At 42.8% G+C, this 1,153,433-nt stretch overlaps 1 protein-coding gene and 2 non-coding genes across 4 annotated transcripts; 2 read left to right on the forward strand and 1 right to left on the reverse strand.

Moving 5' to 3' along the window:
* Positions 1-56,747: 56,747 nt before the first annotated feature.
* Positions 56,748-817,608, reverse strand: LOC124619300 (eyes absent homolog 2). Of its 2 annotated transcripts, none has more exons than XM_047145588.1 (15): positions 817,275-817,608; positions 220,942-220,991; positions 119,595-119,671; positions 105,627-105,800; positions 99,919-100,066; positions 93,888-93,994; positions 90,302-90,609; positions 79,520-79,691; positions 77,496-77,758; positions 77,268-77,357; positions 73,554-73,773; positions 69,917-70,031; positions 61,970-62,091; positions 61,765-61,865; positions 56,748-59,235 (listed from the first exon to the last, which is right to left on the reverse strand). In XM_047145588.1, the coding sequence occupies exons 1-15, from the start codon at positions 817,326-817,328 to the stop codon at positions 59,155-59,157; spliced, it is 2,082 nt and encodes a 693-aa protein (XP_047001544.1). In that variant the 5' UTR covers positions 817,329-817,608; the 3' UTR covers positions 56,748-59,154. The 2 variants fall into 2 exon arrangements, with proteins under 2 accessions (XP_047001544.1, XP_047001543.1); XM_047145587.1 differs by lacking the exon at positions 817,275-817,608 and adding an exon at positions 278,055-279,923.
* On the forward strand, positions 317,470-317,544 carry Trnas-cga. The gene has a single exon. It is a non-coding gene; the product is annotated as a tRNA-Ser (tRNA).
* On the forward strand, positions 525,632-525,706 carry Trnat-cgu. Its single transcript has one exon. It is a non-coding gene; the product is annotated as a tRNA-Thr (tRNA).
* Positions 817,609-1,153,433: the final 335,825 nt, after the last annotated feature.

Below are 1,153,433 nucleotides of genomic sequence, written 5' to 3' on the forward strand. Positions count from 1 at the left end.
TAATTGGACGGTAGCTATCCAACTGAAGAGGTGGCTTCCCAGGCTTCAACACTAGGATAACAATGCTTTCCTGCCAGTGGGTAGGAAATACCCCCTCACTCCACAGACAGTTGAAAAGGGTCAGTATACGACGGTGACCAGCCACCAATAAGAGTTGGAGCGTTTGGTTATGTATCTGATCTGGTCCAGGAGCCATGTCAGAAGAAAGGGCGAGGACGCTGGCGAATTCCCACTCGCTACATGGGGCATTATAAGGCTCCAAGCAGCGAGAAACGAAAGACAAAGGCAGTCGTTCCAAGTGCTCTTTCAGGAGGAGGAACGTGGGCGGATACTGAGTCGATGGAGAGGCTTGGGCAAAGAGTTGAGCGAAATGCTCTACGAAAAAGTCCGGATGGGTAAGGACAACACCATGCACAGAAATTCCTTCAACGCCGGTGGGAGGACTATGGCCAAAAATTCGCCTGAGTTTCGCCCAGACTTGTGAAAACGGAGTGTGCAGTCCTATGGCAGCCACATGTCGATCCCAGCATATCCGTTTCTGAAATTTGATTAGGTAACAGTCCTCAGCATGGAATCATTTAAAGACCAGGAGAGCAGTAGAAGGGTGCCACTTGAAGTGTTGAAGAGAAGAGCGGCGGTCTTTTATGGCCGCAGTAACTTCCGGAGCCTGCCAAGAGACCATCTTTCAATGGGCGGAACCCGAGGAAGAAGGGATGGCTGAAGCAGCTGTGGAAAGAATGGCGGCAGTCAAAGTTTGTGTAGATTCATCAATACTGCTGTGTGGTAGTGCAGCGGAGGAGAAGGCACCCCAATCAGCTTTAGAGAAGGCACACCTGGGAGGGTGACGGAGTGAGATACACTGAAGGGAGGTCAAAACAATCGGGTAATGATCGCTGTCACAAAAGTCATCGTGGACACCCCATTGAATGGAGGGAAGAAGGCCGGGACTGCAGATGGAGAGGTCAATGGCAGAGAAAGTGCCATGTGCCACACTAAAGTGTGTGGGAGCGCTGGTGTTTAGTAGTCTGAGGTCAACCCCTGCCAGAACAGCTTCAACTGTCCTACTCAGGGCAGTAATCGTGTGACTACCCCAAGGAGGGTTGTGGGCATTTAAGTCCCCTAGAAGCATGCAGTGAGAAGGGAGTTGTTGAAGAAGGGTGGTTTGGGCAAGGGATGTGGGTGGCCTGCCAGGCGGGAGGTAGAGATCACAGATTGTGATTGGAGTGGCCATATGGGCCCTGACAGCAATTGCTTCCAGAGTGGTGTGGAGGGGAATCCATTTACTAACAATGTCCTTGCGGACCAAGGAGCAAACACCACCAGATGCCCCCAAGGGGACAATTCGGTTTTGACAGAAAGGGTGGAAACCACAAAGGGTGGGTGAGTAAGAATTGACAAAATGGGTCTCCTGGAGAGCAATGCAAGCAGCAGAGTAGGAGGAAAGAAGGGGATGCAACTCTGGGAGGTGGCCCAAATATCCATTACAGTTCCACTGGAGAATTCTCAAGCTGGAGTCCAAATGGGAAGCAAATGGACTGGAGCCGGTCACGCCGCCAAGTTGAAATTGTCACCGATAAGGATGGGGTAATGTCCATATAGGTGGGGTCATACTCTGTTGGTGCATTGGCTGGAGGAGGGGAAGGAGGCACCTAAGGGGTACCGGAGAGGCCCTGCCCTTGTTCTTGTATTTCTGCTTCTTCTGTTGTGAAGGAAGAGAAGGGCAGACAGCAGTGAGGTCGGGCACAGAATTACACTCGGCAATCTTGGCGCCCACTGGCCGCAGATCGCGTGGCTTATGTAGAGCTGCAGATCACCTTTCAGGGGGGTGCCGGGAAGAGGAGTCCAGGGAGGGAGCTCCAGCACTGGACTTGTCAAAGAAGGGGAGCTCTTCTTTGGCGGGGGAGGGGGAGCGCCCACCCAAAGGGGTTGGTACGGGCACTGATGGGGAGGGGGAAGGGAAGTGGGAGAGCGAGGGTGAGGAGGAAGGAGTGGGGCTAGGGCTGGGAACAAGAGGGGGTGGGAGGGGGAATGGACTTAATTCAAGGAAAAGTAGAAGTTATAGGCACGGGATGGAGCTGGTCATACTTTCGACAAGCATCGGTGTAGGTAAGTCGATCTAAGGTCTTGTACTCTCGAATCTGTCGTTCTTTCATATACACTGGGCATGCTGGCGAGCATGGAGGATGCTGCACATTACAATTTATGCACACTGGTGGGGGAGCACAGGCCGTCCCCTCATGGAGGGGGCGCCCACAGTCACAGCAGAGGGGATCATGGGTGCAGTGGGAAGACATGTGTCCAAACAGTAAGCATTTAAAGCATCTCATCGGTGGTGGAATGTAAGGTTTTACATCACACCGATACACCATCACCTTGACCTTCTCTGGGGGGGTATCCCCCTCGAAGGTCAGTATAAAGGCACCTGTATCAGTGCAACTGTTTTTAGGGCCTCGCTGTACATGGCGGATAAATCGAACTCCCTACTGCTTGAGGTCTGCACAGAGCTCCTCATCAGTTTGGAGAAGAAGATCCCAGTGGAAAATGATGCCCTGTACCAAGTTCAAAGATTGGTGGGGTGCGATGGAGACTGGGATGTCACTGAGATGGTCACAAGACCGCAGGGCTTCAGATTGGGCAGCAGAAGATGTCTTTATGAGCAAAGAACCGGACCGCATTTTACTCAAGGATTCCACTTCGCCATACTTATCTTCAATCGTCCCCACGAAAAACCAAAGGCTTGGTCGTGGCAAAACTTTTGCCATCTGTCCTGGTACAAACCAGGTACCGAGGGAAAGGTTTCAACTCAAGCTGGCGAGCTTGACCCTCTTCCCAGGGGGTGGCCAGGGAGTGGAAGGCCAAAGAATCAGAAGAAGGAGAGTCATGTCTTCTGTCACTCTTAGAGATGGCCACAAAATGGCCAGGATGTTGATGCTTTTGTCGCTTCATGTGAAAGGTGTCCGTCCTAGTACCACCCACTGCGAACAGGGGCTCGCCCCGTGAGCGCCACCCAGCCACAGCAAGGGCCGTCTGGCACAGCGGCCATTGCTGGGAGTTCTGACGTCCCAAAGTGATGAGCATCGACTCATTGGCATACATGAGGCGTTAACAGCTCAGGTACTAGCAGTGTGATCCCTGTGTTGTCAGGGGGCTCAGCCAAGTGGGTACTTAACAGCCCAACCACATGGACTGGCCACTGTGCTGGTGACCTGGGGAGGAGGAGAGGAGCCTGCGCCATGGAACCTAGCTTGGGAGTTCATCCCCAAATGGCTCACATTGAACGGAAAACGTTGGAAATGGAGGTCAAACCCCAAGATGACCAAAAACGCCGAAAAGGGGATGGAAACAGCAAACTAAACAATAGCACATACCAAAAACAAAGCTGGGAGAATAGCCAGGTCGATATAAAGAAGTCCACCAAGAGGGAAGGGAGGGGGCATGGAGAAAGGAGCAAGGACAGGGAAGGTGAGGAACAGGGACAGTAATGCAGTCTGAAAAAAGGAAGAAGACTGCAATACCTCGAGGCCCTGTGCGTGCTACACACATACCCACAAAAGGGACTGTGGGCCCCCTGGGGGATTAAGCTTATTTCTAAGGGACTGTATATTTAAGTACATTAAGCACATTAAGCTTATTTCTATGGGACTATATATTTAAGTACATGAGTTTTAGTGGTCGTTTTAACTGATCACTGATTATCTTCCTTTAAAAAGCACCAACTTTGTACACTTATGTAAGTATTGGGTCCAGGCATCAGATTGAGTTTGTTCATGTTTTTTAAGATACATTTCAGGAGCTACTACCCATCTTGTCTTATGTCCATCTAGTTGTCATGGAAGGTACTGAGATGCTGTTCTTCTCCATCTGGGGAAAGAAGCTGCAGAAGTGCTTGGTGTTGCAGCCACTCGAGCTGTGTGTTCTACAACATTTGACTGGATATGCGAGGCTGAAGAGTCAGCACTTGTTGATGCTACTGCTTCTGTTGATCCCCTGACTGACTTGGCAAGCTCTCTACTGGGAATCTGTAACTAGCTTGACTTTGCCACAAAAAAATGACGCTTTGAGCTTTGGGTTTTATTGGTTTTCATGTTTTTCTAGGGGCACACTTTGTGTCTGGCCTTTTGGGTACAGACTTACTGTTGCTGCAGACTCATCTTCCTACTCCATTGCTCATTACTGCCCTCGTGACGTCATTGTGGTTAGTTACAGGTACTGTTGTTGGTTGTTGCTGTGATACCATTTTCATAGTTCCATCTGGATCCTTCCATCTGAGTGATATTGCAGCCTTTAGTTGGTTCTTTGCAGAGATGACTGCAAGTAAAGTTCTGGCCAGTACTTCTTTTCCTTTAGCATTTAGGAGCAGTCCATGAGAAGTATACCAGTCTCTGTTCTCAGGGACTGTCACAAACTGAGTATTTTGTAAATTTTGCACTATTTTGACTATTTTCCTATTTGTTCATCTGTTTCAGCATTCACACAAGGTCAGTTTTCAATAACATATTTAAGTGGTATTCTATTTTGGCTTTAGTGTCCTATCAGTTAGGTTTTGGCTACAACATTTGTGCCACCCCAGATGAATCTGTATCATTCATTGAGAGATTCTGTAAGTTGTTACAGCTCTCTAGTACTGTAGTTAATGGTGCACCTTGTACAACATTCCCTTGAATTACATAATTATTGTGAATTTGATACATTACATTCGCAACGACTGACCAGCAATGGCTATCTGCAAACACTATTCTTTTCTTGTGTTGAGGTGTGCTGCTTATGCATTTGGTCTTTCTGTTGTGTGAATAATTCCTATTATTTATTTTGTTTGCTTCAATTGTTAAATCACTTTCCTCAGCACTTTTTTTTAATGATTTTCTCCTTTTCATGGCACCTTAAAACTGTTGCTTGACATAATAAGTAACCTTGAATTGTTCTCAATTTGTAGCACAGCTTTAAATGTTTTTAGACATAAAATACTGCTTAGTTCTCAGAAAGATTTCGTTTGCAAAGTATTAGCTGTCGCACGATTTAGCACTAAATTTTTTGTCTCTGAGTGTTTCACCATCATTTTGTAGCTTCTGTCGTGAGGGCTCTTTAAATTTACTTTTTACATCTTTAACTTCATCAATGAGCACATTGATTATATCATAAGTACAGTCTTTGTTATTCAGATTTAGTCCTAGCTCGTCTTCCATGCACAATCATATCTTCCGTATCGAATTCACATATGTGCAAGAGAAATGAGGCATTGGTTTTTATTTGATGCTCATAATTTCTTTAAAGACACGATTTCCACAGGGCAAAGGTCTGAAACTTTCTGGCTTAACATTGCACTTTGCTTGTATGATGAAGTTTCTACATTCGCGAATTTCTCCAGTTCTGTGTATCTTTTTCGTAACTTTTGATATTATATACAAACTAAACACATCCTGTCACTAAATGTTTTGATTTTTTTCCACATGGAACACATTATACCTTTATTTATTGAGTAATTCTACTGATTATTCACATTTGACGATAAGTTGAGGGGGATTTGCAACAGCTCAGAGTTTTCATTTCTTAAATGTGTAATATAATGTCTTAGAATGTCCACCTTTTTTTGTAAACACCTAATACGTTCTTTCAGTTTCACTATTTCACTATTACAATTCCCATAAATACCTTTTTTACGACAGATCGGAAACTTTTACTTGCTTGATCATTATACACACCTGCACAACACGCCATCTTAATGGAAAATCTAATAAAAGTTGATAGATATCTCGGCTCAAAAACTTTTTAAGTATGTAACCGTAAATAAAGGAAACAATATTCTTTCTAGAATCAAACATCCATTTTTGTTACATTTAAATTTGAATTTTTCTGATAAGAATCTGTGGAAGGCCATATTTTAAACACTGCTACAGCAATGAAAAGGAGAAGGAGTACATTCTCTGTTAGAATTGCTTGGTGGATTAATTAGAGATTATGATGAAATGAAGGAGGAAGGTGATTGAATTGTTTGTTTTAGATGAAGTTCAAGTTCTGGAGGTTTCCTTGAGAGAGGAGCAAATATTAATAATAGTAATGAATACATAGCAACTCTTCCAGCAGAAGGACAAATTGTTGCTGAAATTATGGAAATTCGAGTTCCAATTGTAAAATATGAAACTGAGTTAGAGGAAAATTGGCTTCAGAATCCTAAAATATCAATCTCGTTTTGTTATTTACAAACTCAAGACGATACTGGATTCAGTGGGGAAAACAATTTCCAATTTAGTGGAATTTTATATGTCTTACTTTCCTCTTACTTCCAATTTGTAGTATTTCAGACAGATAGAAAAAATAAACAACGGGATTCCTTACTACTTGAACATTATTTATTCAAACAGTGAAATAAATTGAGAAATGTAGAATTTGGAGCCTACAGAACAATTCCTAAGAGCTTACAGTTTGTTTCAAGATTTGAACTATTAAGCAGTTGAAAAGAAATATTGATATCAGTCCAAAAATTTTTATTACATATTAACATATTTGTGTTATAAATATGTTCATACAAAGAATATTTTACAATACAAAAAACAGCTATGAAATTTTATGCTATCTTTAATGATATGAGACTTGATAATTCACAGAGTGGCATATAAAACCAGCTCATAAAGTCAACATATGAAAGTAACATAACTGACCCTCCTCTTCTATCAAGTTTGAATAAAACTACTCCAGGATTCCCAAATACAGGTCGCTGTTCACAATCATCTCAAAGAATGTGGGCCCCATAATGCGTATGGGGGAAATGGCACACCAAACACCAATCTTCTCATCATGCAAGGGTACCTGCTGGATTGTGTGCGGATTTTCTGTCGACCAGTACCGCTTGTTCTAGGATTTTATGTATGCAGATAGGTGAACCACGCCTAGTCTCTCATAATGGGCCTTAGTGGGTCCATGACACCACTGGCAACATTTCTCAGCAGCCATGAACAGAAATGCATTCTCGTCTGCAGGTCAGACTCCTTCAGTTCTTGTCCAACACTTATCTGGTATAGTTTTAACTTCAGTCCCACAAAAATGCATTGCAACTTCTCTCATTCACATGAACCTATTGCCCAATCTCCTGGTTGACTTACAAGGACTTTGTGTCATTATCTCCTGTATCTGTCTCCTTAATTCAGATTGGCATACAGGTCATGGTCTGTTCCAGGGAACATTTTGAACTGATCCTGTACGCCATCATTTTGCAATCAATTCTGTATGGTGCTTTTTACTGGCACAGAACGCCCTGGAAATTTCTCCTGAAACAAATTCCAAACAGTCACACATGAACTAACCAATTCCTCTGATGTACTGATACTCTGCAGAACTCTGTTGTAGTGTAAGGCAGCTGCAGCCACAACCAGTGCAACTCGTCGAAACCAGTTGAGAAAAAGGCCTTGTCGTGTGAAGCTGGGTAGTGTGTGTTTCTCTTTTTCCATTATTATTGACACATGCACTGGAACATTATCACTGCATGTGAAAGGCCGGTTTTACATGCTGCACCCTGTACGTTAAGGTGGTTCTGATATTGCTGTCTTCTGGGGATGGGGGGGGGTCATTTTTTTAAAATTTAGAAATCTTAAATCGTTGCTTTAACGCTCTTTCTGTCAGAATTATGGGTGCAGCATACTAGCACATACTGTCACAATTCAAGTACTGCTTTAGGGTATACATTAATGTTTGTGAAAATGAATATGACATATGACTCATAACATAAAGTACTTACTGAAAATTTTTGATTTAAAAATTTGTTATCTATTATTAGATATTATTTTTTCACACATAAATAAAAGTTAATAAGACTGAGTCAAGTGAGATTAATAAAAAGTAACTTTAAAGAGAAAACAGTATAGGAAAAACTTCAAGAATAAATGAATCATAAAAGAGAAATATTAAAAAATATGGAGAAATTAGTATGGGTTTTTACTTACTGACTGTCAACTATGTGAAGTTATTGAATCTGAAGTTTAATCTCATAACAATTGGTTTTATAAATGTGAATCGATCTTCAGAGAAATATTGATTAAAATCTTCATTAAACTGCCGACTTTGAGCGGAAAAATAGTGATTTTTGTGTTAAGAATGTAGAATTTTAAGAACATTTGGAATATGAGAAATATGATACTTACAGCAAGAATCTCTCAAATTTAAGGTAAAGTCGTTGAATTTCGACAGAAATTTCGCTTATTTGCCTTAATTATTCGATTTTGAGTTGTTGAGCTAATAATGGACTAGCTCCCCGACCTTCCATCTACTTATAGAGAGTCTGTGTATTGATTGTGTCTCTATTACATCTGTCATGTGTTGGAACAGGGAGTTGTAACTAGTATCACCTCAGCTGGTAATGTCTATCAATATGAGAAAATACTCTTGGCAGGACTATTCCTGTTTCTGCTTTCATGAAGACAGCAGTTTGTGAATCTTCACAATATTGGTCTTTGCATCAAATTTGTCTTGCAAAGCTGTTTACAGTATGCCATAATGTAAAAGTCTTCATGCCCTGAATATATGCTTTGCAAAGCTTCAAGCTGTTGTCTTGCAAAAATAAGTACTTGCAATTAGTTCTTGCCAATTAAAAAAGCTGTCTTCTAGACGTTCAAGCTCCACTTTTTAACAGAATATTTGTCACTGTCACTGTCACTAAATAATGCAATAGCTCTTTCACTATCACGAAACAACAATGAAAATTTGCACTGATTACATGACATTGGTGAGAACTAAAAATCTATTTATCGTTTGTTTTTTAATCAGACGTTTTAAATTTTTTTCTTCAGTGCCTTCAAAATATTCCTGCTGTTATTTTTTCTCATTGTTTCGATTAATTTCAAGATCGATGAAAGAATTTACACAGCAGTGAAATGTAATTTTTGGCGCAAATTAGAACATATTTCTCGCAACCAGCACATTTATTTAGCAAGGAGGAGCTTCTTTTTAAGAATTTTTGTGATAGGCATACAACTATGCAAATAACTAGTATGTAGTTGACAGGTTCTCACTTTCAAAGAAAGAAAATACAGCAATAGTTGTAATTTTTAGCACAAATTAGAACACACATCACACAACCAGAATATTTATTTAGCATTTTGGGAGCTTCTTGCTTTCCTACTATATATCAAAAATGGTTCAAATGGCTCTAAGCACTATGGGACTTAACATCTGAGGTCATCAGTCCCCTAGACTTAGAACTACCTAAACCTAACCTAAGGACATCACACATGTCCATGCCCGAGGCAGGATTCGAACCTGTGGTCGTAGCAGTCACGTGGTTCCGGACTGAAACGCCTAGAACCGCTCGGCCACAATTGACGGCCTACTATATATCACTATGTAAATAACAAGTATGAAGTGGATAGCTTCTCACTTTCAAAGAAAGAAAAGACCAAATCTATAGTGAAAGAACCAGCTGAAAATATAAACAGCTTCTGCTTTAATTCGTCTGTTGGAATGGCTGCTGCAGTCACGACGATATCTTAACAACAGAGACATCAATCGATGCTTTTGAGAAAGTCGAAGTATAACTTTGAAAGGAGCGCAGCCCATGGATGTAAAAATATTCTTACCTCCAGGGGCAGCCATAGTACCTCTCGTGAAGTATGTATAAATAAAGGCACGTATCACATCGTAGGTTAGAATACCCTATGCTCATACACTCAATATGCATAGCATTCCCTGTGAATTCCCTCTGGAATTTTTATAACAGACCTACAAATTATGTTAGACGCAGTAAGGGGCATAGCCAATTTTTTCTTCTGGTGGGGTTGGGATAAGGTAGTTCAATTGTGTTTAAGTACGACAGGGGTGACCAAGAATTTGGCTCGCATAGCATAGTCCTCACTCCTCAGCCTGGATGCACACTCCCCACACTGCATTACGTTGTCTGAGTGGGATGAGGGGGGAAAGCGATAAACTGCAAACGTATCGTATGTGTAGTCTGTCGGTGAACTGAAGAGCCAGCGAGCGAGTCCCCACTCTGCCTAACCAGCTACGTCAGAAGGCGCTTCTACAGGCTGTTTCACAACGTAGTACTGGCCCTGCCGGGGCACGTGCTTTACATCTGTGGCGACGTGGTAAACAGATACGTCTGCGCAGCGTTTATTTTTAGAAAAATGCGTTAAGACCATAAGGAATACAAAAGATGATAGCTTCTTATAAACACAACGTTATAGAGTAAATAATTTTCACATGGGAATGGAAGTCAGGATTCTACTACAAACATAGGACTGAATGACTGTTCATGTGAAAGTATGTTCCGGTACTGTTACCTCACAAAGTGCAACCAATCTGTAGACTCTAAGAATTGTTCTTACTTTGTGTTTCTACTAAAAGGTAGAAGTTTTATTCGAACGTTACAGTTCTTGCAGCATGAAGACTGTTTACAAAGTAAAGAGAAATTTATAATTTAGAGTTTTCTATTAGTCTGATTCACACTACTTTTTTGTCACTGTCTTCGAAAACATGTCTGAAAAGTATCTGTACAATGTTATGCATATTGGGTGTTTAGTCTATTGCCAGCTCTCAAAAAGGTTACTGTACATGTGTTTCGCTAGAATCAGCGATTATGTGTTTTGTGTATAAACTGATTGAGAATCTTTGTTAAACTTTGTTATAAGAATGAAATAAAGTGCATCAGATTTTTAGAAATGTTAAATATTGCTTTTGGCGAGCTTGCTATGAGTAAAACAAGGGTATACAAGTGGTATAAAAATTTCAAAGCTGACCTTAAATTATAGCGTTTTACAGGCATGGCTGAGATTAAAAATATATAGTTAAGAGAGCTGTAAACTATCCCTGAAAAAGCAGTTCCAAAAGTGATTTGGGAATTGGAAAAAGCACTGGCATAAATGTGTGGCATGTCATGGGAAATATTTTGAAGAGGTTAACAAATAAGTTCTCACCAAAAAATAAAAATTAATTTGTGAACGGACCTCGTACGTAAAGCTTTATACATAGAAGTCCAGAATCAGTGTAAATGTTTCAAAGGAAATTTCAGCAATGCTTAGCATAGCTATTGCGTGCATGTTTTAAGCGATATGTCTTAGAATCAGGTGAACAGTAACTGAGATAGAGGTGTTGTGGCAAAATACATTCAAAGGCAGCTGTTCCAAAAGCATCAAAGATTTTATGTGATTGAATTACATTATATTAGCGAAAAATTAATTAATTGTACTATGAAGCTTTTAAATTATTGCTGATTTTGTACAACTCGTGACAAAGGATCTATTTCTTCGCACCGCATTGGACTGCACTTATCTTGGAAAGCTGTTTAACACTCGTACTACCATGTAGTACATTTCTACCAAAAGAAACTTTACATTGTATGAGTATAGTCAGGTTTGAAAGCATACACAAGTTATTTTTTAGAAAATTATTCATTGCCCAATTTGTGTAAATCGTATTTTAGAGAATACCATCAACAGTGTCACTGTCATTATCATCATCACTTTCAAAATGAATAACTATGGCATCTTGTACATTTTCGATAATCCCGTCTTTAACCCAGTACTCCTGTTCAAGTTTCTCTACGCACAGGCAATATTTTCATCTGGAGTTATCATTTCAAAATCTGTAACAATTGGGACAAGTGTTTGTATACCCTTCTTTTCGGTTACTGCTAAATTTAGTTTGGAAAACAAAAACAAAAACTCAAGAAACTGCTACATACCTTCTTTCACCAACTGCAGTAACTTCGTCATGCAAATTTCCACAAATCTCCTAACCATCTCTTCAAATACTGTTCACTATCCTCCCACAAATCTCCTGACTAACTCTCCAAACACTGCACACTCTTGTCTCAAAAATAATACTCCTCTGAACTCCTTTTTCCTATCTCCTACAACACCATATGAAATTGAAGATATTATTAAAAAAAGAGTCAAAAAGATTTATTCTGCAGGGCATGATCTGATACCCTGCTTCTTACTTCATAAGTGTTCAAGTTACATCAGTGAACCCCTGTCAAATATCATAAATACCTAATTTCTAGATGGAACATTTCCAAACCAGCTAAAACTTGCTAAAATTATACCTCTCCACAAGAAGGGAGAGAAAACAGACATGACAAACTATAGGCCAATTGCTATACTATCTGCCTTCTCAAAAATATTTGAATACTGTATGTTAACTAGATTAGAAATATGTTTAAATTCTAACAATCACATCTTCCCAATACGGATTTTGGAAAAATAGGTCCACCACACATGCTCTGTATGCATTTGTAGAAAAGTGCTCAAGTTTCGTTGACCATAAACAACCTGCTGTCGGTATATTTCTTGATCAGCCCAAGGCCTTTGACATGGTTGACCACAAGCTGCTGATTATGAAACTCCATAAGTATGGGATTAGAGGTGTAGCCCACAATTGGTTCCATAGCTACCTCAGTCAAAGAAAGCAATATGTAGAAATAAGAAAATCAGAGACATTCAGGCACTGCAGGTCAGATATACTACATACAACAAATGGCGTCCCTCAGGGATCTGTCCTTGGGCCTGTTCTTTTCATATTGTTCATAAATGATCTCCCAGAACACATACCAAATGCCAGCTCCTTTCTGTATGCGGACGACACAAATATCCTGATAACCAGTAGAAGTGACACATTGCAAGATGCAGTTAATGAAACTATTTGTCATTTACAATCGTGGTTTGAAGCAAATAGACTAATCATAAATACTCAAAAAACTGGAAGTATGAACTTCCATACTAGACAAAATCTAACCCTCTTCAATGCAGTTATAGTTATCGGCAAAGATGACATTACGAACAGGCAGGACACCAAATTTCTTGGACTTACCATCAGTAACACACTGAATTGGAAACGACATATTGAGGCATTGTCACCAAAGCTTATTAAAATCTGCTATCTATTACGATCATTAAAAGACACAGCTAGTGTAGATACCTTGAAGCTGGTGTACCATGCCCTGTTTGAGTCTGTCTTGAACTATGGCCTAATTGTCTGGGGAAAGAGCTCTGATTCTCTCACAATTTTGAAGTTACAAAAACAAGTAGTAAGAATGATGAAATGTAAAAAAAGAACTGAATACTGTAAACCACTATTTCAACAGCTAAAAACCCTGCCACTGCCATGCCTCTATATATTGGAACTAGCTTGTTTTATAGTACAGCACTTGGACGCCCTCGACAGAAATGCAGACCGCCACACACGACACCAGAAACAAAACACAGTTACAAATTATAGCCCACAACACAAAATTATATGCGAATGGGGTTAAACGTACGGGCATTAAAAAACCACCTCCCAACAGACATAAAAAGTAGCAAAAACCCAAAAATAATAAGAATTAAATTAAATGAATTGCTACTAAATCACTTTTCTATTCTGTACATGAATTTCTTGAAACAAAATTTTAATTACTTGCAATAAGCTGTTCATTGAGTTGTACATGTTTCTACTTAGTAAGATAATTTAATTATTGTATCTTATCTATATTCTGTCTGTATCTCATATATGTATTCTGCTATGTGAACTATGTACCACAATATTTTAATTACCTGTAATAAGCTGTAATATTCACTTGTAGATATTCCTACTTAGTAAGATAACTTTAATTATTGTTTGTTACTCATATTCTGTCTGTATCTCTTATATGTATTCTGCTGCGAGCAGTATGCACCACCGTCATCTATCATCACACACCACCTTTTTTATATTTTGTCTATATATCCTATATGTATTCTGCTGTGTGAGTTATGTGCCACTACTGTCATCTCTCATCATATACCAACTTCATATAATTTTTCAAACTGACTTGTCCTGTATCATGATGTGCTTTGCTGTACAAATTGTATGAGCTACAGGACCAATAATAAATTAAATCAAATCAAATCTCCAAGAATATTTCTTTTTTGAGTTTTGCCCTTGCCAGTTCAGTTGGATGTAAGTCAAAGTTGTTTGTTTAATTAAATGAAATAATTTTGTTTTTCTCATTGAAAAATCAGCTTCAACCTTATTTTTTAATACCCAGTCAATCATTTCCCCTTTACTCAGGACCTAGTTGAAGCTTTGTTATGCCCCTTCTTGTGATATAAAGCATTGCCCATAACAATAACACAGTTGGGTGGCAGATTCAGAATTACTTTAGTCGACATCCAAGTTCAAAAATTTTCTTAGTTCATTAGCCCATGGTAGATCCCTGTCACACATTCAACTTTATAAATTAACTGTGCATTGGGTAAAAACCAATCATTTGATGTAATGTTGACCACAATAATCCTATTACTTCCACTAACTTAGTCCATAATATCATCAACGCCAGGACCCTGCCAACATTTTCTGTAAATAATGTTGTTACCCACCCAAGCTTCAACAATATAAAAGACGTTTCTGCCTAGTCCCCTTAATTTCCTCACTTGGATCAGGTACTTACATCGCCAGTCAATTATATCCATTCTCTTTACCAGAACCTTTCGTTTACTTGCAGATCTTTTCCAGGTAAATTCCATTTCTTGCAGTGTCTTGTATAAAACATCTTTCTTCCAAGGAAAATGGATTTTTTTGTTTTGTGGGAGTAAAAATTTCCATAATGTCGTCACTATTTTTTGATTTATGTAAAAGTCCTCCATCATTTGTCGAATGAGCCATTTTGAGAAACTGTTTATAGCGATAGCATTCTTGCCAAAATATTTAGTTTTCCTTCGTGACCATTCCAGTGAACCATGTGGTCTATTTTCGCGTTCCTTCCTTGTGGCGAGGCTGACATTTGCAAAGATTGCAGCCCTTTGATTGGGTCTGGTAATATAAGCCAACAGTCCTTTTTGTGTTGCCTCTTTAATAGACACTGAAATAACATTAGAGATGATCGAATGCTCTTTTCTCCCCAAATACCTTCTCTTCTTAGTATTCTGCACATTTTCTTGCAATGCAATGCGATTATTCATCGCTTCTGCATGCCGAAGTATGTCAGTAAGTATACAAAGTTAACTAAGTGACGCTGGCAATTGAGAACAGAAACGAGGTATATCACTGCACGCCGATCTACACCGTTAGACAGGTATCGCCCAAATAATTTTGTGAGCCCCTGTAGGCAAGTGGCAGGGTTCTTCTGGGAAAGTCCATTTCCCCCACCGAAAGCGCTGTTCGCTCTTGAGTTTACAGACAGAGTAAAGATGGCAATGTAGTCGCAGTGCATATGTGTTGTCTCCCTCTTTTATAATTCTTAATAACATTTATCACAAACAAAGCAAATTTTTAGTACTATTTTTGGCGCCCTTAAGACATAATATAATTTTTATCTGATAGAAACAGTCGACATACGGACAGATGCAGATTATTTCACATATTTCGTAATAATGTTGCCACATAATTGTGACTTACATACTGTACTTTCATATTTGAAAAAAATACTTCGCACACATATGTTGATCGAAATATTGTAGTACTTTTGCAACCTCGTTAAGGACTCATGGAAAATCTGCCTGATGAAAACTGTAGGCGTCCTGGACAGTTTTAACGTAAAAGGATTTCTCTTTAAAACTGGAATTACACTGCAGAATAATCAGTTACATCTGCACACGTCATGGGCACTCTCAATTGAAATGGCAAACGTCCTCGAAAACAAGGTGGCATTGTGCACATAACGTTCAGAAAACTATTCTTATAATTCCTTCAAGGCACCAATAAATTCTTCACACCTCACGTTTTCTTTGTCGCCAGTGAGATTAGGGAACTCAGCTGTGTTTGTTAGAACCCGCCACTTGTACAATGCGATTTTATTTTTAAATGCATCCCCATCATGTCAGAAAAAAGTTGTTTCTCACTTTTCCATGTCTTACTGTGGGCAGTGTGCAGTGAAGTCCATTTAAAATGAGTCCCTTTCGTATGCTCTAATTTTCGTTCTTGCTCCTGTTTTTCCTTCGTAAATTCAACAATAGCGGTTTTAACCAACATGCCTTACAGTAATATAGAAAGTCTCCATTCTCCTACGTTCAGTTCCATCGAAAAATGCACCAACTGACAGTGGAATAGTGCGTGAGACTTCAGAAATTTCACTATTCGTACCACAACTTTCTTCATGTGCTCGAAGCCTGCAAATTAAGCACAAAATGCTACTTGACGTACCGTACCGAACAGTGCATCTCATATGTTGTTCATTGTAAGTTTTTGCTCTTAAAATGTCATATAAATCTTTACATTCTTTGTACATGACGTTGAAACGACATTTCATACCAAATTTGCGGTATCCATCGATTCTGTGACTGTATAATAGATACTGAAAATTCTTGTCCATCCCTTCCATCATTTACATTTAATTTTTAAAGAATTGTTATGGTAGATCACTAGACTACTTCTTTTTGTGCCAACAGCCATCGGACATGTGAACGTCCTCCATGTTGTTGTTGTTGTTGTGGTCTTCAGTCCTGAGACGGGTTTGATGCAGTTCTCCAAGCACTCTATCCTGTGCAAGCTTCTTCATCTCCCAGTACCTACTGCAGCCTATATCCTTCTGAATCTGCTTAGTGTATTCATCTCTTGGTCTCCCTCTACGATGTTTACCCTCCACGCTGCCCTCCAGTACCAAATTGGTGATCCCTTGATGCCTCAGAACATGTCCTACCAACTGGTCCCTTCTTCTTGTCAAGTTGTGCCACAAACTCCGCTTCTCCCCAATTCTATTCAATACCTCCTCATTAGTTATGTGATCTACCCATCTAATCTTCAGCATTCTTCTGTAGCACCACATTTCGAAAGCTTCTATTCTCTTCTTGTCCAAACTATTTATCGTCCATGTTTCACTTCCATGCATGGCTACACTCCATACAAATACTTTCAGAAACGGCTTCCTGACACTTAAATCAATACTCAATGTTAACAATTTTCTCTTCTTCAGAAACGCTTTCCTTGCCATTGCCAGTCTACATTTTACATCCTCTCTCCTTCGACCATCATCAGTTATTTTGCTCCCCAAATAGCAAAACTCCTTTACCACTTTAAGTGTCTCATTTCCCAATCTAATTCCCTCAGCATCACCCAATTTAATTCGACAACATTCCATTATCCTCGTTTTGCTTTTGTTGATGTTCATCTTGTACCCTCCTTTCAAGACACTGTCCATTCCGTTCAACTGCTCTTCCAAGTCCTTTGCTGTCTCTGACAGAATTACAATGTCGTCGGCGAACCTCAAAGTTTTTATTTCTTCTCCATGGGTTTTAATACCTACTCCGAACTTTTCTTTTGTTTCCTTTACTGCTTGCTCAATATACAGATTGAATAGCATCATGGAGAGGCTACAACCCTCTCTCACTCCCTTCCCAATCACTGCTTCCCTTTCATGTCCCTCGACTCTTAGAACTGCCATCTGGTTTCTGTACAAATTGTAGATAGCCTTTCGCTCCCTGTATTTTATCCCTGCCACCTTCAGAATTTGAAAGATAGTATTCCAGTCAACATTGTCAAAAGCTTTCTCTAAGTCTACGAATGCTAGAAACGTAGGTTTGCCTTTCCTTAATCTTTCTTCTAAGATAAGTCGTAGGGTCAGTATTGCCTCACGTGTTCCAACATTTCTATGGAATCCAAACTGATCTTCCCCGAGGTCGACTTCTACCAGTTTTTCCATTCGTCTGTAAAGAATTCGCATTAGTATTTTGCAGCTGTGACTTATTAAACTGATAGTTCGGTAATTTTCACATCTGTCAACACCTGCTTTCTTTGGGATTGGAATTACTATATTCTTCTTGAAGTCTGAGGGAATTTGACCTGTCTCATACATCTTGCTCACCAGATGGTAGAGTTTTGTTAGGCCTGCCTCTCCCAAGGCTGTCAGTAGTTCTAATGGAATGTTGTCTACTCCCAGGGCCTTGTTTCGACTTAGGTCTTTCAGTGCTCTGTCAAACTCTTCACGCAGTATCAAATCTCCCATTTCATCTTCATCTACCTCCTCTTCCCTTTCCATAATATTGTCCTCAAGAACATCGCCCCTGTATAGACCCTCTATATACTCCTTCCACCTTTCTGCTTTCCCTTCTTTGCTTAGAACTGGGTTTCCATCTGAGCTCTTGATATTAATGCAAGTGGTTCTCTTTTCTCCAAAGGTCTCTTTAATTTTCCTGTAGGCAGTATCTATGTTACCCCTCATGAGATAAGCCTCTACATCCTTACATTTGTCCTCTAGCCATCCCTGCTTAGCAATTTCGCACTTCCAGTCGATCTCATGTTTGAGACGTTTGTATTCCTTTTTGCCTGCTTCACTTACTGCATTTTTGTATTTTCTCCTTTCATCAATTAAGTTCAATATCTCTTCTGTTACCCAAGGATTTCTACTAGCCCTCGTCTTTTTACCTACTTGATCCTCTGCTGCCTTCACTATTTCATTGCTCAAAGCTACCGATTCTTCTTCTACTGTATGTCTTTCCCCCATTCCTGTCAATTATGCCCTTATGCTCTCCCTGAAATTCTGTGCAACCTCTATTTCTTTCAGTTTATCCAGGTTCCATCTCCTTAAATTCCCACCTCATGAATTAATAGGGTAAGCAGCACTGATACCATGATTCTGCTGAACTAAAGAGAATTGTGTCGACAGAAAGCTGCTACAACTCAATGCTAAACGAAGTGTCACTCTGTACAGAGTACTTCCGAAAAGGAATGCGCAAAGCCAAGAGAAGAGAGGCTGAACCTTGGCCCACATATCCGGCTCACTTGCAGTTTGCCATGCCGTGGCTACTCCAGAAGTACAAGATGTTCAACAAGATCAGTATCGCAAAACATCAGCAGTTGAACTATTATCAACTGCTTCAATGTTTATAATTGGAGTACAGTTTGTATGTATTGTGCCAGGTTGAGATGTGCACAACAGCTTTCAGGAAACACTTATATTAATCTCATGAAATTGTAAGTGAAATTAAAATCATGAGCCCACCTCCCCTCCCGTGCGCCATGCACCAGTTGACCACACAATACAACACATAGCTTATAGTGACCTCAAACACAGCCATTAAAAGAATATACAGAACTGAAAGGCATTTACAATAAACTATGATATTTAATTCTCACATTAGCCATTTTGGAATAACAAAATTAAAATACACCAGAAAAGTCAGATCTATGGCACCATTTACATTAGTGTTTATAAAAGTTACATAACATGCGTTATAATAATAAGCATTATAACACCCACTATGATTTCGAACCTAGATAAATCCTTCCAAAGAAAATCTGCCTCAAACAGTAATCACCAGGGGTTTTAAGAGGTCATTCTGCAAATTGTTACTGCCTTGAAGAGCTTCTGATGCATTGTACTCTTATCGCACTTCATTGGAATACCCCCTAAATTACCTAAATCTGTCGATTTTGTTCTATTAAGAGTGACACGTTGAGTTCTATCTGCAAGAAAGTCTTGAATATGTCACAAATCTGGTCTGATACTCCATAAGCTCTTTTTTTTTTCACTGAATGGCAGGGCAGTACACTGTGAAAAGCCCTCCTGAAGTAAGGAACATGGCATCAACCTAAGTGCATATGTCTACAGTGCTGTGGATCTCATGGAGAGACAGAGAAAACTGAGTTCACAGAACTCAAGCTGATTATTATAGAGGAGTTTTTTGTCCTCTAAAAATGTCATAAAACATGAGTCTAAGACATATCCCATAATTCCACAACAGATTGATATCAGCGACAGTGAAATAGACCTGTAATTATGTGTATCTGTCCTATGAACCTTCTTGAAATTGGGAATGCCCTGCACTTTTTTCCAGTTGCTAGGTACTCTTTGTTGCTTCAGTGACCAATGATAAACTACTACTAGATGGGAAGCATGTTCTTTCACATAATCACTGTGGAATCTTACAGGCATTTCATCTGGTCCTGATGCCTTTCCACTACAAAGCAACTGTAGTTGTTTTATTATTCCATGATCAGCTATCTCAGTATCTGCCAGTTTTGTGATGATTGAAAGGAGGCATGTATTATGATCCTCTTTGGTGAAACAATTCTGGAGAACAGAATTCAGTATTTCATCCTTTTTTCTGCCATTCCTGCTTTGGTGCCATTATGGCCACTGAGTGACTGAATAGACGAATTTGAACCCCTTACTGACTTTATGTAACACCAAATCCTCTTAGGGTGTTTAGTTGGATTGGTTGACAAATTTTTACTTTCAGGCATTGAATACTTCTCTCATGGCTCTTCTTATGCTCATTTTTCACTTCAACCAGCTTTTGTGTGCCAGGTAGGTCTTGACTTCTGTTTAATCTGTGACAAAGCTCTCTTTGTTTATGTAGACATTTTCCAACATGGTTAGTAACCCATGAGGGGTCTTTCCTATCCTGTAAGATCTTACCAGGATCATACTGGTCTAAGGCAGTTGAATGATGCTTTTAAATTTTTTCCATTTGTTCTTGACATCATTGCCCTCAGCACTCAATATTTGATGTGATTACTCAGATACTGTGTAATGCGTGGCCTGTCATTCTTGCAAAGCAAAATTATTAAAATTATTTTCCTACCTTTCTTAACATTCCTTGTAATATCTGTATAGTCACAGATGCTACCACAGCCTTGCGACTACTGATACCCTCCTCTACATTGACTGATTCAAGAAGTTCCAGTTTGTTTGTTGTTAGGGGGTCAAAGATGTTTCTTTTGTGAGTTGTTTTCCATCTGCTTGAAGTAATTTTCAGACAACACATTCAGAATAATGTCACATGAATCCTTGTCTCTGGCAGCAGTTTTGTTAGTATCACTCTTCCAACCTATATCTGACATGTTCAAGCCAACTTTCATAGAACAGCATGATCAAGAAACATATTCATGAAATTCTGCAAATTCTCTGTGAAGTGCCCTGCCACTACAGCTCCTGGCACAGGTGGTCAATAAAAGCATATGGTTTCCATTTTTGACCCATCTTTGATGCTTAACTTCACCTATGTTAATTCACACGCAGAACCTGTGATAACTTCACTCAATATTATTGAATATTTTACTGCAAGAATCCTTACAATAAATATCCGAATCTGAATTTACGATTTTGTTGCTATTCATTTCTGGTTTCAACCAGCTTTCTGTTCCTAATGCTATCTGGGAATTATAACCTTCGATAAGTGATACTAATTCTGAGGCATTACCAAGGATGCTCTTGCAGTTAAGTAATATAATATTAACCTCATAGATTTCCTTCTACATAAATGTAATTCAGCAAGAACATCTTCAGTTCCATATCTTCAACGTAGAATTCAATTAAGGCATTGCACTCTTCTCATTCTTCACTGTTTAAGAATAATTCACTAGCTGAAATCGGAAACAGTGAAGAAAATCCAGACACCGGTTTCTTGTGATATGTAAACTTTGTTATAAAACTACTCTTCAAGACCTTCAGTACTACTCTTCAAGACCTTCAGTACTACTCTTCAAGACCCCCTCATGGTTGCCATCTTCTTGTCACCACCCTTCAGCTTCATTGTCTTATTCTCTGAATTTCGAATATACTTTATGTATACCATCAGTACCCTGATTCTTGTTCCATTTTTATCTTTTAGTGTCATGCGTTTTGGCATATTGACTTTTAGGCATTTCCCCAAAAACTTGTGTTTATGTATTATTACATTTAGTATCTTAAAGGCAACATTCCCATGCATCTTAGTTAGTTCACATTATTTCATTTCAACAACTGTCGTTTGCTTTATTCCTATTGTATCCCAAGGGGGATCCCATCCACTACACATAGGCTTACTCTCTTAACTCACTTTCCCTAGTCCTAGTTTATATCCTGTTTCATTCCTTGCTTATTTTTATTACATCTGGCACTGTGTGGATGCAAAATGCTGACATACATGTGCACATTGTTGTCCTCTTGCATTTATCATTTTAATAATACGTTTTTTACAATAATATGTTTTGCTCTGTAAAACTAGTCTGTATATGGGTGCTGATCCTAAGAGTTAGCACCATTCTCCTACCCCATCTCACCACTCATTGTCTTATTGCTCAATTTTTAGATATATTTTTATATATCATCCGTACCCACAGTTTTAGTTGTATTTTTATCTTATATCTCTTTAGTCTGATGTACTCTTATCACACTGGCCTTTAGACATTTTTGCCAATTCCCCATATTTGTATGCTATTATATATGTGTTACTAGAAGTAAATCTTGTGTTTGTGTAATGATATGTCCCATGTAGTTGCATGATTTATGTTTGACTGTTTTTGCTATGGTGTGTTATTATGTTTTCAGACACACTTGAGAATGGGCAGTGCCTAAAACTGGTGGAAAAATATGATTCTTCAACTATTATTATATTGATTGAACAGTCTATGAGTGTACTGCCGGTTCACAGTGTCCAGTGGACACAATATTTCAGTGATTAGACATGTTGCCTTCCTCAGTTGTGCACCTGACAATGGCAATTATCTGATCACCAAAATTTTGCACCCTTTTGATACTATGAACTGGCAGCATACTTGTGGATTGTTCAATCAACAAATATGCCTGGATAAACTGAAGAACAATGTTACTTTATTGTTCTTATTATTTCTAGTTGTATATTTTAGCAATCTTTGTAAACCACACTTTTGTAAGTGGACGGTCCAGTCAACCCCTCATTCCCACTCTTTTGTGGCTATTTGCTTTGGTTCCTCACTTCATTGGATCCTACATTAGTCACTTCTGATGCTGTGGTCAGCTGGCTTCTGGGCAGTCTTCAATAGTCACTTTTATGCTGTGCTGTTCAGAAGGGCACTGTGGTTGCTGGTCCTACATGCGAGTTGAGTTACTCATTTATTTACATTATTGATGAGTTCATTTCTGTCTAGAATGCTCCACAAGGTTAGCGTTTTTGTTGCAGCCCAATGCGTATGTCTGACTTGGGTGTGAGCCCCCATGAATGATTGGTTGGTTGATTGATTTAGAGCAGGGGACCAAACAGCGAGGTCAGCGGTCCCATCAGATAAGAGAAGTATGGGAAAGGAAATCGGCCGTGCCCTTTCAAAGGAACCATCCCAGCATTTGCCTGAAGCAATTTAGGGAAATCACGAAAAATATAAATCAGGATGGCCGGACATGGATTTGTACAGTCGTCCTCCCGAATGTGTGCTAACCACTTCACCACATCGCTTGGTCCCCCATGACTGACTGTCCCAAATGCCACACGTTTAAGTTCCCATAACTATGTGAGTGCAGCACTTCCACAACTGCAGCTTTTACTTTAGTATGTCAGCCCCATAGAACTCGAACATTAGTAGTCATTCCTCTTGTTCACAGTTGGTGGCACCTGAAGCTTTAAGCTTCGAAACCATTCGTGGACTAAATTAAGGAAATTACTGGCAACTGAAGTGGATTTTTATGCTATAAATATGCTACTCAATTGCATATGTTCACCTGATCAAATATTTTGTGTATTACCGTGTTGATTGGGCTCTTAACAAAGAGTATACAGAATGAAATTTTCACTCTGCAGTGGAGTGTGCACTGATATGAAACTTCCTGGCAGATTAGAACTGTGTGCCGGACTGAAACTTGTACTCAGGACCTTTGTCTTTTGTGGGCAAGTGCTCCACCATCTGAGCTACCCAAGCAAGACAGTCATGCTTGGGTAGCTCAGATGGTAAAATAATTGCCCGCGAAAGGCAAAGCTCCCGAGTTCGAGTCTCAATCCAGCACACAGTTTTAACCCACCAGGAAGTTTCAAATTAGCCCACACTCTACTGCAGAGTGAAAATTTCATTCCGGAAACACCCCCAGGCTGTGGCTAAGCCACATCTCTGCAATATCCTTTCTTCTAGGAGTGCTAGTTCTGCAAGATCTGTAGAAGACCTTCTGTGAAGTTTGGAAGGTAGGAGATGAGTTACTGGCAGTACTGAAGCTGTGAGGACTGGTCGTGAGTTGTGTTTGGGTGTCCATGAAAGCAAATGTCCCAAGTTCGAGTCTCAGTCTGGCACACAGTTTTAATCTGTCAGGAAGTTTCAATGGTATATACGTTGTGCAACAGTCAGGCAGTTCTGTTCCATGTGTGAGTTTGTAAAAGATGATGTGACTTACCAAACGAAAGTGCTGGCAGGTCGATAGACACACAAACAAACACAAACATGCACACAAAATTCAAGCTTTCGCAACCAACGGTTGCTTCATCAGGAAAGAGGGAAGGAGAGGGAAAGACGAAAGGATGTGGGTTTTAAGGGAGAGGGTAAGGAGTCATTCCAATCCCGGGAGCGGAAAGACTTACCTTAGGGGGAAAAAAGGACAGGTATACACTCGCACACACACACATATCCATCCGCACATACACAGACACAAGCAGACATTTGTAAAGGCAAAGAGTTTGGGCAGAGATGTCAGTCGAGGCGGAAGTACAGAGGCAAAGATGTTGTTGAAAGACAGGTGAGGTATGAGCGGCGGCAAATTGAAATTAGCGGAGATTGAGGCCTGCCGGATAACGAGAAGAGAGGATATACTGAAGGGCAAGTTCCCATCTCCGGAGTTCTGACAGGTTGGTGGTAGTGGGACGTATCCAGATAACGGTGTACACTGTGCCAAGATGTGCTGGCCGTGCACCAAGGCATGTTTAGCCACATGGTGATCCTCATTACCAACAAACACTGTCTGCCTGTGTCCATTCATGCGAATGGACAGTTTGTTGCTGGTCATTCCCACATAGAAAGCTTCACAGTGTAGGCAGGTCAGTTGGTAAATCACGTGGGTGCTTTCACACGTGGCTCTGCCTTTGATTGTGTACACCTTCCGGGTTACAGGACTGGAGTAGGTGGTGGTGGGAGGATGCATGGGACAGGTTTTACACCGGGGGCGGTTACAAGGGTAGGAGTCAAAGGGTAGGGAAGGTGGTTTGGGGATTTCATAGGGATGAACTAAGAGGCTACGAAGGTTAGGTGGACGGCAGAAAGACACTCTTGGTGTAGTGGGGAGGATTTCATGAAGGATGGATCTCATTTCAGGGCAGGATTTGAGGAACTCGTATCCCTGCTGGAGAGCCACATTCAGAGTCTGATCCAGTCCCGGAAAGTATCCTGTCACAAGTGGGGCACTTTTGGGGTTCTTCTGTGGGAGGTTCTGGGTTTGAGGAGATGAGGAAGTGGCTCTGGTTATTTGCTTCTGTACCAGGTCGGGAGGGTAGTTGCGGGATGCGAAAGCTGTTTTCAGGTTGTTGGTGTAATGGTTCAGGGATTCCGGACTGGAGCAGATTCATCTGCCACGAAGACCTAGGCTGTAGAGAAGGGACAGTTTGATGTGGAATGGGTGGCAGCTGTCATAATGGAGGTAATGTTGCTTGTTGGTGGGTTTGATGTGGACGGACGTGTGAAGCTGGCCATTGGACAGGTGGAGGTCAACGTCAAGGAAAGTGGCATGGGATTTGGAGTAGGACCAGGTGAATCTGATGGAACCAAAGGAGTTGAGGTTGGAGAGGAAATTCTGGAGTTCTTCTTCACTGTGAGTCCAGATCATGAAGATGTCATCAATAAATCTGTACCAAACTTTGGGTTGGCAGGCCTGGGTAACCAAGAAGGCTTCCTCCAAGCGACCTATGAATAGGTTGGCGTACGAGGGGGCCATCCTGGTACCCATGGCTGTTCCCTTTAATTGTTGGTATGTCTGGCCTTCGAAAGTGAAGAAGTTGTGGGTCAGGATGAAGCTGGCTAAGGTAAGAGGTTTTAGGTAGGGTGGCAGGTGATCGGCGTGAAAGGAAGTGCTCCATCGCAGCGAGGCCCTGCACGTGCGGAATGTTTGTGTATAAGGAAGTGGCATCAATGGTTACAAGGATGGTTTCCGGGGGTAACAGACTGGGTAAGGATTCCAGGCGTTCGAGAAAGTGGTTGGTGTCTTTGATGAAGGATGGAAGACTGCATATAATGGGTTGAAGGTGTTGATCTACGTAGGCAGTCAGGTGAAAGGTTTTGTAGGGGGCCTAAGGTTCTGAGGATTCCTTGAAGCTCCGCCTGGACATCAGGAATGGGATTACCTTGGCAAACTTTGTATGTAGTGTTGTCCGAAAGCTGACGCAGTCCCTCAGCCACATACTCCCGACGATCAAGTACCACGGTCGTGGAACCCTTGTCCGCCGGAAGAATGACGATGGATCGGTCAGCCTTCAGATCACGGATAGCCTGGGCTTCAGCAGTGGTGATGCTGGGAGTAGGATTAAGGTTTTTTAAGAAGGATTGAGAGGCAAGGCTGGAAGTCAGAAATTCCTGGAAGGTTTGGAGAGGGTGATTTTGAGGAAGAGGAGGTGGGTCCCGCTGTGACGGAGGACGGAACTGTTCCAGGCAGGGTTCAATTTGGATAGTGTCTTGGGGAGTTGGATCATTAGGAGTAGGATTAGGATCATTTTTCTTCGTGGCAAAGTGATATTTCCAGCAGAGAGTACGGGTGTAGGACAGGAAATCTTTGACAAGGGCTGTTTGGTTGGATCTGGGAGTGGGGCTGAAGGTGAGGCCTTTGGATAGGACAGACATTTCGGATTGGGAGAGAGGTTTGGAGGAAAGGTTAACTACTGAACTAGGGTGTTGTGGTTCCAGATTGTTTTGATTGGAATTTTGAGGTTTTGGGGGGAGTGAAGCTGAAAGTGGGAGATTGAGTAGATGCGAGAGACTGGGTCTGTGTGCAATGAGAGGAGGTTGAGGTTTGCTGGAAAGGTTGTGAAGGGTGAGTGAGTTGCCTTTCCGGAGGTGGGAAACCAGGAGATTGGATAGTTTTTTGAGGTGGAGGGTGGCATGCTGTTCTAATTTGCGGTTGGCCTGTAGGAGGATGCTCTGAACAGCCAGTGTGGATGTGGGAGAGGAAAGATTGAGGACTTTTATTAAGGATAGGAGATGACGGGTGTGTTCATTGGCTGGCCACGTGATTTACCAACTGACCTGCCTACACTGTGAAGCTTTGTATGTGGGAATGACCAGCAACAAACTGTCCATTCGCATGAATGGACACAGGCAGACAGTGTTTGTTGGTAATGAGGATCACCCTATGGCTAAACATGCCTTGGTGCACGGCCAGCACATCTTGGCACAGTGGTACACCGTCCGGGTTATCTGGATACTTCCCACTAACACCAGCCTGTCAGAACTCCGGAGATGGGAACTTGCCCTTCAGTATATCCTCTCTTCTCGTTATCCGGCAGGCCTCAATCTCCGCTAATTTCAATTTGCCGCCGCTCATACCTCACCTGTCTTTCAACAACATCTTTGCCTCTGTACTTCCGCCTCGACTGACATCTCTGCCCAAACTCTTTGCCTTTACAAATGTCTGCTTGTGTCTGTGTATGTGCGGATGGATATGTGTGTGTGTGCGATTGTATACCTGTCCTTTTTTCCCCCTAAGGTAAGTCTTTCCGCTCCCGGGATTGGAATGACTCCTTACCCTCTCCCTTAAAACCCACATCCTTTCGTCTTTCCCTCTCCTTCCCTCTTTCCTGATGAAGCAACCGTTGGTTGCGAAAGCTTAAATTTTGTGTGTATGTTTGTGTTTGTTTGTGTGTCTATCGACCTGCCAGCACTTTCGTTTGGTAAGTCACATCATCTTTGTTTTTAGATATATTTTTCCCACGTGGAATGTTTCCCTCATTTATGTCGATGTATAATTGGTTTGTTTTGTAAATATTATTTGTATTTTTACGCTGGGTCTGGCGTAGGGAAAACTATGCTATCGAATGACTACATCGATAGGTCGTGTGGAGAACCATAGTGTTTAGGATCTTTGGTAGTGTTAACTCTGCTGCATGTAGCACGGGCAGAGGGAGTCTGGCTGGAGTAGGGCGGTGGAGCAGGTGTGTTGTGTGATGCTCCCGCGAGTTGCCGCGCTTTCGGGGTTTGGCAGCATGTAATTGTGCTCGACTTGCTATGATAGCTTCTGACACGGTGTCGTGGACGGGATCATTAGCTGGCACACATCAAGAGCCCGTTTCGCCTGGTGACCGTGTCGAGAAGAAAGCGCGCCAACATCCAGCTTCTGCAACAGCGACAGCCGACAATGAGTGACTGTCACCACCTCCTCGACCGACGACTTCAAACCTTCAATCAGCCAACAAGGAAGACTGCAAGCACGTAAAATTTTAGAACTGTATGGCAGACCTCAGCTTTTCAAACTGTTCAAATCACAAAATTAAAGCAACGTAGCATGAACCTTTGTTGCCCATTGTCCCAACGCATTAACAAGCAGGGTCCCTTCCTTTTCCGGAATGAACCCGAGTGTTGTTGAAATTCAAACGCCAGCATTAAAGTAATATCATTCCATTTCACTGCTTTAATTTTAAAGTTCAGTTGAAGTATTCATAGCTGGCTACAATATTTAGATTACACAAGCACAAATTAAGAGTGCGAGTTTTGTTACCATATTTTAGCTTACCTGTGACTGCAGCTCAGCTTGGTATGTACTAAATTTTACTATTCTTAATTGTTCAGAATCATTTAATTCAAGTTCAGAGTTAAAATCTCTTATTTCTAAATTGCATAGATTCAAGTACTTTTGAAATTATTGTTGAGGTAGCCCAAGACTAACCTTATTTTATTGAATTTTGTAGTGCTTTAGAAACAAAGTTCACTATTAATTTCAGTCACTAAATTAACTTTCAATTTTCCGGTTTTATTAAGTCTTTTGCTAAATTAAGTCAGAGTGTAGTGAAATTTATTACTTCTGACAAACATTCAGTTTTCACGCAACACATGTCACCTTCAGTTGCCACGCTTTTAGTGCTAATAATATGTGCAATAACCCTTCTTTTTCAGTTCTTATAGTAATTGTCCATAGGACTGGCGACCGTAATTTTCCCCAAATCTCAAATATCTAATTAACACCAGTTAACTGTTAACGTAACGACCGCACATTTACTTTCTTTATTAACTGTACCCCTTTTCCAAGTTAATTTCCACCAATTTCATTTGCATTTTTCCTTTCATTTAGATGTAACCCTTTCCACCCTCTTTACTGACAGATTAACTTCGGTGATGATTGCTTTTCCCAAATTTCCATTAGGTACAAGCGGTTTAATTTTTACTGTCATTAAGGTCGATAACTGAGGGGGAGGTTACAAATTCACTGTGTAAGGATAGACTTGTAGTTTTGAAAGAAGAAGATCAGTCAAATATGTTAATAGTACAATTCAAATGATGGATAAAGACATGGATGGAAATAAATATGCAATATCCTGTGTATTTCACGCTGAATAGAGAACCTGTATGAGCTGCCAGTAGCATTAATGTTAAGGATGTGGCAAACTAAGACGTTTTGGGAAGGACTGTCACCAGCGAGGAATAAGCAGACATACACAGACACATCATCAAAGAAATAGTCATGGTAGTTGACATCATGGGCAAAGTCAACAGCACTGGGGGGTTAACAATAGGTGGTCATCAAAGACAATGAGGCTCTCAACAGAACGGAAATGGCATGAGCAGCTTTATAATTGCAGGCTACAAAAATAGGAAATATATATTACTTATTTTTCCAGTTTATGATGACATGATTACAACTGCAACAAAAAATGTAAGATAGGGATAAAAATTTGATTAGCTGTGCTAAAGTAACAGAAAAACATAAAAGTGCATTTCTAGGCAATATCTGAAAAGTTTTTGATAAAGACAACAACTTACTTGTGATTGATTTGAAAGAGGATAGGCTGTACAAACTGACAAGTAGAATTTATAAGAAAGAGATTAACATAAATAGTGTGAACTGTAAGGGCAGTATATCAGTACAGGCAAAATGGCATCACACACTTGGACAATTAAATTTTGACAATTTGAATAAGAAGTGTAAACATTATTTAGCAGATACATTACCAACAGATTTCGAATAAGAGTTTATGAAGTGTAAAGTTCGTATTGAAAATAAAATGCAGAATTTACATTTTGGAAACAATAAAAGCAAAGCAGATGAAACAAAAGAGATTATTCATACTGATTTAAATGGGCCTCACAACTCACAGTCTGCATAGATAAAGATATTTTCTCACATCTATTGATAACTAGCCTTTTCCCTGTGTTTCCTTTGTGAAAGTGTTTGGCATATATATTGCACTTATCTCCTCCACCTCCTCTCTATATCCACCTCCTCCTCTTCCCCCTATCTCTCTGTCTACCTCATCCTCCCTCCTCTATCTGTCCAGCTCCTCCTCATACTCTCTGTATCTCCATCTCTTCCTTCCTCCCTCTCTTTGTCCACCACCTCTGTTATCACTATCTGACCATACTTTCCTCCCTCTGTCCCCATCATCATTCTACTCTCTCTGTCTATCTCCCTCTTTTCCACTCTTTCTTTCCCACCTGCCCACTATTCCTCTATACTTTCTACCTGCCCTCCTCCCCCTTCTCTCTGTCCATCTCCTCCTCCCACTCTCTGTCTGTCCTTTCCTCACCTCTCTCTCTGCCCATCTCCTCTGCTCCTTCCTCTCTGTCCACCTCAACGTTCCTTTCACTCCCTCTGTCCACCCCTCCTTCCCTTTCCCTCTGCCCATCTGGTAATCACACTCTCTCCTTATCCACCTCCTCCTCCCCCTCTCCCTGTCCTACACCACCTCCTCCATATTTTCTCTGTCCACCTCATACTCCCCCTCTCTCCTTATCCAACTGCTCCCCTTTCCCTCTTCACCTCCTGATTCCCACTTCTCTTTTTTCATCTTCTGCTGCCCCCTTCTCTCTGTCCATCCCCTTCTACTCCCTCTTCCTGTCCATCTCCTCCTTCCTCCATCTTGCTGCCTATCTCTTCCTCCCCCCCCCCCCCCCCTCCCTACTCTCCATCTCCACCTCTTACTTCTCTCTTTGTCTGTCTTATGAGCAATACAGCTATAATGATTTGTACAACACAATACACCTTTTGCTGTTACAATATTTTGTAACAATGGTTATGCAAATTTTTTGAATATGAGATTTTTGGTTTATTGCAATGTTTAAGGACCCAGTTATTATTTTATGTAAGCTATTCCAAATATTACCGTATATACTACACTGGGGTGTGCGGATTATTCGAAACATTGTTGGTACTGTTCTGCCTCCAACAATACATCCCATTATACTATTGCATTGTTGTGGCCTCAGTCTGTGATGCATCAGTAGCACGTTACGAGTGAAGTATTAACGTCTCAAAACTTATTAATTATGGCTACAAGTTCTCGTTATCGCTCGTACACTGCTAAAGAAAAAGTGAAAATTATTGAAGAAGCCGAGAATATTGGAAACCTTGGAGCAGGAAGAAAGTACAACGTGAGTGAGAGTTGTATTCGCGACTGGCGAAAAAATAAAACGCAGCTTCAAGAAACTAATAGTAATCGCCAGGCATTTCGCGGCCAAAAAGCGAAGCATCTGGACCTTGAGAAAAGGCTCTGTGATTATGTAGATGAGAAGCGACAATATGGATGCACGGTGACGAGTGAAATGTGCCAACTTAAAGCATTGTCTTTAGCCAAAGAACTAGGCATTACCAGTTTCAAAGCTAGCCGGGGCTGGCTATCAAGATTTTTCAATCAAAATGGTTTTGGATTCCGGAGGAAAACTACTATCGGTTAGCGGCTTCCAGGCGATTACGAGGAAAAAATAGTGAATTTTCATCATTATCTGATAAATCTGCGCCGTAAACAGATTGGTAATGCAGATCAAACACCAGTGTATTTTGAGATGCCGTTCAACAACGCAGTGAAAGGAGTATCCAGCATCATGATACGAACTGGCGGCAGTGAGAAACAAAGATGTACAGTGATGTGTGTAACTGGCGATGGACGAAAGCTACCACCTTATGTGATATTTAAAAGGAAATATCAGTAAAAGGCATACCGGTATTAGTGAGAGCAAATCCGAAAGGGTGGATGGACAATGAGCTTATAATTGACTGGGTAACACATATTTGGCAATGTCATCCTGGTGCGTTACTGAATTTATACAACATGTTGGTCCTGGACAGCTTCCGCGGACATACAACTAAGGAAGTGTGAGACAAATTACAAAAAGAGAAAACTGACTTGGTCATTATCCCTGGAGGCCTAACATCCATCCTACAACCACTAGATGTGTGTATAAATTGGCCATTCAAAGCTGCACTTAAACAGCGATATACGCAATGGATGGAAGATGAAAACCATAAGTTCACACCTAGTGGAAAAATCAAACTGCCGGATTTGTCCCAGATTTGTGAATGGGTGAAAAGTGCATGGGACTCCATTAAGCAACCACTGGTGGAAAAATCCTTCAAAAAATGTGGAATCACAAATTCACAGGATGGAATAGAAGACGACGCTCTATGGGAAGATGGTGAAGATGACAATGATTCTCCCGCTAGTGATGATGATGAAAGTGATGAATAGAGTGGTAAGAGAGAAAAAATACCGGTATTGACTAAAATATTTTATTGCACATACTATATTAACAAATTCTTAAACAAGATAATTCACATTTCTTTTCTTTGCTATTGTAGGTACGCGTAGAGTCCCGGCTATCGGTGATAATGTTCCCCGTCTAATGGGCCAGCCAGGCAGCTGCATGCCACTGGCCACCCGCCCACCAGCTGGCCAGCTGCATGCCGCTGAATTGGTTGCGTTTTAACGATGTATCAACCTGTACAGCAGCGTTGCTTCAAACCAGTAGTTATTATACATACTTTTGAACACATCATAACGTTGGAGCAATTTTTTTTTTTTTTTTTTTGTTAAATAAAACAAATTAAAGCAAAACATAATTTTTTTTCCTCTTCCTCAAAATTGGCGTGCGCGGATTATTCGAGGGCGCGATTACAGATGTAAAGCTTTCGCACTTTTTATTTATGTTTTTCTCTGGCTAACAGTAGCTGAGAGTTGGATGTGTGCTGTGATGCAGAGAAGTCAAAACGTAACTTGTCACTGTTTCATGAAACATGAAAAAACTGTTTTGTGGTTATCTGAAAGTGAAGAATACTGGTACATATGAAAGTGACTTAAACTGGTATTTAATTTATGGGTACAGGATATGAATAGCGGTATATGGAATAAACTGTCCCCACTAATACCTGCACATAACCGAGCGAGGTGGCGCGGTGTCTAGCACACTGGACTCGCATTTGGGAGGACGACGGTTCAATCCCGCGCCCGGTCATCCTGATTTAGGTTTTCCATGATTTCCCTAAATCACTCCAGGCAAATACCGGGATGGTTCCTTTGAAAGGGCATGGCCGACTTCCTTCCCCATCCTTCCCTAATCCGTTGAGACCGATGACCTCGCTGTCTGGTCTCCTCCCGCAAAACAACAACAACCTGCACATACATATATTTCGACAATTATCATACACGTGCACACAGTACGAGGTATAAGAACAGACTGACTTAACATGGCAGCTCGGATGAGCGACCTGAGTCCCAAAGATTAATGTTGTCTATGACCTATCAATGCCCCACAGCCCCCTCCCCCCCCCTCCCCCACCCCCTCCCCCCCGCTTCCCAAAGTATGGAGTATGGAGTACCTCATGTGAGTCTTGAGGGAAGGCCATGTGGGCATTGATGCTGTTGGTGGTCGTACAAACTGGTAGACGCACGTCCAGGACCTCCACCCCAACCGAGGCGGCGTGCGGAGGCAGAGTGATGGGAGGCAGGTCCACCTTGAAGTCGTTAAGCCAGCGAGGACGGATGATGCAGCAGCCAGCCTGAGAGCAGGCGGGATGAACGGCGGATGGTGGGATGTAGGTGTGGCAAGCCCGGAAACTAATCAAACCGTCTGGCGAGATGAAGGCACGAATTGTCATCAGGTCACACTCACGAGGGAGGGTGAGGCTATGCGCAGCGCTGACGTTTAACTGGTCATTGGGTGGTAAGGCCATGGTGTCTGTGAGTAGAATGAGAACTTGGTCGTCGAGAGTGACAATTGAAATGTCATCCATGTGGTGTGGGGGTACATTACAGAGCAGGGTGACTATGGGAGAGGGCGTTTCTGTAGTCAATGAGGAACCAGTGAAACCCGCACACAGGATGGAGGGTGATGTGTCTGAGAAACCCGCAAAAGGTGACAGTGAGGTGTCGGGTGAACAAAACGGCATGGTGGCCTGAGGAGAAACATTGTTGGACTCTATGGTGAGAGGGAGACTGGCGGGACAGTCGTTAGAAGAATCAGACTGAGCCAGCAGAGGGACGTTGGGGTCCATGAATGCTGGTTTGAGTCGGTGTAACGAAACAGTTCACATACTGTCTTTGATGATGATGTCAGAAGTTGTATTGCCCCACTGGAGGACTTTGAAATGGCCGAGATAAGGTGTTTACAGAGGTTGTTGGACTGAATCGCCTCTCAGCATTACAAGGGACCAAGTGTTTAGAGTGGTTGGCACGTAAGGGTCTGGTGGGGAGTGGCTGGTAGGTGGGTGCAGGCATGCAAGTTTGAAGTGGGTGCACATGCTACTTATGAAATCCGGGAGGGGGGGAAGTCTTCTGGTACTTGAGGCTGAATGAGTTCCCTGTAAGTTAGGCTTCAAAGTTGAACGGAGGCCGAGCAGTACCCATGGAAGTGCTTCGGACCAGAGGCAGTTGTGGCACCTGAGTGCCGTTTTTAGAGTGCGATGCCACCGTTCCACTGACCCGTTGCTTTGTGGGTGGTAGGCTGTGGTGTTAATTTTCTTTATGCCATAGACGTTACATAAAATGGTGAAAAGGGAAGACTCAAACTGCCAACCCTAGTTGGTGGTGATGGTGGTCAGACAACCGAACCTAGCGATCCATGAGGAGATAAACCCCTTCGCCACGGTGTCAGCAGTGATGTTAGGTAAGGGGACTGCCTCTACACAGCAGGACGTGTGGTTAGTTGTGGATAGAATGTATCTGTGGCCCTCCGACTGGAAAAGGACTGATAAGATCGATATGTACATGACAAAATCGTCGTGGAGGGATGTTGAACTTGCCCAGTGGTGGGGTGAGGTGGCAGCCAATTTTGCTGCGTTGGCAGGGGACGCAGCTGGATACCCAGGTCTGACAATCCCGTTTTATATTTTTTCAAATGAAATGCTTGGAGATGAACCGTTTAGTGGCACAGGTGCCAGGGTGAGCGAGGTTATGCAGGGCGTTGAAGGCCTGCCGGTGCAGGGGGGGGGGGGGGGGGAATAAGGGGCGTAAGGTACCGGTAGGAGAGTCGCACCATACCTCATCCATAATGCCGGGGAATTTAGCATTAGTAAACACAAGGGATGTTTGAGGGTCCATGAGGAGAGTTTGATATTCCTCGTCGGAGGGATGTAGGGTGGCCAGGTTGGATAAGTCAATGATGTGTGAAATAGCATTGATCCGCAAAAAAAAAAAAGAAAAAAATCTGTGGTGATGTTGTCCATGCCTTTGATGTAGCTAATGTCAATTGTGAATTGGGAGACTAGATCAAAGTGACGGAAATGCTGAGGGGGTGGGTCCTCGGGGGGTTGCAGAAAGTGTCTGCGAGTGGTTTGTGATCCATGAGGATGAAGAACGAGCAACCCTCCACTTGGGGCGGAAGTGTTTGACGGCCTTGTAGACCACAAGGAGTTCTCTATCAAAAGCAGAGTATTTCTTCTGAGCTGTTGATAGTTTTTAGAGAAGAAATGAAGACTGTGTCTGCCTTGCATTGCTGTAGTACCACTCGCACTGCGATGTCACTGGCATCTGTAGTGATGAACAACTCGGCCAAGAGGTCGGGGTGGGCGAGTGTCACGGCATGAGCTAAAGAATACTGAAAGCCTCCAGCATAGGTGCAGTTCAGCGAACGGATTTGAGTCCTGAAGTCTGTTTACCTGACAGTGAGTCTGTCAGCGGGGCCTGCATGGCAGCGGCAGAAGGCAGGTGACGATGGTAGTAATTTATTGTGCCCAAGAAATGTCAGAGTTTTTTGTAAGTAGCTGGAGGCTGCAGTGAAGTGATTGTGTGCACACAAGATTTGGGAGGCTGTATACCATCAGTGGAGACTGTGTAACCCAAGAAAGTGACAGAAGGCTGATGCAACTGGAATTTTTTTTTGTTGACCGTTGGAGTTCAAGGTCTGGAGGCCATGGATAAATGATTTTCATGTTCCTCAGCTGACTTGCTGAAAATGAGTATGTTGTCCAGATATGCGAAGCAAAACTCGAACTGTCATAAGATGGAGTCAATGAAACACTGCCACATTTGTGTCCCGTTTTTTAGGCCAAATGGCATGAAGTTGTATTGGAACAAACCAAGCAGCACGATAATAGCTGTTTTAGGGATATCATCTGGCGCTACAGGAATCTCGTGGTAGGCACGTTTACAGTCAATAACGCTGAAGATTATAGTGTCCGATAACATATGAGTGAAATCATTTATGTTAGGCACGGGGTAATTGTCCATGAAATTACAAGCGTTTAAACATCAGTAGTTGCCGCACATTCAGGAAGAACCATCATATTTGAGGACGAGGTGGATCGGTGAAAGCCAGCCGGAGTGGCTGTGCAGTTCTAGGTGCTACAGTCTGGAACCGAGCGACTGCTACGGTCGCAGGTTTGAATCCTTCCTCGGGCATGGATGTGTGTGATGTCCTTAGGTTAGTTAGGTTTCATTAGTTCTAAGTTCTAGGCGACTGATGACCTCAGAAGTTAAGTCGCATAGTGCTCAGAGCCATTTGAACCATTTGCATTGGTGAAGACCAGTTGCTGTCTGATGGTTGCAGGATACCTGCCTCGAAAAGTTCGTTAATTTGCTGCCGGAAGGCCAGCGTGGCAGACAAAAATGGAGCTGTGGGAGAGGCGAGCAGCTGAGCGGTCGGAACCGGGGCCACCTGAGAGTGGGCGGGCGGGGGGTGGGGGGGGGGTTTGTAACTCGTGTGACAAAAGTGTGAGTTCTCTGCACACATTGAAAACATGCCCCATGGGGTCAGACTATAAATTACCGGTGGAATTGTGGAAGATCACTACAGTGTGGTAAGACGCCCCTGGAAGGCGAAACACTGAAAGATGTACTCGAACCCAAGTGGTCGAGACGTTGAGCAACTGTTCTGGGGGGGTGATTGGTTGGTTGGTTTGGGGAAGGAGACCAGACAGCGTGGTCATCGGTCTCATCGGATTAGGGAAGGATTGGGAAGGAAGTCGGCCGTGCCCTTTCAGAGGAACCATCCCGGCATTTGCCTGGAGTGATTTAGGGAAATCACGGAAAACCTAAATCAGGATGGCCGGACGCGGGACTGGGGGGGTGAGCAAGGAGAATTTTGCACATGAAAATGTCCATCATTAGTTTGAAAATGAGTGGCCGGGTGCGTTTTGCGGCATTGCACATGGCACAACATAACTGTTGTTGCAGCCTGTTGAAAGTCAAAGTACGTGTGTGAATGTAGATCACTTTGAACATTATACGATCAATTGATAGATACACAGTTCTGAATATTATCCACTTCATACTTCACATGTTGGCGAGTACAGTCCGGCGACACGTCGGCGTTTGGGTGCTGGCAAGGTAATTGGCACTTCTTGGCATTATCGCCGAAAATCTTGTGGTACCAGCAGTATGGATCAGCCAGATGCGGTTGTGGTGGTGACTGCGGCAGCAGAGGAGGCTTGTCGTCATTGATTTGTTATGGCATCTATACTGGCACGTATGGCGCGTGGGTGATCCCGGAGTGCTCGGACAGTGGAGAGAGTGAGCAGATACTATCAGGCGATGTAGAAGGGATGGAGGCGGAGCAAGCCCTCCCACTGCCAGCAGACAGCCGGTAAGCAGGAGCAGTTGTGCCAACTAGTGTTTGAGTTAACAGTGTAGCACTCGACCGTTGTGGAACAAGAAAGTTTGAGGTTAACGTGATTGGAGACTGCGAATCACTATGGAGTAATGGAGAGCCAGCCGTTGGCAAAGGGTTGAAGGGGCCCGACGGTCATACTTGGGCTTCCAAATCTTTGAACAAAGCATTGTTTGAGGTGGTCATGGTGGCGTGCACGTAACCTGTTGATTTACAACATCCGGCGCGGAAGTCACGGAAGACGTAGAAACTTCAGGGTCACTAGTATGGGAACAGCATAAGAATAGCAGTATATGGAATAAACTTCCCCACTAATATCTGTACATACATATGTTTGACAATTATCATACACTTGCACACAGTACAAGGTATAAGAACAGACTGACTTAACGTGGCGGCTCGGATGAGAGACCTGAGTCCCAAAGATTAATGTAGTCTATGGTCGATATGACCTATTGATGCCACAAATCTTAAAGGAGCTGTATTTATACCTGAAATATGTCATTTTGAGAGCACAACTCATCTACATTATTGACAACTCTACTGAATGAAGGAATTGCACCGTAACATTGAGACCAGGAGGAAGATAACTCATCATTCTTAAACTCTTCCAAGGTCCAGGAACCTTATCGATGAAATCATATTCCATTTATTTTCAATATAATGAGCAACAATATAATAACCAACAACAACAATATCCATAGAGACAAACAGAAAGATGAGTATTGTTTTCAACTACTGACTTTTCACAATAAGCAGATTTAATGAATTTGATCTTGGACCCATGTCTTGTAATTGATCTTAATCAATTCTATATCTGGCAAGCAGTAACGAATTGTGACTGTATTTTTGTTATGTCAGTTATTTAACAATTTTTCATTTATAGGCAGGACAGGGTTCCATTACAATCTCTGCCTCCCCCTCCTCTCTCCCTGTGTATTCACTTCTGCCCCCTCTCTTTGCCCATCCCCTCTTCTATCCATCTCACTCTTCCCCCAGCCTAGCTCATTCACATATGTATCCCCTACAAGGCAATCTTCCACTACTCTATAAATCATTTTATTGCCCCTGATGTGTAGGCTGTCCTGCAAAGCAGATCAATAAGGCAGGCTGATATTACTCTAACACAACAGTGCTCTCATGTAGGGCAGCCTACACGTCAGAGGCTGGAGAACCATTTATTGCCCCTGATATTTAGGCTTCCCTTCCAAGCAAGTTGATAAGGCAGGCCAAAACTATTCCCAGACAACACTCCTGTTCTTAAGGGCAGCCTGTACAACAGGGGCTGAAAAAAACACTTTTACACTGTATCTCCACTCCAATTAGAGCTACGAGGTTGATAATACTCATTAAGTTCGCCAAATTTGGCTGAAATAGGTCCAAAAGTTTAGGAGGACATTTATACATACTGCTGCTTTATATATATACTTGCCTTTTCCCCTGGCTTTTCCTGCATATGTGTTGGTCACAATATGTCGCATAGCTCCTCCCTCCTCCCTGTTTCCACCTCTTCCTCCATCACTCTGTCTACCTCATCCTCCCACCTCTGTCCATCACCTCCTCCCTGCTGCCTCTGTCTCTTCATCAACTGTTTCTCCCTCTCTGACCATCTCCTCTTCCCCTTCTTTCTGTACATCTCCTTCTCCCCCCTCTCTGTCCATCTCCTCCTCACCCCACTCGTTGTCCGTTTCCTCTGCCCCTTCTCCATAGTGTCCAAATTCTCCTCCTCCACTCTCTCTGTCGGTCTCTTCCTCCCTCACCTGCTATCCCACTCCTCACCCTGCCTCTGTCCTTATCCTCCTTCCCCCTTCTCTCCATCCATTCCCTCCTGCCTGCCTCCCTCTCTCCCTATCCATCCTTCCAACCAGGCTGATACTACTCCAACACAACACACCTGTCACACTGGCAGACTACATGTTGGAGGCTGGAAAACTGTTTCTTGCCCCCGACGAATCAGCTGCCTTGCAAAACAGGTCAGACAGGCAGCTGATACTTTTTATGTTTGTCATGCAGGGCACGCTATACGCCCGGCAACGGTGGGGGGGAATTGCCATTATCCCCCAAGTGCTGATACTTGTAAGGCTTACTGTTTCTGGCCACACACACACACACACACATACATACACACACACACACACACACACACACACACACACACACACACACACACACCACCCCATGGCTTTGTTCATGGAAATGTTCGACACATATGAGAAATGTCCATGAAAATAAAGTCTGCCGGAGCCATGAGGGACGTTTTTACATGAGATCTGGCAACACTAGTGTGTGGCTTGGCTACCTCCTCAATCCCCACCAAGCCCACTGCAATGCTCAGTCTTCACTGGGCAGCCAGTCATGATGGAACACCCCTTCACTTCTGCTGCCAGGTGCAGCTTGTGTGCAGTGATCCGTTTTTTAAGTCCAAAGAGCACAACTGCCACTGACATTCATCTTCAGTTATGTGAAGTCTATGGGCCATAGTATATGGACACCAAAAACATGTGAAAGTGCGTCAGGGGATTCAAGGACAAATGTCCATGATGAACGGCGATTTGGTCGGCCTTCGGTTTCGGCCAAAGCAATTGCAAAAGTGGAGAGAAACATGCTTCAAGATCAGCTTGTGACAGTTCATGAGTAGTGCGAACAAATCCATGAAGTCAGTAAGAGTATGGTTGACAAGATTTTGACCAAACACTTAAATTATTGCAAGGCTTGTGCAAGGTGGGTTCCCAAAATGCTTACCAAAAACTACAAATGGTAATGTGTTGAAGCAGCTCGCAGAGTCCTGAGGCACTGTGCAGAATAGGGCGAGGAATTCTTGGATCAAATTTTCACTGGTGATGAAACCTGGGTACACCACATGAAACCTGAAACTAAGGAAGAGTCTTGTCAGTGGTGGCATTCGTATTCGCCAAAGCCGTGGAAGTCCAAACAAACATCGTTTACTAGCAAAGTACTGCCAATGTTTTCTGGGAAAGAAAAGATGTTTTGTTGTGCAAGTTTATTCCTACCAGCACAACAATAAATGTTGCTTGCTACCGAGAGACTTTAAAACAACTTTCTCGTGCTGTTCAAAATTGAAGGAGGGGAATGCTCACAAAGGGATGCATTTTCATCATGACAATGTTGGTCCCCTACTGCACATGCAACGTCCATTCTCTTGGCCCAGTTTGGATGAGGTATCCTCACTCATCCCCCCCCCCCCCCTCCTACTGCCCAGACTTAGCACCTAGTGATTTTCATCTGTTTCCTGAGTTGAAGTCACACCACGATGGAACGCATGCCCAGGTAATGAGTAGAGAAATGAGGTCATGTGATACCTGTGCACTGTGATGGGAGAGTTCAGTCATAAGGGATATAAAAATTGCCATAGCAAGTGCAAATGAGCCTTGATCACAATGGTGGTTACATTGAAAAATAGTTGAAAGTCCAGCCTTCCCATCAATGTAACATACATTGTCAATAAACGTGTTTTCTATGTGGGAAAAAATTGGAGACTTTATTTTATGGACTCACCTCATATATTGCACACATCTCCTTCCCTCTCTGTGTTCACCACAACCCGCCCCATCTCTGTCCACCTCATGCTCCTACATCTACTTGTCCATCATCTCCTCCTTCATAACCTCTCCCTTTCTCCATATCCTTTACACCTCCTCCCCTCTTTCCACCCACCATCTCCTCCCCCCCCCCTCTCCCTCCCTCCCTCCCTCTCTCTCTCTCTCTCTCTCTCTCTCTCTCTTCCTCCCCACCTCCCTGCCCTTCTCCTCCTGCCTCCTCTCTCTGTCCATCTCCTCTTCCCTCCCCTATTTCTCTGTCCATCTCCTCTTCCCTCCCTTGTTTCTCTGTTCATCTCCTTTTCCCTCCTCTCTCTATCCATCAATGTTTCTTCCCCATCACTCTCTGTCCATCTCCTCCTCCTCCTCCTCCTCCTCACCTCTTTGTCTGTCCTGTTCTCCCCTGCTCTCTATCCATCTCCTCCTGCCCCCCTCTCCCTACACCACCTCCTCCCCATCTCACCCTATTCATCTCTTCCATCTCTTCCTCCCACTGATATCCTCTTCCCCCTCTAACAATTTACTCCTCCTCCTATTCTCTCTGTCCCCTTTTTGACACCTTTCTCTCTGTTCCTCCCCTGTTTCTCTCCTCTCTCTGTCCCTCCCCTTCTTCTCCGTGTGTGATATCCCTCCACTTGTGCCCTCTCTCTGTTCATCCTCCCCTGCCCCTATTGTCATGATCCATTCCCTTTTGTCCCCTCTCCATGTACCTCCCCACCTCTATCCATCTCAAACTTTCCCTGTGCATGTCCAGCCACACATATAGCCCCTGCAGAAAAGTCTATAGAACAGGCCAATACTACCGCCACAACATGTCCTTCATGCTGGGCAGCCTACACGTCAGGGATATGAAAACAGTTTCTTGATCCTGATGTGTCAGCTGCACTGCAAACCAGGTCAGTGAGGCAGGTCATACTGTTCCCACAGCAGCCTATATGCCAGGGACTGGAAAAAAAAACCGTTTTTACCTATATCTCTGCACCTATTGGAATTAGGAGGTTTTACAGTCCACAGTGCTGATATTTGTGAGGCCTGCTGTTTCTGTGCTAAAATTGCTTAAATTGACCCTGGGGTTTGGGAGGAGAGCCTGGACACACATACACATGCATGCATGCATGCGCACACACATGCATGCGCTCTCTCTCTATCTCTCTCTCTCTCTCTCTCTCTCTCTCTCTCTCTCTCTCTCTCTCTCTCTCTCTCTCTCTCTCTGCTATGTGTGTATAATACATTTGTGTGTGTTCCTTTGCACATGCCTGAAAGAATAGACACCATATATATAATTGTACAGATATGCCTCAACGGGCAATATGACTGTTTCAGTGTAGATGCATACAACTGTTTATCCCCTTGAGGGAATATGATGAGGCTGCAAGCAACAGATAAAATGAACAAGGTCTCAACATCAGTGGTGAGCAGCACTTGGGACTTTGGTTTGGGTGGGAAGCATGTCCAGATGGTTCCAGTAGTCAATGCAGCTGTTCAAGAAGAGAGGATCCAGGTTCAAGGCCTGGTCCAGTTACAAATTTTCAGCTGCAGTTGTGGAATTATTTCAACAGCCATATCAGCTGAGTCATACATATTTCCCTTTAGTTATGAACATGAAAAAAGCTTCTTAAGTCAATCAAGGGTATCTGTTCTTTCAAACATGTCTGAAAGAGAAGACACCACATGTGTATATGTACAGGTGTGCCTTGAGAGGCAGGATGACTATTTCAGTGTGGATGAATCCTGTTGTTTGTCCTCTTGTTGGAATACAATGAGGCTGTGACTTATTGGCAAAATGAATGGGGCCATGTCATCAGTGGTGAGTGGCACTTGGGGATTTAAATTGGATGGGGAGCGTGTCCAGATGGCTGAGGCAGTCAAGTTCACTGTTCACAAGAAGTGGAGAATCCAGGTTCAAGTCTTGGTCCAGTGTGTGTGTGTGTGTGTGTGTGTGTGTGTGTGGAGGGGGGGTGTGCACCATCAAATCTAAAAATCAAGTTCATGATTGTTTTATGGAATATATTAATGAAACTAAAAAATTTACTTGGTAAAACTGTTAAGGAATTGAGCTATGAGATGGGAAGGAATATTTAAATTCAGGTTTTTATCAATTTATACACTAAAAAGGAATCATTTTAAATGCCTATCATCCCTGTGTACATGAATTAAATGGCACACCTGAAAGATACAACAGGCTGATTATGGATATGTGTTAATGCCTGTTAGCTGAAGCAAGGGTAGATAGAAGATTCTGACCAGAAATAGTTTGTGCAGCTGCATACTATTGAAATGAAAACTCCTTATGAAATGTTGTTTGGTCAAACTTAATGTTAAACATGTAAAGTTGTATGGAAGTAGAATTTCTGTGCTTGTACCAAAACAATTGAGAAAGTCAAGATGGGATTGTAAAGCAGACTTGGGAATTTTAATAAGCTACAGTGGAGTTTGATACAGAGTATTGATTAACAGTAAAGTTATCATTGCCAAACATGTTGATATTTTGGAAGCGGAGATCAGGTGCCTTGATCTGCAGGACTCTGATTCAGAGAGAGAACATTTGAGTGATTGTGAGTGCAAAAGTGTAGACAATGAATCCGTAAATGAGCAGATGGAAAGAAAGGGTATTGAAGGGTGGTGAAGCAATCATAAAAAAGGACAAGAATATACGTTTAGAAGGTCAACTACAGCACATTGAGAGCCTAATAGATTCAATGATTAAGCCATAATAACTTCATTTATGTAAACTTTTGTAGTGCTGACAGTTCACAAAAATTTGAAGAGGTGATGGATAATAATGAGTCAAAAGTTTGCATACAAACAATGGAGAAGGGAAGTGAACACTTAAATAAAAATAAAACTTGAGATCTAGTAATTAAACCAGTGAATGTAAATGTCCCTGTTGTAAAGTGAGTTTTTACAAGAAAATAATGTAACATTTATAGAGCAAGATTAGTTCTATGGGTTTTCAACAAAATGAAATTGTGGATGATATTTGTTCACCAGTTGTTATGATGCAAACATTCAAACTTTTATTGTATACTGTTGTCAAAAAGTTTCATTGTAGACCAAATGGATGTACAGACAGCATTTCCAGATGGTAAAGTTTTCTCAGAAATTTATGTAAAGCAACCTCTAGGATACATGGATGAAATAGAGTTTGTAAGTTATTTAAGGGTTACATGTTCCAAAAGAAAGTCCTAGCGCATGGTATGTTTACTGGATGTTTTTAAAAGTCTAGGTTTTAAAAGAAGTAAATATAATTATTGGCTTTATACTGAACACTGATGATTATTTGGTCTATATAACCGTGTTTGTTGATGATTTGCTAATTTGTGGGAAAAGTGAAGGTAAAGTACAAAAAAATCAAGAATCTGTAATTCAATCAATTTCAAATGAAATGCTTAGGTGAAATAAACATTCATCTTAGGGTAAATACCTTCTCTCTATATGTAAATTGAAGTTGCCTGCTCACTTCTGTCTGTATAGGCTACTCTCGGGAAATACTCTACATACTTTGATACTGTTGTGGCTAATAAAGACAATGATTCTCCAGAGAGTAACAAATCTTGAGCAGAATCCAGTGATCTAGCATGTGCCTCAAAAGTGAAAGGTCACTGGATCAAAACCTAGGCAGACCACTGATTTTTTTACTGTTTTTGAAGATGGTATTCACCTGTCAATGATATGGACATTTGCCACAAGCGAAACATGGTTCGGATTCCATGTTAAACACCCGCTCTAATTTTCCTGCACCTAAATCAAAGTCTAGTTTGATGCTCTAGATGTAAAGTATGGGCCTGGTGACCAAAAGGTTGCAGGGTCCAATCTCTATCATATCATGGATTTTTATCTCTGTTTTTTAATCCAACAGTCATCTCCCAATTAAGTGCAGGTTTGCCAGAAACGAAATGTGTTTTGAATTCCACGTTGTGGATCACCTTTTCTTAGTTAGACAACTGTCTAAGGGGATGCATGTTGCTGAAGTATTGTTCATTTGAAAGACTTGCACCAGGACATTGAGTAACATGAAATTATTATTATCAGAATCTATATATGAACACATACATTCTCTTTTTGAACATGTTATAATTTAAAGTCCTCCACTGCCTTTTTCTGTCTATGTATGAAAGCTAACCTCAGGAACTACTGTAGGGATTTTGATAACATTTTCAATAATAGATACATTGATGCATAAGGAAGATTTATATGCATAATTTATAAATATCTGGTGCAAATTGGCTGAATTATAATTAATTACAGTTCCCCGCCATGTTTTTTTTTCTATCTGCATGTAGAGGCTCTTCTTAGGAACTACTGTATGGATTTTTATACTCACGGCAGACTGGTGCAATCACAGAGGTGACTGATGTACAGTTTTCGCTGTTTACGGGTTGTAATCGGGCAGTTCGTTCACACCTTTAGATGCTGCAGTACACCAGCAAGTGGCATGTGCTGCCTAAATTGTTCAGTTAGTATGAAAGTGATGATGTTCAGTTACCTCAAATTTTTCTCTAATTTTTAATCATAAGTCTATGAAGTGCCCTGTAAACAAAATTACTGCTGTTCCAGACAAGTCATCCACCTGTAGACACTTTTAGTGCTACCAATGTGAAGTTAACTATAATTATGCAAAGAATGTAATGACTTTTAGTCAAGGAAGCTATACTGAATCTCTATCTAAGAAATATCAGATTGAACATTCAAAGTTGTACAGTACATCTATGGACGTTAATTTGAAATTACAACCAGTACAATATGTAAGTCATGACATTAAGTACAGGAACTTGATATGTCCTCACCTGTTTATATAACTCACGAACATGGCCAGATATGAGTTACAGAGTGAACTATATGGTTATATTTCAAAATTGTTACAATGGTACTCACATGAGCACTTACTGGTGCTGGTCTTGTAGGCAGCTTCCATTACATGTGGACTGGCACTTTTTTATATATATATAAGTCATATGTACAAACTTTCAGGTTTATTAAAATTTCTGCTTTAAATAAACATACTTTGGTAATGTTTATGTTGAATCTTGAATATGTAGATGAAACTTCAAATACAGTAATCATCACAGAAAAAAATTGAAAGGGAATTATAGTATTTAAGTTTTTAAGTAAACATGTGATCTTCCTGTTTATAATTCTTTTACAGTCAAATTACATCTAAAGAAACACGTGAAACTCAAGATCAAAGCAAAATCTTGCGTTCATAGTGGTGTACAATGTGATGTAAATTGAAACGTGGAAAAGTACACAGTCCAACAACATGTTCATTGACCTCTTATGCTCATTTACATTTACTGATGTACCTGAAGGAGAATCCATCATAATAACACAATCTGTGAAAACACTATGATAAACATGTGTAGCAACTCTTCAAAATATATAGAATTACTACGATTTTCAGATGATCTGTAATCTCAATCGTCATGAGATACTTCATTTTCATCATCTGTAGACTCATGAAGGACTTTGTAAATCATTTTCTCCAAATGTTTCTCCTCTTCCCTGCATATTTTGAATACAAAATCAACAAAAAAGCACACAAAACAGAAATAACTGGAATGACAATTAATGCATACAAAGCAAGAGACAACAATAAAGTTTTAAAAAATGATGAATCAAAAAATGATACCACTACTGTCATCTAAGAAGGCTGTGTATCTAACAGATAATCTGAGAGCCATAAAAATATGTTAAAAACTGTGGAAACTCATTGTAACTGGTGTGATGTAATATTATGTCCGCTGCACATATTCATTTCCTGCAAGTGCTGTAGTATTATGTCAGCTGCTCACTAACTGTGAAGTATGGTGAGTACTGAAATATTTGTATCAAACAAAAGGTTTGAAGTTAAAATATGGAAGGACTGAAAATGCTGATTCTTTGATAGTTTTGTACATGCAGATTGGGCAGGTGATAATATAGATTGTAAGTTCACGTCAGGTTATATAATTAAATTATTTGGAAATGTAATAGTTTAGAAATCTAAGAAAGACAATATTATGAAAAGGATAGATTGCTACTTGCCATATAGTGGAGACGTTGAGTTGTGGCCTCGGCAGTCCGAGACAGTGGTCATGTGTGTGTGAATCGTGATTGCATGAATGTGTGTCGTGTGTGTGTGTGTGTGTTTTGTGTGTGTGTGTGTGTGTGTGTGTGTGTGTGTGTGTGTGTGTGTGTGTGTTTTGTGCACTGTCTACTTTATAGGGAAGGCCTTTCGCCTGAAAGCTCACTTGTTTAACAGTCTGTTTGTTGTGCCTGTCTGCGACTTAACATTTCCACTATATGGTGACTGGCAGTCTAATCTTTTCATAATGCTGTCATTACTCCATCCTGGATTTTCCATTGTTGTAAAGCTAAGAAACAATGAAGTGTTACAAAATCTTCTATGTAAATGTAAATTAATGTAATAATATAATACAACATCTTCTACTTTTGTTAGTATGTTGTATTTTCAGAAGTTGTCACTGAGATTAAATTCATTCTAGATATTTTGAATATTTTTTGTGCAAAGTGTGATGAACCCATTGTGAAAACAACTCAGGGGCAGTCAGTATTTCTAGATTTACATTACATTAATCCTTGTTCCAAAGATAATGAATACGACATTTTGTAATGATATGGAATGTGTCACTTTAAAATAAGTTTTCTTTACACAAAATAATTAATTACATTATTTTTTTTACAGTTACTACATCATGTTACTAATTCATGTACTGAGTAGAAGGAGTTGTCATTCAAAAATTCTTTTAATTTGCTTTTAAATGTTGGTTGGCTATGTGTCAGACTTTTAATACTATTTAGCAAATTGATCAAAGATTTTTGAGGCAGGATAATTCACCCCATTCTGTGCCAAGTGAGTTTTAATCCAGAATAGTGAATACCATCCTTTCTTCTAGTGTTGTAGATGTGCACTTCGCTGTTATTTTTGAATTGGTATGGGTTATTAATGACAAATTTCGTAAGTGAATATATGTATCGCAAAGGTAATGTGAATATCCCAAGTTCCTTCAATAAATGAAGCAAGGTGATCTTGGTGGGCTCCAGCTATTATTCTGATTACACCCTTTTGTGCAATGAATGCTATCTCTCTTAATTACAAATTGCCCCAAAATGTGATGGCACATGAAAGTAATATACTTGTATCATCAGCAAAATGAACTAACTTTGCATCTTCATGAATATAGAGTGGCAAGCCGTTAATATACACTCCTGGAAATGGAAAAAAAGAACACATTGACACCGGTGTGTCAGACCCACCATACTTGCTCCGGACACTGCGAGAGGGCTGTACAAGCAATGATCACACGCACGGCACAGCGGAAACACCAGGAACCGCGGTGTTGGCCGTCGAATGGCGCTAGCTGCGCAGCATTTGTGCACCACCGCCGTCAGTGTCAGCCAGTTTGCCGTGGCATACGGAGCTCCATCGCAGTCTTTAACACTGGTAGCATGCCGCGACAGTGTGGACGTGAACCGTATGTGCAGTTGACGGACTTTGAGCGAGGGCGTATAGTGGACATGCGGGAGGCCGGGTGGACGTACCGCCGAATTGCTCAACACGTGGGGCGTGAGGTCTCCACAGAACATCGATGTTGTCGCCAGTGGTTGTCGGAAGGTGCACGTGCCCGTCGACCTGGGACCGGACCGCAGCGACGCACGGATGCACGCCAAGACCGTAGGATCCTACGCAGTGCCGTAGGGGACCGCACCGCCACTTCCCAGCAAATTAGGGACACTGTTGTTCCTGGGGTATCGGAGAGGACCATTCGCAACCGTCTCCATGAAGCTGGGCTACGGTCCCGCACACCGTTAGGCCGTCTTCCGCTCACGCCCCAACATCGTGCAGCCCGCCTCCAGTGGTGTCGCGACAGGCGTGAATGGAGGGACGAATGGAGACGTGTCGTTTTCAGCGATGAGAGTCGCTTCTGCCTTGGTGCCAATGATGGTCGTATGCGTGTTTGGCGCCGTGCAGGTGAGCGCCACAATCAGGACTGCATACGACCGAGGCACACAGGGCCAACACCCGGCATCATGGTGTGGGGAGCGATCTCTCCTACACTGGCCGTACACCACTGGTGATCGTCGAGGGGACACTGAATAGTGCACGGTACATCCAAACCGTCATCAAACCCATCGTTCTACCATTCCTAGACCAGCAAGGGAACTTGCTGTTCCAACAGGACAATGCACGTCCACATGTATCTCGTGCCACCCAATGTACTCTAGAAGGTGTAAGTCAACTACCCTGGCCAGCAAGATCTCTGGATCTGTCCCCCATTGAGCATGTTTGGGACTGGATGAAGCGTCATTTCACGCGGTCTGCACGTCCAGCACGAACGCTGGTCCAACTGAGGCGCCAGGTGGAAATGGCATGGCAAGCCGTTCCACAGGACTACATCCAGCATCTCTACGATCGTCTCCATGGGAGAATAGCAGCCTGCATTGCTGCGAAAGGTGGATATACACTGTACTAGTGCCGACATTGTGCATGCTCTGTTGCCTGTCTCTATGTGCCTGTGGTTCTGTCAGTGTGATCATGTGATGTATCTGACCCCAGGAATGTGTCAATAAAGTTTCCCCTTCCTGGGACAATGAATTCATGGTGTTCTTATTTCAATTTCCAGGAGTGTATATTAAGAACTATAAGGGACCCAAGACTGAACCTTGTGGGACACCATTCTTGATACCTCCCCAGTTAGAGAACTCTGTTGATTTTTGCAGACTATCTGTACTGTTAATTTCAACCTTCTGAAGTCTTCCAGTTAAGTATGAATTAAACCATTTGTGCACTGTCCCACTTGTATCACATTACTTAAGCTTATCTAGAAGAATTTCATGATTCACACAATCAAAAGCTGTTGAGAGATCACAAAATATCCCAATGGGTGATGTTTGGTTACTCAATGTATTTAATATTTGATCATTGAAAGCATATATAGCATTTTCTGTTGAAAAGCCTTTCTGAAAACCAAGTTGACACATTGTTAGTACTTCATTTTTACAAATATATGATGCTATTCTTGAATGTATTACTTTTTCAAGAGTTTTGGATAAAGCTGTGAGAAGTGAGACTGGGCAGTAGTTGTTAGCATCAGATCTATCCCCTTTTTATGCAATGGTTAACAGCAGTGTATTTCAGTCTACCTGGAAAAATGCCCTGTTTCAGTGAGCTACTACATATGTGGCTAAGAATCCCACTTTTTTGTTGGTAACACGCTTTTAGTACTCCATTGTAAATGCCATTAACTTTACTCAAAATTCAAAGTACTCTGAAGTACGTTACCTAGTTCCGAGTGAAAATCAAACAATGAAAAATCCAGGATGGAATGCAACTACCAGAGAAGGTAAGTTGCTACTCACCATATAGCGGAGATGCTGAGATGTGCGATAGGCACAACATAAAGATTCACACAATTATAGCTTTTGGCCATTAAGGCCTTTGTCAGCAGTAGACACACATACACACACGCACACACACACTCACGCAAATGCAACTTATACACACATCTGCAGTCTCAGAGAACTGAAACCACACTGCGAGCAGCAGCACCATTTCATGATTTCATGATGGGAATGGCGATTGGATGGGGTTAAGGAGGAGGCTGGGGTGGGGAGGGGGATGGATAGTATGGTGGGAGTGGCAGACAGTGAAGTGTTGCAGTTTAGATGGAGGGCAGGAGAGAAGATGCGGGGCAGGGGAATGAGACTGGGTGTGGTGGTGTAGTGACGACTGTGTAATGCTGGAATGGGAACAGGGAGGGGGCTGGATGGGTGGGAACAGTGACTAACGAAGGTTGAGGCCAGGGGGTTACGGGAAGTTAGGATGTATTGCAGGGAAAGTTCCCACCTGTGCAATTCAGAAAAGCTTGTTTTGTTGGGAAGGATCCATATGGCACAGGCTGTGAAGCAGTCATTGAGATGAGGGATATCATGTTTGGCAGTGTGTTCAGCAACAGGGTGATCCACTTGTTTTTTGGGCACAGTTTGTCGGTGGCCGTTCATGCGGACAGACAGCTTGTTGATTGTTATGCCTACTTAGAACACAGCACAGTGGTTGTAGCTTAGCTTGTAAATCACATGACTGCCTTTGATGGGATAGGTGATGTTAGTGACCGGACTGGAGTAGGTGGTGGTAGGAGGGTGTATGGGAAAGGTCTTGCATCTAGGTCTATTACAGGGGTATGAGCAATGAGGTAAGGTATTGGGAGCAGGGGTTGTGTAAGGATGGATGGGTATATTGTGTAGGTTCGGGGGACAGCAGAATACCATGGTAGGAGGGGTGGGAAGGATAGCGGGCAGGACATTTCTCATTTCAGGGCATGACGAGAGGTAAGCGAAACCCCTGGCGGAGAATGTAATTCAGTTGCTCCAGTCCCGGATGGTACTGAGTTATGAGAGGAATGCTCTTCTGTGGCCAGACTGTGGGACTTTGGGAGGTGGTGGGAGACTGGAAAGATAAGGCATGGGAGATTTGTTTTGTACAAGGATGGGAGGATAATTATGGTCAGTGAAGGCTTTAGTGAGACCCTCAGTATATTTTGAGAGGGACCGCTTGTCACTGCACATGCGATGACCACGGGTGGCTAGGCTGTACGGAAGGGACTTCATGATATGGAATGGGTGGCAGCTGTTGAAGTGGAGGTATTGCTGGTGATTATTAGGTTTGATATGGACAGAGGTACTGATGTAGCCATCTCTGAGGTGGAGGTCAACACTAGGAGGGTGGCTTGTTGGGTTGAGTAGGACCAGGCGAAGCAAGTGGGGGGAAAAGTTGTTGAGGTTCTGGAGGAAGGTGAATAAGGTGTCCTCACCTGCAATCCAGATAGCAAAGATGTCATCAATGAATCTGAAACAGGTGAGGGGTTTAGGATTCTGGGCTTTTAGGAAGGATTCCTCTAGATGACCCATGAATAGGTTAGCATAGGATGATGCCTTGTGAGTGCCCATAGCCATACCATGGATTTGTTTGTAGGTAATGCCTTCAAAGGAGAAGTATTGTGGGTGAGGATATAGTTGGTCATGGAGACTACGAAGGAGGTTGTTGGTTTGGAATCCATAGGGTGTCTGGAAAGGTAGTGTTCAATAGCAGAAAGCCCATGGGCATTAGGAATGTTAATGTACAGGAAGGTGGTATCAATTGTGATGAGCAGGGCACCGTGTGATAAAGGGACAGGAACTGTGGAAAGTTGGTCAAGGAAATGGTTGGTATCTTTTATATAGGAGGATAGGTTCCGGGCAATAGGTTGAAGGTGTTGGTCTACGAGAGCAGAGATTCTCTCAGTGAGGGCACAGTAACCGGCCCCAATGGGGTGTGCTGGGTGGTTGGGTTTATGAACTTTAGGAAGCATGTAGAAGGTGAGAGTGTGGGGAGTGGTAGGGGTAAGTAGAGAGATAGACTCTGGGGAGAGGTTCTGGGATGGGCCTAAGGACTTGAGTAGTGACTGGAGATCCCGCTGGATTACTCTTTTTGAGTGAATGTTATATGAATGGAATGATAGACATTTATATAGTAGTGTCAGAAAACAATGTAGCCAACATTTTTACCAAATCTTTGAGCAAAGATGAATTTTTAAAATTTTGAGAAATGTTGAACGTAACTTGATTGCAATTTAAGTTTAGGGAGGCTTGTTGGAATGTGGTACATTTATAACGAAAGCATGAAGAGGGATGTATGTTGTATTTGGCTTGTCATTAATTATTGTTCTTAACATTATAACATTATGCATATTACTTTGTAAATTATGTGCATAATATGTACATAAAGAAATCAGGATATGTAAAATCAATGAATTTTAAACACCAGTGTATTGCGTGAAAAAAATAAGGATGATTAACATTAACCAATTAGATTAAGTTTTATTATTTATCTTACAATTACAGTCATAACAGTACCTGAGTATGAATTGTCAAACAACTTTATTTTTCACGTATATGTCCAAGTTATTCTATTTGGTGACAAAAAACATTAATATTATTTCAGATATATCCTGAGGATGAAGCATGTCTAGTATTTTACAAGGTGAGAAAAAATGGGACATACCGATATATGACAAATGGTGAAAGTTGGACCTTGGTGGTTAATGTGACAATAAGGAGTTCAGAGAATCCAGACAAACAAAATAAACTATCTTCTGAGAATGAATAAGATCATAATCTTGTTTGCCATAAAGATATGAAAATTTCATTTTAAAAATGGGCAATTAAAATTTTTGTAATCAATTTAGTCTTTTTAGCAAGAAGATGCATAAATCACAAATAATTTCATTAATGTAAATTAGATGATACATAGATTTTTGTCATAGTTTCTCTTATATTAATGAGCTTGCAAATGTTAAAATTTGGACAGTCTCATCACAATATTTGTATGCATTTTGGTTCATCATTTTTTTGCTGATTTGTTAAGATACATTATGTAATTATTAACATTAACACAAGTTCTGCACTGCTCTGCTTATGTCCTGGCAGAGTCTTCTGCATAATTCTTATGTGTAAGACTGACAAGGGGCTGGGGGGCAGTGGCAGAGGGGTTTAACACCTAGGATAGGACATACTGAAATGCCCAATACCAGGACTAGGGACATTTTCCATTCTATAATCGCGTATTTTTCTTGCACATTTTGAGTACCTGTTGTTTTGCCTATTGGTATTTCCACTTCATTGAAGACTTTATTTTCACTTTTATGTCATGTTTACATTATTTTTGATCTCTTATCCATTTTATGCTGTAAAATTACTAGCATTATTGGCTTGTTAAACAGCAGCGTATTGAGACATTAATACTTATTTATGTCTGAAGATATGCTTACTACAGGATCAACAAACATGGGGCTATAAACACTGGTAACATGTTAGTGGTGGGATTTGTAAAGTAATTAAAATGTAATTAGAATATTATGCAAAGCCATTGTTTGAAAATCATCATTTAATTGAATTCATATGAACACGTTACAGAATCACAACTGCAATGATATTGAGAGATTTCTATTGATTCACACTATTATGAAAGATAAGAAACCTCTCATAAAACATAAACTATTGATTGTAATTTGATTAATGTGACATTGACAACAATGAAATGCAGTGTATATAACTGTTGTGAACTTATTCAATGTGATGAGGCAGTGACCATGCGGGTCAGTCTCTGGTGGGGTCAGTCTGGAGTTAGACTTTGCCAGATTTCAGTTAGTATGTAAAATTCTTTGCAAAATGTAATGTATTTTACTGGTCTTAATTAATATAGTGGAAACGAACTTCAAAGTTTTTTCTTCCTCATTTCAATAATTAGAGTGCTATCTTTTTTTTCATTCACACACAATGAATTCAGTTATAAAATTATATTACAGCGGAGCAAGATCAGCAACAATCACCCCCATAATATGAGGACAACTTGAAGTAAGTTACATTTTACTACAGACAGTTATAATATTGAGCAATATCTTTCAGAAAGCGTTTAAATTGAATGACAGAAAGAGTTTGCTATCTTTTAATTGAAATTGTAGTAGAATTGTTATTGTGCGTGGACTGACATCATTCCAAGAACTGAGGAAAGGAAATGGTCAAGTATGTGCCACTCATCATGAAGCTTGCCAAGCATTAAATCTTCACAAAAACAATTCACACTGGGACACTTCACTTGTTGATGCATTGAACACTGCTCAACCACAGTAGCTATGCACATTACTTGCAACCATATTGACAATATGCTTCCCATACAATTCAAAAGATCTTTGGAAAAAGACTACATGACTGAAGATATTCTACAACATCTGCAGGCTACAAATCAAAATCTGGACATTCAGTCTACACTAGGTGGGTATAACATATGTTTGGCAATCGCTAACAAAGCACTGCTAGAATTGAGAATGGCTGTGCTGAATTGCTCTACAAATGACCTTTTCAATTGTGATTTGAAGTAAGAAACACACTTTGATGTTGACGGACTGGGTACACTTGTTCAAATCAATCTTCTGAAACTGGTTCCTGAACAATGACAATGTCAGAATTATGCGTGCTATTATGAGCTAATATTACAGATTTTATTTCTGCCCACAGATACAGTCAAAACTTTTCTCATTTCACATATTTTGGAAATCATACACGCATGAAAAAATATTGCACTGGCAATCACATCATCTGGAATGTTTTTGAATGGTGGCCAAACAGTGCATTCAGCACTGAAACTACCATTGAATATACAATGTAGAGACATCAACATGCAGTACCAACAAAAATTCTGGAATGGGTAAAGTATACCAATCATGTCAACTCACTATATAGAACAAATCTCCTATGGCATGCAGAAAAGCATTAGAAGTACTTCATCATACACTCAAAGCTTTGAGAGGAGTTGAATAGCTCTTCAGTGGCACACTCATTTTATTGTCTGGTGATATTCAACAAATTCTACCAGTCATACTGCATTCAACAGTCACTGACAAACTTGATGTATGTCTCAAATCATCAGTTTTATAGCAACATCTACAGAAATTTATTTTGAAGACAAACGTGTGTACAACTACAACATGATGCATCCACTGCACATTTCACAATACAATTGTTGGATACTAGGAATGGGAAAATGTGTCAAAGAATCACATTCCCAACACATTGCTGTAAAATCGTAGCAACCACAGACAAACTGAGTCACAAAGTTTTCCCAAATATTATACAGGACTGTAAAAATCATCAGTGCCTCATTGTACAAGCTCTATTAGTGGTCAAAAACAATGATGCCAATGCTGTAAACTTCAGAAAGCAAAACAAAGTGACAACATATCAGCCCATCGATATTGTCATGAATCGAGATGATGTGTCAGTTATCCGATTGAAGTCTTGAATTAACTTGATTTGTAAGGCACATTGGTGCATGTTTTAACACTGAAAATTGGCGTGCATATCATTCTTCTCTGAAACATAAATCCACCACAACTTTGTAATGGTACCAGGTATTCAGTGAAAAAGGTGATGAACAATATCACTGAAGTTACAATTTTAAACAGAAAATTTACAGGAAAAGATGTATTGTCACCACACAACCCAATGATTCTGACCTATATGCTACTGGAATTCTAATGTTTGCAGTTTCTGGTTCAATCTGCATTTGTAGTGACCATCAACAGAACACAAGGGCAACTGCTACAAGTATGTGGACAACATATGGCAAATCCAAGCTTCTTGCATGGACAATTGTACGTGGCCCACTCACTCGGAAAACCAGCTTTATTTGTATAGTCACCTGACAGAAAAGTAAAAAAAAAATTATGTATTCAAAATCACTTCAGTAAACAGAATTTAAGCATAGGCAAAACTTTTCTCATTTCACTTATTTTGGAAATCATGGAAAAATATTACACTGACAATTGAATTTAAGGAAAGACACTTTCTTTGAGTGGCACTTCAACACATGTCAGGTACTTGTTAGTATTTCATGAAGTTCAGTCATCTTAGTGTATTGTACTTAAATAAAATGAACATATTCGACTCATTTCTGCATCCTTTCAGTGGGATTTATAGAACTTGTTAAATATCTTGCAAAAAATGTAATGAGAACTCCATTAATTGATTGTGTTGTATTATAGTTTTTTTATTAAAGTGCAAATTCCTGTTATTACTACAGTCAGTAGGAAGAAACAATGAGAAAAACTTTCTACAACCTGACAGCAGAAAAAAATCATACAAGTTAGCACATTCAGAATGATAATAATCAATGAAATGTAAACATTAATTATGTCCAGCTTAAGTGTAATGTCATAGCTGTATTAGGGTGTCATGACTGGCTGCATTCTTCTTTGATAATTACAGGTTTTTGCTCCAAAGTGAGACATCAAGCAGAAAATCTTTTGTGGAAACTGGCACTAAATGACAGATGACAAACAAACCATAAAATATCAGTTTAGAAGATAACTGGCTTTTAGAGACTAGTAAAAGTTTCATATATTTCCGTAAGGGCAGTGTGAAAAGTTTGTTAAGACAACTGAAAACAGTGTGGTCAACTTATCATTAATTTTTTAAGTTTCATACAGTACTTTTTCTCCTTTCCACATACTGTTATTATTGTAATCTTTTGTTCATCTAACAATGTTGATATGGTTTGTATTAAAATCATATTAAAGCCAGAAAGTAGATTTGCATAATAACAAGGCAAAAAATAAAGCAATGTTTTAAATTTTGTTCATGAAAAATGGTTTCTTCATATACAATTAGAACATACATTAAGTAAGTTTGTACATTTGAGAAATATGAGCTGCATCTGTCTGAGAAGTATTGAAATGCATCAAAAAATAGAATTAAAACAGTACATGGAGACAGGACAAAGAACAAAATGAAAAATATAATGTAGTTTGACTCCAAACAATTAGTGGGAAAAGAAAATCATTCCCATTTAGACAACAACAACAAAGGGTGTCATGCCAAAACAGTTAAATGACAGGCTGATCAGCTGGATGATCTTCCACCATATACTCATATGTTCATCTATATTTTCAGCATGCTAAGCACCTCATCATCTACCAATGAAACTCTTTTGTACCACTGTTAGTTTATTTAGACAGCAATTGCTGTCAACTAGATGACTGATGTATATTTGAAAATAAAATGAAGAGTCATATACTACAAGTAGTTCTCTAATACCACAAAAGACAGTGAAGTTATCACTGTTACATAAAATGACTTACTTCATTTGTAAAACTTGCAGATCCCATCGCAGATACATATTTAAAAGTAACATGGTTTCCTTTTTTTAAAAGTTGGCATATTGCTCAAAAATATTACTGGTGAGTATTCTCACAGCTCACACTGTTAGCAAGGAGAATAACCATTATGGCATGCCACACATGTTTAAATCATGGTGAATATTCAAGACTGCATTATCAATAAAGGAAAAATAATTAAGTTATATGGATATAATTACAGAAACACCTTTCAAAGATTTCTTTATGAGCCAAATCAATTATTGTTACACCGAATTTTTTTTCTGAAATATGCAACCTATTGAACTAAAATATTTAGTCTGCATCTTGTAGTCACACAAAACAATTTTGAAGAGTCACACAGATTCTCATGACTTCGGTTGGGGAAGAAAACGCAATTTATAGAAAAGCAAGAGTGTCAACTGACTGTATATGACTTTTACATTTTTGTTCACCTTCTTTTTGTATTTTTCATAATTATTCATTCATACTCATGGTTATTCTTCTACAGTCTTTCCCAACTTCTTCTTGAAGAGTAGATTTCTGCTGCCTTACTTTTCCCTTTTACACTCATGCTACTACATCAGTTTCTAAAACGCAATCCTTAAATATCTACTTAGACTTCCATAATGGTAAGGTCACCCATGTACACATCAACTTCACACTGAAGGTGGATCTTGATCAATTTTGGTGTACTTTTCAGTGCTAGTTGTGGCAGCTTTCTGCATTAGTCAATAATTTTGGAGTATTTGTACTCTGTTTCATTCCAAGAGTTGATTTTTGTTTTATGGGAAAAGTAATTTTACAGAACCAGTACACCAAGTTTATAATTTAATTTACAAGTTTTGCTCTTTGAGATCTATGGTCAGGAAAATTACATCAGAAAAAAGAAAGAACTCAATATATGTTTTAAGTTCTAGCATACCGTGCCCCATTCACTAATGTATGTACATAATTTGTCTTCATATATAGGTCACATTTCAATATATTCAATTTTTCTCTGAAAATTATTTGCACAGTACAACTTAATTATCAATACAATCTTTACAATAACATTACTTTGTTATTAATAATAAAAAAACTATTTTATACAAAAGTAATAATCGTGACTATTGCGGCATCTTCTTACTATTTATGCATAATTATGAGACTGTATCATTAAGCTCATAAATTTTAAATAAAAAACAATTTAAACAAATTCATATACAGTTTCAATGTTTGTTTTAAAATTCAAGTTCCATAGTTACTAGCCTTTAATGGCTGTAATAAGTTCAATCACAGAAATGTATCAATATTAACACTGACACACATCATAAGAAGCCCATGTCCAAAGCATTGTACAGTGCTGCTGTGTCACTGTGACTCGTGATGCGCCAGAATGGGAAGTTCAACTGAAAAGAAGCATGCATTAGTAAGGGGAAAAAACATTTAATTTCACAAGTACACCAAACGAAGATATGTATTTTTTGGATTATAATCAAGTTGGCAGTTTCATTTTTGTACACAGTATTGTGATTTCAATTGATGGCCTAAAGAAGAGAGTAGATTAGTTTGAAATCTGAAAACATTTATTCAATAAATGATACATAGAAAACCTCAAGATATAAGTGACTTTATTAGATTGTACCGTCGAAGTATAAAAAGCTGGGCTCCTTAAAGAAGGAAACATAAACACATAATGAAACATAGAAATAATTGAAATGGAGATAGGTGAGAATTTTGAGAAAAGGCTTGGATGAATTGGACTTGTGAAATGAAGGGGTCAAATGGAGGCAATGGGTAATCAAACTGCAGTGAATGTAGTTTGACCAAAGAAATGTGAAACAACAAAGACTGAAGTAAACTGCAGAAGTAGGGATATTTAATCACAGCAATCAATCTGCAGTTTGATAATAGAAAATTATGATAATGATATGATCTGTAACTGCCTCAGACAACTGAAAAATAAAGGTGAGGTGGGACTAAGTGAACAGTAATTTAAATTTAATAATATACAAAACTGACACCTTCTCTAAACGAGAAAGCTATAATTAGTGACATATTTCTTTTCCATTTCCATCACTATACAGAATGCACCAGCCATCCCTTCATATCTGATTTTATGCAGAACAAATATTGGCTCCTCTTTTCAGACACCATGAGCATCTTTATGTGCATAAGGAAAGCAGAAATTGATAGTATCACTTTTAAATGAATACTGAAAATAGAGCATTCTCATAAAATGGTCACTAACTTAAATAACTGTAAAGAACACATACAGGAAGTGAGCACAAATACTAGGAAAAGGTACTGCATTAGAGGGATCTGGTTGCTGGAGGCCTAACTCTGCAGCAGCTCACATTTCAGGAACCAAGTCAAAGATAGTGTAGTGGAAATAGCTTGAAAATAATGAGGTTTCTATATTGTAGTGTAGTGGAAAGAGCTTGAGAATAATGATGTTTCTATACTTTATAAGTCCTGTCCTTTTTTCCTTTTCTGTTATTCCCACATATTATCATGGCTGTGCCAAGATTGCATATTTTTTTTCCAAATACTGCTTTGTTTATCATGTCAGAGGAAGAATCTATTGCTGGCCGCGGTTCTAGGCGCTCAGTCTGGAACCGCGGGACAGCTACGGTCGCAGGTTCGAATCCTGCCTCGGGCATGGATGTGTGTGATGTCCTTAGGTTAGTTAGGTTTAATTAGTTCTAAGTTCTAGGCGACTGATGACCTCAGAAGTTAAGTCGCATAGTGCTCAGAGCCATTGAAGAATGTATTAAAGTAAGCATGGTGATGATTTTGGAAGACCACTGAGTCAAGATGAAACTACATCCTGCTGTGGTCCAGCAATGGCATATGTTTTAGAAAAAGTGGATGTTTATCTTTGAGAAACTACAAATAATTCAGTTAGATGACTGTCAAAGAGATTGGGTCCAGTGAAATGATCATACATGATTTAACAGCATTTGTTCATACCCCACTCTCTCTTAAATGCTGTCTGATGCATCCAATGGGGATTATTCACACTTCAATAATGCATTTTGTGGCAATTAAATGGCCCTATGTAAATACTGTTAAAAACATTATGCTGAATCCATTGACAAACACTATCCATATGTACGAATTTGCAGTCACATACTGTTATCATTCTAATTTGGTATGCATCACCATTCTGTTCTGATGGGACATGCTTTCCCTTTTCTTCTGATTAAAAACTAAGGCTACAGGCACAAGACTTTAACTTGCCTATGGATATCCTGGAAACTTTCTCAGTACTGATGCATTCAGTGCAACTGAGGCTTGATGTGGACTAATGTGTTTCCAATTCATAATTACTCTTGGTCTGTGTATGCACCATTTGTTGTAACGTATGTATTATTCATACTTGCTATTATTCCATACATTTATACAGGTTTCCAAAAGTCCTGCTCTCTTATAACAGGAAAATACATATCATTATATTATCTCAGGATAGGATGAGGGATCAGTGGTTGGCAGAAATCTATGAAAAACTTCAGGTTAGATAAAATGAGAGTGGAAAAATAACAGCAGTCTGAACAACAGTAGCTTCTTTGTGTAATGTGTCTGTATGCAGACATGTACCATCTTTACTACACCCTTTTAGATGGATAGAAATACTTTTCATTCCATAGATTCACAGTGAGGAGATCCTTAAGGATGTAGTACAACTGGTATTTGTAATGTGGAGTTTTAATTATGCTCTTTTCACCAGTATTAAATTATTTGTGTTACATAGAAAGACATAGCACTCTGATATAGGTCAGTAATATTTTCAGATAAATATAAGAGTGGTAAATAATATTATCGCAGTGGAATTCTCCACTCAAAGTCTTTGTGTCAACATATTAGGTTTCTGCCTACGTCAAGTGGGTGCTAATCATATGTATATTTGAGAAAGATATACAACATTTCACAGTTACCTGTTTTGCTGCAGCTTCCTCATCTGTCCCATCACCAACTACAACATATGTACATTTTCTGCCATATCGGGAGACTATGCGCTCAAAGCAGCTCTCTTTGCCTAAAATAATGTTGAATTACATAAATAGCAATCAGATTCAGACAGGAGAGAAGTAAATACATCAGCCATAACATTTAACAACTATTTTATGAGTTTACTATTACCTATTTTTGTAGCTGAATAAATGTTCTCAATAGGAAAAATTCCACCCAGACCGAAAAGCAGTACTTTTGCCAGTGCTGGCACGAGCTGCGTTGTCGTCACCAACACATTCACACAGTTGGGCCTAGAAATTAAATTAAAAACAATGAACCACTGAATAAATACTCCATGGGTTATCTCACACAAAAACATGAAGGCCTCGGGACATATAAATGTATGAGATGCTAACTATGACACAAAACACTTCTTGATTAACTCTTCTTGTCATTTTGTTCTATTAACTAGCAGCAATTTACATTGTTCTGAATGGCATTTATGCACTAGTTTTTTAATTATAAGAAAATTAGTTGACAAAAGTTGAGCTATAATTTGCAGATAAATGGTGTTCATTACTAAGAGTCAGAAATAAATTGCATGTTTGCTTAATGTTTACCAAAGGAGGAAAGAGATGTGAATAGTTAGTAACATGTAAGTTCTACCTAATAACACTACTATGATCACTGCAGAAGGCACATCTATGCAACATATCTCTTTCCTGAGTCACTACTTTAACATGTATAGGTATTCTTTGCATACAGGGCAACCCAGAACTCACCAATAAAATTTCAAAAGTTATTCAGGGTTATTTTCTGAGTATTGGTATGATAACATGCCACAATAGTGCACAACTTTATATATATTTGTTCTCAGTCATGTAAGGCTAAGGGCACATGTAAGATATATGGAATATTTGTCATCAAAGCTTTTTGATTATCCTGCAGCCAAAGCCAATAATGGCATCCAGGCCAAAACTGTAAAATCAAAAAATTTAACAGTGGCAGATGGTGTGGAATTATGTTGCAATGCATTAGAGTACACATATATATGTGCATATGTGCATCCTGCCCGCCCTCTGCCACTCCCCCCTCTCCCCCTGCCCCCCCCCCCCAAACACACACACACACACACACACACACACACACACACACACTGCTTTGTTATTTAACCACAGCCTTGTTGTTATTATTTTTAATTTTAACAGTGCTAAATCTGGGATGAAATAACATCAGTATTAGACTGATAGATTGCTACTAATTACATTGAGGAGGCACTGAATGGCAGACAGGTGCACTGAAAAACTGTTGTTATTTCATCTCAGATTTTCCATTGTTAAACTTGGAAATCATACATTTCCTTCAGCTGCCTATTTGCAGATCATGGCATCTACGACATTGTTGGGTTTATAGCCATTTAGACTGCACCACGTATCAAATCTCTGATAAGGAACTATGCCTGACAGCCCCAGACCAAAGATTAAATTTAAGTATTCATCACGTTCTTTCCTTTGTCTTTGTGTGTGTGTGTGTGTGTATGTGTGTGTGTGTGAGAGAGAGAGAGAGAGAGAGAGAGAGAGAGAGAGAGAGAAGCTGTTCACTTTCACACTAATGTGCTGCATAGTTGTCTCATTCAGAAACTGGATACCTCATTCATTTAATAAATTCATAACATGGTGTTTTCTTGCATGAAAATATGTCACAGGATACCACCACAGTTATGAGAAACCAGATTTTTTATCTAAATATTAGTACAGCATAGCTGTAAAAATGAAAAAAAAGAGTTCTCACTGGCAAAACAGGTGGTTAATTGTGTAAAAAATGAAAATCCAGTTCAGAAAACTTTGATTTTTATAGACAGGTGGGCTGGCCAGTATTTATAGTCAGGAGGAACAATTTCTTCTTACTGCCATAGAAACATGTAGAAACACATAATAGTACTTTCAGTTTCTGGAAACCCAGGCTCATTCTTCACACATAACCTGGGTGCATTCTATTTAGCAATATAGATGGCACCAGCTTCACATGTACACTGAAGAAAGAATTCCTGTGTTAAAATCCACAAGTGTCAGCTACCTCTTACAAGGGAACCTCCCCATCGCACCCCCCTCAGATTTAGTTATAAGTTGGCACAGTGGATAGGCCTTGGAAAACTGAACACAGATCAATCGAGAAAGCAGGAAGAAGTTGTGTGGAACTGTGAAAAAAATTAGTAAAATATACAAACTGAGTAGTCCATGCGAAGATAGGCAACATCAAGGACACTGGGAGTCAAGGAGCGCCTTGGTCCTGTGGTTAGCGAGAGCAGCTACGGAACGAGAGGTCCTAGGTTCAAGTCTTCCCTCGAGTGAAAAGTTTAATTTTTTATTTTCAGTTTATGTGACAAATTCTTATGTTTTCATCGCTTTTTTGGGAGTGATTATCACATCCACAAGAAAACCTAAATCCAGCAAGGTAGAAGAATCTTTTTACCCTTTCGCTAAGTGTACAAGTTAGGTGGGTCAACGACATATTCCTGTCATGTGACGCACATGCCGTTACCAGTGTCATATAGAATATATCAGACGTGTTTTCCCGTGGAGGAATCGGTTGACCTATGACGTTGCGATCAAATGTTTTCGGTTCCCATTGGAGAGGCACGTCCTTTCATCTACTAATCGCACGGTTTTGAGGTTCGGTCGCAAAACACAGACACTAAACTTATTGCAGTGAACAGAGACGTCAATGAACGAACGGACAGATCATAACTTGGTGAAAATAAAGAAAGTAAAATTTGCAGTTGAGGGATGACTTGAACCAAGGACCTCTCGTTCTGCAGATACTCATGCTAACTGCGGGACCACGGTGCTCCTGAGCTCACATTCTCCTTGATGTTGCCTATCTTGCATATGGACTACTCAATTTGTATATTTTATTAATTTTTTTCACGGTTCCACACAACTTCTTCCCGTTTTCTCGATTGATCTGTGTTCAGTTTTACAAGGCGTATCCACTGTCCCAACTTCTCACTACATCTGAGGGGGGTGCGATGGGGAGGTTCCCTTGTTAGATACATGCGTTATTATCTGAAATTTCAGTTTGTCGAATTCCTTCCTTAATACATCAACTTACTGTGGTGTCACCTCATAAGTTCAAAGCAATGTGAATTCATTCACTGCAGAGAAGGCATTAAGTGCTGTAACAACATTATCTTATAGGAACAGGCCTTACCACTATTGAACACTACTTTTCCCAATGCCCGACAGATTCCAAACCAAAAGCCTCCTTCCTAGTCACTACTCCTTTGAAGGCATTACCTACAAACAAACCTGGGGTACGGCTATAGGCACCCACATGGCACCATTCTATGCCAACTTATTCATGGGCCATCTAGAGGAATCCTGCCCAAACACCCAGAGTCCTAAACCCTTCACCTGGTTCATATTCACTGATGACATCTTTGCAATTGGGATCGAGGCTGAGGACACCTATCCACATTCCTCCAGAACCTCAGAAATTTCTCCCCCATTTGCTTCACCTGGTCCTACTCAACCCAACAAGGCACCTTCCTAGGTGTTGATCTCCACCTCGAAGATGGCTACATCACTATCTCCAGCCATATCAAACCTGCTAACCACAAGCAATACCTCTACTTTGACAGTTGCCACCCATTCCATACCAAGAAGTCCCTTCCGTATAGCCTAGCTACCCATGGTCATCACATCTGTAGTGACGAGCAGTCCCTCTCAGAATGTACTGAGGGTCTTCAAAAACCGTAATTTTCCTCCCAAAATTATACAAAAACAAATCTCCTGTGTTTTATGTGGTGTCACCGCCAGACACCACACTTGCTAGGTGGTAGCTTTAAATCGGCCGCGGTCCATTAGTACATGTCGGACCCGCGTGTCGCCACTGTGTGATCGCAGACCGAGCGCCACCACAAGGCAGGTCTCGAGAGACGGACTAGCACTCGCCCCAGTTGTACGGACGACGTAGCTAGCGACTATACTGACGAAGCCTCGCTCCTTTGCTGAGCCGATAGTTAGAATAGCCTTCAGCTAAGTCAATGGCTACGACCTAGCAAGGCGCCATTAGTAACATTGCATGTATCAGATGTACCAAAAGGATGGATTAAAGTTAAGTATTCCAGAAGCTATGTACTTTTCTTTATAGCATTCATTACGTATCCTGTTTCAGACCTCACGCCATCCTGCTTTAGCTTAGCGCGTGCCATGTGATAGTGAAATTATTTCCCCGACGTGACGTAGCAGCTCTGTCCTACGAAAAAATTTTGTCTGCTTTAGATGCCTATTTCAAGGAAACAGTTAATGTAGTTGCAAAGAGGTATACTTTCTTTCGTACAAAACGTACGGCCGGTCAAACTAATAGGGAGTGGGTTGCAACATTGCAAGGCCTTACAAGGGATTGTGCTTTTGAGTGTGAATGTGGACTCCCTTATTCAGATACTATGGTACGTGATGCAATAGCACAGAACGTTTCTGATGTTCGCATACGGGAATAGATTTTGAAACTAGTCAATCCCTCCCTTCAACAAGTGATAGACATATTGGATAGACAAGACACGCTTGACTTTGCTCAGGAATCGTTTGCAACTTCGCCAGCCGTGTGTAACATTAACCGGCCCGCCGGGTGCGCTGCACGGACAGGTAAACTGCCCTCGCGCACGTCCACGCAGCTGCCGCCACGCTCTAAACCAGGTGTGCCGCGCCAGCATACAAATGCAGTGAAATCATGCCCGCGGTGTGCTACTAGGCATTCGCGTGAAAATTGCCCGTCACGCCAAGCTATTTGCTTTTTCTGTAATAAGAAAGGACATGTTCAAAGTGTTTGCCAGAAAAAGCTCAGATCAGACGATCACAACCATTCCAGGCCCTTTGCTTCGCGCCGGAATCGAACCAAGAATACTCAGGCTCATGAACCTTCGCCCATGGACATTCATGTAGTTAATTCCACTTCGTCCAGTGCCACTGTCTCTAACAGTGACTGTGTTCATCCCACACAAAGTGTGCGTCGACGTCGCCGGAAATCACGTCAATTAGCAAGTGATGCTGTACTTGTATCAGTTCAAATTGCACGAGACAGTCGCTCTTGTCATCAGCAGGCCAATAAACTTTTTGTAGATTTTGACTTTAATGGCAAGATCATACCATTCCAGCTCGATACCGGAGCTGCAGTTTCATTGCTCAATCATGACACGTACAAACAACTGGACAAACCTCCGTTGCGTGCCGCGCATGTTAAGTTACATAGTTATTCAGGACAGCATATCCCTGTGTTAGGACAGTGCACTCTTCTTGCAACATACAAGGGACAAACAAAACTTGTGTCATTTTACGTTCTTCGTTCTTCTACTGCAGTGAACTTGTTTGGTTTAGATTTATTTCAATTGTGTAACTTGTCTATTGTAAATCAGGTCCTATCAGTGAACCTGACTGTGCCTTCCGCCAGTGTTTCTCGGCTATGTGAAGAATTTGCAGACATTTTTGCACCGGGCTTAGGTTGCGCTCAGAACTATGAAGCACATTTGGAACTGAAAGTCAACGCGCAACCGAAATTTTTCAGAGCGCGCAATGTTCCTCACGCATTGCGTGATGAGGTCGCAAGAACATTACACGATTTAGAATCACAAGGTGTGATTGAATGTGCGCAATGCCTCTTCTCTTTCAGCTCCGCTTCATCGCTTACGACATACAGGTGTTCCGTTCGTCTGGACGACGGAATGCGAACGGGCCTTTCGCCAGTTGAAATCGGCGTTGCTTTCAAATACTTGCCTTACGCCATTCGATCCCCAGAAACCCCTTTTGTTGATGGTAGATGCATCGGATTTCGGGATCGGTGCTGTGCTTGCGCACAGAGATGGGTCGCATGATCGCCCTATTGCCTTTGCGTCCAAATTGCTCTCGTCTGCGCAAAGAAATTATTCACAGATAGAGAAAGAAGCTTTGGCTCTCGTGTTTGGTGTTACTAAGTTCCATGATTTCTTGTATGGTCGTCACTTTACCATCATCACAGACCACAAACCTTTGACGTCGCTTTTTCATCCGAACAAGCCTGTACCTCCGCGTACAGTGCAGAAATTCATTCGCTGGTCTATTTTCCTCTCGCAGTACCGCTACGATATCTTGTATCGGTCCACTGCTAAGCACGGAAACGCCGATGCGTTGTCCCGTTTGCCTGTTGCTGAGGATAGAGCATTCGATTCTTCCAAACTTGCTTGCATGTTCATTAATTCGGAAACCGATGCAGTGGTCGAATCGTTTCCGATTGATTTTCGTCGTGTAGCTACAGCCACAGCTGCTGACCCGGTCCTTGCTACCATTTTGCGTTTTGTTGCTACACAATGGCCTTTGTCAAAGTCTCGGATCGAGGATCCGTTGGTTCGCCGATTTGTGGGGGAGGAATGTGGTGTCACTGCCAGACACCACACTTGCTAGGTGGTAGCTTTAAATCGGCCGCGGTCCATTAGTACATGTCGGACCCGCGTGTCGCCACTGTGTGATCGCAGACCGAGCGCCACCACAAGGCAGGTCTCGAGAGACGGACTAGCACTCGCCCCAGTTGTACGGACGACGTAGCTAGCGACTATACTGACGAAGCCTTGCTCCTTTGCCGAGCCGATAGTTAGAATAGCCTTCAGCTAAGTCAATGGCTACGACCTAGCAAGGCGCCATTAGTAACATTGCATGTATCTAAAGAGCCTCACTTGTATCGCCACAATCTCCAGATGTACCAAAAGGATGGATTAAAGTTAAGTATTCCAGAAGCTATGTACTTTTCTTTATAGCATTCATTACGTATCCTGTTTCAGACCTCACGCCATCCTGCTTTAGCTTAGCACGTGCCTTTCGGCTTCCTCTCATTGTGTCTAGGCTGTCTTGTCTAGACACAACATTTTATCTTTCCAGTCTCCCACCATCTCACAAAGTTCAACTGTCCAGCCACAGAGAAGCACTCCCCTCATAACTCAATATCACCCAGGACTGGAACATCTGAATTACATTCTCTGCCAGGGTTTTAACTACCTATCATCATGCCCTGAAATGAGAAATGTCCTGTCCACTATCTTTCTCACCCCTCCCACAATGGTATTCTGCTGTCCACCAAACCTATACAATATACTCATTTGTCCCTACACAGCCCTGCTCCCAACCTCTTACCTCATGGCTCATACCCCTGTAATAGACCTAGATGCAAGACCTGTCCTATACATCCTCCCAACACCACCTACTCTTGCCTGGTCACAAACATCACTTATCCCATCAAATTCAGGGCTATATGTGAGACCAGTTGTGATCTACAAGCTAAGCTGCAACCACTGTGATGCATTCTATGTGGCCGTGACAACCAACAAGCTGTCTGTCCGCATAAATGGCCACCAACAAACTGTGAGCAAGAAACAAGTGGACCACCCTGTTGTTGAGCACACTGCCAAACATGACAGCCTTCATTTCAATGACTGTTTCACAGCCAGTGCCATATGGATCCTTGCCACCAATACCAGCTTTTCTGAATTGCGCAGGTGAGAGCTTCCCCTGCAATATATCCTACGTTCCCGTAACCCTGCTGGCCTCAACCTTCGTTAGTCATTGTCCTCTCCCAGCCAGCCCCTTACCTGTTCCCATTCCAGCACTACACAGCCCTCATTCGTCCCTCACACCCAGTCTTTCTACTTCTCTCCTATCCCCTCCCCACCTACATCTCCGATGCCCTTCGCCTAACCTCCCGACTACACATAGCTGCCATACTATTTTTCCACATCCTCCCTGCGCACTCCCCAACAGCAGGTCACTGTCTGCTGCCCCTACCCTACTATCCCTCCCACTCCCCACCCCAGCCTCTTCCTTAGCCCCACCCAGTTGCCACTCCCATCATGCACTGGTGCTTCTGCTCGCAGTGTGGCCTCAGTTGCTCGAGACTGCAGTCATGTGAGTGTGAGTTGCATTTGCGTGAGTGTGTATGTGTGTGTTTGTCATCTAATTTTGATGAAGGCCTTACTGGCTGAAAGCTATACTTGTGACAGACTTTTTGTTGTGGCTATCTATGACTCTGCATCTCCACTATATGGTGAGTAGCAACTATCCTTTTCACAGTATAGGAATAGAATTAACCATTATAAGCTTAATTCCTGCTACTTACCGTGAATTAATTAATGTCAGACATTTGTTGGCTAATGTTAACCAGTTGTCTGTTATGGTTTCAATTTCAGCTCTAAGTTGCAACCATTGTTCACGCTTTGCTGGCCCGAGAAGACCTAAGGAAAAGAAATTCACATACATGAATATGGGAAAGAATAGTTGCAATTTTCAGTAAAGACATTAGAAAGTGTTGGGTAAATAATATCTCAAGTAATAATATGCCACTGCAAAGTAATAAATAATGGAAGGTATAAAAGTAAGAGTTCATCATATAACTGAGGTGTTGAGTGGCTAACATGTGCATAAACAAGACTGGGAACATTGCTAAGCTTTTTGATGATGTCTTCCTTCAGACCTAAGTAGTAAAATAACTCTCAGCTCTGTGGTGAGTGGTAACTCTTACTCTTTCAATTTATTCAAGTAAGAATATAATATATGCAATGTCAGTGTGCATTCAACTTTGCACTTCATTAGAAAGGGTAACTGAAGTCACACAGATTGCATTAGGGAAATACAGGGACCATCTTGTAATTTTTTATTATTATTATATATTTCACTGTTAGATTACACAAGTGATGTCATTATTGATTTCAACTTATTACCAAGTTAGCATTAAATGATCAATTTAAGTAAATACTAGCAAACTAAATCACACATCCAGTTAGCTTCTATGTACAAAACCATATATACACTAGACTCTCGCCATTCCTGGCACATATAGGTGCTGGATTAGCAGAAGTGCCAGATTATTGAGTGTCTGAAATTTATGTTATTCATTTATCTGTTTTTTTATTTATTTTGAAAGCACAGGGGATATGGTGTACTGTACTTTATTAAACTGAAGCATACAATTTTAAAACACAGAGGATATACTTTATTAAATCCAAAAATACATTAATTTTCAAAGAAAACTTAGTCCTTGACTGTATACTGTACATAACTATACAGCAGTATCACTCACTATGAAACATGTTCCTAATTTATAACAGTCACAATGATGATACGTGATGGTGACATGCTTTACAAGCGTTACATCGGTACTGCACGTATCTGGTTGTTGCATAATGTACTCCAGGAAGACTTTGGCACCTTCAGTGCAAGCAGTGTGAGAAATCTTCATGCTCTCTCCTCCTGCATTTTCTTCTTCATCACTTTTATCATTACTTTCTTGCACGCTTTTGATTATTTCTTCATCTGTTAAAGTTTGGTCTCTATCACAGTTTTCCTCATTCAGCTACTTAGTAACATCTTCATCATCAATTTTGTCTCCTCCTGGAAGGTTGTGGAACATGTCAGTGTACAAAGTAATTGATAATTCGGAATTGACTGGCTCATTGCTGTCACTCACTACTGGATTCAACTCGGCGTCAATGGATGGCCACAATTTTCTCCAGCTCTTCATTATGGTAGCACTCTCCACTTTATCCCATGCTTTGGCTGCTTGGAAAACAACATCACATATGTTAATTGCTTTCCATGCCTTCAGCATAGTCTGAATAGAGTCATTTTCACTTTCATTCAGCAAGGAGATGAGCTCTTTTCTCACTGCTGGTACAAATGTTTCATGGAACCACCAAAAGAATATTTGTCTGTCCATCCACGTTTTCTTCTAAGCACAATACTGCACTGGTAGAGTATTTATGTCAGCATGTTGAAAACAATGTGGATTTTGGAATTTTCCAGTCACCGTAAGTGGTAGTTTATGACTTCCATTTGCATTACAACATGCCGTTAATGTTACATGCTGTTTCTGTTGCTTATAACCATGAGCTTCCTTCTCATTCTTGGCAGCTCATGTTTTTGAAGGAAGCATCTTGTAAAAGAGTCCTGTTTCATCAGCATTATACAAGACATCAGCAATTAAATCTTCTTCCTCTATTATCTTCCGTATCTTGTTTACAAACTCATCAGCATCCCTATCGTTAGCTGAGCAGGTTTCCCTGGTGACTGTCAGCTGCTGAATGCCATGTTGTTTTTTCCAGTTTGATAGCCAACCTTCGCTCGGAAACAAGTTCCTACCACCAAGTTGTTTGTTAAATGCAGCTGCTTTTTCCTTTTTAATCAGGCCACTGACTGGAATTCCTTTACTGTGTTGTTGTATGAACCGTCTATAAACAGCTACGTCCAGTTCTTCATTCTCACTCTTTCACATAATCTTCCATTTTCCCAACTCACTATCCATTTGTGTTGAGTACTACTGAATAACATCATCTTTCTTCTTGATGTCATAAATAGCTGCTCGTCCAACACTGAACTCAGCAGCAATGGCTTTCTGCAAAGAACCTCGATTTAACTTATCTAAAATTTTCAGTTTCTGCTTGAGGTCTAGTGTAACATGTTTCCTTTTAGAAGACATGATTCTGAACTGTAAAGAAAGCTACAATTTCAAATACAGTATATAAAGCATTGTTGAACTAAGCATTGTTGCACACAATAATTCATTGTGCACATGTTTTTAGATGTGCACCAAATTACTGTGAGGCTGGACTACTGAGGGCCAGATTAGTATGAGTCTAGTGTACTTGAATATGTTACAAAGTGACCTGTCAATTGAGGAGACCTGGAATGATGCCTTTATGGATCTCTTCAACCACAGTTGTTTTATCACAATTATTTTGTACTGGTAATTGTTGACATTTGGAAAGATCAGTCTGGACAAACACAATATCAGAAGTAAATGCAACTATCCAGCAACATGGTGATGTGTTCTCTAACATTTGGGCAATGTCAAAACAGAGTGTCTCTACTGAACTGTCACTGTGTATTTGCTGTGGTTTGTCCAGATTATTCATAAACACTAGTTGCTAACAACATAAAATATATAATTGGTTGTTGGGCTGAGTCCATTCATATTCCTACAAAGATATGCTGATCATGAAAAATATGAAAGAAATTGCTGGATATCATTTGTACCAAATTTCTGAAATTTACATACTCCCAATGTAATGGAACAGCTTGAAAATATTTGCTCACAGGCCAATGAAAGCCCATACTTTACTCTCATTAACATTCTGGATAATTTCACTCAATTTCCCCAGCCATAGTGCTCACTAAGTATGAATTACACTGAACTTTTTGCTTAAAAACTGATACAGGTGATATAGCTCTCAGTGAATACTGCAGTAAATAAAGTTCTGGCAGTGTGTAAATACTTAAAGAGCAAAGAGAACCATTCACCCAACAGCAGAAGTGTTGCGTCGTCAACACACACACACACACACACACACACACACACACACACACACACACACACACACACACACAGAGAGAGAGAGAGAGAGAGAGAGAGAGAGAGAGTGAGAGAGAAAGGGGGGAGGGGAAGAGTATGTTGTGTGTGTGTGTGTGTGTGTGTGTGTGTGTGTCACATGCGCATACTCTGGCTCATCAAAGGATTGCTTCAAAAAGCTAGCAACATTTTTTTTGTTTCTGTCAATGAATCAATGGTTCTGCTATTCAGTGAGTGGTCTGTTTTCTTCATAAAGTAATTTACATTCTCACTGAACACTGATGTTTAAGGAATGAAATTTTAGATCACCATATTTATCACAATCCCCCCACACTTCCAGCCATTTTGGTAACAGCTCCTCAACAATGATAAAATAAATCTAACAAAATACAATATACAAACATACACTCACCTCCAACACTATTGCGATAATTGTTGTACATATCTTTAATCTTTCGATAACGGAATGCTAGCTTACGCATCCAGTCAACACCACCTCGAACACCTGTAGCTAAGCACAGATTGCCGTTGCTGGCTGCTGCATGGAAACCATCAGTTCCAAAGTTGTAAGTGCTAAGATCCTGCCCATTATCATCTGAAGAGACATCATCTATGTGCACCTGATCACAATCCTGAAACATGAATGAAAAGTAATCAACTTTGGTTTAAGACATTAAGCTTTTCATTATTTTAGATAATGGTAATATCTTGGGTAAACTATTTGCACTTTAATGCATTTCCAAGAAGAAATAATTTTTTATGTTTAAATTAATCATGACAGTTTATTTTTCATTCTTCACTTTAGCTAGTGAAGGAATTAGGTGAGTCCCTCGTTCTTTTTCATTTGTCAGCTAGAGACTTATTTTATCAGTCCACCTCACTTTCTCTGCTCTGTATGAGGATTTTCTCAATACAAAATTCCGCAAACACAATTTTTAGTTACAATTGCTTGTTTACTTCTTCTTGTAAAGTGTGTGTTATTTTATCACTTCTACTCAGGTGTATAATATGACATCTGGGCACAATCCAAGCACTCATCTGAAGCAGTGTGGAAAACATAAAAAAATTCAGCTTCACATTTGGTATTTTCATCTGGGTCTATGACCTATTAATTGAGTTATACTCAACATTTTCCACAACAGTTAATAACAACTTATTTGTACTCTTAGGAGCAGCTTAGTCATTGCATGATGTTAATGTACAATGTACATAGTTAATGTACAATGTTTTTATTAACTAGTGCAAGGTCAGAATTCATTTGTCTTGCTTTCTTTTTTGTATTTATTTATCTACTTTGTATTGCAGTGATCCATCTTTGGAATATATCAAGGGATATGAAATGTGTCTGACAAGTTTGTTTTGGTTATATTCTATGATATTATGTAATAGTACTAAAAATTTCATATTAAGGTATCTACAACTTAGGTTCTATTACAGAAAAATAAAGTACATAATCATGTTTAGATCAAGTTTTAAATATATATGCGCCAAATGTGTGTGAAAGTACCTGAGTGCTATGCATATTCACTTACATGAAATTATTATTTTTACATTAAAATTTCAATTTATTGCTTGATTCTAACAGTAATGTTGATACTCTGATATGTATTTTGAAATATTTACTTTGTGACATTGATATTTGTTGGACAGAAGTTCTGTTTATTAATGTAACTGCTGTGCCCTTAACACAAGTGGTACACAGCATTAGACTTCAGAGGGCGACACAGTCCACACAATCTCAGTGTGGTGGCACTCATAGTATGCTCAGTTGTTCCCTAGATGGCACACATACTGGGAATGTTATGTTGATAATCGTTATTTCAGATCCATCTAATCACAAATGAATAAATCAAATTTTTTGTGTCATATGCATTTCAGCTTTATTATTTGCAAGGCATCTTCAGTGGCAAATTTCAGAGATCTTGGTCTACCCGGGTTCTTTTTCCTGTTTTACAGCTGTTCTTCTGATTTTTGCCACATGAACTTCTGTTTTCACAGAGCTAAGAAATGATAGTTTGTTTGCTTGATGTTATATCGAAGTTCATTTGCTTACTTGATGTTATATCAATGTTCATTTCCTAGTGCTGTGAAAACAAAATTTTGTAGGGCAGAACCAGAAGAAGAGCAGCTATAAAGCAGGGCTGGCCACAGTGGCCGAGTGGTTCTAGGCACTTCAGTCTAGAACCGTACAATTGCTATGGTCACAGATTTGAATCCTGCCTTGGGCATGGATGCGTGTGACATCCTTAAGTTAGTTAGGTTTAAGTAGTTCTAAGTTCTAGGGGACTGATGACCACAGATGTTAAGTCCCAAAGTGCTCAGAGCCATTTGAACTATTTTTGTAAAGCAGGAAAAACAACACATGTAGTCCAGAATCTATGAAACATACTACTTAAGATGCCTTGCAAATGATGAAGGTGATATGTGTGTGAAAAGAAAAATTTGAGTTATTCAGTTATGATTACACAGATCCAAAGTAACAATTATCAACATAATATTACATTCAGCTGAGGATGACAGGACAACAAATAGTTAGCAATGATACCAGTAACTAGTTTATGCTTCTGTTACAAGACATTAAGTCCATTCATCCACCGAAAGTTATGTATGCCTCTACACTGTGAGCTGAAACCTGAGATTATCTGATGCAGGTGTCAAATAAATTGCTGTTGCACATTCATATGCTGACACCAAGGCAACACCCAGCCAGTCGCCTGCAGTTCCAGTAGTCTTTGGTTGCCTACAGTGGTTTGATAGCTCTCATCTACAGCCATCAGTTGCCGACCAGTTCTAATCATCAGATGATTAACTCCGAGTGTTGAAGATTGATCAAAGTGATATTCGAAGGGATTATCAGATGGAAGACTGAACTTATGAACTCTTTCATAGCAGTCCAAACTGAACTTCAATAGATTAGTTAGGCTTCATCTTCTGTGTTAGGTTAGATTAGATTCACAACTTTTGCATGAGTACCACACTTTCTCAACAAAGCAAAAGTTGAATACACTCTATGTACATTGTTTTAATAAACGATTGTTATTGTTTCTCATGTGTCGCCACAAGAAATCTGTTTTAGAGAATTGCCCTATGGCATGAATGTTGTAAGCATGCAAGTAAGCCACTTTCCTATGGCCATGGAACTCAGTAGCTGGGGGTTTGCTGCCTATTACCTTTACATTGAACATCTAATTTATTGGTGAATACAACAGTAAATGACTGACTTAGTCCAGAAATACAGATTATAAGAAACTGGACTTATTCACTCCAATACCATTAATATGAAATTTATGTTTACACAATTTGATTATCAACACCTTCTGGTTTGGTAGTATTACTCATTTATTAAGCTGTTTTATTATTATTTTATTCAAATAGAGACTTTTAATAAAATATTGAGGACCTATGAGTACTAAGTCTAGGTTCTAAAGGAAAGAGAGAGATCTGATCCCAGTAACTGATGCCTTGTTATCATTCTGCAGTTGTAAGGAATATGAAATGCAATAACTGATAGTCATAAGCACCAAAGCCAGTCTTGTGCTTCAGAAATATGTGTGTATCTTTTATGCAAGTCTTAGTGTCAAAGAGTGACGGAATTGTCTATGGCAGTGATGACTGATAGCAACATCAGGGGCGGACATCTGATTTCCAAGTTTCCCATCATCATCCACACACCTGTAACATTTACACTTTCCATTCCACCTAGTACCACTGAATGGTTAATTTATGGTATTTCACTAATGTCATTGGTGATTTACTGATCATATTACATTTAATTTGTAAGGGCACATGAGATCATTTGAACCAACACTATTACATAATGGAATGATTCTCTGCTTAATTCATAGAAAGTGCAACAAAAATGTAAAATTAAAAACAAAACACTTAGAAAAATACAACAGATTTACCATATTTGATACAACAAATAATAATTGCCTGCATATAATTTTAGAAAGTGATCAGTATTAATTGCTGAGCCATTTTCATATACTGTAAACAATAGTACAACTACATCTGTTCCCTTATAAATTGCCAATCATGATTGTCTTCAAACTTTCTTGGAATATAAACATTAAAAAAGGATTTAAATGGATTAGATTTACTGCTAAGATGAGTTAGTATACTTTACCTCCACATCATTGAAGAAAAAATGTGTGTCTGCAAGATTGAACACCAGTTCCTCCATTCTGAATCCAAGCTGTGCAACTGTCTGAGCATCCTGTAACAGTAAGTTGTTCATTGTATTTTTGCATGTATACTATGCCTAATTTACAATGTTCAGGACTTTAATCAATTTCAGAACATAGTTCATTTGAGACTATCACTGGACATCTACATGCATTTATCAACAGCTTACCTTGCCATAACGGGAGGCATAAGTGCCAGTGAGAAGAGAGTGGAAAATAATTATGGTTTCATCAAGATCCCAGATGAATACTCTCTCTAAGCTGCTCTCTGGGTTGCTGGGGGAAGGGTTATTCTGTCTTCTCCCTCGACCTCTACTAGACCTAGAGGAACCTTCTCCTCCATTTCCTTCCCTGTTTCTCCGAGACCCATTTGAATCTGTTTTGAGGGGTGATGCTGGCCCGTTTTCTGACAGATGGAAGCTTCCAGGACTCTCTGTAAGACATTAAAATATTACGAATCACAACACATGTTCAAATGACATGTTACTACCTGATTTGACAGATCTTTTGGCTCTAAGATAGGCACTAGGTTTACTGGAACATTACATCTTTTTATGTAGCTTAAAATAAAATAAAAATATATTTTATGGGTCTTGTACATGTGCAGCCCACAGAATTGCAGATGAAAAAATGTCAATAAACAGGGAATACCTGAATGGTACCTCTAGCAAGATCATAGCAATTTTGTCACCATTGTTGTCCAGCTAAACACAGTCTCTAATAGCCACGTTGTACCTGAGGTTTTAAACTATACTTATTCCCTTTCAGAATTCACATAGCGATATTATAAGCTAATTTTGTAGAGGAGCTGCAATTTTCAAGAGTCTTTCCAAAAATGTACAGGTTTCCCAACAATAAGATCCATACGTCAATTACATTACATATTTTTTTTGTAAATACAGCAAGGGAAGTTCTAGCAGAATTCAAATAGTTTAGGAGTAAAGGAGACCAGTCACCAAACAACACAAGTGTTGAGTAGGTAACAGGCAAACACAAAAGAGAAAGAAAACTTCCTAGCCTTTGGAACAGATCCTTTGTCATGTTACACACACACACACACACACTCTTGTGCCCCTACATTGTGCAGGCTGGACACAATATCTACATCTGAGTGGTCAGCGTGACTCACGGGTTTGATTCCTGATACTGCCAGGGATTTTTCCGTGGTGAGAGGAGGGAACAGATTGCACACATCCTTGAGATGCCAACTGAGGAGCTACTTAACTAAGTAGTAGCAGCACCAGTTCTGCTACCCCAACAATGGATGGAAAGCCGTGTGCTGATCCACACCCCTCACCCATACCACATCTCGATGATGCCTTAGGCTGAGGATGAGATATGGTCAGCTGAATATGACGCCCTTCTGCGGCCAAAATGGCAGTGTTCATCCTCCTCCTTTTATTCTGTGTGTTGAGCTGGCACAATATAAAGGGTGTGTGTGTGTGTGTGTGTGTGTGTGTGTGTGTGTGTGTGTGTGTGTGTGTGTGTGTGTGTGTGTGTGTGTGTGTACTCTAGCTCAATTTATCAATATTATGAGATATGAGAAGGAAAGTTGCCACTCACCACATAGAGGATAAGCTGAGTTGCTGAATTGCGAAAGTCTTTTTGTTGTGCATATCTGTGACTCCGCTATATGGTGAGTGGCAACTTTTCTTCTCATAATATTGTTACATTCCATCATGGATTTTCCATTTTTTGACCTAGGTCAATTTATGCTGTACCAAAACCATACCACATTTTCTTATGCACTTTTGTGCATAAAATTGCATTTGTATGTCTATATTTTGATGTTATTATTTATTATGTGGACCACAAACACTTGCCAATCATTTTGTATCTATTTTGCAACTCTTCATATACTTAATACATTCTCCACAGAAGACAGCACGCTTGATGTTACAACCATTTATGACAATGAAACTTCCTGCAAACCAAGATAATAGCTACTACTTGAAATCCTGTACCTTTCTTCCAGCATAGTGAACTATATCTGTATTAAATCCCATCTAGAGTTCAATAAAACACAGGATTCAAACTAATTACCATTATGGCCTGTATCAACACACAGAAGTATTACTTTAAGCACAAGCAAATGCAATGATTGTTTCAGTTTCAGCAAGGTTTCTGCATCAACTGAAGAAAAAAATATGTATTACACACTCATCAAAATGTAATTTGTATCACATATATTTACCTGTTAAAGTAGGTGTGGCGAGCTGGTAAGTGGAAGTCCCCATGCTCCCAGCACTGCTTGCTGAACTTGAGCTTGACATGTAAGGTGAGTAATTTGGTGAAAAGTAGCTAGTAGGATACTGTACAGTTTGATGGCTTGCATACGAGTTGCCATAAGTGCTGTAATCGAGACTCTGGAAGTAGAAATGAAAATGTTATTTTATTCATAGCTGTAATTTTCAGTAACTGTAGTATATACTTCAGAACAAAATTCAAATATATTTGCAACTGACAATTGAATTTTATTCTGAAATGAGAAATGTATAAGACTGACTTTATTTATTACCCCTTAAAGCTGTAACTGTGAAACATAGAAGCACTGTACAATTAAAACATTAATGATCATTAAAAATTCTCTAATGTGTTGAAGCCATGTCTAAGAACACTCTTCAAAATAAGAGTGAGCCATTGCACTGTAGTGACTACAGCACTATTGAGATCACTTTGCTGACAAATTTCTGATTAAATATTACCTGTATGATGAAATTGTGAATAGTGTGCACACCTATGGCTGATTAGAGAACTTTTTTACACATACGTGTCTTATTATTTGCCTGCCCATCTCCGTCCCCATTTTCCCCTTGAATATTTTCATCTGGATCAGTTTTTGCTACTAGTTGTGATACACACTATGTACAAATCATTCTCTTGGGCATCCCTCAGCTTGGTGCCACAAGTGGTCACTACTTAATTTGTGTTACTTGGGTCTCAAACCAGTCCTGAACACAACATACTCATACAGAGAGGGCATCAGTAGAATGAATATGTTACATGACAGCTAACTTCAATGCAGGAATAAAGTAATGCCAGGAGAAAGATCCTGCATTCATTTCAATGTGGGGTGCTGAGTGACTCTGACTGTCCCTTTTGTTTTTCTCAATTCATCGCATCACTTTGTTTCTCTTACATTACTTTTCTGCTTCCATTAAATGTATCATTAACTACAAATGCTCTACATTCATTTACTATCTGTCTTTTGCATGCAACAGACAGTCTGATTATTTCAGACATCACTAGTGTATGCATCATATGATCTCATTCAGTATTACAAAGAGAAGTCACAGTGTCACATCCAATACATCTAACCAGACACTGAACACACAGACAGGGAATTTCATCAGTGACCAAAACAGACTATATTACAAGTATGTACTTCAGGACAGTGTTCTAACTTTTATATGCCTGTATCAGAAAAGATAAATCTTAACATTAATTTAAATCCTTGCAGGTTTCAAGTACGTTTAACAACTAAACTTCATCATGTCAAAATACTATATTCACAGCTAATAGGTATTTTTATTTAGCCTTATGTCCCACAAGCATATTCAAAATCATAGATCATGCACATAATGTCAGAAATCAGTACTTCCAACAACAGACTTAAGGCAATATGGGATGTAGTGGAGAGAGAGAGACAGGACAACCAGCCACAGAACAAAACAACAGCACTACTGAACTGAATGGAAGGGCTATAAACTATAAGTCACAGATAGCAAATCCATTTAATAATCATTTCTTAAATGTAGTAGCAAGCACAGGGACAAACAGTTTAAGAGAAAAATCACAGCAGTATGTTGAAAATGTAACTTCCATAAAATTCAATCTTAGGAATGTATCACCAACTTCTCCTTCTGAAATTAAGAAAACTATATGTTCTTTCAAAAATAAAGGCTCATCTGGTTTTGATGATGTTTCCAAAATAGTACTAAAAATTTGTCCCCATGTAATACGTCCAGTCTTATCTGAAATATGTAATGCATAACTACCTCAAGGCATTTTTCCAGGGAGACTGAAACATGCCATTGTTAAACCACTCTTTAAGAAAGGTGATAAGACTTTTTTTACTTCTGACATCATTCTCCAAAATTTTTGAGAAGGTGATACATTCTAGAATAGTCTCATATCTTAGCAGCAATAGTATCCTTGGCAAATTCCAGTTTGGTTTCAGAAGGGTTGCTCTACTGAGAATGCCATTTACACCAGGTTTTACAAGCATGAAATAATAAAATAGCGGTGGTTGGTATTTTTTGCAACCTCTCTAAGGCATTTGACTGCATGAATCACAGGATTCTCCTAGATAAATTAACATTTTATGGGATTGATGGTATAGCCAACAAATGGATACTATCATATCTAACCAAAAGAATGCAGGAAGTTGCACTCAGTAATTCATGCAATATAGTCCAGGGACATAATTCTGACTCAGTAGAAATCAGATATGGGGTCCCCAAGGTTCAATCTTAGGTCCACTACTGTTCCTCATCTATGTAAACAATCTGCTGTCGAGTATACAACAATCATTATTAGTTCTTTTTGTAGATGACACTGGTACTGTAATCAATCCAAGCATACATACAGATACAGGAGAGATGGTAAACAAAGTTCTTAAAAGTATCATTGACTGGTTTTCTATGAATCGTATCACCCTTAATTTTAAAAAGATGTAACACATTCAGTTCTGCACACCCAAAGGTATTACACCAATGGCGACTGATGACCTCAGAAGTTAAGTCCCATAGTGCTCAGAGCCATACATCAATGGCAAGTGCAACAAAATTGTGAGGAAATAATAAACAGGGTGGAAACTTTAATAAGAATTCAAACTGGGAAAAAAAAATTTGGAACTCTGAAACAACTTAGTTCAACCACAGTGCAGATCGAAACATTACTACTCTTGGGGAGAGACAAATTCGTATGCTGACATATTTTCATTCAATAATGTGATATGATTAACTGATCTGGCCTTGTAACATTAACCAAAACAGTCTTGCTGTGCTGGTACTGCGAATGGCTGAATGCAAGGGGACATTACAGCCATAATTTTTCCCAAGGGCATGCAGCTTTACTGTATGGTTAAATGATGATGGCGTCCTCTTGGGTAAAATATTTTGGAGGTAAAATAGTCCCCCATTCAGATCTCTGGGTGGGGACTACTCAGGAGGACATAGTTATCAGGAGAAACAAACGCGTTATATGGATCGGAGTGTGGAATGCCAGATCCCTTAATCGGGCAGGTAGGTTAGAATATTTAAAAAGGGAAATGGATAGGTTAAAGCTGGATATAGTGGGAATTAGTGAAGTTTGGTGGCAGGAGGAACAAGACTTTTGGTCAGGTGAATACAAGGTTATAAATACAAAATCAAATAGGGGTAATGCAGGAGTAGGTTTAATAATGAGTAAAAAAATAGGAGTGCGGGTCAACTACTACAAACAGTATAGTGAACGCATTATTGTGGCCAAGATGGACACAAAGCCCACACCTACTACAGTAGTACAAGTTTATATGCCAACTAGCTCTGCAGATGATGAAGAAATTGATGAAATGAATGATGAGATAAAAGAAATTAGTCAGGTAGTGAAAGGAGACGATAATTTAATAGTCATGGGTGACTGGAATTCGATAGTAGGAAAAGGGAGAGAAGGAAACATAGTAGATGAATATGGATTGGGGCTAAGAAATGAAAGAGGAAGCCGTCTGGTAGAATTTTTCACAGAGCATAACTTAATCATAGCTAACACTTTGTTCAAGAATCATAAAAGAAGGTTGTATACATGGAAGAACCCTGCAGATACTAGAAGGTTTCAGATAGATTATATAATGGTAAGACAGAGATTTAGGAACCAGGTTTTAAATTGTAAGACATTTCCAGGGGCAGATGTGGACACTGACCACAATCTATTGGCTATGAACTGTAGATTAAAACTGAAGATACTGCAAAAAGGTGGGAATTTAAGGAGATGGGGCCTTGATAAACTGACTAAACCAGAGGTTGTACAGAGTTTCAGGGAGAGCATAAGGGAACAATTGACAGGAATGGGGGAAAGAAATACAGTAGAAGAAGAATGGGTAGCTTTGAAGGGTGAAGTAGTGAAGGCAGCAGAGGATCAAGTAGGTAAAAAATCGAGGGCTAGTAGAAATCCTTGGGTAACAGAAAAAATATTGAATTTAACTGATGAAAGGAGAAAATATAAAAATGCAGTAAATGAAGCACGCAAAAAGGAATACAAATGTCTCAAAAATGAGATCGACAGGAAGTGCAAAATGGCTAAGCAGGCATGGCTAGAGGGCAAAGGTAAGGATGTAGACGCTTATCTCAGTAGGGGTAAGATAGATACTGCCTACAGGAAAATTAAAGAGACCTTTGGAGAAACAAGAACCACTTGTATGAATATCTAGAGCTCAGATGAAAACCCAGTTCTAAGCAAAGAAGAGAAAGCAGAAAGGTGGAAGGAGTATATAGAGGGTCTATACAAGGGCAATGTACTGGAGGGTAATATAATGGAAATGGAAGAGGATGTAGATGAAGATGAAATGGGAGATATGATACTGCGTAAGGAGCCGGTCGCGGTGGTCTAATAGTTCTAGGCGCGCAGTCTGGAACCGCGCGACTGCTACGGTCGCAGGTTCGAATCCTGCCTCGGGCATGGATGTGTGTAATGTCCTTAGGTTAGTTAGGTTTAAGTAGTTCTAAGTTCTAGGGGACTGATAACCACAGTAGTTAAGTCCCATAGTGCTCAGAGCCATTTGAACCATTTGATACTGCATAAGGAGTTTGACAGAGCACTGAAAGATCTGAGTCGTAGCAAGGCTCTGGGAGTAGACAACATTCCATTAGAACTACTGACAGCCTTGGGAGAGCCAGTCCTGACAAAACTCTACCACCCGGTGAGCAAGATGTATGAGGCAGGCAAAATACCCTCAGACTTCAAGAAGAATATAGTAATTCCAATCCCAAAGAAAGCAGGTGTTGACAGATGTGAAAATTACCAAACTATCAGTTTAATAGGTCACAGCTGTAAAATACTAACGTGAATTCTTTACAGATGAATGGAAAAACTGGTAGATACCGACTTCGGGGAAGATCAGTTTGGATTCCGTAGAAATATTGGAACACGTGAGGCAATACTGACTCTACGACTTATCTTAGAAGAAAGATTAAGGAAAGGCAAACCTACATTCCTAGCATTTGTAGACTTAGAGAAAGCTTTTGACAATGTTGACTGGAATACTCTCTTTCAAATTCTAAAGGTGGCAGGGGTAAAATACAGGGAGCAAAAGGCTATTTACAATTTGTATAGAAACCAGATGGCAGTTATAAGAGTCGAGGGGTATGAAAGGGAAGCAGTGGTTGGGAAGGGAGTGAGACAAGAAGAAGGGATCGGTTGGTAGAACATGTTCTGAGGCATCAAGGGATCACCAATTTAGTATTGGAGGGCAGCGTGGAGGGTTAAAATCGTAGAGGGAGACCAAGAGAAGAATTATTATTAATGTAATGTGCAGAAGGTGGTGGGTAGGAATTACTAACTCACATATGTATCTTTTTTCTTTTAGTAAAAATGTTCAGAATATAACCGTAAGTATGAATTAATTTGTGATGTGAATGTATAATGACTCATTCCACATGATTACAATCTAGCATGCAAAATGATCCATGGAACATGTTACTAACTAACAAATTTTATGGAACATTGGTACTACATTTTATTTGGCTTCTTCATTCTTTTTGTCACTGAATAAGTTTTTTTCAACTTTACTTTGTCTTATCATCTTGTTTCTTTTATCCTTCTTCTTCTTGTTCTTCTTCCTCTTCTTCTTTTTGCTTTCACCATTTCTTTGAATGCATCTTTTAAGAAGTATTGTCTTCTTAGCCAGAGTATTAGCCAGTTTTTAAATCACCTTATTACATCTTGCAGAATTTCTTTTCTTCCAGCAACATTTTATCACTTACTCTTTTTTAATTCTTTCTGTTCAACTTACCCTCTGTAAATTCCTAAATGCTCATGTCTCAAAGCTTCTAATCAATTTTTGTATTCCTTCTTCTTCAGCTATACTTTTTCCCCTCACAAAACCATGCTATACATAAATCATTTGGCCTTTTTATAAATTGTAGGTTCAATTTTATTTATAGCAGCTCCATCTTTCTGTTAGTTGTTTGCTTGGTCACCATAATTATGATTATTATTACTTAACTAACATGTCAAATCTTCCTTGGCTAAAGAACCTAAATATGCATGAGGTGTGTGAGATATTTTATTTACCAAACTTTTAATTTTTTTGAAACAAAAATATTGTCCCCTTCAATTTAATTCCATTCAGCAGCTATACACTGTTGCAGATGTTGTTCCCAGCCTTGGTAGCAGCACTGAAAGGCTTCAACTGGAAGATCCTTCACCATGTTCGTCACATTATTTTGAGTGGGCTTAAGAGTCCCAAATGATGTCCTTTTAAGATATTTTTCAATTTTGGGAAAATAAAGAAAATCACAAGGACTCAGATCGGGTGAATTAGGGGACTGTGGAAAAAAAGGAATACCTTTTGAGGTCAAAAATTCCATGATGGAAGTGACCACGTGACATAGGACGTTGTCGTGATGCAGCATCCACTTGTCTGCCTAGTCTGGTCTCACTTGGTTAACCCTTCCCCTGAACGTTTCAAGGACATCTTTTTAAAACACTTGGGTGAAACTTTGTCCTAGAGGAAAATCTCACAAGGGCATGCACATGTTTGACATTTTTGTCAGTTTGTGAAGGTCTCCCTGAGCAATGTTCACCCTCAGTGTGTTCTCAGCCTTCCAAAAATGAGTTGTGCCTGTGAAAAACTTGTGTTCTTGATAAGGAATGTTTCTCGTAGGCCTGTTTCAGCTCCTCATAGTTCAAACTCATGGATTCGTGAAGTTTAACACAAAATTTGGTGGCCTAATGTTGCTCTAAATTCTGTTGTTACATTTTTGTAACACACAACAAAAGCATGATCTTTGAATATAGCTGAAACCTGGACTGAGCATATGGAAAGGATGGACACACTGGTCTAAAAAAGCAGAACCACTACAGTGTTGTCAGATAACTCGTACGGTTGTCAGTCTCATTACTTTTTTAAACACCATGTCTATATTGTGTCACTAATTGACTTTTTGTCTTGTTCTGTTATTACACACTACCAGACCTTCTTTCCTTTATTGCAGCTATCATACACATGGTTTTGTTCTTATTACTTTTTAATCCAAAAAACTATGAAATGCTGCATCATGATTCATTGTCATAGAACTTGTCAATAGGACACTTCAGAAGTAACAATTGATATGTGACTGGACATGATCCCCTTTCTCATCTCACATCATCTGTTTTGATGGTGTAAAAATAGTATGATAATACTACCTGATAACATATCCAAATGTATAAATTATATCAGAGCAGTAATCTGTAAACCAGTCTGGTGTGGCAATAGAAGACAGCAAAAGGAAAGCTGAGGTTTTAAATTTCACATTTAAAAAAAAAATCTTTCATGCTGTAGGACGATACAGACATACAATCATTTGACCACTGCAAAAACTTATGTGTTGAGGATACACAGGAAAATGGAACCCTGACACTGAAAACAGCTGAAAGAGTTGAAAACAAATGAGTCACCAAGTCCAGGTAGTATCCCAGTTTGGTTTTACAGAGGGTACTCTTTGGCAATGGCCCTACACTTAGCTTGTATCTGTCATGAATCTCTCGCCCAATTAAAAGTCTCAAGTAACTGGAAAAAGTTGTGGTTACTCCTGCATATAACAAGCATAAAAGAGTGGATCTGGAAATTACAGACCAATATCATTAATGTCAGTTAGCTTCAAAATTCTTGAGCGTATTCTAATATCAAATATAATAAATTACCTTGCGAGAGAAAAACTTCTATCCAGAAATCGACATGGATTTAGAAAGTTTCAGTCATGCAAAAATCATCTTGCCTTTTCTCACGCAATATCCTTCGAACCATGGATGAAGGGCAACAGATAGATTCCATATTCGTAATTTCTGTAAAGCATTTGACACAGTGGCACACAGCAGACTGTTATTGAAGGTCCAAGCATATGGAATATGTTGTTTGGTATGTGAGTGGCCTGAAGACTTTAAGTGATAGAACACAGTATATTGTCCCGAAAAAAGAGAATTCATTGGAGACAATGGTACCATCAGGAATGCCCCAGGGATGTGCTTTAAAAGGAAGCAGGGAGTGTTGTCTTGTCAGCAGAAAAGCAGTAACAGCAAAATGGGCCAGTCAGGAGAGCTCAGTGACTTTGAAAGTGGACTAGTCATCGGATGTCTCCCAACATAGCAGTTAAGAGATATGGTGCTAGATTTGTTATTGGTAGATTCAATCAACACAGTATTACATATATGTTAAATGAGCTCAAATGGGATTCCTTGGAGGGAAGAAGATATTCTTTTTTTGAAAAACTATTGAGAAAATTCAGAGAACCAACAATTGCAACAAACTGCAGAACGATCTTACCACCACCAATATCTCACACATACTACTGTAAAGACAAGAAAACAGAAAACAGGGTTTGTATGGAAGCCTATAGACAGTCATTCTTTCCCTCACTCCATTTTCTGGTGGGACAGACAAGTGAATGACTAGCAGTGGTACAAGGTGCCCTCTGCCATGTACCATATGGTGGCTTGTGGTGTATGTGTGTATACGTAGAAATTATTATGAGTACTTTGGTTACACAGAACAAGCATGCCAAATTTTGTGAAGTATGTGCATGGTGTAAAAAATGGTAAATTTCATGGGCAATTCCAAATGAAAGGTCTCCAAAGTATCTGGGATACAGGGAAATTGTTTGTGTGGCTGTTGGTCACACTGTTGCAATTGATGCTTTCTCACCTCCAAATAAGCATGCATGTGCTTCACAGCCATTCAAATTGGAGCTTCCATGGAACATTACCAAGCATAAAACTCATACAGTAATTTGATTTTTGGGTGCACAAAGTGTTAAACTGGTTTAAATTTGTGACCAACTGACAGAAGCATATGGACAGTCATGCATGGATAACAGAAAAACTCACAAGTGGTGTAGAGAGTTTACAGCTGTTCATACTGAAATTCATTATGAAGAAAGGAGTGATAGGCCATCAATTTGCTATGAGATGGTTTCAAAAGTTGAAGAAATCATATGTACAAGTTGGAGAGTTACTCTGGATGCTCTCTGCATTTTGGTTCCTGAAGTTTCCCAAAGCACTGTCTACAGGGTTTTAATGGAAAAGTTGCAATGTCAGAAGGTGTGTACAAGATTTGTACTGTGAATGCTGACAGAATACCACAAAAGTCAATGAGCTGATACTTCTTATGAATCTCTTCTCCACTATGCAGACAAAAGGATAACTTCTTGGACTTGGCTGTCGCAGCTGATAAATACTGGGCATTCCGCATTACACAAGAGACCAAACAACAGTCATGCGAGAGGCAGTTTCCCTCTTCGCCCAACCCACAAAAATTCAAACACAGTCTGATGGTAATATCCTGGGAACTGTATTTTTGGACTAAAGGGATACACTTGGTTGACTTTCTGCCTGCTGGGACAACAATAAATACTGACAGGTACTATGAAACGCTGGAAAAACTCAGAAGGGCAATTCAGTACTAGAAAAGAGGAGTGCTGAGCAAGGGTGTAAGCAATCTCCATGACAATGACTGCCCACACGTTGTGCGTCAAACTGTTGATGTCCTGCAAAACTTTGGTTAGAATATCATCACCCTTGCACCATACAGTCCAGACTTGGCACTGAGCAGCTACCACCTGTTCCCTAAGTTGAAGGAGCATTTGTCTGAACAGCAGTTCTGCTCTGACGATAAAGTGAAAGATGAGGTTCAACACTTGCTGAAGGACATGGTGATGAGCTGCTATGACATGGACATTGTAAAACTGTCACAGCGTCTAAAGATATGCATTGACCAAAATGGCAGTTATGTAGAAAAATAAAACATTTTTCAACTTTTAAAATGATGTAACTATTACAGAAATTAAACTGTTATTTGTATGTCTAAAAATATAGGAGACTTTACTTTTGGGGCTGCCCTCAAATAGTTGCCATTCTTCTGAGTAATTTTATTCCATTTTATTTCATCTATTTATGTAAAAGTAAGTAATATAACACTACTTATTTAATAGAGGCTAGAATCATAAATTAAAGTTTCTCATTTGAATAATGTGGAACAGTCATAAATATATTACATTATATGAAGTGTATGCGCAAATGTGAAAGTTTTTCACTGGCACAATGACAAAAATTTTGTGACCAAATGAAACTAATCACTAACAATACTTTATTTGTTCACTGATCTTGTCTGAGACATTTTTCTCATAAAACTAAAAATGCATCCTTCATTTATTGCTAGATAATTAATTGAAGCAGATGTAACACCCATATATGTATAATGTTGTCCTGGAAATGAAGCTTTAGCTTCTAAATGCATTATCAAAAAGCTGTAACCTATAAGTTGCAGTCAGAAACAGCTATGAGTGAAATGAATGTCAATAACAGTAATTTCTGAACCAAGGAACTCACGTCCGATTTAACTTACGGGAAGCAGACTTCTGACCACAGCGGCTGGAGATAGTGGTCATTTGTGGATGATGTTGCTTGTGCGAACATGTGTTTGTGTTTTCTTTTCTGAATAAGGCTGTGGCTGAAAGCTCAATATGTAACAGTCTTTTTGTTGTACCTATCTGCAACTCAAAATATCTCCTTTCTTACAAGTGGCAATCTATCCTTTTCATTATACTGAGAATACTATAGAGTGTGATAGAAGTATTTCAGACCTGTCCACAGGTATAGTCATCTAAATATTCTTGTCAATGATCATGAAGCAATGTTATTGAAAATAAAAGTATTGATAACATAATGATCTATGCCTCTGCAATAACACAGCACTATGAAGACATAGCAAATTAAAAAGGTTACATCTACAGTCACATACTTGTTGAGTGGTGCTGAAAGCCTGTGCTGATGTCGAGAATCCTGCAGCAGGTGTAGCTCCTGCTGAGCAGCTGTAACCAGAAGTGTTGTAGGCTGCATAGGCAGCAGCCGAGCTGCTGGCAGTGCTGCCACTGCCAACAGCTGTCTGGCCAGTGTGGTGCGAACTAGCAGCTGCTGCAGAATTCACAGCGGCACCAAAGGAACTTGCTGCTGCACTGCTGGCAGAAGTGTAAGCGCTCAGGTAGCTGGGCGAGCCTGATGACGAGGGACCAGAGCTAACTTTGCCACCAGTCAGGTTTCGAGAATTTCCTGTGATAACATGTGAAGAGGAAACATTCATGAAATATAATTTTTTCTTGAATTTAATAGGTATGGTGAGGAGGGATATTTTCATATTGATTTTGCTGCCATATAGACAACACAATAATCTCTGATCATAAGTTGAATGAGTTGTTTTTCTGTTGGTAGCATCCTGTGTTTACATAAATTTGAAAACTGAGAACTAATTTCATTTCTTTACATAAGTACTTCCTGAGAGTTAACATAAGAAAAGGAAGCTCCTTGCTTAAATTGTGGTTTTCAAGTTTGCTTTTTTAACACTGAAAGTAGAGGCGCAAAGCCTCAACTTATGTAGGACTTTTTTTACATTGCTTGTTAAGAGAATGTTCACTGTGCTTGTCACTAAAAAGTAGTTGGTGTGCTTATTATTTAGGTCAAACTGCAGCATAGCTCAAATAAACTCTCCGTCTATCAACAGTTTTGTAGAGGTTGATAAAATGCAAACATTTAAGGCTTGGGCAGACAGAACATGTCCTGGCAGCATGCCATGTTGCCTAGAGCCACGGCAACTAGGCTGCATCACTGAAGTGCTCATTATTGCACTGTGTCAGTCACACCGAGGCAGCTTTTACACAGCAGCCAATGACCTGCCACTGCAGGCAGTACCATTTGTCTGAGAACAGAGATTAACCACTACGGCTGGCAGCTCCATGCAGCTGCTGGCACATTGAACTGTTGTGTTCTCACAGTGTTAGCTGAGGCAGCTATGGCAGGAGAGAGATTTGCATTGTTGGTGAGTGCGTAGTGCATGCAGTTGAAATCATGGAAATAGAAATAAAAGCTTATCTAGGAGATAAGGAAGTACAACTTCTTGTATGTTACAGGTGATGTAGATTACATTTTGAAGAAGGCCAAAGCATAAAGGGATACAGATGCTAAATTGAATAACAACATTAAACATTTCTGAAAATATTTCAATTTACATGCATGAAATATTTGACATAAAATGTCCTGAAGTACATTGCTGTATTAAGTACTGGAAATTAATTAGTGCATATTACAGCATAGCTTACATCAAGTATGTACATAACAGTGTGATCATAATGGAAAACAATACATAGAAAATTGAAATGGATAGAACGGCCACTTTTGTTGAAATCACACTGTATGCAAGGCAGGAAATTACATGTCTAATTTAAGTGAAAATTAATTATTTAGATTCACATGGTACTTTTAATGTTGAAATAAATTATTTCCATCATTTTCCGTAACATTAACAACCAAAGATGTTATTCCACATAAGAGTTTCATAATACAATACAAGCAATATCTCTGACCTTATGAGAAATATTTTTGGCACAATTTTGCCATTGCTCCAAAAAAATGTTGTTCCCATAAATTTTTACTCAGTGAAGTGTTTGCCTACTGAATTATGTATGATTAATGCAAAAATAAAAATTGGATCTTGGATACAGTTTTGAAAATGTGTCACTTGGTTCTCTTTTCTTTCAAGGTATTCAGCAATTCACAAGTAATACTGTAGTAGTCTTTCAAAGTGCCCATTATAGCAAATGCTACATAGCTCCTGTACTGATAATTTCATTACAGATACAAAGCTGAATAACTCTGTGGTTATGACAGGCTCAGTTTGTTAAAAGTGTTGACATGGACTGGATAATTTCTTAGGCAGTTGCACAAAAGATTTCAAATTCCAATACACAATTGCTTTACTGCCTTATGAATGATAGAAGGTTCTGCCTCAAGAGGAAATGTGACTGTGCTGTTTGTGCATTTAGATGCTAGGTAAGTGGAAAACAACATTTGATACTAAATGAAACAATAACTGGCAAGAACAATTTTTAAATTTCACAGCATGAATGCTCAATAGTGGAGGACAATATAATGGAATATAAGTTTATATTTGAGTCAGAACAGTAGCATATCACAAGAGGCATTTGTTTGATTTTAACTGTTAAAATCTCCCTGGTGATTACATTACCAAAACAGTTTTTATTTGCACCTGAGACCATGAAAACGAAGTGGAAGAACTAAACAGATGCATACATGAAACACATAGTCTGCAGAAGGTTCCACTAGTCAGGTCATGAACAGGTACAAATCACAGCCATGGAGTGAACATACAAGGCTACTGGATTGCACACTAGAAGCATGATCAGCCAAATGAAACAATCCTCCCTCAAGAAAGAAATGCAGTAACAAGTGACAGATAACTGCGAAAGATACTCAATTGAACTTTCAGTGAGTACAGTTTTCTCTCAGTCGGTGTTGCTAAAAACTAAGTGTAAAGAACAATTGCAGGAACATTGCGTGGACATAATAGTACCACCCACAGCACACATGAAACCAGCAACAAAGAAGATTAGAAAGCAGGGACCAAGTGCTGATGCTGAATGTTTAATCAGTTTCTTGCAAAACAACTTCAATACAAAGGTAAACATGATGAAGCAGATCATTTATCTTTAAGCTATGCAAAAACATAGAAATGTTTAACTGTTTGATCACAAGCTAAAGTACAAGTGGCACAATTATTTGCAGAAACTGAGTTCATGGAATTAGATGAGCAACATCCAACACATGTCTCTCCACTTTCAACAGACTTGCTTAGTGCTTAGCTCACTGAACCCCTGAAAATCATGTTATAAATACTGGCACGGCAAATGATGATGTACCTGCAAGCATGAGTCATGTTAACATCACCCTGACCAGGCTTTAAAACATTACACATTATTAATGTAAACAATAGAATTGTAAATGTTTAGAAGTATGAATACACAATAGAGTGAACTTGTCAAAGAATCTTCTAGCCTTTCTCTTCAGATATATTGATCTTTTCTAGTTTGTTGTAACTTTAATTATTTCTGACAAAAGTGTGTTGTGTTGAGTAACTTCTTGAAACACTTGCAAGGCATTCTGGTCTGAGCTGCCAGAGATAGCAGTCATGTGTGTGTGAGGTGTGCTTTGTTTGTGTGAATGAATGTGTGTCTGTTTCTTGTTCTGATAAAGGCTTTGGCCTAAAGCTAAACATGTAATAGTCCTATCATTGTGTCTGTTGCAACTCAGTGTGTCATCTTCAACAGTTTTTCATTAAATTGGTAATTTTGCACATGAACCTTTTCTTATAAAAATATGAGGTACATAAATAAACCAAATATATAATATAGAAATAGTTCAGGGAAAAATATGGAATAATGAGACTGAAGAGCTAATTAATGATGAAAGGTTGTTAAAACAAACAATTTTTGTTGTATAGAACACTGACATCTGGACAGTGCAGTGGAGAGAATTACCTGTAGTCACATAACCCTGCTGCAGCATGTTGTAAGCTGAAGTGTTATAGAAACTGGAACTCTGCATATAGGCTGCTGATGGTTGGCTGCCATAGGCTTGCTGCATACTGCAAAACAATTGCCAGAATCACATTAAATCATCTGTCTTATCTCACTCCCTCCTGAATGAATTATGAAACTGTAGTATTCAAATATCCATTGTTAGAGAAGCACTGAATCATCGATATGCACAAACAAAACAAAAGAAGGAAACTTGCTAGCTTTCAGAGTAGGCCTTTTTCAAGCTACAGTAAAGAACACACACACACACACACACACACAGTATGCTGGGGTGTTCATGCCTCTACATGGTGCCAGCTGGATGCACAGCTTTAATGAAGCATTTTGGCACTTGATCTACATTGCAGTGGGTGTTGTGTCAGTAGGGGGGGGGAGAGAGAGAGAGAGAGAGAGAGAGAGAGAGAGAGAGAGAGAGAGAGAGAGAGAGAGAGAGAGGAGGGGGGCTGGAGACAAGGAGAGGAGTGGGGTGGGGGATGGAAGTGGGGTTGTGAATGGGAGTGTGAGTTGAGGTGGGTGGCAGGCAGCTCAGAGGGAGGCAGCCAGTTTCCCAGCTAGAAATGCAGCAGGGAGGGTTGGCAGGTACACGTGCTAGGCATGTGATGCATGGTTGTCAGAAAGAGCGAGGAGTGTCACACACTGAAGGTAATCTGTGGACATGACCTGGGAGGGAGTGACAGGATGGAGGAAGGAGAAAATGTTGGGTCCAGGGCTTAGGGAAAGTGGAGTACTGGAGACTGAGGCCAGGATGATTATGGATGTGAAGTATGTTTTGTGAGGATAACTTTCAACAGTATAATTCAGAGAAGCTGGTGATGGAGGGAAGTATCTGGATGACTAGTGTTCTGAAGCAGCCATTGAAATTGAGCATGTTGCATTCAGCTGTACATTGTGCTGACTGGCGGTCAACTTTGTTCTTGGCAACAGTTTGATGGTGGCCATTCTACTAGTAGACAGTTGATTGGTAGTCATAGTGATATAACAAGTTGTGGACAGTTAGTATATGTCATGGCTGATTGGACAGGGGGAGGAAGGGGGGGGGGGGGAAGGAGGCAACCTCTGATGGGGTAGTATAAGACTGTGATAAGATTGGATTGGAAGTGCTACATGAGTTGACTGGGCAGGTCTTCTACCTTGATCTACCACAGAGGTATTATCTCTGTGGCAAGGGGTTGGGATTGAGAGTGGTATGTGGACAGCCTAAGATGCTGTGTAGTTTGGATGGACAAAGGTAATTTCAGGCAGGATGAGATATAATCAAAGCCCTAATGAAAGATATGGTTCAGTTATTCCAGGCCAGGCTGATACTGGATGAAAAGGGGAAGTGCTCATTTGTAGCTGATTCTTGGGGGTGGCAGAAGAATTGGGGGTGTGTCAGGATATAGAAAGTGAAATCTGCTTGTGGACTAGGTTTGCGTGGTTGTGTGTATCTGTGAAGGCCTTCATCAGACCTTTGACATGAGGCAAGGAAGTTCTTGTCACTGCAGATACATCATCGGTGGGTGGTTAGTCAGTATAGGGAGGGATTTTTTGTTATGGAAAGGATGGCAGCTGTCAAAATTCAGGTACTGTTGGTCGTTAGTGGGGTTAATGAGGACAGTGGTGCAGATGGAGCCATCAGAGAGGTAGAGATCAACATCTAGGAAGATGGCACCCTGGGTTGAGGAAGACCAGGTGAAGCGGATGGGAGAGATATTGAGATTTTGTGAAGTAATGAGGATAGGGTGTCTTGGCCCTGAGTCCAGATCATGAAGATATCATTAATGAACATGAAGCAGACTAGGGGTTGGGAGGTTTGAGAGGCTAGGAAGGTTTGCTCTAGATGGTTCATAAACAAATCGGCACTGAAGGATGCCATGCAGGTGCCCTTAGCTGCACTGTGGATTCATTTGTATAGTGTCCCTTCAAAGGAAAAGTAGCTGTGGGTCAGGATATAGTTGGCAAGGTGTATGAGGAATGGCTTGATGAGTCTGGAGTCTGTAGGACATTGGGAGAGGTACTGTTTGATAGTTACAAGGCCATGGGCATGAAGGAGGTTAATGAATAGGAAGGTGGTATCAACAGTGATGAGTAGGGATCCAGGAGGTAAAGGCTTGGGGATGTTGGTGAATTGATGATGGAAGAGGTTAGTACCTTTGATTTGGGAGGTTAGGTTTCGGGCAGTTGGTTTGAGGTGTTGGTCAATAAGAGTGAAAATTCTTTCAGTGGAAGCATATCAGCCAGTTACAATGGCACAATTGTTGGGTTTGTGGATTTTGGGGAACATGCAGAAGGTAGGTGTACAGGGTGCTTTTGGTGTCTGTAGGGAGGCTGATTATGTCAGTATTTGTTTTCAGGTTGTGTATGGCTTGTAGTCCACCTGCTGAAACACAGCACTGGTGTTGTTTGTCCATTACTCCAACACAAGCAAGTTTTCTTTTTGCTGCCTACTAACTCAACATTTCTCCTTTTTGGTGAGTGGTCTCCTTTATTCCAAAATTATTCAAATATTCTGTATTTGGAATAAACATTAATGTCTATGCTTTAAATATTTATACTAGCTGAAAAATATTTTTCTACTAACTTTTACAACTAATGTAAGTGGTGCTGTCAAGTAAGAGTAAAGATATTCTAAGAAAGAGAGGTCAACTTTTCGTAAACTAAAAACAACTCGAAGGGAAGATTAGGATTTCATGGTATTTTCATGCTGGAGTCACTAAAGACAAAGCACAATTTCACTTTAGTAAAGACTATCTAGAACATCTGAAGCATTAAAAACACCAAATGGTTCAAATGGCTCTGAGAGCTATGGGACTTAACATCTGAGGTCATCAGTCCCCTAGAACCTAGAACCACTTAAACCTAACTAACCTAAGGACATCACACACATCCATGCCCGAGGCAGGATTCGAACCTGTGACCGTAGCGGTCGAGTGGTTCCAGACTGAAGCATCTAGACCCGCTAGGCCACAGCAGCCGGCTTTAAAAACACCATCTAAGTTCTTGATAAAGACCCATTAACAGGAGCAGAGATAAATTTGAAATGGTCCACACAACCATAACTGGACCTTGATGTTTATGTTGTATACACTGTCCAACTAGGAAGTTCAGAGATTGATTTTACTGGTATACAAGTTATGTCAGAACAGTAACCACAGTGGCAGCTTGAATTAGGAACTGTAAACAACAGATGTGCATTTGACCAAAAGATGTGCATTTGACCAGTCAGTTGTGAGCAGGCAGTGTTAAATAGTGGATGTGTGGATATAGTGTGTCAACACTGCCGTGATACAAATCGAAATGAAGTAACACAATGAAAACAATCAATATTAAGCTTTGTGACAGGCCACAGATTTTCTTCCTTGACAAAATTATTCACTCGTTTACATCAATATGGCAGGTGGCAATTCATTGACAGGATATCAGGAATGCAAAACTTGTTTATGAAGAAGGAGTCCAATTACAAAATGTTAGACTGATGTGAGGCAGTGATTAATGCGTAGTATGCTAATTCAGTTTTAAAACATTCAAATCATCTGCATTAAGTTTTCCTTTGTTATGCCAATCTATTACATCCAAGAAGTCTATGTGGCAGATTTCCTAACTCAAATGAGTTAGTGCAACATATTTTATGACCTCCTGTTGACAAGATGATGTACTTCTACATGTCACATTAGAGCACAACAATAACAGGAAGACCTCTGACAACAACTCTAAACAAAGATGGATTATTAAGAACAGATTTGAACTACAGTATATACAGAAGCAAACAATTTTCTAAATTTCCATGAATTATTTGTGAGAAGAGCAGGAAGTATGCTCAATAATGTGACAAGAGTGTTGTTGCTGTTATGGTATTCAGTCTGAAGACTGGTCTGATGCTAGGCTATTCTGTGCAAGCCTCCTCATCTCTGCATAACATTTGCAATATACATCCATTAGAGCCCATTTATTGTATTCAAGGTTTGGTCTTCCTCTACAATTTTTACTCTCCACACCCACACCTACCCCCATTACCAAACTGACAGTTCCCCAATGCCTCAAGATATCTGCTATCAAGTGATCCATTCTCTTAGTCAAGTTGTGCCACAATTTTTTTCCACCAATTTGATTCAGTACCTTGTAATTTTTTCTTTGATCTATCCACCTGATCTTCAACATTGCAAAAGCTTCTATTCTCTTCTTGTCTGAACTGTTTATTGTCCAAATTTAATTTCCATACAAGGTTACACTCAGACAATTACCTCCTGGATAGACTGCCTAACACTTAAAAATTTATATTAGATGTTAACAAATTCTTCTTTTTGAGAAATGGTTTTCTTGCTATTGCCAGTCTGCCTTTCATATCCTCTCTACTTTGACCATTGCCAGACATTTTGCTGTTCAAATAGCGAAAGTCATCTGCTACTTTTAGTGTCTCATTTCCTAATCTAATTTCCTCATTATCACCTAATATAATTCGATTACAGCCCTTGTTTTATTTTTGGCGATGTTCATCTTACAATCTCTTTTCATGACACTATCCATTCAGTTCAACTACTCCTCCAAGCCCTTTTTGTCATCTCTAACAGAACTACAATGTTGTTGGTAAACCGCTAAGATTTTATTCCTTCGCCCTGAACTTCAAATCCTTTCCAGTGTCTCCTCAGATTCCTTCACAGCTTACTCAGTGTACACATTGAATAACATCAGGAATAGGCTGAAACTCTGTTTCATTCGATTCTCAATGATGGCTTCCCTTTCATTACCATCAACTCTTCTATCTGCTGTCTGGTTTCTGTGTATGTTTGGAACACTTTTGCTCACTGTATTTTGGCCCTGCTACTTTCAAAATTTCAAATAGAGCAGTCCACTCAATACTGTCAAAAGCTTTCTCTAAATCTACAACTGCTATAAGTGTAGGTTTATCTTTCTGCAACCTATCTTTTAACATAAGACTTGGTGTAAGCACTGTCTTGCATGTTCCTACATTTCTCTGAAACCCAAACTGATCTTCTCTGCAGTCATGAAGTTTTTCCATTCTTCTGTAGATAATCTGTGTGAATGTTTTGCAACCATGACTTATTAAACTCATGGTCTGGTAGTATTCACACCAGTTAGCACCTGCCTCTTTTGCAATTGAAAAATTTACATTTGTTCTGAAGTCTCAGGGTATTTCACCTGTTTCATACATCTTGTACACCAGATGAAGTAGTTTGTCAAAACTAGCTCTTCCAAAGATTTCAAAAGTTCTGATGGAGTATCACCTAGTTCAGGGGCCTTGTTAGCACAGTGCTCAGTCGTCTTGTGATTGTACATTCTCATGACCGCTGCTACCAGCAACCATGTACAGTGGCTACATTCTTACCAAGTCTTTCTGCAGTATCACAGAAGGAATATCCAGCTTCTAGTAGCCCTATTACATGACCCCTTTCAAACACACTGAAGTGATGATAATGGTGTCTCCGTCACCTTAAAGACATTCTTGACCGACATCAACTTGTCACATCCAATCTGAAAGGTAACTAACACTCATGAATGTTACAGCATTTATTTAAACCAAATCTGATTTGCATCCTCACAATGGCACTACTAGTGCCAGTTTTTTGTGACAGGCATGAAATTTGATTAGACATCATCTTTCAGATGTAGAAACAAGCTTACCAACTTTTGTTTATGTCATGTAATTCCTTCTTTGTGTGCCAATGTTTTTCTATCAGCATGTTTTTCCATCAGCATATATTGCTCAATGCTCCTAAAGTGAATGCTTATTGGCCACAAAAAGTCATTTCAATAATATAAAATTAGGTACAAATAAAACAATTTAATTATTTATATGTTTAATGTGACTACTAAGTTCTAAAACTTACTATTCTTTCTAATGGAGATGGAATGAACTGATTTTCACATGAATAATTTTGAAAGAAATTGGTGTTGTGTATGTCAATAAAAATTACTATGTATTATCTGGTTGCTCGTAATGAGTTTCTTTTGCACATGGCATCCCTGAAATTACCTTGTGTAGTACTGCTGAGTTGGTGAAGCATAGGTATGTTGTGAATCCGAAGTGTTGTACGCGGCAGTTAGTGAGTCAGAATATAGACTATCTTGACCCAGTGATGAAGTTTCAGTCAGACCCGGGCTGCGACCTTCACTCTTGACAACTGTGAACGGAGAAAATATTTAGAATGAGTTACCACTGTGTGGAAATACTTTCCAAAACTTTTTGTCTGAGGATTCTACTAACATTTTTAGACTGTCAAAGTTCATAATTAATAATCAAATGGCATTAAACCATGAAAATACAAAAACTGATGTTATAGTCTTCTGTTTATACTCATTTGCCTCTACAGGCATATTTCTCTTGTTTTGCACAAAACTATTGTACAGAAATAATAGTGATGATAAAATTTTAATGAGCAAAATTCACAATGCTTGTTCAAATCATAGCCACAAATGCAAAAAACATCACACTGCATAAGACTGTGAGGTATATAGTTTGTGGTTTTTTACAGTTAACTTCAGGAACACAAATATTACTAATTAGCTGAAATGGTCATTCAGTCCTAGTCTAACAGCTTCCAGGGGCAACAAAAATTTGATTTTTCAGTATTTTGTCTAATTATTGACCAAATTTAAAAATTTAACTTCTGTTGGAAGCTATTTATTAAAAAGTACAATTTTATGTTAAAGTTCAACACAGTAACACAAGTACTAAATGAGAAACTTTATATATCTTAGGCAATTTCAGTTACGACATACAAATTCCCCATAATGCAATACGACCAGTATTTTAGAATGACAGCACTTTGCCACTTTCAACAAACTTTGTAAGTGATTGAAAATCATTCCAAAATTTTTATCGCTGACACGGCACAAAATTATGAAAGCAACAAAGTTTATTGCTTACTACATTTTCGCTGTTCATGCGATAAAACTTCAGCATCAGGCACAATGTTTTAATTTATCACTTCTCTAATACTAACTCTTGACAACATATTTTACAGACGGTATCCACATACACCACTGAATGTAAAATTACATCATTGTACGACATATAGTTCAGGAGATATGATGTCACAAACAAAAAAACGACGCACCATCACGCAATTATTCAAATGGGACGGAAATCAGTAGATGTGATGAATACGCACAGACAAACAAATGATTACCATTTACGAAAAATTGGAAGATTTATTCAAGATAGAGAGCTTCACAAATTGAGCAAGTCAATAACGTGTTGGTTCACCTCTGGTGCTTATGCAAGCAGTTATTCGACCTGGCATTGATTTACAGAGTTGTTTGATTTCCTCCTGATGGATATCGTGCCAAATTCTGTCCAATCGGCGCGTCAGATCGTCAAAATCCCAAGCTGGTTGGAGGGTCCTGCCCATAATGCTCTAAACGTTCTCGATCGGGGGAGAGAGATCCGGCGACCTTGCTGGCCAAGCTAGGATTTGGCAAGCACGAACGCAAGCAGTAGAACTCTTGCCGTGTATTGCGAATACATAGAATACATAGAAAGAAGGATCCTTTATTGTATGATTATATGATAGCGGAACAAACACTGGTAGCAGTTACTTCTGTAAAATATCTGGGAGTATGCGTGCGGAACGATTTGAAGTGGAATGATCATATAAAATTAATTGTTGGTAAGGCGGGTACCAGGTTGAGATTCATTGGGAGAGTGCTTAGAAAATGTAGTCCATCAACAAAGGAGGTGGCTTACAAAACACTCGTTCGACCTATACTTGAGTATTGCTCATCAGTGTGGGATCCGTACCAGATCGGTTTGACGGAGGAGATAGAGAAGATCCAAAGAAGAGCGGCGCGTTTCGTCACAGGGTTATTTGGTAACCGTGATAGCGTTACGGAGATGTTTAATAAACTCAAGTGGCAGACTCTGCAAGAGAGGCGCTCTGCATCGCGGTGTAGCTTGCTCGCCAGGTTTCGAGAGGGTGCGTTTCTGGATGAGGTATCGAATATATTGCTTCCCCCTACTTATACCTCCCGAGGAGATCACGAATGTAAAATTAGAGAGATTAGAGCGCGCACGGAGGCTTTCAGACAGTCGTTCTTCCCGCGAACCATACGCGACTGGAACAGGAAAGGGAGGTAATGACAGTGGCACGTAAAGTGCCCTCCGCCACACACCGTTGGGTGGCTTGCGGAGTATAAATGTAGATGTAGATGTAGACGGCATTATCTTGCTGAAACATAAGCCCAGGATGGCTTGTCACGAAGGGCAACGAAATTGGACGTAAAAATCGTTGATGTTTCGCTGTGCTATAAGGGTGCCGCGGTTGACAATCAAAGACGTCCTGCTACGAAATGAAATGGCACCGCAGACCATCAATCCTGGTTGTCGGACGTATGGCGGGCGACAGTCATTGGTATCCCACATTGCTCGGGGTGTCTCCAGAAACGTCTTTGGCCTGGAATATTACCGACTACAGTAGAATTGTCTTCGGTGAAGAGACCCGCTTGGAACTGAGCCCCGATGGCCAGCGAAGAAGCATCTGAAGGCGCCCTAGACAGTGGCGGCATACCAACCTGTCTGTCACCCGCCATAAGGCCCAGCAAACAGGAGTGAGGGTCTGGGATGCCAGTTCTTTTCAGAGCATGATCCCTTTGGTTGTCATCCGTGGCACTTTTACAGCACAGCGGTACGTCGACGATATTCCACACCCCGCTTTGTTGCCCTTCATGGCAAGGTATCCTGGGCTTATATTTCAGCAAGATAATTTCCGCCCGTCCACGGCGATAGTTTGTATTGCTTGTCTTTATGCTTGCAAAACCCTGCCTTGGCCTGCAAAGTCGCCGGATCTCTCCCCAATTGAGGACAAGCATTATGGGATGGGCCCTCCAACCGTCTCGGAAGTCTGACGATCTAACGCGCCAAATGGACATAATTTGGCACGATATCCCTTAGGAGGACATCCAACAACTCTGTCAATCAATGCCAAGCCGAATAATGTTGCATGAGAGCCAGAGATGGACCAATGCGTTATTGACTTTCCCAATTTGTTAAGTTGTTTATCTTGAAAAAAAAAATCATCCAATTTTTCTGAAATTATAATCATTTTTTTATCTGTACATGTACATCACTTCTACTGATAGCGATTTCCATTCCATTCGGATAATTCTTTCGTGATGCGTCGTTCTTTTTGTCTTAGGATGTTTACAAAACAGTAACTCGTTTGTAAAGTAGTCACAAATATGAAGCTGTTTTACGCATGGGAATTCGATTCTTTAAGGAACTGGTTATGGGGGACGTTACTGATAGATGCTAAAAAAAAGACGCAATTCACTTATTCACTTTTACGTTCTGTTTTTTCTTGTCTGTATTTTAAGGATGCAGAGCGACTTTACCTCCTTTCAGCACAGGAACTCATTCACCCCTTCCTGTTTTTCTATCCCGCTGAACAAATTTTTAATTACCCTTTTTAGCTCGAGATTCGTCTTTATGTAACGTGGATGATCTCCCGTGGACAAACTGACTCACGAGTATGGTATGCTCTCATATGAGTGATAACATTTTCCTACAAAACTTCATTATTCTGTCTTGACTCCCTGTTCATCAGATGTGATCGATCTTCAGGATAAGAGGATAAGGAACAACAGAGGTCACCAGGCAAATGGGAACGCTCTGTCTGCACTACTGTTTTAGTGGTATGGTGGCAGTGAAACATCAGCAAAGGTTCAGCTGCAATGTGTGGGTGGCGTAGATATTATCAAGATATCTCTGCACGGACATACGGAAGTGAGCTGGAGCACCATCATATAGTAACCAGGTACCCTTCGTACCACCAAAGCACATGTTCCATCAGTGGAGGCAGGGTCGCCCGCAGAAAGAGCAGATACGCCGCGCCTGTGAAGTAATGTGGAAGGATGATTGGTCCCACGAGGCGATCTCCAATAATTCCCACCGACACACTGAGTCTGAATGTCTAAGTCTGATAATTATTCAGAAATTGAGGGGCGTAAAATCTGTTGGTTACTAAATTTGTGGAATACAATTTTATCAGACGAATTACATGGAAGTATGGTACCATCTGGTGAGCAAGATGTATGAGACAGGCCAAATACCTTCAGACTTCAAGAAGAATATAATAATTCCAATCCCCAAGAAAGCAGGTGTTGACAGATGTGAAAATTACCGAACTGTCAGTTTAAAAAGTCACGGCTGCAAAATACTAACGCGAATTCTTTACAGACGAATGGAAAAACTAGTAGAAGCCGACCTCGGGGAAGATCAGTTTGGATTCCGCAGAAATATCGGAAGACGTGAGGCAATACTGACCCTACGACTTATCTTAGAAGCTAGATTAAGGAAAGGCAAACCTACGTTTCTAGCATTTGTAGACTTAGAGAAAGCTTTTGACAATGTTGACTGGAATACTCTCTTTCACACTCTGAAGGTGGCAGGGGTAAAATACAGGGAGCGAAAGGCTATTTACAATTTGTACAGAAACCAGATGGCAGTTATAAGAGTCGAGGGGTATGAAAGGGAAGCAGTGGTTGGGAAAGGAGTGAGACAGGGTTGTAGTCTCTCCCCGATGTTATTCAATCTGTATATTGAGCAAGCAGTAAAGGAAACAAAAGAAAAATTTGGAGTAGATATTAAAATCCATGGAGAAGAAATAAAAATTTTGAGGTTTGCCGACGACATTGTAATTCTGTCAGAGACAGCAAAGGACTTGGAAGAGCAGTTGAACGGAATGGATAGTGTCTTGAAAGGAGGATATAAGATGAACATCAACAAAATCAAAACGAGGATAATGGAGTGTAGTCGAATTAAATCGGGTGATGCTGAGGGAATTAGATTAGGAAATGAGACACTTAAGTAGTAAAGGAGTTTTGCTATTTGGAGAGCAAAATAACTGATGATGGTCGAAGTAGAGAGGATATAAAATGTAGAATGGCAACGGCAAGGAAAGCGTTTCTGAAGAAGAGAAATTTGTTAACATCGAGTATAGATTTGAGTGTCAGGAAGTCGTTTCTGAAAGTATTTGTATGGAGTGTAGCCATGTATGGAAGTGAAACATGGACGATAAATAGTTTGGACAAGAAGAGAATAGAAGCTTTCGAAATGTGGTGCTATAGAAGAATGCTGAAGATTAGATGGGTAGACCACATAACTAATGAGGAAGTATTGAATAGGATTGGGGAGAAGAGAAGTTTGTGGCACAACTTTACTAGAAGAAGGGATCGGTTGGTTGAACATGTGTTGAGGCATCAAGGGATTACCAATTTAGTATTGGAGGGCAGCGTGGAGGGTAAAAATCGTAGAGGAAGACCAAGAGATGAATACACTAAGCAGATTCAGAAGGATGTAGGTTGCGGTAGGTACTGGGAGATGAAGAAGCTTGCACAGGATAGAGTACCATGGAGAGCTGCATCAAACCAGTCTCAGGACTGAAGACCACAACAACAACAACAACAACAACATGGAAGTAAAACAATTCATTTAAGAAATATGAGAGCATATACACTTCATCAGTGCTACAGGCCCCGCATGGCCTAAAACCGGTCCTGGGTTTGCCCACCTCTGCCCAGTACTTCCATGGGAGTGGCGTCCTTTTTTTACCCTCTTCCGTCGCTAACGCTTTTATTCGAATTACCCTGATACGACCAGCCTATTTCTGATTTCTAACTGATGGACGTTAATGTCAAACTCGACAGTTACACACAGGGGAAGTTGAGGACACAGGTGGTACTGACCGCTGGACGAGTCCGGCATGGCCGCCCACGCGGCCGCGGAGAAGGCGGCTGCTGCCGCCCCCGCGCCGGCGCCGACGCCCACGGGCGACGCGCCGCCCCCGGACCCGTCGCCGCCTCCACCTCCGCCGTCCTGCAGCGCACCCGACGAGCCAGAGCCGCCGCTCGCCGGCACGCCTGCGCACACACACACACACACGGCGTCTTTGCATCAAAGCTCGTACTTGTGAGGCTAAAAAGTTTACTTAATGGTACCGTAAGACAAAATACACAGACAGGAATGTGAAGTGTTACAAAAAGTTGCTCTGAGCACTATGGGACTTAACTTCTAAGGTCATCAGTCCCCTAGAACTTAGAACTACTTAAACCTAACTAACCTAAGGACATCACACACATCCATGCCCGAGGCAGGATTCGAACCTGCGACCGTAGCGGTCACGCGGTTCCAGACTGTAGCGCCTAGAACCGCACGGCCACCCCGGACGGCGAAGTGTTACACCATAAACGCTACCAACTGATACCGTCAATATTCCCATCCATGTGGGATACGCTGATCAAAAGTTCATCCTTATGCGAGCTTATTCTCAGTACAGAAGAAAGCCATTCTTAGAGATGAAGAGTGGTGCGCTTGTATGAAAAAAGTAATGAGACCGCCAGCACTGCGAGTGATCTGGCAACGCTGTGTTGTTCTACTTGTGTAGACCGGTGTGTTCATCCCTTCCAGATGCTCTATACAGCCATCACATCATTTTTGAGAGCGCCATCAGTGAAGTTGTGTTTTTGGAGTGCGTTACGAAAATGGAACAACGGAATTTAGAGCAACGTTATGCAATCGAGTTTTGCATTAAAGTTGGGAAGCCTTGAGTGTGACCTCTGACAAGTAGGAAGAGGCCTACAGGGAACATATCTTGTCAAGAGCACAAATTTTTCGATGGCAAATGTCATTTTTGGAAGGCCGAGAATACGTTGAACATGAACCTCACTCAGGGAGACTTTCAACTTCAAAAATCTATGAAAAATGTGAACTTCTGCGTGCTCTTGTGAGATCAGACCGACGTTTAACACTAAGGATGACGGGTCACCTGCTAAAGTTGAAAATATTCACCATTCATCAAATTTTGACGCAATTCTTGCACATATGAAAGGTTTGTGCTAAAATCGTGCCAAAAAACCTCACACTGAACAGAAGGACGGTCGAAGAAACGTATGCGTTGATCTTCTTGAGAGGGTTGCCAAAGATCATGAATGGTTCAATCGTGTGATCACAGGTGATGAATCTTAGATTTTTGAGTACGATCGTGAGACTAAGCGGCAAGAGTGGCACACTGAGACATCTTTTCGACCGAAAAAAGCTTTAGCGAGAAAATCAAAGATCAAAATTACGCTGATTTGCTTTTTTGACAATAGGAGTATCGAGCACAAAGAATTTGTTCCTCCACAACAAACTGTCAACCAAGTGTTTTACAAAGACGTCCTTGAAAGGCTCAGGAAAAGAGTGAATTGAGTGAAACAGGACATTACAGACAAGTGTATGCTGCATCATAACCATGATCCATGTTACACAGCTACGTCCATCACGGAATTTTCAACCTCAAAAGGCATTCCTGTTGTTCCAGATCCCACCTAATCAGCTGGTCTGAGTCCTTGCGACTTTTTTCTTTTTGCTCTAAATCGAGAAATGTCGTAAGACGACGTCATTTCCGGACTCTGGAGAACATACAGAAGAAAGTGATCCACATGTTACAGTCCCTACCAGTTGAAGCCTTTCAACGCTGCTACCAAGGCTGGGAACAACGACTCTACCGGTGTATGGCTGCCGGAGGGAACTACTTTGAAGTGGACAACATTGTTATTTGAAAAAAAATTAAAACTTTGGTAGTTAATTAATCAGTCTCATCACTTTTCTCCCACACCTCGTATGAGAACACGAGGACTATCCCAAATATTTAACGTTACTGCATCTTTTCAGGTCAAGATCTCCGCACAGCATACCCAGAGCACCTGTACTTGCTGCTTACCGACAAATCACACAGACAACTGATTGTAGTGCAGTGACTGCAGAACGGGTAGTGGTGATGAAATGGACTCAGGGCAACAACGCGGCAAGAAGAGCAGGCGCGGATTATTCCAGAGCTACAACACCATGATTTCGTAGGATTGTTCGACTGGCTCTGAAGAGCAGACGGACGGCAAAAGCTGAACTCCAGTTTAAGGTTACAGGCAGAGTGTCACCTCGAGCTGTTGCGATCAGATTACTGGAAGCGGGGTTCACATCACGGGCCTTTTACCACTGACACCATACCGCAGACAGCAGAGACTTGCATGGCGTAGAGCCATATTCCACTGGGACATTGGGCGGGATTCTGTTGTGTTCAGAGGTGAGCCTTGCTTCTCTTTGTGTCAGTCAGATTAGCACCGAATCCATAGACAACGTGGTGAAAGGTACAGGAAGCAGCGTTTCTCAAGAGTCTCTAACTCCTAGAATCATTGTGTGGAGAGCTACTGGATATGGTAATAAGATATTGTAGCCTGTTGGTTTCTTGAACGTATTACAGCGTAATGATACGAGACTCTAAACACTGCATTTCACAACACCAAAGCCCTGAGGAATGTTTGGATCTTTGATTGACCTGGCCGATCATCTGATTTGTCACTCACTGAGCTTGTCTGGAGTGAATGGGAAGACGCATGCATTTCAAGACAAAAGATACCTTTATGGAACTGTCCGAATGCAAGGAAAATTGGTCGATGTGATGCTTACGCACATTTAAGAGAAATTAGATGATGCTTTCACGTAGAAGAGCTTCAGAAATTTAGCAAGTCAATAAAGCTTTAGTCCACCTCTGGCCTTTATACAAGCAAGTACTCGGCTTGGCACTGACTGACAAAGTCGTTGGACGTCCTCCTGAGGGATATCGTGCCAGATTCTGTCCAACTGGCACATTAGGTCGTCAAAATTTCGAGATGGTTGGAGGGCCCTACCCATAATGCTCTAATCGTTCACAATTAGGTAGGGAAGAAGCGACCTAGCTGGCCACGGTAGAGTTTGGTAAGCACAAAGACAAGCAGTAGAAATTATCGCCGTGTGCGGGAGGGCATTATCTTGTTGAAATGTAAGCCCAGGATGGCTTACAATGAACGGAACGGCAACAAAACGGGGCATAGAATATCGTTGATGTACCGCTGTGCTATAAGGGTGCCGCGGATGACAACCAAAGGGGTCTTGCTATGAAAAGAAATGGCATCCAGACCACCACTCCTAGTTGTCGGCTGTTATCGCGGCAACAGTCAGTTTGGTATCCCACCGCCGTCTGGGGCGCCTTCAGACACGTCTTCGGTCCGGAATCTCACTGACTGATTGGAATTGTCTTTAGTGATGAGTCCAGCTTCGAACGGAACCCTGATGACCAGCGAAGACGTATCTGGAGACATGTCTGGGCCTACGTTTCAGCACATAATGGCCGCCTGCACACGGCGACAATTGCTACTGGTTGTCCTCGTGCTTGCCAAATCCTAGCTTGTCCAGCAAGGTCGCCGGATCTCTCCCCAGTCGAGAACGTTTGTAGCATTATGGGCAGGGCCCTCCAACCAGCTCGGGATTTTGACGAACTAACGCGCCGATTGGACAGAATATGCCACGACGTCCATCAGGAGGACATCGAACAACTCTGTCAATCAATGCCAGGCCGAATAACTGCTTGCGTAAGGGCCAGAGGTGAACCAACGCGTTATTGACTTGCTCAATTTGTGAAGCTCTCTCTCTTGCACAAATCATTCAATTGTTCTTAAATTTTAATCATCACATATACCGACTTTCGTCCCATTTGGATAATTCCTTCGTGGTGCGTCGTTTTCTGTTTATGACGTCATATCTCCTGAACTATAAGTCGTACAATGATATAACTTTACAGGTACATTCAGTGGTGTATGTGAATACTCTCTATAGACTTTGTTGTGAAGAGTTAGTATTAGAGAAGAGATAATTTTTTTTGTCTTAGAGTGTACTTTAATACCAGCCTTTAGCCAGTGATCTTCACGAATTGTGTTTTATGCGTAGCAAGATGATATTCACATGCTGTTCACTTCCATGCCACGACGAATACAAGAGTATGTTATTGCCCATGCGGGTCATATCTCATGCTGATGACGCCGACGGGCATCAGTTCCGAACGGAATGAAAGTTTAATCGTTTAATACCCATTATGAGACGAACACCTCCACAAGGATTGATGAAAATCGGACGGGCGCTTAATGATTTAACACTTTCGATTTCCGTCAGCGTACGTTACTCGCCTCTTAAGTAATCTGCATTGAGTGCAATACTTTATTGACAGCGTTTTACAACTGACGGAAACTGCCAGCAGAGGCCTCTTTTGGCATGATCAGAGCACTGATTTCACATCGGAAAGGTGGGCAGCAAACTGAGAATGTTCCGTGATGACGTCGGCATGTCTTGGACTGAATTTATGTCTGGTACGATTAATGTCAGTTTGCTTTAAACATCGATAAATGTAAGTTAATATGGATGGATAGGGGAAACATTCATCTAATGTTCGAATACGTTGATTGACTGTCAGCTCAATTAAATATCTAGGCCGTAACTTTGTGAAACTACGGGTTGTTCAAAAATTCTCTCCGCAGTGCCGTATGATTGTTAGCCAAAAAATGCGTGCCGTACGCCGCAGTGAATATACCGAAATGAAACTTAGTGAAATACAGGATATTAATTTATTGGATATTCATTTTCACTTACAAATTTTCACTGTAAATGTTGAAAGTGTCCCCCCCCCCCCTCCCCCCCGTTGTTGAATACACAATTCAATTCGTCTAATCATGTTTCCAAGCACAAGCTGTAACATTTCTTCTGTAACAGAAGCAGTGAAAGTGAATATTGCAGTTTTCAATTCATCGATGGATTTTGGACGGTTTTTATAGACAGTTGCTTTCGCTGCACCCCAGAAGAAAAAGTCAGGTGGTGTTAGGTCATACGATCGTGGAGGCCAAAGTCCCTGTGAAATTATGCGATCACCAAAACCATCAGCAAGCAGTGACACTGAAACGCGAGCTGTGTGCGCGGTTGCACCATCTTGTTGAAAATAACCGTTCAGTATTTCACTTCACAAGTTCTCCTGTGAATGGGTACAGAATATCGTTCCAGTGTCGTTGGGCGTTTATTGTTTCGCTGGAAAACCCAGGCAGGCGAACAATCATACGGCACGTCCGGCCACCAACTGCGGAGAGACTTTTAGAACAACCCGTATATGAAATGGAATGAGAGCGGAAGGTCTGATGTAAGGCAGGCGAATGGTCGACTACTGTTTATTGGGAAAGTGTAGCGTACCTACAAAGGAGATCATGTACAGAATACTTGTGCGACGTACTGAGCACTGCTCGAGTGTTTGAGATACCCACAAGGTTGGATTAAAGGTTTAAATGGAAGCAATTCGAGACGCTTTCAGTACGTGGGTTTTGACAGGAGCGCCTTCCTACTAGACTTTTACACGCCAGTCGAAATAGTAGTTTAAATGTATGACACAGTATCGTTACTGAACTTGTTACCAGTCGGTTAGATCGATACGATAGTGTTGCGGAAATGCTCCGTGAGTCACGTGAGGATCCTCGGCGAGACCAATGTGATCTTTCGCGAAATGCTATTGAAATTCAGAGAACCAGTATTTGCGATATACTGCAGAACCATTCTACTGTCTCCAGCTTACATCTCGCTTAGGGACTATAAGGGTAAAATAAGAGAGGTACGGATTCATACAAAGGCATACAGGCAGTAATTTTCCCCTCAACCCATCTGCGGGTGGAACACGAAAGGAGTGACTAGCAGTGGTATGAAGTACCCTCCGTCAAGCACTAAGCAAAAAAGTACTTTCCACTGATGGACAAGTCCGCTATATAGCAGCAACCGCTTCAGGACTGCCTCGTAGGTTTAAGCACTGCCGGGATGGCTTCTCTGTTCGTCAGTTTCGCCTTTTATCCGTGTCCTGTCTGAAATTTGTATTCCGCCTCAAGTGATATCTGTGTCAGCATGACGTCACACCCAAGATTTACTTCCAGGTGGTGACACTGAATCTATGGACTTTCGAGGTCGGGTGAGAGGCTTCCAGAGCAGCAGCAGTAGCTTACAGGTTTTGACGTGTTTGCTGCAGTTTGAGACGCTTTCAGTACGTGGGTTTTGACAGGAGTGCTTTCCTACTAGACTTGTCACACTCCAGTCGAAATAGTAGTTTCAAATGTATGACACAGTATCGTTATTTCTGGAGGTGGGACAATGCATAAGAAACCACTCTTTTTAAAAATCTTTTTCTGCGACGTTCATATTTCCCAGTGACACAACTCGGCTTGTGCTACAGACTACACTGCGCGTTAGACATCCACGGACTGCTCAGCGAGTTACACATCGTGTTCCAAAAATCTCACCGAGAAGGATATCCTTCAGGAATATGGAACGAGTCACGGTATACATTAGCAGGCAGAAACAGCCACTGCATGCAACTTCTATACAGTGAGAACAAATTACGATTAGCGCTAATTTATTGAAACTGATAGATATAGGAATTACGTATATGTAGAGGAATATTATGAGAAAATCACCTACTTTTTTAAAGAAAGCACTGATTCTTTGATTGAACCATTCATCTGCCGTTTCGTCTAATGTTTCAATATTATTTTCTTTGAGCGTTGTTTGCTGACTATGTAGACAACAGCGTACAAGAATCCACTGGGTTTGTACGACCAATTAAGAAAGGGTGCTTTTCAAGTACTGTTTGAAGGTCGAAAACTTTTTCAAATTGCTATCGGATGTCTGTTGCAAGTTCGCAGAGACTGCAATGTCGGAATAAAAAAAACTTAACATCTAAGAGATTCCAGTATGAGGAATTGTACTCAGCAAAATGACACATATAAAAGCACATGACATGAAAAAATAAGCGATTAAAAATCCGCGGCTGCTATTCTACGGGCAAATTTTGAAATTACGAATAACGTAAGAGATAAAACAGAAGAAAATGTTTATCATCTACACAATTTCTTTGTCAGTTTGGCAAAACGTTCCCATTGCGAGACCAATTTAAAATCAAAGGAAAGATACTTGACATGGTATTTGCAAAAGAAATGAGGATTGCTCATATCATTAGAACCCGTTTCAGCGGAAGTGACAATTGCAGGAAGCAGCAGACTCAACGAAAGAAGGCAGTTTCTGTAGCAGCAAGCTGTATAGAAAGCTGCTCCTTACCCAAGCAAGTAAATGTAATTACAGAGAATCATTTGTTTAAAATGAGTTCAATTAAGCTTATAATAAGTTATTCCATGTCAAAATAAAATATAATCGTTAGGTTAAAATAACGGTGTTTATCCTACAGCAGGCAGTAATATTTCAATTACTCCAGCAGTCTTTCTGAATGACATATTGATACTTTTTTCCCATAATAGTGTAGGAACACAGTGACTGTGTACTAGATTACTATGGAAGGAACTGCAATCAGCAGTCACCATTTATAATAAATAATGACTGGTTGCTGCAGTTCCTCCCATAGCATTTTGTCTTGTTACATCGGGCAAAAGTAAGTGAAGGTGAAATGCATTTCTTGCGAGTTAGATAACAGGGTACTGAAAAAAATTTGTTATCTTTCACCCAAACAGAAAGTGTAAAATGATAACGCATTCTTTGGAATACAAGGTAGCTCTCTCCCTCCCCCCCCCCCCCCCCCCCCACCTCCCGCCTCTCCCCAGATTGGTTTTATTCTATGTGAGAAAGAGACGTGTGAAATATGGGCTCAAGAAGGGTGAGCAGCATCTGCAATTATTTGCTGACAACTCTGAAGTATAAGGGTAGGCATCATCATTGAGTGACTGTAGGAGGATACAGGATGACTTAAGCAGAATTTGTATTTTTGTTATGAATGACAGCTTGATCCAAATGCAGGAAGATGTAAGTTAATGCACGTGAGTATGAAAACAATCCTGTAATGTTCGAATGCAGTATTAGTGGTGTGTTGCTTGATACACACTGAGGTGACAAAGGTCATGAGATACTTCCTAATATCGTGTCGGACCTTCTCTTGACCGATGTCGTGCAGCAACTCTAAGTGCCATGGAATCAACGTGTCGTCGGAAGTCCCCTACAGGAATACTGAGCCATGCTGCCCCTATAGCCGTCCATAGTTGTGAAAGTGTCGCCGGTGCAAGATTTTGCGCACTAACTGACCTCTCGATTATGTCCCATAAATATTCGATGGGATTCATATCAGGCGACTTGGCTGGCCAAATAATTCACTCGAACTGTCCACAATGTTCTTCAAACCAATCGCGAACAACTGTGGCCCGGTAACAAGGCGCATCGTCATCCATTATTTGGAAAAATGAAGTCAGTGACAGACTGAAAATAGTCTCCAGACAATCGAACATAATTTCTAATTAGTTATCGCTCCAGCTGGACTAGAGGACCCAGTCCAGGACCCAGTCCATTCCACACCATTATGCTTGCACAGTGCCTTGCTCACAACTTGGGTCCGTCGCTTCATGGTGTCTGCGCCACACTCGAACTCTACTATCAGCTATTATCACCTGATATAGAGGGGACTCATCTGACCAGGTGACGGTTTCCAGTCGTCTGGGGTCCAATGGTATGGCCACGAGCCCAGGAGTGGAGCTCCAGATGATGTATGCTGTTTTCAAAGACACTCGCGTAGGTCGTCTACTGCCATAGCCCATTAACGCCATATTTCGCCACACTGTCCTAACGGATATGTTCGTCGTATGTCCCACATTGATTTCTGCTGTTATTTTAGGCAGTGTCGCTTGTCTGTAAGCACTGATAACTCTTCACAAACGCAACTGCTCTCAGTCGTTAAGTGCAGGCGATCGGCCACTACTTTGTCCATGGTGAGAGGTAATGCATGGAATGTTGTGTTCTCGGCACACTCTTGACACTGTGGATATCGAACTATTGGATAGCCTAACGATTTCCGAAATGGAATGTTCCATGCATCTGGCTACAACTACCATTCCACATTCAAAGTCTGCTAATTCCGGTCGTGTGGCCATAACAACGTCAGAAACCTCATCACATGATTCACCGGAGTACAAATGACAGCTACGCCAGTGCACTGCCCTTTTATCCCTTTGTATACGATATTACCGCCATCGGTATGTGTGCATATCGCTATCCCGTGACTTCTGTCACCTCAGTATGAAGATACCTTTTAAAGCTCAAGATGATGAGTTACAAATTTTTGAAGACCACCATTAATAAAATTTCCAGTATAATCGTGCACTGGACTTTGACTAAAATACCCTGAAACCTGAAGTCATTTTTTAGTTTCTGTGCAGCTATGAAGTCGAACTATGATTTCACAATGGTTTCCTGTGAACATAACTCTTGGAGGAGCTGTCTGGAGCGCAGTGGATGTATTTATCTCGTACCACTGGTGAGCACTTGTCACTCAACTGACGGACTGTCGCCGGCCGCGGTGGTCTAGCGGTTCTAGGCGCTCAGTCCGGAACCGCGCGACTGCTACGGTCGCAGGTTCGAATCCTGCCTCGGGCATGGATGTGTGTGATGTCCTTAGGTTAGTTAGGTTTAAGTAGTTCCAAGTTCTAGGGGACTGATGACCACAGATGTTAAGTCCCACAGTGCTCAGAGCCATTTGAACCATTTTTTTGACGGACTGTCATCACTGAAGTAACGTCACATTCTTCACTTTCTGAGCCGCTAAACTGAATGCCAAACTCAGGATCATTACAGCTATCCATTATCGAAAGCACTGCCTAAACAACATATTGGACAGGGACTGAAACGGCGTCTTTTGTCGTCGAGCATCCAAAGCTGCACAAAGTTAAGACGATATCCAGTTACAATCTTCTCTACCAAAGCGTGACATCCTGGCTACAAATGTCGATCAGGTGCTCTCTAGCGGCCGAACACTTAACTACCAGTGCTAAAACGGACACAAGCGAGGTTTTATTTTTTTCAAAGGTGTGTTCTTCAGTTGATCGATTATACTCGGGGTTCTAAGTTTTTGACATAATAATAAAAACGAGAAACTTGTGATTTTATGTTTAGGGGTTAAAGGAAGACACTGGAACAATTCAGAGGCGTTCTCCTCGATTTGTTACCGGTAGGTTAGATCATTATGCGAGTGTTTCGGAGACGCTTCTGTAACTCAAATGGGAATTCCTGTGGGGAAGACAACATTGTTTTAGCGAAACAATATTGAGAAAATTTAGATAACCAGCGTTTACGACTCTCTGCAGAACAATTCTACTGCCGTCCAAGTAAATTTCTACTAAGGATCACGGAGATAAATTACGGGGCGTATGAAGGCGTATAGAAAGTCGTTACTCCCTCGCTCTGTTTGCAAGTGGAACTATAAATGGAATGACTAGTAGTGGTACAAAGTACTTTCTGCCCTACATCATACAGTGACTTGCGGAATATGTGTGTATACGTAGCTGTAGATAAGAGGAAAGGGTGCCATCGGGCCAACAAAACAGGAAATCCATAAATAAATATCAGATTTGCAAAAATATTACTTCTGCATGATAATTTCATTGATTGCATATCAGAAACAAGTTGTTTGCTTCGATTTTCTAAAGTGAATGTGTTCTCATTTCATAAATCACTGGTCGGCTGACACGCAGGTCTGGCTAACCTGAAAAAAGTTATAATTCTAGGTCTGGAACAGACGTTAATTAATTCCAAACTGGGGTTCAGAATGGAAAGGTCAAGAAACACTTGAATAAAGTAGTCATATCCCGGATAATCGATTTTATTCGATATATTTTGAGAGAGAACAGCAGTCTGAAGAAATTATACTTAAGTTTCTGAGTTAATTGCAATCTCACTTGAAGCATTATCTCACGGAGTATCCATCCGCGCTCCATAGGCTACTTATCAAGCAAGGCGGATGTTTAAAGTTATTTATTGCTTGAAAAAGATTATATTTAGTGGTGAAGTTGAATTATGATCACACGAAGAGAATGCAATTTGCTATATTTGTATTTCCTTTACCAATACTTACGTTGAAGCATGATTTTGTGCCTCTTCTGAAACCAAAGCAACATATTTGGAGTTCACAATTTTTTAAAAACTTTATGTATATCAGGTTGACTGGATCCAAAATAGGATATACGCTTTTTCGTTTTTTCCCTACTGGATCCAAAAAGACAATAACTCATTTTAATGCAATGGAGCCAAACTAGCGAAAAGTACAAAGAAAAATACCAAATCTAAAACATAGGAGCCACCACACAGTAGGCAGATGTTGTACACTCAAAATTTTTTATGTCGGCCTTTTCTTCTTTTCCTCTTCATCAAGCAGCACTCTAGCAACAATGATTTCATCACTATAATAATAATTCCGTGTGCCTCAACAGCCTGGTGTAATTCTTACAACTGTATGACACTTTGGCGACTTCTGTGTCCCCAACCTACTCTAGTACTCCTATCGGTGAAAGGGGACCTACATTTTAACGTGAAATCAGTAGCGTAAACAACATTTACTGGCGACCGAGGCACGACACTTTATTGCCGCCCCCCCCCCCCCCAATCGGTGCCTGGGGTGCAACGCTTTATTGAGCCCTTCCCCTCCTCGGCGCCCGGGATGCGATACTACACTTTACTGGCGTCCTACCCCCTCCGAGAACACATGTATTAATAATATAATATATAGAATTTACTCTAATAATAGTAATACATTTTCGAGAAAATTTGTTTGTCTTCTAGGCCATTTGGCGCCCCTCTGCAAGTGGCGCCCGTGGCATGTTAGACCCACTTGTCCCCTATGCCCCCCGTCGCTACGCCACTACGTGGAATCCCAACCAGTCTTCATCCTGGTGAATTTTCATATCGTTGACAGGTGAGGGCTAGAAGGATTCGATCCCGTGATATATTACGGTGTCCAAGCATTCACTTGACCACTAGACCACCAGGGTGTAATTAGTGTAACCCATCTCTTCACTGTCACACACTACTATTGGAAAACCGTGCCGTTACATTCAAGTCAGCAATTAGCTCTCATACAGCAGCATTCAAGATCATGGAACTAGGCCATAACTAATCATTTGCGAAGTGCAAACAAACAAAAAACACAAAACAGCATTTTCTACAAGCGAATAAAATTGTACAATAAATTGCCCAAGGAAAGACAATTAAAACAAAACGCTTGTAAAGTCAGTTAAAGCACATCTCTTAAACAATAAATAGAACAGAATCAAGGATTATTTAGGTATCACAGAACAGGGAATGGTAAAATTAACATAATTTAATAACACAAACCTATCATTCTTTAGTAAACTGTCATAGTTTAATCAATTTTACTGTATAATCCTATACCCAGAATCTGTTCAGAAAATTCGAACCTCTTTCCATTTTCTTGAACTCAAATCTCATTCATTGTGATGAGGTTCTAGCTCAGGTTTTTCCGGGTGCGTGCAGATTTAGGAAGTCGGAGAACATAATATGCAAATTTCCACTATAATATCAATTTTGCTTGGTTTCTGGACCCTCGATGTATTGCTGAAGTACAGGAGCATCGGATAGTAAGATCGAAATATCTTTAATACTGGCCAGACATATTGTTCAAAAAAGTCACAAGATGACGTGTATCGTTGAAGAAAGGAGCCGTTTAGTTCAAATTGTCTTCACGGACATGATGTCGTGGAGGAAGACCTATAACAGATAGGGATTTCTTCATTTAATATTATTACTCCTTTGGCGTCATTCTCTTGACACTAATGACGTCACTATAACTGCCATCCCATCAGCTACAAACTAAGTGGATATACCAATTTCTGTGTGCGTGTGCGCGCTCGTGTGTGTGTGTGTGTGTGTATGTGTGTGTGCGCGCGCGTGTGTGGTATCTATCCAATGATGTGATATAAATAAGAAGCGTAATTTTTTTATAAGATGATTTCATTGTGGCACCCCTTAGCTAACATCTTAAAAACGGTTTCCTTTTTAAATGAAGATGGCATGTCTGACATAATTGTGTAAACGAACTATGGATGAATAAAGAGCTTACAGTTAGCTTGCTGTAACCATTCAACGGCGCGCAGGCAGTCGCTTGCGATGGTGTTGTTGCTGGCCGGAGGACAACGCGAGTCGTGCAGTGCGGTGCGGTGTGTCTAGTGAACGTTTGTTTCACTTCTCTCAACTGTTGTTTTTATGCAGTACTTCATAGTAGTATGTAATGATTTCAGCTATCTATGTGCTCGAAATCAACATTAGTCTAAACCGGAATTTACTTTCTCGATTCCAGATACTTCGATAAATTATTCTTTAATATCTGGATATTTCAGGCAGGCCGTCGTGGCCGAGCGGTTCTAGGCGCTCCAGTCTGGAACCGCGCTGCTCGGGCATGGATGTGTGTGATGTCCTTCGGTTAGATAGGTTTAAGTAGTTCTAAGTCTAGGGGACTGATGACCTCAGATGTTAAGTCCCATAGTGCTTGGAGCCATTTGATATTTGCGATCTCCTGTCAGGTCTCTATCGGAAACCTGTCATAGACTTTTCCAGCACAACATAAAACTTCATTCTGGACCCTAATAGACAGCGATGTATAATCTATATCGAATGGAAGTGAATTTATTGGTATGTAATCCAGAGGCCCTGAAGAGGCTTCAGTAAGACGCTCGCTCTGTGAGACTACTGGCTACAAAAGTGTTCGAAAAAACACTGTATTTTCATGGGCTGACGTTATATATTCGTCCAGAAACGACATCCAAATGAAAAGAAATCGGAAAGCAGACGACTTCTGTTGCCTAAGAGGCGGAGTGCGTATTTATTTTCGGAAGCAGTGAGGTTCAATTTCCCGTCCAACCATCCTTATTTCATTTTTTCGTAGTTTCTCTAGGTCGATTAAGGCGAATGCACGGAAGGTCAATTTCTTTCCCTTTCGCCTCTACTGACGTCTTTGTGAACGAGACTGCAGACGCTAACCTTCCTTCTTTTCTGAAATTTACCTGTGGCGGCGGCCGTGGTGTCACACGAGGACTCCGATTGTCCGCTGCCAGGACTCGACACACCGGCCTCCTGCGACCTGAAACAATACACGCGTTCATAGTACACACACACAAACAAACAGTAATATGACATACACGCGTAAATGGAGCTCACGCTACAGCTAAAGGAGAAAGGCTGCGCTTACTTTCAGGAGGTGCTGGAAGATACTCAGTAGCATTTTGACGCCTAGATATGCAGGTGGAGATCCACCACCGACAGCACACAACGAGCAATGTAAGGAAGCATAGCGAAATGCAGAATCGTCGCGGATTGCTATGTGTTTGGCTGAGGAAGTGCGCTATAAATATGGAATAGACTCGTCCCACAGCACAGCGAAAGGTTGTATTTATAATCCACAAAACAGGCAACTCACTAACTAACCAACCAACTGGTAACAGTTCCACAGCATGTACCCCCCCCCCCCAAAAAAGCAACCAGTGTGTTCTTTTAAGGGGGTGACTGACATTTGGTTCGGTGAGGCAAGCAGTGATCATACGCAAAATGTCCATTTACACGTGCCTTAAAACGCACAAAGATCGCGCGTTAGAGCGAAAATGAAAGTCCAGTGTTACGCGCTTCAGATAGCGTACATCTGTACTGAACGCACAGAGATGGTGTAGAGTGCTAAAAGGAAATCAGCAACTCTGCTTTCTCTGCGGCCGCTGCATTATATGCCATTCCGGGGAACAGTACGAAAAAATAAACGGTCGTTTTAGATGAAAAATACGGATGTGCAGACGGGAGAAGGGTGGCAAGCTTAACATTTCTTCTAAATTAACTTCTTTTGGTGGACGTGTCATTACACGGATTACACGGAATAAAAAACTCCGAATTTCAATAAATTTTAATACGCTTTGTGACAAAAAGAAACGAAGCACCCAGAAGACAAGGTTGGACGTCAATGTAACTTCGTATACGAACACCCCATCGGCGGTTGTATGGATAATTAAAGATGCAATTCTTCGTAACAGGTAGAATGGCGACCAGAGTGCGTTAGCGCTGTTCGTATTTAGTGTTGTTACCGAGCCTGGTAGGGTACATAACATGCGTGACCAGCACCAGATGTCGAATCATCGCTGTGAACGAAACGGCAATGCCGCATACCCGTGTGAGGTAGCGTTATCGTCACCCGAATAGTCTGAATGGATCCTCGTTGTGGGTCTCCATTTGGCCGTGCAATGGCCAGGTTTGTGGGGCTTTCGGATGTGATACTGGACTGCATAGGAAAGTGAGGGCAGGCAGCCTCTTCAACAAGGTTCCAAGGGAGAATGACAGTATTGCACACAAATGCGGAAGCCCTCCAACAATAACTAATGGACTCTCTGCAAAATTCTGTATCTTCCCGCACTATTAGTGGGATGTTAGTAGCAGCCAGACTGGGGATCACAAAACAAACGGCTGCGTTTGGAGTGGTGTCGTGACCAGAGAGTATGTACTCCTGATGAATGGCATTGCGTTCTGTTCAGCGGTGAATATAGTTTCTGCACTAGCCCAGAAGACCATTGTCGGCGAGTATGGTGGCAACATGGGGAAAAGTCCCGTTCTTCAATTGTTGTGGAGAAGCACAGAGATGTTACCCCTGGCATCGTGGTGCGGGAAGCCGTCGGGTATGACTTCGGGTCACGGCTGGTACCATGACTCTCACGGCACAACGGTACGTCAGGAACACCCTTCGCTTCTACTGCTGTCTCTCACGCTACACCATCGAGGCGCCTTTTTTTAACAGGAAAATGCCCTTCCCCACATAGCACGTCGTTTTATGAACTGCCTGTGTGATGCTGAAGTAGTCTTGTGGGTAACAAATTGTCAGATCTGTCGCCGATAGAACATTTGTGAGAGCAGCTAGGACATCAACTCTGTCCCAGTGCTAGTACAGCTTATCAAGGACCAGGCACAACATTTGTGGGTCATCTTGCCTCAGAAGAGGATACAACAGATTTATGACAACCGAATCAGTGCATATATCCAGGTCAGAGGGGGCTGCAAGATAAGTGCGCTCATGCTGTCAAGTTTTTTGTAAATTTGAATCGATTTTGTAATCAATGAAATAACATCACATACCCTCTCAACCCATGAAGTTTCATTCCATTTCCTCCTCCCTTCTGGACGCTTCAATTTTTTTTTTGTCAGACAGTGTAAATAGCTACTTCCCATCAGAAACAATAGAGATGCTGTTTTTCAGAAATCCTGTCTTCGTTGTATATAGGCACGTTGCTGGTTTCTGTCAAGCGCGTGTCCAGTAAACGAAATCTGTCAAAAACCACACTTTCAGTGCGTCAGTATCCTTACTGCAGCACGACTTCTCTTTCATGATTGTTTCTCGGCAGTAAGGTCAATGAAGAGTTCTTTTTTTCTTTTTAATTTGCTCCACTGTTATTGCGGCCTCTGCTCTTTCAACATACAGCAAATTTCGTTAAATGATGTATTACGTTTGCTCCTGTTGTGATAATCTTTACTTCTGATGTTAAAAAGAGACTGCTTCAGTTCACATTGTTCAATTCAAACACCCACTTGTTCTTTGCACCAAAGTTGCCATATTCTGCCTTCCTCCTCCTCTAAATCGCTTTGTCTGCGTGGCGCGGAGGCTGTGAAATGCACAGGTTATAATCGGAGTTGTCTTGTTTGAAATTTTCAAGTGCTCTCACATGCTGTGAGCTTGGACTGCAAACTCAATTGCTGCCAAATAACTGATTGGGGCTAAACTGAAATACTAGTACTTATCTTTCGGTGCGTTGTTTTCTTCAAAGATAAAAGTTTGTGTTGTATGCTCCCAGGTCCTGGAATTCGTGAAGAAAGGTTTAATGTCCTACGTTGCCTCTCAAAAACACAGACCGTGTAACTTTTTATATATCTTCATTTACTTAGGCATATCTCTGCCCAGCGTAGTATATAGCGCAGTCTTTGACAGTGTTGCGCAGCAAGTAAATTTACAGAACACTTTACACATATGTTCTTACTTTAAGACATCTGTATCAGAAGTAAGTTTCGCATCATGAAACTCTAAAGTATTTGACAAACTCCCAGTACCATAATATCTACTACAATGTGATTTCCTTACATCAGTGTTTATTAGGAAACATTATTAGCAGGCCGGCCGGCGTGGCCGAGCGGTTCTAGGCGCTACAGTCTGGAACCGCGAGACGCTACCGTCGCAGGTTCGAATCCTGCCTCGGGCATGGATGTGTGTGATGTCCTTCGGTTAGTTAGGTTTAAGTAGTTCTAAGTTCTAGGGGACTGATGACCTCAGAGGTTAAGTCTCATAGTGCTCAGAGCCATTATTAGCATTACAAATAGGACACATATTAAAGATTACAAAAATATGGTTTTACAATTTTGATTGTTAACAGTACACGTAATTTGACTAGAGAGTAAATTTGGCATCTCCTCGTCAAAAATGTATTTTGAAGTTAGCTTTCTCAAAGCTGTGACTTTATTAGTGCTATTCAATTAATTGGACAGTGTAAAATTACAATTAGGTTTTTGGTGTTAACAGCGATACAAATCAGTTGTTTCGAAGCCGAAAATACGACACAGTTTACTACTTATTTCGGTAAATCCTCAAAAAAGTACAAAGTTTCCCGGATTCTCCGTCACTTTCTAACAAGATATAAATCCCTGGAAAGTTAGTTTTCTTTACGTTCTATGAATTTCTATGTTGCTTCCACTATGTGACAGTTTTGAAGGTTACTTACGAGTTATGGTCAATAACAGCCTAGATTAAGAACCCATGGGCTTTAAACTTCCTCGCTATTAATTAGTATTTTTTATTGTGTTTTTTCGACTATGACAGTAATACTGGAATGTAAACAAATGTAGATAATCGGAAGAAAATAATTCGACCGATTTACTATTAACCACATGTCAGTTCAATGGATGTCATACAGACGATTCTTACTCCAATTACAAGTGTTATTCGTTAACCTATAGCGTAAAATTATCAACTGGACTATTCAATAGCCAGCCCTCTGGGTTTTGGTGCTCGGCAACCGATCTAGATAGACAGTGAGTAGATCGATACCATGCGGAAAGTTGTTACAAGCTACATTCCAGCCGCGGACTGTCTTTCCGTTTTTAAAACATGCGAGTTAGTGAAAGCTTCGTGTTATATCGAATGCTCTCTCACTCATGGATATAGATTTGGCTTTGATTCGATGCATCATGCAGTATCCAGGTAAAGGGAACGATTTAGGCATTACGTCCGGGGACTCATGTACACTAAAAGTAACGTGTAGATAGACTTTTAGAGCCTTTTTACACATTTCTTTTAGCGCGCACAAGCCTCTCCAGGGTTACGCAGACTGCCAGACGGCCCCCCCTCCACCCCCCCCCCCCCCCCCCCGTCCCTCACCGCTCTTACTGCTACATGTTGCATGGAACAGAAGGCTTTTTAAGCGTGCGTGAAAGCGCATGATTTGACACGAAAGCTGTCGACAGTAGCCGAAGCGGCCACTCACAAGAGCAATTTCAAGTGGTGAAGAAGCCTGCAGCTGTACACAGATCTCGCGGAGGGCTGAGAAAGTGATTTCGAGAAGAAAGAAGATAGCATATGTCGGTAAGGCGGAAAGACTGCGTGATTTAACACGTTGACTGCCATGAGGACGCTGGCGGCCATAGCAGAGCCTTACCCTGCCCTTGCGAATTGTTTGCGGGAAGAACGATTGGCGGTATGACTGAGTGTGGGCTCGAAACTCTCAATTTTTATCTTCACGATGTTCGCGAGATGTACGTAGGAGCACGCAATGTATTGGTTGACTCTTCTAGGAACGTACACTCTTGGAATCTTTACAGTAAACCAAACGGTGATGCGGAAGGCCTCTCTTGCATCGTTTGCCACTGTAGTTGGCTGAACACCTCCGTAACTTTTTCGCACTCGCTAAATTAATACTTAATGAAATATGCTGTTCTTCTTTGGATCTTTTCTATTTCCTCTATCAATCCTATTTAGTATGTATTCCAGAATGATGAGCAATATTCAAGTATTGGTCGAACGAGTTTTGTAGGCTATCTCCTTTGTTGACGGACTAGATTCCCAGAAAGACGGAAGAAAGAAGATCAGAGTTTAACGTCTCTTCGACAATACGGTCATTAGAAATGGAGCACAAGCTCGGCTTACGAAAGGGTGGGGAAGGAAATTAGGCTGTGCCCTTTCCAAATGAGTCATCCCAGAATTTGCCTGGAGCGTTTTAGGTAAATCACGAAAAAGTAAATCTGGGTGGCCGGACAAAAATGTGAACCGCCGTCATCCCGAATGCGAGTCCTGTGTCTTAACCACCTCGCGACCTCGCTCGCTTACGTTTCCTGAGGATCTTCCAATGAATCTCAGTCTGCATCTGCGATTAGTTTTACGCGGTCACTCTGTTTTATCGCTACATATGCATACTTCTAGATATTTTATGCACACATCAAAAAAAGTTTTGCATCACCTCGGTTCCGAGAGTTCCGGAAACTGTCCAGAAAATTGGAATGGAGATCAACATAAACATCATTTCCGTCCTTTTTATTGGTCTTGGAAACCACAGATTGCATGCATTGCAGCGAGACCTTCAGAGGTGGTGGTCCAGTTTGCTGTACACACCGGTACCTCTAATATCCAGTAGCACGTCCTCTTGCATTGATGCATGCCTGTATTCGTCGTGGCATACTATCCACAGGTTCATCAAGGCACTGTTGGTCCAAATTGTCCCAGTTCCTGTCTCTCTGTATCTCCTCCATGTTCGAACAACATAGCTTTGGTTCACTCCGAGACGCCTGGACACTTCCCTTGTTGAGAGCCCTTCCTGGCACAAAGTAACTATGCGGATGCGATCGAACCGCGGTATTGACCGTCTAGACATGGTTGAACTACAGACAACACGAGCCGTGTACTGTTGGAATGACTGGAACTGATCGGCTGTCGGACCCCCTCAGTCTAATAGGCGCTGCTCATGCATGGTTGTTGACATCTTTGGGCGGTTTTAGTGACATCCCTGAACAGCGAAAGGGACTGTGTCTGTGATACAGTAGCCACAGTCAACGTCTATCTTCAGGAGTTTTGGGAACTGGGGCGATGCAAAACTTTTTTGATGTGTGTATTTAGTTTTGATATATATGGCCCCTGACGACAATTTCTGATGCTAAGGACAGTTTACCCAGAAGGTAGTTTAGCATGCTAATTACATCAGTGGCAATCACAGAAATGCACGAATGCGCGATCCTTGGCCTTTATGCACCCAGTACATCGTCAGACCATTAAAGTAATGGGTTGATGTGGCATCGGTGCAATTTTGATATCAAATTGATATGCAAATTAACTAAATTAACCAGTTAATTACCCCCATCCTCCCACCTCTACCCCCAGCCCCAACCCTGGATGACGTCATGTGCTTTCTCCAGCTGCACGTGGGTCCCCCCCCCCCCTCCTTACCCTCCCCATCCCTCGCCCTAACCCTCACGCAACTACCCTATTAGCAGGAATTTCCCATTTGGGCGGGAAATTCACAAAATGGCCGACATTTCAAAAATGAGGGGAATTTCTTTGTCCCGCCATTTTTGAAATGTCGGCCATTTTGTGAATTTCTTTGTCCCACGGCAGTGCTGATGTCTCACCCCCACCCCCTCACACTGAAATTGATGGGACATTCAAATTTGGGTGCGAATTATTTTTCTCCGGTCACGTGACCAGAATTGGTGAGAGAGGTTCAGTCTATGCTGAGCTGTCGTTGTGGAAGCATCACGATGTGTTCGATCAATGAGATGAATGTGAAGAATAGAGCAGCTTTGGTTCAAATGGCTCTGAGCACTATGGGACTTAACATCTGTGGTCATCAGTCCCCTAGAACTTAGAACTACTTAAACCGAACTAACCTAAGGACATCACACACATCCATGCCCGAGGAAGGATGCGAACTTGCGACCGTAGCGGTCACGCGGTTCCCGACTGAAGCGCCTAGAACCGCACGGCCACACCAGCCGGCTAGAGCAGCTTTCAATAGATGTATTACATGTACACATTTGAGGGAGGACTGCAGCCACAATTCATTACATGGGGGTTGAATATTGTGATAATCACAGAATAAAGGAGAAAAAGCAGAATGATTCGGTTCAGCAGATTGTGACAATGCAGAGGGATGGAGCCAAGATGCATGTCGCAACTGATACACGCTCATGTGTAGGCACAAACTGCCGACATTTTCCACTTGACACATTCACTTTTCCAAAACAGAAGAGGTGGGCAGTTGATGCTAATTTGCTTTAGTGGAAGCATATCCGTATATGTGCTATATACCACCGAAGAGCTTCAATAGCTCATCTCCATCTACTTTCCCCTCAACCAACCAACCCTTTCACGCCATCATCAATGTCTTGCCACGCTCGCTACTGTGTGGGATGTCTTCTATCGAAGAACTGTTGGTGTCTGACCGGGAGGAGTTTAACAGTCTTGTTGCCTGTATGCACACAGCCGAGGACTGCACCCATAGCCTCCCACATCCAGAATGGAAAGGTGTTATATTGGACGAGTGCCTGAAGAAGAAGGAAAATATCGTTCAGTAAATAATGGTTATGCAGCAAAATGGTATGAAGATGCTGCTATTATAACTACTTGCCATTTTTGAAATTCACAGTCAGTTTTCCACCTCACAAGAGACCTTTGACTCCGATCCAGAGGACCAAGCAACTGGTCTAGTCCACAATTATGCAACCAAAGGTGCTTGAAACTGACAGTAGCCAATAGGAAGGCAGCATCGAATCAAATCAGGGATATAAGGTGGACCCAGCAGCCGTGCAACCTCAGCTGCAGTCAGCATGAAGCGTCAGCTGAGACCGTCCAGCACAGAGTAGGAAGAAGCCACAGAAGAGGAAACACTCCTTGCTTAATGTTTGTGCTGACTGTCTTGTGAGAAAGATGAAGTATTTGTGCTGCTATTATCGATTGTAACGGTTTTTCTTCTTAGTTCATCAGTGGATGCGACGTCCTCCAACCTGTAGGGATCTGCATCAAAGATGTGTCCCAGCCTGTCGGGACCCGCAGCAGCAGCAGCACCCTGGGATCTTGTCGTGCAGCTGGCCAGCTTGTTGGAGCAGGACAATGAGCTGTTATTGTTGGTTGAAGACACCCATCCAGCTCCTGATTCGCAAAAGTGCACCGAGGGCCCCAATCAGCATGACGAAGGTCGGTACTGGACCCCATCATATGCCCCATAGCAGATTATTCCAGCGATACTGCATGGACAAAGTGAGGATGTAGTGGATGAGAAGATACCAATTAATCTGTGTGCAACGCTACTTTTCACTTCAGTGTATAATTTAACTGCTAGTGCTTCAAAGCATTTACATATCGGTACAGAAGCATCCTCAGACAGAGACTGGTGAGTTGTGATAGAGATCTAGAATTCAGCTAAAAATGTTAAGGTGTGTTTTAGGAGGTGGAATGGGATGAACTGTGTCGTGCAAAATCCTACATCAAGCAGCAGCTGACCGCCGAGTGTCATAAGAGCCCTCCTCCTCTGGACATTTACTGTGCTGCTCTAACTCTATCAATTGAAACAGTGTACCATGATAATGTACTTCGTGTGAAAAGTGACACATCCATTTATCTGTAGCACTCCACCGTTAAAGACTCGTTTGGTCTACAGACGGTGCAATCCATTGTGCTGGAAAGACTGAACAGATGCCTGCCTTGTGTTAAAGCTGTGTATAGAGACACTGTAGAGGATGTACTATGGACAGTGTGCATGTAGACGACTTTGAACGGTGGGTCAATATAGTGGCAGTGGAAACTAATGTACTGCAAATAAGTTTGAGAGACATACATGCTGAATTCTGTGCTTACAAGAAGGCTTTATTTTCAATATTCTGTACTGATGATAAGGTAAACAAAGAACCTGTTGATGTAGTGCATCCCACGTATGATTACTCGATAAAAATGTATCTACTCATGTATGTGTTTTCGTTTATTACCTCTCATTATACTGTAATACTAAAGCTACTGTTACCAGTATTTCCATTGCAAAGATGCAACAGCAGAAAATTATGTCATTTAAGTAAATTAACTGTAAAAGCCCATTGCACGCCAGTACCTGAAATAGTCGGCACCATGGCAGGGGATAGCGTTAAACTCCATTGCATTCCAGTATCTGATGTAGTGGGTATCATGGCAGGTTGGGTGCAGCATCAAGACTTTGCTGTAAGCGACTGGAACTGCGACAGCGTGCAAGAAGACTGGAAGAAGAAAGGCGTGCTCCTTCCCGCCGACATACATACAATAACAGCTGGTCCGTCTACAGCGGCGAGACAAATGTTTTCATGTCGCTGGTAACACATCTGGATAGAGTCTGCTTTGGGCAGGTATGTGTATTTTCAAAAACACTGTTGCAGCCTACTCGATATACAGTACTTAGAGGCCTATATACAAGATCACGTTATCAAAAATCCTTTGCGTAACTTCGTTAATTAGCACTGGAACCTGAGGAAAGCCGTGCTACTGGAATCACTCTGGTCAGATCTGAAAGTGGAAGAATTAGAGGGGGAGGTCTCGCATGTCATCGTGTACGATGGCATATAAAATGACTTGATAAAAGTCATGAGATAGCGATTTGCACATGTACAGATGGCGGTGGTATCGCGTACACAAGGTATAAATTGCAGTGCATTGACAGTCATTCGTACACAGATAATTCATGTGAAAATGTTTCCGACGTAATTGTGGTCGCACGATGGGAATTAATAGACTTTGAACGCGAATGGTAGTTGGCGTTAGACGCGCGGGACGTTAGATTTCGGAAATCGTTAGGGAATTCAATTTTCCGAGATCCACAGCATCAAGAGTGTGCCGAGAATACCAAGTTTTAGGCATTACCTCTCACTACGGAAACGCCATGGCCGAAGAACTTTTACTTACCGACCGAGAGCAGCGGCGTAGGGAGTTATCAGTGCTAACAGACAAGCAACACTGCGTGAAATAACAGCAGAAATCAATGTGGGAAGTACGACGAACGCATCCGTTAGGGCAGTGTGGCAAAATCTGATGTTAATGACCTACGGCAGCAGACGCCCTACGGGAATGCCTCTGTTAACAACACGACATCACCTGCATTGCCTCTCCTGGACTCGTGGCCATATTGGTTGGACCCTAGATGACTGGAAAAATGTGGCCTGGTCAGATGAACCCGATTTCGGTTGGCAAGAGCTGATGGTAGGGTTCGAGTGTAGCGCAGACCCCACGACGCAATGGACCCAAGTTGTTAACAAAGCACTGCGCAAGCTTGTGATTTGGGCTGTGTTTAGCAAGCCGGAGTGGCCGAGCGGTTCTAGGCGCTTCAGTCTGGAACCGCGCGACCGCTACGGTCGCAGGTTCGAATCCTGACTCGGGCATGGATGTGTGTGATGTCCTTAGGTTAGTTAGGTTTAAGTAGTTCTAAGTTCTAGGGGACTGATGACCTCAGATGTTAAGTCCCATAGGGCTCAGAGCCATTTGAACCATTTGGGCTGTGCTTACATGGAATGGACTGGATCCTTTGGTCCAACTGAACCGATCATTGACTGGAAATGTTTATGTACGGCTACCTGGAGACCATTTGCAGCCATTCATGGACTTCATTTTCCCAAATACGATGGAATTTTGATGGACGACAGTGCGCCTTGTCACCGGACCACAATTTTCGCGATTGATTTTAAGAATATTCTGGACAATTCGAGTGAATGACTTGGCCATCCATATCGTCCGACATGAATCACATCGAACATTCACGGGATATAACTGAGATGTCAGTTCGTGCACAAACTATTGAACCTGCAACACTTTCGTAATTATGGACAGCTATGGAGGCAGCAAGGCTCAGCATTCCTACAGGGAACTTTCATCGATTTGTTTGAGTCCATGCCACGTCCAGTTGCTGCACTACGCCAGGCGAAAGGAAGTCCGACACGATATCAGGAGGTATCCATGACTTTTGTCATCTCACTGCAGTCGTGGACTGTGCGGCTAATCCCGGCGGAGGTTCGAGTCCTTCCTCGGGCATGGGTGTGTGAGTTAGTCCTTAGGATAATTTAGGTTAAGTAGTGTGTAACCTTAGGGACTAATGACCTTAGCAATTAAGTCCCATACGATTTGAACCTTTTTTTGTCATCTCAAAGTAATGCAACGGCCGCAAAGAAACCAGAAACCGCTCATTTCCTTTCAGCCCTCGACGACATGATAGCTTGCTCTCTGTGGGTGCAGTACTGATGTGTGTTTTATGGTCCGTGAAATTCGCGCAAATTTTCTCTTTCTCGCTGGCGTATGCTTAGTTGCACGCCTCGAGGAATGTGTAAATGGGCACTAAGCCACCGCTTTCACAGAGCCTGAAGACGAGAACTGAAGTCAGTCTACGGCGTATTGTGGGCAACAATCCTAGTGACGAACCAAGTGATCACCTGAAAACACACGTCATCAAACAGGCCGGGAAGATCTCGGAAATGATGTCGTCGCATTGTGATATCGTGTTGTACAGCGACAGTCCGTAAACGGAGTCGATGACTGGGTAGGGAGCACAACAGGTCCATTAGGTATTTGAAGAGAGTAGGGGCAGGGGAGCGTGGGGACAGGGCGCTGACTTCCGTGACCTCGCGGGCAGCTGCCGGCCAGTTTTTGTGCCGCAGCGCTCGCAGATGCGCGTCGCCGCCGCCGCTGCCACCGTCGTCGTCGTCGCCGCCGTCGCCGCCCGGGGCGCTCGCCACGGCCACGGCCCACGCATTGTCGCGGCGCCTCGTGTAGTCTTTCCGCTTCGGCATTCCGGCGCCGCACGGCTCCAGCTAGAGCCGAGGTTCCTCGGTAATGGGGAGTCGGCGTCAAACAGGCTAAGCACTTTCTGCCCGAGGGTTAGGGCACATATCACATCTTCGTGAAACACTAAAGGCCACAGCATCTTTATATAACCATCCTCATCTTTACCGTCTGGTCGTAGGAGCTACAAGGTCGGTTTAAGGCATCAGCGACACAAGCTGTCGCTTGGGACACCAAATTGAGAGGAGTTCCAGAGGCGCCACAACTATATATGTCTCTACAGGACGAACAAAAATACGGAAAGGCCAAAAACACGAGCACATTACCTTGACTAATACGGTGCAGGCAACTTGCTGGTATTCAGAACAGCTGCCAGTGTCTCAGAATGGGTAAATGAAGGTCCTGTACTGTTTTCGAGGGCGTCTTACACCATTCTTCCTACAAAATTGTGGCAAGTTCAGCTGACAATAATTGAGCTGGAAAGTGATCACGCACTCTTCTCTCCAAAGTAGACCACAAAGGCTCAATAATACTGAGATCAGGTGTGGTGGCCAGGGGAGATGCGAAGATTCACCCCTGTGCTCACAAAACCAGTTCCTGGAAGATGTGAACTGTATGAGTAGTAGTCCTCTCAGTCCGCAGCTCGTAGTCGTGCGGTAGCGTTCTCGCTTCCCACGCCCGGCTTCCCGGGTTCGATTCCCGGCGGGGTCAGGGATTTTTCTCTGCCTCGTGAAGACTGGGTGTTGTGTGCTGTCCTTAGGTTAGTTAGGTTTAAGTAGTTCTAAGTTCTAGGGGACTGATGACCATAGATGTTAAGTCCCATAGTGCTCAGAGCCATTTGAACCATTTTTTTGAGCCCTCTCGCCTTGGAACATAGCGTCGCCATTGAGGAACAAACACTATACCATGCGATGTACCTGGTCAGCTAAAATCGTCACATGCGACATTGCCGAGTAACCACGGGGCCCATGGAATACCACGATGTGACTGCTCAAATTAGGGCGTAAACTCGGCCATAAGTTGGAAAGTGTGTTTACTGTGTTCAACAAGACTCATCCGGCCAAATGACTTCCTTCCATTACTCAATAGTGCACGTTCTATGGCTTCGGCAACATATTTTCATGCATCGCGTTTGGTTTTGGAATTGTAGCTCACCCTACAGTTCCCTCCTTATGGAGCTCCCTTCGTGTTGTTTTGGTGCTGACAGAAGTAGCGAGTGCGACATTTACTTCTGCAGTGACTTTTTCAGATGCCATCCTCCTATTTTTCGTCATAATCCTATTCAACGACTGTCTATCGTAATCGCTCAACACACACTTTCGTCCGCGTTGTCGTTTAGTGAATGATGTTTTTCCGGTTTACTTGTATGTGACATAAACCTTGGATGCGGTGCCTCTTGAAGCACCAGACACTTTGGGTTACTAGCACGAACACTTTACCCACCTTGGAATTCACTTAGCTGCGACATAATGCGTTCACAACTACGCGTAACAGTTTCCTGGTTGTGACTGACACTTGCAATGTATTGAGGACACTGCACAGTCGCAGCTCGTGGTCAGATACAACAGTGCAGCCTGCACGCTTGGCTAGCATATGCTTCTATGTTGAAGCATGGATTTCTCGTGGTGTTTCCATAGTTCTGTCTAATCCCTCTATCACAAATAGCATCGTTCGTATGGGGCGCCAAACTGAGAAGGGCACCAAAGTGCGGGATTTGTATACAGAGCGTACCATAATTAGTAGCGAAAAGTGATACGGGTCGAAGTGTACGAGTGAAAGCGGGGATGGCAAATGAAAAGTCGCTTGTATGGAAAAAATGTTCTCGAACCGGCCTGCACTCACTGATAACTGAATAGAGATGCTCTGGCTCTGCCTCCTGATTTTTCGGGTTATTTATTTCTAGGGTCTTTTCAACAAAGAACTGGATAGATATTCCGTCTTATGCAAGACACCGTTTATTTCCTTTTTCTTTACCCAAACATGTTTTCCATTTTTTGTGCTATTTAGACTGTGACTTTTTTATTGTTCAGTCCGAAAATTATTATCATATGGTACAGAACTGCAGCTTGTATAAAGGAGTGATAATCAGGCGTCAATTCTTTGCGCTGGTTTTCGTACATAGTCAATCAGGCCTAGAATACTAGTTTGGAGAACACTTATTTAAATAGTTTTACACATAATTTACATGAAACTAACATGTTATTTTGTGCTGACAGCTTTATAACTACTACACGTTTTACAAACTGTCACCTCCAAACAACAAAACCGTTTCTGACGATCGATCTGTTGTAGGAAGAAATGTAATTTAGCGAACCAAGCGAGAAACTTCCATTTATTCATGGTCGAATCTCGATGACCTCGTGCTCACTGCAGTGGTCCCCACGTTCTGCGACGAGGCGTAGACGTCCAACGCCTTGCCGCCTCCTAGCGCTTCTGCTGTCCTTCAGCCACTTTACATAGGTGCTCACAACAGTAGCACTCTAACAGCCGACCAGCTTCGCCTTTCCGAGATGGTCGTTTGTGTTCAAATGTTCGAATGTGTGTGAAATCTTATGGGGCTTAACTGCTAAGGTCATCAGTCCCTAAGCTTACACACTACTTAACCTAAATTATCCTAAGGACAAATACACACACCCATGCCCGAGGGAGGACTCGAACCTCCGCCGGGACCAACCGCACAGTCCATAACTGCAGCGCCTAAGACCGCTCGGCTAATCCCGCGCGGCAAGAGATGGTCGTTCCGAAGCGCTAGAATGATTCCCCCATTCGTCTCTTCTGAGACTATATACATCCCTTACTGTTTAACGTACGCTCGAAGCCACCAGCCGGCATTCAGTACTAATAAAGCTTTGGCTCATCAGCGTACCTCGCAGGTGCCCGTATTCAACCCTGATCGCACGGTACTATTTGTGCGTAAAAGGTTGCAAGATGGAACTCTAAGGCTGCCTGTTTCAGTGACATGACAAGAACGGTATCGAATTGTTTAAAATTATTTAACAGCAAGAAGAAAAACTTGTAATAAAACCTGGGTAGCTATCCATAAAACTGGTGAACATTGAAAACTCGTTGTCTGTTGGTCAGTCCTACCCCGTTAAAATCATAATGTGTCCAGCGCGGAATGTATTATTTGTTTAACAGATACGAATCAGTAAAAGCGTTATTTCCAGAGTTAAGTTAAATGATGTCCCACCTTAGAAGACACATACGCGCAAGCTGAGCCACCTCGTTGGTCAGTGCGTGCGATCTCTTGAAGTCACTGCGAAGCAAAAGAAAGGAAGGAAGGAAGGAAGAAAGAAAGATCATAGTTTAATGTCCCGTCGAGATCGGGGTCATTGGAGACGCAGCACAAGCTGGGAATTTTTCAAGGACGCATCTCGGCATTTGCCTGGAGGAAAACGACGGAAAACTTAAATCTCAATGGACGGACGCGGATTCGAACCATCTCGAACGTGACAAATGGTTCTTACAAGGAGACCTACTGACAGCCACACAAGTTATTGCGCTGATATGCTGCAGGAGTAGCTTGGCTTTCTCAAACTAAAAAGACACTTCGAAATGGCCATAATTATAATGGTTCACTGGAGAAAATTGAACTGAAAAATGAAATGAAACATTTGGAGTTTGATTGAATTAATAATCAAATTCAAGTCCAGTTTAATTTTATTTCATAAATAAAGTAATTATACGAATGAAGATAAAAAAAAATACCCGCCCGGTTAACCGCGTGCGTTACCCCGCCGCTTCCGGTATGCAGTTAGCCGCGCCGGCCCCGGATCGAACCCGCCAGGGGGATTATGACGAGGCCTGTGTCAGCCAGCATGGATGTGGTTTTTATCCGGTTTCCCACTTCTCACTAGGTGCATACCTTGCTGTACCCACGTACTGCCTGAGTTACCCGATTCCCAAACATTGCGAAAACTTTCTCATCCTTTCGCTTGCGATAACACTAAAAGCAGACAGATGGTATACACAAATTCCGTCCCGTTCCCAGGGAAGGGGTGAGGACAGGAAGGGCATTTGGCTACCCTCTACCGCTAAAATTGCCCAATCGTGATTAGCATGCCAATCCCCTGAAGGCAAAGGACAAGGCTGGGATAAAGAATAAATAAGATGGTCAAAATAAATATTAGTACTCATGTGCTTCAACTTAGTAAGTTAGAAGCTGCTCGATTCTTCCCTCTCGTATTCTGTAAGACTATCGTAAACTGTCAACAGTCAAGTCCATAGGTTTCCATATATCGTACTTGACCCGTTCACTTGTATTGTCCCTCATTACATAGGCACCAGTTTCTATGTTTGCGATGAAGGAACTCTTACATTAAGTGTATCATCTTCGAACACCACAACCATATCTATGAATACAGATATACTAACAAATCCATCAGAAAAGAATAACTGCCACCCAGACTTACGTACTGAGAATGAAGCAGCAAAAACGCTAATCTTCAGACACAACCAACGGCATATTCAGTCGTGCACAGGAGCCTCTCATTTTTGTAGCTTTCGCGCAGACACCACGAAAGTGTGTAGCGGGCTGCCTATGAGACTGCACTCGCGGACACAGCAGCGCGACTGCCGTACCCAAGGCATTAACGCAAACTTGATACAACGCAAGGCGCTGACGCCCGAGCCTAACAAACGCTGGCCAACACAATATAGTACGGCTTTATACATGAAGTGGCACATCTATAGACCCCTGAAGCTGGCCACTCCCAAATCCGATCAGGTGGTGCCATTGTGTAACGAGTACGAATCCCTGCGAGAGTGCGCAGAATGTCTAAATTTGTCACCCACTCCTCGCTTCAGTAGTTGCGCTGAAATGAAGACAAGTCTATTTCTATGCGCGAAAGCGTATCCAATAATACACGAATGTTTCCGATGGAAGTTGAAGAGTTCATTCTCATGTGTGTTCGGAAGGTGAACGATCTGCAGAGGCACGCTTCACCAGAATAGTAGAATTTTGAAGGAGAGAAGAAGAAGGAGAAGAAGCAGAAGGAGGAGGCGGAGGAGGAGAAGGAGCAGGAGGGGAGGACCAGGCAGATCGGACATATCCAAGAATCTCAAACGAACAAGCAATAATTTGCCCTTAGTAAGCTATGCCACAAATCTAAGCCACAAACTTACAGAAGATGGACTCAATTGCAGTCCTCCACTTTGCACAGACAGCTTGACAGCCTCCATTCAGAGGGGATGGAAAAAAAAGTTGGTGCAATCCTATTCTGAGGCAAGCAGTACAAGAACAATTCATTCATCTCATTTTACTCTACACCTGTTTCCCGGAAGGCGAATGCCGAGGTAATATAAACGGGACTATCACCGGATCATTCTCCTAATATGGATAGGTGATGTGGTCAGACACAAATGCATTTAATATACAGCTGTAGAACGATGGACAGTATCATCATAAATAGCACCCTTGCAAGTTTCTTTGGTGAATGTAATGAGAAACGCGATTCCATGTCTTCGTTGTTGTTGTTGTGGTTTTCAGTCCGAAGACTGGTTTTATGCAGCTATCCATGCTACTCTATCCTGTCCAAGTCTCTTAATCTCCGAATACCTACTGCAACTCACATCCACCTGAACCTGCATATTCGTCTTTTGGTCTCACTCAGTAATTTTTATCCCCCGTACTTCCCTCCAGTACTAAAATGGTGATCCCTTGATGTCCCACAGTGTGTCCTATCAACTGATCCCTTCTTTTAGCAAAGTTATACCACAAATTTCTTGTCTTTCCATTTCTGTTCAGTACCTCCTCATTACCAGAATGAGATTTTCACTCTGCAGCGGAGTGTGCGCTGATATGAAACTTCCTGGCAGATTAAAACTGTGTGCCCGACCGAGACTCGAACTCGGGACCTTTGCCTTTCGCGGGCAAAGTCTCGACGGGCACACAGTTTTAATCTGCCAGGAAGTTTCACCTCCTCATTAGTTTAGAGATCCACCATCTAATCCTCAACATTCTTCTGTGGTATCACTTTGCAAAAGCTTCCATTCTCTCTTTGTGTAAACGGTTTATTGTCCATGTTTCACTTCCATAATATGCTGCAGTTCATACAAATGTCTTCAAAAAAACTTCCTAACACTTAAATTTATATTCCATTTTAACAAATTTCTCTCCTTTAGAAACGGTTTCCTTCCTTTGACAGTCTACATTTTATATCCTGTCTACTTCAGCCGTCATCATTTATTTTACTGCCCGAATAGCAAACCCATCTATTACTTTTAATGTCTCATTTCCTAAAGTAATTTCCTCAGCATCGCCTTATACTTCATTAAACAAAAGCTGAACGATGCGAAAATGAGCGTAAGGAGAGCAATGAGACAAGCGTTCAATGACTTTGAAAGAAAAATTTTGTCAGCCGATCTGACTAAAAACGCTAAGCGGCTTGGGTCTTACGTAAAGTCAGTAGGTTGTTCGAAATAATCTATTCAGTCACTCAGTGACCACACTGGCGCCGAAACGGAAGGTAACAGAGAGAATACTGATTCGTTCTTCCAAAATTATTTCACCGCGGAAGATCGTAATACGCTCCCTCCTTTCAATCCCCGTACGAACTTCGAAATGGCAGATATTGAGACAACCGATCGCGGAACAGAAACGCTACTACAATCGCTTAGTAGTGGAAAGGTATCAGGACCAGACGAGATACCTGTAATATTCTACAAAGATTATGCTAAAGAACCTGCTCCCCTTCCACCAGCAACTTCTCATAATTCACATCAAAGGGCACCTAGCGACTGGAGAAAAGGACTCTCCATTCCCGTTTTCAAAAAGGTTGTAGGACAGGTGCACATAATTATAAGCCTATGTCGTTGACGTCAATCTGTTGTAGAATTATGGAACATGTTTTATTCTCAAGAATTATGACGTTTATGGAGAACGAAAATCTCATCTATAGAAATCAACATGGATTCCGCAAACAGAGATCTTGCGAAACTCGGCTCGCTCTGTTATTCCTTGAGATCGATAGCACTATAGACAATGGCGCTCAGGTTGATGCCGTGTTCCTTGACTTCAGTAAGACATTCACAAGACTTCCTTGCAGACACAACTCAACATGTCGCTCTTAACGGAACAGTATCGATGTATCTAAAGGTAATTTCCAGAGTACCTAAAGGAAATGTCACATTACCGTTACTGTTTAAAATGTATGTAAATGATCTAGTAGAAAGTGTCTCAAGTTCTTTCAAACTGTCTGCAGATTATGCAACGCCAGAATACAATATCTATTTGCAGAATGACCTACAGAGGACTGATGAATAGTGCAGGCTTTGGGCAGTTGACCCTGAACGTAACTAAATGTAACATATTGCGCGTATATAGGAAAAGAAATCCACTAGTGTACAACTACACTATTGATGACAAATTCTTGGAAACTTTATGCACCGTGTCTAGGAATAACTATCCACAGCGGTCTCAAGTGGAATGACTACATGTAACAAATAGTAGGACAAGCAGATGCCAGACAGATGCATAGCAAGAATCTTAAGAAAATGTAACTCATCCAAGTAAGAAATGGCGTACAAGGCACCTGTTAGACCGATTCTGGAGTACTGTTCGTCAATCTGGTACCCTTACCTGGTAGGACTGATAGAAGAGAGAGAAAAGATCCAACGAAGAGCGGCGCCTTTCGTCATGGGATCGTTTAGTCGCCACGAGACCATTACAGAGATGCTCGACAAAACCCAGTGGCAGACGCTACAAGAGAGAGGTTGTGCATTATGGAGAGGTTTACAGTTGAAATTTCGAGAGGGTTTTTTACGAGAGGGGGCAGACAACATATGACTTTCTCCCACATACGACTCGCGAAATGACCACGATGAGATAATTCGAGAAATTAGAGCTAATACAGTGCCTTACCGCACTCATTCTTCCCAAGCGCTATTCGCAAGTGGAGCAAGAAAGGCGTATCAGTTAGTAGTACCATACGTACCCTCCGCCACACACCATCGGGTGGCTTGCGGAGTATTGATGTAGATGCAGGTGCATAGAAGAGACATGTATGTAGTTCCTTAATGTATACGCAACACATTACCACAGTAACATCAATGAAGAGAAATCTTTCACTCGTCCTCATATGTGTTTTTTAAGTGGTCGTTTTACTTTACACAAGTTCCCAGAATTAGATAATATATAGATTATAGATACGATCAGCAACAATATGGTGTATGATTTCGGATCCAACACTTCCAGTGAGTTGCAGGTGGAAGGACCTAAACCACAGCATGTGATATGTAGGATCTTCAGGTCGAACGAGACAGACAGCGTTGTAGAGGTCATTATGGAATCATTTGCGTGCCCAAAGAACACTAAACATGCAATTTAGCATTAGCGTGGAAACGTGATAAATCGTCCAAAATATAGAAGCGATCATAATAAACTGTAGAGACCACCCAACAATGAAAAGGATCGTTGCGAACGGACAGAAATCATCATTCATCCTCAGCTAATTTTCGCAGCAATCGCAAATAAAATTTCTTTCTTAGCCGAAGCTGCCACTTATATTTCCCTCGTGGCTTTGCCTGCTTACATGTGCCACACATATAACGCGCGTGTCTCTTGGTCAAGCTCCTCCTCGTTCCTCTGTGCCCATCATCTCCTTGCACCCTATCTGTCCATCTCCCACTCCCACCTCTCAACCTGTCACCTCTTCCGCCCTCTTTCTGTCCATCTTCTCCTCCCCTTCCTTCTCTCCATCTTGTCCTCCACTTCATCCCCCCTCTCTCTCTCTCTGACCATCTCTTTCTTCCTCTCAATCTCTGTACAACCCCTCTGTCCCCCTATCTCTGTATCAGTCTCCTCCTCTCCCTCCATCTCCACCACTATCCATCTCAACCTTCCCCCAGGTATGCCCATCCGCACATGTAGCCCCTGCAAAAGAGGCCGATAAAGCAGACTGGTACTACTTCTACAACATCCCTCTCGTGCAGCACAGTCAATGTCAAAGGCTTGGAACTCTCTCTCGACGTGTGGGCTGCCTATCCGGCGGGTAACATACCTGATTGCCCCATGGGACCTGGTAAAGACTTCGCTTGTGTCTATTTCCATAAATATTAAGTTTGAGCTAGTGCTGTGTTGGTCCTCTAGCGACAACGAGTTTGTGTGTCAGATTTAGTCCAAGGGGCTCAAAGGAGTTCTTACACGTACATCCATAAACACACACATGTGTACACTGCAAAGCAAATCAAACGGCTGATCGGTACTACTACCACCCAATACATTTGTTGTGTACTGCAGCCTATATGACGTGGGGCTTAAAAAACACGCAAATTTTAGAGCGTTATAAAACCTCCTTCGTTTGTCTTCTTGAGGCAAGAAGTTTTTATGTCAAATGTGGCCTGGGAGTTCTTATAAATGCATACAATCAGCTTATATATATACATATATATAAAACTTGTTTTTATTGTTTTGTGATTCCATGACTTTGATCCATATATACACACTGTGGTCTACAGTATGGGGTCCCAACACAGGAGAGTGCATTTGGCAAACGGATGATAAATGGTATCTACCAAGTTTCACTGGTGTCTAAAGTAAATTGGTTTTAGATTTAAAGGGGACAGGGAGGCGGAAGTGTACAGATACTCGCAGAAGTGCTTGTACTTAGCGTAGCTCCATACGATGAAGTCAGCTTAGTTAGTTTTAACGCACAGACATTGAATCAGGGTGACAGAATACCATTTCAAACTGCGCACACCATGGGACGCTCGTTTGAAATATAAAATCTTGTGATAAGGGACTGACTGGATGAGAATACTGACTTTGGATGAGAATCTTGACTTTAACCTTCCTTAATACATATAAAAATATTTTGGAACATCGACGTAGGGCAAATCCTACGAAGAGTGGTTATAAAATTTTAGTCATTACCTCGAAGAAATTGAAGTCATATAGTTAATTTTTTATTTCTTTGCAGATTAATATCTGTAGGCGTGGCACACATTGAAATCCCAGCTCCACAGTACTCTGGCGCACCGGTGGAGAAACCAACACAAAATGGCGCAGCCCACTGATCAAATGGAGTATGGTGCGATAATTCGTTTCCTACATCCGCAGGAGAACAAAGCTGCACCAATTGAAGATGAGTTGGTAGAAGTGAACGCCAACAGTACGCCCCTATATGGCAGCAGTTAGAGGCCGCAGACGCTTCCAGTGCGGTCAAACAAGTATGAATAACGAACAACGAAGTGGCAGACCATCTCTCGGTGAAGAACCGGGAATCGCAAGATAAGTGCTAAAAAACCGGCGTTTTATAATTGACCTGACAGAAGAAAAAGTGAAAAATCACTCGTGGACCAGTTTTCAACATGTTGCCCGATTTCTGATCACAAAGGTCGCCGCCCGCTGCACTCTACAATTGCCAACACAAATTGAAAACGCCTGCCGATACAGCAGCGGAAATGTGTCAGCTCAATCCAGGTGACTTCTGTAACCGCTTAATCGCAAAGGACGAGTGCTGGGTGTAGCACTATAAAGCAGTGGAGCAAAGCAGGCAATAAATTCACCACCGCCGAGAATGGTGAAGCTGAGTGTTTTTTTGGGACTGGCATGTTGTGGTGCTAACAGATTATACTCGTCATGGGTAAACTGTCACAGGGGTATATTTTCGATACCTCCTGGCGATGTTACGAGAGGCTGTCAAAACAAAGCGTTCCGGCAAGCTGTCCAAGGGGGAGCTTTTGCTCTCTGTCAGTGTCGTAGCTCATTCTGCAATGGACACAGTCTCACATGCTGCTTCTTTGGCCTACCAAACTGTATGTGTCCACCTCTCCCTCCATCCCCCCTGTATTCTCCTGATATGGCATTTTATGATTTCTTCCTCTTTGCACATACGAGGGAGCGCACGGAGGAGATTTGGAAGACATTTATATAATGACGACTAGGTGGTTTTCGAGGTGGAACGTTTCCTGAACCGCCGAAAGTCCACAACCAAGGTCTATGGCAAGTCATCCATCGCTGGTAAAACGTGTTGCATTGAAAGGTGAATACGTAGAGGAGGATTAACACCACCACCATGGTTTGAGGGTCAGGTTGTTTTTTCGACCTGACAGTCAAAAATTAATGACTAAACCTCGTAGCTACAGCTTTCCGCAAAAAATGTCCTGCTGCACAGGAAAATTTCCGTCGCTCGATCGGGAATACACAATGCCGAAAAAATTAGTACTCCCTTTTAGAGCTTTGCAGTTCACTCAAGACTTAATGTTGCAACAGTGCACAGGGAGTACGTGAAATGATTACATTTACAGATAAATAACACAAGCGGTTTTGTGGTAGTAGGTATCGACCCATGCTGAAACACCTATATTAGTAGATAGTGTGCCCTCCATAGGGGGCAAGGCAGGCGCTCACTCTGGCATCCAGTCGATCGTACAGATGGCGAATATTGTCCTGGGATACCTTATGCCACGTCTCCTAGACTTGTTCACGTAGTTCCGTAAGAATTGACTGACGAAACGCACGAGTCCCATCATATCTCGCACGTGTTCGACTGGAGACAAGTCTCAAGATCGTGCTGCCAGGAACTTGGAGCACGTCTTATAAAGCACGTTGAATTTCACAGGCAGTGTGTGGGTGAGTATTAGCCTGCTGGACCAACACATCAGCCACCAGCTGCAAAAGCGGCAAAAGAATGGATGTAACAACATTCTGCATGTGCCGAGCGCAATTCATTCAAGATTTAGTGTTGCAATAGTGAATACGGAGTTCATGAAATGATTACATTTACAGATCAATAGCACAAGCAGTTCTGAGGTATCAAGTGAAAGAGACTTGTAGCTTATCGCACCATCAGACAATAAGGATTCTAAGAGACAGCGTCACCAGATCTACGTCATACGAGCAAAAGACCATCACTTGTGTGCAGGCAGAATCTACTAACATCGCTGAAGACTAAGGCACGGTGTTCCATCTTCCAAGTGATCCTCCGACGCGCCAGTCGAGCCGTGCATGTCGATGCTGTGACACGAGTCGAAGATGGATTAGAGGTATGCGTGCCCGTAGTCTCACTTCTAAAACCAGTTCGCAATTGTTCGTGTCGACACATCTGGGCTCACAAGCCCTCTTATCTCTGCTGTTGTAGCTGTACGATCTGCCACTGCTGCCCTTACAACACGAAGATCCTGACGGGCGTCTGTGCTGCGTGGACATCCAAAACCCCGTCTACAGGTATGAGAACGATACCAGCATCGTTGCACAACTGACACAGCACGTTCAACCTGGTTGGCAGTTCTCTGAAAGCACCATCCCGCCACTCGGAAGACCCAATTTGACCCTTTCAAGCTCGCTCAGTTGCATGTAGGAAGCATGAGTGAATCTCTGTAGCGCGGTTGCCTGCTTGCTTCACACGCTTGCATCATACTGAGCCTTCTGGTTATGAGCATACCCTTTTAAAAGGTAGAGACAGATGACGCTCTGGTAGCTATTCACGGAAGACGTTGAAACCACTATCAGTACATCTAATATCCTCTAGGTGGCATATGCCGCCAACAGATCAAAATCTATGTCATCTGTAACGGTCCCACCATAAGCAAGTTTGACTGTCGCAGCTTGATTTTTTCGAGATGATAATAACTTAATGATCATACCTGCTCCACGAGAAAACTCCCTCCACTCGATCGGAAACATATTTGCAAAAGTAGACACCTCGTGGCGTGACCATAGTAGTGTTCGGAAATCACAGACCCTGACTGCGTCAGTGACTAAGAACTTTTGAGTTAGGCGTGGAGGCGTGCTCAGATAGCGTACTGGTAAGGCGACAGATAGCGAAAAAATTTTTCCGGCAGTATATTTTCAAGAGTGGAGGCTGCCCTGATGCTTAAGGGTGGGCCAATCCGGTATCAGACTCCGCTCCATGACTAGACCCACGGAGAAACTTTGCCAGCAGTATCAGTGGACGAGTGCGCGAAGGCACGATTTGCAGTCTGCAATGAATTTATTTTGGTGATTGCTGTCTCGGTCAGACAGACACAGCCGAGTACCTGCAAGAGCAGCTCCCACGTTATTTTGCAGTAATTGCCTGTAATAATATGATGCGAATCAAACACAGAGAAAGGAAATGAACAATGTTAATGGGTATGAAATCAGGGAAGATACAATGATATGAAAGGACGTCGGTGCAAAACCGCTGAGATACGCCGAACCTGCGGGGCAAAGAATCTACAGCGACAACTGAAAATTTGTGCCAAATGAGTATGTATTGACAGTTGAAAATTAGTACGAATGTGTACTTGATGACAGATTTCACGCTCATCGTGAGCAGTCGCCTTACCAGTAAGCTATCTGAATACACCTCCACGCCTGACTCAAAAGTTCATAGTCACTGATGCAGCCACCTATGATTCAGACAACTACTATGGTCGCGCCACAGGATGTCTACTTTTGCAAATATATTTCCGATCGAGTGGCATGAATTTTCCTGCGGGGCAAGTATGATCATTAAGTTATTATCACCTCGAATAAATCAAGCTGGGTCGGTTAGAGAGAAATGCCACCAACCAACATGTGGCGAATCCTAGAGGCAAACATCCCTGTTTGGTGAGTGGGTAATGGTGGCTGTTCAGGTTGTAGCGTCGGCGCCCGCTGATATGCCTACAAGTTGCTGCGACTTGTGGCTCCTACCGAACCTCAGGAGGAACGGAGTCGGTGGCAGCAGTAGTCATCATCTTCTACTGGATGGTTCTGCTTGGAACATAAGTCTCTCCACCTTTTCCCATCCTCACTCCAAACTTCCCTCTCCAGCCAGCTCCAGTCATCTTCTTTCCTCTTCATACATTTCTTTTTACGCCAACGATCCATCTGTCTCTTGATCTTCCTCTAGGTATCTTCCCTCCTATTGTCATTTCATGAGCCCGTCTCGATATTATGCCAACTCCCATTCTTTTAACATGTCCATACCATCCAAATTTTGTCTTTTCTATGGTCTCTTGCTTGGACTGCTCTTTCACTATTTTTCTCACCGTCTCATTCCTTACTCTATCCATTCTTGTTAGTGCTACCCTGCTTCTATGAAATTTCATCTCACAAGCTTGTATCCTGCCACCTGCCTTTTCTTCATTACCCAAGTATCCGAAGCATACGTGACTACTCTGTATGACATATATTTTCATTTTGGTGGTGCATCCTTGCTCCAGACAATGCTCCTTACACTTTGCAGAAATCTGGGGGCTTGCCTTCTCGTTCCACTAATCTCCTTATCATTCCTTCCGCTGTCTTCTATTACGTTCCACAGATACTTGACACTTTCCACTTTCTTTAGTGCTTGTTCACTGATGCTTATATCCACTGTTACTGACCTCTTATTCCGCGTAGTCACCTTGACTTCAAACTTATTTGCATTATACAGTCCATAAGGCCCCACGAATTTCTGCCATACATGTAGCCTTTCTTATACACTTCGTTTTCCATTCTCCCACATCATTAAATCATCTTCAAACACCATTGTTTTCATATTTTCATCTCCTATTCGCGCTATCGCTCCTGTCATTAACTCATCCACAACAGTGATGAAAGTAAGAGGGGTAGATTTATTGATGGTGATGATTATATGTTTAAAGGGACTTAGCTACGGTCATCAGTCCCTACAGGGGATAGAGCACACCCCTGCTTCAGCCCATATTTCTGTCCTAATCAGTCTGTCTGTGGAGGAAGTAGTGTTCGGAAGTCATAAGTAGAAAGTTTTTTGTTAGCTAGACAAAAAGCTGATCAAAATCCACAGAAGAAACGCAACGACACACAGAGAATCCAATGAGCGAACTAACGCTTCCAATGAAGCAGCCGATCTGACCACGAACAGGAGACGAACTTTGGTGTCACAGTACTTACCAGTTTCCCTTCTACGTCAATGCCACACACTGTGTGGGTGCTACGGGAGACAGTGTACCTAGCGGCTGGCGCCGGCCGGGAGCCGATTCATTCCTTTGGGAGACACTTAACTGGAGCGACACATGGCGGGCGGCACTTTTTCAGAGGCAAACAGAGCAAGCGAGCGACAGCTGTAAGCACACTTGAACCAACTGCGCCCACGGCCCAGTGCTTTACTGCGTCGCTTGTTTGTTTTCAAAAACTCGTTAAGCCGAAAATACAAAAGGGTTGCTCCGAAGAAACACACGGACGCCTACTGAGAGCGACGCGACATACTAGACGCCGTCTACGTGTCTGCTGGGGTGTATTCGGCAAGCGCGTAACACTCTACCCTGCCTGTGTTCCTCCGTTAGGTATATTCGGTACCCTGTATCAAGCGACCAGCATTTCCTCGTAAACGGCTTTACCAAGAACACATTCTCAGTTATCCCACAAGTCCTTTAAGACATCTGTTTCCACTTGAATGTCATACATCGTTGTTGTGGTTTCGTGGTTGTAATAGTAAGCCACTGACTTCAGAGTAAACGCCCAAGTTTCGACACCGGCTTCGTCCTACGACTTTTTTATTGGCTGTTAAAGAGACGATGCTTTGCAAAACTGAAGAACACACAAAAAAGTTGCACAATGAGGTGGATTCCAGGTTTCTAGGTCCACCTAGAAACTAACTAACTGGGTGCGTCGGTACATTGGTCGAAGAACGATAGGGTATACGTAGTAGAGAACTGCGATTTCAAATCGACCTTCTGCTTCATGACTGCTTCGCTTTATCGTTGCAGTATTTGTTTTTCTCGTCAGTGTTTTGACTGGTTTGATGCGGCCCGCCACGATTTCCTCTCCTGCGCCATGTGCCTCACTTAGAGCAATGTTTCCAACCAACGTCTTCAGTTATAAAAAACGACGCACGTCGAAGGAATTACCGGAGTGGGACGGAAATAGATGTGATGCACATATAAAGACGAACCAATGATTACACTTTCAGAAAGACTGGATTATTTTTTCAAGAGAAAGAGCTTCACAAATTGAGCAAGTGAATAACGCGTTGGTCCATCTATGGCCCCTGTGCAAGCACTTATTCGCCTTGGTGTTGATCGATGGAGTTGTAGGATGTCGTTCTGAGGGATCCAAATTATGTCCAACTGGCGCGTTAGATTGATGGAATCCCGAGCTGATCGTGGTACTCTGGCCACAACACTGCAAACGTTCTAAATTGGGAAGAGATCAGACGACCTTGCTGATCAAGGTAGAGTTTGACAAACACGAAGACAAGCAGTAAAAAACTTTCGCATCTGTGGGCGGTTATTATATCTTGCTGAAACATAAGCCCAGCATGGCTTGCCATGAAGGACGACAAGACAGGGCGTAGAATGTCGTCGACGTACCGCTGTGCTGTAGGTGTGCCGCGGATGACAACCATACAAGTTCTGCTATGCACCCCAGACTGTCATTCCCTAATGTTCGGTCTTATGGCGGATGAGAGTCATACTCGTATCCCACTTCTGACTGGGGCGTCTCCAGACACGTCTTCGCTGGTCGTCGGGGCTGAGTTCAGAGCGGCATTTATCATTGAAGACAATTCTACTCCGGTCAGTGAGATTCCAGACCGAAAGCGTACGTGTCTGGCGACGTCCTGGACAGCGATGGGATACCAACCTGACAGTCGCCCGCCATAAGGTCCACCAACCAGGAGTGAGGGTCTGGGATGCCAGTTCTTTTCGTAGCAGGACCTTTTTGGTTGTCATCCGCGGCACACTTACAGCACAGCGGTACATCGACGATATTCTAATCCTTATCTTGTTGTCCTTCATGGCAAACCATCTTGCGCTTTCTTTTCAGCAAGATAATGCCCGCCCAGACAGGGCGAGAGTTTTTACTGGTTATCTTCGTGCTTGCTAAACCATACCTTGGCTAGCAAGGTCGCCAGATCTCTCCCCACCTGAGAACGTTTGGAGCATCTTGGGCAGGGTACTGCAACCAGCTCGGGATTTTGACGATCTAACGCCCCAATTAGACAGAATTTGACGCGATATCCTTCAGGAGGACGTCCAATAACTCGAAGCCAAGCCGAATAACTGCTTGCATAGTTGCCAGAGGTAGGCCATCGCGTTACTGACTTTCTCAACTAGCGAAACTCTCTCTCTTGAAAAAGTCATCCATTTTTTTCTGAAATTGTAATTATTTGTTTGTTTGTAGATGTACATAACATCTACTGATTTCTGTACCATTCAGATAATTCCTTCGTGATACGTTGTTTTTCTTTTTCTTTTCTTTCTTTTTTTGTCTTGAGTATGTATCCCACCCTAATCCTCTGCATCGAGGCTAAAAACGCTTGCGCTATGGTTACTCGAAAAAAGGTAATTTCATGTTTACTACTTGCGGACGAATGCTGAAGATTAGATGGGTAGATCACATAATTAATGAGGAGGTATTGAATAGAATTAGGGAGGAGAGGAGTTTGTGGCACAACTTGACTAGAAGAAGGGATCAGTTGGTAGGACATGTTCTGAGGCATCAAGGGATCACAAATTTAGCATTGGAGGGCAGCGTGGAGGGTAAAAATTGTAGAGGGAGACCAAGAGATGAATATACTAAGCAGATTCAGAAGGATGTAGGTCGCAGTAAGTACTGGGAGATGAGAAGCTTGCACAGGATAGTATCATGGAGAGCTGCATCAAACCAGTCTCAGGACTGAAGACCACAACAACAACACCGGTGTGCCGGCCAGCCTGTGGATGGTTTTTGAGGCGGTTTTCCACCTGCCTCGGCGAATGCGGGCTGGTTCCCCTTATACCGCCTCAGTTACACTATGTCGGCGATTGCTGCGCAAACACTGTCACCACATACATGTACACCATAATTACTGCACCACGCAAACATTGGGGCTGCACTCGTCTGGACTGAGATGTTCCCGGGGAGGTCCACTGGGGGCCAAACCGCACTATAACCCTAGGTTCGGTGTGGGGCGGCGGTGGGGTGAGAGGACTGCTGTAGCCTGTTGTGGGGTTGTGAACCACAGAGGGCTATGGCGGGAACGACGCCTCGCCGTCGTTTCTAAGTCCCCCAGTTCAATACATACAATTGTGTTCTTCGGATGTGAGAACCAGGAAGCTACAAGAGGAACTAGTCTTTAGTGTAGCTTTTAAAATATGGCGTGACTGACAGCTTTTGCGTGCACAGACAAGTACCAGAGTTGAAATTTAGGTAAAGCATCCAAAAAGCAAAAAGAAAATTGTGAACCAACCAGTGATAAATGCTACAGCTTCTGGATTATTAACGTAATACTTAGCTAACTTCACTACGAGGCATAATAAATAAGAAATAGTAATAACAGAAACAATCATCGTGTCGGTCATACAAATCTATTGTAAAGAGTTGGAGATTCTAATTGCACCATCTGAGTACAGCTGCCGACCCATTGTCAAATTTTGATAAACGCTACCAATTATTGCAGTAACAGCTCTATTTATGATCATGAAACAATAACCAAACTTAACTTCCATCTACCGAGACAAATTACACGAAAACGCAAAACAGCACTTTCTACTAAAAAATAAAACTGTCCAACAAAATTGCCGAAGGAAATCAAAGCGAGAGCCCAAACTCAACCTGACGTAAAACGGCCATTATAGCAAAGTTCTTAAAATAATACACACTTACCGAAAAGGGTTACTTAACAAAGATTAGAGGTTGGTAGAAAATATTTTAGCTGATAGAAATTAAAAAATAAAACCTCTGCCGTTCCATAATACACTTTCAGAATGCAATAATTACTAGCTGAACATTGCCATATTCAGTCACAGATTTTGGGCAATCTCATTTCATTTACGTGAGCTTCACATCTCCTTCATTATGGAGGGTTGATAGCCAATTTTTCAGACAATTAGATGACAACGGAGAATGAATGTGATGGAGAGGTTGTGGTAATTTCATGGTCCTGATGTCCGCCGAAAGGATGTATGTAGTTGCTCTTGATGAGACACGAAAAAATAGTGTAACAATTTCGGAATTCAGCACACCTGTAAGTAATTATATGCCCACATGTTAATTAGTGTTTGATTAAGTTTTATTGTTGTATTCCAAATCTTCATCTACGTACGGATTCTGCAAACCAATGACTTAGCATTGTACCACGTGTTGCATATGGAGCACGAGAAGGTAAAACAAGGTAAAGATCCGCGTTCTGGCCCTAGTTGGGCTATAGGGCCCGACCGACCCCCGCCTCATCCTCTGCCAATGGCCTCATCACGTGCGGTATGGAGGGGCACGTGGTCAGCACCCCGCTCTCTTGGTCGTTGTCGAATTTCTTGCCCTTGAAACCGCTATTAATCTGTCCAGTAGCTCCTCACTTGACATTACGAGGCAGAGCGCACCCCGTTCCAGTTTGCTAACCACTGCACCACCTCGCTCGGTGGACAAAGATGGTCTCACTACACTTCCGCCAGGAACGTTTGAATTTACTTCTGATTCTGAGATAACATGCTGCGTCCTCCACGCCAAAACATCTTCAGTCCAGCCACAAATTTCGGTAGATACCCAGTCTGATCATATTTTCCTTACTAAGAGTCGGTGGGTAATAATTCAAACACGTTTCGGAAGTCAAGAATGACTGCATAAATCTGACTATTTTGATCCGTGGCGTTGAGGATGTGTGATAAGAATGCAAGGTAGGTTTCGCTTGATCGATGTTTTCGGAATCCATGCAGGCTGGCAGGAACGAGGTCATTCTGTTCAAGATACCTCATTATGTTTCAGCTCAGAACATGTTCTAGGATTCTGCAGCAGATGGTCGAAAATAAGAGTAGGCAATCGTTTAGAGGATCACTTCTACAACCTTTCTTGTAGATGTGTGTGACTTGGGATTTCTCACAATCATTGGGCAGAATTCCTTGTTCAAGGGATCTGGAGCTGACTCCGCTGCAACTTCTGTATAGATTCTCACAGGGATTCCATCAGGGCTTTGAGCCATCTTTAATTTTAACTATTTTAGCTGTTTCTCAACGCCACCGATACCGCTGTCTATATCACTCACCTTTTTTTAAGCGAAGTGAGAGTAAACTGGGGCAGCACTTGCATATCTTTCTTGGTAAACGTACGTTTGAAAGATTAGTTCAGTATTTCTCCTTTTGTTTTGCTACCCTCAGTTTCAGTTCCTGAGATCTATTAAGCTGACAAGTCTAACATCATTGTAAAATGATTTGTGAATGAATAAACAACCAACAAAGAAATGTAGAGGAGTCTCAGTTTAAAGTAACCCATCCAGAATGTCATTTAGCGGACTCGATCAAATATGGAACAAGTGTAACAAAGCTACTGTGAAGTCGTTGACAAATATTGACAAAATTTCGACGAGTATGGGACTGGACTTTTTAACGTTTCTTTTTATGACGGGATGGTATCTTTAAGTGAAGCCTGTGCGGACAGCCGCGACCGAAAACACGCCCCGCCCCCTGCCAGTCGTCTAGGCGAGGGAGCCGTGGGACTCGGCGGCCGTACAATGCGCCAGCACGCAAACAGAGCAGCGCTGTTTACGAGGCGGCGCCAAAGGCAGCGTCGCCTTGATGCGCTGCTCGCTTTATTTGTACGGCGCGTGTTTCCACTAACAGCGGCCATTAATCGCCCTCTTAACACTTTTTGATGGGTGCACCGCGCGCTCGCTACGTTTACTACAACACGCAACTATTCCAGCCCGCTGTCTCTCCGATCCCTGCCGAGTACTACCGGTGGCCGCCAACAACTATCCTCGCATCCCCACGTTGACAACTCGACGCAGCCCATCCCAGGTACGGACCGCATTGACAGCACGGTATTCTGTCAGAACGGCGTTCATTTGGCAGCGGTCTGCAAGAGGTCGGACGAGAGGCTTCATTGAAGATTCTCAAAGTGGATAATGGGTCTTTAATTGTTTTTCCAACACAGACCGTGCCCGCATCTCGTGGTCGTGCGGTAGCGTTCTCGCTTCCCACGCCCGGGTTCCCGGGTTCGATTCCCGGCGGGGTCAGGGATTTTCTCTGCCTCGTGATGGCTGGGTGTTGTGTGATGTCCTTAGGTTAGTTAGGTTTAAGTAGTTCTAAGTTCTAGGGGACTGATGACCATAGATGTTAAGTCCCATAGTGCTCAGAGCCGTTTTTTTTTCCAACACAGACCGCAATGGTTTTATAATATTCATATCTGCTATTTTGGAGATCGTAGAAGAGGTGTTATTTCAGCCTCAGGCCCATGCTCATCAAACCAACGACTAAACTTTCTAGGCGTGTTAGTAGGAAGCGTATCATCTTGCAAGATGCAAGACGTGTTTATCTAAAATGGTTTCAAAGACCTTACTAGTTACATATATGTTTTCATTGTAGCCATAGCGAGCACTGAAAACGACAAGACAGCCTAAACCATTAACAGAAAATCACCACGCCTTCATAGCTGAAAGTATTCTCCACACGCAAACATATCTTGCAGGAGGCAATAGGGAGAGCAGACTATTTAGAGTACATCACAAGTTTCTACAAGGATCCAGCCAGGTGACGCTATAGTAAAACACTGGACTGGTTTTCCAGAGGACGACGGTTCAAATCCCTAACGGGCTATCCAGATTTAGGTTTCGCTAAACAACATAAGATAAAGGACAATGCCTGTGTACTGTCCTTTTTTCCCACATCCCAGCATGTGGGCTATCTCTAATCTATATCTACATGACTACCCTCAAACTGACAATGAAATGAAATGATCGCATGGTACTGATGGCCAGGAGCCCCACCTGCTGCAAGTCTTTTCAGTTGACGCCACATTGGGCGACTTTCATGTCGATGATGATGAGGACAACACAACACCTAGTCCCCGAGCAGAGAAAATCTCCGTCCCGGGCGGGAATCGAACCCGGGGCCTGCTGCATGACAGTCAGACACTCTGACCACTCAGCTAAGAGTGCGCAGAAATTGACGATAAAGGTCTGGCAGAGGGTTCATTTCATTCTCGAATAGCGCATGGGAGAAAAGAATACTTAAATCTTACCGTGCGACACCCAACTTTTTTTAATTTTTTTTTTTACGATGATCATTTCTCTCTCTGTATGTGGAAGCCAACAAAAACTTTCCGTATTCAGAGGAGAAACTAAGTGACTGAAATTTTGTGAAAACATCTTGCTGCAACGATGATTGCCACTCCAGCTCGGGCATCACATTCGCTACATTCTCTTCCCTATTTCCCAATAATACAAAAGGAAGTGTCCTTTATTGAACTTTTTCGATGACCTACGTCAATCCTATCCGATATGGATCCCATACAGAAGAACGAAGAGCTGGCAGTCTCTTTAGCAGACCTGTTCCATCTTCTAAGCGTACTGTCAATAAAACGCACTTTTGATTCGCTTTCACTGAACATTATCTAGGTGATCGTAATTGTGACCCCTAAGTTGATCCCTTAGTTCAAATGACAGGATTTAAATTTGTATGATTTACAGTGTAAACGAAATTTAACAGATTCCTTTTAGTACTCATGCGGATGACCTCACACTCTGCGTTATTTAGAGTCAATTGCCATTGGTTCAAATGGTTCAAATGGCTCTGAGTACTATGGGACTTAACAGCTGAGGTCATCAGTCCCCTAGAACTTAGAACTACTTAAACCTAACTAACCTAAGGACATCACACACAGCCATGCCCAAGGCAGGATTCGAACCTGCGACCGTAGCGGTCTCACGGCTCCAGACTGACGCGCCTAGAACCGTACGGCCACACCGGCCGGCTCAATTGCCATTGATCTTGTTGACGGCAAAACGTTAAACCTAAACATTCCTTTTTTTTCTACCTTTTTGTTTCCATCCGCCGCTAGTCTTGTATTTGTGCTTCTTTTCCAATTGAAGCATCTGTGCCGACCGCGGTGGCCGTGCGGTTCTAGGCGCTTCATTCCGGAACCGCGCGACTGCTACGGTCGCAGGTTCGAATCCTGACTCGGGCATGGATGTGGGTGATGTCCTTAGGTTTGTTAGGTTTAAGTAGTTCTAAGTTCTAGGGGACTGATGACCTCAGATGTTAAGTCCCATAGTGCTCAGAGCCATTTGAACCATTTGAAGCATCTGTTTTGTATTCATCTGACTTCGCAAGACGCTCAGTAGTGACATGTCTACCATGAATGATACGTGTTTGGGTAGCGCCACAAACCACTGTTTTCGTTGACAAAATGCTGTCTAACATACACATTAAGCTCAGTAGTCACTTCCATGGTAGTGATGTTACTAGTAAAACTATGAAGCATCATAACAATACCTCCTGTTTCTATTAGCAAGATTACTCTTCTTCTACTAGTGCCATTATTAGGAAAGCCCAGCACACTGTTATGAAAGGTCGTACAATAATACCCCTAGCTGACTGGAGACTGTTCTCGAGGATGAACAACAGACTGACCGCCGTCAATTTACTCTCGTTGCAAAGATGTGAGTTCCGATATGGCGGTATGTGAAAGTAACATCATAAAAATGTCAGTCGTAATGGTGACTCGGAAAATATAAAGACATGTTAGATTACAGTATAACCGGAAAGCAAAATACAATGTGAGTACGTATAAGGGAAATCAACATGCAGAATCCGTAAATGAGATATTTATACCAGAGTGATGGTATACGAAGGATACCCATCAAAGTTTTAATTATTATCTTGAAAAATTAAATAATTATTTTGCTTGTTCGAAGATAATGTCTGCAATCCTGATACACCATTGAAATGCCCGAGCCGCAGCGCTTAGCTCGTCGCTAGAGGAGGAAAAAAAAAAAAAAAAAAAAAAAAAAAAAAAAAAAAAAAAACGGCGCTGCCCACTGATCAAGTGGAGTATCGGGCGGTAATTAGTTTCCTGCATTCCTGCATTCGACGGGGAACAACGTTGTAACATTCCAGGCTGAGATTATGGTATTGCACGGCAATAACTCAGTATCATATGACACAGCCGTTAGGTGGCTCAGGGGTAGGTGTTAGAACGAAGTAGCAGAGCATCTTTCCGGAAAGAACCGGGAACAGGGATTTTGCCGCTCCATGCGAAATCTTCAAGCGCCGTCCTCCCCCTCCCTCCCTAAGCCATTGCATTTTCGGACATAGTCAACCTTTCTCCACAATATCATTCGTCCATAACGTCTCATTATCACATTTATTCAAACCTCCTTTTCACGTGAATACGTCTCGAAGACCAAATACGGGGATGGGGCGCCAGTCAGTGAAACATAAGAGAAACGTTTTCAGTGTCATACATGTTGTGTTTTAAGTCCAAAATTAGTTATGCATCCAGAATTAATGTATACCACTTGCAGAACATACGACTAAAATCTGTTCACTTTTTCTCGTTCCCTGAGCAGAGGGGAGCTGGCGGCGCGAGCCCCGTGGCAACCAGCACAACTGACAACAGTACAGCAATGCCCGCGGTAATGCCGTCGCTTCAGCTGTACAAAGCAGTAAGTCAAAATACAGCGAGTCACTTACATATAAATGCGTTATTTGTTTTAAAAAAAATGTGTATAAATCGTACAGTGTCTACTTAATGTTACGTCGTACACAAAAGGGAGAAACGGCTATGGACGAATATCGTGAAGGAGTGCTTTCCAATAAGCCACGACCATTGCTGGTGACTCAAAGCAAGCAATTCTGAAATCACTTTCGTTTACTGTAGCGAAAGGTAGCAGTTATATCCAAAATAAGGCTGTTGGTTTGCAAACAGAGCGAAAACAAAGAAATACGATAAACAGTTCGTGCAGTGCAATTTAGCTGCTTGAGCTCCAAAGTAGGGTCTGACAGGTTTTTTCCCTTTTATCTAAATATTAATATTTACTGATTAGGACTTTAACGCCGAGAAAGAAGAGGGAACTAGGGAAAACTTAAAATAAATTACAGACGAAGCAGAAAAAGTTAATTCAGAGGATCTTGCCTAGAAGAAGACCAAGTAAATGGTATTAATGGCAGATGGAAACAGGCGGGACTGGTGGGGGCAACGCCCTTCCTCGCGACGTCTGGATACAAATGGGTATGGTATGTTAGAGCAGCGCGTACTTTCCTTTCTTCATTTATTTATTACAAAGTGTTTTTCTCGGCGGTAGTGCTGCACGTATTTAAGGAACTGTTAGGCAGTCATAAGCTGACATTTGTCTCTGTTTCATTACTAACGGATCCGGCAATGCTTCACAATTGCTAGATATGTGTCGGCACTGGAAAACTTCCTAATCGCCTCCTTTCCCCTTTCTTGCATAGACGTCCTAATCTCCTCCTCCCTCCTCTCTGTCCATTTGCTCTTCCCCCACCCCCTCTCTGGCCTCATACTTTGTTTATTGTTACTGCCAACGAAACCCCGATGGGGAATTGAAGTCGCTTAAAATGATTGGGTAAATCGGTTGGGGTCATTGGTATATGGGGTATGAGCGACGTTTTCCGCTGCTGATCTGTGAGGACAGGAGCTTCAATGACAATATTTCGCGTCGCATTAATCGGCAAACTGGTAGGATTACATAGTTTCTAAAGATTCGGATTCTGTAGCAGTATTCTAATCACAAGACGATAAGTCATAAATACAACTGTCATGAAGCCTGTTGAAGACGACTGCGAGGAAGAAAACAAAATAGCACGTAGTCGTGTATACAATTTTTGTTTAAAATTATTTATGAAGAGAAACAATTTGTCTAATGGTTTAAATGCCTTGCAATCGTAGACAAAAATGACTCCGAGAAAACGCGAAACCGCACATAGTCGCAGCACAGAATTTTCTGACTCGCAGCCGGTTTTAACAGAAAATCAGTACGTTGTTGTTTAAAGATATATCTAGCCTGCATCCGTCTAAATGTGTATTTGAGTATCGTGTAAAAATCTGAAGAAGCTGGACAGGAAACTGTCGAGATTTTATATATACACATATAATGAGAGAGAGCGTATATAACGCTATGCACAAATACGAAGTAAAACGGCCACGAACTTTTCGGATTTTTGGTAACTGAGTTAAGCAATGACTTGCCTTTATACTATAATATAGATTATAAAGCTTTTCGCTTCCGTGTGGGCTTTCAAGCTGACTTAGTTATATTTCAAACGTTGTGTAGACACATGGTACAAACTGAGTTGGCAACATTGCCACTAGCAATCTTTGCTCTTTTGAAAGAGGCAACCAAAGTAACAAACTCCAGCGCTTCCTTCGTCATCTGTTTGATTATACCGTAGATAATTTCCCATAAGGCACTAGATTGTGAATTATTTCCAGCTTACTCTTAAACTTCTTCGTTTGTGCAAAACTTTCATTGTCTTGTTTAATTTACAGAAACTCAGATACAGACGGGCATAGAATACACGATACACAACCAGTTTATCGAGTAATAACGATTTTATTGAAGCAGGTTTACACATATCAGGCGGACATTACAAAGGCACAGCGCCCACTAAACAAAAACCTGTTGCCCTGAGCTGTGGCACCGTTTACTTCCCCTCCCCCGCCCCCTCCCATGCTCCCCCCCACCCCCCCACCCCCTCCCTCCCACGAGGAACCAGCCCTTACTGGGAATCGCGAGAGTAGGCCCTGGTGATCGAAATCGATGCGATAGTGCAAAAAGTGAAAATCTGTCATGGATCAGTTTTCAACATGAATCTGTCATGGATCAGTTTTCAACATCTTGAACGACATTTTGGACATGACAAAGATCGCTGGGTTCCGCGACTGTACACACTTATTCAAAAAATCCGCCGAAACGAAGTTGTAGCGGAACTGTTACATCTGTGTCAGGCCAATGAAAATCACTTCGTTAGTCGCTCAGTGACTCTGGACGTGTGGCGGGTGTATCACTATGACATCAAGACAAAGGAGGAAAGTTCGCAGTGGAAACATTTGGCTTCATTCACCACCGCCGAAAAGATGAGGACCCAACCATCATTAGGCAAGGTGATGCTGAGTGGCTGCTGTAGTGTGGTGCTAACATATTATGCTCGTTAAATCCCCTGACAAAGTTACGGAATCTGTCAAGACAAAACGTCGCGGGAAGCTTTTGCTCTACAATAGCTCATTCTGCAGAGGCCACGAGTCACACATGCTGTTTCTTTGTGCTATCAGATTTTGCTTTGTACCTCCCCTCCTTCCCTCTCAAATTCTCATGTCATGACACTCAATGAGTTCTTGCTCTTTTCTCAAATGAAGACCATGACGTGACACGCATTTCCAGAAAGACGAAGGAGTGATTTTCGAGTTGCAACGTTTCCTGAACAGTCAGAATTTTTACACGAAAAATCTCCGCCAAGTCATCCGTTGTGTCGCACTACACATGGTTAACATGTACAGTAGGACCAACACAAGTTACCACGTATCATTATTGCAGCTTGATCTTTGAGAGGCGTTCATTAAAGCTTTATGAGAATTTCTTTTACTTAAATATGAAAATCATGTAAAGAGGTACACCTTACGTTACACTAACAATATGTAGGAAGGGGCTATATAAGTGTTTTTTCCTGCGGTTCATCTGTGACCGAAACTGGAATTTTACATTAGTTTATAGAACACAGTTCCAGGTTTAGAAATGTGCAATTATTGGCATTTTCGACATATGTGCACATACGCAATGGAACGTTTGCACTGAACTCCAGACAGACGGAGGTGCACTGTCTAAAAACTTTCCAGGTAATATCAGCTATGAAAATTCGCGTGACTTGTGGGCCGTTTTTCCTGGCTACAAACAAAATGTTAAGAGAAACACGAAGCGCAGAGAGAACAACTGCTTCCCCAGTTTATGAAAGCTTTTCAGTCACGTTATGGCGTGGTGTCAAAATATTTTGAACGACGTAGCGTTCTCGGATACGGTGTGGCCACTGCGGGAATGGAGCAGCTGTTGACTTCGCAGAAATTTGTCAGCGTGTGTCATTCGGGCCACAAACAGGAAAGGAGGAGACAGACAGAAGTGCTGTCGGGTCGATGACGCTGCGTCTTGGTTTTATTCATGGGAGAAGCCAAAACACGTCACTGAACGTATGAACAGCACGAAGAAGTTGGAGAATGGCGTGACTGAAATCAGGCGGATAGTATCTTTCAATGTTATATAATGTGTGCTGTAAGTGAGATATGAGGCAAAGGTACAGTTTACTTTTGGTAAGGTCACCTCAATTCAACAGAATAGTGTCAAGCACCGACTTCTAAAGTGACAAGCGCCTGTACTGACTAAATGCCTTCCGAATTCCCAAATTAAAAAAAGAGGACAACACTTTAAAGTTCGTACGAAAGGAGGGGCAGTACAAAGATGAAGGCTATAGATGCCTTGTACTGTGTATCTGCCACAATTTAAAACATACCTCTCAATGGATTTTTAGCTCCGTTCTCAACAGGAAAAGGGTCTAAGAGTCAGACACAAAAATTTTTTAATGTGCCTCGTACGGTATGCTCAACGTGCAGCACATCTAAAGAGAATAGAGAGGCACACAGATAATACTCTGTGAAGTTTGGAGGAACATCCGAAAATTTGTCCATGTGTGAAGAAGGCAGGAAATTGAAGTTTAGATGCAAAAGCACTGGCCATCAATATCTCCTCTCTCTTTGGTCCCGCTGCTGCAATCTTAATCCATCTCTCTTTCTCTTTCACTGCCACTTTCTCTCTCCCGCCATCACTGTGTCCTTTCTCTTTCTCTCCCACTGGCACTGTCTCCTCTCTCTTCCACCGTCACTGTCTCTCTGCTGCTCCCTTTCAGCACAAAAAAGCTCGAATATGTTCGCATGACAAAATTCTTGGTGAGCAAGGCGGAATGATGATTAAGAAAGCTGCCCCCCCCCCTCCCCAGGAATATATCAGCCTTTTTCGTGCTCCGACAGGCGTCTCTTGCCGCTGGTTCCTTTCTTTTCTCTGCTACAACAGAGTGAGCTGCTTATATAAAACGAAAACGAATTCTATAGATCAGTAAAGCTTTGACAGTTTCCTTATATACTTCGACACACTTACATACTTCGATATATACACGCAACAAACAAGTGCGTATATTACAGGGTGACACAGTATAACGGGAATGTTTGAAATGAGTAGTGGCAGCCATGGGCAGGTGGCAGCATTGCGGGGTTCGTGACAGCGAGTAGCCAGTCCGCCATTTCAGTAGTCATAAATCAGTAGAACGGACAACAGCGTGCGTTAGCCATAAAAATATTTTATAAAAACAGTGATAGTTTGCCGGCCGGTGTGGCTGAGCCGTTCTAGGCGCTTCAGTCTGGAACCGCGCGACCGCTACGGTCGCAGGTTCGCATCCTGCCTAGCGCATGGATGTGTGTCATGTTCTTAGGTTAGTTAGGTTTAAGTAGCTCTAAGTTCTAGGGGACTGATGACCTCAGATGTTAAGTCCCATAGTGCTCAGAGCCATTTGAACCATTTTTTGAACAGTGATAGTTTGCTAGTGGCGCTGAGGGAGTTTCGACGTTTTTATAATTTACGACTTCATGATGCAGTTCCATCGAAACACGCGAGAAGATGTTGGATTAATAACTTTGAAGAGACTGGATCTGTCCTCAAGAAGAAACCAACAGGACGATCAAGAAGTGTGCGTTCTTCAGCGAACAGTGATGCTGTACGTGAGTCTGTCTTACAGAGCCCAAGGCGTTCAATTCGTAAGCAAGCGGCAGTGGTTGGAATGTCCCGGGAGAGTGTTCGCAGAATTCTTTATCTTGACCTAAAATTTCATCTGTACAAACTACTGATGGTGCAACAATTGAAGGACAATGATTACCGGTTGCGATTGGGATTCTGTCAACAAATGACAACAAAAATAAACAATGACGATGAATTTTTAAACAAGTTGTGGACGTCAGACGAGGCACATTTTCATCTCACAGGTTATGTGAATAAACAGAACTACCGTTACTGGGCAAACACAAATCCTAATGACGTTCATGAGCGCCCTTTACACGCTAGTCAAGTGACAGTATGGTGTGGTGTTTCATCACATGGGATTATCGAACCGTACTTTTTCGAAAATGAACATGGAAACACAATAACTGTCAATGCCGATAGTTACGTGGAGATGTTACGAACTTTCATTACACCTGCACTGAACAACTTTCCAAACGTTCAAGAAGCCTAGTTTCAACAGGAGCGGAGCGACATCACACACTGCGCGTCAATCAATGGCATGTGCGAAAATTGTTTGTCAACCGTGTGGCCTCACGATTCGGTAACATTCCCTGGCCCCCTAAATCGCCAGATTTATCCGTATATGATTTTTTCCTGTGGGGCTACCTCAGGAGCACAGTGTACACGAATGGACCAAGAACCCTGGATGAGTTAAAACAGAGACTTCAGGATACAATTCCCAGTATCCCAACTGAGATGCTGCAGCGGTCAGTGAGGAATCTCAACAGCAGATTTCACGAATGTATTCCTACAGGAGAGCGCCATCTAAAGGACGTAATTTTTTTTTAATGATAAATGCCACCAATGTTTCGTAAATGGCAAAGTTGTAAGGTATGACTATGAATGTAAGTTCTTTCCTTCATCACTTCTGGTTTTATTGTATTGTGGAAATGTTCCCGTTTTTCTGCGTCGCCCTGTATAAGATTAACACAAAATCATTTGATTTATATTTTTTTGGTTATTTCACTTATTGATCACAGTTCATCGAAACTGTCCAGCATATAATTTTTGTGCTAAAGAGTAAAAATGTTATTAGAAATATTTTACTGAATTTGCAGTCTTTCCAGTTTTACATGAGTTTTAGTAGTCATTTTAAGTTCTTTTCAGACATATTAACACACTTTTTAGCTAATTTTGTGTCACTGAAGTACCACTTTGAGCATATTTGTATAGACGTGAAGTGCCCACTATACGGAGACAGCGCGTCATGAAGTTTTATTGGTGAAAAATACTAATTAAAAACATAGACTGGAGGCCTCAGAACCCTTGCGATGACTATAGAACTCTTGGCTTATGTTCACTAATGCAGTTAAAATTACACTTATGCTCTGACCGGATATTACGTACATATTTTACGTCCATAAGTACGGAAACTTTGACACTCTGGATGTCGGTAATGGATAATGATATCGAAAAACGATTCAAGGTTCCCCGAGGTCATCATCTTAAGAACGTATGGTAAAAATTTCGACGATCTGCCGTGAATAAAAATTGAAGAACTGGGCATCCCCACAACTGGCACTTCTGGTACCCAAAAATCATAGTTTTCGGGTGTCTCTAGAAAACGGATACAGATTTTCGAAAACTGGAAAACGGCGTTTCTAGATGAATGTCTAAAGAATGTACGTTAAAATTTGAGCCGTTTGGTGTGGTTAGCCAGACAATTGCGGCCCACGGTACAAAAACACCTAAAAACCGGTTTTTGTGTTTTTCTGCTTAAGTACGGTTAATTTGAACCTATGGTTCTCGGTAACGGAAAATAATATGGAAAAAAGTTTCTGCGTTCCCCGAGAACATCACTTTCAGAAATTTCGATGATCTGCTGTGAATAGAAATTATGAAAGTGGGTGGACCTCGCCGCAGCTGATACTTCACGTATTCAAAAGTCTTGGTTTTAGGGTTTTTCAGGAAGCGGCCGTCTAAGATCCATCCTGGAGAACACTCAATGCAAAAGAACCAAACCGATTTGCTCAATTTGCCTGGGATGGAGGAAGTGTATAACGTTTCAAATGATGCTAAGCACTATGGGACTTAACATCTGTCATCAGTCCCCTACACTTAGAGCTACTTAAACGTAACTAACTTAAGGACATCACACACATCCATGCCCGAGGCAGGACTCGAACCTGCGTACTGAAGCGCCTAGAACCCCTCGGCCACAAGGGCCGGCGTGTAATGTTTAAAATTTGACCCTGTACTGTAGTACTGTAGGATATCGGTATTCCCGTTCTTCTGATAGGTATATAAATGTTCGCTAGGTCAATGGCTATCCAAACCAGCTAATCCCTTATCTCTGCGATCAATAGAACCCGAAATATGTCCCCCTAGAAAATCGCATTTTCGCGCGCTGCTTTTTGACAGTGCATGGACCTATACCGTCAAATTCGTTGTCCACGACGAATATTTTTGCCGTCCAGCCTTGCCATCTCCAAACGATGTGCTTATTTATATCCATAGATTTCCACATATGTAAGTAGAGCCCCACATTTTATTTAGTTGTTGCGTCGGTACAGTAGCAGTACAGAAACAGAAGATATAGTACAGCTTTCTCTTTGAAGTTTATTATTTAAGTACCGGTAACAATACCGCAAGAAGATGCTAAAAAAGTATCTTGAATTTGTTTTTTTCTATCCACAGGAACTTACACTTCATTAATCGATTATCCTCTGAATGTGACTCCTTACACTGAAGAGTAAAGGGAGAAGTGTACATGTCAAATTCTCGTACTTCTCAAAATAGGCTACACAACAAATCAGATGAAAATTTTTAAACTTTATAGATAACGTACACTTATTTCTTTATTTTACGCCTATTATTTTTGACCTGCTGACTGCATCCATTTAGCCAGCTTCTAGTACATGAATATCGAAAACAGTGTACTATAAAAAATAAAATTACATCTATTTAATCAGTTACTCTTTGTGCACTGCATGCGCGATTGAAACGGGAACACCGACTTCAGGTGAAACGCTAATTATCCTGTGCCATGCACTTTACAATGGTCTGTTCACACACACACGCACATGCACCCCCCAATGCATACACACGTTATATATTACCTCGAATCTTAAATCTACGGTTAAACGAAAGCTTTGAAAATTATATCATTTTCTTCCCACTGGTCCCAACAATTAAATATGTGTTTGTATATCACCACGTCTTTAGTCACTACCAATAGCTTTCTACAAGTGGATGAGGTGCCTTTGCGACACAAATCCAACAATATTAGCGTGAAACGAGCGACGCAAGACTCCTCCATATTATACCAGTTTTATATTAGCGTTGGCAAAGATCTCACTTCAGCTGGAACCTTATGCTTGTATACCCGCAGAATTAACAAAGGAGGCCGCAGCGGTTTGGATGAACCGGACAAAGTTTGCGGTCTGGCGTTACGAAACTGTAAACAGTGAAAACACCTGTGTGCAACACTTAACACCTGCGCCATCTGAATGTGCTTATATTTATGGCCGGCCGAAGTGGCCGTGCAGTTGTAGGCGCTGCAGTCTGGAACCGCGAGACCGCTACGGCTGCGGGTTCGAATCCTGCCTCGTGCATGGATGTGTGTGATGTCCTTAGGTTAGTTAGGTTTAACTAGTTCTAAGTTCTAGGGGACTAATGACTTCATAAGTTGAGTCCCATAGTGCTCAGAGCCATTTGAACCATTTTATATTTATGCGCCACGTCCCTTACAAACTTAGTTCGAAAGACCTCTGCCCAAACGCAAAGGTATAAAGAGAGCGATCATAAACGTGTAACACTAAATTGTTGTCATTTTTACACAGCCTGCGAAACAGCATTTAAGAACCTTACACATTAAGAGGAAAAAATAAATAAGAAAAAGAAGGGATATGACAAAATATTGCAGTTCTGCTGGTAAAAATAATTCGAAGAATTGATATATTATTCTGAGATCAGATGGCAACATCATTATGAATTTGACATGAGTAGCAGAGATTTGGTGTTTTACTAGGCGTCCTCTTGCCACAAGAGTGATCAAGGACATGATACAGGATTTGGAGATCATTAAAAACAAAGGTGAGATCCCACGAATTTTCAATCACCAGCTTTCTCCTCCGCTTGCAAAAATATTTTGTTAATGCCGACCTACATAAGGAGAAACAATCATAATAATAAAATACGAGAAATCAGAGCTTACACAAAATATATACACGTTCGTCTTCTCCGCGCGCTGTTTGAGAGTGGAATAATAAGGAATTAGTGTGAACATGGTTCGATGAACCCTGTGCCATGCATTGAAGTGCGATTTGCACTGTAGTCATGTGGTTGTAGATGTAGATCCTCTGACTGCAAACTCGTTCATTTAGACAATTACGATAGAACATACAGGTAAGCTTTATAATAAGAAGTTTTACCTGAGGTGAAAGTCATGTTAAGTGCTGCAAAAAATCATGTGGCAAATCAAGATCGTACATCATCTTTTTGTGTATGTATTAGTATTTGTATTGTATGTTTTACTGTCGTAATTCGAGGTATAATGCAATAATATCTTACAGGAACTAGTGCAGGAGTTACTTCTATATGGATCGATTCAACTAAGGTGTTCACCTCAAATACACCCGGTACCATTTACGATATTGCAGTTCTGTTTTCACCTTGATAATTGTAAGAAAGTACTCACTTATAGTTTGTAGTTTCCTATCATAATTAACTAATTACAAAGATATCAGCATCAACCTTTTTTCCAGAAATGAAACTATAGTAATTTCAACTGGTAGTATCGTAATCTCGAAACAACGAATTCAGCCGCGCCTCCCTCTCCGAATTTTGGAGAAATTAAACTTTTTAGAGCTTAAGATTTACTTGCTATGACTATCAATCATTCTGTTGCCAAATGAGAAAGTCCTTGAATACATACCCAAATAAGCACACATGTCGTGTCGGCTAAGTCATAAACACGATGTTACGTCGCCACGACAGCCGTATGAAAGAGACACAGAAAAAATACTAATGGAGGGATCATTGTGAAGACTGAAGGGTTGGATGGTGGGCAAGGAAGTCGTTTTCATCCGCATATGGAAGTAGGCAATTTTGGGATGATGGGATTTCGGCATGTCAGCTGTGCAAAAGAGGGATTGCACTGGCGATAGGAAGGACCAGCGGACTACTCCTGCATGTGATCAGGAGACGTGGAGTTGGACGTGGTTACAGTACTGTATGATGTGCGGTAAGCAATGAAGAAAGCAATCAGTCGGAAATGACTGATTGGAAGTTGTTATCTTCGGAGTTTCAGTCGAGGACTGGAACGCCATACGAAGCCAAAAGCTATTTATGCGAGGGTTGCCCAGAAAATAAAGCACCGCATTTGTTTTATTCGACAATTCTTTGTTGAACATTATGAGAATCATACACACAAAAGAATGGTGTTTTATCTACACACCCTATCTTTCCACATAATCTCCATCCCGTTCTATGGCTTTCCTCCAGCGCGAAACAACGGTGTGTATGTCCTGTCGGCACCAATCCTTGTCCTGGTGGCAGAAATGGTTCAAATGGCTCTGAGCACTATGGGACTCAACTGCTGAGGTCATTAGTCCCCTAGAACTTAGAACTACTTAAACCTAACTAACCTAAGAACAGCACAAACATCCATGCCCGAGGCAGGTTTCGAACCTGCGACCGTAGCGGTCTTGCGGTTCCAGACTGCAGCGCCTTTAACCGCACGGCCACTACGGCCGGCCCCTGGTGGCAGAGCCAGTACTTAACTGTGTGAATCACCTTCTCATCGTCCTTGCAATGTATTGCACGAATAGCATCCTTAGTCGAGCGGTTCTAGGCGCTTCAGTCTGGAACCGCGCGATCGCTACGGTCGAAGGTTCGAATCCTGCCTCGGGCATGGATGTGTGTGATGTCCTTAGGTTAGTTAGGTTTAAGTAGTTCTAAGTTCTAGGGGACTGATGACCTCAGATGTTACGTCCCATAGTGCTCAGAGCCATTTTGAACCATTTGAACAGCATCCTTTAATGGCCCACACAAGTGGAAGTCCGAGGGGGCTAGGTCAGGACTATAGGGTGGATGGGGTAACACTGTCCAACCCTGTTTTGCGACGTGTTCGGTAATCCTCAGACCTGTGTGCGGCCGAGCGTTATCGTGTTGCAGCTAGACATATTCTGGGTTGCTGTGGCGACTTCGGCGCCACAGCAATGGGGCTTGTGTGTTTGCAGTGGTCGGTCAGGAATGTGGGTGGATATGACTTCCAATACGTTTTATTGAGAAAGGGTACGGTGAAAGCTAATTGAGTTCTGGTAGGCACTAATTGGCATATGAGTGGTCTTTCATATGTTTGGAGGGGTGAGGGGTGTTTTGGATAGTGTTATGTCTGTTTGGCGTAGAGTTCGGGATAATGAGAAGTATTGAGATGGGATCACATCCAGTCGGGTCGAAAACATGAGGAATTTCGCAGTCAAGAATATTTGGTGATGTTAGGATTACCAATAGGGTCTAGTTACTGTCTCATCGCATGTGTTGAAGGAAAAGTAATAACGTCGCCTTGTAGAGTATTCATTATTTTTTTAATTAAAATGGTAAGGATGAGGTTCCCTGTAGGATGATTGTGTAAGGGTTATAGCAGAATGAGAATATCCCCGAGGTGCGCAATTGCAACCCCACCACGGAAAATGGAGCCAGCGAGTTATCGAATGCTCCGGTTGACAAGATAGTTGTCTACGAAGGTCTCAGGTCCCAAGTCGAGTTTCGATATAGTACAAAGTTTTATCTTACCAGAAAATTTTAAAAACTAGAGATGACTGACGTAAGTCCTTGTTGAGTCAGCAATAGTATACAGCACGGTTGCTCTTGATCGACACCATAATTTTAGAAATACAACATTCTTAGCATGGACTGTTACTAAATATGGTCTATTTATATGTGAGTATTTATATCATGATATGTCGGCTAATGTGCCATTCTGAGCAACGAAAACTGCACATGAACTTGAAACATGTAAACAGGTTTGACAGTGGGACTAGTCCTCTTCAGACGAATGAATATCTTTAATTGCCAATTGTTTTGGTTAAGCTTTACCGTGACTGTTACTGATATCATTTTAGTTTACTGTTAGTTCTCACAAATTTTAAAATTTTATTTCGATGACACGTTTCAGAGGTTTAAACTTCTGTCATCAGGTGGATTTATGTGAATTAATACGACATGTATGCGCTGCGCCTAACCTGTTGCACTGTCCCCAGTGATCAGAGGCGTTGTCAAGTGACTATTGTAATGTATATGATGTAAATACAACAGGAAAAGGAGCCTGAGGCCTTTGGAGACAGTGCCACAACATACCCTAAAGTCGTACACACGATACATACATGTCGTATTAATACACATAAATCCACCTGTTGATAAAGGTTTAAACCTGTGAAATGCGTTGTGGAAATAAAATAAAAATTTGGTGGCTGGTAACAGTAAACTGGCAGTTTCAGCTGCGACATGAGTATGCGTTGACGCACTTCGTACAGCGATAGTTACAATGTTTAAAAATCAATTTTACCTCTCGCAACCACCGAAAACGTGACAGAACATAAATAAATAAACACATTTAATAACGGTCCAGTGGCAAATGTGATTTCTGTGGACGCGCGTAAACGGAAAATAATTTCATTCATAACTTAGTTCAGGAATAGTATCTGTTCGAATACTGAGTGTAAGTAATCCACAAAACTGCGGTTTCTTGTACAACTACTACTGACTGAAGTTCGGCTAGAGCAGTAACAGTTTCTTCAGATGGGCAAGAAATGCAGTGAAACGTGTTGCTTCTCCGATGCCGCCCTTTGAGGACGGAAGGTCGCAGGGCACTGCCTCCCTTAACCGGACTCTGTCGTGGTCTACAAGGAAAGGTGGTTTCTGCGGTGAACCGGTCGCCAGCGCTTAATTATAGGCACTTGAGAGATGACCAATTGCGGCTAAATTTAGCGCGCAGCATTTCCGGCCGTGCCCTGGCCGGCACCTGTTATTTGGGAACAATGCGAGTGTTTACAGGAGCCGGCGGCGTATACAGGCGCTCTCCTCCCGCGCTCGCGACATCAAAGTGGCGGCCGCGCTGTTTGTTTTCGCTCGCAGAAGAAACTTTTGTGGGCCGTGCGGTGGCCGGCAGGGCGGGACTGAGGTGCGCGCGCCCGCACCAGAACAAGCCCTTTATTATTCCCGCCGCACAAAGTCGCCCGGCGAAAATAGAAGGCCGCAGAAACACGCTGCGTTTAGATCGCGACTCAAGAGGCGGTTTCCCGTTGAGGGAAAGGGTTTGGGGAGAGGTGGAGAGGAGCGGGGAAGGCAGATGTTGGGCTCGGATGCTTAAGGATGGGACAGCTGACTGACTATGCAACTGAGCTTCGTAACAGATGCTGGGAGGACAATTTCAAGGGGATGCGACCAAATCATTACGTGCTTTACGGTCTGCTCGTAAGGTCAGCGGATAGAACACATATTGGAGCGCCAGTTACTGGATGGATTACCCGCAGTCACTGGATCAGTAACGCTATGCCTTACATTTTTAGCTTTCAAATCTAACTTTCTTTAATGTGTTGGCTTGGGAAAGACACAGTAACAGATTAACTTGAAACATAATTTAATTAAAATTATTTATTAGTTGTCAGTTCACACCTTGGAACTTGGTTTCTCCATCACAGTCCTTAACGACGTACACGAACTACCCGCTGTTCCGATGCGTCACAACAGTGCCAATTCACTTGCTATGTTAAGAGTGATGCGGTATGCGCCGCGTTACCTGTTATCGTGCACAAGGGCGCGGTTCGCGCCGTGTACAGCCTGGGTGGAGGTGACAAAACTTGCCAGGTTGTGTGGCACAATTAGTAAAATTACTTTTTTTCGTCGTTTTTTTACTGACACTGACGGGAGCCGGCGAGCAACTAGAGAGCTTATCGATTGGGCCTGAATCTTTTGCATGCAATTGGGCATTTTACCGCTAAAATAGCTTGCAAACAGAAATTACTCTCATACAGTACAGTGATGTGTGCAATAGTGTAATCGGAGTCAATGCAATTACTGTGCGTGTGACCGACGCGATTGTTTGCAGCCTTCTATCGATAGTACATGATCCGATGCGAGTGTTTAGTCTACAGAAAATCTAGTAATATAATTATTCGTTTTGCCCTCATCTCGTGGTCGTGTGGTAGCGTTCTCGCTTCCCACGCCCGGGTTCCCGGGTTCGATTCCCGGCGGGGTCAGGGATTTTCTCTGCCTCGTGATGGCTGGGTGTTGTGTGATGTCCTTAGGTTAGTTAGGTTTAAGTAGTTCTAAGTTCTAGGGGACTGATGACCATAGATGTTAAGTCCCATAGTGCTCAGAGCCATTTTTTTTTATTATTCGTTTGTTGGTTGGTTGGTTGGTTTGGGGAAGGAGACCAGACAGCGAGGTCATCGGTCTCATCGGATTAGGGAAGGACGGGGAAGGAAGTCGGCCGTGCCCTTTGAAAGGAACCATCCCGGCATTTGCCTGGAGCGATTTAGGGAAATCACGGAAAACCTAAATCAGGATGGCCGGACGCGGGATTGAACCGTCGTCCTCCCGAATGCGAGTCCAGTGTCTAACCACAGCGCCACCTCGCTCGGTATTCGTTTGTACTTAAGAATGGAATTATTAACGAATGTTTTTGTATGTCATTTTTCCTTCTCTCAGTCGTAAGGAAGGTGTCAAGGAGTTTAGTTTTTCTTGATTGAAAATGCCTGAACATTCTAGTTGAATTACATTGTGACACTGATGAATCTGTGATATGTTTCTCTGAGTTTCTAAAGAAATTTGGAATAAAAGGTGATTGCTAGAACAGGACACAGAATTTTCGACTTGAACACATTTGAGGCTCTTCACACTTGTTCTTAAACATCTTGTTATCAGGTAAAAGACCCGCGGAGAAACATAGCCATTGACAACTGGCATACCAGCGTCCCTCCAGCGAGAACCTTAATCGTTTTTCACTTGGTTTTAGCGTGACTGTTACGCAAAAGTAAACGTGAAATTTCTGCTGAACTTCAAATTATGCGATGTAAAATTATATGACATTGCCAAATACCTTCAGCGGTATGTATGAATACTGTACACAAAATGTGTTGCAACAGAGTTAGTAGTGAAGAAGCAATAAATTAAAATGTCGTGCCTCATGGTGTAGTTCTACGCACGGTAAGCGATGAACTTTTTTGCTTACATCATTTTGCAGGCGGTGTCAGCGAGCAAAAGTTTCGTAAAGGTTTGAAATTATGTGGAAAGTTTGTTCTCAGATACTGAATGAATATAGTCTTGATGATTTGCGCGCCATATGCACGGTCTATAACAGTAATACTTGACTTAACGTGTTAAACATTTTACATTAGATTATAGCTCTAAATAAACAGATTATGAAAGCATTTTTAATTTCGGCCAATAAGTGTATGAAATACTGAAAATCGAATTTTTTACTCCTGTAGACTGTTAGACAGGCATTTTGCAACTAGGACCGTCCCCAGATTAACTGTTTAGTAATACAAACTAAGAGTGCAAAATTATGTAAGAACGCAGAATCTCGCGGCAGTAACACTGAATAACAAGTTCTCGGGTTTCCAACTGCGTCAAGGGAATAAAATTATATGAGCTTTCGTCCAAGCACTCCTTGGCCATTTTCAAGTGATGAGACTGCCAGTGGGCTGCTGGTATGTCCCTTGTATACACTAGCTGCCGGCTGTGACGTCAATGGTGCTCGCAGCATCGCCATATATGGGCATGCGTCGATATGGCGATGCGGCGAGCACTAGTGACGTCACAACCAGCAGATAGTGTATATAAGGGGCATATCAGCCGCCCACTGGTAGTCACATCACTTGAAAATGGCCAAGGAGTGCTTGAACGAAAGCTCATGTAATTTTATTCTCTCGACGCAGTTGGAAACCCGAGAACTTGTTATTCAGTGCAAAGTGGTGACAACATACAGGAAGACAGAGATAGGCATAAAAAAAAGTGCAACTGCACTAAGAGGAAACGTCCTAACATCTATGTAACAAATATAGTGTTGGGTGCAAATAAACCAATTGGCCTTTTACTGTGTTCTATTTTTTTTAAATATCTGCACATTAGATTCCTATATAATATATAAAATGAACGACCTATCAGTCTGCTGTGCTCGCTCAGCAAGATTGTTGAGAAGGTAATACTAAAACGTATCACTACGCATTGCATCGCCAACGACACCCTAAGACCGGAGCAATTCGGCTTTAGGAATCACCACTCGACAACACAACAACTCCTCCGCGTAGTCGAACATATAACACACGGCTACAACATGAACAAAGCCACAGGGGCCGTGTTCCTAGACATCGAAAAGGCTTTCGATCGTCTCTGGCACAACGGACTCATACGCAAACTAAGCGAAGCTGGTTTCCCGGACGGACTCGTGCGTCTCATACACTCATATCTCACGAACAGATGTTTCAACACTAACGTGCAGGATAAACAATCAACACAACACGGTATCCAAGCTGGAGTACCCCAAGGAAGCATCCTAGGGCCCATCTTGTTTAACCTGTACATTAATGACTTCCCAGCGACACGAAACACGACGTTAGCCGTCTACGCGGATGACACCGCCATCCTCGCGCAAGACTGGAAACCGTCGAACATCAACTCACGAATACAGACAGCACTCAGAACAGCTGAGCCTTGGCTGGAGCGATGGCGTATTAAAGTAAACGTCGACAAGTGCGAAGCAGTTCTGTTCACACGCAGACCGAAACTACTGCGCAAACACCAACACTGTAGACCGATAACACTACATACACGCCCAATACGTTTCCGAGAGAAAGTCAGATACCTTGGTGTCTGGCTGGACCGGAAACTTACATGGGGGGACCACATCGAATACGTTGCCAACCGAGCGCACGCGAGGCTCAAACAGCTCTACCCAATGCTCAACAGGGCAAGCACACTGAATAGGAGGGTGTCGAGGTCCTTATACATGACACTGATTAGACCTCTGATGACGCACGCAGCTCCCGTCTGGGGATATGCAGCTCCCACACGACTGCGCCGCCTGCAGATCATACAGAACAAGGTGCTACGAATCATCAGCAATGCTCCACGCTACACACGCACCGTGGATCTTCACCATGAATACCGCCTTGATACCCTCAAGTAAGTATTCAAGAAACACGCCACACGACTATACAGGAACTCGAGACACTCGAACAATCCTTTCATCCTCACTCTGGGAAACTACGATCGCAACCACAGGTGGAAACACAAGCGGCCAAAGACACTGCTAGCTAGGGCATAACCACCTATGGTAAACTAACATACGCAAACAGTGACAAACGCCGGTAAGCCCCTGCATATCAGCAACACTGACTGGCAACTACCAGCTGCTATTAGAGCCAACCAACAGGCCACAGCAGGGACACCGACGAGCTCGCCCACAGACGCACGAACAATCTGCCAACACTCCCTCACACTGTGCCTCCGGTATATGACCTATCGGACACAAGACCGATAACAAACCTAACTGTTGCAGGTTGCAGGACGCTGAACGAGGACTCTGTACCAGCACCCAGCGCCAGCCGCCGAGCAGCACAAACGCACAACGTCAAGGTATCGACATGCATGATATCCACTACTAACAAAGCCTATCCTTACACAACCTATCGCAGACAGAAAGACAACCGCTACTGCTCTTGCCGCCCGACCTAACTTTCGCAGAGGTTTTTTTCCCTTGGCTCTTGCTTTGGCACTTTTTTTCCTCTGCCCTTCAAACCGCTACCCTTCGTCAGATTTCGACCAATCTATCTCCAGATGAGCGCGTATTAATGGTTAATCCTAACCAGACGTACGCAGACATCGCAGTACCCACATCCTGCGACACCTCACTTAAGTGAATACTAACCCTTATGCAGAGATGGCAGTAGACCTTTTGTGCTGGCCATCATGCCGGTGTGGGCGTGGAGGGGCTCCACCTCTTTTTTAAAAAAAAATATAAAATGAACATCACTAAAAAGATACAAAGAAAAGTATTTCTCAATAAATTACAAAACTAACATATTATGGAAAATCCTATATTATTAGAGAGAATGAAGTTGTTTGTGATGTATACCTGAATAGAACTACCAACTCAGCAGCAGTAGGAGCATCACCAAAAACACTAGGAGATGAGAACTGGGCCACATTGCAAAAAAAATAAAGAGACGTCACATCTACCCTAGCACAAATGTTAACTAGCGCTCAACATATTGCACTCTTTGCAGGTTAAGCATGTACAAATGCTTTCCACGTTTTATGTACAAAATGTTTAGCGAATTCAAATATTTTAGTACTACAAAACATTTTGTGTTATAATTTTAAAATACCATTTGCGTAGTTTGAACACTTCGGCGGGGTTCAGTAAGTAATGCAACACTTTTTTTTTATTTGCAAGCAGGTTGGTTTTATTCAGGTTTCTAATACACCATATTATTTGGCGCTCTTTTGGTTACAAAACCCTAGTTTTCAACACAATCTCTGTTCAATGCGACGGCTTTGTGCCACCTTACTTGGAGGGACTTTATACCTCATGGTACATCCCTACTGGTCGACATCAGAGCCAATATCTCGCTGCATCAATAGCCTTCCCATCATCCAAGTACTGCTTACTGCTTAAAGCATTCTTCATTGGCCCACACAGATGGAGGGCGGAAGGTGCGAAATCCCGGCTGTAGGGTAGGTTGAGGAAGAACAGTCTAAGTTTTGTGAGCTCCTCTCTGGTGCCAACAGACGTCCCGTTGAACAGCGAGGTGATTGATTGTCATGAAGGGCAACTGGCAGATTCCATATTTGTAGATTTCCAGAAAACATTTGACACGGTGCCCCATTGCGGACTGCTAACGAACATACGTATGAAGTAAGTTCACAGAGATGTGAGTGACTCGAAGACTTCTTAAGTAATAGAAACCAGTATTTTGTACTCGACGACGATTGATCATCAGAGACAAGAGTATCGGGAGCGTCCCAGGGAAGTGTGCTAAAACAGCTGTTGTTTTCTGTATACACAAATGATTTGGCGGACAGGGTGGGCAGCAATCTGCGGTTGGTAAGTGCCGAAGTTGAGTGACAGTAGGAAGATACCAGACGACTTAGACAAAATTCTAGTTGGTGTGGTGTATGTAAGTTAATGCGGATGAGTAGGAAAAACAAACCTGTAATGGTTTTTTTTTAGTACTTATGGCTGGTTGCTATTTTCAACTGATAATTCTTATAACTGTACTAAAACTTCTGGTTTTGACAAGGAAGCGCTAGCTTATTTTAGTAGTGCGGTATGCTAGACACCAGTATTTGAAACTCTTTTTTCTTGCTTTATTGCTGTGGATCATTTGAGACAAATCTTCAAGTCGGCTCTTATGCAAGGAAGGGCCAATTTTTCAGGCATACTAGAAGAGCAGTTCGATTGTCATCGAACACCTCGCATCGATAACTTTAGATCCGACATATTTACCATCCCTAATGCAGGCGTCTATACATAATTTATGATTCCTCGTCAGTGATTAAATGAAAGAATTCTAGGAAAGCCTAACCCACGAAAAAGGTCTAAGGAATTCGTAAGTGCTGCCAGTACTGCGACTGGACCAATTCACTCAGAGTGACGGAGCTGCTCTGAGATGTTAGTATGTCTATGGAAGAAATGCGATGTTAACTTCCCTATAACTGTGTGCCATTAATAACCAGATAAAACGTAAAACCATTCTCCTACCGTCATTACATTTCGCGTAACGACCTAAAAGACGATGACGGATGTTTACGGTGTTTACATACGCACATGGCATGTTTCGCTCACCGTGTTTGAGAGTTAACTGACGATGTGGAGGGACGCTTAGTGTATAGTCCCTCACCGCCGTACAATACACAATGCCTTACGAACAATATGTGTGGGTAAGCTGCGTATAACAATGAATCTGCCATAGAAACACTGGTCGACTACGAAGTCCTTCGAAATAAAGGGAATAATCTATACCACAGCCGGGAATTCCCAGGTCATAGCTTACCGGCTTATCACTGAGGCACCAACTCTCCTACGAAGAGTCTAACGGTGCGACACACTTTGTAGGTATCGCCACAATACTGGAAAACCCCTCCGCATGAATAAATGCGAGAGCAGCAGAGACAATAAGGCAGGAGGGCGGTGGTACCGTAAATACATCAAATTTGTTCATCATTTTTACAATAACGTACTGTGACAAAACGACGAGATTGTGAAACGATATAAAATTTTGTTAGTGTGACACTCTTTCAATATAAGGACTATCGCGAACAAAGCGTCGACTATGATGAATGGACGAAAGGGCTATACAAAAGCCGGCCGCTGTGGCCGAGGGGTTCTAGGCGCTTCAGTCCGGAACAGCGCTGCTGCTACGGTCGCAGGTTCGAATCCTGCCTCGGGCATGGATGTGTGTGATGTCCTTAGATAAGTTAGGTTTAAGTAGTTATAAGTCTAGGGGACTGATGACCTCAGGTGTTAAGCCCCATAGTGCTCAGAGCCATTTGAACCATTTGAGCTATACAACAACGCAGACTTCTGCGGCTGATATCAGTTCAAAAAATTAGTCGCCTCCAGGAGACATCACGCTAATACCGCGGAACACCCACTATAGCCTTGATAATGACCTGAATTCGGCGAGGAAAAAGTGTCCACAAATTTCTTTAGATATGCCATATCCAGCTGAAACTACTCACTGATTATATACGATAGAGCAAACGAATTGCAGGGACGTTGATCGCTACCTTTCACCCAAATGGTCTCAGATATTTTCTATTCGATTAAGATCGAACCAGTCGAGGTGCGATACGGTTCTACAGTGTTTGTCAAATCAGGAACATGTGCTTGGAGCCCTGTGTACAATGCTGTTTTCATCTTGGAAGACGGAAGAGTATACAACATACTCATCTTGAACGTATAGAAGAAAGGGCGAGTTTTGGTCACCGAGAATACGGAAATAAACGTCTTGGTTGATGGTCACGATCTAAATAAGTAGGCGCAAGTCGTGGTTCGAAAAACACTCCTGAAACATCGCAGGACCAGCTCCGGCGTGAACTGCACCCTCCAGACACTGCTGGTTAAAAGCCTAACTGGGGCATCGGTGCACCTGACGCATTGCTTCGTTTGAAAAGAGGTAAAACCTGGACTCGTCTGACCACACTACATGGCTCCAGTCAGCTACTGTCCATTTTATGTCCTGTTTGGTCCAGTAAAGACGTGCAGCTAGCTTCTTGTGCCGCTGTGAGAAATCGCCTTTTGTGTGGTTGCAGGCAGTCCCCTTCGCAATGTTCACTCTGGAATTGGTTGACTGACAACCAGAGACGGCTGGGATCCTTTGCCGAGAACTGTCCTTACGCCGTATTACAGGGCTACGAGTGGTACACCAGCCCGTGAAGGCACGTTGGACAGTCTTCATTCATAAACCTACAAATCGCTCAGTTTTATTCACGGTATGGTTTTGGGCATGCTCATATACGATACCTCACTTCTGTCATTATTCAGGAGTCCACGTTGACCCTTCTTACTGCTCTGATTCCAACTAACTGATGTACTTACATACACACCATTTCTCTGCCACGACTTAGAATAGTGGTAAATAAGTCACATGACGGCCCGATACCAGTTCTACACCAAGTACAGCGTTCCAAAGCGACCAGTGTGCTCTTTTAAACGGATGGCAAACATTTTGTCCAGTGAACTAATAAATACTTAAAATGCTATGTCGTATATTGTGACGCAGAAGTAAATTCGAAAGTATTTAGTGAGAACGGAACTCAGTTTGAAACGATTAAGAGATGTCACGATGTCTGTGTGCGTTTTGAAAGCTTCTCTTCGATTAGGATAGTACACTGCTTTAACCTCAGCGCCACTTCGCTCAAAAAAATTTCTGGGATAACTTGAACGAATTCTATCTCAAATCAGAATACCGTAAGCCAGCCTCTAGTGCTCCGTTCGAAACGAAAGATGGCCCATTTTGGAGTATCAGCTTCGACAGTACCCGCGAGACGACGAAGTTGCCACAAGCTGCGTAGTCACAAAAACATAAGCAAGATTGCGACTAGTGAGTACTGTTATTTATAACAGGATGCAGCATCAGCCTCCATTGTTCCGGAGGAGCTTCTTGCTGCTGTGAGTACCCGTGGTGCCTTTTATTTAATGCGTCACTGCCTATCTGTAACTCTCAGTCGCAAGCGTAAACACATACCGGTCAGCGGAATCCGTCTTAGGAGTCCCCCTCCTCTCCTCCTCTTCCGCACTGATGGGATGCTTCTGCTATGGAGCGTCGGCTGTCAGTTGAATACATCAGCTGAAGCTGTAGGAAATGTTTGCGTATTTGTCGCTCCCGTGTAGGAGCAGTGTGATGTACGGCTGCCACGGCTTTAGCATTCACACTGCCTCCCATTCTCTCTGGTAGCTTTGCGAACAGAAAAAAGGAAGAACGGAAGATCTGTCTACCACTGGGCATTAGAGACGTAGAATCCGCTCGGATAGGAAAGGAATGGGAAAGGAAATCGATTGAGCCGTTTTACAGGAACCATCCCGGCGTTCAGCCGGCCGCAGTGGCCGAGCGGTTCTAGGCGCTTCAGTCTGGAATCGCGCGTCCGCTACTGTCGCAGGTTCGAATCCTGCCTCGGTCATGGATGTGTGTGATGTCCTTAGGTTAGTTAGGTTTAAGTAGTTCTAAGTTCTAGGAGACTGATGACCTCAGATGTTGAGTCCTATAGTGCTCAGAGCCATTTGAACCATCCCGGCGTTCACCTTAAGCAATTTGGTGAAGTCACGGAAAACTTACACCTGGATGACAAGGCAGGGGATCTGAACCACTGTCTTCCCGAATATGAGGCCAGTCCCTTACTACAATACTATCTCCGTAGGAACTACATGGCGAATACGTGGCGTGTGGATTCCTAGGAAGCCGGCCGCGGTGGATGAGCGGTTCTAGGCGCTCAGTCCGGAACCGCGCGACTGCTACGGTCGCAGGTTCGAATCCTGCATCGGGCATGGATGTGTGTGATGTCCTTAGGTTAGTTAGGTTTAATTAGTTTCAAGTTCTAGGCGACTGATGACCTCAGAAGTTAAGTTGCATAGTGCTCAGCGCCATTTTGATTCCTAGGAAGCCGCACTTGCGGGAAACTCGCCATTGAATGGGATGGGACGCAGGATATTTCACTTGCGTAAAGTCCTGAACACATGAAGATATAGTAGCAAATTTACACTTCATTCAATGCTATGACAACAATTAGTACCAAACAAGAACACACAATTCGCACAGGTGTTTGGTAATTCAAACGTACTAATATAAAGTAACAGGAGCACTGATGGATTATTTATTTTCAGACTGAGCTTCTCATTGGGCGCCTACTGAAGAATAACACTTGGTCAGCTGTCAAAATGTAGCACACAGAAAATAAATTGGACAAACTGGCTGTGCAGTTTTTCCGTGAAAATGTAAGTGATGTAAATTGGAAGATTAATTATCATTGAAAAATACAGTATAGAGTAATGATTTTTACTGAGCAGTAATATAGTATAAGTTACACTTCTTTTTTCGAGAATATCGAGGTAGTTACAATTACAGCTCTACTGGGAGGCGAGCACAACTGGAACCCTGACTAAGTAGCCGCTGAAATCAAGGTACGAGTATAACAAGTAGTGAACTAGAACGAAAGTTTAGTATGGTGCTCGATGACTTGTATGGATTTATTAATTCAGAAACATTTATTTTTCGCTTTATTTTACTACGCTCTTTTGTCAGTCGCTTAAGTTAAAAATATCTCAAATTTGCTACCTTTAATGTGGTATTATGTCATAAGCACAAAAAATACGCAATTGTTGTACTTCCTTCAGTGTGATGATCATTATATGATCTACCAAACGCATATGTAGTTATTGTTCTTCGTTCTTTACTTATAACACTAGGCGTTCCAGGAAACGATACGGTTTGCCATGAAGGCGACGAGTTAAAAAAAAGAAGCACGCTAATGTTCAGTCGTTAGGGTGAGCTCTATCGCTAACTAGGAGACAGAAATATGTTTTAGCAATCTGCTATACAAAGCAAACAGGCCTGAGACCTCTCTACAGAATGTCTCAACTAAAGCAATTCAAAAATAAAGCCAATTCTCTTGTAGTGCGCCTATCAACAAAACGATTTTATTCTTGCCTGGTGCGACCGATCAGTAATGTCGGACAATTACTAGTTTTCGTTACGCTTATCTCGCTCAGCATATCACGGAGCTGTCGCAAGGCCTGGGTTACGAAGAGATAGCCCAACTACAGAGTCCTGAGACATTTTTAGAAAATTGCTGCTGCTCTAAAATATGTGAATTTATAGTTTTGTCAGGAGATTTTCGGACAATGAGATTACGGCTCTCTGTAGGTAAAAGGATTGCATTCATGCAAGTCGACAATGGCTTTATCAATATGGCAGACTCACTGAAATGCCTCAGCGGCTGACCTAGTCTAAGGCTTACCGCCAGTACGAAAAGAGTGTTGTCGACCACGTATCGCTTCTTCCAACTTTACAGTGGGTGGATCGACGAAGGTATTCCACAGTCTGTAAACTGAAAATCGAACAACGCCCCTGGAGGGGAAAATAACCTTTCTCGGAAGAAGGCTGCAACTGCCGTAGAGGATGACTAAGAATCAGTTTACCGTCCACCGGTGCAGTGCACCGTGCTGTGATTTACGTAGATTCTGTTCGCGTGCGTTTTTCCGTCTGTTATATTCGTTACTAATTATATATCCCTTATAAGTTTAACGCCCCAGGCGTATCTGCGTATTTTGCTGTCACTGATTTAAAATGCGGAACAGCCTGTACCGGTTGTCGCAGAGCCTAAAGAACGTGACTGTAGCTGTAGCAGTTTGTCTGATGCGCAGTAATTTATTTTAGCTTCTATTTTAAAAAGTACTTCAGCGAGGAAGTGAATTGTGCCTATGTATTTTAGTGTGCTGGCTTGTACTTACTACTTAACTTAGAGCTCCAGCCCCAGAGCGGAACGCACTCAGGAGCAACAGTTTATCGGTTGTATGCAGACTGTATAATAAATTGATTTAATTAGTGGAATTGCTAGTTACTTCTGAATAAAGGGGAACAGTAGCTGATTATATACCTGCCTTTTTTAAGAGTTGGCATATTTTTAGACAGCTTGCCTTCAGTGAGTTCAATTTCTTGGGTTACTGCTACATTATCTCTGGTCCAGACAATAACTGATAAACGGTAGATGGGAAAATTGGCAGCGGAAATTGGCTGGATTCTGTGTTGCCCATGGGCTGCTGCGGCGTTACGGCATGTGAGAAGAATGCTGCTGCACCTCTGGAGCTTACTGCATCGCCTGGAATCCTTGAGGCCGCTGCGTCCTCCGACTCGCACCTCCCAGCTGGTCGACACTACCTGACGGTGACTGGCGAACAATGACGGGGTCGCCAATCTCTGGGTGGAAGGCGAAAGTGGTTCAAAATGGTTCAAATGGCTCTGAGCACTATGCGACTTAACTTCTGAGGTCATCAGTCGCCTAGAACTTAGAACTAATTAAACCTAACTAACCTAAGGACATCACACACATCCAAGGCAGGATTCGAACCTGCGACCGTAGCGGTCGCTCGGTTCCAGAGTGTAGCGTCTAGAACCACACGGCCACTCCGGCCGGCAGCGAATGTGAGTACTGGCCACAAGGCTGTCCCCTTACGTTTTGAAAACAGGTTTGATGTATTTCCTGCTGCTGAAACTACATCTGAGACAGCACGGATGCCTCGCCTGTTGGGCCTGTGACCGATCTTACTGAGAGATCCGGACGAGTGCAGAGAGTGGGACTGTTTGTCATCGAGAGCCCCAGCATTAGGCGGGTGGTGGAGGCCCCCACGAGAACAACGGGTAGATCGGGAAGGAAGGCCAGCGTCCTCTTTGTGTGCCTGCAGTTAGTCTCACTAGAGATCTGTAGGAGGCCCTGCCAGCAGCAACTGAGCGCACTGGGTGCAGCCGGCTGCATATCGTGGCTCACGTTGGCACGAATGACGCCTACCACCTGAGTTCCCCCTTAATACGTCAGGCGTGCACTACTCGCAGGAAGCAGCTACCAGCTAGTGAAGTATGTGTGGCGTGCGCATGTGCTTTTATAGAATAGAGAAATCCCTCCACAGGCCCAATAAGACGTGTTCTGATTCGAGATAGTGTAGCCTTTGGCTCAGTAGTCCGGAGAAAGAAAACTATAATATAGTATTAGTTAACCACAAAAGCATCTAAAGTAGGGTCAAAAAGCTCACTGAAACCCACCCCCCACCCCTCGCCTTACCTCAGGAGCAGCAGAGACTGAACATTTGAGGCGGTACTTGGAGACTTCTTTACATAAATTTCCTGGTCGTATTGTAGTATTAGGTGGAGACTTCAACTTACCAGCTACATACTGGGAGACTCAATTGATAAGGGCAGGTAATATGGATAGAGAATCGCGTGAAATTGTTTTAAATGCCTTATCCGAAAATTACCTTGAGCAATTAATCATAGGATTGATTCGTGAAGGTAACATCTTAGATCTGCTTGTGACAAACAGACCCGAACTTATCGACGCAGTTAGCGGAGAACAGGGAATCTGTGATCTCAAGGCCGTTACAGCATCACTGAATACGGCTGTAAATTGGAGTACAAACAAAAGTAGGGCGATATTACCGCTTAGCAAGAGCGACGAGAATCAAATATCCGATAGTTCAGCACGAAAATTTCATCTCCAGCACTAACAACGTTGCGTATCAATGGACAAAAGTTCAAGAGCATTGTAGAATATGTTTTAGACAGGTGTGAGGGACGGAAAACACCCACCATGGCTCGGCAGCCATGTCAAAAAGCAGCTACGAAAGTAAAGAGAGCTTAACTGCAAATGTAAGCGCAGCCAAAGGCTCACAGACAAACAAAAACCAAACGAAGCCAAAATTAGCGTAAGGAGAGGTATGCGTTAAGAGTTCGACATATTCGAAAGTAAAATTTTGTCTACCGATTTAGAAAATCTAAGAAGTTCTGGTCATAGTTAAATCAGTAAACGGATCGAAGCCATGTGGCCGCGTGGGATTAGCCGAGCGGTCTAAGGCGCTGCAGTCATGGACTGTGCGGCTGGTCCCGGCGGAGGTTCGAGTCCTCCCTCGGGCATGGGTGTTTGTGTGTTTGTCCTTCGGATATTTTAGGTTAAGTAGTATGTAAGCTTAGGGACTGATGACCTTTGCAGTTAAGTCCCATAAGATTTCACACACATTTGAACATTTTTGAAGCCATTTGTCCACTCAGTGACCATAATGGCAGTGAGACGGAGGAGGACACAGAAAAGGCAGTAATACTAAATGACTTTTCCCAAAGCTGTTAAACAGAGGAATACTGTAGTAGGCACGAAATCGTCGCACGAACGACAAAATGACTGATGTCGAAATAACTGAGCATGGGGTAGAAAAGTAAGTGAAATCGCTCAACAGGGGGACGGAAACTGGACGACAGGATACCAATACAATTTTACATAGAGAGTCCGCAGCACGTGGTGGTGCGGTAGCGTTCTCGCTTCCCGCGCCCGGGTTCCCGGGTTCGATTCCCGGCGGGGTCAGGGATTTTCTCTGCCTCGTGATGACTGGGTGTTGTGTGATGTCCTTAGGTTAGTTAGGTTTAAGTAGTTCTGAGTTCTAGGGGACTGATGACCATAGATGTTAAGTCCCATAGTGCTCAGAGTCATTTGAACCATTTTTTTTTTTACGTAGAGTATGCGGAAGAACTTTCCCCTCTTGTAGCAGTAGTGTTCCGTAGGTCTTTGGAGGAGCCAATGATTGAAAAAAAAGCACACATCATTCTTGTTTTCAAGAAGGGTCGTCGAACAGGCACAAAACTATAGGCGTACATCTCTGACTTGGGTCAGTTGTAGAATTTCGTAACATGTTTTCTGCTTACGTGTTATGACATTTCTGGAGACCGAAAGTCTGCTATGTAGGAATCAACATCGGTTCCGAAAACAACGATCGTGTGAGACCCAGCTCGGTCTGTTCGTCCACGAGACGCAGAATACTTTAGATACCGGCGCTCAGGTGGATTCCGTGTTCCTTGGCTTCAGTAGGGCATTTGATACAATTCCACACTGCCGCCTACTGAACAAAATACGTGCGTACGAAATATCAGACCATCTGCGTGGCTGTATTGAAGAGTTTCTAACAAACAGTACACTATTCTCAACGGAGAGAAGTCTTCTGACGTAAAAATGACTACGGGCGTACCCCAAGGAAGTTTTACCAGGTCCATTACTTTTCACAATATATACAGGGTGTTACAAAAAGGTACGGCCAAACTTTCAGGAAACATTCCTCACACACAAAGAAAGAAAATATGTTATGTGGACATGTGTCCGGAAACGCTTACTTTCCATGTTAGAGCTCATTTTATTACTTCTCTTCAAATCACAGTAATCATGGAATGGAAACACACAGCAACAGAACGTACCAGCGTGGCTTCAAACACTTTGCTACAGGAAATCTTCAAAATGTCCTCCGTTAGCGAGGATGCATGCATCCACCCTCCGTCGCATGGAATCCCTGATGCGCTGATGCAGCCCTGGAGAATGGCGTATTGTATCACAGCCGTCCACAATACATTTGCTACCGGGGTTGCGTAGACAAGAGCTTTCAAATGCCCCCATAAATGAAAGTCAAGAGGGTTGAGGTCAGGAGAGCGTGGAGGCCATGGAATTGGTCCGCCTCTATCAATCCATCGATCACCGAATCTGTTGTTGAGAAGCGTACGTACGAACCCTTCGACTGAAATGTGCTGCAGCTCCATCGTGCATGAACCACATGTTGTGTCGTACTTGTAAAGGCACATGTTCTAGCAGCACAGGGAGAGTTCAAAAATGGTTCAAATGGCTCTGAGCACTATGGGACTCAACTGCTGTGGTCATCAGTCCCCTATAACTTAGAACTACTTAAATCTAACTAACCTAAGGACATCACACACACCCATGCCCGAGGCAGGATTCGAACCTGCGACCGTAGCAGCAGCGCGGTTCCGGACTGGAGCGCCTAGAACCGCACGGCCACCGCGGCCGGCTACAGGGAGGGTATCCCGTATGAAATCATGATAAAGTGCTCCATTGAGCGTAGGTGGAAGAACATGAGGCCCAATCAAGACATCACCAACAATGCCTGCCCAAAGGTTCACAGAAAATCTGTGTTGATGACGTGATTGCACAACTGCGTGCGGATTCTCGTCAGCCCGCACATGTTGATTGTGAAAATTTACAATTTGATCACGTTGGAATGAAGCCTCATCCGTAAAGATAACATTTGCACTGAAATGAGGATTGACACACTGTTGGATGAACCATTCGCAGAAGTGTACCCGTGGAGGCCAATCAGCTGCTGATAGTGCCTGCACACGCTGTACATGGTACATACTACGAAACTAAAATGAGCTCTAACATGGAAATTAAGCGTTTCCGGACACATGTCCACATAACATCTTTTCTTTATTTGTGTGTGAGGAATGTTTCCTGAAAGTTTGGCCGTACCTTTTTGTAACACCCTGTATAGCGAAATGCAGGAAAATCTGCTGAGGGCCAACTTTTGGTGCTGGGAGTGGCAATTGACCCTCAACATAAGCAAATGTAACATAAGCAGGTAGGCTAGTAGAGTTCTGGCACAAAGTAGGTCACCTAAGACGTCACCCATGAGTGATCGGATTTCCCCATCCCCTCTGACATAAACCAACTCCCCTATGTATAAATTGCCGTGAAATCGAAAAACTGGTGGAAAATTAAAAAAATACCTGTTGTTTTCCTCCCACGTCACTGTGATGTAACTTGCTCGCTGGAAAGTGCCGAGTGCTGTAGAGACCCACAGAGCTATTTATAGCAGTCAGGTCACTTGTTCTAAGTGTAGAATTTCATAATGCGTGTCCAAAGTTAAACATTCGCCTCTGACATCACCATTTAAACAATTGCCATCCTGAGTTTTAGTTTGGTGGGAAGATGAAAATACCCAGCACACACGTCAAACATCATCACGTTACTTAAATAAAAAAGTCGTAAGCCTACTTATTCCTTTAAGCTGAAGTCTGAAGTCCAAACTTTAAAACTGTGTTCTGTGTAGTAGGAACAACTGCGTCTTTATTTAAAACCCCACCGGAGGGAACGGCCCTCCGCGGACTCTGACTGGCGCCACCGTATGTGCTAATGCTCCTCCAACAGTGCCGGGACTGTCACGGCACGCGCCACCGACTGACAGTCTATATCGCCTGGGACATCAGCTGTGCTCCACGTGACGACACGGGGTGCCCGAATGCACCGTTGCATAAAAACTGCTATCACCTATGAGTCTAGAGCAGCTGGTGCCAAGTCATACAGTTACGAATGCCGCTGGACATACCTGGTCTTTCGTCCGATATGGGCTATTCGACCCCAAGCATAGCCGGTGTGCTCTTTAATAAGACACAGCTTTCAGATGTATTCTTAAGACTACACGATTTTATGCTGAAATATATCCCAATTTTAGAACAATACTGCATAATGTGCTAGAGGAAGGCAATATAACAATTCTGACATTCCATAACTGGAACAGCCTACATGGCTCTCTGAAACTACCATTCATTTTCAACCGATACACGTTTGGTGCAAACACAATGTAGTTACCTGATGATTTCAGAACCCCCCATGGCTGCATGATGACATACTCTACCGCAATTTGCGATCTTTGTTGGAGCCTGGTTAACAATCTTTTACAGATGAAACCCGATTCCGATTCAGTGAAAGTACACACCACCCATGATAGATGGTTGTATTATTCTTTAATAATTCTTTAATCTTTAAGGACTTGGGAAATCCGATGACTCATTAATGACGTCATTGATGTCATCATATGTGACCCACTTTGTGCCAGAAATCTTCTAGCCCATTTACTAATGTATTGCATATAATTAGACAGGCCCATTACTGTATAATTACATGGGTCCAGAACAATCACTGGATGCAGGTACTTTCATAAAATATCCAGGAGTACGCGTACAGAGCTATTTAAAGTGGAATGACTCCAGCACATAAAACTCAGAAAAAACAGATGCCAGACTGAATGGTTCAAATGGCTCTGCGCACTATGGGACTTAACTTCTAAGGTCATCAGTCCCCTAGAACTTAGAACTACTTAAACCTAATTAACCTAAGGACATCACACACATCTATGCCCGAGGCAGGATTCGAACCTGCGACCGTAGCGGTCACACGGATCCATACTGAACCGCCTAGAACCGCTCGGCCACCTCGGCCTGCTGCCAGACTGAGATTTATTGGAAGAATCCACAAGAAATTTAGTCCATCAACAAAGAAAATAACTCAGAAAAAAACTCGTTCGATCAATACTTAAATATTGATCTTCAGTATAACATCTGTACCAGATAGGAGTGATAGAGGAAATAAAGAAGACCCAAAGAAGAGCAGCACGTTTCGTTACAGGTTCACTTAGTAAGCACACAGAGATGCTCAACCGACTCCAGTGGCAGAAGTTACAAGAGAGGCATTCTGCATCACCGTGTGGATTACTGTTAACATTGTGAGAGCTTACATTCCTAGAAGAGTCAACAAATATAATGCTTCCTCTTATGTATATCAGAGTATAGCTGCTGATATAGATGTAGGTGTTTGTTGTGACATAGTTGGGTATAAGGAGCTCACCTGTTCGCTCTTCAGTTTGTTGACAGATTATGACACAGTGTTCTAGTGCTCCAGTCTTCATTGATTTTAAGCTGAAAATGACTTTCCCTTAGCGCAGATCAGGGGGGAAGAGAGAGAATCTTGTTTACCGGCGAACACTATAAGCAGACAGTGGACGTGTGCCGCGTGGGTGGACAGAGCTCCGGCAGGCTGCTAAAGACGTCAGCAGAGGGCGTTGGGGGAGGCGGTAGGGGAGACGACGACGAAATGGCGAGGGCCGGGCCGCTACCTGTTCCCCCGGCCTCGAGGCCACAGGAATGCACACATGTGCGGCCCAAATGTCCTTCGCCCCACACACGCTCGCTGCGGACCTCGTGGACAGTGACCGCGGCGGAACCTTTTAGCGGTGCGTTCCTACATACTCACAGCCAGCTCGAGACCAATTTCGCCCACAAGCAACATATCATTTGGCACTACCTTCTCCCCTTCCCCCACCCTTCCCCCTCCGGTCCCGTCAATCCACAGACTTACGTTGCTTCTCCTTGGGCTCTTGATAAAACCTTTAGAAATAAATCTAAATCTAGTGATTGTGGGATTGGGTTGTTTTCTTCTTTTAAAAGAAGTACTGCATAGCCACTTCTCTGTAACAAATGAATTTCAAAACCTTATTCCAGCGCTAAATATTAAGAGAAGAACCAATTCATTCCCTAGGTAATTCCTGAGATCTTTAAAGGAAATATAAAGACAGCCCATTTCCACGATTGCTAGATTTAGATTTATTTTTAGTTTCAATGATTTTTTTTAAATGTACACACACAGTGGATCACAATTAACGCCGAAAATTGACACATGTGAAAGTATACGATAACACAACTAAAAACGTTGTAGTGAACATGGTTTCACGAACAAGCTGTTCGCGACATTATTGCGGATGTGTTATGACGAGCTGCTACTGACTTCAGCAGGAAATATTGTCCTGGGTAATGCAAATGTGTTTGAAGTATACATTTTTTGATGAAGTCCCATTTAACTGAGCTCAAATTTCACCCATGTCCTACATTCCCTTACGCAACGTTGGGGAATGTGGTACTTCCTTATTTCTGCTGCTGATATGAAGTTTAACGCGCCAGTACCGTCGAAGATGGATAGGTCAAGCACATCCTGAACATTGGCCTCCAAGATAACCCGACTTCAATCCTTAGTATTTTTCTTTCTGGAGTCATAGCAAAAGTGAACTGTACAGCACTCACTTTGATAAGGATGAAGAAATGGAGCAATGAAATATACAGCCTTGTCAAGATTTACGGGATGATATGCAGATGTGTGAAAGAATTGGTAAGGCAATTAAAATTGTAGAGCAGTCAAATACCGCATGCACCTTTCTTTTATGGACATGTTTCACTCGGCCGACGCGAAAATATTAAAAAATGAAGTAGCCAGGGACAGCACTTTTTTTCTTTTTTTTTATATGTGACAGTGGCGCTATACATAGCCAGACGTATCTAACGTGTAGCCCTTGGCTACCTAATTTCTGATGGTGCTTGCGTCTATCGAGTGTGACTTGTGGTTGCTCTGCAATTTTGATTTCTAAGGGTCGCTGTTCCCCCTGTAGGCAATGCCTGCACTCGCTAAATTTGTAACCCACTGCGGAGACGAGTCCAGTATTGTCTCCAGATGTGAGGACAACACGTGGAACACCTGCTTTGACAGGTACGAGTGCACAGTAATTTCTAACAGTAGTAGGCATATTATATTTCTTGTTCAGGTTGGCCTTGGGTAAAATTTGGGCACAATCCTAGGGAATGTAATCGAAAAAGTGCACATTTCAAGTACGTCTGCTTCTACAGAGTGTTTAAAATCAATGCTACAGAAAAGGTTTTCCGCTCGAAACTAAAAATACCGCTAACACAATAATAATAATAATAATAATAATAATAATAATATTACGACGATCATTCGGAAAGTAAGGAACGTTTTTTTCTAGAGAAATTATTACTGGTAATTAAACGAAACTGTATTTTACACACAATTTGAGACCCCTAGCTACTTTTCTACGTAGTCACCGTTCAAATTTAGGCACTTGTCGTGCCGTTTTACCAACTTTTCTATGTCTTCTGCATACTCAGTTGCCGCCAAGTTGCTGAACCACTGATTAACGGCTTCTTCAAATTCATCATCACTTCCGTAGAGATGTCCGCTCAAAAAAATCTTTCAATTTGGGGAGTAAGTGATAATGAATAGTGGCCAAGTCCGCACTATATGGTGTATGTTGAAAAATTTCCCACTGAAACCGTTAAAGCAAGTCCCGTATCATTCTCGCTGCAAGTGGACGTGCATTATCGTGAAGCACGATAAGTCCACTGGTTAACATCCCGCGTCGCTTGTTTTTAACGGCGCAGTGAAGTCGTTTGAAACGTCTGACAGTAGCCAGCTGCATTTATAGTCTCATCTCTAGGCACGCAGTCGATGAGCAAGACACCCGTAAGACCCCAAAGCACATTAGCGATAATCTTTCTGGTCATCAGATTTTGTTTTGCTTTTGCCGGTTTCTTTGGGACTGCGAATGATGCAACTCCATTGATTGGCGCTTGGCTTCTAGTCTGAAATGTGATACCCAATTCTCATCTTCAGTGACAATGTGATTCAAAAATTCATCATTACCCTTTTCATAGCGACTGAGAAATGTCAATGCACCTGCCACTCGTCTGGTTTTGTGTTCGTATGACAAAATTCGAGGAACCCACCTGGCACACACTCTTTTATAGCCCAGATCAGCACTAATAATCTAGTACAACATAGTTGTGGAAATGTTTAGAAAGAATGAGTGCAGTCCACTAACTGCGAAACCCCTAACTTCTTGGATTTTTGTTTCAGTCCTTGCTTTGAGCCCGTCAGTAACCACTGAGGGTCAGCCCGAGCGATCTTCGTCCTGATTATTCATCCGTCCGCAATTAAACATGATACACCACTTCCGAACTGACACTTCGTTCGTCACACTAAAGTAAACCTCAGTTATCTGTATACAAATTTCGATGTGTGGGACTTTTTGTGCATTTAAAAAGCGGATACCACTGTGCAACTCACTTTTGGCGGGATCGTCAATATCGTCACACATTATAAAGTCGTACAGCTGAGCTGTAAGCAACACAATTGGATCGTAACTGTTATTAAACTGAAGTGGATGAATACCAAGATCGGTGGTCGGTTGCAGTGGAAATGGGGGGACGCGGTAACGTGTCGAAACAAAACGTTCTTCACTTTCCGAATGACCCTCGTAATAATAAATAGTAATAAACTGCTGGTAATTAAGAAGCAACACAGGAAGGGCAGCAAGTAACGAGACTTTAATTGTTGTGTATATATACTATAAATAATGCAAAAATGAATTTGTGTGTGTTCTTGGGTACAGGGGGCGTTACAGGCAGCAGAATTTAGTACACAGAGCTGCCACCTGTGACGGTAAGAGCAGCTCTAACCTGGCTGGGCACCGAATCACACTGAGCTTGGATAATAGATACTTGTACGTCATTCTTAATTGCGAGCAATTATTATTATTGTTATTATTATTACGAAGGTCATTCGGAAAGTGAAGAACGTTTTCTTTTGAGACGTGTGCCGCAATTCATCAATTATAGTAGCTGGCGGATTGTGGCATGCTAGCCTCTTCGTGACCCATGACCAGATGTTTTCAGTGTGTGACAGAGCTGGAGAATGTACTGTCCAGGACAAAAGCCGAACCCCAAAAAAATGGTTCAAATGGTTCTGAGCACTATGGGACTCAACTGCTGAGGTCATTAGTCCCCTAGAACTTAGAACTAGTTAAACCTAACTAACCTAAGGAAATCACAAACATCCATGCCCGAGGCAGGATTCGAACCTGCGACCGTAGCGGTCTTGCGATTCCAGACTGCAGCGCCTTTAACCGCACGGCCACTTCGGCCGGCAAAAGCCGAACCCCCTCTGTATTGAGGTAGGCTTGGACAGTATGGTCCCAATCACTGGTCTTAATAATTCAGAAATATCCGTTTCCAGTCATAACTACCTTCTATGCGAGACAGAGGTGATCATGCTGCGTTATCCAATACCATTCCTCACCATCACGTCATGTGGTGGGCTCGTATGACGATGACGAATGCAGGCTGGCAATGTTCATTCTTCCCAGAGCCTCCACGCACGGCTACTTCGCAGAACCGGATGGCGTGGTGCCACGACTGTCCATTGTCGTTGGGGCGTCACTTGCCGTCACACCGCTCTCTCCCGCTGCGTTAAGGGAAGCCGTAACAACGATCGCCGCGCTGACGGTCCGTGGTGGTGGTGCAGACATCGTCGCACAGTCAGTAACGTCACTTGTCTTGCTGTAAACAAGCCCGTTTCCCGACTAGTTACGTGACTTGGCTGTATGACCCTGCACGGCCTGTCCTCTCGGTCGGCAGTCGCGCGGAGCCACTGAGATCCTACAACGTGTTGAGTATGAGCCTCCTGAACTCATCGACTCCACATTCGCATGGGAGTCATGGAATGCCGATCAACGAGAACAGCAATATCTAGGAACAAGAAAGTGCAATCTCCACTGGACAGGATAGCGCTGCTGTGTAATTCCAGTACTTGCTGGTATACATTTCTGCTCCTTATTCAAAATACAACAACGATTTTCTCACAAACAGCCAATATTGAGCTGTAATTTCTGAATGACAAACCTGATACATAATGTTTCCTTATCTACAGAATGTAGACGCCATTACTAGTATCTGTCGAAGTGCGCAGTACACTTCATTTCAATTTGATGTTTGTTGCATACTGTCTTCGAGTGTAGCTATTCTAATTGCCAGCATACACACACACACACACACACACACACACACACACACATTACGCGAAAGCGTGATTTGTCCTAGTGTGCCACACTCACTCTTCAACCTACTCCTGAAGCGTCATAGGATTATATAGTACTGTGGCCCTCCACACTCCGTCCATGATCAAGGTTTCAGTTTGGAACTGAAGAGCTTGAGTTCGGGGATATGGGGCAGCGTATCAATCGAATTATTATAGACATCGATTACGCCGGTCATTGAAGAGTGCAAGCGAATTGCTAAACGTAGTGAACAGTGTATCAAGTGAAATTTGAGTGTGTAATGTAATATTAACATTTAACAGGTTGCTGAAACTTAAAAGAGGAGATCTTAGCAATGGTCAACTGAAATGAAGGAAATAGAAGAAAACAGCGAAAAAATGGAACAATGAGCAGTAGGAAGCACGTTTACCTTAATTACATTGAGAAGAAATTTATCAGATGAACAACGAGACAAATTCAGAGAATAGGATCGAATGAGTCACCGCCAAGCAGACAGAGAGAAACTGTTGAATAAACAAGATTACGAAATGAACTAAGAAAAGTTACGATGAGTGGGGTTCATGAACTGCAACGATCGCAAGCGTATGAACAAAACATTAGTGTGTGAGAGGTGCTGAGCAAAAGAAGTAGAAATTATAATTTGGCGACGAACAAACGGAAGTCAACCAATGTCGTGCTCATATAAATGGACTCAGACTGGAAATCATTGGATAACTGCAGAGGATTTTACATACATACAATCAATTGAATTAACTATTCAGAACAGCACTGGATGAAATCGTGTCCGATGAATAAGAAGCTGTGATTCGAGCCGGCAGAAGAGCAGTTGGAGAATAGTAACGCAGATTTAGTGTACCCCAAATCAATGAAATTGCTGTTATAATTTTGGACAGTGGCTACACAAGTCATAACATAATTATTCAACGAAGAAGAGAAGGTTTATAACGTATCGCAGGAACACGTCGTTCTTACGATGCACTTCAATAACCGTAAATTTTAATAAGAGGAGAAGACAGGCACCATTTCATTTTGAAACACCTGATACCAAATACAGGTGCATAAAGAATGAGAAAAGTAACTTTTTGCTCACCCACAAATTTAGTTTGACTACATGAAGTAATGTAAAGGTAATTTCCGGAGCAGAAGTGTGACAGGACCGTTAATGTTTACAATGTATATAAATGATCTAGTAGAAAGGTTCGGAAGTTTTTTAAGACTGATCGGAGATTATATGGTTGTCTACAGGAAAGTAGCATGCCAGAAGGCAGTATCGATTTGCAAAATGACCAACAGAGGATTGGTGCATAAACGTATCATATTGCGCATGCAGAGGAAAATAAATCCACTACTGTATAACTACACTATTAATGACAAACTGCTGGCAACAGTATGTACCGTAAAATATCTGAGAGCAACTATCCGAAGTGCCTCATCTACGGAGGAAGTGACTTACATGGCGTTTATTCGGCGGTCTCTTGCGTCTTGTTCATCAGACTGGAGTGCTTACGAGGCAGGACTGATAGAAGGGATAGAGCAGATCCAACAAAGAGCAGCGCAATCCGTCACGGCACCGTTTATTCGGCGCCAGAGCGTTACAAACATACTCAACAAACTCCAATGGCAGACGTTACAAGAGAGGCGTTGTGTATCACGGAGAGGTTTACTACTGAAATTTTTACGGAGGACTTGCGGGAAGAGTCGGACACACATTACTTCCTCCCACGTGCAGCTCGCGTAATGACCACGACGAGAAAATTCGAGAAATTAGAGCCAATACAGAGGCTTACCAACAATAATTCTTCCCACGCGTCATTCGCCAATGGAGCAGAGTAGGGTGGGATCAGCTAGAAGTATCCTCCGCAACATACGATTAGGTGGCTTTCAGAGTGTGATGTAGGTGTAGAACTTTGCCTTTCGCTCGCAAATGCTCCACCGACTGAGCTGTCCCAGCAGGACTCACGATCCGCCAATACCTCTTCTACTTTCCAAACTTGTGCCGCAAGATACGCAGGAGAACTTCGATGAAGCTTGGAGCGTACGAGAACAGGCACTGGCGTTAAGTGAAGCTGAGAGGGCGAGTCGTGAGCCGCGCTGGGACAGCTCAGTCGGTGAAGCACTTGCTCGCAAAAGGCAAAGTTCCAGGTTAGAGTCCCGCCCGACAAACAGGTTTAATCAGCCAGGAAGTTTCAAATCTTTTGGTCATGTTCGTCTATATTGATGATTTCCTAACTATATAAGGCTGAAATTTGTACATTACATTCCTATGCTACAACTCCACCTCTCGCAGAATGTTGTAGCTGACACAAATTTTGAAAGAACTCACATCACACAGTAAAGGAATGATTTAGTAGTTAACAAGAGTAGCTTACTTACACCGTCTGCTCTTCTCGTGGCCGGACAAAAGTCTTCCATCGGATCCGGTACGAAGTGCGGCGTAATAGCCGCCCGGCCAGAGTCCAGTTTTTCCAGTCAGCCCATTGTGTAGCGTCTCCCCCGTCGTGGAGGCTAACTAGCCGTTGCGCACCGCCGTTTCGACAGGAAGCAGACTGCACTCCACGCCAGATCGGTGGATGTGCAAGTAAGGTTCAGACAACAAATCCGACGATGCACAATTGATCCTAGGATCTTTTTATGTCACGCAGTTAACCCAATTTTCTTCTTTGGCATCGCTTTCCGTATACGTAAAATGGTTAGGAAAAATCGTTGTTGAGAGTGAAAGTCCCCTGGCGCTGGTCACGTAAGCCGGTCCCCAAATTGGAGGAAGGCGTGGGTTACCACTTCCAACAGAATCATCATTAGCAAAGCACGTTCTTATAAAAAGTGTACTTGGCGAGGAGACGCGACAGGCTTTTGGCAGAGGGTGTGTTACTATCAGAATCTTACTAGGGAGTTTAATGTCTAATGTGGTACTTTAATATGCAGTCTCAGATTTTTCGTAGGTATATATGAGGAATTTCTATACGGTGAAAATTGCAATAGCACCCAGTCGGATCTCCACAAAATATCAGCCTGGTGGAAAGATTGGCAACAGTCTTTTAATGTATAGAAATGCAAAGTTGTGCACTTCACGAAATCTGAAAGTGTAGCATCCTCTGAGTACAAGATTAATGAGCCACAAATGGAGTCTGTCATATGATACTAATACGTGCGAAGATGCGAAGTGCAGGTAAAGCTAATGCAGGTAAAGTTAATGACAGGCTACGATTCATTGGTAGGATACTGGGAAACTGTAGTTTAATTGCAAAACCACTTTTACAGCCCATACTTTGATTCTGGACACACAACATATACAATGAAGTCCGGTGTAAATGATCACAGGAGAGAGTAATAGAAACGTTAAAAAATCCTAACTGGCAATACTCGAAGAACCGGATATTTTGCAATAACCTGTTTAGAAAACCTCAAGAACCGTCTTACCTAGCAAAAAAACACGTATCTACTTGTTGACAGTCAGATGCATCCGCCTGTACGGAAGAGTTAACCGCAATTCGAGATATTTCTTTACATCGTTACTATTTTGGAGAGATACAATTGGTTTCACAGAGTAATTGTCTAAACTCAGACAGTCCAGAGTACTTCAAGGTACAGCCATAGCGCTGATCTTCACGATTTACATTACCTGGCCGTTCGCAGATCGTCTGACTGCAGCAGCTAACAGACTGGTCTGCGAAGTAATAGCACTGATGATGTAAAACTAATACTGCAATTAGAAAATTAATATTGTAACGACCCACAGCAGCATTATTTACAGCTAAATATCACAAGACGATAGTAGATCACTGGTTTCTCTTCTTCTTTCAAATGTAAACATACAAAGCTACGTCATAGTTTCTAGAGGGCGGCTCAATATGTAAGTAGCAACCAAAGAAAAAGAAAATGTTCGCAATGGACACAGTTGTGTACAGGAATGTAACACCATTAGAGGCATATCACGAAATGCAGAGGGTGTATCAGGTCGTCAGCATGTGGCTTAAATAATAGCAGCTTACTCAGAACAAAAAATAAATCGAATATAACGCAATGCCCATAAACAGACGAAAAGATCCGATTTATTTTGATTGCGCGATCAGCAATCATTCACTGAAATCAGTTTCAACAGTAGCATATCTCAGAGAATGTGTCCGAAGCGATGGAAAGTACTCCACTTCATCACTTCTTCCACTAATTCATTAGAAATTTTCAGTTTTATCTTCATTGCTTGCCTTGTAAAAACTATTGCCTTAGTATTTTTCATATTTGTCTTCATTCCACATTCCTCAGGAATGGTGTTCAATCCCTTTAACATCTGGTAAATTGCTTTCCATTCTCACTTAATCAGCAAATCCCAAACATCTTATTATACTCCCTTCTGTCGTCACAATACTGTTTCGTTGGAAGCAGTTTTAACTAAATCATCAAAACAGATATTAAACAGAGTAGGTGTAGCAGCAGCCTTTTATAACATCTGTCTTAATTTTATTCCTTCTTTCACTTCACCTTGTATCCCTACATTTACTTGTGTCATATACAGCTTGATTATCAGTCTACTTTCTTTCCAGTTAGCTACAGTCTGCTTCAGGATATCTAAAAGGCTTTTTCCAAGTCAGCAAAAGGTGGACAAAATTTCCCTACCTTTCTCTAGGTATACTTCCCAAAATATCCGTAACAATCCAAACGCATCTCTTGCACCTTAGCCTCTTATGAAGAAGGACTGGTTTTCATCCAGTTATATTAATTTTAGACTGCAATCGTCTATTGCTTATTCTTAGTAGAACTTTTGCCAATGTTTCTGTGAAATCATGTAGCCAGTCAGCAACCAGATAAATTAAGTGCTCAGCCCTGGATGCTCACACAGGAAGGGAGCAACTACCACAACATGGACACGGTACTGCAGGTCAGTGGTAAACCTCTATCAGCATCGATAGCAGATGTTAAATGAAGCAAGGAGACTATGAGAAACAGTCTAGCCATCACAGGTAAAAAAAAGCACTCGTTAACGTCAAGTACAAATTCATGTGTTAGGAGGTACTTTCTGAAAGTATCCGCCTGGAGTGTAGCCTTCCACGGAAGTGAATTGTGGTTATAAACAGTTCAGACACGTCACACAGAAACTTGAAGTATGGCGCTACAGAACAATACTGAATAATAAGTGGGTATATGGAGTAACTAATGAAGAGGAATTAAATCGAATTGCGAACAAAAGAAATTTACGGCAAAACTTGGCTAAAAGAAGTATCCGTGTGATTGGGTCCATCCTGAGGTATCAAGGAATCATTAATTTGATAATGATAGAAAATGTGGTGAGCAAAAACTATAGAGAGAGATCAAAACTTGACTGCAGTAAGAAGGTTCAAATGGATGCAAGCTGCAGTAGTTATGCAGAGATGAACAGACTTGCACAGGATGGACTAGTGTGCAGAGCTGCATCAAGCCAGTTTCTGGACTGTGGGCCACAAAAGCCACACTCATAGCTGCACAATGTGTTCTAGACTCTGGAAATTTCCACATGTTTAATTTACCTCATTATCTTTAGAATCCTTATTCATTTGTGGAAATCGGTGTTTTCTTTTGTCACTATGCATAAATTTTCTTCCGAGTTTTATTGTAGATCTCCTGCCCAGTGAGATGGTGCAGTGGTTACCACATTGGGCTCCCATTCTGAGGGAGAAGAGCTCAAAATTATTTCCGGTAGTCACGATTTTGGTTCTCTGTTTTTTCCTTAAACCACTTAAAGCTAAAGTCGGGGTGGTTCATTTGGAAAGGATACGGGCCTACCACTGTTATTGTTAAATTAGGGTTTGGGTTATGATTCTAATGACCTCAACGCTGACGGAACGACCAAACTTAAGCTTTCGTCCTTACTTCAACTTCTTCCTTCACGAACAAAGAGGTAGATGAAGTTGCATTTTATGAGCTGAAAATAGTGTTCGCCGAACTTTGTGGAAGGCGCACTGAAGCCAGAAGGTCCAGAGGCCTACAATGACTGTCTGTCACAGTGAACTTAAACCAGAGAGTGTAATAGGAAGGCTCAGATTTCCACGCAGGCGAGGGCGCAGAGCGGAGCAGCGTGGCGGCCAATGTCTTAAGTAGCGGCGGACGCGTGGCAGGTGCCCAGGTGGCGACAGCCAGGCGACGCCCCGCAACTGGAACCTTGCCCGCCGCTCCTGCTTCCGTCACCGGCGGCCTGCGGGCTAAATACATATGCCGCTACAAGTGCTTTCTTCGGAAAGATGGAGTATAGAGCAGCTTTGAGAGGTGTCCACATTTGGAGGAGCTGGGCACTGTTAAGAAGTCGCGCCACCGATAACAAGCCGTCAAGAGCAGAGGTAGTCAACATGGTCCCTACCACCTACTAGGAGGTGTTCCAACTTCCATAGTGGGCGGTATGTGGGAAGGGTTTGAAAAAAAAATTCGTAACATGTTTGACATGAAATGTTTGGTAAGTAATTATTATTATTATTATTATTATTGTACGCTTTAAGTTGCTGTAACTCTGCTTTATAAATTTTATTAAGTAAAGTTGTTTCCCACTTCATAAATCACAAGTAGTGTGGAACCTGTGGGCGGTTAGAAAATTTTACTACTAACAAAGATGCAAAAGTGGACGGTAGGTTAAAAATGTTGACTGCCCCTGATCTAGACGAAAGAAGCTGTACTACACCACGGAGCAGTTCACTGTATCTTGTTCGTGCAACGACGAAGACATAACTCATTAAAATGCAACAGAATTGAAAAACGTCATTTATTTAAGTACACATGAGCTGAATACAACATTAAAAGGTGGAACCGAAGTATTTAACACGTAATTTATCGTATGTAATGTTCTTAGTCACCGTATCACTGGATCCACGTGTGTTCAGTGCATTCTTTGAAAGTTAGAAATGACACGGAATTGTTATAGAAGCCGAGAGAAGTTTTTAATGAGGCGGTGGAGCCATTTAATGGCGATTGTTGTAATTCAAGAAGGTTTCGAGAGTGCATATGCGGGAGATAGTGACATGTGCTAATTTTAATTATCACTTTAGTTCAAAATAGTACAAAAATATATTAGTATGTTAAAGAAAATAAGATGCCACTTGCTATAGCTGCGAAAAGATTCGAAGTACCAAGAAACATGCAGGGATCACAGGGATTTCAGACAACAGGCAAACAGCTAAAAACTCTTGACAAAGACATGGAGAACCAGTTAGTGTGTCATCTTCCCCGGTTACACTGGGAGGGTTTTCCTTTAACAGTCACAGACTAAGAGAGCTGACATTCAAGTTTGCTACCAAAAATGGCCTCAAAAAGAAATTTAACACTGAATGGCGGGTGGTACGGCACGACTGGCTGTATTATTTTGTGCAGATAAATCTTGTTAACATTTCTGTATGTGTTGGCAACAAAAAAAGGCTTAATAAGAAGTATGCACTTGATGGGGAAAGTGAAGTTTTCTCATGTGATATCTGCAAAAGAGAACACACTTAATGAACCCTATAGATTACAAATGATCGCCGAGATCGCCCTTGACTCTGAAAGAAGCAGACTTTTGTACATTTCTTACAACTGAACAAAATTTCAGAATGGAGTAAGTATTATTCTTCTATCCAACAACTAAAGTAACTTGAAGAAGGTTTCTTACAATTTAAAAGAAAATTAAAATATTAAAAATTACGATGAATTAATCTATTTTCTTTTAACGTGCTGCTATGTCCAGTATGTGCAGTAATATCGCACTTTGCTACAAAATATGATCGTATGTCTCGTATACATACAAGTTTTGCCATTGCCGTGGCATAATCAGAGGGTTTCCAAGTGTATTCCCGGAATAGTTTCAAATTTCGGTACCAGTTTGTAAATTGACATTAAAAAGTGATCACAGGGACTTCAATTATGTGTTGTGGACAGCGATACATGGGCTTCCTGGAGGAATTCAAGTTTTCGTCTCTTGTGCCGTGTGGTTCGCGTGTTTAAAAACAAATGAGAATTTCCTGCTGGATCTACCGAGCTTGGTAATGACGGAGAGAAAGTTTCGACGTTGCCGAACTACCAGTAGGGGTTTGTGGACCGCTACAGAAATCTAGCATGAACCCTGTGCAGTCTGCTAACAGGAGATAAAGAGACAGACTTTCAAACTTTCACCTAAAAGTGGCGATGCTGTTCATACTTGCCCCTGGGGCTTGCTTCTAACAAACACGTTGGCTGGACATTTCCTCCTTGTTGAGAATCTCTCAGAAGGTAAAGACAAGGTAGCGAGAGTATAGTCAGTCTTCAGAATGTTGTCGAGAAAATCGATGTAATCCACGATGCGACCACGTTAGGTCGTGTCGTTCGTGCATGACGCACAAGTTGCGTTGGAAGACTGGGCATTTCTGCAAATTCTGTATGAAGATCGACGGATTGTACGAGGCACCACAGTTCGCATACATATGTCCCGATTTCAATTAGTCAAGTCGATCTGCGATGGGGCAGCTGAGTGCATCCAGTTGCCTCAGTAAGCTTAGGACTGCTCACCGCAACACGATCGCCACCAAATCCCATACCTTTGGGAAAGGAGGAGGAACGAAGGTTAGGGCTTAAGGTCTCATCGACAGTGAGGTATAGTGACGAAGCGCAATCTAGGAAAGGATAAGGATGGGTAACGAAATCGGCCGTGAGCTGTTAAAATGAATTATTCCGGTATTCATCTAAACAAATTTAGCGATAACATGGAAAACTTCAGTGTCGATGACAGGGCAAGGATTTGAATTCTGCTCTTCGATTAGACACTGCTCTGCAGTTCCATTTACATTACTACTCTTAATACGAATACATAAAAGTATATATGTCTTTGTAGACTCGGATTAAGTACTGAAGGGAAACGGGAATTAGTTTGACATATCTGAAATCTGAATTATGCGCGTCCCGAATACGAGCCACGTAACTTAACCACTCCTCCATATCACTTGAAAATAGGCACGAATGTACCACCCAGTGTGGTAAGACACTGGACTAGTATTTGGCGGAACGGCGATTCAGATCCCAGTTCGGCCATCCATATTTATGGTTTTATTTATGTCCGTAAGTCGCATAAGGCAAGAGGTAGGATGGTTACTTTGAAGAGGAGACAGCCAATTTCTTACCTCATTATTAGCCAATCCCAGAGTGTCCTCCATCTCTAATGACCTCTTCGTCAGTGGAACGTTGAACTCTCGTCTTTCCGTCCCAAAGTGATGCCATGTTCCAACTCCACATCTTGCCGTCCTCTTGCCACAGCAAGGCTGGGGTGCGTGCCCTTCATTTGAAGAAACAATTGGGGGAAATCTGCGCTTTATTAACCAGCGAAATAACGTTTAAGTATGATGACACCGTTTCATCACACACTATCTGATCGAAAATATCTGGTCGCCTATTAGTGGACATTAATATGGGGTGTCTCGACATTTCGCCCTTATGACGATTTGAAGTCCGCTGGGGGTATTTTCAATGATATGTGTGAATGTCTATGGAGAAATGTCAGTCCAGACTTCCCCAAGGACCGAAACCTGAGAGGATAGTGATGTTGGACGCCGGGATGTGGAGCCAAGTCGACGTTCCAACTAGTCCCAAAGGTGTTTCATTCTGTTCTTGTCAGGAGTCTTGGCAGGTCACTCCACTTCATGAATACTATTGTCAACAAACTATTGCTTCATGGATGATGCTTTATGACAAGGTGCAAAGTTATGCTGATACAAAAGATACTTGTCTCCGAACTGTTCCTCTATGTACGCAGTATGCTGTAAAAATGTTCATGTCCTCCTTCATTTAGCGTTTTCTGAAGCGTAGTAAGAGGAGCACAACCTAACCACGAAAAATATCGCCATAGCATAACACCACCACCTCTGTACATCACTGTTAGCATTGTACATAATGACAGGCAACGTTTTCCTGGTATTAGCCAAACCCAAACCCTTCCATCGGATTGCAAGAGAGTGTAGCATGATTCATCACTCAAAATCACTCGTTTCCAGTCATCCACGGTCCAGTGGTGTCGCTCGGCAATGACTTGTCATTTACGAGAAGCTATTCGGGGTATAGCTGGTCTTGGTCTAGCTCTAATGGTTGCTTTGCATTTCCGCTTCACAATCAAATAACTAGCGGTCAATTTGGACAGTTTCTGAAAGGCTGAAATGTACCTGATGGATTTGTTGCTCAGGTGATATCCAACGACTAGTCCACGTTCGAGGTCACTGATCTCTTCTGACCGACCCATATTGCTTCTGCTGCTTCTCTACTGACAACAGAATACCCCCTTCCACCATTTATAGTCTCGGTCCACTTCTTGTGACATCTAGTGGTTAACCCCGCTTTACATTGGGTTGTCGGGATAATTTCGATCAGTATTTATGCGCTGTCCTTCGCTATGTAATTTTGATTTGAAACTTGCTGGCAAATTAAAACTGTGTGGCGGTCCAGGAATCCAACACGAAACCTTTCCTTTCACGGACAATTCTATTACCGACTGAACTGTCCAGAGATGTTTACTTTTTGCCAGAATGTCTGGACCTAACAAAAGCTCTCACGCATACCTTGCGGACGCGGAAATGAAGCTGTGCGAGGGAGTCGTGGCAGGACAGCTCGGTAACCGTTCTTGCAGGAGTCCCGCTAGATAATGACTTCTGTGAAAGCAACGTTTCGATTCCCAGTTTTATTCTACTACAAAGTTTCAAAAATAGCGCATGCTCCGTAGCAGAGTGAAAGACTCACTCTGAAACAACAGGCCATGAGTCTGTTCTTCTCGTGGGGACCTGTGAGAGGCAGAGACGACAGTGCACCGCAGCACGCACGGCCAGCGGCTGCCCACTGGGTCGGCGGCGGAGCCGATCCAGTCGGCCTAATTACGGCAGCGACAGGGGGACGACAAGCGGCCATTTGTACTGGTCCAGCGGCTATATCGAGAGTCCGTATTAACTAGCGGAATGTGGCGCGCCGGTGGTCCGCGGCAGCGGTCTGGCTGTCGCGACAGGTGCCGGGCTGCAGATACCGGCACTCATCTCCCGTACCAGATGTTCAATCACGCGGGCAACACACGTGCTTTCTCGCTCGCTGCGGTACACTCACTTCTGTAATAAACTGACAGCGAAAAAATCGCAACACCAAGAAGAAAATGTGCGACATAAACGGAATTTGGTAGGCGTTTTTCTACATCTGAAAGATCATGTTTATTCAGATTTCACACCAGTCGTACAAGTGTGGCGCTAGTAGCGCCACTCCCAGGTTGCGAATCAGGTTTGCTTTAAAAAAACGCTGAAACGGTCGTGAGCGTTAGTTACCTTTGAGACTGGACATGGTTGTTGTTGTTGTTGTTGTTGTGGTCTTCAGTCCTGAGACTGGTTTGATGCAGCTCTCCAAGCTACTCTATCCTGTGCAAGCTTCTTCATCTCCCAGTACCTACTGCAGCCTACATCCTTCTGAATCTGCAGGGTGTATTCATCTCTTGGTATCCCTCTACGATTTTTACCCTCCACGCAGCCCTCCAGTGCTAAATTGGTGATCCCTTGATGACTCAGAACATGTCCTACCAACCGATCCCTTATTCTAGTCAAGTTGTGCCACAAACTCCTCTTCTCCCCAATTCTATTCAATACCCCCTCATTAGTTATGTGATCTACCCATCTAATCTTCAGCATTCTTCTGTAGCACCACATTTCAAAAGCTTCTATTCTCTTCTTGTCCAAACTATTTATCGTCCATGTTTCACTTCCATACATGACTACACTCCATCCAAATACTTTCAGAAACGACTTCCTTACACTTAAATCAATACTCGATGTTAACAAATTTCTCTTCTTCTTGCCGTTGCTAGTCTACATTTTATATCCTCTCTGTTATGACCATCATCAGTTATTTTGCTCCCCAAATAGCAGAACTCATTTACTACTTTAAGTGACTCATTTCCTAACCTAATCCCCTCAACATCACCCGACATAATTCGACTACATCCCATTATCTTCGTTTTGCTTTCGTGGATGTTCATATTATATCCTCCTTTCAAGACACAGTCCATTCCGTTCGACTGCTCTTCCAGGACCTTTGCTCTGACAGAATTACAATGTCATCGGCGATCCTCAAAGTTTTTATTTCTTGTCCATGGATTTTAATACGTACTCCGAACTTTTCTTTTGTTTCCTTTACTGCTTGCTCAATATACAGATTGAATAGCATCGGGGAGAGGCTACAACCCTGTCTCACTCCCTTCCCAACCACTGCTTCCCTTTCATGTCGCTCGACTCTTAGAACTGCCATCTGGTTTCTGTACAAATTGTAAATAGCCTTTCGCTCCCTGTATTTTATCCCTGCCACCTTCAGAATTTGAAAGATAGTATTCCAGTCAACATTGTCAAAAGCTTTCTCTATGTCTACAAATGCTAGAAACGTAGGTTTGCCTTTCCTTAATCTTTCTTCTAAGATAAGTTGTAGGGTCAGTATTGCCTCACGTGTTCCAACATTTCTACGGAATCCAAACTGATCTTCCCCGAGATCGGCTTCTACCAGTTTTTCCATTCGTCTGTAAAGAATTCGCGTTAGTATTTTGCAGCTGTGACTTATTAAACCGATAGTTCGGTAATTTTCACATCTGTCAACACCTGCTTTCTTTGGGATTGGAGACTGGACATGGTGAGTTGCCCAAGAATACCTTAAAGGCGACAAAGACGCCATTATCGACACCTCACTATGTTTGATCTAGGCCGTGTAATAGGGCTATGAAAAACTGGATGTTCCTTCTGCGATATTATAGAAAGACTTGGCACAAAGGTAGCCACTATACATGACTACTGGCAGCGGTGGTCACGTGAACGTACGGTCGCAAGAACAACGGATTCTGGACGGCCACCGACAAGGAATACCATCGCGTACGGCGTATGGCTCTGGCGCGTCGTCACTGCATCTGCAGCAGCAATTTGAGCAGCAGATGGCACCGCAGTGACACAACGAATTGTTAACAAATCGGTTACTTCAAGGACAGCTCCGAGTCAGATGCCCTGTAGCGTGCATTCCACTGACAACAAACCACTCCAATTTGCGTCTTCAGTGGCGTCAGGCGAGTGCTCATTGGAGGGCAGGGTGGGTGAAAGCTGGTTCTGCCTCGGTGACAGTAAAGACTGGAAAAGTGGACAGTTCACATCAAAACACGAGAGAGGAAATGAAAGTAATCCGTTGAATTATCACTAACGTAGATTTGTAGCAGGATTTTGGGAGGTATATCTCGTTCTAACATCGTGAAATACCACGAAGAAAACGATCTATTGACACTTGATCAGGATGTAAGCAGAAAATATCCTCTTTATGGAACACAACTGACTCATTTTTCGCACGAAGTAATGAGTGCTATCGATAGAAAATCTCGAGTTTATTCCATGTTTCTATACTCCAGGAGGCTTTTGACATTGTTCCTCACAAGCAGTTTCAAAAAAATTGGATGCCTATGGAGTAACTTCATAGCTGTACGACCGGATTCGTGATTTCCTTTGACACGCCACGACTCGTAGTATTCGATGGGAAGTGAAAACGAAGTGATATCTGAGGTTCCCCATGGAAGTGTTCTATGCCTTCTTCTGTTCTTAACCTATACAAACGAGCTAAAAACAATCTAAAGCCAAAATCGTTTCTTTAATTAAAATAACCTGTTTCGACCGACTTTGTTGTCAACTTCTGGTCTTAAAAAATCTTTTTGTTATGAAACGTGTTCATTTTAAATTGAACCTCACGCAATAACAAAAAGATTTTTAAAACCTCAAGATGACTGCGAAGTCTGTCGAAACTGGTAGTTTTAAATACAGAAATATTTATGTGATCTTGGCTTTAAAACGTTTTTAGCAAGTAAAACAGACAGCTTCTTCTGTCTTCCCAAAATGAGAAAATTCAACTATATAAACGATTTAGGGGACAATTTATGAGTAGTCTTGTTACATTGTTCGCAGATGATGCTGTAATTTAACGTCTAACGAAATCATCACAAGTAATCGCAAAATGCTTTAGACAAGATATCCGCATGGTACGAGAAATGGCATTTGGTCCTAAACGTGTGAGTGCCCCACATTAGCACTAAAATATTCCGTTAAACTTTCATTACACGATAAATAATACATCTACATCTACATCTATACTCCGCGAGCCACCTTACGGTGTGTGGCGGAGGGTACTTATTGTACCACTATCTGATCCCCCCTTCCCTGTTCCATTCACGAATTGTGCGTGGAAAGAACGACTGCTTGTAAGTCTCCGTATTTGCTCTAATTTCTCGGATCTTTTCGTTGTGATCATTACGCGAGATATATGTGGGCGGTAGTAATATGTTGCCCATCTCTTCCCGGAATGTGCTCTCTCGTAATTTCGATAATAAACCTCTCCGTATTGCGTAACGCCTTTCTTGAAGTGTCCGCCACTGGAGCTTGTTCAGCATCTCCGTAACGCTCTCGCGCTGACTAAATGTCCCCATGACGAATCGCGCTGCTTTTCGCTGGATCATGTCTATCTCTTCTATTAATCCAACCTGGTAAGGGTCCCATACTGATGAGCAATACTCAAGAATCGGACGAACAAGCGTTTTGTAAGCTACTTCTTTCGTCGATGAGTCACATTTTCTTAGAATTCTTCCTATGAATCTCAACCTGGCGCCTGCTTTTCCCACTATTTGTTTTATGTGATCATTCCACTTCAGATCGCTCCGGATAGTAACTCCTAAGTATTTTACGGTCGTTACCGCTTCCAATGATTTACCACCTATGGCATAATCGTACTGGAATGGATTTCTGCCCCTATGTATGCGCATTATATTACATTTATCTACGTTTAGGGAAAGCTGCCAGCTGTCGCACCATGCATTAATCCTCTGCAGGTCCTCCTGGAGTACGTACGAGTCTTCTGATGTTGCTACTTTCTTGTAGACAACCGTGTCATCTGCAAATAGCCTCACGGAGCTACCGATGTTGTCAACTAAGTCATTTATGTATATTGTAAACAATAAAGGTCCTATCACGCTTCCCTGCGGTACTCCCGAAATTACCTCTACATCTGCAGATTTTGAACCGTTAAGAATGACATGTTGTGTTCTTTCTTCTAGGAAATCCTGAATCCAATCACAAACCTGGTCCGATATTCCGTAAGCTCGTATTTTTTTCACTAAACGTAAGTGCGGGACCGTATCAAATGCCTTCCTGAAGTCCAGGAATACGGCATCAATCTGCTCGCCAGTGTCTACGGCACTGTGAATTTCTTGGGCAAATAGGGCGAGCTGAGTTTCACATGATCTCTGTTTGCGGAATCCATGTTGGTTATGATGAAGGAGATTTGTATTATCTAAGAACGTCATAATACGAGAACACAAAACATGTTCCATTATTCTACAACAGATTGACGTAAGCGAAATAGGCCTATAATTATTCGCATCTGATTTATGACCCTTCTTGAAAATGGGAACGACCTGCGCTTTCTTCCAGTCGCTAGGTACTTTACGTTCTTCCAGCGATCTACGATAAATTGCTGATAGAAAGGGGGCAAGTTCTTTAGCATAATCACTGTAGAATCTTAAGGGTATCTCGTCTGGTCCGGATGCTTTTCCGCTACTAAGTGATAGCAGTTGTTTTTCAATTCCGATATCGTTTATTTCAATATTTTCCATTTTGGCGTCCGTGCGACGGCTGAAGTCAGGGACCGTGTTACGATTTTCCGCAGTGAAACAGTTTCGGAACACTGAATTCAGTATTTCTGCCTTTCTTCGGTCGTCCTCTGTTTCGGTTCCATCGTGGTCAACGAGTGACTGAATAGGGGATTTAGATCCGCTTACCGATTTTACATATGACCAAAACTTTTTAGGGTTCTTGTTTAGATTGTTTGCCAATGTTTTATGTTCGAATTCGTTGAATGCTTCTCTCATTGCTCTCTTTACGCTCTTTTTCGCTTCGTTCAGCTTTTCCTTATCAGCTATGATTCGACTACTCTTAAACCTATGATGAAGCTTTCTTTGTTTCCGTAGTACCTTTCGTACATGATTGTTATACCACGGTGGATCTTTCCCCTCGCTTTGGACCTTAGTCGGTACGAACTTATCTAAGGCGTACTGGACGATGTTTCTGAATTTTTTCCATTTTTGTTCCACATCCTCTTCCTCAGAAATGAACGTTTGATGGTGGTCACTCAGATATTCTGCGACAAATTTAAAGCTTATAGATTCAATAAAATACTTATGGATTACAACTAAAAACAAACTTAAATTGGAACCACCATACAGAAAATGCATTTCGTTGGCACCTACGGGACGCAACAAACAGAGACAGTCTACACTGCGTTTTCCGTCGCTTTCTGGAGTACTGCTGTGCGGTATGGTATCCTCACAAGATAGTACTGACACAGGACACCAAAGAAGTTCAAAGAAGGGCAGCTCGTTCTGTATTATTTCCAAATTGGGGGGAGAGAGTACGGATATGATACGCGAGTTGATGCGTGATCATTAAAACAAGGGTTTCTGTTGTGGCAAGATCTTTTCGCGGAATTGCAATAACCTACTATCCCTCCAGAATGCCAAAATATTTTGTTGTTTCCCACCTGCATAAAGAGAAATGACCATCGTAATAAAGTAAGAGAAATCAAAGCGAGTACGTAAAGACTAGATGTTCATTTTTCACACGTGCTACTCGGCAGTGGAAATGTTAAAATATAGCCTGTAAGCGAAGTAATGAATCCGCTACCACACACTCAAGTGTGAATTACAGACTAATCATGTGAATGTGGAAGAAAGTAATATTTCACCTGACTCTTCTTGGGACGTACGTTCTCCGAATTTTAACAGTACACCTCTCCGCTGCAGAATTTCACACTGGAGTTTGTGGAGTACTTCCATAAGGAGCTCTCGCTTTGCCTCACCCAGGAATGTGATTTTCTTACATCCTTTTATAGGGTCGGTGCACTTAGGGCACTTCTGACGGTTACTTCCTTACTGTTTCAAGTAATTTATTTCCAACAACAATAATGTATCTTACGCCTATTTATGTGCAGTAAGTTACGATATTTTCGTTGAGCATCTACTGGCACGCAATTCGTTTGCCTGGAACTGCTGGGTAACTAACAGTCCTGCGATGCAAAAACGAAGCCGTCATTGTTAATGACGTTGTCTCTGAGCGGGCAGCGGGACTTGAGTATGTTTTCTCAAGAGGCACCGTTCATCATGTCGCAACGTCAGAGCCTGACGGGCCGGCGGTTACGAAACGGTTTTTTTGCTGACCATCTTCGTTCTCCTCATATCTCGCACTGGTCGTTATTAACCGAGCTGGTATATATATGCGCGCTATGAGGCAAGTGTCTTCAAGTGGATGGTGAGCCCTAAGAGAACAGTAATTACGAACTAGTGCACTTTCTTACTACGCCAGACAGTCGATACACTTCAGCCAAAATATGGTGCACGCAGTTAAAGTTCGTAAAATCAGAGTGAACATAGTTACTGTCACATTCTTAAAACAGCAAAAATGCTCAATTTCACTTCGTTATCCGTTTCTCGATTAAAGGTGAAAAATCTGTAGCTACATAAACAATGAAAATTTCCGCAATGTCGACCAAAGAAATGTGAAAGATCGGAGTGAAATGAGAAAATAGGATGTCGTAACTCCCACGTGGACTTAAATACTACACTGATGAACAACGTAAGGGAATACGTTAAATTTCAGAAGCATCCGTATTCCTAAAAATTCAAAACAAGGCACTTTCCATTAGTTTGTGTTCTTTACATTTAAACACCTCCTGCTTCACCGCTGTTTCGTCATTCCTAGTGTCAAAATTGGCGTCAAGGTGAGGGTAATGCTATCGTTGTATACTTCATCATCTTTTGTTACGATGAATTATAAACATCTTTTGTTACGATTAATTGTAAATTTACAAATAATACTAATATGAAGTTTACTCTTAGATTAAAATTCTATGAATCTCGTTTACTTTCTTCGTACTTAAGGATACACTTCGCAGCGTCTTCCAGAGGCACTTACCCTTCAATAAATTCCACCTCAAATTAATACTGAAATTAGCATCTACATCTACCTCTACCTGACTGCTCAGCAGTTTACACTTACATGCTTGTCGAACCACCTTCAGACTATTTCTCTGCCGTTCCATCTTCACCTACATCTACATCTACATCATTACTCTGCTATTAACAATAAAATGCCTGGCAGAGGGTTCAATGGGCCACCTTCAAGCTGTCTCTCTACCGATCCACTCTCGAACGGCGCGCGGGAAAAATGAGCACTTAAATTTTTCTGTGGAACCCCTGATTTCTCTTATTTTATCGTGATGATCATTTCTCCCTATGTAGTTGGGTGCCAACAGAATGTTTCCGCAATCGGAGGAGAAAACAGGTGATTGAATATTTCATGAGAAGATCCCGTCGCAACGGAAAACACCTTTGTTTTAATGATTGCCACTCCAATTCTCGTATCGCGTCTGTCGCACTATCTCCCCTACTTCGCGATAATACAAAACGAGCTGCCCTTCTTTCAACTTTTTGGATATCATCCGTCAGTTCCACCTGATGCGGATCCCAAACAGCACAGCAATACCCCAGTACACGGCGGACAACCGTAGTGCATGCAGTCTCTTTAGTAGACCTGTTGCACCTTCTCTAATGGCTTAGATGTCGACTGGACATTAAACTCTATTCTACCTTTTTTTACCGTTCCACTCCCGAAATGCGTGCGGGGAAAACAAACACTTAAATCTTTCCGTATGAGCTGTGATTTTTCTTATTTTATTACGATGATCATTTCTCCCTCTGGGAGTAGGCGTCAACAAAATATTTCACATTCAGAGGAGAAAGTTACTGACTGAAATTTCTTGAAACGATCTCGCAGCAACGTAAAACGTCTGTTTTAATGATTGCCACCCACAACTAGCGTATCATTTCCGGAACACAGTTTCTTCTATTTCACGATACTACAGCACGAGTTGCAGTTCACTGAACTTTTTCGATCTCCGTCAATCTTATCGTTTAAGGATCCCATACCACGCAGCACCACTCCCAAAGAGCACGAACAAGGGAAGTGTAGGCAGTGTCTGTAGTAAATCTGTTGCATCTTGGAAGTGTTCTGCCGATAAAACTTAATCTTTGGTTCGCCTCTCCCACAACATTTTCTGTGCGATGATTCCATTATAACTTGTTCGTAATTGTAATCTAATTGTAATCTCTATATATTTAGTCGAATTGTCAACCTTTAAATTTGTATGATTTATCGTGTAACCGAAATTTAACGTCCTTTTTAGGTACTCATGTGGATGGCCTCACTGTTTAGTTTTTAGAGTCAATTGCCACTTTTCGCACCATACATATATACTGTTTACATCATTTTGCAATTGGGTTTAATCTTCTAATGATTTTACTACACGGTAAACGACAGCATCAGCTGCAAACAATCTATGAGGACTGCTCTCCTAAATCTTTTACAAAGACTAGGAACGGTAGAGGGCCTGTAACACCCAGATTACACTTCTGTTTTACTCCATGACTTTCCGTCAGTTACTACGAACTGTGACCCTTCTGATAGGCAGTCACGAATTCAGTCACACAGCTGATATGATAATCCATAAGCAATTTGATGCCGGCCGCTGTGGCCGTACGGTTCTAGGCGCTTCAGTCCGGAACCGCGCTGCTGCTACGGTCGCAGGTTCGAATGCTGCCTCGGGCATGGATGTGTGTGATGTCCTTAGGTTAGTTAGGTTTAAGTAGTTCTAAGTCTAGGGGACTGATGACCTCAGATGTTAATTCCCATAGTGCTTAGAGCCATTTTTCAATTTGATTTGAAGCCGCTTGCGTGGAACGTTGTCAAAAACATTCTGGATCCGCGAAATATAGAATCAATTTGAGATGCTCTCTCGGTAGCACTCATTACTTTGTGTGAATAAAGAGCATTGCATTTAGTTTATAACTATACAGGCACACCTCGACTGATCTAATACTTTAGTCGGATGTTGTCTTCCGATGGTTTTAGAGCTAATTAAATAGGCGTACCACGCATTTGCGGCATCCTATCATTACCATTTCCGTGTGTGTGTGTGTGTGTGTGTGTGTGTGTGTGTGTGTGTGTGTGTGTGTGTGGAGATGTTAAAACGCTTAGCACTTTACACAGTTAACTCCGGCGTAGAAAGTGGCATATGTTCTTGATGCTGACGAGGTCCTTTTCCACCTGAGCACTTACACTATGATCGTTGCACTGAAATACCATGTGCTCTGATGTCGCAAATTTACCATTTTATATTAAAACGTTGGATATGGACAATGAGCATTTCCGCACCGTCTGCTAGTAAGTAAAATACGGGTTTATGGAATATAGGAGCAGTTTTGTACCTGGAGTGAGGTTTCCTAGCACATAAACTAAACACGTCGGGCATCCCAGAGTAAACGCTATACATACTTCAGGAGAGCCAGACACTAGACTGTTACATTTGTCGGAGGAATCATACGCCGCAAATGTAATTTATAGGTAGTTTCTGAAACCCTCGTTCTACCGATTAATAGCTGAGGCACAGAAGATCCAAAGAAATGCGGCACGTTTCGTTACGGATTAGTTCAGTATGCCGACGTTGTTGTTAATGTTGTGGTCTTCAGACCGAAGACTGGTTTGATCCAGCTCTCCATGCTAATCTGTCCTGTATAAGTGTATTCCTCTCCGAATAGCTACTGCAACATATATCCTTTTGAATCTGCTTACTGTATTCACCTATTGGTTTCCCTCACCGGTTTTTACTAGCCACATCCCTTGATGTCTCTGATCCCTTGATGTCTCAGAACGTGTCCTATCAACCAAGCCGTTCTTTTAGTCAAGTTATCCGACAAATAGGTTTTCTCCCTAATTCCGTTCAGTACATCCTCATTAGTTACGCGATCTACCCACCTAATCTTCAGCATTCTTCTGTAGTACCACATTTCAAAAGATTCTATTCTCTCCTTGTCTGAATGTTTATCGTCTAATAAGATTAGTGATGATCATGTGGAAGTTTGTCTGTTATGGTGAGTGGCTGGGTGTGTCCACCAGTGGTATTGTCTGAGCAAGCTGCATTTGTGTTGTGCGTTGGTTGTGGCCTTGCATTATTCTTTTTGTAGTGTGCTATATCATGCCAGAATCATCATTAACACGTGCACAAACAACTAAGCAGACGTACGAACTGATTGTGTGACTACGTGATGCAGGTTTTATTAACATTCTATATATTTATTCTTCATATCTAACTCTTTATTTCTGAACATACTTACCCTGAAGACGAACAAATTTCTCTCAACAAGAGACCAGTTTATTTATACCGTCACTGCACAATGTACATTGTTTACGGAGCTACAACCTCACCTCTGCTTGTACCGCTTCATCACTGTCATAGTGTAGTTCTCGACCGTGCTCTTTGGCATTTGGAAACAGATGAAAGTCGGATGCGGCAAGTCGGGAATGTATGGAGGATGATCCATGACTGTGTGACTCCAAGGTGTCGGACTGTACAGCTGTACAGACGTTGCAGCGCTCGTGTGTGGTCTGGCATTGTGATACTGAAGGAGAGGGTGGCTCCACGTGTGGAGGCACTTTCCGAATTCATGCTTTCAGGAATTCGATAATGGAACGCTGTTGCTCACGCACCGACATAGTTACATTACACATCTCCATGTTGTACGCTACGATTCGGAGCCCTCTAGCGGCAGAGGGTTGTAACTTGCGTCAGAGAAGCGTGAAAGTCGACCGAGTAATGTGCACGACGTGTAATATCTCAACTGATATTGCGAACACAATACAAAATTCGGAGGAATTATTTTTCAGTACCCCCTCGTAATACAGTTAAACCTTGCATATCGCTGATACTATATTATTGTGTATTTCAGAAACTAGAGCTAATAAAAATACTATAACAGCTTCTTTTTCTATGACCGCAATTTGTGAAGGTCGAAATCTTTCATTCAGGTCTAAAAAAAGTTTTTTTATTGACCTGCGTAATGAACTCGTTGTCGACGGGTCGTTACACCATAATCTTCCTATGATCTAGGACAGTCTTGAAAGCACAATGTTCCAGACAGAAACTGTACGATACATCCCTGTCCACAGTGAGAGTCGAACTGTTTACCTCCTCGAGAAATGTAAGGCGTCCCAACATCAGAGACATCCGTTCTAGAATCAGACAGTGCAGAAATACTGTGAGTAACAGCTAATTATGTGATACATGTGTTGTTGTTACTCGATCTTCATGGACAGCAAAATACACTGACGGAAATAAATCGCAAAATCAAGAAACTAGTAATGCAGACGAATGAAATTTCGGGAATAGATTTGTCTAGGTAACATATTTATGTGATCACAATGCTGAATAACCAACGACAGGATAATGTTCTACGACTGAGGCCGTAGAATGTCAGAAGTTTGAACGTGGTACGGAAGCTATAAATTCTGAAAAGGGAAATGCTAAGGCTCAGTTTAGATATAGTGGGGGTCAGTGAAGTGAAACGGAAGGAAGACAAGGATTTCTGGCAGACGAGTATAGGATAATTTTAGCAGCTGCATAAAATGGTATAACGGGAGTAGAATTCGTTGTGAATAAGAAGTTCGGGCAAAAAGAGTTACTGTGAACAGTTCAATGATACGGTTATTCTCATCAGAATCGACAGCAAAACAAGCTCAACAACAATAATTAAGGCATACATGCCGGAATCGCGGGCTGAAGATGAAGAGATAGAGAAAATATATGAAGGTACCGAACGGGTAATTTAGTACGTAAAGGGAGATGAAAATCTAATAGTCATGGGGAACTGGAATGCAGTTGTAGGGCAAGGAGCAGAAGAAAGGATTACAGGAGAATATGGGCCTGATAGTAGAAACGAGAGAGGAGAAAGACATAAGGAGTTCTGCAGCAAAAATCAGTTAGTGGTAGCAAATACTCTGTACAAGAATCACAAGAGGAGGAAGTATATCTGGAAACGGTTGGGAGAAAAAGGAAGATTTCAGTTAGATTACATCATGATCAGGCAGAGATTCCGAAATCAGATATTGGAGTGCAAGGCCTACCCAGGAGCAATTTAGTAATGATGAAGAGTAGGTTGAAGTTTGAGAGACTAGTCAAGAAGAATCAGTGCACAAAGAAGTGGGATGTGGAAGCACTACGAAATGAAGACATACGTTTGAAGTTCTTTGAGGCTATAGACACTGCGATGACGAATGATTCAGTAGCCGGTACAGCTGAAGAGGAATGGACATCTCTAAAGCGGACAGTCACAGAAATTGGAAAGAACATCGTAAGTTCAAGGAAAAGAGCTCGTGACGAAAGAAGGTAGTACCAAAGCGTTCTGGGAAATTCAGGAATACAGAAATACAAGTCACTTAGGAAATAAATAAATAGGAAGTCTAGGGAAGCTAAGGCAAAATGGCTGCATGAAAAATGTGAAGAAATCGAAAAACATGATTGTCAGAAGGACGGATTCAGCATGTAAGGAAGTCAAAACGACCTTCGGTGAAATTAAGAGAGTGTAACACTGAGAGTTCAATAGGAATTCCACTGTTAAAATGCAGAAAGAGCGGACAGGTGGAAAGAGTACATTGACGGCCTCTATGCAATGGAAAACTTGTCTGATGACGTGATAGAAGAAGAAGCAGGAGTCGACTGGGAAGAGATTGGAGATCCAGAATTACAATCAGAATTGAAAAGAGCTTTGGAAGACTTAAGATCAAATAAGGCAGAAGAGTAGATGACATTCCATCGGAATTTCTAAAGTCAATTGGGGGAAGGGCAACAAAACGACTATTCATCAAGGCGTGTAGAATGTGTGACACTGGCGATATACCATCAGACTTTCGGAAAAACATCATCCACACGATTCCGAATATTGCAAGAAACGACAAGTGCCAGAATTATCGCACAATCAGCTTAACAGTTCGTGCATCCAAGTTGCTGACAAGAATAATATACAGAAGAGTGGAAAAAAGTTAAGAATGTGTTATATGACGATGAGTTTGGCCTTAGGAAAGGTAAAAAAGGCACCAGACAGGCTGTTCAGACGTTGCGGTTGATAACATAAGCAAGACTAAAGAAAAATCAAGACACGTTTATAGGACTCGTCGACCTGGAAAAAGCGTACGACAATGTAAAATGGTGGGAGATATTCGAAATTCTGAGAAAAATAGGGGTAAGCTACAGAGAAACGCGGGTTATATACAATATGTTCAAGAAATAAGAGGGACCAATCATACTGGAAGACCAAGAACGAAGTGCTCGGATTAAAAAGGGAGTAAGACAAGGGATGCAGTCTTTGGCCCCTACTGTTCAATCTACACATCGAATAAGCAATCAGGGAAATAAAAAAAAGGTTCAACTGTGGGATAATAATTCAGGGTGAAAGGCTATCAACGATAAGATTCGCTGATGACATTGCAGTCCTCGGTAAAAGTGAGGGAGGATTCCAGGATGTGTTGAATGGAATGAATAGTCTAATGAATACAGAATATGGACTGACTAGGGGAGACCGCCAATTGTGAAATTCAGATCCGATTCATACTGCGCGTAATAAAAGCTCATGGCCAGAGGTGTAATGTGGCAAAGCACCAAGATGCACTTCTCAGCCGTTGTCGAGAAAATCGACAGTTAAAAGAAACCGTTGCGGTGAAATACTCTCTACGAGAAATAATTTTCTACAGCGTCGTGCCGCAGCGGTATGCGCTCGGGTTCGTAATCCGAAGGTCGCCGGATCGAATCTCGCGCCATGCAACTTTTTTTTTTGTTATTTGTTTTTGTAATTCAAATGTATATATATACACACACGAAAAATAATACTTGAAATAAAACACAATATCACAAATAATATTCAAGTGGATACAATTTATTGAAAAGTTCGGTATACACTCGCACACATAATTAACAATAAGTGACCAGAAGTAGCTGGAGTATCGCACGAACCGGAGTGATAGTTATCATAGAAACATGGAAAGCAGAAAACAGCACGACATCGAGCACATCTGATAAACGATGCGTTTCTACAAGAACAATTGTTTTTTAAATTATCTGTTGGGAAACACACCGGATTGATATTCTGAAAAATTGTTCTATTGTTCGTCAGGTTTGATGCATACCACGCGTATCGTATCATATCGACAAAAATCGGAGAAGACAATTGGTGGTGGACGATGGATTGAATTTTTATACAAGTGTCTTTGGAGTTGATGTCACGGTTTCGCTCGATTAAAAAAGCACAATTTTGAAGGCGCTTGATCAAATTTTTTACCTGCCGGTAAAAATACACGTCACACGGTTGGACGAGAGGAGTGCACTTTGGAGGAATGACTTTTATAGTGCACGTTGGTAACTTCTTATCGTCCTGGAACATCTCATCGTATAACGCCGGGTTCGTTTGCCCACCCCAAGAGTCGATCAGAAGGAGAAATTCTTTCTTTTGTACGTATGGTTGCGAAACATTACGCAAGAAGTCCATGAACAAACCCGTTGTTAGTTTACCGGATTTGGAGCATGTAATAACAACGTTGGTATACTTCTTGGCGTACTCGTCGACTATCTTCTGTACTCTGGGTCCAAACGTACCTGTCGACTCTTGGAGGCATACGAAAACAAGAGGCAAGACTCGTCCAGACATCGTGATTGAATATTGTGCCGTATACGAATGCGTCACCTTGTTCATGTCGTGTGGGGTTACCAGGACAGCCTTTGACCCTTTTTCGGCGAGAGTTCTGTAGAACGTGGACTGGTACTGGCACCCTGACAAACAAAATATAAAAATATCGTTTATATAAGAAATATACGAAATCTGTGTTGTCTATCATATATCAGATTATCATATTCTATCATCATGTCATATGACATTTGTGAATAGCTCTTTACGTACCTGTTTGATCAGTATTAATTATGAAATCTTTGTCGAAGTTAGTTATCAACATTCGCGTCTGGATCCGAAATGTGTCCGCTGCGGCCAAAATTTCGTCTTGGATAGCCGTCTCTTTCCGGGAAACAAATTTTGTGATTTTCCGTTGCCGAATCCCATGCTTCTTTTTAAATTCGGTGACCCATGTTTTTGAAGCTTTGAAGTTGAAACCTGGGAACTGACTTGCAGCGCCCAAGGCCCACTGCTGCAGGTTTCTGGTAGTAGCTTGCTGGAAGTTTTGTCGAGCTCATACGAAGCGATCATGCACCCATGAATCAATGGTACAATATTTATCAAATTTGCTACCGCCACGTTTGATTTGCTCTTCCGACCTGGATAAATAGCCCATATTTGTCAAACGAGAGCACCCATGTTTTTGTAGAGTTTTGAGACTCCAGCCTGGATATTCTTTGGCCAGATTGACAGCTCTAATTTTGTAATCCAGAGAAATATAGTCGCACCCTTTTTTTTCTTATCGTCCGGCTCGTATTCGTCTGATGATTCGTTGGCAATGGGACTCGTTTCAACGTCTTCGTAGGCATTATTATCGTCGATTCCATTAATGTCTATCATTTCCTCATCATGAACGAGGGTTTTTTCGGCGAGCATTTGCAGCGTATTCTGGAACATTTCTTCCCCAATTACCATGGTTTCTTCGTTGATTGATGATGACGGTTCTGCTGCGATGCGATTACTGTTACGAAGGAGGCTTTCAAAATACACCAACGCATCTTTCAATTGTTGTTTCGCCACTTCACTGTGTATAGAATTTTCTTCCATCACATCACTTTCATGCGAAGGGCCCGGTCGCTCTCCAATTGTACCGCCTCCATTTTTCCGTTTGTTTAACAGGATGTACCAAAGCTCTCACGTACGCACTGATTTTCGACGATGTTATAAGTTGCGCTAGGGACCGCATCCACCTTCTTTCGAAGTTAGCAGGCAACTACGCTGTTATGCGGCGGCTCGTTTCGGCCCATTCAACATCTGTCCTTCAAGTGTAACGAGCGAGTAACGGAGTTAATATTTCATACCTGCCACAGCAAATGTGTGTTCGTGGGGTCTCTATTCTAATTCGAACGTTTGACTTACACTATACGTATTCGTTTCGGAAGCGTTTCTACGTCTTCCGTTAACTATACGTGGTAAACATTATGAAGACAATTAATAACATTTGTGAAATACAACTTTGTTTGCGGAAAACATAATGATGTTCGAAGTCGCCAGTTTTTCCACGACAAACGACTTTCAACAACTTGTTATATGCATAATTGTTGCAACTGATTGCTGGGAATTATATATATATATATATATATATATATATATATATATATATATATATATATATATGTGTGTGTGTGTGTGTGTGTGTGTGTGTGTGTGTGTGTGTGTGCGTGTGTGTGTGTGTGTGTGTATATACATTTGAATTACAAATACTAAAAGAAAGGTTGCATGGCGCGAGATTCGATCCGGCGACCTTCGGATTACGAACCCGAGCGCTTAACGCTGCGCCACGACGCTGTAGAAAATTATTAATCGTAGAGAGTATTTCACCGCAACGATTTCTTTTAAATGTCGATTTTCTCGACAACGGCTGAGAAGTGCATCTTGGTGCTTTGCCACATTACACCTCTGCCCATGAGCTTTTATTATGCGCAGTATGAATCGAATCTGAATTTCACAATTGGCGGCCTCCCCTTGTGAGAGTAAATCGAAGACCAAGGTAATAAGAAGTAGCAGAAATGAAAACAACGAGAAACTTAACATTACAATTGTAGACGAAGTTAAGGAGATCTGCAACCTAGGCAACTAAATAACGTATGACGGACGCAGCAAGGTGACATGAAACGCAGGCTAGCACTGGCGAAAAAGGCATTCCTAGCCAAGAGAAGTCTGCTTGTATCAAACATAAGTCTTAACGTGAGGAAGACATTTTTGAGAATGTACATCAGGAGCACATCATTGTATAGCAATGAGACTTGGACCGTGGGAAAACCGATACAGAAGAGAATCGAAGCATTTGAATGTGGTGCTAGAGAAGAATGTTGAAAATTTTGTGGACTGATACGGTAAGGAATGAGGAGGTTCTCCGCAGAATCGTCGGGGAGGGGAACATATGGAAAACACTGACAAGGAGGAGGAACAAGACGATAGGACATCTGGTAAAGCATCAGGGGATAACTTGCATGGTGCTGGAGGGAGCTGTAGGGGGTAAAAACTGCAGAGGAAGACAAAAGATTGAAACACATCCATCAAATAATTGAGGATGTAGGGTGCAGTTGCTACTTCTCGATGAAAAGCTTGGCCCAAGAGAGGAATTCGTGGTGGGTTGCATCAAACCAGTCAGAAGATTGATGAGCCCTTCCTCTCCTACCCCCCACCCCAAAAAAACCAGAAAAGGCCCCGTTATCTAGTTACAGATTCGAGTTACAGATTTGTGGAATTTAGATGGTTAACGGGTTGCATTCGCAACGTTGTTTTAGTCGTATGAAACATCAGTGCCCGCATCACAAATTATTCTCCGAAGGTGATATGATTATAAAATAGTTCGATAAACTCATGTGCCTCGCTGTGTGGACATCGCTCGTTATATAAAAAACGTGCTCCAGCTTAGCGGTAAATGTGAAAACAGCAACAATGTACAAAGACACAGAAGCACCTATATTAGTGTCGATTGTTGAGATGGAGGTGGAGGGGTAGTCGTTGGTGCAGATGAGAAGAAGTATGCGCTGATAATTAATGGTACAGGTGTACTTACCTACTCCGCTCTGGAGTGTCACTGTCCGCTTCAGTCCGCGGCCTCTTAACCTGAAACACGAAAATACGAGTAAATGTGTATTCGGCCAGCCAGTATTGTATTTTATTAAAATTGTATTGGTTTTGGGCAGTTCAGTTCCGCCTTGCACTGTTCGCGGAACACGGAGTCTCGAGTATGGTGCAAGCTATAAGCATGTCATAGATACTAAAAGTATAGAATGTGCGACCATCAAATTAAATTGTGCCATTTAGTCTGGTTCCAGGAAACAGCCTAAAATGGAGCGTAGTTACATGTGTATAACCAAATACTCGTATGTCATTGATAGATCCTTCGGTGTCCATGGTAAGCTGTACGTCACTGTACAATAGGCTGCACAGGAGAATTCAAAGGTTGGAAAAAGGTAAGGGAATATCACAGCGGGTATGACATGTCTAGTAACAAACTGTGGTGTTCAGATATACCTCAGGTCGACAATAGATTAACCTCAGATTACTTATAGGTATTAGGGTGAATATCAACTTTTTGTTACATCGGTAAGCATGCGAGGACATGCTTACCAATATGTTCCAAAACGCCGTGCATGAGAACACGATTTTCCGGAGCTCATACCTCGGTTTCTATTGGTGATGAAAAGGTGGAGTCAAATGTTTTGGACTGTTCTTGGGCTAGGGATTATTTGTATACCCAACAGAAGGATCGTCTTAGTGTCGCTATCCTACAGTACAGAGTCAAATTGTGTATACTACATACTTCCTCCTGCTTAGGCAAATGGAGTAAATAATTTTGTTCTTTTTTCAATTGATGTGGACTACTTTGGGCTTGATGGGATGATGGGGCTTATGCAGGCACCATTATTTCATGAGCGGTTCCTCGCAATCCCCGCCCACAAAAAGAGATTTTTTACTATATTTTCGCCGTCACCAGTGGAACAAAAACCAGTCGAGGATTTCAAGATGTCTAAGCACAAATAATGGCTGAAATATTTACGATATATTCCTAAAATCCCGATCTCGAATAACACTGAAAATTTTCTTGATATTTTTATCCATCATCTTACGACCGGAAGAGCGGTGTGCTGACCCCACGCCCCTCCTACCCGCATCCTCCACCGAGGATAACACGGCGGTCGGGTGGTCCCGGTAGGCCTGAAGACAGAGTGCTTTCTCAGATACAGAGGTTCAAAGTTACCCTACTCGTACACGTAACATATGCACGTAACAATTAAATAAACTGATTTATGATGAGTATATTCGTGATGAACTGCAATTTAAAGTGACTTAGCGCAGAGAAAAGTGATGTAAAATATCTCCGTTACCATCAGAAAGGTTCTCAAACCCCACGTTGCACTACTGAAGCACATGAAATTTTTTATGTATATAAAATCCGATCTGCGGTGCAATTTGCTTTGCGTTATTTCAATTTCACAGAAGTGAACTATCAAAATTTTACTGGACTAGAAGTCCATTTCATATGAGTGACATGTCCTGCTGTGGCAGGGAAGAGAAAGGAACCAGCGAGAAAATCCTCCAATTGGAGTTCAAAAAAGTCGAATGTGCTCTTCTTTATTAGAAATATTCTGAAAAGAGCGATACCTGCTACCTCATTCTACACTTCAGCACATTTAAAAATTTTCGCAAAAATATTGGCATGTGAACATATTAGCGCTTTTTTATGCTGAGAGAGAAGGAGACAGTGGCAGTGGGAAAGAGAAGGAGAAATAATAAATATTAGAAGGTAATGGACAGTGGTTGTGGCATAGAAAGAGCGAAGGAGACGATGGCAGTGTGAGAGAAAGAGAGATACACAGTGGCAGTGGAACACAGTAGACAGTGAGAGAAGAATGCTTGTGAAAAAGTGATGGAGATAGTGCCAGTGGGAGAGGAATAAAGTCAAGGAGAAAGTGGAAGTGCGTGAGAGCCAATGATAATGAGAGACATAGTCTATGACAATGAAAATGGGGAAGAGAGAGATAGTGACATTGAGAAGAGACAGCAGCCGTGAGAAGGAATGAGTGAGACAGCAGCAGGAAGAGAGAAGGAGGTAGCGAGAGTGAGAGGAGACATTAGTAGTAGGACAGAACGAGAACGACAGTGGCTATGACACAGGAGACAGCGACACAAAGAGAGACACAAAGAGAGAATGATAGTGACTTGGGCCGAATGAGTGAGTGAGAATGGATGATTGGGAGCGGATGAGCATGAGAGACTTACAGCGACGGACAAACGTGTGTGAGCAAGTTAGTTAGGGGAGCTTGCAGGAGTGGGAAGTGAGTTGCATGTTAAAAAGAACGCAAATATGTTCGCATGCCAATATTTCTGCGAAAAATTTGAAAGATGCTGAGGAAGGTGCTGTGAGGCAGCTGGTACCCCACTTTTCATAAAGTTGTGCATATTCGTCTCTTTTGTGCTGAAACGGTAGCATTTTTCCGCTGTTCTATATTGTTGTGACATCTTAACAGATAAAACAATGTTGTTGGAGTAGGAATCCGTCCTCTTCCAATCTCCTGATTACTATCTCAGCATCACCTTAATGTTACTACCAAGTCCTACTGAAACCGGATTAACCCTGCAAATAGTAGTAATGGCAATGGCGCAGTAAGATCGGTTCAGAAGCCCTAATTAAGTCCCCTCTTGTTGTTGTTGTCTAACACAAAAGCGCCGTTAAGTCAGAGCCACTGTCGAGGCGGGACCACCTGCGAAGCGCGCGTGCCGGCCAGGCCAGCGAGCTGTTGGCTCAGCACGTGAGGAATGCCCGGACACGGCTGCTCGCCTTCTGCGCTCGTCCCGTCTCGGGTGGCTCGTCTGCTCCAGCCTGGAACCCTGACCACACACGCTCTGCCTCTGTGTGTGTGTGTGTGTGTGTGTGTGTGTGTGTGTGTGTGTGTGTGTGTGTGTGTTTATAAACACCGCATGCGCCTCAGAAATATTTCGAACATTCGAAAGCAGTAATGTACAGAAGTGTCATTAGATCATGGCGTATGAGTGTAGGGCACAGTCTGTCCTTTGGAATACTATTTCAAAGTCTTTTCGCTGGCGCCACCTCGCTCGGTCATTTACGGTTCAGTCACCACCACAACCCACAGGCGAGGCACTCTTCCAGAATTTTGTGTCCTCTCCTCCCTCCTCCCCCCCCCCCCCCCTCCACCAAAAAAAGCGCCAAAAATATAACTTGCCTTTATTCCAAATTTTAATGTGCCACAAGCGAGGAGCGTTCACTAAGCAATGCAACATATTTTTTCCGGTCTAATTTCGGTTTGGAAAATGCGGGATTTGTTATGGGACATCGTGGAATATTCCCGCTTCAGTCCCTATAGTTTCGTGAAGTTTCGATAGACGGCGCTATACATAGCCTCCAAAGTGGCGTCTGTAACGGAACTGGATTCTAAGCAGAGAGACTCACTGAGTTTCCTTTGGCGGAAGACCAGAACATTGCAGATACGCATAGGCGTTTGCAGAACGTTTACGGAGACCCGGTAGTGAACAAAAGCACGGTGTGTCGTTGGGCGAGATGGCTGTCATCAAGGTCGCACAAACATGACAGATCTCCCGCGTGCCAACCGGCCGCACACGGCTGTGACTCCTGCAAAGTTGGAACGTGCGGACACACTGATTCGAGGTGATCGACGGGTCACAATCAGACAGGCCAATGCACAACTGGACGTTTCTGCTGGTAGTGCTGTCAGTCTCGTCCACCAGATGGGATACTCATCAAAGGTGCATGCCCGCTGAGTTCCATGACGCCTAACAGAAGACCATCCCAATAAAGGATGCAGTTTGCAGGAAGCAATAAATGGATGGTGGAGAGGTTACTAATGCAGCAAGACAGCTCCGACGTCGACCACTGCAGTGGTACCGTGCGGGCATACAGGCCTTCCGGTAAGGTGGCTCAAGGCCGTCGCACTGGACGTAGAGTGTGTTGAAAGACAGGGTTTTGTAGCAAAAAGGGTGAGGAATAATATGGTGTGTTGGAATTCTGGATAAAATCAACCTGCTTTCAGAAAACAATGTGTTGCATTACTTATTGAACGCCCCTCGTATGTTAATAATACTAACAATAAAATGTATAATGTCTTAATATAATAATAATAATAAATTATTTAATTACCATAAAATATATAAGATATTGTAATTTCCTGATAATAATAATTTGTTTACATAAGTGATCAGTACAATGCTTTAGCATAACGTCCGTCAAAATACAATTTAGATAATTATAGCCTTTAAAAGTCACTAAGAAGTAAATGTGCTACACAATTAACTACGAACTACAGTAGGAACAAAGTCTCACAACTTTCCTACCGACATAATTCACACAATATAAAATCGAAGTGTGGACTCACAGTTATTATTTCACTAAGTACTATGACCGTGAACACTGGTCTGCAGACTATGGTTACACGAGCACGTGAAAGAGGAGAATGCTGCTTGTTTCCGTCGTTTCCGCCTGACTTCGAGAAGTCATTTTTTTCCGTTGTTAGTGAAGGGCTTTCCCTTTCTGTCTTTCCTTAATCAACTTTTTGTTGTTTTCCGGTTCTGCCTGTGGATTCACGAACCGTGTCGGATTTGTTGTTGACAGTAGGTACGGACAACCTGTGGATGTGCGCCTTTACCTGGCTGGAACGTTATTCGTCAGACCTCAGGCCCATCCATGTGAGCAGACACACACAAACAACTTAAAAGTATGAGCTGTGCGAGAAAAGTTATGAGACTGATTTTTTTATTCACCAAAGTTTTTATTTATTTCAGACAAAAATACTGTCCCCTTGAAAGTATCCCCCTTCGGCAGTTATACACCGACGGAGTCGTTGTTCCCAGTCTTGGTAACAGGCTTCAGCTGGTAGGGCCTTTTAAAAAAAAATTGTTCAAATGGCTCTGAGCACTATCGGACTCAACTGCTGAGGTCATTAGTCCCCTAGAACTTAGAACTAGTTAAACCTAACTAACCTAAGGATATCACACACATCCATGCCCGAGGCAGGATTCGAACCTGCGACCGTAGCGGTCTCGCGGTTCCAGACTGCAACGCCAGAACCGCGCGGCCACTTTGGCCGGCGGGCCTTTTAAAATGTCGGTCACATTCTTATGAATACTCTACAGAGACCCAAAATGACGTCCTTTTAATAATTTTTCAATTTCGGGAAAAGAGTACAGTCCACAAGGATTCAGATCAGATGGGTTGTGTGTTGGGTTGTTGTGAGGGAGGAGACCAGACAGCGCGGTCATCGGTCTCATCGGATTAGGGAAGGAAATCGGCCGTGCCCTTTCAAGGGAACCATCCGGGTATTTACCTGTAGCGATTTAGGGAAATCACGGAAAACCTAAATCAGGATGGCCGGAGGCGGGATTGAACCATCGTCCTTCCGAACGCGAGTCCAGTGTGCTAACCACTGCGCCACCTCGCTCGGTCAGATCAGATGAATAGGGGGCTATGGAGCAACTGGAAAGCCTTCTGAGGTAAAAAATTTCGTGACGGAAATGATCATGTGACATGGGCCATTTTGGCACGCCTTTCACATGTATGAAACTTCGGTCAAAATTTGATGTACTGTGAAAGTGTTTAACAGGTCACCCATCATCCTTATTGTTAAACGTCGGTGTGATCTCACAAGAGCACGCACACGTTCGACGTTTTCATCGGTTTTTGAAGTTGACGATCTCCATGAGCAAGTTTAATCTCCAGCGTGTTCTTTGCATTCCAAAAATGATTTGTGCCAGCGAAAAACTTGTGCTCTTGATAATGAATGTTCCCAATGTGCCCGTTTCAACTTTTCACAGGTCACACTCGCAGTTTCCCCAGGTTCAACACAAAACTTGACGGCATAACGTTGCTCTAAGTTCCACTGTTCAATTTTAGTAACCGATGGCGCTCCCAAAAATCACAGGATGGCTGCACGGAACTGAAGCTTGGACTGAGCATGTGAAAGGGACGATCACGGTGATCTACACAAGTAGAACAACACAGCTTTGCCAGATCGCTCAGAGAATTGTCAGTCTCATTACGTTTCTCAGATACCTCGTACCCAGTGTTAAATGTAGCTTCTATGGCCTTGAAGTCCTTGCCTTTCCCAAGACAGTTTTCAAGTTACTTTATTCTCAGGTCGAAGCACAGAGAAACAGTGTTTTGACGTCAAAGGAGTCACGCGATAGCTGTACGACCCCAATATTCAGAAAAAGAGTTTGCTCTTGAGCTGATCGGTTTCGTGCTGTTTAATGTGTCCGCAACTAAAGCAGACGTTAAGTATTGGCATATCGAACAAGACGACGGACGCATAATAGCTGCTGCTATTTTGTGCTCATTGCTGGACAGGACCCACATACCGAGCCGAATAAGCAATTACGCAGGAAGGTTTAGTTGTCTCTAAAAATTTACTAGTAGCTATGCAGTGACAATCCTCATTCCCCAGGGTTTTTTTTCCGAGAAAGCTCGACATTTCTTCCGGTTGTTGTGAAGTGTGGGCGTTGTGTCACACCAAACCGCAGCGGTTGTTCTGGTGAGGACCCGTCGAGCCGCAGCTGTCAACAGGTGATGGGGACGGCCCTATCTGCTTCGCGGCGGCGGTTTTTGCAGCGCCAGCCGCGGCCGCAGCAGTGGGCCGGTCTCCCTGGGGACGGCGGCAGGCAGCTGCCGCGCAGCGCTCGCTATCTCTCGCCTTCCTACACGCGCATCGCGCGTACTGCGCAAGCCACAGCATCCAGCTACTTGTTGCGTCACGAGGGAGGGAGGGAGGCGCACTGTTTTCTAAGCGTTGCACGACCGGTGTACGAAGGGATTAAAATACTTTGCAAGATGAGACAACGAGTTAAGTACTGAAGCGATTAAAATGAACAGATATGAAGATGATCGTAAACACTTGCACAAATTTCTACGTGTGTCGTAATATGTTTCGTCGCTTACATGAGCGAATATTTCCTCTTGAACACGATAAGCAATTCTCTCCCTGCGACTTACCTAAAATGAAAAATATGAAAGGCAAAACTACATATACAGCATTTGTAGATTGAGTAAACATGGAATTTGGAAGATTTCAGAGATAAAATACAGGAAGCGTAGCGTTATCCACAACTTGTATTGGAACCAGACAGCAATTGTAAAAGTCGAAAGACGTGAAAGGAAGGTACTAAATGAAAACGGACTCAGGCAGGATTGCAGCCTGTCCCGCATGTTTTTCGGTTTGTACATGGAGAAACCAGAAAGGAAATCGAGGAGAAATTTGGAGAGGGATATAAAGTTCAGCGGAAAGAAACAAAAACTAAAATTTGCCAATGACATCTGTGTTTAGTTAAGAGACGGCATAGGACTTCGAAGTTCAGTTGAACGAAATCGATAGCGTACCAAAAGCAAAACAAAAAACGTCAGTTAAAATATTTGAGGTGTTTAGCTGTCTCAAACATCTCTCGGTTTTAGTACCCGCTCGTGGCCGAGAGGCCCTGGTTCACATGATACAGAATCTTAGAGGATTTATCCTCCCCCGCCCCCCCTCCCCCCTCGATTATCTGCCTTCAAGTTCCTCTGTTCGTTCCTGCACCGTTCTGTTCGCATTACCCACGTTCACATTTGCCATCTACACAATATTCTATAGATCCCTAGTTTTTATAGCGGTTAATAACCATCCGTGGTCGACCTAAGACATTCCTGAATCCTCGACGTAGATTTCATGTATAACAGACATACTCCATTTTTCCATTTCCTATGGAGCCAATAACATTTTAACAGCAAAAAGTTGCTGGATTTCCCTTATGGCTGAATCCACTGAGATCTTTTCGTGTCAGAGGAAGAATGACCATTCCTTATCAAAGTGCTGTCAAGATACGTCATTAGTCCTCAGTCCATAGATTCTCTTCGATCTGTTTACTACAGCTTTTATTATTCCAACCCTCCGCTGTGGATAGTCATTTGAATTCTGATGTAATTAAACATCGTGAACGTCTCCAATATTCTTTTTGGCCCGAGCTACAATTTCTGAAGAGCTTTTTTATTTTTTATTTTTTGAGCTATCAGTTTGATGTGGACCGCCAGGAATTCCTCTACTGTGTCAACATTTTCTTCGCAGGTAACACTTGCTACCTATGTCCTCATTATTTGCTGGATGAATTCCAGTCTCTGTCTTCCTCTACAGTTTCTACCCTCTGCTGCTTGCTCTAGTAGCATACAACTTATTTCCTGATGTCATAACACATGTCCTGTCCCTTCTTCTTGTCTGTGTTTTCCAAATATTTCTTTTCTCGCCCATTCTGTGGAGAACACCCTCATTCCTTACGCCATCCGTCCACCTAATTTTCAACAATGTTCTGTAGCACCACTTCTCAAATGCTTCGATTCTCTTCTGTTCCGGTTTTCCCACAGTCCATGTTTCACTACCATACAATGCTGTGCTCCAAACGTACATTCTCAGAAACTTCTTCCTCAAATTAGGGCCTTTGTTCAATATTAGTAGAATTCTCTTGGCCAGGAATGCACTTTGTCATTAATTATTTTAGTGTCTAGCTATCAGAATTCCTTAACTTCGTTCTCTTCTTGCTACCCAATTCTGATTTTAAGTTTCTCGCTCTTCTCATTTCTGCTACTTCTCATTACTTTCGTCTTTATTGGATTTACTCTCAATCCATGTTCTGTGCTCATTAGACTATTCACTCCGTTCGGAACATCTTGCAATTCTTCCTCACTTCCACTGCGGATAACAAAGTCAAATAGCGAATCTTATCTTCGATATCCTTCCACCCTGAATTTTAATCTCACTCGTGAACCTTTACTTCCGTCATTGTTTCTTCGATGTTATGGATTGAACCTAGCTGCGAAAGACTACATCCCTGACTTACACCCTTTTTAATCCGAGCATTTCTTTCTTCGTCTTCCCGTCTTCTTGTTCCCTCTTGGTTTTTGTACACATTGTATATTACCCATCATTCCATTTAGCTTATCCCTATTTTTCGCCGGATTTCGAACATCTTGCACCATTTGACATTGTGGAATACTTCTTCCAGGTCAACAAAGCCTATGAATGTGTCTTGGCTTTTCTTCATTCTTGCTTCCCGTATCAACTGCAGCGTCAGAACTTCCTCTCTGGTGCCTTTACCTTACCTAAAGCCAAACTGATCATCATCTAACAGAACCTCAGTTTTCTTTTCCATTTTCTGTAAATTGTTCTTGCCAGGAACTTGGATGAATGAGCTATTATGTTGATTGTGCAATAATTCTCACACTTCCCGGCTCCTGCAATCTTCGGAATTGTGTGGATGATGTTTTTCCGAAAGTCTGGTGGCATATTGACAGTCTCGAGCGCTCTACACATCATCGTGAATAATCGTTTTCTTGCCACTACCCCCATCGATTTTAGTAATTCAGACGGGAAGGTATCGTTGCCTTCTGCCTTATTCGATCTTAAGTCATCCAAAGCTTTTCTAAATTGTGATCCTTATACTGGATCCCCTACCTCTTCCCTGTCAACTCCTATTTCTTCTTCTATCTCGTCATGAAACAAGTCCTCCTCCCCCCCCCCCCCCCTCCCACAGAGGTCTTAAATGTACTCTTTCCACTTACCTGCTCTCTCCTCTGCATTTAACAGTGGAATTCCTGTTGCACTCTTTATGTTACCATCCTTGTTTTTTAATTTCACCGTAGGCTGAGTCTGTCCTTCCGACAATTATTTCTCTTTGAATTTATTCACATTTTTCATGTGGCCATGTCGCCTCAGCTTCCCTGCACTTCCTATTCATTTCATTCCTAAGTGACTCGTTTTTCTGTATTCCTGAATTTCCCTGAACATTTTTGTACTTCCTTCTTACGTCGATCAACTGAAGTATTTCTTCTGTTGTACATGGTTTCTTCTCACTTACCTTCTTTGCACCTACGTTTTTCTTTCAAACTTCAGTGACTGCCCTTTCCCTACTGAGCTCTGCAGTATCTGTAGCCCCAGAGAACTTCGCGCATCTCTCGTCATTCCTTTGTTCTTCCGCATGCCACTTCTTTGTGCACTGATTCTTCCTGACTGGCCTCTTAAACTTCAGCCTACTCTTCATCATCACTAAATCGTAACCTGAGTCTATATCTCCTCCTGAGAACGCGTTACTATCTAATATCTCCCGGCTTTTAACAATTATACCTCCTCCTCCTGTGATTCTTGAACAGAGCATTCGCTATTACTAGCTGAAGTTTATAGCAGAACTTCATTAGTCTTTCTCCTCTTACATTTCTACTACCAAGCCCATACCATTCAGTAATTCCTTCTTCTACTCCTTCCCCTATAACCGGATTCCAGCCCCCCATGATTATTCGATTTTCATCTCCCGTTACATACTGATTTACCCGTTCAATATCCCCACATACTTTCTCTACCTCTTCGTGTTCTGCTTGCGACGTCGGCATTTATACCTGAACTATTGTTTTCGGTTCCTGTTTGCTGTCGATTCCGATGAAAACAACTCTATCACTGAACTGTTCACAGTAACTCACTCTCTGCCCCACTTTCTTATTCATAACAAATCCTACTTCCTTCACACCATTTTCTGCTGCTATTGATATTACCCTATACTTGCCTGACCAGAAATCGTCTGCTTTGCATTTCGCTTCACTGACCCCCAGTATGTCTACATTGAGCCTTTTCATTTCCCCTTTCAGATCTTCTAGCTTCCCTACAACGGTGAAACATCTGATATTCCATGCCTCGACTGGTAGAAAGTAATCCTTTCGCTGGTTATTCAATCTTTTCCTGACGGTCACCTCCGGCTTGGAAGTCCCCTCCCGGAGATCCGAATGAGGGACTAGCCCGGAATCTTTTGTCAATGGAGAGATCATCATGATACTTCTTTAATTACGGGTCACGTATCCTGCAGACACTGATTATGTATATTTAATGCAGTGGTTTCCATTGCATTCCACATCCTCATGCCGTTGATCATTGCTGATTCTTCCGCCTTTTAGGGGCAGTTTCCCACCCCAAGGGCAAGAGAGTGCCCTGAACCTCTGTTCGCTCCTCCGACCTCTTTGACAAGGCTGTTGGCAGAGTGAGGGTGACTTCTTATGCCAGAAGTCTTCGACCACTGTTGCTGATGATTTTTATTCATAATTTACCCGAGACTCAGGACGTTTTGATTACTAGTCGAAGACGCTACCCTTAGAGCAAGAGCGAAGTAAACACATCTAACCAAAGTAATCTATCGTCAGCCTCTTGCCATTGTGAAATGATCTTTGTATAAATTTATTCAGATGATCGTAAGAAAAGCTTAATTCCTTTTTGCAACGTTCCACAGTACGTATGTCTCATATACGCACAGAACCGGATTTTCGGCTTTTTGTGAAAGTTACCAATGGCTGTCCTCAATATTTCTCCATGAAGAAATTTACTTTCACCGGCCTTAGGGCGCTGCCCATCATCACCCTACCCGTCCGATTGCAAGACTCGCACCTCCAAGTGCGTGGTCCTGAGACAGTATCTGACGCGATTTAGTTCATTCAGAGCCACACAGAACTTGGCAATTATGTTCTCCTTTTGCACCACTGCGTGAGTTAGTTTATTAATTAAATTGATTGAATATTTGACGTTATAGACCAATTGGCTCACGTGCTGTCGGAACAATGAAGTCAAATATTTGCAGCAGCATAGGTAGAGGAAACGACGGATTTTCTTCGTATAATTTAACAACTCAAATAGCCTCATCGACAGTGCAAATGAACAGATCGTTAAGAGCCTTAGCTGTTTTTGCAGAGCTTTTCTTTTTTGCTGTTACCTGCGCAGATCGCTGTCTTGTGAAAAGTGTAGCCTGCGTTCAAGCATGCACAGCCGTACGGGCACAGATTATGGTGGACAACAGCCTATACAGATTAAGATGGCCAATGGTTACACACTGCTCTGAAAATGGTCATTTCGTGCAGCACTACTGTTAACAACATAAAAGTGAGATGTTCTTATTTTTTTGAGATTTTCCCTCTTCGTTGTTGCACTCTTCAGTCCGAAGACGGCTTGATGTGGCTCTCTTCGCTAGCCTACCTTCTACAAGTTTCTTCCTCTTTGCTTAACTGCTGTAATCTGCATCTGCTTGAAAGGTTTACAGTAGTCGAGTCTTGGTCTCCGACTACAAGTTTTAATTCCCACCCATCTTCCCACACTCACCCACCCACCCGACCACCCGCACTTCTCTCCATTACCAAATTAACTGATGCCTCCGAACCTGTCCTATCAACCTCTCTCTTATTTCAATCAAAATGTGCCATAAATTTCTTTTCTCCCGCATGCGATACAGTATGTCTTCATTACGAATAGCCCAGTCAACGAAGACCAAAATAGGTCGATAATGGGGGGGGGGGGGGGGGGGGGAAATCGCCTATTCGTAAATTTTTGCACAATGCTAGGTGACAATGTGATGAACAACAACTAAAAGTCCTGATCTGTTGGGCGTGAGCGTTAGGATGGGAGGGTAGGGCATTTGAAGGTAACTTTTTATGTTTCTTGAATAACTCGAAATTCGTGGCTTCGGACGAAAACGTTTCCCGGTACAAAAGTAAACTACATTAAGTTTCCTACAGACACGGTGCTAGGACTAATAGTTTCTGAGTTTCAGGGGATAGAAAAATAACAAATTGTTGGAAACATTGTTTTAATAGTTAAAAATTAATGTTTATCTTTAAATGAAGTCGCTTAAAACAGATATTAAACGTGCGCACCACGTTTAAGTGCAGTAAAGCCGCATTTAGGAATAAATTGTGTTCCGACGGTGTACGAGGGTGAAGCGGGGCGTGTTTAGGGTGCAAGTGAGAGAGAGGGTAGGTCGCCGGATTATGTTAGCCACGTCCTCCTTGACAGGTTGGCAAACTGATGATCAAGCAGGTGATTCCCCACTACGTCATAAGAAGCAGCTACAGTGTTTTTCACAAAGCTACACCGACCATCAGCAGTGTGTATTGTAGACCGAGTGCGGACATGGGCGGGGGTTGCTCTTATTTTGCATAGCATGCGTTAACACTCCATGGAATGGAGATATAAGTTCTATATAAGTTCTAACGAATATGGACAGAATATATGTAAATCTCCGCATGCCCTTCTTCACTACTAGATGGGAAATTCGTTCTTAGTCAACGTGTATGGCATCGGTAGTGTTCTTCCAAAGAAGGCAACTCCCCCACAACGGACACTTCTCGATTTTCAGTTCACAGAGATACTGTACCTCCCCAGAATTTCCTGTGTAGTTCTTTTGTGAAAATAAACAAAATAACTTTACTTCATATAGTAGAGTTATTTTCAGTTTACTAAGTGAGTACTTATGTGCCAGTTGTTAACTAAGCCATTATGTACAAAATCTGAACATCTGCATCTATCAACAGCCTACCACAGAGAACAGCCTATGCTGTGTGTAACATGCTGTAAATATGTATTCGACAATGTCGATTTCATTGTCTCCACTATCACTGTCTGGAATACTTCTCACAGCGTGAGGGCAACAAATGAACCAGCCGAGCCTCAGCTCTCCCAACTTCTGAAGAGACCAGAGGCTTACATTGCATCCCTCTGTAACAGAAGTAGGTCTTCTAGGTATTATGGAACGTGAGATATTTCAACATAAATCAAGAAATGCAGTACAGCAGATTGCTGTTCTAGACATGAACACAGTCAGTCCCATTCCACCAGACATATTCACACCCATTTTAAAGATATTCTGTAGATGTGTGGAAAGTCATTCCACTGGATGCAGCCCACTCTAGTGCCAGCAGTTCCGGAAGAGAAGAGATTTATGCAGCCTACCACTATCTCAATTAATGGCGGAAGAAGTGCAGTAACTTTCTGGTCATTCATTAATTCACCACCAAGTGACTACAACACAGTTACACAGCTTTACAACAAGCTAGCACCCATAGACAGCAGCAAGGTGCCACGTTTACCAATCCAATCCCTTTCCTGTTAACACTACAAAGGTTACTGACAACATCACACAAATTAAACACTTCTCAGTCATTGTTCACAGGAACGCGTTTTACATAAAAGCTTGCTTAGCAGCTGTGAAAAGTACTCATTTAATAAACTGAAAATAAGTCCACTATATTAGGACGAACTCAGTGTAGTAATTATGTGTACTCATATAACAGGTCAGGAAATGCTGGGGAGGTACAGTCTGTGTGTAAACAGAAAAGCGAGCAGCACTTGTAGTGGGGGGAAGTTGCCTTTAGCGAAAGCACTTTACAGCCGCTGTACCGGCTAACTAAGAATCAGTTTCCCCCCTAGCAGTGTAGAGCAGTGTGCAGAGATTTACGCAGATTCTGTCCACATCCGTTATTTGTGTAAACATTACTAGCCTGTATCTGCATTCCATGCAGTGTCAACGCACTTCGTGGAAAACAAAACGCCCTCGGGCATGTGTGTGCACTGCGTAGCTAGTGATTCAGAAGGGCACTGCAGAGGGGTCAGTGCGTGAAACACCTGTAGTTGCTTCTTGCGACTAATGGGGTAGATGGAGTTGGGAATCATCTGCTCGATCTCCAATTTGCAGACCTATCAAGCGGGGGAGTGCTTGAACACAAGTCGGCGACCTACCTTCCCCTGCGCTTGTAGCCCTCACATGCCCCCCTTCACCCTCTTGCACCCTCGGGACACAATTTATCCCTTAATACGAGTCTACTGCACTTAGATGTGATAAGCATATTTAATATTTGTTTTAACCGACTTCATTTGAAGATAAACGTTAACTTTGTATCATTAAATCAACACTTTTAACAGTTCGCTTCTTTTCCATCCCATTCAACGCGGAAATTAAAAAAAAACATGAAAAGTGACCGATAAATGCCCCCCACCCCCAACGCTCACACACCACTGATCAGGGTTTTAAGTAAGTTCATGAAATTCGCGCCTAACAATGAGAGAGAATTTGCAACTATGCGAGTTCTTCCTCTAATTTTCCTTCTGTTTATCGCCCACGAGCTACTTTCGTATAAGGCTACACTCCAAACAAATGCTTCCAGAAAAATCTTCCTAAACGTAAATTTATGTTAACATATTTCTCTTTTACAAAAAAACGTTTCCTTCTTCGTTAGTCTGCATTTAATATCTTCTCTACTTGTGTTATCGCCGGTTATTTTGCTGCCCAAACAGCGCCTACATTTCCTGAGAAACATTTGATTTAATTAGAAAAATTTTTTGACGTGCTGCTTATAAGCAACTTTCAAGATAATGTCAAATTTCAAGAATCACAACGTCAATTCCGTTTAACTGATGATTCAATTCCTTTGCTGTTTCTGACAGAATTACAGTGCATCCTGAAAACCTTAAATTTTTCAATGTCTTCTGCCTACACCCCACTCGTAAGTTTGCTTGATTTCTTTTATTACTTGCTCTATACAAAGATTTAATAACATGGCGCACGGCCTACATTCCTGTCTCGCCCCTTCTGAACTACTGCCTCCATTTCACATCTTCTGACTATTATAACTGCAGTTTTCTTTGTAAATGGCCTATCGTGCTCTTTATTTAAGGACTGAAAAGTTCAAATTTTTAAAGAATGTACTGCAATCAATTTCTCGAATATACGCAAACCAGGGTTTACACATATAATTGGAACACGAAATTAAATCTTTACGAATCACAGCATACGTATCTCAGCAAACCATTTTGATACGCACCCACCTGAGAGCTGAGAATTGAAATTTTGTTTAAAGACCAAATATTCGAATCCAAATTAACTGATTTTCGTGAGCAGATGCCTTACCAGAACTATGCAAGCACGCAACCTCGCAAAATTTAACGTCGGTGTCAGTCGATGTTGTCGTTATTGTTGTTGTTGTTGTTGTTGTTGCTGTGGTCTTCAGCCACAAGATTGGATTGATGCAGCTGTCCATACTACTCTATCCTGTCCAAGCCTCTTCAACTCCGAATAACTGCTGCAACTTACACCCATTCTCATTCTGATTACCGTACTCATTTCTTGTTTTCCTCTGCGACTTTTACACCCCACGCTTCACTCCATTACTAAATTGCTGCTCTTTTGATGTCTCAGAATGGTTCTATCAACCGATCCCCTTTTTCTAGTCCGGTTGTGCCACAAAATTCTTTTCTCTCCAGTTCTATTTAGCAACTGTTCATTAGTTACGTGATGTACCTATCTAATCCTCAACATTCTTCTGCAGCACCACATTTCAAAAACCTCTTATCTCTTTTTGTCTAAACTGTTTACCATACATGTTTCACCCCATTCATGGCTATACTCCACATAAATGCCTTCAGAAAAGACTTCCTAATTCTTAGAACTATACTCGTTGTTAACAAATATCTCTTCTTCAGAAACGCTTTACTTGTCATTGTCAGTCTACGTTTTATATCCCTCCTGCATCGGCCATCATCAGTTATTTTACCGCCCAAATAGCAAAGCCCTTCTACTACTTTAAACGTCTCGATTCCTGATCTGATTCCCTCAGCATCACTTGATTTAATTCGACTTAATTTCACGATCCTTGTTTAGCTCTTGTTGATGTCCATTCTATTCAGCTGCTCTTTCAAGTCCCTTGCTGTCTCTGACAGAATTACAATGTCATTGGCAAACATCAAAGTTTTTATTTCTTCTCCCTGCACTTTAATCCATTCTCCAAATTTTTCTTTAGTTTGCTTTACTGCCTGCTCAATGTCAGTCGATACTCCTCCCTACATGCCGAACACTTCTGCATAAAGAGGGTCGCGTAACGGAGATAACGTAACTGTAAAGTAACAGTGGCAGAATGTGTTGGCTGTTTACCCACCCAACTGGGTGATTTTATTATACAAATGTGTTTGAAATAAGAAATCAGATATTTACGTGGAAACAGATACATATCGCTGTAACTAAGCAAGTATCCATCTGAAATAACAATCGAAAGTTTTTGCCAAAACCAAGACTCGAAGCTGAATTTACAGCTAACGAAGCGGCGAAAGTTCGCGAAAAGTAGAAAAGTCCTGTTTGAGTCTTGCTACACCTTTTCCATCATCACACTGGTTGGAAAACAATGCGTCTGAACCGAGAACGCGTTTCTGAAGCGACGGGACAGGCCTCGCTCGGCTGTGAGATTGTCCGGTAGGGCACGGGCAGCGCGCGGCCGTGTTTTTTGAAGGGCGTCTGCGCGGCACGGCAGCTGTCAGCCCGGGTGATTTATCGCGCGCCCGCCCAGGGAAACATCCATCAGGCAAATCCTCTAATTGTTTGCGCCCCGTGGCCGCAGTCTGGCCGCGAACCTTGTTAATTGCGTCATTTATGAATTCTGAAACGCGATCCGTCCGCATTATCGCCGAAAGAGGCGAAAAATGTGCACCCGTTAAGCGACGAAATCCATACGCCGAACTCGGTGCAAGTTTTACGGACTTTTAAGTTATGCGTGTTTATTAATATTACCCACTAGAACATACGTCTACTTCGGGTTCGAAAAGACCAGGCTGCGCTCCTTTGCTACTCCTGTTCAACTGAGCTGGTGTAATAAATAGAATATACAGTACAATGTGTGTTAAGAAATATATTCTGAATTTCCGTATGCTGATTAACAACCGCCAACAGAAATTAATCTGTAACTGAGGATGTACCATATTTAACTTTGGAGTTCTATAGCCATGCTTGTATAATGCTTGGGGTAACTGAGTCAGAATACTGAGAAACCTCACACGTCCAAAGAACTTTTTAGAAGATACAAAGAAACATTCTAGCTTTTAAAATTATGCTGAAACTCCGATTTTTTCTCATTTTCCGTTAAACTGGATGTAGAGGGAAGAATGACAACGAGCGGTGGACAATCGTGGTGCTCGTACGTTTTCTTGATGTTAAATTTATTCAGTGAACATTTGGGCTTTCTCAATATTTTGTAATAAATAACCATAAATCACTTCTTAACTCATACTTTATTGCTAATATATACAAAAGCAAACAAATCATGCCTACTTTCTATTCTCTTTGGAATCATACTCCACTCCACACATGCTTCATTGTTTGACACATGTCGGCCAATTGTATATGTCATCGCAGAAGTTCAGGATGATTTCTTCTTTTGGTAGAAATAGTACAAATCGCCTTAGGGTATGGGCACGTATCGATTATTCTTTCTGTTTAAAACTGTGCTGACATCATTAAATTATGAAAAAGCACGTATCTCTTGTACATGTGAGGGTTTCTCTTCGGTTTAGGTGATACAATGGCTACATAAGAACACAAAAAATGCTAGAACTTTAGTGGTTTCTCTGTATCATTGTCGACCTATATGTTTAAAGTACAAAATCATAGGTAACTCGGCTTTGTAAAAAATGGACATGTGAGGTTCCTCAATATTCCCATTCAGTTGAGAACTTCGTCTTTATGTGCCAAGTTGTGAACAGGCACTTTTGGTTTGTGACTGTTTTCAAGCCTCAGAAGCTGTTTAAGTCTGTAGTCATCGTGCTGCTTGTAGTATTGACAGCGGTAGTGATGCTTCTTCTTCTTCTACTTCTTCTCCCTGCCCCTTACGATTCCCATATTTTCCTCGGTCTTCCAGGGTCTCGTTTTCCTTTGCGCTTGTATTTTTTATTTATTTATTTTTACTGACAATCCTGAAGCATCTGTTATTTGTAAATGTGTATTCCACTTGCTATTATTTTCTTTTAAGTTTTCTTTTACGCTCGAATGTTTATTTCATTTCTGATTCAGTCGTATTGTTTCCGCAGTACTGTTTATAGTGATAAAATACCGTTGACAATCTGAGAGACAAAAACCTGACAGTTTCGCACATCATTTTTTAAACTCCACTCGCAGCTAAATTAGTGACCGATTTTCACACCACTACACGCCACACGTTTTCGTGTATTTTGCTATATAATGCTGCTTAATTCATTAGGCGTCAGAATTTATAAGCGCCATTACACGCATAAGAGAGGACTGCCGCCAGTACGTCATACATGCTGGTCCGTGAGAACCAGATCCGATTTATGATAATTTCGGCACGTTCATGAGATGGCGACCAGGTTAGCAATAGTTATATTAGGAACTACGTAAGAAGAAGGAACCATATAAGAAATTGGAGCACGTAGCTTATAAAACGAATTCCTTTGTGTTTCGGCGCAAAGAACAAGAAATAAGCCGGCCGAAGTGGCCGAGCGATTCTAGACGCTTCAGTCTGGAACCGCGCGACTGCTACGGTCCCAGGTTCGAATCCTGCTTCGGGCATGGGTGTGTGTGATGTCCTTAGGTTAGTTAGGTTTAAGTAGTTCTACGTTCTAGGGGACTGATGACCTCCGATGTTAAGTCCCATAGTCCTCGGAGCCATTTTGAACAAGAAATAAATACTCCGTGATGTAAGGCCATGACCTTTCCGCGCAAAGCAGATTTCCACAAAATAAAATAAGTATCATGTTATGCATCTCTCTATGTAAGAACCGTGACGATTAAACGAAAGACTCCAGTGACAGTGAAACTGCGCCGACTGTTCCAGCCAACGTGCAGTTAAATTCTCGCCCCCAACATTTACGATGTGCTCAGAGAAGAAGACGTTTTAATGAGAAGCAGGAATTCCTTGTACCGCAGCAGCACTCAGTTTCGTCTGAAAGCAGAGGTCGTTGTCTATAATCACTGTCTCTGTTATACGCACTCAGTTAAAACAGCGTTGTCCATAAAAACTGAAAAAACGTCTATAAATCACCTAATTCTATTTACAGCATTCGCAAACGTTTACCGACAAAGAGGGTTCGCGAATAGACGTGCTGAATGTCAGCACTGAATAGCGAGGATATTAATCAATCTGATGCTGCAGTCACAGCACGTCGTGGTACAGCGAATGTAATGTCAGATGTGAGGTTGAGTCATGAGCTTACTAGTATTTAACACAACAAACCGATATTCTTACAACATTAATTTCATTTTACGGGCTAATTGGACAATTTTCACGTGGCTTGCCGCGCCTGGGTGCCCAAAAGCAAGTGTTCGAATAACGATAGGTCTCCTTACGAGAAATTACAACACTAAAGAAAGGGAAAGGGGGAAAAGCAATGAAATAACCGCATTTTTTTTAAAATCTTGCTACGATTTGCGGTATTGTCGACAGCGAACATAGATTCAGACTGAAGAAAATAACCATGCTCTTTCGCAAGAAGTCATATATCACATTTTTGGAGCGGCGCTAGGAAACATTCTCTGTGAAACTTCGATGAGCTGCAGAGGAACCAGTGTCAAGCTGATGCTTTGAGTTTGATGTGTGAGGCGTGTTTTGACAGCTCTGTTTGAACGGCTATTCCTGCAAAAGTGAGGGTATCTGGGTTCGAATGACTTTTTCAAATAATATTGCTGAAGTGTTACCACAGACGTTAGCAGCTTTACATTTACTTCACTTGTAATTTTTAAGTATTTCCGTCTCAGATGCTGTGGTTTGCAGCAAGAGCACTGTGCTGACACTGCTGCGCAGCTAGAGGAATTCTGCAAGTTAGTGATGTTAATCGTCTAAGTGGGCTGTCTTCTTCTGTTCCGGAATTGATCGTAGTGTCCCTTAAGTATTACGTTGTTCTTATATTTTCTAATATTCATTTCTAAACCTCATCTGTTACGAAGACAACCACATAACAATTGTTATATTCCACAGAGGACACCTTCGAGTTGATTCTTCAGTATGAGGTTATGGACTCCTGCAGCCCGCATCTCGTGGTCGTGCGGTAGCGTTCTCGCTTCCCACGCCCGGGTTCCCGGGTTCGATTCCCGGCGGGGTCAGGGATTTTCTCTGCCTCGTGATGGCTGGGTGTTGTGTGCTGTCCTTAGGTTAGTTAGGTTTAAGTAGTTCTAAGTTCTAGGGGACTTATGACCACAGCAGTTGAGTCCCATAGTGCTCAGAGCCATTTGAACCATTTTTGAACTCCTGCAGTTCTGTATACGGCATGTAAACTAGAATACTGTTTCAATGAATTGTTCGTGACTAAACTGATGACGAGGAAAACGAGCTGCTTCATATCGTAGAAGCCTGCCGCCGTAGCCTATTGGACAGCGTGGCCGACAACTGTGTGGAAGACTCGGGTTCGATTCCCGATAGCGCCAGGGAGTTTTCCTAGGTGGGGAACTGGATCGAGATGCACTCAGCCTCGTGAGGCCAACTGAGGAGCAATTTGAATGAGGCAGCGGCTCCAAGGCCACGAAAGCTGACAACAGCCGGGAGAACGATGTGCTGATCCCGTGCACCTCCGTACCGCATCCGATAATGCCCTAGGGGGAGGATGACACGGCGGCCGGTCGATCCCGTTTGGCCTTAAGGCCAGAACACGGAGCTTTACTTTGCTTTACATATTGAAGATACTGGATTGGTGCGTAAGTTCATAGCGGTTTTCCATTAGTTTAATAAACACAACAGATAAACATAACAGAGAATTTAGTCATGCATATTATATTCTTCTTCTTTATTTACAATAGTTTGCCAACGCTGGGGTAACTTTTCGATTGTGTGACTAAAGAAAGCTCGTGGTTTCGAGGCGAAGAACTCGTCGGGCGTTGTTCGGAGCGCATTTTCATCAGGAAAGGAAGTTCGTAGAAGGTATTCGATAGAGAGCGCAAAGCGTGAATATCTGAGGGCTTAAGATCAGGTGAAGAAAGTGGGTGTGGAATGATTTCCCAACCTAACTCTTGTAGAGTGTTTTCTGTCTGTCTAACACAATGCGAGCGGGCGTTATCGTGGAATAGCATCACTTCAAGCAGTCTTCCTGGTCAGTGTTCTTGCACTGCTTCTCCAAGACGTGTCAGTTGTTGACAATAAATGTCAGCAGTGATGCTTAGGCTTCGTGGAAGCAGGTCGTAGTACACTACACCGTCGCTGTTTCACCAGACGCGTAACATTATCTTTTGTGGATGCGCGCAGTTCATTGTATGGGGAGTTACTATTCCTTATGTTGGCATAAAGACGCAGTTTCTCGTCACCACTAATGATATAGAAAAGGAATGGTCGGTGTTTTTCGCGAGACAGTTGATGACGAGCAGGCAAAGTAGCATATATGGCCATCCACAGATTTTTGTTAATTTGTCTTAGAGCCTACGGTATCCTTAAACCTGATTTTTGAACCTTCCCTATTTGCATACACATGTCGCACAATGGTGAAATAATCATAGTTCATCATATTTACCAATTATCCAGTACACTGAGGTGGATCGCTGTAAATTAATGCGTATAAATGATAGTCAGCAAACACCGAAGATCTTCCTCGACTTGGAGAGTCACTAATGTCAAAACGAACCTCCTTAAAATGAGAAAACCATTTCCTTGCCGTGCTCTGTCCACACAGGGAGCAATTGTTTCTGGCTGCCTCTGCTGCCATCGCCCCTCTACTGAACTCAAACAGATGGATGGATAAGTCGGAAAGTTGCGATTTCTCCACTTGGCACTCCGTTTTCTACCGTCCACTTCTCTACTATCTCCAAATGACAAAATGACAATATGTAAAGTCAAATAGTAACAGAGAACTACAAATAAAAAATGACAATCGATAAATAAACCCACAGGAACCGTTTACCGACACGGAAAACAAAACCGTTACGAGCCTTTGCACTAACCTAATAAATGGATCCTTGGTATTAGCTAACATCAACATACCCGTCAATCTTGCATATCCGGCTTGACGTTTTTCAAGTCTTGCTTCTTATTCAAGAATCAGCTTACTGAAGCCATTATTTCTTTTTTAAAGTTTGTTGATGCCACCGTTGTCAATAACCCTCGCTTTTATCATCCAAGGTAAAGTTCCGCCCTGTGTTTGTCATTTCTGATGCGATCTAGTCTCGTACACCTCTTAATTTCCTATAAGAAATTTAATTTAACTTGCCTGGATTACATTTTTCTTCATGTCTTATTTTCTCCAAGTTTGGCTACCTTACAAAATAATGGACTAGACCATCATTTTACAACATTTAACTTGAGTCTTTACTACAGTACGACCTCAGTACAACTGATTCATGCACTGAAGGTAAAATGCTGGTACACTCTCAAGTGACCAGTTCCGGAGGTTCCAGACGTTAAATTCAATATAAATTAATATATATTCTTTCTTAGCAACTACACAGAAAATCAGGTTCAGACGTACTTGTCGTTTAATTGCGAAAGCACGGGCTTTTTCTGGATCTAGAAGGCCACAATAACCATGGCAGAAACATTGGTTTCACAAGGAATAGGGTTTCTTTTGCGATTGGACGGGGTACCACAACCACAAAACTTTTATGTAATTGTTATGGTTTCCAGTAATGCACTCCTTTAGGTGTTGAGCAGAGAGCGTGAAAGACCTGTCTCTGGTGCCTGAAAATGGAAGGTTTTCGGATAAGGAACGGAAAACCGCAACAGAAAACTCAGGTCTTACAGCCTGGGGGATCTGTGAAAGGTCGGTATCCCGCTTAGGTAATCACTGGGTTCGAAATATATTTTCATTTGTCTCGTAGCTGCTCTGCCCAACAGGAAAGTATTAAGGTCAGCACTTCTGTCTTTACATGTCATTCTTGTGTGGCATGTATTGTGCAGCATTCAACTGTTTATTGTTGGTTTTCGTATGGAGGCTAAAGTTTCGGTATCAGCCATCAAGAGGAAGGATGAATATAACATTCACTGTGTCCCACTTCGTATAATACTTTTGCGAACGGTATTTTTACGCCTGCATTCTAACCTGTAAATTAATTCACCCAGAGAGTTAGAGGAGACTTACATTGAGGTGACAAAAGTCATGTGGTACCTCCTAACGTCATGTCGGATCTCCTTTGTCCGGCATGGCGCAGGAATTCGGTGTGATATGGACTGAACAAGTCATTGGAAGTCCCCTGCAGAAACAGTAAGTCATGCTGCGTCTATGAGCCACCCATAATTGCCAAACTGTTGCCGGCTGCACGATTTTGTGCACAAACAATTCCTCAATTATGTCCCATAAATGTTCGATAGGATTTATATCGGATGATCTGGGTGGCCAAATCATTAGCTCTAATTGTCCAGAATGGTCTTCAAACCAATCGCAAACAATTGTGACCTAGCGACATGGCGCCTTCTCATCCATAAAATTTTCGTCATTTTGTTGGGAACATGAAGTCCTTGAATGGCTGCACATGGCCTCCAAGTAGCCGAACATAACCATTTCCAGTCAATGATCGGATCAGTTGGCCCAGGGAACCCAGTTTATTCCACGTAAACACAGCTCTCACCATTGTGGAGCCACCACCAGCTTTCACAGCGCCTTGTTGAGAACTTGGGTTCATGGGATCGAGGCACACACGGACATAATCATCAATTCTTAGCAACTAAAATCGTGATTCCTCTGATCAGACTACGGTTTTTCTGACACCTAGGGTCTAATTGGTATGGTCACGAGCCCAGGAGGTGCTGCAGGGGATGTCATGCTGTTAGCAAAGGCACTCGCGTCAGTCACCTGCTGCCATACATAACCCATTAACGCCAAATTTCATCACACTGTCCTAACGGATACGTTTGTCGTACGTCCCACACTAATTTCTGCGGTTATTTCAGGCAGTGTTGCTTGTCTGTTAGCGGTGACAACTCTATGCAAACGCCGCTGCATTGACCGTGATGATAGGTAATGCCTGAAATTTAGTGTTCTCGGCACACTCTTGGCAATGTGGATCTCTGAATTCCCTAATGATTTTCGAAAAGGAGTGTCCCGTGCTTCTAGCTCCAACTACCATTCCGCGCTCAAAGTCTGTTAATTCCCGCCGTGTGGTCACAATCACCAGTTCGTTGGAAATCTCTTCACATGAATCACCTGAGTACAAATGACAGCTCCGCCAATGCACTGTGGTATCCCCGTGAACTACATATGTGCATTTCGCTATTCAATGGCTTCTATCAGCTCAGTGTACAGGCTAATGTGGAATCCAGAAGACACCATTTTCGCCCATTAGTCACAAATAAAACGTTTCTAAATGTTGAACAGACTGTCACAGAAAGACGTCGTACATGTAGTGGATGAGCCTCGAGTCTTGTAATCAGTTTACGCACGCTAGACGCCGAGCCGGCGGGCCTCATCAGCTCCACTATCGGCGCACCATTCCGGTTCGCGGACCACAGCAACTCCGGCCGCTGTACGCATGCGCAGTAAGGCACCAGTGTTGGCGGCGCCGGCGCCCGCGACCAGCGGGGCAATCAAGCCGCGCCGGCCGGACAGAGGTGCCTTGTTCCGTGTTGCGAAGCCATTACCCGGCTGTCACGGGCCGCCGCTCATTAGTCGGCACAACACCGTACGTCTCTGTGCCGCGACTGGCAAGCGCCCGCCTCACAATGAGCAGGAGGTCGATTCTGAGCCCCCTTGTTGTCGCTGCTACGGTGATTACGGAAATCATTATAGTGACGTCCTGTGTCATCGTTCATAAGTGTCAATGTAAAGGCGCAAACGAATCGAAACCTGGACCATGTGTAGAACAACATCCCAGCAATATGTTATTAAGGTTGCAGGTTGATGGAATACGTTCAGTCGCAGCAGCGCCGTCACTTACGCCAGAGAAGGGATGTTAAACAAAATGAAAACGTAAAATCGAGTACCACTACGCCGAAAAAGTTCACGGGTGAACTGCCGGATGTCAGTGGCGAACGTACACAGTATTACGGCAAACGACCACGTTGCCATCATCATGTGTGCTGATGATGGCAACGTGATCAAAAATTGTGTGTGAAATCTTATGGGACTTAACTGCTAAGGTCATCAGTCCATAAGCTTACACACTACCTAACCTAAATTATCCTAAGGGCAAACACAAACACCCATGCCCGAGGGAGGACTCGAACCTCCGCCGGGACCAGCCGCACAGTTCACGACTGCAGCGCCCAAGACCGCTCGGCTAATCCCGCGCGGCGCAACGTGATCGTTTCCGAAATATTATGCGCACTGGCCACTCACACCCGGAAGTTCATCCGTGAACTATTTCGACATGAAGTTCGCCGGGAGAAGCCGAAGAATCACCAGTAACTCTACGCTCCATTGACGTCAAAGGGCGACATATCAGCTTGTAAGTGGATTCGTACAGAACAGAATGACCATCTCCATGAAACGATTTTCCCGTAGTGCGATATTTCAAAAAAGAACGATGGGAAATTAGCGTTAACGTTCCGTCGACAACGAAGTCATAACTGACAGAACGTGTCTTTTCAAGAGAAACATCCCGGGATTTGCCTTAAGCAATCTAGGGAAATTACGGTAAACCTAAATGTCCGAATTTTCATTTGAACTGCCATCCTCTCCATTATAAGTCCAGCACCTTACCACTGGCCTCACTATCTCGCTCGGTGCGACCTTTCGACTCGTACAGGGCATGAAGCAACAATAGCCATGCGAGAGTGTGACAAGTCGACAGAAGACAACTGACGCGATCACAAGCGGGTACTTGTGCGATCGCCATTATTTACATACGACTACAATGGGCCCTACACTTTCAAAGTGAAAGTGGACTAGACACAGGAGCACTGCAACGTGGACTAGTTCGCGTCGACGGTTCTATGCCGTCTGCTGCGAATTTGGCTTGTGGCACGCGTATCACTGTTTCGGTTTCTAATGTCTAGAAACCATCAGCGTCTGGGATCGCAAAAGACTCGTAAACGTAGTCGCTAGCTTGCTATGTGCTGAGATCAAGTGTTCTCTTCTCGAATTAGCATGCTTCAACTTGTCCTACAACGATGGCGTCATACATGATGCTGGTGTATTGACCGCAGTTAAGCAGGCTGCATAGTAGAATGCCGTAGCCGACCAACGAATTCTGCCAGTTTTTGGCTGACACTGAAAACAGCGCACTATTTCGAGTCATGAAGACAAAGTGTACAGCAATCGTTGTATAGAAATATTTCTATACAATGAAATGTCCCTCGTTTAGGCAACTGTACAAGCTATATTCCAGTGGGACAATTTTCGGCAACATGTGGCAAGAAATATGCAGTCTTCTTCCAAGAATGAAGAGTGTCACTACTTCCATAGCCCGCATGTTCATCGCACCGAACATGTCTCGGGAACTGTTTGTTCGTATCTTGGTCTTCGCGGTTCTCCAGCTAACACTGGTGATGTTTTGTTGACCAACATAAACGTATGGAGGGAGATTTTCTAAAAATATTTCTAAGCCATATTTCAGTCCATTACTCGACTTTTAGAAGCTCTGACTCTATCATACTGCATTATCAAAGTTACAGATTAGGACAGTTCTGCAGTCATAATCACTCATGTACTGCCATGTAAATTATGTTTGTTATATTTTAAATTCAATCGCACGTCTCCTTACAGGTGCTACTTGCACAGACGTTACTACATGATAGCATCAAATCCAGTAGATGTACTTACGAAATGTTTCGAAATTAATGCCAGCTTATTCACGACCTAGAGCGGTTCTGACGGCCAGATCAATTCAGCTTTTTGCAGAGCTTAGTGAAGACAGCATTTTTCTGGAGTCCATTAATGTTCCACTCAGTTCAGCAGGCTGGATTTTTGTTACCGAAAACGAGTCACCAGAAATTACGAGGTGCAAATATTTTCTGCCATGCTGAAACCGGACTCAATGATCAATCTTGGTCTGGTGCTCAACAATAGGGAGTAAGTAGTGGTAACTGTCTCTTAAGATATTATTATGCAAAATAACAAGGAGTCAGGCAACCAGGTACGAGCTTTCCTTCCCATTCCCTGACAATGTGGTCTGGGACGGCTGTTTGATATCTAGTTCACTGTGGAGCTCGGTTCCTTTCAGTCAAATCCCAGGCCACCTGGTGATGAAACAGAGGGGTTCCCAGTTGGGAATACGTACAAGGAGATTACTGGTTCTGGTATTTGCCTTGCAAGTCAGGGAAACCACTCGAAATCTTTTATCGAAATCGATAGAAATTAGCTACTTTTATTCTCCTGCTAGGACGATACATTCAGATACACAGCGAAGCATAGTGTGTGTCGATGTATGTGTAAATGAATGTAAAAAAAGGCAGTGGCATGCTTGATATGCGTAGCAATGTAGCAATGTACTTCACCGTTCACAATGAGAAGTTTAATTCGAGAACAACGTAAGTATCACACTGAGCATTATTACGCTTGCGACACGCAGTGGAGAGAGTTCGTTGAAAGTTCGTGAACTCTATACAACGGCCAATTACTCTCAGTCAAGGTGGTTGTCTCATTGCTACTGCGAACGCTATTTATATGACAGACACGATCTAAGATTTCTACGATCATATCTGAACACTATTACTCCCTAACCGAAAAGGATCGCTATTGGACGATTTTCCACAATGCTGCAGATAGAGCAGAGCTTAGCATTTGCCGATATGCTTATGCTATTGCGCAAAATTTGGGGTGGAACTACAGTATTCGTTATTAGGCATCTGCGAATCTTTTGTTTAGATGTGCGATCAGGGGCCGTGTAGGTGCCATACCACAGATCCAAAGCTTCGGTCTTGTATCTTCTGTTGATCCAAGGATATATTTGCGTCACTTTTCGTTGTTTTGACCTACGGCAATGGTTTATATATCCGAAGAATGCTGTATTCCATGGTGGTTCAGATTCCATTTTAAGCTTTAGGTCCCCACATAATTGGTTGATTGAGCTGGTTAGTAGACCGGAAGAAGGCAAGGGAGTACCATTTTCAGCAGCACCATGCACAGTAGATTACCGTGCTCACACGCGTTTGTCAGACCTGGCTAGATATTTCCGCTGCTAAAACCAGTTACAGAGAGACACTGAGCATTCTGCAGACTGGCAGATATCACGAGAATTTCTATAAAAATAGGTATTTGATGGAGGCGTAAATCATAAGACACTATTACTATAAAATAATAAAAAACTGACAGATAATTATGCAGATAATTATGCAGATACTTTGAGCGTTCCTTCACGCTTCGACACAATAAACAGTGGAAATTTCAACTTTTTATTATTAATTTTCTCCTCGTGCATTTGGAACCACGTTGCATTCGGACTTCTTAGATAGCAGCAACCAATCACGTACGTAGAATCATTGTTCAATTTATTGAACCAAAGAACGGCTTCATGCATTCGTAACTCATCTTCAGATGGTTTGTTCATGCTTGTCCGACTTCCCGTGCCATTGCTCCATGGTACAACGATTAATTCGTAGTGTAAATTTTTCAAAAGCAAGCACACTTCGAATAAAATCGCAACCTGTAGCATTCTTTTTTCCATAAATTTACTTCTTTTTTACCACGATTTTTACAGTTCACCTTCATCATCAGATGCTTACTGGAAGCCCCAAGTGACTAGAAAAAAGCGCACGTTCCTGATATATGTGTGTTTGGTTGATTGAGGGGAGTGGACCAAACAGCGAGGTCATCGGTTCCATCGGGTGAGGGGAGGATGGGGAACGAGGTCAGCTGTGCCCTTTCAAAGGAACCATCCCAGCATTTATCTGAAGCGATTTAGAAAAATCACGGAAAAGCTAAATCACGATGACCGGATGCGGGTTTGAACCATCGTCCTGCAGAATGCGAGTCCAGTGTGCTAACCACTGGGCCACCTCGGTAAAGCGCATGTGACTCCTGTATATAATAAGGGTAAAATAACGCACCCGTAAAATTAGAGACCAATATCCGTAACATCGGTTTGCTGCAGAATCCTCGAACATAGTCTCAGTTCAAATATAACAATTTTTTTGAGACTGAGAAGCTTATGTCCACGAATCAGCATGGTTTTACAAGAGTATATCTTTTATATGCATTCACGTACAAGCTTGGGCTACTTTTTACAACTGCGTTTAGGATCAGTTTTCATTTACCCTTAACGAATGTTCACTATGCCCTCCAGCAATCGTACGCGAAACATCCATATGGTTGACAAACTCATCCCATACTTTACGAGCACGTCTGGAGTTAGTCTACTCATAGCTGTTGCTTCGCGTCACATTTCACCCGAAGATGTTAGGAAGTGAAGCATATAGGCGGAATGTTTCACAAACACACCACCCAAAAAAGTCATACCGTGAGATAAGGCGACCTGGGAGGAAATAGGGCAATGGGAGAGGCTTACGCGTTGTACATACGATCCTTTATTGAGGCAGCTCACTGTTGAAAAATACTATTACCTGCAAGTAAAAGTGGGGTAGGGCTGCGTCTTAACAAAATGAAACTTTCGGCACGTTCTCGCTACTGTGGAAAACCAGTCCTCCAAGATGACTAGGTACATGACTTTGTCTGCTAAAAAGAACGAACCGTAATCTTTTCTTCCGGAACAGCTCAACTCACATGAATCTTTGGAAAGCCTCTATCCTGCTTGACTCAGGTATGCGACTGCTGTGTTCTGCATAGTATTATTTATGGTGGTTCACTTTTCTACTAAAGTGGAACATAGGCGCACCACTGAACACTAAACGTGAGAGGAAATCGTTATCTTTGATCTCCACACCGAGAAGTAATGGAAAAAAAAGAAATACAGGCAGAGGGTCAGACCAGAAATGGCTAACTCTCCGATGAGACTATGAGTATATTTATGAAGAAACGTGCAAAGCTCTGCAGAACAAGGTCTACATCATCAACGAGCTCACGGGAGCGATCTGCGAATTTCCCCTTACACAAGCAAACAGTTTCTTGGTTATGCTGGTTGTTGTTATTGTTGTGGTCTTCAGTCCTGAGACGGTTTGATGCAGCTCTCCATGCTACTCTATCCTGTGCAAGCTTCTTCATCTCCCAGTACCTACTGCAACCTACATCCTTCTGAATCTGCTTGGTGTATTCATCTCTTGGTCTCCCTCTACGATTTTTACCCTCCACGCTGCCCTCCAGTACTAAATTGGTGATCCCTTGATGCCTCAGAACATGTCCTACCAACCGACCCCTTCTTCTAGTCAAGTTGTGCCACAAACTCCTCTTCTCCCCAATCCTATTCAACACCTCCTCATTAGTTATGTGATCTACCCATCTAATCTTCAGCATTCTCCTGTAGCACCACATTTCGAAAGCTTCTATAGTCTTCTTGTCTAAACTATTTATCGTCCAAGTTTCACTTCCATACATGGCTACACTCCATACAAATACTTTCTGAAACGACTTCCTGACACTTAAATCTATACTCGATGTTAACAAATTTCACTTCTTCAGAAACGCTTTCCTTCCCATTGCCAGTCTACATTTTATATCCTCTCTACTTCGACCATCGTCAGTTATTTTGCTCCCCAAATAGCAAAACTCCTTTACTACTTTAAGTGTCTCATTTCCTAATCTAATCCCCTCAGCATCACCCGACTTGATTAGACTACATTCCATTATCCTCGTTTTGCTTTTGTTGATGTTCGTCTTATATCCTCCTTTCAAGACACTATCCATTCCATTCAACTGCACTTCCAAGTCCTTTGCTGTCTCTGACAGAATTACAATGTCATCGGCGACCCTCAAAGTTTTTATTTCTTCTCCATGGATTTTAATACCTACTCCGAGTTTTTCTTTTGTTTCCTTCACTGCTTGCTCAATATACAGATTGAATAGCATTGGGGAGAGGCTACAACCTTGTCTCACTCCTTTCCCAACCACTGCTTCCCTTTCATGTCCTCAACTCTTGTAACTGCCATTTGGTTTCTATACAAATTGCAAATAGCCTTTCGCTCCATATATTTTACCCCTGCCACCTTCAGAATTTGAAAGAGAGTATTCCAGTCAACATTGCTGGTGCCCTCGTGAATTCCACTGAGTTGTAGGAGGTGCAGTGCCGTACTCTGTATGAGAATCACACGGCACGGTTATAACAGAATCGCAGCTACTGAAACGGAGGACGCAGAACACATTTCGTTGCTGTGTATCGCCATCCCGACTCGACGCACATTCAGTTATGATGGAGCGAGCGAGCCAGCTACGCCATGGAGACCCGTACCAGCCTCAATCTGAAGAGGAAACTTTAAACTGGCGCCAAGATAAACCTTTCGTTTCGGTGCGTAAGTTAAAATCTACCCCAAGGTTCCAACTTCAGTCGTGTAAAACATATAGTGCTGTGAAATCGGATGAATCTTTTTGGAATACCCCGTATATCATCAATCAATTGGGACTGGAATACTAAGTCTTTGCCTATTGTGAAGTGAAAGCTGTGAACAAATGTAATCTTCCAGTATGATGCAATCTTCTTCTTTGTCAAATTCATTTTATTTAACACTGAGGCCGGATGCTCTTCCTGTCACTGCAGTCGTATGAGCCACCTGTCTGAGAATTGTGCAAACTTTGTTCCGTGCGTTATCATATTTTATCTCTTTGTGCATCGAATTTTCTGAGACAGGCAGCCCAGCATCTGCCAAAACAAGCGTGAGACACCGCGCGAAAACCACACTCAGAATGGTCGATCAACCAACCACGGTGGTTAATGTGCCGCGCAGATTCGATCTGGGTCTGGCACATCTGTCTCACAAGCTAGCACACTATGCATTAAGCTATATGAGCAGTCTGAAAAAAAGGGGAGGGGGGGCAGGGAGAGGGAGAGGGAGAGGGAGAGGGAGAGGGAGAGAGAGAGAGGGTAAGTTAATCAGGTCACAAAGAAACTAAAGACATTCGCTGCCAGTGGGCACTGATTTATATCAATGTGGCAAGTTGAAAATTTGTGACGGAGCGGGATCCGAACCCATGTCTCCTGCTTACTAGAGAGAGTAGAGAGAGAGAGAGAGAGAGAGAGAGATGAACGTAAGTTAATCAGGTCACGAAGAAACTAAAGACATTCGATGACTGTGGGCACTGATTTATTTCAATGTGGCAAGTTGAAAATTTGTGCCGGATCCGAACTCACGTCTCCATCTTACTAGGCAGATATGCTGACCACTACGCCATCCGGACACAGTGGTCACCACAATCGCACGGACTACCCCAGCACACCTCCTCTCAGACCTAATATACATAATATATATATAATATATATAATATAATATATATATAATATATATATATAATTAAGGCGAAGATCCCTAGAGTGCAGATGCACACCAAGCTCTAACCCTTATGAGAATCTTTGTTGATCCATTATGGACTGTGGGACAGCGGCTGGCATGTATTTCTTGATGCAATAATTTACCAACAGCCGTATGTATTGTAGAAATTTATTTTAGAACTCCTTATATGCTACCAGTTTCGGCATTACATTGATGCCACCTTCAGGCCCCATACGTCATAGTCATAAAATCGCTATACACGGAAGAAGCCATATAACTGGATCCGTGAACCAAATCGCTATGCAACAACTCTTGGTTGCCAGGCGACACAGACTGGGGCGGTTGATCTTTGACCACACATCGATGTTTGCAAACCGCCTCAGTCTGTGTCGCCTGGCCACCAAGAGCTTTTGCTTAGCGATTTGGTTTTTGGATCCAGTTATATGGCTTGTTCCGTGTATAGCGATTTTATGACTATGACGTATGGGGCCTGAAGATGGCATCAATGTAATGCCGAAACTGGTGCATATAAGAAGATCATAAATAAATTTCTACAATACATACGGCTGTTGGTAAATTATTGCATCAAGAAACTTATGAGAATCAGCGAGACGCCGCAACTAATGAGGCTACTAAGCAGGGGCACTGCACTAGTAGTGTGTGATATAAGTTGAGAATTTGGGTCTGATGAGAGGCGTACTAAAGTGGTCCGTGCGGTTGTGGTACCATTGTGTCTCGATGGCGTAATGAACAGTGCATCTGCCTAGTAACATGTCCGAAAGAACGGACACCACATATATATAACTGAAGTAAAGACGGCCAATGACCCCTTCAGTGCAAATGCACACCAAGCTCGAACTCGTACGGGAATCGGCGAGATGCCATGAGTAATGTGGCAAATAAGAAGGGGCACTATACCAATAGTGTATGGTATAAGTTGAGAATTTGTGTATGACCGGAGCCATACTACAGTAATCTGTGCGGATGTGGTGACTACTGTGTCCAGATGGCGTATTGGTCAGCGCCTCTACCAAGTAAGCAGAAGATACAGGTTCGAATCCCGGTCCGGCACAAATTGTCAACTTGCCTCATTGATTCAATTCAATGCCGACTGACAGCTGATGTATTTTATTCCTTTTTGTCTTCATTCAGAGTTGCTGCAGGATCAAAATGGTGTCTGTTCGTTCAGACAAGTCCGAAACTACAGGCATCACATACATATAAGGTAAATGAATTTTAATATTACCTTACGTTAATATTACCTTACGGTAGTATATTAATTCTTTTACCATATTTGTGGGTGGTGCTTCTTCGGTCTCCACCAGGAAAATTCAAGGCAAGTTTTAAGAAACATTTATGTGTATATTTCTTTTTTCTTTTACTATTACCAAGCAACTACACAGCTGTAGAAACTCACGGTTACAAAGGGCTGAGTGATGCCCTATGGCAGCAATTTCTTAAACAGCTGTTGTTGGAAAGTGCACATCGCAGTTTTAGAGCCGTGTGAACTCATTAGGGGGTTGCACGATGCCGTTGTGAAAGTTCGGCCCTGCCTCACGGCCGGGAACTGGGAAACGCTACGGCGGCCGGGGCTCCATCAATCACTGAGAGGTGAGGTGAGGCGAGGCGAGGGACTCCGAGCTGTGGCCTGGGTTCCACGGACCTCCGTCTAACATCCTGCCGAAGAGCCGCTCCTGGCTGCAACGAGTGCTATCCTGAGGGTTTAATCTCACGGAAAACGAAAGGCTTTGTGACTTTGGTGACACAATGAGCGAGTTTTAGCGCTCACTTGAAACTGGAAGAATGCTCTCAAAGTCCTGTGAGTACTTCATTTCGAGAATCCGTGGTCGCGATTCGAAAGGTGCCTTCGCAGCTGCTTGGTTACGAATCATTGAACCGTTGCTAGATCAATATCAAATATTCATTTTTGATTGACAAGATAGGGTTAACACGCAGGTTCATAGTTTGATCAGTCCAGTTCCCGCGCAGAGCATTACAGTGCCTTAAATAGAAATGTACATGAAACCGTTCAAACACTGACGGAATACAATACGCAGGTACTTGACCATAATTTACACTACTGGCCATTAAAATTGCTACACCACGAAGATGACGTGCTACAGACCCGAAATTTAACCGACAGGAAGAAGATGCTGTGATATGCAAATGATTAGCTTTTCAGAGCATTCACACAAGGTTGGCACTGGTGGCGACACCTACAACGTGCTCACATGAGGAAAGTTTCCAACCGATTTCTCATACACAAACAGCAGTTGACCGGCGTTGCCTGGTGAAACGTTGTTGTGATGCCTCGTGTAACGAAGAGAAATGCGTACCATCACGTTTCCGACTTTGATAAAGGTCGGATTCTAGCCTATCGCGATTGCGGTTCATCGTATCGCTACATTGCTGCTCGCGTTGGTCGAGATCCAATGACTGTTCGCAGAATATGGAATCGGTGGGTTCAAGAGGGTAATACTGAACGCCGTGCTGGATCCCAACGGCCTCGTATCACTAGCAGTCGAGATGACAGGCATCTTATCCGCATGGCTGTAACTGATCGTGCAGCCACGTCTCGATCCCTGAGTCAACAGATGGGGGCGTTTGCAAGACAATAACCATTTGCACGAACAGTTCGACGACGTTTGCAGCAGCATGGACTGTGAGCTTGGAGACCACGGCTGCGGTTACCCTTGACGCTGCATCACAGACAGGAGCGCCTTCGATGGTGTACTCAACGACGAACCCAGGTTCTGTATACAGCATCATGATGGTCGCATCCATGTTTGGCGATTTCGCGGTGAACGCCCTTTGGAAGCGTGGTTTCGTCATCGCCATACTGGCGTATCACCCGGCGTGATGGTGTGGAGTGACATTGGTTACACGTCTCGGTCACCTCTTGTTCGCACTGACGGCGATTTGAACAGTGGACGTTACATTTCAGATGTGTTACGACCCGTGGCTCTACCCTTCATTCGATCCCTGCGAAACCCTACATTTCAGCAGGATAATGGTTCAAATGGCTCTGAGCACTATGGGACTTAACATTGATGGTCATCAGTCCCCTAGAACTTAGAACTACTTAAACCTAACTAACCTAAGGACATCACACAACACCCAGCCATCACGAGGAAGAGAAAATCCCTGACCCCGCCTGGAATCGAACCCGGGAACCCGGGCGTGGGAAGCGAGAACGCTACCGCACGACCACGAGATGCGGGCACAGGATAATGCACGACCGCATGTAGCAGATCCTGTACGGGCCTTTATGGGTACAGAAAATGTTCGACTACTGCCCTGGGCAGCACATATCTCTCGCCAACTGAAAACGTCTGGTCAATGGTGGCCGAACAACTGGCTCGTCAAAATACGCCAGTCACTACTCTTGATGAACTGTGGTATCGTGTTGAAGCTGCATGGGCAGCTGTACCTGCACACGCCATCCAAGCTCTGTTTGTCTCAATGCCCAGTCGTATCAAGGCCGTTATTACGGCCAGAGGTGGTTGTTCTGGGTACTGATTTCTCAGGATCTATGCACCCAAATTGCGTGAAAATGTGATCACATGTCAGTCTAGTATAATATATTTGTCCAATGAATACTCGTTTATAATCTGCATTTTTTCCTGGTGTAGGAATTTTAACGGCCAGTAGTGTATTTACTATTTTTAATCGATAAATTTTTCCAAAGCTGCATACGTCTGTTTACATAGCTGGAAAGTTCTAACTACTTGAGAAGACCCATGTTGAAACAAATGCGCCCCTATCGTCTTCTTTCCGGTTCACATCATGAAATGTTCAGTTTACATTCGTTCAAGTGCCGTTTCTTCAGGAGCAGCTTCGTTAGACGTCTGACACACAGTCTCTGCCCGCGTACTTTTCCGATCAAAATTCTATTAAACGCACGGAATTTCTCGAACACTTACACCTTTGGAGGTGCACCAGAATTCCGACATCTAGTCATTGTGAAGCTCAAAGTGGGGCTATTCTTCGGGAATTACTCTCAACGCTGAGCTGACATTGGTTCACTATCTAACTTACCACCAACAGCTGCATCTTACCCAGCATAGAAAGTTCCAGAATACCAATTAAAAAATATCTCATCTCACTCCAAATAGCATTCCGTACTGGGTAACATTGTTTTCTGGAGACTATCTCGAAAACGAAGCCGGTTATCGACTCCCACTTGCATTGTCGAAAATTCAATACCGATGCATCCACTGCCACAGCACGACGAAGGAAGGAAGATTAAGGTTTAATAGCCTGTTGACGACGAAGTTATTACAGACGGAGCACAATCACGCACAGGAAGAGGATGCAGAAGGTACTCGGCAATGTGCTTTCCAAAGGAACTATCGCGGCATTCATCATGATCCACTTAGGGAAACGTAATCCGTTTGGTCGGACGGTTGTTGAATGAACTCTGCACCTTCCGAATGCAAGTGCTGTGCGTCACCTCGGTCCGTAGAGTCCAAAGACAAGAGCTGAGAAGTGAGGAACATTCCCAGACATGGAAATGTTCATCTAAGCCTTCACTGAAACCGGTCTTCAGACTGCCCCCCGGGGAACCCCATCGGTCGTAAGACAGAAGTTAGAACTGCATAACTTGAAGGAGAATGCGCTAGTGAGACTTCCATCGCACAATAAATCGGAGAGTTAATGTTCCACGCCTGGCCACTGATTAAGACCCGTACAATGGCTAATGGTTCAAATGGCTCTGAGCACTATGGGACTTAACTTCTCAGGTCATCAGTCCCCTAGAACTTAGAACTACTTAAACCTAACTAACCTAAGGGCATCACACACATCCATGCCCGAGGCAGGATTCGAACCTGCGACCGTAGCGGTCACGCGGTTCCAGACTGTAGCGCCTAGAACCGCTTTGCCCCGTACAATGGTGTGCGATTTTTTGTGACTACTCGCATTCGTATAGTTGCTGCAACTGTTGAGTAGTTGGATCATCACCAACATCTCAAATTCTGTTGCTCTCGATAGATAAAATATCCTCTAATTCTGATCTGGCGTGTGTCACTGCAACAATTTTGAATGTTTCCACAAGAAAGGTTCAGGAACGCTCATCATCTTCTCTCGTTAACTTTATTAGTCTTTTAGCGTATTCTGCACACACATCTGCGCAGTGCTTTTAGGTATTGCTGTACCAAAGGCTTTCTCAGTAATAATTACTTTCACTTTCTACCGAGTGGAATGACCTCTTCAGCCAGAAAATCAAGTTTCTCAAATGAAAGAACAATTAGGCCTATAACCAGAAAAATTATAAAAGTTGCATCACACACTTGTTAAATAACTGAATGCCAAACGCCGGAAAGAAAAGGAAAAGAGAAACTAAGTCGCTAAAGGCTATAAAACAAATGATATTTCGAAGTGGACACTGGATTCGATAGCACAATGGTGTATAAATACGTCCATAACTTACTTGTACTCTTTTACTATCAGTACCTGGATTTTTTTCCAAATTAAAGACATTAGTGCATGGTTATGTTAATTAATACCGTAATCAGAAGTAACAATATCGAAAAAAAATATTTCTCGACGTTTCGTTTTCCACCGTGGGAAGGGATGGGACATACAGGGATATTATTCATAAGCGCCTCTGGCGTTTCAGAAGACGACTGTGCAAGAACAATAAGACACACAAAAAACTGTCACTTGTCTGTGGTTACAGCATCTCCGCATTACAGGTGCTCAATAGGGGCACCATCTGTGTTGCGGCAAACATCTATACCAGCGTGCAGTTCATTTAGACGAATTGCCCGGAAAGGCGAGACAGCGAAGCGCTTAGCAAACCTTTTCACTGGGTTGCCTACCTGCAGGTGTGAATTAATTCGGTGCTACAATGCGGAGCGGAGGAAATAACAATTAAAACTTCAGAAGAGCAGGTGCAAGCTGTAATCATAAGAATTCTGCAAGTCATTAGCTCCCTTTGCCAGTGGGATTCTGATACACAGCAATGGCATACAGCAAATTCCCGCTGCTCCTATGTTCGTGGCATACGCACGTCCCAATGGCAGTGAAAGGGTTAAAGGCATACACCGTTTATTGAGTCTTACACTGTCAGAAAGAGAAAGATTCCTGTGACAGAGGGAGCGGTTTTGATTGAGTTTTATTTTAAAATTGTAGAATCCTTCCCTCGGTTTTCCATCACAAGTACAGCTACTTCAGTATTGTTTCTTTTGCCTTTGTCTTGCATATGTTTCCCACCGGGGCTGTGACGTCCGTCAGCAGAGCGCCTGTTGTACTACTGTACTGTACTGCGCGCGTGTGTGCGTGTGCAGGAAACGATGCAGGGCCGCTTTTTCCAGTCGCTATTATTGTTTTTTTGCTCCGCCGGACGGGGACCAGGACATGCGCGCGACGACGTCACAGCGGCAGAGGAAAAAGCGCGCCCAGGCCACGGCCCGTCCCCACTGCACCCCACCCCGCCCCATCCCACCACACGGATGCCGTGGATTTGCACGAGCCCGCGTCCCCGTGCCGTGTCTCATGCACTCAACAATCTCCGTAATGGGCATGAACTCCTCATTTCCAGAAACGCAACTGGAGTAAATCGCGAACAAAACGCAGTAAGCGTTTACATTTCACTCCACGGTATTTACGGAAGCACTTCTCTGTCAACTAGGAACGTACAAAACGAGCAAGTATCTACCAACAAGCAGAAAACAATAGCCGTTTGTGGGAAATGTTTTAGGAGGGCCAAAATAGTGCTCAATGTTGATAATACACTAGGTTGCATTACATCTTTAACCCTAGAACACTGAAGAGGAGAAAATGTTACATTGTTACCAAAACATGGTAAATTTTAATACTCCATATTTTATTCAAAGGAAGTCACAATTTATAATTTATGCACTAGTTAATTACAATTATAAGATCTCAAATGTACGTCACATAGAAAATAGGTACGAATGTCCTGTTTAAAACCTTATATTGACAATAACAGACTGGCGGGAACCGCGAACTGGTACCAACAGCAATCGTTAATTTTACGAGAGCTTACTAATCCAGGATCACAAATGCAGACTTCAAGATTAATATAAAAAAATACAACAAATTAAATGGTCGTAGTAACAGACCCATTGGCAAACTGGTGAAATGACCTCTAAATTAGAATATGACAATATCTCAAATCTTGCACTGGTTTTTGATTGTGGGATATGAGCACATGTCTGTCCGCAGCTCGTGGTTGTGCGGTAGCGTTCTCGCTTCCCACGCCCGGGTTCCCGGGTTCGTTTCCCGGCGGGGTCCGGGATTTTCTCTGCCTCGTGATGACTGGGTGTTGTGTGATGTCCTTAGGTTAGTCAGGTTTAAGTAGTTCTAAGTTCTAGGGGACTGATGACCATAGATGTTAAGTCCCATAGTGCTCAGAGCCATTTCAACCATTTGAAGCACATGTCTGCAGATTAAGAAAACAAAAGGGGAGAATATTAAGGTTTTAGATCCCATGGGAAACGAAGTCATTAGAGACAGAACACACACAAACTGGGACTGAACAAAAGTGTGGAAGGAAGTCGGTTGCGTCTTCTTCAAAAGAACCCTGTCGGCTTTTGAGGTAAGCAATTAAAGGAAATTTCAGTCGCAGTCTTCTGATTGCGAGCCCAGTGTCTTACCTCTGTACCTCCTTGCTCGGTGGCAACAGAAATATCGCAGTTGAGATTTGGGAGCAGACGGAGCTTGCGTCTAGTTAATTGTGGGAAACCACCTTCCAGCATCATTGTTTTGTCTCCTTCACCTATCTTGTCAGTTATTCTTCCTCTTTAGTTTTAGCCTTCTACCCCCAGTGCTTTTTCTTTCATTTTCTCTTCTGCTGACTTTTTCCTATTACAGGTAACAGAAGGAGTTCATGGCCAGGTGAACAGGAAGATGGACCAATAAGCAGCAGATATGCTTCAGCGTTTTTCCGGCATAAGTTTTCATCATCATGCACGCCTCAAACTTTAAAACGTTCCAGCGCATTTGCTGTTTCTTCTTGGTACAGTACATTAATCGAAAATGGTGAATTTTTCGGAGTACAAAATTGGATGAACTGTGGGTTTTCGAAATTTATAGATAGCCGATTTGTGCAAATCCAATTAGTAATAGTAAATGTCACTTACTGTTTTCTCTGTCGATGTTGCTTTCCATGGCCCAACAAAAGTATTTGTATTATACGTAAAGCGATAAAATCTGTTTCCTGATTCATAAAAAATGCTAGATCATTGATGCAGAGCACGAATAGGAATGGGACCACGATCGAAACCTGCGAAACACCTATTGTAATTTCTTGTAAAGATAACACAGCTTCTCTTTGCTAATTACTAGAGCAGTACTCTGTAGTTTACTGCCGTCTATATCTTACAGTGGAACGCATGTTTTCCTATAATAAATAAAACAAACGTCGGATGGCTCCCAACCCAGGTTAAGTCTTGTAGTCGGTTTGCGTGTCACTCTCGCTGGTTATATCATTAATCACGTTCTCATTTGGAGTAAACATGTGGACCACGTTGCAGACGATTCTCCTCACAAAAATCTGAGATAGTCACATGGAATCGAACTCGGAACCTTCTCTTCAATAGTCAGTAAATGTAACGACTAGCCCAAGGAGCTGGTCATCTCATCTAATAGAATGTTTCGACTGGTATAGACAAAGTTCGCAGACTATGCGAACTGGCCGGATTTGATCTGGTATTTTTTATTACGAGCTCAGTGACTGTATAACTAGTAGTCCGATTAACTATTATTTGTACAGGTATCTGGCAACCTTTGATTACATTACTAATACCGTCTGGCAATTTTTTAAATTGTTGGAATGGGAGAGTGGTCGGTAGTAAACGACAGCGTAGGAGTCGAATTCCTTATAAAGAAGCCCAACAGTGACGTCCTTTAATGTTTCCGGCTTAATAATGAGCATTTGACGATGAACACTGACTGCCGTTTGTACAGGGCGATTAAAAAGTAACTCTACACACGTCGTGGTGTAATGTATGCATCAAAATAAGAGTGAAATATTAAATGAAGTTTATTTCGAAGTTGCTAAACAAAGTTATGGAGTAGAGTAGGGATCACAAGTGCAAAACAAACACTTTCTTCTCAGAAAGCAACGATTCGAGGAGGCTCTAAATTCTAAACAACTACATTCTGTACATTATGCCACAACATGTTCAAAATGACATTCGTGTAGATGAAGACAATGACGTGCTCGACGACTTATCGCTCACGGAATGTTGCTGGCTCCGTTCATCTCATTTTTCACAGTCGCACAGCCATTTTCAGTTCGCTGCTGTAGGTGTGCTACATTCTCAGTATCAACACCATACACGAGCTCCTTGAGACGGTCCCAAATGTAAGAGTCCAGGGGGTTAAGATCCGGACATCTAGAGGGCCAAGCAACTGGTTCTGCATGAACTATCCACTTATCTGAATAAGCAATACTGAGATACTCTCAGGCCTTGAGGCTGAAATATGCAGCGTCACCGCCATGCATAAAACATAAGTTGGTTCGTGTAGCAAAACGGATATCATGAAGCAGACCACCCAAACCATGTTACCATGTTCCAAAAACTGTCGATACACCTTGCCAGTCAGGCGCTAGGAAACAACATGCGGGTCCGAGTAACTGATTGTACACTACACCACACCAAATGTCCACTACATGACGACGCTGACATCCTCGTAGTTACCCGAGGAGTCTCATTCGGCCACAGATGCATGTAATGTGCGTTCACGATACTCACGTGAGTAGAGAGGCTCTCGACCCTAAACTGTACGAGACTACCGATCAGTGGATACGCTGCATGGCACTCGAGTAACCAGTGACAGAAATTCTGAATTCTGGGATCATCTATAGGTGTCAGCTCCTGTACCTTCTGGAGGTGAAATTAGTTGGACTGCTTTCTCCGAAGCAGAGGCCATACAGTTGACTGAGAAACCGCTGCAGTGACCAGTATACGGCGCGTGCTTATGGTCGGATTTTTCATGTACCGTTTCCAGGATGTTCTCGACACCCATTCCATCCAGCTGGGGCCGATATAAACGTGGCGCAACACGAATGTCATATTTCCTTAAATTTCTACCCACAAATGTGAAAGTCTGATGGTTTGGAAACATTTCCATATACCATCGTCATGCTGCTCGGTATTGCCTTCCAGTGCGCTGTAAGAGATGGTACATATCCACTACTCACCATTTGAATACGTCAGCGTGCCGTACACAACGCCTGCAGTCTATGAACTACCGACTGGTCTATATGATGCCATTACACTACGACGGCGCCATAGAGTACAAAGGATCACACCGAATTCAAGTAAACAAAGGTGTTTCGTGCTATGATCAACCGAGTAGTGCAGAGGGGTGTACAAAGTAACATCAGTCGATATGCAGGCGAACACGATATGCCAAAAGCCAGTACTGGCCCATGATATAATGCCTGCCACAAATGACATTATTCACCATAATTCGGAAATTGCCGCGCGGTCTTGGCCGTCTTGTCACGGTCCAGCGGCTCCTCCCGTCGGAGGTTTGAGTCCTCTCTCGGGCATGGGTGTGTGTGTGTGTGTGTGTGTGTGTGTGTGTGTGTGTGTGTGTGTGCGTGTGCGTGTGCGTGTGTGTGTGTGTGTGTGTGTGTGTGTGTGTGTGTGTGTGTGTGTGTGTGTGTGTGTCGTCCTTAGCATAAGTTAGTTTAAGTTAGATTAAACAGTAGGAACCGATGACCTTAGCAGTTTGGTCCAAAAAGACCTTACCACAAATTTCCAAATTTTCGGAAATTAATCAGTTTCAGACTAAACTTTATTTAACATTTTACTCTTATTTTGATGCATATGTTACACCTACGATGTGTTACAGTTACTTTTGGATAACCCTGTATATAACAATCTTTTAATGTCTCACTAAAAATATCATTAACCCTAGGTCTATTCGAACTTGTATTTTTGAGGATTTTGGTGAGTTTCCTTATTTAGCAGGGAGGCTAGAAGATCGAGTACCACTGACAGAAAAAGAGGTGAGACCGAGGGCCTACCATTGATGTCGAAATAATGTGAGAAAATGAATTTGTGAACGCAGTCAACAGACACATAACCCATTCTCCGTTTATAGTCTTTCACTACTACTACTCTACTCCGAACAGCTGCCTAGCGTCACCCCCACGTAGAGAGCATACTTAGGCAAAGAGTCGATTTATTCTCGATGTCTGAGGAGACGTAATTTCGTAGAAAAACCAAAGCCGTGGAAATCCTCTTAGGCAGCCTGTGTCTGGGCCGGCGATTAGCGAACAGTAATCAGCTTAGGGCAAGGAGTGCGCCGGTGGAGCGCGAACGCTGCCGAGACAGGTCGCTAAGCCGGCCGACACACGGGGCACCTGCCGGCCGCGCCGTGGGAACACTACTGCGCGTGCACCGGCGACACCGCCTTGCCTTGGAAGTCAACAATTGCTCAATGAAAAGAATTGCTGGAGCTCGAGCCTGCTTCAAAGGTAGTCCAGAAAATAAGACCCCCCACACAATGAGAACGTGGCACCCCGAGCGGTGAAAGAGCTTACGCGTGTTTAGGAAGCGGCTATCGTATGTAGCGGTTCTTTCTCCCGAAAATTGCAAAATTATGTAAATTTTCTAATGTGCAGAACCTAACCCCCCAGTTAAATTCATCGGCAGTAATTTTCCAAGTCCTCGAAAAGTCAGTGACAAAGTGGGCAGTCATCGCGCATCCTTTGTTATTGACGACCTTGTGGTGCAGGTGTGGCTGCGCACCTTAGACAAAAGTCGCTTTGCGTTACGATTAACCTCTATATGTCTTCATCCGCAATCAATAACCTATTAAATCAGACGTTTTTATTGGTGATACGAGCACTGTACTACGCATTTCGTACGCACATACGCCATTCGTCCGCTGCCTTTATGCCATAAACTACAAAATAAAAATAAAATATTATCCTGTCTAAGCTATTGTGGCAGTCTGTCGTTGCTGTGCCCTTCCTTTGTTTATTAGTAGTTGGGTAGCTTCACCTCATGCTGCAAATTTGATATAGCGTCACTGTACTCGTATTTTACGGCAGTGTCAGTTATCGTCGTCAATAAAGATGCAACAAGTCACATCACGTGAGAAAGCAGCGCGTGGCGCTGTAAGGTCACACTGTTTTTCGTCGCGTGGCATGGCGTGTTAGGGCAGAGCGTACGAGTGAAAGTTACGCATAATAAGCCACTAGATGATGGGTGACAACCGAAAACGGTGCCAACGTAACCAATAAAAACATGCGAATTAATAATACTATGTGGCTAGTCACGTCATAGATATGTAGCTACATTTACATCTGCAGTTAGGAGCCAATTTGGCACACGGTGTAATTTGGTTCCGTAAACTGGAAGCGACAATTCAGAACAAGAGGCGCGGAATGTTTATTGTAAATGCCGTGCTGACTTCATGCCGCGCCACGTATGGGCAGCGTACAACACATTTTCTGCAAGAGTTGTGTTAGCTGCATGCCCATCTGGCTTGTAGTCGGCATCTTGTAAGCGCCAACAACCATCCCTTCTTAACTCTGATGTTCACAGTGATGGAAAGGCACAGACTGCTGCACATTGGTTCTAGAGGCAGATGATAGACGTTAGTGACACAGGAACACAAAATCTCATACCACGATCTTACTTTCGATGGAGTATATATCGAAAAGCCAATCAATGATTGTTTTACGTGTTAGAATAAGCGATTCCATATGAGCTATGTTTCCCTCGCATTTACTGTTGCAAGGAAACAGTTTCTTGTGGATGTATGTTCCATCTATGCAACTAATTGAAGGCAGCTTGTTTACTGCCATAAGAGTTTCGCTTCTTTTGTTTGTTAAGCACCTTCAGTGGCGATTTCCAGCGCTGTTAGCTCATATGTGTGGTCCTAGAGATGTGTTCATTAGTCTAAATGCTCCAATTCGCCGATTTGTGATGTGTGCAAGTGGTGTATGCGATGTGTTGAATAACATGTTGGTGAAAGAACGCCGGAAATTGGCCAACAGTAGCATGGAGACCAATGAACACATCTCCAGGACCCCACACGCATGAGCTAACAGCGCTGGAAATCGCCACTAAAGATGCTTAACAAATAAAAGAAGCGAAACGCGTATAACTACAAACAAACTGCCTTCAATTAGTTGCATAGACGGAACATACATCCACGAATTTTCAAGCAACTAAGGAACGACGGTAAACAGAAAAAAATGAAAAAAAAAAACAATTTCTGTATGACACAAATAATTCATAACGAGAATGAGAAAAATTACGTGATTAAAATATTGACATGAAGGTTTCTGTCTCCACCAAACTATTTAATAACTCATCTACGTGTTTCGTTTTGTACGCTATGTTTCTTCCCGTAAGAATCGGAATAGAACTGGCTAAGTCTACAAAACCACGAGTTAATTCCTGAATGAAAATGTCCTGTAAAATGTATTTTTTAAACTTATTGCTTAATGTTATTTCACACCAAAAAAATACTGGTTAACAACTAGCAAACAAGTAAACAAAAAGGAAATGTGTCAATTCCGCGTACGTGGAATGCCTGCAAGTTCAAATAATACTTTTGTTTCAGTACTATACGAGGGCTATTCGTTTATTAAGATCCGAACGGTTGCGAAATGGTTAAGTTCAGCGAAAATCCCATAAAGTTTTGCGCAGAACTGTTGGGCAGCGTCTCTAGTACGCCAGTCGATCGCATCATATCGCTCTTTTCAGTTCAGAGCGCACAGTGATCACGAAAATATCTCTCGCCAAGTATGAGTGCCTGCTGACAGATTTCGCCTGACTTCATACAGTCCACATTACGTAACTGTTACGCATTTCCTTCTTCATGACAGTTTTTTGCCGCATACTTCAGGGGCAATGCAGATGCTCCTGCAGCGTTTTCGACGGGAAGTGTTTGATCCCTCTCCGTACAGATCGGATTTGGCCCCCTCAGAGCCTTCACATTAGCTGCTGACTAAGAAGACAACATTTTGGCACAAAAAACGAAATGCAGACCAGCGTAGAGAACTGGCAGAAAGCACATGCGGCTGCCTTCAATGACGAGGGTACCGAAAACTTGGTAGAACGATACGACAGAATCAGAGCGGCGACTATGTAGAGAAGTAGCTGGAAGATTTTCACTGCGGCTTCCATTTTGCGAAACATCAGCAATTAATAAATGAGTAGCCCTCGTACAATACTGAGTAGGTGAAACTGATATTATTAAATACCTGACCTTGGTGTTGCTACTAAAGCTCCTACCAGCGACCAAGTTTCATCGTGACTACGTTCATAAATTTCAGTGCAGCACTGGAGCGCTAGTCAACAGTCTTTGCGATGACTGCCCAGTAAAGTTATCACGGAATAGACAATAGAAAACCCAGAATGCTAATACAGCACACTTAGCTACGACGATCTGTATGTTAGTACCCTTTGCAATTTTTCTATGAAATCACCGAGGGAGATAACGTAGTCTTGACGTTGAACTAGCATTCGGAAGAAGAGATGTTCAGACCTTGGCTTTCAGCAGTTTCCCTAAATTACTTAAGGCTAATGCCCGGATGTTTGCAGTATAAGCATCACACCCGATTTCATTCCGTATTCTAGTCCAGTGTGGGCTTGGGCTCGTCTCTAATGACCTTGTCGTCGACCGAACTTCAAATGCCTGTCTTTCTTCCATTACAGAGGGTAAAGAACCACTATCAGAAATAGTGTAAACAAGAAAACCGCTACGCATCGGTGCGATTTCATCTTGCTCAAAGTCTATTAGCTTGTATCAAAAATAAGGCACCACGTTGTAATGGAACTAGCGGTACACGCAGTGCAGGGAAAACCAGGACGAAAACAAACCTTTGCTGTGCACAGGCAGAAAAGCACAACAAACGAGGGGCGTCTGTAACCTGAATAAAATATGCCTCCACCGACACGAATCTATGGGGCGTACGGCAGAACGTAACTCATACAGAAAGTCAACGACCACATACAGAGGAAACGGAAGGCGTGTCGTAGCGCAGGCGACAATAAATTTCGCAAGCGGCGCGAGATGCCAGCTGCAAGAATAATTCCGCCGACATTGTAAAATAAACAGCCTCCTCAAGAAAACATAGCTTCACATGACGCTTGAAGACGAATAGCCTAGAGTTTTCTCGCAACTCGTGACAAAGCTGTGCTGAGTAATTCCTTTCATGCACACGGAGAGAATTTTTCTGACTACCAAGCAATAATTACTGGTACCAACGAATTAGATCTGAAACTTATGATCCTGATGTGTTCAATTTCCCATTCTCTCTACAATTTTTTCCAACTATACAACTACTGAAGCCAATCATAATAGATAGGAAACAAGAAAATAGGGAATAACATCATCTTTTGAAGCAAGTACTACCAGGCTTTCAGAAAACGTACAAACCGAAACTCTACAAAAAATACAGCATATTCACTTCCGTAATGAAAAATTATCTTTTATAAATTAATAAGCTCGAGGGAGTCTTCCATTCTTTTTTTTTTACATGGTATTTTCACGATTGACCAGTCCCTAAAATACTGTGTAGGAAATTAAAATCATCAGACCGACTGGAAACAAGGCAAGAAATCTTCTAGTGCTCACGCAGGGGAAAACATAGAAATCACAGTCTTCGAGTTGTTTGGGTTTACTTCACTATCAAAGTTAGTACTGTAACGGATTGCTAATTTTCGTACACAATTTCATTCATCATTTCGCGCGTCTATTAGCAGCGCCAGAGTCTAATACAACAAACACAGTAATCTGATGTATTTTTCAAGCATTCACTCATGAAATTTATATGGCATTACACATTGACGTGATTCCATAGCAAGGAGTGGCTAAATGTGAGAATATGGCAAGACTAATACGAAATAATATGTATATCCTCAATCAATTTATGGTAACTATTTAGGTAAATACACCTATTAATGGCATCATAATACTTTCATTCACTCATGAATTTGAAGCTAATAATCCAAAAGAGACTGACAGAAACCATAACATCTACAATAAGGTACCATGAGGAAAAACCTCAATTAAGCTTGTGCTCAGAAAGCTATTAACTGTAGGGTCGAAAAGATTTTGATGACGCAATAGAGCAACTGGTACACACTTAGATTACTACTTCAAGAAACTGAAGTCAGTTCTTACTGGTGAATTATTCTGGTCCACAGTCGAAGCATTAGCTATAGCTTCTAAAAACTAAAACAAAGTTTCATCTTTAAATATTCTACAAATGTCTATGTATTATAAATTTATAAAATGATGAATTCAACATTGAACTAAGCAATTACGAAAGTAGCTGAGTCATCTTCAAAATTTCCAACAGGTCACTTGCTCTACTTTTTCTTTAAAATTTACCATTAAATATCAGACCTGACATCGTTAATTGAGGAAAAAAGCGATCCGTAATAGTGCACTAGAATTTATCTGTGTTGATTGGAATATAAAGAAGCTGTCAGATAATGTTTTGTTGTCGTTGAACAACCGTGTTCAGAGCCACAAAAAATACTAAGGAGCGGGTATAACCTTCAGCAATGCAACTTTTTTGGTTACGTCTCATAGTGTGTTTTGTGAGACCAGTTGCATTATAAGCTATTGCACGTTATCTTGTCTTAATCGTTAAACATTTAAAAAAATAATTATGATATAATTACCTGAAATTGTCAAGATGGAGAGAAGCGACCTCAAATATATTTATGTGTCTGTAATTGTTTTAAAAAGTATTAATTTTTCTTTTAAATTGTCTATATTGCGCCGGCCGCGGTGGTCTCGCGGTTCTAGGCGCGCAGTCCGGAACCGTGCGACTGCTACGGTCGCAGGTTCGAATCCTGCCTCGGGCATGGATGTGTGTGATGTCCTTAGGTTAGTTAGGTTTAAGTCGTTCTAAGTTCTAGGGGACTGATAACCACAGCAGTTGAGTCCCATAGTGCTCAGAGCCATTTGAACCATCTACATTGCACTTAGTAACAATAATGCTATTACTATCTAATTGCGACTTAGACAATTAAACGTTTATAAATATTTAAAAAATTGTATATCAAAAAAGTTATATTTTGAACTTTCACCAACGTGCTTTTTGATCCTGTTAATCGTTTGCCTATAGTTTTCCTAACTCTGTAAATGGTTATTCAACAAGTGAAACCGGTTATTCTGTTTCTTTATATTGCGATCAAGACAAATATATTTATAGTTATTTACATTAAATGGAAGGCAGTTTTATTGAACAGCTGTTTGCCTTATTATGACAGTTAATGATTTCTCGAAACAGGCTGTGATCACAGATATAGAAGAGATGTCTTTGAATTATATCGAACGCAATAAATGTAGCTTCTGCTGTGTTACTGTGTAACTACAAGGGAACCGAATAAGGCACAATGTTAACGATCTCACTAAAATAAAACTAAGAAAAAATTGCCCAATGAGTACATCTGCAAGACTCAAGGTGCATTGAACTATTAATTTTACCTGTCACCAGCTACCACTGCAGATACACTATGCTGCACGAAGATAAATTTGCAAGAAACTTTCAAGAATAAAATTCAGTAGTAAGACGAGACAGCTGCGCATCTTTTATTCCGGCATGTTAACAATGCGAGGCTGCATGCGACTTAGCAGGCTATTCGATCAACTTAGCAAGATATTCATCCATCCATGGCAACTGTTGTAGGACAAAAGCAGATTCGTAGGTTAATTGACAGTTGTGGCGGTCATTTTCGTTCTTGAGTATTACAGAGTTTCGTGAAGGAGAACAGGAAGAACGTATTAACTCGTAGCTTCCCTAATACCACTGGCCCTAGTTAAGCAGTACGTTATGGCGATACTAATACTTGAAATCTAGTAATAAGACGTCGGAAATGAAGAAATGACACAAAGTGCATTTTCAGGTTTTCGTAGCGTATTCTGCTCTTTATTAGATAATGAACTGTATTTGGAATCTTCTCGGTGGGGTGATCACGCTCGCCGGCCGAAGTGGCCGTGCGGTTAAAGACGCTGCAGTCTGGAACCGCAAGACCGCTACGGTCGCAGGTTCGAATCCTGCCTCGGGCATGGATGTTTGTGATGTCCTTAGGTTAGTTAGGTTTAACTAGTTCTAAGTTCTAGGGGACTAATGACCTCAGCAGTTGAGTCCCATAGTGCTCAGAGCCATTTGAACCATTTTTTTTTTATCACGCTCTTTCGTGGTACAACAGCTAGTACCTTCTACGAAAGCGAGGAGAAACCATTGACAGAAGCCAACTAAGTGTCTTCAGTGCAAATTATTCCTGGAATCCAGGATGTTTCCAAGATAGATTCCAAGAAGAATTCATCAAAAGTCAAGTAACAGTGTGACGCAGATGTTAAAGACTAGTTTTTGTCAACTCATCTTTGCAAGCTGGGTACGAAAAATTAGGATACGTGATCAACTTTCTCGGAAGAAATATTAGAACGTAGTTGTTTACATGCGCGGAAATAATCACATTCTGTGAATGACAATGTTTCACATCATTTACTGTCTACGTAGATGTTGAAAGCATCTGCACACTGCGGAAATTTGAGTAGTTACCTGTTATGAGTTCACTGTTCCAAATAGGGCCCGCGCTGATGATACACTTCAACAGCAACTACTTTGGCAACACAGCGCACTAAAGGCAAATAAAGGGTAATTTAGCCCATTTTGATAATTAATCAATAACGGCAGCCAGCATGATTAGGATTCGAATGTCGTACAGGGAGGAACTGCAGAAGAAAATTTAAAATTCAGTGTCCGGTGACATTAGGGTTATTACAGGCTGACAATTAGCTGCGTTAGTCAAGGTTGGCACAAGAAATGTATATTCGTCTACTGAAGGAAGCACCTTGAGGCTTTTCATGGAGAGACAAGACAAACTACGTTGTGTTCATAAAGTGGTAGTCTGCCTTTCTACTCAAAAGTCATAGATGAGGACTACGAACAACTAACCACCATCTCGGCTTCACCACAAAATAGTGCTGTCTTACACTTTTTGCACCAACTTACGTATCCAGAAACCTATTCAACAGGCAGATTGATTAACTAGAAATTTAATTACGAACTTCTAACTGAAAACCATAAATTGTCAATTGCTGTATTTTTCTCATGACGGTCTCATGCAGTTTCTCCATCTTCAGACAGATGCATTTTTCCTCTTCTACAAGACGTTTTACGTTCGCCACGGCTAAAACCTGGTGTTATCCACCGACATGATTATCAGAACTCCAAAACCGTAACTGAGAAAAATGAGCGTTTATTATTCATATCTATGTATCATGTCATGTGAGCCCCAAAGCGATCGAAACCATAAGATTGCTTGAAGTGTGAGTTTGATCTCCACAGAACTGAGAATTTCATACAAACACTCACTGCCAGTGTGTGTTAATAAAAATAGCGATTAAATGACAAGTTATTTATGAAACACTCGCTGGAAATTGGACTAGCTGCCACCGAGGTATGGTGGTTAGAACTTTAGGCAACTATTTGAGAATATTTTTGTTTTATTCTTTGTGAAATCTCTGCTGCTGTCATTTCATTCTCAAGTGTGGTTTTAAAAAGCGTTGCTGAAATTACCACAATAGCGTATTGGCTCAAAGAAAACAAGCATCACATTTAAAATGCCACAATGTAATAAAATGCATTTGAGAATTAGAATTTTTTCTCTAAACTTGCCGTGCGGAAGACACATTAAATAAATAGAAACGATGTGACAGCAGAAAACCTCTTCGTACTGAAAACTCTATCTCGATTCCCGGTGACTAAGCCAGAATAACCTGTAGCAGTGTGTAAGGTTGTCCAATCAGCTGCTTCTGTCAATGAGAATAGTTCTTGAGCATTTGCTCACCAAAGTACTACAAACTAGAATGCGCTGCACTAATGCAAATCACTATGGGATTGTGTTTGACACAGCATTTTACATTTGTTCTAGCTGCTTTGTTTACAGTAACAGATAAACATTAACACAGTGTAACGAATTTACAAGAACGTCTGCCAGTAACAGCAACATTTTTAACATGTCGAACTTCTTGCAGGGAAAAAAAAAAAAAAAAAAAAAAAAAAAAAAAATGAACGGAGCAGTCCGCATAGACGCAAAGTTCACGAATAATGTCACTGACATTTATGAAAAGAAAAGCTCAAGACAGTAATTGAAGGTTATTTACGTACGTAACCGCTCAGACTTCATGGAGTGGACCACACTACAACTACGTAAGGTAAAACTATCTACAAGCCGAAGGATGGTCATATTGGAGATAGTTTCCCCTTTAGCTTCCTTCTATCTCTGAACTGATTTATTCGGTGCGGTTATAATGGCATTTTCAGTCTGACATAGGCTCCGAACCACGATGTGCCAAAATTTTTCACATTAAAGAAGTGATAGGCGACAGAAAAAAATTCTTGGACCGCTTGACGAGAGAGCCCCGGGTTTTGGATTTATAGCCTGGCACATACTCAGTGAGGTAGAGAATCACACTTTAATAAATAAGGATTAAAAACAAGTCAGTGACCTCTCTTCCACCATAAAATAAGCAAGCACTATGTATGGAGTAAAGCAGAACAGCGCCATCGCGACAAGACCGTGCCGTGTTTTACAGGAGATCTTCCTTGATGGGCAACGATCTGCCGCAGATTACAGTAACACTGTTACGCTGTCGCATTCACGAGGACACCAGTAAAATAACCGTTTGGCTATAAGGATTTAGATTTTCTGTGTTTTGCTAAATCGCTTAAGGCAAATGCTATGATGCTTCATTTGAAGGGTACGCCCGATCGACTTTCCCACCTTTCCCGGATCCTACTTTACTTTGACTCTAGAATTCGTAGTCGACGGAATGTTGATCTCTAATATTTCTTTTTACACTAACATATTTTTAGGTGGTCTGTTTTCCAAGTCAGAATCGTACTGTGTTATTTATAGCATTTTCTCTGCTCGCTTAAGGACACATGGGCTGCTGTGCCGTTATGTATTTGCTCAAGGAAGGGAGATCGAATTCAATAAATCACAAAGGTAGTTCGGATCAGGATAGGGTAAGTGAGGGAGGGAGGGAGGGATAGAGAGAAGGAAAGGCGAGGGCGAGGGGAAAGAGAAAGAGAAAGAGAGAGAGAGAGAGAGAGAGAGAGAGAGAGAGAGAGAGACCGCGTCTGTTGAAGAAACCATCTTGTCATTAGTTGGAAGTAATATCTACATCTACATCTACATCTACATCTACATTTATACTCTGCAAGCCACCCAACGGTGTGTGGCGGAGGGCACTTTACGTGCCACTGTCATTACCTCCCTTTCCTGTTCCAGTCGCGTATGGTTCGCGGGAAGAACGACTGTCTGAAAGCCTTCGTGCGCGCTCGAATCTCTCTAATTTTACATTTGTGATCTCCTCGGGAGGTATAAGTAGGGGGAAGCAATATATTTTATACCTCATCCAGAAACGCACCCTCTCGAAACCTGGCGAGCAAGCTACACCGCGATGCAGAGCGCCTCTCTTGCAGAGTCTGCCACTTGAGTTTATTAAACATCTCCGTAACGCTATCACCGTTACCAAATAACCCTGTGACGAAACGCGCCGCTCTTCTTTGGATCTTCTCTATCTCCTCCGTCAAACCGATCTGGTACGGATCCCACACTGATGAGCAATACTCAAGTATAGGTCGAACGAGTGTTTTGTAAGCCACCTCCTTTGCTGATGGACTACATTTTCTAAGCACTCTCCCAATGAACCTCAACCTGGTACCCGCCTTACCAACAATTAATTTTATATGATCATTCCACTTCAAATCGTCCCGCACGCATACTCCCAGATATTTTACAGAAGTAACTGCTACCAGTGTTTGTTCCGCTATCATATAATCATACAATAAAGGATCCTTCTTTCTATGTATTCGCAATACATTACATTTGTCTATGTTAAGGGTCAGTTGCCACTCCCTGCACCAAGTGCCTATCCGCTGCAGATCTTCCTGCATTTCGCTACAATTTTCTAATGCTGCAACTTCTCTGTATACTACAGCATCATCCGCGAAAAGCCGCATGGAACTTCCGACACTAACCTAATGAGACTGGTCGTACAGAGATTTGAACCTCGCTTCTCTGGGATAGGATACCAGAGTCTTGACCTCTGCAGCGCTTCCTTTTGCTCCAATAATAGTGAAACTCATTTGCAAGAAGTCAACATACGAAATGACTGTTCGGGAAACAACAGATCGAATTTACTGAGGACTGATCAAGTTCTATGCATATTGCCGTCAGCTTTCCCCAGTGAACAAATCCATTTATAACTAATGTAGTTGTAAATTTCTCAGTGTCTGTAGACAAATAACAATGGGTCTAAAACCAACTTCTAAGTGAATTGCTCTAAAGATATAATGAATCAAGACTCACTAAATTTACAGGTTGAAATATATTTTGCGCAATGATAAAACGGAACATCAGAAGCACTATGGAAGTTCGGGGAAAGAGATACCTCAATGTTGAAAGAAACTTTCAGCACATTTATGTCATAGCTCGATTTTCTGACATGTGACTCTGTCTTACACCACAAGCAATATATCAAGGCAATCGTGGCTGTTTTAACAAATGGGGTGCTACATACTTGTCTGCATGTGAAGCGATGCTATGGTGATTCTTTTCCCTGACAAATGGCTTGGTTCAAATGGCTCTGAGCACTATGGGACTTATCTATGGTCATCAGTCCCCTAGAACTTAGAACTACTTAAACCTAACTAACCTAAGGACAGCACACAACACCCAGTCATCACGAGGCCCCTGACAAATCACGGAAAGGCTTTCCGGCACGATATTGTGTTACGCCTAACGAACAAGGTTGTTCCGTCTCCCATTGAAGCAGCACTACAGCGTCGCACAGTAAACGACACTGCGACAGATGCTTTATCAAAGAGTTATTGTCTGCCGAAATAGAATATTTCCCTAGATTTTTACTGTCCATTTAGGTGTATATCCTTCTTGTAGGTCCCGATACCTATCACATATGTCAACCGGGCTTTTGCTTTCACGTGGTTTTATAACATCGATATTGATCTATTTTATGCTACTGTGTTCTGCGAGAACGCAGCAAACACAGTCTAGAAGTCTTGCTGCTTATGCTGTATACAGACGGCGATCCAGCGCGTACAGCTCGCGGTATCGTTATTGCACATATTATTACATTTTGTCCTAAAATATTGCTACACAATAATCAGATTGTACATAGAAAGCATGTTGGTACAACACCCAACTTGTGTTCTTCAGTTTTACGTCCCATGCGTTACAGAATTGACACTGCGTCCATCAGTCATGCCATAGAGAATATAAGCCAGTGTGATACTTCGAACTGCAATTATGTTGGGATGGTGAGAACGATGCGTAAATAAGACAGATAGGCACCTCATTATCCTGCCGGCAACTGATGCTGATATAACAACTGCCGACTATCTACTGAGAAGGATGGTATCATATAATTATTGACTTTACTTAATTACCTATTACAGGACGCATACTTCACAATACCAGTACATTATTTACGGGCGATGAAGTTGGCTTCGGGAGAGTATTTTCATAAAGATCGCATAAATATCTGGTGTTACCTTAATAGATTGCAGGGAAATGCGGTTGCTGACTATGGGCCTCGAACGAGTACGCTCTACAGCAGTTCACTCTCCGTTTGGATACGCGTAGTTTTATTTCACTAAGGAAATTAGTCACATCTGAAAACTGTCTTAACGTACAAATGCCTACAGCAAAGAAGCTAGGTGATATGACAACAGGTACTGCATTTTGTAATTCGTTTAACAGATTTACTACCAATTCTGCGCTCCTCGTGAAGTACGGTTTCAAATTGGTACTGACAAAGTAGATCGTACTATGAATCGACAGGCTGCAACTAGTTGCCTGCAACCTGTGTGGTACTGTAAATCTGACACGAACAAAAAGCTTCAGACATAAGAAAATATTATATGAAACAAATTTTTAAGTTTGCAGATTACGCAAGGAAGACGAGAACAGTTGTTCGAAATATAAGCGAAAGTTTCCTGGGTCGGTGTTTCTCAGAGCGATCGAAAAGCAGCCTACTGCCGTTTATGTATGACTGGTGTATGTCGTTATGAAGTAGAGGTTAAACTTTCTGGTATATCAAAACATGTCGCAGAGCGAGGAATCGAACCATACCACACAAGCAACATTTTCGGAAACTCTCTTCTGTATGTTGTTATAGCTTACAGTGACGACAAGATTCAAGAATAGATTTGCCACATGTACGGTGCAATTCCTCCCATGCTTTAACTGCGCCTGCTACAGGAAAAAAACCCAGTAAAACGGGTTTGAGCAAGAGTGCATGCGTATATGAAGAATGGTGAACAGCCGGCACTATACCTGGGGTGAGGTGAGGGTGGCGTCGCCCAGTCGAAGTCCGAGGCTGGGGCAGCACGGGATGAACGTCACCATGGTGCTCAAGTTGTCGCCGTGATGCAAGGTACTCCGCTCTTTCCGGGCACAGTCACTTACTGACCTCGATTGTTCCAAATTAGCACTAATGCCGGCAGAGACATCTCTCGCGCTAGAAGAAGTTGACCCCTCGTGTTTTTTGGCACTATATCGAACTTCAGAGCGTTTCTTTAAAGGAGCACACTCGGAGCACTTAAAAGATTCCTACTGTTTATTCCTCATAAATACGTCGAATGTGAAATACTTCGTACTTACCTAACTTTGTGCTAGAGGAATAACGCGTTGAAGATAACTATAGGAAGAACACAAGTTGTACGCACTTCAGCGCGCTTGCGCTGGTAACACTAACAGCTGTGAGCACATTACTATAAAAGAAATTTCACGGTGCTATAACCGTGAATGACTGTTCAATACCACAAATTCTTGTCATCTTTCGTTCGTGTCTTTTCATAGTCTTCAGGACAGTTGAGATTTATTGTAAACTGTTTTTCATTTTCACCACTTTTCTATATTGTCAATATTTCTTTCGCAGCGATCTACCGTAACACCGCTGTACAACTTCTCTCTTTGGCAAAATTTTTCTTCGCCGTCGCGGTGGAGTCCAAATGATTCGCTCCAAAGTCCGTCACACAGTGTTTCTTGTTTTCGAGCATTCAATTACTACACGGTGATAAAAACTCCAACTCAGATCTAATGACAGTCGTACATACGTCCTCATACTATTTACGTGGCAGCTGATTAGAAAAGCACTTCATTATTTTACTTTGCACTTTGCATAGTGTGTACGGAAGACCGCTGTAGTCGGCGTATGCACCAATAAATGAGTTAACAATCAGATCAGCGGCGCGCCAACAGCCCTTTTGCAGCAGGAGAAGAGGTGAGGTGGAGTGGAGGCCCGAGAGAAACACAACTGTTTGCTGTGACAGTGTAGGGCGGCCGGCACCGCCAGCGCTTTTGATCGCCCGCTGCTGTTGACGCGAGCGCGTCGTCGGCTTCGCTCGTTTCCCTGACGCCGCTTATGGGCACTGTGCGCTGAAAAGCCGGCGTACTCTCCAAACAAACGCAGCGGCTGCGGCAGCCGCCGGCAAGTAGCAGCGACTGACAACGGCTGCTGAAGGAGCAGGCGCACGTGCAGCAGCCGGCAAACTCGGGACTCTGCGCTATCACAAGGCTTCGGATGTAAATTGCCCTGACAGTTGCCTATGGGGCATAAAACAGAATTACTGAAACATGCAGGCAACACGCACCTGCCGTTTAAGAGGCTCAGCAACGGGGAAGGTAATTTGCAACACAGTGTGTCACGACTAGGCCAGTGTCACTTCCAGACCGTGTCGAAAAACCACAACGCCAAGACAGTTAAAAATGTCAAAGATCATACTGACATATAATGCTGAATGGATGGTAATCAATGACTTGCTGTCTCAAACACACAGATATTTCGTGACAAGTCTAAAAAGTATCCAGCGTTTTCTGTGCCTTCTGATGCATAGCAACAGTGAAATTGAAATTAATTCGCTCTCTATCTCTGTCTCTCTCTACGTTATTCACCGCGCAGAGTAGCTACGATTCGGTGAGGCGTGCGGTCGTTCAAGACTTCTGTTAATCCTAACCGAGAAAGCTCTGCGGGACCGTCACCAGTGTCGACACCGAAAAGCCAGCGAAAGCAGTAAAAACGGCAAACTATGTTGTTCTCGGACCATGTGGGCAGATAATGAAGACCTCACTTCTATTATTTAAGTGGTAGCCTCAAATTGACATTAATGCGCGGAGAATTTAGCCGCAGTGTCGTCGCTGGCGAGGGGTCGCAGCGAGAGGAGAACGGAGAGGGGGGAGGGTGCAGAGGCGCGGGGGGGGGGGGGAGGGGAGGAGGAGGGGAATCACCCACAAAAACAAGAGCGCAGCGCACACGCGCAGCCGGCCTGACGTTTGCTCGGGAAGACGAATGGCGCGTCCCACGCGCGTGTGAGCCGTGGCGCCGCACACACGCAAGGACTTACTCTAGCGAGAGAGCCTCAGCGGGTGTCTTTCAACTATTTACCCAGAATGTAGAGGAGTTCCGTTGCTGATTGCACTCAGCGGATCAGAAACGATCGGTAAAATCGTATCACCTGCCAGCAGGTTGTAATGATCACTTGCCCAATTTAGTACAAAGTGGTGCCACAATTAAACACTTAATTGACTTATTATATGAGAGTATCAGACGTTGCGCATTGGAGGAGAGTTCGTTACCCGTGTAAGCACTTCACTCAGGTTGCGCTCGAGTTCTTGGGTGAGCAAGGACTGCTGCTGTTGTATTCGCAGAAACAGAGCGAAGTTTTCTGATCTGCGGTAGAAGATCGGATATTGCTACTGCTGCAGTGTCTCTCCAGTACCAGACCTCTAGATCTGATACGAAAATAGGACCAAGTCGCGCCGTTTTCAGTGCAAGAAACAATAATTGCTTAGAACAGTCACTCTACATAGGCGGTGATTGTTTACATTCTCATACATAACATCCAGCTGTCCCTGTAGATCTGCGGCAGATTTTGTCGTCCCGCAGAACGTAAGAGACAACAGACAATCACTAGAGGATTTCTTGCTAGCTAAACAGGGAACCCATGTTGAAGACAGCCGCACGACAGCAGTCCGTGTCGCTATTGTTCAAGTGATGACTAGTCTAACAAGATTACTATACGCAACAACAGATTTCACACTGGCGATTAGGTACGAAAGTCACACGCGTCACATTCTCTGCTGGTAACATGGACAGATGCAGCGCGATGTCCGAGGCGCGGGACGCGTTCCGAGAAGCGAGGCGTCGGAGAAGGCGCCGGGCCGGCGCTATCTTATCCGGGCGCGCGGTCAGCACGCACTCGCTCGCGATCACGCTCACGCACGGTCGCGCCGCCTGCCACACGCGCACAACGCACGCGCTGAGAACAGTGTGCGATCTTCCAGCGAGGCGCCTCGGCCGGCGCGGCCAGGCGGCAAAAAAGACCTCGAGGAGGGAAAGCGCCCGCGCCAATGGCGAGCCGCGCATTCCGCCTCCGGCCAATGGGGCGTCGCGAAACGCCGCGCTGCCTGCGTCGCGCTCGGCACTACCAGCTGATCGCAGCCGCCTGTTTGCACGCTTGATGCTCGCTAAAACTCGCGAGGCTCAGACCGTAATGCAACTTACTCTCCCGTAATTACCTTTCGGTGCGCCAACGGTGAACTCTGCTACCTAGGATAAGTCAATATTTAATTTGCAGTGATGAAGCGGGTATCGCATGTTTGGTTTCGGAATGGTAACGGTTTGTTACATTCACTCCCCCCCCCCCCCCCCCCCAAATTATTATTTGCAGTCACCCACACTTGTAACGTGTCAAATACGCTTATGATTTTAATGATAATAATACGTTTCACTAGAATAATAATTTTTTAAAATCAGGGCTTAGTACATCGCTTCAGCATAATATCCAAGAAATTGCAATTCAGAGAAATTAGCATCCGAAAAGAATTTGTATGAAGATTTGAGATAAACATGTGTACCCGTTTGTTCGTTTGTTTGTTTGTTTGTAACTCACACAATTCTACAATATTTTTCCGATCTTGATGGAATTTTACGCACTTTACCTACGCGACAAGAGGAAGATCACTGTCTACATAAGATTTCGTAATCTGACTTGAAACATAAACGTACGCAATATACATAAAGGAGAGAAGTTATTAGCAAAAATCTCTAAAAGTTGTTGGTATATTTACTTCAAATTTCTACACGATCCTCTAATGAACATCGGGCGGACATAGCCTATATTTTTCTTTAATATGCACAATCGCTGTGGGGGTAAGAACTATCTACCCAAGGCAACTAGAAATAGTCAGGTAGGCCATTCCGGGGTGTCTAGCTGCTTTTGTAAAATGTAAACTTTCACGGCCGGAATTGTCACAATTAATAAAATATTCCAGGCTATTACGCCGTGGTCGAAGGGATTTCACGCGCTGCTATTGGGTAATGCGTATACTGTCATCGGGAATACGAACGCGAGAGCTCAACACCAGCCTCATGTGCTGATTGTTGTTAAGTGTTGACGCGCATAATTAAGCATCGCTTACATCTAAAATTATGACATCAACACTTTTATGTTATAATATCAGCCACCGTCAAGGACTTAATATTAAGATCTTGAGCATGTTACTGCGGTTTTAAATACTCACTGTAGCTCAGTTTGATGACGACACAACCCACTGAAGATTTCTCTTTGCGACCAGTTCTTTTTTTTCTGTTTCAGCTCTTGGCTGCTGATGCCTTATAGGCGTATTCTAGCGAAAGGTCTAAATCAGCTGCCATATTCCTAGTTATGTTAATAAAGAACACGGTTGTGAGAGAAACCAGTTAGTGGTGCATATCGGGAAACTTTGCGGTTACTGTAGAAAACTTTTACATCACTCCGTTACATGTCGCCCATGGTTCAAATGGCTCTGAGCACTATGGGACTCAACTGCTGAGGTCATTAGTCCCCTAGAACTTAGAACTAGTTAAACCTAACTAACCTAAGGACATCACAAACATCCATGCCCGAGGCAGGATTCGAACCTGCGACCGTAGCGGTCTTGCGGTTCCAGACTGCAGCGCCTTTAACCGCACGGCCAATTCGGCCGGCCATGTCGCCCATGAAAACTGCAAAATATTACTTCAGACTCCTTTATTTTGTTGAATCTGTCAGCTTGAGGAAAAATCAACCCACCTTTGGAGGTTACGCAGATCCAGTTATTACCGGTGATGCAATCTGAATTCAGAGGAAATTTTTTGGTACTGAACTCAAGGGACTGTCAATGCGCTTGCATTTAAATGCTACGTAATTCTCAAGGTAGTTGTGCTTCTCGGGATTCGCAGTCCTCACTGATTGCTGGTTCATAACTAGGAAACCGCAACATATCTAGTTCTTGTTCACTGAAATTAGTAAGTCTAAATCAGCTTCCATATTCCTAGTTACGTTAATAAAGAACACGGTTGTGACGAACTTTATGAAGTTCTGTTCTGTTTCTTTTGTTGGAATAACATGTGACAGTACCTCACTAGTACACTCTATAACGGACGTATTTGCCGACAAGGAGATGTCTTCTGTATTTGCAGTCAATATTAGAAGCCGCATTCTATTTTTCATTTCGGAAGGCGTTGTTGGGTTGTCGTAAAATGCACTCAGGCAACGAATTTCGGAAAAAAATTCTCCAAAGAGTTTTGGTTTAGCCTGGAAGTTAAGAATTACGAAGCTCCCATATTTTTATGTCACTGTAAAGTCAAAAGAGAGTGTTTATTGAAGCTATTAAACCATTCTGGAATGACAGCAGACATTGCTTTTTCCCACAGTGCATGTTAGAACAAACCTAAAGGAAGCGTTTTAGTGTGTTCTGTCACAGCTTTCGTAAGATACAGCACTTCTTTCATAGTACCAGGTCTGCACTTGAATTGTTTGCTCCATTTCTGAAGTGTTAACCGGCAAGGAAAATGGTAGTTCTTTTTCTGGAAGTAAGTAGACGCTTTGGGTGAGAATGCTCTTAAGATGCGACATCTTCCGGAGCCCACTTCACTCACTTTTTATTTATGACAAGTTCGAAACTGGCCTGGTGAGAAACATCGAGATAAAATGCTATTTATAGTATCTCTAATTTTATTGTTTTATTCCAGAGGAAGCACACCTATTTATTTCCGCAGCATACTTCGATCACTTAGCTTCAGGACCTTGTTACTTCTTTTCAAAGTATGCTTTTCATACCTCGGCAGTTGTTTTTCAGATTTTAATCTGTTTCTTTCTTCAGATCCTTGCGTTATTCACATTAACAAGGTCAGCTCTATCTTTCGGAAATCGAAAACGACATCCGCAGTTTTATGTGAAGTATTTTTGCATTCAGTAATGGCACAATGTTTTCTGCTTTTGCTCATAGTACTACAAAACGGCCAGCGATTAAGAGTAGGTAAGACGTGACTGAATTCTGTTTATTTTAACAGAGGGGGATGGGAATTTGCTATTATTAACAACGCACTTGTAGTGTTCTCGATACCCGTACTCCTTATGACGTCACGCCGTTTGGCCAGCAGTCTGCGCAGGAAAGCCAATGTGGCACCCCCTGCCACCTACCAATCAAAGGGATGGGGATCAAAAAGAAGCTTAGCTCGGGAGGTGTGAATTCCCAGACTTCATTCGTCCCGTATTTCAGAATGAGAGCAATTAGCGACTCGCAACGAACTTTACACATAATTTCAAATCTTTACGATTTTTTTCTCGCTGGAAATCACTACAAGGAAAAAATTTTATCGATTGCTACTTTTCCGCTGTTCCTGCAGTAAAAGTACCGCATGAGGCATTTATTACTTCTTTACTACTCACCATATTTGTGACACATGTTACGGATAGTACGTACATATACCACTGAACGAAAGTGTAAAATTATATTACTGTACGACACACTTCAGGAGATATGACGTTATAAATAATGAGATATGTCAGAAACTGCTGCATCATGGATGACTTTTAAACTTGTAACTCCTTTGCTACTAACTCTGTCCGCAATCAATTTCGCAGACAGTATCCACACATGCCGCTAAATACACCAAAAATATCGTACCATTGTAAAACTCATGGTTCACGAGATAAGACGTCGTAAACACTCAGATGCGTTAAAAATTTCAGCATTGCTTTGCCACTAACTCTATTCGCAATCCATATTGGAGATAGTATCTACATATGCCGCTGAATGTACCTGCACAAATATAACGTTGTGCGAAGATAGTTCAGAACATATGACGTCACAAACACTGAGATGCGTGAAAACTTCCACATCATGTATGAAGTTTTAATACCATTATTCTTTACTACTAGGACACTCCTCTGGGCAAGTTAAGGAAATCCCTGAAAGGGGCTGCACTTTTGACAGCTTTCAACTGTGAAGCTCAAACTGTTGCAGGCGAAAACAATTGCCGCCTATACAACCATGAAGAGGCGTTGCCATAGATACATTTACAGAAACCTGTTGTAGACAGGCGAAGCAGATGCGCTCAGCGTACAGTATAGAAACTGTCCGAGTTCATGTTTCTTAATTTACATGCAGTAGTTATATATTTGCACATAATGGATATTTCTTTCAAAGGTGTTGTCGGATACATGGAAACGATTGTTTTGTTTTCAATTCTAATAGAAAATTGACAAAATTAATAGCTGGGTTATGCCGGGTTTGTCAGCTAGTACAATATAGGATCGATGTGTGCACTCTCTATGTGTGCATTCGGCCTACACTAAGCACTACAACTCTGAAAACTGGTCTGAAGATTATATGAGCGTGTAAATGAATGGAATGCTGTTACTTTCATGTGATCCCGCCTACTTTTCGTATAACAGTCCTTCCGTTATTTCTTTTCTCTCAGTAGCGGGTTTTCCCCTTTCTGTACCCCCTTACGTAACATTCTGTGGCTTTGTCGGTTCTACCTGTGGACTTATGAACCGTGCCCGACTTCTTGTTGACAGCACGTGCTGTCAGCTTTGCAATGTCCGCCGTTACCTAGCTAGAATTTTACTGTCAGGTCGTGAGCCCATCCACGTGGGTAGTCCCGCACACAAGCGACTGAAAAGTATTTTTTGTTAAATGTAGCTCGTAATTTCTGAGTTCCTTGCCATTTTCATGCTACTTTATTTTCTAGTAGTTAGCTGTGAAATTTGGAAATTGATGGATGTAAATACACCCCAGGAAAAGCAAAATACACCCTTTTATAAGTTTCCAATGCTCTCAAGATTTATTGTTGGAGCAGTGCATATGAAGTGCATGAAATGACTACATATACAGATCAATAGCACAAGCGGTTCTGAGGTACTGGGTATCAAGCCACGCTGAAACTTTTATGTTAGTACGTGCAGGTGCTGACTCTGGCATCAATTTGATCGTTAAGATGGTGAATACTGTCCTGGGATACGTTATGCCACGCCAGCTCGATCTGATCACGTAGTTCTGTAAGAATGTTGGTTGACGAACCGCATGAGTCACTTCTCGTTCCGCCGGCCGAAGCGGCCGTGCGGTTAAAGGCGCTGCAGTCTGGAATCGCAAGACCGCTACGGTCGCAGGTTCGAATCCTGCCTCGGGCATGGATGTTTGTGATGTCCTTAGGTTAGTTAGGTTTAACTAGTTCTAAGTTCTAGGGGACTAATGACCTCAGCAGTTGAGTCCCATAGTGCTCAGAGCCATTTTTTTCACTTCTCGTTCCATCATAACCCCCCCCCCCCCCCAACGTGCTCGGTTGGAGACAACTCTAAAGATCGTGGCTGACCAGGAAAGTTGCTGCACGTCTTGGAGAATACGTTAAGATACGGGAGCAATGTGTGGGCGAGTATTGTCCTGTTGGAACAACACATAAACTTCCTGTAGCATGAACGGTAAAAGAACGGACCTAACAACATCCTGCATGTAGCGAAAGCTGGTTAGCGTCCCCTCCAGAAACACCAAAGTTGTAACTTCTCGCAGACCAGACCATAAGGCCTGGTGCGAGGCTAGTGTGACTTGGGAGAATGTATTCTACGAGATAGCGCTCACCGGATCTACGTCGCACGCGCAAACGACCATGAACTGCGTACAGGCAGAATCTGCTTTCTTTCTGAAGACCAAGGCGCGCCAGTCCGTCTCCCAAACGATCCTCTGACGGTACCAGTCGAGCCACGCACATCGATACTGTGGCGTCAGTGGAGGACGGACTAGAGGTGTGTGTCCCATCGTCGTCCCACTGCTAATAACTGGTTCGCAACAGTCTGCGTTGACAAGTCTGGTTTCACAAGCCCTCTTATCTGTGCTGTGGTAGCTGTACGATCTGCCACTGCTACCCTTAACGATACGACGATCCTGCGGGAGTCTGTGCTGCGTGGATGTGTAGAACCTCGTCTACGAGTGTCAGAATGTTCACGCCACCAAAGATAATAGCATCGTTGCACAATTGACGAGGCTTGCCCTACTTGTGTGGCAATTCTCCGAAAGGACCATCCCATCACTCAGAAGGCCACAATTTGACCCATTTCAGTTGGCTGTAGGAAGGACGTGTGCATCTCTGTGTCATGGTTCCTTGCTTACTTCACACGTTTGCACCACACTGTGCCTTCTGGCTGTGAGCATTCCACGTTAAAGGCTACACACAGATGGCGCACGGATAGCTATCCTACTACGCTGTCTGTTGGCGGACGACGTGAAATCATTACCAGTACATCAACTATTATCGACGAGGCACATGCCATTTCCGGATGAAAAGCGATGTCGTCTTTCCAGATGTACTAATTTTTTTCCGGCAGTGTATATAAACGGTTCTACTGAAATTTGCGTTGTTTTTTTAAGGCAGGCAGGAGGGGAAACAACGCCACCACCAGCCACTCTTCTCCCATGTCACCCCCCCCCCCCCCAATCCCCCTCCTTGTACCTGTGTTGTATCTGGTTGTGGTCCTAAAAGCTTTCTTGGCGAAATTGTTGGTTTACAAGTTTTTGAATTTACAGCTGACTTGTCATTTTACCGTTACAGTAAGCTAACAGCTTGGCGGGTGGTGTCAGTTAAAAGCATACACTTTTTGAAGACGATACAATTATCGACGGGGAAGCGTTAACTGACAAAACTTGTAGTCAACAGCCATTCAGATCTAGCTAAAATAACAAACTGGTACAAACACTGGCAAAGAACTTCTTCTGTAGATAACTGTAAAGTTGTGCACTTCACGAAACGAGTTTATAGGCTCAATGAGTTACAATGGGGTCAAATACGTTGTAGAAACAGCTGGCAGAATCAGTGCGTTGAGAAATCAGGTGCAATCACGAAGTACCGCTGTGAAAGTAATTGCGGGCTTCAGTTCACCGCTCGCACACTTACATCTGCTGTTTCACAAAGAAGACAAGGGAGACCTGTACTGCGATATTGCTCAAGTGTGTTGTATCCCTGTATGACTGGTCTAACACAGGACATGAAGCGCATACAAAGAAGAGCAGCAAGAATGACTGTGGGGATGTTTGGCAGGCACAAGAAGATACCAGAAAATCTTAAAGTTTCAGACGAAGTAAAATGTCCAAATCGCGAAAACCTACTTGGAAAGTTTTAGGGAGAAGTTTCCAGGCTGGAATCCATGAATATAACTTATCTCCCGACATATCACAGATGAAATTAAATTAATAACACCATGCACAGAGCCATGCAGTCAGTACGTGCACAGTACACCCATGGATGGAATAGAAAAATCCTTCAAAAACATGCACCCTCTACTGTTCCGATGTCAGACTGAGATTCGATGAAGAATTCACCCAAGAAATAAGTGGCTTACAAAACACTAGAAGAAGGGTGGAACTTGAGTATCTGTAATTTCATACTGTGTTATGAAATGGAACTGTGGCTGGTCGAACACTTGAAGAAAATAGATACCAACAGCCACAATTTTATTTAATATTTTTATTTAGTCACCAGTTTTGGTGCCTCATTTGCACCTTCTTCAGGCCTCTATACACGAAATTCGGTAAGTCATCTAGTCGTTTGTGTTACTGTAGGGCCCACTGCATCCAATTGGTTTCTGTATACTTCTAAAATGTCTCGGTAGATGTAGATGCTTGACACCTTACCTCTAACAACAACTGTCCTGGTAGTTAAATAAAATGTTGGTATATGTCTTCTTTCAACCTGAGTATTGGTCTTCAGTCTGTGACTCTTACCAGTAAGCGTGAGAACGTTACGGAGATGTTCAACAAACTCCACTGGTAGACTTTATGGGGAGGTTTACTGCTGAAATTCCACGTAAAGTCGTGTGATGTATTAGTCCCTCCCACATATGTGACAGGAAGTGATCACGACGAGATAATCAGAGAAATTACAGCTCATACAAGCCTCTGGCTGCCCACTTATTTAGCCAATTACATCGTCTCATATGGGGGTTTATCGACATCGTCCATCGCAAGCACAATTCGTAAATGAAACAGAGAAATGGCGGAGGAAGGAGGGTAAGATAGTTGTACTAGACATTATCATCCGTCACACACAATAAGGTCGCTTGCAGGGGCAGATATAGATGTAGAACCAAAGAATCCTCCCCGAGAGTCAGCGGAGATTTAGCAAATCACGGAACGGCCGAAAGACATTCGAGCTGATTTTCTCCTGAAGACGCTTCCTGCGTCATACCACTACGCCATCTCGATCGGTAAACAAGGGTCCGAGATAATACAAGATTCAAAAATATATGTTCACTCTATATTCACTGGACGCAAGCTGGAACTTTTCATTAGAAAATATCAGATATCTTCGTAAAAGTGGTCCCGGCGAGATAGAAGTCATTAAAAATGAAGCTCTAACTCACATGGAGAAACATCGGGAGGAAAATGCAAGGAATAATAGCAATATTATTAAAAGAATTTGGCATTTGCCTGACGTGATTTACGGAAACGAAGGAAAAGTAATTATGCATACTTTTGATGGCACTTTGTAATCCACTCCTCTTGAATATGATGCAAGTGTCTTAACAAATAAGCCATCTCTCACAGTGATACATTAGAAAATTTGTATACAATAAGCTGTCTACGAAATTCACCATTATTACATTTTCTTCACTTTAGTTCAACAAATTGTGGAGGCGACTTCTCATACTTTGGTTACTCATTTGCTTGTTTATCTGACTGCTTATGGATCTGATCTTTAACTATGTCAAACCGTTCCGCTATTTTTTTTGCCCCTGCCTATAGGCAGGCGAAGCGCCGCTAACCGCTGGGCAATGCAAGGGGGTGCTGCCTCCAAGCGAAGGGTCTGCCACCCAAGAGGCGGACAAAAAAAAAAAAAAAAAACTCTTCAGCCCCCACTGGGGAAACGAGGCAAATAAATTACCCAACCAAACAAAAAAACTCAACGGGGACGAAATCGTGTTTAGGCTAGCGCATTTTTATATGCTCTTAAAGTTCCGTGTACTGGTGTCAGAAGCAGTGAATTGTGTCGCCTTCCGGGGAAATAATAAAATATAAAAACGATTCTTTGGTGTTACCTACAACACTGATCAACTCACGCTCTGTCGGCGCCAAATTCAAGGAATTTTTAGTCGGTTACGACAGTTAGCATCAATCGCAAGAAACAGTAATCCCTAGAATGCGACTTACTTCAGATTAAACCAGTTCATATTTCTTGTCTTTTTATGTACGGCTGATGTCTCGTTTTTCTTTTGTCCTCCATATTCCTATTGGCTGGTGACTTTCTTTGGACGACCAACCAATGAACACATCGCGACTAGTGGCCCGCTGGTTAAGCCGGTCGACGAGCGAGATTGCTTTTCTTGCATGACTACGCTGAATTTGGTTTTCCATGACGTCCAAGGCTCATTCAGAGTGAATACTGTTATTGTTCCTTTAGGACGGGTACGCTTGAGTCACAGTCCTATTATCGCCAACTGAGCTAGTACTCTAATCTATTCCGATCAGCTCGATATTGTTAGGTGTTACTATTCAATGTTCCTCTCTTTACAACAGTAAATTACTTTAAACATTATTGATACAAGTATAAACAGGCAATCACTTCCAAAATTAAAAAAAAAACTGTATCTGTTATAAAACAGTACGTGGCGCAAGTTTTAAGCACAACAGAAAAGGCACCGCGAGTACAGTCCGCCACGATAGCTGAATGGTCAGCGTGACGGACTATCGTCCTAATGGGCCCGGGTTCGATTCCCGACTGGGTCGGCGATTTTTTCTCCGCTCAGGGACTAGGTGTTGTGTTATCTTCATCATCATTTCATCCCCATCCAGCGCACAGGTCAGCCAATGTGGCGCCGAATGTAATAAGACCTGCACCAAGGCGGCCGGAGCTGCCCCGTAAGGGGCCTCCCGGCCAATGACGCCAAACGCTCATTTCCATTTACCGCAAGAACAGAAACCCTGAAATCTGTCTTACTAATACAATGAAGGTCCGACTTCAGTCACAAACAAAGAATTTATCGAATAGTCACAACGCGTTCCGTGCCCTAGTGCGTTCATGCACTTACATCAAGTACTCGTATATAAAAAGAACGGCAGATATAAATATCACTAAAACGACAGTTTTTATCGTAATCGTTTTATGGTTCCCGTAGTGATTACACAGGAGGCATAAATAACAGTCATTGGATTACTATGTTTTGCACGTTACTGTAGTTTTTGTAAAAATAACAGCTACTATCACTGCATCGAATATAAAAACGTAAACATATCAAAGAGCTGCTACAAACAATTAAGGTATAATTCCTTCTACACAAAAAAGTTTTTATTGTTAAGATGATAATTTCATATAAATTTCGGAAGTGATTACAGGTCCAGTCCATGAATAAAAAAAAGGAAACATGACAAAGAGTAGCTATATACAATCACATCACACTTACTTCTATACAAAGACGTTTTTATAGCCAATACGATAGTTTCTCGTAAATAACGGGAACGATTTCAGTCCTGAAAATGGTTGTACCTGTGAATTTTATAATGGACTGCTAAGGTTGCTGCAAAAAATACCAGTTGATCTCGAATTTTTGCTCTGGAAATTTATTTTGTGGAAAATAATTCAGCCTGTTCTGACAGTGACTGAAAGTGTTGTAATGTGAAAAAGAAGCAGTAATATGTATAATAATGCATACAAATACTGATGCAAAACAGATGTATGCTCCTCAAGACGTGCCCCCAGGGTTTGAACTGATATATATGATACACGAATGAAGCCCGAACTACTTGTCCATATTTTTCGCAACTACTTCTAGTATGTTTATAATACCCGACTACATTGAACAAAATGAAGAAAACGTGAAAATTTTGACGTGACTCTCCAACAAATATAATCAGGAAATGCGGTATAGAAATGCCTGCAACTCTGTAACTGCATTAAGGAATGTACGTTTTCTTCTTTTTAAAAATAAACATACCCATATCTCTTTCCAGAACACTGCTATTTTGACCGTTAGTATCCTCTTCGAACACAGCATTTAGTGCATTAGTGTGTATGTGCATATCTTCAGCAGGAAAGTTCCCTTTCTGTTTCTTCTCTTGCCAGTTCAATTGTGACAAGGTCTTTTAGAAATTATTATGATGTGCTTTCTACGTTAAGCCCATAAGACTTCTTCTTGCAAAGTCATTTTGAGTTTTAGCACACCACAGAGCGGCTGTTTGACGCTGTTTGTAGGGAAACACTGAAAAGTAATGGATTGCCGTTTGCCTGTTCTGGCAGAAAGTTCGACAAAGATATAAAATGTTCTGCCACTTGTTTGTTCATAGATTTATTTACTCTGATAACATTACACATAATGTGATAGTCTTAATATTTTATCAGTGAATTAATTGTGACAAAAGTTGTCCAACTTACCAGTTACATTAGGTCTTATATTCAATGAACCACCTAAGGCTTAAAGAACCGGAGAAGTGCGAGTAGTACTCGCACACTAAGGGTTCCGTACAAACTTAATTATCTATATAGGCACTTCATCTATAAGTTTTGATGAGCCAGCGAGTATCGAAACATGCGACATAAATGACTGTAATTTTTGACTGCATCGACTTAGAAGTTTATTTTTTTTACTCTCTCAAGAGACTGTAGACCTTAGTAATTGACATAAATTTCAACTTGATGCTTCTACCCCTTACAGAGAGAAAGAGGTCTTAACATATGGACAGACATACAAAAGTGATCTTATAAGGGTTTCGTTTTTACCGATTAAGGTACGGAAGCCTAAAAAGGGTAACAACTGAAAAAGTAAAAACAACAGTAGCTACAACAAAAGTAACCACAGTTTATATTTGATTGTAAAGATAATGCTAGTAGAGAGAGTTATGGAATGTGAGGTAGAATTACACCGTTCAAAAATGGCTCTGAGTACTATGGGACTTAACATCTGAGGTCATCAGTCCCCTAGAATTTAGAACTACTTATACTGAACTAACCTAAGGACATCACACACATCCATGCCCGAGGCAGGATTCGAACCTGCGACCGTAGCAGTCGCGCGGCTCTGGACAGAATTATACCGTGGGCTGCGATAATACCAGTGACGAGAAGGGAAGATAAGGCCACTTAGTAATGAAGGGAGAAGAAAAATCAAGATCGGACGAGTTACTGAAAAAGTAAGTGTAAAGGGAAGAGTAATGGAAATGGAAATGAAGACATACTTTACTTCAAGATAAAGTGAAACGACGATTATGTTAAATTTTTTAGGCAACAGAGTAGTTCAGCACAGAGGCCAACCGTAACAATGGAGCAGAAACTTCAGAACATTTTTGTTTTATAGGCGGAAAAGTTGCACACGAGTTCAATCAGAATTTGATAAGATTTTGTGGTGCAAAGATTGGTAACATGTTTTAAATGTTCAGAAATGTAAAATTATGCACTTCACGAAACGACAGAAAACATAGTATTCTATGGTTACAAAATAGTGAATCACAGTTGGACTCAGTCATGTCCTACAAATATCTGAGTGTAACAATTTGTAGGAAACTGAAATGGAATGATCACATACTTTCAGTCTTAGGTAAAGCAGGTGGCAGAGTTCGGCTCATTGGCATGATACTGACAAAATGCAGTCAATTTACAAAGAAGACTGCTTACAAAAGTATCGTTCGTCCCATCCTAGAATACTGAACAAGTACGTTGAATCCATACTAAATAGGACTACAGTATACAAAGAATGGTCGCACGAATAGTTGTAGGATTGTTTGGTCCACGGGAGAGCGCTAACGAAGTGCTAAAGTACTGAACTGGCATACGCATGAAGACAGACGCCCTTTATCTCGCGAAAGCCTGCTTATATAGTTTCAAGAACCAATATTAAGAGAGGAATCTATAAGTACAACACAAGCCTCTACGTATCGCTGCTGTAGTCACTAAGTAGGCGCGCGCAGTGACATTTAAGAATCGTTGCGCTCTCCGTATGCGACTAGAACGAGATAAAACCTTAATATGTGGTACAATGGGTGCCATGCAGCTCTTGTGTTAAAACTGCAGTGAGAGGCATTTGATACGTCACGTGAGATAGTGTAGATAGGGAAGCTGACAAAGTAGACAGACTGTGTTATATCCACGTGACTACTATTGCAGTAACCATTCTAACCAGGTGTATGATAATCCAACGTGAGCGAAACAGGTCAATGTTATAGAGGCAACGCACGAAAGCATTCAAAGTTCTAGCCGTCTGCAGATTTCACTAGTACTGGCCTACTGTAAGACCGATAAATGATTTAAGTCTGGGGTGGCTTCTCCGTGCCAGTACCTGTGAGCTGCAGCGTTCAGCCCCCCCCAGCACTGGGGTGTCGGACCTCACCGGAAGCCAGACAAGCTGCGGTGCCCTCGCACGGGCCAATATTTCACCAGCGCCGCACCTCTGCATGTGGTCCGGCCTCCTACGGGTTCGTCCAGACCTGTGACCACCCTTAAAAAGTCTGACAGGCTTCCTAGTGTTGCCCACCCAGATAGCTGCTAACGCTCATCTTCCGCAATATGTCTTAGGTAGACGACTGTTTAATATACAGCGATCGTACATCCATTGTGGTGCATCACACTTTATTTAATTTACAAGGATTCAACAAGGAAGTTATATGCAATTAAACCATGGTGAGAGACTGTTAATGAAGAGAGCATTACGATACAGCAAGACCAAACAAGATTGACACAATAATCAGCTAGTCACCGTAAGCATGTTTGTGTACGTCCACTTGCCGCCCTTGGTCACAAAGCTCTTAGAGCAAAGCCATTTGCACTTGTCTTCCTTAGACCAGTCGTTGTCTAATTTCCCCCAGCGTGCCAAATATATAACCGTGAAGTTTTACACTAAAGGAAAACTTTAACAAATGTCATTGCGGAGAATGAAGAAGATTTAAAAGGCGATCAAGTACTAAGTCATTACGGAAGGGCTGCGCGGGGTAGCCGCGTGGTCTGGGGCAACATGTCACGGTCCGCGCGGGACGTATTGTTCCACTTGACAGTTGGGTAATAATGTTGTTTGTGATTTTTAGTTGTTTTGTGTTTTTGAATCTTATGACTTGAACACTGTTCATACTCGCTCGATGTTTGGATCTGCGGCTGTATTTATGCCTATACTGTTTTGTGTATTTGAGAGTTCTGCTTGTAGGTAAGTAGTAATACTCGAAATGGCAATCGTCATAAATAAAAGAAGATATATTACTTTTCAGTCGTAATCAGAAACAATTATGTTTGTCACTTAAAAGGACACGCCCATGTTGAGACACATATAAGGACCATCCACGAAGTTGAGGTGCAATGCTTTAGCGGAATACACACCTCTATGTGGAACAGAGCGAGCACTAGGATGGCACACAGCGCCGTGCAGGTGGAGTGGACACACTCGCTTACAGAGGAACGGACACATCGGAAGAGCTCTTAAGCGAGCGTACCGGTCATGTTGTAGATCACGTTGCTAGTACAACAGCTGGGCAGACGACCTCCGCAATGTCAATGCCGTGTAAGGTGAGCCGTCCGTTTGTCATGGCAGGCAACGCGGGGGCACCAGGCAGATCTATGCCCAAGCTGCTGTCTCAAATAGGAGACCGGATGATTTCGTCGGCTTTGCGTTGCTGCTGCAGTACCCGCCACGGCACAGTGTGTACATGATACTTTATTCTTGAATCTGGGACATCCCTAGTCATTTCAGTTCAAAAGCTGGTTCCGTTATACGCCTTCAAATAGAGCAATTCAAGCTAATCTTGCCGCCCAATTACAGAAATTCTTAACTATTTCCTTACACTACATCACAGGCACAACGAATAAGAAAAGAAATCAGGGATACAATGCGATACAGCCATTCTGTTCTTTTCATAATCGTGAAGAACACATGCATTTAAACCAAGTGGAAAGAAATGGCCGCATGGTCTCCACGTACTGGGTGAAAGAAATGCACAACGTACTGGGCAACGCGATCGTTGACTCTGTTGCTAAGGAAGCGGCGACTTCAGGTACACAAGTTCCAGCAGAAGATCTACTAAACTGACTTTCATAACTTAAGGACGCGAGTACCTTTCGCACGATGTGTCATTGCTAAGTAAATTGCCTCGATGACTTGGACCACATATGGAAAGAACTGCTACATTATAGCATAGAAGCACTCCGTCTTCAGGCCACAAGTGGTCCATCTGGACCATCCGACAGCCGTGTCATCCTCAGATGAGGATGCGGATAGGAGGGGCGTGTGGTCAGCACACCGCTCTCCCGGTCGTTATCATGGTTTTCTTTGACCGGAGCCGCTACTATTCGGTCGAGTAGCTCCTCAATTGGCGTCACGAGGCTGAGTGCACCCCGAAAAGTGGCAACAGCGTATGGCGGCCCGGATGGTCACCGATCCAAGTGCCGGACACGCCCGACAGCGCTTAACTTCGGTGATCTGACGGGAACCGGTGTATCCACTGCGGCAAGGCCGTTGCCATAGCATAGAAGATAACTGAAAAAAAGCGCAATGAGACGAACAGAAATGACATTTTTATGCAAATACAGTAATTAAACTGATATTATTGCGGTTTATGATGGTGCCCTGGACATTACGAACGACGAGATTTGATCCTTAATAGGGTGTGTGATCACCACGGTGAGAACTGTATGCTCTGCAATGTGAGCCCAGGCTGACCACAATGTAGAGCGTTCCTTTTCTCCATCAGTGCGGTTAACTAAAGGAAAATACTACACGCAAATAACACCAGTGCTACCAACCAGACGGTAGAACCATGGACTCCCGTGTACACAGAAATTTGCAGTTACCATAACGCAGCTGAAGTTCGCCTATTGCCGCTTTGCATAGCACCTACACCTCATAACCTTAGCACTTTCTCTCCTATGTGACTGCGGCGAAGTAGAAGACACAAATCATATATTTTTTTGATGGATGAACCGGTGGGACATCACATTAGTGTTGATAAGGAATGTTGTGAGTAAGATATACCAGTAACCAACATTATTAGCCACAACAGATTTTGTGGTATCGTCCAGATATTCTGGTATCACATCAAAATCGGCAACGCGAATCGGTACCGCAGGCATAAACTAGGGCTCGCTGTAATCTACAATGACGTATAGGAGGCGCTGCTGAAGACCACACTCCCCCTTTGAGCATAGCAGCACATTCACGCTGCGGTCAATATAGTGTTGAAGATGCAAGAGTTCAACTCAATTCATGACCCCATCTGAAGCAGTCCACGTTATAGTACAGGACCAACGTCATAGTTAAAGTTTCTGACGGACTTGTTCATTTACATTTGGGACACTGTACTGCAAGAGAGAAGTTTGCTACTCTGTGCATCAAGTGATGCTTTAATAGTTAATAACTGTTGTAACATATCAAGAGATTCTGTCGCCAAGATCTGTGGCAAAGTTAAGTAAGTCTTTTATTCATTTATGTAATAAAGTGAACTAATATTTCATGTGTTAGTTTAATGTGCCACCTGACCGAGCAATCAAAGAATCCATAATTGTGGCCGAATGATTCTAGTTTCGTCTGGTTACAACAGACATTGCTGTACGTAAAGAGTTTCAATGCTTTCTAACGGAAGCAAAGAGAGAGTGATAAGAACTTATTTACAAAATTAAATAAGTTTGTGTTATCACAGTGTGTTATTTCAGTTTTATGTCACTATTATTGGTGTTTGTTTCACCAATTTTGTTTTGTCATCGATACTAGTTGTATGTAATTCTGGTTTATTTACATGTATGGCTGTACGGAGAATACTTGAAGGCCAGTAAAAAAACACAGGCATTACCATATCATTCGAGCTAGAAAGAGCGCATTTGATAATACAATGTGGTGCAACTTGATAAAAAAATTCTTCGTGGCGATAGCCCTCTTAATGTTTCGTATTCACGAGATTAACAACGTCAGCATCAAAAGACAGAAGTGGACATTTACATTTCCAGAGCATGGAGTCTACGGAGAATGGCCGGCCGTTGTGACCGAGCGGTTCTAGGCGCTTCAGTTCGGAACCGCGTGACTGCTACGGCCACACCTTCGAATCCTGCCTCGGGCATGGATGTGTGTGATGTCCTTAGGTTAGTTAGGTTTAAGTAGTTCTAAGTTCTAGGGGACTGATGACCACAGCAGTTAAGTCCCATAGTCCTCAGAGCCATTTGAACCATTTGAATCTACGGAGAATGCTAGCGCAAAACCATTACTTAAAATATATACCCATTTTGTGGTATAGAAGACGAAGATGATACGACGTGAAATAAATTCTTCTGATGTGGATTGCAAATAGGTTCCAATATGTAACAAACTCACAGATTCTTCGTCGTCCACATGTCTACATCTAAATGTGCACATATTCTCAGGAAACAAGCTTGCTATGTATGGTAGAGATTACTTCGTGTGTTACTATCCTTTCCCCTCTTTCTCGTTCCACTCACGAATGGTGCACGGAAAGAAAGATCATCAGTAAGCCTACGTATAAACTCCAGTTTCTCTGATTAACTCCAGTTTCTGTAATTAAACCACTCTCAGTTCGCAATGTATACGGAAAAGAAGCAATGTGTTTCTTGACACTTCTTACAGAGTGCGCTCTCGGAATTTTAACAGAGAATCATATCGTGATGAACTACCGCTCTCTAAAAGCGTCTGCCGCTGGAATTGGATTGAGAGCCTTCTTGACACTCTCGCGCTTAATGAGAGTATCCAAGACGAAATGTGCTGCTTTTCTTTGGATCATTTTATCTCTTATGTTAAACCTACCTGATAAGCGTCCCAGATTGCCGAGCAACACTGAAGAATCGCTAGAGCGTTTCTTTCCTGTATACAACAGCATAGTCCTAAAACAACCTCACTGAAATTTCGAAGCTATCCAGGCGATTATTTGTAACTATCGATAACAGTAACGACTTTAGACCACTGCCTTGAGGTACGCCCGGAGCTACTTTCGTTTTACGGTTACTTTCAATTAACAACGACATGAGTTCTGTCAACTAAAAAATGCTGAAGCAAGTAAAAAACCTTGTGAGATATGCCGGAAACCTGTGTTTTATTCACTAAGCGATGTGCGGAACCGTAATGAATGCGTTCTGGAAGTCAAGGACAGTGGCACCAGTCAGACGTTGCCGTCTACTTACTTCTGGATATCAGAGACGAAGAGCGAGAACTAACTTTAACATCACCGTTGTTCCTGGACCCATTTTCTACATAGAAAATTCCTATGCAGTAGTTTTGCAGTCTCCAAAAGGGTCATAATATGAGAGAAAAAACCTATTCCATAATTCTACTACAGATTGTCATCAGAAATACAGGCCTATAGTTACATGCACCTCTCCAATGACACTTGGTTCAAATAGCTCTGAGCACTATGCGACTTAACTTCTGAGGTCATCAGTCGCCTAGAACTTAGAACTAATTAAACCTAACTAACCTAAGGACATCACACACATCCATGCCCGAGCCAGGATTCGAACCTGCGACCGTAGCGGTCACTCGGCTCCAGACTGTAGCGCCTAGAACCGCACGGCCACTCCGGCCGGCAATGACACTTGGACCCATATTTGAGAGGATGCCACTTCATATTCCTGTTCGGACCTCCATATTAAGGTTTTCTGTGATTTTCTTAACTCGCATAACGCAAATGATAGAATGGTTCTTTTCAAACCGATTTTCTTCCCATCTCATTCAAATGCGAATTTGTGCCCCATTCTAATGACAACGTAGTCCCATAAATCATTTGAACGATTCTTTTATCGAAATAATTTCGATCGCCTCTGTTTCATATTCGGTTTCTGAACTACTATGATCACCAAGCGACTGGGTGACTTTGACTATTCAACTTAATTTAAGTAAGGTCAATCCATTCTGGGATTTATCGTCATATTGGTAGGCAAAATTTTACATTCGAGTTCGTTGCATGCTTCTCGAATGCTCTCCCTAAGATCATTTTGGTTTCGTTCGGCTTTTGTGTCACAACAGGGCGTTGGTTTTATTTACATGCCTAATGAAGCTATCCGTGATTCCGTAACCAATCTGGCTGTTGAATGGGGTCGAGCCTTTTCCAACCCTGACGATTCTTCTCGGCACATACATGTATGAAGCGTATTGTATAACACTCTAAAATTTTATCCATAGATATTTCACATTTCATCTCCAGTTATATTATGACTGCTTATTTAATCTGGAATCTGTTTCTTATTCCACTTGCTGACCGGAAATATTTTTCATGTTTTTAAACACTTATTTTAAAATCTGTAGTCGTTCTTGTTCTAAGTCTTACTTTAGTTAAATGAATCAAAAAGTTCGTGTCTGTCTTACGCTAGATCCAAGACGTTTCCCACATCAATCAGTCCTTTACCTAACTGTCCAAGGTACTTTCAGGATAAGATGTTTAGTGGCATATCAAACGAATTTATGCCCCTGGCACCTCTTATAATCGACTGAGTCTTCCAAGTAAGATGAAATATCTCTGTACGATTCACTTAATTCTTGGAATTCTGATGTGAGGCACCAAAAATTTACTGGTTAATATATTATATGCTCTAACTCTCCTATTGTAAGGATGGAAGGGTTACAGGACTTGTTCAGTTCAAAACTGAAACGTACGTAATGCTTCGATATAAATTTGACATGTACATTCTACTTGGTAAGACTTAATATCACGTATTAACAGATTATAGAGTGTATAACAAAAATCTGCAAGCATCTCAATTAAGACTGTATACTTCTGTTATAATAAGAGAACCTACCATTCCTCGTTTACAAAAATCTTCAGTTTCATGTTTGAGCTCATTCCCCCACTTCCTGACAGAGAGAAGAGTGTCCCGACTCATTATCTGCTTTAAATACGTTGTGATCTGGGTGACAGTTCAATTTTCCTTAAGTAAATCGTGTATCAGCCAGATCGTCAAACAAAATCTAAATTCTCCTGAAGACTCTTTCGAACAATTTTCCAACAACCCACTCATATCGCCATGGACACGGAATTTCGCTGCCTTTGATTTGCCTCGCGGCTCCCTGAGTTCACCTGGATTTTCTCGTGTTTGCGTTTTCACCCGCACACGCCCCATCGCTGCCGCCCACTTGCTTGCGCGCTCCTTGGCGGGGTGCTGGCTGTGAGAGCCTGCCTCTTCTGTACCCTTCTCACGCCCTATCTGCCCTCGCCAATTGTACTGCAGCTCTATGCTAATTGCGCGCACTGTGCCCGCTGACGTCAGCGGTGCACGCGTTAATCCGTCCGGCAGCAGCAGCTGCCGCCGCCGCCGCCGCCGCCGCCGCGGCCTTCGGACTTGGCCTTGTTTACGACTTCCTCCGCGGCCTCTAGGAATGGAGTTTCGTTAGCGGTGCAGTCGATAACATTTCCACGTGTGACACAATATCAAATATAAAATCCACTGTTCGGTGCGTAAGTGTCGAAGAATTACAGGACTTGTTGAAAGGAACGAAAAGTGTAATGGGCAAATACACTGAGCGATATAAACATATACAGATAGCGGTAGTATCTCGTACACAAGGTATAAAAGGCCAGTGCATTGGCGGAGCTGTCATTTGTAGTCAGGTGATTCATCTGAGAAGGCTTCCGACTTGATTATGCCCCACAACGAGAATTAACAGACTTTGAACGCCGAATAATTGTTAGATCTAGAGGCATGGGACATTCCATTTCGGAAATAATTAGGGAATTCAGTTTTCCGAGATCCACAGTGTCAAGAGTGTGCCGAGAATGCCAAATTTTAGGGATTATCTCTCATCACGGACAACGTAGTGAGCGATGCCCTTCACTTAACGACCGAGAGCAGTGACGTTCGCATAGAGTTGTCAGTGCTAACAGACTAGAGCCGGTCAGAGTGGCCGTGCGGTTCTAGGCGCTACAGTCTGGAGCCGAGCGACCACTACGGTCGCAGGTTCGAATCCTGCCTCGGACATGGATGTGTGTGATGCCCTTAGGTTAGTTAGGTTTAATTAGTTCTAAGTTCTAGGCGACTGATGACCTCAGACGTTAAGTCGTATAGTGCTCAGATCCAAAAGACGAGAAACAATGCGTGAAATAACCACAGAAATCAATGTCGGACGTACAACGAACGTATCCCCTTAGGGGTCATTCCACGTCAAATCATCCAGAAATTTTAGGAAATGAGACCCATCGTCACGCAAATCCTTGAAATTTTGGGTAGTGGAAGTTTATCTAGATATATTGACATTTCCAAAATGTAAATGTTGCAGGTCAATTACTTTTTTACTTATTATAAAAAGAAGTTGTATAGATTCAGGAATTCAGGCTTTCATAGACGGGCACCTTTATAATTGAAAAATGGGGTAGTTCCTACAGTTTTTGCAGTGGAAGATTGATTTTTTTAGTTAAAGAAGAAGGTTTATATTTTTATATTCATGCTTCTTGTAGTGAATATCCATCATATACATCTCAGAAAAAACTGTAAGTAATTTCTTTTAAACAAAATCCGTGCATGGACATTATATTTTAAAGATATTGCCCCCTCACAGATACCTTTGAAAAATTTACAATATTATTACAAATATTTCATTATGTCACACAAAAAGAATCAGTTTGTATAAATAATGGGAAGTGTGAAAAGCAACGTTATTGTAAAAGAAATATTGATGTTGCTAATTCATGACTATCATGTCACCACCAAATTGCTGAAGTTGGCTATATTGGATTTCCCTAGGAACAAATCGTATCTGAGAACACGGTTTTATTGCCACTACATGTATTGAATCATCCAATTCCTTTGTTTTGAGCCATGTGTTCACTGAGCATGCAGTTCTGAACTCTTGTACTGAGTTGTACCCAGAGTCAATTATTGGTTAAAAATTAAATTGTTGCAGTTTTTAACTATTCATTCCAAAACAAAAGTAAGTCCCCTAATGTTACAACAATAATGTGAAATACTTTTGTAATGAAACAACGGGACAGAGTGAGTTTTCATTATTTAATTAGTTTTTGGGTTACATCAATCATCTTTTGAATTATTTACGACAAACATTGGTTTTATGACTGAAGCGGTATGGAAAGTACAAGTAGGCAGCGTTTTCTTGGACAGTATCTGCAAGATATATGTGATAATGCCATGACTTGTGTGAATGAACTGACCAGTGAACAACAAGAACTTTTATTATGGCGAAGCAACAGTCATTCATACTGTGATTTAACTGTTTCATGTGTGTGTGTTAAACACCTGCGCAGATTCTCTCTACATAAGAAAATTTGCTGTGATCCCTTCAAGCACCATGAACGATCTATTTCATCCGGACCGCGTGAAATTAGTTTATAAAAAGCAAAGACCTTCAAAATGAGATGCTTTAGCGTTATTCTTGGGGAGAAAATGTGCCCAGCATGTATCAAACTTATTAATGAATAACAAGCAAGTGACGACTCATTACCAGACTATAAATGATAGGAATGTGAAGGTGCAGACTTCTGAAAAATCCGTGCTCAATACTAGCTTAACTAGCTTGGGAGTATCTCCTGCAAAGCTGCATTCAGTTGTTCGGCATAGTCGGTATTCAGCAGCCAAACGAAAATTGGAATCTGCAGCTGGGGCCCTGAAAACTAAAATTTCACATATTTATCAAGTTGAGCTGGCTGCTGATGCAAGCACTATTCCTGACAGTGATTTAATGGAACTGAAAAAAAAGGCAGAACATCATGGTGAACTCATGAACAAAATCAAACAGAAAATTGAATATATCGTGAAAAAATTCAGTAACTTACTCTTGTGCCGCCAACTTGGTCTCGACAAAAAATCAGTTCCAAATTTCAGGTTTCTGAATATTTGGTACGACAAGCAAGAGCTCTTTTAATGAAGAAGGGTATTTTATCGATGGCTGAGCAGAAAATAGGAAAGACATTACCACATTATACAGTGCAAAAAGTAAAGAGATTTCATTTGGATGACGAAAACACAAGAATAATGCCTGGGAAAAAAGAGAAAGTGAGCACCAGCAAAAATACCTTTGAACAAAGGCGTCTTGTTTTAAGTAATTTAACTGAACTGTATTCTTTCTATAAAAAAGTATCCTGAAGACAAAGTAGGATTCTCAAAATTTGATTCTCTTCGACCAAAACAGTGTGCACATGCAGGATCACCACGAAAACATACCCTACGTATGTGCATGTACCACCAAAAGGTTAAATTTCTTCTAAATTCCATTTCTATTAAAGAAACATACCAAGTTCTAATTAAAATAATAAATAACCGAGCCTGTATGCTTCGTCTGTGTGAAAAATGCCCCACAAGTTCATTGATTCAAACCATTTTATAAAATGAAATAGAAGACTGTGATCCTGATGAGATGGTTCGGTACAATCAATGGGTATCAACTGATAGAATGACTTCCCTACCAGACTTCCGTGACACACTAATTCAGAAAACTGAAAAACTTACTCCACAGTCTTTTATTTCTCAATCACAATCTGATTATCTGAAAATGAAGAAGGAAACACTTGATGAAGGATCAGTGTTAATTTTAATGGATTTCAATGAAAATCTCAATCTCGTTGTTCAAGATGAAGTACAGGGGTACCCTTGGAACAATGGCAGCTGCACTCTTCACACTGTCCATATATATTACAAAAAGGACAAACAGTTGCACGCAAAAAGTATTTGTCTTGTTTGGTGTACCACACTCAGAAGACTGTATTGAATTTTTTAAAGTGTGCATTTGGAGAAATTCAACTTGCGTATGTCGAATATTTCACTGATGGTTGTGCTGCGCAACATAAAAATTGTAATAATTTCAGAAATGTCTGCTACCATGGACACGACTTCAACATAAAGTGCAGCTGGTCCTTTTTTGCTACCAGCCATTGCAGATCTCCCTGTGACGGTATTGGTGGCACTGTTAAATGACTTGTCACAAAAACAAGTTTGCAAAGAGTTTATAAAGATCAAATACTTACAGCTTCACAGGTATTTGAATTCTGTCGCGAGAACCCGCAAGACATTTTAGTTCTCTTTGTTTCAAAAGATGAAATGGTACAAGTCAGACATTATCTTTCTCAGTGCTTCACAAATGCAAAAACAATTCCTGGAGCACGATCTATGCGTCACGTTGTACCAATATCAACAACCAAGACTGGAACAAAAAGTCTGAGCTGTGATACGGATTTTAGTATCGTGCATGATTTCTCAGATGCACTTCCGCCACTAATTCCAGAATGCACTGTGCACCACAACTGCTATGTTGCATGTGCATTTGACTCTTCTTGGTATTTGGGAATTGTTGAGGTGAATTGTGACGAAGGAGATGTTACAGTAAGGTTCATGCATCCTCATGGACCATCCCCGTCCTTGTATTGGCCTGACAATAATGTTTGTGATGTTTCTTTCCCTCAAATTCTGTGTGAAGTTGGTATCACCACAGCAACAGGTCGTACTTATTCTCTGAGCAAAGAGTCCTCAAAGTTGGTGGAAGAAAAGTGGTTCTCATACAAAAAAATATTATCTAAGCATCAAAATGTCTCGTCACATGTATAGTTCCGAATCAACTTGAATGCAGATTTCAGCACCAGCATTTTGTGCAGTGTTGACAATACTGGCTTTTGACAAAATGCTTTAATATTATAAACAAAATGCTATGTATTTTTACATTGAGGTAATTTGGTTATGGAAGAGGTAAGAAAGTGTTCACGAGTCATGTAATTTACAAGTTGCCCTATATTTTATAATGTGTAATTTCGTTTCATATATTGCAATTTTGGTTCAATTTGCATGTTGCTTGTGCACTTATGTTGTTAATGTCTCTTGGGTAGTAATTGTATTTCTCACCAGGACATATATATCTCCGTTAGTAGCAATTGGTGAAAGTTTCATGCAATGCGTTACTTCAAAGCAAACTATATAAGTTTGAAAATTGGCTGCAGTTTTTAAACAAAAAATGGTATGGTGACAATTTTTTCCGTGAATATCCTTTCGGGTGGGTAGTTTCTGAAAACATGTTAGAATTGTCCAATTAAATTTTTGTAAATTAATTTTATTTAATTTTATTGTTAAATTAGAAAAATTATTTTGGACAATCGCCCCCCTCTGGAAAACTTTAATTGGACAATTCTAACATGTTTTCAGAAACTACAAGTCCGAAAGGATATTCAGGGAAAAATCGGTCAGCATACCATTTTTTGTTTAAAACCTGCAGCCAATTTTCAAATTGTTACAGTTTGCTTTGAGGTAACGCATTGCATCAAACTTTCAGCAATTGCTACCAACGGAACGTATATAAAGCAATAAAAGTTGGCAAAAGTTCATGATATTAGATACAAAAGCAGTACGCAAAATCTCCGTTCACGACTAGATAATGGGTGTCATGACCTGGATGATTTGACATGGAATGACCCTTAGGCCAGTAGGCGATTTTGGCTTAATGGGCAACGCACTAGACGACCAACGCGAATGCCTTTTTAACAGCACGACACTGCCTACAGCGCCTCTCCTGGACCTGCAGCGCGTCTCCTGGACTCGTGACCATATCGATTGGACACCAGACAATTAGAAAACCGAGGCCTGATCAGATTAGTCCAGATTTCAATTGGTGGGAGGCTCATGGTATGGTTCGACTGTGGCGCAGACCCCACGAAGCTATGGAGCCAAGTTGTCAGCAAGGTACTGTGCAAGCTGGTGGTGGTGTGGGCTTCGTTTACATGGAATGAACTGGGTCCTCTAGTCAACTGGACCGATCTTTGACCAGAAATGGTTATGTTCGGCTATCTGGAGGCCATTTTCAGCCATTCATGGACTTCATGTTCCCAAACAACGAAAGAATTTTTATGGATGACAATGCTCCATGTTCCTGGGCCACAATTTTTCACGTTTGAAGAACAATCTGGATAAATCGAGCGGATTATTTGGCTACCCAGATCGCCAGACATGAATCCAATCGAACATTTATGAGACATAATCGAGAGGTCAGTTAGTGAATAAAATCTTGAGCCGGCAGCACTTACACAATTATGGACGGCTACAGAGGCAGCATGGCTCAGTATTTCAGCTGGGGACTTCCAACGACGTGTTGAGTCCATGGCACGTTGAGCTGCTGCACTATGCCGTCAGAAGGAGGCCCTACACGATATTAGGAGCTATTCCACGACTTTTGTCATACCGGTTCCTTATGGACTGAGAGCAAATTAAAGAAGACAAAAGTAAGGATAAGGAGCGGGAATGACACTGGGAACTGCGTCGTAAACGAATTGAAGGAATTTTGCTACACTGGAAACAAAATAACGAATACCGGAGGAAGTACGACGGATATAAGAAGCAGACTAGCAAATTCAAACAAGGTATTTCTTGCTAAAGAAATTTAAGGTCTCACAGACCTTATATGAGGAGGGCATTTGTGAAAATGCACTTCAGGAGCACAACATTGTATGGAGATGAATCACGGGCTGCAAGTAAACCAGAAGAGAATCGAAGCATTTTAGATGATGTGTTACAAAAGGGTGCTAAAAATTGAGGTGACTAGTAGGATATATGCAATTACGTTCTCTGCAGAAGCGGCGAAGAAAGGGACACGTGTAAAATACTGACTAGAAGAAGGATCAGGATGATAAATCATCTAAGGCTTCAATGAATAACTTCCATGGTACTAGAGGGAGACATATGGAACAAAAACTGTACAGGAAGATAAGGAATGGAATATATTCAACAAATAATGAAAATGTTGACTATAACTGCTGCAATGAGAACAGGGGAGAAAGTCGTGGCAGACCTCATCAAACCACTGAGAAATCTGGAAGCGATGTAGTATTTCTGTCCTACTGTTGAGACTGTATTCACATCCACATCTGTACTTTGGAAACCACTGTGAAGTGCATGGAAGAGTATCTCCCGTTCTACCATGTACTAGGGATCCTTTCTGTTGTGCGTAGAGACCGCAGGAAGATGACTGGTTAAATGTTTCTTTGCGTGTTGTAATTAGTCTGACTATCTTCGGGTTCTTGAAACTTTGTAAGTATTCTTTTGCGGGACATTAGTGTCTCTCATGAAGTATCTGCCAGTTCAAGTTTATCACGCCCCCCACCCCCCGTAATCGCAACCTCTTTGACCCTTAGTGCTGTCTTATTTTGTGTAAGTTTAATATCCCCTTTTAATTATTCATGGTACGGTTGAAAAACACATTAACAGTATTCTAGGATGAGTCACACCAGTGTTTTGTAAGCAATCTCTTTTGATGACTGACTGCATTTTTCCATTATCCTGCCTGCCAATGAAATGAAATCTGCCACTACTTTACCTACGATTGAGGGTATGCAATAATTCCATTTTATATTTCCCCCAAATCGTTACGCCCAGTTATTTGTAAAAGTTACTGATCCCATTTCTGACTCAGCGATATTGTAGTCACATACTGTGAAGCGCAAAATTTTACATTTTTAAATATTCGAAGCAAATTGTCAATCTTTGAGATCTTATTAAGATTTGGCTGAATATTTGTGTACCTTTTTTCAGACAGTGCTTCATTACAGATAACTACATCGTCTGCAACAAGTCTATGGTTTTTTAGTAATAATGTCTGTCAGGTGATTAATATAAAACATCGAAGAAGTAATGACGGAAATAAAGGAGAAGTTCACGAGTGGGATGAAAATTTGGGGTGGTAGGATATCAATGATACGACTCATTGGTGACATTTCTATCCTTAGTGCTTGAACGAATGAGGACTGAAATCAGAGGGAATTCGTGGAACGCTGGGAGACCTGTTATCAGAATGTGGGAGCAGCTATTGGCATACTGATGTGCTTCTATACAACAAACAGAACATCAATACTTATTGTAAGATATGAACGGGAGTTAGTGAATAGGGTAGAACCATCTAAATTATAGGATATACATCTTGATAAAAATCTGAACTGGACGAAACATGTCACTTAGCTGTATAAACAGCTAAGGTGATGTATTTTTGCTCTTCGCACAATTGCCGGTATGGAAAACAAACGAATAAACACAACAGCCTATTTTCCATGTTGCTACTCATCAGTGTTTTATGGCATACTTTTCTCGGATAACCAGCCACTTAGGAAGGAAACGATGCCTCTACAAGAGCGAGCAGTTAGAAAAATGTGTGTTAACTCACAGTCATATTGTATGCCCAAATAGGAGTTTAATACGCCACAAAAATCTTTGATCGTTTGTCCAATAACATAAAATGTTATAACAGATATCGAAGTAAATTTTAATCGAACATAAAAGAATTTTTCTGATCGATTTCTTCTTTTGTACGTTTCGTAAAAAATTGAGGTCATGTGTAAAAAATTGGCTCTGAGCACTATGGGACTCAACTGCTGAGGTCATTAGTCCCCTAGAACTTAGAACTAGTTAAACCTAACTAACCTAAGGACATCACAAACATCCACGCCAGAGGCAGGATTCGAACCTGCGACCGTAGCGGTCTTGCGGTTCCAGACTGCAGCGCCTTTAACCGCACGGCCACTTCGGCCGGCAGGTCATGTGTAGTACGGTACATAAATTTAGTATATTTGTGTTTCATTTGTAACATGAGCCGTGATAAAGACTTGTATGTTACTTTTGTTAGTTTGAAACGACTAAATCTTGTATAATTCTCTGTAAGTTCCACATCATGGAGACACAACTCGTGCAAAATATGTACGGAACTTGTAACTAACGTAACTACCAGAACACAGTATTCATGATATCTTTCATGTGACATACATGTCTCCATGCACCACTTCCAACATCCACCGTCGCCCACGTTGCTGCCACCGCGGCACCAAAACAAGAATAACAAAAGGTGGTTGAAAACGTCTGGGAAGTTTGGCTGCTGTTGTACGAAGAGATGAGAGACTATTCTAGACATTAAGTGACGGAGTATGGAATCAAACTCGTCGAGAAACTAATGACCTGTTTAAAGAATAAAACAAATAAAAACAGAAATACAAGATTAATGCAGAGAAAGAAGAATAATTACTCAAGGAAACTGAGCAGAAAATACAGCAAAACAGTTCTACAGATGGAGACGAAAGGAATAAACATAAAATGAAGAAAATCAAAAATACATTCATGTAGGTCTAATGAACATGTGCCTAATGAATATTTTTTTGCCGAACGGGAACTCGAAATCGCGAGCATTTGACTTATCCATTGCACTTTCTGAGCACATCCCCAGGCTTCATTCAAACTTTCATTGTCTCTGGTTTCCACCAATTACTTACGAACAAATATATATGGTTTTCCATTCCGAAATAAAATCACCAGAAGAACGGATATGATGGAAGATCGTGTCTTAAACTGATACACGGGATGTTACATGAACTGAATGAATATCACTGAATCAATGGAAATGAAATCAGTGGAGTTGCACTGAAATGAAATAATAGAATTTTAATAAAGTTCAGTAACGCTGCATTCCAGTGTTGTGAACGTGTGACTAATTTCCGTTAGTGGGAAATGCCGGTACGAGTCCCAGTGTGGAAAAAGTTTTCATTAGTGATAACGTGGTGTCATTACATTGAAGTTTAGGACCGCTGACCGTTGCTTCACTGATAACATTTAATGTCACTGCATCTTCATTGACTTCGTCCATGCACGTTGTTTCCATTAATTAAGCAGTTCATCTGATATACATAGACGAGCCTAAACTCTATCACCACTGCGGTTCTTGGTGCTTCAGTCTGGAACCGCGCGACCGCTACGGTCGCAGGTTCGAATCCTGCCTCGGGCATGGGTGTGTGTGATGTCCTTAGGTTAGTTAGGTTTAATTAGTTCTGAGTTCTGGGGGACTGATGACCTCAGATGTTAAGTCCCATAGTGCTCAGAGCCATTTGAACCATTTGATATTGGCAGGACGTGATAGGAGCAGGCCAAAGTTTGGGAGTATCCTGAACTTAGGTTTCATAGTAAAGATCGTTTTCACTGCTGCGGCAGGGTTAGGCCACGTCATGTAGGGAAAGGCTAAACGGAAAGACTGGGGGAAGAACTCCTGAATGGTGCCCCCCTCCCCCCCTCCCCTCCTCCTCCTCCTCCTCCTCCAATCCCACATACCCGCCTCCACGGAGCCCACGGCCATGACGTCAGTGTCGAAAATGACAACGTCAACGATCGACATTAAGAAGTTAACGCTGGAGGAAACACAACAGATCCGTAACATTCTCAAGAGAGCTTCGCTGTGCCGCACCGCTGGTAAAAAAAAGCAAGACCAAGCCGACGCAGGAGGGATTCCAAAGATGACGCTAAATCTGATGCACCCCTTTCTGCATCTGAAGATTCAGCCGACCATTCGATCTCACCGGGTACGTCAGAAAATGAACTGGACAAAGACATACCACATGCACAACTAACAAAGGAAAGGGCCGCACACGAACCAACACTGACTTCCAAAAAGTCATCGGCAAATCAATGAAAGAAGAAGATCCAAGACTGTCGCACTTTCCGTGGCATAACAACACTACAACAAGAAAGTTTGCAAGGGTCATGGCACGTATAACGTTCTAACAAGGAACTTTTTTGCTAAACTTGACTAACAGGAGCTGATGGACACTCAATCCACAACATCTCCAAGACGAAGCCGGCCTCATCAAGATCCAACAAGTTCCTTTGTTGATGGTCTACCACCCCACCAAGTATGTTAAACTCAGCGAGGAAATAATGAGCAATATCTCTGACGCCCGACGAGTGATTTGTAAAGGCACCATATAAAGTACCATTTCGATAATATGTACGACTACCAAAAGACGAATTACTTCCTGCAACACAACAATATGAAATATTTCGCGCACCAGCCTTAGGAAGAGCGAATTTTGAAAGTTGTTATCAAAGTATTCCCTGAAACTGTGCCAACGGACGTTCGCTATGATGTGCTTACAGCAAAGGGCTACCGGGCTTGAAGTGAAGCTGTGAGTACCGGACGTGAGTCGTGCTTCGGTAGCTCAGTTGGAAGTCCGCCTTTCGCCGCGGAGCAGCTCGGACTTGTTTACGTCTCGGCTGCGAACGTTCGCGGAAGAAGCGGTGTTTGCACCGTCGTCACTCGCGTGTGTTACTGTTTGAATCGAACGCAATGGCACACAATTTCCGAAAAACCACGATACAGTTCACGTTCTGTAACGAGTATGCAAGACCGAAGGCTTTCGAACTCGAACGTTTCTTGAGGGACGAAGTGCATCTTAATTACACGGAGATTATTGGAATTCACTTATCAATTGTGAGCAGCACTCTTTACGTAAAGATGATTGACGACGCAGCATGTGATAGGATCATTGAAGCCGCCAAACGAGGATTCCAGTTCCGACACTCCGATGGTCATATTGGCGAAGTTTTAGCTACTCATTCGGGCCTGGGCGTGCGTACGATTCGAATCTTCGAGCTGCCTTTCGAGGTACCCGAATCATTGGTCACTGAATCACTCCAGCCATATGGCAGAGTTATTAGTCATACGGCCGAACGTTGGGCAAGTTTTAGCACGTATCCAGTACTCAATGGTGTCCGACAGGTGCGAATTGCCCTTACGAAACATGTGCCATCGTACATAAACATCGGCGGCTGTAGAGCTATTGTCATCTATGATGGACAGCCCCGGACATGCTCCGGGTGTGGTGGTGAAGGACATCTTCGATCAGCGTGTATGCAGAGGAGACTCGTGCAACTCCCCAGAGGAGACTTCCAGAATCCGACTACACCAACGTCACTGCCGATGACTTACGTGACGGCACTTCGCGGGGAGGTGACGCCGAGGTCGGAGCGCACCATCGAACCGACGCCGCAGTTGATTGAGGCACCTTCGGACGCCACTGAAGAAGGAATGGCTCCGACCAACCTCCAATCTCAGACACTACAGGTGGCGCAGAAAGAGGATGAGAGCATCACAATAGGCATGGAAGCTGAAGTGGAACGGCCCCAGGGCATTGTGGCGGCGGCGGGAACGCAGGAGATGCAAGATTCGCCAACACCAGAGGCCGAGGTTACGGCCCGCAAACAACGCTCGCCAAACCGCCGCAAGAAGCGCCGACTAAACTCTGCGGAGACGCTCCCTTCTCTTCTAGGGAGCCCAGATGAGTCTAACACTATGGACCTGTCTGACATGGAACCACAAGCTTCGGATGTCGCAGATCATATGAATTCGGACAGTGAAATGATGTCATGTCGCTCAGAAGACGCATCCGCTCAGGGGCCTGCTACCCCTTCGGCGGTGGAGTCTACAGTTGCGAAAGAACAACAGATGTCACACATCAATGCCGCACAGGAAAATTTGGAGCACACCAATAGTATCAGCTGGTATGAGCAGGACGACGAAATCACCGATGCGGACCATTCTATTGGTGGGGCCTTGCATCCGTCCGCATCTCAAGAAACCTAATGCCACAGGGACGCGTTCCTCGGGCGACCCTCGGCGGATGTGCAAAGGGACAATCGACACGGTGAAACTTTGTCATTTTAACATCATGTGGAGATGACAGCTACTCGACCCCAGGCATACAGAATAGGGACAGTGAATGTAAATACCATTAGATCGCCCGTGAAACAGCAGTTGTTTAGGGACATGATATACGCATCGGATGTGAATATACCGATGGTGCAGGAAATTTACATTCCTGAGTTCCAGGAAGTACATGGATACATCTCCTACACCTCACCGCACTCGAACGACAGTGGAACGGTGATATTGGTCCGGGACGGGATTCCGGTCCGAGACCTGGCTTATCTACCTTCGGCACGAGGACTGGCGATAACTGTTAATGGAATTCGCATTCTCAATGTTTATGCCCCTTCCGGCACAGACAACAGACGGGCGCGTGCGAGATATTATTCGGAAGAGATTGTGCCCTTATTTACCGGCAGATTCGATCATTTCATTATAGGTGGTGACTTCAATTGTGTTTTAGCCCAAAAGACCAGACACCACATTACAATACCTGTCGTGAATTGCATGTGCTATGCCGGGATCTGGAATTAAGCGACACCTGGGACATGATTCATAGGAACCGTGAGGGATATACTTTTTTTACCAGTCACTCGGCGAGCAGACTCGATCGAATATATGTTTCGGTTGGCCTACAGGATAAGGTGGTCGACGCGGAACGATGGCCTGCGGCATTTACTGATCATCTGGCTTACATTTGTACCATGTCACTCCCTAGGCAAAGTGTGTGGAGAAGCCGCGGGACATGGAAGCTCAATTCGTCCCTTTTGGCGGACCCCGAATGTCGTCAGAGAGTCGAGGAGGTATGGGCCACATGTCAACGCCGTCTACCAACGTATACCTCCGTGCTTCAATGGTGGCTCGAGTGCACTAAGCCGGCAATAAGAAGAGCTCTAATACAGTATGGTCGGGATAAGGCGAGATGGCAGAGAGACACTCTTGATTATTATTACACCATGCTTCGTGAGCTGTCCTTCCAGGTGCCGTCTGCAGAACATCATCATGCGGAAGTTCATAGTGTCAAGGCACAAATCCTATCGATCACGCGACGACGACTGGGTGGCATCCCAATACGGGCAAGATGTCTTGACACCATCACTGGGGAACGTACCTCGATGCACCATGTGTCGCGGGAACATAAGCGTTACCGCCGGGCATTGGTAACAGTGCTCCACGGTTTAGATGGCCGTCAACTGACAACACAACAGGACATTGCAAATGAATTTTTAGAGCATTTCCGCCATCTCTATGCCGGTACACCGTCGGACCGTCAGGTAGGGGAAGAGATACTGCAACATCTGCAAACGACACTGACGGAGACGGATAAGGCAGCGCTTATGGAGCCACTCACAGAAGACGATATAAAGGTGGCACTCACAAAAGGAGCGGCCCATAAATCACCGGGGCCAGATGGGATTACGCTGGAGTTTTATCGAGAATTCGTGGACATGATGATGCCACAGTTGGTGTCGATGTACAATGAGGCGATGAGTCCGAACATGCGCCTACCGTCGGATTTTGTGACGGGCTTTCTTCTTCCCATCCCGAAGATGGCGGGGAGTCGCAGTGTTAATCAATATCGGCCTCTCACTATGCTAAACACCGATTGTAAAATTTTTGCACGGCTACTAGCGTCTCGTCTCAAGCTGGCGATATCCAGGACAATATCCCCTGATCAGGCTTGCCTAGGGGTGCGAAGCAACATCTCCTCGGCGTTAAGTGAATACTGTGACGTTATCGCCCTTGCGGAAACGTGTAAAATGCGAGCAGCGATGATATCTGTGGACTTCGATCGTGCGTTCGACAGGATAAACCATGACTTCTTGGCGTCAGTCATGAGCCGAATGGAGATTCCACCTGTTTTCATCTCCATCATTATGAGGCTAATACGAGGGGCTACATCGAAGGTGATTGTAAACGGTCGGGAAGCGGGCTCGGTTCCTATTAACAGCTCCGTCCGACAAGGGTGCCCACTCTCCATGATGCTGTTTGCGATAGCGCTTGAGCCGCTGATGTGTGTTATGAGGCGCTCACTTACTGGGATAGCGCTTAATGAGAACTCTTTCGTTTGTCGCGCATATGCGGACGACCTGATCCTTCTTGTCAGATCAGGTCATGAAGTGCGTCAGGATGTTGAACATCTAGACTCTTACGGGACGGCAGCAGGCAGTGTCATTAACATGACGAAATCCAAAATTATGCACATTGGACGGGGTCTGGAAGATATACCGGGACCGTTTCAGACGGTGGAATCGCTGAGATGTCTGGGGATCACATTTACCCGTTCACTACGGCGGTCAGCGGCGGCGAGTTCTCGGCGGCTTCTGGAAAATGTTCGTCTGGCGATACGAAACAACTCACTGAGAGCCTTTGACATGATCCAGCGTGTGGCATACACTAACGTGCACATAGCGTCACGACTGCCCCATTTAGCGCAGATCCTACCAATACCGAAGGGTATTGCAGACCGCCTCATGGCTGCCTTTCGTTACTATGTTAGTACTGGGATGTTATTTAAGATCACATATGACACGTTAACACTACAATTCCGGAACGGTGGCCTCAACCTCACAAACGTGCGAAACAAAGCTCTGGCGCTTTACATGCGAGCGATGATACGAAATTGGCAACAACGAAAGCACACCATAACGTCAGCTCTGATAGAAGTACTTGTTCCGCCTTCGCACGAACCCCCTATTGCGGTGGGCAATATTTCGCCTTCTCTTGCACACATTGCCTCATTTCTTGTTGATTACAGTTATGTTCGTCTGAAAGTACCTTCGACGAGAATACCCACGACTCGGGAGATCTATAGGTGCTTGATGGATCACCATGCCCGCAACGTAATGGAATTCAAATACCCGTCGAGAACGTGGAACCACATTTGGTGTGCGGTGCATACTCCATTACTGTCAACAGCAGCGAGATCGATGTGGTACATTCTTATAAACCGTAAACTTGCGACCAGGAGTCGATTACATACAATTCATATGGTCGATTCTCCTCTTTGCGCAAACTGTGGCCTGTTAGCAACGGAAGAACATGGTTTAGTGTGTGGCGCAGCGAGGGACGTCTGGATGCTGACGCGTCGAATATTGGCCTTCCTTCGGCGCACTAACTACACAGAAATCACTTCGGATGTACTTTTTCTACCGGACAAGACCTTTTTTCCCAACCAAAAGACGTATGCGGTCAATTGGATCGCTGGACATGCGACGAAATATTTGTATTCGTACGATATTAAGTCCGTGATGGATTATTGGATGTATTTACAAGTACAACACGAGCTCATACGGAGTCATACGAAATACAGGACTTACTTTTCCAATTTTTTAGGAAGTGTTTTTCACAATCCGCCCGACAGCTGGGGTGTCCCAGAACTGAGAAGACTCCTGCAGCAGAACGACTAGAGACAATACTGCGCGGTTCAGTTATATTGGCATATAGCACACTGAGAAGAAAACTGGCTCCTACCTGGTCGACGCAGGAGAAATACTTGCCGCCCACAAAGGCAGAAATGGTCAAGATTATATGGCTGTCTGCCAGATTTATGATGCGACACCGTGTGCTGCAGGGATTGTGATGCAGTTGATAACTTCATTTTCACTCCCGCCCGTGACTAGGATTGTCATTTACTTTATTCATGTTACACAAAAAAAAGGGCGGCCTTTACGTTGATTTTCTGGTTTCCAAATTGTTTTTGCTGTCTCGATCCTTTTCTTATCCCTAAGATAGTACAATTGTACGAATAAAGATTGTTTGGAAAAAAAAAGTTGGTAGAGCGCTTGCCCGCGAAAGGCAAAGGTCCCGAGTTCGAGTCTCGGTCGGGCATACAGTTTTAATCTGCCAGGAAGTTTCATATCAGCGCACACTCCGCTGCAGAGTGAAAATCTCATTCTGGAAACATCCCCCAGGCTGTGGCTAAGCCATGTCTCCGCTGTATCCTTTCTTTCAGGAGTGCTAGTTCTGCAAGGTTCGCAGGAGAGCTTCTGTAAAGTTTGGAAGGTAGGAGACGAGGTACTGACAGAAGTGAAGCTGTGAGTACCGGACGTGAGTCGTGCTTCGGTAGCTCAGTTGGTAGAGCGCTTGCCCGCGAAAGGCAAAGGTCCCGAGTTCGAGTCTCGGTCGGGCACACAGTTTTAATCTGCCAGGAAGTTTCATATCAGCGCACACTCCGCTGCAGAGTGAAAATCTCATTCTGGAAGACTAAAACTATATGGGACATTGTAAAAGGGAAGCGGGACAGTCAGTGTACAAGATACCGTAACAGTTAAATTAAATGGCAATGTTGTGATTGACAATTCACAAGCTTCGAGGACTTTTAACAGTCACTTTCTAAAGGTAGTAGCAAAAATAGGTTTAAGAGGTTTAATTGAAGAAACAATAAATATATCAAAACTGTCAGTCCACAAACTTTAAGCAGCTAGAAGTGGCACCAATATCCTTCACTGAAATTAATATAATTATAGAACTCCAAAAAACAAAAAGGTGTTATGGTGTTGATGTAATTTCAAATAGAAGATTCCCAAATTTTCGATAACGAAATGGACTGAAGAGCAGCATTTCACAGTTTGGAACCCAGAAGGGTACCTTGACTGAGAGTGATATTTATACATTCACTCATCAAGTATTACAAGCCTCAAATAATGAAACAGATTGTCAATTGGTAGTTTTCTGCGATCTTTCCACGGCGTTTGAATGTCTAAATCATGTTATATTCTTAGAAAATCTCAAGTTTTATGGTACTGATGGCTTTACACACACCTGGTTTGAGTCATACTTCACACACAGAAGCCAAAAATTGTGCTGAGCAGTTCATGCAATGTTGGAAGGGTGAAAATGTTGTGACTGAGGAGAAATTTCAAAGGGAATCCCACAGGGTTCAATTTTGGTTCCACTCCTATTCCTTATATACAGGAATGGGCATCCAGTTAACGTTTAACAAGCAAATTGGTACCTTTTGTAGGCAATACTAGTGTTATAATAAATCCCTTTAGAGAGGAAGTCACAGAAGAGATTTTTAATGATTTTTCATAGTTCCCTGAAAATGGTCTCTCCCTTAATTTAAAAAAGCACACACTATATTCTGTTCTGTACAACAAACGAAGTCATACCAACAATTGATGTTGCACATGCGCAGGAGTCAATAAACAGGGTAGAATGCTCCACATTTATGAGTGCATATGCCGATGAAAACGTGAACTTCAAGAAGCATACGAGTATTACTGTGCTCCTCAAATAGGTAAGTTCAGTTGCTTTTGCTCTTCGTATTATTGCTAGTCTTGGGCACAAATGGATCAACTTCCTGACGTATTCTGCATACTTCCATGCAGTAATATCTTACTGAATAATTTTCTGAGGTAACTCACGATTTATAAAGAAGGTATTGATTGCACTCAAGCGAGTAGTAAGAATAATAGGGTTCACCTGCGGTCGTCATGTACGTACCTCTTCAACGAGTTACGCATTTTAGCTGCACCTGCGCAATACATACATTCACAAATGAAATTCTTCAGAAATAATCCATCACAATTTGATAAGAACAGTGATGTCCATACCTACAAAACTAGAAGAAAAAATTACCTTTCTTACCCATTATTAAAGCTGTCAGTGGCTCAGAAATGAACTCAATATACAGCAACAGAAATTTTTGATAATTTTCCCAGTATCATAAAAAAGGTCTGAGGAGCAGCAAAGCAAGTTTCAAATCTAAGTTAAAATCATTTCTCCTAGGAAACTCGTTCTATTCCACAGACTAATTTGTGCTTAAAAAAACACTTTGTTTTTAAGTGTAACTGCATGAGTAGGACTAAAAAAATAACGTGATCATTAATGTTAACACTAATCGTAAACTGAATCGTTCCACAGAATTTACATAAAATATTCGTTAAAATGATCCATGGAATTTCTTTAAATTTGAATCAACAGTCTTCTGACTGGTTTGTCGCGGCCCGCCAAGAATTTCTCTCCTGTGCCAACCTTTTCATCTCAGAGTGGCAATTGCACCCTACGTCCTCAATTATTTGATGGGTATGCTTCAATCTCTGTCTTCCTCTACAGTTTTTATCCTCTACAGCTCGCTCTAGTACCATGTCAAAAATGGTTCAAATGGCTCTAAGCACTATGGGACTTAACATCTGAGGTCATCAGTTCCCTAGACTTAGGACTACTTATACTTAACTAACGTAAAGACATCACACACATCCATGCCCGAGGCAGGATTCGAACCTGTGACCGAAGCAGCCGCGTGGTTCCGGACTGAAGCGCCTAAAACCGCTCGACCACAGCGGCCGCAGTTATCCATTGAGGCCTTAACAGAAGTTCTACCATTCTGTCCCTTCTTGTCAGCGTTTTCCGTACATTCCATTTCTCACCGATTCTGCGGAGAATCTTCTTATTTATTAACTTACCAGTCCACTTAATTTTCACCATTCTTCTGTAGGGCCATATCTCAAAGGTTTTAATGCTCCTCTGTTCTAGTTTTCCCACAGTCCTTGACTCACTACGATCCAATGCTGTACTCCAAATGTAGATTCTCAGAAATTTCTGCAAGTTAAACCTATGTTTAATACTAGCAGACTTCTCTTGGTCAGAAATGCCATTCTCGGCAGTGCTAATCTGCTTTTTACGTCCTCCTTACTCCCTCCGTCATAGGTTATTTTGTGCCTCGGTAGCAGAACTCCTTAACTTCGTCTACTTTTTGATCCCCAATTATAATGTTAAGTTTTCCCCTGTTCTCATTTCTGCTACTTATCATTACTTTAATCTTTCTTCGGTTTACTCTCAATCCATATTCTGTGCTCATTAGACCATTCCATTCAACACATTCTGCAATCGTTCTTCACTTTCACTGAGGATAGCAATGTCATCAGCGAATCTTATCATTGATATCCTTTCACCCTGAATTTTACTCCCTTTCTTGAGCCCTTCTTTTATTTTCCTCACTGCTTCTTTGATGTATGGATTGAAAAGTAGGAGTGAAAGAGTAGATCCCTGTCTTACACCCTTTTTAATCCAGGCACTTCGTTCTTGGTCTTTCGGTATTATTTTTCCCTCTTGGTTATTGTGTATTACCCGCCTTTCCCTGTTCTTTTACTCCTATTTTTCTCAGTATTTCAGCCATCTTGCACCATTTGACATTGTCGAACGATTTTTCCAGGTCGACAAATCCTGTGGACGTGTCTTGATTTTTCACCAGTCTTGCTTCCGTTATCAACCACACGTCAGAACTGCCTCTTTGGTGCCCTTACTTTTCCTAAAGCCCACGTGATCGTCATCTAACACATACTCAGTTTTGCTTTCCGTTCTTCTGTATATTATTCTTGTCAGCAACTTGGATGCATCAGCTGTTCAGCTGATTGTGCGATAATCCTCGGACTTGTCGGCTCTTGCTATCATCGGAATTGTGTGGATGATGCTTTTCCGATATTCTGATGGTATATCGCCAGTCCCATACACGCTACACACCAACGTGTATGTTCGTTTTGTTGCCACTTCACCCAACGATTTTAGAAATTCTGATGGAATGTTGTCTATCTCTTTTGTCTTATTTGATCTTAAGTCCTCCAAAGCCCTTTTAAATTCTGATTTTAATACAGGATCCCATATCTGTTCTATATCGACTCCTGCTTCTTCTTCTATCACGTCATTAGACAAGTTTTCCCCCTCATAATGGCCTTCAATGTACTCTTTCCAACAATCCGCTCTCTCCTCTGCGTTTGACAGTGAAATTCCCATTGCACTCTTAATGTTACCACCCTTGTTTTTAATTTCACCAAAGGTTGTTTTAACTTTCCTATATGCTGAGTCAGTCCTTCCGACAACTATTTCTCTTTCGATATCTTTACATTTTTTATGTAGCCATTTCATTTAACGTTCCCTGCGCTTCCTGATTATTTCATTCCTCAGAGACTTGTATTTCACTATTCCCGAATTTCCCTGAACATTTTTGTACATCCTTCTTTCATCGACCAGCTGAAGTATTTCGTCTATTATTCATGGTTCCTTCGCAGTTATCTTCCTTGCATCTATGGTTTTCTTTCCAAGTTCTGTGACTTCCCCCTTTAAAGATGCCCATTCCTCTTCTAGTGAACTATTCGTCATCGCAGTGTCTACAGCCTCTGATCAGTTCAAGCGTATGTCTTTCTTTGTGCACCGATTCTTCCTGAGTAGTCTCTCAAATTTCAGCCTACTCTGCATCACTACTTAATTGTGAATTGAGTCTGTATCTGCTCCTGGGTACGTGTTACAATCCAATATCTGATTTCGGAATCTCTGCCAGACTAAGATGTTAATTGTAATATTCAGTCTTTTCCTTATGGTCACTTCCCCCTTGGCAGTGCCCTTCCGGAGATCCGAATGAGGGACTATTCCAGAATCTTTTGCCAATGGAGAGACCTCCACGATACTTTTCCAATTACAGACCACACGACCTATGGGCGTTTTTAATGCAGTGGTTTCCATTGCTTGCTGCATTCTTATGCGGTTGATCATTGCTTATTATTCCGCCTTTAGGGGCAGTTTCCCACCCCAAGGGCAAGACAGTGCCCTGAACCAATATCCGCTCCACTACCCTCTTCGACAAGGTCGTTGGCTGAATGAGGGTGTCTTCTTATGCCGGAAGTCTCTATTGTTGATGATTTTTATTCAAAACTTAAGCTGTGACGGGGTTCGAACCCGGGACCGAGGACGTTTCGATTACTAATCAAAGACGCTACCCCTAGACCACGGGCGCAATCCTATGGAACATGTAACTTAATAAAACAAACATCACACGCTACGAGCAAAATCTTGGCAAGACAACTTACGAGACATAGCCATGCTAATTTGGAACACCAACGGAGTAAAACAGAAAAAGATCGAAGTGGAACAGCACATCACGATGCACAATGTGGACGTTCTACTTGCGAGCGAAACACAACTCCATGGGAATGAACCTTTATGACTGTCTAATATGGTATCCTATGGAATTGACCGGCACGCCGGCCGAAGTGGCCGTGCGGTTAAAGGCGCTGCAGTCTTTAAACGCAAGACCGCTACGGTCGCAGGTTCGAATCCTGCCTCGGGCATGGATGTTTGTGATGTCCTTAGGTTAGTTAGGTTTAACTAGTTCTAAGTTCTAGGGGACTAATGACCTCAGCAGTTGAGTCCCATAGTGCTCAGAGCCATTTGAACCATTTGACCGGCACGACGGGGGGGGGGGGGGGGGGGGGGTCAGGGGGTCACCCACCACCAAGAGGACATGCCACCGCTAGCCCAGAGAGAGGCTGATGCAGTAGTACTTCCTCCCCACGCAGTGACCTACACCGGCAAGAGGTGGAAGCACTCAGCTCCCTTACGGAGTCGAGTTTCATCTCTGGGGGGTTAAAACGCCAAACGCCAGCTCTGAAACTCTAACAGCACCAGCAGAGCGGAAGGCCAACTCCTAGCCTTGGAACAAGGCCTGGAAGTACAGGGCCTGCGGGATACCACGCACTTGCCATTCAACGGTTGACACCGCCCGGATATCCTCGGCATCGTCATTACTAAAAACGTGCTAGTGGAAATTGAACTGTCCAGTGCTAGCCGTCCTATACAGAATCACTATATCCAAGAAGACAACGGACTAGAATCAAAATAGACGAATCCTGACGAACACGATTTGTCCCACGCTAATCTTGAGATCGAAAGAGGACATTGTCATAGCGGTCGAATACGTCTTCAGGAAGGGCAAACAGCGATTCGTCGCGCCACTGATTCAGGAGTTCCGTCATCGGAGGAACAAATATCGGCGGAAGTGGCAGGCGTATCGGAATGCACTCGATACGAGGCAAATGCATAGGCTCCAGCGAGATCTCAGGTCTTGACGGGCGGAATGGAGACTTGAGAGACGAGGGGATAAGATGGAGGCGTTCCATCTCCTGTAAAAACAGGAATGGCACCTAGTGAAAGCAATGTAGGCGTCTCCTCAGCCGAAAAGCGCCCTAGTCACTGCCGAGGCAGTGTCCTACGATCCTCTCCAAGTGGTGGAGGCCTCCGCTGAGACGTATGAAACACGAAACACCCTCCCAGAATATGACCTCGAGGCTAACGAACGACGCGAGTAACAGCACACTGCACTTTATTGGCGATTTCCGGGGTGACCGATAAACACCTTGTGACAATTCGCAACTCCCACAGAAATCAGGAATATCATTTGGAAGAAGAAAGACACCTCGGCTCCAGGCAGAGACTGCATAAAAGATTAAAATCTAAAACAGCCTCTGCGAAAGCTATTGGTTCTTCGGACCACAAGGTTTAACAAGAGTTTGCAGCTCAACTGTTCTCCACCGCAATGGAAGACTGCCAGAATTATTCCCCTACCCAAGGATCTCCGGTATGCCACAAACTATAAGCCGATCAGTCTTGCTCACTACGAGGAGTAATATCCTCGAAGAGTAGTGCTCCACCGCGTTCAACAGCCTCTTGCAGCAGACAGAACTATTAGGCTCGAAGAATATGGCTTTCAGAAGAAATTGTCCGCAGAAATGCAAATCTTTCACCTGGTGGAGCACGTTACCAGTAGCTTCAACTCCATAAAGTCCACGGCCGTGGCCCTCCTGGAGTCCGCAGCTCATGGTCGTGCGGTAGCGTTCTCGCTTCCCACGCCCGGGTTCCCGGGTTCGATTCCCGGCGGGGTCAGGGATTTTCTCTGCCTCGTGATGACTGGGTGTTGTGTGACGTCCTTAGGTAAGTTAGGTTTAAGTAGTTCTAAGTTCTAGGGGACTGATGACCATAGATGTTAAGTCCCATAGTGCTTAGAGAGCGCTCCTAGACTGGGAAAATATGTAGGATATGATTTGTCCAGAAGGTTGTTTATCAAACATCAGTTCCGGATTGTTACACACATCTCGTCGACAGCTATCCGCAAGATCGGCGGATGAATCCATCGAAGGAGAACGCTTTAGTGCCAAACTGCTTTCCCCTGGAATCCCCGAGGGCTCGGTCCTGTCGCCGGTGCTATTCAACATCTACATCAAAAAACTGCCCTACCGCTAGAGAAGAACGTCCACCAGGCGCAATCTGCAGATGACACTGCGCCTCTCTCTACCAGCGGACTGCAGCGCTTTGCCATAGTGAGACGACTCTCGAGACAGCTTAACCCGGCGGTCACCTTGTACCGTAGTAATAAAGTGACACTGAACGCCCACAAGACAACGACGGCTTCTCATGTCTGATACCTCAGAATAGTGTTGGACAGAGAGCTCTACTTTCAAAGTGTTCAAATGTGTGTGAAATCTTATAAGCCGGCCGGAGTGGCCGAGCGGTTAAAGGCGCTACAGTCTGGAACCGCACGACCACTACGGTCGCAGGTTCGAATCCTGCCTCGGGCATGGATGTGTGTGATGTCTTTAGGTTAGTTAGGTTTAAGTAGTTCTAAGTTCTAGGGGACTTATGACCACAGCAGTTGAGTCCCATAGTGCTCAGAGCCATTTGAACCAATCTTTTTTGAAATCTTATGGGACTTAACTGCTAAGGTCATCAGTCCCTAAGCTTACACACTACTTAACCTAAATTATGCTAAGGACGAACACACACACCCATGCCCGAGGGAGAACTCGAACCTCCGCCGGGACCAGCCACAGCTCTACTTTCATGTCTTTGCTGGCATCAGTGTCGATAACAGGCAAAAATGGTCAGATTCTCGATTCCCGGAATGAATGAATTGTCTATATACGTAATTAAGTCTGTACAGAAATCTTAGTGTGCGAATCCTACTCGTACATGGCCAATTTTTTTCCATGTGTCTCGTTTTCATTTGACTGTCCCTTATACTTCGCAGGAAGTAACATTACGAGAGTACGTCACCGGCTGATGTGGATTTTAAATATCATAATCTTCGTTTTTGATCTAATAAGTGTGCTCAGTAAAACTCCTTTTCTTTAAATGTGGACTTGTGTCTGACGACGGACGTTCGGGTGGGCTTTGATGATGAGTGTTTTTCGACATGAAAACTCCACCGCTCATTAATTACACTCTTAAAGGCCAACGCTGAATAGTGACAGCAAACCGTTAACTGCTGCGAAGTCTGAAATACAAAGCAAAAGTGAAGAAGGGAGTTAAGTTTTCTAAACGTGTGTTTTTACTACAATTACTGCCCTCAAATACCTGGGGAACCTATCCAGTCCATTCAAATTTTGACTCTGAACAGGTGGATCATCCATCTGACCTAGCCCCAAATGATTTTCACCTTTTTGATCCGATAAAGAATCACCTGCGTGTATCCAAGTTTTTGTGGGATGACGAGTTTGCGGAGGCGGTTCAGGAGTGGAAATGAGCTCTGCCACAAGGCCAGACTTAGTAAGTTTGCCAACCAAGAACAAACAGTCTGAGGGAGATAATGTAGAGAAATGATGTTGGTTTCGATGTTGTTTTCTCAATAATTTTTTAATGTAGTTTTACGTTACTCAGGTTTAGGGTTGTACGGAAATAAACTCTGGTTATGAGCATCTCAAGGTGAGCAACAACTTTTGGCTACTATAAGAGCAACCTGAGTACCTTTGAGTTGCCGCCGCCTACGAACGAGCCAGTAATCGCTATGCAGTGCTGCAAGTCCACGAGCGAGAGACGCGCGAAGTAATGTGACACATGTTCGCCTGTGTTGGGGGTGGTGATGTGGGCTACCTGACGTGGAGAGAGAGAGAGAGAGAGAGAGAGAGAGAGAGAGAGAGAGAGAGAGAGAGAGAGCGGCCGCGGTGAGCGCGGAAGACGCCACGAGAGCATCCGCGGCACGGCACGCCCGCGGACAGCAGTACGGGTATTTATAGCGCCGTAAACATGAACGTGTGTCCGAGCGCCTACAACGCCGTTTACTCCACGGCCAAAGATAACATCAAGTGCACAAAGCCGGCCGCTCACGTCTCTGTCTCGCTCTCGCCAGCCTCAAAATCGCAGATTACGTTATTGGCGTCTGAGAAAGGTGAATCTTCATTTCGGAGAACGCCGGGCAAGAAGTAACATTAGGAGAGTATGTCACAGGCTGATGTAGATTTTAAAAATTAACCTTGCCTGATTTCATTCTTTATTTTTACGACGGTCTCAAGATCTAACACGCCAGCGTCAGAGAACAGAACCATCGGTTATGTGACAATTAAAGTCCTCCAACATTTTCAGTTGACGTAACTTATCCAAACTGACATTTTATCACAATCAGTTGCTTAAAAAGCTTTATTACTGCAACTATTTTCAACTGCCACATGTCATCGTCACACAAAAATGGTTCAAATGGCTCGGAGCACCATGGGACTTAACATCTGAGGTCATCATCAGTCCCCTAGAACTTAGAACTACTTAAACCTAACTAACCTAAGGAGATCACACACATCCATGCCCGAGGCAGGATTCGAACCTGCGACCGCAGCGGTCGCGCGGTTCCAGACTGAAGCGCCTAGAAACGCTCGGCCTCATCGGCCTGCCATCATCACACAGAAAAGTTTTTCAGTCACAGTATTTGCTAGGATACATGTTAATCACTGTTCACTCTTAGAAGACGCTCGGCGCGGTGGCTGACGGGAGAAGCTGTTTCGATAGTAGGGTGAAGATGATTTGTGGACTTGGCTCTTGGGACTCGTTCTCACATACACCAAAGTTAGCTTTCAGTACTGTGTGCTAGAACACTGACATTGTTGTGGCCACACTGTTCCCGTATTAACGTCGCCTTGTGATTACAATCAATAGGGACAACTTCCACTACCCTGAAAGTGAAACTAATAATATAGTTAGCGCAGAAGCACTGAACACAGTTTCGTGTGCTATCTAAGGTTGACTAGGTTGGCTTCGCCGAAAAAGGTCTTGATACCGACAGAAACCGAGGCCACTCCCGACAGCCACTGCGGCAAGTCCTCCTATAGTGAACAGTTAACCGTAAACAGGTATCAGAACCTGATGCATAAAATCTAAAATAAGTGATAGTTTTTGGCTCAGGGAATGACGCTCATTTCGAGTTTGCGCGTTACATGATTTATTTATCCTTGCAAATTAAGCGAATGAAAACTTACTGTGCCTCATAATGACCTCTGAGAATGGGAACTAGTAGCAATAATAAAGGATTTTCATAATTGTAGATGATACAACATAATTATCGATTAAGGCTCTCTATTTGTGTTACATCCTCTCTCTCTCTCTTTCTTTCCTTGCATTAACAATAGGCACATATCGATGACCTATGCAAGTTATGAATGTACCTATCACTGTATATTTGAAAAATACAAGCATTTGTATAAATTCTTGGGGAGGAAAAGATGCTTGGGACTTAAATACATGTCTGAAAGAAAGGGCATTGTCTACGATCCACAGCCGTAAGAAATAATTCCAGTCCGCAGCTCGTGGTCGTGCGGTAGCGTTCTCGCTTCCGACGCCCGGGTCCCCGGGTTCGATTCCCGGCGACGTCAGGGATTTTCTCTGCCTCGTGATGACTGGGTGTTGTGTGATGTCCTTAGGTTAGTTAGGTTTAAGTAGTTCTAAGTTCTAGGGGACTGATGACCATAGATGTTAAGTCCCACAGTGCTCAGAGCCATTTGAACCAAATAATTCCAATTAATTCACTGGTAGCGAATTCCTTGACATCGGCTGTGTTAGGTATAGATCGAATACCCAATAGTGGCATATGAAAATTTGTGTCAGACCCGGACTCGAACCCGGATTTCTCAGTTATCGCGAGAGGTCGCCTTAACCACTTCGGATACCCGTGCACGCTCCTGGAACCGACTAAAACTTCCATAAATCACACCGTCTAGATAATGTTGACATGGTAGGGAGTTGTTAAAATCGCTTTTAGGAATGTCTCACTCATGCCCTGTATAATGCAGAAGACACAAGAAGTAACTGTCTGAAAATAGCGAAAACGACGACTACGTTTTTCATGCATATTATTAAAAACAGAAATGACACGTTCGTTCCGAACTAATGAATACTTTAAGTGTAAAATAGACCGTGCATTTTGTTACTTTAAGACAGTTTATAAACTTTCAATTTAACCATTTTATAAGGATAATGTTTCAATATACTCTCTATGAAGAATTAGAACAACGAAGATGCTGCGCTGATTCTTAAATCCAACATAAGCCGGATATTCATCGTGGTTCGTTTACGTATTGAAATACTTCTCACTTTCTGCTTTAAGTGAACTCAACGTGTCGTAGAAATGTCTTGTTTTCAGCCAGATTTCAGCAATATGTGACCAGGGGAAAAAGAGTCCCCAAATCGGAGGAATTAGTTATTTACAGTTCTACTGTTTAAAACTTCGGTAGGAAACACGGAAGTGCGTTGGAAATAATTTTAATTTATAGTTATGACAGCAATACCTGTTGCTGTTTGTCAAAGAATATAGTCGATGAATCAGTCTCCATGTATTAATGCGTAGCCGGCCGAGGTGGCCGAGCGGTTCTAAGCGCTACAGTCTGGAACCGCGCAACCGCTACGGTCGCAGGTTCGAATCCTGCCTCGGGCATGGATGTGTGTGATGTACTTAGGTTAGTTAGGTTTAAGTAGTTCTAAGTTTTAGGGGACTGATGACCTCAGAAGTTAAGTCCCATAGTGCTCAGAGCCATTTGAGACATATTAGTACGTAGTAACATTCCCTAACCGAGTTAGTAGGCTGGACCGTTGCTGCCCATTGCCAGAGAGAGTGTAGTAGAGAGAAGGATACGTTATTGGAAATATTAACCAGTTCTATCATTCACCTATTAACCGAGGAAAATCTGTAAACGATTTTGAGGCTGGTGAGAACGAGCAAGATATGTGAGCGCTAAAACACAGCTAGCAATCTACTATTAACAGGCTCGTATAATAATATCTCGTAAACGTGACAATAGAGCTGATAAGTTCTGCTGTATTTGCGGTTAGATGACATTTGCTTCGAGGAAGGTTTCAATCAATGCTTCTTGTATTTAAGCTGTAAGACAGATAACAATGGCACCATACGCATGCCGTACTATATGGATGAACTGAGAAGGACAGTGGATAACGTTTGAACAGCCGATGATGTGGAGGTATCCAGCCAAAAAATTTCTGCACAGTTCTCTCAAGGAACCTCCCTGAAGGAAAAAACATATGTGAGCGCTAAAACACAGCTAGCAATCTACTATTAACAGGCTCGTATAATAATATCTCGTAAACGTGACAATAGAGCTGATAAGTTCTGCTGTATTTGCGGTTAGATGACATTTGCTTCGAGGAAGGTTTCAATCAATGCTTCTTGTATTTAAGCTGTAAGACAGATAACAATGGCACCATACGCATGCCGTACTATATGGATGAACTGAGAAGGACAGTGGATAACGTTTGAACAGCCGATGATGTGGAGGTATCCAGCCAAAAAATTTCTGCACAGTTCTCTCAAGGAACCTCCCTGAAGGAAAAAACCAAGAGTCGGATATCTTAAAATACGCTTTGCAACTCGCTATGTTCGTTATGACAAAGGACTTACTGTACTTCAACCTTCAGAAAAGGTTTCTGTAACCTTTAACGACTCCTTAACTGAAGATGAAAAACCATTCAGTTTGAGAGATGCAGACTTCTCTCAAAATACAGCCTCCTAGTTTCATAAGATAACAAGAGAGAAGCTCAACGAAATCATCAGAGACCTAGAACGTCTTCAAACTAAGCCCGGTCCTTTGGGATCACATTTAAAATAGTGGAACTAACTACACGACTCCATGAAACTACCCACATTTTGCAACAGAACTAAAGAATTGGATGCTGTGGCTAAGCCATGTCTCAGCAATATCCTTTCTTCCAGGAGTGCTAGTCCTGCAAGTTTCGTTGGAGAGCTTCTGTGAACTTTTGTAGGTAGGAGATAAGGTACTGCGGAAATAAAGCTGTGAGGACGGCTCGTGAGTCGTGCTTGGGTAGCTCAGCCGGTAGAGCACTTGCCTGCAAAAGGCAAAGGTTCCGAGTTCGAATATCGGCCCGTCAGACAGCTTTCTTCTTCCAGGAAGTTTCACTACTAATTTTGTAAACTTTTGGCGTATACTGTGCATGGCAAAATTCCGCTATCCAAAACCGGCGCTGAGGTGACTAGGGAAGGGGGGGGGGGGGGGCTACGGATTATGGATGTCATTCGAAGACTACCAGGATCAGTTTAATGTACATCCTTGGCTGCCAAGCTCCCCGGAATTAAACTCAATCGAGAACCTGTGGGACCACCACGATCGGGCTGCTCGCGCCGTGGGACCTCAGCCGAGAAACCTTGCGCTGCTGGCCACCGAACTGGTCGGCATGGCTCATCATCCCAGTCAGTACCTTCAGAGTCTCACTGACCCTCGTCCTGCACGTCTTGTAGCGTTGCGCGTTGCAAAATGTTGTTATTCAGGTTTTAACAGGTGGTCACATTAATGTGACTGGACAGTGCAGTACTTTCACACAAGGTTCCTTCTACCCCCGTAACGTATGCTAACAATACAAAAGAAATATATCCAGATATGAGAAGTATCTCGATAGGAGTATACAATGGGAGAGATTCTATGTTGTTAGGACTGCAGTCTGGCTATACCAAGTGTTGTTTTCATGGTGCGTGTGGGATAGCCGTGCTAGGAACAAATGTTATTTGCAGGGAAGTAGAACGAAGAGACAGTAATTAAATCCTGGAATGATAGTAAAGTAAAGTAAAGTTGTATGGCATGAATGGCTGGGAGACCCCGAAGGGCAAGTTCAGCTGCCTAAGTGGATAGGTATCCATATCTTCGCGCCCGCAGACACCCTTCCTCGCGAAAGGTAAATGACGAAAAAATATATGAAACGAGAAAAGGAGAATTATCAGCTCCAGGGTCTGTTGACATGTCATCACGGTTGAAAATGTACGTAACAGTAGCTTTAGCTAGATGCTTAAAAGTGAGATAAAATCCAAGCAGCTAAACCGTAACTGTTCACTACAGGATACACCAACAAAGGTCAGTACAACTATAACGGATCGAGAAACTAACGGGGTGGGAAAATGTAGACTGTACGGACTAGAGAGCTAATTAGTTTAAACAGATATATAAAACACGTACACAAAGAGTATAAAAACTCACGCCATTGCGGACGGAGAAAGTGGTCTGAAGTCACTCGGGGCTCATGCCGACGAGAGGTACTTCTCCCACATCCACCCCAACACCGAACATGAAGGTGCATTAAATTTTGTTACAGAAACCTCTTTCCCCCAGGAAGTGTAGGAATTTGGTAGTTGCTAACTCATCTGTGGCTGTGAGGTAGACAGGTTTCATTGCTCTCTCAGATCAGGGAGCAGGGCACACACTGCGAGAATATGGCCGATCGTGTGATGATTACCACAGCTGCCTAGAGGGAAGTCCTCTTGACGCAAAAGGAACTCGTGGGTAAGTCTGGTGTGACCGGTATACAATCGCCACAGTACGGCGGCATTTTCCGAGAGGCCTGGAGAGAAGTATGCCACTCCGTGATGGTCCCCTTGAGTGCTCTCAGCTTGTTGAGGGTGGTCGTAGCTTGCCATGCTGTATCACAGTTTTCCGAAATCTGATGTCGCAGTTGCAATCGTAAGTTTGTGCCCGGTACTCCAAGTTCAAGTTTGTCCCCTGTGGTTGCTTCCTTAGTTAATTTGTCAGCGAGTTCATTTCCCGAAATACCCACGTGACTCGGTGTCAAAATGAATGTCAACTACTAGTTCTTGGATGTTTGTGACCAAAAGCTCAGACCAAAACATATGCTTTGTAAGCATAAGTAAGTTCTGGATAAAGCCCGAGTGTAGACAACACGTGATGGCACTAGTTGGTATTGTACACCCTATGTAGGTCAATGATAGATGTTTATTCATGAATCACTGAGAGAACCGAGAAAAATTTTGCTTCTGCCATTAAGTATAAAACTAGGGGCTATGAAGCATTTTGAGAAAATATTAAATGTAAATTGATACTTGTCTACTGATAGGCAAAAAGTCTCACAGACACAGTTTCGAAAAATGAAATCAGCGTAAGGATGAAAAAGAGTACCAATTTTTTCCAATGATTAACTCGGAAATTTTAAAGCAGACAATTTCAAATACGTTGCGGATGATTTCAAGCCCTCGTATAAACAGCTGCTGTGTAACATTTCACTAACAACGACGTTTTGCAATCGCACATGAATTTCTTCCCGTCAAAGTGTGACGGTCCAACAGATTATCATGGAAGGCACTTTCACCAGGATATTTAAGGTACAACGGGAAAGGAAGTGTTATCATAATACGTATTATTAATGGATGGTTAAATGACAAAACCCTGCAATACAGTGCCAAACGCAGCCGGAAAGGTAAAGCTCTTAAGGTGTTTGATATTTTTAAATTTTTTTCACTTTTTCTTGTGAGTTACATTGATAAATAGAAATAATCAGGAATTTTAGCTTCATTTTTGGTTTCTGTGACTGAAAATCCATGTAGGTATCATATTCTATTCACCATAACATTCAACGTCTGAAACTTTGAAGAAAAGTTTCATGAATTCCTGCGACCGTCTTTGGTTACGATGCAGCGGTAGAGCTACTGTATCCGTTCAGCTGTCTTATAGCTATTCATTAGCTTCTAGCTAGTGGTAGAACCAGTAACAGTACGCTGAAAAACTGGTGAAATTTTTAAAGGTCAATCCGGCACCAAAGCACGAGGGAATCTGTTACGTTATAAACGTTATAAACTAGGGGCCAATCATAAGGTCAGTCGAACTTTTCTATAGAACTTTTCTCTGATATCTATTAACTGCTGAATCCTTGTATATACTCTTAACATTGGAAGTAGCGATTAACATGGCTTAAAGAAACAGCTATCTGCGTGACCTAAATCACGTGAGATCTTCTTCGCACGACTTACATTAAACGGAAACTAATTCGAGTCTGGCTTTCTTAAGTTCCAAATACCTTTCAATTCAGCACTGATATGGCGCCTACTTACTAAAACGTGTTCATACTAGGTATGTAGCTGGTTTCCATTCTGAATAGGGAAAACCAGAAAGAAATAGTACAGCCATAGATATAACGTCGGTTATTCCTCAGGAATCTGCGGTTGCGTCACAACTATTCGCGCAAAATATAAAAACCGGGGGATTATTTGTAATTTCAAAAGTCTCGTTTTGCCGGGCCCTACGTGATACAATCGTAAAGGGAACTTAAGGGTACATCCCGCCCCTTCCTTCATTCCAGTGCGGTGAGCATAAAAACAAACGCGATTACAGGGTTACAATGATACGAACGCACAATCATTTGCGCTAAATATCTCCGACGTTTTATATTTTATGTATAAGATCATGGCATTTAGCAAGGCAACCTCCAGAATGTTTTATCAGTGGGGTTAAGTAACGACATGTAACACAGATATTATAATGGAATAGCATCGGATTTTTCGTCGTGTCTAGAAGCATAACCCTGCTGCTGTTCACAAGTTAAATCAGTTGTGCTACTATTGATCTAGTCCGCTAACACATAGTTTACCAGACATTTCAGAAGAATTCGAGTTTCGTAAAACGAGGCTCACCGGTAATGGCAAAAAGAACAAAAAATAGGAATTAATCTGGCATCCGCAAAGAAACACAGACTCAAAGTAAGAAATGACATAAAGCCGGCGAAAGAGTAGTTTGACGTGGTCACTTCCATGCAGGATAGTGTAAATGAGGTAAATGTTTCATGTCGTATTAAGAAGGCAAAGAACACTTCCAGACACCTGAGACCTCTCAACAAATAGTCATCACTGCAACAGTATAAGCTCCAAACACCTTATTAGAATATTAAAGTAATGCTACATGGAGGCGAACCGTGGGAAATCACCAAGGAACTGACACCAGACTACCTTCAGCAGTTGCTCGATGTTTATATCACAAACATAACACCCTATACTAAGCATTGGCAAATTACCAAACAGTGACCACTAGAAGAAAAGATCGAGAAAGAAAAAGGAAACTCAGTGACGGTATCCTGCACCCTCAGTCAACGATGAGTAGTGAAATACACAAGACTGGAAGGTACAATGCAAGTCTCGTATTAAGTGAAGATCTGTAGACTGGCAACTGACAGATGGGAACTACACCTGTCGGGTTTCAAAAAATGCACGCAGCAGATTGTGGTCGTGGCACTTCGATAAGGTTCTTTATTTCACTGAGAATGCGAAGACAGTGGCGACAGAATTCAACAAACACAAAATTTGCTGCAACAAATGGGATTTTTAAGGTATCCACAATTTACCTACAGCTGTTGCTCTGCGATAATTTTGTGCTGCCATCAATATGAAGTCCGCTTTGAACATCAGAGCACGTTACCAGCCAAGGTGCTTTGGAGACTCTGTCTTTGCCTTCTTTGGAGCGCTCAGTTCAGCCCAGCGGTGTATAGGAGTTTCATATTTTAAAAGTGTAATACAAACCACACTGAACTCATCGTATTTGATAACATTAGGAGTATTCAGAAAGTTTTAATTAACATCTCGAAAAATAAATTTATGTATTAAGTTTTTGTTTGTTCGCAGTTGCATGACAACCGCCCTGGTACGTATTGAAATCCCCATGCCACAGTACCGTAGCACGTCGCTAGATCAGCCAGAACAAAATTAAGAAGTCCACTGATAAAATGGAAATGGGTGGACCATTCCTTTGGCTCTTCTACGTTATAACTAATACTTTATAAGTATTCTCGAACAAAACCGGTAGGCCGGCCGCGGTAGCCGAGCGGTTCTAGGCGCTTCAGTCCGGAACCGCGCGACTGCTACGGTCGCAGGTTCGAATCCTGCCTCGGGCATGGATGTGTGTGATGTCCTTAGGTTAGTTAGATTTAAGTAGTTCTAAGTTCTATGGGACTGATGACCTCAGATGTAAAGTCCCATAGTGCTCAGAGCCATTTGAACCCAACAAAACCGGTAAGAAATAGCGATGTTTCATAGGTTGGTACAGAAAGGATCTTAGAGTCAATCGTAAATCATGGTCTGAACAGTTGTACTCATACTTTTACGATTACCCTAAACATTCTATAATAATAACTTTCTGCACAGTTTAGCGACGTCGTTGGAAAGTTACAGTGCTGGCCTTTTTGGTGTATAGACCTGTGTACGTATCGAGAGAGTGAGCAATCGCTTCACCTTCCTTAGTGATGACGTAGTGATAAGAACACTTGACATTACCTGTCTTTGAAATGATGACTCGCCGCAGCAGTTTGCACGCGCTTGCTCAACGCGATTTCTTCGATCCGGCGCAAGAAAAGTTGTTAGCTTGGCCCCGGCGACGTCTGCGGGTGCACAAGGCTATCTCTTATCCAGAGTCCGGCGTAAAAGTGGCGGGATTATCGCGACGTGGAAGTGTTCACACAGTTTGATGCTGGCACCGGCGTGTTCCGGAGCAGGCGCGGCGTACGGAGTTGCCCGGGAGATGGCGACTGGCCACCAGTTGCTACTGCCGGCGGCGCCACGCGTGACGTCACGGCTGTCCCCGTCCCACGGCACTTGTCGCTGCTAATTCGTGAATACCGGGAACGGGAATTAGGGGCCGTGCTCTGGCTGCGACACGGAGGTGTCAAGCGGCGGAGGTACCAGCTCGCTGCACGCACCGGTCTCCGAGTTTACGCCTCCCAGGTTTCGAGCGCTAACAAGTTCGGTGTGGACCATACAGATGGATGCGCCAGGGGTCGAGATAGCCGCCGATGTCTCTGTAACGACTGTGATAAGTTACTGATGGTGGTATGTGCTGACAGTATAGACGCCACGAGGCAGCTCGAAAGAGCGAATTCTAGACCCAGTCGTAACAGGAACCGAAAGCCACATGACTAGGTACAGCCTCGTCCCAGTTCAAAGTAGAGCACGTTTTCACCTTGCAATCCAACCTCGGAAAGCCATCGCGGAAAACGCCTTCACCGGCAGCCGCAAAGGCTGCCTGTTAGCGTCAATAATTTTACTGACAATGAGAAGAAGAAAGGACTAACAGGGTTGGTGGAAAAGGTGATGGAACATGAAAGAAAACTTTTAAAAGCTGACTGAGCCGATGGTTCGCAAATTCTGGCAAGAGGGGCAAGATGATGATGATGATGATGATGATGATGTTTGGCTTGTGGAGCGCTCAACTGAGCGGCCACCAGCACCCGTACAAAGTCCCAATTTTTACTCAGTCCAATTTGTTACACAGTCCAATTCAGCCACTGTCACGAATGACGACGACGACGACGACGACGATGGTGATGATGATGATTATGAGGAGGAGGAGGAAAAGGAGGAGGAGGAGGAGGGACACGATGCTGAATGTACTAGGACTGAAGCATCTACCTCAAAGAAGGAGAAATAAAGTTCACCCAATAAATATTCCACTGTTACTAGGCAACCATCTCTGTATATTATAAACAATACAAACAAATACCGCCGCGCACTGTACCCGCGCGGTCTGCGGCGCCCTGTCGCGGTCGCGCGGCTCGCCCCGTCGGAGGTTCGATTCCTCCCCCGGGCATGGCTGTGTGTGTGTATGTCCTTGGCGTAAGTTAGTTTAAATTAGATAACTTAGAGTGTAAGCCTAGGGGCCGATGACCGATGACCTCAGCAATTTGGTCCCATAAAACCTTACCACAAATTTCCAAATTTTCCAAACAAATACCAACTACGCGAAAACCTCACAGCTTTGTAACGACTGACTTGCAGTTGGTCAATGAGATGAATAAAACTGGGTATCACTGTTTCCTTCAAGACAGGTAGTAGCACTCACATGCTAACCTGCTGTCCCTGGATCGTGACGGCGCCAGGCTTCCTCTCCTAGCAAGTGTTTCATTGCCTCATTGCCAATTTAATTTAAAGAAAAAGGGAGAGTGGGAAAGCCATAAAACAATGATAACCACTAAATGAGTAGAAAAACAAATGCAAGTTAGCCCGTCACAGTGTTTTACACAAAGCACCCACAATTCTGGATGACTTGGCGAGATGCCGCCTTGTTGTAGGACAAAAAAAAAAACAAAAAACAAAAACAAAAACAGAAATATAAACGAGAATAGGTCCAGTTCGTAGAGAAAGTGAGGAATGTTTAACAGAGGCAGAGGCCGAACGACACGACTTACCACATTGCGATCAGTGGAATGGCGATGTCAGGTTCTCGAGGGGGGAAACAGGGTAATCGCACGAAAGCAACCACCGTAGTCGCTGCGCTTTTCCTAACGAGTAACATGCTGACAAAACTGGACAGTCTTAAACACAAGACTGCTTCCAGAGGGGTGGATGGCAACGCTTGCGTGCCAAAATCGCAATAACTGCCACACTCCTGCAATACATGATGTATACTCGTCCAAGATTAGCAACTGAATGCGTTGGAGAGTGACTCTCCGTGCTATTTGTAAACTCGGACGCCGCATCGTAGTGTGCAAACGCAGGCAACAAATAGGCGCCCGCAAAAAACAAGGCAGAGGAGGAAACAACCGTTGGTACAACCTCTTTGACTCACAGTTTGGGACACTTGTTTGGGCTCGAATTCCCCGAACGAGGGAAAGGGAGACACCGGCATGTCTCCGCCACACGCGTCTTCAACTTAAACTCAAATGTAATGGCCTGGAACTTTTAAGGAATTTCGCCATCTGGAGCCTTTCTATATTCAACAAATGGAGAATGTGGAATTTACTTCGCCTCCTCCATTCGACGGTTCTCCGTATAGGCAATCCGTCGTTAGTATTCGTTGGCCAGGGAAAATTAATGTAACTGCATAAATTAGATCGGGTAAGTTTTAAGACTTTTTAGTAAATGATTCGTCCAGTCACAGATTATTATCAAAAAGTTTGGAATTTTGTAGGTAACTACAATTTGTTACCGGAGTTACGAAATTAATTTTATTTCGCCCTCTTTCTCTGTGAAGCACAGCCGTTGTGGTCACGGCAAGCGCGGTGTATACCCTCAAAAATTCTCCGCGTTAAAGCTTTACGAACAAAAAAAATAATGATATTTTTGCGAAATCGTCACAGCTTTTGTCATACACAACTAGATTTCGCCGGCCAGTGTGACCGTGCGGTTCTAGGCGCTTCAGTCTGGAACCGCGTGACCGCTACGGTCGCAGGTTCGAATCCTGCCTCGGGCATGGATGTGTGTGATGTCCTTAGGTTAGTTAGGTTTAAGTAGTTCTAAGTTCTAGGGGACTGATGACCACAGATGGTAAGTCCCATAGTGCTCAGAGCCATTTGAACCACAACTAGACTTCAAACCAACAAAAAACAGAAAAATTGTTATTTTTATTTGTTTGTGTATTAGATTCAGTTTTAAAAGATGCCAGAGTAAACGAATCATCATATGCAAATGAGACGACATTTTTTAAAAAGGCATACTGCATTAAATGTTTATGAAAGCATCAGAATTAAAGCGGCCAGTGGGTCATTCAGACGAAACGTAGATTCATGCACATTGCACTGTGGATTAATTTGTCGTAGTAATAATGTTTCAGGAATATTGGCAAATAAAAGTGGCTGTCAGTGTTAAATTGTTGGATTTGCAGAGCACTGGGGTACAGAACTGTAGCGTGTGGCAGCGCTCCATTTGTAAGAATACTGTGTTGCAACCTCCCACCCCAGTTTCTCGCGCGTGAATAATACGGTGCTGATCGCGCGTGAAAAATACGGTGCTGCCACCCTGGCCAGTTCCTCAGTTCACTAACATTGTGACTTTCTTCCCCCGTGACATTCTAGGACGAGGGTACAAAATAATGCATCATCCGATCAGTATTTTAATGTGGAGAATAATCTTTCATATTATTTTTAATCTGACGATTGAAACAGTTGCAGCATACGCTTAATTTCTTGTCACTGACTCAGTGAGAGGCAGCTGGTGGCTTGTTTGCGAAAAATGTGTCAGGTCCGCCGGCAAGCACACAACAGATTCATTCTTACGGACGTTAAATGCAACTTAGCTTTCAGGAAGTTTCCTAGAGGATGCTCAGCGTCTGTGTAGAAATTCTGAGTTGGTCACCATTGTGTACCAGATTTACACACTGCAAAAATGCCTGCAGATGAAACAGAAGTCGCTAACGTGAAAAATAAAACAGCTGAGTGAGGGAACAGCCTTTGTTCTCCACACAAAGTAAGTGTCAGAAGACTTTCATGACTGTCGAAACTCTTCTGAACGTCATATTGTAAATAATTGATCAGGAGGCAGCACGAAAAAAAAGTGTAATCGGCAGATGAGGGCGTAGGACAATGAGTAGATTACTTAAGCAAAAAGCCAACCAGTTGGTTTCTAAGTTAGACAGGACGACGCCATACTTGACCAACGCGGACAGTAGAATATAGAAGAACGTGGACCTGTCTCCTCGCTCAGAGGAGTGATTATGATTTCGGAGACGTTATGATTCAAGAGGAACCTTCTATGTCAAATACTAATATGGTGACTGTCAGTCATGGAAGGCAGACTCGAAATACTTCCGAGGCACCTTGCCTGAGCTGGAAACAGAGGCGGGATAAACGATACACGTAGGGTGAATTCTCTGCCATTTTCATGTGTAAGGAAAGTTATTTCGAGTAAAAAGAGGAGAAGGGTCTTGAAGCAGATACTTGTTGTGTAATTAACAAGCGAGCCTAAGTGGAAAAATGTCGTCTTCAATCAACAAGTTTATGGCTATGCTGTCCACATACACACACACACACACACACACACATACACACACACACACACACACACAGAGAGAGAGAGAGAGAGAGAGAGAGAGAGAGAGAGAGAGAGAGAGAGAGGGGGGGGGGGGGCGAGAGAGAGATTTTTGAAAGAAGAGAGAGACAAGGAGAGAGGGGGACAGATTTTTGAAAAAAAAAACAGAGGGAGAGGAATATTTTTGGGGAAAAAAACTTAAATATCAAACGTGATCGAAGAAGATGACAATTTTGAAATTTTGTTCTGTATTTGGAGTCTGCGTATTGATGTCGACTGTTCACGATAGAGAATTTGAAACTATGCCAATGTGCACGGGCTGTTGAGTCATTACAGTGACTACTGAATGCGTCGTGATAGGATTTATGAACGGGTCCTCCGTTACAAAAACACACAAGCGACCATGTGTGTTGGACACGCCTTAGCTCCAAAGGCCAATTACGTCAACAATCTAAAAAAACTAGTCGTGGATCATTGCAAGGGTAAGGCAAAACTCATGAACGGTCGCAGCATCCAAAGGAAGTAAACGAATCGCGACCGGTTTCAAAATGTTTACGAGATTAACACTACAAACCTCGATGGCAGGAGAACAGTCAGTGCCGTCCATGAGAGGCGGTAACTTCCTTACCAATACTGATTGTCATAAGCGATGTTTTAATGCAGCTTCGTAACTCAAAACAAGGCTCTTACTTAGTAGGTTTGCAGCCGCTGGAAGTACGAGTTCCGAGTGGACAGCCATTGTGGTAGGTGACGTCAGTGTTGCCCATAGTGAAACTTTTTACTACTACTGAGATATAGTTGATGCTTCCTCGGATAAATATCAAATATTGATTTCAGCGCTGATATAGAACCGTTTAAATGAACCACTGAAAACGATATAGAGCGAAGACATGAAACAGTATGAACTCGAAAACTAATATCTATCGAGTGGAGTAGGCAATGGGTCCAACACCAATGGTGCCAGTAACTAGTTCTCTATCACCTTGACCAGATCACGTCATTGTATTTGCGGTAATAAGCCAGCACAATAAATCCTTTGGTCTCGTACATGACTGAACTTACAGCGCACATGCACCGAGAGGCAAATCAAAATACATTCCAAACCGAGTGGTAAACGGAAACTACCACACGGTCCAAATATGCCAGTTATGTCGATATTAGAAACTCAGTTAGCTCATTCGTAACACTGACCACAGGACAGATCACGAAGTTGTCACATGTCACAATGGTTGTCTAGAACGGCTCAAAAAAGGCACAAAGAATCTAAATTCAGATGAAGCTCCCACAATTCGCAGCTCCATACTGATCACTGACTTCAGAATATGGATTATCTCCAACGAAGATCCAACGTGGCTACCACACCATCAATAGTAACAGCCGCACTGAGGGATATTGTAAATAAAATAGATTCGAAGAGTAGTGTTTTCCAAACCTTTGAGGTCATTTTTATTCGCTTGGTCAGGCAATATGTCAAGAAGTACAGATGCATCGGCTTTTAGGGTGAAGAGCGTAGACTGATAGTTTGAAGCAGATGGCGATCCAGACGGATGCCGAAACCAAATGCAAATTTATCATCCATTGCTTTGTCCGCAGCTCGTGGTCTTACGGTAACCTTCTCGCTTCCCGCGCACGGGTTCGTTTCCCCGGGGGGTCAGGGATTTTCTCTGCCTCGAGATGACTGGGTGTTGTGTGTCTTTCATCATCATTTCATCCTCATTCACTCATCCGTAGTGGCGTTAAAGAACTTGTGGAGCGGTGGCCGTATCGCCCCGCGAGCGGTCTCCCGGCCGCCAATGCCATACGCTCTTAAATCCATTGCTTTGGTACACCTGTCATTACTGCTGTGATTTTTGAGGGATTTCCTGTCTGATTAAACAATCGCTTATTATAGCTGTGTTATCAGGCTCAACCTTAGAAATATAATAAACAATTAAATACGGAAGAACACAGGACGTTTCACAGGCAGTGACCGCACGCATTGTGTCTGCGTTTATATCAAAACGATAACTCGACGTCAGGAAGAGCACCTACGTTCAGGAATAAGCGCCAGATGCACACTGTGTGCGACTGCGCGAAGCGTTTGTGTGCGCGGAGCTAGGGCCCAGTTGCGACTCAGGTGTGTTTCATCGGATTCAAAGTAGGTTAATTTGGTGAACAAAACATCAACCTGAGTTCACGATCATGCTCCTCAAACCACTGTATCACGATTTTGGCCTTGTGAACACGACAGTTATCGTGCTGGGAAATGCCATCACCGTCGGGGAAAATTTCAAGAATGAAGAGATTCAGGTAGTCTGCAACCTAGTGTTCACGTTTTTTACCACAGAAAATTGCCAAACTAACTTATGTTTTCAGAACGTATTTTATTTAGATGACCAATTTCGGCATCTCATCTCATTAATGCCATCTTCAGGCCCCTATGCACTCCATGCATAGACAATAAGATATATCGATGCTTGCATAACTGGGGCTATCAATATCTGGATCCGTGAACTCATTTTTGGAGTGTTTACTCCGAAGACTTGACCACAACTGAGCACACCCCCAGTCAGAAGTAGGTGTTCAGCTGTTGTCAAGTCTTACAAGAAGATGTTTATTGCTGATCTTGGACCACAGTGACTGGTAGCATGGTGCCCTATGTAATTTACTTTATTTAATATGATGAAGAACTCACTGGTCTGAATGCTTTTTGTGTGTATGGGAAGACGTATGGGAACATACAATATGTTGGAGCTGAGATGAATTGAAACACATTCACATAATTACAGAAGGCTAAAATATGTTATTAGTTCGCTTTCTGATTTTATTTTATTTCCAGGTTTTTGCCTGTCAAGCATTAAGTGCCTTATTGGGCTTTCATTAATCTCTTCCGTACAGGCAGTCAATTTAGACACATCAAAAGAAGTTTTGCATCCCCTCCATTCCGAGAGTTCGGGAACCTGTAAGCAAAATTGGAATAGAGATCAACATAAACATCATTTCCGCCCTTTTTATTGCTCATGAAAACCACACATTGCATGTTGTACCACGATACAGAGAGATCTTCAGAGGTGTTGGTCCAGACTGCTGTACACACCGGTACCTCTAATACCCAGTAGCACGTCGTCTTACACTGATGCATGCCTGTATTCGTCGTGGCATACTATCCATAAGTTCATCAAAGCACTGTTGGTCCCGACTGTCCCAGTTCTCAACGGCGATTCGGCGTAGTCTCTCATAGTGGTTGGTGGGTCACGTCGTCCATAAACAGCCCTTTTCAATCTATCCCAGGCGTGTTCGATAGGGTTCGTGTCTGAAGAACATGCTAGTCACTCTAGTCGAGCGATGTCGTTATTTCGGAGGAAGTCATTCACAAGATGTACACGATGGGAGCACGAGTTGTCCTTGAAGACGAATGCCTCGCCAACATGCTGCTGATATGGTTGCACTATCGGTCGGACGATGGCATTCACGTATCGTACAGCCGTTACGTCGCCTTCCATGACCGCCAGCGGCGTACGTCGGCCCCAAAACAGCAGGGAACCTCCACCTTGCTTCACTCGCTGGACAGTGCGTCTAAGGGTTTCAGCCTGACCGGATTGCCTCCAAACAAGTCTCCGACGATTGTCTGGTTGAAGTCATATGCGGCACTCACGGGGGAAGAGAACGTGATGCCAATCCTGAGCGGTACATTCGGCATGTTGTTGGGCCCATCTGTACCGCACCCCATGGTGTCGTGGTTGCAAAGATGGACCTCGCCACGGACGTCGGGAGTGAAGTTGCGCATCGTGTAGCCTACTGCCCACAGTTTGAGTCGTAACACGACGTCCTGTGGCTGCACGAAAAGCATTATTCAACATGGTGGCGTTGCTGCCAGGGTTTCTCTGAGCCATAATCCGTAGGTAGCGGTCATCCACTGCAGTAGAAGCCCTTGAGTGGCCTGAGCGAGGCATGTCATCGACAGTTCCTGTCCCTCTGTATCTCCTCCATGTCCGAACAACTTCGCTTTGGTTCACTCTGAGACACCTGAACACTTCTCTTGTTGAGAGCCCTTCCTGGCACAAAGTAACAATGCGGACGCGATCGAACCGCGGTATTGACCGTCTGGGCGTGGTTGAACTACAAACAACACGAGCCATGTACCTCAGTCCTGGCGGAATGATTGGAACTAATCGGCTGTCGGACTCCGTCCGTCTAATAGGCGCTGCTCATGCACGGTTGTTTACATCTTTGGGCGGGTTTAGTGACATCTCTGAACAGGAAAAGGGACTGCGTTCAAAATGGTTCAAATGGCTCTGAGCACTATGGGACTCAACTGCCGAGGTCATTAGTCCTCTAGAACTTAGAACTTGTTATACCTAACTAACCTAAGGACATCACAAACATCCATGCCCGAGGCAGGATTCGAACCTGCGACCGTAGCGGTCTTGCGGTTCCAGACTGCAGCGCCTTTAACCGCACGGCCACTTCGGCCGGCAAGGGACTCCGTGTGTGATACAATATCAACAGTCAATGTCTATCTTCAGAAGTTCTGAGAACCAGGATGATGCAAAACTTTTTTTGATGTGTGTATCACAACAATCTTAGGGGTGACGACCGAAACAACAAGAACTTTATGCTAGAAACTCACGTTACAGACATGTCTAAAACGATTGGCCTTAAAGGGAGACTGTAATGTAAACAGAATCTGCTCATATTGCTGACAGAGATACTACTGTCATCTCCCTTCCAATTTGTCTTCCAAATGTAAATTTGTTGCAGAATTATGGTACATGTGCAGTAGCTCCAAGCATGCTCGCAGAACTATGGAGTAAGTTTGGCTATCGTCTGGATGATGGTCGTGCTTCCAGTGGAGTGCGCAATGTGAAAGGCGAATGAAATCTTTGCTGCTAAAAGCAATTGCAGAAAATTCTGCAATATTGTATGTGCATGCGCTAGAAAATACAGTTTTGTAAAACTGAATGATTGTTTTCAAAATAAAAACCTTATAGACTAACGTACATGTTGAAGTTTACCACAAGTTTTGATCTTCATTCATGTAGAAGACAATATTGCGATACCAGATGAAACACCTGGAATATCTGAGTTTTTGTAATACGAATGGTCCCTCACGAATTCACTGCCATCGTTAGTACCGGGCTGAGCGACGAGACGTGTTGGCGTTCCGCCTAGTGTAGACAGACCCCTACTCGACGGTGCCGTTCCCATCCCTGACGTTGACGCCCAGCGCGCCACCTGTTAGGCCCCGCGACGCGCGCATCCGCAGCTACGGCGGCAGTGAGCGCAGAGCGTCGGCAACGCAGCAGGCCAGGCACGGCAGGGGCGTTCGCCGCTTTTTTACGGCGGAGCACGCCGTCCGCGGCCGGTGCGCGGTGGCCGTTCTTACGACTTGCTCCGTGTGCCGCAGGGCGCTTTTTCCCGCTTGTTTTGGTGGCTGTATCCAGCACCACCCGCGGCCGCTGCTGCCGCTCTCCTCTCCTCCCCTCCTCCTCCTCCCCTTCCACGCGACACGTGTGAGCGACGAGTCGCGTTTGTGACGGGGTCGTTTCCCCCGGCTACTTGCCGGAGACGTTAATGGTCGAAGCGCGGCGGATACGGCACTGCCGATAACTCAGTCCAGCCTACAAACGACGCGGGACACCCGTAGGATACGTTGCGAGCTGTCGAAAGGACGTGAACCAACATAACAGTGCACACTCGGTTTCGCTCTGAACAACATCTTGGCATCTTCAGTGCCAATACTTCGAGCAGCGGTTCAATCTCGCAACACCTTCGACCACGACCACGACAATCTCGATATATCGCCATAGAGGAGTGAGCCCATATTCTATGTATTTTACAAAAAATGTGGATTTATTTTACCACGAACGCGTTTCGTTTTATTGATTCAAAACATCGTCAGAGGTAGCATTTTTGTCTCATTTCTGCTTACATTAGAAAGTGTCGACGGCTTGCGCATTTTCCAGGTACTGGTACAGTGACCAGTAATAGTACGTGGTACCCTCCGCCGTGCACCGTACGTTGGCATGTAAAGTATATATACTATGTAGAGGCGGATATACAAGCAGATTTCTGCGTTCGGTACTGATGTTTTAGGCTTGTTTTATCTTGGCTTGTAGCGCTACAGATTTCCAAACGTGAAATAAGGCAAAATATGGCATCATTAACGTTTTGGCATATAATTTTAGAACCGCCTCCGTAGCCTAGTGGTCAGCTTGGACGGCTGTCATGCGGAGGGCCCAGGTGCGATTTCCGGTACTGCCAAGCTGTTTTCCCTCGGTGGGAGGACTGGTATGGAGTGTTCTCTGCCTCGTGATGCCAACTGAGGAGCTACTTGATTGAGAAGTAGCGGCTCCAAGGTCTGCAAAGCCGCAAAGCGGCCGGGAGAGCTGTGTGCTAACCACATACGTCGCATGATAGAAGATGATACGGAGGCCGGTCCACATCTGTTGGTCCTTCACGGCCTGGACAAGGCTTTCGTTTTTTATTTTATTAATAATCACAATATGGCCACACACATGAAGAATTCTACATATTATCTGCAAGATATCGTGTTAGCTGACTGGCGGTGTTATATCTGCTTTTTTTTCTTTCTTTACCGCGATAGAGCAAACAACATGAAGGGTAAAACGTGCTTCAAATCACGCTAGCTATGTCAGAAATGTATTGTCTGTGTTAGGCTCGCAAATAAGCAATGAGTTATAAGAGAAAGGTCATGTATGATACGGACACAAACGAAATCACTGCAGTCTGATTTAATCATGCAATGTTTTCTGTGTAGATGGCAAGAGTGCACTCCAATCGTCTGGGCACTGCAAAGACAGCACCAGGCGCAGCTAGAGGAAGGGACGAGCTGAGGGGACATGTTACGACACCAAGGAACCGTAGAGAGGAAAAAACTGCGGGTGAAGACAGAGCTTGGAATAATTCCAACAAATAATAAAGGATATTAGGTGGAAGTGCTACTGTGAGTTGAAAAAAACCACAAATACCAATAACTCATTATTCATTGAAGCGCAAATTACAGGAATAGTCGTGATTATTTTATAAATCGGCATTAAACATGAAGATCAGAGCGAATCTGAAGAGCAAAGAAAGAAAGCACATGATTTATAGCTGCGTCGACGGTGAGGTCATTACAGACCGAGAGAAAGACCGGGTTGGAGAAGGTTGAGGAAGGAAATCGATGGAACCACACTTTTCCCTTGAGTGACTGAGGGAAACCACAGACAACAAAAAATATATATCTGAGCATCGGATCTCCCGAATGCGAGTCCATCGGTCTAACCAACTTCGCCAGCCCTCTCGGTACCGCGAAAATAATCAGTTGCACAAAAAATAACATAGCAATGCCAAGTTAAAGAAAAAAAAAACGCTATAAATTTCAATTTTCCAGCGGTTGCAAACAGTAGACTACGAAGAAATGCCACAGAAGACATGAAGAATGTAGGGACTGAGGAAGCAGATATAGTCACGAAGAAATCACATTTAAGGGTGACTGGTTATGGAAGAAACTGATACAGCAGGTAGAGGAAGACAAAAACAAAAATGGAATTTTGACGAAAAAAGGAAATGCTTAGAGCAACCATCGTCTTTATCACTAAAAACGTATACACCATCCGATCAGAAGTATCAGGACACGCCTACGTAATGCGGAATTGACCACTAAATGTCACGAGAGGCGGGTCCGACAGTATAATAGGGGCCGGGGAGCATTGTTTTGTCAGCAGAGAAGCAGTAATAGCAAAGTGGGTCGGTCAGGAAAGCTCAGAGACTTTGAATGTGGACCAGTTATTGGGTGTCACTTGAGTAACAAAACCATCAGAGACAATCCAACCAAAGCTGCCCAAGTCGACTGTTAGTACTGTGATTGTGAAGAGGAAACAACCACAGCTAAAACAAGACCAGGCAGAGTTGATATGTTGACGGCAGTATTGCAAAGAATATCCTGAAATCAGCCGAAGAAATGCATCGAAAATTCGTAAGTGCTACCAGAAATCCAAGCAGCATACTGCGTGTACGAAGGGAGTTAAGAAAATGGGGTATAGTCATCAAGCAGCTCCTCATGAGACACATTTCTGCAGTCAACGCTAAGCGACGCTTGAGGTTGTGTAAACAGTGACGCCACTGGACAGTCGACAGCTGGAAACGAGTTATTTGTAGTGTTGAATCTCGCTTTACCTTGACAGTCCGAGGAAGGGTTTGGAGAAGGCCATTTGCCATCATGTGTAGTGTCAACAGTGAAGTATGGAGAAGGAAGTGCTGAAGTATGGGAGTGTTTTTCGTAGTTAGGAAGTGGTCCCCCTAATTGTGCTTAATAAAACGGAAAATGTTGAAGGATATAAACACATTATATAGCATTGTGTATTGCGTACGGTACAGAAGTGTTTCGGGGACGATAATTGTGGAGCCCAGTATTCGTGAGGCAACAGTTTGTGGACAGTAACGTTCCTGAAGTGGACTGGCCGGCCCAGAGCTCTGATCCCAATGGAGCACCTTTGGGCTGAATTATAACATCTGATGAATTATAATGTCTTCGCTTCAGGTTCCGGTGTCCAACATCAATACGTTTTGGAAGAATGGGTTCCCATTCCTCCAGTGACATTTCGACACTTCATTGAAAGAGTCCTCAGCAGAGTTCAAGCTATCATAAATGCGAAGGGTGGACACACTTCATATTAATGTCCACTAATAGATGTGGCTGGCTGGCTCTGAGCACTATGGGACTTAACTTCTGAGGTCATCAGTCCCCTAGAACTTAGAACTACTTAAACCTAACTAACCTAAGGACATCACACACATCCATGCCCGAGGCAGGATTCGAACCTGCGACCGTAGCGGTCGCGCGATTCCAGACTGTAGAGCCTAGAACCGCTCGGCCACTCCGGCCGGCCACTAATAGATGTCAGAATACTTTTGACCAGATGGTGTATATTGGTGCAGAATAGCTTCTTTTCACGTGAAAAACAATACGGTAAAGGCAATAACAACGTTTCGATAGCCTATCTCGGTGTGTGAAGAGAAACTGCAAGAAAATGTTGCAGCACAAAAGGCGAAACGGTGATCACAGACAGTGAAGCAGTAAACAGGAAACGGACTGCCTCGCCTTTGAGGCGACCTGCGGCTGAAACAACAGCGCAGCGGCCGCAGGGGTCAGTGATGTGTGAACCCTCAGAGCGACAGGCGACTGCAAGCCGACTCCGCGGCCTTCCGCAGCAACCAAGGTTGTGGATCTGGTGTCGATTCCGCGGCGAGTGGAGGACAGAAGCAGATGTAGCGCTGTCCTAGGTGGATGACCAATGTGTACTCGTGTGCGGCGAGGTAGTTGCAGCAGCCACACACGTGTGCGCTGCGCCGGAAGTTTCCGTATCTGGTGGCACACATGCGCCGTCCCTAAGGACACGCCCCTGCTTATCAGTCGTACCGCTCGCTCAGCGTGGTACGCCTCCAGTAAAGCTCTGTTGAAGCAGCGGAGACACCCCAAGAAGGGAGATCAGGTTACCGGTTAGTCGACGATGAGGTCATTACAGGCTGAGTAGAAGCTCGGATCGGGATAGTAAGCAGAAGGGAACCGGCTGTGCCATTTTTGAAGGACCATCTGGGCATTTGCCATAAATGATACAGGGAAACCTCAGGAAACCTGTATCTGAATGTCCAGACGTGATTTAGAACCGTCGTCCTCCCGAGTAAGAATACAATGTCTCACTGCTGCGCCACTTATCTCAACCTCTACAGTTATTATCCACAGCTACATTTTGGTATGTGAGGGAAGGTACTTTGTGTACCACTAACACTTCGCCCCCTACCTATTCCAGTAGCAAATGTGCGCGGGAACTCGACTACGTGTGAACTCGGCTCTCTAATTTTACCTTTATAGACTTTTAGCGAAATACACGTTGGAGAAGGCAATATATTGGTTGGCTATTCTAGGAAAGTATGGTCTCGGAATTTGAATAGTATACCACTCCATTGTACCAAAAGCCTCTCTCAAAGCGTCTGCCACTGTAGCATTTCCGTGACGCTCCCGCGTTTACTTAAGGAACCTATGACGAAACGTGCTGCTCTTCTTTAATCCTTTGTATTTCCTGTATCAATCCTTTCCAGTATAGGTACCAGACATACAAGCAATATTTAAGAATCAGGTGGGATTTTGTAATCTATCTCTTCTGCGAATGGTCTATACTTCCTAGTGATTCTTCCAACGAATCTGTCCGCCATGTGACTTTCCTTCTATTATTTTTTTTTTATGGTCGTTCCACTTTAAATCGTTAGGTACGTACACTCTCCATATATTTAATGGATGTGACTGCTTCCAGTGATTGTTTAGCAAAAGTGTAATTATATAATTACTGAGACTTCTGTCGTATTACCTTTCTTGGTCCCCGTATTGAAAAATGGAGGATGAAGTAAGCGATCTCTTTATTCACGGAACCATCCGACCAAGAAGCACAATCAAATTAAGCATCGCTGGACAGAGATTTTAACTCTGGTCATCTCGAACGCGAGACCAGCATCTCAGTCGCTTCGCCGTTTCGCGGTCGGTGACAAGTATCACTGAGAAAGTCGGCATCTTCTGATAAGCATTTCACAGTAGCCAGGTTATCCTCAGGCAGAAATTGCAAAAGTCTGTGATTTGTTTCACCTGTTCGTAAGTTGATAATACATTCTAGATTAGCTACTAAGGTACTGTGGCTTAGCCAACTCGTTCGACACTGAGTTAAGTGTCTCAATGCTGGTGTTACATGTAGCTCATATGACGAGTTATAGGATGCTAAGCAGGGAGTGCGATAGTGTTTGTTGATATGGCATGTAAGTGCCGCTATCGTTCAGGGTGGGGAGCCAGCGATATAATCCATCTCAAAACATTGTTCAAATTTGACAATTTCAAAGCAGAACAGAGTGAGTCAGTTAAATCAATATTTTACTTCCCGATACATTCCGTAATTGTACCACTGTCTAGGAGGACAAAAAGATACACTAACGTTTAACGTTCCGTCGATGATGATGCCATTAGATATCGAGCACAAGTTCGGATTGGGAAAGCGTAGGAAAGGAAATAGCCCGTATCCTTTGCAAAGGAACCACACTGGTATTTTCTTCAAGCGAATTCTAGAAATCTAATTTTGGATGGCTGGTCGAGGCTATTTTCCCCGGTAATCCCCAATGCGAGTCCAGTGTCTTAACCACTGCACCACTTCGCTAAGTGCACCCAAAGTTTTTCGCTTATTGACTATTGCGTGACAAAAACTCAAGGATAACACAAGAGCCAACATAGGCAAGTACAACGGCGGTGGCATTTATAAAATAACCTATTCTGGATTATAAGGAATCTATACTAAAGGAAGTCTAGGAGAGAAAGTAGCCTAGTATTTCGCTGTACAAATGCATCGTATGAAACCTAATGTTAACTTAAAAAATATGAGCCGAGAGAGCCCCTTCACTTTTCAAGTGGAAAGGCGGGAGGTAAAGGAGTCGTCAACAGGCCAGCCGTCCAATAAAGAAGCGAACGTATCTGTAAAACGGAGGTTGTAATGTTTATGACCCCCAAGAACCTGCGCCGCGGACCGTAACACAAGGATGGAAGTCCGATTCTATGACATGTCTTTCTTCTTAAGAGTTAAACGCACTCTTGTGGGGGCAATGTGATGAACAAATTTTACCGTTAGCAATAAACGTTTTATTGTAAAGAATTGGAAAAGTGGAACGTGATATTCTACCTGGTTATTCAAGACTATATGCACCCAGTGCGAGATATACTGAAATTTGGTGCACAGGAGAGAAGAAGGCTTTTGAAGCATTACTTCTACTAACACTTCTTGTTATGTTATTTGTTTGAGTATTACATTTGAGAACATTTAGTTATTGACACCTCTGCTACAGATGATGAAAAAGAGATCTGTTTTCTGCCCTTCTGATGCAGAGACTATTTCGAGAGGACGCCAAGTCAATTTCAGAGCAGCTGCCGCTCGACATATGGTAAACCATACTAGTAGACGCAAGTTAGTCTGTTTATTAAACTCCAAATGTATGTTTCAATCCGGAGAAGATTAAAGAACATAGACAAGCAATCCTGAGAAATTTAATTATATGGGCAATTTAATCTAAACTTAAAACACCTATTGGAAATGTTCTTAAATACTTTTCCTGATGAATCTTGTGTAGTGATGTATCTGGTAATTGAAATAATTTAAAATTTGTCTAGTCATGACCAAAGAATGTAAGGTGTCGATTAAAATTGGTTCTGTGTGTAGTCCTATTCCTTAAAACTGGAGATCATATTCTCACCTTTTGCGTATTTAAACGCAATTGATATTGTCAAGTGTAAATTTTAATTAATTATCTGCCCTTGAACGAAGCCAAGGACGCTACTGAATAACTGTTGAAGTCCGTACATTAAATCCTGGACTTGACGAGAGACAATTTAGCTATCAAATAATTAGTAATTTCTAAAAATGATGGAGAGATTCTTGCTATTACTTGTATGTTTTAGACTCAAATGTTCACACCTGCGACAGTTATCACCGACATATTCCATATGACTTATTTGTCAAAGGGGGAAATTTATTGGAGCATTAAACTCTCAGTCTACTTTATGTTGTCAGTGTCAGAAGAAAAACAATTTGCGGACGAAGGTGGTCCTGCAAATTACGTTAGCTTACATATAAAACAAAGACAATATTGATGAAATAATTAGTATGCACATATCAGACTAAACAGGTACAAACACTACAGTTGTGAAAACAGAGGCGTCTACATTGTCATCAAGCAAGTTGACGATCATTTGTTGTTGTCGTAACTATGTCCTAAATGGCGTACAGTAGAATGGAAGAGGTGCAACATATTCACAGTGAGTCACAGTTTGCTATTCTGCGGAATTACAATGTGTCATCTCACGAGGAAAAATTCTTTTGCTGTTGACTTGAATCTCTCAGTTTCCAAATAACGTGAAATTGCAAGTTAGCTAATTGTTCAGGTCCTTGGTGGTCTTTCATATGAAGCCATCCAGGGAATAGGAAACATCCATTCTTGCAAGCCTTCGGTATCTGGGTATATTCTCAGCTATCATACGTTTAGTCACTATGTACGCCTAATGTCTGCTGGTACAATACCTGCCAGACGACTTTTTCTCAAGGTGAGCGCATCCTGATTGAAGAAACAGTAACTTTTTCTTCAGCTGTATTTATTGACGCAAAAATAATAAATACAATGCTTATACAAATGGACGCATTTCTATTTTACTTTACCAGCTAACGAACTGACATGTCAGTCAATGTGTTTCGACGCAGGTCGTTAGCTGGTAGCGTAAACAGTACTCAAGTGATCAATGTATCTCGTGACAATGCTTTAGCTGGGGACGTAAATATGATTGAAGTGTATGCCCATATACACCTGTATTTGCATTAGCGTGGTTCTCGACTTATTTAAGCAAAAGCGCTTGATGTTGCAGCGAATAAGCTTCGGAATCGGGCGCATATAATACTTTTTCATCAAGAAATACAGCTGAAGCAAGGTATTACTTTCATCTATCACGAGCAACTGATTTAAATGTTCGACCAGCAAAGAAGAAAGATGATGATTAGTTTTGTTTATAGAGCGTATGAGGCGCTTAAATTAGTTCCTGTGGAACTGGAACTGGCCGCTCTGGATAATAATGAAATCATCCGGAAGTAGAGAAACAACTTATATATTTATTAATGTATTTCAAACTGTTATGTACTCTGGTGTTTTATCATACACACATCTTCCATGCAGTAACCGTTATTCTTTATACTTAACTGACATAAAGTTAAACTCATGTATTTCCCACCAAGTTAAATGTGTCAGTGACATCTTTTACCCTATTTATGTATACATCACAATCCGTATGTAACACCTTTTCAAGCCATTCTCAGATATTCTTGTCTTGTAATTATTTTATTTTATTGAGATTGCCAGTTTAATTTAAATTTTTACACAGGCTCTTCTGCTGTATTACAACATGTACATCTATTCTTCTGCCTTACCGTTCTTCGACCTTGTCCTCACGCACAATTTTTGGTTTTCTGTGATTACCCTAAATTGCTTTAGGCAAATGCTGGGATGGTTCCTTTGAAAGGGCACGGCCGATTTGCTCTCCCATCCTTCCCTAATCCGAGCTTGTGCTCCGTCTCTAATGACCTCGTTGTCCTCGGGACGCTAAACAGTAATCTCCTCCTACTCTTCGATGTTTAGTTTTAATGTTCTATGTTATGTTCCCTTTAAATTTATTTGCTATTTAACTTTTCAGTGATGTTACTACTGCACTATCAAAGACTACATTTAATTTTGCACCTCACTCTCCATGTGAAATATTATTTCCAGTGTTGTTCATCAGTATTGTATTCTTTTTGATGAAAATAGTCTGACAAGGATCTTGTAAGCCCAATACTGAATTATTAAATAAATTAATACTTTATAACATTCATAATTTTGTGATGAAGTCTCTCAGGTTTTCACGACGTAACTGATTAATGGTATGTATCCATATGTTCAGCCAAGGTGTTTGGACGACGGACCCAGTGGTCTTCTTGAGGTGCTGAGTCTTGTGCTGTTCACGTGCGCTCGCTGCCTGGACTCTAACCAGATTACGAACTGTTATTGGTCTCGCACTGCTATTTATAGATGAGTTCGACTCCCGATGCCTTCTATGCCTTTAAGCTCTTTCGTTTTTCAGAGAACGCACTGAACTCCGTGAAATGTAAATTTTCTCAGAGGTTCCCAGCTCTTGAGGACGTGATGGCCAGCGACATGTTAATAAACTGGATGCCGGACCCCAAGCGTTATTTAAAATGAAACCTCTATCCCTGGTTATTAGGTTTCTGGGCATACTTATATCCATAGAGTTCTTAATTACGCTGTCCCAGGAACGTGGCGTTTGCATCACGACACTGATCTCATCGTATTTGATTTCATGATTAGATTCGAGGCAGTGCTCGGCGACGGATTATTTGCTTGGTTGTTGACCTCGGGGGTGTCGATGATGTTTTTTGCATCTCTTCCTAGTGTTCTAATAGTCTGCCCACGTAAGAAATGCCACATTCGCATAGAATTCGATATACACCCGGCTTTCTGATACCTACATCGTCCTTTAACATTCCAACGAATACTTTTCATCTTAGTTGAAGGGAGCGAAATACACTGGATGCCATGTTTCCTTAGGAGTCTACTGATCTTTCCGAATATTGGGCCAGCATGAGGTAGACATGTGAATTTCGGCTTCTCTTCCTCGGCCTCAGTCTCAACGTCTTTCTGAGAGGTTCTTTATTTTGGTTGCAACGCACGCTCAATATGACGATCTGGACATCCATTCCTTCGGAACACTATTCATAGATGGTGCAGTTCTGAAAGCGTTTGACCTTTATGAACTATTGTCTTTAGCATTGAATTCCTCTGTGACGGATGGTGATGGCTCGAGTCAGAATCAGAATGAAAAGCTCATAAAGGCGTTGCAGGGGAGGTTGTGCACAGAAATAATTGTTAAAAAAATTCGATACATTGCGTTGTTTCTGAGTTATTTAGCACTTAAGTTGGACAATCAGGTCGTTGCGACAGCAAATTCAGGCCACTTGCACGCGCTACAGTGCGGTACCGCACAGGTATCAGTGGGTCCGTGAGTTACCACTTGTTCAAATGTTCATTATCAATTGAAATGTGTCTCTTTCGGAAGTAATAAATTCAAGTCAGGTGAGCAAAAGACACGTTTGTTCGGTTTGTGGAAACCAAACGGAGAGCAAGTTTGGCGACACTGTCCGTGGCAGGCTGCTTGAATTTGCACGTGCGACGATCTGATAAGCTAACTTCAGTGCTAAAGAACTCGGAAAGGACGCAAAGTATCGAATTTTTTTTCTTAACATTTATGTCTCAGCACTATCTCCTCTGAAACACCCTTATAATCTTTCGGAATGTTTCTTACCACCCCGTATACGCTGTGACCCAGGGATCGGTCCGTTCTTCTCTTAAATAACACATCGTGGAAAGGTAACTGGCTCTCTTTTTCAGGGTGACGTGGTGCAAGTGGCATGTCTCTAGGACAGCGTAACTAATGAGTATGTCAAAATAAAGACGTCGGAAAAACTAATAAACAAAAACAGAGGTCTGAATTTAAACAAGGCTTGGCGTCCGGCATTCAATTTATTAAGACGTCGCTGGCCATCACATCCAACACGGTGGGAAATGCTGAGAAAGTGTGCGTTTCAAGCAACATCAGTGCGGGCTCTGAGAGACCAACAATAGTTCACCGTCTGGTTGGAGTCTAGGTGGCGAGTCCACATAATAGCACAACTTGCAGCAAATGAAGAAGACAACTGGATCGGTCGTCGAAATATTCGGCTGAATACTTGTGCTTTTCGTAAAAACAAAAATCAGGTTAGCCAGTAGGAAGTCATAAATCTTGATCTTTTCACATCAGGAGTAAGATGTCCAGAGACCATAGAGGGAGAACGAATTCGAAAGAAGGGGAGAGAGTGTTTTTGCAGAGAACTATAGGAAGCGAGAAACAGTTTGGTTCTTGACAGAAATACGCGTTCGCCGACAGGAAGTGCATCTCACAAGTCGATGGCGCGCACATTCCACGTGTACCTAAGGTGGCGGTGGCGGGAGGCGCTATCGGGAGCCACGAAGCGCTATCTGGCGCCGACTCGGCAGCTGGTGATAGCAGATAAGGCGCCCAGCGTCAGCAAGGTCCGGCAAGGTTACCATCAGCCCACGTGGCCGGCGCCCGGCGTCGCTCGGCATTCCCGGAACACGGCGGCAAACAGCGCGCACCCTCTGAAAACAACTCCCGCTCGGCGACGTCCAGGATCGCCCACCATGCCAAAGATGGTTTTCTCGTCTCTCTCTGCTGTGTATCAATGGTAGTTTTCGGATATGAACGAGATGTATCCATTCCTGTTATTCTGGTCTCCTGCATGTCTCTTATGCACGTCTCCAACAAGCACTGAAAGTCTTCGGGACAACGACTGTGTAATCATGACTCGAAGGCATTTCCAACTTTCTCACGAATTTTGCCAGTATGTAGTCCATGAGTAGCAGCTGAATGAGAAAGTCTAATTTGTTATTTATCCACTGAATTGCTTTGAATGACACTCAGTGACAATATTCCTTGTTGTTGTTGTTGTTGTGGTCTTGAGTCCTGAGACTGGTTTGATGCAGCTCTCCATGCTATATCCTGTGCAAGCTTCTTCATCTCCCAGTACTTACTGCAACCTACATCCTTCTGAATCTGGTTAGTGTATTCATCTCTTGGTCTCCCTCTTCGATTTTTACCCTCCACGCTGCCCTCCAATACAAAATTTGTGATATCTTGATGCCTCAAAACATGTCCTACCAACCGGTCCCTTCTTTTTGTCAAGTTATGCCACAAACTCCTCTTCTCCCCAATCCTATTCAATACTTCCTCATTAGTTATGTGATCTACCCATCTAATCTTCAGCATTCTTCTGTAGCACCACATTTCGAAAGCTTCTATTCTCTTCTTGTCCAAACTATTTATCGTCCATGTTTCACTTCCATACATGGCTACATTCCATACAAATACTTTCAGAGACGACTTCCTGACACTTAAATCTATACTCGATGTTAACAAATTTCTCTTCTTCAGAAACGTTTTCCTTGCCATTGCCAGTCTACATTTTATATCCTCTCTACTTCGAACATCGTCAGTTATTTTGCTCCCCAAATAGCAAAACTCCTTTACTACTTTAAGTGTCTCATTTCCTAATCTAATTCCCTCAGCATCACCCGACTTAATTCGACTACCTTCCATTATTCTCGTTTTGCTTTTGTTGATGTTCATCTTATATCCTCCTTTCAAGACACTGTCCATTCCATTCAACTGCTCTTCCAAGTCCTTTGCTGTCTTTGACAGAATTACAATGTCATCGGCGAACCTCAAAGTTTTTATTTCTTCTCCATGGATTTTAATACCTACTCCAATTTTGTCTTTTGTTTCCTTTACTACTTGCTCAATATACAAGACAGTCTTTATCAAAGTTGTCGTATCGGTTCCTGCACTGTCCTCTTCGTCCAGTGACAGCAACGTAGGTCTCTTCTGCACAATGCTCGTTCTTGCCTCGCGAACGATTGCGGAATCGTTTCATTATTTGACTTTGGTTAACTCAGTTATAACGAATTTAGTCAACATTAAGGTTATTTATCACCGTCTTCGTCAAACGGTAGCAGCAGCAATTCATCGACCATCATCCATTCACCTGCTTATACCTTTCGCCCACTTCCATTTCATTTTAGTCGTAATTACGTCTTCACTCCTGTCTTTTTCCTGATCCATCAAAAATGCCATATTCTTTTAAATTACTTGTGCATTCTCGGTGGCACTTACTTACTTTTAGCAAGTAAATAAGTATCCCTTTCAAGTATTCAACCTGTGCCAAAAATTAAGAATTCTGATTTTTTTTTCAATTTTCTTGCTCTTGTGTATAAGAATGAGTAATTTCAAAAGCCCATCACGTACACAGCACATGTATGAGGAATGGACGAATAACTGGCTCTTGCCGGCCGTTGTGGCCGAGCGGTTCTAGATGCTTCAGTATGGAACCGCGCGACCGATGTGGTCGCAAGTTTTAATCCTGCCTCGGGCATGGATGTGTGTGATGTCCTTAGGTTAGTTAGGTTTAAGTAGTTCTACGTTCTAGGGGACTGATGACATCAGCTGTTAAGTCCCCTAGTGCTCAGAGCCATTTGAACCCTTTGAACTGGCTCTTGGTCAATATGAAGGACAACCCTGGCTTTTGCCTCAGCTTCCAATAATCAGCAGAGAATTCATTCTGCTTCGTGTGTGCTGAACCAGAAATCTCAGATGCTTAGTAGCCCGTAACAGATAACTTTCCATCAAATCACATGCTCTATTACACTTCTAATCCTTGATTTGCTCATTCATCTTACATATAGTTCACACTCTAGAAATGTTTTCCTACGAAGCTGAGGTACTACTACTGTTCGAGTATGGAACGGATAGATAGAGGCTGAAAAAAGTGTCTTTGACCCTCTGCTAAGCATTAATGTGCGAACTGCAGAGTAATCATTTAGACGTAGATTTAATCTTAGAGACGCAGACTTAATCATGTAGACGTAGATATGGAAATGGAATGCGACGGAGAACGGTTTGTACAAATAAAAATACGAAATCTATATTCACACCATGGAACACAGAAGTGCATCAGCGAAGAACTGCCAAACGGGAACTTGATACTGTTTTCGAGACGAGCTGGAATGCATCTGCCGGTGGAGCACGCACAAGGAAGCCAAACCTGGGATCGATTTACAATTAGGAACACAGTTTTATCATGTCACAAAATTTTATTCGGCTGAATGGCCCAGAAAAATTACAGCATTTTTGAACCATCACAATTAATAGGGGCTTATGATCTTGATTTTCCAGATCACCCTTCTTCTTGCCGTATCGTAGCCACCCTTTGAGAAAAGAAGCGGCTGTGATTGCAAAGAGACTACATACACAGGGTGTAAACAATAATTCTTTACGATGTACCACAGTAGTGTAGAGGAAGTCAAGACGAACGATTTGATATAGGACACTTTGGTCCATCAATTCGGGAAACTACCACAAACTGGCCTACAAAAACAACTCAGCTACAACGCATGCGCGGTGTTCAAGATCTTGAATACTCTCTCGCTCGCTGTGCGCAAACTATTAGCCCGAGAGAAAAAAAAAGGACACGCTTTGTACGCAATTTAATACAGTAAAATTTTGTATGTCTAGAGGCTACGGGGATGGGTGTCCGATTAGGGGTGTGTTTGAAGGCCACCATTGTGAGTTTTTGGCGAATACCTCGAAAATTGTGGCCTTTATGGAAAACGTATCCCAGTACAAAATTAAACTATATTAAATTGCCTGCAATCAAGTCCTATTGATTTTTTTCCTCTAGGACCAACTTTGTACGGGCAGAGAGCGAGAGAATACCGAAACTCCCTCGCACCGCGCATGCGCTGTAGCTTAGGTGGTTTTATAGGACAATCTGTGGTTGTTTCCCGACTTTATGGACTACTAGTGTCTCCGCTTCCTCTGTACCACTGTGGTATGTTTAAACAATTATCGTTTACATTACATTGCCAAACTCAGGCACGCAAGGCACATGACAAAATCGTGAGGTGATGAGGATGAAGTAAAGCGAGCGTTTAGTGAAATGTTGGCTCAGTGGCAATGTGCCACCCTAGGGATCCAAAGGTCGGATCCCCGGTAAATCTAAGGATTTTTATTAGCCGCTTATTATTTCTTTCACTACTGGTAAGGCTCGTTAAGGTAAAATTGCTGAGCTACACCGTGGCTCAAGAGTCCAAGATGAAGTGCAAGTTGTACTTTTCCATAGTGAATGGTATATGGGAGACAAACATGTAGCTGACAATGGCCATCTGTAACTTCTTCCATTAAAAGAACTTTTTGACTGACATTCGAGTGGGGATATCTATGGCAGTACACAGGTCGGAGGGAGGCAAAGGCATAAGACTTGCAAGCTAGGAGGTACATATTCTGTTTTTCAGTTTGTAATATCAGTTGTACTTTTCCATAGTGAATGGTACATGGGAGACAGACATGTGGCTGACAATGGCCATCTGTTACTTCTTCCATTAAAAGAACTTTTTGACTGACACTCGATTGGGGATATCTACGGCAGGAAATCATTGTTCACGTGCATATCGTTCTTGAGCCTCATTCACACGCTTGCAGTAGTGGCTGTTCTGAATAGATACATGACATCTTAAGAACGGTACTGCAGCAACAGACTGTGCGCTATCCGGCTAACTTCTTTACTTACAGATATCAGTGACCTGGCCTTACACGACAGGTCTTCAGTTTTTGGTTGCTCTTGGAAATATTATAAATTATAATTTCAAAAACTGAGACGAGGGTTGTGAGGGGCAATTAACAGATCTGGGAAGAGATTTTACCTCATTTTGACCCTGTGTCGTCTACCAACCGCGTCGTGGGGACGTGATATTAGTTGTTAGCGTCCAACGGAATTTTTGTGACCTCCGTGGGCTTTGGTATCACGTTGTGTGTTACCCAGTGAATGATGCGATGGATCTCCCTTATCCTCACAAACAAAGCTGTTGGGTAAGTTCTCAACGCATGGTGAATATTGCGAGAAGTTATTCTTCCAGTTCAGATGGCTCACGACAAGTACCTTCACATGCGCAGGCGTGGAGTTCTGACCAGTTTTTCTGTGTACCGTAGATTAACTAATTGCACACACAACTGGTAGACATAGGCCTTGTAACAAATAATAGAACTAATACGTTAAGATTATCTTGCAACTACTACAGCTCTATAGGCATATTGTATTGTATCAGAAGAAATAAAAGAGCTCATCTCAACTTATTAATAGGTGAGACACCAAATTAATTATTCTTTTACAATTAAATTCACATAAATATCTACATCGTTCCATATATCAACTTTGACATGCATTTGAAAAGATGCTGGAGACCAGGCGAATGAACCTGCAATCACACGGCGATTCTTTACAGACTCAAGGCCTCGCAATTAAATAGCGTTAACAGCGCTTTCCCACGATTTCGTCACTCAACATATTAACCAGATGACGAGTTTAGTTAACACTACATCACTTGAAAGCCAACAGTACAAACCAAAATCTCGTTAAAATAATGTTCCAACACAACATAAAACACCACAGAAAATGAAAATAATATAACACCTGGAGTTGCCCACTGATGGAAGATACAGACTTGGCAAGACGAAATTAATGCCAATAAACGGTATTTGTACAGACTAGGCATATAGATTCAGGGGGATATGTTGACCGCCCTCTAAATTTTTTATATGTCAGCCTCGCGACACACAGATAAGTATCACTACCGGCGTCAGCTTATCTCCAAGTAATCGGATGATCTATTTAACAAGAAAGAAAAAGCGAGATTGTAAAATACTACGAAACTAAATTACAAATCTAATGAACTTTCAATTAACAACCATGCGCCCTTGTATACCTTACAAAGAAGCCAGGAGAGGCGCTCACAGTGAAAACGTACCACTAAACTACCGATACTGTAACGAATCGGACTCCCTCGTATAAAACAGCTTCAGACATTTGATTACTTTACAAAAGAGTTAATGTCTTACATATTTAGTCTTAAGCATGAAAGTGACAAAAAGCTTAGGAAAGGTTTGAAATTAAGTGTGGAGTTTGTTGGAAGTCGCTAAGTGCTTTCATTCTCAAATAATGGATGAATGTTGTCTGGATACTTGCGAGCCGTCAGTTCCGCTGCTCAAGAAAAATGCACAGTTTATGACTGTAATACTTGCCTTAAAGTGTTAGACTTCTAATGTAAGATTATAGCTCTCAATGAGTAGATTATGACAGCATTTTAAATTTTTAAATTCGGTCAATAACTAAGCGAAATATTGAAAAATCAATTTTTTTTTTGCCCCTGGAGCCATTAGAAAGGCAACCTGCAGGTTTTAGAAAGGCAACCTGCGGGTTGTGCCGGATTCCAGGATAGCGGTTTAGTGATGCAGATATGTGCTCTGATTATTGGGACTGTAGTAAACAGGTGACTACTTAACAATATAAAGTTAGTAACTCGTAAATTGCAAGAATACGTCAGTTTTAAATCTTAAATTTGCAACTTAAACGTTCTAACTCTTCAGTTGAAGAGTTACTACGTAACGCATTTAAGCACGCACAGTTGTATACACAAGTTCGTTTGATTTGTAATTTAGGTTGGTTGGCTCGTTTGGAGATTAAAGGGACTAAAGTACAAAGTTATCAGTCCCTTTTTCAGAAATCACACAGGTCTCGGATTAAAAACATACCCCAAAAGAATCCTATCATCCGAAATCCGGGGTGGAAACAAAACCCCTAAAGCTATGTGTGTAACCACATTCAAGGAGAAAACGAAAGAATCAGGTCAAAACTGAAAACATTAACTCACAGGAAAAAAGCGGTAGATCGTGATAAAACAATATAGCAAATGCCACTGGCTGGTAGATCGCAGGAATAAAAAAAGGACAAGCCAACCACTCTGCAACATACTAAAATTCTCAGCTTAAAAACAAAAGGCAAGAGAAACACGGATGGTGAAAGACGAACACCAAGTCGAACAGACAGCACCAGAGCGAGAGAGGAAGAGTTAAAATGTAGGTAGGATGAATGGCTGAAAGACGAGGTTAAGGTGCCTATATAGTACGATAATCCCTTCACGGACTTAAAACTATGTTAGCCGTTGATGCATTGTCACCAAAAAGCGAAGGGAGCGCGTAATGGGGATTAAAAGTCCACCGCAGGGTGGCTAAAGTTGAAAAGTCCAACAAGATATGGACCACTGTCAAGCATGTACCATAGCGACGCTGAGGTGGGTCCTCGCGACATAGGAAGTGATTGTGAGTTAGCCAAGTATGGCCGACGTGGAGCCAGCAAAGGACAATGGCGTCCTTGCGAGAGGCTCGCATGGAGGAACTCCATACATTTGTCGTGTGCTTTACCATACGCAACGTTTTCGCCAAAGTCAGGGAGCACCATTATTCCAGAGCCCAAAAACTTTGCGGCGTAATACCGACAGAAGATCAGATTCCGGTATGTCGATCTCCAGACTCGGTTAACAGGCAGTCTCTTTTGCAAGCCTGTCGGAAAGTTCATTTCCTGGGAGTTCGAAATGTCCCAGGGTCCATTCGAAAGCCACTGACCATCCACGTTGTTCGATGACGTAAACGGACTCTTGGATGGCCACTACCAAAGGATGATGAGCATAGCACTGGTCGAGAGCTTGTAAGGCACTCAAGGAGTCGCTACAAATGGGAAAGATTCCCCAGCGCAGGAACAGACATGCTCAAGAGCGCGAGAAATAGCAACCAACTTTCTGTTGAAAACACTGCAGCCATCTGGCAAGGATAGCTGTTCAGTGTGTCCTCCATGAGTATAAGCGAACCCAACGTGACCTACAACCATCGAGTCACCTGTGTAAACTACGTCTGAACCTAAGACGCATCAAGAATAGAGAGAAACGGGCGGTGAGTGGCCGCAGGATGAACTGTCTTCTGGGACTTGTGATAAGTGCAGACGAAGCTGTTATCGATGCGAAGCTGTTATCGATGTATACATCATGGAGGTGTACGTGAGTGGACAAGGAGAGGTGGTAGAGGCAAAGAAACAATTTCAGTGAGAAAGGACTGGACACGGACTGCAATTGTAATCCCTGATCTGGGCCGCTATTGCGCGAGATGGATCACTGTGTTAGGGAAAAGGAGATGGTAGTTCAGATGTTTATGCACGCCGCAAATGAGTGAGCTGTAACTGGCAAGCAGATGTTGTCACCTGGTCCGCAATGGGGGAACCCTAGTTTCCACGAGGAGCCTGTTCACAGGGCTCGTACGGAAAACTCCCGTCGTAAGTCAGACTCCACAGTGGTGTACAGGGTCCAGCATCCGCAATGCGGAGGGCGATGCTGAACCGTATCCCAGGCTCCCATAGTCAAGACGGGACTGTACAAGGGCTTTGTACAGCTGCAACAGTGTAGGGTGATCTGCACCCTTGTTGGTGTGACTCAGGCATCGAAAAATGTTAAGGTGCTTCCAGAACGTTTGCTTAAGCTGACAAAGATGAGGAAGCGAAGTTTAGCAGGCGTCGAAATCAGTCCTAAAAACGATAAAAGTCCACTACATTAAGTCATCAAGACAAAGTTGTGGGTGCGGCAGAAGTGCATGACACTAGTCTAGGTGGCTGAAAACTAAAAGTTGTGGGTGAGGGCCCACGACTGCACCTTTCATATGGCTCTCTGCAGTCGATGTTCAGCCATAGCGACAGTAGATGAGAAAAAGAAAATGCAAAAGTCGTCAGCACATAAGAAGGGTGATACTGAGGACCCCACAGCTTCTGCGTGAGCATTAATGGCCACTAAAATGAGTGGAACAGTCAGTACACAGCATGGCTGGACCCCATTCTCTTGGACATAAGGGAATCTGTGTGAAGCACCGACTCGAACTCTGAAGTGCGGAGTTACAGGAAGTTCTGTACAAAAATCGGAAGCGGACCCTGGATACCTTACTAGCGTAATGTAGCGAGAATGTGCTGTCGCCAAGTGGTGTAATAGGCTTTCGTCAGGTCAAAAAAGACGGCAATAGGGTGATGACGGCAGGAGAAGGCTGTTCGGATGGTAGAATCTAGGTATACCAAGTTGTCAATGGTGGAGTGACCTCTCGACGGAACCAGAAGGCCCCAAGACAACCGCCGGGTCACCATACGTTCGATCAGGTTGGACAGAACGTTGGTAAGGCTAACAGGGCGATAGCTATCCATCCATATCTAGCGGGTTTCTACCAGGTTTTAGCACTGGAACGATGATACTTTCTCGCCATTGTGATGGGAATTCACCATCGCTCCCGATGCGGTTGAAGACGGCAAGGAAGTAGGGGCTCGTAATCCACTAATAGATGTTTAATCATTTGGTGATGGATGCGGTCTGGCCCAGGGGTTGTGTCGGGACAATGTGCAAGGGCACTGATACATTTTCACTCACTGAATGGAGCATTATAATGATTTTGTGAATTTGTGTGCCTCCCCGCAGAATTTTATTTTATCATAATTACTACTTGACTTCCCTGTATTTTTTATGCATTCAAAAGTTTTTTTGCTTAACCCATTCTTTTACATATGGGCAATAACCAGTGGGTATTGGCTATCGAGTATGACGTTGGCCGAGGTTAGCTGCATGGATCTGTAAACAGTGGCCTCAGTTGGACTAACGCTTATACATGACTAAGTTAGAGTGGAATATGTGTCGATATAATTACGTTCAATTTACGTGACTACTTACAACGGTATGTACTTGAGGAGTTGTAATTGTGTACAACTGTGACATGGCGATTGATCAATGTGCTTTTCCTATGTCTGATTCTTGTGTTATTTTATTTGTAGCACTGATAATAGCTGCACTGTCAATTGAAATCTAGATCTGTTTCACTGCGGAAGATGAGTCAGTAAGCACGCAAGTCGTAATCGTAGATCTTACGCACGAGAACGGGGGAAGAGGAAAAGAGCTTGCAGCAGGTGAGGAGAGCGTGTGCGCCGGTCGCGCTGGGGTCGTGACGGCGTCTGATTGGCCGCCGCTGACTGACAGAACTCATCACAGCCGCTAATTGCGTTCCGGAGTACTCTGCCCCTGTCGCGTAGGCCGCCCGCCGCTCGCAGCTTTGTTTTCTTTCGGTGGAGCCGGGACGCCGGAAATATTGGTCGATCACACTACGGACCTCGCCTCGCTCCGGAGGTGTCGCGTTTCAAAGCCGTCTGGGGATGAACAGCTCGATGCGCGCAACACTGTCTCTCGCAAATAATTCTCGTTTCTTTTCATTAAAGGCGGACGGCGCGGTAGCTGTTTTACCCGTTAGAAAGGACCTTCGGCGTCAGGCTGATTTCCGCGAAGCCGAATCAGATACAGCTGAACACAACACATTCCCCGAACTAAAAAGTTGTTTTTTTTCAGTTGCAATACTTTGCGGTGTGGTGTTACTACTGAATTTTAGCATGGGATAAGCGTATTATCTGTTCTGATATGTCTGAAAATTGTTTTTAAGAGTGAAACCACACAAACTGCAAGATTGCACGATTTCAGGTGCTCAGCCTGGATCACGATTCTACTTTTATGCAAAATACTAACCGCTATCTGGCGTTGCTCAGTTACTTATTTACCCCAGTCTTATGCAGGAGTAAATGGTTCAAATGGCTCTGAGCACTATGGGACTTAACATCTGAGGTCATCAGTCCCCTAGAACTTAGAACTACTTAACCTAACTAGCCTAAGGACATCACACACATCCATGCCCGAGGCAAGATTCGAACCTGCGACCGTAGCGGTCGCGCGGTTCCAGACTGAAGCGCCTAGAACCGCTCGGCCACCCCGACCGGCCTATGGAGGAGTAAAATGTCATCGTTAACTGTTATCGAACAGCATAGCGACTCCGTATGTTGTTTATTTGACAGGTACGTTGTATTCGATTATTTTTGCATGCCATTTCCTTTCCGCCACTACTCATACTCTCACGGGTGAAATGTTATCGGGACTGTCATCAATCAGACTATCAACGCCGATAATTGTCAATTTAGCTGATATTAACCACTTTCTAACCTCCATCTCCACAAATAGGCGGGCTGTGTGTATATGCCAGAGCTCTACTGGAATAGGAACGCACGCATTGAGTATACATGCCGGGGTCTCTATTATGGTAAATGTAGCACAGCAAAAATAAACAAAAAATTACTCTTAAATACGTGTCGCACAATCACATTTATTCATATACATGTAGTAACACTACAGTGATCATAAATAATTAGAATAATGCCACCTACGTAAGTGCAATGTAGTGGCAAACAATTGGTGATTTTTAAAGCGAAATTTTACGTGCCTATTCGAAACAGCGGTCCCAAAGTAGTCTAACGCGATTTTCGGTTTAGCGACATGTATTAACAGGGACAGTAAAACATGAAAACGTATCAGTACTGCAGCATCGACTGAATAGACCTGCAGCATGGTGGTAGCATGGTGGTAGCAGACAGCACCTGCCACGGCTGCATACGAATCGGGCAAGTCGAGCAAAGGAGACGTTTCGAACGAAGGTTCGTACTTTGTTTCACTGTCTCTGTTCATAAAATGACTAAATCGAATATCGCAGTAGACTGATTAACAACTGATCTACTGAATGTACACGTAAAATTCCGCTTTAAAAACGATTTTGTTTGTAACGGGAAGCAAATGGACGCTTTCCGTTGACACTGGACTTTGCATGAAAGAAGAGTGTTTGTTTGGGCTGACTCTGGCTGCACATTGCAAGAACGAAATTGCAGATATCCGCCGAGACACCAGAGAAAATGTGCCAGACAACTCTTACGAGAGACACTCGGTATATATCGTAAGCAAGTAATTTTTTAACCTTTACAGCTCCCGAATTATGGCATCGACTTTGTTCTTTTTCAGTCGAACTATATTCCCTTTTATGTGGAATTGAAAAGAGTCTTCGAAGAGGACCTCAACGACATAACTTGTGTGTAACTTAATCAAATAACAGCATCGCAAATCACTCAGCCCTGGAGCCTTTTATCGTGCATTCATAATTCAACTTTTTGTGTGGAATGGTATCAAATGCGTGTCTAGCACTGCAATAATTGGAATTTTCGATACACAAGTACTGGTAACATCTCATTATATTTAATTTTGAAGCAGTTCATCGTTACTTTAACAGGGTCTTTCTCTTGTTACGCGATCTGCTTGATAAATCTATTTTCAACAGAAACTTCAAAATTAATTCGTAAAGTACTTTATACAGAGAGTGCTGTTCCTCTAAAACTCTAAAAGTTTGATTAACAGGTATACTTATGTATCTACCTTTTCGACAGCAGCCAATGACACGCTTGAGAATTGCTTCGGCAACCATACGTGGGTAATAGCGAATGGATGACTTGAGGACAGTTTAAGCATACTCAATAATTTTTGCCAAATCGTACCTCCTCGCTGGTTGTTGTGAGCTTTTACGGTCAGTTAACGCCGATCGAACGTGTGTTGTGATTTCAGACTGTAGTAGCAGCCTAACGCGCACTTCGTATTACAGTATTCCAACACTGGTAACTGTTCACCCTTCGCCCATATCGTGGCTGGCGAAGTACAAATAAAAAGCTAGCCCACAACAAGCCAGTAATTTAGACAAGAGGCGAGTGATTTAAACGTTAAAACAGCATTTGACGAGTGTATGTTCACAGAGGTTTAGTTGGCGGTCTTATGTCGAGCGCTGTAGAGTGTGTACTGCAAGATTATTCGAAGAGTGACGGTGTACAAGCAGTAATACGTCTTGCGGTAAAGCTTACATGGAAGACGTAAAGGAGAAATTATACAATTAAAAAAATGGGTGCGAAAATGCATTGATTAACGAGATTTTGCGTAGAATGTTCTTCTTAGAGAACCTGCAGCTGAAGGCACAAAATAATACTTTTACAGACTGAGAAAGTCGGAAAGTTAATTTAATTGTAGGTTAGAAGAAGTACGAAGTAAAACACAGCGTATCGATAGGCATCTAAAAAAAAAAAAAGCTATATCTGCAGCAACAAAGCTGAAGCTGTGTCATACCTCCTTGGTATTGGCTCAGCCGAAGGATTCTTACACATCTCTTTCGACTAGGGAAGTCAACTGTTTCTGTACTTCTAACAAGATATTTTTAATTATGTGTTTAATTCCTGTCTCTCAAAACCCCGGTAACCCCATCGCGTTTGTAAGTCTCTGACATTGGCTGCAGTGGATGTTTTATTTTTGCACATGAAAAATTTCATATTTCAAAAGCACTCTGCTTGTACGTAAGGTGTAACATACTTCACTGTTGTATCATCATATGAACGAATCATGCTGATAAACACCAAATCAGCCGCGTCAGACCTACTTCAACTGTTAGGGCTCTTCCCCAGACGCATCGACTACAGGCAGCAGCATCAGTGTCTCGATTTGCGCCAGGGCGTACCATGCACATTCAGCACTGTTTGATATAAAAATAGCTTGCACTGTTAGCGGACGTTACACATTTCGCTGGTGCTCTGCTGTTCTCAAACATCATATCTGCGCAAAATTAGCAGCAAAGAAATAAACAAAACAATAAATGATGTATATGTATGGAGACCGAAGCGACGAACATAATTTGGATCAAGGCCGAGATTCGAAACCGGGTCTGATGCTTACTAGGCAGATGAGTTAACCTCTACATCAGCATGGAGCAGAGGCTTTGAAAAACTGCACGAACTACTCTAGCACGCCCCCTTCTTCAATCCAAATTCCTTTTCACGCCTCAGCCCACTTGGTATTGGATCAAATGGCTCTGAGCACTATTGATCTGAGGTCATGAGTCCCCTAGACTTAGAGCTACTTATACATAACCAACCTAAGGACAGCACACACATCCATGCCCGAGGCAGGATACAAACCTGCGACCGTAGCAGCAGCGCGGTTCCGGACTGACGCGCCTAGAACCGCTCGGCCACAACGGCGGGCACTTGGTATTGCCCTCAAACTCGAACAGCACTGCAGAGGGTCTCCAACTGTTTTGGAATAGCACCTCTGGATCAAACGAAATTGGATACATTGCCAGAAACAGGCACATGATTAAAGCACCAGTGGTTGGGGGAATACCAATTGGGCCGAGGCGTGAGTAGGAACTTGGACTGAGGAGGGAGGCGTGTTAGGGTAGTCTGTGCAATTGTGCAAATCCACCATGCCCGGGGTGGTAAATGGTTAGCGCATCTGCCTACTGAGAAGGACACCTGGATTCGAGTCCCGACCTTAGTTTTCATTCGTCGCTTCAGCCTGTGTATATCATAGACGCGTGAGACTCGAAAAGGTCTCTGGAATCATATAGTTTCTTTCGATTAAAACCAACAGATAAACACTACCGAGAGGTGCAGAGTGCGGATTTAGGTGGGGAGTGTTGTGAACTATGGTTGCATAAGACACTGTCAGAGGTCGGTCCTGGACTACCTAGTTTACTACACTGCTAACCTCTGAAAGCAATTGCGCGGTAACCGTTACCAAATGCCTTGTGTACTCCACTTTGCTTGTTGTTTTTGTTTTCTAATTTTTAAATGAGTGAAGAGACTAATCTTGGTCTATCACGGACCGGTTTGAGGGTTTTCCTGTGGGCGAGCACTGTGACCGAATGTTATTTCTGCTTTAGTGAAAGTTTAAATCGCGGGTATAAACCGCCAACTGTGCGGGAGGAGGCGGGGCTTGTTGCCCGCCGCACATGTTCACTCCCCGAGGTGGCGTTATTTCTTACCTGTTCACGCTTGCGGCCGACTGCGAAGTTCAAGTGTACGCACTATATGCTGACAACCTGTCCAGTGGTACATTAACTGGGGTAAGGGAAGCTACTTGACCAGCCACTGTTCAACTTACTGGATCAGGATTGCCCTGAATTACGCACACTTGACCGAACGATCTTGTCTGCACACGTTTGGGTACTAAATTAGTAGCCTAGCGTGAAGCAGCCAGTAACCAGGCACGAGGCTGTTGCAGAGAGACTTGGAGGAGAGACGGGAAAAGCTAAATGAGCGCACTTGCGGCAAAGTTGGCGCGGCGCGATGAATGCTGCTGTGCCGGCTGTGATTTGAGAGTGCGTCGGTGGCGGGCGGGCGGCCGCCCCACAAAGGGCTGGCGAGGCTCGTTAGAGTGTCGGTAATAACGCCGGGACTGCTGCCCCACGCCGGGACAGGCAGCGCCAGGCACAACCAATAATGGCCGGCTGCGGCTCCGGTTACTGCCGGCCGCGGCTAATGAAATACCGCGACGCCAACACCCGGCCCGCCGTTAACGCTGGCGTGGCCACTGCCAGCGGGCGCAGAGTGGAGTGGCGTGCCGGCGCTCTCTGGGGTCGCGCTCCTACGTACCCCGCCACGGACACACTCAGTGACTCCTCCTTTAATTATCAGATTAAATGTTCGGACATCTACACCGCAGTTCCCTGCGCGCATCGAAACTTCGAAAGGAAAGCACGCTCTGCCATGTAAGCTGATCAAAAAATAGCAATTGTGTAAAGAAAAAAGCGGTTTTCTTGTTGTTGTTGTTGTTGTTGTTGTTGTCGTCTTCAGTCCGAAGACTGATGAAGCTCACCGCGTTTGCCTATCCTGTGGAAGCCTCTTTATCTCTGCAAAACTACTGAAACCTTCATTTTCATATTATGACTGTATCCAGGCGCACCTCTCCCTCTAGGAAGACCGTTCCATGAATAACGCAACACAATTTTTTCTCAGCTAATTCTGGTTGAAAAAATTCGAAAACTGTTGTGATACATCGTGTGATACCCTTGCTTCAGCTTTTACTTTTTCGTGAAGTTCCGATAGGTGGTGGTGCTGTACGTAGCCTTCAAAATGGCTTCTGTAAGGGAGTTGCGATCCAAACAGAGAGCTATCTTTGAGTTCTTTTTAGCGAAAAACCAGAGCATCGCAGATAATCATAGGTGCTTGCAGAATTCCTATGGAGACCCGTCAGTGAAAAAAAGCTCAATGACTTGCTGAGCGAGGTATCTCACGTCGTAACTAGGTAGCGCAAACCTCTCCAGTCTCCGGCCGGCAGCACACAGCTGTGACTGCTGCAATGTTGGAACGTGCGGACACTCTCATTCGAAGTGATCGACGGATCACAAACAAACACCTCCTTGCACAACTGGAAACTTTGTTCATAATGGTGACACAGTCGTTCACTAGCTGGAGAACTCAAAGGTGTGTGCCAAAGTGTGAGAGTGACAGGTTGAGAATTTGAATCGGACGGGAAGTGTGTCCGGATGGCAGAGGCGGTTGAGGCAACCATTCTAGAGATGCGGAGCATCCGGGTTCGGTACAAATTTTCAACCTTCACCACTGATTTACTTCGGTGGCTGTTGGCGGCTGAAGCACAGTCTGCTTTCCGCAGTCTTCTTGCTCGGACGTCTGTTTACGTCCCTGGCACGAGCTTCGCGCGCACGTTGTTGTTTACTTTGTGTTAGTCTTCGCTAGTTCTTGCACTTTATCTTCAGTCTGCCATCATGATAAGCTTTGTTAATGAACTTGCACGACTAAAGGTACTTGAAGAGGAACGATTTTTAAGTGACGAAATTAAAATTAAACCACAAGATATGACAAGCGGTGTGGTCTACGTCGAACTGCTCAGTGACATGGAGTGTGACAAGATCGTACGGGATTACAAAGATGGATTTCAATTCAAACATTCTGACGGCCATGTCGGAGCGGTAGCTACTGACCATATGGCGTTTGGATTAAGAACTGTCAGAGTATTCGAGCTACCATTTCAAGTTCCGGCTGACACCGTGATTGCCAGGTTACAGCTCTATGGTAGGGTACTCTGTCACATAGCAGAAAATTGGACAACCTTACCACGTATCGGGTACTTGATGGAGCGGTAGCTACAGACCATACGGGACTTGGATTAAGAATTGTCAGAGTATTCGAGCTACCATTTCAAGTTCCGGCTGACATCGCGATTGCCAGGTTACAGCTCTATGGTAGGGTACTCTGTCACATAACAGAAAAATGGACAACCTTACCACGTATCCGGTACTTGATAGTGTGCGACAAATACAGACCTTGCTATGAAAACATATGTCACCTTATCTCACAAATGGAGGCCGCAGAGCGATAGTAAATTACGATGGTCAGCCGAAAACTTGCTCAGGTTGTGGTTAGGAAGGGCACGTTCGCTCAGCACGTCTCCAACGAAGAATTGTACAATTACCGACAGGTGAACCTGTAGCAACGCCTGTGGCGACATCCCACCCTTTCACATATGCAAATGTTTTCCGGATATACGCCCCACCGAACGCCGAACGGTGATCTCAGCCAACAACTGGATAGTCCCGTCGAAAAGCCGACGAACATGGTGGCGGCGGCGCGCCCCCTACGGAGCAGCACCGACCGAAACCTACAACGCAGAGATCGGAAGAGAAAATAGTCATCAGTAGTCGGATGGTGCCAATGGCTGCTTCCGCCTCAAACTGCATTGGCGACAGAGACACACATCCACATTCCGATACCGAAATGCACACGCATAATTAACGATTCCCGAAAGGGCACAAGAAACAACAGCCCGTCGGACGGCTGCTTAGTACGTACGCAGGGGACGGTCAAAAAACGATCGAGGAGGACGGCAACTTTACAGAGGGTAATGAGACTTCACATCCAGACTACCACCGTGTCGAAAGCAGCATACACCAAGAGCGACCTGAAAAGCTCGACAACGCAGAGCTACCAGCAATCCGCTACCAATCCAAGGTAGTAAAGGAGGTGACACGGAGAGACGGGGCTGGCAAGACCCGGCTGTCGGCAAACTTTTCCCGAGGAGACTGGGCTGATAATTGTGAAGCGGACCCACTGACGGTCGCAGCAGGCGGATTAAGTTGTCTTTATTCAACGATATGCTACAAGCGGCGAACATCGACTTCGTCCTCCTCCAAGAAGTATACGTCGATGAATATTCTGTCATGTACGAGTGCGAATACTGCGTATCTCACGCCTCCGAAATTGGAGGTGGCACAGCAAAGAAGGCATCACGGCAGAGGATATACTGTACCTACCATCGGCGCAGGAATTAGCAATGACAGTACTTGATGCGCGACTCATGAACATCTATGCACCGTCCGGTAGAGACAGGAGACGAGAGTATTCCCGATTCTTCACAGAGGAAACAGTTCCGCTCTTCCAAGGTAGACACGACCGTTTAATCCCAGGCACCGATTTTAATTGTGTCTTTGCATCGAAATAGCAATTTCCTCGATATACCCCATACCCATAACAATGAACGTTGGTTCAATACGCATCTGATTGACACCTGGGGGACACGTCCATGGCCTCCGTCCTCGATACACCGATACAACGAGTCTTCCGCTAGTCGTCTCGACAGAATGTGTTACACGCAATTTTAACTGTGACATCTTCGAAGCGGAACTTTGACCTATAGCCTACACTGACCATACGGTAATAGTATGTACAATCTCCCTCCGCGGCAGCAGGTGTGGCGTGGCGTGGCCACCGGCCTTGGAAAATGAACGTCGTCCACCTGAGAGACCCAGTTTGTCGAGGCGCCATTGAAGATATTTGGAGATCTTGCGAACGAGGCTTTCGGGGGTACCCCACGACCCTATGTTGATGGATGGATAGCATCAAACAGGCGCTAAGCCTTGCAATTATAATATATGTTTGTGAGCAGGCAGTGCGGCGACTTCAGACGATGGTCTTCTACTTCACGGAGCTAAGGGAATGTGCCAAACAAGTGTCTTCCCCGGAGCGACAACGAGCAAAGGCCAAAATTCATCATGCGACACCATCCCGAAGGTACCGTGGCCAGGGCACGGACACTAGACCGGATTATAGGAGAACGCCCATCGATGAATCACCTATCAACGAAAGCGAAAGACGACGCAGACACGGATGAGAGTGGACACCTAACATTGCAACACGAAATAGGCAATGCCTTTTCATAACTTTACACTCAACCTTACATTGCAATGGATATTGACACGACAGCAATTACGGAAGCTACACAGACGATTTTTGGCACCACTGAACCAGAAGCGGAAGCACAACTAATGGAGGAGATTTCAAAGGAGGAAGTGATGGAGGCTATTTGTAGGGGAGCGTTGGATAAATCGCCGAAACCAGATGACCTCCCTCTGGAATTCTGTAGGACCTTGAGCTATGTAATAGCACCACGATGGACTGCTATCTGCTGCGAATTAATGTCTCCTGACGTGCCCTTACCGCCGGCTTTTGTTGAGGGATTGATCATTCCGATACACAAACTCTCGGGTGGTACCCGGATACGGGGCTACCGACCACTGACGCTTCTCAACTGTGACTAAAATATTCACCAGCGCGCCTCCAAAGAGTGTTACGCCAAGTGATCTCACTCAATCAAACGTCGCTCGGCGCTAATAATAACGTCCAGACGGCGCTTTGTGAATATCGCGATTTGATCACTCTAGCAAAGGTGTGCTGCTTCCGTGGAGAACAAGCGTCGATAGATTTTTATCAAGCCTTTGACAGAGTAAGCCATACCTATCTTGCAGAGGTCCTGACGCACTTGCGGTTTCCACGACTATTTATCACTGTCGTGATGCGGCTACTTCGCAATGCCTCCAAAGTGCGTGTCAGCGGATGTGCGATGAAATCTCTCATCGTAGCGAAATCGGTCAGACAAGGCTGTCCCTTATCTATGACATTATATGCACTGGCCCTCGACCCGTTACACTGTTGCGTTCGTAACTGCCCAACAGCAGTGGTTTTGCGAGGATACACATTTAAATGTAAGACGTATGCGGGTGACCTGGTGCTGATAGTGCGGAATGAAAACGATATGCTTGTGGCTTTAGATTGGATCCACAAATATGGAACGGTCACTGGAAGCCGCATAAATGTGGACAACTTTGTAGCGATGAATATTGGTGCTGGACTAAGGGAAGAATAGCGGCACCTTTACGGCTTAAGATACCTTGAAATGCCTAGTGACTATTTTTAACAGCGACATACGTCGTACGGCAGCGTGTAACTATAAGAGAGTACTACACTCAGTCCGGAGGGGGCGTCAATGAGAACATCACCCGGGTATCAGACGTGATCCAGTGGGTCACATTTTTTAACAACTACCAAGCGTCACGAATTCCGTACTTTGCTCGAGTACTCCCGGTACCAGTGATGATAGCACGGCGCACACTGGTGGCGTTCCGTTCCTTCGTGACTGCAGGTCTGCTATTTAAAGTAACATACGACGTCCTTACCCTCCCTCTTGGTAGGGGTGGAGTGGGTGTTGCGCATGTTAACGATCGAGCGGCACCATATATCAGCACGATGTTAAAACTGTGGAGAAGACATCAGATATGTCAGGCAGGAATCTTAACAGAAGAACTAGCACTAGTTTTTCGAATGGCGCCAGTGGCGGTCCAGAACACTTCCAGTCACTTCACCATATACGCGTCTTTTTTTTTTTTTATCGAGTACAGCTATGTTTAGATGGCTCTGCCGGAAACCAGACCTGCAACGGCGCACGAGTGTCGGGACGATGTAGCGATACTATTGACAGGAAGCATCCACATATCAATTGACATGTAGATGGCGATCGATATGCCATATTTCCTTATATACAGAGACGTGCAGTGTGGTGACGCCCGGTCCAGACTCCATGCGATTCATATGACGAATTCACCATTGTGCCGTCAGTGCCAAACTCTGGACAACGATGAACACCACTTCATATCCACGGCACGAGTGTGCCGTTTGGCGACACAAGTGATCGCTTTCTTTCTTCGAATGGGACAACACAACACTGGACAGGAGATTGTATTCTTCCCGGACGGGACATACTGTCCACGTACTAAAACGAATGTAGTTACCTTGCTTCGAGGCCATACGGTGCTCTGTTTGTTGAGATATGGCCCAAAGAATGTGACGGACTTTTGGACCTTTTGCAGGAACGGCATCTGAAGATCGCGAACAATCCGAAATATCGACAGTATTTCTGTTACTTCCTGTGGAGTGCCCAGTCTTATAATCTGACATACGGCAGGGGGAGCGGTGTGCTGACCACATGCCCCTCCATATCCACATCCAGAGACGCCTGTGGGCTCAGGATGATACGGCGGCCAGACGGTACCTTTGGGCTTCACGGCCTGTTCGGGCGGGGTTTTCATTTAGTTCCTATGGAGTGTGTTTCAATATGCCCCGTATAGCTGGAACGTTCAGGGTAGGAGAAGTTAAATTATCGATGTGATGAAAGAATCAACGGAAGATAAGAATCGGTGAATACCATATGCATACGAGAATACATACACTGATGGAAGAACGGCGGCGGGATTGGAAATAAAATTCTCCGTTGTGCTGTGTGTTTCTTTCTTTATGTCATGCGAGAATAGTGTCTAGTTTATATAGCTATCAAGAAATAGAGAAATATTCTTTTTGGTATGACAATGAAGTGGTTGTTACTGAAATCTAACTTTACTTAAGTGTTGTATGTGTAACACGATTTGCTATATTATGTGACAGACATTCATTAAAATTTGAACAGTATTTGGAGAAGTATATCGCTTATATAGAAAAAAATTGTTAATCTCTTTCTGTAAATTGCAACAGAAAGGGATTTTCATTTGTTTCTTTTGTTCCTGTTGAAATGTTCATGCCGGCCGTGGTGGCCAAACGGTTCTAGGCGCTACACCGCGTGACTGCTACGGTCGCAGGTTCGAATCCTGCCTCGGGCATGGATGTGTGTGATGTCCTTAGGTTATTTAGGTTTAAGTAGATCTAAGTTCTAGGGGACTGATGACCTCAGCAGTTAAGTCCCATAGTGCTCAGAGCCATTTCATTTTTGAAATGTTCATGTAATTCTCTAAATAACTAAAATGAAATTTCCTGCAGATGACTGAAAACTTTCTCTCTAGTTTAGTTTCAAGATGGTCACTGTGTTCGCCTTACGCAGTAAGCTTGTGCATGCGCAAAAATGTTTTACACCACACTTACGAATTACTTAGTTTGTGTGGTCTTGTATACTTTTTAAATCGGAAACACCTTCCTAAATACTCTTCTGATTGCACGAATTCGCCGTATAAAAAGATAAAAGAACACTTGGATTCTTAGTGAAGTTACACTAGAGCACTCTGCCTGTCTAATCGTGAACGGGACAATGCAGATTGTGTACAGTGTTCACGCTGTCAACGTGCATCGGACGGCAGTCCAAGTTGTTAGATACGGCAAGCTGTCCGCCGAATTGACAAAGATAGTAGTGGTTTCAGTCGAAAATTCAACAGCTATGATAAGACAGAAACCACTGATCTGCCTCGTAGTGGTCGCTGGCGGTCAACAACACTAGGTGATAGGGCGGTACAAATTGTAGCTCGTAGGTAACTTGAGGAAAATGCAACGGAACTGTGCGCTGCCGACCCAGGCAGTACGCAGCCCCGTTAATAAAATTTGGTCTGTAAGCGTTCATTAAAAACAACAGTATAAACCCTGCAGTGCCATGGTGCACGAAGAAAGTGGCAAGGGAACATTTGGAACAGAACCATGCTTAGTGTCGTCGGTTTCTCTTCATCTACAAGTGCACGGTTTATTTCACGCCTGATGATCGTCATACAAGAATGTGGAACAGCCTAATATGAAGTCCCACAGTTTGAGTGGTGTTTTGGGCGGTATCAGCTATGGATGTCGGATGCCTCTCATCGCTATCGAGGGTAATTTGAGGAGTGTGCACTATACAGACAACATCCTTCAAACCGCTCTCAGCCCCACAGTCAGCATTCCGACGATGGTTTCGTCTTTCGAGAAGATAATAAACGAACTCTTCGTGCACAGTTCAAACTTGGCAATGCATTGTCGCAGGAACCTCCTCAGACGGTGAATAATTTCAGGACGGACGCTGTCGACGAATGGGACAAGCTTTTGCTGCAACATCTCGAACCGCTTAAGGACAGCATCCCAGGGAGGGTCAAATGACATTACAGTGCACAGGGTAGAAGAATACTGTATAGAATGATACGCAGCAGCAGACTTTGGTCTCACACATGTAAACAGAAGTGCACTTTGCAACAGACTGTCTTTATTAAGGTTAATGTTTTCCTTTTATTTCAGAATAGTTATTTTTTTGGTTCATACTGTACATCATTTCTTTATCTGCAGCCGTTGACTCTAAGCCCACACACGTTTGAAGGCCGGCCGGGGTGGCCGAGCGGTTCTAGGCGCTACAGTCTGGAACCGCGTGACCACTATGGTCGCTGGTTCGAATCCTGCCTCGGGCATGGATGTGTGAGATGTCCTTAGGTTATTTAGGTTTAAGTAGTTCTAAGTTCTAGGGGACTGATGACCTCAGAAGTTAAGTCCCATAATGGTCAGAGCCATTTGAACACGTTTGAAGGTATGCAGGTGGTAGCAAACTTTTTGTGCAGTTTATACACGCCGCTAGCTTCTATTCTACCTAGTTGTACTCTACAAGTTACCTTGTTATTGGTCTCTGAGCATGATGTTCTACTCCTCATACCACGATAACTCAAAGGTTTTATCTCCCCAAAAGTAAATTTTTTTAAACTCTTTGTCGACGCACTACAAATTAAATAATAAATCACAGTGTATGAATTGCTGGGAGATAATTATTATTTCTGGCCGTTAACTTCATTTGGTTAACATGCTACCAAAACACAACAATTTCCACACACTTTCATGTAGTTCTGTGGAATGTTACCTTGACAGCACTGAAAACGGCGTTGTTTCTCATTTGGCAGTCGACAGCTACCAGCTAATCGGGTTAATGTGGTAATGGTTTTAAAATACTCAGAAAAGATTAATCTGAGACATAACGTTAGAGCTAGCAGAGTATGATTATCTTTATATGCATGGTCCCGAATGGGTTTGGTTGTATTTTCTTGCTTTTTGTTGACTCTCATTAATATACAGTATTGTCTAAGCAGTTATCAGCGCGAGGCAATAAACCACCGAAGGCTCGAACTTAGAATTCAGGTGATATACACTGCGGTGGCAAAAGTCATGGGATACCTCCTGATACCGTGATGCCCGGCGTAGTGCAGCAAATCGACGTGGAATAGATTCAATAAGTCTTTGGAAATTCCCTGCAGAGGTTCTGAGAAATTTTGCCTCTACAGCCATCCATAATTGCGAAAGTGTTGCCGGTGCACGATTCTGTGCACGAACTGAACTCTCCATTTTATCCCATAAATGTTCGATAACATTCATGTGTGACAATATCAGTGGCCAAATCATTCGGTCGAATTGTCCAGAATGTTCTTCAAATCAATCTCGAACAACTGTGGCTCGGTGACATGGTGTTTTGTCATTCACAAAAATTCCATAGTTGCTTGGGAATATGAAGTCCATGAATGGATGCAAATTGTCTCCAAGTAGCCGAACATAACCATTTACAGTCAATGATCGGTTCAGTTGGACCAGAAGATCCGTTCCATTCCATGCAAACACATACCAAATCATTATGGAGCCACCACCAGCTTGCACAGTGCCTTGGTTGGTTAGTTTATTTGGCGGAGGGAACCAAACAGCGAGGCCATCGGTCCCATCGAATTAGGGTAGGGTGTGGCAGGAAATCGGCCGTGCCCTTTGAAAGGTTACGTCCCGACATTTCCCTGAAGCGATTTAGGGAAATCACGGAAAACGTAAATCAGAATGGCCGGATGCCGGTTTGAACCGTCGGTTTCTCGAATGCGAGTCCAGTGTGCTAACCACTACGCCACCTCGCTCGGTACAGTGTCTTGTTGACAATCTGGGTCAATGACTTCATGGTATCTGCGCCACACTTGTACCCTACCATCTTACCAACTAAAATCGGGACTCATCTGACCAGTCCACAGTTTTTCAGGGCTCTAGGGTCCAAGCGATATGGCCACGAGTCCAGGAGAGGCGCTGCAGGCGATGTCGTGCTGTTAGCAAAGGCACTCGAGTCTGTCTGCTGCCATAGCCCACAAACGCCAAATTTCGCAGCACAGTCCGAACGCACATAGATGTATGCGGTTATTTCACGCAGTGTTGCTTATCTGTTAGCACTGCTCTCGGTCGTTAAGTGAACGCCGTCAGTCATTGCGTTGCCCATGGTGAGAGTTAATGCTTGAAATTTGGTATTCTCGACACACTCTTGACACTGTGGATCCGGGAATACTGAATTCCCTAACAATTATTCGGGAGGGCGACGGTTCAATCCCGCGTCCGGCCATCCTGACTTAGGTTTTCCGTGATTTCCCTACATCGCTCCAGGCAAATGCCGGGATGGTTCCTTTCAAAGGGCACGGCCGACTTCCTTCCCCGTCCTTCCCTAATCCGATAAGACCGATGACCTCGCTGTCTAGTCTCCTTCCCAAAACCAACCAACCCTAACAATTCCCGAAATGGAATGTCTCATGCGTCTAGGTCCAACTACCATTCCGCGTTCAAAGTCCATTAATTCCCGTCGTGCGGCCACAGTCACGTCGGGAAGCTTTTCACATGAATCACCTGAGTACAAGTGACAGCTCTGGAAATGCACTTCCATTTTATAACTTGTATACGCGACACTACCGCCATCTATATGTGTCTATATCGCTATCCCAAGACTTTTGTTACCTCAGTGTACGCAGAAGGGAAGATGTGGTTCCCGAAGAATCAGCAGGGACGGAGACACAGAAAACTTAGTGTAGGTCACAAAACAATGGAACAGGGTGCTATCATAAAGGCACCATGAGGAAAAACTAGAGTTCTTTAATTATGCTGTATTTATTAGACCACAACGATGAGCAAGTTTCGGCCTCTATGCCTATTATCAAACGATCTGTCAGCACAGATAACTTAGAAAAATACGAGTAGAATCCAAATTACATCAGTAACTGTTTATAAATGTATCAGTTTCTCGTAGATATTATTAAACCGCCTCATTTTTGCGCATTCAGTAACGTAAGTTTGCGAGGCAGCGCTCAGAGCACTTTATGATTGCCATAGAGGGTAAAATAACGTGACCCTGATAGACTACTTAACACAACCTCATTAAAGAAAAATTACATTTAATAACTTCACACAGGTTGTTGACTACAATTCTGAGAGGGCTTTACGGACTGACCCTCTTCGATTTTCTTTATACACATAGGATTTTAAGGTCAGTGCGTAGATATCACTTCCATACATCAGAACGACGCAATTCTCAAAAACTTTTACAATTGCTGCTTTGTACAAAACATTTCACACCAGTTAACTGAATCGTTCGTAGCTGATCGTGTAACGTTCTAGTTCCCTAGTCATGAGTTCGATGTGTCAGTTTCCGCTAGAGGTAGACCTTTTTCAACTTTTTTAAAATTCAGTATTTAATATCAAATTGAAATACTAATTAACAAATATTTAACAATAATTTTTAATGAAAATAATATTTTCATTTATAGTTTCTAATCTCATGAACAAGCAACAATTCAGACTAAATTAAAACGTGGGACAAATGGGAAAAAACACACAGAAAATGTAATAGTTACTTATTTCTACAGAAGACAAAAATAATATCAGAAGCCGAAATATTAGTAAAAATATTTAATTTATTATGAATATTCGCTTTTTCTTGCAATTGCTAATTAAAAGCGAATAATGTTATTTTCATCAAAAAATTACAAGTCAATATTTGTCACCATTTGAATTTCATAACAACAACTGAAAGCGAAGAAATGTTTAAAAAATCCGCCTCTAGCGGGAATCGAACTAGCAGCCCCATAACTACGAGACTAGAAGAGTACGCTCTGAGATTTGGCCGATTCAGTTAAATGGGGTGCAACGTTTTGTACTTAACAATGATCGGAAAACTTCAAACTCGACTTCTTCGACTGTTTTTCAAAACTGAATCGTACTGCTTTAGGGAGCTAATGTCCGCGGACTGACCTTTTCTCGCCTACACTGCACGCGATCAAGCCCAGAGGACTGAGCATAGCTACAAGGTCCCCTTCCACTGGTTCCCATTTCCTGTTTTCCGCCATCAGTCACCCTCTATGCCAATACGTAGTACGCCTTCATGGATTACGTTTCTCAAATGGTTCAAATGGCTCTAAGCACTATGGGACTTAACATTTGAGGTCATCAGTCCCCTAGACTTAGAACTACCTAAACCGAACTAACCTAAGGACATCACACACATCTATGCCCGAAGCAGGATTCGAACCTGCGACCGTAGCAGCAGCGCGGTCCTGGACTGAAGCGCATAGAACCGCTCGGTCACAGCGGCCGGCTACGTTTCTCAATTTTTTGTTTGGTCTACCTAGTGGTCTGCTTTCGCGGGCAGTAAAATCCATGGAGTTTAAAAGCTATCCGCATGACCTCCCCATATAAGCCGTTTGGTCCTTATCAGACCTACAATGGTTATGTTCTTGTAGGTGTCATACGAGTCACAATTACGCCTGATCCTTCACTGTCTAGTGATCTCATCTTGTACTGGACAGCAGACCTGCCTTAAGACTTTCCGCTCGGAGACTAGACGTTTATTTAAGTCGTTTTCCGAACACTCCAAGATTCGTAAACGTATGAGTTGAATCAGTGTTTTGTACAGATGGGGTTTGAAATTCCTTGACAATATGCGAGATTTAAAAAATTGACTGAGACTGAAATACGATCGGCTTCCGGCTTAGATCCTCGCTTTGATCTCTGTCCCCTGTGAAGATCATACCCAGATTTTTACAATCATTAATCCTTATGAAGATTCGGGTCCCGACTGCAAGTGGCTGGAGTGGGTCTCTTGAATAAGAACAAGTGCTGCTCACAACTAGATACTCTGATCTTCTGGTGAACGAATCGAAGACAATCTTGCTGGCTGTAGGCCCCATGCTGTTACTCATTCACATCAATTAAATCTGGAAAATAGGGCTATGTTATCGGCAAATGCGAGCTCACCTTCGACCTTGATCCCCTAGAAATTTTTATCGAAAGCTTCTCTCATTATCTTTTCGAGAGCCAGGTTGAACAACATCGACGATACACCGTCTCCTTGTCTCCTTACCTTCAAGTGTTGTAAGTATGAAAAAAATTGAAGAGGGCGAATCCGCTTATAAGAAGTAGATTTCCTAGCCATCGGCACGACGATGTTATGGTACAAGGAAGCGCACACAGATGTACGCCACAGCAGTGCGCTGACCGAGGACTGCAGATAAGGAGGAGCCGCCCCACGACGCCCCCAGGGGGCGGCAGCACGCGTTGCCACTATAGCAATATGTACTCTGCCGTCTGCAGTAGCCGCAAAATAAATGCAGATCCTAGCCAAGCCTGCAGGTTGCGTTGTCGTAGCGAACTGCTCCTGTGCAATGTCCTCAACACGTTGCCAGAGTCAGTCGTGGTCAGAATAGGGTCCTGTGTAGTTAAGAGCGTATTATTTCGGAGATACGTGGATTCAAACGGCGGAAAATTGTTGGTACTCGTATGGTAGGTGCTGTGCAACCAAAGTAGCCTAAGTGTTTGGTGTTTCAAGAAACCCTGGAACTATGCCGACGGGTCCAGTCTCCTTTCCAGTAGTGTCTCGCTTATCAATATAGGCGTTCCCCATTACGTTCCACGCGTCAGATGACATCGATTGTTTGCCTCTATTACGTTGTTTTTGATCTGTACCAATTAATTCTGATTACAAGGAAATGCAGAGAAACATCATCCACTAAGCCACAAAGCAAACGAAAGTATGTGTTGCATGCACGTGATGGACGGTCATTGAAGGGGACTGTGACGAAAAATGAGAAGACAACAGCTCCAAAAGTCACTGCAAAACTCAATGATGCAGCCGGCCGCGGTGGCCGTGGGGTTCTAGGCGCGAGACTGCTACGGTCGCAGGTTCGAATCCTGCCTCGGGCATGGATGTGTGTGATGTCCTTAGGTTAGTTAGGTTTAAGTAGTTCTAAGTTCTAGGGGACTGATGACCTCAGATGTTAAGTCCCATAGTGCTCAGAGCCATTTGAACCATTTTTCAATGATGCACCCGCGAATCCTGCGAGTACTAAAACATCACGATAGGTGCTACAGAAGCTGGGAATTGCAGGGCTAGCTGGATTTCCAAAACAACTCGCCAGTCATGTAAATGCCTGTAACGGGAAAACGTGGTGCCGAGGCCATAAAACTGGGCTATGGAGTAAAGAAAGAATGTTACTTGGTCCCCAAAGGTGATGTTGTGTTCTAAACCGACAGAGCTGCTGTTCGTACACTTTGCAACGTCCAGGACTGGTTTTGTGGGCGCGAGAATGAACTGTCACGCCTCCCCTGGCCATCAGTCACCAGATCTCAATATTACTGGGCCTCTGTGGTCTGCTTTCGAGAGAAGGGTGCTTGAACGCTATCCACCTCCATCATCGTTATCTGAGCTTGCCACTGTTTTGCAGGGTGAATGGTATAAAATTCCCTTGAAAACCATACAGGGCTTATATTTATCCATTCAGAGACGAATGGAAGCTGTTTTGAATGCCAATGGTTTTCCTACGCCGTATTAGACTTGGTAATGTGTTTCCGGTGTTTCGATATTTTTATTCACCCCTTGTACGTCCTTTAATTTTTTCTTCGAGTCCTTGTGTACCTACTAAGACCAGAGGTACACTCAATGAAACTTTCGGCCGCTTTTTTGAAATATACAAAAATGTCTATTGTCTACACTTATTGCAGCTTTAGCGAGGTCTTTCTTTGCTTGTGGCGTTTTCCCCCTGTTACTGCGGGATCCCCAACTGTTAGGTCTTATCGACGTAGACTTGTAACTTGTTTCCTTGACGACATGTCTTTTCACTAGCCGTAGAAAGATGCCTCGCCTAGAACAGAGCCATGTGCGATGCTTGTGAAAGAGGACGTTTCTCTGTCACCCTTTCTTTCTCATGCACTATGAGGCACTCATTTTCTATACTCAGATCTTCTGTCAAACTTCACCGTCAACTTTATCATTCACCGCACATGACATCTCACTTGTTCTACCATTAAGATGCGCGACACAGGCAAAGGTATTCATAAATGATGCCATAACAAGAATAGCTCATTGCTTCGCTTATCATTGCGCAGTGGCGAAATCAGAGTCGACATAGACAGTCGTTTTACCTTCACTCTGTTTGCGAGTGGAACAGGGAAGGAAATGACTAGGAGAGTGGACGTAGATGTAGATTTAAGTTACAAGCGAAAACCAACAGCCTGTACTACAGCCGAAGGTGTAGCGATTCATTCACATCGATTCACGAAGCAGCCTGGGAAAACAGAACACGAAAATAAGACAGGAAAACCAATCGCTTCAAACTGTAATGTTCTTAACATAAACATGGATAACTATTATCCCTCAAGAGTCACTACCTCTTATCTCATAACTAGATAGACCAGTTGGAGATACACAGCGCGTATTGGGCTATCGTATACAGGACTTTGAAGCAGCGATAAGGATGAAGTTGTTCCAGGAATGGATAACCGCGGTGAAGATGCAAGAATGGATGCAGCAATGGATAGAGACATTGCAAACTTCACAGCTGTCTATTGACGTGGCGCCATATAGGGCGTGAAACGTCGAGAGGTAATCGGTCAGTGAAGACATATTTCTGTATGTCACTTAATACGCAGTGGAACTCGTCACTGATGGCAGCGATAGTTGATTTCTAGTTTCCAGAAATGAGCAACTTCATCGTTGAGCTGTCCATCCAGCAACCCTTTCGATTTCGGAGTGAGGCATTTCATTCATTTCCGTTATCATCCTCATCAACAATGATTGGAAGCCCGAGAACTCTGCTGACGGATCCAGTCTCCTTTCCAGTAGTGTCTCGCTTTTCAACGCCAATTGTAGGCGTTCCATATTACGTTCCATGCGTCAGGTGACATATATTGTTTACCTCCATAAAGTTGTTTTTAGTCTGTACCAATTAATTCTGATTACAAGGATTCAAGTAACTGTTGGCCAATTGACAAACACACTCGGGTTCAAGCAATACATACCTACCGTCGACAAGGATCCGTTTTAGAAATGCTCCCGTTTAGTGAGAGTCTTGTTGAGTGCAGTGTGAAGCGACTGTTAACGAAGGTCAGAGCATACGGACTAGGTTCTTAGATATGTGAGTGGCTCGAAGACTTTTTAAGTAATAAGACCAACTATTACTGGTTACTCTATATTGGAATGGTACAGTTGTATGTTTAATTAACGCAAAGCAGCTCCATCAGCTAGTAAGAACTTTTGTAAGCCCACGACCCGTCTCATTTTCAAGTGGATCTAAAACTAGCATTGTTAATATATAATAAGAAGGATGTATAAATATTTTACATAACAACCTAAGCTTTGTTTTTCACCTCCTATTACATAAAATATTTACATTATATATATAACTACTTCAGTTATAAAAGTATGAAACCGATCGTGGACTTAAAAAATTTTCTTATTAGCAACAGGTGCGGATTTTCATTAATCGAATCCACAATATTGTCCAGGAGGTCAAGTGTTCATCAGAGACAAGGGTATCATTAGGAGAGCTGCAGGAAAATGTGATAGGAACGTTATTATTCTATACAAGCATAAATGTCTGACGGACTGGGTCAGCAGTAACCTGCGGCTATTTGCTGATGATGCTGTGGTGTTCGGGAAGGTGTCGTTGTTGTGTAACTGTGGGAAGTTGCAGGATGTTTTGGACACAATTTCTATTTCAGGTGATGACTGGAATCTTGCTCTAAGTAAGGAAAAACGTATGATTGACGAGGGGGAAAAACAACCTTCGATATTCGACCTGCTGCTTGGCATACTCACGAAGATTAAATTTACAGGCGTAACGTTGCAAAGCGACATGAAAAGGAAAGAGCGTGTAACGTTGATTGTAGGGAGGGCGAGTGTTCTTCATCGGTTTACTGGTAGAATCCTAGGAAAGTATAGCTCATCTATAAACGAGACCGCAGCCGTATCATTTGTGTGAGCCATTTTTGAGCATTGCTTGAATGTTTGGGATCCCTGCCAGGTCGCACTAAAGGAAGACATGAAGCAATTCAAATACGTACTGCTGTATTTGCTACCTTCAAGTTCGACCAAGATGCATGTATTACGGAAATGCTTCGCGAACTCAAATGAGAATCCCTGGCGGTAAGATGGCGTTCTTTTAACGAAGCAATATTGTGAAAGCTCAGAGAACATGTATTTGCGACAGACTGCAGAACTATTCTCCAGCCACCACTGTACATATCGCGTAGTGAAATCCGGGCTCGTCGGAAGGCTATAGACAGTGGTTTTTCCATCGCTCCATTTGCAAGTGTGACGAAAAATGAAAGACCAGCAGTAATAGAAAGTAGCCTCCACCATGAATCGTATGGCGGCTTACGGAGTATATACGTAGATATAAAAGAGAACCGAAGCGTGGTCAGTAGTGGCGTACTTGTGGTACTCACGTGGTCGGCGGCAGCAAGAGTTCTGCTGTGAGTCTGCTGCAGCTTACCTGAAACGAAACACTGTGTTAGAAAATACGAGTAGCTCGCATACACGTGGGAATGCAAAACTAACAGTAAGGTAATAAGCTCTTGTAAGTATACGCGCAAATGCTATTCTTCACTCTTCTGGGTACGTACTCAGCATTTGCAATAAATGTGTTTGCACAAGAACGTCACACACACACACACACACACACACACACACACACACACACACACACGCACACACACACACGGACAACACGTTTACATCTTGAAAGGGCACTTATTCGGCACAGTTAAGCTTTTCATATAAAACAAATTATTAAATCACATTGGTGCCTATAATGCTTCAACGGGCTTTAAGAGGCATTATTGATGGAAGAAAAAGGCAAAGGTCTGGACGAAAAGGAAAGGAAAGCAAGCAAGTAGAGTACCTTCTTACTATAATCTTTTAAACAAAAAAATATACCAGTGCTACACAAATATAATTTTTCATTTTAAGAAATAGCCTTTACCTCAAATATTACCGCAGTATCAGCTTATAACATGGTTTCACGTCTTTCAGTGATGTAAGACTCTCAGACTGAGAGCAAAGAATGTAAAGTTGGTTCATCCCTAGACCTGCATCTAGGCACATCCTCTATGGGCAACTGTACAGTGCACTTTTAACAATATTTCGAGTCCTTTCCCCTTGCCACTTGTGGATGTGATGATGGAAGAGAGATAGCCTGCGAATCTCCGTAGACGTCTCAGAATCTGTGTACTAGAATTACTGCGCGTATGTGAAATATAAAATGCAAGCAGCAGAATCGTTTTAAGCTTATAACATTGGTTTGAGGATCAGTTAGGTGACGGTCAGTTTAGCTTTAGGAGAGATAAAGGCATCAGAGAGACAGTCTGACGTTGCCCTTGATAATGGAAGCAAGACTTCAGAAAAATCAAGATAAGTCCATAGGATTTGTCGAACTAGAAAAAAAGTTCGAGACAACCGGGCTCATATATTGCCAAGATTATGTCGACAGCGCTGCAGAAGTTTCGCTAGAAAGGCGGTACACATATTCCGTACAGTCCCAACCTGTCCCTAAGCAATTTCCATATGTTAAGAGCTCTGAAGAAAGACAGTCGTGACTGTCGATTTGCATTGGACGAAGAAGTGCAGGCCTGGGCACAATCATTGTTCTGTAGGAAACTGGAAACATTTTTCCATGAAGGTATTGACGGTCTTGTCTCAAAGTGGGATAAATGTATTAGCACTTATAGCGATTACTTTTGAAATAATAAACAATTTATTTACTTTTTTTCATCTTTGTCGTTTTCATTAGGCTGTCTCTTACACAATACTGCACGTATAAGAATAAAGATAGAATAAAAAGGATGGAAGACGAGAACGAAGTGCTCGGATTCAAAAGGGTATAACAAAAGCACGTAGTCATTCATGCGTACTGTTCAATCTATACATTGTAGAAGCAATGAAAGAAATAAAACAAAGATTCAGGAGTGAGAGTAAAAATAGCGTAAAAGGATATCAGTGACCAGGTATGCTGATGAAATTGCTATCCTCAGTGAAATTGAGGAAGAACTGCAGGACTTTTTGAATCGAATGATGAGCCTTATAAGTACAGAATATGGATTGAGAGCAAATCGAATAAGGCGAGAGTAATCAGGTCTGGCCAAAAGAACATCGATCTTCATTTCAGGCCAAGGAAAAAAAAAAAAAAAAAAAAAAAGAGCACAGCACACAACGAAGAAATTAGTCCAAAGGGCAGGAAATTGGTAGATACGATGTACATGTACAGACATACAAATGATTATAAATTCAGAAAATTTGAATGGTTTATTCAAGAGAAAGAGCTTCACAAATTGAGCAAGCCAATAACGCGTTGGTCTCGCTGTGGCCCTTATGCAAGCAGTTATTCAGCTTGGCATTGATTGACAGAGTTGTTGGTTGAAACTTCCTGGCAGATTAAAACTGTGTGCCCGACCGAGACTCGAACTCGGGACCTTTGCCTTTCGGGCAAGTGCTCTACCAACTAAGCTACCGAAGCACGACTCACGTCCGGTACTCACAGCTTTACTTCTGCCAGTACCTCGTCTCCTACCTTCCAAACTTTACAGAAGCTCTCCTGCGAAACATGCAGAACTAGCACTCCTGAAAGAAAGGATATTGCGGAGACATGGCTTAGCCACAGCCTGGGGGATGTTTCCAGAATGAGGCAAAGGTCCCGAGTTCGAGTCTCGGTCGGGCACACAGTTTTAATCTGCCAGGAAGTTTCATATCAGCGCACACTCCGCTGCAGAGTGAAAATCTCATTCTGGAAACATCCCCCAGGCTGTGGCTAAGCCATGTCTCCGCAATATCCTTTCTTTCAGGAGTGCTAGTTCTGCATGTTTCGCAGGAGAGCTTCTGTAAAGTTTGGAAGGTAGGAGACGAGGTACTGGCAGAAGTAAAGCTGTGAGTACCGGACGTGAGTCGTGCTTCGGTAGCTCAGTTGGTAGAGCACTTGCCCGCGAAAGGCAAAGGTCCCGAGTTCGAGTCTCGGTCGGGCACACAGTTTTAATCTGCCAGGAAGTTTCATATCAGCGCACACTCCGCTGCAGAGTGAAAATCTCATTCTAGAGTTGTTGGTTGTCCTCCTCAGGGATATCATGCCAAATTATGTCCAATTGGCGCGTTAGATCGTCAAAATAGCGAACTCTTTGGCGCGGCTGCCTATATCGCTCCAAAAGTTCTCAATTTTAGAAAGATATGGCCACCTTGTTTGCACAGGTAGGGTTCTAAATGTACGAAGACAAGCAGCAGAAACTCTCATCGTGTGCGAACGGTCATTATCTCACTGAACTGTAAGCCCTGGATGCCTTGCCATGAAGGGCAACAAAGCGGGTCGTAGTATATGGTCAACGTACCGCTGTGCTGTAAGGGTGCCGCGGATGACAAACAAAGGGGTCCGGCAGTGAAAGGAAATGGCGTCCCAGAGCGTCACTCCTGACTGTCGGGTGTTGCGGCGGGCGACAGGCAGGTTGGTATCCCACTGCCGTCCGGGGCGTCTCCAGACGCCTCTTCGCTGGTCATTGGAGCAGTTCGAAGTGGGACTCATCACTGAAGACAATTCTAGTTCAGTCAATGAGATTCTAGGCCGAAGAGGTGTGTCTGGAGACGCTTCGGACAGCAATGGGATACTCACTTGACTGTCTCCCGTCATACGGTCCGACAACAAGGAGTGATGTCCCGTTGGTTGTCATCTGCGACACTCTTACAGCACAGCGGTACGTCGACGACATTCTACGTCCCGTTTTGTTGCCTTTCATGGCAGGCTACCTTGGACTCACATTTCAGCAAGACAATACCCGCCCGCCTACGGAGACAATTCCTATCACGTGTCTTCGTGTTTTCCAAACCCTAGCTTGGCCAGTAATGTCGCCGGATCTCTCTCCAATTGAGAACGTTCGGAGCATTATGGGCAGGGCCCTCTTACGAGCTCCGGGATTATGACGACCTAACGAGCCAATTGGACATCATTTGGCATGATATCCCTGAGGAGGTCTGTCAATCAGTACCAAGCCCAATACCTGCTAGCACAAGCGTCAGAGGTGGACCAATGCATTACTGACTTCCTCAATTTGTGAAGCTCTTTCTCTTGAATAAATCAACCAATTTTTCTGAAATTGCAATTAATTGTTTGTCTGTACATGTACATCACATCTACCGATTTCCGACCAATTCGGATAATTCCTTTTTTTATCTTAAGAGTGTAATTTCTGAGAATGTACATTTAGAGTGCAGCAATGTACGGTGGCGACTCTCTGGCTGTGGGAAGAATGCTGACAATCAAATGGACTGATAAAGAGATAAGAGGAGGTTCTCTGCAGAATATGCGAGGAAAGTAACGTGCGGAATACAATGAAAAGGAGGGACAGAATGATAGGACATTCATTAAGACTTCAATGAATAACTTCGATGATACATAAGGGATCTCTAGAGGGCAAAAACTGTAAGTGAAGACATAGGTCGGAATATATCAAACAAATAATGGAGGATGAAGGATATAAGTGCTTCTGAGAGATGAAGAGATTGGCACAGGACAATAATTCGCGGCTGGTCGCATCAAACCAGTTGGAGGACTAATGACACTCTCGCCCCTTTAAATGTAGCCAGTAATGTCTCATAAGAAAAGCCACCTTTTCTTTGCTATTCTATTTCAATCAGTCTTCTATGTTATAGTTCGCTTATGATCCGCAGTAAGGTGTCCGAGGATAATACCTGGAAAAAGAAGGTCGAAATAGCGTCTTTGTGGTATTATTTCACAGATTCGATCTTGAGACTACACTTTGACGCAACGTAAGTGCAAATACCAGTTTTATCTTTGAATCGCACGGCCATTATAAGCAGTGAGTACTGTTCCTACACCAACCGCACAGTTATGGTTTTTGGGGAAATCTTGAACTGCCTTAACACTAATTGCCCTATTTTACCCCTCCTATACTGTGTACTGCGGTTTTTTCAAACATGCTTAATTTGTGAGATTAGTTTACTCCTCTATACACTGTTTAGTCCTTGGAGACGAACGTGCTACAAGTAAGAAAGAGCGACGCGGCTCTACGCCTGACGTGAACTTAGCGATAAACAATACTGTGGCACTGTCAATGGCTGTAACACTGCTGACATGATGATCTGATAATATAGTTTCACTGTCAAGTATGTAAATTTATATTCGATTATGTACTGACAACATGTATACATGAGAAATGTAAAAACGAGAAGTAACATTTATACTGTCTGCATTGCTGCCCGCCAAGTTTTCATTAAATAAGGCAAATTGTAAGAAGAACGCTCTCTGCCATAGATATTAATTTAGTAGATCGCTCCCTGGACGTCTGTGAAAATGTACGGGGAACTTTTTCCTCTTATTAAAGTTAAAAATCACTAATTAACGATTTCCCAACTGGACAAGTCGTAGGTAAGAATATCTACGGACAACCCAGAAAACAGCTGCGTTAATGTGAAGCTGAAGACTTGTACTGGAGCAAGGGGCGCTAACTGTTATTTTCTAGCAGCACGGTAAGCACGAGCGACGTCCGCTGATTAATTACTAGTGAAGGCCACTAATTACCGAAGTGAATGGCGCCGGTGAGGCGACAGAGGCGCGCCACGGCAAAGCGATTCCCTCTAGGGCTTGCAATGTCATACCTTCATAAGATTCGCTGGCGATATCATCATACTAGGTGAAAGTGACGAAGAATTACAAACCTGTGGAGTGGAACGAATAGAATATGGATTGAGAGTAAACGAAAGAAGAAAGAAAGAGGGATATTACAGTGTCTGTGTTGTTAAGAAGAACGATGCAATGCTCCTTTTGACATGCATGCATGGCTAAAGGAACAGGCATTACGGCGACTACAGCCGCTACGAAAAATGCGAACAACCATATGGTGTATGAGGGAACGACGAGAACGAAAATCTGAGCCGGACTGGGACTCGAACCCGGATTTCCCGCTGGAGCGACCGCCTTAACCGCTTTGGCTATCCGTTCACGACTCAAAGCCAGATCCAGACTTCCGTACGCCATCGTTTCTGCATCATTCTTCCTAATAACACAGGCACTGCATTATCGTATTTGTCCGTCGATACCGGGCAGTGACTTTCAATTAAAATATCCTCCTCTATACTGGAATTACTTAATGTGTATACGACTACAGGTTGCGACACATGTAAGTTTGGCTGCGGCTGTGTGTCGTGCACGGATAGCCAAAACGATTAAGGCGACCACTCGTGTAAAGTAGGAAATCCGGGTTTCAGTCCCAGTCAGTCACATATTTCCCTTATGCAGCAATGGTTGTTCGTATTCGCAACTGCGAACACATGTCATATAAAGACTAAAGTATTGAGAATCATCAGAAATGAAATTAGTGACAAACGTAACATCGAAAGTGGGTACGTAATAAACACAGTACTGCTACCTTGGAAGCAAAATAACGGTTGACACATGAAGTAAGGGGCACAGACGAAAAGGGCATTCATCGCCAAAAATGGCTGCTAGTATCAAATATAGGCGTTAACTTGAGAAACATATACCTGAGGATTTACGGCTGGCGTACAGCACTGTACTGAAGTGAATCACGAGCTGTGGGAAAACCGTAAAAAAGAGAATCGAAGCGTTTGAGATGTCATATTACATTAGGAAGCTGAAAATTAAGTCGACTGGTAACACAAATTATAAGGCGATTCTCTGGAGATACAGGGAAAAATGAATATATGGACAACACTAGTTCGAACAAGAACAGGTTCAAATGACTCTGAGCACCATGGGACTTAACTTCTGAGGTCATCAGTCCCCTAGAACTTAGAACTACTTAAACCTAACTAACCTAAGGACATCACACACATCCATGCCCGAGGCAGGATTCGAACCTGCGACCGTAGCGGTCGCTCGGTTCCAGACTGTAGCGCCTAGAAAAGAACAGGTTCGTACGAGTTAAGACATTCACGGTAATATAGAGGGAGCAGAGGGCAGAAATTAGATGGAAAGACAGAGATTGGAACATTTACAGTACAAAACTGAAGACTTTGTGTGCGTTACTTTGAGATGTAGAAATTGGCGCAGAAGAATGAATCGCGACGAATCCACGTAAAATATTTACAGTACTGATGACTCATTAATATAAGTGGCTAATAGAAACGAACGTCGTCTTGAGGATCTGGGATCGTGATCTCAACGTCTTTCTCCTGTGCAGATAGTCGCTGCTGTATGTCTCCCGTGGAACTCGTTCACTATTTCTCGAATGCACGTATCTCATAAAATATCTTACGGTCTACATCTTATATTTACACACGTTTCTATAGCCTTTTATTAAGTAAATGTATATTGTGCTCTAGCAAAATTGATTCATTCTCATTAAACTAGGCAATCGTGATTTTTTTTATAAAGCTGCTTTCCAATGTCCTCCACTTTCACGAGCGTGTACGTACCTCCCCACTCGGTTCAAAACCAAGCGAAGTGGCACAGTCGTAAGCCACCGGACTCACAATTCGGGAGGACAGCGATTCGTCTTCCCGTTCAATCGTTCAGACCTACGATTACCTCGGTTTTTGTAAATCTTATGCGGCAAATGCCGGGATGGTTTCTATGGTTGAAACATACCAATTTCCTTACCCATTTATCCCCAGCCCGATCTTGTACTCCGTCTCCGTCTCTAACGACATCGTCATTGATGGTACGCTAAGCTCCAACTTTTAGTCATTCTTTCGAGAGGTTCGTCGCCCTTAAACGCCACTCTTCAGCTGTAATTAACACAATCTTATCTTTGCTATCCGGAGTGCAACTAGCCAAACAATTGAACAGCCAAAAAATAATTACCACTGCCCGTCGCGAAATTGAATGCCACTTGATGGGGTTGCGGACATGCGACGTGATAAGGAAAGTATATAAGCGTAGCAGAGGCGAATGGGGAATCATTCTGCCGATGACACGGGCCATACAAATTGGAAAACTCACTGACACAAGCGACTGCGACAAAGGACAAATTGAGATGATCCGACTCCAGAGAACGAGAACCTCGGAATGGGAACGGCGAAACTGGTCGGCTGGTCGCGCTCTACTGTCGTGAGCATCTACGAAAAGTGGCTGAACTGCGGTGGAACCACGAATAGGGGAAATCTGTTTGACGTCCACGCTTCATCACCGAATTTGGGCAGAGGCTCGCCTGATCTGTAAAGCAGGCTGGTGCGACCTGTGGTGGATCTGACGACAGAGTACATTGCTGGTGCAGGTACAGGTGTTTCGGAACGCCCTCTCATCGCACATTGTTGATCAAGTGGCTCTGCAGCAGAGGATCTCAACATGTCCCGTGCTGACCCAACGACTTGTCCCCCATGACATCGTCAATTACTATTGCAGCGAACACTGCGTTATCGACAATGGACCGTACATCAATGGAAACGTTTCACATGGTCGCACGAAGAACGTTTCTTGTTACATCGAGTCGACTGTCCGCATAAGCCGACATCCAGACGATCGACTGCTTGAAATATTCACGCGCCACAGGCACATGGCGATGGAGGCAGTATGCTATGGGGGACCCTCGCCTGGGCTTCCATGGAATCTGTGCTAGTAATCAAAGAACAATGGTCGCTGCGGATTACGTGAGGATTACTACAAGCCACTTTAATCCGTTCACGCTTCATGTCTTCCCCAACGGCGATGACATCTTCCAATGGGATAACTCTCACTGTCACAAGGCCAGAATGATGCTACAGTGGTTTGAGGAACATGAAAGCAAACTCATGCTAATGTCTTGGCCACCATATTCGGCTCGTCTGAAGCGGATGGAATACATCTTGGACGGTACTGAACGCCACCTTCTCGTCCACAAACCATCAGTCCGTAATTTAAGGGAATAGCGTGTGACCTGTGCGCAGATATCTGGAAAACATATCTCCGAAAACCTTCTAAGGACTTGTCCAAACGATACCACAAAGAAACGCTGCTCTATCGCGTTCCAACTGTGGATCAACACGATATTATTCAGGCGGTCATAATGTTTTAGCTCATCGGTGTATACCCATACATTATTATTTAATAACCAGTTGTTGAAATTTATTGATTGGTCTTGTTGAGTTTGTTATTGCCTTTCTAAATGCGTTCGCTAATTCAGATTCTTCAACTTTATGACAAAGTTTTAACACGAATCAAACGTCTTATATTCTGCGCTGCGCTTCTTTTTATACATCTTATAATGAAATGACAAAGTAATGGGATAGCGATATGCACATATATAGACGGCGGTATATCGCGTACATGAGGTATGAAATGGTAGTGCATTGGCGGAGCTGTCATTTGTACTCAGGTGGTTCACGTGAAAAGTTTCCGGCATGATTATGGCCGCACGACGTGTTTTAACAGACTCTGAACGCGAAATGGTAGTTGGAGTTAGACGAATGGGACATTCGTTTTCGGAAATCGTTACGGAATGCAACATTCCGAGATCCATAGTTTCAAGAATGCGCCGAGATTACCAAATTCCAGGCATTACCTATCACCATGGACTGCGCAGTGTCCGACAGCTTTCACTTAACGACCGAGAGCCGCTGAGTTGTCAGTGCTAACAGACAAGCAACAGTGTGTGAAATCAATGTGGGAAGTACGACGAACGTATCCGATAGGACAATGCGGCCATGAGTGCCATTGCTAACAGCACTACATCGCTTGCAGCGCCTCTCTTGGGCTCGTGACCGTATCAGTTTGACCCTAGGCTACCGGAAAACCGTGAACCGATCAGATGAGTCCCGATTTCGGTTGGTAAAATTTGATGGTAGGGTCCGAGTGCGGCGCAGATCCCACGAGGCCATGGATCCAAGTTGTCAACAAGGCAATGTGCAAGCTGGTGGTGCCTCCACAACGACATGGGCTGTCTTATATGGAATGCTCTGGGTTCTCTAGTCCAACTGAACCAATCATTGACCAGAAATGCTCTTTTTTAGCTACTTGGAGACCATTTGTAGCCGTTCATTGATGTTCCCAAACAATGATGAAATTTTTACGGATGACAATGCGCCATGTCACCAGGCCACAGTTGTTCGCAACTGGTTTGCTGACTGGGTTGAATAACATTCTGGACAGTTCGAGCGAATAATTTGGCCACCGAGATAGCCAGACTTGATTTCCATCGGACATTTGTGAGACATAATCGGTGGCTCAGTTCGTACACAAAAACAAAATCCTGCACCGGCAGCAGTTCCCGATTATGGACGGCTTTCTGCAGGGGACTTCCAACGACTTGTGGAGTCCAAGCCACGTCGACTTGATGCACTGCGCCGGGCAGGAGTTACGACATGGTATTAAGAGGTATCCCATGACTTTTGTCGCCTGCGTGTATCTCCCTACTATTAAACCTGATATTTATCTTGCTCACCGCATCAATGTCTGCCCGTACTATTATCACAAGACAGCCACCAGCTACACCACGAAAGAATGTGTCCGAAGCTGCATTTTATATTCTGTCGCCATATAGGAACGAGGTGGCACAGTGGTTAAGACAAGAGACCTGCCCGGCCACCCAGATTTAGCTCTCCCCGCTTGACCTGAATCACTGAAGTGACTGCTCGAACCATTTAGCAAACAAGGCTGTCTTATATTTCCATCCCTATCCTTATCTAATCCGAGTGTACCCAGTCTCTAATTGGTTCGACGATGTTTGTACGTTACTGATTCTCGTGTCACACGTTGATACTTATATATACTTTTTAAGACTTGTGAGTTGTACAGCGTTCCAACATTCAAATCAATTGCTAGTGATGGCACTAGATTTAGATCTGATCTGACAGGAATTCTCTGCTGTTGTACCCTGGCAACATTTGTTATGGATAGCTGCTTTAATCGGAACACGTCTGATATTAAAACAAACATTATATGTCAAGCATTAAATCGCCGTCTTACGGTAGCCTCATAATCAGAACTTGGAGGGTACTCCCCTGGGGCTAAGGAGTGGTTGTCTCTATATCGACTATATGTTCTCTGAACAGGGTAGCGCGCAGCATTCAGGTTGTCAAGAGATTGTCTGACTAATTTAATATTTGTTCTCATGTTCCAAGACAGAATATTTATTAGCGGAACGCAAATGACACTATACATTTGTTTGGTCAACAGCTTTCAGGATTTCATGTTTTCCGTCGTATGTGGGATGTTTTCCGTACCCGCGATGGTTACTAGAAAGAACGTAGTAGTGGACAGATGTCAGTGTAATGCATTCCTCTTGCTCAATTCTCAGTTTGCAAACGGAGTACGATGTAGGAGCATCATCTTTATACAGAAACACTGTTCTCGCTAGGACCGCTTTGGCTTGCGGCTACAGATCGTCAGTATGTGGAAAATTCCCGGAAGTCCTCCGGAGAAGGTTTGCTGCAGCTGGCGCGCCGCCAACACTCCCTGGCGGCGATGACTGGAGACAGTTCCGCCCACGCCTGCACAGTGGCGACATCTGGTGGTACGACCCGATAATCTTATCGTGTAAGAATACGATTTCGCTGCTTAAGTTGGCATCTAGGCGTCGAGTCTTACGGTAGGACTTAAACGGATACAGAAGGAACTGTGTTTACTGAATCAGTAGGACAGTGAACAGACTAATAAGGAAGCGGTGCGGTAAATTTCACCGTCTATTAATACACAAATAAGTTCACTGTGCCTCTCTATAGGTCAAACTTACACGCGAAACATTTATCCAAATAAACAAAAACTGTTTCCGATCCTATGATTTAGATGAATAGCATACTGCTTTGATAGCCATGTTAAAATTGGGAAATGTGTCACCTTTAGCTCGCAACAGATTCTATTTGTCTTTTGCGCTGCGGAGTATAGTCCTGCTCTCTTATTCCTAACTGCTGGTTTTTGTGTTTCATAATGTGCCCATTACTTTCTGTAGGAGCCAAATTTATTAAGAGTATATTCCGCAGGTTTAGAATGAGTCCTGAATATTTCTACAACTGTGAACTGCTCGACTCTGGAATGGATTACTATAGGCATATCGATGGGATGTTTTTCATGGTGCGAAAATGGTTGAAATGGCACTGAGCACTACGGGACTTAACATCTTAGAACTACTTAAACCTATCTAACCTAAGGATATCACACACATCCATGCCCGTGGCAGATTCATATCACACACATCCATGCCCGTGGCAGATTCCAACCTGCGACCGTAGCCGTCGCCCGGTTCCAGACTGAAGCGCCTAGAACCGCTCGGACACAACAGCCGGCTTTTCTTGGTGCGATCTCGTTCCCAGCAATAAGATATTTTTCACGTAAAGCGATTACGATTTCATGTAGAGGACGCGAGCGTATTCCTCGTTGAACAGTGTTTCCAACGTTGAAGAAAAGTTCACATTTAGAGTAACTAGTACTCTCAACATGACGTCCATAAGTGCTCAGCAGGAATGAAAGCAGGTCAACTTTGTGTTACCAAGAAAGTAACATGGCAGACTAAACTGTATGCCGGACCGGGACTCGAACCTAGAACCTTTGCCTTTCGCGGGCAAGTGCTCTACCGACTGAGCTATTCAAGAACAGCTTCACTTTCATCAGTATCTTATCTTGTACCTTTCAAACTTCAAAAGCTATGAGGACGGGTTGTGAGACGAGCATTGATAGCTTAGTCGGTAGAGCTCGTGCCTGCGAAAGGCAAAGGTCCCAGGTTCGGTTTCCATCCACCACACAGTTTAAATCTGCCATGAAGTTTGAAATCAGCGTACACTCCGCTGCGGAGTGAAAAATCGATTTGAAAGTAACCCATTGTGCTGGTGAGTTCATAAAAATACTTACACATTCGTTCGAGTCAAAACATAGATAAACATTTTCATATTGAAATAGGATCTCACTGATCTCCTCGGCCTAGTGTGTCGAGTATGTATCTGCTTTTTCTGCCTTACTGTGATTGCTATGAGTGACTAAAGAAATGCAAGAAAGGGGGAGGGGGTTAACTGACATGTTGGCACTTAGTGAGGTACACAAAAAGGACCACCATCCTTAATGAACGGACGGACGTATCGATGAACCACCATCGACAGTAACACGTCCTCACTCGAGGACTACGAATTTAATCCCTAGACGAAGGTTCTACGGTCTGGTGAGCAGAGCTCATTTCCTATCTCCTCACACTTCACTGCTGAATTTATACAGGATGAAAATTAATAAAACCGACAAACTGCAGGGACGGAGCCATGACTCGGAATGGAAGGAAAAGGCCCTATGAACATGTGTCCGGAAATGCATCATTGCCACGATAGATGAAGCTGACGAATGAAAGTTCCTCTGACCACGAGCCGTGTGTTCCTTGTGTGTTGCAGGCTGTGTGATTGACGCACCGTACTGTAAGCAGCAGAATGGTCCGGTATTCATGCAGGAACAAGCCGAGAGGGTGTTTGCGTACAGCCAAGCAGATGGCAATGGTTGAGAGGCAGCACAACTACACCGAACCAAATACCGTCACGGACATCATCCGTATCACACAATTTTTCAAGACCTTATTAGACATTAGTGCGATCATGGGCCTTTTCATACAGACGAACATGTAGGGAGGCGGCAGACTGTGAGTACATCAGATTTGGAGGACCGGGTGCTGCAGGATATTGAGACGTACCCTAACACAAGCTCCACGCAAACGGCCCGCCAACATGGTGTTAGCCAAAGTACGACTGTGTGTATCCTGCATGACAACCGCTGCATCCCACGGAGGCCACCTTGAACATCTGTTGTGACGTACATGCGATGCAGCTCTGTACTATGTTCCAGGAAGATCTGTTGTCGTTGCAAGCACACCACCCATTTCCGGACACAAGTTCACAGGATTTTGTTTCCAGTCAGCAGTCCGTCCCTGCAGTTTGTCAATTTTATTAATCTTCACCCTGTATCTCAGACATCAGGAAGTTATGAGTCTTTTGATATCTAGAGAAGACAAAGTAAGCTTTGTATACACAAATATCTACACTTCAACTACTGTTAACATCCCTTTCTTTCTCTTGCCCTGTGACAAATTATAATTTCGAATAAATAAGTGGAAATGAGCAAGCTTGGCCGCTGCCAGCGTGAAAAAACGCTGCCCGTCTGTGTAGCTGAGCAGAAAGCCAAAGCCGAAACTTAATAAAGAAAGAAGCAACTTTGTAAGGTTTTGCACCACTCCGATCTGGGGGCTATACCTGAACAAACATTTCATGAAAAACTGAGCAGAAGTACCTTCTCTTTACATCTTAACATAAAAGGTCATATACGCCGGTTAAAAGCAGCATGTTGCCATTTCTCAGATTACAGTAGTTCTGAAGACTACACCCTGTGCAACGCGTCGTGACTCGAGCCCACATAACCGCCTCTTGCTGTCAGTACTTAGGCAAAGATCCAAGCGTCATTCCGTTGTCACCTCACTTCTCCTGTACACAGGTCCTCGAGCTAACCCGACAAACATGCTTTAAATAAGTTTACAGTACTGGGGCTACCTGAGACAGAACTCCCGTGCACAAAGTTTCTTGCATGTTATTTGGAACAATCGAACCTTCGTTATTTATTACAAGGAGTACCTGCGCATACTACGAATGACGTGTGTAAGAAGTGGAAAGCTTTTAAATGGTTCAAAATGGTTCAAATGGCTCTGAGCACTATGGGACTCAACTTCTGAGGTCATTAGTCCCCTAGAACTTAGAACTAATTAAACCTAACTAACCTAAGGACATCACAAACATCCATGCCCGAGGCAGGATTCGAACCTGCGACCGTAGCGGTCTTGCGGTTCCAGACTGCAGCGCCTTTAACCGCACGGCCACTTCGGCCGGCGGAAAGCTTTTAAAAAGAAGCATTTTATCCACATGATGTGTTGCTAGTACTGCCACAAATATAAGCCAACGAGAACTGCTCTGGTTGACAAGTTCGTGTGTGAACTGGAAATGTTTCGTAGTCAACTTGTCTCCTACATAATTAACACAGTGTGAATAGAAAATAATCAACACTTAAAAGGTGTCCGAATCTTGTTCAACTCCAGCGCTTCTGGTTCTAATGGCTCTGAGCACTATGGGACTTAACTTCTAAGGTCATCAGTCCCCTAGAACATAAAACTCCTTAAACCTAACTAACCTAAGGACATCACAATTATCCATGCCCGAGGCAGGATTCGAATCCGCTACCGTAGCGGTTCCAGACTGTAGCGCCTAGAACCGCTCGGCCACTCGGCCGGCCCAGCGCTTCTGTTCCTGATTTTCATTCGTTTTTCGTTCTTCTTCTTCGGTTCACATTTTTTGCCATTAGCCATGGACTTCTAGAAAAACGTCTGTGACTCTTGTTAACAGTAGGCAAAGTCTTACTGTTCCCCATTTCCACCGTGTGCAGTGTCATATGAAGTTTATATGAAAGTTTATTTCGACCCAATGAATTATTTGAAAAAAGTGAAACGGAAATTAATGTTGAGACTTCAGCACGGCGATCTAGGGAATGGGTTTTATTAATTATCTGTTATTCCTTACTCCATCAGTGATTTCACAGGGGATGTAGGAAAATGGCGGAATGCACATTGTGGGGAGGGGGGGGGGGGACGAGAACAAAGAGTGATTTATATTCCATGAAACAAACATTTTTTACATAGACACTTCTTCCCTCTCGACACACATATCTTATACCAACAATAAACTTACTAAGATGGTCCTTAAGAGGAGGTGGATTTCAATTATACATTCTCTACATTTAATATTCAGAAGGAAACTTTGCTGAAAGATGATAGGATAAGGATACTCTTGAGAACGAAGTAGGTTCTAACACCACAACAAACACTCTTGCAAGCCAATAAAAATCTACGGGAGGCCGCTGCATAAGATTTGCATACCAGCATGCACTATCGTTACATCCACAACTATATGACTACTCTGCGATTCACGCTTAAGTGCCTGGCAGAGGATTCAACGAACCACTTTCACACTATTTGTCTATCACTGCACTCGCGAACAGCGCGTGGGAAAAATGAACATTCAGATCTTTCTGTACCAGCTCCGATTTCTCCCATCTTATTACGATGGTCGTTTCTCCCTGTGAGGGATGGCGACAGTAAAATATTTCGCATTTAGAGGAGAAAGTCGTTGACTGAAATTTCGTGAAAGGATCTCGCAACAACGACAGACAGCTTTGTTTTAATGATTGCCACCCCGACTCGCTTATGATATCTGTGATTCTTTCTCCCTTATTTAGCGATAATTAAAAAAGAGCTGCTCTTCTTTGGAATTTTTGATTCCGTCCGTCAATCCTTTGCAGAAAGGATCCCACATCACACATCAGTTCTCTAGGAGAGTTCAGACAAGCGTAGTGTAGCAATCTCTTTAACAGACTTGTTTTATATTCTAAGTGATCTGCCAATAAATCGCAGTCTTTGTTTTACTTTCCCCACAACATTATCGACTTGATCGTTTCAATTTAAGTTATCCGTAACTGCAATTCGTAACTATTTAGTTGAATTTACAGCCTTTAGATTTGTGTAATTTATTGTTTAACCAAAATTTAATCGATTTCTTTTCGTATTCAAGTGGACGACCTCACATTTTTCCTTATTCAGAAATAACGGCCACTTTTCGCAGCATACAGACATCGTGTCTTAGTCGTTTTGCAACAGCGTCAACTGCAAACAATCTAAGAGGGCCACTCATATTGTCTCCTAAATAGAGTATATACATTAAAATCAGCAGAGACCTGTAACACTTCTTTGGTGAAAGCAAGATATCACTTCTGTTCTACTCTACGATTTTCTGTCGATTACTACGTACTGTGATACTTTCTGACAGGAAATAACGAGTTCAGTCGTACAACTAAGCGATACTCCATAGGCACGCAATTTGATTAAAAGTCTCTTGTCAAAAACCTTCTGGAAATCCAGAAATATAGAATCAGTTTGAGATCCCCTGTCGATTGCACTCATACCTTCGTGCGAATAAACAGCTAGTTGCGTTTTACAAGAAAGATATTTCCTGAATCCACGTTGCAATGTATCAATCGAGCGTTTTATTCGAGGTAATTCGTAGTGTTCGAACACAGTACTTGTTCCAAATGGCTACTGCAAATCGAAAAAAAAAAGGTTCAAATGGGTCTGAGCACTATGCGACTTAACTTCTAAGGTCATCAGTCGCGTAGAACTTAGAACTAATTAAACCTAACTAACCTAAGGACATCACACACATCCATGCCCGAGGCAGGATTCGAACCTGCGACCGTAGCGGTCGCGCGGTTCCAGACTGCAGCTCCTTGAACCGCTCGGCCACTCCGGCCGGCGAATGGTAAATATGGGGCTATTATACCAACATACTGTGAAATTAACGTAACTTGTATACTATCTGGACCGAAAGACTTGCCTTCATTAACTGATTTAATCTGCTTTGCTATACCGAAAATACTCATGTTGGTAGCTGTTCTTGATTTGGAAAACTGTTTAATAATTCCGTTTAAGTGGTGCTGTCATCGGTAATATTACCACTGGTAACGAGCAGTGAAAGTACTGATTGTGTGTCTGCGCTGGTGTACTTTACATACGACCAGAATCTTTGGATTTCCTGTCAGGTCTGGAGACTGAGCTTCCTTGTAGGGGCTATTAAAAAGATGTCGCACTGAAGTCCGCGTTAAGTTTCGAGCTTCGTGTAACATCGCCAACCTTGGAGATTTTTTTTTAAATCTGGCATGCTTTTTTCATTGTTCCCTCAACAGTGTTCTGAACTTTCTTGTATACCACGGATAATCAATACCATCTTCTATTTATTTATTCGGTATACATCTCTCTACTGCGACAGATACTATTTCTCTGAATTTACGCAATATATGGTCTACAATTACATAAGAAGTGGAGACTGTCTCTTTGGAAGGTGTCATGCGAATTTTTATCTGCTTTTTAAAATAAATATATTTTGCGTTTACTTTTGGTAAACTTGGATGTTGCGGTGGCCGGTCTCGCTACAACGACCTTGGAGTCACTAATCCCTGTGTCCATCACGATGCTCCCTATTTGCTCAGGATTATTCGTTGCTAACAGTTCAAGTATGTTTTCACAACCATTTACACTTCGAGTGGGCTCTTGAACTAACTGTCCACAACAGTTTTGTGAAAACTCGTTCAGAACGATTTCGGACACCGTTCTATGCCTGCCACCGACTTTAAACATGTATTTTCGCCTACACATCAAGGGTAGATTGAACTCACCACCAACTATAATTATATGAGTGACGTGACTTGCAATGAGGCTCAAGTTTTATTTGATCTGTTCAGCAACTGAATCACCTGAATCGGGGGTCGATAAAAGAAACCAATTATCAATTTACTCCGGTTGTCAAGTTTAACCGCTACCCATACTAACTGACAGGAAATATCTACTTCTTTTTTGCTACAAGATAAACTAATTCTAACAGCGCCAGACACGGCGCCACCAACAGTATTTAATCCGTCCTTTCTTAACGTCATTAGGTTCTTTGCACAAATTTTGGCTTAATTATCTCCGGATTTAATCGTCTTTCGGTACGTATAACGATTTGAGCTTCCGTGTTTTCTAGTAGCGTTTCGAGTTCTGGTTCTTTCCCAACACAGCTGCGACAAATTACAGCTACAGAGCAGATTGTTGCTATGTCTATCGTCTTTCTCTATTTGTCCTGCAGCTTTTGAGACGGAAGCACGTTCAGTATGTTCCCGGCACCCTCTGTCATAAAAACCGCCCAGTCCATTCCACACAGCCCTCACTACGCGTGTAGCCGCTTCCTGTGTGTACTGGACGTGCGGTCTATTTAGCGGAATCCGAAACCCGACCAGCTTATGGTGCAAGTCGAGAACTGTGCAATCTAATCGCCGCAGAACCGTCTGAGCCTTTGATTCAGACCCTCTACTTTTTTTTTTTTTTTTTTGGTCATCAGTCTACTGACTGGTTTGATGCGGCCCGCCACGAATTCCTTTCCTGTGCTAACCTCTTCATCTCAGAGTAGCACTTGCAACTTACGTCCTCAATTATTTGCTTGACGTATTCCAATCTCTGTCTTCCTCTACAGTTTTTGCCCTCTACAGCTCCCTCTAGTACCAGGGAAGTCATTCCCTCATGTCTTAGCAGATGTCCTATCATCCGGTCCCATCTCCTTATCAGTGTTTTCCACATATTCCTTTCCTCTCCGATTCTGCATAGAACCTCCTCATTCCTTACCTTATCAGTCCACCTAATTTTCAACATTCGTCTATAGCACCACATCACAAATGCTTCGATTCTCTTCTGTTCCGGTTTTCCCACAGTCCATGTTTCACTACCATACAATGCTGTACTCCAGACGTACATCCTCAGAAATTTCTTCCTCAAATTAAGGCCGGTATTTGATATTAGTAGACTTCTCTTGGCCAGAAATGCCTTCTTTGCCATAGCGAGTCTGCTTTTGATGTCCTCCTTGCTCCGTCCGTCATTGGTTATTTTACTGCCTAGGTAGCAGAATTCCTTAACTTCATTGACTTCTTGACCATCAATCCTGATGTTAAGTTTCTCGCTGTTCTCATTTCTACTACTTCTCATTACCTTCGTCTTTCTCCGATTTACTCTCAAAACATACTCTGTACTCATTAGACTGTTAATTCCGTTCAGCAGATCATTTAATTCTTCTTCACTTTCACTCAGGATAGCAATGTCATCAGCGAATCGTATCATTGATATCCTTTCACCTTGTATTTTAATTCCACTCCTGAACCTTTCTTTTATTTCCATCATTGCTTCCTCGATGTACAGATTGAAGAATAGGGGCGAAAGGCTACAGCCTTGTCTTACACCCTTCTTAATACGAGCACTTCGTTCTTGATCGACCACTCTTATTATTCCCTCTTGGTTGTTGTACATATTGTATATGACCCGTCTCTCCCTATAGCTTACCCCTACATTTTTCAGAAACTCGAACAGCTTGCACCATTTTATATTGTCGAACGCTTTTTCCAGGTCGACAGATCCTATGAAAGTGTCTTGATTTTTCTTTAGCCTTGCTTCCATTATTAGCCGTAACGTCAGAATTGCCTCTCTCGTCCCTTTACTTTTCCTAAAGCCAAAATGATCTTCACCTAGCGCACTCTCAATTTTCTTTTCCATTCTTCTGTATATTATTCTTGTAAGCAGCTTCGATGCATGAGCTGTTAAGCTGATTGTGCGATGATTCTCGCACTTGTCAGCTCTTGCCGTCTTCGGAATTGTGTGGATGATGCTTTTCCGAAAGTCAGATGGTATGTCGCCAGACTCATATATTCTACACACCAACGTGAATAGTCGTTTTGTTGCCACTTCCCCCAATGATTTTAGAAATTCTGATGGAATGTTATCTATCCCTTCTGCCTTATTTGACCGTAAGTCCTCCACTTTCTCGGTACCAAAGAACCGGAGTCGGTCCTGCCAACGATATTACAAGTGAAGTCAGCCTTCATCTCGCAAACAGGACTGGCAGCCATTATCACTTCAGTAAGCTGCCCGAAACCACAGAAAATCTCTTCCAGTCCAAAGCGATACATATCGTTAGTACCAATATGTGCCACGACATCCATCTGGCTGCATCCTGTGCTGTTGATGGCATCTGACTCCTCCCGGTAAGTAGACAGAGTGGACACTGGATTTCTTGCCCTCCTTGACAGCCTTATCCCTAAGGGGCCGCATTACGCATCTAGAATTGGAGCTCCCAACTGCTAGTAATCCCACGCTCTGTGAATGTCCAGATCTTGCGGGTCGAGAGGTTTCCTATGGAGCAGGGCAAGCGACTTCATCTATCTCAGGATCTTCATCAGCTACAGATAGCGCTCGAAACCCGTTTGACAAACAAACTGGGGATGCCTTTCAATCGGTCCTCTGGAAAGTTTTTAGCTGCGTGCCACTCCTTGAATCGACCTCCCACTCGACCAAGGGTGCTCAATGCTGTCACAGTAGAGGACCGATCGAGGGATATCAGGGACGTACTGGACGTACCTTGCACCCCCACGTCCTGTCCCCCACAGTGATGCCCATTGGCAACAGCCTCACGCTTCATGACCGAAGGCAGCACAGCCTGGTGCTGTGAGTGCAGGGTCACCAACTCGGATGCAGCAATTACAGTCCCTATCCATTATAAAGACCGACACTGTAGATTGGACAGTTACTCAAGTGCAGAACTATAGGTACAAACACGCTGCTGCTGCAGAGATGGGAGATGCCACTCTACTAACGAGTTCAACTGTAACTGGCTGCTCACACGAAGGTAAAACAATCCACTTACAAATGTCTCGTCCTTCAAGAGCCACTCGTTATTAAAATTTCATAAGCAGAAATGGGCTAAAAACGAACTTCAGATTGTTGTGGCCATTTGTCTTTGTGGTTTACAGTTTGAAAACATGTATGAGCAATTTCTCTATTTATTGTCCATTCCCTTTAGCACTATTATAGCTGTTAACTACTTAAATAAATAAGTTCTGTTATTCCATCCCATCCAGATTATGTATCTTCGCTGCGCATACAGTTAATTAATGAAACAAACATATTCTATAAGATTATTGATGTTTTTCCTTAATGAGTATATCTGACAAAATTAGGTTAAATGACAAAGCACGTATAGAAACTTCGAGGTATTGCAAAAAAAGCCTGGAGGCCTTTTGTAAACGAAAATGAAAGTAAAAAAAAATATAGACATAAAATGAAACAAAGACTGCTTACACGACAGCCATCGGTAAAACACATAATAAAAGTGTGAAGCAGATAATATTATTCACACTACTGCTGAATATGAACAAAAACAATTATGGGAAATATTACATGTGCTGGTCTTCAGCTTTGCAGCGAATCTGACACTGCGCGCCATCAACAGTCACAGTTGTTCGATTATGTTGAGAACATTATGATATGCTGCACGTATAATTTCGGTAGAGCCCTCTATCGTTTCCAATGAGTTTTCACGAACTATGCTAACTATGCTCTTACAGCTTCCTTAGAGGCAGAGGTCTGGCAGGTTTAGGTGGTTTTTCACTAAGTACTGAAGCATATTTTCGATTTTCTATATTGGATAGCTACCTCTGACGATGGTGATATCCTTTGCAGCTTAAAAGACTCAAAATATTTTCCCCGTGTGTCACTACTTTTCATAAACGTATGCAGATGGTCTTTTTTCCGTGTCTCACAGCTAGAAAGCTCACCGGAAAAGGAAACAACTTTTAACGTTTCATAGGACCAATCATCTTCCAGTTATTGTTCAAATATACCGAAAAGTGAGATCTGAATTGTTTTTCATTTTTTTCCACTCTGTCGGCATCCAGAGATAGCAGAACGAAAGAGAAAGAAATAAAACCTACAACACCCGCCTTTACATGCGGTTTTTGTAAACAGATCTCCGAATGTCAGACACTCACCTATAATTCATGAGGTTTGCAATATACTGTATCTAATCAAAAGCATTCGGACATTAGTATGGAGTGTGTCAACTCTTCGCCTTTGTGACGCTTGAACTTGCAGTGAGGTGTCTGAGTGTATGTGCAGGAATGGCAGCCCGTACTTTCTCAACAGGCGAAACCAGAGAATTTAGTGATAATGGACGCTGGGTTGTGGAGCGAAGTCGCGGTTCTAACTCATCCCAGAGGTGCTGGAACTCTGGGCAGGAGTGGCCATGTCGGGAGTCTGGCTAGGCCTGTCCATTTCTGCAATGTCTCTGTCCATAAACCATGCTCCTTTAGGACAGAGTGCATTTTTGTGCTGATACAATCTTCATCTCCGAACTGTTTCTCTTCTGTATGCAGTACATAATGCTGTAAAATGTGTTCATATCCTTCCGCCTTTATTGTTTTCTTAAGCGCGATAAGGGGACTACGTGCTTATCATCAAAAACACCCCCATACCGTAACACTGCCTCCTCTGTACTTCACTGTTGCACTACGCACTATGCGGCACATCCTGGCGGAGATTCGAGTCCCCCCTCGGGCAGGGGTGTGTATGTGTGTATGTGTGTGTGTGTGTGTGTGTGTGTGTGTGTGTGTGTGTGTTTTTTTTTGTCCTTAGGATAATTTATGTTAAGTAGTGAGTAAGCTTAGGGACTGATGACCCTAGCAGTTAAGTCCCATAAGATTTCACACACATTTTTGACTACACACGATGGCACAAAGTTCTTCAGACATTCGCCAAATCTAAACGCTTTCACCGGATTCGCACACGGTAGAACGTGATTCACCACTCAAGTTACTGGTTTCCAGCCATCCACTGTCCAGTGGCGTCGCTCTCTGCACCCCCTCAAGCGTCACTTGTTACTGAATACAGAATTTTTGACTTAATGAGGAGCTGCTAGAGCACTGTACACCATTTTTTACTCACTATGCACAGTCATCGTGCTCGCTGGACTGCCGGTAGAACTTTGAAACTCTCGAGTGACTGCTTCCGCTGATTTCATGAGACATTTTTACAACCACCCTCCGCAATGCTCGACGGTTCCTTTCCGTCTGTACTTGATGTCTGGCTGGTATTTGTTTAGCTGTGATTGCTACTTCGTGTTTCCATCTCACAATCAGATCACTAACAGTCAACTTAAGATTACTAACAGTCAACTTACACAGCTTTAGATGCGTTGAAATGTTACTCATGGATTTGTTAATCGGAGAAATCGAAAGACGTCAGATACTTCTTCTGACCGACCCATCCTGCTGTTACTGCTTCTTTACTGACAACAATACTCCCCGGCTCCTTTTATACTGGTGGTCCGCCTATCATGACATCTACCGGCGAATTTCACACTACATAGGGGTGTTCGGATACTTTTGATCAAATAGTGTAGACTGCTCAGTGATGGTATGATAATCCACAATATTCCACATTCCCATCAACGTCACATCTGAGGTCGCTGCTCATTTTGTTTTATTGCCTTCATGTCCCCTGTACTTTGGCTCTCAAGGCGACATTAAACACCCGTGTGAACTTCAGCAGTACTTCATACTCCTTACGATGCTTAAGGGCCTCCTTCTCGCTAGAATTCTAACATTATTGTTTTATATTTTATTCCCAGCAACATCGTCAAATCTTGAAATCCCCTGTACAATATACGACAACCGTGCTCTAGAGGTAGCATTTTTAACCGGTAATCAAAATGTCCTCGGTCCCGGGTTCAAACCCCGACACACCTTGAATTTTGAATAAAAATCATCACCAATGGAGGCCGAAAGCTTTCGGCGAAAGAAACCACCCTCATTCGCCCACTGGTCTTGTCAAAGAGAGCGGAGGAGCGCATAGAGATCCGGGAAAATCTCTTGCCCTTGGGGTCGGAAACTGTCCCTAAAGGCGTAAGAACCAGCAATGATCAAAGGCATGAGGACGGAGAAGGCAATGGAAAGCACTGCATTAAAGACACATAACGTGTATCCACAGGACATGAGGCCTGTAACTGGAAAAGTGTCATCATGATCTCTCCTAAATGGCAAAAGATTCCGGAATAGCCCCCACTCCGATCTCTGGAAGGGGATTGCCAAGGGGGAGGTGATCATGAGAAAAAGGCTGAATAACAAACGAACAGATAATGTTCTACTAGTTTGGGAATGGAATATCAAAAGTTTTAATGTGGTAGGGAAACTAGAAAATCTGAAAAGGAAACTGCTACACACAATCTAGATTTATTGGGAAACGAAGGGGGGGGGGGGGGAAATCAGAGAAATGAAGTAGAAAGTAGAAAGAAGGCACGGATTTTCGGTCAGACGAATATAGGGTAATATCAACAGCAGCAGAAAAGAGAATAACGGGAGTAGGGTTCGTTATGAATAGGAAGGTAGGGCTGAGTGAGTTACTGTGAACAGTTCAGTAATAGGGTTGTTCTCATCATAATCGACAGCAAACCAAAACTGACAACACTAGTTCATGCATACATAACGACGTCACAAGCAGAAGATCAAGAGATAAAGTATAGGAGGATACAGGGAGCTGTAGAGGGTAAAAACTGTAGTGGAAGACAGAGATCAAAATATATCCAGTAAATAATTGAGAACGTAGGTTGCAAATGCTATTCTGAGATGAGCAGGTTGGCGCTGGAGAGTCACAAGACTGATGACTAAAAAAAGTGTCTCCCTGTCTCTTCTAAACCTATTTTTTGACATTGATCAGATGTGCGGTCTTCTTCACAAAGGGCAGTCAGTCAGACCATTATAAGGTACGCTTACCTGAAGAAGCAGACAAGTCCCAACGAAAAGCGGCGCGTCAGGGGTTCGCCTATTAATCGTGAGACCTTTACAGACATGGCCATCAAACTCCAGTGGCAAACAAGAGTGGCGCAGTGCATCCAAGTGAAGTTCACTTTTGAAATTCTGAGAGCGTAGGTTCCACTACAAGTAGGTAACAAATTACTTAGAGATAAATGTCGTGAAATGATCATGACTTAAAAACCAGAGAAATTACATACCATACAGAGGCTTCCCGAAAGTCAGTCTTCCTATGAATCATTCGGGATAGGAAAGGGGAAATGGTAGTCGTACCTGAATTGCCCACTGCCACACATTGTGAGGGTGCTTTCGGAATATAGATATAATGTAGATTCTCTTGAGGTATTAAGGGTTTGGTCTCTGGCAAAGTATCTAACCTAACGAATTTTGTGGACCGCTGGGACGCAAGAGATATGAATGTCACGTACATAGCCAATAGCTGAGAGATAATACTTGCAGTAGAATAGTGTTCCTCTACCAGTGCTTCTCCAGACCATCCTCACAGGAACATTTGTGAGCTCAGTAAGCTTTATTTTATCTATGGCCAGCAGTTCAAATGACTGACGTCATCGTCTCAAGGCTGCCAAATATAAACATTGCAAAGTGCAGTGTAGAACATTACGGACAGATAGTGTACAGAGTTTATTCAGGATAGCTGTACTGATTAAATATAAACGGTAGCATGTACAAAGTGGCTATAATCCTGTACGCTGGCGACATGATGTTGGGCGATTCGAGCAAAATTCGTAGAAACGATCGCAGTGTGTCCGTTTCACAGAAATTTTCCTCAGGTATGGCCTCGTAGCATAGGAAACTTTATATTTGTGCGTAATCGAGATACACGTGACTCATAGTCATAACACATATAATTTAAAATACAATGAACCTGTTTTTACAATTAAATCAATATCTGCAAGCAAAATTAAGTCATAAAAGATATAAAAGGTCTCTCCCAATAAAACATTTACTACTTAAAAAACGGAGCCTTCGATTAGGTAGATATTACTCTTGGGCTTACTGTACGACTAACTCTGGTATTGCTTTCCGTGTCAAAACTTCAGATACTTAAGGCTGTGGGTGCTATGATTAGATGCCTATCAGATACGTACTGGCGAAAGGGTTCTGAAGTTAGTTGCATTGATACGAGGGGATTTCAATACGTAAATGCAATACTTTTTTTCTAAAATCACGTTGGTTTTATTCAGGATATCCACACACCCACTCTTCAGGCTATAAAACCCTATTTTGCAACATAATCTTCGTCAATGTGACGGCCTTACGCCACCTTATTGGGAGGGCCGGTATGCCCGCATGGTACCACTCTACAGGTCGGCGTCGGAGCCAATGTCTTGCTGCATCAATAAATAACCTCCCTACCATCCACGTACTGCTTCTCGACGAGTGCGTTCTTCAGTGGGCCAATGAGATGGATGTTGGAAGACGCGAGATCCAGACTGTAGGGTGGATTAGAAAGAAGAGCCGACTGAAGTTTTGAGAGGTCCCCTCGGGTGAGCAGACTTGTGAGAGACCTTGCTTTGTCATCGAGAAGGAGAAGTTTGTCTACATTCCTGTGGCATAGAACACGCTTAAGTCGTTTCTTCCATTTTCAGCGGGTGGCACAATACACTCCATGTGTGCGGCCGGCCGGCAAGCGGGAGATCGGACAGGTTTGCGAGCCTTTGTTGCGATGATGACAAACGCCTCGTTGAAGGCCAATGACTCGCCGTGTTTTTGTTCAGAACTACGTTTCCCAAGCCATTTTGTAACCGCCTATGAATATCTGCGATGCTCTGATTTTCTGCCAAAAGAAACTCAATGACAGTTCACTGCTTCGAACGCACCTCCGTTATTGACGCCATTTTGAAGGCTACGTATAGCGGAACTTCATGAAACCATTGGGGCTAAAGCGGGAATATTCCACGACCTCTGCATTTTTAACCGAAATTGTCTGAGAGAAAAGTGTGTGCTTTACTTACTGAACGCCTCTTGTATACCGATTGGAAATAAAGATAACGTATTTATCAAAACAACTATCTTTACTTTGAAAGCGCATATTTTATGTTCTAAGATAAAACTATACAAAACTATTAAAGAGAGTATAGGATTCATTATTTTAGAGACAATATGTTTAAAGATTTTTAACAAGTCATACTATTAACCTACAAAACCAACAGAGGTCTCTCTCCTCGTAAAATACAAGCTAATGTATATAGATTACTGCGCAGGTAGTGGTTTGAACAGTAACCATTATAAGATAAGAATGTTACTGTGGGTTTATTCAATATAAGAATCAACCTCTGACAACGCAACTATTGCCAGAAATTCTCGTTTGTAACAGTACTGGCAAAGTTGCTTCATTTAAGCTAGTTTTCAAAGTAGCTTCCTTCTAAATTAATAGAGCGATGATAAATATCAGCAGAAGAACACCATAAAGGACCAATAATTTCAACGATATGGATAAAGTAGATTGTTGGATATCTTCCATTGTGACATATCTCCGTAACGCCAAAACCAGTTTCTACCAAACTTGGCACACGTGTCATTTGCTATATGGAAACAATTACTGCGACTGTAAGACACTCCTGGCACCCCTATGGCTCAGGATGGGCGGGGGTGGAGTGGGTTAAGAGCAGTGACGTGAAAGCTTCACGCAGGAGCGCCTAGAGCACTTTCAACCAAGAAGAGTAACATGCAAAAATGTTTTGAAATGAACTGCTGTTATTATTTTCTTCTATTAAACAAGAAATGTAAATGAATGTGAACAAATGAAGTAATAAACTTGTTCTGTTGAAAATGTTACGCGTTTGTTCCATTTCAACACCTAAAAAGTTGAACAGATGTCCAAAACTTTTCGCACAGTTCTTAGTCAGGATTCAGTGTAAACCGCAGGACGGATTTCGCTACAGATGTCGCTGAAATATGTGTACCAATATGGTAAATAAATGTGACATAAATACCGGAGTCTTTTCTAAGAGGCGTCAGGCGAATTTTCTGTGGTGTTTCGGCAGATATTTGCAATTTCTTTTTTGCAATGTGTATATGAAGTCAAGCTAAACAAATACTGCCTATCACGTCTTTCATGTAAGCCCAGAGTCAACAGAACGTTTCGGTTTGTTTACCGTCACAAACAATTTTTACGTGCCCATTTAGAAGGTCAGTTTCAAATTAGTCTAGCGCGATATTCGGTTGAAAAATTTTATTGACAGGGGCACTGAAACAAATTTAGAAGCTTTGTGCGCCACGTCTTCGCTGGCTGGGTCACCCCGTCTCGCGTGCCACCCAGGCCCGCATTGTCTGCTACCGCCATGTAGCAGCGCTTCTCAATCGCTGCTGGGGTACTGGTTATTCTTCGAGTTTTACTCTCCTTCTTAATACATACTGTTAAACCCAATATTGTACCAGACGAATGGAGACCGCTCTATAGAAGGGACACGTAAAATTCCGCTATAAAAGTGATTTTGTTTGTAATTCGAAACAAACCGATCCTTTCTGTAGACTCTGCGTGTCGCATGACATGTGATGAACAGCTTACTCTCTTATAACGTCCTGCAGTTCAGATCTGCCAAAGGCTATATGCCAAAAACGTGTTCGTGCTCTTCTCTATGGATGCGTACGAGATGTACACTGAAAACCTGACGCCAGCGGTACATCTACTGTGGGAAATCGTGCTATCTCCTACATACAAACGACTAGATCCTTATAGTTTTTGAACTTTGATGTTTGTCGTCGTCTGAGCCATACGTTGCCCAACAGTCTTGCGACGATCTTTCCTGCTGTATTAGGCGAGCAACAAATGCCAGTAATATTTCGCTACGTGACGAAGCACGCAATCGTTGGGACCCACAGATGAAGGTTAAGTTTTCCTTCTCTAGAGCATACTACAAATATCAGACAGTAAATAAACAAAACATATCACGCCGATGAATATCAGCAACATTCATCAGCACTATACATCATCTTCGTCTTCTTCGATAGACGTGTGTCATGTTCAACTGTGCAAGACGCTGCCATCATTTCCAGCATGAAAGTTAAGAAGGAACTCAAGTACTGATTTGACAATAGTCTTGAAACATCTTTATAGTTACCTTTCAGTTCGATAGAAAGATGCGCCAAATATTTGCGAAACCAACGCACTTACAAGGGGAGGCCGCCAATTGTGAAATTCAGATTCGATTCATACTGCGCATAATAAAAGCTCATGGCCAGAGGTGTAATGTGGCAAAGCACCAAGATGCACTTCTCAGCCGTTGTCGAGAAAATCGACAGTTAAAATAAACCGTTGCGGTGAAATGCCCTTTACGGTTAATAGTTTTATACAGCGTCGTGGCGCAGCGATAAGCGCTCGGGTTTGTAATCGGAAGGTCGCCGGATCGAATCTCGTGCCATGCAACATTTTTTTTATTATTAGGTTTTTGTAATTCAAATATATATATATATATATATATATATATATATATATATATATATATATATATAAACTATTAATGAATTGCTTATGCATTTTGGTGAAGGCGGATCGCTCTCCAATTGTACCGCCTCCATTTTTCCGTTTGTTTAACAGGGTGTACCAAAGCTCTCACGTCCGCACTGATTTTCGACGATGTTATAAGTTGCGCTAGGGACCGCATCTACCTTCTTTCGAAGTTAGCAGGGAACTACGCTTTTATGCGGCGGCTCGTTTCGGCCCATTCAACATCTGTCCTTCAAGTGTAACGAGCGAGTAACGGAGCTTATATTTCATACCTGCCACAGCAAATTTGTGTTCGTGGGGTCTCTATTCTAATTCGAACGTTTGACTTACGCTATACGTATTCGTTTCGGAATATCGTTTCTACGTCTTCCGTTAACTATACGTGGTTAACATTATGAAGACAATAACATTTGTGAAATACAACTTTGTTTGCGGAAAACATAATGATGTTCGAAGTCGCCAGTTTTTCCACGACAAACGACCTTCAACAACTTATTATATGCATAATTGTTGCAACTGATTGCCGGAAATTATATATATATATATATATATATATATATATATATATATATATATATGTGTGTGTGTGTGTGTGTGTGTGTGTGTGTGTGTGTAGACACATTTGAATAACAAAAAACAAATACTAAAAAAAAAAAAATTGCATGGCGCGAGATTCGATCCGGCGACCTTCGGATTACGAACCCGACCGCTTACCGCTGCGCTACGACGCTGTCGATAATTATTAATCGTTGAGAGTATTTCACCCCAATGGTTTATTTTAACTGTCGATTTTCTCGACAACGGCTGAGAAGTGCATCTTGGTGCTTTGCCACATTACACCTCTGGCCATGAGCTTTTATCATGCGCAGTATGAATTGAATCTGAATTTCACAATTGGCGGCCTCCCCTTGTTAGTAACGCATCAATACACCTGTTTACTCGAGGGTGTATATTATGCCTTCATATTTTGTGTATCCATTGAATGACAAATTACTTCGGAAATATTTCTCGTTGTACAGTTAGGATTGCTTCTTGGTACTGACTATACAACTAGCTGCTATTAAAACATTCTGATAATAGGAAAGGAACGAGGCGACTATTTCTCCAAACTACTATTATGGCAGTAAGAATTGAGAGGAATGTCATAATGGTGAAAACACGGAAATCAAGTTTACATATGCACTGCTTGTATCCGTCAAACTTTCCAAGAGACGCTTCTTGTGTCGGAAGATGTATCGTGTGATCGTATTACCATATTCGAAAAATTACTGTGTTGGATACTATTAGCTGCCCCGCCACCAGACAAAAAATTGCATCTAAGGTGGCTCTTCCAGTCCAGGGTGACTTAAATTTTCTGCAGTTTCCCTAAAACCACATGGCTCTCTTCACAAGGCGACGACAGAATACTACCGCCACCAGATTCAGTCACAGTTAGTGTCCTGTCTCAGATGGCCTCAACTCCAACGTGATGTAAAATTCTAAAAATCATTTCCTTTGTCACAGATGGCACTATAGCTGCTGTCAGGAACTCGCACGAGCTTGGTAAACGTGTGTGTTCACCGTCATACTGGCGACGCTTTATTTAGTCATGCAAAGGTAACATGAATGTTTCTGCACCTAGTAGGGGGGGGGGGGCAAGGTGAGAGGGTATGGGGGGCTCATAACACTCCCTCCACTCCCCCTCCCTCAACAACGTTTCAGTAGAAGCGTTTAAATTTTTTCATTAATCAGTTTACAAATTTCACAGCTACCTTTCAGAGAATAAGCTAGCATGAAAACTAAAGGGTGTTGAAAATGGCAAGGAATTCTAGAAATTACAAGCTACGTTTAACACAGGGTAGTTTTCAGTTGCTTGACTGAGGGCCTAGCCGCACGGATGGACTTTCGTCCTGATCGGTAACATTCCAATTAGGTAAAGCTCCACATTCACAGGCTGCTGTCAACATCAAACCTGACACGATTCGTGCGTCCACAGGTGCAAGCGGCAAACCAAAGAAAGTTGAGTGGTGTGTGTAAAAGGGAAATCCCAGACACCAAGGGGGTACAAAAACTGATAATGCGGAGTGCAAATTACAATTTGATACTGTATAAATTAAGACACTGTCAATGTTTTTAGAGGTTATGTAAAAATATTATTATATTAAAACATTTAATATATTTTATTATTATTATACACTGGCGTGCAAAACATAAAAGACGGAAGTAGCTTTTTCATGAAACGTCACTGCCAAGTAACATAGCCCGAAGAAACTTGGACCATACATAAGAAGAACTGATGCAGTACAGTACAGAAGGTAACGGTTACACTGGACGCCGCCATCTCCTTGACATTACAAAAGCCAGTATATGGTTATTAATAGGGTACGTGATCACCACGGACCGCAATGCATGATCTGCAACGTGCGCCGACCACAAGAATGGTAACGAATTCTTGCAGTAAGGCGTTCTGATCCTCCACCAGTGCGGTTGACAACTGTTAGACGGTCGTTGGTGCATGTGCACGTACCGGAGTACGTATCCCCAGCGCATCCCACATGTGCTCGATGGGATTTAAATCATCCATTCACCGAATGTCCTATCGTTCCAAGGGGAACTACACAGGGGCTGTTCGATGCGCTCGCGCATTATCATCCACAAAAATGAAATAAGGAACGAATGCTTTCCTGGAAAGACGCACACTGGCTAGTGCATACAGGTACGGATCCAGAGTTTGGTTCTGGAGGTGGCTGAATGTGATAATTTGTTACTGTCTGAGCTCCCTTTCACCCTTCCTCCGACACACACACACACACACACACACACACACACACACACACACACACACACACAATATAACTTGCCGTCACAGTCACGTTTAGGGGTAAGTGCACCATGTTCGAAGATTTGGAGGTCAGTAGGGCCATGCAACATTATGCATCCCCAGACCATAACATCTGGATCACCAAAATAATCATGTCCGACAGTGTTTCTAGATGCATTAAGCTTATCCACCTTTCGCCGTATGAGGGTGCGTACTGGCGATTCAGGTGTTACGGTGTGAAGGAGCGTAATGTTGTATGGGTAGCTGATCTTCAAATTATTGAACACGGTACCGTCACCAGTGGACCTTATTGTGACACTGTAGTCCTTCGCTGTGTGCGTCGTCAGGGGTGCTATCCGTGAAGACTACATTCGTATGGATGAGAATGCTCAAGTGCATAGAATAGCGAAGATGGAGGAGCTCTTGGAACGAGAGGATATTCGGCGAATGGAAGACTTAAATCCCATCTAGCACATGTGGGATTCGTTGGGGAGACGTAACGCAGTACGTCCACATGAACCAACGATCACCAGTAGTTGCCAACAGAGCTGGTGGAGGAATAGAACGCCCTACCATAAGAACTCCTTACCACAATTGTGGCCGGGACCATCACAAATCAGCGAGTCCAGGGTAATTATTGTCTTTGAGTAGTAAAAGTGTCTCTTATGTTCGTCTCATTGCGTATTTCGATGTTACCTTCCGCGCTATACTGTACCAGTTCTTTCTATGTATTGTCGAAGTTTCATTGAGCTATGTACACTACTGGCATTAAAATTGCTACACCAAGAAGAAATGCAGATGATAAACGAGTGTTCATTGGACAAATATATTATACTAGAACTGACATGTGATTACATTTTCACGCAATTTGGGTGCATAGATCCTGAGAAATCAGCACCCAGAACAACCACCTCTGGCCGTAATAACGGCCTTGATACGCCTGGGCATTGAGTCAAACAGAGCTTGGATGGCGTATACAGGTATAGCTGCGCATACAGCTTCAACACGATACCACAGTTAATCAAGAGTAGTGACTGGCGTATTGTGACGAGCCAGTTGCTCGGCCACCATTGAACAGACGTTTTCAATTGGTGAGAGATTTGGAGAATGTGCTGGCCAGGGCAGCAGTCGAACATTTTCTGTATCCAGAAAGGCCCGTACAGGACCTGCAACGTGCGGTCGTGCATTATCCTGCTGAAATGTAGGGTTTCGCAGGGATCGAATGAAGGGTAGAGCCACGGGTCGTAACACATTTGAAATGGAACGTCCACTGTTCAAAGTGCCGTCAATGCGAACAAGAAGTGACCGAGACGTGTAACCAATGGCACCCCATACCATCACGCCGGGTGATACGCCACTATGGTGATGACGAATACACGCTTCCAATGTGCGTTCACCGCGATGTCGCCAAACACGGATGCGACCATCATGATGCTGTAAACAGAACCTGGATTCATCCGAAAAAATGATGTTTTGCCATTCGTGCACCCAGGTTCGTCGTTGAGTACACCATCGCAGGCGCTCCTGTCTGTGATGCAGCGTCAAGGGTAACCGCAGCCATGGTCTCGGAGCTGATAGTCCATGCTGCTGCAAACGTCGTCGAACTGTTGGTGCAGATGGTTATTGTCCTGCAAACGTCCCCATGTGTTGACATAGGGACCGAGACGTGGCTGCACGATCCGTTACAGCCATGCGGATAAGATGCCTGTCATCTCGACTGCTGGTGTTACGAGGATCCAGCACGGCGTTCCGTATTACCCTCCTGAACCCATCGATTCCATTTTCTGTTAACGGTCATTGGATCTCGACCAACGCGAGCAGCAATGTCGCGATACGATAAACCGCAATCGCTATAGGCTACAATCCGACCTTTATCAAAGTCGGAAACGTGATGGTAAGCATTTCTCCTCCTTACACGAGGCATCACAACAACGTTTCACCAGGCAACGCCGGTCAACTGCTGTTTGTGTATGAGAAATCGGTTGGAAACTTTCCTCATGTCAGCACGTTGTAGGTGTCGCCACTGGCGCCAGCCTTGTGTGAATGCTCTGAAAAGCTAATCATTTGCTTATCACAGCATCTTCTTCCTGTCGGTTATATTTCGCGTCTGTGGCACGTCATCTTCGTGGTGTAGCAATTTTAATGGCCAGTAGTATAACTTGGCAGTGACACATCATGCGAAATTTACTTTCGTCTTAATACAAATCATATTGTTAAAATCGTAGACATTTGTCGTACGCTAAAAGTGAGCGTTATGACAAGTTATTTTGTGTGTGTGTGTGTGTGTGTGTGTGTGTGCGTGCGTGACAGAGAGAAGGAGAAAGGGGGGTCGGACAGTAACAAATTATCACACTCAACCACCTCCGGAACCGAACTCTGGATCCGTACCTGCAAGCGCCAGGCAAGAAAGCCAGGTTAAGATTTAACTTGGTAACGCGTTGAGGTCAATGAGAGAGGGACAAAAGGAAGATTAGGATTTAGCCTCCATGGACAACGAGGTCATTACAGGCAAAGAAGCACAAGCTCGGATTGGGTAAGGATGGGAAAGGAAACTAGCTGTGTCCTATTCAGAGGAAAACGCTTCGTTGAAATAAATGTTCCGGCTTCCGCCATACTGATTTAGGAAAGTCACGAAAATTTAAATCAGGATGTTAGGACAAGGAACTGAATTCCTCTCCTTCCTAATATTTTCCCCACTGAAATTACCAGTACAACATTTCGATAGGTAACCACCGTCTAGTTAGCAAACGTCAGTTCTCTTTCCAAATTCCTTCCTGAAGCCGGCGATCGAAAGACAAGATGTCGCAAAGGGACATTCTGTACCTAGAGCACCTCGCAACATTAAAAACATCGTCAGTGTGGCGAGGGTTCGATTTGAAATTATGAGGCCTCCAATAAAATATGGCACCTACGGAGAGAAATTTGAAACTTTGCGGAAAAAAGCAAGTCTGAGAAATTTGGAGTTCGTGATTTGGAAACTCGAGAAAGGAAAGAAGACCCCGAAAACCAGTAGCCTTTATACATGGAGTACTAACTGAGTTGGAAGACAATAAGCGAAAAATAGAGGAGTTACCTTGTTCAAAGCACCATCTCCGAAAGCAAACCGTTCGAAATCTGAATCAGGACGGCCGATTAGCCAAAGTTTACTGGCCAGCCTCAGTGGCCTACCCCAACAATCAAGACAAAATACATAATTTCTTCATCACCACAACATTCGTGCACACCGTTGTGATGTCCTCACCGATACCGTGCAAATAGTACAGAAAATATGAATGGCCATCTCAGACAGCGAAGACCTCGCTCCAGCTCACTTCTTGTATACAATAAGTGTACAAAAACCGGACGTGCAAAATTACAGGCCAAAATCCGTAACGTCGGTTTGCTTCAAAATTCTTGATCATATTCTAAGTTCGAATACTGAAAAAGAATCCTTGAGACAGGAAAGCCTCTATCTAGAAATCAATCCGGGTTTAAAAAGGATCACTCGTGCGACAAGCAGCTGACTGTTAACAAAGGTCCGAAAGTCCGGAATGGGTTTTCAGATATATGAGTGGCTTTAAAACTGTTCAAGTAATCGAACCCAGTACGTTGTCCTGGCCCGCAAGTATTCACCTAAGGCAAAGACATCGTCAAGAGTGCTCCAGGGAAATGTTATAGGACCGATCTCGTTCTCTATATGCATAAAAGATCTGATGGATAGGATGAGCAGCAATCTATGATTGTTTGCTGATGACGTCTTTGAGTGTCTCTAGCAGGATCCGTCGATTAAATACCTAGGCACAACGTTGTAAATCTGCATAAAATGGAACGACCACGTAACGTCAGTTGTAGGGACTTCGATTTATCGGGAAAATTCTAGGCAGTTGTAGCTCATCTATAAAGGAGACTACATGCAGAAAACTTATGCGACCCATTCTTGAGTACTGCTCGAGTGTTTGGAATTCCCACCAGGTCGGATTAAAGGAAGACGTCGAAGCAAGTCAGTGACGTGCAGCGAGATTTGTTCCCGTAGGTTCGATAAAAAAAAAAAAAAATGGGAATATCTGGGGGAAAGAATATGTTCTTTTAGCAATACGTCATTGAGAAAGTTTAGAGAACTGCCATTCGCGACAGACTGCAGAACCATTCTACTCGTAGCAACATACGAGGGTTGGAACTTTAATAGTGATGATGATGATGATGATGATGATGATGAGGCCCAGTACTCCGAGGAGCGTAGGGAACGATGCGGGAGACCCGTACCGCCGACTAAGCAAGGTCCTAGCGGAGGTGGTTTGCCATTGCCTTCCTCCGACCGCAATGGGGATGAATGATGATGATGAAAACAACACAACAACACCCAGTCATCTCGAGGCAGGGAAAATCCCTGACCCCGCCGGGAATCGAACCCACGACTCCGTGCGCGGGAAGCGAGAACGCTACCGCAAGACCACGAGCTGCGGGCCTTTAATTGTGGCAACTATTTATTTACAGCTCGTACAAAATAGATACGTGTTTCAAAGTTTTACTCGTCTTCAAAGTAGTCACCACCATTGTCTATAACCCGATGCCAGTGATGTGGAAGTCGTAGGATACTCTTAGCAAAGCCAGTTGTGTTGACAGTTCGAGCGGCGCGGTCTATTGCCCGACGAATTTGTAGCAGTTCTGAAGCGAATGCCGTGAAGTGGTTCCTTCAGTTTAGAAATCGAGATGAACGTAAGAGGGCTTAAGTCATCTGAGGGGGTGTTACAGGAGCATTATTATCTGGACTATCTGCAGACGCTAGTGTCGCTTTGGTCATTCTGTCTCGTGGTATCTATGACAATTAAATACAATGTGTGTGTGTGTGTGTGTGTGTGTGTGTGTGTGTGTGTGGGTGAGCTGGCCGAACTGTACTTTATCGGAATTACTTTCTCATGGATACCACGAGGCAGTGGAATCACATCGACGCTAGCGTCTAGCTGCACATGTTCCACAAAAAAATGGTCTTGTGAGACATCTGATGTTGAGCCTGCACTGACTCGAATAAAATTAAAAAATAACCTACATAATCCTCCAGTTTAAATCATAGTCGCGGTTCGTCATCCTCAGTGAATAAAATGAGCTGTGATAGCTACAGAGAGCTACGACGGAAGCATTTTCATACTAAGGGATCTTAAGGCGCGCAGTGGTGAATGTGGCTAACAGTTTAAGGGAACATGGAAGAATGTCTTGAAGACTAATTCCAAAGCATGTGGTGCAGCATTGAATGTATTCCAAGGAAAAAAAAATACAGCTGTATTAAGAGTTGTAGTAGAAACTAGAAAGTTAACTAGAAGGATACCTATGACATCTGATGAAAGCGAAATGCAAATCGCCTGTTTGCAGGAAGGGGGATGGGATGAGGGAGTTCTCTGCGCTGGCTGCTGAGGACACGGGGAACGATGGTTTCCAGAGGGTGGGACGATGAGGGGGGGAGGAGGAGGAGGGGCTGCGTGGTGCGTTGCCACGGCAACGGCGCACCTGGCGCCTGATCGATAGCGGCGTCCGCGTACCTCGCGCCCCTACTTGGCCCTACTCTCCGCCAAGATGACAGAGGCAGCCTCACAACTCAGGTCTAGAACGGCAGCGGAGGTGGGATTCGTCGGCGGTGGGGTAAATACCTTACTTGTAATGCATCTAGAAAAGGTACCATAGCCCGTTACTTTGTAATTTAGTCTACACCTCGGTTTCGACCTGGAGTTGAAGACTCTCACTTCGTTTACACATCTTTCCAATAAGATGGCGACGTTTTCACTCCACTAGAAAAGGCCGCTTCATACTGTTTACTATAAGCGAACATGACTATGTCGTGATTGATGAAAAATTGTTACAGACCGGATGCGGACTTATATTACCCGCTTTTCGTGAACAGTCCCCTTAACCATTAGGATACCTGAGCACACCTCAACACCTAACTTTCGTTGTCACTGTGGAAGGTTACAAGCCGTCTGACACCTGAAAAGCGAGATTGTGATTCTCTAGTAAGAGACCACGGTCCTCCGATTTACCACCACAGCATACTGGTCAGAGTGTACAGCAGCACTGCTCACCAGATGCGGGTTAATGTTTAGACAGGAAGCGTGCCGTTGCTATACCTCCGCTAAACCAGATTCATGCCGTAGTATAGTTTTATGTGGTATTCAGTCTACCACTCCAGTTTCTAAATTAATCGTTGAGTTGCATTGAATTAATGATTTAATTTGCAGATAGGATACGGTAGCCATCGCTCCACTTGCCTATCTTGTTAGTTGTCGTCATTAGTTATTTTTGCTTTTCGAAGAATGTTGATGTCAATATTTTTTAATTTAATATAATAAAGAATCAGTTTGTTTCATCTGCATTTTTATTTGAAGGAGCACGTAGTTCCCTTCAGTTCACTGATTTATTCTATTGATTGAACGGATAGATAGACAGTAGGTCTATTGTGACTTCCCACCTTATGATTCTAAGTTAGCGCACTTCAAGATAGCGATTCCGGTGCGTAATTTACATTTAACATGGACACTTAAGGGGAGTGTGACGGAGTAGGGGTAGGTCAATTACTCTGACAGGTTTCACAGTCTCATACTCCGCGGGATACGGAAACTGTTTCCTCCTGTCACTTTCTGGAAAAAAAGTGTTAGTACAGATCAAGTAGAGTAAAATATGCTATACAAATGTGTCCAGTTTTTTTAATAGTTACAAAGATACAGCTGGTTACAGAGATAGGGTTTCATTTCGCGTGTTCGTTCTGCAGGTGCTATGGGTTTATTTGTCTAGAACTTCAAGATGTGAACTTGTGCTTGAGTTTACATAGGTGAATTTTTCAACTGTGTATATGATATTTTGGCCAATTCTAAAAATGGCTCTGAGGACTATGGGACTTAACATCTCAGGTCATCAGTACCATAGAACTTACAACTACTTAAACCTAACTAACATAAAGACATCACACACATCCATGCCCGAGGCAGGATTCGAACCTGCGACCGTAGCGGTTCTGTGGCCAATTCTGGTGTATCGTTTAGGCACACACACGTACTCACAACTGTTGAATATGCCGAAATGATGTTTGTGTTTGAAATGGAATCGCTACTGCTGTAACTGGTGAGGAATACGGAAGAAGATTTCCTATGGCAAGGTAACCGAAACTGTGTTACATTGGCGCTGGCGCAGTGTTCAGCAACCCTATGTCATTTGAACGTGTCTGTACACAGAATGTGGTTAAAGAAGAAGAAACGGAGTTGGGACAACGTAGTTCTTAAACACGTACACGCAGAATTTGTAGACACAACGGTGTTCCACATACAAGAACATGGCGGACATTACGTATGAATAGCGTCTATCCTTATCATTTACATCAGATTCGACACCTTTGAGAAGGAGATTAAGATACACAATTCGATTTTTGTCGCTGATTTTTTAATATTTTTTTTTTTTTGTGTGGGATCAAAAATTTAAAAACCTCTCTCACACCGGCCTGATTTAGCTTCACTGATCAGGATAGTAAAAACATGCGTATATTAAGGGAATTTTCATTGACAAAGCAGGCTTATCACATTCACACAGTTCAATACTGTTCCATCCTGATTAAATTGAGCTTAACTTAAATTCCATAAGGCAGTGAAGCAATTTCGAAGCCTCGGTGCGACGAAAATTGTCAGTCGATCTCCTGGAAACATTTGTAATAATTATTAACTTTCGGTGATCACGTGGGGAAGACTGGAGATCTGCTGGTAAGACCGTGTTAGCCTATTTATTTGAAGTAACTGGATGTCTTGAGCATACAAAACGGCAGGTTCGTCCAGTGTAAATCAGACGTTTCCCACTGATCCCGTGCAACACAGCGTAGTAAGCAGACACTGTCAATAATAAACAGTTAAATAATACGCGAACACACTTACTTTAGTTTAGTTCATGTATTAAATTCCTTCTCATACACAATCTCATCAAGATGGCGACTAGCCCAACAATACATACATATACATCCTCCTTTCACGACTAATCGGCAAGAAGTCCTCTATTCTTTTCATAAGAGAAAACATAGATAGCAGAGAAGCTATTCCATGGAGTAAATGGACGCTCCAAGGAATAATTGGGCTTGAAACTACTTTACATTGATAATCGGTAAGATAAGAAGAGATATTTCGAGATATGTACTGAGTTATATAATTTATAAAATTTCTGAAAATATCGCGGAGAGACCGCTGCAAGAGACATTACAGTTTGTTACAAATCGCCGAATAATTTCATTAATACAGCTTACTCATGAAGGCATTTTCGCTAGTAACGGTATCAATAACACTCCTAAATCACATCGGTGGTCTGACGAAAACCGACATGCTTTTTTACGGACATATTTTCACGAATACTTCTTTGCAAATGTATGGTGTGGCATGATAACCACTTGCGAGCTTCCAGCATTACTATAATAGGTTGCTTTGGCTACAAAGATGGGTATGTTCTTCTTGCATGACGGCGCCCCTGCACATCGTTGTTGTCAGGTGACATCACCTAAAACCTAACACTCCCCGATCATGGAACGGCAGAAATGGACACGTTTCTTGGCCACCAAGGCCTCCAGACCTTACCACTTTAGGCTTTTGCCCGGGGAGTGGGGGAGGAGGTGTTAGGGGATTAGGGTTGCAAGGCGAAGTCTGAAAACAAAAAGTAACCTCAAGAGACGAATTAATTCGGTTATGAATGGAACTGCCTCCATAAAAGAACGCCAGAAGAGCTACACGTGATGCTGTCAAGAGAATTCGAAAGTGCACTGAACTTGGAGGGGGAATTTGAGAAAATCAGCTTTGAAGTTAATCATTTGCCTTTGTTAAACACCTTCCGTATTTTTTTGGGCCACATTCAAGAGCCGTATCTCTGTAACTAACAAAAATTGGATACATATGGAGTGTGTTATTCGAGTCAGTCTACACTACCACTTAAGAAAATCCTCGTACTATTTCTTCTGAGACTTCCTGTGCACAAATTATATTACAATTTGAGTTTACAGTATCACAGCGACAATTCACTAATTTCATTGTCTTTGTAACTTCATTGATTTCATCCTCGTTACTTTTATTTCAAAAGATTTTAAGAAGCGAACAGCAATGTGACAACGTCACTCCTCGACATAAACTGAAAGAACGCAATGATTCTATGCACAAGTTTAGTAAGATGCCAGTCTTAGAAACAACAGCAAATGAGTGTCCATAAAGTGGCCGAATGTTATTATGTATAACACGTCTGACAGATAATTAACCAGTGGCAGAAACGGCAGAAAATTCGACTTGCGAAGAAACAGGGGAAGGGAAAACGCATCATGGACAATGACTATCGCCCGTGTGTGCTGCAGGATTCTTGTATAGGATATCTCAATAATTGTTATCTACTACAGAATTACTGCTTACTGCAGTTTTAAACACATTGTTAAGTATTCACTTAAAAATTTCTGGTAAATGATACATTGGCGAGACCTACTTACAACTGCATAATGTGAAAGACGATATGTAAGCCAGTCAGAACACAACTAGGAAGTGGAATGTATTCGCCATGTCTCCTCACCCGCCTTCACTCTTCCCTTCGTCCCTTCTAAAAATTGCGATCTATCCGTGTCCACAAATACAAGGGCGCTTGTTGCTTAATGGTAAAGAGGCGCGAAATGGGTACTATCCGCGCAAACCAAGATGACACATGTATTTCTCATTTACGGTCACTCCCATCAGCCACTCAGTGTCAACTTGGTTCACAAGGACAATGGTATGCACTAGACTCTGTGCTGACAAATGTCCAAGAAAGTAGTGTCATGTATATGATGATGATGTTTGGTTTGTGGGGCGCTCAGCTGCACAGTTATCAGCTCCTATACAAATTTCCAATCGTTGCACAGTCCGACCTCGCCACTTTCACGAATGATGATGAAATGATGAGGACAACTCAAACACCCAGTCCCCAGCGGAGAAACTCCCCAACCCGGCCGGGAATCGAACCCGGGACGCAGTGATCCAGAGGCAGCAATGCAAGCCACAAGACCACGCGCTGCGAAGTAGTGCCGTGCATAGCCAACAATATTAGTCTACTGAGTTTGTGAGTGGGGCTGTATTTTTATTTAAAGTGCCAAAAAAGAACTTACAAAGGGCTGTTACGAAAGGAAGATTCGGGATTGACATCTCATTGTGAACAATTAAATTTCACTTCTGAGAGTCTCTTTTACGGCCCTTACAGCATCGTAAGCCAAGTGCTGCTCACTCCTTGGTTTGTATACTACTGCCTGGGTCGTATTGCATGGTTGCGCCTACCAACGGCAACCCGCTCTACAGGGATGAAGCGAAACACGACTAACAATCAGGCGAATGGTGTCTCCACCAAGAACTTAATACCACTGTAACCAAAATAATTACGGTTTTACTTAGGCTGTAAAGGTGTTCACGAGCTTCGACGTCCGTTTAACTTTGAGGGTAATCTATTAATGTCTCCGAGTCATTGTATGTGGAACGCGTGAGACACTAATTTCCTGGGCGTTGAAAATCACTACGCGTATAACGCAGAAAACTTTTGCTGCAGAGCTGTTTAAAAATATGTACTTGCTTGACTTGATTCGCACAGTTGCAACCTCTGGCTCTAAGATGAAGGGTACTGTGGCAAAGACACGCACCTTCTTCTGTAAGAAAGCTGGTCTGTAGGGGACCAATACGGTAATACACTCGTCACTATTGCCTGGTGAAGTAAAATATATTACAGGTAGTCTTCTGCAGCTTCCAACCGAAAATATTCGAACTGGAAACATTTTATATCCAATCCATCAATAGCCACATGTGTTATACAGAAGGACGGGAGATTAGCTTTAAACGCTTCGTGGCGACGAGATCACAAAAGACAGTGCACAAGCTCGGATTGGGCAAGTATCGAGAAGGAGACGGTCGTACCTTTACAAAGGAATTTGTCATGAGCAATTGAGGAAAAATTAAGAAAATTTAAATCTGAATCAAGTATGTAGAACACTGTAAGTCACGTGATCTCCCCTGCCAGCCTTTGTTTCGATAAACTTCGTTCTGTCGTAATAGGGTCTCCTTCTGAAGACCAATCAGTGTGTAGATACTGTCACCAGTACGCCTACAACAGCAACCGCCTCTTCTGCCAATAGTGTGTGAAGTAGGTCTTTTATTATTGAATCGAAGCTAGTATCTAGCCAGAACAAATTAAAAACGGGAAGGGGCTGAAACTCTCTTTCACTACGCTTTGTAAACTTCTGATGAACTGGAGATTCGGCCCGTTCCCCTTCCCCCTTCCGAAGACAAAACTTGCCGTTTCTGCAGCATTATAAGAATGTACGTTTCTGTTTGACAATCGGTTAGTGTCAACTGAAAATGACTGTAAACGACGTATTAAAAATATGGTTGTTTCGGAATGAAGCTATGCGCAGAAAAGCGTATATGTCATTGGATTCTGCGTCCCCGGCGAGGAAATTGCGACTTATTTTTTTTAATGAACGATAGTTTTGTACCTTATGGCACCTGCGATTAAAATTTTAACTTGTCTTTCCTGCGTGCAGACCAACGGCTGGCACAACCTGAGCCTATATTTGCCACAGATCAGATTAGTATGTCGGAGGATTAAAATGCCAAATCCGCACTGAAAAGACATGAGGTTCCCAACCGCCCATGTTTATGTTCTACGTTACTTCTACAAGTTACTCTAGGCAGTAACCATAATATTAACCGAACGTTACATTGTGACGGGGTAAGCCTAAAATTCATGTTAGGTCTCATTCTTCTTTGCTCTTATGTATTCCCTTTATTAATATTATCTGGTAAAGGCCGTAGACTGAGGACCAACACTCAGTAATCTGCCTAGAGTGTGTATCGTACGCTGCCTCTTTCGTTGGTGGCTTATACCTCCTTAGGTTGCTTCCAATGAATCCCAGTCTAATATCTGCTTTTCCGACAATTAGCTACACGCGGTCGTTATACACTGGGTCAACTTCCTACGCATATTCCTAGATATTTTACGATTGTTACTGTTTCCACTGACTGATCGCCAATCGTGTTATCTATCAATGTATGTCTTCATGCATTTTTATATGAAATATGTTAAACTGGTTTACATTAAGTCAGCTTCCAGTCCCTGAATGAAGAGTCGATTCTCTACAGGTATTTCAGCATTTTACACAGTTTTCTGGCGTTGAGAATTCCATGTACGCAACAGCATTATTTCTTAACAGCCTAATGGAACTTCCAACGTTAACCACAAGATTATTGTATATCATGACAATATCTAACAAACGTCTGTCTGTTGCGTAACTCTACATTCTAACAGGAAATTCATGTTTGACTTTGCCAGGAAATTCACATCCATCATCATTTCGTTCATTTAATTTCACGAACGGTGAGTACAAACTTTTGTTGAGGTGTGTAGATGCAGTGGGAGCAAAAGAGAGAGGAGACAGTGGGAATGAAACGCACAAGTGAGCGGAGACTTGGTGGTCTACACCCTACCAAAAATGGTGAATTTTAATGTACAGGTATATGAGAGGGCGTCTTTTGGACCGAAATTTTAAACACGCGCGTACAGGGGAAAAAGTAAGTTTTAATCCCCCAACTTTTGAGGCGCCAAGTTATGGTGGAGATAGCGGGAGTGGGAAAGAAAGACGAAAGGAGGCAGTGTAAGTGAAGGAAGAGACATGGTAGTGGAATTTTCTATAAATTAGTAGGAGAAAAAGGAGAGAGTGGGAGAGGGAAATGCAGAGACAGTGGCCGTAAGAATATAAAGGCGTGACTACGAAGAGAGGCTGAGGGAAACGATTTTGAATGTTCTGCGTTAAAACAGCGCAAATATATTCAAATGACAAAAATTTTTGTTAAGGAATGCGGAATGATTATTGAGGCAGCTGGTTATTGACTTTTCTGTCAGAGCCTTTTAAAGAGAAACATAGGCCTACTTGCCTTTTTTGTGCTCCGACGGGGACATTTTTCCATTGGTCTTTTCATGAACCACTTACGCGACAGACTTCGTTTGGACAAAAAAATGATTCTGCTCCCGGTTAAGAGACATTTTTAAAAGGAATGATTAGTAATTCATTGGCTGCTAGCGTGTAAGCCACAATACAACATATTTTTTGGGGCCTCAGACGTTTTCGTATTTGCTTATCCCACACATACATGTTACATTAAGGTCATTCCATTTCAAAGCGTGGATTTAGAACCCGCGTCCATGCCTTGGTAACACCCGAACTCACAATATCAACTTTACAGGGCAACGCCAGTACCCTGAGGCGAAGGAGTATGGCATTAAAAGGCTGGTATCGCATTCGAAAAAGAGACGATTTCAAAACATCGTTCATGAATCACGCTTCGGCTCGTTCTGCGTTTTCAGTATCGTTTTGGGAGACTCGTATAACACTTTCTTTGGCGTGGCCATGGCTGATAAAACCTTCCCCTGGCACTGTCCAATAATTCCCTTCTCCGCCCTGTAGTCTTACGATAATGAGTTATCAGACCACAATAAAATCAGCGATAGACTTACGCAGTGTCAAAGAAAAGGCATCTATACGAAATAAAACAATATGGGCCCGTCAGTGCCACACTCAGTATATACACGCTTCTATTTTGTCACAAATTTCGCGTTGCAGTTCATCAGTTTCAACACTGTTCATCTCGCTCTTCGTTTCTTTACTTTGTTTCCTAGCCTTCAGGTGTGCTTTACTCTCTTTGTGCCTCTGTCTCTTTGTGTGCGTGTACGTGCTCGCAGCGGTGTGTGTGTGTGTGTGTGTGTGTGTGTGTGTGTGTGTGTGTGTGTATGTGTATGTGTGCGCCTTGTGTGCCCTTCTTCGTGTCTGCTATTGCCAGTGCCGAACGAACGTACGCTTCCAGTTCCCACTGTTTAGACGGAGAATGGCGAACGCATCTCGAATCGCCGCTGAACTATGCTTTTCACGGCCTCACGCAACAGAGCGCGGACTTCATGAACTGCGAGCGGATTTCCACATTCGGCGCTAAAACCGCCACCGTGTAGTGGGCAACAACGGAAAGCAAAGGTGGGGGCCGGTGGTGGGCGAGCATTAAGCGGGGCGGCGAACCGCTACAGCCGTCTGCTCCTGTGGAGACAAAGGCCACCGGTAATTACATCTGCTAATGAAAAGCCGCACTTGACGGCGGATGATTCACACAAAAGCTACCCACCTACCTACACGCCGTCCCGTCCCGGCCAGCATTACTGCAGGGGGGTGGCGGTGGAGGGGAGTTCGCCGGCAGATTGCGACGCTCCGGTGAGAACCAATGGCGACAGGCGCAGGAGGCGGGGCCCGACGCGGCCAATGACATTCGAGCTGTGCGCGCGTGGGTGGGAGCGGCGCGCCCGCCGCCCGTCGATAGTCGCAGTCGCGGCCGCGCTCTGCGCTTCCCACAAGGCTCCACTCGGCGGCGGACGCAGCTCTGGATTTTGTCGAGCGGAGAGACGGGCCGGAGAAGAAGATGCTGCTGCCATGTTCGAAAACACTACCAAGGACGGACTCAAGCCCAAAACTATTCGCAGTTGGTGGACGTTTGGTGCCATGTGTTCCAGGCGAAAGACACAGATGAAGGCAGTGGAATAGCACCTGCTCATTTAAGTATCGTCACTGAAATTTACTCATGTTGCTAAGACTAAAGTATATTTCGTTTTTCATACGGTATGTCCTATTCAGAAATATTCGTCAGGACGCAAAGAATTCATTCCTTCATCTACGTTCACAGTCTGCAAAGCACTGAGAAGTGAATGTCAGCGCCGGCAGGAGTGGCCGAGCGGTTCTAGGCGCTACAGTCTGGAACCGCGAGACCACTACGGTCGCAGGTTCGAATCCTGCCTCGGGCATGGATGTGTGTGATGTACTTTGGTTAGTTAGGTTTAAGAGGTCTGAGTTCTAGGGGACTGATGACCTCAGAAGTTGAGTCCCATAGTGCTCAGAGCCATTCGAACCATTTTGAATGTCAGCGGGTAGTCCCCAATGTGTCACTTACTAGTACTTTTGCGTATGGAACGCGAAAAGAATGATTGCTTAAGCACCTCGGTGGGCGCTATAATTAGTCTAATTTGTCCTTCGGATACTTATGGGACCGGTAGGTAGGGATTTTTAATACATTCTTAGATTCCTCACTTGGAACTGATTCTTGAAACTTTGTGAGTAATGTTTCGCGTATTAGACGGCATCTGTCTTCAAGCGTATGTCGGTTCAGTTTCCTCAGCGTCTCCATGACGCTCTCCCCTGGGTCAAAGAAACCTCTGACCATTCACGCCGCCCTTCACTGTATGCATGCGGGATCCTCTATTATTCGTAGTTGGTACGTTCCACACGCTTCAGCAATATTCCGGGATGGGTCGCATGATAGTTTTGTACACAGTCTCCTTTGTAGAAGTACTGCATTTTTTCAGTATCCTACTAATGAACCGAATTTTGCCACCTGCTTTACCTACGACTCAGCCTATGTCGTCGTTCCAGTTGTATCCCTACAAATTGTTACGCTCAGGTATTCGTATGAATTGACTGATAACAATTGTGCCCGATTGATACTGGATATTGCAGTCATAGGAAACTACGTTATCCGTTTTGTGATGTGCATAATTTTACATTAATGAAGGTATTTACATAATTTTCTAATATTATCAAGGTCTGACTGAATGTGTGTGCAGTTTTTGTTTCAGAGAAGATTCCATCATGCTACCCTGCGGCTCACCTGAAGTTACTTCTACATCTGACGATGACTTTCCACCGACAACATGCTACGTCCTCCCTACCAAGAAATCCTGAATCCCATCACAAATTTCACTTGATATCCTATATGATTATACTTTGGGTAACAAGCATTCGTGTGGTTCAGAGTCGAATGATTTTCGAACAATGTATCTATCTGACTGGCAAGATCCACGGTTTTCAGGATGTGGTGTGAGCAAAGTGCAAGCTGGGTTTCGATTGACATATGTTTTACAGAATCAGTACTAGTTTGCATGGAGGAGGTCATTCTGCTCTAGACTCTCAGTTACGTTTTAACTCTTATCTCAGTTGTACCTATGTGTTCTAAAATTCTGTAACAAATTAGTGTCACAGATCTTGGACCTCGTTTGAATGGGTCACTTCCGCTGCCCTTCTTGGACGGGTGCGACTTGTAATTTCTTTCAACTACATAATAACATGCACTTTTTTGTTCCTGCGAACTATAATGTATTATGCTTAAAAGAGCGGCTAATCAGTGGCAAATTCTGCATATAATCTGATAGGGGTTACATCGCGTTCGGGTGCTTTGTTCAGTTTTAACGATTTCAGCGGTTTCTCAACATACTGACACTAATAGCTAACGTAATTCTGCGTCGCGTTTCTTCTCTCAGCATATGACTGCTGCTTGAAGCACACCAGATGTGATGAACACGAAGTGATCGACTCCACTATTAGGTTGCTGCAACCAAAAGTGCTACTCTGAGATAAAGAGGTTGGCACAGGAGAGAATTCCTGGTGGACTGCATCAAACCAGTCTGAAGACTGATGACTGGAAGAAAGAAAGCACGGCTGAAAAAATTAACAAAAACGAAATTTACTACAATATTACAGGACTTCATACTTTTGTAGTTTCTCCCACAGAAATGCCATGTTAGGGATATTGCAGAAGTTCCTTATCCTACACTTAAGAAACTTCTCAGTCTATCTTTGACGAGAGTTTCATTATGAACACTTTTGCTCCGGAAACCACTGCGCCACTTCGCTCGGTTAGTACCTCGAAATCAAGTTATACTCCTAGGTAAAAATAGACATATTTTAGTTCCCTCCACATTGTGTTTCAGCGATTACAAGACAAGCCATCAGTCATCAACATAAATGTGAAATTCCAAACTGAGATGCTCGCAAAATTCTACAACCACTGCTAAAATCCGGCAACATAAACAGACCGTCACCCCGTGATTCTAATTACACTGATGAACTCAGATGTAATTGGCTTATCTAACTTTCCGCCTTCGCAGCGGAAGTCGGTGGCGCTCGGCATGGAGGTTCGAGTCCCGTGGGTGGGGGTGAAGGGGGGGGGGGGAAGTAGTTTTCAACCCTTCGCCAAAGGGGTAAGGGCCCTTAGCATAGATTCCGGATTGCCAGACTCTCTTAACTTCCTGGGTCACATTCTGGTTCAAAATGGCTCTGAGCACTATGGGACTTAACTACTGTGGTCATCAGTCCCCTAGAACTTAGAACTACTTAAACCTAACTAACCTAAGGACATCACACACATCCATGCCCGAGGCAGGATTCGAACCTGCGACCGTAGCAGTCGCGCGGTTCCGGACTGAGCGCCTTAACCGGGAGACCACCGCGGCCGGCAGGTCACATTCTGGATTGAATTTCAAACCTTACTGCAGTATCTCATGCAATGAAAACTTTTGGAATAGCTGACATTTGTCTATCAGTCGCTCCAATGGCGCAGTTCTGAGGAGTAGGCTGTCTCGTGGCGTATAGTTTCACCTCATCCCTTGGGACTAGTATCTTATTATTCAATGCCTTAACTCATAACAAAACTACCAAACGTCTACCTTTAATTCCACTCGGATAAAACAAAAATAATAAAAAAACATTTGCAGTCTTCTCGACCAACCATTCACTACAGATACTCACTTACCTACGGGTCGTAGAAAGAGAACGGAAAGCCATCTCTCCTAAGAACCTGACAAAGATTACAGAACGGGCGATGCCCGTATTATTCCGAATGCTCATTCATCAGTGTAGCAGTGACTTTGCATTGAGTAAAATGGTTCAAATGGCTCTGAGCACATCTGAGGTCATCAGTCCCCTAGAACGTAGAACTACTTAAACCTAACTAACCTAAGGACATCACACACATCCATGCCCGAGGCAGGATTCGAACCTGCGACCGTAGCAGTCGTGCGGTTTCGGACTGAAGCGTCGAGAACCGCTCGGTCACCACGGCCGGCTCGAATTGAGTACCACTATGTAATTCATAGAGTGATGAGTAATGTTGGCACCATTGACGCAAACGGTAGTAGGTAACTGAAGATGAATAAGTCGAGGAGGCACACCAGCAAAGAATGTACACTTGTTACAGACACATTTCAATTACCATAATTAGTTCCTATGCCCTTACATTCTGAGCTTAATTCGTCCACCGCCACTTCTGATCACATTTTGATCGAATCTAAAACCATTCAGTAACGTACACCAACAAGGAAGCCTATCGATTACGTCCTTCCTTTTGTTTCTCAGCCGTTAAATACCACAAATGGAGAGACGAGTGCGGTCAAGCTGTGTTTAGTGGTATGAACATGCACTACTTTATAATAATTTTACTCACTGGTTTTAATTGCTAAAATAATAATAATAATAATAATAATAAAAGGTTCCAACATGTGAAGATACTTACTTGAAGAAACTCATTTTCCTGTGTAGGCTGTTTTTATTTTTGAAATAATGGCTTTATTTCATGCTTTGGCTATTAGCTTATTTCGTCCGCTTGGGCATTTTCAAGTTACCTCTGTTGCTTACATCAACAGAGAAAAAATTGTAATCAAACTCCTTAGGTCATCGGTCACTAGACTTACACACTACTTCAACAAACTTAAACTAATTTAAGCTAAGAACAACACACACACCCATGTCCGAGGGAAGACTCGAACTTCCGGCGGGAGGGGCCGCGCAGTCCGTGACATGACGCCCAAACCGCGCGGCCACTCCGCTCGGCAAATTTTAATCATATCCTGTATTCCACACATCTGTGGGGAAGAAAGAACGTGTGAAGGCAACCTACATAAAGGTTCCTTAATATCATGGTAGTTACGGGAACAACTATGTCAGGCACAGGAAAATGAATATTGCGATCCTCAGGCGGGTTCTGCAAGAGGAATTCACGTCTGTGATAATTGTGTTCGCAACTAAGACGATCGTAAGCAATCTTTGTTAAGGACGCCATCAGTTGTTACTTCCTCCACACAGATGCGAAGAATACGAGATGTTATATGATTGGTTTTGTACTGTGATGCAAGTAAAAGAGTTACCTTGAAAGTGTGCAAGGAGACGAAATTAGCTAAAATAAAGTCAGTATTTCGAAAACAAAAACAGACTATGTAGGAGAATTTGAAGACGACTGCTATCAACTGAAAACGATCGTCTGGATACTGTTATTTTTGGGATCAAAAGTAATAAGTGAAATTGTTCTACATTGAATTGCAAAAGTCATCAAAAGGGACTGGATGTAATGTTAACAGCGAGTTGCTCTTCTGAGAGTCCTAAAAACTGCAGTAACACCTCGAGGCACGGACTCCATAGAATCTACGAGATGTTGGAGTCGTTCTGGAGAGATACTCATCCAAGCAGTTCGTAATGCTATCCACAATTGTTCCTCTGTAGCTTCTGCTGGGTTCATAGAAATTAGCAGAGTCTCGACACCACCCTGTAAATTCTGGATAGGTTTAAGTTCGGGTGACATGTGGACCAGGCCATGGTCGCAAATTCATTGGTATGTTGACAAAGCCATCTGCGTATAACCAAAGAGTGGTAGAACGTCGCATTGCCCTGTTGCATAAAGGCATCTCCATGCGGGTACTCGAACTCCAGAAAGCAATGCATGTGGTTTATAAGAATAATCATGTAATCTGCATCTGTCATTGGTCCCTGAAGGCGAGCAATGAGGTGTAAATGAGATCATGTGAAGGCAGCCCAGACCATAACGCCACCCTCTGGAAGGACACAAGCTTTTTGAAACGCAGGATGTGTGGCTTCATGGAGCATGCACCACGGTGTGTAATGTCCATCACCTTCAGACAACTGAACCGAGATTCAACGGACCGTCATACACGCGCCATTGTTCTGTGGTCCAGATGCGTTGTTCGCGGGTCCACGACAATCGTTGAATGCTATGTCAAGGTTTCAGGAACCGGGCACGAGTTGGTCGTCGGTTGCTGAAGAATACGTGGTACTTTTGTCTTTGGCAGATATCGTCTACACCTGTACTTCTAGCGGCATATAGCCGAAACATATGGGCGTCATGCGCGGTACATTTTCAAATGAGACAACCCTTCTAGTGACTTTTGGCCATTCAGAGTATGACATTTTGAATGCGACAAGCTTCTATGCCGTTTGCCGTCAGCGGTACACATTTGTGAGTTCGGAATCGACAAAGAAAATTTGCAACTATTGGTAACGTATCACGAAGTTACATACAAGGAAAAAGGATTTGGGTGTAACGTCCACTCGACGACGAGATGTTTAAAAACGGAACACTACAGTAGGAGACGAAATCGGCCTTGTCATTGTTTCTCTTCCCTACCTCCCCCCCTCCACCCTCCCAAAGAAACCATCACGTCATTCTCCTTAATCGATGTAGGGAAAACGGGGAACTTAAATCTCAATATCTGAACGGGGATTTGTGCCCTGCATGTCTCGAATGCAAAACCAGGGCTTTAACCACGGCACCACCTCGCTAGGTTGCGACATACAGAAACAACTCCTGGCATTCTACTGTGGGGACCTTTTATGATGTTATACCGTATCCATTTGCCGAGAGAACAGCGAAACGTGCAGGACACGTCGTCTCTACTCCAGAGGATGTGCTCTTGTTACCGGACACATCTTATACTACCCAACCCGCTTAACAATACATTTGTCAACTACTTAAAACAGCACCAGCATCTCACTGGCCATATATGGGACTTAAAGGAACGGCACCCTTCGCCAAATACACTGACAGATGATATAAGTTCCGTCTTCTTATTTATTTATTTTTTTGAAGTTTTAAGTGTTAACTTTTTAATGTTTATTTGCGTAACGAATTCGTATGATGTAATCTGACTAACGAAACATTAGTGAGAGGATCCGCGACGTGGAAACTTTAGGAAATGTATGTAGGGCACTGCTGGCCGGGAGTCTCATCTGGGACGTTCAGTCGTCTGCTGCAAGCCTTTTTATGTGACGCCACTTCGGTGGCTTCCGCATCGATGATGATGAGATGATGATGACAAGTCAAACGCCCAGTCACGAGCGGTGAACTACGCGTGAGTGCGTCTATTTTTTATTGTCATTGATTCACAGGTAAATGATTAAATGAAATAAAAGTCTTATAATTATTCATTTTGAGCTACAGCTTGTTATTTTCACTTTGTTTTGTGGCACCATCTGTTGCCACACAATATTACCATTGATTGCACCACATTTTTAACTATGTTCAACACTTTGTTAAAAAGAGCTTGTCCGATAATTTTCTTATTCAATAGCCACACCTATCTTCTGCCTGTCATTCTCAGTCTCTCTACAGCATTCCCATATCATTCGTCGTCGTTCACTCTTACGTCCACCACTCCCGACGTGCAAGGCCGCTACGCTGCCCCTCCATGCTATCCACCGATCGGACTAAATTGTTTCATGTGATTTTTAAGTTATTTCTCTAGCTTTTGGCCTGAAGGCCATACAGTCAGTTACACGTGGTTTGACGTTGTCAGCTATAGCCTATTCCTTTTTGTACCGGTGCTTTTTACCAACAAACTCCAACCTTCATGACCGTTTCTATATGCGGGTGAAGGAATGCATGGTACCTGCAGGGAATATTTAGCTCAGTGGTTATCATGTCTAACTGCTATGCGGAGGAGCCGTGTTCGATTCCCGGTACTGCCACGGAATTATCCTTAGTAGGACGACTTGAAGGGGTGTACTCAGCCTCTTGATGCCAACTGAGGAGCTACTTGAATGAGAAGTAGCGTCTCCAATGTCAAGAAAGTGACAACGGCCATGAGAGCGGTGTGCTGACCCCGTGTTCCTCTGTACCGCATCCAATTACGTCATTGGCAGACGATGACACGGCAATCGGTTTGTAGCGGTTGACCTACGGGGATATGCTTTGCTTGTTTGTAGGAAATATGCAAGATGTCAAGTTTACTGCACCAGAAATCTATCAATACGCGTGTAATTCCGTCACCGTCACGATGTACAGTGTACACATAAATTAACATAATTTGTGAATAACGCTTCATCCCTTTACCACTACGGTAAACGTGTCGACATAAGGCCTGAGTGTACGCAATAAAACACTCAAACGGAATCTGTATTATCAACCTTTGCAACGCAGCAATAACGCAACGAAATCCGGTTACTCTTTCCTTGTGTACATATTCATTACGCAGCAAAGATAGTTCGCCTTTTTTGTAATTGATTACCATACATAACTACAGCTCGGAAAATATTCAAGAACGGTCTTGTCTTTTGAAGTAGCGAACTCTATCAGAGTAAGATACGAAAGGACGAGGTTACCATCAACATGAGTTATTTTTGTCCCAAAAAATGGCATCACGTTGTCTATACAACCAACAAAACAGCTTTCTAAAAATGAATTTAGTGGCGTCGTGCTTAGTACCATCTCACGTTGGAGAAGGTTCGTGTTTATATCTCGCGTTTATATCTTGCGCTGCAACCTACTTTGCACTTATACCGCGTCATGGCATAACAATTCCTCAGAACCAACGTGTCATACTGACTGAAAAAGACGTTGCCATGTTTAAGATTCAGTTCGGGAAAGCAATTTTTAACATAGAATGAAATGACTAATATATTAGTACACAAACCACACGCATTCACTGATCCAAACATATTTCGTTTTCAGTTGCTTTTGGTTTCGGTATCCGGTGGGAGAACGCAAGCCACCCCCACATCCGCAAGGTGCGTGGTTCATGGGGATCCATCTTCATTTGACCATAGAGTAGAGTTGTATGCCCCCCAAGAAGAGTAGAGGCTGAAGTTTCCACCTTGTGTTACTAATTGGAGACTAGAATTTGGCAGTAGGAAAAGTAAAGAAGAAAAATAGTAGGAGCTTACGAACGGGGGGAAAGGAATGAAAGAGGAAGCCATCTGGTATAATTTTGCACAGATCATAATTTAATGATCGCTAACACTTGGTTTAAGAATTATGGAAGAAGGCTGCAAACATGGAAGAGACTAGAGGCTCTGGAAGGTTTCAGATTGATTACATAATGGTATGACGGAGATTTCGGAACCAGATTTTAAACTTTAAAACATTTCTAGGGGAAGATGCGGACTCTGACTATAATTTATTGGTAATGGACTGCAGGTTATAACTGCAGAATTTCCATAAAAGGTAGGAAATTGAAATAACTAGAGGTTGTTCTGTGTTTGAGAGGGAGCATTAGGCGATGATTGATTGAAACAGGGGAAGTGAATTCAATACAAGACGAATGGTAGCGTCGAGAGATGAAATGGTGAAGGTAGCAAAGGACTACACAGATAAAACGACAAGACTTAGTAGAAATTCTTGGACATCGCAGGAGATATTCAGTTTAACTGGTGAAAGGGAAAAATATAAAAATGCAGCAAAACAAGCAGGCGAAAGGGAATACAAACGTCTGGCAGAATGAGCTAGAGAACAAATGCAAGACTATAGAAGCATTTATAGCTAGGGAAAAGATAGATACCGCCTACAGGAAAATTAAAGATGCCTTTGGAGGAAAGAGAAGCAGCTGTGTGGCTATCACGAGCTCATATGGAAAACCAGCAGGCTACTAAGCAGAGAAAGGAAAGGGGGTCGGGGGGGGGGGGGGGGTGGACAAAAATATGGGAACACCAAAACACAACACATTACCATGGCTAATGCGATGTAGGAAAACTGTTGGTATTCAAAACAGCTTCAACTCGTCTTGGGATGGATAAATACAGGTCCTGTAAGGTTTTCAAGAGAATCTTATACCACTCTTCCTGTAAAATTGTGGCAATCTCAGGTAACGATAGTACAAGTGGATAGCGATCATACACCCATCTCTCCACAGCAGAACACTATGGCTCAATAATTCTGAGACCTGGTGATTGTGGTGGCTAGGGGAGACGCGAAAACTCATCCTAGCGCTCACATAACCAGTTCTGCATGATGCGAGCTGTGTGAACAGGGACCCGATCATCTGGGAACATAGCGTCTCCACTGGGAACGAACACTGTAGCATGGGATGGACTTGTTTAGCGAAAATGATCGCATAATCCTTGGCAGTAATGTGACATTGCAGAGTAGCCACGGGGCGCATGGATACCACGAAATCGCAGATCAAACATCGTCGAAGGCCCGCCATGTTTCATTCTTGGGACGTAAGCTCGTCCAAAAATTGGGATGAGTATGCAACAAGACTCATCAGGCCAAATGACATTTTTTCCATTGCTCCACAGTCCAGGTTTTATGGTTTCGACATCCCGTTTTCCTGTTACGAGCATTTCCATCACTGACGTTTATTCTGAAATTCCAGCTCAGCTTATAGAGCTCCGTTCGTGTTGTTTTGGTGTAGACTGGATTATTCAGCGCGACATTCATTTCTGCTGAGACGTTCGCTGCTGTCGCCATTCACAACCCTCTTCAATGACAGTCTGTCACGATCACTCACATCACACGCTTTCGTCCGCTTTGTGACTTAGCGGATGATGTTTCTCCGCTCTCCCTGTATGCGGCATTACTCTTCGATATGGTACCTCTTGAAATACCAAACACTTCGGCGAACCTAGTTACAGAAGCACGCACCGCATGAGCACCCACAACTTGCTCACGTTGGAAGTGACTTAGCTCCGACATAATGCACTCACAATTAAGCAGAAGACTGCTCTGACCACAACTAACACTTTGCAACTTATTGAGGACATCGCACAGGTACCGTTCGTAGTTAAATACAACAGCGCAACCTGCAGGTTTGCTAGCATACCTCGCGGTGTTTTCACATTTTTGTCCATCCCCTGAACAAGAGAAAGGAATTTGAAGGTAACATTACAGAAAGGGAAGAGGAAGCAGATGAAGAGGAGATGGGAGATATGATAAAGTGAGAAGAATTTGGCACAGCGCTGACGGACCTAACTGAAAATAAAGCTCCATGAGTAGAAGATATTCCTTCAGAACTACCGATATCCTTTAGAGAGCCAGCTGTGACAAAACTACTGCACCTGGTGTGCAAGATGTGTGAGACAAGGAAAACACCCTCAGACTCCAAGAAGTATTGCATTCCAGATCCGAATGAAGCAGGTGCCGGCAGGCGTGAATATTAACAAATTATCAGACTGATAAATCCTTGTTGCAGAATACTGACACGAATTATTTACAGAAGAATGGAAACACTGGAGAAGACAACCTCGGAGGAATGTAGGAACACGCGAGGCAACACTGGCCCTACGACTTGCGGCAGAATACAGGTTAAGGAAGGGCGAACCTACGTTTGTAGAATTTGTAGATTCAGAGAAAGCTTTCGACGGTGTTGACTGGAATACACTCTTTGAAATTCTGAAGGTAGTATGGTTAAAATACAGGGATCGAAGGGCTGCTTACAACATGTACAGAAATCAGATGGTAGTTACAAGAGTCGAAGGGCAGGAAATGAAAGCAGCGGTTGAGAGGATGGTGAAAAAGGATTGTAGCTATACCCAACGTTATTCAATCTGTGTACTGAGCAAGCAGTAAAGGAAACCAAAGAAAAATTTGGAAAAGAGAAAGAAATAAAGACTTTGAGAGATGCCTTTGGCATTGTAATTCTGTCAGAGACAGTGAAGGAGTTGGAAGAACATGTGAGTGGGATGGACAATGTCTTGAAAGGACGATACAAGATGAACATAAACAAAAACAAGAGTAATGCAGTACAGTCGAATTAAATCAGGCGATGCTGAGGATATTACATTAGAAAATAAGGCACTAAAAGTAATAGACAGGTTTGCTACTTGGGCAGCAAAATAACTGATCGCTGAGAGAGAGAGAATGTAGAATGTAGACTGGCAATGGCAAAAAAGCGTTCCTGGAGAAGAGAAATTTGTTAATATTGAATATAAATATAAGTTTTAGGAAATCTTTTCTGAAGGTATTTGTCTGGAGTGTAGCCTTGTATGGAACTGAAACGTGGACGAAAAGAAGTTCAGACAAGGAGAGAATCGAAGCCTTTGAAATGCGGTGTTACAGAAAAATGCTGAGGATTACATGGGTAGATCATGTAACAAGTGAAGAATACTAGATAGAATTGGAAAGAAAAGAAATTTGTGGCATAACTTGTCAAAAAGAAGGGATCGGTTGATAGAACAATTCTGACGCATGAAGGAATCATGAATATTGGAGGGAAGTGTGGGGGTAAAAATTGGAGATAGAGACCAATAGACGAATACAGTTATTTGTTACATACGGCTAATATTATCTGTTATCCATATAAATTAGCAATCAAAATATCACACTAAGCTACGATTTACAGTGTTCTTAAAGTCGCCTCAGCCGTTCACAAATTAAACTGAACTATGTTGCCCTTAAGCTTAGACACAGGTTGGGTTGCCAAAGCGACGACGTTAAGTTATACGCTGCAAGTTAAGTTATGGCAGAGAAAATTACTGTGTCCAGTTTCCTTCCAGTGTGGAACAGCCGCTGGAAGCGCGGCTCTTTCCGCAGACCGCGTCGCAGTGTTATTCTTGCAACCCCTTGACTTGCCAAGGATGTTTATCTTGGCCCTCCGTGACTTCCCTTCGCAGGGCAGCCAACTGTACGCGGTCCATCAAGTCACTTGGAGCTGCAGATGCAGTAATACCAGATCGTTTTGTTAAGTTCTTAGCAGTAAAACTTAAGGATAAAAAGGATAAAATATAGGGACTGAAAGTTTACCTGCAACTTGTACACAAACCAGAACGTAGATCGAAGAGTCGGGCACGAAGGGAGGCAGTAGTAGAGACGGGAGTGAGAAAGGGTTGTGGCCTACTCTTAACGTCATTCAGTTAGTAAATGGAGTAAACACTTAAAGAAACCAAGAAGAAATTTCGAAGATAAATAAAAGATCACGGAGAAAAACTGTCAGAGACGGCAAAGGACCAAGAAGATCAGCTGAACGGAACGGATAGTGTCTCTAAAAGAAATTATAAAAAGGATATCAACAAAAGTCTTTAAAAGAGATTATAAAAATCATATCAACAAAAGTAAAACAAGGGCAATGGAAAGGTACCAAATTAAATCGTTCGATGCCAGCTTAAATGTTGTGGACGAGTTTTGTTATTTGGGCAACTAAATAAATTAGGATGTCAGAATTTAAATGGATATAAAATGCAGACTGACAGTAGCACTAAAAGCGTTTCTGGCAAAGAGAAGTACAACTAATATAAATTTAAGTGTTATAAAGTCCTTTCCGATAGCATTTGTCTTGAGTGCACCCTTATAAGGAATTGAAAGATGGCCAATAAAAATTACAGACAAGACGAGGGTAGCTTCCGAAATGTGATGTCTGCTAATGAAGAGGTACTAAACCAAATCAGAGAAGAAGGAAATTTTTCGTGGCCGTCTACGGCAACTGTGATAAACAGTAAACATCACGTGCGGGAACACACACCATTCTCACTCAACCGTTTTTTTCGAAATTACGGATGGTCCTCTTCTCTTCACTTCCCGATGTGCTGACCTGGTAGAATTTGGAAGTATACTATCTTACGTCACTCTGGAAAAACCGGAGTTCCCTTTGCATCGAGCTGATAGAATGAACAGGAAATCGCTTGTACGTTGGCCTACCATCACCGCGGTGAGAGCCGTGTGCTGGCGGACAAAGGTCCCCCCCTCTGGCCGAGGCGTGGGCGGATGGCGGTGTTTGCAGAACCACGGACCGCGCTGTTTGCGTAGCGTAGCGCGCGCGGACCAGCCAGCTCGCCTCACCGGGCTGCAGGGTACGTCCTTCGCGCCGTTTACCAAAAAGCTGCTAATGGACAAACCTACTAACGGCAATACCACAGAACTGCAGTGGCAACCAACTATTACTCTCCATCTGTTATTACGAGTATTTCTAGCGGTTGCACTTGAACAACCATCTCTGTATCGAACGGAATATCTCTTCGGTCATTGCGTGGCTTAAGTCTTCGAGAGGTGTGGACATAACACTTTACCACATAATCTGCAACTTCACTAACACAAGGCAGAATGAGAAGTGTCTATCACAACGAAAACAGTTACAGAACTCTTGTCTGACCCATTACTGGCTATTTTTGACGTGTTTGGGCCCACCCTGAGTTAATTTGAGAGGACACATAGAGAATACTGCAATGCTACCACCGGGATTGGGCATGTCTTTTTTTATTCTGCGCGAAATTGTCAGATATTTGCTCTACCTTCTTTATTAACAGGCTGCACAAGAAATTACTGTGCTTGCTTCAAGGAGATACACAAGCCCAATCCAATCCACTAATCGTTAGTAATAAGGTGATTATCTTATGTTAACGTTATGTTTCTCTATTCGATGTTGGAAATTCGTGATACATTACACATACTCCGCATCTCGTTTTTCGCCTATAGTTTGAACAATAGCTGCAGGAGACTCACAGAATTGTTTCGTGTACAAAACAATGGCCGTTTCATACAGACTATGTATCAAAAAAAAAATTCATAACATTAAGAGTCGTAAGATTTCTCCTCAGAAAGGACATGAACTGCGGACAAAGTTCGCAGTTACGTGCTTAATAAGATTCCTGTAACATGTGGCACCCACGTTTGCGCAACGCGTAGTTTGGTCGAAGAAATTTTCATCGAGAATATTTTGTTGCGAAGGAAATTATAGGCGGTAACGTAAAGTTCGCCCCATAGACGGTAGAGGTCTCTGTAGCGTAGTGCCTCTTAGACGGAGGACACGAGACACTATAGATACGGAGCCATCGGTAGGAAAGTGATATTCAGTTCATCGGCCCCCTCGGTGATATTTGAGAAGAGTAAGCCTGAACCGGCCCTCTCAACAGCAACATAAACACGATACCACATTATACAAACATTCGCCTCAGTCATTCACACCAGGCAGATACACATTTGACAAACTACAATAAGAAAAAACGATAAGAAAGAAAAGAGGGACCCACCTCACTGTTCCTGCGTGTCCCACTAACACGACACGAAATCGATCACAATCTTAGAGTTCGTATGAATCAGTAGACAAGTCTATAGAACATTTTTTAAAAATAAAAGTCCGTCAAATTATTTCGAGTATTTATTTATCTATACGTTTTTCTGGGCTAAGGCTATATCTCCAGTATTTACAAGTTTCAGTCGAGGTGTTTCATCAAGGTTGAAGCAGTCCACCTCAATTTTGCGAAATTCTGCTTCACCGTTAGTCCATGATATAAATCATGGATTTGTGTTTTGGTTGTACCTACTTTCGAAGAAGAATATCGTGGTTTAGCCCAAATGGGAGGAAATTATGTTGCTGTGTCTTTGGTGAGGTATATCAGATTAAAAATAAACTCTACTGCTTGCTTAGAAACAGGTGTGTTCTATTTTCCACGATCGAATGATTATTATGCTATTGGATTCTATGCCGGGGCTTACGTTAACTAACGTTGCAAAGAAAAGTTTGTAGGTTAAGTGGAAACTATTTGCTATGTATTGTTCCCCGTTCAGAAATCGGGTCTATAGTCTGAGTCCAGGATTTCTGCAGGGGTATAAACTGTGCTGTAATAACTGTGGCTATTTCACTTTGTCTCGCAGGTCGAAGCGAACTGACGATCCTTGCCAGGACTGTATCTCAAGTTTCAGGACATTCATCTGGGTCCGCACTTCTACTATGGTCTGTTGCCACACCAAAGTCAAGCTCGAGTGAAGCACGTTGACGGGAAAAGAAAACATGTTAAATGAACTATCCACCTACAGAGGCGCTTTAACGTCTGATGATTTCACCTCCCTCATCGCTGCATTCTTTTGGTTCTGCGCTAAGCCTAGCACAGCGTCTCGTGTCTCTGCACAACGTCTTATCCCTATTCTCTGTAGACGCTGTTAGCTTATTTCACGGTGCCAGTTTAGGACGAAAAAAAAAAAAATCGGAACTTTCTCAGAATCGTATCGAAACTAGTGTAGCCACATGACATGTCTGCTGTTATAAAGCAAATATGTACTACGAAAGGCCGGACGGTGTGGCCGTGCGGTTCTAGGCGCTTCAGTCTGAAACCGCGTGACCGCTACGGTCGCAGGTTCGAATCCTGCCTCGGGCATGGATGTGTGTGATGTCCTTAGGTTAGTTAGGTTTAAGTAGTTCTAAGTTCTAGGGGACTGGTGACCACAGATGTTAAGTCCCAAAGTGCTCAGAGCCATTTGAACCATTTGTACTGCGAAAGGTAAAGAACAGCACATGGGGCGGAATCATCAAAGGCAATGTCAAATAACCTTCGATACCTATTTACCTAAAACAGAAGAATACTGCAATGCTCATTATGACATTACAATGATATCTTTCACTTCTGGCAGACGACTCTTCTAGAGCCTCTGAAGAAGTCAAGGCTGCTAGTTGAACATGTCAGTTGGCTCCATCGGAATTTCGAGCAATTACCTGTTGTAAGCGCGATTGTATCCATGCGCCACACGTGTGATAATTTCCCTCTATGAGTGTAGAATAATTGCAGTTCATTTAAGAAGAACACAATTTAGTTCTACGGAATGTATTAGAATTATATAATGCAAAAAATTTCTACATGAATTGTAATTTTGATGATTAATACTTTCAGCACAGTAACTACTGCGCAAGCAGGGTGGGTTCGGAGGTTTTCTCTGCGGGCATTTCAGCAAGTGCAATCACGATACCAATAACGTGAAGTAATTGTTTTAAGTATGACTTTTCTTGGCTAGCCTTTAAGGAGCATGAATTAACGCGATAACCGATGATGCCCAGTTGCCAAGTACCAAACACTGTTACATAATCTCCTAGTCACTATGAATTTGAGCCAGTGAACCACAACGTTTTTTATCCACGTAAATATTCTGGAACTAGGGAGTGCCAGGTAGCATGATACCATCGTAGTGAGTTTTTATCTTCTGGAAGTGTGTTCCACAATTGAAGGAGCGAACATTTTGTTTGCGTTTTTTCGTGGCACGCTGTGAGTATCGGCTGTGTATAAAAGGGCAGCTATTCAACTCTAACAGGCGGCCCGCGTCCGGACAGTGGCGACTTTCCCTCCGCTCCGACTGTCGGTTTCCGCTTACAGTGATGGATGGCGGCCACGCTACACGCGCGCGATCCACTTGTTGTTTCAGAGAGCCGGATAACAACTGCTGGCTAAGATGGGAGCAATTAATGAAAACGCTGCGGATTGGATTACGTTTCAGGCCGTCACGCGGTCGCGCCGGCGCAGTCGCGCCTCCCCGGGCGCTGTCTTAGCGCGCGGCTACAAAAGGAATGATTGATATCAGTTTCGCGAAATGAGTCCGCGGGATAGCTCGCTGCACCAGGAAGAACCACTTGTGCCGGTATCCGAGAGCTGAGCCTCGCCACTAATAAACGCTCCTCGCTTTCTGGGGCTCAGCACAAGTGGATTTCCAATCGGTCGTCACAGTTGCTTTCATTTAATAGCGGGGGGCTTAAGAACAGATTACAATACACTTTGTATCTCCAATACCCTCCAATGGTTGCTCCAGTACCTCAAAGATACATCAGCAGTAATTCTTTCTACATCGCATCAACAAATACACGGAAGTTAGGGGACCATAACACATATAAAGAAGACTGCTTCTGAAGTTGATTTGTAAATACAGAGGCTGCATCGTATCGTTGCCGAACTTTGTGTCAAAACGTTTTACGGTAAAGCATATCTTATCCAGTTTCTAAGGAAGGTAGCAGGAATAGAGTTTAAAGGCCCGTCGACAATAGGGTCATTTGAGACAGAACATAAGCTCGGATTAGGGATGGAAATTGGCCGTGCCCTTCCAAAGGCTTGACCCTTACGTGGTATAAGGAAACAACGGAAAACCTAAATTGGATCGCCGGTCAGGGATTTGAACCAATGTCCTCCCGAATTCATGTCCAAGGCCTTGCTACTGAGTCATCTTGCTCGGGCTAGATTCGTTAAGTCCCTCTGGTTGAAGCAATGGGATTGTGGACGACAGTGCTACGTGGTCTGAGGCCTTCTCGGGGCTGGCGCGCAATATTATCTTCAGCAGTCACACGGACGTAAGTAATGCTAGCATGGGTTATAAATATAGAATTCGACAACCAGGGCTTCCTTAAGAATATAACTTTCTTAACCCTAAGGAGTCCCAGTGGTTAACATCAGGGATTAACAGTAAGTTGTCTAAGCTGTGGTAGGGAGAGGTCAACAACTGTTGCGGGACAGTTTTCCCAAAATTGCTCCGTTACCTTACTGGTAAACCGTTATTCCGATGAGAAGACCCAATCCATTTAAATTATTAATGCTGCATGAAAGCATGCAATTTAATAATTATTGCAGGTTCAAGTAGTAATGCTTCCTTTAATTCTGTACTGTGGTCAGGTCCTTTCTCTGCAACTTGAAGTGACCAGCCGGCTATGGGAATGAACAAGAGCTCCAAGGAAAATGGGGCGCGCTGACTATAAAAATGTTTCCGCTCAAAGCCAGGAGTCAGCCAGGTACGGACTGGGAACAGAGGGCTGTTTTTCTGCTGCATGTGGAATCTCGAAGCCGTGGCCGTGAGAATGGCAGGCCGGGAGAGAGTACTCAGCACGCTGTAAACTTTCAGACAGCGTGGATCTTAAAGAATGCTCTTTAGAAAAGATAAAATCTTCGAAGGCAGAAGGAAAACACGACGCACTAAACGTGCGGGTTAGCCGTTAGGGAGGCTACAGGTATAAATGTTTAGTATTTGTAAGGAGGAGTATAGTTGGCTTACGACAATTAATTACGTACCGGACATGCAGACATTTCTAATGATCGAAACGCGTAAACACATACGAGTACACAGGAGGACAGAATTTCTGTCAACTACCGCACTCTAAGAGAGAACTGAGCGGTATTGGTTAACCATAACAGTTTCGTTAGATGGAGAGAAATTGTTGCAATTGTCATTGACATTTCATTGGTCGGAACCTGGAATTTATATTGCGATTGGCTACAGATTTTCCGGCTCTGGCAGAACCAGATAGATGTTGTGGAGGAGACAAGGACACTTCGTCCCAGGATTGCAGGCAAAACACACTTCTTCTCGGGGATTAATAGAGTATACCTCGGAATTGCAGAGGGAGATGTCTTCGCTTACGACCTCGTTGTACATATCGAGGCTGAAATTCTCAACCTCTATTGCTGCCATCCTTTGCACCTGAGTATCAGCAGAATGATAAGCGTGGGCCGCATTTGAGTATGTCGTGATGAAGGGATTGTGAAGTTATTTGTTTCAAGTTAAAATATAGTTCATCTGAATCGATTCCTACAGCGAGCTAGCTGCACCTGACTTACATTTAGGCCAGAGAACTAGTGCTTGTTCGTACTTTTCAGAGCCTAGTCTTTAAGCTACCAACTTATTAAGCAAACATTAGGGATTCTGGTGGGCACAGTGTTCGAATAATTCTATCTCAAATCCGTTCGCCTTTGCCAAGTTCTTTCGTGCTTGCTTTTGAATCCTTGTGCTATTTTACTCAGTGATTAGAATCACGTTAATAGATCTAGCAATGAATAGGATTCTTAAAGTGACCTTTAGTTTCATTCAGTATTTTGATGGAAACCTTTATCAATAGTTCTATGTGAGCTGTGGTACCTATATTCTGCGTTCAGTTGAGCCACCCCTGTTTAGTTCAGATAGTGAACTAGTTATCTTTGCGCGACTTCATTTTTTTCATTTCACATGATCTCATGTGGAGAGATCAAAAATGGCTCTGAGCACTATGGGACTCAACTTCTGAGGTCATTAGTCCCCTAGAACTTAGAACTAGTTAAACCTAACTAACCTAAGGACATCACACACATCCATGCCCGAGGCAGGATTCGAAACTGCGACCGTAGCGGTCTCGCGGTTCCAGACTGCAGCGCCGAGAACCGCACGGCCACTTCGGTGGAGAGATCGATTCATTGTATAGGTTACACGGTTCCGGTCTGGTAGCATCTCAAGGGTGTGTGCTAAATGCTCAACCGACGACTCAGAAAATGTGGTATATGGTTTAAGGGTATGCATGGTTTTTCTCTTACTTATATTTAATTTCACCAATTTTTGTAAATGCTTAAACTCTACTACAAATCAAGAATCGAATGTTTAATGGCATTTGAACAGAACTTTCTGCAGATATGTGTAAATATGACCTACATTGTATTGTAGGTGGCAGGTGTCGAGAATGTAGGGCAATAACAGTTGCATAAATAAGCCTAAAGCTGTGGCAGGACGTAGTTTAGTGGGGGCAGACGGCAGATAAGTGGGTAAACCGGTCGGCGTGAACAGCGGGCAGTGTCGGAGCGGTGGCGTGCAGGCAGGAAGGAATCTCATCGGTGAGGGCGGAAGCGCGGCGGGCCCGCGAAGCACGGGCGGGGGCGGCGTGGGGCGTGGGGCGGGGGCGCGCCCTCAATGGCGGCCTTGTGCGGGCCAGCTGGCTTCTGTTACCGCTGCCTGACAGCCCTGCAGCATGGCCGCCAGCGTGGCTCGGCTGCTTCAGCCTCCGTCATCTACACGGTCTCGTCTCGCAACGGCGGCAATGCACGCCAGTTTGTATTGTTGCCGGGGGGATTGTGGTTCGATTCGTTGTACCTGTACTTGTACAAAAACTCAACGAAAACTGCAGCATATGGCATATGGACAGAAAAACAGTGAACACAGCAATGGAAAGAGGAAGAGGTAATGTGTTCGTAAGTCAGTGTACTTTAAGCTTTGGCAATCAGTTCGGTTTTGTAAGCTAATCAGAGGCTATTTCCCGTCCACTTAGGACGTTAATGATGATGGCCCTTGTAGTGCCCAGCAATTAAAAAACTCTCCTCTATTATCATATCAAACTTATTTTTTTTGTTTCTTTGCTTATCATCTTCACTGGTTACCTCATTATTCTCCATATTTGTTATTTGTTACTGTTCCATCTACCAATCCTATCGCTGATTATCTACACTCTACGACAAAAAGCAAAGACCTAAAAAAAAACAACGACGCACCAGGAAGGAATTATCCGTAAGGGACGATAATCAGTAGATGTGGTGTACATGTACAGACTAACAATTTACTACAATTTCAGAAAAATTGGATGATTTATTCTAGAGAAAGAGTTCTACAAATTGAGCAAGTCGGTAACACGTTGACTCACCTCTGGTCCTTATGCAAGCAGTTAGTCGGCTTGACACTGATTGATAGAGTTGTTGCATGTCCTTCTGAGGTACATCGCGCCAAATTCTGTCCAATCGGTGCGTTAGATCGTCAAAATTCCGAAGTGGTTGGAAGGTCCCGGCCATAATGCTCCAAATGTTCTCAATTCGGGAGCTATCTGGCTATTTTGCTGGCCACGATTGGGTTTGGCAAGCACCATTACAAGCAGTAGAATCTCTCGCAGTGTGCATGAGGGAATTACGTTGCTGGAATATAAGCCCAGGATGGTTTGCCATGAAGGGCAACAAAACGGGGCGTAGAATATCGTCGACGCACCACTGTGCTGTAAAAGTGCCACGGATGACAAATAATTGGGTCCTGCGATGAAAAGAAATGGGACCCTAGATCATCATTCATGGTTGTCGGGCCATACGACGGGCGACAGTCAGGTTGGAATTCCACCACTGTGCGGGGCCTCTCCAGACACGTCTTCGCTTGTCTCGGTGTCTGGAACCTCATTACTATCACTTGAGCTTTGTCCCGCAGTTACGCAGGGTCAGCCATCGTTAATCGGATTTGGCATGTTAATGTTTAAGGGGTGGCCGGATGCCCTTCCTGCCGTCACCCCATATCCCCCAGGACGGAAATAGTGTACCCCAACTGTCTGCGTCGAGTGTAATCCATGGAATAGTGCGAAAGTGTCCAGATGTCTGCGAGCCGTGTAACTGAGGTGGAACATGGGGACCAGCCCGGTATTCACCTAGTGGGATGTGGAAAACCGCCTAAAAACCACATCCAGGCTGGCCGGCACATCAGCCCTCGTCGTTAATCCGCCGGGGCGGATTCGATCCGGGGCCGGCGCACCTACCGGGGCCAGGAAGCAGCGCGTTAGCGTTCTCGACTACCCTGGCGGATGGGGTATGGAACCTCATTAACAGAGTAGAATTGCCTTCAGTGATGAGTCCCGCTTTTAATTGAGCCCCAAAGACCAGCGATGACCTGCCTGGAGACACCCCAGACAGTGGTGGGTTACCAACCTCACTGTCGCCCGCCGTACAGCCCGACAACCAGGACTGATGGTCTGGTGTGTGTGTGATTTATTTTCCATTTGTTTGTCATGATTAACTAACTCACAGCCGCCAAGTTACGTGGCACAGTGAGTAAAGTACTTGTCTTCCGTTTGGCAGGAGCAGTATCGATTCCCCATCCGGACGCAAAAATTTAGTTTCTGCGGCTTCCATAAATGATTTAAAGTGAATGCTGCGACCTATTTTCTGTCTCAACTGAGACTGTAGGGTTTTCGATGGGGTCACTGAACACTCTTTCTTCCTGGTTCTAGGCGCTACAGTCTGGAACCGCGCGACCGCTACGATCGCAGGTTCGAATCCTGCCTCGGGCATGGTTGTGTGTGATGTCCTTAGGTTAGTTAGGTTTAAGTAGTTCTAAGTTCTAGGGGACTGATGACCTCAGAAGTTAAGTCCCATAGTGCTCAGAGCCATTTGAACCATTTGAACCTTTCTTCCTGTTTGTGTATCCTTTTCCTTTCTTGTATTTCTTGAACCATACTGCCAACAGCTCAACAACTTGGTATAAATATAAAATCATGTATACAAAAAAATCACAATATAAATAGTTTGAACAGTACTTCAGTTCTTATGAAGTAGATTCAGTGCTTATAAAGGAATCTTGACTTAATAATTAATGACAAAATACAGTACAAAAAAGGCGCTTCACAGAGATTGGGAAGCATTCATTTGGAGATTATGGAGTTCATGCAACCACAAACAGTACGTCAAATTTGGTTTATACACTTTAATTTCTCGCATAAAATTAGAAAAAAGCTTGGTATATTAGACAAGATTCGTGACATGACAAAACAAGAGCATTTGTTGGAATTGGCACCTTCAATTTCACACGATTTCGTAGTAATCAGTTTTGGTACCCTCCGAAGAAACTGCAGGAAAACAGTAAGAGGGTTACACCTCCTTCTACTTGCTCTTCTGACAGTCGCAGAAAAGTTTATCACTGATGTCTATCCGAAGTGGGAAAGGGCTGAACCATGATTGGTACGCAGTCGTATCAAGATACTGTAGTTATTAGCCTCTTGCTCGCCTAAAGCTTTTTCGAAAGCAGGGTGAGTTTCTAATAACTAGTATGCAGTGTAGTATCGACGGTACAATGAAAGACGCCAATCCTCTCATCAGTTTTCCTCTGCCATTTCCCGTACACATAACTGCTAATTGGAGCATGAATCATCGAGTCATGAACACTGGCCTGCTTTGCCAATTCGTCGATCTTGCCATTTTAAACCAATCCTACATCGGCTGAGACCCATAGGAAGGATATTCTCACATATCTTCAGTTGTTTTGCAACCAATGTAGTTGCTTTACAATTTCTGAAGGTATTTTCATTCCGTTGTTACAACAACAAGAAAATTCGTGTTTTTCTCACCAGACGCGTGTCGCTTTATTGAAGTAAAGCATCATAAGCGGTCTGCAATTGAAGATATTAGCAATCTGAATTGCTTTTAAGATAGAAAAACAGTTAAAACAGTTCGTTAACAATTCGTTGGATTTTACTTACGGTGATTTCTTCTCGCCTACATCAGGAAATGCTGTCTGCTAGCACGTCTTTGGTGTCAGTCTTCATTAGACGCTGATACTTGTAGTCTAATTTTTCGCTGCTCTGCAAAATTACACATTTCTTACGTTTTACACAGCACACTTTTTCGTGCACCACTGTATAAAAGTATAAAAATAAACAGTAGACAGTGGTGTACGAAAAAGTGTGCTGTCTAAAACTTAAGAAATGCATAGTTCTGCAGAGCAGCGAAAAATTAGACTACAAGGATCAGTGTCTAATGACGAAGGGCACCAAAAGCCGTTCAAGCAGACGGCATTTCCTGATGTGGGCTAGAAACCAAGCAGAAATCACCGTAGGTGAAAACCAACAAATTTTTAACGAATTGTTTCCCGATATGAAAAAGAAATCAAATTCTACATCTATTTAATTACAGAGCACTGACGATGCTTTACCTCAATACAGCGAAACAGACTAGTGAGAAAAACAAGAATTTCCTTGTAGTTACAATGGCGGAACAAAAATATCCTCGGAGATTCTGGTATTGTTTCCAGGATTTGAATATTCATTTTACTGTTCCACTTCAGGTATGCAGGAGACCGCAATACACTTTTTGAGTCTGACACTATCGACAGGCGCTGCTCTATACAACAGTCGCAATTAGTCTGTAGTCCCCGTCATAAGACATACATTTACTTTCAAACATTTCAGCACAAATAGCTGGAAAAGTAACGTAGAGCACTAACCCACGCCGCCATGTCCGGCAGTCCTGGCTATTCCGAGTGGCAGGTTTGCCTTCGACAGGCCACTGAAGGATTAATGCAGGTCAGTGGCAGAAATGCAAGCCCAAGCGCAAGTGCCTCACCTGCGAGGGCGCTGACAGTGCTCAGCGCCGCGCGGTAAACCGATCACTGTTGGATTCGTAAATACCTGCTGCACCAGCTGCGTCGTCAGTGACACGGCGGTAAGCACACAGGAAATCCAGGGCAATGCTTGAGAGAGCACGCGCGGACGTGCTCGCTCTACTGCTTCAGAGCCTTTGTGCGCTCTTCGTTTGTTTATCGTGTCACAGGGCGATAGCGTAAGAGACTGCTCTGCCTAGTGACCTGATCTAACTTTAAAACAAAAATTACTTTTTGGAAAATATTACTTGCTTTGGTGTGTAGCTACAATTTTATTTTGCTGCTGGCTGCTATGGACTAAGGCCAGTAATTTTTTCTGATTGTATTGGTAATATGAACAGCGACTGTATCTCTGGAATATACGAGGGCAGTTCAATAAGTAATGCAACACATTTTTTTTTCTGAAACAGGGGTTGTGTTTTATTCAGCATTGAAATACACCAGGTTATTCCCCAATCTTTTAGCTACACAACACAATTTTTCAACGTAATCTCCATTCAATGCTATGGCCTTACGCCACCTTGAAATGAGGGCCTGTATGCCTGCACGGTACCATTCCACTGGTCGACGTCGGAGCCAACGTCGTACTGCATCAATAACTTCATCATCCGCGTAGTGCCTCCCACGGATTGCGTCCTTCATTGGGCCAAACATATGGAAATACGACGGTGCGAGATCGGGGCTGTAGGGTGCATGAGGAAGAACAGTCCACTGAAGTTTTGTGAGCTCCTCTCGGGTGCGAAGACTTGTGTGAGGTGTTGCGTTGTCATGAAGAAGGAGAAGTTCGTTCAGATTTTTGTGCCTACGAACACGCTGAAGTCGTTTCTTCGATTTCTGAAGAGTAGCACAATACACTTCAGAGTTGATCGTTTGACCATGGGGAAGGACATCGAACAGAATAACCCCTTCAGCGTCCCAGAAGACTGTAACCATGACTTTACTGGCTGAGGGTATGGCTTTAAACTTTTTCTTGGTAGGGGAGTGGGTGTGGCGCCACTCCATTGATTGCCGTTTTGTTTCAGGTTCGAAGTGATGAACCCATGTTTCATCGCCTGTAACAATCTTTGACAAGAAATTGTCACCCTCAGCCACATGACGAGCAAGCAATTCCGCACAGATGGTTCTCCTTTGCTCTTTATGGTGTTCGGTTAGACAACGAGGGACCCAGCGGGAACAAACCTTTGAATATCCCAACTGGTGAACAATTGTGACAGCACTACCAACAGAGATGTCAAGTTGAGCACTGAGTTGTTTGATGGTGATCCGTCGATCATCTCGAACGAGTGTGTTCGCACGCTCCGCCTTTGCAGGAGTCACAGCTGTGCACGGCCGGCCCGCACGCGGGAGATCAGACAGTCTTGCTTGACCTTGCGGCGATGATGACACACGCTTTGCCCAACGACTCACCGTGCTTTTGTCCACTGCCAGATCACCGTAGACATTCTGCAAGCGCCTATGAATATCTGAGATGCCCTGGTTTTCCGCCAAAAGAAACTCGATCACTGCCCGTTGTTTGCAACGCACATCCGTTACAGACGCCATTTTAACAGCTCCGTACAGCGCTGCCACCGTCGGAAGTCAATGAAACTATACGAGACGAAGCGGGAATGTTTGAAAATATTCCAAAAGAAATTTCCGTTTTTTTTCAACCAAAATTGGCCGAGAAAAAAAATGTGTTGCATTACTTATTGAACTGCCCTCGTATAACGATGCATTTCCTTTTAGAATAACCTGAGCACCAGAGGCGAAGCGTAGCATATTTGTGGGGTAGGCTGAGAATACGAGTTTTGAAAAAAGAAAAATCCTTAAAACAAAAACTTGTAAAATAGAAACACAGCAAAAGTAACTTAGTTACATATTTCTACCAACAGTGGAACAACTACAGAAATTACTATAAATAAATGCATAAAAATATTATACAGCTACACAATAACAAAAAAATAACACATAGTAACCCATCGTTGCATCTTTTTATAAATTAGTTCTATCCTCCTGTCCGTTTTTGGGCATAAACATCGATAACACGAGATACGAACTCCTGCAGTTTGGTTGAAGATTCCACACTTCCCTTCTCTGTAGGCAAAATCGGCAAGTTTGACAATCTGTCTTTTGTGATTGTGTTGAAAAGATAAGTTTTAAAGTTTTAATATACTCATGCTTCTTTCGCAAGAAGGGGCGGTTGCTGAAATTGCAAGAAACAAAGACAGTAATTTCAAAGATTCAGAAAACTTTTTTTTAATATATTGTTTATAATGCATTAACGGGAGGTCGATTTTTTAAAATTACATTTTTGGATCCACAAAAGTGTTTAGAATCCACCCCTGAAACGGTTTCTTCGAATACGGAACGGAAATGTTTGTTATTCGCGGTTGAAAAAAAAAAAAAAAAAAAAAAAAAAAAAAAAAAAAAAAAAAAAAAAAGCACCTGCCTGAAATCGGCCTGTTTCACGCACCAGTTTTTTTCTTTCGGAGAACGAGTTATTGTACCGGTGCTTAGGAGGAAACGCGCAAAATTCAAATGAAAGTTTGAACGCGTGTGTTTGGAAGTTAGCAGCTTCAACGAAGGGTATTCACAAATTCTGGAGACCATGACAGCGATGGACGTCAGCCTTGGACTCTATTCGACGCAGTTCGCCAGCATTCGGTCTCGTAAACTGGCATACGGCCGGGAGAGCGGTGTGCTGACCAGATGCACTTCCGTATCGGCATCCAGAGATGCCTGTGGCCTGAGCATGACACGGCGGGCGGGCGGTACCATTGGACCTTCATGGCCTGTTCGGGCGGAGTTTAGCATATCAGAGAACTGTCCATCGCAGTCATCCAACGCACGAACTTTTTCCACTATGCCTGTAGGACAATACTCTGATCTGGCAACAGCACAATACTTATACAATTCCCCAAAAACTGTTTGTACTGAAAATGGAACTATAATGCTTCGTAAAATGTCTGTGAAATGAGCACATTTAGTAGCTACTTGATGATTTCTTTCCCATTATAAACGCAATAGAAAATCTTTAGTACCTCTCACGGATCAGTCTTTAGTTTTTTTCTTTAATTTGGTAGGCACAGATAGCTACCATTTGTTCCGTTTATATCCATGGGTAAATAAAAGACGTGAGAGCAGATATAGTGGTAGAACTGAAACGTTCATAGAAGCAGAAGCGAAAGAGGACTCTACAAAGGGAACGAACTCTATAGTATCCGAAACCAAGATTATTGGTGAACATCTGGGGCATGCCACATGGCATAATTATTTATTTAAGAGTAACACTAAAGAGTGGTATGACACGGGCAGATCATGCAAAATCAGTAATAGAAAAGGCGAATCAAAGACTTAGAACTGTTGCAATGTTTCTGAGAAAATACACGCATGTTTAGAGGAAATCACATACAAGATGCTAGTGCGACCAATTCTGGAGTACTGTTAAAGCGTTTGGAGTCGTTATCAAATAGGCATCTTTATCAGATAAACATCGATAGAACACAGAGACGCGCTGATAAGACCGTAGCGGGTCGGAATAACCCAACAAAAGTATATCAGTTTGCTCGGGAAAGTTAAATGGTAATGAGTCGAAGAAAGGCGATGTTATCCTTCGAAACCTTATCGGGAAAATTTAGACCACCTGTATTCGAAGAAGGCTGCTCCACCATCGTACATGTAGCATAGGAATCAAGAGAATAGCATACGACAGATTACACCAAGTAGTCACCTTCCTTCTCTCAAGATGCGAGTGGAACAGGACGGAAAATCGCCAATTTCAGAACGACGTACCGTCTGCCACGCATTGTACTGTGGCTTGAGGAGTGTAGGTGTTGATGTAGATGAAGACTGACGAAGAGGAGATAGAGAAGGAAATGGAGGAGGAGGAGGAGGAGGACGAGGAGGAGGAGGAGGACGAGGAAGAGGACAAAAAATAGTAATTGGAGGAAGAATAATAGAAGTTGATTGCATAGTTGCATAGCGGAGGGGGTGGGGGGAGACGTTGAACAGGAAAAGAGTGTCATGTCAGATGAACATCGTGAATCGCCGTGGCTTCTATGTAATTATTGTCTTTGAGTAAAAGTGTCACTTCTGTTCGTCTCATTGCATATTTCTTTCACTTATCTTCGTATCGCACCGTACCATACAGTACTGTACTAAATGTGGCAATTGTTTCTCTGTATTGTCCATCGAGCAATAATACTTGGCAGTAACATCATGTGAAAGTTGATTTCGTCCTTAAATTTTTCGCATTAGTGTATAAAATATTCCAGCCTGTGAGTAGGTCATTATTCGGCTGAACCTAAGGATGGCGCAGTGCTTGAACTAGCATAGCTTCCTCAGAGAGTCAAAGCTTATAAGAAACGCTCAATGATCTAAGGCTAAAAAGTTTTTGTCAGCACCACGATACAACCAGTGACAAAGCTTTTCAACAGAACTGAACAGCAACACGGTGAAGCACGACCCAATTTAAAGGCTATGTAACGCCGGGAAAGTACTATTCTTGTCATATAACGGTGTACTGTTTGATTTCTGTTGTTGGAATTGTCAAGGAAATTAGTATAACTATATTGTGTTCTCGGTGCATTTGTCGCGTTAGTTTTCTACAAGATCCTGAGCTTGCGACTGTAACCACCATTGTCTTCGTCAGAAAAACAACTGACTGTGGCAGAAGCAACAGAATCACACATACGTGGTAGTGTTCACTGCGACCAAAGATTACATTGGGCGCCAAGGACGAAATGTCACTCGCAGCGTCTTTGTTATAGTCACCAAGAAAAACGCTAATCCTTATGTCTCCGGAACAGTATCACATCAACGTGCTTACAACAAATCTTCGGAGACTAGGTCAATCAACAGTTTGCTAATCTAATGATATTGGTAATTGGAATGCCAGGAGAAGACAAAAGCACAGTTAACTATTTTCCCACGTGTTACTCAGCAGGATGTGGAACTATCAGCATATAAATTATGTCAATATGTTCCTCCAATATTAATGTGTCTGAATACTGGTGCACCTATACGTATGGCTGGCAATGGCCTAGCCGCAGTAGATACACTGGTTCCCGTCAGAAAACCGAAGTGAAGCGCTGCTGGGCGTGGTCGGCACTTGGACGGGTGACCGTCCGGGCCGCCATGCGCTGTTGCCATTTTTCGGGGTGCACTCAGCCTCGTGATGCCAATCGAGGAGCTACTCGACCGAACAGTAGCGGCTCCGGTCAAAGAAAACTATCATCACAACCGGGAGAGCGCTGTGCTGACCACATGCCCCTCCTATCCGCATCCTCAGCTGAGGATGACACGGCGGTCGGATGGTTCTGATGGGCCACTTGTGGCCTGAGGGCGGAGTGCTTTATACATATGGCTGTAATACCCTAATCTGGTTATTGTATACTGTTCTCGTGTTCTGTCTAGATGGTACTTGTAGGCTAGCAATTCTATCCGCAGCTTTTGAACAATTCCTACAGGACATACAAAGGAACAATTTATTGTTAATTTAGATACACAGTCATTAACATGGATTTATTTGGGAAAGTCCCAAATATGTAGCAACGGGGTTTTTTAACTTTTTATTGTGTTACCAATACAATTTTTATAGTATACTACCTCTGTGTACCGAGCGAGGTGGCGCAGTGGTTAGCACACTGGACCTCGCATTCGGGAGGACGACGGTTCAATCCCGCGTCCGGCCATCCTGATTTAGGTTTTCCGTGATTTCCCTAAATCGCTCCAGGCAAATGCCGGGATGGTTCCTTTGAAAGGGCACGGCCGACTTCCTTCCCCGTCCTTCCCTAATCCAATGAGACCGATGACCTCGCTGTCTGGTCTTCCCCAAACAACCCAACCCCCCCAACCCCAACATCTGGACCACCACACTACGTCTTCCCGTTCAATCGCGCAACATCCAGTAGAAACGGATCAGTCATACACAGATATGCGATTAAGGCCGTCTTTCAGTCGCCTAAGACAATCAAAGAGATGTTACTTCACGTGAAAGATAGACTTGGTCTCAGAGTTCAGGTGTTTACAACATATCATTCCCTTACATCGTCGACTGCCATTCAGTTTTTTAAGGGAGACAATGGCTTTCATTGTTGAAAGCTCAGATTTTCATCGAGAATTAGAGCGAAAAGTGCTCCGAGAACAATCTATACAACAAATCCATCGCTTAAGACTTCGTGGCTTTATAAGCATACATATTGTTGTTAAATATGTTTGTGAGAAAAAATGATGCATAGTACTTTTGTGAAAATTTTATATTTTACACAACATTTCTTCTTATTTTGATATGTCTCGGTCTCCGTCTGGGCCAAGACAAAGGGTCGTCTCGGTCAGACTTCACCGGGGTTGTCTATTACTGTTAGCCCGCGCTAGGTGTGGTGTTACGGTACTGCTCGTGGTGTGATCATCCCTATTGTGCATGTAATGATGATGAGTACGCTGGCAGCAGACAGCCGCGGCGACAGTGACGTCGTGGGTACCTGCTGGTCTCGATGGGGTGCTCCCCAGTCCCCTGGCGTTCCCAGGCTGCGCGCGGCTGACGCGGAGGTAAACATTCCATCACGACGGCGACACGCACGAGGCTGCTCGGCCACGCACACGCACGCCATAGCGCGCCTGGAGACAGGGCCATCTGCGGCGCACGCCTCGCCTGTTTATTAACAAACTTCTCGCGAGCAGTGCGTAACGTTGTGACGCCACTCCGGGCTGACAGGCCAGCCTCCCCCGTAATGGGGTGCCCACATGCTCCGCACTCCATCATCGCCGGCGACTGGCGAGTGCACGCACTTAGCCCCGCCTCAAGATTCAAGCACCACCACGCTCTGCTAATTCGTCTTCTCACCGCAGCGCCACTTCCGTTTCCGTCCATAACCCTCTACCCATTTTTTTAATTGTGCATTACAACAGCCGCACCGCAAGTAACTTAAAATTATATCTTTCTTGTGTTTAGCACACTCGGGCTTTCAGTGGGGCCGTTTCAGTATCACACAACCTTTGGCTTACAAAAACTTTTCGACTCATTTCACCACCAAAGTCTACTTCAAAAACAGTTTCTTAACTGAACTGAATGTTGACAGACAAATCCGATGGATGTTCATGTTCGATATTAGCGTATTTTACAAATGATCCCAGATGTTACTTCATATTTTTAGCGAAATTCTGTGACCAGTTATGTTCAACAAAAACAGCGTGTTTATGGTTCAAATGGCTCTGAGCACTATGGGACTTAACATCTATGGTTAACAGTCCCCTAGAACTTAGAACTACTTAAACCTAACTAACCTAATGACAGCACACAACACCCAGTCATCACGAGGCAGAGAAAATCCCTGACCCCGACGGGAATCGAACCCGGTAACCCGGGCGCGGGAAGCGATAACGCTACCGCACGACCACGAGCTGCGGACAGCGTGTTTATCTAGACAGGATTTTTTCTGGTGCGGAAATAAGAAACCAGGCAAATGAGAAAGATAGAAGCTCTCGCCATAGCAAGCTGTCGCTAATGGACACTAAAATTTGGATAAACTGCACTCTCAGAAAGCAGATGGCACCGCAGAAAGAAGATAAGAGTACGAGCACTTCCAAAATGAAAGTAGCCATTATACGTTAATTCATATAGTAATTCTAGTGTTACCATGTTTGATAAGACAAAAACGTCAAGTAGTTCCCCACATTAATTGCAAGACTCAAGACTTGCATTTCAAAGAACACCTCCAAAGGTCCAATCTTAATGTTACAACTGCAAAGATTATCCGAACCACGTCAATTTATACTGAACTGCTTGTTAGATTACTCTGCGCATCCTGTGATATATTCTTCATCTCATCTAGACTAACTTAAACACTATATACGAAAAATTTACTTTGGTAAGTTTATGTAAAAAAATGGTTCAAATGGCTCTGAGCACTATGGGACTTAACAAAAAATGGTTCAAATGGCTCTGAGCACTATGGGACTTAACATCTATGGTCATCAGTCCCCTAGAACTTAGAACTACGTAAACTTAACTGAGCTTAGGACAGCACACAACACCCAGTCATCACGAGGCAGAGAAAATCTCTGACCCCGCCGGGAATCGAACCCGGGAACCCGGGCGTGGGAAGCGAGAACGCTACCGCACGACCACGAGATGCGGACTAAGTTTATGTAACTTGATACCCGGACATTCACTATAATGTTATATAATTGTGAAATGATAAAAAACAAAGTATAACAAAACCAATCGCAAGGCGGCTGCATTGGCAAATTTTGAAAGAAATCTGTTATGTGCGCACATTTTGAGCCTATTATACTACACAGCTTTGTGGCAATACTAATCTGTTTGAAAACGGGAGAGAAGATACAGGTGAAATGAAAAGCAAGAGGGGGGGGGGCCTAGAGGGGCGGGGGGGGGGGGGTAAGGGGAGGAGAGAGAGAGAGAGAGAGAGAGAGAGAGAGAGAGAGAGAGAGAGAGAGAGAGAGAGAGATAGGAGAGGCAACAGGAGCTTTTATTATAATTACATGTGATTTATTCAACGATATTGTATAGTATATGGTTACCAATATTTATATGGTTATTAAGTAGCTGTTTATTGTGTGTATTTGATAGTTTTTCTGAAAAGAAGTATCACAGCCAAGAACAGTAAAGATATGAGCATCACAAAAAAATCAATAAAAACAGACCTCTCATCTGCAAGAGAACTAAGATAATTTCCTGAAAATAAATCAGCATGAACACAGTCTAAAAACTGGAAGGAATTGTAGAAAAATACGAGCTGAATTTAACACTGGACACTTTTCACTACCTCGGTTCAGGGCTAGCCCACATAGATGTGCTTGCGGACTGACCGTTTACAGAAAGCAAGTAAAGACGTCCATTCACAGGCTGGCCACAGCTGTCGTCAACAAAAAATCGACCACGGTGTGTGAGAGCACGTGTAGCGGTGGCCAATGAAGGAAAGTTTAGTAATTCAAGACAGAAAGGGATAGGCCTTCCACCAAGGAAAAAATAACGGAAATACTGATTTTCTTGACCATAGGCAGAAACGACTAAAACAAACAGCAATCCTCCCAGTAACACGATGGTATAGCCATAGTCTTCAGACACGTTTTCACACTCGTAGTGCTAAGTGAAATACGGTGCCTACTTCCATTTTATAGTGTGTAAATTATTATTCTTGTAAGTTACGCTAAACCAATATAATTGGGTACGGAAATTGTAATTATATAAAACATTTTCTATATTTTACTGTTGTTATTAGTAAATCCTAGGCAATTCGATATGTTAAAACTGGGAGTAACATCAAATTATACAGGGTGTTCGGAAATTACCGTTACAAATTTCTAGGACTTGAGGAGGGGAGTGAGTACATAATATTTTGAATAGGAACCCATGTCCGCAAACGGACCGTTTCCTTTCTACGACGGTTTTAATTCAGATGCTTAACTCATCCACTTCTCCTTGAGGAACTAAATTAGGCGCGACACTGTTAAGTTTTAAATAACAATTTAAAAGGAAACACTACGAAACATCCATTTATCAGTTAAGCGTGTTCTGGTACACTCTCTGGTGTATCTTCAATTTCTAGTGCGACGCCCACAACTCGTGCCAGCAGACCTTCCTCTGTCTTGGTTCAAATGGCTCTAAGCACTATGGGACTTAACATCTGAGGTAACCAGTCCCCTAGACTTACAACTACTTAAACCTAACTAACAGAAGGACATCACACACATCCATGCCCGAGGCAGGATTCGAACCTGTGACCGTAGCAGCAGCGCGGTTCCGGACTGAAGCGCCTAGAACCGCTCGGTCACAAGAGCCGGCTTCCTCTGTCTCTACAGGAGTCTTCTAAAGGGAACTCTGCGTACGGCCCCATAAGAAAGTGACCGTGTGATGTAGTACACGAGCGCACGTGTTTGTGTGTGTGTGTGTGTGTGTGTGTGTGTGTGTGTGTGTGTGTGTGCGCGCGTGCGTGAGCGTGCGCGGCGCGCGCGTCGCGTGTGTGTATTTTGGAGCTTACGGGCCGTCAACGCCGATGTTACCAGCGTCCATGCACATATTAAAAGAAACGAATGTGGATAAAACGTCTAATATTTTTGTGAGGAGGAAACCTACAAAATGACACTCATTCACTTACTCCCACGCCGGCCGGTGTGGCCGTGCTGTTAAAGGCGCTTCAGTCTGGAACCGCGTGACCGCTCCGGTCGCAGGTTCGAATCCTGCCTCGGGCATGGATGTGTGTGGTGTCCTTAGGTTGGTTAGGTTTAAGTAGTTCTAAGTTCTAGGGGACTGATGACCACAGATGTTAAGTCCCATAGAGCTCAGAGCCATTTGAACTTACTCCCACCCCACTCCCGTTGACCCACACGATCACTCTATCTCCCAGGCCTTAATACAATGAAGAAGACTGAAGGAGACCATTCCTGGAAGTAATACAGAAGTAAAACACATGAACTAAAAGAAAAGCACAGGAAAAAGTGAATATCTGCCCACTTACAAAAAACATGTTTGACCAGTCCCCTGTTAACGTATTAAGAACATCTCCGTAAAATTTTTGGAATCAGGCGGGACAGATCACAAAATCTGAAAACTCTGACCACATTCGTTTCAGTGTAACTTAAAAGAGAGTGTAGATCTGCCGGCAAATCTGCCGCTGTTCTCTGATCCGAAAATAAAATACAATCTAATAAAATATGGCGCACATTTATCTGTACGCTCCAAACGGAGGATCCTCTCGCCGGACCAACAACGGTGACCTATGCGAAGACGAGTAACTAGGATCTCATCCCGTCTTCCTGCGGGAAGGAGGTACGCCACGGCCGCGTAGTGGGCTTTACTAGGCGCAGCATATCATCAGCCACTTCCAGCAACTCGTCTTCCCCTCGACGCATTACTCTACACCTCAACACGAGACAAGAACATGGAGAGAGATGGCACAGTGAACTAACCGAGGATCAAGACCCGCCTCCTTCGCTGCTACATCCGTCCTTTTGTTCCTCGCTATACCCATGTGCCCTAGCACACACCAGAAATTTGTAATTTGTTGTAAGGTCTTATGGGACCAAACTGCTCAGGTCATCGGTCCCTAAGCTTACTCACTACTTAATCTGACACACACCCATGCCCGAGGGAGGGCTCGAACCTCCGACGGGTGGAGCCGCACTGACCGTGACAAGGCGCCTCAGACCGCGCGGCTACCCAACAAAAGGACACTTCCTTCCCCAGCCACGCCTTACTGATATCAAAAAATATACCTACACAATGCTGTTTACGTAGTAAAGCCTGCTGAATTGTAGGCGACACTCCAATAACTACTAGAACAGATTCAGTCCTTTCCCAGTTTGAGAAGAAGGATAAAAATTGCCTCCCTCCACGAGTTGGGAAAGTTGCATGTGTGTCGTATCAAATTAAAAGACTACAGAGGATTCCCTTGGACAATGGCTTCAGGTTCCGCAGCATGCTGTATCAGCAGCATGACCAGGCGCAGTAGGAAATTTGTGGTAAGTTCTATGGGAACGAACTGCTGAGGTCATCGGTCCCTAGGCTTACACACGACTTAATCTAACTTAAACTAACTTACGCTAAGGACAACACACACACCCATGCCCCGGGCGCAGTATTGCTAGCTGCAGACAGTGCCGAATCCAGCCCCACGTGAAGAATAGGCAGTTATAGGACTCTGAATTTTTAGATCTGAAATTCACCATCCCTTTCCATGGTGGCACAGTAAGGACGGTATTTTAGATACTGTCTGGCAGTTTCAGTAGTCAGTGGAATATGCTCTGGTGTTGTCTATGCAATATCTCCAGGTGTTGTTTGGAGACACCCCAGATTCAACACTGCCCCTGGAGATAACTGACTGCCTTTACTGAAAATCCTCCTGATAATTCCCATACTGTAGTAGAATAAGTGGAACAGTTAATAGATTCCAGGAACACTTTCCATGACATTTTCTTGCTCTCCTTGATTGTGTGTCGAGTCTTGCTAATTGAAAGACTTCAGGTTTTTCGCGGTTGGGCGGCTCTTAAACGACGCAGAGCTGCAAGCCTTAACTGAATGATTGAATGGCATTCATCAGTCCATCAAGGCACAGGTGGCCTCCTAGGACGATAACAGGACTTTGGGATGGAGAGGTCACTGGCATGGTGGATTATTCGTATGATGTGGTCCACCCACTCTTGGATGCTCTGGCGGCACTTGAACACAGTCCGCTGGCCAAACAGCATCCAGTTGACTCTGCTGATCATCCATCATGGCTGCGTCCTTCCAGTGAGAACTCCATTCAATAAGTAAAAATGACGTGGAATGGAGATCGTCATGGACTTTAAACTGAACAGGATCTGCAAGGGCAGGAGAGCAGAAACAGAGATCGATGGCTGTGAACGACCCTGTAGCAGCACAGAAATTAGTGGGAGTGCCTGTGTTGAAGAGGCATAGCTCGTGAGACGTTAACAGGCTCTCCAAAACTCGACCCCAAGGGCAAGTAGAGGTCGAACCCCACAATATATGATTGGCATTGAAGTTTCCCAGTACAAAAAATTGTCGGGGGAGTTTTGCTGTAAGACCTGTTAGAGCCTCAGAGTCAATCGTGTCATGCTGAGGTATATATAGCGAGCAAACAGCGATTCTTTGACATACATGACCTTCAAATCCAATTGTTTGCTGGTCAATAGGTAGGGGGAGAGAAGAGCAGTGGTGCGTAATACTGACAAACAAAGCGACCGCTCCTTTGGCCCTTTCCCCAGGCAGGTCATCATTGCAACAGAGTCTACAGACCCTTAGAAAAGGAACATCAGACACTTTAAAATGCGTTTCCTACAAGCACAAGGGGCGTACCTGTGCTAAAAGTTAGAGCTCCTCCAGATGTGTTCTGAACCCATTTATGTTCCACTGCATATTAACGGTGAGGTTCTAGTCTGTCTTTCCCCTTCTCGTTTCGCCGTGGTGGCGAGACGTAAGCGGAGGGGGGATAACTTGAGAGACTCGCTAGTTCTCTCAGGAAAATCTTGGCGTCCATACTAGCGATGGTATGATAATCGTCAGATCCATCAGACAGCAACAAGGTCGCATGGTCCGATGGCTTCACAGCGGACTGCTTTGGCCTTTTGGCCCTCATACCCAGCTTGGATTGTGGGGATGGTGACAAAGCTGATGTAACAGAAACACTGCTGAATCTCTTCCGATGTGTGCCTAGCGGGTTTTTTATCGACGCTGCCATTATCTTCGGCAACTTTCAGTACTTCAGCATTCTGATGACTGGCCTGTGGGACAAGCGGCGCAGGGTGGCAGCACCATTTACAGGTGCAGGCAGATGTGCCCTGCTCAATTGTCATAGTCTGAGTGCTAATACTGACCTTCTGGACAGGCTGTTCGGACACCGAGGCAAAAGATTTGACAAAACCTGGTGGCTGACACATAATGGTGTGATCGAAGCGTTGGAACTTCAAGAAGCCCATTCGATTTGGGACATAAGGTCTAACCTTAACGCAGAGTAATTCAGCTGCAATATACTCTGGCAACTTCCTATTGCAGTTCTTTTGTATCCATATCTATAATGCCCCGTCACGTTACAACACCCTTAACGCTGATTAAGGTCACTTGCTAATGAATCTGCTTAAAAATTCGAATTTTTTTCCGTCTTAAATCAATATTTGGAGTTTTGTGAACAAAATGGTAATTAAATGAATCGATTCGGACATCGGGAACATCTTCAAAAACAAATTTTAATATATGTCGGTATGCGGCAACGACCATGTTTCCGGTCGGATGTCAAAAGGCGTCATTATTATTTGCGTTGACCTAGAAGCGTGAGACGCGAACAGAAACAAAAGATTTCACAGTACAATTGAAGGAAAGTAACGGAAAGTGTTTAGTTGTAATTACATAAGACGAAAAAGCAGCTTTTTTCTGTGTTCCTTTAATGTGTTTTTCGATTTTTATTTCCTTCCTTGAGTGCGTTTTTCCCTGGGACAGTGAGCGTGTATCAAGTTGAAATTAATATCACGTAGTAAGGTCGATGGTCGCTTGACGGTGCCAAAGTTTGAAGCTTGTAAGTGAGGGCAGCGAGGAGTTAGGGTAATTTATGTGTTCGCGATGTGTTTAATTTATGCTATTCTCTCACTGTCAATTGTTTGGACCTGTGCCGTTATAACGGGACAGCTAGCAACCAAAGCCGCATGCAGAATCGCTAGCTGACATGTTATATGCAGAAATAACCGTTTGAGCTAAAGGTCTGAATCATTCTGAGAGATTTTAGGCTGACATGTTATATGCAGAAAAAACTGTTTAAGCTAAAGGTCTGAATCATTTTGAGAGATTTTAGGCTCCCGTTCGGAAGAAAGTAGACTAACGGACGCCAATTTATTATCACCAGGAGGAAAATTATATCCTTATTAATTACACAAAAAATTACCTTAGTTTTGTCTCATTTATGTATTTACAGTATCAAAACTACTGATTGAAATCGTTTGATTGTAGTACACTTTTTAGATAACAATGTCGTAAATGTGTGCACAAGTTTTAAGCATCTAGGAAATTTCAAATTACTGACCGACATAAATGTTTATATAATAAAGTTTATATCGAAGCTATTCTGATCATTCTTATACAGAACTATTCATCCTCAAAACACTTTCATTGTCCTAAAATTTCATTGTATTCAGAGTTCACATTATGTAGTTAGATCCTCACAAACTTTATGAAAATTATTACTGTTTTTCCAGCCGTTCACTGGCAAGTACCTTAAGCCAGGGCGCAGCTCACTGGATATTCTCCAGAGAGCTTGGCATTCAACAGCTTCTGAACTTGGGGAGCCTTCATAGTCTCCAGCAGTAGTGTGTCATTCCGCTGCCTATTGATCGATTTGAGTTGCGCTGCAAGCCTCTCGAGAATTTCTGGGTATAAAATAACGACAGTTTCTCAAAAGAACCGTGCATACGTTTCATCACAACAAAAACGTTATCCGCAACACGATGTGGCTGTTACTATGATTACTGTCGTTGACAGTCACAGATGGCCCAGGTGGACTAGCCACAAGAGACCTCCTATGATTATGGGTATTAATACTGCCAAATGGCCCACCTGAAAGGCTGGGAGTACAAACAGGGGATTTAGGCTTCATGGTGTCCCCATGAGCAGCTAGGGAAGGAAATCCATCCAGACAGAGCCCCATTTGCCTGGATAAGCCTTATACAGGTGAGGTGCGGCAGGTTTCCCAGAGGCTGCCCACTAGCGACAGTTCCTCAACAGCTAAGTGCCCAATCAGCGCAGCTCACCTTGAGACTGAAAGTTTATTTTTATAGAGGATTTACTATCTTCGCGTTCTGGGCAGTTAAACCAAGATCCAGATTCCCTCTGATACACAACGATCCACCGCCGCGCTGCACGTTGGTCTCTGAAGGATGCCCAGAGCTTACAGTGACAGAGCACTGGCGGCGCTCACCAGTCCCCAGTTCAGGAACCGCAGGGTCACCAAGTCCGTGCCCAGCAAACGAATGCTGATCCCCCTGAGGGCACGTAGTACACGTCATCCTGTCTATCGTATTGCATACCAGGACAAGCAACTCTGAGACGTTTCTCTTTCCCTCAGCAGACGTGGAAGTGTTACACATCTGAACTGAAATTGTATGTTTCTGGACATGGGTCCCTATTCGAAATGTTATGTACCCACTTCCCTCTACAAGTCCTAGAAGTTTATAACGGGAATGTCCGAACGCCCTTTATTGGGGGGGGGGGGGGAGGGGGGGGGGGTAAAAGAAAGTATGTAACTGTGACTCCCTCCCCACTCATCAGTTCTTTTGTTCTCCAGTTTTGTTTCTTGCTGGCCGTAGACTTCATTCACTTTCGATCAAAAGCACACGTGTATCACGTGACAGTGCAGAAGGCAAGTTGGAATTTAGCGTCCTGTCAACGACGACATCATTAGGGGTGGGATACAACCTCGTGCTGGAAAGGATACAGAAGGAAATCGTGTCCTTTTCAAACGAACAATTTCGGGATTCATCTTAATCGATTTAAGTAAACTTCAGAAAAAGTAAGTTGGTTGGCTCTACGAGAATTTGAACCCCAATCTTCCTGAATGCAAGTCCAGTGTCTCAATAACCAGTGCCAGTTTGGTCGAAGATGGCATCGCCACAAACTGTATAGCATTCTCCTTTCATCTCCTGTAGCTCTCACTTGCTCCACAGACGACACTGCAGAACTTCAATGCTGTAATTTTAATTAGTTTTGAACTAGCTTATGCAACCAGTTTTAAGATCACCTACAGGGCAACTCGGCAATTTTCACGAGAACAAACATTGCCAGAGGTAAAATAAATAAATAAAAGATATAGTCCAAGGAGTGGCATCTGGATCCGTAGTGAGGCACTTAACCACTGGGCCACCGAGCCACACACTTTTCATATTATAATTTGAAGAGTTTAGCTTCCCATCAACGTAGAGATGATCAGAACCGAAGCATAAGCTCGGATTGCGGAGCGATATTTCGGCATTCGCTTCAGGTATTTAGTGAAATCAAGGAAAACTTACATTTAGATGGCCGGATGGGGATTCGAAACGCGGTCCTCCTGAATACTTGAGTGTATAACCACTGCACCATCCTCTCTCGGTCGTTATACAACTCGATTGACAAGTTTTTAGATAATGCAATACTAAAACGCCATAAATTGGTTAAAGACTATATTTCTTTAGATACATGATCTAATCACGTGTTGTTGGGTCAGAATATGCGCCTAAACTTCGCCTTCCGTCACATGGGTGAATAACGATATTTTCGTCAATGCATATTGAAGATAATTAGCTACAGCCTTATGCTAGAAAATGGCACAACAATATTGCATATATTATTTTTTCGTAGCTGAGAACAGACAAAGGGAATTTTCGTAGCATATACATTTCGCAACAGCATGTCTGGGTGCAAGACACTGTAACATACTATAGGTAAATATTCGTAAACCATTCACTAGGGAGACGTGCGAATGGGACACGTCCTCGGTGACTGTCTCGGGGTTTCGAACTAGCGACCATCTGCATCCGCATGGGAACCTGATAGTGGCGGCAGCTTCCGACCAGCGCGAAAGCCGAGCCGCTACAATGGTGGTCGGCAGCCTCCGCCGCTGCGGTCCCGGGATCGAATGTCGGCGCGGTCACAGGGCGGCCTCCACTATTATAATTACAAATCTATACCGGACGTTGCGAACTACGCGTCCTACCGGATCACAATGACAGTTTATTCCCGTCTATTGAACTCTTGCTGCAGCGTACCACAAACACAGCTGATTTCTATGACGTACAATAGACGAGCATTAGTGGTCTATAGTAAACGCGCTGCGACTACAATTTTTCTAGTTTCGCAACTTTCAAGTGTTTCAAGCAAACAGCAGTGTAGTGCTGCACAGAAAAGTAAACGTTAGACCACAGCCGTCATTAAGAGCCTAGTGTTTGTCTGGATAAGAGGAACGAAGTGTTTGTACGGGACAGAAAATTCACAGGTAATTTCAATGAGATACGACAATGAGTGTAAGCAAGTATCCGTCCAAGATGATTTTGTACGCTATCACTTTCGAGTGTGGACTCATTTCCCTAGGATTTTTTGAAAGAATCTCAATTTTGATATCAGCCTTTTCTATGATCAATTTTATGTGATCAATACAGTTAATCGTTACGTACTCACACTTTCAAATATGTAATAGATGACCTTTTCTGCCGGCCGGAGTGGCCGAGCGGTTCTAGGCGCTACAGTCTGGAACCGCGCGGCCGCTACGGTCGCAGGTTCGAATCCTGCCTCGGGCATGGATGTGTGTGATGTCCGTAGGTTAGTTAGGTTTAAGTAGTTCTAAGTTCTAGGAGACTGATGACCTCAGAAGTTAAGTCCCATAGTGCTCAGAGACATTTGAACCATTTTGACCTTTTCTAGTGGCTATTCGGAAATTGTCCTTGAAACCGTGGAGGTACTGTAGCACCGCCCCTTTCGTTATCATGGGCGAGCAAAGACTTCGTATGCGGATTTCCACTCATATATTTACTGATCCTTTACTTTCGAAGAAAGGTGCCACGTGATCAGAGAACCATTTACCTCGGACATTTCTACGAGATTATGCCAGCATTCGCCTCTAATGACTTAAGAGACGCCACGGAAAATCTAAATCAAGATGACGGGATGGTTTGAGAAATACTTCTCACGAGTTCTTTCCTCTGAATCAACTTCGTTCGCGGTGCTATGTATGAGTGAGGGTAGAGAGAAGACACTGCCTGCGCCTATGCAAGACGTTCAACATACGGAGGACGTTTATAGAGACGAACTGCGAAAGCAGTGCTGCGTGCACAGCAAATATCTGTTATCAGTACCGCTCACATTCCAAAACAGAATATGACTTGTGCAAAGAAAGTGGGCTCCCACACTATCGGTGTCCCCCCCCCCCCCCCCCAATAGCATTTGGGTTTTTAAAATGGTCTGAAAGAATAGATCTAAGAATTCAGACACTTCTTGCTAGAAGACAAATTACTGGTTCGGGCAACGCAAAAACGATACCTATACTAGTATCGTTGCAAGAAAGTGTAGGTTCTGCTCGCAAAGTTTCGAAAGCTTGTCTTTGAGAGACTCTTCAGTCTCCATTGCTCAGTTTGGATAGAAACCATATGACAAAACAAATGTCAAAGAAGCACCTTCATTTACACACAGACGGATGTGGTCAACCCGCTTCATTCCACACTGGACAGCAAAGGGAACGACTGTCACCAGCATATAAGGTGGCTTATGGAATTTGAAGATAATATTTTCCTCTACAGTCAGCCCTGTATGAGCCCAGGCATCTGAATTTTCATCGCCGCACTTGTTATGAAATATTCTCTAGGAGCGACACAAAGTTTTTTCAAAAGTAGGCTGTCACAGTTGACTGCGAATCTAAATGTGTGCTCTTTACGATGTTTTCCCTTTCCGATCACTTCTTTGGCTAGTGACATCCTCTTTTATTAATTGTCCCGCCTCGTTCGCCAATTGAATCTGCTGAAGACTCACCATAAACTCGCCGGAAGGAAAAGCTGACGGGGTTACGAGTTTTACTGACAGTTTTAAACATGGCTGTTACTCAGCAACCGTATACTAGTTTCAACATAGGAGTATACAGCAAACCGGTTGCAAATTACTGTTTGGTACATTGACCTAAGTTTCGACATCTGCTACGTTTGTCTTCATCAGAATGAAATTTTGATAAACCGTAAAATTACATTGCGACAAAGCAATGGCCGGAATTATGAGCGGTTATGCTCAAGACAAAAATAAAATAAAATGTTTACTGACAGATGAATGTAAATAATTCTATGAAACTGTCTTAATCTCATAATACAAGGCCTGTGTGAAGACAAGATCACATTAGTATTAAGGGCCGTTCAGTATATAGTAAAACTGCAATGCCACAGGTGGTCCAAGCACTTCTAAAGCTGATAAGAAAGAGTATTGTACCCTGGAATACCACTCAAACCTCCGCCTCTGTCCACTTCTGTAGCTGCACTTTAATATATTTTCTTAGTTAATTTTAAATTAGTAATATTCACTTTTTGTGTGCTGCAGTCTTTTTCTGAAATTACAGAAATTACACCAGGAAAGTACCGTTTTTCGAAATTTGAAAAAATGTTTCAAGGTACAACCTGGTCATGTACCTATGATCAAATATTTTGTTGAAATTTAAAAGCGTTACAGTCTAGAAAGTCTTTTCGTTACTGCATTTAACAGTCGATATGCTACGTTATGACTTTACTACACACCAATAAACAGTGAGTGGAATCAAATTAAGGAAAAGTATGATCAAAAATCAGTTTCAGGCTAAATACATTTTAAAATAGAATCCATTGGAAACTAACAAAGATTTCCATTATTAAATGGCTGGCTCTGAGCACTATGGGACTTGACTTCTGAGGTCATCAGTCCCCTAGAACGTAGAACTACTTAAACCTAACTAACCTAAGGACGTCACACCCATCCATGCCCGAGGGAGGATTCGAACCTGCGACCGTAGCGGTCGTGCGGTTCCAGACTGTAGCGCCTAGAATCGCTCGGCTACACCGGCCGGCTATTTCCATTATCAACACAGGCGAGTCTTAAGAGATTAAAGAAACTCAGTTCATTTGCATATATTGCCTGTTCCTTGGTAGAAGACCAAATTCTACATCTACATCTACATGGTTACTCTGCAATTCACACTTAAGTGCCTGGAAGAGGGTTCATCGAACCATTTCATACTACTTCTCTACCCCATTCCACTCTCGAATGGCGCGTGGGATAAAGGAACACCTAAATCTTTCCGTTCGAGCTCTGATTTCTCTTATTTTATTATGATGATTAAGGTACAAGAGCGGTGAAGTATGACACAACCGTCCATAAGTTATATAACTAGTTTTCAAACTGTACAAAATTTTATTCATCATAAAATTCTGTAACTGAAGATTTAACAATATGTTCCACACAGCTTTTACGTTTTATACCGCATTTAAAGGCGTAGAACTCCAAATATTTACCCACGCTGCCCAAAACATAACATCCTGTCTTCCAACAATAAAAAGCAGTAGAAAATACCGGAAACTGCTTATGGTGGTCTCTAGTGCGCATTCCTTCGCATGACTCCAAAATCAGTCACTAGATAGCAACATCGTGCAGGAAACACCATGTGTTCCTTCGTATACCATCCTCCAGTAAAACACTCTTCCCTACGTGAATTTTAATATACGTGTCAATGTGTATTCATGTGGTTACATTAGCGCCGATGCATTGTACTTATTCTTCAGTGACCTCACCCGCTTCACGGCATAATGCCAGACTGGGCAGACTACCTAGCACAACATGACAATAGACGACAAACATAGGCCACAACTAGAACTATGAACCGGAATCTGATCCCCTATCGTTTCCTAGCTGGCTACCCTGCAGAATTACTATTATCTGCAGGCTGCAGATACACAGAGCAGCTGGTACATGTCGCGACAGCTGTTTGTGAGTTGTGTCGCTTTCGAAACTCACGAGAAAATGACATGGCCATTACAATGTGGTGAGCGGGGGCAGATGTCTAGGAAGCATTTTGTAAGAATACTACAATACTGAGATACAAAACATCGAGTAGTGTTCATCAACTCGTTAAGCAGCGATACTTCAAACAGATGATACTTCTCTTTTGTGAGATGTCATAAGAGTTATTGGACACCATCACTGTTCGATCGTCCGAGATAGTGAAATATTTAGTGGCAAGGGCTGGATATAAGTCGTGCATGGATAGCACAGTCGGTATTCAGGTTTGTGTCTGGGTACTGCACACAACTCTAGCCTGCTAGGGAATTTTATGAATCTTTGTTATTCGGGACATCTGAGAAGTGGCTCACAGATTAAGTAAGTTCCAGCCTTGCGCTTACGGATGTCTAGCATAACAAATGCCAAACACAAAGACATATTTACAATAAACATGTTGGCTGCCGCTGTTCCGTACATCATTAATCCAGTGATATTCGAGGGAAGAGAAATGGCAGAAATGCAGTGTAAAATTTTTCTGTATCATTTATTAAGTTAAACGAAGAATGGAGGAAATGTCGACCGTCCGCTTGAAGCATGGTGGCGCGGTTAAGTTTCTTCCATTGGCTTCTAGTCTTCCCGCATACTCAAATAGTTAAAGTTGAGTATAGAAGAGGTACTCCCTGCGATACATGCCTACACCGCAGACTAAACTTTCCCCAACATGTAGTACCGTACCACACTCTTTTTCAACGATTAATAAGTGACGCCACATCTCAGTTTTAGATAAATGAAGACATGATGTCTTAAAGAAACCGTAACCACTGCTAGTATAATGAAAAACCGCTGAGTCACCCACTAAATATTTTTTTGTGTTGATTACTGGCTTCGAACATGTGCATAGATTATCTTCAGTTCCAAAACTAGAAAAAAAAGAAAAGGAAAGGGTGTGACAGTACAAAAATTGCAGGAGTTTACAATAAAAGACATGCAACCATTAGTGTTAAGAAAATAAAACATCATGAAGTTTGTGAAACTTTGTGCTGAAAAGCGCATTCAGTCCAAAATAGTGACGATGCAACAGTACGTTACCAAAAATGAACACGTTGCATTATAAGGAAAGTTAAGAGGTCAGCGACTAGGGTTATCTTCGTATGTCAACGCCCTCAAGTAAGCAAGGTAACAGGAAAGTTGGGGGTACATTATTATTGTTTCGTCATTTTTGGTCCTAAAATATACTTGTCGTAGGTTCTTCTGTAACAGCTGCAGCATGGAACCACGTAACATTCCTTACAGTGTCAAGTGTACAATTTCCGCATTTTACTGTTACACCCTTGCCCTTTTGGACAAACCACGCTATACAGCACTAGCACTAGGTACGCCTCGATTTCATGATGTTTTATTTTATTAGCAGCATCGGCTGTATTTGTTTTAATGAAATCCTCCCACAATTTTTCTACCATGACGCCAGTTTCTTCTTATTTTCTGGTTTGGATCTGAAAATCATATGTACACCACTTCAAAATCGGTAATCAAAATAAGGAATATGATGGTCTAGACGATATTTTTTCATTAACTCTCAATTTTTGTGCGAGATACTTGAGACTCTTAGGACCAGCTCCAAAACAGTCACATCGCACCTTAACGGTTCTACTTTTCCCTGCTTAGCGGTCGAAGGTCATCTGAGCGGAGAGTGGACAAGATTTAATTTGCTGCTTCGTGCGTACACGAGATTAAGAGAGAACGGTCACAGCGCGAAAGGAGAGACCCTGGTGGGAAGCAGGGTAGGCGGCCGGCAACGCTAGGGGTTCCCCGGGAGCAGGTGCACAGGTCGGCTGCACCTGGGGAACGTGGAAAAATAATAAAAGGGCTCTCAAAGGGTTGACTCCCAGGGAATGTTTCTCAGAAGGGCGCCGCGCCGTCAGAGAAAGGGTTGAGTGCTGCGTACCTGATTCAGAAAACTCTTTTGTGCCAACATTATTTATTGCGCCGGCAGTAGCAGTCGTTCATGGATTTTTTCCGAGAAACCGTGCGCAGCCTTCTGAATCGGTGGAAATTTATACGGCAAGGGTTGCGGTAACGGAAGGGTTGGGAAAAAATGACTCCTGTTTGCTCATTTTTCGTGCTTGAAAGTATTTTGGAGCAAGTTCTGCAATAGTCGGAGTATAGAACCTTCTACTGATGTGGTGTCCACAACGCTGCTATATAAAAGAAAATCTCCAGTACTTTTCTGGCCAGTCGCATTCTTCAGTTCCCACAACGGTAACCACGTAACGGGCAAATATGTAGCTGATCGTGGGAAACACCCGTTTGTATGAAGGCCACGACTGCATACCGCTTTTGGAATATTACGGTTTTCGATACAACGAATCTCGTGGACTAACGATCAAATATGATCCCTGGCACTACCGCGAGAGCACGGTCTTTTTTTTTCAGATTTCACGAACAGGAGAGGGAAATGCACACGTAACGGACGACAGGGTGTAGTACAAATGCTATGAAATATTGAAAAATTGCAGCTTTCGTTTCACGTCAGTGCCAAAAACGTTCAAATGTGCGTGAAATCCTAAGGGACCAAACTGTTGAGGTCATCGGTCACTAGACTTACACACTACTTAAACTAATTTATGATAAGAACAACACACACTCTCATGCCTGAGGGAGAACTCGAACCTCCGGCGGGAGGGGCCGCGCGATCCGTGATATGACGTCCCAAACCACGCGGCCACTACGCGTGGCGTCAGTACCAAGAATTGAGGTTCCGAATAGATTTTGCCATAGAGTTCACTCATTATCTGGCTTCTTTTTATCACAAACATCAGAAACAAAAAAAGATACAATGTGCTTGGAGGAAACTCCACACACTTCCGCATTTGCGAACGGTAATAAGAAGGTCTTACAAAGACATACAGCGATAATATCTTTATGCTGTGGTAGTATGGCAGGTATATTGCGCTCAACAGTGTACCTTTTCGTACTTGTCTTTTGAAACCAGCTTCGCTCGTGAAAGTCCCTTTCACAAAACACAGAGAACTGCAAGCATCTGTAGACTGGCGAACGTGGTCTTTGCTGCTTCCCGAAGGATTTTTACACAGTTCTTGAAAGACGAAACTCAGAACGCCCATCTCCACAAATACACATCATGGGGAAAGGTTGAAGCATTCAGATATTCTCAGGAAATTTTTAGAAAGCCGTTACTGTTAACAATACACAAAAAATCCTTACAAAGGAGTAATGCAAATAACTCTAGAAGACGTTTTTAAAGGGTAAAGCACGATTCAAGAACAAAATATGTTACAGAATTCAACAGCAGAGTGAAGCGTAGTTCGATGGAACGCGCAGAAACTCGCAGGATCGTATAACTACTGGATATAGTTCTGGATATCAAGCAAGAGCGCAATGTAATGTTCATAAAAAATGTACTCATATCTGTCGAGTATAGCGCCAACTTTAAGTCCCAGAAATAGGCTATTGGTTAAAGATCAAGCCCAACGTTCAGAGTGATTTATCATTGACAGAAAGCCTCTTTTTTTAAGGGAAGACTACAAAGTACTGTAAGAATATTTACCAACACCAGTAGTATCTTACTTAATGCCACTGGTATTCTGACGTGCCGTTGTTATATTTAGAACCTTCATGGACTAGGAGTAAATGAACTGAGAAAGGAAGAGGAGAGCTGCGCGAAGGTTTGTAAAAACGATAACCGTAACTGAAACATGCAATCAAATTTAGCAAAGACAGAAGCAGTTTTCACGTGCATCGCTTTACATACTATTTCTTGAAACCTTCACTCTTGCAACAAGACGATTTAAGCCTGAGCTAAAAGACACGGAGAAAAAGAGGCATCGCTCAAGTAATGTGTCTGCACAATATACGTAATTTCTCGAGGTGCAATGAACATTAGAAACTGTTCTAACAGTTTTTCTTCATTTATTATTTATTTGTTGGACCCCAGTACATTCCCGTAGTCTTTAAAAAGAATATAATTCTACTCGTACACGTTTTACGAATTACTTACTTATGTATTTTAATCTCTCTCTCTCTCTCTCTCTCTCTCTCTCTCTCTCTCTCTCTCTCTCACACACACACACACACACACACACACACACACACACATGCCTGCCAAAAGCGGAACCTAAACCCTTGAATTCCTCTTGATGATCACGACCACAGAGGTCTGCTTCTCTCGATAGGTTCTGTAGTGCAGAAGTGTCAAACGACGAATGAAATCCAATACGCACAAATCCACACAATAGCACAATTACAAAAAAAAAAAAAAAAAAGACCAGTGTTGCAGGCTCAGGGGTTAAAGTCATTCTCTGCAGTTTCCAATTTTTGAGAAAAAATGTACCTCTCTTTGTCATCTAACAGCAGCTGAACCAACTATCAAATTTCCGTACTCGACCTCTGGCGCGAACGGGGAGTGAAATGTCACAAAAGGCAGCGCATTCAGGTAAATTATTTCGGTAGTTGCTCAACTTAACCTTGGCCCACTGACGCTTTCTGCTGTAGTATCGATTTACAGTACATTTATAGGAAGAAAAAATATGACATGCCATGCAGAAAGTAGTTACGTTTTCTAACTACCCATGTTTCTGATTCTACACCATTAATAAAAGCGCAGATTTCCGTTGCAATCTAATTGCCCAACATAAAGCCAACGGCCTACACATTCAGTTTGTATTTTTTTGTGTCGACCGATACAACATTCAATTAGTAGTTTACCGTGATTGTGTAAATATTATAAAATATTCCATATCACATTATAAATTTCAGTCACAACAAATGATTTGTTGAAAGTTTTTAATAGCAATGCAATTCGAGCTTTTGGAATACATCTTCGCGCACCGTGTAAGGAATTTAAAAACTTCAATAGTGATAAGCCTCTTTATGTGATGCTGTTAACTCAAAATCTATGTTTACGAATAATATAAATTATGATCGAGAGATTGTTTTGTTGAAAATTAAAACAAATTCTGACGTAGGTGCAATACTCAGCCAGCAAATATCAGAGACAACGTAATTTCTAAAATTACGCATACGCTATGCCCCAACTCGTACGGGACTTGGTAGATTAATATGCCACGAGTAATGAGTGTGATGGGCAAACATCTATTAGGCGCGCTACGAATGTAGTGGTGTGGCTCAGATGGATAGAGCGTCTGCCATGTAAGCAGGAGATCCCGGGTTCGAGTCCCGGTGGGAGCACACATTTTATGCATGTCCCCAATGATGTATATCAACGCTTGTTTGCAGCTAGGGTGTCGATTTAATTATCATTTCATTGTAGAGAAGCTCCACTGTCATAAATGGTATCTGTTCTTTCGGGAAGCGAAATAGTATGTGAAGCGATGCACGTGAAAACTGTTTCTATCTGTGCTAAATTTGATTGCGTGTTTTAGTTACGGTTATCGTTTTTACAAACTTTCGCGCAGCTCTCCTCTTCCTTTCTGTTCTTTCGGGAACAGATACTACCTTCGTATATAGGCATACCTGTTTTAAAAACATGTCCTAATATAATGGAGCCATAGTGACATCGTCAAAAGATAAACACAAAATCAGCTTACCATCGTCGCACCTACAAAGAATATGGTATATACTAGAGTCATCTTGTTAACAGCGGTATTGTTCATAACAAACTGCTGTACAGTAGTCACAAAACGTTTGTGTCGTGAGCTCGTTAGATGCCGCTACTGTAGGCGTTCTTCAGTCATATAAGTGTACGATACGCGATAAAAATAAGAATGCAATTGATAAAGTCTGTTGTGGGCTTACCAAGTACGTAAGTTATTACAGTAATAGAATGCAATGAATTAAAAACACGACCGAAGTTAGATTGTTGAAAAGGAAATAGTTAGGTGACAGTAATTTTCATACGCTCTCGTCATATTTAAAGGGCATAATTTTCTCATGTATGTCAATAATACTTTTCATTTTATTGTTTTAAGCTGCAGACAACTCACTAACTGTATATGTGTTTTCTCCTTGTTTAGCTCCATATCTGAAGGTGACCATTGCTGGCCGAAACCGGCAGTCTGAAGAACTAACAAGTTTGAGAGCGGCACATTGTTCCTAATAAGGCGTATGATCACCACTGACGGTAACGCGCGCTTTGCAACGTACTCCCTTGCTGGTCACTATATTTGCTAGGGTATCGTTGTGGCAGGTCGTTCCATTCCTCCAGTAGTGCAACTCTCAACTACTGGATGGTCTTTGGTGCATGTGGACGTGCTGCGATATTTCTCCTCAACGCGTCTCACACATGCTCAATGGGATTTAAGTCTAGAGAACGGACAGGCCAATGCATTTGACAAATATCCTCTCGTTCCAAGAGCTCCTCCAACTGCACCATTCAATGCAGTCGCAGGTTGTCATCCATTAAAACGAAGGCAGGCCCGAATGCACCCCTGAAAAAATGGCTCAAATGGCTCTGAGCACTATGGGACTTAACTTCTGAGGTCATCAGACCCATAGAACTTAGAACTACTTAAACCTAACTAACCTAAGTACGTCACAAACATCCATGCCCGAGGCAGGATTCGAACCTGCGACCGTAGCGGTTGCGCGGTTCCAGACTGTAGCGCCTAGAACCGCTCGGCCACCCCGGCTGGCACCCCTGAAAAGACACAGATGGGGAAGGGTTACAGTGTCACAACAATGTCGACCGGTGAGGGTGCCGTGTTGAAAGATTTGTTCTCGCTACATCCCTTACGGCGAATGTAGCAATGTTTCCTTTGAAAGAGTGCAACTGAATTATTTCCTCAACCTTTCCCCCATCCCATGTCAGTACGCTCATGCGGCATTATGCCTCCCCACATCATAATACCCCAACTACAAAAGCAATAATGTTAGACAACGTTCCTGTGTGCATTACATGTTGCCACCTCTCGACATATGAGGTACGTCCACGATAACTACTCAGACTGAGTCTGCTCTCATCTGAGAAAACCATGCGGTCTCGCTCTTCGCTGGTACAGCCTCCGTGCTCTTGGCACCACTGCTAATCTAGGGATCTAACTGCCAAAGAGAGTACCACATCATGCAGCCAGCTCAGAGAGACACGTGCTATGTGTAGACGAACATTGTTCTGTTGAATTATGGCACTTCGATACTGTCGTTTGGAAGGTAACACAAGAGGACGCAAGATGTCCGTGATGTACCGTTGTACTATCAGCGTTCCCTCAATCACTACTAGCCGTGACATGACGTCATATCTCATGCTTCTCACACCACAGAAGCAAGACCACTGCGCCACTGCAAAACAATGGAAGAATGGGACATCTCCCAAGGTCGCCGATAGACTCACCAAAGATGCTTATCCAGGGTAGTGCAGAACCACGATTCATCACTGAACACCCTGCGACACCATCTATCAACAGTCCATGCTTGCCAATCACGGCACGAATCCAAAAGCAGCCGTTTGTGTTGTGGTGTTAAGGGGACATTGTACGCGAAATTCGTTGAAATTTGACATTTTCTAGTTTCTACTCCATAATATACTTCGGACTTTCCTGAACATTTTGGTATATAATACGTTAAAATCACACAATTGTGAGACCTTCAAATAATATTTTGAATGTTAACGGGCCGGCCGAAGTGGCCGTGCGGTTAAAGGCGCTGCAGCCTGGAACCGCAAGACCGCTACGGTCGCAGATTCGAATCCTGCCTCGGGCATGGATGTTTGTGATGTCCTTAGGTTAGTTAGGTTTAACTAGTTCTAAGTTCTAGGGGACTAATGACCTAAGCAGTTGAGTCCCATAGTGCTCAGAGCCATTTTTGAATGTTAACGTGTGACTGTCAAATTTCGCGGCTACACATATACTGTCACAGTTGAGCAGTCATATCTTGGGAACTACACAGTCTAGAAGGCTGTGAATTGCTTTGTTTTTTGCCTACTGCTACGTCTCAGAAGTTGGCATTACAAACAAACAGATCAGTCCTTTGTTTCTGATCCTAGTTTTCGTTGAAAGTAGTGTGATTATCGGATATTTTTGTGTAAGCTAACTTCTATAGCTTTTTATACGTAAATAAAATGACTAAGCGTAAAAGTAACTTCAAGAAGCGCAAATTTGCGGGTAACAGATATGTGAGATCTGCATTTTCTTCTGAAGTACTTGAAAACACGTGTGCTAGCAGTGAAGGAAACCACGATAATATTTCTGAATTGACCACGCCCCCTAGTGCATCGAAAAGGAAAGTAACTTTAGAAACGGGTGACAGTGTAAAAATAATGATATTATGGACAACGTCATTATTGATCTTCAAATCCTTGCACAACCTAAAAACCAAGCTGGGTAACACAAAACTGTGTTATGGCAAGACAATAAAATGTGGAGGAAGACTGACAAAGTAATTGATGAATTACTGGACTACTATGGGAAGACCATTAGAGATAACTGTGACATTTTAGAGAAGATGAAAAGAGCTGTGTGGAGCACTTTCTTTCATCTAATATCAACCGATGAAAAGCCATGTCATGCTTTGTCTCCACCTCCACCAAACACTTGGTGTAATTATAGGTAAGCTGAATTTTCTGCCACCCTGCATGAATTTACACATAGACATTCTCTTCCTTTGGCGGTAATGGAGGCTGTCAAATCTATTTACAGAGTTTTGGCAAATCCTGAGGTACTAAAGTAGTGTTTACATGGGGTAGCCCAGAATATGAATGAGTCCATAAATAATGTTGTGTGGTACCGTGTGCCTAAAAATGTATTTGTTGGTCTTATGACTCTAAAGTTGGCAGCGTCTGATGCTGTAATAACTTTTAATGGTGGGAACTATGAAAGACTTAGGGGTAAGACTTAAGGTTCTATAGTAGTTAGGGGTAAGATTTCGACAGAACACAGCTAAAGGACTGCGGGAACTGGATTAGCTTCGTGTACGTGAAGCAGAGTTATCTGCTCAGCAGATGACAAAACAAGGAAGAAAGAAAAGGAAGAGGCAAGCACTGGGCTGTTGTGACACTGAAGAAGACACAGACTATGGGCCAGGGCAATTCTAGTGCGTAAGAGACGCAGAAATGTAAGTCCGTATAACAATTTGTAATAAAAAAGTTTTAAATCTCAATATCTCTGAACTACATTTTTTGCAATAAATGATGGTAGAGACATGAAATTTTCACTGAGATTCAACACATATGGAACTAGAGTAACTAAAATATCCTGGGTTGTTTTGTTTTTATGTTCATTTATTTACAAAATTCTGTCAAAAATCGAGTGTTTGAAAAAAAAAGGTAACATACCCCACAAGACAATTTTAGTAATAATTTTAGTTCAGTGTATCTAGAAAGGTGCATTCAATAATTATGGAAAATTGTAAGTTGGTGTCTTAAAAAGTTTCCAAGATAATGGGTCACAAAATTCGATAGTTTAACATTGGCGGCATAGGACTTACAATGTCCCCTTAACGGCAGCCGACGCAGGGGATGGTAAAATCCCTAGTCTGGGTGCTGCTAGTCTCCGACCAATAGTGCGAGGTGACACAGAATGGTACAGGGAGTAAATAACTTGTTCTCGGATGGCAGGCGCAGATGTGAAGCTTTTACGACGAGCTTGGCGCACATGCGATGATGTTCCCTTCCGATGGTCAGATGTGTTTGACCGAAACCTTGACGACAAATATGCCTGCCCTCATGTTCCCACGTCGTCCAACACTGGGCCAGTGTCATATACAAATGCCCCACAAATCTCGATACTGCATGATTCGATCAGCCAGCTAATGGAGACTCACAATGCGGCCATCTCAAATACTGTCAGGTGCTGATAACGCTGTCACTGAAGTATGCGGCATCTCCATGACCTTCATCGTGATCACTCAACGTCTGACTCTGTTCACGCCTGTTATATACCCTACAACGAATGGTAAGACACTAAGTCACTTTGATAACCGTTCTACCTGCCACAGAAAATTGCAACTCATAATCATAGGCTATACATACCCCCCGATGGTGTATATGTCTACTACATTGACATCCGACGATGTTTTCTGGGTGCTTCACCCTTTGCTTCACTTTTCTTTACCGAGTAGTGTAACTGTAAATTAATAAATTATATTACAACAGCTTTGGGGCCTCTCAAGAATGCCAATCAACTGGAGATAGCAAAATGCCAAAATATTATCAACAAAATGAAGAAGGCGGCACAAAGCAGAAACGAGTGCTTGCAGCAACACGGTATTGGCTTTAGAGATTGGTGACTGATTTATAAGCAATGTATTCTGCCGTCAGTTAAAATGTAACATCGGTAAATGCATAAAAGAAGCAAGTACTGAACGTTATTCACGCGCAGCCCGCTGGTAAGCACCTCCGTCGACACGCACGTGTAAGCCTACCAATGAAGGCCGCCTGCCGCCGTCGCCGTGGGAACCCGGTGGCCGGCGCTCTGCTCTGGGAACCTCGCCCGCCCCCTGCGCTGACGCTGTGGTCGCTCGGGTTTCTGCACCGCAACGCAGAGCTGCGGCCTGTGCTGCTGCACCCACACCCCGCGTCGCCTCTGTGCACTCTGCGCTAGCGCCGCATCCCCCATCTGTCGTCCGCGCTGCTTCATGTTCGCCACAAAATTGTTCGTGTTTGGCGCCGAAAAGACTGTTTTGGTGCACTGAATTCAATTGTGTTCTTGTATGCCGGTATTACACTAGCCTTCGAAGCAGCTTAGACTGAACCATAAAAACTATGTCGTTTCTAGAATGAATCTTCACGCTGCAGCGGAGTGAGCGCTCATATGAAATTCCCTGGCAGACTTAAACGGCTTGCAGGACCGGGACTTGAACCCAGGGCGGAAGGCAGGAGATGAGATAGTGGCGGAAGTAAAGCTGTGAGGATGGGTCGTGAATCGTGCTTGGGCAGCTCAGTCGGTAGAGCACTCGCTCGCGAAAGGCAGAGGTCACAGTCTCGAGTCACACTCTGCTACACTATTTTAGTCTGCTCAAAACTCCGGTGGCAGACGTTGCAAGAGAGGCTGTGTGCGTCACGTGTAAACTCGGAATCCCGAGAACTTAACTTCCGGCAAGAGTCAAGCAACATATTAGTTCCTCCCACGTAGGTCTCGTGAAATGGTCCCGACGAGAAAATCGGAGAAACTATGTGTCATACGGAGCTTTACGGAAAACACACATGCGCAGTTCGTCAATGGAGCAGGAGGGGGGGGGGGGGGGGGAGAAGACAGGGGCACCAGATGTACCCTCCACCTCCACCATGCACCGAAAGGTGGCTTGCAGAGTATATAGTAAATGAAAGTAAAGTATTACAAGAGTATACGTTTTGTTTAGCGGTGTTGAGATGTTTATATTTTCCCACCTCCGCGTTGCAGATGTTTTGAGTGAAATGCCCAGTCTATGCGCTGTTGTTTTCACGTCAATTCTACCAATATTGAGAGTTGTTTAGTTCTCGGGGTTTCGTAAAATTCCTGGATTCATGTCTCGTCGCTGTGCAGCCTATGAAAAGGATTGCGGAAGACTCCCAAATAAATTCCAAAGTACAGTGCAGTTTTAATGCCAATATATTTCCAGGACTCTGGTGTCCGAGCCTGGTGAAGTGTACCGGTTACATCACATGTACCCAAAGTTGACATCAGACGACACAGAGTTCACAACAATCAACAAACGAGTGAGCCTCCAATACATTTGCTCGCAACCCCAGCCAAAAAACGAGTGCCTCAAGGCGCCTGCGTGACCTCTATTTATACTTTTGTTAACAATTACCTACAATGAAAATTACAATTTTACGTAAAATCACAATTAAAAGTTAAACCGAATATGAGCTACACATTGCTAAAAATTTACAATCTCAGTGCTGAACAAGGTGAAGCTATTTTCAACTTAGTTACGAGTTAATATAACATTTTCTGGCTAATTACGTTACAGGTAACAATTATATTTCAAAATTTGTTTATAACAAATCAACTAGTGCCTGAATTTTAGTGCTAACATACATCGGAGATTCAATTAACATGCTTTATTTATATGTTCTATTTAATTTACTGTAGTAATTTTATACTGATAGGTTTACTGGTACATCCTGACCATGTGCTACATTTCTTTAGATTAGCTACAGTATTAATCTCACATTTATATTATGTTTCTCACATAAGAACAATGTTAATCAGCAAAGCATCGTTTTCGAATTATATGTATACTGAAATAGTGTTTTTTTAATGTAATTTGGAAACAGGTCACTTTACAATTGAACAATTAGGACTGGTGTTTATCTTTAATGCTCTCCGAGGGGTTCTGATAGGTAGCAATGAGATACAGTAATATTTCAGTGTCTATATTTGACATAGCTAGGGACCGCCACCATTCTCGCCTCACAGTGTTCAGCAGCTAATTATTAGATATTGGGTTTTTGATAAATACTGCTCATATACTCTGAAAGTGTGGTACTGTTCTGACTGCACTGTCCACATTTAATAATTTTCACTCCATCATATATTACAAATCTGCTGTCGCAAGTCCACTAGCTCATAAATTCTGCTCGAGCTTATAACGTTAATTCATTGACCTGAAAAGTTACGTGGTCGACACAAATCGTATTTCAGTCGTTGGAGTATCACTAGTAGTGCACGTTAGCAGGTCTCACGTAACTGTCCGCGGCGCGGCCGAATGTTAGTACTTGGACATCATTTGCAACCAGCTTCATGCCTATAGCAGTTCTATGCTCCAGCGCCAAAGTTGTGTTTATGTTCCCTCATACATAAGGGGGTGGTGTTTCGACTACGGGTGATATTATTTGCGACTAAACTGATTCCGATTACTGTTGCAGGCACTTGTATGATTCAGTTCCAGAATCGCAGTTCGTGGAAAAGGAAGGCATACCCCTCAGTCAAGAACGTGTCCTCCTGAACAACTCCCCGTCAGCTGTTAGTCGACATACGGGAGATCATTTCTGAGTACTAGACCGTGCACTTGGTCACAGGAAAAGTCCTTCCCTGGAGGACGACAGCGGCAGGGCGAGACAGCTACACAAAAGGCGCGAGTCATTGGGAACCTTGCCGTGAAAGAAGGAACTTTCATGCGTCCAGAAGCACGTCGCAGTCAGACATGCAAATATGGACGGCAACATCTTTCTGCGAGAATTTATTTGACGGATGTGGAAATTAGTACCAAGGAGACTAGCGCAAGGCCCGAGATCGTAACGTCACATTTCGTTGTCTGTAAAACCTGAACGGACGAAGCATTGAGAGTAAGCCATGGGAAACAGGAGCATGGGCAAGAGAACACTTGGTGGTGGGGCGAGGTGGGAATGGGGGCAAATTTAATCCGACTGAAGCCTTCGAGGAGAGCACTTGGAGAGAGAGATGCTCGGCTGGAGTTTTGGGGCGTGTCAAGATGGCTCGCTATCTGCTTTTGCTGCTTCGAGAAGCCAATGACTGTCTCCACCAACTGGTCAAGACTCTGCTGCTGGCTGCGTAGCGGGTCATCACGATGATCCGAGATTCAGCGCACCTAGGCGAGGACGTAACAGACATGTGCCGCCCTCCTCGTCCTACTGAACCAATCGTACCAGACCTCACCAATGACTGTAAGCTAGCCCCGCAATGAGTTTGTAAGCCTAGTACTGCTGTAGGCCAAGGTTTGTAATCTCACATAGCACATGTCTGTAGGTACCTTGGTAATGCCTCCTGGGTGTGTTTTCTCTTTGAGCAGCCGGTCAGTATTTGTTGGCCATTAAATCGTAAAGATTCTGTCACTTTGCTGATGCTTATTTACAATGTATCAATAATTGTACGTAACGACATTAATGTTTCATTTCATGGTACCTCACATTTCTCTCTCAGATTCCTACCACCTCTATTTCAGGCTTTTATGGACATTGCGGCATGTTTCAATTGATTACATCAATTGACGAACTGAAACTGATATTTAAATTGCCGGTTTATTTAAGTATGGTATCCAATCACTCGCTTTTAGAATTTGGTACGATTTATTACTGGTTGTAGAGCACCAACAAATCGAGATATTACTCGAAACAGTTTTTACTCGACCATATACAGTTAGATGTTAGGATCGTGGTGATTGCGTTGCATCATGGTATCGACGACAAAATTAATTCCTTACAGTGCATTTTAGCCATCTTACACACACAGGAATATGTCACAGATACTAAAACGCAATGCAGTTACCACGGCCCTAGACTCCGGCTGAGCATGGTCGAGCAAGTACTGTTTCTGTAACACTTCCATCTGACGATGAGCCTGCAGTGGCTCGAAAACAACTTCACAGTGCAATAAATCACATCAAACTCAAAAAGCAACTGGTTACATATCATACCTACATAAAACACCATGTTTTAATTACCTTTTGGTAACCATTCTGGTGCCCACCTCCGTGAATTAATTGAAATAGTTAAGCATAAGCCAACCCCACATAAGTAAACTACATTATGAATTAAAGACTCAGTGTATATTTAATTAAATCAGAAACGCTGACAAAACAGTTTGGGATCCGAAGTGTGGAACGTGACATTACATGCCTCATTTATGAGATACACTTTCCCATATATTAAATCTGTATATTGAGCAAGCAGTAAAGGAAACAAAAGAAAAATTCGGAGTAGGTATTAAAATCCATGGAGAAGAAATAGAAATTTTGAGGTTCTTCGATGACATTGTAATTCTGTCAGAGACAGCAAAGGACTTGGACAGCGTCTTGAAAGGAGGATATAAGATGAACATCAACAAACGCAAAACGAGGATAATGGAATGTAGTCGAATTAAGTCGGGTGATGCTGAGGGAATTAGATTAGGAAATGAGACACTTAAAGTAGTAAAGGAGTTTTGCTATTTGGAGAGAAAAATAACTGATTATGGTCGAAGTGGAAAGGATATAAAATGTAGACTGACAATGGCAAGGAAAGCGTTACTGAAGAGGAGAAATTTGTTAACATCGAGTATAGATTTAAGTGTCAGGAAGTCGTTTCTGAAAGTATTTGTATGGAGTGTAGCCATGTATGGAAGTGAAACATGGACGATAAATAGTGTGGACAAGAAGAGAATAGAAGCTTTCGAAATGTGGTGCTACAGAAGAATGCTGAATATTAGATGGGTAGATCGCATAACTAATGAGGAGGTATTGAATAGAATTGGGGAGAAGAGGAGTTTGTGGCACAACTTGAGAAGAAGAAGGGACCGGTTGGTAGGACATGTTCTGAGGCATCAAGGGATCACAAATTTAGCATTGGAGGGCAGCGTGGAGGGTAAAAATCGTAGAGGGAGACCAAGAGATGAATACACTAAGCAAATTCAGAATGATGTAGGTTGCAGTAAGTACTGGGAGATGAAGAAGCTTCCACAGGATAGAGCAGCATGGAGTGCTGCATCAAACCAGTCTCAGGACTGAAGACAACAACAACAACAACAACAACAACAACATATTACTTTTACCGTAGCAAGATTGTTCAGATTGTCCAAATTTTCAGGAAGAGTTAGACAACATATTACTTCCTCCACATACATGTCACGTATTGACCACGAGGAGAAAATTCGAGAAATCAGAACCAATACAGAGGTTTACCGACAATCATTCTTCCCACGCACTATTTGCGAGTGGAACAGTATTGGAGTGCTCAGATAGTGGTACTGACAGTAGCCTCCGCCACACACACCAAGGGTGGCTTGCGGAGCATGACATACATGTGGGTGAACAACTACAGCCGCGCAGGATTAGCCGAGCGGTCTAAGGCGCTGCAATCATGTACTGTGCGGCTGGTGCCGGCGGAGGTTCGAGTCCCCCTCGGGCATGGGTGTGTGTGTTTGTCCTTAGGATATTTTAGGTTAAGTAGTGTGTAAGCTTAGGGACTGATGACCTTAGCAGGTAAGTCCCATAAGATTTCACACACATTTGAACAACTACAGGTTATCAGTGAAACATTTTTCCGCTTCATGCGGTTACACAGATGTTCTTTATTCCCTGCTACACAAGTTCACTTCCGCCTTATGCTGCGACCCAATTGCAGATCCAGAGGAACGCTGCACCTGCACGCCATCTCTGTACGACATACAGGAGCTACTGCAGTTTGCTCCCATGGCACGTCGTGCTGTAGAGAGGGGACGTACTTTGTTCTTAGGTAGGTGAAGCACTTTTTGCACGAGCAGTCAGTCACCAAGGATGGTTTGGGGCTGCCTCTATTGCGATTCCCTTGAGGCATTTATAGGTAAAGGCTATAAAATATGACTCTTAACAAACGCTGAACCCATTGTCAGTCGCACTTGTATTTCCCTAAGCTTTCTTAGACAGAACGTCAGTTGCCAATAGGTACAAAAAAACGTGATAATAAGTTATTATTCCCGCATTTCGCAAGAGCGTAAGTTAATTCGGAAGGATATGAAAAACAGTCCTGTTCGAAAATAGCATTAATGGTATGCTGCTTGGCAAACTCGCATCCATGCATAATTTTTCGAAGTGACATGAAATAGAACGAGCTCATATGGTCTGTTGGTGGGAAGGAGACGGTTTATTGGGAGAGTATAGCGCCACGATGAAAGAGACCGCGTACAGAAGGCTTGTGTGATTTCGATCACTGCTTGAGCGTTTGGGAGCCCCATCAGTTCGGATAACAGTTAGTTAGTTACGTGTTCCATTAATCAATCTCACGGCAACCGTTATGATGTGGAACGTGTCAAGTGTAGAAAAATGCACACATGAATCAAGGTTTATTTTGTTTCTTTTCTTTTTTCTTTTCTTTTTACAGCTTAAAATTTTCGTTACCCACTCCATTCCATTAAATGGCACAAAATGCATATATTATACCTGTAGATTTATTTATTCCTATACAAGAATTCATCTGTGGTATAGAAGGAGTTGTCAAGGACAAATGATTTCAATTTATTTTGGAGACTATTACTGCTGTCTGTCAGACGTTTTATTTCATCTGCTAATTTATCGAAATGTTTTACAGCAGCATATTTTACCCTTTTCTGCGCAAATGATAGGTTAAGTAGAGGATAGTGTAAGTCTTTCATTCTTCTTGTATTATGACCATGAATGTCACTGTTGTTTTTAAACTGGTCTATGTTGTTGAGAACAAATTTCAAAAATCAAATGGTTCAAATGGCTCTGAGCACTATGGGACTTAACATCTGAGGTCATCAGTCCCCTAGAACTTAGAACTACTTAAACCTAAGTAACCTAAGGACATCACACACATCCATGCCCGAGGCAGGATTCGAACCTGCGACCGTAGCGGTCGCGCGGTTCCAGACTGAAGCGCCTTTAACCGCGTGGCCACACTGGCCGGCGAGAACAAATTTCATTGCTAAGTAAATGTACTTTGAGGCTATTGTAAAAAACACTAACTCTACAAGATGTGCGACTATGAGCCCCACACATTATTTAACCACATTCTTTTGAGCAGTGCATACTTTTTGCCTAAGTGTTGAGTTACCCCAAAATATTATTCCGTATGACATCAGAGAGTGAAAGTACGCAAAGTATGTTAGCCTACTAATTTCTATATCCTCAAAATTGGAAATTTATCTGATTGTAAAAGTTAGGAGATCCAAAGTATGAATTTTCCAATTAAGACTCTCATCTTCATGTACATCCAAAGCTTAGTATGCTTTACCCTAGCTACTGACTTCTGTTGATTTGTTATATTTATTGAAGGAACTGTACTCCTTGCAACAGAGAATTGGATGTACTGTGTTTTTCCAAAGTTCGGAGCAAGCCCATTCGGAGAAAACCAATTAACAACTTTTCCAAAGACCTTATTTGTATTATTTTCTATTGGAGTTTCTTTTACTGCATTAATAATTATGCTTGTATCATCAGCAAACAGTGTCAGTTTAGATTCGTGTTTGAGACAAGAAGGGAGGTCATTAACATATATCAAGAACGGTAGGCGATCCATGATCGAACGGCCGGCCGGAGTGGCCGTGCGGTTCTAGGCGCTGCAGTCTGGAACCGAGCGACCGCTACTGTCGCAGGTTCGAATCCTGCCTCGGGCATGGATGTATGTGATATCCTTAGGTTAGTTAGGTTTAATTAGTTCTAAGTTCTAGGACTACTGATGACCTCAGAAGTTAAGTCGCGTAGTGCTCAGAGCCATTTGAACCATGATCGAACCATGTGGAGCACCTGATGTAATTTCACCCAGTTAGATGAAGTGACAAATCATTTAAACCATATAAAGAAACTTTTTGCTTCCTGTCCTGTAGATGAGACCTGACAATGGCATATTTTAACCTGTCTGGGAAAATACCTTGAGTTAGTGACGCATTACACACGTCACTCAGAACATTAGCTGTAAGTGCTCCACATTGTTTTAATATCTTGTTAGAGATGTCATCTACTCCAACAGAACAATTATTTTATGGAATGACATACGGTTCAGTTTTCTTCAAGCAGTAATACATTGTTCGGTTGCATTAAAATATATTAAATATTTTAATGCAATTATAATTCGTTTACATCAGTGCTTGTACACTGGTTTTTCAAAGATTTGATTATTTTCCTTATTTCACATAAGCAGACATCGAACAGATTACAGGTATGCAAGTTAGATTTGTTACTGGTCGGTTCGATAAGTAAGAGCTATGTAACTGCTCCATGAGCTCAGGTGAGGAAAACTTAGGGGAATACTCTCCAAGTGCTGAACTGCTATTTCTTAGAAGTTATCCTTAAGGTATGTACAAAGGACTGATGTAAAAAAAAATATTGTTGTATTAAAGCATCTAATGTATTTTACTGCTGCGTGAAATGGTACTGAACTTTAGAGAGTCAACGGATAAAAAGGCGGATGGCTGGGAGGTCATAACCTCTCCCTCCCTACAGAATATAAAAGGAGATAGTAATAGAGTTTATATTGTTACATACACCAATTTCCAAATTTCTGCATTAAGTTTCGGAGAATAAAGTAATATGAAAACTAAGAATCTATAAATTAAAAAAAAATATATTTATCATAGGATATTTTTCTGTTGCCTGCGTGAGGACCTGCCCACGTAGAACTGTTTACGACCTGAACGCCTGCATGAACACTCAAGCCAGGAGAAGGCGCACATTCACAGGGCTCACTATAGCTGCCACGTTTTGTGAGTAAGAACGGGGAACCGGAGCTCCACAGGAAACCTGAGTACGGCAAGACCGAACGTAGGCAGAAATGATTGCAAGAAATATCATTACCCTCATTTACACGCTCGCGTAGTCGTAGTCGGTAGACCTGTGTTTATACGAGTAGTGCTAAGTGAAATGCTGATAACGGTGAGTGGACACTTCGATTTCATATTTTGTAAATTACGAACCTGTCAAAATTATGAGGATCTGTTGCTATTACACCTCTTAAATCAAGGTTACATGACACATGTGCTTCTCAAATTTTTGGACGAATACTCTCCAAGTGCTGAACTGCTATTTCTTGGAAGTTATCCTTAAGGTATGTACAAAGCACTGATGTAAAAAAATTATTATTGTATTAAAGCATCTAATGTATTTTACTGCTACTGAACAATTTTTTACTGCTTAAGAGGCTTTCGGGCGTTGCATCACGCGTTACTGTCAAAACTGTTCAATATTTCTACGAAGCAGCTGCTGGTCACCTTCAAATGCGACTGTGGTTAGCTGCTTTTATTATTATATTAAAATATTTTAGTTTACTTTATTATTGTTAAGGCTGAAGGCGTCTATGACATTTGTCGAGTTTGGTGGTCTGGCGGTGAAGCATTTGACTGGAAACCCAGAGGTAGCGGGATCGAATCCTGACCCGAGTACGGAAACTTTCAGTCTGGTTTTAATTTAACGTTCACCTTTCGACAACGTCAGGAGTTGCCAAGAGTGGAATGACATATGGTTCAGTTTTCTTCAAGCAGTAATACATTGTTCGGTTGCAGTAAAATATATTAACCGTTTTAATGCAATTATAATTCGTTTACATCAGTGCTTGTACACTGAAGAGCCAAAGAAACTAGTACATCTTCCCGATATCGTGTAGGGCCCCCATGAGCACACAGAAGTGCCGCAACACGACGTGGCATGGATTCGATTAATGTCTGAAATAGTGCTGCAGGGAATTGACACCATGTATCCCGCAAGGCTGTCCATAAACGTAGGAGTACGAGGGGGTGGAGATCTGAACAGCACGTTGCAAGGCACGTTCACGTCTGGGGAGTTTGGTGGCCAGCAGAAGTGTTTAAACTCAGAAGTGTATTCCTGGAGCCACTCTGTAGCAATTCTGGACGTATGGGGTGTCGCATTGTTTTACTGGAATTGCCGAAGTTCGTCGGAATGCACAATGGACATGAATTGATGCAGATGATCAGACAGGATAATTACATACGTGTCACCTGTCAGAGTCGTTTCTAGACGTATCAGGGGTCCCATGTCACTTCAACCGCACACGCCCCACACCATTACAGAGCTTCCACCAGCTTGAACAGTACCCTGCTGAGATGCAGGGTCCATGGATTCATGAGGTTGTCTCCATACCGGTACACGTCTATCCGCCCGATACAATTTGAAACGAGACTCGCCGGACCAGGCCACATGTTTCCAGTCAACAACAGTCCAATGTCTGTGTTGACGGGCCCGGGCGAGGCGTAATGCTTTGTGTCGTGCAGTCGTCAAGAGTACATGAGTGGGTCTTCGGCTCCGAAAGCCCATATCGATGATGTTTCGTTGAATGGTTCGAATGCTGACACTAGCTGATAGCCCAGCGATGAAATCTGCAGCAATATGCGGAAGGGTTCCACTGCTGTCACGCTGAACGATTCTCTTCAGTCGTCGTTGGTCCCGTTCTTGCAGGATCTTTCTCCGGCAGCAGCGATGTCCGAGATTTGATGTTTTACCGGATTCCTGATGTTCACGGTAAACTCGTGAAATGGTCGTACGGGAAAATTCCCATTTCAACGCTATCTCGGAAATGCTGTGTCCCATCGCTCATGCGCCGACTATAACATCACGTTCAAACTGACTTAAATCTGGATAATCAGCCATTGTAGCAGCAGTAACTCATCTAACAACTGCTCCAGACTCTTGTCTTACATAGGCGTTGCCGACCGCAGCTCCGTATTCTGGCTGTTTACATAGCTCTCTATTAGAATACGCATGCCTATACCAATTTCTTTGGCGCTTCATTGTATACAGCTCAAGCACAAGTTGCGAGACAAAGTAGTTCAGAAAAATACAGCATTTCAAGAGTATTCGTCCAAAACCTTGAGAAGTTAAACTGCAGGTTCCCTTTCCCCAGTTGGATAAATGTGGTAGGTTAGGGACGCGTGAGTCGAAAAAGTGGCGTTAAAAGTGTGGGTGACGACTAGTTGTACTGGACTGGGGGGGAGGGGGGGGGGGGAGGGAGTAGAGACAATAACAAACTATGACACTATGACGCCATCCCTCCCCCTCCCACAGACCCGAACCTTGAATCCGAGCAAGCGTGTAACGAGCGCAAGGACAAAATAAGGGAGATAGGATACATACATGCCATCAGTTTTTCCTCGCTCCTATTGCAAGTGGAAAATGAATGACTAGCAGTCATGCACTTACAGTGGCTTGTGGAGTAAGTTAACAGCTGCAGACAAATGACAATCCAGTGGTCGGTCGCAGACTACCTCACAGTGCGATAGAAAAACTGAGTGAATTACTATGAGGGAAGCTAGGGGCAGTCGCGTAATGCTTTGGCTGCAGAGTGGTGGTGACGCGGTTCAGAGTCGGGACGCGACCAGCGGAGTGCTCGCCCGCCGGCTCTGAGTAATGCCCAGTGCGGCGCGGCGGGGCAGCCACTGCGGCCGCAGTTTGCGCGCGTGCAACGCGATCCTCGCCAATCAGTGTCACCCCCAATTACTGGCCCCGGACCCGGCCCCCGGCCCTTGTTATCGCAGTTAATAAACCTCCGGAGAGGCCCGGCGTGCAAGTTTGATAAAGCATTACAAATCTCATCTTATTATTTCCCGCGTAATTGAATCAGCCGGCCCCGGCGCGGGAGGGTTGCCCTGGGGGCGGACACAATGCAGTGGCGGCGGCGGCGGACGTTGTTTCGAGCGCGTCCCTTGGGGGCGTATGGGGGAGGCGGCTAAACGCCGGGGCGTCGCGCCGCGCTGTTTCCGCGTCAGAGCGCGAGGGAAGAGCTGTCGCCACTTGTGGCTGCAATTTGCGCCAATGGCGCTGTTCGGCCTTAAATTTAATTTAATTTAATTTTGGCTTGTCCAAATCGCACTGCTCAGAAGGTGCTAATGATAATCCGAGAATGGCAGGAAGCCATTCTCTCAGTTATTTCCCAGCGTGGAGCGCTACGATCCATTTTCATACAGGACGTGGACCTTATTCCGTATACCTGAACAGGATAGGACCACTGGTTGACAGTATCCACATCTACACACTGTGAACCACTTTGAAATGCATGGAACAGGATATGTCTCACTGTACCAGTTATTAAGCTTTCTTCCCGTTCTAACTACCTGTAGAGTGCGGGAAGAATGATTGTTTAAATGCCTCCGTGGGCACTGTAATGAATAGCATCTTGTCCTCACGATTCCTACGGAAATGATACGTAGGTGGTTCCTATTAATTTAAAGCCCGTTCTTTAAAGTTTGTAAGTAGACTATGTAGGAACGGTTCACGTCTATTTTCTAGAGTCTGCCAATTCAGTTTCAGTCGGGTCAGTCAGTCATGGGACTACCGTCTCGTGCTGTCCAGGTGGGCGCTGGGGTTGCAGCTCCTAAGGTCCCATGCGTTTGTTTGACATGGTTGTGACGTCCATGACTGGCACGACCGCCACTCTTTCACGTTCCCATAATTGTTTGGTGGCGCCTAAAGATGAAGCTTTACGCTTCTAACCCGGTCGGGCAATAAATCAAGAAAACACTGACAACTGAAGCGGATTTTTTTTCTATAAATATGTTCCTCACTTGCTGACGTTCACCTGATCAAATATTTTGTTCTCTACATGTTCCTATCCTGTGCTAAAAGTTTCAAGTTCCTCATTGAAATATGAGGTACAGTAACGATAACTGTCGAGAAGTTGGGACGCTGACTTTTTTTTTGTTCGGCTGTGCATTAACTTCGGAGACACCACCATATACGAAAGAGGTGAAATAGGCGATGAACAGTATGTAACATCGTACGGAACTAACTTCTGTGGCATAAACTAAACCAAGTAGGGGAGTAGATTTTCAGGACGGAGCTTGAATTTTACCTTCAAAGACGGAGAATGACTGAATCACCATAAAAATTTACTGAAAGACAGGTGGCCATTAAAATTGCAGCACGATGGAGGCATGCAAAAAAGCCTTTTGGCACGAAGTGTACTATATGCTTAGATACTCAAAACGTTAAAAGAACAGTGCACCAGCACAAATTAGGTACGCGTAATGTCATCTATATTCTGTATGTAAGGAAAGATTATGCGAAGAATTCGGCATTCATAAATCGCAGCTGAACGTCGTTCGTTTGCGAGAACATCGTTTTACACCTAGATTCAGAAGGAAAAACGTTTACCAGCATGTGTCGGAATTCTATGGGTGCAAGATCACCGCCTACTAAGCATGCGGTTTATCGTTCTGTGATACTGCTGCTCGTGCTCTTCTGGATCCCACGAAAGTTGCGCGACCGTGAAATCTATTTGTTCAGGAGGGCCATACTCAACTTCACACAGGATGTCAACGGTACAGCGCGACAAACGCCACAGAGGACAAGGACAGGTCCTCTCGGTCGTGCAGGATCACATAGCTACGTCAAAGACCTCGAGTCAATGAGATGGGCTTGTTTGCAGGAAGACAAGTATCCACTCGGTCAGTGCGACGACGTCTAGAATCCCAGCGTGATGACCATTGTTGCAGCTTCCCTTGACGCGGAAACACAAGGAGGCGATCCGACAATTGTGCGTCCAGTGACAGCACTGGTCAAATGGTAGAGGATGCCTCTGGGTATACAGAAATCACCTCTGGCTCGAATAGCCGGTAATCTGGATAACCAGCCGTTTCATTTCCGACAGCTTAAGCTTGGTGGCTGTACCCTGTCTTCGAGGTCTCCGCGATTTTATCTTTTGATAAGATAACGCAAGACAGCATGTTACATGTGCTGTTCGTACCTGCCTCTATAAAGATGGTGTTATACTACTGCTCTGACTAGGTTTCTCCCTCACTGGAAATAAGTGGTCACTCGTTTCCGAGAGACTTGCACCCCGCCACTTGCCATCTACTACGATTTACCAACTCTAACATAGAGCTGAAACAGCGTGGAGTGACGTACCTGTATCTGTCATTGAAGCTCAGTTCTAATCGACGCCATGACAGTTTAGAAATTTTACATCCTGTATACCCCTAAACCACCTAAAATTTTAATAATATTTTATTCCTACTATAATGTATACACACAATAAGAAAAATTTCGTTATTATCCTTTCTGGTTTTGTAATCTTAATGCCCAGCACTGTAAATAAACATAAATGAAGATCCAAATGCAGAAACTTGTTAAGTTGCAATTGGTGTAGTGATGACCTTGGGAAGTATCAGAGCTCGTGCAATATTACTAGGCCCCCCAGCGCTGGGTGAGCCCACGGCTCTGTTCCGAACGGGCAGCTTTAGTTGCCTGTCGCCTACTGAGCTGTGAGCTTCGTCCATTACGAGCGAAATATCCTCTTCCCATCTCGGCTACACTGCGGGAACGAAGGCGTGCGCATACCAGTTGCACAGCAACCTGTTTCAAGCAGTTTTAAAGAAACTATTCGGTAAAAACAATTGATTCTCACACCTCATAGCCTCTTTAGCCAGCTTCGTGATGAACTGCCCACAATGTGGCAATTGGTGTAAATTTAGTAAGGTATCGTGCGAAGTTCGAATAGTTTGCTTTTGGTGCATGTTATATCAGATATTGCTGCGTGCAAAGTGGAGCTAATATACTTAAATGTCCTTTCAAACGGCAGAGGAGATATACACTATGTGATCAAAAGTATCCGGACACCCCCCAAAACATATGTTTTTCATATTAGGTACATTGTGCTGCCATCTACTGCCAGGTACTCCGTATCAGCACCCTCAGTAGTCATTAGACATCGTGAAAGAGCAGAATGGGCCACTCCGAGGAACTCACGGACTTCCGACGCTAGGTGATTGGGTGTCACTTGTGTCATTCATCTGTACGCGAAATTCCCAAACTCCTAAACATCCCTAGGTCCACTGTTTCTGTTGTGATAGTGAAGTGGAAACGCGAAGGGGCACGTATAGCACAAAAGCAACAAAAGGGTACAGGCCGCCCACGTCTGTTGAGTGACAGAGACCGCCGACAGTTGAAGAGGGTCGTAATGTGTAATAGGCAGACATCTATCCAGACCACCACACAGGAATTCCGAACTGAATCAGGATCCACTGCAAGTACTATGACAGTTACGCGCGAGGTGAGAGAACTTGGATTTCATGGTAGGGCGGTTGCTCGTAAGCCACACATCACAAAATGCCAAACGACGCCGCGCGTGGTGTAAGGAGCGTAAACGTAGGGCGATTGAACAGTGGAAAAGCGTTGTGTGGAGTGACGAATCACGGTACACAATGTGGCGATCCGATGGCAGGGTGCGGGTATGGCGAAAGCCCGGTGAACGCCATCTGCCAGCGTATGTAGTGCCAACAGTAAAATTCGGAGGCAGTGGTGTTATGGTGTGGTTGTGGTTTTCATGGAGGGGTCTTGCACCCCTTGCTGTTTTGCGTGGCGTATCACAGCACGGGACTACATTGATGTTTTAAGCACCTTCTTGCTTCCCACTACCGAAGAGCAATTCAGGGATGGCGATTGCATCTTTCAACACGATTGAGTACTTGTTCATAATGCACGACCTGTGGCGGAGTGTTTACACGACAATATCATCCCTGTAATGGACTGGCTTGCACAGAGTCCTGAACTGAATGCTATACAGCACCTTTGGTATGTTTTGGAACGGCCACTTCGTGCCAGGCCACACCGACTGACATCGATACCTCACCTCACTGCTGCACTCCGTGAAGAATGGACTGCCTTTCCCCAACCCGCACCCAATCCAGCACCCGATTGAACGTGTGACTACGAAAGTGGAAGCTGTCGTCAAGGCTAAGGGTTGGCCAACAGCATATTGAATTCCAGCGTTAGCGATGAAGGGCACCACGAACTGTAAGTAATTTTCAGCAAGGTGTCCGGATACTTTTGATCACATAGTGTAGTTACATTACACACCGCCATGTTACATGCTACTAATCAGAGCCCTCGAGTGCCAGAAGGCTGCGAATATGTAAACATGAAGACCAAAGATGTAGAATGTTAGTAATGTTTGTTTTATATATATATAAACTTTAAGAGTATTCACATTAAAAATTCGGAGGCATTATTTTTCAGCACGCCCTCGTAAATCGCTCCCTCTGTTGCAAATTCAATGTGATCATGTATCAATAGAGTTTTTAATAATAAATCGTTGCTTTTCGAAATATTTGTCTCAACCCGTTAATATGATAGTTTGCAGACTCGCTGCCTGTAACTTACAGGTTCTGCGAAACAGACACCTGTGTCAAGCCTTAAGGTGTAGAACTACACCTTCGCTACGGCGCTGTCCCGTCTGTAAGGGAGCCACCATCACTGCAGTTGTCCCCTCCCCTACAGCGCCGCTAGCGCAGGTAGGGGCCACGTAGCACTGCATGCAGTCTACAACTTCTGTGTTTCCCATAGCTGTCCTCTGCGACATGCTGTAGTAGAGCAGTCAAAGAACACCAGCGAAAGAATGAACGCTCGCCGTGGTGTAGCGTACGGACTTTCTGTAGTCATGGAGGCAACTTCAATGACAGAGAGTGTGTGGCGCTCACGGTGACACAAAGTGAGATTGTGAGAACTTAAAATAACTATAAAATAATTGCAGAACTTTGGAAACTTTTAAGAAAACGTAGAACTAACGGTGTTTGGACTCTTTTGTCTGGTCAAGGTCTTTTGGACTGCAGAAATGTGCTAGTTCCAGAGCAAGTGTATCTGACAATACCAGTTTTGAAGTACAGTGCAGCTATAAATTTTAAATATGTTATAAACAAGAAAATATTATTTTTGTTATTGTTAACACATGCAGTATTGTGATATATTCAATATGATTGGATTGGGATCTCAACCTATAAGTAACTTGTGTAGTATTTAGTTAAATTTAGTTAGTGAGTAGTGTTATCGTTATAATTAGATAATCAGTTACGAAATTTTATGCCTGTATAATAAACATAAAATAAAATTATAGAATAATACACGTAAAAAATGAAAATTAACGGTCTGCTTTAGTTTGTAGATAGCAGACATATATGTGTACCATCTACGAATAAACAAATAAATAAATGTGCATTTTCAACTTATCGCGGCGTAATGAATAGTCCATTAAATTTCGGGCGTGCGGCCGCGCAACTAAAATTTCCTCCACTGATATTTCGGCCGTGTATCGCCCGGCCATCCTCAGAGTGAGTCACATGACTGACTGTCCTGTGACTCACTTTGAGGATGGCCGGACGATACGCGGCCGAAATATCAGTGAAGGAAATTTTATTTGCGCGGCCGCGTGTCCGAAATTTAATGGACTAAATAAATAAATGGTAATACGATTGGATTAAAATTAAGTTAATTACACTTTCAATACCAGCCACATGCAATGTCTGTACTAACTTTTGATCAACTTGTTTGTTTATAAAGCTCTGCTGTGATATGTAGGAACATATGAATAATTCGTTCGCACAGTTACTAACACGTCCTTTTTAATTTGGCAGAGACAAATCCATCGCGGACAACCAGACTGAACAATTTCAGTGTGTGGACCATATAACGCTATCCGCCCCTATTACAAGCTGAACAGCGCCACATTACTTCCTTCCGTTTCATAGCTAACGAACGTGACTCTATTTAGCATTTACTACGCTGACTCTTGTTATTTAGGATCGGACATGAACAGGATATTTTAAATTTCAAATCAGTTTTACAAATGATGCACCCTTAATTTATTCAGAGAAGGATTGCAGCGCATTAAAACACATTCATAAACTTCACTAGGGGGTTGTAGTATGTTCCTGGTTTTTCAAACTTTGTTAGTAGACTTTCTCGGGATAGTCTACGTCTTTCTTCAGTTCAGTTTCTTCGGCATCACCATAACACTCTCCCCCGGGTCGAACAAATCTGTGACCATTCGTGCTGCCCTTCTGTGTATACTTTCAATGCCCCTGTAAGTCCTATTTGGTACAGGTCCCACACACTTGAGCAATATTCTAGAATGGGTCGCACGAATTATTTGTAAGCTATCTCCCTTTGTAGACTGATTGCACTTCCCCAGTATTCTGCCAATAAACCAAAGTCTACCAGCTGCTTTACCCACAAATCATTCCATTTCATATCCTTACAAAGTGTTACACCTAGTTATTTGTATGAGTTGGTCGATTCCATCTGTTACTCACTGATACTACACTTTTGTGAAGTGTACAGTTTAACATTTCTGCACATTTAAAGCAAGTTGCCAATCTCTGCGTCACTCTGAAATCTTGTCAGCATCTGACTGAATATTTATGAAGCTTTTTCAGACAGAATTTCAAGTAAGTCTAATACTGTAAGGTACATTAACAATAACCTACCAATTGATTGAAAGACTTGATGCAACTCCCAGGTAATTCTTTTGATTGGTTATGAGAGGGAACTTTACAGATTTTGATAATCTGTCTCTTATTTGACATACATTCCACTATCCTTTTCTGCTGGTAATCTATGTTTCAATGAACTAACATAAATTTACATTCTTGATAAATGAGAAAATAGTCTGTAACCCACTGACTTCGTATAATTGTATGTTAGTTACATTAAGTTCTGAATCAATGCTGAGCAATACATTCAGTACGTCACCTTAGTGAAAACTGAAACCCATCTGTAAAATATCAGCTAGGATAGTAAACCCATATATATTTATGACTTCTGCAAAGCCTGCCAAAAAGTTCTCTATGGTCACCCAGTAGATAAAATAAATGCTCCCGAAATATCAGACTAGGTGTGCGAATCGACTGCACACTTACTACATCGTCCGAAATAGTGGAACGTCACCAGAAGAGGAAGAAGCTTCTGACGTATCTCAGGTGAATATGACGTTTAGTATCGGTAGACAACGTCGGTAGCTCTATGAGGCTGCTCTCTGGCACCGTTATAAAATTGTACCGAAATACGAAATACAGGAAGACAAAAAAAGCGAAGGTAACAGTTACCGGAGAACAGCTTAATGTCCTCTTTACCACTGGGTTTCGGACATGATCAGTGACAGAGAAAGCTGTATTTGATCTCTCACTGAATGGGAAGTAAGAAAATCGTCTTGCTGGTCTATTCTTTTTTGAACACATATTGGTGAACCTGCGTAAAAACCCTGAAAAACACAACAGTAATGTCGTAAAAAGATAATCCGGTTACTCAGTCGCTGAAGTGCTATAAGAAATTCAAATCTTCGGCGTAATTATTTTACCGATGTAGTGATAGTTCCGCTACGCGAAGATTAAGATAAGCGATTTAGTCCAACAGAAACTTACAGTCATCATGAGTACATCTTCTCCAAGCGGTCCACGGACTTCTTTTCGGTCTTACCTGCAACAATAAAACGTAATGCAATCAGAAACCTATTCTTGCACATCTGAAAGATCCACGTATTTTTCGACAAGCTATTTATCCTCACGGGTAAAATACACACTAAATGATTTCAAACATACATGTTCTAACTCATCGAGTCTGTTTTATGTGTGGATAAAACAGGCCAGTATGACAACACTAGAATTTAAGAGAATTTTGACAGATTCAACACTCTCGACGTAAGTTCTACAGCGACAGCTCACACATCTGGAAACACAAACAGCTGCATCTGCACGAGATGCACTGAATGGGACTAAACGCGTAATCTCTTTGTGTGTCACTTTATTGCGTAAGGCACTAAGCTGGTGGCTGTTGGTTAAGATACTATGTAAATTATGCCCATCCAAACCAAATAACTACTTACATTTTTCGCCTTCTTAGTGTACTCTCGTTTTGCTGTTACATAGTTATTTCTGTACGGTAGTATTAAATTATGAAGTAATATGGCGGGACATTCATTTTTTCTCCAAAGGAGAATAAAGTCTCCCAGTGAAAAACTAGACAACATGAGCTGCTGTAGCGAATCATATGAAGGCCATTTTCAACAAATTAACCATTTCCAGGAAGAAATCTGCGGGTGAATAACCTGTAACATAACTGAACATCGACTCAATTTCACTATATAAAAACCTGAAAGAAATCCAGAAATCAGAGAATGTATTTCACACACATGGAATGTCTAAGAAGGAGAAGCTCAAACTCAAATAAAGTGTTCCTAATGCAGCTACGCTTTAACTAATATTTTGTCCACTGATCTTGGTTACACTGGCAACCTGTCAACTACTGTTATCCCCGAAGTATGACTGTTGTTGTACACTGTATTTACATTTTTTGCCCACTCTATTAAACCCGATCCGTTAGCGAAAAGTAGACACACCCCCATGAAATGTAAGCATGAGGGCTTACTCAATACGGGAACCGCTGTTATCTAGATGAATAAAGGAAAAGTGTTCTGAAATCTATGGTCTTTGTGGCCGAATAGTTCGAAACATACAGGTCTTGCCAACCCGTTAAAACTAATAAACGTAATGCGTATCTAATTTAACTGTGTAAAAGTTACATGAAAGTACGTGCTTTAAAAAACAAAGAGTTTAGTGAGTAGGGAGACTAAAAGCTTGAGAAGCAATTAGTAAAGACATTATTGAGCCGGCTCATCAATTCTCTTCGTGATTTCAGTGCTCTAGTCATAACAGGATGAACTTGGTGGTTAAATATTCAGTGTACAATCTCTCCATAGACTGACAGATTAAAACATGCAGCAGGTGATGCATGTTATTCAGTATGCGTGCTTTGCTCTTCATAAAAAAGGAAATAAAAAAAGCCAATTTCTGTTTAAATATGATATCGATAAATCTTGTAGGGCGTTTGCTCTTGTAAATATAGTACGTACAGATTATTGTAAACAAGGCATGTTAACTCCGCTACATGGTTGGATAGGTTGTTGTTTACATCAGAAAGGGTTGAAAGTTATATTTTTATCGACTTTATTTTATACTGTGTATTTGATGTACAGTAAAAGAGAAGCAAATAAGGAATGATTTTTGCCATAAATTTATTAAAGAACCATTTGGACTTATCATGCGTATTAGATTTCAGCAATCTAAAACATTGTATTCCTAAGCTGCGAAATATGGATAAAATTAAATTGTACTCTTAATTAACCGATTTTCACTTTGCCAGCAACAGCTGCCTCGGGGGAGGGAGTTGCGACTTTGCAAATGAGATTTCAAGTTCGAGACCCACATCAGGCGTGGATTTTAAAAGTGTGATTGCTGTGTGTAATCTTCGATATGGAATGTGGAATTAAAAAATAAGGGTGAATTCTGACTGTAGAATTTTCACCGCCAATATTTAACTGATAAAGGGAGGAGAGATGACGCCGTAAAGTTCATGGTCATCAAACTTGTTGCAGTGTCCTGCATTAAACTTCAAACTTTGCTACAGTGTATGATGGAGTGAGAGGATTTAACATTGTTGGCGGTGATCTGTCGGTCGGATGGAACCTTGGTGCTATTTGACAGATATATGCGATGTACCGACAATGAGTTTCACCTCCTGTCTTTTCTCATCATCATTAACACAAACACGACACTACAATATGCACACCCGTTATCGTCACGCACACGAGAACAGTTGCACTTAAGAGACAATTCTCGCACTTCGCAAACGGGAACTTCCATTGTCGACGACCAATTAGGTTGCCGAATATACCTCTCGGGGTCTCCCACCTAACACCACACGACTCGGTCTTCTTTACTATCTTGTAACACTGCAGGGACTGAAAAGTCAAACTAATAAAAATATAAAATATCAAAAGAAAACTTTTTTTTCGTCGAGATAAACGACGATAGAGTGTCACATTAACTACTCGAACGAACTGTAAATTACATGCGCCGTCAGTTCAGTGGTCTCTGTGTGCTGTCAGATATGACAAAACGCGAGGTGAGAGGAGGAGGCAAACCGTCGTGTCTAACGCACAATAATTCGATTTGTATAGTAATATTTATCAACACTCAATATATACTCCTTTTTCAGGGGTGGTCGCTGAATTACATATTCGTTTCAATTTCGAACATTTTCCATGCCGCTTCGCGTTCTGCCACATGAATGGAATGGTGGCGACGGGAGCCTTTGAAACAAGATATATTATTGGCACTACACAATGCGCCGCTTTGCACACGAGCCGAATGTTTTAAACACCAAATCGCTAACGCCGTAAATTGGCGCAGGTGTAGCATTACCAATTATATCGCGGGCATGATCCGTCAGCGACGCAATGCGCACTCGATTTCCACGGCAGTGCCAGCGTAAATTGTCGCATACCGGACGCGTTACGGTGTTGCAAGTGCTGGAATGCAGTGGACTCATATCTCACATTTCTGATGAGACAAAGCAACCAGTTGTATATGAAGAATTCCTTTAGCAGACTGCCGCAGTCTGCTAGCATTTTGGTTCCTTTCCAACTGTGCACAACGCTAGAAACATTTAAGGGACAGCCATGATAAAAACGAGAAGAGACAATCTTTTACGTGGGCAAAAAATCGTACCTCATCTTAATCTATTGAAAGAACTATGCTAGCTTTTCAAAGTCTGACATCAGTCAGTCTTTTCAGTATCGGAAAAGTTCTCTATTTTGGAAATGTACTTGCGTAATAAATGAACAGAAAACATTTCCAGAACTGTTAAACACGTAGTATTTACTTGCCACGTAGTTGATCTATAAATCAGTTGTTAGCTATTGAGTTAACGACACCAATTTCATTATTTCAAATGAAACTGTAAGAATTTCTGTTGTCAACCTGTACACGTTAATTCAGCGGCGTATCTCTCTCTCCAAAACATGGAAATGTGTGTAGGTGCATACAGCACCACATATTCTTGGCAGTACAGTACAGCGCGCGTACGAACAAGCTCTCTCTCTCTCTCTCTCTCTCTCTCTCTCTCTCTCACACACACACACACACACACACACACACACATACACACAAAAGCGCGCGTTTTATACTAAGTTTATCAACATTGAAAAATACAGTAGCATAACATTAAAAACTCTGAAGTCTTTTAGCCACAGCAGCATGGCTTTAGAAATAGTCAAAGAACAGCCCGCGTTGACCAAATGTTACAACACTTGACTTGTAGTATTGTACATTTTCGGACACACAGAGATGTGGTGGGCGTTCTCTTTTTTACCGCAGTCGCACAATCGTGGTGTCGACAAGCCAGTTCGATGTATTTTCTGTAGCTCGCTTGGTTGAAGACGAGCCGAATTACGAAGTTTCGAATCTTGTGGAGCACTGAGGTTTCCCGTGCCAGAACAAAGGCATGAGTTCCGGGTTAATTTTGGCTTCATCTCCACTTCTGTACTTCACTTACTTTTTTCTCTGCGTTGCAATTCCCTGTTATTACTTGTTTCAGGACGTATGCAAGAACTGTAGTTGGCACTTCCTTATATTCGGTCTATCCGTCGTAACTGGTTGCTTTGGCGAGCTTGTCTGCTTTCCTTCTAAATCCAGAAGTAGCATAATGAGTTCCACCCAGCGCATAGTAACACCCTGATTCATGTGTCTGAGCTTTAATATCAAGTTTATGATGAGTTACGTCAGTGGATGATTGTTTCGTATTCCGTAGAGGTGCGTAACTAATTCAAGCGCTTATCAGCAGTAAGAGAGGATGACGATGGTTTTGGCCTTCACTCCGGCGATTGGCGTGATGTAGCGCTCCATGCTACACTTTTCTGTGCAAATCTCTACGTCTCCCAATGACTGCTACACTTTACAACCATCTTAACCCGGTTATTGATCCCATGGCCTCCCTCTACAATCCCTCCCCCCTCCCCTCCCCCTCACACAAACATGTACTTGCCTCTATAGCCAAGCAGACGTTTCTTGCCTAAGGACGTGTCCTATCAACCGATCCCTTCTTTTAATAGATTTGGATCACAAATCTCGTTTTTCACCGATTCTGTTCACTACCTCCTCTCTAGTTTAGCTGTCTATTTATCTCATCGTCTGTATTACTCTGTAGCACCACATTACAGAAGCTTCTATTCCCTTTTTATCCGAACTGCTTATCGTCCGTGTTTCACTTCCGTAGAAGGCTATCATCAGGCAAATACCTTCAGAAAACAGTTCCTAACATTTAAATTTGTATTCGATGTTAACAAATTTCTCTTCCTCAGAATTTCTTTTCTTGCTATAGCCAGTCTGCAGTTTACGTCCTATATATTTTAGTCATCATCAGTTATTTTGCTGCCAAAATAGCAAAACTCATCTACTGCTTTCAGTGACTCATTTCCAAATCTAATTCGCTTAGCATCAACTGATTTAATACGACTACATACTATTATGTCCATATCCAGTTTACAGTCTCTCTCATTCAACTGCTCTCCCAAGTCCTTTGCTGCCTCTGACAGAATTACAATGTCACTGTATTTCAATTCCCTTTCCAAATTTCTCCTCGCTTTCCATCTCTGCTTGCTCAATGTACAGACTGAAAAACATCAGGGATAGGCTACAATCCTGTCCTCATTCCGTTCTCGACCACGGATTTCGTTCTGTACAAGTTGTAAACATCCTTTTGCTCCTTGTATTTCATCCCTGATACCTTCAGCACTTCAAAGAGTGTATTCCAGCGAACATTGTCACAAGCTCGCTCTGAATCTACGAATGTTATGAACTTAAGTTTGCCTTTCTTTAAGCTATCTTCTGAATCGTGGGGTCTGTACTGCCTCGCGTATTCCTACCTTCCTAGAGCCCAAAGCGATAAGAGAGGATAACGATTTGATAATCCGTATGGTTCCTGGTCTAGAGCATCGCTCGTCGTTTTGCCGTATGTACTGTTGCCATAACTGTTCCTTCCTCAGAACAGCACGAATTTCGTACCCCAGTAGACGGGTTTACAGATCGAAGCACACATATCGGCATGAATTTGCTTCGCGTGAAGGGTGCGGGTATTCATGCATTGCGGAAAGGTTGCCAGAAGAAACTCGTCTCGTGTTGGACTGTGCAGCAGCGACGGTAACAAAGCAACAGAACAGGGCAAAGAATGGAGATTTAGCGGGAGGAGGCAGGTGGCGACCCCGACAGGAGAGGAGAGGAGAGGACAGCGAGGCGCAGGAAACGGCGTGGAGCGGGTCCCTTTGTGGGTGAGCACACAGCGGGCGCCATTAGGGGCTGTGCACACAACACGGCCAGGCCGCAGCATCGATCTGACGGCCGACGCTGCCGCCGCTCAGCGCTGCCGTCAAACCTGGCGAATCGCGCTACCGCATCACAACAGGGAGACAGACACACAGACATACATACGGTTTTAGGCGCGGGGGGTTGCCACAGGAACTAGGCAATTTTTCTCTGTCACGTAAGTACCATTTGCCCGTGTGCAACAATCAGTATCACAGGCCGATCATGGAAAAACTTTTTTCTGCTAATGTGGCTTGGTTTCTGTTACGTTGAATTCTAACGTGATAACGAAAGAGCCTATCATCCATAGTCTTTTTTACATTTATCATTGAATATTAAAAAAATAATTTTTGAGATTTTAATATGTAAAGAGTGTTCGTTTATCTTGACCATTCGAAAAAACTTCTTCTTCAGAGGCCAAATAGGAAAGGTATCAAACAAATGTTGTTTAACTATCAGGGGGGCATTAAAAAGCAGGAAAAGCTTTTCTCGTAACATTGTTTGTTAAGAAGATATGAACAGCAGGCCGTCTTTTTGAAATAGCAAAATAACTGATGATGGTCGAAGTATAGAGGATATAAAATGTAGACTGGCAATGGCAAAGAAAGCGTTTCTGAAGAAGAGAAATTTGTTAACATCAAGTACAGATTTAAGTGTCAGGAAGTCGTTTCTGAAAGTATTTGTATGGAGTGTAGCCATGTATGGAAGTGAAACATGGACGATAAACAGTTTGGACAGTAAGAGAATAGAAGCTTTCGAAATGTGGTGCTACAGAAGAATGCTGAAGATTAGATGGGTAGATCACATAACTAATGAGGAGGTATTGAATAGAATTGGGGAGAAGAGGAGTTTGTGGCACAACTTGACAAGAAGAAGGGACCGGTTGGTAGGACATGTTCTGAGGAATCAAGGGATCAAAAATTTAGTATTGGAGGGCAGCATGGACGGTAAAAATCGTAGAGGGAGACCAAGAGATGAATACGCTAAGCAGATTCAGAAGGATGTAGGTTGCAGTAAGAACTAGGAGATGAAGAAGCTTGCACAGGATAGAATAGCGTGGAGAGCTGCATCAAACCAGTCTCAGGACTGAGGATCACAACAACAACTGTTTTTCATTCGCTAATCCACTTCCTCTCCTCAAGACCTGTTCAGCAACATATCACGGGGTAGTATTCATATAAACAGACCATTTGATTCTCTTATAGTGGGACAGAGTGCAGACACCCGGTGTAAGGTAACTCGTCCATTTGGTACAGCTGCCAGCAAACAAACGGAAACACAAGAAAAATGCACACTGGTCATTAGGCCAACAGTCTTCACTTGAGGTTTGTGTGAGAACAGTGTACACCAACGAAGAGAAGCCAGGAATAGTAAACATCTGCGAAGAATGTGAGTCAGCATAACATAACTGCAATAATGTTTTGCTAATTTACATTCGGATAATTTATATTTCCCATAGATGTGTGGCATTTACACCTTCTCTTCATTGGTGTACTTTGTTCTCACACAAAATTTCAATAGAAGACGGTTGACTGAACGAGTGGCGTGCATCTTTCTTGTTGTTCCATTTGTTTCCTGTCAACATCAGCAACTGGACGAGTTATGTTTCTGGCAGAACCTGCACTGCGCGCTAGTACAGCGAGTCAAAGTCAGTGTTGTGTTACGTCTTCAGTAGCGTAATGTTTACGTGAATGGTACACTGTGATACGGTTTTCATTAGGTCTTGAGGAGAGGAAATGGATTACTGAATAAAAAATATAGCAAAGTTATTAAAAAAGACGTACTGCTTTGCTCACGCAAATCCCAAAATTTCAGTGGGTATGCACAGCATGCCTCACTGAAAATTGTAGTATTATTTTTTATTTACCTACCTATTCTGTAACAATTATCGTTTTCGTCGTACCCAACCGGCACTATAAAGGTTTGCAATTTAAAAAATCGATTCACTCGTCGCATTGATGGGCGGCTGGCTCTTGTAATACACTGCTGGCAAAACGTTATCTGAAAACAAACAGGTAATTGAATTCGTAGGAATTGAAATCCACGGTGACATATAAGAGAAGTGACCGTTTCCTAAAAAGTCCGAATACTAAGGGAATGCCGCTTGTTAAATTAATAACGCAAATTGAAGGCGGTCACCTTTAATTATTATTATTATAGTATTAAATAACTAGAATGTTGCCGGTTGGGTACAATAAGATGAAAATGTTTATACTACGAAGTAGGAATTTAATTTGCGGTTTCTTTTAAGATAAACTTTTTACACAACCACTTTTACCTGTGAGCAGACATATCGGCTGCGAAGAGTGCCCTCTCCCTCTTAGCTAAAATATTCAGAAAATGGCCAGCACTTATAACAACTTGGCGAAGTTCATTGTGATTTGACTGGCAGCTCTACAGTGATCACGAAACGCAACAATCAGCGAGAGACTTTTTCTTGTGAAATCATGTTGGATGTAGTGTAACTTACAATGAATTTGAATTTTTAGACTTTAACAATTGAACGAACAACGAAGCAGTCAGAACGTGTAGACCGTTAGATGTTAGTTTTTGTTCTCTTTGAAATGTGTCACCTGTGCTCGGAATTATATTATGTCTTCACGTCTTACGTGTCAAGATCACTAAATGGGTAGTATACAGCGAAATACAGAAGGAATTCGACTGATAATTGACAGGGCGTAGCAGTAAAAGTGATCCATCTTCGGCAGCTTGTGCCAATGAAATCCCTGTTACTATTTCTGGAAAGTCTACGAAAAATGATACCGGTACTGAAAGTGGCAGCCGCAGGAGCAGAACTTTTCAAAAAAACATTGGGTAAAAACATATACATGGACTCAGTATGAAGAATAGAGTGACAGAGTTTATTGTTTTTTGTGTAGGTCTATTTATGAAAACAAGAGATAGCCTCCGAAAACTGCTACTGCGTTCAAGGATTCCTATAACGCTTTCGTTAAGTACAGATTTAATTTCTGATCCGTTGCTCCAAAACGATTCAAATCTCACAAAAAAATAATCTGCATATGTGTTCAGTTAGTACAAATAATTCATTGAGAAAAGCAGTAAATATTCTGTCATCATGTAGTCATTCTAAACAAAAAGAAATGAAAGCCGCTACTGTTTGTTTAAGGACAATTTTTACTTTAGTATTGTTCTCCGTTTGCCAAGGATTGGCATGACGTGGTCATGTTAATGAGTCTTTTAATTTTGACAATCTTCTGAAATATCAGTCCCCTAGAACTTAGAACTACTTAAACCTAACTACCCAGACTGAAGCGACAAGAACCGCTTGGCCACACTGGCCGGCTCTCTCAAGACAAAATTAATGAAATTATAGCATTGATAGTCATATCTCCTCGGACAATTTTGATTCAACAAATAAAAGAATATGATTTTTATGCTTTACTGTTGGACGAGACATCCGATATATTAATTAGAGAGCAGATCTTGGTTTGTTTTTGTACTGTTAAAAACGGATTTCCGCTCAAGACAATGTCTCATCTTGTCATAATAGATAGTACTTACTTTACTTCTTTTTACGGTGACAATTTAGACTATAGAGATATTTTGTTGGATGTGGTAAAACAGCACAATGTTATACTAGATAGCTTTGAAAGTGTAGTACAATACTTGAGTGGGACAAAGGATGACAAGTGTGTAGCTCTGAAGAACAGGTTACCAGATTACGTAAAATTATTGCGACTTCTTTTAACGATACCTGTATCGTAAAACGTGCATTTTCTACACTTCGAAGACCGAAAGCTTACACCAAAGCCACCTTGAAGCGAGACAAGTTAAATCATGTAGCATTATTGAACATCCATTCTGATCTCGCAAGGAAACTGGACCTGGAACCTCTAATCAACGAATTCATCGGCAAAACAACTGTCAGGCGGAGCACATTCCAGTCTCTCCCTATTTAGGTGAGTGATCATTTACTGTAAGTTATTTTTGTAGCATTTATATTTACTATAATTATATAGGGGGTAATTATACACTCCTGGAAATGGAAAAAAGAACACATTGACACCGGTGTGTCAGACCCACCATACTTGCTCCGGACACTGCGAGAGGGCTGTACAAGCAATGATCACACGCACGGCACAGCGGACACACCAGGAACCGCGGTGTTGGCCGTCGAATGGCGCTAGCTGCGCAGCATTTGTGCACCGCCGCCGTCAGTGTCAGCCAGTTTGCCGTGGCATACGGAGCTCCATCGCAGTCTTTAGCACTGGTAGCATGCCGCGACACCGTGGACGTGAACCGTATGTGCAGTTGACGGACTTTGAGCGAGGGCGTATAGTGGGCATGCGGGAGGCCGGGTGGACATACCGCCGAATTGCTCAACACGTGGGGCGTGAGGTCTCCACAGTACATCGATGTTGTCGCCAGTGGTCGGCGGAAGGTGCACGTGCCCGTCGACCTGGGACCGACCGCAGCGACGCACGGATGCACGCCAAGACCGTAGGATCCTACGCAGTGCCGTAGGGGACCGCACCGCCACTTCCCAGCAAATTAGGGACACTGTTGCTCCTGGGGTATCGGCGAGGACCATTCGCAACCGGCTCCATGAAGCTGGGCTACGGTCCCGCACACCGTTAGGCCGTCTTCCGCTCACGCCCCAACATCGTGCAGCCCGCCTCCAGTGGTGTCGCGACAGGCGTGAATGGAGGGACGAATGGAGACGTGTCGTCTTCAGCGATGAGAGTCGCTTCTGCCTTGGTGCCAATGATGGTCGTATGCGTGTTTGGCGCCGTGCAGGTGAGCGCCACAATCAGGACTGCATACGACCGAGGCACACAGGGCCAACACCCGGCATCATGGTGTGGGGAGCGATCTCCTACACTGGCCGTACACCACTGGTGATCGTCGAGGGGACACTGAATAGTGCACGGTACATCCAAACCGTCATCGAACCCATCGTTCTACCATTCCTAGACCGGCAAGGGAACTTGCTGTTCCAACAGGACAATGAACGTCCGCATGTATCCCGTGCCACCCAACGTGCTCTAGAAGGTGTAAGTCAACTACCCTGGCCAGCAAGATCTCCGGATCTGTCCCCCATTGAGCATGTTTGGGACTGGATGAAGCGTCGTCTCACGCGGTCTGCACGTCCAGCACGAACGCTGGTCCAACTGAGGCGCCAGGTGGAAATGGCATGGCAAGCCGTTCCACAGGACTACATCCAGCATCTCTACGATCGTCTCCATGGGAGAATAGCAGCCTGCATTGCTGCGAAAGGTGGATATACACTGTACTAGTGCCGACATTGTGCATGCTCTGTTGCCTGTGTCTATGTGCCTGTGGTTCTGTCAGTGTGATCATGTGATGTATCTGACCCCAGGAATGTGTCAAAAATGGCTCTGAGCACTATGGGACTTAACATCTATGGTCATCAGTCCCCTAGAACTTAGAACTACTTAAACCTAACTAACCTAAGGACAGCACACAACACCCAGCCATCACGAGGCAGAGAAAATCCCTGACCCCGCCGGGAATCGAACCCGGGAACCCGGGCGTGGGAAGCGAGAACGCTACCGCACGCAGGAATGTGTCAATAAAGTTTCCCCTTCCTGGGACAATGAATTCACGGTGTTCTTATTTCAATTTCCAGGAGTGTATGATGAGCATACCTCAAGATTTTCAAAAGAAAGCGCCTATGACTGCTTTTAGTATCTTCGTAACGAACTGTTACAAGACATGAATACCTCTTTGTAGCTAAATAGTTTGCTTGACACATTTTTTATTTTGATTCTGGGCAGAAAGTTATATCGGGTGGTGAAGATAACAGGGACACCCATTTTACTGTTTCGATTATTATTATTGTTCTTCTGTGAATAGGGTAGTAGGAGAAGGATCTACACTATTTCAGAGTAGACTTACCAGTAATAAAATCTTTAAAAACCGGGAGAAAAAACGTACATACGAAAAAAAAAATTATATCACCACCGTAAACACTTAGCTGAAACTACGCAAACTTTGCTAAAGTCTTAGCAAAAGATGGAAAATGGTTCAAGTATTTCTGCAACAAGTATCCTCATCTACGATAAGCAAAATTAAAAGAAGGCGTGTTTATTTGATCTGACATCCGACAAATGATGTACGGTTCCAAGTCTGAAAAAAATGGTGTGAATGAGAGAGAGGCTTCAATAGTGTTCAAGGAGGTTACTACTATGTTCTTAGGCAACAAAAGGGTCCCATTATATTTACACTGAAGGCAAAATGCTAAAAAACTTCAAGAAGCTGGCGTTTTGTGGAGTCACAAGAGTCATGCTTTGAAAAGTCACTGATTTTACTTTGAACATTCGGATGACGTCTTTGAGCAACAAGCTGACCAATTGATCGAGACATGAAAGTGAAGGAAACACGATATCAAAACAGTTAGGATACCAATACGATTGTAAACTATTGCCGATTGCTTCACAGAGGCGTACAACAAGCAATTCGCTGCATGAGAAACTATGTCGTGTGCTTTAAGTAACAGAGACAAGAGAAGTGTAAGGAAACAGACACACAATTCCTCTGAAACAAAGAGGCATTTCATGTTTATACTTCATTACTACCGTTGTTCACGCTGAAAAATTACATTGCTTTTCATTAGAATTAAGAATGTTTCACTAATTTTCTAACTGGTAATGAAGTCACACTGTGACAAAACTGTATGTGACAGGAAAAATTGCCGGCCGAAGTGGCCGTGCGGTTAAAGGCGCTGCAGTCTGGAACCGCAAGACCGCTACGGTCGCAGGTTCGAATCCTGCCTCGGGCATGGATGTTTGTGATGTCCTTAGGTTAGTTAGGTTTAACTAGTTCTAAGTTCTAGGGGACTAATGACCTCAGCAGTTGAGTCCCATAGTGCTCAGAGCCATTTGAACCACAGGAAAAATTCAGTGCCCAAGGATTTATATGAACTTATATTCTTCTCAGGTTGTCTTAGTTTCAGTCATTAATCTAAGTGCAATGTTAAATACGAGACTCTTACGCAGTGGGAAGTCCCTTTTTATCCTGAGAATCTCAGAACATTTGAAACACTTTTGTCATCAACGAACATATTTAAATATGCAGTTTCATAATTTGCAGTGCTAAATGTTGAAGGAGACAGTCGTCAATACAAATTTCTATATGTGCAGGAAGATGGGGCACAAAACAACTTGTGGCATACCTGCGCAGGCGGGTGGGGCGAATGGTAATTGCTGATAATTGTGGAACTGTGGTCGTGGGGGCTCCGTTGTGCACGATCACCGAGGGGTACTGGAGACGCAGTTCGACAGGTGAAGCCCACGCAGAAACTTTTACGCCACAGCTAGCGAGTTTGCAAACGATCGTATTAAAAGGTATGTCAGTACGACCAATAGCTGAAAAAACTACATAGACTTCGAAGTCAATAGTTCCTCTCTAGAGTACTAGAAAATAAATAGTCACATAAACAAAGGTTTAACAAAGCAAAACAAACCCGACCACTTGCTGCCAGAAGAAAATCTCACAAAACGAAAAAGGAGTAAAAAATGCAGCGTAGTGGGCGGCGTCGCTTACAACAATGTACAATAAATAACATGTGTCATGTGGAAACTGTGTGTCACTCCTTTGACAACCTGTTACCCAAAATTACTTAAAACAGAATTTTCTTCTCCTTCTTCCACGTCTTTGCAAGGTAGTGAAGCCTTGGGAAGTACGAGTACTTGCAGCTATGTTTTCCCCCTTCTTCTTTATTCCCTTTCAGTGCGACTAAACTGACAAGCAGTTCCTGCAACCCTTTCAGGCACAGTTTTTAATGAAAATTTTGTTTTCTCGTTTGCCTCTTGAGACAAAAATTTAATGCCATTGCATATAATCACACGTGCCCGACTGCGAAGAACTTTTCCTACAGCTATGGTCGCAGGGACCGCTGTGCCATGCTACGTAGTAAAGCGATACCAGCGAGAACGATCGTAGTGTGCAAGTCGCTGTGGGACAGTCAACCGATGTAGCAGCCCCTTCGGAACCACGAGTTGTATCGTCCACTTTTCAGAACGGCGTTTCTAAAAAACATCACGTTACTCTGTGCGAGCTCTGCGACTGAAGCACAAGCGAACTACGATTTTGCGAATTTTGTTTCTGTATAGATATAAACAGACTTAATGTTTTTTGGTACCATATGGGGAAGCTTCTTTATTTGACATACTGAATATAAGTCGTAATAGGTGAAAAATTTTGTTCTTATTTGAGTGTGGGCGAAAGAGCAAAATTGTTTGTATTAGAATAAATAACTGAATTGAAAAAAGTATACTTCACATTTCTAAACACCACAAGCTGCACATAGCTCTTACACCATATGAGGTCTCTAGCTCAACCTTTCTTTCATTTTAACTATGAACAACGAAAGGACACTCGTCGTCTTTAATTGACTGCATTATCCTAGTGTGCATGCTGTTCTGAAGAAGACGACAAATACACCATCAGTTACCCTCTTTGATTTCAAGAAAAAAACCAACTGATTACAGTGCGTTCTTTAGTGTTGGCGTATAAATTTTATATGATTCGTTGCCTTTGGTTCTGCACACTCTTAACAACAGAGTGACAGAGAAAAGAAGAGTGACTATTAAAAAAGTGGATTAAATGCGAACAAATTGACTAGCTGCAGGAAGAGATCAGAGTAATCTCAAATGTATGCACCCAGGACGGTGGCAGTGTTACAAAAGGACACAACGCAACGCACCTCAGCTGCCCTGTAATAAGGTCGGTGGCTGCAGGAATTCCGTTCTGCCAAAGCAACTGCTGACCAACAGAGCAAAAGAGCCCCGTTCAAGAACAAAGGCGGCCAGAAAACGTCTTAAGTGATGCGGTCCATGTCTCGGAAAACACACACACACACACACACACACACAATCTATCCCACGGACACTTTGCTTTCTGACTAACATGGTCGTTTTCGTTACTGTCCTCGAAACTACAGAGCCTCGAAGTACGCCGAGCAGCCTAGCGGTCGCTTCTCACTCTCGGAACAGCCCCTCTGCACTCGAGGTAAATAGGCAATGCAGAAACTATGAGAGATTCCAGATTCGCGACCGTATAAACTAGAATTCGCTCTGTTCATTCACGAGAGTTTCGAGTGTATACATCGATGGTAGAATGTGGAGTTTTTTGGGTACTGGACACTGTCTGCTAATTAACGCTGCAAACTCACCCTTGGAACTATATTCAGAATACTAAAAACATCGAATGTGGAACGTTGCTCTTTATAACGACGTATCATCGGAAACAAAGGTAAGAAGATTAGGTTCGACACCCGCATCCTTAGCCGAGGTCGCTAACGCACACCTGTGCAGTGACGCTCGACTCGGAGGTAAGTGGTTGGAATCGTGGTCATGGCAAATTTCACTGCCAGTATTTGACCGGGAAGGAAAGGTGAGGTGATGGTGCAAAATTTCTGATCACCAGCCTTTGCGTCAGTGGATTAAATCCCAAACCTCTCCGCGGTGTGAGGCCTTGCGACACAGTTAATGTGATCCGTCCGTCGGACGCGGACGTTAACCTTGGTGCTATTCGAGAGGAGTTGGATATATGCCGGCACCAATTTCCACCCTCTCCCTTCATCATCGTCATCATCATCATCATCATCATCATCATCATCAAACAATACAAACAAAACACCACACTATACACGCATCCATTACGCTCATCTACACTCTACAAATACATATACGATACAATTTTCAAAAAACTGCAAGGCAAGGGGCCAATGAACGCGGAGGAAGAGCACCCTTTCCGACAGGCGTCTGAACCCACTCCGTGGGACTTCCCAGCTAACAGTGCCATACGTCATTCGCATTTTTACACTGGATTTGACTAAGTTAACTCTTACAGGACCAGTGTTCTTCGTTATGTATGTTCATGACTTGCAAGAATGCATCTGCTATTTGCAGATTGTTTCTACTGTCTGTAGTGCAACTTTCTCTGGTAAAATTAAGTAAATTTCAGTAAGATTTACTGAGTGCGGGATCGTCCAGCGATCGGAAGCTGATACTAGATAAAGAAAAGATCATATTTAGACCAAAAGCGTTTGTATCGTTTGAGTAAAGCATTAGTGAGAATATTACCCAAGTCTGAAACATCTTTCAAATTTTTTTGCTTCACTTTCTAGAAGGATATATAAAGCAACACCGATGTAAATTTTAAAGAGAAACGTCAGGGCTTAATTTTAAGAAGAGACGCTAGACTCTCACACCTGTATACACAGCGAATCATCATGATGTGCATGCCAGAGTATTCTTTTTATTTGTATGATACATTACGGTTTCTTCTCGTTCCATACACGGCGGAGCGTGGGAATAATGGCAGCCTGTGCGAGCTGTTATTTACTTAATTTTATTTGCACGATGTCCACGGGATACGACTTGCTCGTACAATTACAGCTTGCGAGAAATGGAGGTGAACCAGACCCAAATCGTATGAATATATGAAGATGGTATCTGTTCTTTCGGACAGATACCATCTTCGTATAGTTAAGGCTAAGCGGCCATTGACCTTCTTCTGTGCTAGATGCACACGCATTGCGCGAACTCTTACGGGACTCGGTAAGATTGTCTGCCGCGAGTAATACGTGTAATGGGCAGGGGCACTACGAATACAGTGTGTGGACATTAAGTTGGGGATGTGGGTCTCACGGGGATAGTGTAAGGGATAAATCCCTGCAGTCGCACTATCCTCTGTGCCCTCGGTGGCTCAGATGGATAGAGCGTCTGCCACGTAAGCAGGAGATCCCGGGTTCGAGTCCCGATCGGGGCACACCTTTTCAACTGTCCCCGTTGATGTATATCAACGCCTGTCGACAGCTTAGGGTCTTGATTTAATTATCATTTCAGACCCAAATCGAATCGGCGCGGCGGATGAACAACGGTTTGGTACTTCGGCCAGCCTGACTATAGCTTTTAGGCGATTTTCAATGTCTTAGCAAAGGTTGGGCTGGACCGCAGTCCCTACCTCAGAAAATACGATACGCAGACAGTTAAAATCCGATAACGTAAACAACAAAGTCTACACCATTCACAGACAGATGGCGCACACGATTTCCTGCCTCAGGTTAAACGTAGACCGTGGCGACAAGAAGAGCAGTCGGACAAAAAGTAAAAATAAAAATAAATTTGCCAAATCACCAAAATAGCAGACTCCATAGAGTGGAAAAAACGCTAGGAAAAAGGGGGGCTGAAGTATTTTTGTAGTATCTGCCCTGAAACACATTTCTTAAAGTTCTATGAGCAGGCTCTCGCGACATGAATGGCGTCTTTCTTCGCTTGCCAGCCAGTCTGGATTTTTAAAAATCTTAGCCAAATCCTCTCTCTAGTCAATCAAGCCTGTGAATTTGAAACACCTTCTTCTTTTTATTGGTGTTTGGCAAATTTTTTGACTGAACTGAACATTAACTTCCAAACGTCAATTTGGGCGCTTATGGAACGGAGGTAAAATTGTGTCTAGCGTCTCATCAAAGTCGAAATCATTAGAGATTGACAACCCACTGCTTTTACTCACTGTGCGAACGGGAAATACTTAAGCGCATTGTTTAACCGTTTCATGGGCCTTTTCTGCTATCAGTACAATCCTGGCACGTGTGAAGGTCCGTGGATAGTTTCAGAAGTGCTATACGTGATGTCATCTTTGGAATGGAAAGGAACTCTGAGCAGTCATGTTTACCGTGTGTCTAGTACAGTAGACAGACCACTGTACTGGAAGTCAGTTGGTGGGACAACCAGTGGACGGTGTACAAACACTACCGAAGAAGAGGCGGCAGTCTACTAAACGAGCGGCAAAGTGATAGGACGGGACAGAAGGAAACGACTTTAAAATAACACAACTTTTTCTCCAACTGACTTTCTTTTATGTGCGCCACCAAAAGTGTTCTGTAATGATTGGTTGATGATTTAAACAGGAACAACCAAATAATGCGAGCGTGATTCTCGAAAAGTGGAACTGTGTGTGAACATTGCTTTATTGTGTTTGTATGTTTAATAAATAATGATTAATAGTTTTCAGTCATTCGACTGGCTGTTGGACCTATAGAAGGAGCCCATTCAGACTGGTTCATGCGGTCTCAGAGTCTCCAAGACAAGTCACCAGCTGGATGAAGCCTGTCAGGAGATGACAAAATATAGCGTTCCCACGCTAAAATCATCCGTAAATCGCAGCAGTCACACTAACTCGAGCTTCTCATCATGTGATGGGTGTGGTTAATGTTACAGCTTCAGTTGCTGCTTGAAACTGCAGTGACTGTTCGTCGTTCTCTGAGTTATTAGAATGAAGTATGCCAAATTATATGACTGATAGGGTATGTGTAGTTGAAGCTTACGTGTGTATTGGTTTACCTTGACATGGGGGAAATTTACATGAACTATTCCATAACTCCAGTATTAATGCGAAGTATAGTGTTCAGAAGGTGCTAACCAAATTGTGGGTGACTGACGATACTAATGGGATAACGCCTGTTATGGCAAAATTTTTATATAAAACTGATGTCAAATTAATGATGCAAATTAATTAATTGATCAGTTAATTATTCCCCACCCCTGATGATATCATGGGTTTTTCCCAGTCTGGTGACGTCATCAGGCGGGCCCATCAGCTTAACAGCCTCAGTCTCATTCAGTAAGACAGCAGCAGCAGGAGAAGAAGAAGAAGAAGAAGAAGAAGAAGAAGAACAATGAAACATCAGCAGCAGCAGTTGAGATCCAGCACAGCTCTGCAGTACAGGAAGCAGCTGAAAAGTAAGTATCACATATTACATCTTTGTCTGTAGTTAGCACTATTACTTGTTGTTTCATGTCTTGGTCTGTATGTGACGCTTCCTCCTCCTTGTTCACCTGTAGCCTTTAACCTGTCGAGGTCTGCAGGTGTGACTACCAACATGTCGACTTCTGCTGCATCCAGGCCCACAGCAACCTGAGCCACCATCTCGTCGAGACCTGCACCGACCTCTGGATCAGCAGCAGAGCAACCTCCAGCATGTCCGAACCTGTAGCGACCACGTGGGATCCTGCAGCGCACATTGCCCACATGCTCGAGCAGGACAAGGAGTGGTTATTGTCTGTCCCACTCAATGATTTGGGTGATGAGGATGCCCGGCCTGTTCCTGACGCCTTGAATGCTGCTGGTGGTTCTAAACAACAAGATGGAGGTCAGTACTGGTCACCAATAAGTGACTAATCCCACCAGAACACCCCTGTGGTAGCGCAGGGGCAGAGTACAGATGCTGTGGATAAGAAGGTTCCACACATAGCCCACTTGCTGAAGCAAGGCAGGGAGCTGTTAGTGTCTGTCCTGCTCATCGATTTGTGTGATGAGGACACACAACATTCCCAACGCCTCGAGTGTTGCTGGTGGTCGTAAACAACAAAATGGAGGACAGTACTGGTCACCGACATACAACCCATCCCAGCAGAAAATTCCTGTGGCAGCCCAGGGACAGAGTGCAGATGCTGTGGATAAGAAGGTACCAAGTGAGCCCACGCTTTTCAATTCCATATACAATTTAACTCCTAGTGTAACAAAACGTGTAAAAGTGGGTATAGAAGCACATCATGACTGGTGCTTGCATGTGAGGATACAAATTGAAAACGTATCGAAGGGGGTGAAAATGCCTATTTCTAAGTTCGACTGAGACGAAATATGCTGTGCGGACATCAATCAGCAAAGGACCAAAGAGTATTATCCAACTCGTCCAACTGGACATTCGCCTTAAAGGTATGACACTATCCATTACAATAGTGAATGATGACACAGCACTAATGTGAAATTGGGTGACAAGTGTGTTTATCTACAGCATGCCTCAGTTATGACCTTATATGATGTGGATGCCTTGCACTGGAGAGACTGAGTCAATGGTTTCCAAGCACAGACTCTGCATACAGTGATGATGTAAACTTTCTATGTGTGTGCATAGTGTGCATATACTCGTAGATGACCTGAACAGTACCTTTTGTTTCTGCATCAACGCAGAGCCAAAAGGAAAAGAAGTTAAATGCAAGTGCAAAAAAAAAACAAAAAAAAATAACAGAGTACTGTGAGGTGCCCATCGGTTTGAAGGAGATGTGTGTGGAATTTATTTCATATCGCAAAGCTTTATTTGGGAAATATTGTACAGGTGAAAATAACATAAAGAAAGAGTCTGATGAATTTTTTGAAATACATCTGATGTATAATATTTAAATAAATAATGTGTATACACAATCACAAACTGTGTTTGTGTTTTATTTCACACCTCTCTAATTTTAGTCCAAGTACTACACTTATTAACATCATTATTTTTAATGCTGCACCTATAATCATGCAGCAATGGACAATTGCCTCAAACAACTCCTCAGTCATCATTGTCAAACTGAATGATGAAGTTACTTTTCATGTAGCTCTGTTGGTTAAGTGTCGGAACTATAGCAGCTACACATATTATTACCATCATCCTCACAAGTACATCTTTCTATACATGCTCACTACTTGTCGGTACCTGACGTAGTTGGTATCATGGCAGAGTGGGTGAAACATCCTCGTTACAAGGCCATTGTTGTAGGTAACTGGTCCTGTGAAGATGTAAAAGAAGACCTGAAGAAGAAGAACGAAATATTCCTTCCTGATTATATACGAGCATTTATTGTAGCTCCATCCAATTGTGGCAATACTAATGTTCTCATAACGCTGCTAAAACACATAGATGGAGACAGATTTGGACATGTTTGTGTATTTTCCAAAACTCTATTTCAACCCAAGTATCAACTATTACAGGAGATATTGCATGGTGTAAAAGGCGTTACATACATGACACTCAGTGAAAGCAGTGATATCCCTCCACCAGAAAAAGTAAAGGCAAACACTGTGTTCATATTTGACGATGTTGCTGTGGAAAACGAAAAGAAAATTCGAAAAAATTTCTGTTTCGGTCGTCATATGGGTGCTGGTAGATTTTATCTCTACGCCATACATATTCCAGGATCCCAAAACAGTTGGTTAGAAATAATGCAAACCTCATTCTAACTTTCGTACAAGACAATTTAAAACATTTATGAAGCACATGTAGGAAATGACATGTCGTACAATGATTTTGTAAAGATATGTGCTGATTGCTGGAATCATTCACAGTATGCGTAACTCGTTATTGATTACAGACGAAACCTCCAAGAGTTGATGCATATATAGCCTGGAAAGAGAGGTGAGTACATCAGTATACGCTGCGCCATTGATAAATAGTCTCGCATGTCTGGCCCTCAACCCGAGCGAATGGGTATACATAGACAAAAAAAATCGCTTGCACACGGATGCAAAAATTTGGACTATCTTGCATAAAACTGCAGGAATGCGCAGATAGACGCGTATTACTGGACTCTTCTCAGAAAGTCAATGCTTTAAATGACTTAGTTCATGAAATCAGTAAGAAAGTAACCGATTTAACTGAAAAGGTTGAGGCTATTGAGGGCAAAAAGATATAGAGGCCCTAGTTATTAAGAAAGGAGAGCAGCCACATAATAAGAGGAAGAAGAGCGCATATATAAAGCCTCACGCAGCAGAGAAGTTAGGCGCGGAAAGCTGTTCGAGAGATTTTGCGGTTGCTAAGGTTAGGGCGTATGGATCAACAGCAACAATAAGTGAGACCTTTAAACCGATTACTGAATCAGCCAGGCAGCTCTCAGCAAAAACAAAAACACACAATAACGATGGTGTCGCCATTGACGAATTCGTTATCTGTCACGTCCCTGGCCAGACAGATAGAACATTCGGTGTCAGCAGAGGAAGACCATACATCTGGGTTCAAATGGCTCTGAGCACTATGGGGCTTAATTTCTGAGGTCATCAGTCCCCTAGAACTTAGAACTACTTAAACCTAACTAACCTAAGGACATCACACACATCCATGCCCGAGGCGGGATTCGAACCTGCGACCGTAGCGGTCGCGCGGTTCCAGACTGTAGCACCTAGAACCGCTCGGCCACTCCGGCCGGCGTACATCTGGGCACGCAGCCTATAACTGTAACTGATGACACAATACTGACTGGTGATACACAGTTTGACAGAACAATGGCTTAATGAACCTTATTTTCCTAAGACCCACGAAAAAAATGATTGGGAAATGTACCGTGAAATACTGCATTTGACTGATGTGCATCAGAACGCGAAAAGAGCAACAAGAAGTATGAAACCATAATAAAATCAATAATTGATGGTGGAAACAACAGCAGCCGTGGTTATGGAATTGACATTGAGTATAAACCAGTGAACAATCGAATCCGGCAGTACTCATGATGACCCCAACGAGCTAATAGATCGACTACGTCTGCTGATGGCATCGGCTGCTACAGGTAATACAACTCATTCGAATGAGGCTATTCCAATAATCTACGAGCTTAGAGAGAGACGTATCCTCGAAATAAGTACGAAGACAGTAGTTCGAGAATTGCACAAACCAGCGCGCAAACCATGCCCTCGTAGGCATTTAATGACCAAAGGTTTATATGACTTCTGGCAAGATATCTTGTAGATATGAGGGAATATTCTCATAAGAACAATGGATTCAAATATATTTTAATGGTTGCAAAAACGGTGAGAAATGTCACAGATGTGTTTGCGCGTTTGTTGCAGACAGTGGCGAATCGATGCCCGAACAAACTCCAAACCGATCACGGTGGAAAGTTTTGCAAAAGTTATTTCAAAACCATGATGCAGCGGCATGGAATGCATCACTACTCAACATTCGCCTACCGGACGGGGGAGTAACGTAGAATGTCTGAAAAGAACAATAAAAGGTCAAACGTGGATGCATTTGAATTTTCGCGGATCTTACAAATGGACAGGTATCCTCCCAGAGAATATTGCTCAGTATAATCGAACAAAACACACCACAATAAAAATGAGACCAATCTATGTTCGTGATAATGGACTCATGAACACGGTGTAATATCGCATTAAATGCTGGATCCACGGAAACAGAAATTTAATATACGTGATTTGGTATGCATCTTAAAACATAAGACAGTGTTTGAGAAATCATTCCTGCTAAACTGATCAGCAGAGATATTTACAGTTTCCAAGGTGCAAACAACGAATGCTAGAATTTATATCTTAGTAAAGGTGACGAAATTGCTGGTTACTTCTACGCTGAAGAGTTGCAGAAAAGCACAGAACGGGATGTGTTTCTCGTGGAGAGAGTCATAAGACTTCGAGGAAATAGAACGCTATTCAAACGACATGGTTTTCCTGCAGCTCAAAACGGATTGATGCAAATGTTTTGCTATATAATGGAGTGCGCAGCCCACAATCAGCACAGTAGAATAACATGCGTGCTAGGAGACGTATTAGAGGAGGTGGTGGTATTCTAGATAAACTGCCAGTGGAATTACACAGTCCGGGATATGACTACTGTGGACCTGGAACAAAGCTTCAAAAATGCTTGGTACAAGGGGATAAGAGGATTAATCTGCTCAACAAAGCTTATATGGAACACGACACTGCATACACTGCAAACAAAGATCTCCCAAGACGCCACATTGCAGGCAGAATTTTAGTTGATACGGCTAAGGCGATATGCAAAAGAAAGTATATTGGTGTAGGCCAACGCATTGCAGCATTTGCAGCTGGTAAAACCAAGCGTGGAAAAATTAAGTTGTTTTAGGAGTGGCGAATTTCAAACAAGTTATGACCATTGCACGCTGTGCACTAAAGAAGAAGAAGAAGAAGAAGAATGGGAAGCAAAGGTTTTTGACGAATTGTATTCCACACAATTCCAAAATTGTTTAAACAATATACAATATTCCATAAACAATATCCCCGCAAACTGTTTAAATGTTCCAACTGTGTGTGCAAGTGTATTCTGAGTAGTTTTGTGATATATACTCAGGTTGTGAAGCAAATCGATTATTTAATATTTCCTGTGACACATCTTTTGAAGCAACATTTGCAGGGTTTTGTGACATCTTCGAGATACGTATGTCACAATATTCCGCCCATTGCTTAAACACCAGATTTAATAACTCCTGAAGCAATTTGTATTCAACGACAAGGGGAAGGCTGGGGTATTTCCCGCAAACTTGCCACGAGGAAAGTGTACCAGGGAGCAAGGCTGGGGCATTTCCCTCTGTGATGGAAGTGCTTCGCGCAGCCTTGTGGCTGTCACGGTCGGTCACTGGCTGGTGCTGCAAGCCCAGCGCGTGACTCCTTCCAGCGGACGCGACTCTGGTGTACGGAGCGAAAGCGAGAAAGTTTTTCAGCTGTATTTAGCACGATCTATGACAGTGTAATTATATTGTTCCTTTCACTATCAGTATAAAAAAAGTACCGCAATTGTTTAACATCGTCTAAATTGTTTAACTACCAGCGGAAATTCCGAGGTGTTTTGCAGTTTCAGAAATAAATAAACAATATTCTTAAATTGTTTAAACAATGCCTTATCCACGCTATATTAGCGTACTGCCATGAGGTCCTTCCAGTGAGCAGCTCGACACAGACTGACCGAATTTTCCGCCAGTTTTTCCCTGGGCCGCCATCTTGGATTATGTCACAGGAGGGGAGGGTGCTCAGAGTTCCCTTTGGGGGACCCACATGCCAGCTGTAAAAACCCATGACATCGTCAGGTGTGGGGATAATTAACTGATCAATTAATTAATTTCGATAATTAATCTGATATCAATTTGACATCAAAAGCCGGTCAGAACCGGCTTTATCCCACTAATGACGATGTGTGTAATTCCAGCGTAACCGAAAGCCTTCAGTTCTGACTGTGGAAGCGCTTGGACACATTTTGCGTTAAAAATATGTCATGTGTCTTTTGTAATTCACGGATGTTAAAACATTCGTCTTGTCAGTCTGCACTTAAGCCCTTACAGTGCTTGATCCTTACTGCATTTCGTGTGTTCTGGAGTTACTTCCAGCAGATAAAAAGAAAGCATTGCGACTTATTGCTTGAAAAGATTGCGGATGGTGAAATTGATCTGCCACTGTATTTTATGCGTGATGCTAAATGGTTTCACCATTCAAGCCGTTTGGTCAGCCAGACTAATCGCTTCTGATCTTCCGAAAACCAACACACTGGGCACAAAATTTCGCTTCACACACACACACACACACACACACACACACACACACACAAAGGAATTCGGTGCGCGTTTCCTGGTAATCGAATTGATATTCACTGACACCGCTGTCTTCAACTTCACGAGAGCTTCTATTGTCAATTACAAGAACACGAAAGGCATTAGTGCTCTTTACAGCAAGATAGAGCGACGTATCACACATCTCACCAATCGCTGTCTCGAATCCATGAAATCTTAGCAGAAGAACGAACAATAAGCTTAGGTTTGTGGAAGCCTTGTCTGGTGGACGTGTATGTTTGTATTTTTATCTACGTACATATTTAATAAGAGAAGTGTACGAAAATAACTCTAAAACGGTAGACCAACTGAAGAAAAACGCCCCGGTATAGTAAAACAATCGATGTTGCAGTTCTGCGTAAAATGAGTTTCAATGTGATATCACAAGCTCATAATTACGTAGAAGTGCTGCGTATGGTCCACACGAACATCTTGATGAGCGCTACCAAGCTCATACCATTGTATACTATTTCCATGCCTGTGGGATATATTGATTAAAATATGCGAACTTATTGTCAATATTTTCAGTAAAAAAGAAGTCATGCCTACAGAGCAAGAACGGTGCGAGTACATGATGCCTACTGATTGCGTGTAACTTCTAAGGTAAAGACCGCAACATGGCACGTTCAGAGGACGGCGCATTTGTCTTGGACATTACGAGTTTTGCCAAGAGCTATGACGAACAGGAGGAGACGCGCTCTCCACGTATTAAGCCCGCGATGAAACCCGAGCCCGCGGCGCCGCTGAGGTCTGCCGCCGGCGCTGCCGAGTCGTGAGAGCTGTACGTGCCGCGGCATTAGCGGAAGCCAGAGGGAAGGGAAACAGCTTCCAGCAGAACAAGAGCCATCCTCCAGTCCACACGAAGTGCTGCCCCCCCCCCCCCCCCCACTCTCTCTCTCTCTCTCTCTGATCGCAACGCTAACCACTCGTTGCCAACTTCTGAACCAAGCCAGAGGAACGAAGATTAGGATTTAACACCCGTACACTTCCGTATTATTACCGAGGAAGCGAAAGAATAGGGAAGAGAGTTCGTTGCTTAATGACCCATTCAATGGTTTGCTTAAAATTATTTACAGAGTCCAAAGAACCCATTAATGAGGCAAACTTGCATTCCCATACACGAGTCAAATGTTGAAGGACTGATCCATTCTTTCGGTGCGACCTGCTCGAAGATACTGATGACGGAAATACTGTCATCTCCACCTTAAGAAGGTGGAATAGTTAAGCCCCTAGCTGCCTGAAATAAGCACTGGTAACAGAAAAGTTTAGCTTCTGCCACTGTGAATTACACTGAAGAGCCCAAGAAAAAGGTCACCTGCCTAATATAGTGTAGGACCCCCGCGAGCAGGCAGAAGTGCCCCAACACGACGTGGCATGGACTCGACTAATGTCTGAAGTAGTGCTGGAGGGAACTGACACCACGAATCTCCGTAACAATACGAGATAGTGGAGATCTCTTCTGAACAGCATGTTGCAACGCATCCCTGATATGCTCAATAATATTCATGTCTGGGGAGTTTCGTGGCCAGCAGAAGTGTTTTAACTCAGAAGAGTGTTCCTGGAGCCACTCTGTGCAATTCTGGGCGTGTGGGGTATCGCATTGTCCTACTGGAATTGCCCATGTCCGTCGGAATGCACAATGGTCATGAATGGATGCATGCGATCAGACAGGATGCTTACGTACGTGTTACCTGTCTGAGGCGTATCTGGACGTATCAGGGGTCTCATATCACTCCAACTGCATACGCCCCACAACATTACAGAGCCTCCACCAGGTTGAACAGTCCCCTGCTGATATGCAGGGTCCATGGATCCATGAGGTAGTCTCCATACCCGTACACGTCCAACCGCTCGATACAATTTGAAGCGATACCCGTCCGACCAGGCAACATGTTTTCAACCATCAACAGCCCAGTGTCGGCGTTGGGCCCAGGCAAGGCGTAAAGCTTTGTGTCGTGCAGTCATCAAGGGTACACGGGCGGGCCTTTGTCTTCGAAAGCCCATACAGATGATGTTTCGTTGAATGGTTCGCACCCTAACACTTGTTGAGGGCCAGCATTGAATCTGGAGCAATTTGTGTAAGGGTTGCACTTCTGTCACGTTGAATGATTCTCTTCAGTCGTCGTTTGTCCCGTTCTTGCAGGACCTTTTTACAGCCGCAGCGATGTCGGAGAGTTGATGTTTTGCCGGATTTCTGTTATTCACGGTGCGGTACACTTCTGAGATGGTCGTACGGGAAAATCCCCACTTCATCGCTGCCTCAGAGATGCTGTGTCCCATCGCTCGTGCGCCGACTACAACACCACGTTCAAACTCACTTAAATCTTGATAACCTGCGACTGTAGCAGTAGTAACCGATCTAACAACTGCGCCAGAGACTTTTTGTCTTATATAGGCGTCGCCGACTGCAACGCCGTATTCTGCCTGTTTACATAGCTCTGTATTTGAATACGCATGCCTATACCAGTTTCTTTGGCGCTTCAGTGTAATTTATTATCTGGCAAAGGTTGAACTTCGCATTACCAACGCTTATTCTCCCGCTTCCATCGTCGTGCCAATTCCACCTTCTCTAGATGTAGTTTATGAACAATATATGTAACCAGGTGAAAAGTTCCAAAAATTCTCGCTAGTGATCTACGTTGATTATTCGTTTATGAGAGTAGCTTATTTGTTCACTTTAACACAAGAGATTCCACGGTGTACTGCCGGTTGTTGGTACTCAATCTGTCAGTTGCACTGATGACGGCGATAGGTCTGACCACCGAAATATTGTGCCCTTTGGACACTAATAACCAACTGTATATCTGTTGATTATTTTGCAATAAAATAAACCGGTAGTAACTGAACAACCACTTCTGGTAAATGTTGTGTGGTGAAAAATTAATTCATCACCATACATTACCGATTACTGTTATCTGCTGTAGTAACAAAATTACATAGCTCAATCACAAACGAGCGAGGTGGCGCAGCGGCTAGCACACTGGACTCGCATTCCGGAGGACGACGGTTCAATCCCGCGTTCCGGCCATCCTGATTTAGGTTTTCCGTGATTTCCCTAAATAGCTTCAGGCAAATGCCGGGACGGTTCCTTTGAAAGGGCACGGCCGACTTCCTTCCCCGTCCTTCCCTAATCCGATGAGAACGATGACATCGCTGTCTGATCTCCTCCGCCAAACAACCCAACCCAACCTGAATCGCAGTCTTTGTTGTGTAATATGATGACAGATTTTCACCATATTTGACTTGATACTCTGTCCTGTACATAAGACGCGTCGTCTATGCGATAAGATTTCGTTCAACATGGATTTGTCATTTGTTTCTATGTCTTTTGACGGGCCAACATCACTTTGTCCTCAAAAAAAAATCGTATACTCTGTACGTCTGTGAAACGTCTAAATTCTGTACAGTTTGTTATCGCGTAGTGGATAGATACCCTAAAAAAATACTCCTTTATTGCCGTTTTCTCGGCCATTCTACATTGATTTAAATAGCAACTCTATCCCAAAAGCTCATGTTCTGAGTGCGCCATCATCATCGACGAACGCTACTGCTCCCGGAATGGAAAAATTCATTCCATTAACCTCATGTCCTACTTCTCGATCAGAAAATTATCCATAAGAGTTCTTGCGCTTTATATTTTTCTCATCAGAATAGAATACAAACACTTAGACGTTAGACCATCTACGCAGAACATTGATCTTTGCTCGGGAAATGCTATTAGTGCTTCAGGCTGTGCTGATGTTGAGAGTGTGCTAGTTTTAACACATGATGGTATGCTTCACCCGTCAAGGGACAGAAAGTTTGTCGATTGCATCCCTTTGACGACTACCTCACAAGAGACGGGCCACTAATTCAGCTGAGCAAAGGTGGAAAAGGAAATAGGTCATAATGTTGTCTAAGGACTCATTCTAGGAAAACTACGAGAAACCTACATCATGGCGGCTGAAATAACACGGTCACCGTCTAGAGCTAGACCAATTTCTCCATCTCGTACAGTTGTTGCCCGAAGTTCTTTATTGTCCAGTAAATGCTAAATAGTAAAACAAAAATGGGTCAAATGGCTCTGGCACTATGGGACTTAACATCTATGGTCATCAGTCCCATAGAACTTAGAACTACTTAAACCTAACTAACCTAAGGACATCACACAACACCCAGCCATCACGAGGCAGAGAAATAAATAGTAAAAGAAATATCGTTCGAGATAACATGTCGATGGCTGACTGCCACTCTATAAATACCAAGTTACCTCCCAAAGTTTTGTAGGATTTGCGTAACTTTGTGTATGTGATAAACGGAAAGCCGCACCGTGCTTAGAAGGCTAGTTTTAAAAGGCGTGATATAGTCAAGAATATGGAAAAGCGATCGTTATCTTCAATATAACCTTTTTTTGTCTACATTGTGAGTTTATAAAATACGATGGGGGTTCGAGTACGCTAACAATTATTGCCGGCCGCGGTGGTCGTGCGGTTCTAGGCGCTCCAGTCCGGAGCCGCGCTGCTGCTACGGTCGCAGGTTCGAATCCTGCCTCGGGCATGGATGTGTGTGATGTCCTTAGGTTAGTTAGGTTTAATTAGTTCTAAGTTCTAGGGGACTGATGACCACAGCAGTTGAGTCCCATAGTGCTCAGAGCCATTGCTAACAATTATCTTCATATAAAATATCGTTACAGAGTGAAACACGTGACACGTTGTATAATCATGTACGGAGATTTAATGTACAACACGTGACGTATTACACCCTGTAACGATATTTTACGATTTGACGATGATTGCAAGTACAACGGAAAACGGTCATATTTTATAAACTCCTCATCTAGACAAATAAATATTACATTGAAGGTAAGCTTGTTTGAGCTCATTGACTGATCGGAGGAATCAAGAACATAACATATCCAATGGGTCATACTGGTGAAGTCAAATGTTGACGACTGCTGACTATTGGGAAGGCAGCGTTTTGTCTCTGAGTCTCAAGGGATTCTGATAATTTGCGTGTAACGTATATATACTAGCTGCCTGATAGGACCAGCTCTTGTGGACTTGTGAGTTAAACATTACCTCATCGTCAACGGTAACCTCCTTTCCAAACTGGGAGCGTTTGTCACGTTCTTTCACCGAACCGCACCGGCTCCGCTACCAACATTAAAAGCCAAAAACAACAAACACAGTAGCGTCCCACATCAAACCGAATTTACATAACAAACCCGTTGCTGTAGAAGTAAGATCCGGGACCCTCGTCCGCTCCTTGACCTGCGTCAAAAGAAACGAGACGCGCGACACCTCCCCTTTCCATCCCGTTGTTACTTTGTTACTGCTTGCTCAACGGTGGTCAAATATCACGGCTTAACTTCCGACTTTTATACGCCTGTTATAAACAGCTACGAGGTGTCACGGCGTTTTAAGAGTTGACTGAGGCAATATTTGTGAAACAGAACGACGGTGGGTGGTGAATTTAGATTGAGGTAAGTGGGTAGATGGGTGCAGGGAATGTAGGAACATCAAGAACCACTCACATGCACACAATTATTCCCAAAGTCAAAACACTGGTAGAACAAGTGTTTTTTTTAGACCGAAAAAATTAAGCCTGCAATAACAGATTGCAATACATTATGAAGAAATGTAATGAGTAAATTATTAGTTATAGCTGGGGTCGATAAAAATCACGATACTGTCCTCAGACATGTGATGGATGAGTACAATTATTATGCTAAATCAGATAGGAAAGAATAATGTTTCAGGGACTCCATCAAAAATACATATACTTCGTTAACATTTTCCGTATACCGTATGGGCGCAGTTTTTCCATTCGCTGAATTGTGTTCACCCCCACGGTACACGACTGTTGGCTGTAGGACAGCTGTAGCAGTTCGCATTTTGTCTACCAGATGCAGCAAGAATTGATTTACAACTATGCCTTTACTGAATACGTTGTAGGAACATCGGACATTAGCTTGCATGAGGAACAGAAAGGCCCTACCAAAAACCTTCACAACCAGGAATCTGAAGCAAAATGATTTTTTTAAAGGAAGAGTCCTATTCTAGCGCTCAAATGGAAAAAGAAACATTATGTTTTTTGCCTCTCATAAAACATCAGGCAACCACTGAAGATAGTGTTCGTTCAAGTGGGGTTTTACAAGAACAATAAATCCAAACATTATTATAATCTACTATGAACGAAATTGGTGCAGACCGTTTCAACCAGTTTTACACCTACTACCCATTTGATTGAATAACACTGAAGTGGTGGAAATACTTATCTTTGATGTTTTTCTAATGTCTATTGTGAATAGTTTTATTTTGTTCAAGGATGTCACCGATCATTAATTTGGAAAAAAAGTCAGGTCTCATTCGAAGCTTGCCACCGGTGCGTCCCATGAGTTACTGTGCTGTACGCAGCTCCCACTATACGACATTCCTGTGGACGGTATGCTGTCATGTGACTAACAAGAAGTGTTTGAAGTAGGGCAGTTGGAGCATTTACGCACTTGCCGCACTCATTCAGACGGTCTCCGTCATTATGTTTTGCCAGTGTCTTCACATCTCAGATGTATAAGTATTCACTAAAACCTTCTTGTGCATCCATTGGTAGAAGTGTAGTGTTGAGGTCCGGCAACCGGACGGGAACTGAAACTGGAATGCCTCGTCCGATGTATCGGTTGACAAAGGCTTTGTCGAAGTCTTTCCACGCCGTAAAGCGGAAGTCGGATGCTCAAAAAAAAAAATGGTTCAAATGGCTCTGAGCACTATGGGACTTAACTGCTGTGGTCATCAGTCCCTTAGAACTTAGAACTACTTAAACCTAACTAACCTAAGGACATCACACACATCCATGCCCGAGGCAGGATTCGAACCTGCTACCGTAGCAGTCGCGCGGTTCCAGACTGTAGCGCCTAGAACCGCTCGGCCACAATGGCCGGCACGGATGCTCCGCTATTGTAAACAAACCATCTGAACTTCAATATACACTCAGCAAGCCAGTGTACAGTGCGTGGCGGAGGGACCTTCGCACCAATAACAGCGACCTTCTGCCATACTCCGCTCGTATATTGAGCGAGGGAGCAATGACTGACTGTATGCACACACTCGATTTTACTTGTGTTTATGTTAAACATATATAGCCCAACATAACGTACTGGGTTCTGTTAGCCATATACTCTTCGAATCAGTTACACACTTGCAAATATACTCTGTGTGATTATATCTTGATTATTAATCGATTAGTTAGCACAGTATCGAAAACCCTTCAGAAATCTGCGAAGACATCTGCATCTATTGTTTGAAAGAGTATGTATATGAATAATGCAAGCTGTGTCTCATACGAATGATTTTTCCGGGATCTTGCTGCTTCTTTGAGCGAAACTTTTTTTCTCTCCAGGAGTTCCTAACGTTTGAACTTTGAATGTGCTCTATAGAGCGGTAAAAGAGACGTCTATGAATCGGTCTGTAATTCTGTACATCTGTTCTTTTATGCTTTTTCTAAACTAGACTGACCTGCATTTTTTATAGTCGCTAGGGACTACTTGTTGCGAAAAATATTCCCGATAATGCGTATTAGGGCTAATGGAATGTAAAATCCAACTGGCATTCCGTCAGGACCTGGTGCCTTCTTCGTTTCGAGTGGTCTTAATTGTTACTCAGTACCAACTTTATTTCTCATTAAAGAGTGTATGCAGCGGTTAAACATTGTCCGGAAATATCTTTGTATCCCTAAAGACAAAACCTTGAGTAGGGAACGTAATGAATCATCACAGGAACTGCAAGTATGCCACGCCCTTGAGGCATCGTGGTTAAATGACCCATCTTTCGAGAAGACCTGCAATAATTCGTGTATACACAATGATATTGAACAGGTATGTTTCTTTCTGTCCAACATACCAGAGTGATTTCTCGTAGCAGACAGATGAGAAATGTGAAGTTCGTGTCGAATTAATGTACTGCACAGTTTCATATTCGCCATCGACTGTACTACTTACAATAAATTTCCGATGTTGCAATTTTGACCTTGGGTTATTTTCAAGTGGGTAAAGCTACAATAAATATGTACATCATAGTTAGACATTCCCCTGGAAAAAAAATACTAAGAGTTTCACAGTACGTCCATGTAAAACTAGGATTGAGAATTAAATAAGTAGTTTTTTGTTCTTCACAACCTACTTTTTTCATGGATGTTCTATGAAACAAGCATGTTTTCTGCCAGTGGAATGTCTAACTATATTGTATATATTGGCTGTGTCTTAAAATACACGAAAATGACTTAAGGTTAAAACTGCCGGCTTGGAAGTAGTAGTAAGTTCTACATCATTTAAAAAATTCAGCGAGACCGTAATTCCAAAACAAATATAATTGTTTATTGTATAGTGTTCTGCAAATTATGGACAAAATGGTCATAGGGATCACGTATGTACAGCAGACTTTTTTAACTACTTATCCTCTCACGGGTCATATCTTGCAATATACCCCTATTACTCAAAATCATTTTGAATATCGACGGTGGCTGTCACCCTACGTCATTCAGTAAACTGACAACGACAGAGAAGAACTCCGTCGATGGATGGTGGGTGTTAAACGATCTAAAGCGGCTGACATCAAGGTAATGTTCATAAGTTTGTACGGGTAAACTCCACGTTTCGGCCACGGTTGAAGTGGTGTTGCCCTGGATCTGCTAATGGAGAAACTGGTGTACTCTCTGTTGATCCATCGTGGATACTGGACAGCAGCTGATCAGATATTTACGAAATAATAATCCCCAAACAACCATATGTTTTCAGAAGTTATTATTTTATTTGGACGACCAGTTTCGCTGTGTCATTAGTGCCATTTTCGGTCCCCTATGCACTCCATGTGTAGAGAATCAGATACATCGAAACGTGTATAACTGGAGCTATGAATACCTCCATTCCGTGAATATGGTTTTTTTTTTTTTTTTTTTGTGGAGTGCGTTCTTCGAAGACTAGACAACTGCAGGGCAAGAGAGGCACAATAAAAAAAGCACACGTAAACATCACATAACATACTAATATAAATATTTGCACTTGATAACGAACCGCTACGGTCGCAGGTTCGAATCCTGCCTCGGGAATGGATGTTGGTGTTGTCCTTAGGTTAGTTAGGTTTAAGTAGTTCTAATTTCTAGGGGACTGATGACCTCAGAAGTTAAATCCCATAGTGCTCAGAGCCATTTGAACCAACTTGATAACGAGAATAAATTCTCGAAAGCGTCCTGATACGGCTGTAAAAAAAATTGTACTCTTTATTATTCACATCACGAATGACACAGTTTTAGGATTGCTTAAAACATCGATTACGATGAGTGAAATTAAGACTCGTCTTGGCCGCCAATTCTAGCTAATCTGAAAGCGTAGGAAAACATCTAGAACGTTATCTGGTGCCAGCTCCACGACCATACAGTACCTCCCCTTAATTTACAGGAATTGTGTGACCTATGCGAAGACATCTAGTGCCACATATCTCCAGAAACGTAACAAGTATTTTTGTAATTCATGCCACTTAGGAGTAGCTGTTGTACAGCGTTCCAAAGGTGGACCAACACGCTATTAAGCAGGTGATCATAATGTTTCGGCTCATCATTATTCATTTCGTCTGCTCTAATAGCCATTTTCTAAAATTATACTTTTCAAAAATGTTTGATTGGATTCCTGTTGTAGGAGTGAGAAGGAGTGGCCAATTAACTACAGTTTAAATTCCTTCTCACTTTCCCTCTTGGTTTTAGTTCAACATTCTTTCATCCCTATCTTTCTTCAGCGCCCTTAAAACCGGTTCACTTACTGCTTCTGTCTTGCTAGTCTTCCAAATTTAAGACATTTCTTCTGAAAAAACAGCTTTTTCTGCTTTCATGTCGCATATCCTTACGTCTATCTTAGCTTTTCAGGTCCAACTTTATGTTAATTTCTTTTCTCGAGACACGTGAAGATTTATCCGCTTTTGTCATTTATTCTCATAGCACAAAAGCACTCCGGTTTCAGGCCACAAGCTCCCCGTCGGGACCATCCGACCGCCGCGTCATCCTCAGCTGAGGATGCGGATAGGAGAGGCATGTTGTCAACACCGCCCTTCCGGTCGTTATGATGGTTTTTTTCGACCGGAGCCGCTACTGTTCGGTCGAGTAGCTCCTCAATTGGCATCATGAGGCTGAGTGAACCCCGAAAATGGGAACAGCGCATGGCGGCCCGCATGGTCGCCCATCCAAGTGCCAGTCACGCCCGACAGAGCTTAGCTTCTGTGATCTGACGGGAACCGGAGTATCCACTGCAGCAAGGCCGTTGCCATTTATTCTACATAAGTACCTAAAAAATATTAGTCTCCATTCCTAATTGTTTCCCTTATTTTTCTATATTTTGATGAACTTCATCAATGTCTCTTAGCTTCCACGCTACTGTGCTTATTCCTTGTCTTAAGCTTTACCTCAAGATTCTTCTCTCTAATATTTCCAGTTAGTTTCATTTATAATTCAGCGCTATGCATTCACTTGCCCAGAGGCATTCTAGATTCGTTACCGCGTAGTAATACATTATTTTCAAAGTTTTTGGTATGCACATTTTGTAGTACATATTATTTGTTTTTCCTTATATCCTTTCCATTTTGTGATTCTACATCTACATCTTTTAGTATAAAACTTCATTTTATTGGCTTCCTGTGGTGGAAGGAGTGGAGATCTCCTGTTGCCTATTGCCCCATGCCTTATTCATTATGAGGGAGACATACGCGAATGGGGTTTTGATTACTGTGAGCGCTGTTTTCGTCATGCGCGACGTACAGGGAGTGAACAAAAAGATGGAAACACCACAAACACAATGCACTATGGTTCAAACGGCTCTGAGCACTATGGGACTCAACTGCTGAGGTCATTAGTCCCCTAGAACTTAGAACTAGTTAAACCTAACTAACCTAAGGACATCACAAACATCCATGCCCGAGGCAGGATTCGAACCTGCGACCGTAGCGGTCTTGCGGTTCCAGACTGCAGCGCCTTTAACCGCACGGCCACTTCGGCCGGCCACAATGCACTACCATTCCTAATGCGGTGTAGGGAAACGGTTGGCATTCGAAGCAGCTTCAAGTCGTCTCGGAATGTATTAACATAAGGGAATCTTACACCATTCTTCCTACAAAACAGTGACACTTCAGGAAACGGCGATATAGATGAGTAGCGATCACACACCCTTCTCTCCAAAATAATATTGAGATCTGGTAGCTATGATGGCCAGGGGAGATGGGGCAACTTAACCTTGACATCATAAAACCAGTCCTGGAGTCCTGGACGATGCGAGCTGTGTGAACACGGTGCCTGTCGCATTGGAGCACAGCATCACCATTGGGGAACAAATATTGTATCATAGGATAGGCCTGATCAGCCAAAGTGGTCATATAATCCTCGCCAGTAATGCGGCATTGTAGAGTGGGATCCATGGAATATAACACGACATGGCTACCCAAATCATCAACGAACCTCCTTCCCCCCCCCCCCCCCTTCTCCTTATGTTTCACTCTTGAGACGTAAATTCGGCCAGAAAATGGAAACTGTGTGAAACAAGAGTCAACCGAGCAAATGACATTCTTCCATTGCTACATAGTCCAGATTTTACGGCTCTGGCACAACGTATTCCTTACGGCCATTTGCATCACTGCTGAGTGGTTTTTCAATTCCAACTCGATCTCCTATTCGCTATGGAGCTCCCTTCGTGTTGTTTTGGTGCTGACAGGTTTCGCATGTGCGACGTTCTGTTCTGCAGTGACTTACAGCTGTCGTCCTCTTCCTTATCGTCCGTCACGATCATCCAACACACACTCTCGTCTGCGTTGTGACTTATCGGATGATGATTTTCCATTTTCGCTGTATGCAGTACAAATCTTCGATACGGTGCCTCTTGAAACACCAAGTACATCGGCTACCTTGGTTACCGCAGCACCCACCACACGAGCGCCAACAATCTGCGCACCTCCGAACTCACTTAGTCCCTGCATAATGCACTCACAACTACACAGAACACTTGTTCTGACCACAAATACCACTTGCAACGTATTGAAGCAATTGCACAGGTGCCGTTCGTTGTCAAATACAACACCGAAACCTGCAGGCTTGACTAGCATCTACATTTATGTTCTAGCATGCACCTCGCGGTATTTCCATATTTTTGTCAAACCCTTGTAACTATGTCCTTCCCAGCACAGTACACAATTTGCACCATTAGCTGACACAAGGTAAGGACACTACAATCGTGGGCGAACCACCTGTTTTACCCGCGTGGTTAGAGTTACTTTCCAACACGATGCGGCTCTACACGCAGAAAATATTTATGCTACATATAATAAATTATACACTGTAAGCTTTCAAGGGCGGTATTTCCGCCCGTGGTGAATTTCGTGTTATGAGCAATAGCCCTCGGTCCAATGGGACGACAAATGCTATGAGCAAAACAAATGCTACGAGCAAACTGATGACACGGCTATGAGGAACGCAGTCAGCGCAGTTATAGCGCATTTCTAAATGGATAATTGGTTTGATTGGACGGCCATCTTCCGCAGCAGCTGTCAAAATCAGTTATTAATGGTTTTCCGTCTTGAGCTTATTGCAGTTTAATAAAAGATTAGTACACCACACGCGTTTCACTTTTATTTATAAATCATCTTCCGTGGTTATTCTGCAAATTGGATACAAATGGTTCAAATGGCTCTGAGCACTATGGGACTTAACTTCTGAGGTCATCAGTCCCCTAGAACTTAGAACTACTTAAATTTAACTAACCTAAGGACATCACAAACATCCATGCCCGATGCAGGATTCGAATCTGCGGCCGTAGCGGTCGCGCGGTTCCAGACTGTAGCATCTAGAAACGCTCGGCACCCGGCACCCCGGCCGGCGAATTGGATACGCACGTTTGTACATTTTGGTAGTTTTAGATTAAAAACAGCGTTTTGTTTATAAAGTTGGAGTGCACGTCACTTACGGTGTTTCCTTTTATATTCTCCACACCATTCCTCCTCCCTCCTTGGTAGCAGTGGTTGACATCGAAAGAATTCGTTTCACATACGCACTTGGGGATACTTCAGAATGACAAAAACTGCCAAACGAAGTCTTTCATCAACCTCTGCTGACAAGGAGGGAAGAAGCTGTGGTTTGGAAAATATGTAAAGAAACACCGTAAGTAACTTGCACTCCAACTTTATAAACAAAATAACTGTTTCTATGCAAACATTTTGAAGAAACAGTCCTTTACACGGCCAAAGAGGAACCATGCTGTTGGTTATGTTGATGAAACTTTCTTTATACGGCCTCATGGACTAAATGATATTAATTCTGTTATAAAGTTCACTATGTAAAAAGAGACGATGGCTAAATTATTAGGTTGGTGCAAAAGATCATAGCGCTTTTCTTTTACTTGTTGGTATTCCGGTTGCTCTTGCTTTATTTATCGATTCTCACATTCTATTTGTAGTTCACTGTTGCTACTTGAGTTTGCGTATTGTCATTTTGTCATTTGGAGACAGTGAGTGGAGCTGTGAACGCTAGAAAATGGGGTGCCAATCGGAGAAATCTAAACATTTTCGACACATTCTTCTGTTACATTAATCCACGTCACTGTACTCGAGAACTGAGAAATCTGATGAACTGTGATCGCTCAACCATCGGGTGACATTTGTATGGAATGGCGAAGGTTCAAAAATCGGGTGTATGATTACCAAGTGCTATAAGGTTACACAAGTCAGCGGGTGGCCGTAAGTGCATTTCTGCTTGCTCGTCATGAACTGGCTCGTGAACATCACCGACCATTCCTACCCTGGTGACGGGAGATTGTTTCTTTAAGCTAATGTAAGGAAACGAAAAGAAAGGTTGAGCCCAAACAAAAGCAGCAATTCTCCGCGCAAATGCCTGCGCGCACTCACAAAAGAAAATGTGTAACCATCATTGCTGACATTTATTGTCGATAACAGACGCCTAGCAGATGCAGTCCAAGAAAAACGACAGGGAAGACTGCGTGAAGTGATGCTACTCTATGATCACACGCGCCTGCATTCTGCTAGATTGACGAAAAACACTTTGTTTACCTGATATTGCGCCCTCAGATTTTCACCTTTTCCACTCTCTATCGAACAACCTTCAAGGAACTTCCATTCCGGATGAAAATGGGTTCCGAACAAGCCGCGACGATTTTTTCGCCTTAGAATCATGGGATTTCTACATTCGCAGAATCAGTTACCCAAGCACTGTTAGACTGTTACTTATAGTAAAGGAGAATATATTACTGATTGCTGAAGTCTGTTGTGTGTACTTGTTGTGTTTATTAATCATATGGAGAAACACTATGAACTTATGCACGAACTTGATACATTTTGGATGTACAAGTACTTAGAAAACCTAATGGAAATTCAGGGCACCAAGTCCACAGAAAGCCCACTCCCAAGGATTGATAAGTTACCTTCACAAACATTCGAATAACCAACCGAAACAGGAAACAGGGGCAATTAAAACACTGAGCCACAGAGCTCGGAGGAAGAGTTCGATCATTTAAGAAGAAACAACTACTTTCAGAAGAAACGGTTATTCTGAGAAAGAGGTAAATAAGGCATAACGTTCAAAACGATATCGAGCGTCTGGTGAAAAAGAACAAACTAGACGAAAATTTTTCTTCCCATTTGTAAAAACAGCTAAAGATCGCATCAACAGAACACACAGAGTTAAACTGACAAGATAGGTGTGTGAATATTTGAATACCGCAAGGGGCATACGCCCGCCGCTTGCCACAGCAGGAGTCCCTTGCAAAAAAATGGTTCAAATGGCTCTGAGCACTATGCGACTTAACTTCTGAGATCATCAGTCGCCCAGAACTTAGAACTAATTAAACCTAGCTAACCTAAGGACATCACACACATCCATGCCCGAGGCGGGATTCGAACCTGCGACCGTAGCGGTCGCTCGCCTCCAGACTGTAGCGCCTAGAACCGCACGGCCACAACGGCTGGCAGTCCCTTGCACATGCAGTCAAATGTACGAGGGCTGTTCGGGAAGTAAGGTCCGATCTATCGCGAATTGGAAACTACAGTGAAAATCCGATGAAGCTTTGCTTAGCTGCGTTGGACAGTGTCTGTAGTATGCCCGTCGACCGCATCACGCCGCTTTTTTCAGTTCCGGGCGGACAATGAGCACTTAAAGATGCCTAGGTAAATAGCGTCCACCGCCAAGTGAGTGATTCCGCCTGATGTGATTGCAGCCCATGCGTTTCCCTCTTCACGACAATTCTCGGTCGCACACTGAAGGGCAATGACAACGCTTCTGCTGCGCTTTCGATTGAAGTGGTTGATCACCCCAATAGGGTATTTGACTGTTTTATGGAAACTGTCTTAGATTTATAATCATCTCATTTTATGCACCTAACATGCTTTTTTCCTGTTGGATTTCAGTATTCTTTTATAAAAATGGAAATGAAATTCACATAATCTGTACGCCCGCTAAAACGCTCCATTCGACTTATGTGATGCACGTTACGTCACTGGCTAGCTCCTTGCTCCTGCTGTCATAACACTAATTCACAGCGATGTCTTGTTTTGGAATTTACGATTCAGAAAGTGGGTTACAAATGATGTGTAGTACCATACTATACAAATACATCTACAGAAACTCTTGAAAAGTTGTTTCTGAGTATTCCAAAGAATGAGGTGACGCAAAAAATGTGGTTGCACTGTATCGGCAGAATGCCGCCACGTCGACGCGCAAGTTCACTACGTTAACTGAAAATGTGTTGCACTGTAAAATTAACATTAACGTATCTCAGAGATATGCTCTCCCACTGTTACACCGAAGGATAGTGTCATTCAACGAAATCAGATTCCTAGTGAAAATTGTCGTTTTACGTAATTACATCTCAGTCATACGGTAGCTCAGTTGTTAGTGCGGTAAACAATTGAATTTTATAAGACGACGTTCGTAGATCGCTAATTCGAATTTAATCCGAAAGAACATTCTTTACAGACGAATGGAAAAACTAGTAGAAGCTGACCTCGGGGAAGATCAGTTTTGGATTCCGTAGAAATATCGGAACACGCGAAGCAATACTGACCCTACGACTTATCTTAGAAGCTAGATTAATGAAAGGCAACGTACGTTTCTAGCATTTGTAGACTTAGAGAAAGCGTTTGACAGTGTTGACTGGAATATTCTCTTCCAAATTCTGAAGGTGGCAGGGGTAAAATAAAGGGAGCGAAAGGCTATTTACAATTTGTACAGAAACCAGATGGCAGTTATAAGAGTCGAGGGACATGAAAGGGAAGCAGTGGTTGGGAAGGGAGTGACACAGGGTTGTAGCATCTCCCCAATGTTATTCAATCTGTATAGTGAACAAGCAGTAAAGGAAACAAAAGAACAATTCGGAGTAGGTATTAAAATCCTTGGAGAAGTAATAAAAACTTTGAGGCTTGTTGATGACATTGTAATTCTGTCAGAGACAGCAAAGGACTTGGAAAAGCTGTTGAATGGAATGGATAGTGTCTTGAAAGGAGGGTATAAGATGAACATCAACAAAAGCAAAACGAGGATAATGGAATGTAGTCGAATTAAGTCGGGTGATGCTGAGGGAATTAGATTAGGAAATAAGACACTTAAAGTAGTAAAGGAGTTTTGCTATTTGGGGAGCAAAATAACTGATGATGGTCGAAGTAGAGAGGATATAAAATGTAGACTGGCAGTGGCAAGAAAAGCGTTTCTGAAGAAGAAAAATTTGTTAACATCGAGTATAGATTTAAGTGTCAGGAAGTCGTTTCTGAAAGTATTTGTATGGAGTGTAGCCATGTATGGAAGTGAAACGTGGACGATAAATAGTTTAGACAAGAAGATAATAGAAGCTTTCGAAATGTGGTGCTACAGAAGAATGCTGAAGATTAGATGGGTAGATCACATAACTAATAAGGAGGTTTTGAATAGAATTGGGGAGAAGAGAAGTTTGTGGCACAACTTGACTAGAAGAAGGGATCGGTTGGTAGGACATGTTATGAGGCATCAAGGGATCACCAATTTAGTATTGGAGGGCAGCGTGGAGGGTAAAAATCGTAGAGGGAGACCAAGAGATGAACACACTAAGCAGATTCAAAAGGATGTAGGTTGCAGTAGGTACTGCGAGATGAAGAAGCTTGCACAGGATAGAGTAGCATGGAGAGCTGCATCAAACCAGTCTCAGAACTGAAGACCACAACAACAACAACAGGACGACGTTCGTAGATCGCAATTCGAATCTAGTCCGAAAGAACTTTTTAACTTATTTGTAAAACGACTCGACAGTCCTCCCGTTAGAAACCAAACCACAATTACAAAACTTCACCACACCGATCAGAAACAGAATATTATTGTGTTTTCCTTGTTGTTTACATGTGCTTACATTTGTGATCGCTGTTCACATACGTCACATTCAAAAAGATATTTTCTAGTTAATGTGACCGCACACTTTTTACTATATTAGAAACTATTTCTTTATCTTCGTACTGTCTTGCTATGATCCTTATTGTATAAACTTTTGCACTTTCGTCACTTTACGAAAAGATGAAGTAAGTCTGGTTCAGACGATAACATTAGTTTACACTCACAAACATCACAGCCCTTACGTTTGTATCACCTGTATGTTGTACATGTTTCATATTTCTCCGTATAACCTCACCGTCCTACACTCTGTTGTACTGTCGACGTATGGTTCTATCTCCATTACTAGCAATGCTTTCCAAGAAAATGAATTGTTTGTTCGCAAAGTAAATGCATTTATCCTCTGTTGTCCGCTTCTCAGACTAAGACTAACGTGAAGCTACGTGTATTACATCCCACAATCGAAACAACTGCTATAAACAGTCCTTGCTAATGCTATTTTTCGTTTAGAGCATTTAAAAACATATAACCCTCCTAGGATTCGAAAATATGATCTCTGGTACTACAGTCGAATGCACTGTCCGTTGCGTTACGGAACGCTTAACGGATGCAGTATCTCTGTTCAATGCCTTCTAGAGGGGAAACCAGCACTACGTTTTACCAAGGATAATTTGTGCTTTGGGTCGTAGCTCATCACTGATAGTCGGCAACGAGTTATAATATACGGATCCACATGCAAAAGATCTACAGTTCCTCAGTTTTGAGCGAGTTTAATGATGTTCCAGGGAGCAGGGTAAAGAATGTCCGTTGTTGCACATATCGCCGCTCCAAATGGGTGGCCGCGCCGGTTAGCCGCGCGTACTGAGGTGGCTTGCCACGGTTCGCGCAGCTGCTCCCGTCGGAGGTTCGAGTCCTCCCTCGGGCATGTGTGTGTGTGTGTTGTCCTTAGCGTAAGTTAAATTAAGTAGTGTGTAAGGCTAGGGACCGATGACCCCAGCAGTTTGGTCCCACAGGAACTTACCACAAATTTCCAAATGGATGGAGCATAATCGCATCAGCTTTCGCAAGGTTTCCACTATCAGCGTTAACAAAATTTCATTCTAGTCTTAATGAAAAGTTGTAATTGCGTTTTCCACCACTAAATAGCTACACTGTTTGCAGTGAAAGTACCTAAAAACCTCGTAACTTCGGCTAACGCTACTATAAAACAATTACAACTGCGTCTTACTCCTAGACTTTGACGTCACCAGAGCATCAGCCAGTAACAGAGCGTTTCAGATCACGTGACCATACCTTAATATTTAAAGATTTTTAAGTTTGAATTACATACAAATAAGAGATACTTCGTGAGAGTACTGACCGTAAATGCTATTTAAATGTTATAATCAATCAGAATAACAACAAGCCGAACCACATTTTAAAGATAGGAAAATAGCCTACACAGCCTGTATTTGGCTTCCTCTGAGTTCCATCTCTGCTCACATGAACCGCTGACTGTGATGAAAACATTTTGGCACAGACAACGAGCTGTAGGCCAGCGTAGAAAATGGTTCAATTGGCTCTGAGAACTATGGGACTTAACATCTCAGGTCATCAGTCCCCTAGAACTCAGAACTACTTAAACCTAACTAACCTAAGGACATCACACCCATCCATGCCCGAAGCAGGATTAGAACCTGCGACCGTAGCAGTCGCGCGGTTCCAGACTGAAGCGCCCAGAACCGCATGGCCACCGCGGCCGGCGCCAGCTTAGAGAATTGGCGGAAAGCAGAGGTGGCTGCCTTCCATGACAAGGGTACGGGAAAGTTGGTACGAACGCTACAACAGTGTCTAAGTCAGAGTGACTACGACAAGTGTCTAAGTAGGAGCGGCGACTACGCAGAGAAGTTGCTGGAAGATGTAGCTAAACAAATAACACCTTTTTGATTTTCACAGTGGTTTCCATTTCGCGTCCGAACGAATCTTACTTTCCGAATAGCCCTCGTACATAGAAACAATAACAACAACAAAAATCATTAAAATCAGTCTTTAGGAACACAAGAGCAACTGTCTGGGAAACATGAAAAATCGGCAATATCTGATCATGCACTGGGACCAAGGAACGACCGGATTCGTTTCTCCACTACTATCTAAACATTACTACGCTAGAGTGTACAAAGAGGCCACAGGAAAAGGGACTCGCTAATGGTCAAATCGAAAAGAAGTTGAACCGTGACTGACAGCCTGTTGCTCATTTACAGTTGTCAATAACCGCCAGATATGCACGACAAATTTTGTCCATGACAAACATCTCACATTCAAAAAACGACTCCAGAGACCTACTCTAACACCCTTGCAGAAAGACGTATTTCGTGGACTTCAGAATGGGATGAAGTTTAATTTAGATGGGCCGGATGGATTTCAGTACTATTGGCACGATATGAGAACAGAGCAGCAGGAAAGAATGAGTAAAAATTTTGATGGTGAAAGTGTTATGATGCCACGCTGCTTGGCTGAACATTGCAATGTACTCGAACATGTACACTGAGATGCTAGAGAGAGGGTTGATTAGAATGTATGAGGACCTAGGGAACGAAAGTCTAGTGTTTCAGTATGATAATACATCTGTGGATGTTTCTGCTACAACCAAAAAGTGGTTTGAAGATAAAAGGGATCGATATCTTACCCTGGCCTACACGTAGTCCGCATATGAACTCCGCAGAAAATCTTTGGCGAATACTAGCAAGGTGTGTTTATCGCAATCGAAGAAAATTTGAGGCAGTATGTGAGCTAAAAATTGCTATACGAGAAGATTTGGCGGCAATTTCACTTCGAGAACTACAAATCCTAACATAATCAATGCCGAAGAGAATTTTTGAGGGAATTAGGAAGAAAGGAGATTGTACAAAGTACTGACAACGCAGTAACACAACAGGTCAATGAATGACTTTGTACCACTTTCCACTCGTGTTATGAAAGAAACTACGTAATCTCATCATGATTGTTTATATCTGATATGTATGTACTACTTTCATAATAAATTCGATTCAGTGTGATTTCCACTACTGTACTATGGCCAAATCCTTTAGCAAACCTTCAATGAAACGCGAGACTCAGCAATCTAATATTTGTGCGCTGGATGGAGGGAGAGGTATTTTGCCATTCTTACTAGCACTTGCACTGTGTGTCCTGAGACAGACGTCGGCGGTGGTGCAGATGTTGGGGCGGTGTCCCCGGCTACCTGCTGGCGCCGCCCCCGCAGCTGCCCCCGCTGTATCTGGCGGCGTCGACCGGGTCACGCGGCTCGGCTGCTGCTGCTGCTGCTTTGTGGCGCTCAGAAAACATGCTTTGTGCGCGGCTAATCACCCCCTGTCCCTTTGTGGCTCCCGCCTGTTTATGAACTCCGTTCGCCGCGACGGCCAGCTAGCAGCCTGACATGTGCCAGTAATAGGCGGCCGTCTTTTGTCGACTGCGTGTAGCCCGGCTGATCCCTACGTTCATCTTGTCAAGGGTGTAACGCGATTGTGAATGAAGAGGGCCACAGCTCCCTCCGCCGCCATGAATCTTAATGTACGTGTGTGTGTGTGTGTGTGTGTGTGTGTGTGTGTGTGTGTGATTAAGTGGAGTGCACCACGCCTCGGTGTAGCAGTACAATTTCATCAAGTGGCTCCTTCTTTTTCTTTATTGATGGGCATCTGGCGACTTGGGCTGTTATCCGACACCCACTAGAGACGCTTTTATTCGCAATAGGGCTCTGCTGTGAGTACCTCAAGTGCTCACAGGTTAGTATTAATAGCCTATGCTACCCGGTGACTGGTAAACATGTTAGCGGGTCGAAATAACGTAGCACGTTCTTTCAGTATCGGCAGAATTTTGTAACACTTTAAGCTAAAAGCAGTCAGTGCCAAATGATAATTTTATGTTATCATAAAGTGGTTTTTGAAATTCTTTTAGGAAAAAAATTATGAGTTAATACGATCTTGCTTAGGAATACCTATTGGAGTGAATTCTTTGAGTACTGCCATTGACGTAAGTTGTATTTATTTTTTTTTAAATTACTCCATTCCATTGAGTCAGGGTGTTACAGCAACCACTTTCGAATTATTTGATTGGTTGCAAAATTATTGAATATCAACGACGCATTTCACCCTTTTGGTGCATCATCACATTGTGTAAAAGTAGCTGCCAATGTAACCCATCCGTCATAAGGCCATATAGAATGGAAAATGGAAGATGGATTACATATCCAGTTACTTCTACGTCCATTTTCCATTTTATGTGTCTCTATGACGAATGGTTCACATATCCTTCTACTTTTACACAATCTGGTGATGCCCCAAATGGGTGAACGCGACACTGATATTAAAAAATTTCGCAACCAAGACTGTTTTTATTCTGAAATAAAGTATATCTTTTTCTGTATTCTACCCATAAGTGATGCCCTGTATTGTCTTTAGAGAAACTATGATAAGTGCAAAGAAGAAGTTTCGCTGACCTCTCAGCATATATCGCACTTTGCGGTCTAAGACTCAAGCTGCTAGCGGACAAAGACGGTACGCCATAAAAAATTAAATCAGGAAACCACCAAGTCTGACAATCGAACTAGATCGCTGGCACCTGAAGCAATCCACCTATTTACATCTAAACCATAAATCCTAAACTTACGGCATTATAGTTTTCTTTATCTACCTAAAGGTGCTCGGTTCGAGCGTTCATTATATACAGTGCGCTGTTTTACTTGTGAGTAATAAGAAACATTACTTGTCTTTTGAAACTGAATTTTTATTACTGTTACTAAGCAAAGGTTTGACCTTCTCATTTTGAGAAAGTGCTGATTTACAGATTTATAATATTTCTTAAAAATTATGATTTGGCACAATAGCTGTACAGCAATTCTTTTTTAAAAACACTATCAGTTACAGTCAAACTGTAGTTCATTGTCTAGTCGTTCTTAACGCTTGAGGAACGCGTATTGTTTGACCAAAAGTGGTACTGTTTTAATAAAGAAGTGATATACAACTATTGTACCAAAACACAAATCTTGAAAAATAAAAATTAAATTCCAAATGTCGAATAACAGCTATTTTTATCTACAAGACAAATGGCTGAAAATATTAACAATATACATACTGTTTCAAAATGATATATCTGGAAAAATCTTGATTACAAGAGCGCGAAACCATGTGAACAGTATTCTCGATGACCTGTAGGTTCCTATTCCTAACTCGTTCCTCTAGACCCCTTCTAGAATACCTCGAAGTTTCTCGCCGTCATTTTGAAACAAATTACCTATAAATACACACGAAATTATAAGTTCTTTTTGTTTCATGGAGACAGAAACGTCTAGAACCGCTCGGCCACACGGGACGGCCGTTATAGCTTATACGAAAAGTGGAAGAGAAATTTTCAGGAACTTAAATGGGAAGTCTTAGAAGACAAACGACGTAGTTCTCGAGAAATCTTGTAGTTTCAGTTTCGAGAAACTGTATTCGAAGATAACTGAACGATTGTTACTCTGTCACCGATTTATATCTCTCGTAGAGAGCACGAATTTCAGCTAAGAGAGATTAATGCCCGTACATAAGCACACAGTCATTATTCCCTCGTTCAATACGCGAATGGAATAGGAAAGAAAATCGATAATACTGGTAAGTTGTACACTGCGCCGTGCCTTGTACAGTGGCTTACGGTGTATATGTACTGAGGTGACAAAAGTCATCAAATGCCTTATAATACCGTGTCGAACCTCCTAGTGCCCTGGATATTGCAGCAACTCGATGTGGAATGGACTCAAGTATAAGCCGTTGGAGGTCACCTGTATACATACTGAGCCATGCTGCCTCTATAGCCGTCCATAATTGCGAAAGTGTTGCTGGTGTATGGTTTTCTGCACTAACAGATCTCTCTTTTATGTCCCATAAATGTTCAATGGGATTCATGTCAGGTGATCATGGTGGCCTTATCATTAGCTCAAATTGTCCAGAATGTTCTTCAAACCAATCGAGAAAAATTGTGGACCAGTGACACGGCATATTGTCATACATAAGAATGCCGTCGCTGCTTGGGTAAACGAAGTCCATGAATGGCTGCAAATGGTCTCCAAGCAGCCATTTCCAGTCAATGATCGGTTCTTGTGGACCAGACGACCCAGTCCATTCCCCGTTAATACAGCCCACTTCATTACGGAGCCACCATCAGCTCGCATAATGCCTTGTTGACGACTTGGATCCATGGCTTCGTGAAGTCTGCGCCACAGTCGAACCATACCGTCAGCTCTTACCAACTGAAATCTGGACTCATCTGACCAAGACACGGTTTTCCAATAGTCTAGGGTCCAACCGATATGGTCACGAGCCCAGGAGAGGTGCCGCAGGCGATGTCGTACTGTTAGCAAAGACACTCGCGTCGGTTGTCCATTGACGCCAAATTTCGCGCACTGTCCTAACGGATACTTTGGTAGTACGACCCACGTGCAGCGTTGCTTGTCTGTGAGGACTGACACCTTTACGCAAACGCCGCTGCTCTCGGTCATTAAGTGAAGGCCGTCGGCCAATTCGTTGTCCGTGGTGAGAAGTAATGCCTGAAATTTGGAATTCTCGGCACACTCTTGACACTGTGGATCTCGGAATACTGAATTCCCTAACGATTTCAGAAATGGAATGTTCCGTGCGTACACCTCCAACTACCGTTTCTCGTTCAAAGTCTGTTAATTCCTGTTGTGCGGCGATAATCACGTCGGAAACTTTTGCAGATGAATCACCTGAGCGCAAATGACAGCTCAACCAATGCACCGCCCTTTTATAGGTTGTGTACGCGATTACTACCGCCCTCTGTATATGTACATAGCCAAGGACTCTTGTCACTTCAGTGTAGGTGCATGTAGACACGTTGAAAAAGCGGTACAGGACAACGTTTAGAGATCATCCTACTACTGCAGGGAGTTCATACATGTAATCTGATATAGAATGGTTGGGAATACAAAATGGAAAAACACCAAGATCCAACGTGTTGTCACCAAATATTGCAAATAACCTAATTTTTGTTGTTCCGAAACACGATGTACATATGGGATAAAACTAAAACTTAACATGGTCATACAATGTGAACTAGCCTCCACCACGCACTTCAGCGTTATCTGTAAAGTATTGTATGTAAAGATAGCCTTAGAATGTATAAGCGCAAAATGAGGAAAAGGAGCGGAGGGGGTCAAAAATGAGGAAGTTACGTAAAGAAGATGTAGGTCAATAACATGATGGTAGACAAAGAAGCAAACAGAAGGGAATGAAGTGGACGGACAAGAGCAGAACAATAGGCCGGAGCGACCACACGGTGTGCCCGCGTGGTTGCGTTGCTGGCGCCAGCGGAGCCTCCGGAACAGACTGCACGGAATTAGAGTGGACGGGCCAACCAAGCGCTGCCGGCGGGACAATGCCGCGGTCCAAGAAAGAGCAGCGTCGCGCAGCGCCGAACCCCTCAGCCCTCGTCCTCTATTGTGTGGAGAGCCCTTGAGGCGTGCACTGTGTTTGCTTTGCCCTCCGCCGGGCTATTTACCGCCTGGTTTGCCACCTGGAAGGAAAGCTCCGGCCTTACCATCACTTCCGCGTCTCGTGAGGAATATGCAGTTGGTAAATAACCATCGTGCCGCAATCGCGAGCGAGCTAGTATGAGATACCGAAATTCTGTCGTACGTCTCTGTGGAACCTGATTTTTTTTGTCTCACTTAATGTGGAGGTGAAAATCACTTTTGCTTCCTGCAGATGCGTCAATATTAACTGCCAGGCTGTTTGCCCTTCACCAGGCTGTTATTTACACAGCCGATTTACTAATAGGCGAAGACCTAATATGTAATTACTCGAGAAGTGTCCAACACTGTCTTACGAAGAGCAAAACTTTAAAACCCCAAAACTGTTAAACACCCTGGCACCTGATATACCAACAAAATGACAGAGCAGAAGATCTGCATCAACTAATTCATCCACCATTGAGTGGATATGTGGCCTATTAGTAGAATCGGAGATCAACACGCAGGCCAACTGGCGAAAAATATATAGTACCCACTTCCTACGGAAATACCTTTTAGACTAGCTCCTAGAGTAAAAGGACTCTTAAATATTATACGAGCTTCCGTTATGTGTCATGTATGTTATATATATACATAATTAGGTTTTGTTACAAGTTTTGTCTTACATATTAATGGGCCATCAGACAAGTATTTTTTCAGCCTCATTATATCACATAACTGTACTCTTACACGTTTATATAATTAGGTTACATGACATAAATTGTGTCTTACATTACAGGGTTGAAATCCGAAAAAGTCCTGGTCTAGTTCAGTACGAACTGATTTCCCAATAAACAAAATAAAAATGAAATACATTTAATTGCTATTAAATCAGCAACAACGCTACAGAGAAACTGCACAACCAGTACTACAGTACGTAGTTGTAGTTTGTCAAAAAATGAAATTTCCGGGAATCTGTATTGGTGTAATCTTCCTGGACTGTGATGCAAAGTCTAGTTATTAAACTATTTATGATCGTGGTGGATGTCCCCGTTGCCTGTACTCCAAGCAGACTGCGAGGTGTCTCCTCGCTTCTTTCCTTATACACTCCTGGAAATGGAAAAAAGAACACATTGACACCGGTGTGTCAGACCCACCATACTTGCTCCGGACACTGCGAGAGGGCTGTACAAGCAATGATCACACGCACGGCACAGCGGACACACCAGGAACCGCGGTGTTGGCCGTCGAATGGCGCTAGCTGCGCAGCATTTGTGCACCGCCGCCGTCAGTGTCAGCCAGTTTGCCGTGGCATACGGAGCTCCATCGCAGTCTTTAACACTGGTAGCATGCCGCGACAGCGTGGACGTGAACCGTATGTGCAGTTGACGGACTTTGAGCGAGGGCTTATAGTGGGCATGCGGGAGGCCGGGTGGACGTACCGCCGAATTGCTCAACACGTGGGGCGTGAGGTCTCCACAGTACATCGATGTTGTCGCCAGTGGTCGGCGGAAGGTGCACGTGCCCGTCGACCTGGGACCGGACCGCAGCGACGCACGGATGCACGCCAAGACCGTAGGATCCTACGCAGTGCCGTAGGGGACCGCACCGCCACTTCCCAGCAAATTAGAGACACTGTTGCTCCTGGGGTATCGGCGAGGACCATTCGCAACCGGCTCCATGAAGCTGGGCTACGGTCCCGCACACCGTTAGGCCGTCTTCCGCTCACGCCCCAACATCGTGCAGCCCGCCTCCAGTGGTGTCGCGACAGGCGTGAATGGAGGGACGAATGGAGACGTGTCGTCTTCAGCGATGAGAGTCGCTTCTGCCTTGGTGCCAATGATGGTCGTATGCGTGTTTGGCGCCGTGCAGGTGAGCGCCACAATCAGGACTGCATACGACCGAGGCATACAGGGCCAACACCCGGCATCATGGTGTGGGGAGCGATCTCCTACACTGGCCGTACACCACTGGTGATCGTCGAGGGGACACTGAATAGTGCACGGTACATCCAAACCGTCATCGAACCCATCGTTCTACCATTCCTAGACCGGCAAGGGAACTTGCAGTTCTAACAGGACAATGCACGTCCGCATGTATGCCACCCAACGTGCTCTAGAAGGTGTAAGTCAACTACCCTGGCCAGCAAGATCTCCGGATCTGTCCCCCATTGAGCATGTTTGGGACTGGATGAAGCGTCGTCTCACGCGGTCTGCACGTCCAGCACGAACGCTGGTCCAGCCGAGGCGCCAGGTGGAAATGGCATGGCAAGTCGTTGCACAGGACTACATCCAGCACATCTACGATCGTCTCCATGGGAGAATAGCAGCCTGCATTGCTGCGAAAGGTGGATATACACTGTACTAGTGCCGACATTGTGCATGCTCTGTTGCCTGTGCCTATGTGCCTGTGGTTCTGTCAGTGTGATCATGTGATGTATCTGACCCCAGGAATGTGTCAATAAAGTTTCCCCTTCCTGGGACAATGAATTCACGGTGTTCTTATTTCAATTTCCAGGAGTGTAGTTCTTCACCGTTTTCAGTTACTGCTCAGTATTGGCTTTGAGGATAGGCTTACTTATATTTTCGCAGTTCCTGAGTGAAGTAAAAGGAAGAAAGAACGCTTGACCATTCCGTTGACCAAGGTCATCAGAGACAGTTCCATGGGTCAGGTTGGGCAAGGGCGGTTCAATATACCGGCGTTGGCGTTATTGAAGAAATTCATCCCTGAATTAATCTCAATTCATTTATGGAAATAATGGTTCAAAATGGCTCTGAGCGCTATGGGACTTAACATCTGAAGTCATCAGTCCCCTAGAACTTAGAACTACTTAAATCTAACTAACCTAAGGACATCACACACATCCATGCCCGAGGCAGGATTCGAACCTGCGACCGTAGCAGTTGCGCGGTTACGGACTGAGGCGCCTAGAACCGCTCGGCCACCACGGCCGGCTGGAAATAATGGAAATCCTAATCCATTATAATCGTACATACGTTTAAACCATCCAAGAATACGAATCCAGTGTTTTCACTACTTTTCCAGCTTACTCAGTCGACATAAAAGTGGCTGCGATTTCAGTCCTAGGGAGATGATCCGGGATTGTGTGTATCTTCGCTGATCAGCTTCAGTGTCCTGAAGGAGACCGTCCGGCCCCATTGCTGGCTACACCGGGCAACTTAGAATTTGGATTCAGTAGCTGTTGTTCGAGAGACCACCCGCTTCCAAGTACGTAAACGACGTAGTTATTCTGTTCGTGATCCTCTCATTCTGCAGACGTAAAGTAACTTCGGGCGTGCCCCAATGGAGTGTTATAAGACCATTCCCTTTCAAATTGCATGCAAATGACATAGGGGATAGCGTCGGACGTTCTATGAAGCTTTCCGCGGACATTGCTTTATAAAGAGAAGTTGAAACGCTAGAAAACTGCAGAAAAATTCAGAAACACCTGCAGAGGATCGACGCTTGGTGCAGATATGGGAGGCTAACTCTCAACAGAAACAGATGTAACGCACTGTGCACAGACAGGCAGAAAGATCCCGTTATTATATGATTACACGATTGCAGAACAATCACTGGAAGCAGTCACATCCATGGCAGACTGAGATTCATTGAAAGATTCTCAGAAAGTGTGGTCCACACACAAAGGAAATAGTTTACAAAACCCTCGCTCGACGTTTACTTGACAGTTGCTCGTCGGTCTGGGAACCACACCAGATATAACCGATATGGAGAAGAACCTATGAAGAGCTGCGAGTTTCGTCACAGGCGCATTAAGTACGAGCGAAAGCGTCCTCGAGATGCTCAGTGAACATCAAAGGCAGACGCTACAAGAGAGGCGCTGAGCATCACTGTGTGGCTTGTTGTTATAATTCCGAGAGCGTACGTTGCAAGAAGTGTCAAACAAAATACTGACTCCTACGCATATCTCACAAAAAGACTGTGGTGGTAAAATTAGAGAGATTCAAGCTCGCGCGTAGGCTTACCAAAAATCGTTCTTTCCGCGAACTATTCGCGACTAAAATAGGAAATGAGGAAAGTGACAATGGTATACAAAGTAACCTCTGTCATACACTGTTAAGTGACTTGCGGAGTTTAGTGTGGGTTCTTTCTTCTCCATTGTCTCTGTAAGAAATACACTCTGTCACATACGTGAACTCATTTCTTTCAATATCTGTTTAAATAATGGAGGACATCACACAAACGTCGTCCGTTGCAGTGAAAATTGTGACGTAGGTGATAGTCCATCATGGCAGTGATCTTACATCGGCGTCTGTGTCGGTGCGGTATGTTTTTGGATAATTACAATATTAAAAGTAAGGACAGGACAAAGTCAGATTAGGTTTCTGTATGTAACACACGCACTCTCCAAACAGCTGACGGACATACCGAGTAATTCGAAAAGAAAGAACTTCAACTGCTTATTAAAAACTATAAAAAGACAAACATACTGCGCATGTCACTGCTTAGACGAAGGTTCAAAGTTTCAACACGTCTGCGATGTTGTTTGTTTGTAGCAACAGGGCGACTACACCACAAGAAAAATAATTTTGTGTGTCGGAATTTGCGCAAAGCCAAACCATTGTTCAAGAGCAAAGTACATTCCGCCATCGATTCAGCTAGAAGCCGCCTCTGCGAAAGCGGATTTACGACTGGAATACAAACTTGTTGTAATGTGGTTGCATATGCAAAGGGAAGAGCACTGGTCGGCCGCGCACGTCTGATGAAAATATCCAGCGAATCCGAGATGCACTCAGACGTAGCCCTCGGAAGTCCATGAGACGGGCACGCCAGGAACTTCAACTTCCTCAAAAAACGGCGTGGCGTATTTTGGAGCAACGCTTGCATTTGAAATGTTAGAAGTTGCAGTTACTGCAACAATTGCACCCCGGCGGCCATAGCAGAAGGTATGAATTTTGCATTACAGTCCTCCAGGATATGGCAGAGCACACTTTTTCCGAACGACTCATCTGTTCGGACGAAGCCGGCCGGTGTGGCCGTGCGGTTCTAGGCACTTCAGTCTGGAACCGCGTGACCGCTACGGTCGCAGGTTCGAATCCTGCCGCGGGCATGGATGTGTGTGATGCCTTAGGTTAGTTAGGTTTAAGTAGTTCTAAGTTCTAGGGGACTTCGCAAAAACAGACATAATGTCTCATGGGATAACAGCATGTGAAAGTTGCTGGATTTGGACGGGTTACTCCTGTAACTGAAATATCAGATCTGAAGATGGTTCTGAATGAACCGAAACCGGTCATATGAATAAAAAAATTTGCAATCAAGACGGATTTTAAGTAACATTCTAGGGGACTGATGACCACAGATGTTAAGTCCCATAGTGCTCAGAGCCATTTGAACCACTTTGTTCGGACGAATCGTCGTTTAATGAACCGGGTAAAGTAAATCGCTTTACTGTAAGTATTTGGAGGTCACAAAACCCTGGCGATCGCCGAACATGAAAGAGACTCACCGAAACTGAATGTGTTTTGTACCGTTTTTGTTCACAAAGTTTATGAACATTTCTTTTTTTGTTGAGGAAACTGTGACAGGTATGTCGTACCTGGACATGCTGAAAAACTAGTTGTTTCCACAACTTCAAGAAGATTCCAGTGATTTCATTTTTATGCATGACTGCGCCCCGCTTCATTTTCACCTTGAGGTGCGGCGTTATCTCAACAAGACCATCCCACAACAGTAGAAGAGGTGGACAAAATGACGGTTTTCGTTGCCTTTGGCCTTCCAAGTCACCAGACCTCATACCTTGCGATTTTATTCCAGTGAGAGTACATAAAAGACAGTCTTCTTTCCACCCATGGCAGCTACTCTTCGAGAACTGAGAAATCGAATTGTTGAAGCTGTTGATGCAGTAAATAGAGCTATTTTAATTCGTGTGTGGAATGTAGTGGACACCGTGTCGATGTTTCTCGAGTAACGCGTGGTGCTCATAATGAGTCTGTATATAGTATCTGTGCGAACATAAAACTGCACCTTCCTCTATCCAGTGACATGCTCAGTGTGTCTCTGTCTTTCATAGTTTGTCTGTAATTAACAACTGGAATGTGTTCTTTCTTTTCGAATCACCTTTTATAACTGAGTAAATACAGGAACTCGACAACTGGAAGCGCTATGTGGTCCGTAGTTGCGATACAAATTATGTAAACTGAAGGGGGAGGGGAGAGAAAGAAAAGGAATGAAAAGGAATGGAACTAGAGATAACAGGTTCATCGGGACTGTGTAGAATCAGCAGCGAATGTGCCAGACCGGGATCTAACCAGGTATCCCCTGCTAACGAGGCAGTTGCGTTAACCATTGCGCCACCGGGTCAGTGTTTATCGCAAATGCGCGGAGTACCTTGGAACGCTCCCCCGTCGACTCACATTTCCACCTAGTACCAGCTATCCGCAATCCCCGCCCATGTGCTCCATGCTAGCTAATTTTAGATTCACACTGTAGGTCGGACGTAAATGTTCATCTGCATTGTGGATTCATTGCCCATCGAGGCGAATTAATTATATAAATGCCTGCGAACTTGTCCGAAAGAACTGACCTGACACATTCATATAATTGATTCGCTTCGATGGGCAATGAATCCACAACTTCAGTGCGGATGTACATTGACGTTCGACCTGGAGCGGGAATCTAAAGTTAGCGGGCATGGACGACATGGAGGGGGACTGCAGGCAAATGGCGCTAGTTACCTAATTAACTGAGAGATTCTACTGGGGAGCGTGCGAAATAGTCCGCGCATTTGTGTTAAACGCTCTTTTCGGGTGACGCAGTGGCCAAGTATGCACGAGATCCCGGGTTCGGGTCCCGATCTGGCACACATTTTCACCTGTTGTCGCTGATTACGCACAAAGCCCGCATGCATTAGTTCCTTCACTTTCCTCCCCCCCTCCTCCATCAGATAATATGAAACAGACTCAGCAAGAAAAACAGTGTGAAAAAATCAATAAAAATAATGCTACAGCTAAGATTAAAGATAAAAGTGCTAATAGGGTCCGGGCTAAAGGGAGGGGGAGGGATGACTGTAGTTTCGCTTTGAACAACGATATAGTTTTGATATTTCACTCCAAACTGATCTAGGTACAAGTCCATATCATACAATGAAGGCTTTCACGACCGGATGGTATTGTTGTTGATAATTCTTCCGGATTATATGGCCGTGGTCCATGGAATATTTCTAACGTTTCGTCCAGTACTACGTTGGACATCCTCAGAGGTATGGCTGGTCCTGTTGAGTCCTGCCGACTGACGAGTCGGGCGTCGGAGAGCGGCCTAAATACTGAGGAAAGTGGGCGAGGTCTAGCTTGCACATAGTAGCAGAGAGAAAACTAGTCAAAGATAAAATGTAACTATCGATAATAGTCCGTCATAGATAAAAATCACTTATCGATTCTGAAACGCCACTGTCCATATCTCGCTTAATTTCAAGGCCTCTTCTTTTCTATTAAAATTATCTTCATGTTTATAAATTTCCATAGCCTCCCTATACAGTCGTGGATAATAGTTCGTGGCAGCACTTAAAACTGTAGTTTCAGAAAACTTAACTACATGGTCACCGGACTGAAGTGCATATTCCGCAACGACCGATTTATCTATTTTGCCCAGTCGGCAAAGACTTCTATGCTCCTTTACCCTCGTATTCACACTTCTTTTCGTAGTACCAATATAGACCTCGCCACAGGTACACGGAATTTTATACACACCGCTAGATGATAATGGTGGCCTTCTATCTTTAACAGAACGAAGTACTTGTGCTATTTTTCTGGTAGGTATGAATACCGGTTTCACTTTATATTTCAGCAAAATTTTGCCGATTCGATCTGTAACCTTACTAATGAAAGGTAAAGACACCGTGTTCTTCCATTGTTGTGTACCATCCTTGTCCTTTGGCCTGCTGTAATCAGGTCTTAAAACTCTATTAATTTCTTTGTTTGAGTACCCATTCTTTTCGAAGGCCTGTTTCAGATGATTCAGTTCCGTATCCAGATGTTCCGGCGTACAAATCCGTTTTGCCCTGTCCACTAAACTTTTGATTACACCTCTTTTTTGTTGTGGGTGATGATTGGAGTTCTTATGTAAGTATGTTTGCTCTTCCGAAACACTTTATGTTTTAGACTGCCATCGGTCTGTCTCATGACTAACACATCGAGAAACGAAATAGCCTAGTCTTTTTCCACTTCAATGGTAAACTGAATTTTAGGGTTTATGCTATTAAGATAATCAAAAAATTCGTCTAAGGCTTTTTTACCGTGTGTCCAAACCACGAATGTGTCGTCTACATAACGATACCAACAACATGGTTTCTTATTTGCTTTATTCAACGCTAATTGTTCAAATTTTTCCATGTAAAAATTGGAAATCGCAGGGCTCAACGGGTTACACATGGCAACACCATCCACTTGCTCATAAAACTCCTCATCCCACTGAAACTGACTAGATGTGGGACAGTGTCTAAACAGAGCGGTCAAATCTTCAGGGAAAACTTCCGCTATGTAAACCATAACTTCATTGACCGGAATCATAGTAAACAGAGATACAATATCAAAACTGACCAAAATGTCTTCAGTAGCCACGGTTAGACCTTCAATTTTCTCAATAAAATGGTGTGAATCCCTCACATAAGAATCAGTCTTACCAATGTATTGTTGTAGAAGAGTAGCTAGATACCTAGATATTTGATAAGTAGGGGAATCAATCGCACTAACAATGGGTCTCAGAGGGAGATTTATTTTGTGAATTTTAGGTAAACCATAAAGTCTGGGACACTTAGCTTCACTCCTTAGCAAAACTTTTTTATCCTTCTGTGTAATGGAAGTAGAAGACTTTATCAACGTATTAGTGTTCCTCAAAATAACAGCCGTCGCGTCTATTCTAAGTTTATTGTAATGTCCCGTCACTAATAGATCCTAAATCTTACTTCTGTAGTCCTCTTTGTTCATCACCACAGTGGCATTGCCTTTATCAGATGGAAGAACAACTATCCCTTCGTCCGCATTTAAGTCCCTGAGGGCCTTTCTCTCCCCCTTAGCTAAATTACTCTCCAATGGCTTATTATGGCATAAGACCATTGTGATTTCAATACGAATTGCATTAGCAATTGCTTTAGGGAGGGTTCGAATCCCTGCTTCCACATTCGCAATGAACCACGGCCATATAACCCGGAAGAATTATCAACAACAAGTCCATATCGATTACATGTTCTGACTTTCTTCAAATTGATACTGAATTAAGCTTATCCGGTATGGATACTGTAGGACACCGCGACTGTATGTCAGTTGAATATAAACACAGATAACTGGGCCAGACTCATACGAGATATTTCTTTATTTCCATTGCATAGTTTTCGAGCTTTTTCTGGGTCATCCTTTTCTGTAGGTGCGAGAGGCGGCAGTTTTCCTTTCATGCCCCTCACAATGTACACCTCTGGTTTTGCAGCTTACGATGTGTCAGTGGTGGTTGATAAGTACTTCACAACGTTCGAAGATTCCAATGGTGCACACTAAAGAAACTAGGCAAAATAACGATATGACAGAAGGTTCTTCAAAACAATGACATAGCTAACATGGTAGAACGGTGCAGATCCCACATTAACTCTGAAGGAGAGACTCCAACGATGCCACTAAGAACGCAGGAGTAATATGGAAAAGCCCCCGGAGTAAAAAATGAAGCGCTACGAGGAAGTGCAGTTGCAGGAGAGACGGGTACACGATGAGTAAGCGTGGGGCGCAGCCTCGCTGGTGAGGAGCAGACACGCGCCGCATTCTCCTGCTACCGCGCCCGCCGCCCCGCCTGCGGCTGGGCTGGCCCCTATGCAGCCAGAACAATGGCGCCAACAATCGCCGTCAGGCTGCGTCGACGTCAGCGCCAGCTCACCTGGAAACACGCCACGCTGCCCCCGTTTCCGCGCCGCTGGTTGCGCAGAACGCAACAAACTGAATTAGCAGCGGGCCCAGCCACCCTACCAGTACCTGGCGCCGGCCGAGCCCGTGATGCAGCCGCCGATCCGGAGACATTATTTGTGTCCTTATTTCATACACGTTGGACCGTTATTTGGAAAACCCTAGCGTTTGATTTACATATAAGACAAGATAAAAGTCATCTGCAACAGTCACACACTCTTAAATCACAACCAAAATGTGTTTCAATAGCATATACTTCCGTTTTCAGGACGGACAGATACTTTTGTCATGAAATACTTTTATGCTGGACTCAACACGTAATCCTCTTCACAAAAATGGTTCAAATGGCTCTGAGCACTATGGGACTCAACTGCTGAGGTCATTAGTCCCCTAGAACTTAGAACTAGATAAACCTAACTAACCTAAGGACATCACAAACATCCATGCCCGAGGCAGGATTCGAACCTGCGACCGTAGCGGTCTTGCGGTTCCAGACTACAGCGCCTAGAACCGCACGGCCACTTCGGCCGGCTCCTCTTCACATTTAGCTTCGCTATAAAATACACTGACGGAAAAAGTCGCAATACCAAAAAATAATTAATGCAGTGTAAAGAAATTTCGGGACTATTTGTCTAGGTAACAGATTAATACAAGCGTGATACAAGCCTTTTCAAATGTGAACTGCTATACATAAAAACCAGTGTAACCGCCAGAATACTGAATGAAAGTATGGAAACATGCATGCATTGTGTTGTACAGGTGTCAGATTGTAGGATGGCGTTCCATTACTGTTGCAGTTGGTCAGTCAATACAGGGACGATTAATGCTGTTTGTGGATGACATAGGAGTTGTCGTCCGACCATGTCCCATATGTGCTCGATTGGATACAGATCTGACGATCGAACAGTCCAAGGCAACATGTCGACATTCTGTAGAGCAGTTGTGTTGCAACAGTGGTGTAGGGGCGAGCGTTATCTTGTTGTAAAATATCACGTGGAATCCTGTTCACGAATGGCAGCAGAACAGCTCCAGTCACCAGAGTGACTGCAGTCAGGAGGCATGGGATAACCACGACAGGGCTCCTGTTATCATACGAAATCGCACCCCAGACCATAACTCCAGGTGTAGGTCCAGTGTGTCCAGCACGCAGACAGGTTGGTTGCACGTCCTCAACTGGTCTCCTCCTAACCAACACGTGGCCATCAGTGGCACCGAGGCAGAATCAGCAATACAACAGACCTCCATCCTGTCCTCCAATGAGCTCTCGCTTGACATCACTGAAGCCGAAAACGGGGTGATGGTTTTGGGATCAGCGGAAAGCACGCTAAATGTGTATGCCTGGAGCTGTCCTTGAAGTAACTGATGTGTAATAGTTCGTTGTGTCACTGTGGTGCCAACTGCTGTTCAGATTTCTGCTGCAGGTGAAGTACAATGCGCCAGAGCCATACGCCGAATACGGTGGCCACCCCTCCGTCCAGAGGCCAGCCTTCTTGCGACCGTACATCCTCGTGACCACCGCTGCTAGCTATTATGTACAGTGGCTATATTCCTGCCAAGTTTTTCTGCAATATCGCAGAAGGAACATCCGGCTTCTGGCAGCACGACCTCGCTCTAAATCAGTGAGTTTTGATAATGGCGTCTGGCATTCTTGACTAATATCAACACGTCCAATCTCAAAAGCAACTAACGCTCACAATCGTTACAACGTGCATTTAAAGCAAACCTGATTAGCATCCTCATAGTGGCGCTACTAGGGTCCTCTAATGCGACTGACGCGAAATTTTAATAGACATCATCTTTCAGATATAGAAACACGCCTACCAACTTTCGTTTATGTCGCACAACTTCACACTTATCTGCTCTTGCTATCTTCTGCACTGAATGGATGATGTTCTTCAGAAAGTCTGATAGTACGTCGCCATTTTCATGGCTTGTACACACCAACCTGAATAGCCGCTTCTCCCAATAATTTCGGAAATTCCGATGGAATGGTATCTACCCCTTCCGCCGTAATTAACATCAAGTCTCTCATAGCTGTCTTAAATTTTGACTCATATACTTAACCCCTATCTCTTCTATGATGACTTCAGTTTCTTATTTTATCACGTCATACTGGATAATCTAGTATTTAGCAAGCTTCAAATGCGTCTCATTATTCTTCAGTAATTTAATCCCCCAATTTCTTAAAAAAAAAAAAAAAATCGCCTCATTGTAGTCCTCCCGCTCATCGAGGCCTTCTATGTACTCTTTCCACCTATCCGCTCTCTCCTCCGTGTTTAACAGTGGAGTTCCCATTGCAGTTTTGATGTTGCCACCCTTGCTATTAATTTCACCGACGTCGCCTTCACTTTCCAATACGCTGAATCAATCCTTCCGTCGATCATTTCTTTTTCTATTTCTTCATACTTTCCCTGCAGCCATTTCGCCTTGGCTTCCCTGTACTTCGTATTTATTTCATTCCTGAGTGATTTATACAGCTGTATTAATGTCTTTCGCTGAACATTTAAGTACTTCCTTCTTTTGTCGATCAAAAGACATATTTCAGCCGTTACCCAATGTTTCTTTGCAGATACCTTCCTAATACCTATGTTTATCTTTCCAGGGTGTGTGTTGGCTCATTTTAGGATGTCTACCCTTCTTGAACACAGTAACTCTCTGCTCTATTTTCCTATGATAAAGAATTCTAATCCATTTATACAATTTTGTGCTGCTGTAGATATCACCTTAAATTCGTGTTCTTTCCATTCTACTTCACTGATCCAAATATATCTAGTCTGAGCGTTTGAATTTCCCTTTTCAGTTTTACTGGTTTCCCTGCACCTTCCAACGAGACATTCCACGCTTAGATCGTAGAATATTATCCCTTCGTTGGTAATACCATCTTTTCCTCATGGTCACCTCCCCACTGACAATACCCTTCCGGAGATCTGAATGGGTGACTAATCCGGAATCTTTTGCCAGTGGAGATATCATGACACTTTTTCAATTAGAGGCCACATGCCTTGTGAAAATACCATATGTGTCTTAAACCCTTTGAACCCCAGTGGTTTCTGTCGCAACTCACGACTTTATTCACTTTGTTTTAAAGCACCAGTGCCTTTCGCAAGAAACCGACGATGCTACAGAAGCTTTGAATTAGGGCTTTCGCAGCATCGGTGGTTTCATGTTAAAAGCACTGAGACTTCAAAACAAAATGAATAAAATGATGGGTTGCAGTCGAAAGCACTGGGGCCCAAAGGGTTAAAGAAATCAAAATATAAGCAATGCGTAGGTTCGAACCCGGGACCTTGAAGTTTCGATTGTCAATAACAAATACTACCCGAGACCACGCATCCTACTTAATACAGAACTACATTTAGTTCGACAGACACCTGCGTCCATTATTTTCATAGCAGTCTATCTAACTTCATATCCGGATACTCACATATCATCTGTAGCGTAACAAGTTTTGTTTTTGCTGTACCTGCCGGCGAAGCTAGTACAAGCGAGAGAACGCAGTAGCAATGTCATATGTGTAAGTAATGTTTTTGTGTATCCAAATGGTTTTATCTGAGTATTAGAACATCGCAAATATCTTTGTTTTTCTGTTTCATGTCGAGAGCACGAGTGACGCAACGTGTCAGGGGCAGAAATTCCGCTGTATCAGTCATAGACGCTTAGCGGGCCACCGCCGCAGCGCGATAGGCAGAAATACACGAAGACCCTTTGTTCAGTGCTGCATACCTCTGACTCCATTGTGAATTAGAAAAATCCATTATAAAACTAAATAACTAAATATTATTAAGTACACGCAGTGCAGTATGAAATGTTTCAGTTCTCGTTTAGTCTTGATCAAATTCACAGGCACAGTTGTGGCTATGACGGTAATGAATTATATTCCATTGAGTGTGTTTCTGCATGCGGTGATGATACATCCCCTGGAAATGAAGTGATTTTAAATACTGAATGATAATAATCCTGGAGACACACTTGCTTAACTGAAATATTAACACGTTCACGCCGGCGCGTACCACCGGTGTCTCATGCTCAACTCTACCAATTACGCTACCAGCAGTACACTAACGTATGATGTATTACCTATCACCCAGGCGCAGCGAAGAGCTATGAATACAAGTTTGTGCCATCCTACACCAACAGAACTTTGTGAACAACTGAGATATCACATAATTTGCTATTAATTTACTATAAAATTATTGTATGTGATCTCTCGTTTTTTAAAAGAATGGATTTAAGCCACTTTCACAATAGAAGGTCAGTATACAATGAGGTGATCAAAGTTATCGGATACCTCCTAATACCGTGTGTGACTTCCTTTTGCCCGGCGCAGTGTAGCAATTTGACGCGGCATGGACTCAACAAGTCGTTGGAGTCCCCTGTAGAAATATTGACCCATACTACCTCTATAGCCTTCAATAAATGCGAATGAGTTGCTGGTGCAGGATTTTGTGCACGAACTGACCTCTCAATCATGTCCCATAAATGTACGATGGGTTTCATGTCGGGCGATGTCGGTGGCCAAATCATTCGCTCGAATTGTCTAGAATGTTCTTGAAACCAATCGCAAACAATTGTGGCCTGGTGACATGGCGCATTGTCATCCATAAAAACTGCATCGTTGTATGGCAACATCAAGTCCATGAATGGCTGCAGATATTCTCCAAGCAGCCGAACATAACCATTTACAGTCAATGATCTATCGTGTTAGACCTGAGGACGCAGTCTATTCCATGTAAACACAGCTCACACCATTATGGAGCCACCACAAGCTTGCACGGGGCCGCAGTATCATAAACGGACATGTTTGTCATATGGCCCACAATGATTTCTGCGTTTATTTCATGCAGTATTGCTTGTCTATTAGCACTGACAACTTTATGCAAACGCCGCTGCTCTCGGTCGTTAAGTGAAAGCCGTCAGTCACTGCATTGTCCGTGGTGAGAGATAATGCGAAAATATGGTACGCTTGGCACACTCTTGACCCTGTGGATCTTGGAATATTGAATTCTCTAACGATTTCCCAAGTGGAATGCCCCATACGAATAGAACTACCATTCCTCGATTAAAGTGTGCTAATTCACGTCGTGCGGCCACAATCACTTCGGAAATCTTTTCACATGAATCACCTGAGTACAGATGACAGCTCCGTCAATGCACTGTCGTTTTATACGTTGTGTACGTTATACTACTGCCATCTTTATACATGAATTTTGCTATCCTATGACTTTTGTCGCTTTGGTGTATTAAAATAGTACCGTAGGGCATCTGAACATGACCGCCGCCACCAGATGAAGGTATGCACGAAAAATCACGTCACCCCACAGCGGGAAAAACACTTCCCAGCGATGGCGTGAACGTGTTACAAAGCATACATAAAAACAGTCTTCTGTGTGAGACATAGATCGAAACTGAGGAAGTCTACTTTATTCTTTCTACGAGAAACGAACCTGCATACGCACTAGTGAATATTATACTTCCAGTCATGATCGTAACAAGCAAAGCTGATCTTCGGAAGCCAGACGTAACGCCGCACATCCTACCTCCGTAGCTTCTGCTACCTACAGGCCTACTTCTAAGGAGATACGCTTTCGAAAGTTGGTCCCGATGCATTCTTCACCTCAGCCCCATCCTTCCCAACCAGAGCCCATCCTACCTACCTACCTACAGCGCCGCCGTTGTTGCAGGGGCCTGTGAATAGTCCCGAATGAGAGCTGGTCGTCGTGCGGCAGACTGATTATGATAATCGGAGCGCCGGCGTCGCGCCTAATGGCGAAGCGGGCGCCGAGGACAAAGAGGGCGCCATTAGGAGCTGCAGCCGGCAGCGGTAATCACCGGGTAATGAAGCCCTGCCTTTTAATGGCCACGACACTGTACAGTGACGCGACGCTGCGCCCGCTGTCATTAGCGACGAGGGGACAGGGCGACGGCGGACGGCGACCTGCGACACCATCCGATATGCTTCGTTAGGTCCTCACCTTGCGACTAACACTACCTCGTTCCTGACAAAGGCAGCCGCCGGAAACAGTATGCTCCAGAAAGAAACTATGTCCAACTGAATCCATTTGACCTGATGAACGTTGCAGAAACCGAGAGCCATTAAATTTTTGTACATGAACTGTCGGACATCGTTGCAAAGGTTCCACAAACAAACGCAACGGGACATAAATATTATTAATTTAAGTAAGCGCCAAGAAATAGTCCTGTTTGTTGTGTCGACACTGTAAATTCATGAAACAGGGCATCTACAACCACTGTTTTATATTTTTTTTTTATTCGAGCCTTTAACCTACATCGGGCGCCTACGACCTCCTCCAGATTACCATATTGACTGACGAACTTTCAGAGCTTGTTCAGGGATACCTTCTTAGTGTTTTAGTACAAGGGACCCACGGTCTTCGGAGGCTTGTTACAGAGTTATTGCATTTCACTTGTTTTCTTGCCCCATTTAACTCTGTAGCCGTATCCTTCACGTCTCAGAATATGTCCCACCAACCGATACCTTCTTTTAGTCCAGTTACGCCAAAAATTTCTTTTCTCTCCAATCGTACTCAGTATCTCCTTATTTGTTCCGATATCTATTTTGTAGTTTTATTCTTGATTTGAAGGTTTCTTTCACTTTTGATACACTTGAAAAGAGGCAAGTCGTTCGGGTTCTCTCTTTTTATGTATTTATGATAAACAATTCGTCTGGACGGGGGTCGAGTTAGTCAGGCTCTGTCAACATAAAAGTTTGAATGGATTAATGACATTACAGTGATTGTATGCGCCAACTTCATTTCCTCGTTTTTAACATTCCTTAATTTAACTTTGTCGTGGCTACATTCACTGCTTTTCTGGGTGAGTGGGTGAGCTTGAGAACTGAGGAGCGGTGCTGATATGGGTCTGGAGTCGCAAGTGGTACAGCGAAAGCCTTGTCCTGTGAGGGGGGGGGGGGGGGGCGCGGGGACGCGGCCTTTGCAGATCTACGACCGGTGGAGCGACAGGTATAGCTACCCTCACGCTGTCTTGGGAAAGTAATCTCGGCTAGCGTCATACTGGCGTCAGGGCTATTGTGCAGTTTGTTGTATGTATCAAATTTGGACGGCCGTACTGAAAACATTTGTTCCGGGTGACAGAACTCTGCCGGCATGAGGTAGGAGTTCGGACCATGTTAAGAAAAGTACATTTAGTAAGAAACATACCCTGGCTCTCTATTAATAATAAAAATAATAATAAAATATGGCAAAACAGTTCTAACATACTACAGGTTCGGAGGACACCGCAGAGTTGGCACTCAACATCTAGCAGTTTTTTAGCTTTCCCAAGGGCCTGTGATGTGAGGCAAGTTGCTGCTTGAGAGGGCACCTATCGGTGAAACTGATGTGACATCAGGACCACGTAGTACTTAACGCGAAGATCTTTTAGAAAAGTAGTGACGAAATCGAGAATTTTTTTAGATTTTTGCCTCTTCTTGGGGCGATATTTTGTTAAGGAAGCTTTAAAGAGTATTCGTTGTCTAGTCTTGGTGGAAATAAGGGTGCAGTCAGTTCCTTACGGACAAGAAAGAATGGACTTCGTCTCTAAACTTGGTGCTGAACACTTCGGTACTCCGCATGGTGCACTCTCATCTGGCAGACTCTATTAACAGAGTGGGTCCATTCATCGAGTCCTTCGCACACCGATTCCAGCATTTTACCTACTGTCAGCCATCCACGGTGTCACCGTCCTGCTCATATCGCAACAACGATAATAGTAAGCCATAATTAGCTGCTCCGTCATGTTAGGACCACCAGGAACTAGAGGCTCGGGTCCATGATCGGCTTCCCTTTCCCCACGTTCGTCAGGACGTTCTCATTTGTATGGATTCCTTCGGCTTTCCATGCAAACAATCAATGTAACTGATGTGTAGGCAGGTCGACATAAATTTCACTAAGTCAGATACATGACTATTAACTAGTTCTGACTCCCTCCGAGTAACTTTGCCATCGAGCGTACACTTCTCTGATTGTCATAGTTAATATACTATATTTGTAGATTTCGCCTTTTTAATGATTTGTTTGGATGCGTGTCCATCGTAATTCTATTCGTGATCAACTAGAATTCACTTAAATCATGTCTTTAAGTCGATCAGATGTTTCCTCCCTAATCACATTTTTATTTTCCAATAATAAAGGACAAAATCCCCACCTTAAAATTCACTGCTACGGTCACTATCTTTCATTGCGTTAATCAATCCTTTGCGTACATTTATTCCAACATTGGGTTTGAAGGATATGTCTGTATAACAATTATTTCTGATTCAGTTAAATTCACTCACACACACATGGGGTTTTTCATGACTTCCAAAAATTAGAATTTGAACAGCTGTGACGACAGCAACAAAAATCAAATGCAGCCACTTTAAAGGAGAAGCGTTCATACAAATGTAGATTTTCCATAGATGTCCTAAATAGGTTCAAGCAAATGCCGATGCAGTTACTTTGAAAATGACATGGCCTCTCCTTCATCACGACAGACTTATCTCAGCATATTCTTCAGTTATAACAATTTGGTCGCCGACAGGATGCTAAATGCTAGGCACGTTACTTCCTTTTCAACAAGGCTTTTTCGTTCCTGATTTTCTTCTTTTTTATTACATTTGCTTTATTTAGAGATTATTAATTATTACCTTTGAATTTCATCCCCTTTCATCTCAAGATATGTAGTAGCTTACACCACCTTACACTGTCCATCTGACATAAGTTAACAGTGAGCTTATTTACTTATGCGTTGAATCAGAAGTGAAACAAAAAAATTTCTTAAAATGTGTAATATCAGTAATTGAAGAAAACAGGTTTATTCAGCTCACACTTCTTGTTTCAAAATCGGCTTCTTCAAGCGCTGAGAGATAATGGAGCTATTATTCTTTAGCAGTAAACGGAGCCTTCGTCTTATCTGTACAGCTCTCTTAGCACGTGTGTACTGCAGGCAGCTAATGCGGCGAGCTCTGTGGCCTGCGTCTCCTCAGCCATTACTCGCACCGCGCTCATTACACGGCACGTGGCCAACAGATAAAGCGGGGGCCGCCATCATGCTGAATCACCACCACCAGCTTCCAGGCACGTTACTCGACTTTTGACGTACAAATAAAAGCGGCACTGCAGCATCTGCCCTTTGTGATCACCACAGTGAAACGTCGGGGCTATGAACAAATCTACGCGAAAAAAAGGAAGAAAGGAATATGTACTCTCGGCATCGAGGTCATCAAAAACAGAGCTCAGGTTCAGAGTATTTCAGAGGTGGGGAAGGAAACCAGCTGGATCCCTTCAAAGGAATCAACCAAGAATCTGACTGGGGCGACTGAGGGAAATTATGGATGACCTAAATCAGGATGGTCGCGCATGGATTTGAACCGTCGTCCTCCCGAATTCGAGTCTAGTGTGCTCACCAATGCACCATCTTGCTCGCCAACACTGTGCGACAGCTGAATGGTACAACTTAGGACATTATGAATACAATACGAGTCGAGGCTTACCAGTGCGTCACCTCGGTCCGTATATGAGGACGTCTATAGGGAAGAAATGTATTGTCGTAATTGAGGTCACGCCGTGTAAAAACTTTGTATAAAATGGGATTAACTTCAATTGTATGAGTAATCCGGCCGACGAAGCGTATTTTTTAAGAAAGTACCGTCTTTATATTACAAAAAGTGAATTTTTAAAAGACTTTCATTCTTAAATAAAGTCTATATTTACCACCAAAATTAAGGCAGTTACCATAGCAAACAACCAACCTGTGAATACCAAATGATTTGTCGTTTGAACTTCATCGTCGTTGTCGCGCCTCTACAACTACGGCTATACTCTGCAGGCCTCCTTGCGGTACATGGTACAGGGTACTTCTGATATCTGTCCTCTCCATTCCCTGTTCTATTTATAATATGTTGTCCGACACTTCCCGGAACGTACTCTCTCGGAATTTTAATAGTAAACCTCTCCCTGAAGCAACATACATATTTTGTGTGGACTCTGTTACTGGAGATGGTTGAGCATCTCTGTAACGCTCTCGCGCCAGCGAAACGATCCTGTAACAAAACGCACCACTCTTCGTTGGGTCTTGTCTAACTTTTCTATTAATACTACCTGGTAAGGGGCCCAGATTGATGAGTGATACCCAAGAATCGGTCGGACAACTGTTTTGTGGGCAAGTTCTTTCGTGGATGAATTAAAATGCCTTAAGACCATGAATCTCAGCGTGGCATCTGCTTCTCCTGCTATTTGTTTCATGTGATCAGTCCACTTTAAGTCGCTCTGGATGGCTGCTCCTACATATTTTAGGGCAGTTCCAGATTACAGTAATTTGTCACCAATAGTGTAATCGTACGGTAGTGGATTTCTTCATCGCTTTAAGCGCAGTACATTACATTTACGCTGAACGCAAAAATGTTTTTCCACTGTATAAACAAGTGCCAATCACTGGACGCCAGCTTAGAACCACATGGACGGTACCAGTTCTTTCCCAGACATTTGATACGATTATATCTTGTACTCGATGAGACGTATGTAAACAGGAATGTATTTAAGAAAAAAAAATTCTTTTGTGAACTAGTCAAGCTTTTTGTTTGGCTTTATCTGACATAGCGTAGTAAAGATCTCACAGTGTGTTCACAAGCGATTGTGTCGCCCTCACCTAAAAAATCGATAAGAAACCTCCCCACCCGCTTTTGTGAGTGTCGTAAAACAAAGTGCACATGATTTTTCGGGGTGAAATTGCTTGCCTTCCCTTCACTTTTGTTGGTGATGAACTGATCCAAGGATTCTGGTATATCACGGCCACCCATATTTGGTCTCCAGTGAGAATTAGACTTAAAAATACATCATTCTCATTACTTTCCCAATCAAAGGAATCCAAAGCGGTGGGTACTAGACTGATTTTGCGCACCTCAGTCAGCATTTTCGGTAACTACCTTCAGCACAGCTGTCGGTAGTTCGAGTATTCTGTGAGAATGTCATAAGGAAAGCTGTTTTCCAGAACTTTCGCATTAACTTTTTGCATCATGTCTTCAGTTATGACAGGTGGTTATGCTCGGGTCCACCTTTTTCGGGGTACGACTCATTGTACCATCTATTACGTTTTTTTCCCCTTTCCATTTGGAGCTAGTGATGGATGATTGTTTAAATCCCTCCGTGCTTGCTGCAGTTAATCTAATCTTGTCGTCACAGTCCGTACGGGAGCTATACGTAGACGGCTGTAGTATATTTCTAGCGTCATCGTTTAAAGCCGGTTCTTGAAGCTTTGCAAATAGGCTTTTCCGGGATAGTTTACGAGTATCTTCTCGAGTCTGCCAGTTCAGTTTCTTCAGCATCCCTGTGACACTCCCCCACAGCTCAAGAAAACCTGTGATGATTCGTTCTGCCCTTTTCTGTATACGTCCAATATCTTCCGTTCGTCCTGTTTGGTAAGGGCCTCATACACTTGAGAAATATTGTAGGATGGGTCAAAAGAATAATTTTTGAGCAATCTGCTCTGTGGACTGATTGTATTTCCCCAGTATCCTACCAATAATTCGAAGTCTGTCACCTGCTATCCTATAGCTGAGGTTATGTGGTCACATCATTTCATATCCCCACGAAGTGTTACACGCAGGTATTTGTAGAAGTCGCACGATTCCAACTGTGACTCATTGGTTTACCACTCATAGCATACTCCCTTTCTTTCGTTTTGTGAAGTGCACAACGTTTGTAGGAAGTCTTTGCACTACTTTGAAATCTTATCAAGATCTGACTGAATATTTATGCAGCTTCTTTCAGACAGTAACTCATCTGCAAAACGTCAGATTACTGTCAATATTGCCCGCAACGTCATTAACATACAGTATGAACAGCAAGGGACCCAACACACTCTCCAGGCGTCCACCAGAAGTTGCTTCTATATCTGACGATTTCTCTCCACAAAAGGTAACTTGCACGGTATTGACTCAGAACCTTTCGAAAATCAGTAAATACTGCGTCTACCTGACTCGGAAATCAGGAAATATTGCGTCTACCTGACTGCCTTGAATCAAATCTCGCAGTACATTATGCGGGGATAGTGCAAGTTGGGTTTCAGATGATCGATGTTTCCGGAATCCATGGTGGCTGGTATGAAGGAGATCATCCTATTAGAGCTGTTGAGAAGTGGCCGGCCGCTGAGGCCGAGTGGTTCTAGGCGCTTCAGTCCGGAACCACGCTGCTGCTGCGGTCGGAGGTTCGAATCTTGCCTCGGGCATGGATGTGTGTGATGTCCTTAGGTTAGTTAGGTTTAAGTAGTTCTAAGTCTAGTGGACTGATGACCTCAGGTGTTAAGTCCCATAGTGCTTAGAGCCATTTTTTGTTGAGAAGTGTGAGGCCTTCCATGGCCTGCATCTGCTTATTTTTTCTCATTTGACATGCAAATTCAATTAATAATTCGACAAATTGTGTTAAGATAGATCGAATCTATCTCTGCTTTACTAAGAGAGTAATAGCAGTGGTTCAAATGGTTCAAATGGCTCTGAGCACTATGCGACTTACCTGCTTAGGTCATCAGTCGCCTAGAACTTAGAACTAATTAAACCTAACTAACCTAAGGCCATCACACACATCCATGCCCGAGGCAGCATATGAACCTGCGACCGTAGCGGTCCCTCGGTTCCAGACTGTAGCGCCTAGAACCGCACGGCCACTACGGCTGGAGTAATAGCAGTGATTGTAAGGTGAGAACACCTTCTTCTTGTCTAGTTAACAACATCGTCTTGCACAGAGGTTGTGAAACACTGTTTTTGGTGAGTTGGTGCGTGCGAAGCGTGGATAGGAGCCTGGCCGACTCATGGCTCAGACATGGTAATTGGATGTCTCCATAGGCCCCCTGGCTCAGCAGCTGTTGTGGCTGAGCACCTGAAGGATAATTTGGAAAATATTTCGAGTAGATTTCCCCACCATGTTATAGTTCTGGGTGAAGATTTTAATTTGCCGGATATAGGCTGGGAGACTCAAACGTTCGTAACGGGTAGCAGGGACAAAGAATCCAGTGAAATTTTTTTAAGTGCTTTATCTGAAAACTACCTTGCGCAGTTAAACAGAGAACCGACTCGTGGCGATAACATATTAGACCTTCTGGTGACAAACAGACCCGAACTATTTGAAACAGTTAACGCAGAACAGGGAATCAGCGATCATAAAGCGGTTACGGCATCGATGATTTCAGCTGTAAATAGAAATATTAAAAAGGGTAGGAAGATTTTTCTGTTTAGCAAAAGTGACAAAAAGCAGATTTCAGAGTACTTGATGGCTCAACACAAAAGTTTTGTCTCAAGTACAGATAGTGTTGAGGATCAGTGGACAAAGTTCAGAACCATCGTACATTATGTGTTAGATGAGTATGTGCCAAGCAAGATCGTAAGAGATGGAAAAGAGCCACCGTGGTACAACAACCGAGTTAGAAAACTGCTGCGGAAGCAAAGGGAACTTCACAGCACACATAAACATAGCCAAAGCCCTGCAGACAAACAAAAATTACGCGAAGCGAAATGTAGTGTGAGGAGGCCTATGCGAGAGGCGTTCAATGAATTCGAAAGTAAAGTTCTATGTACTGACTTGGCAGAAAATCCTACGAAATTTTGGTCTTATGTCAAAGCGGTAGGTGGATCAAAACAAAATGTCCAGACACTCTGTGACCAAAATGGTACTGAAACAGAGGATGACAGACTAAAGGCCGAAATACTAAATGTCTTTTTCCAAAGTTGTTTCACAGAGGAAGATGCACTGTAGTTCCTTCTTTAGATTGTCGCACAGATGACAAAATGGTAGATATCGAAATAGACGACAGAGGGATAGAGAAACAATTAAAATCGCTCAAAAGAGGAAAGGCTGCTGGACCTGATGGGATCCCAGTTCGATTTTACACAGAGTACGCGAAGGAACTTGCCCCCCTTCTTGCAGCGGTGTACCGTAGGTCTCTAGAAGAGCGTAGCGTTCCAAAGGATTGGAAAAGGGCACAAGTCATCCCCGTTTTCAAGAAGGGACGTCGAACAGATGTGCAGAACTATAGGCCTATATCTCTAACGTCGATCAGTTGTAGAATTTTGGAACACGTATTATGTTCGAGTATAATGACTTTTCTGGAGACTAGAAATCTACTCTGTAGGAATCAGCATGGGTTTCGAAAAAGACGGTCATGTGAAACCCAGCTCGCGCTATTCGTCCACGAGACTCAGAGGGCCATAGACACGGGTTCACAGGTAGATGCCGTGTTTTTTGACTCCCGCAAGGCGTTCGATACAGTTCCCCACAGTCGTTTAATGAACAAGGTAAGAGCATATGGACTATCAGACCAATTGTGTGATTGGATTGAGGAGTTCCTAGATAACAGAACGCAGCATGTCATTCTCAATGGAGAGAAGTCATCCGAAGTAAGAGTAATTTCAGGTGTGCCGCAGGGAAGTGTCATAGGACCGTTGCTATTCACAATATACATAAATGACCTGGTGGATGACACCGGAAATTCACTGAGGCTTTTTGCAGATGATGCTGTGGTGTATCGAGAGATTGTAACAATGGAAAATTGTACTGAAATGCAGGAGGATCTGCAGCGAATTGACGCATGGTGCAGGGAATGGCAATTGAATCTCAATGTAGACAAGTGTAATGTGCTGCGAATACACAGAAAGAAAGATCCCTTATCATTTAGCTACAATATAGCAGGTCAGCAACTGGAAGCAGTTAATACCATAAATTATCTGGGAGTACGCATTAGGAGTGATTTAAAATGGAATGATCATATAATTTTGATCGTTGGTAAAGTAGATGCCAGACTGAGATTCATTGGAAGAATCCTAAGGAAATGCAATCCGAAAACAAAGGAAGTAGGTTACAGTACGCTTGTTCGCCCACTGCTTGAATAATGCTCAGCAGTGTGGGATCCGTACCAGATAGGGTTGATAGAACAGATAGAGAAGATCCAACGGAGAGCAGCTCGCTTCGTTACAGGATCGTTTAGTAATCGCGAAAGCGTTACGGAGATGATAGATAAACTCCAGTGGAAGACTGCAGGAGAGACGCTCAGTAGCTCGGTACGGGCTTTTGTTGAAGTTTCGAGAACATACTTTCACCGAAGAGTCAAGCAGTATATTGCTCCCTCCTACGTATATCTCGCGAAGAGACCATGAGGATAAAATCAGAGAGATTAGAGCCCACACAGAGGCATACCGACAATCCTTCTTTCCACGAACAATACGAGACTGGAATAGAAGGGAGAACCGATAGAGGTAACCAAGGTACCCTCCGCCACACACCGTCAGGTGGCTTGCGGAGTATGGATATAGATGTAGATGTAGATGGACGCCGAAGGGAGGACGCGCAGTTCTAGGACAAAGCTTGGAGCATGGGATGTGTATGCAGGCGAGGCATCACGGCGCGCACGATAGTCATCTTTCGCCAGCTAAAGTTCAATACTTGCAGACTCACACTCTGTTAGGGCGGCACTGTAGCGGATCTTCGCAGTGCAGGAAAACAGAGGCTGTTCTTTGAGCTTTGTTGGATGTCCAGCGTATTCGCGGCAGATGGGAGTACGGGGGCCCGTTTCTAAAGATGCCTCGGGTCTGAAATCAAGTAAAACATTCCGTAGGACGTCACGTATGTCTTTTTTACAACCAGATGCAGAGGCTGGCGCAACGACAATGAGGTGGGAGGAATTTCGCCTCCCACAGGCAGAAAGAAGCATCTGGAAAAACTCGTGAAAAAAACAGAGTGTGGTTTCAGTATTTTTCAAAGCGAAGCGACCTGTCATTGACTGACTGCAAACCGTGCGTTCATGACGAATGTCCAAGGTCCAGAACTCTCAGTACAGAGCAAGCCGACAGACAGCAGATTGAAATCACTGTTTTTCATATTTGTCGGTGGGAGCAGAATTAGAAATACTATTGGCAGAAGCTTGGAAAAATCTTGTCGACGGGCCAAAAAAGTTTCTTATGGGGAAATCCAATGCAGAGAAGTCATTGGGGGTTCACTGTCTTCACTTCACTTCATAATTCACCTGAGACTACACACAGCGTTTACAGTCCTACCTTAAGACTTCACTTCAGACCAGAAAGCGACTTCAGATTTCACTTCATGTCACTTCGTGTGCAGGGAGCGCAGACGGTCACGGACTTAAGAGAGGGAGAGAGGCGAAGACGATACATGCAATTAGACTGGTAACAGTTGATATCGTATTGATCTCCACCTGCATGTCTGCTGTCATCACGGTTGCTCACAGTTACGGTAAGATCGTATAGCAGTTTCGATCGATCAGCTTGCAATGAAGTTTGTGTTTCGCTAGGCTCAAGTAAATTCACGCAGGCTCATCATGACTGAATTCAGAGGCATAGTGTACTTGTAGTTTTCCTTCCTTCTCTCAATCACGCAATCACAGTATTCACGCGACTCCATTATATTTAATGAATCTGTTAGTAAGTGTGTTATCATCGTCGTATATACCCTTATCATATAGTCTTCCCAGAACTTTAGTGTACTTCCTTTTGCAATCGATTTTACGCAGCAGTAGAATGTTCATGAGGTGTGTAATGAAATGTTGTAATGTTTTCTATTAATCTATGCAGGCTGCGGGTCGCCACTAGATGCATCTCATAGGTACGCTTGCGCCGATTGCCACGCGCAGCGTCCACATTTAAAAACAGTATTTACTTCACAAAAACATTCAAGTCAGGATAATTTCAGTACAGTTGTAGTAAAACTGTCAACTGGTAACAGTTGGTGCCCTACTTGTGGGTTTCAACTATCCATCTAGGCATTGTTTCGTCGAATAGTTTTAAGATCGTCACTGGTTCTTAGGCGAGCCTGAGGGTTGCGCTGAAGGTACCTTCCTGTGATCACCATGCGCCACGTGTAACAGCCAGCCAGCACTTCCCCTTGCAGGAATCATTAAGCGAGCAGCGTGCCGCGGACGGAAGCGGCCATTATCCGGGGCGCACGCGTCTGGTCCCGGACAAGAGGCGAGTAATGAAGTCCGCAGCGTACGGTTGTGCGCTCTGTAGCGGGGTAATGGGGAGGGACACGCCAAGACGGCCGCTTCAAACGCCGGCCGGCTGCTAATTTGCAAGCGACACGTCGCCATTAAGCGCAGCGGGGGCGCGAAAGGCTAATGAGTGCGAGGAGGGAACGCTGAGTAACGACCACTAAATGTTTCATTTGCTCCGATGTCTCATGTCGCCGTCCAGCAGCTTTCTGACGTGTTTTCCGCGATAGTTACAGCGGCACGGCGGGATAACCATTACGCCCGTGACCGGACAGTTGCATGTGCACGATGTAGCGTTACTTTGCGAGGCTCACATAAATGTTGACGCTAGAAAAATATGAGGCGCTGACTTCGAACTGGACTGAAATTTATACTCGCGACCGATGAAGTAGCGATGTAGGGCCTCCAGTGTCCATAAGACAACTTGGCGTCTCTAGTGTGTTTGATGGGCAGTCATGTAAATCACATAGGTCGTGCTCATAATCTGTACTACATAATAAAACGGAGAATGAATTGTGAATTGTACTGAGTCGACATTATCCTTTATGTACATGAGTGAAATTTACTAATGTCCTTGGTTATATAATTTTTATTTACGTTTTTTAATTAAAATGAAATTCAGATTTTTGGGGAGTTTTGGGAGAACTTTCGTGACAGAAAACCATGTATGCTACAACTGAGATACTGCAGTTTGATGTATGGTGGTTATATCGACAATGACATCGAACGCAGAGGTTCAGACATGAGATTTGCATTCAGGAGAACAGCGGTTCAGATTCCCTTTTAGCTATCCAAATTTAGGTTTTCCGTGGTTTCCATCAATCGCACCTTCATAAAGGACATGGCCGATTTCCTTTATTCTCTTCTTCACTAATATGAGATTATTGTGCATCTGTATTGACCCATTCGTCAACGGAACACTTAAAATCCTAATGTTCCTGAGGTGATGGAAGAACTTTTGGAGCCTGAAACTGCATAGGCCTCAAATGTATTGTACTGCAAATTTACTTGTCTTGGTCGCATTATAAAGACACAATAATACAATGAAAATCAACAAGGAATATCGTATTCAAGCTTTCTCTTACCGATAGCGGTTTCTCTTTTCTTTTCGTTGATCTGAAGATGGTTGTTCAGCAGTTGACAACGGCTATGTAACTGCTTCCTTATATTACGATCGAGACAAATTTACAATGAACTATTACAGGGAAGATTAATCTTTATCTGACAACACAAATAAGATGTATATGTATGGCGGCATGAGTATTTGTCAGAGCACGTAACTGAGAATATAACATATTGTAAAGAAACTATGTATATGCAAAATTGTTGGCAATTTGTTTTGGAGGCTGCAGTTGTGGCAGACAATGTGTTATTTTGTTTGAAGAATTTGAAAGTTGTAGACGCTTCAGTTTACGTATATCCTGAAACGTTTTTTGGTAAAACGCTCTAGAACAGTTATGACTGACAATAATCCACGTATGGATGTTACACACATTGAATTAGGTCCACGCCACCAGTAGGTCATGGTCAAGAGGTAATAAGCCACACTCCACCGGACATTGCATCAGGCTGAACGAAACACAAACTAGGGTTTTTTGTGTAGCTGCAAGTAGTGCCTGGCACACAATTTCCGCTATGCAAGTGGTCCTTAAGTCGCTGCCTGTTCGGATGCTATAGCCTGTTCATCATAAAAATGAACCTGATGTAAACATTACATCATGTATTCTTTTGCGTTTGCTTGAATCCCATTGGATTTCGTTTCAAGTGGAACTGAAGCCAAGCTGTGTTGAGTATAGTCAAGTACGATCGTAAGGATACGTTTTATGTTGTGTCACACGCACATGGACTGAGCGATAACGCGGGACAACAGCTTTACCGGCGCATTAAAATATGACAGCACTGGCCAGCCTGCGGTCCAATTAACCTGCAAGGATGTAAACAGCTGAAGTTCAGAGATAAAAAGAGACGAGCAAAGGAACAATATAGCTTCGAATATCATTCAATTTTTTTAAAAGTATGAAATAATATTCGGCAAAACTCGGGCGCTTCGAAGGTGACCAGATGGAAAGCATAAAGTGCTCTCGTTCTCACCTTGCATTGTATTCTAGTTACAAACAAGAGCGATGACAATTTGAAACTTAAAAACACGGTAATTTTTCTGAGTGAGCTATGTGTGATGCAAAAGCATACTGCAGGGATGTCACCGTACTGTTGAATACTGAAACCAACGAAGGGATTAATTACAGTCAGTTGTCAAGTAACCTCTTAGCTCCTTAAATACGTTTCAGTTCTGGAACTGTCATCTGCTACGTTGATAATGAATCGATCAACAATAGAATCCATGAGGCCAACCAGGCGCCGCATTTTCTCCTCTTTTATGGCGTGCCGTTCTGTATTCCGCCAGTGTCCGGCAGTGACATGTGAAAAAGCTGCGTCTGGCAGTTTAATAATCTTGTTACTTGTCGGGCCAGATCTCTTAACTTTGCTCCAGATCGGTTCTGTTGCGTTCAAATTGTAATGATATAATAGCAAATGTAAAAACGCAGCATTTGTATGGTGTGCTTGATGTTGAGAAAATGATTGTTTTCCATGTTCCTACGACACTTATCTACAACTGTGGTATAAAACCATGGACATAGTCCAAATAAAGAGTATTTGGATTTTAATTTTTGCCTTAAAAATGAAACTGTTATGTTTTCTTAATTTAAGCAACCTTTATTAACAGCCTTTCATAAAATATGGATAATTAAGAATTTATTTTTGAAATGAAAACAGGGATTTCGTGTGCAATATGTAATTAGAAACAAGAAGATATGCATTATTCATAAAAAATGCTGATGAATATTACAATTACGAGATGTACGTATTTCAAATTGAACGAGAAAAAGAAAGACTGAGGCGAGACTTGAGCCAGTGACCCACAAACTGCAGTAAATTACCAAACTACTCCACTACCGATACGTCAATACATGTATTGTACGTTTGTCATTTAATTGTATTTAATAGTCCCTCGAATAACTTCAAAGCCGGTTATCTCTCTAAATTAATGAAAAAACATTAAGAACAACCTGTCTCTCGGCACTTCTTAATTGTGTTCCACACGTGTGTTTCACTACGGAACAGTAAGTAGCCTCAGACATTTTCATACTGCGTATTAACAGCGCGACAATCAGAGCACAACAGTGCAGAGGCTGTGATTGTACACGATTTTTGAAATGAAAACTAAATAGCTAAAGCGTGACTAAGAAAACCGTTGATGGCTGTTAATACATTTGAATATCTTAAAGTTTCATTTAACATAACTTAGTAACAAAATATCTAATACATAAGAAGGTGATGCCGGCCGCGGTGGCCGTGCGGTTCTAGGCGCTTCAGTCCGGAACCGCGCGACTGCTACGGTCACAGGTTCGAATCCTGCCTCGGGCATGGATGTGTGTGATGTCCTTAGGTTAGTTAGGTTTAAGTAGCTCTAAGTTATAAGGGACTGATGACCTCAGATGTTAAGACCCATAGTGCTCAGAGCCATTTGAACATAAGAAGGACATACTTCCCAGAGCATAAAAACAATAGTGTACGTGTGCTACAGCTTCTGACCAATCATCGCGTTGTGTTTGTTTACATCAGGTTTATTCTTGTGAAGAACGGAGTATAGCTATCAGGCAGATATTCGTTGATGTAATATTGGCATTAGTGGCATTATTTTCGAGCGCATAAACAGTGATGCAATACCGTTGGGCAATGGGCCTACGACTGACATCTTCGTTGACTTTACACATGAGCCACATCATATAGGTGACACTTGTAATGCCTATAAAGAACACTGTCTGTATTTAATAGACTTACAGTTCTCCTATTCTTTATCCTCAGCTTCAACACGGAGTCTAAACTGCGTCCTAAAGCACTTAAGACACATCACAGCAATCGCCTCTATCCTTAATGCGAGAATGAATTCCAAAGATAAGTCTCTGAGGAAAAACAACTGGAACAGTGAAAATGTGAACAGCGCCATCACAGCCACTGCCACACACAAAAACTTGAAGTTCCATAATATGTACAATGCTTTATGGAAAATTACATATGTCCGCAAGTAATGAGAATTTGTATCACTGATAACTAAAGTACGTTGTTGACTGGCTATCGTGATTTTCTAGCACTGTACGTTCAGATTCCTCATCAAAGTGTGGTTGCCTTTATGCCTGGCTAAGTGAATCGTTTCGCAGGTAAGAGGGAAATGAAGAAATCACGTCCTATTTGTCCGTTATTGTCGTTATTGTAGTCGTCGTCCAACGATTACAAACCCTAGGCCCAGAAAATCACACTCTGGATTAACGAGCGCCCTACAGTCTACTGTGACACAGCTGAACTGATTTATTTCCCGGCTCACTCCACAAATGCAACTTTGATTTGTCAAAGGAAGACATTTCCTGTTGTTTCCCCCATTTCGTAGCTCTGCACATAGCCTTTTCCAACATCCTTGTCATATGACCAGTCCAATGGGCCTTCTTGCTTCTGCCAATGTCTATTATCAGATGTCAAGGCACCATTTCACACACTTCTTTGTCTGTCCATTGTTCACTCTCTCACGCCTTTAATACTCCAATCATCCACCACATCTGCCTTCTTTCAATGATGTGAGGATTCTTTCTATCCAAATTAGTAACTGTTCATGCTTTAGAGCTGTGGAGCACAACTGGATACATGGGAGTTTATGTATCAATATGATTGTTCCATCTGACAGTGCATTGGATCTCAGTGTATTTCGTAGAATGGAAAAACTCATATCTCCTGCTTGTAGCTTCTCCTTTAAATCGTATTGTGACTGCGTGTGGTGAAACATGCTCCCATGCACCGGATTTTTTTCTCCAAGGATTTGAAATTTAATTCACTTGCAGGCAGAAGGATTTTTGCTTTGCACCAAGCGTCAAAATTTAATGACAAGCAGTACCACCATAGTAAATCAGTGAAAGTGTTCAAATTAACATCCGAGATAGTGACTGCCTTACTTATGTTGAAGGTAATCTGTTACTTTCACCAGACGTTGTGACACCGAATCAAGAGGTACTCTTTACTCTGAAGTGATGTAGTTTTCAACAGAAGAAACACTATGCGTTAATGAGAGGAGTTGTTGTCTTAATCTATAGCCGTTTACAGGAAGGCGTAGGTGCCTTAAGTCCCTAAAAACGTTATAAGATAAGAAGCAGTGAATTAATAAACACAGCACGAGTTACCGGGATAGAGGGGTGCTACGGCGCAGAGAGGAAGTCCTTCCCCTTTGCTGGCGACGGGAAGAGCTCCATAAATTATAGTCTCGGGGAGCTGTTGAAGAATTGTCAGGTACGCGCCACGCGGCACGGGTTCGAGGAAGGAGGAAACAAAAAGGCGCTACAAAAACAACCTTCCCCGCGGCAAGCACTAATTCTCGCCGGAGGTGACACGGGGACACGAGTAAGGGAAGAAAAAAAGAGGAACGAAAATACAGGAGGCCCCTCCGCCACTGACAGGCACACTTTTTTCCATCCTCGCATCCCCATTATTCTCGCAGCCACCCACGCACGCGTCCACCTCTGCTCCGTTCCCGACACCCCAATGAGCCAGCCAGAGCACGGATTAAAAAGCGCGGGGCGACGAAGATAGAGGAGATAAAGGAGAAAAAAAGAGGGATAAATCTCCGAGCGAGAGCTGATGGGCCGCTCGCACCTTGCCGACGGAGCGAAAGGAATGCCCGGCGCCGATAGCCATCGGAGGGTCTAGTAGAGTACCTGGGCTGCGTAAATAAACAAGCTAATACCAGCGAAATAGCTGTATCGAGCGTCACAAACTGAATTATGGCCAGTCGGCAGGGTACGGCGGTGTTCCAGGGGTGGGAGGGGGGGGGGCGAGAGGGAGAAGGGAGTGGGTGTCGAGGGACAGGCCAGTGGCCGAGGGAGTGTTTCTGTGGGAACGGTCGCCTGTCACTGGCGAACAACAGCGTCGATCTTATCATTATTGACGTATAAAAATACGAATAGTATATTATTTGAGTGCGGGTCAGGGGTATAAAAAGAGAGAGAGTACGAGCGAGGAATTGAATGGAGAGGTCTCCATTGTGTGCCCCGGCGCAGGGTCCGCTGCTCTTTTCAGCGGCCGTGTCGCGTCCTGAGCGGCGGCAGGGGTGCCGCGTGACAGCTCTGCTCGGGGAGGTGGTAGTACCGTGGCCGCCCGGTCCGCCCTGCTCATGAGGGCTACGAGGACATCAGTTCAAGGAGGCCTGCAAGGCGCGTGTTCGTCACGGGGCGAAGAAAAGAAAAGGAAGAGAAAATACGCGTCGTGTGCACAACAAACGAGTTCAGCCATACCGATCAAGGTGGCGCAGCGGATAAAGCATTCCGGAGGAGCCGGGCTCACATTCCCGCCAGTCACCCTTGTTTCCCGTTGCTTACATTCATCGCTTCAAGCAACTGCAGGGACAATTTTTTTGAAACGGATATATTTGATTTGCTTCACCAATTTTGTAAAATGTAGAATTACAATGGACGATCAATAGTTTGGACAAGAAGAGAATAGAAGCTTTCCAAATGTGGTGCTACAGAAGAATGCTGAAGATTAGATGGGTAGATCACATAACTAATGAGGAGGTATTGAATAGGATTGGGGAGAAGAGAAGTTTGTGGTACAACTTCACTAGAAGAAGGGATCGGTTGGTTGGACATGTTCTGAGGCATCAAGGGATCACCAATATAGTATTGGAGGGCAGTGTGGAGGGTAAAAATCGTAGATAGAGACCAAGAGATGAATACACTAAGCAGATTCAAAAGGATGTAGGTTGCAGTAGGTACTGGGAGATGAAGAAGCTTGCACAGGACAGAGTAGCATGGAGAGCTGCATCAAACCAGTCTCGGGACTGAAGACCACAACAACAACAGAATTACAAATGCAAATGAAAAGCGAAAAATCGTGGATGTCTACAGTGTTAACTAACTTAGTTAACAAGTTTTCGGCTTACATAGTCACCATCACACTGTAACTAACCATCGCCATCAAAGCGGATACTGGTGAACAACATTGAAAAAAAAAAAAACCAGGTGGTTATAATAAAAGTACAGCTCACAGAGGTCCAGTGTGGTCTGTAATTATCGGATGGAAACGGAACTTGGTAGATATTCTAACGTGTTATTGCGGAACGGATGTACGTTCAAAAAGAAGTTTTGGCCACCAAGTACAAATCTGACCCTATGAAGGTCAGAAAGACGTACACAAATATTGCCACATGAAACAGATTAGGAACGGGACGTGGTCAGAATAGGTCAAACAAGAGACAAAGGCATAACGTTGATTTTATTATGAAGTACTGCTTACACAATTTGTTCAATATGGGCACTGAAAACGTCAACGAGATGCTGTATTCGTAAAAGGAAGTGATCAACAGACGTTCGCAGCAGTTCCAGCGGTATCTGAACAAGGTGTTCCTATTTACTGGCCATCAGATAAGGTGGAGATGAAATGTGCACTGTAAAAGCTTTCTTTTAGATATCCCCACAGCGAAAAGCCTCATGGAGTCAGATCAGGTGTTTTTGCAGGCCACGAATCTAGAAAACCTCTGGATATACACGTTTGTGGAACGTTGCATCAAGCATACCTTTCACTGCGCTCTTCGAAAGAAAGAATCACGTGCTGTCCAAGGAGATCTCGATAACACGTCGACGTCACGCGACACCTGATAAGCCCTCTGTGTGTATTATCTGCAAACAAGAACAGACCGAGAATAAAGGTGCTTGAGAATCCACAACACACATACGGCGAGTGCAATGGCTCTTCGTGTGCAACATGCGGTTTAACATTACCGCAAATACGGCATTTCTGTGTATTCACTGCACCCGGTAGTGTAAAGTGTGCCTCCTCACTCCAGAGAATACTGCCTGACCACAAGCTAGCCGCGGTGGCCGAGCGCTTCTAGGCGCTTCAGTCTGGAACCGCGGGACTGCTACGTTCGCAGGTTCGAGTCCTGCCTCGGGCATGGATGTGCGTGATGTCCTTAGGTTAGTTAGGTTTAAGTAGTTCTAAGTTCTAGGGGACTGATGACCACAGCAGTTGAGTCCCATAGTGCTCAGAGCCATTTTGTTTAGCATCGAACGGACAGTTCTCGTGACACTACAAGAGCGCTAGCACTAGCCGGGGCGCATGCTGCACGGTCAGTTACAGCAACACTAATCTCGTCAACAACTTCCGCCGGAATACGAAGGCTTCCTCTTCCAGATTGCACACCAACTTCATGTGTGTTTTCGAATTTCGTCTTCTTTACGCCATTTAATGAGATCGGGCCTCTCCTCGGATGTTTCATTCGGCGATACTGTCCTCAAAGCAGGACTTTAAATGCTGCTGTTCACATAAAACAGTTTCACTAACAGCGCACGGTCCCTCTTCTCTATAGCCATAAATTCTCTCACGTTATGGCTTGACAAATCACAGGGTTGATACCACACCATCACAGACTTCCGTTAGTAGCTGCACTTAAAATTATAAACACCCGGAATACACATGGAGAAGGAGATGCAAACACAGCTTCGCCAATGCACTACTACTGGATTTGAAACGCTTGAAGCCAAACAGTCAATAAATGTAAAGGTACCTTGCGAGAAAACACTAACTCTAAACATAGAAAAAAGTTGCGTGCGCTTGTGTGTGTGTGTGTCCGAAATCTTTTCAAACAATTCCAGTACTCTTGTACTGTACTTATTCTATTTCATTGAGATTGTTAATTTAACTTGAACTATTATATTGATGCGTTTGGTTCTTGTCTTCTTCTTCCGCCTCATCCTCGCACGCATGCACACGCACACCACACACGCACTCTTTTTTCGACGCTTAGTCTTAATGTTTTTCTTTTGTTTGTTCCCATTGTATTTATTTACTATTTAGCTTTGATATTTTCAATTATGTTAAAATTGCACTGTCGAAAATGACGTTTACGCTGTGTTGGCATCTTACGCTCCGTGTGTAACATTGTTTTCACAGTTGTCTACCAGCATTGTCCCATCTTTGATAACGATAGTTGTAGTCTGATGATGATCTTGTAAATGGGAAACCGGTTAATTACATAAATGAATGCAGAATAATATACAAAATTTTGTGCTTCTCATTTATAACAAAATGGTTCAAATGGGTCTGAGCACTATGGGACTTAACATCTTAGGTCATCAGTCCCCTAGAACTTACACCTACTTAAACCTAACTAACCTAAGGACATCACACAAATCCATACCCGAGGCAGGATTCGAACCTGCGACCCTAACAGTCGCGCGGTTCCGGACTGAAGCGCCTAGAACAGCTCGGCCACCAGCGGCCGGCCCATTATAACAGCCACGGAAGAAACGAGTACTATCTTTGATGACTCTGCCCTACTTATCACGTGATACACGACCAGTCATGAGGCCCGTATAAAGTAATGAATGATCAGTCTAGTGTACGACCTGAGAGATCTCTATAATTGATTGTCTCAGGCAGAATTAACTACAGAAAAGTGTTGTCGCTAACTAGAAAGTACTCGAAACTATTTCCTACAAAAATTCTCCTTTGCTTTAGTGACGCCGAGCTCGTTTAAGTTATGAATAAATGCCAGATCATGTGCACAGGCAAGAAGACTGAAAGACAAAAGCAGTGAAGCTCATTGTTACTGAAAGGTTTCAGGACACAAACAAAAGGCAGGTGATAGGAAGTGTAATTAACTCCTAATTCCTATTAAATAAATAAATGGCGTGTGACGAGGGACTCCCGTCGGGTAGACCGCTCGCCTGGTGAAAGTATTTCGATTTGACACCACTTCGGCGACTTGCGCGTCGATGGGGATGAAATGATGATGATTAGGACAACACAACACCCAGTCCCTGAGCGGAGAAAATCTCCGACCCAGCCGGGAATCGAGCCCGGGCCCTTAGGATTGACAGCCTGCCGCGCTGACCACTTTTTTTTTTAAATCTTATTTTGTTCGTTATCGTTCGTTGCATCTGCTCGGTGCGGACGTCGCAAGACACCCGTTTCAGTTCGTCGTTGATCCTTTAACTCAGTTTTTTTTATTGCAGAGGGCAGGTAACCCTCTGACCGTACACGCTGAGCTACCGTGTCGGCAACCACTGAGCTACCGGGGGCGGACAATTCCTATTGTAACTAAGGAAAGAATGTGAGAAACTGAATGCTTTGGTTTATTTATGCTTGCAGTGCGATGCTGCGTACTGTGACAAGAACACAGCCTGTACCCAACATCTCGCTATAAATACGAATTTGTGACTTCCGCATGCACCATCTGAAGACAAGTCTGAAAATGCTCGAAAACTAGTTTACAAAAATAACGAATATTTCATAAGTTACTGATCACAGTTACTTGTATTTATATTCAGGGAGTTCTGAATTATATTTACCTCGCGATCTCAGACCCAGGTGTAAACGCCATACGTTCCACGGGCTCTACGCGTGGGCTCCATTCATCAGCCGAGCGGGTGGGCCAGTGGGCTGTTTGCAAGTCTGTTCAGCTGCCGCGCGCTCGCCGCGGGCTTTACATTAAACATCAGGCACCCACGGGCATCACGTACCGCAGCAGCGACCCTCCACGGCTGTGTGAACCACAGGACGGTCACGCGATTATCTAAGCATAAGCCCACAGGAAAGCATGCTCTTCACGATGACCTTCTTATGAAATCTAGCATGATTATACTAGTAAAAATAATATGAACATTGCAGCTTCAGTCGTGCTTAAATGTACTGTCGTCAGTGAACGAAACTATTGCGATTTGCGTACAATCAAGTATACATCTTGCCTGTAAAAGATCACATTCTAGCATCGCAATTTCACACAGATTATACATACTGCTTTAGCGGAACGTAGTGACCGTCTTGTACTCGAAAATTCCTTTACTGTACTTTCAGCCTCGGCTCCCACAGAATGTAATATAAACGGTTCAGACTTCATAGCAAGTCATCATTAGCTGTACACCTGCGACCGCCCGTGCCTAGTTTGCCACCTACTACTCACGTATGCAAGTGGGCGTCATTCAACCCGCTTCTAATCAGTGTTATTATCTGATAATAACGTGCTAGGAAATGAAAACCATTTATTTTGTTTAGAGCGACTAGAAAAATGTTTATTCGGAAACGCGTGGCTCAAGAGACTATAGTCAAATCTGGATGGAACGAAATTCATGGTACTGTATTCGTGGAATGGAAAACATTTGCGACATTACAACACAACACAAAAATGATAAAGTGTATTACTTTTGTCATTCTTACCAACTAAAATGCGTGGGAAACAGAAGAGAGAAATATTTTCGGATTCGAAGGAGTAAGTTGGTGATTGGAATTTCGTGAGAAGTTTCCGTCACAACGAAAAACGCCTGTGTTTTAATGATGTAAACCCCAAATCTTGTATCATTTCAGTGACAATCTCTCCCCTATTTCGCGATAATACAAAACGTGCTGCTCATCTTTGAACTTTTTCGATGTACTCCGTCAATCCTGTCTGGTAGGGATCCCGCACCGCGCAGCAGTATTCTAAAAGAGGACACACAAGCGTAGTGTAGCCAGTCTCCTTAGTAGATCTGTTACGTTTTCTAAGCATCCTGCCAATAAAACGCAGTCTTAGGTTAGCCTTCCCCACAACATTTCCTATGTGTTTCTTCCAATTTAAGTTGTTCGTAATCGCAATTCCTAAGTATTCAGTCGAATTTACAGCCTTTAGATTTGGCTGATGTATCGTGTAACCGAAGTTCAACTGATTCCTTTTAGCACTCGTGTGGATGACCTCATACTTTTCGTTGTTTAGGGACAATTGCCAATTTTCGCACGATACAGATACCTTTTCTAAATCTTATTGCAATTTGTTTTGATCTTCTGATGACTTCATTAGTCGATAAACGACAGCGTCATCTTGCAAACAACCTAAGAGGGCTGCTCAGATTGTCTCCCAAATCGTTTATATAGATAAGGAACAGCGAAGGGCCTATAACACTATCTTGGGAACGACAGAAATCACTTCTGTTTTACTCGATGACTTTCCGTCAATTACCACGAACTGTGACCTCTCTGACAGGCAAACACGAATCCAGTCACGTAAAAGACGATATTACATAAGCACGCAATTTACCTACAAGCCGCTTGTGTGGTACAGTGTCAAAAGCCTTCCGGAAATCCAGAAATACGGAATCAACCTGAAATTCATTGTCAACAGCACTCAACACTTCATGCGAGTAAAGAGCTAGTTGTGTTTCACAAGAACGATGTTTTCTAAATCCATCTTGACTGGGTGTCAATAGACCGTTTTCTTCGAGATAAGCCGGCCGCGGTGGCCGAGCGGTTCTAGGCGCTTCAGTCCGGAACCGTGCGACTGCTACGGTCGCACGTTCGAATGCTGCCTCGGGCATGGATGTGTGTGATGTCCTTAGGTTAGTTAGGTTTAAGTAGTTCTAAGTTCTAGGGGACTGACGACCTCCGACGTTAAGTCCCATAGTGCTCAGAGCCATTTGAACCATTTTTTCTTCGAGATAGTTCATAATGTTCGAACACAACATATGTTCCAAAATCCTGCTGCATATCGACGTTAATGACATGGGCCTGTAATTTAGAGGATTACTCCTACTACCTTTCTTGAATATTGGTGTGGCCTGTGCAACTTTCCAGTCTTTGGGTACGGAACTTTCGTCGAGCGAACGGTTGTATATGATTGTCAAGTATGGAGCTATTGCCTCAGCATACTCTGAAGACTTGCTTTTATTAAGCGATTTAAGTTGCTTCACTACTCCGAGGATATTTACTTATGTGTTACTCATGTTGCAAGTGTTCTTGATTTGAACTCTGGAATATTTAATTCGTCTTCTTTTGTGAAGACATTTCGGAAGGCTGTGTTTGGTAACTCTGCTTTCGCAGCAATGTCGTCGATAGTATTTCCATTGGTATCGCGAGAGAAGGCATTGACTGTGTCTTGCCACTAGCATAATTTACATACGATGAGAATCTGTTTGGTTTTCTGCCAGGTTTCGATATAAAGTTTCGTTGTGGAAACTACTATAAGCATCTCACATTGAAGTCCGCGCTAAACATCGAGCTTCTGTGTCTGCTTAAATTTGGCATGTCTGTTTCGTTGTTTCTGCAACAGTGTTCTGACCCGTTTTGTGTACCAAGGACGATCAGCTCCATCGTTTGTTAACTTACTTAGTATAAATCTCTCAACTGCTGCCATACTATGTCTTTGAATTCAAGCCACATCTGGTCTACATTTATATTGTTAATTTGGAAGAGTGGAGATCGTCTCTGAGGAAGGCGTCAAGTGAATTTTTATCTGCTTTTTTGAATACGTATATTTTCCGTTTATTTTTGGAAGATGTGAGGGTTACAATATTCTTTCCCTGCGATTCTGGAAATACCGATGTCACTACCAATGCTCTAGTGAGACAGTCAGTTTTTGGGAAAGTGTGAAATCCGTAAGTAAGAAAAGGTCAATTTAACTTGAAAATTTTTTAATGTGCCAGACTGAGCAGGCGTTTTAAACCATGATAAACAATTTTTAGAATGTGCTTCTCTGTATTCTCCGCCAGTTACAACTTTGCGGTGTCAGCTAACAAATAGTTGCTATATGTTTTTTTAACAACATTCTACTGTATGTCTATAGAGATAATAGTGATATATGCAGTTTGACTGCTGTCTTTGATGCTTTCCTGGAAAAAAGAGGCCTCTGCTTCTATACTGACTTGCATCTGTATTAAAGTACAATAGAAAGTGGATGGAGTGTTCGGCTGAGATGGGCTTGCAACGGATTATGATTTAATAGTAGACTGATGATGCTTTTTAGGGAGAGGGAGATGTTGCTGCAGGCCATATATTGCATATTTAACTATTTTTTTCCGTTGTTCTGCCGGGGTGTATGAGTTGGTGGCATAACCTGCGTTCGACTCGTCTATAATTGTGTGTGTGTGTGTGTGTGTGTGTGTGTGTGTGTGTGTGTGTGTGTGGCATAGACCACCATCTACCTGCGATCGTTAACAGCAAACCTATCCATATCATAGCCATCAGATGACTTTCAACTCATGTGTGGTGGTGATGAAACATGTCCATCCTGTTTCGGGGCCTCCTCGTGACGAACGAATATTTATGCGACATACTCTATTCCCCTGCCGCATCTTGGGCATAAAATCGAGTCTTCAGTTTCATAACTACGGTGTTTCTCAGTTAGTGACGGGTGTTTGTGAGTTACTGCAATCCCTGTGTATAGATCTGCTTGACAGATGTCCTGTTAACGAAGTTAGTGGCAACAGGGCGTGGAATTTCACATGTCAGACACCGCTGCTACGCGTTTGTCTGTTTCCTTGTAAGAGACATTCTCCAGTACTAACAAACATTTTATGTAGGACTGATGTGAGCATAGCATAATATAACGATCGGCTGTGAACAATGGGCACTATGCACCTCCGGCAAGCTATATTGTGCATATACCACAAAAACTATGTTTTAGGGAAGTAGTTTTATCTTCTTAAAGTTTGTCACCGTAGAGAGTGGAATAGAAAACTTGCAGTGTGTTCTATGTCAGATGTTGGACATTTATGTCCTGCACTAGAGTGCATGTGTTTATGTTCTACGATCAGTTCTTTCTCTAAACAATACTTTCTTGATACTGACTCCAGACACTTGAACAATATTTTAGAATTGATAGCGCAGTTGATTTATGTAAAATGCTTCAAACTACGCCCGTGTGGAGCTCCATCATGCTTACAACCGCACGTTTTCTTCATGACTGTCCCTTATACCATAACAACACTTTCATATATAATACACACCGATAAGGGGTGTTGACCTTCTCGATATGTGCGCATCTGGGAAGATTTTTGTGCACTTGGATGGGTGCCATGAGAAAGACTGGTGTGGAACATTCTTTGCTGAAGAGTGGTCACGGACTCGGCTCGCTGAGTTCCTTCACGAAACGTAGAATGTAGCAGTCTACGTCGGGTCAGCTGCAAATTAAATCGGTATCACTGTTGCAGGGAAGGTTGGTGAGAGACAATGCAAGGAGATCTTTCAGTTTCTAACTCTATCCTATGAATGTGAGAATGCTCTGTGCCTCCCATCTGCATAGGGAAAGATGGGCAGTCGTAACCATAAATTACGCCTTATGATCGAAGTGTTAAAAATATGAAGATCGCTGTCTGGTGTGTGTGTGTGTGTGTGTGTGTGTGTGTGTGTGTGTGTGTGTGTGTGTTTTCGAGACTTAACAATGAATGACTGTACAGCACAGTCATCTATCTACATTCGCAATGGTAGTCGCAAACTAGTGGAGGGCTGGTTTAGTGATGATACAGAAATTGGGAAGCATGCCGCTGTGTCATTGACTGATGTTGAAATTGCGGGAAAAGCTGGTAAAACTACTAAAATTGATCGAATTATCAACATAGATGCTTGTTACAGTACATCAATGGTGCCTTTTCCATCCCATCTGTCCACTGGTATGCTGTTGATTACCACATAATGATCGACTGACATCACTTGTTTGAGATGGGAAGAGAGCCTTGGTGGCTGGATAACCTTTTGCTCCCTATACTTTTGCCCTACTACCTACAGAATTTCAAAGTGTGTAATCCAATAAATTTTGTCAAAAGCTTTCTTCAAAGTTAGATATGTCACAAACGTTCTTTTTCATTCTTCTATAAATAATTCGTAATAATAATTGGGTAATATTCACCTCCTGCCTTCTTTGGAACTGGAACTGTTATGTTCTTCTCTACGTCTGAGAGTATCTCGCCTGTTCCGTAAATCTTGCACACCACGTAAAATAGTTTTGTCATGGCCGACTCTCCCGAAGATCTCAATAACTCTGAAGGAAAGCCTTCTATTCTAGGGACTTTCCTTCGACTTACATCTTTATAAAGACTTCTTTTCGTTTCCTGTAGGCGACATCTACGTTTTTCATAGTCATGCATGCATCTGCAGTTCTCCATTCCTCCTCCAGTCCTTCCAGTTTTGATATTTTGGACTTTTTGTGTATCCTTTTTAAGTTGTCTGCATACCCTTCCGTCCCCTTCATTCACTATATTTTTTGTTATTTTTCTCATTTCCCCAGATTAATGCAATACGTTATGTTATTCCAGGACTTCTTGTCAACTTTGCCTCTGCTATCATGACCAAACTACCTCTCGAAGCTACCTCTTCTTCTTCTTCTTCTTCTATGTTTCTTTCCCCTGTTTGAGTTATTTGTTGCCTAGTGTTGCCTTTCGAACTCTGAAAAACCTCTGAATGTTTCGTCTTGTCTAGTTCCCATCATCTTAATTCCCCAACTTTCTGCAATTTATTCGTTTTAATCTGCAGTTCGTAAGTAATAAACTACGGTCATCGTCTAACCTGGTTGGATGTCTAGGCACGAATAAGTCAATGAATGAATGAGTGAGAGAATGGGATACAGGGGGTATAAAGAGAGTGTACGGAGCAACAAGCGACCGCTGCGTGCTCTCTTCCAGCAGTAGCGCGGCGCAGCCCACGTGGGCGTCAGGCGGGCAGCCAGCAGGTAGGCAGCAGGCAGCGGGCTACGTCACGTGCGGCTGTCAACTGTCAGCGGCCGCCGCGCCGCTGCGCGCCGACACAATGGCATAAATCTCCTGCTCCCCTCGCCAGCTCCGCCAAAAAGAGAACAGCGGAGCTGCATAAAACACTGAATGCACATCACATCGCGAGCACCGCCGCGGTCCGTTTGCCACTGTGGGCTAGCACACACGACAGCCTACCCTCAGATGTCCCCGATTTCTGTGGATTCCACAGATTATAATCGCAGCCAGTTCTGAAAGAGGCGGCTCGTTGATCACACAATAGTTCCACAGCTCTCCGAGCATGGGACAGTGTCCATTTGAACCAAATCTTACAAAAGAATTTCCGAGACTCGGGCTTTTCATATTGTAGATCGTAGATGAAAGTGAGCACGTAAATTCAGTCTTCCCACATTCGCAAAAAGCATTCGACACTGCAGGAAACTGTCGGTTTAAGTAAGATATGATCACATGAAATGTCCTCTAAAATATTTGAAAAGGCCTTTGAACTTTTTTTAACATGCAACTTAAAATGTTATTTTAGGACGAAGGGAATTCATTAAATAATATATAAAAGGCAATGTCCTGACTGACACATCATTCGTCCAGCCCAAACTGCTATGGACAAGAACTTGAAATTTGGAGAAGGTGTGGATCTTATACCGTAAGCGTCGTTTAAGAAGGGATTTTTCGAAATTCCAACCCTAAGGAGGTGAAATAGGTGATGAAATTTTTTATGAAAATATTTTATTGTGGGAGTCTTTTTAAAGCTAAATCTATGAAAGTTTAAATTTGAGTTCTCAGAAACAAAAAACTTGTTTCACTGTTTTTGGAAATTCAACCCCTGTTGGGTGTGAAACAGGAGATGGAAGTTTTTATGGATATGTTTCATTGTGCAAGCATTTTTGAAGCTAAATCTAAGAAAATTCGTATTTAGCTTCTCTGTTAGAAACAAACCATATGCACGTCACTGTTTTTGGAAATTCAACCACTAAGGGGAGTGAAACACAGGGTTAAATATTTTATGAAAATATACCGTTGCGAAAACATTTTTAAAGCCAGATCTTTGAAAACTGATGTTTGGTTTCTCGGTTAGAGATGCAAAAAAAAGGTATTTGACTGCTTTGAGAAATCCAGGCCCTAAGGGGGTGAAATAGGGTCAGACTGATTCACTGACTCATCATCGTCTAGCTCAAACTAAGAACAGAAACTTGAAGTTTAGAGAGGCTGTGGATCTTATAATGTAGGCATCGTTTAAGACGGGATTTTCCGAAATACCACTCCTAAGGAGGTGAAATAGGGGATGAAAGGCTGTTTGAAAGAATATCGCTGTTACGGAAATTTTGAAGCTAGAACTACGAAAACTGGTATTTGGTTTCTCAGTCAGAAAATAAAAAATTCTGTGTTTCAACATTTTTTTTGGAAATTCAACCACAAACTGGGTACAAGAGTCAGTGACAGTTTCTTTGAAATAAATTACTACTAATAAACTACTAAAGAATTTTTAAGACGACATCTATGACAGTTGGTATTAGACTTCTCGGTTAGAAATATATATATATATATATATATATATATATATATATATATATATATATAAAGTTTAGTTTACGAGAATAGGTATTCACTCCTTGGCTAGATATTAAGAAATATTTGTTGTGTTGTGGTTCAAATGGCTCTAAGCACTATGGGACTTAACATCTGAGGTCATCAGTCTGCTCTGCTGTTACTGACCTGGCCTATGCTATTTTTCCCTGACTTGTGAATTTGTCCTTCCCGGGAAGTTTGGATCTGCCGTTAGTGTTGTCTGTATCGCTTATAGAAACCTTCTGAGCCTGGCCACCTTGGTGTTCGCTTTCGTGAAAAGGAACTCACCTATGATCCCCGGGTGTGACAACTGTGGCGATATTTATTTACTGTTTGGTTTTAAGATACCTCCGGTAGCGGAGCTGGTTTCGCCGTGGCGAACCTTCTCCATTGATAGTGTTTCCCTTGCCAAATGATGCCTGACTTTATTTTACTGTCACCGTCTTTTCCAGTGGTGGGAATGTGGTGGCGGTCGCAGGTGCTACTGGTGCTGTCATGAACATGTATGATTAATTCGCTCTTTTAATTAAATTTTCGATTCTGATCTGGCCAGTTGTATTAGTATACCGGGTGCGCTGCGGGAGATCTGTGAAATTTTCTGTGTTGTCATCCTTGTGTATTGTAAGGCGAGATTCCTTACCTGTTCTTGGAGCACGATGGGGTCGGTGGGCCTTCCTGTGCTGGTATCTGTTCGTTATATTATTAACAGAACCAGGATTTCAACCCGGATGTGAAGTTCCAAAGTGTTATTTAAAATCAATTTAAACTATGTTTGTAGCTTGGTTATGTTAATATACTTATTCTTGGTTCTCCCCAGTCTGTTAATCGCTGTTTGCCGACTGTTGTTGTACCTTATTCTGCATTGCAAGTTCAGACTGCTATTGCTGAAAGTGTTTTATCATACTAATTGACCTGTTGGTCTTTCTAGGCATCTTCTTGCCGCATGACGCTTATTTTACAAGCGCCCTGCTGTTGCCTGATGGGTCAGCTACTGTTTCTGCAGTCTATGCGTGCAGTTGGCCAGTCATGACAAGGGTGGGCGTACCTGCGGCAAGATATTGCTGGACAGCATTTGGGATTCGCCGCTGCCGTTGCCTTGCGTGAAGCTGTTCTACGGTACAGTGACCGCTGCTTAAGTCTTTTCTTCACTGGCTAGCGTGGGCAAAAATCTTTTCAGAGTTCGCGTATTTTTTCCCTTTTGGCTTGGACCCCTTTTGATGCCGTGCCCTTTATGTATCAAGTTTTCCCTAGTCATAGGACCATTTGCTGGCCCTTGTATTTGCTTAAATTTGTCAGCTCTAATCTTCTCTTAGCATGGGACATTTTAATTTATTTAAAAATTTTACTAAGTTTGTGGTTGTCGTTACATTTGGCGTTTGAAAATCTCGCATTAAATTTATCAGGTCTCTTAAAAGACCGTGTTAAATCTTGGGTCTGCAATTTAAAGCCATTGTGTTAGCCTGGGACTTTTAAGGTACCACATTTGTTTCATCATTTTGCTGTCGTTTTAAACTGGTTAGGCCATTGCGCTCCTTTGAATTTAAAGCATTCTACTCTCTGTTTTAGGACCAACTGATTTCTAAAAGGTTATTTAATTGTGTTTTACTATTGTTGCTGTTTTTAAGAAAATTGTTTAATAAATGTGAACCACTTGGCAAATAATGAATGATGTCATAACCTGGAGCCTAGCCCCCCCCCCCCCCCCCCCGCCCCCATGCTGGAGCTCATCTATAATTACGTGTGTATCCTGAAAACGGGAATGATCTGTGCTCTTTTTCCAGTCTCTTGTACCCTTCGTTACTCTAACGATCTACGATAAACTGCTTCCCGAACGGGACCAAGTTCTTTCGCATGATCTCTATAGAATCTCACATTTAACTCCTGCAGTCTCGATACTTTTCCATTGTTGAGAGATTTTATTTGATTTTCTATTCCGCGAGTGCTGATTTCAACACCTGCCATTTTGGTGTTCGTATGATTATTGAAAGGAGAAATCGTAGTACGATCTTGAAATAATTTCGGAAGACCGAATTCAATTTTTCCGGCCTGTCATCTTCCGCTGGAATGTTAAGGTTTACGCTGACACGGTCGCCCAGTGCGTGTCCAAGCTACTAAATAGGCTGATATTAACCTGCTCTCTGCGAGGTCAAACTGTCCTATAAAAGTATATCGTGAGCTATGGTTCTGGCTTCTGGACGCACAGACTCGCGCTGGTCACACTTGCTATGGCTGTATGGTGAATGCAGCGAAACATCCTCCTACATTCAACAGGGATTTATCGCATGTCCCTTAACGGGGCGTTACTGATAACCATGGGTTTGTGTCCATTAGACCTGACTATTTGGGAACAAGCAGCTACGTTTTGGCTAAGGAAACGGAAGAGAAATAAAGTCCAGAGTGCATACAATGTGACAGCAATGGCGGGATTCGAAGGACGTCGACAGAAGGGCAAGAAGGTCCAAAAGAGGTTAACTATGGAAACCTACAACCCACAAGAGGATAGGTGCACTTTCTTACCGGCCATGGAACCCATCCTTAGCTTGGCAGGGTGATAAAAGGGACACACCAGATTGCGACTGCCGTTATGTTTGAGTGCCTCACATATTTCGATGTGGTACGTGACATGAAAGCAGCCTTGACATCTATAAACGTTTCGTGGCTACTGCGGCACGTGTGTCAATTAAATGTACTAAACCGATTCACCATTGTAATCAAACAAGTCGCGGCAGACTATATGAACATAGATATATATACAGCATGATTTGCAATCAGGGTACATAGGATAACCACGAGAGTTCTCCTGCTGTCAAACGAAATTACACCCCAAACCGTAACTCCAAGTGTTGGTCCAGTGTGCCAACCACGCAGACAAGTTGCTTGCAGGCCCCCAACTGCCATCCTTCTAAAAAAAAAAAAAAAAAAAAAAAAAAAAAAAAAAAAAAAAAAAAAAAAAAAAAAAAAAAAAAAAAAAAAAAATGTTCAAATGTGTGTGGAATCTTATGAGACTTAACTGCTAAGGTCATCAGTCCCTAAGCTTACACACTACTTGACCTAAATTATCCTAAGGACAAACACCCACATCCATGCACGAGGGAGGACTCGAACCTCCGCCGGGACCAGCCGCACAGTCCATAAATGGAGCGCCTTAGACCGCTCGGCTAATCCCACGCGGCTCCTTCTAACCAACACATGGCCATCACTGGTATCGAAATGGAACCAGCTTTCATCAGAAAATAAGTCTCCACCTTGTGCTCCAATGAGCTGTCGCTTGACATTGTTGAAGTTGCAAATTGCGGTGGTTTGGGATCAGAGAATGCGCGCTACCGAGCATTTCGCTCTGAGCTGTCTTTGAAACAAATTCCTCAACTTGCTGCTGCAGACGCAGCACGATGCACCAGAGCCATACGCGGAGCATGATGGTCCTTCCTCTCGGAAGCGCCACGTAGCGGTCCCGAGGCCAGTCTTCGTGCGACCATAGTTCCCGTGACCATAGCTACCAGCAGTCATGTACAGTGGTTTCATTCCTTCCTCGTTCAAACTCAGTGAGATGCTGATAATGCCGTCTTCGTTGCCTTAAAGGTATTCTTGACTAACATCAACTAACCACGTCCAATCTCAAAGGTATCTAACGCTCACGACCGTTACAGCTTGTATTTACAGCAAACTGATTTGCATCTTCATGGTGGTGTTACCAGCTCATATGCGACTGGCGCAAAATTTTAATCGGCGTCATCTTTCACATGTACAAACACGCCTACCAACTTTCGTTTGTGTCGCATAACTGTTTGGCGATGCGTCAGTGTATTAAGTAACTGAGAGAAAAATTATGATCTCGTATTGTTTCATGTAGGTTAAGGCTGATTCAGAAAATCCGATACCTCGTTCTTGCTGGCGCCTACGCACATCACAGATACCGCAGCCTGAAATTAAAATAATAGTGGTGGAAAACACAAGTTAGGCTTTTTTTAATGCAGCCTAACCCTCAGTCGTCCCCTTCCCCCTTTTTTCGGCAACAGGACGCAGGTCGAGGTAGTTTGCGCAAGCTAGCGACTCGTGAAGGTCGCCGGGATGCCCATAAAAGCCGGTCGCGCCGTCAGCCTGCATCGCGTAGCGGTTCGGTTCGGCCCGGCCTGTCCCGGCCCCTCTTCCCTCTAAGGACACACCTGCCCGCTCTGTGGACGCGGTCGTGCTCCGCCGGCCTCGATGCTGTCATTTCGTCAGCCATCGCGACGTGGCAGCCGCATCTCGATAAGACACGCACTTGCGTCCGGCTACTAAACCGGCATGGCATTTTTCCGCACGAATGGAACACACTCTAAACAAATCTCCGCTGTGCTGATACTTCCCTCTTTGATAATTACTTCCACAAGTTGGAATTCAAAGTGCACCACTCAGCTCTTGCACACAAAACACTGGCAGCCTAATCGACATAGATAGCTGAGTTGCTCATCACATTTCAGTGACAATTGCTTGTTGGAAGGACCACCTGGATCGTCTCTGTTCTTCTATATATGCGTTTAGCAATAACTCATATCTGTACAATATTTAAAATTATTGTTATCTGATCCGTAACGAGAAATAATAAATGTAAATTTTATAAAAATCGTTCAATATTTGTTAATTTACATTTACGTTCGTTAACAAATGTGGAAATGAAATAAAAGTAAAATGAAGTTGTTAATAGCTAGATTGAAACCAGTGACTGTACAACTACCGAACTTTTAACCAGCCACTCAGCTACTGGCTATTATGTTACCTGGTTGGAAATGTTTTTTATTTAACTGCACTTGGAAATTTTTTAATATTCAAAGATGATTTTGTACAATGCTTTTGAGAATTGTTTCATACTCGTTTAGGAAACATATCCGGGCACTGAGCTTCAAATTCAATAAGTATGAGGCTTTCTCCTGTAGGAAGTGGTACGCCGATGGATTCCTCCACTCTTTCAAAAAGAGCCAGCCATTTGCAGGGGGGCCTATAGTTGACTGTTCATTCCAACTCACAGGGGAAACTGGCATTTTTAACTAATTTTTGTTAGATCGCTTTCTTGTATGCCTATCTTTCCGGTACAAATATGTAAATGATTTTAAGATAACTTCCTGATGAGCTTAGACTTGCAATTTTAAGCGAAGCTCAGAACTGGGTGACAGTGCAATATTAAATTGCTTTCTTGCCGGTTTATTCGGTACGAGTTGGGTTGTGGGTGGAACAGGTTGCTAACGTCTGACATCTAGGCTGCCCTGCCCCACTGGCACGTAGTCTGGATGGGCACAGCTGAGCTGAGAAAGGACGGAGGAGGTGACAGATAGTAAGAGGGAAGGCGCAGACAGAGACAGGGGGCAGGAAGAGATGGACAAAGAGAGAAGGGGGGATATGGACAAAGACTGGGGGAGTGTGACATGGACACAGAGCGGGGGAGAGGAGGTACAGAGAGAGAGGCGGAGGAGATGATCAGAGAGAAGGGAAGGAGCCGATGGATAGAGAGAGGGGGAGGAGGTGACAAAGAAAGGAGGGAGGAGATGTACAGAGATTGGGTGAGGAGGTGATGGACAGAGAGAGGGGTGAGGAGGCGACGGACAAAGAGAGGCAGGAGGAAATGGAGATTGGTTGAAGTGGAGTCGCGTGCAGTATACGCGTACAAGGAAAAAGCCGCGTTTTTAAAGCTAGTACTGAAACAAAAATATTTTAAAAAACACAAAGTTGGTTTTGCCTGTTTCTCTATTTAATTTTTAGGAACATAACAAACAGATTGATGTGTTATTAGTAGGTAGGTATAACACTATTCTCTTTCAGATACGGTTAGATGAAAAGACACTGAAATAAACCTGAAACTTAACACATGTCTCTCCTATAATCTCATCAAAATGTTTAAACTCTGTTGAGTAATCCTACACTAACATGAATGAAAAGCAGAAAATATTTACTTACATAAAATAAATTTTTTATATAAAATGTTTTTATATCGAACTAAGAAGTATAAAATAATTTCTCTTAGCGCTGTACAGATTTTTAACATATAAAAGATGAGCCTGAAAATTTGTGCTCGTGAATATTTAATAGCTATGGAAATACTTGTGAGACTTAAAACGAGAAACGTGGGACGCATGCAGTAGTAAATAATATGGAGGTGGACTGCACATGTATGAATTACGTACAACATGTACAAGTATTTTCAGACCTATTAAAAATTCACAATCATAAATTTTCAGGATTACTCACACATGAAAAATATAATTTTAATTCAAATAATTATACTCATTAACAACCATGGGGGAAAGGTGGTAAGTGACATAAAATCCGCGGACTGAACCTGTGAACTTCAGAAGTGTAGTCATCGAGCTTGTCGCCTTATTTAATTTTTTTTTCCTTTTTAGAATTTTTAATGCAGAAAAAAGGCAAGTAGATGAATTCAACTGGCCTTCAGGGGTTACTTTTATAAAACAATTTCTTTGAGAATGTGAAAGATATATTAAATTTTTCTATACTTCAATCCTCTTAGACTAGCAAAGCCATCGATGCAGTGTAGGCATGAAAGAAAAAGTTATAATTTATTGATGGTCAGCATGTGACCAGATTTGTCGCTGAAACAGTACAGTATAAAATTATAAACTGTCACGTTCAATATCATATCGAGAGGATTATGATTCAAAGAACACGCAAATAACTCGTGAACTACCGCTCTGTGAGCGCCGGCGTTTGGCAGCGCCCCGCCGCTGCACTCTGCTTGCCGTGGTACGGTGTCCGGGAGTTCTTTATGGCGCTCCTCTCCCTGCTGAGCGCTATCGAGCCGTCCATCTGGGACGCACTCCTCCCCGGCCACCGGCATAACGCTAATCGCGCTCGCGCCCCACCAGTATCAAGATGCGCAATAGACGGGCACTCACCTGTTGCAGCAATCCGGTTACATCACCCGGGGAGCGCCGACTCTTGCCAGGGGGACGCAGGAGGAAGCAAAGAGCCTCAAGGCAACACGTGAGGGTGCGTCCTGGAGGCTTATTATGATCAGCAAAAGGAAGGCCCAATACCTCGAAGAAATATATCAGTCTCATACCACGTGTAAACAACAATACCTTCCCGACCAACCAGACGGAATTACCGGTAAAAAAAAGAAACTACATTAGTCAAACGATGTTGTTGTTGATGACGGTAATGACGATGGACGGGTGTTTTGGGTACGCGATATTTCCAGAGGACAGACTTCGATTCATTGGCACTCTACAAAGGAATGAAGGAAGGTTCCGTGAAAGAGTAGGTCATTACAGACGAAACGCACGTTCGGAACGGCGTAGGAGGGGAAGGAAATCAGCTGTGCCGCTGAAGCGAATCATTCCGGTTTTTGCCCTAAATCTACGATTTATGGAAGGCACAGAGGACCTAAATTTGCATGGCCTGACGGTGATATGAATCGCCATCCTCCCGAAATACCTTACCATAGAGCCACCTCGCTCGGTGGCGTCCTTTCTAAGAATATTTCTCGGGTGTGTGGGACCCATACCAAACAGGACCTGCATAAGATACTGAATGTATACAATAAGGGCAGCATGGATGGTAACATATGATTGGCTCACGGGAGACCGCCACGGAGATACTGAAAAATCTGAAATGATAGACGCTTGAAGACAGACGTCAGTTAGTCCGCAAAAGCTTACATAAAAAGTTTGAAGGATAAGTCTTAAATGAGGACTCCAGGAAAATAATACGGCTTCCCCGCCCCCTCCCCCAAAGCCAAAGTACATTTCCCTTAGAGATCATGGAGTTAAAATAAGACTAAATACAGCGCACACAGAGGTATTTAGACAGTAATTCTATCTGCGATCCATTTGCGAATGGAAAAAAAAGCACGTGATACAATGATAAGTAGTCTTTGCCATGCATTGCACCATGGTTTGGTATGTACGTAGCAGTAACTGTTTTAAAAAGCAAGAAACTAGTTTATTTTGCCTATTTTCATTTCCTACCGAGTTGCGGAATCATTTTTTGTGAAGAATTCTATTTACAAGGTCAGTGCTTTGAGAATAAAGAGGCGTATTATCAGAATTACATCTACTGTTAGTTCTATAACAACCCGAGAGACGTCTTCATAAAACATGATATTCTGGCATTTATTGTATTCTGGCACTCAGTAATATGTTATGTCGTTACCAATAGTTCTATTCTCTCGGTAGACAGCGGTAACATGAATAAAGTATTAGGGAGAATAAAATTCTACGACTTCAGGGACTAAATGTTACTAGAGAAAGAAGCCAGATGTGTGCGTACGTATGTATTCAACAACCTCCCAGAGTACATGACATCTGTTACGATTAATATGTTGTTGTTTAAGACTATATTAAAGAACTTTCTATTGGTCTAGTCTTTCAACTTCATTGACAGTTTTCTCCATACAAACTCTATAAATTAATGTTTCATATTTTTATAATTAAAATCAGTACTGTAATACGCCAGTGGCCTTGCCGCAGTGGCAACGCCGGTTCCCATCATATCACCGAGGTTATGCGCTCGTGTTTGGCTAGCACTTGGATGAATGACGGCTATTGCAAAAGGCGTGCACCCAGCCCTTGCGAGGCCAATTAAGGAGCTACTTGATTGCGAAAACTGACAACGGCCGCGAGAGCGGTGAAACCTACTATTATGGATAAAGGGATGTAAGGCGAAAGGTTAGGGTCCAAGTACCATCATGTGTCTTTTCCTGTTACTACCTTACTGGCATAAATACATCTGAAACAGGTAGGCCTTTGAAATTCACAATTTCCGTTAGTTACAACACAGATTGAGTAAGATATGGGAACCCTTAATTAATAAGACCCGAATTATTAAACAGCTCTCAATTTAATTAAAAGGGAACAGGCAGGTAATCAATAATAACAACTTCAGTTAAGTAAAATTACCGAATACCAACTGGCAGGCCTTCTTTAATAATAGCTTCAGTTAAGTAAGACTACAAAACAGAAAACAGGTAGGTCTTCATTAATAACTGCTTCAGGTAAATAACTAAGAATTGGAATTGCCTCCTCACACGGGTTGCACCAGCAGGCTTATACGCAAGGAGCACGAGACTACACCAAATAGGAAGGCCAAGAAAGGTTACAACGAGAGGACCTGCCTTCCAAGGCCCCTTTCGTTGGTTAAGGACCGGTAAAAGAAATATTAAGACAGTAAAATTAATTACGTGAAAGCAACAATAACTAGCCAAACCGTATACCCGCGTCAATGTAAGATACCGCCTCTACAACACGACTAAACGTCCCAAAGAAAACTAGACTACCAGACCCAATTACATAGCCTCAGCAATTGCAAATTTTGAAACGCAGGTAGCTCCTAAGCCAGTGTAATTAACAGAACGATGAAGTCTGCAATGCCCGAAGGTATCTCGAAACTGGAAGCTGGCTGTATTACAAGAGAACGATACTTATCTGTTGTTCGAAGACGTTTGGCAGGGAGGTCAGCTAAAACCCAACATCTAGGTACTGCGTAACGACAGAGGGTCCGGCCACAGCATAGAAGAAACACAATCAAGGCCAGTCTCGACTCAGGAAAAGCAAACAACAGACACAATTCAAGGAACCAACTATTGCTGAACTAGATCAGGTAAAAAAAAACAATGATCGCAAAAGACCTACAGGTATCAATAAGAAATTAACAGTTAAGACCTGAAAATCCAAAACTTAATTGAAGTTCACGAATCTAAGCTGAAGCTTGCCGATTCCAAATGGCACCCAGAATTTAGTACAGAGAAACTGGCTTCGACTCTCTCAACGGTGTGCCTCGTCCTAGAGCTGTCTGGTCAGGCTACGCACGAAGACGGCACTCGAAGTCAGCCAGAGATTCAAATCGGTCCACAAATATGCCCAGCAACCACTCGCCGGACTCCGCGCCCAAGACGCTTGCGCAAGTGCTCGCCTAAAGCCCCTATTACACGATGCGCGTAAACCGTACACCAATGCACCAGCGCTGCAAGCGTGCATATCTGTAACTACAGGCTGGTTCACGTGAACCTATTACACCATCCACGAGAGATATACCTGGCGCACATTCGCAGCACACAGTGATAATGCGCGAAACGTCTGATCTCTTGTAAAGTCGTTCATTCTACCATGCGAAACACAAGGGGAACCGTGTGACATTTTGGAACGTCATTCGTTCAAATTATTTATGTGACTCAAGGTTCCTATTTAACAAGAAATTGTTTTTTATCATTATTTATTAAGTAACTGTTACTCTCTTATGTAGATTACTACTGTTCTGAATTACAGACTCAACAGTTAGTTTTATATTACGACACTTGGTTACACAGGTATATGTATTCATAAAGCATTTTGCACCCACTTGTTTTTGAAGCTATTGCCCTGGCAGTGACAGTAATTAGGGCAGAACGACGACGAAAACAAAAAGCCGGACGTTGTTGAGTTCGACCCTGGCTGTAAAGAAGGGACAAACCCAGGGCATTATTTTTACTGTTTATGAAAGAACTGAGGCTCGAAGATCCGCATGAATTTCGGAGCTTCGAGAAGCTACTGTCTATGACAGAAGATGGAATTAGCAAGTGTGACACAGTCATGAGGGAGGCTGCCTCACATTCTCGAAAGTAAGAATCAAATAATATGTTTATATGTTTTGTGATCATACCAGGCTAAATCGGAAATAAAATACCGGTAAATGCCCTGGGAAGTTGTAGGCTGGTTGTAACGTTACGTTCCCTGGCTACTGGGGAATCTTTTAAGAGTCTGGCTTTTAGCCACAGAATTGCACAGCTCACCATTTAAAACTTTATTGTGGATACGTGCACTGTAATTTGCAACACTTTAAAGGACCAATACTTAAAGGTGCACTTTGGTTAATTTTCAAAGTTTGAACTACATTCACACATCAAAAAATATTTTGCATCACCCCGATTCCCAGAACTCTTGGAGATGGACATTGACTGTGGATATTGCATCACAGACACAGTCCCTTTCACTGTTCAGAGTTGTCAGTAATCCTGCCCAAAGGTGTAAACAACCACGCATGATCAGCGCCTATCAGACTGAGGAGGTCCGACGTCCGATTAACTCCAGTCATTCCACCAGGAAGGAGGTACACGGCTCGTGTTGTTTGTAGTTCAACCATGCCTAGACGGTCACTACCGCGGTTCGATCGCGTCCGCGTTGTTACTTTGTGCCAGGAAGGGCTCTCAACAAGGGAAGTGTCCAGGCGTCTCGGAGTGAACCAAAGCGTTGTTGTTCGGACATGGAGGAGATACAGAGAGACAAAAACTGTCGATGACATGCTTCACCCAGGCAGCCCAAAGGATACTACTGCAATGGATGACCGCTACCTACGGATTATGGCTCGGAGGAACCCTGGCAGCAAAGCCACTATGTTGAATGATGCTTTTCGTGCAGCCACTGGACATCGTGTTAGGACTCAAACTGTGCGCGATATGCTGCATGATGCGCAATTTCACCCTCGACGTCCATGGCGAGGTCCATCTTTGCAACCACGACACCATACAGCGCGGTACAGATGGACCCAACAACATATCGAATGGACCGCTGAGGATAGGCATCACGTTCTCTTCACCGATGAGTGTCGCATATGCCTTCAACCAGACAATCGTCGGAGACGTGTTTGGAGGCAACCCGGTCAGGCTGAACGCCTTAGACACACTGTCCAGCGAGTGCATCAATGTGGATGTTCCCTGCTGTTGCCGGCAGCTGTGTCCGAGCGGTTTTAGCCACTTGAGTCCGGAACCGCGCTACTGCTACGGTCGCAGGTGCGAATACTGCCTCGGGCATGGATGTGTGTGTTGTTGTTAGGTTAGTTAGGTTTAAATAGTTCTAAGTCTAGGGGACTGATGACCTCAGATGATAAGTCCCATAGTGCTTAGAGCCATTTGAACCAATTCCTGCTGTTTTGGGGTGGCATAATGTGGGGCCGAAGTACGCAGGTGGTCATGTACGACACGTGAATGACTTCCTCCGACCGATAGCGCAACCATATTGGTAGCATATTGGCGAGGCATTCGTATTCATTGACGACAATTCTCGCTCCCATCATGCACATCTTGTGAATGACTTCCTTCAGGATAACGACATCGCTCGACTAGAGTGGCCAGCACTTTCTCCAGACATGAAGCCTATCTAACATGCCTGGGATATATTGAAAAGGGATGTTTATGGACGATGTGACCCACAAACCACTCTGAGGGATCTATGCCGAATCACCGTTGAGGAGTGGGATAATCTGGACCAACAGCGAATTTATTAACTTGTGGATAGTACGTCACGACGAATACAGGCATGAATCAATGCAAGACGACGTGCTACTGGGTATTAGAGGTACCGGTGTGTACAGCAGTCTGGACCACCACCTCTGAAGGTCTCGCTGTATGGTGGTACAACATGCAATGTGTGGTTTTCATGGGCAATAAAAAGGGCGGAAATGATGATGATGTTGATCTCCATTCCAATTTTCTGTACAGGTTCCGGAACTCTCGGAACCGAGGTGATGCAGAACTTTTTTTGATGTGTCTATATGTGTTACTCAGAGTTTTGCAGTCCTCGTTTGTCGCACTGGGCCAAACTGCACGGACTTTCTGCCCTATCACTGCCAGTTTCTCTTTTCTGGCACGCTGAAATAAAGAAAGAGATGCAGTCAAATCAAACATGAACTACGTGAACAATACAAATCGAAAATCACCGTATAACGTTATACGCATATTATTCAGAAAGAAACCATTGCCGACGTACCTTATTATGATACAGCGAGTCATACATACACATTTCCTCGCTGTATGCGTGAGACGCTTAACACCTCTTTGCTCCATTTCATTTCTAGAATACGAAGCAATCAATAGAAAAAATGCTTTCATATACAGCTAGTATAAAAGAATCTACTGCAAAAAAAGTATATTTTTTTGCATTTATGAAACCTACTTACTGAAAAAAAATGCGGAAAATCCCCAACACGAAAATCTAAAATTAGCCACTAGCCGCCTTACAATAAGCAAACAAGCAGAAAGCACTTTGGTACACCCGTCTGCGCATGCGCGAGTCATCGCTACCTCCTGCGCATGCGAGGATCGACACAGTTTAGAACTGCTCCTATCCTGGCGCGAGGATAAGTGTCTGCTAATTTTCGTAGTTTTACCCGTTCTACCGCTAGATGTCTGTCGCGCTAGACCAGTACGGTACCGTTCGCTGCGGATCGTCGTGTAATAGCAGCGCCACCTAAACGACAAGGCCTAACAACTCAACTATGACGTCACGCAATCCAGGCGAGGCACTTAGCGTGAACCCTGCCTTTCGCCAAATCGTTGCGCTGTCACCGTTTTAGAAACGGATAAATATAAGACGGTAAAAGACGTTAAGGCGATCGAGCTTGACTGTAAATGAAATTACTGCGAGTTGATTTGTTATCTCAAGGAAAAAGTGGAAGCATTTACTGTTTTCAGCTGTGTGGGGTATAGAATAATGAAATTTTTTTGCGCTTAACACAATTTAGGTAATTTCAGGCACTAAAAGCAGCCGAGCTGTAAGAAATGACATTACTGAGACTTAAAGCACTTCCTTTTTTTTCAACGGTATGTCTGGTGTAAAATAACATACATTGAAGCAGACAGTGGAAGGAAGTGATAATTAACAACAGCATGTTTTGAGTCATTGTATGTTTCGTTAATTTTAAAGACAAGAACATAAAAGGAGTAGGCAATGCATTCTGACGGTACACATAAAACTACTACCTCCCTGAACGTTGTGTAATGGGTAACAAGAGGTAAAGTTATCAGTTTAATCCTTAACTGATGGCTAGCATTTTCTTCCAGAGACGCCTTCAACTCTACCAAAGTTTTTATTTACGCTGACACAGTTTTATTATCCTAACACTGACACAAACAAAATTGTAGACTATACAGCTTACACATCTAAACGATGTTCAATAAATAATAATATACATCCATAACGTATTTAAAATATATGATTTGAAGTAAATTGTAAACAATAAAAGTGGAAAAAAGATTACTGATAACTCTTACTAAACCTATGAGCACAACCAAAACATACAGAAGTATCTATGTATTGCATGAAACAGCCTAAGAAGCAGAATCTCTGAAGTTCATCTTTCAAATTCACCAAGTTATTTCTGATGCATTTATAAATGTGTACTTGGTCTATAACATAAAACAAGGGCCTGGAATCGTCTGAAGGGTGTGGATAAGTAATACTAAGTTGTAGTAGATTTGCCAAATTACTAACAGCTTTTCTATTAATTGAATTATTGTCAGAACAAATACAAATAAACTTTCAACCGAAGTCTTCCAACCCAATCAATGGTCAGTAGCCATTTTATTTACAGAAAAGATGTGGACAACATCTTTAAATGATGAAATTACTCCTTACACCGTAGACACATGAGCAGTTTTTGCAAGAGTAGTGGTATCATGAGCCATACCAACTAAATTTCCTCCTTTGCAGTCCATGGCTCGCTTAGTATGTATTTCATCTAACATGAGTATCACAAAACAATCATGATGATTCAGGTTTGATACTTTCTCCCTAATGTAAACTAGAAAGTTTGGACTATTAGGATCAATATTAATATTTGCACAGATGTTTCTAATAGTATTAGGATGAGGCAGAATAATATTTCCAGTGCTCCATATGAATCTGTAAGCATGGCTTGAAATAAAAAAACAACAAAGAAGCAAATACTAAAACATGTGGAAGAAACCTACGTCTCTCAGGAGGCGAAAACCTTAACTGAAACAGGCTTCTTATGAATTCAACAGCAGGTTTAGTTTTCCCCTCACATTCTAAGTTATCTAACAACTCAACAATGATGTCTTGAAGATGTTTTTCTTGTTTTTGCACGCTAAACTTTCAACAAATATTATAATATTGTCTAGATCATGGATATTACTTACAGTTTTTGGAACTTTCTTAGAAGTGATTTCACAGCCCTGAACATAAATGCTTACAGTAAGTTCCTGATTAATACTTATGTACAAAATATGTGTTCTTTTAGTGTCTACATAAAAAGTGTATACGAATTTTCACTGCTTTTGACCTCTTTTCACCACAAGTAACAGAGCCCAGCTTCTGTATCAGTTCTTGAAATGAACTGAAGGAAAACTTCTTATGATATTCTTCTACAGATTTAATTCTGTCCTCCATGGATGCTCTCAGTGCAGCAGCTTCCCTTCTCTCCCGTTTTTCAGAAGGAGATTCCCTGATTTTTGGCATCACTTTCGAAATATAGGAAGGGCAGTTGCGAAATGTGCTTGGGACTGCGTTTTGTCGGAGTTGTGGCTTGCTTAGTGGTGCGGTTAACGTAGCCCCAGTTTTCCAGTCTACTGCTTGGGCTTCCCACGATATATCGTCTTCGCAGAAGTGCAAATGGCAGACTTACGAAGTGAAAAATAATATACTGCACGCATGTCGCTGAAACTTGTACTGATAAACTTCAACTGCCATATACTTTCGTCGACAAGTACGGCTTAAAATGGAAGGTACTCACCACAGAATGCTTGATACGAACGAAGTTCTCTCTTTTGATCGTAGATAACCATTTCCTTCGCGTATTCTCATTGGATGGAAATTTAAAAATGTGAACCTTCTTCTTCTCGTCGTAATTACCATCACAACCAGGAACAAAACACTTATTCACCATGGTGATGATCACTTCTGAACTGCTACAGGCAATATACAATTCAAAGAGCAGAAATGCAAACGATTTCACAAGGGAATTCAACTCACTAACACTGCAGCTCCGAAACAGTTGTTTACATGGCTCCACATAGCATTTCTACAGGCATCTAGGTCGCGCTGCTACTGGCTGTATACCTCAAGTTGATGACGTCACTCGCCTATTGACAGAGAGTTGTAAGGCCTTCTTGTTTAGTTGGTGTTGGTAATACCCACTTAACTATCAGGGCGGACCTCTGACACCATCCTCCTCGCTCCATTACCACTCCTCAACTCGACACGCCACAATACGCCCCGTCCCCCACAATCTCAAGCAAAGACGTTAGTGGCCTCACGCGACAGATCGAGCTAGTGGCGCCAGGAATTCAAAAGGCTACGCCAGTAACCCCGCCACGGCTCTAGCGGTTTGCCGACCACATACCTCTCTCTAACCTCATCCAATGACGCCTCACAGCTGAGGATGACATGGCCGTCGGTCAGTACCGTTGGCCCTACAAATGGTCGATGTACTTGTTTCCAGAAGTCACGTGGGGAACAGGATAATAACTGGACAAAGTTTCCGGTTTTGACGTTGGTATTTACACAGATACATGAAGCTCGTTATACAGTATATAGCGTTGGCGAGCTGCTGGTCCCGCGTGGAACACCCTCACAGTTATAGCAGACCAGTTTGCCGTGAAGGGAGAACTACCTGTATTTTGAAACTCTCTTACCATAAAACCAGTGGAATAACTTCATTGTTTATGGCCTATATGGATCCTTATCTCAAACGGAGAATAAGATTAACTGCAATGACACACCTGACTTTTTAATTGATGAAAAAAGGATGCTAAAAATAAGGATACAAATCTACAGAATGTTAAGTAACAGCTGGTAATTTTCTACATTCAAGAGGAGACTGCAGTGTTGTTTGCTGTCACTGACTTCCCTCTCGATATATCCCAAACGTTTTCTTTCCGTTCAACAGGAAATCAGTATCTCCATCACACTGTAACTATCTACGTTTTTCTCGTCCCTTTCTATACTTCTTTCCTTCCTTCCATGCGGTTTTTCTGATCTTATCCTATTATTCCTCCTCTTCCTCTACCAAGTCAACTAACTCTCCACGTTGGTTCCCTCTGGTCTGTAGTCACACGTTTCTGCTACGTTTCACTACTCATATTCGACAAGAACGTACTGAGGACACTGCTTAATGTTAATAGGACTGATATTTCTTAAATTCCACATATTCATTATCACACATATTTTCATTATTATTTCTTTACTTTCTCAGACGTTAAGTCTGGTTAAAAATGGAAAGTGACGCGGACCTTGATCAAGCGTCACTTCCTTTTAACTGTATGGTATGTGTTATATTGCATTTAGAAACTTTCGGGTAATTGAACATGTATCAATAATTACAGATTTCTGTAGCTGCATATATAAGTTTGGATGTAGCTGTATTGCATTGATGTACTGGTGGATATTGTATGGTATGACTCCTGTAGTTGATAGTATAATTGGTATAATGTCAACTTTATCCTGATGCCACATGTCCTTGACTTCCTCAGCCAGTTGGATGTATTTTTCAATTTTTTCTCCTGTTTTCTTCTGTATATTTGTTGTATTGGGTACGGATATTTCTATTAGTTGTGTTAATTCCTTCTATTTATTGGTGAGTATGATGTCAGGCTTGTTATGTGGTGTTGTTTTATCTGTTACAATGGTTCTGTTCCAGTATAATTTGTACTCATCATTCTCCAGTACATTTTGTGGTGAATTCTTGTATGTGGAAACGTGTTGTTTTATTAGTTTATGTTGTATGGCAATTTGTTGATGTATTATTTTTGCTACATTGTCATGTCTTCTGGGGTATTCTGTATTTGCTAGTATTGTACATCTACTTGTGATGTGATCTAGTGTTTCTATTTGTTGTTTGCAAAGTCTGCATTTATCTGTTGTGGTATTGGGATCTTTAATAATATGCTTGCTGCAATATCTGGTGTTTATTGTTTGATCCTGTATTGCAATCATGAATCCTTCTGTCTCACTGTATATGTTGCCTTTTCTTAGCCATGTGTTGGATGCGTCTTGATCGATGTGTGGCTGTGTTAGATGATACGGGTGCTTGCCATGTAGTGTTTTTTTTCCCAATTTACTTTCTTCGTATCTGTTGATGTTATGTGATCTAAAGGGTTGTAGAAGTGGTTATGAAATTGCAGTGGTGTAGCCGATGTATTTATATGAGTGATTGCTTTGTGTATTTTGCTAGTTTCTGCTCGTTCTATAAAGAATTTTCTTAAATTGTCTACCTGTCCATAATGTAGGATTTTTATGTCGATAAATCCCCTTCCTCCTTCCTTTCTGCTTAATGTGAATCTTTCAGTTGCTGAATGTATGTGATGTATTCTACATTTGTGGCATTGTGATCGTGTAAGTGTATTGAGTGCTTCTAGGTCTGTGTTACTCCATTTCACTACTCCAAATGAGTAGGTCAATATTGATATAGCATAAGTATTTATAGCTTTTGTCTTGTTTCTTGCTGTCAATTCTGTTTTCAGTATTTTTGTTAGTCTTTGTCTATATTTTTCTTTTAGTTCTTCTTTAATGTTTGTATTATCTATTCCTATTTTTTGTCTGTATCCTAGATATTTATAGGCATCTGTTTTTTCCATCGCTTCTATGCAGTCGCTGTGGTTATCTAATATGTAATCTTCTTGTTTAGTGTGTTTTCCCTTGACTATGCTATTTTTCTTACATTTGTCTGTTCCAAAAGCCATATTTATATCATTGCTGAATACTTCTGTTATCTTTAGTAATTGGTTGAGTTGTTGATTTGTTGCTGCCAGTAGTTTTAGATCATTCCATGCATAGCAGATGTGTGATTTTGTGTGGGTATGTTCCAGTAATATTGTATCCATAATTTGTATTCTTTAGCATGTTGGATAGTGGGTTCAGAGCAAGGCAGAACCAGAAAGGACTTAATGAGTCTCCTTGATATATTCCACGCTTAATCTGTATTGGCTGTGATGTGATATTATTTGAATCTGTTTGGATATTAAGTGTGGTTTTCCAATTTTTCATTATTATGTTGAGGAACTGTATCAATTTAGGATCTACTTTGTATATTTCCAATATTTGTAGTAACCATGAGTGGGGTACACTATCAAAAGCTTTTTGGTAATCAATGTATGCATAGTGTAGAGACCTTTGTTTGGTTTTAGCTTGATATGTCACCTCTGCATCTATTATCAGTTGCTCTTTACATCCTCATGCTCCTTTGCAACAGCCTTTTTGTTCTTCATTTATAATTTTGTTCTGTGTTGTATGTGTCATTAATTTCTGTGTAATGACTGAAGTTAATATTTTGTATATTGTTGGTAGGCATGTTATGGGGCGATATTTAGCTGGGTTTGCTGTGTCTGCTTGATCTTTAGGTTTCAGATAAGTTATTCCATGTGTAAGTGTATCAGGGAATGTGTATGGGTCTGCAATGTAACTGTTAAATAATTTAGTTAGATGTGAATGTGTTGAGGTGAATTTCTTTAGCCAGAAATTTGCTATTTTATCTTTTCCAGGGGCTTTCCAGTTGTGAGTAGAATTAATTGCTTGGGTGACTTCATGTTGCAAAATTATCACTTCAGGCATTTGTGGTATCATCTTGTACGTATCTGTTTCTGCTTGTATCCACCGTGCATGCCTGTTATGTTGTACCGGGTTTGACCATATGTTGCTCCAGTAGTGTTCCATGTCTGTTATGTTTGGTGGATTGTCTATTTTAATGTGTGTGTTATCTATTGTCTGGTAAAATTTCTTTTGGTTTGTGTTGAATGTTTGGTTTTGTTTCCTTCTATTTTCACTTTTTTTGTATCTTCTAAATCGTTTGGCGAATGCTTGTAATTTCTGCTTCTTTTCATCTAATTGCTCTATCACTTCTTGTTGTGAGATTTTACCCAACCTTTTTCGTTTTTTTTCTGACATTTCATTTCTTATAAATTGTGTTAGCTGACCGATGTCTTTTCTCAGTTTTTCTATTCTGATCTGTAGCCTGTGTTGCCATGCTGGTTTCGTGGGTTTCTTCTGTGTGTTGGTTGGTTCTGATCGCTGCCTAGTGTGTATATTTAGTGTAGTGAGTGCTCCTATATAAACCAGTAGTTGTAACTCTTCCATAGTTGTGTTTTCATTTATTTTGTTGTGTATGATTGTGTTGATAGTTTTTATTGTTGTTTCGACTTGTGGGTTATTTGGCGGTCTATGCAAGAATGGTCTAATGTCTGTATTTGTGTCTTTGTATTCTATATATGTCAGCTGAAATTTTTCTTCTATATCTAACATGTGTGTCACTTCGTGTTCTATTTGTGCTTGTTCTGGTGGCTGTCTTAAGATTTCGTTTTCCTCTGACTGTTTAATTGATGTGTGTTGTTCTTTGTTTGTTTGCTCTGGGATGTTTGAGTCCATTACTGTATTTTCTTCTTCTTCTGATTGCACATTATTTTGTTCCAGTATTTGTTGTACTTGTTGTTTGATGTTTTCTAATTCTGACTGGGGTATCCTGTTATTTTTGATTATTACACGGATCTGATCAGCTAGTCGTTGTTCTGTTAAAAATTTTAATTCTGGGTATCTGGTAATAAATGTTGTGTATACTTGTGATCTGTATCCAGTTGTGTTGGTTCCTAGGTTTGTTGCTGCGTAATAACAGAACATGAAGTGTCGATTGACTTCATCTGACCATTTCATCCTCTGTCTTTGTTTTCCTTCTAGGGTGGTTGCAGGAAGCATATCCTGCAAAACACCTCTATTTGGATTTGAATCATTTTCCAGTTGGCTAGCAGTGTCGTTACCATTGTGGGCGGGCATAGGGTTCAAGCGTCGTCCCCGACCATGACGGCGCTTGTCCGAGGCTTCTTTAGTTCTGACCTGAACCAACTAATCACACTAAAAGGGGGGTTAGCCCTATTAGTGGTTTGTTCTTTTCGTCGCCTTTTACGACTGGCAGAACATACCGGAGGCCTATTCTTTTCCCGGGCCTCCACGGGAATTATTATTATTATTATTATCGTTATCATTATTGTTATATATCGCTTACACGAACTGTATAACAAAATAATAAGTTATGATGTCGCCAAATATCTAAAGGTTGTCCTCTTAACGTAGACTTGTTGTCGTAAATAATTAACATCATCGTAAGAAGTCAAGAGACAGTACATAATGAGAGTGAGTGTTTCTCTTTATTGTTAAAACTCTTAGTTTTTTTCCTCCTGGCATATTCAAGCACCGCTTCTTAACCGAACCACGAATTTTTTCTAGTGATATTCGACAGTTCTTGAAGAGAGGAGTGAGTGATATAACATATGCTATACTTTCCAGTGATAAGTTCCGCAAAAAGGGACGGAACGAAGTCAAGGTTGATAATATAGCTCAGTTTTTCGCCTAATAAACCCATTTCCACGGCAAAGTATGCGAAACTGTGGGCCTCATATGTAACACATAACCCACTTCTTCCCTATTTAATACACAACCCGATTCTTCCCCCATTCTATGAAAAGTTTCAACACAGAGGATAACAAACCTCGCAAGATACCTCTTTTCAAGGGATATCTGACGTCGTTTTGAAAGTACACATGTACATTACGAGCCCTGAGCGAATAGCGAAATATTTGTTCGTGTGTAAGCAATCGCTTGCCGAAAGTCTCGTTCCGATATCCAGAATGATGAAAAAGAACCTGGAATGTCCATTTTAACGTGGGAAACACTACATGAGGAAGGATAAGTGTGCATCGAGCTCGAAAATTTTATATCAGTAAACTGCTGGATCAGAAGAACAATCTTCCATGTAAGCTCAATGGATGCCATTGTGGCTGTGGACGCAGAGGCAAACCATGTAAACGGCAGGTATGGAACTGGTCAGTACTTTGTTACTGGATTGGTTTAAGATCTCTCTCGCTTCTCTATTATTTATTTATTTATTTATTTATTTAACCTGTCGCTCTTTTTTAGGGTTCCGTACCTCAATCTGTAAAAATTGAAACTTTCTAGGATCACACTGTCGTCCATACGTCCATCCGTCTGTCTGTCTGTCTGTCCGACTGTTAAGACCCCTTTTTCTCTTGATGAGATTGGCGTATCAAGTTCAAATTTATGTCACGTTCTAAGGGCTATGGTCCCCTGGTGGTGGAAAAAAAATTGAAGCTTCTACGTGAATGCAATACAACGATACGGCCATTTGTGTCGCATATTTTGATACTCGCAAACTCACTCATCAAAACCTATAGAGTACTTTCCGTTGACGTAGAACCGTGAAATTTGGCAAGAAGGAAGGTTTCGCAATACAAGTAAAGTAAGAAAATCTGAGAATCGTTAAAAATTGTATAAAAATGTCTTTTTCCGCCGCGCGGGATTAGCCGAGCGGTCTCAGGCGCTGCTGTCATGGACTGTGCGGCTGGTCCCGGCGGAGGTTCGAGTCCTCCCACGGGCATGGGTGTGTGTGTTTGTCCTTAGGATAAATTAGGTTAAGTAGTGTGTAAGCTTAGGGACTGATGATCTTAGCAGTTTAGTCCCATAAGATTTCACACAGATATGAACTTTTTTTTTTGTCTTTTTGCCATTAGAACATACGTTACGTTCATCATCCGTCAAAAGCATAACAGACAAACATTACTGCAAACAAACATAAGATAGAAGTTTTAAACATGTTTTAGTAAGTAAATAAAAATATTTTATTAAATATTCTATATCTATAAACATAAACTGAAGTCCCTTGTTCGCTTTTTTTCTATGTCTGAGCTAGTCTATGGATCTAATGTAGGGATTTTGATATGATCTTGGGATTCCTGGAACCGATATCCTGCGAACATACCGCAATCGTTGAGATTCTGAATTACCAAGATGGATGAACTATATATTAAGCTTGCACAGAACCTTTGGTGCCCGAGTCCTTCTCACAGTTGGACAGTATTTTTAAATACCGCCTGTAGTAGATCGTCACCGTTTGAAAGAAGGCGTTTGTCGTCTCTAAAGACGGAGCTGCCACCGTAAATTCCAGCGACATTACTCGTGTTATCTCACCATCAAACCTCCAATCTAAATACTGACTTCTTGCCACCATTAAGTCGACGGACTGTCCTAACAATCCATCAGAAACTGGCTTGTGGCGTAGACATCGGACAGATCCGTCGCGGAAGCGACCGTTCGACAATAGTAAAAGCTGAAAAACACTCGGCAGAAATTCTGTAGCCGGAAGTGTCCGTCAAGAGTCCGCCTCGGTAAACAGCGTCCTCAGCAGGGGTCCGGCCTGCTCGGCTGTCCCAGGCAGCCAGGCCACTGGGCGGCGCAGAGCTTCTCAACCACACCAGCCAGTCACGGGCCTTTCAGTTATGCTTACCAGGGAGCCCTCATATTTATGATAAGCAAACCTCCAGGAGTCTCGATAAGAGATGCGGTTCGATGTTAGACGGACAATGTGCGGGATGCGAACAACATCACTGTCCAAACACTACCGTCAGAACTCTTGCAGGTATCAGATTGAGAGGATGTTGTCAATAAAGTATGGTGTTGAAGCACTGATACACTCCTGGAAATTGAAATAAGAACACCGTGAATTCATTGTCCCAGGAAGGGGAAACTTTATTGACACATTCCTGGGGTCAGATACATCACATGATCACACTGACAGAACCACAGGCACATAGACACAGGCAACAGACCATGCACAATGTCGGCACTAGTACAGTGTATATCCACCTTTCGCAGCAATGCAGGCTGCTATTCTCCCATGGAGACGATCGTAGAGATGCTGGATGTAGTCCTGTGGAACGGCTTGCCATGCCATTTCCACCTGGCGCCTCAGTTGGACCAGCGTTCGTGCTGGACGTGCAGACCGCGTGAGACGACGCTTCATCCAGTCCCAAACATGCTCAATGGGGGACAGATCCGGAGATCTTGCTGGCCAGGGTAGTTGACTTACACCTTCTAGAGCACGTTGGGTGGCACGGGATACATGCGGACGTGCATTGTCCTGTTGGAACAGCAAGTTCCCTTGCCGGTCTAGGAATGGTAGAACGATGGGTTCGATGACGGTTTGGATGTACCGTGCACTATTCAGTGTCCCCTCGACGATCACCAGTAGTGTACGGCCAGTGTAGGAGATCGCTCCCCACACCATGATGCCGGGTGTTGGCCCTGTGTGCCTCGGTCGTATGCAGTCCTGATTCTGGCGCTCACCTGCACGGCGCCAAACACGCATAAGACCATCATTGGCACCAAGGCAGAAGCGACTCTCATCGCTGAAGACGACACGTCTCCATTCGTCCCTCCATTCACGCCTGTCGCGACACCACTGGAGGCGGGCTGCACGACGTTGGGGCGTGAGCGGAAGACGGCCTAACGGTGTGCGGGACCGTAGCCCAGCTTCATGGAGACGGTTGCGAATGGTCCTCGCCGATACCCCAGGAGCAACAGTGTCCCTAATTTGCTGGGAAGTGGCGATGCGGTCCCCTACGGCACTGCGTAGGATCCTACGGTCTTGGTGTGCATCCGTGTGTCGCTGCGGTCCGGTCCCAGGTCGACGGGCACGTGCACCTTCCGCCGACCACTGGCGACAACATCGATGTACTGTGGAGACCTCACGCCCCACGTGTTGAGCAATTCGGCGGTACGTCCACCCGGCCTCCCGCATGCCCACTATACGCCCTCGCTCAAAGTCCGTCAACTGCACATACGGTTCACGTCCACGCTGTCGCGGCATGCTACCAGTGTTAAAGACTGCGATGGAGCTCCGTATGCCACAGCAAACTGGCTGACACTGACGGCGGCGGCGCACAAATGCTGCGCAGCTAGCGCCATTCGACGGCCAACACCGCGGTTCCTGGTGTGTTCGCTGTGTCGTGCGTGTGATCATTGCTTGTACAGCCCTCTCGCAGTGTCCGGAGCAAGTATGGTGGGTCTGACACACCGGTGTCAATGTGTTCTTTTTTCCATTTCCAGGAGTGTATATTGTGCTACCCGACCACAGAACACGTGGAGGCAAAGTAGCAACCAGTCCAGCACTCTGACAATTCTATTCTATTCAACTTATTGCTATGAATTTTAGACCTGTTATCTGGGAACTCTTAACAGATCGTACATAAGCGTTAATCACAGTCACGTACAATGTTTGATATTACGTATGTAACAGTAAATCATGTTAACAGCAACCATTGGTAACATTAATGTAGAAATAAAACAGAACCTTTGGCAGCGAGGGATTAGCCGAGCGGTCTAGGGCGCTGCTGTCATGGATTGTGCGGCTGGTCCCGGCTGAGGTTCGAGTCCTCCCTCGGGCATGGGTGTGTATGTTTGTCCTTAGGATAATTTAGGTTAAGTAGTGTGTAAGCTTAGGAACTGATGACCTTAACAGTTAAGTCCCATAAGATTTCACACACATCTTTGAACAGATCCTTTGAAAAACAAGAGTCAATAAAAAATAAAATAAAGAGATTCAACTCAAGTTCCAAGTGAATAACTTCCATCTAAGATTAATAGGTATGCTACTGGCAGCCTCGGAAAAGCAACTACAACTATACCTACTTCTAATCCTACTGCTGCTACACTATTCTACGTCATCCACACTGGTATGTGCGTGCCTCGGCAATCCTCGAGTCTCGGACAACCCTCTAACAAAGGGAGAGTGCCCTAATAGAATTTAATCAATATTTCTTCTTTAGATTACGAGTCGATTTATACAAGCCACAGACTGATCGGCCCAGTAGTCTACAAGTCGAATTCATTAATTGGCGATTAAATCATATCGAATGTATTTTCCCCACAATTAGGACCCCCGTAGCCTTGCCAGCACGACTCCCGGCTCGTGAAGAGTTTATAATTTTCTGACGCCTGGTTTAAGTGACATAGAATTGGTACAACATAGCGTATTACTAGAAGGCCGTTAGTTCGGATCTCAGTGTTTCTTCGCCGGCGGCGGAAGGACACACGCCCCGCCCGCCGTTTTTGCAGAAGACCCGCTATTCTACAAGTAGATGTCCCAACTGTGAAGACGCCGACATTGCCTTCACTGGCCGGAACAAATGCGGGAGAGGTGCACCCGTTACATTGGTCACGGAGTTCCCCTTCTGTCGGCGGAGGTAGACAGTGTCGTTGGGTCTTGGGACACAAAAGTGGCAGGAGACGCTCTCGACACTCCAGCCGAAGCCAGTTCTTAGCAGGTGAAAATTCGTGACGATCGTCCGTGAGTGAGTTGCCGCGTGTTTCAATGGTTTCACCATGATCAACATTCTACTGACTTGCTCATGCGTTTGGAATCCCTACCAAGTAGGCATGACAATGGCATCAAACGACAGAATACAAACGAGGTTGGACAAAAATATGAAAATATTGCGTGATACACACGTTTCAACACAAATGCAGTCGCTTGCCTAGTCTGCACGTTACGCTGTTTTATTTGACCACGATCGCCACACGTGCTATGTCATCAATGCGTTGCAGCTGTGAGTCGTTGTCAGAGAAGTGTGTGCATTATGTCGGAGTTAAATGGCTTCGAACATGGGAAAATTACTGGTGCTGATATGGTGGGTACTTCTGTAACCAAGATAGCCAAAATGTTTGGTGTTTCAAGAGGCACCATATAGTAGATTTATAGTGCATACAGGGAAAGCGGGAAAACACCAGCCGCTAAGTCACAATGTGAACGAAAATGTGTACTGAATGACCGTGACAGACGGTCACTGAAGGAGGATTGTGACGAAAAGCAAGAGGATGGCAGCTGTAAAAGTAACTGCAGAACTGATTGTCGCACTCGTGAAACTTATCAGCACCAATACAACACGAACTGTGTGATCCACAAGGAGGGAATTGCAGGGTGAACTGGAATTCGAAAATTGCTCATCAGTGATGCAAATGCCCATAACGGAAAACTTAGCGCCGAAGCTATAAAACTAGAGTATGCTGTAACAGAAGGACGTCATTCAGTCGGATGAATCTTCTTTCACACTGTTTGCAACTTCTGGTTAAGTTTATGACCCAAGAGTGAAACATGGTGGGAATTCGGTAATGTTTTTGGCAGCCATACGAGGTATTCTACGAATCCCATGGTTACTCTGTGAAGTCACATTACTGCCAAGGATTATGTGGACATGTTAGCGTATCAGATCCATCCCATGGTACAATGTTTGTTCCCAAATTGTGATTCTGTGTTCCAAGACAACAGGGCATCTGTCCACCGCTCTCGTATCGTCCAGGACTGGTTCTTCAAATAAGAGGATGAATTGTTGCATCTCCCCTGGCCACCACGATCACAAGATCTCAGTATTACTGAGCCTTTGTGGTCTACTTTGAAGAGAAGAGTGCGTGATAGCTATCCACTGTCATAATCGCTCCCTAAACTTGCCTCTATTTTGCAGGTAGAATAGTGCAAGATTTCCTTAAAAACCATACAGGACCCATATTTATCAGGTCAGAGATGACTGGAAGCTGCTTTGTATTGCAATGGTTTTCGTACACTGTATTAAGCACGATAAGGTGTTGTCTTGCTTTTTTTTCTGTGGTTCCATATCTTTTTTCCCCTGTAGTTAGGATCTTTAAAGGTGAATACAATCCATACGTCTCCGTAACAGAAAAAATTAAACAGGAATCTTCGTGAGAGAGGTGACATTCGTCTCTCGTAACCCTGTTGGCTAAAATTAAAAGAGACATGTTTGCGGAACTACTCAATTACTCTGCTGTCAAAATCGTGTATCATGCTTAGAGACCACGAGAAAGGCCGGCCGCAGTGGCCGAGCGGTTCCAAGCGCTTCAGTCTGGAACCGCGCGACTGCTACGGTCGCAGGTTCGAATCCCTTCTCGGGCATGGATGTATGTGATGTCCTTAAGTTAGTTAGGTTTAAGTAGTTGTAAGTTCTAGGGGACTGATGACCACCAATGTTAAGTCCCATAGTGCTCAGAGCCATTTGAACCATTTTTGACCACGAAAATATAGTAAGAGAGACTCGGGCGCGTACAAAGTCTCCTAGCCAGACAAGTTTTCCCCGTACACTAAACGAATGGAACAGGACAGAAACTCGCAAATCTTGGCGCAAAGTATCATCTGCCACCCACTGAACATGTATATGCAGACGTAACTATCGAAATTATACAAAAAGCAGGCCGAAGTGGCCGTGCGGTTAAAGGCGCTGCAGTCTGGAACCGCCAGACCGCTACGGTCGCAGGTTCGAATCCTGCCTCGGGTATGGATGTTTGTGATGTCCTTAGGCTAGTTAGGTTTAACTAGTTCTAAGTTCTAGGGGACTAATGACCTCAGCAGTTGAGTCCCATAGTGCTCAGAGCCATTTGAACCAATTATACAAAATTCAAATGATAAGTGCACAGAAAAAAGGTAACTGACCAATATGTAAGGCATCGTCGTTAGAGAAAAGGTATTTTGGATGGTGACAAGCTCAGATTGAGTCGGAATCGGCGATGACCACTTTAAAGGAACGATAGCAACTGGCTCCGTCGATTTAAGGAAACCATGAAAAATCCAAATCCAGATGATCTGCTTCTTCCGACTACGAGCCGACTGTCTTAATCACTGCGTTATCTCACTCGGTACCTGCGAGAGCGAGAAAAAATGAAAATCTGCATCGCTTCCATACATAACGTGTCATGCAGCAATATCTATTCTTTTATTTACTTTTACAAAGATTATATTCGCATACATTTTGTCAATCAAGTATGCAACATGCTCTTAGTACTATTTTCTCTTGCAAGATGTTACATAAATGCTTCTCGCTGCTACAAAAAGACTTTCGTTCTCTGCAAGATTGTATGTTTCGTAATTTTCCTCCTGATAACAGGGCGTCAAAAGAAACGCATAGTGAATGTGGCTATGGCAATTCAGTCTCTGATACAGTAAAATGTTTACATCTTCATTTGCTCTTCAAGCCCCCCTTCGGGATGTGGGGGATGGTTCATATGGTACCAAAATCACTTCCTCCCTTTCATACTCCATTCGCAAATAGTGTTCGGGAATCATTTCGCGAGAAATGTTTACTCTTCTTGGAACGTACGTTTTCGAATATTTAACAGTAAAGCTATCCTTGATTAACAACGCTTCTCCTGTAGTGTCCAACACTGGAGTTCGATACTTAGTAACGTTGTCGCGCTTAGTAAAATAATGTCCGATTAAACGCCTCATTCGTCTTTGGTTCTTCTCTATATCCTCATATATCTTACCCAGTAAAAGTCAGGTACTGACAAGTAATATCCAAGAAACGGCGAAAAGAAAGCTTTCGTGTATGAATTGCAATTCCTTATTGTTTTTGTAAATAATGTCACTATGGAATCTGATTTCTCTGCAACAAGTTTTATGTGATAGTTCCACATTCAGTAGCTCCGGACAGTGACTCCGTTGTTACTGTTTCCAGCGGTTTCTCGCCAATTCTGTAACTGAATAATAAGGTATCTTTATGCTTACTTATGCCGAAAAGGTGTATTCATGTTGAGGATCAACTGTCAGTTCGGCCGGCCGACGTGGCCGTGCGGTTCTAGGCGCTACAGTCAGGAGCCGAGCGACCGCTACGGTCGCAGGTTCGCATCCTGTCTCGGGCATGGATGTGTGTGATGTCCTTAGGTTAGTTAGGTTTAATTAGTTCTAAGTTCCAGGCGACTGATGACCTCAGAAGTTAAGTCGCATAGTGCTCAGAGCCATTTGAACCATTTTTTGAACTGTCAGTTCCTACACAACCACCGATCATCTGCAGATCTTCTTGCATTTCACTACCCTCACAGCGCGGCTAAGGACAAAGTAGTTGTTAATACAATCTACTGTCGCATCTAATCAGTAGATACTACATATTACAAATAACAAATTAGTAACAAAAATATCTAAAACAAGTTTTGTTACGAGAAACGTGGTAAGCTCCCATGCAAGTGGCATTGGTGAAGCCAGTAACTTGGTAGAAGGAATAACTTAGTTTCTTAAGCTTTCTGAAGGTAGCATTAGCGACAAGGAGGAGGTAGCAAAATCCACATCACAGGACAACAGTCCGATGAAGAGTAGCTCCTGAACTTTTACTGTTGTGCTCTCAGCAGCATTGGAAGTTATTTATAACCCGAACTCAGTCTCATCGCCATAAGTTGAAATACGCAGAACAGGGGCTCACATTTTCTTTTCCGAGAAAGTCCTTAATCATAACAGAAGTTAAGTGACCTAATCGTAAGTCCAAAGTTAAATATCTGCAGGAAGAAACATGAATTTCAGGTAGCTCAACCGGCAATAATCACTGAACGTGGTCCTATCCCAGGGTTTTTAAAAAAAGAGAGAAACTTTCATTTAACTATCAACGTTGCGCGAATCGTGACTTAATGGCAACCAAAGAGAAAGCGAGTGTTGAACCAAAGAAACTGAGATATATATGTAAGAAGGCAATACATCAACGAAAAACACGACAACTGTTGAATATGGCAAAAGTAAATCTGGAACGTCTTCAAGTGCCTTCTCCACACCTAGAATGGACATGTAGCAAGTGATATTCACGCCATCATTGACTCATTCAAGTATTAGAGCAACAACTACAGTCTGTTGCACATTTATCATTCTGATTCTATTTATAAAAGTTTGTTTCACATGAGGTATATATATATATATATATATATATATATATATATATATATATATATATATATATACAGCTGAGACTCCTTTTTAACACGCCCACAAACGTTTCCTACGATTCTTTTGTAAAATATAAACTTTTGTGACTTACATCCTTCCACAAGCTAACGCCTCGACTGTAAATGGAAAGGTCGTTTTATGCACAGAGAGGCACAGAATGTGCCCGTTGGTAGAAGCACGCGAATGAAACTGAATGGCAAAAATGCTCGCGCCGTTGTGTAGGCAAGATAGTTGTCACCTCGACTATATGTTCTCAGCGACACGATCAGCACGGTGTCGACATGTGAGTGACTACGATGAAGTGTGGAGGAACGTTGCAGAGGGGAGCACAATACGTCAGCGCTTCGACCTCCACTCTGCGGGTGCGAGAAGATTTCTGGACATGACGTGCGTGTCTCATGAAAGAGTAACACCTTGGCAGCTTGTGTGCTGGCAAGTGGAAAACTGCATTCGCGAATGGTGGCGGAACACACACGCACGCACGCAGCGGGGTGTGAGACCGGCACTGTTCACAAGTCCGGCGGAGGCGGAGATGGAGGCAGAGGCGGTGGCCGTGGCTGAAGGGGCGTCCATTGTGCGCGGCTTAGAGTTTGGACACAATGCGAAGCCGCGGCCCTTGACAGCGCAGCACGTCCTGCCTGCCCCTTGCCCCTTGCAGTTTACACAGCCGGCCGCAGGCTCGCACCCCACTTGGCTGCCAGACCAGCCCTCCCGTCTGCCGCTGCCACACTATTCATTGACCCAAACATAGCCAAAATAGCCAAATATTTGAACACTGTATGATGTCATCATTTTATTACAATTCCGTGCAATGTCTTATTTACCGCCTAAGAATGAGCTGATACTCGAAGCTACTAGTGGCAAGATAACATAATAAATTGCAGCTTGAGGGGAAACTGGAAGGTGTCTTTCTAAAGGTATAAATGAAACTACATGATTTACTTGTCTCCTCTCATGTACACTATTGGCCATTAAAATTGCTACACCAAGAAGAAATGCAGATGATAAACGGGTAGTCATTGGACAAATATATTATACTAGAACTGACATGTGATTACATTTCACGCAATTTGGGTGCATAGATCCTGAGAAATCAGTACCCAGAACAACCACCTCTGGCCGTAATAACGGCCTTGATACGCCTGGGCATTGAGTCAAACAGAGCTTGGATGGCGTGTACAGGAACAGCTGCCCATGCGGCTTCAACACGATACCACAGTTCATCAAGAGTAGTGACTGGCGTATTGTGACGAGCCAGTTGCTCGGCCACCATTGACCAAACGTTTTCAAATGATGAGAGATCTGGAGAATGTGCTGGCCAGGGCAGCAGTCGAACATTTTCCGTATCCAGAAAGGCGCGTACAGGACCTGCAACATGCGGTCGTGCATTATCCTGCTGAAATGTAGGGTTTCGCAGGGATCGAATGAAGGGTAGAGCCACGGATCGCAACACATCTGAAATGTAACGTCCACTGTACAAAGTGCCGTCACTGCGAACAAGAGGTGACCGAGACGTGTAACCAATGGCATTCCATACCATTACGCCGGGTGATACGCCAGTATGGCAATGACGAATACACGCTTCCAATGTGCGTTCACCGCGATGTCGCCAAACACGGATGCGACCATCATGATGCTGCAAACAGAACCTGGATTCATCCGAAAAAATGACATTTGGCATTCGTGCACCCAGGTTCGTCGTTGAGTACACCATCGCAGGTACTCCCGTCTGTAATGCAGCGTCAAGGGTAACCGCAGCCATGGTCTCCGAGCTGATAGTCCATGCTGCTGCAAACGTCGTCGAACTGTTCGTGAAGATGGTTTTTGTCTTGCAAACGTCCCCGTCTGTTGACTCAGGGATCGAGACGTGGCTGCACGATCCGTTACAACCATACGGGTAAGATGCCTGTCATCTCGACTGCTAGTGATGCGAGGCCGTTGGGATCCAGCACGGCATTCCGTATTACCCTCCTGAATCCACCGATTCCATATTCTGCTAACAGTCATTGGATCTCGACCAACGCGAGCAGCAGTGTCGCGATACGATAAACCGCAATCGCTATAGGCTACAATCCGACCTTTACCAAAGTCGGAAACGTGGTGGTACGCATTTCTCCTCCTTACACGAGGCATCACAACAACGTTTCACCAGGCAACGCCGGTCAACTGCTGTTTGTGTATGAGAAATCGGTTGGAAACTTTCCTCATGTCAGCACGTTGTAGGTGTCGCTACCGTTGCCAACCTTGTGTGAATGCTCTGAAAAGCTAATCATTTGCATATCACAGCATCTTCTTCCTGTCGGTTAAATTTCGCGTCTGTAGCACGTCATCTTCGTGGTGTAGCAATTTTAATGGCCAGTAGTGTATCAACTGATGTGACTGTGGATGAGAAATTAAGAGCGGGGAAAATCGCGGGTTTTAGCTAGTGATTTTGAGTCATAAATGGTGTGTTAATTACGTAAAGTACATCTGCTATTGCTAATTTATTGAGGGCACAATGTGTACCATGGCGTCTCCTGCATGAACGTTCATGTATGTGGGTGAGTATTTACTGCTGCACACTAAACCACGTGAAAGTGCGGAGTGTCGTAAAAATTCGCAGACATGGGCGCTCCACTGCCAGAAAAGCGAGGGGCAATGTAAGAGAAAAGTACCCTATGAGCGCGCGGAACGCGAGTAGCGAAGCCTCGGCAGAAAACATCAGCCGTCTCATTGTATGTCAGCAATGTCGATAGTTCACGCTGTGACGTCGGCTCCAGCTGACATGCCTAAAACTTGCTGCAGCTTCTCACTGCAGAATAGCCTAAGCCGTGCGCGGCTGTCTGCTGATACTACGAGTATTGCCAGCTGTTATAATCCTTTTAATGAAGAGAGATATCGATCAGGACGGGCCTGTGCGATGGTTATAATGAGCGCGGACCGGGGACTCCCCGCGGAGAGCGCATAAATCAGCTGAGCGGCGCGCGGTGCACAAAAGGCTGCGCACCTAGGCGCTCGGCGTCACAAAGAGCGGCAGAACAGCGCCATCGCCGCCTATGATTCAAGTACGGCCGGCTGGGGGAGGCGGGTGTGGCTCTCGCAGGGGGTGGATCGGCGGGGGCGCGTCGCGAGATGGGGTGAAACGCGACACTGCCGCTGCCGCTGCCGCCGCCGCCAACCCCACAGCCAGCCGCGGCTCGGCGTGCACGTTGTTTTAAAACCGGCTCAGCATCCGCACTGGAACAGCAGGAAAAAGCGAGCAGAAGAGCGACGAGGGCGAAAATTAGACGCGAACAGGTCGTGCGCAACACTGGACGTGATATTTCAAGAACGTCATGCTCACCACAAGAAGCTCTGTTTGAACAAAATATAACATATTTACTACGTTTCTAAAACACAGACCATCATCAGATTCATAAAAACATGAAGCCTATGTACTACATAGGTAATACTACCGTACGAAATGAATTTCTTTTCTTTGCGCCAATGATCACAAAACTTTTGGTCCTTAGGCAACCGGTTTCGGTCAGCAATGAGCATCTCCAGACGTGTTTAATAACATGTCCTACCATATGAAGTTAACAATAAAATTTACTCTGAGTATATGTCCATACACAGGCTTAATAAATTTTAACAGTCAAACCCATTATATGAGCCCAAATGGCTCCTTGGCACATAACATATAGTATACGTATTTATGCCAAACTACGTACACACATTCCTCATTTTCACATAGAAGAACCGTACTTTGCACTCAGTCTTCACTGCTTCTTCGATCGGTAGTAAATAGTCCACCTGTTGTAAAAATTTTGTTTACGAATTTCGGAAACAACCCATCATTAGAGCATCAGATAAAAGAACTTAGTACAGAGTATCGTGTCATATGATTTCAGTCTTACCATTGGTGCTGAACTAGTGATGATCTATGCCCGAAAGCGTAAACAAATACGTTTTCGCATGTGCAGTGGTACTATTAGTGGCCACAAAAGAGTTAAACAGAAGTGTTCAGTACTCACATAACGGTCACAGGTCTCCTGCGCGACTTTATGTCATATCTTAAACTAAAAAAACCAAAACGACGTCTGATACAGAGTGAAACGAGGAGCTCATAAAACAACGCCCCTTTTCTGAAAACATGCATATATTTTCGAAATACTGTTGTTCATGCTATCGACCTCTATTTCATGAAATGCCTTTTTACAAGGCGTGGTCCCGTTGCCTTTCCCTGAACTCTGAAGTGACTTACTAGCCAGTTATAGAAGGACTGTCAGTGAATGTGTCGGTTAGACCATCAGTCAGAGAGGAGCTGTGTTCCTGCTGCACATAAAGGCAAATACGTCGTTCGTTTGTAAATTATATTTACGAGCTTCAAAGAGGAGTGACCATTTTTCAGTTATCTCTGAGGATACTAGTTTTATTTTAATTTCTTGTGTGTTTGTATGCTTACTTTGTTTTAATAGCGGCGTAGTGTAAAGTTCCCTCGCCCGTATCGATCCTCGCAGAGTTCAAGTTTTCGTTTATTTGCTTTGGTTGAAGCAGGTCAGTGTTGGTTTGACCGTCAGTGAGAGAGGACCTGGGTTCCTGCTGCAGATAGAGGCGAGTACACTGTTCGTTTTCGAATTATATTTAAGCGTACTGTGATTTGACATAGATTCTCATAACAAGCGACTTACTTTACATTTCGTCTATGTGCGTGTCCGTGCATTTATCAGGCCGTCTTTAGTATGGATAGGAACAGTGATTGCTGTGTTCAGATTCAAGCTGAGTTCCTGACCCTTCGCCTGGAGGCGTTGGCTTCGGTCACGGAACTAGAGGCTTTTGCCATTTGTCATCACTGTGAGGGCTGGACGGGAGCGATCCGAGGGAAGTCCAGCACGACCCATGTGTCCCCCATTCGGTCCACTTCTATAGCCGCTCCCGGTACTGCCAGTATTGAGATTCATCCTTCACCCGTTGTCGAGTGGGAGGTCGTTCCAAGGTGTAGCCGGCAGCGAATGACTGCGAGGGGTTCGGCTGACGAACCGGTTTCGGGCGCTGTCTGTGGCTGACGAAGTCTCTAGGCCAGACGAAGTCGCTCGCCCTTTTCCAGAGGAATCCTCTTGGCCTCCAAGGTCTGGGCATTCACAGATGGTGAGATTACTGGTAGGTGGGAGCTCCAACGGTAGGCTTGTAATGGGGCGCCTCAGGAACATGGCTACGAAGTAGGGGAATAAATCGAGTGTGCATTCTGTATGCATACCGGGAGGAGTCATTCCAGATGTAGAACTGGTGCTTCCGGATGCCTTGAAGAGCAAAGGGTGCAGCCAACTGCAGGTGGTGTCTCATATTGATACTAACGATGTGTGTCGATCTGGATCGGAAGAGACTCTCTCTGGTTTCGGGCGTCTAGAAGAAGTAGTAAAGACTGCTAATTTTTCTTGCGAGATGAAGACGGAGCTCACCATCCGTAGTAACGTTGACAGAATCGTCCGTGGTCCTCAGGTACAGAGCCGAGTGAAGGTTCTGAATCATAGGTTCAGACAGTTCTGCGACCGTGTAGGTGGCAGATTCCTCGACTTGCGCCACAGCATGGCGGGTGCCGGGTTCCGCTAAATAGGTCAGTAGTCCACTACATACAAGAAGCGACAAGACGGGTAGCAGGGGCTGTAATGAGGGGACGGATGTTTTTTTAGCTTAGATGGTCTCGAGAACGTGCAGAAGGATTTCAGTTTCAAAGGATGCAGGACGAAAACAGGACATAGGACAAGTTCAGCGGAAATTTTTACGAAGGACCCAACAGTGTTAACAAAGAATAGACGAAATACAGTTGGTGGTGGAGTGTTTATTGCTTTCAGAAGTAGTTTATCTTGTAGTGAAATTGAAGTAGGTTGTTCCTATTAGTTACTATGGCTAAAGGTTATACTCGACAACCGGAATAAATTAACAATTGGTTCCTTTTACCGAACCCCAGACTCAGGTGATACAGTTGCTGAAGAGTTCAAAGAAAACTTGATAATCATTCCAAATAGGTACCTCACTCATACAATTATAATTGGCGGTGACTTCAATCTACCCTCGATATATTGGGGTAAATACATATTTAAAGTCGGTGGTAGGCATAAAACGTCATGCGAAATCGTACTGAATGCTTTCTCTGAAAATGATTTTGAACAACTAGTTTAGGTGCCCAGTCGAAGAGTAAACGGTTGCGAAATCATATTTGACCTCTTAGCAACAAATAATCCTGGTCAAACAAGGAGCATCTTGACTTATACAGGGTTTAGTGACCAAAAGGTTTTTGTAACTAGACAGAATACCGTAACATATGAACCCACCAAAAATAAACAATAAATACATTTACTTAAAAAAACAGCTAAATATTCGATTGACACCTTACTAAGAGAGTCTCCGCTCCTTCCAATTTGAACTTGTAAGCGAAGACCAGATGTGGTTTAAATTCAAAGAAATACACTCCTGGAAATGGAAAAAAGAACACATTGACACCGGTGTGTCAGACCCACCATACTTGCTCCGGACACTGCGAGAGGGCTGTACAAGCAATGATCACGGCACAGCGGACACACCAGGAACCGCGGTGTTGGCCGTCGAATGGCGCTAGCTGCGCAGCATTTGTGCACCGCCGCCGTCAGTGTCAGCCAGTTTGCCGTGGCATACGGAGCTCCATCGCAGTCTTTAACACTGGTAGCATGCCGCGACAGCGTGGACGTGAACCGTATGTGCAGTTGACGGACTTTGAGCGAGGGCGTATAGTGGGCATGCGGGAGGCCGGGTGGACGTACCGCCGAATTGCTCAACACGTGGGGCGTGAGGTCTCCACAGTACATCGATGTTGTCGCCAGTGGTCGGCGGAAGGTGCACGTGCCCGTCGACCTGGGACCGGACCACAGCGACGCACGGATGCACGCCAAGACCGTAGGATCCTACGCAGTGCCGTAGGGGACCGCACCGCCACTTCCCAGCAAATTAGGGACACTGTTGCTCCTGGGGTATCGGCGAGGACCATTCGCAACCGTCTCCATGAAGCTGGGCTACGGTTCCGCACACCGTTAGGCCGTCTTCCGCTCACGCCCCACCATCGTGCAGCCCGCCTCCAGTGGTGTCGCGACAGGCGTGAATGGAGGGACGAATGGAGACGTGTCGTCTTCAGCGATGAGAGTCGCTTCTGCCTTGGTGCCAATGATGGTCGTATGCGTGTTTGGCGCCGTGCAGGTGAGCGCCACAATCAGGACTGCATACGACCGAGGCACACAGGGCCAACACCCGGCATCATGGTGTGGGGAGCGATCTCCTACACTGGCCGTACACCACTGGTGACCGTCGAGGGGACACTGAATAGTGCACGGTACATCCAAACCGTCATCGAACCCATCGTTCTACCATTCCTAGACCGGCAAGGGAACTTGCTGTTCCAACAGGACAATGCACGTCCGCATGTATCCCGTGCCACCCAACGTGCTCTAGAAGGTGTAAGTCAACTACCCTAGCCAGCAAGATCTCCGGATCTGTCCCCCATTGAGCATGTTTGGGACTGGATGAAGCGTCGTCTCACGCGGTCTGCACGTCCAGCACGAACGCTGGTCCAACTGAGGCGCCAGGTGAAAATGGCATGGCAAGCCGTTCCACAGGACTACATCCAGCATCTCTACGATCGTCTCTATGGGAGAATAGCAGCCTGCATTGCTGCGAAAGGTGGATATACACTGTACTAGTGCCGACATTGTGCATGCTCTGTTGCCTGTGTCTATGTGCCTGTGGTTCTGTCAGTGTGATCATGTGATGTATCTGACCCCAGGAATGTGTCAATAAAGTTTCCCCTTCCTGGGACAATGAATTCACGGTGTTCTTATTTCAATTTCCAGGAGTGTAGTATCTACGGCAATTGCAAGATACACGCCATATAAATTTATAAGAGATGGTGCTGATGCCCCAATGGTACACATACCAGGTCAGAACACTACTGCAGAAGCAACGTAGATCGCAAAATCTCCGAGATTGATAAAGTCTAACGAAAGCTCGAAATTTAACGCCAACTCCAATGCGACATACTTTTAATAGTTTACGCAACGGAACTTTGTTTCGAAATCCGGCAGAAATCCTAGCGAGATTCTGCTCGTTCGTTAAGTACACCAGTGGCAAGACGCAATCAACACTTTCACTGTGGGTTCGGTTATATTATTGATGACAGCGCTACTAAAGCAGAATTACTAAACACGTTTTTCGCAAATTCCTTCATAAAAGAAGACGAAGTAGATATTCCATAATTCGAAACAAAAACAATTCTCAACATAAGAAACTTAGAAGTAGATATCCTTGGCGTAGCGAGGAAGTTTAAAACACTTAAGAAAGGCAAGGCTTTCGTCCAAATTGAACACCAGTTCGGTTCCTTTCAGAGTATGCTGAGACAATAGCTCCATACTTAGCAATTATATACAACCGCTCGCTCGTAGAAAGATCCGCACCTAGAGACTGGAAAGTTGCACAAGTCACGCCAATACCCAAGAAAGGAAATATGAGTAAACCGCTGCGGTAAAGACCCATACCACTAACGTCGATCTGCAGTAGGATTCTGGAGCATATACTGTGTTCGAACATTATGAACCGCCTCGAAGGAAACGATTTATTGACGAACACCCAAAACGGATTCAGAAGATATTGTTCTTGTGAGAAACAACTAGCTCTTTATTCTCCCGCGCGACTGCTACGGTCGCAGGTTCGAATCCTGCCTCGGGCATGGATGTGTGTGCTGTCCTTAGGTTAGTTAGGTTTAAGTAGTTCTAAGTTCTAGGGGACTGATGACCTCAGATGTTAAGTCCCATAGTGCTCATAGCCATTTGAACCAATCTTTATTCTCACGAAGTAATAAGTGCTATCGACAAGGGACCATAGATGGATTCCATATTTTTTGAGATCCAGAACGCTTCTGACGCCGTTCCTTACAAGCTACTTCCAGTTAAATTGTGTGACCTATGGAGTGTCGTCTCAGTCGTGTGACTGGATTCGTGATTTCCTGTCAGAAGAGTCACAGTTCGTAATAACTGAGAGAAAGTCATCGAATAAAACAAAAGTAAGTGTTATAGGCCCTCTGTTGTTCCCGATCTGCATACACGATTGAGGAGACAATCCGAGCAGTCCTCTTAGATTGTTTACAGATGATGCTGTCATTTACCGTCATGTAGTCTCATCAGATGATCAAAACGAATTGCAAAATGATTTAGACAAGATATCTGTATGGAGCAACAAGTCGCAATTGACTCTAAATCATGACAAGTGTGAACCAATCCACATGAGCACTAAAAAGAATCCGCTAATTTTCAGTTACACGATAAATCACACCGTATTATTCATTTCGGACCTCTTGATAAGTATGGAAGTGTGATTACGCATGTCAATCACATCGCGATTACGGGCAGCATGGGGTTCACGCCTGAGCCTCAGGACGTGCGCTAGCAGCTCATGTCGGGTGTTTCAAGCGTCAACTTCGCGTCTTAATATCTCGGGATGTAATGGGAATATTGCGATGCAATCAACGCCATTGTGTATGTGCTTTGGCATGCTATGGATTACTGAAGAAAAAATATAGGAGGTCCATTTAAAAAAACATAAGTTTGTGTTAAAAAACACATATGCTTTCGTTTTAGAATGTTTCCAAATATGTACATTCATGGGCCCCAGCCCTACATTGATGCCGGTGAAAGTCGTTTTCCAATAGCTGTTATTGTTCCAGAGCTATTTTGGGTGGACAAGATAGCGGGACACCCTGTATTTTGTTGGTGCCCGCCTATATAGGGAGAAATGGTCGTCATAATAAAATAAGAGAAATCAGAGCTCGCACGGAAAGAGTTAAGTGTTCGTTTTTTCCACTCGCTGCTGGAGAGTGGAACGGTAGAGAAGTAGCTTACAGGTGGTTTGATGAACCCTCTGCCAGGCACTTCATTACGAATTTCAGAGTTATCGTGCATATGTAGTTGTAGATAATGTAGACGCGAAACACGATGCCACTTGGCATTTTCCACATCAACACTTCATTGGCAGAGGTGAAAGAAGCGATAAGTGACACAAAAAATCCTAGAAATGACAAACGATTGAACCCTGGACGGTTGGGCTTGTAGTTTGACGCTTGCCCACTGAGCCACTGGCCACACTCCTCCTTAGCATTATCAGTTTATGCGCCTTGTAAGCCGCAGTGTATTAACCGACAGTGGCAAGGGATCCAATCGAAGTTCTGAACATATCTCTGTTGTTGATCTCATACTATTATTTGATTTCATTTTGTTTAAGGAAAGAGACATTGTGGCCAGTGACTGGCATAACAGATAACAAAGGTTTAGGCCCTTAAATTTCTAAACTTTGTTATAACACTATAGTGGTGTGCATATAACGACGGTAGGAAGATGTGTAGTCGCAAGGGTCAGTACACCACGTGATCCTACAATCAGCGTGCGCTTTACGATGTGCGTGAAATATTTAACGTTGATCTTCATGTTAGTTGACGTATGGTGAATACAAAACTAGTCATTTCAAGTTGAAATATGTGGATACTTTGCTACTTCTGAACGAAGTCAAATTTAACATATTTCATTGTTGGTTAAGTCTAACGGTAGTTGCTGGGTATGAGTCCTGGCGCAGTACAAACATTTTTATCATGCACTTTCACGTACGACTTGCTAACTGACAATGGCCAAAAATTGTATATTTCACGTTATTTCTCAAATAGTCAGCAATGACGATCGGTATTGTGCCCGAATCTGTCAGGCACGAAAGCTCTGCTTGGTTAGCATTGGCTACAGGTGCTGGCTTTAAATGTATATCCAGAACAAAATATTTCGGCATGTCATTTGAAGCTCAAACATATGCTCAACCAGCTGCTCATAAACCCCTTAGATATATATCAGGTGTGGCCGAGCAGTTCTAGGCGCTTCCGTCTGGAACCGCGCGACCGCCACGGTCGCAGGTTCGAATCCCGCCTCGGGCATGGATGCGTGTGATGTCCTTAGGTTAGTTAGGTTTAAGTAGTTCTACGTCTAGGGGACTGATGACCTCAGATGTTAAGTCCCATAGTGCTCAGAGCCATTTGAACCATTTTTTTTTGATAAATATGGTTCAAATGGCTCTGAGCACTATGGGACTTAACATCGGAGGTCATCAGTCCCCTAGAACTTAGAACTACTTAAACCTAATTAACCTAAGGACATCACACGCATCCATGCCCGAGGCAGGATTCGAACCTGCGACCGTAGCGGTCGTGCGGTTACAGACTGTAGCGCCTAGAACCACTCGGCCACTCCGGCCGGCCATATTTATCAAGTTACCTACCATTAGGAACTAGGGTGCACCCAACGACTGATATGATTTATAAATGATGGAGTACAGCAATCAGTCGTCCTTTTTTTTTTTTACAGGTTTTATTTGGCAACTCCAGATTTCGCCTAATGCCTAGCCATTACTAATGGACTATTTTCTAGTCCCAATGCATGTCTGTTCCCTGTTGTTCGCGCGTCAGTCACCACACTGACTGACGCCGAATAACAGGGAACTGACATGCATTGAGACTAGAAAATAGTACATTGATAATGATGATTGATGTGTTCTATCATTTATAGACCCTTAGATATTTAATAACAAGGGCGACAGTTGATTTTCGAAGTATGCATACATTCACGTGTCATCGTGAGTACAATGAAATTACTAGTGAGACGCTGTTGATGTGGAGGTTCCCAAAGAGCGCTTGACGCTGTTACTTGTGGTCTTTCTAACTGGCTCACGCAAAATCTCTGGCCAAGCGGACGACGGTTAATGGGTGGTTATATAGAATTTTAGAGAGCAAGAACACTTCCAACCAACATAGAACATGGGAGTCCTTTTATTCTTGCAAAATCTATTATTCACAAAAAATTTGGTTTTGACTAAAGATTACCGAATCATTTATGTGGCAGACTTACGGGTATTAGTTGTTTCAGATACTACTGAGAGCAGTAACATTTTTGAAATGTCATTTATTTTAATAATTTTTAGTTTACAAGCGTTAAGGTCGGTCTCATCTTTAATAACCTGTTTTCTGATATTTGCAGTATAGTGGTATTAATTTACATATAGATTCATCTCTGCCACACAAAGCAGTGTTCTCTAGTTGTCACTTGTGGTTATCATCCTGCAAAGTGAAACGACAGTAAAAAAATTTTTTTTAAAACATTTGAGGACCTGCAAGAAAGTTAACGTTATGTGAACTGCATACAAATAAGACAGAACGCAGATCGTCTTCCGGATAGTTTCGTGTATGATAGCCCATTAATGAGGGCTCGTGAACTTGACAAATAAAAGTTATGTGATATGTTTGTTTGTGTGGCGATCTTAACTGTACGTGACTGATGAAAGCCACGAAAGACGTAAGAGAGGCTGGTCGAACAGTGACATGAAGCCTCTTCCTCTTGAATACGAGTCCATTTGGCCACCTCGATCAGTGGTAGTGACCGTGAAATCTCATTTCCTAACAATCAGTGCGAAAGCCAGCACAGCTAAAGGAGTGAGTTGCATCGTTACACAATCGCATACACAGCAGCCGACGTTTGCCGTCCAGCTGCTGATTGGTACTGGTTGGAATGCGTATGAACTTCCTGCTAGAACTGCGAGGAGCCTCTACTCCGCATTTGATCTCGCCACAGCATGCAATTGGGAGAACGGGCACAATGGTTATTCCTGACGGCAGTGCCTCGCATCGCAAAGTCAGCGGATCTGACATGAGGTGCGCAGTTCGCTGCTTAAGCAGCATCCGTGTCTTGGAAGAAGACTGACGTCCATATCGCTGCCCACAGATTTCTGTTAGCGGCAAAGCTCGCCAGAATACAGATCGAAAAATCACAAGATTACGCACGTCCAGATCACCGCATGTCCACATTACTATGTTATAAAGTCATACAATCGCACACATGGACGTGATCTATACAAGCTCCTCAAATTCGTACAGCATTATGACCATAATTACAAACTGTGTCAGTAATTCGCAAACCAAGTTTTATCAGAACCTCGAAGTATTATAAGTGTGTAGGAAATAAATACGCGAGGTGACAGTGCTGGTGTCATGGTGCGATATTTTTGGTTCACACATAAAAACTGTTGGGCCCCAGCTACAAATGGGAAGATTTTATGATACAAATTGAAGCTTTGTCACAAAGCAAAAATATCAAGCGAAGTTTGTTTATCTCTTCCGTTGACCGGAAATTGAGGAAGAGGAGGACTAGAGTTTAACGTCTCGTCGACGACGGGGTCATTAAAGACGGAGTATGAGCTAGGATTGACGGAGAACGGGGAAGGAAATCGGCTGTGCCCTTGCATAGGAACCATCCCGGCATTCACCTTAAACGATTTACGGAACTCATAAAAACCTAAATCTGCATGGCCGGACAGGTATTTGAGCCGCCATCCTTTCGAATGCGAGTTCAGTGTCTTACCACTGCGCCATGTCGCTGGGTGCCAGAAATTAATTACACTGTCACTACAGTGACAATAGTATGTTCCCTTTTTACACTCATCGTTGCAAAGAGGCATGTAAAGAAGGAAGATGGAATATTAGGGTTTCACGTTCTGTCGATGACGTCGTTAAGGAGGTTAACGAAATAGGCTGTTTCCTTTTCAAAGATACATCCTGGCATTTTCCTTAATAGATTTAAGGCAACCACGGAAAACACGGATGGTCGGTGGGAGATTTTAATCCCGCTTTCTTCAAACTCGTGTCCATTGTGGTACTCACTAAGCTACCTAGCATGGTAAGAAGCGCGTATTACAAAGAATAGTGTTGTTCAGCATATGGGTACTTGGATATAATCGCCTGCTGCTGATACGCTATTTATGCTAATATAATTGACTGAAGCAAAAAATCAGTCAGTTTGGTACTGTCTCCACTGCGATCATCTCCGTTCGTTATCGCCGGCGGGAAAAGACGTTGCAGCGGCTGCCTAGGAGGCATGGCTGTGGCCCTACGAAGATGTTACGATTCCGTATTACCGGCGAGGGGTCTCTCTATCTCTCTCTCTCTCACTCTCTCTCTCTCTCGTAGTCGCAGCCGGCAGTGAGATGTCTACGCCCCAATGACTTAAGACTGATGTTCCGAGTATCGGCGTGTCTTTTAGCGGTGTCGCAGTGAGATCGCATGTCTGGAAGATGCTTAGTCAGATTTAGTGATAAAGTTCTGCAGACAACTACCTTCAGAGGGTTATTCTACAGTATAGATCCGTGTACCCGTCATCATTTGATGACTTACGTGATTCGACTGAGGTCCACCGGAGCGAAGCAAGTTCCAGTCGGCGTAGGGTGTACACTGTTTCGGGTGTGGCGTTTTGATGCCATTTAAAAATGGTTCAAATGGCTCTGAGCACTATGGGACTTAACTTCTAAGGTCATCAGTCCTCAAGAACTTAGAACTACTTAAACCTAACTAACCTAAGGACATCACGCACATCCATCCCAGAGACAGGATTCGAACCTGCGACCGCAGCGGTCGCGCGGTTCCAGACTGTAGCGCCTAGAACCGCTCGGCCACTCCGGCCGGATGCCATTTACAGTCTGCAGCATGTTGGCCGTTGACGATTGGAACTAGTTTAATCACTTTGGAGAAGTCACCCGGCTGCACTCATAAAGGTGGGCACCACATGTGTTCGAAGCATTGGTGTGTTAATAGAATAACCAATGTTTAATGCTATAGCCAAGCCAGAGTCTGCTAGATACAATTGTTTAAGTTTTTTTAAATGGTTATTTTTTTAAAATAAAGGGCATCCTACATATGAAATGATTTCCCTTGCAGGCGGTTATAAGGCTATTGTGCTAGTATAGAATAGAGATATCAGTTTCAGTAGTTTTATTGTATTATAAATGCTTTTAACATTTCTACTACAGAACTAAGATGGGCATTCAATAAGTAATGTAAGACTTTTTTTCTGAAAGCATTTTGGTTTTATTCCGGATTCTATTCTAATACACCATATTGTTCCCCAATCTTTTGGGTACAAAACCTTACTTTTCAACATAACCTCTGTTCAATGCGACGACCTTACGCCAACTTTCTGGGAGGGCCTTTATGCGGGCGTGGTACCAAAAAAATGGTTCAAATGGCTCTGAGCACTATGGGACTTAACATCTTAGGTCATCAGTGCCCTAGAACTTAGAACTACTTAAACCTAACTAACCTAAGGACATCACACACATCCATCCCAGAGACAGGATTCGAACCTGCGACCGTAGCAGTCCCGCGGTTCCGGACTGCAGCGCCTAGAACCGCAAGACCAGCGTGGTACCAGTCTACTGACCGACGTCGGTGCCAACGTCTCGCTGCATCAATAACCTCCCCGTCATCCACATACTGCTTACCGCAGATTAAGTCCCACATAGGGCCAAACAGATGGAAGTCGGAAGGAGCGAGAAACGGGCTCTAGTGTGAATTAGGAAGTACAGTCCATTGAAGTTTTGTGAGCTGGTGGAAGAATGTGTCAGCCCTACCAACACAGACGTCGAATTGTGCAGCGAGCTGTTTGATTGTTGTGCGGGCGTTCCAACATTGCAGGAGTCGCAGCAGTGCGCGACCGGCCAGCACGCGGGAGATCGGACGGGTTTGCTCGACCTCGTTGCGATGATGTCAGACGCCTCGCCCAACGACGCACCGTGCTATTGTGCACTGCCAGGTCTCCGTAGACTTTCTGCAAGCGCTTATTAGTATCTACGATGCTCTGATTTTCCTCTAAAAGAAACTCAGTTCTCTGCTTGGAATGCACCTCCGTTACAGACGCCAATTTGAAGGCTACGTATATTGTCGTTACCTATCGGATCTTAATGACACTATACGGACTGAAGCGGGAATATTCCACGATGTCCCTCAATGTAGTCCGTATTTTTTTCAACCGAAATTAACTGAGGAAAAATGTGTTGCATTACTTATGGAGCATCCATCATTTCAGATGCCGGATGCCGTAAGCTGGGCAGCCTGGTAAGACATGTCAGGTGGCAAACTGTGGCGGAACTAACATCAGACTTTAATGGAGGGCAGAGTACAAGTGTGTCTGAACACACAGTGCACCGAACACTCTTAACGATGGGCCTCCGCAGCTGACGAGCCATGATGTGCCACACATCGGCAACTACGACTGAAATGGGCATGTGGCCATCGGCATTGGACGTTGGCGCAGAGGCAAACCGTTGCATGGTCTGATGAATCCCGATACCTTCTTCATCATGCCAATGGGAGGGCGCGAATCCCTCGCCTTTCAGGGGAACAATTCCTTACACCAGTACTGAGGGACGGAGACAAGCTGGCAGCGGCTCCATTACGCTCTGGGAAACATTCCCGTGGGCATCAATTGGTCCAGTGGACCTCAAGCAAGTGTCCATAACGGAGAAGGAGTATCATACACTGGTTGCAGACGACGTACACCCCTTCAAGACGATCATGTTTCCCGACGGTAGTGGAATCTTTAAACTCGTAGATAATGAGCCATGCCACAAGGCCAGAAGTGTGCAGCGACCTACCAAGGCGTCGTCGCTGTTACGCGTGCCGAAGGCCGGTAGGTAGTCACATCGTAACATTCTGGCTGATCAGTGTACATGCCCAGGCACAGTGTAAACTCGATTTACATGCAAGTCAGTTGTTGAAAAATTAATATTTAAGTTAAGATGGTGCACAGCTTTTTAATTTCATCCAATGCTACACGAAAGAGAAGTTGTGGTTAACGTTTTGTTTATATTTGTCCCTTTTTTCGAAAACGTATTTTAATACTTGAGACGGAGTCTGTCTAAAGATTGCTTTGCCGAAAAGCCTAAGTTTTAATGTGATCAGATCTTAAGGTGATTTAACATCGAAAGTCCAATTAAAAAGATAGCAAGTCTCTTGCGTGTACAACAGCTGGTCACTTTATGAACAGCCTGAAAAATAGTCTTTAAGGCAAACATCTGCTTCTTGTAACAGAACGTTGTTTTATTTTGCTGACTAGAGTGTTATTAACGGTGCCGCTTTGTAACGGGTATATTAAAGAGAGAGAGCGAACTCAGATATGATCACAGATGTTTACGACATATTCTTTGGTATCAGAATACTACTCTTCATCTTCGAGATGTACTTTCATGTGCAAAATTGCTGGGAAGAAAAAAGTTCACTGCACCGCGTGTGTTACACCCTGCTGACCAACGAGCACAACGATAATAGAGAAGAGTGGTAGCACACAAGAACGGAACAGAATTAATAGCAGTAATTCCAGAGCCCAGTGGAATCCTTCTCAGACTCTACACAGAATTTTCAACGGAGTTAGTCCCTTTCTTGACCATAATAAACCGAAGAAGAATGAAAAAAGCTATGGCCATAGTTGCTCGTAAGCACGATGTTCATAAATGTAAAACCGTACCGCCCACAAAACTTAGAAACGTAGCAGTATTAATGAGCCACAAGTGCAATAAGTCAACTCAGATAAACACATGACTGTAATAATTTATAGGCATGTGAAGTGGAATGATAACATAGATAAAAGAGTGGTAGACTTGGGTTCATTGGTAGTATACTGGGAAAATGCATTCAGACTACAAAGAAGATTGCTTGCAAGGTACTTGTGCGGCCTAGCTCAGAAAATTGCTAAAGTGCATGGAATCTAAACCAAACTGATCTAACAGAAGATACTGAAGATATACAAAAAAGGGAAACATGAATACGCTGAAAAACACAAACTAACAAACGCCTGAATAAAAAAAGCAACCATCCTGTGAAATCCTACTTACAAAGCTTCAAATTCATTATGGGTGAGGAATCTAGGAACATACTTTGAACACCTACATACCGCGCCAATAGGGATCGTGAAGACAGTTCACAGCAAACACAGGGTCATTTTAGAAATTGTGCTTTCCGCGCTCCAGTGCGAATGCAGCAGGAAGAAATCTTAATATGTGGTACAGTGGTACCTCTGCTATGCCCTTCACCGTTGTTTGCAGAGCACAGATGTATACGAAATAGCAATGCCTGCGTTATTAAGAAGAACGATACAATGTTCCTTTGGATATGTATGCATGTTCGAAGGTACAGGGACTGCAGCGATTACAGCCATTAATAAATACAGGAAATATACACGCAATCGCGAATATGGACCACCATCGGCTGTATATTGGAAAGACGACAATAGAGAGTTGTGCCAGACTGGGGCTCGAACCTGGATTTCTCGCTTTCTGCGAACGGTCGCCTTAACAGGTTCAGCCACACATGCACGAATCGCGGTTAGACCCAAACTTCCTCATATCGGCGTCCATGGGTCACAACCTGCAATCGTTAAGTGTATGCCCGTCCAGGAAGGATATTTTTACGGTGAATCGAGAGCGTGGTATTTCATGTCCGAAGGGACTACTAATAAGTATGAAGTTTAAACTCCCTGTCTCCTAAGAAAACCAGATAGAGATTCTGAAATTCACATACGATATAAATCTATTTAGTGTCTGTAAGCATGCTAAAAATCTGTTTTCAGTTTTAATTAGAGCCGAAGCTACGGTTTTTTCTAGAAATAGGAGAAGTTCTCGCGTCTGGAACAGTTTACTACTTCAAAGCTGGGAGAGACAATGCTTTGCGCAGGTGAAGTGGTAACACTGGTGTATTGGTGGTGGGAGCAGTCCAGGCCGCTAGATGTCAAATGCCAGCGGACTATAGATTCTGCAGACCTGGTAGTGTGGCCGTGAGCCCGGTCAAGGGCATCTGTATTGCCCGGCCAACGAGCTGTCTCCAGCCGGTCACGGGCGCACTCTGAAAGCCGAGCATCTGTAGCAGCAGCAACAGGAGCAGCAGCTCACAGGCGGCGAAATGAGGCATCTGGGCTACGTTGTCGTTCAAGTCTGTCTTGCCACCAGGGTCAAAGAGGTCAGTCACCTAATCAGTGAATAATCGATCCTGATCTTTATACGGGGTTTGTTGACGTGCGTGTGTGATGCTCGTGACACTGCGCACCTGCAGTTACGAGTATTAATCCTCCGCAACTATAGATTATACCAGAATATATTCAAAACTTTATCAGACTGGGGAGGTTCTGTAGAGAAGGGAATGTTGATGACATACAGCACCAACCAGTCATAGCGTGGGCTGGATTTACGTTGTTGAACAAAATAAAAGGCACCGTTATCGGTTTCGAATTTATATATTCATCATTCGACGGCTTGCACACTTGCACACGTTTGTCAAAACGCACAGACGTTCTTTTATAGGTGAGAATGTAAGCCATTTGACAACGAATAGTAAATTCGAAACCTGTACGGCGCTTCTTCAAGCAACAGCTACGGTTCTCCAATAACGTCCTTGTCTGACAAAATAGCATCTACGTATATATATCAAGAGAAGTAGATTACAAGGACGCTCGTGTGATACGAAAACAAAAATGTCACTCGTATTGAAAAGACGGTGGATGTAAAGAAGGTGGAAATATGGATACAAAGAAGATAGAAACGAAAACAGCACGAATTTTAAGTGAACATCAAGAATCCATTATAGGGCTACTGATGATAACATTGTGAGAAAGACTACCATAACAAATACATATCGTCACTGAACGCAGTGATGAAATTAGAGATGAAAACGCCTAAGAAGCATATCCTCGTCTCACAATATTTTGTAGTTTTAAAGTTGCAACCAGTGTCTTCGATACTTGGTGCTTTACGTATTCAAGTTTCTTTCTCAGATCTTCGAAGAACTGCCAAAAATGCACTGATGTCTTACTAATTTGGATGAAGTTGTCCCATGCAGTGATATACTAACAGTAAGAGGTAAATAACAATGTATAAATCAGTTTTCTCTCGTGTCAGTTACGATATAAACGAGTTGTTCCCATGGTTTTCCATAATTTCGATTAAAAATATCATAAAATCTGCTTATGAATGAAAGACTTAGTTTAAAAATCTCACCACAAGTAAAAGTTAGAAAACGGATCACGTAAACGCTTATGAGGAAAGTGAACAACTCGCCTAAAGTTCAAAATCTCTCGCATTAAATTAACCCATCTAAAAGGTTTCAAAGCAAATAAGTTTCTTAATCTTCTGATTTCCAATACACGGAGTTCTGTACCTAGTTAACATACACTGAGAACCGCTGTGTTTAATTTATACTAATTTCAGTCTCAGTATACAAAGTAGACTATTTTACTTAGGGATTGACGGATTATTAAATTTTAAAAAATCTCATTTCGCTTATCATGTTTCCGGATTATCTCGACGTTTCTGAACAGGAAAATGTAATATCTAAGTACGAGAACATAAATTGTTCAGATTGTTTTATTCCTATTACCAATACGTATTCGGCTTGCAACGGCATCACCGTATTGGCTAAATACAAGTTAGTGACAGAAATAAGGGCCACAGCATGCCCTACCTTTCTGTTTTCTCATTTCCATATCTCATTTGCGCTGATTTTAACTTGAACTGAAATTTTTATTTACCACTGGCCGATGTCGCAGGTGCGTCGACTATTTCTAGACACTTCCGTAGTTTTTTCGCGACGTGAACGCAACTGTGCTGCCTCTAGCACAGAAAAACGGAGGGAAAATCTTGACTGAACATCCTTATGAGCTAATCAACATTAATATTCCAATCAGATCTGACTATCGTTTTTCACTTAGGTCAGTATAACATACAGCATAAGATGTGTGCAACTATGGTAATCGACTGTTTGATCCCTATGGAGTAGATAACAGTCCACAAATAGAAACCTGATAGTCACATATCTAACCTGGAATAAATCTTATAAACAAATTGACAAATATAGTAATGCTTCTCATGAGATTTATCTCTACACATATTGAGCAGTTGCTTTTGTAAACACAACGGACTATCGGAAAAATTCACGTGATAGTGCTCGTCCGCAAATAGTAGTTAATTTGACATTGATATGGGCTTTCTAAATACAGAATTGCTGATCAGACAAAAATTTGAAAATATATCACAGATTATTAAGGAAGCTGGCTGGAGCAGGTATGCATAGATGAAAGGACTGGTCAAAGATAAAAATTAATAGCAAGGCATTGTATCTAACGACCTCGTTATCGGTCTAACGTTAAGCTCAAGCTTTCTTTCTTCCGTGTGAGCACTGGTAATCGTTCGGTACAAATATGAACGTTTGCAGTGGCTTCTTTAGTACATTCGCTGGACTAGAGATCAACGGAGAACCGTCGTAGCAGACGCTTTTAGAAGTCTGAAACTGTCACCAAAAGTCAGACAACTTAAACGGAATGATTATCTTCGGTATTCTCGCGGTCGCGTTGTCGCTTCCCGAGCACGGGGTCCCGGGTTCGATTCTCGGCGGGGTCACCTGCCTCGAGATGACTGGGTGTTTGTGTTGTTCTCATCACTTCATCATTATTCCTGAAACTGGCGAGATTGGACTGAGCAAAGGTTGGGAATTTGTACGGGAGCTGATAACAGCGCAGTTGAGCGCCCCACAAACCAAACATCATCATCATCATCATCATCATCATCATCATCATAACTTCGGTATGTGTGTGTGTCTTTGTGTGTGTGTGTGTGTGTGTGTGTGTGTGTGTGTGTGTGTGTGTGTGTGTGTGTACGCATGGACCTACATGTCATTCGACTTTGAACGGGAATTTTGCATATCTGTAGAGATTCAACAGAACTCGGCTCGTGGGCGATTATTTTTAACAGCAAATAATTCAGAACTGGAAATGTCCAGCTCCGTCTCCCGACCTGAATGCGGGAGACGATATTTAGGATGCTCACGATAAGGATGTTGCTACTGACAATTCCACTTTTCCTCCCCACTGCCCGAACCGCTTCCCATACATTTACCAAACTGATGCAAGGATTGTCATGATGAATGGTATATATTTCCAACAGAGCTCATCCATCCTATGAGTAACAGTATTACACTCCATATGCTATGCCAAACGGCCACAAGAATTTATGCACTTCATACTATATATTCATAGTTTTTTCCCTCTCTGCTTCGTCAGAAGTTGTACATTTCATCATACTCGACACATAAAAGTTTTCAGTCGTGTAATATTTCCTCGATTTGCAGGAACTGAGCAGTTTTACTGGGGCCGATCTAAGGTTCAAATGGTTCAAATGGCTCTGAGCACTATGGGACTTAACATCTGTTATCAGTCCCCAGAACTACTTAAACCTAACTAACCTAAGGACGTCACACACATCCATGCCCGAGGCAGGATTCGAACCTGCGACCGTAGCGGTCGCGCGGTTCCAGGCTGAAGCGCCGAGACCGCTCGCCCACACCGCCGATCTAAGGGCTGGTGATCAGTTGATAGAGGGTTTTCGATCGACTTGTATTTTCTGAGACTGTAGAGAAACTCGGGAATGTAGTGTTCCTTAAATGCTTTTCCACTGCGCTGAAGAGAGGTACTCTGTACAGTGATCTCATCTGAGTGGCTCGATCGTTCCATTTAGCTGGTATCTTAGGACTGGGACAATGTCACTATTTCACAGACACAACATACACAAAATATGCGGCTTGACGATAATTAATGATCATTCAATACAGATGTACCCTACAAGAATTTATGCACTTCATACTATATATTCATAGTTTTTTCCCTCTCTGCTTCGTCAGAAGTTGTTCATTTCATCATACTCGACACATAAAAGTTTTCAGTCGTGTAATATTTCCTCGATTTGCAGGAACTGAGCAGTTTTACTGGGGCCGATCTAAGGTTCAAATGGTTCAAATGGCTCTGAGCACTATGGGACTTAACATCTGTTATCAGTCCCCAGAACTACTTAAACCTAACTAACCTAAGGACGTCACACACATCCATGCCCGAGGCAGGATTCGAACCTGCGACCGTAGCGGTCGCGCGGTTCCAGGCTGAAGCGCCGAGACCGCTCGCCCACACCGCCGATCTAAGGGCTGGTGATCAGTTGATAGAGGGTTTTCGATCGACTTGTATTTTCTGAGACTGTAGAGAAACTTCGGGAATGTAGTGTTCCTTAAATGCTTTTCCACTGCGCTGAAGAGAGGTACTCTGTACAGTGATCTCATCTGAGTGGCTCGATCGTTCCATTTAGCTGGTATCTTAGGACTGGGACAATGTCACTATTTCACAGACACAACATACACAAAATATGCGGCTTGACGATAATTAATGATCATTCAATACAGATGTACCCTACAAGAATTTATGCACTTCATACTATATATTCATAGTTTTTTCCCTCTCTGCTTCGTCAGAAGTTGTACATTTCATCATACTCGACACATAAAAGTTTTCAGTCGTGTAATATTTCCTCGATTTGCAGGAACTGAGCAGTTTTACTGGGGCCGATCTAAGGTTCAAATGGTTCAAATAGCTCTGAGCACTATGGGACTTAACATCTGTTATCAGTCCCCAGAACTACTTAAACCTAACTAACCTAAGGACGTCACACACATCCATGCCCGAGGCAGGATTCGAACCTGCGACCGTAGCGGTCGCGCGGTTCCAGGCTGAAGCGCCGAGACCGCTCGCCCACACCGCCGATCTAAGGGCTGGTGATCAGTTGATAGAGGGTTTTCGATCGACTTGTATTTTCTGAGACTGTAGAGAAACTTCGGGAATGTAGTGTTCCTTAAATGCTTTTCCACTGCGCTGAAGAGAGGTACTCTGTACAGTGATCTCATCTGAGTGGCTCGATCGTTCCATTTAGCTGGTATCTTAGGACTGGGACAATGTCACTATTTCACAGACACAACATACACAAAATATGCGGCTTGACGATAATTAATGATCATTCAATACAGATGTACCCTTCGTGCGACATCTTGCGAGAATCAATGTGAGGCTACGAGCAATGAGGAAAATGGACAGAGGACGGTACGTATACAGTGTGCGACAAGTTGAGAATATCGTTGGACAGGAAGCGTGCTCGGATAGCCGAACGATTAAAGCAAATGACAGCGTAAAGTGGTAAATTTGCGTTCGAGTCCCGGCCCGGCACAAATTTTCACTTGCCGCCATTGAATTTAAATTTCGTCATGTATATATGTCGGAAATAACAGATACCAACATATAAGTAGAGATGTGATGAGTACATCCACAAATAGCCAGAAGCCAACTTAAAAAAAATATCTCAAAGAAAGAGAAACACTTCATTCTCTTATAAACCAACGGGACGAGTCAATTACGAGGCAGAAAATGACTGGCTCTCGTTTGCAGCAACAATATCCGCTAGTGGTCACTCACTTGACAAGAAACTTAATGTGACTGGCTGCAGCATGGTTTTACACATTTGACATCGCTGTGCTGACACAGGAGGTACTATTGCGTCAGTCGGACTACATTTTTCGTATAGGAGTGAAATCTATCTGTCCCTGTAGCGCTCAGATGATAACCAGTTTCAGTCTGAAGGAAATGAGGCTGTCTGGACGAACTGCTACAGTCCTTTTCTCACACTGGTACCAGCGGTTCATAATTTGTGAAGTTTTTCTTTCGCACAGAGATTAACACATAACAGGGGCTTACGGTCATGTCTAATGAAGGCTCCGCTTGCCTGCAAAGTAATGTATCCGTTTATTTGCAGCGGAAGACTTAACTGTCACTAATCCTTCGCGTGTGCAGATGTCATCTGCAATTAATTACAGAAATTGTAATGATAATGCAGTTATGGCATAACATGAGGGCCTATAAACTGACTATGTGTACATCTTTGCAGCGCATCCCAGACATGCTCAATAACGTTCATGTCTGAGGAGTCTGGTGGCCAGTCAAAGTGTTTAAACTCAGAAAAGTGATCCTGGAGCCACTCTGTAGCAATTCAGAACGTGTGGGTTGTCGCAATGCCCTGCTGGAATTGCCCACGTCCATCGGAATGCACAATGGACATGAATGGATGCATGTGATCAGACAGGATGCTTACGCACGTGTCAACTGTCAGAGTCGTATCTAGGCGGATCATGTGTCCCATATCACTCCAACTGCATACACCCCAGACTATTACAAAGTCTCCACCAGCCTCAACAGTTCGCTGCTGACATGTAGAGTCCATAGATTCATGAGGTTGTCTCCATACCTGTTCGCTTCCAACCACTCGATACAATTTGAAACGAGACTCGTCCGACCAGGCTACATGTTTCCAGTCATCACCAGTCCAATGTCGGCGTTGACGGGCCCAGAGGAAGCGTAAAGCTTTGTGTCGTGCAGTCATCAAGGGTACACGAGCGGGCATTTGGCTCCGAAAGCCCATACAGATGATGTTTCGTTGAATGATTGGCACACTGACACCTTGAGGGCCAGCATTGAATCTGGAGCAATTTGCGGAAGGGTTGCACTTCTTCACGTTGAACGATTCTCTTCAGTCGCCATTGGTCTCATTCTGCAGGATCTTTTTCCGGCCGCAGCGATGCTGGAGATTTGATGTTTTACCGGATTCCTGATATTCACGGTAGACTCGTGAAATGGTCGTACTGGAAAATCCCCTTCGAGATGCTGTGTCCCATCGCTTGCGCGCCGACTATAACACCACATTCAATCTCACTTAAATCTTGATAACCTTTCACTGTAGCAGCAGTAACCGATCTAACAACTGTGCCAGACACTTGTTGCCTTATATAGGCGTTGCCGCCCGCAGCGCCGTATTGTGCCAGTTTACATATATTTGTATTTGAATACACGTGGCTATACCAGTTTCTTTGGAGCTTCAGTGTATATAGGACCACGTACTGTACATGACGCATGCGCTTACCACTTAGGAACCCTGGAATGCATTAAATTCCGTGTCATTGTGGGAAACCGCCGGCCGAAGTGGCCGTGCGGTTAAAGGCGCTGCAGTCTGGAACCGCAAGAGCGCTACAGTCGCAGCTTCGAATCCTGCCTCGGGCATGGCTGTTTGTGATGTCCTTAGGTTAGTTAGGTTTAACTAGTTCTAAGTTCTAGGGGACTAATGACCTCAGCAGTTGAGTCCCATAGTGCTCAGAGCCATTTGAACCATTTTTGTGGGAAACCTTACATCGGCCGTTCGAGTCACACAGTCCAGTAAAAGTGTGTGGAACATCGCTGTCACACGAGACTCGAACAGCCTGCAAAATCGGAAGTACAAATTGGAAATTTGTGGTAAGGTCTTATGGGACCAAACTGCTGAGTTCATCGGTCCCTAAGCCTACACACCACATAATCTAACTTAAACTAACTTACGCTATGGACATCTCACACACCCATGCCCGAGGGAGGACTCGAACCTCCGACAGGGGTGCCGCACGGACCGTGACAAGGCGCTATAGACCGCACTGACCGTGACAAGGCGCCATAGACCGCGCGGCTCCCCCTTGCGGCTTTCACGGTACACTCGTGAAATGGTCGTACAGGAAAATCTCCACTTCATCGGTGCCTCGGAGATGCTGTGTCCCAGAGCTCGTGCGCCGACTATAACACCACGTTCAAACTCACTTAAATCTTGATAACCTGCCATAGTAGCAGCAGCAAGGACAAAACATGAAAACATTTTATACACTTCTTATGTATTTTATCTATAACTTCTCTGCACTGTTCGCACAGCTATCTGTTATTGTATGACGAGAGATGGTACCACGGAGTGTCGTCGCTATAAATTGTGCCCAGTTAATGTGAACAGCCGATGAAACTGACTGGCCTTATATAAAAAAAAAAAGTTTTCTATATAAATGATCTGAATATGGCGATTTAATTTAGCCAAAAATAGCAATCGTTGTGTATTTTTGTGCGATATGTGCGAATAAACTTCTGTACTAATAAGAACAACCTTGCATATATTTTGTGATAGCGAAAATTACATTACACAGTTATTCGTTAGACGTAATGCAACTGTCACAATTCTGAGCATACCGTAAGGGGGAAAACATACTGATAGTTCACATGTTCATTGTAAAGCTGACAGCCAGCCTCTTCGGTTAACAGCTTCATTCGTCCTGGAACTGGCGTCTCAAGCGCCCCGCTTCACATCCTCTGCCGGCCGCGGTGGTCTAGCGGTTCTAGGCGCGCAGTCCGGAACCGCGCGACTGCTGCGGTCGCAGGTTCGAATCCTGCCTATGGCATGGATGTGTGTGATGTCCTTAGGTTAGTTAGGTTTAAGTAGTTCTAAGTTCTAGGGGACTGATGACCACAGTAGTTAAGTCCCATAGTGCTCAGAGCCATTTGAACCATTTTTCACATCCTCTCACCACCTCACTGCCCCTTCCCTCCCCAACTGTCGTGGCGGCTTGTGTGTTTTGCACGACAGAGTGGACAAGCATGAAGCGTGAATAGCTCGGTCGGTATGGCACCATCTTATGTAAGAGTTAGCACATGAGCTCAGTATGAAAAATCCCGGAATAGCTTTATCAGATTATTCAAGGACATAATACTTAAACAAACTGCAGATATGACTATTTACAAAACAAAGCGAAAGGCTGAAACTTCGAGAATGTCTTCCTGTTAGCGCCGACAAGTGGGGATTATCCGAAGATGATGAGTTCTCTAAATGTGAAGAAACTGCCACAGTAGGACACAATAGATTATTTTCTATTTTTACCTATAAAAAGTCAAATACGAAGTAGCAATGAGAAGTGTGCCACGCCCTATTTTTATTTAAATTACCTGGTATAGTTTTGTTGTTGATTTTATTGGAGTCTCATAACAGAACTAAGATTAGAATTAAAAATTAATAACCGACTTTTCAGTGTTTCACAATATATTAAATACGGTAATTCACTGAGGTCATTCAGATCAACTGCAAGTTTCCGAATGGTGAAAGCCAGCCCCCATAATGATACTGACTGACGATTGTTTTTGATCGTATACTATTTTCTTAGGTCCGATACTCTTATACCAACGGACTACGAAAGTATCCTCTGACGCAGGCCATTTTCGGTCTTATGCCGTATTCATACCGCACCCCGGCATGAACAGAAATAGCTCAAAAATGCAGTACTTGAGAAGACTCGACTTAATTCTATAACACGTATATCGCAATAGTATAAGTTTCCCTTAAATTTCAAGTTAATATTGTTGGCAGTAAATTCCATTATATTTTTCGTGCTCGTTTCACAAGCATTTCTCGGGGACGATAACTAAAGATACCGTGTCACTTTCCCCGACAGGGTGCGACAGTATGACACTATTATACTAAGGGGCGACGAAAGTATCCTCTGATGCACAAATTAAATTTCCGTTCGTCTTACCACAAACTGTAGGCGTCATCTCTATTAAATACGCAGAGAAACTCCAATGGCGTGTTGAGTTCGAAGTATGTATCCCCTCTGTGAAGGTATGGTATACAAAGCGCTTGCTGAGGAGAAGCACCGTTTAGGCGACAAATTAACATGGAACCAGAATGTTAACTGCTGAGGCAAGCTGTAGACGTGAGCTGCGTGAACTATGGCAAGGTCAGATACAGTTACCTGAGTGGCTCCTTCACAATATAAAAAATGTTCTGCGCAAAGGGGCGTCGGAGTTACAAGGTTAATAATACGACGCAAATTACTACACTCGGTGCGCAGTACGTAAGATCCTCAGAAATCTCAGGACGTCGCAATTTCTAATGTAACAGGAAAAACCGAGCGAGGTGGCGCAGTGGTTAGCACACTGGACTCGCATTCGGGAGGACGACGGTTCAATCCCGTCTCCAGCCATCCTGATTTAGGTTTTCCGTGATTTCCCTAAATCGTTTCAGGCAAATGCTGGGATGGTTCCTTTCAAAGGGCACGGCCGATTTCCTTCCCCATCCTTCCCTAACCCGAGCTAGCGCTCCGTCTCTAATGACCTCGTTGTCGGCGGGACGTTAAACGACACTTACCTACCTAACCATGTAACAGGAAAAAAAGAGGAGAATAGCTGAAGTGTTTGTGTGATTAACTAACAGAACGATTCTTATATCACCACGCTTTCGTTTCTGAACACTTAAGTACTTACAGAATGCTCTTTGTCACTATTAATAAAAAACATAGACGGAATGAGAGTAGGGAAGACGCTTTCGATAAGATTACACTGTTTATCTACTTGAAAGCTGTCAGCTGGCCGCGGTGGTCTCGCGGTTCTAGGCGCGCAGTCCGGAACCGTGCGACTGCTACGGTCGCAGGTTCGAATCCTGCCTCGGGCATGGATGTGTGTGATGTCCTTAGGTTAGTTAGGTTTAAGTAGTTCTAAGTTCTAGGGGACTGATAGCCACAGCAGTTGAGTCCCATAGTCCTCAGAGCCATTTGAACCATTTTGAAAGCTGACACGTGAGAAGTCAGACACAGTGGTCAAATCTTTGCAGGCGGCTGTTCCCTGTTGTCAAGACGGAAAGACAACATAAATATAGAAGTGAGTAACCAAATAACAGATTGTGGTTCTAAAATGTTGATCATAAACAAAGGAGGAACCATTAAAAAAGTCATCTAGACAATTTTCTATTTATGCGCTTCACCAAAAATGATTTGCAAAACAAACACAGATCCTTTGGAAAACAGCTGGTGGACTGTCATGAAGTTACCTTTTTCTTTTCTTCTTTCCACGGAAAAACTCCAAAAGAACCAAACGAAAATTCCATAAAAATGTGAAGTTCTATGCCATACTAATTTTCCATAAATCTGCTTTAGGAAAGGAGTCTAACATCATACTGTTTCTCCCTATCTATGAATGTAACATTCCTTGTACACATCGAAGTTAGCAGGGAGTGGGTCCTTACTTTCCTCCACCCTGCGGACTACCTAATTCTGCCAAAAGTTTGTCATAGCTGTATTTTACACAAACATATTCGAAGATTACACTAATAATGTTCGTACCTGCCGTTTGAATTGATATGTAGAAATAGTTATAGTCTAGAATGAGATTTTCACTCTGCAGCGGAGTGTGCACTGATGTTAAACTTCCTGGCAGATTAAAACTGTGTGCTGGACCGAGACAACCACAGCTGAATTTACTAATCTCCACCAACGTTCACCAAATATTTTCGAATATTTTATGTACTAAAGAAAGTAATAGGTCATTGAAACTTATAAATAAGTATGTTGAAAGTTTGTTATGGCCATTCTCACTCAGACTGTTTGTGCATCTACCTTCATTATAGCCTTATATTTATAAAACAGGGTTTATATATGTGTGTCTTTGTCACCTCTTAAACCATTGGACCGATTTCAATCAAGTTTGGCGCATTTACTACTTGCTATCCCAGAATCAGCACCGTGAGGATCAGGACCACCTACCTGCAATAGGAGCCAGATGTACGTGAAAAGGCTTTTTCAACCCCCACACATAGACTGCCCTGCACTACAGGCGAGTTGTGCAGGTTGTATTGTCACGCTTCGCAGAGTCTACATATATGAATGGGCACAGCTGAGCAGAGAGGGGGAGGGGGAGATGAACAAAGAAAGAGGACAGGAGGAGATGAAGAGACAGAGAAACAGTATTAGAAGATGGATATAGAGAGAGATGGAGGAGGAGATGGAGAAACAAAGAGGTTGGGGTGGAATAGATGGAGATGGGAAGCTGAGGTAGAGAGAAAGAGAAGGGGAAAGAGGATATGAACAAACAGAAAAAGGGAAGGAAAAGATGTACAGAGAGAGTGGGGAGGAGGACATTGTCAGGGAGAGAGACAAAGAAATCGCCAGAGAGAGGGCAGAGGACATGACAGACAAAGAGAGGGCGGAAGGGGACGAAGGGGGTAGGTAGAGAGAGGTGGTACAAGAGGCAGATAGAGACAGGGAGGAAGAGGAGGAGGGGGAGGTAAATAATACAGAGAGGGCAGCAGGAGACAGACAGAGAGAGGGGAAGGAGGCAGTGCGCAGGGACATTAGGTTGAAGGAGTGGACAGAAGGAGTGGACATCAAATGGTCAAGACAGGGGAAGAATGAGACTGACACAGATATGAAAGATAGACACAGAGAAGAGGGGAGGAGGACATTGACAGTGTGAAGGTGGAGGGGAAAATGGAAAGAGAGAGAGAGAGAGGGGTGTAGGAGATGAACAGACACGTGGTACATCTATTAAATGGACCATGGATACATATTCTATGGCGACAATACACACCACTAGTCGAAACAGCGTAAAGAAAGTCCTCACAGTTGCATATCTTTTTAAAAGGGCAATCCATAAAACTCACGAGTGACAAAGAAATCTAATGATTTTCGACATAAGCCGGCTTGACGAAAATAAGAACACTTCTGGACAGCAAAATGTAGTATTTCAACCTTTGAACAGGATAATTAAATGAAATCACTTCTACTTACGTGGTAGGCAAATGATCTGTAGATGAACATAACAATCAAGAAGAAATCAATGTTAAACAGCAGTAGGCGTGGTGAATATTGTTTTGGAGCATACATAACAGGATTTCCTTGATAACTTAAGCAGGTACGTGATAATTGAAAAAGGCTTTACACAACAAAACGTGTTTAACGTAACACAGGCAAGAAATAATATAACAAACTGCAAATAACATGCTAGTTCTAGTTTCAATTCATAGTTGTGGCCTTTCTAGCTTCCTGCAAAAAATCTTGAGAAAATGTTTTGTCACAACAGGGACCAGAACTCCTGACCTTCAAAAAAAAAAAAATAGACTCCAGAAATTCATTGGACATGGATGATCTGGACTCTGTTCTATCATTTTTCTTCACAACGCTGAAAATACGTTCGCATTCTGCATTGCTATGGCCTATGGTGAGAATACAGAGCATTATTCTAGAAACCGGTTATACTTAAGAAGTTCATCGGGTCCACGAATTCTTGATATTTCTGCCCAACTGGAATCATTTGCAGCATCTTGATTTGCAGCCAATGTGTCATCTATCTGAAGAGCTGTGAACTGCCTATGAAGCTCATTCACAAACTATCACTGATGAAAAGAAACGGGATTTATCTGTACACTGGAGATCATTCACTATGTTCGATGTTTGAATGCCAATAACTAACTCATCATCACTTCTTTAATTTTGAATCAAGTTGTACTCAGCTTTTGACAATTTTGGCTTAACAAACATGATGAACAACTGCTTTCGCAAATCCATTAGAAGTTTTAATAAAAAGTGAACTTGTGCGGAAGAAGTCTGAAGCGCAACATTCACTTTGTCAAATACAGGAATAGTCACATGAAGGAAACTGCAAAACGCCTTGTTCCAGTTTGAGGACAGGAACGTAAACTATTTTTCCTCACTTGTTGTAGCAGAAGTCTTAATTTTTAGGGATTGGTTTTTCACATTTGGAAGAATATGCTATTCTTTTAGGGGCACGTGTAGTAGCAGAATCAAGAATTCTGTTCTTCTGATACTCTTTGGATCCACTCTAGGTATTCTGAAAGACGTCATGGTTGTGAAAATGTTTTGGGTACATAATATTACTTCCTTCTTGAAGAAACACAGAAGCGGATCCCACAGGTCCAGTAGCCAATCCAAACATCTCCCTAAAGATAACCATCTAGCAGATACATGCTACAGAATTTTCTTTGAGTCTTTATTGTGCAAGTTCTGAAATTTCTGAAGCCGTTCTTTTCTTTTGACATTCTTCTATACGAAATAACATATAACAACAAGGATCACATCCACTTTAAGTGGTAATCTTTTAGCACCTTTTTCAGCTGCTAGATTAAACGGGTGGCAAATGCAACCTATGATGGCAACACCTGGTTGAACTACCTTCAGAACTCCTGAACTCAAATGTTTGTGTCCTATCATAACAGGAGCATTGGCGGAGCAGAAAGCCACACAGTTTTCAGTTGGTATGTTATTGAGAATTCAGGTGTGATAATATCAGGGTACCCTGTTTCGCCCTGTTGAGGTCACGTCTATCGCTGGTATGGATAGAACAGTGCTCACTACTTTTTCTGTAAGACTATCATAGAATGTAACAACTACAGGATACAACTTGGCGTTTGTATCATTGCTTCCATCCGTTGCTAAAGAAAATGGTTCGTTCTGAAGGCATTTAACAAACTTCAGATGATGCATTTTTTGCCATTTTACTTACAATGCATATTGTTTTCGTGCGAGCACAGCTATATTTCTTTGCAACTTCTGATGTGGGAAACATCATCTTAAATAGAGCACAAGCACGATAAGCCGCACTTAAGAGAACATTGTGTACTACCCACAAGGGCCGGCCGCTGTGGCTGAGCGGTTCTAGGCGCTTCAGTCTGGAACCGCGCGACCGCTACGGTCGCAGGTTCGAACACTGCCTCGGGCATGGATGTGTGTCATGTCCTTAGGTTAGTTAGGTTTAAGTAATTCTACGTTCTAGGGGACTGATGACCTCACATGTTAAGTCCCATAGTGCTCAGAGCCATTTGAACCATCCACCAACAAGGAAGTAAACAGACACTCGGCCCTAATAACGTCACTGACAGCGTTTCCAGACTTGGTAAAAAAGGTATTGATTTTCTTGTTATCTTCCTTCGATTTAACATAAATTACGTGTTTACCGCAGTTCACAATATTACTTAGATCTTTTCTTTCACCAAGTGCAATATTAATATCACACCCACACACCGTGCAAAAGGCAAATTTTTTTCCCTTTCTTGATTTTAGTATGCACGGAAAATCAATAGAATATGATTCTTTAAATGTATGGAAGTACTTACTGTTTCTTGTTGAATTTATTCATGAATCAAACAATAGAAATATAGCGTATGAAAATGTCCGAGAAAAAATATCTCGATATGTACTGAAACATCGAAATGAACTTGGATCACTGAACGTCACATAAAATTATAACAGTCAAACACTTCATTGAAATACGTTAAAGCACACAAAGTCTTAAACCATTAAATTAACACGACGCTAACCTCGTCAACAAAGAATATGCACGTGGTATAAAACATGCACACACGTGGAATGAATGTAACTAGTCCACACGAGGTCAGAGAATGTGGGTTAAGTCACACTATATATGCGTGTGTGTGTGTGTGTGTGTGTGTGTGTGTGTGTGTGTGTGTGAGTGGTCGAACATCGCTTCCTATATCAATGGATCGATTTAAATCATATTTAGTGCACATATTAATTTTTGTCTGGGAATGAGCATGCGGAGGTTAGAACCTTCTAGCGCCATCGGAACAGAGATACGAATGAAAATGTTTTCAACACATGACATCTACCGTACGCTGCGTATGGTCGACAACGTGTTGTGTGGGTAGTATCAGCATACACTGCAGGGGCTACACGTGCGGATGGGCAGTGCTCAGTAGAGAGAGATGGGAGGAGGAGACAGATAGTAAGAAGGAGATTTTGAGATGCACAGAGAAAGGGGGCAGGAGGAAATGGACAAAGAGAGAGGTAATAGTAATAGATGGAGGTAGAGAGAGAGGGAGATGGAGAGACAGAGAGAGTGGTGAGGAGGAGATGGGCAGGTAGAGCTGGGAGGATGAGGTGGGTTGAGAGAGAGAGAGAGAGAGAGAGAGAGAGAGAGAGAGAGAGAGAGAGAGGAGGGGGGAGGAAGAGACGAACACATACAGAGGGGCCAAGGTGTGATGTATAGAGAGAGAGGGAGATAGAGGTGGGCAGAGAAACTGGGGAAGAGAAGATGGACAGAGAGGATTGATTATCAGATGGTCATAGAGAGGGGAAGGATGAGACGAACAAAGACAGAGGCTATGGAGAAGGAGAGGTGGCGAAGAGGATGTAGACAGAAAACGTTGGAGGGGTTAAAGGGAGAAGTAGATCATAGACATATGTCACATGTATTAAATTACCATGTATATGAGTACATATATGGTGGCAACAATACAGTGCAACAGTCGATACAACGTAAGAAAAGTATTCAAAGTTGAGAACATTTTGGACACTTTTCAACTATGAAGTGCTATCGACTATAAAATTAAAACAATGGCCGCCAGCATACGACCATTTTTTTGATATGTCATCTAAAAGACAGTTCACATTATTTCATTTAGAATAACAGACTGGAAAATATAAACAACGACCTACAGACAGAGTGAGGCAGAGGTGGATAGAGAGAGAGGGGAGAGGAGGACATGTGTGCAATATATGTGCCGAAAGCATACGCACGTAAAGCCGCGGGGAAAAAGCTACTAAGCGAACCATATCTTACTGACAGATATAAATCCATCCAATAAAATTAAGGTCTCTCATTAGGCTTCCTGTCCAGCATAAGAAAAAATAAATTTCTTCATTCGCTTAACAAACTGACGGGGTTCATTTGCACTTCACTCAATTTGACTAATTTTGCACAGTCAAACAGGAACTTTCATCTGAGTTTTGCTCTTCGTATTAAGGTGTCATCGCGAGACAAACCTACGATGATCAACATAAAATCTTCCGTGGCGACAGAAGCCTGAAAGCTTCCTCAATGAAACAAGTTTCAAACTCCTGTACGTATTAGTGTTACCTGATGGAAGTTTCAATTGGGTATCAATTTTAAAAACAAGGTATTCGATAAATTATGAGCTTCCATAAAATGTTAGTATTGTGCGTATGAATCGCCACAACTTTATACCGTGTCTAATCAGAAAGTACACTTCATAACAAAATTAGGGGTAACCCTTTCGAAACAGCGTAATTTTCTTCCATTGCAGCGCCGAAGTTTGAAATTTGGCTCAAAGGAACCTTCAACCTTCCTCTGAAAAAGCGTGGAGCCTTGCGATGTCACCCTCCCGACTGTCGACAGTTCAAACAGCAAGATGTCGACGCGAAAACAAAATAAATAATAATAATAATAATAATGCCAGAGCTCAGAAGTTCATGTGAGGTGTAAGGTGGGATAAAGATGTCAAATTGGTACCAAATTTCACTATAATTCTGCCCAACACGACCCAACACAACCGTGAACGTGTCAAACGATCGGACGGTCTTCACACTCCCATCGTACCTACATTTCATCCCCTCTCTTGACGTCTTCGTGGTTGAGGTCACAACCGCGGCGCCAGAGTTGAAATCACGTTTTCTTTTTTTTTTTCTTCTTCTTTTTTTTTGTGAGTGGCTGAGGGAAATATCAGGACACATCGCCGCTCAGAACCGCTCGAAAAGGCCTCAGGAGGTGGCATATAGATCGTCAATGAAACTACCCCTTCCCTTGGGGTGTTGGCACATTTTGCTGTAGAAAACGACAGTTCATAGTGCGATAAGCAACAGGACGACATTCATAATCACCTTTGACATTGCTGAGCTGACATCCCCCAGTCGATTCAATCCTTCTGTAAGGGCGTCGTGGGCCTGAAACCCCACTGAAAGTGACCTCACCTCTTTGGAGTGCAGCGCGACCGCAGTTTTTGCTCTGGAATACAAGGTGGAACCACTAGGGACAGTTAAAAATCATTTGACGAAATTTGAACATGATCGGAAGCAGCAAAGGGGAGCGGGTGGGGGGCTGTTACATTTACTCATGCTTGAATATAATGGCAAATGTTCTCTCTATGACTCAGTAATTTGTCAACGCTTGCGGTGCCTCGCGCTCACCTTATTATTTAGCACATGAAAAATGTACGTGTACAGAGACAGCTAGTCACTGATTACTAGGCGCTGTCAAGACAGGAATCCATTTCGACATTCCTTAGATTTAACATGTAGCCAGCAGTTACTAGATCAGCGACATTGCGCCACGAAACAGCAAATTTACTGTTACCAGTTACTGGTTTCCTGTCACACTAGCGCCTAGTAATCAATGGATGCCTGGCTCTGTACAGGGACATCTTTATAGTGCTCGATAAAGGTGCGCGTGTGGCACCGGGAGTATTGCCGAACTGTGGGGCGGGGGGGAGGGGGGGGGGAATCTTAGACAGACCCTTTGACATTTTATTTGCGCATGGGTCAACGTCAGACAACCCTTCCGTCCTCCCATACCCTATGATCACGCTACAAAAGAGTGCGAAACAGGTGGGCTGAAAATTTGTAAAGCCCTTTGCTGCTTCTGATCATGTTGAAACTTCGTAGAATGGTTTTGAACGACCCCTAATGGTTCGACCCTGTGTAGCAAAGCAAAAGCTGCGGTCGTGCCACACTCCAAAGGGATGCGACCATAAAAGTGGTTCAAATGTCTCTGAGCACTATGGGACTTAACTGCTGAGGTCCTCAGTCCCCTAGAACTTAGAATTACTTAAACCTAACCAACCTAAGGACATCACACACATCCATGCCCGAGGCAGGATTTGAACCTGCGACCGTAGCGGTCGCGCGGTTCTAGACTGAAGCGCCTAGAACCGCTCGGCCACCCCGGACGGCGGATGCGACCGTAGTCAATAAAATTCTTCTGAGTTTGAGGCCGCATTGTCAACTATAAAATTACGACGTATCGGCGACTGTTGCAAGGCCACTGCACACGATCTTGTTGAATGTGTTTCCAGGCCCACGAAGTCCTTAGAGAAGGGTAGAATCGTCCGGGTGGTGTCAGCTTAGCGGGTTCAGAGATGACCAAGAAAATCGTTTCGTTGCTCACCGCAGAGTGAACTGTTGTTTTTGATGCTTGCCTATCGATTTTGCCACGTGGTCTGTTGAGACAGGCAAAGATGCTGACTTGTGGTTCCCGGTCAGAGGGCACGGTCCACGGCGGTGAGTGGGGAGTTTGGAGCTAGACCTGGTTAGTGACGGAGAGAAGCGGCCGGCGGAGTTATTGAATGCACGGTGCGAATAGCTAGCTTTAGGATCGGTGCTGTGTTCACGCCCGTAGCGGCCGTACGGCGCGAGGAGAGACGGGTGGCCGCTGTCAACAGAGCGCGGAAAATATCAAAGCACCAGGCAAGTGACCGTGACTGACCAGTGAAAAATGAATGTTTAATCTAACTGATGTTTTTCTGGTCAGTCATGGCCGTTCTTGCATAATAAGGTTTGTATTAGCATACACTGATTCTGCTAGTTGGTCACAGGCGTTCCCTCAGTAAGTTACACTTAGTAATGTTTAATCTATTGGCCAGTAATGGCCGCTTGTTTAATGCTATATTCTTTCCTTTTAATTTTTAATTTAATTGTTTTACTGGTTAGTCATGGCCGTTTAGGATAGAAAATTTAATAAAACAATTTGCAAGGTTACCTGGGGAAATAATTGAGTCATTTCTCTGGAATTAGTGGCCTTAAATTCTTTTAACAATAACTGTCCAGAATTCGCTTGAGCCAAGCAAATTAATACAAGCACAGATTTAATCGAAGCCGTATCTTCCACCGCAAGAGCTCTGATTGTACTGTTCTCTGGAATTAATAACGTATGTGCTTTGTTTTATTGGAAAGACATGTTTTTAATTATGTGTGTTTTCCTGTATCGCTCAAGTAGCGATATATGTATTGTTGGCCTTGGTGTTAAAATAAATTTTGAAAAGAGCTCAGTGGCTTTCCATTTATGGACCACTGTGTGCATGCAAACCCGATCCAAGTTTAAGAAGTACCACCCAGGCTCCCTCTCCCCTCCCCCCGGCCACTTTATCCTGCCTCCTGGGTCCGTTCCAGTTTTCAATTGGGAAATGTGTGTGGGAATTAAGGCCCCAAGTGTGTTTCAGTGAAGCCGTTTATGTCACCTCCTGAAGCCTTCCCATATCTATACTGAGTGGCGGTGTCTTGAAATACTTTCCTTGGTCACCGATAAGAAAACCGCGTGACTTCAGCTCTGGACCTTCATCGCAGAGGCGTCAAAGAAAGGATGAGAATCGCGGGTAAGAAGGGGAGTGACGACCTTTCCATTGTGTGACACGTTCACGGTGACAATGAGCAGAGTTTTGATGAAATTTTGACCAACATCTGATGTTGCGAGTATGTGGATGAGTTATTCGTCCACCTAGGGCTGTTACTGAGGACAACTAAGTTCGCTTGCTTGGATGGCTGTCGAGTCTGTGAGACGAGAACGTCGCGCGGGCTCTCCAGGCGAGCTCAGGTGCACAGACACAGAGCGCGTGGCTGGAAATGGCTAAATCCCTGCTCGGGAAATTTTGACGCTTAGGAGGAGAAACAATGCTGTAAGACATGGCGGAGTGCCAAAAGCTGAAAGATGGCTTCTTACAGCCCTTCAAGAATCAATAATGATTCACAGTCAAGTACTATGGGAAATCAGAATACATCTGCGATCTCAGAAAAATGAGGCGCACCCAAAGATACAACGGTATTTCAATATATTTAACACTACAAAACTTCATACTTCACAGCAAATAAATATTTCCACAATGAACCTCTGAATTAACAACTTTTAAACGCTTCATGTGATTTCAACATACGAAATCTCAGATGATACATTGCAGTATAGGTGTCAACTCTGAAAACTATGTACCTGTATCTACTTTATTTCTTGATTTATTACGTTTTTTTATGTCTTTTCACCATGCAAATGTTTGCACAACACTGTATCATCCACAGTTACACAGAAAATGAATACACCACGAGTACCTCACATTTTGTCCTACTTGTCCAATTATGTAATGACAGTATTTTACGTTCATCTGTTGCTATTTATCGTGAGCGCACTTGCGCAAGAATACTGGCTTATTTATTTACGGACAAACCTTTATTTATATGTATTGTGAACGGTCTGAGTGTGACTGAATGTTTATAACATTTCTTCATTTAAATATTGTTGGAGTATGTTTGTTTAGTCCAGAAAGTGATCAAATTTAGTAAAATCATGTCTGTAGAACTTGAGAAAGATGTATTTTTGGTGGGGGTGACCTTCAGCCAATGAGACTTGAACAATCGCGGAACACTGCTGGAGTGAAGTAGAGGGGGACACTTTTCCGAGTGCAGAGCTCAAAGGAGCGCTTTGGGGCACTTGGATATCCGTTCGGGAAGAAGGCAGACCTGCCTATGGTTTCATGTGGTTTTTGATGGAGTGAGTGACACAATTTGGGCGGTGAAAGGCCGCTTCCGTACTTTAATTTCTCAAGTGACTTCATATTTCGAGAGGTCTGAATGTTCTGTAGAGTAGGCATCTAACTTTTCTCGCTTGCGTTACGGAACTGAATATAGACAGAGTATGAGTTACTATTCTTTGTAGCGTGTGTGATCATTTGTACATCATCATGTTGAACTCTGAACTGTTTTGAGATGGTGAATACTTCGTGTATTGTGACTGCGAAATGGACTTAGTTTTCACGTTTCTTCCATTACAATTTGGTTTCGGGATTTTACTACCATTCTCGTAACGCTCTCGAAGTAATTTTACTGCAATTGATAAGGATATTTTCTGTCTGTATTTTAACTGAATATCGTTGGATCATTTCGCTTTTATTTGAGATTTTTGTTTCTTTTTTTGTCGAATAAACAGTATTCATCACAATCCTCTGTCGTCTACATCAGTTACAGACGTTAGAACAGAACCCTTGTTATCAAATTATTTATTTAATTTTTATTTTATATTTCTCTGTATTTTATTAACCCGCAATTCGAGACAATGCACAGACTATTTGATTTGCACGATCACTGCTACAGGTTATTATCTACAGCGAATTAGCTGCGGCGCATGACAGCAGACGTGCGCGGATCGACCATATGTCTGCGTCGAGCTAATCTTTTTAAACAGAGCCGTGCATAGCCCAAGTACCTAAAGTACGAGGAACTACAGGTAAAGATGCATCTGGTTTGTTCGTATGGGATGCTGTTTAGAAGAGCAACTAAGCAGCAAAGAACCGTTAGGTATAGTCGCAAACGTGAGGTCATTAATCCACCCACATCGCATGAACTTCTGCGCTGTGGCCTTTTTTTCGCATTTGTCGACATCTTGCTGTTTGAAGCGTCACCGATTGCGATGGTGACGTCACAGGGCGCCATCACAGAGACAGGTTTAGGCTCTTTTGAGCCAAATTTATAACTTCTACGTCACAATGGGAGACAGTTACGGGGTTTCAAAATATTGATACTTTAATTGTGTTGCGCAGTAGTTACGATACATGCCCATATGTACGCGCTAGGGGTGAATATCTTTTAGTCGTGAAATACACTGTACAGGCTGCTTCGTCTAGAAATGAAAGGGAGAAACTTTCCGCGATTGGGAAGAAAATTCAGAACTTATGGGATCTCAGACTGGTGAAAAGGTGCGCATAGGGAAGCACCTAAAACTGCACGAAAAACACAATATGCAAAGCAATGCAGATGAAACTGAGGAGGGGAGGGGAGGGAAGCAGAATGAGAAGAAAGGATGCTGTTCAGAAGTACGAAAAAGCTGAGTGTTCTGACGAGATACTCCTCTCTGGCATTATTCCAATGTAGCAGTGTGCCTTAGAGATACACAATTAATAGGATATGCAGCACGTACCTGATTTCTGTAAATAATGATAATAATAATAATAATAATAATTCAATCCCATGTCGACAATAAGGTCATTACACACGGCTGACAAGCTCGAATGCAACAAGAACAAGGAAAGAAATGGAAATGATCATTCCAGTCTCTTTAATCGGTTTTGAGCAACCAAGGGAAACCTGACTCTGGAATGCCAATCGTGGACTTAAACCTCGTTCATTCGCAAAGCGAATCTGTGCCTTAAGCACTGCGCTACTTCCCTCGGTCACTGTACTGTGGCTACTGTCATCCACTACGGCGGAACACCGATCTGAATTTACGTCATAGTTACGGACTGAAACTAGATGTGTGCTCTCCATTAGAATTTTTGCCACCTACGGCACGCGGTAATGCCACGGAAACTATTCCTGCCCCTTTTCCTAGTCACTGTTCTCCACATAGTCTTTCTGCGGAGGACTTCGCCATTTCTTTACCAGTATACTTAATTCTCAACAACGTTTTGCAGCACTGCACGTCAGGTACTTCGATTCTCTTCTTTTCTGCTTTTCCGAAAGTGCATTATTCACTTCTAGACGTAAATACTGAGAAATGTCTTTCTCAAGTCAAGGGCAATGTCTGGCACTACAGTAGATTTCTTTACGTGCGCTAGTCTGCTTCTTATACGCTTCTTAATTCGTCCGCCATGCAGTTCCTTCAAAGGCAGCAGGGTTCCTTCATCTACTCCATAGTCACCAATGTTGATGTTAATTTTGTGGCTAATTTCTTCCTTGCCGTTTCGCAGTACCTTCGTCTTTCTTTGGTTTACCCTCAATTCATATCATTTACTCAGTAGATTGTTAAATTCTACAGGTGCTGTAATTCTTCCTCACTCTCGCAGACGATAGCAAACTTGTCCTTTCATTCAGAAGTTTAATCCCAATTCTGAACCATTCACTTAATTCGTTCGTTATTTCTTCGATGTACAATTTAATCACTACAAGAGGAAGACTGTTATCATTGCAACACTTCCATTTTAGTTCGAACACTACTCTTTTGGTCTTCACTTATTATTGCTCGTTCTTGGATCTCGTACACGTATGAAATCCGTCTTCCCCTATACCCATAATGTGCATACTGTAGGATTAATTGTAATGACTGCTCACAAAAGGGAAACGTGAGGGTTTCTAAGCGTCTGGTAGCAGCCTTAGAACTTGTACAGGTCGTTAGCTTCGCCCGTTATAGGACCGTGAAGGCAGACGTATCTTCCCTTTAATCCATCCTTGAAGTGGTCACACATCAAAATGAGAATCCATGTGTGACTTCGAGGAGACTCGCACGCAGCTGACAGGCTGCAGACCCCCCTCTAGCCCAGCGGAAGCCTTAAACGAGAGGCAAGCGGTTCCGACCAAACGAGCCATCGATCGCCGACGGGCCCCCGACTCGTCAGTCCGCGGGGACCGGCGCGGCTTCGGTTATCCCGTAACGAGAGGTCCCTCAGGGACGCTTCCTGCAGCGAAGCGAGACTGCTGCGGACGCTGCTACCCACGTAATCATCTCACGATCTCGGCAAACACGGATGCGTTACGATAGTACGCGTCTTCCTCCCTCTCGGTTCTCTTCACTTGGTACTGTAGAGGTGAGAACATGAACGGTGGTGGAATTCCCGGGGCTCTCCACGTAAGATGTTCACCGAAAGCGAAGAGGTCTTAAGCCCTGCATACTGTTCTAGAGCTTCATGCGACAATATATGTTGCGAACAACCTTAATGCCTGCCAGGAAAGGATATGTTGGATTTGGAACTATGTTATGTGAAGTATACCAAAAACGTCTTTGTTACGTATTGCCGCCGGAGTGGCCGTGCGGTTCTAGGCGCTGCAGTCTGGAGCCGAGCGACCGCTGCGGTCGCAGGTTCGAATCCTGCCTCGGGCATGGATGTGTGTGATGTCCTTAGGTTAGTTAGGTTTAATTAGTTCTAAGTTCTAGGCGACTAATGACCTCAGCGGTTAAGTCGTATAGTGCTCAGAGCCATTTTGTTACGTATTCTGTTTTATCCTTTACATAGAGAGGAGAATCTTCATCATCTGTGTCCTCTGAATCGCTAAGAAGTTCTTGGCAGAGGCCACTTTTTATTGTACCATTTATTACGGTTTCTTCCTGCACCGTTCACGAACGGAGTGCAGGAAGAGTGATTACTCGTGCGCTTTCGTGCGAGCTGTTGTTGACCTAATTTTACCTGCGCAATCTCTACGCGATAGATGCTGGAGAATAATCGTAGTTTCAGTCGCGGATCCAATGGGGAGGGGTGGGGGTAAGAGGCTTTGAACCCCAAACAACATTTCAGCACGAGTCTTTATATTTTGCAAACATCAGTTTCCAAATTTCATAGCTATCTTTCGGAGAATAAAGTAGCATGAAAAACTACGGTGTCTTAAAAATAGCAAGGAATTCTAGAAGTTATAAGCTACGTTTAACACAGGATATTTTTCAGCTGTTTGAGAGAGAGTCTGCTCACGAGGATGGGCTTTTGCCACGACCGATAACATTTCAGTCAGATGAAGACGTACATTCACACACTGACCGTACCTGCCGTCAACAACAAATTCGACACGTTTCGTGAGTCTCTGAAAAGCAAACAATGCTATTACTATATTAATACATTCAATATATTTGGTTAGTTCATTAAAACAGAACTTGTACAGAAAGCAGATTGTTATAACTACAAGAGTCTAAGGACATGAAAGGAAAGCAGTGGTTGAAAAGAGAGTGAGACAAGATTGTAGCTTATCCCCAATTTTATTCAATCCGTAAACTGAACAAACAGTAGAAGAAACCAAGGACGTTTTTGGAAAGTAAATTCATGCTGAGGGATAAAAAATGAAAACTTCGAGGTTTGCGATGACTTTGTAATTCTATCTGAGGTGGCAAAGGACTTGGAACAGCAGTTGAACAGAATGGCCTGCTTCTTGAAAAGAGGGTATAAGAATAAGATGAACATCAACTAAAATAAAACAATGGTAATGGTTGAAATGGCTCTGAGCACTATAGGACTTAACATCTGAGGTCATCAGTCCCTTAGACCTTAGAACTACTTCAACCTAACTAACCTAAGGACATCACACACATCCAAGCCCGAGGGAGGATTCGAACCTGCGACCCAAGCAGTGGCGCGGTTCCGGACTGACCTAGAACCACTCGGCCACCGCGGCCGGCCAATGGTAATGGAACATAGTCGAATTACATCAGGTGGCACTGAGAGAATTAGATTAGGAATGGGACACTAGAAGTGGCAGATCAGTTTTGCTATTTGGGCAACAAAATAACTGGTGGTGACTGAAATATAGAGACTATAAAATGCATACTGGCAATAGCAAGAGAAGTATTTCTGAAAAAGAGGAATTTCTTAATATTTAATATTAATTCAAGTGCTAGGAAACATTTTCTGAAGATATTTGTAGTGTAGCGTTGTATGAAAGTGAAGCGTGGATGTTAAGCAGTTCTCTCGCTTCCCATGCCCGGGTTCCCGGGTTCGATTCCCGGCGGGGTCAGGGATTTTCTCTGCCTCGTGATGACTGGGTGTTGTGTGCTGTCCTTAGGTTAGTTAGGTTTAAGTGGTTCTAAGTTCTAAGGGACTGATTACCATAGATGTTAAGTCCCATAGTGCTCAGAGCCATTTGAACCATTTGTTAAGCAGTTCAGATAAAATAATAGAAGCATTTACAATGTGTTGCTATAGCAGAATACTGAATATTCGATTGGTAGATCGAATAAGAAATAAGGAAGTACTGAACAAAATTGAGCGAAAATGAAATTTGTGGCACAACTTGACTACGAATAGAAGTCGATTGATACGACATACTGCGACATCAAGGACCAGTAAATTTCGTAATAAAGGGAAATGTGAGAGCTACAAATTTCAGTGGGAGACCTAGGTATAAACTCAATAAGCAGGTTCAAATGCATTTAAGTTGCAGTAATTATTCAAACATGAAGAGGCTTGTTCAGAATAGACGAGCCTCGAGTGCTGCACCAAACAAGTCTTCGAACAATAGAAAGTTATTAAACTCGAAAAATTATATATATATATATATATATATATATATATATATATATATATATATGTGTGTGTGTGTGTGTGTGTGTGTGTGTGTATCGGGGCGGGGAGGCAAAGAAAAGGGGGAGGGAGAGGGGGAGGCAGGGGTGGGGAGATAGAGAGAGAGAAAGTTATTTCCTCCTCTCACAATCGAATCCTGGATCCGCACGTGCATTGTTTCTGCGATGGTTCTCGATGTTTCCTAAGCATGTTCTCGTCCGATATATGGTGTCTTTCATCAAGTGTCTGACATTTATGTTTTTCACTATTTCCTTTACACTCTCTCGCCAGTGCAACAAGTGTGCGAACTTTCGCACCGCCATGTTCGTATATGCTCGTTGTATCTGCTAAGTCCAAATTTATATGGGATTTATACACTTAAGCCGTACATATGTTTGTATGCAATCTCTGTTGTAAGCTATCTGCTGTGTCCCAGTATTCTTGCCTTCCATTTGGCTCAAAACTGAGCCTATGTCACAGCTCTATTTCAAATCTCTGCACACTGTTTCTCCTAAATACTTGTATGACATACTCTTATTCACATTCCGCTCTTCGATCTATGAACATGTAAGAATTAATAAAAATGGCATTGCACTTCTAGAGAAGGATAAGGTAGCACGTGTCGACAGTGCACATCGTAAATATTAATTTTGGTGATAAGTTCCTATGGGACCAAACTGCTGAGGTCATCGGTCCCAAGGCTTACACACTAGGTAATCTAACTTAAACCAATTTACGGTAACGACAACACACACACCCATGCCCGAGAGAGGACTCGAACCTCCGACGGAGGCAGCTGCGCGAACCGTGGCAAGGCGCCCAAGACCGCCCGGCTCGTAACTATAGTGCAGACTGTAGTAATACATACTAAGTTTAAATATGAAATAGAGCTTTCATTCTCCTATTATTTTCAGAACAATTTATCAATTTATTTTTACTTCGTCGATTGTGGCATGTTTTTGCCAACTGCAGAAACGTTTTATTTCCACCATATTTTTTCGAGGTTCAAAGCCGTTAGAATTAAAAATGAATAAGGGGAAGCAGCATTTGGTTTAGAAATTTTTAATTTCGTTTAACTGCCGTGTGTTTTTGGCTGCCACATTTATTCTCTAGGTTTTTCTCATTTCTCGGAAGTATTATAAATCTTTGCTCTGTTTCATCACTACAGTTACAGTCAGTGGTTGGATGAAAGGGAGGGCGGAAAGCACTTCTACTATATTCCTTTACTGTTCATAGCAGTGCAGCAGAACATTGTACACTGAGCAGCGTGAACATTATGACCATCCACCTAATAGTCAGTATGTCCGTCTTTGGCGCGGATAACAGCGGCGACGCATCGTGGCATGGATGCAGTGATGCCTTGGTAGCTCGCTGATGGGAGTTGGCACTACATCTGCGCATACCCCTGGCTCATTTAGTTGATCGACACGAAGGGGAATACGTGGTCTGCAACCAAGTTACGGTACTCCTTGGCCGTTATGCTTCCTTGCGTGAGTTCCACTGTCCACGGGAATGTTATCCAAAGCATAATGGAGCCGCCACCAGCTTGTCTCCGTCCCGCAGTACAGATTTAGGGAGTTGTTCTTCTGGAAGGCGACAGATTCGCGCCCTTCTATAGGCATGACGAAGAAGGTGTCGGGACTCTTCAGACCGTACAACGCTCTGCCACTTCGCCAATGTTCAATGCCGATGGTCATGTCCTGGTGTTAACACTAGCACATGCATGAGTCGTCGGTTGCGGAGGCCCATCGCTAAGTGTTCGGTGCACTGTGTGTTCACACACACTTGTACTTTGTCCAGCGTTAAAGTCTGATGTTAGTTCCATCACAGCTCGCCGCCTGTCCTGTTTTACCAGTCTGCCCAGCCTACGACGGCCGACAATAATAAGGGGTGGCTACCCAATCCCACGACGTTTGGACATGGTTTCCCCACATTTTTAAAACACTCACCACAGAACTCCTCGAACACCCAACAAGTCGTGCAGTTTCCGAAATACTCGTGCCGAGCCTCCGGGCCATCACAGCCTGCCCTCGGTCAAACTCAGATCGGTTTCCCTCTACAATTTTTAGGCCCCTATTTTCCTCCGCTATCAAGCTGACTAATCCTTGATGCGTCAGGATGTATCCTGTCAGCCGACCTCTCTTTTTGGTCAAGTTGTGTCACAAATTCCTTTTCTCCTTAATTATATTCAATACCTCGTCATCGGTTACATCATCTACCCAAGCAATCTTCAGCATTCTTCTGTAGCACCACGTTTCAAAAGCTTCTATTCTCTTCTTGTCTGAACTGTTTATCGTACACGTCTCACTTCCAAACAAGGTTACAGTCCAAATACCTTCAGAAAAGATTTCCTGACACATAATTTAGGTTACATATTAATAAATTCCTCTTTTTCTGAAATGATTTCTTTTTCTGTAGACGGCCTACATTTTGTATCTCCTCTACTTCTACTGCCATCAGTTATTTTATTAGTTAATTAGCAAACATCATCTAATACTTCTAGTGTCTTGTTACCTTACCTAACTGCCTCGACATTGCTTGATTTAATCAACTGCCTTCCATTGCCGTTGTTTTACACCCTCTTTTCAATATACTTGCCATTTCGTTCATCTGCTCTTCCAAGTTCTTTACTGCCTGTGACAATTACGACGTCATGAGCAAACATCAAACCTTTTACTTCGTCTCCCTAAACTTTAATTCCCTTTCAATTTTCTCTTTTGTTCCTTTACTGCTTGCTCAGAATCAAGAAGGAATAACATCGGGGACAGGCTGCAATCCTGTCTCACTCGCTTCAACCAGTGCTTCCCTTTCATGCCCCTCGACTCCTATAACTGCCGTCTGGTTTCTATACAAGTTGTAAATAACCTTTTGCTCCCTGAATTTTATACCTGCTTCCTACATTTTTTCCACTAAATCGACAAACGTTATGAACATAGGTTTACCTTTCCTTAACTTATCATCTAATATATGTTGTAGAATCAATACTGTCTCGCGTTTTCCACGTTTCTACGGAAACCAAATTGATATTCCTCATGATCCGCTCTTCTAAAAATAATTCGTGTCAGTATTATGTAACCATATTATTAACCCTAGAACACAAATGAGGGGATAATGTTACATTGCTACTAACCCATCGTATAGTTTACGATTCAATGTTTTACTCGAACGAAATTATTTTCACAGTTTATGGATTAGTTAATTAGAATTATTAGATCTCTAGTGGTATGTGAGCTTCGTAATATAGGCTTAATCTGATAGTTCGGTAGTATTCACATCGTCAGCATCAGCCTTGGATGCTGATACTGAAGCCGGTTTAATATCTCAAGCGACGGTTCCTTGCTCCTTTGTACAAACAGAAGTTATCTGCGAGTAAAGCCTTGTTTAAAATAGGAAGAACCTACGGGAAAAACGGGATAACTCCATTTAATTAGGAAATGAGTTTATGGCACATTCTGACGGCAAACCGTCGGTACTATAAGGCAGTTAAATGACTTTCAAACAGCATGGCAACTCAACCGAGATACACAGGCTTTCATTTATAGTGGTAACGGAAAGAACGTTGAAAGTCTGTGTTCTCACGAAAAGAAGGGGGTAAGTCCACGGTTTGCTTTTATGCTTTATATTAACAATAGTGTCGAGCCTGAAATCTGATAGTAGTGTGGTCCTCTTAGCGTCTTTAACGTGTATGGTTCATCGCAAGATGAAGGTGAGAAGCTATCTGTTAATCAGATAAAAAGAGAATAGCTTGTGACAGAATGAGTAATGTTTGTAGGGACCTTTGGTCAATGCTCATGAATTAGGCAGTGATTGTAAATGCTCACTGAGTGTTTCAAACAAATCAAACACCATGAAAGACAACAGCTTACAAAGAACATTAATTTTTGTTATATAACTGGAATGATCAATCATTTAATCAGCCCAATTTCTGTGACATAAGCTTCTCGCAGAAGGCCTAGGCATGAGGATTCCAGTGCCACAGATTGGTCATTCCGATACATTATAAGAATCAAACGAAAATATAACATAGGTGAAATTTGACTGCAAAAGGCCTTCACTGCTTTGCATGGAATAACAAAGTGCAGACTATACAATCGAATATGAAGGATACTGGAATATCTCCCAAAGACACTAGAGGCATGCATGCTAATCGGTCTTCGAAACTGTTCAAAGAAAAGGAAGCAGCCTTTATAAACCACATAGGTGCACTGAAGGGAAGAAAGAGCAGCCATGGGAAGGAGAAGACTAACAGAATCATCATTCCACAAGAACTATCAATAAAAATGCCATAAGTTACATAAAGAAAAAATATCCTGAACTTCCTGTTGAATATGAGACTTAACAGAAAATGTTTCTACATCTACATCTACATGGATACTCTGCAAATCACACTTAAGTGCCTGGCAGGCGGCTCAACGAACCACCTTCCCAATAATTCACCATTATTCCACTCTCGAACAGCGCGCGGAGAAAACGAACACCTGTAGCTTTCCGTGCGAGCTCTGATTTCCCTTACTTTATTACGATGACCGTTTCTTCCTATGAAGTCGACGTCAACGAAATATTTTCGTATTCGGAGGAGAAAGCTGGCGACTGAAATTTCGTGAGGAGAATCCGCTGCAATGAAAAACGCCTTTGTTTTAACGGTGTCCCTCCAAAACCTGTATCGTATCCGTGGCACTCTTTCCCCTATTTTGAGATAATACAAAACGTGCTGCTCTTCTTTGAACTTTCTCGATGTATTCTGTTAATCCGATCTGGAAAGGATCACAGACCGCGCAGCAGTACTTCAAAAGAGGACGGACAAGCGTAGTGCAGGCAGTCTCTTTAGTAGATCTGTTACATTTTGTAAGTATTCTGCCAGTATAAATCAATCTTTGGATTGCCTTCCATGTGTTCTTTCCAATTTAAATTGTTGGTAAAAGTAATTTCTGGGTATTTAGTTGAATTTACGATCTTCAGATTAGACTGATTTACCGTGTAGCCGAAGTTTAACGGATTCTTTTTAGCACTCATGTGGATGACCTTACACTTTTCATTATATTGTGCCAATTTCCAATTTTCGCGCCTTCAGGTATCTTTAGTAAATCGTTTTGCAATTTGCTTTGATCTTCTGATGAGTTCAGTTGAAGATAAAAGACAGCATCACCTGTAAACAACCTAAGACGGCTGCTCAGATTGTCTCCTAAATCATTTATATAGATAAGGAACAGCAGAGGGCCTATAACACTAGCTTGGATAACACCAGAAATCGCTTCTGTTTTACTCGATGACTTTCCATCAATTACTACGAACTGTGACCTCTATGACAGGAAATCACGATTCCAGTCACACAACTGAGACGATATTCCATAAGCACGCAATTTCACTACAAGCCGCATGTATTGCAGAGTGTCTAAAGCCTTTTGGAAATGTTGAAATACGGAATCAATTTGAAATGCCTAGTCGATAGCACTCAACACTTCGTGTGTTTAAAGAGCTAATTGTGTTTCACAAGAACGATGTTTTCTAAATACGTGTTGACTGTGTGTCAATAGACCTCTTCGAGGTAGTTCATAATCATAGAATACAATGTATCTTCCAGAATCCTGGTGCATATCGACGTTAATGACATGGGCCTATAATTTAATGGATTGCGCCTACTGCTTTTCTTGAATATTGGCGTGACCTGTGCAGTTTTCCAGTCCATGGGTACGAATCTTTCGTCAAGTGATCGGTTGTATATGACTGTTAAATATGGAGCTATTTCATCAGCATAATTTGAAAGGGACCTAATTGGTATGCAGTCCCAGAAGAGTTGCTTTTATTAAGTGATTTAAGCTGGTTCACTTCTCCGAGGATATTTACTTCTACGTTGCTCATGCTGGCAGCTGTTCTGATTCAAATTCTGGAATATTTACGTCGTCTTCTTTTGTGAAGGAATTTCGGAAGGCTCTATTTAGTAACTCTGCTTCCGCAGCACTGTCACAGTCGTCGATAGTATTGTCATTGTTATCACGCAGAGAAAGCATTGACTGTGCCGTGCCGCTAGCATACTTTACATATGATGAGAATCTCTTTGGGTTTTCTGCCAGGTTTCGAGATAAAGTTTCGATGTGGAAACTATTATAAGCATCCCGAATTGACGACCGCGCTAAATTTCGAGCTTCTGTGAAAGATCGCCAATCTTGGAGATTTTGCGTTCGTTTAAATTTGGCACGCTTTTTTCGTTGTTTCTGCAACAGTATACTAACCCGTTTTGTGTACCAAGGGGGATCAGACCCGTCGTTTGTTAATTTATTTGGTATAAATCTATTAATTGCTGTCGGTACTATTTCTTTGAATTCAAGCCACATCTGGTCTACACTTATATTGTTAGGAAGGCGTCACATGAATTACATATACTTTTCGTTTATTTTTGGAGATTTGGGGGTTACAATAGTCAACCTCGCAACGACAACCCTGTGTTTACTAATCCCTGTATCCGTTTTGATGCTCGTTACTAGCTCAGGATTATCTGCTGCTAAGAAGTCAAGTGTGTTTTCACAACCGTTTAATATTCGCGTGAGCTCATGAACTAACTGCTCGAAATTTTAAGAGAATGCGTTTAGCACAATTTCGGATGACGTTTTATGGGCACTTCCTGGTTTGAACATGTATTTTTGCTAACATATCGAAGGTAAATTAAAGTCTCCACCAACTGTAACTATATGAGTCGGGTACGTGTCTAAAATTACACTCGAGTTTTCTTTGAATCTTTCAGCAGTTGTATCATCTGAGTCGGGAGGCCGGTAAAAGGATCCAATTATTATTTTATTCCTCTTGACAAGGATGACCTTTGCTCATACGAACTCACAGGAAGTATCCGCTTCTATTTCGCTACAGGATAAATTACTTCTAACAGCAACAAACACGTCACCGTCAACTGTTTTTAGCCTATACTTTCGGAACTCTGTTCGGTTCTTCGCGAAAATTTTGGCTGAAGGCTTTAGCCAGCTTTCAGTGCCTATAACGATTTGAGCATCAGTGCTTTCTATTAGCGTTTGGAGCTCTGATACTTTCCTAACACCGCTACGACAATTTACAACTATTATAACGATGTTTCCTGTATCTACGATCTTCCTATGTTGGACCTGCACCATTTCACACTGAAGCCATTTTTGTATTACCCCGAGAGCCTCTAACATAAAAGACTGCTCAGTCCACGCCACAAAGCCCCTGCTACTCGTTACTCGTGTAGCCGACTCCTGCGTGTGGTGGACTCCTCACCTATTCAGCGGAACTGGAACCCCAACCACCTTATGGCGCAAGTCGAGGAATCTGCAGCCTGCTCGGTCACAGAACTGTCTGAGCCTCTGATTCAGACCTTCCATTCAGCTCTGTACCAGAGGTCCGCAATCAGTCCTTTAGACTATACTGCAAATAGTGAGCTCTGTTTTCATTTCGCAAGCAAGACTGGCAGCGTTTACCACTTCTCTTAGTCGCCTGAAATTAGAGCGAATTTCTTCTGATCCAAAGTGACACACAATACGGTGGCTAGTACAGGCCGACTGGAGGACTCAAACGTGCAGGATGTCTGTTGGACCAGCACGGGCGGCCCACAACAGTGACACCTGTACACTGCAGCTTCAAGTTGTGTAACTGAAGCCATCACAGCCTGGAGCTGAGAGCGAGGTGTCACCAACTCGGCTTGCCTCCGCACACAGCCATCACAGTCCCTATGCATACTAAAGACCATGGTAGACTGTACTACACAGGCAAACAAGGACAATCGACACGTGCTGTGGAACTCTACTGTAGACATGAAGGAAAACACAAGAACTGTGTCCAATAAATTAGATTAACACCCAGGGACAGGAAATTCAATTTATCATTTAGGGTTCGCATTCTGATACCTGCTTGATATTTTTAAAAAAATCAGGCAGAATTACAATGTTTGAATGCAAAACCTTACCAAACTATCTCCGAAAAAAAGAAAAGTTAGAAATCTAAAATAAAATTAAAGTACTTAGTAAGGAAGACCAGTTTCACAAGCTAAGGGCTATCACACTTTATTCAAGAAAGTGAAAAGAGAAGAAATAAGGTACAAGGTAGTCGAAAATGAAGCAATATGCACAGACTGTCATCAAATTCTACCCTTGACAAATATCAGCTGAACAGCATAAAGAAGGGACGAAAGCCTACCAAACCGTGACGAACTTACCACGTTCTTTTCGTCGTAAAGAGGTATTTTATTTTCATATTTTGTCTTTTTTGTTGTGCAGTTTTTAGTTTTTTAGTTTTTTTAATTTTTAGTTTTTTTAATGTGTTTATTTTACAATAATTAAATTTAGCATCATAATTATATCGATTACACTTTATTGGAGGGTTTTAAGTATTTCTTTGTGATCCTGAATATTTGTAGTTCCTCTCCTGAAAAATGTACGAAATGTGACTTACCCGTTTTTTCCATGGGCTCTTCATATAAGTTAAATAACGATTGTGCTGTGCAGTAGAAGTGGCAACGATTCAAGCTCAGATGAGATACGGCTGCCGTGGACACCGTTTGCAGAATAGTTCCAGAACATTAAAATATTTTAGCGTAGTGACCACTTAACGTTGTCTGCCCGTTGTTTACCAGACGTTGTATCGATTCCCTAAGGATCCTGATTTCGCATTTTCTGAAAGTCGTGCCAGGAAATGGCAATGTAGCGCGCTTAAACCGACCACATACACCCACATACACACACACACACACACACACACACACACACACACACACACACACACACACACACACAAACACTAATACTAATAGAAATAAACGATCATAAGATGAGTAACGTAGGCCGTTATGCATTTTTACTGTAAGAAGCTGCTATTAGCGTGACGCAGCAGAGTGTGGATGCAGCTCTGACAGGAGGCGGAGCCCTTTCCCGGAGCTCTAATCTGAGGCGGGCAGAGAGGTAGTACGGATATTGCTGTCAGCCGCACTTGACGGGGTTAATACGATAAACGAGCGGCACTGGCGCCGCCACTGCTGGCCGCCGCAGAGGCGGGCGGACCAGGCACAGCGCGTGTCCACCTTATGCTGCCCGTCCTTAGCGAACGTTTCATCAAGCTTTATGTGTTGTTGCATGTCATTCTGAAACTACAGCAAGAAAGCACAGACTATGTTATACTATTACAAGTCTCCCAGGGACATTCAAGTGGATTAACGGCAGTTCTCGTGGGATGGACATTCTCGGCGCAAAAAATTCTGGACAGACTCCTTCTGGGGCAGTTTTACTGGCAAAGCTACTGTAATAGCCTTGCTAAAATGGGCACTCGTCTCGCAGCTTTCTGTCCTCACCCTGACTCAAGCAACTGCTTCCTCTCTTACTTTCAGGCGTAATTAACTTGCGCCTCTCGTTTGCTACTAATAAAAATTAAGGACGGCTCGGAAGATTACACGATAAGAGTCGTAGACACACTCGAGCAAACATATATTGGATAAAACCATCTGATAAGATCCAAGAAGTTCACTTAGTTGCTATTATATCACCGAAATAAATTGGAAAATCCGCTTAAACTGTACTACTTGTAAAAGTCATTGGACCGGCAGTCACGTTTAGGTCAACTGGAGAAAATTACGCACCATAAATGGAATAAATGGCTCTGAGCACTATAGGACTTAACATCTGAGGTCATCAGTCCCCTATAGCGTACAACTACCTAAAACTAACCAACCTAAGGACATCACACACATCCATGCCCGAGACAGGATTCGAACTGCGACCGTAGCGGTCGCGCGGTTCCAGACTGAACCGCCTAGAACCGCTCGGCCACCATAAATGGAAATTAAGGCTAGACAGAGAGAGAGAGAGAGAGAGAGAGAGAGAGAGAGAGAGAGAGAGAGAGAGAGAGAGAGAGAGAGAAGGAGGGAGGGAGGGAGCGAGGGAGGGAGGGAAAGTGGCAAATAATGCTAAGGCAGCAATGGAAATCGGTACCAATGTGGCAGCAATGACAGCAGTTATGTTCCAAAACGCTGCTCATAAAAACGGAGTTTTTCCATGGTTCGTACTCGGGTTCCACTGGCGATGCAAAAGGTAGGGTCGACTGTTTTGGATAGCCCTTGGGCTAGGGACTATTCGTATGCTCAACATAAGAATCGTCTTACTATCCTACAGTACAGGGTCAATTTTTAAATATTATACACTTCCTGCAGCTTTGACAAACGGAGCAAATCGTTTGGTTCTTTTTGCATTAGATGTGTTCCACGGTGCGCCTTACGGGGCTTATGGAGCCCCCATTTAGTTCATGTGTGGGTCCCGAAAAATAACGGAAAAACACGATTTTTGAGTACCAAAACGAAACCACGGATTCCAAGACGGCTATGCACAGCAAATGACTGAAATGTTTACAACATATTACTAAGATCCCGATCTCGAAAGGCGTAAAAAATTTTACTGATGTTTTCGAGGTGCAGAAGTTCGACGTTACCCTGCTTGCACAAGTAAAATACGCGAGTAAAATCTAGTGTGAAGCGGAACTTAATAATAAACAACCTCAGTAAATTTGTCAAATTTTAACGGAATGTTCTATAGGCATTTATCTAGAAATACCATATTTTCGTATTCCAAAATATTTATCCGTTATCGATACACGCAAAATGCTTGGTTTTTGAGTAGCAAAACCGAGACACGGATTCCCAGACGACTATGCACAGCACATGGCTGTAATTTATATGATATATTCTTAAGATCCTGACCTGGAACCCTTGAAATCTTTCTTCATATCTTTGTCCGTTTCCAAGATCCAGAGGATCAAAGTTACACTATTGTACGGATAAAATATGCACGCAAAACCCGGCGAGAGGCGAAAACGTGGTTTATAAAGTGTCATACCACGGAGAAATATGCCGTTAAGTGTCTGTGTCATCTTCAGAAGCGTTCTGGAAACTCCATGTCGTAGCACTGAGGCATACGCAAAATTCTTGTGCACATAGAATCTGGTGTGAAGTGCAACATTATGTTTGAGTTATTTCAGTATCACGTAAGTAAACTATGAAGATTTTACTGACCCATAAAGTTCTTTTCACATCAATGTGACGTCCTCCTGCAGCAAGGAGAAGAGGGGAACTAGCGGAAAAAGGCCCTATCGGAGCACAAAAATGGGAATATGTTCCTGGTTATTTAAAAGACTGACAGAAAAGTGGCGTACCAGCTGCCTCAATATACCTTCCTCAGCACCTCTACAACTTTTCCCCCAACATTTTGGTATGGGAAGATATTGGTGCTTTTTAATGCTCAGAGAGAGAAGAAGGCAGTAGCAGTGGGAAAGAGTCGGAAAACTAATAAGGGAAGACGGTAGACAATGGTCGTGCTAAGAAAGAGCGAAGGAGACAATGGTAGTGTGAGAGAAACAGAGGGACACAGTGGCACTGGAACGTACTTGACGGTGACAGAAAAGGGCTAGGAAAAGAGTGTAGGAGACAGCGTTAGTGGGAGAGGAATAATGAGAAGGAGAAATTGGACAAGGGTGAGAGCCAGTGATACTGAGAGACAGAGTCTATTACAGCGACAACAAGGACGTGAGAGCCAGTGTCAGTGACAAGAGACAGCGGCAGTGGGAACTAATGAATGGGATAATGCCAGTAAGAGAGAGCAAGAGGGAGACAGTGACACTGAGAGGAGACTGTAATAGTGGGATAGAGCAATAGGATAGAGCAAAGGAGACTGTGGCTGTGACAGTTAAAGAAACACAAAGGAGTGATGACAATGAGTTGGGCTGAATAAGTGAGTGAGACTCGAAAAGTGGGAGTGGATAGGTATGAGCGACTTACAGCAATGGACTAGTGGGTGTGAGCGAGTTACAGTTAGGGGAACTTGTGGGAATGAGATGTGAGCTGCATGTTAAAAAGAGCGTAAAAATGTTCAAATGCCAATATTTTTGGGAAAATTTTTAAAGGTGCTGAGGAAGGTCTTTTAAAACAGGAGCATATTAGTCTTTTTCACGCTCTGATAGGAGCATCCTTCCATATTAATTCATTGATTAATAATCTGTTAAGAGAAATAGACATACATGTAACATACAGAAGTTTGGTTTGGTTCGGGGAGCGTGCTCAGACAGCCTAAGTTGTACGGCGGCGACTCGTAGTGAGTGGGAAATCCGGGTTCGACTCAAGGTGCAGCACAGATTTTCATATGTCGCTTTAGTTAGTTCATCTATACCTATTACAGTTAAATTGAACTTCAGGAATAAATTTCAACAATGACATTTCCAAATATCAGCTTCTATCCTCTTGAAACCAGGAATTCCAAGTGGAAAGACAGGAGCTTTTGCTTTTATAATGGAGCAGGAATTCGTGACATCCATAACACATCTCAACATGTTACTATCAAGTACAATAATTTCTGAAGCAGACCTGATATTCTAATAACTATTTTATACAGAACGGTAATTTACGACTTCTTTGTTTATGCACAGGGATGCTAGGGTGCTGTTTTTGGAACTGGAAGCCAGATAAAGTGATTTATCTTAGTAGCTGACTCTATTTTCTACACTACTTTCTTTAAATATCTGACAACTGAAGCATCGGTGTGTAAAATTATTGGCCACAATTGGCAGGGGATATGGGCAGGCGATATTAATCTGAAAGAGAGATATAACACCACGACAACCTCAAGTTATTTGACAATAGAGTTTGATGACGGAATTAAGAAGGCTGCAGCAATGACACAATAAAAATGGAATATGAATGTTAACCACGGTTACGATTATTTTCTTTTCTTTTCTACTCATTTAAAATTTAGTTTTTTTCAGTAACTTCCGTGCATGCTCTCATGCGGAGTGTTTTAAAAAGATTTATCCGATTTCACAAGGCTCTATCTTCTACGTAAGTAAAGATAGAAAGCTGAGGCGGATTTTAGGTTAAGCGTCGAAACTAATTTATGTGCATATGCATATATACTTTCATAACTGTGTTGATAGCCTGAGAAAGATACCTCATTGTGATGGCACATGTAACAAACAGCTACGAAATTCACAGATTCACATTTCTATCACATTGACAGCATGGTGGCCAGTACACTAGGCTACCGGGATCTACTTCATTATTACATTCTTTATTCATAATGTATTTAGTGGAGCTCATGTTGTTCAGGTTGTCAACTATCATTGCTGCAAATTCTTATGCTGTAATGTGCAAAGCAAGATCTTTCCTCAAGTAAGTAAAATGCAAAGATCTTGTATATAATAAACTCTAAGACAAAAAAGGAACGACACATTATTATTAATTATTATTCGAATGGGACGGAAATCGGTAGATGTGATGTATAGCCGGCCGCTGTGGCCGAGCGGTTCTAGGCGCTTCAGTCCGGAACCGCGCTGCTGCTACGGTCGCAGTTTCGAATCCTGCCCCGGGCATGGATGTGTGTGACCTCCTTAGGTTAGTCAGGTTTAAGCAGTTCTAAGTCTAGGGCACTGATGACCTCAGATGTTAAGTCCCATAGTGCTAAGAGCCATTTGAACCATTTTTGTCACGTACATGTACCATCACTCCTGGTTGTCGGGCCGTATGGCATTCAGTCACGTTGGTATCCCACCGCTGTCCAGGGCGCCTTCAGACACGTCTGCGGCCTGGAATCTCACTGAATGGAGTAGAATTGTATTCAGTTATGAATCTCGCTTTGAACTGAGCCCCGATAACCAGCGTCTGGAGACGCCCCAGACAGCGGTGGGATACCAATCTGACTGTCATCCGCCATACGGCCGAACATTCAAAGTGATTATGTGGGGTGCCATTCCTTTGCGTAGCAGAAACCCTTTGGTTGTCATCCGCGGGAGACTTACAGCATAGCGGTACATCGAAGATATTCTACGCCCTGTCTTTGTGCCCTTCATGGCAAGCCATCTTGGTAAATTTTGACGCCATAGTCTACGGAGAGCAGCGACCTGATGTTATATTTACGTTAAAATGAACAGTCGAGATCGCAATAATAGTTTTCTATTGACCAGTTTCGGCTTATATACAAGCCATCTTCAGAATTTTTTGACCCCCTGTGGCTAGTTATGACGGCTCCTCGGATTTCTCGTGGTACTACGATTGTACACCGTACGATGGTGTACAGTCGTAGCACCACGAGAAATCCGAGGAGCCGTCATAACCAGCCACAGGGGGTCAAAAAATTCTGAAGATGGCTTGTATATAAGCCGAAACCGGTCAATAAAAAACTATTATTGTGATCTCGACTGTTCATTTTTAACGTGAGCTATCTTGGGCTTACATTTCAGCAAGATAAAGCCCGCCTGCACTTGACAAACATTACCTTGTCCAGCAAGGTCATAGGATTCTTCCCCAATTGAGAACATTTGGAGCATTATGGCAGGGACCTTCAGCCATCTCGGAATTTTGATGATGTAACGCGCCAATTGAACAAAATGTGAACGATATGCCTCAGGAGGACATCCAGCAACTTCATGAATCACTGACAAGCCGAATAACTGCTTGCATAAGAACCAAAGGTGGACCAACGCGTTACTGACTTGTCCAATTTGCGAAACACTTTCGCTTGAATAAATCATCCAATTTTTCTGAAATTGTAATAATTTTTTTTTGTCTGTACATGTACATAACCTCTACTGATTTCTGCCCGATTCGGATAATTCTTTCGTGGTCCGACCTTTTTCCTTAAATTGTATAAAAGCTTTTCTAAACTAAAGAAAATCGTGTGAATCATAATACTTTAAAGGGCAAAAATGTGAAACTTCAACGGGAAATCCTTGGCGCCGTCTGACGACAGGTCCAGGGCCGGAACTACTTACGGCGAAATAAATCACTCATCCAAAAAGTGCGGCCGGTTGCAGATTTTTCTTCAGTGATATCTGTTTTATTATTATGTTTCCCGTACATATCATTGTCTAGGTATCGTAAAGACTAGTCACTATGTCTACCATTAAAGTAATCTATATCTACATCTACAATCCGCAAGCCACCTTATGGTGTATAGCGGAGGGTAATTTGAGCCACTTCGCCCGTTTCTGTTCCAGTCGTGAATGGTGCGTGGGAAGAAGGACGTTGGTAAGTCTATGTGTGAGTTCAAATATCTCCAACATCGCTTTTTTGTTCTTTCCGCGAGGTATGCGTAGGAGGAAGCAGAATATTTGTTGACTGTTCTAGCAACGTGTACTATTGGAATTTCAACAGTAATCCACAATGTGGAGGACATCGCTTCTCTTGCAACGTCTGGCACTAAGTGATTAAGCGCGCTGCTATTATTTGAATATTATCTATTTCCTCTATAAATCCTACACAGAGGTGAGAAAAGTCAAAGGGTGAGTGATTTGCACATATACAGATGGCGATAGTAATCGCGTACAGAAGGTACAAAATGGCAGTGCATTGGCAGAGCTCTCATTTGTACCCAGGTAACTAACGTGAAAAGTTTCAGACGTTATTATAGCCGCACGGCTGGAATTAACATACTGTGAACGCAGAATGGTAGTTGGAGCTAGAGGCATTTCGGAAATCGTTAAAGAGTTCAACATTCCGAGATCTACAGTGTCAAGAGTGTGCCGAGAATACCAAATATCAGGCATTACCTCACACCAAGGACAACGCCGAGGCCGTTGGCCTTCACTTCACGACCGAGAGCAACGGAGTTTATGTAGAGTCGCCAGTGCTAGCAGACAAGCATTACTGCATGAAATAACCGCAGAAATCAGTGTGGGACTTACGACAAACGTATCCGTTAGTACAGTACGACAAAATGTGGCGTTAATGGGCTATGGCAGGAAACGATCGAAGCCAGTGCCTTTGCTAACAGCTCGGCATCGCTTCTCCTGGGCTTGTGACTATATCCGTTGGACCCTAGACGACTGGTCAGATGAGTTCCGATTTCAATAAGGTGCGAGCTGATGATAGGGTTCAGGTTGTGAACAACACACTGTGAAAGCTCATAATAGTGTGGGCTATGTTTACATGGAATGGACTGTGTCCTCTGGTCCAACTGAACCGATCATTGACTGCAAATGATTACGTTCGGCTACTTGGAGACCATTTGCAGCCATTCACGGACTTCCTGTTCGCAAACAACAATGGAATCTTTATGGATGACAATGCGACGTGTCACCAGGCCAATATTGTATGCGATTGTTGTGAAGACCATTTTGGGTAATTAGAGCGAATTGTTTGCCCAACCAGGTCGCCCGACATGAATTCCACCGAACATTTATGGGACATAATCGAAAGGTCGGTTAGTGCACAAAATCCTGCAGCGGAAACACTTTCGCAATTATGGACGGCTATAGAGGCAGGGAATATTTCTGCAGGAGACTTCCAACGACTTGTCGAGTCCGTGCCACGTCGATTTGTCGTACTACGACGAGCAAAAGGTGGTCCGACGCGATATTACGAGGTATCCTATGACTTGTGTCACATCAGTGTATGTTGTATAGTTCCTAGACTGACGAGGAATATTCAAGGATCGGCCGAAGGGAGTGTTTTGTAAGCTATCTTCTCCTTACTACTATTAACAAACAACCTGAACGGAGTACAAGCCGCAAAAGATCCGGGTTCACGGTGCGCGCGGTCGCTGCTGGGGCAGCACAGAGTGCCGGTTCATTCAGAGTTTGTGCGGGAGGCCGCCGCCCTTGAGAGCAGCAGCGGCGGCGGCGGCGGCGGTAATCTCGGCGGCCATCGCGCCTGGCTGTCCCGGGCGTAACCCAAGTCCTGGTGGGGCGCTGCGCTGCGCTGCGATGCGGTGCGCTGTGCGGCAGGCCCGTGCGCGGCTCGGCGCGGCGCGGCGCGGCGCGGCCCTAACTCGTGGCCCGCTAACGAAGCCGGCCGGTGCCGCGATGCGCCGTCAGCGTCGCGCCTGCAGCTGATTTACGCGCCGCCTGCCGCCGTGCGTCCAGGCAGGTGCGAGCGGTTAGTGCGATGCGTGTGCGTAGTATTATAATCGCTCTTTCCGTTTACTAAGTTGTTATTTTTTTTTTTTTTTTTTTTTTTTTTTGTCGTCAGTCTTCAGGCTGATTTGATGCGGCTCGCCACGAATTCCTCTCCTGTGCTAACCTCTTCATCTCGGAGCAGCAGTTTCAACCTACGTCCTCAATTATTTGCTGCATGTATTCCAATCTCTGTCTTCCTCTACAGTTTTTGCCCTCTACAGCTCCCTCTAGTACCATGGAAGTCATTCCCTCATGTCTTAACAGATGTCCTATCATCCTGTCCCTTCTCCTTATCAGTGTTTTCAACAAGTTCCTTTCCTCTCCGATTCTGCGCAAAACCTCCTCATTCCTTACCTTATAAGTTCACCTAATTTTCTACATTCGTCTGTAGCACCACATATCAAATGCTTCGATTCTCTTCTGGTCCAGTTTTCCTAAAGTCCATGTTTCACTACCATACATTGCTGTACTCCAGACGTACATTCTCAGAAATTTCTTCCTCAAATTAAGCACGAAATTTGAAATTAGTAGACTTCTCTTGGCCAGTAGACTTCTCATTACCTTCGTCTCTCTTCGATGTACTCTCAATCCATACTCTGTACTCATTAGACTGTTCATTCCGTTCAGCAGATCATGTAATTCTTCTCCACTTTCATTCAAGATAGCAATGTCATCAGCGAATCGTATCATTGATATCCTCTCACCTTGAATTTTAATTCCACTCCTGAACCTTTCTTTTATTTCCATCACTGCTTCCTCGATGTACAGATTGAACAGTAGCGGCGAAAGGCTACATTCTCGTCTTACACCCTTTTTAATACGAGCACTTCGTTCTTGGTCGTCCAAAAAATGTTCAAATGTGTGTGAAATCTTATGGGACTTAACTGCTAAGGTCATCAGTCCCTAAGCTTACACATTACTTAACCTAAATTATCCTAAGGACAAACACACACACCCATGCCCGAGGGAGGACTCGAACCTCCGCCGGGACCAGCCGCACAATCCAGGACTGCAGCGCCTTAGACCGCTCGGCTAATCCCTCGCAGCTCTTGGTCGTCCACTCTATTATCTCTTGGCTGCTGTACATATTGTATATGACCCGTCTCTCCCTATAGCTTACCCCTAATTTTTTCAGAATTTCGAACATCTTGCACCATTTTACATCGTCGAACGCTTTTTTCAGGTCGACAAATCCTATGAACGTCTCTTGATTTTTCTTTAGCCTTGCTTCCATTATTAACTGTAACTTCAGAATTGCCTCTCTCGTGCCTTCACCTTTTCTAAAGCCAAACTGATCGTCATCTAGCGCATCCTCAATTTTCTATTCCATTCTTCTGTATATTATTCTTGTAAGCAACTTGGATGCATCAGCTGTTAAGGTGACTGTGCGATAATTCTCGCACTTGTCCGCTCTTGCCGTCTTCGGAATTGTGTGGATGATACTTTTCCGAAAGTCAGATGCTATGTCTCCAGACTCATACGAGGGTTGGAACTTAAATAGTGGCAACAATTTATTCACAACCGATACTAAAGAGTTACATGTTTGTACCTGTTACTATCCTTCAAAGTAGTCACCAGCGTGGTGTAGAACCCGTTGCCAGCGATTTGGAAGGCGTAGTTTGAGTCTATATCTGCTCCTGGGTACGCCTTAAAATCCAGTTTCCGATTTCGGAATCTCTGTCTGACCATGATGTAATCTAACTGAAATCTTCCCGTATCACCCCGCCATTTCCCTGTATACCTCCTCCTCTTGTGATTCTTGAACAGAGTATTCGCTATTACTAGCTGAAACTTGTTACAGAACTCAATTAGTCTTTCTCCTCTCTCATTCCTTGTCCCAAGCCCATATTCTCCTCTAACCTTTTCTTCTACTCCTTCCCCTACAACTGCATTCCACTCCCCCATGACTATTAGATTTTCATCCCCCTTTACATACTGTATTACCCTTTCAACATCCTCATACACTTTCTCTATCTCTTCATCTTCAGTCTGCGACGTCGGCATGCATACCTGAACTATCGTTGCCTGTGTTGGTTTGCTGTCGATTCTGATAAGAGCATCCCTGTCATATAACTGTTGACAGTAACACTCTCTCTCCCCTACCTTCCTATTCATAACGAATCCTACTCTCGTTATATCATTTCCCTCTTGGCAGTCCCCTCCCGGATATCCTAATGGGAGACTATTCCGGAATCTTTTGCCAGTGGAGAAATCATGAGGATACTTCTTCAATTACAGGCCACATGTCCTGTGGAGACACGTTACGTGTCTTCAGTGCAGTGGTTTCCATTGCTTTCTGCATCCTCATGCTGTTGATCATTGCTGATTCTTCCGCCTTTAGAGGCAGTTTCCCACCCCTAGGACAAGGGAGTGCTCTGAACCTATGTCCGCTCCTCCGCCCTCTTTGACAAGGCCGTTGGCAGAATGAAGGCGACTTCTAATGCCGAAAGTCTCTGATTATTAATCAAAATTTAGGCAGCGGTGGATTTGAACCCGGGACCGAAGACGGTTTGATTATGAACCAAAGACTCTACCGCCAGACCACTGGTTGTTAATATACAAAGGGCAAAACAGAGAGACGAGGATTACAGTGAGATGAAAGACGAAAATCGACGAAGTCTGTGTTGTCAGTCTTTCTTTAACATGATGCTACGTATCCGTGGGCAGATGATTTAAACAGTTTTGTGCATCAGAATCAATTCTGCAATTAAATGACGGTCATAAATCGGTTTGAGATTTCGTTATCGTGCAACTAAATGAAGATAAGTTCGTTTTCTGGAAAGTGCGATGACCACTTAGGACTGCGACAATGGCGGCCGATCTATTGCGTCTTCGTATTAAGACGACCAACAACGAATACTTGCTGAAAAACATTAAAAATTATCAGACTAGGACAAGGAGTAAATTAAATAATAAAACTGAAGAAATTAAATGTTCAGAATAATATAATTCAACATAGTTAAACGAACATCATAAGACACTACCTTTCACTCCATCAGTTTGTTGCGACGGCTACATCAGAAGGAATCCAAGACAGTACTGAACACTAGCATTTATCCTAAAAAATCAAATTCAGATCGAAAGAAAGGTATACGACATATAAACAAGATTAAACTGTCTCTGAGTTCGGGAAGCTGTGTAGATGATAAAAAATTGTGGGTGCACAGCGTGGAATCAAAATTGTACTTGAAAGAGAAAAAGAACAAGAAATGCGGTAATGTCCAGCTGCGCCGCATCACTACAGATCCGAAACCAGAGAAGACAGTGTAAATAAACAACTGACGTCACCATCTGGCCCGCAGCGCTTCATGTGCCAGTAATCTCTACACTTCAGTCCCTGATGAATACAAGTAACTCAGGCTTGGTGCGAAATCCAACAGAAGAAAGGAAGACAGCATGATACGTGAACAGAATCGGCAGTGCCGGGCAAAAGAGAAGACACTCTACGAGCCGAAACATGAATATCAGTGTGAACGACCGCCACAATGAATGAGGTGACATTTTCAGATTCCGACGCCTAGTGCCGGAGGTGCTGCAGCGCTCTGGAGATGGAGTCACGGCCTGTGATTGGTGCAGATAAAGCAATAACAGAATTATGAACAAAAACGTGCTTACGTCTAAGATTATCTTCCTAATTTTCTAACATTTTTACCATTAATTCTAACCTAGTTTCATAATTTTTAACGTTTGTTCGTAGTTGGATAGCAACTTACTTATCTCAGTGTCAGTCTCTCTTGCCTTTCTTTCCTCTTCCCATACGTCACTTTCTTTTCATTAATTCTTTTTCCTCTTTTTAAGTTGGTAAGCAGTATAATTTGGTGTTGGATTTTCGGGTCATATTGCTAATTATTGCAAGAATATGGAAACAACTTTATTAATACACTGTGGATTGTAACGTTGGTGATAATAATTGTGAAACACGGCATTTCGTCCCTTCTGTGGTGAAGCAAACAATCCATACATATTATAAAACGGATATGCAGTATGTGTGTGCGTTTTCTACATCTCTTCCTAAACCACTGGACAGATTTCAACCAAACTTGGTACACACACATCCGTCACGGCGAGGCAACAATCGCTGTGAGCGTAAGAATCACCTACCTGGATATATGACGTCATAAACAAAGAGGTGCGTAAAAAAATTGCAACATCATGCTAGAGATTTAGATGTATTGCTTCTATGTTACTAAATGTATTCCCAGTAAATTTCGCAGGCAATATCCACATATACCGGTAAATGCACCTACGAAAGTACGAGTACATCATCGTACCACACACACAGTTTAGGAGATATGACGTCATAAACTCTGAGATACGTGAAAACCTACGGCGATGAGCATGACGTTTGTATTTATTACTTCCTTTCTTATAAGTCTACTCGCAACATACTTCGCTGACAGTATTCACATGTTCTGCTGAACGTAACTACAAAAATATATTGTTGTACGACGCGTTGTTCTAGAGATACGACGTCATAAACACTGAGGTACGTGAAAAAAAGTCGCATCATATATGAAGTTCTTATACATTTATTCTTTACTACTAAGCCACTCCTTCAGTTGAGTTAACTTAAGGAAATCCTTGGCATCTGGCAGCGCTTTTGGTATCTTTCAACTACGAAGCGCAAACGGCTGTAGGTGAAAACGATAGCCGATTACAGAGCTATGAAGAGGCTTTGCCACTGAGACAGATACAAAATCACGTTGTAGGCACACGAAGCATCTGCCCCCAGAGTACAGAAATTGTCCGGGATCATGTTTCTTAATTTTGATACTGTACTTACATAGTGAATATATTTCTTTGTACGACTGTTTCATAATTTCAAAGATGATTTCACGAACACATGGAAATGAAATTTTTTTGATACTTCACTACAAACACAGTTCAGTTTTTGTTATTTTTCTTCCAGAAAATTGGCAAAATGAATACTCGGGCAACGCTATGTAATACATAAATAAAAGTAAACTCAGGTAGTACGTTTGCTAGTCAAGTCCAGGTCCCTAAAACGAACACTTCTGAGCTCCTGACGACATCGATCACTGACGGTAAGGCGAAGTCGTTAGAGATGGAAAGCTGGCTCTGAGACATACTTACAAAAGGGAATCGACATCTGACATTGAGTTTTTTTTCTAAAATAGTTTGTACAAGAAATTGCCACGAGGTTATAAAAATGAAAGAATTCTTGCCGGAGTCGATAGCAGTTCACATGGGATGATACAATATTTGTCTTACTTTTTGTCATCCGTTATTTTTACTAACAATAACTATTTTCCTCATATGACTTACCGAATACAATTTCAAATATAGGATAACGTACTTAATTATATAAAAATCGTATCCCACGTTACAAAAATTGTATTCCAAAACTTTTTCAAAACAGTTACTCTCATTTAGCATTTAATGAACGTTGGTGAACCCTGGAATGCAAACAGAAAAATACACACGTATTAGTACTGGCCTTTTTTCGTGTCTCTTTTGTTGCAATTTGTACAGAAGGTTAGCACAGTATTCTCCAGTAATTGTTTTCCTAATGGAGAGATAATCTACAAACAGAATCCCCTTCACATCCCAGAGCACTGAAGCCATGACCTTTCCCGCCGAAGGAATTGCCTTTGCTTTCTTTGGTGGCGGAGAATCAGCATGTTTCCACTGCTTTGTCTGTTGTCTCTGGGGTATGGTAGTGCACCCAAGTTTCATCTGTGGTCACAAATCGGCGCAAAAAGTCTTGTTTGTTTTTCCTAAAACGGGCCAAACATTATTCCGATATGTTCATTCTCAAACGTTTTTGACCCGGAGTCAAGAGTCACGGCACCCATCTTGCAGATCAGTTTTTCGATTCTAATACTTCAGTTAAAATGTGGTATACCCTTTCAGATGACATCTGGCAAGCGTGAGCAATTTCACGCACTTTCAATCGACGATCCTCTATGACCATTTTGTGCACTTTGCAATGATTTCTGGAGTAGTGACACATCTTGGCCGATCACTGCGCGGATCGTCATCCAAGCTCTCCCGACCAAATTTAAATTCACTTGTCCACTTGGCAACAGCTGAATATGAAGGAGCAGAGTCCCCCAGTGTATTCTGGAAATCGGCATGAATGTCCTTTGCTTTCATACTTTTCTTTACGAAGTACTTAATCACTGCTCGAATCTCGATTTTTTCCGTCTTAGCAAATCACTACGCGGAAACAACAGCAGAGGCACGTCACCATCACAGCTCTCTTCCAAGAGCACTGACGTGGCACATGCACAGTCCAATGAATATCACGTAAACAACTCATAGCGCTAACGCTGACCTCTCGTGGTGATTCCGAGAACTTTTCAAACCACCCTCGTATCGCTGCGGATTCTTTACAATTTGTTCAGCTCGTGTGCCTTTTATAGTGGCACTGATTTGTCGACACTCATTACTTTTGTTTTCTTCGAGTCACAGATAATCCTAGATCTGAATTCCTCTGCACTGTGCCCTTGCGGGTGTGAGTCAAAAGCGATCTAGAACTCATTCCCTCATGCTGATGTATTCATGATTTTCAGCAGCAAAAATGATGTAGCGTGGAGGAGTTGTATGTATTGTCCAGAGTATACTAATAACTGCAAGAAAGTCCTTGGGAGCATGTTGCGACTGCTCTTGCAATCATCTCAACACATTACAACATCAAGAGGCTCAACTGGCTTCAGCGTTTGACATCATGGCACCTGACAGTTTAAGAAGACAACACGGTTGCCTCTCGGTGAAAGGGTGCACGGGTGAAGGCGAGAGGTGGCCTGAGCAGTTAGCAAGCGCTACGCTGAGTGTCACCCTATCCGGGAGAAAGGCGGTAGCATTAGCATGACAAAGTAGCAGCCACGCCCACTCGCCCCCCGTCCGGGTTTCGACATGCCGCCTGTGGCTGGCGTGCCGTGCGCATATAGGCCCTTGTGTTTATTTTTAATTTTTGTACGTTCTGTGTCCGGACGGCTACACCACTTCTCTAGCCGTAACTGCTAGGAGGCGCGCCGGTGCGAATGCAGCGGATTAGTAATACAAGTCTGCTCGCTCAGGAGAACGGCTCGGTCGCTGTTCCACGGTGACTGCTGCTGGTTTCCTTCTCGCTAGCGATACCGCAGTTTTTCGTCCTAACGATATTCTAGGTCACTGCTTTATGCACCTGTTTCTGTGCTGTTTCATTTTCGACAGGAATTTCTTTATTCTCAAACTGATTTGTCTGAGTTCGTTCTTGGTATTCTGATTAATTTGGCCCCCAGACTTCTATTGTAGTAATCCTCATTACGTTATAACGTAATCCTGGACGAAAAAAAAATCCAAAGTCGGTAACATCCCAAAGAAACAGGTAGGAACGGTTCTCTAATAGTTTAGTCTATATATTCATCTTCATACTTTCAAAGAACCCGAAATAACTCCACATATACTGAGTCAATGTACTCAGTTAACACAACTTCCTGTCAGATAAAAAAACTGTGTGCTAGGCCGTGACTCGAACTCGAAACCATGCCTTTCGCTGGCAACGCTTTTATGGACCGAGCGATCCCGGCACGACTCGCAACCCGCTCTCACCATTTCTGCCAACACCTCTGTCCTGCCTTCTTAACTATGAAGAAGTTCTCCTGCATATCTCGCGGTATTAGAACTACTGGAAGAATCGATATTGCGAAGAAACGGTTTAGCTACGGCCTACGTAATTGGTAGTGTGTTGTTAGCTACAATTTTCTACAATCCGTTTCAAGATATCTTTACGAATAAACCTTATTCTGTATTATTCTGCACAGAGAGCCTGGAGACGAATGTAGCCATCACTGTGTCATTTGTAAACTCATCTCTTCAGCTCAACTCAATGTGGATCTCGTGAACATTAAAATCCTCTTTTTCCAGAGAGAAAGCTAGGAGGGAGATCATGGAAATCAAATGACTGCTTCTGGAAGAAAAAATGGAAGATTTCTTCCCACGAAAAGTTTCAGGGTAAAACTAAAGAGCTCTAGACACACTATTCTGCTTTCTGCTTAAGCGTCAAATGGTAAGGTAATGGAGATAAAGGTCATTAAAAAAAGAACTATCTCTAGGTTCGTTAGTGAATGAAACACAAGTGAGCCGTTAATAATTATGACAGATGACTTTTCTCAAGCATTATTCAGTGATTTGTGAAATACGCGTATGTAGGTTGCAAAATGCCTCTCCTCCGCATGGTTGTTAATGTACCCTAGCGAGTATAGCCGCTTGAACCCGACGATGTGCGACGTACACGATCCCGCTATGTGATTATTTATTCCATAGTTGGCATGGAAAACATTTCATCAGTTTCACTCCTACACCAATCAAACTGTCTAAACAATAACAAATTAAACACTGAGACATCCGAGACAGCGTTAGTTAGTGTCAAGTGACCAAAGCTTTCTTCGGCTTACTACTACCTCTGCTGCAAGGGATATTCGGAAAGTAAGTTCTGATCGGCCGCGAAAACTTTCTTTTACGCCTTGTAAAGCATGTGGAACGTGTTACCTGTGGCTAAGGGTGTGAAGTGCAGAAATTTAATGCCTTGAAAACATTCATTATGTTTTCCAGAACACTGGCACATAACTGAGGATCTGGGGCAAAGAAGGTGATATTCGTTGCGGTACATAAAAAGTGGGACTATGTGAACGAATATCTGATGCTTGTGGTTATGAACCTAAAAGGATACGACATTGCGATCATTGCAGCATATGCTTCCACAAATAAGGTTACTCACGCCGAGAGGAATAATTTAATCTGACATACCTCCTAGACGGCATTAGCAATAGGAAGGAGATTTTAACGGACGAATGGTTAATCACGAAACTAGCAAGGTTGTAGGCAAATTTAGGGAGGTTATTGGGAACGATAATGAAGAGAGGCTATTAGAAATGTGAGGACAGTACAGTCTTGAGAATGAAAGAGCTTTTATCAACACAAGAGATCCAAAAATATACCTGAGCACACTCTAATTGATTGTTCTAAAGGGAAAGAAAGCAATCGTAAAATTGAAGGATTGCAGAGTCTACAGGGGAGAGGAATGTGGATCTGACCAATTCTTGCTCCGGCGTGCACTTCGGTTCCCCTTTCAAAAATTAGTAGGTGCAAAAACAACTCCAATGAGAATGGAGAGACAGTGGACCAATCACAGAATAAGTTACGTTTACTGCAGGATCCTTCAATTACCTTCTTATACACGCTTACATTGAATGGGAAGTTACATCGGACTGATGATACAACACTGCAGTTAGCGCATAAGACAATTGTGAGAACTATTCATGAAGCTATCTTTGAAAGTCTCGGAGTAGTTCAGAACACTTCTGGTAAATTTACAAGCGACTGATACTATAGTGATATTGCCACAAAGGTGAAAGAGAAAAAGGAGGCCTACAACAGATGGCTTATGATGAGCAATAAGACAGATGGCAAAAGTAGCTACATAAGATCCAGGGGAGAGGCAAAGAAAGCATTATTTAGAGCAAAAAAATGTTATGTGGAACTTTAAATGTGAAGAAATTGATAACAGCATAGGGAATTAAATCTCCAAAGATGCAAGGTACATGATAATACAGCTAAGAACAAATTACAGAAATAGTATTAACTTACAGTTGATAAGGCCAGATAGATGAAAGACATTCTACGGAGAACTGTTTAAACAAGATCCATCCGAATTTCAGAATATATGCTCCTTTGCATGCAACAAACATACAGAAAATAACAACAGCGGAAGTACATGATATAGTTAAGCAATTCAAAAATGGCAAAGCACCAGAAAGTGGACCTGTATATACAGAGTTGTTGAAGGTCGGGCCAAACAAGTTGTATGAACACCTCGGAAAACTATTTAACCGCTGTCTTAGTGGAGAGGAAGACCCTGTCGAGTTTAAACAATTCATCACATATGTATTTAAAAAGGGAAGCAAGGACGACTGCACAGTTCTACATAGAGACTACATGGTAAAATAGTTAAAACTAGAACTGAGAGAAAAATTGAGAAAGTAGAAGAACAGAGTGGCTTCCAGAAAGGAAGGTCTTTGATCGATAATATCTGTGGCGTTAGACGGGTGACTGACAAGAGACTGGCACATAACTTGGAGACACACATGGTTATTGCAGAAGGCCTAAGGCGGTACACCACCTATTATGATGTGGGAAGCAATGAAAAACCAGAACATTCATACATGTTATGTAGACGCCGTTAGAAAGCTGTATTCAGATAATACCTGCTGTGTTAACGTTGGGAAGTTACTATCACAGAAACTTAAGGTTAGCAAAGGACTGAGACAAGGATGCTGTTTAGCGCCAACTCTCTTTAAAATGTTTTTGAACGAAGCACCGAAAAATTGGAAAAGGAAGTGCAGAAACATGGGAATTAGAGTTCTCCCTAAATTTCGCCGACGGTCAGGTCATCTTAGGGAGGAAGAAGAGGATGTGCCTTATTTGTTGAGAGAACTTGAAGTAGAGTATCAGCAGTGACGCATGAAAATTAACCTTTCAAAGACTGAATACTTTGTTGTAGGAGGTACAGGAAGGGATCTTGTTATAGATGATAGATCTATTGTAAAGTGTAGCCGTACATATAAATTTTTAGGGACAATCATTTCGGATAAAGGTGGAAGCAACGAGGAAATAAAGCACATAATAGGAGAGGGAAATGTGGCAATTAAGCAGTTACACTCCTTTATTTGGAATAAAACAACGTTAAAAATTTCAAAGGGAGGATGTAAAAAACTATAGTTGAGAGCATTTCTCTCTATGGTGTGAACTATGGGAAGTCTCCACGATCAGTGAGAAGAAATTAAACGCAATGGAAACGTAGTTTGGGAGACGAAGCTGCGAAGTAACAAGAAGAGACAAAATAAAAAATGAACGGATGGGAGCTACAAAAGATATTGTAGACACAACTGAAAATAAACGGTTAACACAGTATGGACGTACCAGAAGAATGCCAGAGGAAAGATGGTCCTCTAAAATATGGCACTGGAGACCTTCAAGATGCAGAAAAAGAGGATGGCCCTGGCTACATTGGAACGATGGGGCGAGGTATGCGATGCAGGACAGGGCCATGCAAGAAGAGAACTGGTAGATGGGAAACTTGGATGTGAGAGACGCCTCATGGTGTACAAACTCGCCGGAAGAAGAAGAAGAAGAAGAAGAAGAAGAAGAAGAATCTATATTGCGTACGCCATCTTTTGGTGTGTGGCGGAGGATACTTCTGGTGCCACTGTCTTTCCATTCTTCCCTGTTTTATTCGCGAATGACGCTTGGGAAGGACGATGGTCGGTTCATCTCTGTCACAGAAAGTAAGATTTCAGAGGAGGTTCTGCTGCTTACATGACGTTGTTCTTCTGCAGAGAGCAGAGTACTAGACAAGAATGAGAGCTGTGGTTTGGCGCTTCGGTAGACTCGCGTTAGACGTCCGCGGACTGAGCGTCGTTTGGGCGCGTGCGCTGCGTCACGCACGTGTCGCGACGTCGCCGTCTTATCAGGTCCGCAGCTGCGCCGCGCTGAGCACAGCACGCCGACCTGCAGACACAGCGGCGCATTTCCTGCCCGTCCAGCTACGCGGCACCGCACTACATTACACGATACAGCCGTGCATTACCCACGCGGCAACACATGCAGCTCTACACTTCTAGTGCTACGGTCGTGACAGCACCCCACCACGCGCGTCGCAGATTAAATCAGCTGATTTGGCTGTGGGTCCCTCGAAGAGGGATTTTTCTGGATCCTTGGTGACTCTCGTTATATGGCCTTCAGGCCGTGGCCTAATGCATGGTTATGTGGTTAACATTCTGTTTCCTAATGCTGGTGACATTATGTGAGGATATAAGGCTGCGGTTATCATTTTCAGACTAAACAAGTTCAGCAAGCCGAATTGCTGGTACGTAATCACGGCCGGGTCATGGCGTCATTCGATTGCCGGGCTATAAGGTCGTGGAGTCGTGACGAATTGCGTCCTTAATGATATTACTTCTGAAAAAGTACACAATGGAAAAAGAGAAAGAAGGTAAACTTACATTTTTGAACCTACAGGTACTTTTAGGGTAGAGAGTCTACATCAAGTCCACTCAGACGTATATATACGCTCACTAAAATTCCAGTCAGGGATGATGGAGGAGGGTTAATGTATCGGTTTGAGGTAAGGGACGCTGGTCTGCAATGACCGAGTCGACAGTGATAAGCGAAAATCATTATGATACCTCTGACAGTGGAATACACGTACCAGTACTGTTGTTGCTAATATCGTAAAGGCAGACAACTTTCAGAGGTCGTTATATTTTAGAGCCCATGGTTATTGTTTTATAAAAAAATGTGTACTAACCATTGGCTCTAAAATGGATACGTTAACAGTTATGGAGCACTTGTTCATCTTCAGTGCTGTGAAACACTGCAAGTTCTTTCGTTTCCATATTTTTGGAGGAGGTACTAAGGACCAAAACAACAAAAGAAGTCCGGTAAATATGGCCTCTATCATGCATACCTTAAGAGCTGAGAGCACTTGTTTAGAAGAAGAGCCGTTTGTCTCATTATCGAAGACGAAAAACTGCTCATAGCTCTTAAGGTATGCATTTGAGAGCCAATATTTAATAGACCTGGCCTTTTGTTTTGGTCCATAGCCATACTACGACCTCTGAAAGTTACCTACACTTCAACCTTAGCAAAGATTTTCGCTTTTAACTTTCGACTCGGTCGTTTGGGGTCCAGGTGCCCTTACCTCAAATTGATACATTTAGCCTTCTCCATCATCCTTGATAGTTCGTAACATCAGCACGGAATCATCCTGTATTTATAGCAAATAATATGAAATTAAATTAAGACTTTTGTAATACAACGTAAACAGCAGAAGAAAAAACTACATTCAAAACACTTTGTAAATATTTGTGATCGTCTCCCGTATTGCGAATGCACTTAAATATAATTAATGTTATTAATAAATTAATCATCCGCTTACACAGACAACGTAGCACTTCATCAGGCCGTTGTAGTGTCACAGCTTTGCATTCGCTGAGGTTGGCAGGAATCTGAAACAGAATAGTCGACACGAAGTGTGCGAAGGGTGCCGACTTTTAACGATCAGTACCTAGGGGCCGGCGGCCAACGTATCATAACATACTAATTTATGTACGTTACCAATTAATAATAAGGCCGGTAAACATGCGGCCTGACGTGCGGAAACGCGATGTCAGTATTGTCTCTTGTAGGATAAAGTTTGACGACCCGAGCTAAACGGAAGTTTTCCTCGCATTCGTCAAAAAAGCCACAGATCGCATCAGCGGAGTGTTAAGAAAGATGCAGGATTGACACACAGTTTAACCCTACAAGAAAGGTGAATACTGCACAGGACCTGCTCCCACAGTTTGCTTCAACAGGAGTGTACAAAACACTTTGCAATACGCTCAAGTATACATAGAGACTACTAAAAGAAGCACCAGCACCGCCTGAAGAACAAAAAAGCACTCCCAATTAAGCAACATGGGTAAGCAGCCAATATCAGATCATGCAGTGTAACCAGGGAATCATCAAACTAATTATTCAGATTCTATAGTTTTATCCGGGTCTGACCATTACTGGAATCTGCAGAACTGTCAAACAAATTCAAAATCATAAAAACAGCGTTACCAGAAAAGAAGAGTCCTTCAAATTAGATAAGCTGTCGGCCGTAGTGCTAAATAGAGGAAACGGAGCGGTACAAGCTTATAACTAGAGGTTTGCACGAATACGGATATCCGCAGGTATATCAAAGGATATCCGCAACATTTATTACTTTGCGGTTAAAAGTTAAAGGACAGTGTCAGAAGTACGATTTTCGTCTATTTGGTTCATACAATCGATAGTAACAGTAATTATTGTTTTAAGTCATTATTAAACCCATTCGGGCCTGAATGTCACTATTTTGACTGAAATGCGCTAAGTCCTGGAGACTATAGATGCGTTGTTTACCTCAACAAGTGTTAAAGACGGCGAAAAGACCTACTTCCGGCTTTTCCGCTGACTTATGCATACATCCTGTTTCCGTCATACCATCAAGCGCCTCATATCTGAATCGTTCCAGTTTTTTTTCCATTATGCAATTACTGAAATCTGCCACAAAGCGACACGTAGGCTGTTCTAAGATACTGCGTCCTCTCGAACCTCTGCTCCATCTTCTGACTGCTGTTTGTGTTTCCAAATAAAATGGGTCCCTCACCATTCGCTTTAAATATATTTACAAGTGCACATGGCAACGCTTTTTACACTGAGATGCGTACCACGTTAACATGATTTATTATTATGGTGTGTTAATGCACATTCGATAAACGAACTACGTTACAAATACTGGACATTATCCAATATGAGATGAGAACTGGTAATAACCTCATTTGACTTTCCAATGCTGCATAACTGTCCTGCATAAAAATTCACAGTATCGGTTTCAGTAATCATAACAGAAAAATGTAGCTCATGGAACCCGTCCAGAATATTAAAATGTAAACACCTACAATTTTAGTGTGTCGAATTTGAGTTATAAAGCCAGACTTCAGCAGACGAAAATTCAGCCCAAGCGCAACGTAGAGTAAGAGCTCTGGCGAATAACTGACTTGCGGATGGGTTACGGATGCCGATAGTATTTCTCTTGTCAGCGCAGACTGCTCTCCACAAGACAAGCCAGCGTGACTCTACCTTAAGGCGATATTGGAGACGACCGTCGCGCGGTTAGAAATTAGTGGTTCGGCTTACTGAACATGTTTATGTTCAAAAATATTGCGCCTTTATTGCCTCTGATGATGTCTCCATCACTAGGAGGCGAAGCGTTCGGCACAGAAACATGCCTCGGACCACGCCCTGGCACCCATACAACAAAAACCACCACGGACATAAATACAAGCCATAGAAGCCTACATCGAATGGTGAATTATATCCGTGTCTTTGGGCAATGACATTAGGAAAGGTACACGACAGACTGACAATCATCGGAGATCTAAAAGAATTAGAAGTATTAGATTTAGACGTCCTGTCAATGAGTATTAAAGATGAAACACAAATTCGGATTCGGAAGGACAGGGATGACATCAGGCATGTCATTTTCAAAGGAAACTCCTTCGTTTGCATGAGAGAATTTGGGGAAGATACAGGAAGCGTAAAAATTATTGTAGTTGAATGGGAATTTGAATCCTGAACCTCCGAAATGCGAGCCTAGTATCCTAATCGCTACGCCACTTCGCTCGGTAGCATTACAGCTCATACACTCGCTGCAGTAATAGGACTGGACGAAGGATCTAAAAAAACTTGCTAACGAAACAGACTGGAAGTTCATGAGAAACAATGAAATACATTAGAAGGTCGAGCCGGTAACAGGAAAAGATGATTTGAGCTTCTTCGACCATGTATTCCGCACGAATCACAGCAGGCTGATAAAAATGATTCAGGAACAAATTTGAGACTTGAAAGTCAAATTTATATTCGCCATGTGGTAATATTTCAAAATAGAAAATCCCGTTTAGAACACGAAGGTGTGATGCAAATATGAAAAATGAAATGACGCTGATTCTGGGGGGAGCAGAATGCTCCCGCATATCACGTCAGAAGTGACATAGGAATGTTCCATTGCTCGCCTTCGTCAGGCTCTGCCTGAGGTTATACGAAGTTGCTTACTCTACGAATAATTACTCTTGACTTCGTGTGGTGGTAGGTTTCTACGGGACCAAACTGCTGAGGTCAATGGTCCATAGGCTTACACACTGCTTAATCTAACTTAAACTAACTTACCCATGCCCGAGGGAGGACTCGAACCTCCGACAGGGGGAGCCGCGCGAACCGTGGCAAGGAGTCTTAGACGATACGGCTATCACGCGCGGCTAACTTATTAGTGTCTGTGGATACCTTATCTGGCAGAAAGCCCCTTATATTCTATGCTATATGTGTATTTCGGGTGTTCTATATATTCCGTGTTAACCTACATGTGTCGTACGTCCACTGTTTACTCAGCGTATCCGCAGTTAGAGCAGCAACCATGACGTTATCCATCTAAAGGAACTTACATTATGAGTTCTTCCAAAAATTGGATTATAGATACTGGTTCATACTAGACAAACACAAAAAATAATACTACAGCGTTCACAGGCTACGTTGGCAACACTAGCAGCATGAAGGTAAGACTGGGCCTGCTGTAAACACGAGGACATGCAATGTCACTGGAAGCTTTGCCTTAATTTTTCATTGAGCTTACGTTCTATAGAAGGGTGGTAAATTGATTTAGTTAAGACTGCCCTGCATGATGTCTCTACTGATATTTCATGCGAAGCACATTACGGCAGACGGCTTTATTGAGACCCACGGCATTTTTATGTCGTCATGATTAGAGAGCACAATGGCGAACAATATGAACATGTTTTAGGACAAAATATTGTTGGTTTTGTTTAAAAGAGGACGAACTTCTAAAAAAGTTCAAGACAAAAGGCTCACGCGCTAAAACGTAAAACGAAAGTAGAAGAGATGTTAGGTAGCTTATACTGAATTACAGTATAAAGGAAAGACGAGTGAGCATGAAACGCCAAAAGAACGAGCAGCTATAACAGGAATGGGAGAGGAAAATGTGGCTGCCTAATTGTGTATCGGCGGTAATGGCGTCAGCTGAAAACTTGACTCGTTAATTTCGAAGTAACAAGCACGGAAATATTCTGCCTTGTGTTTTACGTCGCTGTTATTATCCGCTACTGTACGGTAACTGCATGTAGACCTCTTCTTTCGGTAGGGATAATTAGTAATTCACATATTTTATTGCTGTGATTAATTTAATATTTATTTCGCAAGTCTTGCCAAGAATAACTGTGTACGTTACGTCGCTGCGCGGTGAAGTTACAGTAGCAGCTGTTGGTGGCTATAACAATGCGTCAACTCCTTAAAAGTGAATTTCACTGCAGAGTCGCCTTTATGCTGACTATTAATACTTGACTCATGCCCAGACATATTTAGCAAGTTTCACGTGAGTGTTGTCTCGTAACGAAAGCGTTAGACACCAGATTTCACTTTGCAGCCTATGAAAGTCACAACAGTATGAGATCTACCCACGCTTATTTGAAAAGGCGTTAATACGAGGCCCCATTAATAACATAAACTCCCAAATCCACAACTTCTGAGAATATATTTATCGTGTGGTCGTTGATTGTCCGCTGTTGCAGATCCACAGATCCAGTTATGTCTGAGGTGTTTTTCCAAGTTAAATAACAGTTTATTTGGCTTCACGCATAAATAACGAAACAAGTCAGATGTGCTGAACTATCTCTCCGCCATTTTCACAGTAGGCAAAAGCAACGCAGCGCCATATTGAAAATATACACATCTATAGCTGTCAAAATGTCCGCTTGCATACGCTTCGATATCGGGCCAAGACTGTGACAACTACTGCCCAGTATCATCTGGGCCTGATTCTTTTATTCTGATCGTTTATCGTGTCATTCCCATAGCGTCAAACAAACCCTACAACACAATTACGACGTGTCTTATGAATCAAAGTTTGCGTCAAAAGTTTCATCTAAAGTGTGTCAAAATTAACATAATCAATAGTGTAGTATTAGGCCTGGCAGAATTAGTACATGGAAGCTATATTCCACAAAGCCTTTTATGTCAATGCGAATAAGAGGCACTTTCGGCTTCCAATACATGATAATAAAGGGGCCAAAAGTGCCTTTTTGTTAAATCACAACCAACTTTTATTAAGTAAAATTTTGCGTCGTAACGAACAAAGGATTTTTCTTCTGAAGCAGTCGATTAGATGTAGTTCGAGAACTTGCAATCGTTCTTACGTTGACAAAGCACTGACAAGTATGGAAAGACCTCGGAAAAGGTTCTTAGAGCCTTGTTTGAACATTGAGAAAATGCTTACATAGTGCTTAGTGTTTACATGTTTAAAATAGGACTGTTCCTTAAATGGTTCAAACGGCTCTGAGCACTATGCGACTTAACTTCTGAGGTCATCAGTCGCCTAGAACTTAGAACTAATTAAACCTAACTAACCTAAGGACATCACACACATCCATGCCCGAGGCACGATTCGAACCTGCGACCGTAGCGGTCGCTCGGCTCCAGACTGTAGCGCCCAGAACCGCACGGCCACTGCGGCCGGCGGACTGTTCCTTAGATTGTGGCTAAACGTAGTTATATCCAGACGTTTAGAGCAGATTCAGTTTCGCTTTCTACCTTTCTTGAGGCAGAATCTGTAGGTATTGTCTGTGCAGACGTATCTGGTTTCCTCATACATAAATACTGTGTGCTGAAACAAAGTTTATAGTTTCCTAAACCACGGAGAGACGCAGTTGTATATCTATTTAGGTTCTTGGGGAAAAGAAGTATAATTTTTCTCTGTTTTGGAAGTTTGTTATCTGGTAAGAGTGGTATTTTTCTGAAGGCGTTGCCTCCGAGGTGATCGGCTGTGTACATGGTTAATTAAGAATGCAATGGACGGTCTCGTTGAAGAGTCCATAAGGACTTGTTAAAGATTCTAATAAGGGAGCGGAATTTACGGTACGTCATACTAGGTCAAGGCAACACAGATGACACGGTGTTTGGTTCCCTTGTCGTCTTGTGAATCCTTATTTCCACGTCTGCTCCAATTGGACGCAAGTCTCGCGACAGCGCGAGATCGGGTTGTGGTTCAGTCGATGGACTGGTATTTCGAAATTGTGGTGTTCCTATCATAATTCGATCATTCTAATTTAGCATTTTCTTGGTTACCGTACATCAGTTCTGGGGAAAATCAGTATGACTATATAAACAGTCCCTCCCCACCTCCTCTCCAGTGTTCTGGATTAAGTTGTCTGGCAAGTATCTTGTAACAGGTGGAAGAAGGTACCCTTTAATTTTTTTGAAAGGCATCATCCTTCCACTGTTGACTTAATGTTTTATTTCCCAATACATGATTGCAATTTTGAACGTACACCATTATCAAGTGCCTAAAACACTACCTTAGCATAAGTAAAAAATATCAGGCCATTATACAAAATCAATATATTCGAGGCAGTTCTAAATAAAGCCTGGATGGCATCATAATTTGCTCTTTAAATAAAAATGCTACTAGACAGATATCCATGTGTTATCGCCGCCTTGTCAGAACGTGAAGACACAATTCGGCGGGAACTGTTACTCAACGATCTTGCTTTGAAGTACCTATTTCCGCCGAATTGTGCATTTCACTTTCTGGCATGGTGACGATAACATACAGACACCAGTTTGATAGGGTTTTTATTTAAAGGACAAATTATTATGCCACTCTGAATTTCGCGACAACGGCCTTGAATATATTGATGTTTGTATAGTTATTTTTTGACACGAGTAAGGCATTGCTTTCACTCCTTTAAGCACTTGACGATGGCCTTAGTCTCGAAATTGCAATCGTGGATTGAAAGTTACAGTCAACGGGAGAATGACGATGTCTTTCAAAAAATTCATTCAGAATTTGGATCTCAAGCACATCATCTGCAAAATATTTGAAAGCAGTGTAAAAACTAATTAGTTTTTACGTAGTTCTGCGAGCCTTCCCATGCAGTCTTGAGGAGCTGTGCCCTCATGTTTTCATTGTGCTTAACTTAGAGTACGAGCTCGACAATTCGTCTAACGGTTACGTAAGAGAGGTACCGTACAGCTACGTGTGTCACGACGCGGGAGCGAGCAACGGAGAGGAGCGTGTGGCGTGTAGCCTCGGTGTCCCGACCCGACTCGACAAGGCACGACACGACACCGGTAAGCCATTACGGACGGTAACGAGCGGGGCGCTCACCCGTGGCGCGTCTAACTGCCGCGGCGACAGCTTTACTGTCCACCCGCGCCGCGCACTGACAAAGGCGCCGCCCCGGCAGGCAGTTCCTGCGCGGATCGCCGCGCCGCCTCCCACTCCCAGCGCAGAGACCGCTCGCGTGACGTCTACTTCATCCTATCACCTCACCTCTCCTCTCACAGTCTAATCTGAATAACACAGCGCGAGCCGCGGAATGCGTCCGCCCTGTCGCCCGTACCACGCGATAACGCCTGTCAGCGCCAATGAACGCAGTGCAGGAGCAACACTGAACGATACAACAGAGCCGTCCCAGAATCAACTACAACCTCAATGCTGGCATACTTTAAGTCGGCGCCTGTTTTATGAGAGTTACACACACACACACACACACACACACACACACACACAAATACACTCACACTGAGGGGGGAGGGAGAGGGAGAAGGAGAGAGAGAAAGAGAGGGGGCGGGAGGGAGAGGAAGAGAGCGGGGGAAGGGGGGCAGGGCCTGTAAGAAGGGGAGGCTATATCAACAGCCTCATAATTTCCAGATAGGTAGAGCTACGAAGGCATCCATATAGGTTCAAAGGAGCAAATTGTGGAAGAGTGGAAACACGAGGTGAGGAAATGTGAATGTTCATTCCGCCCCTCCTCTCTCTGTCTCTCTCCTTCAAGTAAGCTAAGCAAGCATTTTTGGACTGAATCTTTTCGCCTCAGTCACGGTCTGGCACGGTTTTCATCTGTGAAGAAGTTTCAAAATAGCGCATACTCCACTGCGGGACGAAAAATTCATTCGGCACAGTACCCTACGTTTCCAGCACAGTTAATCTAGCATGGGATCCTGGAAAGCTTTTTTGAAATACGAACACTAGGAGAGAGATACTGACAGGATTGAAGCATTTTTTAAAGGACATTGAGTGCATATTCAGAACTGCACAAATATGTCATGCAGACAGTAGTACATTACAAAAATGATGAAAATAATACATCAGCTACATTTTGTTTGAGCACATGTCAGACTTCAAAATCTTCCGACATGTATACATGTCATAGTGAAAAATAAGCCTTTTTATTGTAGGGATACCGTAACATCAAACGAGTGCGAATCTCTGTACACATGACATACGGAGATTCGCACTAGTCTAAATGTTACAGTACCTATACAGCGAAAAGGCTTATTTTTCACGATGATGGGTATACATGTCGGAGGATTTTAAAGTCTGACTTGTGCCGAAACGAAACATAGCTGATGCATTACTTTCACCATTTTTGTAACGTACTACTGTCTGCATGACACGTTTGTGCAGTTCTGTATATGCACTCTGTGCTTCACTTTCGTATTCTTTTAGCTTATGCAATACCACTGGAAAATGGCCCAACGGCCGAAATTGCAATTTTGAAATGAATAATTTCTACAGTCAACGGCAAATTCGACGTCCTTTAAAAAATTCTAAACGACTGTGAACCTCGACCACCAGAAGTTAATTAGGATTAAAGGTGTAGTGGGTCGTTCCTCGGTAGTCTCAGTCAGCAAAAGCACTGTCCGCGACAGCCAAGGTTTCGGATTCGAACCTCGATCCGCCATACAGCGGTATAGACGCCTTCTGTAAGTGAAGACTGTATCCCGTCGACGGCGAGGCCGTTAGAGGTGGAGCAAAAGCCCTGTACGATAAAGAAGGTGCACGAAATTGACAGGGTTCTTCTCAGAGGAACCAGTACAGCATCGCCTTAATCAGGAAAACTATGCCAATCCTAAATCTGGACGGCAATCCTAAATCTCGATGCCAGAAGTCAACTGCGCCTGAAAATGAGACCAGTGTCTAAAAGCGACATCATCTCACTCGGAACCCTTATGTCATTTTAGATTTAGTTTACGAGCATATGTAGTTCCGGTTTTTTGAGTTTTACTCGTAATTATTAGGAAAAGTCGCTGGAAATGCATAGTGTTTAAATATGGAAACAACACTGCCTGACAAAGAAAGTGAAATCCCCAGAAGATTTAGTTGGATGTCAGTGAAACTTCGTACACGTACGCAACATAGGCGGTTATGTAAATGATTGCAGTTGCAGTTCTCCGTGGCATCAGACTACACTAGTGTTGCTCGTGTTAAGTGTTGTTACCAGGCCAGGCAGGATATTTAAAGGGCGAGAACAGCGTCATTTGTTGAGTGATAACTGTGAAGGACTCGGGGATACCACGTACTCTGGTGAGACAACGTTATAAACAGCTGATGGAGTTCCTTCAGATCTGCACCTGCCACTTGAGAAATAGTAATGGACTTCTTGCAATATTATGTGTCACACTGCACCATTAGTCGGAAACAAGCAGCAGTCGGACTAGGAAACTAACGTCCCACGCGTAGGCTACCGTTAACACCAAAAAACAAATGGCCGCGCTTGGAATGCTGCTGTGACCGAAAAGCATGAATTACTGATGAATGGCATCGCATTGTGTTTAGCGATGAGTCGCTGTTCTGCTCTACCCTGGAAGACCATCGTCAGCGGGTATGGTGACGACCTGCGGGTAGGTGCCATTCTTCCAATGTTTTGGAAAGACACAACGATGTTACTCTTGCTCTCATGGTGTCGGAAGCTATCGAATATGACTTCAGGTCATGTTTGGTTGTGATTGAGGGAACTCTGACGGAACAACGGTTCAGCACGGGCATCTTGCGTCCTGATGACTTATGGTGTCACTTTTCAACAAAACAATTATCGTCCACGCATGGCACCTATCTCTATGATTTACCTGTGCAATGCGTAAGTGGCCAGCAAGATCTCCAGATTTATCCCCACTGGAACACGTGAGGGACCACCTCGGACGTCATCCGCGTCCCAAAGCCAGTATCTAGGATATCAAGCACCAAGTAAAACAGGGCTGGGTCAGTTTACCACAGATGAGGCTTCAATGACTTTATGACAGTCTTCGCAACGGAATCAGCGCATGCATGCATGCATGCATGCCAGAAAGGTGCAACGTCATGCTGACTAGAGGGCTCATACTGCCAAATTCTTTGTAAATTTGAATAGGTTTTGTAATCCCTGAAATAATATTACATATCTTCTCAACCCGTGAAGTTTCTCTCCGTTTCCTCTTCCCCTACTTGATGCTTCACTTTTTTGTCAGACGGTGCATATACGTTATAGTAACTACAGAAAATTTGTAGCACAATAAACAAGTATTTTATTGATTTAAAATACCGTTACTGTGGTGATATCCAGTCAAGAAAGCGAATCATCGTAAAAAAATGTGTTGTATGACATAAAAATAAAAGGTAAGTGGAAACCTATGATCCGAACAGTATTGCAAGGTAGTAAATGTGCCTCAACGGAATGACGAGAATTGTAGCGTAAGAAATTATTGCCCGAAATCGAAGCATTTCCGCCAATAAGTAGTGCACCATCTGAATCACCAGTTTGTGTTGCACCGTATTACTCCATAAAATGAGTATTACTCCATTGAATGAGAAGAGCATCTCGTGTGTACACTTGACGTTTAACATGGAGTATATATTCACATCACATTGCAAATCTGTTTACACAATAACGGGCAACTACTGAGCGGCCGCTAAGGGACCACCAACCGGTGAAATAGCCAACTATTTAGACAGTAACGTTTTACCTTGCATATGAAAAATCCATGTCTCTTGGCATAAACCATATTGGCCAACTGGTAGCACCTTCAGAATTGCTAATTTCTCACTTCTTGTGTACATCCGGATCAGTTGGATATGTACAGCATTAACCACGAACAAAAAATAAACACTGCGCTATTAATTCCACTTACAGTAAAATTTAAGCATTGCATTTTAACTAGGCAAAGGGATAAACAGCTTTTAGAAGCGAATATAGCGTTATATACCATATGCAAGACATGAACAAAATTACACGACGGAGCAATGAGTATGGATTGACACCTAGTCTGGGCTTCACAGCTTTTGGAAAAGACTTTTACTCACAAGGGAACCTCCCCATCGCACCCCCCTCAGATTTAGTTATAACTTGGCACAGTGGATAGGCCTTGATAAACCGAACACAGATCAATTGAGAAAACAGGAAGAAGTTGTGTGGAACTGTGAAAAAATAAGCAATATATACAAACTGAGTAGTCCATGGGTCAGATATGCAACATCACGGAGTTCGTGGGTTTAGGAGCGCCGTGGTCTCGTGGTAGCGTGAGCAGCTGCAGATGAAGAGGTCAGAGGTCCTTGGTTCAAGTCTTCCCACAAGTGAAAATTTTACTTTCTTTATTTTTGCATAGTTATTATCTGTCCGTTCGTTCATTGACGTCTCTGTTCACTGTAATAAGTTTAGTGTCTGTGTTTTGCGACCGCATCGCAAAACCGTGCGATTAGTAGACGAAAGGACGTGCCTCTCCAATGGGAACGGAAAACATTTGATCGCAAGGTCATAGGTCAACCGATTCCTCCACAGGAAAACACATCTGATATATTCTATACGACACTGGTGACGGCATGTGCGTCACATGACAGGAATATGTTGTCGACCGACCTAACTTGTACACTTGGCGAATGGGTAAAAAGACTCTTCTACCTTGCCCGATTTAGGTTTTCTTGTGGATGTGATAATTACTCCCAAAAAAGTGATGAAAACATAAGAGGTTGTCACATAAACTGGAAATAAAAAATTAAAATTTTCACTCGATTGAAGATTTAAACCAAGGACCTTTCGTTCCGCAGCTGCTCACGTTACCACGAGACCACGGAGCTCCTGCTGTCCCACCGTCCTTGATGTTACCTATCTTCCCATGAACTACTCAGTTTGTATATTTTGCTTATTTTTTCTCGGTTCCACACAACTTCTTCCTGTTTTCTCAATTGATCTGTGTTCAGTTTTTCAAGGCCTATCCACTGTGCCAACTTATAACTAAATCTGAGGGGGGTGCGATGGGGAGGTTCTCTTGTCAGTTTTTACCTAATCTGCTATGATAGATATTGACAAAATGGGTCAAATGGCTCTGAGCACTATAGGACTTAACATCTGTGGTCATCAGTCCCCTAGAACTTAGAACTACTTAAACCTAACTAACCTAAGGGCATCACACACATCCATGCCCGAGGCAGGATTCGAACCTGCGACCGTAGCATTCGCGCGGTTCCGGACTGAGCGCCTAGAACCGCATGACCACCGCAGCCGGCAGATATTGACAAGCAAGGCGTTGATTCAATATATGTCAGTTTCTTGAGTATTATATACATGAATACTACAGTGGCCATTAAACTTAATCATGACAGCGAGAGCTTTACAATTAAAAGAAGAGTCACGAGAAGCGGTTAAATATCATCAAAAATATTCTCAGCTGTCCTACAGGATGATTTCGCGTCCTCAAACTGGGAAAACGAAGGCCGAACACGTGTTAATCCAATACATCCGAACCACGTTCGTGTTATGGATGACATCGTAATGTATATCTCTCGTCAAGCCGAACATCAACAGCGAATGGACGAACGTAGTACAGCCAGTTTCAAACCAAGTTTGAAAATGAATTACAATATGAATAAAATAATGTATCGAAAGGAAAATTGTAGAACCAGTGCATTAGTTTTTACATTTAGAGTAGTGAGCATGAGGAAGTACGAGCAAGTACAGTCATGGGGGTCCCGGGACAGGTACATGAAGTTCGTCCTCCTCCCTCTTCTGTACGCCAACTCCGACCCCACTCCATTTCCAACTCAACAAAACGAGGCGTCGCCCTCATATCGTCCCTCACATTCAGTCCGCCCTACCTCTCTTTTCCCCTCACTTATACACACACTACGCTACACCATTACCTCGGCTACTTGGGTCAGAAACTGCAATAAGTAAGATAAATGAGTAGCTAATTTCAAAGAAGTACATAAATTTGAATATCCGTGTAAAAACGTAAACTGCTAATGAAATGTATTTGCTTATTGACCTAAATTCCTATATTAACTTGATTTTTGCTTCGTTCTTGTATGTGTAAAACTGTCCATTATTTTCAAAAAATTAATATTTCATTTTCTACGTAATTTATTCCCCTTCGTTTTAACTATCCTCTGCGAATCACTGCCAAATGGGTGGGAAAGAATCCGTTTTACTGAACGATGTATAAAAGTGTGTTTCTCTTCCATTCGCGGATGGAGCGTGGGAAGAATGGGCGCTTCTGCCCTTCTGTGCAAGCTGTTATTTCCGTAAGTTTATCTTCACGATCTCTACGGGATAGACAAGTGGGGGCTAAAGGTCATACGGCTTGTACGCTGGAAAATGAGTCTTAGGAGTTCTCCAAGCACGTTCAACCAATTACGATTTTTCAACATTTCTGCTCGCTAATCAAACAAGCCTGTAACAGTTGGCGTCACCTTTTTTCTATTTATAGTGTTTCCAAACCAGATAACCATTCCTAGCTCATTGTACAACGTAAGTATTTTTAAAAAAATTTAGCTTGGAAAAAGAAAGCTCGGCTTTTGCAACAGTGGTGGGTTCTGTAAGATAAATGAGGTCAACTTTATCTAAAGTCCTTATCAACTTTAGCTTTGCTGTAAACAGAAGATAAATGTTCTGAGAAAATGATACTGAAAAACTTAGTCAAAGATCGGATAAAAAAGTGTTACTTTAAGCTCAGATACAGTCTCTGTCAGCTTCTCGTTCTCGTAAAGCTCTTCGACGTGCTTCTTTACTGGTTTAATTCTTTTGTTAGGGAATTTACACAAAATGGCCCATCTTTCACATCAATTTTCTCCAAGTAAATTGTTGTGTGGTCGTTTGATACTATTGCTGAAAGCAACTGAGTAATGTGGCAAGACACTGGACTCAAAATTGGAATGACAGCGATTTAACTCCCATAGAGATTGAGGATTTCCTTTGTTGCCCCAATTTTCCTGAGAATTCGTCCAATGGATCTCAATAACGATGTGATTACTTTCGCATATTTTCTTATGGTAATGAACACATCGCGACGTGGTGCAGTTCTCAACAACACAGAGGTCTGTGCTGCGGCCCTTGCCGTTGCTTAGTACCAAATGGAGACGGAGCACCAGGCGAACAGTATAACCGTGTCCTTCCTCAGTGAGTAAAATCTTAAGAAAATCTTGAAATACAATAAGAACGCGGACCATCGACAGCAGTCTGAAGCTAAGCCATCAACTAACTTCTGAGTTCCACCAATCCGTAGCACCCAAAGCACAGGCGTCAAATCGATTGCATCTTTCTGTGAACGAATAACATTATTCAGCTTTAACTCATAGCAGTCAGATGCGGATTTTCATTGTGAAAACCATACAAAACTGAGGGTAGCTCAATGCACAACGGAGACATACTATTGCGACTAACTGGAGTGGGAGATGTCATTATGAGGCCGGCAGTCATTTGCTGAAAGCTCGGGAGGACAGCCTCATAGACGGTTGGTAGAACACTTAAGAAAAAAAAAATGCAAGTGCAATACGAATGCATCTAACTAAAGACTGTAGTGGATGGAAAAGTCTAGAGGTGGACTTCATCCCGCAATGTACAGGAATTTCGATACTGGCTATTAGAACAGTAATTCTACGTTAATTCAATTCATATCAACTTTGTGTACATATTTTAAGTGCCTACATAGTTTAGTTATCGGTTTGCTGGCGCATAGTTTTATTAAGCAACACTGGCCATTAGAACAGTAATTTTAAATTAATTCAATTCATATCAACTTTGTGTACATATTTTAAGTGCCTACTTAGCTTAGTTACCGGTTTGCTGGCGTGTAGTTTTATTAAGCAACTGAATAACGATTCCAAGCTAAATATCACCAACCTGTAAATTATCTTCACGTTTCGTCGTTTCTGCTCGGTCACATCAACGGCCATTTTCCTTACCTGTGAAAGAAAATTGTTATTAGAAACAATGAAAACTGTAGATTAAAATAAAAATACTCTGTAATGTGCATCGAAGTTAAAAAAATTATTGTACCAATGACGACGGTGGATAAAAAAATATTTTTTTATTTATTTATTTACACGTCAAGTTCCGTAGGAGCAAATTGAGGAGCAAATCTCCAAGGTCATGGAACGTGTCAGTACATGAAATTACAACATAAAAGGAATAACAGATAAAAATAAAATGTTTATGAAGCCGAAAAAGTCAAGCCATAAGTTTAAGTAAACGCAATCAACAATACAACAAGAATCAGCTTAATTTGGGGGGGGGGGGGGGCATTTTTAAAGATTATGATAAAGGAGAGGCAAAATGTACATTTAAATTACAATGTAAGGCTAATAAATTGCTTGCGAAAAAGAAACTATTCTCCTGTATGTTATTTATTTACCCACGTTCGTTGCAGTCCGCTAGAATAACGATACAGGTATATCTCAAATAATATTTCAAGTGTGTTAAGGATGTCCCAACGAATCAGGATCTAAAGTAGACGTGCCTTTCTTCTGCATTTGTTTCTGCAAAGTTGACAGAAGTACTGGATCTGCGGCGTTATCATCAAATGGTACGACTTTTTTTGTGGGATAAGAGCGTGGAAAAGAGGGAGGGGAGGGTTAAAAGCTCCTGTCCGTTCCGGGTCTCTCTCTTATTACTCTTACTTTCAACAATTACTCAAGAAAATTACGAGGCATTTATGTTTCCAAATTTTTATATTTCAGAGTATAGTACGTTAGTGTACCAAACAATCATGTTCGACATTGTTCCTGGGCGCATTGCGTGTTCCCATATCTCGTCAGATGGGCGTAAGTAATGCACCCAGTTACACTATCGAACACGATCGTTTCGGTGGTCCAGATGTTTCGGTGTTGGGAGGCATAATGTTGCAGGGGCATCCTTGAACGCGGTGCACTCACCGGTTCAGTTTTATGGATGACAACGCGCGACCAAATCGAACTGCGAAGGTGGAGAAGATCTTGGACTGAGAGGATACTCAGCACATGGACAGGCCTGCTCATTTCCCCGACTTAAAACCAATCTAGCACGTATGAGACGCATTGGGGAGACGGAAAACGGTCACATGCACTAACGATCATGCAGAAGTTCCCAACCGCGCTGGTGAACGGATGAGACGTCCTCCCACAATAGCTCCTTACGAAACTTGCGGCCTACTTGGGAGAGCGTTGCAGAGCATGCATTACCGCCCTTGGTGACTACACTCCGCATTAAGAACAATTTCCCGCATTTTGTAATGTCCAGGGCACCATCATAAATCGCGCTGTTCAATGTAGTTATTTTCTTTGAATAACAGTGTCATTTCTTTTCGTCTCACTGCGTATTTCTTCCGGTCACCTTCTGTACTATATTGCAGCAGTTTCCATGTAAGGACCGAGTTTCATCAAGGTGAATTACTTTGCAGTGACGCATCATGCGAAAGTTACTTTCGCTTTCAAGTTATGCACACAAGTGTATTACAGTTCATCCTACTTCCCATATCATCGTATTCTATCGATAGCAATTGACTCAAATGCATCATTTTTAATGTCCCAATCCCCGGTGTTAACATCTAAAAAGTGTGAAATGTCTTGATAGCTTTCGGTAAATCAGAAATTACTTTCAGCTAGTAGTCAAAAACTTTACTCCACTGGCAGGGCCTTACAATAGGACATTAGAATATATTCCGATTCCAAGTACTTTCCAGAATCTAAACAAATGAACGCCACCAAAAGTCAAACAGTTCTCAATGGCAAGCTGTACATAGTTCTTCAACGTCGAAAGTAGGCCATAACCATAATGCGCAAAAGTAGACAATAACTGACGTGCCACAGGGAGCTGAAAACTATATAAATAATACGGAATGCTGTCGCATTGATTCTGACTGAAACTTTCATAAAATACGACGATTTAGATAAATTAATGAAGACTCACTAAAAGAATAACCCAAAAATGTCTTCAGCGAATGATATTAAACTTAATGAAAACGTTCAAGAAATAAGATACGGCAAATAACTTTAAAACTTTCATTTACACACTGGTCTAATAACATAATAACGCGTGAATGCGAATATATCGGTCGCAGGCAGTTTAAAAGCATCACGCTGGTATATACACGAATGATAGACTTTTAATGTTCAGCCCCCCCCCCCCCACACACACACACACACACTTTCATGGTCAACATTGGCCCAGAAATAAAATAGCCCCAGTCCGACGGTACCGACCAATGTTTTCATGAGGTTTTCGTTGCTGGAACTGGGAGCTCCGCTCCAACTCCTGTACATTATTTCTAATCAGGATCCCTCTACCCCATTCCCTGGCTCTTGGGATATTTGGCTGTAAAAAACAAAGTGTGACACAAAAAGACCATCGCACTATGGAGACGGCGACGCTGTCAACTGAATTTCCGGAAGAAGTGACCACACATCGTCTATCCCATGGGGTGCAACACTTTCTTGATGAAGTTACTTTTCCAAAGTTGGAATCAGGTATTTTTCCAGGGTTCAAATAGTGTTGTTGTAGGAGTTACTAATATGGTTAGTTCGTCAGTGGCATTTCTTACTAAGTAAGGGGAACTTTCTTGACATCAGGATGGTTAATAGTGGAGACAGAGTCAGGAGGAGGATCCCACAGATGTTTGCAACTGTTAAAATAGGCGGCGCAACCAATGTAAATGACTAGAACAAGAGTCAACGCAGTTGTGATTACACCTCTAATTGGATGTATGCCGAAATGTGAAACATTTTCCTGGAGTCGCTCTGGGATGAATTTAGGAAGTAGTCCAGTGAGTTATTCCGCGGAGGCCAGATAATTTTCTTGAGATAAGAAAGAATGTGATAACCAGCTGGAAAAGGCTCTAGTCGATAAAAAAAAGAAAGAAAATTGGAGATGTTGAGAAATCAACCGAATAAACTAAACTTTATGCGCTAATGAGTAGCTGGATGATTTTGGAAATTGTTGAATACCAAATTCCTTCCTTGTGTTTAACCTTTTCCTCTCTTCTGTAAATATTAGACAACTTGTTCATAAAATGTACTTTCATTACTGCCACACGAGTCTGATGATCATTTCCGTAATTTCCGTACACCCTCGCGATTTTCTTTGGATCTATCCGCACCATTTATCCCACATGTTAAAGGGTCCCGGACTGCCACGCAGTACTGAAGAAACCGTCAAATGCATGTATTATACGCCGCTTCTTCGGTAGATATATTTCATTAGGATTCTTCCACCGGATTAAAACGGGATATCTGCTTTCCCCACAGTTAGCTTTAAGTAGCCATTTCATTTCAGGTCGCTCCGCCCTACGTACGTATTTCACACTCTTAAGTTAATGTTGTAATCGAACGGTATTGCTATTTTTGTTTTTTGTTTTCTGAGTCATCAGTCTTCTGACTGGTTTCATACGGTCCACCACGAATTCCTCTCCTGTGACAACCTCTTCATCTCGTAGTAGCACTTCCAACGTACATCCTCAATTATTTGCTGCATGTATCCCAATCTCTGTCTTCCTCTACAGTTTTTGCCCTCTACAGCTCCCTCTAGTACCATGGAAGTCATTCCCTCATGTCTTCAAAAATGGTTCAAATGGCTCTGAGCACTATAGGATTTAACATCTGAGGTCATCAGTCCCCGACAACTTAGAACTACTTAAACCTAACTAAGGACGTCATACACATCCATGCCCGAGAAAGGATTAGAACCTGCGACCGAATCAGTCGCGCGGTTCCCGACTGAAGCGCCTACAACCGCTCAGCCACCACGGCCGGCACCTCATGTCTTAACAGATGTCCTATCATCCGGTCCCTTCACCTTATCAGTGTTTTTTACATAGTCCTTTCCTTTGCAATTCTGCGCAGAACCACCTCATTCCTTACCTTATCAGTCCACCTAATTTTCAACATTCGTCTGTAGCATCACATCTCAAATGCTTCAATTTTCTTCTCTTCCGGTTTTCCTACAGTCCATGTTTCACTACCATACAATGCTGTACGCCAGACGTACATTCTCAGAAATTTCTTCTTCAAATTAAGGCCGATATTTGATATTAGTCGACTTCACTAGGCCAGGAATGCCCTTTTTGCCATTGCTAGTCTGCTTTTGATGTCCTCCTTGCTACGTCCGCCAATGGTTATTTTACTACCTTTCGTGACCGTCAATCCTGATGTTAAGTTTCACGCTGTTCTCATTTCTACTACTTCTCATTACCTTCGTCTCTCTTCGATTTACTCTCAATCCATACTCTGTACTCATTAGACTGTTCATTCCGTTTGGCAGATCATGTAATTCTTCTTCACTTTCACTCAGGATTGCAATGTCATCAGCGAATCGTATCATTGATATCCTTTCACCTTAACTTTTAATTCCACTCCTGAACCTTTCTTTTATTTCCATCATTGCTTTCTCGATGTACAGCTTGAACAGTAGGGGCGAAAGGCTACATCCCTGTCTTACACCCTTTTTAATAAGAGCACTTCGTTCTTGATCGTCCACTCTTATTACTCCCTCTTGGCTGTTGTACATATTGTATATGACCCGACTCTCCCTGTAGGTTTCCCCGACTTTTTTCAGAATTTCGAACATTTTGCACCATTATACACCGTTGACGTTTTTTCCAGGTCGACAAATCCTATGAACATGTCTTGATTTTTCTTTAGTCTTGCTTCCATTATTAACCGCAACGTCAGAATTGCCTCCATCGTTCCTTTATCTTTCCTAAAGCTAAACTGATCGTCATCTAGCGCATCCTCAATTTTCTATTCCATTCTTCTGTATATTATTCTTGTAAGCAACTTGGCTGCATGAGCTGTTAAGCTGATTGTGCGATAATTCTCGCGCTTGCCAGGTCTTGCCGTCTTCGGAATTGTGTGGATATGCTTTTCCGAAAGTCAGATAGTATGTCGCCGACTCATACATTCTACACACCAACGTGAATAATCGTTTTTTGCCACTTGCCTCAATGATCTTAGAAATTCTGATGGAATGTCATCTGTCCCTTCTGCCTTATTTGATCTTAAGTCCTCCAAAGCCCTTTTAAATTCTGATTCTAATACTGGATCCCCTATCTCTTCTAAATCGACTCCTGTTTCTTTTTCTATCGCATCAGACAAATCATCCCCCTCATAGAGGCTTTCAATGTATTCTTTCCATCTATCCGCTCTCTCCTCTGCATTTAACAGAGAAATTCCCGTTGCACTCTTCATGTTACCACCCTTGCTTTTAATGTCACCGAAGGTTGTTTTGACTTTCCTGTATGCTGAGTCTGTGCTACATCATTTCTTTTTCGATGTCTTCACATTTTTCCTGCAGCCATTTCGTCTTAATTTCCCTGCACTTCCTATTTATTTTATTCCGCAGCGAATTTATGTTAAGCGGTCAATTAAAGAATTTCTTCTGTTACCCATGGCTGCTTCACAGTTACCTTCTTTGTGCCTGTACTATCCTTCCCAACTTCTGTGATGGCCCTTTTTAGAGGTGCCCAATCCCCTTCAATTGTACTGCCTACTGAGCTATTCCTTATTGCTGTATCTACAGCCCTAGAGAACTTCAACGGTATCTCGTCATTGTTTAGTACTTCCGTATCCCACTTCTCTGCGTATTGATTCTTCCTGAGTAATGTGTTAAACTTCAGCCTAATCTTCATTACTACTATGTTGTGATTTGAGTCTACACCTGCTCCTGGGTACGCCTTACAATCCAGTATCTGATGTCGGACTCTCTGTCTGACCATGATGTAATCTAACTGAAATCTTCCCCTATCATCCGGCCTTATCCAAGTATACCTCCTCCTCTTGTGATTCTTGAACAGAGTATACGCTATTACTAGCTGAAACTTGTTACAGAACTCAGTTAGTGTTTATCTCCTCTAATTCCTTGTCGCAAGCCCATATCCTCCTGTCCCCTTTTCTTCTACTTCTTCCCAGCTGCATTCCAGTTCCCCATGACTACTAGATTTTCAACCTGCTTTACATACTGTATTACCCTTTCAATGTCCTCATACACTTTCTCTAACTCTTCATCTTCAGCTTGCGACGTCGGCATTTGTACCTGAATTATCGTTGTCGGTGTTGGTTTGCTGTCGATTGTGATAAGGACAACCCTGTCACTGAACTGTTCACAGTTACATAATCTCTGTCCTACCTTCCTATTCATAACGAATAGTACTCCCGTTATGCCAATTTCTGCTGCTGTTGATAGTACCCTATACTCATCTAATCAGAAATCCTTGTCGTCTTTCCACTTCACTTCACTGACCCCTACTATATATAGATTGAGCCTTTGCATTTCCATTTTCAGAGTTTCTAGTTTCCCTAGCTCGTTCAAGCTCCTGACATTCCAAGCCCCGACCAGTAGAACGTTATGCTTTTGTTGATTATTTAATCTCTTTCTCATGGTAACCTCCCACTTGGCAGTCCACTCCAGAAGATCCGAATGGGGGACTATTCCGGAATCTTTTGCCAATGGAGAGATCACCATGACACTGCGCCGGCCGGTGTGGCCGTGTGGTTCTAGGCTCTTCAGTCTGGAACCGCGTGACCGCTACGGTCGCAGGCTCGAATCTTGCCTCGGGCATGGATGTGTGTGATGTCTTTAGGTTAGTTAGGTTTAATTAGTTCTAAGTTCTAGGCGACTGTGACCTCAGAAGTTAAGTCGCATAGTGCTCAGAGCCATTTTAACCATTTTTGAACCATGACACTTCTTCAATTACAGGCCACATTTGTTGTGGATACACGTTACGTGTCTTTAATGCAGTGGTTTCCATTGCCTTCTGCATTCTCATGCCGTTGATCATTGCTGATTCTTCCACCTTCAGAGGCAATTTCCCACCCCTAGGACAAGAGAGTGCTCTGAACCTCTGTCTGCTCCTCCGCCCTCTTTGAATAGGCCGTTGGCAGAATGAGAGTGATTTCTTATGCCGGAAGTCTTCGGCCGCCAATGCTGATTATTAATCGAAATTTAAGCAGCGGCGGGATTTGAAGCCGGGATTATAAATCAAAGACGCTACCCCTAGACCACGGAGACGTACGAACAAACAAATTCACGAATGCGAATCCAGCCGTGTGGACAAAATTAGAGACCTACTTTTCGTGATCCTCGATAGAAAATGATCCTTTCACAGAGGCTAAAGGAGGAGCTCCAGTTCTTCTTTAAAACTTCGCCGGTTGTGATTCATAAACCTAGCATCGGATCCACATCACAATAAGAGTGTTGCACTGTGGCGCAATTAGCCGCGCAGTGACCGGGCCCACCCACGGTGCAGGCAGGGGCGTTCTGTCCGGAACGACCAGAAGCTCGCGGCAGCATTTGTCTCGGCAGATGGGCTGGCGATAGCGGCGCGCCTCCGGATTAACATATTTGGGGCGAGGGCTGGCCCCGCGGCCGCGAGCGATAAAGCCCGGCCACTATTAACTCGGCCAGCCGGCGATCAGATAGGAGCAGTTTAGCCGGCATTAGCGCTCGGCTCGCCTTACACGCGGCCAGCTCCGCACGCCTGTTTGCAGAACGTTATCGGCCCACGCCCGCACTCGCGCGCTCCGTAATTAGTTGCGGCACTCTGCACAAGTATTTCTCGACAGCACGAGCATGGGATGAGCGTTCTGCATTCTTATTTTTGGTCCTCCATCTCATAAGCTGAACCAATTTGACTATGAAATCACAGGCTGTTCCTGTTACATCTACGTACGTACTGTGCAAACAACTATGGATTACATGGCAGAGGGACTTCCCATCGTACCATACGTTACTGTTTCTTTCCGTGCCAATAGCGCGTGAATCGCGGGAAGAATGACTCCTTGCATTCCTCTGTGCGCAGTAATTAATATAATCTTGTCTTGTCTTTGGTTCCTTTGTAAACTGATTGCTTTTTACTGGTATCCTAACAATGAACTGAAGTCTACCACCTGCTTTAGCTATGCTACGATTTCATATCTCTACAAATTGTTGCACTCAGGTATTTAACGAGTTGGCTGATCTGAATTGTGACTCACTAATGCTGCAAACATGGATACTATTTTTCTTCCTTTCGTCAAGTGCACAATTTTATTTTCCTGGATATTTATAGTGAGTTGACAACCCTTGAAGAACTTTGAGCCGCGCGGGATTAGACGAGCGGTCTAAGGCGCTGCAGTCATGGACTGTGCGGCTGGTCCCGGCGGAGGTTCGAGTCCTCCCTCGGGCATGGGTGTGTGTTTTTGTCCTTAGGTTAATTTAGGTTAAGGTGTGTGTAAGCTTAGGGACTGATGACCTTAGCAGTTAAGTCCCATAAGATTTCACACACATTTGAACATTTGAAGAACTTTGAAAATTTTATCAATGTCTCACTGGATATTTGTGCCGTTTGTTTCCAGAAAGTACTTCATTACAAAGGACTTTGTCATCTGCTAAAAGTCTGATACTATCGTTAATATAGTCTGCCAATCAACTCACACGAACGGATCCTAAAGTTCTAATCTTACGTGTGGTTTCTCTGTTACCAGGACAGAGCACTCGCTCAGGTTGCAAATGGATGTAGCAACAATTGGCCTTGGGATTTATCAACCATGGGAATCTTATGGGAATCTAAATGATACAGACTCCAAATTACAAATTTTACAAAAAAATAAAAAATAATAAATAAATAAATAAGGACAGAGCACTCGCTCAGGTTGCAAATGGATGTAGCAACAATTGGCCTTGGGCTTTATCAACTATGGGAATCTAAATGATACAGACTCCAAAACAAATTTTACAAAAATAAAAATAAATAAAGAAAAACAGATTCTACCAAAAAATAGCACTTTGACGCAACATTCACATCCAGACATCTATATTAAAATTAATTATTGAGTTAACAACTTCAGCTTCAGCTTTCAGGATATCACTCCAATACGCAAGGCATCATCTCAGCGAGCACTGCTGGATGATGTGGTCCATAGTCAGTTCTGCAGATTCGCAGTCACATTCAGGGCTATCGACTAAATCGCATCTGTCTAAGGTAGCTCTAGTTTTCATGTGGCATGCGCGGATGGTGTTTAGGAGGCTCTAAATTTTCCTGGGTAGTACACACGGCTCTGGTGTAGTGGGGTCTTCATGGTCATTACAGTGGAAATGATTGCTCGATTTCCATACACCTTTCCAAGTTTCCGTCTAGAAGAAATGGTTGACGCTGTGTCAGGACATCGTCTAGCCACACGGGGCTGCGAGACATACGGTGGGAGCATTATGCTATGTGGAGTGGTTTGAAACTATGGGAGCGCGGAGATGGTTTCATTTTAATGGTGGCTTGTGTCTCCGCAGGTCTAGCGGATCGATGTGATGTGGGGAAACCACGATAAACACTGAGGACGGCCCGACAAGAATTTGAAATCTGGTCCTTCCATGTATGAGTGCCTTAGTAACCATGCCACCCATCTCGATATGGTCTATAGGAAGCACCATTGCTTCGCAACGCAAGCTCGAAGGTTCGGGTCCAACTGCGGGCAGCGATGCGGATTTTCAGTATGCCGTTACTAGGAGTGTCTTACATAGATTAAAAACCACTTAATATAAACGCGAAATATGCATGCTGCCGGCTTATCAATGGCAAATATGCTCTGCACAATACAAGTATTAGACTATAGTCTTCAGAATACTACTGACTGAAAACTAACATAAATAAGCTAACCAGATTGATTAAACAATGGCGAAATTGTAAATATGTAATTTGCGACCGTTTCATCGAACTTAATATCAAATTCCAGTTAAGAACAAAAAAATTGTTTGCAGCGGGAAACAAACTGACATATTCGGTTGTGTCACATGAACAAGTGATTATTTTTATTTGTTTGGATTGACTCAGTTGCGTCCTCTTCCACTCCTTTGTTTCGGCAACACTTTATATGAGAATAAATCTAAGTATTTATGGGAAAGACTTTGGAAACAACCAATGGTTGGGACAATTAACCACGAGCTGATATCGAAATCAAGTACCCTGGCGGCAGACTTCCTGGTTCGCGTTGACAGTATGCAGCGTAATACGTAAAAGGAAAATTAAGGCTGCTCGTATATTCACTCGACGACAACCGCTAAAACAGCTTTGTCAGCTAACCCACAGGAAGTAACTTACCTTGTTTCCAAAGTTAATATCCTCTTTCGGTTGGCTCAGGACGGAAATTTTTCAACACGTGCTTCATATAGACGAAGAGGCTGCGTGAAATCTTTTTAATGTGATCATTGGTCGCAAGCATTAGCTAGTTTTAGGTCCTTCGGACTTGTCGTTTGTGAGGTTCAGAAAATAAGCGATAGCTCCGTAAATATTAGTTCGCATGAAAAATGATACGTAACTAATTGATTCCCATTCAGCTTTATCTGTACGTCGCTTGATTGTTTGTTTGCACACATCGAAATCTCACAATGTATAGCTTCCTTTGACTTCATATATCAGGAATAATGACTAGACTCAATCGTGTCAAACAAAAACTTTTAAAAAGGTGTTAAAGCGTGAAATGGAATATCGCATAGGTAAAAACAGCGGACTTCTATTTGTACTGGGTAACTGCACAGATGGGTTACCAAACAGACTGTTTACAAGGGAATAGTAAGGGCATAATTAGGCGCATGCTTTTAATATTCTAAAATAATTGTGGAGACTGTCACAGACGAATAACTTGTGGCGAATCTTAATGCAAGCTTTCCTATAGCAATCACATTTTTGTAGTACACCAACAGGAGTTCACTGTGCAGGATAGAAGAAAGCTGAAATACCCTGAGCGTGCAGATACGCTAACGTGGCACACGGTGTAATGGAACAGATACAGGAAACTTGTAGCCTGGAGTTGTTCCATGGAGTTCGTCAAAAGCAACTGTCCTGGGTGAGTGCACGGTTAAATCAGTCATCCTCTGTACACCCGATTTAAGAGGCTTGTGCAGCAGCATCAAGGAAGCTCCACTGAAGAGTCTGGGAAAGAAGAGGATAAGCTAGTGGCAGGTGAACGTTTGAATTAGCTGTTGAGAAATGTTTGTATTGCTCAGCCACAAGAGAACCACCATATAAAAAACATCCACCTTCGTGTCTAAGTCCAGCAAAGAGTTTCAATGTATCTTAGATGTCCATTTGGATCACCAATTAACATTTTAATATTCAGTATATATAAGCGCACGAGACCCGAACTAAGGAGTTTGTCTCCATCCGAGTGACAAACATCTGTGAAAGTGGCTCTAATGCAATGGCATTTCTAAGGAAAAAATGAGTTATATATAATGGAACGGACCCGTTTTGGGCAATGAGGGGCCCTTTCGGCAGGGATGGACTTGTCTAAAGTATGACTTTGCCATTATCGGCCGCAAAAGTCGGGGCAAATCTACATGCAGCAGGTCATGCTTGGCCCCTAGCTGGCCAAGATGAGAGTTTGAGTCGTGAGTGGAGAGCGAGTTGCCGCCCCGCCCAGTCACCCATCCATCTCAGCGTGAGGTAATTAGCGGCTCTCGCGGCAGCGTCTTGGGCAATTACTCCACAAACACACGCCCGCCACCAATTCGCTAATTTTTGCCCCCGCCTATAAGCACCGCCGCTCCCCCATTCCTCACGTCACTGTCGCCGCCGAACAAACTGTCCTCCGGAATGAAAAATGCCCTGTCGGACCCTGTAGTGACTGATGAGAGAGCTCCTTCTTACTGTGTCAACGCTCGGGGCGAACAAAGCCAAAGGACCTTTTTAATAAAAAGTAAATAGTCGTTCGAAAATGGTATTCCTGCAGATGACGTTAAAATGAGCAAGGTAGCCCTCCCATCATTAGTCTTTCTATTTTTTGTTTTGTTTTCTAAGTCATCACAATGCGGAGCGCTTGTGGACAAATGCTGTTTCAAATAACTGACATGTGTAACACCAAAGTAAAGAACTATCCCAGGACAAATCGAAGAGCAATACACTACATCTGACCTTAAAATTTTCGTCTTAAGACTAATTGGTATTAGTATGGCGTTGTCGCGTGTCTTTCGGCAACTTAACATTCTTTTATTTTCATTCCTCTAGGAGATAGTTACGCGTACACAATAGGATCCACAGCATCCAGAAATCATCAGGGGAGACGGCCACAGAAAAGCGATGTCGTCTACCGCGTTGATCACACACACTGAGATTTCAGTTGCAATGAGGAATCTCGAGAGGGTCACATAGGGTTGCTCTGCAATCTCACTAACATGCAGTGAGGTTTGATAGCTGGAAGATAATGAAATCACAAGTCTGTACGAATCATTTCAGAGCAGTTAAATATTATATCATTCCTGGTTGTCCCGTAGGATGCTACATTGGTTGTTAGAGACACCATAGCTCACATCTGGATCTGGTTTCCTGGTGTAAGGGGCTTTGACAGGCTAGAGCTGAGGGTTAAGTAGTTTGTGTTCAGAACATCCTGAGCTAGCTTAAGACCTTGGTGACTTCCCCATAAAAGAAATTGCTTTCCATCAACTGTTGAAAACAAACTTGCGAGAAGATATTGCAGAAAACAGAACTTTCCAGAAGAGTTTGATTAACGGCAGCAAGCATGACAAATTAAAATGATTGCATTCTGCATCAACAGCCGTCGTCACATTGGCCATCGCATTCAGTGAGCAACTTGCCGACTTGACCTCCACTGTTTAGCTGGAAGCTCAGAAATGATCCAGGTTGTACGTATAGTACGTGTGTCTCAAAATGATATACGGGACCGCAGCGTGCTCCAGCGCCAATTCGCGGCTGCAGGTGATGTGTGTTGATTGACACAGTACACAGGAGTTCTCGAAATGGGCAAGCGTAAACTAGCTGCGACAGCTTTAAGCCGTCCTCCCTCAGACTGAGATAGCTGACGTCGAAGTGGACGCGAACACTAAAACCAACCGTCTGGAGCACAAATCCCATGTCACATTGGAACATACTGTTTAATGTGATTTTTCTATATGGAAAAAAAAATTCTACCTTGATGGCTTGTCACTCCATCGCCGTCCAGCAGCAGTTGTCTTGCTCGTAGATCACACATTTTGTTTGGCGGGCGTAAAATGCTACTTTAGCTCTACTTAAATGTTCATTTCCTCTCTTGCCCATATGATAGTCATGTTGTTCTGTCTACAGTATACATAAATAAAAACTTTAATATCCATGAACATGTTATAAGTGAAGAAGGATGTTCGATGTCCAGTCAGTAAGGACAACAGCTTACAGGATTTACTTATAATAGTGCGACACAAATTTCCAATACTATTCCACATAAGATAAAAATCATTTCGTCATTCTCAATTTTTAGTAAAACACCAAGATCATTCTTACTTGCCCACTGTTTCTGTTCAGTAACAGAATCTGTAGAAATAGTGAAACACAAGTAGCACAATAGCTCTTGGGTCCTACATTTATAACACCGAATATTACAAAACATATTGCTGTTAACTTAAAAAGGAAGTTCCAGGACCTTTTAGAAAATGCGAAGGTGAATAAAAAAATTTTGGATTAGCCGGATGCGAACCATCCACACAAGGCACCCATCACTTTGTAACTCAGCATCTCTATTAATTATAGTAGGCTGAACTTCCGTAAAATGCGACAATAACTTCCCATATCCTGAAAAGATGAACGGTCGACATGTTACACACACCAAAGAAAGTGTTGCATCACCTCGATTCCGAAACCTGCACAAAAAAATGCGACACTCATCGGTGAAGAGAATGTGATGCCAATCCTGAGTGGTCCATTCAGCATGTTGTTGGGCCCATCTGTACCGCACTGCATGGTGTCGTGGTTGCGAAGATGGACCTCCCCATGGAAGTCGGGAGTGAAGTTGCACATCAAGCAGACTACTGCGCACAGTTTGTTCGTAACACCACGTCCTGTGGCTGCACGAAAAGCGTTATTCAACATGGTGGCGATGCTGTCAGGGTTCTTCCGAGCCGTAATCCGTAGGTAGCGGTCATCCACTGCAGTAGTAGCCCTTGGGAGGTCTGAGCGAGGCATGTCACCAACAGTTCCTGTCTCTCTGTATCTCCTCCATGTCCGAACAACATCGCTTTGGTTCACTCCGAGACGCCTGGAAACTTCCCTTGTTGAGAGCCCTCTCTGGCACAGAGTAACAATGCGGACGCGATCGAACCGCGGTATTGGCCGTGTAGGCATGGTTGAACTACAGATAACACGAGCCGTGTACCTCCTTCCTGGTGGAATGACTGATCGGCTGTCGAATCCCCTCCGTCTAATAGGCGCTGCTCATGCGTCGTTGTTTACATCTTTGGGCAGATTTAGTGACATCTCTGAACAGTCAAAGGGACTGCGTCTGTGACACAATATCCACAGTCAGCGTCTATCAGCAGGGGTTCTGGGAACCAGGGTGATGCAAAACTTTTTTTTATGTTTGTATTAACTGACATTTGATTATAACAAACATACCGTGCGACGACGGCTTAAGGATGATTAGCTGAAAGATCTGAAGGTCAAAATAATTCCGTGGAGCGATTTGAAGCTCTCAATACCTACGGGTCGATTGACAGTCCCTTCTAAATGTTTGAGTCCGTTGCTCTGTGGAGTGCAAGCGCTGATTCGAGAGTATTTCTGACTTCTGGGTTCGGAGCCATAGTGACCCACCGTCATCCACAAAATAGTTCTTCCAGTACGAGAAACAGAGAATATCCAAGTGCGCATCGTATGCACAAGTGTGGGACGTTCAGCGATTTTCCTGTTTTTGTAGGCAAGCGTGCGATTTTGATTGTGCGCACGTGCTTGGTAGGAAGAGGCCGGTACCAGATCACAGAGTCATTCACTGGCTGGAAGTGCTATTTTATAAAAGCAGTGGACAGGGTCTAACTGATGCCAATACGCGATGTTCCTGTGTGTCTTTTGATCTATTGGCTTGAAACTGTTTTCCTGTTTTGTTTCATGGGGAGATTTTTTGTGGAAGTTGTTAGAAGCCAGCTGAAAGTGATGCAGGAACTGTTTAGCGGTGTAGGAACTGTTGGCGGTGTACATCTCCTAGTCCAATGGTCAGACCTCGCAATCTTTCTGAAGAAGTTGAACAGCTACAAGAAATGAAAACTGGATTTGGGAGCAGTGACAAGTTTAACCCTGATTTGTTTGTTAAACCGAGGCTGGCGATCCTTATTAATACGTTTTTCTGAAATGCAGCAGTGCTGAGAACTAACATGTATCCGCCGACAAACACTTCCTAGTTAATCCTCAGACCAACATGGTGTGCAATTTGTAAGAATACGTGGATTGTGGCTACGGCCGCGAGTGAGACTTCCTGCGACACCAGTACCATTCCGACGACGAGACGAAGGATGTCTCATTATATCTACACTCTTCGGTCGGCGGGAAGAGCAGTTGTTGCATTTACTGTCCCGGAATTTGGGCTCATGACGGGAGGAAACCAAGCCACGACCTGCACTTTACGAGACTCTACGCATTAATGAACAAGGAAGGCGAATGACACAGAGCCACAAACAGCTGCGCAGGGACTATGCATAAACGGTCCTTACTTTGTGAATGACTCTCGCACGCACGTAGTAAGGAGGACGGTGTAGAGGCGGGAACGTCACGCCAGACGTGCTAGCGAAATGAGGCAGGAAGTGAGCACAGAGCGTGTGGGGTCAAGCAGTACACAATGCGGCCATTACAACCCGTGGCTGTCACGATGGGCTCTCTTGAACGCTCTGTCGCACTTCATCTCACAATGTTGGCGGCTCTGTCACTTCTGCCCTATTGTAAATCACAAGCTACTGCCGTTAAGTAGCCCTGACGTCAGTGTGCCAGCCGTATACCCCACGCCTGAAGCAGGTGTGATGCACGCCTGAAGCAGGTGTGATGTAAACGTCCGTTTTTACATATTTGTGAGACAACTCGCATACATAGGAAGAACCGGGTAGTTTCAGATTTCAACAATAATGGCAAACTTCCGCAACCAGTCACATCTTTTTAATACCAAGAAGTGATGCGAAACATAATGGAGCAAACATCTAAAATCAGTAGTAGGGAACGCAAATGCAAGACTTAATTTCTTGCAGGAAGTAAGTGTTAGATATCAATACAGGCTGCACATATCTTACATGTTGTTTCTTTAACCTTCTCAGGCCTGAGCTTGGCATTTATGAATGAAAAGATTGTGTCGGCGGTCAATTCACATTTTCAGGACAAAATAAGACTAAAATACTAAATAAAAAGAATTGGTGGCACTAATGTTAGAAAATTACTGAAATATGTGCAACACTCAGAAAAGTCAGTATCGAACAACTAAAAATTATAAAAACAATGCCACTGGAATGTAAACCCTGTGCTACAACGAAAAACGTGTGTGCTGTACAGTTGTTATGAAATAAAAATCGGTTATTCGATGCTGAAGGGTATATGAGCATATTACAGCATCTTCTCAACATATTCTATTGAAAAATTACAAAACAATCAAAAATTACATTAATTTCTTGAACACACACAGACACTGCGATAAACTGCTTTCTTCAAGCAGATGTTTAAAAAAAACGAAAACAACTGATACACAGAAAACACATGGTGTAAAGTATATGGGTCTTTCAAGCACACGAGTGTAATTTATTTCCTGAGCTAGAGAAAAACGAAAGTTACATGTAGAGTACAGGCTACATATGGACACAGGAGGATAACAGAGACAGTACAAACATTGTGGGGATATTTAAATGGGAATCGTTGGGTGGGAGGGTTCAAATGGCTCTGAGCACTATGGGACTTACCTTCTGAGGTCATCAGTCCCCTAGAACTTAGAACTACTTAAACCTAACTAATCTAAGAACATCACACACATCCATGCCCGAGGCAGGATTCGAACCTGCGACCGTAGCGGTTGCGCGGTTCCAGACTTTAGGGGTGGGAGGGAGGGGTTGAAGAGGGGGTGGGGAGTGGGAAGCTAATATTGTCGTCACAAAACGTTGTTGGTAAACTTTCGCGAACATATGTTTGAGGCAAGCTGTGCAAAGATTCTACTGCCTCCGTCGCGTACTTGCAGAGTACGGATTCTGATGTAGGTAGTAACCATTACCTTACATAGGGTTGATGGCTAATACGAAGATGGTGCTGAGAAAAAATGGAAAAGAAAGCCATTTGCACTCTATCGTAGCTTTTTCAGGCAACTTGCTCACCATCTTGGATGAAAAAGGTGTTATAGATCTGTATAGATGTCCTTTTACAAAATGGACAGATGTAAACCGATACGACTAAACATCAGGAGTTGCACATCAGTCGTGTAGCAGAATTAGCTGCATCATGGAAGCAACAAATCAAAAAAAGCTACGTGATCTCTGAATTAACAAGTTTAGACATAATAACGACGGCGTCAAATATACACTCCCTAAGGAAAAAAACTAAAGCACACAGGAGAGGAGGAAACGAAACGAAACTTCAAGCAAGGAGAGGGAATGTGGTGTTATTTCAGTGATTACAAAATCCCGTCAGATTTACAAAGAACTTAGCAGTATAAGCTCCAGCAGTCCTTGCTTCCCGATCACGGTACTTCAGCAAACGCGGCCGTTTGTGTTGTGGTATTAGCGGCAGCCTACGCAGCGCAAGGTAATTTCCTAGTCCGGCTGTTGCTAATCTCCAACAAACGTTCAAGATGAACTTAATGTTCCAGGCAGTGCATTATTTGTTCTCGGATGGCAGGTGCAGATGTGAAGCGATCATCCTTTGTGGTGTTGGACATAGTCTATCAGAACCTTGACGACCGTCACTTTCACGTGGAATTCAAAATCGGGGCACTGTCAAATCCAGATGACCTACAAATCTGAATATTGCACGATCCGACCAGTCGGCCAAACTGAAGACCACAATGATTAACTCCGTCAGGTGCAGGTAACATAACGCTGTCTGACACGCGTACGTGGCATCTCCGTTTCCTTCACGGTGACATTCCACGTCTGACGACTGTTCGCGCCCTTGTGTATCCTACCAGGCCTGGTAACAACACTAAACACGAACAACGCTGATTCACTCTGTTGACGTTCCACTTGTCACAGAGAATTGAAATTCTAATCATTCACACATCCGCCGATCGTGTGTACATGTACTAAGTTACTTTGACATCCGACGATGTCTTTTCGGTGCTTGAAATTTTTTGCCGGGCACTGAATGAAGCATTCAAAGTGACAACTAAGGTTTGATAATCCTACACCAAGGATACAGACCAATGAAATTAACTTAATGCGAGAGATAAGGTACACTATACGATTATGATTGGAATTATAGAACGGCACTCGATGTTCGACTTTGATAATTCGGTACGGTGTGAAGCGCTCACGTGGCTGGAGTCATTGCTTCTAATCAGACAGGGCTGGATATATCTCCCTGAGTAATACCCCTCCCGGCAGCTTGTATACGTGTCCACTACGTGACAACAGTGGTTGCTGGAAGACAGAGGCAAACACGCTGCCAGTAAACTACGAGGGCAGTTCAATAAGTAATGCAACACATTTTTTTTCTGAAACAGGGGTTGTTTTATTCAGCATTGAAATACACCAGGTTATTCCCCAATCTTTTAGCTACACAACACTATTTTTCAACGTAATCTCCATTCAATGCTACGGCCTTACGCCACCTTGAAATGAGGGCCTGTATGCCCGCACGGTACCATTCCACTGGTCGATGTCGGAGCCAACGTCGTACTGCATCAATAACTTCTTCATCACCCGCGTAGTGCCTCCCACGGATTGCGTCCTTCATTGGGCCAAACATATGGAAATCCGACGGTGCGAGATCGGGGCTGTAGGGTGCATGAGGAAGAAAAGTCCACTGAAGTTTTGTGAGCTCCTCTCGGGTGCGAAGACTTGTGTGAGGTCTTGCGTTGTCATGAAGAAGGAGAAGTTCGTTCAGATTTTTGTGCCTACGAACACGCTGAAGTCGTTTCTTCAATTTCTGAAGAGTAGCACAATACACTTCAGAGTTGATCGTTTGACCATGGGGGAGGACATCGAACAGAATAACCCCTTCAGCGTCCCAGAAGACTGTAACCATGACTTTACCGGCTGAGGGTATGGCTTTAAACTTTTTCTTGGTAGGGGAGTGGGTGTGGCGCCACTCCATTGATTGCCGTTTTGTTTCAGGTTCGAAGTGATGAACCCATGTTTCATCGCCTGTAACAATCTTTGACAAGAAATTGTCACCCTCAGCCACATGACGAGCAAGCAATTCCGCACAGATGGTTCTCCTTTGCTCTTTATGGTGTTCAGTTAGACAACGAGGGACCCAGCGGGAACAAACCTTTGAATATCCCAACTGGTGAACAATTGTGACAGCACTACCAACAGAGATGTCAAGTTGAGCACTGAGTTGTTTGATGGTCGGCCCGCACACGGGAGATCAGACAGTCTTGCTTGACCTTGCGGCGATGATGACACATGCTTTGCCCAACGACTCACCGTGCTTTTGTCCACTGCCAGATCACCGTAGACATTCTGCAAGCGCCTATGAATATCTGAGATGCCCTGGTTTTCCGCCAAAAGAAACTCGATCACTGCCCGTTGTTTGCAACGCACATCCGTTACAGACGCCATTTTAACAGCTCCGTACAGCGCTGCCACCTGTCGGAAGTCGATGAAACTATACGAGACGAAGCGGGAATGTTTGAAAATATTCCACAAGAAATTTCCGGTTTTTTCAACCAAAATTGGCCGAGAAAAAAAATGTGTTGCATTACTTATTGAACTGCCCTCGTATATCCCAGAAATGTTCTATGGGTGACAACCAGGCTTACGCGAAGGCCTAGAAGAAGGATTGCACTTTCCTCACCACATGTGATCGGGTGCTGTCCTACTAAAATATGATATCAAAGAGGAACTGTACCCCAGCCCTTAAACTTTCCCTGATGTAGTAGTTACTGTTCAGACAACCCTCAAAACGTAACAGATAACATTGCAAATGTTGTGTAAAATAGGACAGTATTTCATTACACCTGGAATTTTCTCACTATGCCGTTCAGCAAATGATGCTCATACGAGAAAAAGCAGAGACCGCACAGCGGAAAACTGTTGATAAAATACCATTCTGCCTTTCGTAGAAATTGATGCACAATATGCCTACACATTACCTTTACGAATTTTTGCACTAGCGCAAAATCAGATGATCTGTGTCGCTGTTCAACAGTAAAACATTGTTAAATAAGCGCTACGAGTTCAGATTGGATGAGGAGAAATGTGGTTGCCTTATCGTGGACACAAATTTAGTCTCGGTTCTCAGGTGTAGCCGTTTCTGTTTGGACCACAAGTTTGTCACTTGCAGCCCCAACCATAATTGGACGCCATGACGAAGTTATGGTTTCCAATCGCTATACATTTCTCATAAAAAGCCAGATTGCGGCCATCACGTTAGAGCAGACAGAAGCGCGGTTCGTCCGAAAACACCGTTTTCCCCTTCAGTCTCAGCATGCCAACAACAGTTTCAGTGCGTCAATCACTGGTAGGAGCGCTTGTTTTCTGGAAATGGAAGCCGTCGCAATAGCATACGCAGAAGATGTCATTCAACATTCGACTCAGACAGGTCTACATGCGATGCTGTGCTGTGCTCCAGCGCCGATACAATGCTGTGGACAAAGATAGACGTGTCATTTTGGCAACTGGAGAAATTGGCTGCCAACCGGTTTGTGGTGACATCGTTCACGACTCTTTTGTTTCCACTATTACTACACACACTTCTGATATGTTGTACCTATGGGAAATGTATAGTGATTGACACCCTTGTGATGTTATTCAAATACGGCAGGGGCTGCAAGTCACAAATTTATGGCCCATACATATGACAACCGAGACTAAATTTGTATATAGAATGAGTCAACCTCATTTCTGCCTACCGATGTCCTCTTCCTGAATAGTCTTGCAGTTCCCTGGAAAGATATCGAAAAGTCAGTCCACACGCACCTTGTGCATCAATTTCTACAAGAGGCGGGATATTTTATTAACAGTTTTTTTCTGTTGAGCGGTCTCTGCCTTTTCGAGAGGATGACATAATTTGTTTCGCGTAATTCCGTCAGCCAGTATTGACATCCTCCTCCTATCGTCGTTTTGATATTAGGGGAAAATCAATGGAAACAATAACGAGGAGAGATCCATATACACTAGCAAACTGTAAAGTGTGAATAAGACACGTAAGATTACATGAACATAAGACAAATGACGACATAAAGCCAAGAATAACGGTCGATTCCACTAGAAGTCACGGAATGGAACGTTAGAACAATCCACTATCCATTTCAAATGGCGGCATTCATACAGACAATCCGCGGAACGGAAAGGAAAGTTGCCGTCAAGAATTCTCAGGGTGAACTTTTTGACGCTGACATTGGTGGGGGGACGTTTGCAACTGCAAACATCGGAAATATTATAGTAGTGGATTTTCGTTTCTTCTTAATCTTTATTCTGTTTTGTTTTCGTGACAAGTTGGAAAGGTTGCGCAACGACTTGCCTATTTTCTTATGAGTCTTCTTATATGAGAGAGGCTAAACACAAGAAAGCTAAGTAGTTTAACTTTTAAAGTACTTGAACAACGAAAATAAATACATGAAATGTACTCGCAGTTGCGAATATAGACAACCATCAGCTGTGTAGCAGAATGACGTCATTAAAATTTGTGCCGGACCGCGACTCGAGCCCGAATTTCCCGCTTATCGCGAGCGGTCGCCTTACCATTAGGCTATCCGAGCACGACTCTCGGCCGGACACAAACTTCCATATGTCGTCTACCATTCACCTACAACCTGCACTCGTACATTCATTATGTGTACTCCTGTAAAGGGTACTTCTGAACAACACAGGCACTACAATATCATATTTATCTGCCAACACAAGGCAAGCGACTTTTAATTCAAATGTCTCCCCTGTAAGAGAATATACACAATGGATGTATGAATGCAGGTTACACACATATGGCTGACGACATACGGAAGTTTAGGTCTGGCCAAGAGTCGTGCTCGGATAGCCTAAAGGTAAGGTAACCTCTCGAGATAAGCAGGAAATCCGGGTTCGAGTCCCGGTCCGGCACAAATTTTCACTGTCGTCATTCTGTTATACAGCTGATGCTTGTCTATATTCGTAACGGCGAATACATTTCATGTATTTTCTTTTATTCAAGCACTACATCATCATAAAAGAAAAAAATTCACACTCTGGATAAGTAAGAGCATAAACAAGCTACACAACAGATTTTTTATATAATGAAAAAAATCAGGTTTGTTGATGGAAACAAAATTCGGTTTTTCAACTTAATTGTGCACTTAAAAAAAAAACGAGAAATATGTATTGTCCATCACATAAATGATAAACATAAATTCCTGTTAAATGTTTCCAAGGTACTTCTCCTACTTTTTCGGTTCTCCATCGTGTGGAAAATTTACCGTACGACCTACGTCAATAATATACTTTACGAATTTTTCTCTGGTCATGTATAAATCGTACTATCATGTACTTAATTCTGGTACTATATTCTGACTTTTTGTGTTTCTCATTACCTCACTTTCACCGTTCAATATTAGGTTAAGCAAAGTGATGTTCTGCTGATGTTTTCGTCTAGCGTGAACACATCTCAGTTTGGCGGTAAAGTTTCCTTCCGTTCTGTTCTGTTCTGTTCCTTTCCGTTCCGTCGAAGTCCAGGGTGAATCGAGCTCGAAAACGGCTACAGGCTACAATAGCGACGGCATTAAACAGGCGGCACAGACAGAGGAGGGTATAGTCTGGCGAGCGGCTGCATCACGCCCGCTGTAACGCGATAGCGTTAATGGGCGGTTCCCGGTTGGTGGCTGATTTATGCTGCCAGATGTTAGCCGAAATCGCGTGCCGCGTACGCGCCGGGAGGCGGTAAAAACTCCAGGCCGCCGGTAACGCGGGGCGCACATGCTCGCCACTGTACTACACGGCCCACAGAACTCACCTGTGACGCTGGAAAGGTGATACCGAATGAGGCTCACGAAAGCTTCATTCCCCACTCATACCTCACGCACAGCGGAAGGCAGAACTGGGATTTAGTAAACGCAGGAACTGTCTGCAGGGGACAAAGTCACCGCTATCATTAATGTACAGGTAGACTGTCACAGATCGCGTCAACACCCCTTTCTGTTCACAGTGTTGCCGAGCGGTGCTTTAAACCTCTAACATGTTGCCACCGGGCCAATAGATAACTGAGGGTGTCCGTTTATGTTCCTTTTGCCTCCACATTCATCAGATGAAAAACACATGTTTGTGTTTTCTGTGGATTCGGTTTTAGTTGGTTCTTTCCGTAGTTCATAGAAAGGGTGTCTACGACTATCAGAAATTTCTCATACAGTGTCTTTCAGTGCCTCACACAGAGATAACGCAGGCGTCAGCATAGATTAAACCTTGGGCCCCTGTAGAAAGAGGGTATCATTGGTATAGATGTCAACACACTTCCTCGAGGAATGCCACTTTCTGTTTTCTTAAGCTACTTTGAAAGGTCTCTGTTGGATTCCTTTCATGTTAATTTCTTAAATCTGTTGCCATTTACGGCATAAATTCCTCTTCTAAATTTACTGTGGCGTTTCTATCTGGGAGGAGACTGAGTAGTGGAACGTGTTACTTTTACACATGAACAAGAACGATCTGTCACACTACTACACTTTAAAACACAGTTTATATGTAATTCATGTCACACAGTCTCATACGGAACCTACATCCGCTTTCTTTTATATACTGTATATGATAAGATACTGTCAACCCCCTTCCCTTCTGTGTGAGAGGATGAATGAGCAAATGTATTTCTAGTTGCATGCCTCAGGGTAGCAGACAAGCTTGTCTGCTAGAGAACAGTAGGACCAACGTCGGAACAGGTAGCTACGCTTTCTAAAAGCAAAGAGGTTTCTATCCTTAGTATGGTCCTGTCTGTCCTTTGTCATGTTGGTATAGGAAGCTGCCCCTCTGGCCACTTCCGTTTGTATTTGTGAGCCACCCTCAGAAAGGGACCAGGGCAGTCTGTCCGTGGCGAGCGTCTGAAGTGGTAAGATCTCCGGCTAAGCGCGTCTCTGCTAAGTCCGTAGGACAATGGATTTCTTAAGTTCAGCCTAACTGAAAATTTAATCACCTTTATTTCAGGTTTAGCTCTAAAATATCTAATGTTATCTTAAATTGCAGCGCAGTGTAAATCTCGTGTGAAGTTCAGAATATATTCCGGTAATTGCTTTGTCACTACTTTGTGAGTAAAGTGGAACCACGTGTTGATCAGTAACTCTAACTAAGATCATCAATCTTAAATGCGAATGCTCGTGTGATTATAACGTCTCGTCTTGACAATATTTTTCAATATAGCAACTTTTCTTTACGTTCAACCCACGTGGGGTGTACTTTGTGAGACCAGTACCAGCTGCTTGTACAATTGTTTGACCCATCAGGTTAATAGTAAGACGATAGTAACCAGTTCGAGGTTTTTCTTTTGTAAATTGCTTTTCGATCTAATTTATTTTAATTATCAAAATTATTGTGGAGTTACACTCTTTGTGTAAACAATTTGACCACGTGAAGCATGTGGTGTAATCATCAAAGTAGCCCTCAGCTATTTTTTTCGGGAAGATTTCACAAAGAGTTAATATGAATTTAGTATACCAGTGTGTGGTAGTTACATGACGAACAGGATTGTGCTACGTACGTAACTTCTTTGGGTGAAAATTGAATCGGTTGGTAGTGGTTAATTTTCTGTTGCATATGTTTCAACGTTCTTTGTGTGTTGATTTATGAATGCAGTGTTGTATGCAGTCTCCCAATCTTGGCTCTATATTTGATGTCTTCCGTAAGATTACAATCTCACATTTTCACAATCCTAAATAAGGCACCAGTTTAGTTACGAGTCAAGTTTAATATGCTGAAATTCCAATGATCAATGTTAAAATAAATTTCCAAATATAAACTGATCTATTTCTTTTTATTTAAATTCTCTTATATATATATATATATATATATATATATATATATATATCACCAGTTGTCGTATGACTATTAAAAGATTATAATTAATGTTAGTCTGGTTGGGAAGTTGGTAAGCTAGATTGGATACCTGGTGAAACAGTTGCTCAATAATGCAAGGTTAACTTCCCCAGACAGCTCACAGCTTTTAAACCGCTTTTATTGTCCATCAGTACCGCTTTCCTAGCAAATTAAAGTAACAACATTACAACTTCTCTCGCCTTAGGATTCCACTGGGAAGATTCTGCACTGGAGATTTCTGTTAGTGCAGGTAACAAATACTCCTTTGTGATGTCGTAAACTTTTCTAAAAGAATGCTGTGGTTCTTAAGAAGTTGTTGTTGTTGTTGTTGTTGTGGTCTTCAGTCCTGAGACTGGCTTGATGCAGCTCTCCATGCTACTCTATCCTGTGCAAGCTTCTTCATCTCCCAGTACCTACTGCAACCTACATCCTTCTGAATCTGCTTAGTGTATACATCTCTTGGTCTCCCTTTACGATTTTTACCTTCCACACTGCCCTCCAATGCTAAATTTGTGATCCCTTGATGCCTCAGGACATGTCCTACCAACCGATCCCTTCTTCTAGTCAAGTTGTGCCACAAACTTCTCTTCTCCCCAATCCTATTCAATACCTCCTCATTAGTTACGTGATCTACCCACCTAATCTTCAATATTCTTCTGTAGCACCACATTTCGAAAGCTTCTATTCTCTTCTTGTCCAAACTATTTATTGTCCATGTTTCACTTCCATACATGGCTACACTCCATACAAATACTTTCAGGAACGACTTCCTGACATTTAAATCTATATCCGATGTTAACAAATTTCTCTTCTTCAGAAACGCTTTCCTTGCTATTGCCAGTCTACATTTTATATCCTCTCTAATTCGACCATCATCAGTTATTTTGCTCCCCAAATAGCAAAACTCCTTTACTACTTTAAGTGTCTCATTTCCTAATCTAATTCCCTCAGCATCACCCGACTTAATTCGAATACATTCCATTATCCTCGTTTTGCTTTTGTTGATGTTCATCATATATCCTCCTTTCAAGACACTGTCCATTCCGTTCAACTGCTCTTCCAAGTCCTTTGCTGTCTCTGACAGAATTACAATGTCATCGGCGAACCTCAAAGTTTTTATATCTTCTCCCTGGATTTTAATACCTACTTCAAATTTTTCTTTTGTTTCCTTTACTGCTTGCTCAATATACAGATTGAATAACATCGGAGAGAGGCTACAACCCTGTCTCACTACCTTCCCAACCACTGCTTCCCTTTCATGCCCCTCGACTCTTATAACTGCCATCTGGTTTCTGTACAAATTAGAAATAGTCTTTCGCTCCCTGTATTTTACCCCTGCCACCTTTAGAATTTGAAAGAGAGTATTCCAGTCAACATTGTCAAAAGCTTTCTCTAAGTCTACAAATGCTAGAAACGTAGGTTTGCCTTTCCTTAATCTTTCTTCTAAGATAAGTCGTAAGGTCAGTATTGCCTCACGTGTTCCCACATTTCTACGGAATCCAAACTGATCTTCCCTGAGGTCGGCTTCTACCAGTTTTTCCATTCGTCTGTAAATAATTCGTGTTAGTATTTTGCAGCTGTGACTTATTAAACTGACAGTTCGGTAATTTTCACATCTGTCAACACCTGCTTTCTTTGAGATTGGAATTATTATATTTTTCCTGAAGTCTGAGGGTATTTCGCCTGTCTCGTACATCTTGCTCACCAGATGGTAGAGTTTTGTCAGGGCTGGCTCTCCCAAGGCCATCAGTAATTCCAATGGAATGTTGTCCACCCATGGGGCCTTGTTTCGACTCAGGTCTTTCAGTGCTCTGTCAAACTCTTCACGCAGTATCGTATCTCCCATTTCATCTTCATCTACATCCTCTTCCATTTCCATAATATTGTCCTCAAGTACATCGCCCTTGTGTAGACCCTCTATATACTCCTTCCACCTTTCTGCTTTCCCCTCTTTGCTTAGAACTGGGTTTCCTTCTGAGCTCTTGATATTCATACAAGTGGCTCTGTTTTCTCCAAGGGCCTCTTTAATTTTCTTGTAGGCAGTATCTATCTTACCCCTAGTGAGATAAGCCTCTACATCCTTACATTTGTCCTCTAGCCATGCCTGCTTAGCCATTTTGCACTTCCTGTCGATCTCATTTTTGAGACGTTTGTATTCCTTGTTGCCTGCTTCATTTACTATATTTTTATATTTTCTCCTTTCATCAAGTAAATTCAATATTTCTTCTGTCACCCAAGGATTTCTACTAGCCCTCGTCTTTTTACCTACTTGATCCTCTGCTGCCTTCACTACCTCATCCCTCAGAGCTACCCACTCTTCTTCTACTGTTTTTCTTTCCCCCATTCCTGTCAATTGTTCCCTTATGCTGTCCCTGAAACTCTGTACAACCTCTGGTTTAGTCAGTTTATCCAGGTCCCACCTCCTTAAATTCCCACCTTTTTGCAATTTCTTCAATTTTAATCTACAGTTCATAACCAATAGATTGTGGTCAGAGTCCACATCTGCCCCTGGAAATGTTCTACAATTTAAAACCTGGTTCATAAATCTCTGTCTTACCATTATATTATCTATCTGATACCTTTTAGTATCTCCAGGATTCTTCTATGTATACAACCTTCTTTTATGATTCTTGAACCAAGTGTTAGCTATGATTAAGTTATGCTCTGTGAAAAATTCTAACAGACGGCTTCCTCTTTCATTTCTTAGCCCCAATCCATATTCACCTACTATGTTTCCTTCTCTCCCTTTTCCTACTGTCGAATTCCAGTCACCCATGACTATTAAATTTTCGTCTCCCTTCACTACCTGAATAATTTCTTTTATCTCATCATACATTTCTTCAATTTCTTCGTCATCTGCAGAGCTAGTTGGCATATAAACTTGTACTACTGTAGTAGGCATTGGCTTCGTGTCTATCGTGGCCACTATAATACGTTCACTATGCTGTCTGTAGTAGCTTACCCGCACTCCTATTTTTTTATTCATTATTAAACCTACTCCTGCATTCCCCCTATTTGATTTTGTATTTATAACCCTGTATTCACCTGACCAGAAGTCTTGTTCCTCCTGCCACCGAACTTCACTAATTCCCACTATATCTAACTTTAACATATCCATCTCCCTTTTTAAATTTTCTAACCTACCTGCCCGATTAAGGGATCTGACATTCCACGCTCCGATCCGTAGAACGCCAGTTTTCTTTCTCCTGATAACGACATCCTCTTGAGTAGTCCCCGCCCGGAGATCCGAATGGGGGACTATTTTACGTCCGGAATATTTTACCCAAGAGGACGCCATCATCATTTAACCATACAGTAAAGCTGCATGCCCTCGGGAAAAATTACGGCTGTAGTTTCCCCTTGCTTTCAGCCGTTCGCAGTACCACAACAGCAAGGCCGTTTTGGTTAGTGTTACAAGGCCAGATCAGTCAATCATCCAGACTGTTGCCCCTGCAATTACTGAAAAGGCTGCTGCCCTCTTCAGGAACCACACGTTTGTCTGGCCTCTCAACAGATACCCCTCCGTTGTGGTTGCACCTACGGTACGGCTATCTGTATCGTTGAGGCACGCAAGCCTCCCCACCAACGGCAAGGTCCATGGTTCATGGGGGGAGGGGTTCTTAAGTACATTGCACAAAAGAATTAAACGGTCATTTTTTTGAAACCAACACTTTCCTCACTTGCGACCCAGAAATTTTGAAATTTGGCCCAAGGGTGCCTACAACCTTCCTCCCTGCGACGTCAATCTCGAGCTCGGAAACTCTTCAAACAGCAAGGTGTCGACGCATACGAAAAAAAGATCAGGGCTCAGAATGTCATGTGAGGTTTAATGTGCGTTACTGATGCCACACTGACACCAAATTTTAACATAATTCTGCCCAACGTCACTGCAGACATCTCATATGATGGGATGGAAAGATCGCCCCCGCCCCACCCCCCAGAAAACCGTGATGCCCAGAAGTGAAATCAAGTGGTTTTCTTATGGGTGATCAAGGAACACACTCCAGACAATTAAACCCTTCTCTACAGATATCGTGCGTCTGCATCCTCACTGAACATAATCTGACCTCTTTGGAGCATTGAGCAACAACAATTTTTGCTCTAGTACACAGGTTGGGTCCATTCAGATACATTCTACTAAATCTGAACATGATCTGAAACAGCAATGGCTGTTTAGGCTTTTTCAGCCCTCCTGTTTTGCACCGCCGGTCGGAGTGGCCGTGCGGTTCTAGGCGCTACAGTCTGGAGCCGAGCGACCGCTACGGTCGCAGGTTGGAATCCTGCCTCGGGCATGGATGTGTGTGACGTCCTTAGGTTAGTTAGGTTTAATTCGATCTAAGTTCTAGGCGACTGATGACCTCAGAAGTACCAAGCGAGGTGGCGCAGTGGTTAGACACTGGACCCGCATTCGGAAGGACGACGGTTCAATCCCGCGTCCGGCCATCCTGATTTAGGTTTTCCGTGATTTCCCTAAATCACTCCAGGCAAATGCCGGGATGGTTTCTCTCAAAGGGCACGGCCGACTTCCTTCCCCATCCTTCCCTCATCCGATGAGACCGATGACCACGCTGTCTGGTCTTCCCCAAACCAACCAACCAACCTCAGAAGTTAAGTTGCATAGTGCTCAGAGCCAATTTTGTTTTTCACCCTCTTCTGGTGTTGTGATAGGAAGATGTGACACTGCCATTTGTATGAATAAGACAGCAAATGGTCCGTCTAAGAACTCCCAGTAAGGCAACAGCCTCAGTGTGACCAGCACACATATGCTGAGTATTTTAAAGATAAGATGTACCTCTGCAGAGATAACTGTTGGCTAATTCCTAGGCGCCTGTGAGCAGGCAACCCTTTAGACACCACTCAAATTGTGCATGCAACCATTACAGGAGTAGTGTTGTGTCACTCAGCTAAAGGATGAGGCCCCTAGGAACTGGTCAAGGGCTACCTCTGCAGAGGTACATTTTTAAAGTGCTCAACAAAAGTATGCATGTGGCACCAACGGTGTAGCCAAACTGGGGAGTGTTGGAATGATCCTCTGCATTTTTTTTTTTTTTTACACTTGTCAATGTCACACCCCCTGTTCTCTCCAAGCAATCACAACATAGGAGAGCATGAAACAGCAGGGAATGAGAAACACCTTTTGCTGCTTCAGATAACGTTCAAAACCTTCATGGGATGGTTTTCACCTGTCTCTAGTTTTCCTTACTAAACGGTTGGATCGTCCATGGACAATCAGCCATAAAATAGTTATCCAGAACGTCGTTACGTTGGAAACTGCACGGCAAAATGTCGTTTTCGACTGCATAATTCGTAAAAAAAGAACGCCTCAAGGGAAGCGGTTATTTCATTGACGCCTTATATGCCATCTCCTGGAGCCTTATCCTATCGATTCTGAGTGGCGATGGATAAGAATTATTTTCCTCGGCAACCCATAAGAGAATGGTGTGATTTCAACGCTGGGCATGGGGGTTGTGACCTCAATTGCAGAGGCCTCAAAAGAAGGTTTGAGATGTGGGTAAGGCAAGGAGTGTTACGACCTTCCCAGAGTTTGACACATCCCTGACGGCATTGGGCAGAATTGTGGCGAAATTTGGTGCCAATATAATATCATTAACCCACATTACACCTCAGATTAACTTCTGAGCTCTGGCCTTCTTCTCTTTTTTTTTTTTTTTTTTTTTTTTTTTTTTTTTTTTTTTTTTTTGGCATATGTCGACACCTTGTGCAAGGGTGACGTCTGAGGGATCCACGCTGTTGCATCATTAGAGCGGAAAGCTGTAGGCATCTGGGGGGGGGGGGGGGGAAGATGAAGGTGTTTCAAAAATATGACCCTTTAATTCTTTTGTGCAGTGTATAATGTTAAGTGCAAATCGATAGGAACAATTGGAGAGCACAACCAGAAATTGTAAGTACCTCTGCACTAGCTCTACGCTACTCTGCAGTTGAATATGCAGTGTCTTGTGGTACATATCGCACGCTACCAAAGAAGTGAGTGTAACTATCAACGAGACTTGTGGCATCATTACAGGCTGTCTACAGTCCACCATCTTCTACTTCTAACATCAGACCAGAAAAAGTAGGCATGGGAAAGGAACCAAAGCAACAGCACCACCATGCATGTGCACCACTGAAGTTGAAAAAGAGCATCATCATACACCGGTCGGAATAAAAAGGTAAGTAACAGCTAACTGTTTACATAAGAGCTTCCATAACAACAACCAGCCAAAAAACGAACTTGATTGCGTCTCGTGTTTTGTTCGCGGTTGGCATATCGCTCTACGGACGGCAATTAGCATCCATAACGTAACTGTTGTGAATCGTTTTCGTCGTGTAGTTTGTTTGTTTGTACTGACGTTTTCATGATACACGAAACAATGCATGCAGCTAACAGCGGAAGTGGGCAGAAAAGTGTTAAGACCATTACGAACAAATTAACGGGAAACATGCGAAGGTATTCAACACTGGATTACACAGCTATTGTTGCTGCAGCCATGCTGGGCGTGCGGGTACCTGCGAATCGACAATATCGCCTCTTTCCGTCTCAAATTGTCAGTCGCTATGTTATTTTGATAATGGTTTCGATTCCTCCTTCCAATGGCTACAGAGTGTCGTAAACAAAAAAATTTTAAAAACTGCTTAACTACCTCACAAGATACAAAAACGTACATGTTAACTGAACAACAAAAAACTTGTACCTTTCGCGTACGATTGTTTGTCAAATCCTTGTGCTTATGTTTCATAAGGAAGAAATATTAGAATTTAGCATCTCGTCGCCGATGATATCATTAGAGAAGGAGCAAACACTCGAATTTGGGGAAGGTAACGAAGGAAAACGGTGGAATAGTTTTTCACAGGAACATTCCCGGCCTTTCCCTTGCGTGATTTCGGGAAATTATGGAAAATTTAAATCTGAAAGGTTAGACGGGAATTTGAGCTTCCGCCCTTCACTGTCTGATTACCTTGCCGTTTATCTCAAACGTTCAGGAAGTATTAGGGATATATAAACTGCGCTTGACACCTTGTACACAAAAATCTTCGGAGGTCGCGCACCAGATTCCATTATTAACAAGAAAGAAGCTTTCGGCAGAAGTCACGTGGCACCAGCCAGTTTCGAAAAATTATATTTTAAAATTGCCGTCACCACTATATTCAGAGGAAACAGTCTATTTACGACTGAAACATAAAACGGACATATTTTAAGTTGTCCGTATTAACATCTTTTTTCTAACTCATGCAATAGCTCTTAGCGATATGAAATTAATTAGCTGTTGATGTAGCCATTATTTTAGAGCCCACGGAAGTTTATTACGGTTTTAGATGACTTTTTTTAAAATCACAATCCGCACCAGTGCTGGGCACTGGAGTCTCATTCAGGAGGAGACTGTTTCAAATCACCCTTCGGGAATAAAAGAACACCGTTGATTTTATTCCCCATCCTTTCTTTCTTTCTTTCTTTCTTTCTTTGCGACCGAAAATGTTTCCTCTAACACAAGCATTTCCAAAAGCAGCAACAATGTGTTAAATGGCAGGACTAACCACCGTAACAAACTGTCTTATATGGAACTGAGGTTCCGTTTAGTAATTTAAAACCAGTTCAGAGCTCTTCAAAATTACAACGCTGCTCAACACAGAAACCTTTGTCAACATAGTAACTAACGGGGATTGTTTCAACAAAACAGACTGCAACGACGACAACTTATTACGAAATGTTTTTGTGAAGCTGCCAGGCATTAGACCCCAATGCGATGAACGAATTATTACTAGAAGTATGTTACGTCATGGGATGCTACTCAGAGGAATCCGATACAGATGTTGTCACACGCTAATATACTAATGACAGAAATATTAATCTGCCACCAGGTTTGTGCGATTCGGGTAACGCCGACGACCTCATTAATGGGTTTTCGTGAATGTGAATCTACTATCTTCAGTGCCCGTTTCACTACGATTTTGTGCTTTTGGTGATAGATACCGTTCGCTTATTGGCCATCGGGACAAACCTTGAGTAAAAGCAAACGGCTTCCTTGTCATCTGCGAACATAAAATTGCTACCTCTATGTTGTAAGCATTGTTTTCAACTCATTCAGAACATAGGTGGGAGGTATGCAGTCGAAAAAGTGTAATAAGCGGAGTCCATAGGCATGTATACGTGGAGGAAGATTAAAGCTTCACAATTCGTCGACGCGGAAGTAATCATAGAACTACCAACCTTGGTCAGACATTGATAAAAGTAACTGGCCGTCGATGAAAATAATTGGCCGTGGCGTAGATAAGGAGCTATGATTCGAGTCACCTGAAGCGGTTTAGGAAAATGACGTGAAACATCAATCAAGATAGTAGGATGCGTAATTGTGCCCCGTACCTTTATGAGATCAGTAGTCTAACCACTGCCCTAGCTCGTTCGACGCGGTATGGACCCTATCGACAGCACGAACTCTGATAAGTGTCTGTACATTTAGGCAATGCACAGGCAGTGTCATCAACAATTACAGAGTATTAAGAAGCTATCGGCAAGCCATATGGCGCAGTAACATACAAACTGCGTATTACTGGAGAGGAGGGAGGTGGGGGGGGGGGGGGAGGGGGAGGGGTGGCACTTGGTTAAAATCCCCGTTTAGCCATCCTGATTTACGTTTTCTTTCCATAAATCATTAAAAGCAAACGGCAGGATTTTTCTTTTGAAAACCAAACAGCCGATTTCCTTCTTTATCCTCCCCCCCCCCCCCCCCCAGCCCCTCAATCCGACTTGCGCTGTCTGTAACGACAAGGTCCATCGACACGACGTTAAATCCAAATCCTTGTTTTAACTCCAAAACACTGGGAACTCTTAAGGATCGGATTCATCGTGTAACAATAAAAGAACCCTATTTGAGACTGGGTCCAGAATTGTGTAGTTTCCGTGTTATGAGACAGTCCATTACGGTATCTGTGTAATCGTTTCTACTGCAACAGGCTGTCTGATTCCTCGGATATCAGTAACAGTCCACCCCTGGATGAAACTCATCCATAATAGCACTCCTTTACAATTTACTGCGAGTACCCGAGTGCACCTTAATGCATGTCGCCCTGATCAGTGGATACTTTTGGGTACAATCTCTTAGGCCACGCTCATCTGACAAATCCACTGCACTTCTCTCTCGCATATTAGGTCAGGTCGACGGTTTGCACAACACTTCGTCAATGATGAAACATGTCTTACTGCGAAGTTATAGAAGCATTAGAACCAGTATGCAATATATCGTTACCAGATATATTCGAGTGTGTTAATTAATCACAGCGGCAGCGACCTGAATTCCATATGCAGATGGAAGATGGGGACTTTGACTACTTTGCCTGAGGTGTTGTAAACCATTCGTAAAGTGTAGCAAGGATCGAGTGCAATAAATGATTTCTCCACCTTACGTATTAAGCGTGACAATCAAGTAACACGAAAATTTAATATTTTAGTAAGGACGTTGTGCAGTTGATGTCGAGCGCTTTAATCCCACAAACACGCACCACCATAGGTTGTGAGCAGAAATTGGAATTACTAGACACCTTAATCTCACATAATTCGTATTTCTAGATTGTGCCTTTTTTTTAAAGATCATTATTGATTTACTTTTGCCTTATGCTACGAATAACAATCTGTTTTCAGGTACACGCAGCTGACCTGCTTTAGAAATCTCTGACAAACGACACCGTAATTCCTCTGCCTTTCAGTGTTCCCTTGCTCGTTTCTGTTGTGTTTGAAATGTGTTTTTGCTGCAGGAATTATTACCGTTCCCCACTTCCCAAAATATTTGGTGCACGTATGACAAGGCACGGTCTTGGCGGTAGCCGTAGTTCGCAAGGTACGGGCTCGCGCCCGCGGCTATTAGCCGCGCAGGGCAGACGTACCTGCGGCAGGTGGGGGCGGGACGGCGCAGCGCAGAACGACAATATTTATGGTGGCGAGCACACGGCACGGACACGCGGGATTTAGGCGCGACGCCTCGCCTGTTTACACGTTAGCGCCTCTCCTCTATTTTTGTGCTCCACGGAAAGAAAGCGCGTCCTCTGGACGTGACGGGTAAACGCGCCGGAGCGGCGAGTGCTGTACAAATGCGCCTTGTGTGCCCAGCAGAGTGCGCCGCGGCTCGCCTACGTCTACTCGCACGCTACTGGACACTTCATGCAGAAGCTGCTCCGAATCATCGCCAGCACCACCGTTTCCTACTATATTCGCGAAAAGAGCGAATGACAAAATAACTGCGTGCCTCTGCTCCTCGTGGTCTTCGTGAGAAGAACATACGAAATAGTAAGCGAAACTGTTTCGTCGGAAATCCGACTTGAAATGTTACCTCTCATGAGTAATTCGCCTGTGTTTGGCAACTTGACGACCAGCTATCTTCCGACCGTTGTAACAGAATAAGCGTGGTAGAGTCAGCAGTGCAACTAAATTATCGCATCTCCAAAGCAGACTACCAGTTTTTAGCGACAAGACTGCCGTCTATCTTCCAAAGGTTGTAATGTATTTTGTGCAGATGGAGACTCAAAACCACGAAGTGCTGCTGAAGAAACAAACTACCAGTTTCGATGAACCAGTCATCATCGGTACCATAAAATTGGGTTAAATACAAGAAGTGAAAAGTTATCTTTGACCTGTACGGAAACTAGACAGCAGTTATAAGAGTGCATGAAAAGGTAGCATTAGTTGCGAATTGTCTAAGACGGTGTTGTAGCCTCCTCCCGATGTTATTCTATCTGAACACTGAGCAAGTAGTAACGGAAACCCTGTACAAATTTCGAAAGAGAATTAATGTTCGGGGAGAAGAAATAAGAACTTTGCAATTTGTCGATGACATTATAATTCTGTCAGAGAGGGCAAAGAACTCGGAAAAGCAGCTGAAAGGAATGGATAGTGTCTTGGAAAGAGGCTATAGAATGAATATCCACAAGAGTAAAACAAGGGTAATGGAATATAGTTAAATTAAATCAGGCGATGATGATATAATTAGATTGGCAAATGAGACACTAAAAGCAGCGGATGATTTTGGTTCAAATGGTTCAAATGGCTCTGAGCACTATGGGACTTAACTTCTAAGGTCATCAGTCCCCTAGAACTTAGAACTACTTAAACCTAACTAACCTAAGGACATCACACACATCCATGTCCGAGGCAGGAATCGAACCTGCGACCGTAGCAGCGGCGCCGTTCCGGACTGAAGCGCCTAGAACCGCTCGGCCACAGCGACCGGCGCTTATGAATATGTAGAAACAAAAAAAACTTCTTTAACGGTTCCAAGTCACAGAATGAATCGTACATACGTTACGGTGTCGATCGTCTTCCAGAAATGCAAGAGAAACCGAGAAAAAGCTGCATACCTGTGCACCTGTGTCTATTATGAGGAAGACTTCATGCATCATGTTGTCCCGGCTGCATTTCCGAAAATATGAAGCATTCAGTTCGCCGAGAAAACTTCAGGACATATTATTGCCTGTGTCTATAATAAGCGATGGGGCGCTGCAGTTAAGACAAGAGAATTCTGGGGCAGAGAGGCTCAATACTCACTCGGAAATAGTGATTTAAGTTGTCCTTGATATCCCTAAATCACCTTAGGGACAGTTCGCATGGTTTAATGGACAAGATCACGGCCAATTTCCTCCTCTATCCTTGTCCGTCTTCAACGACGGTGTTGATAAGACAAACTGTGAATTAACTTCTACGTTCATTTCACTCCCAAACCCGTGCTAACTTTCATAGACACTTTTTCTGGTTGAAGAAAGTGTACTTTATTAGTGTTTATAAAATGTACAAGAATTGTCGTTTATTTTGGCGTCCTTGTAGGATAATTACTTGTATTTCCAGTGCTGTGTCCAAGATGCGCTATAGATGTTAGTTACAGGGAATAATTCCCCAAACTATTCAGTCTGCGTTTGTTGTTCAATCGAGCACTAGACTTTATTTCTTTTCGGCAGTTTGAAAAATAGAAACGTTCAATTTTAACAAACACTGGAACTTACAAACTAACATCGTATAAGTATACCCCATTTCTAGATTGATTATATAACTTTCTATGTTGACAGATTGACCACTGAAATGGCAACAAGTGCATATTAAAAATATGAGAAAGCAAGTCCACTGAGCGTTGTGACGCGATGTTACCACAACAATATTATTGGTAACAGCTTAGACACAGGCTGTCGATTCCAAGAAATTGTTGCATCTCATTTTGCCAAGCTGGAGAACACTTGTTTATCTGCTCACATGAAATGCGACAAAAGAGAGATGATATACTGACAAAGGTATAAAAACTGCGAGGAAAATGAGTCCAAAGATATTTTTATGTATCTTCAAGAAAATAATGTTTATGAGTCTTTGTAAAGCAGAGTATTGACTATTACGTGTGAAAGAGTGGTATTTTCCACTAGCAATCGGAAGAAATGAAAACAAAGACAGCAGGAAGAGAATATTCAAGTCCATTAAAAAAAGATTCTCGTTACTGATCTGGTTGGTTGGTTGATTTTGGGGGAGGGCGGGGAGACGATGAAACAGCGAGGTCATCGGCCCCATCGGATTAGGGAAGCATGGGGAAGGAAGTCGGCCGTGCCCTTTCAAAGTAACCACCCCGGCATTTGCCTGAAGCGATTTAAACAAATCACGGGAAACCTAAATCAGGATGGTCGCACGCAGGTTTGAACCATCATCCTCCCGAGTGCGAGTCCAATGCGCGCCACATGTTCATAAATACTCCGCAGACCACTGCGAATGCGATGAGTGCTTAGTATCAGTATTACCGATTTTCTATCCTTTTCTATCCGCGTATGGGGCGAGGGAAACATGACTGTCTATGTGACTCGGTACGATTACCAGTCTTTCTAATCCTATTAAATATATAGAGTGATTCAGGAGGAATGTAACATAATTTGTGAGGTGATCTTTCATGTGAAAATAAACCCGAAAAACTTTTACAAACTTGTGTCCGATTTTCGACCGTTCCAGAACTGGAGTGAGTTGAAGACTACACATTCCATGAATAATTGTGAAGCCAAGTGTGACTATTACTTCCGGTGTCTGTTGTGTCGGACACGTCACACAGAACAGACATCACCCACTTACATACGTAACATTTCTATAGGCTTGACAGCCAATCATGATTGCTTCAATGCGGATGCATAGTAGACTACGTTTTTGCTCCCGCGAGACGACAGGTTGCCCTGTGAGCGAGAAGGTACGTGGACGGGACGGTGGATTGGGGTATGACGAGTTACGAATTTGGGTCGACCTGAAAGCGAGACCCGGTGGCCGCGGCGGTTAAGGTAACCGTTCTACAGAAGCGGAACATCTGGTTCCAATCACAGTCCGGCACAAATTTTTAACTCGTATCGCCGATTAATTTCAATGCCCGAATGCTGCCGCCATCGGAAAAATTTCTCTGAATATTGACTTTCTAATACTACTTTCGTGAGGCCTACGCGAGATGCACAATGAATAATCTGTCTCAAATACCAATTCTCAACAAGGTTTCACGAAAAGTCACATTTCAGTTCTCTAAGCTCTTCTCTTATAATTTGGCAAGGGGTAGACTTATCTGTTACGATGCTGGGTGCGCATCTCTGAATATGTGTGATGTCTACTTAAAACACTGCATCACACTGTGCCTAATGCATGTAGCACCTTAGACAGCAGAATCCGTCTTCGTGTACATTCGCAAGTCAGTCAGTAATGGCCGCATCTGATGGCGGTACATCACTGTGACTGTTCATGTGGTGTCAGCGGTTGGATACTGGTAGGTAACACTGGCGTACGCTCTGTTGCGCCGGATGTACGCCAGCGTCCATTAACAGAACGTGAAACTCGATAGCCCTGTCGGTCACCGGAGGGCTTCACGACGCGCACTTGACGAATCTCTGTTGCCGGTTAATATGCCCTAATTGATGTAAGGAGGCAAAATTACTCTTAATAGAGACGGCACCCACCAGTCGCGACCGTATGTCAGCAGACGTCTTGACAAACTGATTGAAGAGGTAGTCTGCAAGACGACGTATCGTATTTTTAAATGGGTTTCTGCAAGGCGTTAATATTGTAGCATTTTTACCCATGTCAAACAAATGTGTTGAATTGTGTATTTGTCGTCCTGCACAGTACACAGCAAAATGATGTTAATGCTCTAAGAACACTGTACTCGATAATGGCGTGGAAGGCAAAATCTATATTGTGCAGAAGAAAAATACAGTGATATACAGTTAAACGCCGATGTATTCTTAGGAAAAAGAAATCTGTATGACTGTGGCTCAGCATCGTCGAAAACTTTTAACTCTAGCATCGGTTTACTGCGTCATTCTAGGATTGGCATGTGGTATCTTTCTATCGATTGCTTGCTTTATTGTTCGAGGAGGGCTTGTTATTCGTTCCATGTTGCTACATGATTCTGCAGAGGGGACAATCTGTTGTGTCTAGACAAGACAGCCTAGACACAATGAGAGGAAGCCGAAAGGCACGCGCTAAGCTCACGCAGATGGGCGTGAGGTCTGATACAGGATACGTAATGAATGCTATAAAGAAAAGTACGTAGCTTCTGGAATACTTAACTTTAATCCATACTTGTGGTACATCGCTCTTGACGATACAAGTGAGACTCTGTAGATACATGCAATGTTACTAATGGCGCCTTGCTAGGTCATAGCCATTGACTTAGCTGAAGGCTATTCTAACTATCTGCTCTGCAAATGAGCGAGGCTTCGACAGTGTGCATCGCTAGCTACGTCGTCCGTACAACTGGGGCGAGTGCTATTCCGTATCTCGAGACCTGCCTTGTGGTGGCGCTCGGTCTGCGATCACACAGTGGCGACACGTGGGTCCGACATGTACTAATGGACCGGGGCCGATTTAAAGCTACCACCTAGCAAGTGTGGTGTCTGGCGGTGACACCACACAATCGTTACAACTTGAGGGAGATAGTGCCATACCACTCCGGAGGCCAGGAGAGCCACAGTGTTCCATAGGTGATATCGGCAGTTCCCACGAGGACTCCCAACTGGGATTGGCTAGTTACTGGTCGGTGCAAGCACATGACTACTTTAAGTCAATCACGGCAGTTGCAGTAGTTAACATGATGACTTACGATGGCCGTTATTCCTTGGAAGAAGATCTCTCATACTGTGCTATTTGCGCTTATGAGGGGGAATGAATATTTTGAGGATATCCGCAGAGTTAAGACGCGCTGCAGGCCCCGTGGAGCGTGTTTTGTTTTCAAAGGGAGAGCGGCGCCGTAATTACGGGTGCCTTAATTGTAAGATCAATGGCAGGCGGCGTCTGCCGTCAGCAAACAGACGTCGCGCTGCACTGCGCGTGCCCGAGGACAAGTTTCAAGTGTCTGTAATTCAAGAGTTCCAACGGGCCAGAGTATCGCCTAAACATGCCTGTTGAGTCCAAGAAATGAAAACATGACCAAGTGCTATCCGATTTTATTTATCTTCGTTCCGCCAAGCACTACATCTGTCGTATCTGCTTCCCGAAGTACCTGGCCAAGAAATGTCTTCGTCGCAGATGGTGACCTAATGATAACTGGTCGCAGAATCTTGCGCAGCTGCTGGACAGTGCAAGATAATGTATCTCCACGCTGACATTATATGAGATCCTGGAACACAGTTACGATAAAGAATGATGATGTGAATTGCTTTTTGTAACTGAGCGCAAATAATAGTAGGAAAGCTTAAAGCTTAACAGAATGTGGTGAAGGATCAGAATATTTAGTTTATTAAGAAACATCACAGTTATTTACGCATTAACGAAAATCAGCACTCAACTAGCAGAATTTGAGATCCATTCCGATTTATAGTTACGTACCTACAGATAATCAAGTCTTATTCGTCGGGATCGTTTTCCCAACAAGAGTTCGGAATTAAGACTGCCGTCAAGAGCAAGACATTCATAGATTAGTTTGTAAATCAGACAAAATTCGAAGAAATACTCTAAGTCACGGAATCTCCTTTGTTCCAAAGCTTTATCACTGCGAGCCAGTGGACAGTTTCTTCCAGTTTACTTTGAGCGTCCTAATTACGAGGAAGCTATATTTGTAAAATGCATCAAAGCCAAGTGAGAACCAAAACTAAGTGAGCCCTCCCGATCTGCACTAGCTAGGTGAACAACGTGAAACCCGAATAAAGATGAACAGAAGGGGAATTCCTCTAATTAATAGCTATCCGTTTGACAGCTGCAACGTCACTCGATGCCGTGGACACTGATGCTAACGACAGACGGAAGTTTTTTCCTTCTCAGACAAGTAATAGCTTGTCATTACAAGAAAAACTAACTTTATTTTCATAGTATAAATGACGCTCAGTTATTAAGTACACAAATGCTAACGGTAAGCAAAATCGTCCAAACATTTATTGGAAAGTCATAGTGAACGAATAATGAAGTCTAAGAGCAGTAACAACACTCGAGCTGCACAGGCTCATGAAGTCCATGTTCAGCCATTAGAAGTTACCACAGTTTGCAGCAACAAGAACGTAGGATTGATTCTACATGAAACTAATTAAGTATCAACTCTTAATTGCTGGATCCTCTGTCCATCAGACGTTACTCTATACTAATACTCCTTAAGTTTTGGTTAGTCTCCAAAGCCTAGGTCGCTACAAGAGATGGTGGCGTTTGAAGACTACGCGCCTATATCTGGGTTAAATCCCAGTTCTACTAGCCCTGCCTCAAGGAGAGAGCTGTGAGACAGAGTTGATGGTGATGCGTCTGTCGGGTGGCGACGTTAATCCCTGTAGCCCACTTGCTGCTACTCGAAACAGACACCATTTTTCAGATACTCTCACCAACAAGACGTCAATGCAACAGCCATACTCTCATCATCAAGGCGTCAATATAACAGACCCGCGCTCAACATTGTCACATGCAGTAAGCATATACAAGTAAAATGCAACACTCCAACTTCGCGAGAAACGAGCCTGTCCACGCAGTAAAAAAAGTTCTCTTTAGAAAGCTGAAAAATTCTGTTTTGTTTAGAAAGTATTTCCATCTGTTAAGAAATACAGAACTTAAATAAAAAGAAAAAAAGAAACTCCGTTTTACCGGTTTCAAGCCCAGAACCTCATCGTGTGAGTGATGAGGAAGGAGGAGAGGGGAAGCAACAAACTCGTCAATAAAACCAGAGTCCCTTGCTATGGTTACAGTGAAGACCTCAACGGTAGTTAAGGTGGAGAGAATAGATCTCGGTACGGGTGAACTAGTACAAGAGGCACCAAATTTAACCAAATCCACTTTGCGTTGACCTGGTTCAAGCGGCACCGTGGTCAGCGTCTTCTCACCAGAGATGCGGCGAAACATAGAATTCTACAAACAAATTCTTCGGTCGTAACCAATGAGTTTTTTTATAAGCTAAACTCTGTAATTCCCAGTACAACAATGGAGCTTTTTAGTAACCACAAAATTACATCAGGAGGTAACAAATCCTTCGCCATCAGTGGCGCAACTAATCTGTCGGAATCTGGGGAGACTAGGCTGAGACATTATATCACAAAACGCGGGAAATTGGAGTCCTATGCCCAAATGAAGCTAAAACTCAAAACTTTCTTTGGCACAATCAACTTTCACTCATTCCTAAAACCAGGAAATCAGGAGAAACACGAAAGGAGAAAAAAAATCAAAATTTTTGCCATGCTAGAGACAAGACTGCTTGACGAGACCACCATCGATTTTGGAAATTAAAGACTTATGAAATGAAATGTACACAGTAATTAGTACACATATGTCGATCAACCAATAAGATAAAACAAACCCAGAGAAAGGAAATAAAATCTCTAAAATTTCTCAGAATCATGTGAAAATTTTTATGGACGGTTTTAGTGGGTATTTAGGGAAAGAAAGAAAATTAAGGAAAACGAATGGTGATTTCCCTGCGCACAAATGCATCAATCAAAACGGAAAGAGGCTGGTAGAAATCTGTAAAAATTCCAACGTCAAAATGGTATCAACTCATTTCAGACAAAAACTCTCAAAAACAAAAAAAGACATGGTGATCATCCAACAAGAATATAGGTGAGTTCCAAATTGATCACATCGTAATCTTGTGTCTAAATCACAAGTAGATTTTAAATGGTAAAGTACGAAAAAGAGCAAACAATGGCACTAACTAGTCCAAGTGGAACAAAATTTAAAGACCCAAAAATTCCCAAATATGATACTAGCAAAATCCTACCACTCCAGATTGGAAATGAACCCGACAAAACCCAAGCACAAAATTAGTAAAAACTCAAACACAAGCTTCTCAAAACACCGAAATCTGAATTTCTTTACGAAGGCAGAAAAAAATTCTTAGGCCGATGAAGATTGTGAAGGAGGAGTAAAATCTGGATACAAGACATCCAAAATATGGAATAATAACAAATCAGAAAATATACATGATATGTTCTTGGCAACTAGAAAAGAAACTTCAAAGTTAATTAGAGAAAATATGAGAACAATCTGCTTCAGAAATTTAAGAAAACTTCCAAAAAACAACTTCAGGACTTTTTACAAAAGATTAAAACAAAACTAACTGGGTAGCAGTCCCAAAATCTCTGCTTCAAAAGGGAAAGTGGACAACTGGAACACTGCAGAGAACTTTGCAAATGTTTTATAAAGCTTCTAAATTGGCTTGAACTCACTGAAAGATTTCCACCAAAAAGCCCATAAAAAACAATCCAGATTCAGAATCACCAAAGGAAGAGGAAAGTGCTAGACAAATTGAAAAGTTAGAAATAACAAAGCGCCTAGTGAAGACGAAATAGTTGCAGAATTCCTGAAATTAGCTGTACTCAAAACTTTAAAAGAAATTATACTGATAATGCAAAACATTTGGCAAACTTAGAAAATTCCGGATGAGCAGAAAACTGCAATGATAAATCCACTGCATAACGGACTGAACGGATGTTAATAATTTAATGGGGTTCTCTTCTTCCTGGCCATAGAAAATTCTATCTATGTCTCCTGGACCGAGCTCAACAACAGCTTGAATGCAAAACTGGTGAACATGAAACAGGTTTCAGACCAAATAGATCTTCCGCATAACAAATGTTAGTCCTGAAACTAATTCTTAGGCATCAAAAAATTTATAATACGAAAGTAGTTTGTACCTTATTGGATTGTAAGAAGGCTTATGACTCAATGGCCCGTTAAGTGTCTCTTCCAAATTCTGTAGGAACAAGGTCTGGACCCCAAAACCATTGTCTAATAATTATTAGCGCAACACTAATGGTACAAAATCCTAAGTAAAATTCAAGTGAGAAACTTCGAAACATTTTGAAATCAAAACAACAGTAGACTAGGTGATGGCCTCTCTCCATTGCTTTTCAACAGTGTCTCAGCAAAAGTAATCCTAGAGTGGAAAAATGAAAAACAGATCTAAAAATTGACGAACTGATCAAATTAGGATAAAATGCTTTTCCCTTGCAGACGACCTAGCGATTATATGTCAGGGCATTCAAATAACACAAAAACAAACAAAAATTCTTAAAGAAACAACTCAAAAGATGTGGTTTCAACAAGCTTTTGAAAAAACAAAACAAATGTCCGGCAACACCGTGACACCAAAAATCTAAGAAATAAATAAGGGAAAATCGGGATGGGTACTCAGTTCAAATATTCAGGCGAAGCCATTCAGGAAACTGGCCTGGAAGAGACTGGATACGAAATTTGTTGTCACAAAATGAAAACAGCTTTTTGGCTCACAAGGGACATCCTTAACAAAAAATGTATTTCAAAATTTTGCTGGCGTCGACTTACATAGGGAGAAATGATCACCATAATAAAATCAGAGCTCGCACGGAAAGATTTAAGTGTTCATATTTTCCCGTGCGCTGTTCGAGGCTGGAACTGTAGAAAAAGCGTTCAGTGCACAGTGCTGTGGAATGTGGAAAAAACAGCAAATTGGCGTTCATAGGAAGAAGAACAACACCAAAAATGCAACAGGAGCGTAATATGTAAGAAACTGTCTACGCAACCTGCCACTGATGATGCCTTGCAGAAAATAAAGGCGAAACGCGTATGGCACTAAAATTGTGTTTTATTCAGTTGCTGTCAGACGGTCCATAAGTAAAAATTATCAATATACTGTAGAAAAGTAGCTTAAAAGTGGTTCGCTCTACAACACAGTCATCAAGCCAAAGTGTCTGTAAGTAGGCAAATTAGAGTTCTGCTGGCCGATAAAAACAAAAAAGCTCGAAATAATTTTAACCGACGTGGCACCCCAAATAAGAGTTAAATGATTTTGCGACTGTCTCTGGTCTGTGCTAAAGTTTTGAGTGCCGGAAACCACGAAAATTTTGGATTTTTTTAGTTTTTCGCTTGCAACTCCGAAACGATACATCCTACAGAATGTTTTCAGCATGCCAAAACTAAACAGCATAAAATTTCGCTTAGAATGAAGTTCTTACAAGTTAAAATCGGTTCAGCTGTTTAGCCAAAATCGATCGTCAAAAATCGGCGATTTTTACCAACTTTGCGGATAAAATGAGTTATTCTCGTGTTCCAACGCCTGTTACTCAGCAAAGCTACTCCAAATGAGAAGTGTCACTGAAGAAAATTCTAGAGCATCAAATTCTGCGTAAAAAGAGCTCCTAAATTATAAAATTCACGTGCTCCTTTGCAAAGATACAAAAAAGTAAAAGTATTCGTAGCGCTAAATTCATGCCAAGATATTTTTGTGAAGTCAGATTACCTTTGAACGCCACATCATTCACATTCGTCGAAATATTCCAATGTAAGAGGAATTTAGTTAGATACCTATCTTTCAAGATAATTTGCTCTATGTATTAATATTAATTAATTGCCATGCCAATCCGAGATGATAATAAAAGGGTTTGAAAATGAAGAAAAATATTAAAAAGAAAGGTTTTATTAATGGAAAAGTACTTGAATAGCAATATAAAACTGATAAGAGATTTTTTTAAATTCTTTAAGCAATCATTATTCTGTATTTACATTCGTTTAAAATTTAGTTTTTTTTTTACGTTTTCTGCGTTTTGGGCAATAAGATCCCATGGAGGTAACGTTGTCGTCCAATTCTTCGTCTTCTTCTGTCATAGGATCTAAATCGATTTCTCCACCAGGATGTCAATCTCATTGTTGATTTGCGTCGAATCAAGGAAGATGTACTTTTCGATTAGAGATTTAAGCCATGAAAGCTGGTTGCAATCGTTGCATACAGCCGAGCACTTCATAGACGCTCTGCTACAGGAACAAGGTGCTTGGTATCTCTTCTTGCACGTGGAGGATATTGTGTTGAGCATTTCCTGGGGTGCTGGTTGTTGGACGGCTGTAAAGAGGATCTGGCCGTTTTTTGTGGCTTTCGGCCCCATTTCTCTGGATGCAGCTGATTATTCTTCCATAAATGAACGCCCAAGTAGACTCTGAGGGAATGCTGGCGAGCGGCGGCTTCGGTGAAAGGCAAACAAGCCAAACCGATTATTTTTCCATAAAGCTTTCTGGAACAGTTGCAGACGAATTTCACTGAAATGTTTGGAGCTACTTCAGGGACTTTATAAAGAGTGGTGTTGGGATCCACGATGTCTGAAGTGACGTGTTGGATGCTCGTTCTTTTTTTTTAAAAGTATTTATACCTTTGAGTTTGCCCTGTCGAAAAAATTTAGAGGTGGTGTCAGAGCCACTTAAGGCGTGAAGAAATAAAACATGTTTCTTGGCTTCTTCAGAGAGCTTAGTACTGTTAGGGGTGTAAAAGGATGTGTCTTGGTTACCTTTCCCTGGCTTCATACGGAGACAGTGGTGACGGGTCGATTTTAACGTTAACTGAATTGAACACTTTAAAGAGCTCTGACTTTCTTGTGTTATGCGTTATTCTGTCGTCATCAGAAAGAGTTTAACGGATACGGGGCTAAGTGAAAGGCGGAGTATGACTCGAGCTGTTTCGGTGACTTCATATGAAAAAGGATTCGACGGAAAATTGTATCAGGGTTAACAGGGACTGGTTCATCATTAATCTTGACTGTACACTTCACGGTTCGCACGTGCACTACTCGGTTCTACCTCGGGAAATGGACTTCCTCAAAGTTTTTCCTCTTTTTCACTAGCCTCTTGGCAGTTCATGCCATCACTTTCCAATACTCCAGCATTAATACACATGACGGAAGTTCCTTGAAGGAACAGATCATGAGAATCAAACCACTTATTGCATTTCTCCGCATCAGTGTTGTTAAATTTGAATATTTTGTCGATGATTTGGCGTTCAAAAGTAATTTAACTTCGCATAAAAGCTTTAGCAGTAATTTCGTGCTACGAATAGTTTCACGTTTTTCGTCATATCTCTGCACATTCGAGAGTGAATTTTAAAATTTATGAGCTCTTTTTACGCAAAATTTGATGCTCTACAACTTTTATGCACGGCTTTTTTCGTTTGGAGTAGCCGTTCTTGAGTTACAGGCGATGGAGCGTGAACATAACTCACTTTTCCGCCAACTTGATGACGATTTTTGACGATCGATTGAGGAAAAACAGCTGAATCCATTTTAGCTTGTCATGGGTCATTCTACGCGTAATTTTATGCTATTTCTTTTTGCAGTGCCGAAAATTTTGGCTCTGAGCACTATGGGACTTAACATCTATGGTCATCAGTCCCCTAGAACTTAGAACTACTTAAACCTAACTAACCTAAGGACAGCACACAACACCCAGCCATCACGAGGCAGAGAAAATCCCTGACCCCGCCGGGAATCGAACCCGGGAACCCGGGCGTGGGAAGCGAGAACGCTACCGCACGACCACGAGATGCGGGCGCCGAAAATTTTCTGTAGGATGTATTGTTTTCGCGTTATAAGCGAAAAACTAAAAAAATCCCACAAATTTGTGGTTTTCCGGTCCTCAAATGTTTAGTACAAGCCAGAAACCCCCACAAACGCATTTAACTGTTATCTCGGATGCCTAACATCGATCAAAATCATTTACAGCTTGTAAATGTTTATTAGGCAGCGCAGCTTTTTTTCGGGTTAATTTTCCTGGGCTGTTATGGGGCTAAGACCTCCTTTCAAGGAGATAGAGAGAGAGCGAAGAAATCCAAAAGAGAGAACGAAAAGAAATCAGAAAAATTTAAGGTCTACCAACATTTACTCGGATATGAAAAAACGCAAGCTAAAATGGGCATATTCAAAGAATGGAACCAGCTCGATTGACTAAACGGGCTGAAAAATTCTACGAGATTTGAATTAAAGCAAAAATTTAAACACTGAAGTGGACCGGTTCAATAAAAGAATATCTGAAAGAAGCAGAACTAACTAGATTTGATACACGGCGGGAAAATATCTGGTGGAAAATTCACGACTGGTCAGTTGGGTGAAACGTGAATAACAATAATTATAGAAAGAGTTAGTACTAGTGAGATTCAAATCAGCAATTTAACGATTACAAAGCTTATACTCTACGCACTCAGCCACCGCTATCTGCATTAACGATTTGTTACTTAACAGCTCTTTGCAACCCAATTTTTTTGAGAACTGCGTCGTACTGTTGTGGGACATTGATGTCCTTCCCAGTCAGTAAAGGTCCACTTGTAAATGTTGACCATTATGTGTGAGGAACTAATCCACTGTTCATCCCTTGTCTTCCGACAAATATTTGATTCCTCAAGACACGAGGAGCCGCGATCAGTAAGCCATGTTTGTCACGAGGTCATCGCAAGGCGAGGAGATATATCTAATAAAAAAACCTTACGAGAAGCTGCGCTGTAGGATTAGCTAAGCTGATCATGTACGAAATAGTAGAGACCGAGAGTTGTAGAATAAGTCAAAGACGGAAAAACGTAGGAGATGTTACTGTCGTCGTTAAATGCAACAAACATTTAGAGAGTAGGCAGACCTACGACAGAAGCACGCCCTCTCCCTGCTGCATCTTAAAGACACTGCGTGTAGCACCCGACGTCTTTTCGACTGCACAACAAAGGACTGTGTTACAGAAACGACACGGGCTGTTTTAGCGAGATGGTGAGAAAGAGCGTGCGCCAAGTGGGTCGCCGCAGCATGGTTCCCACGCGTGGCGACTTATCGACAGCGCGTTATGAGGGCTGTAAAGCGCGTGTCGCCGCAGATGTTATCCGCAGCACGGCCGTATACCTGCCGGGGCGCCCAGCCGCAGCCAATTACAGCGTGTCCGAGATAGCGCCGCAGCCGTACATAACGCCCGCTGTTTACGCGCTGCCCCGCGGACCCTACAGCAGCGCCGCCAGCGCCGTCCATTCAGACGAGTGCACTGTCTCCTACCTCGCGTCTCGCTTTCGTGCACTCGCGTAGTCGAAAAGTGTCCACCACCACAACAACAAAACATCCTCAGTACCTGATATTCTCCATAGTCTTCCCTACGTGTGAGTGGAATACACTAGCGGGGAAAATTGTACTGAAATGCAGGAGGATCTGCAGCGAATTGACGCATGGTGCAGGGAATGGCAATTGAATCTCAATGTAGACAAGTGTAATGTGCTGCGAATACATAGAAAGAAAGATCCCTTATCATTTAGCAACAAAATAGCAGGTCAGCAAATGGAAGCAGTTAATTCCATAAATTATCCGGGAGTACGCATTAGGAGTGATTTAAAATGGAATGATCATATAAAGTTGATCGCCGGTAAAGCAGATGCCAGACTGAGATTCATTGGAAGAATCCTAAGGAAATGCAATCCGAAAACAAAGGAAGTAGGTTACAGTACGCTTGTTCGCCCACTGCTTGAATACTGCTCAGCAGTGTGGGATCCGTACCAGATAGGATTGATAGAAGAGATAGAGGAGATCCAATGGAGAGCAGCGCGCTTCGTTAAAGGATCATTTAGTAATCGCGAAAGCGTTACGGAGATGATAGATAAACTCGAGTGAAAGACTCTGCAGGAGAGACGCTCAGTAGCTCGGTACGGGCTTTTGTTAAAGTTTCGAGAACATACCTTCACCGAAGAGTCAAGCAGTATATTGCTCCCTCCTATGTATATCTCGCGAAGAGACCATGAGGATAAAATCAGAGAGATTAGAGCCCACACAGAGGCATACCGACAATCCTTCTTTCCACGAACAATACGAGACTGGAATAGAAGGGAGAACCGATAGAGGTACTCAAGGTACTCTCCGCCACACACCTTCAGGTGGCTTGCGGAGTATGGATGTAGATATAGATGTAGATGCCGCGCCTGCTCAACCTGTTCACATGAGTCACTTCTCTTCCCATTATATCCCACACTTCCTCGATTAGAGTTGCAAGAGTCACTTCGTGTCCCATCATATTCCACACTCCCATGATTAGAGACAAATCCGGAGAACGTGCGGGCCAGAGAAGTTGTTGCACGTCTTCCAGATCACATTATCACATTGCACGAAAGAAAACAAGAAAAAAAAACCCGTTTCTAACAATATTCTGCACGTACCGAGCGCTGGTTAGCGTTCACTCCAGAAACACCAAAGGCGAATGAGAATTGTAGCTCATTGCACCCCAGACCACAAGGCCTGGAGTGAGGTCAGTGCGTCTTGGACGAATACACAAATGGTTCAAATGGCTCTGAGCACTATTGGACTTGACATCTGAGGTCATCAGTCCCCTAGAACTTAGAACTACTTAAACCTAACTAACCTAAGGACATCACACACATCCATGCCGGAGGCAGGATTCGGACCTGCGACAATAGCGATCGCGCTGTTCCTGACTGAAGCGCCTAGAACTGCTCGGTCACACCGGCCGGCGACGAATACACTCTGCAAGACAGTGCTCACCAGGTGTGTGTCGTATTTGCAAATGACCATCATTTGCGTGCAGACAGAATCTGCTGTCATCGCTGAAAATCGCGGCGCGCCATTGCTTCCTCTAACGACAGTAATCGAGTCGCGCACGTTGATGCTGTGGTGTGGTGGAAGACAGGCTAGAGGCGCGTGTGCCCGTAGTCCCACTGCTATCCGGTTCGCAACAGTTCTTGTTGATACACATGGGTTCACAACCCTCTTATCTGTGCCGTGGTAGCTGTACGATCTGCCACTCCTGCCCTTAAGTACGACGATCCTGGGGGGCATCGGCTGTGTGGACACCCAGAACCTCTTGACACTGTTACCAGCACCGGTGCACAACTGTCACAGCAATTCTCCGAAAGGACCATCCTGCCACTCGGAAGGCCGCAATTTGACCCCTCTCAAAATCACGCAGTTGGCTGTAGGTGGTGGTAATTTCCTATGGGACCAAACTGCTGCCGTGCGGTTCTAGGCGCTACAGTCTGGAACCGAGCGACCGCTACGGTCGCAGTTTCGAATCCTGCCTCGGGCATGGATGTGTGTGATGTCCTTAGGTTAGTTAGATTTAATTAGTTCTGTTCTAGGCGACTGATGACCTCAGAAGTTAAGTCGCATAGTGCTCAGAGCCATTTGAACCATTTGAACCAAACTGCTGAGGTCATCGGTCCCTAGGCTTACCCACTACTTAGCCTAACTTAAACTAATTTACGCTAAGGACAACACACACACCCATACCCGATGGGGGGAGCCGCGCGAACCGTGGCAAGGTGCCTGAGACAACGCCGCTACCCTGCGCGGCTTGGGTGTAGGAAGCAGAGTGCGACTCTATGGCGTGGTTGCCTTTTTACTTCATATGTTTGCACCACACTGAGCCTTCTGGCTGTGAGCCTTCCCTATTAAAGGGTACACTCAGATGGCTCTCTGGTAGCTAAGCCACTACGATATCTGAGAGGAACACGTTAAAACCATTATCAGTGCATCTTCTGTCCCCCAGGCGGCATACGTCCTAATCGGGTCAAAATCAACGTCGTCTTTCCGGGTGTAGTGCTTTTTCCTGACAGTATATGACATTATTATGACAAAGAGTAGATTTTACTAAATTATTGTCGTAATGAGCATTTCTTCGCCAGAAATCTAAGTGTAGGAAAGGCTGAGCAGTTCAAAGGAGCTATCCAACGTGGAAAGTAATTTTTCTACCAAGTAGAGAACATAAATTGCTAGAAAGTTCCATCTCCAGTCCTCAATTTTGGTATGACACCTGAATAACCTCTTATCATATCACAAAACGCCTCCATTGCCGAATGATGCCGACACAGTAGTTCAGCATGTTCGGTCAGGGAACTAGCCACCCGTCTTAATAGAAAGACGTGACTGAAGATTCCATCAATACAATTTGAAAGATGTCATGCGGCGTCCACAAAGAACAACTGGCGACATAAAAACGAAGAAACAGATGTAAAGAGAGTAGATTAAAAGAAAAACGGTAAGCATTGGTGCTTTCGATGACAAGGGCTCCAGGTTCGATTATTGGTACCTCCTTAGATTTTTTTTCTGAGGTATGGAGGTCTGGTACGGGGTCCACTTAGCCCTTGTGAGGCCAAATGAGGAGCTGCCTCAATGAAGCATAACGGCTGGGCGGCTTGGCGACATGCTGATCACATGTCTCACGACAATAGATCGCTTCTCGTACTATCTTGTAGGCAGTAGTTGGCCAGTTGGAACAGGCGTAATCCGTGGGTGGCGTTTAAGTTACTTTACTTGCATGAGAAGAAGACCACCTTTTTGTCGATGTAGTACGAAAGACGACCTTAACAGACATCACCACAACAGAGAGAACTGGAAATAAACGTTCATAGGAGCCACGTGTCACTTCTGTAAATGAAAAGCACAGAACACTCGATGCGTCACAGCGAAAAGTGTGTGTGTGTGTGTGTGTGTGTGTGTGTGTGTGTGTGTGTGTGTGTGTGTGTGTGTGAAATCTTATGGGACTTAACTGCTAAGGTCATCAGTCCCTAAGCTTACACACTACTTAACCTAAATAATCCTAAGGACAAACACACACACCCATGCCCGAGGGAGGACTCGAACCTCCGCCGGGACCAGCCGCACAGTCCATGACTGCAGCGCCCCACACCGCTCGGCTAATCCCGCGCGGCGCGAAAGGTGTAACAAGAGGGAATATCACTGTTTAATGTCCAGGGCACGACGCGGTGGTTAGGGATGGAGGGAAGGATGTAGTGCACTGATAATCCTGATGTTTTTCTTTGATCCTGGGTCCAAAGTTCCTACGAATGATGTTTGCAATTCCTAATTTTTATTTTATTGTTGTACTATTCTAAAATTTCGGCCTTAGGCGGTTTGAATTATTGTTTTAAAAGTTTTTTTTATAGAACAGTATTAGATATTCAGTACAGTATTTTATTAGTTAAAATCCATTACTTTCGGTCATTACTTTTTGTTAGACAATTGCTAATACGGCAATTATCGAACAGATTACGACAAGATGAGCGTTGATGCACTACAGCTATTATTCCTGTTATAAACAGTCCGCACACGAAAACTATCCAACGAGGGTAATTTCCCAAAATAAATAATAAAAATAAGCATTCAAAATAGAATTAAAGAGATAACAAATATTGCCAGTAAGTTATAACATCTAATGTAATTTACTTTCAGTTTACTCGGCGTTTTTAACTTTCACTAAACATGATGCACTAAAGATCTAATATTATTTTTAACAGTGTACTTCAAAATGGCCGAAGGACAAAGATGTACAACAGTAGGAAAATAGAAAAAAAATATGTCTTACACATCATGGAATCATTCAGAGAAAGATGATTTTGATGTACGAACTAGTGTCACTAATAAAGGAAGAATCTGTAAAATGTTACAACCTGGAAACTTACAAGAATTTAAGTGAAAGATGATGAATTTACACAAATAATGGTCGCAACATTTTTTGCTTTCCCAACCCTAGACAATTTTCAAATACAAAAAGTCAGTAAGACCCAATGATTTGCCAGTTTTTATTCTTTATTTTGGGATAATACCATCACTGGTTAGTAGCTGAAGTAAATCAACGATCATCTTGTCGGAATCTGTTCGGCGATTATACGCAATAACACTCATTCGAATGAATGTAATTAACAGAAGCAAGAAACGATAGAATACATTAGGAAGCGACTGGGATGAAGCGTTGTAGGCTATGGAGGACGGCTGCCGACGCTAGGTGTGGCCTGTTAGTAATTTTAGCCGTTTCGTCGATTTTGGGTTTTATGTTATATGGTGAAGAGTTTTGCATTTCAGGTTAGTTTTCAATCAAATGGGATGTTATGTACGCAAATGATCGTACTACTGCGAGATCAGCAGCATGCAGCCCAAGATAGTAAGAAGGAAATTTAGGCAGTTACAATTAATTCGGATGTAGTATGTAACAGTAAACAAAAAAGAGCCAAAGAGACGAAGGCTGTTCCCCTCTCCCTCCATTGTTAGTCACGCCCGTCACCATAACAATGTATTCACTGCACTGCTTTCTGGAAACGTTCGCGTATTTGTAACGCGATCCATACGACGTGGCGAAGTTGACGAAACGCGGTACCCCGGGAGCCGCTTGCGGTATTTTCGCGTGAGACATACCGTACAGTACGTGACGCCCAACGCTTTCCCAATGGCTGAGTAAATCGCTCGTGACCTCCAGCGTGACTTGGAGATCAGCCCACGCCCGCTTACGAGAGGCAATCCAGCTTAAATGTGTGTGCCTTCCAGCCCGAGATTTTTACCAGCGCAGAGCTGATAGTAATGGACGATAACATTCCGAATACTGCAAGATCGCAAAGTGCTTTGAGTCATTTTTGGTCCAGCGAATTATAATTTCGCTAAAAAGACTGTTGCGCTTGACGAAGTTAGTTACAAATCTAGATGGCTCTCTCCTGTAATGTAGGTACGTATGAATCAAGTGAGCAAAGAATCAGTGGAACGACAACGTGCGATTTGCACTGCAGACTCAAGAGTGACATAGATGAGATATATGCGTTTCTGCTTTACGAATTTAAAGTTTTTCTCATTGATGTCCAGTCAACTGAGAACCTCAAAGGACCAAGAGGCTCAGCTGTTGCTTGAAAGATCAGGTACTAGTTCAAGAAATATCAGCGTGATGATATAACCCTTGAAAGTAAACTGTGTTCATACGCATCGTCAACTAAACGGCGAAGGCTGACAAAGTCTGTCCTTCGTTGATTTTATGGGAGTCTTCATTCATTCGACATTTTTGGAAAAGTGAGAAGTTGGAAGATGATTCCTCTTAGTCTAACTGAATGGCGTACAACACGACATTTGAAGATACGACTTTCCTTAGTGTTCTGGTGTCAAAATCCTTCGCTTTCAAGTTTCTTTTAACTTAGCAATGTAAATACCGCTTTGGTATGAAGAACCTCATACGTTATGAAATTGATTAGAAGTAGACAAAAGAAATTTTGGCGATGTTAGTTTAGAAGAAGTAACAATACTGCGAAGGCCTTAAAAAGCCGTAGGTAGTATACAGTAAATAGAGAGCTTAGTTTAAAACGCTTTTTTAAATATCTGATGGGAAAATGGTCTGCTCGAAAACCTCCGGAAGTTTGTCCACAAAATGTTTCTACGCTTACATTTTACTTATTGTGCATGGTCTTCTTCGACATACTGTCCTCCACAATTGATAAACCGCTCCCAACGCCGTTTCCACTTCCAGAAGAAGGCTTGGTAAGCCCCTTGCTGGATCGCGCGAAGCGCCGTCTGCGAATTTTCTTTTATCTCGTCTATCGTTGCAAATCTTCGTCCTTGCAACGGGGTTTTAAACTTTCGAAATAAAAAAAAGGTCTGCAGGAGCCAGTTCTGGAGAATACGGAGGACGAGGCAGCACAGTGTTTTGTTGTTTTGTGCAATAGTCACGCACCAACAGGAATTAATGTGCGGTGGCATTATTGAGATGAAAGAGTCATGAATTGACTCGCTACATTTCAGGGCGTTTCCTTCTCGCACGATCCAACTGAAATGTTACATTCTTCTTCAATCTCTCGGTCAGTCAGTTTTCGATCGGCACGCACAATTTCGTTGACATTCCTCACATGAGCGTCATCGGTAGACCTTGAAGAGCGTCCTGAACGAGTCATCCTTAACTTCTGTCCGGTCATTTTTAAGCGATGTGAGTCATTCGTAGTATTGAGTACGACTTAAGCACCCATCACCGTAGGCTTCCTGCCTCATTTGGTGTCTCTCTGCAAAGGTTATCTTGAGTTGCGCGCAAAATTTAATGCAGTCGCGTTGCTCCCCTAACTCTGCCACCTCGAAATTCGCTAACTGTGCGACACAACCTTCTACTTAACACAGCACTGAACTATAAGTAACAGACATACAACAATGAAACTTCCGGCAGTTACACATTAAACACAGTCTGTGTAGGGATGCCAATCGCATTTCGCTCCAACACACCGCGAAATTACGAATGTTTTGGAATTATCTGAACAGACCTCGTAAACGCCATAATTACTAGTACCAGGACATAATAATATTTGCAAGCGCGTTAATCGAGGAACAAATAGATTTTTGAAAATCACCATGAATGCTGTTTTTACAATAGAACAGATATACACAGAGTTCCAAGAAGAAATTCCTTTGGAGTTTACTGACATAGAAAGCGTTTTTCATAAAGCTAACAGGGAAATGCACGGCGGTGTTACGAAAAAGAGAGGATAGTCAGTAGTCATCAGTTTTCTAACTCTTTTTTTCTTCTGACTGGTTTTTTGCAACTCGCCACCAATTCCTCTCCTGTGCTCTTCATCTCAGAGTAGCACTTGCAATCTTTGTTCTCAATTATTTGTTGGATGTATCCCAATCTCTTTCTTCCTCTGCAGTTTTTTCCCTCTACGCCTTCCTCTAATACCATGGAAGTTATTTCCTGATGTCTAGGCAAATGTTCTATCATCCTGTTCCCTCTTGTCAGTATTTTCCATACGTTCCTTTCTTTACCGATCCTGCGGAGAACCTCCTTATGTGTTATCTTATCTGTCCACCTAATTTTCAGCTTTCTTCTGTAACACCACATCTGAGATACTTCGATTCTCTTCTGTTCCAGTTTCCCCACAGTTCATGATTCACTTCCGCAAAGTGGTGTGCTCCAAATCTGCATACTCAGAAATTTCTTCCTCAAATTAAGGCCTATGTTTAACACAGCTTGACTTCTGTTGGCCAGGAGTGTCCGTTTTGCCTGAGCTAGTCCACTTCGTCTTCCTCCTTACTTCGTCTGTCTTTGGCTGATTTGCTTCCAAGGCAGCAGAAATCCTTAAATTCAGCTACTTCGTTATAAAAAATTCTGAATTTTAGTTTCTTGCTATTCTCATTTCTGCTACTTCTGATTACTTTCGTCTTTCTTCCGTTTATTCTCAGTCCATATTCTGTATTCATTGAACTGTTCATTCAGGTCAACAGATTCTGTAATTCTTCTTCAACTTCACTGATGATAGGAATTTCATCAGTGAATCTTATCAGTGACAACCTTTCATCCTAAATTGTAATCTCACTATTGAACATTTCTTTTATTTCCGTCACTGCTTCTTCGATGCATCGACTGAACAGTAGTGGCGAAATACTGCATCCCTGTCTTACAGCCGGCCGCGGTGGCCGAGTGGTTCTAGGCGCTTCAGTCCGGAACCGCGCGACTGCTACGGTCGCAGGTTCGAATCCTGCCTTGGGCATGGATGTGTGTGCTGTCCTTAGGTTAGTTAGGTTTAAATAGTTCTAAGATTAGGGAACTGATGACTTCAGATGTTAAGTCCCATAGTGCTCAGAACCATTTGAACTATTTGAACCCTGTCTTACACCATTTTTTATCCGACCACTACGTTCTTAGTCGTCCAGTCTTGTAGTTCCCTCGTGGTTCTTGTACATACTGTGTATTACTGGTCTTTCCCTATAGGGCTTACTCTTTTTTTCATAGAATTTCGAATATTTTGCAGTATTTTATATTGCGGAACCCTTTTTCGGACAAATAAATCCTATGAACGTGTCGTGATTTTTCTTCAGTCTTGGTTCCATTATAAAGTGTAACGTTAGACTGCCTCTTGGTACCTCTACCTTTCCTAAATCCAAACTGATCGTCATCTAATAGACCCTCAATTGCCTTTCTTCATTCTTCTTTGCTTTGTTCTTTTCAACAACTTGGTTGCATAAGCTATTAAGCTGATTGTGCGATAGTTATCGCACATAACTCTTGCTATCTTCGGAATTGTATGGATGGTATTTTTATGCATTTTGTCAGTCTTATAGATTCTACACTTGAATGTTCAAATATGTGTGAATTCCTAAGGGACCAAACTGCTTAGATCATCGGTCCCTAGACTTACACACTGCTTAAACTAACTTATGATAAGAACAACACACACATCCATGCCCGAGGGAGGACTCGAACCTCAGCGGGAGGGGCCGCACAGTCCGTGACATGACGCCTCAAACCGCGCGGCTACTCACCGCGACCTTCAATAGTCGTTTGGTGGCCACTTACCACGATGATTTCAGAACTTTGGATGGAATGTTATGTACCCTTTCTCCCTTATTTGATCTTAAGTCTTCTAAAGCTTTTTAAAAAATTCTGGCTCTAATACTGGATCCCGTATCTACGTTATACTGACTCCAGTTTCTTCTTCTGTCACGTTATCAGACAATTATTCCCCCTCATAGAGGCCTTCAGGGTACTGTTTCCACCTGTATGCTTTCTCCTCTGTGTTTGACACTGAAATTCCTATTCCACTCTTAATGTTGCCACCCTTCCTTTTAATTGTTATGACTTTTCTATATTCTGAGTCCGTCCTCCCGACGATCACTTTCTTTCTATTTCTTCAAATTTTTGCTGCAGCCATTTCGCTTTGGCTTCTCTACACTTCCTATTTACTTCGTTCCTAAGTGATTTAAATTTCTGTTTTCTTTCCCTGAACATTTTTGTACTTCCTTCTATCATCTATCAATTGAAGTAGTTCTTTTGTTACTCAAGATTTCTGCAGAGCTACCTCTCTTGTACCAACTGTTCCGCATCTCTTATCGCTCATGTTAGAGATGTCCATTCCTCTTCAACTGAAACGCCTATGCGGTATTCCTTATCGCAGAATCAACATTCTTAGCGAATTTCAAATGCGTCTCACCACTATTCAGTACTCCAATATCCCACTTCCTTCCGCACGGTTCTTGAAATTCAATTTATTCTCCATCAGTACTAAATTGCGAAGTGAGTCTATATCTGCTCCTAGGTGCGCCATACACTTCAGTATCTGATTTAGGAATTTGTCTGGCCATGATGTAATCTAACTGGAAGCTTCCGTGTCTCTAGGCCTATTCAACGTACACCTCCTTCTCTTGTGATTTTTAAACAGAGTATTCTATATTAGAAGCTGAAATTTATTGCTGATCTCAACCAGTCTTTCTCCTGTCTCATCCCTACTACTGAGCCTACATTCTCCCGTAACCATTTTCTTCTACTACTTCTCCTATTATCGCATTCCAGTTCCCCATGAGTGTTAGATTTTCATCTCCCTTTACGGAATGAATCACCCGTTCATTATCTTCATATACTTTCTCTATCTTTTCATCTTGCTTGCGACGTAGGCACGTATACATGAACTATGGTTGTCGGTATTGGCTTGTTGTCGATTCTGATGAGAATAACCCTATCACTGAACTATTTACAGTAACACGCTCTCTGTCCTACCTTCGTGTTCACAACGAACCCTACTCTCATTATACCTTTTTCTTCTGCTGTCAATATTACCCATATTCAGCTGACCAGAAAACTTTGTCTTCTTTCCATTTCATTTCACTGACCCCATTACGTCTAGATTGAGCCTTTCCATTTCCCTTTTCAGATTTTCTAGCTTCCCTGCCACGTTCAAACATCTGACATTCTACGCCCCGACTCGTAAAATGTCACTCTTTCGTCAGTTATTGTATCTTTTCCTCACGGCCGCCTCCCCTTGGCAGTCCCCTCCGGAAGATCAGAGTGCGGGACTAAATCGGAAAATCCAAAATGAGATTTTCACTCTGCAGCGGGGTGTGCGCTCATATGAAACTTCCTGGCAGATTAAAACTGTGTGCCGGACTGAGACTCGAACTCGGGACCTTTACCCTCTTGAAGCTGCGAGGACGGGGCTTGAGTCGTACTCAGATGGTCGAGCACTTGCCCGCGGAAACCAAAGGTCCCGAGTTCGAGTCTCGGTCCAGCACACAGTTTTAATCTGCCAGGAAGTTTCATTTAAGTCGGAAAGTGTTCCCACTAGAGATATCATGTGACACTTTTTTACTTACAGGCCACATTTGCAATGTATACACCTTACAAGTCTTTAATGCAATGGCTTCCACTGACTTCTGCATCCTCCCATTGTTGATCATTGCTGATTTATCCGCCTTTTACGGGCAGTTCCCAACCTCAAGGGCAAGAGGGTGACCTGAACCACTGTGCGTTCCTCCGCCCTCTTTGACAACTACGATGGCAGATCTAGGATGATTTCTTGTATTCCGGATGCTTCGACCGCCACTGCCGACGATTTTTGCTGAAAATGTAGTTAGCGGCTCGCTCCTTTTTTTAAGCGACCAGGCCGTGTGTTGACGGAGGCAGAGTGGGCAGCCGTCGCAACCCGAACCTGGCCACAATGTCTCTTCCCTCCCGTTCCTGGGAATGCGATCAAGGGGGTGAAGGGTCTTTTATTTGCATTTATTTTATTTTTGTATTTATGTTTTCGCGATTTACAGGTGCAAAAATAAAGAAACTGAAGGTGCCATTCAACACAAACAAAGGCAAAACACCTCCCAACGCCATCTAGATGTAATGAATTCACTAACAAAACAAAACGGGACCCTGGAATGCCCCAGTGGGTGTGATCCAGGTTGGCTTCTAGCTAATGCTAATATTTAGTCCCCTGAGGATATCAGACATGAACCATGATCTATCTTCTTATTTACTTCTCGCACCCGGAAAGCCCAAGCTACCCGGAGGGTCCGTGAATAACGAAGCCAAGTAATTGGAGAAACATGTTCTATATTTTACGTGATGCCGCAAAATCATATGTTGCTCTTGCGGTATGTACCATCCCCTTCATCCAGTTCACGGCGTTTGTCAGGGCGATGGGAAACTATGTTTCGTCGGGGGAGAATAGATCGTCAGCTTTGATTGCAATATGCGCTGTACGAAATAAAAGGGCCAACATTTTCTTCGTGAGCAGACAACACTCGATTGCTGCGCCACAAACCAAACCCTCCGTAGGGGGAGAGGGAAATGAACAGCTCTCCACATCCTCTGCCACTGTTTTGCAGGGTACTTTTGCTCGACCACATTGCGAAGGTGTTGTTGGAGGACGCGTCGACAAACGCCTTTCATTATGGGCAGCCTGGTCTGGAGAAAATCGTCCTGAATGTGACCATAATCGACAAAGAGGTCCCGAAGGTGTGCTAACGGTGCCGTAATGTGGCCAACATTGACTGGTGGACGGAGTGAATGGGGAGTCACTTCGTCGCTGACAGTGCACATTAAGGTGACGTGCTCAGTCGTCCAAAAGCGTTGCATTGTACTAAGAAATATCACACGCGCCCTGTTCCTTACGTTTACGAGTCCGATGCCTCCTCCTCTCAGCGGCAGCGACAATGTATCGTAACGGTTTTTAAAGAGGATATCAGCACTCGTTAAATGACCGAAGGCTGAAGGTAACCTTGATGCGATCGTGTTATGCAACAGCAGTATGTGAACCAAACAGACGTTGACATACTGTCCGCGCTGGAACATATCTGTTGCACGCGGTGCGTATTGGTGCACTAACACAGGTATTTGCCGCAGTAGCCGACGATGATTAACCACCGCAGTACGTCGTATGTTTCCATGGAACACAACTCCCAAACGCTTGCGAATGGAGACCTTGGTAATGGGCATTGCTGTTCCTGGTGACAGCCCTCTGCCCACTTCTATGTATCGGGTGTTTCGTTGCTTAATGACACTAACCATCACCGTTCCTTACAGCTGGAGCCATATCAGCGCCGCCTGGATTTCGTCCCCCGACTTGAGCAAAGGAAGATGTCGTCGGCGTATGCGCGGCATCGGAAAGATGCAGTCCGTAGTTGGACACCTTCAAGGCGCTAGTGTAGCTCAAAAGCGATTGCAAATAAGACGGCCGAAAGGGGGAAACCTTGCTGCACTGAGCGCTGGCTCGTGATAGGCTCTGAGCTAGCACCGTTCACCAAGAATCTCAAGTGGGTGCCATGAATCAACCGCAAGATCGTGTTCACAAACATGAGGAGGATTTCTATCCGTTCGATGACTGCGCGTAGAAACACATGGTTCACTCCTTCCAAAGCATGATCGAAATCTACTGCCACGAGGGCTCCTCGTAACCTGCATGCCGACATCAGTGCTGTGACATCCCTGTATGCCCCTACCGCCGTGTGTGTGTTGCTATTCCCACCTAGGCACGTGTGTACGCTGTCCTTTCCTGCCGCTTGAAGATGGACACGAGGGACACGTAGAAATATTTTATAATCTGCGTTCAGAATTGTCAAAGGCCGGTAGTCTTGTGGTCTACGACTATCACTTGGTTTTGGAAAAGGTATCATTATGCCCTTCAGGAACACGGTATGGATCTGTAAAGTAGTTGTTAAGAGTTTGTTGTACATCTCAGTCCGTCGGCCGGTGTGGCCGTACGGTTCTAGGCGCTTCAGTCTGGAACCGCGTGACCGCTACGGGCATGGATGTGTGTAATGTCCTTAGGTTAGTTGGGTTTGAGTAGTTCTAAGTTCTAGGGGACTCATGACCACAGATGTTAAGTCTCATAGTGCTCAGAGTCATTTGAACCATTTGAACCATCTCAGTCCACGTCGGTCCCCTGGACCGCGGGTCGATCTCACAGTAATGTGCGTAGAGTACACAGTCTGCAGTTTATTGATCCTTCTACATTCTCTGGCGGAAAAACGGAGTCTTTGGGTCATCTTTCTTACAACATTTTCTGTTTGATAGTTCCCATTCAAGTTGTTAGTGACTGGAATCCCTAGGTATTTAGATGGATCGACAACCTTTAAATTTTTGTGATTTATCGGGTAACAGTTTTAATGGAATTATTTAACTAGTCACGTGGAAGATGTCACACTTGACATAATATTTCTGTGAATGGTGAAAGAAGTTACACAAAACCAAAAAAATTGTGACATCAGAAAAGAGCTTCATATCTACAGCCATGGGGAAAAAAAAATGGAAGATGACAAAAATTGGAATAAATATATAACAAGAATGAAGAACGAAATACTGTCTCTCGTAAACAGAAACTAAAAATCAAGAAGACCAAAAAGCAGATAAAATAACGGATACAGTAACAGTAGTATGCTCAAAACCCACGGAGATGAAGAAGAGGCTTAACCCTTGCGGCTATGCGCTACATATAGACATGCCACAATTAGCTTCTGCTCAGAAATTAATATTAATGGCCTTACTGGTGTGGCCAACTGTTCTTGAGATCGGGTGAAGATAGTTTTGAGGAGTTTCTTTAGTGGAGAACGTCGAAACTTCTCACCGTTTTCTTTATTAAAGAAATATACCGATGAGGTTTATACTATTAAGAACGGAACACTTTCCCTTACTAAATCATCAAGTGACTGTCAATTTAAATTCAAGTGAAAAAAGTCTACGTTCAACCACCTAAGACTGATTTCAGTGTGTATATTCCCTCCTCCAATTCATTTAGGTACAACTAAGCACTATTAAGTTGAGAATACGAGTACAACGTAGGTAGTACTGGTTGTGTTGTTTACTGTCCCCTTCAGGTCAAGGATGTGAGAGCTACACGACAATATGCAGTTTACAGAAAAGATTTCATGAAATTGTTTATCACGTATAATAACAATAAAAATAAAAACTGCGGGAAAACTTGCAGGAGAATTCATATCGAAACATTTACCCTAACAGCTGGATTTGACAGCTCATATTGCTTCATGAATATAATATAATCAAATTGTTAGATACCCCTGTTGTTTTATGCGATCGGTTTTATAAACTTTCGTGAATGCCAGACGATACCTACTACTATAAAAGAACAATCAGTCTTGATCACAAAACAGGTTTTACTGATTATTAGTTTCGACTCGCATAGGGGCATCTACAGACGAAGTCGGTTCTCTCACTGGCAGTAATGACAATATTATAATCACTCACTTCATTCTCTTTCCGTGAATCAAACAAGAATATTGTCTTACAATACATCTATAATAGTTCCACTCCAACACCGAGATACATCAAAGTTTTTACAAAAACATAAATAAAAAGTAACGATAAACTTCTTGGGAATTTATTGAGACACGGTAAGTTTTTAACAGACGTATTAGAAGGAAAAGTTTTTTGTAAGGAAACCAAGGGGAGGCCAGAAAAGAAAATAGTAGGAGATGTATTGGAAGTAACAAAGTGACAAAGTTATCAAGAAATGAAGAAGACAGCACAAAATAGGACTATCGGAGCTACCAGTGTAATTGTAAATACATAATACAGTTTTACTGAGTTTATTTCGTATTCGGCAATTCTCGCGTGGGATGTGAAAAAATATTATGTGCGAAGAGAATATGATACTAACTGATTTCTCAGTGGCATTTTATTTTTAATTATGCTAGTGATATAAAACATGTAACTGCCCACAGTTAGTCTTTACTATTCGTAAAAGATATTTTACTTGCTGTTTCTACTACCGAGCCATGTGAGTTTTGTTTCCTTTTGTAGTGTTTTTCCTTTTTAATGTCATGGTATTTTTTAACGTGTCGTCTTGCTGAAAGCCAAAGGTGCCGTTAGCCTCAAACGCGCGAACAGTTGCATACATTTCTAATGACATCTGGCTGTAATTAAAATTTGACAATTGAAGGAGGACTCAATTATTGGGAATGTAATACTAAGATTTTCTAAACGTTCACTGCTGGCATACAGGACCTTCAACAGTACCGATTCATGTTTTGTAACTAATTTATAATCATACCACTTTCAGACTTGCGACCAACTCTGGTTTTCATTACATGCGCTTCTCTTCTGTATTATGACTTGTTCGTCATTCTACGTTAGTGATTTCCGCCACAGTGGTATCGTACAAAAACAACCTTTCTGTGTCGCTTTGAAGTGGAAAAAAACTCAAGATACAGATTTGTATCAGCGACATTTGTCGTTGATGTTTGGAATGGGTTGCACATCTCTTTCTACAACAAAACTAATGGAAACACTGTTTCGTCGTACGTAGCATACATTCCTATACATAAAACGTTTAAATAATCAGACTGCTCTGTATTCCTGGACAAGAAATGTCCTTTAATAGATATTACAGCCCAAGAGAAAGGAGGAAGCCAAATCTCAGGAATGAAACTTGGATAATTTATGTTTGCAGGAGCTCTTAACAACAGCTTTACAACGCATTAAAAGCGGTAGTGTTTAAATAGATTTTCAGGAAACGGACTGACACCTTTGCTAACAGACAACCCGTTGGGAAGAGAAATAGGATCACCCGTATCACTTTATCTGGTGTTGAAGCTACATCGACACGAACGTACAAATGCAGACAAGCACTTGTTATGCGGACATCCTTGAGTCAAGCGGACATATCTATGCACATATCAAACACGCTCCCGGCAGCGGGTGGGGTGGGTGGGGGGTGGCGTAAAATACACTCTTCCGGATCGTCTCCAATCTACAGCTTGGCTGCTACTACCGGCACAGATTGTCAGCAGGTCCTCATTTTTCTCCACCCACTCCCACGCTCAACGTTTTACTTTACTAAGGAGCAGTGCCGTCAATAGCGTATCACAACCACACTTATTTGAAATAGACGGTATTTTGTAACTTTTTCTGATCAGGGTTTCTTCCATGCTTCATGTATTTGTATAAATGATTGCAGGCAAAATCTAATGTTCCGCATACTGTAGAAGTTCTGTTCACATGACGTATCTTCACCTTCACCGTATATCATTGCGAGTCTCACGAAAAGACAAATTTCGGTTTGACATTGTTTCCTACCAAAGGCCTTATTTCTAAGCTTAAAAATAAAAATTAACGCTGGTATTAAGCTTCAGATGCAAGAATTAAGCTTTAAATTATTCCTCTTGAGGAGATATCAAAATACACGACAATCATTTCAGTAACTGCTAGCTGCAATTCCGGAGACAAAAATGGAAATGCTGGCATGAAAGTACCAACGACAACATGCCATGACTATACAGCTATGGAGTTTTAATCACAAGCAACTCAGAACTAGTTAATAAGGTTCTACGAACTGACATTATTTCTGATCTTGGTCACAGCAGATACACATAATGAACATTTATGGAATATTCCGTCGGTACTTGGAGGAATACAGCAGACATATTAAAAACTTAAACACAGATTATTGATGTTTCACAATAATATTTATTTTATTGTTCGTTGCAAACTAGCTTTCGCATTGCTAAGAATTTCTTAAGAATAAAGAGACTGTCGAAACAGTATAGGCGGGGAGGGGGGGGGGGGGAAGGGGGGGGGGCGGCTTACTGCTGTAAAATGATTGTTTTTCCAAAGATTTGTAACCTTTTACAACTACATATCTATACAAAAACACAAGCATAATGATATTCACAAAGAAGTTAAGAGCAAACAAGCTTTACATTACTTTATATTCAAAGATTATAAGTGTAAGAATGAACAAGCCAAAAACGGTGCGCAAAGTGAGTACTGGCACATACATGTCCATATGTTACATGCACAAAATGACTGGCGAATGTGATGAACAGACAAAAACAACCTGAAGGGGGAGGGGCGGAGAGGAGAAAGGAGTTAATAAAATGAGGGTGTGAAACAGTTATCTGTTTACAAAATTCATATTGTCTAATAGTGAGAAAACATAACTGGCTGCTTCTACTCCGGTAAGGGTGAAGAATGAAACAGTTTTTAATTAATGAAGTTTAAGTCAGTACCCTTTGATTGGTGTTTATTGCCAATAAGAATTTAGAGTAATATTAGTTTTTTGCCTTTAGTTCTTCTATGGAGAACATCACATTAAATATCACGAGAATCACATTCATTCAGAGCATGTTCAACATAGGTGGAACTTTCTTTTTCAGTCGTCACCTCCTTTTATGTTCAGACAGTCTAGTAATTATAGCCTACCTGTTTGACCTTAGGATAATTTTCCATACAAGTTGTAGGAAATCCTACAAATTCCACTCTGTTCTAAAGGTGGAATATTTTCTTCACTGTTTAACAAAATGTGCACAGCTGCATATCTACTATAAAAAGCTGGTACGTATTTCCCGGACTTTAATTTGCTGGTATGTACCTGTGAAGCTCTTTCTACATATATCACGGGGGCCCATTTGTTATCAGATTGATTTACTGCTTTCTGACAAGAATACAAAAGTGTTGTTATCCTCTGTCTCTCCTCCGTACTAAGCATGTTATCAAATAGGGTAGGAGTATAAACATCATAGTATGTAATTTAAAAATAACAATAATTAAAGAAGTAACATAACAGCAATGGATGGAAATAATTGATAACATACTTTACTGCAAACGAATTTGTTGTAACTGGACTTTTATTAGAAAGTAGGGAAAAATTAAGATAAACTGAAGCACACTACACGCTAATCGCGCGAAACAGCCGACGCAACAGACTTACTAGACCTCTTCATATACGTACCATAGACTATGATGAACGTCTCCCTATAGTATGTGTGAATAGGGGTGTTAGTTAATGCCAGAATATTCAATAGAAAAACGATGTTCTCTCGCACGTCACATCGGTTCATAATTGTGAAGAAACCTGTTACCCGTACCTGAACTGAATGGTTTTCAGTGGAAAATGAAGCACTGTTTTTTTTTTTTCTTATGGATCTGGTGTTGCTCATATACTATAACGAATCGAAATCTGTTCAGGCTAAAAATTTAATTCTTCACTTCTGTTCATGAGTACACTCTTGAGAACGCTTTTAATGTGATGTACCGAAACTCATCGCGTAAGAGAATAAGACCTAATTCAGACACCGTTGTCTTCTGCATTCATTGTCATTCGACTCCGTTTTAACTATGTCTCGTTTCTTCTACATCTATATAGAATCAACATTAACGATTCCCCTGCATGTGAGTTTGCTTCTGAATCAGCATTAGATGTAAGCCACATCTCGCTTTCGTGTCCCAAATTTAACTACGAACCGTAGGAATTTTTGAAGACTTTCATGAGAATGGTTACCTCCTCCCACAATCAGTTTCTTTACTTTAGGTCCCTAAAGACATTGCCTTTCCAAAGTAGTTATTAATTTGGTTAGGAGTATAGGGAAAAGTCTTTAAATTTAATCTATATTATCACATAACGACAAGTCGTTGATTAACGTTATTACCAAAATACTCGAAAAGTTCTTGATCGATTTACTTCAGATTTTTACACGATACTCTAATAAAGGTTCGGATAGACATAGGCTACATTTATACTGTGTAGAGCGGAAAGAATGTTCGAACAGGCGTAGGATATAAAGAAGAAACGTTGTTAGCAAAAGCATCGGAAAGTTCTTGCCCAATTTAACTCAGATTTTTACAGGACACTCAAATAAACATTCATATGGACATAGGGTGCTTATTTTCTTAAACATCAATAGAGGTTTTCTGCTAAAGCCGACTGCAAGAAATGAAATGCTGTACTTTGCTCTACTATTAATATGTGCGGTTTCCTTTTTTTCTTGTAGTATGTAACTACGATGCCAGGGCATTTAAACTTCCAGAAAAATTTCCCATTATATATCTTTCAAATAAAAATTGTATATGCTATAATGTGCTGCTTTGCTTTTTTCTTCGCAGTCGATTTTTCACAGAAAACAGAAAAGTTGTATTCCTGGCTTATTAGATTATGATTGGAATAGTACTACGGAATATGAATTTGCAATAACAATAAACAAGGCTCTAGATCAGAGAGAGTTAGTAGATGGACAGAGAAAGATGGGAGGGAACATAGATGAGGAGAAGAGGAGGTGGACAGAGAGATGGAGGCGAGGAGATGGAGGGGGGGGGGGGGGAGGGATGGACGAGATGGACAGAGAGATAGGGGAAGATGGGGAGACAGACAGAGAGAGGGAGAGAATCAGACGGATAGAGAGATGGGGGAAGATGAGGAAATAGACAAAGATAGGGGGAGGAGGAAGAGAAAAGTATCCAATGACAATAAACATTTAGCAATTGCGAAGCACTGCCAGCTTCGTTGGTCGTATTCATATTTTCATTTATTCATATTTACCTTTATCTGTATCGCTTCTGATTAATAAATAGTGTGCACTGATAAAATAAAAATGTCTAGTTTACTTATCACATTATATTTTTTAAAAATTTTTGCTAAAAAAAATTGACGGCTTGAGCTTTTATTACTGTAATTAAGCATTTATGTATTTTCTATGTACGATTATGTGTTCAATGTAAACATAAATTTTCGATAGCTAAACAGAGCACAAACTCTGGAGACCAAATAAAACTAACGTAACAACTACTTTCATTGCTTCAGGGTAAAAAATTAGACAAGATTATGTACATATTTTTGGGTACCAATAAAGCTGACAATATGAAAACGAGTTCTCTGTTACAATTGCAGAAGATGTGTCATGGTTAACGCTACATTAATCGGTATCCTGAAATGACAACACATGGCGCAGATTTTGAATTTAAAAACTGTTCCTTTTATGCACTTCACTAATCACGACTAAATGGGTGAATGAAGTATTCATACGTCGCTGAAGATCGATAGCACAACGAAGGATCTTGTAATTAATTTAGATATCTGTTGACAGTTCATTCAGAATGGATGCAGAACACATACGAAAATTAAGAATACTTTCAGAACAACGGACTTGGAAAGGCACAGCAAAAAAGCAGGCTTTACTTAACAGTTTTCGAGTGTGTGACTTCCTATTCATTTACCTTTACGAGCGTAGCCGCTTTGAGACGGTAAATTCTAATCCAGTTATAATTTTTAAAAATGACTGTGGAACAGCAGAAGCGATTACAACGATACTAACCACAAGAAAAAAGCTTTATAAGTAAGTTTTAAATAATTGTACATCGTTTCATTAATATTACGAAACATACCTTGCGTGAATTAGTGTGAAAGTATAAGCATTTTCGCGTGAGGTTTCTGTACGAATAAAATTAGTAGACTTCAGCACGCCTCGAGCTGGAAAGAAGGACCTTTAGGATTTAATGTTTCATCAACGACGAGGTCATTACAAACGGAGCACAAGCTCGGATTTTGGAGGGTGGAGAAGGAAATCAGTTGTGCCATTTTAAAGGGATCCGTCCTGGCATTAAGAGATTTACGGAAATCACAGAAGCCCAAATCTCGATAGGCTGATGATTTGAACCACAGAACTCTTAAATGCAAGTCCAGTGTCTTACCATAGCGCCATTTCGCTCGACATTGTGGATGGGAAACAACTCAAAGGCTTGTGGGTAACAGTAGGCGCTAAGGTCACCAGCAAATTACACTGTTTTCACTGAAGATAAAAGAGATATCACTGTGCAGCCAGTAATAAATAGAAAAATATCAGAAGGAATGACTGCACAAAAACTCAGATATTTTGTAATAATTCATGTTAAACATTAAAGTTATGGTTGTCACTAAATCAACCGACTGCAAATTTCATCATAAAGACTCAGAAAAGCAGAACTTATAAAGCTGACAAACATAACAGTGTCAAAGACAAGAGATAAAGTGTTAAAAGCCAACATGAAAGTGAATTTTTGCGCGGCGCAGGAAGTTATCTCTAATCAGGCGTTTCGACGAGAAACTCGGTAGCAGCTTTTCGCTTCTGTTTAGGGCGCGTTGATGGGTGGACGATAAGGGTACATCATTTTGATGAAATAAAAACAAGAATTATAAGAGTTTATAGACATAGAAAACGTGAACGCAGAAAATGGCCGTAATTAATAGAACAAAACGCAAAACTAATAGTACTTAGAATAACATGTTGGTTAAGAGTGAGCTTCCGGGTGTTCCGCCGAGCTGTTGTGTTGCTTATGACAAACATGTACTCATACTGTGATATAAGTAATCGCGTAACACAGAAATATTATTACTGGTGTTGGTTAAAAAAGGTAAATAATTTCTATGGTGTAACGATAAACCTCAACCATTTTCTAAAGACGAAAATTTTCTATGTGATAACAAGTGGAAAAAGACGGCCTGCGTGGTCTCCGCGAAATATCGCTGCCTCGTAATGGAGGCCTCGAGTTCGAGTCACAGCTTGTTCATCGGTGAAGAACTCTTGTTATTGAGTGTGTCTCCTGTATGTATTAGATTATAAAGATTATAATTCATTGTCTAGGATGACTTCGACTTTCGTGAGATAAAAAATACACATAAACAAAATAAGGAAGTAAATGAAATACAGTATATGTGATAGATACAAGTAAAAACTCAGTTCAATACATTTATGGTCGAAGTGGCCACAGCTAAAAATAAATAAATGAATGACTGTTAATTAAGATTAAAAACGATAGATGGAAAATTGTAAATTAGAAATTGAAAACAAATGTCAACTACTACGAGGTATAAAAAAAGACACTGTTCTAAAACGAGTACGATGTAACTTACTGGGCGATGTTCTGTAAGGATAGTAATTTGCAGCTTATCACGATCAGTCGCTTTAACCAAATTTTTTCCGTCAGTTTCACTTTCAACGGCGCAGGCTCTCAGGGCATCTTCCAAACAAAACTTGATCACTCTCCACAGCTAAACCGAAAAGGGAAATTCTTATGTTTTTCGAACTAAAATCTATCCCTTAAATTAATTTCATCCTCCTGAAAATTTCTTCCCCGTTGAGAATTGAAAATTAGTCTCTTTTTATAACTCAGGTTTTTTTTCCTTCTTCGAACTTAAAATTCTTCCTTCAAAAAATTGTCTTTCCTTCCTCTTATGGACTCACAATCTACCAACATCACACATAAATTCTTCCTTCTTTAAAACTGAAATCGTCCTTTCCTAAAATTGAAATTTTTCCTTCCTAACTTTTAGATATTTATCTCTTATCTATTGATGTCTTGAAGGTATTAAACTAGGATATAAACCATTGGGTTAGCCCGATTTTCACTTATTATTTCCGAAACTACAAACTGAGGTTTTTTCACTTGGTATATAGGAATAGCACCAATGAGAAACGGACACGAAAAAGGGGAAAGATATACATAATAATGGAATTACATTGACTGAAATAACATTAATGGCATCAATGAATGTGCAATGACGTGAATGGCATACATGAAAACTGATCGGATATGTTGAGTATGCAATGTAATGAATATGTTGTGACGAATGTCAATTTGTGCTGGACTGAGATTCTTTAACCCGTAAATTTGAGTGCGGCCTGGAGGTGTACTTAAGTAGGCCACTGGTCAAGGCGACTGGTCTCAATAATAAGATCTCGTTTCCAATGCCGGTCTGGCACATACTTTAATTTGATACGCCTTACTCAGAACATTCTGGGTTCAATATTTCTGACCGATTTTCACTGATAACATTTCACGTCATTGCTTCATCAGTTCCTCCAGTGACTGTTTCAGTAATTTTGATTTTTTGATCCACTGATTAAGCGGGTGACGAAACTCTGTAACGACTTATATCAAAAGATACACTAACAACGTCATTATCCGACGCCGTTATACATGTAATACCGTGCTATTCAAAAGGACACCACAACTGCATTTGATCGAGTAAAACTGAAAAACTCAACTTTCAGATAACACATAAAGTAAGCCTTATAATAACGCTAACCAACCAACATCTTGTTCTCACGTCATCAGGTCTGTAATCTGATGAAAGAAGCGAAAAATGTAAACAAGGGACCCAAGTAGAAGAAAAGATTCCGACGTCAACAAGTAAGTCATGTTTGTCATTTTACTTCTCTGTTTCTTGAAGACTTCTTTGAGACTGTATTTCGATGTCAAATGCATTACTGCGTTACAATCACTTTTTGAACAACTCAGATCGTTCTATTTGATGCCAATGAATACAAATTATCTCTGAATATTAGCGCTTTTCCATGAGAAACACGGTCATGCGTTCATCGTTTTCGAATAAACAGAATGGGCCGCCGATATTAACAATTAAAGAGACAGTCGTTCAAGTGGAGATAAATTTCCAAGCGTTCAGCGACTTACAATTCAAGTATTATGAAATTAAAGAGCATGATTTTCAAAACACAAACTGTGACCGCAGAAATTCGAGATTGATACGCCTCACTCAGATCATTCTGGGTTCAATATTTCTGACCGATTTTCACTGATAACATTTCACGTCATTGCTTCATCAGTTCCTCCAGTGACTTAGTTTCAGTAATTTTGATTTTTTGATCCACTGATTAACTGGGTGACGAAACTGTGCAGATTTTAATTACAACAACCTGCAAAACATATCTGAATAAATCTATTCAAATATAATTTAAATCCAATAATTTGTTGACCATTTGACAGAATCATATGACTTATCCTGTAGAATCCTTCAGGAGGTACCAGGGAGTTGGAAGGACACTGAGCAATTATGTAACCCTAGAAATCAAATAAACTTAGTTACAATTTGTTTGCAAAGACTAAAGGAAGGTAATAATGAGTTTCAATCGAATTTATGGATTTTTAAGGCGCGGTAAGTGATCAATATATTGATCTGAATCCGAATGAGCCTTGTGCATGTTCGCTTAGAATACGTTTATTAGTTATTTATGTGTTGAAATGTTAATAAACTTCCCTGAAACAAAACCCCATTCTCCCCTTGTTACGTTGGTCAGAAGGGGAATTTGCCGAAAACGGTTGTCAATGTGACACGCAGACCTAAAGAGAGAAAATGTGACGAAACGAGAAAGCAGCCTTTCATTTTACGAAGAAGAAAAAAATCAGCTAACATTTCGGACTAGACATTGAAGATGCATTTAAATATAAGACGCAACATGACTTAGGACAAATATATTTATATTGCCAGATGGGAAAGGCGTTTTATCTATTACAAATGGATAAATAGCTGATATTGTTGTTGCCGAAAATGGTCTGTTCGAGAAAGTTGTTACCATCAACTTGTTCTAAAAAACTGATTAACATTACGTAGAGAATGCAGCTAGTAAATATTAGAATAGATTAACACGCAGCGTTCCAGCTTGCGAGACAAGGAGGTGAGCCAGACGAAATCGAACCTATGCGATGGTTTGTCGACCTTTCGTCTGGTACAGTAGCAGAGTTAGTGTGGTTTTCCACGAACATTTAGGCAAATGCGGTGCTGGCGACTTCGGTATATTCCATTAGTAAAGGACAAAGCTGTTTTCTATTGATGCTCCAAAAGCAATATAAAAACACTGTGTTTTATTGGAAGTAAGTGAAGTTCGGTATGATTTCAATGCGATAAGCACATCAATGTATTTGCTAAATAAATATTCGTTTCCTCAGGATTCGTCATTATACCTCGATTATTCCTAGTCTCGAAATATACCACTAAGATTCTATTATTATTATTATTATTATTTATGGTGATGGTTGTTGTTAGGCGCATGACATGAAGGTTTTTCGCGCCCTTACAAAAATCTTCTAAATGACTGTAAGTAAAGGAAAACCATTTTCGACATGAATTGGATCAAATTAGTTTCTTAAAAATCAAAATCACATGCATATACAATATAATCGCTGTACTCGTCAATTCAAAAAAAGTCAGTTAAAAGAGAAAATACACAATGAAATATGTAAAACAGCACCGCAGAAATCGTGGCTGCCTGATGACAAGATTAATAAAAGGTAACCAATCCACTCTACAACACACTGAAACCTCCAGAACCTAAGAATTTCAAGTGGAGTCTGGACAATTCACAAAATAACACATACCACACTCGTCTCGTCATCTACTAAAATGGAGGGGTGATTTCCACTTAAATCTACTGCTGCTCTATCGTCAGAATAAGAAACGCACTCCATTGAAATAGGACATGCTGAAATGTGTACACCACAGGCATCACAAACAGGACAGTTCTCCCCCAACTGCAGTAGCTATACAATTGTTTACAGAAAGATTAGAAGAAAAGATGAAAAGACGGAACTTCAACGAAGAAGAGCAGACATTTGTCACGTTGGCCGGTTGCGCTATCGCCGCTGCTCGGCGCTTTCGTATGTTATTCAGAAATTGTGAACCTCGAATTCTAGGATACGTGTGAGAAGATCATCGTACTAGAGCAGCGTTTGTCACATCTAAGAGGAGAGCACAGCAAGCACCATCATCCGATTTTCCAGGGACTCTGCTCAGTAGAAGCGGAGTCAAAATAAGCGAACATGTGTCTCGGCTTATTCGTAGATACTCGACAGTTAAAAAAAAAAAAAAAAAAAAAGACTGTCAAAGATTTCGACGTACTCTCGAAGTAGCTTATGTGCCTTTTTGGCGCGCTATAGGTTCACACAAAATGGTGGCTCAGTGGTTAGCGGTGCGGCTTTTTAATTTTGCGCTTCGAGTCCGAAACCTGATATTTGTTATCATTTATTTTATTTTTATTGTTTTCATTTATCTACCAGTCCGTAGAAGATTACCACACGAATGTTTCTTATTAAATTAGGGGATACAAGGGGGGTTACAACAACTGTAAAATTACAACTGGATCTCACAATAAGTGTCATACATTTATTACATAATATACGGCTGTATGGTATGTTGAGGAGTTACAATAGTTTTAAATTCTCACATTCTGATATTTCATTTCCATATCAGTTCTTATATTTATATTTTTTATATTTTATTCACATGTTTATTCTTCAGGAAGATTTAGTACATATCCCTGAACGATACCGATCATAGAAACACAGCTATTGCTAAGATCACGAGCACCTCCAGAAGGCAGGTTTGCCACACTGACATTTCTTCCGATAAATCTCACTCCTGAAAGAAACGTCGTCAACGTTGCTGAAGATTTTGCGCGTTGGCAATAATTTCGCAGCAAACTTTGAATAACAGATTACTTTCCTGAAAATTGGATTTCGAACTCGGGGAGTAAAATTAAGACGCCGTGAGGTAATTTGTGTGCCACAATCTCGTCTGACGATAATACGCTGTAAATGGCACCTAAAGTACCTCGAAAAGACATCGAAAACTTTGACCGCCGTTTTTTCGGAAACAGTCGAGTGTCTACGGATAAGCCGAGATACGTGTTCGCTTATTTCGACCCCTGTTCCACTGAGCGAAGTTTCTGGGAAATCGGGTTATGGCACTTGCCGTGTTCTCCTTGTAAGTGTGGAATACAACCGTGCGGATGACGAACAAAACCGGTGACCCGATGGGTGTGTGCTTCCCATGTGAGAGTCAGGGAACAAGTGAACCCGTTAGCAGAGAGGCACAAAACAAAAGAGGTCGAGCGCAAACTTGGGCGGGCGCTTAGGCAAAGTGCGCTGCGCAGCAGCGGCCGCAAGCGGCAGGTAGTGCGGCAGCGGCAGCGGCAGCGAGAGGGCCCGTCTATAGCTGCCCGTCCGCCCGCCTGCCTGCTGCCTGTACGCCGCGCCAGCTGCGGCCGGGGCTCGAGTTTCACGCAGCGGAGCGGCGCGGCGGTCTGAGCAGCGACGGCGCTGCCAGGTAACAGGCGGCAGCGCACAGCCACAAAGGCGCACGAAATTGGGAGAGTAATCGCCGCGCTGATAAGGACCGGCGACACCAAGCTGTTCACCCCGCACACTAAGTAAACCTGATTCCGCCACATAACGAATTCTTCACTACGACTAGTTAGGACACTGCCAATCGTTGCAAATGCCAAATGGGAGAAACGCTGCCTATACTCACAATCGCATTTTCCTATTTCTCTTTCCCAATCACATTACTTTCTGAAGCATTTGATACCTAATCCTTACACCATCTCATTCGTTTTTTGGTTTCATCCATCATCAACAATGTTTTTCGAAGATCATCAACTGTATCAACAGCGTTTTAAAAATACGAGGGCCTGCTGAGGGCCTGAACTTGTTGTGAGAAAAGTCAAACAAAAATTAATAGCATTCTACATTTCTCAATATAGCCACTCTGGCGACCAACACATTTCTTCCAACGAGAAACCTGTTCGTTAATACCGGCACTGTAAAATGTTTGGCTCTGTTGGCGGAGCCACAACTTACCATCTATTTGCACCGCTTCATCACTATCAAAGTGAAGCCTTCTAACTTGTCTTAGAAACACATGAAAATCGAATGGGGCCAAGTCGGGACTGTATGGAGAATGATCGATGACAGTGAACCCAAGCCGGCCGAAGTGGGCGTGCGGCTAAAGGCGCTGCAGTCTGGAACCGCAAGACCGCTACGGTCGCAGGTTCGAACCCTGCCTCGGGCATGGATGTTTGTGATGTCCTTAGGTTAGTTAGGTTTAACTAGTTCTAAGTTCTAGGGGACTAATGACCTCAGCAGTTGAGTCCCATAGTGCTCAGAGCCATTTTTTTTTTTTTTTAACAGTGAACCCAAGGCGTCGGATTGTTGCAGATGTCGCGGCGCTCGTATGTGGTCTGACATTGTCTTGCTGAAGGAGGGGATGCACCATGTATGGACGAATTCTTCGAATTTGAAACTCGATTACAGCGGACTATTTCTCATGCACCGACATAGCTACGTTACACACCGGCATGTTACACGCTAGAACTTGGAGCCCTCTAGCGGCACAGGGCTGCGAATATGTAGGCATGAAGAACAATTGAAAAGTTTGTAGAGTTTTCACATAAAAAATTCCGAAGCAGTACTTTTCAGCACGCCGTTATAAATTTCTGCACCAGTCACGTTTTGTTCTAAGTAGCACGACGCCTTTCAGGAAGTTATTCCCATTTTCAGGTGCTGTTGGAGATTATATCAGTATTGGGTGTGATGTCTGCATGTGGTCCCGTAGCAGGTTGTTTTCCAGTGCTAGTGCATGTGCGCGGTGCTCCCTTTTTGATGGTCAGTGTATCTTCTGCCGTGATTATTGTTTTTCAAGTGTTTCAACTGTGCTGTCTGTCCCCATTTTTATCACTGTTTTCAATCATTTCATTAAGACAGCATTGTATTACTTGTATTTCTCCCGTTCACGTCGCTTTTTAAAATAATTTCAAACTCACAGTACACATGCCTTCTTTTTTTATAGCATCTAAGTCAGAGGCAAGTTCTTCTGGCTGAAGAGCAGGTTATTTGTACCGTTGCCAGTCCCCCGCCCGACCACATGGGGCGAGGGGGCTTAAACAACAATAAAGAAAGCAAAAACTGTTTGTGCAGCATTCTGTATTTCTTGCCCTGAAATTGTCTTTTCATTGGCTTACAGCGAGTAAATAATTAAACAAAATACTATTTTATAATATTAGCATGTAAAAGTTTTAAAAAGACAACAGCAGGGCAATGAAACCAGAACAACACGGACGCAGACGTTACATCCAATACTAACGTACACTTCCGTAACATTTGAAAATGGAAATACATTCCTCAAACACGTCGTGTCACTCACGAAAAAACGTAACTGGTGCAGTACTTTATTATTCAAATTATAATTCGTTTGTGCTGCCAGGCCTCCTTGTTCTTACACAACACGTAATAAAACATTTATATGTAATCGTCTCCATGTATTTTCCCCATTTCTGTTACAAACGTCACACACATGCTGGCATTCTGTTACAGAATGCCAGCATGTAGAAACAACACATTTAAGGATTTAAAAATAAAATCAGTGACCGATGATGGACCCGAATCCTCGACCGGAGATGTACGATGCTACTTCGAAATTATAGGCTCAATAAAGTTAGATTACAAGAAGGTTGTACTAAGTTCTCCATTTAATAATCCAGCGACGACTAATTATTAGTGACGGAACGCAAATTCCGATTGGGAAGGAAATCGCCCGTGTACTTTTCAAAGGCACCAACCACGCACCTGCAAAAAGCAGACTGAGATTTGAACGTCAGTCCTCCTGAATGTGAGTCCAGTGTCTTACTATTGCACCACTTCAACTGGTGTTTTTAATTGCAAACACAGGAAACAAAGATCTATGATTATCCTGTTGAATAGAGACGTTTCACCTTTTCATCACGTAATTTGTAAAGTTAATTGCCTAAATGTAGCATCTGCATTGCATGACAATAACCTCACAGAACCTTCTAAAAATTTGCAATAACATGGTGAACTGTGAAAACATGCACATTCGCGTATTACCATATATGTTTCTGAGATGATTTTGACGCCTTTAAACAGATGAAAATTTTGGGGAGAAAGTAAAACCATTAATTCCACGGCACCTAAAATTCAGTGATGTAAGTACAACTGTCTGTCTCAAGATCAGGGATTGAAATCGTCGTTACGTGTTGTGAGTAAAATAAATAATACTGATAACTGCAAGCAATTTGTTTAATTTGTATTTTACTTCGTCATATCCATAACATAGAGCGTAATTGGGTGCGGATGTTTTTAAAATAACGTTTTAAATGGTTACTGCGATCACAGTGAAGAATATTTGGCGACAACACGTGAGAACAATACGAACAACTTTCAAATACCCTTCTATTAATTGAATAGATAGAATAATTTATCTGTAATATCAAAACTTCACAGTAAAGTACAATGTGAAAGTGTCTTGGCAGAATTATTGAAATTCGCCGTGCAAATATAATTCATGAAGAAAGCCTGAACCACTGTTCAATCACGTTAAAGTGACCACCTATCAAAAGTCTAAATAACCACCTTTTGCACCACGAGACACTTAGGAAGAGAGTCATTGAGGTTGTCCAACATACCGACAGGGAAGTGGAGCTATGCTAAGCCCAGTGCCGTGGCGAGCTGCGCTAGGATTCTCCGTTGACGATCAATGACGTCAACAGCTCGATCGAGGTGGTCCCACAGATTCTCTATTGGGTTTTAATCTGGGGAGTCTGATGGCCAGAAGAGTGCGGTAAACTCATCTTGGTGCCCTTCGAACCACGCACATACACTGCGACCCTTGTGATACGTTGCATTGTCCTGCTGGTAGATGTCATCACGCAGAGGAAAAATAAACTGCATTTAGAACTGGACATGGTCCCCAAGGATAGACCCATACTTATGCTGATCGGATGTGTCTTCCAGAATGATTTGATAACATATAAATAGACAGGATATGGTTATTATCAAATCCTTTAATATGATGACTAGTTTATATGAGCAGCCATTGACTTGTCATTTAGGCAGATCAAATTTTTGTGACATTTCAACTTGCGCTTGAGAATGGCTATAACGCCACGAAAACATTTCCCATACCATAACGCTCCCTCCTCCAGCATGGACCCTTCACACGATTATTGCAGCATGCTTGCTTCCAGACGTTCCACGCTGTACATGCCTATGGCCATCTGTCCGATTCTATACTTTAGTTCTGATTACATTTCCTAAGCGTCTGATCTCCCCTGTGTGTCCAGTCGCAATCTATTACTAATTAATAAAGCCAAGGTGAAGCCTTTGCAACACAATATTAAACAGATTGAGTAAGTTACGTAATTAGCAATGTATCTGAAGCGTCCTTTAACAGAAAAATAAAATGACGTGAAAAATCAGAGAGAATTAAATGTATGACAGCGTCAGCACAAGAAGACTGCATTCATTGAAGTACTTTGAAGAATTCGTTGATGTACTTTGAGGAACTTTAGGGAAATTGAAATCCTTGTAGGTGGTTTGTGTACAGTTATTCAGAAACATAAGGTGTATCGGTGTATTTAATTGAATTTATACATTTCAGCGATGATGTGGGAAATCAAGAGGCGTGGTGGGGTGGGGGGGGGGGGGGGAGGGGGGTGGACGACACTGCTGCCATGTTTAAAGATAGAGCACTTCTATGATCTTTATGTAGGATGAAAATATTTTAGTAGTAGTTACATTGTACGATTAAAATGGCTGTAGGTGCAGTATTCTTTTGCATTTCCTGTAATACGTAACTATAATTTTTTGCACTGTCGCTCGATGATTAAATGTCATTTAACAACTTCAGTGCGAGAATCACTCTCAAAGAAGTACGATTTTGTAGCATCTAAGCTATCAATAGGTAGCTTACTTCGTGGTTTTTCTTATTGACTTAACTCAGTGTATAACTTTGCTTCGTTGTACCAAAACAAACATGTCTTAGTGCAAATAAAAATGTATTCAGTTGCAGTGTTATGAATGCTGCTGTATTCAAAAGGTGGCTGCGTATGAATGATATTTGTCACTATTTGCATCATGTGGACTTTGAGCCATCTGGAGCAAGACAACACAATCTTCCACCAGTAGAAACATTGTAGCGTAATTAAGTATTGTTGAGAAATATAAATATTGTACCGTACTTAAGTATTTTTGACAGATTATATGGATACAGCACACAGTCAACAGGAATACATGGATTGCAAAAACTCTCGCCCAACGTTGTTTAAGTTAACTGTAAGGATTTAAGGCACACAACCATCTATACACATGTGAAATAATGTAATCAAAAAGCCCGAGAACTAGCTATGGCATAAGATGAATATAGCCTATGTTTATACATGCCCACGCTGACATCAGCTTCTCTGCGTACATAACAAACATTTTAACGATTCACGAACACAGTCTCGGCGATAACAATCCGTGAACTTGGTGTTCAGTCATTTCGGAAGCTACGCCGTCACCACCCATGTTCTGTCGCCCTGCGGTCCTTTGTTTTCTTTGCGATGTAAAAAAAGGAAATCCGGCGAGCGGGTCCTGAAGATCACGCGACAATCGACCGACCGCCGTTTCATCATCAGTCATTCATCATCGCATGCGATATGGAGGGGCATGGGGTCGGCACACCGCACACCTAGCCGTTGTCGACCTGTCGAACTTGGAGCCGCTACCTTTCAGTCAGGTAGCTCTTCAGTTGGCATCACGAGGCAGAGTGCACACCAGTCCTGCATGGAAAAATCCCTGGCGCCACCAGGAATCGAAGCCGGGTCCTCGGCATGAGAGTCTGTCGTATAAACCACTTAACTACAGAGGCGAACTCTTTGCATTGTGGGTAGAATATTTTCATTTCAAAATCAAAATAAGCCTACAAGAGTGGCTTGGTTTAAAATGGTCCAAATGACTATAAGCACTATGGGACTTAACATCTGAGGTCATCAGTCCCCTAGACTTAGAACTACTTAAATCTAACCACCCTAAGGACATCCCACACATCCATGCCCGAGGCAGGATTCGAACCTGCGACCATAGCAGCAGCGCGGTTCCAGACTGAAGCGCCTAGAACTGCTCGGCCACAAAGGCCGGCATAAGAGTGGCGAAGTTATCTTGCTAAAGGACGTTGTTCCATGTTACTTAGAGATGAATTAGCATTAAAGTAATAAGCTGCATTCCTAGCAGAGAAGACTTCTTCGGGAACAATAACAGAGAAACGACATAATCGTGTAATTTTTGTTCACTACGAGCGACACTGTACCAAACGACATACTGTGGTCGACTAGACGTTATAGCAATTCACCCTGAAGGCACTTGAGTTAGGGGCAACAATATGGCATTACTGTGGCATTAGCGTGCTTGGCAGTCTACGTAGAATTTGGTCAGTTCTCTGAGATGATCTTGGCGAACTGCGGCGTTTTCACATTTTGCTACTCGTGTGTAATTGTTAGAGGCAGGGTAGAGTCAACAATACATGCAGACAAGCTTGTACTACTCTGTAACAGCATTCCACTTTCTGTAGCGTATGATAGCAGAAAATTCATGTGTACTCTACACCGTTAACAATTTAGTTTACAAAAGCTCCTTCAACATAAATTTTTTTGCCCTTCTGCAGAGACGATACGAGAAATCGCCATTCGTAAAGATGTCATACATCTTCCATTACGGTGTCCATTTTTTTTAATATCTTTTAATCCAGCAAAGAATTTCTTTGGTTCTTCTACCATCCACGTCCCGCCCATCTCAGTTTACTTATCATTGCGGTATTAATTACACCCAATCCAGGCTGTTCCTTTATCCAATGTTTTGCCCTATCTCTCCTAATAACAGTCAATATACTTCTCTCCACTGTTCGCTGAGCAACCATTAATTACTGAATGGTTCTATCATTAAAAGCCCACGTAACACTGACGTAAGTCAAAACTGGTAACACAGAATGACTGTACAGTTTTCTATTCAGACTAATCGGAAGCATGGTCCTGAAAATCGTACTAGTTTACCAAAAACACTTGATGCCATTTTTACTCTTGTTTGTATTTCGCCTGGTCGGTGTTGCCATTCTTCTCTCTCCCGCACCATCTTTACCATTTGATTGTACGTTCTGTAGTTCTTTTCACTGATAATGCTTTATAATACAAGTATGGATGTTATGGGCCTGCTCCTTTTTTTTCCCAAGATTGTAATTCTTTAATTGTTCTAAATGTAAAAACTGTTTACGCGATTCTGTGCTTCGTTATTCTTACATTATTTTTGTTTTATTATAGTTTATTTTCAGGGCTACAACGCCGGGAAAAGACAGGTGACAGTATCTATAATACAATATTGCTATACGAAAAAAGAAGACTGCAATCTATCACTAGCGTTTAAAAATAAAGAGGGAAGGTCGATATGGTTATGGTTGCCTGCTAAGTACATAATTATTCGACTGATACCGTTTCGTAGAAAACTACAAATCCGAAATTTGAGTTTCCATCAAGTTCACATTTGAGTTTTCTTTTTTTCGCAAGACAGATGACAACGTGGTATCCTACAAGAAAAGATTAAGAAAGCCATATGCCAATATATCTGGAAGCATGAAAGGAAGGTTGCAGTAAATATCTCATCGATATTAGTATTATTACAAGCTGAGAACTAGTGTAGTTGGAAGCAGTCAAACATTAGCCTCAAATCGTTTACGGAAAGCAAAGAAAACTTGAATCGGTATGCCCTCTTGTCCCGAACACCAGCCTAGTGACTTAACAACTGATAAATGAGCAGAGAGCATTCAGATTCGAAACTGAGTCACCTTCCGCTTCAATTTACTTTTCCAATTTTATTTGAGCAATTTCGTTAATATTCTGTTCGTGGACGTAGTATATAAATTATCAATAAGCAACGAACGACGTCAACCACGTGACGCAGGATTATTTCTTATATTTCTCATCATTTCTCTCGCTGAATAACAGTGCCTTGAAAATAAATGTCAACTTTTCACACTCAGGGAAAGCACAGAAACAAATAACATATGTATGTTAAACAGAATTGCAATACACGGAACAAAATGCAAATATTGATATACTGACGCGTGTTTGTACATGGACTCTATGCCGCTGTGGTGTGCAGCAAACCACTTACGTAATAAACAAGGACATTTAGAGGTAATTTTTGACATCTCAAATTAACATTCTCTATACATCAAGATGCTGATCTTCAGTGTCAATAGTATCATAGGATAAACTCGCTTAACAATGTGTGATACGCAGCTCTTTGAAATCTGCGCTGCAAAATTCCTTGTTTATATCTAATTTATATTTCTTTTAAAGAAATTTCCGTAATTTGACTGTAAATTACTACCTATTTATTTCACACGATCATGATTTCGGCTTTACAGCCATTCTCAGGTGCAAGTTGACATGTCACAAAACGTCCGACCCGTCTAAATGACATGTGATAGTCGAAATAACATATAAATAGTTAGGATTTGGTTATTATCAAATCCTTTAATATGACGACTAGTTTATATGACCAGGCATTGACTTCTCATTTAGGCAGATCAAATTTTTGTGACATTTCAACTTGCACTTGAGAATGGCTATAAAGCCGAAATCATGATTGTATTAAATAAATGAATAGCAATTCACAGTCAAATGGCGGACATTTTTTTCAAAAAGTTCTACAATACTACGGTGTCCTACGAAGGAAAATTCATTATACCCATATATTTATTGAATTCGTAAAAAACATTTACCTACAAAAATTCTTCGCCCTGTATATATAAATTCCTCGTCATTAAATTCATATGCTGTTCTTCCCATTTGTAAGATATCAGTCAGAGAGACGGCGTAGCATAAAAGCATTTACCGACCAAATAGCGAGCTTACATTTTCTGTAAAACATTTGCTCAGAAATGTCAAATCGAGTAGCAGAGTATGTTTGCGCAAGCTATAAAATTACAAGTAACTAAATTTACAATGCAGTCGCAGTCCTCAAAACATTTCATGTAAGTCTTATCTATTATTGACCTAAACAGTTTCCTAACCACAGCACAACATGGACGACGCAAGGTATCGAAAATTATACTTGTTCTACAATGGAAGAGAGAATGAAAACAAATTATATAGCGCTAACAAAAGCGGACGAATGACACCACATAAAACTCCAAGAAGTGGCTAGCTTCTCTGATGCACTACCTTTTAAATGGCTCTTAAGTGTAAGCAAAATAATAAAAAAAAAACATACATACTGGCCCTTCGCTGTGAAGCAACTGAGAGTCCACAAACAAACCATAAACGAACTATCGTCTTGATGCAGTTACGCTTTCTACGGAATAAGTTCATTAATAATTAGTGTCGCCCGTACCGTATAACATCATTAGCCATATGACAACAACCACGCTTAACATTTTTAAATCAATGTATAATCCGTAAGGTAGCATAAGCAAATGAGACGCTTCAGTACAGAAGACTGAAGCAAAGAATGTTAACAGTAACATGTGAATGAAACAGTCAAGTCAGCTTTCAGCGCGTATTCCTCCACATCTGCAAGAAACATGAGAAAGTGAGAGAAATGTCCGTGAAAGGTTCCAGTTATAAATGTAAACAACTCCCTTCTGCCACACACAGAACATCAGTATAACGTCCACATAACGAAAGGAGTGACTGTATTAGAGAAATTAAATTTATGTGTTGTCTGTAGTTTTAGGCACTTCAGTCTGGAACCGCGCGACCGCTACGGTCGCAGGTTCAAATCCTGCCTCGGGCAGGGATGTGTGTGATGTCCTTAGATTAGTTAGGTTTAAGTAGTTCTAAGTTCTAGGGGACTGATCACTTAAGATGTTAAATCCCATAGTGCTTAGAATCATTTGTCTGTAGTTAATTTATTCTGATATACCTGCAAACACCTATTTAACGAAGAGTATTAGAATATATTCGATACACTTTTTTAATACAATTTTTATTATTTTACGGGTAATCATAAACTTATCAGTGTGATGGTTGGCGTCCACTAGTTACTTACAACGTGACTCACGCATGAATCTTTCTTAAAATTATATACGTGGCAAACAAAATGTTTTTGGTAGCATAAGAAAACTTCGCACTGATAGATGCACCCATTATGCACGTTTATAGAAAAAGTTTCTCTGAGAATGTTGTCAAGAAACCCTCAGTCTCGTTCTCAATGCTGAATGCAATATAACTTTCAAGACACATATGCCCAATATAACTTTCAAGACACATGTGCCAAACACACAAATTCCCTATTCTTCCCTAAGAGCTTTTCTTCCAGAACAATTTTGACGATAATCCAAGACCTACAAATTCGTGATTCCATGGCCAAAAAAGCGACTGAGGATATGTAATGGACTATCATCGCTTCCGTTTACGCCTTCTGTGGTTCTTTGCATATGTATTAGTTTCTACTACCGTGTTAGGGAATTTAGTTATTGATTTTATGCTTGTGATAAAATATTTTACGCAAAGCCACGCTAGTAACTCCCCCACCCCTCCCGCCCTTCCCCGAACTCTCATATTTATCAGTAATCGGTGTTAAAAAGTGGGCACAATGAAAATTAGAAAACATTGGGTACAAAAGCGTATTAAATCCATATCTTACGCAGACAGGAAATGCAGCACTGAAAGGGATCAAATTCGACATAACTCCGATATGGTACACCTGTTTCATAGCAAAAAGTATTCAGTACCTACCACTATTTCGTAAATAACCAAATAATAAATTGAAAAGAGTGACGAAAATAAACTCTATCTATTGTCTTTAATATTACGTTGGGGACTATAAATCCTTCTGCTCTCTAAATTTGCAAGGAAAGAATAAATTAAAATGAATACAATAAATTAATGTTTCTTCCGACGCCTTTAGCAACAATGCGAGAAAACGACACAATAAAATGGAACGACAAATCTGACACAACAGCATGTTTCTACATCACTAGTTAACGAGACAGTCATTTTAACGAAACCAACTAACCGAACAGCAGATTTCGTTGTCAAATTTAGATCTTAAGAAAAACGACTATGTCCTTTAAAAACAAGCATAGGGGAACATAAAGCAACTAAATTATCGCTGCTGTAGAAATGCTAGATATGTTATCAACGACGACTATTATAAGCCTGATTTGAAATGTACAAACAGAAGTGGAAACGTTTTCTTATCATTAAATAATATCAGCTACCATTTATGAGTGCCACGATTGTTTACGAGAGGAATTTAAATACTTTGTTTTAGTTTTCTGCTTACTTGACATCAAAATTGTAATCTTTGGAGGGTTCATATTTATTACACTACTGACAGATATTTAATGATGATGCGTCAGGTAAACCACTTGTCTCCGAAAGTTACGAAAGAATTCTTTTTTGTTATGCTGCTCAGGACATTCGATCTTTCACTCTTCACGCATCGATTCTTTAAGTAATTTCTCGATGTTGCACCAGCGATCGTGATATGCAGTATTAAAGATTAGTCATTGTTTGTTGCTTGTGTCAACAGCAGTTGCAAGTGGTAACTGCTTAAGAATTTCGGTCACTTGGCCGTTTAAATAAGTCATTCAAACTAGTGTGGCCGAGGAACCCGAGATGGACAGTACAAAATGCGAACGAAAGCACCGATGAATTCTGCTTATTTTATTTTTGTAAAGTTATTTCGAGAGGAATCATTATAAATTCATAAGATTCATTTTTATTATACAGGTGTAGTGGTAAAAAAATGTTTGCTGGGACGGTGACATACGTAGTAACAGTTGGACGAAAATGTAAACAACGATGGGATCGCGAGAATGTTTGGGCCAATGGACCAGATGGAAAATACATATATCGTTCACTTTAAAAGTAACCTCTGTCGTTTTAATTGTGTTGCTTAAAAATTGGTCAGTAATGCTGACTAATATTGGCTATCTTCGTGAGTGTTAGTTAACTGAAAACCACAAATGACAGGAAAAATCCTGGAGCCGTCACAGGATTTAATACCGGACTTTTTTAGTCGTAGTCTGACACATCTATTTACCGATCTTCACAAAAAATGTATAAGACGTGTAATTTTTATCGCATTTGTAAGCGAACATTTATGTTTTGTAACTCTTTTAATACACTAACTTCGCTGCCAGTGTCTTGAAATACTGAAAATTTAAAATTCCATTATGTTATCAAACGAGCGTCCTAATTCAAGCAACTGTGCCAGCTATTTTGTATGCATGATCATTTTGTAAACTACGACCGTTACAATACTGGATAAATTCATTTCTTCAAAGTAATTTTGGAATATTTAATTCCACCCTATTGGAAGAGTATGAGAAATATTAGGGATACTGTAACACACCTGGATAGGAACAGACTAACGCTGCAGCTTCGCGGTTTTGAGCACGCGTGTAAAATTTAATCCAAATTTGTTGCGAGAGAAATTATTTTGAGGAGTAAAACTGATAAACTGTGTATTATTTACGACATTTCTGAAGCAAACTGATATTGTAAAAAATAGTATCAAACATAAGGAAAAAGACTGCAGCAATATAAAGAAATGGAACGGGAATTTGTATGGTCTATCCGAAAAGAAATACAAAAACCGAATAATTAGCAACCATACTTGCAAAAAAAACACCTGTCAATGTGAGAATGGTCATAACTTCTATCTGTCTAATAGACATTTTATACACCGAAAAATAACAACATATGGGCGTGCACACAAAGAAATTAAAAAAAATGGTGATCTGCTACGCACTGTTGCAGAATTTCTTAATATTTTTGTCAATAAACTCGAAATGAGCAGCACACTTCAGTGGATTACTTGCAGCAAACAAGGGTGGGCTTAAAATGATAATCGAAGGCGAATTGCTTGCATAAAGGCAAAATAAATTATTGGGACAGCGTCTTTCTCTGACGACGCAGTTAATGACAGCTCCCACAAGGCCCAAGGAGGCCGAGTCCTTAGACTGCCGAGAATTACGAACGGCGAGTTTGCTCTGGGAAAAGATTAGAGCGACCTGTGCAACGACTTGTCCCGGAAACCAATGACCCGTTCCGTTTGTCCTGTCAATCAAGTAATGAGAAGTTCATCGGGGAAGTCTCGCAGGAACGCCGATGAAATGGCACTGATAATTTCATAAAAGCTGGTCAAATATACTTAGGAGGGGAAACAAAGCGGCAGTATCCCAACAAACCTCTCGCCGAAGCCGTTCCTTAATGCTGACTAGTCCACAGTCGCGCCGATGCGTAGTAAGCTGTGTACTTGCAGCATCATCAATACTGAATTCACGCTGCGCTAAGTGTTACACACGCTCCGTCAAGAGGGCTGTAAGTACACCAAATAACACTACTAGGTGCAACTCTGCTCCTTCATTCTTTCACTTCCCCCATTCTATATAAAAAAATTGCAACAAAAGTGATACAACTGTGCAGCACAAGAATACCGCTTTTATCGAAAGCGGAAACATTTTTCCGCTTATCTCGGTAGTTAAATGTCTAGCAAGCGTCATTTGTGAGTCCCAACTGGAAGCGGATGTAATTCTTGCAGTCAATTTACAGAGCACTTGTACCGCGTACATCGGTGCCGCACGCATTACCCATTCCAAAGAAATCTCCCCCCCCCCCCCCCACATACAAAAATAAAAAAGAAATGAAACAATACAGCAAAAATAAATTTTTTGCGTACATCAGAGGGTACTTTCGTCTGCAGTTAAATGAAACTGATGGCCTCCTCATGGACCCTGACAAATGAATGGCAAATCATAATGACAATGGTGATACAAAAGTGTAGAAATGAACAAGGATGGAGCTTTTCCTGCTGTCGAGGAAATTTTGGACGCCTTTAAATCGATTCAGAGGTGATAAATGCAGAAACTGATCATTCGGAGCATCTTGTATGTCTGCGAGTGTAGTAGATTGAAAATTTTAAGAAAAGCACAAAATGATACCATAAAACTCGATATGTCTGTTCTGTGATTAACGTCTGAGGTTAAACAAGTTAAGCATAACAATTACGACAAAATTTTTTTCTTGTACAGATGAAAATTTAATTATTGTACCTAAAACTTTTATATTTATCTTTTGTGTTTTCTGAGGAACTACGGAGATATAAATTGTTACTAAAGCGTGCAAAAAAGAACTCTGTTGCTGCTAAATATGAATTTCATTCCACTTTTTCAACAGAACAGCAGTGATTTCAAATGTTATTCTGCCATTTTAAACCGTTAGAGTGCTCGTCGTTTCGTAACGGTGGTAGTAAATTTACACTTTTGAACTGTTAATTTTAAGTCTCATCTGCAGTAAAGGACTGCCTGGAAAATACCGTGCGGAATTCTTTATGTAAAACCGAAAACTGATATCGTATCACACCATACGTAAACACACTGCCATAACGTCTCTAGTATCGTGAGAACTATAAAACCCCACTCAAAAGTCAACTCGAAAGCGAACGGGATGGCGTCGATGAAGATACTTCATGTTTTAACGAGTTGAAGATAGCTACATCGCTCGGCTGTTCCTCCGCCGCAATACTTCTTTTCAGTTAGAGAGAAAATATAGATGCATATCAGCGAAAATTGTAATTTTTACGGTGTTAGTGATGATATGGGAATCTGTTTCCAATTAGTGTGAGACAATATACATACACATATTTTTAGTAGAGGGGGCAAGGGGGGGAAGTTACAGTGAAATTATGAACGCTTTTTGTACCTAGCTCAGTTAGTTAATGTGTTGGCAATATAACAGCGTTACGATTAGAATAACAAACCCATGGCCCATGTATGAATGCCTGTATTTATTGAATCTCAGTCTGCAGGCTGTATCAAAATATGAGACAATCTAGATGTACCTGGAGTACTTTAAGACGCATTGGCAGGTGTAGTGCACTGTTGGAAAAAAGAAATACTCGACAGTTCACGTCACCTTCACTCGCGAAGAGATTATTGTAAGAAAAAGGTGTTGAGAAGAAATTATCAGTTTCTTAAAGAACGCAGTCCTCTTTAAATGGAATATGGGGCTACGAGAAGTATATTTAAAAATTGCTGTTTGCAAATGAAATACTGAAATAACAACCTTATACCGATGTATCTTCTAACAATGTAACAGTTATGAACAGAAATTGTGTTTAGCTTTATGTTTTCAAGACCACATAAGAGCTCGGAAAAGGACATAAAGCTAAATACTGTGTGTAATTAGGCCAGTTAAATTATTACAGAAGTTAATTTAGACTGCTGAAAATATTTTCATAGGAGAGAGTATGTAGAATTCTGCAACGATATGTTTTTGTCTACGCAACAACAAACACCGTTATTGCATATACTAAGAAATAATTCATAAATAACCACCACACAATTTGGGAACACTTCAGCTGGGCATGCTGACACGCAGTTTCTTAATGACGGAGATTTAGAGGTCGTCAAAGCCTGAAGTAGACATAACATACGGTTCACAAATCGTAACAGGAGTGAATTAAAATGCTGGAAGTTTTAGAATTGATTAACTTGTGACAGAAAAGAAGAACTATTTTTTTAAAATAAATACTTTAGAACTATCGCGGAAATCCCTTACTTTTGTCCGTGAAATAACTTAAGTAAGTGTTTCAAGTGTAATAGCATTATTTTGCTATTCTATTTCTCTGAGGTGGAACACAAAAACACCCAAACCGGCTATGCCTCAAACGGCTGCGTCCGTGCAGACGCATATGGGAGGAATTAGTTTATATATTCTTCAGTTACTTTTATTTTATTACTTCATCATTCTTAAAAAAGCAACTTGTCATTAAAAAATGACCATCTGTACCTGTAATAAAGAAAAATATTTTAATCGATCAAACTGTATGACATAGAGACAATCGTTCGCGCTTCTGACAACGTATGAAGGACTAGTGTAAACAGACCAGTAGATCATGGCAATGGATGCTACCATTCTTAACACAGACACTACACGAAAATAATTTTTGTCGGTGCAATACAAAAATTTCGAATCAGCCATAACTGTAAGATGACTCTATAGATTTTGTATGAGAGTAAAAAAACATTAAAATTATCTTCACACCATACAGGAAGACACCGACACTGACAAAATAAAATATGAGTATTTGACACCGTAACAGAAGACTACGATTATGTCCGTCCAAAGTTGCAATGTAAGAAAAAAACGAAGTCTCATCGCGGAGAGTGATGGTGTGGGAGATTCTAAAGACGCTGTGAAAGTCACACATCAAAACACAGGAGCAGCTGAACACCGCAGAATCTTCTTTGATGGCATCGTTGTCGCTCACACACCGGCAGGAGCGTGGTAGGGGAGCACCAAAGGTCAACGAACAAGGTCGGTAAGGTTTTATTTAGTGAACGATACCGTTTAACTTTACCCTGTAAAAATAAGTTTCGATAATTAGACGCTGTGCAAAAGGAACCTTTTTTCTTTTTTGATCAGTGATAGCACTGGTAGTTTGCAGCCGTTTTCTATAGTAGCGCTAGACGGTCTATTGTTTATAATATATATACATATATATATATATGCATCGTATGAACTTCGATAACGTGTACGACGACTCCTGGATGAAACACAAGAAACGAAAAGAATGAATCTGAAAAACATTTTCTTTGGTACACTGGAAATTCTTTGTGTTTTTATTTACATCAATAATTAATGTAATGCATTTCAGGTTGCATATATGTGCATGTGTCAACATTTTATTCTTGCGTGCCTGTCAAATTGAATACATGAACTTTTTGTCTGTCGGTGTATATTTTAACCTATTGAATAAAATACAGATTGGTTATAGCTTTATCTTATCCAGGTGCTACAGCTCTGCATGATGGCAATAAACGTAGATAAATGTCGTAATGAATTGGTGGCATAAGGAAAATCCAAAACGTTAGTCTCAGCGTTACCATTACATTTGGACATTCGACAAATTGTAGCTCTTCTCTCTAAACAAGAGAGACGAGGTAGGATAATTTTCCACCATTTGGGACGATGCCGACTGCAAAAAAGTATATTTTAAAACAGTTCGTTACAGTAATGGCAAAAAGTTGACGCAGGTGACGTGAAGAAAATTACCAAAACACATCCATTTCTAAAAGAGTCGGGTATCTGATTCTTTTCAGTTACACATATGCATCCAGACCCGACATGGAACGGAACAGACATATACAATTAATTAGTCGGCTGGGGTAAATTTGAAACAAGAGATCCAGGGCAAGGTTCTAGTTTGAGCTGTTCTTTATTACCTCTCGAGTGGTTGTATTATCCACCAAGCAGAACTGAAGGAAGACTTGTCACAATTTTACGACCCACTCCCAACACTTAAACTTACCAGTTAAGCTCTTAGGAGAGTGTTCTAAGAGACGATGAACTCTTAAATTGCAATTGTTCAGGGGTGATGAGTTGTCTAGATTGGCCAAAGGATGAATTTAACAAACTTGTGTTTATGGTAGTTTTGAAACGATACTACTGCGGCCGTAAAGAAAAAGTAAGTGTATTACAGACTGTAAGAAGAATACTGATTTTTTTCTCCGTAGCATTATTCGCAAATATAACAGAATAAGAGGTTCACATTGGTGCCAAACACTTTCAGTCATGCCGTGTGTTTATGCAGAGAGAGAGAGAGAGAGAGAGAGAGAGAGAGAGAGAGAGAGAGAGGCTGAAACTTTTCCTCTGGCCACTTTCTATGGTGGCTGCGAGATGGGTACGAGATGACACACGCGGCGTAGATTACCTGGTAACAGGGCAGCGGCGAGTAGCTGTGATAGCAGGGCACGTTGTACAGCATGGCAAACACACACACGATTGACGGGTAACGCCAGTCCGTTTATCACTCCAAAACAAGCACTAGTGACGGCACGGCGAGGGCGAGTCGGTGACGGAGGAGAAGTCCCTGGGCATCAGTGCCGTCATGACTCCCACAGCCGATACTCGAACACCGTGACAGCCGATGACGATGCTTTGGAGACCGCGGCACTACGACCGGCACCAACCACAGACGCACCACCGCGTTGCAGATCAGCTCTCGCGGCCTGCCTTCCGCCTCCCTGTGGTACAGCCAAAGTCTCTGGTCGGCGCCTCTGGCGAACTCTAGCGGCTGGGTGCCGAACTACGGAACCGAGACGCTGCGCGCATGACGCCGGCGTCGGTGGAGGGGAGACCCGTCACGAAAGTCGGGGGCCCCTGGCCAAACCCCTCGCCTAATGGTTAACCAATCATAATCCGCATGCCGGCGCTGACGTCATCGCTCGCCCCGCAATCAACAAATAGTACGTAGGGAGGAGAGGGCGACGAGGCGAGGGGGCGCCGACCGTGAAGGGTGGGGCAGTGGAGTGAGGGAAGTTTTCGGAACCGGTCCTCCTCTTTGCTCTCGATTGTCGTTGAAAGCTCTTTCTTGTTCCCTCGGCTCTGCGCTGCCACTGGCGGCGTTGCAGCGAGGGCGGCGTACTCCCGCACGAAACAATTTTAAAGAGGCGCCGCGCATAAAGGAGGTCGCAAACAAGGGCACGCTGCGCCCACATCCGGCCTGCAGGTGGCGGCCGCCGACCGGCGACCGGCAGGCGACAGCAGGTAGCAAGCGACACAGGAACTGCGTCGTTCGCTGTCCAGGAAGCTGTCCTCATCCTAGGAAGACGGGCAGCTACGGCCGGTAAAGAAAATTGCGTCGTGTCACAAATACGATGTGTCTGCTTTTGCAATAGCAAAACTACCAAACACATTGGAAATAAATTATGGGAATTCAGTCCGCCTATTATGTGAACAATTGTCTTCTTTTTTATCTTTTTTAATCATTTCTTACCTCCTAGAGTGTTAGGCCCTACATAAACTAACACTCCAGAAAGTAATAACCGAATATAAGTAGCCAATGACGTTGACATAAAGGTGCCGAAACATGTTTTCAGCATCAAGAAAAACAATTGTTTGTACAATAGGCGGACCTGAATTCCCATGATTTAGTGAGCAAACAAAGCTGCTGTTACGGCTTCGAAAGAAAACTACGAGTGTGGTACAACAACGTCTACACCAATATAAATTCCTCAAAAAAGTTTCGAACTACTCTTATGTGACTTGCACGATTTGTGTTCTGTTTATATCGGAAATCCCTTTTTCAGTACACCTTAGGCTACAGGAAATAGCTGTGTGACGGGGTTAAAAGAAAATCAGCATTCTCGCAGTTCAGTTAAGTGCGCTGTCTCACGTCCAATGGTCATTTCAAGCTTAGACCGAGCCCGCATTGTCACTTTAGCCAAGAAAGTTAGTCATCACTGGGGAGTTCTTCCGCATTGGAGTACACCACAGCGACGCCATTCGAAAATTCAGCCGCCGCTTTGAGACATAAAATACGAAATATCTCTCTTTTAATGGTCGTTCGTGGTCCAAAACACCAGCAGATGACCGGTACCTACAAATTATGACTCGCTGCAACCCTGAAGAGAATGTAACAGATCTGCGCCCTGCCATTTTGGAGGCAACTGGGGTCCGTGTCGACTCAGACTGTATGCAACCATCTCCGTGTCCATGTACGAATGTTGGACGCCTCTTATCGCCATCGAGGACAATTTGAGGGTTGTACAAAATCGGGACATGATCTTTCCATCTAATTATCTAATTTCCAGCACTGCAGCCAACATTCTGGCATATCACGCCCGCCTCGTGAACACCTTCTTGCTGAAGGAAGGAATCAACCTGAATTGGATGGCTGCGGTATCTGCTGACATGAATCAGATTGAGCTTGCTTCAGACTACTTGAAACTTGCAGTAATTCGTCGCAGCAGCTCTCTTCAGGCCGCCGTCTAGGAGTGGTACAGGATTCATTAAGTAGTAACGTCTCGGTCACATCATGGACAGCATGTGTACGAGAATTCAAGCATATTGCAATACACAGGCTGACGCAACATGGTATTGCATTTACCCAGCAGCATGTTTTGATTGCAAATGTGCACATTCGAACAGACTGCCTTCCTTTCCGTTATTGTTAACACTAATATTTCTTAGGTTTATTCTTTCTTTCACTGATCCTCAGGTATCTAAGCCCACGCATGTTTTGCGCTTTCGATGCAAAACTTGGAAGCAGCAAAGGGTAGTTTTTATAGTTAATGAGAGGGCTCCTTACTGCTTATTTTACGACTAGGTCTACAAGTACAGAAAGGAAAATTTTGTCGGCGCGTTTCCGTAAATTTCTTAATGTCTCTGATCTTGCCTTGTCTTGTCTTTTTACATCTTGGGGGAAACCCGTAGGCTTACGTAGCCAGCCCAAAGCCGGACGCAGATTTCAAGTCCATTATTATATTGGCGGCTGTAAAACGGGCCGAGCAGCCATAGCGTCTTCTTACTATTTCCTCTTCTCTGTTAATACACTACTGGCCATTAAAATTGCTACACCACGAAGATGACGGGCTACAGGCGCGAAATGTAACCGACAGGAAGAAGATGCTATGATATGCAAATGATTAGCTTTTCAGAGCATTCACACAGGGTTGCCGCCGGTGGCGATACCTACAATGTGCTGACATGAGGCAAGTTTCCAACCGATTTCTCATACACAAACAGCAGTTGACCGGCGTTGCCAGGTGAAACGTTGTTATGATGCCACGTGTAAGGAGGAGAAATGCGTGCCATCACGTTTCCGACTTTGATAAAGGTCGGATTGTAGCCTATCGCGATTGTGTTTTGTCGTATCGCGACATTGCTGCTCGCGTTGGTCGAGATCCAATGACTGTTAGCAGAATATGGAATCGGTGGGTTCAGGAGGGTAATACGGAACGCCGTGCTGGATCCCAACGGCCTCGTATAACTAGCAGTCGAGATGACAGGCATCTTATCCTCATGGCTGTAACGGATCGTGGAGCCACCTCTCGATACCTGAGTCAACAGATGGGGACGTTTGCAAGACAACAACCATCTGCACGAACAGTTCGACGACGTTTGCAGCAGCATGGACTATCAGCCCGGAGACCATGGCTGCGGTTACCCTTGACGCTGCATCACAGATAGGAGCGCCTGCGATGGTGTACTCAACGACGAACCTGGGTGCACGAATAGCAAAACGTCATTTTTTCGGATGAATCCAGGTTGTGTTTACAGCATCATGATGGTCGCATCCGTGTTTGGCGACATCGCGGTGAACGCACATTGGAAGCGTGTATTTGTCATCGCCATACTGGCGTACCACCCGGCGTGATGGTATGGGGTGCCATTGATTACACGTCTCGGTCACCTCTTGTTCGCATTGACGGCACTTTGAACAGTGGACGTTACATTTGAGATGTGTTACGACCCGTGGCTCTACCCTTCATTCGATCCCTGCGAAATCCTACATTTCAGCAGGATAATGCACGACCGCATGTTGCAGGTCCTGTACGGGCCTTTCTGGATACAGAAAATGTTCGACTGTTGCCCTGGCCAGCACATTCTCCAGATGTCTCACCAACTGAACACGTCTGGTCAATGGTGGCCGAGCAACTGGCTCATCTCAATACGCCAGTCACTACTCTTGATGAACTGTGGTATCGTGTAAAAGCTGCATGGGCAGCTGTACCTGTACACGCCATCCAAGCTCTGTTTGACTCAATGGCAGGCGTATCAAGGCCGTTATTACGGCCAGAGGTGGTTGTTCTGGGTGCTGATTTATCAGGATCTATGCGCCCAAATTGCGTGAAAATGCAATTACATGTCAGTTCTAGTATAATATATTTGTCCAATGAATACCCGTTTATCATCTGCATTTCTTCTTGATGCAGCTATTTTAATGGCCAGTAGTGTAGATGGTATGACATGTTACATACCATTTAAAAGGTGAGAAGTCGATCTATTTAGTGGTGGATATTTTGCGAGTTATAAGCAAACGTTTTCAGGATTTGGTAGGTCTGACCCTCACCATCCCCAATCCCATCAAGAAAACACCCTCCAGAAATAGCGTAGTTTGCAAAACAGGAAAGAAGAAAAGTGATACACGGTGTGAGTATGAAAAATATCCAGTGGCGTTGCACAAGCCTAGATATTTTCGGATATACCACACCAAGAAAAATTTCTAAAACAGTATTATCTTCATTCCTCATCACTTCAATAAATAGTAGCCTTAAATTTATAAGGAACTAGCTCAGCGCCCGCTGCTTCGCTCGCTTAGTCTGAAGGCCTGCAGAGATCTTTGTTTTTGTTTTTATGTACTTCTGACCAAAAAGAGATTCTGCTAGCTGGACTTCGAAGTTTTTGTTAATCGTGATTTGCTTTCCCCTAACAAAAATATCTGTTTGTATCTAACAGAGGAGTGAACTCCAATTTTCATAAAGTTAGCTTTAAATTTTTTAATGTAACGAAATAGTCTCTTAAAGTTTTTTATCCCCTATTGCACTCCCTTAGGGGCTGAATTTCCAGAAACACTGAAACACATTTTTTTTTATTTCTAACCGAGAAGTCTAATACCAACTGTCATAGATGTAGCCTTGAAAATCCTATAGTAGCTCATTTGCAATTATTTATTTTCAAAAACTTTCACCCACTGTTTTACCTCCTTAATGGTCGAATTTCCAAAAACTCTGAAACACGTATGTTTTATTTTCAGACTGAGAAACCAAATATCAGTTTTAGTAGCTCTACCTTCAAAATTCCCTTAATAGCCACACACTTTTAAAAATCCTTTCGTCCTTTATTTCACCCCTCTAGGAGTGGAATTTCGGAAAATCCCTTTTTAAACGATGCCTACAGTATAAAATCCACACCCTCTCCAAACTTCAAATTTCTATCCTTAGCGGTTTGGGCTGGGGAATGATGAGTCAGTGAATCAGTCTGACCCTTTCTCACCTCCTAACGGATTGAATTTCCAAAAACAGTGAAAAACATATTTTTTCGTATACAACCGAGAAGGCAAACAACAATTTTCAGAGAATTAGTTTTAAAAATGCTTTCGCAATGAAATATTTTCATAAAGCGTTTCACCCCCTTAAGTGTAGAATTTCCAAAAACAGCGACATGCGTATGTTTTATTTCTAAAAGAGAAGCCAAATACAAATTTTCATAGATTTAGCTTCAAAAATGCTTGCACAATGAGATATTTCCATGAAAACTTTCATCCTCCGTTTCACCCCCTAGAGGCTCAATTTCCAGAAGCAGTGAAACACGTATTTTTTTTTTTACTTCTAACTGAGAAGCCAAATTTAAACATTCGCAGATTTAGCTTTAAAAATGGTTTCATAACAAAATATTTTCATAAACAATCTCATCCCCTATTTCACCCCCTCAGGGGATCAATTACCAAAACCCCGAAACAAGTGTTTTTTTAATTTGTAACCGAGAAGTGAAATACCAATGGTGGAGGAGGAGGAGATTAGTGTTTAACGTCCCGTCGACAACGAGGTCATTAGAGACGGAGCGCAAGCTCGGGTAAGGGAGGGATGGGGAAGGAAATCGGCCGTGCCCTTTCAAAGGAACCATCCCGGCATTTGCCTGAAGCGATTTAGGGAAATCACGGAAAACCTAAATCAGGATGGCCGGAGACGGGATTGAACCGTCGTCCTCCCGAATGCGAGTCCAGTGTGCTAAATACCAATGGTCATAGATGTAGCTTTGAAAATACTTTAGTAGTTCTTTTATAATGATATAGTTTCGAAAAAAGCTTTCGCCCACTATTTCACCGCGATAGGGTTAAATGTCAAAAAATGATAAAACACGGATTTCTTTATTTCTGACCGACATCTATATCCAAATTTGCTTTAATAGCCACACTTTTTAAAATAAATACCTTCAATCCCTGTTTCACCCCTTAGTGTCGGAATTTCGAAAAATTCCTTCTTAATTGACGCATACAGCACAATATCAATACCTCCAATTTCAAGTTTCTATCCTTAACGGTTTCGACGGGCGATAATGAGTTACTCAGTCAACCAGTCATGACACTGCCTTTTATATACAGAGATTGCTAGCAAAACAATTATATTATTTTGAGAAAAGTATTTATATCAAAATATGCTGAGTTTCATAAATTTAATTAGTAAATATAGGGTCGGCTATGGTGAAAAATATTAGTAAGTCAGTGGATTAGAAAAGGCTTGCACAGTCAATTCAAGCCCTAACATGGCAACATAACAGCAAAATGGTGTACCCAATATTAGTTATTCGTCTTATGGAAGTCTTCTGTCGCATGTCGAAAATCATAAAAATTATATTATTTTTGTCGTACTGAGCAGAATAAGTTGCTTTGCAAAAGAAACCCAGGTGACTAACAGGTCATGTGTCATCTAGCGACAGAAAAAAAGAGAGATATTGTGTATCGATAGCAACTGTATTTTCTCAACAATTTGCAGAACTATTGGAAGCAATAAGTGACGATTATGTTGCGTTCGACTGAATCAGTTACGTCCCAAATGCAATGCAGACAGGTGTACAAAGTGCATGTGATGGTTGCCTGTTCTATTCCACATCGAGGCTGTAGTAGCATATCGCATCTCTTGAAAGGATAGCATGTGAAAATTCTTGATCTCGGTCGATTGTGCCGCTGAAATTTGCGGTAGTCTCCTTTCATATTGTGCTTGTGCAGCAAAAATCGGAAAGAGTTTTTCGCCATGAGCAAATCACTTTAAATGATGGCGTTGGTACCATCCTTAATAAAGCCAAATCCCTCTGATATCCATAACAGAGACAGTCGTAGATTGTGTAACAGTATCTGTTGAATTTGCTTGATGTTATCTACATCTACAACCGGATATCATCTTACGGTGTAAGGCGGAGACCATTTCTGCTGCCACTGTCATTTCCTCCTTTTCTGTTTCATTCGCGGATGGTAAGTGGGAAGAGCTCTGTAAAAGCTTTAATTTTTCTGATTTTCTCGCGGTGGAAGTTACGCGAAATGTACGTGGGAGGAACTAATACTTGTATACTGCTGACAATTCTTAGAGTGTAAGGTCTTGGAATGTTAACAGTGAACCTCCCGATGATGCTCAATGCCGTTCTTATAGTGTCAGCCACAGGAGTCTGATGAAGGTCTCCGTAATTCTCTCACGCTTTTATTCGAATCCACGGTGAAAGGTGGCACACTTCTTCGGATCTCCGTCATTCCTTCTGTTACTCCTACGTTGTGGAGGTACCAAACCGACTAACAATACTCGAGAAAAACTTGACCACGTGATTTGCGAGTCAGTTCTTTCGTGGATCAACTAAGTTTAATATTCTTTAAATTAATCTCAGCCTGGAATCTCAATTTTATACTAGTTTTTCGCGGGGGTTCGACTTTAGGTCGCTCCGAACGGCTGGTACTCTTTCCAGTAATTTATTTCCTCTAGTGTAATCGAATAGTAATGGATCTCTTCACTTATTTATGCACTAGATGTTGAATTTATTTTATTTGAGAGTCAGTTGCCATTCCTTCGACCAAGTATCGTTTCTCTACAGTCCTCCCTGCATTTCGCTAGTCTTATAATTTCATAAAAAACCTACGGACAAGAGAGTCTTCAGTCTTCTGATTGGATTAATGCCCATGTTTACATCTCAGAGCAGCACTTACACAAAGCATCCTAAATTAACTGTTCTACATATTCCAGTTTCTGTCTTCCGATAAATTTTCAGCCTGCTGTCTCAAGGAACCTGTTCTCCGGAGTCTTCTTTTAGTTATTGATTTTTACATCTTCTTCTCATCGCCTATTCTGCGGAGAACTTCCTCTTCTCTTATCACATCGTCTCAAACGCTTCGATTCTTATGTTTTACAGATTTCCTACAGATATATTTCATGTCAGTTCAGTTCTGTGTTCAAGATATGCATTCACCGAAAATTTTTCCTCAAATTAAGTTGTACACCTGATAATGCGAATAGCAGCGTTAAAAAAAGCGAGGATTATCCTCTTTCCATCACGCAAATATTTTTGCATTATTTTTGCTACCAGAACACCCTTTAAGATGTTGCAAAAAAGAACACCTTTTAAGATGTTGCAAAAAAATTAATGAAAAAATTCGTACAAATCGGTTTATTGCTTCTCAAACTATTCGCCATTAAAATTTATACATTTTAATATGCGCCCTAGGCGATTCTGGCCAAATTTTTTTCCACTCCCATAATGGTAACTTATGAACACGGTTTCCGCAGGATTCAACAGCTTTTTTCGTTGACAAAAATAACTGATCACGCACTTTTATTTGAAAGGCTTATTTCAATAGTGGTACAAGTCCATTACCTCCACTTTTCTGATTATAGTGCTTCTGACATTAATGATCCAAACAAACAGAAAGAAAGGTTCATCTCTAGCAAGAAGCCATATGTTTGAATATTTCTGGTATCTCAACTGCAGATTTTTTAGCGCTCATTTAACTTTAGGACTCTGTATCTTAAAATGAACAAAAATGGACTTGTACCACTATTGAAATAAGCCCTTCATTTGACGTCAGGATACTAATGAAGCCTTTAGGTGATAAATTTGGTGATTACGAGCAATGAGATGTTAATTCTATGTTTTCCTGCATCAAATATTCAACTGTCTGACAAACTGTGTGACAGCTGGGGTCATCATAATGAAGCATCAAGTCTGGCTGTTTTTCTTGATTCATCGATAATTTGTGGCAAACAAATTACTGTACACCATTCAGCATTAACTGTTCTTCCGTCCTCTAAAGCAATGGTTGTCACACATCCGGTATAGTGAAGTAATAAGTGATCATTTTCCTGGATGAATTTCGCGAAAGAACCACTTTTCTTAATTTCACTTCATTCTGGGCCTGCCGGAGTGGCCAAGCGGTTATAGGCGCTTCAGTCTGGAACCGCGCGACCGCTACGGTCGCAGGTTCGAATCCTGCCTCGGGCATGGATGTGTGTGTGTCCTTAGGTTAGTTAGGTTTAAGCAGTTCTACGTTCTAGGGGACTGATGACCTCAGATGTTAAGTCCCATAGTGCTCAGAGCCATTTGAACTATTCTCTTCATTCTGGAACATTCAGAGTTAGATCCGCCTCGAAGAAATACCTCCAAGTTTCGTGTCTTGTACGATTCTGCATCTCCTCCAGTTTCTGAACACATCAAATACACGAGACTCTTTTGACCTTCCGTAAAATTTTGCGGAATCTACCAGGAACAGATCTTTCAAACAGTTACGTCGACTATAATGCAGCTTTTGATATACCTAAGTATCTTTTCTCTCACGTATCGATCCACTTCAACCACGCTGGAGCGACAATCGATTTTGGTCGGCCTTCAGGAATTCATCGCCAACGCAAGCACGACCACAGCGAAATTCTGCAAGCAATCGTAAGCAGTCTCTTCTGAACATAATTGGTCACCCAAAGTTGAACGAAGCGATTCGACCCATTGTTGTTTAGTTAGGCTTTTACAAAAATCGTAAACATCATTCAGCGAAAGCTTTCACGTGAAATTCCCTTTTTTTTCCAAACACTGTTCCTTTAACGGGGGAAAAAAAAGGTTCAAATGGCTCTGAGCACTATGGGACTTAACTTCTGAAGTCATCAGTCCCCTAGAACTGAGAGCTACTTAAACCTAACTAACCTAAGGACATCACACACGTCCATGCCCGATTCGAACCTGCGACCGTGGCGGTCGCGCGGTTCCAAACTAAAGCGCCTAGAACCGCTCGGCCACAACGGTCGGCATTTAACCGCACACTGTAAACTACTCGACCAATTTCTGAGCTGTCCTAATTTTAACAATAGCAAATGACAAATTTTGAAACAGTAGTAATCCCAATCCTCAAAGCATGATCTAGCGATCATTTGTAAAAATTTAAAAGGTGAAAGTCATGCACGTGGTTTCTTCGCTATTACCGTCCTTACACCTGTATTTGTCTGTCCAACTTCTGTAATTACCCTTCCTGAAATGTACATTGCTTCTCACTGGGATATTCATAAATGTAATATCTACAGCCTTACTAATCAACTAACTAACCAACCAAATAACTAAGAACTTAGACATTCCTCAGCCTCTCACACAGCCACTTCATTGTACGTTGATTCTTGCCGACGATTCAGTCAAAGCTCATCTTACTCTTCATAATTCTTAAATTCTGACCTGCTCTTTCGTACGCCTTACAATCTAATGTCTCATTTAGGAATGTGTGTCTCATGACGCAATCCAGCTAATATCTTCCTGTATCTCCTGGCCTTTCCCAAGTTCATCTTTATCACTTGTGATATTTGAACAGGCCTTTTATGTATACTGTAAACAGTAACCGAACCAACAATACTTCTTTGGAGTACTCCAGAAGTTACTGTTATACGTGTCAGCTCCGTCTTGTGAAGAGCGCCAACAGTTTTATCCTTGCCCTCAAAAGATTCAAACAGTCGCAAAACTTTCTGCTTGTGGCTTCAGTTCCTCTATACAGTGATCACTCAGAACATCATGATCACCGACCCTCTATCGATATAAACACGTCCAGGTGATAGCAGCGTCACCTGTCGAGAAATGATTTCTGGTCAGACACAAGCACGGTGCATGTAGTGTCAGTGAACGTGCTGTCCGTGAGTAGAATGGGGAAGGCGCGCTATCCGAGTTTGACCGAGGTCAGATTGTGATGGCCAGGAGGCTTGGCACAAGGATTTATTAACTCCACGACTTGTTGGGTGTTCGAGGAGTACTGTGGTGAGTGTTTTCAACACATGGCGAAACCAAGGTGAAACCGCGTCCAGATGTCTTGGGGTTGGGCGCCCACACCTCATTACAAATGTCGGACGTGGTGGGCTGGGCAGACTCGTAAAACAGGACAGACGACGAACTGTGGCGGAACTAACATCAGACTTTAATGCCGGCCAGAGTACAAGAGTGTCTGAAGACACAGTGCACCGAACACTCCTAACGATGGGCAACCGCTGCCGACGACCCGTGCATGTGCCAAATGTTATGTGAATTTGGTCGCTTATATTAAGGTGGGCCAGTTGTGCTTTGCCCACCTTGGAGTGGTGTTGTGGCCGTCAACTTGTACTGAAATGGACTTGGAAATTTTCTAAGTTGGTGCAGAAGATAGACTATACCACGATATTGCTTCAGCCCGCATCTCGTGGTCGTGCGGTAGCGTTCTCGCTTCCCACGCCCGGGTTCCCGGGTTCGATTCCCGGCGGGGTCAGGGATTTTCTCTGCCTCGTGATGGCTGGGTGTTGTGTGCTGTCCTTAGGTTAGTCAGGTTTAAGTAGTTCTAAGTTCTAGGGGACTTATGACCACAGCAGTTGAGTCCCATAGTGCTCAGAGCCATATGAACCATATGATATTGCTTCAGTTCACAGGCTACATATCGTAACCCATAAACCAAAAGATCATACACAATGCATATGTCAGCCAATAGTACTGATTCCTTAAGGATGTTACAAAGTGAGCACTCATGGTAGTTCCAGTCTGGTGTGTTCCAGGGAAGAGTGATAGTATTGCTGTTTTTCTCTGCGTACAAAAGCGATCCATTGAAAAGAGTGGACACCAATCTGTGACTTATACACTGAAAAGTGTCGTCGTTCTGTGACTGTAGGATGATTCAGTACGACCTGAACAGAATTTATGTTTAGTACGATGAACGAAAGCTTGCTTTAAACACAGATGAACGCAAATTAGTGCCGAAAGACAGAAGAGATGGGCAGAAGAAAGATTTCTATAACATGAGAATTCAGTATTAATAGTATGCTAGTTGACTCAATCATTTCGATTACATGTTTATGGTACGATGCAAAACGAAACTGAAATGGAAGGGCACAGAAGTTCAGATGTTGAGAAGGCGAGATCCACATACACTCGCTTGTTACTGTTCGGTTCGATCAGCACGAGAATGTTACGGCAGCACTTCGTGAGCTTAGATGAGACTACTTGGAAGGAACAAGACAATATGTTTCACGGAACACTACTGAGGAAGTTTAGGGAACCAGAATTTATGACAGACTGCCTAACGGTAATACTGCCTCCAACATCTAAAACCCTAAGGAGAAAATAAGGGAGATAGGAGTTGCAAGGGCAATCGTATTCCCTCCGCTCAATTTGCGAGTGGAACAAGAAAGGGAATGACTCACACTGACTCCGCAGAGTCATAATTTGTATCCAAATGAAATGCATCCTGCCACTAAAAGAGACATGGTGATCTGTGCAGTGTCGAAAATGGACTTTGAAAATGAAGTGGAGTGTAAAGATAAGAAATGAGGAGCAAGCACTGTTAGAGAAGACAGAGACTGGAATGTATCAAACAAATAATAGAGGTCACAAACTGTGATAAAGCCTGCGGAATCGCTGTGGTGTAAGGTTCTATAGCCATTCCACAATACTGTTGTCGACCTGTTAGTATAGAATAATGCGCCTCGCGCTAGTTTATTGGACTGGCACGCCGTCAAGAGCAGGACTGAAACTACGCGCTGAATTAACGTTTGGCTAGCCCGAGTGAGCTTTTAGGCGGTATCCCATTCTTGTTTAGGTAAATGAAGGGCTCGTTCCCAGTCTCCGCCTCAACTACATAAAAAGGTAAAATACGGTAACAAACAAAACAATGTTTGCGTGAAACACAAACAGTTGGACCGCACCATTTTTTTCCCCTTTAGGCTGACTCACATTTGTGGCGACAGAAAGGGCATCTACCTATAAAAATTAAAATAGATAACTGTTAAATCATGAAACAGCGGGCTATCAGAAACTCCTAGGAAGTTCTAGTTGTCGAATCTGAAGACAACAAACAGATATCCGAAATATTACATTCCCCATTTAAAAACGTATACTGACATATGAATAACATCATGCCAATGATTTACCGCCGCACACATTCAAAAATGAGAAATATTTAAATAAGCATCCGCGGTATTAAACAACAACAGAAGGTATTCAAAGCAAACAAGACACTGGACCACGATGGGGTTCTTCTTTTTCTTGTGCCATTGCACCGCAACGGCGCGGGGTCGGCCGGATTTAGCATGGTCCGTTTGAGGTGTGGCCGGACGCCCTTCCTGTCGCCTTTCCATTGCCCCCCGCCCCGCCGCCAAGCACGGAATATTTGTACTCCGACCGTCTGCGTGTAGAGTTATTCATGTGAAATTGATAAAAAAGTTTTCTAAATGTCTGAGAATGTGTAACTGAGGTGGAACTTGGGTATCACCCCAGTATTCATCAACTAGGATGTGGGAAACCACCTAAAATCCACATACAGGCTGGTCGACGCACCAGCCCTCGTCGTTAATACGCCGGACAGATTCAACACGGCGCCGGCGAACGTTCCAGTCCAAAAAGCGCTGTGCTACCTGGGTGGGCACCGTGATGCAATTCTTACCACGATATCTTGCAAACAGTACATGCAGAAAAAGAGTCAGATTACTTGCAGGCAGATTTGCGAAAAGCGTTCAATACTCTATCACAATGACGACTAATAGTCAAGACACGATCATGTGCAGTGTATTGGAGTATATTCAAAAATAAGCGACTAAGAATTTTTGACTGTTGGAACCCAGTACGTTTATGGGACGCAGCATATTCAGCATCAGCGGAAGTAGCACTGGTTGCGCCCCAAAGCAAAGTAACAGTACTGGTAAGGTTCTCAATACATAAAATGATTTATCAGATAATATCATTAGCAATTACATAGTACGCTGACGATAGTGCTGTCTACAAGAAAGCAGCGTGGTTGGATGATCGTGAGGAATGCAGAGCGACATGGACAGTATTTCCACTTCCACTTGTAATATGGTAAGCTTCTCTAGGCTCTTTCAGCTTTTAATAACTAAAGCAACATTTTTTTTTCTGAAGGCAGGGTGGTTTTATTCAGGATCCAAAACACCGTATTATTCCCCATTCTTTTCGCTATGAAACCCTATTTTTCAACATAATTTCCCTTCAATGTGATAGCCATATGCCACCTTACTGGGAGGGCCTTCGGCCTGCATGGTACCACTCTGCTGGTCGACGTCGGAGCCTGCGGCCATGTTCGACAAAAACAAGGATAACTCGCAGAACAGTCCATTTCTATAATCCATCAGCGTAACCTGACAATTAAGGGTTAGTCATAAGTATTCCTGGGTTTCAGCAGACAGAGAGAAAAATAAAACGTGTCAGTGGATGGATCATCTCTCCAAGTTTCGATCTGTAATACGCGTCATGATGTAATTGAAAAACGCATCACTAGGGGCACGGGTGTCAGAAAATGGAAACAAATGTTCAACCGATATGGTCACGAGCCACGAGAGACGCTGCAGGCAATGTCGTGCTGTTAGCAAAGGCACTGCCTCCATAGACCATTAACGCCATATTTCGCCACATTGCCCTAGCGGATACGTTAGTCGTACGTCCCACATTGATTTTGCGGTTATTTCACGTAGTGTTGGTTTTTGTTAGCACTGATAACTCTTCGCAAACACCGGTGCTCTCGGTCGTTAAGTGAAGGCCGTCGCCCACTGCACTGTACGTGGTGAGAGGAAATGCTTGTAATTTGGCATCCTCGGCACACTCTTCACACTATGGACTGCGGAATATTAAATTCCCTAAAGGATTCCAAACTGAAACGTCCCTTGGGTCTAGCTCCAACTACCATCCCGCATTCAGAGTTTGTCAATTCCCGTAGGAAACCTTTTCAGATGAATCACCCGAGTACAAATGACAACTTCGTCAATGCATTCGCTGTCCTATTACTTTTGTCACCTCAGTTGCTTCGAATTAGTTTGTGCCTGCAGAAAGGCAACCCAATGATCATATTTCCAAAGCGAGCTTCCTGGGAACAACAGTGACTCTAATGAATAACAAACATGTACTGACATTTGCCACGTAACAAACGGTACCCATATTGAGGACCCGTAATGAGAGTCAAAAACTTGGAGAGATGTGCTATTCACTGATACGTGTCTATTTTATTTATGTTTTGTAGTTTTCTTGCAGTCATATTCTGAAAATCCTGGCACTTCAGAATTTTGGAAATTAGTGATAAGATCTTATGGGACCAAACTGCTGAGACTTACACATTACTTGATCTAACTTAAACTAACTTACGCTAAGGACAACACACACACCCACGCCCGAGGGAGGACGCGAACCTCCTACGGGGGCAGCCGCGCAGACCGTGACAAGGCACCGCAGACCGCGAGGCTACCCCGCGCGGCGCAGTTAAGAATAACGCTATGGTTGCAGTGCTGTTTTAATATTTTGTTCACCTGTTTTTTAAAAATTGCGTTTGGAGCTCTTCATTAAGTCTAATAAAATAGCTCTTGGAGTCGTTGGAAAGCAGGCACGCACCGACTCCATCCACATGTAAGGACTGATATTTGATCCACATCAAGTGCTGAAAGATCTGCATTTGAATAGATATCTAATAGTTTTGTTGCTTGCTGAAAATCTATGAATATCACTTCCGTGAATAGTCACTGAACCATGTGGGATGCCGTCTGGTATGGACCAGACGAGAACGTTTATGCACGTATATGTTTCACGCAATAAGTGGAATTGTCATTGGGTGATCTATGGAGACTTACCAGCTTCAACACAGACGATCTTTAAACACAAAGATCTATACATCTGGCATCCGCAGTGCAACTTGAACAGCAAGGAAGATAAAACTGGAGACGAAGGGTTCTTCAGAGCGCCAGGACATGTCGGCAGTTCACGCTGAAATATAAATGCTTCGAGGGGCCGCTTTCGGACTTCTCCGATGTGTTACCAGTTGCAACTTGCTGTTTTAGAGGTCGAGGAAGCGTATAGGCTAATATAGCAAAGAAGACCACGAATAAAGAACACAGTAATCTACATCTGCATCTACGTGATTACTCTGCTATTCACAATATAAAGTACCTGGCAGAGGGTTCAATGAACCACCTTCAAGCTGTCTCTCTACTGTTCCACTCTCGAACGGCAAGTGGGAAAAACGAGCACTTAAATTTTTCTGTGCGAGCCCTATTTCTCTTATTTTATCGTGATGATAATTTCTCCCTATGTAGGTGGGTGCCAACAGAATGTTTTCTCAATCGGAGGAGAAAATTGGTGATTGAAATTTCATGAGAAGATCCCGTCGCAACGAAAAACGCCTTTGTTTTAATGATTGCCACTCCCCTACTTCGAGATTGTACAAAACGAGCTGCCCTTCTTTGTACTTTTTCGATGTCATCCGTCAGTCCCATCTCATGGGGATCACACACCGCACAGCAATACTCCAGAATAGGGCGGACAAGCGTGGTGTAAGAAGTCTCTTTAGTAGACCTGTTGCACCTTCTAAGTGTTCTGCCAATGAATCGCAATCTTTGGTTGGCTCTACCTACAACATTTGCTACGTGATTGTTCCAGTTTAGGGTATTTGTAATTGTAATACCTAAGTATTTAGTTGAATTTACAGCCCACAGATTTGTGTGACTTATCGCACAATCGAAATTTAGCGGACTTCTTTCAGTGTTCATGTGAATAACTTTACACTTTTCTTTATTCAGGGTCAATTGCCACTTTTCGCACCATACAGATATCTTATCTAAATAATTTTACAATTCGTTTTGGTCATATGGTGACTTAACAAGACGGTAAATGACAGCATCATCTGCAAACAATCTAAGATGTCTACTGAGATTGTCTCCTACGTCGTTAATATATATCAGGAACAATAGAGGGCCTATAACACTTGCTTGAGGAACGCCGGATATTATTTCTGTTTTACTCAATGACTTTCCGTCTATTACTACGAACTGTGACCTTTCTGACAGGAAATCACGAATCAAGTCGCACAACTCAGGCGATATTCCATAAGTACGCGGTTTGGTTACAAGACACTTGTGAGGAACGGTGTCGAAAGCCTTCTGGAAATCTAAAAACATGGAATCAATTTGACATCCCCTGTTCATAGCACTCATTACTTCTATGAGTATAAAGGGCTAGTTGTGTTTCGCAAGAACGATGTTTTCTGAATCCTTGCTGACTACGCGTCAATAAATCGTTTTCTTCGAGGTACTTCATAATATTCGAATACAGTATATGTTCCAAAACCCTACTGCAAACTGACGTTAGTGATATGGGCCTGTAATTCAACGGATTACTCCTATTTCCCTTTTTGAGTATTGGTGTGACTTGAGCAATTTTCCAGTGTTTAGGTACGGATCTTTCTGTGAGCGAGCAGTTGTACATAATTGCTAAATATGGAGCTATTGTATCAGCATACTCTGAGAGGAACCTGACTGGTATACAATCTGGACCGGAAACCTTGCTTTTATTGATTTAAGCTGCTTTGCGACACCTAGGATATCTGTTTCTATGTTTATCATCTTGGCACTTGTTCTTGATTGGAATTCAGGAATATTTACTTCGTTTTCTTTGATGAAGGATTTTCGGAAAATCGTGTTTATTAACTCTGCTTTAGTGGCACTGTCATCAGTGACCTCACCGTTGTTATCGCCCAGTGAAGGTATTGATTGCGTCTTGCCACTGGAGTGCTTTATGCATGACCAGAATCTCTTTTGGGTTTTCAGCCAGATTTCGAGACAGAGTTTCGTTGTGGAAATTATTGAAAGCATCTCGCATTGAAGTACGCGCTATACTTCGAACTTCTGCAAAGCTTTGCCAGTCTTGGGGATTATGCGTTCTTTTAAATTTGGCATGCTTTTTTCGCTGCTTCTGCAACAGCAGTCTGACCAGTTTTTTGTACCATGGGGGGGGGGGGGGGGGGTCAGTACCATTACTTACTAATTTATATGGTATATATCCCTAAATTGCTGTCGATACTATCTCGTTGAAATCATTCCACAACTTTTCTACGCTTACATCACCAGATCGGAAGAAGTGCAGACTGTCTCTTGAAACGGTGTTAAGAGCATTTTTATCAGCTTTTTTAATTAGATATATTTTGCGTTTCTTTTTGATGGTTGTTGGAGTTACGGTATTAAGCCTAGCAGCCACTGCCTTTGGTCGCTAATCCCTGTATTCGTCACTATACTCACTATTTGTCCAGGATTATTTGTTGCTAAGACGTCAAGTATGGTTTCGCAATCAATTACGCTTCGAGTGGGCTCATAAACTAATTGTTCAAAATAATTTTCTGAGAAAGCATTCAGTACAATTTCGGATGACGTTTTATCCCTGCCGCCGGCTTTAAACGTATAATTTTTCCACCAAATAGAGAGTAGATTGAAGTCACCACCGACTTTTATTGTATGAGTGGGGTACCTATTTGAAATGAGACTCAAGTTTTCTTTGGACTGTTCAGCAACTATATCTTCTGAGTCGGGGGGTCGGTAAAAAGACCCAATTAATAGTTTAGACCGATTGTCAAGTATAACCTCTCCCCATACTATTTCGCGAGAACTATCTACTTCAATTTCACTACAAGGCAAACTGCTTCTGACAGTAATAAATGCTCCAACACAAATTGCATTTAATCATTCTTTCTGAACACTGTTAGATCGTTTGAAATTTTCTTAGTTGTGATGCTACTACCTTTGAAGGTGAATATGAAACCGTTCGGAAGCTTCCTTGGTCGGGGGGACAAGGACTTCGCCAAGTCTGCGTGTGGTATATTGACCTGAAATTGGAAAGGCGCCACCAGAACATACACTGATGAAGCTGTAGGAGGATATTATTATACTACTAAGTATACACCGTGGTCAAGGGGTAGCGTCTTTGATTCATAATCAAAACGTCTACGGTCCTGGGCTCTAATCCCGCCACTGTTTAAATTTTGACTAATAATCAGCATTGGCGGCCGAAGACTTTCGGCATAAGAAGTCATCCCTCATTCTGCCAACGGCCTTGTCGAAGAGGGCAGAGGAGCGGATAGAGACTCAGGGGTGTGAAACTGCCCCTAAGGTGGAAGATTCAGCAATAATCAACGTCATGAGGATGCAGAAGGCAATGGAAACCACTGCATTAAAGACACATAACGTGTATCCACAACACATGTGGCCTGTAATTGAGGAAGTGTCATGATGATCTCTCCATTGGCAAAAGATTCCGGAATAGTCCCCCATTCCTATCTCCGGGAGGGGACTGCTAAGGGGGAGGTTACCATGGATTGAATAATCAACGGAAGGATAATGTTCTACGAGTCGAGGCGTGGAATATCTGAAGCTTGAACGTGCTAGGAAAACTAGAAAATCTGAAAAGGGAAATGCAGAGGCTCAATCTAGATAGTAAGGGTCAGAGAAGTGAAGTGGAAAGAATACAAGGATTTCTGGTCAGATGAGTATAGAGTAATATCAACAGCAGCAGAAAACGGTATAACGGGAGCAGTATTCGTTATGAATAGGAAGGAAGGCAGAAAGTATGTTACTGTGAACAGTTCAGTGACAGGGTTGTCCTTATCACAATCGACAGCAAACCAACACCGACAACGATAGTTCAGGTATACATGCCGAAGAGGCAAGCTGAAGATAAAGAGGTAGAGAAAGTGTATGATGACACTGACAGGGTAATACAATATGTAAAGCAGGATGAAATTCTAATAGTCATGAGGAACTGGAATGTAGTTGGGAAGGAGTAGAAGAAAAGGTTACAGGAGAATATGGGCTTGGGACAAGGAATGAGAGAGAAGAAACACTGATTCAGTTCTGTAACAAGTTTCAGCTAGTAATAGCGAATACTCTGTTCAAGAAACACAAGAGGAGGAGATATACTTGGAAAAGGCCGGGAGATACGGGAAGATTTCAGTTAGATTACATCATCGTCAGACAGAGATTCCGACATCAGATACTGGATTGTAAGGCGTACCCAGGAGCAGGTGTAGACTCAGATCACAACATAGTAGTGATGAAGAGTAGGCTGAAGTTTAAGACATTACTCAGGAAGAATCAATACGCAAAGAAGTGGGATACGGAAGTACTAAAGAATGACGAGATACCGTTGAAGTTCTCTAGGGCTATAGAAACAGCAATAAGGAATAGCTCAGTAGGCAGTACAGTTGAAGGGGAATGGTCATCTCTAAAGAGGGCCATCACAGAAGTTGGGAAGGAAAACGTAGGTACAAAGAAGGTAACTGTGAAGCAATCGTGGGTAACCGAAGAAATTCTTTAATTGATCGATGAAAGGAGGAAATACAAAAATGGTCCGGGAAACTCAGGAATACAGAAATACAAGTCGCTGAGGAATGAAATAAACAGGAAGTGTCGAATTTAAGACGAAATGGCTGCAGGATCAATGTGGCCTTAATTTGAGGAAGACATTTCTGAGAGTGTACGTCTGGAGTACAGCATTGTGTTGTAGTGAAACATGGACTGTGGGAAACCCGGAACAGAAGACAATTGGAGTATTTGAGATGTGGTGCTACAGACGAATGTAGAAAATTAGGTGGACTGATACAGTAACGAATGAGAAGGTTCTGTGCAGAATCGGAAAGGAAAGGAATATGTGGAAAACACTGATGAGGAGAAGGGACAGGACGACAGGACATCTGTTAAGACATGACATGACTTCCACGGTACTGGAGGGAGTCGTAAAGGGCAAAAACTGTAGAGGAAGACAGAGATTCAAATACATCCAGCAAATAATTGAGGACATAGGTTACAAGTGCAGCTATGATTTGTCTATGTAGTTACCTCCCTCAATATCAGGTTAACAACGGTAGAATAGTATCTGTTAAACTCACGCCGGAAGCAATTAAGAAGTTGCCGAGATTCGATCAGAGAAGGAAACAGTTCATCAGGCGATCCAAGGTATTGGCAACGTATTTGATTTGGCCAGCACCTCCATAGGCAAGTGGGAACGTGCGGTCCTTGATTGGTTTCAGAATAAGTATTGGCTCACCACCTCTCCGAGCGCCAGGGACGGCTCCTGCGCCCGAACTGCGGTTGCAGTCGACGAAGAGACTTCTATTGACTGCCCTATTGATATGCCACAACAGGGCGTAGTAAATTCTGTCGTGGCTAGGTGTCGTGTCACGTCACAAGAGACAGACAGTAGCCAATCACATAGAAAATGAAAGAAGATCAGGTTTTAACGTACTGGTGACAATGAAATCATTAGAGACTACTAGCTCGGAATGGACTGGAGTAGAAAGGAAATCGAATTCATTCTTTTCACAAGAACCAGCCCGACATTTGCTTTAAGCGATTTAAAATAAGCAGAGAAAACCTAACCCTGCATGCCGGTCAACACTTGCCTGACGGTGATTGGCGAAACGTGGCGGGGCCGCGAATCCCTGGGCGGAAGGAGAAAGTTCGTGCTGCCCGCAAGGCTGTACCCTTACGCCTCCGTAACAGGTTTGCGGTACTGCCCACTGTTGAAAGTACTTCTGAGCCAGCAAGGGCGGCCTCGCCGGTTACGGCAGTAGCCGGTCTTCCTGAGAGGTCCGGACAAGCGCAGAGGGTAGGATTGCTTCTGATTGGGAGTTCCGATGTTAGGCGAGTGATGGAGGCCCTTAGGGATATGGCAGCTATGGACGGGAAGAAAGCCAAAGTGCACTCCGTGTGCATACCGGGGGCAGTCATCCAAGATGTGGAAAGGGTCCTTCCGGATGCCATGAAAGGTACAGGGTGCAGCCAACTGCAGGTGGTGGCTCATGTCGGCACTAATGGAGTGTGTCGCTATGGATCGGAAGAGATTCTCTCTAGTTTCCGGCAGATATCTGAGTAGGTGAAGACTGCCAGTCTTGATAGCGAGATGAAGGCAGAGCTCAACATCTGCAGCATCGTCGACAGGACCGATTGCGGACGTTTGGTGGAGGATCTGAATCAGAGGCTCAGACGGTTCGGCGACCGTGTAGGCTGCAGATTCCTGGACTTGCGCCATACGGTGGTGAGGTTTCGGGTTCCGCTAAATAGGTCAGGTGTCCACTACACACAGGAGGCGGCAACACGGGTAGCAGGGGCTGTGCGGCATGGACTAGGATGTTTTTTAGGTTCGACAGTCTCGGGAAAGATCAAAAAGGGCTTCAGTCTCAAAGGGTACAAGGCAAAGATACGACGAGAATCGACCAAGCAGCAGTCGACATTGTAGTCGTAAATTGTCGTAGCTGTGTTGGAAAAGTACAAGAGCTTCAAGCGCTGATAGAAAGCACTGATGCTGAAATCTTTATAGGAACAGAAAGCTGGCTAAAGAAGGAGATAAATTCTGCCGAAATTTTTACAGAGGCGCAAACCGTGTTCAGAAAGGATAGATTAAATAAAGTAGGTGGTGGTGTGTTTGTATCTGTTGGTAGTAGATTATATCTTGTAGTGAAGTTGAAATAAATAGTTCCTGCGAATTACTATGGGTAAAGGTTATACTCAACAGCTGTACCAAAATAATAATTGTCCCCTTCTACCAACCTCCCGACTCAGATAATATAATAGTTGAACGGTTCAAAGAAAACTTGAATCTCATTACAAATAAGTAACCCTCTCATACAGTTATAATTGGTGGAGACTTCAATCTTCCCTCGATTTGTTGGCGAAAATACATGTTCAAAGCCGGTGGTAGACAGAAAACATCTTCTGAAATTGTACTAAATACTTTCTCTGAGAATTACTTTGAACAATTAGTTCATGAGCCCACACGAATTGTAAATGATTGCGAAAACACACTTGACTTCTTAGCCACAAATAACCCTGATCTAATAGAGAGCGCCATGACGGATACAGGGATTAGTGAACACAAGGTCATTGTAGCGGGGCTCAAAACCAAATCAACCAAAACCACTATTAAATAAACGCAAAATATATCTATTTAAAACAGCAGATAAAAATTCGCTTGATGCCTTCCTAAGAGAGAGTTTCCATTGCTTCCAAGCTAATTATGTAAGTGTAGACCAGATGTGACTCAAATTCAAAGATACAGTATCGACAGCAGTAGATAGATTCATACCGCATACGTTAATAAAAGACGGGACTGATCCAACATGGTACACAAAACACGTCAGAACACTTGCACAAGCAACGAAAAAAGCATGCCAAATTCAGAAGAACGCAAAATCCCCAAGACTGGCTAAGTTTCACGGAAGCTCGAAATTCAGTGCGGACGTCAGTGCGAGATGCATTTAATAGTTTCCACAATGAAACATTGTCTCAAAATATGGTAGAAAACCCAAAGAGATTCTGGTCGTATGGAAAGTACACCAGTGGCAAAAAAAAGTCAATACTGTCACTGCGCGATAGTGATGGAAATGTTACCGATGATGGTGCCACTAAATACAGTTTTCGTTAATACGTTCACGAAAGAAGGCGAAGTAAATATTCCATAATTCGAAACCAGAACAGCTGTTAGTGACATAAAAGTAGATATCTTAGGTGTTGCGAAACAACTCAAATCACTTAAGAAAGGCAAGTCTTCCGGTCCAGATGGTATACCAATCAGTTTCCTTTCAGAGTATGCAGACACATAGCGCCTTTCTTAGCAATCATATACAATCGCTCACTTGACGAAAGGTCTATTCCTAAAGACTGGAAAGTAGCACAGGTCACATCAATATTCAAGAAAGGAAATAGGAGTAACCCATTGAATTACAGACCCAAATCACTGACCTCAATTTGCAGTAGGATCTTGGAGCATATACTGTACTCGAACATTATGAATCACCTTGAAGAAAATAACTTATTGATACATAACCAACACGGATTCAGAAAATATCGTTTTTGTGCAACACAGCTAGCTCTTTATTCCCATGAAGTAATGAGTGCTGTCGGAAGGGGAGCTCAGATCGATTCCATATTCCTAGATTTCCTCACAAGGGACTATTAATCAAATTACGTGCATCTGGAGTATCGTCTCAGTTGTGTGACTGGATTAGTGGTTTCCTCTCAGAGAGATCACAGTTCGTAGTGATAGACGGTAAATCATCGAGTAGAACAAAGTGATATCTGGCGTTCCGCAAGGTAGTGTCATAGGCCCTCTGCTGTTCCTCATTTACATAAATGATCTAGGTGATAATCTGAGCAACCCCCTTAGACTGTTTGCAGATGACGCTGTAATTTACCGTCTAGTAAAATCATCAACGAGCATTCCAATTACAAAATGATCTAGAGAGAATTTCTGTATGGTGCGAAAAGTGGCAATTGGCACTAAACAAAGAAAAGTGCGAGGTCATCCTCATGGGTACTAAAAGAAATCCGATAAATTTTGAGTATACGATAAATCGCACAAACCTAAGGGCTGTCAATTCGACTAAATACCTAGTAATTACAATTACGAGCAACTTAAATTGGAAAGACCACATAGATAATATTGTGGGGAAGGCGAAACAAAGACCGCGCTTTGTTGACAGAACACTTAGAAGATGCGACAAGCCCACTAAAGAGACAGCTTACATTACACTTGTCCGTCCTCTGCCGGAATATTGCTGTGCGATATGGGATCCTTGCCAGGATTGACGGAGGACATCGAAAAAGCGCAAAGAAGGGCAGCTCGTTTCGTTTTATCGCTCAATAGGGGTGAGAGTGTCACGGATATGATACGCCAGTTGGGGTGGCAGTCACTGAAATAAAGGCGGTTTTCTTTGCGGCGAGATCTATTTACGAAATTTCAATCGCCAACTTTGTCTTCCGAATGCGAAAATATTTTGTTGACACTCATCTACGTAGGGAAAAATGATCATCATAATTAAATAAGAGAAATCAGAGCTCGAACGGAAAGATTTAAGTGTTCCTTTTTCTCACGTGGCATTCGAGAGTGGAATGGTATAGCAGTAGTATGAAAATGGTTCGATGAACCCTCTATCAGGCACTTACGTGTGAATTGCAGAGTGACCAATTAGATGTAGATGTAGAAGGGAAGCTTTAATATACTTAAAATTTACATAGTGAGGAAAATGATGACGAATGTTTAAAACTGGTGTAAAGTGGGTTGGGAGAAAAGAGGGACAATAAATTACCTAAACGATACTGCTTGTCTGAAGGGGTGTTGTTCAAGCAAAGATAGGAAGATTCAGATGAGTGGAGGGAGTGCTGGAGGGAAAAACACATACAAGTTCTCACTGATTGTGTACATTAAAGTCAAGAATTTTGTGGAGCCAAAAATAGTCTGAGAAAGCTAGTTGAGGCTGTCATTTTCAATATTATTGACAGGAAAATGCAGGGCCAAACAAACACACGTAACAAGTGTCAAAGAACAAAAGTTACAGACCTGGCGAATAAGGGTCCAATGCAACCCACTTTAAGTAATGAAGTTTTATAATTAACTGCTTGGTCCATTACTGAGAACTTATGGGGGATTTGTTTGTATCCGGTTGAATCACATATTTTTGTAAAACGTATTAAATTGTACCGTCTAAGGAAAACCACTGGTACTGAAATAAGAGATAAAACACTTAAAGAGTCTTTGTGAAGCTGGGTAAACTGAAGGCAGTTTTATCAGATAATGGGTTGTAATTTGTGTCCGAAGTATAAAAAATGGAATGATAGAATGTGGGGCTCTACTAACATGTATAGCAGCTTAACACCCAGCCAGTAGAATGAGATGTTTTCACTCTGTAGTGGAGTGTGCGCTGATATGATAAAAGGCAAAGGTCCCGAGTTCGAGTCTCGGTGCGGCACACAGTTTTAGTCTGCCAGGAAGTTTCATATCAGTGCACACTCCGCTGCAGAGTGAAAACATCTCTTTCTGGAAACATCCTCCAGGCTGTGATTAAGCCATGTCTCCGCAATATCCTTTCTTTCAGGAGTGCTAGTTCTGCAAGGTTCGCAGGAGAGCTTCCGTAAAGTTTGGAAGGTAGGAGACGAGGTACTGGCAGAAGTAAAGCTGTGAGGACGGGGCGTGAGTCGTGCTTGGGTAGCTCAGTTGGTAGAGCACTTGCCTGCGAAAGGCAAAGGTCCTGAGTTCGAGTCTCGGTCCGGCACACAGTTTTAATCTGATAGGAAGTTTCACCCAGCCAGTAAATTGGCAAACGTTCTATGCGAGAACTGGAGAGCTATGAACAACACTTTGTAGCCAATATCACAGTTCCTGGGGAATTAATAAAAAAATAACTGAAAGCATAATGAATTTTTTGGACTATGAGAGTACAGGGTTCACTCCTGATGAAATTATGACTGGAGTAAGGACAAAGAATTTTGCTAAAGACATCATTAAGTTTCTACCCAAAGTAGGCATGAGCGCTGACAAAAAGAGAAAACTGGTAAAGTAATTTATGTAAAAATAAATCTCACCTAACAAAAAGAGACAAGATCCGAAAGAGATACCAAGGAGAAGACAGGGCACCTGGTAGTAGTGAAGGCCTTTGACAAGTCTAGAGAGGTAACATCTGAAATTTACATACTCTTTCACATACACTGTGGACCATTTGAGGTACGTGGTACATCCCACAGTGATGCCTATTATTTAATTTTTCCAAAATCTCAAAAAAACTCTGTATTAGAACATAGTGGATCTGGAATTGTACAAACACAGGATTGACTGAGGTAGTAGACCTCAGGAGGATTCACACTTTTTTGTAAATCATGTACATGGCAAGCACGAAGTTCTGAGCCATCGAGTTCTGTTTTCTATTTTCGTTTTTATGTGCTACATTTTTTCAACTATCCTATCTATCTTTTAAAATTATCTTTTATTATCATTACTATCTCTCTTGAAAACAGGTCGTGATGATGATGATGATGATGTTGATGATATACTATGTAAGTAACGGGGAATGTTATTTTTGTTTTCAATATGCTATCTACTAGTATATAATGGATGATGCTTACGTCATTGCTTTTCAGTGTTATGCAATTTTGTCCATAAAACGTGACATGGGTTATTATATTGATTTTATTCATGTATATTTTAGTATGTTGGTTGCAATTATTTTCTGTGTGAATTTCAAAGTACTTACTGTACTCACACATGGAGATATTCACTTACTTTGTCAGTAAATGAGTTACAAATGAGATAAAAGATGAAAAATAGAGACCAACGATTTAGACAGAAGGTTAATGAACTAACTGATAGCAGTGTTACAATGACTGAAACTTTAATAGGATAGCATGATTAAATTACATGAAAGTAATTTTTCATTCTACATTTATTAGTTGTTTCATTATCCAATTACTAATTCTGCAGGAGGAGGTGAAATAGAAAGAACAGATCAATCTTACTTGTTGCGAAGCAGAGATTGGAGAAGTTTACTCTGTATGGTTTGTGTAGGAGTATGGTAACAATATATCAGAATTCAAGTGCTTTGCTTCTTGAAACTAAGTATGCTAAGGGACATTCATTTTTATAACTTTTTGATTAATTGCTTGGACGATTATTTTTTATATATATCTACGAATAAGTGTGAATGTTGGTATGAGTGAGAAATAGTATGATATAGTATTAGTTAAACGATCTGTAGTCTTGCAGAAGTGTCTATGAAACAAACTTCAAGAATTTAATTCTGATGTCTATGTTTGCTATTCAAAGAATTACAATTAAGTTGCTAAAAACTTACCAGACAAGAATTTATGAGGAAATGTAATTGTCCTTTTTTTTCCAGCAAGGACTTACAACAATTTATTTCAGATGAGATAATGTGACACTATCTATGTCATATAAATGGGAAATGTTATATCGTACAATAAGTTCCAAAGTGGAGATGACAGTACAAAGAAGGGTTCAGAGAGGCCATAGGCATATGGCATGCTCCAATGTGAGGATGCTTTGAAGGGCAGTGTAGAGTTTTTGCTGCATGATGAACCACGAAAAATGGACGAAATAGTGATGATGTAGAAGCAAAAAGATAGATTTCAATAAACACAACAAGGGAGTCATGGAGCTGCCTAATCTGAGATGTAACATAAGGGACCGATCAACACCTGGTGGCGAGCATCAGCAACTGGAATAAACTAAATTAGTGTTTTGTTTCAGAAGCAAAAAAAATATAAATTTGTGTGTTAAGATTACTCTCTCATGAATAGCAGTAGATGTGGACAGACCAAAATGTGGAAATTTACACAAGAATTAGCTTTATATTAATATTTTTCAAAATGTATTTAACTCATTTCAAATCTGAATACCGGATTAATATTTTGTAATACAATGACTCTTATTGTTTGTAACACATGAATCATACAGATTCATTAGTTTTCATTCATAGGAAACTCAAGAGGGTTCAGTAATACTTATGTATGCATTCTTCCATGATATGACAGTCAAACTGTAAAATGTTTTGATGTGATAGTAACAAACCATTTTTCTTGTTTCAGATATAGACGAAAACTGACGTTAATTCTTACTCTTTTCTAAAATTTTTTAACAGTTTACGATTTTTCAGTATAATTTTGATGTAATATAAATCCAATGAATGAGTGTTTTCCTTCATTTCTAGATCTGAGTTTTTGGTACTTTGCTGCTATAATTATGAACACAACAATTCAATTTCAGAATTAATCATTTCACTACGTTCAATGAGAAACGTATCATGTATTCGATTTTTTTTGTTTTATCTCACTATACAATAATTACATTAAAGTTTGCCAGATAAAAAAATTCAGATTTGTAGAGGCACCTCTAAAACATACAAGACCAGTGTCTACTCTTTTATCACATCAAGTATTTATTGCAATATTATTTTTTTCTTTGCTGTAGACAACTCAAAAGCTACATATTTCTAAGCGCTTCTTTAATATCTCCAGAACACCGCAATACTTCCGTGGAGTCTGAGGCAGTTCAGCCAATGTTATCCGTTGAAATCCAGCACATTCAATACATCAGCACACAACTGAATTTTTCTTTTTCTTTGGTATCAGTTCGTTGAAGAGTTTACTTTGAAGCACGTCAGTATATGTGTCAATGTTTTATGAAAGTAATAACCAGTGCCACCTCTACAGTGGTGTGTGTCTGGGCAAAGTTATATACATTTTATTACACTTCAGTGATTCATTTTCGATTATTTTAAAGATTACTTAAATAACATAAAAATAGTAGAATGTGGAGTGTAAAAGACAGTAATGATTTATAAATAACTTTGTTAACATTTGAGAGAGAGAGATAGGACTTTTTTTTCTGAACAAAGACGAATGTGTGTAGTTGAGAGCCTGTGGTCGGCAGTACACATATAGGTTCGAGTTCTCAATGGCGGTGGATAGTGGCAAATATGAACTTTATGTAGAAGCTACTCCATTACAAAGAAAGCCAATATTTACAGAGCAAGCGTTTTTAGTTAGTATGCCAGCATAAACTTCGGAGGGACGTGGACAATCTACTAAACTACTCTTTAAGTACTTAACATTTTGTAACGCAGTTCGATCACGGAATATCGGTTTTCGTACCAATGAATAAATTACAGCTATTTGCGGCCAATTAATATTTAAAGAATTACTGTTTCCGCGTCATCACAAACATCCCTTAGTACCGCACTGACTACAAAATATATTTTACTAATGAGTTTTCATTTTATTTTTTGAGCAAGTGTTTGTACGTAGTTTCATAACACTACTATGTTTTTTATATAATGTGGTATGCATAAAGTGTTGTTACGCCTTACTGAAGTCGATGATCTCACCTCTGTTAATCATATTTTCTTACTTGAAACATTTATTTCAAAACACACATTAAAGTAGAAAGTTTTTACTAAGTGTGAGTGTACCCATGTTAGTTGTAGTGACATGATGAATGTCCAGTCGGCCTTCAGTCCACATTCGTTAGTAGGAAAAGTGAATCAGATTATAAAAACCGACGGCCGCGTTACAGAGTCCAGAGTCTTTCTACTGTACTATCACCCTTGATACCAGACTGAGAAGCGACAATTACATAGTTAGTCGTTTATGGACTTCAAAGTTCCAACCTGACTGTTGCAGCAATGCTGCTTAGTGATGGCAGTTAATTCTGCGAAATGTTCCGCACTATGTCTCTTCGGCTAGTCTGGAATCCGTCATATCGCGTTATACCAATAACAGGATAACTCTCACCTCATCCAGAGATCCTCCTGTTGGTCTGGCACAATAAATGAATTTTTTGGAGTTGTTTACGAAGTTATAGAACTTAAGCCTGACTTTGAATGAAGAGCGATACCTCTCACTGCACCAAGGAATACAAAGGTTCCATAGATGGTGGTCACAAAATGACGCATTAGAAACGTCGTCACTCATTCCTGGACATTTCACGATGTTCAAACATAGCTAGTAACCTGTACAGGACCCAGTTAGTACTACTGATATTCGATTTCATCGGTTTCCTTAAAGGCAATTTCTAGTACAACAGGAAAGATAAAGGCGACCGTTTTTGAAACTCATCATTAACCCTCTTTGGGATACTTCTAAGACTTCTGATCTCTTCGTCTCGTAGTTCTCTCTCAGTTCTTTTGTATCAATGTTCTTAATATCCAAACAAGACACGACATCGGTCCTGAACTTTACGGCATTATGATAGTCTGAGACGGCTGATTATTCATTAATGGACTTCGCAATTGGTATTTGTTGAGCTGGCGGGAAACGGATGTTTCAACCGAAATACAGTCTAAAAAAATGCAATATTCTGATACTAAAATTTGTTCATTTTAGAGTCATTCTCCAAAATTTCTTCTGGTTGGTTGAATGTATTTGCTTCCAGATAGCACAACCATACTACTGTAATCATAAATTATCTGAGAGCTGAGAACCACAGTGTTCACATGAACAACTATGGAGTGAAGGTGCATCCAGGCACAGGTTTGCATTACATGAACAAGCATAATACAACTAACGTGGGTCGGGGGCTCCAAAGAAAATTTCTTGCTATAGGCTGTACCATACTAGTGATCCGCACGGTTAATCCGAGATCCCTGCTCCCCATGACACACTACGTTCCACAAAAAGCTTCATAACGGTAGCTGAAATAGACCAGAGCTCAGGGTTACAGAGAACTGCGGCGTTCACCAGTCTCCGGCTCAGGAATCTTGAGTTAGACAAATTCATACCCAGCTGGTCGAGTCTCGCTATGGTCGCCATTTAGTACGACTCCGAGTTCACAGGTGGGATTTTTAATCCTATAACATTCAAGCAATACAGAATATGGTTTAATTTCTCCCAATTTTCTTAACTGATATGCACATGATAAATTTATTTGTCGTGGTAAGATTATGGTCAAATGGTATTCTCTGACATTTACCCACAAGTTGTCCACATTTTATCTTTTTACTTATGACGCACGTGTTTTAATTGGTTTTGAATTTAATATGAAAGGTACCACTTATAAATAGCACTAACAGAAGTAATCAAACTAGGAATAGCTACAGCACAGCCGACAAATAATTCACTTTATTTGTAGAGAAAAACTAGTGGCCATAATTTAGAGGTAGGTAGACTTAGGTTGAGGGCCTAGAAAACGATCGAGCCCAGGGAGCAGACGGAGAGGCACAGGAATCTGGGAAAGTGATGGATTGCAAATAAATAAAACGCCAAGATAACACGACTGGAAAATGGAAGAAGATACACCCCTTACCACAAGACTGGAACATTTGCTTCACAGTTTGACAGGGAGAAGTTGGCATATATGTTAATTTGTGGGGGATATGGATGGCAAAAGGATATGGTTTAGCTTGTTCTTATACGCAAAAGAGCGAAATATGCGTAGAGTGTGGGGAACATTTTTCCAGAAACGTACAGCATCAGTGGAGGGAAGAGTGAGATTATTTTTCTTTACCGAGGCGTTACATGAAGGATAAAAGAGACCATGTCCTGTGATTGTGATGAGATCACAGATACGTGATCTTTGATACATACTACTTAGAAGCCAATGAAGGCACATGGAACTTTTGTAACTGGTCCGTTAGTCGAATGAGGATTCTAAGCTTGGCAGCCCCTTTGTTATTATCTAAACGAAGCAAGCTAGGAGCTGGAACCAAATTTCGTTCCTTATCCTACATTCATTCCACATTTAGCTGCAATAAAGCGATCATTATCATCATCATCATCATCATTCACTCGACCCAGAAGCATAATCTCGCAATACAAAATATTAGTCACCCACTTAAAAGGGGACACTATCCGCTTCTGAAGCAATTTATATCGTTTAGAACTAGTAGCAAGGTTATCATATGACCCTCCACCAACGACCGAAGTGAGGCACTGAAGTGGTGTGCATGTGCCAGACGGTTGTATGGAATCAACGCGGTACGGTAGATCGAAGTGGGGACGTGACAGACAGGAGCACATTCACATGACAATGCTATGAATAAAGTTTTCCCATCCGTTTGCGTATAGTCATAGACCGTCCAACGTGTTTACAAGGAATGGTGCACCACTCGCAGCAATGTAACACGGCGTAAGAACAATCGTCGTAGAAAGATCGTAACCAATAGGGATCAGAGAAGATTGTCACATCTTGTCAAAGACAATCGATTTCAAACCCGAGAGGAATGTTACTGTAAGTTAATGCAGATCCATCACAACCAGTTTTCGAGGGAACGTTGAGAAGTGAACTGTAAGCAATGAAGTTGGATTTGGGCGAATGCTCACCAAGACTCATAAAGCTGCACACCTTTAATGGTCCAAACGACACAGAAAGTGGACAGTAGCTAACTCGTGGCCCGTAGTATAGCCCTACGAGTAGCGATTTTGCCGCTTTTAAGATGACTGAAGGCGAGGGGACTGACGACCCTGTGAGGTGTTTAACCCGTAATGTGTGGAGCGTGCAGTTCAGGTTGAGTGGAGGGTGTAGTTCAAGTCGGAAGTATGCTGTGATGTTTTTGGGGGGAAGTTTTTGGTAGAATAACTTGGACTCACTCGTTCAGTTTACCGCGAACGCTGAAGTAGGGCTTTTATTTCAACATTTTCGGTGACCAAGCGTTCCCCTTTCCTCTACATCTTCATATGAATATATTGTGGACACGCTCGTCTTCTAAGACGACAACGGCGCTGTTCACAGGATTCCACATACATATGCCTAACTCGACTAAGCCGGCCGTGGTGGTCTCGCGGTTCTAGGCGCGCAGTCCGGAACCGCGCGGCTGCTACGGTCGCAGGTTCGAATCCTGCCTCGGGCATGGATGTGTGTGATGTCTTTAGGATAGTTAGGTTTAAGTAGTTCTAAGTTCTAGGGGACTGATGACCACAGCTGTTAAGTCCCATAGTGCTCAGAGCCATTTGAACCATTTTTGAACTCGACTAAATCTCGGGTATATAATCTCACCTCGACTAGCTCGCTAAATAACCCGATCTTTATCACACGAAAAACGTCTGGGACTATTTGGAACGGCGGGCAATCAGTAACAATCAACATCTCCGCAGTTTTGTAGCTCTACGGGATCTAATTATCATTAAGTGGCCTCAGCTAGATTTGGCATACCTGAATAAACACGGTATTAGACTGATAGTCCTGCGGGCAACAAATTTTTGTCCTGTGTGCTCACTTGACTTTTCACAGCAGGTCTGTGGATGGATAGTATGCTAGAACCCTGCCACAGTAGACAATGTAGGAAGACGGTATCTTCTCCGACGTACACTTGGAAGGACAGACTTTGTCGCGACAGCCTACAGTTGTGAAAGACTAAATAAATAGCATAAAGTGAACCGTTTTTGTGGTACAAGAAATTGTTGTTCCCTTTGTAACACCATAGCTCTAGTGCTCTACTGATTTATTTTGCCTTTTGTTTTATTTAATGTTACATCGTTGAGCTTCTGTAAATGTGTCTGATTGAATAGATAACACAAAATTGTATACTCTTTCCTTTGTTAAAACTTTGATGTCATGATTTGATTCTATGTAATGTAGTATATCTGTCATTTAAATTCTTTGTCCCATTTGGAGAGGCTTTTTCTGCTACTTTCCAATGCCTCGGATGGATGGATAAATAGCAGGAATGATTCTGGAATTGGTATTCATCATCGCCACCAAGAAGGCCCAGAGTCCAGCAATTGTGCCTGCAAATCCGCCTACCAACTTGCAGTTGCCACCACATTGCGCAATCACTGTAAAGGAGTACTATAATGATGTACAGTGAAGGATCAGCTTATTGGATGTGTTAGTGTGCTCAAATATAAGGCAACTTATGACCGAATTTATGCACCTACCTTGACTTTTTCCCTATCACAACACCTTTCAGGTTCCTCTCCGTTTGAACTATGAATACAGAGTGTCCTATTTTGTGAAAAAAAAAATGAAAGCCTCAAAGTTAGACAGTCAATTACATAATGTTGTCTGATCTTTGATAAGAAGGAAATATTCAGATTTACTGTGGATTTAGTGAAATTGAGGGAGATAGTAAATGTAGTTTTGTGAAGTTTCAAAGTCACCCATTTAATCATTTACTTGAAAATAGAAGACTGTGGTAATAAAAATATGTTGCTGCTTCTTTTATAAAGTAATGCTCTTAAAATTGAGGCTTATAGAGTTTTGCTTAGTTAATGATCATAGTGCTACCTGTATTAAATTTGAAAAGGTGAGTCAGTTTCTTGCAAATTTGTCAACATTGTGTTTCACTGCAGTAAAAGTGGAAAACTGCATTTATGGAAAATTATATGTTCATGATTACTAAGTGTTTGTCTCTCTTGTGTATCGGAAGTGCATATTAATAGCATGACAGGATCCACAGTTTGTCTATTGTGCTAATGCTAGGTAACAAGTAACGGAAAGATCACTTTTTACGAAAACCATAATTTATTTATTCGAAGGACAATGAGAAGTAACCTGTTAGTGAATTTCAACTAACTTTCATTTTAAATAGTAAAGTATTTAACTGAGAGAGACTTAACCTATGTCCAATTTATGATCCTGCTGTGAATGTTAATAGTAATGTTATAAAGGCCTGAAAGTAATAGTGTGTTTCGGAATCTGGTATAATTCTGCCAATAGTTTGTGCTGCTCTAGCTGTTAGTTTCAATCTTACCGTAAACATATGTATGTGTCAGAGTTCATTGCACTCGCGTGTGGCCAAGTCTAGGTTGTGTTTGTCCGTTAAAGTTACTCATACCTACTTTCTTAAACGAGAACGTTAATCCTTCTCTTGCCTAATTAGGCTGGCGACCGTTTTCCTTATTCTGTAAACAGTATAGCTAGGCAAAAATATTGTTTTTTTTTGTCATCAGTCTAATGTCTGGTTTGATGCGGCCCGACACAAATTCCTTTCCTGTGCTAACCTCTTCATCTCAGAGTAGCACTTGCAACCTACGTCCTCAATTATTTGTTTGACGTATTCCAATCTCTGTCTTCCTCTACAGTTTTTGCCATCTACAGCTCCCTCTAGTACCATGGAAGTCATTCCCTCATGTCTTAGCAAATGTCCTATCATCCTGTCCCTTCCCCTTATCAGTGTTTTCCACATATTCCTTTCCTCTCCGATTCTGCGTAGAACCTCCTCATTCCTTACCTTATCAGTCCACCTAATTTTCAACATTCGTCTATAGCACCACATCTCAAATGCTTCGATTCTCTTCTGTTCCGGTTTTCCCACAGTCCATGTTTCACTACCATACAATGCTGTACTCCAGACGTACATCCTCAGACATTTCTTCCTCAAATTAAGGCTGGTATTTAATATTAGTAGACTTCGCTTGGCCAGAAATGCCTTTTTTGCCATAGCGAGTCTGCTTTTGATGTCCTCCTTGCTCCGTCCGTCATTGGTTATTTTACTGCCTAGGTGGCAGAATTCCTTAACTTCATTGACTTCGTGACCATCAATCCTGATGTTCAGTATCTCGCTGTTCTCATTTCTACTACTTCTCATTACCTTCGTCTTTCTCCGATTTACTCTCAAACCATACTGTGTACTCATTAAACTGTTCATTCCGTTCAGCAAATCATTTAATTCTTCTTCACTTTCACTCAGAATACCAATGTCATCAGCGAATCGTATCATTGATATCCTTTCACCTTGTATTTTAATTCCACTCCTGAACCTTTCTTTTATTTCCATCATTGCTTCCTCGATGTACAGATTGAAGAGTAGGGGCGAAAGGCTACAGCCTTGTCTTACACCCCTCTTAATACGAGCACTTCGTTCTTGATCGTCCACTCTTATTATTCCCTCTTGGTTGTTGTACATATTGTATATTACCCGTCTCTCCCTATAGCTTACCCCTACTTTTTTCAGAATCTCGAACAGCTTGCACCATTTTATATTGTCGAACGCTTTTTCCAGGTCGACAAATTCTATGAAAGTGTCTTGATTTTTCTGTAGCCTTGCTTCCATTATTAGTCGTTACGTCAGAATTGCCTCTCTCGTCCCTTTACTTTTCCTAAAGCCAAACTGATCGTCACCTAGCGCATTCTCAATTTTCTTTTCCATTCTTCTGTATATTATTCTTGTAAGCAGTTTCGATGCATGAGCTGTTAAGCTGATTGTGCGATAATTCTCGCACTTGTCAGCTCTTGCCATCTTCGGAATTGTGTGGATGATGCTTTTCCGAAAGTCAGATGGTATATCGCCAGACTCATATATTCTACACACCAACGTGAATAGTCGTTTTGTTGCCACTTCCCCCAATGATTTTAGAAATTCTGATGGAATGTTATCTATCCCTTCTGCCTTATTTGACCGTAAGTCCTCCAAAGCTCTTTTAAATTCCGATTCTAATACTGGATCCCCTATCTCTTCTAAATCGACTCCTGTTTCTTCTTCTATCACATCAGACAAATCTTCACCCTCATAGAGGCTTTCAATGTATTCTTTCCACCTATCTGCTCTCTCCTCTGCATTTAACAGTGGAATTCCCGTTGCACTCTTAATGTTACCACCGTTGCTTTTAATGTCACCAAAGGTTGTTTTGACTTTCCTGTATGCTGAGTCTGTCCTTCCGACAATCATATCTTTTTCGATGTCTTCACATTTTTCCTGCAGCCATTTCGTCTTATCTTTTCTGTATTCCTGATTTTCACGGAACATGTTTGTACTTCCTCCTTTCATCAATCAATGGAAGTATTTCTTCTGTTACCCATGGTTTCTTCCCAGCTACCTTCTTTGTACCTATGTTTTCCTTCCCAACTTCTGTGATGGCCCTTTTTAGAGATGTCCATTCCTCTTCAACTGTACTGCCTACTGCGCTATTCCATATTGCTGTATCTATAGCGTTAGAGAACTTCAAACGTATCTCGTCATTCCTTAGTACTTCCGTATCCCACTTCTTTGCGTATTGATTCTTCCTGACTAATGTCTTGAACTTCAGCCTACTCTTCATCACTACTATATTGTGATCTGAGTCTATATCTGCTCCTGGGTACGCCTTACAATCCAGTATCTGATTTCGGAATCTCTGTCTGACCATGATGTAATCTAATTGAAATCTTCCCGTATCTCCCGGCCTTTTCCAAGTATACCTCCTCCTCTTATGATTCTTGAACAGGGTATTCGCTATTACTAGCTGAAACTTGTTACAGAACTCAATTAGTCTTTCTCCTCTTTCATTCGTTGTCCCAAGCCCATATTCTCCTGTAACCTTTTCTTCTACTCCTTCCCCTAAAACTGCATTTCAGTCGCCCATGACTATTAGATTTTCGTCCCCCTTTACATACTGCATTACCCTTTCAATATCCTCATACACTTTCTCTATCTGTTCAGTTTGCGATGTCGGCATGTATACCTGAACTATCGTTGTCGGTGTTGGTCTGGTGTCGATTCTGATTAGAACAACCCGGTCACTGAACTGTTCACAGTAACACACCCTTTGCCCTACCTTCCTATTCATAACTAATCCTACACCTGTTATACCATTTTCTGCTGCTGTTGATATTACCCGATACTCATCTGACCAGAAATCCTTGTCTTCCTTCCACTTCACTTCACTGACCCCTACTATATCTAGATTAAGCCTTTGCATTTCCCTTTTCAGATTTTCTAGTTTCCCTACCACGTTCAAGCTTCTGACATCCCACGCCCCGACTCGTAAAACGTTATCCTTTCGTTGATTATTCAATCTTTTTCTCATGGTAACCTCCCCCTTGGCAGTCCCCTCCCTGAGATCCGAATGGGGGACTATTCCGGAATCTTTTGCCAATGGAGAGATCATCATGACACTTCTTCAATTACAGGCCACATGTCCTGTGGATACACGTTGCGTGTCTTTAATGTAGTGGTTTCCATTGCCTTCTGCATCCTCATGTCGTTGATCATTGCTGATTCTTCCGCCTTTAGGGGCAATGTCCCACCCCTAGGACAAGAGAGTGCCCTGAACCTGTATCCGCTCCTCCGCCCTCTTTGACAAGGCCGTTGGCAGAATGAGGCTGACTTCTTATGCCGGAAGTCTTCGGCCACCAATGCTGATTATTTATCAATAATTTAAGCAGTGGCGGGGATCGAACCCGGGACCGAAGACGTTTTGATTATGGATCAAAGACGCTACCCCTAGACCACGGGTTACTCCTTGTTTGTTACTGTTCGAATATTTACGTAATTTTCCGATAAGCTACCTCCATTAGGTACAACACGGTCAATATAACAAAATTCCTCTCAGATGGTAACACTGCTCTGTTGCGTTGTGCCATAATTTCTTTAACAAGATAGTTTTATTTCACAACCTGCCTCCAACTTTAAGGTTATGGTACAGTTGTAGCAGACAGAAGTGTTATACCTTGATAAGAAATTTAGGAGCAAGAACAGAAGGTCACGCAAGAAAAGAAGGCCAGTGCGGAGAGGGCTGTGGGATAAGACTGAGTAGTGAATGTGTGTCGTGCGGTGTACGCAGGGAAACCCCGCCACCGCTGCACCAGCCTCTAGAGGCGGATGGAAGCCGCACAGCGACGCCTCGCCTCGCCACGGCACGGCGGAAGTGAACCCCAATGCGTCGCGACGCGTCCCGCACTTCTGTGCCCTACCAGTGCCGGCTCCGATGTCACCGGGTCAGCCTTCCCACGCTGCCCTGAACACACGCCTGCCCAAACTATGTAACTGGGTGGTCCGTGTTCTGCCGCGATGGCGAAAGGCTAGAAACGAAGAAAAGGGAGGTGGGTGGGGGGAGGTGCGCTCAGGCGGCGTGTCCCATCGAAAGGCACTGCAATGTTAATGGTTTGTTGTTGTTGCCATCAATAAGAAGGCTGGTTAGATGCTGCTCTCCACGCTAACTCGTGAAGGTCTTTTCATATATGTGTAGCTGCAGCACCCTACATCCATTTGAACATACTACTGTATCCAAGCCTTGGCATCGCTTGACATGTTTTACTTTCCACCTTGCCCCACTTCCCACCATTACCAAATTAACTGTCCTTTGATGGATTAGGCACGTTCCTCAGCAGTTCGACTCAGTAATACTTCATTAGAAATTCGATCGACTTATCTGATCTTCAGCATTCTTCAGTAAGGCCACAATTCAAAATCTGCCGGATTCTTCTTGCTTCTAGTGTTTACCGTCCAAGTTTAACAAAAGGCTCCACTTCTGGCAATACCAGAAATACTTTCTGTGACTTTAAATTAACATCTTTTTACAAAGGTGAAATGTTTGCTTACAGTTATTTGACTGATCGCTTAAATAACGAGAAAAATGAATTCTGGCAGGACATAAAGGTAACTGTAAGTAAACATTTCATCTATGATAAAAACCTGTGGGAACTGTTTGATATGCTACGTACTATTTGTAAAATGACAACTGTATAATTCCTTTCTCCTGCCCCCCCCCCCCAAAAAAAAAAAAAATGAAAAAATGAATGGAATAGGATAGGTACCAAATGGCACCAGAAATAACACTGCCATACACTGTTAAGTGACTTGCGGCCTATAGATGTAGATGTAATACTCTACGTTTAAAGGTTGCAACGATTGGATGTTTCCGTGATGTATAGAAGTACCGTTGTGCGTGTTTAGTGACAGGGAGCTGGTCGAAACAAACAATATGGAATAATTTATGTAGTTAAAAAAGAGATTGTTATGGATTATAAATATTGACACAGACAGTTAATTTATGTACAGAATGGACCAAAGTTAATAGCAAGTAGCTGTTGTAAATTGTGGAATGACATACTAAATGCCTAATTTGATATCAAAAATTTTATGTGCAGAAAACGCTTTTTTTCGTCGGAAATCAAGTTAAATCGTTTAATTACTTCTGTGGAAAATGATATTAAAATTCATGACATTTCAACTGAAATTTTCGGCAGTTTATATGATATGTTATATAATCACAGTGACTACACGAAAGAGCGCAGGCTTTCAACGGGTTTTCTACACAAAAGTGTATTGTTTCTAAATAATAAATTAGATGCTTTACTGACGCCACTGGAGATGCCTTGTTAATATGGGAAAAAATCGTCTGCGTTCATTGATCTAAAGGGCGATCAACTAGTTTCCGTTTGAGGGCGTTACTGCAGCGTATCTGCAAAATGGCGAGGTTCTGACGCGGGTTTATAAGCGCCGAAGTGTGAGCAAGGGTTTAGTATGGCATTAGTGTCTTTCCAACGTGCATGCGGTAAACGCGGCTACGTGAACTATGGCGACGTCATTACCAAATGCATTTAAACAGGACCAATGCACTATTATTCTTTTCTTGGCTCCTGAAGATAAACATTCATTGGAGAACGAAGGATATGTATGGGGCAGCATGTCTGTCGAAAACCGCCGTTGAGGAATGGTTCTCCAAGTTCCGCGCTGGTGGCGATACGACACAAGACGCCAGTCTATCTAAAGTCTAGCCTCATACACTACCACTCAAGTGGGAGACACTCGAGCATCCGCCCTATAGTCCTGATCTCTTCCCATACGATTATGACGCCTTCGGTCCCGTAAAAAAGGCTTTGATGGTTCGACGATTCCTGTCGGACGAGAATCTGCAGCAGGCAGTTACAGACTTCTTCACGCAGCAGGTCACGGTGTTTTACCAAACGGGTGTCTTCAACCTCGTGCGTCGGTGGGATGATTGCCTCAATGTTCACGGCGATTTTGGCTGATTGGTATACCGATTCTGGACTGTACGGCCTTCGGACGGTAGCTTTTTGATCACCCCCTTATAAATTAAAAAATTAATGTGCGGCATCAACAAGGCGATCTTCTTTGAAACGACTGCAACTGAAATTATTCCGTTATGGACTGTTTTCAATAAAAGTTTTTGTTATAGACAATCGATATTGTTTCAAAAGACAAAAGTTCTAAAATTAATAAATGTATACCGATTGGGCAGTTTCGCAGCTGTGTTCTGTGCAGCGGTATAGTTTAATCTTTCAGAATAAAAGTTAAACTCTCAAATTCTGTCAAGTTTTTTAGTTTCCACTTATTTCTACCTTCATCACATTTACCGAAATTTTTCATGAACTACTCCAGTGGTAAAAAGAAAAACTTCGGTAACAGCGGATTGGAAAGTAAATTTTAAACTGTGTGTGCTGGTAGAGGAATTAAGTTGTCGGCACAGGAAAGTGAAATGACTCTACAGTTCCTAACAAATAAGTACAATCTGGAAACGACACAGGCAAACCTGAACAAAACACAAAGGCTTCTACAAGCCGCTTTGATTCATAGATATTTTTGCGAAGAGAGAAAATGAAAGAAGAATGAAATCGCGTTTATAACTGATACAGCTGCTTCCACTTTTGAACGGGCACTGCAAAACCATATGTTTGCGGTTCAAAGCCCCCAAGAAATCTTACCTCAATTCAAAATCTAGCGTGAGCCCCAACCACTGTTACTAGAGTTTTGGAGTTTGAAAGCAAACAAAGAAGAAACTAAAATGTATAATTAAACGCTGTTGAAAAAAATAACCGAGCCTCTCCCCCCCCCCCCCCCTTCCCCCCGACATATTCATTTTTCAGAACAAGAAATGTTAAATGGTCATCAGTTTAGATTCATGCAGTTTTCCTCATATGCCACCAGTGCCTGAGAACATCTGTGATGTTGCATTTCGATGCACGAGGTGCCTTGGATGGAAACTTCAGACTGGGGTCATTGCCTTCAACAATGTTCGAAGCGTCATAACTAACCTTGTCGCCACCGGTACAGCGTGTCGGTATTTTCTATTTTCCTTTGCCATCAGTGGCCCAACAGGATGAAGTTTTACTGCGAAACCACGAGTACAGAGTTTAAACAGAATAATCCTTCCCATTTTCATCCTTTCCCCACCACGCTCACAACTGTATTACACAAAAACTGTCAGTTATCCCAGTACTTGCATTTCTTTCTACTGCATCGTCTTTGTCTCAAAATAATATCGTCTGCGACGACAGCTGCCGCTAGCAATACAGACATTTTGATCACTGGTATAGCTTGCATGCTACGTGCGTTTTCACCTGTGCGCCTTGCGTCGACACGCCGTGTGCCTGAGTTTCGTACACACGCAACAAGAGACGCTGTACAATTAGCTTTGACATTTCTGTTAAGCTAGGTTTATGACCACTTAACGATTCTTTTTCTGCAATACGAAACGCTTATTTCAAGCTTGACGTTTACAGTCCAAGAATATGCCAATATTTCTGAATATGCAACACTGTAGAGGCAAATCGAAAGGAAGCGCTGAAAGAGTAACAGATTTCCGTTTACAAAGACGTCAGTCACATCAGTATTGGCGTGGAGGAGTAGTCGGACGCTGCGTGACATTTTTAAGTGACGTGAAATTTTTACTCCGTTTGGCGCCTTTGGGCGTTAAATGTATGGTTGTGCAGTACCGTTCAATAGTAGAAGAACAATTTCAGAGTTCTTTTATTAGCTTTCGTCGGCGCAAATTATTTGTGAGTCAAACTGGTTTGTAAAGGATTCAGCAAGGCTTCCGCACATCAAGGAGCTCAGAACCGCTCCTCTTCACCATGTATTCGTCGCAAGTACGAAAGCAGGCTTTTTATTTTGTTCAAGCTTCCCTTCGTATTTTCAAGTTGTTCTTATTTGTGAAGATGTGTAGACAGCAATCTCGTCTCACTCTGTCTTGGTAATCAGCGGAATTAACCAACCACAAACAAAGAAGTGCACAATAATACTCTTTAAATTCCTTGGGTCTCTCGCTACACCACTCGGCCAAAGTGCTAACGCGACGGCAAAATGAATGCACGCGAGAAACGGAATCTTTTACCAGCGAGAAGAAATGAAAAAGCACGAACCGAACAAAACCGCGGATAGGCGCACGACTGTTATACGCGTCTCCCTGTGTTATGTGGAAGACTCCTGAGTCTGCGCACGGTGGCCTGTAAGCACAAATCGAAGACATGCGGAGCTTGCACCGTTACATCCACCCCCTTGCGTCTTCGAGCGCACGGAAAATTGCACATGTGTGTACGACGCAGCAGTATTTAGTACATAAAGAGAAACAGAATTTACACAGAAAAATTTCGCGACAAGCGCCCCCTAAGCGGGAAGAAAGTTTTCATTGTGGGAGAAACTTAAAAGAAATTGGATCGTTCAAACGACGGAGAGCTGTTCAGTATTGTCGATAAAAAATTTGTTGCGCAAGGGCATTTGAAGAGTTGGTGTTGCATTATAAGGGAGGAAATTCTTTGACAAGCGCCCATCAAATGGCCCGTGAATTGCACACTTCGAAGAGAGATTTGAAAGTGCATGGATTTCTCTAATATGTCAATAAGTAGGCTTCTGCTATGTAGTTACACATCTGTATCACTTTATATATTTTTTAAGTGACCGTTTTTCCTTCTACTGTAAAATATAGCAAATTTTTCTGCTGTCGAATGTGATTCACCATGCCTCCGCATGTCATACGAAAAGTCTAGAGGAATACCTATTAATGGGTGAGGAATGTCTCTCTTCCAACCTGGACGGATGGGCGGCATTAAGGTTCAAGCACAGTCCAATAATGAAAGCTTGCCACACAGAGTATTAACTTTTTTCACTGCTGGGTATGCGTTATTAAAGTATTGTTGACCTAGGTAGAAGTAAACGAAACTAAGTCGCGGTGAATTCGATCAAACACCTTACTATTTCGCCAATGAAAATGCAGTAGTGACACGCAAGACACGTGATTCAATGGCGCTACATAAAAGAGAGGTTAGTGCCAGTACCCCCCCCCCCCCCTCCCTACCCCCTCCTTCTGGTCTGACCGTGCCAGTTTCGCGCGAGCACTCTGGCTCGCTGGGAAGGTTGAGCACAAAACGTTGCTACAGGGCCAGCGTGGCGCGGCGGTCACGGGTTCGGAGCCCGGCCGGCTTCCCACACGCGGCCAGCAGACCGCAGCCCGCCAGCTTGGGTTTCCTCGTCCCACGACACTCTGGTTACCAGGGCGCCACCAGCACACGCGCACCCGTCCACTTCTTACATAACGACGAAACCTCACGGCGACATTTAAAAAGGAAAAGCCGTGGTGAAGGGGTGGGGGGAGGTGGGGGGGAGGAAGTCGTTTCCCTGGACGGTAGCCAGCTGCGGCTTGTTCACAGATAACCATTCAGAGTGATCTGTTCGGCGGCGACGCAGTATTCGGTCGACAAGTGACATTCAGTGGCGCTTCCTTCTGTTCATCGACCGATTTACAAGAGATTTTCCGGGATTTTGGAACCTCACTTGGAAACTGACAAAGCACTTACAACAAAAGAATATCAACATCAGTGGACAGCTACAACACACGCACTGCATTTAAGGCACCGAAGATCGTCGTGCTGTGTGGCGCATTCTCGTTTCCTCTAAAGGAATTATTCCCAAGCTGGGGAGTAATTACCCTCTCGCGAGTAAAATGAAATTTTCTGAGAGCTAAAAACAAAGGACAGTTAGACGGTTACTCACGAATCTGTCTTTGTTACTAAAAGGCTGATCCTTCGTTCATGGTGCTTGGACTCAGTTGCAGGTTGCCTATCTAACGGCTTCCAAGGGCAACAAAAATTTCCGTGCGTCCCCCCCCCCCCTCCCCCCCTCCGTCGGAGTATCGAGTCCCAAGTCCTCCCTGTCCTCCCTCGGGTAGGGGTGTGTGTGTTGTCCTTCGCGTAAGTTTTAATTAGTGCGTAAGCCTAGGGACCGATGACCTCAGCCAGTTTGGTCCCATAGAACCTTACCACAAATTTCCAATTTCCAAAACAAAAGTTTGATTTTCAGTACTTCATATAATTATTGACCGAATTAAAAATTTAAAATGCTGTCAAAATATACTCACTAAGAGGTACAATCTCTTATTAAAAATTTAACACGGTAAAGCTAGCATTACGAGTGCAGTCAGAAACTTTGTATGTGTCTTGAGGCAGCGTACCTCACGACATGCAAATTTCGCAGACTATTTTCATCCAGTATTTGAAAATGAGAGCGCTTAGCGATTTCCAGCAACCTTCACACATAATTTCAAATAGTTTCGAAACGTTTTCTTGCTGCTCCCCTCCCCCCTGCCCCACCCCCTCACCCCTCCACACACATACACACAAAATAATGAAAGGAAAAAGTTTATCAATTACTACATTTTCGCTGCTCCTGCAGTAAAACATCAGCATCAGATATGCCGCTTTAATTTATTACTTCTTTACTACTGACTCTATTCGCAACACATTTTGCAGGTAGTGTCCTCAAATATCTCTGTATGTAGTTGCAAAATTATGTCTCTGTACGACACATAGTTCAGGATATATGACTTCATAAACATAGAGATGCTTGAAAAACTAGCTTTTGCTTTAAACGGATGGTAGGTGGTTAGTGTTTAACGTCCCGTCGACAACGAGGTCATTAGAGACGGAGCCCAAGCTCGGGTTAGGGAAGGATTGGGAAGGAAATCGGCCGTGCCCTTTCAAAGGAACCATCCCGGCATTTGCCTGAAACGATTTAGGGAAATCACGGAAAACCTAAATCAGGATGGTTGGAGACGGGATTGAACCGTCGTCCTCCCGAATGCTTTAAACGGAGCGGAAATTACTCAGACTGTACTCATCTACAATTTGATAATGAGAGCACTCCGAACAAACTTTAAACGTAATTTCAAACCTTGTCTTATCTTTTTCTCGTTTAAATGCTTAACGTCAAATATTTAACAAGTTACATTATTTGTGAAGTAATCAGAAGTCTGAAGCTGTTTTATACACGGGAGTTCAATTCTTTAAATAACTGTGGCTTTATTGTTATTATTAGGCCCTACCACCATCCTCATCAGCAGCAGTGACGGCAACAGCTACAATCATTTGACATCTCTAGACTCTTCCATGCACTGTGGTCTTCAACCGTGCTGCTGTTTCCAAGGTCCCCTTTCTGCTTTTCATCGCGTTCTCGTCTTCTTTTCTCTCTTGGAATCCATTCACGTGACTAAATGCCCTTGCCATTTTCATTTCATTTTCATAATTATGTATTCTGCTCAGACATGTTTCATGATCCATTCGTTTGTTTTCCTGTATCAGTAATTCCCCACACCCATCTCTAAACAGCTCGCTAAGCATCCCTTCGTTTTTCGTTAACATTCCATGTCTCACTGCGATAAGCCAAAACTGGTTAAACACATTAGCTTTAATCTTCCAATTTCAAAAACTTCGCAAACTTCGTTTTGGAAACTATATTTAGTTTACCAAAGCCAGTTCGCGCCATTTGTTGTCCCCTGTTCATTTCTTGCTGTCCATCGACTTGCGCTTGCAATTAAACTGCTGTCTATTATTATTTCAGCACCATAAAGGTAGGAAGTGTACTACAAATTTGGATATGTGAGTGACTGGAATTTCAGTGTAATCGATCACAGCAGGTAAGAGTAATACGCTCTGCATTATTTTTATAAGGAAAAATTACGCAGCGCGTTTCTCATTTAATCATAATTCTCATTCAATCATAATTGAATGTTGGTTGGTTCGTTGTTTGCCAGGAGTTTGCGTCCTTCCCTATGTAAGACGGAGAAACGTCTACCACGACGTGCCAGAATTCGACAGCTGCAGGACCGTGGCCCATCAAAACTGCGGTTCACAATGCTGTGATATTGCTGTTCGCGTTCGGCGATATCACAAGACTGTCATGTGAATATCGTGTTGAGCGGTGCAGGATGGCCCGACTCAACGTCATGTAGGGTCTCAATGGCCCCAAATGATTGGCGCCCGAGAGGGTAGACATACTGTTCGCTTGGTCGTGCAGGTTCGTATATCCACATCACGTAACTTGAGTAACGAAATGGGATCGTTTGCAGCGAGACAAGTATCCACACGGACAGTGCAATGATGGCTTGAACACCATGGACTGTCAAAACGGCGACCACTGTTGCAGCTTCCTTTGACGCGACAACTGAGAGAGAAGTGCCGTCTGTGGTGCGGCTGACAGCAATGACACAGGCATGGCGCCATGTTGCCTTTTCAGACAAATCCCGTTTCTGCGTACAGCACCACTGTAGACGTAACCGTGTGGAAAGACTCCAAGGAGGGCGAGCGTTGCCAGATCGCATTCACCATCATTATACGGGCGCAGCACCTACCGTGATCGTAAGGGGTGGCATTAGGTAAGCAACTACATCACATCTGTTTCGCAGACCCGGTTGTTTGTGCAGCAGTCTTTACATTTCTGATGTGTTAATGCTGACGGCTAAGGGCTTACCTTTGATGTTTCCGTGTCGTTATCCTTCTAACAACGTAACACAAGAGCGCATGTTTCCTGTTCTGTCCTGATCTACCTGAATACAGATGGCGTTCGACTGTTGTCCTGGCCAGAATTTCCCTCAGGTCTCTTAGCCACTGAAAACATCGAGAGATTGACACATCGCCTATCGCCAGCCGCTACGATTGATGACCTCGGGCAAACAGTTGAAGCAGAAGAGAATGACATATCGGATCTGGCATTCTACTTCAGTTCGACTCGATGTCCAATCCGGTTAGAGCAGTGGTCCTGAAACTGCAGTCCGCGGGATCCATGCACCCGAATCAAGTATTCGTACAATCCGCGGTTCTCAGCCTATTCTATAATAAATGCATCCAGCAACTAACAGCATAGCTGATGCTACCGTAGCTCGACATGTGTGAGCAGCTCATATGCCTTGCCTTCTATTTCTTCTATTTTAAAATTTTGTGACTAAAGCTTTATCGCTTGATATTTATTTTACACGTGACGTGCCAGTTTGAGTGTTTTACTTCTGATGAAGGCACTCTTAGTAGTGCCGAAACCTAGGTCAAAAGACTTAATTTTTGCGACCGAGGGCTGTTATTGCTTTAATTTTACTTTGTAAACTAGCTCACAACGCAGCCATATTCAAAACTTTTGGTTATAACCCAGAAACCATAGATTTTTCGTAAATAATCTCCGCATTCAAAGCACATAAAATTTCCTACAGTTTTCACTATACAGCCTTTTATCTCCGACGAAACGTAGGGGTTCTGGCGTTAATTTAAAACTGGAATGTCAGCGGAGTCCGCAAGAAACCATTTTTTTCACTCCAGGTCTCTAATTTACTGTTAAAGGCTGTAATTTAGTGAATTCCTCCTAGTTTTAAGTTTAATGTATACAGGTTTTATCTGTAATGCCAGTTCCAATACTAAAGGAAAAATCATTTCCAAATTCACACTGTATTTCAGTTCCGTGCAAATATAATTCTATGTTGTACGTCTCTTAATTTTATTTATTCTCTCCCTTCACTAGGGCCAGTTCGAGGACATTTTTCATACACGTGACTTATCATCCTTCTGCCTCAGATACTTTTACCTGTGTCAGTTTTCGCTACTAATTGTGAAATGAACTTTATACTGATTGTGAAATGCTCGTTATAAAAATCTTACATTTTGGCGTCCCTCATATCTTGGCGCCCAAATGGCACACCAGGACGAGATTACCGAAGCAAGAAATGCGTTTCTCATTGTTCTGTACGGGAAAGGGCATACGACAAACCTGAACGATTTGAAAACAGGCGATACATATCTTCACCGTACAAGAGTAAAACCCACATTGCCTCACTACTGCCCACCGAAGCTGCTGCCTGACAACATTTACTGACATCACGTGCAGCAGTGATTATCCGGTCAAACCACACTCGATGATCAACAAAAAGTCCGAAACGAGTGGGGGTGGAAAACAACAAGGAGTAGTCTCGTGCAAGTGCCAACCACTTTGTACTATGCACCAGACTCGATACTCCAGCCATTTGTTGTAAATTTAAAAATGGGTATCATTGCTCCCCGATCTGAATACCGCAAAGGCTGTGTGAAAACGTTGAAAGCGTTGACATAGATGAACATTAGCTCGAAGAAAGAGACAGAGAACTGATTGACGAAAGAGCTTAAGTGACGCGGAAGGTATGCCTAATCTCACGACCTATTTTGTAGTAATTCACCTTTCCATGAGATACGATCACAAGTTGTTGTTTTCCAGATGAACAAGCCCCAAGGCTGATGACAGAATAATCCCAATCTGAGCCTGGACTTGCCGCCTTCGGAGAACCTCAATCGCAACCGTCTAAAAGTACGACACATTTAATTTCTGCTCATATAACAATGTAATATATAATATGTAATATAATATAATAATATGTAACATTTTTTACGATTTTTGGTTGGAATTTCAACTTTTTTGTAACTGAATTCGTGCAATATCTGACGTATTAAATAGCTTAAATATTACGAAATTTTTGAAAAAAAAACATACTTATATCTTTATATATATGATCTAATAAGGTATGAGCAGAGAATTGGAAGGAATCCATTGTCAACCTTTAAAAATAAATTCGAGTTTTTGAGTAGAAAAAATGGTGGTTTGCGAAGACAGCCGGAATACGCCAATTTTCAACTAGCGCTTCGGCCTCAACGGCTCGTGGGAAAAAAAATACCGTTAGAGTGAGACCTGTAGGAAATTTTATGTACTTTCATTTAGAAAGGGGAGGCTATTTACGAAAAGCTGATAGTTTTCCAATTATAAGTTAAAAATGTCCAAAAAAAGATTTCTTACCTTTTTTGCGTATTTTCAATGTTGCGTCACCTTACCTAAGATTTGGGTTCACCACCCCAAAAAACATATAGAATGTAAGAAAGCATCACCATCCCACGCCTTTCCTGGTAAAAACACAATCTGACTGTAGGATGTGATCCGGCGCCAACTTCTAGCACACTTACAGTAGGTAGTCTATTGGGGGCTCACAACACACTAATTGCGTCACCTTATAATAAGAGAACCATCGACCTTGCCGTCGGTGGGGAGGCTTGCGTGCCTCAGCGATCAGCCGTACCGTGGGTGCAATCACAAAGGAGGGGTATATGTTGAGAGGCCAGATAAACATGTGGTTCCTGAAAAGGGGCAGCAGCCTTTTCAGTAGTTGCAGGGGCAACACTCTGGGTAATTGATGGATTAGCCTTATAATATTAAGCAAAACGGCTTTGCTGTACCGGTACTGCGAGCGGCTGAAAACAAGGGTAAACTACAGCTGTAATTTTTCCCAAGGGTATGCAGCTTCACTGTATGGTTAAATGATGATGGCATCCTTTTGGGTAAAATATTCCGGAGGTAGAATAGCCCCCATTCGGATCTCCGGGCGGGGACTACTCAGGAGGACATTGTTATCAGGAGAAAGAAAACTGGCATTCTACGGATCGGACTGTGGAATGTGAGATCCCTTAATCGAATAGGTAGGTCAGAAAATCTAAAAAGGGAAATGGATAGATTAAAGTTAGATGTAGTGGGAATTGGTGAAGTCCGGTGGCAGGAGGAACAAGACTTCTGGTCAGGTGAACACAGGGTTATAAATACAAAATCAAATAGGGGTAATGGAGGAGTAGGTTTAATAATGAATAGAAAATAGGAGCGCGGGTAAGCTACTACGAACAGCATAGTGAAAGGTGTATGTATCTTTAATAGAATCGCGTTATACGAGGGTTATTCCAAAAGTAAGGTCCGATTGATTGCCAAATTGAAACCACAGTGAACATCAGAAATGTTTTACTTGTAACAATTAGCTACACCTTTCAGCTACTTCTCTACGTAGTCGCCGTTCTGACTTAGACTTTTGTCATAGCGTTGTACCAACTTTTCAATAGCCTCATCATAGAAGGCAGCCGCCAGTGCTTTCCGCCAATTCTCCACGCTGGCCTACACCTCGTTGTCTGTGTCAAAATGTTGTCTTCAAAGACAGCGGTTCATGTGACCAGAGATGAAACTCAGGGGGAGACAATTGCGGACTGTATTGTGGGTAATCTCACATTTCGATTTGAAAACGATGCAGGAGCATCTTCATTGCCCCTGCAGAATGCGGCTGAGAATTGTCGTGAAGACGAAACAGCACGACAGTTATGTAATGTTGGCTGCATAGCTTCAGGCGAAATTTCTCACCAGGCCCTCGTACTTGGCGGCAGACACTATTTTCTAGACATCTTTACGCACTCACTGCGAGCTCAGAAATGAGAAGAGCGACGTGATGCTAACTGGGGTTATACTAGAGACACTACCCAACACATCTGTGCAAAGCTTTATCGGATTTTCATAGTCGTTTCCATTTCGCGACCGATCGGACCTTACTTTTGGAATAACCCTCGTACATACAGCAGCAGTAGCAATAGCAGTTTGAGTTGGAATTTACCTTAGAAGCTAGGTTCGGGAAAGGTGTCTCGTTTCGAGATATGAGAGTGCCAGAAATATGATTGAGTAGTGGTTGTAATCGGATGCAGGTATGTGCTTGAACGGAGAGAGGTGATTGCAAATGATTGACATCATTTCGAACATATAGCGTAACACTATAGATCTGAGAAGCTAGTGTACATTTCAATTCTTACGACCTCAGTCAGCACATCATCTATTACTACTGTTTGTGTTCCTTCTCAATCAGTCATCGCATATAACTCGGTGGATATATCGCGGAACCTCTGATATGATGTCGAGACAGAGTGCGTTACAAATACTAAAGAATTATCTAGTTGGGGGGGGGGGGGGGGGGGGAGTCGCAAATACCACGTACATACTACGTTCCTTAGCCGAATCACTTTCAAAGTTCAGCGATTTTATCCCTAGGCTGCATTGTTGGCTGATAATACGTATACCTACGATCACCGTCACGGTATTTGTCCAGAAAAAAAACACCTCAATCAGAGGTAACGTCGTACCTCGATTCGTAAAATGGGTATAGGTTTTAACATGGATACTTGCGTGCACCTGTAGAACCAAGACTGATTGTGACAGAAGCATGCAGTAATTGCTGGGATCGGTTTTTTCTTTAACATCTCGCAGATTACGTGTCTCTTTATAGGACAGAGTGGTAGGTAGGCATCAAAAGAAGAACTTAAGAGACATGCATGCCCATTGCTGATTTTCGATCAGTATTATTTGGTATCGTAGGCAATCAGTTATTAACGAAGTAATATACTTAGTAGTATTGGTAGGTGCGTGATATTTTCGCATTTGAGCATCATGTTTACTAAAGTATGTGTGTTTGTGGAAAGGAGTTGACTATGCCCTGTTGTAGGGAAGGTAAGGATTTGACTTGGAGTAGTGTGATAGCAAAGGGGGGAGTATGTCCAGTTGTAAGGACGGTACAGCTATTTCCAGAGTCACTGCCGACATGAGGGTGTATTTCCGATACTTCGCGCATTCTCGAATGCTGTTCAATTGATAGCGCGATCGTAGCATTTAAATGTAAGTATAATGATAAACATATATGCGACCGGTTTTCCGTAATGATGAAAAGTCCGTGGTGGTAATGATTCACGTTTCCTGTTAACAGCAGCATCAGTGCGAATGCAGAGGCCTGTTGGATTGTAGGAATGTATATGAGTTAACTTTGCTCTTGTCTAGACGACCAGATAGCTAGCTAATATTTAGTACGTTGTTGGGCGGCTTTAGTGATCAAGTGGAACTTTGAGAAGATGGTATGATTGCGATGGAGTGTTATTTCCTCCCATGTAAATTGTTCTGTTGACTTTTTGTGAACATTCCGCTCGTTTATTTAGTTGAGAGAAGATCGACTGTGGTGTGTGGGAGACACGTTTGCCTGTTCTCTAGACATGGGAAAGACCTTAGTTGACTTGTAAACTATATGAATGATTTGGGATCTGTTACATGATAGACTTCGGTATTCGAGAGTGGAAATATCAGTTTCCTCTATTTGTTTCTAGTTACTCAGTGGTCTAGAGGACGCTCCACATAGCTAAAATTTCTGGTTTGTAGAGAAATAATTTCGAGTTTATGTATTGGGAATTATGTTGCGTGAGCGATCGGGAGGCTACTGCTGTGTGCCCGATATCGAGAAGTGCCGCGATAATCATATAATATTATGGTGAAAATAACTGTGTTCTTGTAGTCGACGAGTCTGGAGATGGGTGTAGAAAGACAAGCAAGCAGACAGGTCCAGACTAGAAACAGTAGCGCATTTGTATCGATGGGGAAATGAGCCTGTCTTTGCACATCAGTTCTCAGAGTGATTTCGGTTCGCTGACATAAAATGGATGATTTTGTATGGTCGGGGATATGAATTGTATGTTAACTAGATCGAGATGGTACTCGGTGATGTATTTCCGGGATGGAGATCGGTTTCACGGTCCAATATCCTTGCGAGTCTTGTATGTATTTGATGATCTGTAGACAAGTTTGCGAGGTTTAGTTGTCAGTGCAGTATGGTGATCAGTGTAAAATATGAATCTTCCTGGCAGATTAAAACTGTGTGCCCGACCGAGACTCGAACTCGGGACCTTTGCCTTTCGCGGGCAAGTGCTCTACCAACTGAGCTACCGAAGCACGACTCACGCCCGGTACCCACAGCTTTACTTCTGCCAGTATCTCGTCTCCTACCTTCCAAACTTTACAGAAGTTCTCCTGTTCAGGTGCTGTACAGATATAAAAGAAACTGGACTGTGTATATATTGTATATATTGTATTGTTAAGTTATTATGGCTTACATTGTGTAAACTGTGTATCTATTGCATTGTAAAGTTAGTACGGCTTAAGTTATGGGATGACTACAGAGGATGACTGTGTGTCCTATCTTGAGGGAGGTGTAGATTCAGCACGTGGATAACCGCGGGAGATTTTTTACGCTATAGATACTGTAGCACAATCGTCAAGAGTAGACATTACATGCACACTGATTGGTGTCAGACTGTAGCAGCAATCGTAACATTTAATTGTAGTTACACTGGTAAATATCTTCCTGGCTTCCAATATTCTTGTGAGTCTCGTATGTATTTGATAATGTGTAGACAAATTTGTGGGTTTAACTGTCAATGCAGATTAGCGATCTGTGCAAAATAATTTTACCTCTGAAAGCCCCAGAAAGAAAAGGTGGATGGTGCTTCCATACCGATGGCATCAGTAATCTGGTGGGTAAATTCAATAAGAGCCAATTATAATGCTTCATCATTTGTGCTGGGATGTAGGAGCCTCTAGGTAGCGGAGGGAACGTTTGCCTATGTTGAGAGCAGGAAGAGTACAATCGATATTATTTTCATAAACAGGTTCTTTTAGGGTAAGAATTTTCATGCATTCAAGCTGAGACATCAAGAAAGCGAGCGTTAACTATTTCTGGGGCGCTATACAATTCCCGAGAGGTCGACTTGGTTGTTACTTTTTTCACAAAGCCATGTGACATAAGAATAAGATGCTGAGTCGCCACGCAGCGAGGCGAGAGCCACGCTGGGGAGGGTACGCTTGGCTGAACGCGTGCATCAGTGCGCCCAGTGCTATTCTGCCTTCAGTGGTAAAGACAAGTGGGGCCTGGAGATGTCTCGCGTATGAGACTGGTGTGAGTGGGTCTTGGAGTGCTATGACAACAATATAACCATGACTGTATAGAGGCATGCAACTTTCACCTGCATTTGAAGACTGCGGCTAGCTGCAGCTGTGACAGAGCACGTGGGAGCCGAGTGGTGGCCTGTGTGTGCTTTGACAGCCGATGGCCGCCTCACTTCACGGGGTTTGTGTTGCGAGCAGACCAGCTTTGATTGTATGTGCGCTCTGTAAATATGTCTTCGCTCCGGTGCGATCTCGTCATCATCTGCGTCTAGGTGATAGGAATTTCTCAAGTGTGAAGTATGAATGGGGATGCCGCCACCTCATGCTTGCGGGCAGCTGTACGCGGTTTGACATCTGACAGATGTGTCACTTATCGCTAGCTCCTGTGTACTCTACTGGACAGGGGGCGGTGGACTCTGCTTGCGTACGTTGATTGCATTATTTCGCGAGCAGGTCTGTAGGCCATGCTATGAACTATTTGGACAGTTTACGAGTACTGAGCGTGTCTACATGTCAGCGTGAAGCATTATTTAGGAGCAGTTTGCTATTGTGTACTGAAATTAAGAGTTGGTTGTGTGTCTGTGGGCTGTGCAACCTGACCCCAGGCACATCAGGGTGGGTGTTTTGTATCAGTGTGATAGATATATTTCATCCCTAAATAAGTTGTTTCAAAATAAACAGAGTACACTCCTTCCTTATTCTCCCCAGCAGCCCAGATCAGGCTGAGTCATTTCCTCGCCATTTTCCCTCCACCATCTTGGATTAGGTCACAGGATGGTAAGACAGCATCATCTGGGGGCAGTACTGTGTACTAGGTCAGTTGGACTCTAAATCTCGTGGTGGAGAGACTGTCTGCAAAATAAAGACTTGTGTCCAGATCCATTTACCCCCACCATCTTGGCTTACGTCACGACAAGGACGATAGCGTCCTCTGCTGGTGGTACTTGGTGCTAGACCTCGTGGAGAACACACTTTTTGACACCATCATGGATAACTGTACTTCAGTCATCACCTGACGTCACGGTAGCGCTCTCTGATGGCTACGATACGAACTAAGCCAGTTGGGCTCTGGAGCTTGTGGTGAACACACTGAGTGACGCCATCTTAGATTACAGTACTTGTGACACCACCTGACATCACTACAGCATCCTCTAGTGACATCGATATGAACTAAACCAGTTGGGCTCTGGACTCAGTGTCGAATACACTGGGTGGTGGTACTGCCTCTAATTTTTTAAATAAAGACTGGTGTATGATTTCAACAGTTTAAAATTAGCAAGCATGTTTGCAGGGTCTTTTAGATGGATTATTATATTAACAATTTAAGAGTTGTTTGGCTCTCTGGACGTAAATGTATTGCATTATTTACGATTGGTTTGCATGTCTGTACACAGTGCAGTGCGTTATTTTTGACTGTTTACAATTAGCAAGGATGTGTGTAGAGCCTTATACAAGAGTTATGTAGGAGTAGTTTGCAGGTCGGTATGCTGTGGTGCATGTCAGAGCGTCTGTTCTGTGATAAATATACTCCACCCCTAAATAAATTGCTCCGAAATAAGTAAAGTACACTTCTTCCTCTCTCCATGAGCCTAGTGCAGGCTGAGTCCTTTAACAACCAAGCCCTAGGAAGAGGTAGCGTTTGGTTGACTTATGTTAGTGGAAGTGAGCTTCATCTGCAACAATTTTCTTAGGTTGGTAGTGAAACCCCAAGTGACCTTTCTTTACTGCCAGAATTCAAACATAGTGCCAGTACCTAGGAGGAGGTGGCGGTTGGGTGGCTGAGGTTAGTACAAGTGTCCTTTCTTTCCCATAATTTTCTTAGGTTGGTAGCGAAACCCCAAGAGAGCTTTGTTTACCACCAAAATTCAAACTTGATGCCAGTTCTTAGGAGGAAGTGGCGGTCGGGTGACTTAGGTTAGTGGAGGTAGGCCAAGTGTCCTATCTTCCCGCGATTTTCTTTGCTTAGTAGAGATAACCAGCGTATGGTTCATTATCCTGCTGGAATTTTAACTACGCACAATTTTTCTGGGGGAGGGGGATGGGGCACTTTCCCGCCAAAATTCAAACTTCCCGCCAAAATCTGCCATCTTGATTAATGTCATCGCCGCCATATTGGATACGTCATCGCCGCCATCTTAGATAATGGTACTTTGGGGTAGAAAAAGCTTTGTTCCAATACTAACGAAGCAAAAAGGAATACAAACATCTCAAAAATGAGATCGACAGAAAGTGCAACATGATTAAGCTGGGATGCCTGGGGTAAAATCTAAGGATGTAGAGGTAAGACAGATACTGCCTACAGGAAAATTAAAGAGGCCTTTTGAGAAAACAGAACCACTTGCATTAATATCAACACCTCAATTGGAAAACCAGTTCTAAGGAAAGAAGGGAAAGCAGAAAGGTGGAAGGAGTATATAGAGGGTGATGTACTAGAAGGCAATATTATGGAAATGGAAAAGGATGTAAATGAAGATGAAATGGGAGGTATGATACTGCATGGAGAATTTTACACAGTGCTGAAAGACCGAAGTCGAAACAACTATCAGTTTAATAAGTCACAGCTGCAAAATTCTAAAACGAATTCTTTACAGACGAATGGAAAAACTGGTAGGGGCCGACCTTACGGAAGATCAGTTTGGATTTCGTAGGAATGCTGGAACATGTGAGACGATATTGCCCCTTCGACTTGTCTTAGAAAATAGATTAAGGAAAGGCAAACCTATGCGTTTAGCATTTGCAGATTTAGAGAAAGCTTTTGACAATGTTGATTGGAATACTCTCTTTCAAATTCTAAGGTTGGCTGGGGTCAAATACTGGGAGTGAAAGGCTATTTGCAATTTTTACAGAAACCAGATGGCAATTATAAGAGTCGAGGGGCATGAAAGGGAATCAGTGGTTGGGAAGGCAGTGAGACAGGGTTGTGGCCAACCCCGATGTTATACAATCTGTATATTGAGCAAGCAGTGAAGGAAACAAAAGAAAAATTTGGAGTACGTATTAAAATCCATGGAGAAGAAATAAAAAAATTGAGGTTTGCCGATGACATTGTAATTCTGTTAGAGACAGCAATGGACTTGGGAAAGCAGTTGAATGGAAGGGACACTGTCTTGAAAGGAGGATATAAGATGAACATCAACAAAAGCAAAACGAAGATAATGGAATATAGTCGAATTAAATCAGGTGATGCTGAGAGAATGGGATTAGGAAATGAGACACTTAAAGTAGTAAAGGAGTTTTGCTATCTGGGGAGCAAAATATCTGATGATGGTCGAAGTAGAGAGGATATATAGTGTAGACTGGTAATGGCAAGGAAAGCGTTTCTGAAGAAGAGAAATTTGTTGACATCAATTATAGATTTAAGTATCAGGAAGTCTTTAAAGTATTTGTACGGAGTGTAGCCATGTATGGAAGTGAAACACGGACGATAAACAGTTTAGACAAGAAGAGCTTTCGAAATGTGGTGCTACAGAAGAATGCTGAAGATTAGATGGGTAGATCACGTAACTAATAAGGAAGTACTGAATAGAATTGGGGGGGGGGGGGGGAGAGGAATTTGTGGTACAACTTGACTAGAAGAAGGGATTGGTTGGTAGCACATGTTCTGAGGCATCAAGGGCTCACACTAAGCAGATTCAGAAGGATGTAGGTTGCAGCAGTAACTTGGGGATGGAAAATCTTGCACAGGATAGATTACCATGGACAGCTGCATCAAATTAGTCTCTCAACTGAAGATAACTACTAAAACAAGATCGGCACATATGTGGCCGGAGATGCCGCCCCAGAACGTCAGTACAGTATTGGCTCTTGAGTAAAAAAGTTTGACGACCACTGCTGTCACTTCGAGTGTATGACCACACAATATACGGCCAGGTGTGCGAGGCTGCCTAGTCTGCAGACATCAGCATTAAAATACCAGTATTTCTATAGCTCCAGTGTTCACGGGCGTCGCGTCGGATGACGTTGTGCAAGCTGCACAATATTTCTACGAGGCAGCTGCACTTCATCTTGAGGTGCCTTCCGACGTGTTACTGCAGTGGCTCGCCAATATACACGCTGGCTCGCTACAAAAGCGCAGTCGCCAAGAGGTGGGGCTATAACGTCATCGTAGACGAATCACAGAGAGCGGCAGTCCGCAGCTCGTGTTCTAGTGGCTAGCGTTGCTGCCCCTGAATCACGGGGTCCCGGGTTCGATTCCCGGCCGGGTTGGGAATGTTCTCTGTCCGGGGACTGGGTGTTTGTGTTGTCTTCATGATATAACCATCATCATTCTTGATAGTGGCTAGATTTGACTGCGTAAAAAATCGGAGTGTGCAAAAATTGGGACTTTGTACGAGCGCTGAAGACCGCGCAGTTGAGCGCTCTCTAAACCAAATTTCATCATCATCATCATCATCATCATCATCACGGAGAGCGGCGATGTCCAAAGCCTTCTGCAGGAGAAACAGGCCACGGTCTTCTTGTGCGCAACGCAGGAAAAGCGCAGCCGCAAATTGGGAGGTCTCCATTTTTCTCCATTTACATGGTGAAGCAAATGCTCGTAGGGAGTTATGGTGTTCCAGAAATGCAGGAATGGTTTTCTACCCATGTGGTCATACTACAAAGGTGTCGTCCGCATATCTCCAGAAACATTAGGTTTCAACGCCGTTGACTGAAGTGCTTTTTCCTCAAACTCTTCCATAAAACGGTTAGTTACTATGGGAGACTAAGGGCTACCAATAGCAACACCGTCAGTTGCTTCACAAAAGAAGTGGAGAAAAATGGAGATCTCGCGTTCTTAGATGTCTTGCTCCGGATAAAAGAAGACGGGTCCTTGGGTCACACTCACCTACGAGCTGCCGTCACCCGTCTCAACGCAGTGGCGTATTACGGACTCTCGTTCACATGGCTAGAGTTATCTTAGACGCAGGGAGCTTATCGGCAAAGCTTAGCCTCTTCGCTCTGTTTTTGCACAAACGGGTACTCTGATAAACAGATTCGTTAAGCATTTCAGTCTTCACGCACTAAACCTCTAAAAAAGCCAGAAGAAACGGAGAATTCCACGAGGATGGTTTTTCTACCCTATGTTCGTGGCGTGTCCTTTAAGATCGGAAGCCTGTTCAATAAACATCAAATAAAGTGTGTCTTCCGCCCTCCAGCGCGAGTGCAGACGATGTTGCAATCTGTTAAAGACAACGTAAGTCTACGGAGACCAGCGAAACATAAAATCCCGTGCCAGTGTTGGAAATCATACATTGGCCAGACATGTCGCACTGTTAATGATAGATGCGCTGAACACAGACGTCACACCATACTGCGTCAGCCAGAAAAGTTTGCTGTTGCTGAACACTGTTCGTTCGCTTCCACGTACTGGGGCTCCATAATTAAAGAAGCAGTTGAAATATTTATAAGTAACGACTTGATTAATACAGACACGGGATTTCAACTCAGGAAAGCTGGGGAACCAGCAATGGCGGTACTAAGGCATCATCGGCCGCAAACGAACGAATCCGAGTCAACACAGACGGGGAATCGAAGTCCGCACAGTTGTAAACTGGGCGCCAACACACTGTTCGTACGCGCGCTGGGCCGCAATTTTTAGCCGCGCTTTTCCTGCGTTGCGGATGCGAATACCGTGGCCTGCTTCTCCGGCAAGCAGGCTCTGGACATCGTCACTGTTTATGATTCATCTATAATGACGTTATAGAACCACCCCTTGGCACCAGCGCCTTTTGGCCAGCCAGCGTATACAGTATATTGGCGAGCCACTGCAGCAACAAGTCGGTAAGCACATGAAGATGACGAGCAGCTGCCTCGTTGAAATATTGTGCAGCTTCCACAACATTATCCGACGCGACGCCCTTGAACCAATGAAACAGTTATCAATTCGGAAAACGCTCAAACAGCAAGTACGTTTATAGTCAAGCCTGCGGAAGGCTCCACTCGAACTGATAGCGCCAATGTCGCCGCAGGCAGCTCCAATGTTGCCGCACTCTTCTCCTCTGCTAATGACGTGTCCGAAAACAGAGCAGTGTCTCTAACATTCGGCTCAGACAGTATTTCGGAGACTTCACGGCTCCAAGCCAGCAGTTCCGGTTGCAGAACCAGTTTCGGTTATAGCACCACATTAGCAAGTTACATCTGAGTTCAGCAAACAGATAACCTGTGGTCATCAGGAAGCCACCGACCGACTATCGTGCGTTCACCAGCAACAAGTGTTTGTTTTGGACTTTGCGTCTATGTGATCATTTAACTTCCTTAGTGTGGACTTTGAGTATAGGTGACCACCTCACTGTGTTAGTTTGGACTTTGCGTCTAAGTTTTTCTTTGACCCTCTTACATCTGAATTTGTGTCAAAGGTGACCATTCGGCTCTCTTCTTTGCATCTATGTGATAATTAATGGAATTGTGTAATTCAGCTTCAAATTCTTCTCATGAGTTAAATCACATACATTGTGACTTTAATAAATGTGTCGATTTTCGTGAGACGGTCATTGGTAGTTACTCAGCCATCTCTGCAGAAACTGCCTGTTTACACTGCTATCACAAGAAAATGGCGACGGGGATGTTTGACCGTGTGTTCTGTTGCAAAAAAATGGCGACGAGGATGTCTGAACACGAGTCATTATTTTCATTTAAAATTGAAGTTACATTGTGCAATGTATGAGTATATTGTTGAACTATTCTCAGTGAGATTTTTTGGTGTTCCCACCACTTCTTTGTCTCTGTACAAATTGAACGCTTTTACGTTTCAGTATGGCAACATCAGACCTATATACCTCGATGCTGTTACTACTCTTGATGCAAAACACGCAATTGACAAAGGAGGTTATTTCAACCAATTTTTTCCACCTGGATGCTAACCCAGACCAACCGAAAAGGCCACCACTTCTACCGCTACCAAAGTTAAAGCTCTGGCGGAACTACATTGCCAATTTGGAGCAAAATTTTGCTGCTCACAACATCGTAGGTGACGCAGAATAAAAAGCTTTTTACTTGCATGCTCTGGTGCTGATGTCTATCGACTTATTCAACAGCTTATCCTGAACGCAGATCAGTGAACTAACAGACACACATAAAAAAAATGTTTTGCATCACTCCGGTACCCAGAACTCCTGAAGACAGACGTCGATTGTGGATATTGTATCACAGACACAGTCCCTTTGACTGTTCAGAGAAATCAATAACCCGCCCAAAGATGTAAACAACCATGCGTGTGCAGCGCCTATTAGACGGAGGGGGTCCGACAGCCGATCAGTTCCAGTCATTCCACCAGGAAGGAGGTACACGGCTCGTCTTGTCTGTAGTTCAACCATGCCTAGACGGTCAATACCGTGGTTCGATTGCGTCCGCGTTGCTACTTTGTGCCAGGAAGGGCTCTCAACAAGAGAAGTGTCCGGGCGTTTCGGAGTGAACCAAAGCGATGTTGTTCGGACATGGAGGAGAAACAAAGAGACAGGAACTGTCGATGACATGCCTCGCTCAGGCCGCCCAAGGGCTACTACAGCAGTGGATGACCGCTACCTAAGGATTGTGGCTCGGTGGAACCCTGACAGCGACGCCACCATGTTGAATAATGCTTCTCGTGCAGCCACAGGACGTCGTGTGACGACTCCAAATGTGCGCAATAGGCTGCATGATGCGCAATTTCACTCCCTACGTCCATGGCGAACTCCATCTTTGCAACAACGACACCATGCAGCGCGGTACAGATGGCCCCAACAACAATGCGGAATGGACCGATCAGGATTGGCATCACGTTCTCTTCACCGATGAGTGTTGCATATGTCTTCAACAACACAATCGTCGGAGATGTGTTTGGAGGCAACCCGGTCAGGCTGAACGCCTTAGACACATTGTCCAGCGAGTGCAACAAGGTGAAGGTTCCCTGCTGTTTTGGGATGGCATTATGTGGGGCCGACGTACGCCGCTGGTGGTCATGGAAGGCGCCGAAACGGGTGTACGATACTTGAATGCCATCCTCCGACCGATAGTGCAACCATATCGGCAGCATATTGGCGAGGCATTCGTCTTTATGGACAACGATTCGCGCCCCCATCGTGCACATCTTGTAAATGACTTACTTCAGAATAACGACATCACTCGACTAAAGTAGCCAGCACGTTCCTCAGACTTCAACGCTGGCGAACATGCCTGGGGTAGACTGCAAAGGGCAGTTTACGGACGACGTGACCCACCAACCATTCTGAGGGATCTACGCCGAATCGCCGTTGGGACAATGTGGACCAACAGTTCCTTGTTGAACTTGTGGATAGTTCAAAAATGGTTCAAATGGCTCTGACCACTATGGGACTTAACATCTGTGGTCATCAGTCCCCTAGAACTTAGAATTACTTAAACCTAACTAACCTAAGGACATCACACACATCCAAGACCGAGGCAGGATTCGAATCTGCGACCGTAGCGGTCACGCGGTTCCAAACTGAAGCGCCTAGAACCGCACGGCCACACCGGCCGGCCTTGTGGATAGTATGCCACGACGAATACAGGCATGCATCAATGCAAAAGGACGTGCTACTGCGTATTAGAGGTACCGGTGTGTAAAGCAATTTGAACCACAACCTCTGAAGGGATTGCTGTATGGTGGTACAATATGCAATGTGTGGTTTTCATGAGCAATAAAAAGGGCGGAAATGGTGTTTATGTTGACCTCTATTCCAATTTTCTGTACTAGTTCCGGAACTCTTGGAACCGAGGAGATGCAAACCTTATTTTGATGTTTTTATTATTGGCGTAAATGCTTCTGATTTATTTGGTTCAGACATTAAGGGCAACGTAAAAGCTGTTGCACGCGAATTTCCCCTACAAGTAATCATCAGCTATGTGAAATTATGGACATTTGTTCAACGACGCACTGGAATTTGTAAATAATTTTCACACGCACATTACTCCCAAGGAAAATGCAAAACTTAAGTTTTACTGTGCTCGGCCCGTAGCCCGCACCACTCGCGACGAACTTGCGTCGAAACTCAACAGATTAGAACAAGTCGGAGTTTTGAAACCCCGTTTCTGCAAGTCAGTATTCACAAGAAAAGTGAGTGGGAAGATGAGAGTTTGTGCCGACTTTAAAGCTACAGTTAACGCTCAAACGGTGACTGATTCGTTATGCTTCCATGACCTGACGAGCTTATGGATAGCCTAGTAGGAGGACGACTATTTTTCAAAAAATTATTTAGCCGATGCGTAACACGCACGTTGGCTTATATCAATACCAGCGCTTTCCCTTAAGAAGTGGCTCTGCTTCTCCGTTATTTAAACTCTTTCTTGAACAAATGACGTCGAAAGTTCTGTCCTGTTGGAATTATTAAGGTAACATCATTACATCCCGACAATCGCCGGAACAGCATCTCAAACTTTTGGAGTCTCTTTTACAAGTTTTAACTAGCGCAGTTTAATATTTTTTGTGGGGTCTAAAATTTAAAAACCTCTCTCACACCGGCCTGATTTAGCTTCACTGATCGGGATGGTAAAAAACATGCGAATATTAAGGGAATTTTCATTCACAAAGCAGGCTTATCACATTCACACAGTTCAATACTGTTCTATCCTGATTAAATTGAGCTTAACTTAAATTCCATTAGGCAGTGAAGCAATTTCGAAGTCTCAGTGCGACGAAAATTGTCATTCGATCTCCTGAAACATTTGTAATAATTATTAGCTTTCGATGATCACATGGGGAAGACCGGAGATCTGCTGGTAAGATCGTGTTAGCCTATTTATTGAAAGTAACTAACTGGATATCTTGAGCATACAAAACGGCAGGTTCGTCCAGTGTAAATCAGACGTTCCCCACTGATCCCGTGCAACACAGAGTAGTAAGCAGACACTGTCAATAATAATCAGTTAAATATTACGCGAACACACTTACTTTAGTTTAGTTCATGTATTAAATTCCTTCTCATACAGAATCTCATCAAGATGGCGACTAGCTCAACAATACATACATATACATCTTCCTTCTTTCACGGCTAATCGGCAAGATCTCAATCATTCTTTTTATAAGAGAAAACATAGATAGCAGAGAAGCTATTCCATGGAGTAAATGCACGCTCCAAGGAATAATAGGGCTTGAAACTACTTTGCATTGATAATCATCGTATATTAAAGTTTAGGAATCGGTAAGATAAGAGATATTTCGAGATATGTACTGAGTTATATAATTTATAAAAAAATTCGGAAAATATCGCGGAGAGACCGCTGCAAGAGACATTACAGCAGGACTCAAGTGTAATTTACAAAAATGTTCTTTTCCCGGGTTCGATTCCCGGCGGGGTCAAGGATTTTCTCTGCCTCGTGATGACTGGGTGTTGTGTGATGTCCTTAGGTTAGTTAGGTTTAAGTAGTTCTAAGTTCTAGGGGACTGATGACCATAGATGTTAACTCCCATAGTGCTCAGAGCCATTTGAACCATTTGAAAAATGTTCTTTTTCAGTACTAAGATCGAATGTTTGGGATACCTCCTCCTACAAATGAACGGGAACACCACGCGTTCTTGCAAACTGGCATACTATATCAAATTCATTCCGAATGGAGCGCAAATAACCGCTTCTTTGGATCACCTTCAGTATAAAAATCTTTCCAGATATTGAAATTGCCTTGCTTAATCGCAAATGTCTCGTGCATTTCGATCCATAAAAACCAGTCGTACTTGAAGTTGATACATCATCACATACAACAGGGGCAGTTTTATCTTGCTAGTCTGGCGACACAGAATGTCCCCTAGCATTCGCGTTTGAGACGTTACAATGTACAAAGTTTCATCAATATCTGTACGGTAGAAAAAATTTTCTTGTGACTGACCATAAGCCGCCGACTGGTCTTTTTCATCCGCGGAAGATCTACCTTTTCATAAAACCCAGAAGCTGCAACATTGGCCACTACCTCTTTTCAATTATCAATACGAAATTATTTACCGTACTACGACACAGCACGCGAATGGAAACATTTTGTCACGTATACCCATGAAAAATGATACGGATTTCGACGTCTCAGTACTTTCTTGTCTTCAAAAAATTTGACATTCAGATTCGCCAGCACTGCAAGCGTTTCTCATTGATACTCAGTGGATCACGGATACCCCTGAGCAGGATCATTCACTAGGATTGCTTAACTGCTACGTTCGGATCGGTTAGCTTCATAACCCGAAATCAATCTAAGATGCGGTGGTTCGTAAATAACATGCAAAACACAATCGCCTCTCTCTTCACAGTGGTTTAATTTTACTGCATTCTCCCAGTGAACAAACGCAAGTACTGATCCCCACATTTTTACAAAAACATGTGTTGAAACTATTCCATAGAGGACATTGGGCAATCATTCGGACTAAGCAGCTGGCGCGCCAACATTGCTCATGGTTCAGACTAGATATACAGACAGATGATACGACAGCCCGTTGCCGCGCATGCGCGAATAGCCAGGCAGCGCTGCGCCAAGAAATTTTTAATTGGCGGCAACCACCTATCCTTAGCTAAGTACTCAATGATTTTTCTGGTCCTTTCTTGAACATAAGGTGGCTCATTATCGTCGATGCATAACAGTAAATATCCTTTTGTTATTTCACTGCATTCGAATACTAGCACTAGCACTATCAAAGTACTCGCTTGTGTCTTCTGCTTAGGTTTGCCATTTCGTCGGAATTTCAACAGTTTTGTCAACAGAGTGGTATTCAGCATATCCGAACGGCACTGTTGCCTCTTCAATTGAAGTGTGAAGCCAAATGTTTCGTTCGCCCTTTCAACGCTCAGATGTCCAAATTTCGTTTCCGCATTGAGGTAATGTGCTCTGTTGTTGTTTTTGAGCTCTTTTCGCACTGAGCCTGCTCACGATGCTTCGCCAGCAGAACTCTTTCATTGTCATCGCCACCGCGCTCTGCTGTATCTCTTTCACCCTCGCCACTACGTTTCAGACTTTAAGTTCGCAACGAAGCTTCAGAACTGGAAACCCTGTGCCGTCAGTCAGACGTCTACTCGTGCTCGTTATACCATTCATGGCGCACCGGGCAACTATCGACAGCATCAAAACCAACTTTGTTTCCATGATTATAGTGGTCCATCCGTAGATTTTAATTTTTTAGACACGCTGCCTGCAACCCAGCCTGCTGCCCGGAACAGCCCTTTGCGGTGCCTCCCGTCCTGGCGCATAAGTCTTTCGAGGTCTCAGCGATAGAGGTCGACCGCTGCCGGCCTAAGCAGCCGCTGCCGCAGCCCTCATACCCGTCGCCGTTCACAGTGGCGGATATCAAGCCTGCACCACCCGTGCAACCTTCTACGTCCTCAGCAGCGCCAATGCTGCACCTACCTGTGCCATTGAATGGACGTCCTTCCTCCAGGTTCTCGGCAGATGTTCCCAGTGGTTCACGGGACGCGTGTTGATTAGCACCATCTGCCAACGCGTCACAACCAACCCCATCAGTAGCACCATAGTACAAGCTCCACCCCGTCGTCACTCGCAAGCGCACTGTGCGGTGTTCCATCCCTCGCTGTCGGGAGCCACGCATACAGGCCACCAGAGAACACGGAATGACATGACCTCACTACACACAGCTCTGATTGGCTGACGCTTCCTTTCAAACAGCCGCAATTTAGAGCTCCCACCAGAGATCAAGTTCATCTGTAATCAACTGCAGTGAGGACAATACAGACGTATAACTCGACGCTACCAAACACTACTAATATTCAAAGACTTATACACGGTGATTTTTTCCACTGTGTACAAACTCTAGGGATCGATTGATGAAAGGAACAAAAAAAGTCCGGAGATGCGTAATAGAGACCGTTTATTCAATCGTACTTTGTTATAGAGACTGTGGTCTAATACGCGCTGCGCTGTGCAGCCACAGTTACAGTATGCATGGTTTCCTCGTGGAGGGTGGTGCTGTTCCTCATATGCCATGCCCTAGCGCCCCCTCCTGCCATAGTAATTGGTAATGTTGTATCTGGGGTTCACTTCTCTTGTTGACTCACCTTGTAGTGGATGTGATACAGCGTTGTACACAATGGTTCTGTATTCGAATCGAGAGCTTGCCGACATGGTGTTTATTTACGGAAAGGCAAACGGCAACAGGCGGCGGGCAGCAAGGTTATATGAGGAGACCTATCCCTGCCGACAACGACCACAGTACTCAATGTTTGCAACTGTGTTCTGCCGTTTGCCTGAGACAGACTCGTTTCAAGAAGCAGGAAATCCTGAAGGACGTACCCGAAATGTTCGAACACCAGACTTGGAGGAAAATGTGATTAACACTGTGGAAGGCGACAGCCGTGTCAGTACCAGGTATTTGGCCCGTCAGTACAGGATAACCCAGACGACCATGTGGAACATTTTCCATGACAACTGTTACTATCCTTATCACTTACAGCGTGTGCAGGGCATACTAGCGACAGACTTTCCACATCGGGAGAAGGTTTGTCACTGGTTTCTTTACCAGGAAATCACGATTCCGGGGTTGTGTCATCCATCCTATTTACAGATGACACCACCTTTACGTGGAGCGGTATCTTCAACTGTCATAACAGTCAGGTTTGGGATAGTATGCAGAGCCCCCATGACATGGTGACAGCGAATCATCGGCATCAGTGCAGCCGGAATGTGTCGGCCGAAATAACTGGCGACCGTATTTTGGGACCAGCCTTCCTTCCGGAACTATGTGCGTTTCTTGCGAGTGACTTTGCCTCCCCTGCTGGAACAAGTGCCCCTGATGATTCGAAGGATTATGTGGCGGCTACATGATGCTGCTCCAGCCCACTTCCCCGTTAACGTCCAGATGCATCTCAATCGTACCTTCCCTGGACGATGGATCGGACGAGGGGGTCAAGTTGCATGGCCTACTCGTTCACCAGTACTCAACCCGTGCGATTTCTGGTTATGGGGCCATCTCAAAAGTATCGTTTATGCCGAGCCCATTCCAGATGTGGAGACATTGGAGCAGCGTATTCATACTGCCCTTGACACTGTTCGGAGGCAGCCTGGCCGATGCGAACTCGTGAGACAGAACATGCTAAGGCACGTACACGCATGCGTTGAGACACAAGGAAACCATTTTCAACACATACTGTAACTGTGGTTGCATGGTATAGAGCATATTAGACCAGTCTCTGTAACAATGTACTATTGAATATATAGTCTCTATCACGGAAACCATGCATTTCCGGACATACGTTCATTAGACCTTTTTTTGTTCCGTATCCTCTCATCCTCAGAGTTTGTATGCGGTGAAAAAAATCACCCTGTATAAGTGCATCTGAATTCAAGACAATTTGTTTCTGTCGAGAACGTTACGTAATCGTATATATCTCAGCACCACAGAAGAACCTACAGCATTCAGAGTAACGGATAATTCCCTTATTAAGTGTACACAGTGTAAATAAACTTACAAAATGTGTCATCTTTTGTAGATACCTGATTGTATTTATTGGCCACTTCAACTACCGACATAGCACGTACCGAAATGCGTGTGGCTGCTCTATGCCCTAAACACGCCAGTTCACCTTTTCAGGCATATGAAACGTGACTTCGTCAATTGAAACCAAATTTTGTGAAATACCGTCTTCCTCCAGCAGCCTCTGCAACTCACTGAAAGACCGGAACGAAGCTCTCTGTCTTGAGTAGACAGCAGAGGAAAGAGCTGCAGCTTGTATGATTTTACACACAGAGGTTTGCCAAGAATGCGCCAGAAAGTTGACTGCGGTATATATAGTCATCACGAATGATTCCAGCACACGCTCTACCATCTCTGTTGACGGTCCTGGTCGACATGTTCTCTTCTCACAACGTAAGTAGCCCGTCTCTCACGGAAAGTGTTGTATGCCTCATAGATTGTTTTATTTGTTCCAGATGTTACTTGATATTTCGTACGAAATCGTCATTGGACCGTCACATTTGACTCAAATTTAGCGAATTTAAGGACACAGAACGCACGCCTCGCTCAATTATACGCCTGCCTCATGCCGGGGCGCTTTTTAAATATGTCACGGCGAGTATTACGATCGAAATTTGGACAGATGCCCTGTCCACTAATATGTGCCATTTTTCTGCATGACGTCTCTGGTTTCTGAAAGTCCTGAAGTACTTATCAATAATCCTACTCTTATACTTATAGACTTTAAGATATTCAGTGCATAATATTTCTTGTTTTGCACTCATTTCAAATTGAAGGATCGTAATTTGTGTTTTTCGTATAATTATCTGCGTAATCTTCAAATCGTCACAAAACTTCGGCAGTACCAGTCCTTCTACAGATAGTAGCTGATGCGTGGCCTGTCTCTTAAGTCTTATGCTGTTTGATGATGGCCTGGAAAGAGGAAAGAAGGTTCACAAGATAACACAAACATAAATATATTGTGGAACATTAATACGCGTGCTTCAGTTTTCAATACAATATATATATTTATATTCGTAAGTCACAGTGTTTTAAATGGAACAATGTCCGTTGACATTAACAAAATGAAACCAGACTAAATCAGAACGATTCTAGTACAAGGAGTGTACGACCAACAGCAGTTTGAAATTTTTTTTACATATTTACAGACTTGCAACACATTCAACTACTGACTAGGAACACGTGGTATTATATCCGCATGACGGCTGTCCAGCGCACAGTGCACGCGTGCTACAGGTTGTCTTCGCCGTTATTTCCAAATCGTAGGCTTAGACGAAGGGTTCTCTACAATGGTTGGCCTGTTCACCAGATTTGACCTCCGTGAGTATATATTTTTTTTATTGAAAGTGAAACTCCTCCAGCTGTATTTAAGATTTCATATTTATTTGGCTACTAGTTTCGACGTTGCATCAACGTCATCTTCAGGCCCGTACACTTTGACGTTATCAACTGTGTGTGGCTGAGTACTAGAAGTCCGCGGTGAGACCAATTTGTGGTCCACATCCTTGAGTATCTATCTCGGAAGAAAACTAACAGGCAATGTTTACAAGGACGCACCGACTACACAAAATGTTACATGAGATGAAGTATTACTGATTTCCATACTGAAATTTCTGACGAAATGCTAGGAAGTGTGCATCGATCTTTACATGACAGACTGGAAGCCAGTATTGAAGCTGGTCGTCGGCATTTTAAATACCACCTTTGAATGCCAATTCTGTCTCTTCTTCAGAGTTCAAACCATTTGTTTCATTTAAAAATGTAATTTCCTAAAATAAATATCCATTCTAGAGAATACTGAAATCTGATTGTGAACTGCAACTGCTGGCCCTCGGTTGCACTTCATTTCTGTGGGTTGTGACGTTGTTACGGTAATGTTTGGGAGGAACAATTTTTGTTTTAAAAATGTTCTGTTCTTCTTGCTGCTTGCTTAATGAAAAAGTAAATAATTAATTGTGACATTATTAACTGATGCTTCTACCGGAGTTCAACTCGTGAGCCCCACGCGCTTCAGCACGAATAACAAAAATAAAGCAAGAATAACGCTGTTCATAGGGATTCACAAAGCGTCGTTGGATTTACAAAATTTTGACCCCGTCACAGCCCAGGAGCCAACCAGTGCATCCGTCGCATTTAATCCTAAGTGAAGGTCGGCCGGTGTGGCCGAGCGGTTCTAGGCTCTTCAGTCTGGAACCGCGTGACCGCTACGGTCGCAGGTTCGAATCCTGCCTCGGGCATGGATGTGTGTGATGTCCTTGGATTAGTTAGGTTTAAATAGTTCTAGGGGACTGATGACCTCAGATGTTAAGTCCCATAGTGCTCTGAGCCACTTGAACCATTTTGTAATATTAAATACGAAATATTCACAGAAAATCTACTGGAACAGTTCGATAGTGCTCACTGAGCCCTATACAATGAGATTACGTTTGTCTGAATCACTTAAGGCATTTGTGGATCATTAATTTTTGAAGATCATTTAATATCCAAAACATTTAATAACTTTTAAACCAAATCTCTTAGCTGTGGTGCATCTTCACTCGGGCACTCGTATAATTTTTGTCTTTAAAACCACGTGTTTCCCTTGATTTCCGCACCGTGTGTTCAGAGCGTCCGGCTAGCTGACCTGTAGTCAGGATTTCTCATACTTAAAGCTCTGCCAATCACCGCGTGTCAACGATGCCGCCACTTACTGACTACGTTGCAAAGCTCGTCCGGCCTAGCATCCCCACAACAGTCGAGCCATCATGGCCACACAACTGCCAAACCACACTCTCCTGGCTGTCACAACACCCGCCGCAGTGTTGTGACAGGACGTGCGTGCACCGCCGCGTCTGTTGTTAAAGTTTTTCATGGGCATTATCGGGATGTACCATCTCAGATACTGCACATCAATTGCACCTTCCATTTCAGAAGTGTTTAGAGGCTAATTTCACGTGTTAGAACTTGTACATAGTACATAATGCGCAGAGCGACGACTGTTGCATAGTATCCATTATTGTTCGTAAGCCATGAAAAATTAGGACGTTCTGTTACGCTACAGCAGGGACAGCACGTAAGCAGGCGAAGTGTAATACAGGGTGTTACAAAAAAGTACGGCCAAACTTTCAGGAAACATTCCTCACACACAAAGAAAGAAAATATGTTACGTGTCCGGAAACGCTTACATTCCATGTCTGAGCTCATTTTATTACTTATCTTCAAATCACATTAATCATGGAATGGAAACACACAGCAACAGAACGTACCAGCGTGACTTCACTTTGTTACAGGAAATGTTCAAAATGTCCTCCGTTAGCGAGGATACATGCATCCACCCTCCGTCGCATGGAATCCCGATGCGCTGATGCAGCCCTGGAGAATGGCGTATTGTATCACAGCCATCCACAATACGATCACGAAGAGTCTCTACATTTGGTACCGGGGTTGCGTAGACAAGAGCTTTCAAATGTCCCCATAAATGAAAGTCAAGAGGGTTGAGGTCAGGAGATCGTGAAGGCCATGGAATTGGTCCGCCTCTACCAATCCATCGGTCACCGAATCTGTTGTTGAGAAGCGTACGAACACTTCGACTGAAATGTGCAGGAGCTCCATCACGCATTAACCACATGTTGTGTCGTACTTGTAAAGGCACATGTTCTACCAGCACAGGTAGAGTATCCCGTATGAAATCATAATAACGTGCTCCATTGAGCGTATGTGCAAGAACATGGGGCCCAATCAAGACATCACCAACAATGCCTGCCCAAACGTTCACAGAAAATCTGTGTTGATGACGTGATTGCATAATTGCGTGCGGATTCTCGTCAGCCCACACATGTTGATTGTGAAAATTTACAATTTGATCATCAGAATCGAGGAAGTACAGTACATACTGACGAAACTAAAATGAGATCTAACATGGAAATTAAGCGTTTCCGGACACATGTCCAAAAAACATCTTTTCTTTATTTGTGTGTGAGGAATGTTTCCTGAAAGTTTGGCCGTACCTTTTTGTAACACCCTGTATATCACTTACTTTGCTTGAAGCAGTTTTCTCCAAACGCTATGGAACTGTGAGATATTAAATGTCTAATGTCAATACTACGTGCGTTGAAATTTAGAGGGTTAAACGCCCATCGGAACCTGCGGCCCACAGCTGTCCACCTGCCAGTCTAGTTCACATGGCCACATAAAATGGAGTTACATTGACAAGCCGAAACATTATGACAACCGCCCACCGCGACGTTGGATGCCGCCTGGTGCCGTTACGCATACGTGACGCGGTAACAAATGTGTGCCGGACCTCCTGCGAAGCTCTTGCTTTCGCGGAGTTTCTTCTGTCTAAACAATATACCCTGCGGCGCGATGGTTGGCGAGCGCCCCCTTGATATGCGGCAGAGCCCGGCGATCTGCAGGGGGCAGGAGGTTGCAGCGAGTCTGTACAGGGCATCGCAGGGGATCAGTCGGCCCGTGGTTCTGCCGCAGGGCCCATAAACAAAGGCTTTGTTTCAGAGTCAGTCCGCCTTTGCACTGTGACAAGGGACCTGGCTTGTACATCTACGGTAGCTGCCAGGATTAATTTTCAAGTGGTGAGCTATTTGTCTGGCGGGTCGTTTTCAAACCGTAACCGCTCAATGTGGCCACTCTGTTTGTTGGAGGGATGTTATTCCAAATCGTTGGGGTGTTGAGTTTGCATCACTGTTAATCACGACTGGAATTAACTGACTAGTGCCCTGGTAGGTTTTGCTATCAGTTCTTCTCTGCTGTCACCTGTGGCCGATATTCGGAGAATTTGTGTCTTATCTGAGTGAATTGCTACTTTCACGATTTTTCAGTGAATTCCTCGTCTGTTTGATACAGGTTAACTTTCAAATTGTTCAAATGGCACTGAGCACTATGGGACTTAACTGCTGAGGTCATCAGTCCCCTAGAACTACTTAAACCTATCTAACCTAAGGACATCACACACATCCATGCCCGAGGCAGGATTCGAACATGCGACTGTAGCGCGGTTCCAGACTGTAGCGCCTAGAATCGCTCGGCCACTACGGCCGGCGTTAACTTTCAACTTAAGTTGGATTTTGCTGTGCCACTTTGAGTGTGGGCGGCTGTAACTTACTGGAAACCTTGACCCGCCAAAGGCTGTATTCTTAGCAGTTAAAACTGTGTGCATGTCTTCGTTCTTTACAAGGTTAAAGTCCTAAGCGTCTCTGCAGACTACCTTTTATGAATATTAACAGGCAACAAGCTGTCTGACGGCAGAATTAACGTCAACTGTGGCTGCATTTGTTTTCTACCTTGAAGGCCCTGTATTTTACCGTGTGGTGATATGTTTAAGTGAAATGTATAATCATGTTGGTTTTTTGTGTGTTACAGAAGCTGATGTCAGTGTACAGCCCGTGCTGGTTGTTGTTTCCGGTCAGGTCTCGTCTCGCGCACGAAGTTCAGATTCGCGGCCGATGTTGAAGGCCAACCGTTAATAGTGTGGACATTTGTGTTTATTCAGGCTACTCCATTAAGTAATGATCACCCGATATTTGTTGTCATGCTTTTCTCCGTAAGCTGCAAATTCTTTCGTTATTAATCAGGTTCCTCAATTGTGTGTGTGTATGTGTGAAATCTTATGGGACTTAACTGCTAAGCCGGCCGCGGTGGTCTAGCGGTTCTGGCGCTGCAGTCCGGAACCGCGGGACTGCTACGGTCGCAGGTTCGAATCCTGCCTCGGGCATGGGTGTGTGTGATGTCCTTAGGTTAGTTAGGTTTAAGTAGTTCTAAGTTATAGGGGACTTATGACCTAAGATGTTGAGTCCCACAGTGCTCAGAGCCATTTGAACCATTTTTTTAACTGCTAAGGTCATCAGTCCCTAAGCTTACACACTACTTAACCTAAATTATCCTAAGGGCAAACACACACACCCATGTCCGAGGGAGGACTCGAACCTCTGCCGGGACCAGCCGCACAGTCCATGACTGCAGCGGCTAAGACCGCTCGGCTAATCCCGTGCGGCTCCTCAATTGTGATAGAGACTATTTCTGTTAAGACAATTTACATTTGAATCATTTGAAACCTTCTAGCTTACTATAAACTGTGTTACCATACTGACATTCGTAAGGGACCATCATTTTGTCTGGGTAAAAATTCGTCCCTTCAGCTTACATCAGTAGTTAAGTTTCTTTTTACTTATAATTGTTAAGTTAATTCTATGTAGCAGTAATACTGTTTTTATTAAAGTTATGGGGCGTAAGGCTGTTTTTCTAGCACGCCATTAACAACTGCTTGCATAAACGGACGATAATTTTTTTAAAATTCTGTTGTAATTAACTTTGTAACATTGAGGGCACCACTGATTGTCTATGATAGTATTATTCCGTAACTGTCTTCTTACCAGTGTGCGCATCTTGCTTTGGTCAAATAGGTCTCCTTTTTTACTGTATTGCCGGCCGCGGTGGCCGAGCGGTTCTAGGCGCTTCGCTCCGGAACCGCGCGACTGCCACGGTCGCAGGTTCAAATCCTGCCTCGGGCATGGATGTGTGTGATGTCCTTAGGTTAGTTAGGTTTAAGTAGTTCTAAGTTCTAGGGGACTGATGACCTCCGATGTTTAGTCCCATAGTGCTCAGAGCCATTTGAACCATTTTTTTACTGTATTCTCAAATTGTGGCTCAGCATTCTACTCCAGCAGCCTTGTGCCCTGCTCCCTATCTTGTCAAAAAGTAAGTAAGCGCAGTTGACACAGACGGGGGATCACCCTAGCGATAATTGGGCTGCAAATGGGGAAATCCATTGAGATAAACAACTTTGGCAAAGGACAGATTATTACGCAGAGCCTGTGAACGAGTATCTCGAAAACGGTGAAGCTGCTCGAATGTTCACGTGCTATTGTCTTGAGCACCTACGGAAAGAGGTTGGACATTGAAACTACCACTAGGCGCTAAATGGTTGGACGTCCACGATTCTTAACAGAACGTGGGTTTCGGAGGCTTGTCTGCTCTGTAAAGTAGTCTGTGGCATCTCTACCGAAAGACCACAATGCTGGTGCACGCACAAGTGTTTAGTAGCATACTGTTCAGCGTACATTGTTGAACATGAAACCCCGCAGCAGACCACGCCAACGTGTTCACATGTTGACCCACCGACATCGTCAATTACGCTTGCAGTAGTCGCAAGACCATCGAGATTCGACCGTCGATCAATGGAAACGTGTCGGCTCTTTGGGTGGATCACATTTTTGCTATCGCTGTCATCGAGGTGAACAGCAGCTCGAAAAGTGCAGCGCATCACGGACGCAGGCTGGTGGGAGCAGTATTATGCTGTGGGAGGCATTCCCTGCGCTTGCATGGGACCTGTAGTAGTAGTCGAAGACAAACTGACAGCTGCGAACCATCTGCATCCCTTCATGCTTGATGTCTCCCTCGATAGCGATGTCATCTTTCAGCAGTATAACTATCCGTGTCTCTGAGACAGAACCGCACTACAGTCATTTGAGGATCATTATAGTGTCATGTTGATGTCTCGGCGACCAAATTCCCCTGATGTAAATCCTTTAGAACCCATCGGGGTCGCTGCTGGTCACCATCATCGCGTACGCACATCAGCGATTCGTTATTTACGCGAATTGCATGATCTGTGCGTAGGCATCGAACGCCACATCGCTCATAAGCCTGCCGACAATCTGTGGGATCCCTGATATGCAGAATGAGTGATGTGTTTCGTTCCAAAGACGGACAAACAAGCTATTAAGCAGGTGGTCATAATGTTTTGTCTCAGTAGTGTATATGTCAGTGTAAGAATTTTTGGCATCAGCTTCGCACGTTTAGTTCATTTCTTGCATCAGGGGAAAGTATTCTGTTGACACTGGTCGTCTCTTTTGGGTTGTGGTGCAATTTGTTTCACCAATTAAAAAACATTCAATATGACACACGTTCCAGTAGTGTCTAAACACTTAACGCTACCACTCGAGTCAATGCTCACGTCAATGTATACTTGCCAACTAGTGAAGTCTGAGAATATCGAGGTATCAAGGACGATTCTGCAATACATCCGTAACAGAAGGCACGCAGACAAACCACATGCTTTAATGTTTTGCGATTGTGACTATTAATTGTTATTTCTTTTCGCGCCCTACCTGTGGTACATGATTTACTGTATCAGTATAACAGATATTTCTGCTAGGTTTTAATTGACTGTGAATGCCAGGGCACTTAAAGACTTGTTAAAGATTGTTGTCATCTATATTCATAAGAGACACAAATTTTTCGTCTCTTTCTGCGCTCCACATAATATTTCTTGTATTCCTGCCGAATTTCGTGAACTGTTAAACAGATAATATAGTACCAACCGAAAAAAGCCTGAAAATCAGTCATAATAAGTCTAAAGTAATATATAACAGACATATCAAACGAGCAGTTTTCATTAACAATGAAGCCATAAAAGCCGTTGACGAGTTTCTACCTTCAGAAAAATTGAAGACAACGGCTGAACAGGCAATAAAAGAAATATAAACAAGAGTAAAAACGGCCTTCAGTGATTTTGGTAAAAACATTAGTGTTTTGAACACTCAGCTAACTGTGTATCTGACATGGAAAGTTTACGATCACTGTATAACATCAGTTTTTGGCTTAAAGCAAGAGACTTGAACCTTCAGTACGAAAATCAATAAAAGAATTGAGGATCGTTCAGCGAGAAACGAAAGATATAAGTTGAGAAATTATTAAAACAGAAAGAGGAAGGAGGGGTGGAACGAAAAACGGATCAACAAACAGACTTCAGAATAAGAAATAGTTATGTTCGCAATGAAAATAAAATGTAGATGGGTGGGACATATAAACAGGCGAACTGATGGTAGACGGAACAACGAATTTCTCCGCTGGGTTCCAAGACGTATGGAAAGACCTGACCGATGACGTAATGGAAGGTTTGTAGTTGACCTAACAAAATATCTAGCAATAACATGGATGTGTGCAGATGAAGACAACAACGCACGGAAAAGTTGAGAGAAGGCATTTACCCAGTAGCCTCTTAATTATAAGTAAATTTCCGACTAAAGGATTTCAGCCTCGACTATAGAACCCTAACTTTATGTTAATTTCTTTCATGTCAAATTTGTACATAGTGTTTCACATACCTCATTAGTGGAGTCACCGGTTTGCTGCTGCCTGATTTCATTAAGTAAGTGAACGCTGATTCGCAGCAATGTTTCACTAACGAGTTTCTTCGTTACTGCCTTGTTATAGCAATGGATATTTTTCTTACCTGTGAAAGAAAGTAGCTATTAGAAACACTAAAATTTCTAGATTAAAATAAAAATACTGCACAATGCAAATCGGAGATATAAAAACCTTTTTTAAGGTTCATGCCGGCCGAAGTGGCCGTGCGGTTAAAGGCGCTGCAGTCTGGAACCGCAAGACCGCTACGGTCGCAGGTTCGAATCCTGCCTCGGGCATGGATGTTTGTGATGTCCTTAGGTTAGTTAGGTTTAACTAGTTCTAAGTTCTAGGGGACTAATGACCTCAGCAGTTGAGTCCCATAGTGCTCAGAGCCATTAAGGTTCATGATTATAACAGAAATTTTGCTCGAAATCGCCTTTTTAAAAAAAAAGAAAAAAATACTAGCAAGCCAAGACCCGAAAAGTTTGGCGAGACACGTGAAAATCGTTAAACCTCTTCTGCAGAGCTGTGCTCATAGTCTCTACCCAGACCCCCGTGCTTTTGAAATTGAGAGTCTGGGTTCAACACGAGCACTTCGCATTCTGACCACGTCTCAGTAGAGTCTCTTGTCAATATTGCCATTTAAAAGTCCGTCAGTAGCAGACTCTGACTCATCGCACTGTCCGTAGCGCGGGTTCGTGAGCATTCTGGCCATATCTACAAGCCATCAAACGATCTACCAAAATTGTTACCGACTGAGTGCTAAAGCGGCATGGCGTGTGTATCTGAATTGGGTATTGGAATCTACACTTTGTTGGTTCCATTCATTCCTACGTCTTTTCCCCATCAGTCACCTGACTGGTGTGTTGCAGCCCGCCGCTTTTCTTCTGCTCCAATATCGTCATATCGAGTAGCACTTGCACACAAAGTCCTCAGTTATTTATTGAATGTATTCCAATCTCTGTCTCCCCCTACAACTTTTATCGTCGACTGTCCCCTCAGGTACCATGGAAGTTATTTCTTGATGTCTTAACACGTATCCTGTCAGCATGTACACTCTTCTTGTCAATGATTTCCACATTTTCCTGTTCTCACCGACTCCTCAGAGAACCTCATGCCTACTAAGTAGCGTCCCTATTTTGAATTAAGTTTGTCGTTTATCTAGTTTCTACTGTTTCTTAAGTCTTTCATATTTGTTGGTTTCACCATTTTTTGCGCTCACTAGACTATTCATTCCATTCAACAGGCCCTGTTATTCTTCCTCAGTTTCACAGACCATTCATAGCAGTGTCATCAGCGAATCTCATCACTGATAACCTTTCACCTTGAACTTTAATCTCACTCCTAAATATTTCTTTTGCTGTCTGATACCATTCCTAGTCCGGGCACTTTGTGTGAGGTTACAAGCGGCGTGTCCGCTAAGAATTGTAAGTGTATGGATGGTGTTTGGTTGAGCAACTGAGCGAGGCAGGCAAGTTGCCGTGATGTGTCTGGACTAGGTGAGTGAAGCTGGATGTTGGCACGGCGGTCATACGGCCGTGGAAGAACTCGGATGGCAGGTAAGCGCGACTCGGCAACTTGGAAATGCCGCTGAGCCAATAAGATGGCGAGGCTACTAAGTGAGTTAAACTAAAACCCAATATATTCACTACAAATACCAAAACTGTTTACAGACATGGTACGAAAAATCTAGAGACGGCGTCTGATCCGCAATAGAGAGAAAAGCCCACTAAAATGTTCACCACGTGTATGAAATTGTTACTAGCAAAATTATCCACATTTTACATTACAATTGTTTATAAAATCAATAACAAATGATGCAGACACTATACAGTATGTTTCAAAAGTCCGGGAACGCTTTACGGAAAAGCAGCACCAACCAGAAAACTAGTCTACATTTGGCTCGTAAGGTTCGCTGATACTAGGTGTTCGTGTGACAAGAAGCTCAGTGGTCGACCACATGTGAATGCAAATCTCACTGAACAAGTGAGAGAAGCTTTCACAAGGAGTCCGGCAAAATCTCTAAGCAGAGCTTCACGTGAGGTGGAGACGTTAACAACGACACTGTGGAGTGTTTTGCATAAGAAATTAAACATGAAACCATACAGACTACAGTTGGCGCAAAAGTTATATCCTAAAGACAAAGACAAGCGGTTCGAGTTTTTCTGTGAATTGAAGGTTGAAGATGATGGTTTTGTGAATTTGAACATTTTTTTCGGACAAGGCAACATGTCGTACAAATAGGAAAGTAAACATCCACAATTGTAGGATTTGGGGAACAGAAAACCCGCATAGCATTGCTGAACACGAGCGAGATTTTCCGAGGGGCAATGTTTCTTGTGGCATACCTAACAAGCAACTTTATTGGTCTTTCTTCTTTGACGAACAAACTGTCACTGGAGAGTCCGTGGGTGCCTAGAGTCAAATTATCGCGTCGACGTTTCTAGGATCACACATGGTTCCCACACGGAGTGTATGTGAAGTGAATGTTTTCGGAACAAAACTTGCAAGTTTGCTCTTTTCAATTATGTAATAATACCCATTCAACTAAAATAAAGTTTTTAAAGTGTTCCCGGACTTTTGAAACGCGCTGTAAATGCGTGTGACACACTGTTAAGTAGCTCTTGATGGCAGCTAAGCAATGAACAAGCTCCTAATATTGCTAAACAAATAAGTAAATTGTTATAAATTATTTCATGAAAAAGTGCCAGAATTATGATTTCTCCACATGTATGCTGTTGATAATTGGTAGCATGAGAGTCCCATCCTATTTTTCTGTAAGTCCACATGTTTATTTAATAAGATTTTGGTAACTTTATATACATAAGCTGGTCATTTGACTAACGTAGGACTCCAACATAGGAGTGTATAAATTCGCTATATTGACTAGATTTATTGCAGTTCTGTTAGTGCAGTGTAAAATTGTATAAAGCCAGTTATTATTGCTAAGTTTGGAATTGAATAATGTGATATGAGGTTTCTATTTAAGCAAGAGGATTTGCTATACATATTTAAAATGAATAAATGTCATAATATGTCGAATTTCACAAATGGTGATCAAGGTATAAGTTGCTGTATTGAGTCAGATAGTTGCCATGTGACCAAGGTTTTACATAGCTGGGAATCTTTGGTCTTTTGTTGGTGTTTGGTTGAACTGATAAGGCGTTTGGATGGTACTGCGCGGCCACAGAACAACTTGGGTTTAATTGTGGTATTCAGACTTATATTTCGATGTCCACCAGTTCGGGACGTTGATTAATTTGGAACTCTAAATGCTAGTTAACTTAGTTAAAGACGGTCATCAGTGACTGCTCAATTCCGAGCGCAGTAAAATATGTTCACGTTTAAAGACTTGTGTGCAGCTGAAGAACTTTGTGATTCTCACTGCAGATATTTTGCGGTTTTGTTGTTCTGCGCAAGCATTTACTCCACATTTGCTAGGGACTGCGAAATGCTCTGCTTGCGCTACAGATTAAGCATTCAATTGTATTTTGATTCAGTTGTGATGAGTTAACAGTCTATGTGAGGCTATCATTCGGATTCAAACTTGTGTGGGTTATAAACATATAGTCAAGGATAACCAGTCTGTTGTAGCCCATATTATTATTCCGCAGGATCTTTTTTAACATTTTTCTTTTAATGACCACTATCCGTAAATTTATTTTTAAATTATATCGCTATTCGCTACTGCTAAATAAGATTCTTCATGAACAAGCCGTGCTTTTACAAGGGCTCAAAGCAACAGGCGCATACCGAAGGTCATGTACTCGCCCTCTGCTGGTTAGGCAGCAACAAATTGATTTTGATTGGCAATTAATTTCATCTTACTGTTGCCCGAGCCGCAGTAAAGCTGCGTTCCTTCCGGTCTTTCATTCTTACTGTTCCCTTCTGGTTCCTGTACATATTGTATATTATTTCTAAATCCCTACAGCTTCCACTGATTTCCTTAGAATTTCTAACATTTTGCACAATTTTACACTGTCGAAAGCTTTTCCTAGGTCGACAAATTCTCTGAACGGATCTTGATTTTTCTTAAGCATTGCTTCCATTATGTCAGAACGGCCTCCCTGGTGATTTTACATTTCCTAAAGCTGAACTGATCTTCATCTCACAGAGCCTAAATTTTCTTTTCCCTTCTTTTACATATTGTTCTTGTCAGCAACATCGATGCTGATTGTGCGCTAGTTCTCGCGCTTAGCTTTCCATCTTCGAAATTGTGCGGGTAATATTTTTCCGAAAGTCTTTCCAGAATCATACATTCTACAAATCAAACTGAATAGTCATTTTGCTGCCACTGGCCGCAATCATTTTAGAAATTCTGAAGCAATATAGCTCTGCCTTTCCCCTTATTTGACCATAAGTCTCCAAAAGCTCTGTCAAAGTTTGGCTAATAATGAAGCCCCGATGTCTTCCATACCGACTGCCATTTTTTCTTCCATCATGTCATCAAGCAGTGCCTGCCCTTCGTACATGCCTTGAATGTACTCTTTTCCCTCTATACACTCCCTCCTTTGTTCTTAACAGTGGTATCTCCACTGCACTCCTAATATTACCACTCTTGCCATTAATTTCAACGAAGATTCTTCTGACGTTCTTATATGCTGAATCAGTCCCTCCGACAACCATTTCTTTGTCGATTTCATCACATTTTTCCTGCAGCCACTTCGCCTTGTCTGCCATACATATCCTATTTATTTCATCCCTGGCTTGCATTATTGTACCGCAGTCTTGCCCTGAATATTTTCGTACCTCCTTCTTTCGTCGATCAGCTGATTTGTTTCTCTGTTACCCAATGTTTGATAACAGTTACCTTCCTTGTGGCTACGTCTGACTGTCCAATTCTGTCACTGCCGTTTTTAGAGATGTCCATTGTCCTTCAGCCGAAATGCCTACTGTCAACTTCATTATTGTGGTGTCGACAGTCTTAGAGAACTTCAAACGCACCTCATTATTCCTCAGTACATCAGTATCCCAACTTTTTTCCCCACTGATTCCTCCGAACCATTCTCTTAATCTCAGTTTACTCTTCATCGTTTGAAAATGGTTATCTGAGTCTACATCTGCTCCTGGGTACGCCTTACAATCCAATATCTGATTTCAGAATCTCTGTCTGACCATTATGCAATCCTGCTCGAATCTCCTCTCGCCTCCAAGCCTTTTACAAGTATACCTCTTCCTCTTGTGATTTCTGAGCCGTGTATTCTCTTTTACTAGTTGAAATTTATGGGACAACTCAAGTAGCCTTTCTCCTCTCTCATTCCTACTAACAAGTCTATATTCTCCCCTAACTCTTTCTTTTATTCCTTATTATACTACTGCGTTACGGTTCCCTGTAATTATTAGATTATCATATCCTTTGACATATCAAGTCACCCATGCAGTATTCTCATGAACTGTCCCTACTACTTCCTCTTTTGCATGTGACATCATTACATACAACTGAATTATTGTTGTTCAAGTTGGTTTGCCGTCGATTCTGAAGAGAACATTTCTATCACTAACTCATTTTGTGCCCAACCTTCTTATGAGTGATGAAGCCTTCTCTCATTATACAATTTTCTGCTACTTTTGACATTACCCTACATTCGTCTGATCAGAAATCCTTATCTTCTTGCCATTTTACTTCATTGAACCTCACTATATGTAGACTGAGCCCTTGCATTTTCCTTAACAGGCTTTCGAGCTTTCTTACCACATTTAGACTTCTGACATTTCACGCCTCGACTCGCAGAACGTTACCTCGTCACTGTCAGCCCCTTCCGGAGGTTTATATAAGGACTAATCCGAAATCTTTTGCCTCTGGAGAGATCATCATGACAGTTTCTTAATTACGGGCCACATGACCTGTGGAGGTATATAATGTGTTTCTAATGCAGTGGTTTCCGTTACCTTCTGTAGCCTCATGCCGTCGATCATTGCTGACTCTTCCTCCTTTTAGGGGCAGTTTCCTATGCTAAAGGCAACCTTTGTCCGTTTCTTCACCATGTTTGACACGGTCGTTGGCAGAGAACGGAGGCTACTCCTTATACAGGAAGCCTTTCGCCGCCATTGTTGATGACCTTTATTCAAAATTTATGCAGTGGCTGTGATCGAACCAGGCCGACTAGTTTTCGTTACTCGTCAAAGACGCTAGCCCTAGACCACAGTGTCCAACTAAGGTGTAATTAAGGGCTCTCTCCCTCACTCCCCTGCCATAGTTCTTAACATTCATTATTTGTATCCTTGTGCGTCAATATAAATTTTATCAATACTGTGGTTCTCGCTATGATAATGATAAATTCAGAAGGTCCTACTGCCACAGCCTCTGATCATGGAATACACCCAGTTACTTCTGCGTCCGTACCCCGCTGCGCGAAGTTTGATTACTGACGATAACGTAGATGATAAAAATGCAATTGCTTTTACAGCATTTTAATTAAGAACAATAAACTGCAAAACTCCAATGTCTTATCGGTCTTATCACTGCATCACATCGCTCAGTATGCAAGATGCAAAGTAAGTGTAGATGCAGAGCTAAAAAGGTACAGACTCATTTTGGCAGGAGGTCTGGAAAATGCGTAAACAATCAGGATTTATTTAACAACATGAAGTTATACCAGATTACATTACGCAAAATTTCAGCATCTCAGATGACGAAGATCGTAAGATAAAGCGGAAAGAGCAATTATATAACAAACGTACTTATGCAAACACCAAAAGATGTCGTAGGTACGAAGAAAGGAGAGAAAGGTATCTCAAATAAGAAAAATCACCTATTATAAATGGAAGGCGACACTGACGTACCGAACTGAAGATTCTCTACAGAGGTTTCTTTGACAGTGCCCCCATAGGTGAATATTTCCCCATCCAGTTATTGTCCAAATATTTTGAAAAATTTTATACTTAGGATACTATATAGTTTGCACTTTTGTTTCTGCCACATTACTTTTCGTAGATCACAAATATATAATTTCTGTTGGTCAATGAACGAGTCGTTGTACAGTGTTTCACCCGTTCTCAAAAAGGAATAACTTGCAATCTCATTAATACATGTTTAGACTGATATCTACGCTGAGAAGCCAAAAATTATGAAGATATGTCTAATATTGCCTTGTTACGACTTTGAGCCGCGAAACAGCACCGATTCTGAGGGGCTTGAATTCGACAAGTTCTTGGTAGTACTTCGGAGATCTGTGGCACCAGATATCCATGCACAGGTCAAACAATTTCCGTAAATTGCTGGCCAGTGGTTTGTATGCGCTGGGCTGTCGTCCCATAGCGTCCTGATGTGTTTCATCGGCTTCAGATGAAACCAGTTGCCGGTCGTAGTGGCCGAGCGGTCGTAGTGGCCGAGCGGTTCTAGGCGCTCCAGTCTGGAACCGCGTGACCGCTACAGTCGCAGGTTCGAATCCTGCCTTGGGCATGGATGTGTGTGATATCCGTAGGTTCGTTACGTTTAAGTAGTTCTAAGTTCTAGGGGACTGAGGATCTCAGATGTTAAGTCCCATAGTGCTCAGAGCCATTTGAACCACTTTTTTGAAATCAGTTTGGTTGTCTAGGCATCAGCGTGAGTAAACAATGATGCTCCTCAGATCGCTGTAGAGCGATTCTAGCCGTGAGTAGGACAGTTATCCTGATGGGAGATGCCCTCCCCATCTGGGAAAACATAAAGCTTGAAGGTATGTAGATCGTTCGCAACAATGTTCACGTACTCCTCAAGCCCCATGGAAGCCCAGATCAATGTCGCCCAAATCGTGATACCAACACCACTGTCCTGTGCACGTGGAACAGAACGTACACTATGTGATCAAAAGTATCCGGACGCCCCGAAAAACATAAGTTTTTCATATTAGGTGCATTGTGCTGCCACCTATTGCCAGGTACTCCATACCAGCAACATCAGTAATGATTAGACATCGTGAGAGAGCAGAATGGGACGCTCCGTGGAACTCACGGACTTCGAACGTGGTCAGGTGAATGGGTGTCACTTGTGTCATACGTCTGTATGCGAGATTTTCACACTCCTAAAAATCCCTAGGTCCACTGTTTGCGACGTGATAGTGAAGTGGAAACGTGAAGGGACACGTACAGCACAAAAGCATACAGGCCGACCTCGTTTGTTGACTGTCAGAGACCGCCAACAGTTGAAGGGCGTCGTAATGTGAATAGGCAGACATCTATCCTGACCATCACACAGGAATTCCAAACTGCATCAGGACGCACTGCAAGTACTATGACAATTAGGCAGGAGATGAAAAACTTGGATTTCATGCTCGAGCGGCTGCTCATAAGTCACAAATGCCAAACGACTTCTCGCTTGGTGTAAGGACCGTAAACTTTGGACGATTGAACGCTGGAAAAACATTATGTGGAATGATGAATCACGGTACACAATGTGGCGATCCGGTGTCAGAGTGTGGGTATGGCGAATGCCCGCTGAACGTCATCTGCCAGCGTGTATAGTGCCAACAGTAAAATTCGGAGACGGTGGTGTTGTGGTGTGGTCGTATTTTCATGGAGGCGGCTTGCACGCCTTGTTGTTTTGCGTGGCACTATCACAGCACAGGGCTACATTGATGTTTTAAGCACATTTTTGCTTCCCACTGTTTATGAACAAGTCGGGGATGGCGATTGCATCTGTCAACACGATCGAGCAACAACTGCTCATAATGCACGGCCTCAGGCGGAGTGGTTACACGACAAAAACATCCCTGTAATGGACTGGCCTGCACAGAGTCCTGACCTGAATCCTATAGAACACCTTCGGGACGTTTTGGAACGCCGACTTCGTGCCAGGGCTCACCGACCGACATCGATACCTCTCCTCAGTGCAGCACTCCATGAAGAATGGGCTGCCATTCCCCAAGAAACCTTCCAGCAGCTGATCGAACGTATGCCTTTGAGAGTGGAAACTGTCATCAAGGCTAAGGGTGGGCCAACACAATATTGAATTCCAGCATTGCCGATGGAGGGCGCCACGAACTTTTAAGTCATTTTCAGCCAGGTGTCCGGATACTTTCGATCACATAGTGTATTTCGAGGAGCCGATCCCTGAATGATGGTGAATTAGGGCATTGCCACAACATGGTGTAACAAAAAAGTGATTCCTCCAACCAGATGAGACATTTCTATTGATCCACGGTACAATCTTTATTCTGTGCCAACTGAAATAGTAACTGACGATGTCTTTTGGTCGACATGACAAAACATTGGGGTCGTCTGTTGCGGAGCCCCATGTCAGCAATGTGCACTGAACGGTGTGCTCCGAAACATTTGTGCTTGCAATAGTATCGAACTCAGTCGTGAGATGCGCCACAGATCGCCACCTTTCCTGCTTTACACAGCGGACAAGCTTTCGACTTCCATGTTGTGTAATGAGGCGTGTACGTCCAACATTTCGTCGCCAAATCGTGGTTTTACCGTCCTTCAACCGCGATTCATAGATGCTCACGACAGTAGCAAGCGGTCGGCCGACCAGCTTCGCCGTTTCCGAGATGCTCATTCCCAGCACCGGACCGCAACAATCTGGTCTCTCAACAACTGGATTATGTCAGTGGATGTCCTCATTTTCGGTCCGTATAGTCGGTAGAGTGACTCCTTATTCGTCTCTGCCCCGCTGCACAAAACTTAAAGGTCCAAAATACCTTCCGCCAAGTAACACAACTCGATGTAAATTGTACCGTACACAGAATGAACTGCTACGGTATAGTAAAGAAGGTAACAAAGAAATACGCAGTGATACGAACAGAAATGACACTATTGTTCTATAGTTCAACGACAATATTAACATTACACTGAAGTCACAGTGATTTACGATGTTTGGACACGGTTCTTAATAGGGTGTGATCACCTAGGACAGCAATGCAACATGCTTCTATGCTGGCGACAGGGTTGATCAGGATTTTTTATGGTAGGGCGTTCCATTCCTCCACTAACACGGCTGACAAGTGCTGGATGGTCATGTGTGGATGTGAACGTGTTGCAATACGTCTTCCCAACACACCCCACACGTGTTCGATGGGACTTAAATCGGGGAAAACGGGCAGGCCACTCCATTCGCCGAATATCCTCTCGTTCCAACTGCGCAGATTCATGCGGTCGCTCATTATCATCCATAAAAACGAAGTTAACACGAATGCACCCCTGAAAAGACGCACATGGGAAAGAAGTACAGTGTCACAATAACGCTGATCAGTAAGCGTACGGTGTTCAAATATTTGGATGACAGTACACCCATGCAACATTATGCCTCCCCATACCATAACAACTGGACAACCAAAACGCTAATGCTCGACAATATTCCTGGGTACATTACGTGTTCCCACCACACGCCATATGAATTTACGTCCATAATTATCGAAAATGCTCGTTTTGGGAGCGATTATCACACTAAATACGTTTGACATCACCTTACTGTCCACCTCTTAGTAAGAGAAGGACACACTGACGATTCGAACCTTGATTTTCCATTATGGTCATGGGAAATCCATATAGTCTTTTTTTTCGAGTTTCGAATAACTCTCCAACACTATTCAATCAGTGTGACTGCTATGTCCAGCCTTGGGAGAGTCATATGCATCCGCGCTCGCAGTTTCTCATTGTGGAAGTTTACGCATGGGGTTAATTTTCATCCGTCTCATCGCCGAATCAGAATTTTTTGAGCCACTGTCAGAATTAGTAACTTTCACATGTCGTGATCAAGTCTGTACTCGCAGTGGGTAGTATATCCTTGCACGTACAGTTCCCTTTTAAAAAACCTGCACCTTTATGACTTAGAGTGACGTGTCCCAGTCATGCTACGACACATTGGCACCATGTAACTATGTTTATGCTGTGACCAGGATTATTTTTCGTGATCAAGATTCAGTTAATGAATTCAGTTAGTCAAAGGATAATAATCTATGACAGCAATTATAAATTTTGGCGAGGCATTCATTGTATCAGTGTCACTATCTATCCAAGCGACGATGGAAAATATGCATCACTGTAATAACGAACAGATGCAACAGTATTCCAGGGATGGGAAGCTCTGTAAACTTTCCGTTTTATTTCTCGTCATGGCCTCTAACTGCTAGTACTGCAAAAAGCACAGCAGCACAAGAGATGACAGAGGTGTTTGTTCAGAACGCGCTGGAACGAGGTGAGATACAGGATTACACCCTGAGGAGTAACATTAATATACCATTTATCGAGAAAAATGTAGCTAAGAGACGGTCCACCCAATGTACTAGTGGCTGCTCGTTTATACGATGACACCCTTTTTGAAGACTGGCTGTGTGTAGATGTCTGTAGGTCATCCTGTTAGTAACCATCACTCTCATTCCAGTCACATGTTTCACTGATCTGTTTATTTTCTGTATAATGTATTCGCCTTTGTCGTTAGCTTTTCTGAGAAAGTGTTTGTTTAGATTTAAGGCCTCGCTCAAAAGCGAGCTTTCTGGACATTTAGGTACGATGTGATATAAATATCGAAACGATTCTCCATTGTTGTTGTTCGTCTTTGAAAGTCATAAATCTGAAGAAAAAGGATAAAACTTTATTGAAATGACACAATGTTAAAATAGTTAAATAGATTTTTTCTACTTTTCTGTTATGTTACGTTATTATTCCCATTAATTATCTGGACACAATCAGTAATCTCGAAAAAAAAAAGTGTGAAGTTGAGGTTCTCCCGCTCCCACAGGAACTGGGACCACGTTCGCGCTCCTGGTGCGCCCGCCGTTAAAGCTGCCACTGTACGGGAAACGCGCAGTATCAGAATAGCACGCTTTGTCGTTTCTTGTAAGTTCTCCAGAGGGTTTCTTTCGAACGTATATGGCACAATCGTTAATTAATACCGGCTAGTCCTTATTACAAGATATTTGGATCCTAGGTGTACAGGTGATGAATAACGTCCAGTAAGTGGACATTAGCCGTCTACATTATTACTTCTTAGGTGGTATTTCTGAACACGTCTGTTAAAAACATCATTACAAATTCGACTGCAAATAAATTGTTAGGTAATTCTGTTGTGATTTAGTTCTATTGTGGACAGGTTCGTATGTCGACTTTCACGCATTTATGACGGTTGTTAATGGCGCGTTGTTCTTCTGCGTGTATGTGTATGTGCGTGTGGGAGGTGTGGCAGGAGAGATCACGCGCCTTTTCAAACATGCGTTACTCGCCGTGAGTTTCTCGATGATCGAAACGACTGGAAGTAAAAAGATGAAGTGAAATCCCATCTCAACTAAGTGTTGTAAGACACGAGATATTATCAATGAAAAAAGCGCCTTTATTGCTCTTTCTAATGAGCATCGAGGCAGAAGTAAGACGTCACCGGCTCGTAATACGTGATAAAGAGCTGAAGCAGACAAAAAAGGCAAGAACAAACAAGGAGTAATGATGTAACTTGTTAAATGGCTAGCATTTAACAATAAGGAAACCAATGAATTTATATCTGAAAGCGTGACAGCCACCAAGATGGAAATTGTTAAGACCTTCGGCTAGGAGTGTACATGGAAGAGACGCCATCGTCCTTAACGAAAGATACGAGTATGCACTGTTGGTACCAACAAGTGGGCGCTCCCCGACACGGATCTTTATCGATGAAATTTTTATTGCCCTTTGGCGAGCGCCCGCTGTGGTTTCTCCAGCGCAGGAAGGCATCGGCCGTGCAGTGGCGGACAATAAGAAGAGGCGGCCGTCGTGGGCGTCGTTTTGTCGCCAGGCTCGCACAGGTAGGCCGTGGAACGAGAGAGTCCAACATCGTTGCTGGTGATGGTGCTCGTCGAGAAGGAACTGCAGAATATACACAAAGTTGCCGATCTTTGTAACAGCGTACTCACAAATAAATACCTCAGCAACATATGAAGCATATCCAAACAATAATAGTGGGACTAGGGTCATTTTCATAACAATAGAAAGACTGGTAAAATCAGTTTCACTTCCGTAGAAATGTAGGAGCATGTGAGGCAATACTGACCCTAGACGTTTATAGATTTTCCAGATTTTTTGTAACGTCACGTGGAAAACACTCATGGACTTCCTAAAAAAAGCAGGGGCCAAATACAAGGAGCGGAGGAATTTTCTCTACAACTTTTAACTAAACAAGGCTGTAGTTATACGAGGTGCATTCAAGTTCTAAGGCCTCCGATTTTTTTTTTCTAATTAACTACTCACCCGAAATCGATGAAACTGGCGTTACTTCTCGACGTAATCGCCCTGCAGACGTACACATTTTTCACAACGCTGACGCCATGATTACATGGCAGCCGCGAAGGCTTCTTTAGGAGTCTGTTTTGACCACTGGAAAATCGCTGAGGCAATAGCAGCACGGCTGGTGAATGTGCGGCCACGGAGAGTGTCTTTCATTGTTGGAAAAAGCCAAAAGTCACCAGGAGCCAGGTCAGGTGAGTAGGGAGCATGAGGAATCACTTCAAAGTTGTTATCGCGAAGAAACTGTTGAGTAACGTTAGCTCGATGTGCGGGTGCGTTGTCTTGGTGAAACAGCACACGCGCAGCCCTTCCCGGACGTTTTTGTTGCAGTGCAGGAAGGAATTTGTTCTTCAAAACATTTTCGTAGGATGCACCTGTTACTGTAGTGCCATTTGGAATGCAATGGGTAAGGACACCATCATTTTTTCAGCACTGGCGGTTACCCGAAATTTTTTTGGTGGCGGTGAATCTGTGTGCTTCCATTGAACTGACTGGCGCTTTGTTTCTGGATTGAAAAATGGCATCCACGTCTCATTCATTGTCACAACCGACGAAAAGAAAGTCCCATTCATGCTATCGTTGCGCGTCAACATTGCTTGGCAACATGCCACACGGGCAGCCATGTGGTCGTCTGTCAGCATTCGAGGCACTCACCTGGATGACACTTTTCGCATTTTCAGGTCGTCATGCAGGATTGTGTGCACAGAACCCACAGAAATGCCAACTCTGGAGGCGATATGTCCAACAGTCATTCGGCGATCCCCCAAAACAAATCTCTCCACTTTCTCGATCATGTCGTCAGACCGGCTTGTGCGAGCCCGAGGTTGTTTCGGTTTGTTGTCACATGATGTTCTGCCTTCATTAAACTGTCTCACCCACAAACGCACTTTCGACACATCCATAACTCCATCACCACATGTCTCCTTCAACTGTCGATGAATTTCAATTGGTTTCACACCACGCAAATTCAGAAAACGAATGATTGCACGCTGTTCAAGTAAGGAAAACGTCGCCATTTTAAGTATTTAAAACAGTTCTCATTCTCGCTGCTGGCGGTAAAATTCTATCTGCCGTACGGTGCTGCCATCTCTGGGACGTATTGACAATGAACGCGGCCTCATTTTAAAACAATGCGCATGTTTCTATCTCTTTCCAGTCCGGAGAAAAAAAATCGGAGGCCTTAGAACTTGAATGCACCTCGTAAGGCAATGCAGGGCGCCTACACGTGCATGTCTTCACCAGGGAGAAAACCAGGCGCCTCTTAGCCGCGACTGGCCTGAGCCGCTTCAGTAAGGTGGTAACGATGTGATGCGTATTTGAAGTTTAATAAAACGTCTCTCTCGATCACTGGTGTGCCACTGGGCACCACCGGCACTTCCCTCTGTTTTACTTGCTTGTTTTAGGTGTCATCGTTTCGGCCATATGGCGAAACGATGCAGGGAACTTAGGTGGCTCGCGATTAGACATAAGAAGTAAGTGCATTAATTTTATTAAGTAGGGAGCGTTCTGCTCTCTTTTGTTGAATTCGAAAATATGTGCAATGGCTAAATAAGAGACACACAGTGTCACTGGTCAGCAAGCTATGCGATCCTTAATTGATCAGGGAGCACGCTCGGTGTTCAAATGGCTCCAAGCGCTATGGGACTTAACATCTGATGTTATCAGTCAACCTACACTTAGAACTACTTAAACCTAACTAACCTAAGAACATCACACACATCCATGCCCGAGGCAGGATTCGAACCTGCGACCGCAGCAGCTGCGCGGTTCGGGACTGAAGCGCCTAGAACCGCTCGGCCACAGCGGCCGGCCACGCTCAGGGACAGAAATATATACAGAGAAAGATGTGAAGTTGCGCTTGTTGAAATCGTAGATCTAGTGGTAGAGCCAGCTATAATTTTCAATTGGAGGCCTTAGACGACCTGCAGCAGAACTTAGTGGGAAGACATTTTGCCTAGGCCGCTAGGGCAAGCTGTCGTCAATGTTGATCTGTCAGGAGGAGCGTCTGTTGTGTAAGGCAATCCAGTTAAACCGCGAGCAATGAAATTACCAATGACATTGATACCTAATTCGTATGATTGTTTGTCGAGTGCCACTGGGAAGTCGCCGTGGGTGAGTGTGGAGCCTGTCTTACCAAATGATATGTTGTGAATAGTAGTACCACTGGAGGATAACGTTGTGTTACATGCATCATGCAGGCCGCGGTGGCCGTGCGGTTCTAGGCGCTCCAGTCCGGAGCCGCGCTGCTGCTACGGTCGCAGGTTCGAATCCTGCCTCGGGCATGGGTGTGTGTGATGTCCTTAGGTTAGTTAGGTTTAAGTAGTTCTAAGTTCTAGGGGACTGATGACCACAGCAGTTGAGTCCCATAGTGCTCAGAGCCATTTGAACCATTTTTACATGCATCATGTTGTTCAGTAGGACGAAGTATTGTATGTATACAGGAAAAGGATGGAGGCTGGGTGATACCTGACAGCGTGGATAATTTTGGCACCAAGGAAGTTACATTGCTATGAGGCACATTAGTGGCAATGTTCTGGAAGAGGAATATTGCTGCACAGAAGGCGTAGGCTATGAAAGAGCACAGGATGCCACTAAGACTCCATTGTGTGAGAAAGTGAAGCATTTAGGGAGCATAGAGGGCACTGATGGAAGAACTGCTGTTAGTGTTTCGAGCTTTGTTTTTTCTGTGGGTGCTGTTGCCTGCAATGTTCATGACACGACACAGGATTCGTACGGGGAATGAAGCGCTAGTGCACTGGAGGCTTACAGAATATCACTGTCTATGCAGCCATTTTAGAGGCAGTTTATCAATCAACAGTCAGCCAACGGCATAACACAAGGGGGTAGGAGCCCTTGGGCCACGTTGAAAGGGGGGGGGGGGGGGGTGGTAGGAATTGTAGCTGTACGGAAGAAGTCTACGGAAGTTTCAAGGGAGTATCGGTTCTGCACTGAGTACCACCATTTGAACAGTAAGACAACGACAGATGCTTACCCTGTTTCAAACATCACAAAAACCATTTATAACCTTGGTCAGTGCCCGAATTTCTCGACAATAGACATGAAGAGTGGGTACCATCAGTTGGAGGTGGCTCCAGAGAATAGATCAAAGACTGCGTTTCCAGTATGTTGGGGAGATTACCAGTGTAGAAGAACTCTGTTAGTTTGAAGAAAGCACCAACGGAATTTCAGCATTTGTTGGCCGGATTGTTGAAAGGGTTAAAGCCTCGTCAATGGTTAGTGTCCCTGGACGGTATAATTGTTTTTTCAAGAAATATGCAAGAACATACACAAAGAGTGAGGGAAGTGCTCAAGACGTTACAGTCTGAGTATTGAGAAGTGTCATTTTGCATTGGAAGAAGCAATTAGTAAAGTTAATGTAACGTTGACACGATATTAATACAGGTAGTGCAAGATTTTCCAGTACCCGGAACAAGCAAAAAGTTACAGTGTTTTCTGGGCCTCACGAATTACTATAGAAAATTCGTGGGAGGATCTGCAAATAGAATACGACCGCTTACATAATTACTAAGGAAAGTCGTCAAATTTGTGTGTTCTGAGGAGTGTCAGAAAGCATTTGATGGGCTGCAGTATTAACGTTTAGTCCAGTTTGGTATTCTCAGATTTTCGGAAGGAATTTATATTATCTTGTGACGTATCAAACAATGCTATCAGATGCGTTTTGAGCCAGGAAGTCGGTGGAGAGGAACACCTTAAGAGAAAATTTTAGGATGGTGTATGGAGTACCATACTTCCATGTTACCTGTATGGTAGGAAGTTTAACGTAGTGACTGACCACGCTGCTTTAAAGTGGGTACTAGGTTTGAAGGAGCCAGCCTGTAGACGGACGAGATGAGCATTAAAACTAAGTGAATTTGAATATGAAGTAAACCATCCACGAGGGAAAAAATACGGACATGCGAATGCACCAAACAGGACGGTAGCGGTGATACCTTGCTAAGCGGCATGCAGCACAGAACACTGAGTCAGAATGTAAGCAGCACAGTAAGCAGCTGCAGTTTAGTATGTGTGACAGATTGTTGTTTAGACCACGTGTGGATGTACCATCGCAGCTAAGAGAAGAGATACAGAGAGAAATGCATTATCGCGTCCTTTTTTTGTCATGGACGGCGCAGAGCAATGAATCGGAGGGACTGGAGAAGTACTGGTAGAGAGGAAATTGAAGTAATATCAATCAGAGCGTCGGGAATTTGAGTCGGAAACTGTTATATCCTAGCCAGTAATGCCACCCGAGCCCGCTGCCAAAAGGTTGGCAGCATCAAAGTCCGGACGCCGTCCGCATAAGCAGCGCCAGCGAGACAGGAAATCGCCGCAAGTCTGCGCGCGCCACCGCTGGCTTCTGGTTTCTTAAGCGCTGGAGTCGCGAGCGCTAGGACAGTTCTGTATTCGCCGCTCAGTTGTATACTCGCCACCGAATTGTGTACTTGCTAGTCAATTGTGTGTTCATCGCAGCAGAGTTGTTGTTTGTCGTCAGCCGACGTTGACCTAGCCGCTCCGACTCGAACTAGACAGATTTCTGTAGACACGGAGTTCACTACTGTGTTTCTGTATCTTCGTTAATAAAGATAAGTACCGACTTTTATTTAATCAGAGTGTTTGGGGTTTCATCTTTCTGTTCACTGTTCCAGCGGACCGGTCGGCCCGCTATTAAAAGTGTGGCGGTGACTTCGTAAGCCGTTTCTACAGCGAATTGTTTGTCGCTACGAACGCCGCCACAAAAGAAACAAGTACTGTTGCACAGGTTGCCAGAAGCAAATGAAGCTATTTTGTTTTATTGGGGTGGATGTGCTAGAACAATTAAAAAAAACTCCGGCAGGGAACTTGTTTGTGCTAACTATAATAGACCAGTTTTCTCATTAGGTCATGTGCTACAGATGCCGGACTAGCAGGCAGTCACAATTACGCATGTGTTGGTGAGCAGATGGGTGTTGAAGGTTGGGGTGCCAGAGACAGTAATTACGGATCAAGAGACGAACTTCATGTCAGATCTAATGAAGGATTTGTGTTGGTTTTTGAAAGTGAAGAAATTAAGAACTACTCTATCCTCAGTCAAATGGAAGGACGGAGCAGGTTCATCGTTCGACTGGGGGATGTTTGGTTATTAACTCCCATCGTATGGATTGGGATATGTAATACTTATCTTCGTGGTGAGTGCATTTTCAAGAACGACGAGAGAGGATTGGAGGAAGGTCCAATAAGCTAACACTAAGGCACTGTAAAGACAAGTGGGGACACTGAAGCATACGGGAACTTTACCTCAGTACAAGGTGAGCCAATGGGTGATGATGTCGAGTCTGCAGAAGATAAAGAAATCTGTGAAACGGTACCAGGGACCATACAAAGTGGTGGAACCACATCATCTGTGAATGTGAAGCTACAATTGACAACAAGGTATACGATTTTACATGTCGCACGTCTACAACTATTCAAGGGTGTCCCAGAAGCGATCACAGGGGGAATATCAGTGAAACCAAGGAAGGAAGCAGAGAATAAGACGCAGAAGAAGGAGCAACAGGAGAAGGATGTCCGTGTACCTCACAAACCGTTTGCGCTACAGCCAAGGAGATAGTCAATATTTTTGTGATTTTTAGGATTCTTGCAATTTTGGTTATTTTCATTTTGTGTATTGTGTAGATTATTAAAGTAGATTGGGTAGGATGTACCTATATGTTAGGGAAAGGGTTATGTTTAATTATTTTGTGGTGCGTACTGATCAGAAACAGCAAGCCTCTGGGAGGGTGTGGAGACGATAATGGTTCCAGTCCTCGGGTTATAGTTCAGCGAGGGCGAGGAAGGAAGAATGCTAGTTTTGGTGGTGCTGTATCTCTTTGCCTGGGGTGGAGTAGGGGCGCTGCAAGACTATGACCTGGGTGGAGGAGGTTTGTTTTCCAGGCAGCAGGATGTGGTGTTATCTAATCACTAATGGATGTTAAGTTTGCTATTCCATGTATGGGAACTATGGAAGGAGATGAGGAGATTAGAAAAGGTATTTTGAGGTCTGCAACAATTACTGCCCGAACTGTAATTAGTACCAAAGCCAGCAGCCGAAACCTGGTGTTACACGGTGCACTGCTATCCAGTAAGGCTAAAAACAGTGGGGAAGTTAGTATAATTAAAAGAGGATGGTGTGTTACTGATATTGTGAGGTGGGGATTGGCATGTGATAATGACCAAGGCTAAGCACCGGCAGTGCCAAAGTAGGGTGGTCATCTTACGTCCTACTCACGAGATCCAGATGGGAGGAAGCACATGCGCTATGCAGTTGTTCAAGGCAAAGTAGGAGTCGACCTTGCAGAAAGGAGGTGATGGAACCAAAGCCATATTTACAGTGAACGATTCTACACTGGGTGTACTAAGTGTACGACAGTATAATAGTCTTACCAAGCTGGTTCCTAGGTCAGATGACAGCCGCACAGGACAGGCGGATCACTGTGGGGCAACTAATGCAGCACGTTGAACAGTATTGGGATGACAGGCGAAAGGTAACCGTGACCTTGAGCTCGCAACGCCTATTGTCCTACTCAGATTTTGCTTTTGCGTAGCTTTTATTTATCTAAGAGAACGAGGCATACATAAACCCGATCCGTGGACAGTTCAGTTAATGTGGACTGGACCACCTGAGCAAGAGATAGAGAACGATTTCATAGGAAGATGGGATGCAGCCATAAAATTTAATGTAGTAAAAGTATAGTATTTATAATTGCTAGTCTAATAAAATCTTTGGAGTATGTTACTAGTTTTATAATTCGATGGGGAAGTAGTCACGGTACGGAACCAGAACTGAGCAAGACCCAAGGAGCCAGGTCTTTCCTGTGGAGGGGGGAAATGTAGTACTGCTACCTAGTGTTACATGAAAATTGTAGAAATTTGTAAGAAAAGCGTCGTGAAGTACTGGGTTAACTACCATGCGCCGGGAAGCACAGTGTGGCGACATATGGGTCATACTGACATGTACAAAAAAGGATTGTGAGATGGGCTAGCCATACTTGGCAAAACCAGCACTGCCCAGTGGTAATAGCTGGAGTAGGCAGGACGATGCCACCACACCAGGGCAAGACCTCTGTTGTGAGCTACATGAATGGGGGCTGGGGTAACAGTCCACCAAATGCACCTCAGAACCACATAATAGCTGTGAATTTTTCGGCAGATTCATTCAGAGCCCAGGAGCACCCCAGTGACACCAGGATTCGAACCTGCAACCATAGCGGTCGCGCGGTTCCAGACTGTTGCGCCTAGAACCGCTCGGTCACTCCGGCCGGCTATCCCGCCTCAGTTCGATATTTTCATGAAGTTTCGATAAGTGGTGGTTCTATACATAGCCTTCAAAATCTGTAACGGAGGTTCCTTCCAAGCAGAGAACCGAGTTCCTTTCGGCGGAAAATCAGAGCATCGCAGATATTCTTAGGGGCTTGCAGAATGTCTACGAAGACCTGGCACTGAACAAAAGTACGGTGAGTCGTTGGGCGAAGCGTCTGTCGGCATCGCAACAAGGTCGTGCAAACCCGTCCGTGTGGCGGGCGGCCGAACACAGCAGTGACTCCTGCAACGTTGGAACGTGCAGACACACTCATTTGAGGTGATCGACGGATCACAATCAGACACTTCACTGCCCAACTGGACGCCTCTGTTGGTAGTGCTGACACACTCGTCCACCAGTTGGTGTACTCAAAAGTGTGTGGCTGCTGGGTTCCTCGTCGCCAAACAGAAGACCATACAGAGCAACGAAGGACCATCTGCCCGGAATTGCTTGCGCGTTGCAAGCCTGATCGTGACGATTTTTTGTCGAATATCGTTATTTAATATATTTTTTTGTGGGATCTAAAATTTAAAAAACCTCTCTCACGCCGGCCTGATTTAGCTTCACTGATCAGGATAGTAAAAAACATGCGTATATTAAGGGATTTTCATTCACAAGGCAGGCTTATCACATTCACACAGTTCAATACTGTTCTATCCTGATCAAATTGAGCTTAACTTAAATTCCATAAGGCAGTGAAGCAATTTCGAAGTCTAGGTGCTACGAAAATTGTCAGACGATCTCCTGAAAACATTTGTAATAATTATTAACTTTCGGTGATCACGTGGGGAAGACCGGAGATCTGCTGGTAAGACCGTGTTAGCCTATTTATTTGAAGTAACTGGATATCTTGAGCATACAAAACGGCAGGTTCGTCCAGTGTAAATCAGACGTTCCCCACTGATCCCGTGCAACACAGCGTAGTAAGCAGACACTGTCAATAATAATCAGTTAAATAATACGCGAACACACTTACTTTAGTTTAGTTCATGTATTAAATTCCTTCTCATACAGAATCTCATCAAGATGGCGACTAGCTCAACAATACATACATATACGTCCTCCTTCTTTCACGGCTAATCGGCAAGCTCTCCTTCATTCTTTTCATAAGAGAAAACATAGATAGCAGAGAAGCTATTCCTCGGAGTAAATGGACGCTACAAGGAATAATAGGGCTTGAAACCACTTTGCATTGATAATCATCGTATATTAAAGTTTAGGAATCGGTAAGGTAAGAAGAGATATTTCGAGATATGTACTGAGTTATATAATTTATAAAATTTCTGAAAATATCGCGGAGAGACCGCTGCAAGAGACATTACAGTTACATGCGAGGAAACCTGGGTTTATCACTTCAAAATGGCAATCCGTGGAATGGCGCCACATCACCTCCCCTCCCAAGAGGAAAAAGTTCAAAGCCATTCCCTCAACCGGTACAGTGATGGCGATAGTCTCCCGGGACTCTGAAGGGGTTATTCTATTTGATACCATCCTCATGGTGCACCGATCAACTCTGAAGTGCTACCCTCAGGAAACTGAAGATACGGCTTCAGCGTGTTCGTCGGCACAAAAATGTAAACGAACTTCTCCTTCGCCAGGACAACGCTGAGCCTCACACAAGTCTGCGCACCCGAGAGGAGCTCAGAAAACTTCGTTGGACTGTGCTTCCTCATCCACCCTACAGCCCGGATTTCGCAACTTCCTACTCCCTTCTGTTTGGCCCAATGAGGATACACTCCGGGAGAAGCAGAACGCGGATGATGGGGAGGTTATAGATGCAGCAAGACGTTGGCTCCGACGTCGACCAGTGGAGTGGTACCATGCGGGCGTACAGGCCGTCACAGTAAGTTGGTCTAAGGCCGTCATACTGAACAAAGATCATGTTGAAAAATAGGGTTTTGTAACCAAAAGAGTGGGGAACAATATGGTATACTGAAACCCTGAATAAAAACACCCTTCTTTAATAAAAAAATTGTGTTGCATTGCTTATTGAACGCCGCTGGTAATTTGATGAAGCTCATTATTTTCATAAATTAAATCAGAAAAAGAAGTGTTTGGTAACTTCTTTTTTCAGTGGGTGTAAACACCTTCATGGAGCTCAACACCAATTATCATGGATACCAAAGACCAACTTCACTCTTCAGGTACCCGCGATTAATTTCCCTTCCCCACAACATCCGAGAAACTTGTGGAAAATGTTAAACATTTGCATCTTTCAGGCAATCAGCTCTGCATATATGGCTGTATTGACTCTGACCTTTAGCAGAAGCATTTCCATTGGAACTGCCCCTTCTTCATAATCGCAACACACTGTATGGTGCTGTTTCCTGAACCTACTTCGAGTACTATCACTAATCGTTCCAGTCTTCAGAAAATGTTCACTGACGTCAAGGAAGTCCCAGATTTTCGGCTTACGGTAACCGAAGGTTGTCCAATAATGCCTTTCGGATGCTTATCTTGTTAAAAGAAAATTCCGTTTCACATTGCGGCTGTGTTTCGTGTTGTCCTTAAATTATGCTTGCCCCACAAGAATAGTAAACTATATGTTACAGCACGAAAATACAATTATTTCACTGATGGAATAACTCATAAACGAACACAAAGGCCATAATTACTATACTCTCATGTGGTGATAATGCGTACGCTATTAACTATTCGGGTTATAACTTCACTTTGAAGCATTTCGTCTGCCAAATGCAAGATGAAGAAAGGAAGGTAATCTAAAAACATACTTTCGATGTCTTTGGCATTACAGACAAAATATGACTACATATTCTGATCAAGAATGGGGAAGTAAATCACACTTGGCCTTTCAACTAAAACGTCACTCTTCCCGAAATGTAAGTCCAGTCTCTTAATTAGCGTGTCATTTTGCTCAGGTCCGTCAGCTGAAATTTACGAGGATGAAAATTGCCGTCGTGCAATAGCAAAGAACAGCCAGACAGACCGACATATAGTAGGGTAACGAGAGGTCGCTGCCCTCAAAGTGTAAGTAGTCGAAATAACGCTCTGTATCCAGTGACAACCCAAACCAGCATACAAAGCATTTTTTACTATATCATGGTAGTATACTATGATAGGTCTCCGCCTGAAATTAATTAATGACCTGTTTCTCATTAAATGTTTCAACAGCTGTATTTCTACGACTTCTTGAAATAAATGGATAATAGACACTCAATACGACTCGACGATACCTCAGCAAGAGCCAACATTAATTGAAATATTACTTAGACACGTGCTGTGGAGGAAGGACAGACGTTAAAAATCAACGCTGTAACTGTAAGTCCAGAGCTGCAAATTGTGTCGGGAGAGCAGCACACAATCAACGAATTGGGCTGATGATGAAATGAAATTGTGAATAGATAAAAGTCTCGTAAAATTGTGGCTATTTCTAATGAATTTCACACAACCAGTGTGAAATCAGAAAAAAACACAGGTATTCATTTCCACCACTGGATGCTACTTAGTCAGAGACCACTGATACTAGCTCAGTTAGCTGTCGTGTTGTAGTAACCATTCATAGAGGCAATACTCAGCAGACGTTGACTCAAAGTGGCCATCAGAAGCATGCCTGACAAATGGCGATTGAATATTGAATGCTTAAATAAAGGTTTGGTGCTCTTAACTTTTAACGGTTTTGGAATATACAGAGAGCTTGCCTTGAGACTGTAGCGTGGTTATTTTGGTGGCGCGGTTTAGCGTGAACAGCGTCCCCTTCCTTCTAAAAATTCACATTTAAGTGCACTGATCATTTCTGTTACACTTTCGTATGACCTCTACCGACGTGTTACGATCCCAACAACACGATTATGAATTCGTTCGATACCTGTTATCTTGTTTGCCAGGTATGGACTCCAAAAGCTGGAACAATATGCTATAAAATTGGTCGCACTAGCGTCTTGCATACAATTTCCTTTATGTCCCAGAAACCTTCCAAAGAATCAATGTCTTCCATTCGTCTTTCCTAACACCTACTTCACTTGTTCGTCGCATCTCCTACGCGTTCTTAATATTACCCCTAAACACTTAAACGATGTGATACACTCCAGGTGTTAGCCACTAAGTCGGATGGTCAGGTTCTGTCTCTTTATTATAAGCATTACTTGGCATTTATGCGCATTTGAGGAGAGCCGCCATTCGTTACACCAGTTGGAAATATTGTGCAAGACTTTCAACATTTCCTTGCTCTCGCCGCACAACGAAGCTTTCTGACGATAACAGCACCGTCAGCGAAGAATTTGATTGTGCTGATGATTCAATATTATAAATAGATTTATGAATGTTGAAAACAGTAGGGGTCCTACTGTATTATGATTCCATGTGGCACAGCCAATTGCACTTTCTTTTACGTTAAACATTCGGCGCCATTGCAACGTAATCGGTTTTATACAGGAAATATTCATCGGGTAGATAGCATATTTTTGAAGATACGTCGTATAAGTGTATCAGTATTTTCTGAATCACTCGAAGATACAAATCTTCGCGCGGCTGGTGATGTAGTTTGCCTGAGGGATCGATATTCGTGCCCGTTAAAATAATTTCTTTAGTTTTAATGGCTTATACGACAAATCTATGACTATATAAGACATGCGATTCACATCGATAGATTGTGCTTGTCCCGACACATGAAACATCTGGTGTTTATACGTATTTTGAACAACGTCATGACGAGGTGTAGAAGTGCTGAAAGTGATTGCATTTACAGAGATGATATGATAGATTAGAACATTAAGATTTAAATTTTTCGTACTGATAATGGCACACTGAACAATTTCACATTTATTACCTAAACACCAAACTGATTTAGATGTACCTTAAAATCGTTACAGTCGCTTCTTTGCCACGACAAGAGCAGGGCCGCATACGAAGCGAACACTTGAATAGAGTTTACGCCCTAGCTTGTAACTTGCTCCGCTGTACGGATCTGATGCGTCAGTGTAATAAGCGTCAGACCGTTCGGTGCTTGTAAGCTGACAGTGCTTTATCAGATGCAAAAGGTAATACAGTGATTAAAACTGGACCATGTCTTCGATTACCAATTACACGGTGACTCTAATCACTTTCAGGTGAGATAAATCAGTACCCGCTTTGCAACATTTCATATCGTAAACCTACACTGTCTATCGTCACAAATGTTCATTGTACTCTAGATCGAGGAGCACATTAAACTGTCGTGAAACATGAACTGTTGCAAGAAATGTATAGTTTTCACAATGACACATGACGAACTTAGAACACAACTTGCGTTGTCACGATGTATCTTATCCTGCACTATTAAGGAACAGTTCGTGACAACGGGTAACAATAAATTCGAAGAACAGCTGGTATCAGCATACTAACGTTATCTGAGTGCCTATTAACAAAATTTAGTTAGATGTTGTGATCACAGTAGGATCTAACCGCTTTTTGGAAAACCTGATAACAACATCCATCTTGGGGAATAAGGGACTCTGCTGATGTTGTGTACAAAACTGTAGACTGTGCTGCTCTTTGCAGCATGTGTGTATATCAGTGACTGAAACTGTAATGGACGCTGTGAACAAGTATGTGAGCTGAAGTTACTGTGTCGAATTCCTTTAAATATAATAGAGTAGCAACACATCTACCGTCCAGTCAACTGCGTTTTTACTTCGCCAATGAACATTTCGAAGGACAGCTTCATCGTAAGGGCTTCATTGCTACGCAAGCACACCAGAAAAGTGTATTTGTGAGCCGGCTGGGGTGGCCGAGCAGTTCTAGGCGCTAAAGTCTGGAACCGCGCGACCGCTACGGTCGCAGGTTCGAATCCTGCTTCGGGAATGGATGTGTGTGATGTCCTTAGGTTAGTTCGGTTTAAGTAGTTCTCAGTTCTAGGGGACTGATTACCTCAGAAGTTAAGTCCCATAGTGCTCAGAGCCATTTGAATATTTTGTAGCCCGCATCTCGTGGTCGTGCGGTAGCGTTCTCCCTTCCCACGCCCGGGTTCCCGGGTTCGATTCCCGGCGGGGTCAGGGATTTTCTCTGCCTCGTGATGGCTGGGTGTTGTGTGCTGTCCTTAGGTTAGTTAGGTTTAAGTAGTTCTAAGTTCTAGGGGACTTATGACCACAGCAGTTGAGTCCCATAGTGCTCAGAGCCATTTGAACCAATATTTTGTATTTGTGAATTGTGTTGGTTTCTGTCGCATGTGATATCGTAACTAGGTAACTTCCACACTGTTATCATTATTGGGTAAACAACATTGTGATATCATATACATTAGAAATCAACAAAAATCACAGACAGGCGTTTCTCGCATTGTAAATCAGTTCTGGGGAAGTATGTGCCGAGTAAGTGGATTAAGGACGTAAGACTCACCATAGTTCAATAACAAAATTTTGGAAAATGCTGAGGAAGCAAAGACTGTTGCTTTCAGTTCAAAACAGAAACGAGGAAATAAAGACCGACAAAAGCTAGTAAGATTTATGCGGCTGTAAAAAGATCGCTGCACGAAGCATATAACAACTACCACCGTCATACTTTAGCAAAAGATCTTGCAGAGAACCCGAGAAAATTCTAGTCCTACGTAAAGTCGCTAAGCGTGTCGAAGCTTCTATCCAGTCACTTATTGACCACTGTGGAATGGCAGAAAAGATAACGAAAGAGAAGCCGAAGTTTTTAATTTGCCGTTTAAGAAATCGTTCACGCAGGAGAATCTTACAACCTTACCGTCATTTGACTATCGCACAGACTCCCATATGGAGGACACAGTAGTAGGCATCTCTAGCGTAGAGCAACAAATGACAGGGTCGAAAACAAATAAGTCGCCAGGTCCGAGTGGAATCCCAGTTCGGTTTTACAAATAGTACTCTACGGCTTGGCCCCTTACTTAACTTGAATTTATCGCGGATCTCTCGGCCAGTGTAAATTCTCCAGCACTGGATAAAAGCACAGGTGACTCCTGCAAGTAAAAAGGATAAAAAAACGGACCCGCCAAATTACAGACGATAGCCTTAATATTGATTTACTGCTGAGTTCTGTAACAGATCTTCAATTAGAATATAATAAATTTCCTTGAGACGGAAAAGATTCCGTCCACAAATTAGCACGGTATTAGTAAGCATCGCTCGTATAAAGCTCAGTTTGTCCTTTTCTCACATGATATCCTGCGAACTATGGATGAAGGGCAACAGACAGATCCCATATACCAAGATTTCGGTAAAACGTCCGATACGTTGCCCCACTGTAGACTGTTAACGAAGGTACGAGTTTGCGGAACAGGTTCCCAGATATGTGAGTGGCTCGAAGACTTCTGAAGTAATAGAACCCAGTACGTCGTCCTCGAGGGGGAGTGTTCGTCAGAGACAAGTGCATCCTCAGGAGTGTCTCGGAGAAGTGTGACAGGATCGCTATTACTCTCTACATAAATAATCTGCCGGACAGAGTGAGCAGCAACCTGTGGTTGACTGCTGATGATGCTTTAGTGTACGAGGAAGGTGCCGTCGTCGAGTGACTGTAGGAGGTGTGCCGAATGGCAGCTACCTCTAAATGTAGAAAAATGTTAGTTAAGCGGAAGAACAGGAAAAATAAACCCGTAATGTTCGGATACAACATTAGTAGTGTCCTACTTGACACAGTCACGTCAGTTAAACATCTAAGCGTAACGTTGCAAAGCGACATGAAATAAAACAAGCAAGGAAGGATTGTACTACGGAAGGCGAATGGTCGACTTCGGTTTATTTGGAGAATTTTAGGAAAAGGGGGTCATCTGGTTGTAGGACACCAGAGCGCCCCGATCTTCAGCACTGCTCGAGTGTCTGGGATCCCCACCAGGTCGGATGAAAGGAAGACATCGAAGCAATTCACAGGTGGGCTGCTAAGTTTCTTACCGGTAGGATCGAACAACACGCAGGTATTACTGAAATGCTTTGGAAATTCAAAAGGACATCACTGAGGAAGGCGTCCCTCATTTCGAGGAACACTATTGAGAAAATTTAGAGAACCGGCATTTGAAGCTGACTCTACCGCCAACGTAGGGTTACATTTCGCGTAAGGACTACGAAGATTAGGTAAGAGAAATTAGGGCTCCTGGGGAGGAATGTAGACAGTCGCTTTATCTCGCACTATTTGCGAGTGGATCAGGAAAGGAAATGACTTGTACCTTCGCCAGGCACCATACGGTGGCTTGAGTGTTGCCTTGGATGGAAGTGAAACGTGAATGATAAACAGTTCAGACACGAAGAGAAGTTTTTCAAGTGTAATGCTCCAGAAGAAGAATGCTGAAGATTAGACGAGTAGTTCATATAACTAATGGGGAGATATTGAATGTAAATGGAGAGAAAAGGAATTTGTGGACCAAGGCGACTAAGAAGGATATATGCTGATCACCAGTATGGTATTGGAGGGAAGTGTGGGGGTAAGAACAGTGCAGTGTGGCGCACGAAGAGCGGCGCCGATATCAGACTGCTCATTGTCATCTACTGTTTCGAAGCTGCTGCGACTACTTTTTATATTGTCAGTACGAAAGCCGCTGCGAAATGGAGAAGATGTGTGAAGTAAATACCTCAGCGAGATGTATCCTCTTCAAGAAAGAATCGCAATAGTGGGGACGTACGTGTTTATCTGTTCATTTAAGGAAACGCGCGGCATTTTTTGCAAAGAAGTTTCCTGGCGTTTCCAAACCAGCAAAAAGCAGTATACAGCATTTGGTGATGAAGTGGCGTGCTACAGGATCAGTTCCAACGCGAAAAAGAATCGAGCTCCGTCCGTGCACCTATTGTGGTCGCGGGTATTAAAGGGCGGATGATACACAGTCCAAAGAAGTCGACACGTAAACTGCCACAAGAAGTGAACGTTTCACTTAGGTCTTGTCAACGTATGTCACGTCACAGCTAACCCCCCATGAACGTACGTATGCTGCCTTTCAACAAGATGGGGCAACCTGTCATAATTCACGCGAGTCAATCTCACGAATTTATGATAGATTCACAGATGAAAGGACTGTCAGAAGAGGATTGTAGCCGCCACATTCGCCGGACCTAAACACTAGTCACTTTCATCTGTGTGGCAGTCTAAAGGGAAAAGTGTAACCAAGTAACTCAATAAAGTTAGAAGACTTGAAGGAAAATATTCTTAATGAAACTTTGACAATCGATGCGGTAGAGGTGCGCCAAGTGTATATTAAAATATTAGGGGGTGCGCAAAAGTGTACTGAAGCAAGGAGGTCATTTTCAGCACCTAATGCAATGGAACGTAAAAGACATGATCAATTCAGTGAATGTAGACCTTCCTAGGGATAAAAGGGATGTCCCACACAATGAAGATCTGGGAAAGGATAATTGAGAAGAGGTTACTTCTAGAAACTGAAGTATGTGAAGAACAGTTTGAATTTATGCCGGAAAGGGGAACAACCGATGCAATATTTGCACTAAGGCATCTGATGGAGAGGCACAGAGAGGTACAAGTCGAACTGCATATGGCCTTTATCGAACTTGAGAAGGCATATGACAGACTGAAGAGGCAAGAGATGTCTGAGAAGTAAATGCCTGCCGGAAAAATATATCAGGCTGGTAGAAGACATATATGAAGGTGCAATGACACAAGTCAGGAGCAGTGCAGGTGCAACAAAGGCATTCCCAGTGAGAGTATGACTACATCAGGGATCTGCTCTCAGCCCATATCTCTTACTAGTCAAAGATGTGAAAAAAGAGGCACTCGGAGCATGATGTTTGCTGATGATGTTGTAATCTGTGAACACACACAGGAGGCACTTCAAGACAAGCTTGAACAGTGGAGAAAAGCTCTAGAGGAAATGGGAATGAGAATTAGCGGGGTGAAAACAGAGTATATGTGTACAAAGGATGCCAAAGATCTATTTTTTTACCTGCAAGAAGAACAACTGACGTTGGTCGAGAAATTTAAATACCTAGGCTCTTACACGCAAAGTGATGGAGGACTAGAGGCCGAAATACAGCAGAGGATAAATAGTGGATAGATGAACTGGAGGAAACTGAGCGGAGTACAGTGCAGTACGAAGGTTAGCTGCAGAATGAAAGGAATCGTTTTCTTTGTTCCCTGTGCATGCATGCTAGTTGCTTTGTCCGCTGCTATCTTGTTCCATTTTAGCATGCTAAGTACGGGCTGGAGTAAATTCCTCATCTTTTAAATACTTTTACAGGTCAAATCTTTTCCCGTGTATAACAAGGCTATTTCCACTGAAAGTCTGGCATAGTAGATCAGTGGCTCCCACACTGGAAAGGCTGCTTCAACTTTCTTATATGTTTGAAGAATACATATAAATTATGTTAAAATTCACCCTAAGTGGCCCGATTAAATTCATACAACAGGTTCTCGCAGAAACACCTGCTGTACGATGAGAAGACAGACGTTACCTTGGTCATTGTGACGGGAAAACTGCTCTTGAGATAAATGCATTGCTTATCTGAGAGTACGGAAGGAAGCGGCAGTCAGGCAATCAAGTAAAGTGAGACTGATATCTTTCTTGTTCCACCAGTAGGATTTCGTCCATTCTTTCATCAGATTACATTTAGAAAATTCCACCAAATCAATCGCGCTCACGCCTGTCAGACTAAACCCTAAGTGTTACACATGAAAAGTATGCGCAGTCGCGAATATGGACACTCATCAGCTGTATAACGGAATGACGACAGTGAAAATGTTTAGCCCGGACCGGCACTCGAACCGTATTTCCCGCTTATCGGGAGCGGTCGCCTAACCGTTACGCTCTACGAGCATGACCCGCTGCCATACCCAAACTTCTATAAGTCATCAACGATGTGTCTACTACAACCTACTTTTGTACATCCATTATATACATTCCCGTACATGGGAGACATTTTTAACTGAAAGTCGCTTGTCCGGTGTCAGCGGATAATACAATATTGCAGTGCTTGTGTTATTCAGATCAGACCTACGACATGTCCCAAGGAACAGGCACTGCGGCGACTACAGTCGTTAAGAAATACATGAAATATATTCGCTGTTGCGAATATGGACAACCATCAGCTGTATAATGGAATGACGACCATGAAAATTAGCGCTGCACCAGGACTCGAACCTGTATTTCCCGCTTATTGCGAGCAGTCGCCTTACCATTTGACTATGCATACATTCCTAAGTGATATTGCACCATAGTTATCAACAACACAAGTACTCCAATACCGTATTTGTCCGCCGACACCGGGGAAGCGACTTACACGTAAAATGTCTTCCCTGTCAGGTCCATGACGATACACCGATGCCGCTGGCCGCGTCTACGTTGATGGCGACAGACGTCTGGACCGGCATGACCAACACCCGTCGCTTTCTGCCTCTTCACCATGAATACCATCCACACCGCCAATACTGTCCATCTGTAATACCAAGAACAGCCCCCGCTACTTGATGGAACAGGCACACCGTCTCGCCACTATCAATGTCAACGGCAGTACTTCTGCTTTCGAAACTCGTTTGCTGCGGATCGGGATGCTGTTTTCCTTCAAGAAGTGCGACCAGGACTCTGTATCGATAACTACGGATATGACGTCTACGCCTTCAGAAGTGGGAGGAGGAGGTACGGCTATTCTGTTAAGGGAAGTGATCATGATAACCGATGCATCGCATTTACCGTCAGCCCATGGGGTCGCACTCAAGATTGGTACATTCATCAGTTGAAACTGTACGCGCCTTCCGGAACCGACCAATGGAGAGAACGCCGCACCTTCTAAACGGCGAAGACATAGCAATGCTTTTCCAGCGATATGCCGACCATTTGGTAATAGGCGGAGATTTCAACTGCGTGTTTAGACCATCCGACCAGATGCCGCACTGTACCACCTGTCCGCATTTCAAGCGCTTGTAACGGACTTGGCTTTGTTGGTCACAAGGGCCATACTACACGGCGATCCACAGGAATACATCTACTTTACTAGCCATTCCGCGGGACGTTTGGATAGAGTTTACATCAAACGTGCCTGCGGTCGACAGTTGCTGATGGTGACATGTGGCCGGCAGCCCTTACTGTCCGCCTAGCGTACGTGTGTACTCTCTCACTCCCCCGCCAACGTGTCCGGCGGAGCCTCAATGTGGCCCTTCTTGATGAGTAAAATTGCATATGCGCAGGTGAGTCCAGGTGAAGCAGATGCTATCGGTCGACCCCCTTCCGTGTCAACAGGTCCGTCAGACAGATCTGTCCACTTTCTGCCATGTTTACTTCAGTGGTGGTTACGGTGTGTCAAACCCGGCTTGTGTCGAACATTATCCAGCTATGAACGTGATAGAGCGCGCTGGTATACCGCGACCACTCATTTCTACTACACTGCGCTCCGTGATCTGGCTGTGCGACCGCCGTCGTCGGGACAACAATCGGCAGGACACCAAGACACTTGCTACGTATCACCGCGATATGACTCGCGGCTGTTCAGGTGCTGGCGAGGACAACTGATTATATCAGTGAAGAACGATCTTCTCTGCACCATATCTTTCAAGACAGGAGGCGATACAAAAGGCACCTCACTACAGAGGTAGAATGAACGACGAGCCAAAACACAAATGGATATCGTCCGAGCGTTAATATAGTCATATATTTCTCTACGAGCAAAATTACAAAAAAAATGGCTCTGAGCACTATGGGACTTAACATCTATGGTCATCAGTCCCCTAGAACTTAGAACTACTTAAACCTAACTAACCTAAGGACATCACACAACACCCAGCCATCACGAGGCAGAGAAAATCCCTGACCCCGCCGGGAATCGAACCCGGGAACCCGGGCGTGGGAAGCGAGAACGCTACCGCACGACCACGAGATGCGGGCGAGCAAAATTACAACTGGATGTTGGAATTAGGGAAGTACTATTCGACTAACCCATCTCTAGAAATCCACAAGATGATGCTACTCTCATATTGGAGGTGACTTTGGAAGAATTACGAGAGGTTATGTTGCTCAGTGCTCCCAGCAAGACGCTCAGCCATAACGGACTCTCCTGAATTTTATAAACGGTTTTCTGATTTATGGGCCCAACTTTCGTTTCGTCAGGACGTATCGAGAACTCCTGAATCCCACTTTTCAAGTACCATCTGACTTCACCGAGGGCCTCTTCATATCGGTGCTCAAACCCGGCGAAGGCTCTCGTCTGCTTGATCTTCGCCCACTGACAATGCTAATCACAGACTACAAACTGTTGACACGCATCCTCCGTGAGAGGTTCAAATCTACGGTAATGGCGGTCATACCACCACCACCTCTCTAGGTGGTGGTGTTGGTGGTGGTCATACACACTGATCAAACCTGCCTCGGAGGCAACACTGACTTATTTTCGACTGTGTGCACCTACAGGGACGTGGTGGCGCCGATGTAAACAAGCCGTCTCCATGGCGCTCTTGTTGCGCTGGATTTTGACCATGCTTTCGATCGCGGATTCCTGCATGCAGTTATGGAACACATCGGTATCCCCCGCGTGACGACATCTGTTATGCTTCGTTTGATCCATGGTGTTGTCACAAGGATTATGGTAAAAGGCTATCGGTCCACCCCCTTCCGTGTCAACAGGTCCGTCAAACAGATCTGTCCACTTTCTGCCATGTTCTTCGCCGCTGCCCTCGAACCAGCTCTTCACGGACTGCAGCGTCGCTTGGAAGGATATAACCTCCGCTGTTTACCCTTTCCATGCGGCGCGAACGCCGATGATCTGTTGTTCTTAACAAAGACTGGTGACTAAATACGCACGGCGCTTTCCTGGCTCCAACAATATGAGGCATTGGCAGGGAGTGCGATATACTTACGGAAATCACGATACATGGAGCTGGGATGAGGCATGCCTGTGGAACAGGATGTACCCCTGATAAAGGTCCCAATGCTCAAATATTTAGGGATATCGTTACATCAATAAATACAACATACGGCAGTTTTTACGTGTCGTTAGGTTTTACAACGACTCCAAGCATAGGCTCGCCTCAACAAATTTAGATCGTTGGACCTCATGTAACGACCTCGATACGTCAATGTGTTAACCATTACGCCCACGTACTACTGATGACGACACGATGGCTTCCAGGATACAGGCAGTGTTCGGACACATGGTGAATGCTGGTGTAGTTTTTAAGATCCGTTTTGTTACTCTTACTTGACCCCATGAACCATAGACCCTTGCCGTTGGTGGGGAGGCTTGCATGCCTCAGCGATACAGATAGCCGTACCGTAGGTGCAACCACAAAGGAGGGGTATCTGTTGAGAGGCCAGACAAATGTGTGGTTCCTGAAGAGGGACAGCAGCCTTTTCAGTAGCTGCTGGGGCAACAGTCTGGATGATTGACTGATCTGGCCTTGTAACACTAACCAAAACGGCCTTTCTGTACTGGTACTGCGAACGGCTGAAAGCAAGGGGAAACTAAAGCCGTAATTTTTCCAAAGGGCATGCGCCTTTACTGTATGGTTAAATGATGATGGCGTCCTCTTGGGTAAAATATTCCGGACGTAAAATAGTCCTCCATTCGGATCTCCGGGCGGGGACTACTCAAGAGGACGTCGTTATCAGGAGAAAGAAAACTGGCGTTCTACGGATCGGAGCGTGGAATGACAGATCCCTTAATCGGGCATGATGACTGGGTGTTGTGTGATGTCCTTAGCTTAGTTAGGTTTAAGTAGTTCTGAGTTCTAGGGGACTGATGACCATAGATGTTAAGTCCCATAATGCTCAGAGCCAGAGCCTTAATCGGGCAGTTAGTTTAGAAAATTTAAAAAGGGAAATGGATAGGTTAAAGTTACATATAGTGGGAATTAGTGAAGTTCGGTGGCAGGAGGAACAAGGGTTATAAATACAAAATAAAAGAGGGGTAATGCAGGAGTAGGTTTAATAATGAATAAAAAAATAGGAGTGCGGGTAAACTACTACAAACAGCATAGTGAACGCAGTATGCGGCCAAGATAGACACGAAGGCCACGCCTACTACAGTAGTACAAGTTTATATGCCAACCAGCTCTGGAGATGACGAAGAAATTGAAGAAATGTATGATGAGAAAAGAAATTATTCAGATAGTGAAGGGAGACGAAAATTTAATAGTCATGGGTGACTGTAATTCGATAGTAGGAAAAAGAAGAGAAGGAAACGTAGTAGGTGAATATGTATTGGGGCTAAGAAATGAAAGAGGAAGCCACCTGGTAGAATTTTGCACACAGCACAACTTAATCATAGCTAACACTTGGTTCAAGAATCATAAAAGAAGGTTGTTTACATGCAAGAAACCTGAAGATACCGACGGGTTTCAGATAGATTATATAATGGTAAGACAAAGAGTTAAGACATTTTCAGGGGCAGATGTGGACTCTGACCACTATCTATTGGTTATGAACTGGGATTAAAACTGAAGAAACTGTAAAAAGATGGGAATTTAAGGAGATGGGACCTGGATAAACTGACTAAACCAGAGGTTGTACAGAGTTTCAGAGAGAGCATAAGGGAACAATTGACAAGAATGGGGGAAAGAAATACAGTAGAAAAAGAATGGGTAGCTTTGAGGGAGGAAGTAGTGAAGGCAGCAGAGGATCAAGTAGGTAAAAAGACGAGGGCTAGTAGAAACCCTTGGGTGACAGAAGAAACACTGAATTTAATAGATGAATGGAGAAAATATAAAAATGCAGTAAATGAAGCTGGCAAAAAGGAATACAAACGTCTCAAAAATGAGATCGACAGGAAGTGCAAAATGGCTAAGCACGGATGGCTAGAGGACATAGAGGACAAATGTAAGGATGTAGAGGCTTATCTCACTAGGGGTAAGATAGATACTGCCTATAGGAAAATTAAAGAGCCCTTTGGAGGAAAGAGAACCACTTGTATGAATATCAAGAGCTCAGATGGAAACCCAGTTCTAAGCAAAGAAGGGAAAGCAGAAATGTGGAAGGAGTATATAGAGGGTCTATACAAAGGCGAGGTACTTGAGGGAAATATTATGGAAATGAAAGAGGATGTAGATGAAGATGAAATGGGAGATACGATACTGCGTGTAGAGTTTGACAGAGCACTTAAAGACCTAAGTTGAAACAAGGCCCCGGGAGTAGACAACATTCAATTAGAACTACTGACAGCCTTGGGAGAGCCAGTCCTGACAAAACTCTACCATCTGGTGAGCAAAATGCATGCGACAGGCGAAATACCCTCAGACTTCAAGAAGAATATAATAATTCCAATTCCAAAGAAAGTAGGTGTTGACGGATGTGAAAATTACCGAACTATCAGTTTAATTAGTCACAGCTGCAAAATACTAACACGAATTCTTTACAGACGAATGTAAAAACCGGTAGAAGCCGACCTCGGGGAAGATCAGTTTGGATTCCGTAGAAATATTGAAACACGTGAGGCAATACTGACCCTACGAATTATCTTAGAAGATGGATTAAGAAAAGGCAAACCTACGTTTCTAGCATTTGTGGACTTGGAGAAACCTTTTGACAATGTTGACTGGAATACTCTCTTTCAAATTCTGAAAGTGGCAGGGGTAAAATACAGTACAGTACAATTTGTACAGAAACCAGATGGAAGTTAGAAGAGTCGAGGGACATGAAAGGGAAGCAGTGGTTGGGAAGGGAGTGAGACAGGGTTGTAGCCTCTCTCCGATGTTATTCAATCTGTATATAGAGCAAGCAATAAAAGAAACAAAAGAAAACTTCGGAGTAGGTATTAAAATCCAGGGAGAAGAAATAAAAACTTTGAGGTTCGCCGATGACATTGTAATTCTGTCAGAGACAGCAAAGGAACTTGGAAGAGCAGCTAAACGGAATGGGCTGTGTTTTGAACCAAAGCAAAACAAGAATAATGGAATGTAGTCGAATTAAATCGGGTGATGCTGAGGGAATTAGATTAGGAAATGAGACACTTAAAGTAGTAAAGGAGTTTTGCTATTTGGGGAGCAAAATAACTGATGATGGTCGAAGTAGAGAGGATATAAAATGTAGACTGGCAATGGCAAGGAAAGCGTTTCTGAAGAAGAGAAATTTGTTAACATCGAGTTTAGATTTAAGTGTCAGGAAGTCGTTTCTGAGAGTATTTGTATTGAGTGTAGCCATGTATGGAAGTGAAACATAGACAATAAATAGTTTGGACAAGAAGAGAATAGAAGCTTTCGAAATGTGGTGCTACAGAAGAATGTTGTAGATTAGGTGGGTAGATCACGTAACTAATGAGGAGGTATTGAATAGGATTGGGGAGAAGAGGAGTTTGTGGCACAACTTGACTAGAAGAAGGGATCGGTTGGTAGGACATGTTCTGAGGCATCAAGGGATCACCAACTTAGTATTGGAGGGCAGCGTGGAGGGTAAAAATCGTAGAGCGAGACCAAGAGATGAATACACTAAGCAGATTCAGAAGGATGTAGGCTGCAGTACGTACTGGGAGATGAAGCAGCTTGCACAGGGTAGAGTAATAGGGAGAGCTGCATCGAACCAGTCTCAGGACTGAAGACCACAACAACAACAACTTTACCTTTCCACAAAGGAGGAGTTGGACTCAGTCACGTCAAGCACAGAGCACTGGCGCTGTACCTTCGCTCAATGCGGCGACTCTGGCTTTCACCAACACACGATCTTATTGGCACCCCGATTGCAGATGTGGTGCCACACATGTTGTGCCCACCGGTATCTGCTGGAAATTTGTCGGCCCCGCTCTCTAATATTAGGACGTTTTTCGTGGAACACAGCCATATGTTGGGAGCTATACCGGATACATGGAATCCGACAGCAAAGGTTTATTATAGTGTACTCCAACGCTGGAATTCGGCTAACAACATTGAACGATGACACCCCACGGTCGAATAGACGCGGGTTTGGTGAGTCATCCACACCTTTCCTGTATACGTTTGTGCGGTTTACGTAGTATGTGCTCACTAAAGGGAAATTTCCGACCCGACGAAGGCTTCATGCCACTCACCTAACTGATGATCCCATGTGTACCGGTTGTGCGACGATAGACACGGATGAACACAGATTGAACTGTGGCCCCACAAGTGAGCGCTGGAAACTGGTCCACCAGATACTGGGTTTCCTCCTACGCCGCCCCTTTGCTTCGAATGTACCCATGGACGTCTTTCATCCCGACGCCGTCTATTTCCAGATGACCCGGATGAATATGGTCGACCGGGTAAAGGGAATGGTGATACATTACATGTACCGCGACGGCGAAAAGGAAGTCCTCGACTTGTGGCAATAGATGATGGACGAATTCATTGTCTTAGCGAACAGAATGCCAGAACTTTTTTGCTATTTGGGGTCGTCGTTCATGGACCCACTCCCCAGCTGGGGTGTGCTGCGTGTAAGAAGAAGTTAACTTGGAGATGTGGTGATTCCACGATCTCCATACGGTAACAGAAACAGTCTCAGACTGTGTGCAGCAGTCCCGGACACCCCGCGGTTGACAACTGGTTATCACTGTTGAGATGACGACCGTCTCTTACTGGCCACCCGCTTTGATAAGGTGATGCCAGCGGGTAAGATGGCCCTTTTTAGCTCACATGATGTCATAATTTTTGTGATATGGCTCCACTATATGCTGAATTTTAATTAATCAAAAAACAGTCACGGTGCACCTTGGTGGTAGGAAGTGGCGGGGGGGGGGGGGGGGGGAGGGGGGGGGGCTGAGACATCGTGGCCAGGTCTCAAAATTCGACCCCTGCCCGCCTTGCCTCCTGCCTGCCGCTGACTGTGCTCCTTAATAAAAAGAAAATTAAAAATAATGAAACATTGGTAGGCTGCGGCGCTCGTTTAGTATCGACGCCACATGTGGCGATATCTAGAAGTGTTTCATTGTTTTTGTTTCTAACTTCCGCACGCAGTAAAAAAAAGGACAAAGAAAGATAAAAAAGCTAAAGCGGGAAATCCGGGTTCGAGTTCCGGTCCCGCACAAATTTTCACTGTCGTCAATCCATTTACCAGCTAATGGTTATCCATATTCTAAACGGCGAATACAATTTTATGTAGTTCGTAACAGCTGCAGTCGCCGCAGTTCCTGTTCCTGTAGACAAGCATAGTTCCAGCAACATAGGCACTGCAGTATGGTACTGAGCGTAAAAGTCTGCCGACGGCTTTTTAAGAAGTAGGAGAGCTATAAGAAAAGTGGGTGATATGGCAATGGTAATTCCTTGGGTGATCGCATGTCGTGTCGTAAGCGGACAATTTGTAGCGGTGAGGAGGTGTCAGAGACTGCGGCGGCGGCGGGGACGCTGGCGATGGTGTGCACGCGATACGCGCACGCAGCCGCGACTACGGATGGGCTCAGCTGCGCCGGTGGTCCCGTCCCGCCCCGCACCATGGCACACGCGCCCTGCGCATAACTCAATGCGCGGCCCGCACAGCATAATGAGGCCGTCTTAATGGCCACCGCGAGGGAGATTTATCTCTTCAGGATACGTCGCCTGTCGAGATAGCGTGCCCTTGTCACCGATACGCCGTGATAGCGCCATACGCCTTCTCGGTTGGGGCTTCTTAACACTTATATCCAAAGAAACGTTTGCTCAACAAACGAGACACTGTAGGAAAAGTTTGTATGGCACTCGTCGACCGACTTAAACGTTGCGTATTGCACTGGGGACTTATCTGGACACACAACATATTGCCTTCTGAGCCGAGCTTGTAAATATTAATGAGTGTTGATCAGTTAATTTGTCACTTACAAGGGCAGTACCTCAGCTCGAATGGCTAAAAACGAATTAAAATTATTTCATAAATATGTGTGGCCCATCACCCATCAAGGTCATTACCCTGAACTCTTTTCAATCGATCTATGAAGGGTAATGAATCTAAAGACTTTTCCTGTTACAGTTTTCATTCTCAAGATTTGTTTCACGAAGACTCCACGCTACACTGTCATGTGCAAGCTTCTTAATCTCGGCATAACTACTACAACCTACATCCATTTACATCCTCTTGCAGTATTTCAGCCATGCATGGTCTTCTTCAGCATCCCCCCCCCCCCCTCCCTCCCGTCTTCTTCAACATTTCCTTCCATTACGAAACTGACGATTCCCTGATGCCTCAAAACGGTGTGTCCTGACAAGCGACCTGTCCTTTTCGTCAAGTTTTGCCAAAAATTTCTTTTTTCCCCAGTTGCATTCAGTACATTCTTATTACTTATTCGATCTACTCATCTAATTTTCAAAACTCTTCTGTCACATTTCTTTTCTTGTCTGAAAAGCTTACCGCCATGTTTCACTCTCGCAAGACGCTACACTCCATTCAAAAACCTTCAGAAAAGACTTTCTAAGATTTATACTTACATTCGATGTTAATAGGTTTTTCTTTTAGAGAGAATCGTTTCTTGCTATTGCTAGTCTTCAGTCCATATATATCTTCTCTAATTCGGCCATCGACAGTTATTTTACTACCCAAAGCGTGACATTCATGGACTACTTTCAAAGTCTCATTTCCTAATCCAGTTCCTCAACATCGTCTGCTTTAATTCGACTGCATTCCATTACCCTTCGTTTGGTTTTGTTGATATTCATCTTATAAGCTATTTTCAAGAGACTATGCATTTCGTCCAACTGCTCTTCCAAGTCCTTTGCTGTCTCTGACGGAAACCCTAAAATTTTTATTTCTTCCCCTTGAACTCTAATTCCCTTTCCAAATTTATCCTTTATTTCCTGAAACGGTTGCTCATCGTACAGGTTGAATAACATAGGGGGGAGGCTAGAATCCTACAGAAGCCAAGATCGGTTCAGAAACAATACTGTGTAACACACGGTTGCGGCCACCAGATTCACAAGAGTTACAAATGAGTTATTATTTGACAAAAAGCGAAAATGTGAATGCAAAACTTACAGACTCATATTCCCCAAAACATAAATTGCTATTATGTCGTACGTTCTTCCATTATTCGTTATCTAAGAGCAAATTTGGAAGTTCAGTGAAGTAATTGACACATAGCAGAATGGAACATGTCCTGGTTAAGATCTGTTGATCACTGTGATCACTGTGACTTTTGATATTCAATTACTACAGTGCGGACCCGCCTGAAATAGTGTAGCTTGTTCACACATTGGTCTTGTCAAGTGAGCATAATGCTACATTCCGCTGTGTTTTAATTATTTCATTCAAATTCCACCTTTGAATTAATGTAGGTTGATTCTTACAAACCTCACATACGTCTCCTTTGTAGTGCTTTCAGTATTTGTCTGTTACACGGTACTGTTTCTACAGCGATTTCTGTTTCTGTAGTTTTCAGATTCTTTAACCTTCAAACATCGATTGCAAACGAATGCAGAGCTCTACAGATAAAAGGAAGGAGGAAGGATGATAAGGGTTTAACGTCCCGTCGACGACAACAGACAGAGTATAATTACGCTTGGATTGTGTAAGGATTGGGAAGGGAGGAGGCGTTGACCTTTTGATGGATCCATCCCGGCATTCGTCTTAAGCGTTTCTAGAAAACCACGAGAAACCTTAATCTGCAAGGCAGACGGGAATTTGAACCACCCTCCTCACGAATACGAGTCAAGTGTCTTACCATTGCGCCACCGTTTTACAGATAAACGATATTGGTGAGTGGCAGAACAGACAGATCTACGTATTAAAAAAAAAATTATTCCACTTCAGTTCTTCGATTTAGAGTATTTTCCTTGTGACCGAAATGCTCCGCTCCAGAACATTATTTTCATGTCACATCCTAATGGTATTGGAAGACTGGTCACTGTCTATCAACATAACTTTTCTTTATGCATACGTGCATGTTGTCCATGTGCAGGTGAGTACACACAATAACGAAAAAAATAAAAAAGTTTCTGGAATCGTATGAAAAGTCAGCGTTAAAGGATATTAATGACAAAATTAACTAATGACATTACTATCCTGTGGGAAAGTAAAGGACTGCACGACATGTTGAATGGAACGAACAGTCTACTAAGCACTGATAGTAAATCAAAAACGAAAATTTTATTTTCCGTCCGCATACTGAAATTCATGTCTTTTATTTCCTTTACATTCGCTTAGTTTATTACTTACTAAATTTCTGAGGGTAGCATCTGCTTTCCCTGTCAAGAGATTTTTTTTACATCTGTAATTACAGGGTTTTTGTCATCCTCAGAGAGATTTTCTTCACCTACATCTAACATTGCCTGGAAAGTCACCCATAAAGAAAAATAATGATACTAAGTTGCTACGTTTAGGAACTCATATACTAATGTATTCTCGATCAAATAGCTGTTTTACTAAATCATTCGGTTCATCTGAAACCTGTACTATCTCTGCCCTCTGCAATCTATTTTCCGTTATGTTCGGAACCATTCACGATTACTGCCACTAGCAAGAATACTGGAAATCTTTAATATTAGCAAAGTTCTTAAAGAAATAGCAGATACATATTATACGAAAAAAGACATTAGTGTATTTGAACCGTAAATTCATGCTGCGCTTTGATGAGTTAACGTTTCTTGGGCTATAATTATCAACTGTATCCAAGCTCCGCACTCCCTACCCATGGTACGTGGTTTGACGAGCGCGGACACGCGACGACAAAGTGGTGGGGTGAATTAGGAGAGCTTAAGCTTGGGCGGCCCGTAGCGGGCCGGCCGGGGAAACAGTTATCCCGGGGAACAAAGCGCGAGCTGGCCGTGTGGGAAGGCAAAGGCAGGTAGGGAGGTGAGGCTGGGCGCTATCGGGGCGCGCATCGCGGGTCCTGAGTTATGTCCCCGGCAGCAGCATTCCAGCGCGCCGCTGGCTCTCCGTCACAGTGACAAACCTGCCGCCTCGCTGATCCTAACAAAACCACCAACAGCCAGTAATGTTACAACGGCGCCTGCCACACACAATGCGAGGCAGCGCCAAAACATCGACCGCATTACGAAATGATAAAGGAAAAAAGTACTTGTGGCGAAATGACTAAATAATAAAAATTAAAACGGTCTAGACGGTGAAAGTATTGAAACTCGGACACATCAAAAAATGGTAAAGAAGAATAAATTAAAGAAATACAGAAACCTGCTATCTTTATGTAGGTTTATTTATGGCAAGTCGCGTTCTAGGTTTTTACCCATATTCATTTGGCGTAATACATTTATATCTTCATCAATTCTACGTTTTTGTTGACAATATTTTAAAGCTACAGGTGCCGTTTTTGTCTTTTTCTTCTGTGGTGCGCTTTGTGTTTGGGATTTTCTTCACTTCGTTTAGGTTCAAGAATGGTTCAAATGGCTCTGAGCACTATGCGACTTAACTTCTGAGGTCATCAGTCGCCTAGAACTAATTAAACCTAGCTAACCTAAGGACATCACACACATCCATGCCCGAGGCAGGATTCGAACCTGCGATCGTAGCGGTCACTCGGCTCCAGACTGTAGCGCCTAGAACCGCACGGTCACTCCGGCCGGCGCCTTTGTTTAGGACTGTGTCAATCATGGAAGCATTATAATCATTGGCAACTGCAATCTGTTTCACTACATTTACTTCTTGTTGCATGTTTTCTTGGTTCACAGGTACTTTAGTTGCCCTACGTAGCACTGATCTGTATGCTGCCTGTTTATGGATGTCTGGGTGACAAGAGGTTGCAGGAATTGTGGTGTTAGTCATTGTATTTTTCCTGTAAGTTTTACAGCAGCGTAGTGAACAAAACATATATAAATTTTGACCAAAGAGAAAATAGTCTGTTCGAAGAAGGACCTAAATACCACCAAAGCCTAAGCTTAACAACCATACACTAAACAGATAATAGTTGCAATTAAAAATGCATCACATGCTGAAAAATTGAAAAGAATTACAAAAGCAGCAATAAGTCACAAACTCAGCAAACTTCTTGAGAAAGAAATGAAGGAAGTTAAATTTAGATCTAAATATGCAACAAACGATAGAAAAACCCTAAAATCCATAAATAAAACACAAAAAACTCTCCCAAGATGCTCAGTTCTTATCACCTGACATTACCAACCATTACTCAAATATACCCATACATGAAGTTATAACAGTATTCCAAAAGAACATTATGAAACATAAGAAACTTGCATACACAGACATCACTGAATTTATGGAACTCCTCCAGCTAACTCTAAGTTACAACTACTTTACCTTCAATGACAACATTTATAAGCAACTAGATGGCCTATCAATGGGATCATGTATATCAGGTACCATAGATGACATATACATAAATTACTTGGAACAAAAGTTATTTAGTAGCCACGAACTCTGTCTAAAGCAAATAGAATTTTATAGGAGATGTGTAGATGACACACTACTGTTACTGAAAGGGGATGACACAAACATAACAGACATTCTGAATTGCTTCAGTAACCTGCATGAGAAAATTACATTTACAATGGAAAAAGAACAAAACAAAAGCTTCAGTTACCTGGACCTAAATAGTACAAGGAACAACAACACATGCACATTCAAAATTTACAGGAAAAATACAATGACAGGCACCACATCCACTGCAACCTCATGCCACACAGACATCCATAATCAGGCAACATACAAACCAGGACAACTAAAGTAAATTTTTTGAGTCACCAGTCTTGTGACTGGTTTGATGCAGCCTCTTCATCTCGGATAAGCACTTGCAACCTACCTCGTCAACTATTTGCTGTGTGTATTCCAGTCTCTATCTTCCTCTACTGTTTTTGCCCTCTAGTACCATGGAAGTAATTCCATGATGTCTTAAAAGGTATCCTATCTCCCTGTCCCTTCTCCTTGTCAATGTTTTTCACATATTCCGTTCCTCTCCGATTCTGCTTGAAACCGCCTCATTCCTTACCCTCTCGTTTGACATAATTTTCAAAATTCATCTGTAAAGCACCACGTCTCAAATGCTTCGATTCTCTTCTGTTCCGGTTTTCCCACAGTCCATGTTTCACTACCATAAAATGCTCTGCTTCACAGGTACATTCGTAGAAATTTGTTCCCCAAATTGAAGCCTATATTTGATACCAGTAGACTTTTCTTGGTCAGGAATGCCTTTTTTGGCATTGCTAGTCTTCTTTTGATGTCCTCCTTGCTCCGTCCGTCATTGGTTATTTTGCTGCCTAGGTAGCGGTATTCCTTTACTTCATCTACTTTGTGACCATCAATCCTGATGTTAAGTTTCTCGCTGTTCTCACTTCTGCTACTTTTCATTATTTTCGTCTTTCTTCAATTTACTCTCAGACCCTATTCTGTATTCATTAGACCGTTCATTCAATTCAGCAGATCATGTAATTCTTCTTCACTTTCATTCAGGATAGCAATGTGATCAGCGAACCGTATCACTGACATCGTTTCACCCTGAATTATCCCACATCTTTGCATATTGATTCTTCCTGACTAATCTTTTAAACTTCAACCAACTTTGCATCACTACTGCTTTGTGATCTGAGTCTATATCTGCTCCTGGGTACACTTTACAATCCAGTACCTGATTTCGGAATCTCTGTCTGACCATGATGTAATCTAATTGAAATCTTCTCGTGTCATCTGGCCTTCCAAGTATACTTCCTCCTCAACAGAGTATTCGCTATTACTAGCTGAAATTTATTACAGAACTCAATTAGTCTTCCTCCTCTCTCATTCCTTGTCCCAAGCCCATATTCTCTTGTAAACTTTTCTTTAAGTCCTTCCCTACAACTGTATTCCAGTCCCCCATGACTATTAGATCTCCCTTTTGCGTACTGTATTAATCCTTTCAATATTTGTCATATACTTTCTCTATCTCCTCATCCTCACCTTGCAACGTTGGCGATTATACCTGAACTATCGTTGTCGGTGTTGGTTTGCTGTGGATTCTGATAAGAAAAACCCTATCATTGAACTCTTCAGAGTAACACAATCGCTGCCCTATTTTCCTATTCATAACGATTGCTACTCATGTTATACAATTTTCTGATACTGTTGACATTACCCTATACTCATCTGACCAGAAATCCGTCTTCAAGCAAACAAGGCAGAAGCTCACACATCGGAAACATTACGAAAAAATGGTATTGTACAAAGAAATACACACTTGAAAATCGGATCATTTCCCGAAGCGACTCGTGTAAAATAGAGCACATAGTTATTTACAAACAAACTCACTGTTTTCACAGTTGCAGGCTTTCAAGAAAAATATTTATAATGGACAAAATGAGAATCTTTAACGAGTTCCCATTAGAGCAATGATTATCAGAAGATGTTGTTGTCTGAAGAGAAAACTTGTAACTTTGGCGATTTGTCTGTACCTTGATTTGTAAGGGTCATTATTTCTCCTGCAGCGATGCCTTTATTTACTAGAAAAGCACTTCAGGTTACCACAGAAACAAATGAAATTTTTTGACTTTAATAAAAGTTCACAAACCTTTCTTTTTCATTAAACACCACCTCCAGCTAGCCAGTGGTTCGACGCTCTGATAGTGAGGTCTATTCCTACCGAGGACGTGCACGCTTACTAAACTGCAACAATGGACTAGAAAACTGGAAGGTTATAAGCAGAATTCCACGACTGTGCATGGCCACACTCTTCCCAATTCTTGAAGGATTTACAGATTGGAATACTAACTTTGTTGATTGTCAGAGATCACTAATTCCTGACTTCAGAAATGTTAAACCTCTTACAGGTCACCTTCGCACCAGAGGACTCACAATTTGTTTCCTGCACCCGCGAGGACTACCGCCGTCCCATCTTGCGAGCTCTCAAACGCACCAAGAAATTGTTTCAGTATTTAGACCTTTCATGGGCAGAAAACAGGCATTTTCATTGATCCTTTCCAGCCCTTACTAACAACATTGTTCAGTAAGGAGCTGCTTTCTAGAGCAAATTTTAAAAGTTTACCTCCAACAGGTGCTGGATAACACCTGCCATCAAGTGAAAGTCACTAGACCTTAATAAGACAGCACAACAGGCTCCGACCACAATCCACTTAGAAAAATTATTGAAAGATCGACTTATTATCTCAAGGCTAGATGAGGCCCCCTTTCCCACAGACCGGGAAACCGCCTCTGGCGTCCAAAATAGCCAACAGCACGACCCCACAGGTGCGGCCAGGAATCATAGGTTACAATGATATCAAGATTGGCTTATCCATTGCTTCAAATATTCTACAGCAGACATGATTATTCTCGAACATGTGTAAGCCCCCCTCCCCCTCCCAACCCCCCCCCCCCCCCCAAGATTATTTATTTGGTCTTATAGATTATTATAGGTGATTAATATTTGCTGCAGTCTGGCTGGTTAGTAAAATTTGGCATCGGAAATTAATAAGTAGCCAGTTCTACAGGACGAACTCACTCCCAAGGTACATGCGCCGATAACTAAAATTCTGATCATGAGCCTACCATGCCCTGTCTATTCATCCACAATGTTCTATGATTCTGTTCCTTCCAAAATGCAGTATCAATAATGAACAAGTTTTAAAATATGAACATTTTTGTACGATACGGTTATTTTATTCTACTTTAACTTCAAGTAAGACGTCCTTGGTGGTTCACACTGCTTTCACACTATAACTGCAGCCACCTATTTATCAAGCGCTTATACGAGCTTGCACAGGATAGAGAAGCATAGAGAGCTGCATCAAACCAGTCTCAGTACTGAAGACCATAACAACAACATATGAGTTTACCGTTGCTAGTTCATTGCTGTACGATCGCCTTTTCATTGCATCACTATTCCCTTGGATACGAAACACGAGACATAATTCTGAGCTTCTAAAATCTAACTTTTCTCACATACGTATGCATTCTACTCGCTTTTCAAATCTTGTGTGACTTTCAGTATTCTTTCCACAAATTATTTAACTTTTACGCACTCAGGATCTGCTTTATGAACATGCTCCATCTTACTGCCAGGATTCCGCACCATTACAAAACTAATTCTCTTTTTTTACGCGCGATGCGCGGAGCGCGAGCTGTGACTTTAGCTGCAGGCTTGCTCATGCTCGATTGACTCATTCTTTCGTGCCAAAAGATCTCCAGGCGCCGATCTCACCCTTCTAGAACCATGCGGCATCCATGTCGGCGATGCCATTGGGCTGTAACAAAAGAGTGTAAGGGTAGATTCGATCCTTCCAGTATAAGATCGATATCACTACCCTTACACATGGTGCTGTGCAATCGAACTCTATTTTGTCTTTGAAGCATGATAATTTCTCAGTGCAGTATTTCAGCTAAGAATTCACGTCGTAGATCGAGGGTAGATGAACGCTCACCTTCATTCGCTAATGTAACATTTCATCCCCAGTAACGGACAAGCTTTATTCACCAGATCATGTTGGCACATTCGTTATTTTCGGTCTTCAGCCGCTGTTCCACGCGAGGTGACGCAGTGGTTTATAAACTGGACTCTAATTTCCCGGCCAGTCATACAGATTTGTTGTTGTTGTTGTGGTCTTCAGTCCTGAGACTGGTTTGATGCAGCTCTCCATGCTACTCTATCCTGTGCAAGCTTCTTCATCTCCCAGTACCTACTGACACCTACATCCTTCTGAATCTGCTTAGTGTATTGATCTCTTGGTCTCCCTCTACGATTTTTACCCTCCACGCTGCCCTCCAATGCTAAATTTGTGATCCCTTGATGCCTCAAAACATGTCCTACCAACCGATCCCTTCTTCTAGTCAAGTTGTGCCACAAGCTTCTCTTCTCCCCAATCCTATTCAATACCTCCTCATTAGTTACGTGATCTACCCACCTTATCTTCAGCATTCTTCTGTAGCACCACATTTCGAAAGCTTCTATTCTCTTCTTGTCCAAACTGGTTATCGTCCATGCTTCACTTCCATACATGGCTACACTCCATACAAATACTTTCAGAAACGACTTCCTGACACTTAAATCTATACTCGATGTTAACAAATTTCTCTTCTTCAGAAACGCTTTCCTTGCCATTGCCAGTCTACATTTTATATCCTCTCTACTTCGACCATCATCAGTTATTTTACTCCCTCAATAGCAAAACTCCTTTACTACTTTAAGTGTCTCATTTCCTAATCTAATCCCCTCAGCATCACCCGACTTAATTCGACTACATTCCATTATCCTCGTTTTGCTTTTGTTGATGTTCATCTTATATCCTCCTTTCAAGACACTGTCCATTCCGTTCAACTGCTCTTCCAAGTCCTTAGCTGTCTCTGACAGAATTACAATGTCATCGGCGAACCTCAAACTTTTTACTTCTTCTCCATGAATTTTAATACCTACTCCGAATTTTTCTTTTGTTTCCTTTACTGCTTGCTCAATATACAGATTGAATAACATCGGGGAGAGGCTACAACCCTGTCTCACTCCTTTCCCAACCACTGCTTCCCTTTCATGCCCCTCGACTCTTATAACTGCCATCTCGTTTCTGTACAAATTGTAAATAGCCTTTCGCTCCCTGTATTTTACCCCTGCCACCTTCAGAATTTGAAAGAGAGTATTCCAGTGAACGTTGTCAAAAGCTTTCTCTAAGTCTACAAATGCTAGAAACGTAGGTTTGCCTTTTCTTAATCTTTCTTCTAAGATAAGCCGTAAGGTTAGTATTGCCTCACGTGTTCCAACATTTCTACGGAATCCAAACTGATCTTCCCCGAGGTCCGCTTCTACCAGTTTTTCCATTCGTCTGTAAATAATTTGCGTTAGTATTTTGCAGCTGTGACTTATTAAACTGATAGTTCGGTAATTTTCACATCTGTCAACACCTGCTTTCTTTGGGATTGGAATTATTATATTCTTCTTGACGTCTGTGGGTATTTCGCCTGTCTCATACATTTTGCTCGCCAGATGGTAGAGTTTTGTCATGACTGGCTCTCCCAAGGCCATCAGTAGTTCTAATGGAATGTTGTCTACTCCCGGGGCCTTGTTTCGACTCAGGTCTTCCAGTGCTGTGTCAAACTCTTCACGCAGTATCTTATCTCCCATTTCATCTTCATCTACATCTTCTTCCATTTCCATAATATTGTCCTCAAGTACATCGCTCTTGTATAAACCCTCTATATACTCCTTCCACCTTTCTGCCTTCCCTTCTTTGCTCAGAACTGGGTTGCCATCTGAGCTCTTGATATTCATACGAGTGGTTCTCTTCTCTCCAAAGGTCTCTTTAATTTTCCTGTAGGCTGTATCTATCTTACCCCTAGTGAGATAAGCCTCTACATCCTTACATTTGTCCTCTAGCCATCCCTGCTTAGCCATTTTGCACTTCCTGTCGATCTCATTTTTGAGACGTTTGTATTCCTTTTTGCCTGCTTCATTTACTGCATTTTTATATTTTCTCCTTTCGTCAATTAAATTCAATATTTCTCCTGTTACCCAAGGATTTCTATTAGCCCTCGTCTTTTTACCTACTTGATCCTCTGCTGCCTTCACTACTTCATCCCTCAGAGCCACCCATTCCTCCTCTACTGTATTTCTTTCCCCCATTCCTGTCAATTGTTCCCTTATGCTCTCCCTGAAACTCTGTACAACCTCTGGTTCTTTCAGTTTATCCAGGTCCCATCTCCTTAAGTTCCCGTCTTTTTGCAGTTTCTTTAGTTTCAATCTGCAGTTCATAACCAATAGATTGTGGTCAGAATCCACATCTGCCCCAGGAAATGTCTTACAATTTAAAACCTGGTTCCTAAATCTCTGTCTTACCATTATGTAATCTATCTGATACCTTTTAGTATCTCCAGGATTTACGTTTCCCTAAATCGAGTGAGATGGATTCCGAGATGGGTCGCTTGAAAAGATCGCTTGAGATCCATTTAGGGTGGCTTTGCGGCCGAGGGATCGTTCTACTCTTAACTTCCTGCCTTCCTTTACGGGTTGTAGGCTGTAGACGAACAACATCTGTTGATATCACATAAGCGATTTATTAGATAAGGCCAGCCAACTCTCAGAGAGTTCTGTCTTCAGGGAGGTATCGTAGCAAGATGACTGAAAGGAACTGCAACGACCTATTCGGTATTTCTACGTAGTGTAGGAACGAGAGGAGTGCGAAGTTTCGCGCACATCCGTGGCCAGGTTCTACTATCTTCTAACTAGTTACAGCACGCGGATCGCATTATGCTGCCCGTAACACACTTGATACGAAAAAGGGAAACTTTGTTTTCGGAACCTGATGTTCTCGACACTCTATACCTTTGGGAAACTTAGCGTCGCTTTTGCCCACGAACAAAAGTTGTAACTGTCATAATTCCTACACCAATGATAAATTCACTGTAGAAATGTAATTGGTTTCAGAAAGATTCAAATCTTGCACTGCTAGCAGTAAACGCACCACTTCCAACTCGCTCCTTGTTATTTCTACAGAATTCTCTGAAAAAACAAATCAGAATTACAGTTCAAAGTGGCGTAGGTTAAGAGACACACGAAAATCAAAGCATTTCAAGTTTCCACGGAATGAGGTCCGTTTATTTCATCGCCAGATTCTCTATTATCTAATACAAGGTCTCCGCCTATTAATCACATGCTTACCCAATAAGTCACAAAACAAAAAATAATTGATGTGAACTCCACGCACTTCTGATTAATTGTAAGCTTTGCGTACTGGAACAAACGCTTTGTCGACCACTAAAGAAGAGCGCCACACCTCCGACTACAGAAACATGAAAGACTTATGAACATCATCCTCTCTACAGAGGACTACCAAGTCAGTTCCTATGTTGGGGAGGGCTGCCTTCGCGTACTGCAACTCCTGGAACCGTCCAAACAGTTAAGAATATCACATAGTCAGGTCTAGGGGGCAGAATGATTTGCTTTTTCCCACATGTGGGTATTATTATGGGTGCACACCTGTCTCTTGCTAACAGTATTTCTCTAATATTTACTGCGGCCTAGTAGCAAATCTCGATTTATTATTTTACACTAAATGTTGCTGGGAGAAAACCTGACGCCAACGAAAGATTGTAACTCTTAAACGAGCCCGTAGACTTGAGTACATTACTCAGCATATATGGAAAATTTCCAAGACAACCTACTCTACACGGGTTTAGGAAGATCCGCTGTGCATCTCTACGGAATTCCTCCAGATGCCGACTTGAAACGTCACGTCCCAATTCACGAGCGTTTACAGACACACACTCCAATGAAAGTAAAATCACTAACATAATTAAAATACGAATCTGGCAATTACTCCGCTAAGCATTCGTCTCTACAAGCTCGGAAATGATACTTTACTAAATATCCAATAATCTCCAAGCTGTATACTTCGGGAGATTGCTGGAGGTTATACTAAGAAGTCATACGAAATGGAACGAACACATGAAACCAGTAGCACAGGAAGTGAACGAAGTATCAGATTAGATGGAAGGATTCTGGGATTGTGCTTCTGTAACGTAAATCGCACACAAGAAGCTTGTGCTGCTGCTGTTGACGCTGCAGTGTTTGGGGTCGTTGTCAAACAGGGCTCATAAAATGGAATTCGGCGGCGAACAGGAACATGTACAGCCCCTAAGAAAGTATGGCCAGGACGCAAAAAGAATAATATTTGGAAGAAAGGCAACGAAGTTCTCGCGAAACCCTATCAGATAGGCATACGGAATATTATTCGAGGTAGACCTTGTAACAACGTTGGATCCTACATCGTAAACATTGCAAAGGAATCAAGAGAATAACATAAGAGATATTAGGGTGAATAAGAAAGCACATACGCGAATGGAATAAGTCAGTTACATGTTAATACCTGTACGACGTGCCCCGGCCACGCACTCCTCAGCAGCTTACCGAGTATGTATACAGATGTACACTTACTAACGAAACTACGATCATATGTAGCAGTCTTCATTTCTTACCGGAAAGTAGTTGATTCATACCAGAGCAACGTTTATTAATGGCAGTACGATCATATAGGGTATCTTGACAGGAAGGACGCAGCACGTTATCTTGGACGGAGAGTCATCGACAGATGTTGAAAAAACTTCAGGCTCGCCCCAGAAATGTGTGCTAAGTCCTTCACTGTTCATGTTACATATTAATGACCTGGTAAGAATTACTAAAATTAACCTCAATCTTTTGACAAATGATGCTGTATCTATAACGAAGTACTACCTGGAACGATCTGCACACACACTATGTGATCAAAAGTATCCGGACACCCCCAAACACATACGTTTTCTTATTAGGTGCACTGTGCTGCCACCTACTGCCAGGAACTCCATATCAGCGACCTCAGTAGTCATTAGACAACGTGAGAGAGCAGGATGGGGCGCTCCGCGTAACTCATGGACTTCGAACGTGGTTATGTGATCGGGTGTCACGTGTGTCATACGACTGTTTGCGAGATTTCCACACTCTTAAACACACCTAGGTCCACAGTTTCCGATGTAATAGTGAAGTGGAAACGTGAAGGGACACGTACATCACAAAAGCGTATAGGCCGACCTCATCTGTTGAGTGACAGAGACCGCCGACAGTCGAAGAAAGTCGTAATGTGTAATAGGCAGACATTTACCCAGACCATCATCACAGGAATTCCAAACTGCATCAGGATCCACTGCAAGTACTATGACAGTTAGGTGGGAGAGAAATACTTAGATTTCATGGTCGAGCGGCTGGTCATAAGCCGCACATCACACCGGTAAATGCCAAACGACGCCTCTCTTGGTGTAAGGAGCATAAACACTGGACGATTGAACAGTGGAAAATCGTTGTGTGGAGTGAAGAAACACGGAACACAATGTGGCGATCCGATGGCAGAGTGTGGGTATGGCGAAAGCCCGATGAACATTATCTGCCAGCATGTGTAGTGCTAACAGTAAAATTCGGAGGCGGTGGTGTTATGGTGTGGTCGTGTTTTTCACGGAGGTGGCTTGCACCCCTTGTTATTTTACGTGGCACTTTCACAGCACAGACCTACATTGATCTTTTGAGCACCTTCTTGCTTCCCACTGTTGAAGAGCAATTCGGGGACGGAGATTGCATCTTTCAACACGATCGAGCACCAGTTCATAAAATACAGGCTATGACGGAGTGGTTATACGACAATAACATCCCTGTAACAGACTGTCGTGCACAGAGTCCTGATCTGAATCCTATAGAACACCTTTGGGATGTTTTTGAGTGCCGACTTCATGCCAGGTCTCACCGACCGACATCGATACCTCTTCTCCGTGCAACACTCCGTGAAGAATTGGCTGCTATTCCCCAAGAAACCTTCCAGCAACTGACTGAACGTATGCCTTTGAGAGTGGAAGCTGTCATCAAGGCCAAGAGTGCCCAACACTATATTGAATTACCGATGCAGGGCGCAACGAACTTGAAAGTTATTTTCAGCCAGGTGTCCGGATACTTTTGATCACATAGTGTATATTCGGTCAGATCTTGCTAACATTTCAAAGTGGTGTGAAGATTGGTAATTTGCTTTAAATGTCCATAAATTGAAAATGTGAACTTCACAGAAAGTTAGAAACGCAACAGCTTAGACATAAAATATCGGTGCGTTATAACTGCCGTTAGACCACTCCTACAAATAACCTGGTGAAACAATTTGTGAGGATATGAAATGGAATTATCAGGTACGCTCAAATGTAGAAAAAGCAGATTGCGGCGTTCAGTTCATTGGTAAGATACTGGGAAAATGTAGTCAGTCTACAAAGGAAATTGCTTGTAAATCACTAGTGCAACACATCCTACAATACTCCTCAAGTGCGTGGGACCCATACCAAACAAGGATGACAGGGGATATTGAACGGATACAAAGGACAGCACAAATGCTCTTGATACACGAGATTGTAGTTGTTGTTAGTGATCGCGCTTTCTCTTTCATGGCTTTATCTGGTCGCTAATAGCAACAGTTCACATGTTGTTTAAAATGCTCATTTGTTTACGAGTTTAGAGCATAAATAATCAGAACATCATATAAATACATCGTATTGTATCACATGAATACAGATTAACACTGGTGCTCAGCTGCCGAATGTGACACAGTACTATGTAATAAGTCCTTTTATATGATGCTCAAAAATGGCTCTGAGCACTATGGGACTTAACATCTGAGGTCATCAGTCCCATAGAACTTAGAACTACTTAAACCTAACTAACCCAAGGACACCACACACATCCATGCCCGAGGCAGGATTCTAACCTGCGACCGTAGCAGTCGCGCTGTTCCGGACTGAAGCGCCTAGAACCGTTCGGTCACAGCGGCCGGCTTCATATGACGTTCTGAAGTCCTTGTCCGCAGCTCGTGGTCGTGCGGTAGCGTTCTCGCTTCCCACGCCCGGGTTCCCGGGTTCGATTCCCGGCGGGGTCAGGAATTTTCTCTGCCTCGTGATGACTGGGTGTTGTGTGCTGTCCTTAGGTTAGTTAGGTTTAAGTAGTTCTAAGTTCTAGGGGACTGATGACCATAGATGTTAAGTTCCATAGTACTCAGAGTCATTTCGTTCTGAATCCGAAACACGTAAACAAATAAACATTTTTAACAAGAAGTGAAGTGTTGTTAGTAGCAACCAAACAAAGTGGCGAAAAACAGAAAGGCGTGTGCGTTACTCACGAAATGGTCGCAGGCCTCCTGCACGACTTGATGTCACAACAGCAGCTGGTCGTTGTTGTCGCCAACGTCGTAGTCGTGGTTGTCGTCTTAAGTCCGAAGACTGGTTTGAAGTAACTGTCCACGATTAACCTATGTAAGCCTCTTCATCTCAACGAACATCCACTGGAACCTGCTTACTGTAATCAAGCCTTGATTTCTCTGTATCACCTCTCCTCGCCACATATCCCCTATTGCCAAACATATCCCCCATTATCAAACTGGCTATTCCTTGATGTCCAAGGATAGTTCCTATCAACTGATTCCTTGTTTTAGTCACGGTATGCCATAAATTTCTTTCTTCCCTGATTTGTTTCAGAACTTGTCCATTCCTAATCCGACCTACCCATCTAATCATCTATATTCTTCTGTAATACCACATTTCAGAAGCCTCGACTTATAGGAAAGCCCCAAAAAACATTGAAAAACCATAATGTACCGCTCACTTAGGGGCTGTGAAGATAAAATTTGATCAATTATATAGGGCACAGACGCATTAAAGCACACAGCTTTCTTGTGCTCCATATGCAAACAGAACGGGAAGAAACCCTCATATGTTGCACAATGGGAAGTAGTCCCTGCCATGCACTTCACTGTGATTTGCAGAGTACAGTTATAGATGTATATGTATGTCTACATGGTATACTGAGAAGAGGCGTGCGAAGTTGTGCGCGCATCCGTGGTGATTTGTAGTAAGGGGTCGTAGGTTTGATCGACCCACACGAGAGTGTCACTTAAATGATTGAGTATTCCGCGAAAGTCGACTTACAATGTTTCGAGAAACATCATGAAGTGGGCAATCTAGAAATATTCTACAACTCAATACTTATCGCTTCGTAGGAGCCGCGAAACAAGATTAGACTAATTGCAGGGTGCACAGAAACATTTAACCAGTAGTTCTTCCCACGCTCCATGTGCGAATGCAACGGTAAGAAATCCTACCTATTACATGGTACAATGGGAAGTACCTTCTGTCATGCTCTTCACAGTGGTTTTCCGAGTATGTACACATAGACCGCAGTGCCCCAGGCTATCCCGTGACTTGTGCCTTGCCCATGTGTGGCGGTCCGCCATTTCCGGGTCGGGCGTGCTGCCACCGTCCACTTGCCACGGCGGTGACTCACCGTGGTCCTTAATCACATGGGAAGGCTATGCTCGCTCTCCTTTTTAGAACAAAAGAGCTCCAGTGTCGCGGGGGGCAGGTTTCCGCGCCATCGGGCCGTCGCGTCGCATCGGTGCGCCCGCGTCCGACCGCCGTAGCAGCGGTTCTTTTTTGTTGTCGTTACCGCGGCGGGCGCTCTTTTTGTTGGTACCTGCGGCGGACCCGCGACGTGGAAGGAAGGAAGGACACCCAATACTGGTGCCGTTGCCGGTGCTGGTGCGGTACCTGGCCGGCACACGTTGCACTCCCAGAACGGACGGACGCGCCCGACCGTGCCGTCGGCGCGCTGCCCAGTCTGTCGCTCCAGTTTCCCTCCTCTTCCTCCTCCTCCTCCTCCTCCTCCTCTGCCATCACCAAATATGCCTCTCAGTGAGGAGGCTGCCAAGGTACGTAATGCTACCCTGACAAGGACGCCTCCTCCTGTTTGCTACCTAACAGGGATCCTTCTACGACAGCGTACGTGTTCCCCAATAAATGAAACACGTGTGGGATATCATTCCATCTATGTAACGAAATCAATGTCTTCTTGGTTCTTGACCACAATAGTCTTTAGGTACAGATATCCTCATTCTCCTACCGTCGACCTACCGAAATAAACAAGAGAATTTACGTCATATCACAAAAAATCGTCAATCCGTCATTTTATTGCTTTCATATAATTGATTTATTCTGTTAAATCTCGGTTTCCCGTTGGGATGTTCGGTTGAGAACTACTCACGAGAATGTTGTTATCATGGACCCGAAAGATTTTAGATATATAATAATAATACAGAGATTTCAAACTACGAAACATTTCCATGTGTAGATGTGAACTGTGGCTATAGCTTGTTCGTAATCGTTTGCAAATTAAAGTTGAAGAGCTTGCAGGAAGGTATGAAATTGAGGAGATGGGACCTGGCTAAAATGAAAGAGCCACAGGTTGCTGAACGTTACAAAAGCTGCACTAGGCAACAATTGACTGAAGTAGAGAATAGGAATGTAATGAGAGATGAATGTGTAGTTAAGAGAGATGAAATAGGGAAGGTACTAGAGGATCACACAGGTAAAAAAGACAAAGCCCAGTACAAATATAAATCTTACAGTAACACAGCATATTCTGGATTTAATAGGCGAAAGGAGAAAAATTTAAATGCATCAAATGAAGCAGGCAAAAGGGAATACACACGTCTAAAAAATAAGATTGGCAGAAAGTGCGAAGTGGCCACGCAGGAATGGCTAGAGGAAAAATACAAAGGTGTAGAGGAATGCATAACTAGGCGAAAGATAGACGTTGCCTATAGGAAAAGTAAAGAGACTTTCAGAGCAGCTATGTAAATGTCAAGAGCTCCGTTGGTAAGCAAGAAACAAGCAAAGAAAGGGAAACTGACAGGTGGAAGGAATATATACAGTGTGTCTCTCCTAAGAGTCGTCAGGTGCATGGTATTTCGCCAGATATTTGAAATTTTGGTTTTGCAACGTCTTGCTCGAATCAGACAAAACAAATACTGCTCATCACGTCTTTCATGCGACGGCCAGCGGCGATGCAAAGCGTCGGTTTGTTTCCAGTTACAAAAAAAATAATTTTTGTAGTGGAATTTTAGATGCCCTTTGGGCAGGGCAGACCCAGTTTAGTCTAGTGCGATATTCGTTTGACTGATGTGTATTAAAAGAGGCAGTAAAACATGAGAGAATAACCAATACTCCAGCAGCGACATAATCGCTCTGGCCCTCGCTGGCCGTTACTGCCTAGCAGAAGAGCACAGCTCAATCGCTGCTCTTTAGTACTGGTTATTCTTCATGTTTTACTGTTTCTGTTAATATACATCAGTAAAACATATACCGCACTAGACTAATTTGGTAGCGCTCTATCGGATGGGCACGTAAAATTCCGATTGAAAAATCATTTTATTTGAAAGGTGAAACAAACTGACGCATTCAGTTTACACTGGACGCCGTATGAAACACGTGATGAGCAGGATTTGTTTGTGCTGACGCCAGTTACACGTTGCGAAAACGAAATTCCAAATATCTAGCAAACTACCAGAGAAAAAGCGCCTGATGACTCTTAGGAGACACACCACGTAGAGTAAGAGTCTATAAGAGTGAAATCTACTTGGCGACAATTTTATAGAAACGGAAAGAAAATAGGTGAAGATCAGATGGGAGACATGATACTGCGAAAAGAATTATACAGATCACTGAGAGACGCATGTGGAAACAAGGCTCCTAGAATAGACGACAGTTCCTCAGAATTATTAGGATCTTTGGGAGAGCCAGCCATAATAAAAATTCCACCTGCAATGTAAGTCATACAAGACGATCAAAATAGCCTCAGACTTACGGAAGAATGTAACAATTCCAATTACAAACAGGGTAGGTGCTGACCGGGGTGAAAATTACTGAACCATCAATTTAATAAGTTATGTTTGTAAAATACTGACACGAATTGTTTAGAGAAGAATGGAAAAAGTGGCAGAGGTCGAGAACGAAAAAGATCAGTTTGCAGTCTGGAGAAATGCAGTTACAAGACAGACAATACTATTCCTATGAGTTATTTTAGAATATAGAACGAAGATAAAACATTTGTAGGTATAGGAAAGCTTTTGACAATATTGACTGGAGTACACTCTTTGAAATTCTGAAGGCAGCAGGAATAAAATGTAGGTAGTGAAAAGTCGGACTTGAGGGATATAAAGGTAAGCAGTAGTTCAAAAGAGAGTGAGATAATGCTGTAGTCAATCCCCAGTCTTATTAAATTTGCACACTGAGCAACCTGTGAAGAAAATAAAAGTTATTTTTTAACATTAACCTGCCGCCGAAAACAACGATACCAACCTCGACCGACAAGGAAGTTTACAATTGGCCAAGAAGAAAACAAATGCTTAAAATTCAGTTTGAAGAGGGAAAATCACACTGTTACGTTAAAAGTACATGGTAATTCTATATATTATATAACAAACACAAAGAAAAGAAAAGAAAACGAGGGGGATGTTATTGTTGGTTTCGGAACGTGCATAGGCACTTTCAGCTATCTAACACAGAAGGGGTTTCTTCCTCTATACATAATGATAATTTTCGCAGTGTGTAAGAGTTGCTCTTTGAGCGTATCTGTTGAGTGCAGGTGACTGTATGGGTGTGTGTACAGTGTGGCGTCATGTTCGTGCTGCATGACCATGAAAGATGGGAGGGTGTAAAGCATCACGACAACGCATAGCCTACTGGATCTCAAATTCAACACATTTGGAATTAATATAGGACATTTTCTCAAAGTCTGGCGATCTGGAGCTTGATGCCACCACCTCTTCCACTTTGCCGGTCAACACTGGTGGTGAAAATATTTCCATTAGCATTATAACCGGCTGCCTGTGGGTTGAGCACCACTGCAAAGGTGTGCGTTAGCAACCTCGGCTGCGGAGGCGGTGAAAAGCTAAAAGTTCTGTTATTTAATATTATCAGTTGACTTGGAGTTAACACGCTAAGAAACTAGTAAACAGAATGCCATCAGCATGTTACGCCCTTCGATTTGCCGCGCAGTCCGAGGCGTCTTGTCGCGGCTCGCCCGGCTCCCCCCCCCCCTCCCCCCGTCGGAGGTTCGAGTCTTCCCTCGGGCATGGGTGTGTGTGTGTTGTCCTTAGCGTACGTTAGGTTAAGTTAGATTAATTAGTGAATAAGCCTAGGGACCGATGACCTCAGCAGTTTGGTCTCATAGTCCTTACCACAAATTTCAAAAAGTTTCCCTTCGGTTTCTATCACCGATGTGTAACAAGCAGTGCCTTTTGGTTACAAACTAATTGTACAAATACTCATTTTTTGATTTCAGAATTCCTTTCTGGGGAGTAAATTCACAAAATACGAACACAGTTTTTAAATTACAGAAAAGGGCCATAATACCAACAATAAAAGAAAATACTGATGGGGACCATTGCAAAACACTGGAAGTTTCAACCACACCACGTAAGTAAATATACGAATAAGGTATGCTCAAAAAAAAATCTTGATAATTACTCCACAAACAGCTATATCCTTTAAAGTGGAACAAGATCCACACTAAAATCATATTTGTTAAGGAAGAAAGTAAAAAAACTCAAAACAACGTTTCCTAACAAGGAAGAATATTGTGCAATACGTAGTCCAAGGAGATTAAAGAGATTAATAAAAGTTATTTAAAAGCACGCCAATACAATGAAGGATATCTTGTAAAACACTGGTTACAGCTTTTGTCTCAATCATGGCTGTTCACGTATAGCACGCGCGCGAGCCATAATGTGGCCAGCGGTCACGAAGAATCCGACCCGCTATAGCCCAACGAAATAGTAGTTTTCTCAGACACAGTAATAAGTGAGGACAATGGTTTAAAATCAGCCTGCTTTGTCGATTGCGCGCGGGCACAAACGAACACGCATGTGAGGCAAGGGAGTGGTTGCCTATCCGCTAACCTACTAGCTGTCCTCCTCCATACCTGCTACCTGCCAAGCGATTTGGAAGCACATACGACTGCGAGCAGTTTGTTTTTTACGAATGAAAAATGTGAAGTCTAAAACGACATCTTCGCTAACAGAAGGCCATCTGAGCGGAATTCACATAATTTCTACATCGAATATACCTCCAAATTTCGAGGAACTGTGCAAGCAAAAAAAAGTTACTTGTTTCATTAAGTTTTCGTTTCATTCATTTCATATTCTGCCTATCTAGAAAACTTGTGTTTAACAACGAAAGCAGGATCATCACTTGTCGTTAAAGCAGAAATCTTTATTTCTGGTACTGCGTGACCATCATCAGTGCGTTAGATAAAAAATAAAAAAAATAATCAGACTGCACTGTAACATACTACATAAGATCATCTATACAAGTAAGAACATACAGAAGAGATCGTTTGAATCAACATATCTAGTATTAAAGCCCCGTGAATTCATAAATACAAGCAGTAAAACTGCAATATTGCACGTATCGATGAAGAGTACTTGACACACCAAAGATACAAATACAAACTGGCTTGCTGTTTGCAGGGATCTACGCAGCTACGCTCATTGCCAACACTGGACGCAACAGCGCTCTCTTTACTGTTCATTACTACAAAATCTTTTATTAATAAAAATATAAGACACAACGAAATATAATCGACGCACACATCAAGAACCTTAAACCTAAAAATCTGTAGGATTAACAGTAAAACCATAAAACTGTAAGTGCTCACGCCTTCTGGCGTGTGTTTCAGGAACCATGTCACACCTTACGTGGTATAGCATTAACCATATTAAAACACAGTATTGCAGTCATTATGTTAACATCATGTTGAAATAATTCCAGCGAAACCGAAAGAATTGGGTTACACTGTTATGCCCTCTGACATTAACTTTTATACTTACACAATTGCAAGTGCCTGTATGACAGACAATGCTCGAGTACAATGTACGTATAAAAAATATACAAACCCGTGTAAAAAATTTAAACAAGCACATTACTAATTCGTCATTATTCATTTTGCGGTAGAATGACGGTCCTCACACTCTCTAGCATTAATTTTAACACTCATACATTTTTGAATGATGAATATAAACCATGTAGATATAAGCATACATACAAAATAATCTAAAACCTTTTAAAACCAGCACAGAAATTTCTCATAATCATATTCAGGTAAAGTGACAGTGACGTCATGTACTGCCATACAGCGCTCTTGGCGTTTGAATATGACGAACGATTACTCCCGTTACTGAGATTTAGCCTACAATAACATAACAGCCTGCAGTTTTGAAATGTTTCCTATATAAAAGTAAAAGGAATAATAACATTCATAAATATGAGCAGATGTAGGAATCAGGAGTATACCGACTGACATGTTCTACACGTGATGTCATTTATGTTGGGCAAACTGTAAGGAGGCTTGAAGTGACGTTCCGTGAGCATGTGGCATATGACAGGAGGGATATAACAGACAAATCTAGTTTTGTGACACATTTGACTGCTACTAACCACGCCCACTTGATACGACGTCAAATTAAATTTGTTGCAATGGGGTACAAAGGGAGGTTACCGCATTCTCCTTGAGGAGATACGAACATTTTGTTGCAAAGAGTCGGACAAATGTACACTACTTAAGAAGCTGGCATTAAACGGAGGATGGGGCCCATGAGACGAGCAGACGTGCCACAGACTATACGTAGTTCCGTTATATTATGCCACTGCAGCAGAACACTAAGCGACTCGCCATGTTTGCCACTAGCGCTGATTATCGGCAAGTTACCAAAATACGCTGTGACGGTATACCTACACAAAACTTCCAGGGTTTCTCTTCAAAATGAAACATGTATGATATCTGTCAATGTTTGGTTCTTGTGGAATAAGTAATTAAAAGTGTTACGGGACTTTATGTACACCCTGTATTTAGATAAGAAACGTATCACAACAGCAAATTGTAATGTGGTATTGTAGACTAAGTCTCAACTGCAGTAAAAGGGAGTAATAGTTCTTCAGATTCAAACGCCAAAAGTGTGTTACGGCAATACACGATGTTAATGTCACTTTACAAAAAGATTAAGGGAATTTTCTATGCTGGTTTTAAAAGATTTTAGATGGTGTTGTACATAAGTTCACACCTACATCGTTTTTATACGTCATTCAAAAATATGTGAATATTAAAATTAATGTCATAGGGTGTGAATATAGTCACTCTACCCAAATATGAATACTGACGAATTTGTAATTTGGTTTTTTTAAAGTTTTTACACGGTGTTGGAATTGTAAGTGTAAGAATTCTTCTAGGTCGCCCAACATAAATGACATCATATGCAGAACATGTCAGTCGGTATACTCCTGATTCCTGCATCTGCTCATATTTGTGAATGTTATTATTCCTTTTACGTTTAGGTAGGCATAACGGTGTAAGCCAATTCGTTTGGTTACGCTGTAACTATTTCAGTATTGTGTTAATATAATGGTAGCAGTACTATGTTATAGTATGGTTAGAGCTACACCACGAACGTTGGGCCATGGTAACTGAAACACTCGCCTGAAGGCGTGAGCACTGACAGTTTTATGATTTTATCATTAATCCTACAGATTTTTACGTAAGGTTCTTGATGTGTGCGTGGATTAAATACTATATTTCCTTATGCCTTCTGTTTTCATTAATAAAATTTTTGTAGTGATGAGCATTAAAACGGGCACTGTTGCGTCCAGTTTTGGCAATGAGCATAGCTGCGTAGGTCCCTGTAAACAGCGAGCCCTGTTGCATTTGTACCTTCGCTCTGAGAAGTACTCTTCATTGATGTGTGCAGGTATTGCAGTTTTACTGCTTGTATTTGTGAGACCACAGGGCTTTAATACTAGATATGTTGATGCAAACGATCTCTTCTGTATGTTCTTACTTGTATAGTTGGGCAGATACAGTATTATATTATTGTTTTATCTGCAGTACTGATGATGGTCGCGTAGAGATTGAAATCTATTTGTAATATAAATAAAGACTTCTACTTCGACAGCCAATGCTGATCCTCCTTTTGTTATTAATACCGCTGTGATGGTCGTGGTGCATGCCACTCCTGATGGAGTTCCCATCCAAAAAAATTATGTTTTATTTCCATTTGTTTAGTTCCTTTACAAAATCTTCACTGACCTGGCCCGCCACAGTGATAAATTCAATAATGCCAGCCACTTCGAAATTTAGTAGGGCGCATCTGGTCTACACTACACTTTCGCAACATAACATTTTTTTCTGGAAGCTATGAAATAGATAACACTAATATCTCACATATTTTCTAAGCTCAGTATCTCGTTCATTATGGACGGATGCGACTCAGTTTTTGAGGCGAGAGAAATCAAATTTGTGATTCATTAAACGGAAACAAGACATATTCTGACGTCGTTCTGATACCAACTAATACTGCGTGTACTATGTGCGCTGGCTGATATTGAGAGGTGAATGAAAAATGTAGTACTAATCATTCCATTATGATATACTTTCTTTGCTAGAATGTAGGTTATAAACGAAACAGCATTCTACACCAGGAATAAACTAAAAGGGATTCCGCTGTTATTAACAGGCTACTCTTGTATTTGGGAGGATAAAAGCTCTAAACGTAAGTCATCCTGATTTATTTCCGTGGTTTCCCTAAATTACTGCAAGCCATTTCCTGGATGGCTCATAGTTTACGGGCTTGTCAAACTAGGCCGGCCGGTGTGGCCGAGCGGTTCTAGGCGCTTCAGTCTGTAACCGTGCGACCACTACGGTCGCAGGTTCGAATCCTGCCTCGGGCATGGATGTATGTGATGCCCTTAGGTTAGTTAGGTTTAAGTAGTTCTAAGTTCTAGGGGGCTGATGACCTCAGATGTTGAGTCCCATAGTGCTCAGAGCCATTTGAACCATTTTTTTGTCAAACTAGGCCTATAAGTATGTATATACTTGTATACATTGCGTTTCACTATTCTTACTACAGGCTGTAGGGGCTGTAGAGAGGACTTAAAGATTTTGGTAAGGAATCCATATCTGGAAATGTATCATTTGTGTGTAAAATCAGCTTGAAGATCGGTTCACTTCCCGATCTCCCGCTTCATGGACGCAGAAGCGGAGGCTACGAGCTCTAACCTGCTTGCTCTACAGGAGCTGCTCCATGTGGCAACCCTGTTGTTCGTTGCACAAGATGTATCTGCGACGCATACTTTCACACACACGATTCACAAATCCTGGCGTGTGCTGATTAATTTCTGCTGCCGCTAGAGCTCGTACAATGAGATTTCCTTCCGACTGTACAGGAGTCTCATACACAAGCCTCTTCATACAACCCCGCAAGACAAAGTCGAAAGGAAATACATCTGACGTTGGCTGTTTCGACACCACTACCTGGTGAGGTGAGCTTCATCCGTAAAGAGAACGTGGCGTGGAAATGATAGCATGTCGGAACAATGCTGAAGAAACCAGTAACAGAAATTAACACGTACAGGAAAACATGCCCGAGTCAATGCATGCATGTTCTGTCGGTGGTAAGGGTGGAGTTGTTGTTCATGCAGAACACGCCAGACGCTCGCATAGAGCACGTCCGACGTGTGAGCAAAGCCGAGAGCGCAGCGCGTCTATGGACCACCACAGTCAACCCTCCTAGTTGCAAACGTACCTCGCAGCCGTTGTGTAGTCTGGCGAAAGTAGCATGTGATGGACTGAGGGCCTCGATACATGCGTTCTACAGTTCTACCATTACATCCAGCTTTACCATAAATTACCAACGTCTCTGTGTACTCTTCAAAAGTTTATTCCACCATCTTACACTGTCTCGGTCGTCCTATCGGCTTAATGGCGGACTAACAAGTGAGCAGAATTCAAAAGCAGTGATTCTACATAGGGGACTGACGATGGCGCCGTCTTCTCAGGTTATGTGGGTGTCATGAACCGGGAGATTTGAAACTGATGCTTTTTCCTAACTTATTTTATATCCAAACGGTTCATTTGGGACATGGATTCCTCATCAAAAATTCATCCGCACTACACAACTGATTATACGAATTATGTTTTTGTTACTAACCTGTAATACCATAACATACCCACACTGTCCAGTCACATTAATATAGCCACCGGCTATGTCCGATGTCAACGTGCAGTAACTACTCACAGACGGCAAGGGGCAACACTGGCAGTGTAGGCTACATAAAGCATGTCGGGGACGGTGGACGGGGGCCGGGGGTGGGGGTGGCTGGGGGGTTGGGGGGTAGTGGGGGATGGGGGAACAATGCAGTCATTGTGTCAATCCGAAAAGGGAGCGATTTTTTTGATGTTAAAAAGGCTTTCGAGCCAAAGGTGGAAGCATTTCCGAAATAGCTCCATTGGGCTAATGGCGTGAATGTCTGAAAGCAAACAAAGTGCAATCCGGAGGGAGCGTAACGGTCTGGGGAATGTTTTCATGTCATTCCCTGGGTGATTTCATTCTGGAAGGCATAATGGATCAACATACGAGTACGTGCGCAACCATCCCTAGGGACAATGTCCACCCCTACACGCAGCTCGCCACACTAATGGACTCGGCATGGCTCCACATCCTTGTCGGTACCTTCCAGAACTTCACTCTCTTCCTGCACGTCTTGCGTCACAAAAGATGGTTGTTTCGGATTTTGATGGTTGTTTCTGATTTTGAAAGGGGGATCACATTAATGCGACTGGACAGTGTAATATCCTTGTAAAGTGATCCAATGTTAAGTAAAACTGACACAGATAATAAAACAGGACTGAACCACTGCCTGACTGGTACTGAAGCGCTATAGCCATGTAAAGTCTGATATTAATAGATACTATTCCTACATGCGCCAGGTAACATTCTACTGCGAAAATTGTTTCGTGATTGACAGATTAATTTGAAATCATGTCTATCATCAATCCAAGCTGCAATAAACACAGAACTGCTGTATCAGGGGGGGATGACACAAGTTATCACGTTCGGTTCGACATGTTACAACCGCAACTAATATGAAAATCTATCTAAATATGGCTAATCATCAGCCGAAGCGGGTTATAAAAATAATTATTGCGATCAAAGCAATGAATGAATTTGGATCGCAGTACCCGAATTTGATCGTCTTACTTCTCCTCTTGAAAAAGGAATATCATGATGTAACTTCCGGTCTACGACAAAATTATTTAAGACACAGAACACGCTCGAAGTTGGGTAAGGTAGGGTATGAAATCAGCAGCGCCTTTATCCAATGTGCAGTCCCAGCATTTACCTAAACCGAGGCAAGGAAAATACAGAAAACCTGAATCTGGGTAGCTGAGAAGTGATCCGACCCGCAGGCCTTCCGAAAGTGGTCCAGTATCTTAAGCCACTTCACCACCACGCTCACTTTCTCCATTAGGCATTACAATTAATGCAGGCCGTTGCCCAATTCGTTCGTTTCTGGCTAATTAGTTTTAAAGGGGCCGAACATTTCGAGGTTAATTTTTTACCCATGATCCAGTTTTGGTAAAGCTGTTAACAACCTCCCTCGTTACTCCTGAGCAGCGGCAGACAAAATAACACCAAGGGTAACATGATACAACGCGTAGCTTCAACCTGCACCACAGACGCTATCAGACGGAAGAAACAGCCGCAAAGCACGTTAGCGCGCCTACCACTCTGGCTCCCAATTCCCCAGACGGCGTTATTTTTAAGCGCTGCGCTACAGCTGCTGAATGGCCGACCGCGTATTATAAATACAGGACTCTCCTCTCGTCGCCTCTCCGGTGACGTGTCGGCCACACGGCGTGACGGGTACAAATCAGTCGGCACTACCCACGGCTTTCCCCTGCCACCCTCTTTTTATGCCAGGCAGCTAGGTTCCCTCGCAGTGCTGTAGTCCATATAACATCTACATCTGTATTTGTCCCTCTATAAGAGACACTCGTTGTGGCTAGATGTGCACATACCTCTAGCTGCAACACACTCAGCAGCATGACGGAGGGTTCCTGTATTAACATATTATGTGCTCCTGTTCATAGTCCCTTCACGAACTCTGCACAAAAAACTTACATACATATATTTATTCTCATCACTCAAATACGTTGTGGCCTGTGCAAGATGGCTGTGACAAATGCGGCGAACATTTCGTAATTTTGAAAGGTAAGTGTTTCTAAAGGTCGACAATAATGTTCTTGAAATTCGCAGGCGGACATTTTGAGAATCTTCAACAGTAAACGATCCTCCTATTTCTGCAATAGAGCTAGTAAGATAAAACGGAAACAAAGCAAATTATAACCCACATTCCTGCAGAATTTTACATTTGCTCTGACATCATTTTTACGCTTGTGGGTCCCACATATTAAGAAACGTCCTCTGTGTGAACCAGTAGCGAATGACTCCGCCCCTCTCCCCCCTACCACTGAAGAAGATTCTCAGAATTTTAATACAGAAATTTTCTGAAAATTCTCTGGTGAAGTTTCTTCTTACGTTTAAGTGTATCTCAGTGAAGTCTGTTAACTGGTAACTCCTCCATTTCGTCTGTCAATCTGGTTCAGTAAGAATTCTAGCGACACAATGTAAGTGGGTTATACGATATTTTTATATTTAACGTTTTCTATAGCTAAGTCCGAACAGGCCTTGGGAGGCTCAACGGTACCGACCGACCGCCGTGTCATCCTCAGCCGAGAAGCGTCACTGGATCCAGATATGGAGGGCCATGTGGTCAGCACACCACCCTCCCGGCTGATGTCAGTTTTCATGACCGGAGCCGCAACTTCTCAATCAAGTAGTTCCTCTACAGGTCTCACAAGGGTTTAGTGCACCCCGCTTCCCAACAGCGCTCGGCAGACCCAGATGACCACCCATCGAAGTGCTAGTCAAGCCCGACATCGCTTAACTTCGATGATTCGACGGGAAGCGGTGTTACAACTATAGAAAAGCCGTTCGCTAATGTTTTCCATCGACACGTTACAAATTCTCGAAATTCTTTCACCGAAAAATTATGTATCATATGCATTTCACACTACTTTATTCAAGTGTTCGTTCCTTTTAACATCGCTCCGTGTGATCATCCTTATGCATTAGACCAACAGAGCTCAGTTATGATTTATCGCTGATACTGTACAATAATATTGTTAATCATTATAAATTGCATCCAAACCACATAGACCTAGAGTTTAGGCGCCATACTAGCTTAAGTATTCACTGAATGACGAAGCTTCAGGGAACAGAGAAGGTAGGTAATTCGACGATAAATAATATAGTTTATTTTACTACTGGCGAGTCATGACAACACAACTGATAATTCAGTCATGGTAGCACGAGCGGACGATCGTTGCTGAACCTCGAGATCAACCAAACTGCCGCTCAGATAACTTCAGAAAGTGCCCTACCGCAGCCGAATGATGTCACGTCGATTACACTCTCTCTCTCTCTCTCTCTCTCTCTCTCTCTCTCTCTCTCCCACACACACACGCACACGCACACGCACACCTTAATATCTTACCTTCCTTGAAACCAGTGAATTTATATTATTTTATTATGCGGGTAATGTCTCCCGAATTGTTCTTATATTTATGTGCGATGATTTGCGCACTATTTGCACTATTATTAGAACACCTAAAACCATAATAAATTTGAGTCTAAATACGACTCTGCTCTGACTAATATTTGTAAAGCATCCTTCCTCCACTGCATTTTAAAGTGTTTCTCAAATCAGGTTTTTAAGCGGAAAGACCAGAAATACATTTACCCCGCCAATAAAAAAATACGGTACATCTAATTACTTGGTGTATCACAGTTTTCATGCCAGTTACCACTTTTTCTAAAATTTTGACAAGGCAGTGATTCATATCTCGTCCAAAGAGAGGATGTATTTCCACAACGTCTGATGTATGTCAGGATCCAAATTCGTTTCTGAGAATATCCCCTCTTCACAATCACATATTGACTTACGCGTGTTAGATTCTATTAAATTGTATTTGCCAGATATTCCTCAAACAAAATCTTTAGTTGCTGAGTGATAAATCTTGACTGTAGAGAAAAAAAGCAAAGGACCGCGTTCTGGCGTCTTCTCATATACTGCCAATGGCGTCACTGGATGCGGTAGGGAGAGGAATGAGGTCAGCACACGGCAGACCCACCCATTGTCGGCTTTCTTGACCTTGGACTGCTACTTCTCAAGTAGCTCCTCAGTTGTCATCAAGAGGCTGAGTACACCCCTTTACAGTCCTCCCACCATGGAAAAATCCCTGGCAGTAACGGGAATCGAACCCGGATCCTCCGCATAGCAGCAAAACATGCTGACCTCTGAGCTACAAAGACGAACATTGCAAAGAAAGCTACTCTGAAATCAATAAAACAGGATGTCAACACGGAATCCCCTGTTACAGCCTTCTAGTTCTCGAGAACTAATGGGGAAAACCCAGTATCAGAAGATCACAGCTTTGGGTATATATTCCGATGCCGCCGGAAGAGTTGTCCATTCTGCATGGAAAGACGACGCGTGTAACATTCGGCATGGAAAGAAGTCACATGGAAGCCGAAATAAAGAAACGTATATCATACTGTGGTTTACCTTGTTGCTCTCTGTGTGACAGAAACGGATGAGGGACATATTTTGAATACCTGCAAGTACACAACTGCTCGTTGGTAGTCATCAACGAAGAATGTCGCAGCGATATCGAATGTCGCCTTCAAAGAATGATGAAAATCCGTTTGAGCTGATGCAGACACATACTGAGAACAGAAGGATGCACAAACTGCGAGCAGATTCGGACGTCGGCACCTCAGACGACCCCAACAACAGTTAACTTACACTACCAGTCAAGGTAACAATCCAACCACCCAAGAGGAACATACTATAAGGAGTAAAAAGAGGGCGATAAAGATGACACCTTCGATCCCTGCTACGACTTCTCAGAGGACGCACTACAACGGAATTAGGAGATGACAGAAGTGAACACACCTGTAGACAGAACAGCAATGTCATTATAAACGAAGCCAAATTGTGCACCACATGTTTCGTTCGTTGTGTAACACACACAAATTAAAGGACTCTGCACCTCGTTTTCGACAGAAGACGTAGAGGCTCTTGGCTCTCATTTTAGACATTACGCGTAGCAGTTATCACTAATTCGGGAAACAGCAAGAACATCTTACTGGAAGACAAACTGCAAAGACGATAAGCAAGAGCAAACAATGCATTACAATCACTACTCGAAAAACACCTTTACTGTTTCGTTACGCAAAGGAAAAATTTAAAAACACTGGACAAGTTTTCCCATGGGTGAATAATTATGTACGGGAATACCGTCCAGGTTGTAATGGTAACATTTGGTATCGGGTGAAGAAACATACAGGAAGAAGAACGAAGAAAGATTAGAGTTTATCAGCCCATTGAACGCGAGGTCGTTATAGACGGAGCTCAAGTTGGATTTGGCAAGGAAGGAGAAGACAGTTAGCCGTGTCCTTTTGAAACAAATTTCGCGGAATTAACCTTAACTGATTTGGGGAAATCAAGAAAACCTAAATTTTGAAGACTGGGCGGGGAAATGAGCACTCGTCCTCCCGAATGTGAGTCCCATCAGCGAACATCTAGACCGGTAAACTTGTCTCAGAACTTTCAGTCAGCTGTGACCCACAGTTTTTGATGCAATTACATTCATAGACATTTATGTAGAATCTCGTAGTGCAGCTGTAAATGGTCTCGAGAAAAAATTACGTAGATGATACGCAGGTATTTCAATGTTCAGTTTCTCTGCTGAGTTACATTATTGTGATACCTCCAGTGTGCAACTCGTACGCCACACTCGTGATCTACGTATACAAGCTACACGCACGTATTTCGCTGGCTTCTGTGGCTAGTTCAAAATCTAATATTCCAAAATTGTACATAAGAAGACTTTTAAATTCTTCTCGGGTGCTCTGTCCGGTTCAATAATTAGTTATGCATGAGATTTCGGCGTTGATATATAACGGCAAAGTTAAACGTTCGTGTGCCTCTCTACTTATATATACAATGAAGAGCCAAAGAAATTGTTGCACCTGCCTAATATCGTGTAGGGCCCCCGCAAGCATGCTGAAGTACCTCACAGCGTGCATGTAGAAGTGCCGCAACACGACGTGGCATGGACTCGACTAATGTCTGAAGTAGTGCTGGAGGGTACTGACATCATGAATCCTGTAGGGATGTCCATAAGGACAGGGGGGATGGAGATCCCTTCTGAACAGCACGTTGCAATGCATCGCAGATATGCTCAAAAATGTTCACGTCTGGGGAGTTTGGTGGCGAGCGGAAATGTTTACACCCAGAAGAGTGTTCCTGGAGCCACTCTGTAGCAATTCTAGACGTGTGAGGTGTCGCAGTGTTCTGCTGGAATATCTCAGGTCGGTCGGTATTCACAGTGGACATGAATGGATGCAGGTGAACAGACAGGATGCTTATATACGTGTCACCTGTCGCAGTCGTATCTAGACGTATCTGGGATCCCATATCACTCCAACTAAGAACCCCACACCATTACAGAGCCTCCACCATCTTGAACAGTCCCCATCCGACAAGCAGGGTCCATGGATTCTTGAGGTTGTCTCCGTACCCGTACACGTCCATCCGCTCGATACAATTTGAAATAAGACTCGTCCGACCAGGCAACATGTTTCCAGCCATCAACAGTCCAATTTCGGTGTTGATGGGACCAGGCGAGGCGTAAAGCTTTGTGTCGTGCAGTCATCAAGGGTATGCGAGCGGGCCTTCGGCTCCGAAAGCCTATATCGATGATGTTTCGTTGAATGGTTCGCACCCTAACACTTGCTGATGGCCCAGCGCTGAAATCTAGAGCAATTTGTGAAAGAGTAGCACTTCCGTCACATTGAGCGATTCTCTTCAGTCGTCATTGGTCCCATTCTTGCATGATTTTTTTCCGGCCGCAGCGATATCGGAGATGTGTGGTTTTACCGGATTCCTGATATTCGCGGTACACTCGTGAAATGATCGTACGGGAAAATCCCCACTTCATCGCTACATCGGAGATGCTGAGTCCTATCGCTCGTGCACCGACTATAAAACCACAATCAAACTCACTTAAATCTTGACGACCTCCCATTGTAGCTGCAGTAACCGATCCAACAACTGCGACAGACACTTTTCTTATATAGGCATTGCCGACCGCTGGGCCGTATTCTGCCTATATAATGAAACGACAAAGTTAAATGTTCGCATGCCTCTGTGCTGAAAGAGCATCTTTAGCGGCTCAATGGCACAATTACAACTCCTGAAAATTGCACAGCAACACGTGGCAGTATCTGAACACCACTGGACGCGCTACAATGGAAGAATGCACCGTCCGAATTAACCAGTGGTAACAACACTAGTGTCCTCCACAGCAGTTCTGTGGATTCTACCTAGTAATGGTCCAGCGACGGAAATAAATTTTATAGACACTATTGCAACTGAACCGCTGTTGATTTGATCGTTTTTATTGCATCATAGAACTGTTGGACGCCAAAGTGCGCGGCATCGAACTAACACCAAACATTTCGTGAAAATTAGTTGAAGTCGGTGTTATTAACTTGTGCAATGCTCTTGTGATATTCTCAGGGACTCCTAAATCGTATCGCAGGCACTCTTGATCTATCTGATGAATCCATCCTCGGAACCTATGGTAATCGAGGACACTCTTCCCTCCGAAGGATAGGATGATTCATTAAAATAATGTACCTCGGTTGACATTTAGGTGTTGTTAGATGCATAGAACAGATGCATATGAACCATCCGCCACGCATCTTCCAGCAGGTGTTGAAAGCACTGAAGGAAAAAAAAAACTTGAGATACGCGTGGAGACATGTAAAACGCCTAGCATATTTACTTACTTCATGTGTTTCAAACAATGATTAACTGTATTCTAGTAGATAATCATAATAGTGTGGCTCGATACCACGTCTGCTTTTTCCGGATTTTTCCGTCAACAGAATGGTGAGCCGCTATTAAATCTACCAGGTGCGTGGACATTACAAGATGTACGTACATCACAGACTTTGGAATGAGTTGTGACGACACTTTTCGCAGGTGTTATCTGTGGTGTCACCGCCAGACACCACACTTGCTAGGTGGTAGCTTTAAATCGGCCGCGGTCCATTAGTACATGTCGGACCCGCGTGTCGCCACTGTCAGGGATCGCAGACCGAGCGCCACCACAAGGCAGGTCTCGAGATACGGACTAGCACTCGCCCCAGTTGTACGGACGACGTAGCTAGCGACTATACTGACGAAGCCTCGCTCCTTTGCCGAGCCGATAGTTAGAATAGCCTTCAGCTAAGTCAATGGCTACGACCTAGCAAGGCGCCATTAGTAACATTGCATGTATCTAAAGAGTCTCACTTGTATCGCCACAATCTCCAGATCTACCAAAAGGATGGATTAAAGTTAAGTATTCCAGCAGCTACGTACTTTTCTTTATAGCATTCATTACGTATCCTGTTTCAGACCTCACGCCATCCTGCTTTAACTTAGCGCGTGCCTTTCGGCTTCCTCTCATTGTGTCTAGGCTGTCTTGTCTAGACACAACATTATCCGTAGAGAGTCTATACAAGGGAAATGAACTTGAAAGCAATATGATAGAAAAGGAAGTGAACATAGATGAAGAGGAGATGGGAGATGTGATACTGCAAGAAGAATTTGACAAAGCTCTGAAACAAGGTCCCGGGAGTAGACGACATTATGACAGAACTACTGACAGCTTTAGGAGAGCCAGCCGTGACAAAAATCTTCCACCTGGGGTGCAAGATATATGAGACAGGCGAAATACCCTCAGACTTCAAGACGAATGTTATAATTCCAATTCCAAAGAAAGCAGTTGCTGACAGGTGTGAAAATTTCCGTACTAAGCCATGGTGGCAAAATATTAACACGAATTACTTACAGAAGAATAGAAAAAACTAGTAGAAGCAGACTTCGGGGAAGATCAATTTAGATTCTGGAGAAATGTAGGAACACGTGAGGCAACACTAACCCTTATCTTAGAAGATAGGTTTAGGAAAGGTAAACCTACATTTAAAGCATTTGTAGACTTAGAGAAAGCGTTTGACAATGTCGACTGGAATACTCTCTCTGAAATCCTGAAGGTAGTAGGGGTAAAAATGCTGGGAACGAAAGGCTATTTACAACACTCCCAGAAACCAGAGGGCAGTTATAAGAGTGGGGGCCATGAAAGAAAAGCAGTAATTGAGAAGGGAATGAGACAGAATTGTAGCCTATCCTCGATGTTATTCATTCTGTACATTGAACAAGCAGAAAGGAAACCAAAGAAAAATTAGGAGTAGGAATTAAAGTTTGCCAATGAAATTGTAATTCCGTCAGAGATAGCAAAGGACTTGGAAGAGCCGCTGAACGGAATGGACAGTGTCTTGAAAGGACGATATATGATGAACATCAACAAAAGCAAAAGAGGGCTAGTGGAATGTAGTCGAACTAAATGAGGTGATCCTAAGGAAATCAGATTAGGAAACGAGACACTTAAATAGTAAATAATAATTAAATTCGTCGCCAACCGAATTTCAATTGCTTCTTTCACTACTGAGTCCCAGAGCACTGTATTGACACTGAGCACTCTATGGTGTACGATAATGTCGAATTTTTATCCTCGACTTTATCTTTCTGAGACTCAGTAGTGAAAGAAGCAATTGAAATTCGGTTGACGACGAATTTAATTAATTGAGATAGCGGCTTCAACTTGGAAAAATCATGGAATACGCCAATTTGTGTAATTAGATCACGAAGACGTCGCGACGGTACAGCTCTCCGTGACACATCGATATCACCCTGTGGATCGAATGCACAGCTATAGATTTAATTTCCATGCGTATGTTGCAACTCTTTGCGGCCTATCAACGTCTCTGGCGCCTTGTATACCTTTGGCCGCATACGCAGTGGTTCGTCCTCGAGTTTAAAAGGACGGAGCAAGTGCTGGAGAGTTATTCACCTCAGCTCACTCTGAAGATGGCTGGACGGGATTCAGCTGAAATATTAGAAGAAGAAACTGAATTTATGCGGCGGCACGCCCGAAATTTTATGAAAGTCTTCTCAGTTGTTTTGAGTATAAAATTTTGTCTTTATCAGACTCAACCAATAACAGACAAGAAGTCAAATATCCGGTATTCGATCCCCAGTCACACCTAGGATTTTTATTTGTCTTTTGTGATTTCTTGCACATTTGGCAGTGTTTGTCACTGTGACAAATGCCAAGTCGCGCCGTGGTTCGGAGTCCATGTTAAAATCATGTTCGTCTATAACTGGCTGGGTAAGTCAGTTTGAAAGTTGGAGGAAGCAAGAGCTCACCACCTAAAAATTGGACCAGGCATAGTCAACTATAACGGTGTTCAAACCAACATGTAGGTTCACCATAGCTTTACTTTTAAATGTTAGATGATGTGCCAAATCAAGTCCCCAACTTTTAAGTCCCGTGAGTTTCGAACAGCAGAACCGAGCTGCTGCCAAACCACCTCGCGCCGTTAGACTAAAGTCTCTGCGGAGGTCCTTGACAACTAGCCGCCTGCGAAATTAATCTTAACACTTACTTCCCGTATACTCGACGCACCAGAATCCCAATTCCACTGGTTCCTTAGCTTATCGCCGGCCACGGTGGTCTAGCGGTTCAGGCGCTCAGTCCGGAACAGCGCGACTGCTACGGTCGCAGGTTCGAATCCTGCCTCGGGCATGGATGTGTGTGATGTCCTTAGGTTAGTTAGGTTTAAGTAGTTCTAAGTTCTAGGGGACTGATGACTACAGATGTTAAGTCCCATAGTGCTCAGAGCCATTTTTGAACCTTAGCTTACCTTAGCAAATTTAAAGCTGCCGACAAAACTATCATCAATGCATAGCACCTGGCTGAACGTCAAACTCGTTAAAAATCACTCCCAGTTGCCGAAGATTATTCAGCTTTTAGCCTACCAACTTATTCAGCATTTAGCCTACCAACCAGTCAAGGCAGCTTTAAAAGATTGATTGGCCTCCACCTCGGAAACTCACGTTCATATTAGTGCAGTCCTCCAGTCTGACAACTGAATTTCCTAACCAGCGCTGTCCCCTCGTCACTATTATTCACATCACGCTGCTTGAAAAAGTTTCTATTCGTCATAGATTGGCCTAAAAACTCGCACAAAATAATTCTGGGAGCACTTACTGGGAGCCAATCTACACTCAGCTTCGTGAAGTTCAAAACTTCAGCGTGGTTTTTCGACAGAGGAGATGCCTCTATGAAACGGTCGATTACTTCGTCCTCAGAGATGATGCAGTGACGCGCAAATCTTTCTCTCGCAGCCGCGGCTGGAAACCACCCACTCTCTTAGATGTGTGGCGAGCGTGACAAATTCTGCAAACATATTGCATTACTGATTAATTCAGAAACGTCTGCTGGACGACCTCAATTTAACAAGTCCCAAACCACTTCAGAGTCCGACTCCGTAGCTAAATGGTCAGCATATCTGACTGCAGTGCGCAGGACCTGGCTTCGATTGACGGTATTGTCAGGTGTTTTTCGTTGGTGGGAGGTCTGGAAGGGTGCACTAAGCCTCGTGATACTATCTGAGGTTTTTAAATTATTCCAGAAAATTTATGAATCATTCAATTAGGCCTTCAGAAGTATAATGCCGGCATTCTTGTTGTTCATCCTCCCCCTCCCCAACAGCACTTCTCTGTAAAGTGTTCCATCTTGCCAGGACTTCTCGCAATACCGTTAACGGTGCGGGAGAACACATGAAGACAACGGAAAGTCACGGGAAATTCTAGAACCAATAAATGTGTTTAGAAGACTCCGACCACAACTTCAGCACATATTATGAATCCCCTCTCCCTACAGTAGACTATGCGAGAGTTAGGGGTACCCAAATAACTGGCAGCAAAGCGTGTTCTTCTAACTGAAGGGGCTCGTTGATATCTGCCGCACTCTGGTTCTTGTGCCACTGACAGCCTTTACCATATCCTCGAGGGGCGGCCTCTATTAGGCCAGAAGAAAGGTAAAATTCCTGCCTCACTAAAATCCTACTGAGACAATAATTCCTCAGTATTTTCGTCCCTGCAGTCTGGGGAATGATATGTTACATCTAGCTGGCGAGCGACCATGACCCAAGATCGCGATTACAGCAAACCATGGTCCCAATGGCTAGAAACAACGTCACCGGTGCAACAGTCTCGTGCGTCACACCTAATGTTTGTCAAGAACTCACCGAGTCCAGATACGGTAATAACAATACAACACAAACTCATTCCTCCGCGCTCAAAAAGGAGCCGTTTGAACGGTAGCTTTTTATGCTTCTCCTCATTGGGCATAATCGTAGGGCCTTCCCTAAATGCATACTACATCCATACGTTTCCTTTACCCACTGATGAATGCTGCTATGATACAACTCAAAGGAAATTTAAGATATATTAGCCCAATTTGCACGGGAAAATCGTATCCTGTAGCGCCATGCATATTAAGCAGTAATTTAGTGATAGTTTTCTCAGGTAAATCATTTCGCTGTCACACACAGAGAAAGCAAAGATAATTTGAGAAAACTGGACGGTTTGCGCGCAGAGGAATTGTAAATCTTACTCTGCATATGTAAAGGGATAATGTTTTCCCGCCAATCATTGCTTCTAGTCGCCGATCACTCTCACTCTTTCTGAGTTCGCTGAGCAGCACTCGTAGATGCAGAGATACGTTCTTATTGTGAGCACTCAGGCTACGTGGAAGGCTTTCTATGGCGAGGGGTTGTGGGGAGGGGTGGGACCTCCCCGTCCGAAACAAACGAGCGGCGACAACTGCTGCGGCCCGGTGGGAGACGGCTATTTGTCGCGGAGCGGCCCGCGCCCGGAAGGAAGGAAATAATTACTGCTGCAGATCGTTAATGTCCGGGCGCTGTGGAGGCGGAGGCTGGCGGGACGCCACCCGATCTGCAGCCAGGAAGCGCCAAGCCAAACATTTGATTTACTCCCGCGCGGCCCGCATACCGCGACGCGTTTGTTTTAGGGCCGACAAAAACAGCTGCCGTCGGGGAGCGGCCGTGATTCATGCCGGGCGCCTCTCACCGCGTTGGGGAGGAGGGCCAGAGAAACTGCAGCGACCAGCTCCAAGTGCGGCCAGGTCGCAAAAATTGGGCCCATTCTGCGCGAGGCGCTCACTGGCCTTTTCTTAATATCAGCAGCTTCTCCGCACCAGCATAAAGATTCTGGAGGAATCTTCATACGGTGCGAGGTGGTTTTGTGACGACTTCGGGGACAGCCATCATGTAAGCTTACAAAATTCTGCTGTTTGAATTAAAAAAAAAAAATGGTTCAAATGGTTCTGAGCACTATGGGACTTAACATCTGTGGTCATCAGTCCCCTAGAACTTAGAACTACTTAAACCTAACTAACCTAAGGACATCACACACAGCCATGCCCGAGGCAGGATTCGAACCTGCGACCGTAGCAGTCGCGCTGTTCCGGACTGAGCGCCTGAACCGCTAGACCACCGCGGCCGGCTGTTTGAATTTCGAAGTTCTTGAGAAATTGATGACTTGGTTAGAGGTGACTGAAGCGAATAAAGCGAACTGTTCCCGTGGAAAGTAATTCGTACACATTTGAATGACTGTACTCTCTCAAGGTTTGGCTGTTATCTTGAGATTGAATGATCCAGAGATTCAATAACTTTCGATGGAAACCGGTAGGCGGACAAGTGAAGATGGAAAACGCCATAAAGCTTACGATCTCGTATAATTAGGCAGCAACGGGGCTCAAAACAATTGAATACTAATTTATACTGATTAAACTTGTGTGGCGCGGAGAGTGTGGCTCATGGACTGCGTTTGAGTTTCCGTCAATAAAACGCTCCTTTCTCTTACTTTTTCCTAATTTTTTAGAGATCGCGGCGTAACAGACATCTAAGTGTTGCACATCGTCGAAGTTACAAGGATGAGAGCGTTTTCCCTTAGACAGCGCTTACAAAATGGAACATTTCTGGACAGTTGGAGCTCCTGTCCATTGATTTAGTAAATCCAGTGCACGAAAAGGTCTGCAGAACAAGGAACAGTGGGCAAGTATGAATTCGCCATCATCGCTGACACAAATTTCCGTAAAACAGTGCATTGGCGACGACCAAATGGTTCAAATGGCTCTGAGCACTATGGGACTTAACGTCTGAGGTCATCAGTCCCCTAGAACTTAGAACTACTTAAACCTAACTAACCTAAGAACATCACACACATCCATGCCCGAGGCAGGATTCGAACCTGCGACCGTAGCGGTCACGCGGTTCCAGACTGAAACGCCTAGAACCGCTCGGCCACGCCGGCCGGTGGCGACGACCATTAAACGCAAACAACGTCGACAAATTGTAGCAGTAGTAGACAAGACCATTCATCGAAATCGGACGGTACTCAACTGTGGCAAAATGTACTCTGAGGTTTTCCCCGTAAGAACAGTAAAACCAGTGAAAGTAGAGACATCTTTGTCGAATACCATAAGAATGAGTCATAGAACCGATTTTCTAACAACCTGTATGCCTCTAATATCCCTACTGCACTGCATGTACAGACAGCGCGTGATGATGATGACGACGACGACGACGACGACGACTCATCATTTCTCTCCTGTTCGACAAACAAGAATCTGGTTACGAGGCGTCTGTAAAATGCCCTTAACAAGAGGGAAAATTGAGCAAAGAAATCGCACATTCCTGTTAGTAGAGAGAAAACGTAAGCCACCATGCTCGCTAAACGACCACTGAGGAGACCTGTTCAACAGCAACAATGCAAAGTGGAGATACGCCAAGGAGTACCTTGGCGTCACACTCGGCAGGCGTTTGAGGTCGAAATTCCATATCGAGAGACTTCGCAAAAATGCATACGGCAGGCTGAAACTCTAGTACCCTGTTCTCAATGCCGAAAGATACGTGTCCTGTATAGGGCTACGCATGCATATCAACGATAGAATGCCCATAAAAAGACCAGAATATAGCAACAAGATGATCTTTGTACGTCCCCATGGTTTCTCACACAGCAGACCTTCATCTTCCTGCAAACATCGAAACACATCGGATGTTGTGCCGCTCGCTGACAGAATTTTCACACCAATATGAGGGCATCACGGAAGGAACTGATGATCAGACTAGAGTATTACCATCAAGATAATGATCGGTACAAAAGCCAAAATCGCTACTCCTGGAGTATTAGAAAAAAATAACACGCCCTTCTAAGACGAGAAGAAATACTCAAAACAGTAGCATATCGGGACATAAACCCAAAAGACGGAAAGGAACGTCGCACAACAACAAAGTTCACAAGCTTCACTTCCTGATGAAGAGGAAGAAATCAAGAGTCGAGCGAGTGGCTGAAAGTTTTGGCGGGCTCGCCTTTGTCGCCAGCTCGAAATACGCGGCCCAGCACGTCAGACATTACGACAGTCTTTCATTCCAACTCTCGCTTATATTACTCTCGGCGGAGCTTTGCTGTGCAAGAACATCTATGGCGAACCGATCTACGCCTCGAGGCATTGGCAGATCAGCAACGCACAAGATGGAGACTAAAGAATCAAAAGTTGGATGCGAGAGAGTTTGAATATTCTCCCGCGTGTGCTACAAGGCTCTGTCAGAAGCACATGGTATAAGGCAATAATGTGATGCTAACTAATTCAAAACTGCGAACTATGAAGTTATGTAACTCCGAGAAATGGTTAGACCGACAAAATGAGAACACGATAGAACATATATTCAAGTGCCGTGCATCGACAGAAATATTAAAGTGGACTAACGGTAGAAATGCAGTAAGTAACCGTACTGGTGCTTAAGACACAACAATGGGATTGCTCACTTCACCAAATATGTGGCGTATCCTGGAGCTAAAAGATTACGTACGAACAAGCTCCTATGTCTTTTTGCACAGTAGAGTACAGTACGCCCAATTCGCTCAAGAAGGTCCGAGACTGATTTCATTCGTGGAGTATAGCGACGTCGGCGCAGTAACTATGATGGCAGCTTGAACAGTAAACAACGGTCAGTTGTGAGTAGGCAGTGTTATATACTGAACGTATAGCAGTAATGTGTCATTGTTATTGTGGAAAAATTCACAATGGAGCAACGAACTGAACATCTCTAAATCAAGAAATTCTCCAGACTCCAGAGTGAATTTTCACTCCGCCTCAAAATGAAAATTTATTCTGCAAAAAGTCTCCAGAGTGTGGCTAAATCATGCCCCTACAGTATCCTTTGTTCCATGAGTGCTAGTCCCGCAATGTGTGCAGGAGAACTTCTGAGAAGTTTGGAAGGTTGGAGATTAGAAACTGGCAAAGTAAAGCTGTGAAGACTGGCTGTTAGTCGTGCTTGGATAGCTCTGTCGGTAAATCACTTGCCCGCGAGAGGCAAGGGTTGCAGGTTCGCATCTCGATCCGACACAGATTTAATGTGCCAAGCATTTTCATTCCCCAGAATGTTTTGCAGACGAGAAACATGTCTGCAAAACCAGTCCCGCACACTTTGACTTCCGAACAAAAACAACGACGCGCAATGAAATACGCGAACAATTTGTTTTTCTGGGAAAAATCATCACAGGTGACGAGAATTGGTGTATCATTGCGAATCTGCCACAATACAACAACGTACAGAATGGATCTCTGATTGTTCACCAAGACAGAAAAAGGTGTGAAAATGCCGTTCGAGTTGAACAGCTTTCCGGAGAAGAACTTATCTTACTGTTTCACATAGTTGTATGAATGTTCTGTGTGCTGTACTCAGTGAATGGGAGACTATGCAGTACACCTGAAGCACTAAAATCACCATCTTAACTTTCTACATTTTTTTTTTTATTAATCCAGCCTGGAAACTTTTTGGACTGATGGGATGCACTAAAAGAAAGATACAAATTTCTCTGAGACTACAAAACGTGCCTACAAGCAGAAACAGACAACTAAATTAGGAATTACGAGGGGTAGAAAAAAAAAAGAATAATATTGCTGTGGGAGGAGATTGTGTAATACGCATTTCTGCCGCTAGGCATATATAGCGCAACTTATTGCCTATTCAGTGCAACCTGTGTTGTCGACGTGTCTTAGTCTGTTCATCTGCAGTGACTTTTTGCTAGCGCTGTTTTGATCTTGTTTCGTATTTTATGATGGCAAGTTTAAGTGAACAACGTGCAGCTGTGAAATTTTGTTTTTTACTCGGTCAAAATAATGCTAAAACTGTTAAAATAATATTGAAAACAGCTTACCAAGATGACACTATGGGAAAAAAACTCACGTGTACGAGTTGTTTGCTCGATTTCATAACGGTGACATGTCGATTGCTGACAAACCTCGTTCTGGAAGTTCATCAGCTGCCCGAATCGACGAAAATATTGAAAAAATCCGAGAGCTTGTGCTCACAGGCCGTCGACAGACAATTGATCAACTGTTAGAGATTAGTGGGTTATCTTGGAGCTCGGTTCAACGTATTTTAACGAAAGATTTGAGAGTGAAAAGGATTGCTGCCAAGTTTGTTCCTCGGGTTCTAACTGACAGTCAAAAGGAACTTCAATTTGAAACATGTTGTGCTTTGAAACAACAGCTTGAAATTGATCCAGATTTTCTGTCAAAGGTCATTACTAGTGATGACGCATGGAGCTATGGTTACGACCCAGAAACAAAGCAACAGTCAAGTCAATGGAAGATATCATCGTCACACCGACCGAAAAAATGTCGTCAAGTCAGATCTGTGGTGTCACCGCCAAACACCACACTTGCTAGGTGGTAGCCTTTTAAATCGGCGGCGGTCCGTTAGTATACGTCGGACCCGCGTGTCGCCACTGTCAGTGATTGCAGACCGAGCGCCGCCACACGGCAGGTCTAGAGAGACTTACTAGCACTCGCCGCAGTTGTACAGCCGACGTTAATAGCAATGGTTCACTGACAAATACGCTCTCATTAGCCGAGACGATAGTTAGCATAGCCTTCAGCTACGTCATTTGCTACGACCTAGCAAAGCGCCATAATCCTTTGCTATATATATTGTGATGCCTGTACCGTCAGACCAATGTTCTCCAATTGTGGATTAAAGTTAAGTATTCCAAGAACTACGTTCTTTTCTTTATAGGATAATTACTTTACCTTGTTCCAGACCTCACGCCAATCTGCGTAAGCTTAACAGCGTGCATTTCGGCCTCCTCTAGCATCACGGTGTTGGCTCTTATGCCAACACTACAAGATCAAACATCAAAACAACGTTCATTTGCTTTTTGATGCCAAGTGCATAATTTATTCAGAATTTGTTTCCCCAGGTCACATCTGGAATCAAACATTTTGTTTGAAAGTTTAAGAAGATTGCACAACAGCGTTCGTCAAAAAAGACCATATTTGTGGCGGGCAGGAGACTGTTTCTTCCACCATACACACAGCCATCTCTGTTAGAGAGTTTTTTTGCAACAAATGGCATGGTTCCGCTGTTCCAGGCACCTTACTCGCCTGACCTGGCTCTGTGCAACTTTTCCTGTTTCCACGCATGAAAAGGGGCATGAAAGGACACCCATCTGATAACACTGAAGAAGTCAAGAAAAAGGAGGAGGAGCTGTTCCCCGTTTCTAAAGACGACTGCAAAAATATGTTTCGAACAGTGGATGCGTCGGTGGGACAAATGTATTAGTTGTAACGCAGAGTATTTTGAAGGGGTAAGGTTGTTTCGTAAGCAATTTGAAAATATATAGCTTATAAAAAATAATTTCAGTTTTTTTGGATACACCCTCGTATAATTCATAAAGCTCAATACAAAATCCTCCAACGGCAAAAGGAAAAGGCTGTTAAAGAAAATAAACACAGGAAAATAGTGTGAGCTGACAGATGAAAAGCCAGATTTCTATTATATTCAACTTTTTGTGATAATTAAATTAATTTTTGATACAATGTAAAAAGTTTCTACTGTCGTTGTTATGTAAAACAGAAAAACGAACAGAAATAACATACGATGTTGAAATTAAAGTAGGGAAACCGATTCGTACAAGACGACGCTAATGGCTGATAATAAAGACATGACCGAAAAGTGCTGTTTGACACTTTTACTGCAGAGACATTAATGGAAACCCGTCAACTACAGAATGATAAATTAGGGGCTGGATACTCACGAAGACGAACTTTAGGACGCTAAGAAGAAAAATAAGACACAGGAATACCACCATTAAGACCAACAGCGAACATACCTCCCAAATAGAGAAGTTGAAAAATTTCTTTTCTTATGTAATTATTGAAGATTTTATACGAGACCCCAATTCTATGAATGCTGCAGTTGCCACTTTTATAAGAAACGTAAAAAGTGTATTCAAATCTTAATCTAATAGTCGTTACTCGGTTACTAATTGAATGAAAAATGGGACTAATTTATAAAAAGAATAAAAATAAATAGTAAACTAAAAAAAGAAATAAATGTTAGACATGGATGTAACAATTTCAACGACCAAGTAGACGTTTTTGGACGTGAGAAGGAAAAATTTGATCAAAATCTTCCCTCCGCAATGAGTCGACTTGTTGTAGAACTTCCAGTTGCGTCCTGGACAAATTCTTATTTGCTAGTGTGTGTCCCACACTGATGCAAGATCCGCTTGCTTGGCTCTGTCGAGCACATCCTCAGGTACTGCGGGTTCTCATTTTCATGTACTCCTTGACCTTGTCTAACCATCGTTTCATGGGACGACAACTGAGCCGACTACCATCTAAGTCATAACAGAGCTTGGTTTCTGTCATTTAGTTGTTGTCCGTACCACCTATATCATGTTTCTCTCCATACATTTACATTTTTCATACGCTGCATCATTGTGTTTTCAATGGACTAACGTAACATTATCAACTCGATACCACGCACAGTGTTCATGTTTTGTTGTGCTGTCCAATGTTCTGAGCCATTAACTAGGTAAGTCGGCTATGGCAGGCTACCCAAACAAAACTGGTGAAAAAAAAAATCGCAGCACCAAAAAATAATTAATGTAGAATAACGGAACTTAGGGAATACATTAGTCTAGATAACATATTAAAGTATTTAACACTGCAAGATCACAAGTTAATGTAAGTGCCATACTAAATGTGAAATGCTGATAGTAATAAACGATGTAACCGTCAGAATGTTGAATGCAAGCACACAAGCGTGCATGCAAAGTGCTGTACACGTGCCGTATGTCAGTTTGTGGGATGGAGTTCCGTGCCTGTTGCACTTGGTCGGCCAATATAGGGACGGTTAATGCTGTTCGTGGATGACGCTGGAGTTATTGTCCCACGATGTCCCATATATGCTCGATTGGAGACAGATCTGGTGATTCAACATGCCAAGGCAACATGTCGACTCTTGGTAGAACATGTCGGGTTACAACAGCAGTATGTGGGTGAGCGTTAACCTGTTGGAAAACACCTCTGGGATGCTGTTCATGAATGTCAACTCAACAAGTCGAATCACAAGACTGATGTACAAATTTACAGTCAGGGTGCGTGGGATAAGCACTAAAGTGCTCCTGCTGTCAAAATACGAAATGGCACCGAGGCAGAACCAGCTTTCATCAGAAGACACACGTGACTTCCATCCTGCCCTCCAATGAGCTCTCGCCCCACACCACTGAAGTCACAGATGACGGTGGTTTGGGGTCAATGTAATGCACACTACAGGGCGTCTGGCTCGGGACTGTCCCTGGAGTAACCCATTGGTAACAGGTTCGTTGTGTCAGTATGGTGCTAACTGCTGCTCAAATTGCTGCTGCATATGCAGTACGATGCGCAGGAGCTATACGCCGAACACGATGGTCTTCCCTCTCGGCAGTGTCCGAAGCCTGGTCTTCTTGCAACCGTACATTCTCGTGACCATCGTTGTCAGCAATCATGTACAGTGGCTACATTTCTGCCAAGTCTTTCTGCAATATCGCAAAAGGGAAGTCCAGCTTCTCGCAGCTATATTACACGATTTGTCGCCTGAAAGCCATTCTTGACTATCATCTGCTCACCACGACCAATTTCAAACGTAACTAGCGGTCACGACAGTTACAGCCTATATTTAAAGCAAACCTGCTTTGCATCCTCATAGTGGTGCTACTACCCGCACTCCTATGCGACCAGCGCGAAATTGGGTAGATATCACCTTTCAGATGTAGAAACCCACCTACAAACTTTCGTTTATGTCGCACAGTTCCTTCTTGGTGTTGCTATTTCTTTTTTCTGTCAATGCTTATCCACAGTGAGCAAATATATCGATGTGCGGTTTTCGCTAAGTTATAGCGGACAGTGTGAAGAATTTTCTCACATACTCAAATGGCATAACATGTGTGGAACTTTATTAAATAATAAAAGGAAACTAGTGCCATCGAGACAAGTGGTCCTGCAAACGTCTGTCCTATTGTACTAAATGCAAGCAAAACGCATCTCAGGTATAGATTGTGAGTTTCTCTGTGCGCTTGAAGACCATCTACCTGTGCTCTGTTGTAGCGAGCAGGCAATTTGCTCGTGAAACTATTCAGACTTTCGGAAGCTATATGGCAGTCGAAAAAGTTGATACGGTTTTTGTTTATGGCGGTTTTCGCCAAACTGTTACAGCAGGAGTGTGTTTGTGTGCTGAAAGGTGTTCTGATCATACCAAGCCATCTTTGCAAACATTAGAGGCACTGGCAGTTTCTGTGGAGATAACACGTGGATTTTGAGCAACAACTGTCAGAACAATTATTTCTTTCGCTCCGCTTGTTGCGGGCATTCTCCGTATCTTCTGCGAAGTAATTCTGCACCCCATCAATAATAGTTTTTTGGTTCATTCGCTGAAATGTCATTCTTGTTGGAAATCGTCCTTTGTGTATACAACTCAGCTGTTCTTTTTGCATTCCATCTGCATTTTCCATAAAGAAGCAGCGTATCCAGTTTCCCATGGTTAGCCAGACAACTTATTTTCTTAAAACTAACAAGCATTCGACATAGGTGAAAGACACAAACAGAATGAAAGCTACATTTTCATTGCCCACATTTATACCAGTATCGCTGCCGCACAACACAGTTTGCTAATTATCCGACGTGACGTATTTCATTATGTGGATATGAAATAAAGAATTTTCGCGTAAGAAGAACGGTTCCGAAAATATTTGCGGTGCACAGCTTACTTGAACCATCCTGGATACACATACCGTCGGCCATGGCCTTGCTGAAGGAATCATACTAGCATTTGACTGAAGTGATTTCGGAAAATACAAAACAAAAAAAAAAAAATCTGTGTGGTCGGACAGAGGATGAGCATTCATCCTCCCGAAACTGAGACCTGTGTCTTGTCTCATTCGGTTTATACCTCTTGCATTTGCACATACTTGGGACAATTTAGTTTGATAACAAAAATTATTATACAGTGTTCTTTTAGTCTCTCACTACTTATCATCGCGCACACAAAACACACACACCACACAATTTCACATGACTTCAAGATAACATTAATGCGGGCGTACCTCAGTTACATCTTCAATCTTCCCTTCTGCTTGCTTTAGATAATGAGTTAGCACTCCCTGTTGTTATTCCGAGATTTTTCCTTTGCTGAAATCGCCAGACTATTACAGAGAGCGAGCTAGAGCTTCGCTAATGTAGCTGTGGACCGATGATTAACAGTTCATTCTCTGACAATGTCATAATTAGCTCATGTAGTAGGATGGTATGTGTTCCAAGATATGGAGTGCATGGACCAGTGCAAGGACGTGCTTTCGCGATATCGCGATCATATAATTTCTCCGGGCGTTGGGCATTGGTTCCGGATTTCTATCACTGAGTCCTCCACCGAGTGTATCACGTGTTGCGCTAAAGAGAGGTCATGAGGAAAGTGCTTGTCAGTTACGTGATACAGAAAAATAAACAAAACAGAATGCAACTTCGTCCTACAAGAAATTAACTTATCATTAATTTTTTAATACGAAGTTTAACAACTGCACATTCCCTACAGCAACAGAAATCTATAAACTTCCATGATTTTGATAGTGGGTGACTGATGCATTAACTAAATTAACTGCATTCACGAAATGATGTTTCTATATATATATAACCGTTTCTTCTTATCAGCGACAGCGGGTGTTCTTGTCCCGTAGAGCAACACTAGCTACAATATAATCAGTTAGTTACTGGTAGAACACTACAAGAAAGCATCATTATTAAAAATGAAATAAAAAATTCGTCGATTACGGCGAGCGCACCAGAAAAATTACTTTTAAAAATAGCTTTAACTGAATGCTGCACTACACTTCAAAGTGACAAAGATACATAATATTATTTTAAAACATAGTCAGCAAGTCTCTGCAAACAACGGTGGGAACGTTGTGCCTGTCGTTCAAGTCCTCGGGGACAGAAATACGCTACTTGGTCACGGAGACATTCGGGGACCGCTGCGTGAACGGCCTCACTATCGGAGAATCTGCGATTGCTGCGATCCAGCTCCTCGATTGCCTGGAAGTTGTCACCTGTATTCAATGTCACAGGCCTACCTTTCCGATCAGCATCACTCATGTCTGCGCGGCCCTAGTCAAATCGTTAGCACCATTTCACTACGGCTGGACAAGACATCGGTTTTGGTCCACGTATCACCAGAAATTCACGGCATGTCTCTGTGTAATATAGACGTTTCGCTCACAAGAATCGTACTGCCCCGTGTACTCCAACTTTAGATTATGTTTGCAGTTACCGCGCCGTTTCACTCCCACACTGTGAAGCACCTGTTCTCCGTATTGCAGCATAACTGTCTGCATGAAACCCAAAACATGTGCTCCTTTCCGACAGTTCACCATTCCTGTTGGGCAACGGCCCGAGCGTGGGACGGCTTGTGTAACCCACTTTATAAAATCCCCTCATATATTCGCTGTCCTGCTTATATTCTGCACTCAAACTGCAGCCCCGTAAGTCTCTAAGAATCACACTCATCCATCAAAATCAAAACTCTACAAATGGCGTTATATTCTTTCCTTGCCCCCAAAAATGTCACTTCTGTCCATTTAACGTTCTCGAGAATTCATACCAGCCTCATGGATTTCTCAGCTCCTGAGCAACTGCATTCATGCTTTCAGCCAATTAGTACAGACTTCAGGGAGTGACAGGCATTTTTACTTTGTTTTGTGCTGCCTCTTGGCTGTATCTTTCGCTACCATTGTTTCCGCTTGTGATGAGAAGTTTTCTGTGAGCACTGGAAGTCTTAAAAATCTTCGGCGTAAGACGCAGCCGAAACGGTAATCTTCGATTGATAACAATAGCCAGGCGCCGCGCCAACCACTTGATTCCGAAAATCTATCGTACCCCATAAGATGCACCAGTGTCTAAAATTCATCTCCAAATTAAAATCCTGAAGAGACGTCGCAAAAAGCAAAGGAATAATACGAGCAAACAGTTATCAGGATGTAACGCACATTTATTGGCATCGAACCGTCGAGAGTATCAAAGCAAAGGAAAACGTAACATCACTTTTTCCTGTTTCCATCTACTAACAGGATAGTTTAAAATAACCTACTGAACACTGTTATTTCACGTGGTGATCAAATGAAAGAACACCATGGTTCACAATATGCGAGGGGAATAAGTACTGACAAATGACATACTGAAAACTGAAATTAGTCCTCAGATGAGAGACTTGCACACGTGATACTTCAACAGTGCTTCATAAGTATGTGAAAGAAGCCAGATAGTATCATATAATGATACATACGGGACATCAGTTTCATATCAGCGGAGCACATTAAGTACTAGAGGGACACAATGATCTATGCCAGATCCCCTATTGTCTGTGAATAGGGTAGTTTTATTTTTACTAGAAAGAAAGCAAGAAAGAAAAGCTAGCACCATCTTCCTGATAACATATGCAGATATAGTATTTATGGGCCTCTCAGACTACTTTAGTTATAATGAACATGAGCTTACAATTAGAAAAACTAATGTCATACAACTCTAAGGGCCTTGGAAGGATATGAAAATGCAGGGATTAACAAACACAGCAAGTAGAGGCATCTAAGTTCCTCAGCGTTATAACTGACAACAAATTAAATTTCTTCAATTACAGCCTCAGCCTGGCAAAGGACTCAACACTGCAGCCTCTGCCTCACATTAAATCACATCTTGTTCTTATTTTATCTGCCGCTTACCTCGTCTAGTTGCAAGCTCCGCTATACCCGAGTTTCGGCCAATTGATTTTATTTAACACTACTCTCTTTCAAATTCTGAAGGTATCAGGCGTCGAATACAGGGAGTGAAGGGCTATTTACAACTTGTACAGAAACCAGATGGCAGTTATAAGACTCGAGGGGCAGGAAAGGGAAGCAGTGGTTGAGAAGGGAAAGTGACAAGGTTGTAGCCCATCTCCGATGCTATTCAATCTGTATACTGAGAAAGCAGTAAACGAAACAAAAGAAAAATTTTGAGTAGGAATTAAAATGCATGGAGAAGAAATAAAAACTTTGAGGTTTGCCGACAACATTGTAATTCTGTCAGAGACAGCAAAGGACCTGGAAGAGCAGCTGAACGGAATGGATAGTGTCTTGAAAGGAGGATATAAGATGAACATCAACAAAAGCAAAACAAGGATAATGGAATGTAGTCAAACTAAATCAGGTGATGCTGAGGGAATTAGATTAGAGATGAGACACTTAAAGTAGTAGATGAGTTTTGCTATTTGGGGAGCAAACTAACTGATGATGGGCGAAGTAGAGAGGATATAAAATGTAGACTGGCAGTGGCAAGGAAAGCGTTTCTGAAGAAGAGAAATTTGTTAACATCAAGTACAGATTTAAGTGTCAGGAAGTCTTTTGTGAAAATATTTGTATGGAGTGTAGCCATGTATGGAAGTGAAACATGGATGATAAATAGTTTGGACAAGAAGAGAATAGAAGCTTTCGAAATGTGTTGTTACAGAAGAATGCTGAAGATCAAATGGGTGGATCACCTAACTAATGAGCAGGTACTGAATAGAATTGGGGAGAAAAGGAGTTTGTGGCACAACTTCACTAGAAGAAGGGATCGGTTGGTAGGACACGTTCTGAGGCATCAAGGGATCACAAATTTAGCATTGGAGGGAAGCGTGGAGGGTAAAACTCGTAAAGGGAGACCAAGGCATGAATGCACTAAACAGATTCAGAAGGATCTAGGTTGCAGTAGTTACTCGGAGATGAAAAAGCTTGCCAGGATAGAGTAGCTAGGAGAGCTGCATCAAACCAGTCTCTGGACTGAAGACCACAACAACAACAACAACAACATTGCGGCCGGATGCGCTTCCTGTCGCAGCACTCGTCAGCTACCTAATGGAGAGAAGTCGTATGTGCCAGCTGTCTGTGAACTGCGTTAACGTTGTTCTGCGTGTGAACGTATTTTAACTGTTTGTGTATCGTATCTTCTGAGGCGGAAAGTGGGGACCAGTCCAGAATTTGCCTAAAAGAACATGGGAAACCGCTTAAAAACCACTATCAGCTGCTGCGCCAGAGACGGTCGTTAATCCGCCACGCTGATGCGACTTAGGTCGGGGTCACCTTCAAGTCCTGTGCGTTACTATACACGTGTAGGTCACATACGTAGGAAGACGTAGGAGAAGAGCTGAAATTCGCAGTACGAAAGGATGCGAATGAAAATCGGCCGTGCCATTTTCAAAGGATTTAGAGAAATCAGACACCTATACCTGGATGACCGGACGTGGATTTGAATCGTCGAATGCGAGTCCAGTTTGCTAACCAATGCACCATCTCGCTCGATATACACAGAACACAGTACATTCCTGCATTGCAGTCTTGTCTGTCCCCAGGAAAGGTCTTCGTTGCACCAAGACAGTGAATTTAGCCTTTTGCCTAGACTGCGTTTTTAGTGTAAGGGCAATAAAATCAAATCATTGCGATGTGGACGGAACGTAGTAGTGAAAAAGTCGTAGGACAAGTCAAGTTGATTTGGACACTTATGGAGGTACAGAAACATCAGCTTTTCTTGCTTTACATTTGTGAGTGGAAAAGAGAAAAGAACAATAAATAAATATAGGAAGTACCATCTTTCATGCTCTGCGCATTAAATGGTAGCTTGCTGAGTATGCACGCCGACTTGGGTTCTTTCGTAATCTAAAAGCCCTTGAATGTTCTCAAGTTCTCTCTCTCTCTCTCTCTCTCTCTCTTTCTCTCTCTCTCTCTCGCGACAGATACGCGCAAGCTGGCAGTCGCACGTATAGAAGCAGCAACACATGTGCGAGGAAAGACGTGCGGCGAGAGACGCTGGCAAAGAAGAGGAAGAGGAGGTGGAGGACGTCGGCTATGCGGCGCATTAATAAGGGCATCACCTGCCGGCAGAAGGAACACATGTGCCGCGCCCCATCCATCAGCACCCGTAATGGGCTCCTACTGACTGTCTGCAGAAAACATAGCCTCGTCGCGCCTACCCAGGCCACGCTTGCCACGGCGGATGCAGTCACAGACTTGCACTGCTTGACCCTACCCTCTACTGCTAAGCGTTCGCTTCCAACTTCCCACAGTCACAGTTCTTTATGTTGTCCGAGTCGCCTTTATTGGTGGATTATCCAAAGACTATGTTCCGAGAACGACAAATGACGTATTATGTACCAAAACTTTCTGGCGTACTACGTTCCTGAAAACCGGAGTGACGTTACGTGACTATGGGTTATTTTAAGTTATGTTTTTAATGTACTAGCCTCAAAGTAGTAACTGAATTACATAATTTTTTTGTGTCTTCTGTTTCATGTCACTAAGCGAGAGCAGAGAAGAGTAGCATCGCCTACTTCCTTTGTAACAAGTGTGACAGCGCCTGTCGTGGGAAACCCATCAACCCACGGCCAGCCTACAGAAGAAGATGCCGCTAGATTCAACTGCATCGGTAATATTTAATTCTCATGCACTGTTTAATAATAAATAAATGATTTCTTTTAACTGCATCACATGTCTACATCCACATCTACATCCATACTCCGCAAGCGACTTGACGGTGTGTGGCGGAGGGTACCTTGAGTACCTCTATCTGTTCTCCCTTCTACTCCAGTCTCGTATTATTCGTGGAAAGAAAGATTGTCGGTATGCCTCTGTGTGGCCTCTAATCTCTCTGATTTTATCCTCATGGTCTCTTCGCGAGATATACGTACGAGGGAGTATTATACTGATTGGCTCCCCAGTGAAGATATGTTCTCGAAACTTCAACTAAAGCCCGTACCGAGCTACTGATGTCTCTCTTGCGGAGTCTTCCACTGGAGTTTATCTATAATCTCCGTAATGCTTTCGCGATTACTAAATGATCGTGTAACGAAGTGCGCTGCTCTCCGTTGGATCTTCTCTTCTATCAACCCTTTCTGGTACGGATCCCACACCGGTAAGCAGTATTCAAGAAGTGGGCGGACATGTGTAATGTAACTTACTTCCTTTGTTTTCGGACTGCCTTTCCTTAGGATTCTTCCAATGAATCTCAGTCTGGCATCTGCTTTACCGACGATTAACTTTATATGGTCATTCCATTTTAAATCGCTCCTAATGCCTACTACCATATAATTTATGGTATTAACGGCTTCCAGTTGCTGACCTGCTATATTCTAGCTAAATGATAAAGGATCTTTCTTTCTTTGTATTCGCAGCACATTACACTTGTCTACATTGAGATTCAATTGCCATTCCCTGCACCATGCGTCAATTCGTTGCAGATCCTCCTGCATTTCAGTACAATTTCCCATTGTTACAACCTCTCGATATACTACAGAATCATCCGCAAAAAGCCTCAGTGAACTTCGCTGTTATCCACAAGGTCATTTATGTATACTGTGAATAGCAACGGTCCTACGACACTCCCCTGCGGCACACCTGAAATCACTCTTACTTCGGAAGGCTTCTCTCCATTAAGAATGACATGCTGCGTTCTGTTACTTGGAACTCTTCAATACAATCAGACAATTGGTCTGATAGTCCATGTGCTCTTATTTTGTTCATTAAATGACTGTGGGGAACTGTATCAAACGCCTTGCGGAAGTCAAGAACCACGGCATCTACATGGGAACCCGTGTCTATGGCCCTCTGAATCTCGTGGACGAATAGCGCGAGCTGGGTTTCACACGATCGTCTGTATTGAAACCCATGCTGTTTCCTACAGAGTAGATTTCTAGTCTCCAAAAAAGTCGTTATACTCGAACATAATACGTGTTCCAAAATTTTACAACTTATCGAAGTTAGAGATATAGGTCTATAGTTCTGCACATCTGTTCGACGTCCCTTCTTGAAAACGGGGATGACCTGTGCCCTTTTGCAATCTTTTGGAACGCTACGCTCTTCTATAGACCTACGGTACACCGCTGCAAGAAGGGGGCAAGTTCCTTCGCGTACTCTGTGTAAAATCGAACTGGTATCTCATTAGGTCCAGCGGCCTTTCCTCTTTCGAGCGATTTTAATTGTTTTTCCATCCCTCCGTCATGTATTTCGATCTACCATTTTGTCATATGTGCGACAATCTAGAGAAGGAACTACAGTCCAGTCTCCCTTTGTGAAACAGGTTTGGAAAAAGACATTTAGTATTTCGCCTTTAGTTTGTCATACTCTGTTTCAGTACCATTTTGGTCACAGAGTGTCTGGACATTTTGTTTTGATCCACCTACCGCTTTGACATAAGACCAGAATTTCTTAGGATTTTCTGCCAAGTCAGTACAAAGAACTTTACTTACGGATTCGTTGAACGCCTCTCGCATAGCCCTCCTCACACTACATTTCGCTTCTCGTAATTTTTGTTTGTCTGCAAGGCTTTAGCTATGTTTATGTTTGCTGTGAAGTTCCCTTTGCTTCCGCAGCAGTTTCCTAACTCGGTTGTTGTACCACGGTGGCTCTTTTCCATCTTTTACGATCTTGCTTGGCACATACTCATCTAACGCATATTGTACGATGGTTTTGAACTTTGTCCACTGATCCTCAACACTATCTGTACTTGAGACAAAACTTTTGTGTTGAGCCGTCAGGTACTCTGTAATCTGCCTTTTGTCACTTTTGCTAAACAGAAAAATCTTCCTACCTTTTTTAATATTTCTATTTACGGCTGAAATCATCGATGCAGTAACCGCTTTATGAACGCTGATTCCCTGTTCTGCGTTAACTGTTTCAAATAGTTCGGATCTGTTTGTCACCAGAAGGTCTAATATGTTATCGCCACGAGTCGGTTCTTTGGTTAACTGCTTAAGGTAGATTTCAGATAATGCACTTAAAAAAATTTCACTGGATTCTTTGTCCCTGCCACCCGTTATAAACATTTGAGTCTCCCAGTATATATCTGGTAAATTAAAATCTCCACCCAAAACTATAACATGGTCAGGATATCTACTCGAAATATTTTCCAAATTTTCCGTCAGATGTTCTGCCACAACAGATGCTGAGCCAGGTGGCCTATAGATACATCTAATTACCATGTTTGAGCCTGCTTTAACCGTGACCTCCACCCAAATTATTTCACATTTCGGATCTCCGTCAATTTCCTTCGATACTATTGCACTTTTTATCGCTATAAACACGGCTCCCCCTTCACTGTCCAGCTTGTCTCTGCGGTATACATTTCAATCTGAGTTTAGAATTTCATTACTGTTTACAGTCAGGAACCGCGCGACCGCTAGGGTCGCAGGTTCGAATTCTGCCTCGGGCATGGTTGTGTCCTTAGGTCAGTTAGGTTTAAGTAGTTCTAAGTTCTAGGGGACTGATGACCTCAGAAGCTAAGTCCCATAGTGCTCAGAGCCAGCCACTGTTTACATCTGGTTTCAGCCAACTTTCTGTCCCCAGTACTATGTGGGCATTGTGACCGTTTATTAATGAGAGCTGTTCTGGGACCTTTCTATAGACGCTCCTGCAGTTTACTATTACCACATTAATATTGTCATTCCCTGTTGCGGTTTACCTACTGCTACCTTGTCGCGTCTCAGGAGGCGTCTTGTCGGGCCTAGGGAGGGAATTCTCTAACCTAAAAAACCCACATGTGCACTCCACACGTACTCCGCTGCCCTTGTAGCCGCTTCCTGCCTGCAGTGCACGCCTGACCTATTCAGGGGGACCCTACATTTCTCCACCCGATAGCGGAGGCCGAGAAATTTGCACCCCAGATCACCGCAGAATCGTCTGAGCCTCTGGTTTAAGCCTTCCATTCGGCTCCAAACCAGAGGACCGCGATCGGTTCTGGGAACGACACTACAAATGGTTAGCTAAGATTCCACCCCGCGAGAGAGCTTTCTGCCTTCACCAACCGCCTGTATGAACTGAGGATGACTTCTAAACCCAGACGGCAGGAGTCACTGGTGCCGACAAGAGAAACAATTTGCAGTCGGGTGCACCCAGTGTTCTCTATCGCCGCCGGCAGGGCCTCCTCCACATCTCGGATGAGACCCCCCGTGAGGTTTAATGTCCATCTGTCGATCTGTAAACTTTTATCTGCCAAGCTGTTTATAATTTGGAAAGATTTATTTTTCATCACCGCAGAAAATTTTGTTTTATACTGTGTGTGATTTACTGTGTGGAGTACAATAAAGTTGAATCTCGAGATCATTTTGTCATATACGACAGCGTGAAAATATGTTGAAAACAGCTATTTGTATCGGCTAATGGACGAAACCATGTACATTGTATTACTTTTGAGCTACATGCGCACAGAAATACGATGCATACCTGTCCACATGTACTAGCGATGTACTAGAATGTGAAACGAAGCATGAGGCTTAAAACAGGTGCCTGGAAATGACCATTTGGCCAAATGAACGTATAATAAACAGATTATAGCCTGCGTGGATCACGTTTTTATTCTCAAAATTTCCTATTTCGTATATGCCAAGGGAATTAGAGTTCAGGGAGAAGAAATAAAAGCTTTGTTTTTGCTGATTACAGAATTCTGTCAGAGACGAAACAGAAACTGAAAGAGTAGGTAAAGGGGTTTACGTTTTATTTTTATTTGCTGCCATTTACAAATGACCTGCGATCTAGTAATTAAGACAGGTAGTGTTTTTACAGTATCAAAAATAAAGGTTGTTTGATTTCTTGCTATTTAACAATATTGCAGTTTTAAATATCTGCAAACTTCAAACTAATTTGGAATCGGAAATTCTTGAAATCAACAATTTATGTATTGAGAAGATAGGAAAATAAAAGATAGGAAGGAGTTTAGATTTATAAAGAAGGGAGCAACTCAGAATGTCACTGAGCCTGTCGCTCCTGGGCATTCATTGCCCTATCTACCAGTATTCGACATCCGAGGGCGAGAACCTCAGCAAAATTTCGAGCCTGTCGCCCTCAGATGGTGTGCTCCTGCACCTAGGTTAGCGTCTTTAAAGGAGGTTATAAGATGAATATCAACAAAAGTAAGAAAAGGGTACTGGAATGTGGTCGAATTAAATCAGGTAATGCCGATAGAATGAGATTAGGAAATGAGAGACTAAAAGTAGTCGATGATTCACCTCACTTGAGCATCAACATAACAGACGATGATCGAAGCAGAGAGCATTATAAAATGAAGGCAGGCAATAACAGAAAAGTGTTCGTGAAAAAGAGAAATTTGCTAACATCGAATATAAAACTAAATGTTTGGAATTCTGTCTACATCTACACTACTCTGCAACTCACACTTAAGTGCCCGGCGGAGGGTTCATCGAACCACTTTCACACTATTTCTCTACCGTTTCATTCTCGAATATCGCGAGAGAAATACGAACACTTAAATCTCTGTGCGATATCTAATTTCTATATTCTGAAGACGAAGTCGGAGACTGAAATCTGTAAAAGATCTCGCCGCAACGAAGGAAGCCTTTCATGAAGGTATTTGTCTGGAGTGCAGCCTTGTATTGAAGTGAAACGTGGGCGACACACAGTTCAGACAAGAAAGGAACAGAAACTTATGGAATGTGATGCTAGAGAACTGTGCCAAATATTACGTGGGTAGACAGAGTAACTAATGAGGAGCATCGAACCGAATTGGAAAAAAAGAAATTAATGGTATAACTTGATTAAAAGAAGGGAAATGTTGACAGGACACAGCCTACAGGGAAGCGGGAGGAAGGGGGCTATTGAAGGAGAACAAGATAGATATTTTAATTGTGATGTTGAAAATACTCCGACAGTACATTGTGTACAGCTTATTTTCCAAAAATGGTACTTCAGAAAACCGCTTTATTACACACGGATCGACGTGGCGTGAAAGCTTCTTTAGTTTATGATTAACAAAAGCTGTTATTTTTCAAAAATAATCAATGATTGCAGGGTATGTTGCAAAATTTCAAATTACTACAAAAGTTGATTATATGGTTTTCAAGAACATGAATACGATTCAACTTCTATACACATTTCCTTATATATATGTTTCGAAGATATTCCCTCTAAATCCCTCGGCCGGGGTGGCCGAGCGATTCTAGGCGCTACAGTCGGGAACCGCGCGACCGCTACGGTCGCAGGTTCGAATCCAGCCTCGGGCATGGATATGTGTGATGTTCTTACGTTAGCTAGGTTTAAGTAGTTCTAAGTTATAGGAGACTGAAGACCTCTGAAGTTAAGTCCCATAGTGCTCAGAGCCATTTGAACCCTCTAAATCTAATTTGTCAAATTACCTTTTGGGGTGTGTTTTACCTCTTAAAAGTGAAATTACGCGAAAGCGAAAATATACGTATGGAATTATATTGACCCCTCTACATACCTGCCAAGCTTAATCGAGGTTAGCCGCTCGGTCTATAGGCGCCTTGCCACGGTTCGCACGGCTCCCCCTGCCGGGGGTTCGAGTCCTCCCTCGGGCATGGGTGTTTGTGTCGTCCTTAGCGTAAGTTAGTTTAAGTTAGATCAAGTAGTGCGTAAGCCTAGGGACCGATGACCTCAGCAGTTTGGTCCCATAGGAACTTACCACAAAAAATTTTAATTGAGGTAATTTATTTACACCTGGGAATATTTCCTTGTGAGTGTCAACGCATCCACATTTTGATTTGTGATTTTTCTTTAGCTTTTTACATAAATCAGCGTAATACAAAGATGCGGCGCGCTAATGCCGGTGTACAAGACGCTTGCGACTGGAGCGGCGCACCAGTGGCGCCGTGTGACGACGCCAGCCCGCGAGGCACGACACGGACGTAACGAGCCGCCCGCCACCTGCTAACGAGCTGCCGCTGGCGGCTCCGTTGATGTCGCCTGCAAATTAGAAAGGCCGCTACCCCTTTTCTGACGCCGCCGCGCCGGCATAAATAACGAACAGGGCGCAGGGCGGCGCGGTCGCGTCGCGTTACGGGAAGCGCATTCCGGGGCCAGGCGCGCGCCACGCGGCGCAGCGTCTGCACGTCGCGTTTGGAGCTGCTGTCCTCAATCCACGCCGGTGTCGACCGCAGACGGCCCGTGGGAACGCGGCCGCGACATCCCGGCAGGTGCCTCCCACGCTGAAACCAGCTCCGGACTCTGCCCGTCACGTGTCCCGACTCGTCCAAAGGCTGGCAAGAGCGCTTCCTCCAACGGCAGGTGAAATTAGCTCATCGGTGCAGTCCACATTCTGGGATGAAGCTTGCTAGCGCCTGACGTATGAAGTCGTCCTTCAGTGAACGGTATTTTTACAGGGCGTTGCTCAACTATCACACTAAATCAACAACGAAAGGCAGAATTATAGAGAAAAAAAACCTGCCATCGCTACAATTAATTGGTCTACCATGCAAATGTTGTCAAGAGAATTTTGTACAACTACATCACTAATGAAATTAAATCGACTCGGATTGATTTACACCCCACAAGTGGAGACCAAAAGAGACATGAACTACACACTGAGGTGACAAAAGTGATGGTGTACCTACTAATATCGTGTCGGACCTCCTTTTGCCCGGCGTAGTGCAGAAACTCGACGTGGGATTGATTGAACACGTCGTTGGATGTCCCCTGCAGAATTACTGAGCAATGCTGCCTACATAGCCGTCCACAATTGCGAAAGTGCTGCTGGTGGCAGGATATGTTGCAAGAGGAGATAGAAGATGACAGACGACGTAAAGCGAAGGGCAAGTTATGCGGACCTGAAGAATATGGCAGAAGACAGGAGAGCATGGAGAGTTTATATGTGGAAATCTACCTTTGGACTGAACGCTTAAGATGCAATCAGAAGTTCACCTATCCAATTTTTTCCCTTATTCTTGCCTTTAGCACTCTTTTCTCCTTATCAGTCATTGCTCACAAAGAATTAATTTTTCTGTTTGATATTCATTACGTTCAAATAAATGTTTCAGCAATTTATGCCTTTCATTCTCCTCTGCCTTCATTGTTTTTTTAGATTGCGTTTCCAGCTGCTATTGATTTAAGTTTCCTCAAGAGGGGTGTAAGTTACATGGCCCAGTTACATTAATGCGACCCCCGCTTACGTCCGACGTCAGCGTGTAATAACCACTTACACGGGGCAGATAGCAGCACTAGCAATTGAGGGCATATCAAAAATGGTTCAAATGGCTCAGAGCACTATGGGACTTAACATCTGAGGTCATCAGTCCCCTAGAACTTAGAACTACTTAAACCTAACTAACCTAAGGACATCACACACACCCTTGCCCGAGGCAGGATTCGGATCTGCGACCGTAGCGGTCGCGCGGTTCCAGACTGTAGCGCCTAGAACCGCGCGGGGCATATCAAGTGTGTCGCGGGGGTGGGGTTCAGGGAGGGGGGTTGGGTGGCGGGGGTGTGGCAGTGTAGTCTTTGTCGTAACCCGAAAACGGAGTGGTCTATCTGACATCCAGAGAGTCATGACCATTGGCTTACGGGTCAAGGATGGAGGCACTTCCGGCGCGACTAAGATTGTAAACTGTTCGTCAGTTGCCGCAGTTGAAGTACGAGGGCTATCCACAAAGTACTTTACGTTTTGGAATTAAAATTAAACAAAGCATTGGAAATTTTTTTTATTATATACAGATGAAAGCCACACTTAAATACTACTTTTCTACATAGTTGCCATTTAAATTAAGGCACTTATCGTAGCGATGGACGAGCTTGGAAATTCCCTCGTCGTAAAATTCGGCCGCCTGCGCCTTCAACCACGTGGTTACCTCTTCTTGAAGTTGTGCGTCGTCATCAAAACGCTGCATAGCCACCCACTTCTTCACTGCTGGGAATAAGTGGAAGTCGCTCGGTGCCAGGTCGGAACTGTATGGCAGATGAGGAAACAACTCCCACTTAAAAGATTCGAGAACTTCACGAGTGGCATTTGCCGTGTGGGTCCGGGCGTTGTCGTGAATCAGCAAGATCTTTGAGCCCAACTTTCCCCTGCGCTTGTTTTGTATTGCTCTTCTGAGGTCGTGCAGAGTTTGGCAATATCTTTGAGAGTTTATTGTAGTGCCTCTTTCCAGCAAATCCACAAAAATCACACCTTTTCTGTCCCAAAAGAGGTAACCACGTGGTTGAAGGCGCAGGCGGCCGAATTTTACGACGAAGGAATTTCCAAGCTCGTCCATCGCTACGATAAGTGCCTTAATTCAAATGGCAACTATGTAGAAAAGTAGTATTTAAGTGTGGCTCTCATCTGCATATAATAAAAAATATTTCCAATACTTTATTTATTTTTAATTCCAAAACGTAATGTACTTTGTGGATAGCCCTCGTATACTGCGCATGGCAAAATGACGCTATCAGAATCGGCGCTGAGGCAATTGTGATGCACCATGGGCCATAGATGACAGAGGTGAACGCCGGCTGCGGAGATTTGCACGGGCGAATAGACGAGCAATTGTTAAGCAACTGACAGCCCAAATGAACCAAGAGGCTACCAACAGTGTCTCCTGAACGACCGTTCAGCGAAAGTTGCTGCTTATGAATCTCCGCAGCAGGCGCGTGTTTCATGCACCCGTCCTGACTGGTGTTCATCGGTGACGAAGGTTGGAATTTGCACGCCAATACCACAACTGGACGTTGACTGAGTGGCGAGCGGTGGCCATTTCAGCTGAAACACATTTTACGCTCCGTTGCACACATGGCCGTTGACGCGTACGCAGGTTAACGTCTGAAGACAAACACCCTGCAACAATCGTCGGAAAGATCCAGGCCGGAGGAGATAGCGTTATGCTATGGGGAATGTTTCCGTGACATTCCCTTGGTCATCTCATCATTCTGGAAGACATGGTGTATCAACACAAGTATGCAGGGTGGTCCATTCATCGTGACCGGGCGAAATATCTCACGAAATAAGCGTCAAACGAAAAAACTACAAAGAACGAAACTCGTCTAGATTGAAGGGGGAAACCAGATGGCGCTATAGTTGGCCCGCTAGATGGCGCTGCCATAGGTCAAACGGATATCAACTGCGTATTTTTAAAATAGGAACCATTTTTATTACATATTCGTGTAGTACGTAAAGAAATATGAATGTTTTAGTTGGACCACTTTTTTCGATTTATGACAGATGGCGCTGTAATAGTCACAAACATATGGCTCACAATTTTAGACGAACAGTTGATAACATGTAGGGTTTTTAAATTAAAATACAGAACGTAGGTACGTTTGAACATTTTATTTCGGTTGTTCCAATGTGATACATGTACCTTTGTGAACTTATCATTTCTGAGAACGCATGCTGTTACAGCGTGATTACCTGTAAATACCACATTAACGCAATAAATGCTCAAAATTATGTCCGTCAACCTCAATGCATTTCAATACGTGTAACGACATTCCTCTCAATAGCGAGTAGTTCGCCTTCCATAATGTTCGCACATGCATTGACAATGCGCTGACGCATGTTGTCAGGCGTTGTCGGTGGATCACGATAGCAAATATCCTTCAACTTTCCCCACAGAAAGAAATCCGGGGACGTCAGATCCGGTAAACGTGCGAGCCATGGTATGGTGCTTCGAAGACCAATCCACCTGTCATGAAATATGCTATTCAATACCGCTTCAACCGCACGCGAGCTATGTGCCGGACATCCATCCTGTTGGAAGCACATCGCCATTCTGTCATGCAGTGAAACATCTAGTAGTAACATCGGTAGAACATTACGTAGGAAATCAGCATACATTGCACGATTTAGATTTCCATCGATAAAATGGGGGCCAATTATTCTTCCTCTCATAATGCCGCACCATACATTAACCCGCCAAGGTCGCTGATGTTCTATTTGTCGCAGCCATCGTGGATTTTCCGTTGTCCAATAGTGCATATTATGTCGGTTTACGTTACCGCTGTTGGTGAATGACGCTTCGTCGCTAAATAGAACGCGTGCAAAAAATCTATCATCGTCCCGTAATTTCTCTTGTGCCCAGTGGCAGAACTGTACACAACGTTCAAAGTCGTCGCCATGCAATTCCTGGTGCATAGGAATATGGTACGGGTGCAATCGATGTTGATGTAGCAATCTCAACACCGACGTTTTTGAGATTCCCGATTCTCGAGCAATTTGTCTGCTACTGATGTGCGTATTAGCCGCGACAGCAGCTAAAACACCTAATTGGGCATCATCATTTGTTGCAGGTCGTGGTTGACGTTTAACATGTGGCTGAACACTTCCTGTTTCCTTAAATAACGTAACTATCCGGCGAACGGTCCGGACACTTGGTTGATGTCGTCCAGGATACCTAGCAGCATACATAGCACACGCCCGTTGGGCATTTTGATCACAATATCCATACATCAACACGATATCGACCTTTTCCGCAATTGGTAAACGGTCCATTTTAACACGGGTAATGTATCACGAAGCAAATACCGTCCGCACTGACAGAATGTTACGTGATACCACGTACTTATACGTTTGTGACTATTACAGCACCGTCTATCACAAAGCGAAAATAGTGGTCCAAAAATGGCTCTGAGCACTATGGGACTCAACATCTGAGGTCATCAGTCCCCTAGAACTTAGAACTACTTAAACCTAACTAACCTAAGGACATCACACACATCCATGCCCGAGGCAGGATTCGAACCTGCGACCGTAGCGGTCACGCGGTTCCAAACTGAAGCGCTTAGAACCGCACGGCCACACCGGCCGGCAATAGTGGTCCAACTAAAACTTTCATATTTCTTTACGTACTACACGAATATGTAATAAAAAATGAGGGTTCCTATTTTTAAAAAAGCAGTTGATATCCGTTTGACCTATGGCATCGCCATCTAGCGGGCCAACCATAGAGCCATCTGGTTTCCCCCTTCAATCTAGACGAGTTTCGTTCTATGTAGTTTTTTCGTTTGACGCTTATTTCGTTAGATATTTGGCCCGGTCACGATCAATGGACCACCCTGTATATCCTTGGGGAACATTTCCACCCAAACATGCAGTTTGTTTCTCCTTGGCACGATGGCATCTATCAGCAGGACAATGCAACGCATCACACAGCTCGCAATGTAGATGTGTGGTTCGCAGAGCACAAGGTTGAATTACCGTACTCTTCTTGCCACCAGATTCCCCACATTTAAACCCAAGCGAGAAACTCCGAGGTCACCTCAATCGGGCTGCTCACACCGTGGAACCTCAACCGAGAAACCTAGACACATCACTAAAATCGGCATGGCTCCACATCCCTGCAGGTGCCTTCCAGAAACTCATTGACTTTTTTCCTGCAGTTCCGCGCTGCAAAAGATGGACACTCAGACTTCCGACATGTGGTCACATTAATGAGACTGGGCAGTGCAGAGTAGCAACGCCAAACAGTACGTAAACGTGCCGCAACAGAACTGTTAAAGGTGCGCCATAGCCATTTTTAAATTAGTTTCGAAACTACAGAAGTAACTTTCAGGTTTTCAAATTATACAAATGTACCTTGTAAAGTAGATAATCTCCTGTAAACGAACATGTATTTATCTATTCTCAATTCTAAAAAGTATGCACCCTAGGACCTTCGACAATTGGCTAAAGAAATTTACTCACCCTGCACAAATACACAAATATGTTGTTTGCGCTAAGACGTTCAATCAGCTGGTGCCATGAAGTTTGTTGGAGTCCTTAGTAGATGGTGGAACTAATCTTCCATTGTCGATAGCGCCGAAACATGAAAGGTTCCTGAGAAAAGTGTCCTGCGTAACTGTAGCTCGTGCGTAAACGTGCCCCGGTCTCCCATAATCATTAATAAACTGAAAATAACATCACTAAATAAATACGAGTTCTGTGTAGTTATTTTGTCTACTCACATAAGAGAAGTGGACAGACAACCCTGGGAGGGTATAGTTTGTTTGTAAATTGAAAAGCGAGCATCGCTTGTAGTGTGGGAATGTTGCCTTTACCACAAGAACGCTACAGTGGACGGACAGGATGACTAAGGAACAATTTCACATCTAGCAGTTTAGAAGAGTGTGCAAGAATCAACGGAGATTCTGTCCATAAGCGTTTCTTGCTTTAGTATCATTACTTGCTTTAGTATCATTACTAACTCAAATCTGTATTCCATGTAGTGCTAAAGCATCCGGTGGAAAATAAACACCCCGGGTAATGTCTGCGAACTGCGTCGCCCGTGATTCATACGGCGCGCACGGATGGTCGGTATAACTTCGTGAAACATACTGTAGTTGCCTCTTGTGATGTAGTCAGGTACACAGAGAGGGAAATCACCAGCTCGCTCTTCAGTTTGCTGACCTATGATGAGGATAAGCGCATGACCACAATCCGTCGACCTACCTTCCCTCGGGCCACTATCATCCACCCAGCCCCTCCATCCTTTACATCCCTAGAACACAATTTATCCTTAATACGGCTGTAATGCACTTAGACGTGGTTCGCAAATTTAATATTTGTTTTTAACCACTTAATTTAACAATAAACAGTAATTTTCTACCACTGAGACATTATTTATAATAATCCGCGACTTTTCCCTCCCCTGGAATGTGGCAACTGCTAGTCGTAAAGAAAAAATGAACAGGGCTTTCTTTTTTTTGCAGCAAATTTAACTTAGCTTAAATTTGTACCAGAGAACATTTTCACTTGAAGCTGCGGTTTTCGAGTTATTTACAAAAAAAAAAAAAAAAAAACCTAAAAAAATTTGCAAGCTACTAACCAGCATCCAGATCCCTTCGCAATATTCGCTTGGAAAGTGGTTGACAAATACCTGCATTCACTGACAGCAGCAATTCGTGTTGGGTGTGAAACCGATTGTCATTAACAAGGCGTGATACTCGTCTCCGATACCTGTCTTTCAGGATGGTATTGCGACCGCTGTTATTAAACAGTATTATTAGGTTGATTCATAAATTCGCAGCGTTCTTGTTTTTCAGGTTGGTATTTCGGTTGCCATGGGTTTATTTACTATTGTCATTTTTATTTGTAGTTCACTGTTGTTACCTGAGTTTACATATTGTCATTTTGTCTTCTGGACATAGTGAGTGGAAGTGTGGATGCTAGAAATTGGAGTGCCAAATGGAGAAATCGGAACATTTCCGACATATTCTTCTGTCTGAGTTCAATAGAGGATGATGACAGCAGCAGAGGCAGCCAGAAACATTTGCGCCGTATATGGGGATAACGCAATTGGACAGAGCACGGCAATAAATTGTTTTCTCCTTTCAAGGGCAATCGTTTTGACAATAGTGACTCTCCACTTTTGGGGTTTGATGAATATCGTTTAAACGCAGTAATTCACAGTGATCCAAGTCATTGTAACCGAGAACTGGCAAATGTGATGAACGGTGATCATTCCATCATCGTGCGACATTTGCACGCATTGAGGAAGGTTCAAAAATCGGGTGTACGGATATCACATGCGCTAAGCCAAAATCACAATAACAAGCAACTGCCCATAAGTGCACCTCTGCTTGCTCGTCATCAATTGGCTCGTGAACTACATCGAACATTCCTATCCCGTATCGGAACAGATGATAAGAAATGGTGTCTTTATGTTAAGGTTGGAAAAGAAAGGAATGGTTGAGTCCAAACAAATCAGCAGTTCCCTATACAAAGATCTGCACGCACCCACAAAAGATAAAGTTACACAGCTGGTGGAACTGCGACAGTGTGGTGCATTACGAATTGATTCTCGGAGGTGGAACCAACACCGCTGACATTTATTGTCATCAGCTGAGACGTCTTGTAGACGCAGTCCAAGAACAACGAACAGGAAGACTGCGTGAAGTGATGCTATTCCACGATAACGCCCGCCTGCGTTTGCTAGACTGACAGAAAACGCTATTCAGGAGTTGGGCTGGGAAGCCATTTCGCACCCACCTTATTCACCTGATCTTGCGCCTCTGATTTTCACCTTTTCCGGTCTGTATCGAACAACCTAGATCGATCTTCCTTTCCGGATGAAATGCGCTCCGAACATGGCTCGACGAGCTCTTCGCCTCAAATCCACGTGACTTCTACAGTTGCAGAATGGAATAGTTACGCCAGCGTTGCCATATTGTTGCAAATACTGAAGGACAACATATTATTGATGACTAAGTCTGCTATGTGTACCTGTTGTGTTTATTAAACTTATAGAAAAACGCTATGAACTTACGCTGATCAGCCAGAACATCATGACCACCGACCTACTATCGACACAAACCCGTCTACGCGATAGCAGCGTCACCTGATGAGGAATGACACACGCACGGTGCATATAGTATTAGTGAGCGGGCTGTCCGTGTGTAGAGTGGGGAAGGCGCGCGATCTATCCGATTCTGACCGAGGGCAGATTGTGATGGCCCGGAGGTTCGGCACGAGTGTTTCGGAAACTGCACGACTTGTTGGTTGTTCGAGGAGTGCTGTGCCGAGTGTCTTCAGCACTTGACGAAACCAACGTGAGTCCACGTGCAGACGTCGTGCGGTTAGGTGGCCAGCCTCGTTAGAGATGTCGACGTTGTAGGCTCGGCAGATTGGTAAAACAGGAAAGCAGCGAACTCTCACGGAACTAATATCAGATTTTAATGCCTGACGGAATACAAGTGAGTCCGAACACACAGTGCACCGAACACTCCTAACGATGGGCCTCCGCAGCCGACAACAAATGCTTGTGCCAATGTTAACACCATGACGTCGGCAACTTCGACTGAAATGGGCACGTGACATTGACACTGGACGTTGGCGCAGAGGCAGAGCGGCTGAAGAATCCCGATACCTTCTTCATCTTGCCGGTGGGAGGGCGCGAATCAGTCATCTATCAGGGGAACAGCTCCTCGGCACCTGTACTGCGGGACGGAGACAAGCTGGTGGCGTTCCCATTATCCTCTGGGGAACATACACCTGTTCTTGATGATCATGTTTCCCGACGTCAGTGGCATTTTTCAACAAGATAATGCGCCGTTTTACAAGGCCAGGAGTGTAATGGAGTGGTTTGAGGAACACAGTGACGAACTCCAATTGATGTTCTGGGCCGGCCGGGGTGGCCGAGCGGTTCTAGGCGCTACAGTCTGGAACCGTGCGACCGCTACGGTCGCAGGTTCGAATCCTGCCTCGGACATAGATGTGTGTGATGTCCTTAGGTTAGTTAGGTTTAAGTTGTTCTAAGTTTTAGGGGACTGATGACCTTAGAAGTTAAGTCCCATAGTGCTCAGAGCCATTTGAACCACTTTAGTGTTCTGGGTCCCAACTCGCCAGATCTGAACCCCATCGAACACATCTGCGATGTGATTGAACGTGGCGTCAGAGTTCACCGCCCCCTCCCCGGAATTTACGGATTAGGTGACTTGTGTGTGCAGATGTGATGCCAGCTACCTCCAGCGACCTACCAAGGACCCATTGCTTCCATACCATCATTATCTGTGCAAAGATGGACAACCGGCTATTAGGTAGGTGGTCATAATGTTCTGGCTTATCACTGTATGCAGCAACCCAAAACAAAGATGAAAGTGGCGCACTATTCGTTTTAGACACTTTGAGCACTCTGCGTCGTTATACATTCACATTGGCGGTGTGGTCATAGGGAAGTCCAAACTATTCAGCTCTTCTCTGCCATTCTTTCAAGTCCATCAGTTTTACAGCACTGATTCCATACAACTGACTAGCGCACACACCCACACGCACTTCTCTCTCTCTCTCTCTCTCTCTCTCTCTCTCTCTCTCTCTCTCTCTCTCCCTCTCTCTCTCTCTCTCTCTCTCTCTCTCTCTCTCACACACACACACACACACACACACACACACACACACGACACTACTGCCATGACTTACGTCAGCGCCAATATCACATGAGCGCTTTCTATCAGTTGTATACCATCCACTGCGCACCAAAGCGATTAGTGCGCTCTTTTAATGGCGGTGATTGATATTTTGTCTGGTGGGCATATTACACTGAGGACACAAGTCATGCTATACCTCCTATAATAGTGTCGGCCCCCCCTTTTGCCCGGTGTAGTGCAACAACTCAATGTGGCATGGACTTAACAAGTCGTTGGACGTCCCTCGCAGAAATACTGAGCCATGCTGCCTCTATAGCTGTCCACAATTGCGATAGTGTTGCCAGTGCAAGATTTTGTGCACGGGCTGATCTATCGATTATGTCTCATGAATGTTTGATGGGATTCATATAGGGCAATCTCGAAGGCTAAAACATTCGCTCGAGTTATCCAGAATGTTTTCAAATCATTCGCGATTGACTGTGACCTGGTGACATGGCGCATTGTCATACATAAAAATTCCGTCGTTGTTTGGGAGCATAAGTCCATGATTGGCAAATGGTGGTCTCCAAGCAGTCAAACGTAACTACGACCCAGTGCCTTTTCACGGAAACACAATCCACACTATCATGAAGCAATCGCCAGTTTGCACAGTGCATTTTTGAGAGCTTAGGTCCATGGTTTCGTGGGGTCTGCACAACACTCGAACCCTACCATCGGCTCTTACCAACTGAAATAGGGACTCATCTGACGAGGTCACGGTTTCCCAGTCGTCTAGGGTCCAACAGATATGGCCACGAGCCCAAGAGAAGCTGTCGTGCTGATAGCAAGGGCACTCGCGTCCTTCGTCTGCTGCCGACGCCCATTAACGCCAAATTTAGCCGTCCTTTCCCAGCGGATACGTTGGTCGTACGTCCACCATTGATTTCTGCGGTTATTTCAAGCAGTGCTGCTTGTCTGTTAGCACTGACAACCCTATGCAAATGGCGTTTCTCTCGGTCGTTAAGTGAAGGCCGTCGACCATTTCGTTGTCTGTGGTGAGGGGTAATGCCTGAAATTTGATATTCTCCGCACACTCTTTACACTGTGGATCTCGGAATAACCAATTCCCGAACGATTTCCGAAGAGGAATGCCCCAAGCGTCTAGCTCCAACTACATTTCCGCGTTTAAATTTTATAATTCCCGTCGTGCGGCCATAATCACGTTGGAAACCTTTTCACATGAATCACTTGAGTACAAATGAGAGCTCCGCCAATGCACTCTCCTTTTATACCTTGTGGTCGCGATGATACCGCCATCCATGTATGTGCATATTGTTATCTCATGAATTATCACCCCAGTGTACTAAGCTTGTTACACTGCACCCACCTGTGTCCTGCTACCTTGACCGGCTGCGCATTAGTACCACCCTGGGAGCTATGCACGTTAGCGAGTCGCGAGAGGGGCGAGTGCGGCACGAGGAACTAGAGCGGCGCAGGACAGGACAGGCCAGGCCAGGCCGGGCTATGCGGTGCGGCATGTAAGGCGAGCCACGACGTTCCGCGTGGGGCCGCTTCCGTCGTCGGCCGGCCGCCACGCCACGGCACGCCACGCCACGCGCTCCCAGCACCGACGGTCGTTAGCGTCGCGGCCGACAGCAGCCAGCGCTGGCGGCTACTGTTACACCTCCACTGACACCTGGCCAACACCTGCATACTGCGTGCGCTACGTCGCTCCACCAGTACCCTGTCACGTGTACCGTCAATTTCACCAATGCAGGTCGCGTAACTCACGTCTATCCTTCATTTGGACGTTTGTCTCCCGGCGAGTCCTGAATGACAGTTTTAAAATTTGTTTATATAAAAAAACTTAACTACGCGATCAGGTCCTAGGAAAATTAAAAGAAACCTCTAAGAAGAGAGAAGCAGCTATATGAACGTCAAGAATTCAGATGACAACCCAGTACTAGACAAAGAAGAGAAGTGCAATTTTGTCATATGATGACATGATGGAGACCGTGGCTGTTGTTTGTTGACAAATGTTGATGGTGTTAGGACAGCAACCAGCTACAAATTTGCTTTCAGTTCCTTTATTCAAAGGGCACCGTTACCGGTTTCGAATCGTTGTGATTCATCCTCAGACGGTTTACACGCTTTCTTTATGACATGTGGTGTGTTTTTTACAGATTAATTGTCCTAAAATATAAATAATACATAATTATAAACACACCAAACACAGATGGTTGCGTTACAGATTTTCGTTGCATGTGATTTACGTGAAACTTCGGTTTGGAGTGTTTGTTTCCATAACATTCGTCCAACAGATGTAAATGCATTCCTACTGCATTCTTATTGTTGCACATGTAAATTTTTCTGACTAAACACTTTAGATTTGTCACTAAGAAGATTTCTACCACGCACCACATGTTTTGATATATACAAAGAGCTTACAAACATATGAGTATCACAGATGCTATGATATATCGTAACATTTGACGATGATTTCCTATGTTTGGAAAGGATCATATATTCATTTACGCAACTGTAATGCCTTTTGCACAAGTACAGAGACATTGAATTTTTGAGTTGATATTGTTAAATTATATATATATATATATATATATATATATATATATATATATATATATATATATAGAGAGAGAGAGAGAGAGAGAGAGAGAGAGAGAGAACCGTATAGGTAAAATAGTATATTATTTAATTACATTTAGCATCATGAGAATTATAGAAACATATAAATTTGCTACTTGATCTGCAGATAGGTGTACTAATATTATTTGCTTTGGAGGCTGAAAAGTAATTTTTGGAAGTTTTCGGGAAAGCGGTGTTAGCTAACTCTGTTTGTTCGTTAAGGATATAGTCTGAGGTGCTGCTTTTGTGTGTGTGTATTTCTAATTCTTCTAATATATCCACAGTGGCTCCTTTTTCTGCTAGATGCAAAATTTTTAAGTTGTCCTCAATGTATCCCACTGAATGGTTTTCTTCAGCAATATGGGCTGCAAATGCTGATTTGTTCAAGTTACCAAGTCTTAAAGCATCAATATGTTCTTTTTATCTATTTAGGTTTGGCTTCGGTGGCACACTGATTTGGCTTGAAGTGACTGCTGTGAAGTGGATCTGTGGTTTTTGTCTGCATTTTGTTGTGGAGTTTTTCTATTATTGTGGGTTTATATCCATTATTATGAGCAACTGTTTTAATTATATTGATTTCATTTTGTTGGTCTGTGTCACTCACTGAAGAAGAGAAGGCTGATAGGTGGAAAGAGAAGACAAATTGGATGAGGATAAGAGGGATTATGTGGTACTGCGATAGGTATTTCACATAGCGATGAAGGGCCTATGTCGAAATAGGATACCTAGAGTAGACGACATTGCCCCAGAATCGGGAGAACCAACTATGATAGCACTTACCTGTAGTGAATCCATAGTACAACTGTACACTGAGGCGACAAAAGTCAAGGGATAGCAATATGCACACTTACAGATGGCGGAAGTATTAAGTGCACAAGGTATAAAAGGGCAGTGCATTGGCAGAGCTGTCGTTTGAACTCAGGCGATTCATGTGAAGAGGTTTCCGACGTGATTATGGCCGCACGATGGGAATTAACAGACTCTGAACGCGGAAAGGTAGTCGGTGCTAGACGCATTGGACGTTCCATTTCGGAAATCGATAGGGAATTAAATATTCCGAGGTCCGTAGTGTCAAGAGTGTGCCGAGAATATTAAATTTCAGCCCTTACCGCTCACTTCGGACAACGCAGCGGCCGAGCCCCTTCACTTAACGACCGAAAGCAGCGGCGTTTGCATAGAGTTGTCAGTGCTAACAGACAAGGAACCCTGCATGAAATGACCGCAAAGATCAGTGTGGGACGTACGACGAACGTATCCGTCACTACAGTGCGGCTAAATTTGGGGGTAATGGACTATGGCAGCAAACGACCGACGCGAGTTCCTTTGGTAACAGCACGACATCCATCGTGTGCAGCGCCTTTTCTGGGCTCGTGACCATATAGTTTGTACCCTAGACGACTGGAAAACCGCAGCCTCGTCAGATGTGTCCCGATTTCAGGTGGTAAGAGCTGACGATAGAGTTCGAGCTTGGCTCCATAATGGTGTGGGGTGTATTTACATGAAATGGCCTGGGTCCTCTGCTACAACTGGACGAATCATTGACTGGAGTACACCATTTGCTACCATTCATGGACTTCAGGTTCCCAAAAAAAGGATGGAATTTTTATGAATGACAATGCGCCATGTCACCGAGGCAACTGTTCGAAATCGGTTTTAAGAACAATTCGAACGAATGATTTGGCCATCCAGATCGTCGGACGTGAATCCCATCGAACATTTATGGGTCATAATCGAGAGGTTACTTCGTGCACAAAATCCTACACCGGCAATACTTTCGCAGTTATGACTCTATATTTTTGCAGGGGTCTTCCAACGATTTGTTCAGTCCAAGCCACATCGAGATGCTGCACTACGCCGGGCAAAAGGAGGTCCGACATTATTAAGAGCTGTCCTAAGACTTTTGTCATCTTATTGTGTATGTAATATATATCAGTCTATATTGTCCATGTGCGTAGCATTAAGAACCTTGTACGTATTAGGCCATTGGGCACATTCAAAAATATGTAAGCAGCAAAAATGCGTTGTTGAACATTAATGACTCTCCATTATATACGTCGTGATGTAGCAATCAGAATTACTGGTGGCGTTTAACAGGTTCACAGAGTTCTGTTCACTGAATAATGGAAGTCAGGCGCCAATAACCTACCAAAGACTGTAGTATCTTGTAACGTATCCAGCACTACCAACCAGCGATGCACTTGTGGATGAGAAAACTTTTGAAATCATTGTACGTTACAAACCGTAATACACCTTCCACATGGTGCACACTACATATATTATAAATTACAAACACTAATCCATATAGCGAGTACAATTTGGAACGTGGATTAAACGTTAGTCATGTGAAAGAAGGCTGTATACATGGAAGAATCCTGGAGATACTAAAAGGTATCAGATAGATTATATAATGGTAAGACAGAGATTTAGGAACCAGGCTTTAAATTGTAAGACATTTCCAGGAGCAGATGTGGACTCTGACCACAATCTATTGGTTATGAACTGTAGATTAAAACTGAAGAAATTGCAAAAAGGTGGGAATTTAAGGAGATGGGACCTGGATATACTGACTAAACCAGAGGTTGTACAGAGTTTCAGGGACAGCATAAGGGAACAATTGACAGGAATGGGGGAAAGAAATACAGTAGAAGATGAATGGGTAGCTCTGAGGGATGAAGTAGTGAAGGCAGCAGAGGATCAAGTAGGTAAAAAGACGAGGGCTAGTAGAAATCCTTGGGTAACAGAAGAAATATTGAATTTAATTGATGAAAGGAGAAAATATAAAAATGCAGTAAATGAAGCAGGCAAAAAGGAATACAAACGTCTCAAAAATGAGATCGACAGGAAGTGCAAAATGGCTAAGCAGGCATGGCTAGAGGACAAATGTAAGGATGTGGAGGCTTATCTCACTAGGGGTAAGATAGATACAGCCTACAGGAAAATTAAAGAGACCTTTGGAGAAAAGAGAGCCACTTGTATGAATATCAAGAGCTCAGATGGAAACCCAGTTCCAAGCAAAGAGGGGAAAGCAGAAAGGTGGAAGGAGTATATAGAGGGTCTATACAAGGGCGATGTACTTGAGGACAATATTATGGAAATGGAAGAGGATGTAGATGAAGATGAAATGGGAGATACGATACTGCGTGAAGAGTTTGATACAGCACTGAAAGACCTGAGTCGAAACAAGGCCCCGGGAGTAGACAACATTCCATTAGAACTGCTGACAGCCTTGGGAGAGCCAGTCCTGACAAAACTCTACCATCTGGTGAGCAAGATGTACGAGACAGGCGAAATACCCTCAGATTTCAAGAAGAATATAATAATTCCAATCTCAAAGAAAGCAGGTGTTGACAGATGTGAAAATTACAGAACTATCAGTTTAATAAGTCACAGCTGCAAAATACTAACACGAATTATTTACAGACGAATGGAAAAACTGGTAGAAGCTGACCTCGGGGAAAATCAGTTTGGATTCCGTAGAAATGTTGAACCACGTGAGGCAATACTGACCTTACGACTTATCTTAGAAGAAAGATTAAGGAAAGGCAAACCTACGTTTCTAGCATTTGTAGACTTAGAGAAAGCTTTTGACAATGTTGACTGGAATACTCTCTTTCAAATTCTCAAGGTGGCAGGGGTAAAATACAGGGAGCGAAAGGCTATTTACAATTTGTACAGAAACCAGATGGCACTTATAAGAGTCGAGGGGCATGAAAGGGAAGCAGTGGTTGGGAAGGGAGTGAGACAGGGTTGTAGCCCCTCCCGATGTTATTCAATCTGTATATTGAGCAAGCAGTAAAGGAAACAAAAGAAAAATTTGGAGTAGGTATTAAAATTCATGGAGAAGAAATAAAAACTTTGAGGTTGGCCGATGACATTGTAATTCTGTCAGAGACAGCAAAGGACTTGGAAGAGCAGTTGAATGGAATGGACAGTGTCTTGAAAGGAGGATATAAGATGAACATCAACAAAAGCAAAACAAGGATAATGGAATGTAGTCGAATTAAGTCGGGTGATGCTGAGGGAATTAGATTAGGAAATGAGACACTTAAAGTAGTAAAGGAATTTTGCTATTTGGGGAGCAAAATAACTGATGATGGTCGAAGTAGAGAGGATATAAAATGTAGACTGGCAATGGCAAGGAAAGCGTTTCTGAAGAAGAGAAATTTGTTAACATCGAGTATAGATTTAAGTGTCAGGAAGTCGTTTCTGAAAGTATTTGCATGGAGTGTAGCCATGTATTGAAGTGAAACATTGACAATAAATAGTTTGGACAAGAAGAGAATAGAAGCTTTCGAAATGTGGTGCTACAGAAGAATGTTGAAGATTAGGTGGGTAGATCACGTAACTAATGAAGAGGTATTGAATAGGATTGGGGAGAAAGAAGTTTGTGGCACAACTCGACTAGAAGAAGGGATCGGTTGGTAGGACATGTCCTGAGGCATCAAGGGATCACAAATTAGCATTGGAACGCAGCGTGGAGGGTAAAAATCCTAGAGGGAGACCAAGAGATGAATACACTAAGCAGATTCAGAAGGATGTAGGTTGCAGTAGGTACTGGGAGATGAAGGAGCTTGCACAGGACAGATTAGCATGGAGAGCTGCATCAAATCAGTCTCAGGACTGAAGGCCACAACAACAACATGTGAATTCGAATTATTGCCAACAGTTATGCAGGTGGTATGATTTACCAATGAATATTACAATATTGTGTCAACTCCAAAAGACACAAACAGTGTAACACAGGTGTGAGAAGGTTTTTAGGTGTTACTATGACATTCCAACAGAGGCAAGCAATGTGACATAGGTGTAAGACTCATAAATTTCAAAGATCTTTGGGTCGACATCTGTATCGTTGGTTGGTACTGATCGATATCGAATTTTACGCACTATAAGACGCTATGGACAATAAGACGCACCTTAATTTTAAGCATTTTTTAAAATAACATTTTTACCATTTTTATTATTAGGTTAAAAAGCTAGACTAAAAATAATTATTAGTTTACAAAACAAATATGACCTTTAAAATTCTTGAAATTCGTCTTAACTTCATTTTTTTTCTTCTCCTTTTCCTATTCGCCGTCATCGTTGCCCTCTTCATATATTAGACGGTCTTCACTGCCATCGAGAGCGTTACGTATGCCGCACTTCTTGAAAGATTTAACAATATGCCTTCTCTCACTCTAGACCATGACTGTTTTTTCCACTGACATACTTATTTGATTGTAGGTAGTTTTACAGCCCCCTTCGGCGTGAATTCATGTTAGTTTTCATCCATCATCCATTTAATCCATTCCTCTCTCATATACACTTTAAATGGTCTATATATCGAGACATCAAGAGGGCACAATTTTGAACTAAGTCCTCCCGAAATAACAGCAAGCTCTGTATTACCCTGTCTCAATTTCTCTTTCACAGAATTTTTCAAATGACAACTAAACTGGTCTAGGAGAAGAAGAGCACTCTTCAGCAATAAAGCACCTTTCCTTCTCTCCCACAATCTGTTAATCCATCATGTCAATCAGCCTCGACCATCCAATCCTTGTCCTGTATGTGAACAACATCTAGCGGTATTTCAAATGTTTTTGGCATTGTTTTGCGCTCGAAAATGATCATTGGATTAAGTTTAGTACCGTCAGCAAAACATAAAAGGACAACAGTGTAGTGAGCTTTTTCATGTTGATTTGCTTTTATAGTTACAGTTCTAGCACCTTTAATGACAACAGTTCTGTTACTCGGCACATCAAATATCAGAGGAGTTTCATCCATACTCGCTATTTGACTTTGTTCCACACTGGTTTTCTTTCGATGTTGAATAATAAAGCGATGGAAAGACAACACTCTCTCTTCATACTCTTGTGGCATTTTCTGAGATATTTCGATTTGGGTTCGCACGCTAAGTCCATGGCGCTTCATAAACCTGTAGCACCAACTAACTCCACCTTTAAAGTTCCATTATAGCGCTAGCTTACGAGCGTTTATTTGAGTCATTTTTGTATTAACTCCAATGCCGCTTTGACGGTGTCCTTCTTTCAGTTTTTCTTTACTAGCCCGCCAATCGCGAATGGTTTTCTGTCGGTGGAGGGCCGAAATGCCGTTCGGTTACTCCGTTTCCATGTTCTTTTGCCTACGCTAGTACTTTCAATTTGTAGCCCGCATCATATGAATACCTTTTTTTTTTTTCATTACGAAACTAACTACTAACAAAAATATTGTACTGTTACCGATCAGACAAATCACTTTCAGTTGAATTTCATTGGCACCGTACACTGCAATGACGCATCATAGGCTAGACAGTGTTCTGGGCTTTCGATGGCGTGGCGGGAGGAAGATAGTGTTAGCAAGCTTGTGAATCCCCGCAACTCGTGTTGCTACGCCAGTTTATCCAGTTACTAGATAGGTATACTTTTCTTCTGGCATCCAATATATGGCCATTTTTAAGACTGGCGGGCATTTTAAATCAAACCCTGGGCATTTTTATATTAATTTCGTGTACAAGACGCATCTGAATTTTGGAGGTAATTTTTCGAAGAACAAAGTGCGTATTATAGTCCGTAAAATGTGGTGCGTATTTCCGGGTATTACAGTCTTACGTAGGCGATTATCACCTGACTTTCGTTAGACAGTAAACGGAATTCTGTCTGACGTGCCACCAGTAATAACGATCACTTGTACGTTTCACAATCAATCTTTGCTGCTTATATATTTTTGACGGTACCTAACGGCGTAATATGGAGGAGATGGAGGGGGCAGGAGGAGATGGACTTTGAGGTGGGACAAGGAAATGGGCAGAGGGGGGGTGGGGGGGAGCAGATGGACAGAGAGAGTGGGGAGGAGAAGATCCACAGAGAGAAAGGGGGGGGGGGGTAGCAGACGGACAGAGGGGCGGGAAGAGATGGACAGAGATTGGTGGGTGGAGAAAGTCGACGGAATCGGGGGGGAGAAGAACAGATAGGGAAGGGACGAGACAGACAGAGACAGCGGGAAGGAGGAAGTGGACTAATAGAACTGAAATACATATCCGGCCATTGCCAGGTACTCAGATGGTTAACTGTAAAAGAGTGGAATGACCGGCAGAAGCTGACCTGAACAATGAGTTTGTGTTCCGAAGAAGTGCAAGAACACGTAAAACAATACTGACCTTACGACTTATCTTGTAAGACAGGTTTAGCAAACACAATTCTCTCTGTACTTCTGAAGGTTTCATGGATAAAATACAGGGTGCGGAAGGTTATCTACAATTGAAACAGGATCCAGGCCGTAGTTATAAGAGTCGGTGAAAATGAGAAGGAAGTAGTAGAAGGGGGCAGAACAGGGTTGTAGCCTATCCCCGGTATTATCCAATTTTAACCTAGATTAACCGGTAAACGAATCCGAGAAGAAACTTGATGACGGAATTACAGTTCATGAAGAATAAATAAAAACTTTTAAGTTTCCCGATGACATTAAAACTCTGTGAGATACGCCAATAGCTTTAGGAAATCAATTGACTGGAATGGACAGTAAGTTGAAAACAGGTTAAAAAATGAAAATCAGTAAGAGTAAAACAATGGTAAATCTGTTAATTGAAACACTTCAGGTAACGTTGAGGAAAGTAGAATCTGCCGGCCGCGGTGGTCTAGCGGTTCTAGGCGCTCAGTCCGGAACCACGCGACTGCTACGGTCGCAGGTTCGAATCCTGCCTCGGGCATGGATGTGTCTGATGTCCTTACGTTAGTTAGGTTTAAGTAGTTCTAAGTTCTAGGGGACTGATGACCACAGATTCAGAGCCATTTGAACCATTTGAAAGTAGAATCTGAAGTGAGACACTAGATGTGGTAAACGAGTTTTCCCTTCTGGGGAACAAATTTATTCGTCAATGACGGCATAAAATTTAGACTTACAATAGCGACAAAAGCTTTCCTGAAAAAAAGAAAGAAGTTGACATCGAACATAAATTTAAATGTTAAGGAAGTACTTTCTGGACCTATGTTTGGAGTGCTGCCTTAAAAGGAAGTGAAACAGTATGGACAAGAAGAGAACAGATGCTTTTTAAATGTGGTGCTACCAAAGAATGCTTAGAATTACATTGTATATCGAGTAATTAATGAAGAGATACTGAATCGAATTGGAGAGAAGAGAGATATATGTCACTAATTTTCTAAAAAAGGGAATGGATTGACAGGATACGTTCTGAGGTATCAGTCAATAGGTATTTCGGTCATGGAGGGAGGTAGGAGAGGAGGGAGGTAAAAGTATTTTTTAAATAATGGCGACAGTTCTCGTACAAGAGTACATACCTTAATGAATGTTATAAATCTACTTGGACAATTATATTGGTTGCTTCTTTTTTTTTTTTTTTTTTTTGTAATCAGATTGACAACCGCGCTGAAACGCTTTCCACGAAGTACGAAGATAGAAAAACTATTAAAATCTTTCTCGCGATAGTCCATAACACAGGATAAGTAACAGGTACGTCTCTATGAAGCCAGAGTTGCTTCTACCCCTTTCTATATTTTACTTTCACTTCTTCGTTAGGGCTCATTCCGATCAGTCTTCTTATAATATGACATTCGTTTCTTCAATATTGTAGTATGGATTGATAATACACTAAGTACTTCCATAGTTAAAACATTCTCAAACCTAGTTTCAAAGGCTTTGTGAAGAACATCTAAATTTTAAAATTAGGCTGAAAGTTATCATCCTGGCAATTTGTTCGTGACAAATAGGAAACCTGGTAAAATTCACGTCGTCCGAAGTTTTACTTCATTAGTCTAATTTTGGCCAGGAAAGCTCAAGTGATAGACTTTGTTTGTTTCAAATTTAGACTGTCACTGCACGTTAACCTAATCATATCTAGTAAAAGAATCTGTTAATTAAGGGATGTCAATTTCCGCTTGATTAAATATTCTTTTAAAATTGGATCTTTAGCATTTACAAACTCTAAAACAATTTCAAAAAGTGAGAAACACCTTGCCAAACAAAAACTTTTCGACAGACATCGTACTTCATTTTGAAGAAGTAACCGATTAAATATTTCGTCATTTTCTTCACATAACTGTCCAAATAACGGATTGTTTCGAATTTTGTTTATTGTGTTAATGGCAGATTGAAGATATTTATGCAATCTACCATTCAGATTTTCAGCACCTTATGTTGTCGGTGGATGACCCAGCGTATTGCAAGTACCCGAGGTATATTTCGTTTTAAATGGCTTTATCTCTACAATAGCGCCCAGACATGGCAGGTGCTCATCTGCTGCCGCTGACAATATCTTTGATACAAGGATCGCTTTTTAAGTAAAATAATCTTTCCACATATTCAGCATTGATCCACTTTCAGTGTCTGTTGTCATAGTTCTCGCAAAGAGCAATTCGTCATGGATTTCTTGGTCCGTAGCAAAACAAAAATTTGTCAATTATAATACGTCATTACCAGGTAATGTTGACTCGTCGAGGTGTATGGAGAAATGGGTCGTCTGCAGATAATTACACATGATTTCATCAATACGTCTTTGAACGGAGTTGTTATTCAAAGGAATTCCTTTGAGTATGTCATAAGCAAATTTGTGTAGAACAGTTGTTAAACCCTATTCAATCGCTGCGTTAACTGTTTGCTGATAGCATGCGGCTTTCCAGTTTTTGCCATAAGTAGAGAGATACTGTAAGACACTTATAAATCATCGTCATCTCTTTGTGACATCGAAGCAAACATACTGTCTATCGTGTGTCTCTTTTGAAACTTGCCTTTAGTATTTCAGATCTTTAGCTGTTTTCAGGGTGGCACCTTCTCAGATGATCCTCAAGCTTGAATGGTTTCATAGTGTAATTCCTTAACACTTTGTTTCGACCTGCCTAAATTGGATCCACTCTCATGGACCACAATTTATATCTAATGCAACTCCGATTTGTTTTCCGCTGACAGGGACTCCTTGCAGCTTGGAGTCTACCCCTGGTGGTCAATACAGGCCACTTTGGGAATCACTGCTCTAAAGAATGGTTGTGATACTTACAGTGTAAGGAAAGAAACAAGGGAACATTGACTTGGAAGCGCTTTCCGAACGAACGACTTTCGTTGTGATTGCGCACACTTTCCGGATATAATAATTATCGGAAGTCTCCTGCAGGGTCATAAATTCTGCATCAATCGTTATTTCGGCGATCTATCTATCCGCCATCTTCAGGATAGACGCTGCTTCTTCTGAGTTCCATTGAAAACTGATGCCAAGAGTGGAAACCGTCGTTTTACACTGAAGAGACAAGTAGTGCTGGAAGGAATTGACACCATGAATACTGCAGGACTGTCCATAAACCCCTTAAGTACGAGGGGGAGGGGGGGGGGGGGGGTGGAGATTGCTTCTGAACAGCACGTTGCAAGGCATTCCAGATATGCCCAATAACGTTCATGTCTGGGGAGTTTGGTGGCTACCGGAAGTGTTTAAACTCGGAAGAATATTCCTGGATCCACTCTGTAGCAATTCTGTACGTGTGTCGCATTGTCCTGCTGGAATTTCCCAAGTCCGTCGGAATTCACAATGGACATGAATGGATGCAGGTGATCAGACAGGATGGTTACGTACGTGTCACCTATCAGAGTCGTATCTAGACGTGTTAGGGGTCCCACATCACTCCAACCGCACAAGCCCCACACCATTACAGAACGTCCACCATCTTGAACAGTCCCCTGCTGACATGCAGGGTCAATGGATTCATGAGGCTGTCTCCATACCGGTACATGTCCATCCGCTCGATACAATTTGAAACGAGACTCGTCCGAATAGGCAACAGGTTTCCAGTCATCAACAGTCCAATGTCGATGCTGACGGGCCCATCCCAGGCGTAAAGCTTTGTGTCGCGCAGTCATCAAGTGTACACGAGTGGGCCTTCGGCTCCGAAAGCCCATATCGATGATGTTTGGTTGAATTGTTCGCGAGCCGCGCGATGTGAGGAGCCATGTCACGGATTGCGCGGCCCCTCCCGCCGGAGGTTCGAGTCCTTCCTCGGGCATGGGTGTCTATGTTGTTCTTAGCATCAGGTAGTTTAAGTAATGTGTAAGTCTAGGGACCGATGACCTCAGCAGTTTGGTCCCTTAGGAATTCACACACATTTGAACGGTTCGCAAGCTGACACTTGCTGATGACCCGGCATTGAAATCTGCAGCAATTTGTAGAAGGATTGCACTTCTGTCACGTTAAACGATTCTCTTCAGTTGTTGTTGGTCCGTTCTTGCAGGATCTTTTTCCGGCCGCAACGGTGTCGGAGATTTGATGTTTTACCGGATTCCTGATATTCACGGTACACTCGTGAAATGGTCGTATGGGAAAATCTCCACTTCATCGTTACCTCGTAGATGTTACGTCCCATCTTAACTCTTGATATCCTGCCACTGTAGCAGCAGTAACCAATTCAACAACTGGGCCAGACACTTGTTGCCCGCAGCGCCGTATTCTCTCTGTTTACATATCCTTGTATTAGAATACGCGTGGCTTTACCAGTTTCTTTGGTGCTTTGGTATATATAGGACGACGTACTGTACATAGCGCATGCGTTTAGCACTTAGGAAGCCTGGTATGTATTAAATTCCTTGTCGTTGTGGGAAAGCTTATATCGGCCGTTCGAGTCCCACAATACAGAACGAGTGTGTGGAACATCGCCGTCACACGAAACTCCAACAGCCTGCAAAATCGGCAGTAGGAGAGCATGGTTTAAACGGGGAACACGGAATGAAATCTGACAATACCCCGACAGTTGTTGGTATGCCCGACTTTTGGAACAGTGTTCATAAGATGTCACTTAAAATTAAGTTGGCAGACAACTTGACTAATAGGGAATAGTGTTTTCCTCTTATCAGGGCTTGGAACTCTGCATTATACCGCATCAAAATACAACTTTCTTTGGTGCGTGCAGCCCGAGTGTTTGAGGATAGCGTTAGAGTGCGATACATCATTGGCGTTGGTGCCTATACTGGTGGCACCACAAACCCAGTCTCAGGGACAGCACGTACAACGGGGAGCGCGGCGTATGCGTGGTTTATGTAAAGAGGGGGGGGGGGGGGGATATGAAACAACGGTTTCCAGTCTTGGCATCAGTTTTCAGTGTGACGCAGCAGCAATAGCGTCTCTTCCGAAGATGACGGAGAGATTTATGGGCGAAATATCGGGTCATGTTGACCTTAGGATCCGACAGCAAACCCGTGGAGACTACCAACGACTTTCGTTGTTTTGTTTTATAATGGAACATCCAAATAATTGACCGTAGCTTAGTTTTGCTTAGTTTTCAAACCGTGCTAATATGTACAAGTTTCTTTTCCCGGTACAATGCTGTTTATGGATTTCGAATTTCCTCGATTGAATTTTTTGAACATTTCCTTGAAAAATTCACAGAAGTGTACTTCTGAGATTTGGTCAAATTGTCCGTAATACAATGGGAACAAATTGTTGTCATAGCTAAATATTCATTCACAAACTAATTTACTCCAGTCATCGATATATGGCTCTTTGTCACGGTATGCCACTTGTCAATCCTCTTCAATCATGATACGCAGAGCATCGATGTTTCTTGGCGCAACATGGATTTTGTTTGACCTTCACGAACTTCATCGCTGCAGGAAAAACGAACACTTCGAAATATTGCAGCCGGCCGGAGTGGCCGAGCGGTTCTAGGCGCTTCAGTCTAGAACCGCGCGACCGCTACGGTCGCAGGTTCGAATCCTGCCTCGGGCATGGATGTGTGTGATGTCCTTAGGTTAGTTAGGTTTAAGTAGTTCTAAGTTCTATGGGACTGATGACCTCAGATGTTAAGTCCCATAGTGCTCAGGGCCATTTGAAATATTGCAAACTAATTGTAAACAGTCTTTTCTGGAGCAGACTGTTGACAGCCGCTATGAAAACCACAGACTCATCGAATGATAACCTCAACTGGAAATTCCCATGTTTGCATGAAATTGTTTCTTTGAATGCTCACTGTAAACAATTTCTGAACTGGCATCATGTTAAAAATAATAAATGACAAACTTTAATACAACATTAACGTACATCTCAAAAACGCCATCTAGCAGTCGCTTGCGGAAATTTAAAAAGGCGACACTTTCACAAAGGGCCGGTGTGGGACACTAACGCTGGTAAATCACACAAACAAAGAAATTAAAGACTATTACTCAAAACAGATATAAAGGAATCAGTTAATTTTCACGTCCACATGGAAACATTTAATAAAACTACGACCCCGTATGAACTAAGTTCTGTATATAGTGATTACTGCTCACTGCTCTAGAGCTGGAGAACTACTGACTGCCGGCCGAAGTGGCCGTGCAGTTAAAGGCGCTGTAGTCTGGAACCGCAAGACCGCTACGGTCGCAGGTTCGAATCCTGCCTCGGGCACGGATGTTTGTGATGTCCTTAGGTTAGTTAGGTTTAACTAGTTCTAAGTTCTAGGGGACTAATGACCTCAGCAGTTGAGTCCCATAGTGCTCAGAGCCAACTACTGACTACACTATCTGATCAAAATATCGGGACACCACTACGTACTGCGAAATTGAACGCGTCACGAAACGCGGATCAGGCAGTATACGTAAAAGGAGGCAGGTAGCGTGTAGTCAGTATAGAAGCAGCAACAGCAGAACGGGGCGGTCAGGAGAGCCGGTGACTTTCAATGTGAGCTAGTTATTGGATACAACCTAAGTACCAGGCCCACAAGGGATATGACATAAGCGACTTTGGCAAAATCAGATTCTTATGACACGGCGGCTGGGAACCAACATCTTGAAAGCCGCGACGCTGTTCGGGTCCCCTGAACACTTAACACATCGTCAATTACGACTGCAGTGCACATGGGATCATCAAGATTGGACTATGCATTAATGGAAACGTGTCGCCCGGACGGATGAATTCTATGAGTGAAATTCATGTGAACTTCCACGGACCCTGTGGTAGTGCTCGGAGGCACCATGGCAGTTGTCGACTACGTGATCACCATTGCGGCCCACCTGCATCTCTTCATGCTTGGTGTCTTCCCCTCCTGGCATCTTCCAACAGGAAACTGTTCGTGTCCCAAGGTCAGAATCGTATTACACTAGTTTGACGAGCATGATAGTGAACTCACGTCGATGTTTTGGCCTCCAGATTTGCCTGATCTGAACCCGATGGAAAACATACAGGACGCTGTCAGGCGCCACTCTGCGCCCACAAACTACCGGCACGTAATATACGGGAATTGCGGAAACTTCGTCGTTCTGTACCATGCAGAATAACCGTTGTGTTGCATTCCAAAGATGGTCCAAACGGCTGTTACGGAGTCGGTCATAACATTTTGGCCACGAAGCATGTTTATTACCAGTGTTTTCACACTTCTGTTTGTTACTGATATATTTGTAGAATGAAAACCAAAATTCTTAAGAGGAACTTCAGCATGGACCTCCAGCGAAGCAGATCTTTGCAATATGGAGGTATTTTATAGCGCTCTCCTTTTTTTCTAGCGGTCTTATGTTTTTTTTCATTTATAAAACATCATAACCTCCTTCGGGTGCGTCTTTTCTTCGCCAGGTCGTGATGAAAAACCTTGAAAACCGTGACGGCGGAGGTTTCGCTCTGAAATACGTATCGGGAATAAAAATCTCAAAAATCGACGTACAGACAGTCAACGGACTTTCATTAACAAAATATATGTTCACTGCCTCCACGTGCCACCTGACGCCATTATGGATTTGTTAAAAGACATTTCTGTACTGAACTTTTGAGTTAGTGAGATTACGTGTATTACGTGTATGACAAATGTCGAGAAAGAGTATCGTTTAAGTAAAAAAAAAAAAAAAAAAAAAAAAAAAAAAAAAAAAAAATTCTGACATATAAGGTCGAACTTTTGCTTTTAATATCGACATTGAGGTATTTTAAAGACGTCATAATTAACTACCTTTATTGCATCAATGAAGTTAAAACTCTCAGCACTAAAAATTTTTCGTTATCAATGATTACCGCATATCCCTATCTTAGATGACTCAGTCGGCACGAAGATTTCCGTAAAAAGTAAGCGTCGCAGTTCGAGTCCCAGCACAGTTTCAGTCTGTCAGGAAGCTACATGAACGGATTCATTTCTAATGTGGAAGACGTGTATTGTATCATCCACAATCGCTGAATTTGAATATTATCCGCCTTATTAGATTACGTTGGAAAAACAATGACGGACAGTTCCTTTTCAGTCTGGAACCGCGTGACCGCTGTGTGTGATGTCCTTAGGCTAGTTAGGTTTAAGAAGTTCTAAGTTCTAGGGGACTGTTGACCACAGATGTTAAGTCCCATAGTGCTCAGAGCCATTTGAACCATTTGACAGTTCCTTCTCGAGGAATGCCCCTACATCTCACTGAACATTTAACACTTACATTCATCCATTCATAAAAATGATTCAGGCTGGTCCTAGAGACAAAAGCAGTCGTACATCATACTAGTTTGCTGGTCATATATTAATGCTTGTGAAAATGACAGCACCAAGAAGTATTCATGTTTCTGACAAGTACTTCATGCCACAGATTACAGACACCACAAAACACAAACAAGTAGGCCTACAGAGCCGCAGACATACTTATTTTGTAAATTCAGTGTCTATGAAGTTTCTACGTTCTGCAATCAGAACCAAGATCGTAGCATGGAATCAGACGTTCTGGATATATCGCCAGGAAATCTTCCCACACGTGGTATTATGGAAGTGCACAAAAAATTAACATTGATTGCTGTAGTACCATGACAAACAGGTTTGCGACCAAAAGCGTCCTATGCACTTTCGGTGGGTGGCTGTCAGGCGAATATGCATGACAGGTAACACGTTCTTTTGAGAACCCAAACATATCGGCAGTGAATTGCTGAAATACTGCATGCTGAAGCGCCCGAAGTAGGAGGCTTACACCCTACAAACTCTCTTGATGTAGAGGTTGTGTGTCAGATCTCACTTAATATATACACTCCTGGAAATTGAAATAAGAACACCGTGAATTCATTGTCCCAGGAAGGGGAAACTTTATTGACACATTCCTGGGGTCAGATACATCACATGATCACATTGACAGAACCACAGGCACATAGACACAGGCAACAGAGCATGCACAATGTCGGCACTAGTACAGTGTATATCCACCTTTCGCAGCAATGCAGGTTGCTATTCTCCCATGGAGACGATCGTAGAGATGCTGGATGTAGTCCTGTGGAATGGCTTGCCATGCCATTTCCACCTGGCGCCTCAGTTGGACCAGCGTTCGTGCTGGACGTGCAGACCGCGTGAGACGACGCTTCATCCAGTCCCAAACATGCTCAATGGGGGACAGATCCGGAGATCTTGCTGGACAGGGTAGTTGACTTACACCTTCTAGAGCACGTTGGGTGGCACGGGATACATCAAGTTCCCTTGCCGGTCTAGGAATGGTAGAACGATGGGTTCGATGTCGGTTTGGATGTACCGTGCACTATTCAGTGTCCCCTCGACGATCAGCAATGGTGTACGGCCAGTGCAGGAGATCGCTCCCCACACCATGATGCCGGGTGTTGGCCCCGTGTGCCTCGGTCGTATGCAGTCCTGATTGTGGCGCTCACCTGCACGGCGCCAAACACGCATACGACCATCATTGGCACCAAGGCAGAAGCGACTCTCATCGCTGAAGACGACACGTCTCCATTCGTCCCTCCATTCACGCCTGTCGCGACACCACTGGAGGCGGGCTGCACGATGTTGGGGCGTGAGCGGAAGACGGCCTAACGGTGTGCGGGACCGTAGCCCAGCTTCATGGAGACGGTTGCGAATGGTCCTCGCCGATACCCCAGGAGCAACAGTGTCCCTAATTTGCTGGGAAGTGGCGGTGCGGTCCCTTACGGCACTGCGTAGGATCCTACGGTCTTGGCGTGCATCCGTGCGTCGCTGCGGTCCGGTCCCAGGTCGACGGCCACGTGCACCTTCCGCCGACCACTGGCGACAACATCGATGTACTGTGGAGACCTCACGCCCCACGTGTTGAGCAATTCGGCGGTACGTCCACCCGGCCTCCCGCATGCCCACTATACACCCTCGCTCAAAGTCCGTCAACTGCACATACGGTTCACGTCCACGCTGTCGCTGCATGCTACCAGTGTTAAAGACTGCGATGGAGCTCCGTATGCCACGGCAAACTGGCTGACACTGACGGCGGCGGTGCACAAATGCTGCGCAGCTAGCGCCATTCGACGGCCAACACCGCGGTTCCTGGTGTGTCCGCTGTGCCGTGCGTGTGATCATTGCTTGTACAGCCCTCTCGCAGTGTCCGGAGCAAGTATGGTGGGTCTGACACACCGGTGTCAATGTGTTCTTTTTTCCATTTCCAGGAGTGTATAAGTCGAGATCTCGCGTTGCAGACAATCATACTAGAAATTAGTCCGCTATGCTACTCAACAATAGGAACCACGACAGTACAGTCAGTAGTAGGGCACAGCCAGTTCTATGCCACTTTATTCGTGTGGGTTGAATACATTCACGAAAAAACTGATTGATTCATGACCATTTGAGTGTTTATCTATGACCCCGCTTGGGATAATCAGTCCTCCCGAGAAACGCTCAACCCCCTCCTCCTCCTTGTCCCTTGCTCTTGGAAATCCGCAATTCTTTCCCCCTCCCACTGCTAATACAAGCACACTCTTGACACCAAATTAAATGAGTAATTAACGAAACTGATAAATTAATTAACCCCTTCCATTCCTAAATAATCCCTCAGCCCTCCCCTCCCCTTCCCTATTTCCCCGCTCCCCATCCCAGAAAAAAATTGGTGGGAAAATCGCTCAGTCTGTGCAGAACTGTTTGTGTGAAGGTGCAACTATTACACCACCCATCAACTACATGTTCCAATTTCGTAATTAGTGCTGCATATTGGAAGTGTTGTCTTGTTTATTTACTTTTGGAATATGCAGGTCTTGTAAAATACATTGAAAAGACAGAATTAAGTACAGAAATACACCTTTTTTCAATGATGCAGAAATCGACGTCAACATAACTCACTGCACGTAATTACACTATTTAAAAACTTCTGGTCGCAACTGCACACCAACCGCAGTGCAGACGCGCCAGTCGAGACACTGCATCTTCGCGAGCCCACATCACACCCTATTCGCCATGACCACACCACGCATCACTTCCAATAGCCGGGGCAGAACTGGAGATCCACACATGCGTCAATGTCTCTCAAGTGGCTACTTCCTGTCGAACAAAGCATCAGGTGCCAATGTCCCTTTGATAACAGACTCACTTCTTGTTTTGCTCCCAAACACACACCTTCCATACCAAGTCAGTGGAAGCACCTGCTCTGTGTATTCGTCCTACTGTGCAGATACTGACTGAGGTAGTTCACAATACCGGCGACAGAGGAGGCTGGGAGAAGCAACCTCCTTATCTCTTCTCCCTCCAGTCCCCCCCTCCCCTTCCACTCCCCCTCTGGTTATTTCTTGTCGAGCAAAGCGTCAGGTGGCAGCAGCTCTTTGATATTGATACCTGAGAAATTCTGGTTGAAACACGTTCTCTCTCTCCCTCCGTCTCTCTCTCTCTCTCTCTCTCTCTCTCTCTCTCTCTCTCTCTCTCTCTCTCTCTCTCTCTCTCTCTCGGATGGCTACTTTCTGCCCAGGGAGAATCTGTCATGTACCGCACTAACCCCTCTTCCCTTTTTTGTCCTGAACAAAGCAGTGAATACCTGGTAAGAAGCCAGCTGTGGATGTCGTGGCCCCCCACTCTATCAGATTGATTGGCTAATTAATTAAGTCGATACACTGGGCGTGAGACACTTTTTCCTTACATACTATTGGTGGATACTAGGAATGGAATATTTGATGGGAAATTCTGGGATTCAGTCCTGCAACGGCCCAGTTTCCAGACCTTAGTCTCCCCCTTTCTGGATGTTTTCCTTGTATCCTGTTGGTGGATACTGGCACAGGCAGGTCATTTGGCAGGAGGTCCATTACGTTGGATGTAGCTGAAAATTTCAAATTTCACCTCAGCTGCATGCAGTGTCCTTCAACAATTTGAGGGAGGCAGGGTTGGGGTTGAACTGGTGTGTGTACTCGCAGAGTAATGGAGAGGGTGGTTTAGCAATGATACAGAAACTGAGAATCATGCTGCAATGTACTGGCTGATAGGATCAGGAGAAATTATGTAAATTGATTGAAAATACGTAAACGTGATGAAAATACGACAAAAATGTGGAGGGATGAGAGTACTTACATGTTCGCTTGGGTAGATGAAAATCGTTCCAATCCTACATTGGCGGTATTGACAACTGCATACTATCTGTGCTCTATAGGTTTTAAGTAGTGCAAAATACCCATTTGTTGCACATGCTGCTGTGAATTGTGAGTCATGAAAATGAAAGACGCAGTGTCCAGAAATTTGGAGGTCAAAATGACTACCACCTAGGATATAGGAACAGCAATCAGATACCTGGGGGCAATATGGACGCCGGCCAGTGTAGCCGTGCGGTTCTAGGCGCTTCAGTCTGGAACTGGGTGACCGCTACGGTCGCAGGTTCGAATCCTGTCTCGGGCATGGATGTGTGTGATGTCCTTAGGTTAGCTAGGTTTAAGTTGTTCTAAGTTCTAGGGGACTGATGACCACAGATGTTAAGTCCCATAGTGCTCAGGGCCATTTGAAATATTGCAAACTAATTGTAAACAGTCTTTTCTGGAGCAGACTGTTGACAGCCGCTATGAAAACCACAGACTCATCGAATGATAACCTCAACTGGAAATTCCCATGTTTGCATGAAATTGTTTCTTTGAATGCTCACTGTAAACAATTTCTGAACTGGCATCATGTTAAAAATAATAAATGACAAACTTTAATACAACATTAACGTACATCTCAAAAACGCCATCTAGCAGTCGCTTGCGGAAATTTAAAAAGGCGACACTTTCACAAAGGGCCGGTGTGGGACACTAACGCTGGTAAATCACACAAACAAAGAAATTAAAGACTATTACTCAAAACAGATATAAAGGAATCAGTTAATTTTCACGTCCACATGGAAACATTTAATAAAACTACGACCCCGTATGAACTAAGTTCTGTATATAGTGATTACTGCTCACTGCTCTAGAGCTGGAGAACTACTGACTGCCGGCCGAAGTGGCCGTGCAGTTAAAGGCGCTGTAGTCTGGAACCGCAAGACCGCTACGGTCGCAGGTTCGAATCCTGCCTCGGGCACGGATGTTTGTGATGTCCTTAGGTTAGTTAGGTTTAACTAGTTCTAAGTTCTAGGGGACTAATGACCTCAGCAGTTGAGTCCCATAGTGCTCAGAGCCAACTACTGACTACACTATCTGATCAAAATATCGGGACACCACTACGTACTGCGAAATTGAACGCGTCACGAAACGCGGATCAGGCAGTATACGTAAAAGGAGGCAGGTAGCGTGTAGTCAGTATAGAAGCAGCAACAGCAGAACGGGGCGGTCAGGAGAGCCGGTGACTTTCAATGTGAGCTAGTTATTGGATACAACCTAAGTACCAGGCCCACAAGGGATATGACATAAGCGACTTTGGCAAAATCAGATTCTTATGACACGGCGGCTGGGAACCAACATCTTGAAAGCCGCGACGCTGTTCGGGTCCCCTGAACACTTAACACATCGTCAATTACGACTGCAGTGCACATGGGATCATCAAGATTGGACTATGCATTAATGGAAACGTGTCGCCCGGACGGATGAATTCTATGAGTGAAATTCATGTGAACTTCCACGGACCCTGTGGTAGTGCTCGGAGGCACCATGGCAGTTGTCGACTACGTGATCACCATTGCGGCCCACCTGCATCTCTTCATGCTTGGTGTCTTCCCCTCCTGGCATCTTCCAACAGGAAACTGTTCGTGTCCCAAGGTCAGAATCGTATTACACTAGTTTGACGAGCATGATAGTGAACTCACGTCGATGTTTTGGCCTCCAGATTTGCCTGATCTGAACCCGATGGAAAACATACAGGACGCTGTCAGGCGCCACTCTGCGCCCACAAACTACCGGCACGTAATATACGGGAATTGCGGAAACTTCGTCGTTCTGTACCATGCAGAATAACCGTTGTGTTGCATTCCAAAGATGGTCCAAACGGCTGTTACGGAGTCGGTCATAACATTTTGGCCACGAAGCATGTTTATTACCAGTGTTTTCACACTTCTGTTTGTTACTGATATATTTGTAGAATGAAAACCAAAATTCTTAAGAGGAACTTCAGCATGGACCTCCAGCGAAGCAGATCTTTGCAATATGGAGGTATTTTATAGCGCTCTCCTTTTTTTCTAGCGGTCTTATGTTTTTTTTCATTTATAAAACATCATAACCTCCTTCGGGTGCGTCTTTTCTTCGCCAGGTCGTGATGAAAAACCTTGAAAACCGTGACGGCGGAGGTTTCGCTCTGAAATACGTATCGGGAATAAAAATCTCAAAAATCGACGTACAGACAGTCAACGGACTTTCATTAACAAAATATATGTTCGCTGCCTCCACGTGCCACCTGACGCCATTATGGATTTGTTAAAAGACATTTCCGTACTGAACTTTTGAGTTAGTGAGATTACGTGTATTACGTGTATGACAAATGTCGAGAAAGAGTATCGTTTAAGTAAAAAAAAAAAAAAAAAAAAAAAAAAAAAAAAAAATTCTGACATATAAGGTCGAACTTTTGCTTTTAATATCGACATTGAGGTATTTTAAAGACGTCATAATTAACTACCTTTATTGCATCAATGAAGTTAAAACTCTCAGCACTAAAAATTTTTCGTTATCAATGATTACCGCATATCCCTATCTTAGATGACTCAGTCGGCACGAAGATTTCCGTAAAAAGTAAGCGTCGCAGTTCGAGTCCCAGCACAGTTTCAGTCTGTCAGGAAGCTACATGAACGGATTCATTTCTAATGTGGAAGACGTGTATTGTATCATCCACAATCGCTGAATTTGAATATTATCCGCCTTATTAGATTACGTTGGAAAAACAATGACGGACAGTTCCTTTTCAGTCTGGAACCGCGTGACCGCTGTGTGTGATGTCCTTAGGCTAGTTAGGTTTAAGAAGTTCTAAGTTCTAGGGGACTGTTGACCACAGATGTTAAGTCCCATAGTGCTCAGAGCCATTTGAACCATTTGACAGTTCCTTCTCGAGGAATGCCCCTACATCTCACTGAACATTTAACACTTACATTCATCCATTCATAAAAATGATTCAGGCTGGTCCTAGAGACAAAAGCAGTCGTACATCATACTAGTTTGCTGGTCATATATTAATGCTTGTGAAAATGACAGCACCAAGAAGTATTCATGTTTCTGACAAGTACTTCATGCCACAGATTACAGACACCACAAAACACAAACAAGTAGGCCTACAGAGCCGCAGACATACTTATTTTGTAAATTCAGTGTCTATGAAGTTTCTACGTTCTGCAATCAGAACCAAGATCGTAGCATGGAATCAGACGTTCTGGATATATCGCCAGGAAATCTTCCCACACGTGGTATTATGGAAGTGCACAAAAAATTAACATTGGTTGCTGTAGTACCATGACAAACAGGTTTGCGACCAAAAGCGTCCTATGCACTTTCGGTGGGTGGCTGTCAGGCGAATATGCATGACAGGTAACACGTTCTTTTGAGAACCCAAACATATCGGCAGTGAATTGCTGAAATACTGCATGCTGAAGCGCTCGAAGTAGGAGGCTTACACCCTACAAACTCTCTTGATGTAGAGGTTGTGTGTCAGATCTCACTTAATATATACACTCCTGGAAATTGAAATAAGAACACCGTGAATTCATTGTCCCAGGAAGGGGAAACTTTATTGACACATTCCTGGGGTCAGATACATCACATGATCACATTGACAGAACCACAGGCACATAGACACAGGCAACAGAGCATGCACAATGTCGGCACTAGTACAGTGTATATCCACCTTTCGCAGCAATGCAGGTTGCTATTCTCCCATGGAGACGATCGTAGAGATGCTGGATGTAGTCCTGTGGAATGGCTTGCCATGCCATTTCCACCTGGCGCCTCAGTTGGACCAGCGTTCGTGCTGGACGTGCAGACCGCGTGAGACGACGCTTCATCCAGTCCCAAACATGCTCAATGGGGGACAGATCCGGAGATCTTGCTGGACAGGGTAGTTGACTTACACCTTCTAGAGCACGTTGGGTGGCACGGGATACATCAAGTTCCCTTGCCGGTCTAGGAATGGTAGAACGATGGGTTCGATGTCGGTTTGGATGTACCGTGCACTATTCAGTGTCCCCTCGACGATCAGCAATGGTGTACGGCCAGTGCAGGAGATCGCTCCCCACACCATGATGCCGGGTGTTGGCCCTGTGTGCCTCGGTCGTATGCAGTCCTGATTGTGGCGCTCACCTGCACGGCGCCAAACACGCATACGACCATCATTGGCACCAAGGCAGAAGCGACTCTCATCGCTGAAGACGACACGTCTCCATTCGTCCCTCCATTCACGCCTGTCGCGACACCACTGGAGGCGGGCTGCACGATGTTGGGGCGTGAGCGGAAGACGGCCTAACGGTGTGCGGGACCGTAGCCCAGCTTCATGGAGACGGTTGCGAATGGTCCTCGCCGATACCCCAGGAGCAACAGTGTCCCTAATTTGCTGGGAAGTGGCGGTGCGGTCCCTTACGGCACTGCGTAGGATCCTACGGTCTTGGCGTGCATCCGTGCGTCGCTGCGGTCCGGTCCCAGGTCGACGGCCACGTGCACCTTCCGCCGACCACTGGCGACAACATCGATGTACTGTGGAGACCTCACGCCCCACGTGTTGAGCAATTCGGCGGTACGTCCACCCGGCCTCCCGCATGCCCACTATACACCCTCGCTCAAAGTCCGTCAACTGCACATACGGTTCACGTCCACGCTGTCGCTGCATGCTACCAGTGTTAAAGACTGCGATGGAGCTCCGTATGCCACGGCAAACTGGCTGACACTGACGGCGGCGGTGCACAAATGCTGCGCAGCTAGCGCCATTCGACGGCCAACACCGCGGTTCCTGGTGTGTCCGCTGTGCCGTGCGTGTGATCATTGCTTGTACAGCCCTCTCGCAGTGTCCGGAGCAAGTATGGTGGGTCTGACACACCGGTGTCAATGTGTTCTTTTTTCCATTTCCAGGAGTGTATAAGTCGAGATCTCGCGTTGCAGACAATCATACTAGAAATTAGTCCGCTATGCTACTCAACAATAGGAACCACGACAGTACAGTCAGTAGTAGGGCACAGCCAGTTCTATGCCACTTTATTCGTGTGGGTTGAATACATTCACGAAAAAACTGATTGATTCATGACCATTTGAGTGTTTATCTATGACCCCGCTTGGGATAATCAGTCCTCCCGAGAAACGCTCAACCCCCTCCTCCTCCTTGTCCCTTGCTCTTGGAAATCCGCAATTCTTTCCCCCTCCCACTGCTAATACAAGCACACTCTTGACACCAAATTAAATGAGTAATTAACGAAACTGATAAATTAATTAACCCCTTCCATTCCTGAATAATCCCTCAGCCCTCCCCTCCCCTTCCCTATTTCCCCGCTCCCCATCCCAGAAAAAAATTGGTGGGAAAATCGCTCAGTCTGTGCAGAACTGTTTGTGTGAAGGTGCAACTATTACACCACCCATCAACTACATGTTCCAATTTCGTAATTAGTGCTGCATATTGGAAGTGTTGTCTTGTTTATTTACTTTTGGAATATGCAGGTCTTGTAAAATACATTGAAAAGACAGAATTAAGTACAGAAATACACCTTTTTTCAATGATGCAGAAATCGACGTCAACATAACTCACTGCACGTAATTACACTATTTAAAAACTTCTGGTCGCATCTGCACACCAACCGCAGTGCAGACGCGCCAGTCGAGACACTGCATCTTCGCGAGCCCACATCACACCCTATTCGCCATGACCACACCACGCATCACTTCCAATAGCCGGGGCAGAACTGGAGATCCACACATGCGTCAATGTCTCTCAAGTGGCTACTTCCTGTCGAACAAAGCATCAGGTGCCAATGTCCCTTTGATAACAGACTCACTTCTTGTTTTGCTCCCAAACACACACCTTCCATACCAAGTCAGTGGAAGCACCTGCTCTGTGTATTCGTCCTACTGTGCAGATACTGACTGAGGTAGTTCACAATACCGGCGACAGAGGAGGCTGGGAGAAGCAACCTCCTTATCTCTTCTCCCTCCAGTCCCCCCCTCCCCTTCCACTCCCCCTCTGGTTATTTCTTGTCGAGCAAAGCGTCAGGTGGCAGCAGCTCTTTGATATTGATACCTGAGAAATTCTGGTTGAAACACGTTCTCTCTCTCCCTCCGTCTCTCTCTCTCTCTCTCTCTCTCTCTCTCTCTCTCTCTCTCTCTCTCTCTCTCTCTCTCTCTCTCTCTCGGATGGCTACTTTCTGCCCAGGGAGAATCTGTCATGTACCGCACTAACCCCTCTTCCCTTTTTTGTCCTGAACAAAGCAGTGAATACCTGGTAAGAAGCCAGCTGTGGATGTCGTGGCCCCCCACTCTATCAGATTGATTGGCTAATTAATTAAGTCGATACACTGGGCGTGAGACACTTTTTCCTTACATACTATTGGTGGATACTAGGAATGGAATATTTGATGGGAAATTCTGGGATTCAGTCCTGCAACGGCCCAGTTTCCAGACCTTAGTCTCCCCCTTTCTGGATGTTTTCCTTGTATCCTGTTGGTGGATACTGGCACAGGCAGGTCATTTGGCAGGAGGTCCATTACGTTGGATGTAGCTGAAAATTTCAAATTTCACCTCAGCTGCATGCAGTGTCCTTCAACAATTTGAGGGAGGCAGGGTTGGGGTTGAACTGGTGTGTGTACTCGCAGAGTAATGGAGAGGGTGGTTTAGCAATGATACAGAAACTGAGAATCATGCTGCAATGTACTGGCTGATAGGATCAGGAGAAATTATGTAAATTGATTGAAAATACGTAAACGTGATGAAAATACGACAAAAATGTGGAGGGATGAGAGTACTTACATGTTCGCTTGGGTAGATGAAAATCGTTCCAATCCTACATTGGCGGTATTGACAACTGCATACTATCTGTGCTCTATAGGTTTTAAGTAGTGCAAAATACCCATTTGTTGCACATGCTGCTGTGAATTGTGAGTCATGAAAATGAAAGACGCAGTGTCCAGAAATTTGGAGGTCAAAATGACTACCACCTAGGATATAGGAACAGCAATCAGATACCTGGGGGCAATATGGACGCCGGCCAGTGTAGCCGTGCGGTTCTAGGCGCTTCAGTCTGGAACTGGGTGACCGCTACGGTCGCAGGTTCGAATCCTGTCTCGGGCATGGATGTGTGTGATGTCCTTAGGTTAGCTAGGTTTAAGTTGTTCTAAGTTCTAGGGGACTGATGACCACAGATGTTAAGTCCCATAGTGCTCAAAGCCATTTGAACCATTTGCAATATGGAACACCAATATGAGGAATCAATGCTCCGGGTCTCTTCAAAGCAGAGCACAGAGACATCTGCTAGCCCATCACTCAGGAAGATGAAGTTAAATGTAGCCAGAGGTCATCACCTTCAGATAGCTGTTTGGAAATGCTCGAAAATGCTGCAAGCTCACTTTCCATATATTTGAGTTCTCCCACATTTTTATCAATATGAAACACCGCCTCTGTCTTTTATTTCAACCGTTCGGTGTGTTGTGGGATCAGGCTAGTTTACACCATGTGATGTTCAGCTTTCTGTGAGAGTCAAGGGATCAAATCTTGTTAATGTCGGTTTAGTGCGTGACACTGATCTCAAAGTCGTGGTAGCAAAACAAAATGTATGGATGTGTACACAGATGTAGTCGCACACAGATTCGCGTGTTACAGCATAACACAAGGTATTAAAGTGCTCATGAAACACCACAAGACAATCAATTGTAACTGATAGTCTGTGGAATGTGGTCTCCGTTCAGTACTGGTTCAAAATGGTTCAAATGGCTCTGAGCACTATGGGACTCAACTGCTGAGGTCATTGGTCCCCTAGAACTTAGAACTAGTTAAACCTAACTAACCTAAGGACATCACAAACATCCATGCCCGAGGCAGGATTCGAACCTGCGACCGTAGCGGTCTTGCGGTTCCAGACTGCAGCGCCTTTAACCGCACGGCCACTTCGGCCGGCTCAGTACTGGCGACAGCACATTACAAAGGTCAGTGAAAGTGACTTTGATCACTGTCCGCCTGCTCCAATGGACCAATACATGTATATTTAATGGGATAATCAGATATGGTCGATGTCCACACGCAGATGGTATTCCTTTCCGATATATCGCAAGAGAGACGTGGTAAAATCTTATTGAGTTCTCTAACACGTGACGTTAGCGAAGTTTTTATAGTTCGTACTTTTACTCCATTGGATGTTACAAAAACATCTAGGAGAGATAAAGGTGGAGGGGGGCGGGGTATAGAGAGAGAGAGAGAGAGAGAGAGAGAGAGAGAGAGAGATAGACTGTGCTGTCAACGAAGACTCCGACACCATTACGCTGTCGTATTTCTAGCGTGGTAATCATAGGAATACGATGAGGGGAATATTTATAGATTGTCGTTTGGCACCACTGAATTGCAGGTCTTATGCTTCTCAATTTCTTTGTACAATCTACGTATACTGCTTATACTCTGCATGGTTGTGAATTTACTTCTGTATGTTAGTGTGCTGTTGTTCTTGTTGTGATAGTTCTCTAGCTAGTCAGTGAGATGGAGGAATAGAAAGCCTTTTAACTATAGAACAGTGCTGTCAGAACGTGGTGAGATTTCGAGAGAATTAGCAGTGGTCCGTGATTTGGCCGATGACATGAGTTCTTCCTGCTCTGCAAAACGCTGGATATCGTGCAAGAACGTACGTAACGTAAATAAAATACACGAGGGCTTTTTAATTGTAATTACGCCCATATTCCTCGACAAAAATGCGATAATGACGATGTTGCGGGAGGGTTTTGCTGTTGGAAAAGCTGTGGTAGGCTGTGTGAAATGACACCCAGCTGGTGTGAGTGTGGACATGCCATAATTTTTAGGACACTTTACAACTATAAAAAATAATCACGTCACTTCTCAGGAACGTTATGTTGTTGGAATGTAACATTACTGTGGTCAGTGTTCTGACGTGCGCTAAGAAAATGACTATGTCCTCACTCATAAGGGAGGTATAGATTTGACGTGGAAAATTGTGATTCCAACACATCGAGATCCATAAGGGGTATGAAAGATTTATCGTGGAAGATTATGTCCAGTCATAAGAAGGACATAAACTTAAGTGGGAAATTGGTGTTTCCAGAGCCACATAGGTCAGGAAGAGGTATATCCAATTCTTCACTCATTGTCAAATATCACCACATTGACGATACAATCTTAATATTTAATTGTAATTACATTGACAAATATGTGTCTGGTTTCCTAGGACCACTCTCGCTGGCGTCCAGGTGTGTGGCGGAGGTAGCCAGAATGAATGGACATTTCTGGCTTATGATGCGAGCCACCACTGAGCCTCCCAAACTGGTCACGAGGTGTACAGGGATGCAGTTGACCTCACTGTGTTGCCCTTTGGGTGGGTGAATAGTGAACTAATATTTAGTATGTGTTGGACAGCCTTCGTGATCGTGTGTGTTGTGAGTGTTCTCCGATTTTTACGGTGGATATTTGAGAAGATTCAATATCGATCACTGGAAAGTGTTGGCTCTGGGCGTATTGATAACATCTGAATTTGTACCATGTCAGTCATCGTGAACATCTTCGACAATCACCTCTCTGGTGGGCCGAGTCCAGATCCACACCTGGCACGATTGCTGAGAGACGTGTTCATGGCAGCAACCAGTGGTGCACTTCTTTTGGCCTGGAGCGCTGCGTGTGGACATCGAAGCATGGGCGTGCAGGATATATTAGTGTTCCAGCGATCTTTGATGTATAACCTTGACAACTACTATTACAGAAAGGACCGTGATGTAAGTGTGTGGCGTATACCGCTTCTCAATACAATCCAGTGGACTCTGTCTTGCTTTGGTATTCGTTGTTGTTACTATCCTATCACATGGTAGACCCTTCTTCCTCCTACTCCTACTCCGCCACCACCACCTCCTCCTCCTGCTCCTCCCCCTCCTCCTCATTCTTTGTCCCGGTGAAGCTCAGGGAACCAGCTTAGTGATTATATAGTGCTTTAAAAACCTAATCACATTATCAAATTCCTAACTGGTCAATTTATTGTTCCTGCTAGTGGTATTGTGACTACACTAGTCCAGCATCAAGACGTACCTCCTGCAAATTGTTTAAGGACACGGCATGCAACTGAGCTGAAATTTGAAATTTTCAGCTATATCCAACGTAATGGACCTCCTGCCAAATGACCTAACTGTGCCAGTATACACCAACAGGAAGTAAGGAAAAAAGTTTGGAAAGGGGAGAGAGTAGGGTTTGGAAACTGGGAAGCTGCAGGAGAGAATCGCAGAATTTCCCACCAAATATTCCAATAGGATGAAAGGAAAACTGTCACACACACAGGGTATCGACTTAATTAATAAGCCACTCAATTTGATAGAGTGGGGGCCCTCTTTCCAAGACGTCCAAAGCTGGGGATTCACAAGTTATTCACCGCTTCGTTCAGGACAAAAAAGGGAAGAGGAGTTCGTGCGGTACATGACAGATGCTCACTGGGCAGGAGGTAGCCACTTAGAGAGGAGAGAGAGAGAGAGAGAGAGAGAGAGAGAGAGAGTGGGAGAGAGCATGTGTTTCGACAGGAATTTCTCATGTACCCGTATTAAAGAATTGCCACCACCTGATGCTTTGTAACCAGAGCGGGCATGGGAGGGGAGATGTCGAGGAGGGAGGGACAGAGGCAAAGAACTGGCTTTACCCTACTTCTAGCGTCTAATTCGCATGCGACCATGATTTTATGATAGTTTGAAGCGAACATCGTCTGGAAACATGTTAGTATTAACCACATCTGCGACAATGTTCACACGCATTTTACATTCTGAAGTAGTAAATGTGTCCCGTAAAAAACGTAATTTTTCAATGCAGCCTACGCTACCTGTAATTATCTATGAAGTGTGATTTTACTCAAATGCTCTCCATGAACGACCCTGTAGGGACACTGGATATTTCGGTTAAATTTATCATAATTTTTCGGCATACACGCATCTCAGCTTCTGAAATCACACTCTGAATCTCGATATTGTGCGCTGGAAGTGACTGTGGTTAGTTGGCGCAAACGGGGTATGTTAAATACCCCCCCCCCCCCCCCCCCGCAAGAAAGAAATCACGTAGTGTCAAATCACAAGATCTGGGTGGCCAGTTCACGTCACTGTGCGGGAAATCACTTAGCCAAAGAATCTCTCTCGTAACAAGTACATTGTCACAATCGATGCGTGACAGGATGCGCCTTCTTGCTGAGACTATACCTTTTCAGCGGTCACATGATTCAGTTCAGACCACAAAAACTCTTTAACATTTTGCGCTAGTGTCCGCCGTCCACTGTTAATGTGTTTTGAGCGACAGCTTAGAAGAAGTACTGCCCAATTATGCCCTGAAACCAGATGCCACGCCACACCACATGGTCATTCGTTGCGGATATAATGGCTTCACCATACTCTAAGGTTTTCTGTGCCACAAATCCTGCGATTTTGCTTGTTCACGAAGTCATTCAATAGAAAACGTGACTCTTCAGTAATCATTATTTTCTTGATGAAATTTTTGTCCGCTCTTTGTTTCGCAGGCACCCTACGAGCAAATGCTCCGCGCTTTTCGTGATCGTTTGACCTTCAGTTCTTGTGCCAAATGGATTTCATAGGCCCAAAGGTGCAGACCCTCTTTCAGAATTCGTTGTATGAGTGTTGTGGGAAGATCCAGTTGTTGTGAAAGTCGGCAAATAGATTTCACCGGACTTAACAGCAACGTATCACTCATGACGGGGACGTTTTCCGCAGCACGAGTAACCCGAGGACGCCCCGAGGATTTAATATCCAAACCGTGCATGCTTTCTCAAATTCAGCAATCAGCCTCTTCGCAGTAGACTTATTCGGCGCATTACGTTGACCAAACATTACAAATAATTTCGGAACAGATTCTGCATAAAGTTAACCACGTCGTAAGTTTTTACTACGACAACAGGCTGTTTCATAGTAAAGCGCTCCCTTACTAATCACAAACAAAATAGATGAAAATTGTGCAACGTGCAGTACTGTCAACTTACTGCAACAGAAATGGCAGTGCTCTAGTTTCCAACCATGACATTCGACGGAGCTGAACAGCCAATATTTAGGCCAGGCGGACGACATGATGATCACCCGGCGCTGTGGTCATTTACTATGGTACACTACCAGTTCGCATCTGTGTGTGATCGTCTTTCGTCAGTTCTACATAAAATCGACTACGGCAGCTTTATGTCATGTACGAGTCGAAATGCTTCGATAAAATAAGCTCATTTCAGATATATCGATTATTCAGAAGACTGACATTCGTAGCTAGTTGCACCTTTTGACATTTATGAGCCATTTGCTTTCATGTGTTCACTTCGTTTAATGGCTCTTCAACAACTGAGCTCGGTGTAACATTGACTTTTCGATTCGCGCGAAATAGTGCACAGCTATACCTAAGTGTATAGTAATTCTCAGTTTTAATGACTTTTCCCTCATATAACATGTGACATACGATTCTCAACAACACCGTGGGGGTGATGCTCTTGACTAATTAGAATGCGAGAGCTAGTATACTGTTTCTAGAGGAAAGACTTTTTCAGTTTGGAGACGATGGGATAGTTTTTCTATAATCAATCTAAGTGGAATCTGCTCGGAGCCTACTATGCTGGAACAGGAGCGAGTCACTTGCCCATGACAGCATATGCTTTCCAGCACATACTGGAAATAAACTTGGTTGAAGCACTGGCAGGCAGCGGCAGTTTGCAGAGGAGTGCTATCAGAGGGAGGAGGAAATGGTCAATTAGAATACCTGAAGCTGATTGGCTAACTGATAAAACAATTTAGTGGAGCTGCTTAGAGCTCGTAAAATCATTGAGTACATTGAAGATCGTCTTGGGTGTACGAGGCAAGTCGCGCGCCTTCTTAGTCAGAGGTGACATTTCAGAAGTCGAGAGTTAGTGACCCTTCATGATTAGACAAGTTACTTTTCCAGTATGAAAAACGTACAATATATCGGAAATGCATTTCCGTGCTCAGATGTTGAATTCCAGATTTCTGGGCGAGTGTTGCAGTTTAGTGAGTGCGCACATGTTCAGTACGAAGATATAACAGCGAGCGGAGGCAGTCAGTAGCTGGATACGGTGTTTTATCAACGAAGCAGACTGTACCAAGTCTAACTGATGCCAATACGGTACAATTGTTTATATGGAAATTTGAGTTCTGATGTTTTGCGGTGAACTTTTGAGCTACTGACTTTGTATTTTTGTCCTGTTGTTGCTTTGTGAAGATTATCGTTGGAACGTTGCTAGCAACCATCTGAAGGCTTATTATTGACTGAATATTAACGTCTTTCATTTTCCAGTCTAGTGATCATATTTCAGGATCTTGATGAATGTGGTACATACACTACTGGCCATTAAAATTGCTACAGCACGAAGGTGACGTGCTACAGATGCGAAATTTAACCGACAGGAGGAAGATGCTGTGATATGCAAATGATTAGCTTTTCAGAGCATTCACACAAGGTTGGCGTCGGTGGCGACACCTACAAACGTGCTGACATGAGGAAAGTTTCCAACCGATTTCTAATACACAAACAGCAGTTGACTGGCGTTGCCTGGTGAAACGTTGTTGGGATGCCTCGTGTAAGGAGGAGAAATGCGTACCATCACGTTTCCGACTTTCATAAAGGTCGGATTGTAGCCTATCGCGATTGCGGTTTATCGTATCGCGACATAGCTGCTCGCGTTGCTAGAGATCCAATGACTGTTAGCAGAATATGAAATCGGTGGGTTCAGGAGGATAATACGGAACGCTGTGTTGGATCCCAACGGCCTCGTATCACTAGTAGTGGAGATGACAAGCATGTTATCCGCATGGCTGTAACGGGTCATGCAGCCACGTCTCGATCCCTGAGTCAACAGTTGGGGACTTTTGCAAGACAACAACCATCTGCACGAACAGTTCGACGACGTTAGCAGCAGCATGGACTATCAGCTCGGAGACCATGGCTGCGGTTACCCTTGACGCTGCATCACAGACAGGAGCGCCTGCTATGGTGTACTCAACGACGAACCTGAGTGCACGAATGGCAAAACGTCATTTTTTCGGATGAATCCAGGTTCTGTTTACAGCATCATGATGGTCGCATCCATGTTTGGCGACATCGCCGTGAACGCACATTGGAAGCGTGTATTCGTCATCGCCATAGTGGCGTATCATCCGGCGTGATGGTATGGGGTGCCATTGGTTACACGTGTCGGTCACCTCTTGTTCGCATTGACGGCACTTTGAACAGTGGACGTTACATTTCAGATGTGTTACGACCCGTGGCTCTACCCTTCATTCGATCCCTCCGAAACCCTACATTTCAGCAGGATTGTGCACGACCGCATGTTGCAGGTCGTGTACGGGCCTTTCTGGATACAGAAAATGTTCGACTGCTGCCCTGGCCAGCACATTCTCCAGATCTCTCACCAACTGAAAACGTCTGGTCAGTGGTGGCCGAGCAACTGGCTTGTCACAATACGCCAGTCACTACTCTTGATGAACTGTGGTATCGTGTTGAAGCTGTATGGGCAGCTGTACCTGTACACGCCATCCAAGCTCTGTTTGACTCAATGCCGAGGCGTATCAAGGCCGTTATTAGGGCCAGAGGTGCTTGTTCCGGATACTGATTTCTCAGGATCTATGCACCCAAATTGCGTGAAAATGTAATCACATGTCAGTTCTAGTATAATATATTTGTCATGTGAATACCCGTTTATCATCTGCATTTCTTCTTGGTATAGCAATTTTAATGGCCAGTGGTGTAGTTACAGGCCACTGATGAATGATTTTGGAGCAGTGACGAATTTAACCATGTCTCAAGTTGTATAGATTAGTTTCAATAATGGAGCAGGGCAGAAAATTAACCCGAATCCGCTAGTAAACGGTTCTCAGTTAATCCTCGGATTAATAAGACGCGCAATTTGTCTCGAGCGTCGCACGTCGTCAAGAGTGTGCGGATTCTGGCCGTGGTCGCGAGTGAGACACAGCGAACGCTACTGAGCTCCGAGAATGACTCGTGAGGAACGATTCACTTGGCGACCACGCCAGGATTCGAACGTGAAAGCTGAAAGTTTCATTTTGCCATTCCTTCCTGAGTGTGCAGCTTCCACACAAATGTTAGTGAGTTCTGCCCAAGCCATGTGTGAAATGCACACGAACCTCCTACAGAATCCATAGTCTGTTATTAAATTCCGTCTTGGGCCGGGGGGATGATGGAGCTCGGGAGTGGTGAGACTGAGAAGAAGTGCTGGGGTAGCTCGGCGCGGCCCGGCACGGAGGCGGCAGACGGGGCTGGCGCCAGCGACCAGCATCGTCCGTCGCTGCCGCCTGCCGCCCACGCGCACTTAGCGCAGCACAATGGGCGCACCACAATACGGCCGCCTGCACACAAAGGCGCTATCGCTAATGGGCATCGCGGCCATCCGTACCGCGCATGCGGGCGGCCGCCGCTCGCGTGTGGTCCCGCACGCACGTGGCCGCAGAGGCGCTCGCCGGCCACTTCACGCTGCGAGCACAGCCGCCGTGGCGTCTTCTGTCTGGCGCAGCCTTCCTTTTACAACAGCTGTTGACAGATATAAGCTACCTCTGCTTAAGGCTGGATGACATCGTGTACCGGAAAGAGTTAAATCAATTACTTCTTCTTGTCTGCGGTTTGCATCTTCTTTTGGACTGGTAAAAAGGCTTGCCATAGGAGTCTGATAAGGTTCGTACATGTAAGAACCAGTTTGGAATTTGGAGTTCTGTACTCCTTCGACCATGTTGTGAAGTTTCATTTTATCTCAGGAGTCATAGCCCCTAATTTATATCACAGAGTTACTTCCGTAGTACTGTCCCCAGACCGGTTTGACGCAACTCTCCACAGTTGCCAATCCTATATAAGGTTCTCCACCTCTGCGTAGCTATTGCATCTACAGCCATTTGAACCAGCGTACTATAGTCAGGTCTTGCTACCCATATCTGCATCTACATGGTCACCCTGCAATTCACAGCGAAGAGCCTGGCAGAGGGTTCATCGAACCGCCTTCAAACTGTGTCTCTACCGTTGCAATTTCCAAAAGCTCGCGGTGAAAATGAACAATTAAATCTTCCCGTGTGAGCTCTGATTTCTCTTAACTTATTACAAAGATCATTTCGCCCTATGTTTGTGGGCACCAAAAAAAATCGCACTTGGAGGGGAAAGTTGGTGATTGTAATTTCATGACAAGATACTACCGCAACGAAAAACCCCTTTGTTTTAATGATTGCCACCTCGATTCGCATATGACATCTGTGACACCCTCTCCCCTATTTCGCGATAGTACAAAAGAGCTGCCCTTCTTTGAACCTGTTCGATGCCCTCTATCAATCCTATCTGTCGCAGTTCCCACACCACACAGCAATATTCCAGACGACGGTGAACAAGCGCGGTGTAATCAGTCGCTTCAGTAGACTGTTACATTTTCTGAGTGCTCACCAATAAATCGTAGTCTCTGGTTTGCTTTCCCCATGATATTATCTATGTGATCGTGGTAGTTTAAGTTATTCATAACTGTACTCCCTAAGTATTCAGTTGAATTTAAAGCCTTTACATTGGTGTGATTTATCATGTGACCGAAACTTAGCGGATTCCTTTAATTACTCATGTGGATGACTTTCACACTTTTCGTTATTTGTAGTCGATTGCCTCTTTTCCTACCATACAGATATCTTGTCTAAACCATTTTGCAATTGGCTTTGATCATTTGATGACTTTACAAGACGGTAAATGACAACATCATCCGCAAACAATCTAAGAAGGGTGCTCAGGTTGTGACCTAATCGTTGCATAGAGTAGGAACAGTAAAGGGCCTGTAACACTTCCTTGGGTAACGCCAGATAATACTTCTATTTTACTCGATGATTCCGTCAATTACTACGAATGTGAACTTCCTTTATGACAGGAAATCTCGAATCCAGTCGCACAACTGAGACGACACTCTACAGGCGCGCAATTTGATTAGAAGTCGCTTGTGAGGAACAGTATCAAAAGCCTTCTGGAAGTCTAAAAGTATGGAATAAATTTGACACCCTCCGTCGATAGCATTCATTACTTCGTCAGAATAAAGAGCTAGTTGTGTTTCATAAGAACATTTTCTGAATCTGTTTTGGCTGTTTGTTAATAAATCGTTTTATTCAAGGTAATTCATAATGTTCGAACACCGTAAATGTTCCAAAGTCCTACTGCAAATAGATGTTAGTCATATGGGTCTGTAATTTAGCAGATGACTCCTATTCTCTTTCTTGGGTGCTGGTGTGCCTTGTGCGTCTTTCCAGTCTTTAGGTACGGATCTTTAGATGAGCAAATGCTTGCAAATGCCCTCTATGGAACTACTGTATCAGCGGACTCTGAAACGAACCTGACAGGTGTGCTATCTGGACCGGAGACCTTGCCTTTATTAAATGACTTACGCTGCTTCGCTACACCGAGTATATTTATTTCTAAGCCACTCATAATGGAAGTTGTTCTTGATTCGAACTTTGGAATATTTACCACGTCTTATATGGTGAAGGAATTTCCAAAAACCGTGTTTAGTAGCTCTGCTTTAGGTATTGACTGCGTTTTATCGCTGGTGTACTTTAATATGACCAGTACCTCTTTGGGTTTTTTAAGTCGATTTCGAGACAGATTGTGGAAACTATTAAAAGCATTTCGCATTGAAGTTCGCACTCAATTTGAAGCTTCTGTAAGACTTCGCCAGTCTTGGGAGATTTTGCGTTCTTTTAAATTTGGCATGCTTTTTTCATTGCTTCTTAAGTCGATTTCGAGACAGATTGTGGAAACTATTAAAAGCATTTCGCATTGAAGTTCGCACTCAATTTGAAGCTTCTGTAAGACTTCGCCAGTCTTGGGAGATTTTGCGTTCTTTTAAATTTGGCATGTTTTTCTCATTGCTTCTGCAACACTGCTCTCATCTGTTTAGTGTACCATGGGAGATCAGTAGTATCTCTTATTACTTTACTTGGTATATGTCTCTCAATTGGCGTCGATGCTATTGCTCTGTCAGCAAATGTCCTCCCCCCCCCCCCTTTCCGCCCAAACACAAACACACACAAACTTCGCTCTACTACGAAATTAACTGTTGCTTGTCGTTGTGCCCTGTCAACCTACCCTTTTTTTTAATCAAATTGTGCAATACATCTCTTTTCTCCACCTGTTTATTACCTATTCATTAGTTGCTCGATCAACCAATCGAATCTTCAACATTCTTCTGTAGCATCACCAAAAAATTGGCGTAGAAAATTTACTGTTCATCAGACGCTTACATTCTGGGTTTGTCTCTAGCCACCCTGTGAAATCTCCTTTTACTGTAGAAATCAAACAATACATCTGATAAGCGCCACTATTGCCTTAATCTTTTTTTTCACTGTTATTCGTAAGTATTATTATGTTTGTTTGATCGGATCAGTATACGTTTCATTGGGTTACATTGACATATTTTATAACCTTTGGTCATCTAACAATGCCTATGCTTTCTAGTAGACGCTAATAATCTCTCTGAAAAGCACACCAAATTGCTTTCTCGCAACTGACGAATCACACATGAACCCGCTAATTATATTCTCTGCGTTCTTCTAAATACTCCTTCACCACAAAAATCTGCATATGTTCTTGAACTTTCTTATAAAAATCTGCACTAGAGACACAGAATTATACGGTCTGCTGAAAACGGCAATGTACTTTTTTCTTACTGTTATATAAAAATATATATAGAGTGTCCAAAAACATACCGACAACGCATAGTATGTTGTTTTGGAAAGCAAACTAGTCGCTTTTTAATGTATCCGGCTTGGGCACTGGAGAGCTCGGAAGTCTGAGATGGGAGTGCGTCTTATACTACGTGAATAATCCCAACATGAGTAGCCCATCGCACTGTCTACATTACAAACTGGCCTCGAACTACATACCTTCTATGACATTGCAGAGCCTACATCGACGGTGCTGAGCCTCACACATTTGAGCTATTATGTGCGGTTGTCTCCGATGTATTTCAGTCGCTCCATGGGCTCAAGTAGTAAGGTCCTCCGCTGACGTTACAGGTGTGTCATACACGATACTCTTCGTACTGCCCCACAGAAAATAGTCGAGAGGTGTCAGATCTGGGGACCGTCCTGGATATGTGACATTGAAGTGATTCCGCATATAGTCGATACCAAAGTGTGCTGGAGATCCGTCGTGTTGCTATCATATGTCCATCCGAACATTTGGTAACACTGCATTCAGTAAGCAGGCAGAATATCTCTAAAAAATGTCAGGTAGATCGGTCCTGATAGTCTGGCGGTAGACATGGTCCAATGATATGTTCACGAACTATCCCGTTCCAGAAGTTAATACTGACCCTGTGTTGGTGATTTTGAATCACCGGTACACGCGGATTTTTGTCCGCCCAACATGCCTGTTGCGCAAGTTTGATATGCCTTCTCTAGTAAACGTGAATCCGTGAATAGCACCAACCTCAGGAATTGTGGCTGGAATGTGCATTGTTGTAAATACCACTGCGCAAACGTTCCGTGGCTAGTCCTCCTCCCATAATGCCTAGAATTTCTGCAGATGGTGCAGATGGAGCCCCTGTTCACGGAAAACACGCCACGTGGTACTTTCACCCTTGTGCAACGCCTGTGCCACCTACCGAGTGCTGGTGGCTGGGTCCTCTTCGAACATTGTCAGCACGTCCTCCTCCAGCTACAGTGTTCGAGCCGTAAGTGAACGACCCGCATCACGTTTCGGCTCCTACCAGAGGACAGACCGTAGACTGGGGATAGTGTTTGCAAGTACCACGCACAAAGTGCTACAATGGACACACCTCAGGCAGAAAACATTCACATGCAACTTTCCGGCTTCTCTGAGGCTTCTCTCGAAGGCCGCAAACGTGGAATCATGACCGGTATATCTGTTTCGAAAACGTACCGCATACAATTTTGCAGCAACTCTCCCATTGCAATCTGCTTTGCCGTACGCAAGTACCATGTCGATCAAATCCCCAGCTGTGTACTGGTACATGTCGCACTGCTGCCAACAAGGTTGCTGCACCGGTAGACCACACAAGGACCGGCTTAGGAGGCGAACAAGGGCTGTTTGGAGGAATGCAGCACATGCACAGTAATGTTATTACGCTCAGGTCGTCCGCAGTAGGCAGATGAATGAAGGGTTGCATACCTTTCGTAAAAACCAAAATGAATCGGAACAAACCTTCACAACCGTTCGTTCTCAGACTTCGACATTCTCCAGCGCCCAAGCTGTGCATTTCCGGATATGGGTTCCTTCTTGAAACCCGATGAGTTTACCTTCCCGCAGAATATACTAAGCATTGCTGATGTAATTTAGGGACGTTTCAACAACGTTCAACACGAGTAACAATTGAGCATGGTTAATACCGAGCTCGGAATTAATATTCCTGATTGATAGTAAAATAAATGACGAATTTTGCGGCTCACCGGCGATACATCTGCGCCCTAAGTCTGGGCGGCAGCCCCGCATAGTTGTATTATTTCTGTATTTCCACTTTAGGTAAATTTTGGAGATATTGCATTTTACTACCATGCAGGAGCAAAACTATTTTTAAATTGATCTTGTATAACGTGGTCAAAGGCCTGGGGAAATTGGAAACTGTTTGGTCCCGCTGTTTAGGTGTATTTAAACATTTTATTGTTCAGTAATATATCTGCTTTCCTTTTTTTTAATGTTAGAGAATTTTTATGAACTTTAATTATTTATACAAGGAGAGTATTCATTATTTGAGCCCCTGTGATTAAGTGGAGTCTCAGCCTGACTATGGTTTGCTGTAAATTTTCCTTGATATTTGAATTTAATATTGCATCTAAGAGATGCAATGTTACAAAAATTTTGGCATAAAGTATTTAAACATTTTATTGTTCAGTAATATATCTGCTTTCCTTTTTTTTAATGTTAGAGAATTTTTATGAACTTTAATTATTTATACAAGGGGAGTATTCATTATTTGAGCCCCTGTGATTAAGTGGAGTCTCAGCCTGACTATGGTTTGCTGTAAATTTTCCTTGATATTTGAATTTAATATTGCATCTAAGAGATGCAATGTTACAAAAATTTTGGCATAAAGGGGCCGACTGAGTACCCGTGTTTACTTTCAGTGAGGAGTGATATCAGGTATTGAAATTCTCACTGATTGCTATATGAAATTTGTTATGTATTGTAATCATTACAACTAGTTAACAATTGTGCTGCTGCTCCTGTATACTTCTGGGTTCCCCCTTCCATTCCACAGCCACTTGCGCTGCACTTGCGCCGTTTTAGCTCAGAGAGACTCATCAGTCCGAATTTGTTAAAATTTAAATACGACGGCTATTCGGAAAGTAAGGAACGATAGGTCGCGAAATGGAAACCACAGTGAAAATCAAAACTGTTTTATTTGCAACAGTTAGCTACAACTTCCAGCTACTTATCTCCATAGTCGCCGATCCGTCTTAGACGTTTGTCGTAGCGTTGTACCAACTTTCCAATACCCTCGTTATAGAAGGCAGCCGCCAGTGCTTTCCGCCAATTCTCTACACTGGCCTACGGCTCGTTGTCTGTGCCAAATGTTGTCATCATAGCCAGCGGTTCATGTGAGCAGAGATGAAACTCAGAGGGAGACAATTACGGGCTGTATTGTGGGTAAGCAAACATTTTCAACTGAAAACGATGCAGGAGCATCTTCACTGCCCTTGCAGAATGTCTTGAAGAAGAAACCACACGAAAGTTACGTAATGTTGGCTGCATAGCTTCAGGCGAAATTTCTCACCAGGCCCCCGTACTTGGCGGTAGATATTATTGCTCTGGGTATCTTTATGTGCTCCCTGTGTGCTCACAAGGGAACCTCCCCATCGCACCCCCTTCAGATTTAGTTATAAGTTGGCACAGTGGATAGGTCTTGAAAAACTGAACACAGATCAATTGAGAAAACAGGAAGAAGTTGTGTGGAACTGTGAAAAAATAAGCAAAATATACAAACTGAGTAGTTCATGGAAGATAGGCAACATCAAGGACACTGGAAGCGCAGGAGCGTCGTGGTCTCGTGGTAACGTGAGTAGCTGCGGAACGAAAGGACCTTGTTTCAAATCTTCCATCGAGTGAAAAGTATAATTTTTTATTTTCAGTATATGTGACAAACTCTTATGTTTCCATCACTTTTTTTGGGAGTGATTATCACATTCACAAGAAAACGTAGAAGAATCTTTTTACCCATTCGCCAAGTGTACAAGTTAGGTTGGTCGACAACATATTCCTGTCATGTAACGCACATTCCGTCACCAGTGTCGTATAGAATATATCAGATGTGTTTTCCTGTGGAGGAATCGGTTGACCTATGACCTTGCGATCAAATGTTTTTGGTTCCCATTGGAGAGGCACGTCCTTTCGTCTACTAATCGCACGGTTTTGCGATGAAATCGCAAAACACAGACACTAAACTTATTACAGTGAACAGAGACGTCAATGAACGAACGGACAGATAATAACTATGCAAAAATAAAGAAACTAAAATTTTCACTCTAGGGAAGACTTGAACCAAGGACCTATCCTACTGCAGCTGCTCACGCTACCACGGGACCACGGCGTTCCTGGGCTGCCGGTCTCCAAGATGTTGCCTATGTGGCCCATGGACTACTCGGTTTGTATATTTTGCTTATTTTTTCACAGTCCCACACAACTTCTTCCTGTTTTCTCAATTAATCTGTGTTCAGTTTGTCAAGGCCTATCCACTGTGCCAACTTATAACTAAATCTGAGGGGGGTGCGATGGGGAGTTTCCCTTGTCAGAACTAAAAAGAACGAAGTAACGCGAATGACGGGCATACTAGAGACACTGCCCAACACACCTGTGCAAAACTTCATCGGATTTTCACTGTAATTTCCATTTCGCGACCCATCGTTCCTTACTTTCCGAATTACCCTCGTATTTATGGCAGAAGGAAAAATAGTGCGTCACTGGGATTTAGAACGGTAGAAGTATTTGTTGACGATTAGTAATACGACAGTAGTTCAAAATCTCGACTGCATTAATGTAGTATCTCTACGAGTTATAAGAGGAACCGATATTTCGTTTACGTTACGTATACTCGTACACTAGATTATTTGGTTTTCCTAAGAAAAGTAGCGATACCCGAAAATGCACCGATCTCGTTCACATCAGCATTCTGCTGCGGAGTTTCAGCGATAGGCAAAGGTAATTACCAATATATACCGCCGACCAGTACAAATAAAGAAATGTTAGTGTTACAAACTATGTTTCTGGATAGGTAAATCGTAATCACAGAGCAGACATTATGAGCATCTGAAACGTTCTGACTAAGATACAACGGAAGAGATGCCTATGAAGCTCACTGTAGGAGCCCTAACAACGCGATGAATTAATGATGAGACGATATACTAGAAGTTCTGACGGCATCAAATTCGATCACTAGGAAGGTCTGCGAGAATCACCATTATTTAAAAAAAAAAATTAAGCAGATATTCTATTCAGCGTGATACAATCGTTAGAGTGCCGTCAACTTAAATTGTCTCTTGGGGGTCCAGGCTCTGTCAATCAAAAACCTGCATAAAGAAACGGTGATAAAGGAATAACACCTCCTGAAAGAAATATTGGTCCAACTTACGGCGCTTGTACTATCGCCAGGGTTACGGTGATGACTGAAATGTACTATTTAAACAAATGAAGCAAGGAGATCATCATACGACTCATAGGGGGAAGTAGTTGACCTCTTTGACCTCTCTGTTGGGATGGATGCACAAATAAACTTAATCTGGAGGAATGCAGAAGTTCGTTCAATAGTCACAACTGCTAAAAAACAGAACAATTCGTATGTCAACTGTGAAGCAACCTGCAACCATGGTCGGGCAGACTTTAAAGGCTGCAGTACAGCTACAAGTAGCAAGCAATGTGAAACCACCACGCTATCTTTACGCACTACATGCAGCTCTCTGCTAGAAATGACATGATGATTTCGTCTCGGTGAAATATTCTGGAGGTAACATATTACTCCTATCCGGTTTCCAGGCGAGAACTGCTCGTCATGAGCTACCAGACAAAAAAATAATTAAGGCGGATACTTGGAATGTTCGAACACTAAGGTAGAGTGGGAAACAAAATCGAAAGTAAAAAATGCAATGGCCCGAAGAAAGGGACTTTTGAGGCAAAATGGGGTTATTCACATTGACTGTAGTCGACAGTGGAAGGTCACGTGAAAGAATAATACTGAATACGGGTACTGGCAACAGAATAACAGATTATCTGCAGAAAAATGCGGTTGTGGAATTAAATGGATATCCAACCAACACATTATGTAATCAGATAAGCGTAAATGCCAACCACACATGCGAGCGACAGTGAAATGATTACAATTAATGAGCTCGTAAAATATTTGAAAGAACGCCGGAGTTTGATTATAAAGGGAGAATATAATGCAATCGGTAGTGAAGGTAGAGAACGGAAAATAATTGGGAAAGAGAGGGGAGAAATATTAACAAAATGCTGTGCTGTGGGAGAGTTTGTCGTTATGAATACACTTTTCTAGAACCGCAGTGAAGATAGTATAAATGGATGATGGCAGGGGATGGAAGAAGGTATTACATAACTACATTTTGGTAAAACGAAGACTCAGGAATCAAGCAAAGAACTGCAAGACAAAGAAATAATGACGCTTCTATCATACACTGCCGGTAAAAATGGTGGAATGATCTTAAAGGAGGTCTATTGAATGCAGAAGAAACATTCTAGGGTTGGAAAATGCAGAAAAGAGGAGGACAAGGACAAGAGACGAGATACTAGGATTAAAAACAGACGACGAAAATGTAAGTTTGTTCACAGTAAATAAGTCTCAGAAATAAAATAAACGGAAATGTAGAAAAGTTAAAGAAGAGTGGATATTGGTATGTCATGAAACAGTTCATAATTCAAGCAGGGCTATGTATACTGACGGAAAACAGTTAAAAATCCTTGAAAGCCGATGCTGATTTTCGCTCGTTAATAGAATATGTCAGAATATGCCACCTGGAAGATAGCAGATGTAGTGGTAATACACTGCGCAACAAAATTAAAGGATCATTTTTCGAAATCCCGGAATACCCACCCATCCCGATGCTTAAGTTTGAAATTTGGCACAAGGGTGCGTGAAACCTTCCTCTCTAATGGTACAAAAAACGTGGCGCCCTGCGGCGTCACCCTCGGACTAGACAACGCTTCAAACAGCAAGGTTCGACACCTGCCACAAAAAGCCACAGCTCAGAAGTTCATGTGAGGTGTAAGGTGGTTTAATGACGTTACACTGACACCAATCGTGAACACGATTCTGCCCAACGTACCATGGACGTTTCACACGATGGAAAGGTCGTCTCACAGCCCCTCTTATCCATATTTCACCCCTTCTTTTGACACATCTGCGATGGAGGTTAGTTAGGACCACGACGCACGGCGATGAAATCACGCACTTTTCTTACGTGTGGCAGACACAAGAATCGACACGAAAACGCCTCAAGGGACTGACGTAAAGGACCTCAAAGAAACCACCACTTTCCCTGAGGCGTAGATTCCCACACATTTCGTGATCGAAAATGACAGTTCGCAATGCGATGAGGAACAGGAAGTCGTTTTGACAACCTTTGACACTGCTGATCCCCTCGACCGTTACAGTCCTTCTCTAAGGACCCTGTGAAGCTACATATCCATTGAAAGTGATTGCTCCCCCTGTAGTGCAGTGCGACCGCACTTTTTGCTCTCGTGTACAGGCTGCAACCGCTAGGAACCATTCAAAACCATTCGACAAAATTTGAACGTGATCCGAAGTAGCAAAGGGTACTCATGCTTTTTCCATCCTTCTGTGGCGTGATCACGCAGAAATGCAACATTAATATGTGTGTGAATAAAACGGTAAAGGGTCCCTCTAAGACCCCCCTCCCCCGCGTTCGGCAAAACCCCAACACCTACGGTGCCACCCACGCTACTTTGTTCAGCAAGTTAGAAATGTACGTTCAGAAATTTCGACACCTAATCTCTTCGACAATCCTTGCGGTAGGTTTGTCTACTTTCAGGCGCTAGAGCAGTCGCCAAGCTGAATTGGCGTCGAAGTTTCTGACAGTTGTATTTGTGACGCCCTCAACAAAGTTGCGTAAGTGGCACCGTGGGTGTTGCCAAACTGAGGGGTCTTTTTACTCACGCAGAAGTTAATGCTGCAGTCCCACATGAGCACACCGCAGGAGGGCAGAAAACAGGAGGGCTAAAAAAGCATAAGTACCCTTTGCTGCTTCGGATCACCTTCAAATTTCGTCGAATGGTTTTGAACTCCAAAGAGGTGGAGTCACGTCCAGTAGGGATGCAGCACCACACTGTGTCTGAAATGTTTTCCTCGGCAACCCATAAGAAAACCGCATGATTTCAACGGTGGGTGTCGCCGTTCTGACCTCCATGCCAGAGACGTCAAAACAAGGGGTAAAATGTGGGTAAGAGGGGCTATGGCGACCTTCTCAACGGGTGACACGTCCATGGAAGGGATGGGCAGAATTGTGACAAAATTTGGTGCTAATTTAACGTAATTAACCAATCTTACAGCGTACATGAACTACTGAGCTGTGGTCTTTTTCTCGAAGAATGTGTCGACACCTTGCTGTTTGAAGAGTCGTCGAGCTTGAGGGTGACGTCGGAGGACGCCATACTTTTGCACCATTACAGAGGAACGTTGTACTCACAATTGAGAAAAATTTCAAACTTTAGCGTCGTAATGGGTGGGAATCATGAGGTTTCGAAAAAGTGATCTTTAATTCTGTTGCGCAGTGTGGTTTCAACGTCATCCCCAGGCAGAAGGCAGAGTCACATAGACACCAGAGCCCCATGTGTGTCTACACTTTCAAAAGGAATGCCCATAAGGCAAGCACTATGCCATGGAGACTCACTTGTGCGTCATACTGCCAACATAGTTAGAGACGTGTCAAGAACAAATTGTGGCCTGTCGAAAGGCGTTATGGTCGTTTCGGAGAATTGCCGTGCAAACTGGACATGCCACGCCGACTGTGCAGCGATGATGGTAACAGTGGACACGCGAGCATTCTCACACGCGTAGACGAAGTTCTGAATGTCCACACAGCACAGACCATCTGTCAAGACACGCGTGTTGAAAGAACAGCAGTGGTAGATCCTACAGCTACGACAGAACAGATAAGAGCAAATGTAACGCTATCAGTGTTAACATGAACTGTTGCGAACCAGTTATTAGGAGTGGGACTACAGGCACATACATCTCTAGTCGGTCTTCCACGATACCACAGTATCAAAGTGCACAGGGATCGACGACTGCCATCAGGGGATCACCTGAAAGATCGAATGGCGCTCCCTGATCTTCGGCGAAGAAAACATATTCTGCCTGCATACAAGTGATGGTCGTTGGTGTGTGCGACGTGAACTTGGCGAACGTTGTCTCGAACAGTGTAGCCGTTAGAGACCCACTGGTTCCATTCCAGACACTATGGTCTGGGTTGCGATAAGCTAACAGCTCCTGTTTGGTGTTTGTGGTGGGAACGCTGACCAGCATTCGATACTTGCAGAATGTGATTCGGCCTCTTCTTCTGTCGTTCTTGCAACAGAAAGATGATCTGCTGTTCCAACAGGTTAAAGATCACCTACACACTACCTGTGAAACTCAACGTGCTCTGCAAGATATACCGCAGCTTCCCTGGCCACCATGATCGCCACACTTGTCTCCAATGGTGCACGTTGGGGAAATGCTCACAGAACTACGCGAACAGATCGAGCAGGTATGGAATAACTATTCCATGACACAATTCCTGACCTTTATGACCGATTGTATTATGTTAGGGTCAGTACCTGCAAGGCTGCCCGCGTGTACTAATAGATGTTGCAACATGGGTCCATACTTGCTGTCTCAGAACCGCTTGAGCTAATGATCTCTAAATGAAATCGTTCCTTGTACTCCATATGTATTATTTCTACAATAAATTTTGAATGAAACGGAAACTTCTCAATTGTTGTTCTATTTTTTTCCGACAGTGTACATCCTACACACAGAGTAATAAAAAAAAGCGTTTTAGGGAGCTTAGAAGAAGGAGCATTGTGATTAGAGATGAAAAACGGGATAAGGCGAGAGTGTGAAAACAATACTCCTAGAAACTTTATGGTTTCCAAAAGAAATTTGGCGAATTGAAAAGAAAGACACAGTGCAAGGTAATACTGGGGGAGAGTCACCTTTCATTTCTCAGTTACAAAATCTTCGCACGAACTGGGAAACAACACATGCTCAAGTACTTATAAAATACCGTTGAAACTTTAATGGGCATCAGGACAAAAGGCGAATCACGAACTACACAAGATCATGAAAGAAATTTATGAAACGGGGAAACTCCATTAGATTTTGAAAATGATGTAATTACTACGAATCTGAAGAAAGTGAGACGCAGACATGTATAATATACCGCACAACTAGGCATAAAACGTACTCATAAGATTATCTTATCGAAGAACGGAAGAGAAAATTGAAAGTAGACTAGCAAAAGACCAGTTTGTTTTTAGTAGAAGTTGGCGCAATTTTAGCACAATGGTTAAAAACAGATGGCAGACGTAGGAAAGATAAACAAATATACGTGGCATTCGTAGATTTGGAGAAGGTGTTTGATGATAATAATAATGTCTTTATACGAAGCAGTCAGCCAACACTGACAAAATGACACAAGAGGCCAAAATAAGGAAAAGCGTAAGGCTGGGTTATTCATTGTCATAACTAATATTTAAATTATATACTGTAGAGACAATAAGGGAAGTAATGGTATAATTCAATGTGGGAGTTATTTGTCATGGACAGAAAATAAGCATAGCAGGGCATAATAGGGTTAGCCGGTGACATATCAATGGTTGCCCAGAGTGGACGATAATTAAGTAGGGTGCTTAATCAAATCATATGTGTGGACACTAAGGGCTGTAACATTTTTTTTAACTCTGCTACTACATTTTATGAAATGACACTTAGAGACGAGAAAAAGATCACGAAAACTTATGTTTGGAGAACAGCCCTGTACGCGTACGGAACATGGACAGTGAGGAAGATAGAAGTGAAACCTTTGACATGTGGTGTTCCGCGAGACTTGAAAAGCACATGGATTGATCAAGTAAGCGATGAAGAAGTCCAGCGACGAGCGATCGAGTAAAAATGACTGATAAATAACATAAATGAAAAGATAGAGTGAGTGGCTAGCAATTACAATATGGGTCATTGCTGGAAACCAGTTGAAAGAATGTTCGAAGAAAAGAATCACAGACGTAGGCTTTGATATTGATACTTACTTGCCGTCGTCAGAGACACTGTTGTGACAGATGGAGAGAATTTGTCATATGACTGCCAAAGACTGGCGTTGGCAGGTGTGAACATTACAGAACCACCAATATAATAAGTCATTGTTGCAAAATACTGACACGAATTATTTACAGAATAATGGAAAGACTGATGGAAGCCGATCTTGGGAAACATCCGTTTGGTTCCGCAGAGCTGTAGGCATGCGCGAGCAATAATGACTCAAGAACTTTTCCTAGAACACAGGCTGATAAAGGCAAACCTGCATGCAAAGCATTTGAAGATGTAGGAAAAGCTTCTGACAGTGCTGACTGAAGCAATATAGGGATTTGATATTTGGACAGCTAATTAAGTCACGATGGTCGAAGTAGAGATGATATAAAATACAGACTGGTAATAAATAGAAAAGCTTTCCAGAAAAAGGAAAATTTGCTAACACCTTACATGACTTTAAGTATTAGGAAGTCTTCTATGACGGTACTGCTCGGAGGGTACTGTGAACGGAAATGAAACGTGGACGACAAACATTTGAGACAAGGAGAGGACAGAAGCTTCCGAAATAGATTTATTCAAGGAGATTAGCTGAAGATTAGAAGGGTAGATCGGAAAACTGATAAACAGGTACTAAGGTGAATCGAGGAGGAAAGAAAATTATGGTATAACTTGACTAAAAGGAGGACACATCCCGAGGTATAGAGCAATAGTCAGTTCAGTAATGGAAATAAGTGGGTGTGTGTGGCGGGGGGTGGGAGGTGGGTTAATGTAATCGCCGAAGGAGACCAAGGGTTAACTTCAGTAAGCAGGTTCAGATGGATGTAGACTATAGTAGTCATGCAGAGATAAAGAAGCTCGCACAGTATAAACTGGCGTGAGAATCGCATCAAAGTAGCTTCGGGTTGAAGGCCACAACAAAAACACGATTGTTATGTATTTCCGAGTGCCCGATCCCATTCTCGGTGGATCATCTAGTCGAAAATACAAACTATACTTGCGACAGTATCGGTTAATACCAAAAAGGAAAGCTGATTTTGGTAATGAATTAAGATTTGCTACGAGAAATTTGCTGCGAGTTTACACTCAAGACAACCTAAAGATTTCAATTTCGGCCAGACATTTTACATTTGGGTTTTAACATTACCACCGAAACAATGATAAGTCTAAGTACTCCAGTTATCAGATGGCAGAGCGTTGTTCGCGAAATGCTGAGTCGGGTCGAAGCCAGGTCCGTCAAATAGTTTTGCCAGGAAGTACCACTGTAATACTAATGCAACAAATATAAATATTTTTTCAGGGTAGGCAAAACAAAACTCATCTGGGAAATATTTGTAAGACTGACGTGGAATTTAACCCTGTTAATGAACAGGAGAACTTGTCATTACAGAAAATGCTGAAAACTGTCAATCAGTTGCTATCACATGTCTACCCATTTACGTCTTTCGTATGCTTGTCCCGAATACTTCGCTGTGTCATTATGCTTGAATAAATGAGAGGAACGGACGTGTTTAGTGGCCAGCTGAATGTAACATAAAATGGCGCTCACGATAGAGAGCACGTGTTCACTGCCGAGTGTTACGCGAGCACAATTCGTGGAAAACTGTTTTCGCAAGAGCTTTAGACTGGAAATGTTTTGCAAAACCTCCAGCAATGACTGAAATGTAAAACTCAGTGGTAAACAGGCGCTCAACGGGCATCCTAACAAATTTGCTGTTGTGCACGAGTTAAATCGTCCAGTTGAACTTCCGCGTGTTGAGGTCTGCTGGTAATTTGTGAATGGAGTGGAAACAGGAATAAGGACTTTCGGAACCTTAGTTTTTCATTTCTTCGGTTAAGGTTTGGTTGAACCTGTCAGGGTACGTTAACTCACAGAATATGAGCTATTATGCATCAGAAAATCCCCAACAGTACTTTGAAGAGCAGTTACATTATCTCAAGATTGGTGTTTAGTGCGCGGTTTCTGTTGTCCTCACGATAACACGCTTCTTTCACCAATCTGTTAATGTTAACCGGTATGTCCGGAAACTGTTTCAGTCATATGTTGATCAACTCACGCAACATGAAAGCCTGTACGGATATTATCAGAAAGATAGATCAACGGCACGCACCGCCTTGACAACTTTGTGCATGAGGTGTTCAATGAGAAGGGGACAATCAGCAGAAGTATTGCGATCTCTTGGCCACCTCGATCGCCTCATCTCTCTCCCTGTGATTATTAGCTGTCGTGCAGATTGATGGGTCAGGTGTACTCAGACAATCATCACACTCTGTAAAAGCTACAATAGAACACTGAAAACATACTGCTGCTATCCCTCAACCACAGCTGCTAAGTGTTTCTTTCAGTTTGATAAATCGAACACAGCGCTGCATGGAAGTAACGATGGCCATTCCAGCATTTGTGATTTTGTAAAGATTTTCTGGGACAGTTTTATTTTGCCTATGCTGTAAATCCGATTCCTGACAAGTCTGTGGTGCCATCTGTTGGAAGCTATGTAACTATGCAAAATAGTTTTATTATTCTGTTTTAAATCACCGCATTTCAATTATATTTTATGTATACATAAATACAATTTGTTTGAAACTTCATGGCAGATAAAAACTGTGGGCCGAACCGAGACTCGAACTCGGGATCTTTGCCTTTCGCGGGCAAGTGCTCTACCAATTTGCTTATCATGAGACTTTGAAAACGAACTGTGAGCCGTTGTATAAAAAAATCTTTGTGAAACACACATACACTGCCGGAAAAAATTAGTACACCTTTTAGAAGTTTCTAATTCACTCAAGGGTTGCAACAGTGCATGTGGAGTACATGAAATAATTACATTTACATATGAACAGCACAAGGGGTTCTGAGGTACAAGATATCGACCCATCTGCAACCCTTTTAGAAGTTTCCGATTCACTTAAAAGTTGCAACAGTGCATGTGGAGTAAATGAAATGATTACAAAAAAGCCGCCCAAGTGGCCGAGTGGTTCTAGGCGCTACATTCTGGAACCGCGCGACAGCCACGGTCGCAGGTTCCTCGGGCATGGATATGTGTGATGTCCTTAGGTTAGTTAGGTTTAAGTAGTTCTAAGTTCTAGGGGACTCATGACCTCAGAAGTTAAGTCCCATAGTGCTCAGAGCCATTTGAACCATTACCAAAAAATGTTCAAATGTGTGTGAAATCTTATGGGACTTAAATGCTAAGGTCATCAGTCCCTAAGCTTACACACTACTCAAGCTAAATTATCCTAAGGACAAACACACACACCCATGCTTGAAGGAGGACTCGAACCTCCGCCGGGACCAGCCGCACAGTCCACGACTGCAGCGCCTCAGACCGCTCGGCTAATCCCGCGCGCCAAATGATTACATTTACAGACGAATTACCAAGTGCTTCTGAGGTAACACGTATCGACACATCTGCAACACCCATTTTAGTACGTGCCGTAGCCTCAACTGGCGGCAATGCAGGCGCTGGCTCTGGCAGCTACTCAATCGAACAGATGGCCAATACTGTCCTAGGGTACTTTTTCCATGCCTGCTCGATCTGTTCACGTACTTCTGTAAGAGCCGTTGGTTGACGAGTCGCACGAGTCATTTCCCATCCCATCGTAGCCCACATGTGTTCGACTGGAGAAAAGTCCGGAAGTCTTGCTGGCCAGGACACTTGCTGTTCGTGTTGCAGAGCTTGTTGAATTTCTCGGGCAGTGTATGGGCAAGCATTATCTTGTTGGAACAACACATCACCTTTCTGTTGCGAGAACGGCAAAATAACGGGTCTAACAACATTTTGCAAGTACCGAGCGCCGGTTAGCGTCCCCTCCATAAAACTAAAGGTGAACGAGAGTTGTAGCTCACCGCACTCCAGACAATAAGGCTTGGGATGGGGTCAGTGTATTTAGAAGAAATGCACTCTAGGAGGCAGCGCTCACCAGCTCTACGTCGCACGCACAAACGACCATCACTTGCGCACAGACAAAATCGCTGAAGACCACGGCGCGCCATTACGTCTTCCAAGGAATCCTCTGTCGGCACCAGTCGAGCCGTACACTTTGATGCTGTCGCGTGAGTGGAAGATAGGCCAGAGGTGTGCGTGCCCTTAGCCTCACTGGTAACACACGGTTCGCGTTGACACGTCTGGGCTCACAAGCCCTCTTATCTGGGCTGTGGTAGCTGTACGATCTGCTATCGCTGCCCTTACAATACGACGATCCTGGCGGGCATCTGTGCTGCGTGGACGTCCGGAACCTCGTCTACGGGTGTGAGAATGTTCATGTGACCAATGATGCCAGCAACGTTGCACAACTGACGCAGCACGTCCCACTTGGGTGGCAATTCTCCGAAAGGCCACTATTTGACCACTTTCAAACTCGCTCCGTAGGCTGTAGGAAACACGAGTGCATCTCCGTCGCGTGATTGCTTCACACGTTTGCACTACACTGAGCCTTCTGACTGTGAGCATTCCCTATTAAAGAGTAGACATAGATGTCGCTCTCATAGCTATTTCACTACGTTATCTGTTGGCGGACGATCCTGAAACATTATCAGTACATCTACTATCCCCAAGGTGTACTAATTTTTTTCCGGCTGTATATTTTGCCGAGTTGCCATCTTTCAAACTACTGGCAGCATCTCGTGAGGAAAGGACTGCCACTTCACGTCAGGGGGAGGTTCTGTACTAGTCTTGAAAGTGGGTGGACATGTTATGGGGTGTTAAGCATTCAATTAAAGAACAGTTTCAAGAGGATAGTCTGTAAGTGAAAGATGGGCATACCAGTACTGGAGAGTGTCCAAGAGAACTAAGCGAGTGAAGATTTGCTTATGAAGAATACCGAAGTATTGTCTGCTACACACCAGCTACGGTAATATGTCGGCGGACTGCTATACTTCTGATTAAATTATTTTCTTGTCTACTGTCTTTTTAAGCCTTTTATAAGCATCCGGCTACGGTTTACTATGACACATAATGTGTCTTCCGTTGTGTAGGAGTAATTGTAATGATGTTAATCGTATAGAGAATGGCGTACGTGGTTTGTATGGGTGTGTGTCGAACATACATTGACCTTGTTATTACGATGAAGTAGTTCGACCGAAGTGTTTACCTTTGCATTGAATGACGATGGATACGAGGGGTCGACGTAAATCTAGTCTGATTATGTATTTCGGCCGTTGACAATGCTGGACGATCAGCACTTCCTTTAAACGAACGTATGCGGCCATACCACAGATTTCTCAGTCGCAGAGTATAGTTGGACGGATCACCCTCTTTCACATTACCATTTTTCCTTGCACGACTGTGACATATGCTTTCACAAGGAAATAAAGTTGAAATAATGTAGCGTAGCCTTGGTCACTCGAGCTAGTTAACTGCAATTTCCAGTTAAGTTTGTGGCCTATTTTTACGCCTAAATATTTGACCGCTTCTCTCCAAGGGAATTCCCTTCGGTCAGGACGAACTGCCTAGCGAAGTGTTCTCTTCTGATAATGAGAGATATTTCACATAGTTCGTGTTCGTTTATGTACTGCCAGTTGCCTGATGTCGCCCAGTTAATTATTTATCTTATTTATCCCCATCTACACACTCACCCCTATCAATGAATTGTCACAAACACTTTCACCAATTAGCCTAGCAATATCAAGAACTATGAATTCGACAATTACATTGTTCGTTTCCGACAATTTTTAGATATGATCTCCTTCTCACCGTGACCTCTACTCCTAGCGGTGCTAGGGGGTATCTTAACACAACTGTTTTTCTCTACAGAATAAGCCATACGTGTACTAAGTTTGGTCAGAATTTATCAACACGTCCCAACCTAGGAATGCAGGAGGTGAGCTAGTCCGAAAGTATTTTTCCAGACAGTAAATTTATATATACCAGATTTCGCTGAAACTACTCCAAATGTTCCGAAGTTTCCGTTTATATATCAACCCTCTCTGCCGCCATCCCCTCTCCTAAGTATAAAATGTCATTAATCAACCCAATAACATCAAAAATTATGAATTAGACACGAATGTGGTTCTTTTCCGGTTATTTTTACGTTACCCCATACACCACCCGACTTCACCTCACCCCTAACGGTTATATGGATCCCTAGGCCCAACAATGTATTTTTCTAGACTGTAAGCCATATACATACCAAGTTCGGCTGAAATTACTCTATGTATTCGAGAAAGTTACATGACCCGGAAAATTACATGTTTCCGACCCAATTAGGGGGCTTGAGTTACCTTATCCTCACAGTATTTTTCCTAGATTGTGCACATATAGCGTACTAAGTTTCGTCAACATTTTTTCATGTGATCCAGAGCTAAGCGATACGTTTGACTGAAATAGCTTCAAGCGTTGCAAAGTTATGCTTCGTCTACATCTACATCTACATCCATACTCCGCAAGCCACCTGACGGTGTGTCATCACTTTCCCATAACCACTTCCCTCACGAACAGAAATGCTGGGACTCTCTTAAGCCCACATGTATCATCTCCCGGTATTAAGCCATATACGTATTTTGTTTGTGAACACACACACACACACACACACACACACACACACACACACACACTTTTTCATCCATACAAGTATGTCGGTCATACGTAGAGAGCGAGAGAGCGGCATGGATAAGAGAAATGCTACCCGCATATGCCCCGCATTCGCGACTCCCTTATCCGCAGCCGCAAGTTTTTATCCACATCTGCAGATATTAAAATTTTATGAATCCCTTTAACCTGGAGTTCTGGCGGTAGGCTTATGTCTGGTCTAAATCGCACTCTGTTGACGTTGGACCTCGGAATTTACATTCTATATACTAAGAGAGTAGAAGTAGGTCATGAAACAGCCTGTCATATATTCTTGATACTTTCTGTAAGATAGAATTTTGTGAAATGCTCTTGGAACTTTTCACAACTTTGGGAAATCAAATGAAACGGCGTTACATGTTGTCGTGATATCTCGCATACTGTTAAATTTTACGCACAACACTGATTCACGAAATGTACGATAATTAAACAAAAGTGCTACTCTTCTCAATGCAATAAGCACTGCATTATGCACTTCTACATATACTTAAAAGAAACAATGATACATTCACTGATTTTTTACACCAAGCAAAATTTATTCCATGCTGTGCTAAAAGAGCAAAATCGTAAAATTTAACCACCAAGTAATTATTATTGGGGATATCTCCAGAGACGCGGATATCCGTATGAACGCAGCCTTTGTCTGCAAATCACCACTGTTGGTTAAAACCTTCGCGCAAGTCTCTAAGCACAGAGTAGTTTCTTGACGACGTGCAATCAAGTCCATTGCTACGAATTGAGATACTGGTAGCTGTAATATACAGGGGGTCCCATTTGCCTTTACCACACCGAGTAACTTTTTGTCCAGAAGCGAAATAAAAAATGTATCATACAAATATTGTTTATCTGCCAGAGGGACATCGACCAGCATGACTGTCTTTCTTTAACTTTGGTCGTTACGAAGACATAAATAGCAGTACGTCACATATAAAAAATATCTTACACTTTTTTATTTAGTAATGCACTTCCTCTCATCAACACCTGTTGTGTGAGTACAATGTTCACCAAGGAAGAGAAGGTAGAAATGCTACTCATCCATAGAGAATGTAAGTTAAACCTTCATCTGAAGACGGGTGACTGAACGACCGCCGTGCATTTCCTTGTGTTTCCATTTGTTTACTGTGAACTTCAGAAAGTAAATGAGTTACCTTACCAGACTACACGCACTGTGTAGTAGTACAGGAGAATTAAAGGCATTTTACTGTTACGTTTTTAATAACACCAGGGAGTCCCTACAGTTTTAAATAGTGGCAGTATCTGGGATAAGTGTAGTCGTTGGGATAAGGGTAGTTGTGGGAAAGATAACTTCTTTAAAAGTGAACCGGACGATGTGAAATAATAATCATGAATTTATGACACATACTTGTATATATATTTCCGTGTGCCCAAAAAAGTGTATTGCATTCGGAATGTTTGTCACGGCTTGCACGATAGGCACACTCCAGGGACAGTCAGTAGGGCCACAGGACCCGTAACTCGACAAACCTTTTCAGTTACTGTAAGAACGTTAGGCCATAGTAGAATAGGTAAATTAAAATTCAAGGCGACAATGACAAATATGTTTGTCGTCACGGGGAGTATATTCGTTTAGTAAAGTCAACTTGTCCGACGAGCGGAAATAATGGACTGCCGCAGTGGTCACGGTTATTATCTATGACAATGCTGTATCCAGTTAATAAGCATTTTAAAACAAATAAAATGGTATTTGTAATAAGATAATATGAAAGGGGAGTCTTCTTCGTGATTAATACGGTAGCTTCGCAAAATACAGGTATGAAGCTGGACATCCATGATGCCCCTTTGGCTATGCTAAATTTTCCACAAAACATTAAGTTTTAGCGCAAAATCGGTATGCAGTGTCAGAAGCCGGTTAAGAAACCTTAAGAAACTTCTTTCCTCCCTGTATGATTAGGGTGCGTTGAGAAAAAAGGGAGGTTGACTTGAGTAATGATATATATGAGATGCTTACATGAATGTAATTCTGTAATACGTTTTCGAACAGATCTCAAGAAGGGGAAGTCACCGCTGAATAAAAGATATACGGTACCATTTAAAAAATGACGTACTGCTATTCATATCTACGTAACACGCAAAGTTACTAGAAACGCAGTCTTGTTGGTTAATGTGCCTTGTAGATAAACAATAGTTGCTTGATAATTCTTTTATTTTGCTTCTCGACAAATAGTTATTTGTGTATAGCAGTATTATCAGTACAGAGCATGAGCGAGCATTACCGGAGTTTGAAAATTGTTTCCCGATTGTTGAAAATGAGACAAAACCGGAAGACTGATGAAACAAAAAAAGAGTAGCAGAAGTCAATCACTCTTCGGCAAGTGTAAAACATGTCCGAGCCCTCTATCTTCTTTCTCTCCTCTCTCTCTCTCTCTCTCTCTCTCTCTCTCTCTCTCTTTCTCTGCCTGCCTATGCGTACCTCTCACTCGCCCCCCTCGCACCCGAAAGCGAACACACACACACACACACACACACACACACACACACACACACGCAGGCACGCACGCACACATACAGACACACACACACACACACACACACACACACACACACACACACACACACTGAAGCACGCACAGACGACAGACAGACGAGTCCCGCCCACTTGTAGCTGTAACGCGAGGCCTCGCAAACACGGTGTGCAGTGCCGTGCCGGCAGAAATCACATTAAGGGTAGATAATTGAAACGCGGCTCGCATTTCATTCCATCTGGGCTTGCGGAGGCGGGGTGCAGCGGAGCGGAGGTTCCGAGGGAGCGCCGACGCTGCGAACTGCTGTTCCAACGCGCCCCGGGCGACGCTGGGAACGCTACCCGCTCCACACCGCCGCGCCGCCAGCCCAACGGCTCCACCGGCGCGGGGGATCACCGCGCAGGTGTTTTGTACTCTACCTGCCGTCGCTGACGGACAGACGGTACTAGGCGTGAAGCAAACTGTACGAACAGCTTTGCTAGACGGTACATGAAGTTACTTTCTAAAAATTCTCATTGCTGACTCTTGCATTCCCTCCTCTTTCCTCACTACTTGCGCCTAATTGATTTTTGCTTTGTTCGATGAAACCCTTATACTTTATAATTCAGTATGAGTAATATAGACGGACAATGACCTCTGCATAGCAATTGCGTATTAAGTCTTGTTTCATGTGTTCTTTCTGGGCGTTTATACACTGACGGAAATGAGAGGTGTTACACTATGAATAACGTGGCCGAAAGTTACCAAACTGTTACTCTAGCACTTTCTTCCCTGTGGAAGATTATTGATTTAACTTTAATTCTTACTCGCGCTTATTTTCAATATTTTCAGTGCAGAAAAAATCATTACAACAAATAAAGAATTCTGTGAGTACATGATGTCTACTTTATTACAATGAGATTACAAAAGTCATGGCATATTACCTAATATAGTGTGGCAGAGATCCTTTTTCTCGGCGTACTGCACCAGCTCGTCATGGCATGGGCTTAACAAGTCGCTGGAAATCCCCTGCAGAAATACTGAGGCGCGATGCCTCTATAGGCGTCCTTAATTACGAAGGTGTTGCTGGGACAGTAAACTGTGCACCAACTCTCGATTACGTCCCTTAAGTATGCGACTCGGTTGACGTCGGACGATTTGGTCGTACAAATCATTCGCTCGAACTGTCCAGAACGTTCTTCAAATCAATCGCGAACAATTGTGGCCCCGTGACATGGGGCATTGTTATCCACAAAAGTTCCATCGTTGTTTGGGAACATGAAATCCATGAATGGCTGCAAATGGTCTCCAAGTAGCCGAACGTTACTATTTTCAGTCAATGGTTGGTGAACATAACCATTTCCAGTCAATGATCGGTTCAGTTGGACCAGAATACCCAGTTCATTCCATGTAAGCACAGCCCACACCATTATGGAGCCAACACTAGCTTGCACAATACCTGATACTTCGCGCGGTTTGCACCACACTCGACCTCTACGATCAGCTCTTACCTACGGAAATCGGGACTCCTCTGACCACGTCACGGTTTTCCATTAGTCTAGGGTAAAACCGATATGGTCACAAGCACAGGAGAGGTGCTGCTGATGATATCGTGCTGTTAGCAAAAACCCTCGCGTCGGACGTCTGCTGCCACAGCCCATTTAAGCCAAATTTCGCCGCATTGTCCTAACGGATACGTCGGTAGTACGTCCCACATTGATTTCTGCGGTTATTTCACGCAGTGTTGCTTGTCTGTTAGCACTGACAACTCTACGTAAATGCCGCCGCTCTAGGTCGTTAAATGAAGTCCATCGGCCACTGAATTGTCCGTGGTGAGGTATAATACCTGAAATTTGGTACTCTCGGCAACTCTTGACAATGTGGATCACGGAGTACTGAATTCCATAACGATTTCCCATGCGTCTTGCTCCAGCTAATATTCTGCGTTCAGAGTCAGTTCATTCGTGTCATGCGGCGATAATCAACCCGGGAATCTTTTCATAAGAAGCACCTGAGTACAAATGACAGCTCCGCCAGTGCACTGCCCTTTTATACCGTTGTACGTGATACTACCGCCATCTTTATATGTGGATATCATCATCGGATTATTTTTGCCACCTCAGTGTATTTACATATTTTATTAGTACACAATATGAGTCTGTGGAGTTGCGAAGTCTACCTGACCTCGCTACCCCCTTGCTGCTGCCACAAAAAAATGGCTCTGAGCACTATGCGACTTAACTTCTGAGGTCATCAGTCGCCTAGAACTTAGAACTAATTAAACCTAAGGTCATCACACACATCCATGCCCGAGGCAGGATTCGAACCTGCGACCGCAGCGGTCACGCGGTTCCAGACTGAAGCGCCTTTAACCGCACGGCCACAACGGCCGGCTCTGCTGCCACATGCTGCACGGAATCGGAGGGAAATCTCTACCCATGCGTGAAAAGCGCATCCGGTGTTATACGAAGGCTGCCAACAGAAGCCAAAGCGTTCACCTACAGGCATACTTTCAAGCGGTGAAGACTTTTGCAGCTGTACACTTCACAACTCCCGTGTTCACTGACTACGACATTTCCAGAAGAAAGAAGGCAAAACGTGGGAGGAACTTTGTGCAAAGAGATGCGAGTGTTTTAATTGGCAATATGAAATGAAGCTGTGCCTTTTTGATATCAGAATTAAATATTACAACAGGAACACTCGTGAGACTGTGTTAAACGATTTATGCTGTGCACGAAAAGAGTGTACGCTGCAGACCTCAGTGGAGGTAATAAACAAGAAAATAAAAACTCTGCATCTACAGTACTGCCGACAAGGACATGCCACTGAGATTGCGAAGAGGAATGATGTTGGCAATGAGGATGTTTAAGTATCAAAAGTATATTTTTTTGACAGACATCGTTAATTTTAGAGGCACAAGATCTGTTACAAATTGGTAATTATTCTCGCTCTCCCTCAGTTTCGAAACGAATATTCGTCTTCTAAAAGACCGAGCGAGGTGGCGCAGTGGTAGCACACTGGACTCGCATTCGGGAGGACGACGGTTCAATCCCGCGTCCGGCGATCCTGATTTAGGTTTTCCGTGATTTCCCTAAATCGCTCAAAGCAAATGCTGGGATGGTTCCTTTCAAAGGGCACGGCCTACTTCCTTCCCCATCCTTCCCTAATCCGATGAGACCGATGACCTCGCTGTTTGGTCTCTTTCCCCAAACAATCCAATCCAATCTAACTCGTCAGAAGACACTCTTCTAAAAGAAGTAACTTTTGAAAATACGTCATGCGTCTGATGATCCTTTTTTCACCTCTAATGACCGTTTTCTTCTTTTCATATTTTTCACTGCAAGACCACACAACGCAGAGGCCGCAGATAAAGCAAGAAGTGTTGATTTCCTTTTAGCATTCAACGCCGTGATAGCTTGTTCTCTTTGTACATAGTACGGATGTGACCTCTGTGGCATGTCTTCTCACACATGACTTTCCCGTTCAGTTTAGCGTGCACTTTGCAATGCGCTTATAGGACTTGTAAATGGTCACCAATATTACCGGAATTTTACCGGTGAAGATCGCAATACAGCATGCCGAGAGGACTTGGACGTGCAGCTTATTATCATTGTTCGAACTTTGAGACAGGTGATATTATTGGCATGAGGGACTTGATAGCATTATATACTGACGGTAAACAAACCGTAACACTAAGGAGTTTTGCGAGATAAATGCAAGTTGATATGCGTTTTGTCTTTTCAGATTTCGCGCCAGTAGTATATAAGCGGCACTAATATCGTCACTACGAAGATAAAAACCATGTTTGATTTAAACACACGCTGTAACGGGCGTGAGGGTTAGTTACCTTCAAGATTGGACGTGATGAGATGACGTCAGTCAAGAAAGCCTTTAAGACGACAAAGTTGCCACTATCAAGACCTCACTGAATTTACACAAGGTCATGCAATAGGGCTACGAGAAGCTGAATGTTCCTTCTGCGACACGCAGAAATACTTGGCAGGATTGTGGTCATGAGAATGTACGGTTGCAAGAAGACCAGGCTCCAGACGGCAACATGGCACTACCGAGAGGGAAGTCCATCGTGTAGGGTATACGGCTCTTGCGCAACGTACTGCATCTGCAGCAGCAGTCTGAGCAGCTTTTGGAACCACAGTGATGCGACGAACTGTTGCAAGTCGGTTGGTCAAGGACAGCTCCGAGATAGACCCCTTGTAGCGGCATTCCACTGACTCCAAACCACCGCCATTTACGACTTCAGTGGTGTTAAGCGAGAGCTCAATGGAGGATAGTGAGGTGGTCTGCTGTGTTTTCTGATGAAAATTGGTTCCACCTCGGCGCCAGTAACGGCCTTGTGTTGGTTACGTTGGTTACAAGGAGGGCCCTTGAGGGCCTTTAACGAACCTGTCAGCGTGCTAGGCACACTGGACCTACACCTGGAGTTATGGTCTGGGGTGCGATTTCGTATGACAGCAGAAACACACTCGTGGTTGTCCCACACACCCTGACTGAAAATCTGTACGTCAATCTGGTGATTCGAACTCCTATGCTACCATTCATGAACAGCATTCGAGGGGGTGATTTCCAACAGGATAAAGCTCGCCCACGTGACGCTGTTGTAACCCAACATGCTCTATACAGTGTCAACATGTTGCCTTGACCTGCTCTATCACCTGATCTGTCTCCAATCGAGCGCATGGGGGGACATCAGTAGTAGAACAAGGGCAGCACCAGCGCAAATTCTTGGTGCATGTTGCCTACATCAGGGGCATGTAACTGCAGAACATCAGGTTAATTGCATAATTTTTATGAAAAATGCAGTACAATAGTTTAAGGGGATGGATGACAGGCCGGCTGGTGTGGCCGAGTGGTTCTAGGCACTTCAGTCTGGAACCGCGAGATCGCTACAGTCACAGGTTCGAATTCTGCCTTGGGCATGGATGTGTGTGATGTCCTTAGGTTAGTTAGATTTAAATAGTTCTTGGTTCTAGGGGACTGATGACCTCAGACCTCAGATGTGAAGTCCCGCAGTGCTCAGTGCCATTTGAACCATTTGATGGGTGACAAAGAAAAATGCGCCAGAAATGGAGTGCAAATGCATGGGAAATTCGAAAAGTGTACCAGAAAATTGTGGTAGGACATAACTAATTACTTGATTTGGTGCAAAAGGCGGTACAATAGTTGAAGGAAATGGGTAACGTAACCACTTAAGAGAACAATAGGTTAAGTGCCTACAAAGGGCTCAATGTTAGGTTAAGGCACCCAGGGTACAGTGCCGAACATTAGATTATTCAACATGTCTGCCCCATGTAATTACTTCTTACAATACCTAGATGTTTTGAAACAGCAGAGAATGATGAGCAAGACTACTCCAACCTCTACAAACGGAATTTTTTATAAATAAACAATATACCCTTGAATTTACTGTTATGAGATCCTTCCTCTCCCCAAAAGAGCCACCAATTTCCATATACTACCTTGAATCCCCTAAATTGTTTAAACAAACAATAGGTCGCACATTGCCTAAATTATTTAAACAATATTCCATACATCGCAATCGAATTCCCTCCAAATGACCAATCAACTGAGTCTTTTTCCCGCAAATTTCGGGGAGGGGGGTGGGCGGGTAGTTTTAACAAAGGTGGAAAGGTTAATTAGTTGATCAATTTAATTAAGTAGTCAATCAAATTGATAAGAGTGAGAGGAGCCATTCCAATAACTCAGACCTTAAAGTGTACCTGTAGTAGTGAGGGGGTGGGGGTGGGTTGGAGGTTTCCTGAGGGGGGGGGAGGGGAGTGGGACGGGGTGGGGGAATAACTCGTTATGGACCTGTCAGTCAAAAAGAAAGGGTCTTTTTAGTAAAACAATGGCTTATGTATCTGTCAATGAAAGGAGAACAAAAGGTTTTCTCCTGAGTGCATACTTGCCCCTGATTTAGGCAACCCGCACTAACGAAAGGCGCTGGTGGCGCCCTTGTTCCACTACTGACATCATCAGACGATAACTCCAGCGTCTTCCATGGACGATATTAACAGTCCCTCATTCATCTACCAAGTGCAACAGGAATGGAACTCCATCCCACAAACTGACGCCCGGCATCCCTACAACACAATACATGCTTGCATTCAACATTCTGGCGGTTACACCGTTTATTAATGTGCTATGGCTTTACTCGCGCTTACATTAACCCGTGAGCTTGCAGTGTTAATCACTTAAATAAGTTATCTAGACAAATGTAGTCCTGAAATTGCATTAATCTGCATTAATTATTTTTTAGTGTTGCGATTTTTTTCCGTCACTGTATTAACGTATCACAAGACAGTTGATTACGGTGCAACGACAGCACGACGAGTGGCCACGAAATGGACTCATCGCAGCAATGTAATGAGAGGCGAAATGCATCTATCCTTCCAGAAGCACTGCACTTCGAGATGTCACAGGCTTCTTCGACTAGCTCTGTCATACATAGATGATAACAGTTGAAATCTGGACAGAGTATCACAATGACCCATCGAGAACAAATTACTGCACGCTGGGATCAGATCTCGAGTTGTCATGCGTCGTTCACCGCTAACACCATACTACAGGCATCAAAGACTTATATAGTGTAGTACCTGAGCCAACTGTGACATTCAGTTGCATTCTGTGGTGTTCAGCGACGGGTCTCGCTTCTGTTTGTGGTGTTCATTTCGATGCTAACGTGCCCATCGACGATGTGGTGAAAGGTCAAAGAAAGTGGCAGTCCTCGACATACGTATGTTTGTATGACCTGGAATCATTGCATGGGAAGTTATTGGCTCTGACACTAGGAATGATCTGGTAACTGGCAAAGGGAGGCCAGTACGTGGCAAGAACGATAAACCTTCAAATTACAGCAGGATAATGCAAGACGCCATGTTGCAGTTCACAGCACCAACGTCCTGAGGGATGTACAGAATTTTGACTGGCATGCCTAGTCTTCTTATTTGAGATCATATAACATAGGATGCTATGAGAAGACGTATACTTTTACAGCAGTGTTTGGCCAGCAATATTCATGAACTGACACCGAATGTTTTCAGGAGTGGCAAGAAATTACTCAAGACGACAGTTAAAAGGTTGTTATTTCCGATGCCATAACGAATACGAGAGTGTATTCGTACCCGTGAGTGTCACACCTGATATTGATGTTGACATTAAACATATACATTTGGGCCAAATCATTACGGCCACCTGTTTAATGACATGCTGGTCCACTATTGGAATGCAATACACCATCTATCCTGTATTACATGGATTCGAAAAATCCTTGGTTTCCGGAGGTATGTGGCAGCAATGGTCTACACACATGTCACACAATTTCCGTACATCACAGGCCACTGGTTTGTGGGGACGTAGCAGGCGACTGATATTGTCCCAGATGTGTTCCATCGGTTTCAGGACAGGCGAATTTCGTGGCCAATATATCAACGCGAGTTCATTATCATGTTCCTCAAAACACCGAGCGCGATTCAGGCCATGTGGCATGGGATGGGATGCAGATGATCCGAAATAACGTTCAAGCTGTCCACAGCAGTCATGGTGCCCCCGTTTCGCACTCGTTTCTGCTCCGATTGCTCCGATGATATACTTTCCTTACCGTGGTCACGTGCTCACAATGCCGAGGTGACAGAATAACAGATCTGTTACCAAAATTAATATTCATTATTTTCTTAACAACTTTCTCCTGGAAAGTTTCTATGGGAACAAAAAAAAATGTTCAAATGTGTTTCAAATCTTATGGGACTTAACTGCTAAGGTCATCAGTCCCTAAGCTTATACACTACTTAACCTAAATTATCCTAGGGACAAACACACACACCCATGCCCGAGGGAGGACTCGAACCTCCGCCGGGACCAGCAGCACAGTCCATGACTGCAGAGCCCTAGACCGCTCGGCTAGTCCCGCGCAGCCTTTCTATGGAAACCAAGCGATAAACTTTTTCGTTACATAGGTAAAATAATTTTATATATCTTACATAATTACCTTTTTATCTTGTAAAATATTTAAGTTTTCACGATAAAATATGCGTCTGTATACCTTGAGAGCGATCCAACCTCTTTTTTCAGATCACATTTGTTAGGACGTACAGGTTTTTTCAGTGCCTGAAGAAAAAGAAAACTGTTTACGGCAAATCACTTATAATGTTCTCTCTTTTCGCGTGACTATTAACTATGAACTTCCTTTTGGAGAGCGATAAATAATATTCTAGCTGAAAAGTCGTGTTTACTGATTGATATTATTTCAGAATTATTTACTAACTTCGTAGTTTATCACATATTTCTAACCCTGTCAGTAGGTGATGTGACCTTGTCATGCCTACTCCCGTGACGAGCACAGTAAATAAAGTTATCTCCTCTAGCATCTAATGTAAAGCCTTATTATGCTAACGAGATTCGTACCGGAGTCTGCAATTACCCCACTTTTGCAGAATGCGTAAGATGCTCTAGTGTTGCAGCCTGAAGAATTACGGAAATTTGAAATTTTCCTTACCTTCGGGCGCCCGCAGGAAGATCCCTCGTTTCACCCTCACATGTTATTAGAACAATGAGTGACGCACGAAACCGAAGACAATATCGCCTTAACGTCTAACGGAAGAACACTCTCTGAACATGTTGCACTTGTAGCATGTAGCAAAAGTTGTGTTACAGTTTGAGCATCTGGTATGGCGATAAGCAGAATTCCTCTGGAGCAACAAGATTCGGTGCGTACCCCTGTATTCACAACCGACGACGCGCTGGAATACCAGGACCGTGCCCATCTTAAGCATGGAGAGGATGCATCAAAGTAGAAAACCATTACGAATCCAAACAAAAACTTATATGCGACTAGCACAGTAATAAATATGTTGCGTTCAGGAAAGAAAAATCGGTCTACAGGCCAGCGAGACGATGCCTTTTTAGAAGAGGGCGTTTTAGATAGAGAGATGCTGCAGACTTTATGATAAGAGACGAGGAATTGCAGTAAACTCTATCAGAAGAGCATAACCAAAGAACAAAGAATTCGGAGGCTAGCTAGATACGGGGGGTGTACAATAAGTAAAGCAACACCGTTTTTTTGCTCTGCCAATTTCGGTGAAAAAAAAATGCGAAATTTGTTGTGGGACATCGTGGAATATTCCCGCTGCAGTCCTTATAGTTTCACCAAGTTCCGATACGTGGCGGCTCTATACGTAGCCTTCAAAATTGTGTCTGCAACGGAAGTACGTTCCAAGCAGAGAGCTGTCACTGAGTTTCTTTTGGCGGAAAACCAGAGCATTGCAGATATTCACAGGCGCTTACAGAATGTCTACGGAGACCTGGCCGTGAACAAAAGCACATGAGTCGTTGGACGAGGCATCTGTCGTCGTCGCAACAGCGTCGCACAAACCTGTCCCATCTCTCACGTGCCGGCCAGCAGCACACAGGTGTGACTCCTGCTGTATTGGAGCGTGCGGGCTCTCTCATCACAATCAAACGCCTCGTTGCTCAACTGGAGGTCTCTGCTGGTAGTGCTGACACACTCGTCCACCATTTAGGGTATTCAAAGGTGTGTGCCCGCTGGGTTCCTCGCTGCCGAACAGGAGACCATAAAGAGTGGAACAGCTTGCACGCTACGAGGCTGATCGTGACACCAAACAAAACAGTAATGAAGTGGCACCACACCGCACCTCCTCCGAAGAAAAAGTTCGAAGCCGCACCCTCAGTCGGTAAAGTCAAGGCGATGGTCTTCTGCGAGTCTGTAGGGGTTATTCTGTTTGACATCCTCCTTCGTGGTGTAACGATCAACTCTGAAGTGTACTGTGCTATCCTCAGGAAACTGAAGAAACGACTTCAGCGTGTTCGTCGCCACAAAAATGTAAACGAACTTTCCCTTCTCCAGGACAACGCAAGGACTCACACAAGTCTGCGCACGGGAGAGGAGCTCACAAAACTTGACTGGACTGTTCTTCCTCATCCACCCTACAGCACGGAGCTCGGGTCTTCCGGCTTCCATCTGTTTGGTCCAATGAATGATGCACTCCGTGGAAAGCAGTACGTGGACGATGGGACGGTTATTAATGCAGTAGGACGTTGGCTCCGACGTCGACCAGTAGAGTAGTACCATGCGGGCATACAGGCCCTACCAGAAAAGTGGCCTAGGGCCGTCATATTGAACAAAGATTATGTTCGAAAATAGGGTTTTATAGCCAAGAATAGGGATTAATATGGTGTACTGGAATCCTGCATTCAGAAAAAAGTGTTGCATTAGTTGCTGAACGTCCGTCATATATTCAGATACTTTAAAAAAATGGTTCAAATGGCTCTGGGTGCTATGGGACTTAACTTCTGCGGTCATCAGTCCCCTAGAACTTAGAACTACTTAAACCTAACCAACCTAAGGACATCACACACATCCATGCCCGAGGCAGGATTCGAAGCTGCGACCGTAGCGGTCGCGCGGTTCCAGACTAAAGCGCCTAGAACCGCTCGGCCACCCCAGCCGGCCTGTTATTAATGGACCCATGTCTCATCAGTGGTTAATATATGACTAAGAAGTTCTAATCCGCCCTCTTCAACACGTTTAAATGTGATTTTGACGATCCTATTTGTGTTTATCAGTTGATGTGGTACCCAAGCAGCATAAAATTTGCAACAGTTAAGTGAATAGTTGATTACTGCAAATGCTAAACCATGTATCATGTTCAACTCACTTCTTCCACGACTGTAATTACCAATGATTCGCCCAGCCGGCTTAATACTGCTGTCCGTTTGCAAAGTGGATGGCCTACCAGACAGCTGTCGTCACAGGCAAACACAAGTTCACTTTCAAAGTGATTTCTACGCTCGTAAATTTTTCATTCACAAAGACAGCTGCACTATAATGCAGCTGCATTATGCGAATAATCTCCACTGCTTTATTCACTTTAGGGTATAGCAAATGAATGTCCCTCGGTGCATAACAACAGGACACCATAATAAAATGCTATGAATCACTAGGAATAGAGCTTTTCACTTCGGCAAGACAACTAATCCACAAGCACAACAGTAAGTTTAAGGTACGCCATTGCTGAGTCAGTGCTTTTGACCTATGGAGCAAAGACGCAAAGCATGAACGTTACATCAAATAGGCACGAAAGTATAGCACTATCACAAAGACTATAACATACGACCCAGATCTGCAACTGATGAAAACATTGATTACTGACGACTCGAAGGAGGATGAGATGGTAAGTTCGTGAGACAACATGAACAAAGTTATGAGACGATAATAGGTGGAACAAAATTATACATTTACATGCACAAGGAGAAGTTAGGCAATCGATACCACGGATAAAACCACAAAAAAAGCTCCGGAACCGGCTGGAATACTGGCAAAACCACTGTTAAGAAGAATGCCTCGAACAAAGTTGAAGTAAAATTTATCAGTAAGCGTAAGTCACGGACCCGTTGATTAATCCATCTTAAAGACAGGTTTATATGATACTTGGGGAGTGAGAATTTTTAGAAACTTTTATGTAAAGCTTTTCATGATCTTAAATTGGTACACGGCACAAATTCAAAAAAAAATGTATTTTTATATATAATAAATTCTTCTCGGTTCGGGAATTTCAGACATACTAAGATTATTGTCTTTCTCCGGGCGCCCGAGGAAGTTAGACTGTTCAGGAGCGCTTACAATTACTACACTGACAACTGGTGCGGTGCGCAACCAGTGGTACTGTACCTCGGCCAAGTCTTAACGATGCTCATCTAGAAGACTCTTGTGATCCAGGGTTTTAGCGTGTAGCACACGAGCATGTACTACAGAAATTACACGATAACGCAATGCTAACCGGATTTTGGGCATATGCTTTTCGAGTGTTATTTGTGACAAGTGAGGGATTAAATAGAAAAAAAGGCAAGAAAGAGGGCTCGCGACAGCTGCAGTGGCAGCTACAACGTCGCAGACACGCCGTGACAGGGCTGCGGGATCGTTTGCAACGGCGAGCCTGACCGCAGACGGAGGCCACGTCGGCTGCAGACATGCAAATGAGGACTGGTCGCGCGCCTCTCACAGCTGAGCCTTCGGGCTGCGTCTTACTTTACTCGGGAAAGCTAATAAGGCTCGCCGCCCACTTCATTACGGACCCTCCCTTTTTTGTTCTCGAGATACTCTGGAATCTTCCAGTAGGCACTTGCTGCAGATCGATAGAATTAACACTCTTATTCCCGAGAAAGCTTGTTCGCAGAGAAATTCGAGCCATAATTATTTAATAATCTCGTTATTGTATCCTTTAGGTTCGATACAGCTCACCATCATATTCTATCCTGTGCAAGTCTTTTCATAGCTTCTGCAAAGTACGTCATTTACATCCCGCTTATTGTATTCTAGCACTGGGAGTCCTCTGCAATTTTTTTTTTTTTTTTTTTTTTTTTTTTTTGTTTCTCACCGTCCGTATATTAGGCTGGTGCGTAAGTTCGTAGCGTTTTTGTTTCGCATGTTGGTATTTCGGTTGCTATTGGTTCATTTATCGTTTTTCATTTTTTATCTGTAGTCCACTGTTGCTTTTTGAGTATACAAATTGTCATTTTGTCATTTGGAGATTGTGGGTGGAGCTGTGGACGCTAAAAAATAAAAAAAAGTGCCAAGAGGAGACATTGGAACATTTCCGAAGTGTTCTTCTGTTTGAGTTTTCTAAAGGGGTGACAGCAGCAGAGGCAAGCAGAAACATTTGCGCCGTGTATGGGGATAATTCCATTGAACAGAGCACAGCAATTTCCCGTTTTAAGGAGAATCGTTTTGACATTAGTGGCTCTCCACGTTCAGGAAGACCTTCAGGGTTTGATGAAGATCGTTTAAACGCATTAATCCACAATGATCCACGTCGGCGTGCTCGAGAACTGGCAAAATGTGATGAACTGTCATCATTCCACCATTGTGCGACATGTGCATGCAGTGGGGAAGGTTCAAAAATCGGCTGTATGGGTACGGCATGCTCTAAGCCGAAATCACAAAAATCAGCGGGTGACAGTATGTGCATGTCCCCTTGCTGATCGTGAACTGGCTCGTGAACGGCACCGACCTTTACTGGCGACCAGGAAAGGAGTCTTTATGCCAATACAAGGAAAAGAAGGAACGGTTGAGATCAAACAAAGCACCAAGTCCCCGGCCAAAGACCTGCGCGCATTCACAGAACATAACGTTATGCATCTGGTGGGATTGCGACGGTGTGGTGTACTGCGAGATGCTTTCCCTGAGGTGTAACCATCACTGCTGACATTTATTGTCAACGACTGAGACGTCTTGCAGACGCAATCTAAGAACAACGACCAGGAAGACAGCGAGAAGTGATGCTACTCTACGATAATGTCCGCAAGCATTCTGCTAGGCTGACAAAAAATATTATACAAGAGTTGGGTTGGGAACTTATCTCGCACCCACCTTATACACCTTACCTCAGATTTTCACAATTTCCGCTCTCTCCAGAACAACCTTCATGGAACTTCCTTTCCGGACGAAAATGCGCTCCGAACATGGTTCGACGAGTTCTTCGCCACAAAAGCACAGGATTTCTACAGTCGCAGACGAAAAGTTACCCCAGCGTTGACAGACTGTTGTAAACAGTGAAGGGGGATATTTTATTGTTGAATGAAGTCTCTGTTATGTGTATGTGTTGCGTTTCTTAAACTTACGGAAAAACGTTACGAACCTACCAACGTAATACTTCAATTACTAAACTACAAATTAACCATTCAATCATATCTCAGGGTGTGCATCATCAAACAGTCCCATCTTTTAGTCAAGCTGCGCTATAGAGACTTTTTTTGCGTCGTTCGTGCCAGTACCTGTTCATTAGAAACTCGATCTCATCTTCAACATTCTTCTGTAATAACATATCTACACCTACAAATAAATACTCTCCAAACCACTGTGCAGTTCATGGGAGAGGATATTTTGTACCAATACTACCGATTTTCTTTCCTACGATATTCTCGTACTGCCAAAGCAGAAATGGAAGATACAAAGAAGAGCAGCACGTTTCGTTACAGGTTCATTTATAAGCGCGAAAGTGTCACGGAGATGCTCAGCCAACTCCTGTGGCAGACGATCCAAGAGACACGTTCTGCATCGCGTTATGGTCTACAGTTAAAGTTCCGAGAGCGTACATTCCCAGAAGAGTAAACCAATAATATGCTTCCTCTTACGTATATCTCGCGGAGAGACCATGAAGATGAAATCAGAGAGATTCCAGACCACACGGAGCCTTACAAGCAATGGTTCTTCCGCGAACCATACGCGACTGGTAGAGGGAAATGGGGAAGTCACACTCGTACACAAAGTACTCCCAGGCACACACCACAAGGTGGCTTGTGGAGTAGATGTAGATGTAGTAGATGTAGATGATGTTTTGCCTAAGTACTTGGCCTTATGTCTCTTGTCTTATTCCTATGATCCTTACGTGAGAGACATTACGGCTCAGCTTAGTGGTCACACTGTCGTCTTCGAAATCAGGCTCTCTAAATTTACCCAAGAGGGTTTCGCGAGAACGAATTCATATTTCTTTCAAGGATTTGCATTTACGCTTCCCACGCAATACTACTACATTTTCATATCGGATATACCCACCTATTATGATCCTAGAACAGTGTCTCTGGATTCTTTTGATCTCTGTTGTCATGCATACTGGACGGGACAACGTTCTAGAAATGGTCGCATTAGAGTCTCGTATGCGATTTCCTTAACAAATGCACTGCATTTTCCCAGAATTCAGCCACAAATCTAAGTCTTCAATTCGCTTTCCCTAAGTTTCCGTAATCGATCCACAAACTTCTCAGTTTGTCTTCGTTATCATTGATATGCAGGATGTAAAAAAAACTAGGTACATAAAATTTTAGAGTGTTTAGAGGAGACAAAAAAAGCATTCTTTTATATGAGAAAAACGTAAGAGATGTACAATCTCCCAGCTAGGGGTCCTAGAAGATTTGACGCTAGTGATGTTCCGAAACGATATTCAAACTGCTGCGTTTGATTATTTTAGAAATGTTGCTGAAATTGCCGAACGTTTTCATTAATGAAATTGGAAACTGAGTGCTAATGGTTGTTGAACATACTCAAAATTACAAGCTGCTTCTGCCATGTGAGCAACCAGGTCTTCTAAAGTGTGTATCGATGTCTTACTTACCAAAGGATTCACCTCCGACAACTTAAAGAAATGCACAGATGGTCAGAAAAATCTCTAAAATATTATTCATAAGACTGCAGTTTAAATATCGTCTTTGAACATCACTAGCGTCAGTACCTTCTTGAACCCCTATCACGGAAACGGTGCACCTGTGACGTTTTTCTCACACAAAAAAAAAAAATGTTGCTTACTATCTCATCTAAATACTCTAAAGTTTTCTATACGTAATTTTTTACACTCAGTATTAATGTTGTCATATTATTGTGGCATGGTGAATAAGTAAACTATGCTGACATATGTACCTTTAGCAGTAATTGACTGTAACAATAATAGATAATCCTTTTTTTTGTAAATAGAAGTTTCACAGCTGCACTTTATTGTTTTTAAATTATTACTTTGTATTTCATTTTTTGCGACTACATTCGAGATGGCAGTCCAGTTCTCAAGAGCTCCCGTACAAAAATAAATCTAATTTTACAAAAAATGGTTCAAATGGCAGAGCACTATGGAACTTAACTGCTGTGGTCATCAGTCCCCTAGAACTTAGAACTACTTAAACCTAACTAACCTAAGGACATCACACACATCCATGCCCGAGGCAGGATTCGAACCTGCGTAGCGGTCGCGGGGTTCCGGACTGTAGCGCCTAGAACCGCACGGCCAAATTTTACATGATCATCCCATTTCATATAGCCTCTTAGCCCTAAATACGTATATGATGTGACGTGCACAAGTTCACCATTCAGCGTGTAATAAGACACTATCGGATTCCTTCTCTTTGCTCTAGGAATTGTGTTACATTTCTCCGTTTTTAAAGAGAGCTGCCATTCATTACAACGAGTGGAAATTTTGACCGAACATTTCTGTACTTACTTCATTTTCTTAAATGACGCTACTTTCCTCTACACAAAAGTAGTCAGTGAACAATACTGTAATGCTAGGCCTATTGATTCTGACAGACAAATCGTTTATGTATACGGAATACAGTAGAGGGCCTACTGCGCTTCCTCGAGGCACAGACGATGTTATTTTCGTTTCTGTAAGTATTCGCCGTCCAGTATAACGTATTGGGTACTATTAGTTAAATATACATAGAGCCATTTACGTATCGGCGAAGGTGCTCCGTGTGACCGTATCTTGGTTAGTAGTCGACGCTGTGATACAGTACCGAACGTCTTTTGTAAATCTAGGAAGACGGAATCTACCTGCTCACCTCTATTTATTGACTGCAAGTCGTCCAACATGAATAAAGCGAGCTGTGTTTCAGACGAGTGTTTTTTTTCTGAAATCTTGCTGACTCTTTATGAGAAACTTATTTCCCTCCAGGAACGTCATAATGTTTGGGCTTAGAATATGTTCTAAGATTCTGCAAAAGACGGACGTCTGTGATTCTGTGCATCCGATCTTTTACCCTTTTCGTAAATAGGATTAATCTGTGCCCTTTTCCAGTCACGAGTGACTATTCGCTACACAAGAGTTCATTTCGTGGCGTATTCAATATAAAGTCTTACTGGAATTTCGTCAGAGCCCGGTGCAATGTTTCCTCTGTTCTAGCTTAATTGTTTTCATAGATTGGTTGCTAACACTGATATCTATCATTCGTGCGTCTGTGCAGTAGTCAAACATTTGGTTCGGTACTAACCTCTTGCGTGAATACATTTTTAAATGCGAAATTTAAAATTTTTGCGTTCTGTCTGCTGTCTTCAGTTTCATCAGCATACAGGTACACGACAAACTGAACACAATGTTTGGACGCATACACTAACTTTACTGATCTTTCGCTAGGATCTGAATGTGGAATTTTTCCTATGTTTCCCTGCAGTCTCTTTTTGTAGGGAAGGCATTTCCGATATATCTTTTCTCTCCTTGTCTGTACTGTTTATCGCCCACTTTTCAATTTCTTAAATCCTTACACGCCACACAAATACTTTCAGGAGACAAATATGGTTTCGATGTTAAGCCATTCCTCTTTTTCAAAAAAGCTGTTCTTGTAACTGCTAGCCTACTTTTTATATTCGTTTTACTTCCGTTTTATTTTGCTGTCCAAATAGCAAACTTAGTCTACTAATTTCACTATCTTGTTCCTTAATCTAATGCCCTCAGTTCGATTATACTACATTAACTTTGCAACACTTTTGTTGACCTTTTTTCCTTATAATCCTTTTTCAAGACACTATCCATTGCGTTCAGTTGATCTTTCAACATCTTTGCCACTTCTGACGGAATTACAATGTCCCCGGCACACCTTAAAATTCTCATTACTTATTACTGAAATTTAATTCCTTTTCCACATTTCATCTTAATCTCCTTAACTGCTTGCTCCACGTACAAATTGCACAACATACGAGTAGATGAGCTGGCATTGAGTTCCTTTTGGAGGAAAACGACAGCATCGCAGATATTCATAGGCGCTTGCAGAATGTCTACGGAGACCTGGTAGTGAACAAAAGTACGGTGAGCCATTGAACGAGGCGTCTCTCAATCATCGCAAGGTCACGCAAACCTGTTCGATCTCGCGGGTGTCGACCGTCCGCACGCAGCTGTGACTCCTGCAACGTTGGAACAAGCGGATACTCTCATTCGAGGTGATCGACCGATTACAATCAGACACCTCTACATCTACATCTACATGGATACTCTGCAAATCACATTTAAGTGCCTTGCAGAGGGTTCATCGAACCACCTTCACAATTCTCTATTATTCCAATCCCGTACGAGCTCTGATTTCCCTTATTTTATCTTGGTGATGGTTGCTCCATATGTAAGTAGGTGTCAACAAAATATTTTCGCATTCGGAGGAGAAAGCTGGTGATTGGAATTTCGTGAGAAGATTCCGTCGCGACGAAAAGCGTCTTTCTTTTAACCATTTCCAGCCCAAATCTGTATCATTTATGTGACACTCTCTGCCATATTTCGCGATAATACAAAAAGGGGTTCCTTTCTTTGAACTTTTTCGATGTACTCCGTCAGTCCTATCTGGTAAGGATCCCACCCAGCGCAGCAGTATTCTATGAGAGGACGGACAAGCGTAGTGTAGGCAGTCTCCTTAGTAGGTCTGTTACATTTTCTAAGTGTCCTGCCAGTAAAACGCAGTCTTTGGTTAGCCTTCCCCACAACATTTCCTATGTGTTCCTTCAATTTAAATTGTTCATAATTGTAATACCTAGGTATTTAGTTGAATTAACGGCTTTTAGATTAGACTGATTTATCGTGTAACCGAAGTTTAACGCGTTCCTTCTAGCACTCATGTGGATGACCTCACACTTTTCGTTATTTAAGGTCAACTGACACTTTTCGCACCATTCCGATATTTCTTCTAAATCGTTTTGCAGTTTGTTTTGATCTTCTGATGACTTTATTAGTCGATAAAATACAGCGTCATCTGCAAACAAACGAGGACGGCTGCTCTGATTGTCTCCCAATTCGTTTATATATATAAGGAACAGCAAAGGGCCTATACCACTACCTTGGGGAACGCCAGAAATCACTTCTGTTTTACTCGATGACTTTCCGTTAATTACTACGAACTGTGACCTCTCTGAATGGAAATCACAGATCCAGTCACATAACTGAGACGATATTCCATAAGCACGCAATTTCACTAAGAGCCGTTTGTGTGGTACAGTGTCAAAAGCCTTCCGGAAATCCAGGAATACGGAATCGATCTGAAATCCCTTGTCAATAGCACTCAGCACTTCATGTCAATAAAGAGCTAGTTGTGTTTCACAAAAACGATGTTTTCTAATCCCATGTTGACTGTGTGTCAATAGACCGTTTTCTTCGAGGTAATTAATTATGTTCGAACACAATATATGTTCTAAAATCCTGCTGCATATCGACGTTAACGATGTGGGCCTGTAATTTAGTGGATTACTCCTACTACCTTTCTTGAATATTGGTGTGACCTGTGCAACTTTCCAGTCTTTGGGTAGAAATCTTTAGTCGAGCGCCGGCCGAAGTGGGCGAGCGGTTCTAGGCGCTACAGTCTGGAACCGTGCGACGGGCTTGGATGTGTGTGATGTCCTTAGGTTAGTTAGGTTTAAGTAGTTCTAAGTTCTAGGGGACTGATGACCTCAGAAGTTAAGTCGCATAGTGCTCAGAGCCATCTTTTGAACAACAGGGGGTTCTAACTCATTATGGACGTGGAATGCAGAAGCGCTTACGCGCTGCATGAACTTCTAATTCCTGCACAACGCCTGAGGACGACTTTACCTGCCCCTTTGAGACGGCAAGGTTGGTATAACAGAAGAAGAAGACATCTTCGCATCGCGTTTGGGCGACAATAAGAGAACAGCTACCTCCTGGACACAGAGAATGCTGGGCGTTGTAGAAATTACTGGAGAATTTTCCAGCAGGAATGGAAAGATAAAAGGACAATATGAAAAGCTAGGCTTCGATACAGGGGGCACGGATGTAGACGATACAAAAGGCACAGATTACGAGTATGGACAAAAAAACCTCAAGTCTAATGCTTCAGAATCTCCTATGCCCAACATCTTTAATAGAGAATGATGTGTAAGCCACTGAATACTGTAAAATTCTGGAAAGACATGTTACATGATGACATAAGTTACATGCTATGTGTACTTTTCAAATGCGTAAATGTATTTTCTGCTTAGTGTACCAGTCGTAAATGAGTACTTCTCCGACCTGAGGATAACAACAATTTTGTCTCTTCTATTTACCTTTGATGTAGGAATTTGTAGTCAAGTTAATCACGAAGCAGAATCACGCATAGATACAATTACTTGTGATTACTAATAAGTGAAATAAAATTAAAGAAAGAAAGAGAAGAAGAAATGGACAAAGTTGAAATGGATGAAGGGGTGAAACCAAAAGAGTTTTACAGAGCATGTAAAAACTTAATCAAAACAAATATATCGCAGGAAAAGATAGCAACAGTTCTTTCAAGCCATAAAAACAACTTTTTATGGTCCAATCATTTAAAAAAATGGTTCAAATGGGTTTAAGCATTATGGGACTTAACATCTGAGGTCATCAGTCCCCGAGACTTAGAACTACTTAAACCTAGCTAACCTAAGGGCATCACACACACAACCATGCCCGAGGCAGGATTCGAACCTGCGACCATAGCAGCAGCGCGGTTCCGGACTGAAGTGCCTAGAACCACTCGGCCACAGCGGCCGACCCAATCACTTCGCTGTAGTGCTAAGTCCACTTCGAATACAAGTTCTGTAAGTTTACGTAACAGAATTTCGCGTGAACTACGTCGCCTGTGTTCAAAAGGATACGCATATAAGTTCCCCAAGTATGTCTGTTACACTTGGTGTAGGTCATACCGCCTTGTTACGATCCTAGCTGTGCATCTCTCAATTCTTTCGATGTCTGCTGCCATGCCTTCTTGATAAGGACTCCAAACTTGGTATTCTTTGACTTCATTGCACTTTGTCCAATGTTTTCTATGTGAATAGTTTGTATACCTATAATGCGATGCTGGAAGCGGTACAAAACATCCATCAAAGGCGCCTGTAATCTCTAAGATATCGCAAGAGACCCTCTTATCACTTCTCAAGATGATAGGCGAATATTTTCGCGAAACAGTTCCTCCCCACATTCCTTGACGGTTTCCAGTTACCATTTCAAAAAACAGTAAAATATCTCGGCATAATCTTGGAAGGGTATCTAAAGTGAGAAGATACACTTTCGTTTATTCATTGTGTTCCGTAGTTCCCATCAAGAAGGAGACCATTCTGGGATTTAAAGTATAGACAAGCGTATCACAGATATTACGTGCTGTACTAACAATATGGTTTGAAGTCTTCAACGAAGGAATTAATGTAATACATCAAAACATATCGTTGCACTGTAAATCGATCAGCGTAAGTTTCTGACTGTCCGGCACACACAGAAGGACCCAGAAGTACAGAGCCAGTTTAATTCGCTACCACTACAAGGGTAAGTGACATAGATACTGTATTAATGTCAGTGGCATTGAGAAACAGCTGAAATTGCTGCAACATCAGTCAGATTCTATACACAGGCGGCAGCTGAATTAGCTTACATTTTAACCACGATATCCCTAGAACGAAAAGCTGTGACCAGTGGATGGAAGAGAGCCCACATTATACACGTTTGCAAGAAACGTAGCAGAAATGGCCTATGAAACTACTGACACAGCATGCAGCAATAAAAAAATTAGAATATTATTTCCGCCTAAAATAAAGCAAAATTTAGCCCAGTTATTGGTCCTGCCGAATCTATACCACTGCGATAAATTTCAACGCTGCACAAATAGAGAAAAAGCCTGGTCGACTGCAGATAGCCAATAGGCGAGGACTGTCCGCTTCAAGTCGTCCGCGTCGCACCCGGACACGAAATTCAGAATATGCACACGAGCTAAGAGCAGGTGGCTGGCATCCTCCTTTGTCGTTGGCGTCACCGTCCTTTTCCTTTTTGTTTTGTTATTTTTTTAGCGCGGACGGAAGAGGCGCACTACGAGCCGAAAACAAAGCGCGGGCCGCGAGGCGGCACGGACGGGAGCTCGCGACAATGCCAGCGCCGGGGCGCAACCCGACGCCGGGCACAGCCGGGCTCGCAAGTCACACGGCAAACTTGCGCTACACCACGCTTGCTACTTTTTCAAACCCTCCGGCCAAAATACCAGAGTTGCTCCAAAATAAATCGCCAACTCACATCTAAAAACGAACTAGTGCCTCTAGCGATGCGGTGGGTGACCTGCCTCTAGCAGAGACATGTTAACATACGCACCGTCGTCGTCCTCGTCGTCGTCGTCATCGTCATCATCATCTTTATCTTTTTATCACTCATTGCTAAGTTCCTTCATACATTACGATCTTCCGATTTTTTGCCTCTTCTTGTCCTCGTTATTGCGTTATATTGTCGTTCTGTCCTCTGTTAGCTCATCCTGTACGTTATATCTTCTCGCTAATGCCTGGAGATAAACCTCCAAAGTAGGGGGGAGTCGTGGGGTAGATTTTTTGCTCCAGCCGCTTGTTGCAAAGGAAACTTCGAACCGCGTACTTCCTACCGCTGCTCTAACTTCAATTGTATCAACTGAGCCTTGTCTCCATCCCCTTTAATCGACAAACTCATTTCACAGTTCTCAGTGGGTCCTTTTTTTTAAGAGCTTCACAAGCGTCAAAGCGTTACACGTAGGGATCCTGTAGTCGATGCACACTACAAAAACCACTCAAAATTACAACGAAAGGTTATTAAAAAATCAAAGAACATGAACAAAATGCCTGAAATCAGTACTTTCGACAACAGTCTTAATGCTGTATAGAATGTAGTGAAACGAGAGCCAGTACAGCCAGCCACAGCACAAGACATCATAACTAAAGAAATGAATGGAAGGGCTGTAAATCATGAGTCATAGGTATCAAATGCTTTTAATAATCATTTCTTAAATATAGTTGGAAGCATAGGGGCAAATAGTTCAAGAGCAAAATCACAGCAGTACGTTGAAAATGAAACGTTCATAAAATTCAATCATATGAATGTATCACAAACTTCTCCTTCTGAAGTTAAGAAAATTATAAATTCTCTCAAAAATAGAAGCACATCTGGTTTTGATGGTGTTTCCAATAGAGTACTAAAAATTTGTTCCCACGTAATATACTCAGTCTTATCTGAAGTACGTAATGCATCAATAACACAAGCGCCCCGGCGCTGGCATTGTGTGGTTTATCACACTTTAAGAATGGTGATAAGAAGGACGTAAATAACTACTGACCTGTTTCACTGCTGACACCATTCTCCAAAAATTCTGAGAAGATGATGTATTCTAGAATAGTATCTCACCTTAGCAACAACAGTATCCTTAGCAAATCACAGTTTGCATTTCAGAAGGGTTGCTCAAATGAGAATGCCATTACACATTCACGCACCAGATTTTACAAGCATTAAATAAACAAATAGCGCCGGTTGGTGTTTCCTGTGATTACTCTAAGGCATTTGAATGTGTCAATCATATTATTCTCCTATACAAATTTTTATGGGATTTATGGTATAGCCAACTAATGGATAATGTCATATCCAATCAAAAGAATTCAGAAAGTTGTACTTAATAATTCAACCAATATAGTCCACAGACATAGTTCCGAATCACAGATGGGGTTCCCCAAGGTTCAGTCTTAGGTCCACGGCCGTTCCTCAGATATGTAAACGATCTTCCGCCTAATATACTCCATACAGAATTAGTTTTTTTTTTTTTTTGCTTTTTTTGCAGATGACACTAGCATTAAAATCAATCCAAGCAAACGTACAGAAACAGGAGTGATAAACAAACTTCTTGAAAGTATCATTGACTTGTTATCTGCGACTGGTCTCACCTCACTTATAAATAAAAGACATGACATATTCTGTTCGACACAACTACACCAATGATAAGCATAACACATAATGGGGAAATAATAAATAGGGTGGAAACTTCAATATTTTTAGAAGTTCATACTGATGAGAATTTAAATTGGAAAAATACAATTTCGAACTCCTAACGCAACTTAGTTGAGCCACATTTCCGCTTAGAATCATTGCAAATCTTGGGGAGAGATACATCAGTAAGTTGACATATTTTGCATATTTTCATTCAATAATATCATATGGAATAGTGTTCTGGAGTAAATCATCTTTAACAAAGAAAATCTTCCTCCCCAAAAACATGCTGTAAGAATACTATGTGGTGCTCACCCGCGATCACCTTGTAGAAATTTGTTCCGGGAGTTGGGCATTCTGATTACTGCTTCACAATATATTTATTCCTTCATGAAGTTTGTATAAATAATCCACTACAGTTCAAAAGGAATAATGAGGTACGTAACTACAATATCAGAACGAAAAATGACATTCATTACTCCACATTAAGGTTTTCTTTAGCACAAAAAGGGGTGCACAATGTTGCTACAAAATTTTTGATATGAAATGTCTGACAGACAGCAAAGTAAAGTTTGATAACAAACTTACAAAGTTTCTCCTTGACGATTCCTTCTATTTTCTATTTGTAAAAAATAAAGATAAAAAACCTTAGAAATGTTCAGAATGTAACCGTCTGAGTATGTAGAAATTAATTTGTGATGTGAATACAAAACGACTAGTTCCACATCATTACGAGCTATCGTGGAAAATGATCCGTGGAGCATGCAACTAACTAACTAGCTCTTGACCCCACACTATTTATATTACTGGAAAAACTCTTCTATTAGCTTCTTGATTATGAGAACTAACGGACTAATAATCACGCTCTTGAGTCCATTGGTAACCCTGTTCATATTCACCATCTTCTTCTCGCAAGGAATCCAACACAGACTCTCCTTATTTAATCTCCCATCAACTCATCAAGCTAGTTGCTCAACCCACCTTCCTTTAAACTTTGTAAATGGCTTTTATCATGTCCTCAGTTCTGATTTTATCCTCTGATCTATTTCTGTCTCTTCTCGTTACGCCCAACATACCTCTTTCCGTCGCTCGTTGGACAACCCCAGTTTAAGGAGTGTTTGCGCATTTAACGTCCGTGTTTCAGTTCCACATGTTAGTACTTACAGTACACACTGACTGTAGACTTTTAGAGTTTAAGATGCATTGGTAATTTACTTCTAAATACATCATTCAGTTTCCCAAATGAACTCCAAGCTATTTTTACCCTCCCGTTTATTTCTATAAGTGTCCATCCGTTTGTTTTTTCAGTTGTCCTAAGTATACAAATCCGTCAGCTGTTCCTATAACCTAGTTATCCTTACTATTTTCGTATAGGCAAACTGACTGTATAGTATTTTCGTCTTTTATAATGGACTTACGCCTACAGCGATCCTTCATCTGTTCAGTGCCTCCGTCTTTTGCCGAAGTTCTTCTGATTCGAAGTATTGCCACCTGCTCATCTTAGGTGATTCAGATAAGATCTCAGCATAATGATCTGAACACCTTTTCCAAGGTTGCGAAAAACTTGTATGGTGAAATCAGCAATTGTAAACTTTTCACTCTATTTACGTAGTTGAATGAAAGTTGTGGTCTTATTGTACGTGTTATTCAACAAACTGATTTACGTAGTTTCTATTCCTTGGTTCGCAGGTGGTGCCAGCACAGATTTTATTATGGCAACCAAACGCTTTCTCATATTCCGATATAGTACAAACACGGTAAATGATATAGTCCATATAACCAATAAAATTGGTACACAATATTCGTTGCTTCTTTCTGTAACTTTGTTGACAGCCTGTAGCTAGTCCTCTTCGGCTTGGGATACAAACACAATTCAGAGATCATGCACTATTGTTCGATAGTGAGGCAGTATAAAGAAACGAAAAAGGTGTTGGAATAGTTAAAGAACAAGGTAAAGCTAATTTGGCATGCAATGTTTCTCAGAACATCTCATTAGCCATTTCTGAAACAGAAGGTACACAGATTTCTTTAACAAAAGGAATAAGCTGTAAGAGCTATTCCACAACAACAGAACACTTAATAGTGGATATTGTTAACCCTAAATGCTAATCTGCTACACACTCTTGACAGGGACATACCAACCACTCCACGAGGTGGTCCAAGAATCCTTTTAGCAGTCGATACCATCCTTGAGAAAAAGCTGTACAGATCTCTGGAATACTTCCTGTGGAGGTCGCCGGGCAGCCAGTTGACTTCGTGATACAGCCGACACATTGCACAGAACGACCCGAAACTTTTGGGTCAAAGTTGTACTGATTGTAAATTATCACACTATTTTGAAATAAAACAAAACTAATGGTTTGAAATGAATTCTTAGCTTTTCAATAGCGAAGGCTCAAAGTAGTAATTCAGAGTAACGGTCGCCAATCTCTACTCATGAATTACAATATAATGAGTTTAGATCCGAACTCTGGGTTCAAAATTATTGTCACCATTGATTTAACAATTGTGATAGCGGTACATACTTTACTCTTCGAAGTGTACATTTCACAGGTAAGTTGGTGTATTATTATTGGTGAATCTTCTCTCATACGATGCAACACCATCTCCTCACATTCTAGTGTGCGAAAAATTCTTTGCTGAGAATTTTGCTCAGCTCTCTGTGGCATGAGCAGGTCAATGTCTTATAAGTTTCCATCCACGGCCATAAATTTCCTTTAAGTAGGATGACACGAGTTTAAAAACTTTTCTCTGTACATACCTTCGGCTCTCTGGGCACAATATATACATTAAACGCACATCTTCAAGTTCCTGTAACGATTATTGCTCTATCTTCGGCAAATGACAGGAACTGCAAACAGTGGACACACGTCACAAACGACTGTCTATCACTTCTCATGGCATCGCTGCCAACTTCGATGCAGTAAGCAGTTCTTTGTTACGAAACAAGAGCAGTTTACAAAGAATTGTCTCATACGCACTGGTCATTCAACACTTTATATCACTTAAAATATTCGTTTCTGGCCACTGGATACTTATCTCAAAACACTCAGTTTAGGGTTCGCAACCTACTATATAATTTTAACCTTTAGGCTTTAGGACAGCCGTATAGAATTCAGATCCGGAGATGTTGGTGTTCAATCAACGTGACGGACATCTTTACGTACGAGGATTCTTCTATGGGAGGAGATCGATGTGGATGGACGTTATCATCGATGGCTAGAATCCCCCGAGCTACTACATTCGCGATAGACTATTTAGTACACAAGAGTTTAAACAGTGTTCCTCTGACCACCAGCGAAGACGTGAATCTCTGTTCAACAAGATCTATCCTCAAACCAGTATGCCACCCCCATTATCAAAGAAGTCTCTTTTTATGGTATTTCTGAGATTTAGAGGTTTCCCCTTTCTCTCCAGAGAATCATTCCACAAAAAGGAACGAGGTTTACCTGTGCAGACCACATTTTTCCATTCGTTTATGGTGCCATCCCAGTGTTGCTGAATCAACAAAAAAGCGCCCATTTCGCCATGGCTATGAGCGAAACACACAGTAATGGAAAACTGGCATATAGACCAACTGCTCCGAATTTACAGAACATAGTTCGACGGAAAACCAACACCCCTCCAAAGTCTCTAATGCATGTCTGTGGTTTAGTAGTAGCCGATTCGGATCTTGGTTGGTTGGTTGATTGCCTGGCTGATTGGGGGTTAAGGGATTAATCAGCCAGGTCATCAGTCCTTCGATTCAGGGGTAGTTGATTGGCAATTTGTAACACCTGTGAAGTAACTGCTCTGATGAGAAAAGTGCGTATGAGCGGTAAGACAGAGGTATTGAAGGCAGTACTGATGCCAGAGCTGAGAAAGAATTTATGGAGAAGTGTATGGATCGGGTAGGTACATGGATAAGATCAGAGTAGGGGTCTCCCTGGGCCCAACCAATGGCGAGAAAAGTCCTACCCCACATCCAGGCACCACCAGCCTGATGAAGGGCGAAGACAGTTACAGAGCTAAGAATATCTTCAAGTCGCCAGATTCAGAAAGGCTTAAAATGTAATGAACATCAGATGAACAATCAATAAGAAGAGAGAAATAGGCAAGACAACAGGTGGGCGTCCCCAGGCCATGCATGTCCCCCACCAACAGCCATCCCACCCCCGCTCCACCATTGTCAAGACGTTAAAGAGCATCCATATGCAACAGAGTGCTATCTCTAAAACAGAAAATATGGTGCAGCAGAAAAGGAGACAAACTGCATCTGAAAGCACTTAAAACAGAGTAAAACATGAATGAAAGAGTGAGCTGACAAGGCGGTAGGGTCAGGTGTCCACAGACGAAGGATGCAAACGTGAGACGCTTCTGCCCCGAAGGTAGCTTAAAACCTTATACCTGAAAACAAAACCCACTTTCACGGAGAAAACGAATAACCATTCACGGTCCATGAATTGTTGCCAATATTTGAGACAAAGCATTCGGGAGTCTATGCTTAGCGTGTTGGGCCAGGGGAAGGAGGTATTTCACCAGGATATGAGCTACTGCCTGTGAGGCTCCACAAATACAATGTGAGGATAGCTCGTTACGTATGATAAAAATATGGGTTAGCCTGGTATGGCCAATGGCGGGGCGACATAGGACAATGGATTCCTTCCAGGAGGAAAGGAGGAAGAGCACCATACAGCAATAGTCCCCTTGATAGAGCGGAGTTTATTAGAGGGGGCAGTAGGCAAATGTTATTCCAACTCCTAGTGAGAAGAGTCTTACTCGCACCCGCAAATCTGCAAATGGTGTCAGCAAAGCGAATGGAGGTGAGTAATTACTCGTGAATCCAAATGTGCAGCCAGTTCATTTCGTGGAATACCCATACGACTTGCGACCCAGAGAGAGACAACCAAGCAGTCATTATGGTAGAGTTCAGTGACAAGGTCATAAACAGCAGAGACCACAAGGTGACAGGACTAACATCAGACAATGGCCTGAACACTGCTCATTCAGTCGCTACACATTAAAATGCAGTCAAGGGAAGCCCGTTTAATAAAGTGGAAGGCTCTGTTAACGATTATCAGCTCCACTGTAAAAATACTACACGTTCCTGACAACGAATGGTGTCCCTGATAACGAATGCTGTCCTTGACTGGTAGGAGATGTAAAATCATGTCCTGTCTTATCAGTGGTTTTAGAGCCATCAGTGTAAAAGATGGTAGCACCCTGAAAAGCCCAAAGAACTGACCTTAAAGATCCCGAAAAGTTATGGGGGAAGGGGCGACTCAGACTTAAGGACCTTGAAACAGATCGGTCCTAAAAGACACTGGAAGCAGACTGCAGGGAGAAGAGGTGTCGATCCTGGCAGGAGGCTGTAAGGTGCATTCCCAATGGAAATGACACCGGAAGGTGCGTATCAGGAGGTCGGCGCTCCTCATACTTTGTATGCAAAAAGACTGGCACACATTGGATGATCAGCGAAATGTTAAATGGTGACTGCTTACGAGACCAATAGTTGGTACCACAGAAACTGAACTTACGCAAGGAGACTGTCTACAAGACCAGTCCAGAAGGCGCCAGTGGCCAGACGAACTCCGTAATGATGGCTTGGGTCTAACAACTTCAAAGTTGAGGACATCACTGAACTCTAATCCTAACAATCATAGTCCAGTCAGGATGAGACAAGCGTCCAGTAAATACATTACCTACATTATCGGGGGCTATGTAACTGATCATCTTGTAACAATGTTCACAATTATATACCACTGTTTGTTTTAATTTAATACGTTAGATACAACCACTTTCGAAAAATTTCGTTTATTTAAAAATAGACAAGATGTTTCTGAATTTACACCCTGTCTGAAGCGTATTATTGCATAAAGGGTGTTACTGCAAGTGAAGTAGCACTGAAATTCGATTGCTCACTTTATATTAACATTATTGATTTTATTTTGTAATTTGTTTTGCACTATGAACTAGTTGTACACATTTGTTGTTGTAAACATATCTGGTTTCACTCATGTGTGGTTAAACTTTTATCTTACGATTTTTTTACTGTAACTATCAGTATTAATGTTTCTTGGTTTTTGTTTACATTTAGTCAAAGATGTCGGTAAAGATGTTATGTCCCGTGACATTACGACCGCGCGGGATTAGCCGAGCGGTCTTAGGCGCTGCAGTCATGGACTGTGCGGCTGGTCCCGACGGAGGTTCGAGTCCTCCCTCAGGCATGGGTGTGTGTTTGTTTGTCCTTAGGATAATTTAGGTTAAGTAGTGTGTAAGCTTAGGGACTGATGACATTAGCAGTTAAGTCCCATAAGATTTCACACACATTTGAACATTTTGACATTACCACTGATGCTAAAGTTTGCTATGTTACTTGTGTTGTACAAACGCACTATCTTTGATATAACTTGACTGATGAGGGATTTTCCAGTAATTGCTCGTCGTCTTTCTTCAGTGATGTCTGTATGTTTGACATAAAAAGTAACTGTCAGTATGCTAAGACAAATTCGTTGTACAACTGTGGATGATTTCGGTATGGTTCAGCTTCAAAAGAATATGGGACATTTTTAATTAATATGTTGCACCCTGTACTAATACAAATGGTATTGTGCACCCACATATTGGTTGAGTTTGCGATTTTTGTATGCATTGTACTTTTATAATTTTTTAATGTTTATGTTCATAGACATCCTGGATGATGGTTAACAACCAAAACCGGTAGATGACTAATCGTTAAAATGCATTTTCGAAAAAAGAAAGGTGTCAGAAAAGGCTGTTGGATTCCTGTTTCCAACCAGACTACATAGATGGCTGTGGATCATCTGTCCCGGAATTCACATAGACAAGGGGATAAAATGCTCCGTGACTGAAGAACCCTGCATAATCCGCAAGCAACTATCCTTTCGGACAGTTTGCATAGCACATTGGTGAGGCTAAGCAGTCGGTAGCTGTCGAGAGACGTTGGGTTTTTACCACGCTTAAGAATTGGAACGAAGGTTCTATTGCGAAGGAAGACACCTTCAAGTCAAATACGGTTGAAGATCCTGAATAAATAAAGCCTTTGAGTATCATTCAAGTGTTAGATCATATTATGAATTGAAAAGAGCCTAGATCCATATTGTAAGACAAGACAAGATCCTGAAGCAGTCCCCAGTTTTCAATTTGTCTTTTCTGCAGTAGGATGGTGGTCTGATAAGAGGGTGTGGATGCTGCAACAAAGTGAGTCGCAAGGTATTCAGCAATAACGAGCGCATCGGCATAAGACCACCCTGAAGTACAAGACCTGGAAATGTTGTTGAACACTGGAGGATCAGAAGACTATGGAGCTTGGCCCGCAACTGGGACAAAGAAGCATATTTTTCCAGCGGGAGGCGTAGCGCTCTCGTCATTCTTTCTTACAGTATTTAATTAGATAGAAAATCTTAGCACAATGTCACTTAAAAGTGATACGGTAGACCTGTGAAAGATGTCAGTTGACACGTTGCAGGGCGCTTCGGCGATCTTGAATATCTACTGCAATGTCTTCAGTCCACCACGTCACCAGCCAGTGAAGGAGAGGACCTTAGACAGGTGAACAGCAGTTCCAGTGACATGAGTAGTCGTGTTGGAGATGTCTTGCACAGCCTCGTCGATGCAATCTGACAGAGTGGGGGCAAAGAAGCATAGATACTTTGAAGCACACAACGTCGTAGTCGGTCCATATGGCGATGGCAAAGAAGCTATAACATCACCAGAACGTGGTCACTGTCTCAAAGATAGTAGCTTAGTGACCAATGCAGGGAAGCCACATGACGGGGTGAGAGATAGTTAGATCAATAGCTGGAAAGATTCTATGGTAGGCACTGAAGTGTGCATGAGCAGCCTAAGGTTTAGAAGACAAAATGTATCTTCCCTTATTCTCTGCGTGGTGACAAGGGGCCAAATACAATCATGGCTTGGGAACTCATAAATAACGGTTGGCTAAACTTGCATTGAAAAACTCAGTTTTGAATGTATATTGCGAATGTATTTATAGCATAGTCACAACGTGTTCGCACCAGTCGTGTCTCACGGAAGTTACACAATTTCCGACACGCCTTACGTTTCCACTATGACATGCGGCCACCACTCACAAGTCAGTAGAGCGATCGAGTGCCCCACCAAATAAACGATATCAGTTCAGCCGGTACTGAGCTGTTCCGCCAAACCACCAGGACTGATACACAGCTTGGGCAGGTGACTCCAGAGACCAGCAGAACGGGCACACTGCCCAAGTTCGCTGACACCTTGTAACCTCCGTCTCGGCTGTCTCTCCACGCTCCACCCGCAACTGCGCCCTCTAGCGCACCTGGCGCCACGCGACCTCGTCGCGCCGTCGGGCGGCACAAACCACGAACTCCATCTTTACAAAAGGAGGAATATAGAAAATAAGCGGCATCAATGCCGCCGCGATACAGTATTTGTCGAAAAACTCTTTTGAAGTACAGGAACAAAAAGATTCGTTGGCTTGGGCACTCATAAATTACAGTTGGCTAAACTTACATTGAAAAACTCAGTTTTGAAATTACGTTGCGAATCTATTTATAGCCAAGGTTTCAGTTTTCACCTCCTGTGAGAAACAGTGAAATATCAGATGTGCACCGTTAAAAATAAGATGATAATAGCTGTTAAAGCTAACTACGAGACCGCGTCGTGCACTCAGTTTCACGGTTTTTATGTAGATTTAATTCGTAAATTCTTTCTATGGAGGTGGAACACAAGCAGAGAAAATTTTGTCTGCAGGCAATCTACTACTCGCATTTTGCTGATTTTTCACCAGTACAGTACAATGATTAAATATCACTTTCTTTTCTTTAACGAGACACAATGTAGACGAGGCGAAAGAAAATCTTTGAAGTTTTCTTAATATTGTGCAGTATTAGCTTACTTGGTATTGAAAAGTGCTAATGGGTTGATTTTTTTTATTGGCTTTCGGGAGGTGCCCATTTAGCCATCTCATTAGTGGAATGTCACTGATGGCGGTACGAACGTAAGGACAACACAATACCCTGTCTGCGAGCGGAGAAAATCTGTGGCCCAGCCGGGAATCGGACCCGGCCCCTTTCGCGAGGCAATCAGCTGCGCTGACAGCGCAGCTACCGAGACAGACGACGGATTAGCTTTCGCAAGCAACCCAATTATATCCACCCCACTTCTAAGTCAGCACTCCCGCAGTCACCACGTGTGCGCGGTTGTGTGTGTGTGTGTGAAATTACAAGATCTTACCAAAATTTTGATCATCCTTGAGTATTGTCCCAGTAACAAGGCTAACGCGTGAAAAAAAAAGGACAAGTTCAGACAGACAAATCTGAAACTCTTACACTGAATTTTCTGAATAGAAACCATTTGGTCTTTGCTAGTTTCATTTTTATTTTGTTCTGCTGGATCGTACAAGTGCGAATAATGGCTACATTTCAAACATGCTGACTACAGATATCACTGTAAGCAGAAATTGGGTACTCTCTGCAGAGCGTCTTACCTCTGGATGACTCTCGCGGTTTTCTCGGTGTGGCGACTCTTTCTTCTTCCAGTCCTTCATTTCATCTGGGGTTAAATCCCATCGACTTCGGCGACGTGGTTCTTTCTTCATGGTTACTGATTTGTCAAAATGCGGTGCCATTTTTCCTATTTCGCTCACTACTCTTCTAAAATATTAGCTGTCGCTCGCATCGCATTTAAACCTAAAAGAATAAACAAAAATAATTACATATACAAATGAACCAGAAGACATCAGCAAGTATTGAAACAGGATGTAAATATTGTTTAACTACAGATATTATAAATAGGCCTGAGTTTCATCTCTACAACCACAACAATAGCCACAACTCAGTCCTACAATGCTTAACGTTTTAATTTCACTAACATGTCAAAAACTGATTAAGTGTAAACAGATATTTTGGCTTTCGAATTTCTTTAGCAGAGGGACCACAGCGTCATTAAGTAAGTAAACTAGGAATTTTAGATGCTGTAGTACCGGTACTTATTGTTCTATCTGAAAAACAAAATTTAAAAGAAATAAATGCATGGCGTGACATAAAATATACCATGAAGTAGTTATTCGTTTCTGTTGCCCGATAAGTTACAAAACACTTGATTTTTTTGTCTTTTAGAGGTACTTATGGATAATATATCGTGTCAACGTGGGTCAAATGTATTTTGGAACGTACAAAAAGAATTCCAGCACAGGGGAATTTAGGCATTAAACGTTTCATGAGAGGAACTACTGCCTTTGTCATTGAACAGGGAAGGTTGACATAAAACTAAATACACAACATAGCATTGTGTTTTAAAAAAGCAAAATCGAAAACAACTGCCTGTTTCTACAGCGTAAGAACAACATCCGGATGTGGCAAAAACTGAAAAGTCTTAACAGTGGAATAAATGATGAGTTGAAAATATAATAACTTGTCACTTAGCAGCAAGCAGTTATTCATTTAATCTACCAATTTTGACGCCTCTAGTACTGATATGTTGCTAATTCTTCTTGACGCCTCTAGTACTGATATGTTGCTAATTCTTCTTGACGTTCCATCTCATGATCAGTGTTATTTGGAAAATAATTGCTTCTAATGCGGGATTCTAAGTTTCTTCCATTAATTTTCAGTCGCAAGCAAATCAGGAGAAAGGATAGCACGCACTGCTTGCGCCGACTGTACGAATGCGATCTTACAAGCACTGTACACACCCAAACCACACTGCTGGACGAGAAAACGGTCAACTGAGTCTGATAACTTTTACGCCGTAGTGGAAAGACTTCTAAACCTACACACATACTCCGCAAGCCGCTATATGGTGCAAGATAGGGGGTACATTGTACCACTGCTAGTCATTCCCATTCCTGTTCCACTCGCAAATGGAGCGAGGAATAAAGGACTGTCTATACGTTTAAGTACAAGCACTGGTTTCTCTCATTTTCGCAGTCCTTACGCAAGATGTGTGTTGGTAACAGTGGAATAATTCTGCAGTCAGCTGCAAATGCGGGTTCTCAAAATTCTCAACAGCATTTCGCGAATAGAACATCGTCTTCCCTCCAAGAATTCCGATTTCATTTCATGGAGCATTTATGTAATATTCGCGTGTTGACCTAGCCTACTGGTAACAAATCTAGGAGCAGGCCTCTCAATTTATTTGACATCTCCGTTTAATCCGACCTGGTGAAGCCTTCAAACAATCAAGCAGTTATCAAGAATGCGTCACGGAAGTGTTCCGTTTTACACATGAGTTACACTTTCCAATAATTCTCCGAACAAACGGAAGTCGAAAATTCGCCTACCCTACAACTAAGCTTAGTGCTCGTTTCATTTCTTGACGCTTTCCAAAGTTACGCCTAAATATTTAGTCGACATGACTGTGCCAAGCAGCACACCGCTAATACTGTATTCTAACATAACAGATTGTTTTTCCTACTCACTTGCATGAACATAAAGTTTTTACACATTTATAGCAAGCTATCATTCAACATACCAATTAGAAATTAAGTGTAAGTCATCTTGTATCCTACATTCACTCAACGACGACACTTTCCCGTACACTGCAACTTTATCAGTCGCAGATTACTGATCACCCTGTCCGACGGACCGTTTGTGAATACAGACAGAAAGTGCGCTCTTATCACATTTCCCTGGAATGCTCCTGACCACCATACCTTTGTCTCTAATGAACTCTCGCCGTCCAGGACGGCGCAGTGGTTTTTACTACTAAAAAATCTTCGAGACACTCATATCTGAGAACCTATTCCGTATATGCCGTTGCCGACGGGGCAGAAAAAACTTGTCGGCGTCTCTGAAGGGTGAAGTTGGGTAATACTACAGTTCTGGCTAGGCTCATTCAGGAGCTAACTAAAAAGAACTGCAGAACGAATGAAGTCCCTTATCAACCAATGGCGTTATTCAGGTGCTACGCTATGTTGTCTCTTTCAGGGTGGGGATGCTGCTGTTGGAGAAGTAATGGCCAGTAGACTGGCGTAAAACTGCCCTTCCCATATCAGACCCCCGTTCTCTGATGTACTCAGTTGTTCTCATAAGCTCGCCGACCTTCTTTGTACGCGTCCATATCAAGCTGTGTACGTGATGCCAACCACCGCGGTCTCCATCAGCTGCTGACTTCGGGGTAAAGATTACTCGAGAAACAGATAAAGTATTCAGTAATCCACCAAGAACTTCGTCACCAGTAGCGACAGACAAGCGCCTGTGTCGGTGACCGTATGCAGACGACTGAGAAGAGGACGTCGCCTGTTTGTCATCACCGATTTCGTCCAGATTTGTAGTATATGCAGGACTTGGAGAAATGAAAGTGACAGAAGTGTGATTTATAGATGGCCGAGTAACTAGAAAAAAATAGTATTTTGATGCGGCTCAAGAGAGGCGTGAGCCATGTTCGTTAGCGTAGGTTTTCAAACGCAATTGGAGCAGTGGAAAGAGTACAGAACGGTAATCAGAGGGCCGTGGCGCCAGATCCTATGAGCAAACATTTTTTATTTTTTATTTTCATTTTTTTCGTTGCTTACATTGCAAATAATCCAATATAATATGGCTCTGAGCACTATGGGACTTAACATCTGAGGTCAGCAGTCCCAATATAATACTAAATATATTGTACTTATTAATATTTTAATAAAAAGTGTTAAAAAGAAAGGCAAAGGAAAATTTTGAGACTGGAAATAAATTTCCAAGATGGGATTGTAAGGCGTACACGAGAACTTCATAAATAAAGTTGGCCTAATACAAAGCATTGAAGCTAAAATGGTTATAGGCACGGAAAGCTAACTAAAGCCGGAAGTAAGTTCAAAGGAAATTTTTTCAAATGATCTAACAGTGTTCAGAAAGGATAGATTAAATACAGTTGGTGGTGGAATATTTATTGCTGTCAGAAGTACTCTACCTTGTAGTGAAATTGAAGTAGATAGTTCCAGCGAAATTATACGTTTATAGCCGGTGGCAGGTGTAAAATGTCATCCGAAACGGTACTCACAATATTATTTCTCAGAATATTATTTTGAACAATTAGTTCATGAGCCCTCTCGAAGCGTAAATGGTTGCGAAAGCATACTTGACCTCTTAGCAACAAATTATCTTGGACAAATAGGGAGTATCACGACGGATACAGGAATTAGCGACCACAAGGCAGTGGCTGCTAGGCTGAATAACGTAGCACACACAACCATCAAAAAGAAACGCAAAGTACATCTATTAAAAAAAACTGGTAAAATGTTCTTAACGCTTTTTTAAGAGACAGCTCCACTCCTTCCGACCTGATCATGTAAGCGTAGAAAAGATGTGGAATGACTTCAAAGAGATAGTATGAAAGGCAATTGAGAGATATATACCACATAATAAGTGATGGTACTGATCCCCCATGGTACACAAAACGGGTCAGATCGCTCTTGCAGAATCAAAGAAAAGAGCATGCCAAATTTAAAAGAATGCAAAATCCCCAAGATTGGCAAAGTTTTGTAGAAATTCGAAATATAGCGCGTACTTCATTGCGAGGTGCTTTTAATAACTTCCACAACGAAACTCTGTCTCAGAACCTGGCAGAAAACCCAAAGAGATTCTGGTCGTACATAAAGCACAGCAATGGCAAGACGCAATCAATACCTTCACTGCGCGATAACAACGGTGAAGTCACTGAGGACAGTGCCACTAAAGCAGAGTTATTGAACACCGTCTTCCGAAATTCCTTGACCAAAGAAGACGAAGTAAATATTCCTTGATTCCAGTCAAGAACAACTGCCAAGATAAGAAACATAGGAGTAGATATCCTCGGTGTAGCAAAGCAGCTTAAATCACTTAATAAAGGCAAGGCCTCCGGTCCAGATTGTATACTAGTCAGGTTCCTCTCAGAGTATGCTGATACAATAGCTCCATATTCAGCAATTATATACAACCGCTCGCTCATAGAAAGATCCATACCTAAAGACTGGAAAACTGCTCAGGTCACACCAATACCCAAAATGGGAAATGGGAGTAATCCTCTGAATTAAAGGCCCATCCCGCTAACGCCGATTTGCAGTAGGGTTTTGGAACATATACTGTGTTCGAATTATGAATTACCTCGACGAAAACGACTTATTGACACATAGTCAGCATGGATTCAGAAAATATCGTTCTTGTGAAACACAACTAGCTCTTTATACTCATGGAGTAATGAGTGCTACCGACAGGGGATGTCAAATTGATTCCATATGTTTAGATTTCCAGAAGGCTTTCGACACCGTTCCTCACAAGAGTCTTCTAACCAAACTGCGTGCCTATGGAATATCGCCTCAGTTGTGCGACTGGTTTTGTGATTTCCTGTCAGAAAGGTCACAGTTCGTACTAATAGACGGACAGTCATCGAGTGAAACAGAAGTAATATCCGGTGCTCTCCAAGGAAGTGTTATATGCCCTCTCTTGTTCCTGGTCTATATTAACGACAGAGGAGACCATCTGAGTAGCCCTCTTAGATTGTTTGAAGATGATGCTATCATTTACCGTCTTGTAAAGTCATCAGATGACCAAATCGAATTGCAAAATGATTTAGATAAGGTATCTGTATGGTGCGAAAAGTGGCAATTGACCCTGAATAAAGAAGAGTGTAAAGTTATTCACATGAACACTGAAAGAATTCCGCTAAATTTCGGTTATGCGATAAGCCACACAAATCTGAAGGCTGTAAATTCAACTAAATACTTAGGGATTACAATTACAAATAACCTAAATTGGAGCGATCACATAGATAATGTTGTGGGAAGAGAAAACCAAAGGCTGCGATTCATTGACAGAACGCTTAGAAGGTGCAACAAGTCTACTAAAGAGGCTGCTTATACCACGCTAGTCCGCTCTATTCTAGAGTATTGCTGTGCGGTGCGGGATCCGCATCAGGTGGCACTGACGGATGACATCGAAAATGTTCAAAGAAGGGCAGCTAGTTTTGTATTATAGCGAAACTGGGGAGGTAGTGCCACAGACATGATACGTGGAGGGCAATCATAAAAGAAAGACTTTTTCGTTGCGACGGGATTTTCTCATGAAATTTCAATCACCAGTTATCTCCTCCGATTGCGAAACTATTCTGTTGGCACCCACCTACACAGGTAGAAATGATCATCACGATAAAATAAGAGAAAATGTTTCCTTTTTCACATAAGCCGACTGAGGAGCGTTTATCGACAATGTGAAAGCCATTGCTAACGTGGGTGATTGGCCAGTAGACATACATTTGAACATGGCTAAGTTATGATTTGTGGGAGATGCAGAGATGGTTCAAAAATGGCTCTGAGCACTATGGGACTTAACATCTGAGGTCATCAGTCCCCTATAACTTAGAACTACTTAAACCTAACTAACCTAAGGACATCACACACATCCATGCCCGAGGCAGGATTCGAACCTGCGACCGTAGCGGCCGCGCAGTTCCAGACTGTAGCGCCTAGAACCGCTCGGCCACATGCAGAGATGTATGTCATATCATGACGCGTTGCGTATTGCATGTACATCTGAAAATTTTAAGAAGGGCCTCTATCAGTGTTGCTGTAAGCAGAACATTGCTAGATTCTTCAGGGAATAGCTAATGACATGTTCCAGAAACGAAACGAATTAGTGGAAGCATTCTTATATATGACCAGGAAAACCAGAGTGCAGCTCTGTGAGCTGACACAGAATGAAGAAGTGGATAAAACCATTTTACAGGAGGCGAAGCACGGGGCGTTAGATGTACTTTTAGACAGTTTCCGCCTAATATGTCAACGAGAGTGCGGAATGAAAATGCAAAGGATGTGACTGCTGCCATTAAGGTTGTTACACTGGATAAGGTGGACATAGTGAATCGGGCGCAAGATAAGTAAACTGTTTTTTTCCTCAGAGGTAAAATGTTATAGGTGTGGATATATGGGCCGCATGCAGAAACAATAGTGTGGCACTGGGCGCGAGATTATCAAAACAGGAAGTAAAGTGAAGGCCATCAGAGAAGGGTTCGTTAAACGCCAACAGGAATTCCTCAGCTGCCGGATGGCGTTCCTAGTAAAATAAAATTCTGCAAAAGTATATGCAGAGGAGGAGTGCGGCTAGGTGGGGATGGAAAACAGAACGGAATGTAGGTTTCTAGTGGACACAGTGGACCTCCTGGGTAGAAAAAGTCTGAAGACCCCATGATATAGATTGTGTAGACAGGGGAAATGATGTAACATCATTGCAGTAAGTATTGTTGAATTTCTGTATTGCAGCACGGAGTTTTCAGGAATATAAAGAAGTATTACCCCGTGCAATCCTAGGACCGGATTTACTGAATAACCATCATGCGAGAAACGATCTTTTGCAGCGGTCAAAGGAAGTTGTTCCAGCTGGTAAAAATAACTGCAAGTGATACATTATCGCAAGATTCGCCTATCATGAAGGTGGAACTGGATAAACGGGGTGCATGTTCATTAAAGCTCAATTAATGTTCATACTGCCGAGAGACAGGAAAATTACTCTGGGTGAATGTGAGTAATGACCTACCGAACGTGTTAGAGAACCATTGGAACACAATGACGAACTGGATACTTCGCATTCTTTCATGCGTTGAAGTGTGCGCACGTGCAGGAAATAGATGGGGATTAGATCGTTCTGGTGAGTGTAGATAATTTTGGCTCTCATGAAATGGATATACCAAAAGGGCTGTTGATTGCCAATTTAGATCCTAGACGAGGAACATTAGCGTAGGTGGAGTGGAGATCTCTGCCGTAGGCAAGCCATCAATGCAGCCGTATTACGTAAGAAGGTGACGCATTTAAAAGGGGAGGATAAGTCTATTACGCAAACTTTGTTAATACGATTTGCGGATTTGTTTAGTCCTAGTGGATCATTACCAGCGACACATGTGACTCAGCGTGGAATCCCGAAGGGGAATAACCATCCAGTCTACAAAACGCCTTGCTGAATTTCTAGGCATCTGCAACCCATAACGGAGGAATTCTCAGTCAGCAGTTAGCTGATTATTGAGAAAAGTGACAATCCAAGGGAAGCATCCAAAATCATTGTTCCATAGAAATCATCAAGTGGAACGAAGAAATACAGGTTTTGTTGTAATTACTGATACCTAAGCATAAGGAGTCATGTACCTGTATCCTCTGCCGAACATAATGGAAACTTTGGACAACCTAAGGTCAATGTAAACATTTCTCCATGAAGGATTTGAAGGGTGAATATTACCAATTGGAGCTTGTTCCATAATACTGGTAGAAGACCTCGTTTGCCGTTCCACAGGTTCAGCATCAGTATTAAAAAATGCCATTCATGGTTAAGAGCGCACCAACCACATTCAAGAGGTTATTGGATGGAGTAGTAACGGGAATAAAATCACGCCTGTGTATGGTCTATTGTGTTTTCTAAAGATCTGGAGTAACACGCACGGAAACTAGAGGAAGTGGTTAAGAGACTGCATTTTCGCATGTTTAATGTTAAGTATTAAGCAGTGTTACAGTGCGTCTTCGGCGGTAAACTATCTAGGAGAAATTGGAAGAGGTGCTAACTAGCCCAGTACTAATATTTCCAGATTACGAAAAAAATTCATCCTATCCCGTGACACAAGCGACCAGGCCACTGGAAGTGTTCTGAGTCAGGATATGAACGGTAAGGAACACCCAGTGACATATGTATCAGGACAGTTGACTAAAGCCAACAGAATTAATGAACCATATAGAAAGAGATGTTGTGTTACATGTGGTATTGCCAATTTCTGCTGTTACTGTACGTAAGGAAATTCAAAGTAATAATGGACTATGCGATGTTTATGTGGTTTAATGGGCTGAAAGATCCTTCAAGTAGACTAACCTGTTGGGCATTAAAGTTGACTGAATTTGATTACAAGTTAGCACATAAGCCCGACAAAAACAGAAATGCTGTTGGATTCAATAGAAAGACTGGGGTCATACAGGAACTTGGCACAAGCCTCACAGAGTTGCAGGAAACTGTAACATAATGCATATGCTGGTGAACTGTCTGCCAAGTAAAAGTTATTGAGTCATGGTATTGTAAGTGTTGGTTCGGTTGATGTCGCCAAAGTGAGGCAAGGCAGCTGGTGTCACAGAAAGCCATGCAGTTGCCTACAAGCGAGAGGCCAGCGAATGGTAATTTGCTATTTTCCCTGAGCCCTAGGGTTTTCCAGGTGCCAGTTGGCTGTCTCGACAGCATGATTTGAGTGTAAGTGGCTACAAGTATGGCAACGTTCAAAACATGGTAGAATATGTCTGCAAGGAAATGCTTCAAAATTCCACAGTAATTCACAATTTCATTGTAGCACAAAACCAATCACATCAGCAAATCCGTGGCACTGAGGAGCATCTATTGAGACGTTAATATTATGGATATCACGAAAACTACAGTAGTTAGGTATTTGAGTTAAATGAATAATCCTACAAAAACCATTAAAATTAATAACTCCAGAATGATTCATGCGATCTTGACAAATAACGTATGGGATGATAGCTTAGGACACTAGCTACCTTACTTGAAATCTACACATTTGTGTATGTTTTATGTATTGAGTTACTATTTATTTTATATCTTTTTAACTGAGAATATCTGTCAGCTCGTCGTATTCTCCACAGTTACATAACAAATGAATGCAGCAAGCCCTTCCTTATTCCTATCCTTACTTAACTATGTACCATATATCTAGATTATTACTTGATTTCTAGTTTGTTTAATTAAATGTTAATTTGGTCTATATTAAAGACACCCCTCATATAAAAATGGTGACTTGCATATAATACTTATACCACCACTGAATAGAGAATAGAAAGGTGCATCTATTGAGAAAGCCAACTTTATTGTTTTATAGGTTTTAACAATCCTTTTTGTTACTGACACAAGTGTGCATGTGCAAAATTCTTTAATAATTGATTACCCTAACTTTTAGATGAAGAATAATGTTTATGGTTTGAAGGGGACAGATATGACATGTTTGTTTCTATATCGATGGTGTTGAACAGCAATCTCGTATTTCAGATAATTCATTTTCACATCAGGAGATTGAAGCAACATTATTTTTATGATCTTGATAAACAAATGTAAAATTATTACCATTATAATATATGACTTTGCTGTAAAAAAAACTGACATACGAGGTTTTAGTTCAACACCATATATGTTTTAAGTGCGTTACGAATTTTGGAGGGAGAACTGAAGGCTTAAAAGCACAAGCGACTGTTCATTCCGAGTCAAGCGGTCAGTGTCTACACATCGCTGTTAAGTATCGTGTTGGGGAGCTGATAGTGCCGTTTAAGGCAGTGAAAGATTTTGGGCAGCAACAGGCCATGCAGATACTTTAATATTTACTCATACTGCGAACAATTCCAAGCCAAGTGGGACTTAAACTGTGAGAGGTGGCCGGAACTTAAAAATATCGTAAGCATGAGATGATGTGCAGCACTGAACTTTAACTTATTTCGGTTGTATTTTAGAATTAATACTGGATATACAGTGGAAATCTGCTCATGATTTCGAGAGTTTTAATATGCTGGTCACCCTAATGGACTTTAGGTATTTATGGGCTGGCAAATACTTTGTGTTTAGTTTAATGGAATAGTATTTGGGGAATCTGTTACCATTCTAGTCATGCATTAAAACAAACTTTATTGCATTTGAATATTATTACAATTTTATTTCATATTTGAGTGAAACCACCATTTTAATGATTTCACTGCTTTGACTGACTTAATAAATTATCAGTTCATTAAATTTACACCCTCCAGCGTTTTCTGCAACAGTTATTCAGCAGAATGTAAACCTCTTTTATTATCATATCAAACCACAATTTCAAATAGGTCTGAGCATCACCCAAGTGCTTCTAGTGCTTAATCTAGTCTCAGGGATTTTATTTAGTAAAAAGCATTAGTACTAGTAGGTCACAAATCACAAACAACTGATACAAACTATCTGTTGTTTAGGGCACAGCAGTAGTTCACTGTTCATTTGGGCTGTGTTTAGAGTGACAAAGTACAGGCCATGCATTGAGGTACCCACAGCTTTGAAAGATGTAGTCTTAGGTGCACGATCATGAGTTAGCAGATAATGGAAGCTGCATCGAAAGTTGAACAATACTAGTGGAAGACAAGAACTCAGAATGCCGAACATATTGCCTATCAGTCATCCAACAGTAGTGCTGCAAAAATTACTGGAGGCACCCAAATCATTTCAGTTGGTGGGAATTGACATGCTGAATACATTCAACCTAATACTGATAAGTAACCCCTATATGTTAACCATCATCAATCACTTTTTGTATTACCTCACAATGGTTGTAATCCCAAATCAACAAACAAATCTGGTGGCACAGGTCATGGTAAACAATTGCTTATTAAAGTTCGGCATTGTCAATGCAACAGTTAAGATCACGATACTAACTTCTTGTCCAAGACGATTGAGCAGCTATGCCAAAAAGCTGAAGACTAGTCTTCCCCCCCCCCCCCCCCCTCCCCCCAACCATAAGGAAGAATGGAATGCATCCATCATACTATCAGTAAAATATTAAGTTGTTATGTGAACAGCCACAACCACTGGGGCATTTATCTACCTTATGTCGTAGTTGTGCATAATACTTAAGCACATGACAGCATTGGGCTTTTTCTATATGAGGTGGTAGATTGCAGAAAGATGCCATCACCTTTCGAAGCCAGTAATTGGGGAAAATGGAGAGTCTCTGTAGAAGCACGAAAAGACATTACAAAAAATGTCGAAACAATGGGGAAAAAAACGAATACAAGGGTGTTCGAATGCCAAGAGCAAGCAGGATGACTTTTTTTGTAAACTATCTGAATACAGAAATGATCAATGTATTATGCTGGCGAATACCTACAGACTTAAAGGTAAAACAAAATAATTCCTTATGTGGTATCTGGGGCCAATCAAGTCGCAGTAATGTCATCATCCGTGAATGTGCAGTTACAGTTACTAACAAGAATTTCCGTTTTCCTTGTGGGACACATTAAGTCTTTTAAGGATACTTTAGATGCATTGCCAGAAATGCCAGTATCGTTACCAGCAAGGAAAGTCAAAGCTAAGAAGGAAAGGAAGGAAATGGAAACTGACAAGCGGAAGGTATGGGGAGTGCCTTAAGCGGTCAGGTCACACCAGTAGACACAAGTGGAGTGGGATATACAAAGTATTTTTTGAGTAATATATATGGTAATTGTGCCACTGTCTTATTGTAGTGGGGTTATGTTGCACTTCTGTTATACTTTTGGATTTCTGTTGAAGAGATGATGTTAGTCTCCGAGGAGAAAGAGAGCTATGTACTGACGTCAAGAAATGAGCTATGCTTCTACTAAAGAGAGAGAATTACTATATGTCCAACTAGGATGGTCCAGACCAGCACACAAGAGTCTGAAATGCAGTTATTCTTGGGTAAAACAGAAGCTGTAGGATGCCAGAGGGAAGTGCTGACGCCACACTCATACTTTCAAAGGGTTTGCTCTGTGTTTACTCCAGAGGTAGTGATAGTAAACTGTTATAAACAGGGGCGACCCAAGAGAATAACAAGGTTACAATTACAAATTAGTGAATATTAATAAATGGTATGATCTGTGATACAACGGGAACGACATTCCCTCTCCAGCCACCATCAGTGGAACAATCACAATAAACCTGGGTTGTAACTGACCGGAAAGACCGTTTTTAATGTGACAATGTGCCGTCTAGTGAATGTCAGGCATAGTCAAGGCGCAACGGCAGAGAAAGTGGACGCTTATGCCATCTGTGGGCCAGAATCGAAGGCAAAGTGGAAGTGCTTCCGCCTGGTGGCAGCTAAATTAAAGAACGCTATGCGGGAGACAGTGTCTGGCTTGTGCTGCACTTTGACAGCGAAACAACAAAAGAATTAAACTACATAATATTGTTACATGTAGTAAAAATATAAATGTAATATTACTTTAATATATGAAAATGACTGTAATTGAATATTGTAATGCTATGGTATGTTTAATTGTAAACAGAGAACTTGGCGTAATGTAAAATAATGTTTAGGTGTGGGGGGAATCCCCGAGAATGAGAACAGTGTACAGGTTGGAGCGTAATATAGGCAGTAGAAGTAAGTTGGCGTAGCTCTGAGGCAGAAAGTGGCATAAAAGTGACTGCCGGTGTGTGCTACGGTAACGTTGCTAACAGACCATTTAGAAGTGAGCTGAAAACAGTGGACTTCGTTTATCGTATGGCTACAAGCTAAATGAACACTAAGGCTCGTAAGATGCGGCATTTAGACGGAGATGGGCTGAGAGCGGCAAAATAGTACGGTTTCCCGCTCTGAGGTACATGGCACTGCATGGTGCAATGCTGTGTTAATTACGACGAGTTGCTTGTGCCAACGGCGAGGTGTGAAGGGACCAGTAACCGCATCCAACGTCGTATTGTGATCTCAATAACTGATGAGGTCCATTGGTGAGCACACTTTGGTAGCAATGAACTAGAAGTTCTCTTACAAGAGTATTATTATGAACAGTGATTGTTATACCGGCGCCATTACCAGTACATTTATATTTTGTGAATCAGTTTGTGTGCCGGCCGAAGTGGCCGCGCGGTTCTGGCGCTGCAGTCTGGAACCGCGAGACCGCTACGGTCGCAGGTTCGAATCATGCCTCGGGCATGGATGTGTGTGATGTCCTTAGGTTAGTTAGGTTTAACTAGTTCGAAGTTCTAGGGGACTAATGACCTCAGCAGTTGAGTCCCATAGTGCTCAGAGCCATTTGAACCAATCAGTTTGTGTAATAGTCAAACCAAGTTCTCTACAGTGTGTAAAGTTTGGAGGCAATAATAATTTTGTGGTTTAAATTACATTCCCCGAGTGTAATCAATTATTTAAAGGAAATAGCTCATTATTACCCCATTTACAGTGATTTCTATGTTGTGCAACATCAGTGAAAAGTTATGGTGCGTGAGTATCGGCGTAGCTATATTACAAGACAAAATAGTCGGAATTAACGCCGAAATTGCCAGCAGACGCCGCTTCATGCAACGGATGGAAGATGCCAGGTACCGTGCCACCTTAATTACTATCCAGCTCGATGTGGTGGCTTTCCAGTACATTGCCATAGTCAAAAATTACTCGGTTCCGTTCGAGCAATGTGATTCTCAATTAGTGTTTTCAGTAACTATATTGACAAGCAGATCTATATTGTTATTTAATTAAGCGTTCAAGGAAATTGCTGCCACCACAGTATTCATTGTGGCACAATGCAAGCTCAATAACATTAAATTCAGTAATTACATTTTGTGTAGTTTACATTAACATAAAAGTTCATGTGTTTATCATGTGTGTTTATGTGTTGTGAAAGGATTTCAGGCTGTGGTATTGTTTTAAATGAATAATGTCCTCCTGCTAGGCAATATCAAACGTAAAGAATTAAGTACTCCCTATTCAGTCACTTCAAAGAGATTATCAGTGCTACCAATAATCAAATATAGACGTAAAAATAAGTTTGTTACGTGCCATTATCATTATTTATTTCAAAAATTCCGTGTAGTATTTGGATCACCATATGGTGCCTATTCAAACCTATTACACGCGAGAGCCGCTTTCCGGAAGTCCGATGCCGCATGGTCTAATAATGATACAGTAAATTCGGGTAGTGGCAACGCACGTTACACATGTTGCCGATCCAGAACCTGGCATATTTAAACGAAACCTTAAAGGCAGACCATCGCATTCATTGGATGAATTTATAGCTTCGCAGAAGGGGCATATTGCCACTGAGCAAATGATTCAGCATGTACGGCAGTATGACGATAGAGAGCACACTAATATAACGACCATATTTATCTTGGTCCCTAGTACAGTAGTAGTTCTGATTTTGCTCTGTGCAATCTGCATATGCCTCCGGCAAAAGGCCACACTCTCCCATGAACTCCCAAGTTCATCAGCTACCAACGGACTGGGTTACCCATAGAAAATAATGACTAAAAATTAAATAAGTGGCCACTTGACAAACATGGATGGATACCAAGCACAACGAATAATTGAGTGGAACTGTTCTCTGTTAAATAATTTGTTACAGTAATTTGCTGAGAACTAAGAGTTCTTGTAATTTGCTGCACTAATACCTTACGCAGAATAATGTGAGGAAAGGAGTAGGCAATGAATCGTATGGTTTATGCTACATTAGAGTAACAGGGAACTTGAGTTCATTTTACATCATTACACCAGCTTGTAAAACACATGTTCAGATCTTTTTGTTCGGATATGTAAATATGTACAAACCTTGGGAACAAATTTCTTTGGAGAAGGAGGAAGCGCTGCACCACACCCTAGTCTGTAGCAATGAACTGCCACTTGCCAATGCTGCAAAACCATGTAATGTCGAGAGATGCATTTTCACTGTGGTAACTGCGCACTGTGAAGTAAGAAAATGTAATAAGTGTGCATGGGCTCTTATTCAGGAAGCTAATGAAGCAGCAGATGCTAGCCAGGTGAAGATGGGCAGTACCACAGTTCCAGGTAGGCCCTTCCAGGGCCTGACTAATCAAGAAGAGCAGAACGAATGAAATTATCACCACTACTGGCGACACCTCTGCTACATTCTGCTGTCCCTTCCGGAATGGGAATGCTCCTGTTGGAGAAGTAATGGCCAACAGACTGTCAGAAATAATCCCCAAATCAGATCCTCATTCGCAAACGCACTCAGTTTTTCTCAGATGCTCGCCAGCATTCTGTGTACACGACCGTATTGACATGTATATGTGATGTCAACCACCACTGTTTCCATTAGCTGCTGACTTTGAGGTGGAGATTACTGCAGAGGTAGATGAAATTATCAGTCATCTACCAAGGACTTCGTCTCCAGAAGAGGCAGCTAACCATCTGTGCTGAGGACCTTATGTCGAAGACCTAGCGTCTTTGCACATTTGGACCAGCCACTGACAGCTACCTCTCTAGTGGGACGCCTGTTTGAGAGTGGGCTGGGGGTGCCTTGGTCTCTTTATCACTGTGCACCAGTTCGTACAGGCTTCCACTGACACTGTTCATCGCTCAGGGTGGGCACACGCCTTCTATGAGGATCATGCTGGGGGCTACAGTTTGCGACTGTTGTGCGAGATAACAAAATGCTAACACCTCTACGAGGAAGTAAACACGATTATAGCTTAACGTCCTGTTGATAACGAGATCATTAAGGTTGCAAGATCCCTTTGACATCTAGCCCCCAATATTGCTAACAGTGATGGGAACAACCAAATGGAAACAATCAGTTCAGTCATTTGCTGGAAAACAATCGACTCATTCGGTTGTAGTTTTATGTATCAGTTGAATTATTTATTCAGTCTTCTGAGTGAAACCAGAGTTCAGAACTTTAACTGGTTGAACTAAAGCAGTGATACATAATCAGAGACTGCGTAGCTCAGGAGAATCCCCTATCCTTAGGGTACACAAAGTCGTCTCAGTGGGTATGGCTACGTTAAAATAAGCGTTATATGTGTTCATTTGAACATGTATTGAATACACTAATTCTTCTTTTAGTCATTTAAAACTGATTTTTCATTTCTGTGGCCTAAATTGTTCCAGACGCAATTAACTCTTTGTTGCCTCTTGGTACTTCTAAGTACCATCTCTTTCTATCCTTATTTATTCTGACTGCACGTATATTTCCCACATCCTTGGCTGATGGCAAAGTGAGTTGGAAACACCTCATTGCCACCTAGATCTTGTTTGCTAGTTCGAGGCTATGCTTATATAATCTCTGGTGACTGATTCCCTAAGGTTTGCTTTGTAGAATGGATGTTTGTTTTGTTCAGAACTGTTAGCAGTTTTTGTGTAGATGTGATGAAGTTTAGGTCCTATTTTATTGTTGAGCAGATCTTTTGTTAAATCTGCAGTTTTTATTTACGAAATAAGCCGAAAACCATGTGGTACTACAGAGTAAGCCTACCATCTGGCTGTATGTGCATTTTTCATGTACTACCATCCAAGCGTGATTTGTCGCTTTCTTTGATATTTTTCGTTCTATGTTACTTGCTTTGTTGATCTAGTTGCGTAAGTGGCAGGCTCCCTTTAGTGTTAGCACGATTCTCATTACTGTAAATGTTGTTTCGCACAGAAGCACCATTTTTTGGACACTGGCAATACTAACGGATGATGTGATTGTCGCAGCTCCGCTAAAAGATTTGCCAGACGATGTTACGGAAGTACGGGATGATGAAGACAATGATACTGATGCAAATGATGCTAATAATACTGCAGGTTTAACTTTTAATGAGCTTTTTTAAACAGCTTTAGTTTTGATGCAGTTTTCGAAAGAGTTTTCGTAGAATGTGCACCAGTGGAGCTGGAAATCAGGTTACCTGAAGCTGTAGAGAAATGTGAAGAATAACGGATAAATGATCACTTACATGAAAACCCTCTCAAAAGTAGAAAGATGACTGAAATTAAAATTGACGAAAGGTTGAGGAAACGTACAAGGTTTGCCCAGAAAGTAATGCACCACATTTTTTCTTCACCAATTCTTTACTGAACATAATGAGAATTACGCACACGAAAGAATGGTGTTTTATCTACACACTCTATTTTTCCACATAGTCTCCATCCCGTTCTATAGCCTTCTTCGAGCTCGAAAAAAGGGCGTGTACGCCCTGTCGGTACCAGTCCTTGTCTTGATGGCGGAGCAAGTGCTTCACTGTGTGAATGAGCTCCTCATCGTCCTCAAAATGTCTTCCAAGACTGCATCTGTCCTCACGAGCTCGCTGCAACATGTCAGGTGTGAACATGCGTGGATGGTCTCTCCGACCGCTGCAAATCGTGGAGCTCCGCCGAAGCGCCTTCTGATGACCGTATCCTCCGTGCCCAGCTCCTAACTGTACTTTTGTCGACAGCAGATGCTCCACAGACTTTGCACAATCGTTTGCGAATATTCCCCACAGTTTTCTCTGCAGTGAGAAATTCAATAACGGCACGGGCCAGCCTTCTGTGGCTGAGCGGTTCTAGGCGCTTCTGTCCGGAACCGCGCTGCTGCTACGGTCACAGGTTCGAATTCTGCCTCGGGCATGGATGTGTGTGATGCCGTTAGGTTTAAGTAATTCTAAGTCTACAGGACTGATGAGCTCAGATATTAAGTCCCATAGTGCTTAGAGCCAATAACGGCACGTTGAGTGTAACGTTCCTTGCCTACAGACGCCATTTTGAAACATTCCTGCAGCTACGCTATCTGTCGAAACTGACGGACACTTGGCGCGCTCACTCACAAGACTTCAAATAATACATACGTGACGTTTCGCATACGTAGCATTGTTTTCGGCAGAGAAAAAAAATAAATAAATGCGCTGCATTACCTGGGCAGCCCTAGAAAGAATGAAACTTGCTGAAACAATACAACCCAATGAAACCTGTATAGTATAGCGCAGTTATACACTGCGGCGTATTGTAGACCTGAACGGCTACATACTTGCCTTTGATTTTTATCGAGGGAGAACTGAAGCAATGGACAAGGAATCTGAAAATTGTGTGTTGGGTAGTTGTAGGATTTTCAAAGTTATGGGTCAGAAATAGGAGACTGAACTTCGCTAACTAATTTACTTACTTTTTCTGTCTGGGTGGCTAAAAGTAGAGAAAGTTTTTAATTGTGGCACTGTGAGGATAAACAGAATAAGTTTCCCATCGGGCCTTCACCTTCGCAGGAAGTGAAAAGAGATGACTTTCGTAATAGGATGACACTCTCTAAAATTAGGGTACTTTGTTGAAAGACAACAAACCTGTCTGGCTTTTACTTACCATGGAAAAGAAATAATATTTGCCCCCAGAAAGCAGGAGAATGCCAATAAAATCAACATTCAGTGCTCTTCTGTAGTAAAGGACTACAGTTGTAATATGGGATTTGTGAACCACGATGACGGACTAGATCTGGTAATGGGCTGGGAGAAAGATTCAAAAAATGTTTGTAGCTGTTTATGGACTCTACTGTGAAGTGTATTGAAAGATTCTGCTTCTGTAGTTTAGGAGAAATGTTGCTTAGCGATCGATGGTAGTGGTGAATGCAAAACATACCCCAGATTTGCAAGTCAAGTTCTGGCAGGAGGCAATAATGCAACAAAGGGCGAAAAAATTAGTTCCAAATTATGTAACATTAGGAAAGAAAGATGAAATTTTGTCACCTTTGCAGTAAACAGAGGAAGGTTTCATGTATTTAAAAATAAAAAGGAAAGATTCAATCTGGACCAAACTCAAAATGGTTATTTTGTGGAGTACTTCTCCGCTGCAACGAAAATGATGAACTCCATTTAGTAAATGTGTAATCACCTTCCTAATGTTCACTGATTTGTAGCCTTAGTGCATTGACACATCTGGATCTGTTACTGAGAACTGTTGATCGGAAGCTACTGAGGGGCTAGACGGTACTCAGAAGTACAACCTTCGTAAAGGATACAAAAATAAAACTAAAATTCCGAAAAAATCAGTTGTTTTGTTGCTATTTACTGCTATTATTCAAGAAAAAATAAGGAGATTTGTATACCTTTGATTGCTCGGTCAACAAAAGATTGATACAAACCTAACGAATTACACTGGCGTCTCACTTGGGGTACAAAGTTGAGCGTAAAAGACTCCTTCAGGGTATGTGAAGAAGAAGAAAGAAACGTTGCCAATTTTGGCGATAGTTTGCATTTCGTTATAGTGAAAAGATCTGATGATCCTCATAATATAGAAATCATTTGAACCTAGACCTTGAATATTCATTTGTTATGTAACTGTGTGGAAAGTAACTATTTTGTACAGAAAATTACGTCACCGGCAACATACGTACAGATCACACACATGTACAAAAACCAATTTACAGTTCAACCTACCTCTAGCCAACACTGTTATCAGTGTGCAACCAAATTTACACCCATATGGAACGCTGGTAGCAACCGCTGGACTTGTCTGACAACCGACGCATTCGATCTTTTTGGCATTATTAAATCATTTTGTTGACTGCACTCTGTTATCGCTGTCATCACTGTTATTTGCTTTCTGTTTAATGCCATCAAGTAGCTTTTAGTTCAGGTTTTAGTCAGTGTTTGTGAACAGTGCGTTTAATTAATAGTGAACTTTGTCGTCTCAATCAAAATATCGAAACGCTCGGTTGTGTGAAAATGGGAAAAATGATATTACTAGATAAAAAGTGTTCCTCAAAACAGATTCCATGCGATATACAAAATCTGCAAGGGTGGTTCGTATTGGAAATCTATATCAATTAAAGAAATTCAAATAAAATTAAAGAATGAAGGCAAATATTTTTCGTAAAAGTATACTTCCGGTAAGCAGCAGTATATGCTTAAAAAGAAAATGACGAAGACACCAAGCAATTTAAAAAAAAAAAATTATTCTATATGCTTTCCGTTCACGTCACCTCAGCGGTTGCTAAAAGAGAACTATGGACAATGTGTGTATACTGGCGGGAAGAGAGAGTTTAAATTACAAAAGAAATTGTTCATTTAAATAAACATAAATTTGCAATGTAGCATGAGTTATTAAATTTTTAAAATCGAGCAAAAAACGATATTTATTGCCAGAGTTACGAAAAATTCATACTTAAATAAACTCATAAATTTTGAAAATACTTAATTTTTAGAAATATTCTTTTTATTTACCTCTCCTTGAAGTAAAATACGTTATTAAGTCTCGAAAAAAGGTTGGAAACACTGGCAATGACTCTGTGTAACCGAAAGGGCTTAAAAAGTATATATGTGAAAAAATAGTTACCGCAGACTATGTGAAAAATTCATTCATAGAACTTACGTAACCATAAGAGACATGTCAGTCGGTTGTCTCACATTATGTGAAACCACTCAAACCCCGAAAGCGAGAGATAAACCGCATACAGTTGGCTTGGCTTAGCGACGAGTTTCACTCGGCCGAAAAACAAGCGACCGAAAGAAGAAACAAACGTCTGGCCAATCGGTTGTTACAATCATCACTAACTGCTAATTACAACAAATCAGTGTCGTACAGGCACACCACGCAAAACCACGTCACTCAGGTAGCCAATATGAGGTCAGCACACCCTATAATTAGCCACTTGAGTAAGCACTTAGACAATCTACTGGTTCCGTGCTGCAGTTCTTTTTCTGATGTCCCTCCCAGTCGGTAGTAATATCGTGCCTAAGCTGATAATGTGTCGCTTCTGATAGGATTGCGGGCAGCTACCATTAATAATAAAAAAAACACGGGTCTCATCACACTGATTTTATTGTAAATAAACACCGTGAACTTTACAGAAACACAATTCTGATATTAACATTCAAAATCAGCTCGAAAATGGAAAATATTAAGATCATAGTCTACATATGGGTTATACTACTCAGTGACTTTGCCCTCCTAATTTATCTAGCAGAACTCAATATTTACTGCACTGTAGTAAAGTCATAATTACGGTTCATGACTGAGAGACATCCCCTGATACAAGTTACTGTTATGAAAAACTATGACATTTTCAGGACCATTCCTAATATAATGTCACTGTGCAAGATATCTTGACACTTAGAGAGCTGTTATTTACACCACGGAACTGTTATAAACACTAAATGTCAGGACATGTGTGCACTCAAACTCTCTCCGGCCACTGGAACAGCCTCCTGCATGTAAAAGTCATGGGATAGCTCCTAATATCGTGTCGGACATCCTTTTGCTCGGCTTAGTGCAGCAACTCAACGTGGCATGGGCTCAACAAGTCATTGGAAGTGCTGTGTAGAAATATTGAGCAACGCTGTCCGTAACTGCGGAAGTATTGCCGGTGCAGGATTTTGTGCACGATTGACCTCTCGATTATGTCCCATAAATGTTTGATGGGATTCGTGTCGGGCGACCTGGGTGGCCAAACCATTTGCTCGAGATGCCAGACTGTTCCTCAACCCAGTGGCAAACAATTGTGACCCGGTGACATGGCGCATTGTCCTCCATAAAAATCGTTGTCTGGTAACATGAAGTCCATGAATTGGTGAAAATGGTCTTCAAGTAGCCAAACATAACCATTTCAAGTCAATACTCGGTTCAGCTGGACCATATAACCCAGAGGCCATGCCATATAAACACAGACCACACAATTATTGAGCACAGTGCTTTGTTGACAATTTTGGTCCATGGCTTCGTCGCGTCTGCGCCACATTCGAAACCTACCATCAGGTCTCACCATCTGAAATCGGGACTCATCTGACCAGGCCACTGATTCTCAGTCGTCTAGGGTCCAATCGAGATGATCATGAGCCCAGGAGAGATGCTGCAGGCGCTGTGCTGTTAGAAAAGGCACTCGCGTCGGTCGACAGCTGCCATAGCAATTAACGCCAAATTTCACCGCACTGTCCTAACGGATATATTCGTCGTACGTCCCACTTTGATTTCTGCGGTTATTGCATGCAATGTTGCTTGCCAGTTAGCACGGACACTACTCAAACGCTGCTGCTCTCGTCTAAGTGAAGGTCGTCGCCACTGCGTTGTCCGAGGTGAGAGGCAATGCCTGAAATTTGGTATTCTCGGCACACTCTTGACACTGTGGATCGCGAAATACTGAAATCCTTGACGATTCCGAAATGAGCTGTCCCATGCGTCTCCGACTACCATTCCGCGTTCAGAGTCTGTTAATTCCCTTCGTGCGGCCATAATCAAGTTCGAAACTATGTAGTTGACAAAGGGCAAAGCCACACATAAATCTCTAAACAGGAATTTGTTACTCTCTTAACAACACTAGCCAAAGAACTGTCTAGAAGAAATATAATTTGTGGATTTAAGACGACTGGAACTGATTACTTGACAGTACAGGAATAAACAAAGAAGCACTTCCAAATTCAGTTTTCACGGCAACTGATCGGGAGGTGTAGAAGAAAATTGCCCAAACCGAGAGGCTTCGTTGCCATCAGAAGTTACTGTGCCGCAAGAAAGGCGTACCATCCAACTATAACGCTGCCTGTGGAAAAGACTGCTAACCCTACAGACACTGTTCCATGGGATAAGTTTCCCCGCCCCCCAGCAACCACGGGGCCACAAGCAGTTTCAGGGTTAAAAGATGCAAAGACAGTGTTAGACACTGTTAGATCACAAGATCCGCTGCACTTATAGAAAATTACTACATTAAGTACAGCCAGAAAAATACATTGAAAAAGATTTGAAAAACTGATATTTAAACACGCTCAAGAACGTAAAAAAAGTCTGAAGTAGCCGATAATATATATAAAAGACTTGTGACAAACAGTAAGGTCATAAAATCAAAAGAACATTTATTAATGGAACAAAATGAAGATAAAGCTGGAGGCAGCAAACAGAGAGAAACTCAAAAAGGCATAAAAAGATGTGAAGACAGAGTTGAAAATCGTAAAGATTTCTTTTGAGTTTGTAACCTGTCTAATAATAAATTGTGTCTGTGAAATCCGGAACAGCTCTTCCAAGACACACTAAATAGCAAACATTATGAGCATCTGCTGGCAATAGCGTGTTGGCCCACTTTTGGAACACAACAGCAGCGATTCTGCTTGTATGGATTCGGCAAGTCCTTAGTGTGTTTCTAGATGTATGTGGCACCAATTGTCTACGCAAGGGTCACGCAGTTCCCGTAAATTACAGGCCGGTGATTCGTAAGCGCTGAGCTCGCGCCCGGCAGCATCCTAGACGTGTTCTGCCAAGCTCAGATGAGGCGCATTTCGCGACCAAGACATTAAAACGAATTACTGTTCCCCTGATAATTGTAGCACCATTCTGACCACGTCACACAGTAACGATTTTCACACATTCTACAGCTGTCACGTTGTCCTCAGTTACTACCATAGGTCACATGGAAGCCCAGGTGAGTACCCCCACAACATAATACTGCATCCAATAACCTGTATTCGTGGGATAATCCATGTTTCAAGCAGCTATTCGCCTGGATGTCAGTGTATCCAGACATGCCATCAACCTGGTGTTACAAGATATGGATTCATTCAACCAGGCGACATGTTTCCACTGATCCACTCTAAATGATCCTGTGCCCACTGCAATCGCAGCTGACAGTGTTGCTGGCTCAACAGGGCAATATGAAAGTGCCACATGCAGTGAAGCCCAATGTTCAACAATGTGCCCTGAACAGTGTACTCCGAAACACTAATGTCTGCTCGAGCATTGTCTTCTGTCAACACATCGCTACAGATCACCACCTACCTGACCTCAAGATTCTATGATGGGGAGTGGACATCCAAAACATGTCTTTCAACCATGCTAATGACAGTAGCATGCAAACATCCAACTAGCTCCATAGTTTACAAGATGCTCATTCCCATGTGCTGGGTCATAGTAGCTTAAGTCAGTGGATTTCCCCATTTGTGGTCCATATCATCCCTACAATCATACCCCACCCCTCTTGTGGAGCAAGAAAAATCTAAAAAACGTTTGCATGTGTGTGTGTTTTCTGAATGTTCATTCTACAAAAATATTAAGTCAACATTATATGCGATAACATCGTGATGCCTATTCACCATCATTCAAAAGACTGAGTGTAGGCCTGCTAATAATAGTTTTATGATTCATTTACTCTGCCATTCAGTTTCTCATTAGCAATCAGTTAAAATCTAAAAACAACATTGGTGTTCATAAATGAAACACTGTCCAAAGAAAGGGGTATATTTATTATTTAAGTTACTTATTACATTAACCAATTCTTCCGTCACTTCTTGGTATAACAATATAATAATAAATGAAAAGCACTGTACTGTGTACATTCTGCAGGATTAATTTATTTAGTTAATGGTTTTTGGCTCCCAGGATCACCACTGGACATTGAAACACTGTTGTTGTTGTTGTTGTTAACAACATTGGGAAAGATGTTACTTATCTAAAATGAGGCACAAACACACCGTAAATGTCATTTTTAACAGTGTGATGGTAATGTAATTTAAAAGATAAAAAGTGAATAATAAATAACTACAAAGGGAGAAAATCAGGAAAAACATTAATGCTAAAACTCGAAAAAAAGTTCCTATATAACAACTTAAATTAACAACCCTATTAAATAAATTAGTTATTAACAAGACCACTAAAGTATAGTTTGAACATGTTTTACATATGGAAAGTAATAAGTAACAGAGAAAAGACAGAACTGACAACTGTGACAATGGGATTTATGGAATACATAGGCAATCATAATAAAAAGAAAATAAATAAATACAAGTAAGTGAAGGAGTATAAAGGAAGCAACAGTGTGGGAAGCAGCAAAAAACATAGACCATTAAGTGTAGTTCAGAATAGGGGAAGTATTAAGCTGTGTTTGGTCACTTAATATTAAAGCAGGAGTGTGGACTAGATGTTTATTGAATTCCAGGGCTACCAACAGGCTGTGTTTTTGGCCTTTGTTTGCTAAATGAAGGACATGGAACTGTGGCTGGTAGCTGAGCTGCGGCCTTCACTCACAAGGGAATATTCCCATGTGCCAATAAATGATCTGCAGGAAACTTGGTGGGTGTGTAGACGGGGCAAAAACAGTGCAAAATATATTTTTTTGTTTGTGCCTAATTTCTCTTTTAAATGGTAAAACACGTGCCAAAATATAACTTGGCATTTTAGGTTTAGAGGGGATATCTTTGAATGATGATACATAAAAGATGTTTTTCATATATAAGTCAATATTTAATTAATGTTCTTGAAGACTGTATAATGAACATTTGTAATAATTGACAAAATACTCCACCACCATTACTTAATTTTAAAAAATGAAAACTTTCATTACAACATAAATTAAAGAAGCACATGCCTGTGTAATAAAGCTGGTTTCTGAAATACCATTTTTGGAAAGTAATGTGTATGCAATGTCCTGCATAGTATTTTCAACATACCTAATTACAATATTTAAACATTACTATTCTAATTGTTTAAATTACTTATATTTCTATTATGCTTTGAATTGTTGTTTTACGTTTTACATTCATGGTTTCTGTCCTTTTATGTTTCACAACCCCCATTTTGTTAATTGAAAATAATAAGTAACTCACTAGTATAATTACAACAATAATAATCTGTAAGGAAACGCTTAAAACATAATTTTTTATGTCATGCAAATAGAATGAAAGAAATTTCTTCACATAAACACGCGATGGAGAAGCCAATATAAAACAAAATTCAGAGGGATTTCAAATTGTTGTGGGTGATACTCTAAATATCCTGATTTGTATCAGACATGTTTCAGTACATCAGGAAGCCTTGGCAAAGAGAACTGATCATATACTAGTGACTGCAGCTTGATTGTATTGTTTCTTAGATGGAGACTGACATCATAATCTTTCAACAGAACTAAATCTGAAAGTCTTCTCACAAAGTTCTTCCAACATCAAAAGCTGTATACATTCCGTGGCTGCACCTATGCCATCAAGCTCTTTGGGATAACCAGATGAACAATTTCCTTGTCTTTAGATTAGATTAGATATACTTTTCACTCCGACTGGTCCACAGCGAGGTGGACAATAATACACAATAAAAATTTACAAAATAAGAACAAATATGCTAATGTATCTTCCACAGATCCCAATGAAATTGCTCTTGTGAATGTGAAATCTTGAGCTTATTTACGTTTACAAGGTATGAAACTTGTGACCAAATATTAAATGTTCAGTACACTTAGTTACATATGACAATTCTTAGCATTCTTAGGCTACTGTAGCTGCACATCATCAAATAAAATAAAATAAACATTTGACAGCCCTTATTTACAATGATTGCATTACTGTACAAAATTTGTACAGAAGTTATATTATATGCAATACGCACATTATGTGATATTATTAATAACATGCACACATCAATAGGTTCTGCTAAGAAATTCATCAGTGGTGTAAACCCATCAGACTCTTCTCAAACTGAACTCTATTTTTAGTTAAATTTCTTGTAGCTGATGATGTTATTGAAAATGTGTATTGCTGAAAAGTAAATGACTAAATCTTTGTGAAAGTTATTCTTATTTCTAGTATTGATTCCATGAAATGAGCTGTTGGTTTGAAATAAAGATATATTTTTGGGACTAATATCATTAAGAGATAAATATATTGGGAAACAGTAACTAGCATCCCCAGTACCTTAAAACAGTCATCTGCAGGACATTCTTGAGTTCACACTACAAATAATTTGTATCGCATGTTTTTGGGGTCAGAAAAATTTAGCTTGGCTTGAAGAGTTACCACAGAAAATAATCCTGTATGATATTATGGAATGAAAGTAAGCATAGTACACTACCCTTTTTACTTTTATACCACCTATATCTGACAACAATCACATAGCACATAGAGATTTGTTTAGGCCCTTCAGTAATTCTGTGGTATGCACCTCCAAGTTAAATTTTTTACCAAGCTGTTATACCAAGAATTTAACACTACCAACTTCTTATATCAGCTTATTGTCATATTTTAGCCATATACTGGCAGGCACAATGCTCTAAATGGTTCTTTCGCATGGGCCACTGCAAGAATCCAACAATAATATAGATACTTCTCCCTCACTGGGAAAGAAAACATCTTTGAAATATCTTTTGATGTGGTCAGAAGTTTGTCTACCAGATTTCAATGCTGTCACAAGGACATTCGGGGCTTCAAAAAGAGATTCTCAAATTCTCAGTCCAAACTCACCATTAGTTTTCTTTTAAAACTATGAAAAGGCAGGTGGTGAGTATGAAATAAAAAGTTTTGAGTGTCATACACACAGACAAGAAACACCTGGAGATCACAAAAGGCTTGATGGCAGTGGTATAGTCATGAGATGTATACAGCTTTTGATGTTAGAAGAACATTGTGAGAAGATTTTCAGATCTAGTTATGATGATGATTGTGATGTCAGTCTCTACTTGAGAAACAAAACAATCAAGCTGCACTCACTAGTACATATGCAGTTCTCTTTGCCAAGGCTTACCAATGTACTGAAATATGCCCAACACAAATCAGGCTATTTAAAGGAGCACTTGCCATGGTTTGAAATCCTGTTATATTTTGTTTTATATTGTCTTCTCCGTCATTCATTTTATGTGCATGGTGTAAAAAATGTTATTTTTCAAGCATTTACTTACAGATTGTCATTAATGTTATGTAATTAATGCGTTTCCATCCTTCTACTAAGTTACTTATTATTTTCAATTAACAAAATACACGTATATATGAAATGGTAAACTAAAAAACAAAACAAAAGTCATGAATGTAAAGTGTAAAATAACAATTTAAAACATAAAACAGTATGTGGCTTGAAAGCTTTTTTAGGTTATAATAAAAAATTTCCTAATTTCAAAATTAATAAATGGTGGTTGGGTATATTGCAAAATTTCAAATTATTGCAAAAGTTTATTATACAGTTTTCAAGAATGTTACGAAATAAATCTTGGGTGAACAGCCTGGTATGAGTGTGCATAGGACACAATATTTCTGCAATCAACCACGCTGCCATCATCAGGTGCATGGGGCGCGGACTGCACTGACTCATAGGAAGTGCCTCAGGGAGGAGCGGGAGGGGGGTTGTCCTATATATACATGGCGCCGGCCCACCACAGGTCAGTACATCAATGCACCTGACGATGGCAACGTGGTCGATTGCCAAAATATTGTGTCCTATGCATACTCATACCAGGCTGTTCACCAAAGATTTATTTCATCGTAAAATACGCCTGGAGAAATTGAAGAATTTAAGAATGTTAATTACAAATAACCAAAACGGCCTTGCTGTGCTGGTACTGCGAACGGCTGAAAGCAAGGGGAAACTACAGCCGTAATTTTTCCCGAGGGCATGCAGCTTTACTGTATGATTACATGATGATGGCGTCCTCTTGGGTAAAATATTCCAGAGGTAAAATAGTCCCCCATTCGGATCTCCGGGCGGGGACTACTCAAGAGGATGTCGTTATCAGGAGAAAGAAAACTGGCGTTCTACGGATCGGAGCGTGGAATGTCAGATCCCTTAATCGGGCAGGTAGGTTAGAAAATTTAAAAAGGGAAATGGATAGGTTGAAGTTAGATAGAATGGGAATTAGTGAAGTTCAGTGGCAGGAGGAACAAGACTTCTGGTCAGGTGAATACAGGGTTATAAACACAAAATCAAATAGGGGTAATGCAGGAGTAGGTTTAATAATGAATAGGAAAATAGGAATGCGGGTAAGCTACTACAAACAGCATAGTGAACGCATTATTGTGGCCAAGATAGATACGAAGCCCACACCTACTAGAGTAGTACAAGTTTATATGCCAACTAGCTCTGCAGATGACAAAGAAATTGAAGAAATGTATGATGAAATAAAAGAAATTATTCAGATTGTGAAGGGAGACGAAAATTTAATAGTCATGGGTGACTGGAATTCGAGTGTAGGAAAAGGCAGAGAAGGAAACATAGTAGGTGAATATGGATTGGGGGACAGAAATGAAAGAGGAAGCCGCCTGGTAGAATTTTGCACAGAGCACAACATAATCATAACTAACACTTGGTTTAAGAATCATGAAAGAAGGTTGTATACATGGAAGAAACCTGGAGATACTAAAAGGTATCAGATAGATTATATAATGGTAAGACAGAGATTTAGGAACCAGGTTTTAAATTGTAAGACATTTCCAGGGGCAGATGTGGACTCTGACCACAATCTATTGGTTATGACCTGTAGATTAAAACTGAAGAAACTGCAAAAAGGTGGGAATTTAAGGAGATGGGACCTGGATAAACTAAAAGAACCAGAGGTTGTACAGAGATTCAGGGAGAGCATAAGGGAGCAATTGACAGGAATGGGGGAAATAAATACAGTAGAAGAAGAATGGGTAGCTTTGAGGGATGAAGTAGTGAAGGCAGCAGAGGATCAAGTAGGTAAAAAGACGAGGGCTAGTAGAAATCCTTAAGTAACAGAAGAAATATTGAATTTAATTGATGAAAGGAGAAAATATAAAAATGCAGTAAATGAAACAGGCAAAAAGGAATACAAACGTCTCAAAAATGAGATCGGCAGGAAGTGCAAAATGGCTAAGCAGGGATGGCTAGAGGACAAATGTAAGGATGTAGAGGCCTATCTCACTAGGGGTAAGATAGATACCGCCTACAGGAAAATTAAAGTGACTTTTGGAGATAAGAGAACGACTTGTATGAATATCAAGAGCTCAGATGGAAACCCAGTTCTAAGCAAAGAAGGGAAAGCAGAAAGGTGGAAGGAGTATATAGAGGATCTATACAAGGGCGATGTACTTGAGGACAATTTTATGGAAATGGAAGAGGATGTAGATGAAGATGAAATGGGAGATATGATACTGCGTGAAGAGTTTGACAGAGCACTGAAAGACCTGAGTCGAAACAAGGCCCCTGGAGTAGACAATATTCCATTGGAACTACTGACGGCCGTGGGAGAGCCAGTCCTGACAAAACTCTACCATCTGGTGAGCAAGATGTATGAAACAGGCGAAATACCCTCAGACTTCAAGAAGAATATAATAATTCCAATCCCAAAGAAAGCAGGTGTTGACAGATGTGAAAATTACCGAACTATCAGCTTAATAAGTCACAGCTGCAAAATACTAACACGAATTCTTTACAGACGAATGGAAAAACTAGTAGAAGCCAACCTCGGGGAAGATCAGTTTGGATTCCGTAGAAACACTGGAACACGTGAGGCAATACTGACCTTACGACTTATCTTAGAAGAAAGATTAAGGAAAGGCAAACCTACGTTTCTAGCATTTGTAGACTTAGAGAAAGCTTTTGACAACGTTGACTGGAATACTCTCTTTCAAATTCTAAAGGTGGCAGGGGTAAAATACAGGGAGCGAAAGGCTATTTACAATTTGTACAGAAACCAGATGGCAGTTATAAGAGTCGAGGGACATGAAAGGGAAGCAGTGGTTGGGAAGGGAGTAAGACAGGGTTGTAGCCTCTCCCCGATGTTGTTCAATCTGTATATTGAGCAAGCAGTAAAGGAAACAAAAGAAAAATTCGGAGTAGGTATTAAAATTCATGGAGAAGAAATAAAAACTTTGAGGTTCGCCGATGACATTGGAATTCTGTCAGAGACAGCAAAGGACTTGGAAGAGCAGTTGAATGGAATGGACAGTGTCTTGAAAGGAGGATATAAGATGAACATCAACAAAAGCAAATCAAGGATAATGGAATGTAGTCTAATTAAGTCGGGTGATGCTGAGGGAATTAGATTAGGAAATGAGGCACTTAAAGTAGTAAAGGAGTTTTGCTATTTGGGGAGCAAAATAACTGATGATGGTCGAAGTAGAGAGGACATAAAATGTAGGCTGGCAATGGCAAGGAAAGCGTTTCTGAAGAAGAGAAATTTGTTAACATCCAGTATTGATTTAAGTGTCAGGAAGTCATTTCTGAAAGTATTCGTATGGAGTGTAGCCATGTATGGAAGTGAAACATGGACGATAAATAGTTTGGACAAGAAGAGGATAGAAGCTTTCGAAATGTGGTGCTACAGAAGAATGCTGAAGATTAGATGGGTAGATCACATAACTAATGAGGAAGTATTGAATAGGATTGGGGAGAAGAGAAGTTTGTGGCACAACTTGACCAGAAGAAGGGATCGGTTGGTAGGACATGTTCTGAGGCATCAAGGGATCACCATTTTAGTATTGGAGGGCAGCGTGGAGGGTAAAAATCGTAGAGGGAGACCAAGAGATGAATACACTAAGCGGATTCAGAAGGATGTAGGTTGCAGTAGGTACTGGGAGATGAAAAAGCTTGCACAGGATAGAGTAGCATGGAGAGCTGCATCAAACCAGTCTCAGGACTGAAGACCACAACAACAACAATTACAAATCAACTTTTATAGGAATTTTTTTTATATACCATGATTTCAAAGATAATCCCTCTAAACCTAAAATGCCAAATTACCTTTTGGGGGTGCCTTTTACCCCTTAAAAGTGAAATTAGGAACAAATAAAAAAAAATATATGTACTGCACTATTTTCCCCCTCTATGCACCCGTCAAGTTTAAATGAGATCACTTATTAACAATTGAGAATGTTCCCTTGTCACTACATGATCAGTACACGTGGAGTCTCAATTCTGCAACCTCCAGCTGCATTCTTGTACAGCTAACCTAGTTGGTATTTCTCTGCCTGATTGATTTACATAAAGCTTATAACAATCAGGGCCAGTAATTATGTATACAACACAGAGTGAACAAAAACCACTAAAATCCTGCAACTACAGGATTCCCTGCTATATATGAACACCAAAGCTCAAGGTATTTTCAAGCAAAAATAAGACCCAGTTACTAACCAGCAGTGAGTACACAAAATTACTAGTTCTGATTGTGATAAGTTTTATATTAGTCAGTGAGACAGAGGCATAGCAAACAGGCTGGCTGAACATGAACACAACTGGATGTTGCATAATTATGACTCCACATTTGCCGAGCATGTACTGAATGCGAGCCACAGCTCAGCTACCAGCTGCAGTCCTCTCTCCTTCACTTAGCAAACAAAGGCCAAAAAAACAACCCATCAGAAGCCTGGTCCACAACCTCAATTTAATATTAAATGACCAAACACAGCTCAATACTTCCTCTCTTCTAAACTACCCTTAATGCTCTCTGTTTTCTGCTGTTTCCCACATTGTCAGTTCCTTTCTATTCCTCAATTTTGCTGTATTTATTTATTTTCAATTTACTGTATTGCCTATGTACTCCATATATCCTGTTCTTACAAGCTCTCTGTTCTATTTTCTACTCTGTTTCTTAATCACTTTCCATAACCTCTTCAAGCCAGATGTAATACATGTATATAAAATGACAAAAATGCACCATAAAATGGTGAGTAAGCTTGACAGTTAAAATCAAATCAAAGGTATAGCTCAAGTAGCATAAAACAATTACTTAACACGAAAATATAGTACACTGTCCAACTCAAACAGTTACAGATGAGTTATAGCAAAACACATTAAAACAAAGTTTTAAGAATATAAATACCAGTGGCAATACAATTTACAAAAAAACAATCATTGCTTTATCTGCAGGAACTCATCAAGAGAGTAGAAGGAATTTCCCATTACGTATTGTCTTAATTTACATTTAACAGTAGGTAAGACATTAATGTGAACTTTAATATTTGAAGGAAGAAAATTGAAAATTTTTGTGGCAGAATAATGAACACCTTTTTGCACAAGACTTAAATGTTTCAGATTCCTATGTAAATCATTTTTTGACTTAGTATCATGATCATGACATTCACTGCTAGTTTTAAAAAGAGACTGGTTATTAGAAACAAAAATCATCAAAGAAAATATTAAGAGGTGGCTGTTAATATTTGTAACTTAGGGAACAGATTTCTGCAAGAATATCTTGGATGAACACTGTTCTCTCCTGTGCAGTAAACATTTTTTTGGCTAAAGGCTGGTTACCCCAAAATATTATGCCATATAACATGATAGAATGGAAATAACCACATTAGGCAGCTTTGATAGCGTGAAGTCACCAATGGGGGTGATTACATCTAGAACATAAGTTGCCACGCTGAGCCTTCTATATGCAGGTCTAGGTTTTGCCATCAATTAGAATGCCCAAGAATTTAGATGATTCACAGCGTAGTATATTTAGTTTACCACAGTTTAAGTGGCATACTTCATCTTCTTACTGAGATGTATGATATTGCATAAACTGAGTTTTTTCAGTATTTAGAGTTAGTCCACTGCACTTAAACCAGTGTAGGATGTCAATAGGTACAGCATTATATTTATTTTCTAGGTCATTGTTAGTTCAACTTTCAAGCAGAATAGTGGTATCATCATCAAAAAGAGTTTACACTTTGTGTCTGTACAAAGTGGGAGATCATTGATGAAGATAAGAAAAAGCAAAGGTCTCAAAATGGACCCTTCAGGCACCCCAAACTTTAATGTGCCCCAATCAGATGAGACAGGGCTATCATTGGCACAATTAATTATCACCTTCTGTTTTCTGTTTTGTATATATGATTCAATCCACCTATCAATGCTAACTCTGGAGCCATAAGACTTAGCCTTCTGTAAGAGAATATTGTGGTCTACACAGTGAAAGGCCTTTGACAAGATACAGAAGATTCCAATAGGCAACATTTTATTATTTATTGACTCTAAAATTTCATTTGTGATAGAAAAAATAGCCTGCTCAGTTGACCTATCTTCTTGGAAAACAAACTGTTTTCTGTTGAGTAAATTGTGGTTGTTAAGATGTTCTACAGTTCTTTTATACATTGGCACCTCCCAAACTTTTGAGAAACTACTTAGTAGTGATACTGGACAGTAGTTAGATAATTCGGTTTTGTCACCCTTCTTGAAAAGTGGTTTCACAACGGCAAGCTTTAATCTCTCTGGGACAACACCTTGCTGCATAGACTCATTAAAAATGTGACACAGGACTTGATATATGTGATCACTACAATGCTTTACAACTTTAGGTGAAAAGTTGTCAAAACCTGTTGGGATTTTTATTTTTTAAGGCCTTGACGGTATTTTTAACTTCAGTAATAGTGACAGAGGCAATATAAATTGTGTCATATGTGTTGGGATTAGCTCTGTAATAAACACGTAGCATCATTTAAGGAATCCCTACATCCTACATGTTCTGCTGAAGTTAAGAAGTGATTGTTCAAAGTGTTGGGTACTGTTACAGGATTATTAATAACTTCGTCATTACAGCTTATCTCTATGGAATTAACATTCTTGTTACTCTTGCCACACTCTCTCTTTATAACATTCCAAGCTGTTTTTATTTTGTTCTTGGATTTGTTTATCACCCTTTTTAAAATTTTACAATACAGTTTATAATGAGAGCCTTTGATTGTGGCACCATACACAATCATTAACACGGCTCCAGGGAGGTAGGGTCCCCTTCCGTATTCCTCCACTGGTGTGATTCCTGTCTGGCATGTCCACGTCATGGGGGTGGGCATCCTTCACTTCAGTAGACTAGAGTGATAGCATGGATGAGTTCAGGCAGGAACCCAATCCTGTGGGGTATAACACGGAACCCACGCCCATGGTTATGGGTGAAGACCCTAATGGCAGCGACGGCAGAGAAGAAAGACTTCAGAATGGAGAAGCTGGAAGATGAGGTGACCCTCCATTCTGGGGATTAAATGTGAAGGGAACCACTGCCTTGTGGTGGAGGAGAAACTCGAAAGGCTATGGGAGACAACCCAAACAGAAAATCCTTTCTTGCATTAGGCCTAGCAAGTCAGTAGGAAAGTCTTCATATATTGCTTTTAAAACACAGACGAGCCTCAGAACAAACCACTCAGGATTTGATCCCACTGCTTCTCCATGTACTGATGCGAATGATGGAAGACCTGATGATATCGATCAGTTGAAGAAGATGAAACCAAATGGACTAAAAAATAACCTAAATATTGGCACCCTTAATGTATTAACCCTCAATGGAAAAATGGAAGAAATGACAGATGTACTAACAGAGAGAAAGATAGACATTTTGGGATTAAGTGAAATAAAGCAGAAGGGAAAAGGTGAGAGGAATTTGAGAGGAGAAGGAAAACTGTACTGGAGATGGAAGAAATGGTATGGCAGTGATGGTGAATAAGAATGTACAAAGCTATATAGAAAGTGTGAATATAATAGAGGGAAACATTCCACGTAGGTAAAATATTTCTATAAACAAAGATGATGTGACTTACCAAATGAAAGTGCTGGCAGGTCGACAGACACACAAACAAACACAAACATACACACAAAATTCTAGCTTTTCCAACCAACGGTTGCTTCGTCAGGAAAGAGGGAAGGAGAAGGAAAGATGAAAGGATGTGGGTTTTAAGGGAGAGGGTAAGGAGTCATTCCAATCCCGGGAGCGGAAAGACTTACCTTGGGGGAAACAAGGACAAGTATACACTCGCACACACACATATCCATCCGCACATACACAGACACAAGCAGACATTTGTAAAGGCAAAGAGTTCGGGCAGAGATGTCAGTCGAGGTGGAAGTGCAGAGCCAAATATGTTGAAAGACAGGTGAGGTATGAGCGGCGGCAACTTGAAATTAGCGGAGGTTGAGGCCTGGCGGATAACGAGAGGAGAGGATATACTGAAGGGCAAGTTCCCATCTCCGGAGTTCTGACAGGTTGGTGTTAGTGGGAAGTATCCAGATAACCCGGACGGTGTAACACTGTGCCAAGATGTGCTGGCCGTGCACCAAGGCATGTTTAGCCACATGGTGATCCTCATTACCAACAAACACTGTCTGCCTGTGTCCATTCATGGGAATGGACAGTTTGTTGCTGGTCATTCCCACAGAGAAAGCTTCGCAGTGTAGGCAGGTCAGTTGGTAAATCACGTGGGTGCTTTCACACGTGGCTCTGCCTTTGATCGTGTACACCTTCCGGGTTACAGGACTGGAGTAGGTGGTGGTGGGAGGGTGCATGGGACAGGTTTTACAGCGGGGGCGGTTACAAGGGTAGGAGCCAGAGGGAAGGTGGTTTGGGGATTTCATAGGGATGAACTAAGAGGTTACGAAGGTTAGGTGGACGGCGGAAAGACACTCTTGGTGGAGTGGGGAGGATTTCATGAAGGATGGATCTCATTTCAGGGCAGGATTTGAGGAAGTCATATCCCTGCTGGAGAGCCACATTCAGAGTCTGATCCAGTCCCGGAAAGTATCCTGTCACAAGTGGAGCACTTTTGTGGTTCTTCTGTGGGAGGTTCTGGGTTTGAGGGGATGAGGAAGTGGCTCTGGTTATTTGCTTCTGTACCAGGTCGGGAGGGTAGTTGCGGGATGCGAAAGCTGTTTTCAGGTTGTTGGTGTAATGGTTCAGGGATTCAGGACTGGAGCAGATTCGTTTGCCACGAAGACCTAGGCTGTAGGGAAGGGACCGTTTGATGTGGAATGGGTGGCAGCTGTCATAATGGAGGTACTGTTGGTTGTTGGTGGGTTTGATGTGGACGGACGTGTGAAGCTGGCCATAGGCCAGATGGAGGTCGACGTCAAGGAAAGTGGCATGGGATTTGGAATAGGACCAAGTGAATCTGATGGAACCAAAGGAGTTGAAGTTGGAGAGGAAATTCTGGAGTTCTTCTTCACTGTGAGTCCAGATCATGAAGATGTCATCAATAAATCTGTACCAAACTTTGGGTTTGCAGGCCTGGGTAACCAAGAAGGCTTCCTCTAAGCGACCCATGAATAGGTTGGCGTACGATGGGGCCATCCTGGTACCCATGGCTGTTCCCTTTAATTGTTGGAATGTCTGACCTTCAAAAGTGAAGAAGTTGTGGGTCAGGATTGAAGCTGGCTAAGGTAATGACGAAAGAGGTTTTAGGTAGGGTGGCAGGTGATCGGCGTGAAAGGAAGTGCTTCATCGCAGCAAGGCCCTGGACGTGCGGAATATTTGTGTATAAGGAAGTGGCATCAATGGTTACAAGGATGGTTTCCGGGGGGTAACAGATTGGGTAAGGATTCCAGGCGTTTGAGAAAGTGGTTGGTGTCTTTGATGAAGGATGGGAGACTGTATGTAATGGGTTGAAGGTGTTGATCTACGTAGGCAGAGATACGCTCTGTGGGGGCTTGGTAACCAGCTACAATGGGGCGGCCGGGATGATTGGGTTTATGAATTTTGGGAAGAAGGCAGAAGGTAGGGGTGCGGGGTGTCGGTGGGGTCAGGAGGTTGATGGAGTCAGGCGAAAGGTTTTGTAGGGGCCCTAAGGTTCTGAGGATTCCTTGAAGCTCCGCCTGGACATCAGGAATGGGATTACCTTGGTAAACTTTGTATGTGGTGTTGTCTGAAAGCTGACGCAGTCCCTCAGCCACATACTCCCGACGATCAAGTACCACGGTCATGGAACCCTTGTCCGCCAGAAGAATGACGATGGATCGATCAGCCTTCAGATCACGGATAGCCTGGGCTTCAGCAGTGGTGATGCTGGGAGTAGGATTAAGGTTTTTTAAGAAGGACTGAGAGGCAAGGCTGGAAGTCAGAAATTCCTGGAAGGTTTGGAGAGGGTGATTTTGAGGAAGAGGAGATGGGTCCCGCTGTGATGGAGGACGGAACTGTTCCAGGCAGGGTTCAATTTGGATAGTGTCTTGGGGAGTTGGATCACCTCTGTCCTACCCAAAGGCCTCACCTACAGCCCCACTTCCAGATTCAACCAAACAGCCCTCGTCAAAGATTTACTGTCCTACACTCGTACTCTCTGCTGGAAGTATCACTTTGCCATGAAGAAAAATGATCCTAATCTACTCATAATAATCCAATTCCCCAAGACACTATCCAAATTGAACCCTGCCTGGAACAGTTCCGTCCTCCGTCACAGCGGGACCCACCTCCTCTTCCTCAAAATCACCCTCTCCAAACCTTCCAGGAATTTCTGACTTCCAGCCTTGCCTCTCAATCCTCCTTAAAAAACCTTAATCCTACTCCCAAGATTACCACTGCTGAAGCTCAAGCTATCCGTGATTTGAAGGCTGACCGATCCATTGTCATTCTTCCGGCGGACAAGGGTTCCATGACCGTGGTACTTGATCGTCGGGAGTATGTGGCTGAGGGACTGCGTCAGCTTTCAGACAACACCACATACAAAGTTTACCAAGGTAATCCCATTCCTGATGTCCAGGTGGAGCTTCAAGGAATCCTCAGAACCTTAGGCCCCCTACAAAACCTTTCACCTGACTCCATCAACCTCCTGACCCCACCGACACCCTGCACCCCTACCTTCTACCTTCTTCCCAAAATTCATAAACCCAATCATCCCGGCTGCCCCATTGTAGCTGGTTACCAAGCCCCCACAGAGCATATCTCTGCCTACGTAGATCAACACCTTCAACCCATTACACGCAGTCTCCCATCCTTCATCAAAGACACCAACCACTTTCTCAAACGCCTGGAATCCTTACCCAATCTGTTACCCCCCCGGAAACCATCCTTGTAACCATTGATGCCACTTCCTTATACACAAATATTCCGCACGTCCAGGGCCTCGCTGCGATGAAGCACTTCCTTTCACGCCGATCACCTGCCACCCTACCTAAAACCTCTTTCGTCATTACCTTAGCCAGCTTCATCCTGACCCACAACTTCTTCACTTTTGAAAGCCAGACATACCAACAATTAAAGGTAACAGCCATGGGTACCAGGATGGCCCCATCATACGCCAACCTATTCATGGGTCGCTTAGAGGAAGCCTTCTTGGTTACCCAGGCCTGCAAACCCAAAGTTTGGTACAGATTTATTGATGACATCTTCATGATCTGGACTCACAGTGAAGAAGAACTCCAGAATTTCCTCTCCAACTTCAACTCCTTTGGTTCCATCAGATTCACTTGGTCCTACTCCAAATCCCATGCCACTTTCCTTGACGTCGACCTCCATCTGGCCTATGGCCAGCTTCACACGTCCGTCCACATCAAACCCACCAACAACCAACAGTACCTCCATTATGACAGCTGCCACCCATTCCACATCAAACGGTCCCTTCCCTACAGCCTAGGTCTTCGTGGCAAACGAATCTGCTCCAGTCCTGAATCCCTGAACCATTACACCAACAACCTGAAAACAGCTTTCGCATCCCGCAACTACCCTCCCGACCTGGTACAGAAGCAAATAACCAGAGCCACTTCCTCATCCCCTCAAACCCAGAACCTCCCACAGAAGAACCACAAAAGTGCCCCACTTGTGACAGGATACTTTCCGGGACTGGATCAGACTCTGAATGTGGCTCTCCAGCAGGGATATGACTTCCTCAAATCCTGCCCTGAAATGAGATCCATCCTTCATGAAATCCTCCCCACTCCACCAAGAGTGTCTTTCCGCCGTCCACCTAACCTTCGTAACCTCTTAGTTCATCCCTATGAAATCCCCAAACCACCTTCCCTCTGGCTCCTACCCTTGTAACCGCCCCCGCTGTAAAACCTGTCCCATGCACCCTCCCACCACCACCTACTCGTCCTGTAACCCGGAAGGTGTACACGATCAAAGGCAGAGCCACGTGTGAAAGCACCCACGTGATTTACCAACTGACCTGCCTACACTGCGAAGCTTTCTCTGTGGGAATGACCAGCAACAAACTGTCCATTCCCATGAATGGACACAGGCAGACAGTGTTTGTTGGTAATGAGGATCACCCTGTGGCTAAACATGCCTTGGTGCACGGCCAGCACATCTTGGCACAGTGTTACACCGTCCGGGTTATCTGGATACTTCCCACTAACACCAACCTGTCAGAACTCCGGAGATGGGAACTTGCCCTTCAGTATATCCTCTCCTCTCGTTATCCGCCAGGCCTCAACCTCCGCTAATTTCAAGTTGCCGCCGCTCATATCTCACCTGTCTTTCAACATACACTCCTGGAAATTGAAATAAGAACACCGTGAATTCATTGTCCCAGGAAGGGGAAACTTTATTGACACATTCCTGGGGTCAGATACATCACATGATCACACTGACAGACCCACAGGCACATAGACACAGGCAACAGAGCATGCACAATGTCGGCACTAGTACAGTGTATATCCACCTTTCGCAGCAATGCACGCTGCTATTCTCCCATGGAGACGATCGTAGAGATGCTGGATGTAGTCCTGTGGAATGGCTTGCCATGCCATTTCCACCTGGCGCCTCAGTTGGACCAGCGTTTGTGCTGGACGTGCAGACCGCGTGAGACGACGCTTCATCCAGTCCCAAACCTGCTCAATGGGGGATAGATCCGGAGATCTTGCTGGCCAGGGTAGTTGACTTACACCTTCTAGAGCACGTTGGGTGGCACGGGATACATGCGGACGTGCATTGTCCTGTTGGAACAGCAAGTTCCCTTGCCGGTCTAGGAATGGTAGAACGATGGGTTCGATGACGGTTTGGATGTACCGTGCACTATTCAGTGTCCCCTCGACGATCACCAGTGGTGTACGGCCAGTGTAGGAGATCGCTCCCCACACCATGATGCCGGGTATTGGCCCTGTGTGCCTCGGTCGTATGCAGTCCTGATTGTGGCGCTCACCTGCACGGCGCCAAACACGCATACGACCATCATTGGCACCAAGGCAAAAGCGACTCTCATCGCTGAAGACGACGCGTCTCCATTCGTCCCTCCATTCACGCCTGTCGCGACACCACTGGAGGCGGGCTGCACGATGTTGGGGCGTGAGCGGAAGACGGCCTAACGGTGCGCGGCACCGTAGCCCAGCTTCATGGAGACGGTTGTGAATGGTCCTCGCCCATACCCCAGGAGCAACAGTGTCCCTAATTTGCTGGGAAGTGGCGGTGCAGTCCCCTACGGCACTGCGTAGGATCCTACAGTCTTGGCGTGCATCCGTGCGTCACTGCGGTCCGGTCCCAGGTCGACGGGCACGTGCACCTTCCGCCGACCACTGGCGACAACATCGATGTACTGTGGAGACCTCACGCCCCACGTGTTGAGCAATTCGGCAGTACGTCCACCCGGCCTCCCGCATGCCCACTATACGCCCTCGCTCAAAGTCCGTCAACTGCACATACGGTTCACGTCCACGCTGTCGCGGCATGCTACCAGTGTTAAAGACTGCGATGGAGCTCCGTATGCCACGGCAAACTGGCTGACACTGACGGCGGTGGTGCACAAATGCTGCGCAGCTAGCGCCATTCGACGGCCAACACCGCGGTTCCTGGTGTGTCCGCTGTGCCGTGCGTGTGATCATTGCTTGTACAGCCCTCCCGCAGTGTCCGGAGCAAGTATGGTGGGTCTGACACACCGGTGTCAATGTGTTCTTTTTTCCATTTCCAGGAGTGTATTTGGCTCTGTACTTCCACCTCGACTGACATCTCTGCCCGAACTCTTTGCCTTTACAAATGTCTGCTTGTGTCTGTGTATGTGCAGATGGATATGTGTGTGTGCGAGTGTATACCTGTCCTTGTTTCCCCCAAGGTAAGTCTTTCCGCTCCCGGGATTGGAATGACTCCTTACCCTCTCCCTTAAAACCCACATCCTTTCATATTTCCTTCTCCTTTCCTCTTTCCTGACGAAGCAACCGTTGGTTGCGAAAGCTAGAATTTTGTGTGTATGTTTGTGTTTGTTTGTGTGTCTGTCGACCTGCCAGCACTTTCATTTGGTAAGTCACATCATCTTTGTTTATAGATATATATAGAAAGTGTGATATATGAGACAGGATCCTATTCTTAAACCTGAGATTCCAAAAAGAAGCACTAAACGTTATCCAGATTTATGCACCTCAAGTGGTATGTAGCGAAGAAGAGAAGATGGACTTTCAAAGTGAGTTAGAGAAACACATAGAGAGTGCTAATATAGTGATGGGAGATTTCAATGCACAGGTAGGGAAAGACAGAAAGGAGCTTGAGCAAGAAATGAAGAGGGGGAAAGACTCCTGGATTTGTGCCAGAGGAATGCAATGAAAATAGCAAACAGCTGGTTTATGAAGAGAGAAAGTCATCTTATCACCAGATACAGTTGGGATGAAGAACCAAGAGTGTAATTGATTATATTCTAGTAAATAGGGAATTGAGAGAGAAAGTAACAAATGTGAAGGTATTCCAAGTGTGAGTGCAGATAGAGACCATGGATTACTGGTGAGACAATGGAAAATGAAGCAGTGTGTGAAAAATAGAAAACAGAAAAAAGTGATGAGGATATGGGATTGGAAACTGAAGGAGAGTGAAAGTGCTGAGAGGTAGAGATAATTAATCATACAAAAATTTCCAAAAGAAGTTTTCTCCGATGTAGAAAAAGAATAGAGTTTACTCAAATATGCTTTAGTCGAAGCAGCACAAAAAGTAAGTGGTAGAACATTTGGAAAGGAAATAGTAAGACAGACAAGTTGGTGGGATGATACCACAATCCTGGCAGTTATAAGAAAAAATGGAGCTTGGAGAAAGTGGTGGATAACTAAAAACGACGAGGACCATAAAAGATATATAGATGAAAAGAAGAAGTGTAAAGAAATAGTGGAAACAGCAAAGAAAAAGGCATGGGAAGAGACTACAAAAAACTTAAAGAAGATGTGAAGAGCAATAAGAAAATGTTCTATAAAATAATGAAAAATAAAAGGAAGGCTTCTGAAGTACCAGTAAAGATGGAAACAGAGGATGGTACTGTGATTGAAGATCCAGGGACTATAAAAGAACATTTTAAGAAACTGTTAAACACTGAGGAGCAGGTAAACGAGGAAACGACAAATATTGGAGAAATTGAGAGAAGTTGGGAAACAGAATTAGGACAAATTACACTGGAAGAAAAGGAAATAGCTGTGAAGAAGATGAATAGGGGGAAAGCCCCCGGACCTGATGAAGTAACTGTGGACATGATAAGAGCAGCAGGTCCAGTGGGAATGCAGTGGCTGTATAGAGTACTGTCAAGTGTGTGGAGAAATAGTGCAACACCTGACAATTGGAGAAGAGAAGACATTGTTCCCACCTTCAAAAAAGGCAATAAAAGACTTTGTAAAAACTACAGAGGAATAACCCTTATGAGTCATACAGCCAAGATGTTTGAAAGAATTTTACTGAATAAAGGAGGTGAGTGAAGAATAGCATGGGTTTAGGAAAGGAAGAAGCACGATCAACCTGATATTTTCTCTCTCTCAATGCATGGAAAAAAGTTGGGAGTATAACAAAAGGGTGATAACAGTGCTATAGATATAAAAAGGGCATATGACTCAGTTAACAGGGAAAGACTCTGGGAAGAAATGAAGGAAATAGGTACAGAAGATGGATACATTAATGTAATAAAGGCAATGTACAGAGGGCACAATTGTAGAATTAGAACACCATTGGGGGACTCCGAATACTTCAAAATAAGACAAGGACTTAAACAAGAAAGTATTCTATCTCCTGCATTTTTTAATGTTGTGATGGAGGGAATGATTAGGACAGTTAAAGATATAGTAACAAAAAAAAAGACAAAAAAATGATTTTTGCAGATGATATGGCAATATGGGGCGATAAAGAGGTAGATATATACAGTTACAGCTTGATGTGTGGAAGGAAATACTGAAAAAGGTATGGATTAAAAATAAATAAAGGTAAGAGTGAAGTAATGGTATTTGGAAGAGACAACGGGATCAATGAGAATATTACTTTGAATGCAGAACCCCTCAAAGTGGTAGACAGTTTCATTTATTTAGGGAGTGAAATATCTAGTGATGGAAGAATAACCAATGAAATTAATAGGAGGTTAAAGAAGGGAGACAATTTCTACCAAACAATAAAACACCTGATTTGGAATGAGGAAATTTCAGGGAAAGCAAATCTCCTTATTTATAAGAATTATTACTTACCTATTGTCACCAATGGAGGAGAAACATGGGCAATGACAGAAAGGGACTGGAGCAGACTGCAAGGAAGGGAAATGAAATATCTCAGAGCAGTTAAGGGAAAAACAAGAATGGACAGAGTAAGGAATGTAGATATTAGAAAGGACCTTAAACAAGCAAGTATGAGAGAAGAAATTGAAAAAAAAAGGGATTACAGTGGTACGGGCATGTTAAAGAGGACGCGTGGGCAGAGACTTCCCAAAATTATGGAAGAACTAAAGATGGACAGAGAAAGACCTAGAGGGCGCCCAAGAACGCGGTGGTAAATGGGAGTGAGAATATCAGTGAAAAGGAGAGGTGTGACCTGGCACCAAGTGGAGGAAGAAAAGTGGTGGGAGGACCGAGCCAAATGGAGAGGACTCGTCAGCACCCAGACCCAACAGTAGCTGGAGCGGGATCCGGATAAAACAACAACAAGTTTATAATGAGACCTTTCAAGGGGATCATTTGATACTCTTAGTGAGGCATGTAGCTCCCTCTTAGTCCTACAAGAAATTTTAATACCTTCAGTAATTCAAGGTTTGCGGGAAGAAACCTCATTGTTCTTCCTGACAGCTTTTTTTCCTTTCTTTTTTTTTTTTTTTTTGGGAAGGCCATTTCAAAAATAGAAGTAAATATATTAAATTTAACATTAACATCTGATGTACTATACACTGGATCCCAGTCTCTCTGTGCCAAATGGTAATTAAAGGTAGACATAGTTTCAGTGTTTATAAGTCTATAGGACCTATAGGTGTTGGAGACTTTGTTGCACAAACTAACGTTATTGACTTTAATAAGTTGTCCATCATGGTTGGACAGACCATAATTTACTTTGCTTACATTAGTACTGTTGGCTCTACTCTTGTCAATGAAAGTATTATCTAAAAGGCTCTCGCAGCAATTTTGTGTACCTCTAGTGGGCCAGTTAACCATAGCAACAAAGTTGTAAGAATTCATTAAATGGAGCAGGTCAGTCTTAAGGTGGTTATCAGTTAAGAAGTTGACATTAAAGTCACCTGTAACTATTAAATTTCTGGTTTTTGGGAACAGTTTGGCCAAAAATGATTCTAACTTATTCATAAATATGCAAAACTTCCCTGCTGGAGCTCTGTAAATTGCACTTTCAAAAATAACATTTATTGTGTGTTTGTGCCTCATTCTAGATGAGTAACATCTTTCCCAATGTTGTTTACAAATACCATAAATTCTTTGATGACAACCATCTTTTAAAGTCTGATGTCAGCCAAAAACCAATTACTAAATAATTAATAATGTTGAAGATATCCAAAATTGTGTTTTTCATTTATTAAGTTAATTGTACCTCATTTTGTCACATTAGGAAAATCATGCAACCACAAAAACATTTAGTCATGTCTGTAGTGATTTAAATGTGATGAGAGACAATTAGAACAAGTTTAAAAGCTGAAACAGTTTTAGCTTACTGTTATGTGTACAGATAATGTGTGTGTGGGGAGTGGGGAGGAGGGGGGGTGAGTAGGTGAGGAAAGAGCTCAAGTAATTAGTTTAAACATAAGTATTCTGATAACACAATTTAAAATCTCTTGTGTAAATGGTCCACACTTAGCCACATTGTAAATGAAAAAAGGGTGTAATTTTTGTAAACCAGTTGAAACATTCCAAATCAAAGTGAGGTAGCACAAACATATACTGTAGAGCACAAAAAGAAATAAAGCCAAGTGTTTAACCTTGTAGTGGATTCTACTAATGTGTACCACCACTTACCAGCACAAAGCTAACACTTCAGGCATAGGAGGAAAGTATTAACACCATAATCCTTAATTTTCACTAATACAATGTGACAGCTTTTTTCCTTGATGTTCACTACACCAAAATCTTATTCATGATGTGTCACTCAGCATTCCATACTGAGCAGTTTTCAGAAAGCTGTTCACATTTGAGTTCATGTGATAGCATACACTGCTTTCTCATATCTTATTAGAAAACTGTAATGAATGAGACACATTACCTATTAGAGATCATCTGCTCATACTGTTTTTATGAATAGGTAACATAATGTGCCTTTAATTTTCACAAAGTGGATGCTGGATTGTTAACTGACAGCAAAGATGAATCATAATAGGTCTCTTAGATCAGTGGAAGATGCTGAGAGACTATCTGAAACTAAAAAATTATTGTTTGCTTATTTATGATTTGGTGGATAAATGTCAAATACTATATTTTATATTAATTTCATTTATGAATTATATTCTATCATGTGAAATGTTTTAGAAGATAACTCAGCAGTGAACCCAAAAGAGTTATACTGAGATTAACGCTAGTCACATAAGCCTTTTGTGTTAATTATTTGCGACAAGTGATGGGTCACGGATAGAATGCAGGATTAAGACAGTGAGTGTCTTTTTGTCAGTCTCTCAAATCACACAAAATAGAGGAAGGGGGAGGGGGGGATCTGGCAATTTTTCAAGAAGAGAACTATTGCTATCTTCACGATGAACTGTAATACTTATAAGGAAGACAAGTTTCACCATACCACCAACCACTATGATCAAGGAACATACATGTACAGTGACTATGTAAGTTGACACTGATCCTGATGAAGAAGCAAGATGATACCAGCAAGTAATAAAATTGTACAATAGATTGCTATAAAGGGAGTAAATAGATTACTAAAATATTATTTAAAAATGCAATTAATAAGCACCTATGAACTAACATATTCTATACTGTGGAGTATTAATTAGATAATTCAGAGTATGGGGCTTGGTAAACAATGTAACACAAGTACTGTAAATAATGATAAAAGATCTCTGCCATTTCATGACATACTTCTGCACTACATTTGCATTTTGTTTTCAGGAAAACCTTAAACTAAAATTCCGCAATGGCTAATATTGACATATTTTCCTGTTTCTGAGCTCAACATCTCACTAAGTTATGGAAAAATTCTGACTCAGTTATTTAGGCATATAAAGGAAAGATGTAATACACAAAATGGAAACCAAAAAGCATCATCAACTGGCAAACAAGCTTGCCAAACACACAGCTCAAGAAAACGCAACAGAAAGCTGCAACAGAATTGTTTCGTCTGTGATCAGAAGAAAGTTAAGATGCACTGTGAAAGAAAAATAGGAAAGAGAATGGGATGAAACTACAAGATAGGTGATCACAAAAGTTTTTTTGGGGCTGTTAAATATAACAGCAATGTTAAGCAGTCATGGAAAATTAATGTATTACTACCATCAGTTCAAGCTAGCCCAAAGTACTGCTTGTATGTGCAGAGAGGGTGCTCAAACAGTGGATCACCTGTTATGGGTATGTCATAAACTTAATACGGAAAGAGAGGAGGAATATTACAGGAAAGGGAGGCAGCTAGCCTCTCAATAAACCAGTTATAGCAAAGCTATACATCAACGAATTACACAAATTTTGCAATTTAATAACATTTCCCAGCATTTGAATATTTATGTTACTAAAAGTTTAAAACACGATGTTCTACCTGGAAACCTTATACTGATCATACACAAGTTTACTGTTGTGAATATAATTATTAGTATACTTTTATTGTGTTCTACCTGGAAATCTTATATTGATCATACAGAATTTTTCTATTATAAATACTTTTCATCCATACTATTGCAGCTCCTTGTAATTAGACTTCTTTATGTACCTTGGAGTATACATGTAGTACACATGTAGTATTACAAATATTGTAGTGGAATATGTTGAATAAATGAAAAAATAAAAATGAAAACATCATCATCATGGTCCTAATGTCAGCTGATAGTGTGCGTGGAATTATATAATGAAATGATGTGTGTATTGTGTGTGTGCAACGATCAGGGTTGAGAATTATCTGACCTGTCTAGCACAAGCAATAACAAGGCAGCATAAACAAAGCAGTACTGTCGACCAGGAACAAAACAAATGTGGTTATGCTATTTTAAATAGAAGGGTTTGTATTTACGAGATGGAGACCATAATCTGCATCTAGCCATCCTGATTTAGGTTTTTAGTATGTTTACTATATTAATACAGATAAATGCTGGGACACATGATTACCTACCTCATCCTCATCAAATTAGATAGGTAAGTATGTAAATGCCTGTATATATGAAATATGGTTTTCAACTATAATTCCGTGACATGCCCAGTATTATTGGAAAAGTGATTTAAATATGAATAAAACAACAACAACAACAACAGCTACTACTAGTACTACTGATACTTCCGCTGCTGCTGCTCTACTAATACCACTAATAGTTTAATCAGTTATCGATAGTGATGATGTAGAGGATAAAATATTTCCTGCGGTACCAAAATATAAAATGAAATGATCAACTGACCAATATTCAATGGACAGCTGAATATACATTCATTGAGATTTACAAATTACATCAATTAAGGTGATACAGAGTTTTGGAAAAGGTGCGATGATATGTGAAGCAGTACAATCTCTCCATCAAACAACTGCTTGCACAGTCTGAAACTCAGATAGTAGATATAGCCATATTATATATAAGGTGTCCATTCTAAATAATTTTCTTTCTCCTGTAGCTTCGTGAACAGGTGGTGAATTTTCGGGCAAATTTTTTGTATACACATGCAATGCTCTATCTGATTCCACTGATTTTTGATAAATTTTGCACCCTGCTTTACGCAGGCCACCTCAAACAAGTCCACTGATTTTTCCCCGTCTTTCTTTTTTATGCGGTAATGACACTTGCTTTATAGATATGGGTATTATCATTCTGATACAGAAAGTGTCCACTTCCAAACAGTTGCCAGAACAATGGAAGCATGTTCTTGTCTAAAATATTTATGTAATATGTGCATTAATTTTATTATTGGCTAAAACTAATGATATAAGCCCAAGCTGAGGCAACAATTGCACATCATCACATCACCTGTACCGAATTTCACTATTGCCACAGTATTCCATGATAAACATTGATCACCAAGAATGTGCTTACATCAACAAACTAAGTGTAACATTATGTAAACTCATTCATCCTTATTTCATTATTTCAGTCTGATGATTGCATTGTTTGTGCACTACAAAGGATGCTGTATGTTCATTGTTGAGACCAGTGACTTCTAGGCAGCAGTACAACCATAAAAACTGAGGTATGTGCCTCTTGACACATTGATCTGTTACTGATCTGTGCACTTGTGCTTCAGTGGAAGTCCTCTGCAATAGCTCTCAAGATAGTCTGATGACTTATTCATGTAGTACAATTTACAGTTTGATAGTGTGTGTCACTGCCAGAGAGATGTGAAACCTTGACATTCCCACTGCATAACAACATTGCTGGTATTAGATACATAGATATGTGTGTGTGTGTGTGTGTGTGTGTGTGTGTGTGTATTTAGCTAAGTGTGTAGTGCACTGCATTATCTGTGTCTTCAAAGATCAACAATCTTGTCTGTCTTCTGCTGAAATACATAATTTCTCCAAAGCAGTCAACACTGCAATAAAAAGATGCAGGAATTTGGAAGGAAGTAACACAAAACTAATACAGTTTTTATTTTAGGAAGTTGGTTTAATCCATCGTTAAGTCCAATAACAATAATTTGTTCCAAACAAACAACATTATTAACAATGGATGGTTGCTGTTTCTACATTATTGTAAGAATTAAGCTGTATTCTCCAAAGTATTTTCCTCTCTCTTTACAGGTAAAAAACCATTCTGGCATTTGACCTGCATTCTGCTACTATTATTTACTCGCATCTTAGGCTGTATGTATTCAGGAGGGCTGCAATCGCAGATTCACTTCATGGGTTTGGTGTCAGTGCCACCCAAGGATCCACCCAAATCACTAGGAGTGTTTGTATGGGATATAGTAGGCTTCATGGGCATCACACAAGCCATTTCAATTCCACTGTCAACCCCTACTTTTTATTATATAGTGGTGAAAACTAGCTCACCAACTTATGCATGCGCCCATCATCTTTCTGAATGCAGTGTCAACTAGTCTCTTTCACCTTAATTTCCACATTCCCTTTCACATCCTTTCCTTTTCCCCTCTAAATTTTATAATAACACTTTTATAATAACACTCTCTATCACCATCTCTCTTTTAATTAATATATATTTAAGATGTGTAGGTGAAAATGAGACTGCAAAATGCTAACAGAGCCTACTGGGAGTAAGCCACACAAAAAATTCCAGGGTCTGAACTACTAACGCGGAAAACAGATACAAAGCTATATATAAGACAATCATCAGGACAGTCCAAACCTACAGAACAGAAACATGGAGTTTAACTCAGACATAAGAACATCAATTACAAGTCTTTGTAGACAAAGTTCACACAAAAAACTGTGGTCCACACTATGATAACAGATCACAAAGCTAGAAGAGAAGAAACAACATAGAAAACCACATGATTTCACAACAAGCATCAGTAACGAGCATAACAAAAATGAAACGAGCGGATTGCATTGTTGGCTGGAAGGCCTCATCCGGGGAAGTTAGGTCGCTGAGTGCATTCAGTCAATGCCACACTGGGTGACTTGCATGCTTGTGATGAGGATGAAATGATGATGAGCACAACACAACACCCAGTCCACGAGCTGAGAAAGTCTCCTACTCGATTGGGAATTGAACCTGGGCCCACTGCATGGGATGCAAGAACATTACCACTCAGCTAAGCAGGCGGACACGAGCATAACAAATTTCAAAAGACTTCAATAGGCAGGCCATCTGATGGGAATGAAAGAGGATGAAGTGGTTTCGATAATGTTTAAAGAGAAGTCATCAAGGGGGAGACCTAGGAATACATGGCTAAATGAAATTAAAGCAATAAGCAACAAGGATAGGCATATGTAATTGGCAAAAAGCAGCACAAGATAGAAGCATTTGGTAGCAACATGTAAGATTGGCACAGGATCTTCCAATGCCCTAGTTAGCCGAGAAAAAGAAGAGGGAGAAATTTTGTGCTTCTCTTCATTCAAGGTATGCAACAGATTTTTCATTCCTCCACTACAGCTTACATTTTTTCATAAAATGAAAGAACCTTAATATTTTTAAAAATACACAATCATAAATGAATTGGTGATTGCAGAAATGATGTAAATCTGTTTTTCTAAATTCTATAGGAAAGCAAAAAAGCTTTGTAAGTTCTCGAAATTGAGATTTTTAACTCTATCCTATTCTACAAAGCTGTTATACACAAAAGCACATTGGTTTGTTTAACTTCTGATTTTTATTTCCTTTACAGTTCTTTAAAAGAAAGAAATCATGTCACCCTGTCCCAATTCATGTCCCCATGTCACCTTCAGTATGCACCACTTCCCACTGGATCCTACAACAGTGCATCACAAGTCTAGCTGCCACCCATCCCTCCCACGTTCATAGCTGCCAATCCAACTGCCTCCCTTTGAGCTGCTTCTGATTTACAGTGAGTGCCCTCCTTTAGTCCAAAAGATTTTTCAAGAAAAATATGTTATTTAAATTTTTTGTTATTATTTTCTTGATTAATCATCCATCTAAAGATTGTGATTAGGTTACAACCTTTAAGACAATAATCCCCCCCCCCCCCCTTTTATCTGAACTGGATTGTTTTCATCAATGTAACGCTCATCTGACCATTTGGAAACTGTTTGCTCTGTCTTATCTTGAAATGTCTCAAATGTCCCCTGGTTGTTAGCTATTTCCTCTGGGCTTTTTTAACAGTTATGAAAAAGAGTAATGACGTTTTTGGTTTTGAGTGAAAGACGTTCATCTGGAAACGAAATTATCGCATGGCTTTTATTGGCCGGAATATCCCCTTCGGGGTTCGGCCGCCATATTGCAAGTCTTTTTAGTCGACGCCACTTCGGCGACTTGCATGTCAATAATGATGAAAATAATGATGAAGGACACACAACACCCAGTCCCCTGCTGGGAATGTCTCTGTAACAGCCTGTAATTTAGAATATATATCTTGTTTTCATATTTTTTCTATGTAGATCACGTTATTACAATCTAGGTGCAGTACACTGTGTAAGATCTCCCCTCTTCTCACTCTAATTCAGCTAGAAAACATTTTTTTAATAAAATATAAGAAATACATTTATTCATTTAGCCCATTGGACATGTTACAATGTATAATTTGATATTTGACTTTAGCCTTTACAGAGCATGATAATCAAGGTTATATGTTGGTCTTGTAATGTAGCTGACCGGGAAATAATGTTACAAAGTTATCGATGCCAGGACTGATGAAGATCCCGATACACAGATCGCAAACAGAACACACAGTTTGTAGATGACTGCTAAGATGACCATTCTTAATTTCATTTGTATTTAAACTTATAATTACCTTTTTGCTCAAATAGGATTTGCTGTAGCCACCAGAAAGATCGCGGGAGGTGCACATTGGCACGGCGCGTCACGGACGGTAGTTGCTGCAAGTAGAGTCCCGTCCACCAGAGGGCACGCAAGAATTCGGATGCGACCTATGCCGGCATAACAACAACAACAACAACAACAACTCCGGCAGCACGGGCCGGGCCCAGTCAGTTCACGTCGGGTAGGTCTAGCAGACAGTTCCCGGTCTACACTAGGTGAAGTGCGACGGAAACGTGAATCGTGTTACTACACAACTGGCAACGAGTAGGGTCGTTCTTTCGCGTGTTGCGTCGTTGTTCCGGTTTCGCAGCTTCTCCACGGCATGGAGGATTTGGTGCGGGTTTTGGTTGCGCAGCAGATGGAGCTCATGGCCACCATGAAACAAGTGCTTCCGGCGTTGCTCTCCACGCTGTCTGCTCCGGCGCAGTTCCCTCCTCCCTTTCCCCCGTATGACGAGATGGCGGAGGATTGGGACACATATGAACATCGCCTTCGGCAGCATTTCCAGGCGTTTCATGTTGCCGATGCGGAGGTATGTCGTGCTCTCTTCTTGTCTTGGATATCTCCCTCGCTGTATCACGTTTTGCGGCAGCTAGCGCCTGTGCAGGAACTCTCGTCCTTGTCTTTTGACGCATTGTGTTCCTTGCTGTCTTCATATTATCGCCGCCGCACGCATGTTGTGGCGGCTAGGGTCGAGTTCTATCAATGCAAGAAACAGCCCGATCAGTCTTACTGGGCGTGGGCAGCTACCCTGCACGGTCTTAGTCGCAAGTGTCATTTTGTCACGGAGCAGTCGCGAGAGTCGTATGCCCACGTTATGGTACGCGACGTCATTGTTCGTTCGGCCCCTGATAGGGAGGTCCGGCAACGGGCCCTGCAGTTAGAAGACCCTTCCCTCGAGGAAGTCCTGTCCATTGCTCAATCGTATGAAGTCTCTCACGCAGCAGGTCAACAGCTGGAAGCATGGTGCGACGTCGCGGAGGTTCAGGGCGGCGCGGCCGCGTCCACTGTGTCCGGGGTAGACGACGTGCGAGTGGTACAATCCGGCCGTTACGGCCGCTCCCGCGTGGCGCGTAAACAAAATTCCGGCTGCCGGCCCCTGTTGCCGTCATGTGCGTCATGCTATATACATCATGATCGGTCAGAGTGCCCCCAGCGTTGGGCCGTTTGTCGCAAATGTAATAAAAAAGGTCACATTGCTAAAGTTTGCCGCTCAGCCTCAAAACAATCGAAGGAAGCAGGTACAGAGGACATGGACGTTGACATTCAGGAAGTTTCATCGGGCCAGGCTCCCAACGCATCGGCACGCAAACTCTTTATCGAGGTGTCGGTTCGGTCGCGCCGGTTACAACTGCAAGTAGATACGGGCACGGCAGTTTCGTTGTTGAATTCACAAACTTATTCCGACCTTGGATCGCCCCCGTTGGCGCCAGTTTACCGGCGTCTACACGGTTATGGTAAACAGTTCATTCCCCTGTTGGGTCAATTCACTACCGACGTGACTTACAAATCAGTCACTCGACCTGTTACTTTTATTGTTGTCAGTGATGCGAGCTCCGCTAACACTTGCCTTTCAAGCTTTCGGTTTTTCTATAGCTAACACCATACAGTTGGTCTCCGAAGACGTTCCCTATCAATCATTGGAATCTTTGATCTCAGACTTTCCAGATATTTTTGAGGAGGGCCTGGGGCGTGTTTCAGATTTTGAAGCTCACTTAACGTTGAAGGCGTCGGCTCGCCCGCGTTTTCTACGCGCGAGGCAGATCCACTTGGCTCTCCGCCCTCAAGTAAAGGAAGAGCTAGACCGGCTGACAGCCCTAGGGGTCGTTCTTCCCATTTCTTCCAGAGAGTGGGCTTCGCCCCTCGTTATTGTAAGGAAGCCCTCGGGAAAATTACGTCTTTGTGGCGATTTCAAGGCCACCATTAATTCACAATTGGCGGTGGACACCTATCTTTTGCCTCAAGCTGATGAATTGTTCTCTGCTGTGGCAGGAGGCCAATATTTTTCGAAAATCGATCTGTCGGAGGCTTATCATCAGATACCACTTGATGAGGACTCCAAACGGCTGGCGGTCGTCAACACTCTGTTTGGCCTTTACCAATACCAGCGGTTGGCCTTTGGAATATCCAGTGCCCCAGCGATATTCCAGCGTTATCTTGAGCATGTCACGTCGACAATCCCTCATTGTATTAATTACCTGGATGACATAATTGTCACAGGCCGCAGCACGAAGGAACACTTGCACAACCTTTGCACCCTCTTTCTCAAATTCAGGTCTGTGGGCTTGCGTTGCAACCTGCATAAGTCAACCTTCTTCCAACCGTCCATTGAGTATGTGGGCTACACCATATCTCGGCACGGCATCCAGCCACTAGGAAGTTTGGTCCAAGGTATCATCAACCTTCCTCAGCCCGCTTCGCTGAAAGAGTTACAAGCTTTTTTAGGCAAGATAGCCTATTACCACCGGTTCATTCCCAGGGCTTCCACTATAGCCCACCCCCTGTACTGCCTTCTGCACAAGGGTGTTCCTTTTGATTGGTCGCCTGCATGCGAGCGAGCGTTCACCTCATTGAAGGGCCTCCTCACGTCAGCCCCTTGTTTGGCTACTTTTGATCCCCATAAGCCGTTGGTCCTGGCTACAGACGCTTCGCAGTATGGGGTGGGGGGGGTCCTGGCCCATCGCAACGCAGATGGTTCCGAGCAACCACTGGCGTTTGCGTCTAAAACGCTCAGTCCCGCGCAGGCCCATTACTCCCAGGTGGAAAAAGAGGCTTTGGCCATTGTCTACGCTGTTACCAAGTTTCACCCTTTC

Source organism: Schistocerca americana, chromosome 6, assembly GCF_021461395.2.
Source record: "Schistocerca americana isolate TAMUIC-IGC-003095 chromosome 6, iqSchAmer2.1, whole genome shotgun sequence".
Taxonomy (NCBI): domain Eukaryota; kingdom Metazoa; phylum Arthropoda; class Insecta; order Orthoptera; family Acrididae; genus Schistocerca; species Schistocerca americana.

Bases quoted from the DNA above. Each gene is read 5' to 3' on its own strand.
- LOC124619300 (XM_047145587.1), bottom strand. From the start codon at position 278,126: ATGGTGACGTTCATCCCGTGCTGCCCCAGCCTCGGACTTCGACTGGGC. The intron at 119,672-220,941 runs GTAAGTACACCT...GTATTGTTTCAG, and splicing joins GACACTCCAGAGCGGAGTAG to GTCGCAGGAGGCCGGTGTGT. The intron at 62,092-69,916 runs GTAAGTAGCAGG...TTTAATTTCTAG, and splicing joins CTGACATTAATTAATTCACG to GCCCAACTGTGTGAATGTGT.